The following is a 1,153,433-nucleotide window of genomic DNA, read 5'->3' on the forward strand; positions in this document are numbered from 1 at the left end:
CATTTTCGGCGAACCCTGACCTTTCAGTCAGGAATAACCACACCAGTTTATTCAAAGTTAGTGAATTTATTTCCCTATATTAACAAAGCTAGCACAATATAGATGTGTCTCAACACCAAATGGTAAACATAAATGAACATTAATAGCTGTCCGTAACGGCGAAACAGGTGCAATCTATGTAGCATTTGAATAACAAGGCATTCGATAATAGCAATGCAAATCACTAATACGATAATCTGTAACGAACTAATTGCATACATTTAGTCAGCATAACAAAAGTCTCAAATTGCATCGTGCGACAAAAGGAATCCTCATCTAACCTCAAATTAGCATCGGCATGTGGGACTTCATGCAAAACAATTTAGCAACATAAATTTGGAAAACTCCTAGCTGGGGCTCTTATCAAAAATCAGCAGTTGGTTACCTAAAAGAAACACAATGCAATTGTACAATTTCCTTTCATATTTACCAATTACAATCAGCATACAAGGAAGTCTTCGTCTCACAGGTACCGTTTCTCGATCAGCATGGGACGGGGTAAAGGGGCAGGGGTGGACGGGGCAATTGCCTCACAGCGGCAAGATAAACTACTACTTCATGCAAAGGGGCAAATCAAAGTTAAAGTCTCTAGGGCAAGAATCATTAAAGTCTCTTTCTCCCGATTAGAGAAAGCATCAAAGTCTCTTTCAAAATGGCGTCGCAGCAAAGTGGGCCATAATAGCTACGGAATGGCGCAATGTCGGGCAATAGCTGGTAATGGCTACTTTCTTCTCGTGCACCTGGTTTAAATAGACAATAGTTCAAATCCAGTAGGGTCTTCCATTGGAGGGTTCATAGGTTGACTTCAAATTGTCCAATCAAAAACAACAGTTCTCAAGCTTTTACTTAAGCATACATTATCCTTGGAGACGGGTACGCAAGTTGCAACATTTTATACCAATTAACTCACTTTCAGAGCTTCCATTGTCCGCACCTGCAGATCGACCTTGGAGCAAAGAGAAAAATGCCAAGCTGGCACGAAACCTTAAGATAAGCATGTGAACGATCTCAGTGGAAAAGTACAGCTTCAAGCAAGAATACACGTTTAATAGCACATTGGAAAAATACGAGCATCTAAACCGTGAGACCAGGCAACTAGGCCGAAGCCTCCGCTAAAGTTATGCTAAGCTAAAACATTTCAAACAAGCAAATCATAGCACACGTTTACGATTATGTTGGATTAGTGCAATTCTAATACATCACGTTATATAAAGCACGCTTATAAATGTTGGCAAACTACTCTGAGGGCACATTTTGTCCCCGTACAATCTTTATTAGTTCGGTTAAAGTCACACATGATTATTGCAGCACTACGTTTAAGCGTCAATAAATGTAAAACCTTCGTTTTCTGCTTCATCACTGCTTAAAACAAAGGCCTTTTAAATGTATAATGCTTCTTTTGGCCAGAGTCTGGCGCCCCCCCAGGATCACTTGGGGCCCCACTAGGGGTTCCACCCCCAGTTTGAAGGCCTCTGAGATTCTACACGATGGCCCTCCTGGTGTGCAGGGAGGCTCACCGTTGAGGGGACTCGGTTCTGTTCCGTGGCTCTGTCGGGTATGTGTCATGTGTTAGGGCGACATTTCCCTTGTGTTACTACTCGGTTCTGTCGCTCTGCCAGGCGATCCTTTCCCCACCGGATCGGTTCCGACTTTCTGTTCTCAGCACTTCACAGATCCGCCGTCTGACAGCTCCAGAATTCTTTTGACATCATTTCCCAACCAGATGGCATTTTTGAAAACTGTCAAAATTATATTCCAATCCATTGGCACAAACTGCTTACTGATTAACGACGTTCATAAATATTTTACACTATATATTGATCCTCACAGAGTCCAAGAGTAACAGCTCAAAAGATTAATAGTGCTGTGGACTAGCAATCTCCTACATTCATTTTTTAAAGGTGGTAAAAAGTGACGTAGGGCAGTTGATCTGATCAGGGGAGATGTTTTGCAGCCTGTGTGTAAGTTTGCATTTCTGCTTCACAGTCTCTCTCCATGGTGTGTGTGCTCAAGTTTGACATTTATGGCAATGTTTCTGAGTGTGATCTAGTGCTGGGTTCTCTGACGTGTCTTTCTCCTGAAGCCAACCCCGACCCCTAAAGTAGGTTTCGACTGTTCTCAGAAAAATGGCAAGTGAATTGCTTCATAACCAGAGCCACTGGTAATTATTGTGGCCCACATTCCACCTGCTCTGTAAGGTGGTTTAATCAGTGCTTAGCTTGTGGCAGTGTTTGCAGGAGATAGGCATCAACATGCACTTCTGGGGCCTTTGAAATTAGTTTTCATCACAAGATTTTTATCCAGCACAAGAGAGAGAAAGGCACAAACGTGAGGAAGGAGAAACAGAAAGCAGGAGAACAGTGGCAAAGGTATAAAGCAAGGGCAAACAAGAACCTGCAAGAGTAATATAAAGAAAGTAAGTGTGGATTGGTGGAGGAAAGATGCATGAGGTGGACCCAAGACTATTTGGCTTTGGTGGTCGGCAACCCTCACATTCAGTAGAGCTGCAACGGGCTCCTAAGAAAACGTTGGGCACTTGCAGTTATTTGTTTTACAAACTAAGCATTGGTATTCAGTGTACGATGAATGTTTTATCACGTTCTTTGGCTATGTTAGTAGACTGAAGAGCATGTGGTAATTTTGGTTTGCATAGGTATTGCTGAGGAAGATTAGTGTTTGATGAGCGTGAGGTTATTTTTCAATCCAATCTCTCTGACGAGGCTGTGACTTTACTATTGCATATATTGTCTATGTTTGTAAGTATGATGAGTGAGAATTCACTTTCATGGATTGGCTGAATACAATGAGCTTGTTGTTATTTTGGTGGGACTTTGAGGACTGTATCACTATTTTAGTGTGCACTGGCTGATTTCATGTAGCTGTTGGGAATTTGATTGGTAACTTTATTTTGCTGTGCATTCAATGCGCTGCATTGTGCGTATTTGAGGCATATGTCTGTGATGGGTGTTACAGACTTACTGCTACTGAAACTCTGTGCGGAGTGAATTGTTTTTGTTGCAGGTTTGAGGTATGTGACTTTATTTGGGAGTGGATTAGCTGAATTTGGGATGTGGGTGAGTTCGCAGCCATTTTTCCTGTGCAGCAGCCATATTGGGTGACGTAGATGCTTAATGAGTGTGTAGTTATTTTAGTGTACTTGTGCACTGATCGTTGCTTGATAAAAGCCATGAGATTTCTTGTGAGTTGGTTCTGTTGTTTGTTTGATGATCGTGAGGCTATTTTAATGTCAACTAGTTGTGTATGACCAATGAAGTTATTTTGGTATGCACTGGGTACTTTTGGGAGTATCATGTGTCTTCTCCAATTCTTTGGTCAGATATGAAATTACTTGCAGATACTGGCCATTCATAATGAATATTAGGACTAAGATGATGAGCCAAAACTCGCTTTGTTTCTCTGAATCTGGCATAGATGTGGTCGAAACGTTAAGGCATATCTTTGGGAGTTGATGTGGGGATTTTTCAAGGTATAAGACAAAAGTTGCATCTTTAATATAAAGTTGCATGGTTAGTACTGTTACACAGTTAGAAACAAGAGGGATACCTGAAGTGCCTAGCACCTACACTTCCAGAGACAAGACCACAAATAGATTGCACATAGCATGCTATAACATCCAAGATGTCATCTACCTCCTACATCTTTACTAGTGCCATAGTTAACCACCTGCGTCTTCACCTTTCCTAAGCCCTTTGGCCATTGGTAACCGGGAAGTCACTGGTTTCATTACAAGTATTCAGACAGTTAGCGGGTCAAGCATATTACAAAGCGCTTCATGCCACAATGCTCTAGTTGCAGTGAACAGTTCTTTTCGCTAATAGATGCCTGTTGAGCTGGGGGTCCCTTTTGACAGGTTTAACTACCTCAGCTAAGACCTAGAGTTTTTCACAAAGTCCATGTTACAGGATATGGTACTTGAGCTATTGGTTGTTTGACCCTGACACTCTGCGGGCCAGAGATCAGAGGTGAGACTCAGGTGCAGGACACCCTTGCAACACTCCAGATTTGGGTGGAAGGATTCACAGGACTCACTTCACATCAGCAAAGGAGGTGGTTGATGATGTGGCGCAGGGTCCTCAAGGGTGTAACAAGTAGTCTGGGGTTGCAGCAGGAAAGTATACACCGACACGAAGCATTCTGGAACTCCTGTACTTTACATTGTCACCATTCACTCCTTGTGACAGTTTCTCCACTAGAGTACCCTTTGATGCTCGACTGAACGGGTCCCCATCACAGGTAAGAACAGGCAGGCACGCCCTGAGACAGATCAATGATGTCCACAGGCAAGCTCATAAGCATGCAGGTAGGCAAATTTGGGTAGTGCTCAGGCAGATCATCTCCTAGCTCGGTCCTAAATAAAGAGAAACAAAGTATATACTAAACAGCACCAAACAGACTCCATTTTGAGTGATACTGCACTTTACGAACATTACCACATAAATACATAGGGTAATAAGTACTTGATTTTGGCTCTCAGTATTAAACAATGCAGAGGGAGTAAACAGAAGTCTATTAATCTGCAGACATTCAAGATAGATCATTTTGTGGGCTCGTTCCAAGAAAGATGTACTGGGAAATCTGATTTGGGCTTGCAGGACGCATATCCAAGTCCTAAGCTAGATCCCTCAACATCTCCTGACATGGTCAAACCCCATGCCTGTGGCCACTCCAATGAGAAGAGGATTGTGCCTCCATGGCTGATCACCTAGTGGAAAATCAGCACACCATTATCATGCACTCCTCAAGCAAGAGTCTCATCCACACTTACAGGCAGAGGGAATGTTCATGCTGTAGGCCTTCATCGCTTTCCTGTAGGAAAACCTCGTCCGAGGGTCACAGCAAAAAGAATCTGTATCTCTAAATCCAACACACAATCACCACCTTTGCCATCTCCCACAAATCAATCATGATAAGTACTCTGTGGCGATAGATTAGTGTCTGAAATTCTCGGAAGCCTTTACTGACAATGCGGAGACGATGGGAAGGTATATTTGAACTGGAACTTTCTTACTCTAAGTTGCGTAACATCCTAGCCTACCCCCAAAATGTCTCATGGAACACAAGGTTAAAATACACACAGTTTAATTATGTTCACATGACATATATGATTCCAGATAGACTTTGAGGAATGTATGCTGGAGAACCACGCAGCTGTCCCAGATGCTGATTTTATACATATGACCTGGGACTGCCCTGGACACCGTCCATTCTGGAATGTGGTAATGGCCCTCATTAGAGGTCTGTTTACTGGGGCTATATGATAGATCACCTAAGTGCAAGGTAGGCACTCGATTTTTTAACCTCACTCTGGTGTTGGCCAAGTGTCGAATTGCCATGGCTTGGAAATCCAAGATGGGACCAGTGACAGAGACCTGGATGGGATACGTTACTCAGTGGGCTTACGCAGAGGAGAGCGCCCTGCTCCAAGAGGAGGCTAGGGGGATCGCAGACATCCAATAGCAGGACTCTCGTCTGAGGTTCTGGACTCCTGGGAGTACCTGGGGGGCAGGTACTGACAGTTCTATTGCTCAGGAGAGTGGCCCAGATGAAGATATACACTCTCCCCCAAGGGATGTGGTGGGGGTTAGGGTGGCTGCCCACTCACCTGCGCCCCGTTGGAGTTTGTGGGTGCTCTCATCATGGTAGAGGTAGGAATCACATCACGCGACCCGCTCTCCCCTGACGTACCAGGATAAAACTCCACTGACATGAATGTCCATGTTTGTTAACAAGGGCGTGATGACCCTATCCACTATTTCCCTTCCCCCTTCTTTTAGATAGGCCATTTCTTCCTTTCTTTATTAACAACTGGTGATCCCTGCACGTAGGCTCTAACTGTTCAGGGGGGCCTGTTTTCTCTCTTTTTTTTCCTTTTGTTGTTTCTTCTTTCTTTCGGATCCGGAGGTTCCTTCTACCTCTTCTCCCCTGAACAGGTTATCCTACACTAGTAGACTATCTTTACACAGATGGTACATTACTAACTAGCAACTGTACCTTAATGTAATGACATTACTTTAAGATACAATGTTGACTACAATCCTGATGTTAACAATAAGTGATAACTGTTGTTATATTGATGGCTTACAATCTTATTCAATTGCCAATAAAAATAAGTTTCAAAGTACTCTGTGGAGATCCCGACAGGGGGCACATTGGGCTTTCACCTTCTCTACTTCGCTTCTGGTCTCTTTCCTCATCAACCAGCGTCAGGCAACAGGTTGACTGGCAAAAGTAGAGATTTAGGGCCATATGTACGAAAGCTTTTTCCCATAGACACAGAATGGGTAAAATCCTTTAGTACATCTGGCCCTAAGCAACTATGGGCAGACACCACCAGCTTAAAAACAATGAAAGGATTCTTTAACACAAAAATCTAAAAGTGGCAGGGTAGGACTGAGGCACATCTCCAAATTTGTGCTTTTCGAGGCTGCTTTGGTGTGTATTTGCTGTCATAATGATGTGTTAATGTTTTGCATTGTATTGTTTCTGCACACCATTTGATACCTGTGAGGTTATATTTCCTTTGCTTTGTCTGTGTTGGTTGCCTGATTAGTGTGAAAATATTTCGGTGCACTTTTCATACGCTGGAAAACAGTCATCCAAGTCCGTGCTAAAGGAGTGATTATTTTGGTGTGCATTTGCTGTGTGGGGCATCGGATATTATAACACTTCCTATGTAGCTGAGATCCATGTTCGTGCATTTTGCTGTATGAGAGGGTTTTATATTATAAACGCCTGTAAGGCTACTTCTGTGAGAATATTTATGTTTGTATCGGCTGTATTAGATGTTTATGAGTTCCAATGGTATAAAACGACTCTACTCGATGTTTATTAAGTACAGTAATTATTATTATAATTTTTAGTTTAGAGTATTTGTAAAGTGCTGCAACAGCTCCTTGTGTAAAGTACATGCATGAGTGGAAATGACTGAATCAGACTCGATAACCAATTATTTCGCAATAGTATATAGTCCAACAACAGGATCCATTATCCATACAGGCTGATATAAAGATGGCAAAGTCTTACGAAATGTTTAACAGAGGCACAGTTGACTTAGGTAGAGGTCAGAAGTTGGGTTAAGTTGTCGAACTAGCATGCCCTGGGGAAATAGGTAACTCAGTAGATGGCATAAAGGAATAGGCTATAAGAATGCTTAAATAGGTTGTTATTTAGTTCACTACTGAATTTAAGCATGTCATTTTCAAGCTTTAAATTCAGTGGGAGGCAGTTTCAGAGAAAGATCCTTGCTCCCTTAAGCATATTCCACCAAATATCTTTTAGTAGATCAGTAATATGGATGATAAGTTTTGAATGGCAGACCTGTTCTAGTTGGCATATTATGGAATGAACAGCTTGGCCAAATAGTTTGGTGTTCTCCAGGGAAGTGGTTTGTTTTCAAGACAAAGGGATTTAAAGCAGGCTCTTTACTAGTAGCAAGCTGTGTGACCTAGGAACAGCCATGGCATGGTTATATCGATTCAGGCAGGTGACAAGCTCTGTGGATTTGGACTATTTGGAATTTTTCATCATCCGATCCGCAAATCTCAGTAAATATATACGTGTCCTGGTTGTCAGAGATGACTGCCTGAACACAAATGTAGGAAAGATTTAATGTGTTCCACTGCAGAATTAGACAGCTGCCTTTAGCAGAACGCAATCTAGTTAACAAATATGATATTTAGTGTAAAGGATGAATTTAATTCCACTTTGTAGGAAAGTACCATCTTGCCTGGCATGTTACCCCCATATTTCACTGTATATATGTTGTTTTAGTCTATGGGCCCCAGTGCTCATAAGTATGTGCCCTGTATGTGTTCCCTGTGTGATGCCTAACTGTCTCACTGAGGCCCTGCTAACCAGAACCTCAGTGGTTATGCTCTCTCTGCTTTCCAAATTTGTCACTAACAGGCTAGTGACTACATTTACCAATTCACGTTGGCATACTGGTACACCAATATAATTCCCTTGTATATGGTACTGAGGTACCCAGGGTATTGGGGTTCCAGGAGATCCCTATGGGCTGCAGCATTTCTTTTGCCACCCATAGGGAGCTCTAACAATTCTTACACAGGCCTGCCACTGCAGCCTGCGTGAAATAACGTCCACGTTATTTCACAGGCATTTACCACTGCACATAAGTAACTTATAAGTCACCTATATGTCTGGTGAAGGTTGGGTGCAAAGTTACTTAGTGTGTGGGCACCCTGGCACTAGCCAAGGTGCCCCACATCGCTCAGGGCAAATTCCCCGGACTTTGTGAGTGCGGGGACACCATTACACGCATGCACTATACATAGGTCACTACCTATGTATAGCGTCACAATGGTAACTCCGAACATGGCCATGTAACATATCTAAGATCATGGAATTGTCAACCCAATACCATCCTGGTATTGGGGGGACAATTCCATGATCCCCCGGGTCTCTAGCACAGAACCCGGGTACTGTCAAACTGCCTTTCCGGGGTCTCCACTGCAGCTGCTGCTGCTGCCAACCCCTCAGACAGGTTTCTGCCCTCCTGGGGTCCAGGCAGCCCTGGCCCAGGAAGGCAGAACAAAGGATTTCCTCTGAGAGAGGGTGTTACACCCTCTCCGTTTGGAAATAGGGGTGAAGGGCTGGGGAGGAGCAGCCTCCCCCAGCCTCTGGAAATGCTTTGATGGGCACAGATGGTGCCCGTCTCTGCATAAGCCAGTCTACACCGGTTCAGGGATCCCACAGCCCTGCTCTGGCGCGAAACTGGACAAAGGAAAGGGGAGTGACCACTCCCCTGACCAGTACCTCCCAGGGGAGGTGCCCGGAGCTCCTCCAGTGTGTCCCAGACCTCTGCCATCTTGGAAACAGAGGTGTTGGGGGCACACTGGGTTGCTGTGAGTGGCCAGTGCCAGCAGTTGACGTCAGAGGCTCCTTCTGATAGGCTCTTACCTCTCTTGGTAGCCAATCCTCCTTCCTTGGTAGCCAAACCTCCTTTTCTGGCTATTTAGGGTCTCTGCTTTGGGGAATTCTTCAGATAACGAATGCAAGAGCTCACCAGAGTTCCTCTGCATCTCCCTCTTCACTTTCTACCAGAGGATCGACCGCTGACTGCTCCAGGACGCCTGCAAAACCGCAACAAAGTAGCAAGACGACTACCAGCAACATTGTAGCGCCTAATCCGGCCGGCTTTCTCCACTGTTTCCAGGTGGTGCATGCACTGGGGGTAGCCTGCCTACACCCTGCACCAGAAGCTCAGAAGAAATCTCCCGTGGGTCGACGGAATCTTCCCCCTGCTAATGCAGGCACCAAAAGACTGCATCACTGGTCCACTGGGTCCCCTCTCATCCTGACGAGCGTGGTCCCTGGAACACAGCAACTCTGTCTAAGTGACTCCCACAGTAAGGTGCCTCTTCAGTCCAAGTTTGGTGGAGGTAAGTCCTTGCCTCCCCACGCTAGACTGCAAAGCTGTGTATCGCGTGATTTGCAGCTGCTCCGGCTTCTGTGCACTCTTCCAGGATTTCCTTTGTGCACAGCCTAGCCTGTGTCCCCAGCACTCCGTCCTGCAGTGCACAACCTTCTGAGTTGTCCTCCGACGTCGTGGGAACCCCTTTTGTGACTTCGCGTGGACTCCGGTTCACTTTTCTTCTAAGTGCCTGTTGGGGTACTCCTGCGGGCGCTGCCTGCTTCTGTGAGAGCTCTCTGAGTTGCTGAGCGCTCCCTCTGTCTCCTCCTCCAAAAGGCGACATCCTGGTCCTTCCTGGTCCTCAGCAGCACCCAAACACCTCTACCGTGACCCTTTCAGCTAGCAAGGCTTGTTTGCAGTCTTTCTGCGTGGGAACACCTCTGCAAGCTTCATCGCGACGTGTAACATCCGTCTTCCAAAGGATAAGTTCCTAGTCCTCTTCTTTCTTGCAGAACTCCAAGTTTCTTCCAACCTGTGGCAGCTTCCTTGCACCTTCAGCTGGGGTTTCCTGGGCTCCTGCCCCCCCTGGACACTGTTGCGACTATTGGACTTGGTCCCCTTGTCTTACAGGTGCTCAGGTCCAGAAATCCGTTGTCAGTGCACTGCTGGTGTGTGTTCTTCCTGCAGAATCCCCCTATCACGACTTCTGTGCTCTCTGGGGTAGTAGGTGCACTTTACTCCTACTTTTCAGGGTCTTGGGGTGGGCTATTTTTCTAACCCTCACTGTTTTCTTACAGTCCCAGCGACCCTCTAGAAGCTCACATAGGTCTGGGGTCCATTCGTGGTTCGCATTCCACTTTTGGAGTATTATGGTTTGTGTTGCCCCTATACCTATGTGCTCCTACTGCAACCTATTGTAATTCTACACTGTTTGCATTACTTTTCTTGCTATTACTAACCTAATTTTGGTTTGGGTACATATAACTTGTGTATATAACTTACTTTCTTACTGAGTTTACTCACTGAGATACTTTTGGCATATTGTCATAAAAATAAAGTATCTTTATTTTTAGTAACTCTGTGTATTGTGTTTTCTTATGATATTGTGCATATGATATAAGTGGTATAGTAGGAGCTTTGCATGTCTCCTAGTTCAGCTAAGCTGCTTTGCCATAGCTACCTTCTATCAGCCTAAGCTGCTAGAAACACCTCTTCTACACTAATAAGGGATAACGGGACCTGGCACAAGGTGTAAGTACCTCTGGTACCCACTACAAGCCAGTCCAGCCTCCTACACGCTTAGTGCCTCTTTTTCTGTGTTTTGTATAATGGTGAGCGCGGTCCTCTTGTGCTTCTTGGTCAATGCAAAATTGTAGTCCTACTTCTGTGGTTGTAGAATATCCCAGTTTTTCCTTTTCAAAATCTGATCACCCTCTGAAATGTAATGTAATAAGATTACGGTGCTTAGTGTCTTGACCTTTACAGAATTATCTCAGTGGATATGATAAATGGTAATAGTAAGACTGGCTATATAAAACTGGGTGGGGCACAGTAATACCAATATGGTTAGTATGTAATCTAGTGAATGAACGTTCCCCATCATTAAGTCCACAGTGCTGCCATCTTTCAGTCAAAAATGAAACTGCAATGCAGAAAGCGGAGGTTAATGAGATTTGGCTAAGCAGAAGGCTCCAAAAGAAACAACGGGCCTGATTTAAGACACTGTAGCGATACCTTAGCGCTAACTTAGCATCATTTTTTTCATGCTAAGGCAGCGCTAAAATGGCTTTTTACACATGTCTCATTTAGAAAGTGGCACAATGCATGCATTGGGTCACTTTGTAAACCCTTGCACCACATTATGCCTGTGCCAGGCATAATATATGCAAGGGGGTGAATAAATGGCATAAAGTAATTTATGAGATTTCCTTGCGCCATTTTTTTCAGCACTTTTAATGCCTACTCAGAACAGGCGTTAAAAGGGGTCATGCAGTTGAATACAATGGGCCCCTATGTACTCTGCAGGAGTAGCACTAACATTTTGGCGCTACTCCTGCAGAGTACATCAATAGCGTCAGGAATTCTGACGCTATTGCCCCCTATCCTGCGCCATGGTGCCCCATATTTTAAATAAGGCGCACACATGGTGGCGGTAGAGGGTTGCTAAGGTTTGCAAGGAAAGTGGTGCTGCACGCTGTGCAGCGCCAATTTTCTTAAATCAGTCCCTATGTATTAAATAAGCACTCCCCAGAGTAATCAATATATGGATTTGAAAGAAGTCAGGTGTTCTATGGGCCCCAATGTCTGCCCACTTAACCACCCCATCACACCACCAGTCTAACACCATCCTCCTCTCTGGAGTGTCCTCATTTCTGTCAAAGAGGGGCTCCTCCCAACAGCAAGACACACGTGTAAGTGCATACTGATACACTAGGCCCATCAGTTACTTCTGGGAGTGTATCCTGTAGAACCTGGAAGTTTGGATGATTTAAAGAACGTGGGGCAGTATCAGACAACGATGAGCTTGAAGCACAATGCCAGAAACTATGATGAGATTGAAGTACATACATAGTATGAGCTACTTGAAGAAATATAAACATACAATGAGTTTGGTCCATAGGCACATCATTCGGATCTTTGGGCACGAATAGTGCAAGGATCTATGAGTGTATGCATAGGCAGTGTAAGGTAACTTTGGACACAGGAGAGTGTGGGGGGATCTTAGGACAGATTGTCAGGATCTTGGCATACTGATAAATAAGACAAGAAGCTTGGGGAACCCACACATACAGTCAGTGAAACTTAACACAAGTGGTATATGACACTTGTGGCATATAGAACGAGTGCAAGAAGCATAGAGAAAGTGACAGGATGAGTATTGTAGGCATGTGCACAGACCATGTGCAGACGTGCTGCACCTGCAGAGGTCATCAGAGGAGATCAAAGCACATTGGTAGATAGTTTTACGAGTTTTGTTCACACTAACAGAGTGTGTAAGAAGTTTGGAAAAACATTAAGGGGAGATTTGGGCTGGGAATAAGCCATATTGTAGTGGAGCACTGAGGACATAAATACATTCTGAGGAACTTAGGACACATGTGCAACCACTGTGGAACAAAGCCTTCATCATCCTAAATCTGTATACTATCATGGAACCCAATGTCCAAGCGCTTAGGAATGTCTTACCAACTCCAAGTGAGTTATATGAGACACATTCTGCTACATTTTGTATCTGTACACTTTCCTGATACACATTACAGCAACAACATCGCTAGTTGATAAAAATGCTTATAAAAAGCAAACAGCTGCAATAATTCACACTACTCTACACTGCTATACGCCACAAACCTTCTCTACAAGAGAATGCTAAAAGATAGAACTCTTGTCAAATGACCACTCCATACACAAGCAACTAACCGGCTACTAGAGCACTCAACAACAGATGCCTCCGTCAGCAACCCCAACACAAAGATACATCCTCAGGCCAATGGACAATGGTGTATATCAAGTAGATACTTAAAGAACAAGTTACTTACCTTTGGTAACGTATTATCTGGTAGAGATAGGATCTAGCTGCAGATTCCTTACTGATGACTCTTCCCGAGGCACAAGCCTGGATCGAGAAACGTTTTCCCATAGCACGTCTGAGCGCCAGAAGAAGGTGTCCCGCTACTTCATATCAACGTCGTACACTAGATGTGACGACAGTGAAGTCCATATAACCCCCTCGCCGACATCAGTTTCTTCCGTGACTATTTTCCCAGCTCAAAACACAGAGCCACATATAGAAACTGCCTATTGAAACAGTATACTAGAATAAAAGACACCATTGTGTCAAATAATTACCAAATTCATAATTCAAGGTGTAGATTTCCATAACATAATCTCTGAAACCAAAGAGTATTCAGTTCACAGAGCGGGGAGGATGGGAGGGTTGTTAAGGAATCTTTGGCTAACTTGTTCCTCTGATAGAGACATCTAGCCACTGATTCCTTACTTTAGAATCAGATACCAAAGACATACCATCCACAAAGGAGGGTCTGCAAACCTATTCTATTGAGAGTCTCTAACCATAAGAAAACAGGTCTAGAACAAGATAAATAGACCATGCTTTCATAAAAATACATATGAGTAATCACCCACTCTTTACTAAAAAGAACCTTGTGAAGGACCACAATTTGAAAAAATCTTAAAAACATTGAAAACATAGAGATAACATCACCCATGACCCAGAGCATTAAAAGTTTCTCACTAGAACAAAACCGGTCTAGAGATCAGACATTCATAATAAATCAGGTGAGCAATAACATATTTCACAAAAAACTTGTGTAACGGCATGTAAATAAAGTCATAGGACATTAAAAAGCATGGAATAAAATTATCCATGATAGTATGACCCATTTGTGTCAGTAGCCAACGAACAATATGAATACAAAACTATTCGCACCCATAATGGGATATGAACCCATGCCTGATAATCCCATAAGAACCGTGAAAAGGACTACAGTAAAGAAAGAGACAGTGAAAAGATGGGGAAAACGCTACACAATTTTACCAAATGACCTAATGGAAGATAAATCTATTTGCTCATACATCCAGACCCAAACTGGTTGTGTGACAATCTTGTAACAGAGAGCAGCAGACCTTGCCATTGAGCAATACCCTTTGTCATATCAAGGTATACTCTAACCAGACCTATCCCACAAACACAGAGAATGGCTATCTCCTGGGGAGAAAGCCTCAAAAATACTCACTTCAAAAAGAAGTTGAAGATAATAGCAACCATTAACATCCAAGCAGTCTTTCCCTAGGAAAATGAACTAGAGATAATACAAATACATCTAGAATATCCCTAATATATATATTCGGACATATAAAATATCTAAATGCCTACGTAGCGACAAAAGAACACTTATATAGATATAGATATTAAGAAACTGCAGAGTAATTAGTCAGACAATACTGACATAACAGAATGGTACCTAAATTGGGTATCAGATGGCCTAGGAAATCCACAGCCCCCCCAAACCATCACAGCGGTGCAAACTGCTTGAGGCATCACCATCAAGTAATAGTAAGATATGGTTGAATAAAATAGTAGGTTCTCGATAGCCTAGCGAAGACCAGTGATAGTACATGACCCAACTACATGGATAGAGACCCATCTACCGAAGATCTAAAATGGTCTCTATACTTAAAACAGAAACTTTAAAAGATTTTGTAAGAAAAATAATCCAACTGATTTTGTATATTCCCTCTAAGGACAGCAGTTCACAAAGTGTGAGCACAAACAACAAACAACTAGAGGCAGTCAAATGATGAAAACAATTGTCACCTAGAAGAGCAACAATCTTTTAATCAGGAAATAAAATACTTCTAACACAAGTAGACTTGATGAGGCAACACCTATTGCCCTGATGTACAATGAATATGAACATATTCATAGAGAAGAAAAGTACCCCGTAAGAGGATAAATTCCTTAAAAAAAGAAGGCAATCTTAAATAGTAACGCAGAAACGTCCGACCAACCCAGAAAGAGTGAAGACTAATAATTACTCTGTACACATGAGTGAATGTACTCTTCTGAGACCCTATGGCTCAATGGAGAACCATGATAATATGACATAATGCCAGGAAATTGAAAAAATTATGTTCAAAGAACATGTCAAACCAACACAAATGTCTTACACCTGGGGATGACTAGAAGTCTCTATCAGATTGACCAAGTACTGCTCTTCGGACTGGACCTCCAAACCCACAGTATTTGACATATTCACACAACAGAACAAAATCCATATCCTATCAACCACACATCTGCACAATCCTACTTGGACTCTGCTCTGTGTTGGAAATCAAGGAGTTGTTTCAAAAGTCATCCAAGGACTAAAGAATATGCTTTAATTCCATAGTAATGGCCGACTGTACACTGCATACCTACCACATAGAAGTAACAATACAACTTGTGAGGCTGAGATACTCTTCATATATTTTAATGAAGTGACCATAGAGTTTTCTTTGTGATGATCTGCAGAGAGGTATTTTTTTCCCTGCAGTGGTCTTTATTGTAAAGATGGAATATTTCATGAAAATGCTAAAATCTTCAAAAAGCAGTGTATTACGTCGTCCAGGGGTGCAACAAAGGCCCCTGCAGCCCCCGGAGTGCTGGGGGGGACACTCTAATGGGCCCCTTCAGCACAGCTTCTAACCTGAGTGAGTCTGGAGGGGAGCCCCCTCAATGCTCTTTGCTAGGGGCCCCCCTCCAGTTTCGTTACGGCACTGACGTTATTTCCATTTAACTTAAAAAACACCATCCCGCCATCAAAATGTTAGTGTGTGTGACTGAGCTCACACTTCAATTGAAATGCTGTCAGTGAAATAACACAAACTTACATGAAAAATACAGCATATGACCACAAGCATAAGAGTGGACAGATCACGTGACCACTGGGGTAAGACTGGACAGATTCGGTGAGTTTCCTAAAACAGTCACCTCTTTGGTAGGTGCAATCCCAGTGATCACATGTGGAAGAAAAGCATGTGTGGTTATCAGTGGTGTGTTAGGGCCTTTACATGATCACAGACGTGTAGGACCAGGCCAGGTAATTACAGGTGCAAGAAGAGGCAGGTTGGGTGTTTACAGATGTCGTGAGGTGAATTGGTAAATGATTACTGGCGTATGGGCACGCAGTTATTTCTTGGTGCTAGTGAAACACAAAAGCTCAGTCCCCCTAAAAACAGTGGTTCCCAACCTTTGGTGTGGGGACCCCCTGGGGGTCCACAAAGACTCCTCAGGGAGTCCATGACTGCTTAGAAAATTAAATAGTATTAGCAGATTAGGTCCCCAGCTTTCAGTAATGACTCAGTGGAGGGGTCCCTGGATTCCAAAAATGATTCAGTGGGGGTCCCCAGATTCCAGTAATGATAAAGTGGGGGTCCACAGAAGTCCAAAGGTTGGGAACCAATGCCCTAAAAAGATAAGAATACATAGCCCATTAAGAAAATGTGCTTCTGTGTTCCATACCAATTGTACTCAATTAAGAATCTTACCAGGTGACATCGGATATGTGGCGTTTTTTAATCTAACCTGGAACAGATGACAGCATTCATACTGGGTACATGATATAGAAACTGTATAAAAAGCTTCAATCTTTTCAATGTTTTTATTGTAGGACGCAACTACATGAGAGCTTGGCAACCTGGGCTTTGACTGACAAGTCTACTACTATTAGGAGGCCAGTGTTACGCACTTTTATGGCAGGACTAAGCCGGGCCACGCCTATTACGCTTGGCCAGCCTAATGGATTCCAGTTCAAAGAGTCCCCCTTAATGATAAAAGTTCCATTTTAGAAGGATGTAATTTCAGAAGGTTAGGGGACATCCGGTAGCAGATAAATGAGGAACAACCGGCCAACTAGATAAGACTGTGAAGGAAAGGATGGAGGCAGTGTCTCCAGTTCGTTGGGCCAAGCAGAAAATGTAATATTTGAATAGCTACAGTATGCCAACGTTTCAAGGATTGAAGCCATTTACCCCAAAAATAACGTTTGAACTTAAGAAAGACCTAGTTGCATCAACGAAAATGGATCTTTGCCTGGCCAACTATATTTGTTTCAGACATTACGAGTGGCAATACCCGGTAGGAATATCACGTATCTATAATCCACTTCTGATGCTTTTATATGAGATGGTGAGAAGGAGAGGGTCCAGAGAAAGATGTTGAGGGCACACAGGCAATCGAGGGCTAGGTCTCCCTGATTGCTATGGTACTACCAGGCGGCCCAACTAACAGAATTGTTTGAACGGCCACTGAGGGAAAGTGAGAAGTCCTTGATGCATATGGAAGCTGCACTTATGGGTAGATGGCTGTGGGATTTATTTTCCATAAATTCTAAACCAGAAGTAGCACATATGTCACTTGTCACTTGCCTAACTCTAGAGGCTTGGAATGTGGTTACAAAGGACCGACAAGTGACAACATTTACTTCACCCTAGTTGCTGCTATTCCATAACCCTAATTTTACACCAGCTGTTGAGAAAGATTTGTTCTCATATTGGAAGGAAGGTGAATCTTTATGAGAGATCTATTCATTCCTCCTGAAAGATATGGACATGACATCCACTTGGCCCTGTAAGAACAGATAGGAGTAAATGCTAGGCACAAAAGTTGATACACCTTTTTGGTAGAAGGAATGGAAAGACGTCTCAAAGTTGGTATGAAGTGTAAAGAATAGACAAACAATGCATAAACTACTGTTCTACTGGTACTTAAGTCATACACTTTGAAACATATGCACACTAACATGACTACTATTTTTTGAAGAGGGCATGTGATTCAGCTTAACGAATTACACATTTGGCGGTGGTCTCTTGTGATTCAGATACGCTGTAAGGGGGTGCGGAGTCACATAAGGTTGACCCTGGGTTACTCAATTCCACATGATCCATCCATAGTGATTTTGGGTTTAAAACTGACTTCACAGGCATTAGTAGAAATAAATTGAAGTTAATGGTGTACATAGTACTACAGACTTAACAGCTGATAGCAAATTATTGAAAGCAAACGCTCTCACTTGAGTCTGATCAGGGAGGTTATGATCAGTGATGGCCGCGCACTGTTAACATGGAACCAACAGTGCAAGGATCGCAAGTATGAAAAACTATGGAGGTCGCTGATGGACTATTTGAAAGGTGGGTCCCATATACTGCCTTGCCTAGAAGGTTGCTATCACTCTATTTGCCATGGCAGTTATAATACATAGTGCAGCAAGGAACTCTCTACGTACGATTCAAAATCTGCGGAACAGCCTTAACACGCTGAAACTTACCAAATGTCATTGTGGATTTTCCCCTCATAGGACCCCTACTCAAATCTCTAGAGGGTCTCCCTACTGTAATAGATGCAGTAAGCGGTCAAGAGCATTGTACACTCGTTGTATCACCAAGCATGTTGTTTTGTATTCAGTCAAAATTCTATAAAATGTATTTAAATAGATGATAGTGCGTCAGCTCCACCTGCTTGGAAAGCTACTGGCCAAAGATCAGCTGTGTGTCATCTGTATACATGTAGAACTGAACCCCTTGCTACATGCAGGGTTTTAGACTGGCATCACATACATGTTAGAAAGAAAATGTGATGATAGAGAGCTTTTGGGGACCTTGCAACTAATCTTTCGAGGCTTTGTACCTAGGGGGTAAATCCATTTACTGACTCCTTTATTTTAAGAAAGATTTGTGTGACAGTAGTAAAAGCAGGGAATACCTACATCTTCCAATCCAGACCCAGTATGGTATGGTTTATGGTACTGAAGGTGATCGTAGATCTACGGACGGCATCTGAGATGATCACAGAATAAAAGTGAGCAGTTGAGGTTACCACTGGCGCCAGGGGGTTTAAGCCAGGTTTTTACAGGTGTACAGAGGATTGGCAGGTGATCACAACTGTAAAGAACAGCTCATATGACCCTAGGTGGAAGGAGGTTTTAAGTCAGTTGATTATTGCTGAAGAGGGAAGAGCTAAGCTACTCACATGTTTAAGGAAGAGGGCAGCAGGTGGTTGAAGTTATTACGTGGAGATAAGTGATAGGATGGAAGTTAGGTCACCACATGTTTGGGAAAGACAAGAGCTCCTTATGCATAGACAATGATGTGAGGTTTGACCAACATCCAATTCATTGTAGATGGCTCTTGAGATGCTCCAGACTGGTACAGAGGTTATTCAGATGCTGCAGAGCACCCCCTATTTCGAGCCTTAAGGTAAGATTGCAGCGATCTAACAACAAAACGTACTGGCATCTCAAAGATGTCCGAGAGATTTAAAAGAGAACCCTGGAGTCTGCAGTTCCTAAGAGAACCAAACTCGCAATCAGTCCATTGAGATATATCTGCACCGACACACATCACAGAGATACACACACTAACCCACAAAGACAAACACCAACAGAAACATTCACAAGCAAATATATGCAGCACAGCCCCTCTACAGCCAAACAGAAGCAAAGACCAACCTCAACAAACACGCACCAGCACAAACAAACACCCACAGAGAGATGAACAATAACAAGTCTGTAAGCAAACAAACCCAGGACTTCATCTCAGCACAAGCTCAGCTGCCAACTGATTGATGAAAAATGGCTTACCCCCGATTGCAAAACCATGTTAGCTGCCTTAATGGCAGATAATTACTCTATCATGATAGAACACAGACGGAAGTAGAGAAAAAGCGTCTTCAAGTCATATCTTCATCTACAAATGCTCACATAAAGATCACTGTTTTTGTCTGTAGAAGTCACAGGCGCTTCTGTTTCTCCTGATGAGGCTGCAGAGCGTGGTATTGAATTTCCTTAAAAAACCAAACCACCATAGGCACTACCATGAATATCAGTTCACAAAAAAGCCAGGGGTAGCAGAGGTGACATCCCACACCGATTAACCTGTACTTTCACTCACACGAGTGCTTACACATACACACACATTTACACATATACACACACTCGCTCTCACTTAAACACACTTTTACCTACAAGCAAAAATACAACATGCATTTAAAATATTTTTTTACCTACCTCAATGCCAGGGAGGGTCATATTGTAGCAAACTGTAATTCGTTATTCATTACACTAATACTGACTAATGGTATATTATTCACTATTACTGTAATAAACATTGGCAAAAAACAAGGAAAGTGGAGCTGCCCTTGAGTTCCTGGCACTGATTTTGCCCCCTCTGAGGCCAGGAGTCGCAAAAAGTGCCAGAGGTCGCAAGAGGGAAGCCAGGGGTCGCAGCTGTTTAGGGGACGACCGGTAAATGACTTCCATGGGCATTACTGTTTCTTTGGGAAGCAAACTGCTTCTCACAAGGCACACTCGAGGGAAAACTTAGCACAAAACCTCAGCATATGGTCCGGCATGCAAATCCGTCCCTGGGCTACACGCCACTGGCAAACGGCTCAGGAAGGAGCAGGGGCTGGCCTTTAACAACAAAAGGACCCTTTGTCTCCTATCCTCCACACCCTATAGTCTGGCCAACAACAAAATACATATGAATTGCTGGGGATCTTTGGTGGTACTCGCACAGAAAATCAAAAGGAATTTGGAGGTTGCCACAGTCATGCACAGAACAAACTCCATGCACATCCTACTGCACATATATATGGTAATCCTACCTGTGCCATGCATATCACACAAGGATGGAGCACAGAACCCAGGTACAGGGGATTGCCAGGCCATTTTAAAACAGGAGAAGCTAGTGGGTAACCCCACTTGTCAGGTAACAAGGCCGGTCTAGCCACAATGTTGCTAAACTTGCCCAAATCATGCTTGCGTCTTAACTTTTGATACACAGCACAAGCTCTCATTCACATAGATAAATAATAAAACAAATACTGACCTTCACAAACACATATCAACTATATTACTCACCTGCACAGACGCAGACCACCAGTCACACAAATGTAAAACAGTTCAAAGACACCTTCCCATCTAGAGAAACTTGCCAATCTTTGCAAAGATACACATGTAAATGACTGAACCAATACAGATATATTCATAATTAAACTCCACCATATTCCCCAAATATACTTGTACACCCACACAAAGAGACACACACATACACATCAAAGCCTCTACAAACTTAAACAACCGTAGCCACTCTCCGACATACAGATAGACAATCACACACTTGTACCAGCACACTACACACTAGTAACCACTCCCCTACATATGCTTAATACCACAGTTCCACTTACCTACACACTTTCAGATCGAGATTTGCACTAAGATTCACTGATCTGATGTGCGGTAACTCTACTAAAAGCTCACCAGCTTACCCTGAAAAAAATAGAAAGTCAAGCCCCACCCCCCAAAATTGAGTTAAAAACTTTACTATTTCAGCAACCTTAACCTTGCGTTTGCTAATAATGGTGGTTCAATATGCTTTACACTGATATAACCAATCCCAGAGTATCATGAGATACTTTTGAAGTTGAAAGGGAGACTTAGGACCTGATTATGAGCTTGGCGGATGGGATATTCCGTCACAAACTTGACGGATATCCCACCCATCATTTAACAAGATCCATAGGATATAGTGGAACTTGTAATACAGCGGACGGGATTTCTGTCACATTTGTAGCAGAGTATCCCATCCGCCTAGGTCGTAATCAGGCCCTTAGTGTATCACCTATAGGAGATGCACACAACAGAGACATGACCACAAAAATATATATCTAGAACCTAAAAACACACCTTCATGCCTGTAAGTAGATACACCCACCCGAGACTCCTCAGCATACAGGCAACCCCACAGGCTGGCATATACAATTGCATATCTTCACAAAAACACACCTGCTCCTCAAACCTACACCCTTACACTAAATACACATACACATAAATACATCAATATATATACTCTTGTTAATACTGGAAAAGTCAGTGTCAATGTGCACCATGATATATTCATTTATAAAAATGAAATCGCATCACTATTATCAAATATACCCGTCATGAACTTTCCATCGACTCCGACAAAGAAATACATGGTCAGGCAGGCTCTGAGACCTATGACTGAGGTTACTGATTGATGGGTCACAGGTGGGGGCAGCACGTAGCTGGCAGACAAATGTGCAAACAGGAAACTCAGATCAATTCCACAGATAGCTGCAGCGACGTAACAATGGTGCCAGGAGATTGGCCCCAATAAAGCACACATGGCCTGAGAGGTGTGCACATTCCCAAAACACTATAAAGTCAGATGTCATATGAAGTTACAAACACTCAGCCAATCAGAACACAGCATGTACAGTAACACAGTGCGATCAGGAGCCCCTCAGGGTGGACATCTGGACAACTTACCCACAGGCCCTCACTGTGTACAAACAAGGTCGAGGCCCACCTTCATATCAGGGACCTTATTTATGACTCCAAGAGAACTGCTCACATTCTTTACCCAAAAAGGAATGTTGTAATTATTTTATAGTACCCAGAGAAATTTAATAATCACTGCGCAGATCAATTGTACTTTGAGACAGTCCTGAGACCCCGTTTCTGTAATTGTTCTCCCAGCCTTAATGTTTAATTAAACAAACTGTTCCCGTTTTGCCAAACGGCTCTCGTCTTTTGTTTTCTTCAAAGTAAATTCACATTCGAGCAACATTTTGGCGAGCCAGATAGGAGCTGATTAGTTTCTCGGACCCGACTGCAACCAAAGGAAGGGGACCCCACCCAGACGGATTCCCATTTACGCAACAAGGAAGATGAGCAGACGGCACAATGGACTGGAAGGTCTGCTGAATCTGCGGGGCAGAGGTCTGTCTTGAAGCCGGTGTCAGAAGGATAAGGGACTACATCCGAGCCTTAGTGCCAGCATTTGGCATATGGCAAACTAGGAAGAAGCATAACCCGCGGAAGTCACCTCTTTTCGTTAGTCAGCATGCTAGGAAAGGTGAATGTCGTTTGGGCACTTGGACGTTGGACATGACACAGATGGAACACATTGGGCCTGGGTGTGATGTAGGGCAGGCACCTCCTTTTTGAGAGGTGTCTATCACTTGGACCACTGGGTGTGACACAGATGGTATACATAGGCCCTGGGTGGGATATAGGGCCGGCACCTCAAATTTGAGAGGTGTCTATCGCTGGCACCCCAGCAAGAGAGAGAGGTCCTTCGCTTGGACCACTGGGGGTGACACAGATGGTACGCTTGGACCCTGGATGTGATATAGGGCCAGCACCTCAATCTTATTTTTTAGTTTAAAAGGGTTTTCTCAGTGCTATCGGTTTCTTAACACTTTTTTTCTTTTTTATAGTTGAAAATTAGTGTATTTTTGATATTGTGGTGCTGGTAAATTAATGCAACTGTGTTTTGTCTTGAGTATTATGTTTTGTAGATGATTCAAAGGTTATATGAAGGTGTTGCTATTTCTCGCAATCGCTATTTAATACCAAAGTAAAGTTTGATATTTGATGCCAAAATTTTATGACATTTAAATTAACAATTGCACTTTCTTCCAGGTTGTGACTTTTCATATGCATTGGTATTTGTGTTTGTGAAATGTTCATGTTGAGGCATCTGTGCATAACGCTGCGCTCATAGTAAAGCAGTAAAATAGTTAGAACAAGAAATCCGCGTGTATATATTTTCCCATGACCAGAGCAGAACTCAAGATTTCCTAAAACCAGAAAACTACAAGTGTATCTGGCTCCTAAAAAACTGCCCAACTTATCATGGAGTTGCCAGTAAAACACATGCGAACCAGGTTCCTCACACAGTCTAAACCACTTAAAAGGTTTTGCCACAAATGGGACACACACACTAAGGCAAACACGTTTCCCTGGCCAAAGAAGGAAACTTTGACACTAACGTAATCAAACACATGAGGACACACATACAGAGCAAATACAAAGGGCAAAAGAAGGACAGGAGAGGAGCACTATTAGAACTATGGGCCATCTTCGAGGAGGCCCAGACCGATAATCCTTTCCCACAATCAGCAAGTAAGGCGTCCACACCTCCCTGCCATATGCAAGGATGGAGGTGCTCACTCTGCTGCCTGGAGAGGGGCTGACCAGAAAATAAGAGACCAGGGTAGCCTGCTGCAAACAACTTAGACACAGGAGAACTAAGGTGGTATCTTTGCATGCACACAAGGAGAGCAGGGATGAAGGAGTCTGCTGCTCCCCCCGAACATGCAGAACACCCCAAGAGAGATAGTGGCTCAAGAGGAAGGTGAGATCTTTGCACAACCATTTTGTCACCTGCCAGCCCGCATAGACCGAGGGAAGAGACCAGTATGGCCGGACTGAGGGAAGAGGCCAGTACGATGGATCTTTCAAACCAGAGGACATGGCCACTGCGGACAGCTGCATCTGGCATGGAGGGGGAGATCCCAAGTGGAACTTCCCCTACTTCCCCTACATGCAGGATTGTCTAGGAAGATGGGAACGCTTTGTTAGGCAGAAACCAGTGGAGCTACCCAAATCCAGAATATGCCTGCTACTGCAGAAGGGCACGTCAAGGACCATCTATGTGCCATGGATTCATATGGATAAAGAAGGGCTAAGAACCAAATTGCTGCCATTGTTGGGTGGGGCGAGGAAATTGATTTCATGCTTTGAGAAGAACACTGCAGGGATAAATCTAGCAATAGGTGATGTCAAAAGTCTGCTAAGTAGTCTTATTGGAGAGCAGACTAACACAGTGTTCGCCTGAGCTCGCATCCAATCAATCACGCTAAAAAATACCGATCATGACCGGGCCAATTCATACAGGTTCCAAATATGGACGGCCCTGAGGTAAATGTTCCCTGACTGCCCAGGTGCTGGAGGGTTAATGGCAAAAACTATGAAACCTGGGGAGACTATGACCAATTCTCTGGATAGGATGAGGGAACGATGGGGACTAGAGAAAGGACAGCCATGGACCGATACAGTCCTCCAGGTCGTATTCTTTTACAATGTCCTCAAGAAGGGGCTGCCCCCTGAAATAAAATGCACATTGGACAGCTTAGTGGCACTAGACACCAAACCCTGCCGGGAGATAGAAGCTTACATATTACACTATCACCAAAAGAAACAGGAAAAGGACAGGGAAAGATAGGAGCAAGCCCAGTAATATACTGCTAAGTTGGTCCAAACTGGAAAAGACGTCCTCGAGGGGGCCTCATTGGCTGCAAGCATACAAATTGCACCAGTTCTGAAGGGAGCTCCACCACAAAACCCCAGAGAGTTTCAACCAAGCTATAACAGTAGAAACCAGGGAGGTTGACAGCAGTCAGACCTAATAAAATGTTACTATTGCCACAGAATAGGCCACTTGGCCGAGAGATGCCGGCTTAAGGCATGTCACTAACAGAAGTCGATGAGCCAGGGCCAGTCCCTGCAAAATCTCCATCCACAAAACCAAGCCCATGGAAACCATGAAGCACCTTACACTCAGCTGCAGGGAAGTCAATCCGCTGCCGCACCACCACAACAGGGGTCAGGTAGTTGGATAAGCACATGGCAACAGCAACCACAGACAGGGAACCCAGCCTAAGAAGGATCAGGGCCACAACCACAGCAGGGAGAGGTAACTCTTTGGGGAAACAATGCCTTCACACAAATGCAGAACCCAAGTGTGCAGTAAGATAAAACACCGAATGCAAAGCAGCTATTTCATGCACACCTCAAATTTCGCTGTATCAAAACTCAAAAGAATGACAAATTAGACAACATTAGGGATTCAAGCCTTTACTTGCATTCAGGAAGCTCAGGGCTGCTGCATATGTTCTGTCGTTTGGGTATTGTCCCTGGAGTACACCATTCAGGGTGCCTGCGGGAGCATAGGCCCCACTCTGCTGCTGCTCCCCCAGGGCTGGGTTAGCTGGGCAAACCCCAGGAAGAGAGCAGTCTGATGAGGGAGGCAGGGTGGCTCCCCGACCAGTTCTTAAAAGCAGGCATCCAGGTCCTCCGCATCCACACGTAAATTGGGACAGGTTTCAATGACCAAGTCGAAAGGTCCCCATCCTGGGCACCCGGCCCGGGGCCCAACATAGCATGTTAGCATGTGGTCCCAACAGAACACCCAGAAAGCTAAACGGCCCCCAGCCAAATGGAGGCCCTACTTTTAGTTCCACAATAAAGCCATCCTCCAGTGTCGAGAGCCAGGTTTCCCGTACGCTTGGGATAGTGAAGACCCTATAATGTCCACACACGCACGACTAGCCATCCCAGTCCACTATCAACATTTAGTCAAATTTCGACCAGTATTTGGCTTTGCACCACTCTCTTTATGCAGCGACATTTTGCCTCCTCCCTCCCCTCAAAGTTTTCTAAATAAACCTAAGCCTGCTTGCCTGGTCTTGCCCCTCCAAAATAACAAAAGAAACATGTCGCCAGTTAGAAGTCCCTGGCCACATCTGGGACCCGCTTGTCTAAATATCCTGGGAAAGATGAGATCTGAGGGAGAGGGAGGCGCCGGGGAAAAGTGAGTCTGAAAAGATCCATCACAGCTCTGAGCAGAATTGATCTCAAAGACTTGCTCAATCCCGTATCAGGCCTAGCAATCAGCCAACACACAAGACCTTACACACCATCTGGAGGAAGAAATAATCCCACATCTCGGACCACAATATCAGAGGCACATGGGAGCAGCAGAACAAATCTCTGACCCCCTCCTAGAAAAAATCTAGGGAAGTGCTCAAAGACCAATAAATGGAGGCGCCAAAGACCAATAAAAAAGAAGCCCAAAGCAAGCCCTAAAGAAGCCTGTAGAAGAAGGATGTAGTCAAGACACGTGGCACCACTATGGAGGGTCACGTCGCACACCACATGGTGGGAGTAGAGGGGTATACACGTGAACTCAGGGCACGTTGTGACTGCCAAACATTGTTCCGTTGAAACGCGCCTCCTCTTATACATTGCACCTCACATGTGTAGGTTGAAGGACACCAACCACACCGATGACAGCCCCATGCACACACTAGGGTACTAGAGGGCTGAAAAATCTCACAAAGCGCTAGTTTATAACTAAGATCACCCACATACTCACAAAATCACCCTGTGAAAATGCTTTACTGCTGTGCACCCAGTCAGTTACGGAGAGGGGTAGGCCCAACAGCCCATACAAATTAACCCACTTTTTTACCCACTTTTTCAAAATAGATACCCGAGTGGAGCCACCATGAGTACCTCGCAAAAATTGCACAAATTAAGTATGGAAGAAACACACCCTCAAAAGAAAGGCACAGGAAACCCTAAATAAATAATTGGTGCCAACAAACACATGCAAGGATGCAATGCTTTCCAAAATAACAAACCAAACCTAGCTCTTAACCTGTAGGTCTCCAATCGAGCGTCCCAGTGCACCACCTTTACAGGGGACCATCATTTTTTAAGCAGCCACATCAATAGTCCCAACAGGATCAAGAACTACAAACTGTACCATCAACTTTTTTCGAACTGTCTCAAATGCCAAAAAATAGCCAAGTCTAATGGAGTCCATCTAGAAATTGTCCTAGCGCTAATATAGGGACCTCTCCCATGTCACCTATAATGACACCACACCCAACACTATCATTCCACACGCGCTACACAGTGCCCTCTTACACAACACATGGTATCAGCACGTCATGTTACGTCTGTTCACTGACACCACATGAAGTACGCACAGACAGGCTTTACTTATCCTAAGAGATAGCCTCTGGAAAAGCAAAATGCCTTCTCCTCCTATGCCTATGTTGGATTAGGGCCAAGATACAACCCAACAGAGTAGAACCCCATGGTGTAGTAGTGAATCTGACACGATACAAGACCAATCCCAAAGTACTCAACCTTTTCACTGATAATCCAAAGGAAAATGAGTCTCATAGGGAAGAGTTGAATAACAGCATAGATACCCCATGTCAGGAAATCTGGGATGTTGAGATAGATAGATATATAAGTGGATAGAAGGGAAGGGGCAACCCCTATTTGTACAGAAACACACACTTTATTCTGTTTCAGAGGTAGAGGATCAATTCCACTGGGAACAAATGAAAACTGTGGCACAATCCTGCACATTCCGACATGTGACGGGGCACTTCCATGCTGATGGACACTTACTGGCAATGCGGCGAGTGTGCCTACACTCAGCTCGTCCCTGGATGGCATGGCCTCTGCTCCCTCGCAACCATACACACCTGGTCATTCCGGGAGAAGATCTGCCTGAGTTGAACAAACACCCGCTAAAGAAGGAGATGACTATGCTGCATCAAGATAAAAAAAAGAACAGCCAATTACTTTGCCTGGGCTTTGTACAAGGACATTCCAGAAGCATTCAGACTGTTCTCTGATGCACAAATATCAGCGGGGGTCCATACCCTTCTTCACTGTGCAGAGAAAAGTGAACGCCTGCTGGTCACAAATAGCCAGGTGGGAAATGCTCAAGATGATGAACAACACTGAGCTTGGCCTTAATTTGATCAGGGAAGAACTGACTGCCATCCGCCTCATTGTGATGCAACATTGATATGTATTGGACTTAATGACTGCGATAGAGGGAGGGGTATGTATCAAGATTGGTACCTCCTAATGTACTTTTATACCAGGCAATAACATGGACGATGGGACTCTGACTCTTGCCATCCAAACATTGCATTGTTTACAAAGAGAAATGTGTGAGGAGGGAGGTGATCATAAGCAGATGTGGTTTACAAACTGGTTCTCCTGACTCCCCGGTGACTCACCGGTTTGTGCATGTCATTGTTGCCTGTTTTCATACTATTGTTGTTTTTGTGTGGTTTCCTGCAAGTGGGGGTTTCCTCCTGTAAATACGCAGTCCTCAAATTGGGTAGAATGTAACTAGGAAAGTAGTAATAGTCAAGACTGAAGAACAACAAGCCCCCAATAATGTGACTGACATGAAGTATCAATTTGATAGTGCAGTTGAAAATTCAACTAAAGGGGAGAATGTTAAAATTAGAAATGTCAATGTACACCATAATACGTTCACATATAAAAACTAAATCGCATCACTATTATCCTATTCACCTGTCATGAACTCTCCATCGACCCCGAAACAGAAATACGTGGTCAAGCAGGCTCTGAGACCTAGGCCTGAGGTTACTGATTGATAGGTCACAGGTGAGGCAGCACATATCCAGCATACAAATGACCAAATACGAAACTCAGATCAATCCCACAGATAGGTGCAGCAACTCCACAATGGTCCTAGGAGATTGGCCCCAATAAATCACACGTGGCCGGAGTGGTGCGTGCATTCCCAAAACACCATGAAGTGATGCCACATGAAGTTAGGAACACTCAGCCACATCCAGAGCCCACCTTTCTCCCTCCCCCCTCTGAAAATGCCACCAGAGGAGTTGGCTTTTGAGAAGGCAAATCCATAGGGATATCCATAATTTAGGGGGTAGATGTCCAAAACCAGTTTTGTAATATGAACAATGAAGAAAAAAGAGCCATGCACGCATTGGCAACAGACGAGTCCATAGTAATAAAACCTGCGGGGAGCAGTGGTTGTTCTCCCTAAGGAAGTGTACAGAGCTGAATGTTTAAAACACTCGAATGAAACCCGCAACTATAAACGCCTGACAAAAGATCCCACTCCAGAAGTGCAGGAAGAATTTGCTTTCCTAGTTTTGGTTTGGACAATTGTTGGATTACCAAACAAGAGGCCGATTTTTTTTAATCCAAAAGCAACCTAGGGTGCCTTATTTTTATACCTTACCGAGGGTGCATAATAACAAATTCCCCACCCCTCTGAAGCCCATAGTCTGGGATTTTGGTTTAGTGTTAGAACCCGTGTCACAGTTTTGTGATTTTTTTTCTTCCGACCCCTGGTGAGAAGCATGCCAGCTTTCTTACAGGACGTGAAGGACGTCCTTAACCTGATAAGAGATTTATCCTTTGATAGCATTAGGGAATTGTTGATCAGTCTGAATGTGGAATATTTATATACCAATATACCACAGGAAGCAACTCTGGATGTTGTTGATAAGCTCTTGAGGGACACGGAATGGGAGTACATAACATACTCGATCTGGCCCACTTGGTGCTGACAAGGAACTTCTTTGAGTTTGAGGGTTTTTTGTTCAAGTGCACGGGACATCTTTAGGGAGCACAGTTTGGCTTGTCTTTACATGCATTTGAGTCAGAGTTTCTCGTACATGATTCCAATCCCTTTAGAGAAAAGATCAGACTTTGGGAACGCTGTTTTGGTGACGTCTTCCTGATTTGGACAGGTACAAGGGAAGAAGATGCCACCTTTGTAGAATGATTGAATGCACTGAACCCTCTACTATGCTTTACAGCAATGGTGGAAGAGGGGAAATACCATTCTTGGACTTAGTAATTAGGGCTAAGAATGGGCTTCTGGAGACTGAGGTATTCTACAAGTCAACAGATCCTAATAGTCTCCTGAGGTTTGACAGTTTCCACCCACAAGCACTGTGGGAGAACCTATCTGTGGAGCAGTTTCTGCATCTGTGACGCAACTATTTTGATATAGCTATATATAAGTTACATGCAAAGAAACTATGCGCAAAGCTCCTTGAAAAGAAGTATCCTACCAAGTTAATCAGAAAAGCAAGTATAAGATCCACCAACAACAATAGGGAACAACTGTGAATGACGTTTGATAAAGGGGCCCTAAAAGACTAATCTGTGTGACTACCTTTAGCCCCTTATTGAACAGATTCCACAAAATTGTCAATAAGCACTGGAGGATTACAGTCAGGGGGGCTTGGATTTGGAAAGACCTATGTATTCCTATAGGAGAGCCAAGAACATCAAAGACATTTTGGTACATACACTTCCTGAAAAGACGGAACCACAGGGTGATCAGACGACCCTTTGGGGTTTATCTCCCCTACAGGCCTTTCGCCTTGCGGCAGCTGTAGCATCTATCCTCTCAAATGGAGAACGAAAGAGGTGAAGATGGGCATGATGACACCATGGAATTCGAAAAATCTAACTAATTGCAACTCGAAAAATGTAGTTTATATGATGAGATGCCCATGCAATTTGATTTATATAGATATAACATCTAGAAATGTACGGACATGGATTGTGGAACATCAGATGCAAAAAAGACGTGAGAAGACTGACCAGACACTGTGTTGACTAAGGACATGGTGAGAATGAGATGCAATGGTATGTGCCAGAGAAACTGAGGAAAACATGCCTTTGTATGACAAAGCCTTTGCTCATTTTAAAGCAATGATAGATCTACAGACTTTGTACAGACCTGCATGGGCTCAATGATGAAGACCCATAGGGGGGCATAAAAACTTGATTCTTAGCTCACAAGGTCGTTTTATCTGCAGGAATATTCTGGGTAATTACCCCAAAATTCTATCTAATATTGTTACAGCTGCATTGAACTGGGTTACATAGTGATCGGAATTCAAAAAGTGCCCTGGTTGCTGCAGTCACAATACTCCGGCCCTCACTAGCTCTAATGTGTGCACACATTTAATTTCCTGTGAAGGGTGTGGATCCAGTTGGTGATGAACGCTTGGGTCTACAGAAGAGAATATAGACACACCTCTTTGAAGACTTTTGCCCTGATGGAGAGGTGCTATACAACAATTTGAACCATGCTCCTACGTGTGATCTTGGGTGATAGATTAATGTGTGCCCCCATCCAGGTGTAATATAACTACTGGAGACATGCACCTAAGTGTGTTCCGGGGTGATAGATTAGCGTGAAACTGCTGAACGGAATCGTAACTGGATTCCTACCCACGCTAACGCATGACTTCTCTACAATACCAAGATCAATAGGTGTGTACACACACCGTTTAAGAATATTATCGTTCCACACAGGGACATTGATTCGGGAAAGATGGTACCTCACGACTTGTCTGATCTACTTATTGATTTTGTTGTATATCCAATTACAACACGGAGCCCTGACGAAGTCACGGGGAACAGTTTACCCCACGATGAAACACGTGTTGGCTGTAGCTTGTTGGCTGTTGCTTGTTCTAACAAGTTAGACCTTTCACTTCGGAGAATAAAATGGAATCATGATAACCAATCACAGCCTTTCGGATCCTGAATGTTTTTTGAAGATGTTTAGATTTCATATACATATGGACTTCTAGAACTAATGCTTTTTCTTCTATTCAAGAGTGCCTTGACTTCTGTTGACTTCTGTTGATTAGCGTGAGATCTCCCCGCCACCTCCTCCCTCCTCCCCCGGACTTACATGGGACGCGATATGCACAGTGGGGACTATTTCAGTGAAAGACTAATGTCCCCAGTCTGTTATGATAATATGTACACAGCAGTTGGCCTTCCTTTGTTGTCCCTATATCTATTTTCAGCCCGGTTGCTGACGGACTAGTTTTCCTGGCAAACCTAGGGGGCGTGTCCTGATGGGGTAACATGTGGGGCAAGTTCTGCTTAGGCAACACACCAAACCAAGGAAATGGGATGGAGCTGTTTTGGAGCAATATTTAAGGCGGTGAACGGAGTGGCTCCTTCTCAACTTGGCAAGGAGAGGGAGCTTATTAGGTGTTAAGACACAATGCACTTTTTGGCACAGTGAGTACAGGGGAGCACCGTTTGAAAGGGATGTGATTGCGAGATTGCTGTTGTCATTGGGCCCGACATGAATGTGTATGATTTGGGTCTATGTTTGAAGGTGTACCATGCAGTTATAAGTTAATAACACACGTTAAATGACCCTGAATTTATATTAAGTGACTCTGCCAATAGTATTATGGGGGCCTAGTTGGGGGATTACTGCAGGTGGGCACACTGCTGTGGAGCAGAATGCTTAGGTGTGGTGGGGACTACATGGGTGTTATTGTTTTAAATGGGACAGATGAAGTGTAAGCTTAGGTAGAATTTCCAGCTAGCAGACAACACAGGGTGCGGGTAGATGTACACTGCAAATTGCTTGCTGTTATGGAAATTAGTGAGTGCATGCTGCATACAGATATGATTAGCCAGACGATTTGGTTTAGGCAATGTGAAGTATGAGTAACATGTAATGTGACAAGAGCTCCACATGTGATGCCTTTTCTTGCATGTCTTTTTGTGTTGGGCGTGTCTGTGTGCATTTTTGTCCTTGTTTTTGTATCTCTAATTTTCAGAGTGTGACTACAAAGGGTGTTATCCCTTTCCTTGACCAGGAAGCTGACAGCCCTCATAACTAGAATAAGGGTGACAAGAGTGCAACAAATTGCAATACAGCCTAAAGGATTAAGTCTAGTAGTACTAGGAATAACATTATGCTACTTTTGTAGAGTGTTAGTAGGTAGAAAGTGAATAAGCATGAATAGGAGGGTCTATTCCATGCGTTCGGGTCATTCGTCACAAGTGTTTGCAGTGATGTGTGCCATGTCACGTTTGATCACTGAGTGATGAGTTGTTTTACATTTGTTATATATTATCAGAGAATTTACTCTGAGATGTAATTTTATATCCCTCAAGAAGTTCTTTGCACTTACTCAAGTGAGATAGACCTGCACTTATTTTCCTTGCACTCAATAGGATAAAATAGCCAGCAAGAACGAGTGGGGATCCATGGCCATGAAGAGTGCCCAATACCCGCTAGGGCTTAGAAAAATGGGCAGAAACCTGTTGGCCGTATACCAGGTGACTCAAGTTATAATTCTTGAGGTAACACCTTTTACTGTTTTTAATATTACCTGGGTTACCCATTAATAAAGGTGACAAACCACAGTTACACAAGGTATTTTTAGTTTAGAGATCGGGATCCCAGTTTTAATCCAGTAGTTCTCTTCTGTAAGAACTCCCTCCTGCATTAAGTCCAATAGGAGGTTGAGAACACCTGGGTGGCACTGTCCTACCAGGGTGGGGAGAGAAAGCTGATGATGAAGCATGACACTGTTAGGTGTGTGAGGATTTTCCTTCCATAAAGGTAATGACCCCTCCCCCCAGTGGCTAAGACCTTGTACTTAAAACCTTAATTGAATGCTTTCATAGAAAGAGAACCAGGAAGTGGCTTCTCCATTTGCAGCAGTCACAGATGGTTATGTTTTCTTCGATATTTTAAGGAGGATGTGTGACTGTTTTTCCTCCTCCTCTCTCATTTTTTTGTGATTGAAGTTAGGAACACTCAGCCAATCAGAACACAGCACGCACAGTAACAGGCCTCGATGACGTGCCCTAAGGCTGGACATCTGGACACGTTAACCACTGGACCTCAGTGTGTCCACGCAAGGTTGGGGCCCACCTGCATTCGTTATCAGGGACCTTATTTGCAACTCCAAGACAACTGCTCACATTGTTTACCCAAAAAGGAATGTTGTAATTGTTTTATGTTACTCACAGAAATGTATAGGACACCATGCAGATCAATTGTACTTTGAGACAGTCCTCAGACCCCATTTCTGTAACTGTTCTCCCGGCTGTAATGTTTAATTAAACAAACCGTTCCTGTTTTGCCAAACATCTCTTGTCAAGGTGAATTCACAATCGAGCAACACTCCAGCACAAGCACGTCTCAAACAAAATCTGCACAGTCACACCTATATGCCACAGGCAGAAACATACATGCACAAGTTCTGAACAGATGTGACTACTGCATCCAAGACCAGACACAACTCTAAAGGCATAACCACACATACCTTAAAAATGCTAAGTTCTAACACACAGAAGTAAAAAGGTAGCAGGCAGAAAAATCAGGAATTCATCTGCCAGTTTCCAAGAATAGCGGTCTGGAAGCTGTAACCGCGTAGATGTGATTGTAATTTTATAACTGTATGCCCTTAGAGAATGCCAGCTGGAGTATGCTAATGGTGATATGGCAAGGTTGCATGCACTACCAAATGATGCATAGGAGGTAGATAGAAAAGTTGATTTCTGGAAGCTTCAAGGTATTGAGCTGCTTAGGCGTAGGGAGGGGTACCTGGCACAACACACTTTAGAAGCCTAGTACGTCTTGTTGTTACTACTGCGGGTAACACTGTATGCATTTTCCGAGTTATCAGTAGCAGATGATTGTTGCTGTTTGTTTAGGTTAAAGAGGAGCACAAGCCCAAAAGAAGCATTGCCAAAGACATTCTGCTTGGTTCTTGAGAGAATGCAATGCACTTAGTGTTTAGGTCAGACATTAGCCAAGACGATTTAATTTTACTGGAATTATATCTATATAATATACTTACCTATAAGAGATTTCAGACAGCCCTCTTCTTCCACTGGTCTGTTGTTGTGTTATTTATATTTTTCTTCCACCCACTACAGTGTACAGCATGTAGTCATGGGACAGCACACATCAACCACTGACTAAATTCGCTGTGCGTGATGGCATTTTACTCTTTGAGAAAGATCACACCCAATCACAAAGTAATTCTCTTCGCTGTAATGGTCTACTACAGCCATGTGTGCTTTTCAAGACCACAAATATTTGTGCTTTCAGACATTTTTTTTTATTGCCGGGGGCCCGGCACTTGCCCCAAAAATAGTTTCACAAAAACAAAAAAAGCACTTACAAAGCCAAACGGCTGGCAGCCAACACTGGACCAATTGTCCTTGACAATGTTGTTTTTCTAGCAGTGCTTGTCCAGACACCAAATCAGAAAGCCTAGACCAGTTGAGTTCTTTGTAATATGCATTCTTGTGGTGCTCTGCTGGGCACCTCGCAACTAAAACTTGATGTATTTTCATGGAAGGCTCGGAGTGAACTCTACAAGTACTCTACAACCTTCGCTGCATAAGCATGACTGGCCAAAGGAGGTTTTACTCCAAAAGTAATGGCTTTCTTGTGTGACCCGACAGGATCTTTTGGTTACTCAAATAGTGTTGAGACTTATACCTCTCAAAAGGGGATGAAGTCTTCGAGTTTTTCATGCGACCGTACCATTTTGTGCTCATGTGATTAATCCAGGGAGGACGTACGGTGGCTTTTGACTTCCCCCTCTCCATTGTGTGTTTCTAGTCTTGTAAGATTTGTACATGGCTCTGTTCTTGTTTTGCTGAAAAAGTGTGGGATGATGTGGGCCCCAATATCCATGAGCAGTGACCATCAGTCAATTCATCCACCAGGCGGTGGACATACCTTGTTTTCAGAGTATTCCAAAATCATAAGTTTGTCTTCACCATGATACTTCCACCCCAAACAGGTGCAGAGACAGTTTTTTGGAGGCTGAGCATTCAAGGGGAGTATTGATACATTTATATAGACAAAGACATTTACACCCGACTCTAAGAGCTCTGCAAATTAGGTAGTGTCAACCAGCTGTCATATCCTTACTGGGGGGAGCTTCTGTGCAACTGGCATGTGAAACAGTAAGATTTCTGAACTTTGCTGCTAAGGGGCTGGCGAAATCCAGTATTGGACTTTTGTGTGTACTCGTTTGAGATTAGAATAATGGCTCTCCCCAGAGGTTGTATTTCATGGTTTGATCCGTATTTTAAATGTTTTAAGTGACCAACACTACTAGGTCGGGGACTTTTTGACTTGAGTTCTCATTTGAGATTAGAACCATGGTTCCCCCAGAGGTTGTACTCCATGGTCCGATCTGTATTTTAAACATTTTAAGTGACCAACAATATTAGGCCGGGGATTGTAGTATACATTAAAACTGCTCACCCGTTTACTTCCTTAGACCTTCTTGTTAAGAAAAACAGCATTTTTCTTAGTATATCATAAGGTAAAACAGATGCATTTTATAGCAAAAGTTTGCACAGGACATTCGAAGGGTTTCCTGTGAAGTAAGCCTTGGTCAATGTTTTATTATATTGGATGTAGATTTTTAATTAAATTGTTATTGTGTGAAGTTTCAACTATACAAAGTCAGATATGATATTGTGCATTGCCTTGTCGTATTTTTCTTAAGCATAAAGTTTCAGTGATTATATTATATTATCATTATCATGGTAAGATTCTTAATATGTTTGTATGTACATGTATTGGTTTTAATTAACTATGCATGGATACAAATTTACCTAGTACTTGATACATTTAAAATGTAATCAATGCTATTTGGTGCAATATTTGCATGTAAAAAGGTATTTTCTGGTTTGAGGTGATCAGTATCCGGAAGCCATCTTCTGATAGGCATACGATGCAGAGCACGCCCATGTGGTGAGTGGCAGCTGAAAGAGCTTCATAAAATAAAGAGAGATCATCAGCGGTGCAGCCAAGGGGTACCCCCTTTGTTGTTTGCATCATATGTAGGTTGTTGCTGGATGTAAATTATAGAGAGTCCATGTAGATGTTGCCCTGCTATCTCCAACTCTAGATACCAGCTAGTTAATACTCCACAGACTACAGAGCCGCAGACAAATGACACCATGCCCTATGCCTACAAAACATAGCTTTGAGCACACATTGCCACAGGCGCGCAATCACAGATTTTACAAAATGCAAACATAGGGTCAAAATCACACACACTTTTGTATATTTTCTTCCAAGCTAAAGTGGTGCTGTGCCACTTTCCCTGGTGCCCACTTCCCTCCTGCCCAGGAATGCACATCACAAACCCTCCTGCGCAGATAAAAGAGAAAAGGAAGACTGACAGGTGAAGAGCACCATTACCCAGCCTCTCCGACGGACGACAGGGAGAGAGAAAGCAGGAAAAAACAGGAAAAAATCCCAAACTGATGTCTAGGAAACCGAGAAAGACAACATCTTTTTATTTTGTGTTTTTTTTCTCGGTAATTATACTAAAGATGAAAAAGTCATAATAAACATCTCGCAGTCCCACCTGCTAACTGTAATTATAATAGACTCAACAATAAATGGTAAAGCAGCACAGAGCAGCATCTTGGCAGTTCTCTGGGGTATGTGGATTAGCTCGAAAAGCCTGAATGATTAAAATACACTAATTAAAATTTTGCGTTCCTTGGTAACTCGTCTGCCTGGGCCCCTAGTGTTGGCAAAATGGGAATTAACGTGACAAAAGCAGCACAGAGGGCTTTTGTTTTAAATATTTTTAAAAGGGGGATAGAGGACGGGCAAGATGGCGAAGCTTGGGACAGGGCCCGCCCCGTGCAGGGCGTGTTTGTGGGGCAGTGTTGACAAATATATCCCAAGTGGCTCTGAGCGGCGGTGTGATCTGGCGGAACGGCTACAGCTGGGGAGCTTGGATGGCCTCTTCGGCCGGGTGCATTCCTCCATGCACGTTTTATGCACTTTTTAAAGAAAATAGGACTTCTGATACACAAGAGCTTCTACCTCACTGCAGTTACACAAAAGAAATTCAACACTTTTGGGTTGCCCTTAGCAACCTAATTGCATCAGTCCATTGCACACAGGAGCCAAACTAACTGAATTTTCATGAAAAGGCAGCAGTAATTTACGGCATCACAAAATTAGTTGCCGTGGCGACGGGTTAATTACATCTCAAATTAACAATGCAAGTGTGGTGAAATTAAATATAAATCATATTTTCTGCATATATTATAGGGGTTGATTAGACCGGGGCTCAGGAGAGGGAAAGGTTGGGCCGCTACGGGCCTACCCTGGATTCTGACTCAACACGAGTGTCTGAGTGACACTGGTGGAGTCTGGGGGGACTGACAGACGTGTGTTGGGGGTGGGGGGCGTTTGTGCTCTTCACTTCTCTTCCTGCACCAGCAGCATGCTACCTGCCCTTCTGGAGGAAGCGCCGAGGAGGGTTTTAGAAGGAGGCGACTTCAGGTGTTCACTGCCTTCCAAAAAAGACACTGCTGGTGCTAAGAAGCCCAAGACCATCGCAAGGACAGTAAGTTCTACAAACGCCTTCTACTTCTCACAACTGATGAAGCGTAGGGTTATAGCAGAGGGGAGGTTCAGTGAAACAGATGAGACATGCACCTAAAAGCTGTGGTCAGGTAAGGTTGCTTCCCAACTCCATTTTGCCGATAATGTCTATATTAATTTATCATGCTTGTCAGTCCAATTTGATGAATGGAAGCAACTGATCACTACAACTTCCAGAACCTGTTATGTTGCCAAAGCAAATCCCTGAAATGGGAACATGGTGTTTTGACGCTCTCTCTCTCTGTCTCTCTTCTTAATCTGAGTAATGACCATACAAGTGTCAATAGCCCTTCCATAACCTCCTGGGGTGTAAATAATCTGGTGCAGCAAATTCGTACAATGTAACAGACACCTCTGCAGCTCATCTTCAAAGGGCCTACCTGCCTTTTGTGCCAAAACACAGCATCCAGCTTGTGCTGGTTCTGGGTCACCTTTCGCATCCAGCGTCAAACATGACCGGAAGAGTAATAAGGGGCGTGGGTCATCATCAATGGATTCTTCAAGGTCCTGTCCGTGATACTCCGTGAGCCAGGACACATTTCTCATGATTACTGGCTGTTGTTCATCAGGCTCCCCTCAAAATGTTACCACTTAGATCTTACCTCCCGGTTGATAGTTTTGTATGAGTAACCTATCTCCCCTCTGAAAGTCTGACATTCATGAAACTCTCAAAGTTCTCTCCTTTACAGTGGTGGCCTAGGGATCCAAAGCGGGTAGGTGCAAGGCATGATGGGTGACAATCGTGCACATTTTGAGTCGACTCATGAGAGCTTTGGTCACTTTGGTTAAGGTGGGGGTTGTAGACCAATATTTTCTGAGAAATGAGAATTACGCTAACTCCACACTAGTTAATTGGCAGCTATTCAGGATTTCAAGTGAAATTCTTAAGAGCATGAATGAACCTGTGAGAAAGTGCAGCACCTTCTTAAAAGGCCTATCATCCTTTATGAATGAACACAAAAATCAATGATAGCTTCAGACCACATCCAAGAAAGGATCCAAAGTCCTTACACCTCCACGTGACAGAGTGAAATTAGGCCAAGAACAAAAGCTCAGGTGTGAAAGGCATGTTCTCCCTCTTCGAAATTTTCTCATTCCCTTCTGTGTAGAGCAAAAGGCGATCCCCACTTCTAGAGGCTGTGACTCTAGTCTCTGGTATGAACTGTGCTTTACCCCTTTATCAAAGTCTGCAGTTGCATCTCCTGAGTCACCGAAAGTACTCACTAGAACATATTCCAATGTCTTGACACTGACTCTTTCAGGAGTGAAACAAAGCTTTGTTTCCTCCTTTCAAACACCATCATCTTATCTCCCACCCCACCGCAGATGTATGACACAAAGTTGTCTCTCTTGTAAATGCTTTGCCCCATCTCCAGTTGTGGAACGTTGTTCCTTCTGTCTTATAGAAGAGCAGCCACATCCTTATGCCAGGACAAAGCTTCTTCCTGATACCAAATTCCTCATTAGTTGTGGGTTTATCCCTTTTCTCAAATGCCGTGACCCCTTCATCCCTGTAAGGAAGGGACTGTTCTCTCCTCTATTTGCCACACTGCCATTCCCTCAGGCATTGAACAGTGTGCAGTTTCTATTACATCCACTGGAATAAAAGAACTGGAACAGAGCCCCTCCTGTCTTTCTAACACTCTGACCCCTCAGTGTGAAAAGAGCAAGCCTCATATCCGTTTGATCCCTCATAGGTGCAAATGGTGCCCCTCTCACCTTTTAACCCTCCGATCCCTCCACGGCGCCATATTTCCTATGTGGACTACTACCCTAATACACACCCCTAGGCAAGGAAACCTCTAGGATCCTGAAGCACTCTTATAAAAAAAAGAATTATTTGTTTCTCTCCTGGCATTGACTATTTGTTGATAGTGTTTAATATCAACATTATAATATACCTGCCGCCAACTGTGTTAAGAAGCAGGGACACACCTTGACTTTGTCCAGAAAGGCAGATGGGTAGGCCACATGTGAATATACAGAGACCTTTAAAAATAATATTACCTTGGTGTCAGATGCATCGCAACTAGGGCAGTTATATAGTACCCATGTAGAGGCATTCCATATTGACAAAGACGTTTTTACATTACTGCTGACAACTATGCCTGATTTACTGGGGTGATTGCTGGGAGTAATCTTGCATTAGGTGGCCACTAATGTAATTGTGTATGAAGCAGTCTCTATTACAACACTAATAATATTAGTAGCTCTCGGTCAGTTTCATTGAACAGAAGTAGCTCTTATTAAAGAAAAGGTTGGAGACCCCAGCTCTAAACCCATTCTTGGTTCAGTGAAGGTGCTGGTATATTTTGTGGGCAACAGGCTGGCCAAAGTAGGTAATGGAAATAAAGTTTCTTTATTTTTATCTATTTATGTCTTATTTCACGCTATCTCCAAAGTATTGTATCAGCACGAGCCTGACTAGTGAAGCTGTATTGTGTATCAATAGAAGCAGATTTGGAAGATATCTATCGATTCAACCGAATAGGTAAAAAAAAACACAACGATTAACATCAAGGTGCACCAAAATCCTGGTCCTGAAAACCTAAAACTAAACAATCAGCTTACACACTGCAAACTTCATGGGCAATACATTGCACATGCTTCCAAGAAAGAAAATAATTTAGGAGTATATCTGGATTTGTACAACTACATGACTAGTATTAGTCTATAAAGAACATAGAATATCACTTAAGACATACTTAAGACTCCTACCTAACTAGTTACACATAATTAAGGCACGCACAAAATTTTTTATACTCTTGCTCATTTAAACCATTATCCAAAAATAAAATCGCCGGTGAACAAAAACCTCACCCACGCACACAAAGCCCTTCACAACCTCGGACCCAAACTCATCAACAGCCGCGTCTCCTTCTACACTCCTCCGCGCACTCTACAATCCGCCGGACAGGCCCTGGCAGCCATACCCCGCATCCGCAGGGCCACCGCCGGAGGAAGATCCTTCTCTTTCCTGGCAGCAAAGACCTGGAACTCTCTGCCCAGCCACCTTCGCGCCATACCTGAACACCTCTCCTTCAGAAGGCAGCTCAAGACCTGGCTCTTCGAGCACTGCCCCCCCCCCCCCCAGCGCCTTGAGACCCTTTATGGGTGAGTAGCGCGCTTTATAAATGCGAATGATTGATGATTGATTGATTGATAGTAAATAAAGCAGTTTGATATGTTACCTTTCTACACTATCAACTCTAGATAATATGACCAATAAATGAAAAAGGGTACAATTTTGTAAATGGAAAGGGTTGCGATTAATCGGAGCTGTGATGCACATCTATATTATAAAATAGGAATTAAAAATGTACTTGAAATAAGGAAAAACATTTGAAAGTTTGACTTAGAGTTTTATTTCACAGAATAAAAGAAAGAAAGTAATTAAGAAATTATTGAGTTACTGTCTGAGAGCTGAGAGTGGTTACATGAAAATTAAGATAAAAAATATAAATACTTTAGTTACTACAAAGTTATGAACCTATTTTGTTAGGGCAAAACACACGGACGAATGATACTATATATATATATATATATATATATATATATATATATCAATGCCCCCTACATTGGATTATTGTTATTCCCCAATTGAATGCATCCTAAGAAGACAGTATATTAGTTAAGAATTGCTAAAAAATAAAGGGCCATATTTATACTTTTTGACGCAAAACTGCGCTAACGCAGTTTTGCGTCAGAAAAATTAGCACCGGCTAACGCCATTCTGAAGCACCATGCGGGCGCCGTATTTATTCAATGACGTTAGCCGGCGTTAGCCGCCGGCGCTGCCTGGTGTGCATGAAAAAAATGACGTACACCAGGCAGCGCCGGCGTAGGGGGATATGGGGCTTGGGCGTCAAGAAATGGGGCAAGTCAGGTTGAGGCAAATTTTTCGCCTCAACCCGATTTGCGACATTTATTTCGACTCTCAAACCCCATAGAAATGACTCCTGTCTTAGCAAAGACAGGAGTCATGCCCCCTTGCCCAATGGCCATGCCCAGGGGACTTCTGTCCCCTGGGCATGGTCATTGGGCATAGTGGCATGTAGGGGGGCACAAATCAGGCCCCCCTATGCCACAAAAAAAAAAAAAGAAAAACACTTACCTGAACTTACCTTAATGTCCCTGGGATGGGTCCCTCCAGCCTTGGGTGTCCTCTTGGGGTGGGCAAGGGTGACAGGGGGTGTCCCTGGGGGCATGGGAGGGCACCTCTGGGCTCCTTCAGAGCCCACAGGTCCCTTAACGCCTGCCTTTTGCAGGTGCTAAAAAACGGCGCAAAAGCGGCCGTTAATTCATTTTTTTTTACCCGCCCACTCCCGGGCGTGAATTTTGCCCGGGAGTATAAATTCGACACACATGCCTCGGAGTCGATTTTTTAGACGGGAACGCCTACCTTGCATCTCATTAACGCAAAGTAGGTGTCCACGCTAAAAAATGACGCAAACTCCATGGACTTTGGCGCTAGACGCGTCTAACGCCAAAGTATAAATATGGAGTTAGTTTTGCGTCGTAATTGCGTAAAAAAAAACGACGCAATTCCGGCGCAAACGGAGTATAAATATGCCCCAAAATCTCTGGCTAATGAAGAGAGATGTAGTGCTCCATTGCCCCTACAGTCATCATGCTATATGGAAGTAATAATAGATGCGCAAGTTATCCAAGCAATACTGATAGTCAAATGTATGGGAGCAGGGGTCATAAGGAATGTGACCTGGTGTCACCACAGAGGACCAGAGGCTGTGACATACTCACTTGACCTCATATCTATGGAAGAGAAGACAGCACACTTTTGGTGCTCCCTGTTTTTCCACTTGCCCAGCCATCAGTGGCACCTCTGCAACCAACTAAAGGGTTGATTTGCATGTTGCGCGGAGTGCTTGGATAAAGAATGGGTGGTAAAACATAGAAGAAGAGAGGAGAGGAAGCAGTGGTGTAACAAAGGTCGGGGGGGTCCGAGCTCCATGCCCCCCCTCAGCACAGTACACTGTGCACAGACACAGCAGGCCCTGACAGCGTCCTGGGGGAGGGAGCCCCCCAAAGTACTTTGCGGGGGTGGGTGGGGGGTGTTGGGTGAGGCTGAAGTTTTGTTACACCACTGAGAGGGAGGATGTCAAACATGAGGTTTTTCTTTTCACACGGGCCAAATATGGTAACTGCACTTCTTGGAGAGGTGAGTGCGAGCAACCTTCAATATATATCTTACCAACAAGGTCACCATCCCAGTGTTTGTTGTCTGAAGTTCCCAATTGAAGACAGTGTCAATTTGTTTTTCGGTATCGTAATTTCCTGCCCAGTCCATATATAAGAAAACTTTAATCAGATTTGGTCAGAAAAGTAGACATTGCTGTTATCTTCAATCAAGAAATACCAATATTGCCAACTAGGTTTTCTGATCTCTTTGGCAATTTCCTGTTTAGTGGGAGAAAGAGACATTTGACACCTTTCACAAGTATATTAAGTGCAAGATGGCACTATAATTACTGGAAGCAGTTTCCTTTTTTTCTGGCAATTCAAGAAGGGAACATAGAAAGACCTTTAAAAAGTCCAGTTACTGACATCAGTAAGAATGTGACTAGGAGTCCTAGAGATTGTTGGTACATTATCCATGCACTGCCTCCTTTTCTACATCCGTGTACTTAATATGGCTATGCAGCGTCTAGGAAAGTATGAAAGAAGGAAAAACCTTGGGCCTAAAGCTTGATCAGCCCATAGAAACGGTAAGGTCTAATAACAAAGTATTTCTCCATACATAAAAGGGAACCAAATACATCAAACCTTTGATCACCCAATGGCCAGAGAGAGTAGTGGGCCAACAGTGTAGGAACAGTAAACCTCCCACCCTATTTAGAGAGGATGGTCTGAAGTTATTTTTTCTGTTTGGGCCCACCAGGGAAAACCTGGTGGTCCTGAGCAGAAAAAAAATTTTTTGGTGACCCTCACATTGTATTAAAGTCCTAGGTCCATCAGGGTGGTAGATTTAAATTCCTCCACAAACCTGAGGGGTAAAGCTAAAACCAGGAGGGCCTAAATCAGGCCCATAAACTAAAAGCCCAGGAAAATAGAAAGCAAGGTCTGCCAAGTGATCATGGTAAACCTAGACTTCATATTTCGTCTAACAGGAATTTCCAAAAAACTATAACTCTTAAAAAGTTAAGCAAGCGTTAAACTCCTCCACCAAAGGTCTGGCACGTGCAGGACAGGTATATCGAGTTCCTTGTATAAAGGCCATGGTTTATCAAATAATGCCAGGCTACATTGTCTGTGAGGTAAAACATGTTAAATAATAAAAAAAACACCCAGCCATTTAAATACCAGAGACATTGTGATTCTAACACCAAAAATGTTATGAATTTGGAATCCAACTGTTGACAATTCCAGTTCAGTACACTGCTCGACAGTACATATAAACCTCACCTTGCATGTCCTTTAGCTGAGGAAATGGATTAGATGCTATGAACAACATAATAACCATACCAAAGTACCCTACATTCGCATGTTTCTTGCAAGCACATTTTCTGTGTGTTCTGGAAAACAAGGCATTTGTTGGACTCCAGGACCAAACTCAGTGCCACAATATATTCAAACTCATAATAGTCAGTTCTTCATCTGCATATTACTGTACAATATGTCATTTAAAAAAAAATAAAACAGCAGTTACCCAACACTAGTTGTTAAGATCATAATCAATATGAGTAGATACCTCGTTGATAAGACAGTGAGTTACAGTACATCTAGGCTATCCTTTATAAGGTTTTAACTGATAAAACTGCATCGAAAGGGAAACTGCTATCGTCAGAGTAACATACACTGACTAAAATATAAAATATATTGATGATACCTGAACAATGACAAACTATAATGCCATCCAAATAAAGGAAAGTGTGGGAGAAAGGGCTATTTTTTATTTATTACTGAAGGGGCCAACACAATGTAACTTTGCTGTAGTAGGTAACAGCAAGAAAGACTGGTCTGAGGTCATTCTGCTTGAGTTATGTTGTTTATGGTTTTTGCTAAAATATTGTTCCTTCTTACTTTTGTTTCCTCCAGGTTTGAGTGCTTGGATTAAAGGTGCAGGTTTTAGAACCATGTTTTATGTATGAGCCAATTATTTTATATACTGTAGAGGATCTGAGAATATTAACACTATATTTGATCTTTTTGGCAGTGTTTAATCTGTTCACTGATTCATGAAATGGCTGACTTATACGAATCATGGGCAATATGTACCATCTCATTTACCCACAGACCCAGCCCCCTTTTCTAACAAGCCAGTATTGATAATGGGTTACCTACCCAACACATCAGGCTTTAAATATTCACTGCAAAGTGTAGTGAAAGGTACCTGTGAAAATAGTGTTGTCACTATGCACATAGGACAGTGGTGAAAACCTTATATGTGACTTTCCACATACTAACAAAATTGATAGCTTCAAAGTGTCCCGTTGTTTTCTGTGATACCTTCAGCTGACCCTAGCGTTTTACTCAACTACACTTTACTGCTAAAAGGTTCTTTGAGTCTATAGCTACAAAGTTAACAGCAAAATATCAAGTCCCAGATAACAATGTTATGTCTGTTCAGGTCAGGGCTGACTTAAAGTGAAACATTTGCCGTGAGGACACTTGGCAGCTATGAATGTACTCACAACAGCAGCACCACCGTAATGTAGTCAGAGTGCAGAAAAATCACTGGTGAGCATTCTTATAGCATTAAGTTTCAGGTGCCTTCGAATGCAGAGCTACAAATCAGTCTGGTGTAATTCAACATTTTAAAGGTTTCATAAGGTACTAACCTGATGGCAGGGCTGACTAACTCTACAATTTCATTTTATTCAGTAAGGAGCAGGCGAATGACTCCCAACTGTGTCCAGGAATTTTTTTATTCAAAAATGTGACTACAGCACTCTTACTTTTTAAATCCATGAATAGCCCTGTAAACCAGAAAGGGTCTTGATAGTGTGAGATGTAAGCGAGGGTAATTTGAGTGAGAGTGCAATACACATGCATCCTATACTTAAAACAGTCTAACATAAGTCCACTGGATACACTGCCAATGGGAAGACACTACATAGCCTGTCTTACTTCCCCTTTAAATTGAATATGTAATTATAAACATCACTGCAGAAAACAACATGCTTTGTAAACACTGGAAAAACACAGTTTTTTGTCTAGTTTGAGGGTTATTTATTTTTTATTTATATATTTCTAATACAGCATCTCCAAGGAGTGTCCTGGTGCTTGGAGACGGGTATCATGCATCATGCCAAACAGTAAGAACTACAGTGGTGTAACAAAGGTCCCTTCCAACTCCACGATACGTGGGGGCCCGAGCTCCAAGGGGCCTCATCAGCACAGTACCCTGGCCTGAAATCTCCTGAGTGAGTCCAGACGGGCCCCTCCATGTACTGTGCAGGGAGCCCCGCAGGTTGCGTTATGCCACTGGAGAGCCACAGAAACCTTGCTCAGTAAGATATGACAAAAAGCGAGGTTTAAACAAGCTTTCGGAACCAAATTTCATCATCCGTCCTACAAAGCTGACAAAGGAGATTGTTCCAGGCTTAGACTGCCAGGAAAGAGAAGGTGAAAACCCCTGCTTCTTGTGCTTAATTTTCGGAATAAGTAGAAGTGCTGCATCAGCTGACTAAAGGGCCCTAGAGGGACAATAGTGTAAAACTCTGTTCAATAGATACCTAAGGCCAGAGCCATAAACCTCTATACCCCAAAACCACACATTTGAAGCAGATCTTTTCCTTGATCGGAGATCAGTGGAGCGCCTTCACAGAAGAGATTGAAGTGGGTTGAGGGATCCTTAGTAGTAGCTGAGTTGCTGTTTCTAGAACACCTGAAGCCTCCTGGTCAAGCAACAGGGTAGGCCCTGATACAAAACATTGGCACAGCCAAGTATAAAGGTGATTAGTGTATGAATAACTGTTTGTCGTGTCTGAAGTTGCAGCAAAAACCAACATTTCTTGAGGGAACACAGCAAGGCAAAACACGAGCCCACCTCTGCGGCACAAAGGTGACTCCCATACTATGACCTACATATTAGCCAGAGAGGTAGGAGGAGGCATAGTATTCATCCAGCAGTCCACCCAACCCGAAAGGGAGCAAGGTCCAAACAACAGGATCTCGGTCTTATCTCAGTTACATTGGAGATTACTGGCCCATAACCACTCAAAACCAGACCCCCAACAACCCTTGAAAGCTTTCTGCGTAATGGAGAAACTCTTTCCAAAAGATAGAAATAACTGTGAATCCTCAGCATAAGAAACTATCCTCACGCCAAAAGGACTCCGCCAGAAAAGTCAACGGAGACATATAGCTATTCATTAAGGTAGGACTCATGGGAGCGATACAATATCAAATAAATCTAATAAGGTTAAGGCAGCTTGTTTTCCTTGATCTAAGGCAGCCTGTTTTCTTGGCTATCACCTCCACAACAGCCATCTTAGTGCTGTGCTATGCCTGGAATCCTGATTGTGAAGGGTGCAGCAGACAGAATCGTTCCAAATATACTGATAATTGGATATGGGCGCTGAATAAACATTGATAAGCGCAGATTTCAAAAGATTTGGAATACACTGAGAAAACACCACTGAAACCCATGGAAAAAACTGAAAGCAGGACAGTCCATCCTTCGATGTACCCATCTGATTTTTATATAATTAGATATCAGTTCACTGTAGGGTTTATTAAAAGTCCCTGAATGCAATGAAAGCTACAATGTTCAGTATAAACAGAATGCTCTAGATACCAGGAGCATATCTGTTACCATAATATGAATATTATCTGCACATTGTCTGGGGACCATTGAGCACACCTGCAGGCCACTGCACACTGCAGATCATAGTTGCCATATTTTTGTTCTGTAAATCTTACTTGAGATATGTATGAGGCCTGTAACACCAGCAGGGTAGGAATGGAACAAATGATCTTGAAGTGGTGAGAGCGATTCTCAGGGACTGAAGACTAGCAGTGCATAAATAAATCAATAAAGAATACATTAGGCATTTTATGATTTGTCCTTCCATCTACTCTATAGATTTTCAATGATCTCTTATTTGTATCATTTATGGATCCGAAAACACTTTCACTGTTGACCCCAGGGGAACTATTAGACAAAATAAGTTTAGAAATCAGAGGACCTAAATTCTCTGTTACGGTTGACAGTCAAAGGTGCAGTATACCTAACATGTGAGTCACAAATAGGATCAAGAGTTAGTACCTTAAGTTGGCTCTTTAAGGGCATTTTTGGTGATTTATTTCCATTTAAAATTTCATGAGTATTTAAACCTATTATTTGAGTCCAATGTCCTATTTTATTCTTTTATTTAGTCCTAATGTAACGCAGTTCAACCATAAAGGGAAGAGTGTGTTTTTTTCTTTTGTTTCCAAGAGGCCTGGTTTCGGTAGGAAGTTGGTCCACAGGACTGGTCAGCACTATGACTTCTGGGTTTACATGCAAATCAGTTTGAAAGCATGAGTCATTCATAACTGGAAATGTTTTGGAGGGTCTGATAATGGATCAGGCACTAAGGGTCTTCTTCCCCCTTTAATAAAGTCACTAGAAATTCTACATTCTCACAAGAGGATTCTCTGTCTTTATAGCTATCAAAGACCCACTATGAGCACGAGACTCCTTTGCTAATACTTGGTAAATTGTACTGAAGGTTTCAAAGGAGTGAGCTAGACACACAAGTTGTTTGGCCAACAACCACACCATAGAAATAAATGTATTCTGAACAGCCACCATTGTGGAGGAGAAAAGGGGGTTAACTGTATTAGGCTGAGGGACATTACCATTAGGTGTGGGTGTGAATTTGTGGGAAATATAGGGGATCCATACTTCAGTAATGTTTTTAGGACGTCAGACTCTACCATAGATCAATAAGAAATAGCATTTTCATGGTGGAACATATCCTTCTTGTCTTGGGTATGATACTTGCTAGGTGTGTTAGTTATTGAGAGATACCTGGCAAGGTAATTAGTATCAGAAGCTATTAGCAATGGCTTTTCTACCAATGACCCACCTAATATTACATGTGATGCAGAACCAGGCCATTAAGTATGAATAACCAATGTCATTAGCCTTTGGTTTCTTATGTGCCCCCTGATTGCAGAACTGTAGTTCCTTTGACCTGGACTAGATCTTAGAAACAATAACTGTTTACAGCCAATGAAAACAGGCCTATCATACTGTAGAAATAATCTGGGATCGTCCTAATAAGTCTCACAAATAGGTTAAAGCATTTGCTGAATTAAGATCAATATAGGCAGGTAAGCATGTATTAAAAAACACTTTGTAGGAGACCCCACAGTAATAAAGTTTTGGTTTGCATCTTGGGGGGACTTAGTGGCCAGATAGAGATATTTTATAGCTAGTTTATACTGCTCATACAAAAAGACAAATGGCAAAGGTTCCTGGCCTTCATCTGCTAGCCTGCTAGACCGTCAGTGAAGGACACTGTGCACTGACTCTACAACTCAACTCGCACGCCAGGGGGTCATCAATGATCAGGGGGCAGAGTTCACTTGAGCCAGTTGCAATTATTCCATTAGTCAAGCAGATCTCAAACAGCAAAGCGTCCTTGAACCTACATATGCATTGGGGTTTGTTTATGAACTATAAAAACAATGGCAAGTGGGCCATAACAACATGGTGGTTTTAACAGCATTCTGGGGCATATTTATACTCTGTTTGCACCGAATTAGTGTCATTTTATTTTACTCTAATTCAGTGCAAAACTAACTCCATATTTATACTTTGGTGCTAGACCCCTCTAGCACCAAATTTATGGAGTTAAAGTCATTTTTTCATTTTTTTAAAGTGGAGACCTACTTTGCCTTAATGAGATGCAAGGTAGGCGTTCCCGTGCAAAAAATGACTCTATGGCCTTAACACCATATTTAGGGGCATATTTATACTCTGCGGCATACTTATACTCTGTTTGCACCGAGTTAGTGTCATTTTTTTTTTACTCTAATTCGGTGCAAAACTAACTCCATATTTATACTTTGGTGCTAGACCCATCTAGCACCAGGGCCCTGATTTAAACTTTTTTTGCACCGCATTAATGTCATTTTATGACGCAAAAGTGGCGCAAACTTACAAAATATTGGCCCTTATTTATACTTTTTGCTGCAAAACTGCACTAACTCAGTTTTGCACCAAAAAGTTTAGCACCGGCTTGCATCATTTCTGTGCACCAGACTGGCACCATATTTATGGAATGGTGCAAGCCGGTGCAAAGGGTAGGCTAGAGTTTTAAAAAATGACTTTAGTCGGGTGGGGCTGGCATTATAGAAGAAGAGGGTTTAGCACCAAAAAATGGCTTTAGGCAGGATAGAGTAAAAAAAAATGACTCTAACCAGATTAGCGCCATTTTATAGTGCTAAACCTACCATGCCACATGACTCCTGCCTTAGAAAAGGCAGGAGTCATGCCCACCACCCCAGTGGCCAGCACAGAGGACAGGGGTCCCCTGGGCATGGCCATTGCACCCTGTGCCATGTATGGGGGCCCATTTCAGGCCCCTCTATGGCACTTTAAAAAATAAATTGCACTTACCTGTACTTACCTGGGATGGGGTCCCTCATCCTCGCAGTCCCTCTAGTGTGGGTGGGGGTGCCCCTAGGGCCTAGGGAGGGCACCTCTGGGCTTATTCCATGGTGTTCCACCATGGAAATAGGGCCACAGGTCACCTAACGCCTGCCCTGACCCTGGTCTTAAAAAATGGGGCAAAGTAAGCTTTGCCCCATTTTTTGACCCCTCCTCCCTCCCTTGCACCATTTTTACATGGGAGTATAAATATGGTGTTAAGGCCATAGAGTCATTTCTTTGCACAGGAATGCCTACCTTGCATCTCATTAAGGCAAGGTAGGTTTCCACTTCCAAAAAATGACTTTAACTCCATAAATTTGGTGCTAGACGGGTCTAGCGCCAAAGTATAAATATGGAGTTAGTTTTGCACTGAATTTGAGTAAAACAAATATTACGCTAATTCAGTGCAAACAGAGTATAAACATGCCACTTAGCGTCAAAAAATGATGCTAATCTGGTCAGAATCATTTATTTTGTCTCAAAACTGCCTAACGTCATTTTTTTTTTTGAGCTAGCCTACCCTTTGCACCGGCTTGCACCATTCCATAAATATGGTGCCCAGCTGGTGCTAAAAAATGGTGCAAGCCGGTGCAAAACTTTTTGGGGCAAAACTGCCTTAGTGCAGTTTTGCACCAAAAAGTATAAATAAGGCCCTCTGTTTTGATAAACGTGTTTCTTCACGCAGACCGAAGAACATTTGTTAAAACCATCCACTCAGGCAGGTAGAGATCTTACACTAGGGTGGATGGTTCTTCACTGGTAAGACAAAGGGCCCTGACATGAAGGCTGCCTAACGGGCTCCTGAATCACGTTCTGAAAAAACTACTTAGTCTTCTTTACCTCTAAAGCCAGCTTAACTTTACCTGTAACAGTCACCAGTTTGGTATTCTCTAGAGCAATATGCATTGTGAGTTGGATCAAAGATTTGGCATTAACCATACATACAAAATATTCTTCTGTACCTGAAGCTTGAAATACAATACAGGACGCATTTGCATTGTAGGTTGCAAATTCCACATCAGCATGGCCTCTGGACACCTAAGCACCTAGCTGGTGGCTAGACTGACAAAACGTGTGCACCACAGAGCAAGATGTTTCATTTTTTTAATGTTGATTAGCACACCCCGTTAATTGTTGGGGAAAGAAACCCCAGAACGATTATTAACTTTACAGCTGTTATCCCAGGACTGCACTACTTCTGCTATCAAAACATTCAATTGTTTGATCTTTGGGGACCCTAAAGTAAGGATTGATAAGGCAACCCATTCCAATGTCGCCTCATGCACTGCTCTTGATCATATCCAGCTCATCATGAAAACCACCCCCACTGACACCTTATGGATTCTGTTTTTAATAGCTCTCATTAAATTGTTTTCTCTGATTCAGTCTGACTTCTTGCTAGGACTGATTACCTCAGCATCCCTTTTTCGTTATCCTTCTCCATTGTGCCTCTTCTGATTTGTCATATTTCCACTGCTACGACACGCAGTTAGGCTAAATAGTGCTTCCAATGTGATGCCTTAAATTCTACTGCAGTTAAAAAAGGAATCACAAACTCTGACTATTCTAACAACTATAACGCTTCGGTGTACTCTGTTTTGGAGTCCATTGCTAAAATCTTTTTGTCCTAGTTCCTTGATCTTCCCAGAAACTTGCAGATGCTAAGCAAGTTAATTTTACCACCCTTAAATGTAACAAAAACACGCTCTGTATAGCATGTGTCTGCTACTTTCATGCTTCTAGTTCTTCTAGAGAACTCTTCAATATTGTGAAAAGTCTAACTCAACAGTCCAGCGCTCCAGCGAGTTATGCTTTTCTTTATTTACTTGGTTCCACGCAAAAACTGACGTTATTCACTCATTATCACTGGGGCCATGAGCTTTGTAGATAGTGAACTCAGTACTGGGATCCTCACTGCTCCTTTCCATCCACCTCAGCCTGACCTGGTTTTGAGTGAATTTCCCATTCTGATTTTAGATTCCACTAACCCTGATATTTGACTGTTTGTTTGAACCATCTCTTCCCCATATACGTAATTGGGCTTTCAGCCCTATTTGTCAGGTCACGACTAATCTTTGCAGTGCATTTATGGACTCTGTCATTTTGGCTGTCAGCAAGAAACAACCTATGATTCTGTTTCTTTTGCTGCCAAAGTTTACATTGACTCCCTGTTAGGAAACAATGCACTTTTAACGTCTTGTGCATTTATGGGAGGAGTTCGAAAGTGTAGGTCCTAAACACTCTTTAATACACTGGCTTTGTAACAACCATCTCTTAGGTCCTCATAACAAGTGACCTAATTAATTGCAATATGTGTGGTAAATCCTGTTAGTGCATATATCACAATTAGGAATTTGGTGACTAACACTGCAATTCCAAAGATTCCCCCCAATACATTTCAGGAGGTCAAACCTGATGTAATCGGTCAAGTGAAAAATTCCTTATTATTCCCAAGGGATACAGATGTTAGTGTATTAAGCATCAACATTCACTTTTTATTTCCTATTATCGGGGACAAACTTGCGATAGGGAGTTATTTAGTGATCCAATGAATTCTGACTCGGTGGAGAGTCCCATACATATTGAGCCAAATGCCGAGTCACTCCTAATGAGGGCCTTAGAGTCCGTTTTTACACTAAATTACGGTTTTATATCCCTAAAACTGCACACTTCGCTTGAGAGTTTGTGCCTCTTCGTTTCTGAACACCAACAGTTCTAATCAAATTCGTAGCATTTTAGGCAATCGGAGGCACCTTAAAATACAATTTTTCTCAGCAACCTAATTTGTTTTTGGGCTATGGGCACTGCTGTAAAATTACTGTCATGTGAATCTCTATATTTGTGTACTTACACAGGTGATGGGCAGAGGTGCTTAGATTGCATATCATATTGTGTAGTTGGCAATCTGTACAATGATGAGCTTGTATGTATACGTTTGTGTTGATTTTGTTTTTTCTATTTCAAGATGTTCTGTTTATGCGCGAGGGGAGGCCGGGAGAATTGGGGTGCAAATCCCCAACATTCATTTCAACCTCTTCCTTTGCACAAAAGCGAAAGCTGGTGAACAGATACTCCCTTAGAATGCATGTGTTTTTAATTATTTCACTTTTCTTGCGGAGAGGTTGGGTTGGGTATACACATGATTGGATGTGGTTCTGCAATAAAGCACACACAAATTATCAGTGTGTGTGCATGAGGGACTGGTACTTTTTATGTGTTTTTAAAGGCTATGTAATGTAATCCATGTGGGTTGTGGGTGACCGTATGTGTGTCTGACACAACAAACATCACGGCTAGACACACACCCCGCGAGGGATGTTTCACGTTTAAATGGCGGGGGTTGAGGTGGTGTGTGTTAGACTGTGTGCAGTGGAAGACGTCATAAGCTATAATCATCAGGATCTTAATTCAGAGATGTCCATACAAAACGGGCATAGAAAATAATGTTATCAACTCCTTCCTCAACTTATCCAGGGTAGTCAGACAACTTAAATCTCTTGGCATTTCATTCTTCCACGTAGGACTTGGACCACCTTTACTTCACAATTTTCCTCCTAAACCAGGGGATAGCTAGTCAACACTTGTTTCAGGTTTCAAGGTAAGACCTGAAACACTCCTGTGTCTCCAGTGGGGTAAATCAGTGTTAGGAGACAGTTATGAACAACCACCAGAGCTCAAATCTTCACCTGACTGACAATTGGAAGCCAATCGAGTATACAAAGTACAAAGCTTGCTTGTGCATTGACCTGCAACAAGCAGCACAGCTGAATTTGAATGTTATGTATATGTCCCAAAAATGTTTGAGAGGTTTCAGCAAATATAGAACAAAAATCTAATACTGAAGCCACTATAGCACTTACTTTGTTGGTCCTCTTTTTTTCTGAAAAACATATTCAATCTTCGCTAAAATATGTACACCCTAGCCTGTAATAAATAATTCCCATGGTCCTTCATAAACAGATGATTATCAAAGAAAACCCCAAGTGTCTTAACCCAAAGGGAGTACCTACATCACCTAGCCACCAGACCTGTAAAATCCAGCCAGGGTACTTTTGGACAACCTACAGCCCATGAGCAACAACTCCATGTAGTCAGCATTAAGTGCAAGCCAGCTCTCTTTCGTCTACTCCTATAAACATCTATCACATTACACAGCAACAGTCAACCCATTTTTTAAAGTTCCCACAAAGTGGGAGCTCTAACTGGGTATCGCTTGCAGTAATGTGGGGGACTTTACAACGTGGGCTGCAAACAAACTGTGCAAAGGGTTCAAATACCCTGGGTATACAGGGGAAACCTGAGGCACACCACAGTGTTAAGCTTCCGGTCAAGCCTTAAGGCCTCCCTCATCTTCCTGGAAAGCCCTGTCCAAGAGAAATTAGTCAATCCAGCTAAAAGCGTCTGCTGATTCCCTCCCCAGCCATCAACAGTAGTTGATTCAATGCCAAAGATTCGTGGCAAATGTAATTAAGGGCATGTCTTAAACTAAAACCCTGTGGGTCACTCAGAGTGCCATGTGAGCAGTAACTGAGTGCCTCTCTGTGACTTTTTTGTTATTTCATCCAAACATATCAACAATGCATTCGCCTAAAGCAAGTCAGGCCACTTGGCTTTACCAATGCATGCTAGCAGTATTAATTAAGTAATAACAATGATTTTGTTGTGAATAATTAAGATTGAAAATGTTTAAATTCTGAAAATATGAAACACTGAATTAAATATTGCTAAAGCCTTTAGAAGGGGTAGTGCTCTTTGGATTGTCTCAATCACTTTAGTTGTCACCTGCACACTACTTTCCTCCACATTTTCAAAGTCTGGTAGACACGCTCTTTTTTGAGCCACATATTTCTGAAGTCCTCCACCTGCAAATCTTATACGTCATCTTTTTACTTTTTAGCACTGTTTTTTCACTCTCTCCTTGTGCACATTCTTCTCTTCACCTCCTCAACTGCACCATCCTCTCACACAACCCACCAACTCATCTATAAGCACTACGATGTTTTTCCATTGGTGTGTCCATTTTTCAACAGCTGTTCAGCTCCTTCACACACTTGCCATAAAATCACAATTACAATTGCCACTTATGTTTCCATCGCTATCCAGAGAGGCCAAGGACTGGATGCACATGTACTCTGAACACCTTATGACCCATAGGCATGAGCTGAGAAACTTGCCAACGTCTGGTCATAAACAACCCCCGGAACCAGAACTCACTCAGATACCTGAAGGTGACTCAGTTAAAGCTATGCAGTATACACAACCCATACGTAGCATGGAAAAAACTACAGAAACACAACATATGGAGAAACCCAAATACTCTAAAGGGGGATGCAAAATGGAGAAAAATATGTGAAATGTACATTGGACTGCCTCAACTGACATGGATTAGCCTAGGGTTTTTACAGTCACTGTTGAGGAATGGATCAGTGTTTTTGCCTATAAAGTGAAGGACATGAATATAGAGACCGAAATGGATCCGTTTTTAAAAAGTTTTATTTACTGCTGAGTCTGAGACCAGACAAGGCCCTGAGCGTTGCCTCCGGCGGTCCCGCCGATGCTTTCCCCTGCTCTGAGCAGGCAGAACTTGACATCGATTTACTTTCATGAACTGGGGAATGGAGCATGGAAAAGGACCCAATGTCTCCGGACCTCTGTGGCCATTACCCATTGGCTATTTAAACTGGAATCGGGGGTGTGGGGGGGGGGTCTGGGCCTCCGGTATCCCCACACCAAAAAGCGGCAGACCTCCAACGAGGGCTTAGGAATCTGGTTCCACAGAACACCTCGTTTACTCGACAAGAGAGCAGGACCAGGCCTTGCCGAATAGGACTCATACCTTCTGGACAGAGACACCCGAAGTGTATCGCTAAACAAATACCTGCCTTAGTTTCAAGATTTCTCTTTATGTTTTTGTTTCACAGTCGCACTCTGCACATATAAAGATGTCAACCTTATTTTCAGTTTACAGAAGATATCTGCGGGGCATCCAAGCAAACGGGATTATTTAACATTTCAAGCCACCAGAGTCGTCAGTAGGTCACTGGGGACTTGGTGAAAACAAACCTCAGCCTGGGCTAAAGAACACTCCTGCAGCAAAGAAAGCGGCTGCTTCTTGACCAGGCAACACCTGTTTCTTGCTCAGACCAAGCCTGGTGGAGCACAAATATATTGTTCATCAGCTTAATAGGAATGGCCGCACTCCGAGATTTACTTCTTCATTCCCCTGGACGCACAGGCGTATGGCTGCTCTGCAGTGGGGCAGGTGCTAACCCACAGATGAGCATCACTGAAACATTCATGAACTGTCCATTAAAATCCAGTGACATTCTAATGATGGGCTCTGCCCTTGTCTTTCTGTTTCAGAGACTGAAAGGAATGGGGACAGCGGAGTTCAACAGCTCTGTTTAACTCCTGAAGCTCGAAGCAGTGGGTTGAGGGGTTCTTTCAAGGGAGTTGGACAAATGATTGCAAATAAACACTCAATCAGTGTTGAAATACTGCAATGAAGTTCTATCCATAGACCGACAATCACGGTTAAAGTTATTTTGATGCTTTATCTACTGACTGGCAATCACCGTTGTAAGAGTGCATAGAGATCCAATTTATAGAATGACAATCAGGGTTGTAAAGTGTTAGTGACGCTCTATGTTTACACCAACAATCACTGTAAAAGTTTAGTGACACTCTAGCTATAAGTACAATCACAGTTGTAATAGTGCGTAGAGTTTCTAGCTATAGACCAATAATCACTGTTGGAAAGGTTTAGTGAGGGTCTGTCTCTGCACTGACAATCACTATTCTAGAGGTTTGGTGAGGGTCTGTCTATGCACTGACAATCACTGTTGTAAAGGTTTGGTGAGGGTCTGTCTCTGCACTGACAATCACTATTCTAAAGGTTTGGTGAGGGTCTGTATATGCACTGACAATCACTGTTGTAAAGGTTTAGTGAGGCTCTATTTATACACCAACAATCACTGTTGTAAAGGTTTAGTGAGGCTCTATCTGTACACCAACAATCACTGTTGTAAAGGTTTAGTGATGCCCTATTTATACACCAAAAATCACTCTTGTAAAGTTTTTGTGACACTCTATCCACCGACAATCACTGTTGTAAACGTTTGGTGAGGGTCTGTCTATGCACTGACAATCACTGTTGTAAAGGTTTAGTGAGGCTCTATTTATACACCAACAATCACTGTTGTAAAGGTTTAGTGAGGGTCTGTCTCTGCACTGACAATCACTATTCTAAAGGTTTGGTGAGGGTCTGTATATGCACTGACAATCACTGTTGTAAAGGTTTAGTGATGCACTATTTATACACCACAAATCACTGTTATAAAGTTTTTGTGACACTCTATACACCGACAGTCACTGTTGTAAAGGTTTAGTGAGGGTCTATCTATACACCGACAATCACTGTTGTAAAGGTTTAGTGATGCTCTTTTTATACACCGACAATCACTGTTGTAAAGTTTTTGTGACACTCTATACACCGACAATCACTGTTGTGAAGATTTAGGGCCAGATGTATGAAATTATTTTGCACTCGCAAACGGTAAAATCGGCCGTTTGCGAGTGCAAAACCGTGGTCTGCGATGCATGAAATGCATTCGCAGACCACAACTAAGAAATCGCTAAAATAGCGATTTCTTAAGTTGCGACCTGGAAATTGCGAGTCGCAATTTGCGATTCGCAATTTCCAGGTCGCAAGGCTATTCTGTAAAAAATCGCAAATTGCGATTTTTCCAAAAATTGCATTTTGCACTTGCAAAATACCATGCTTTGCAACCAGGTGGTAACCTGGTGCAAAAATTAAAAATGCAGTTAAACTGCATTTTTTACTTCAACATGTAAAGCACACATGCCCTTTTGGCATGTGTGTACCTTACATGTTGAAAAAAAAGTTTTTGGGGTTCAGGAGAGGGGGCCTTAAGCCCCCAGCACCCTGGCCTTTTGCATTTCCAAAATTGCGATTTCTGGTTCAGAAATCGCAATTTTGGAAATGCAAAATATTCGCAGCTATGGGCCAACAGGCCCATAGCTGCGAATGGGGCCGGTATTGCAACTTGCGATTCGGTAATAGCATTTGCGAGTTTTAAGAAATCGCTATTACCGATTCGCAATGGGCCGTGATGGTACATCTGGCCCTTAGTGAGGGTCTGTCTATGCACCGACAATCACTGTTGTAAAGGTTTAGTGAGGGTCTGTCTATGCACCAACAATCACTGCTGTAAAGGTTTAGTAAGGCTCTGACTATACTCTGACAAGCACTGTTGTGAAGGTTTAGTGAGGCTCTACCTACAGACAATCACTATTGTAAAGGTTTGGTGAGGCTCTATCTATACACGACAATCACTGTTGTAAAGGTTTAGTGATGCTCTTTTTATACACCGACAATCACTGTAGTAGAGTTTTTGTGACAGTCTATACACCAACAATCACTGTTGTAAAGGTTTAGTGAGGCTCTATCTGTACACCGACAATCATGGTTGTAACGGTTTAGTAACACTCTGTCTATACTCCGAAAATCATTGTTCTAAAGTTTAGTGACGCTTTATCTATAAATGGTAATCACTGTTGTAAAGGTTTAGTAATGCTCTGTCTATATACTTTAAATCACTGTTGTGAAGGTTTTCTATAGACCAGAAATCGCTGTTGTAAATGTGGGATGAGGTTCTATTTATAGGCTTTACTGCTGTATAGGTTTGGTGAGGCTCTATCTATATATGACAATCACTGTTGTAGAGCTTTAGTAACGCTCTGTCTACACACTGTAAATCACTGTTGTAAAGGTTTAGTGAGGCTCAATCTCTACACAGACAATCACTGGTGTAAAGGTTTAGTGACTCTCTCTACACACAGGCAATCACTGTTGTAAAGCTTTAGTGAGGCTCTATCTCTTTCTATGTGGAGAATTTGGCACAATGGTTAGAGTGGCAGACCCTTATGCAGTGATCTGGCCTGGGACCAGGGTTCAATTCCTACCTTGGTGGGTCTTGGGCTCAATTCCCTTGGACCAGATAATTCTCACCTTGGTGCCTAATCTAATTAATGGGTCCCACTCTGGGAAATAACTTGCTTAATCTCCACAATGTCCCTGACAGCACTTGGATGCCTGGCTTCACCCTAGGGGTTGCCCAGGAGTGGGTGCCTCACAGAGAAAAGCCAGGAGGGGTTCCACAGCGGTATGTGTACAGCGCCTTGAGACCCTAACAGGTGAGTAGTGTGCTATACAAGTGCGAAGTTTAAGTTTATCTCTACACAGACAATCACTGTTTTAAATGTTTAGTGAGGCTCCTTCTATAGACCAAAAATCACTGTATAAATGTGAGAGGATTTTTAGCGACTGGTTTACTTCTCTAAAGGTTTAGTGAAGGTCTATCAATACACGGACAAGCACTGTTGAACAGGTTTAGTGATGCTCTGTTTATACACTGACAATCACTGATGTAAGAGTGCTTAAAGGTTCTAGCAATAGACCCACAATCACAATTGTAGAGGTTTAGTGAGTGTCTACAGACTAGCAATCACTGTTGTAAACATTTAGTAATGCTCTATCTATACTCTGACATTCACTGTTGTACAGGTTTATTGATGCTGTATCTATACATCGACAATCACTGTTATAAAGGTTTAGTGATGCTCTGTCTATACACCGCAAACCATTGTTATAAAGGTTTAATGACACTTTGGGGGTCAATATGAGTTTGGCAGATGGTTTTCACCGTTTGCCAAACTTCCGAAGGGGAGATTGCTGGGCACACAGGCCACCTTCCCCCAAGCCCCATGAGGAGTTTCCCGTTAGGCTGGCGGTCGGAAAACCAAGGTTTCTGCTCACCAGCCTAGCGGGAAACAACCTACAGCATTTCTCTGGCTCCTAATCGAGCCAGAGTCAATGATGTAGCCTGCAGGGTGCAAAGCCGACAGTGAACATTGCGATGGTGCTGGGCAGGGAAGCACCTGCACTGCCCATGCCAAGTGCAAGGGCAGTGCAGGGGGCCCCTTGTGGCCCCCTGCACCTGTTCTCCACAAGTCTTTTCATGGCAGTGTTACCGGCTGGCAGAGAACGAGGTCGTAATTCCCAGGGCAGCGCTGCCCTGGCGGATTAGGATCTCTGCCACCTCCAGACCACCGGGATCCAAGATCCTGGCAGTGCTGGCGGTTCCCAGAGCGGTCTGACCACCAGGGTTTCAAAGTGGCGGTCGAACTGCCGCATTGGCAGAGGTCCAGACCACTACCACGATTGTGGTAGTCGTAAGGCTGCCACACTCGTAATGAGGATCTTTATCTCTAAATGGCAATCACTGTTGGAAGGGTTTAGTAATGCTCTGTCTACACACTTTAAATCACTGTTGTAAAGGTTTAGTGAGGCGCTATCTATACACCGACAATCACTGTTGTAAAGGTTTAGTGAGGCTCTATCTATACACCGACAATCACTGTTGTAAAGGTTTAGTGAGGCTCTATCTATACACAGACAATTACTGTTGTAAACGTTTAGTGACACTCTATCTATACGCTGACAATCACTGTTTAAAATGTTTAGTGAGGCTCTTTCTATAGACCAAAAATCGTTGTTGTAAATGTGAGATGAGGTTCTACCTACAGGTTTACTTTTGTAAAGGTTTACTGACACTATCTATACATCGACAAGCATTGTTGTACAGGTTTAGTGACACACTGTCTATACACTGACAATCACTGTTGTAAAGGTTTATTAGTGCTCTATCTTTACACAATAACTGTTGTAAAGGTTTAGTGAAGCTCTATCGAAAAAACAACAATTACTGTACTGTGCGCGGTGAGGCTCTATTTGTACATAGACAATTATGCATTTCAAAATGCACTGAGGCTCCATCTACCGACCTTGACACTGATAAGAAGGTGCACTTATGAGATATCTGTAGAGATCAATAAGGGGCTAAAGGGGCAGCCAGGGGGATCTGTACAGCGCAATAATGTGTAAATGTGTAGTAAGGCTTGGTCTTCAACCCAATCACTTATGTTAAGAGACAGAGGGGCTCTATCTCTAGAACAAAGCAGTGATATAAAGATGCAGAGAGAATCTATCTACAATTCACCATTTTCTAATGTACATTAACATTGAGTATCTATCTGTACCACAAGCACGATGTAAGGAAGCAGTAAGTAGCCCCATCTTTAATAACTGAGAGACTGCATAAACCGTATATACAACAACAAAAAACAAACACCTGCTAAAGTTGCAGGAAGCCTCAATCTATACAACACAAATATTGACATAAGGTGCAGTGAGCTCTGTATATAGACATCCATTGTTGACGGCAAGGTTCGGTAATGGCCTATTTGCACACTCTATCATTTAAGTACAGATGCCCCCTCATCTTCCATACTTGTGACCATCTATGTCTCATCCCAGCTCTCACTTCATCACTTACCCTCCCATTACACACTGCCTGGCATTATGTTGACAATAACAGTGCTGTCACTCTAAGTAAATGAGGACCGATAGAATGACTGGTTTAGTGCAGTGGCAGAGCATATACGCTTTTTACAGTGGGGTGGGGCTTACATGGTGTGACTCTTGGCGCACTGTTGTAAGGTGCCGTCTTACATCTGGTGAGTTGTGAGAAACCTGAGCTTCCTCAGATTTTTCTATGTATGGATCCAAAAGCTTTTTTCTGAAAACTAATTAGCCCATGGAGGCGTTGGGCGTTGCCACAGAGAGACCGTGGCTGCCTGCCCTACAATATCCAAGCCTGTGTCTGACGAAATCCTGGCAGTAGGCCACCAACCTCCTTTGGCAGTGGCCAAATTGTGGGAACTGGCTGACAGAGATTGAACGAGAGCAAAAATGAAGGGAGTCCCTTATTTGGTCACACTGTCTGCTATAAAAAGCGAGCACACAGCTTCAAGTTGACATGTCCGATTGTTTGACATTGTAGACCCCTCTATCAACCCTTCCACTCTTGACCTTTGACATTTTAGGCACTACTCTTTCCTGGTTTCCTTCTACTATCTACGTATAATCAAACGTATTCTGTTTGTCGGCCGAATTAATATTCCATATTTTTCTGCTTGTTTGTGGTGGGAAGGAGTAATCTGTCCTTCGATCCTTTCTTTTATACATTTAAAGTTCGCCTCTCTCAGCGACTAGTCGGTTTTTCAATCTCTCTTACTATCTCCATACTGATGACTTCCAGCACTCCGTCTAGTAACACATTTTTATCCCGACCCTCACACCCCTTCTTGGTTCTCAGCTCTAGACTCCTGATACCTTCACATCAACTGGATCTAAGTCCCTCTAAAACTGACTTTTTTAGTGCCACCTTTGCGTCATTTTTTTACGCAAACTTACAAAATACAATTGTATTTTGTAAGTTTGCGCTGTTTTTGCGTCAAAAAGCGGCGCAAATGCGGCTCTAAAAAAGTATAAATATGGGCCTGATGAGATTGTTTACTTTTCTGATGCTGCACCTATCCTGCATCCTGAAATATCTTTCGCCCTTCTTATATCACCCTCGTTAGGCCGCAACTGGTGTCATCTTTGGCTGCAACCCGAACAAATATGGGCTGTCTCCCAAACATTCTTTTTCTGGAAGTTTTTCAAAAAAATTGAAACAGCAAATCTTCTACCATTCAACCAACACAAGCAAACAATTAATCTATCCAGACATATAGTTTTCTTTCTTTCTTTTTGTGATTTGATGTATCACCGATATGGCCAATAGGCATCAGAACGCTTTACAATAAAGCAGCACATATCATCAATAATAAATAGAAGATATACATGTAAGATTAAAGATGAAGAGAAACCCTCGGTTAGTCTCCTAGTGAGTACAGCACTTAACATGTTTTCAATGTAAAACATACCTGTTACAAGCAGGTGTTATAAAACGAGTGTGTCACAAAAAGCAGTACTTATCAATAATAAATAGAAGATATACATGTAACATTAATGGAGTAAAGAACACCAGGTTGGTTTCCCAGTGAGGTAATTCTTTTCACATGTATTCAATATAACACATAACAGTGACAAGCAAGTGGCATAATACCGCAAGCTGGACAACCATTGTTTGTGTTGGTTGAGATTAGTCCTCACTTGGCGGGAGCATGAGGAAGTGGGAGCAAGTCAGGGCAGGTGTCATTGCAAGAGAATGCATTTGAAGTATTTTTTGACGGAGACATACCATGTGGTCAAACGGAGACTTGGTGGGAGAGAGTTTCATATTCTTGTGGCATTTCGGGAGGATTGTCTCATGTGTCACTCATGCTTGAAGGCGGGAGGTTCGAGGAGGAGCAACTCAGCATTTTATGAGGTACAGCCGGCTCCTGAGATTTTCACTTTCTCTGCGAAGTATGAGGATAAAGACAAGCGCTTTGCTTCAGGAGTAATACAGACAATTTTTAATTGAGTTCTCGCCTCAATGGGTCGCCACTGAAAAGAGCGCAGAATGAGAGAGATGTGGTCAAATTTCTTGTGTCCGCTCATGAAGTTGGCTTCCATATTAGGACTGCTCTGAAAGAACTTAGTTGAAATTTGGGAATGCCAGAAAGGAGAGCAATTCCATAGACGAGACTGAAGAGCACAAGTGCCTGAACAACAGATTTAAGGTCAAGGGCAGGGATGAGGTTCCTGATTCCCTGAAGGAGAGTCAGCTGGAAACGAGCACTCAGCCATAGAGGAGATAAATACCCCACCAGCATATTTCCCAGCATGGACTTAATGGAGTAAATTAAGTGGAATTGGTAGCTCTAGGCCCTTGATAACAGGCTAACAATCATCAGATAGCCATGTTTTGGTGTGAAAGAATATGTTTAAGGTGTTATTGGTTATCAAGTTTCTGATAATAAAATCTGCTTTTGTGTTGGATGTATTATTACAATAGGGAAGCTTGAGTGCTACCTTAAATAGAGATTTGCAGAAGCGTGAAGACACGAGGGGATAGTAGTATTAGGAAGAAAACTGCAGATTAAGAAAAGCTGATAAAATAATTGAACAAAAATAATAAAAAAAATCTTAAAATAAACAAAGTACCCCAAACCCACCCATTGGGCAAACACATAAAAAAATAGATACATCATATAATAATTATTTACTTAACAGTGTTTCCTTTTCAAATGTAAGTGATGTAAAGATAAAATACAACACACAACCCTCTGAAAATATTATTGAAAAAATACATAAAATAATGTTTCAATTATTAAAAATTAATCACAATTATTTACCAATTTAAATATTTACTTCATTACAATCACCCCATCTTTCAATAAATCCCACACCACAAATTTAAAATGACTTAACAAACTGTAACACATTTAAACAAATAAATAACAGTTTAAACATGTTTGTTTAAATTAGCATATTGACATATTACTAAAGTACTACAAACATATAATTTACAAAGTAGATGCCCACCCATATCCCAATAAACCCCGAATCCAAACTTAAACTTTAATATAAAAAAATAAAATGTAATAAACAATTAAACAAATAATTAATCAGAAATATAAACACATTAATTAGCTTACATTAAATAATATATAATTAATTAAAAACGCTTCTCCACACTTTAACCCCATAAACCCAACAATTAAACCCTAATATATAAAGAAAAAACAAACCGTTAAACAAATAGGTAACAATGAAAAAATACACCATAATTAACAAATTAACATAAATTAAGATATAATAAATACAACTACACACTCAATGCCCCAATAAACCCAACCCCCAAAATAGAAACAATATTATTCAAGAATTAATACTTTTACAATAAAGTATACTGAAATAACAACAAAGTTGCACAATAAAACACCATATCAAAACCAATATTAAATTGAACTATGTTCTTATAGTAGTAAAAAAAAATCAAATGATATTCTTACCTTTGTTATATTGATCATCATTATTTTTGTAGTAACACTACTTTGACCTTGATAGCATGAACACCCAATATTTTTCAGGTGCTATTTAAGTGGAAGAGTCCCAGCATCATTGGCTGGATGTCTGGGGAATGCACAGTCATTGTGCCTAATAGGCTTTTCTCTAGTGCCCCACCTTGTGACTATAAACTTAAATTTAAGCTTGTCCTGCAGCTTGCTGATTATTACTTGTCTTGAACATGTGGGGTCCTTTATGCTGAAGTTCATCCAGAGTGTGAAGGTGGCCTGCTGCCCACTTTCTTCTGGCAGTAACTAAGCCTGTAGCCCACAGGTTACCAACCTGTGATCCACGGACCCCTTTGGGTCCGCGAAGCATCCTCAAGGGGTCCGTGACTGCTTAAAAAATTAACTAATATCAAGAGATTAATAAAGTATATATAAATAAAGTGGCTAAATGTACAAATAACATTTTTAAAAAGTACTGTAAATGTCAAGGAATTTGAAATTGGAAGCTAAAAATTAAATTAGTATTCGCAGATTGATTTGTGGGAGCAATGCAGGTGCAACAAACAGAATATAGTATGGACAATGTGTGGCTTCAAATGAATTCAGAAGAGCTCCAACCTTCCTATCCAAATTCAAATTTTTATTATTTTATTTGCTTGCAAATTAAATCACGTGTTATCATTTGTGTATGTGCCTGATGGAATGCTTATTTCTTAATTTTTTTGTGTATTGTTTTGCTGTTCAAATCATCGAGAATGTTTAGGCTTGGGTCCCCGGCTTCCAGTAATGACTCTGTGTGAGGTCCCCGGATTCCAATAATGAATCAGTGGGGGTCCCCGGTTTCCAGTAATGATAAAGTGGGTGTCCACAGAAGCCAAAATGTTGGGAACCACTGCTGTAGCCTACTGATGCTAACCTTGCCCTATCCAGAAAGCCTGCAGCGAGAGCAAGCAGTACTGCCCTGCTGAGGATAGCCTAAGCCCACATCTTGGCCTCTGCACAACTCAACAGGAGCCACAGACTATCTGCTAAAGATTCAATCTCATTAGAGCCAGATGTTAACAAACATCCAAACCCACATCAATGATGGAAATGGGCTAACCAAGAGATTATAAGCTCAGATCCATTTTGGATGGTGTTGTCTCAGTCTGGTGAGTACACCCCACTTTGCACCAACCTTTGTTTTCGTGACCATGGAGTAATTGCTCCCTTGTCCAGGCATAACTTGTATGAAGTTGTACATAATAAGGAGAGGAGTTGCTTCTGACCCACTTGAGGTCAGCTTTAGCAATAAATAGCAGAATAAACTTTGTACATTTGCCTATAAAACATGTTTTTGTGTGTGTGTGTGTTCCGAAACAAGGGTTCCAGAGGCTCATAATTAATGTGAAAGGGTGAGTCAGTGGATGGATGGATGGATGTGTGGATGGATGGATGGATGAATTGATCTGGAATTGTGAATGGATGAGTGAGTGAAAGGATTGATGGATAGATGCATGAATGAATGAATGAGTGAAATGGTGGATGTAAGGATGAATAAGTGAAAGGGACAAAGGATGGAAGGATGGATGAGTGAAAGAGTGGATGGATGAGTGAACGGGTGGATGGATGATGAGAGGATGGATAGGTGGATTGATGAGCAAGTGCAAGGATGGATGATGATGAAAGGGTGAGTGGATGGATGAAGTAAAAGGCTTGGTGGATGAATGGGTTGAAATAATGGATGGACAGATGAATAAATCGATAGAGGAAGGGATGGATGAGTGTTGGACCTGGCCCTTTTTGCAGGGTTATCCCCAAACGTTTGCCTTCTTCCTCCTATTTTCCCTGAGCTGGGTTTGTTGGCTTTTGGACTATGGGCCTTTTACCACGGCTAACTAGTGCTAAAGTGCATATGCTCTCTGTCTAAATTGTATTGGTGAATGTTTTTTCCATGATTGGCATTTCTGATTTACTAGTAAGTCCCTGGTATAGTGCACCATGTTTGCCTAGGACCTGTAAATCAAATGCTACTAATGGGCCTCCAGCACTGATTGTGCCACCCACATGAGTAGCCCTGCAAACATGTCTCAGACTGTCACTGCAGTGTCTGTGTGTGCAGTTTCAAACTGCCATTTTGACCTGGCAAGTGCATCCACTTGCCAGGCCCAAACCTTCCCTTTTACTACATGTAGGTCACCCCTCAGGTAGGCTCAAGGCAACTGCATTGGCAGGGTGCAGTGTATGTAAAAAATAGGACATGTACTGGTGCGTTTTACATATCCTGATAGTGAAATACAGCTACTTTCAGTTTCCACTATTGCAAGGGCTATCTCTCCCATAGTGTAACATGGGGATTAAAATATCTCTTAAGTGTAATTTCCGATTGGGAGCAGATAGAGACATGTTTGGGGTCTCTGAAGTCACAATTTACAAATACCACTTTTAGGAAGTGGGCATTTTCTTGCTTAACCATTCTGTGCCTCTGCCTGTCTGTGGAATACACATCTGGGTTAGGGTGACAGTTGGGCTGCTTTGAATTCACTCTAGACAGTCACACAAAGGGAGCTGGAGGTGCCCTGCATATCCTGATGGGTCTTCCTGAGTTAGAGGGGCTGACACTTGCACCTGAATAGGGCTGTGCTTGTCCTTACACAAAGCAGCCTCCAGCCCCTTGCAGTTTGTCTGGGGGTCAGGACAGGCAGCATCATATGCACTACACATTCTTCTCTTTGGAATTTGCCTATTTCAAAGGCAGAAATGGGTATAAGTACTGGACTAGGGACATTCTGCCAGGAAGACGAACTGGATGCTGTAGGAGAGACTGCCACTCAGACTGTTACTTTGCTGTGCTTGCTTGTTGCTTGCTGCTTCTGTCCTGGGATTGAAAGGACTGGACTGGACTTTGCTTTCTACATCATGCTTCCAAAGGCTCTCCAAGGGTTTGGACTGAGCTTGTCACCTGTTAAGAAGTCTCAGCGACATCAAAGACTTCTTCTGCCAGCACCTGTGCTCTCTTGCTGAGAGTCCTGACTTGCCAAGTGGTGCCACATCCAGTCCCTGGGCCCTTGGGAGTGAGTTTTGGTGCAACCAAGACTAAACGAAGCACATTGACTCCAAAGCAACTTCGGAACCGGTGCCACTGTCCAACTCCGGAGTCGTGGTCCCAGCTAAATGCTATGACTGCGACTGATGCCACAGGCCTGACTCAACTGCAGCACTTCCGATGTCCCACCACAGCTCGAGTCTTGAGTGCCGTGTCACTGACGTCCGTGGCACTCAACTCCGACTCCCCCACTGCAGCTGTGGCCCTGAGGTGTGATAGTGACACTGCAAAGTTGACGCCCACATCTTGACCTGCTGGATTAATTGACCCCGCCGGGTTGTAAGAAACCAACGTTGCATCACCTCTCCTGCAACTGTAAGGAACCAACACCTCAGCTCCCCTGCCTGGCTTAGAGAAATCAACACCTCACCTGCCCGGTAACAGTAAGGAACTCGCGCCGCACTGTCTCCATTGATGCCTCACCTCCCGACTCAGGGCAACGTCTTTATTTCCTCATCGTTTTCCAAGGTACTGTACCAGGGGTCTGTGTGACTCGGTGACCGGCCCACACTTCCCCACGAGTGACGTCAGACTTTTGAAAACCATTCTGTCAAGACCCTGTGATAGCCCCAGTTGGAGCTATTGTATTTCTAAGTGCTTTACTAATATTTAATCTGTATAAATGTGTATCTTTACATGTGTATGTTGGATTTTTGTTGTTCCTGTCTTGTTTTACTCAGATAAATATTGGTTATTTTTCTAAACTGGTGTGGACTACTTTGGTGTTACTGTGTGTGTGTGTAGAAATATTTTACACATTGCCTCTGTGATAAGCCTGACTGCTTGAGCCAAGCTACCAACGGGGTGAGCAGGGGTTTTCTTAGCTGTGTGGCTCCTTTACCCTGACTAGAGTGAGGGTCCCTACTTGGACAGGGTGCAAACCACTGCCAACAAGATATCCCATTTCTAACAATGAGCGAAATTGAGTTTAAATGGGTGGCAGGATGAAAAGGCAGATGGATGGATGAATGAAAGGTGAATGGATCAATTTCAACTGTGCATCTGAGGTGATTGGTCAGCACTGGTAATAAATGCTAGCCCCTCCATGGCTAGTTTCTCCAATGTCTAGCATCCCTGCCAGATTGTGAATTGAACTTGGGTCCAGATTCCTACCAGGAGGCCTGTCAAACTGCACTGAGAGACATCCACAAGATTGGGTTGCTCCACTGCATCCCCCAGTGAAGTCCCTAACTTTGGCTGCTTGAAGGTCGTTTTGGAGCTGCACTATATCTGTGTTGTCATAGCAGAAATGGCTAGCCATAACTGTGTAAGACTCGAAGTACCACTTAGACCCCTACAATAACAGTCCCAGGGGAACGATCAATGCCTGTAAGGACTTGGGGTCAGCTTCCTGTTCTGGCCCATCCGACATGCCCCAAGTTGCCTCCAACTGACTTTGAGGTTTATCTTTCTTGCTCTTTCTCCTTGTCAGCTGAGTATCCAAGAGGCAGACAGGGGAGCCTGAGCTGAATGTTGCAAAGTTTGTTAAAATAATTTAAGTAGTTGAGCAGGTATTAGCTTCTGAAGTCCCAACGTGTTCAAGCCTTGCTTCACCTCACATGCGTCTCTAGGTGCTGTAGACCCTGCCACCCTATCAAAAGGTTTACAGGAAACTACAGGGAACAGCATAGAGGAGGGGATTATGTTCTCCTGCACCATGCAGGGGACATTTCTGTACCATCGGTGTTGTAAAATGAAGGCAACATCCAGCAGTTTCCATGATAATATGTGCTATACATTTCAACTCCTAAGGCCACTCAGGGATCCTTTGTGTGTGAGCACTCAGGAGAGACTGTAGCCTCCCCCGCCCATAGACTCCCATAAATATGCAGTGGGCCCAATTGATTACACCCTCACACAGAGTACCAGCACTCTTTCTCCGACGAGATCTTCAGCCACTTTTGGGTGCCCTGTTTTATCATAGCTTGAAGAATCATTGTTAAAGCTGTGCATTGGCCTGGCCGGGCCAGGGAGGTATTGGTGTGTACGTGATCCACCAGCAAAGCGCAATACTCTTAAGAAGCCCCACAATCCTTTTCCTGAAGCCCCTTCCTCTGACATTGCATCCTCACTGAAGGAGAGTTGCGTGTGCACTTGTGCAGTATAGCTGGAACCACTGTCTGAGATCATGAACTTGATGCTGCTCACGTGTACAATCAGATCGCTTGCCCTAAAACATTGTATTTACAGTACTGGGACACTTTGAAAGTGACTGAACATTGTGTAAAGACCATAGGAGGTCAATAATATTGTACTGTTAGTAAATATACATAGAAGCAGATATCTACCTAAAGAATGACAAGGACAAGAGGGATCTGGATGCAGACCTTGAGTTGACCATTTGGAGTTTGTGTGTACAATTTAGCTATGGGTGTATATAAAACTACAATTCTTTTCTACAAGTAAAATCATTGGGTGGATATTTTCTTTTTAAATGACATTTTGTGCTTTTTAGGTTGTGGGTTTCCTGCCCACACAACCAACCTAAGTATCGTTGGACTGTTGCCCAGTGAAGCTATCCTCAGAATCAAATACTAAAGGAGTGTACTTGATATTCAGTTTGGGTCCAATAGTAGTTGTTGCAGCTGGTCGGAACCCTGTATTGACTGATAACCTTGGGACTCTCCAGAACCATTTTCTACAAGGCCGATTCAGCTGAATGCCCTGACTCGTCCTGGTTATCCACTGAAAGTTTCTCCCTTATAGTTTTTACCTGTTTGTCTGACCTAGGTGCCTTTCCCTGCCCTTGTTTAATTTTGAGGATGTAATCTTCAATACTGGCTCGTGGGGAGGCTGCCTGCGTGGTGATGACAGTTTATTGTAGGTTACAGGCTTTATATCATAACCCCGGGGTGAAATCCATGGAACATTTCACAAATGGATGTTCCTCCCCACCTTGAAGATGTTGTAGGGATGGACTCCTACCTTAAATAATCTATGCTTGCAGTACTGTGCTTCCTACTAGAGGTCTAGCCCTTAGCCATGATTCACTCATCTCTGAGGATGGATCACTGCCAACAACCTGTGTGAGATGTGTGATCAAGAAAGGAGCTGTGGAGATGTCTGCATTGGGCTGCAATGCACATGGGGCCAGTTCAAACCAGTTCACCCCAGACTGACAGAGAAGGAAACCAGAAATGTTGGCCCCTTCACTGAGCAACCTGTGGTACACAATTTAAAATACTTTGATGCTTGAGAATTTAAGTCCTCTCCAAAGACAAGAAATGAAAGAATAACGACTCTGGCTGACAGTACTTTGTCAAACTATACCTTAAAGACCTGTATGGACATTACGGGCCTCATTATGAGTTTGGCGGTCTGACAGACCGCTGTATTAGAAATTACCCAGCCAAGCCTGCCAAAAGACAGCCAAAATACTGACTCTGCCAGGACCCTGGGGGGCGATATATGGGCAGTCTGATCACTGGGACCACCAACCCATCAACCAACCATCGAACCTATTACAACTCGAAAATCGCCATGCCGGTCTTCCAATGGTGGTAGGAACCGAGGCGGTCCCCACTGTAATACACAGCACCACATTGGATAGATTAGAAAACAGCACAGCTGAAACACATACACACACTTGACACACCCACCAACCACACTATAAAACACACTCCTCCACACACCACAATTCTTTGCCTCCACAATGCAGAACACAACAAGAGTAGTGCAAACAACAGGATAGGTACCACTCAACCTCAAAGAAGCCACACGTCCCACATCCACACTACACCCCCCCAAACACATATTTGAACACTACCTTTCCATGTATGGTCCAGCTGGTTCCATCGCAGCTATGCAGGTGTTGTTGCGATGGTTCATCTTGTGTCTTTTGTGTGTTTGTTTCCGAGTGTATTGCGCATAGCATTGTTGATGCATTATGCTACGTATGTGTGTGATGTGTGTATCAATTGTAGTGTTGTTTAATGTTGGTGTTGTGTGTGTGCCATGGTAGATGGATGTATATGTGTGTTGTAAGTGTCGCCAGTCCCTGGCCACTGTTGTGTGTGAATGTGTGGAATGTATTTGAATATGTGCATTAGTTGTGTTGTTGTTGCTGTGTGGTATTTATGTGTCCCTGATCGAGAGTTGTGTCGCTGTGCGTTTATGGGTGTTATTGCTGTGAAGTGTGTGCTGGCTGAAGTGTGCGTGTTGTGAATGTGTGTGTGTTTCTGTTTTTACAGTATGTGATTGTGTGTCATGAATGACAGGTGTAGGTGCTGGCCTTGGCATCCAGCCCTGAAGATGTGTTTGCTAGCGGTACAAGTTGAATAAAAATGAAAAAAATACAGGTCGGTGTGTGTACTTATGTTTGTTGTCATCCACGTCAGCATTGATTTAGCTGTCTTTCGGCGAGCAGGAGCTGCGGCATGACGTTGAGGAATGGCTCAATGGCAGCTCCTGATGTGTATTACAGTGTGCAGGTGAGTGTCTCGCTTTATACTGCTTGTTTCCACCTGTTGCGCCATAGTGGTTGAACTGCGTTGGTCACATTGGCTGTGTGCAACCTCCTAACAGGTCCAGCAGAAACATGGTTTCCGCTGGCCTGTTTGTCGCTCCAAAAGACTGTGGTGGTCTGCGCCTGGCAGTGGCGGAGGACCACTGGTGGTCTCCTATTTCCTATGCTGCCAAACTCATAATATGTCAGTCCTCTCCACCAGACTGTTGGGGGACAGACCGCCACTGCCAACATGGTGGTCACGGTACCGTCAAACTCGTAATCAGCCCCTAAGTGTGTTACCAGACATTGAAGCTGCACGCTGTCTAATTCCCTGACAGTTGGGACAACATCAGAAGTACTACTTAGACCAGGACTTTAAGAACCTACCTATCTGCACACCAAGAATAGGGAGACGTCAGCACCAAAACCTGAATGTCAGCATCCTCAAGCCATGAAGCTGCCTCAAGTACAATGACTAATTCTATCATGATGGTCCCCTAACCAGCGTGATACGATTCAGAGCATATGTACAGGTGAGCAATATGGAGCAGTCACCAACTAATTCCTGCACATCGCTCCCAATTCCCCTTCTACCGAAGCATATTAACTCCACACAGCATGCCACTGAGTCAGAGTCAGTGACCTCAAGAATAATGGTACAAGAGTGCCAAGTTGCACTTGGGTTTTCCCTCCAATAACTACCTACAGTCAACTTTGAAACTCTGGAGCTTGTAAATCCATTATACTGCTACCCTTGAAGCACTCTTTCCTCTACCCAGAGTGGCCTTAAGATCGCAGGTGCATTCTGATCTGAGACAACAATGCCCAAAATATTTTGAGAAATCGATCTTTTCAAGGTGCTTAGCACCTCTAACTCTAACCATCAGGTAAACAGGACTCAAGTCACTTCCGAAATGCCCCACTCCAAGGCCAATTACAACCAGTGGACTTATTGATTGTTTGTCGGTTAAACATCCCAGTGTCTTCAAGCCCCATGAGATGCCCAGATCCGATTTTGCTTTAGGGAATCCTGAAAGCATAACCACAGTCAGTAAATGCACATATACTGACCTGTGTTGCCATGGTAGTAGTCCCAATGAGAACTGAGACCTAAGGCAGGCCCCAGCACGTCAGAGGACACTTTAAAATGCTAACTAAAAGTACTCAAAAACAAATTACTCTTAAGAAGTACCTTTCTGTTTGAAGAATTCGACTTTTGGCTCTAAACACAATAACCACAGAATCACTTCTGCGGTGTACGAAATTGCTGCATTCCTCCAAGGACTGAAATCCAGCCAAAGTTACATAGAAAAAGACCGTCTACAACCTCTTGCTACTTTGTTTCTACCTACAGTACCCCTGTTCCATTAACTGCCTAGTAGTAGTAAACAGTAGCAGACAACTGTCCAACCATCTGAAGCTTGAGGTCTTAGCAGACATTTGATTCCAGAGAGATTCTGACTCAAACCTGCCTCATAGGTTAATATAGCCCATATATCAAATAGATTGTGGCCACCATCTTGGTTATTAATAGTAACAACTAGATATAGACATAAGTAGGACATAATCATTATGCCATCCAGTGAATAGACCCTCAATCTTCAGTGACCATTAAAGAGTCAAGGAAACTAAGGAACATTTTGCTAACCAATGTAGTCCTACAATCAAGCATCCTGGTCGGGTAGGTAGAACAGGCAATTTCTTTTCTGAAGACATACAATATATGCACATTAATTTTACTACCCCATTATAAAAAGCTGTTACGCCACCTTCACATAGTCCATGCAAATGAAAACTTTTAATACATAAATAAACCTCTGCTACACAAATTCACAGAACCTATGGGGATCCAGAAAGAAAGGCTTCCATGACTTAGTTGCTCCTCGCAACAATGCACTATGGCTTTATCTATAGGGACAATCACTGCTGATAACACCATAGGCGGGATCTAGAAATGGATCTCTTCCACTGATGTAAAGGAACAATAATAAGGTGAGGTGTGATTTAAGGATTGCAGGGAAGTCTTCAAACAGGGTCTATAAATAGACCATAATCACTGGTTTAAAGGCGTAGCAAGGCTCTATCTTTAGGTCTTGATTACAGATGTAAAAGTGCATTGAAGCTCAATCTATAGACCCTACTAACTGCTACTAATGGTACAGTAAGGCTGCATTTACAACATCTACTGCTAAAGTGCAGGGAGGGTCTATGAATGGAGGCAGTGAGTGCTTGAAGAGATGCATTGACATCCTAATCACACCAAAGGTTTTGGTGAGACTATTTATAGACCCCAATCACTCCTGCAAAGGCACAGTGGGTCTCTATCGATGGTACAGGTTTAGCCAGTCTATCTATAGAACCCATAAATGGTGAGAAGGGTGCAGTGAGGGTCTATCTATAAATCCAAAGGACTGCTACTAAGGCCGCAGTGGGTATCTTTATAGAACTGATCCATGATGAAGGTACTTCATGTGATCCTTTCATTATAATTATATATATCGATCTTATACCACATTCAGTCCAATTATGCACAACATGCAAGTTCATTCACCCTTCATTTATTATCTATTATCTAAATGCACCCAACACAAACTTTCTGTGAGCTACATCAGACCACTCAAGCATCATCTTTTATTCAATGCTGCTTCAGACAAATTATTTAATATAACCTTGTCGCTAACTCACAAGATAATTTCTAACTCAGATCTAACTCAGGCCCTGTACCTCATTACTGCTCTAGCACAACTCCTCACACATACTGTTTGCGATAGATCGCAAGTACTCGGACAATGACTAGAGTGTACCGTATCAGCAGGTCGGATTTCATATAGCCTCACTGTTAGGTCTGTCAGCCTTAAATTGGTTTTCCCCCAAACATTTTGCCTGCTTGCCTTCATCTTTGCTGAATTCCTGCTTGCTGGCGTTAGGACTCTGCACTTTACCACTGCTAACCAGTGCTAAAATGATTGCACGCTCTCCCTATAGCATGGTTTGATGGCATATACCCAAGTGGTGTATTTGATTTACCTGTAAGTCCCTTGTAGAGAGGTATAACATATACCCAGGCCCTGTGAATTAAATGCTACCACTGGGCCTGCAGCACTTATTGTGTCACCCACTCAAGTAACGTTCCTAAACATATCCAAGCCCTCCCAACACAGCCTGAATGCAGTGTTACACTGGTATGTTGACCTGGCAAGTACAACCTCTTGCCAAGCCTTAAACTCTCCTTTTATTACATATAAGCCACCTCTAATGTAGGCCCCAGGTAGCCCTTAAGGCAGGGTGCTATGCAATTAAAAGACAGGATATGTGATTTTAGGTTTTACATGCCCTGGTAGTGAAAAACTCCAACGTTCGTTTTTGGCTACTGTGAGGTCTACCCCTCTCACAGGGTAACATTGGGGATTCTTTAATACATTTAATAAGTTGTAATTCCTAACTGAAAGGATGTAGATCTGTCATGTTTAGTACCAATTGAATTGTATTGATAAATCCTCTTCAATGGTAAAGTCAGATTTATTTTTACAATTTTGAAAATGCCACTTTTAGAAAGTTGGAATCTTCCTGCTTTTATCTGTGTGCCTGCAACTTGTCTCTGATTGCACTGCTGGGTTGGGTGATAACTGGGTTTTGTGTATTTCCTCTAGACAGCCACTCACAATGGGAGCTTAGGTGTGACCTGATGAGCCATCCTGGGAGAATGGGAGGGAGGAGCTGGGCACAGCTTTACACTTGCACCTGAATAAGCTGCGTCCTGCCCCGCACAAAGGGCTGCATACCCTCTTTTAGTGCATCTGGAGACAGGGCAGAAAAGGGTGCACTTCAAAGACTCTTCTTTGAAGGCGTCCCCATTTCAAAGGCACCACTAGGTATAATAACTGGACCTCAGATGCCCTCACTTCAGTACAGTTCTGGACCTGTGGCTACTATGCCAGGAAGAACTGCTGTACTGCTATAAGGACTGGCACTCTGCCGGACTGTGATTCTGCTGGACACCTGCTTTGCTTTACTGATCTGCTGCCTGCTGCCCTCTTTCCTGGGAGTGAGAAGGGCTGGATTTGCATCTCTCCACCCCACAGTAACTCCAAGGGCCAGCCAACTGGTCTCCTAATCTGAAGTCTCAGGAACATAAACGACTTTAAACCAACCTACTACTGGAACCGGCTCTGCCAGCTGTGAGCTTTACCTGCTAAGTGGTGCCACCCCAGTCCTCGTCCCTTGGAAGTAGACCCAAGGTGCTGCTCCAGCGGAACCAATTTATCTCTGCCCTTGTGTGGGCAGAACCGACGCATCTCTTCTGCTGCGTGGGCAGACCTGGTACATTGCCTTAGGAACCAACACTACAGCATTTTCTTTGGTACAAGGTCCCTGCATCCCCACTGACGACAGTCTTAACAATGACATCACACTCCACATTTCAGGCACTGCGCTAACTAGAATCAGTGCATCGCTTCGATGTCAACACTGCTGGCACCCACAGCCGAAGTCGATAGCATCTTGGCTTCATCGCATCGCCACTGCTGCGTGGGGAACTTCAAAGCATCTCCTCAACTGCATCGGGAAAATTGAAGCATCTCCTCAACAGTGTGGTTCGGAACAAACGCATCACTTTCGCATTAGGAATTTAAGGTACTTTGATTCAGCGGGCCCAACAGGGTCACTGTAGCTTGCCGACGCTCCATTGCAGTCAACCTGAACTTCTGACTTTGCCCTGGTCCAGCATGACCAGATATCCCCAGTTGATGCTTCTTACGTCTAATAACTATTTGACAGTTTATTCTTTAAAAATTCCTAACTCAAGTTGTAATTATTGGATTTTTGTCATTTTTGTCTTCTTTTATTTATAAAAATAAATTATGTTTTTCTGACCAGGTGTGGTATCTTTTTGTATGGTGTTTTCACTGTTTTACAGTTTGAAGCGTTACACAAATACTTTGCACATTGCTCTGTGTCAAGCTACCAGGGGGTGAGCAGTGGTAAATTGAGGGTTTGCCTGACAGTTATCCTGACTAGGATTGTGGTTGCTGCAACCCAATTTCTAACACTCACTAACCACTTTCAATCAAACGAGCCGTTCGAAAAGCATCTCTCACCTAATTCAGTCTCACAAACTCTTTCTGGTCTAACGGTGCCCTGCACATATTCTCTCGGATCTCACTCAGCGTGACACGCCGTATTTGATATACCTCCATCCACCCTTTGTACACCATCTGTGCTATAACTCTCAAACACCATCTATGGTTCACCTGTACCGTTCCCTCCGTGCATAGCCAGTAGCCACTCAATCACGCATCGTCTTCTGCCTAAATCAGCCATTCATGCATCTCCCGTGAATGAACTTCAACCTTGAAAATCTCTAATATGGCGCTGGTCGTCCCACACCACTGGTGAACAGACACAGATTCCTTACCATGACTTCCGATGTCACCTGGCTGACCTGTCTTCGCCCCCTTACAGCGTCTCACGTCCTTACATTTGAGCCATGTACCCCTCTGTACGCGCCTCCCCCACATTACTGTTCAAAAGGTGAAGCCTTCATAGTCATTAATGAAAGTTCCATGCAGCCGGGGAGAAGAGATCCGGATTTTCACAAAAACCTGCCACATTTCACCCAACCCCACAGTGAGGAATTTGTCAGGAACGGAAGATTTTAAACTTCAGAAGGAAGTTCATTATCACGGTGCAGTGCGATCTATTGCTGGGCGGCGGGTCTCTCAAGCAGATGGGAAGGAACAGTTTGCGTTCCTCCACGTTTTCCATCGTGCATAATGTTTTTCTCAGCAGTTATCACTTGCGACGTTTATCTAAGGATGATGACTTTATATGGACTCTGCATGCACACTTCAAACCAGTGCAGCACAGCATCGTTCTACAAGGCCTACTTCATAGTCTGGTTTCAGATTGTACAGTTGTCATATGAGACGCGATACCGAGCGCAATCGAGGAGTAGTTGAGGGAGGCCAGGAGAGCTTTATTTTTGTTCTTAAAATCTCATATATTAGGAGAACGCTAGCCTTGGGATATGCTTAGGTGTGAACTACGAGCCAGCACCTGAAGAGCACGAAGTCTGAGTTCCAGCACAGATGTTATAGTGGCAAACATCCCAGCATTTCAGAGCATTTGTCCAAAAAAAAGGTTCAAGAGGTAGCCTTCGTCCTAGAATATCCATGGATGAATGTTAGCACAGTGGCTAAAGTTCTCGAATCGGAGCTAGGACAGCAGTTTATATCACTGGCCAAAAATCAGGAGGTTCATAGATGGTTCCCAAGGCTAGTCAAAGAAGGAGGCCAAAGTTACAGGAGTTGTGAGAATGGATTGGATCAAACAGTTTCTCAGGCTGGCCAAGGTACAAAGACAAATTTCAACACACTGTCTGGGACTAGTCAACAATATATCTTAATAGAGCCAAACGCGGCCTCTTTACCTGGCCCAAAACCCAAAGAGTTCAATCACACCAAGAGCGAAGAAAGAAATTTCAATACGGTAGAAAATCTAACTAACTTCATAGTACCATCAAGGACAAATACAAACACAGGTGTGTATCCACCTCTTTGTCAGGGGAAAGGGGGTTCCGATGGCAAATGTGCAGAACAGTGCCCTGGATTAACGCTAAAAACTGTGTGCAAAACTACCTGTTGCAGATTGGCAGGTGAGGGAATATGCTTTCAATTACAATGTACTGAAAGCTGGTCAATAGTCTATTCTGGTGTTGGTATTAAAATTCACAGGTCATGATGAGAGCATTTAAGCTCTGGCTCTGTTTTGAATCATGGGGTCCCTTGAGTATTCCTCATGTGGCAGGTAGGGGTGGACAAGGTTTTCTCATGGCAGCAACATTTTCAAATTTAATCATTCATAACATGTTAGAAATGGGTTTTCTGGTTGGCTAGGGTAGACACCTCAGCCAGGCAGAACCCACCAATCTAGTCAGGGCAAGAGAGCTTCACACCCAAGATAACCCCTGCTCACACCCTTGGTAGATTGGCATGAGCAGTCAGGCTTATCCCAGAGGCAATGTGTAAAGCGTTGGCACAACACACATAACATACGTGACCCAATAAATACATCAAAAAGAAAACTCCACAACAGGTTATATAAAAATATACTGTATTACATAAAATATAATTAGACTAAAATGGCATATATCAGCACTGCTGTACCAAACAGGCACTTGTCAGACCATCATCATCATGAAGGCAAAATAAGAAACATTCTCATGTTGCATATGCCATGTAAAACCCTAGAAACCACACTCTCCATATGCGTGACTTGCAGATCCTAAAATATACTCATTATCCCAGCAAGGCAATAATGACATAATGAACACAGCATACACAATGAGGGCTGGAAATCCAATGGAAAAATGCGTCGTTTACAGGAATCACCATATATGCCTTCTAGACGAAGGCCACAGACCTTCTGCACTCCTATTACAAGGTATACGGTACAGGTCACACACCTTCATCAGGTGGGGGAGTACCTGCGTGCCTCTTAGAGTAAATATGGTCATTGCTGCGCCATGTCTTTATGCGTTGGAGCGGCCTTGCGCCACTCTAGGTACCTTTTTACAGGTTATCCTGCAAACAAAAGACCAACAACTGTCCTCCCCCACAACTTTGTTCAGGTGGGGAGAACATGTCATAACAGGCTGTAGGGGGTCCTCCTCCTGGGTCCCACATAGAGAAATTAAGGGCTGCTGCCATGAACGCATGGCACATCTGCCACTGCAGCTCTTGGGGAATGGTGGTCATGCCGCCGTGCGGTATCTGCAAAGGCAGGTGGGGCTGGGGCCCGTAGCTCCAAGGTCAGCGGCCTCACCCTGAGGATGCACTTCATGATGACAGTCGCGCTCCTTCTGCGGATGCTGGGACACAGCACCCTGCAGCGGGGGTTTCTTCTCCCCACTTAGGGCAGGTCAAGGTGCTGGTTGGAAGGGCACACCGGACTGCATGGCGATGACCTGCGCGGCTGGAGTTTTGTTCCGCCACACAGATGCGGCAACAGTGTATCCGGCAAAGCCTCTGGAGCAGTTTCCCAGCTCTACCCGCCCTCTAGTTGGAAGGGGGCTAAAAGCAAAGCTCATCACCTTTCCGTGCAGGCTGTCAGGAGGAGAAAATCAAGCACCCATTGTGTGCTGAGATCAGAGGCACAAGAGGAAGCAATCTCTGTGCAGGAAGCACTCAGTACTAAGCACAAAATAGCCAGCACTTACCACACACTGGCTGGGAAGGGCGGCAAGGAGCTATTGCCAGCGCTCCCCGTGCGCTGGGGCTCCTGAGGGGCACCTGATGAGGACAAAAAGTGCGCAATGCAGGTGGGCCAGCACGTGAGCAAACAATTCTGATGGCAGTCTCCCCTGCTCTCGCAGTCCTCCAGCAATGCAGTCAGCAGTGCCTGATTGCAAGTCCCACACAGTACCTGGGCATAATGGTGTCACAAAGTTACTGACAGCAGGACAACACACAGGAAACCAATCCAAATGAGTTCTTAGGGCCACCGAGTAGACACTAAGTAGCAGGGCAACAAAAGAAAAGCAGTCCAGATGAATCCTTTGTGTAGTCCAGCAATCCTTCTGACAGAGGTTCAGTCCCAGTTCCAAACGTGCTCTTCCCATTATGAGCAAGAGTCCTCTACTTATACTCAAAAATGCCTTTGCTCAGTGGGTAACTTCAAAGGAGTCCTTTAAAGTCAAGCACAACATCCTTTCAACTCAGCCCTGTCTCCAGACATTAGTGGAGGTAATGAGCCCATTGTGCATGGGCAGGACACAGCCTATTCACATGTAAGGTGTGTATGACCCACCCTCTCCCCAGCCCAGGAAGACTATCAGTATGCAGAAGCCTCTTCTGTCACACCCAGCCCCTCCTGTGTGATGGGTGTCTGGAAAGTATGCACCAAGTAGAGCTGTCACTCTGCCCCAGATGTGGATTGGAGTCAGGCTGCAAAAGCGCTAAAGATATAAGCACAGAGAAATGCCCACTTTCTAAAAGTGGCATTTCTACAAAGGTCATAAAAATCAACCCACACCAAAAAGCAGGATTTCTCACTGCCATTCCAAACATGCTAAACATGCCCACATTATTCCTCATAGATCAGAAGATACCACTTAGACATGTTAGGGCATTTCCAATGGAATCCTACGAGAGAAGCAGCACTCACAATAGGGAGAAGCTAAATGGGCTGTTTGTCACTACCAGGACATGCAGTACATAAAGACATATGTCCTACCTTTTACATACACAACACCCTGCCCATAGGGCTATCCAGGGCCTACCTTGGGGGTTACTCAGGTGTAGTAAAAATGGATTTAGGCCTTTGCAAATAGTCTGACTGGCCAAGTCAATTTGGCAGTAAACTGCACATGCAGGCCTTGCAGTGGCAGGCCCGAGACATGCTTGAAAGGCTACTTCTGTGGGTTTGCGCAATCTGGGGTGCAGGACCACTGGTAGCAGTTAATTTAAAGGCCCTAGATATATGGTATACACTTTACAATACAAGGGAATTAAAGGTAAATTAAATAAGCCAAAATGGGGTAAACCAATCTTATCAAGTTTAGAAGGGAGAATACATACACTTTAGCACTGATCAGCAGTGATAAAGTGCTCACAGCCCTAGAGCCAACAAAAAGAGGTCAGAAAATTAGGAGGAGGTAGGCAAAAAGTTAGGAGATGACCCTGAAAAAAGGGCCAGGTCCAACATACCGTTTGAAAAGGTTTTCTGCACCTTGCAATGTATTTTTCAGAGCACTGCAAGGCCATTTTCATTCTAGTCAAACCCAACAAAGATGGAAAATGTATGTAACCTTAATTTACATGTTTAACTCCTTCACACGAAGTCTACATTTTCACACAGAAATGGGGAAGATGGTGAAACTTTGGAAATTATTAAAGATACATAATTTTCTACAGACCCTTGTGATGTCTGTAAGAAAAAAACATTGCAGCTTCACACCCTTCCAGTGGTAAGGACACAGACAAACAGGAGAGATTCAGAGTAATACTCAAATTACTTACCAGTTATCTTAATTATTACTAGGGCCACTATTCCTTGTCCCAGTCGTTTTGTAGTGTTATTTGCGAGGTACTTCAGTCCAAAGCCAGTACTGTATATTCTCCCAAAGGCGTTAAGAGAATATCCAATATCTATCTTATTTCTAGAGGACTGGAGTGCAGTTTTGCATTGGAAAGCATCCTCTGTGAGAGGGTGGGGACTACCTCATGTACTAATGAACGAGACGAGGAAGACTAAGAGTAACATAAACGAAGTGTACAACTAACAGCTGACGAGGAACTGTTACTGATTTACAACACTGGCTCTTCCTTATAAGGATATTCACTGAAGTCATAAACGTAGAATATTTTTGCACGCTTGCAGGGATCCCATAACACTTCTTATAAAAAAAAAAAATATATCTATGCAGGAGGTAATTTCTGAAATGCAGACATAACCTCGTAAGCCTTAACAGGCTATATGATTCCAGGTTATTTCATTTCAATAAATCACAGGACAGCATTTAGGTATGAAAGAAACTGTGCTGACTAGCCAGAGTGAAATATGAGGTATATGAAGGAGTAAAGTTAGCCTGATAGGCTGAATTACTAGGGAAGGATACAGGCTATTTCTTTAAGAAAAAAACGCTTTCATGCCCCAGCTTGAATCATTTTTCTGGCAGTTGCTTGTTAGTCTCGGTTGTTTTTGAAGAAACAAGCCGAATTTGCATCCCAGTATAGGGATACAGGAGTATGTATTTTACACTTACATTTTTAGAGAGCGGAATGAGAAAGGGTTTAAAAAAAAAAAAAATTCCTATGATGTCGAAGTAGGCTTGCAAATAAATAAGATCTTCAGTACTGTAGGATCTTCACTAACAGTCATAAAAGTAGCACATAATAGAAAACCTATCTTGAGAGACTCTGCGGCCTCCTATTTTGCATGGCAATACAAGACTGAAGGTTTGTTGCTAACCAATAGGATCTCATGCAAAGATATTCCTTAAAGTATCCTGGCCCTCTACTGTATCTGCCCTAGAATATTCATGTAGATAATAATGTCTGGTGAAATTAAGGACAGTTTTCCACATAGCTGCTCTACATATCTCATATAGGAACATTTTTCAGGCGAGCTGCAGAAGCTGCCTTTCCTCGTGAGAAATGTGCTCTAGGTTTCCAGGCAGACACTTATTAGTCAGATAGCAGTATAAGGAGTTGTAGCACCCTAGCCATCTGGCAATGGCTTGTTTGGATTCTGCTAAACCAGTCCAGAGAGGCTCATAGTTGAAAGACAGTTGATCAGATTTTGTTATATTTTTAGTTCTGCTCAAGCAAAATAAGACTTTTATTACAAGTATGGAATGTAGGGATCTTTCTGTTGGAGAGGAAGGATAAGCAGAGACAGGAAGGTGTGCCCTCATAACTACAATACTGTGGAGAAAAGACATACGATGCTCAACTGCAGAGAGCTTGCTATCTCTGAGAGCTGAGGAAGTGGCTCCTAGGAAGGTTACTTTCCAAGTTCGATGCAGCAATGAGACCACAGAAATAGTGTTACAAAGGAAGGGCAACCAAATAACCCCTTCTGAGCTTGGGTAATAGAATCAACTGAAGTCAATGGCCAACAAGGGGATCATTCATAAAACAGAGCATACTTCGTCCAGATATTTAGGTGTCTATCATATATGACGGATTGCAATGAATGAAAAGAACTAAACAGGATCAAATGTATTAGCATATCAAAGCTAATACATAAAGTGGATACACAATATCAATCATGGGTAATAAAATGAATGGAAAACAAATGAAAAACAGACATACAAATATCAAGCTATTGCATTCACTTTATGTATATCATAGAATAACATACATTAGTAGTGGTTAGGAGAAAAGCAATCAGACACACATAGTAGACATAGTAGTTTGTCTTTGTTGTTACAATAATCGCGTGTGAAACAACTGTATGTCAATTCTACTCTCCAAAAACAATCAGAAGAAAATATCCATGAGCTGTAGAATTAATTCTAATGGTAAGTAAATTACAGAAGAGTGGTGGAACTGTGTTGACGTTTTGGTCTCTATGGTGTTAAGTACATGAGGCCATCCTTAAGTCTAATTGCATTTGTGAAATCTGAGGTCCCCTAAGCTGACCAAAACCAAAAGAAACCAAGAATTAAAAGCGCACCTGAATGCATAAGTAATTACGTTTGACATAGTAAGCAGTGCACATGTGAAGACACATTTCACTGCAATTGTATAGTGCAGTGCTTAAAAACCATAAAAAATGTGTGAGTGATACTATATATGCAGCTAAATCTATAAAATCCGGCTCCAAAAGTCTACTCAAGAACTTGGACAATGAACAGGTGTTCTGTTCAGTAAGAAACTGAATTAGCAATTAAGATGCCTTTAAATCTTATTCTTGTCACATTTGCTCCAAGTTCAGAGACAGAGGTCAAATGTCAGTTTGTCTTCTTGCAATGGAAATACTTTTCCTTGTGACTGCAGAGTTACAGGACTTGGTAAGGTGAACTGTCTGATCTATGGGAAGTGAAAGGCTTTTGGTATCAGCTTTTTCCTAACACACAACATTTATACAACTAAGTCAACTTTACAAACATTTCAAAATATATTTCAGTAGCTGTGAAAGACCATTTATTGTACTTCTGTGTGATGAAAAAAATATTTTATTAGGATGAAAAATAAGTCAGAACACTTTACTTGGTGATGTGCAAATGATAAATGTTTCCTGAAACCCAATTTTCACAGATTATTGTTAACACATTTTATAGTTTTATCAGTAAAGCTGCAAGTTAATGGGAAGGTTTTTGGTCATTTCTTGGAAATTTACTGTCTGTAAATGACAATGTGCTACCACATTATGCTTTAGTGATATATTTATTACCAGTGTTTAAACATAAACTGAGAAACACTCCTGCCCTGATGACAAAGCTATAAGTAAACTAAGAGGCAAGTCATGCATGGATCATATGTACCCTATATTTGTACTAGATTTATTATACATGGAGCAAACGTTTAGTGTATATAATTAAACAAAAGAGGATTTTTTTACAGCAGAAATTCTGAACTCACATATTTGAAGGTGCACTCATATGTGAGAATGAAGAAAAAGGCGACTGTAAAATACAATATTTGCCTAGGATCACACAATTTGAGACAGTTTCTGGGTCAAGTACATTACATTTAGTTTGAGTAGATTATTCAAGCTACTCGACCTGCAGGTCTAGTAACATTTTTATAATGTTTTCGAGGCCTGAAAATGATGTCTAAAAACATACCTTTCCCCATGGGGAGACAGAAATGGACCAGATGTGGTCTAGGAAAGTGACAAAACTGGGTACAAATTAATTAAAAAAGAGGATTCACAAGGGCAGTGCAGGACCAATAAGATAGCAAAGTCAGCCAAGTGGCAGATAAGAACTCACTTATTAAGACTGATTAAATATGTCCAACAATAGAAGAGTCCTAAGTTGTATTTTGGCCAGGCATCAGCTGTAAGCAAAAATTGTGAAAAGACATTAAAAAGTGGTACCACGGTCTCTGGGCTCTGTTTCAGAATGGAATGTATCCTACACTACATTTAACTCTAGCATGGTGTGGAAGAACTCATTCCAGTAGCCAGGTGTGAATCAAGCACAATAGCTCTCCTACCTTAAAGTTAAGAGTTGGGACTAAGCTGCAGCTTGACGTCCATTTGAAGAAGGAAGATCCAGTATAGGGAATAAAGATCATATTCCCAAAATGCATGGCCGCCATCTTGAACATATGAAATAATGTAAAAGCAGACATAATTTGAAAACAAATTTTCAGATGATGTTTTGAACTGAGACTGCTGAGAGGTAAAAATGCAGTATATGAAAAAGCAATCAGATTGTCAAAATAAATGGCGGCCATCTTGAAAATGCTTTACATTAATTCTTGTAGTACTGAATAACTTTGGAGCAAAGTCAAAGCAGAATTAATTTGAAAACACTGTGCAGTATACAATATATGACTATGGTCATCAAAAGAACATTTATATATCTCGGTGGACGTACAGGGGTAGGTCGATTCGAGTGGCATGTAGAAAACACTGGGCTAAATGATTCATGGAACAGCAGCAGCCATATTGGAGCTAATAAGCAAGAGGTAATTATAGTGGGTCATTATTATGTGGAAGTTGTTTGACCAGCGTCTGGATGAACTGAGGTGGAAGAAAGCACCAAACTGACATTTGTGTATGGAGAGTTTTTAATATGTAAATACACGCATAACTGACCATGGGCATCCCAGTGTCCACTAAATTGATTTTTACATTCAACTGCAGAATATGACATGAGTGAATGGTTTGAAAAAGTACCAAGTTGCTACATTATTTAACCAGGAGGTCAAAATACAAAAAAGTGTTCAACCCAGTGGGTTCCTATATCCTGTGTGTCAAGATCAGGTGAAATATTGTAAACCTACACAGAGAGCAAAAAATGGATTATATAATATACAAATATTACGTCACGGTATCGGTAATGTAGATATTCTTAAATTAGAGCCAATGACGTCTATTCAAGACATACAGTCAAGCTCCTCTTCACAATATCAAACAAGGGTGATATTAGGGTTTATTGGTGGGTAGAAGTAAAGGGAGGTTAGAGTGACTTCGATTTTTAGGTGTAGCTAAAGGGTGGTAAGGGTGATTAAAGAGGGGTTAGATGTAAAGGGAAGTATAGGGTTAAATTAAAAGTGGGAGAGTTTGTGGTTTTACCCCTAAAAACATAAATACTTTTATTTTAGACTTTATGCCATGCTTTGTAAAGCCCTGCACAGTACTGCAATGTGATATCAAGGTCAATGTTTTCTGTTGCTCACAGGGTAAAGTAATGCTGGGTAAAGAACAGCGTTGTAACATTTGATATTCATCAAAAGACACTCTTGAGGCAAAGCTTGGGCAGTTTGTGTTATTGCGGACAGATCTATTTGAGGAAAATCTGAGAAAATGCCTTCTAGGATGTGGTCAATGAGAACCCATTTGTGGATTTTGATAGAAATTCTGAGAAAATCTACCTGCGAGTTTTGGAGGACCAGCTTAGCAATAGTTTCTGGTTTCTTGCTAAAAGTCAGTGCCAAATTACCTGAACTTCCATAGAAAGTGTTCAGAATCTCGTGCCTCCTCATTTGTTCAGAAAGTACACTGTGGTCATGTTGTCTGTCTGAATTACGATTTTCTCCATTGTCAGAAAGGTAATAAAACCTTGAAAGGGATATGGACTTTCCTCAGTTCTGGCACACTGATGTGAAATTGGCGTGCTCTGTCCAACCATAGAGCCATGTACACCACAACTGGTGAACAAACATGATCATGTTTGTGTAGACATGTTTTACATTTGCTGTTGGTATATTGATTATATCTTCTGAAATTTCTACATTCTCCTTACCTAATTAAGCCTTGAAGGACATTGTTGTTGTAATAATTATCATCCTCATTCACCTTGGGCTACTGGTCGTTCCTGTTGTTTTTATACAACTAAAGACATTACAATAGTACGTTCTGAGGGTGGGGTCCCTTACCTACTAGGATAGCATCTGTCGCAATAGCCTCCCTGCGATTGTAGATACGGAAGGAATGGGCTCCCTTCAAATTATTTGACCTTTTGCACCACTACGGAAGGGACTGTCTTGCTGGTACAGATAGATTAGTTTCTTTTTTCAGTTGTCCTTTAACTTAGACCACAGAGCTTCCAAATACTTTTGTGGAGGTCTCATGTGACACCTTGCATACAGCGCGTTGAATATGAATGAAGCCAACAATCACCAGAGAGGACATTTGATGAGCTACTGGAAAAGGAGAAGGATTGTTGAGAACCTGGTGACATTTCCGAGAAATTACAGATGCTCTCTCCTCCAAACAATACACTTCTGTTTTATCTCTGTATTCAAGGTAGCTTCTTAATAATTGAGATTTAGTACAAGATACAACGTTGATTTCAGCAAGATGATGTGAAAGCCTAGTGGACGAACCTGAGCAATGGGCACCATAGAATCCTGAAGTACTTTCACCTCTGTGTGAGCGTTTCTCAAACAGCCATTTAGATAAGGGTAGGTGAAGATCTTCTGTCTGTGAAGATAGGCAACCTCCACACCCTAATATTTTGAGGCCAATCAAAATAATTAATTTCAGTTTGAATTATAGATCTTAGTATTGGCAAGGGGAGTTGCCCACTGTGACCCTCAGGGATGTAATGTGTTTTTTTGACACTTAAATGTTAAGGTATGCATCCTGTAGATCTATTGCACACATCTAATCCCAGAGGTAAACCTGTGGACAGCAAGCACTCAAAACGTTCTGTTTCTAGGTCGACTTGTTGGCCAGCTAGACACCCAAGAGGTCTAAATGCTTCTCTGGGGCCTTTTTTTCTGAGCCACAAAATAAGTCGAATTGATGCCCTATTTTGCATTTTTATTGCAAGCTTCTGAAGTAATACCAAAATATTCTTGTGCAACAATTGCAGCCTGTGTTTTGGTGCTGGTTTTAGTGGAACAAATGGCAAAGGTAACTTGAACTTGAAGGAATTAATTCCATTTTTGTCTGATCCATTTGTCTGTTATGACTCTTTGTTGCTCTTTCAGATCGTCTAATACAATCCCTACAACCTCAGTAAAACACAGAGAGGAAGTCATTATCTCATAGGAGACTGGGGTATCGCAGAGGACGAAAAATGCAGTTTCTGTAGATATTCCCTTCCTCTTTCAGATCTTCCCTGCTACAGAGATTGCTGTCGCCATTGAGTCTGTGGCTGATAAGACTACTGTGAGGTTTGAACGTTCTGAGCGGTAATGGTGATCGTGGCACCTGTACTACAACCTAACAGTCTAAAGTACTTCTACCTTTCTACTGACCCAAAAACATGAGTATTTCAGCTTTATTCCTCATCCTCTTCTCCTCTGCATTACCACAACTGTATGAGGACCACGATGGATTGAAGCCACCCATTAAGGACAGATTCACAATTATCAGCTGAGCATCAGGTTTCAGTGATGCTGTAAGCAGCAATGAAGAACAGCACAAAGACGTTTTGTGACAGATTTGGCTAGATCTGCTTGAATCGATGGAGGCACTAATTACCAGGTTAGACTCCAGCAACACTTATTGAACAATGTTTTTATTGTCATGCCTGCTTTCTTTTAGGAGGTCCTCTGCAAAGAGGTTAAGTGTTTCCCACAGCGCTCCGCCACAGCCCCTTAGAAGAGTTGTTGGACTAGCTGTTTTAAAAACTGTCACTCTCGGTGACAGGGACTAATAGCAATATAGGTCTTCAAGCAGATTGTGATTGCAGAGTCTCCATAATAATTAAAATACAAAACTGTAGAACTTCCTCTAGGATGTTCAACTTGGATGCTCCCTCAGAAGGACATCCTGCGATATTGTCTAAAGGAAAGGAAAACAAACAAACTGGTGAAGCAGGTGTATGGCAAGAACATGAATAGACTGTATCAGAGTTATCATGTCTAGATGAAAACGTTGAAAGATATATTCTCCTCTTTAGTTTATGAGTATGTAACTGGAGCCAACAGAACTGCCATATTTCAAATAGAGGACATCAATGGCTTAAGTGTAAGAATCACATGACTAATGGACCTTACCCTGGTCCTCAGAAAAAAGTCGCATCACTGGAGGTCTTGCTGGCAAAGGTGATACTGCTTGAGAAGGAGAATATGATTACTAGATTAAGATGGTGAAGTCACTAATAACGCTGAATAAACATATGTCAAGTGCTGAGGACAAGTATCCTGATGCAAAAGTGTCTCATCTTAGGTTTTCAAGATTTCAAATGCCTCAACTTCGATTGATATCTCGAGGAATGCTTCAATGCCAGTGGGTCTTTTAACATTGTATGTTCGACAGCAATTCCTTTGATGTTGAATCTGTAGGTGTTGAAACATCTTAGAAGACTTTCGACAGCAGTTGGTCTTTCATCTTCAACATCGTACCGGCAGGTGAACTGCCTTTCAATGGAAAACATGTTGGAACGTGCCATTTTTCAACATAAACATGTATGATGTTGAAATAGGAGCCTACAGAATGGCGGGAATGAACTGAGTGGCAAAGGAGATGAGGATGCTATTTTTTTTCCTTGTCTCTTTTTCCAAGAATGTTTTAGTGGAGATGGAAAAGGCACAATGGATGAAGCATATCTGGCCAATCTTGTGATGATTCTTTCTTACTTGTGCACTGAGACCTTCCAGCTTTCCACTGAGGTAAAGTCTATCAATACCTTTTAGGGATGTTTCTATCATTTTCTAACACAACTTGCAATATTTTACAGAGTGTGGAGGTGGTGAACAGACCACAATATTTATGCTGGTTGGAGATTTTTTCCTCCCACTTGAGGGACACTTCCCAAATTGTGAAAGATTATTAACAGAAAATTACCCTGCTGGGGGTGGAGAAAAGAAGGTGGAGATTAAGCAGATGCATCTAAGATGTGAAATGAGGCAAATAAGTGAAGAGTTCTGAGATGAAAAACTCAAAAACTGTGTGAAACCCTCTGCAGCGTGCAGAGATCCATTCAGCTTGTGAGGGTAAAAAGAAATCGAACTCTGAAACAAATGCAAGTACAATGCATGCTGGGAGATGGAAGATGCTTCTTACTTAAAGGAACAGTGCATATTTTTCTTCTCTAGTCATTCAGCCAATTAAGCTACGTTTTTATATTCATATGTTTTCTTTTGCATACATGCTTATCTATTCAGCTAATTTGGTTTATGCTACAATGCCCTCTTACATTTTGGTGACCTGAAAAGAAAGAATGTTAAGGCTAAAGTGATTAGGTTTATATTTGAAAAATGACTGCTTCTCTACATATACATATGTTGCGTTTTGACAAACAAGTTTTCGGAAATCCTATAGCAGAACAGTATTATTCTGCATTTATGATTATCAGGGACTACCCTGTGATGCAGAAGTGATCAATGCATTGTAACAAGATTATGCCCTGGCTTCATAGCATGCACATTTATGACCAGGATTAAGCTGGTTGTCAGTATTAAATAAACCTGTTTAGTTTTGTTGCCTTTTCAAGAATGTGCTTTTGTGATGCATTACTGCTTTTCCAGACATGATATTTTTCTATTTCTGACTTTTCTCGCCCGGATTCCTTTGTTTCAAACACAATGCAAACTAGGGCAGATAAAGGCAGGGCCACTAGCATGAGGTGATTCCAAAGCAGTGGTGGTTTCCATAAAAAAAATGGAATAATAATGCTTTCCACATAATCCACAATCTACTGCATAATTTGCAGATTTCAATAAAACTAGTTGTTTCTAGCTCAAACGGATCAAAAGGTGCAGACATGTGGTTCTGCACAGTGACAGGCCCCTGCAAAGGTTAACCCTTCAGCCTCCAGTTTCTGATTGCAGTATTCAAGTGTTAAACTGGTACTAATAAGATATAACTTTTACAGAGAAAGTATTCATTTATGGGAAAATAGCATTATAATACTCTCACAGAATATGCTGCATAACCTTCCTTGGCTTTCCGCATAATTTAGTCATCTCTGTTGCATACTTTGGTCTTCCATTACAGCGTGACTCCAATGGCTTAGGACATAGGCACATAGGAAGTGCAAATACTGTTGGAAATCATTATTCTCCAAAATCTGTAAATCAAGTGTTAAGAGAACCAAAATGCTGGTGGAAATGAAATTTGTATCAGTGGATTTTCCACCCAGTTTTGGAGTTAGTCCCGAATAGGCCTTGCACTGGTTTCAATGTGAAACCTGCTTTGTTTTCCTTAGGTTTACGTTTTAATTACATAGAAGTCAGTGTATCAGTTGGTGGAATTTCCAGCGTGACGTTCTTCCAAACACCTGCATTCAGTCCTTCACTTTTCACAAATGAGGTGCTTCTCCAAAGCAATAATTGTACTTTACTCAATGGTAAGAAAATAAGTTACGGCAGTTCTCCAGTATTGGTGTCTTTCATAGATTCACATGCTTGAATCAGCCCCTGTCGTCAAAGTGGGAGTCGACGGTACCATAATAAAGCAGTATGTATCACTACCATAGACTATAATGGCAGTGAAAAAGTCCATTTAATGGCCTATTTATGTCCTTTTTTTAAAAAGGACCAAACTTGAAGTATAACCAATCAGGCAAAAGGTCCCTCTAGAACACTCCCAACAGAGGCTGAGTCCCTCAGATTTTCAAGCACAAGTGTGAATAAATAATCCCTAGGTATAAGGGGAGCCTCTCCGGGGAGGAGGGTGGGCCACATGTGAATCGTTGAAAGATACCAATACTGGAGAACTGCAGTTACAGGTAAGTAATTTATTTTCTTCTCCAGTATTGGATCTTTCATAAATTTAGATGCTTGAATAAGAATAGCAAGCAGTTACTGTATTTGTATACCTTATAGTTTTAGCACAAATAGTGGATGTAGGGTAGAGAATATATACATAACATTCATATGCAATTTAATAAATTCATATATATCATACATTCAAATTTGCATAATATATAAGCAACACATGGATTCAAAAGAGTCTCACCTTATTGAAATAAATGGTGTAGTAATACATGTCTAAACACTGCATCACTGTGCTGACTCCAGGTAATAATGCTGCACAAATAATATGCACAATTTTTCAAGTCGCAGCACGACACATCTTCTCGAGAGGCACTTAGTTGAAGTGAAACTGCCCTAGTTAAGTGCATCTTGGTTTTCTCTGTGAGAGGCTTGATAATATTTGAGTGCCAGAACTGGACATTGAGCAATGGTTGACACTGTGCCTGGAGCACCCTTACGAGTGTGTCCAACTGAGTCCAACAGTTGATCAGTTCTCATGAGTTGTTTAGCGCGATGTAAGTAGAATTATAGTTATCATTTGAAATCTAGCAAAATAATAGGCCTCTGAGCTGGTGATGTTGTATTTGTAAAGAAAGTCCAAAATATTATAAGATCATTGAGGTAAAATCTGAAGGAACCTTGGGAATAAATCTTTGGATTGGTTTTGAGAATTACTAAATTGCCTGTGAGGCACAAGAAGATTCTTGAGTTGAGAAAGCCTGTATTTCCTCTACCCTCCTGGTTGGAGTGAGTGCTAGTAACAAGGCAATTTTCCATGTGAGAAATATGAGGTGTGCTTTGTGAATGGGTTCAAATGAACTCTTCATGAGTTGAAATAGAACTATGTTCAGGTGTTAGTCCGGGGAAGGAGCCCTTACTGGAGTAAAGCTGAGAATATTTATTTTATGAACTGCTTGATGATTCTACAAGAGCAGAAAGAGAGAAAATGTGATGAGCATCTATATCTAGATATTCTGCAAGCCGTAACTTAATGGAGGCATGTACCAACTGTGACTAAGCTAGCGAGTGGAGTAGTTATTAGCCACATTATGTTAGAAGAGGATGTAGGTTTGATTTCTGGCACCATAGGCAGAAATTTTTCCATTACTATTTACATGTCTTTATCATGGCTTCCGCCTTGACTTGGAGAGAATACACCTGCAATCCTGGGGAATACTGAAATCTTAGAATTCCTGGAATTTAGGAGCAGTGCTCATAAGAGGAGAGAGGTCGGGTAGGACAGTAGCAGCTGGTGACCTTTAAAGATGATGGGGCATGATCCTTGGCTCAAATTCCTCTAAGCTGTTTCTTGAAGAGTCCTCTCACACTTTCTTGCACTAAGTTCACTGTTTCACTCTAACTCACTCAGTCTCACTTGGTCTCACTAATTCACGCAGTCTCACTCATTCTACTCTGGCCCACAATGTCTCATTCAGTCCCATTCATTCTCATTCATTCTGAATTAGTCTTACTGAGACTCAGTCTCACACACAGTAGCACTCAGTCACACTCACTGTCATTCTCCCTGACTCACTCACATTCATTTTCATACATACTGGTCCTTACTGTCACTCATTCTCACTCACTGTGACTCATCCCTTCACTGACTCTCTCACACTTCACTCACACATATAGTCACAAACACATGCTCACAGTGCTGGGATTTCACCAGCTCTGAACAGTATCTCTGATAGCTGACGCAGGCACCTTAATTTACCTGTGTCGGCAACCAAACAAAGTCACCAGCTACCTCAGTTTGTTGCTGGACCTGAAGCGGGTCTGCATTTTACTTTTATTATATCTAGAGTGAATAACTATTTACTCTTGATACAAGAAAATGGACCACAAAACAAGCAGGGTGTAGTGTAGCTGTGGATCCCATAAAGGGGAGCCCCCGCTGGTCCAGGGACACCTATCCATCAAACCAATCCATCCACTCAATCATCCATCCTTTCAATTAGCCACCCCCTTTCATCCATCCATTCAATCATCTATCTATCCTTTCACTCATCTATCCTTTCACTTCATCCATCCATCATCCCCTCCTTGGTTCATCCATCTATCCACCCTTTCACCAGCCATCCACCCTTACACCCATCCATCCACCTTTCGTTCCCATCCATCCATTCATCCATCCCTCCATTTACCCTTTCACTCAGCCATCCATCCTTTCACTCAGTCATCCAACTAGCTATCTAGTCACCCATCTATCATTTCACCCTTTCACTCATCCTTTCACTTCATCCATCCATCATCCTCCCTTTGGTTCATCGATCTATCCACTCTTTCACTCAGCCATCCACCCTCACATCCATCCATCCACCCTTTGTTTACATCCATCCCTTCATACATCCCTCCATTTACCCTTTCACTCAGCCATCCATCCTTTCACTTAGTCATCCAACTATCTATCTAGCCATCTGTCCATCAATTCACTCTTTCACTCATCCATCCTTTCATCGAGCCATCCATCTACCCTGCCTTTCACTCATCCATCCATGGTTTTACTCATCCATCTTTACATACATCCTTTCACTCATCCATTCTTTTGCTCATCCCTCCACATGTCCACTCCAACAATCTATCCACTCATCCCTCCATTTACCCTTCCACTCATCCATCCATCCTTTCTCTCGTTCTACCATCCATCCGTCCTTTCTCTCATCATCCATCAACCCATCCTTCCCATCCTTTCACTCATACACCCTCCCTGCCATTCACTCGTCCATTTTTACGTCCATCCTTTTACTCATTCATCCATGCATCTATCCATCCACCATTTCAGTCATCCACCCATCCTTCCTTTCACTCACTCACCCTCCCAAGTTAATTATAAGCCTTTGTCTGCCGAGTTGCAAGCAGAAAAGGCCCATCAAGAACCCCACCCCACTATAGCTGCTGGGGGGTGGGATGGAGGGTGACGATGCACCCACCTGATAAAGGCAGAAGCTTAACTGCACACTTACCTGTTAGTTCACTAGTGCAATTGGGCCTTTACAGTCAAGATAAGGAGCACTCTGTCATGCTCAGCTCCATAGTGATTATTTCAAAATGAAACCAAATGCAGAACCAAACACGTTACTGCCAGGAGAGCAGTCCCCTGTACCCCTCCTACAGCCTGCTTCTCTGTGCATTCAACAAATTGTTGCCACCCATTCCCCCCTTGTACCCATCGTCCTGCGACACCTCCAGCCACTGAAGCGAATGGAGCTTTGCTAACTCCTCCCAGGGCCAGTTTTTGTGCCCCAAAAGCAACAGGATCAATTGCATTGTAAATCAACCCTCCCTCTCTGGTGATGTCACTGCTGTAGCTTCTTCCTGCAGTTCGAAGAAAACCTCACCCGGCTGACACTTGCACAGTAGGACATCTGCAAAGAACACTAGAGTTCACCCAGAAGATTTGGCACACTGTCTCCGAGCAGTGATTAATTTTCAGCTGCTCTGTGTTTACTTCCCTGTTCTTGCCTCACCACGATGGAGGGTGGCAGGGCAACACCCCTTTTGCCCATGAATACCAGTCGCCCCTGAGTCAGGATCAAGAACCTAGCCTTAGTTCATCGTCAAAAGTTTACAAGCTGTTGGTAGGTGAATGTTGTTGTAGTCCAATAGCAGGAGAAGCTGCATGAACCAGTGCGGCATGGGCTACCAGGTTGAGACAACACTGCTTCGCTTTCCTCTTGCTGAGAACCTTTGGTATTCCTTTGGTATTAAAGGTATCAGGGAAAAAGGTAGGCATAGATCCCGGACCATCTGTTGAAAGGCATTCCCTCACGATCCTGGATGTGCAGTTTTCGTTTGTTGCAAAGAGATCTAGAGCCAGTTTGCCCCAGAACGAGATCATAGTTAGCACCGAATGATCAAACTCCGATTGGTGGTGGCTGTTTCCAGTTCTGCTTAGCATGTCTGCTAAGAGATTTCTAGTCCCTGGATCATGTCCGGCCTGAAAAGTTATTCTGTGTGTTGTTAGCCAGCTCCAGATTTCTTGATTTTCCTTGGACAGCGTCAGTAATCTTGGGCCGCTTTGTTTATTCACATATTGCATGCTGATGGTATTGTCTATGCAAACTAACACTAAAGGCTCTGCTATCATTGGCAGGAAAGCTTGGAGACTGAGTAGATGGCTTGAGCTCCAGGCGATCGATATGTATGCTCTTCTGGAGCAGAGACCACTTTCCTTAAACTTGCAGGTTGTGTAGATCACTGCCCCAGCTCTCCAGGGAGGCATCCATAGACATTACGAAATGAGGAATCTGAGGTAAGAACCTTAGGTCCTCTGATAGGTGGGAGGACTGGGACCAACAGGCTAGAGCTTCTATCATACCTGTGTGAAATTTACCAGGCCCTTGAAAGGTTCTTTTGTTTGAAGCTATTGCTGTTGTAGCTGTTCCTGCAAGGCACTTATTTTCAGGTGTGCAAGAGGATCATATTGATTGTTGAGGACATGATGCTGAAAAAAATTTGAATGGACAAACTGATGTTTTCTTCTTCTTCCACAGCAGCTACAGCCTTCATTGCTTGTCTTGGGATACAAAGTCTTTGTCTTGGGCAGCATCTAGTGTTGCGACAAAGGAACAGTATCTTCATGGATGGAAGAATTGAGGTTTTTTGATCATTCACAAGGAAACCTAGTTTGTGAACCAACTTAAGGCAAGCCTCTGTGGGCTTGGATGCTTGAAATGCCGTTGGTGCTTTTATCAACTAGTTGTCGAAGTAAGGGATACCTGATGACCGTCCTTCCTGAAAAAAAGCTGATTTGAAGCCAAATAGGAGAACTTTGATGCGTGGGTGAAACTGCAGAAGTATGCATCCTGTAAATTCAAAGCTGTCATGTGGTGTCGGAAAGGGTGATCACGTAAAAGGACTGTTTCCGGAAATACTTGCTTAAATTCCTTAGGTCTATGATGGATCGCCACTCCTCTGTTATTGTGTCTAGGAGAAAAAACTGAGAATAGTAGCCCATTCCTTGCTGAGAATGTGGGGCTTTCTCTACGGAACCTATAGTTAGCGTAGTTGGTGGAGTAGAGGGCGGAATCTAGGAGAACTCTAATGTCTGACTATTAAGATGAGATCCAGCGCTAATTTGTCTGATGCTATTTTCCGCCATAGATGACAACATTTTGGAATTGTTTCTCCCAAAGGATGGCGTAAACAGCACCAGTACATTGTCCCTGTAAGCAAGCTGGCCTAAGGGCTACTGAGAGGGTTGATAAGTCTGATACCTCTGGTATCCTCCTGGATAAGGATAAGTGTCTCTTTTGTGGGTCCCACTAAAGCGTGTTTCTTTTTAAATTGTAATGTGCAAAATGAACTTGCAGTGTCAGAGTTAGCCTTGATTTATTGCCAAGCATCATCGATGTACTTGCCAAACAGAGCATTGGCATGGTAAGGTAAAAATATTAGATACATTTGCACCTCAGATTCTAAATATTGTGGCCTTGAACCAACCTTGCCGTATAAGAAAAACTGGCCCAGCCAGTTCTGGGAATCCTACTGAAACTCTATCTATAGAGCAAACTATGCTTTCTGATGAGGATGTTTTGCCCCTGTTCTTTCTATCTTCTGACAGAAATTTTGAGTGTGTGACAATGAGTGACCACATCTGGTGGTTATACCTGCCCAGTATTGCCAGTGAATTGGAAGCCTGTACACTAGCCGCAGACATAGTTGAGAACATTTCCTTGCTGGCAAGGCGGGGTTACGAGTGACTGGGTTTTCCATGATTGTTATTCCTCCTGGATACTTGAACAATTGGAACAGGTCTCACAGCTTTTCTATTAAAAAATATAAAGAAAAACAAACTGGCCGGTCCTTCCAAAGGCTATAGAAACCACCAAAAATCACTTGGTGGGGGGGGTCCACCAGTTGTTGGTTTAAAATGCCCTAAAGGTCTAGTACTAGAGTTACAAGGTCCTGGGCAAGGCTTTAAAGTTAGAGGCGGAGTGAAGTGGTGAAATTGCTACACATATTGCCTCTTCATATATTGCTGATTGGTGTACACAGGCTCAAATAGGTCCCCTTAATTAGTGACATTATGTTTTTTTTTCTGGATTATGTGTGTTTTGTTCTTGCTGACAATTATGTGCTTTCGTAGTCGTTTGTATTGTCATGGAGGTCATTGTCGGCGAGGTGGATGTAAAAGACTAGGCAGACGTTGACAATGTTTGTTGTTGACAAGGCCTTCATCGTAGACGAAGCCGTCATAGAGGATGCAGTCATAGACATGGCTGTCGTAGAGGATGCAGTCATAGACGATGAAGTCATAGACAAGGCCATCACAGACATGGTTATCATAGACAAGGTTATCTTAGACTAGGTTATCATAGACTAGGTTATCGTAGACAAGGCTGTCATTGCACCCAACTGTCATAGACAAGGTTGTCGTAGATGATCGGTGTAGATGATGCAGTCATAGGTGACCATCGTAGATGAGGTTGCCGTAGCCGACCATCGTAGATGAGGCCATCATAGATTACCCTCATAGAGGAGGCTGTTGTAGACAACCAGTATTGACGAAGCCATCATAGATGAGGCTGTTATACATGAGGCCATCGTAGACGAGGACATCATAGATGAGGCTGTCATAGGTGAGGCAATAGCAGTCGACATGGTTGTGGTCGTCGATGTCGTCATCATAATTGTTGTTAACGATGATTTTGACAGGGGTTTTGCCGTAGATGTCTCATTTTGAAATTATGAGGATCTCCCTGATGTAGTGACAATGTTGAAGGGGGAGTTGAGGGTCTGCCTCTGAAGACGTTTTTCCAATTTTGTCTCTCTGTAAGAAGTGCCTATTAAGACTCATGGTAAGCCTTTTTTATGGCTTTTCTGCATGCCGTGTGGAGGTCCTTGGCATGACCTCTCCCTTTGACCTCTCCTGTGAGGTGAAGGAACCCTCACTGTCCTCATCATAAGTGACAGATTTAAGTTTCTTTAGTCCCAATAATAGTCTCATACCTCAGAGCGTGAGAGTTTTTGAGGAAAAGGTTAGACATAATATGTAGTCCTTTACCTTGTTTTCTGCTACTTTGTCATATTAGTGCCAGGGTCAAAGAAATGAAACATGAAATATCATCTTGGATGATCCAAAAATAAATAATAGCTGAAGAAACTAAATAGAGTTCAGGGAGACGCCCTTCACATGGCGTGCGATAGAAGATCTCAGGGATTCAGCCTCTATTGGGAGTGTTCTAGAAGGTACTGTAGTCTGATTGGATATAGTTCAAGTTTAAGCCTTTTTTTAAAAGGACGTAGATAGGCTATTAAACTGACTTTTCATTGCCATTATAGCCTATGGTAGTGCTATATACTGCTTTATTATGGTACAGTGGGACTCCCACTTCGACGACGGGGAATTATTCAAGCATGTGAATCTATGAAAGATCCAATACTGAAGAATCAAGATACATCTTATTTGGCTTTGCTAAATGTATCTGTAAGTTTTGGAGTAGATTCTATAGCATGCTGCCAAAAGCTAAACTGGTTGTTAAAGGCCCTAAACCCGATTTATTGGCAGGAGCAATAATAGGTAAGGGCCTATAAAGAGGAGGAAGGCATTTAACAACAGGTGTAGCCAGAGACAGAAGAGCTGTACGGCTGTCAAACATTCTATCCATTGAGGGCAGAATGTTCTAAATTAAAAAAGGAGAAACACAAAGACAGACATTCGAATGTTGAAGTAAAAGGCCCACACCATCTACTATTAGCCCTAAACCACTCCATTGTTGTCAGTGGAGTTCTCAACATTCCAGTGTTCTAAAGAGTTTACAACATTTTAGAACAGAGAATCACACAGTACCCTAAAAGCCTAAGTCTAAAGACAAATTCACAGAGGATGTTCACGTGCTGAATTTTCATCTCCTCTGCTCTGAGAGACTGTTCAACCCAGAGTCAAAGTCGGAAAGCTTCAGATGTTCCAGGAGAAGAAGTCAACAAAAGCTTTTGCCATTGTACTACCATACAGCCTGTTCCTCTTTGTTCTTGGCACTCCCAAAGACCACATCACCTTGTCAGAAATCTAAACAGGGGTCCATATGCATCCAAAAGCAATTGGAGTTTCCGGGGTTGGTCAGGACCTCTTTGCATACTCAGCTATTGCATATTTGTACCAAGCATTGGCAAACTTATACTGGGTTAGGGCTTGAAAACTTGACTTTTGAAAAGTGGGTTTGCTATACTGGGTTGAGTTTTTAAAATTCTGAACTGTTGACATACTTTGTGACCCTGTGTGTAAGCTGCTGACATGTTTTCGAGAAAGAGGTGCCTTACCTTCGCCTTTTACACTAAGAGTTTCATTGGCGCAATTTCTGCCCACCAGTGAGGTAGATATGCCAGCAATAGAATTTCTGCTGCATTATGAGTTCTGTGGGATGGTGGGAACCCTTTTGTGAAGCTGGGATGTGGGGGATGAGAAGACGACTGGACTCTAGCTGTCCTGTGCACAAAAATAAATGTATCATACTGTTCACATCGTTATAGCCCTTACACATAAGAGTGCTTAGCACTTTCAACCCATATTTGCTCATAGTGTCCTTTAGGTACCAATGCACAAACTGCTATAAGCATCCAAGCTTGTAAGCATCTGTAATATCACACACCAGCACTGAAGGGCTCCAGGTGCACGGCCATTTGAGGAGGTCAAACTGTATTTGGCAGAGCCCCTCACTCTACGGACCCTGGAGCGTCTAATTATGAATAATCACAGATTTGTTTGCTCGTAGTCAGAGTTTCTTATCCGCCGCGCCGCTAGTGTCTGTAGTAAGCTAGCCCCGACCTGCAATTCTGTGTCATGTATGTCTCTCCCTTCACTTGTATCTTGGGCGTTAAGACAGCTGGATTCTAGGCCTGCACGGCCTTCCATTCCACGTGTGTGCTTGCCTCTTCACATGCGTATTCCAGGCCAGAGGCGCTGGACAGTAACCGGGGCCCTCTGCTTTTCGTTAGAGAATTGACTGGGCCATGCGGTCTTGTCTTGAGCAGATTCTCACAAAAAGAAAATAATAAGCACCTACAGAATTTCAAATCATAATAAGAGATACGAGGTGGGTCTGTGTCCTGTGCTCTTTAGAATGTGCAGCTACGCGATCCATACAGATGCTGACAGTAAGAGAACCCCTAGGAGCTCCACAGCTTATACTAATACAGGCCAGAAAGGCAGAGGTGGGCAGTGAAGGGGGCACCGAGCCCCCTCTAAAGATGAAAGTGACACACGATGTCAGGCTTTTTACAAGGTTCTAACCCTGTGGGGATGGCCGAACAGTTTCAGCAGGGAGCGTGCATGGATCTGGATTCTGGCACTGAGTCTGAAACAAAAAGCTGGGCCACACAAGACTCTTTACGTTTCCTGCGTTGCGTGGTCTGTTCGCGTTGTCAAGTCACACGCCAGTGGAGGCTGATCACGCACAATAACACACAGACCACGCATGCACAAACACCCACACAAATAGACATGACCATTCTGGAGTATTTCTTGAAAAGGGAATAACTATTTAAGGAACGCCTTAGAATGAAAATACAGGAAACTTCATTTCGAAAAGAATAATATGGGCTGGGGTTAGCCTACTAGAGCTCAGGACAATGGACAGCTCAGAAACTGTCCAGATGGCCGAACGTTTAAACAGTGAAGTCTGTGGACAGCACTAGAGACACAGGAGTGCAAGGCTGAGGGTCAACACTCTTTTGGCACAATCAGGATCTGATATTTTAAGATCCTGAGGGCTGTGAGCATATACGGCTGCGTTTCCTCGAATTAGCTAAAGCCAAATAAATTGAAATGCAAATTGAATACAAATATAGTACTCTCAATTACTACTGATAGTGATATCCCCACCAACCCCCCGTGGTCCTAGAGGGTTTCATAGACAGGGCCGCTTTAAAATAACTTGAGCTGATATCGTGTAATCTAGCTGCTGCTTTTTCACCATTTTAGTGTCCTCAGGGTACTGGGGCATCATATTACCCTCATATTAATTTAAGGATGGCCACTAAACTCTATAACCTTTGAACCACTCGTTGCTGATGCAAACTTGTATTGCTGTTGGCTTCTGGACCACCAGATTGTCCTTTAGTTAGGGATAAAGAGTCTCTAAAGCTGTGGATAATTGTACTTTGAGAGTCATATATAATATCCCCATCAGTTCAATGGGTGCGGGCCCCTAGGGAGTCTCTCTTCATGGTGGGGATGTTAGGAGGCTGCCAGACCTCAAATCATCAGATTCTGTCAGACCTCAAGGTCTTGAGATTAAGCTCAGCATCCAGAAGCACAGGCACTTGCCACTGCTTCCCATCTGCACTGTCTGGCTGAGTTGTTAAGGGAGAGGTCAACTGGAGGCACTCTTCTAGGATCTGGATCATGGTGCGGCCTTTGCTCAGCACCCCACTCGGACAAGCAACAAGAGTGCTGGGCTTGGAGAGGAGGTTCTATAAGGGGGGTCAGATTTTAGCAGGGGAAAGATTCTGCCTGCTCGCCAGGCACAATCTTTGCTGTAGATGCATACTTACTTGAACTTGTATGTTGCTTTTGGTCAACTGTCCTTGTGTCCTCGTAATAATTTCTAGCGGATTGCAGGCAGATCAGGGTGGCTTCCTCAGGGGCTCATGTTCCTGGAAGGAGGCTTCTAGCAGCCTTTCATTAAGCAGGCATGCTGAGAAGCAGGGCAACATGAAACCTCCTCTAAATCTGGTGCAGAGCAACAACAAGTCAAGCTGTATAGTCCTTCTAATACTTGTTCATAGATTCAATATTTATCTGTATTTCACGAAAGCTGATCGGGGATTGAGAAATGCTGAATGTTTTCATGGCCGGCCTATCAGGTGAGTTGCTTCATGGTCTATTTTTCAGAGATGAACGTAGGAAACTGGATTGGACTGGGAGTGGATGCATGAGTCATCTCCTGGCTTCATAAGGGGAAAAAATCTCTATGGAGTCCCATAATTGGACTTCTTCTCTTGGACATATTTAAACAGGCAAGAAAATGTGTGTATTGTCCTTTGACAGGGAGAATGGAGAAATCTAAAGCTGCAAGGAGGAGGGCTGAGAGGTGGTCATGCCCACAGTACTGGCATGCATCATATTATGTCATTAACACAAGTTTAAAAAGCTTGACTTACAAAAAGACGAGTTAACCCATATGGGTGAACCATGGCCCATATTTATGAAAACTGGCACACAACTGGGCTAGCGCAGTTGTGCGTCATTTTTTTTAACGTATGCTAACGTCATTCCCTAACACCATCCATGCGCCAAATTTAAGAAATGACGCACAATGGTGCTAAGGAATGGCTAGCGTCTCAAAAAAAGACACTAGCCGGTGAGGGATGGTGTTAGGGTAAATGGCACTAGTGGGTCAAAAATGACAGTAGGCTGATTAGCGGAAACAAAAATTGCCGCTTGTCAACCCAGCATCATTTTTTGATGCACAAGCAGCCAAAAAATGACTCCTGTCGAAGTAGAGACAGGAGTCATTACCACTACCCAATGCCCACCACTGGGGACCAGTGTCCCCAGGGCAAGCCCAAAATACCCAGTGCCAGGCAGGGGGCCCCATGTAAGGGGCCTGCAGTGGCACACCAAACACATACACATACAGTTACCTGCAACTTACCTGGGATAAGCCCCCACCTCCTGTAGTGTCCATGTGGTGTGGGTGTGGTGATGCTGGGGGTTTCGGGTGGGCATCTTTGTGTCCATTCCATGGTGTTTCCCCATGGAAATGGGCCTAGAGCACATTAACGCCTGGTCTGACCAGGCTTTAAATAATGACGCTAATCAGGCTTAGCTCCATTATTTAGGCCCACCTCCTAGTTGTGCGTCGTTTCAGAGTTGGGTGTTAAATATGACGCTGGGGGACTAACAACATTTTTAGGAAGAGAGAGCCTACCTTGCATCTCACTGATGCAAGGTCGGTTGGCGCATCCTAGAAATGGCGCTAACTCCAATATTTTGACGCTAGACGGGCCTAGCATCATAATATAAATATGGAGTTGAGTTAACACCACTTTAGCGTCAAAATAAATCACGCTAAGGCAACACTAACTCTCCTTAAATATAGGCCCATGTCTTTGAGCCCGATAATCCAGAGTGAATGATAAATGATTACGCCTTATTATGTAAACATGTGAGGCTGATCATAATTATTTGTATTTGCTCATCCACTGACAACTTGTAAGGGGGGGGCAAACTTCTGGATATTGTAACGTGGCCAGTAGTCTGTCTAGATTCTCTCTACTGCCTGAATTATTGAAGAATGCAATTAAAAAAAAAGCCAGCAGTGGGAATAAGAGAAGGGGAGAGCATTGTTAGTGTAAGTGATTGAGGAAAGTGCCTAAACTGAAGAACCGAAGCAATGTTCACCTAGCAGACCTAGGCAGTCGTCATCCTTAGGGACACTCAAAAAGGGCAGATCCAAGCAGAAGTCAAGCAGTGTTCAGCCTAAGTGGAAGCAAAACAGAGCTCACCCTGACGGTATGCCACTTGAAACTCACCCAACACAGAAATAAAACACTTCTCACTTTAAGGAATCCAAGCATTGTTCATCTTACCGAAAACGAAAGCAGCTCTAAACCTAGGAGGACACCAAACAGTGCATGCCATGAAAGGAAGCCAAATGACGCTCTTCTTGAGGGGAATTCATTAACTGCTCACTCTAAGTAAAAATAGTACTGGTAACATTAGGTAGGGTAGCAGTTCTCAGCATGTGCTCCCTGGACCACTGGGGGTCCGCACCAACTACTCCACGACTCTTTAAAAAAAATATATATTAGTTGATTAATTAACTATACATACACGTAAAAATGCAAGCTTGATTTGTGGGAGAAGCTCATGTACAGCAACACCTAAAATGGGCGACTGGTGGTCTTCACTGAAGCACTAGATTTTGCTGAAAAGGAGAGAGGATGCATTAGCTAAAAAAAAAGAAAATTAATTTAGCATATTTGTGAATTAAAGAATATATTCTGTTATTCGAGTCTTTATTTGATGGAATCGTGGTTCTATAGTTTTGTGTCTTTTTGACGTTCAAATCAGAGACATTGCTTAGACCGGTGTCCTCAGCTTCCAAAAGTGGCTCAGTGAGGATCCACAGAAGTCAAAGGTCAAGAACTGCTGCCCTAAGAAACCTAAGAAGTGTTCATTCAAAAGAAAAGCAAAGCAGTGCTCTCTCTAAATAGAAAACCAAACAGGGCCCACCCTGGAGGGAAGTCAATAACTGCTTATCCTAAAGTGAAACTAAGTAGTGCTCACTCTAAGGAACCCAAAAGCTGCTCAACTTAAGGAAAAACAAAGTGCTCACCCAAAGGGGGAGTCGGGCTGGAATTTCTCTAAGGGGAAGACCCTCACTGCCCTCGGAAATTGGTGAATGTCTGCAGGGATTCCAATGCATGGCACAGGGTGGAAAGCACTATTTACAGGGGAGGGATAGGAAAGATGTTGCCTGACAGGGAAGTGGATTTGACACCCACCATCTGCCTTGGCTGAGGATCAGATGGAGGGCAGGAACCGGGTTCAGGCTCCAAGCAGCCCTTTGCCAAAGTTTTTTTGTTGACAGGAAGTTCCATCCGGTAAAATAGGGTCAGATATTCCCATACCAGTGAAATCTAGGTGCAGGATCCCTAGCCCTATTTATACTTGTGTGCAGCAGAATTCCACTCCACTCAACTTGTAATTGGGGCTAAAGTGGCCATAATTAGGAACCCATGAAAGGGTCAGAATGAGAAGTCAAATGATGCTCACTTTGAAGGAAACACAAAAACTGCCTATTCTGAAAGGACGCCAAAATAGGACCCCAAGAGGTAACCTGCCTTAGGGTCAAATGGAGTAATGATTCTGACAGCCTCAAGCAGTGCCTTTGTTAGTGGCCCCTCAGACACGGCCAATGCTCGCAGACCCCAGCCTGTGTCCTTGCTAAGGAACTTCAGACTTTGCTTAAGAACTCGAACCATGTTCCCTGTTAGGAAACACAAGGTAGAGACCATTGAAGGGGGCCACAAACACTCTCCTTGCTAGAAGTCTAGCACAGTGCCCAATACAAGATGCAGAGATCCTGTCCATTTTAGGGCACCACAGGCTTTGTCCACGCTAAATGAACCAATGGGTGTCTTTTCCAGTGGAACTCAAGACTGCAAATTCTATCAGACCCAAGGCAGTGTCCATGCTTGGAAAGTTCAGGCAGACCCCATGTGCAGTGATCCCAGACAGTGACAATAATAGGGGACCCTAAAAAGGCCTATTATAAGACACCCTGTAGAGTTCTCATTTTAGGGGCCCTGAGAAACTGCCTATAAAAGGGAACTTCTAAAGAATGCCTAACAAAGAGCGCTGGAGACACTACCAGTGCTAGGGGTGCATCTGGTGGGTGTCCACATTAACAAGATTCGGATAGTCCCAGTATTAAACGCCCTAGGTAGTGGCCACGCTTTCAGATGTTGCACTACACAGGAAAGTAGAGCCTTTTTTTTGTTCTGATCTGTTCTTCATCCTTCTGTCGCTCCATAGACGACAGTCTTTGGTGGAGAAGGTGGTCTTTGGGCTGACCTTTCACATTTTCAATAAGTGAGATTAGGGTCGGAGGGTGCGACTAAGTAGACTTTGTCATCACTCCACCCTGAACTAATGAAGAGCACAGGTGCATTATTTGCAAGCTGGTCAGGGGGCACAAAAGTGAATGCTTGTGTGTCAAGGGCGCACCTACTATGTTGGCATTATATGCAGCGTGTGCATCTATGCTTGCAGTTGGAGTGGTAGTGTGGCAGTGATTGTGCAACACAGCCACAAGTGATATTTTATAAACATTTCTAAACTGTTCTGCCGCCTATGTGTGTCTAACCTCCAAGGTTAATCAGTCAAGTTCTAGTGTGCATCGGTTCGTATGAAGCTGCTGAGCGGTGAGAGCTGGACCCTGGTAAACAGGTGCACAACTAGCCTTCTATCTGTATCATGTGAACCAGGGGCTCGGGTCTGATAAGTGAATCAGGTGTTACATCTGATGCAGACCAGCTTGGAGACGGAAGTGGTCTCCGCTTCATCTGCCTTAGAACTAATTGTATCCATTCTGACCAGGAATCTTGGCTTGGCTTTTAGGTGAGGGCATTATACGACAGCAAAGAGACTGGCTGAGCCATGCACTAACTTTCTCTTCTCTACATGCATCGCTCTAAGGACTGAAGTAGGATATTGTCTTTTCTAAATAAAACATGTTAGTGGGTACCTTTACCTCAAAAAGGTCCACTTACGGTCCACCCCATAAGCTTGAAACCATGAAAAGCAAAAGGAAAATAAAATAAATGTGATCTGCAGCTTTAATACAATTTTCATTTAAACGCACTCAGTTCTTCCGCCATTTCAGTGATCTGTATGCAAATATGTTAATGTATGCAAATTAAGACACCACTTTTAGTCCCAATTTAATAGAAAGCATTAAAATACCATGTTTTTTTTTCAAAATTTTCCCCATGCATATGCAAGGAAAGCATTTTTTTGCTCCTGGTGAGGAGGGCCATGGCAGCAGCAGTTAAGAGCTGTCAGAGAGGGGAAGCTCTGGAAGTTTGAGGCTGTACTTGGTGCAGGATCGATTGCCGTCCCGCCACTATGCTGTATTTGCACCTGTTTTAGGATCAAGTCACTCTTTTGCAAAGTGCTGGAAGGCTCTAACTAGGTGCCCGGATCGAATAAGTCAGACGCTGCAATGTGCAGCCTATGGTTCCACAATAGTGTTCTGGAGCTTGGCTACAGCAGGGCTTGGGCACAATCCGTAGAACACCACTCGGGAGCGCCGGGCTTTTCACTTTCAGTCACATATTTCGTCAGCGAATAATGGCCCATTTCAGATGGTGAGTACTTGGCGGCCCGGTAGGCTGCCAGGTCAGGGTTCACTGGGCCACAGAGACCTGGGACACCTGGATAGGCCCAAAGGTGACCCAGTGACGCTAGGCAAGAGGGTGCAGGTGTGCAATTGTGTCATAAAACAGAACTTCTGAGCTTCTTCATTCCATCCTTGATGTTTATGAAAAATAGAAAAACTCTACAATGACAGTTTGGGTGGCTCCACATACGGTGCAACGCAACAATACAATAGTCAAGAAATCAACAATCTCCAGTCACAGGATGTACATAAAATATGTAACTATTTTAACAACCCTAAAACAGCAGATACTGAAAATATGTGCTGTAAAACTAGCCAGTGTGGGAAGAAATAGCGGTTCGCGAGATATGTCACCATAGAGGCTGGAGTCCAAGCAAAAAAATCAAGAGGAGACGAAAACAAGCATTGGCAAAGACAATAAGTCTCGCCTTTTAGCTTTGTCAATCTAGACCTAATGACTCTGTCGACACATCGACTGGCAGAAAATACAATGTTAAAAGGGTTCTGCAAAAAAAGGAAAAAACTGCGATGGTGTGTATGCCTTCATGTGTCGTCACAGATGTGTATGTGTAAGTCATAATACTACGGTGGCCCAGAGTGATGAAATACACACGTGCATGTGTCACATATAAGCGCTTACATTTGGCATGATGGTATAATGCTGCCAAAATGTTTTTTTTTTTCATTCACCGAAAGACTGCTATGTCCCTAGTCGTGATTAGATAGATGGCAGGTGCCCTTCGTGGATTAGTAAACAAAAAGAAAATGAATAAAATATGCATAAAAGCGCCTTTGAAGGAAGTGGCGGCGTGACAGAAAGTTGCTGCTGCCGGGATCTAAAAAAACGAAACGTAAAGAAAAGGTCGCTGCAGGGAGGGGCTGGGGAACATAGCACGAGCAGATGGGAGTAAATGTGAGCGCTGGTGAGGGTGGGGGTGTAACAGAGAAACCTGGAGTTGGGGCGGTTTGAAAATTCATTTTAAGAGAAACCAGACTTGAAGAGGTGGGGGAAGCAATGGACAATCCCGGGGAGGGGAGGAGAAAACAACCAGAAGAGTGCAGGAGTAGGGATTTGAGATCGACAGCATCACAAGCGGGAGTTAGCAGGCAAACACATGCACTCCTACGGAGTTTTGAAAACAAAAGAACAGCTTCCTGAGTGTGAATTTGGGAAGGCTTTAAGCCATTAATTCGAAAGGATGGTAGAGAAGATATGCTTCAGCGCAGGGACAAACACAACAAAACGAGGGAAAACCGCTGAGAAAGAAATAAGCAACTGAGCATGTAAAGGAAGCCAGCCAACGATTAGCCCAAGGTCCAAATTGGTACTGAGCACACACAACATGTCTTCAACAGTGGCAGCTAAAGCTGTCTGTGGGCAGGACCTAAACAAGGGAAGCAAAACTATGCTGAGCTTCAGAGTCTTATTGTTTTAAATACAGCACTAAAGTAAAACCTTTGCATGGTTCTTAATGTTCTGCTAAACCTTGAGACACAGAAGTATCTTAAGCTTAACACAGATTCTGAGACAGAGAGATGAGAGGCTCTGATTGCAGCCTCGTCAACATTTCACAAATGTTTAATACTTGGTTACAGGACTGCCAAACCGACGAGTAATTGGGGCCAGTCATGTCATCTAATAGTAAGACTGTAGGCATCTATAAACTCAAAAGAAGGTGCTGCGCCTTTGGCTTAGCCCCACTGGCGGCACTTTCACGTGAGCTCCCCAACGACTGCTGCTCCCAGAAATCACCAATGCTCTGAAATGGTCAAAATTGATCTTACTTTAGTGATGTACATGGCAGGGGAGTCATTTGTAGACAACCTTTTCAGGTGGAGGAAAGAAGGCATGGACCGAGGAAATAAGAATACACAGTTACCCAATGTCCCTGGGTATTGTTGCAAACTTGTATTTATAAAATTGCTGTACCCACCTTCTCTCATCAACCCTTCCCTCCTTTATCCTCTCCGCCAGGGTCCCTTCATTCTTCACAGGGTCACCCCTTCTCTCTTCTACATCCAACTAGCACTTTGAAATAGCCTCATGCCATATAGGCACCATATAAGCAACCGGTAGGATATAACCTATAACCTTCTTCCCTTTCCCCTATACCTCTCACCCTCTGTTATTACTCCCTTCTACAAATTAACACTTCCTTCCCTCTTATGTCACTGAACACTAGGGACCGAAGCAGCCTATGGCTGCCATTAGCATCATTCAAAATAGCAACATGAGAAGACGTAGTATGTGAAGGATCAAAGGTAATGTGCACAGTCATTGTATTTCTCTTTTATACAGGAATGGAGGGAGCTGGGTATCTAATGTACAGATGAGTCCAGGTCCAAGGTTGCAGAATGAAGCTAAACATAACAGGTCAGTGATTGTTGTCTTGGAAGATTGCCTTGGGAATCAGACTGCTTATTGTCGGAATGATCACCGATGTTCCGCCGCTCAGGTATGATTGAAAGTCTATGTTAAATAATGGTATTCACAATCAGGAGAGGGGAAATCATAAGTAACTGCAAACAGCGCTAGTGATGGGTCAGAAAGTGACAGATCTTTGTTCTGCTAGTCATTCTCTTTGCGGAACGGTGTTCTGGGCTGAGGCCCACTAATCTGCCCTTACAAGTGAGTAGCTGCTAGACATGCTTCTTATCTCTGTGCACCAGTGCACCATATGACATATTGGAGCAGCGCCGGTATGGAGATCAGAAGTATGCAGGCACTATACATCGCATTGGTTCATAGCATCTTCCCACTCCCAGCCTGCACTGCTGTGGTAGCAGGTTTGGATAGCACGGCTGGATTGATCACCTACCATTCCCCATGATGCTGCACAGTAGGGGGCAGCTTTCAAAGTCCATCAAGTTCTCACAGCAGGGTAGTATCCAGCCTGGAGCAGCCACAACAAAGGCACAAAGAGGTGTGAACTATCTGCATCTAGCTATGAGAGCCACAAAGATAGTGATCAGGAAAGAGAGAAAAGAGAGAAAAGACTGGTCTCACCTAAAGGATCTGTCTCACTCTGAAAAACAGACTCCAGCCCACCTTCATCCACACCATCTACCATGTGGCAGTGCTACAAGAAGGACCCAATTGTATTTCTATAGGAGCATTCACTCCTTTGACCTCAATTCACTGTCTAGGTCTCCTCCCTCCTGCATCCTAAAGCACCTCCACTTTCTGGTAAAACAACGTCTTCTCCAACTTCTGCACAGAAACAGGCCGGGACGTCCTGGAACCCATCACTTTGCTTTGCTTATATTTATAATACAATAGTCACATACATAAACAGGCACAACATACACTTGCATGGGATTAGATGACAATACAGGGGATACATTTGATTGCACATTAGTGACACTCTTAGCCAGTGTCAAATAACTCATTTGTAGTGAGTGAGTGAAAAAAAAAAATAGTGAGCGAAGATCTTTTTCTGCACCAAATCCCCTTGTGGTGCATACATTTCCTGTATCAAGGTCGAGATACTCTCGACAATGTTTAAAATGCACTGCCCTAGGCTTGGGACGCAACATGCTAGGGCTCTTAGGCCCATATTTATACTTTTTGTGTGCTGCATTTGCGTCACTTTTTGACCCAAAAGCGGTGCAAACTTACAAAATACAATTGTATTTTGTAAGGTAGCGCTGCTTTTACATCAAAAAATGACGCAAATGCAGCACAAAAAAGTATAAATATGGGCCTTAGTGTTTAAATGTAGTGTACACTCATAATCATATGTTTAAGCAGTCTGCCCTGGATATGGAGTACTACGTATACTATTTCTTTTAACAGCTTACATTCTACAATTGCTTGCTAACTCAAAAAAACCTCTCCCACTATACTCCTAAATCCTGCATGGAAAATTGCCCTTGACTTACACCTGCTTGATTCCACTGCATTTTTTCAGAGTGACCCTCTTCTTACCTACCACTCTCTGTATACCTTATATTTCTGAGAACTGCCTCCTCTGTCACATGCCTGCCTGCGTCAATCCTTCTTATTGAAAATTCTGCAGTTGGCTGGTACACCATTTCAAAAATCGCAACCTTTCCTCTTTAAAACCCTAACGCTGCAATCTAACAATACCTAATCTCTAACAGCTATCTATCTCACCAACCCTTCACCAGAAACCACATTGCCTCCAATAACGGCTACCTGGTAAACAAGGTACTTACCTCCGATAATGCATTTTCTGGTAGATATTCTATCTAGCTTCACAAAACTGTTGCTGAGCAAAACCCCTTATACGCGCAGACGGGTGGCTCCATTCTGCTCTGCGTGGCGTCATTGGCATAGTAGGTCCTGGAAGTGACGTTACAGCCACCTATATAGGCGCCATCCAGGTGCGCAGGCGTCAGTTACTTTTATCATAACTTTCCAAGCCAGAAGCGCAGAGCCATGACAAGAACTGACGCAATGCATGTCAAAACTAGGGTCCTGAAAAAGGCATCACCCTAACCATAGTAACAAGTCTGCAGAGCGGGTGAGGAATGGGTGGGTGTCTCTACCAGATAATGCGTTACCGAAGGTAAGTAACTTGTTCATCTGATAGAGACTTCTAGCTGCAGATTCCTTACCTTTGATGAGATATCCAAGCCATATCCTCCTGGCGGTGGGCTGCAGACAATGTTTCAGACTAAAAACTCCTCTAGGACCGAACAGGTGAAATGCCTGTTCCTTCAGACCTGACTGTCCAGGCTGTACTGTTTGGCAAACATGTGCAGGGATGCCCGTGTTGCTGCCTGGCAGATGTCCAGGACTGGGACTCCACATGCTAGGGACATTGTCATAGCTTTTCCCCTGGTGGAATGGGCCCTCATGCAATCGGAAGGCTGCTTCTTAGCCAGGGCATAGCAGATCTTCCTACAGAGAAAAATGGTCTGCTTCTGCACTGCCCGTCCCTTCTTTGTTCCCACAAAGAGTTGGTTATCCACTCGAAACTCTATTGTGCGGTCAAGGTAGAACAACAACACTCTTTTTGGGTCTAGCTGATGGAGTCAATCCTCTTCCTTAGAGGGTTAATGGGGGAGCAAAGAAGGTGGCCAAGGTGTCAGTTTGACCCTGATGGAATGGGGTCACCACTTTAGGAAAGAAAGAGGCACAGGGGTGCAGCACAACCTTTGCTGGAAACACTGTGATATGGCGGCTTACATGATAATGCCTGTATCTCACTCACCCTCCGGGCAGATGTTTTTGCCACTAAGAAGGCTGTCTTAATGATGAGCAACCGGAGGGGACAATTGCGCAATGGCTCAAAAGGAGCGCACATGAGGCATGTGAGAACTAGATTGAGATCCCACTGAGGCATGACAAAGGGCGTAGGGGGAAACATATTTAAAAGCCCTTTAAGAAACCAATTTATAATAGGGAACTTGAAAAGAGAGGGTTGTTCAGGCAGCAGCAGAAAGGGTGATAAAGCAGCAAGATAGCCCTTCAGTATCCGCAGAGAGGATCCATGTAGGGCAAGAGAAAAAATGAAGAAAAGAATATCAGATAGAGAAGCAGAGAGGGGATCTCTAGACTTCTCTGTACAATATCTTGCAAATCTTTTCCAATGGCAGGCATATACCATTTTTGTGGAGGAACGCCTGGCTGCCAAGATAATGTTACAGACTTTGAGAGGAAGGTCAAAGGCTGTCAACTGCCGCCTCTGAATCTCCATGCATGAAGGTGCAGATTTGACAGGTTCGGGTGGAGCGCCCTCCCCTGCTGCTGCTGTGACAGAAGATCTTCCGGAAGGGCTAGCCTGATCAGATGATCGATTCTCATTTCCAGAAGTTCAGGATACCAGACTATCCATGCCCAGCCCGGAACCACAAGGATTACTTGGCCCCGGTTGTTCTTGATCTTCTTTAGAACTCTGGGCAGGAGTGGTAGGGGCGGAAAGGCGTACAGGAGGCCTGAGCTCCACTCATGACAAAAGGCGTTGTTGAGCGACTGCCGCCTTGGAAACTCCAATGTGCAATACTGCTGACATTGCACGTTCTCCTGGGAGGCAAATAGATCTAACCAAGGTTGTTCCCACTGCTGAAAGAGACTTTATACCACCTCCGAATGTAGACACCCCTTGTGATCCGCTAGGCATCGATGGCTGAGTTAGACCACTCTGGTGTGCACAGAACCTGCCAGGCGTTGAATCACCACGGTTATGCCCTGCTGTTCTAGCCATGCCCAGAGACGCAGGGCCGCTTGACAAAGGGTCCACAACCTCACCCGCCCTACTTGTTGCAGTACCACATGGAGGTGGCGTTGTCAGTGAACATCTGTACTAAACTACCTTTCACAGAGGGAAGAAATGCCTTCAACGCTAGTCGGATCGCCCTGAGCTCCAACATGTTTATGTGGAGTCTGGATTCTGCCATAGACCAGAGTACTTTGATCTCCACCTCTCCCAGATGGCTGCCCCATCCCAGGAGTGATGTGTCTGTCACTACTGTGAGGTCTGGTTGGGGAAGGGAGAGAAGTCTACCTCTGACCCAATCACGGTTTATTAACCACCACTGCAGGTCCTTTGCAGGTCCCTCCAAGATCTGATCCAAGTCAGAGAGAGTTCTCTGCTGCTGCGCCCACTGGAACTTCAGGTCTCACTGCAGTCAGCAGGATGCAGGAAGCCACGAGGCCCAGAAGCCTCAGAGTCATTCTGACCGAAATCCAGGACAGAGGTTAAAACTGTCGCGTTGGCTCTCATTATCCTAATGAGGCTGGTAGATCTGGGCGGTAGCATCACCATGTGACAACTGTCGGCCTAATCTGTTTTCGATCAGCTAACAGCGCCTCATCTATGCCCAAGAGCAGAGATGATTTGTGGCAACCAGGTGCACGACATAATGACTTCTTAGGGAAATCATGGTGGATCAGATCTCATCCTTTTCTCTCAGTTACATTAGTCTCACACAAGCAAAGACAAGCAGAGGCAGGAAATGGTTCAATAAGATTTATTGAATCAGCTGCTTCTTAGATAAAATGTCATGAAATGCTATAATTAGAATGATGAAACATACTAGAAGCAAAATGGTGAAAAGGAAAGTTGATCACAGGAAAAGTCCCACCATACGGTCGCGATTCCTACCTAAGTTATGTTAGAGCACAGCATGATAAGCCCTAATCCATTCTTCAGGATTCCTCCTGGACACTATCGCCATACCTGAGTATGACAGTAGTAAGGAAGCCTGTTGTCTATAGAGACACCATCCCCATGTAGGCCAGGGAACCAGTGGTCTCAGCAACCAGCTGTAACAAAGTCAATCAGCATGTGGTTGTGGCTATCTGGCTGGGATCTTCCTCTAACGTGCATGGGACACAGAAGTGTTTTATACTGTTCTGAGAAAATGTCCCTACATAAGGATGTGTATGTTTCTGTGAATGTTAGAGACGCGGTGTACCACTTGTGCCGGCAATCCTATCTCGCTGCAGCCTTGAGAAAAGCACAAAGTGAAAACAATGTCTTGCTGAGAAACACAATGCTTTCCCAGGTGAAAGGACAACTAGATAAAGAAAAGAAAAAAACACCAGGAATGTGGTTGATTCTGAAATACTAAAATCAAGCAGAATAAAATGTTACTAGGCTAAAGGACACAAGCAGCGGGCCTCGTTGCTAAATTAAAGTTCCCAGAGACATCACTAAAATGGCTATACAACAAAACATCATATCATGGACTCGCTGCTTGGGAGGATAAGCCTGAAACTGCACTGTGGCCAGAACAGCTCTTATGAAAGAGAGCAGAGGGAGTCAGGTGTGACTTCGGTATGATTATAGTGAACCCCAGCGAAGGCAGGAGGTTCTCCGTAATCTGGAAGTGGGAGACGACAGCCTGGGGCTTACTCGCCTTCAACAGTCAGTCGTCGAGGTATGGGAAGACTGAAACCCCTGACCTGTGCAGATGAGCTGCGACCACTGCCATCACCTTGGTGAACACACAAGGGGCACTGGCAAGGATTAAAAAGGCAGGGCATAGCTATTCATGGTGATCTGCAGTACCCATGCATCTGATATTATAGAATTCCAGTGGAGGAGATGATGGTGTATTCTCCCTCCAACTGGGCAAATATGGTACTGCAGTTCCAAACTAGGAGGGCTTTGAGGCTGCAGCTGCCGCTGCAGAAGGCTGTGTGGCAGACGTCTTCTGGACTGCAGACCCTCTACATCTGAAGACACTGCATCCACGTCCTTGCAAACCCTAGGTTGGTTGTATAGGACAGTGGTTGGCATAGGGCTGGTGAGGTGCTGTACCACTTCCCCAGCCATGAAAGGGGCGACAGTCAGGCGGTTGATGAGGGGTCACCAATAGGCGCAAGGACTTGGCCATAGCCTGAGAGTTCTTAAAGCGCTCCAGCGCCAAGTCTGCCTTCTCGCCACACAAGCTAGTGCCATTGAAGGGCATGGCCATCAGATTTGCTTGAACATCCCCTGAAAAACCAGATGTCCACAGCCAGGCGTGGCGCCTTAAGGCCACTGTTGATGCAACAGATTTGCCCAGTGAATCAGTGGTACCTAAGCCTCACCAAATGGTGAACTTAGCTGCGTCTCTCCCGTCTTTCATTGCTTGGGAGAGTATGGGCCGGGCCTCCTCCAGGACCTGAGGCAGCACTTGCGTGACCATGTCCCAAAAGGTATGGCAGAAACGGCCCAATAAGCACGAAGTGTTCACTGACCTCAGTGCCAGGTGGGAGGAAGAAAACAACTTCTTCCCAAGATGGTCCAGCCTCTTGGATTTCCTATCTGGGGGAGCGGAAGGGAATGCGCTGTGGGACGTAAAGGCTTGGACTACCAACCTCAGGAGTGGGGTGTTGGCTGAGAAAGCTAGGGTCTCCCGGAGCGGGGCGATGGCGGAAGGCAATCTTCCTATTTGAAGGAGCCCCTGTGCTGGGATTGGACCAAGTTCCCAGCAGGATGTCTGTAAGTGCTTCGTTGAAGGGCAAAAGGGGTTCAGATGTAGAAGCCCCTGGCTGAAGCACTTCCGTCAGTATGTTCTCTTGACAGCCACTGAGGGCAGTTTGAGGTCGAGGACCTCTGCTGCCCTAGGTACCACCATTGCATAAGACATTCCCTTCTCCGTAGACACAGTGGGGAGAGAAAGCAAGCCAGTGTTGGGGAGAGCTATCCAGATCATGACCTCACTTAACTCCTCATACCAGTCCAAAGATCTTTCCAACTGGTTTTCTAGAGGGTCCAGTGACCCCTTCCACTCTCCCTCCATGCATGGCTGTGAAAAATAAGGCTCAGGCAATGAGCTGGCAGCTGTGGGCACCGTTGGCGCTGGAACTGGCATCATGTAACGCATTTCTGGCTCCAGATTATCAGTTATGAGAATGGGGCTGGCACCACCGGTGGGTGCCAGCGGCGCCGGGAGCATCAGCCTTGTGACTGGCACTGAAAAAGTGCACCTGGGTACAAATGGTGCTGGTCCGAATCCAGACTTGGATCCATGAGACTCTGACAGAGCCAAGGCCGAAGCTGCCGTCGTGGATCTGGCTGTAGTCTCATCTGACCCCGTGGGGTCTGAATGCAAGCCTGAGGAGTCGACCCACTCCAATACACAGCATATGGCCTTGAATAACTCCTTTATTTAAGCAGGTGTCAATCCAGCTCCCAGAAAAGGAGGGAGGCAAGGTCTTGAACCCCAAAACGTTCTGGGAACACCGATGTTTCTTGCATGTCTTGTCAGCCGACAGGCGAGGTGAAGTCGAAGTCCTCTTAGACGTCTTCTTCTTCTTATGTCTCTTTCCCGAGTGTCACAAGGACCTCGAACGGGAAGAAGAGGACTTGGGACTCTGAGATCAGGCCTGCGATGTCCTCGACAGAGACCTCGTAAGAGTTGCGCCTGCTGGTGTTGCTGACTTCCGGGCCGATAGCAGCTCTAGGGCTCCTCCAAAGTAATCAACACCATGGCCCAGCAGTCCGAGATTGACTTGGAGTCATGGTCGCGCTCAAGGCATCAGAGGCAAATGAGATGGGGTCAGTGACTGACATGGTGCAGTGACAGATGCCACATGGTTTAAACCCAGCCTTCCTCCAAGACATCTAGACACACAAAGAAAAAAACTTGACAAAAAGTCGAAAAAAGGACTATCAAAAAGTGACCGAGGGGTAGCTCTCTCCGGATCTGCATGGAAAGAGAGGAACTGATGCCTGTGCACATGATTGGCACCTATATACGTTGTTGTGATGTCACTTTCAATGCCAACGACGCCACACAGAGCCGAATGGAGTCACCAACAGAGTGCACAAGGGGTATTGCTCAGCAAAAGTTTACAGATCCAGCCAGTTACCTGGGAGAATCAAAGGAAAGGAATATGCAGCTAGAAGTCTCTATCAGATATTAATATATCACAAAGTACCTGGGGTAAATGCATACTATTTTTATTGAGAACACACGATTAATCACAATAACCAACAATAACCATTAGGTTAACCACTAGCCGTGGATTCTGGAGAAGTTCCACAAGGCACTTCAATGCCTCATCAGGGATAGTAAGTGATGTATAAATCCAATTACAAACTGCCACTGTGAGTGCAGCAATGCAAGCCCAGAACGAGCAGTTTCTGAAGAAGGTAGTTTCACCTGGCAGATGAGTTTTTGGGGCAGCAACATGGCCTGTAATTAATAAGGATTAACTAGATTTCCCCAGTTTAATAATATGAATTCACGTTTTTGGAATGACCATGAAACCTACAGATAATGGATATGGGTTGGAGAGTGTATGCTCTAGTCTAGCTCTGATTAACCCATATGTCCATCACACTGTCCCATCTTTCACACACTGAGGGCCTTATTACGACCTTGTTGGATCATAGGATATTATGGAACTTGTAACGGAGTATCCCATCTGCCAAGTTCGTAATCAGGCCCTAAGTGTGCATGTGTTTTAAGTGTCAACACAACCTGCACGATCAGGGTGGGTGCATGCCATAGTGCGTTAGCACAATGGTGATTTTACTAGGTGTATGTCTGACTGTGCAGTGCCTCAATCCTGAATATATTGTGTGCCTCAGGGTCCACACAATGATGAAAGCGGATAAGTACAGCTTTCAAGGTCTACTAGTAGGATTGTTATTGAATATGAAAATAACCCTAGAAAGTATAGGCAAATGGAGATGTAAATGCCGTACTCTAATATTTGTATGTGACTAGGGCCCATTCTGTGTCTGGATGTGCACAAATCCAAGAGGCCTTCACAAACTGTATGCATGTGTGTGAGCTTGTGCTTATGTGCATGCAAGGGTGTGCCTGTTCAGTCCTGCACACAACGGCCACATGTTTGAGTGTACATACTTCCAGAACATCAACATAAACGGAGTGCATGTGTGTTTGTGTATGCTGGGTACAAAGCAAAAATATCCGCACAATAATAACATGCGTGTGAGGCTGGCGTTGGAACCAACCATCGTCAAACTGAGTGAATGTGTGCGGCCACAACGCCCAGCCTGTAGCTGCTGGAAGCGTTAGCAAAAAACCCATCACACATGCCAATGTGTCTTACCTCTGCAGGTGTCAATGGTTCTGCCTTGCAGGGATGGCTACATGAATACTGCAAGAATACTGGCTCTCAGTGAGAAGTCCAGGCACAGCACTGGCTACTAATGGTGACTGGTGGCGACTTGAGAGTCAGAGCACAAGATGACGACTGTGCCTGGCAGTGAGGGAAGCCTGAGCACTGCAGGGCCCTACTTTGTGTTTGGCAGTGAGGGGTATCTGAGCACAGCAAGGTTCACTGTTTATTCACAGCAGTAAGCCTTCAAAGTACGAACATAGCAGTAAACACGTTTTTTTTTATACCTAGCAGTGAATGACCCGCAAATAGTATAATGGTTTGGGGGCCTAACACAAGACACTGCGGTGCAAGGCACCCACCTCGTCAAGGAGAAATTTAGCCCAAGGCCAGTCAATATCTATGATATGTGCGAGAGTCAGAGGCCCCATCACATTCTGCAGTGGGTGTTCTATCTGGCAGTGAGGATCGTGTGAGTGAGTGGTGCTAGCGAAGTGTTCTATTATTGCCCGGGTCATTGCACTTGTCCGTGAAGGGCCATGAGCACTGCACCAGTCAGTGCTTGAGTCTGGCTTTGAAAGCATGACTAGGTATTTAATGAGTCGATGTTTGTACATGACCGTGAATACATGTCTGAGCAACTTGGGAAGAGTTAATTCGTTTATAGGGATGGTTTACCTCTACAATTCTGAAATGGTCCTCTCTTGCATCCAGCAGGTGTCAATAACTGTTATGCAAACTTGCATTAAAGATTACAATATTTTATTCCATTATTTTTACTTCTTAAATTAATTTCAAGATGAATTACAATTTGTTAATTTATTCTATGCCAATTGATTAACTCTTAATCATTCACTCTGTTGGATGCAATGTTTCCTAACAACCAGTGCTTATTCTGGATTATTTTCCTTTGTCAGGTCCTACCATTATTATCAATTACAAAATTAATCCATTGTGTTTTGACATCTACAGAACCAACATACAAGCAACTATTAAGCCTTAATTCAGACATTATGTATTTTAAAATCAAACAGACATGATCACTAGTGTTTACCACACTCTATCAAAGCATTAATTTGCCCCCTAATAGTACTGTACTATTCAAAAGCTGATGCTTCATTTCTTTGTGGTACCTGCTATTAATCAAGCAATTAATCGAACTCCTTATTTGTTAATGTCCTGCAGTTATTGCTTTATAACCTTGAAATACTCGATCCCCCCTTTTTAGGGCTGAACCCTGTGGCTCACCATTTGTTGGTTTGTGTGGCACTCTTCTTTACAGCCTTGTAATTCCTCAAGGCATGCCTGGCATCACTTCCATTTCTCTGTGTGGAGCAGGGATCAAGCACTAATTGATGCAACTTAATTAGTGCCCGTCCACTGCTCCAGACGTGATCGAGATACTATTTGTACTTTTTAACTTTGAGTGCCCCACAAACAGAAGGCTAGTTTCTGTTGGTGATAGTTCTTAATGCAATCCATTTTCAATTTGCATTGTTGCTTGCCAAAAGAAGATAGGTTCATTCGTACATGATACTCTCAAGATGGCTCTCTCATGCCAAAATCTCGGTATCTTACAAAATGTATTACAGTACCAAATTCCACTGTTATTGTTTTAACATTTTTACGAGATATACATTTGCATATGCCTTCATATTTTTACCAGAGGAAGATATTATTATTTTCGGTTTCATTTAGCCCTATTGCACCAATTTTTTAATTTTATTAAGTCAGTGTGTTTCCTTTTTGTGAAATTATTTACTCCCAGTCTGGATCTTGATAAAAGGTGGACCCTGTATTCTATCTGGAATGCAATTTATCCTCAAAATGTCAGGTTATAAGTGATTTTTATTCCTGTATTTGATTTGTGCTTGTACCATCATATTTGGGATTTTCTTGCCATTTAGCCTACATAAGAGAGGCAACAGAAGCCTTTAATTCTGCAGATTACATATAAACTCTGAAATGTGAAATACACCTTAATGAATATTGCTTTACTCATGTAAGAAAGATCACTTTTCCCTTCCTCAATGATAATGTAACAGTCAGAACAACTAAACAGCAGAAGATGTCCCTTGTTTTCATCCCAGTATTTGTTGGATGATTTTGTTTTCTTGTTTCACTGCTCTTGTAATTTAATCTTTAAGACTTCTAGGAGGTGTTTGTACAAGGATTTCTATGGAAACAATTCTTTCAAATTTGTCATACTAGATAATTTCTTAATTCTTCATACCTATCAGTTTAATGTTAAAAGAGTGTTAGCTGGTCACATCATTCTTATATATTCTCTTTCTAATTATGATTCTCAAAAGAGATTCTCTAGTGCTTTTTATTAGCTTTCATCTGTGCTTCTTTAAGCAACTCACCCTTATATCCTCTCTTTTTCATGTCCTCTAATAATCTCTCATATTTTCGTCAAAAAATGACTGGATCAGATATAACCAATTTATATTATAATATTTGACTATATGGAAACTGCTAATTAAAACTTGGGGATTAAATTTAGTTGAGTCCAAATAGGTGTTTTTTGAGTTGCTGGTTTGGTTTTAAAGGTGTTGCGGTGCTTATACTGCATCTTTCTACTTGTATATCCTTAGAGTGCAAATATCAGATATTCATTTTACTATTTTGGTCCATGGTAATTTCTGCAAATATTCCTGCGTTAGCTGTGATAATACGAAAATACTGGTGATGATTTGACAGCAACATAGAAGCTCCATTTTCCTGCCAATAGATGACGTTTTTTGTTACATGTATGTGGGCATCACATTTTATCCCACTGCAATTACCGCTGTTTGAGGAAAATATTTGTTGTCGAACCAACAATATGCTAACACGTTAATAAAACACATTTAGGGCCAGATGTATGATTTTGGCCCATTGCGATTCGGTAATTGCGATTTTTAAGAAATCTCTATTACCGACTCGCAAAGGGCCATGTATCACATTTGCGAATCGGTAATAGAGATTTCTTAAAAATCGCAAATGCAATTACCGAATCGCAAATTGCGATACTGGCCCCATTCGCAGCTATGGGCCTGTTGGCCCATAGCTGCAAATTTTTTGCATTTCAAAAATTGCGATTTCTGAACCAGAAATCGCAATTTTGGAAATGCAAAAGGCCAGGGTGCTGGGGGCCTAAGGCCCCCTCTCCTGCATCCCAATGTTTTTTTTTTTAACATGTAAAGTACACACATGCCAAAAGGGCATGTGTGCTTTACATGTTACATTTAAAAATGCAGTTTTACTGCATTTTAAAATTTTGCACCAGGTTACCACTTGGTTGCAGACCATGGTATTTTGCATGTTCAAAATACCATTCTGCCAAAAATCGCAATTTGCGATTTTTAGCAGAATTGCCTTGCGACCTGGATTTTGCGAATCGCAAATTGCGATTCGCTAAATCCAGGTCGGAACGCAAAAAATCGCAATTTTTGCGATTTCTATTTTGTGGTCTGCAAATGCCTTTGATGCATTGCAGACCACTATTTTGCACTCGCAAACGGCCGATTTTGCCGTTTGCGAGTGCAAAATATTTTGATACATCTGGGCCTTAGTTGCCCTAATTGCCACACACTTCAAAAATATCCACTTTGCACTCTCTGAGCATTCCTGGTAGGGAATTAAAGGATGTAAGCTTGCACAACAGTACAATGGTATATGTTTGTGTTTAGTTATATTTAGAGCACCGAGCTGATGTAGAAAGTTACTTCTATCCTTTCAGTATGTCTCAAACATTTTTACTAATGGATTTAAAATTTGTTCTTATACAATCAACGTTTGTAAAATTAGAACTGTTCCAGTTAGAAATGTTTGCCCTAGGGGATGCCCCAGGCTTTTATGGATCGTATGGATGTATTAAATAAATATTGTCGGCATCTAATTGTTTATAAATTCTTCCTAAACAAATCATCTCCGATAATCAATAGTTTTTGTTCAGCTTGCAAGACCTTGCTAATCACATTGAAATATACAATAGTGCCATCATCTGGTAATGGTAAATAGATATCTCTGTCATTCAGTTATCTTTTAACTTAATTTAAGTATTCTCCACAAATCATTAATACTAGAGCTCCCAATGTATCTATTGCCTTGACATGAAACTAGTAATCCCTGAAAAAGTGAAACTGGTCATCCTTAAAATAATTTAAAAATAAAATAAAAAATAAGGCCCTCATTATAACCCTGGCGGTCGGTGTTGAAGTGGCGTTAATACCACCAACAGGCCGGCAGTAAAAAAAAATGGATAATGTCCCTGGCGGTAGCCGCCATCCAAGGCCGCCACTTTAACACACCGACCACCAGGGGGGTAATGGCCGCTGGGCTGGAGACGTCGGTCTCCAGCCCGGCGGCCGCCACAATCCCACCCTCGGGATTACGACCCAGACGACCGCCATGGTTTTCGTACCAAACTTACCACCACGAAAACCATGGTGGTAGGCACTATCAGTGCCAGGAAATCACTTCCCTGGCACTGATAGGGGTCTCAAACCAGCCCCCCCTCCCCAGAGTCCCCCCCCAACCTTCCCCCTCCCTCTCCAGCCCCCCCACACATATATACACCCGCACCCATATAAACACACATGCCCAAATGCCTACCCACCACCACCTACGCATGCACACATACATACCCACACACCGCAACACACACCAACATACCTTGTAACACACATGCATTCACAACACACAACACTCACAATCACTCATTCATGCATGCATCCAACGCGACTCATACCCGCATGCACGCATTCCAAAACATACACCCCCCCACACACATACACACAACACCCCCCACCACCATCTCTGGTCGGAGAACCCGACTTACCTGCTTGCAGGGGGTCCTCCGGCTGGAAGCGGTCCGCAGCGCTGCTGCCAGCAGCAGCGTCGTAAGCAAAACACCGCCAGGCCGTATCATTGGACATGATAAGGTCGGCGGTGTTTTGCTGGAGTGGCGGTGCTGCTTTCAGCAGCGCCGCCATGACCGTCGGCGGTGTTCTGCCAGCATTCTGGCTGTATACCGTCGGCGGTCATGATACGCATAGACGGCTGGTAGCCATGATGGCGTTATGTTGGCAGCCGTCGCCGTGGCGGTATGCGGTAGTTACCGCCAATGTTGTAATGAGGGCCTAAGTATCTTAAACATACTCAGGCTTTGTCACCAATTGCTTTCTTGTGGCAGATGGGTTATAGTTTCTACTAGACCTATATATAACAGCAGAATTACTAAAACTGTTGACATTCTTCTGTTCCATACTATAATCAACTATATGTGCATACTAGAAATCTAATACCTTGTACATGACATTTATATATACATATGCAATACTGTCCACTCTAAAAATCTTTCCTCTTTATTCACATGTAGCTCATAGTAGAATATACATTCCCAGTCTTAGGAGTTCAGATAATCAAGGAAATAGTTCAAAGTTCTTTTTAAACACCAATATGACTTTCAGAATGCTTCTTTGTATTCCCAATGTTCATCAGAACAATCCTCTAGGAAACAATAGCAAGAGAAATGTGTAATCCAAATAATGACTTTTTAGCTGCAGCTAACTTGTATTGTTGTTGACTAGTAAAGGATGCCAAGATCCAATAGGGAAGTTATACCGATAATCCAAAATGGCTCTCTAGAACAAATTAGATTATGTGGCCTGCTGCAGGAGCGTAACATTGAGCCCCGCAGCCCCTGCGGTGCGGTGCAGTGGTCCCCCAGGCTTATCCATGCTGGAGAGGGCCCCCTTGGCCCCTAATGATGTGAGTGTCAAGGGGCTCTTCTGCATATCTTGCAGAGGAGCACATTGCACATTTTGTTATGCTGCTGGCCTGCTGGGAGCCACAGATCATTGCCAGCATCCTGCTGCACAGCAGGTCCTCTGCACATAGGTAGCCTCGGTCCAGACAGCAACAGCATTCCGCAATGACTGCCAGCATCTCCTTCACTGAAAGGAGCCTAGTGCGATTGGATCTGGAGTATATGAGCCACAACAAGCAGGACCTCCACTCCCACTTCCTGACAGTCACAAAGTGAGGGTAGTCAGCTCTTGCGGAGATGTATACATTTCTAGTAAGCATCATAAGATAAAGTAAAGATATGTCAAATTGCTAATGCACTTGCTGCACAGATCTATCTGATGCTTACTGGTTTGAGATATTGTCTAATAGCTTAGGGGAATAATATGCCACCTGCAGAGCAGTATGAGTAACCTGTAGGACACAGGTCCATATCCCAATAAGATAGGGCAAAGGGATGTGCTTGTTGCAGAGTTCTAGGTGTAACAACAAATATCTTTGAGTTGGGTTCTCCAACCGTCTTTAACACACAACTATGCTATGTGGTTTAACTCAATTCTTTGATCCTGCACTGTTGATACAACAAATATCGTTGAGTTGGGTTCTCCAACCGTCTTTAACTCACAATGCAAAAGGTTTTGATGGAATATCTGTTGTTCCTCATTGTTTTACCGACATCATCACACAAATTATTTTACTCTTTGAATGGAAGACCTTTGCCTTTCCTGGAGAGCTTGAGAAACAGAAATGCTTTAGCATTTCAGTTTAGATACTGGACATCCTATGAAGTGACATGTAGAGTTAATCTTTGCTACTCACTCTCCACATAACCTGCTAAACCTGAAGGCAAAGCGTGGCAGTGGCTAAATGTCCTCATTTTGGCTTCCACCACCTGCTCCCATCTAGGACCTTCTGACAAAAGAATTTACTCATTGTCTTTGAAGTGAGGTAGGTATTTGGACACAAAATTGTTGTCACCCCCCTTCCTGGAGACTGAGGGGCATATTTATACTCTGTTTGCGCCGAATGTGCATCAAAAACCGTGCCCCATATTTATACTTTGGCGCCCGACCCCGCGGACCTCAAAATTCCATCATGTGCGTCATTTTTTGGAAGCGGGAAACTGCCTTGCGTTAATGATATGCAAGGTAGGCGTTGCCTTCCAAAAAATTTCTTTAAGGCCTGTGCGCCTTATTTATCCCCCAGCGTCATTTTGACACACAGGAGGGGGTGGGCCTTAAAAAACAGCGCACAGCCTGATGTGTGCCGTTTTTTAACGCCTGGGTCAGGGCAGGCGTTAAGGTATCTGTGGGCTCAGAAGGAGTCCAGAGGTGCCCTCCCCTGCCCCCAGGGACACCCCCTGCCACCCTCACCCACCCCTGGAGGACACCCATGGATAGGGGGACCCATCCCAGGGAAGTACAGGTAAGTTCAGGTACGTATTTTGTTACTTTTTTTTTAATTGGCATAGGGGGGCCTGATTTATCCCCCTATATGCCACTATGCCCAATGACCCCTGGGCATAGACATTGGGCAAGGGGGCATGACTCCTGTCTTTGCTAAGACAGGAGTCATGTCAATGGGGATTGTGCGTCAAAAAAAATGCCGCAAGTCTGGTTTGAGGCCTGATTTTAGCCTCAGACCTGACTTGCACCATTTTTTGACGCACAACCCCCATTTTCCCATACGCCGGCGCTGCCAGGTGTGAGTAATTTTTTTTTACTCAGACCAGTCTGCAGCGCAGGCTAACGTCATTCCATAAATAAGGCGCCCGAATGGCGCGTTGGATTGGCGTTAGCCCACGGTGACATTTTTGACGCACAACTGCATTGGCGCAGTTGTGCGTCAAAAAGTATAAATATGGCCCTAAATTCTGCTCCTCAGCTTATCACTACGCACACTGAATAAACACATGCACCACTATAGTTCTTGCCAGTATGGGCTGAGGTATAAAGGTGTAGTTCCTGAGGCGGAGGGTCAAACTTGGGGAAATGTCCTTACGGAAATATTTCGGATGCTAAAAGAAGTGAAAACTTCCTGGCTAAAGGATATGGGGATATAGCTGAAGTCCAACTAATTACCCTGGTAATTCCAGGTCCCTCTGGGGGTTCTAACGGTTCAAATCAAAATCGAGGGGAATTATGCATCGCAGGAATTATTGGGACCCCCCCTTATTGTTACCCCTCCTCTTAAAAAAACGGCCTGCGCATCTTGGTGTTAGCATACTCCACTGGGACTCAATCCGGAGGAACTACAGGAGGTACATTAATGTTCTTTTAAAGAATTGCCGCGGGAACCACAAAATGGCTAGTTGCCACTCGTGCCAGCACAGCTGGTGGATGATTAGCAATCTTGGTGGCATACAGTGGACAGACAGGTGGCTTTCTGTTGTAGTCTTTCTAGGGTTAGTTTGAAAACATCCAGGTGAAGGCCACGGTGTTGTTTATTTTAATTTCCTCTAAAGGCTTATGTCCTGCAGTGCTCTTCCCCCGATTTTTAGCATAAGCCACCGGAGGGGGCGGGGCGTTGGAGGAGGTTGCTAACAATAATGAGTTGCTGTGGCACATTTGAGCTATTGGTTGTCAGCCCTTAATGTGGTATTCTTCCGGGGTGTTTCCGGGTCACCGGCTCATTGCATCCGAAGCCTGTGGAAAGCGGTGTAAAACGCAGGCCGGCCACCGACACCCTGTATGGCAGACCAGAGCGATGGAGGTTGACAGTGACAGCGTCCAGCCCAGGGTAATCCTCTGGGGGAAGGGGAGCAGTGGCGGAGCCAGTGGACCTGGGCCCCGGAGCACAAGGAAACAAATGGGCAACCTGACTGTTGTTTTATTGTAAAACCCAGTAATAACCAGGGTTCAGTGGCCCCTCAGGCCTATGGGCTCAGCGCCACTGCACCTGCCGCATCAATGGAAGCTATGCCCCGGGGGGAGGGGGTTCACTCCTGGTCTCACCTCCCTGCGCTACCTTTGAGAATCAGGAGGGGGTTAGAGACTATTAGGGCCAGTGCAGTGTCCTTTCCATGTCCTGTCAGAAAACACAGTATGATGACCCCCTCCCATGCAGCTGGAATGCAACGGAGAGAAGACAGGAGGTGGGGGACAGAGTTAAGAGAGGGGGGTGGGGCTGGGGACACCGAGCAAACAGCAGCAACAGGAACCGAGAGGAGGCTTTTCTATTATTCATGCGCCAGATGGATTCCTTTCCTGCCTCCTTTTACTATTAAAAAAACAAGGTAAGAAAAAAAAGGAGCTGTGTGTGCGCAAAACAGCACACACCATCCTGTGGGTGACATCCCAAACATTCACCATCCTGTTAGACCCCATTAGCAAGACGGTGAATGGTAAACATTCTCCCCACAGTTAGTGGCACTCCGAATAAATCAACATTCTGCGTGTATAAATGTAGCTGAGTATAAGAACTTACGACTGCGTATAAAGCCGAGGGGCGAAGATTTGGAGATCTCACCTAGACACTGCATGTACTGTCTCTTCAAGAGTTTTGTTTTCTATCACTGGGCTGAAAAAACGCCCATTGGTTACCACAGGTTGGTTTCATTGTTATCCCTCATTTGCTTGCTTCTTATTGGTCAGATGTTGTAGGCATCGAACCACTTGGTGTGTTTGTCTTTCCCCTGGAGCATGGACACATTACTTTTGGCCTTCCACTGTTCATTATTTCTAGGCACTCTTTTTATCTTTGTATTTAAGCTGTCTTTTTCCAGCTGTCTCCTTTGTGTACGCCCCCCTCCATTGTTCTTCTCCCTTCTGCCCCCTCTGTGTTTGTTTGTCCCCAACCACCATCCCTCCTTCCATTATTCATGTTAGCTTGTCCCCAACGTCCCTCCCATTGTCCGTTTTGCCTTGCTGTCACCTTACCTTACATTGTTCATGTTGCCCTGCACCCATGTTCTCTCCCGTTGTCCATGATGGCTTGCCCCTACCCTCCTTCCCATTGTCTGTGTTGGTTTGCTTCCACCCTCCTTCTCATTGTCCGGGTTGCCCAGCTGTCACCCTCCCTCCCCCCACTGTCCATGTTACCCTGCTCCCACTCTCCCTCTCATTGTCCACATGGGCTTGCCAACACCCTCCGCCCCATTGTCCGTGTTGCTCTGCAATACCACCCTCCATCCCATTATCTGTGTTGCTGTGCTCTCACCGACCCTTCCATCCATGTTGGCCCACCCCACAGTTCCTTCTGTTGCCCCACTTCCGCCCTCTCTCCCGTTGTCCGTGTTGCCGTGCTGCCATCCTCTTTCCCACTGTCCTTGTTGATCTGTCCGTGTTGCCCTGCAGTATAATTGTCCATGTTGCCCTGCTGCCTGCTGCTGAACAACATGGCTAAAAAACATTGACAAATCCAATACCCCTCTTAGGCAAGACCCATTGGATTAACCAATGCTTGTCATGGTTTGTGGAGCTTCAATACCGCATATATTTTAGGGTGGCATCGGGAATTCACATTCGAGACAGAGGATCTGGGGGGTCTCAATGCACTTTCAGTTCTTTTCTTAAGAGAGGGAGAAAGGCATGAGTATGATCATTTGCACTGTTGTTTCAAATCCTGTCAATATCCTGTGATGAACACATTAAGTAGCACACCACAGGAACACATTATGGACAGCTCTGTTCAGTGAAGAGTCAACGAGGCATGGCACAGTTTCTTCCCAGGACTCTCCTATTGAGCCTGGTCGGAGGTTAAACTTCAGAAACAGTATCAGTGGAGGGGCGTGAGGTGTGCTCTTCACAGTTCTAACCAGGGCTGGCTGAAGATAAAGAGGGTCCTACTGCAGATGAATGCATGGGCCATCGCATATACCTGGACCCTTTTATAATGGCAGAAGGTGGGTGGGTTGATAGATATGCTAAGTGTCTTGCATGTTGCTAAAGCTGAAGACCTTTATCAGTTGATTGCTAATGGAAGATTGGACACAGCTGTATCATGTTGAACTATTTCAAGTCCTCAACACCTACAGCACACTGTCACAATCATTTGGTGATGTCATTTAAATGTCATCAATTATGACATCAAGGATGTTGTTTAACAAGTCATGAGGAATGCAATATGTAGGTTCATAAGTGCTTAACGGTGTTCAAGTTATAGTTAGTTCACTAAACTATAACTGGAATACCTCAATGTTATTTTATTTTTTGAATGTTACGTTTCTATCTCTTTTCAACACCTAATATGTCACTTTAACCTTTGTTTTTTCAGTGAATTCTGGGGACTTTTTTTAACACCTTAAGATCTTAATACTAAACCTTACAATAATATCACTTTAACCTTTGGCTTATTTCAGTGAATTTCCAGGGTATTTAAATCATATTTTAAGCTGAGCATATACCCAATTCCCTCTGGTGACCTATGGGCCACAGGGCACCCAAACTTATTTTATTACTATTTTTTGGCACTGCACAACCACAAGTTACACATTAATACCGTGATACCGCATGGTGGGCCTTGCTGGGTCCGGAATACTATTGAGTTACCTGTGACATAAATCACATTTTCGTTTTAAGTTTTAATCATGGGGTTCCCCCATGGGCCTCATCCACATGAGTCTGGGGTCAGTGTGTGTTCACTCTGCTCCATTATGTGCCATTCTTCACTCCTTTGCAGGGCTTGGCCTCTGAGTTCTCAAGTCTTGTAATGACAGCTGCAACATTATGTCCCAATGTTACGGCCAGCCAATCAGAACACTCCAATACCACTACTCCTCAGCAGCCACAGTACCACATTTGCAGACAGGAGAAAAAGCTCCCTTGACCCATCGAGTTTGACTATTTTCCCAACCTGAACCAGCCTTTAATGGCTAATCTCTCAAAAACAGTGGTACAGATGTATCAAAAAACACAGAGAAAGCATGCTTTTAAAGTTCTAATTCTTTGCCAAATTTGGTGTATCTCTGTTCAGCCTTTTTTTCTGTATCAGACAGCCAACTTCCTATGGCAATTAAAATGGGAAGTCACACTTTTGGGACCCCGCTTTTCCTTGCCCTCTGCTGGACGGATCAGGGCAAATCTTTCCATGAAGGCATCAAAGAGGATGAACACTTTTTTGGAACGGTTTAAACAGATCTGTCAAACACTGCCAAATTAATTAACAAAAGAAAAAATGCCTTTACTATTGAAAACATGAGAACAACAACACTGGTGCTAATGCCACAGGTTTGACAAATCTTCACAAAACTTTCCAAACAAAGGTTCATCCACTACAGCCTCCTTCTTGGGAGTTTCAGGGTGATCTGACAAGTGGGGCGGCCAAAAATGAGGGTGTCACAAAAACACGTTTTCCCCTATGCAATTTCCCATAGGAAAACTGGACAGCAATATCGCAAAAATGACTGAACTGAATTACACCAATTTTGTCAGGAAGCTAGAACTTGGCCCAGAAAGCATGCTTTGTGTGATTTGGTGAAATCCATTTAGTACTTTTTAAGAAACAAAGGTAAATAATTGATGTAGGGATGCGGATCATCCGAGGATCAAACAGATCTAAAGATAGGATGTGACTGGCTTCCACCACATCAACAAAGATGTGGTAGCAGCTATTTCACAACTCTGGAACTCTGCCCCTTGTCCTGCAAAACCAAAAAATGACACAGGGAACAGGCTAGGGAGAGTCTACGCCTTAGGCCTGGTGAGGGATGGGTCCCAGAGCGATCCGCCCGGTCAAAAAAGTTATATCTTTTTTTTACGGGACTGCAGATGATCCACAGTCTCTTCGACTGATGGGCAGAAGAATACTAGATAATTTGCTGTGCTATGTGTATGATACCTAACAGGATATAATGCTTCAAAAGCTTGACTTTTCTTGTACTTCTTGAGTATTGCTCCAGGATTGTCTATGGATCTACTTTTAATTGGGTTGGGTGACCTGTTATCTTGGACTTCTGACCCCAACCACTGCATAGCTTTTACTCTATGGGTATACCTTTTTCTGCACATTCTACAAAGAGACTATTACTACAGTAAAGCGTTATAACAAATCTCTATGGTTACGATAAAGTTGATTTAAATCATGGCATGTCTTGATCCCTGTGGTTGGAGAAGACAGGAGGTTCTGCAAACTGATTTAGACCAGAATTTCTTGGAGGCCTGTACAGGTGAAATGCCTATCATAACTGAACTGACTGTCCAGAAAGTAGCACTTGGTATAGAGGCTCAGAGACGCCCACGTTCCAGCCTGACAGATGTCCAGACAGGTACTCTGCAAGCTAAAACTGTGGTCGCAGCCTTAGCTCTGGTGTAATGACCCCAGCAAGCCCTCCAGAGGTTGCTTCTTGCAGCAGATTTTAGTGCAGATTCCAATTCATCGTGAGATGGTCCATTCTGCACTTCCTATCTTTGTCCACCCTGACAGACTCTATGAAGAGTTGATCGTCCACCAGGAGCAGTTTTACATGATCAATACAATGTAGAATGACAGTGTTCTTTTTGGGTCCAGATGGTTGAGTCTTTCCTCTTCCCTTGAATGATGAGATTGAGCACAGAAGGTAGGCAGTGTAAAGGTCTAGCCTATGTCAAAGGTGTAATGATCTTTGGTAAAAACGAGGCACATATTCTCAGAACCAGCTTGCCTGCGGAAAAAGATGTGTAAAGAAGGTGCACGGATAGTGCTTGCAGTTCATTGACCCTCTTGGTTTATGTCATGGCCACCGGGAAAGCTCGTTTGATGGTCAACAGACAGAGTGGACAGTTATGCATGGGCTCGAATAGCGAGCACATCAAGAATGGTAGGACACAATTTAGGTCCCATTAGGGCACAAGAAAGGGCTTTGGCGTGATCAGATGTTGGATTTCTTTTAAGAAACGAGTCACCACAGCTGACTTAAACAAGAAGGGTTGATCCAGCAACTGCAAGAAAGCCAAGATGGCAGAAATATAACCTTTAACAGTGCCTAAAGCAAAGCCTTGCCCGGCTAAAGAGAGAATGAACAGGAGCACCTCAGATAAAGGTGCGGAAATTGGATCGATCTGTTTTGAGGTGCACCATGCCACAAATTTGTCTCAATGGCAGGTGTTTACTGTCAGTTGAGGCACACCTGGTAGCCAGAATAATGTCACAGACTCCTGATGGGTGATCAAGGACATTAGTTGCAGTCGTCAGGTTCCACGTATGAAGGTGGAGAGTGTGCAGGTTCGGGTGCAGGACTCTGCCCTGCTGCTGTGACAGAAGATCCTCACAAAAAAGCAGCCAGATTGGAGGACCAATGCTCAGACTCAGGGCTTCTGGACAGCAAACTCCCTGTGCCCAATCCAGAGCCACAAGAAACACTTGGGCCTGGTCGTTCTTGATCTTCTTGAGAACTCTAGGCAGGAGTGGGTATCGGTGTGAAGGAGGCCTGAGCTTCAGCCAAGACAAAAAGTGTCTCCATGCTAGAGTTGCCTTGTAAACTCCAACTGGCAGAAGTGCTGACATTGCGTGTTCTCAGTGGTAGTGAATACATCTAACCAAGGTTCTCCCCATTATCGAAAGAGACCTTGCACCACCTCTGGATGGAGATGCCATTCGCGATCCGATGAGCTCATCCTCTCTGGCATACTGCGAGACTGCTAGATGTTGAACTACCAGGAACATTTTCTGATGTTCCAGTCATGTCCAGAGACACAGGGCCTCTTGACACAGGCTTCAGGACCCCACCTGCACAGCTTTTTGCAATATCAAATGGTGGATGTGTTGTCCGTGATCACCTGCACTAGCCTCCCACTCATGGAAAGAAGGAAGGCTTTCAATGTCAGTCCGATAGCTCATAGCACCAGAGTCCTCTGATCTCCACCTCTCCCAGATGGCTGCTCAGCCTAGGAGTGACGCATCTGTCACTACAGTCAGCTTTGAGTGGGGAATGGAGAGGGGTCTGCCGTTGACTCAATCTGGGTTCATCAGCCACCACTGCAGGTCTTTTGCAGTTCCCTTTGAGATCTGGAATAGGCCAGAGAGATTACCCTGATGTTGCATCCACTGGGACTTCAGGTTCCACTGCAGAGCCCGCATATGCCAACAGGCATGTGTCACCAGTAGGATGCAGGAGGCCATGAGACCCACAAGCCTCTGAGTCAGTCTCAGTGAAACCCAGGATAGAGGCTGAAACATTAGTTTCATAGCCTGAATATCCTGGACTCGCAGTTCCGAAGAGTAGGCCTCAAACTGCATTGTATCCAGAAAAGCTCCAATTAAAGGAAGTGTCAGCATGAGAGTCAGGTGTGACTTCGCACATTGATAGTGTTCCCCAGTGAGTGCAGGGTGTCCACGATAGTATAGAGGTGGGAGATGACTGCCTTGGGCAAGCCTGCCTTCAACAGTCAATCATCGAAGTAGGGAAAGAATGGAACCCCAGATATCCGCAGATGTGCTTCAACTTCTGCCATCACCTTGGCCCAAAAGGGAGTACCGCAAACTGAAAGTGCTCCTAAGCCACTGTGAACAGTATGTAGCATCTGTGAGCAGGCAGGATGGGGATGTGGAAGTACGCATCCTGCAAGTCTAATGCTACAATCCAGTCTCTGGGATCCAGGGCAAACATAACCTGAGCCAACGTGAGCATCTTGAACTTCTCTTGCTTCAGGAAGAGGTTGAAAAGGTGAAGGTCTTGAATAGGGTGAAGGCCTCCATCAATTGTGGGCACCAGAAAGACCTACATCTGATGCTGGCACTCTCTCAATGGCTCCTTGGGCCAAAGGAGACTGTACTTCCTCACAAAGCAGAGAGCGGTGATGCTCCATCAGCTGATCAAGGGACAGTGGCATGGTTGGAGGGGTTTTAAAGACGGCAATGGGGTAACTCTGCTGAATAATTTGGTGAACCTATTCACCCAATGTTTTGGACTGCCAGTGGAGCAGGTGGTGGCTTATCCTGCCACCCACTGGGTGTCCATGATGGTAGGAGGGCAAACTAAAGGGGTGGCTGCTGGGGGGCATTTGTGATGGAGGACTGGGTAGATCTCTGGGTGGTTGTTCCATGGGGTCTGTGAGATCCACGCCCTCTGCCACGGAAGGACTAGGAAGCTTGTTGGCTATGGTGGCAGAAGGGAGGAAAGGCAGACTGGGGATGGCGCGGGCCATGGAGAGTCCTAGTGAGCAGGTGGTGCTGTCCCTAAAGCACTCAACCACCCAGCCTGACTTTTGGCCAAAAAGGCGAGGGCATGTCCATGAGGGAAGCTTAGACAACCCCTGAAAAGGCACTTGATATCAGCCAGTTGTGGTATCTGAGTGCCACTGACGACACAATCGCTCTGCCTGGTAAGTTGGTAGTATACAGTCCGCAGTGTATGGTGAGCTTCATTGCATCCCTGCCATCAGCGATAGCCTGGGTCAGGATGGCTCAGGCCCCCTTTGAGATCATAGGCAGCACTTGTGTAACCAAGTCCCAGATGATATGGATGTATCAGCCCAAAAGGTATGGGGTGTTCACCAACCACAGCGCCAGTCTGCCAGAAGAGAAAATCCTCTTACCAAAGTTGTCCAGCCTTTTTAATTCCCTGTCTGGTGGAGTGATAGGGAATGCGCCAGGGTTGACTTTGGAGGTGGAGGCCTGGACAACCTGGCTCTCTGGGGTGAGGTGCTGGGTGAGGAAAGCTGGGTCTCCAGGTGCGGGTAATGGTGGTGGTCAACTGTCTCGTGCACAGCAGGCCCTGTGCAGAGCTTAGCCCATCCCGAGCAGGAAACCTGTGAGGGTTTCATTGAATGGGAGGAGGGGTGTGGAGGGGGCAACTTCTGGCTGAAGCACCTCTGTCAAGATGTTTGTCTTGACTGCCACAGAGTGCAGCTGAATGTCCAGGACCTCAGTTGCCCTTCGCACCAACATAGCAAAGGAAACCCCATCCTCCATAGCCACAGTAGGAGAGACCAAGCTAGTGTTTGGTGAGGTATCAAAACCACTGGCATCTGCCAGTTCCTCATGCTAGTTCTCTTCAGGCTCATCAAGGGGGTTATGGTAACCATAGGGGACTGGACAAAGGAAAAGGTTATTGTCTGTGACTCAGATGGTCTAGCTCTGGCTAGCACCAATGCCCATCTGGCTCTGTGTCTGAGTCAGGTAAGACAAAAGAGTCAGGTATGATGACAGAGTCAATGCGGCACTGGAGCAGGCTCTAACGGAGATTGTGGTGTTGCAGGTAGAGTCGCTCCGGATCCATCACTGGATCCAAGGGTGTCAATTGACGCTGAGGGAAGATCCGCCAGCGCAAATCCAGTGGGGGCTCCTGCAAACCCATGGGGCCCAAAGGCGCTCCAGAGGCCTTTTGCGTCCAAATATGAGGTTCTTGTCCTCATAAAACTATTTGAGCTGGGCAAGGGTGACTCCGGCTCTGGGAAGCTCTGGGAGACACAGGCACTGGATCCATGGAGGATGCGAGGGAACATTGCCTCAACTTGTGACATCATTCCTGTGCCTTGTGCGAAAATCTGGACTGGCACAGTGAAGTTGAAGAGTGCTTCAACTTCTTGAATTGTTTGTGGAACATATTATGACCTCAACTGCGAAGACAAATGTCAAGAGTGGCTCCGCAAATGGTCCCAGGACCTCCCGCGTGACCTGGATCTGGGGCGTTGCGGAGTCATTGGATGCTATGCTACCAAGAGTTTCAGAGACCACCATGGCAATGCCTTCAAATGCATTGTACAGCAGTCCTCACAGAGAAATCAGATGATGGTCTGTCAAAGACATCTGCCTCTGACAGGCACCACAGGGTTTAAAATCCACCATTTTTAGTGGACATTCTTGACACAAAGTCTCATAAAAAAGCTTTGACAAAACATCAAATAAGGCCAGTAAAAAAGTTACTGTGGGTAGCTCTCTCCAGATCTGAGCTGATTGGCACAGATCTTATATAGGCCTGCCCAAGTCACTTCTAGTGTGGGGCCAACCAACACCACCTACTGGTACTGCCTGTAAGTGGTCCAGGATAATTCAGCTGTCTTTGTTTCTGTTGGCAAAAAGCTGGACATTCTCACTTCTCCTATTATTAGCCAACCATCCCTCAGGCAGTTCCACAACATGGGGCCTCTAGGTGTCTGTGAAAAAGCTCTGCCCCAATTATTCCCATGTGAAATTGTCACTGTGTGATAATTCATTGCTCAGTCGCAGAACAACAGCCATTACAGTTGGCAAGGAAGGCAGACAAATAATCATTACGTTTTGTCCATTTAACACATTAACCCAGAGCTATCTGTGCGTCCACTGGCCTTCAGGAAAGGGGGAGATACCCCAGATCTATAGCATGCTATAAGTGGGAGTGGATAAAAATGGGGATAAGTGCTGCTGTACACCTCTTCTCCACGCCTTCACTCATGTGGCCAGGTCCAGCTAGAATGGTTTAAATTCCTGAAACGCTGATCTTGGTGTGGTGGTGCAGTGAAGCCACCTCCATACAGTACGCAAAGAAGGAAAACTGCTTAGCACACATATTTAGAAGAAAACGGATTTAGGCGGTCATTCCTACCTTGGCGGGCGGCAGTCGCCGCCCGCCTGGCGGGAACCGCAAGAAGACCGTACCACGGTCAAAAGACCGCGGCAGTCATTCTGACTTTCCCGCTGGGCTGGCGGGCGACCGCCAAAAGGCCACCCGCCCGCCCAGCGGGAAAGCACCAGCAACGAGGAAGCCAGCTCCGAATGGAGCCGGCGGAGTTGCTGGTGTGCGACGGGTGCAAAATCAATGTGGGGCCCTGTTAGGGGCCCCCTGCAGTGCCCATGCCAGAGGCATGGGCACTGCAGGGGCCCCTAGGGGCCCCACGACACCCGTGCCCGCCAGCCAGGTTCTGGCGGTGAAAACCGCCAGAACCAGGCTGGCGGGAAGGGGGTCGGAATCCCCATGGCGGCTGGAGGATTCACAGGGGCAGCGGGAAGCCGGCGGGAAACCGCCGGCTTCCCTTTTATCCCCAGAAGCACCGCCAGCCTGTTGGCGGTGCTTCCTCCGTCCCCTACCCTGGCGGTCTCGGACCAACAGGGTAGGAAGGACCCCCTTAATGTCCACTGCATCCCCCTTCAATGAGTTAAACTTAAGATTCTCTTTGTTAACCTTCTTATCAGTGACACCCCAAACATTCACCATCCTGTCAGTGACATTCCACACATTCACCATCCTGTCAATGATACCCTAAGCATTAACCATCCTGTCAGTGACACTTCACACATTCACCATCCTGCCAATGATACCCTAAGCATTAACCATCCTGTCACTGACACTCCACGCATTTACCATCCTGCCAGTGATATGCCAAGTATTCACCATCCTGTCAGACACACCCCAAACACCCACCATCACGTCAGAGACACCCCAAACACCCACCATCCTGTCAGTGATATCCAAGCATTCATCATCCTGTCAGTGATATCCCAAGCATTCAGGACCCTCTCAGTGATATCCCAAGCATTCACCATCCTGCCAATGATATTCCAAGCATTCACCATCCTGCCAATGATATCCTAAGCATTAACCATCCTGTCACTGACACTCCACGCATTCACCATCCTGTCAGTGATATGCCAAGCATTCACCATCCTGCCAATGATATCCCAAGCATTCACCATCCTGCCAGTGATATGCCAAGCATTCACCATCCTGCCAATGATACCCTAAGCATTAACCATCCTGTCAGTGACACTTCACACATTCACCATCCTGCCACTGATAAGCCAAGCATTCACCATCCTGCCACTGATATCCCAAGCATTCACAATCCTGCCAATGATATCCCAAGCATTCACCATCCTGCCAGTGATATGCCAAGCATTCACCATCCTGCCAATTATATCCCAAGCATTTACCATCCTGCCAATGATACCCTAAGCATTAACCATCCTGTCAGTGACACTTCACACATTCACCATTCTGCCAGTGGTATCCCAAGCATTCACCATCCTGTCACTGACACTCCACGCATTTACCATCCTGCCAGTGATATGCCAAGCATTCACCATCCTGTCAGTGCTATTCCCAAGTATTCACCATCCTGTCAGACACACCCCAAACACCCACCATCACGTCAGAGACACCCCAAACACCCACCATCCTGTCAGTGATATCCAAGCATTCATCATTCTGTCAGTGATTTCCCAAGCATTCAGGACCCTCTCAGTGATATCCAAAGCATTCATCATCCTGTCAGTGATATCTCAAGCACTCACCATCATGACAGTGACACCCCAACATTTACCATCCTGTCAGTAATATTCCAAACATCCACCATCCTCTCTCTCCGTGACGCCCCAAACATTCACAATCCTATCAGCGACATCCCAAAAACCCACCATTCTGTCAGTGATATCCGCAGCATTCATTATCCTGTCAGATTATCCCAAGCATTTACTACACGGTCAGTGATATCCCAAACATTCAGCATCCTGTTAGTGATATCTCAAGCACTCGCCATCCTGTCTGTGACACCCCAAACATTCAGCATCCTGTCAGTAATATCCCAAACATACACCATCCTGGCAGTGACACCCCAAACATTTACCATCCTGTCAGTGATATTCCAAGCATTCAGCATCATCTATTTTCCTAAACATTCATGAGCCTGTGAGTAGAAGCTCAAGCCTTGAACTATGTGCGTGAAATTAAATGTTCACCCATTTATGACACCCCTAACTACCAAGTTCTGGCTGACGACCCGAATATTTACGAACCTATTACTGACATCTCAAACAATCACCACCCTGACGTCCCAAGCATTCGACGTCCTGGCATCAGCACTTCAAGCACTGAGCCACCATGTGAGTGAATTCAGCTATTTATCATTTTGTGGATGACGCCCAAATCACCATGTTCTAAACATTCAGTAACCCATGAGTGACATCCCAAACATTCGCCACCCTGCCAAAGACACCACATACTGCAGCAGACAGTAGTGATGAAAGCAAATGGGTGTCAAAAATGGAGGCCGGGAGAGGGCAACTGGAAGCAGAAGCAGAGGAAAAGGCTGGATAAGCAGGAGCAAGAACGAAAGGGAGTAAGCTGCCAGAGGTGGGACAGGCGAGGGAGAGAATACGTGGCTCAAAGAAGGGAGGGACGGACAGAAAGAAGAGGAGGCCTGGGTGGCCTGTGCATAGGTTGACCGTGTCAATCGGAGAAGACATTTTCCATCCTGGACTTTGCTTTTACATCTCAGTGCATTCTGGGAGTTGCAGTCTTAGATGATGTTAATTAGACCAGTACGTCTGATAACAATGTTATCTGAATGCAGGTTCAGTAATGGATAAATGGAATCCCGGTGACATCAGGCCATTTGGACACACTAGGTGTGATGACAGGGGGAGGGAGAGGCAGGAGAAGAGAGCGGCAGGAGAAAGAGGGAGAGGTCACAGGAAAAAAAGAGAAGAGGTGTGAGGGAGTAGGGTTAGCTGAGAGAGAAACACGAAAACCAGAGATAGGTAAAGTAGAAAGAAAAAATGGATGTTGAAGATGGAAATAGAGGATTTAGAAGAAGAAGAGCTGGGTAGCAGCAGAGGGTGAGGGGCAAGAGAGAGAGCGAGAGAGAAAGAAGCAGAGGAAAGGGAGGCAAGAGCAGAAGGGAGTGTGAGGTAAGAGAGGGAGAGAGGGAGGGAGAGAGGGGAGGCAGAAGAGGGCTTTGACCTTCTGTGAAGGATATAAAAAATCTCGCAGCCTCAGGGGACACCCAACTATCTAGCATATTGCTGTTAAAATGTCTGCAAAATTTAATACACTTGGCATGCCATCTAATCAGTCCTTGGGAAGGCCGTTGCCTCTTCCCCCAAGACCCCTCCCCCTGGACACCCTCCTCTCCCCTTCCCGGCTCTTTCTCTTCTTGCAAATGACAACGTTTGCTTTTCCACGGCGTCTGTTCAAAATGAAAACTTTCTGTGTTCGGAAATGTGCGTTAGCATCGCCATATATTAAAGGCCCCGTGCACCACAGTGCACCACTACGACATAGTGGCAAACACGAGTGATGTTATTTTATGTTATATTATGCCGTGTTTTGTTCTGCCATATTATGCTTTGTTCTGCATTTTGGTACTTTACTCTACAGTGCAGCATTACCCAATTTGTTGGTCTTTTGGTGGTGTCAGGAGAGTAGATGTGCAGATGTGGGTGTTCGCACAGCAGGAGTTCTGTGGGGATCAAGCTTTGTGACCTTCTGCTTAACCTGATTAGGTAATCTGAAAGCCTTGTACCCCAGTAGTAGTTTCGTGCATACCTCTCAAACTTTTGAGCTTTTAAGGAGGGTGAGATTGGGTGTGTTTTTGCAGGGTGTTCATTGTAGTCAGTGAAGACTAAGGCGGTCATTCTGACCGCGGCGGGCGGCGGTCGCTGCCCGCCATGCGGTCACCGCCAAATGGCCACTCCGCGGTCAGGAGACCGCGGATGCCATTCTGGCTTTCCCGCAGGGCCGGCGGGCGACCGCCAAAAGGCCGCCCGCCGGCCCAGCGGGAAAGCCCCTGCAACATAGAAGCCGGCTCCGAATGGAGCCGGCGGTGTTGCAGGGGTGCGACGGGTGCAGTAGCACCCGTCGCGATTTTCACTGTCTGCTTAATCTTCATGGGGCCCTGTTAGGGGGCCCCTGCACTGCCCATGCCAGTGGCATGGGCAGTGCAGGGGCCCCCAGGGGCCCCACGACACCCGTTCCCACCATCCTGGTTCTGGCGGTGTAAACCGCCAGAAACAGGCTGGCGGGAAGGGGGTCGGAATCCCCATGGTGGCGCTGCAAGCAGCGCCGGCATGGAGGATTCCCTGGGCCAGGGGAAAACCGGCGCGAAACCGCCGGTTCCCCTTTTCTGACCGCGGCTTTACCGCCGCGGTCAGAATGGCCCTGGAAGCACCGCCAGCCTGTTGGCGGTGCTTCCGTGGTGACCGCCAGGGTCGGAATGACCCCCTAAATATTTTGGGAAGTGAGTAAAGTTAGGGGAGGAGACAGGACTGAAGTCTATCAGACGCATATCGCTTGTCTGGAGAGTGAAAATTAGTCCAAGCAAGGTAAAACCTTCCAAAGGAGGGTCAGGCGAGAGATATTAGTGTCAGAGCATGTGCAACAAAAGGTAAATAACATGCTAGGGCCTCATTTAGAATAGGATGGTAAAAGACAATCGGCCTTGAAACTAAAATTCTCAAGCTGCCCAGGCATAGCTACCCTATTTAGAGGAAGGCAGATGGCCAATGTCCAGTCCGCAACCTCCCTCTGGCTCCCACATCTACCCAAACGAGTAGCGGTTCCTCCACCAAGAATGGTGGTGGCTCAACTGACCATTCTGGGCTGGCTTGCTCACCACATTTTTAAATGGAGTTAGCTCTGTAAAAACTGCCATGGTTAAAATACTGGGTAACCCTCTTAGCAAGAGATTACACCTGGCCCCTGCAAATGTACCTCCACTCTGACAATACATCTCCAGGGCCCATACTTTAGAATGGAAATTAAGCCATCCGTCATTCACAATTGCAGTTTTCATGCTCGCGGTCCCCACCCAAGTGAAGGATGCATTCAGAAACATTCTCTGAAAGAACTTTGAGGGCCTCACTTGAGTGCCCAAGTAATTCTGATGTGGAGGGTTAGGGGAGTTACTGGCCCCATGGGAATTACGAGTCTCACAAGAATACTACCAGTCGGATGATATGTTTTTTAATCAATTGGAACTGCTGATAGCAGTTGACATGTCTAGGCAAAATACTGTGGAAAATAAGCATTAATTGGGCGAATGCGATGCAGAATGACTGATTCCCCCGATAATTGAGAATTGCTAAATAAATAAAGTGGTACTCGAAATGAGATCCTAAATGAGGCCTTGGCCACCGTAGTTAGGCATTATAGACAGGAACGGCACAAAGTAATGCAATACCTCTCCTTCCCTACAGTTCTCCTCTATACTCAGACTGGGCTCTGTGATAGATGCTCAGTCCCTGTTTGCATCTTTCTATACCCATCTACATCTCCATCACCTCATGTGTATGTTCATACTCGAACCAGTGTACGCGTTTTTCTCTTCATACACCTTTCCGAGTTCAGACTGATACACCAGTCTGTTGGAGCATTCCCACTCCCGTCTACGTGTGTCTTTGTATTCTCGTTTGTGTATTCAAGTCTAAATTTATATACCTGTTTCTGTGGGTATATGATCAATTATTCATGTACGGATTACAACCCACCTGTCTGTGTAATAATTCCCACACCTGTTTGTGTATACACTGTTAATATATCGGTACATCTCCCTGTGCACTTTTATAACTTTCTGTGTGTTTGTACACCCATATCACCATGTGTTTATGCACAATTGTGTGCTTGTACATTCATGCGCTTATCTGGGTGTCTGGGCTTCATGCCTGACTCCTAAATACACCTGTGTAGGCCACATGACAGACACACAGGGTTCCATCCAACCATCTCGCAAATGTGCTGGAGTGCCTCGAAAGAGGTATGAAGCTGGGCACAGGTCCGAAAAAACAGAAGTGGGGGGACTAACCAACTTAGGCGGTATGCAAGTAACATCATTGTGCGTGACACAGTGCATGACATCACAGTGCGTGACATCGCACGAGGCATCACATGAAGTTCCATCACAAGCCATGACCTCACAGGAACTGACATGACAGGAATTGACATCAAATCTTAAGACAGCACATATATGTTTAGCAGGTCTACCATGAGTACGTTTGAGTGGATTACAATATTTAACAAATGAGATTTTGTGTCAGGGGTGTGCCAGAAAAGTGACATAACCCTGATGCCAAATATGGGCCTCAACTTTTACCTTTTTTTATTAAAACTCCCTCACAAAGAAATTGTCAACAAGGGGAAAGGTGGCAGTAAAACTGTTCTGCTTAACTGGTTTCAAAGTCTGCATTTTAAAATATCTTATGGGGTTAAGGTAGTGCTTGATTTGAGCGGATGGTTTCTGGTGCGGGGCACCAGTACTTATTTTTGAGAGCCGGCACTTATTTTTCTGCCTGAAGCATTTACTGCGAGCAAAAGACACATATGGGAAGACGGAGGAAGAGAAAAACGAAAAAGTGTCACAAAGGGAGACAGCAGAAAGCTGCAAGGGTGAGCTGAAGAGGAAGGGAGTGGCTGTAAATGGATTAAAGAGGCCAGAGATTACTGCAGGATTACGCTGCCTCAGTATTCCATGCTCACACATTTAATTGCAGCAGCTGCGTATTTCAGAGGGGCACGTTTTTATTTACAAACTAGGCACTGGGTTAAGGTACCCGCTGCATACATCTTTGTGTGACAATTAAATCGCAGGGAATAATAATAATAGTAAGGTAACTCTGGAGGTTAATTAATTTGGTGGGGAGATCTGTTTTTTTTTAGTCCCAGTTTTGAATCAAAGTAGCTTAAAGGGTTATTTTGTTTCCTGCGAAGCACATCATGTAACACACAAATACAGATTTTTATTTTATATGAATGGGTGAGTGAGTTACTGCTTTTAACACAGATATCCCTTTATTACTTGTAGTTTATAAACTGTATATTTCTAATATAGCACAGTGAGTTATGAAGGACATGTGACTCCAACAACTTGTAACCCCTTACTGTCCTATGTAACATATTATGTACATTGATTTACACACATATAATTTATTATCAATGTATCATATACACGTGTGATGTAAAGCGCTGTGACGCCGTGCACTGTAATGAGCAGCGCTATAAGGGAAATAAACAAAATAGTGGTATTTAACTGTTATTTATGTAAATACTAGTATAGACCAACACATCTGACGGTCTTACAGTGCACGCATATCACCTTACATACAGGGACTGAACAAAGTCAAAATCATGGCTCTTTTAAGTACCTGTGAAGTGATAAAATGTGTTCCATTATTTCCCTTTCACTGCATTTAGGGCGAAGCTCCTGATAGCTCTAAGCCTGGATACTTCAACAAAAAGAGGCCTGATGGCCCCTTAACTTTGGCCTTAGTTATGGGCCCAGATTGAATCTGACAAGCCGTCTGCATGTTTTCGCTTAGAATGAAAGCAGACAACATGCAGGCGCTGCTGAACTCGACTCCTGCCTTGTATGAAGTGCTGTACAGCTGCAAATCCAGTTCAATGCATATTTGTATAGGTACCAGTCTGTGCAAGCACACGCATCTGCATGAGTGACTTCATGCATCTCTACACGTGTGCACCGAGATCCGTCTGTGTGTCCCTGTTCTGGTCACTTCACCCGTTCTTGGGTCTTGAAACATCTGCCTCTGTGTAACTTACCTTTCTACACAGTCTCAAGTCCATCTCATGGAAGGGGGATCCTCTGTTGGACAATCATGCTAGGTTGTTGCCTTGAATAGGAGCAAGTTACTTCAACATAAACCCACCATACATAGCAATCATCAAGGAGTCAGTAGGTGAAATCAGAGACCATGCACACACACTCGTACGTTTACAGACAGAGGACCTGGAGTCTCTCTCACTAAATGGGTTTGATTCTCAATGATATTTCTTCGCGAAGTTGTGTTTTACACCTGTCTTGGGTGTAAATTGCACTTCATTTTCAGGTGTGATTCAGTATGTGTGGCTGTGCCCTAACCAAGGTGTGATTTATTAAAACAATTGATTTATTAAAACATTCCCTTTATTTAATTTTCTCTTCGCTACCGCACCTTCACTTTATAATGCAATACGTTTTTTAAAAAAAGTAAGATTTTTTTTCTTGCAGTCTATTTGGGTGTAATAAAGCACCTAGTCTTGCACTTGTTCATCCAAGGTAGAAGAAGAATTAGTATTCCACCTAAAACGACTTGTTTTCTGCTTTTGTTGCACTTTGCTTTCGATGCAAATATCCACATGTAACCCAAATATTTCACATCAATATTCTGATTTCAGAAAGACTTGATGAGGCAAAATGTTTCCTGATGTTCCAGTCGAATGATGTCAAGAACATATTGGGGTGTATGGGTGATGTGTAGTTGTACCCACCAATGTCTATGGGCTTCGTGGCGGTAGATATTTTAATGGCCTACCCTACCAATTTAGATATGTTATGAAAAAGGTGGCAGCTGTCACATAATTCCTTTGTACCCCCAGCATTGATTCATTTCAGTTTCACTCATTAAATTTGCATCGCATCTGTGGTATTAGTGTATTCTGCCAGCTCTGGAAAGTGTATGTCAACCTGTCAGTTATCCCCAAAAATGGTGTCTGGGACCACTAAGGTAAATGACGGTATTTATGATGGAGGTAATAGTAATTCCAGAATGTTTTACCCGTAAAAGCGTGGAGAGCCCCAAGACCTTTTCTTCTAATCTCACCTCAGTGTCTGGTCCTGAGATGCTTTAGTTCACAGAATGCAAGTTACAAGAAACCAACAAGAAGTAACAACTCCGCTAGCTGAGCTAATACCCACCCCCTGCTGACAAAGCAAGTCAAAGCAGTCACCTTTACACCGGAAAAGCCAAAACTCCAATAATACAATCACAAGCCCTCTAATTCAGTTGCAACACCATCACCACTACAGTCACGATCTTCCCTGCACAGTCACACCTTTGCAGTAAAGTCAAAACCCTGCCACTACAGGCACAACCGCACCAGCATTGCTGCAACCTGACTGGCGCAGAAGCAACTGCGGTGACAAACCAGCTTGAACAGTCACGACCCACCTGTCTAGTCCTAACACTGCTACCAAAGTCCAATAAAGCTGCAGTCACAACCTCAGTTGCACAGCCACAGCCCTCGCACAACCATGCCTACATGCATACCTCAGCCAGCACGGTCAAGCCCCACCAGCACCGTGCAGTGTAGGGGGCAACAGTGAGTTCTTCTGGGGCATCAGTGGTTTCGGAGTGGGCCAAAGGCCGTAAACACTCTGGGCCGTAGAATTTCACGAGTTAGGACACATCTACATTTTACGTGATCGAAGCGCGCCAAGCCATTCACTGAATAAAGCAAACATTCCCTCGTTTTTCTCATTCTGGCAAGCCAATACTTTCCATAAATGTTGATTTTTTACTGTAAGCAACATAAGTACTAAATATCAGAGCAGAATTTAAAGATTTATCACCTTCTCTCCCAGTGAAACATTCCCAAGGGAGGAAGAAACCCTGTCCAATGCGCCTAATGGGAGCCAGGCGAGCAGCGGGACAGTAAACAAAGGCATTTTATGCAAAGAGAGGAAAAAATACTGTTGGTTGTAAATTCAGATTTCTAATTACTTCCTCTTGTTTTTCAACACTCCTCACTCAAGTTTGATTAAAATTCCTTTCGGGGGAAGCAGCCTTGCTCACTCTGTCAGAAACAATTAATAAATTTACTTCTTAGAGATATTTTTCACCGTCTCTCCCTTTCTCGTTCATTTATTAGCCTTCATTTTTTAAAATTAGAAACACAACTAGTGGCAGTGCTTGCATTGTCCAGGCCGCTTCTCACACCACTTTTAATATGCACACTACATTTAGGGGTCTCCTTCCTTGCAGTCCTGAACATGTGTCCTCTTCCCTTCATTCCAGCTCATGGGAGCAGAGCAACCAACGTGTAACTAAAGAAGGTCCATAGCATCACTGTCCTGCTTTCATTTGCAAGCAGATATATCCAGGTCCATTCATAAGATCACACGTGAAACTGATGTTTGTCTTGTTAAGGGTCAGGCGAGTGCCTTTTCAGGTTCAGAAGATATTTATCCGGAAATCACCAGCTCTGCACATATTACCTTTTTAACAGGGTTAATCGGAGGGTTGTCTAGCTGCAGTCCATTCACACTGAATGAACAGTGTTTGTAATGACAGCTGTATATTCAATGGACTCACCTCCCTCCAGGCACCCGAATATTATAAATACTTCTAGTGGAGGAGACCTGGCAATCAACTAGGACATGAACAGGTATTGGACAGGGAATATAAGGATCACTGACAGAATAAAGCACCACATGGAAATGAGGATAGGCTAAGTTTTCACCAGAAGAGAGGAATGTATACAGAACAAGGTGCAAGAATAACAAAACTTCAACGTAGAACAGAAACATCTTTTCAACCAGGACACGGCAATCTGGGTAGGCCTGGTCAATGTTTTGCATCAGGACAGGGCAAAGTTTTGTACCAGGAGATTAAAATGTAAAAAATGATTTCTGGGGAGTAGAGGACACAATCCGATGACAGCAACCACCACCATCACCATCCATGCCAGAAAACTCAGCATCTTCATCGACTGCAAACTCAACATGACCATCCACGTCCATGCCGTCACCACCTCATCCTTCCATACCCTGAAGATGCTGAGGAAGATTTTCAAATGTCTACTAATCAGAAACCACACTCAATGCCAGAATCAACAAAAAACTCAACAGAAGGCTGCAGACCATTCGGAATTCAGCAGCCAGAATCACTCTTAACCTCCCACACCACACTCACATCACACCACAACTGAAGCAGCTCCACTGGTTCCCTATTCACAAACGAACACAATTCAAACTCCTTACCTACACTTTCAAGGCTCTACATAACACTGGCACAGCATACCTCAACAATCACATTTGCTTTCACAAATCTTCCAGACACCTCCCTCGTCCAGACTCCTAATTGCACACACCCCACACTTACCAAAAACCAGTTGAGCCTTATCCCACATCACTCCTTGGGAGCGGATCCACCTTCCACCTCACATAAAAGCCTCCTCCTCACTTCTTGAATCCCACAAGTAGCTGAAGACTTGGCATTCTGAGTGGTAACACTAGGCCCTGGGTGTGGGTAGACTCACATCTGCTTGGTGCCAGGATACCCTCCTGATTGATAGTAAGCTTAGCAAATCTACATAACATAACAGAACAAAGCAAACAGAGCATTACCTAGATAAGCAACAGGAGTCTCAAAAAGAAGTGCTCTTGCTGCTCAGTGCGTTACAACAGACAGAAGTCTCAGGGCACGTCAGTACCTGCTCTAAGGCCTGGTAGTAGGTGGGTCAACGAAACATTGTTGCAGAAAAGAATGAGCTGGAAATCTAGACCCTAGTCTCAGGAAGCAGGCACAGAATCAAGGAAGGTTACACGAGACTCAATACAGTGTACAGCATTCCCCTCAGGCTTAATGTCAGCCGAGAAGTACTAGCTTGATTACCTTGGTAGTCCTTCCATGCAATGAATGCCCTCTTTTCCTGAAGCATGTATGATTAGTGGTGCAGCTGCATATGGAGCTTGCAGGTATGCTGACAGTGCTTCTTTTATATGCTCCAAGTGTACATGCCTTCTCAGTAATTGTAGTCCAAGTGGGTCTTTGAGTGTTGTGCACAAATGGTTCTCCACACAGGCACTAATAGTAATCCCTGCTGGTATATCAAGGTGACCTTAAGAGAGGTCACCCTAATGCAAAACTGGGAAGAAGTGGCCTTCGTTAGAGTCCAGTTGATAAATACCTCTTTTCAGGCATATGTTTACAAATATGTTTGTGAAGAGGTAATGCCACAAGTACTCTTTACCATAAATTATGGAATTGAGCCAATGTTGAATTTTTTGAAAGGTTATCTTTGACTGGGTTAATCTGAGAACTGGACAACCAATTCCTCTACCTAGTAACTGCTATATTATACTATTCCTTCTGAATCGGACCCTGAAATTTGGTCTAACACAATGATTAAATCATATTATGGTGGTAGGAAAGAAGCAGATACTGAAAGTTTGGAACTAGGAGGAATATTCCTATTATTACATTGTGTCTGTTTGATTTCGTATTGTCAGAAGACAGTGGTTTACAAACTGCGGTGCAAGGTTATCTAAATGATATGACACAAACCCCAAATGATTTCATCCATTTAAGCGGTAAAGTTTTTTTTCAAAATCTGCAAATTGTTAATTATGAGGCCAACTGTGTGACAATTGTAAATCCATAATTATGCAGTAAGTATGAGGTAAAAGCAGCCACAGAATCACACAAAATCACTGCCCACTCTGTTGTGCATTGTTTTATCAACACTTTATACATGAAAAGTATTTCAAACCTAAATAATCCAATCAGTGCCCATTATCAGATGTACTTTGAAGAAGACAACATTTCAAGCTAACTACCCTAAAATAAACAAGTGATATAAGCAATCATAACAGATAACATGCATAATATGGTCCAAAAATGCCATCTCTGGATTTTGTAACATTCACAAAACACTCAGCCTTTCGCCTTGTGGTTTACGATATCATCAGCACCCCTCAATAGCAATATTGAGCCATATTAGGCATTTAACCGTTACTTATCTGACTTGTCTATAACTCCGTTTTTAACTGTGCTTTTCAGGGAAAATAATATATATACATAATTATTGCAATTGGTGTGTGAATCTACATGGCTGTTATGCTAGCTATTGATAGTGCTTCTAACCATTTTTTGGTTTTAATTTGTAACCATAATGGTTCTTTAACTGTGATCTTTTTTAGTCAATTTCTGATTTCTGAGCTGTTTTAAAAAAATACACATTGAAGTGTTGTTACCAAAGCTAACCATAACTTCACATTAACTTTTGTTTTTTTCTTAGTGACTTTTTGGGTGTTTTTGATTATGCACACCACATCCAAGAGTTCCCTTCTCCCAATCATTCAGAAGTGGCCAAGCACAGGAGGAGCTGAGCACAGCCCTTCATTGCGTGCAGCATGAGTTGGGCGCAACCCTCTGCAGGTGACTAAGGAGTCACTCGAAGGCCTGGACTCTGTCCAAGCCCTTCATCCACCCGACAGTAGACGCCCATGCCCCACTGCACATTGCTTTTGCCAGTGCGCAGTGAATTTTTCCGGCAGAGATAGGATTGTGGCCATGTCCTGCACCCAAACAAACAGGGACAGACAACCGTGGCGTGCATAGCCTTGGTTTTGCCAACAGGGGGTTCGATGCCTTCAGCATACCCTACACCCAACCCACCACAGACAACCAACCCCAACACACATGGTCTTTGGCTATGTACACTGAGCACTTTGGCCAGGTCCTGCACCCAGATTGCCATGGGCAGAATGTCCTCCTGTTTGTTTTTTATATATAAGGTTATTATAGTGCTACAAAAGTTGGTAGACTCTTAGCCTCTTTAGTTTATCCTTAGTATATTGAGTTTTATGCAAAGCCATCAACAGGGTGCACAGTTCTAGGAGGTACCAAAAAAGTGTTTGTTGACTAATAATATGCTAACCTGCCTCAGACTGCCAAGCCCTGCTGTGCATGGGTTGGTTGGCCATAGGTTCTGGTTTGGAGCCTAGAGCAGTATTTTTGCTTTATCGTTTTACAGATTTATGGACCCTGTTTTTACAGATTTTATGGACTCACAGGCCCTGCTTTAAGAGGTACAGAGAACCCTCAACAGACAGTAGTAGCTAAAAGCTTCCTTGTCAATTATGGAGCTTTGATTTATAAATCTAGGTCCACAGACACTTGGCAAATGTGGGTTCGATGATAGTCCTTGGATTAATGACCCAGATATCTCAAATCCCTTCTTATATCTGCATGAAACCTAAGATAGATTCTTGCAACTTAACATGCTAAATGTCTGCCAAAAATGATGCCAGGTATTAGCAAGTAAACCCTTTTTAAATACTTACTTATTTAAATGTGTCCCCCTTGACAAATCCGCAAAAAAAACTAAAAACACCAGGAGTAAGCTAAACATGCTAAGTAACCGCCAAATGTTGTGCACATTCAATCGATTAAATAACACTAAAGGTACAGGCGAATCAAAAATGCACCTTCCCAACTGCCAATACAGCCCTAAAATGTAACCTTGTCATGCCAGACAGGAATAACTATGGAACTGATTTATAGCAAAGCAAGCAAAGGCACTTATTTGAGAAAAAAGCTCTGCTTACATGCTAACTTCAATGTAATTCCGTTCATCCATTTCTTTATATTGAGGAACAAACAATCATTTGAGGTAAAATGGGAAATGTTACTTTAAGGAGCCCCTCTTTTTTTGGTTCCCACTCCATGAATCTGGACCAAACTTGCCGTGGGGGACCCAAGTGGATATACTTTGTTGGAACGTTTGGTGAAGATTCGTCGAATGATGGCAAAGGTATTAAGAAAACAAAATTGCTATCACCACCTGTCTATTAATATAGTTTTCTAAAAAATATATATATGCGTAGACACTCCCACACAGACGCACAAACACACCCACTGTTAACAATATGGGGCTAATTTAGAGTTTGGTAGAGAGGGTATTCCACCACAATAGTGATAAGGTACCCCTCCACCAAACTGAAAGTCTGCTTGCCTGATTTAAAGACAGGTGAACCTTAAGTATGCCATTAACAGAGATGACTCTGTCCCTGCGTTAGGGTCTGATTCCACCATATTACAAGTTCCATTATATCCTATGAAACTTGTAAAACGGGAGGCGGGATATGCGTCACGTTTGTGATGGAGTATCCCATCTGCTGAGGTCTTAATCAGGCCCTTACTCTTCTGTTGTGCCGTTGGATATAGAGCTGACAGTAGAATGGCCAGTTTTTACTGTTTCTTGCCACCATAAAAAATGTGGCGGTAAAGGGACAGTAAAAACATTTAAATGACTACCGCACCATGTAGGAAAACTGCTCTGGTGTGAGTGCCATTCGTTTTTTTTTCTAAAACAAAAACACGTTCACTTGTTTTTTTGAGGACACAAAAATATGTTAAAAGCTTGATGTACGGAACTGTCATTTTCATGGTACCAACTGTCAAACGTTTAATACATCGATAAGAATCGCCGTGAAGGCGGTTCCTGACAATGGGAAGAGATATTCGCTGGCCTAGCATAGAAACCTATATTTGGAGTATGTTTACTCCGTCAGAATGACAAAATATTTTACTCCATGGCTCTGACAGAGTAAATACCGTAAACTTTGTACTTCCAAATATAAATCAGGCCCTATATATCTGTATATATTGTTTGCTTACTGTTTCTTGTATGACTAGATGTGTTATAATAAATAAATAATAAATAGCAAAATAAATAAATAAATAGGTCCTTTCATTCAGGAAAAATAAGTAATGAAATCACTTATTAAAAAACATATCTTTCCGTCCCAAATGCTATTGACCAACCTCCAACATACCGTGCATTCTAAAAGGTGTTAGAAAAAGCTGCAACCATCCAGATTCCATAACATGCAGAGGGCCACAGCAAATCGTGAAATTGGCAGTTGGGACTTCAAACTAACAGAGACAGAAATCACACCTTAATATACCCAGAATGCCCTTCTAAAAATGAAGGACAGAGCAGATCTTGCCCTCTTTATGCTGTTTGATCTCTCAGCTGTTTCCACGCTCTTATCCCCAAATTTCAGCAGCACTGACTGGATGAGTATTTTTGGATGCTATCCTCCTTTTGACATCGGATTGCCAGGCTCACACAAGCATAAATCATATCTCCTCTCCCCTGGCACAGTGTATTCAGGGAATCACACCTATGCCCAGCAATTTCACGATCTCATCTGGGTATCAAAGAGAACCTTTCACAGTTATGCCAATGATAAACAAAGAATCTTCTGTCTGTCAAGTAATGCAATTGTACACCAAAACAATGTTGAGGGTATGTTGACAGTTGTACAAGATTGCATGAATGAGAATTGGCTGTTGGATGATTGAGAATTGGCGGAGTCTGAACTTCATGAAACTTCATGAACCTCCTGAGAGGCTGGTTGTATCCCAGTGTCACTAACAACGATTTGGAGATATCCTTCTCTACTGAAAATTTGCTTGAGAAAATCAAGCCCTATATTTTTGGTAACTCTTTTAAAAAACTCTTTCAACAAACTTGACCTTCGGCCATTTAGAATGATCTTCTACTGGGACAAGGGCGTAAAGCATTTCTCTATGTAAACTCTTAAATGGGCCAGCATATCAAAACCAATTTTTTGCCATGCACAACCTGATGATGATATTGGATGAACATACTTGTTGATGCTTATGCAATTGTTTTGCTGACCGCACATATATTGCACTGCCTTATTAAGCAATTGGCTTCTTCGTCCATCCTAGGCGGCCAGAAGTGAGTACTCAACAGGTTCTTCTGGGCATGCATTCCCATACTTCCTCATAACCAAGATTTGTCTGCATCCCTTTAGGACAGGGGTCTTCAAACATGGTGGGTGGGCCTTCGAGGGATCCCAGGTGAGTTGCCAGGCTCTGGCCAAAAGAACCATTAGGCGGATAGCAGTGCTTGGTTTTAAGCAGAAAAACATTTATTACATTTTTTAAAACGTAACAGAACCTAACTCCAATGTTTAAACAAGTCTAGACATAGTTAAACATTGCCAACCTAATACAATAATTGTGCAAAATTTTAGGGGGGGGTGATTATTTTTTTTCCCCACTGGGGGGCGGAGGGGTCTCGGCATTAAAAAGTTTGAAAACCACTGCTTTATGGGGAATGTGAGGATTTGGGTGATATGGCTGGGAGGCCTTATCATGCAGTACACTCACAAATGCCGTTTTGGGTCCAGTCAGGTATATTTGTTTAACTTTAAACTCAACCCTGGGTAGCTGTGGCTGTGAGCAGTAATGTTTAGCAAAGTAACAATGTGTAAACGATTTAAAAGGACCAAATAGCGAAATAAGAAAGTCACACAACACAAAAGAAATGAGACACCAATTTATCAAAATAGATTATATTTTTATAAATCTTTAGAGACCTTATTTGTCAAAATCCACATGAAGGTTCTTGACATACAAATTTTAGAAGCAATTAATAACATTGACATCAACTGCAAACAAGCATTGTCCAACAAAAAGTTTGTAAACTTTTGAAAAGTTTGAAACAGTTAGTTTGGCAACTCCGGCCTGAATTGGGTGACCAAGTCCTGCAGGACAGTCGTCTAGGGGGCCAGAAAGGATACTCTGGGAAGTTACCTGGTCACCAGAGCGCTTTTAAAGCAAGATCCAAACTTTACAGGACGACTGCCATCGAAAACAAAGCAGTGTTCCTGATGCTGAGGGATGAAGGCAAAAAGATGCTCAAAGGATGCTCTGGTTGTGGTGCGATCGATGAGGGTGTCTTTGTGGGTGCTCCTCTGTCCGAGGATGTAGTGAGGCAAATTTGGCCACAGAGATCAGGGTCTCTTGAAGTCTTCTACATTGCATTAGTAGGCCAGCCAATGCTGGGCAAATGATAAGTCTGCACCTTGGTTGGGGTAAAATCCTTATGTGGGGGCTAGGGCCCTTAGGTACGATGAAGCTAAACATTGTTAGCACTCCCAGGATCGGCACACAGAGTGCAGGTTCTGGCCATCTCAGAAGTGTCCTCTTGGGTACCTGGCCACTGGTAACAGCAACATTTCTGCAATTGCTACTAACTTGTCAGTTTGGGATCTTTCAGCTCTTTTGTCCCTATAGCAGGTTCCAGGAGATCAGCCACCTGGTCCTTGGAGTCACTGCTATTCTTGGATGTTGGGAATCAACTTTACCCTGAGCAAGGAACTGCAGGCATGGTCCAATCTTTGGTAGCCCAAAGTGCAGCAGGTGCAGTCCTTCCAATCAGGCAGACTCTCTTTGTGGGGGTCCAGGGGCAACTGGGCAGTCCTTCTTCGGTCCTCTCTCCAATTCCAGCATGAGGGTAATTTATCCCAGGAAAGTGCCCTGAGGGGACCATGAGTTCACCAGCCAGTAGGCTACGGGTCCCCTCCTTCCTGTGATATGTGCCATCTGGTTATCCCAAAATGCTGCATTCTTGCTGCTTTCAAAATGGCATGACCCCTCCTCTGTTGTGAGGAGCCCGGCAGCCCACCCTAGAGGTATGGCTAACTCAGGGCTATATGCCCACAATAAAAACGGTTTGGGGTGAGTTTTCCCTCTCTGGCCCTATGTTCATTCTTTCTACAAGATGTTCAGGTGTATTGTGGCTGATGTCACCTTTAACCCTCACCCTCTGAGTTAACTCTCTGAGTGGCCATCATGGCAGAGAAGGTGACACCTCGCTCTGCGGCAAATACCTTTGTTCCTGAGCCTGGGAGCCGTTCACATGTCTCCCCAGGCAGACAGAAAGTTGTGTGTGTGTGTTGTGTGTGTGTGTTTGTGTATTTCTTTGTGAAGTCACTGGACCTGCAGAGGCAGAGAGTGGCAACTTTCTAAAAGTTGCTTAACTTTAAAAGTGACATTTATTTTGACTTGGCCCTCAAGTCACATTTAATGCTACAATTAATTTGATACCTTACATGACCCAGTTAGGTAGTGCCTTTCAGAAGATAGCCAGGTAGGGATGCTACCCATTAATTCTGTGTTGCCCGATGGAGCTATTAACTTTATCCACAGCAAAACGGCAATTTGGAAGTGCTGCTGTTAAGACATATTGAAAAATATATGTACTACTTAACAAAATACAGCTCCCTGCCATTGGGCTCCATAGGCCTTCCTTAGGGGAGGCATATATAATGTTAAGGGATAGGGTGGCTTTGCCATTGGTTTAAATGGCAGCGGCAAACTGGCAGTGAAACACAGTCCTTTCAGTTTCAGTGGGAGGCTGGGAGCCATTTTGTACTTTATCACACGAAGAGTGGCATCACACAGTCCTGCAGTCCTGAGTGAGGGCGAATTCCACAACTACAGATAATATAGTGTCTCTTCCCAAATTAATACACCAGGCAGCCACTAAGACGTCACCCCTCTTTATGCCTGTTTTGTGGAATACTCTGCTACCTTCAATGCTGTGGATAGAAACCAGCTACGGAGGAAGCTTCAAGGCTGGGGTATTCCAAACTATTAACGGCAATAGTCTCACTTCATACATCAACCTGGGTGAGGGTCAAGCTGTAACATACTATCATTAGCAGAGAAAATCCCCACTGACAACGGCCTAAAGCAAGGGCACATTCTAGCCCCTCTTTTATTTAACGTATGCACCATAGACATGTCCCTGGCCTCAGGACATGCTAACTTGATACCGCCAAAAATTGGGAACCTCAAGATCTCTTGCAATATGCAGATGATATTGTTCTGTTAGACCACTCGAGAATTGGGCTTCAAAAAGCACTAACTGCCCTTCACAATTACAACACAACAAACAGAATAAAGGCAACACTTTTAAGACCAAAGAAATAGCCTTTTGGGGAACATCTAAACATCAGAACTGCCGCTGTCGGAACATTGGTCCCCTCAAGATCAGCAGAACAAACTTGTATTATTACTTAGGAGTGTGGCTGACTGCGAAGAGAAATTCTAAAATTCACCTGTGCCATCTTAAAGCCAAGGCTGAATTTATAACAACAAGAGGACGCCTGTTGAACAACCTCATAGAAAGGCCTTCTTCAGTGCCGATCCAACAAGTGCACAGGGCATCTCTTCTACCAGCGCTAAACTATGATAACGCAGTTTTTCCGGGACAACTCACTAAATTACTGGTAAAGCTTCAAATCAAAGCTTATAAGACAGTGTTTAAGCTACCGCAATATAATAGGTGATGTCTGATAAGGACAGAAGTGGGCCAATATGGGCTCTTATTTGAAAAACTATCATAAGATTGTTATGGCTCCACCCCACAAATTGAAATCAGCCCTTCACCCCATTTTTGACTTAAAAACGAATTCTTGGTCGCAGTATTTAACTAAAGAATTGGACTCTCTCCAAATAGATTAAACAGAACTAAACAAGCTGGAGCTTTTTTACACTACTATTAAGACTGTTGAAAATGCAGAAAAAAATACTTTCTCGGATGTGGCTACAAGGTTCTTAGCCCTCAAAATCAAGGAGATATACCCAAAATGGCACTCCCTTTCCATGATTGTAAATTTCAGGCTCTGCGTCATTCAATCACCTGTTATGCTGCTGCCCGCACTGATGAACGCACTTCGCACTTTATTAAAACGTCTTTTTTTTACATCATGGCGTAAGAACTTGCAATGAGGCCAGGTCACTTGTGTTTACTTTGAAGGAGCCATCTGATCTAGCTAAATTTGGGAAGTTTGTCTATCAGTTCCAAAAGCTGCTGAATGAAAGTATCATGACCGTCCAGACTTCTACCCCTTAAAGCAGAAGGGAGTGGTAATGTTTTTTGTAGTTCTCATACAGCCTTAAAGGATTAATCAACAACTAAGTGCTTTTCTAACGTTTTACTGACATTGTCTGGCCATTCTGGGTGTAGTACTTTGCACACTTTAAATGGAAATAATTATGTTTTATCATGATGACTTGCACTGCTAATTACCTCTTTTTAGGTTTTAGGGCTTTGATCAATAACAATCACGAAATATTGTACCTATGCTTTTTTATCCTTTTGGAGTAATTACTCTGCTTGTAAAGAAGTGTTTTGTTGAGCTCTTACTTTTTGAATATTTGTTTTATGATTTTAGGTTGTAGTTTCATATGCCCATTGTTGTTTGACAGACAGGGGCCTAGTTAGGGAAATGTTGTAAAGATGATAAATAATCATACAATAAATTTACTTTAATCATAATCATATAGGAAAAGAACCCTGGCACTAAGATCTGATTAGCAGGCTTCAGTGCACTCTCACAGTCGAAAACCCAGCAGCATTAGTCCACATAATGGGGTGATCATACAAAAAGAGGCATTTCCTTACAAGGAACACAGTTATCGTTATGGAACATGCAGTTTTCTGATATTTGCAACTCAATGGCAACCTGGGAAAAGGAATGTCCCATATTCTCTTACTAGGAGAATAGTTAGTGGTCTGTTTTTTTACCAGATTAACTACCATATTTTTGGCATCCTAAGTAACGTAATAACCCTGCATGACACACATATCATTAATTATATAGGGCCACGCCCAGTTCTCTCTTATCAAGGTCACACCCTCCTCTGTTAGTAGAAGCAAGCTGTAGCAAATAGTCTTCTGGATAGCTACTGCACCCAGGTACATACCTTCATACTATACTCAACAACAGTACTTGTGTAACTTAGAACATGGTCCAGCAATATGTGCTGTCAAAGTCACCCCACCACCTGCAGGTAAAAACTGTAATAATGGTTTATGGTGTGTTTTCAGAGGAATTTGTTTCCCTAAATAAAATGTCTGAAGTGGTTAGTAGTCCATACACAAACAAGTAATTCACACTCAGTTACAGCATACCGCCTCTCAGCTGGCCATACCACAACTCATTCAGTCTTCCCTGACCTTTGAGATAGCACAGCCCACAACCCATAGACAATTGCATCGACTATTACAATGCACTGTTTCCCAACGTTGAGTGTTTTTAGGGTAGGGGGCCCAACTATTTATTTCATTCCGTTCTTTGAAGCTTCCTGTTGTTGTCTCCAGACATTCTTTTCCATTGCCTAGTAGATTCTCTAATGCCTGCATGACGATTGCAAAGTCCCTTAACAAATCTGCCCTAGTGTTCCTACGTCTCATTAAACAAGATGAGTTTCTCCTTGGGGTCTGGCGCAGGGGCATCTTTGATACCCGTCATCAAAGACTCTTTGGGATATATACCCCTCACAGAGACAGTGTGCCCCAAGTACTTAATGAGGGTCTTACTCAACTTTTATTTCTCTGTGCAGAGTGCCAAGACTTTGTCAGACAGTCTTGTGCATACTTTGTGTAGGATGTACCAACCAGAGCTTAATTTGAGCAGGTGATTGCCGGTGGGGTCACTGGCACTCATTTTTGGGGACTGGCACTCATTTTTCCAGATCAGACATTTTCAGAGAGCAGGGTGGAGAAAACACACTACACAGAAAGATAGAGGAAGAAAAAGATGGAAAACCCACTCAAAGGGAAAAAGCAGAGACCTGCGAGAGTGAGATTAAGGGATGGGGAATGTGTGGTAGTGGATTAAAGAAAGACCATTCAGTCTTGGTATTCTGTGCACCAACATTTAATTGCACCAGCTGACAGGCCTCTGAGCAGAGCTTTGGGCACTAGCACTGATTCTTTTACAAATTAAGCACTAATCATAATATTTCCCTATGTCCTTGGAAAACACGACAATGGTGTCATGAAAGCATCTGGCATTTTCTTCTTTCTCTTAGAACGAGTGAAACACTGTGTTGGAAGAAGGATGCCACCCATGCATGGCCAAACTGCATCCTCTTATATTGATATACTCCAAAAGTGATTGTGAAGGCAGTCTGTGCCCTGTTTCAAAGTTCTGTCTAATAAGAAATATGACCTCATTTATTTTCCATAGGGTGTGTCCGTCCACAATGATGAGGAAGTCAAAGCTCTGAGTTCTATGCACAATTGCAGGACTCTGTTGCTTTTTCTTTGTCCGCACCACTGGTAAAATCCATTCTGAGGATTCTATCTCTTCAATGATGTCTTTCCTCTGTAAACTATGCAGTAGAATTTGCAAGCATAGCCTAATTGGCACACCTCTCATTTTCTGCCTCATGGGAGTGGCATCTTCTCAATGCTTTATGTGGAGTGAAAAACATTTCAATTTATCCAACTTACTGTTGACAATGTGTGGGAAAGTACTGAATCTAACTGTGTACCTATATTGGGTTCTGCAACAGCAAGCATGGGTGGAAGTGAACAGGAGTTTGGTGTTATTGTGAACAGTCTTTGGTTTTCTCAACCCAGCATGTGCACTTCTTTGAGTGCAACATAATGTTTTATACAGACACACACACACACACACACACACACACACACACACACACACAATTCTCCCTTTTAAATTAACATACCTGGTGAAGTACCCTATGTGAGAAGGTAGCCTCTTTCTAGCCTTGTTACCCCCACTTTTGGCCTGTTTGTGAGTGTATGTCAGGGTGTTTGTCACTGTTTTCACTGTCTCACTGGGATCCTGATAGCCAGGCCTCAGTGCTCATAGTGAAAACACCATGTTTTCAGTATGGTTGTTATGTGTCACTGGGATCCTGCTGGTCAGGACCCCAGTGCTCATAGGTTTGTGGCCTATATGTATGTGTCACTGGGACCCTGTCACACAGGGCCCCAGTGCTCATAGGTGTGCATGTATATGTTCCCTGTGTGGTGCCTAACTGTCTCACTGAGGCTCTGCTAACCAGGACCTCAGTGGTTATGCTCTCTCATTACTTTCAAATTGTCACTAACAGGCTAGTGACCATTTTTACCAATTTACATTGGCTTACTGGAATACCCTTATAATTCCCTAGTATATGGTACTGAGGTACCCAGGGTATTGGGGTTCCAGGAGATCCCTATGGGCTGCAGCATTTCTTTTGCCACCCATAGGGAGCTCTGACAATTCTTACACAGGCCTGCCACTGCAGCCTGAGTGAAATAACTTCCACGTTATTTCACAGCCATTTTACACTGCACTTAAGTAACTTATAAGTCACCTATATGTCTAACCTTTACCTGGTAAAGGTTAGGTGCAAAGTTACTTAGTGTGAGGGCACCCTGGCACTAGCCAAGGTGCCCCCACCTTGTTCAGAGCCAATTCACTGAACTTTGTGAGTGCGGGGACACCATTACACGCGTGCACTACATATAGGTCACTACCTATATGTAGCTTCACCATGGTAACTCCGAATATGGCCATGTAACATGTCTATGATCATGGAATTGCCCCCTCTATGCCATCCTGGCATTGTTGGTACAATTCCATGATCCCAGTAGTCTGTAGCACAGACCCTGGTACTGCCAGACTGCCCTTCCTGGGGTTTCACTGCAGCTGCTGCTGCGGCCAACCCCTCAGACAGGCAGCTGCCCTCCTGGGGTCCAGCCAGGCCTGGCCCAGGATGGCAGAACAAAGAACTTCCTCTGAGAGAGGGTGTGACACCCTCTCCCTTTGGAAAATGGTGTGAAGGCAGGGGAGGAGTAGCCTCCCCCAGCCTCTGGAAATGCTTTCTTGGGCACAGATGTGCCCAATTCTGCATAAGCCAGTCTACACCGGTTCAGGGACCCCTTAGCCCCTGCTCTGGCGCGAAACTGGACAAAGGAAAGGGGAGTGACCACTCCCCTGACCTGCACCTCCCCTGGGAGGTGTCCAGAGCTCCTCCAGTGTGCTCCAGACCTCTGCCATCTTGGAAACAGAGGTGCTGCTGGCACACTGGACTGCTCTGAGTGGCCAGTGCCACCAGGTGACGTCAGAGACTCCTGCTGATAGGCTCCTTCAGGTGTTAGTAGCCTATCCTCTCTCCTAAGTAGCCAAACCCTCTTTTCTGGCTATTTAGGGTCTCTGTCTCTGGGGAAACTTTAGATAACGAATGCATGAGCTCAGCCGAGTTCCTCTGCATCTCTCTCTTCACCTTCTGATAAGGAAACGACCGCTGACCGCGCTGGAAGCCTGCAAACCTGCAACATAGTAGCAAAGACGACTACTGCAACTCTGTAACGCTGATCCTGCCGCCTTCTCGACTGTTTTCCTGCTTGTGCATGCTGTGGGGGTAGCCTGCCTCCTCTCTGCACCAGAAGCTCCGAAGAAATCTCCCGTGGGTCGACGGAATCTTCCCCCTGCAACCGCAGGCACCAAAAAGCTGCATCACCGGTCCCTTGGGTCTCCTCTCAGCACGACGAGCGAGGTCCCTCGAATCCAGCGACACTGTCCAAGTGACCCCCACAGTCCAGTGACTCTTCAGCCCAAGTTTGGTGGAGGTAAGTCCTTGCCTCACCTCGCTGGGCTGCATTGCTGGGAACCGCGACTTTGCAGCTACTCCGGCCCCTGTGCACTTCCGGCGGAAATCCTTTGTGCACAGCCAAGCCTGGGTCCACGGCACTCTAACCTGCATTGCACGACTTTCTAAGTTGGTCTCCGGCGACGTGGGACTCCTTTGTGCAACTTCGGCGAGCACCGTTTCACGCATCCTCGTAGTGCCTGTTTCTGGCACTTCTCCGGGAGCTACCTGCTTCAGTGAGGGCTCTTTGTCTTGCACGACGTCCCCTCTCTCTGCAGGTCCAATTTGCGACCTCCTGGTCCCTCCTGGGCCCCAGCAGCGTCCAAAAACGCCAAACGCACGATTTGCGTGTAGCAAGGCTTGTTGGCGTCCTTCCGGCGGGAAAACACTTCTGCACGACTCTCCAAGGCGAGAGGGATCCGTCCACCAAAGGGGAAGTCTCTAGCCCTTTTCGTTCCTGCAGAAACCTCAGCTTCTTCTGTCCAGTCGAAGCTTCTTTGCACCCGCAGCTGGCATTTCCTGGGCATCTGCCCATCTCCGACTTGCTTGTGACTTTTGGACTTGGTCCCCTTGCTCCACAGGTACCCTAGATTGGAAATCCACTGTTGTTGCATTGCTGGTTTGTGTCTTTCCTGCATTATTCCTCTAACACGACTCTTTTTCCCTTAGGGGAACTTTAGTGCACTTTGCACTCACTTTTCAGGGTCTTGGGGAGGGTTATTCTTCTAACTCTCACTATTTTCTAATAGTCCCAGCGACCCTCTACAAGGTCACATAGGTTTGGGGTCCATTCGTGGTTCGCATTCCACTTCTGGAGTATATGGTTTGTGTTGCCCCTATCCCTATGTTTCCCCATTGCATCCTATTGTAACTATACATTGTTTGCACTGTTTTCTAAGACTATACTGCATATTTTTGCTATTGTGTATATATATCTTGTGTATATTTCATATCCTCTCACTGAGGGTACACTCTAAGATACTTTGGCATATTGTCATAAAAATAAAGTACCTTTATTTTTAGTATAACTGTGTATTGTGTTTTCTTATGATATTGTGCATATGACACTAAGTGGTACTGTAGTAGCTTCACACGTCTCCTAGTTCAGCCTAAGCTGCTCTGCTAAGCTACCATTATCTATCAGCCTAAGCTGCTAGACACCCTATACACTAATAAGGGATAACTGGGCCTGGTGCAAGGTGCAAGTACCCCTTGGTACTCACTACAAACCAGTCCAGCCTCCTACACCCTACAAATGCTATCCTTCTTACTTCAAAGCTAACAGCCTTCACACGTAAAGCTCCAGTAGTCCACTTGCGTTTAAGCAAGCAATCAAACTAGGCCTTTTTGATGATAGTGAAGGAGGAACCAGAATCAGCTACAACTTCAACCTCCACCTCAAACACTATAGGGGACACATACACAGAGGATTAACCAAATACGTTTTTTCAGTGCTGTTGACACTCTGGACAGCAAGAACCAAGTTCATTGACTCTTCTATATCAGCTTCTCCTTGTTTGGATGATGCACTTCCATCACATGATCTAAACCTGGCCTTTCTTGCTCTTCTGCTGCTGCAGCAGAACTTGGCAAGGTGCCCGTCTGTCCACATAGGCTGCATTCTCTGTCTATTGCAGAGAATTCCTTGAACACTGCTAAGTGGGACAGACTTCAACATCTGTAGCACATTATTTTAATTCCTCTTCTCCAATTTTTTGTTTGCTACCTCTTACTTTCTTAAACTCACATAAGAAATATCACTACATCTTTAGTTTTCCTCATCATAATTTACTTTATGTACCCCAAGTCAGGGATTGCTCAATTACCTTGAAAGGCTTTACAAATTTGTGCAAAATAGGATCACCCAATACCCATAGCCTTTCTTGTATTCCTTTACTGTTAGTATTAGCCATCACTGAACCATGTTCATGTCATAAATAGTTGCGTTAAAAGTGTAAGTGATTGATAAGCTTCTCATTGCAGTCAGAAATTCATGGAAACTTTCAGTCCCTTTTTTTTCTTCTAGTATAAATATGGTACTTCTCTAATGCTATATGACAGAACCCCTTTCATAGGGCCATGGGGCACACAGGGGCTACTGGGCCAAACGGTGGCAGTTGAGGCCTTTAACTCCTGATGTTCTGTGGCTGACATACTATGGATTCTGTTCAACTAGACCAAGTACCCATTCTGCACTCAGCTGTCAGTGGTAGCTGTGGTTGAGCATTCAAGGATCCCTTGAGGGACCTATAGATACAGGTCAGTGAACATGACTCATAACTCAAACTGCAAACAGTATGAACAATAAATCAATCTCATGCCAAATACTTGCTTTTATACGGAAAAGTTGTAATTTATTTATAATTCTACATATGCAGAGAGATCTGTATAACAGATACAGAGCTCCATTATTTATTGTACACAAATTGCTCATACATCATTATGTAGCATTGTCACTTTAGGTTATAAATAGTATCCTTACTCAAAGGTGGGTGTCTTCAGTACTTATTCCCCCAATTCTCACCCTAGTGGGTAATACATATCAAGATCCCCCCTGATTTTACTTTCTATTTAATTTCAGCAATGTATCAATACAATCAAACGGGTAACCATTTGTTTCATTACTTCTTAATAGGTATAATCTCACATCCAACTTATGTGCTGTTTATTTACTCATCCAACTCTTGCCCCAGTGGGTGATGCATTGCAAGATCCCTCATGACTCTGACTTCCCTTCTTTATGGCAGTACAACTTTACATTAATTATTATACTTCTCAGTTGGATACTTGGCTATGTACTCATTGGCATATATCATAAACATGTATACAGCTCCTCTTCTATTTTGAGTCCCTCTGGAGTCTTACTGTCCAGTAGCACAATCGTCTCAGTTTCTTCTCTCGGTCCCCACCCCTGATCTCTCTTGGTATGGCATCAATGACATAATATCGCAAACAATTTCTTGCATTGCTTTTGGTATTGTACACATGTCTTGCTACTGGGCAGGACCAATCTTTGTTATTCCCTGCTTTAAGATGCGGGCGTATTCTCTTTTGAACTTGTAATTTTTTGCTGTCTACACAGCACAGATCTCATTTGCATCGTAGAACATACACAGCATATTCAGTTTTGCAATGGTAAGGACCCTTAATTACTATTGTTTTTTTTAGAATGAGGTGCATGTACCTCCTCTATGTCAATGCCTTTGCTACACATTTATGCATTTGTGGCATTTGTGGAAGGCTTTTTTGTGACAGCCAATTGGAGGTTTTGCTTACCTCTGGGCTGTTTCTAACCAAAGAGTCCCTCAATGAGTGTGCGCTACGATAAGTGATGGTCAGTGTATTAGAAATGTTTGGCACCAGCACTGGGTCTGATATAATTAAGTGCCAGTGTTTGCTGAGGACTCCTCTTATATTTTTGCTTTTGGTGCTATATTTAGTGATTAATTGGCTCACTGAATAGTTTTCATTTTGTTTCTGTTTGGGAAACGAATGCATCCCAATTGATCATGTGCACCCTTTTTATAGAAGAGTTGATATTCTGAGCAGAATATCTCCCCTGCATCAGCCTCTCCTTGGTCAGTTCCTTGCCCATCTCCCCATCCTAACTTGTACTGCTGTTTCTTTTTACCCTTAGAGATTCACCATATGGAAGTTTATAAATTGTATGCTTGGGATGGACACTGGTGGCATGTAGTATAGTATTTCCAGCAGAGGGTTTCCTGAATAGTCTTGTTTCCAATCTTCCTTCATTAACATTAATGTATATTTATGTATTTTCCCCAAAATGTTCACAAAATGGCTGCCAACACTCCCTGGTTGAAGTGTTAGCAGCCTATCAGATCTCAGCATGAGATCTCCGGGATCTGTGGAGCCTCGAAATCCCTAGAAAACGTTTTAACCTTTAATAACTCCAAAACTACTGAACCGATTTACACCAAATTACAAAAAGCACAATCTGTATACCAAGATCTAGTTATGTGCCAGATTTGGTGTTATTCCGTCCCCCGGTTCGGGCTGGAAGGCATGTCTAAGGACCCTTTGAGAAAAGGAATGGGGAGAAGGTGTTTTGGGACCCCCCTGTTTCACGGCCCCGCTTCTGGGATTACCTCAAAACTTTCAAAACAATAGCCGAACCGACTGTCATACTAGTTTTGAAAATTTGTGAAGATTCGTCAAATGGCGCAAATGTTATTGGCAAAAAAAAAATGCTTTTTCTGGAAATTAGGTCCTAACTATAACTACCTAAGGGCTGGCGCCAATAGCTAAGATATATATATATGTGTGTGTGTGTGTGTGTGTGGGGGGGGGTAATGGGGACGTTATAGTTAGGAATGAAAAAAACATAGACATTCACTAAAACATCCAATGGTTACAGGGACCTTATAGTTAGGCTCACATCCTAAACATACGAAACCGTAGAAATTCATCAGTTATCAATGATGTTATCAAAGATGTCATGTGTGTCGTAATTTTTGGGGTAATTAGCAGTTCATGGTGAGGACGCAGCCCCACCCCTATAAACAATGCCTCGGGTAGGTGGTGGTCCCCAGCACTCGGGGGTCCAAAATGGACCCCCTTCATTCTTTCATTATAGCCACGGGGAGGTAGTGGCCCCAGGGGCTGCGGGGGCCCAAGTGCACCCTCCGCACGCAATATGATGAATGCTCAGGGGAGGTGGTGGTCCATGGGACTGCCGGGGGGCTGCATGTCTCCCCCCACATTCCATAAACTTGTAGCCCCGGGGAGCTTCAAGTCCCCGGGGCTGTGAGGGAGGCCAACACAAATACAACATTTTGCCCTAGGGAAGTGGTGGGCCCCGGGGCGCAAGGGGGCACGCAGCCCCCCTGCACATTTTTTATGTATTGCCCCATGGAGGTGGCAGTCCCCCCCCCATGATAAATAAACAATACCCCTGGTCCTTGGTCCACCCGGGGATTCAAAAAGACGAAGTGCAGGAGCCCGCACTTACGTTTTTTATTTTTATTTTCGCAGCATCTGCTGCAAATCGTGGAAATTCTTTTTTTAAATATGCGTTTTAGCCCGGGGTGGGGGGGGGGGGGCTTTGGGACCCCACCACAAGATCTAAAGCAACAGGATGACTCTAACCTGTCCCTTGTCTTTATTTTTTACCTTTTTTCTGGGACTTGGCTTTAGCTAAAGCTGAGTCCCAAGATGTCTGCCAGCACTTCCTTGTTGAAGTTTTGGCAGCTAATCAGATCTCAGCACGAGTTTGCTGAGGTACTGAATTTACTCGCACAAAACCTTAGAAATTCATCAGTTAAGAGTTATTTCAAGTAACTACAACTCGCACCCTAAGGTAACTATAACTCGCACCCCCCTTGCACAGTTTTTTCTTCAATAATTTGACTTCTAATGTTTAATTTATATTTATTATAATAATGACGTTATGAAAGTTGTCATGAGTGCTGTAATATCTGGGTTAATTAGCAGTCCCTGGTACAGGCACGAGCTATTACTCTAACTATAACTGCTAAACTTCAATGGTTTTTAGCATGCACAAACATAAATATAAGCAGCACTTATAATCAGGTACGGGGTCCAAAGCCTCATGCATGCATGAGGCAGTGCGCAACATGAGTTTGGGTGCAGTGGGTGTTTTTTTCTCAATTTTAATCTGTACTCTCAAATTCAGTCCCAGAAATCGGGAATCTGGGGTCCGTGGATCCATGAATTGCATTAAAAAAAATAATTGGACAATTTTTTCCCCTTTATGTGTCCTATGGGGTCAGGATACAGGTATTCTGACCCCATAGGACACATGTATTTTTCATTCATTTTCTCCAACCCTCAAGACGATGCGACAAACAAAATGGTGGCTGCACCTTTTCTGTCAGGTTGCAACCAGTCAATCAGGGCCTTGCTTTTCTCCTGGAATCCGCAAATACAAATCCATAACACTAGATATCTATATTTTTTTTTAACTCTAATATCTCAGAAACTACTGAACAGATTTACACCAGACCACAAAAGTGTGACGTGCAAAACAGAATCTAGTTTTGTGCCAAATGTGGTGTAATTCCGTTCAGCGGTTCAGGCTGTAGACATGTCTAAAGAATTGAAAATCCCCATAATCACAGAATGGAGAAAAAGTGTTTTGAGACCCCCTTTATTTTGGCCCTCACTTCACGGATCACCCCAAAACTTTGAACACAGCAGCTGAATTCACCAAAGTATACCTTTCAAACATTTTGGGAAGATTCATCAAACGGTACCAAAGTTATTGGCAAAACAAAAAAAGCTCAGTCTATTGAAAAAATGGTCCTAACTATAACTACCTCGTGGCGACCACCAGTAGGTTTCCTTTAAAAAAAAAAACTCAAAAGCACAAGAATCCTTTGTCACAAAACTTCTTTTCAGGCAAATCCAATGTGCCCACTCCGCCAGTGGAACATGTCATGGAGTACGAAATGGCACTGATTGCTCGAAAATGAGGCTTGGAACACCACTATTATGAAGCATCACTTCATTTGTACTGAAGCGCTACACCTGGCGATGAAAGGCATCTGGGCAGAGCTGAACAAGTACATCTCACCCCATTTCCTTTTTCCTTCACTCCGTGCACAAGCGACAAGCAAATGCTGAATATCATCAGGTGCGCTGTTGGGCACCAGCACTCCACAGGAGCTGCACAAAACAGCTTGCACAGCTCCCTGGCTACAGCCATTAGTAATACCACATTTGTCAAAAGAACGTATCTGTCATAAATGATGCTGACAAAAGTAAGATGAAGTAGGAGATTAATTCAGCAACTATATGTGTAGTGGCCCACCATTTCAACTAAAGGCCAAATACCAGTTCCAAGATGGAATGTTCTTTAGAGGGGATTTTAAGATGATCCAAATCATTTGACAAGGTAGGGTGAGTAAAAAGGTATAAAAGAACGGAGGAACACTACTACACCTGACAGTACTCTTTTCAAATTACAGTCTCAAGGTATTACTTAGGGCATGTCATAACCTTGATGAGCTGAATGAAGTAGTAAAGGTGGCAAGAACTATCATTGCACAAAAATGATCTTTGCTACTCCCTATTTGGTAGTACTATAAAGTACAACATCTCCAAACTATAGGGGCAGCTGGGTTCAGCAGAAAAGTAGTAGCTAATGTTGCTGCAGTAATCACATCATGTCTACACTGCAAACTATGCACTGGTTGCCTGTGCATGTAACAGTCAACTTCAAAGAATGCATGCTAATGAGCAAATGCCTCTATGGCTCTACTTTGGAATATGTGCAAAACTGTGTTTACATCTACAAGACTTGTAGATTTCTCCACTCTGGTGGCAAGTTAATTCTTGGCCCACCCAAAATGCAATGTTCGATTGCTGGTGATTGAACCTTTCTTTCCCAGTCCGATACTTTTTGGAATGTGCTGCCTGATGTGCTCTGACATATTGAATGGCTTCTCCAGTAAACAGAAGGTCTTCTCTTTGAGTAAGTGGCATGTTTATGTTGCTCTTCCACATCACCTGGTTTCCTTTGGGTCTCTAGCATTATAAAAATAATTGATGTTGATGTTGCTTGAGAGGCTTCCTCAACATGACAAGCTATAATTGTCAAACACACAAAAGGTGATGGGAGAATGGTGGTAAATAGTCCAAACTATCGGCAATCACTCTGGGCAGCATTCTTATTCAATTTATCACCCACTGTGCCTCTCTATACAGAGGCGGGCCTTATGCATTCCAGTACTGACCCAGCTCCTCATAGGACAGTCCATCCCACAATGCAAGTGTGGACCCTTCCAGAAGGGACCTCAATCACCTCCAGATGGTTTGGCTTGTTAGGCTTGTCAGTGAGGTATAGCCTAGAGTGGCACAGTGGGCAAAACAGATGGGTTAGGTTGCCACAGAGAGTGAGTGTCAGTGATTTAGACTATTTGCAGGTCTCCCCCTGTCAGCTTGTGTGTGTGTAATACCTCAATGGTATAGAGTACATTTGAGAACAGCTAAGAAATGCATAGTTAGGCTAGATCGGTAAATCAATGATAACTGGTTGTTCAGGCATTTTGGTTAATATTTCCCTGGAGCTAAAGGCACTAGACACACCAGGGCATTAGCCAAAAGAAAATGCCTGACCCGAAGACCTTTACTGAGACTGCCAACTGGAAGCACAGTGTACAGAGCTGGTGGCCAATCACAGTAAGAGATGTACCTTTATATGCCTTCTGACAGTTCCATAAGTTTGAAACTGTATTACGTATTGGACCCCTAATAGCTTCCTCCTGCTCAACCAGTGTTAAAATACATAGACAGAGACGTAGGACTTGAGAGCAGAGTTGCCTTCATCAGGCCCTGTGCTCACTAATGCGCTGTTTATAATTAGCGCTGCTTTTAATACAGTCTGGATTTAATGTTGTTAATGAAAAATAAATGCCCACATGAATGATGTGGGCCACAAACCAACATGAGAAACTGGCAGCCGACTTGAACGGGGCCAAACCGCGTTGCGTAGAAAAATCCTCCCTAGCAGCGAAACCAGACTTTAACAGTTGCTCCACAATTAGGCTTCCCGTTCTGCTGCTACCACAGGAATCTGCACTCTGCTGGCACGGCACACAGGGTGTCTCAGGGAGCTGCAGTCTGCTGCCACAACCGCAGGCAATCACACAGAGCATCCTTCATCACCTTGGGAAAAATCCGTTCTCTACTAGTGCAGTGGATGGCAAAGTTATAGTTTTCCAGGGAAGGAATCCTAGCCAGATTCTTAAGCTTAGAAAAGGTTTTTGATGTCAAAGAAGATACATCACCTATTTTTTTCAAAAATATTTAATTTTATTACATTTAAAAGTAATCAGGCTCTCTAAGGACCCGGTGCATAAATATTCAGTGGTGGAATTGATTTCCAGCAGAAAGCTCTGCTTCAGTGAAGTCATTATAGTTCATTTTGACAGCATGCTTATGCACGCTTTCACCACGGAATCAGAGGAGGTATGGTGGGGCCATATGACACTGGAGAGTGTTACGTTATAGAGAAGTAATATCACAGTAACAATCTTCACTTTCCAACACTGGAGCACCCAACTAGCCATCAGTTTAGAAAATACTATAAATTAATAGTGAGAAAACTCAAAGAAGAGATTTTTGGTGGCAAACTACACACCTGAAGACGCTTCTTCTTTCACATGGAATCGGATTGCACTTAAGAGTCCAAGCACTAACAGAACTAACAGACTTGCCAGTTGCTGTACAACAGAACTCTACTTATGGTGCATCTCCGCACACAAACAAAACAACTTTTAAGAAGAACAAATACAAGGACTAAGTCTGGTGGATTCAGTAGCCTTTCCCTAGTATGCCATGGCCTCCATCTGTCGTGACCATGACTACCCCCCAGCACTGTGTCTACATAGTGGAATATTGTTACCAGCCACTTTACCCCATCACCATTCCTGACGGGCACTGCATGGGTCTTGCAGTCTGTCTGTCCCGGTGCCCCTGGATTCAGCTACTAGAATGGACCTCAAGGTTTTTTTGTGCCTCTTGAGAAAATTAATACCAGTATTACAAATAGCGTGGTTCAGGGTCAGATAGACCTGTAAAGTTCTTCTTCACCTAGAGAGACTCCCCACCCCAGGGTCAGGGTCCAACAAACTTGTAAAGTTCTTCTTCATCTGAAGAGACTCCCCACCCCAGACAGCTAGGATGACTTGTCCTGTATAAATATCATCTACAGTGCCAGATGAAACATTATCTCAAGGTTTAAAAAACTGTTAAGGAAACAGTCGAGGTTTCCCTGTGCCCAGAACCAGTTTGTGAACTATACATGAGAGCCATACCATGAGAGCATTTTCTTTAATTACATTTGAACAGTTAGGGTTAGAAATTTATCATTACCACCATGCTTCCTAACTTTTACTGAATTATAATATTAAGATGTTTATTAAAGTGCTATTTCTTTTTTCATGTAACAACACATTGGGTTGGATATTTATATTTATTGTGCATGCACTTATCATGTTATACTGTAATTACCCTGACCTCCCCCGAATGAGGACTTGTTTCCTCAAACAGCAAATCCCGTAGAGTTAAGGACGTTTTTGGGGCCGTATTTTCCATCTCAAACCACGTATGCAGCATCTTAGTATGAAGGAGACACATGCAGCCTAACCTGTAATACTGCTAGGGATGCCTGATACAGATAATCTGAAGTACCATAGATTTTTTGCCAGCCACTAGTTCACGCATTCTCAACCTCACCTACTGGAGGTTAATGTAAATATGAAGTGTTTCTTACTCCACAGTTGCCGCAAATGTTAGAGCGAACATGGGCCACTGCTTGGAACTAAGCCTGGTGCAATCTGTGTCAACTGTGTAAGAGGCACATGCAAAGCCCCCTTTCCAAAGAACAAGAATAGAGCTCAGACATATGTGGTCATTCTGGAGGCCAGGGGGCAAGAATGTTCTTTGGTTATCAGTACAGGTAAGACATGCCTGCCAGGCAGCATCCCCGCCTAGATTCCCCAGCTACATTTTGCTCCTTTTGCTATAGATCCAGCTGCTTGATTTCCTACATGGATTGTATGTTTTGTCTGGATCTGCCCAATAGGTCCTGGCGGGTCAGGAAGAGTTGCCCTGGGCTGGTACTGATGTCTCTTTTTGTTGAGAGGCCCTCATAGTTTTGTGAGCAAGGAAGTAGGCAGGCATGAAGGCAAGGGTCTTGGGACAGTTATCATTCAGTCTGGAACACAACATAATGGGGACAGCGCCACGTCTGGTCCACACAAAGAGAACATACTTAGTGTATCCTCTCAGCTTCTCAAGGTTATTTAAGGTACTTGTGTGTATTGGTGTGCATTTGTCTGCGTTTGGTAAACTGTGGAGAACCCACGGCTCTCATAAGGAAGGAGCAATTTACAAGAGTGAAAGACTATTCTAAGAAGAGTTATTTTTGCTGGTTTCTTCCCAGACAAACTGAAGGAAGATTGCTTCATAGGAAGATTTTCAGCTTGCTTCTGTAGATGGAGCAAAACAACTAAATTTTAGAGACATTTTTGGTTCCAGCAGTAGATATGGGGAAATGGGACACCTGAAGGGGTGTGTGAAAATGCAAAGTCAAATTCTTTGATATTTGCATATAATTTTCATAGTTCTCCAGCTTCACAAATAGTGAAGCTAGTGAAGTTTTGTAAGGCCATAAAAAGAGGCCCTCAATAACAATCGGGAAACGTTTGAATTGACACTAAGGGCCATGAGTGTCCCACCACTGTTCTGGAACTACTTACTATCCATTCCCCACTGCTGGACCGCTCACAGAAGTCCAGTGCTAAGGGGAGGGACTTCAAGCTGAGTAGAATGAATGGTAGGCAGCAGCCAATCAACAGTTAATGAAAGTGCTTATCCAGTGCAGAAAAGGGTTAAGGGATGATCTGAGTGGCAGCCGGAAGGAAGAGAAGGATAGTGTCTCACTTCATCTGAGAGTATTAACTTTGCCCTGGCCTAGTCAGGTGCAAGGGTCTTGGCTCTCCACAGGTTAAATCCATCTAGAAGAAATTTCACACTGACAGTACGGCAAACTGGCACACACTTGTGATAGCAGCACAAGATCTCATTACAGGGGAATGTAATCAATTTAAATGGTGAGTTGAGCCAGAAAGCAGTTTTAAGGTTAAGGTATACCCTTAAAATTATTATGGACTTCTGACAACCAAGATGTCTCACCCAAACCAGTCAAAGAAGGTTCCTCTCTTGAGGAGTGGAGAAAGTCCACTTTTCTGAATCCCCTGGTGAAAACATGATATGACTATGCTGATGCACATCAGTCTTTATGGGCGAGGGAGAGGAGATTGGTAACAGTATCTGCTCACTGGGGTTAAAAGGGGTGGGGGCAGAGGGGGGAAGAACCATAATAAAATTAAAATAAAAAACGTACTTGCGTGCCACGACACTCCGTGCCACTCCTCTGTTTCCTCACAGGTTCCCAGCGTGCCCTGAAGTCAATCCTGACGCTACTCAAAGCAGTGTTAGGATTGGCCGGAGTGTCCAGCCAGGGCGGTCCATGGAAAACTAGGAGCCTGTGCCTTTTCCCTCCAGCCCGACAACACAGTGCCAGGCTGGAGAGAGCACTGTACGCATGTGTGTTTGGCCGGAAACAGACATGCACACTGAGGGGAGTGCACAGTGCACTCCCCCTCATCCCTGTCACCCCACATGGCCCGCCCTTTTAACAACAAAATTATAATAAACATAGTTTATTATCATTTCCTTGTTAAAGATTTTTAGCGGCTGCTGCTGGCGGAGGGACGACGCTCCTCCACCATAGCAGAGGAACCGCTGCTGATTGGTAAAAGCAACAAAGGGGATCAGTAAGAATTTAAAATGTAGGATGGGACTGCGGACACAATCATCTTTTAGTCAGTATACACCGGTAAATGTAGTTGGAAGTACTTGCATTATTTTACAGAATTGCATAGTTATCCATCACATCACACAGGGAATAGTATTTAAATCCATACAGTGTCTTCTATAGCTTATTTTGACTCATACATTTCTGCCGATGCAGGCATTCTCACTCCACGCCTGAGCACCATTTTACTAAGATTCTTAGCACCCAAAGAATTAATATACTACATCTAGGGAAGGCAGAAGTGCCTTCAAATTATACCAAGATTCTGATACTGAAGAACTGCATTATCAGGTACATAATTAATTTTCTCCAGAACAGCAATGGCTTGTTATAAATTCACATGCTTATTGGATACAGTGGTAGACAATAAATACACAAGAGGTGAGACAAGAAGAGTTCCCTCACTAAAATACATTTGTCAGACCCGCCTTTCCCAATGGTGTTCCTTCTTTGAGTCCACATGCAAACAGCAATTGTGGGAGAACACCTTTGAAGACCTCCATAGGGATGCCTTACTTAGCTTTATTGATGGTGGGTGTTTCAGGATGACATACTTTCCCTTTTCTTTCAATGTTCTTGGTACTTCGCTGGGTAACTGTTAGTTTTGTGGAAAAGAGACAATAAACACTAGGGCCTTTTAAACATTTCCTGTTGGTAGCTGGTTCTATTCTCTACAAAAGTTATTTAAGGAATTTGGTTGAGGAGATTGTCTTGCTAGATTTCTATGTTTTTGCTCATGAAGAGAAGGTGCTGGGCAGTTGATATTTTGTAGTTTAAAGTGAACACTTTGCAGAACAAATCTAGGACGCACATACCAATTAGGGAGCACCTATTTTGATAGATCAAATGGCCATCAATGTAGCAGATCAACTCAGAAAGAGCTCTTAGAATATCTGCATTGCTGCACAACTGTCTTCCTCTGGATGTGAAGAGGATCTGGGAAATACTTAGTCAATATAAAACTGGGTGGGACCACTAGAGTGACGAGCAGTGAGGGGGAGTGCTCAGCACTCCCCTTCAGAGCGCATGTGTGTTTGGCCGGCCGTCTCGGGCCGGCCAAACACACGTGCGTAGTAGGCTCTCTCCAGCCCAGCAACAGAGTTGCCAGGCTGGAGAGAGCATGCAAAGGCTCTCAATGTTGCCAGGCTGGAGAGAGCATGCGAGGCTCTCAATGTGCCTGGGAGCTCCCAGCCAATCCCTGCGCTGATTAGCTGCAGGGCAGGCTGGGAGCCTGTGTCTACGGTGACGAAGCAGAGGAGATGGAGGAGCGTAGCAGCAGCGGGAAGGTAAGTGTTTTTTTTTTTTTTTTTTTTATGTTTATCCCCCCTCTCTGTGAGCCGCCCACCCTTTCCGCACACCACGAGCCGTGACTGGTGATATCTCAGAGTGACACCAAGCTGGGAGTGCCTCTTGCATTCCTGAAATGAGTGAGCAATGAGACTGCTTGATTAGCCTGTCTCTGGACACTGTTGCTGGTAATAATGTGGAATACCTAATAATGTTTAATTAATTCACTGCTTTCGCTAGTGCATAATGTTAAGTATTTGAGTGTATGAGCTCTTCTTTTGGAAATTGGAGACATTCTTTCTATGGTTTCCTAGCTCCCGCAACCCATCAAAACGTTTGATGATTATATGCAGATGGGCTTGGATGGAAATAACATGGAGGTGTTTCTATTGGGAGGGGATAAGGAGTAGCAATTATGGAAGGGCTATCCCTTTTAGCGTGGGGTCAAGGTGTGACGCCACGGAGACCAGCAGTGTCCTCCTCGCGGGTTGCGGTTGGATCGACGGTCCACGTTTTGAGAGGCCAGTTCTGCCGTAGGCCACTTTTTGGGCCGTGGCGTGGTGTGGTCTCTCTTGGGCTCTGGGTCACGCTGCGCTCATTCGCGGCCCCCATAGTTTGCTCACCTGGTTCCTGGATTTCTTTCTCTTCTTTCTTTTTCTTTTCCTTTTTTCTCATTCCATGGTCATATTTTATTCTTCTTTCTAGGAGCCTGTGTTTGCTTCCCTGACTGCATTGCTTACCGCCTTTTCTACTATGGCCATTTTTCCATTCACCTGTCTGAGGCTTTCCCAATCCAAGATGTTGTCTTTAGCTCTTCCTGCATGTCACTTCCTGTTTGTCTTTATAAAAGCACAGAAGGTCTTCTGTCCTTTGCCCTGCAAACACTTCCGTCCTGGTGGTGTCCCTCACCCCCACTTCCTGTGATTTGGACCTATCCTGTTTTTGCCTGCAGTTTTGTTGTTCCTGATTCGTTATTTTTTTCTCAGTTCTTTTCCTTTTGCCTTTTTTCGGGAGTTCCTGTGATCTGAGCTTTTTTCCCCAATATTGTGTTTTTTCCTCTGGGACTCCTTCTGGAGGTTACTGCCTCCTAGGCGTTCTACTGTCAGCAGCACTGTAGCTACTGGAAAGTGCAGCCCTTACCTTGGCCAATCCAGAACAAGCAAGAAACCAGGTGGTGCCTCGAGACTGGCAGATTACGAGCAGTAAGAAGCATGCAAATCGTGACACAAGGATGATCTGCATATGGGTGGTCTGTGTCTGTAATGAAACAGTAAGCAAACAAACTATAGATTGGGTTCCACATAATTAAGATTAATACCAGGGTTCCCTTATCTCACTTTTTATGTTTGCCCCTGTTGGGTGTAGAAATATCCAGCTTCCTCCCTAGTAGCAGTACGTATTCCCTATCTGCAAGAAACAAGAATGGGCTGTGACTGAAAGAAGTAATACAATTAACTGACAGGAGCAAACATTAGTTGTCCCTGACAGGACAGATACTTTATCGCAGGATGAGTGAAGCAATACTTGCTACAGAATGGACAGTGCAATACTCACTTTGTTGAGCATGAATGAGTCACTGTGTTCTCTCGGGAGGAACACCAGTATTTCACAAAAGGATGTGTGTGTACTGTTTCGCATTGCTCTGTTTTGATTTTTATCACAGTTCCCGCAGACTTTGAGCGTTGTTTTTGCAAGTAAATAAACTGCATTCGTTTATGAAATGTATCTCATAAACAGCTTAAAAAGAATATAGCTAATAATTTCGGGACAGATGTAGCAAAGGGTTTTTCCCATTCTGTGTCAATGGGAAAATGTGTTCGTACATATGGCCCTTCATTACGTACAAAGATCTAGCAATGCCAGTAGTTCTAGCTTTAATTGAAAGTGCCTTTTTAATCATTGGTTTAGGCACTCATTTCTTATCTGTCAGTCATCTCCGCACTAGTGCATCCATTCATCTACTCACTGACTCATTCTTGCATCTACCCACGCCACAATAAAACATACACTCCATAAGCATAGGCAAGCGAAATGAAAAAAAGAAAAACATAAAAAAGAAAATGCAGCTGCATAAAGGTGGCTTGCATACGCTTGCAATAAAATATAAGTATAAAATTAACATAGCATTGACAAGTCATCTTGGAACAGTATTGTGCGTATTCTAGACACAATACAATTATCCACCCTTAAAAGACTGGCATTAACAAATTTGTTTCACAATTAATGTGAGCCCCAACCCCTCTGTAACTTTTTCAATAAGCAGATCTGAGCTATGGCATTGGGCATAGAGTACAGCCGTTATTACTGGGTTGTCAACATAATCAGCAAAAGTGCACTGTATTGAGCATACCTTTTCCCCACAAAACTGCTATTTGGTGTATAGTCATAAAATTACAAATATATATAAAATTACAGTTGGCAAAACGATATATAACCTCTCCTAAGAGCACCTAACAAGGATTTTCAGTGTGTTTTCTAACCCCTCCCCCTGTTTGTCAAATGGGTAACCAAGACCAGGACAATTATCCAATATGGTAATCTTAGAGATTCCATGTAATGAAATACCTGCCTATAGTCTTTAATGCAGTGTAATAAAAACACACCCTTAATGGCCAACTGCATTTAATATAGGCTTTCCACAGTAGGTAAGTCAGAACTGCTGCGTTGTCATATGTTTTCATAATAAAGGGATTCAACCTTTGGCATCTGCCATATCTTTCCCTGAGAGTCAAGCAGACCATTTGCCTTTATCATTGGCTTGCAACGATAAACAGCTCAGGACTATAGTATTAACCACAAGCTTTCCTTCAAGATAACTGTAAGGCATATAGTCAAAAATTACAAATATGCACAAATGTATAGTTGGCAAGACAATATACAGTGCCGCCTAAGAGAGCCTAACAGGGATTATCACAATGTAGATCTTCTACATCCAAGCTTTGTAATAGTGTAACTAACACCAAAACGGTTGCCTTCTACTGTGATCTGCAAGATTCCATGTCACAAATAAACCTATCCAAATCTTTTAATACAGTGCAATAAAAAATAAAAACTCATCCATGAAGGCTTATTGGCTTAAACGTACGCTTTTCACATTACACATGTTAACTGTACACCTCCTTTGTTGTAACTTTTCATAATAAGCATATCAGACATATGGCACTGGACATTACTTTTCTTAATTAACTAATCAGGCCTATATACTCCACCATGGGCTTGCCATCATATCTAACTCATGCCTTCTGTGCTAAGTGTAAGTGTTCCCATAAGGCATCCGTCAGATTTAAAGTAGAACATTCCAAATAAGTCCTCTTTTAAAGCTGGCTAAACAATATAAAAAGTTAAAAAGAATTATCACAGTAACACATCTAACTCGAGGATTTGCCAGAGTGTATAAACAACACCAAAAACTTTGCCTAACATCATAACCTGAGATTTCATGTAATGAAATACCTGTCTACATACAGCAGCACAGAGTAGTAATAAGCTACCCTTAAAGGCCTGTTGTCTTTATCATATGCTTTTCACAATAAATAAGTTTGAGTTTGAGTTTTATAGAGGTTGAAACTACCTAAAGGTGTCCTAGTGATTAATTGGACAAAAGGGGGAGTAAATAGAAGTCCTATCACTGAAATAAATGGGTTTTCAAGGCCTTAAGATAGTGCATTTGGTTTGGTTCCACACAAATAGCTAACAGAAGTGGGGGCGCCAGAGAGCCGGCAAGCAAAATGGCCGCACCGGAGTGAGGCTCCCGCAGTTCGCGGTGAAAAATGTGTTAATATCCTGAACCAAAGAACAGTACTAGAACTATAAAGGTACTAGCTGAAACCTATATGAAAAGGAGGACTGGTTGTGCCCGATAATAGTGGAGAGCAGAGGACAGTTGTTCCCTAGCGGGACTGTTGGCCTGGTTGTGCGATCCCTGATATATTTGGCCTACGAGGCCGGCTGAATGTTGCGTTGCCCGTTGGGACTCCGAGCCTGTGGAATACCTTTGGAGGCAGACAGTGGTGGCACTGTGAAGGCGGGTGCGCTGCCCTGACGGCTCTGCGGTTGCGGGTAGCAGCACTAGAGTGGGCCGAGAGAGAGCTGAGCGGGGTCCTCAGCCCACCTCTGCAGTCTGGGGTGGGACATGGCTGCAGAGGTGCTGGGGCCACGTGGCCTAAGATTGAGGCCCTGGTGGCAGTGCGGAATATCAGACCCATGCACTGCCTTTTCCTGACGCTGAGGGAAGTCCATACCCAAGGCTGGTGTGCTGGTCCCGCAGTGAAAGGAGGTGAAGGGGGATTAGCTTTGGAGCACTGTGCTAGTGGCGCATGCCCCGAGGGTCTGCCTGCAGATTGGGGTGAACTGGATGTGCTTCGCTGCGTGGGGCCAAGGCTGCCTGAACTATTTCTCCTGTCAGAAAAGAAACGCTTTTAAATGCAGGAAGGACCTGCTTGAGGCACCATTAGTTGTTGCAGATGTTTGTGTCGGGGTACATGCAGTAATAGACACAGGGAGGTCCTTGGGGACTGAAGGGCCGCACCCCCAACAACTGTTTGGAACTTCTGCCTATGTGTACAGCTGAGGGCCTATTATTCTCCCACACTTTTCAGGTCTGCTTGTGCCCCTGTGGTGGAGGTATGGCAGGACCCTAGAACTGCGGTGTACTCTGGCCCGGTGCTTGCGGAGCCAGACAGACCTGCGGTGCCGCTGGTGGGGCTCTCTTTGTCTGCAAGATAAGAGAGAGCACCCATCCAGCATACACTCTACTGCAGGCCATTATCGGGGAAAAAACAACAGCCCCAAAGCAAGCTTCACATTGACGCCCACAAATCTGCTTGTGCTTAGGAAAGTGGCTCAGAACAAATGGGCTCAGAGGATTCTTCACCTGGGAGACCTCTGACACAGGCAATATGAAGTCCTTGCTCGTGGCCATGCAACACAGTCTGACTTCCATTGAGAACAAAATGGATAGTATGTGCTATAGAATGGACGCCATCACTAATAAAATGGAAAAACAGGATTGATCACTAATGCAGACAGAGCACAGAATTTCAATGGTAGAAGACACTGTGAATATACTATGAGGGAGCAGCTCCTCAATATGGAGAACGTACTCAAATTAATATCCGTCGAGAATGACGATTTGGAGGCCAGATCCTGTACGAATAACCTTGCAAAGTGAGGATATCCGAGTCCACCAATACTGGACGAATGGAGGTATTTGTGGAGCTACTACTGGCCACCCTCTTTGGCGCAACTCATTCTCCAAGCTGTTGATAATGGAGCAAGCCCACCGGGAACTAATGACTAGACCACTGCCAGGTGCTTCCCCCGCCTGATAATCACTCGACTTTTGAACTACTGTGACAGGGATGCTAGACAAAGAACCACTGCACTTTGAGGGCAACGTAGTCTGCATCTACCCAGACTTTCCTATTGCTGTGCAGGAAGAACGCAGGAAGTTCATTGCCATCAAACAGAAACTGCAACAGGCCAATATCCCCAATGAAATGTTATGTCTTGTCTCATAACAGGGCAGGGATCTCATCTACACCTCGCAATAGCAGGCTGGAGACCTTCTGAAATGCAAGGCCACATGGGCATCCCCGGAAGCCTGTGAGCCTTTGCGATCCCGGCCCTCCTCACCTATGTCCGAGCAAAGGTAATCAGATGTACTCAACAGAACATATCCTCGCTTGGCAGTGTCCCATTGTTTATCTCTCGACCCGACAATATGTGACCACTACTTCACTGGCCAACCTACATGCCTGTCACTACAGCAGCATGCATCTATGACATTTTTACAACTGTGCTCCGATTAGCTGAGCTGATTACAGCAACCACTCTTGTACTCCTTGATGCAGATCCTATCAAATCTTCTGGGGTGAACTGAACGCTTCCCTAAACACACTCGCCCTGGCGAGGTGATACTGCACAGCTCTCTTGGCGACACTCCTCAAGGATACCCCTGTGTTTACTAATTATAACTGATCTTTAATTGAAATGTTTAGCAATCACTGACCCATTGTGGCAGGGGTCGCTGCTATTACTGTTTGGTTTCTCTTCTTTTGGGGTTATGGGGAGTGTACATTCCTGGCCGAATTGGGCTGCCAATGTGGATGGTGGGTGGAATGGGGGTTAAGTTGGTTGATTTCCTGTGCATGCTTAATCACATTGTTGCTATTGATCTGGCAAAGTATACTGACTAAATATAACCGCACCAGATCCACTCACCAGGTCAAAATGCCCCCTTATAACTACTGACAGGAGCAGCAAGTAGGCGGACTTCTAGCCCTAGTCCCTGCATCAATTGCATGACATGGAACGTAAGAGGTCTTGGTGACTCCCGCTAATGCTGGCACATACTTGCTTATTTAAACAGGTATGACATACACTTAGCTCTGCTACAAGAGATATATTTCCATGACACACGTACACCATGTTTGCAACGTGATGGGCCTCTTACCGACAATTCTCCACTTACTCCTCATACTCCTGGGGCACAGTGATACTACTACTACGCAAGAGCACACTGTATATTGCCTGCTGAACCTGTAATGATCTGCAGGGACGCTGCACTCTGATATAGCATAGGATGGCACAATCCTCTTTCACCATAGTAACTGCTATGGTCCGAACATGGAGGATACTTCCTTCTTTGATAGGATTGGGACCATATAGCAGATACTGATTCTACGTACATTCTCGGGTGGGGGGGGGGGGGGGTCTTCAAAGTGCCCCTGAATGCAGACCTGGACAGAAATCACAGAACCTTGACCTCACACAGAGCTACTGTCCGACACATCCCTAACATTATGGATGAACACTGGCAATTGGATGCCTGGAGATTGCTAAATTTCTGAAAGACGGAGGGGACCTTCTATATGGGAGTACATGCCAGCCACTCTAGACTGGACTATTGGCTATCAGGAAACCGCAAAACGGGAATGCCTTTACCGAGGTAAATATGCAGAGGCATATAGGGAAGGAGAAAGCCCGGGACATGCTCTAGCCACTATAATACGTGCATCCCCTAATGTGAACATTATTCTTGAGATTAAAGACAGATTATTATTGGATACCTAAAATATACTGCAGGTGTTTGAAATGTTTTATGCCACTCTATACACCTATACACTCTATACACCTCGACTAGAGGGCAAGAGGTAGATGTAGATGCCTATCTAGAGGATGTCACACTGTGATGGTTGAGTGATGCGCAGCATGAGGTTTTGGCAGGAATATATTGAGGACGAAGAGATACAGGAGGCCAATAATGCCACTGCAATCTGGCCCCAGGGCCGGACGGATTGCCAGCGGAGTTTTATGAAACTTACATCAGCAGTCTCATACCGACGCTGAAGGCGGTTTACTCTGAAGACAAACAAGATGGTTTACTCCCACCTTCCATGAGAGAAGCCATGATTATAGCCCACTTAAACCAAACAAACAGCCTGTCATTCGTAGAGGCCCCTGTCCCTCATTAATTGTGATGCAAAAATACTAGTGAAAGTGCTGGTAAATAAACTTAGGCCCTGATTAATTTTTCTGTGGACAGAAAAGGCCGTCCGTCGAAGTTCCCACGGGTAGGTTGCCGCCAGTGTGGCAGGCTCCCTGCCGGGGCCATTCTGCATTTTTCTGCTGGGTCAGAGGGTGGAAACTGAATATCTGCCCGCTGGCCCAACGGGTTACAGCATTGTCTCCAGCTTGTAATAGAGCCGGCAGCAATGCTGTAGTGTGGAGGGTGTACCTGTACCCGTCCCAAAGTTCACTGTCTGCAAAGCCTCTGCAAAGGGGTTAGGACCGCCAGCACTGCCAGACCGACTTGAAGTCGTTATTTGGCAGCTACAGCCGCAGTCGTAATATGGCGCTTGGACCGCCACTTTGGCGGCAGTCCAACTGCGACCCTGGCGGTTATTAAACCGCCAGGGTCAAAATGAGGCCCTTAGTCTCTTGATGACATTCCTGGTCAGATCGGACCAATCGGGGTATGTCCCTTGGAGGGCTACTTCCCATAACCTGCGAACACTGTTCGCTTTGTTGCAAAATATTGATCTGGATCTATCTGCATTGGCAGCTTTCCTTAATGCCACTAAGGCTTTTGACTCATTGGAGTGGGACTACCTGATGGCTGTGCTCCGAAGGCTGGGCTTCACACAGGTGTTTAAGTCGTGGATTGCTCTCCTGTATTCCAAACCCACTGCTAGGGTTCAAATAATGGTGCATGTTCTGAACTCTTCAATATCATTAGGGGCATAAGGCAGGGGTGTCCTTTATCGCCCCTGTTGTTTGCTTTTGCGATAGAACCACTAGCTGCTAAGCTCCAACAGCATCACTGCCAATATGCTACCAGAACTCCTAGCAGACACATATTAGTATCACTTTATGCAGATGATATCACACTATACCTCAGAGACCCCAGGAACAGCTCAAATGCAGTACTACGGGAGTTTGTTTGGTTTGGCAGTTTATCAGTTATTCAGATCAATTGGGAGAAATCTCATATTTTCCCCTTAACCAAGGCCAACCAGCTATTACAAACGGACTTCACGCTGAAGTGGTGCAACTCAAGCCTCTAATACTTGGGAATAGAGGTGTCCAGAGATAGAGAAGAATTCCTGTGCACTATGGCACTGCGTTGTCTAAGATGACGGACAACGTCACCTGCTGGATATCATTGCCCCTGTCTCTGGATGGTCGAATATCCTGCATGAAAATGACCATACTGCTGAAACTGCTTTACCTGTTTCTTATTATCCTGCACTTGCTGGGGAGACAATTCTTTAAAATGATCAAGTCCTAGCTGATCCACTTAGCCTGGGCAGGCAAGCAGCCGTGGCTGCAATGGGAACTGCTTACTCAGCCCTTTGAACGAGGCAGCTTCAAAGCCCCAGACATAGAATTGTATTACTTCTGTGCCCAGGCTTACTATGCTATCTAATGGTACAAGCACCCCCCCCCCATCCCACATGCCCAACCTGGTCATTGAGCAGGGATACATGGCCCCCATCCCCTCTGCTGCTTACTTAGTACCTAGGGCACACATTGCCGCTCCACCAGACTCCACTGCTGCCTGCACTATGTGGTGTGGGTCACTTGACCAAGATGGCTGGAAAGCCACTTATATACTCACCTTCCATCCCACTTCACCATCAAGCTGCTCTACTAGTTACATGAGACCGCATGCCGAAATATGCTGACTGGGGCCGGGTCCATACTGGGGGAGACTGCTATAGAGATGGTAAGTTTACTGATCGTGACACCCTGCTTGCTGCTAAGATCCAGACCCCGCTAGATGTCTTCCTATACATCAGGTTACGGCAGGACATAAAAACAGCTACCCCTGAATTCCCCCAGGAGCCCCCCATACTCAATACACTACATATACTGCTCACTTCGGAAGGACCCTGACACCTGGTATTTATACTGTACCATGCTGCACAACAAGAACAAATATATGGTGGGGGCGAAGCCAAGGATGGCTGGGACCAAGAGTTGGGCACCCCACTCACTGGCTGTATTGCTGTCAGGAGATGGGGCACGTTGCTTAGAGTAGCGGGTTACACTATAAATTCCTTCGCAGGATATATTATACACCGGTAAGATTACACAAATATGATCTTCGCCCAGATAACAAATGCACTAGGAGTGAGCCGGAGGGGTAGACTTTCTCCATTTGGCCTGGTCCTGTCCCCAGGTTTTGAGTTACTAGAGCAAGATTGAGACCGCTTTTCACACGTGGTCCTTCAACCAATCACCCTCACACAGTTGATAGCAATCTTGGGTCACACTGGAGACATTGAGGCGGGATTCAGGAGGTATGTTTCACTCAGCCACTCAGCCTCTTGCTTGCTAAGAGACAAATTGCGTGCAAATGGAGGAGAGGCAACATGCCAAAATTTAAGGATTGTTTGCAGAATTTGATAAATAGCAATGATCAGCTTACTATTTATGCAAAACTGCTGTTGCCCAGCTCTAGACCCCAAGATATCTGGGGCCACTGGAGGCGTATCTCCTTGCCCACCTTTCAGATGCTGGGATGAATGCCAACTAGTCCTCAGATAATTGTTGCCTGCAGGAATATGGCAGACACCAATACACCGCCCTCGTCCATGTCCGAAGCGATATCCTCATTTTGATACCGATGATTAACATTGAGGAGTGAACGATTAATAACACTGCCTGAACACTCACCATTGACGCAATGGGGGCCCACACTGTATCTGAGCCGCTGAGGCAGGCCAGCTGCTGCCGTGGGCACAAAAGGTTCAATTTCCATTAAAGTCTTTATCATGCCAAAACATTTGGGCTATCAGTTTATTAATATGAGGCTCAAAAGCGAGTTTGGCATTGAAGATGACACCTAATTTTCAAGCATTGACACCTGGCGCAGCGCATGACCGCAGACATTGGTGTCACCATTATAGAAGACCGGATTTAAGGATTACTCAATACTAGCCCTCTGTCTTATCAGTTTTCAGTTTTAGTACGCTGGCATCCATTCAAAGAGCAACAGATTTCAAACACTGTTGTCAAGCACTCTCGGATGATTGTCTACACTTCAGCCGTAAAACAACCTGGGTGTCATCAGCATAAGTGTGAACTTGAAACCCAAAGGATGCAATAAGATTTCCAATAGGCGGCACATATAAATTTTAAAAAGCAGGGCTCAAAGAGGAGCCCTGAGGGATCCCCCCAACCAAGTTGTTGGTAAGAAAATCGATAAGGAGGTAGCTGAACGGCCTATGACCTTGAGCTGAAAAAAGATTTAGACTAACCACTGGAATTCTCTTGAAGACCCACAGCCCTGAGTCTGTCTAGTAGAATCTTATGTGATACTATGCTGAAGGACACTATCAGATCAAGGAGGATGAAGGCCACAGAGCAGAGGATCATATGGATGTCATTACTGGGGGCCATCAACACAGTCTCAGAGCAGGTAAAATAAAGACTGAGCACGGAAAAGTGTTTGACAGAGCACTCTCTTCAATATAGTATTAAAGTTGAATATGAACATTTTGAATATTATCATCCCTCTATGTATGATTTTGCCTTAACCCGAAAAATAAAAATGGGGCGATAATTGGCCAGAATCTAACGGTATATAGTAGATTTTCTAAGACGTGGAATAATGGTAGCTAGTTTACAGCAGGCAGGAACATGGCGGTAGACAGTGAAATGTTACAGCCTGAGGTGAGAACAGGATTTACCGCTGGTGCCCTGACCCCGAAAAATCTGTCCGGACCTGGATCAACGGGGAACCAGAATAAATAAAATTAAGCTCAAATAGGATAACGGATAGCTACTGGAGGGAATTTGTACCAGGTTCATGAGTTCAAGTAAATAAAGGATCAAACTTTATCACGGCTTGCCACTGTCACCAATTTGGATCTTCTGTATTGCGTGTGTTATTCCACAAGTCAAAAAGTGCAATACAAGCCATATTTTTAGTGGAAGCACACACCTTCTGCCCAATCCAAAGATGAAAAAAGAAAGATCAACATGTGGACTGAAGGGTAGGCAGCAGCAGCACCAGTCTCTCAGCCACAGCGGGCTGCTGATCTCACTTGATACATGATTTTTGTGGAAGAATTGATGCAGTTCATACACAGAGAGGAACCATTTAAGGAGACTAGTGGACACCTTCCACACATGGCTTGATCCTGCTTTCTCTTCCTGGCAGCCTCTTGGCCTCTCTGGCTATTTCCCATGGTGGGAATAGTCTGGACTTCTCTTCCTGGACCGTCTCTCCTCCTGCAAGGCAAGGCACTCTACTTCCCTTTCTCAAACGGCAGGATGACTTCTGGGCTCTAGGTAGACCCTCAACGTCTCCAGGAAGAGGCAAAGACTTCAGTTGATATGTCTACTCAACTGGTAGACTGGCTGTCAAACAGACACCAGTCCTGGTCTCCCAGCAGTCCTTAGAGTAATCTGTGGAGAACTCCATTCCTTGATCATGAAGAACCCAGAATAATGTGGGTGGTTTGGATCCACCCACATTATTCCAGGATGGACTTTTATACACATTTTCCAGACTGGGATGTGGATCCATTGTCTAAGGTTTCAGAAATGGTTTTTGTTGGTTCTCTTTCATATGTCATTTTTTTGACAGCTCCTGAGACGCAGCCCTTGTGTAAGGTGATGGCACTCAGTGCAGGAAGCAATGGTGCTGGCTTCAAGCAGGCGTATCCATAACAAGGGTACAATGAGTGTGAACTATCGGAATCTAGATGTTGTCAGCTTTCCTCAAGCAGCAATCAGTAACAGATAAAGGACAGAACCTGTCTAGAAGTGTCCTCATCTTGAACAACTACAGCCCTACACCTGACCACCACCATCTACCAAATGGCAGTGCTCAGAAAGAAACAGGCTGCATAGACTCGCATAAACCCTTGCAACACACGGCTCACTCTTTCCCATCCACATTAGCCTCTCACAAGTGAAACTGCTATCTGAAGACTTCATGTCTCCACATCTGTACCTCAAATGTACCAGAACTAAAGGGCAGCTTAACACAAAGCAGACTCTGCTCAAAACCTACATTTTATTAAGTTCCAGTGTTGCTACATGTAGCTTTTCTGTGAATGAATGTTATGGCAAGATGCTTTTGTTGCGTATAAAGAGCTAAAACACTGTTGGCAAGATAGATTTTTGTTAGGGTGGAGCACATATGATATACGTAGATGGAAAGATAGTTTAAATGTGTGTGATTGTGTATATATGTGTATATATATATATATATATATATATATATATATATATATATATATATATATACATTACCTAGTGGCTAGGTAGTTATAGTTAGGACATAGTTTCCAAAGACAGAGAGTTTTTTGTTTTGCCTATAACTTTGGTGCCGCTTATCAAATCTCCACAAAATTTTTAAAACTTATACTTTGGTCAGTTCAGCTTCTGACTTGAAAGTTTCGAGGTGATTCATGAAGCAGGCGACAAGAAAAAGGGGGTTCCCAAAACGCATTGTACCCATTAATTTTTTCTATAGGACCTTTGCGACACGCCTACAGCCCGAACCACTGAACCGAATTACACCAATGTTGGCAGAAAGCTAGATTCTGTTCCACAGATTACGCTGTTTGTGGATTGGTGCAAATCCATTCAGTAGTTTTTGGAGTAATTTAAAGCCAAAAATATAGATATCTAGGGACACAGATCCTCCGTGGATCCAATTGTCCATGTGCTGATATCTGTTTGGCTGCCAACACTTCAACAAGATTTCATAGGAAAGGCAATAATGGTGAAAAGAAATGTACATCCCTTTTGTCTAGAAACAAGTCTTATTCTTTTGGAATAATCTGGTGCTCACACATTACACCACACCTGTTGCCCAAGTGGAAAAACTCTAACCAGTATAAACTGTTCAGATCATTAATGTCAAACTACAGTAACGGAGCACTCATATAAATCATGTCACAAAGAGAGCATATTATAATGAGCCTAATTATACAAGCAGTATGATTCAATGATTTGTTCTCGTAACGTAAGGGAAGATTGTAGTTTTTCTAAAACAAGTTCATGGTTGAGTAGAAGAATCAGACGACACATATTTCGGCCCCAAAAAATCAAGACTTCTTCAGGGGTAAAAGCAGTATCATATCATATATCTCAGGACGTTAAGTGAGATATATTTCCTGGTGGCCTGTTTTAGCACAAACCCAAATTTTGGGTCAAAATGACTTCTATGTAAAAATTTGAAAAATCGTATTCTCTCAAAAGGCCTGATTCAATCTGTTTCACGTATGTATGTTGCCTGTCAAATCAAAGACATCAGTAAATTGCATGTTGCTCGGCCGATGAATGGTGCCCGATAAAGTAAGTTCAAGAACAGTGGCGCTGTTCTTGAACTTACTTTATCAGGCACCATTCATCGGCCGAGAAACATGCCAGATCTCCACTAATATACACTGAGAATTCTACCAAACCATTGTCAAACCGCAATTTACATAGAGGTCGTATTGACCCAAAATTTGGGTTTGTGTTAAAAGAAGTCTCATTTTTTGGGGGACGAAACACGTGTCGGCTGATTCTTCTACTCGACCATGAACTTGTTTTAGAAAAACTACAATCTTCACTTATGTTACGAGAACAAATCATTGAATCATACTGATGGTATAATTAGGCTCATTTTAACACGCTCTCTTACTGAAACTGATTATGTTTTTTCTTATCCAATCTTTATAGCAATTTTGTTTGACTTCGTGACTTGATTTATATGAGTGCTTCGTTACTGTAGTTTGACAACACTTCAATAAGGAAGTTTTGGTAGTCACCTTGGGACTCGGCTTCAGCTGAGTCCCAGAAAAAAAAGAAAAAAAAAAAAAAGAAAGGGGGCCAAGGTAGTCACCATGACATCTTAGCCCTGGTCCTCGGGTCCCTGTGGGACCCAGCCAGGGCTAAAAAGCTTTTTTTTTATAAAAACAAAAAAAAAGAAAAACCTGAAAAATCTGCAGATGGATCTGCAAAATTTTCAGAGATTTTTTTTTGGTTTGTAAAAACACGGTCTCCTGAGCTTTTTATTTTCTTTGCCCCAGGGTAGGCCAGGTCCCGGGGGCATTTGAGGCCCCCCTCCTTGGGCTTTAATAAGCCCTGGGACTACCATCTACTGGGGTGATTGAAGTAATACGAGCGGGGGGCTGCGTGGCCCCCACTTCGGGAACCACCAAACCCCAGGGCAACATGCTTTTTTAAAGTGGGGGAGGCCCTACAGCCTCCACCACAGCCCCGGGGACCACCACATCCCCGGAAAGAATATTGAAATGCGAGCAAGGGGGCCGTGATGCCCCCCGCTATACCCCGGGGACCACCACCGCCCGGGGCATTTAAGAAATTAGATGTGCAGTGACTGCTCTACCCCCCCAAGCCCCGAGGACCACCACCTCCCCAGGGCAGTCAAGCAATAGGGGGCTGGGGCACCCCTGCAGCCCGAGAGATCTCCGCCTCCCCAGAGCAAATACAAAATAATGTAAAAGGGGAGACGTTTTTGACCCCCATCTCCCCAGGGACCACCACCTTACTGGGGCTTCTTGTAAGTTGAAGGGGGGCTGCTCGAATCCCCTTGAGGAGCCAATATTGGCCCTGGGGACTGCCACCTCCTGGAGCCAGCTCCTGCTATGTTCCAGCGTGCCCACCCCCAGGACATAGCTGTTTGATGTGGCTTGACTTCAGCTGTGAAGCTGCAGCCAAGTCATACCAAACACTCTGGTTTTTGACAGCGGGACCTGCAAAGCAGGTCCCACTGTCAAAGACCAGAGCTTTCATCTCTGTTCCCTGTGCATGGAACAGAGATTAAATGCTTCAACAAGCACAAAGCTGCTACTTAAAGCAACTCCGTGCTTGCTGAAGCAATGGCACCATGGGTGTATTGAGGCTTCCCCCTCAGTGGCAGATAGCCTGTAAAGGGCTTAATGTAAAATACAAAAAATCCATGTTGGGATTGCGGGGGAGCCCGGTGCCAGATATCACATAAGGTCCCAGACCTTCACGTTGAGGGTTTGAGTCCAGCTGGACCCGTTTCCATCTTTTGTTTTAACTACAAACGTTTAAGGCTCATACTGAAAGGTAATCTCATTCTTTTTAAATGACAAATACGTTTTTCTTTTTAAATTGTGCAGAAATCTCTCATTCTAAGTATATCAAATATCAAGGCCTAAAAATCTCTCGCCCTCTCTTTCTTTCTCTTTCTCTTTCAGGCTTTCTCCCACTCGCACACCACTCAGACACATATGCCACCCACTCAGAGACCCACTCACAGCCCCAGTCAGACCCTCATGCACTCACTCACAGACACACTCAGACAGTTATGTACCCACTCAAAGACCTGCTCAGACTCTCACACACCCACTCACAGACATGCGCATACATTGACGCACTCACTAAAACACTGATGTACACACTGTCACACCCAGATAGACACTCTCACAGCCACTCTCACCCCAAGATACACCATCCCATAACTATTCTCACACCCAGAAAGGCAGCGGCCAACTCTCACCGTTCACAGCCAAAGGGCCATGCTCAGCATAGGGTTGGGCGGTTAGGGGTGGTTGGCCACAGGGTCTGGCTGGAGGCCAAGTCTTGTGTGCAACCTCCGCTGCTCATGGGTGAAGGCCGTGCACAAGGTAAGTTTGGGTACTTATAGGGGGTTGCTGCACAGGCCAAAGGCATGGTTGGATTAACGTATAGTAATGAAAATGACTATATGTTAAAAAAAACTTCGACATTCAATAAAAAAAACAAAGGTCATAGGTACGTTCTTGTTTGGAAATACTTGTAAAAACATCTTAGAAATTCACTGAAAAAAACAAAGGTTACAGGGATGTTATAGTTAGGAAATGGAATTAAAAATCCTTACGAATTCACTGAAAAAACAAAGGTTACAGGGACATTATAGTTACCTTCTGAATTTACTCGTACAAAACCGAAGAACTGCAGCAGTTATAGTCACCTGAACTAATTATGACTTGCGCATCCGTAATGCACTGCTTATGACCTCACATATTACAATCACTGATGACATGGTCAGTGACATCACTGATGTCATCTCAAATGATATCACTGATGCAAGCAGCCACGGGCCACTAAGGCAGGCGAATGCAGCGCATCATCCAAGACCTTCAAGCAGGATAGGCCTCTTGCTCCAGTCAAGGAGCTGTTGATATATATGGTTTAACCCAATTAGCTTCACAACTATCTCTTTTCAGGCTGTGAGCCATAAGCAGGCTCTTCTGGAATTACATTCCAAGTATTTGCCCCAGACCAGTGCACTTTAGAGACAAGGGATGCACAACACCAAAACGCTGCCCACGTGCTACATCATAGTGTATGTAGCATGCAAGACATCCGCAAATGCGCTTCAGAGTCCCACACAGGGATATGAAGCCTTTTTATGTTCAGATGCACTAATTTGTTGAGCTGCATTTTTCCTTGAAACATCTTTTTGCTTTTACATCTGAAGAAAAGAAATGCATGATGAGTGGCACATATAGGTAACATTGTGAAAGAAATGCAATGGTTTGACTGCACAAACGTCCATGCTGAGGCTACAATGGCTTTGAAAGGGTTCCCTCCGAGATGTTCCCATCAGACACAAAGATGGTATTCCTGGACAAATAAAACATTTGCAGTAAGTTACATTCAAATGTAATCGACGCTTACATTCAAAAGTCATCCAGTCACTCAATCTCGCAAGTGTGGCAGTTGGTTTCAGATATAATGTACCTTTGCGTTCGTATAACAGTTACAAGGAGGAGCAGATACCAGAGCAACGAGTATTAAATATGTAACCCACCAAAAATGAGACACAGGCCTGCAGCAACCAAAGATGTAAAAAACTTATCCAAGGAGATTTCTCTATAGAGAGAGGTAATATACCATGTACTTCTGGCCGTCAGAGCACAGAAACAGCAAGAGTTCCCGCTCCACTGCAGACTTAAAAGGTACAGGTGGTGGAGTAGGGATGATCTGCGGGGCGCTTCATATTGCCGAATGCGTACATTGCAGTATTTGCAGCATAAAGATGGAGAAAATATTACTGCTGCTTTAAACGATAGTTTTTTGGGGCAGGAGAAGGTGCGCATTGTGTTTGCAAATATACATGTATTTTGCATATTTTTTTGTAAGCGGAACACAAAAGTCAGTACTTGGGTTTTGCTAAGGGCTGTAGTAGGGTAAAGGCCCAGAGGCTTACAATGACGTTTCTGTTACTTGGGAGGGGGGCTGGAAAGCAATGGACCAAGAATGCTGTTTCAAACTTGTCAAAACCACCCCCACTTCAGGCAGTGCCCAACTTTGTTTAGAGACCTGCAATTGACAACCTTGTCCCATCTCCATATATGGAACCAGTAGTTCCTCTTTTCTTCGCTAACATTTAGTATTTCATTTTCTATTAAAAACTGTATGAGGGGTGAATAAATTGAAAAGGCCCCTCTGTTTCAACATACAGCAATTACAAAGGAAGCGAAAAAGCCCATTTTGTCGTGTTATATTCGTAATATCGTGCTTAGGATCTAGTAAAGTATCTTTAAAAGTTTACAGGGGAATGGAACTGGGACTAGAAGTAAGAGAACACGATGATAAGGTAAATCTTTGTTGCATATTTACTACGAGCTTAATTACAAATAGGCAAGACCCTCAAGAGATTCTGGAATAGAAAGAAGAGGATGTGGACTAAGTAAGTGGAGTATGGAATATTGAGGCAGTATCAACAGAGAAACATCTTGTGAAATAACCACGGATTCATGACTTTCCGAGTTTCCCAGATGCTAGGTGGATCCACAAACTCTCACACGCAATCACACATGCCATGCCAGCAGGTAATGCCACTGACCTCCATTATGACTATGTCCCGCTCCGATATGATGTTACAGTGCTGCGTAAGGGGCACCCCAGCACGCTTTCTTCAGGTTAATCATTAGTCCTTTCCACACACAGGAATGCAGAGTGTGGCTAACGGACTGATCTTTAAATTGCAATATGTGACAGCAAACTTGAGACCCTTCTATTACCTGAACGGGGAGGTGGTAGATTGTGAACAATCACAGGCTAGACAGAGTATCCACCAGAAATGGTATTACAGGTTAGTCTTCTGATGGTTACTTCCAAGCACAGATTGCTCACATTGTGAATAAACACCAAAGCCCTGCACATTCGCTCAAGGAGGTGGGTCTGAAGAGTAGCCTCCATACCTGGAAGTCCTGCAGGAAACAGTAGGCAAAATTACCCTTTCTGTGGACTTGCAAATTGATGCAGTAGTGTCTAGTGAAAGTATAGGAAAATGCCCATGTCCAAAACCGGAACACTCCTTGCTATGGTAATAGCTGTGGCCTTTGCTATGGAAGAATTATCTTGAAGGCCCTCTGGATGATACTTGTTTCCCGGGGAGCAACAGTCTAATGTTTAGTACAATCCATCCTTATCCATCCTAGATAAGGTCTGCTTCTGGGCTGTCTTCACTTCCTTCACACCAAAGAACCAAACAAACACCTGATCATCTACCTGGTACTCTTCACATGAAAGTATGCATCCAAAGGCACCATCCCATCCAAAGGCATCATATAGGCCTTGGAGTCCAAAGCCAGCAGAATCACAGCAAGTGTCATCATTTTGAATTTCTCTTTTTTGAGGAAGGAGTTTAAGGGCTTAAGGTCTAGAAGTCTCAGCCCCATCCTTCTTGGGGACCAGAAAGTACCAAAGGAAACATCACAGCCTTTGGTAAGAGTTATTTCGCCCCTCTAATGAGTAACATTAAAACTTATTTTGACTTAATGTGGGTTTGCTCTACTAATAAAAGAAATGTTACAACACATGAACCTGTTAAATTAAATGTGCCTCAAATATTTAAACTATACTGAATGTATAAATAACATTTCTTAAAGAATAGTTTACAAAACAACCCATATGTATTAAATGCTGTTAACGATATGTATAGAATTAACTTAAATATTATTTTTTTAACAAATATTTAATGTAATTGTATTTTATTCACTTTTCAAAATGGAGCACATTAGAGCATCATAGTTCTTACTAATCCACACAGTTGACTAAGTATTCCCACCTCAATATCACGTCCATTGCCTCTGATAAAAGTACATATAAAATCATTCTAAAAAGTTAACTTAATTATACCACACCATCACGTGTACTGCATTGCATCAAAGCCATATAAGTGGCTAATGATGCCTCTTAAGAGAACAGTTTTCTCTGGTCGGGCAATGGGCAGCCATGCAGGCTGCAGAACAAAATACATGTTAAATTAAAGTCCTATGAGACAAATATCCACACACGTAATGCACCACAAAGCTCCCTGATAGGATTGTGCACAGCCAGTGAAAACCACTGTTAAGCAATACCCTGGACAAACACATCTTGTCTGACCAAACATAAGGAGAACACATCACCTTCATTCCTGTCAACAGGTATCACCAAACCCTAAAGAGTGCCTGGACTCCTAAAGCACTATAGGACAAAGCAAATGTTGGGTGTATACTACAGAAATGCTGGTAACATCTTATTGTAACGTAATAAAACAAAACACCACATAATGCTGCATAGCATAACATACATCTGTTATCACATGAATATTAGGCTTTAGGTTACAAAGAATGCACTTAGCCTCAAAAATAATAAAACAAATCTCAGGAAAGTGTACTTCTATCCCTTCACTTTTATGGGAGGTCTGAGTGATACATCAGGCTTCGCTTATCCACAAGAAGGAGCAGACGTATACAGTGGGAGCTGGGGTGGCTGTTGGGCACTGAGTCAGTTGTAGATGGACTGAGAGTTAAGGTAGGCCGAAGAGGGGTTGAAGTAGGGCTAATGTGTTATAGTGGAACTATCAACGTGTGAGGGAACTGAGAGGGATGATGAGTGGTAACTGATGCTGAGGGGAGCTGAACAAAGTCTAAGGGCTGATTTTAGTTTGTCAGACTGGGCACTTCGTTGCAACCACAACAGAGTACCCTGTATGCAAAAGTGACAGTCCACCCACCTTATTTATGGTAGGGAGAACTGCCAGCTTTCTGTTGAGAGTGCCCCAAGTGGCTCAGTCAACCAGAGAGCTTCCTCTGACAGCACAACAGAGTCGGAGACATTGGAGGAAGTACATTACATTGTTCACTCTAATTAGGGAGGACAGTGTGATGTCCCTTTTTAGGGTCGCGCCTGCGTCACATGCGCTTGCGCATGCGTTTCGCTAGCGAGACGCTTTAGGAATTAAAAAGGGCTCGGAGCCCCGTCCACGTCACGTCAGTGTCTTTCATTGGTTCGTGGGCTTGCCTGTTAGAATCTGCTTGATTTCATTAGTGGAAGGCACGCATACGTCATGCCTTTTCTGGTGGTTAGCCCTCCTCAAGCGCATCAACCAAGTACAGAAAACATACGAGGCTCGCTGTTTTCCATCTGGTTCGTGGACTACTTTTTCTCTAATTCCCTGTAGGGACTCTAACCTTCGGAGCCGGCTTGTCCGTCCTTTCACACACTTGTATAGCACGCCACATCTGCTTACTGCCAGTGCGAATGCTAAAGTCCCCGTTGCAATGGTTCTGCCTTTATTTTGGTCAAAATCGAGAACCTTCAATGAAAACTCGGAAAGCAGTTAGTTCCACCCAGACAACGGACAGGTTGCCATTTATGCCGCACTACTTGCGCCACACGTTTTACTGTTGAAATACCTGTATGAGCTGTTAATGAGAAAAGGTTTTTCTTTTATGTTTTGTCAGGGAATGATGGAAGGGAAGTAGAAGACACATCTGTGGGGCATGCCGGAAGGGACATGGGATGTGGGCTGGGGAGGGTGACGTAGATTTTTGACCGTAGGTAATGGGGCGTAGCGATAGAAGGCCTTGAATAGAGATGAACAAAAGTGTAACTGGACAGTAAGGTGAGGCAGGATGCTTCCGGAGTGCTGGCACGGCAACCTCACCTTTTGTGTAAACAGTTTTAAAAACAAATGTTTTATTAATTTTAATACTGATACCTTTTTTTCTAACGGGAGTGGAGCTCCATCCCAGAAACTGCCTGGAATAGATGTCCTTAACGTTTTTTAAACTCAGTTAAACACCCCAAAGCTTTTTTTTTCACACTGACAACATCTGCACCAATGCCTAGTGAAATGCAGCTTGTACTGCCGCTTACTGGTAAAGTGAGTGCCCGCACTGCTCGTTTGGCAACGAGTATTTTGAGCAATAGCTTAATCGGCGCCAGGGGGGAACTCCACATTGGCTCAATTGTGCGTGTTTTCTGTATAGCAGATTATTGCACTTCAGAGTACCGCTAGGGGGGCACCAAAGATTGATGTGTTGAACTTACCTGTTCAGCGTCTTTGTTTTTAGGGTTGAGCCTGCGTCGCATGCGCTTGCGCAAGCGAGACGCTTTAGCAATTAAAAAGGGCTCGGAGCCCTGTTCATGTCACGTCTTTCATTCGTTCGTGGTCTTGCCTGTTAGAATCTGCTCGATTTAATTAGTGGAAGGCACGCATACGTCATGCCTTTTCCGGTGGTTAGCTCTCCTTGAGCGCATCGACCAAGTACAGAAAACGTACGAGGCTCGCTGTTTTCCATCCGGTTCGTGGACTACTTTTTCTCTATTTTCGCAGCGCGATCTCGCTTGGCAGAAGTCGAGCGATTGGCATAATATCAACCCTGTTACACAGTTAATTGCACTTTTTCCAGTTACATTCATGGTTTATGTGGCAAGAAAATTAGGGTCGAGCCTGCGTCACATGCGCTTGCGTTTCGCTAGCGGGCGCTTTAGGAATTAAAAAGGGCTCGGATCCCCGTCCACATCACGTCAGTGTCTTTCATTGGTTCGTGGGCTTGCCTGTTAGAATCTGCTTGATTTCATTAGTGGAAGGCACGCATACGTCATGCCTTTTCCGGTGGTTAGCCCTCCTCGAGCGCATCGACCAAGTACAGAAAACATACGAGGTTTGCTGTTTTCCATCCGGTTCGTGGTCTACTTTTTCTCTATTTTCGCAGCGCGATCTCGCTTGGCAGAAGTCGAGCGCTTTGCATAATATCAACCCTGTTACACAGTTAATTGCACTTTTTCCGGTTACATTCATGGTTTATGTGGCAAGAAAATTCGGGTCGAGCCTGCGTCACATGCGCTTGTGTTTCGCTAGCGGGTGCTTTAGGAATTAAAAAGGGCTCGGATCCCCGTCCACATCACGTCAGTGTCTTTCATTGGTTCATGGGCTTGCCTGTTAGAATCTGCTTCATTTCATTAGTGGAAGGCACGCATACGTCATGCCTTTTCCGGTGGTTAGCCCTCCTCGAGCGCATCGACCAAGTAGAGAAAACATACGAGGCTCGCTGTTTTCCGTCCGGTTTGTGGACTACTTTTTCTCTATTTTCGCAGCATGATCTCGCTTGGCAGAAGTCGTCACTTTGCATAATATCGACCCTGTTACACAGTTAATTGCACTATTTCCGGTTACGTACATGGTTTATGTAGCAGGAAAATTAGGGTTAAGCCTGCATCGCATGTGCTTACACATGCGTTTCGCTAGCGGGGCGCTTTAGGAATTAAAAAGGGTTCCGAGCCCCATCCACGTCATGTCAGTGTCTTCCATTGGTTCGTTAGCTTGCCTGTTAAAATCTGCTTGATTTCATTAGTGGAAGGCACGCATACGTCATGCCTTTTCCGGTGGTTAGCCCTCCTCAAGCGCATCGACCAAGTACAGAAAACATACGAGGCTCGCTGTTTTCCGTCCAGTTCATGGACTACTTTTTCTCTATTTTTGCAGCACGATCTCGCTTGGCAGGAGTTGAGCGCTTTGCATAATATCGACCCTGTTACACAGTTAATTGCACCTTTTCTGGTTACGTACATAATTGCACTTTTGCCGATAGGTTTCATTACGAGTGAACTGTAGCAGCGCGATCGCGCTGTTTTTTTCTTTCAGCTTATATATACATCTGCATGTATGTAGAGACTAAGCGCCAAACATGGTTATCACGCTTAGTGCCCCACATAGGGACAGCATTACCATAGTTTATGTGGCAAGAAAAGTCCGGTTAGGAGTTTACAACGCTATCAGCTCTAACACGAGCAAACGCGAGACCCATTGCATTGCAAATGCTCATTAATATCTGTCATCAACAGGCAAAACCTGACAGTGGGGGATAGAAAAAAAAATAATGACCCTCCCCTTGCCCCACGGAAAAATCTCCCTATCCGTGGGTGTCATTAGTTTTTTGTTTTTCAATAACAAACTCCCACTTTGGGAGTTCATATTTAAAAAACAAAAGTTTCTTAGATTTTGGTGGACAGCCGTCAAAACAAAGAATAGCAGCCATACACTGAACTTTTCATACTTTCACAGGAACTGCAGTGATTGTGGTCTTTCAAGGTACAGCAGTGATCTCTAAATTTGGGGGACAGTAGTCCATCAGGGTGGCAGACGTAATGTTCTCTACCGCTCTGACAGACCCACTATTGCTTGTCAAACTCTAGATCTGGCACAAGAGGACAAGGAAGACTATTAAGGGTTAAGAGAGGCTGAAAATGGTTGAAGAAGGACCGTCATTGGCTAAAGAAGCAGAGTGGGGCATCACCAGTAGGAAACATAAGAGTTGTGTACACATCATGGCTGCATCACATATGCTGTTTATTTAGTGTCCACTTCCTGGACCCGAACAGCTGTTTCTCTACATCACAAAAACCGCAGCATAATTAATAACATTTGACAGTGTCTGCTCAGCAGAGATCTGAGCCTCAACTCTGAGGAAGTGCTACCAAGAAAGAATGAGGAGTGCCAGCAGGAATGTAGCACCTCATGCTGATCTGAGCAATTATTTTAGATCTCGTACAGAGACATTAGAATAAGACACAATTTTCAAAATGAGAGCTAACTAGACTAGAAAATAAAGAAAAGCAAACAAACATTAAGAATCCATCAAGAGAAATGAACCCATCCTAAACGGTTGACAGTTGTGGACTGATGAGAGGGGTAGCATGTCTGACGTAATGAGATGAGTGGCAATTCAGGATTCATGACTATCTTTGGACTCGGCCATAACCAACTCAGTGGGCTGAGGTGAAGGTAGGCTCAAGTTAAAATAGTTAGCAAGCAACATGTTCTCTGAACAAGGGCAGAGCTCGATCAGCATCTTGAGATTGTGTGCCCTGGGGAAACCATTCAAGCAATGCCAATAATATTTTTTTTTATTTGATTTTTTTCTTCGAATTTGGTGCACCACAAAACTTGGCATCCTGCTTTAATGGCTAGTTCCTCTGCATTCCTGTCTTTGAAAATTTGTCAATAGTAGCTACAGGGCCAGAAAATGGCTCTTACGAGCAACTGACAAGTGGCTCCGTCTTGTATACAATTACTGCAATGGAAAACACCTGCTCAAAAATTAGATACGTGGGCATTACAGACCCTTGCCAGAAGATGCAAATCGAAAATCACGTGCTTCCACTATGGCTTCTTATGTTGTCAAACACTGAGATTGAAGCACTGATTCTTGGGACAGATGTTCACTTTGTTTTATAGAACGTGATGATGACCCTAGGCTATCAAACTGCTGTACACAGAACAACCCACTTCTGTTACAGAACAAATATAATCTCGTGAAAAAGTATATATACAAATATAGGGGGTCATTATGACTTTGGAGGTCTTCTGTGAAGACCACCAAAGCCACGGGTGCCAGAAGACCGCGAGTGCTGGTGGTCTTCTGCCCACCATATCACGGGTACTGCTGGATTTCTGCCACACTTTGGGCAGAAATGCAGCAGTAGTCGTGCTGGTGGGTGGCGGCGCCTGGGCGGTTCCACCACTGGCAGCGTCCCGCCAGTAGGACACCGCCTGCCGTATTATGAACGATAATACAGCCTGGCAGTGTCCTGCTGGCAGGGCACTGTCAGAGGTAGAAGCGACCCTTCCCATTCCTTGCTGGATGACCGCCTCCGCGGACCAGGTAAGTTGATCGTCCGACAGGGGTGGGGGGTGTTGTGTGTGTGGTGTCTGCGTGTGCGCATGAATGTGTGTATGCGTGGTTGTATGCTTGTCTGAATGTAGAAGTGAGTGCATGTGTGCATGTAAGTGTGTATGCAAGTATGAGTGTTGTGGTGAATGTGTGTTTGCGTGTGAGTATGCATGTTTGGATGGGTGTGGGTATGCGTGTTTGGATGGGTGTGAGTATGCGTGTTTGGATGGGTGAGTATGCATGTTTGGATGGATGTGAGTATGAGTCTTTGAATGGGTGTAAGTATGTGTGGTTCGATGGGTGTGAGCATGCGTGTTTAGATCGGTCTGAATATGCGTGGCTGAATGCGTGTATGAGTGCTGAGGTGAATGCGAGTATGGATGCGTGTGAGTGAATGCATGTATGTAAGTGTAAGTGATTGAGTGTATGCATGGTGCATGTGGGTGCCTGAGTGTGTGTGCATGTATGCGGGGAGAGGGGTAGGGGTGCGCTGTTTCTGGAGGGGGGAGGAGGGTGGTGGGATTGCCTGGGGGGGAGTCGTCTACTGATGACAGAGAAGAAATTCCCTTTCACTGGTATCCTTTTAGTCAGGGTTTTCGTGGCGGTGCTACTGCCGCAGAAATCATGGCAGAAAGGCAGCTCTTAATATCCCCGGTGGTACTGCCGCAGAAATCATGGCAGAAAGGCAGCTCTTAATATCCCCGGCGGTCTTCTGTGGACCACCAGGTTGGAGATACTAATTTCCGTCCAGGCGGCTCCGACCGCCTGGCGGTATGAGTGGAGATTTGGCGGGCTGGCAGAGGCCAACCCGCCACACTCATAATGTGTCAGTCTTCTGAAACTACCACCTTTACCAGTTATAATGACCCCCATAGTCTTTGGAACTATTGTTTATTGCCTAATGTCATTTTCTGAGGCTCAAAACTGTTGCGCTTTAGTAGAAGGGCATCAGATGGTCCTAGGGTCATCCTTAATCTCGTCCTCACGGGAGTAATCTGTTGAATAGCAGCCACTTCTTTTCTATGGGCGAAGGGTTCATTGAAATCTCACTTGAGAGTTCCATATTCTTTGGGTGGGCCCCAAGAAAGTACTAGAGTAGGTCTTTATCTTTCTGAATCACAGGGTTTCAAGCCATAAGGACTTGGTACTCCTGAGGGGGCAGTTACCTCATGAAATTGTGAGCTTTTGTTTAAGGTACAGCAGAATATCATAGTTTAGGGTTTTGTGTGTGAGCCACACAATTTCTAGCCGGAACCAGGCTTTGAAAGGGAGCCAGAGGAGAGGCTGGAGAGATGGAGTGATATGGTCAAAGGGTAGTATCCCTGTTATCAATCTTGCCGTAGCGGTAAGGGTTGCTCTGAGTGTAGCTGTTTGTGATTTTGTTAAACCTGTCAGGGTCGAACTCCCATAGTCGAGACTGGATATAACTAGTGACTGGACTGTGATTTTGAAGTGTGAGGGGCGGACAAACGTTTTTGCCTTTTTGAGTAGAGTTGGTAGGCGCACTACGAGTCTATGTGCTAATGTGTGCTTCCATGTTAAGGTATTTGTCCAAGGTTATTGCAAGGGACTTTGTTGATTCAATGATTACTGGCTTGTAATTGAGGGCCTTTAGGTAGCTGATTCATTCTGATATGTGGTGGTGCTGTTGGGCGGTAAGATGAGAAGAAATTCTATTTTCAGGAAGTTTAATTTGAGGTGATTTAGTGCTAGCCAGCTTTTGGTATTTGATAGGGTGCCATTGGTTGGGTGATTACTCCACAGAGAAAACATTTCATATAGTCGGGTGTCATCAGCATACATGTGACAGGCGATTTTCTCATTCTTGAGCATTTCCATCAGCGGTTGCATAAAAAGGCTGAAAGTATGGGAGAGATGGTGGAACTTTATGAGATACCACATCTGAGTAAGGATTCATTGGATAATGAGCTGCCCACCTTAACTTGTTGTGTGTGATTTTGGAGAAAAAGCAGTGAACCATTTTAGAATGATACCAGATAGCCCCATTCTCTGCTCAAGAAGTGCAAGGAGAGTGCCGTGCTTGACCATGTTGAATGCTGATGAAAGAGAAAAGCAACTAATAATCTGCAGCCACCTTATTTTGCCAGGTGTAAATGGAAGGATTTTTACCTTCTTCTCTGGTTTCAGCTTTCGCACTTACTGTTCATTTTACTTTTCCTTCTTTTTTCCTTACATTTTAACCTGAGCCTTCAGCTTTCTCTCATTTGGAACGCTGTTTACTGCTGGACAAATGTGTAAGTGTATTTGCTCCGGCATAGGTAACCTGGATCTAATCTTAGCTAAATTTGCTTTCTATCTTCACATTCGGAAAGGGATATATAGAGACCTGGGCACAGAGGTGAGGTGGTGAGGGAGGGAAGGAGGAGGGTGAGGGAGGGACAGAGGGAGAGATGAACAGAGAGAGAGAGAGAGAGAGAGCGAGAGAGTGTAACAGAGGGACAGGGAGATTGTCTACTCCCTACTCCTTCTCGAAGAAGCTGTCAGTTAGGCATTTCTGAGAACATTCACCTGATGGGACCAGGCTAAGTCATCATGATGACAATGCATTCAGGGCTACTCATGAGTTACAGCAAAAGCATATACAAACATTCACATCTATTCCACAATCAAACTGTCTCCTAGGTATTCAAGATCCTTGCCCATCCAACAAGAGGACTGTTTCTATTTCCAGTTCTGGTTTATTATAAAGGTATCGATTGTTGGCCATTACCAGACCTAGAAGATGGTGTGGATGAATTCTTGATGTTACCACTATGGACACCAGATCTACATCTTGAGTTTGCCTGTGCTCTGGTTGTGAATCCTAATTATCTATCTAACTTGTAATTTATAAAGCACAACATTTTCAACCTCACAAGAAGGCCTCTTGGTTTTACAGATGTCTAAAGGAGATTTTTTTACTGAAAAAAGGGAAGAGTTTTTTCAGTTTGCTCAAAAAAAGTAAGACTACTTTTACAGACATTGACATAAGTTCCATAAATGTCCTCCTTGGAAATTAAGGCTCTTCCTTGGCAAATTTTTTATATCTTTCTTTAGGAACTGAGAACAGCAATTTATACATGGAACAACGTCTCCGTGATAAAAAATGTTTTAATTCCTTTGACAGTTAGGTAGGAGCAGCTGCATGAAAAAATCTGTGTTTACAACAAACCACTTTAAAAGAACTACATTCTGACATTAGGAATTAGTGTCGTTCTCCAATATTGGAGAGTAAAGAATCACATTTCCTTTGGCCATAGATTATCCCGGCAGCAGTATTCTATTGAACGTTACTACATGCAGTACTAAACAGACTGCATTGCAGCAGCAGACCAGCAAACGTATGAAGATGTCAGCCACTATCACACGCAGAGGAAAGTTTAAGAAGGAATTCTCAAACTCGTAAATGAAAAGAAATAGCCATTAGAGCCTCTTGTCACTCACTGGGAGAGGGAAAGCTCAAAATTAATTACCACTCGAAAGTCTCATACTGTCTGAGGTGGGGCAAGGCAAGTGCCCATATGTGAAAAAAAGAGGCTATGGTCGAATCAACTAACAACATTTTTTGTCAAGAGTATCTTCAATTTTGATGGTTTATGCTTTACCTGTTTTTGCTCTTCCACTAATGGACAGATATATGCGCAGCTGAGATCCACAGATTTCCAAGAACCTCCTCACCCCGAATGTTAGGACAAAAATTGAGTATGATCTGCATTATAACATTACGTCCACAGCATGCAGAACATGAGCAATTGGGGTGCAGTACAGACTCAGAAGTAATAAGGACAATGAAGAGCCCTAGGAAAGATACCATGGCAAGATTTTGGTCTCTGCGGTAAAGAAGCCCAACTACAAGGCCTGAAATCTCTCAGTGACTCTAATCTTGAACTACCTGCCCGGATTTCTCTCTGTAAATGAGAGGACCAGATAGCTAGTAATCTTTTCAGAAGCAACAATATCTGTAATAGACAAATCATTGTCCAAAAACAAGTGGGGCAGGAGTCCACTAAAGAATAAGGTTGCATTATTTTTTATCAGTCACTGGAGTAGCCAGCAACTATTAGGTCTCGAAGAGTTCTAATAACTTTCCTTTATTTAGATTCAGTGTGAACCATTCACATTTTCTCACTGTGATAGACAGTGCAATATCATTTAATGCTAAACGTAGGATAGAATAAGGATGATCAATAAACCTTCCAGGACCACCCCCTCCCCTTTCACTATTACTTAAAGACAGGCAGTCAGAATGCTTAGACCTCAACTCTGCAAATAGATTATGCTTAATTTTCCTCCAGAAAAAAAAACTTGATTCCCTAAGAGGCATGCCTAAATTCTAAGGACCATAGCCAGTGATCTCAAAAGGAATTAGAACATTTTCGGACCATATAGCTGGTATTAGGCTGATAACAATTAGATTACGGTCAATGCCAAAAATGTGTTTAAGGGTGTGTTCTTCATATAGCGATGTTTTGGATATTCCCCTGACTATTAATGCCATGTTTACAAGCATGGATGATCATTTACGAGCAGTGGCTCCCCTGCCCCAATATTAAAACTCCCATGCGCTACTTTCTCCTTGAATGTCAGAGATTGAATTTAGCAACAGTCCTACAGCCATATGCTCTTCAATTGTATGTTGGTCTCTGTGCTATGCCTCTGAAGGCAGACCAGTCTCCCTGTAATTTCCAGTTTGTTAGGGTTAACAAAGGCTTGCATGGTAGAACTTAGATCAAGGTACTTCTAGTTGCATACCGCTCACCAATCCCTGCAAGCGGCAGGCAAGGGATTGCAGAGCTCAGTCCAGATCCTACAGCCTTCACAAAAGGGTGTGCCTAGCCTGGCTGAAGGTGCGAACATACAAGTAGAGACGTAATGCCCCCAGTGTATGAGGAGTCTGGTCAATGGACTGCAGAGCCTTTCTTAGAGTCTGAACAGCCTTGCTATGGATATGCTGGGATTTGCTGAATCCCTGCTGACCAAAGCTGAAACTATGTAGCATTGCTGTGTGAGTGTGCAGGGGAACAATATGCAGAGGGCGTCCGCCTACAGGAGTGCAATATCAGACCAAAGTTTTACTGAGGTAGGTTGGCTGGTTATAGTGGAGGAGTGTATGGTGTTGCTCAGGGTGTGGACTATGTGACCGAGCCACAAACGTGAGTTGTAATTGTAGTTCATTTGTGCAGGGGAGTACTCATATTTTTCCAAACAAATATTTTGTGATCTTTTTCGTACTGATGCAGTCAGTGCTTTAAATGGAAAAATAGAAGTGCAGGTACTCTCTATCATAGTACTTGCTTGTTTCTGAGAAGTGCCGGTACTCTCCAATTAAAAGTATTACGTTTTTCTCGAGATATGCCGGTACTCTCCCTCTCAAAATAAAAAAATGCCGGTACTCAGTACCGGAGAGTACCGGCCCATTTAAAGCATTGGATGCAGTGTCTTAAAAACGTAGGTGCATAGAACCCATGGTCTACCAGCAAATGTTTTTAAATGTCTAACATTTCATGTGGAAAGCCAATTAAAAATATGATCAGCATTGGATCCCTGCCACAGGTCCACTGCCAGTCGGCAACATTTGTGCAGAGTGAGAGGCTCATACAGGACTATATCGTTATCTTTTATGAGGGTGGAGGCAAAAGCTGGTAGTCGCCCCTGATGGCTGAGGGAATACATAAGCCTTGTTCGGTCCTTGGCCCTATTTTGCATGGACGCTGGGAATGGCTTCCTGTCGGTCCTATGGCTCTAGTCTCGGTCCTGCTGCCTCTCGTGCTTCAGGAGCACTAGTTCTATGTCCTCCCATGGGCGACCCTCGGGCAGGCACAGCCTGAGATAAGATGACAGACAAAGAGGTAATGGGGTGCTACGTGTGGTAGGAGAGAGGTGGTGGGGTAGGGCTTGGAAACTCATGGCTTCCCGTTATGCTAGCTGCTGATCCAGCGAGAAGGCGAGTTAAGTTAAATGTGGCTGCACTCATTTGAATATGGATGGTGCCACTAGGTGCGTTTGTTCATGACTTATGGCTTGAAAAGGCCTGTTTTTTGCAAATTCTCTGCACTGAATCCGAGAACAAACAGAGAGACCATTTGAGACGTCCACTGCTAGGACTTCGGGGGTTATGGTAAATAACACAAAGAAAGTTATGGACGGCTAGCTGGGAGCATCCTCGGTCAGTGTTGGACTCACCTGCTGCCAGATGGAACTGCTTAAAATGGCAATTCAGCTGTCAGTTTTACTTGGTCCTGTCACACCCGACAGGACAAAAAAACTGCACCGACATTGGCTCTTTCAGGCTGCTGTATGTGTCTGTATGTGTGATGTTGTGTGGGGTGTTTATATTTTGTGCTGTGTAATGCAGTGATTCCCAACCTGTGGTAGGGGGAGCCCCAGGTTTCCCCAAAGTCTATGCAGGGGGTCCGCGACTGCTTAGAAAATTAAATAATATTAACAGATTAGGTACCCAGCCTTCAGGATGACTCTGTGGGGGGTCCCCAGATTCCAATAGATTCAGTGGGGGTCCCCGGGCTCCAGTAATGACAAAGTCGGTGTCCACAGAAGTCAAAAGGTTGGGAACCCCTGGTGTAGTGTGTGATGATATGAGCTTGCATCAAACAGATAAAGCTCTCTCTAGTCAAGACCTAAAAAAAAGGACTCAAACTCTTTGACAAAAATGTAAAAAGCTCACACGTAAAAACCGAAATCTCGCGGATCTCTGCAATGGTCATACTACTCTGCCAACTGGCAGTGCAATAGAGAGGACTACTAAGAAAATAATTCTTCATTTTGATCAACTACAGTAGCACCCATAAAAATTAAGAACTGAGATGTGCAAGTGTGTCAGACTGCCCAACAGGCCATTCCAACATTGCCAGCGCCTTCGGCATGATTGCATGCGAACACTGCGAACATAAGGGGCCAGGACCTGAGTCCACTGCCAGTACTTGAAGCAGCAGTGACCTGGGTTCAACTTTATTACAGCATTAGGACCAAGGTCACAGGGTCATAGGTTTCAAACTATACTGTGCTCTAACCTCAAAAGTAGACACTTGCCTGCTAGTGATACAGTTGATCTAATCATCCTCATAGCAACCATGTGCAACATGGCCGCCTCACTTGCGTGAAGCATTGCTTTCCGTGAAATAGGCCAACGGGAGCTTCAGGCAACGTGACACAGCATGCATGTTTGCCAGCCATATTTGCATGTCCGCAAGAGTTGTACCGTGATGATTGGATGCACAAGGAGACAGAAGTGAGCTATTCCAGTTGATGCACCTCTCTGATGATGGTGGCAGAGCACCGGGCAGAAACAGAGGAACGAGCAGGCATTTGAGGAGGGTATCACAGAGCAACGAGCTTCTCCTGCCATCGCACCATCCTGATGGTGTGGCGAGCAGCGGTAGAGCACAAGAAAAAAATGGACGAGTGCAGGGAGATGGAAGGAGTGGGGTTCTAAATATAGTAACCATGGGCCCTTATAAAGAAAGGAAATAGAGCTAAATAAAAAAGAAAGGCATTAATGTCAATGAGTGTGAAGACTGTGTTTCATATGTTCACTTCTGCAAAATGATATGGGATGATACCAACGCTGATGGACAACCTTGTCAGCCAGTGCCTAAACCATCTGAACATCTGAACCACAATAGTTAATGGCTGACAGTGGAGGTCCAAATCCACTTTGTGTGTGTCTCTGTATACGTGAATGTTGTGTGGTGTATTTATGTTGTTTGGTCAGTAATGACATGAGCTCATACTAAACATTTAAAGCTGTCTATAGGTAAGACCTAAAAAGAAAAAGAGGACTCACACTCTTTGAAAAAAAAATAGAAAAATGTTCACAGATAAAAACAGAAATCTTGTGGATCTCTGCAGTGAGCTCCACACACTGGCCAACTAATAGTGCAATACAGAGGGCTACTGAGAAACAAATTCATCAATTTGGTCAACGACGGTAACACCCTGAAGTTAACTGAGATGTCTCGCTCCATTTAATCGGCATTAAAAGGAAGCTGGGTCTACTAGTACTTCTTACTGCTACGGTGGGAACTTCAGACTTAGGGCCCGATTTAGCTAATGGCGGATGGGTTACTCCATCACAATGGTGACGGATATCCCGTCAGCCAAAATCTAAAGCTCATAATAAATAGGGATTTAGATTTCAGTGGACCAGTTATCCGTCACCGTTGTGATGGAGTAACCCATCCACCAAAATCTAAACTAGGCCCTTAGAAAGCAGACTGGAAATTGTCACCTGAGAAGATAGCTATATTCATCTTCTAGACTTGAACACTTTACAGCCTCGTGTAAGCCTTTTGAAGAACTGATATTCTGTTTGGGGTTCCTCCAAAAACTAACAGTAAATGTGCCAGTATCTCAAAGCAAAGTGTAGCACCTGTCTGTGAACCATAAAACCTCAAGGCTTTAGATGATGGTCAGTTCTCACTGTTCCCTTCCTCTGGCTACCAAAGTGCTTTCGTGGTCCACCCTTAAACGGTTATATCTGCCCAGCTGTCCCCAAGAACATCTCTAGTGAGTTGCCAAAATTGCTAAGTGGTGACGAAGATCAGGGTGAGGGTGTTTTTGCAGTTGGAGCTCATTTTAACTATGAAGACTGCTTCAGAGAGGGCTCATGTCATCTCTGCATAACCACTTCAAATGAATAGTCATTAGGCTAAGCCTTAGTAGGTGTTGTCATTCTGACACAGGTAAGAAGACTGTCAACAGTACATACCCTGATAGAACATAACCAGCTAACCCGACCCAAAACTCAGCATGAGGCATAGAGGCTACAAGCACAAGAGGAAACAAATGCAGTTTTCCTTCTAGTTTAAACAATTGGGGTTAAAAAAAGGGGCAAGCCCAAAGGGAAAGGAGACAACCCTGCATGCATCTGGAGTCCTCCTTGTTGAGATTAAGTGAGAGATAACCTATAAAAGTATCCCCATATGTCTTTCCACCAACTTCCTTAAAGAGAGAAAGCAAGGAGAAAGGGGATGATCAGATCAAGAAGTGGGAGGCCTAATCATGTTTCAGAACATGAATTCTCTCTTTCATTACTAAAACATATGTACTGTCTACAGAAGAGAAATAATACAATTTCTAACAGGTACTAGCTCTTTCTACCTGGAAATCCTAACCTAGGTTCAGTGTGGACTCATCACTAAATTCAGCAGGATCCTTCTCTCCGTCTTCTGTACAGGCAGATGCAATGACATTTGTCTACTTTTTCTACCTTTCAGGCACATATTCATAAAATGATAATTCCAAAGCACCGAGCAGAGGACACCTTGTTACAAGCTATAGCAACAAAACAAACTTACTTAATCAGTGCCTTGCTACACCCTTTAGATAAATGAGTTGCTCCTTTCACCTAATTGGCAGTAGTGAGTCTCCCTGCTAATTCCTAGCTAGTAACCACAGACATCTTTCTTGCACTGTGAACACTACAGACTGAAGTGTCACTAAGGCCTTGGGAGTTTTTAGGGTGTAGGTTCAGTGAAAATAAAATGTGCCCTTTAAAGAGTCCTTGAGTCAGAAGTTCTTCTAAGGCGCGCCAACTTCTTACACTGCCCACCAGTGCCAGCTTCTTTTCCTCTACAATGCTAGCCTCTAATTTAATCCACCAGTCAGCTCGTCATACTGCCCCACATAGTGCCCAGATGTGTCTTCTTTTAACACTGCACCACTGAGAGCTCCTCACACTGCCCCCAAGAATGCCTCCTCTCAGTGTGAGCACACCTACCTGGCAAGCTTCTCAGATGCTCCAAAGTGCCAACTTCTCTGACTATACCCAATGCAAGCTCCTTAAACCTCTTGCCTCTGTCAACTTTCGACACTCCCCTTTGTGAAAGGAAAGCCTCACACTGCGCACAAGTGCAAGCTTCTCATACAACCCACCAAGGTCAGCATTTCATACTGCGACCAATGCAAGTCACACAAAGCCCACCAGTTTCAGTTTTTAACTACCGGTTAGTGGCAGATTCTCCAGTAACTCACCAGTGCCAGACCATTAATTTTTTGCCCACACTTTCTACTAGGGCCAGATCCTAACACTTCTTACAAGTGCGCCAGTGCCAACTTAACATTAAGCCACCACAACAGAGGCATTTTCAGAATGCACACCCTCTGAACATCAAACCCACTTAGGCGACCAAAAAACATTCATACTACTGGTCCGTTCAGTGATTTGTCTCTATTTATGCACTTCTTAAAACGAATCAAAACTGCGTGCCAATGATGATTGTAGGTTTGCTAGAAATATTATGGTGGAACTAAAGGCCGTGAAAAACCATAAACGACCTAAAATTGTTTTAAGTTATAAATTACTATTATCGTTTCTGAAACAGAAACCTAAACATTAACACCACTAAACCTGTCATCACCATTAAACCAACTAGGCCATCAACCCCTCCTGACCTAAAATCTTCCACCCATACTAGCAAAACACAGAACAAAAGCACACACATGCTCAACTTATGAATTCTTCCACGGGCCACACTTGGTATATAGCGTCATATTTGTTTCATTATGCGTTTAATATTGCGCCAAAATATGATCTCTATGACGTTTCAGAGTGGCATGCTGGCAACCGACTAAAGACCAATAAATAAGCTTAAGTTTCGGCAGGACAGCCAACGACTGTCTATCCTGGCAGTTGCAAATACCAGCTTTAGGTGATTTTCTTCATTTCCGTACCAGCTAGGACATTAAAATACAGGTCCTGCTGGTAAAACAAAAACGGCCAGCTGGGAACCCTAGTCAGAAATGTGCTTGTGGCAGTTTAATTTCACCTTGCTAGCTTGGCCAAACTGCGGTGCTTCTAGTTGTCACCAAATTTACTGGCTTTATAAGCTTTCAAATGTCTAATTTAAAAACATTTCTCTAAAAATAAATCCAATGAGACTAAAGTGTGGGCCACTTTTTGGGGGAGTGCATGTGCCTAATTGTGATCCCAATCCGATCCTGGTGGCAGCTTCAAGCACTCTACCTTAGTTTTAGGCAGATTAAGGCTGTGAAGACAGACATGAGATGCAAGTTTCCAGTGTCTCCACCTGTGGAACCTATGGCTCTGCATACACAGCTGGCACGGAGGCGAAGGCAAGCCCTCAAGGGGGAACTGCTCTCCAGTGAAGGTCACTAAAGCGAGCCGGCCAAGGGCGCCAGAAAGGAGCCTTAGCAGATAGAGGACTGGCTGAAGCAGTCAGATCTCGAAGGCCAAGGGCTATTCTCAGTCTGTCTTCCAATCTCGCATCAAAGCGTAAATGTGACCACATGGCAGGCAATATGTTAACAATACGTAGGGCCCGCTTCTCCGAGTCTGGCAAATGAAAGTCACCTTTCACTCCTGTCAGGCGGCACGTCCCATCCTACATGCGAGATAAAACGTGAGCTTTCCAAGTCATGGGCAGCGTAAGAAGGCACGAACACCGTACCCAGTTATGTAGGACATCGAGCTTCGCGCAACCGCATAAACTGATCAGTATGGTGCACACCCCTTTAATGTTATGTGGAGAGATGATATGCCAGTTTAAATCAAAATAAACTACAGAGATACAGATTTTTCAAGATTCCGCCTAGGTAAAACTACCAGCGGCTGTTTATGTGCTCACCAGAAGGTCGTCAGCCACATCTAGAGTGCACCAAATCAACTTCAGAACTCGACAAAGGCCACAGGTGTAATGACGTGGGGGTTATTTAGTGCTTGGTGGGGAAGGGCACCCTGCCACAAACATGAGTTGGGAGGAGTGCCATGTTCCCACCAGTGGAACTCCCGCTGGTTATATTATGAGCCTTCATATAGCCTCCTCTTTCACTAGCAGGACCTCCTGGGGATTTCTTTATTTGGGCGCCCTTTTTGTACTATCCTGGGATTTCCATTGTTGTTGTGCATGGTTGGTTGGTTGTGTTTTATTGTGTACTGTTAAAAGAGATTTGCTGAGTCAAAGTAATGTGTTTGTTTTGGCTAATGTCAAACTAAAATAAGGCTCTTTGAAGTGTGTTATGCATAAGGATGGATATGCTGAGAGACTTTCCAATAATCCATTGAGTCAGTTGGCCATTGCCTGTCTGTGCATACCACTTTACTAAATAGCATGCTAGCAGTGCTTTAAATGGGCCGGAGCTCTCCGGTACTGAGTACCAGCACTTTTTTATTTTGAGAGGGAGAGTACCGGCATAGCTCAAGAAAAACGTAATGCTTTTAATTGGAGAGTACCGGCACTTCTCAGAAACAAGCAGGTACTCTGATAGAGAGTACCTGCACTTCTATTTTTCCATTTAAAGCACTGCATGCTAGTGAAGTATAAACTAGGATTCTATGGATTCAATGTTGCGCAATTGCTCCTGTCTAGAATGAGGCTCGTAACACACAGCTCCACCCGAAAACAATGACCACCATGTTACATAGCTTTGCTTGGCTTTATTGATGCACACATCACATCCATGTAAAACAACTGTATATGACAGTTAACAAAGGCGTGACATGATTATCTTACCTTGCAGTGCTAGTGGGCAGTAGTAACGTCCATTTTCACCTGCCACTGTGATGGCTTCCCTGTGTTTGCCAAGCGAAGAGCAAGTTTGCCAAATTCCTTCACTGGGTAAAGTATTCTCCCCCTGGGAAACAAAAGGAGGATAGATGAGTTTCCGTGAAATCACTATCATAGGATAATAGATTAAAATGATACTGTGTGTACTCATAACAAACACACATGCTCAAGAGCTACAGACTGTTCACAAGCAGCAGAGATATATAGTACGAACAAATGTGATTTCAGATCTAGGAAATGCAAGATTATGAAAGCTTGCATTGTGCATGTTAAAAAACAGCTAGCGTGTGCAAAGGGCAGTCACGGGATAAAAGGTTCCAAGCACTGAAATTCCATAACATGGGCCTCATCAAGCTTTTCAAACTCTGGTCATTGCTCACAAAATAGCTGATGACCCCTCTATTGTAAAATCCACCTCAAGAAAGCAGTAGCACATGCCCCATTTGTAGGTACAGTAAGCCCACCTCAGCATCCATAACGACGTACGCTAGCTATTTGAAGCTTACAACCAGTGCTGTTTATCATCATCAACAACCTTTTCCGACAGATCAACAGCAAAACACCAACACATTGCTCTGACAAACTAATAGACAGAAACAAACTATCTCCCCTCCACATATACAGCAACCTGCTTTCTAACTGATCATCTGCAGAAAATAAGCCCTGCCTGAAACCACTCCTAGTCTTCTCAAACTAACCTTCATAGCAAAAAAAAAAAACTCTCTTATATCGAATATATAAATAAATACACACCTCACATTTGCTTTGTCTAGACTCACTTAGGCCCTCATCATGATACTGGCGGTAAAACTGCCTACTGCCGCGGTGACGGCTGCCAAAAGACTGTCGCCGCGGCTACGAGCCCTCCACCATATTATGACCACAGCCGGATTTCTGCCAGAAGAAAGGTGGAAATCCGGCTGTGGCCGTGCCGGTAGATGGCGGTAAGGTGGTGCTGCTTCCACCAGCAGCGACACACCAGTAGACCGCTGCCAGCCGTATTATGACCCATGCTTGCGGGTGTGTGTTCCATGTTGAATGCGTGTGCATGAATGGAGGTGTGAGTGCGTGTATGTTGTGTTCTGTGAATGCGTGTCTGCGTGTATGTATGTAAGTGTGTGCGGATGTGTGTGTGAATGGATGTATGCATGCGTGGTTGCATGTGGGAATGGGTGTGTGTATGCATGTGTGTGTGAGTGAAGGGGGCATGAATGTAGGGGGGGTTTGGAGAGGAAGGGGGTGTGGGGGATATTTAGAGAGGGGGGTGGGGAAGACTCTATCAGTGACAGGGTAGGAATTCCTTGTCACTGATAGTGCCTACCGCCATGGTTTTCGTGGCAGTAAAGAAGCCAAAGAAACCATGGCGGTAGGAGGGGTCATTATCCTGCAGGCAGTACAGTGACGGCCGCTGGGCTGGAGATTGATGGAGCCCAGCGGCTGTTACCGCCGTGGCGGATGGTGTGGTATATTGGCGATTTGGCTTCAGCCATATCCCCAATGTTATAATATGGTGGAAAGTACTGCCAACCAGTGCTAAAGTGCATATGCTCTCTCCCTTTAAACATGGTAACATTGGATCATACCCAATTGGACTATTTAATTTACCTATAAGTCCCTTGTAATGTGCACTGTATATGCCTAGGGCCTGTAGATTAAATGCTACTAGTGGGCCTGCAGCACTGGTTGTGCCACCCACTTAAGTAGCCCCTTAACCTTGTCTCAGGCCTGCCATTGCAAGGCCTGTGTGTGCAGTTTCACTGCCACTTTGACTTGGCATTTAAAAGTACTTGCCAAGCCTAAAACTCCCCTTTTTCTACATATAAGTCACCCCCAATGTGTGCCCTGGGTAACCCCTAGAGCAGGGTGCTGTGTGGGTAAAAGGCAGGACATGTACCTGTGTAGTTTATATGTCCTGGTAGTGTAAAACTCCTAAATTCTTTTTTACACTACTGTGAGGCCTGCTCCCTTCATAGGCTAACATTGGGGCTGCCCTCATACAGTATTGAAGTGGTAGCTGCTGATCTGAAAGGAGTAGGAAGGTCATATTTAGTATGGCCAGAATGGTAATACCAAATCCTGCCGACTGGTGAAATTGGATTTAATATTACTATTCTAGAAATACCACTTTTAGAAAGTGAACATTTCTTTGCACTTAAATCTTTCTGTGCCTTACAATCCACATCTGGCTGGGCTTAGTTGACAGCTCCTTGTGCAGTCACTCAGACACACCCCAAACACAGGGTACTCAGCCTCACTTGCATACATCTGCATTTTGAATGGGTCTTCCTGAGCTGGGAGGGTGGAGGGCCTGCTCTCACACAAAGGACTGCCACACCTCCTACTGGGACCCTGGCAGACAGGATTGAACTGAAAAGGGACCTGGTGCACTTCTTAGCCACTCTTTGAAGTCTCCCCCACTTCAAAGGCACATTTGGGTATAAAACAGGGCCTCTGCCCTACCTCATCAGACACTTGCTGGAGAAGAAACCTGAACCAGAACCTGCATCCTGCCAAGAAGAACTGCCTGGCTGCCTAAAGTACTCACCTGACTGCTTTCTAAAAAGGACTGCTGCCTTGCTGTTGCCCTGCTGCCTTGCTGAACTCTTGTCCTGCTGCTGAAGTGCTCTCCAAGGGCTTGGATAGAGCTTGCCTCCTGTTCCCTAAAGTCTCAGGACCAAAAAGACTTCTCTTTTTCATTTGGACGCCTTGTGCGCCAACAAATTGGACGCACAGCTTACTCCGCGGTGAAAAATTCACCGCACACCGATCCGGAAAGACGCCACTCGACGCGATGCCTGCGGTGCGACCAACTTCGACGCACGGCCTCGCCTGGACAAACGCCGCCCGACTCCAGAAAGGAAATCGACGCAACACCTGCCGTGAGGGAGAAGATTTCACGCACAGCCCACTGGAACGACGCGCAGCTGGAAAACAAGCCTAGGATTCCACACACAGACCCCGGGACATCTGGTAATCCTGCGAACCACAGAAAGACTGTCCGCGCGCCGGAAAACAACGGCCGACTTCCCCGCGTGAAAAATAACAACGCAAGTCCGTGTGTGCTGGAGAGAAATCGATGCACACACCATTTTTCCCCGTATCTCTTCTTCTGCTGCCGTTTGCGGAGATTTTCCACTTTAAACCAGGTACTTTGTGCTTGAAAGAGACTTTGTTTGCTTTTTAAAGACTTAAGACACTTTGGGGGTTATTCCAACTTTGGAGGAAGTGGTAATCCGTCCCAAAAGTGACGGTAAAGTGACGGATATACCACCAGCCGTATTACAAGTCCATTATATCCTATGGAACTCGTAATACGGCTGGTGGTAAATCCGTCACATTTGGGACGGATTACCACCTCCTCCAAAGTTGGAATAACCCCCTTTATATCACTTTTCAGTGATATCTCTACAATTTCACATTGCATCTTTATTCGTCTTGACCTGCAATTATCCAGATAAATATTATATATTTTTCTAAACACTGTGTGGTGTATTTTTGTGGTGCTATATTTATTGCACAAATACTTTACACATTGCCTTCTAAGTTAAGCCTGACTGCTCGTGCCAAGCTACCAGAGGGTGGGCACAGGATAATTTGGATTGTGTGTGACTTACCCTGACTAGAGTGAGGGTTCTTGCTTGGACAGAGGGTAACCTGACTGCCAATCAAAAACTCAATTTCTAACAGAGGGCCAAAGTGTTCAGACTCTTGTATTCATCTCCATTAAGTTGCAGGAATTTATTGACTTAGTATTGCTAAGTGAGATCAAGAATTGGTAAGGGGAGCGTCCCCTGTGTGAGACATCATTGTGAAAAATCAGTAAGAGCCTTATAGTAAGACACCAGCACATGAGTTCGGTCAAGGAGTAAATCCTATAATTGTCAGCACTGGTGCATTGCCCTTCCCCTCCCTTTCCTTTGCCCCTCTACTTTTTTCTATCTTCCCTTACTTTGAAAGATTCACTATGGACTTTGTAAAAATGATTGCAAGAGGTTGAACATTTTTGGCCTTATTAAGTTCAAGGACCGCCAGACTCGCAGTTGGACCACTGCAATCCAGGCGGTCCAACTGCCACCGTACGACCCTGGCAGTCAGACCGCCAAGCAACCGCCATACCCACCAGGAACATAGTTCCTGACAGGCTGATGGCAGTCTGACTTGTGCTTAGCCACTGCAGTGCTGAGTTCAACACCACTGTGCTGAGCACGAGTCCCCTTTCCGACAGCCTTCTCATGGCAGTTCAACACCGGAAAAGCTGGGGGAAAGGCTGTGCCAATGGCATGGACAGTGCACGGGCCCCCCTGCCCAGCACGCTCGGAATGCACACTGTCTGCTTTGCTGACAATGTGCATTCCGAGGGAGCCGAGGCCAATACTGTAGCACTTGCCCCAGCAGGAACGTTGTTATACAATGTTCTTGTCAGTCAGCCCTGTGGGAACATCGTAATACTGAGGGGGTGCGGCAGCTGGGTTGACGTGCTGACTCATCCCCGTGAGTTTGGTGGTCGGCTCGTCTGACCATCAAACTCGTAATGAGCTCCTTAGATGGGTGTAGGCCTTGCAAATGTGAGGTGTGGAGTTATTTATATAGCCAATGTAAGAAAGCTTGTAGGTGTGAGAGTCCTATAAATGAATCCGTACAACAATCTAGACTTGATTTACCTTATTGTTAAATGATGATCTTTAACTTAGAAATTAGTAGTTAGTGCAGGAGATACAGTAAGAAAAGTATCAAAGTTTTTTTTCAACTGGAACCCTGTGAATATGTATAATGTCTAACCCTAAGGATTCCACACAAAGGTGTCCCTGGAATAACAAGAGTAGACAGCATGTTCCTGTAGAAAACTGGCACTTGTTGCAGTTACCCCATTCCCACTTTTTGCCTGATATTGACGCTGACTGAGAGTGTGATGGGATCCTTCTGACCAGGCCCCAGCACCAGTGTTCTTTACCTAAAAATGTACCATTGTTTCACAATTGGCACATCTCTGGCACACAAATACGTCCCTTGTAAAAGGCACCAGTGGTACCAAGGGCCCTGTGGCCATGGAAGGTCCTTAAGGGCTGCAGCATATGTTGTGCCCCCCTACAGGGCCCCTTACCAAACACATGCACACTTCCATTGCAGATTGTGCGTGTTGGTGGGGAGAAAAAGACAAAGTCGACATGACATCCCCCTCAGGGTGCCATGCCCACAAAACACTGCCTGTGGCAAAGCTAAGTCCTCCCTATAGCAGGGTGTACTATACCACAGGTGAGGGCATAGCTGCAGGAGCAATATGTCCCTACAGTGTCTAAGTCCATTCTTAGACATTGTATGTGCAGTGTGACCATATTAAGTATATGATCTGGAAGTTTGTCATTACGAACTCCACAGTTCCATAATGGCTTCACTGAATACTGGAAAGTTTGGTATCAACCAGCACAATAAGCCCCCACTGATGCCAGTGTGGGAATTATTTAAAAATGCACACAGAGAGCATCTTAGAGATGCCCCTTAAATTTTACCCAATCCTCTAGTGTAGGAGTAACTGGGCTGTGCCAGCCTGCCACTAGCAGACAAGTTTCTGACCCTATGTGGTGAGGGCCTTTGTACTCTTTGAGGCCAGAAACAAAACCTGTTCTGGGTGTAGGTGCTTCACACCTCCCCCCTGTAGGAACTGTAACGCCTGGTGGTGAGCCTCAAAGACTCAGGCCTTGTGTTACAGTGCGCCAGGGCACTCCTGCTAGTGGAGATGCCCGCCCCTGGACAAAGGCCAACTTTTGGTGGCAAGTTCGGCGGGAAACGTAAGAAAAACAAGGAGTTACTACTTCAGCTGGGACCCCGCCTAAGGTGTCCAGAGCTGAAGTAACCCCTCCCTGCAGAATACTCCATCTTGGTTTGGAGGACAGGGAACAATAGAGTTAGGAATGTGCCTCCCTCTCCAAAGGGAATGGGCACAGGAAGTGTGTAGCCACCCTCAGGGACAGTGCCATTGGCTCCTGCCCTCTGACCCCTGTACTGCCCCTAAATCTTGTATGTAAGTGCTTCCCTGAACCCAGCTCACCAGATTCCTGACGACCTACAAGAAGAAGAACTGCTTCGCTGAAACCCCCAGCAGAGAAGAAGGAAGACGACAACTGCTTTGGCTCCAGAGCTACCGGCCTGTCCCCTCCTTCAAAGAACCTGTAGGAGAACAGCAACGCATTCAGCGGGCCCAGCGACCTCTGCTCAGGTCCAGAGGACTGCCCTGCACCCAAAAGAACTCCCTAGGACAGCAACCCTGTTAAAAAAAAAAACAACAACTAAGGACTCCCACCTCTCTCCGGATGTGTGAGTCCTGAACACTCTGCACCCGATGCTCACGGCCCATATCCAGGTGGTCCACCCAGCTAGAGAGAGTCCCCAGGCGATTGCGAGCAAGTGCCCACCCTGGGTTGACCTCTCCACCCCTCCATAACAACGCCTGCAGAGGGAATCTCGAGGACCCCCCTGACCAAAAAGCTCAGGATGAAGATTTCCGACACCTAAAGACACACTGCACCAGCAGCTCCCAGGCCTTGGAGAACCCTACCTCCAGTGTAGCATCCTTCAGCAGGTGGCCTGCCTCCCTGTAAACCCGGTGGTGTGCCCGAGACACCCACCCCCCACACCCCCAGACCTCACCTGCAGACTCTGAGTGACCCCTGGGGTCACCTCATAGACTAGCTTTGGAAACCTGACATCCTGTTTGCCCTGTGTACCCGGCTGCCCTTGTGTCATTGAGGTTGTATGTTTGGTGCCTACTTATGGCCCCTCCAGTGCTCCTCTAATCTCCCCTGGTCTGCCCTCTGAGTCACGGTTACTTACCTGCAGGCAGACCTGATTCTGAGTATCCCCTGTCTCCATAGGAGCCCACGTTAAGATTGCTCATCTTTGACCTCTGCATCCGGCCAACCTCGTGTTATTGGTGGGGGGTGTTTGGGGTTAACTTGTACCCCAACCGGTGAACTTCCTAAAACCCGGAGACTGAAACTGTAAGTGTTGCACTTACCTGCAAATCAAACTAGCACTTCTTCCCCACACGGACTGTTTCTGAAAATTGCAGTGTCCATTTAAAAAAAAAGATTATTGTCAATAATTCAAGAACTGTATAACTTATCGATTTCAAACAAAGTACTGTTGATACATGTGTGAAATATGAATCTATTGAAGTACTTACCTGCAACTTGAATCTTGTGGTTCTAAAAATAAACTAAGAAAATATATTTTTGATATATAAAAAAAGATTGGTCTGGAGTTAAGTCACTGAGTGCGTGCTTCTACTATTGTCTGTGTGTGTACAACAAATGCTTTGCGCTACCCTCTGATAAGCCTAACTGCTCGACCACACTACCACAAAAGAGAGCATTAGTATTATCTACTTTAGCCTCCGTTAAGCCTCTGGGGAACCACTAGACTCTGTGCACACTATGGCCCTCATTACGAAGCTGGCAGTCAACATACTGACGCGGGCCCAGTGGTGAAGACCGCCATATCACAAGTACTGGGAAGGCACCTGCAGAACACAGCCAAGTCACAGTTCGTCCAGCCACAGCGGAAGGGCTGGCGCACCAGGCAGCAGGCATTTTCTGCCTGGCGGTCAGGCAGTAAGCCACAGCCATATTACAAGGTTGCACACCGCCAGGATTTCCGAGGTGGAAACAAAGCTACCAAAAGCCTGGCAGAAATGAACTGAATAAAAGGGAACACCTACCTTCAGGAATGCAGACATGTCCGTAGGCGCTGTGGCACGCAAATTGCAACTCCTCCCAATTCTCTACCTGGTCCTGGAACTCCCGGACCAGTGCCGGCGACCACAACACCAACTGTAAGTACACCACATGACACGGGAAGCCAAGCTGACACACTGGCAAACAAACTCCTGTACCTACACACACACACACACACACACACACACATGCATACACGCTAATAGCCACAACCACAACACATACATGTGGAAGGAAAGCCAGGACAAGGTAGATACCATCGACACCAACGGTGTTGTGGTACAGATATATTAGTAATGTGAAAAACTATACACACAGGCGCAAGGGCCAGTCCAATAGTCCACAGTGCCCTAAGCTCAATGGGAACAAGCTGACACCCTAACCTGACACCTGACTGCAAAATGCAGGCCTCTACAGGACAGGGGCATCAATGAGGTATGCAGGCACCTCAGGGGTGTGGAGGGGTGGCAGCGGGGGCCTTGAGCTTGGTGGGGCAGGTCCTTTCGTCTGGGCTTGGAGGGGGGGTCCAAAGGAGTGGACTTGGATGGGGGTCCTTGGGCTTGCCCTTGGGAGGGGGTGGCTTTAGCCGGAGGTGGGGGGAATTGGGCTTAGCCGTGGAAGTTGAGGGAGTGGGCTTGGCCTGGGAAGTGGAGGGAGTGGGTGCTTGGCCTTAGAAGTGGAGGGAGTGGATTTGGGTTTGGCAGCAAGAGCAGTGAACGTGACAGGGGCGGAAGTGGTAGTTGGCGGAGGTGCAGGGGCAGTGGCAGACTGGGAGGCGGAAGACAGGGGCATTAGAAGGGTAGCAGGGCACTTGGGGGGAACTGGAATTGGGTCAGCGGTGGGGTACAGGGAAAACTCACAAAGGAAATGTTTTTGGGAGATATACGGATAGGTCAAGGAAAGGACGTTTGAGAGTGGAGGGAATGGGTATGGTTGTGAGGTGTGTACATGTAGTTGGCTTAGGTGCAGGAGCGTAGGTGGATGATATGTGTGTGCTTGGGGGCTGTTGGGTGAATGAGTGCAGGCATTTAGATGTACTGGGAGGAGGTGGGGAGGAGATGCAGGGAGATGGCAGGGGGGACGTGAAAGTGTATGTTGGGGTGGTGTCTGCAGGTAGGGTGGATGTGCTGCATGTGAGGGTGTTGACAGTTGTAGTGTCTGCCCCAGTGGTGCATGTGGTGCAAGAATGGGGGTCAGAGGATGTGGTGACAGTGAGGGCACATGTGGCAGGATCAGTGACTGATGTGGTGCTGACTGCAGGTGTGAGTGGTGTCTCGACTGTGAGGGGGAGGTGGGGGGGGGGAGCCAGTGCAGGATGTGGATGTTGTCATGTCTGCATGTGACTGTTGAGTGTGTGCATGGTGGTGGTGGCGTCTGTGGTGCTTATGTCTGTCCTTGCGTACCTTGTCTGTTGATGTTGATGCATGTGTGTCAGTAGGTATGCCTTGAATGGGTGAGGGGAGTGGAATGTGGGTAAAGGAACAGGTAGCTGGAGGGGGGGATGGAAGTAGAAGGGACACTGGCTGCCGTCAGGGAGAAGGCCAGAGGCTGAAACAATCTCTGTAGACAAGACAAGGCACCATGAATGCCTTTCAGGAATACATTGTACTGTCGCATCTGTGATGCCAGTCCCTGGTTGGCATTCACAATAGTTGTCTGCCCCACAGACATGGACCTTAGGAGATCAATAGCCTCCACATTGAGGGCAGCAGGGCTGACTGGGGCAAGGTCAAAGGTGCCTGTGGCAAAGGAGATGCCCACCCTCTTGGGTGAGTGGGCACGGACAACTGGCTGGGGAGATACAGGGAGGGCAGTGCTAGTAAGGGGGTGGCGGACAAGGCTAGTGCTGGGATGGTCCCAGATGGGTCCGCCACCGCCAGGAAGTAAGGAGGAATCAGAAGATATCGTCGTCAATCCGGTATCCCCCATGGCACTCCCCTCACCCTCCATCCCACTGGTCCCCTCTGCTCCGCTGGTGTCAGCCTCCTGGGTCCCGTGGCCTGAAGCTTCCCCACTAGCCAGTGCCCCTTCTCCTTTGCCAGATAATGCTGATGCACACAAAAACAGAGGAGGACAAGGAGAGAGAGAGAGAGAGAGTGAGAGACAGGGTGCAATGGGTCAATGCCAGCACAACAGTCACACAGGGTAGAACATCAGCATTTTATGCCATGCCATGATACACTATGCCCACCTCTGAACATCCTACAACTAGAGAACACCATGGGGGAAACCGCAACAACGCACGTCATCCGATGATGGTCTGACTGATGCAAACATGTACATAAGGAGTGTCATACCCGCCACACCTGTCCAGTACCTGCCCACTACCCGTGGCTGTTGAGACAGGCATGCAGAGGGCTGCACACTCACCAGGATCCTGCATGGCTAGTTGGCAGCCTACTTGGCTATTGTCAAGTAGCACTGTCACCACTTGGTACACCCACCCCACTACACATGCAGTGCTTGCCAGCTGAATAAGGTCATGGATCCGCCCCTGGCACAGTGGTTGGCCAGGACCACGCACAACGCCCTGACACCCCAGGTCTAATCATCCTGTTGTCATGAGATAGTAAGCACATCTAGCTACTACGTGGCTGCACAGTTTCAACAATGGAGGAGTCTGCCACTGACTGCATGGCATTACATACACCTGTGAGGCCAATCCTGCCCAGGCAGACACAACCCATAGTGGACATCATTGTACCTAGCATCCACACCACAGCTACCCAATGGTGTCCACCCAGAGACACCATGCCAACACATGTTACAAGTGAGAGTGATTACTTACCCCTCATGTGGCTGTTGTGCTGCCCTCAAGCGTCCATTCACTTCAGGGTAGGCCACCGCCAATACGCGGGCCATTAGGCGGGTCAGGATCCCACTGGCATCCCTCCCGCTTTGGGAGGACGTCCCCCGCTGGGCATCCGTGGCCTTCCGGGCCCAGCGTCTCAGGTCCTCTCTTTGCTGTCTGCAGTGGATGCTCCACCCGGCATGGACCACCAGGGTCCGCACTTGCTTGCCGATGGCACGCAAAATCCCCTTCATCTGATGGGTGCTGACCTGCATGGGTCACACAGACAGATGGACACAGTCATGTATAGTGACATCCCTCAGACAGTAGTGGACAGCGCACACCACTCTTCCACACCCACACGTCGTCACCCAACGTAGCCTTAGGCCCTCACCCATGTCAATGCTCCATACACACTGCTACCTACCATCCCCATGCGCACAAATCACATACAGGACAATGACATTGGGGTCAACTGCTGCTCTGGTGCCCATGCAGGGGCAGGACCCTGTCCACGAGGTGCTCCAACTCTTCCTGGGTGAAGGCTGGGGTCCTGTCTCCTGCAGGACATTGCATCTTGGCTACTAGAGTCAGAACACAGCAGCACATGCAGTGGAGGTCTTCTGTGCATGAGGTTCAGGAGTCAAGTGAGCATGAAATGGCGGTCACGGTCGCTGCGAACATCACCGTCACAGCCAGAGGCGATCACCATTGGCTCCTGCCTCCCATAGGCAACAGTGTTAACCAATGGTGAGTTGAACGCCGGTCATAACCGCCTACCACCTTGATATGTTACGCCGGCGGGATGATCTCACTTCCACCTGTCCCAGGCATTCAGATAGGCGGCTACCATTTTACATCTCCAGTGTGTAATGTGTCTGAAAGTAAGTGCGTCATGGGTGACATATGCTGGCCTGCGGCCACATCAACAACATCGACCCAGTCCATGGTGCACGACACTAAACCAACTCTCTCCTGTTCCTAGGTACAATGGACGGTTAAGGATGAGGAATGCACCTGTGTACAGGCCTTGCCACCCTGGAGGAGCATCACATCATCCAGACCTATCGCTTGAACTGTGTGACCATAATGGAATTAGTGGTCCAGTTGGAGCCGGATCTGTTGCCTGACATTCGCTATCTCAATGCCATCCCTCCAAGAGTGCAGGTATTGCCAATCCTCCACTACCTTGCCTCAGGCTCCTTCCAGGTCACAGTAGGCCTCGCAAGTGGAATGTCGCAGCCCATGGTCAGCAACGTCTTGAGGGAATGTACTGTGTGCCCTGTTAAAACATATGGCCAGCTACATCCGGTTCCCCCAATGTGCAGAGTTGCCCACTGTCAAGGCAGCATTCTACGTTGTGGCACACATCTCACATGTCATTGGGGCCTTTGATGGCACCCACATTGCCCTGCTGCGACCCAGGAGGAATTAACAGGTGTACAGAAACCGCAAAAACTATAATTCCGTCAATGTGCAGGTGGTGTGTCTCACGGACCAGTACATCTCCCAGGTGACGGCTAGGTACCCAGGCTCTGTGCGTGATTCCTACATCCTGCGGAACAGCAGCGTCCCACACATGATGGCACCACTCCAGAGGGACAGTGCCTGGCTGATCGGTATGTACCCCTGCATATGTGTGCCCCTCAGCTCACTGCACCCTTGTATCCCTGCCCTATTGCCCTCCCAGTCTTAACATGCCTCTTCCCTCTGTGCACACAGGTGACTTTGGCTATCCCAACCTGCCCTGGTTCCTGACACCTATGAGGCGTCCAACCTCAGCTGCAGATGACGCCCAATGACGCCCACGATTGTACCAGATGGGTCATTGAGAGATTCTTCGGCTTGCTGAAGGCCAGGTTCCGCTGTTTGCATGTCTCTGGGGGTGCTGTGGTCTACAACGCACAGAAGGTGTGCCAGATCACTGTGGCCTGCTGCATGCTGCACAATCTGGCCCTGAGGCGTCACATCCCATTGCTGGATGCAAAGGAGGGGGTAGCTGTGCCAGTGGCTGATGAAGAGGGCATGGGGAATGATGAAGAGGAGGATGATGAGGATGCAGCTGACTCCAGGGTGGAGCTGATTCGACATTACTTCGGCTGAGACGCAGGAATGTGTAAACCGTATGGTATGTGTCCTCTACAACTGTCTGTCTTGTCCCTGATGCCACCTGTTGTCTGTGACCACTGACAGAGTTGTTGCAGCTCTGACTCTGGGTGGGTTGGGGGTGTCACATGTGCCCATGACTGAGGTAGTCACAGTGTACAGGTCAGGCTAATAGGTAGGCAGGTGTTGTGCTGTGCACTAGTGCCATCAATGTGAATGTACATTGTTCCCTGAGTTGCCAGTTCAAGTGCTTTGTGTGTGCCACACAGGGTTGTTGCATCTGTGCAGCGTCTATCCTGAGATTCGACATTGGCTGGCAGTGCTACATTGTTGTTGTTGGCAGTGGGTATGGGGTCAGGTCTGGCACTGAGTGCTGTGAGGGTGGGACCATTGGGGTTGGTATGTGTTGTTTATGTGTGTTGGCACTGGCCATATGGTTGTGGACCTGACTGGCACATCTGCCTTGGATACCTGTTCCTACAGTGCATTTGTGTGGAGTTGGCTTCTGTGACTCCTGCAGTGATTGTTGTCCCTGTCTTGCTCTACTTTCAGGATAATGTTGTGGTGTTCTGTGCTCCCTGCCTGGGCTGTTGCCTCCATTGACATATATCTCCAGCCACTGCCTGCTCCACAATCGACCTCCTGCCATTTTGCTCCCCCTTCTGTCACCCTCCCACGAATGTGCAGGGCGATGAGTTGCCACTTGTACACATATTGCCAGTTCCATGCGTACGCTTGGAAATTAAATGTGTAGACATGAACTGTGCCCAATTGTCATTTATTTGTGATGTATGGGGTGATGAGTGGGGTCATGGCGGCAGAGCACATCAGAGTGGTGAGGCCAGCTGTAGGTAGTCCAGGTCCAGTCTGCTGGCCATAGGGAGACGGAGATATGGGAGTGGACATTTGACAGGGGGTCACAGTCACACACAAGGGAGAATGTTCATGAGAGGGTCACTTCCTGGCAGTGGTTGTGGTCTGGCCATCATGTCTGGCTGGATGTCTACATGGACGTCCTCATTTGCATGGGGGTTCCTCAGCTACAGGGGTTGGGTGCTGGTATCTTGCGAGTCCTGTGGCGGGGCCTCCATGCTGCTGGCTGCCGCTGCAGTGGAGGGCTGTGATGGGATGTGGCCTGTGGTAGGGACCTGCTGGTGGGTGGTGGGTTCACACATGACAGTGGCCAGATCCTTCAGCACCCCTACTATAGAGCCATGGTGGTATTGTGGGCCTGCCACTGTTGCATGGCCTCCTGATGGTATTGCCCCTGCAGCCACTGGGTCTCCTGCTCAGTAGTGAGGATCTGGGCCACTGTGTCCTTTGTTGAGGCCCTCCTGGGCAGTCAGTTGGTGTGGCTGTCTCGACCCTTGGGCCACAGTTCCCCTCCCACTGCCCCTGGCCCCTTGTGCCTGTGCCCCTGGCACAGTGTGCCCACTCCCAGTAGCAGCAGGGCCTTCATTGTCTGGGGTGGGTGCTCTTGACTATGGCCCCTGTACTATGGGGCACACCTCCAATTGATGGGTCCCTGGGGCACAGGTTTGGGGTTCAGGGTCTGGTTGAGGTGTTGTTGCCACATGGGTAGGGGTGTACGGTGTGTCCAGGGTGGGTGTGCCTTTGGTGGAATGTCCAGTGGCCCCAGATGGCCCAGGCAAGTCATCCTCATCCAGATATCCAGTGGGGCCTTTATCCTGGGGAGGGCTGTCTGAGCTTGGCATCCTCTGCAGGGTGTCAGTGGCAGGGGTACCTGTGGATGGATACGGTTTGTGTTAGTTGTGTGACTTTAGTTGTTGTGTCCCTATTGTGATGCATGCAGTGGCTCGACTTGCTTCTCAGTGATAGCAATGACAGCTGCTGCACTGCAGACATTAATTTGGATTGGATTGTGGGAGCTGTGGTTCTACACATTGTGGTTGACATCCATGTATAGGGGTGTGTGAGTAGGGATGGTGGGAGAAGTGTGGTGTGGCATGCAGAGGAGGGGCGTGGGGTGTTTGGGACTGGGTCAGTGGGGGTGGAGTGGAGAGTGGTGGGGAGGCATGCGGGGCATGGGTGGTTGGTGCCTGGGGGGTATTGGTGACTTCGTCAGCAGACGCGGGAAGAGCGAACGCCGAGACCGTTTAAACTATTGCATCCAGGCTCCCACCTTCCGAATCTATTTGGTGTATCGGCAAGATTCCGAGGATCCATATATACATACAGGGGCTCATCTGGACCTTAATTCAGTAACAGACATCAGCCAATACTTAGGTAGCATCATGCCCTGCAGTGAAGCAGCAATGGCCAGAAGAATGAATGTACTATAAAAACGTTAGACAAGACTCTCCAAGTAAGATTCCTTGACTACATCATCAAAAAGAACAATACAAACCTATAATTAATCTGACCAGAAGATTTGGCTGCCAAGATTAGAGTATCATATACTAGTACCACTGGGAACGGCCCTGAGGAAGGTTGTTCACTATACCCTATAACACCGAAACGCGCGTAGGCCTTCGGTCCCTACGGTACCACTTGGATAGAACCATGTCCATATTGTTTCCTTGGCTGTGTATTAGATTATTAATACTAATATACTAGAATAATCTATATCTGTATACTCTTATCATTCTAAATTGTCTTAATCTTATCATTTGGATTAGTCCCTTGATGTGTTGTTTCACTTGTAAATAAGACACGTTTTCTTATTTGTATAATCCAGTGTATATGTGGTATGTTTGATTTAGGTGCTTTGTATGTATGTTTTTCTTATTTTTTTGATTTAATGTATATATTTTTTATGATTGTACTATTAGTGAATAATAAAACATTTATATTTGTTTAATAAGTTTGTATTAATTATGCAATAGGATCACTTCATTTGCAACTGAGTACCTAAATGTAGTAGCCTGATATCATAAACATATAACTGGTCAGTTATATATAGTTAGTATCATTTTAGATCATAGTATTGGTACGTGAAGATGATGGTATCTTCATGGCTATCCTAGTAGCTTTCATAGTAGTTTTTCTCTACATTGGGTATTGGTGACTTACCAGAGTCAAGTCCTCCACTGTTGCCAGGACCTTCTCCTCCCAGGATGTCAAATGTAGGAGATGAGGTGGGGGCCCACCGCCAACCTTGTTACTGGCTATCCTCTCCCTGGACGCCATGGAACAGACCTTCCCCCTGAGGTCGTTCCACCTGTTCCTGATGTCCTCCCTTGTGCTGACTGCGTTGACTCTGTCAACGCTCCTCTGCCATAACTCCGTCTTTTTGGCTATGGATATTTGCTGGATCTGGACTCCCATGAGCTGTGGCTCTACTCTGATGATGTTGTCCACCAGGACCCGCAACTCATTGTCAGTGAACCGTGCGTGCTTCTGGCGTGACATGTTGAGGGGTGGGTGTGTGGTGTGCGTGTCGGGTGCAGTGCAGGGTGTGTGATGATGTGTGTTTGTCTGTGTGTGCTGGTGAGCTGTGGTGTTGATTTGTGCAATGTGTGTTGTGTGATATTTGTTTGTTGTGTTTGGGGTGTGCTTTGTCTCGAGTGTGGCTGTGCCTGCTCGTATTTGTCAAAAGGGATTGTTGGTGGGGGGTGTTATATGGTGGGGTGGTCAGGTGTGTGTATGGTTATCAGGTGTGAGATATTTGAACTTGCCAATGTGGTGTTGGCTATTTTCCGCTGTGCCTTTTAGTTCCGCCGCAGTGCGAAGCGCCAACGGTGTCTGTCGTGGATGTTCCACTGTCCTGGAGATTGCCTCATAATATGACTGTCGGAATGGTGTTGGCGTTATGGGGCCGGTGGTTGGTCAGTCACCCTTTCGCCGTGGGTTGGCCTAGCAGTGTTGGTTTTGTGTCAGTATTTGGGCGGTTTGTGTTTTATGACTCATAATAATGCGGTCACTCTACTGCCACCACTGCCGGCATAGTGGCGCCATTTCACTCAGCGGTCTTGCCAGAAAGCTGGCAAACTCGTAATGAGGGCCTATATCTAATTCTGATACAGTTCCCTTTACCTGTTAATGCTATTATTTGAAGCGGTTCCTTTTTGTAAATCATGTATTGTGTGTCCTTCTTATGTTGTGTGCAATAGAACTGTATATCTTGGTTGGATTGTTTAAGCTCTGCCAGTTGCACACTGTTGCAGCATATCATTGTAAAAAATAAAAATGGGAAATGTAAGGCTAAGAAGTTAAAGAGCGCCAAACACCCGACATGGTGGCCGCCACTTGCGCGGTGAGCTCCCTGCTGCAGTATTATGGGTTTCCCACTAGGTAGATGGATGGAAACCTATGGTTTTGCCCGCTGCCCTTGCAGGAAACAGGCTACAGCATTGTCTTTGACTCGTAATCGAACCAGCAGCAATCCTGTAACATGCAGGGTGCACCTGCACCCTCGCAATGTTCACTGTCTACAAAGCAGACAGTGAACACTGTGACGGTGCTGGGCAGGGGGGCTGCACTGCCCATGACAAGTGCATGGGCAGTGCAGGGGCCCCCTGTGGGCCCCTGCACCTGTTCTCCGCCAGCCTTTTCATGGCGATGTTACCACTATGAAAAGGCTGGTGGAGAACAAGGTTGTAATCCTCAGGGCAGCGCTGCTCTGGCAGATTAAAATCTCCACCACCTCCAGGCCGCCAGGATCCAAGATCCTGGCCAAGCTGGTGGTTCCCTAGTGGTTCGACCGCCAGGGTTGTAATGTGGCAGTCAGACCGCCGCACTAGCGGCGGTCCAGACAGCCACTGCAAGTGTGACGGTCTATAGACTGCCACACTCGTAATGACCCCCAAAGTATTGGAAAGAATTTGAATTTAAGTCCATCTTTAAAATTCCAACATTCTTTTCCCATATTTGTAATTCTTTGCTTATGATTTTACAGATGATATTCTGCATTGGTAGGGGTTGTTTATCTATTCATTTTGGAGTGGTTTATTAATTGTTGTTTTTCTGGACATCAGTTTCAAGTCACATTTTAATCTCTGTATTCTATATTTTACTGCAGGGACACAGGAACTCAACTATACTCATAAGAGCCCCGAAGAAGCGGCAGGACGCCGCAAACACGTTTTGGCTCAGGTGATTTTGTGGAATTAACTACAAATGTGAACGTTTTTTGGTAGTACTAATTGTGTAAAATGAAATGTGTATTTAATATGTCTGAAATGAAAAAATATGTGCATACAGTGGTATAATAAAACACAAATTAGCATAATTATAGACTCATATTTAGAATTTTTATCTAAAGTAAGGTGGACCTATGTGGAAAAAGACTGTTAAATCGAGTGCTCCCTTTTATTGGAATGAATTATGACTGGGCATGCCAGAAAGTTTACTGGCCACAAAGGGTTTGAACAGCACAAGCCTGAGACACCAAATTAACTTTTTTTCCTGTAAACAAGTAGCAAGTGGTTAATCCCTAATTGGCTTATTTAACTTCCTTATAAGACCATAGTATGTGGTTCAGAAAACACAACTGTGGTCTTGAAAGCTAAATGTCACTCATGGACACCAGGACGTATTGTGCCATCCACTAGTGTGACAAGGAAAACATGGCTTCTGGCCTACCATTGTTGCCTGACTGATACAGTATAAACCTGCATCACGACCTGCCAAAATAACTCTTCTGACAAAGGAAACACCTTGCTTTTAAATATTTATAAGTCACCCATGTGTAGGCCTTGTATCCCGCAAAGCATAGTACATGGTTTTTAAAAGTGGGATATGTAGACATTTAGGGTTAGCATATCCCTGCAGTGATAGGCCTCCAAAGACTATTGTCAATGAGGAAGCGTCTGGCTGTCCTATGATGAATACTAGAGTACTGATGAAAATATTAATTCTATATCGTGGGTATGGGACCAGCTAGAAAAAAAAATCAACTACTAGTTTTAATATTTAGTAAATCCTCAATTCAATGGTAATGTTGATTTTAATAAATATTTAGGAAAAGTAACATTTAGGTTGTTACCTTTACCCAGCCTGAACCTCCTAGCGTCTAATTTGCATTACCTCTCCAGCAATTGTCAATCTAGTTCTTGACCTTAGTGAGGTGTGGAAACAACTCCCTGATCCGGGACAATGACCGGGCTATGTGGAGGTTTTTCTTTCCCAATGGCAGGAAGATCTCGGTGGGCCTTAAAACTTAACTTCAAAGGGGTTTGCCTTGTTACAGCTTCACAAGAAGATGTTTGATGATACCTGAAAAGGCCTAACCTTTGACCCCATTGTCAGGCTGGCATCAAACCAAGTAAGAGGAAATCTACCCCCAGAACTGGTTTTGAGTGACCTTAGAGGATGAGGCTGATTATTACCATGGCCACTCTTTTGGCTGGGCACACATGCTCTGCACATGGGGGAAGGCATTGGCCATCTTGGTTTTTTGAAATAAGATACACAATGGTATTGTTTGCAGCAGGGAAAATAGGAAATTCTACAAAAATGTGTAGTGTTGCCCCTGGTATCTTTACTGCATTGGTCAGGGAAGAGCCAGGACTCACATCTACTGTCTAGTTATGTCAGGTATAAACATGGCACCTCAAGATACCTCCTCAGAGCACTTTCTGGGCCAGATGAAGAACAGAAGAAGGTCTGCATCTGCTGTTTGAGACCTATGAGGCGACATGGAGAGCTGGAACTTCTCCCACATGTACCCAGGGCAAATAAGTGGCCTCCAAGGGTCAGTTGGCTGACCCTCTGTGTGGCTACACGAGTAGAATAAGCTGCAAGAGGCATTTTTCCTAAAGTGCCTAGCTGACCAGTAGCAACTGCACCTGGACAGGATCTTGCTGATGGCCTCTGTTTGACACTCTGAGAGTCTCTAAATGCCTCCTCTAACGTCCTGAGGTGCCTTAGAAGGGTACTTGTGTGATTGTTTGGGCAGAAGAAAGACTGGAAATGTTTGAATACTTTTCCAACAGAGCTTAGGTGGGCCTTGCTGGAAAAGTTATCTGACTCGGAGTTCCAAACTGAATTTCAGCTTTAACCCGCTCAGAGATCCCTGCGCAGGAATTAGAAAAGTGTCAAGGAGAAATCACCAAAGTTTCAGTGTACCAACAATACCAGCCTGCTCAGAATTTCTCTGGGACAAAGCCACTTGGCGTATCTGACTAGGACTCCATCATGGTTGGCCTAAAATTGTACCTTGGTCCTAGTCTACCATAACCACTGCCTTCCAATTGGGTGCTTTATTTTTCTTGGTGCTTTCTCTATTTAAATCTTTAAAAATCATATCTCTGGTTTCCCTTTTTGGATTTTTTTATTTTTTATATTCTTTTCCTTATTACATGGTTCTCTATTTCTATACATTGTAGTGGGATTCTTATTGTGTGTGCCTTTGACTTTTAACTGTTTTGATACTTTTAAATGATATGCCCATTTTCTTTAAGTCTGTCTGCTCCAGCTAGCAGAGGTTGAGCTCAGGTTTAAATTACTGAAACCTTTGGCTCTAATAAGTCAGTTACTTTATCACTGGTGGTAGACTTCCAGCTACCAAATCTAATAAGTCACTCTCTTATAAGGATCATTGTACGTGTAGGGCTATCCTTCCAATTGACCTAGGAATCTTAAGAGGGTTCTATTAGAATTTTGACAGTTTTCCATTATACTATATTATCATAACATGTGTCTATGAATACCTAGAAACATTGGCTTCTAAACTTCAATTACTAACTTTGTCAGCTTCTTATTTGAATTGGAAATGTACGGAACAGGCCACAATATAAAAACAAACCTCACTAGCTGTAATGACAAGGTGGTGTGCAGGCCTACCCCATTCCCCTCCCTTCATGTGCCATCTATTTAGATCCCTTTGAACCTTAGTCATAGGACAGAATAACAGAGAAAAACAAACCGAAAAGAGCGTTCAGACTCTATGCTTCACACTTTGCGGTGCACAAGTTGTAGAAGTCTACTGTGTGATTAACACATTATTTTGAACTTTAGAAATTGTTACTAGTCAGGAGTAAACCTTTGTCTAATAAAGATATTCTTTTAATTTTTTAATTGGTCCAGAGAGGGTGCCTTCTTATTGGTAGAAATGTTACAAAATTTAGATAGATATGGGTTTTGACAGTGTAACTGTCATGCAGACCTACTGCTAACAGTGTATATAGAGTGGGATTTCGGTATGCCCCTTTCAAACATGGGCTTTCTTTGCCCAGCTTCTTTCAACCAATGGCTTGAGATGTTGTCAATCACACCTTGCCTCAGCCATGGAAGTGTTCATCTCTTATCTAGTGCTATTGTCTGTTTGGATGTATCCTACCATCTCCACTCGAGTGTTTGTACTGACCTGCATGAGGAACTACCTTACAATGGTAACTCTCTCTCCACTGCCGCTGGCTCCCTCCTGTGGATATCTCTCTAACGTGTTAGTGTTGAATGTGTTAGCACATTAAACCCAGACCTTTGTCAATGCTTGTTTTTTCACTATTAATCTGTTTATAACCAATTGTTTTTCTTTTTACACTCAGAGGGATTGCCATCCATGGGTCTCTGAAAAGGTCCAAGTATAAAAACAAAGCTTGAGTGAGATCAATTCCTAATCTCAAAGTGCCTTGGGTGCCTCGCTGATGAGAGGATTGCCGTTCAGCCTCATGACCTTCAGAGGTTTTCTCGATTTCTTGACACAAAATGGAACAATAACTCACTTTCTAGCATAATTAACCTAATTTTATAGAGGTAAGAGAGCTCTCATAAGTAGACATACCATTCAACTTAATGTACTCGAATTAGGACAACATCTGCCCAAAAGCAGCCATTCACCGGTGCTGCTACCCCCGCCTAAAATTCCCAACGCATTGCCATGGGAAAGCAATTCACTCTTCTGATCTCTCTTCTGCCACTTCCTGAACTAACCCCTTCTTTTTGAATCTGCACCTGCCCTATTAACATTCCTTGTTTTATTGTCTTCTGATTCTGTCAGTTAATTACTCTGTTTTGGGATATTGTATTCATTGTTGAGTTTTTTTTTACTACACCAATATGCTCTGGGTGTGCTATATACGAATACTAATACATTTCTCCATGGGTGCAGACTTGAGTTTCTGCAACTGTTTGCAAGGTCTGTTGTAGCACTCCAGTGGCGAGCCAGGCAAATGTAATTTCTTGAGCTCTTCTCCACATGGTGAATCTGAACAAATCTATGCAAATAGCAGACCTAAGCTAGTGCGGTCCTACAAGAGGATTTTGCAAATAGGGGTGTTTGTTCTTTAAGGAGTGCTGGCTAAGACACGCCTAGTGTACGGTGGCAGGGATAGGTCATGTCAGTAAAGGTAGCACTCAAAGACAGCAGTGCCTAGTTCTAGATATTTTACAGGGGCCCTAAATGCATCTTGTGTTTGTGCAGGAAAAAACTTCCTGAATTGAATGTTAGGCTAAGAAGGTCCACAGTCACACTGGCAGGAGGAAACTTTATGTGTAGGGAAACGGCAGTTTTAAGACAGGAGCAGGAAACTGGAGGTACTCCAACAGGATCAGTGACATAATATCGAAGCTAAAAATATCAGGCTACACAAATATTTAGTCAAAATTATCGTTGACACAAATATCATGTTCTCATAGTTATAATGATGAGTACAAAAATGTGGAAAAAAATGTTGCTCACACTAATATCGTAACAAATAACACAAAAATATTTTTTTTCTATAGATGGTATAAAATAGTAAAATTTAAATATTTAAATACATAACAATATGGGTATGTTTACATATACATATTTATAATCTACCACTATATATTTTTTCAGTACAGTATATTCATTTTTTGTATTTTTTCAATTTACTACTATAAAAACATAAATATGCATTCTAATAGATGAATATATAAAGTATACAAAAATGTAAGATTAAATAAAAAATATTAAATAACTTACCAAACTATTTTTTTAAACACATTTACTAGTGTGTGTGTGTATATATACCTATATCTATATCTATATATATATGTGTACATCTATGTGTGTATATATATATATATATATATATATATATATATATATATATATATATATATATATATATATAAATATCTCACATCCAATTCCCACTACTTCCCTGCAAACTACTTTCAGCAGATGGGTGCCTCCATTGTGACTGTGGTCTTCACGGAACAAGTTGCAAAACAAAACTTCCAGACAAGGAAAGCTTGGAGCACTCTTCGGGCTTCACAAACTTTCAATTTATTCAGGCAGACGCTTTTCAGCAATTAAGCCTTTCTCAATGCCAGGTGTATACAAAATAAGAACTCCCACATATAAACATTTCCTGCCATATCCCCATCGTACAGTGAAATTTTAGACATATAACAAATGTAACAAATAATAATATAATATAAATTGAAACATAACAATATTAATAAATATAATAAAGTCTGGTAATAATAGCATTATACTTCATAGGTTTAACATTTATTATTCACACTCCAGTCAGTGCAAAGGTAGGGAGAGAGTTGGACTCCGAAGAATAAAATGTATTATTCCCACTCCAGTCTGTGCTGCAGTGGGGAAAGCATTGGGCTCCGCAGGAGTAACATTTACTATTTCCACTCCAGTCTGTGCAACAGTAGGGAATGTGTTGGACTCCAGAGGGGTAAAATTTACAATTCCCACTTCAGTCTATGCAACAGTACGGGAAAGCGTTTGACTAAGGAGTGGTGAAATTTACTATTCCCGCTCTAGTATGTGCAACAATAGGGAAAGAGTTGGACATAAGAGGGGTACATTTTATTATTCCCACTCCAGTATATTCAACAGTAAAGAAAGCGTTGGACTGAGAAGGGGTAAAGTTTACTATTTCCACTCCAGTCCGTGCAGCAGTAAAGAAAGCAGATCACTTAAAACACCTAATTTAATAACTCAATTGAATCATCAAAAATCTAAAAATGTTAATATAAAAATTATATAGATTTAAAAAACAATTAAACATTTTACATAATTATTATTTTTTAAATAATTAATATCAACTAAAATAGCATTAATAATTGATCATTTATTACATTCTCACACAATACTCCCACAAACTCAGCAGCCCAGATTCGAATATAGTTTAAATAAATAAACAAATACAATTTTCAGGGACTCATTACGAGGCTGGAGGTCGCAGTGATGGTCGGACCGCAGCAACTGTGGCGTCATATTACAACCCTGGTGGGCGTACCAACCAGGGGACCGCCGTCTCCGCTGGGAACATGGTTCCCGACGGGTCGACAGTGGACGGAGTTGTAACCAGCCAGCGCCGCCTGGCTGAACATAACCACACTTTCTGCCACCCTTTCCATGGTGGTCACCCGAAAGACTGGTTAAAAACAAGTGCAGGGGACCCCTAATAGACAGTGCACATTCCGATGGTGCTACGATATTGGCCTTGGCTCCCTCAAGGGAGCCGAGGACAATACTGTAGCACTGTTCTCGCCACTCAGCCTGGCAGGAACCTCATAATGCAATCTTCCCGCCGGTCAGCCTGGCGGGAACATGGTAACATGTTTGGGGGGGGATACCTCTGCCATGCCGCCCTCCCCGCGACTTTGGCGGTCCTGTGGTAGGACCGCCAAAGCAGTATTCAGGCCCTAAGTATTAAAAAATAACTATTCATAAATGAATAATGAATTAATGATTAATTTTCAAATAACTTCCTATTACCCTACAAACAAACAACAACTAATATATAACATTAAAAATATAATAATTAAACAATTAACATACATAACTCAATTAAATATTTTAATAAAAATGAATAAATAATTTATAATTATTATTTAACTCCCCACCCTATACCGCTACAAACCCAACAACCTGCACCTAAAATATAACTTGAAAAAGTACACAATATACATAATTGTCACTTAAATTAATAATAATAATTCAAATGTAATTATTAATTATTTATACCTCATTAACTTCCCATCCGGTACCCCTGCAATCCTCAGAACATGCTACAACACTATAAATTACCATTATAAAAAAAAAAAATTATAAATAACGTAAAATTACAAATTATAATTAAAAATAGTATCAACAGCTATACAAACAATATAAAACATATACACTTAAAATATGACCAATGGCCACATGTAGCAAAGTTCTGAATTGCGACTTGCAAATTGCGAGTCAGAGCAACTCGCAATTTGCGAGTCGCAAATCCGAATGTAGGGTAGTGTTAACAGTTATACAAACAAATTAAAACATATACAATTAAAATATGACCAAGGGCCACATGTAACAAAGTTATGAATTGCGACTTGCAAATTGCGAGTCAGAGCGACTCGCAATTTGCGAGTCGCAAATCCGAATGTAGGGTAGTGTCCTTGACACTAATTGCGACTCGCAAGGGGGTCGCAAATACCTACCTCATGAATATTTGCGACCCCCTTGAGAATGGTGGCCCTCACAGGGATGGTGGCCTGCTGAAGACAGCAGACCACCATGTCTGTGACTGCTTTTCAATAAAGCAGTTTTTTTTTTTTGTAATGCAGCCCGTTTTCCTTAAAGGAAATCGAGATGCATTACAAAAACAAAAAATTTAACATTTTTGTTTCCTTTTTTTCGGACCACTGCCTGCTCTGAAAAAATGTCTTCTGTGACATTCACAAAGGGGAAGGGCTCCCAGGGGGACCCCTTCCTGTTTGCGATTGTGTTACCACCATCATTCGCGGTCACAAAACAATCCTACATCTCACTGCAAGTCACAATTAGGAAGGGAACACCTTTTGCGATTCGGGTTTGTGCATCAGGAAATGCTTTTTTGCACATCACAAACAGCCAGATTTGCTGTTTGCGAGGTGCAAAAAGCTTCGTACATGTGGCCCTAAAACACATAAACATAATTAAAAAATGATATTTTTTACAACTATATTATTGAAAACGATATTAACAACAGATATTATTGATAATGATATTACTTACCTAAAAATGTATATTTATGTCAACGATATTTCTATATCACAATATTTAATGTCACAATATTAAAAACTCGATATTTCTGTGGCTCTATATTTTGGATTTGATATTTTGTCCAAATACCCTGCAGTGAAGATTCCAGGAATTAAAATTCTTAACTTAGTGGATTGGGGCTCCTTGCAGCATATGCTAGGGACAGGTATAATGTGGCGAATTCCTTCAAGAACAGAAGCTTCACCTAAATGACCTTTCAGCACAGTTTTGATGGTGTAACAATCAATGATGTACAGAACTGCTAATAAATCCCATACCAATCAGTACACTTTTTGTGTAAGATAGTGATATAATTCTAGTTTTAAAAAGTAGATCGGAAAGGGCTTTTTTTAAAGAGCACCCAAAAAGTCCCCGCTTTTGCTGGAAGGCAAGACTTCTTAAATCTGAGAGATGGGGGGTAAGACCACATATGATAGCCATCAGTCCGCCTGGTGACAGGGAATAAAGATTTTTCTGCTTTACCACTTCTAGGGGTAGAGTTCCTGGGGCCTACCAAAGGTTTTGGATGGCTTTGCAGGAGCTTGTTGCTATCTATCTATCTATCTATCTATCTATCTATCTATCTATCTATCTATCTATCTATCTATTTATCTATTTATTTAGCACTGACATCTGCCCTCGAAGGACGGTCTCTTGGCATTACAGCAGAGGGAGATCACTTTTTTGTATAAAACACAACTGGCTTGTGTTCACACTTTATTAAACATTAATTAAATTCGAAAGGTTTGAGCCACATAAAAGAAAGGAGTCACCTCCTCAAACTTCAATTTTCACTAAGAAAGAGACATGCTTATTTGATTAGGCAATTAGGACAAACATTTAAAGACCTAGAATTCAGGCAGCTTTAAACAGGAGTTTATTTTGCAGTACAGACAGTATGTCCAGAATAAAAGAGGAATGCCTCCTCACTCACACTACAATGGACCATTCACAATCACATTCTGTTCTAGTACCGACGGTGCCACCACCACATGATCCAGACAATAATATAACACATCTCCCCACAAAGAAAAAAACAAGTATTTACAGAGCATAGAAGCACCAAACATTTACAGATCTAATTTGAAGATGTATACAGGTTAGTAGGAAATTACATCTCGTAGTCCTGCATCCATATTGGAGATCTATTAACTCATCTCTCCCAACAGCCCTTTGAGAAGTGTTCTCATTAACATGCAGATTAATTTCAGAATATACCAGCTTGATTTTCACTCACTGAGGCACCAACACAACAATTCCTTGGTTCCACACATTATCATCATTTAATTCCACCACATTTCTTTCCGTCCTTTTCACTGGCAATCAGAGAATGTAAAATATACATATCTTTTCTTACCATCCTCCCAAGATTTACTCTTGCCCAATCTCCTAAAGTGGACACCTCACTCCAGGTCATTATGTACAAGATCTCCAGTCCTGAATTTTGAACCTAAAAATCACTGATTTCAGTTGTACGAGTCCAATTACTTCCATGGAAGCAAAACAAGAGAACTCTACACAGAGAGGATTAGGCTTATGCCCAAAGGTCAAGGACTAGAAACATTACATTATCCGTAGTGACCTGAGGAAGATGGTCACATGACGGATTTCTACCCTGCATTCCCTCCTTTTAAACTTCATACACATTGTGGATTCTATACCACTATCCAGGTTGGAATTCTAATTATGAAACAGTTGGGAGCACCCTGCCTTACACTCCAGCATACAGTCAGACCCATTGCATCACGGTAAATGTATTACAGGTTCGTTCTTACTTTGTTAAGTAGTCTGTAGTTTTCACCTTAGTAGGTGCAGCTAGTGCTGTGTATCTTTGGACACATGTTTCTGGGTTTGGCCCTTCCTCAGTAGACAGCAGCAGGCTTTTCTTGGGGGTTGCTTGGGGGTTGCTGGAAATGCTGCCAAAAGTCCACTCAGGTCTCTCTACCACTCACTGGCACGCAGGTGCTTCAACCAGTGCTCGTCAGCTCGCTGGCTCAAGAGAGCATTCTTAAACAGGAAGCAGTTGGGAATACCCGGCCTCACACTCCAGCATACAGCCAGTCCCATTGCATCATGGTAAATGTAGTGAGTGGTACTGAGACCTGAGATAACTTTTAGCAGCATTTCCAGCAACCTGAGAGATAGACCTGCTTCTCTCTGCTGATGAAGGGCTAAACCCAGAAACACGTATCCAGAGATATACAGCACTAGCTGCATCTACTGAGGTGGTATACTACAGACTACTTTGTGAAGTTAAAACGAACTTGTACTGCATTTACCATGATGCAATAGGGCTGACTGCATGCTAGAGTGTGAAGCTGGGTGCTCCCAACGGTTTCCTGTTTGAAAAGGCTCCCTTGAGCCAGTAATCTGACGAGCTATGGTAGTAGCACCTGGGTGCCAGTGAGTGGTACTGAGACCTGAGAGGACTTTTGGCAGCATTTCCAGCAACCTGGGAGATAGACCTGCTGCTCTCTGCTGATGAAGGACTAAACCCAGAAACACATGTCCAGAGATATACAGCACTAGCTGCACTTACTAATGTGAAATACTACAGACTACTTTATGGAGTAAAAACAAACTTGTACTGCATTTAGCACGATGGAATGGAATGGGGCTGACTGCATGCTGGAGTGTGAGGTAGGGTACTCACAACTGTTTCCTGGAATTCTAATTATCTTCCCCTCATTTTCCTTCTCACCTCACCAACATTCATGGTTTTGTTAAAACAGAACATTGCCTTAATCCTCATGGCCTCATTTTCTCAAGTGGAGATGTGTCTTTTTTCTCTTCTCAGAGTAACCCTATAAGCCCATATCAATGTGTCCACTTCCTTCCATTTATCTGCTTTACACAGAGATAACCATATCCTCTCTTTAAATATCGCATTTCAACTTTCTATTTCCCCCATTGCTCTGCAGATAACAGAGAGGAGTGTGAATACGTTAAATTCCATGACGTCTTGGAAATATTTTCACCTCATGGGATACTGGAGTTGCTTTTCAACTTGCTAACAGAATGGGTCAAATATTTATTCTGTTTTTGGTGGAGTGATCACAGGAACTCCATTCATTGTTCTGGCCACGCACATAGACCAGAGGGAAGATCCATGAGCCACAGATGCCAAAAGGGGATAACTGCTTTAATTCCTAATATGGAGACACAGCTGTTGCTAGCAAATAAGGAATATGAGGTGGATCATGTAACCTGATGGGCTGTCCAGTGGGGAAAAAAAAAGCCATCGCTAGCAGTTCACCAAGTAAGTGGTACAGTGTTTGTTTCACTCCCCTTAATACGGCATACACTGCCTAGAAAGACAGAATGTAAAGGATAAGAAATGAACTAAAACTTCCATCTGGACTGCCCTAAAATATCCAGATCAGTTACCTCAACCATGACGTGCTAAAAAGAAAACACACAACTGTTGTTGCCTTCAGGTCTGACAAAGAGCTTTGAAGTGGAAATACATTGTTACTTATGTGAATTTCTAGCTACAAATTAACATTTAAACTCGAATAGAGTTTTTCATTTTACACGCTACAAAATGTACACATTCGGAATAAGAACTACGTTTGTTTATTCCTTCAAAAATGCGTTACTCCCACCTTCCAAAAGAGGAATACAAAATACTTTCACTTTAAAACCTTATCTGTTGCCTTGATCTCAAGAATCCAGACTCCAAAATTAGGGTCACTAGTGTAATCAGAGACACAACAGACACAGAGAAATTCATGATTGTAACTGGTGAGTGAGGAGGGTCAGTAGAACTCTCCCCCATGAAAGGGGTAGTTTTAATTCACTCCGGGGTAGTGATGGTCTGGTGTAAAGAAATGTATATTCAAGCGCAAAGGCAGACTGCTTATTTGGTCGTAGTCCTTCCAACATGAATAGAAATTAAATAAGGATCATGGCCATAGGCCGACCAACTCTTTCAGGCGACAGTCATACTGCATAAAGATATTCCTCATACATGGATCCCACCCATTCCTTATTGCATATTTACCATAGATCACAGGTAAAAGCAAGGAACCTGTTGGGGGTAGAGTGGGTCTACATGCATCGGTGGAGGGGATCAGCAGACCTCGTCCCCTGGGTATAGTTAAATACAATGACTCCAATTTCTATAGACTGCCCACAACCATGCAGTTAAGAAACATCTAAACAGGGAATGTTGCTCCTTGAGATTAGATTTTCTACTGTCAATCACTTAGAGATGGCACCTCGGTCAGTTGTGGAGGTAGAGACTCTTGTGATCTTGTGAAAACAAACAGGGGAAACTTATAATAGAAAAAGGAAATACAAAACGAAGGGGATACGAATGTGGACTGTCCACTTTGTCTACACGAATTCAGCTTCAAAACTGCTCATGCCCTTTAGGCCAAGCCAAATCTACAAAAGTGCTGTGCCTTGTTAATGAGCACCTCTCAGCACAGCTCATATCACTGAGTCCCCAAACACAGGCAGGAAGGCCTCAGTACAACTGTGTCCAAGTGAGCAGCAGGACTGTGGCCGATGGTAAAACTGGAAAATGTCAGCTACTGTTGCAGCGGCGGTGATTTCTGTGTTACACAGAGTCGAGCTGCTCTGCCAGGGATGGCTGTGATAAAGAGAGCAGTGCCACTGTGCCAAGGCTTCCTGAAATACACAGAAGGGTGCACACTTTTACAGGGATTCTTCAAACACGGTGGAGCGCAGGCTGTGCCAGGGATTCATGCGATAGATGGAGGGTTGCAAACTCTGCCAGGATTGTGTGTAATACATGGAGCATGTGCCAGGGATTCATGTCATACATGGAGTGGTGGGAAGTCTTCCAGGGATTTTTGTGCCCCTAAGGGCGGTGCGGCCTCTGCCCAAGTCACCGGGAGTCTTCACACTGGTAACCGAGGGAAGATCAGGTGCCCTCACTGAGACTGCCAGCTGCTCTGAAAACCTATCTCCAACAGCCACAAGGGGTCAAAGGTGGCAAGGAGTCCCAGTAAGAGCACTCCAGCTCTGCTCCCCTGCAGCAAAACTGCCGAACAACTTCAAAACTCCTAAGGTAACTTCAAAACTTTCTTTAATCACAAGAAGAGTAGAAAACGCGCCTGTGTGGGCTAGTCTGTGTCCCCTCCCGAGTCAGAGGAAAGCATTAATTTCCTCGAAAAACAGACGATGTGGAGAAATTTTAAGATATCACGCCAAAGAAGGTTTTCGTTGCTGCTACCGAGAGCCTTTGTGTCAATTTAGGCAAATATTGTGGCGTTTCCATGGTAATTCCTGTTTTGAATATCCTACACAGTCAATTTTTGAAAGCGTGCTTCCTGTTTGCGTTCTTACCCTGAACCTGTAAATAAGTTGATCTTTTAAAAAAAAAATCAAATCAAAACACATAAAGCTCGGCCGGTTTCCTGAAAACTCTGACAGGCCTGTTCTAGCTTTAGGAAATCAGCCTGCGCATGCAAACGTTATATCCTGTGTAAAAGCTGTGTGATTCAACCCAGCGTGTAAGCGCTACGTTTTGGGGCAGACTTCAGGTCAAACCTCTGTGTTTAAGGGCTCAATGTGTGGGACCTCTCTCATGAGCCTGTGTGTGAGCTCGCTAGGACATGCTCGCCGTGTGAACTCAGACTTTTAGAGCCCAGTGAGTAAGCCCTGTGTGTGAGCTCTCTAGGACATGCTCGCCGTGTGAACTCAGACTTTTAGAGCCCAGTGAGTAAGCCCTGTGTTTGAGGCTCTTCTCTTATACTCTCTGAATTTGGGGTCAATGCAAGTTTCGATCTACCATGTGTGCATGTAAACTCCGTGTTCTTGGACATCCCAGTGCTTAACCCCTGTGTTTTAGGGTTCAGCTTTTATGAGCTATACGTTTAGAGGCAAGCTCTGTGTTTTGTGGGATCAGTGTGCAAGGTCTGTGTTTAGAGGGATCCGCGTGCAAGCTCTATATTTTAGATCCCCAATTGTAAGCCCTATGTTTTACAGTCTGTACATAAGCTCCACTGGTGTAGAACTCATAGTGAGAGCAATGTTTTAGGGACCAGTCTTTAAGCTCTATGCTTTGGGCACTACGAGCATAAGCTCTAAGGCCCTCATTACAAGGGTGACGGTCGGACTGCTGCCCTCCAGGTGGTCCGACCGCCACATTAGGACCCTGGTGAACATGGTTCCAACGGGCTGATGGCGGATAGACTCGTGGGCAGCCACGGCGGCGCTAAGGGCTGATCACAACTTCTGTTTCTGCCAGCCTTTCCATGGTGATCACCCCACCATGGAAAGGCTGGTGGAAACACAGTGCAGGAGGCCCGTGCCGAGCAACCTCGGAATGCAGATGCTCTGCAAACAGTGTGCACTCCGAGGGTGCTGCAGAGCTTCGGTATTAGGAGCCAAGGCCGATACTGTAGCACTGTTCCGAGGAAACATTGTAATATGACTGGGGGGACGGGGCAGGGGGGAGGAGGAAGCAGCTATGATGGCTACCTCCTCCAGTGGCTTTGGAGGTTCGGAGTATTCTGACCACCAAAATCGTTAAGAGGCCCATGTGTTTTAGAGCACAGTGTGTAAACTTAAGGCTCAATGTGTAAACTGTGTTTCGGGCTGAATATGTTTGTCCAGTGTTTAGCGTGTTCAGACATTGATAATGCACATCAGACGCTGATTGAGGTGAGGCTTGGCAACACCACTTTCTCATAAATCATTATTTTCACCAAGGACCGCAAAACATACAGCATTCTCGATACCCACTGGTACATTCATATTAACAGCTTCGCTAGTCCAGTAAACAACACATTTTACTTAACATGAAAGATCTCTCCCTCTGAAGTTTGCAGATGAGATAGGGTTCTAAAGAAAGACATGTTAACCAGTGACAGGACCTACAGAGATCTATACAGAATCAGCAACGTAGTGAAGAACGTGTGCGTCAAAAATGTCAACTACATCAATAGGTTTGTCCTAGAGAGGTTAGTAAGGAAATTCAGAGGTTTCAATGAAGCTCTGTAACCACCAGCCTCAATAAGAGATGATGCAGACTTTCACTTAATGACACAATGTATGTATTTTGAGGAATATGAGTGAATTCAAATTGATCTGGGTGATCATGTGAATTCTTGGGGAAGATAGGGCAATCTCTTTTGCAGTGTCCCAACTGCCTGCAACTAAAACATGACGTACCACCACATGATGCAGAATTTCCCCCTCCCCACCTCTGGCTCAATCCAGGCCTTCCTTCCTCCTTCGTGCACATAATGGTCTTTCTCCCTGCCCATTCATCTCCAGCTCCTCCCTGTGTCTGTTTGTTGGAAGGATTACATTTGTAAATACATTAGTCTAGAGTTTGTGGATTCTTTCTTTCTTGTACAGCAATACAATAATCTGTAACAGAAACCAGTTCAGGAAGACCTTCAGTCTGCCTCCCTATTCAAATTGTGTGCAGCTATATCTGCACCATGGGCAATAATCCCTGAATGAATACTGCTCCAAAAGCTTCTTAAGCAATTTCCATATTATTAACAAAACCAAACACATATTTTTATCCTCATCTCTCATGCAATTAACCTATACCTGGGCATGCGTTTTCCATACTGGTGGTGCATCACATGCGTGGAAGTCACTTTGGCTAGGGCTTTCTCAAACTTAGGCCCATATTTATACTTTTTTTGGGCCGCATTTGCGTCGTTTTTTGACGCAAAATCGGCGCAAACTTACAAAATACCATTGTATTTTGCAAGTTTGCGCCAAAAAACGACGCAAATGCGGCGCTAAAAAAGTATAAATATGGGCCTTAGATTTTTCTATCTCCATTCCCTTACTACACCCTTATTTACAAGCAGGCACACAGTTAGGTGTTTTCTAGCTTTGTACTACAACTCATCCTGGGGTTGGGGTGGGGTAAATAGTGGTGCATGTCTAATAGATCTTTCCCATCTGTTCTCATTGGTGGGAGTTAGAAGAGTTCTTTCAAGCCTGCACACTGATCACCTTGCACTCGGTGACCTCCAGTCACAGCCTTGTTGGGCTTGCAGAGGTTCTGGGCATCTACAGCAGTGCACCTCCTTCATTCATACATTCATCCGATAGGCCCGTAACTAAAGGTTGTCACTGCTGCTTTGCCTCCCTTCTGCATTCTTCCAGAGCCTCCTGCTTCATACTGTGGATTAAACACACTCTTTTAACTCCTGATATCTCTGGATTTACCCATACCTACATAAAACAAGTTTATACCCTCGTCACTTGCCAAGACATCAATTCCAGTTTCAGTACTAACCTTTAGACAATTGATAAAGATAATCAGACTTCAGATCTTATAAATTATGAAGCACCCTAGAGCTCCTTGACGTGGTCGAAGAGTCGATCCAGTGCCATCACCCACTGAAGTACCCCAGATAATCCTCTCTATCACCTTCGTAGAGCCTGTGGTTGTCGTGTGGAGTCTGGTCCAGCTCCACTCCCCGCATGATGAAGCACAGACACTTTTCAGCCAAAGCACCGGGACTGTTAAAGAAAAATGTGTGCACACACCAACCTAAGTCAGAAAAGGTTTCGAACCAAAATAAAAATTAAGTAGCATCAACAGTTTCTCCTCTCAGGAGCCAAGATATATAAAAGAGAAGCTCTAAACATTATAGACTGGAACATCCTTAGAGCACGGTTAGCTTGAGCAAGAAAATATACCAATGGCAGCCACTTACACTGACGAAATAATTCTTAATTCACATTTCGTAAACTCTGTGTTGCGGGTTTCTGCATGTAAGCTCTCTAGTTTGTGGCCTTACTGCTTATAATTGTAATTAAAGATCCTGTGTAGGAATTCTCTGTTTTATAATGTAGAGTGTACATTTTGTATTTTGGAGTTTGATTGATAAGCTTTGAGTTTTAGGGACCCAGTGTGCCAGCAACACATTATGGTCCAGTACACATTCAGATACCAGGCAAATGCCAGAGTGGCTGAATGGCCTATGTGGCCCTGCACCTGAAGAGTGGTTCATGGGCATTGGAGAAACATACTACTTGCACCACCGTGCCACGTCCAATCAGTTTGAAGGATCTTCCTGGGACTCTGAATTGAAATGTGTACCTGCCACTGACTAATGCTTGTCTGTATACCTGATAATTTCCATAGCTGCTGTTGGAAATCGACTCAGCTGAGGACCAGCCTTTTTTCTGTATCAGAGACAAGAGAATGGCAAGAGTAAAGGAGTTATATCACAAGACCCACAGCGGAGAAACCGACAAACGGACCAAGACATTTCTGGTGACAAATGTAGATGGGGAGCAGTGAGTAGTGAACCTGTCTGACCTGAATACTCATCCTTTGCCTTTGACATTTATTTGCTGGAGTTGGTGATTCCCAAACTATGTAGTGAGAATAACCACTGTCGCTTGAAACTCCCCTCTGCCCTGACTGCCATCTAGTGTGGCACAGATGTCCCGCAACTGGCAGCCTATCTATGAGATCCTGTGATCGTGACCTTTGGCACAAGCTGAAGTGCCCATACGTTCAAGCCCCCTGAACAATAACGAAAGAGGGCCCTGGGAGAGTATGCTTCCTCTAGTTAATTAAGAACCCTGCGGTAGCTATCAAAATGTTGTCCCTTAATCATTTAGTAGTTGCCTATACTGACACTAGGAGCGCAAGGGATGAAAGACACCCTCCAGCGCCTGAAAAGCCTGACAATGACTTCTGAATTTGCATGTATTGGGTATGTCATAAGAACCACTGCTGGCAAGGTATCAGAATGTCCTGGCTCGCCAGAGATGTATGTCTTTTAAAAGTGTTACTTCTCCGTATAATAATTTTTAGGGCCGACCTGGAACCAGAAGCAGCACTGTCAGATGAGCCGCCATGCTACATCTAGCTAGTAATCGCAGCAAGCAGGCACGCGTGCTGTGAGCAAGTTCAATATATCAATAATTCAATTACCAGGTAGGATATCTTGTATTGAAGAGGGTCTTCTCCAGTCACAGGCACACACTAAGGGCAGTGTTGAAACAATAGATTGATAGGGCCTAGCAGGGGCCAAACAAGACCTGAACTTTGGGGTGGGGGGTGGCCTAACACTCACAGCAAGGGCCAACTCTAGTAGTGATGGCACCCGCTGCACAAGTGTTTTTTTTGCACCCCTTAACCTCCTTCACCATGAATTCCCTCACTACCACTTTCCAACAGAGCACCTCATCTCTGCATTGCCTCTCTCTGACGTTTTTTCATAACGCTACTCATAGTTCACTCACACTCAGTTCTGTGATCTGCAGGTACACGTTCTTTGCAGCCGGCACAATAACCCTCTGCACTACTTTACATTGAATCTAAACTGCCACTAGAGAAACTACCGATCTCTCACCAGTAGGAACATTAATCACAAGTTATCTTGACATTTTCATTGTTGCCTGAAAACTGCTAGATGTGCAAGGAAGTTCATGTCTTTTTAAACCAAAAGTAATTTTTTAACACAGTGCCTCCCACCAAAGTCAGCGGCAGCTGCAGCTGCACCAGTCGCACCCTAAAGCCAGCCCTGCTCCCAGCAATGTGGCAGGTCACGCAATTATAGAAATGGGTTTGGAGCTAACCTCATAGCCATTATAGGAGGAAATCAAAGTGACAAATGATGCAGTTTAAACAATTTGAACAAACCTGACAGTATAAAAAACATACATTTTGTAGATTAGACACTGTTCCTAGACTGCAACTCATTGCAGGTCTAGCAAAACGCTCCTGATCCACTGTTGGCTGAAGGTACAGTTTTACTTTACCCAATGAGATGTTGTAAAATATTCATGGGTAAGGCTGACATTAGGCTTAGTAACATGTCTCAATTTGAGCCGATAGATGAAGGTGGAGCCCATGGCACTCATTTTTAGGGGCCCACACATATTTGTCCTCATCAGACTTAGTTACAGAACAATAGAGAGAAACACCCAAAAGTGAAACAGGAGAAAGAGAAAGCTGGCAAAATTGTGACCAAGGAAGAAAGCAAAGATGAAGGTCAGCTTTGAAGGACTTAGGACAGGTTACTCTGAAGCAAGGCAGGCATCATGTCTCATGGTGTTCCTGGCTCCAGTCAGGTTTTCCTGCTACCTACTCCTGGGTTGTTTTTCATAAGAAAAGAATACTAAACATCCATGCCGCGCACCATATAAAGGTTGTGTAGTGGCTATTCCTTTACGCGTCTGCTGTACAGATATGGGCAATTATAAGAGAGAGAATATATATTTAGTTCTATAATTACTCACTGAGGCACAAATATGCATCAATTTAGGATCCATGCAGTGACACATTTAATGGAGTCTGCTAAACATGAACGGAGTGAAGAAACTATAAGTGAGCCCATATTAATTGAGGAAAATATAAGTTGCATGGATATGCACTGGTAGAAAGTATACATGTTCCGACAGGACAACTGTGCACTACCTAGTTCCTTATTGTCACTGTCATCCACTTAAGAAGATTTCCATGAATCAAAGGCAGAATGGGTGCAGATAGGAACTGTGCAAGATTATTGGCAATGATTGAAAACAATGTGATTTTGAGTAAAGCAGAGTGCAATAAACCACTGCACTGCTCCTGGATAATGACTAATGCTTTGCAACCACTGACATAACGTCATGCATTACTCTGGAAAACGTAAGATACTTGTATAGCGTTGTGAAGCACTTTTTTTTGGTTTTGAATGCCTTAGTTAATGGATGTGTTTCAGAACTTCTGAGATTCAGGGTTTTACTTTTTAGGTCTGGATATACATCGCAGCAGTCACCTGACCATATGCGATCAACAGAAAAGAAGATTTAAGAAGCACACCTTAGAGAAGGGCTTTGTCTCTACCCATATGTTGGCTACCTTGAGTACAATATTTGATGGGGCAGAAGGTGTGTGCAACCATGGAGAAACAGTACTTGTTGTACTCCTCTTGGACACTGAGGGGAGTTCAGTCACCTAAAAAAAACATAAAGATGTGGCAGTCTGCAATTGGAAGACTTCTTTACTATGCAGTAATAGTAATGGCTAATAATAGTTCTAAAGCATCATCACATGCTCACAGTGTGCATTACCAACACTGTAGACCATATTTCTATTCATAGGTTATTTTTCATGGGTGAGTTCCTTATGCCAGTGAATGTATACAATCCAGAAATCTCTTGCACTCTTTTGTACATTTTTACTCTCTCTCTCTCTCTCTCTCTCTCTCTCTCTTTTTCTCTCTCTCACACACACACACACAGACACACACACACACACTGCCACTCACACTCCCATTAATCATTCTTCTTCTATTGTGTTAGAAAAGCTTGTCCTGCTGCTATTCCTGTCTTGCCTTTTAGTGATGCTTAATAAAACATAATCTCTATATGCTATTAAAAAATAACAATGTATTGCCTTGTCAATGTTTATTACAAGTATGATGTGAATGAAAAGTGCACTTCCTTAAAATAGTTGTACACGGCTTATATTTGGTTTCAAATGTGGATCAAGCTGTTACATTATAGGAAATGAACAAATCCACTTTCTAACATGTAATTCACAGCATCCAACTGATCTTACGAAATGCTTGAATTCTTTGGCAACCATGGATTTTATCCAGCAACACTTTGCATTTTGGGATTTTCAGACCCAACTTACAAAGTAAAAAAAAAATGAGGGGCCTGATTTAAGGAAAGTGGTGCTGCACCCAGTGCAGTGCCACTTTCCTTGCGGCTCTTAGCGCACCCCTTACGCTACCATGTGTGCATCATATCTAAGATACGGCACACCATGGGGGTAGTTAGGGTAACTAGTGTCAACATTTTTTGGCACTAGTTCGCAGCTTTGCAGGATTAGCGTCAAAAATGTTGACGCTAATCTTGCAAATCCCATTGAGGTCCTTTATAATCATTGGTGTGCCTCCTTTTAATGCCTGCTCTTAAATTTCATTGCACCATTTTTTGGCTCCCTTAACGGAGGAACATACCCTTTGCATACGTTATACTTGGCGCAGGCATAATGTAGTGCAAAGGGTTACAAAGTGGCGTAATGCATACATTGTGCCACTTTGTAAATTTGGTGCAGCGATTTTGGCCTTGTTGGGCCACACTAGAGTAAAAAAGTGACACTAATGTGGCGGAAGGAGGCGCTAGGGGCTCTTAAATCTGCCCCTATATGTCCCATTATGAAGTGTTGTGGTGAATGAAAAGCCAGGACTGGCTCAAGGTGTCACACAATCCTCAATCCAGCACTACACCCCAAAGCCTTAGCCCTATTCTTCCCCCCTTGTGCCATCCCGCATTCTCAGTCCACTCCCCTTCACAAGCCTTGTTGTTGCAGATTGAATTAAGTAGGCATCTCGTACTACAGAAAAAGCAGTATTCTGTGGGTGCCTCTGTAAAAATGTGTATATTCTTGAGAGTTGTGTAATTTTTCTATGTTAAGAATAATAGGTGTGCTCATGTAAGTGCTGAGTGATGGTTAATAGTGTGAGTGAGTTCGGCATGAGTGGTGCAAGTGCAGGGTGAACAATGTGCTGATGTGAATGTCGGGCGAGGTGCATGAATTCAATGTGAGGGGAGGGCCCATGTGAGTCCTGGGAGAGAGGAGTGCATGCAGAGTGAAAGGAGTCAGTGCAGGGTGGTCTGAGCACTGTAAATGCAGGGTGAGTGGTGTGCCTGTGTGTGGTGCAGAGTGAGAGGCAAGAGTGAAGGGTAATCTTTGAGAGTGACTGGGGAGTGGAGTTAGTGCAGGGTGATGGTGTGTCCTATGAGTTCTGACAGACTATTATCTCTGTGTGCAGGCAGGATGAACAGAGTACCTATATGAGTGAAGGCTGAGAGCTTTGTCAGTGTGAGTGCCGGGTGAGAGGAAGGAGCGCAGGGTGAAAGGTGTGACTCCAGGGTGAATAATGTGATTTTTGCATGGTTTGAGTGCTGTGTCCATGTGAGTGAAGGGTGAGCTGTGTGAGTGACAGGAGTGCCTATGTGAGTGCACGCTGAGTGATGTGACAGTGTGAGAGTAGGGTGAGAGAGTGACTGCAGGGTGAGTGATGTGACCGTATCAGTTTGGATGTGGATGAAAGTGCAGAGTGAGACGAATGAATGCATGGTTAGTGATGTGCTTGTTTGAGTGAGATTGCAGAGTGAGCAGTGAGATTGACAGGTGAGTGAACTGCATGCAGATTGAGTAGTGTGCTTATGTGACTGCAGGTGAGTACAGGGTGAACAGCACGAGTGCACAGTGAGCGGTGTGAGTGCAGTGTGATCACTGTGAGTGCAGAGTGAGCGGTGTGCTCATGTGACCACAGAGTAAGGGCAGGGAGAAGGGTATGAGCGCTGTGAAGTCGCTGTGAATGCAGACTGAGCACTGTGATCGTGTGAGTGCAGGGTAAGAGGAGGATGAACAGTACAAGTGCAGGGTAACAGCATGAGTGGAGTGTGATTGCTGTGAATGTATGGTGAGTGTTGAAAGTGTCAGGTGAGTGGAGTGCCATGTGCATGCAGGTTGAGCCGTGTGCTTGTGTGAGTGCAGGGTGGGAGGAGGGTGAATGGCGTGAGTGCATTGTGATTGCAGTTTGATCGCTGTGAGTGAAGGGTGTGCGTGAAAGTGAAGGGTGAGCTGTGAGAATGCGGAATGAGTTGTCTGAATGCAGGATGTATTCTCAAACACTTGGAGTAACTCAGCATGGTATTGAGGGCTGGCGTAGGGTTTCATATATAGGTCAAACTATTACTAATATGACATCAGTCAGGGATGGAGGGTGGAAGAAATAAAACATGTGCTGATCCTGCAACAAACTTTCAGTCTTGTGATTAGGGTTGTCAGCTCAGTATTTTGATGTCACACCCAGTACAAAAGTATGCAAAATCACCTGAAGGAGGTATTTTTAGCACTTATCTGTGCATACTTCAAACACCAAACATAAATAGACAGCACTTTTAAATGTGTTCTATGGCTGCAGTAATGTCCCATGACGATTTATTAAAGGAAACAAAGACAAAAAAGTCATGTTATAAATAAATACATACAATTTTATTGACTGCCCTATTTAGTGTCGAGGCAAAGCCTTTGCAGGGTCTTTAAACAACCAATGGCCAGCATTTACCTTTTAGAAAGATGGCAACACTACTGGTGATATGCCTTTTCATGAAGTACATCTCCCTACCACTGTGGCAGTAAACGTAACATGCAAATGTAAGGAATAGACAGAGTGGGGAGCTAGGGGGTACTGGAACTAGAGAAAAACACAAGTAAAGCCTCCTTAACCAGTTCACAAAGGCATGTAAATGGTCTTTTAAAGACCTGTGAAAAACTGGGCGTGGCGAAGATAAGCCTCCAGACACTGCCCAGTGGATGCTGCAGTAGCTCAAGCTGCAGCAGCCTGGACTGAGACACAAGGGTTAAAAGCCTTTTAGCCCTTTGGGCACTTCACTCCTGGGCCCAGTATAAGTTAAGGACAATAGGCCCTAGAGGAAGAAAATACATAAATAATCAGGATTCAGTGGGCCCCTCAGTCATCTGAGCCCCAGATCCACTTCACTTGCTGCACCACTGATCGCTTGCCTCTTCCTAAGGGGTTGGGGTGACAAGAGCCATGGGGTAGGGCACTATCACAAGACAGAACAACCCCAAACCAGGCAAGCAATCTGTGTTTATAAAATATATGCTGGTTCCACTCCACAATGAGAGCAGTTAATAGCATTGCATTCAACATTCTCTAAAACAAACTTAAGCCTCAGGTGCATTATGTAGTAAAGCTTAGCAGTGATGCTTGTTACATGGTAACAATTATCCCTCTTTAAGTCAGACTAATGGACTATAAAACCACTAGCAGAAAATACTTTTTAAAGTTTGTGCTGGCAGATTCTGATCAGTGATTGTCTTGCACGCTTTCCCACAATTACCTATGGCACATATGCAACTCTCACTCTGTGCGCTCTGCATAGGGGCCCAGGGTTGGATACGTACATTTTCTGCACTCCTATATGACCTACTGGCAGGAACTATGAGTAGCTTGCCATGTCTTTTGCCACAGAACTCTCTTTTGTATGGTGTCATAAACATCCACCCATAACCTGATCTCACTCAGACGCCTGGAGGTTTCTCAGTTCAAAGCATGCTTTATATAAGTCATATGTTGTTGAATGAAAAAAACTCTAGAAACTGAGTACCTTGAAAAAAGCAAACCCTCTTAGGGAATTCACGATGGAGATAAACCTGAAATGTAAACAGTGATTGCATGATCAAATACAATCCCTTAAGGATTTTTACAGTCTCTGTTGAGAAATAGATCAGTATTTTTTCCAGTAAGGTTAAGGAACTGAATATAAAGCTCAAATAGGAACTGTTTCAAGGTCTGTTTTTAATTAGTACTGGGCCAGATCCTGGGTCCGATATGACAGAACCTGGCCCTTTAAAATCCGTAATTAAACCATATTTGGTACCAACTTTCGTCCCCCCACATGAGTAAATTCAGATTTTTCATCTACAGATGCCACTAGAGATTCATGAATCTAAAGTAGTCTTCGTTACCCACTACAGTTTTACGGTGCATTTGGGCACTTTGTGGAGAACATGCAGTTTCTGCTCTTGTCATGCGAGTAGCTCCGTCCAAACAACAGACTCGAGAGAACAAACCTAACACAGGCTCTGTGTACAGTGCCACAGCGTAATATCTGTTTTTCAGACTTAGTTGTACGCTGCGAGTCATTTGCAAGGTACAGTCCTATAATAATGGGTTTCATACATCATACTATCAAAATATAATGGCTAAGACATCGACTACCAAAACGTTATGAAGGTAAGTGCGTAGAGGCAAGGTTGGGTTTACTAATTTTATCCTCACATATGGATGTACCTTCATCACATATTTACAAAGTACATAGATGTGGAGTTAGAAGAATATGTCTATGTATCTATATATATAATAATCATATTCATGAAATTTTGATACTCCACATTCTGGCTATAATATTTGTGTAGCCTGATATTTTTGTGCTCGATATTCTGACATGCACGCTATCTGTGCATGCAAGTCTGATTTACAATGCAAAATGGACGAATTCACAAGTGCATTGGGGACATTGTCGGACCTTTAGTGTAATGAATATACATTCTCCTACCAAAGTCAAGAGAAAATCCCTTCCCATGGAGGAATGGGAGAGGAAGGGAACACTCCCAAAACCAGTTGGGGAGTAGGAAAAAGTGTTTCCGCACGTGAAAAAGAAAACTCTCTTTAGAGAAAGAAAATATAAAGTTAAAAAAAAGTGTGCGATTGCACAAGGGATTGGCATTTTATCAAGCATAATTGCACAACGTGTAACTATACATTCAGCAGTGCCTTCACATTGCTCCAACCTAGAACATAAAAAGTTTTTCCAAGAAGCCTCAACTGTCATACCTTTCCAGGTGAACTTCTCTAAAGCTTTGTGAATTCCTGGTAGTGTACATTTTCACTCATGCAAGGTAGTGAGAATTGAGCCTTCAGCCTTTTGGGGGTTTCGTGTATAATGTCTTCATGTTTGTGTGCATGGGTATTTGTAGAATGCGGACTTAGAAAGACAGCAAGGGCTCTCTAAAGAACTTAGTGATTAGGGCATGATACATGATCATGTATATTAGTCAAGAGCCAACCAAAATCAACTGGATTAGAGGGTGGCTTCTTATTTGTGGTTAAAAATGCACAGCTTTGGTTTAAAACCCCTTTTTGAACTACATTAGGGGTGGTGCAAACTTGATGTGTCTGTGAATGGTATTCCAGATTTGAATCTGTAGATGAAAAAACTTGTCAACAGGTTTAACTTTCATAAACATCTTGTTTCCAAGCATCTCAATATCACTTCGATTTGCTTTATGTTTGCCTTTTCAGATGATGAGTTTTTCAGAACTGTAAGCTGGTGCATTGGTTGTTACCGCTTTGTATGTGATGCAGTAAGTCTTGACAGTGATCAGGGCTTGAACTGGGAACCAATGTAGGTTAATTGAGGATTGAGTGATAGGGTGAATGTCTCTGCGGCTAGTGGTGGAATGCAGGATAACTCTTCAATGGGGCCATGAAAAAGTGTGGGATGCCAGCAAATGGGAAAAAGTCATCCTCCACCTGAGAGTGTGCCACTGCTTGGGCTGTAATTCTAAAGTATTCTAGGATATAGGGCAGGAGAAATACAAACTAGTATGCTGCCTAGTTTTTCTGAGTAATGCGAATTTTGAAGCTGGTTATGTTGCACAATATGTTCATATTGCATCACATTACATTTTCTATCATCACAACTAACTTATAAAGTGCAGTTTCTGTGTGAAGAAAGGCTTCATAGAGCCGAGAAACTATACATAGAAAACACACATATTAGGTCAGAATTATAACCTGCAAAATGTACACCTGGGATAGCCATCTTTTGAACTACCTGGATGAACCTAGGTTGATCCTAGATTCAGGAGGAGAGCAGTCCAGAATTTGGAGTCATGGACTGAGAAGGCACCTAAGACCTAATTTTCTTGGTAATAAACACTAGCGGTGACTATTCACAAAGGTAAATGTGCGCTTGCTACGAATTCACAAAGGTATTCCTGGGTGTCATATATGCAATTACAATGGTGGATTTCTCTGCACATACTAATTGCATATATGCCACAGGCGTTTGGAGGCATGGTCTGCCTTGGAAGTTTAGGAATGCCCACAAACTTGTACTTTATGTGCATCCTCAAGCTCCCCTTTAGAAACGTACTCTAACCAAGGCCTAGAGTAACTCTCCATACACTATGGGAAGGGGAACGGGATTTGGTGGGGCTCTAGGTAAAGTACCTGCTCCAGGGGAAAAATGTTTTCGCCAAACAGGAAAAAATACATTTGAACAAAATTACGCCCTGAAGAACTTAGCACAGGGAAAATAAGAGTCTTCAAAAAAGCTCACATAACATTCTCAGAAATACACCTAAAATCCTGAGCCTAGAACAGGTTTTCAGGCATACTTCTAGGAATATTTATAAATATAAAAAAGGAAAAGTACGCTCAGGCAGAAGCATAAAATGATGTCTATGCTTAGGGCCCCAGGCTCTTCTTCTGAATGGCTCTGTGCATCTCACTGACAGCTTTCAATACTTCTCGCTATTTGATTAGCAGATACTGAGGTATAGAAAGCACCAACGCAATATGATCTCATTGGTATAACTGCAGCAACATTATGGCTGCTGCATTCTGCAGTCTCTGGATTATCTAGGAAGTACTGGGCGTAATGCCAGATAGGCACAATATTGCATAGTGCAGTTTTTATTGTATTATTCCTGGGACATCTGACCCTTCGTGGGAATGAGTAGGTGAAAGATGTTATGTACCATCATTCTCGAGGCTAAAGCCGTCTAGTTTCATATCGGCAAGCCATTGACGGATGTGGACTTTCCTGAAATTGTTGACATTAAGTATTTAATGCTGTTTTAAGTGGATTCATTCTCGAAACGATGTTAACATCCAGGCTTGAATGAATGAGCATCAATAAATGAGTAAGTGAATGTTACAGATAGAGAAGAACGTCAGACGCAGTGGGTTGTTATGAGTGTATATGCGTGCTTTGAATCTTTCTTAGAAGAGTGTGCCTTAAAGAAGGTGGACCACAGCGTGATGGTCGATGGTATGATATATGTCCAAGAGGTCTGGCAGGATTAGGGCGCTGGGATCACTGGATTCTGTGATGAGTAATGTGCAGTCTAGATCCTGTACGAGTTGTGGTTTTGTAGATAACCATGATCTAAAGCCAGACCAAAAGTTGTGCAACAGAAACTGGAGTTTAAATGTTTCTGTAGAGGGAGGGTTTGTCGAAATTTGGCATGGTCTTTGGAGTACAGGCCATTTTATTCAGAAGGACAACGGGGTGTCTGAGTCAACCCAACACAATGCCTTTTACGAGTGAAGTACTGAATATGTCAAGGATGAGAATGAAGACTTCTCTGCTGCAGGACTCTGCAGATGAAGAAGGCAGGATGTCATCCGGATACAGTATGACTTTGTGAGTGACAAGGAGGTCTATGAGGCCTTTGTTTGAGAGTAGACCAATAATTTGTTATGAAACATAGGCATGTGTAATATGATGGTTTCTTTGGAACGTGTTGTGTTTTGTGTTCTTGTTTGAAATGGGGTCTTTAGTCGGCAGGATAAGGGAGCCACACAGCTAAGATAACCCCTGCTCACCCCTTTGTAGCTTGGCACAAGCAGTCAAGCTTATCTCAGAAGCAATGTGTACAGTATTTTTACACACACACACACACACAGTAACACAGTGAAAACACTGCAAACGTACTCCACAACAGTTTAGAAAAATAGTCAATTTCTATCTGAATAAACAAGACTAAAAATCCAAAACACACAAGGAAAGATAACATTTTTTAAAGATGAAATCTCAGTAAAGTGCTTAGAAACACAATAGCTATCACAACCTCTTGACGGAATCATTCCCAACAGTCCAACGCCACTCGGAAGGGAGTGCAGGCCGGTCACAGAGTCTCACAAACCCCAGGTAAAGGGCATGAACTTATTTGGGATTATTCTGTGCCACCCCATCTGGAGGTGGGTACTCAGCTCCAAATTCTTCAGACTTGGTTTCTCTGCAGGCAATTTATCAAAGCATTATGGCTTACCGGGAAGAAACCCAGGAGGACATGTTGCAAGTATCAACCCGCTTATCGAAAACTGCAAGGGGCTGTCTGTGTGTCGCCAAGACTTGTTCTGAGTTCTCAGAGAGAATGAAAGAACTGGAAGTGAGGATTGTAACTTTGGAAACTGAGTCATCAACTCACAAAAGTGGTGACAGACTCACTTGAGGCTCAGATGTTGGATATCCAGTGGAAACTGGAAGACTTTGAAAATAGGCTTAGTCAGAACAATCAGAGAGTCCTGGGTATCCCTGAAGGTGTGGAGGGGAAGGATACGCACAAATACATATTTAGGCTCTTCAAGGGAGCATACCCCAAACTGTCTGAATGGAACTGGGAGATACAGATCCAGCGAGCCCAGAAATTTCACTTCAAGTGCCAATTTTGTGCTGCGTCAGGCAGTTTTTGTATTGGCTCAGCAGGATCGAAAACAATCTTTTGAGGACTATGGCACTATTATTTTGTTAGTAATGGTTAGGTGAGTTGACTGGCCTCAGGTAAGCACCGGGGTACTAGTTTTTTGTAATCTAAGAAGGGTGGTTAAGGGTATATTGGGTGGGGTTTTTGTATTAGAGGTGGGAGCAGCACTGGTGGGATTTTACGGGTCTAGCTATTTTGTAAATTGGAAGGGGGCTACATCTCTATTAATGGACCTTGCTGGTCCATTTGCCTCCAGCGAGGGGTGGGTCCTGGGGGTGGTTGCACGAGGAGAGGTGGGTTGGGAGCAGGAGAGGTGAGGAAGGTGAGGGAGGTGGGGCAGAAAGTTTGTTAGTTTCAAACCCAACAGGCATACTCAGTCATAAGAGGAAACAAGTCAGATATTAAGGGAGCCCTTTTGTGAACAGAGGTGGAGAAAGCGGCAGAAGCACTGTATTTATGTGATGAACGGAGGTGTGAAGAAGGTGCAATTAAGAAGGTAGGGAATGGCAGAATATAACTTTGAATATATTCAATTATTATTTGTGGTCTCAATGACAGAGCTAAACGGACAAGGGTGGTATTAAGGCTGAAGGTTACTGTGGTGTGTTAAGCATATACTCTATTGTATTTTGTATATTTATTACTTGTTTTATATTTCCATGTTATCTTTGTGTGTCGCTCTTAGTTTTAGATTATCTTTGTTGGTAGCTTCCATCTCCCTCCCCCTGTCTCTGGTCTCCTGGACTCTTCAGAATGTAGAGTCTTGGTAGACTCTGGAGGACCTTGGAGTGAAGTGGATGCTCTTGTTCTACATGGTGGATGAAGTTTCTTTTGTGGATTATACTTGGAATAAATCTTCATTGCAACGCACCTCTGCTGTTTCTACATTTGTTCCTGTTGTGATTTGGCTTGAATACTACATCTTTTGGCGACCAGGATGGGATGCCCTATCTTCTAAGTTCTCTGAAGATGTTTTCATCGTGTGGACTCCACTAAGAAACTTCAACACCTTCACAATTAATGTGTCGACCGACCTGGAGAAGAGAGAAAATAAAGTACTGTGTTCTTTATTCGGTGGCTCATATTTTGGATATAGTCATTTCTTTTGAGCCATCACCTACGCATGTTTCAAATTCAGCACGCGAGCATCAAAAACTATTTTTCCCTTGTGCTTCGTTGCATACGCTGAGACGCGCGCATTCTCTGCTGCACATCTTTGCCTTACTTGGCAACCGTTGCCAAAACAATATCTAGGAGCGCGATCGATCTTCCTGACACCCGCGTGCCTTCTATTCTGCCCACGCTCTCCACATCGCGCTGACCTTGCCAACTGTTGCCAAAACAATTTCCTGGTGCGCGATCGATTCTCTTGACGCGCGCGTTTCCGCGTTGCCTTCCTTAGCAACTGTTGCCAACACACACTGCTGAGCGTGTCTGGACTGCCTGCCACGTATTTGACGGATGTTTCTACAGCCTTATTCTAGTTATCTGGAAGCTGTGCGTTCTTATTTGTTACTTCGTAAAGAAATTCAGTGAGTGTCTTTATACACAAGGGCTTTACTAAAATATTTCACAGACAATCTTTTATTGTTTCTGGAATTTTGAAACAATTTTCTGCTTGTGCAAAATTGTTCCAAGTTGTTAAAAACTTCTAAAAAAAAATATAAGAAATACAAAAAGTCAAACATTTTATATTTAAGAAAATAAAATGCAGAATATCATGGCACCTCCATTTTTTCTGGCTCTTCCTGGAGATCCTCCGATACCTTGGCAGAAGTGGAAAAAGGTTTTCTTGACCTATATGCGCGTCTGTAGCAGCAATTTGTCTTATGAAAGAAAGGCCTCTGTGTTACAACATTGTCTTGGTGCTGAGGGTCAGGAAATTTTGGAAACTCTACCTGCTTTAACAACATCTGATGGTGCTGAGAGTGACAACACCCTGAACTAATTTGAATCTATCTTACTTAGGTTGGATAAGCACTTTCTACCTAAAGTTTCTATCATTTTACAACGCTTCTACTTTGGGAAACGCAAGCAGAATGACAATGAATCTATTGAGGATTTTGTGACAGCGTTGCGCAAACTAGCTTCGTCCTGCAATTTTGGTGAGCATTTGGAAGAACGCATTAGAGACCAATTCATGCTTTAATGCAAATGCGACAAGATAAGAGAAGCTTTATGGGCTAAAAATGACCCAACATTGGATGAAGTACTGATTATTGCAAAACAAGTTGAACACTCTTTGGCTTGCATTGAAAATCTGAGGAAGTCAAAAAATGCTTCTATAGATGTTCAGATTCTTGACACCAAGACTAAATACGGACCTCAAACAAGCAACAAAACAAGACTCTCATGTTTTAGATGTGGTTCCACATCTCATCTGGCTAATAGCAAGGATTATCCTGCAATTCATGCTGTGTGTAACAAATGCTCCAAGAAAGGTCATTTTGCAAAGCAATGTAGATCATTAGCTAAATCTAGAGTTAAGATTCAGGAAATTGAGTGTGATGATGATCGAGAGTTTGTTCTTCAGATTATTAATGATGTCAATTGTGTTGCTAATGAACATTGTCAATATCCTTCGGATATAGTGAAGGTCAATGGGACATCCATCTCATTGATGATGCATTCAGGTGCCAAACTTTCTCTAGTCTCTGTGTCAGATTTTGTGAAGCACTTCAAGGAAAGTTTCACTACTGGATCCTGACATTATTCCTTACAGTTATCTTAGTTTTAGATTATCTTTGTTGGTAGCTTCCACCTCCCTCCCCCTGTCTCTGGTTCTCTTGGACCCTTCAGAATGTAGAGTCTTGGTAGACTCTGGAGGACGTTGGAGTGAAGTGGATGCTCTTGTTCTACATGGTGGATGAAGTTTCTTTTGTGGATTATACTTGGAATAAATCTTCATTCCAACGCACCTCTGCTGTTTCTACATTTGTTCCTGTTGTGATTTGGCTTGAATACTACAGTTACAAAACCTGATCTAGTGTGTATTCAGCAGACTCATATTCCGTGGGATTGGAGGGCATGGTTAAAGGAACTTGGGGCCATATGTACGAACACATTTTCCCATTGACACAGAATGGGTAAAACCGTTTGATACATCTGGCCCTTGGTTTGGTGCTCTTGGTGTGTTCACGTCAGGGGTTGACATCTCGAGGGGTAGCTATCCTTGCTTATAAGCCGGGATACTGGATTGGCTGTTATCTGTCAGATAAGCTTGGTAGATCAGGTATCCTAGAATGTGGCTTCAGCAATGCACGGTTTACCCATTGTTAGGTTTATAGTTCAATGTATATGAGGCTGGTATTTTTACGTTTTTAAACACAGAAATGGCTTCATGACCCCTTCCTCTTATTGTGTGTTAGTATTTTAAAATCATTCTGGAAATGCTGGATGGCCAATTGTCCCCGGCGTATATGGGAACGCAAGCAGCTTATAAAAGATCACAGGCTTGTAGATGTGTGGAGTAGATGAAAGGCTCTGGATGCTGGCTTCACATTTTTTTCTGCTCCACACAAGAAAATGGTGCGACTTGACTATTTTTTGTGTTTAGGGCTTTGGCTAGTCAGGCCTCTACAGAGAAATACCCAAGAGTTCTTTCTGACCATAGCTTGTTGATCCTTGAGTTTCCGGTATCTGAAGCACCTAAGCCCGGAGCTCTTGGTCTTTTGATAGAAAACTTCTATTAGATACATAGTTTCAAGACCACATACATAAATGGATTACTGAGTTTCTGAAGATTAACAGAGGGTTGGCTTCGGATGGTATGGTTCGGACGCCTTGAAGGCTGGGATCAGGAGTGAAGTGCTTTGCTATTGCTTATTCCAACAATGGCAAAAATAAAGCAAGATTTGGGAGTTATTTGGGGAAGTAGCTTTAGAAAAGGAAAATTTGCCACAGCTTTTGACTAAAGGCCTGGATATTTCCGGGGTGCAGCAAAAGCTAGCAATTTTGAAGTCCAGAGCTAATCAATATTTTAGCAAGTAGATTGCTACTAAAATTTGTCAAAGTAGATCAGAATTCTGTGAGTATGGTGAAAACAGCCATGGGAGGCTATTGGCAAAGAGGATTAGGCAAAAGGAGGTGAAAAGGAGGATTTTGGCTATTATAGACTGGGGAGGTAGGTTATGTGAAACTCCATCTGACATTGTGGGGTCTTTCGAGAATTTTATGAAATTCTTTACACCAAAGATTAAGAACTCCCCCCCCCCCAAGATGGGTATGAGGGCTTATTTGCTAGCTTAAAAAGGGTCAGTATAACTGAAGAAGATTGTGCCTTTCTGGATGCCCCAATCTCCGATGCTGATGCTCTGAGCGTGAACTCCCTCACCACGGGCAAAGCCACAGGCCCAGATAATTTAACCCTCTAATTTTTCAATGCCTTTTTTGGGGACCTCCAGCAAGATATGCTTTGGATCTTTTTAAGGGCACATGAAGGGACAATCCCACCTTCATGGCAAATAACCAACATAGTTATCTTTAAGAAGAAGGGTAAATCTTTGTTAAATCCTGGTTCTTATAGGCTAATTTCCTTGATCAATTGTGATGGTAAAATCGATGCCAAGGTCCTGGCAAATGGACTGTTGAAGGTGATCTCGGGGTTGGTCACATTACAACAACATGACTTTATTGTGGGACGTGGCACAGTTGACAACGTACAGCGGGTGATATCTTTGTTTGATGTTGCATAGGCATCAAGTGCATCAATGGGGTTGGTTTTACTCAATGTCGAGAAAGCATTTGATCGCGTCTCATGGGGGGTTTTATGCTTGGTCTTTGAGTGGAAGGGCTTTGGGAGGAGTTTTGTTAGGGCTATTAAAGCACTTTATAATGCGCCTAGGGCCAAGCTACAACTAATTGGGATAGAGTCAGATATTATCCAAATTTCAAGAGGTACAAGACAGGGGTGTCCACGTTCACCTCTGCTATTCACTTTATATTTTGATCCTTTCATAGCCCTCCTTGAGAACAGCTCCTATGTTAAACCATGTGTTGGAAACGAACTGGAATATAAAGTGTTGGCTTTTGCAGATGATGTGGCGGTAGTATCATCTGATTCTTCAACAGCCCTTCCCGTAATCGAACAGATGGCTAAATGGTTTGGGGCCTATTCAGGCTATAAGCATAATGAAGAAAAGTCAGAGGTAATATGTACAAAGGAAACCATATGTGGTAATTACCAGGTAGTGTCAGAAGCTCTGTATTTGGAAATCAAAATCACTCCAACCACGGATGATTTGGTAGAGCTGAACATGGTACCAATGTTGGGAGGTATTAGACGGGAGCTGGCTAAAATTAATCATTTACATCTTTCGCTCTTGGGGAGATGCAGTGTTTTAAAAATGACCGTTGTGCCGAAACTGCTTTATATCTTTAGAGCTGTTTCCCTTGAAATTAACAATGGATGGTTGACTAAACTGGAAGATGCATGTTTTAGCTTCTTGTGGAGTTACAGGAGGGCAAGGAGAGCAAATTGCGGGGGGTCAGTTCCCAACCTTACATTATATTACTGGGTTTGTATGTAACAATATATGGGGATATTAATTACGGGAGAGTCTGGGGGAATAGGCCCTGGGGAAACCCCAACAATATATGAACTAGGCTTGAGGAGAGTGGCTAAAGGCTGTTTTCTTAAAAAATGCTGGACCTAGCTACTATAAGAAAACCAAATGTAAGATCCTAACAGCAGCATTTAAAGTTTGGCAACAGGTTAGGCATAGATTTGGTATAATTAAATGTAATTGCTATTTAATTGCTATGCACCTCTATCTGCCTCATCAATTCTTCCACCCTTATTTCAGGATATTATTGCTAAGAGATGGGCTCAAAAGGGCATAGTGATTCTGGGGGATATATACAGGGAGAATCAATTCTATTCTTTTAGTGAGTTACAGGAGATTTACAGGATTGATAGGGGTGATTTTCTTAAATACCAGCACCTACAGGAATCAGAAAGTCTTTCTCTATAGTGAAGATACCTCTCATTAAGGCTATAATGCGAAGGGACAGAATTGAACCAATTTATGACTGTCTGATACAGGGGCTACCCGATGAGCTGGAGGTGCAAAATGCTAAAAGGGAGGTCAGAGTTGGGGTAGAGGACTATCTTTTACAGGAGTCTCTGGATATTGCTAATAAATTATTGCTAATAGCCGGCCTGAAGAGTCAACATTTTAAAACAGCTTTGAATCTATATTATACTCCAGCTAAGTCAGCTAAATGGGCCGGCAGGTCCAGCGGCAACTGTTTTAGTGTGGTATAGAGCAGGCTGACATTATGCATATGTTTTTTTCATGCCCCAAATTTGAGTCTCTGTTATTTGAGATTTAGTCTTTTTTGAGCACTGTTATTGGTGGGCCGGTGCAGGCTGCCCCTGCACTACTGGTCCTGGGGGTGTCAGGTAGCTCTGAGGAGAACGAGATGGTCAGGGGGCATTCATATCTCTTATTCAATGCCATGGCAGTGACTCAACTCTGAATAGCAACTAATTGACATAGTCCCAACACCCCATCATTTGCGATGTGGAAATCCAGATTTCTGGCAATCTATACCATGGAATTAAATCTTTATAGATGTAACGGATGCAAGTAGCAGATGTGGGAGGACAGAATCTGGTCACCGGTCACTGCCTGGTTGGAAAGTTCGGAAGCTATATATTGCGTATTCAATAGCGTTGATATCCCCCGGTTTTCTTTTATACTCTATTTTTTGGGGATAACATTTGTGTATACTCAATGTTTTGTTTCCTCTTCCTCTGTATGAATTAAGAGGTTTGGCTTAATCTCAGGTCTCTCTGTAGTTAGGGCCCTGAACAGGGATATTATTTTTATAGTTCTAGAGGGCTTCTTCTGTGGGTACTTATATTGTGTTGGATCAATGGTGCATGTACGTTATTTTTTTAAGGGCCAGCTGTAATTTTGTTTTTGATGGATGTTCAATAATAAAAGGTAATACAAAAAAAGGCACTGAATAGGTCTCCAAACTCTTCTGCTCAAACACCAGCTTTGCAGCTCCCACTGATGGCTCACCAGACTGAGACATGATTGTGGATAATCCAAAAGTTGGAAAGTTTCAAGAAGGCAAAGAGAAGAGAAGGCCAAAAACAAAAAACGGTTTGTGTTTGTGTAATCGTCTGCGATATGGAAGTAGTGTACACCAATTAATATGTGTCAAGTGCAAATTCAAGTCCTATTCTACCACTGCCACCAATGTTAGAAATGGGGTCTCTAGTTGGCAGTGGTTTGCACCCTTTCCAAGTAGGGACCCGCACTCTAGTCAGGGTAAGGGAGCAACACAGCTACGATAACCACTCCTCACCACCTTGGTAGCTTGGCACGGGCAGTCAGGCTTATCTCAGAGGCAAAGTGTAAAGTATTTGTACACACACACACATACACATAGTAACACAGTGAAAACACAACAAAAGTACACTACACAAGTTTAGAAAAATAGTTAAAAAAAACAAAAAACACAAAATCCAATATAAACAAGCGAAGATACAGATATTTAAAGATTAAATCTTAGTAAAGTGCTTAGACACACAATAGCTCCAACTGGGGCTATCATGACTTGTTGATGGAATCGTTCCCAACAGTCGGACACCATTCGCAAGGGAGTGCAGGCTGGTCACGGAGTCGTACGGACCCCGGGTATAGTACCTTTGGAAAACGTGGAAACAAACACGTTGCACAGTTGGGTGAGGAGTTGCTGGAGCCGGTACAGCACTGGTTTCTTACTGCTACCGGGGAGGTGAGGCGTTGATTCATTGCTAGGCAGCGGAGGTGAGGCGTTGGTTCCTCACGGTTGCAGGGGAGGTGATGAGGTGTCGGTGGCAAGGCACTGGTTCCTTAGGACCTGGTGGGATTGATGAATCCACCAGGTCAAGACGCGAGGCGTTGACTTTGCAGTGTTGCAATCACACCACGGGCCCAGAGCACTCAGGATTCACACTGTGGCAGGACTTCAAAGTCGCTGTAGTGGGGTCGGGCATGTGGCATTGGTTGCAGTTGTTGCACTCAGTGGGGGCCACAACTTTGGTGCAGGAAGCGGCGGGGAGTGAGAAAGCGGTGCCGGTTCTGAAGTTGCTCTGGAGTCGATGTACTTGGTTTCTTCTTAGTTACATTAGAACTCACTCCCAAGGGCCGAGGAACTGGATTTGCCACCACTTGGCGAGTCAGGACTCTCAGCAAGAGAGCCTAGGTGCTGGCAGATGAAGTCTTTGATGTCCGTAAGACTTCTAACAAGAGGCAAGCGCAGTCCAAGCCCTTTGAAAACCTTTAGAAGCAGGATGTAAAAAGAAAACTCTAGTCCTTTCACTCCCAGGACACAACAAGCAAGCAGCAGGCCAGAAGAGCAAAGCAACAGGCAGAGTGGCAGTCCCTCCTACAGCATTTAGCTCTTCTTTCGGGCAGAATGTCCTCACTCCAGAAGGATTCTAAAGTTGTTGTCTCAGAGGTCCAATACATATACTCATTTCTGCCTTTGAAGTAGGCAAACTTCAAAGGAAAGACTTTGTAGTGCACAAGACCCTGTCTTTCCTGCCCTGGCCCCAGATACACTCCAGGGATTGGAGACTGCTTTGTGTAAGGACAGACACAGCCCTATTCACATGCATGTGTCAGCTCCTCCCTCCACTTTGCCCAGGAAGACCCTCCAGGATATGCAGGGCACACCTCACCTCCCTGTGTGTGACTGTCTAGAGTAAATTCACAAACAGCCCAACTGTCATCCAGACGTGTATCCACAGGCAGACAGAGGCACAGAATGGTTAAACAAGAAACTGCCCACATTTATAAAAGTGGCATTTTCAAACTTACAATTTAAAAACCAACTTCAAGAAAAGATGTATTTTTAAATTCTGAGTTCAGAGACCCCAAACTCCAAGTCTTCTCCCAATGGGAAACTACACTTAAAAGATTTTTCCAGGCAATCCCCATGTTACCCTACGGGAGAGAAAGGCCTTGCAACAGGGAAAATTGAATTTAGTAGTATTTCACTACTACCGAGATTGCAGGAGGGGATCTTTAGTTTCTTTTGGGGTGTGACTGGGTGTGAAAGTTGGGAATATTTCGTTTTTTTATCAGGATCAAGACAGGCTGGTGGCTTTATTAAAGTGTGAGAGGCAGGCTCTAGAACATGCCTCACTTCATGTTCTAATAAAACAAAACAGGAAGCCACCTTTGTCTTTTCCACCTTGGGAGCCACCATTGTCTTATTCTGCCCATTTGAGGACGTCCTGGGAGCCCAATAGCTAATTACATTAAGGGAACTAAATAAAAAGCCTTTTGAGCTTCGAATTTGCTGATGGTGGGTATGCTGGGTATATACTCACATACCACGTCTTAGGTGACTATTAAAGCTGGGTAGGTATAACTGTTGAGTTACTTTCAGTGTGCAAGCCTGTTCACGAGTAATCTCTAAGTATAAACTATGGCCCTCATTCCAACCGCGGCGGCCAATGACCGCCGGGTTGGTGGACCGCGGGAGCACCGCCGACAAGCCGGCGGTGCTCCAATGGGCATTCCGACCGCGGCGGTAAAGCCGCGGTCGGACCGGCAACACTGGCGGTCTCCCGCCAGTGTACCGCCGCCCATTGGAATCCTCCAAGGCGGCGCAGCTAGCTGCGCCGCCGAGGGGATTCCGACCCCCCCTACCGCCATCCAGTTCCCGGCGGTTCTCCCGCCGGGAACCGGATGGCGGTAGGGGGGGTCGCGGGGCCCCTGGGGGCCCCTGCAGTGCCCATGCCAATGGCATGGGCACTGCAGGGGCCCCCGTAAGAGGGCCCCTAAATGTATTTCACTGTCTGCTGCGCAGACAGTGAAATACGCGACGGGTGCAACTGCACCCGTCGCACAGCTTCCACTCCGCCGGCTCGATTCCGAGCCGGCTTCATCGTGGAAGCCTCTTTCCCGCTGGGCTGGCGGGCGGCCTGAAGGCGGCCGCCCGCCAGCCCAGCGGGAAAGTCAGAATTACCGCCGCGGTCTTTCGACCGCGGAACGGTATTCTGGCGGCTCCCGCCGGCCGCGCGGTGACCGCGGCGGGCGGGAGTCGGAATGACCCCCTATGTGTTTTGTGAGCTCATTGCATAAGCCCTTGGTTTAGGGACCAGGGTAAAAGCTGTGCATTTTACATTTTGGTTTGCAAGTACTAGGTTTTAGAGCTCAGTATGTAAGCTTTGTGTTTGAGGGGCAGGTGTGCAAGACCTACGTGTTGGGCGCTCACTGTGTAACCCCTGAATTTTATAACCCAAAGTGTCATCACTTTTGGGTTGCAGGGGTTTACACTGCCAACGTTGTATATTATAATCGAATGTGTAACCTCGGTGTTTTAGAGACCAACCGTCGTGTCTAGTAACGGTAGGAGCCCTGTAATTTAGAATGTAGCGTGTGAAGTGTCTCGGGGCTCAGCCGGTAAGTGCTATATTTTGAGGAGTGACTGTGCAACCTCTAGTGTTTTAAGGCTCAAATGGCAAACGTAGTGTTTTAAGACCTGTCTATAAGCTCTGTGTTTTAGGGCCTAGTGTACAAGATGCAGGTTCCACGCACACCATGTAAGCACCATGACCATGTGTTAACGGTATTTAGTGGAACTTAGTTTATTGAGGACTCACTCCATGACATCTGTGTTAGTGACACTGGCTCTAGACATGGGGCGGTGTGGTAGAAGCACAGATCACTACTTAACAGTGCAGCATTTCTTCTACATATGTCAATATAGTGTAACTCCAAGTAGGTGTGTACATTCCTCGAATAGGTGTACGCGTCACAGGGGTTCTGCATGTCCAACACCGATTTACTACAATTTTATTATAGTAGAAAATGCTGTTTTAATTACACCTTTTTTTCCTTTACATATGACACTTTTGGCTCTGCTCAAGGCGCAGCCTTGGGGGCAGAGAGGTGTGCAGACAGTCTTGAAAGAGCCCACCCTACTCACCACCCCGGATGCGCTCACACCACATCAAGTGCCCTGTGAACCCACAGCTGCACGCGCTCCAGGTAGGAAGGCGGGATGATTATATCGTCTGACAGGAGATCCCGGCACAGGTCTGTCCCTTGAAGTTCGCTCCTGCCTCTGTAATTGCATGTCTGCTGGGGGCTGTCTTTACGGTGCTCCTCACTAATTAATTCTCTGAGCCGACCACTCGCCTGTCTGCAGCGCTGGCCCGTGCTAGTGCCGGGCGGGCTCCAGCTGCGTGACGTAATGCCAGGCGGGCTCCCACAGGCCTGAAGTAGTGCCAGGCTGGCTTGGCTCCCCGCGCGCAAGCTTCTGTGGCTTGTTGAGTGGACGTTTTGTGCGACAAATCGTTTCTGAACAGGGCAGTCTGCATGGGCTAGCCCCACTGCTCTCGGCGCAGGGGGTGAAGTCATAGAGACGGTCGGTCGCCTCTCACAGTGGAGCGCAGCCAGGGCCGCACTATTTCAAGCCTAGACCCTTGATGTAAGGTGAAGTTCCTCGCCCTCTTGTACATACTCCGCGGATCTATATATATCGCGTTTATGTACAGAAGTAAATAAGAGAAGGGGGTAGCTGGGTGGTGAAGCCTTTCCGCCAAGTACAATCAAGGCAGATTTTCAATATAGAGTCTAGGTACAGAGTGGAATAACTAAGTGTATGCAAAAAGTGGAAAGAACTGATAGTGACGTCAAGTCCCTGGTGGGAGAAGGACGCTGCGGACATGCGCCTGAGTTTCAGACAGATGAAGTCAAAGACTACTTCAGAAGGGAGGCAGACTGACCACAATCAAGTGTCACCAGTACGTACAGCACGGCTGTAAACTCATTAGTCGAGAGGTGATGGATCACAGTATGAACAGGTGAGCAGTCAGCCAAGTCCATTCATGCATTTGTGGTGTCACTTCGAGCCCTGCAAACAAGCGAACACATGAATTCACGCAACTTTCAGGCATCCCACCCTGGAAGTAATGCTTAATTTGTTCAATAATTAGTGCCGGGCCCAAAGATTTCTTCAGAATCCAGCGACAAGTGCTATCGAAGGTCGGGGTGTGGGATACCAAGTTTGCGTAGTTTTGATTCCACCTCATGTCCATTAACCCACCACTAGCGTATTTATCTCACAAATGCAGGTTTTCATCTATACTTTCTACCTTTGTCTCTTTTTTCTGTTTTTCTCTTTCTGATTCTTTACCCATTTTGTGTTTTTCTCTCTTGCTCTGGACAAAAGAGTTTTGATAAAAAAATAAGTGCCAGGTCTAAAAAATGAGTTCTGGTGGGCCCACCTGCAACCACCGACTCGAATTAAGTACTGGAGCTCAGATGCAAACAGAGGTGGGTGAAATGGGGTTAGTACCTGATTTTAAAACGCCATCAGCATACAGGTGGAAGGATATGCCCATTTTATTAATCATATCTCTACGCAGTTCAATATAAATGTGTAAGAGTGATAGCCATTGCAATTAGTCTTTTGGCACCCAAAATGATTCTTCCAATTTGAGTAGTTGCTTTTTGTTTTGTTTTTAGGAGGAAAGGAACCAGCTAGGTGCTCATGCGTTTTTTCAAAATGCTGAACAGCAGCACATGATCAACAAAGTCTATGGGAGTCATTAGCTAAGGGTCGTTTTGGCCACGATGCAAAGTGTGAACTGCATCATAAACACATGTAGGATAGCTGATTCTAAGTTGTGGTCTGCTCTCACACCATAATTGTGTTCTCGTAGCAGGTTGTATGCAGCTTTGTATTTTGAGGGTTGTGAAATCACACACAGAGCTGCCTTTAGCGTTGGTGGTGCCTGTTGTGACAATGTATGTTGGCACCCTCCTCACCCAAATGATCTTTATCTCCACGGAGTCCCTCAGTACCACTTTCTCAGGGGTGTATGTTTTGGAAGCGGCAAATGCAGTTTCTAGGAGGCAGAATGTGCCAGCAGTTTAATGCTGCTGCAGAGACTTCCTGCCACTAAAACAGCTCTTGAAGGGAAACTGCAATTTTTGTTAGTGTTTTGCCCAATATGATCAGGCCAAATAAGCCGCATGAAATTCTAGACACTCAAATATCACAGACTGATTCAAAAGTATTCAGAACTTAGCTGCCAGGCTACTATTACATGTGAAGCCACAAGCCCACATCTCCCCTGCCTTGAGAGCACTACACTGGTTACCTGTTGCCAGAAGATCCACCTTCAAGCTGCTTTGTATCACCCACAGAGCTATACATGGAATAGGACCACTTTTCATTACAAACAAAATGACCAAATACGTTCAACAAAGAAAGCTCCCCTCAAGATTGGCACCCCGCCTTAGAACACCACCATACAAGAAAAAGACAATAGGTGGTACATCCTTCTCCGCTCAAGCAGCCCAGCTATGGAATTCATTACCCCCAAATATAAGATCCACGGATAACTATCTTGCCTTCAGAAGGTTACTCAAGAGTTGGCTCTTTCCTTCATATCCACCATATTCAAACAGCAATGGACTGCATATGCCTGTGTTGATAAATATGTATAATCTGATTATGTGCATATTCTAAATATATATAGTTCTTTAAGAATTATGTATTGTTAATATTTCATAGTAATAAATTATACACATACTCTTTAAGCCGGTTTAACAAATGTATATTTACTCAAGGTTATATATATATATATATATATATATATATATATGTGTGTGTGTTTTTGTGTGTGTGTGTGTATTTGTGTGTATGTATATATGTGTGTGTATATAGATATATGTGTATATTCTATCCTTAACATGTTCATAGGTCATTGCATAGCTCCTAGATAGGTTGTTCTATTAGATACTTATGAATCCCTGCTTTCGTTTTAATATCACAATGATCAAATGTTTTATCATCAGCATTTCGTATTCAAAAATTGAGGAAAGATAAATGAATGTTAGAAACGTACATTTATTAATTAACTTCAAAGATTAAAGTCTTGATACTCTGTGTTTATACAATACTACTTTTCTTCTCATATTATTATACCCATTATTATATTCCGTGCACATATATTTCCTTACTATGTATTTACATATCTATTTATTTAGTACTCTACTTCTACTGTACTAGAGAAAAATAAAATTAAAATAAATAAAATCTATAAATAAAATTCAAATTATAAATAATTAAATTAAAAACAAAAATAATAATTCTAAATAAATAAAAGAAACATAAAATATATATGTATAAATAAAATAATAAATATATAAAAAATAATATACATTTGCTCTCTTGTAAGCATTGCTCTGTCTCCCCATCACCCTATGTCTCTATCAATCAATCCTCACGTCAGTTTACATAACTATTTGGACCTGGTACTTATTGGGTCAAATGACTCATAGGCCTACTGAAGCAAGCTTCCCTATTTAAACAAATTGTGTGATCATTTGCAAACCTCTTTACTTCACTGTGCCTCACTTTAATTGAGCCCAAAATCTGAGAGTGTCCCTTATTAAATTAACTTGTTATACAAAAATCAATTTAAAATCATTTAGTGAACATAAATGTTGCTGCACATACAGCATTAGTGGCAATGTATAAAGTGCACATGACAAAGTAATATCTCTTGATTCACTCATAGCAGTGTTTTCGTCAGGGTACTGCAGGTGGGGAAAAGCTCATGTATAACAAATACATTACTCTTAACAGATGTCAGTGCAGTGATATAAACCAATGTCCTAAAATGAAACACAATCATTCAATAAATAGCCAGTTTTTAGACTTAATAACTCTTGATTGTATTATTACATATTTACAGGTTAGATCTCTTGGTGGCTTGGCTAGTGCTTTGGCTTTAAGGGCCAGGCCAGACACCTGATTCGGCTCAGGTTCAGGTCTATGAATTTCCTGGTTTGCTCATCTCTATTAAATTGGTAGCAAGCCATGCACATGTATATAACCCTCACTATTGTTACTTGGGCGCATTACAACTAGCTGAAAAGACTGAAAGCACATCTGAAATTATTGTTAGTAGAACTTGTGGCTAAAATGTCAAGTCATGTTTTTTTTACATTGTGGTCCAGCTTTAACTCGGCCAGTGCATGTTTTTAAATCTCATAAATTTCTCATAAATCTTCTGCACTATAATGCATAAAATGTTGCCATGGTCTTTGGGTGTCTTCAACGGTGCCACCAGCAACTCTCGCTGAAGATTTAAAACAAGCACCATCTATTCTATTGGTAGGAAAATATCACTTCTGTCTCTAGGAAGTAAAGTCACTATTGCAGTCTGGTTAAAACAGCCTCTGAATAAGTTGAACTTGTACCTTGTTTGATTTGTTTATTAACCGGCGAATGCATGCTTTCGTTGTTAGCTATTTACAATTAATGAACACCAACTCTTAAAAAATCTAGGATGCTTATGCCTTACTCTTTCCTAAAAAGCTGCACGGAGCGCACTTGCGGTTCTGGTTTATGGCCTGTTTCTTCCAGGTAAAACAAAGTGGTCTCAAAGCCACAGGCAATAGTATGCCTGTGAAGGCAATGATAGTTAACATTTACACTGACAACATAGCATAGTAGTTTAGTAGAACCACAAAATTAAACGTAAAGTACATAATGCACTGAAAACCGTGTACGGACATATTCACCTGCAACCACCGATCGGTGGGGAAACAGTGGTATTATTCTGGTGCCTAATTATCCCTAAAATTCTATTACCTCAACTCACCTTCCCCCGTGCCCCTGGCAATGTCAAGAGTAAGTCATCTCGCACAGGTAAGCAGGAAATGAGTTGCTGCTTAGACCCCCTCAGAAGTCACCCATCCCGTTCTCTGCTGCATTAATAGGAGGTAAGTGTAGCCATCTGGCTGGCAGAGATTGTGTGAGGCGAAGTACTCTCAGGCAGTTGGGGCACGTGATTTCCATGAACTCCTGAAACAGGAATGCTATGCATGTGCTCCTTGTTTTCTCACCACACATCCAACCTAGCTGAAGGTTTCTCCATACCCAGGAGTTCCTATAATCAACTGAGCCATTCACTGTAGTGTGGGACTGTGGCCCTCATCATGACCCTGGCGATCCGAAGACCGCCAGGGCGGCTGTGGCGGTGTCACCGCAAATGGGCCGGCCGCCAATTTAGGAGTTTGGCTGAAGCCAAACCCCCGAGCCTCCACCCGTCCCGCCACATTACCGCTGGAGACCGCTAGCATTTTTATGGAGGTCGCACCACCAGAAAAAGCTGGAGGTCATGCACCCTGGCGACAGGAATAAGCATTCCTGTCACCAGGATACACTCGCACACATGTCCACATACCCACACACACATGCACTCACATACTCCCACACACAAACACACCCTCACGCACTCGCGTCATACACCCCCATACACACTAACATACATACACACCCAGCGCATACATACATTCACACTCCCTGCCCCCAGCGCATACATACATTCACATCCCCCTCCCCCTGCACTGCATGCATACATTCACTCCCGTCAGCGCATACATACATTCACGCCCCCTCCCCCCTGCACCGCATACACCCAATCAGGCGCTCTCCCCTTTCACTCACACAAACACTCACCCCCTCCCTGTCCACTTACACAAACACTTCCCCCTCCCCCGTCCACTTACACACACTCACCCCCCTCCCGTCCACTTACATGCACGCGCATACACGCACTCACCCCTTCGATCCACTCAATCCCATTCACACACTCAATCGCTCACACCCGCACTCAGGCACTCACCCCCATCCTCAAAAACTCACTCACCCCCACCCCATCCACAAACACTCAATCATCCCCCAAATCACCACTCCATCTACATTCACTCACACATGCAGAAACACACCCACAAACACCCCTCTCTGCCCAAATTCACTACATTCACACACACACTCACATACGCTGAGTTGCACCCACAAACACCTTCCCGCACTCACAACATTCACACATGCACTCAAACACGCAGACATGCACCCACAAACACCTCCCCTCCCCACACAGTCACGACATTCACACACGCACTCACACACGCAGAAACGCACACACACACACTCCCTCCCCTTGCGGACAATCCACTTACCTCGTCCGTTGAGGAGATCATCCGGGAGGGGACGGGTCCTGGCGCTTCCGCCGCCGGCAGCGCCTTGCCATCTGGACACAACCACACCGTATTACGGGTTGTAATACGGTGTGTGGTCTCTTTTTGGCGTGGCGGTACCAGTGGTGGTACTGCCTCTGCATCGCCGACCTCCAGCTCGACTGGTCTTGGAATTCCATCCGATTTCGGGCAGAATTCGGAGATCAGTCATATTACGGCAGTCTTAAGACCACCAGCACTGGCGGTATTTTGGCAGCGGCGGCTTCGGCGGACTTTGGAAAAGACTGCCAAAGTTGTGATGAAAGCCTAAGTCTTTTCTCCATAGCACCTTAATTATTTGCTTGGCTTCACATAAACCCAACGTGATTGTACGTTAGCATGTTGGTGAAGCCAAGTAGGATATAGGCCGGAAATTGTGGAGTATCAGTTGTGAATATCATATTTATGCTTGCCAGTATTTCCTGTCCGTAATGCTGTCATTTGGGCAGTTCCATACTAGGTGAGTCAACCTTCCAATGATCCCCGCTTTCCTCCAAAAGGAGGCAGTTTTCAAGGGAGACCAGGACTGTATTCATACTAAGATATATAAAGTGATTATAAGTGCTATATATACGTGATATCATAAAGTGATTTTAATCACGGCCTCTTTGCCTGCAGTGGATATGACCGAGGCGTGAGTTCAATAAAAGATCTCTGCACATTCTTCATCCCAGACTATTCTAGGGGCCTATTTTCAAAATCTGCCTGCTTTGCAACGTGCACAGCTCATAAATTAAAAAAACAGAAAGAAGAATAATGTGACTCTTTTCTGGGTCTCTCCTTTAATTTGACGTTTTCTTCATGTCTTCGAAAAGTTTAGTCGATCCTTTACACTCATGCGCCATTTTTATCATATTTATTTTCCTTTTAAAATTTAAATGTATTCTTTGATTTGTTCATATTATGTATTCATTATCTTTATATGTTCAAAGAAATGTAGAATCTTAATAACGTCTGTTTTCTCTTTTCAAAATCAATAAAAAGCCCCTCTGTACACTAGAAAACAAATTTCTGCTTCTGCACTCTGTTGCAATCAGGTTGCTGATCTTCCAGTCCCTTACCATTCATTCTCAGCAATTGGATGAAGTAAGACTTCTGGTGCCAGGGAATGGGCGGCTGCTGAGTAACATATTTTAAGAAATTTCCCCACTGACTCTCTGGCCAAGGGCAGTGGGGAACAAACAGTCCCGCTAGGTAGCATATGCAGTCAATTCCTTTCTTGGAAGAAAAATCGAGCATCAGGAAACTGGGGGTCAAGTGATGAAAACCTAGCATCTGGGGAAGTTGTGAAATCTTTTTGAAGGTTTCGACAACTTCGTGTGAGAAGTTTAATGCTGCAACCACCTCTAGTTCCTATAGGGGTTTGAAGAATCTGATCATCTTGTGATTTCCTGGGAATTGGCCTTCCTTCAGTGAGAGGATACCAATTTTGAAACAGTAGATCATTTCACTTAACCATGTCAGCTCGTGTATTTCCAATACAGAAGACGCCACAGTTTTGCCTCAGCTTTCTCTATGTAATATTTGCTAAATGATTTTAATCAACAAAATAAAATCAATCATCAAGCTAGAATAACAAATACGAATTACAACTACTGCCTTTATCAGAATGGTGTAAAACTAGCAGTGCAGTGCTGGGTGGCACTAGAACACAGTAGATACCATTCTGGTGATTCTAAGGGCCTGATTTATGGAAAGTTTGTGCCACCTTTGCGTCATTTTTTGATGCAAAAGTGGCGCAAACTTACAAAATACAATTATAATTTTGAAAAATGGAGCCACTTTTACGTCAAAAAATGACGCAAAGGCAGCGCAAACCTTTCCTAAATCAGACCCTTAATCTTTTCAATATACTCAACTTCAAACCATAAAATACAAATCTGACTGGAATCTTTGAGTTCAATACAATGTTCATGCTCTAATGATATTAGCATTCTTTAAAATCCGTGATAGAGAGGAACACTGGGTGTCCACATTATGCAGCATCTAGGTTACTAGAACACATTTTACACAAAAATCAAAGAAATGCGTCACAGAGAGTAACAACATGGAACCAGATTCAGCTTTAAACTCAAAAGACTCCACCACAAGAAACCTGCCTTCAAAGTCTTTCATTGGTTTCTAGTGGGATTTAGAACTAAATTCATAGCTATATGCACCATGCCTAAGCAATACAGGAGAAAAAGCCCTAATTGCCTGAAAACACCACCACATGCAAATCAGTGACCTTTGATCAATCAAAGCATATAAAATCTATCAAAGTTCAATTGACAAATCCATTGGGACACATTCTTCCAGTCCAAGGAACAAGGGTCTGGAAGTTCTCTTTGCAGCCATGAGAACACAACCCAGCTACATGCTTGTAAGGAAAGTACTGAAATCTAGTTTATTCAGGCAACCCACTCAATTGATTTTGTCCTAAGGATTCAGCGACCATTAATCATCAAAAAGCATTTCTCTCAATTCCCAACTACAAAAATATGGTAGGCCAGTATGTGTGCAAACAAACCTTGCAGCTGACCACCATTTTAAAAAACTCATTTGTGGAGGAAGCTAGCATAAAAAGAATGAAGGAGAAATAGCTTCCTTAAGGATGCTTGAGTAGCGAGACAATATACATTTCTGATTATGTAGGATACAATGATTAAACAACTCCATAATGTGGGTCTTCTTGGTTTCAAATTGGATTCTAACAGCATTCTCATGTTATAACTACCAAATTATATCCCCCATACAAAATATCTTCCTTACTTTCTGTTTCAGTACCATTACTGTGATGTCATATATTAGATGAACCGTACACAGCCCTCAATTTACAAACTCATAATTGATATAATCTTGTAAGCAACTGTAGGAATTCAATGGGGATATTGTGATTTGTGATTGCGGTCTACACATTCTAGAAGTCTTCACTGATTTTACAGCAATCATTCCAGCAAAGGTGTTTCTATAAACACTATGGAACACATTGTTCGAAATTTTAATGCCAACCACGATCAAATGGTGGATGATTGGCATGTTTTTTGGATCTCAGAAACAGACCGCCAAATAACAATTTTATTTCAGAAATACAAATCAAGATCACTTTTTCTGACCAGTCCACCATACCTCAAATGGCAGACATTGCACAAAAATATGCTTTGGAAAACCTCCCCTACAAAGAGGAGGCCTTCCAATACATTGATGGTCATGTGCAGATGGGTCAGCAGGTCAAATGTTTCTGATGGCAGAGCCACACGAGGCTCCCAAACAGTGGTTCCCCAGAGCCAAACCGGACATTCTATGAATCTGGCATTTTCCCAGTAGGATGCCTTTGTGGGGACTGTTTTCAGTGCCAGATAGGCTACCATTACCCAACCATACATTTATGGAGGAGTTATATAGTGTAGCGTAAAAATTCCCGAAAACACACAAAATATCCTTTGTTTTTGTTTTAACCACACCATCAATGTCTTTAATACTGGTTGAGAGATTGTTCTTTTTATTTAGGTGGTATGGGATTTAATTGCCTTATTTAGCTACAACATTGTTTATGTAGGACTGTTACTGCAAACAAGTTTTTCACCCTGGCAAGCATGAATTCGGTTACTAATTTGTAAAAACACAAACACTGTAGTTTTCAAATAAACAAAATCTAGATTCTCAACACATATACCCAAGACTGCCTGCTTTTATTTACATGTGCGCAATCAGTTGCTCCCATTTATGAATTTCTAAAAAATATTAGCTAGGTAGGTCACCCCTTCAAGGCTACCACTACCCCTCTAATTAACTTTCAGCTCCGAAATAATGCCAGCAGTTTCTGCCATTACGCCTCCCACAGAGCCTGCATTCAGTGCACATTATCCTGCTTTGTGCAAGAGTCTTCCTGGTCCTAGAGTAGCCTATACTTTGGTCACCTTTGCTTCCTGTAAACTGATTTTGAATCTGACAGCCAATGCACAACACCAGGTAAACATTAGCTGTTGCAGATTAGCGTTTTACAACTAACTGAACAAGGAGTTCATAGGAGGTGACCTTGTTAGCACTTGAGCACGGCAAGGATGTCTTACTTAAACGTCACCTAAATATGATTTTACTTTTGCACGAAGCTTCCCCCTCAATCAAAAATAAACCAAAATTCAACTGCATAAAGCAAATCAAAACTCTATAAACAACATAGAACCTCCAAACAAAAAGTGGTTCCTGACTGGCAGGTTATTGACACCAATGAAACAATCAGAATAGCAGCTGATTGTATTGATCAAACAGAACCCGCTCATTTGTTTCTTTTTAAGTGAGTTCACACTGCGCTGTAAAAGATCACTTTCAAGAATGTTATTTGTATTTACTGGTTCGTCTCGGATCGGTAATTAACAAAAAAAGGCCATGATATCTGTTGGGCACGCAGGTGTGTTTAAGGCGTGTTCACTCCTACAGTATAGCTAAAAACGTTATCTAAACCAATAGGTCTTAATGGCGAAACAGATTGACTTTGCTAATGATTGTTTATACATTTGTTCTAAAGTCCTCCATGAAAAGTGCTCTTGCTAAAAAAATTTTTTTTAAAAAACCAATAGCGCCAAAGTGGCTGAAGGAGACTATCGTACTCGGACTATGAGGCAGCTATTCTGAGTCAATAAATAGATAGTGGGAAGTCCTCCCCCCCAGCCTCCTTCTCCCCACCGCTTAAAACAGCCAACAGGTTTGGTACGTTCTTCTTTCTAGCTTTAACTTTTCCCTGAAAGGTATTCATTCTGTCCTCTGCGCCAATCTCACATTTATCTTACTTGGCTGCTCAATACTAGCTATACTTAGAAAAATTTGGAAAGTATGTAAAACACATTGTCTAAATGGGGTTCATCACTGGTGCAATATGGGATAGGTGCCAGTGAGCTTTACAAATAACAACTGAGTCTTCAGCATCTCATTACAGCGACCAGCAACCAGCTACAAATAGATCGAAACAGAAAAACAAGTAATGGTAAACATGAATTACAACCTTGAAATAAATTAGGCTTCATTTTTAAAGTCCAATCATCAGCTGAAATCTTTTGATACTAGGTTTTCTAGAGAGAGGTCATCAGAACTAAGGTTAGCATCTGAAGGAAATGTTAGAAAATGTTGGGAGGTTTACCACACCGTTCGAAATAAAGCAACAAATTAAGATTGGACACCACTGCAAATACCCTTAAAGCTCACACTGCAGGCAGATTGGGAAAAGAAGATTCTTACACACTAATTAAGATTCTTACAGATTAATTCCAGGTAGCAATAAGCCCAAAATCTTTCAAGGACTGGAGAGCGACTTTCATCAGTGCAATTTCTGCATTTGTTTCCCATCAACGTCTTTAGTGACAGCATTTAGTTAGGGTTCATTCTTCTTTCAAGATGAAGTGGAATGGCCATATCCTTCCCATGTTAATTTCTGGCAACTGACATCAGATGTCAATCGACAAGTTTAATTATTGTATTTATCAATCAGAGCTTTTTACGTTACAGACTATTTTTCATTATGGATAAATTTGCCTTCTCTCTGTTGAGAAGAACCTTGTACTTTGCCACACACTACCTGTCCTCCAGGCAGAAGGATTTGACTGGATAGCAGAGAGTTCCCTATGCAGGCTGCTCCGTCACCAAACTCTCTGGCTAAGGATACGCATCAAGAAAATGACCACCTTTTGATTAGGTAGGCAAACATTGGCATACTCTTCTCTCAAGAAAGAATAACAGGCGAGGGCTTTAATTTCCAAGTTTCACCAGCATCAATATACCTTCCTGTAGGCTACAATAAACCTGTATAAATAAAATAGCATGCCTTATACTCACTAAACTGGTAGGAAAAATACTTTGGGATAGCAAATACTTATGACATTGGGTGCCAAAATGAGACCCCCAAAGGAGGAAAGTGATAATATGATCATGTCAAATACACCACGTTTGGAATTAGCCTAAACTCCCAGGAAAAAAATACCCAAATATTCCAAAAAGAGCAACGGTCTCCACATGACAAGTATTTTAAATACATCTCATGCTCATGGTAGCCCTCCAGAGCTTGTTTCAGGAGAAGGCACACTATTGGCGTCTGCTGCAGTTAACTGCGTGGAGCTAAAACAAAGATTTACAGAATGATTTATAAAATGGTTGCTCTTCACAAGAGCCCATTCATGAGTGCATAATGGATTCAGATATATCGTAATTCCAATGAATATGTCCATTTTTAAAGTTCCAATGATTTGCAAGTGTTTTATTCTTATGAACTGAATTCTGAACAGAAAATTGATTAGTATGAACTGAAGCCTATAAACTTCATTTGAACAGAAGAAAATGGAGTTTATAGCAAAGGGAAGGATCCTGTAAGGGTATAATAGATCAGAGGATTAATGTAGCCACTGCAGAAATGTGCCTGTGACATGTTAATCAATGGTTCACAGCCTAGCCACCTTAGTCGTTCATCCTTCACAGATTGATGAACGAAGTACATTTGAGTTTGGCATTAATACTTACCTTTTCAGTGCTATAAACCTCAAAGAATGAAGCAGCACGGCCTATATGTAAGCACATTATTATGTAATGACTCATACTGTGCCCACGAGCATTAACTCTACCAGCAGGCTGGTGAGGTCATCGTGATCCAATTGAGCAGTAAAGACGTGTTTTCTTCTTCACAAGAAATTATAAACCTTTGGTAGTACGATTGGTTTGGTTAATTCCTCCAACCAGCTTCACCTCACTGCCCTTCCTATGATCCCGAGATGCTCAAGAGACAATGGTGGGTGGGATGGGGAAAAGGGCACCGACCTTTCAAAGTCCCTGAGATACTATCAAAGCATTGTGCAGAAAACAGACCCAGAGTTTACATGGAAAAAAACAGAGAAACAGAAACAAATCTTGCAATTCACATGTTCAATCAAATGGAACAAAGTTGAATACGTAGTTAATTAAAGGTAGGATTGGAGACGCAGGATTAAACTGTCCGACTTTCAGTGTGTCTACTTTTATTTGAAAGATAAAAACAAAAGGACAAGCAGCCTCTCCAGACCTATAGGAAGCTAGGATATGGTCATGGTAAACTTGATAATGGAGTATGGTGTTGGAGTTTAATGGGGGACAAGACCTTGGACTTGAACTGTGACAGGCGTGGGGACAGTACTGCATTTTACTTTGATAGGACATGTGCCCGTTATCTATACAAGATCCTAGACTAGTAAACAAAGTCTATCAACGCCACAAACGTTGGTGTGTGAGTGTAAGTTGGAACTTCACAGCTCTTTGTCATACATTTTTCACCCTGCAGTTTTGTGTCAGTTACTCATATGAAGACTCATGATCCTCTTTGTGGAGTATCTGTGCGCCTCTAAATGAAACAACCACCAAAATAATCTAGTGCACACCTAGCAAATCCCTGCACTGCTCCTTCTAGTGCAGAGGTCTTCAAACTGGGGGGCGGGCCCCCTTAGGGGGGCCTCAAGTGATCCCAGGGGGGGGCGCCAGGCTCTGGCCAAAAGGAACATTTTACTGATAACAGGGCTTTGTTTTAAGCAGAAGCATGTTATTGCATTGTTAAAAAGGTAACAGTACTTAACTGCAATGTTAAAATAGGCCTAGCCATATTTAAACATTGTAATCTTTATAAAATAATTGCGAAGAATTCTGAGGGGGGCCCAAGGATTTTTATTTTTCAACTGGGGGGGGGGGGCAGCATTAAAAAGTTTGGGGACCACTGTTCTAGTGGGTGAGGATCCAGCCGAAATGTGTCCAACCAAAGCTGGTAGTCTTCAGGATATACCTAGTATCTACAGCTGTATCTCAGGGGGCTGAAGGGCCTGGGATTGTTTTAAGGTGACCTGTAGGTCCTAACTGTGACTTCCTCTGTGACCCTACTTGCCCAGAGTGCCAGAGCATAGGACACGCCACGGCTCTGCTCCAAGAAACGTCAAAGTTAGTTACAATGGGTCAGGATGATGCCTGCAAACACGGAACCACCATGAGACATCACATTACTCGGAAAAGACCAGTCAATAAAAATCCCCGGTGCCTAAACTGTACTCATTTACTCAATTAATACTCGGGTGTTTTCGGAGATTCTGCATCTCTAGTGGCCAGGAAAAAAGAGTGAGTTCTAAAGGGCGGGGAAAATTGTTAAAAGACAGCAATGGAAGAAGGAGAATTAAAATGAGCTGCACTCAGTCATGTGAACATTCTGCTGAGCTGAGAAGCTGCCAAGGTAGAAAGCAAACCGTATGAATTCTGTCACCTCACAGATTCCCGAGACTTTTCACAGCGTTCAGGGATTTTTGTCATTGCCAAAGAAGGGAGCAGAAGAAGCAAACATGGGTGAATATCTTTGTAGAAAGAGTGCACTGGCTTAAAAGCTGCCACATCCAAGGCAGTCACGAAGCAGATCTGTATAGCTGTGGTTACTATAGAACTCGACCTGGTGTCCAGAGTGCAGAAAAAACAACCTCCCTGAAATAAGTTATGTATCTACGTATTTACTCTTTACGAAACAAACACAATAATGTACATTTTGCAGGACGCTAGCAACTCATTCCCTCAGAGACGCCGACTCCTGACGTTCACTGGGCGAGACCAAACATTTGATTTTGCTTTACCTTCGCGGCTGATCTTAGTTCTCTCGACGACGTCAGAAAAGTAAACATTAACAAGCAACTGGGATCTGTTTTCGGGGCGATTTCTGTGAGCCTACTCGTCACTGCACAAGGCATCTAACTATAACGCATGTAGCACTACCCTTACTGTCAAAGGGCACTTCAGACCTGGAAAAAATATTAATATATAACTTGTCATCTAGTGCTAGTTAGCCGCAAAATATGTGGCAGCATCATGTCATCAGTCTTTGTGATGCTGTGCACAGCCCATGGTGAGCCGGAAAAACTGTTGGCAACATTCATGAAGTTTGTCATGCACCTACCCCCACTTTCTGGCACTTATAGAGAAATGATTTATAAATACCTCATCGCAACGTTACCAGCTGGTAATAGTCAACTGTAGTACCATCTGCAAAAGATGCAGTTATGTTGCAAAAGGGAACAGTACAGTAGCATACTTCAACATCATCAGAGTCAACCAACAGCGGTCAAGCTGGACAGAATGAAAGGATCATCTTAAAGTGCTGGCATCAGATATGATAATCGCCACATTGTCATACCATCACCAAAACGTCTCTGATCCTGACTTAGCCTCTGCCTGCTTTTCACTGGACATGTACTGGAGCTGATGGAGTGGTCATATCAAAATGCAACGGTGTGATAACCCTCAAAGAAAAAATAGTTCTACTGAGGCCAGGCCATCAAATGATACACGGTTCACCACCAGGGGCTAAAAAGAGAAAGGCAAGCAAAAGTGGGGCCTGGAGAATGATTAAACTTCTGTGTACCTTAGAGCTACAAATAAGCAGCACTGGGAGCTAGGTGAATCTTTTCCCCTGACTAGATCTCTTACACTTCTCCAAAACGTCTTCCAAATATTCGGTATGTATGGTCCGAAACCACACCAGCACCTGCCAATGTATATATGCAATGACTTGCCTGCTCCAGTTTCACACTGAACTCATGTTCAACTCATGTCAAAGCCCAACATCTTGTCAGAGACTCAATGCACTGAAGAACAAACCCCAAATGTAAGTCGATTCTCTATGCAACTCTAAAAACAATGCTGATCTCTTAAAAGTACTTAAAAGCCATGAACGCCTCATTTATCACTGGCTACTGATGTTTCAAGCACACACTTGACAAGATTGATCCCCCTTACCCTCACCTCTCATGGTCAAACTTATCAGTGCCACCTAGCGCAAAGGGCGGTCTTTCAGCAATTTAAGAGTGACATCATCACACCTTCCTAAAGATGTTCTGAAGACCTTGCAAATTACTATCTTCTCATAAGTCACAAAGTCGCAGTCATCAGCTCTCGTTACACCTTAAAGCTAAACAGTTCCTCATGTTTTCCAATCAGTGTTCCACCACTAAAGTAGCACTCGAACCACCAAAATGAATATCTGGTAAGAGTTAATAACCACTAAAGACCACAAGCACACTACCACCATTATCCCGCTTGACCTCTCCTGTGGAATGGGTTACTGTTGATGCAGCATCATACTTCACTTCTAGAAAGAATAATTTCAGTGGTGTTCTGAATCCATCCTGCCATCTCCCCCCACAAGATAAAGCTTACCTCATACTTTTCATCCGTCCCAAACATTGAATGTAGAGTGCCCTAAGGCACAGCCATATGACCCTTAATATTTAATCCTTTCTTGGCTCTCCACTCATTCATCCTCTGTTCATCTGTAAACCGAATATTTAACTACACCCGTGACATACAAATCATCCTTAAGCGGCATGAGTGGGACAGCAGGGACCAACAACTATCCTAGTGCCTTGTGGACATCCAAAGGTAGATGCAGACAGACTGTCTATGCCTTAACTAATCAAATTGTGTTAGTACTTCTGTGGCCCATGGTCTCAGTACATTTCTGTTGAATAAGTAACAACTTCACAAAAGAGCATCCCACCATAAAGGTTTTGCCAATAAGGACTTACTCTTCACCCTTGTCTATCGTTTTTACCTCATTTTCAGCAACAAGGCAAAGACTCATCTACTTCCTGTGAATCCCGCCTATGCCTTCCTAACAACAGAGATCTGCACAGGACCATGGAGTTGTAATGCCCTGCATTGTCTATTATAATAAGATATATTTGTAAGTTGCTCTGCAAAAACTGTTAAAAAACCTCAGAAGGTTCAATAGTTCATCATATTCCACAGCTTCATTCAGAAGTGTGCACAAGTCATTACAGAGTAAAGAAATGTGTGTTCTGGATCGCAAACTAAGAACATGCATAAATAAAAGAACTCTACCCGAGCCATTCTGCAATGTTTTCGTAGCTCTATTGCTCATTTGGAATGTATGTAAGTCAACTGCTCCTAGACCGCTCGTGCTGTTTGTTACTCTAGCATGTAGGTTTCTCCGGATGTTTTTAAGTGTGGCATCCGCTGCAACATGTTTTTTCTGGATCATGAAGAAGGTGTTTGAAAGGATTGAGCAGGTAAAGGATTTTTAAGACGTTATATTGGTTTATTGCTTAGATAGGAAGAATCATGATGATGTGCCAATGTTCTGGAGTGGTTGCAAGAGAGTGGTTTGTCTGGGAGAAGGGAGACATACTCCTTTGTCACTGGTAGAGATACCAAAAAAAACTAGGGACAAGCTGGGTTTGGACATATTGCAACTTTCTGAGAGGTCTGTCATAATTTAGGTGGATTATGCATCTAAGTAGATTGTTGCAGGTTGTGTGAATACAGTGACCAAACACTCAGTGACTGAATTTTTGAAAGATGAATTTTGCAGGGAAGGTATTCCCAAAAGCATCATTACTGATAATAGTAGCTTGCTTCAGATGAAATGCAAGAGTGCCTCAAGTATGTGGGAGTTATTCAACAAAGAACCATATTGCTTTTGCCCTAGCTAATGGACTAATGGAGAGTAATCTGAACTGATTGATTAGGGGTGTGTGCAACAGGCGGTGCAGAAAAATATTAAGACACCATTTCTCTTCACAATATCTGTAACAGAATCCCACACATTAAATTAAAGGAAAATGATACTTAAAACAATCTATGTTTAAAATAATTCGAGGTAATCACGGCATGACGGTGTGGAAAACAGAGCTGGATCTAGGGCTGGCTTTAGGGGGGTGCGACTGGTGCGTCGTACTGGGCACTGACCTGGAAGGTGGGCACTGACCTGGGGGGTGCACTGTGTTGAGCAATAACTTTCGATTTTAAAACACCTGCTGCAGAGTTCATTGTGCGCCCAGCTTTCAGGCAGCATTAAAATGCTAATATAACTCTTGTGATGAATGTTCCTACTAAAGAGAGACTTGAGTTTTGTCTAGTGGCAGTTTTGATTGGCTATAAAGTAGCTCAGAGGGTTAATATACCTGCTTTACTTACTCTCCATACAAATGAGTCGCATGTGAGACGGGCCATGGAGAGATGAGGAGTACTTTTGCCATGTGGTAGTGAGGGAATCCGAGGAAGAGGACGGGAGGTGGCAACTATTACTGTTGCACCGGGCGCACCGGTGCTAAATCCGACCCTGGCTGCATCTATTCTGAGCCCTCTGAAAGGGTGGGGCCGTGGCCAGAGCACACTTTGCCCATGCCCTAAAACGCCAGCGGTTGTAAGTCAGGGGAAGCAGGCGGTGGAAATGAAGAAAAGGTGTGGGAGGAACATTTATAACCAAATGATACACCAACCAATGTGGCTGAAATATTTGGTTTGTAAACAAGTTTCTCCTCCCACTGGTGGATTTTGTTTTCTGCAACTTTGCAAATACATTTATTATTATTTTCTTTCTCTTACTTTTCTGCTAGATTTATGTTATTATATGTTTGGAGTTCATAGTTGTGATTTTATTTTTTGTTCTTTATTCTGAGGGAAGGGTGATGTGCTATGGTCTGTTAGCTGTACTGTACTTATACAACGTATGTACGTCAACTGGTTCACTTTTCAAATGCGTTGAGCAGAACGTTTACCGTTGCAAGAATCTGGTAGTACTGTTAGGACGTTTTGGTGTTGTGCTCAGATTTTCATTAAAGTGGACATCTTCAGCAATTCCTTCCTCAAGGTAGACAAAGCACACTGTTTGCTTGAGTAGAAAATCGGGGGATCAGGCACCTTTAGTTAAGAGCCCTTGGAGAAAATGCGTTATGTTATGGCAGCTAGAGGTCACAGTCAAAATGTCCTCCGGATAACAGATGACTATGGAAACAGCTCTTCTGGATCTTGGCTTCATGGGATACAATTTAGAGCCGCAAAGCTGTGGCAAAGGTCTGTGAGGGTCGTGTAGTTTCACAGTAGTGCAAAGTAACAGATATGTGAAGGAGTACATAATGATGTTACACCTGGAGTGTTTCCACCACGATTAATCTTCACACTAATGTCACTGCAAGCAATGAGGGTAGTCCACAATGCTGGGCTGACATTCTTTTGCTCAATTGCTACTTTGTTGCCATTCAGCTGGTCAGTTACAGTCCATGACATGTCTGTCACATGGATAGAGGAAACTCTAAAGATCTTTGGAGGGTGGTCAAACGGTCCTGGCCCTCCTTCCCCTGGGGAATACACAGGTCTATAAACAGGGGGGGAGTCTAGTGTTGTAGGAGGTAGCTTTAACGACCTGAAAGTAGCACCTCCTGGCGTTGCTCTGAAATCCTTGTCCTTTCTTCAAGCTTTTTCCCAGTACTGGAAGGAGGTACTTATACAAGCTTGGGGATCTTTGAAGTAGAAATAGTTAAATATAGTTAAATGGTTTTGTTTAACTGGAAGATCTCCGAGCACCCAGGGACCAGTGCATTGTTACTAAGTTGTCCCAGCAGAGTAGAGGGAGCTGCCTTGACGGGAAGGTCTCCGTATTCAGGTCGGCCAACTCAGGTAGGAAGACAACTCTTTATTTGGTCATTGTCAGTTTGGCTGTGGATCGAAATAGGGGATTTTGTGTAGAAAAAGGGCTCTCGACCATATAGAACATATCAGGGTCTTTTAGGCATAAACTGACAAATCGTCTGAATCTCTCTAAAAGGTATCCCACATTTTCTTTGGGCACCGCACCATTGTGCTGGGGAAACATGGTTTCTTTACAGTTTACACAAAACTACTTGAAGGCTGTTGAAGAAGAGGAAAGAGTATTTATATAGTGCAAAATACACACAAAGACATCTTGCCAATGGATTAGATATTGGCATAAGGTGGGTTTCTGTCTAGAATGGCACAGTGGGCAGAAATTGATGATCTGGCATGCAGCCTGAGTTACTGCCAGTAACTGAAAATATTTCAAGAATTCCTTCCATCAACTTGTTGTTTTTGCTGTATTAAGAAGCCAGCTTAGACTCTGAAAGAAGGTAGCCATATCAGAGTGATGCACAAGTCGAATTACATGTTAATAAAACAGGTAAGTCTTCAAGGACTTACTAAAGCCCATATGCTAATCCATTTATTTGATTCGCACAGGGAGGGTGTTCTACAAATGCAGTCCTAAACAGGACAGGACCCTGGCCTTCATTTTTTGACTCAAGGAACGACAAATAAATGGTGAGCAGTGGAGCACAATTTTTTCTTGGACATATTGTTCTACAGTGCTAGAAATTTGTTAGCTAGCCGGGATATTTTTCAGTCCCTCACAATACGCTAAAAATCAAACATAGGATTTTAAAAATAATCTTCTGTCTGACTGGGAGGCAGTGCATGTCTAATCTCACTTTGGCGACATGATCAAATTTCCTTAAATCACAAACAGTTCTATCAGCAAAAATGTCCACTCCCTGCCAGTGTTAAGAGATGTTTCAGGCAGACCTAGATACAATAAATTACAGTAAAAGTTTCGCACATATGCAAGCGGAAACCAATTGCTTGTGTAGATATTTTCCTGCTTTTTTGAGTTAGAAAAAACAGGAGGATGTACAGCATTATTCTATTGTGTCATGGCTAGCTGAACATCTAGTTAATTGCTGAGTGACTTAGCTTTGGCCGCACAAAGGAGCAGGCGTATTTGTCATAGGTCATAAAAAATGCTGCCATCTATAGGTGTGATTACCCACTAGCAGTAATACTATTCTGTTTACATTAAGTTGAAGGAAATTGTTAGACATTCACACTTGGATCGGTAAGGCAATCTGTTAAATTACCCCCCGAAGCAGGTGCATTTGGACCCAATCTCACCATCAGCCGGGTGTCATCCGTGCAGGACTGTACATCCAAAGTATTCAATAAGAAATAATGTATAGATATATATTAAATAGGATAGGCAATAGGGAAAATCTCTATGGAACTCCACTAGGTTCAGTCAGCAGACTGCACCCAAAAAGGGTCTCTCCAAGGAACCAGTTAGGATTATAAACATGATAAAAACAGGGGACACTCGGGGTACCCCCATATAGAAGCACTGCTAGATTTGGCCAGCACATTTTTTAAAGATAGTTGCCTGAAGGCCATTGGGTTTGCAGCCTTCCTGGTGAGTTCAAATAAAGGTAATCAAAGAGGGATCATTTGAAAAGAAAAATGAGTGGAACTGATGATACTTACAGGTTAAGACATTTGACCCCACAATTTCTCTGCCAGTTGAGAGCAAAGTGCTGTCTAATGGTTACTGACATTCTGGCTGGATAGAGCACATTGAGAGAATGATGGGCTGCGGCAAAGATCCATGGCTTTAAACCTCTTGAGATGGGCAAGACCCAAACAATCCCAGGTGATGTGGGTCACCTTTGCAATATCAGTTTACATTACTTGGACATTGATATGAACGTACGCTGAGCTAAGTTCAGGTTCACCGACAGACGCAGTTGCATACCTGAATCAATGCAAAGCCTTACACAGGGACTCCAGCAGCACACACACCATCCAGAAATCAATGAGGTCTGACACATCAGATCCTTTCAAGTTCAAGGGATCAGTAACAGAGGAACAAAATCAATCAACCTGCGGCTCAGCGGTCCTAAAGCTGCTCTCTAGCCACACTCCTACCTCTCTCACGTGGGGACAGCTGGGAGGTGCCAGGTAAGACAGTTCGAGATCTTGCTGTCTTCACATTCAGAGCTACAAACACATTGGTCAATGTGTAGTCCCAGCTTCAGTCTCCTCCATTCTCACAAATATTCTTGGTCCTAAAAATAACTGGATCTAGTGCATATTATTGAGGGATGCAGAACTCTAATGAGCTGCCTCAATGTAACTTTAAAGCGCTAAAAAGGTGCGATTGGTAGGTAGGGAGTAAGCTGCAGTACCTTCAAAGAGCGAAGGACAACAGCCACCAAAACAGCTGCTAATGGTGTGTGCTCTGGAAAAAGTACAGATGCATAGAGACAGCGGAGCACCGTGTCAACTGCGCGCTGAAGCAACAGCATCAAACCACTTGTGTGCTGGCCATAGAAAAAGTAACATACTGTGAGGTCACAACCCCTCACTGCTCCCACGAAGCACTGGGGCTCTGACCCAAAACAGTTCTAGCAGTGCACATCTTAGACATGAAGCAGCTCTTGCTTAGTGAAACACTATCAAGATGCATGATTCTGAATACACACACAGAGGCTCCTTCGAGTGACAACTGTGAGTGATTGTGATCATAGAGCTCCCTGGGTTTGTGAGTCTAGGTACAATCACTGAGGATCTGCCAGTGCAAGGCCCTTCCAGCACATATCTGGGAGCTCTGTGATGTAGGCAATCACTAAAGGTCCTTGAGAATGTACCCTTGTGCGAGCTATGTAAATGATACTGCATACTGTCACTGAGGATCCTGGACGGTCAATCAGACTTCTCCTGTGAGTGCCTATGGCGGTGACAATGTATAAGAACATTGAGGCTTCGTGGAGTGCTTTGGCTAAGTGATACCACATACAAGCACAAGGCCTCTTAGTACATGGTAAAACCACTGCCGCACTTCCAGCATGTGCCACTCCAGTATGTATCTGTGATTGCTCTGGATGGACGATTCAGGAAGTCAATAAGGCTCCGCCAGTACAAATAAGTGGGTGCTTTGAATAGGCAACCTGAATATAAACACTCAGGGTCCCTGGAGTGCCCTTACAGAGCACTCCTAGATAGCATCATAAAAGCTTCCTAGAACACCCTGCACGTGCAATCCTCACCAAATCACTCGCTGGATGGGCGATCCTGAATGCACACTTGAGTATATGCACCCTAGGTAGATGATCCTGGATACAAATATCCAGTACCTAATTTGTAAATAAAAAAGTGCAAGTGCCCACATCCCTCCTCTGTATCTTGCGGCTGCTGCAATTAAATGTGCGAGCACTAAGTACTGATGCAGCGTAATCCTGAAGCCGTCTAGGGCCTCTTTAATCCTTTCACAGCCACTCCCTGTCCCTTTGGCTCACTCTTGCAGCTTTCTGCTTTCACCCTTTGTGACGTTTTTTCGTTTTTCTCTTCCTCGTTTTTACCATGTGTGTCTTTTGTTTGCAGCAAATGCTTGAGGCAGAAGAATATGTACTGGCCCTCAACAATAAGTGCTGGTGCTCCGCAATGGAAAATACCGGCTCACATTAAGCACTACAAATGTGATAACTACTGAAAGTGCCCTAGATGAGTAATCCTATCTTCTAATGCTGAGACTCATTTAGTATGTATTTGTATTTGTGAGTGCCATTCATGGGTTATCTTGGGTAAAAACATTGAGCCTCCTTGAATATGTATCTCCAATTGCCATGGATGGGTTACCCTGTGTACGAACACAGACTCCTTTTGACACATCTGTGAGGGGCAGAGGGTCCAAACACTCAGACCTCTTAAGTATGTATCAGTGCCACTGATGTGTTCTTCTGGATACAAACACCAAGACTCCTTAAGCATGCATCGGAGAGTGCCACGGATGGGTTATCCAGGATACAAACACAAAGACTCCTTGAGTACGTATCTGTGAGTGCCAAGGATAAGCTATCCTGGGTAAACACTGAGGTTCCTTGAGTATGGATATTTGAGTGCCGTGGATAAGCATTCCCGGATCAAGAACTGAAAATCATTGAGTATGTAACTGTGAGTGTCATGGAAAATTTACAAACATTAAGATTCCTTGAGTATATATCAATGAGTGCCATGGATGGGGTATCAACTGTATGAACCCGTAAACTCCTCAAGTATGTAGCTGAGTGCCAAATATGTGTTAATATGGGTACAAACATTGACACTTCTTGGTTATCCATCTGAGAATGCCATAGGTGGATTCTCTCGAGTACAAACACTGAGACACCTTCCGTGTGCATCTGTGGGTGCCATGGATGAGTTATTCTGGATACAAACACTGAGACTCCTTCAGTGTGCATCTGTGAGTGCCATGGGTGAGGTATCCTGGATACAAACACTGAGACTCCTTGAGTATCTAACTCTTGAACTACATGGACGAGTTGCTGTGGCTTAAGCACTGAGATTCCGTGAGTATGTATATGTGAGTGCCATTATGAGTTATCCTGGGTACAAAAACCGAGAATCCTAGAGTAACTATCTGTGAGTGCAGAGGATAACTTATCCTGAGTTAAACACAGACTTCTTGATGTGTTTGCTAAGAGTAGTATTGATGGGTTATATTGGAAAAATGCATGGGTTCTTGATTATGTACTCTGGGTGTGATGAGTGGTTATGCCTGGCACAGCATATGCATCTCCAAGAGTATATGTTTCTGAGTGCCTTTTATTTGTAACCTCTGATGCTCAGTGACCCATGGAAACTGCTAGATGTCTGTTCTTAGTGCTCCGTTTTCTAGACTGTGAAGAATAGTTGTACTTCACCTTAAAGAACAATGCTTAGCTGAGGGACTGAAGTTATTCGTACTCAAACTGAAGAAACCCAGGTGAGTATTAATTATTAATTATTGTTGAGGCCCAAGTGAGTATTCATTGTTGATATTATCAATGAAGCCCACATCCAAACTCCACAGTCTTACTTTCCTTACAGTTCACATGTACAAGTACTACTGCATCGAGTGCTTGGAACAGTTCCACAGAGCAGGGGAAGTGTACCAAGCACATTTTCATCCCTGTGTACTTTTGACACAGAAGCAGAGGTAGTGATGTGCCAAGTAAAGGAGCCTGATCAGTAAAGATGCAGCATAGTGTAAATAAGCACCAGCTTTACTGTTATTCTAAAGTCACTCACGAGTAGGTAGTTGAATGAGTTTAATCTGGAAATCTTATTTCTGACTGGGATGGATCCTGTCTGAAACGTGTCTTCCTAATGAAGCAACGACTGCCCCTGTTTAGGATCACCAAGCGCACAACTGTATCCTGAAATTGGATACCATGCTCCATAGTGGACATGACTAGTGTTCTGTGGGCTTGTTATTCATCTTCAAAAATACAAAGATATTGCGGGCCTCTAGCAACCATTTTAATTCAGTTCAAGCACATCCACCTCTTCCATCAGGTCACAGTATAGCTCCATTTCTGGCTGCCATAGTAATGTATCATCAGACAATTATGCTTTCCAGAAAAGAGTGAGGAGGGGAGAAGGGTGGGTGGAAAGAACCTTCGTTCTTCTCTATGTACAGCTAAGTTGAACAGTTTATATCCCAGTTGGCCATTCTGCAATCCAGTTGGCCTAACACATCAATTGCAGCCCGGCCAACTTGCCTCTAAACCCCACAGGCCCAACTAACAGCTGTCCCTCCACATAAACCACCAATCCAGTAAAACCACCACTCATTGCACTATCATCCTCTACATCTACCGTACTACCCTCTCTCAAAATCATAACCCCACCTTAGGACTGGGAGTGGAGATTGAATGCATTACCCTTAAGTTAAGAGACCAGATAGCGACCGGCTAAAAGGTGTACATCGCCTCAGCAGGCGACCGGCTTAAAGGTGAGCATCGCCTCAGCAAGGCACAAAACAAATTACTTCTGGAGGAGGAACCAGAGAAGGCTAGTGACTGGAATTCCTCTTCAGATAGATAATTTCCCACTCTTGGGTAGTTTTGGGTGAGAATTGCTTGGATAATTAAAGAGATGTACTACAGTGAGGACTATGAAGGTAAGCGCTGTTCATCTATTATGTTCTAAAAGAACAAATGCAAGCAGAACACTGGGTAAACAACATTAGGCAACACGAAATAATGTGGCATAATACATGATATTCCATCTGGAGTGGTCTGTAGGGAGGACCACGCATTCAGGAAGTACACTAGGGGTGGGCATAACACGTAACTTTGCTGTAGCATAATTATGTGAAATTACAGCAAAATTATGCAAATGTACATGGAATTACGCAAACTGTGTAAACCACCAATTAGTGCTAGTTTCTTAATGCAAAATGCACTCTTTCATCCAAAATGGACCCGAGGTTGCATTCATTCTGCTCTAATAAAATAAGGCTAAATGCAATACGAGCAGCAGCAACAAGCAGGTGCAAGCTAAATTCGTTATTCATGTGGTCCTGCAGTAGTATATGTGCGGCAAATTGCTCAAATCCTCAAATAGGCGTCATCGTGTAATTTTCGATAAAGTCATGTCAAAAGAGTAACATAAAATTACCAAAATACTCCGATTAATCACCGCTGGTTGCATGGCGGGCAGAGCTAACAGGCCACAAGGATATGGATGGTTCACAGGGGCCTAGGTTTTGAACGAACACTTCGGAATGTACCATGTTCGCCCAAGAGCGAACACGGGTTGACGTGTCGCGCTGCTCTGTGGAACGGCCCGGTCTGGACAGCAGGCTCAATGGCTGGGACCGCGTGGCCATGCGAAGCTGAGGTGGCTGTGTTTGTGCCGGCGGCCTGTGAGAGGAAACAGCCCAAGCAAAGGAAGCTGGCTCTTTGGAGAAGCTCAGGCGGCAGAACAGGTCGCTGCTAATCGACTCCTTTGTGTAGACAAGTATAAGGAAAACAAAACAAACAAAAAAAACTGTTGAAGTCACCATTTAGCGGCGGTTTCTAACAACAAACCAAGGAAGCCAGGATATGTATTTTCAGTGCCAAAGTGAGAACAATTTTCTAAAAATACATACATACTTTGTAAAGTTGGTGTCCTCGGCACACACAGAGAAAGAAGTCTAATGTTTTAAGAAAGAAACGCTGGCGGGCATCAGATGTCAGACTTCGGGAGAGTCCCTGGGTGCCTGTGACAACGAAACAAACACCCGAGAGCAAATGTCAAGCGACAAGGCCGCGATTTTCGTAATAGTGCAACATTCAACCTTGGGTGATCACAGGTCGCAAGTTATGCATGAATTAATAACTTGTGTATAATTGTTCAAGCGTCCGCAAGTCAGGTAATCACAGCGTAGGTAAACCTCTAAACAATATCCATGGTATCCAGACACCAAAAAACAAAGTCCGAGTGTAATTATTTAGTGGCTGGACATGTGTCTTTAAAGGCCACACTGTAATCCGAGTAAAGAGAGCTAAGCATTCCAACTGTTGTGTTTCACGAGAAGAGCAGTCCCATGGGGCCTAGGTCATGCCCAGCAAAGGTTGTCAACAGCTGGCCTGTGTTTTACATTACAATTAGACCTTTGTCAGGGTGACATCCCCCGTCCTCCACCCCCACTTTGGAGGCAAATTGTCAGGAACTGTAAAAATTCAAGACAAAGGATCAATGAAAAAACACCCGGCCAAACAGACAAGCAACAATATAAAAGTAAATAAAAAGACAACCGACAAAAGTGTAAATCAATGTGGGTTTATGTTCTTGGTTTGTATGAAACAAAACAGTTTAGTTTTGAGGAAACACTGACAAGTAAATGGAATTTATAGAATTAAAAAACTGGCAAACATATGCACAATAAGCCAAAATTTGAAGGCCAACATAAAAGTCAGATGTCACACAATGCTAGACCTCCCAGCATGAATGATAGTAGCAGAAGCCTTGCTCTTTCGATCAACGTACTTCCACCTCATAGACAGTAGTACTACTTACTGTAACTAGAGACAGAGAGGGAGAGAAAGATAGAGTTAGTGGTTAGGACTCATTTTAAGTAGAGGGAGTGTAAGTGTATTTATTTTTTATATAGTTTCCGATGAAACCAATGGATGGTTTCAGCTAACCTTCTCAGCTAACCTTCTCTCAGTGATATTTGCTTTACCCTGGCTTCCATCGCCCTAGGAAAGATGAAGTCTTAGGTTGTAGCTTCAAGGACTCATCCTACAAAAAACACCAAATCACTCCACAACAAAACATAAACATGCATTGGCAAATCCAAAAGGTCTGACATATACATGTGAACAAAAGCAATAAACATGCATGTTGCACTGCAAGACAATTAAAGTAGCATTGCTTTATGTATACAACGTATGGATGAGATCAAGGACGTAGCTTCGGGGGTTGGGTGAAGGGTTTTGATGCTCACCACCCAATTGTTTCTAAGTCAGGTCATGGCCTAGCAGTGATAGACTGGCAGTCTGCAGCAACAGTGACACAAAAATCACTGTTGCTGGAGACTTGGTAGTGGTGGGCGAGCCAACAAATTAACAGGTAGACTGAGCCAGAACTGAGCCAAGGGTCTGGTTTGGCTCTAAGAGCTACGCCATGAAAATTGTTTGACATGTAAGTCATGAAACAAATATCATGCTCAAATATGATAAAGTTGCTTTAAAATTCTAAAAAACAGTATTTCTATAACATGCAGAAACATTTTGTTTATAACAGCAGGTGTATCACTGCATTGATGTATTTATTAAAAGTAATAATGTTAAACACGAAGTTAGAAAGATTCATGCCACCCCAAACTGACAAAGGTACCATTATTAAACTCATAGGTAAGCCAGTTGTGATGTGCACTCTATCTGATGTCTAGATTCCAATTACAGATGAAGCAACATTATAATCTACTTAGTCGAAAAGAGGAGGTTTTTGTAAAGCATGCTTCCTGAACTCAGACTTTTGAAAGTACTCTCATATGTGATAATGAAATCCATGAGATAAAATATTTGCCAAGGATGGTGGTAGGGGTGTTGATAGGGACTCAGTGTCACACATTCGCTTCCTGCCAGAGGCTGGTTCTATCTACTGTTTTTATTATCTCCCTTCTATTCATTATATGGTGGTGTACTGTCATTTGCCATTGACTAAGGAGACAACTCCTGGAGTCATCAATCAGCTACAAGCCATTCAGATGCTTCAGTTTTGGTTAGATCAGTAGTGCATCCAACCAAGCCACAGTTACACATTATTACTCCACAACAACAGAACACAGCCACATTTCTATGACCGACATATGCACAATCCAGATTAAAGCCATACATTTGTCCAAGTTGCTCCAGCAGTGATACATCCTTTCAAGTTATACCAACAAATGATATCATATCATCAATCTACATATCCGTTGTCAAAAAGTTAGATTAAACCTACGAAATCCTCAAAGCTTTAAATTCAATCAAAGTCACTTAATTACAAAAGGTAGCTCAAAACCTAGGGCCTGATTTAGAGTTTGGAGGAGGGGTTACTCTGTCACAAATGTGACAGATATCCCGTCCGCCGTATTACGATTCCCATAGGATATAATGCGATCGTAATATGGCGGATGGGATATTCATCACAAACAAATGGAGTAACCCCATCTGCCAAACTTTAAATCAGGCCCTTAATCATCTGAAGTCGAACAATGGACAGTTATACATCTAAATAGAACAAAACAAATTGTAATATCCTGTTGCACACATTCCCAGCTATACTCCCATATCACATTTGTGATATAGTTTCTATATTCAGAAAGAAAGAGATATCCCTCATTTCTAGATGTGTAGATCACCACGGTGTACAAGAGTTTTATGGTCAAAGATGTTTCAATCTATCCTTCCCTGAAGTTTTGGGTGCCTTATGTCATTACACACTGCTATGTATTCCACACCATTTTTACTATTTTACAGTGTTAACCTACTCTGCTCTCCTTGATTCCTTTCTTATTCGTAGCGAGGTCTGCTGCTGTGATTAGGCTACTAACAGGCCAGCTCTCGCTGCCCATCCTAAGGCTGGTCTGCTGATTTTAGGAATGGGCTTAGGTTAGCCTGTTCTCCTTGGCCTTTCTGCTCTAGATTTTGCTCGGAGGAGGAACTAGACTAGAGTGGAAAACATCATCCAGACTATCTTGCTGAGGCCCTCCGCTGACCTGCCTTACTTTTCCAAATAACTGAAAGCCTATACCCATATCTCTGTCCATTGCCACCATCCAGTGACCTCAGACCACTCTATCCTCCTTAGATGGGTATGTCTCCTTGCTTTTGGGAAATCTGAGACTCACACCCTACTAATATTATTGACCAAGCTACACCCCTGGATGAGATAAAGAATGGAATGAGCAATGAGCGTCTCTATTTTTCTGATGTAAAAAATACCTCATGCTCTGCAGTGGTAGGATACACCCAACAGACAATAAAAAGGTGAGACTAAAATACCCCTGTCAAAGATGTGGCTGAAAAGTTCTCAAGTCAAATGACTGAAAATTCCTGAGAAAAAGATGGCTGACTGAGGCTGAACTTAAGCCCCTTAAATTAAGTGTACAATATAATATGTTTGCATTGAATTGTGCAAAGCGCTTGTCAAACCTAAAAACATGAGTGAGTGCTATAAAAAGAGCAAATAAAACAATTAGAAGAATCCCACACATGTATTTATCAATCACCATACCAGAGATGTGCCAAGCAATGCATTAATATGTGCCAAACAGTGCACCAATACCCACTAATTAATGTACCCCCCCATTAACGTCATAGTGTACCACCACAAAAATCACTGGGCACTACCACTCATAGAACCGTTCACCACCACCCTCAGCACATTCCACTACAACCTGAGGCACACTGCATACTGTACCCCCATCAATGGCATAGTGCACCACAAACACACAGCACACTGCACTACTGCCACGGAACAGTGTACCATCACCTTCATCACAGTGAACTCCAACCTTCGTCACACGCAAGCCTCTCTCTGACAACAGTGAATGACAACCAGTAGCACTGTGCCCTGCACACCCAAGCAATTGTGAACCATTCACCACTGTAAAAGACCTCTTCCACACTGCCTAGATGACCCATTTGCTAATCAAACGTTCAAGCAATACATTTGAAAAACACATTTGTTCTTTTCTTGACATTGAACTTTAAAGTACAGACACACAGTTTGAGCCCATGTTACGATTTTGCAGTACTCGAAAGCATATGAAAAATGTTACCTGGAAATTGTATGTTTTTTTATTTAAAAAAAAGTCACATTCCTAAAAGCACCCATAACTAACTGACGGACAACTCCTGCATATCATCGAAGACTTGACCATCTCTACCCTCAGGAGAGGTCACTATCATACTCAGCCATTATTAACAACATTTATAACATGCTCATAACACTTAGGCACCCAGGTATGAGGAGTGAGTTTAGATTCCTAGGGTGGGAGTGTAAATCTTCACTCTATTCACCAAGTATGTATATGTCGGACCAAAGACAACATTTTGCACTAGTGTTGGTGCCTTAAAGTGAGTCCTCTTCTCAACTGCTAGTCCATGTCAAGCAAACAAGGTGAGATATGCTTTCTCCTCACAATTCTGACCTCCTTAAATTGGACTTGTAGGTCAAAAAAGATTATCTCACTGTCAGAAAAAACGTGTTACTGCCTGCCTAGAGAGAAGTTTCAGTAGACAGGCCAGGAACTGAAAAGGCACAGTGACCAAACGAACTGCACAGCCTGCAACCACTGGTGGTGCATGTGGAGGGCAAACAGAGGCCTCGCCCAGCTGCATCCCTAGTCCACTGGCCTGGTTGTAAACAGCCTAGGCCAGGGTCCTCTTCTAGTTAACACTTCATTGGTCGGCTGGCTTGCTCCTTGAATGAATGAAGATTAAAAACAAGTCCGGTGCATCCCAAGAGAAGAGTCAGTCAAATGGCTGATGGTAGTCTGGATGCCTTATGGTAACCCAAAGCATGCACTCACAGGGCTAACAAGCACATGATGTGCTGTGTGGAGAGTGCTGGGACCATCCGGACGTGTAAGCCAATCCTAGGTCAGCTTACACACTGTGACCACAGCCCATGGTGGTGACTGGAGGATGTAATCAGCCACATGATTAGCTCTCAAGCAACAACATTAAATTACAAACTATCTGTTATTCGGTCAATTAAAGTCAATGGGTATTCACCCAAAATAACACACATTCCATGTAAATAGCGGACAAGTGGTCATCCCAGAACCAAATGAATAAATAGGTGGTGCAATATTATAGTCTATTAATCCATATATAAAATACAATTGTTAATCTATTGGGCGAATCCTGAACAAAATCACTTCAACGTGCCCTAAAACATGAAGATCAAGAGTAATGAGAAAGTGAAGTAAAGTGATTTGATTACCATTATACACTTTAGTCAAGATGTAGGACGGGATTGGAGCCAAGGTTTCCTAAAATTAGCATTTCTTTATTTGGAATTCCTGCAGAAACTCTAGGTACCTACTTCACTCATACTACATCTGGATTATGCAAACAAACATTACTGTGCACTCACTCTCAGTTCTGCAACAGCTACAAAGAAATCAAAACAGTCCTCAAGACAACTACTGCACCTAAACCTATGAAACTCCATTCCCCTGGCCGCAGCATCTCTTCACTGACTTTCCTTTGCCAGATGATAACCTTTCATGATTCTCCGATTGATACAATAATCAATGAAAAAGGTCCTTCTTTCCTACAAATGAGGCTCAAGAGATATTCCGGCAACAGAACACTCCCTCCTAGATTGGTACCATAACTAATCACCCCATATTAAAAGAAGTGTCTTGAGGTACCTCCTTCCCCGTACAAGTGGCTAAACTCTGGAATTAGCTACCGACAAGAATAGGAATTATCCACAACTATTTGAAATTTGGGAGGACTGAGAGGACTTGTACCGCTGTAGCTGGTGACTTCCTATGTTACTGTTGCAGGCCTACCCAAACTCCACAGAACTGTAATGTTACTCAACTATTCTGTCATGATTAATCCACAGTGCCCTCTACAGATATTCAACGTGTTACCAATACCATACCTATTAAATATAATTGGAACTGGAATGTAATTAAATTAATCCCATTATGAGGACAAAAAAAATCTTAGGCTACTGTATTACTACGCATTAAATGTATGCAAATTCTAAAACTGAGATGTAAGTACACCAAGGGAACCTATCAAAGCTCTCCATGCTGCAGTTCTGCGAAGTTTGTGTGATACTTGCACGATGTCTGCATGAATGGTAGCATGATTGTCTCTATGATACATGTATGATCGTCTGCATGATTATCTTTTGCATGACTAAGTCTACTACCTCGTGCTTGAGTTGTTGAATGACAGTGTGCATGATCCTTTGCATGACCTGATGCATGACTATGTGCAGAAATTCTGCATGACTGCTTTTTAGGCCATGCATAGCAGCGCGCAAGCGCTGCTTTTCTGACGTGTTGCTATGCATCTGGGTTTTAACGATGCTGAATATGACATTTAAGTACTTATTAGGTGTTTTAACTCAGGGGCCTACAAGCAATGAAGCATACTATTCCTATGTACAACACACTGTAAAAGGGATTCTTGATCCTCTATACAAAATACAATAAACACACAACTATAAGGGCCTGATTACAAGAAAAAGGTGCTACTTATCGCACCAGGTAAATAATGATACCCTGGGGTTTGTTATTTATCAGATGCAATAAATAGCACCTATTATGAGTTATTGAGCAATAACATGTGGATTTTGGTGTTTAGCACACCAAAATCTGCATGGTACAGTAAATACCATACATATTTCCCTGATAATTTGTCAGATGTGTTAAATAAAGTTTAACTCATAATTCCAACCCGTGTGTAAACAGGAGTTTACGCACGGGTAGTAATATAATGAGCAACTCATAATCAGGCACTAAATGTGAACTAGGTCCATAAGTTGATCACATAAAACAGCTGCAACCAAGCACTGACAAAGCCAATAGGTTAGATTTTCACAATGTTTATTTACAAGTGTGATGAGTGTGTGTGTTGTTGTGTGGATGGAGGAATGCAGAAGTAAAATGGATGGTCAAGTGAGTAAGAGAATGAGCTGGTCAGAATTGATGGGTGATTTGTTAGATAGATGTGTGAGGGAATCGATGAAGTGATGGGTAGTTGGGTGAGTGGATGGATATATGCATATGTGAGTGGGTGTATTAATGCAAAAGCTGATGCTTTCGCTCCCTCCCGCCTCCCAGCTGCTCCTCCCTCCCCCCTCCCTTCTTAATGGCTGGCGCTGCGCGTCGAGGGTGAGCGACCTCTGACCTGATTTCGGTCAAGAGCTCGCTCCCCCACGTCCGCAGCACCACCTTGCTGTGTCCGTGTCCCTGACCCCCGCCCACGCTGCTGCTAGCGTGTTCGAGGCCCTCCTCCACCCGCAGGCATCCACCTGCGCCTCATCCCTGGTGTCTAGTGGGCTTCTGGTAAGCGTCGCTAGACTCGTGTGCATTGTGCCATTTTCACCGTATTTGTGACTGTATTCTGTGCCTTGCTTTATTGTGCCTTTTTGCTCCATTTGCTTCCATTTGTGCTTTTTTGACTGTTTTGTGACTCCTTTTTGCCCCTTGTGCGCTCCCCTTAGCTGCGTTTCCCAGCCGCTGCCTCCCTGCGGCCCCGCCCCCCTCGCGCCGCCATTTGCTGCTCCCTCCCGCCTCCCAGCTGCTCCTCCCTCCCCCCTCCCTTCTTAATGGCTGGCGCTGCGCGTCGAGGGTGAGCGGCCTCTGACCTGATTTCGGTCAAGAGCTCGCTCCCCCACGTCCGCAACACCACCTTGCTGTGTCCGTGTCCCTGACCCCCACCCACGCTGCTGCTAGCGTGTTCGAGGCCCTCCTCCACCCGCAGGCAACCACCTGCGCCTCATCCCTGGTGTCTAGTGGGCTTCTGGTAAGCGTCGCCAGACTCGTGTGCATTGTGCCGTTTTCACCCTATTTGTGACTGTATTCTGTGCCTTGCTTTATTGTGCCTTTTTGCTCCATTTGCTTCCATTTGTGCTTTTTTGACTGTTTTGTGACTCCTTTTTGCCCCTTGTGCGCTCCCCTTAGCCGCGTTTCCCAGCCGCTGCCTCCCTGCGGCCCCGCCCCCCTCGCACCCCCATTTGCCGCTCCCTCCCGCCTCCCAGCTGCTCCTCCCTCCCCCCTCCCTTCTTAATGGCGGGCGCTGCGCATCCGCGCGCAGCGTGCGCGCCGCTGGCGCACTGGAGGCGCGCCAGAAGCAAGCCCGTCTGCGCCTGTCCGCGCCTGGACCGCACCCAGCGCCACCCCCCCTGGTCCCCACGACCCCCGCATCACCAGATGCCGCTACTCGGCCAACCAGCTCATCGCCCTCAACCCCGGCTGCTCCACAACATGCTACCAGGCCTCACCAAAGTACACCAAAGGACCCTTCTCCTGCCGCGCCTGCAACTTCACCTGCGACAGAACAAGGAAACCTGCAACAACCAGCACAAACCACCTCCACTTCATACTCCTCAACACACGCTCTGCACGCAAGCACGCCATCGAGCTCTGGGACCTGCTCAACACCACCTCCCCAGACGTAGCCTTCCTGACCGAAACCTGGTGGAACGACTCCTCAGCACCTGACATCGCCATAGCCATCCCGGACGGCTACAAGATCATCAGAAGGGATGGCCCCAACGGAATCGGAGGAGGAATAGCCATCGCCCACAAATCCACCCTCAAAATTCACACCCACACAGACGACACCCTCAAGACCGCCGAACACCTACACTTCCGGATCCACACTGACCCCAACACCACTCTCAGGGGAACGCTCATCTACAGACCCCCAGGACCACGAGCACCCTTCAGCGACTCCATCACTGGCCTCACGAGCACCCACGCGCTCCCTTCTACGGACTACATCCTCCTTGGAGACCTCAATTTCCACTTGGAGAACAACAACGACGCCAACACCGCATCTCTGATTGACAACCTCTCCAACCTCGGCCTCAGACAACTGGTCAACACACCCACCCACACCGCCGGCCACACGCTTGACCCGATCTTCTCCGCAAGCAACCACGTCACCTTTAACCACACCACCGAACTTCACTGGACCGACCACCACTGCATCCACTTCACATTCAAGAAGCACACCGAGCACCACCGCACCCAACAACCACCACACCGTCGCTGGAGCAAAGTCACCGATGACCAGCTGACCAGCACCCTCACCCAGAACCCACCCACCGACTCCACCGACCCAGACACCGCCGCACTCAACCTACGACGGTGGATCAACGACTGCGCCAACACCCTCGCACCACTCAAGAGGTCCACAGACAACCAAGAAAGAAAAAAAGTCACCTGGTTCACTGACGAACTCCTAACCTCCAAACGCGTCTGCCAGAAACTAAAGAAGAAATGGCTCCTCGAACACACACCCGACAGCCTGTCAGCCCACAAGGAGGCCACCCGCAAGCACCACCAGCTAATCAGACTCGCCAAACGATCCCACTTCACAGAACGCCTGAACAACAACGCACACGACAGCAAAGAACTCTTCTGCATCATGAAAGAGCTCTCCAACCCCAGCGCCAACGTCAACGACATCCCACCATCCCAAGAACTCTGCGACGCCCTGTCCACCTTTTTCTATCAAAAGATCACCGACATCCACGACAGCCTCAACACCACACCTCCGTCAGACCCCACCCCTGGAAACTCCACCTGCACCAACCGCCTGACCACCTGGACCTACGTAGATGACACTGAAACACGCAGGATCATGAACACCATCCACTCAGGATCCCCTTCGGACCCATGCCCCCACCACGTTTACAACAAAGCCGACTCTACCATCGCCCCCAACTTCGAAAGGTCGTCAACGTATCCTTCGAAACCGCAACTTTCCCGGAAAACTGGAAGCACGTCGAAATCCACGCCCTCCTTAAGAAGCCCAAGGCAGACCCCAACGACCTCAAAAACTTCTGACCGATCTCCCTGCTCCCTTTGCCGGCGAAGGTCACCGAGAAGATCGTCAACGCTCAGCTCACCCACCACCTCGAGGACAACTCCATCCTGGACTCCTCCCAGTCCGGTTTCAGACGCAACCACAGCACTGAGACAGCACTCCTCACCGCCACAGATGACATCAGACAGCAAATGGACAACGGTGAAACATCAGCCCTCATCCTCCTGGACCTATCCGCAGCCTTCGACACGGTCTGCCATCGCACCATATTAACACGCCTCCACGAAGCCGGAATACAAGAAAAAGCCCTCAACTGGATCTCCTCATTCCTCTCCGGCAGAACCCAGAGAGTCCGCCTCCCACCCTTCCGCTCCGAAGCCACCAACATCATCTGCGGCGTACCCCAAGGCTCCTCACTGAGCCCAACACTGTTCAACATCTACATGGCCCCCCTCGCACAACTGGCCCGTCAGCACAACCTCAACATTCTCTCTTACGCCGACGACAACCAGCTCATCCTCTCCCTCACCAAAGACCCACACACCGCCAAAGCCAACATCCACGAGGGAATGAAGTCCATCGCCGAGTGAATGAGACACAGCCGCCTGAAATTGAACTCCGACAAGACGGAGGTCCTCATCCTCGGACGCACCCCCTCTGCCTGGGACGACTCCTGGTGGCCCACTTCGCTGGGAGCCCCGCCAACGCCAGCCAACCACGCAAGCAACCTGGGTTTCGTCCTCGACTCCGCCCTCACCATGTCCAAACAGGTCAACGCAGTTTCCTCCTCCTGCTACAACACCCTCTGCATGCTCCGTAGAATCTACAAATGGATCCCGACGGAAACCAGAAGAACGGTGACCCAGGCCCTCGTCAGCAGCAGACTAGACTACGGCAACGCACTCTACACAGGCATCCCAGAAAAAGACATCCAACGCCTCCAACGCATCCAAAACGCCTCCGCCCGACTGGTCCTCGATGTACCCAGCCGCTGCCACATCTCCCACCACCTGAGAGACCTCCACTGGCTCCCCGTGGACAAGAGGATCACCTTCAAGCTCCTCACCCACGCTCACAAGGCACTCCACAACGCCGGACCAGCCTACCTGAACTACAGACTCAACTTCTACGCCCCCACTCGCCAACTCCGTTCTGCCAACCTCGCTCTCGCCATCGTTCCCCGCATCCAGCGCAAGACCTCCGGCAGCAGATCCTTCTCCTACCTTGCCTCCAAGACCTGGAACACCCTCCCGACCTCCCTGCGACAGACCCAGGACCTTCTCACCTTCAGGAGACTTCTTAAGACCTGGCTCTTCGACCAGTAGCAGCACCCCCCCCCCCCCTTTTCAGCGCCTTGAAACCCTAACGGGTACGTAGTGCGCTTTACAAATGCTGTGATTGATTGATTGATTGATTGATGCTTGAGTGGATGGGTGATACACACTTGAATGTCAGTGAGTGAATGAGTAGATGATGGACATGTGACTGGTTGACTAGATATTGAGTGGTTGGATGATTTAATGGGTGAAAGGATGCTGAGTGGCTGGATCACCGAGTAGCATGGACAACACCGATAATTATTTGCATTAGAAATTAGAAAAATAGAAGAAAAGAACATTTTTAGTATGTGAAACTGTTTTACTTTTAATTTTCAATTTATGTGGCAAGAAAAGTCGGATTAGGAGTTTACAACGCCAATAGCTCTAACTCGACCAAATGCGAGACCTATTGCATTGCAAATGTTTGTTTTCCTTTACTGATGAGCTATATAAATGCAACTATAATACAGTACACTACAACACTATTTACATGCCCACTTGCCCAACCACATGCATTGCATATTGCTTTACATATTACACTTATTATGCATAAGCATCATGTTTTTACTCCTTCTCTTCAAACTTATATTTGGGTGAAGGACAAAACAACGCTCACAAAACACATCTCCACTCAGACGCTTCTATTTTGGCAGTACCACAGAGGAGTGTTACCCGTCTGCGATGCCTTGGTACAGGTAAGGAGTACTATATAAATTAAATTATAATACAACAATTGTTTCATCTAGATCCTCATTGGCTTCAACCTATTTTTTTATTAATTGAAAAATGAATTGCTGACCAACACCCTCACCATTCCTCATCGTCAGATACTATGTCTGGTACATTCCTGCAGTCGCCCGGGTCTAATTTCAAGGCGCTGGTTATAAAATCAAACTATCCGATGTATGGTTTCCTAACAATACTTCCGCCAAAGTTCAGTGATCCTATTTTTATCGTAGATTAGCTAAAAAACTGCCCCTAGACGACAGATGCAAAACCACAGGTCAACACACGCCTGAAAAAGGGTAGCACCACCGATGCAAACGGGTACAGGACAACAAGTGCCCCAGAGTGTGAGCCTGCACAGAAAGAGGCCAAGTGGCAGAAGGCAAGATGGAGGCAGTGGAAAAGCAGCCTGTTACATTTCTGGAGATTACTTCCGGCTCTTGGGCTGACAGTTGCTAGCCATTGAACTAGAGACAGACAAGGCTGAAACCCAAGCCTCACAGGTGCAGCACATGCTGCAGTGCATTCTGAACTACGCTTGGGGCCATGTCCAAGGCGTATTTTGTGGCCTTCGCTTTCGAACAATTTTGAATCTACTGCTCATTTTCAGCCAATTCAGCCCTTGTGATGGCAAACAATATTGAATTATATGGTTGTGTGCGAAACTAACCGAAAGCTGCAGTTGTCCAGAATATGTCAGCAAATAGTACCAAGAGAAAGGATGAAGGACCATTAATAAAAAAACCGATTTGTTTTAGAGCTTGGATCTAGGTTTTGACTTAGAACAACAATATTTTAGGCCGAATTCAGTGACTAGCCAGCCGGTTCCTCCGGCTTTAGTAAATGCATAGTGAGGATGACTTGGTGAGTGTATAGTACAATAGTGTTTAATAATCAAAGACAATAAATGCACAAATCACTTGAAATTGCAGATTTAATGGCTGAATATTCATCATCGCAAAGACATCCCTCCTCACCATTTGCATTGTGGCTGCATGGGGAAAACCAGAGCCCTGCTGCACCCATTTTCACCATTCCATCAGTTGAAATCTGATGATTTTCCCTTAATTCTCTTCACCTGCCTTGATTCTCCTTTCATCATTCTATGTGTAGACAGCTCTATTGATTAAAAGAAATAGGATGGGTGAGATACAGGAGACGGGCAGGGGGGTAAAGAATAGTACAGTGAGAAGGGTGAGGTTACAGGTGAAGGAGGAACAGAAAGAGATGCGGTAAACAGCAGTGAGGAAGAGAGACGGAGGGTAAAGGGAAAACTGCTATGTAGACACAAAGGAAGATACAGAACACCATAAAAAAAGAGGTGGATAGAAAAAGAGATCTAAAGAGGGGATTAGATAAAATGTAGGTAACGGGGTGGGGTACACCAATTGATGAGAAAAAGAGGGAGGTAAAGTAGAAAGAGAGATGACTGAGAGTGGCATGGAAACTAAGGGAGGTAGCAGTAGCCATGTAGAGAGGGACGGTAGTAAAAGAAGCACAGGAAGATGCAAGATAGCGGTAAGGTAGAGGACGAAAAATGAGATGGGGAGCAGACAGATACGGTAAGGTTCAGAGTGAGACACAGAGAAAGAGAGAGGGGTGAGGGGTGAATGGTCGAAAGAGACATGATGTGTAAAGAGACAATGGAGCGGTAGAGAAATAGTGATGTGGTGGAGCAATAAAGTGAATTGAAAGGTTAGGTAGTGTGATAAAGGTGAGGTAGAACAAGATGCGGCAGTGAGAGAGTAGAGTTTAGAGACTAATGAGATTGCGAGAGGTAGAGAGAAATGAGGTACAGGGAGCGTGCAAGAGATAGAGGTGAAGTAAAGACAAAGGAGCTTGAGAGTTCTGAAGTACGTGGATGAAGGAGTGGTACAGAGAGCTGCGCTGGCGAGAGGTGTAGAGAGAGAGACAAGAAGCAGACTAGGTTTTCAAACAGGGAGGAGAGAGTGGAGAGGTGGAGATGTGGAGGAAGGCAAAAAACAAGAGACAGGTGAGATCATGTGAAAGAAGTGGACAGGTGAGGGGTAGATACAGGTGTATTCAGAGGTGAGGTACAGCTGAACTAAATTAGAGAGAGGGGAGAGGGAACTGGCACATGCAGAGCCATAGGTAGGTAGATGGAGAGCTTTTTAAGGTACAGCATTTTATTACATTTCTGGGGAGGAGTGGAATGTGTGTGTCATGGGCAATTGCCCACTGCCCATGCCTTAAAACGGCTGTGACATGATGCCCCAAGAGCAAGGGAAGAGCAGTCTACGCCACACCCACATGTCAATTATAGTCAGTTTCAAATAAACATGATCCATTTGTGTTGAAGGGTTCTTAGGTACCCGACGCATCACAAATCTCACAGTCCATGCTTACCACAATCTAAACCTACAAATCCATGAATACAAATATGTAAGTGCACCTTTCATAAATATAACTGGGCATGTCAATCATACATTACATATTGTGCCAACCAAGGAAGCCACTTGAACCTAGAAGGCTGTGAGCCCCAACACGTTTTGGAACCATCACATCATGGTGGAACATTTGTGGGCGAAAAGCATGGAAACTTTGGAAGGGTAAGGACTGAGAAGTCCAATTCAAACAACACACTGTGCAATGCTCTGTGAGATTTCAACATAGTACAAAGAAAATAATGTATAAATATATGTGTGCCCTTGGATGTTGCTAGAAAGCAGTTACCACAATCATAACATTTGTGAAGATCAAAGGATGGATCTGAAGTGCTGGAGATATAAGCAGTCCAAGCATACCTATGAGGGTCAGGTGACCACTATTGATTGCTACACCACTGTTATTTGAAACCAATAAACTGCAGTGTAGACAGTAAAACAGGTGAATGAAGCCAGATGTACATAGAATATTGCTAGCAGAAACAAACAGAAATAGCACCAGAGATATCATAGAGTCAGTATTTCATGAGAAGAGTTGGGACTATCAAGTGTGCTAGTACTGGGCCAGTCACACAACAGTACAATGGACAACTCGCCCTCCCTGTATTCAAAATCATTTTATTGCTGAAAAACATGTGGTCTGACCGTCAGACCTGACAGTACTGAAGATCCTGTAAGTCTGGGGGAAAAATGGGATGTATAAGTAATGGATGAAGCCATTGCCCCTTTTGTGTAACCAGGATGGAGCCTTCACCTAACAACACTGTAAACTGGGAAATATACTAATCATTCACATTGAATCTGAGACAGATCCTTGTCTTCATGAGTGCAATCAGTGACATACTTGTATACTCTCCATGGGACAAACAGCCCCCCCACTTCCAGGATGTAATCAATGCCAAAAAGCCTCTTACTGCCGCCAACAGTGCAATCACATCATGGACAAAACCCCCATAGATCTGGCAGCCTTGTTAAAATGCCTATGCCGTACAGATCTAGATCAGCAGAGGGGAGGAGAGATGGGGTGACAAGGCAGGAGACAAAAGTCGAACAGAAAATCTGTAATCAGGACAAATCAGCAACACGCCTTTTGTACTAATAAATGGCCCCTGTGCATTTCATCCCACTCTCTTTTAAAATTACAGTCTACTAAGGAGTAAGTGTTGGCACTTTGATAAGCTTTGCACTTCTTAATTTCATAAGAAAGACTACCAATAGACATAGGCTCTCCTTATTGTAATTGTAATTGTAATAGTACTTATTTATATAGTTCTTACTACCTCTGGCGAGGTGTCGAAGTGCTTTTCGGTGAGTAGCAAGCTACTCCGGAACTGAAGAGAAGTTAGTGGTGGATTACCATAAGGAAATATGAGTTCAGTTTTTGTATTTTTATGAGTTAATTTGAGCAGAGGATATGTGAGTTTATTAGTTGGAATGACAAGAGTAATGGAGGGATAGAGGAGGGAAGAATCCAGAAATGTTAATTGGGAGTTCACAGTAATAGGATGAGGCTTGGGATGAGTAAAGGAGAGATGGAGGAGGGAAGAGTCTGTGGAAATGGTTAGGGACATCAGAGTAGCAGGAGGGGTTTTGGATGAGTCAAGGTGAGATAAATGAGGGATAATTTATTAGGGTTGTTTGGGAGATCATGGTAGTAAAGTGAGGTCTGGGTGAGCTAGATTTGGAAGAGGAGGGAAGGGCTTAGCAGGGTTATTTTGGAGATGAAATTAGTAGAATGGGTTTGGGATGAGTCAGAGTGGGGATGGAGGATGGATTGATAGAGACATGACATATGGTGATGGGTAGACACAGTAAAGCTTACAAGAAAGTAAATTTATACTATGTTTAATTAATTTATAATTTTATTTATATATACACTTTTTTAATTATTCTTTTATTTTTCTTTAATTTATTTATTCATTATTATTATTAGCTCGTTATTTATTTTTTAATTTTAATTTACTTATTTATAATTTGAGTTTTATTTATAGATTTTATTTTATTTAGTTTTATTTATACACCCACATATATATATATATATACATATATTTATATATATATGCACATATTTAATCGCAAGTAAATATACATTTGTGAAACAGATTTAAAGAGTATGTGTGTAATTTATTGCTGTGACAGAGTAGCGATACATATTTCCTAAATAACTATACATATCTAGAATATACACATATTCAGATTAAAAATATTTATCAACACAGACATACGCAGTCCAATGCTGTTTGAATATGGTAGTTATGAAGGAAAGAGCCAACTCTTGAGTAGTCTTCCGAAGACAAGATAGTTAGCCATGGATCTTATATTTAGGGGTAATGAATTCCATAGTTTGGCTGCTTGAATGGAGAAGGATGTACCACCTATCGTCTTTTTCTTGTATGGTGGTGTTCTGAGGCGGGGGGCCAATCTTGAGCGGAGGTTTCTTTGTTGAATGTATTTGGTTATTTTGTTTCTGATAAAAAGCGGTCCTGTTCCACGTATAGGTTTGTAGGTGATACAAAGCAGCTTGAAGGTGGCTCCTCTGGAAACAGGTAACCAGTGTAGTGCTCTCAAGGCAGGGAGATGTGGGCTTGTGGCTTTACATGTAATAGTAGCCTGGGAGAGGAGTTTTGAATATGTTGTAATTTTTTCATAATAGAGATGATCCATGGTAGATGCAATTGGCATAATCCAGTTTGGATAGTACAAGAGACATAGTAGCCTGCACCTTGTGTGGAAATCCGAGGTGGGTGAAGATGCGTTGCAGAGTCTTTGAGGGGATGAAGCTTGTTCATGCTAATTCGTCCATTTGGGCATTCATAGTTAACTTGGAGTCCATGGTAATTCCGAGGTTTTGACCTTCCTTGGATAATTGAGGAGGTGGTCCGAGATTGTCAGGCCAGGGGCACAATGGGTCATAATTTTTCCAATCACCACATATAAGTATTTCTGTTTTGGAGGCATTTAATTTGAGATGGCTCCAAGTCATCCACTGATCAACAGCTCTGAGGCAACTGAAGATTTGTGAGTTTTCAATGCATTTTGGGCATTCCAGTTTAAGTAGTATTTGTGTGTCATCTGCATAGTTGTAGCATGTGAGTTGAAAATCATTGATCAAGTCTGGTAATGATATCATGTAGATGTTGAAAAGCAAAGGTGAGATGACTGATCCTTGGGGAACCCCTGCTTTTGTGAGATAGGGTTTGGAAGAGAAGGGGGGAGAATAGATAATATTAGTTGTGTTTTGAAGGTAGGATGTAACCCAGTCGAGAGCAGTCCCTTCTATGCCAGCTTCGTAGAGTCTTTGAATTAGGGTGTCATGGTCACCCGTATCAAAGGCAGCCAGGAGGTCCAAGAGATGTAGTGCAGCAACTCCATTGCGGTCGACTGTGTTTTTAAGTTCATCACAGATTGCTATGAGTGCCAATTCAGTGCCTCTTCCTGGGTGGAATCCAGTTTAGTTGTCTGAAGTATGGATTTGTCCTCAATGAATTGCGAAATCTGGGAGAATGCTGCACTTTCTATCAGTTTGCCCAGGAAAGGTCCATTTGTGATTGGTCTGTAGTTGTTGAGGTCCTGTGGGTCTATGCTTGTTTTCTTTAATAACGGACGTATGTACGCCTTTGTCAGGTCTTCAGGAAAAGTTCCTGTAGTTAAAGAGTTGATGATGATGCTTCTTACAAGTGTGGCAGCAGAAATTGTTTGAAGGACTGCAGAGGCTGGGTTGGTTTATTCTTAGAGGGGATGTTAAGAAAGGGGTTGGCGCTGATGGTTTTCCTCTGATTTAAATAGGAGTCCGATGTGTCTGCCTTGATTGTGTAATGAGTTGCCAGTTTGTCTGTGAAATCTTGAATAGTCGGACGACTTCCCTCCATGCATTTAGGTTTTTGAAATTAATTGAGAATTTTATAAAATTATTTGGTTGCAGATTTAGCATTCTGTATGAGTAGTAGCTTTTTAGATTGATGATTTGTATATTCTGTTAAGTTTGTGCAGCTGCAGTTTGTCTTGAATGGTGTTTGTTTTGAGCCAGGTCCGCTGCAGCCTTCTTATTTGTTGCTTTATCTTTTTAAGTTCTGTGTTTCTCCAAGGTGTTGGGTTTCTTTTGTCCTGTTTAGTTTTTCTGAGTGGTATTAGGATATTAAAAGCTTCCTGTAGCCACTCATAAAGTTTTGGAACAGAATTAAGTGTATCTAGATTTGTGTTGGCTGTTAGTTGTGTTTAAAACTTATCAAAATTGAGTTTGCTCCATGGTCGATAGGTGCATGTATGTAAGTAGTTGTGGGGTGTGTTGATTTGTGGTGTTTTATGTCGGAAAGTTATTAAATGGTGATCTGACCATGTGATTGGCGTGAAGCTATGAATAGTAACCAGTTCAGGCTTATCAAAAATGACATCTAGGGTGTGTTCAGCGATGTGTGTGGGATTGTGTACAATCTGATGTAGGTTGAAAACAACTAGGCCAGTGGTGATAGCTTTTGGATGGGGCATATTGGGTTTGTCAAACCAAGTATTTAGGCCCCCAAGAATGCACAGGTTTGAGTATAATGTAAGAAGGTTTGAGACTGTATCTAGAAAAGCATCTGGGAATGTTGAGTTGTTAGGTGGAGGTCTGTAAAGGTAGAGAAAGTTACAGGAGGAAGTTAGAGTAGGTAGGCATATGGTGGAGAGGGCTTCACAACCTGGTATGGAAATGTTGTCTGTTTTACTGAGATTTATTGTTTGTTTGAATATGATTGCTAGTCCACCTCCTCTCTTGCCTATAAAGTTTTGTGTGATGCTTTGATAGCCCAGAGGAACAGCTTTATACAACTGTGGGGCCATGTCCTCTCCCAACCATGATTCTGTTATGAATAGCAAGTCAGGTTGTGTGTCTGTGAGCAGGTCGGAGACGTGGTGCTTGTTTTTTGAGAGTGATTGAGCATTTATAAGCTGGCAGTTTAGAAAAAGTGTGCTAGTGGCAATGTTGTTTTGTTTAGGAGAAGGGTGAGCAGTATATTTTGAGCTTGTAGCAGGTGTGTTGTTAGTTGTGATAACTGTATGAGGGTCACAAAAGTCCTGTTTCTCAGTATAGTGTTCCTCTTTCAGCATGCTCAGGAGGCATTTTGTTGGGTCTGTGTGTGTCGGTGGTGGACATGGTGGCTGAGCGAGACATGACGAGTGTACGTGTTTTTGTAGGTTAGCCTTATTATGTAATAATAAACAAGGGGATGTAAAGTTGTTAAGAGTGGCATGTCGTTTATATTGTTTGCATCTGTTTAGTGTGGAAGGAGAATAGGTTAGAAGTGGTGGAGGAGCATGTGGATCATAATGTAATGCTCTAAATTGTGCAATGGATGAGAGGCGGATGAATGAATGTTGCTGTGTTGGGGTGCTTGTGGTGGATGTTTGTGAAGAGTGAGAAAGTAGGGGTAAAGATAGGTCAGGATAGGTATTCTTTGTGTAGTCACAGGGTGGGAGTGGGTGTGAAGGAAAGTATAGTGAAAGTTTGTGTTATTTTGCTGTGCTGATGTGTGTGGTCTGTATTGTTTTTGTGGAATAGATAGAGAGGATATTGATGTAGTGGTTTTCTGTGAAGGATTTGTATGGGAGTTGGTGCTGGTGAGTGGTATTAGCGTATTACAGGGAGTGTTGATGTGTTTTGGTGATGAGTGAATGATGTGTGAAAGAGGGGATGGATGTGTGTCAGGGGAGTTTGTGTTAGTTGTGATGACTGGAAGAGGTAGTATGAGCGGTGGAGTGGAGAGTGAGGATTGTATGGTGTGTGTAATTGGTGAAGAGAGGGGAAGGGTGTTCGTAGATAGTGTGTTGGAACGCTGGGTTTAGGGATTGTCATGATAAAAGGGGGTCTTTGTGGAGCAAATAGAGGATAGTGCTGATGGTGTGTATGAACAGGGAGTGTGTACCTGGATGGATGAAAGTAATGTATAATGTGGTTTTGTGTTGTGTGGGCGATGGCAGGTTGTGTTAGTGGGAATGGACAGAGTTGTGTTTGCTGTTTGAAAGGAGGTGTTTTACTTTTGTAGTTCTGGAGGACATGTGTATAGGTGCGGTATATGGGGTTTTGTGTTGGTTGATGAGACGTTGCAATCTGTAGGAGGTCAGTTTGTGATGCAACAGTTGGAAGTCTTTGCTGATTATGTGTTTGCATGTTGATGGATGTGTAGGGAGTAAGGTCCCTTTTGGTAAATAGCAAACTGGGCAGCATTTCTGGCCCTAGGCCCTACCAGTCCCAAACAGGCAACTGCCCTTGTCCTCCCCGCACTTAGCTGAGACGCCCGGGCTGAGACACCCTGAGCCCTAAGCCTAAATAGCCCTACTGGCCAATAGAAACCTAGATCTGACCCTAACCAATCAGATCTGTAACCCTAAATCTCACACCCAATGGGAGACCTAACCCTATTCACCAATCATACCCCTAATCCTGACAACCAATCACAACCCCAACCCTAAAACCAGAATCCAATAAGAATTACAACCCTACTACCAATCACAAACCCTAAAAACCAAGAGCCAATAGGAATCACAACCCTACTACCAATCACAAACCCAACCCTAAAAACCAAGAGCCAATAGGAATCTCAACCCTACTACCAATCACAAACCTAACCCTAAAAACCAAGAGCCAATGGGAATCTCAACCCTATTCCCAATCACAAAGCTAACCCTAAAAACCAAGAGCCAATAGGAATCTCAACCCTACTACCAATCACAAACCCAACCCTAATCCCTAAGCCAATAGAAAGACCAACCCCAACAACCTATCACAACACCATATTCAACAACCAATAGAAACCTATATAAGGGCCAAGTTAACTGAAGCCCAAGCCCCTGTGAGAAGTGGGAGGGAGCTGCTGCTCTTTTCAGAATCTCCTTGGATACAGACAAGCTGAATCCACACTTCCAAACTAGCAGAGTCTACTTTCCAGGTAAGAGAGAGATTGTTAAAAATACAGAAATACTGCTTGTCGCACGCCATATTATAGGTACTGCAGGATTTCTGCCACAATCAGGGCGGAAATCCGGCAGTAGCCATGCTGGCGGACAGTGGTGCCATGGCGCTGCTACCACCTGCACTGCCCTGCCAGAAGGATGCCGCCAGCCATATTATGACCATTAGTACAGCCTGAAGGTGTCCTGTTGACGGGACGCTGCTGGCGGCAGCAGCACCCCTTCCCGTTCCCTTCCAGACAACCTCCTCGCCGGACAAGGTAAGTCGGGCGTCCGAGAGGGGAGTGGGGTGGGAGGGTGTGGGGTGTTGTGTGTGAGTGTGTGGTGTCTGCGTGCATGTATGAATGTGTGTATGCATGTATGAGTGGGTGTTTGGATACCTGTTTGTATGAGTGTGTGAGTGGGTGCTTGGATGTCTGTTTATATGCGTGCCTGAGTGCGTGTTTGGATGTCTGTTTGTATGTGTGCCTGAGTGGATGTTTGGATGTCTGTTTGTATGCGTGTTAGTATGTATGAGTGAATGCGTGTATGGATGAGTGTGAGTATGTGTAAGTGAATGCATGTACAGATGAGTGTGAGTGGATGCGTGTCTGGAAGTGCAGGTGAATGGGTGTATGCATGGTGCGTGTGGGTGTCTGTGTGCATGCATGCAGGGAGGGGGGTGATATGAGTCTGTGTGCGTGTGTGGCTGTGGGGAGTGTTGTGTGAGTGTCTGCGTGTGTATGTATGGGTGTCGCCGGTGTGAGTGTGTGCGTGTCTGCGGGTGTGTGCATGAATCAGGGGGCTGGGGGGGCTAGTGAATGGATCAGGGGTGGGTTTTAGTGTATGGATCGGGAGTGGGGGGGCTAGTGTTTGTATGGGGGTGGGGGCTAGAGTTTGTATGGGGGGTCAGGTGCTGGCTGGGGGGCTGAGGAGGACCCGCCTACCGGTGACAGGGAAGGAATTCACTGTCACCAGTAGCCCTACTGCCATGGTTTTCGTGGTGGTGCTACCGCCGCGGAAACCATGGCAGTAGGCTGCGTCAAAATACTGCCTGTGGTACTCTGTGGGCCGCCGGGTCGGAGATGAGCATCTCCGACCCGGCGGTTCATACTGCTGTGGTAGTATGAGTGGTTATATGGCAGGTTCCCAGCCGCAAACCTGTCACAGTCATAATATGGCAGTATACACCGCCAGCCTGTTGGCGGCGATACCGCCACATTAACCCTGGCGGTCAAAAGACCAACAGGGTCTTAATGAGGGCCATAATGCCCGCTGTAAGGTCATCACATAGATCATGACCCCCACAACTTACCCAGCTATCAAGAACCTCTTCAAGGACAGATAGATAAGATTCAACGTCACATTTATAGCGCACCCACTCGCATCATCCAAAGGATCATTCAACTGCACAACGTATCTACATGCTCTACCTTCCACACTCTAGTCACAGATGACCTGGCAAGTCTTACTCTGTGCCCAAAGGCCACATAATATGAAGACAATCTTCTCCCTTCATCTATTTTGAAAAAAAGGAGAAGCACTGACATCGCTCCTGAATATACTCAGTAACTGCCCTATGCGTGCTCTGAAAATTTGATAAATACGGTCTCTGCTCAAGATGCCAAACCTAGACCTTGATAATTTCACACATTGTTACCTAATTACCTACCAGTCATTCTTGGGAAAGTTAACTGAGAACGTTGCTGCAAACCAACTCCACTACAAGTTCATACGCAAAGCCATACTTCAAGACTATCAGTATAGCTTTGTTCCATTTCGCAGGATAAAGGCAGTAACTACCCAGATGGATAATAATACTCTCCTGTTCACAAACAATACCTTGCCTGATTTCTTGCTTGACCTCTGTGAGGCTTTCTACACTATCTGCCATCAAGAACTATTCAAAACTCTTGCACTCCGACCGGGCTTCAAAAGGAAAATACTGTGCAGCTTGAGTCATATCTGAAGGACAGGAACATTTCAAAGATCCATATTCTCACATGTGGTTTTCAACTTGGTCATGTACCAAATTGGAGTGTTGTTAGCAGATTAAAACCTAAGCATGTACCAATGGGCGGATAATGCTTAGTCCTACCTGACATCACCATTATTAGGAACAAACTGGCAAGTATAAAAGCCTGTATTTCAAGCTGACCCCGACCATGATTGTGTTTGTCCTAATCATCAAAGTCAGTGTTAGAAATAGGCTCTCTAGTTGGCAGTCGGTTTGCACCCTGTCCATGCAGGGACCCTCACTCTAGTCAGGATAATGGAGATACCCGCTCAGATAACCTCTGCTCACCCCCTTGGTAGCTTGGCACGAGCAGTCAGGCTTATCCCAGAAGCAACGTGTAAAGCATTTGCACATAGCACACAGTAATAAGTGAAAACACTACAAAAGGACACCACACCAGTTTTAGAAAATAGCCAATATTTATCTATATAAAACAAGACCAAAACAATAAAATCCCAACATAGAGTAATAAAAATATGAATTCTGCAAGATTTACTCAAAAATACAGTTCCGTGAAGTCGATAGCTCCACCTGGGGCTATCACGGCGTCGTGATCAACAAAACCAACAGTTCAGGCCAGCCGCAGCGTCGCGGGCCAGTTACGGTGTTGGGAAGACCCACAAACACTACCTTTGGAACTGCAGGGCTTCATGATCCTCGTGGTGAGCTCTGAAGAGCGTCACCGCTGGCGTCGCAGTGTCGGTTCCGGAGTCGGTGCGGAAGTCGTTGGGCCCTTGAAGTCACACGCCTTGCAGATCGAACTCCAGGCTGATGAAGTCAGGCATGCCATCATTGATGGCGTAGGGGCTGCGGTGCAAAGCAGGACGATGCAACGTGCCCACAGGTCATGGTGCAGGCAGCGGCTCAGTGATGGCGTCCAGCGACATCGGTGAGATTAGGACTGCGGTGTGAAGCAGGGTGGTGCAACATTCGGTGACAACAGGTCACGGTGCAGGCAGCGGCGTCGTCGTTGCAGAAGCACTGTCGTTGGTAGGCCCAAGCAAGCGGTTCATGATGGGTCGGTGCTTCGTGACCCTAATGAGCGGTGTCCACTGGACACGGTATAGGCAGGGATGCCTGGTGACGACACTGGAGTCGATGGTGCTGGCGTCGGTGGACTAGGGCTGCGATGCGGGACGGTGATTCGTGCTCCTCACAAGCAATGTCCACAGGCCACGGTGCAGACAGCAGTGCCGGTGTCAGAAGGAATGGTGTCATCGGGGAGGTCTAGCCTGCGGTGTGAGCAGGCGATGCTGGAGTGCGGGGCCCACAGGTCCTGGTGCGAGCAGTGGCTCGGTGAAGTCATCTTATGACAGCGTCGGTGAGACCAGGGGCGCGGTGCGAAGCGGGGCAATGCGACTCCGTGCGGCGTTCGGCAGGCCACGGTGCAGGCCAGCGGCTTCATTTGCAGTGTTGCAGTGGTTTTTCTTCTTGTAAAGCACAGAACACACAGTGCCCAGTGCTGCAGGTCGAGGAAACTGAAGTCTTTGGTGTCCCTGAGACTTCCAACAGGAGGCAAGCTCTACTGCAAGCCCTTGGAAAACTTTCTCAAGCAGGACACACCGCAAAGTTCACCCTTTGCACTCTTTTCAGGCAGAAGCAACAACTGCAGGCCAGTGCAGCAAAGCAACACAGCAAAGGGACAGTACTGCTCCTCCAGTTCTTCTGCTCTTCTCCTTGGCAGAGGTTCCTATTCCTCTGCCTAATCCTATTAGAAAGATTCTAAAAGTCTGGGGTTTTCTTCTTACATCCCTTTCTGCCTTTGAAGTTGGCAAACTTCAAAGCAAAGTCTCAAGTCTTTGCAAGATCCTTCCTTGTCCAGACCAGGCCGCAGACACACACCAGGGGGTCGGAGACTGCATTGTGTGAGGGCAGGAACAATCCTTTCAGGTGTGAACGACCACTCCTCCCTCCCCTCTAGCTCAGATGGCTCATCAGGATATGCAGGCTACACCCCCACTCCCTTTTGTGTCACTGTCTAGAGAGGTACAAAACAGCCCAACTGTCAAACTGAACCCGACAGACAATCCACAAACTGGCAGAGTCACAGAATGGTTTAAGCAAGAACATGCCTACTTTCTAAAAGTGGCATTTTCAAACAGACAATTTAAAAACCAACGTCACTAAAAGATACATTTTTAAATTGTGAGTTCAGAGACCCTAAACTCCACATTTGTACCTGCTATCAAAGGGAATCTACGCTTTAAGGATATTTAAAGACAGCCCCATATTAGCCTATGAGAGAGATAAGCCTTGCACAGTGAAAATCGAATTTGCCAGTAGATCACTGCTAGGACATAAAAACACACCCTGCCCATGGGACTACCCAAGGCCTACCTTAGGTGTGAGTGCCATACATGTAGTAAAAGGGAAGGTTTAGGCCTGGAAAGTGGGTACACTTGCCAAGTCGAATTGGCAGATTACAACTGTACACACAGACACTGCAGTGGCAGGTCTGAGCCATGTTTACAGGGCTACTAATGAGGGTGGCACAACCAGTGCTACAGGCCCACCTGTAGCATTTGAGTTACAGGCCCTGGGCACCTCTAGTGCACTTTAATAGGGACTTATTTGTAAATCAAATATGCCAATCATGGATAAACCAATCCACAGTACAATTTATATTGGTAGCACTTGCACTTTAGCACTGATTAGCAGTGATAAAGTGTGCAGAGACAACAAACCAGCGAACAAGACCCAAAAAATAGGAGGAAGAAGGCAAAAGGTTTGGGGATAACCTTGCAAAAAGGGCCATTTCCAACAGTCAGCAAGCAATACCAGATCAAAAAGTTTGTTGGCAGGCTAAGGCATACTCAGAGAATTTCACTGCATCCATCTGCCTAGCTAGATCACTTTCAAGACATGCTGCATTGTCTAAAAGGCAGTCAAGTGTGACACACCACCATTCCTGGTGACCAAGCTAAACATATCCAACAAACTCTGTAGAAAATACAACAGCAGCTTGGGTTGGTATCAACGACTCATGAAAGGGGCTCCTCTCTGCGTGTGTCTTCCCTGCAGGGCTTCCAAGGATGTAAACAGATTGAGCTCTTTACGCTGGGAGTTGTTGAGGGTACGCATATGATTTCCTTCGCAAAGTTGCAGCTCTCATTTCATTTACATAGACAGCAGTTTGTTTTAGCTATCACTTAGTCCAACATGCCATCACTCTATATATTAGAGATTTGGCAGAGCTTTCCAACCGCAATCCCTGGAGGTCTGAATGTTGACATGGAGGTTGAGAACTAGGCAGATCTTGTTAATTTATTGGACCCTAATCAATAACTCCCCTAAAGTTTTTGATATCCTAAAGACTACATGGGAACTGGATATTGGGGAACTGCCCAATGAGTACTGGAGAGACACAAAGATGGCCCCTTGGTGATCAGCACTGTCAAGCAATTTTGATTAATACAACTTTGTATACTCCAGTGAACTTATATAACATGTGTTAAGATTAGTGCTTTGGTGGGGCCTCCTCTCCTAACTGTGTTAGATGTAGGTTTGGATCAGGCGATTTTATCCATACCATATGGTCCTTAGCTATGCTCCAGATTTATTGGAGGAGAGTGTGAGCCTCACTGGGAAAAGCTTGGGGTTCCCGGTAAACCCCAAACCCAAGCTCACACTACTGTATATCCACACACAAGACCTTGATTCCACCAGACATAAACTAGCTTTCCTCCGCATGGGACTCTCAGTAGCTAAACGGGATATTGCGAGGAAGTGGGGGCACACATGACTCCCATTTCTTGAGAGATGGGCTACAGAGTTGGACCACCACATGCTCTTACAAATTGCAGGTCCACGAAGCACTACTAGATTTGGTTTGATTGTCAAAATTACAGGCGTTTGTTGTGGATGGGGAATCCCTTGGTACTAGACAAATAATCTTCTCAATGACGTGCTTCCTTTTTTAGGCAACAGGGAGTGTGTACATTCAGTGGCCTAAAGGACACTGAATCCTTTGGTTTCAGCATTAGCACTGTGAAAGGTTTCCTAAATATATGTTGAATTAAATTAACATTGCAGCATGCCTGCTGAATGGTTTCATGACTACGTGTAGAAGAGTAGAGCAATTATAATGCTTCCAGAATCCAAAAAGCGGTGTGAAGTATTGTGGCAGGGGATTGTTTTCACTGCATGCTTTGCCCATGATCTCATCTGCTTTCATCCTTCAAAGGGTACGCCCAGAACCAGGTATTTTTATTATACACAAATGGAGCAAAGACATGCACAATTAAAAAAACAGGATTGGTAAATATTTAAATTAATTCAACTTGGCACTACCTTTCTAATCTTCCAACTCCCTCACATAGACCTGTGTCAATCTGGTTCCGGCCTTGTTGCTCTCGATGAGAGTGAGGTGAAATCCGGGGTCAGATGAGACCAACCCTTTTCCTGTGCTCAAGAAAGACACTGCAAAGTCACACTCAGCGGTAACTCTTGCTCTCCCTTCTGTGCGTGGATAAGGAAAGGCCACACTCAGAGGTGACTCCATCAGTCCCCTCATTCCATGCAGTGATAGAACACACAATGGCGGGGCCTTGCAGCGAAATGTGAATAAAAGCCCTGAAATTGCAAGTTAGCCTGGTTGCCAGAGGCGTAGCTCCAGGGGACGGTGCTTGGGGTGTTACACCCCCAATAAATGCATTTCCTGTAACATAGTTAAGTAAAGATGCTTTAAGTCGGGTATGGTGAGGTGTCTGTCGGACTTTACGAGGAAGTTTTACATAAGCACAGACAAAAAAGCACACACACTGTGTTGCTCTCTCAGCTTTGAAATGCTTAAAAATGCTGACTATTTTATAAAACATTGTGTTTTTTTCACTTAGTATCACTGCCAATCTGCATTTGTCTCCCTTTCCACTGCTCCTTTAGCCCCTTTCATGTGCCCTGCTTGTCCCACAGTGTATTTTGATGCTGTATGCCAGCTTGATTGTCGTCCCACCAGAGCCCCCCCCCCCAACACCCCAATCTTACCGACCAAGCTACGCCCCTGCTGGTTGCCTTACAAATAAATAATGGAATATGCCCTATCCAGCTTGTTCTAAAAAGCATGCTCCCCTGCACGGCAGCAGCTTCAAGGGCCTATGTTACATAACTGGCTTCTTGGATATGGCAGGGGAACAATGCAAGATGTCCCCAGATGGATTCTATAATGCTATTTTCTGAGACCCACGACATGCCTGGCCACAGTCAGTGGTGAATCATTTAGTCCATTCTCTTTTGTCCAAGACATGGTGGCATGACAGAAATGTGAGGGCCTTGCTGTCCAGGGGTGTAGAAGACACTAGATTTCTGGGGGGGACTGGGACAGACTTGGGGACTTTTGATTGACCCTATAGAAAGTACTCGTTGTCTAAGAGCAGCAGGCCTCGATAAATGTATACAGTCACGTAGTTCTGAAATACAATACAAGAAAGGAGGGCATGTCATCACAGTCTGTAAGTATGCTTTATTGTTAATCACATTCTAAAAGCAATTAGAAAATATGTGAAAAAACATGATCTTTGCTTTTTTACGCACCAAGCAACGAGGTTGAGAGAGAGAAAAAGGATGCACCAAGCAACAAGGTTGGGAGATGAAAAAAAGGAAGAATAAACAACATTTTCTTAGTGACATTCATAAACCTCAAAATGCAACTGGATTAATCAGAAACCTTTTTTTCTGCTGCAGGAAGTTATAATAAAATACTGAACTTATGTTTGAAAAACCAAATATTTTCTTGCGCCATTCAGTGTGGAGGACAAATTATTTTGCCATTGTCTGTATGTCAAATGATACCATCATTTCTTTATATATGTTGCAATTGACCGTAACAAAGTTTTCCATCGTTGGAGTCCAAAGAAGTTTCTCTCAGCCTCAAAGAAGATAGTGGAATAACTAAGATGACCTGTCATAGGCCCTCAACATATGTTTAAAAAGCTCTCTCTCTTGGAAGCATTTTTTCAAAGTATGCCTGCAAGTTCTGGCCCTGAAGAGTACTTAAACATACTTGATATTACAGTTAACTAAGTTGAGGGTAGCAAATGGTCAATTTCTTCATAGTGAGCAATGGTGTCTTGTGTGTGTGTCTGTGCCCATTTTTGAGGTTTCAATCCATGCTGTCATTCTCTACAATAAGCCCTCAGTCTTTTAAAAGACAAAGCTGTAACCACTCACCGAATTTTAAAGCGTATGATGAATGTATCATGCGGTAAGGAAGTCACCATCCCTCTATTACCACAACTAAGCCTTGACTGCCCACAGTTGATACTCTTTAAGAGCGAGCTGTATAAAGGCTTAGTGAAATGGAATTTAGAACCATCTTAGGTAATGGGACACCAATAAGTATCTGTTGTACTTATCCCACAAAGCAGGATCACTTCGAAACCTTTTGCCTTCGCCCCTCCTGTTTTCCGAACCTGTTTTTGTTGGCCATTAGGACTCTCTGCACTTTACCACTGATAACCAGTGGTAAAGTGCTTGTGCTTTCTTCTTTGCACATGGTAAATTACACCCAATTGGCACATTTTACTTATACATCCCTTTTAAAGTAGTACTACATGTCCCCAGGGCTTGTAAATTAAATGCCACTAGTGGGACTGCAGCACTTATTGTGCCACCCACTTACGTAGTCCTTTCCAAGGTGTATAGTTTTAAGCTGTCATTTCAACCTGGAAAAATAAACACTTTGCAGGCCTAAACCTTCTTTTTTAATTCATATGTCACCCCTAGAGGTAGGCCCTAAACAGTCCATAGGATGGGGTGAAATGTATTTAAAATGTTGGCCATGTGGTTTTAGGTTTTACATGTCCTAGTAGTCAAAAACTCTTAAATTAATGTTTCTCTACTGCAAGGCTTGCCTCTCCAATAGGATAACATCGGGTTACCTTATTACTTTTAATAAGTGATAATTTCAATTGGGAACAGGTAGGAATGTCAAGTTTGGTGTCTAAAGAATTGTAATTTAAACCCATTTTTTAAATGTTGAAGTTGGATTTTAAGCCTCAGTTCTAAACATACCACTTTTAGAAGGGTGGTATTTTCTTGTCCTAACCATTTGGTGCCTGCAGCCTGTGTCACATGACGGTGTAGTTGGCAGCTGGCCTTTGCGTGCTCCTCCCAGACAGTAAGACAAAGGGATTAGGTGTTGGCAGAATGGGAGGAACGGAGCTGTTCCCTGGCCCAATTACATTTCGAAGGGGCTGCCTCAGCACACTCACAAATAACTTGACACCAGTCTAATGTCACCCCAGATCCCTTGGAGTCTGGCAGGGGAAGGAAGAAAATTCCAGAACCAGATGAGAGAAGCCTAGAAGGTTCTCCCATTTCAACGTCTGGTACCAGCTATAGATACTGGACCCTCAGGCCAACTCTTCAATACACTCCTGGTACTGTGGAAAACTACAGAAGGACTGTCTTATACTCCAGGGTCCTGCCTTGCTACTTGAGGCCTGCCTTGTTTCTCAGAAGACTGCCTTCCTGCTTGAGACCTGCCTTGTTTCTCGGATGACTGGCCTGCTGATTGAGGTTTACCTTGTTTCTCAGAGGACTGCCCTGCTACTTGAGGCTTGCCTTGTTCTCCATAGGACTGCCCTGTTGGTTGAGGTCTGCCTTGTTCTTGAGAAGGCTGCCCTGCTTCTTGAGGCCTGCCTTGTTGCTTGTTTGAGTGCTGCATAAATACTTAGTGCAGTGCCTCTGAGTTAAGCCTGACTGCTTTTGAGCCAAGCTACCAGAGGGTTAAGCACAGGTTAATTTAGTGACTTCTGTGGTTCACCCTGACCAAGATTGTGGTTGTTGTGTGAGAAGCGGGTTCACCCCACTCAATCAAAAACCCAATTTCTTACAGTATCTATTATTCAGTAACCACTTTCTACCTCAGGCCTCCAGAAGAGGCATGTCAGAGAATGAAAGCACTTAGAAACAATGCTATTAAACTATCCTTGATCAGACCTCCAGTTGGCAATTCACTAGCATTAGTAGATAGCACCACTCCATTAAATGTGGTTGTGTGTGTATGTTTTAGCCAAAGAACTATAATATTTCTAATCCCAGCTTCTCCCTCTTTAATAAAAGTATTATGTAATAAGCCTCGCATTCAAATCTGCATAAAACTCCCAACAGTGGCATTTGTCCACAAGGGCAATCTCTGGGAATTTTCCTCAGGACCTACCTCACCATAACTGCAGTGCTGTGTGAAATGTGGAACCAGGAAAATTGATTCTTATTCTCAGCCTCCCCACTAAACAATGGTGTGTTCATGGTCAATCATATTTTCAACATATAACTCTGCTGCCATTTGCTTTATCATTGCACGGGAGGGTGAGTGAGGATACCACCACAGACAGCTGAAGTGTATTGCTTGCTCTCCTGTGGCCTCAAGGTGGAGATCGATGATCTGTATGCAGTCAAAGCACCACGAAAGACAAAACACAACAAAAAAACTTTAAACTTTTGCTGTCAAAGAATTACTGCAGATGGATGCCATGAGTGTAGAGTGGTCACAAACTGAAAAGCTGAAGATGCAGATAAAAATTACATGAAATATGCCTTATGTATGAGATGCACGCAAAATGAGATGCGCAGTGTGTGTGTGTATTGGAGATAGATGCTTTACAAATGTGAAGAACTTGAACGAAAGAGATACATAAAGCCTAGTATGTGAGATGCTTTAAAAAAAAGATGCAGAGTGTGTGTGTGTGTGTTTGTAATATGTGCACAAAAACGAAATGCAGTGTGTGTGAGAGATGGGTCATATAAACACATAATGCTTTCTGTATGAGATAATGTGTACCATGTGTCGTGACATGCTTGAAACAATGAGAAATGTGGCACTGGCTTGTGAGATGCTCACAGAAATTCAGTATAGTAAAATATGCCAAATGAGAGGAGTGTGGGTGATGCTTGGTAAATAATCAAATCTAAGGTCTCTTTTGGAGCCAGTACAGGCTTTAATTCATAGAATCTTTTGAAGCTTCATGGTGTCAAAGAGTTATTCTTTTTAGAAAGGCACTCTAAAATCATTACCAGTACAGGAAAGGTGTGCACTAGGTAAAATCCGAATGCGTTGTGCTAAAAAAATATTTTTGAAAGCACTGTGAGCAATTAAACATTAAGGGGAAAATGTGTAACTTTTGATGTGACATAGCACAGTAACCAAAGTTGCTTTCCTGCATCAACAAGAAAGAGTAGAACAGCAACATATCCACTAAGATAGGACGCCAGTTTTATCCCTCCCTGCGCTGCCGCATATTTGTCTGCCTTGCGCCAGTGCACACAGCCATCCACTTTAGAGTACAGGAGTGTGTGTTTGATGTCAAGCATATGTTTTTGTAGTGTAAGGGTACCCTTCTGTACAAATATTATGCTTTAACCTAGTTTACTATTTTGACCACGCTATGCATTCTGCAAAGTGCTGTACATATATAAAGTTTCAAACGTTTGGGAAAAATAAAACGTTACTCATTATTTATGCCTGCCTCGAGCAGGTGTAAATGTTTGGCACAAAGTCCAATCTACCTTTTTTAAAAGTAAATACGGCTTTGCATCAAAAACCATGGATGGTTGTATGGAAATTAGAGGTGGGCGAGCCACTGAAAGCTCAAGACAGCCTTGAGCTGGAAGCCCGGCTCTGACTCAGCTCGAGGTCCTGTTGGGACCTCAAGCCCATAACGAGCTGAGCATTGGCTTCTGCCTGCCCCCTCCCTCTATACAGGATGTGGCATTACAGTAAGAGCTGCAGAATGTGGAACTGGGGAACTAGGTTCAAGTCTCGCATTGGCTCAACATCCTGTGATTCTGGGCCAATCACTTAAACTCCCCATACCAGTAAACAATGCATGTGATCTTATATAATGTAACTGGTGCTCATATAAAGCACTCTAATAGCTTTGGGTTGAGTTTGCATCGTGTTTCAAAAACTGTAGAAAAATGCACTAAGAGGTCAAAATAAAGCTTTAACATAAGGCAAACACATAAATACCTATTTAGAGGCTGATTTGTACAAAGTGAAACCAGAAAAGTTGAATTAACCACAGCTTCCCCAGTTAAATTGTGTGACCTTGGGCAAATATTTTATTTCATCAAAATTATTTTTCCTCCATTATCACCAATGAGAGCACATTCAAATATGTGAGTTGAGGTTTTACCAGTGGTAGAAAACTATCACTTTTACTTCCTGGTGGAGAGCTAAAATGCTCCCTCTTATTGTCAAGGCTTCATCTTTAATAAATAAACAATTTTGAAGAGACGTTATCATATTTTATGTGATGTTTGTGTATGATTTACACAACAAATATTTTAAGGGTTTGGCTCATGCTTGGGCTATAAGATGCGAGCCAGACCCTTTGCTTGGTTCTCCCTTTTACTTTGTTGGCTCGCCCACCTCCATATTAACCAACTGAGGTTTACTCTCAGAACAATGGATTGCACACAGATCAGGGAGGACCAAATTATGTGACCACATTAACTAAATTGTGAAGCAATAAAAAGCTAATTGTGCTGCATAATGTGACACTTTTTGTGAGTGTATTACTTCATTATGTTGCCTTTTTTCAATCCTAATATTGTATGGGCAAACGCTTTCACCTCACGAGTACAGGTTTAATGCCCAAAGGTTGCACATATGTTGTCAGGGTTGTGGGTCTACCATGTGATTTCGCTGCTCTTTTGCATGAACTTGAGGTGAAAAGAATAGGTTGCTCTTGACTGATTCTAATATATGGATGGAAGTGTGGTAGTGCCTTGTAGCCTATGTTTAGACTATTTTGGTATGAGTTTAAGGGTACCAACCTTCAGAGTGCAAAACCAATGTATCATGCAGTTAAAAGGCCCATAAGGTCATCCAATCCCTCGCAAAGCATTTTCCGTAGAAGGAAAATATGACATGCACTTAAAAAGGTAAAACAGGGCCTTTATAACTCATAATTTACTTTGCTAAACGCAACAATCTGGAAGGAGAAGAGTGGATAGACATGGAGGGCTAGGCCATTAAATAAAATCAGTTATTGAACCTGATGACAGAATATAACTTCTTGCATTCAAGGTTCTGATTAAATAGTGTCCTACGTTCTTAATGGTTTCAAGGAGCAAGAAAATATAAAAAAAGACTGACATTTATATTTTGTCAAATATTTGTTACAGCGCATTGGGGCTCACAAAAATGAGGAAAGCTCTATTGAAATACCAATATAATACAATGTAACTTTGTTTCTCATTTATATTTTAAAAGAAACTTGCATAGCCTCTCCTTTATAGTACTTTAGAGTGTGACAAGGTACTACTGCTGTGTATTTGTCAATGGGGAGACATATGATAATGGAGCCAGTCATCCCTGTTTATCTGTCCCTACCAAATTTTTAAATGACACCTTGCAAGTGGGCTGAAGACAGGGTGATACTGCAGGGGACACAAGATTCAATTAAATAAAAGCAAAGCATCCTGAACATTTAAAAGGCCTTTGAGTGACCTGTGAAGTACTGGAGTCCAGCTCACAGATCAAATAAGAATCCTTGGTGTCAGGGAAGCTGCAGAAGCCCCAGCAACAGGGTTTGCAAGCTGTGATAAAAAAAAAATCAGCAGCCCAGTTTAAACTTCATTCATTTTCAGTTCTCATGCTTTTAATGCACTGACAAACAAATAAAGTTTAAACAGGGGCAGCAACACGGTTTTGTTCTAAACATCAAGGTCGTTTGTCCCTGTTTCACCCCCCCCCCCACTCTTGTCCCCCGTGTCCCCTCACCTCCAAAAGCTTGGGGGGCATACGGGGACCCCCCACAGTTCCTACGCCCAGGCTGCTGTCCCTTTTGTATTGACAACATGGCGGATCAGAGGGAGAGCTGACTGATACAGACATGGCAGGCTATGTTCTGAGGTGACGCTTGTGGTATAGAAGTATAGATATATGCAAGGATAATACTCTTCGTTCGAACGGTGGCTCCTATTTCTAAACTGCAGTAGCCTGACACCTAGCGAAGGGACATAAAACTACTTCATAAATATGGTGAACTAAGAACTGCGCATGGCTGATAAGAAACATCCAACAGACTGTGTACCTAATCACACCTCCTTCTATTTGGGAGTGAAGTTCCACTATTTTCCTCTTTTGAAGAAGCACTAGCCTACCCAATCAATTTTTCGTTGCAGATATTGGCTTTGTCGGTGCTTACAGAACTGTGGCAGAAGCACTGGCAAAGGTAGTAGCAGCGTGCAACTTCTCAGAACACTATTTTGTATACTTCAAGCTATCCTTGTAAAAGTTTAAGTATGCAAAGTAATATTGCTGTACCATTCCAAGATGGACGCCACATAGTGCCTCTACTAGATGAATGCCCTAACGCTCTCAGATACTGCCATCATTAGTTCATCAGCGTCAGAGCCAGTAACAGCCAGTTTCACTACCTTCAGTTTCATGTGTAGAGCTGGCTATGAAGCTGGCCTGACTGTGTCATCCCTGTAATTCAGGAAACCCATATGAGAGACTAATGAATCAACCAATTATGGGACTGGAGCCAGTGTAGCTGGTACTGGGACTGCCAGTGCTTGAAATAAAGCAATTCACTGAAGCTTCTGGTGGTGACTGCTTGGAAAAACCTCAGCTTGCAACTCTGGGTCAGTTTTTAACTCTGGATGGCCAAACTGATCAGTGTAATCTGAGATGTCCTTAAATTGTGCAACTCTACCAGATAGAAATGTAGATCCAGAACAAAACCCTATGCAATTGAAACCAGTGAAGGTGGACCGTGGGACCTAAGAGGATATAGAAGATGTCTTTGTATAAGCTACTGAAGCCTGCATTTCTTTCCTTGCCTTTAGAGGTAAAGTGTTTTATTGGGGGCGTTGCAGACTTAAAAAAAGGATTCAGGAGCCGATCAGGGCTTGACTACTTAAGAATCAATAGAGAGGCACCCACATGAATCACTGAAGCAAAGTGAGAATTCATGTGTCAGACAAAGTTTAAGGAGGGAGGGAGGGCTTGCCAGCCTCTCTGTACACTATTGTCCTCAAGCCCTAATGAAGAGGCAAGCTGAAGCCTACGGTGCAAAGTAGAATAGGACCAAGCTGCCCAGAGCTGGAGCAGCACTGTATCCCCGGACCAATAAGAGGGTTGAACCCCAAAGATCCTTCAGCTCCAAGGCAGTGAATGTCTCCTTCTAGACCATGACAAGCTTATCTTGCTAGAAGTCCTCAGGTACCGGGGAAAGGTGAGCAAGCAACTGGGTGTTTTCATCCTTCCATGTTTACAAGCATGCATTAGTTATGTTGGTGCGGGTGACCACCACAGGGGAGGTGATTGCCTTTGGAGAGGGTGTCTATGTTCCTACTGCTCCTGCTTTCCAAGCCGCTAGTACTTGTCTTCTATTCATAAATTAACCTCAAATCCTGCAGTCTGGTAAATCTGGGCTGCATTACAGCAAAACAAGATATTGCTGAGAAATGGGGCTTGGGGAGCGCCCCCCCCCCTCCACCCCCAATACCAGTGACAGGCAGGGAAACACCACACACTCATGTAAAAGGAGATATACTCGGGTCGAGGATAGCAAAATACATTTGACAAAATTTGGGGCAGTTGAGATGTCGGGCTTCCCTAGACAGGGCAATCGGTGGGGGACACAATGTAAAGTCTATTGAGGACCTAAGAGTGGTGTGCCACACAGACCACTCACAAGGGGGAAGGGTCACAAAGGAAATAGAGAGAACATGGACAATGTGTGGCGGACGAGGTGACCTTTGATTCTGTATTTCCTACATGTGGACACTGGGGAACCATGGTGGATTGAGTGGGTGCTTTGTCATGACATGTTAGATTTCTGTGAGTTATTTGTAAAATCAATAAACAAACGTTTTTTGGTTGTTTTTTTTAAATCCTGCAGTCCGAGGAGACCTCTGCTCTGCATGCACACCAGCTGAGGAGGTGAATTCACACAGAGGACAATGCATTGTCAAGCAAAATTATCAGTTTACTACTTCAAAATCCGTTTTGAGGACCATGAAAAGAAGACGCCAAGGATAGAGTTATATTAGGTGATTTGTGGACCCGTGATAGGACAGGATCAGAGGCAGAGCTGGCACCTGCAGCGCCTTCAGCTTTGGCTATAGCGCGCCTGAGCTACTGGCAGAGATGGCTCCTGCAGTCTTATTTGCTACGCACATGAATTTGACGTGGGCCTACAGTGCCCGTGGTGTAACATAGGCTCCCGCAGCCCCCGTGGTGCGGTGGGTGGGGCCCCCTCAACACAGTAGCACAGCATGAGAGCTCCGACGGAGACCGGGGGCGGCCCCATATGTACTTTGCAGAGGGAGTGGGGGCTCAGGTTTCCTTACGCCACTTTACAGTGCGTTTTGTACCTGAAGATGTAAAGCCACAGGTGGCTCTGTGCCCGGAACCATTGCTGTCAGGTTGCCCCACATCGTTTGTGAATCCTTCAGACATTATTGCTACTTAGCTAACACCATCTAAGGTGAACCTGCAGTGCCTGGTAGTTCCTGAACGCATAGCATTCTGGGACTTTTAGCTTCACTCTAGTCTATATTATTTAAAAAAAAAACAGGATTTAGTGAAGTCGTTCCGGATAACATGGGGCCACTCGGCAGATATGGCGCTTAGCTGAACAACAGTCTGAGGTGGCATCAGCAGCCGTCTCTGAAGGTGCGGTGAAACCACAGTTACAAAGGTTCCCTGCATCCAGGTTCACAGAAGTCAAAGTTTGAGGTGGTTCCTATAGTCAGTATTTCATGCATGCTTTGCTCCTGACTTGTTCTCTGTTTTTCAAATCGTCAGAAGAATTTATGAGGATGTTTGCCAGAAATAATCAACTCCAGGGAACGGACTTATATAAAAACAGGGTGTGTCGCCCTGGTGAGGCTGGGATCCATGGCAACAGCCACCTTTTTGCATTCGCCCAGGTGAAACCAAAGCAGCTTGTGAAATACACTGAACCAGCAGCTTTTAATTAAACAGACACACAAAAACACAGGCTGCCAGAGAACATATACACTCACTGTACATGCAGCACAAACCGTGACAAAACCGACAAATTCATTGGGATAGCTGCACATGGTGCGTGGGACACATGGGTGTGTGGAGTTGAGTTTTTTTTTGGGGGGGGGGGCAGGATGGTGGCTTTTTTTTAACATGCCAATGCAGTCTGGGAGTTTGAGTTTAATTAGGATACTAACCCACATGAAAACAACGTATGGCTGTCAAATGGCGTCATGTCGTGTGGCACCTTCAGTCAGTCCGGGCTTTTTAGCTAATGGCATTTCAGGTTTTGATTTTGAGTCCATACTTATAGAGATAAAATAATAAAACGCCGAGCCCTAGAATGCAACATGTATTAGCTAAAAAGCCAAGTATGGCTGAAAATGTAACATGTAATATGGGTTCGGGGGAGAGGTTACGTGAAAGCTGCGAACAATGGTTTGTGAAAGGAAATCCCAGAGTGGAAACATTTGTGTCTCACTTGCATGACGCCATCTGTTACCACTTGAGGTAGGGATGGAAATGTAAAGTGTTGCGTCTCCTCTCTTCAGTTTACTTGAGGGTGCAGAACACCGAATTTGCAGCCCTTCCCGTGTATTTAACAAATTAGTCCATCCTGGGAGTTGTTTTTGTGTGCTTTAACTGACTCGACTTACACACACACCTGACAGCAGTGACTTTTAAGAGGAAGGCCCATGTGTGGGTACACGGTGTACAGCCTCCAAGAAGTCATCTGGCGAAACCCAGTGAAAATAGCTTTTCCCTAAGTGTAGTGTGGCCTGTCCCCTCACAGGTCCATCTAAGAGTTACCTGTACATCTATTGGGGGGGGGGGGGGGGAAAGCATGTATGATTTCTCTTCTCAGAATAAGAGCTGTGGACTGCCTTAGTTAAGGATGGGTTGGTACCTGAGTGTGAAGCTTATCTTAGTGAAACAACCTTGTATGTCTGTGTATATATATATATATATATATATATATATATATATGTGTGTGTGTGTGTGTGTGTCATTTCAACAGAGTGAAACAAGCCAAATTGCAGCAGAGCACTGTACAGTGTCAAAGACAAGCATACAGTCAACGTGCGATATGGCCTATTTTGTGGAGAAGCGGAAGCTGTGGCATATCAGCTCATAGGTACATCTGTGAATAGCCGCCCTATGCTAAGACGAGCAGATATCTGAATCCAAATACTTCTACACAGAGGTAAACGTTAGTTGCCTGTATCCGGTGATGTAATGAATGCAGATTCTCTTCCATGGGACCTCCGCCCATCCAGAAAAATTAATTATTAAACGTTGTTCTTGGGTGCAGGGGTGTCAAGTTGTTGTATATCAAGCATGAATGGCTTATCTAGTCCTGATTTTATAGTTTCATTTTAGAACTTACAGTTGTTTATCTATGACAGAAAAAGTAAAACTTCATGTGCCTAGAATTCGAAGACAAAACTACTCATGTGAGGATTTTGCACTACTAAGCACGCTCACAAATGGAAAAAATTTAGGGAGGGTCTCTGTTAGCAAATATGGATGGATTCTCCTCTAGTAGGTAGATCTGGAATTGACTGGTGTTTAAAGGGCTATTCCAAAGGGCAGACTCTCATTTCACAGATGTTACGAATGAGGTTCTCCTGCCTTGTCTTTCTTCTGATCTCAACCTGCAAGATACCATGTCACCTACTGATGGAACTAGAAACTGCTTCTCAAAACTCCTTCTTTGCATGTATGCATCTCCACTCCCACTCCTCAGAAAATTATTGTGTGCTCGCCAGTTTCTCTTTTGAAATACATAATGTGTATTTGTATTACATTTGTTTTCCCTTGGGTCTATTGTCACTGAAATAGCCAATGTTTATTCTTACGCAACTCAGCTGTATTCATTTTATCTCCTCGTAAGATGAAAGGCTGGATGGATCCACTGGGATCCAAGCATGTGTCCACACGGTCAAATCCTGTTACCTGGAGTGGATGAACTACTAGACCAGTAATTTTTCCACAGTGATCAACGTAGCCCAGAGCATCCTTCTCTTGAATTAAGCAATTCCAAACCCTCAGGTAATTTTTAAGCCTCAGAATGTAAACTCAATTTATCATCCACCTTCCTTCTTTGAGATCAGGAAATAGGGCCAAGATAGATGGATGCATTTAATCTTTTCTTTCTTTTGATTACCAAATAAATCTTAGGTTCTCTGTAAACACTCTAAATGACCCGTCACTCTTTCTAGGAGGACTGAATTTATCTGAGCCACTCTTGACTCGGGATGCAACAGGCACTGCCCCTCAAGAAAGAGAGTCCTCCATCAAGGAGGCAGTAGGTCTGATCATCAAGCACAGCACTGTAAAAGTTGTATGGTGCCAGAGGCTTTACAACTGCCAGCCCGTCCAAATCCATTATAGTCCACCCATCTCTTCTACCAACATTGAGATGGTATGTCAATGACCCCATCCTGCTACAGATGTCTCTTCCACCTACCATAGCTAGAGTTTATCTCATCAAAGACTCGTCCAATTCTGACTGGGGGAACTCCCTGCCACCCATCTGTCAGTGCCACCAGAGGAAAGAGAGAGAGGATCATTCCATATACAAATTCTGAAACTGAAAACCACACTGAGTTCTACAAACTTTACTCTATGTTCTCAAAGCCAAGATGGTGCTGACCATTGACAACACTTTGGTGCTGTTTTGAATCAGGCAATGTTCGCCTGGGTTCCTACTGTGTATGAGTATATAATCACAGAGCAGGCAGTGGGAGCAGGAATTTAAAATATCCCCTAAATGTGAAGTGACCAAGCACTCCAGAACACGTTTGGAAGCCTCAGAACAACTGGAGATATAATATATCTTTGTGATTCATGGGAAAAGTAAAGAGCAACGACTTTGCCTCTTATTTGGGCAGCAGTGCAGTTTGCCTAGGAGATGGGTTTATACATAACTGATCAGAGATGTTACTCTCTGCTTTCACTTTGCCTCGCCTCCTATCAGAAGCACTACAAATCTTCAAGAAAAGCCTTGGTTCTCATGATCCTGGTTACCCAGGCATGATGCTTCCAGTTTTGTTTCTTGGACCATCTTTACGTTCTAGGAGATCAACAATCTTCCACTTCGCAAAGATTTGCTGACAATGGACAGGTGAGAGAATTTTAAAACACTTCATACAACTGATCAATTTGAGTATTTGATTACTGAGCAGATAGCCTTTTCTCTTTAGACATCTTGTAATAACATGAAAATAAGAATAGCTGTAACACAATTCAGAACCAAGCCACACTATAAGAGCAAGTAAGTACTGCTCTGCCACTGCTACAGGGGTTTGCCTACAGGCATCAGTATTTCTACTAGTTTAGTAACAATAGCAAGAGAATTTACGCAAGAAATATTTTAAATAGCAAAACGCTTTGTGGCACATAGGGAAAACGTAAGCCTTTTGGTGAATAAAAATAACAGGACAATGTTGATGGTGGTCTTATGTAAGTGATTATGCATTTATTACATGACATTACAACATTTATATTTCTTACAACTTGTCTATTTAGATGGAACATGGCTGTGGGGATAGGATGATTTAAGATGGGTGTGATGAAAAAGTGTAGGCAATGTCATGTACTTCACCAAGCATCTGTCGATATCCAGAGTTCAAGCAGACATTAGCAGAAGCTATTTGCTGGCTCTAGCCTACATACATCATTAGCAAGAAAGAAGCCATTTCCTGCCACTTGAAAGGGTTTCAAATACCTTATAACTGAGACCTTACATATTGTCTCTTCAGAAGGCTGACAGTGAGATGAGTTCTTATTATTGGCCTTTCTCATTTCATGCACACAGCTTGTGTACTTATGTCATTTGTGACACCAAGATGCTTTCATAAAACACATTATTGTTGACTGACATTTTGTTGCCAATATGCATGAGGAGTCTCCAGGCCCTAAAAGCATTTGAACTTTATACAAGTTTTAAACTGGACAAAGTGGTGCTTTCACAAAGCTATTAACTTGCCTAAAAGATGTCGTCTTTTGTTTCTATATGTGCCAAGAGTCCTCCTGGCCTGAACCACGGGGTTCTGCATAAAATTGATATCAGGGTATTATCATGTATTTTTTATTTTCTATTTAGGTACAACAGATAAGAAAAATAAAAGCATATCTAAGTAGATTAGATGATTCAGAAGAGTGTGTATACGACCAATCTGTGAAAAGCTTTGTAGAGCACAGTTTAGAGAAGATGTTTGGGGTCCCACCACCAGGTATAAGTGTAATCCAAACACAGATAATCTAATACACCCTAAATAATAAGAGTCAGCAAGAAGTTAACTCTATCCATCTTGGTCATCCCTTAGTATATGCGATGGCTGGTTTATTTACCTATTTGTAGTATTTCCTAAAATGATTGGCTCAGGGAGAGCATGGCCAATCTCATGAAGAGGCACAAATAAGAAAAAATGCCTCCCAGAAGGGGCAGGTCCTCTCAGTTTGTATTTACAAAGAAGACAAAGGGACAGATTTAGATCTTGGCAGAGAGGTAGCTCCGTTGCAACGGTGACTGAGTTCCCTCCCCCCTAAGACTATGGTCCGCCCAATCAATTTGAATGCAGGCGGACCATAGTTTGATGACAGCAGAGACTACTTAGACTCCTCCGTGGACAAACTTCTCCAATAGCCTGACAGAGTAGTCAATGCTGAGCTCGGAGACATTTCTAAATTTGGACGTTGGCACATCTGTCAGGGTGCTGGAGTAATTCACTCCGTCACCCTAGCGAAAGATGGGCCTACTGCCAAAATGTAAATCAGGCCCAAAGCTCCTTTCTGGCGACGGTGGGCTTCCATAACTAAATGTATTGAAGCACTTACGTCCATGTGATGAAAGTGAATAGTAATGAAACCAAAATCAACAAATCAAAGAAAAACACAACTGGTACTCATCAAACTCGCATCATTTTCATATTAACTCTATTTCCCCTTATAACTTCTAATATACTGTGTAGAAATTACAGATGAAGGCTTACACTTCCCTTTGAGACCTAGTCAGAGAGAATAAATTCCAACTCCTCTATTTACGTGAAGCTTGATTGGCAGCCATATAGCAATAGAGTGGTACCAGAAGGCAACTAAACAGTATTCAAACCTGTGGCATGAGAAAGAAACAACTCTGAATCGTCTAAAACACTACACACCAACTAAAGAATGTATAACATAATTTGGACCAAGATAGGAGTATTCCTGGGCAGTACTAAAAAAACGGAGATCGTTCTTCAAAACTATGTAAAACAGAATAGGGGGGTCCTAGCAGTGGTAAATGCCAGTTCAACGCATCTAAAAATAACAGGGTCTGACTACTGTTATACGTGCTGGACGAAAACCTTCTTGCAAACAACACTACTCACTGACACTAACCACACAACAAGCAGAGAGTGATAGACTGTTCTGCCTTCTAGGGACAGTCCACAGTACAACCGACCTAGTCAACAAGCCAGAAGACAGCCACACCAGTATTCCACTTTAATAAATACATTTTACTTCCTGTAGTAATTACCTCGTGACTATGGCCCTCATTCTGACCCTGGCGGTCTTTGACCGCCAGGGCGGAGGACCGCGGGAGCACCGCCGACAAGCCGGCGGTGCTTCAATGGGGATTCCGACCGCGGCGGTAAAGCCGCGGTCGGACCGGCACCACTGGCGGGGTCCCGCCAGTGTACCGCGGCCCCATTGAATCCTCCGCGGCGGCGCAGCTTGCTGCACCGCCGCGGGGATTCTGACCCCCCCTACCGCCATCCAGATCCCGGCGGTCGGACCGCCGAGATCCGGATGGCGGTAGGGGGGGTCGCGGGGCCCCTGGGGGCCCCTGCAGTGCCCATGCCACTGGCATGGGCATTGCAGGGGCCCCCGTAAGAGGGCCCCTAAATGTATTTCACTGTCCGCTGCGCAGACAGTGAAATACGCGACGGGTGCAACTGCACCCGTCGCACAGCTTCCACTCCGCCGGCTCGATTCCGAGCCGGCTTCATCGTGGAAGCCTCTTTCCCGCTGGGCTGGCTGGCGGTCTGAAGGAGACCGCCCGCCAGCCCAGCGGGAAAGTCAGAATTACCGCCGCGGTCTTTCCACCGCGGAACGGTAACCTGACGGCGGGACTTTGGCGGGCGGCCTCCGCCGCCCGCCAAGGTCAGAATGAGGGCCTATGTCTATGACCAGCCAGTGCTTTAATATTGTTTGTCACAAAAGCCTTCATAACAACACTAGGGTGGAATCAAATTATAATTTTTTTCGAATTATTGAAAATTCAGCCTATCATTAATTTAAAAATGTAGTTTTAGACTGAGGTCTAAATTGACTGTTGGACATTATTACATTCAGTAAATAGGTTCCTAGAGACTGAAGTAAACATTATCCAGAATAGTTTGCTAAGGCATGTATGGGCGAATTAGATCTCTTTACAACAGCTGTCACATCCAGTAACCTTTTAGTTGTTTCCCCTGAAATTCTCATATTACACAATTTTTCATGTGTTGATCTTTGAGTTTCAAAACGTATTTAGTGTCAACTCTCAGGTACCTGCAGACAGAGTTAGACTTACATATTTGCAGGTCTAGGAGCATCCACAAGTTTATCTCCCTGGTGGGCTGGTGGCTGTTTGGAAAAAAAGATACATCCTTTATTTGTGCTTGTGTCTACCAACCAATGTCATTCTTTCCCTCAATAACATCCAAAATGGCCACTCCTGCTATGACTTTTTTCGCCTCACCACTGAAATTGTGATTCTGAGTGGGATATCTCTACTTCCTCTTGGAACTTGCCATGTGCACCTCTCTCCATGGAAGGGTCACTGGATTATGTACTTTTCCTAACCTTATGAATTAAATGCTCAATTGTGTGTGCATGTGTGTGTGTTGTGGCACCCACCAACATCCTATCTGTTACAGGAACACCTTATAAGGCGTTTTTTTAATGTTTGTCTTGACAGGTGGAATGCTCAGCTTAAATAGGTCCCACTGTGCCAGCTTTTGAGAAAAGCTTTTGAAGCTCTCCTTGGCCTTGATAAACTTGCTCCTAAAAATTTAAACGATTCATCACACCTGCTTGGAGCCCCTTCCATTTCCCCCAAGGGCTGGATATAGGCCAGTTTAGTTTTTTTATTAGCAAAGGTTACACAGACTTGGATCTGTGTGGAGTGAATGCTCCTGTGTTTGTGATGTTTGGAGATGCGTGCCGTGCTTCTACCCGCTGTTACAAAAGTGGAGATGTTCTATCCGAAGTGACTGACCTGCCTGCCTAATAAACAGTTGCTAGAAGAAATAGAAGTGTCCCCAACACGTGACGAATTTCTGACAGCCTGTGCAGTTGGTTCTTACCCTGTGGTCAAGGGACCCTTGGGGGTTGCAACCGCTTAGAAAATAAATAATATTAACAGATTTATACAGTGTATATACATAAAGAAACAAAATGTGTAACTGACATTTTTTTAATGTTCTGTAAATGTGGAGGTATTTGAAATTGGAGTCTAAAAATTAAGTTAGTATCCTCAGATTAATTTGTGGGAGAAGTGCATCAAACAGAATACAACATGGACGATGAGAAGACATGAGTTTACAAAAGCTGCAAGGTTCTCATCAAAATTAAAATTTGGATTTTTTGTATTTGTTTGAGAATATAATGAAACATTTTATTATTTGTGCATTTGTTTGATTCTAGCCTATTTCAGTTTTTTTTTAATTCTTTTGTGGTTCAAATCACCAAAAATGCAAGGGCTGTGGTCCCAGCAATTCAGTAAAGACTCAGTGGGGGGCCCTGGATTACAATAGTGATTCACCGAGGGTCACTGGGTTCCAGTAATGATTAGGTAGCAGTGCACTAAAGTAAAAAGGTTAAGAATCACCGTCCTAAATTGTGTAGGGTGCCTAGAAGAAGAACAAATGTGAATATGCAAGTATTAGAGGATGCGAACTAAGTGAAATGTAGGCAAGATACTTTGCTGAATGTGTGACTACACGGTCAGCCGACCTCTAAATACCTATGAAGCTAAGGCCAAGCTTATTTAACATACTTCCATAGGAGACTTTCCTGAACTGAAGCATAATGGAAGTTGTAAGTTACCAATGTGGCACAACTTCATGAGCATGTGCACACCCACGGGGGGCAGACATGTGAGATTAGGGATCACTCAGCCCTGAAAAAAAATCATTTGACCCGTATGGGCAACAGAGACCTTGGATGAAACATGTAGACCATGGATGGGGGAGATCATAATACTCTCGCTCACATCTACTCTTGTTTTTAACCTTGCCTAAGGTTCCCAGTTTTAAAAGTGACCCTTTGAGATAGGGAAACCTTAAGGCAATTTTAACTAACAAAATCCCTAAACATCAATAACCTGCTCCAATGTAAATAAGGTGTTGAAGCACACCCAGAGTCTCAGGGGAGAACCCTATGATGAAGCATGCAACCAAATGAGTTTAGTGGGTGAGGGTTCTTCTAAAAACTAAACAGGAGTCCCTTTTTCCTCTGATCACGTAGCAGCAGGCTCTCTCTTTGAGCCCACTGGTGTAATATGTTCAGAAAATAGAGAAGCAGTATTACAAATTAATTTAGGCTACATAATATTTTTATTAGACAACAGAGTTTAACATTTACAATGCAAAAGTGTTCGGGTGTCCATTTGAATTGAAGAAGTAAAGATAGCAGAAGGAATTGGGGTTAGGTAAAGGTGTGTTAAAGTGTTGGGCAGGTAAGTAAAGATATGCATTCATACATATTCTGATGGGTGCACACTCAACATTCCGGAAACATCCCTTTAACAACAACTAGATAACACGTCCCGATTTGGGAAGCCTTCAGAATGAAGGGGTATGGTGAAGTGAATATTTGTGTGCATGGGATATATATCCAAAAACAACTAATAAGCTGTGCGCCTTCTCTGGCAGAGGCGAAGAGTTCACTTTCACCAATCCATTTTGCTCAACAGCAATGTTCTCAAACACCACCTCTGATAAATGGTTTTGGGTGTCTGCTTCCCATTCTACACACACTATTATCCTGGCTTTACTAGTAAAGGAAACAAATTAATTTTATACACCTCATCCTAAAGAAGCGTGACCTGTCGATATTAATATACTGTACCTCTGAGCCACATTAACCTTAAGGCACTTCAGCATATTAATGAGAAACCTTATATGTGCTATTTCCACATCCCCACTCCATACATGTATATAAGGTTTACGAGCTGACGTCAACGGCAATGGAGCAGAAAATAAGACCATCTTATTGACACCTGCTTCTGACACACCAGAGAATAAACCAAAAGTGCAAGAACCGTAAGTGTAATAAAGGATCCCATTCGCACAGACAAGCCAACAATCTCGCACACGTGGACTATGTTTAAACTCTATGACATTTAACAGAGCCACTAGTAACCCCAGCCAACAAACTAAATTGGACCCAAGTTTGGTTTGAGGCAGCAGTGACAGCGCCACAGCATCAGACAACTATCCCATCTCTGCTGTGGCACTAGTACTATTTTAAAACCTCCGTTCGGCTGGGCCACAGTAAACCTTGTTGTGCATGTCTACCATAAACAGAGCTCTTTCCGTTTCTGGGAAATGTCCTGAACAATGGTTGGAAGCAGCGCAGCATTTCCAACACAAGCAGAACGACGCGTGCCGGAACAACGCAGGGCTTTTTCTCTGCCTTATCCACCCATGTGATGAACTATGCATATGCGTGGTTAAGGCAGAGGAAAAGAGAGTCAATCCGGTGAAGACGCGATCAGGTAAGTGTGGCTGGGGCAGGGTTGGGGAGTAGTTTTTAGGGGGGGGCTGGGATACTTCTTTTTAAGGGGTGGGGTGGGGGTCAGGTAGTTTTGTTTTTAGGGGCAGGGGTGGGGGTTGGGGAAAGTTTAAGGGCTCAGGTTGGGTGGAGGGGGTCGTGGTAGTTTTGTTTTTAGGGGCGGGGTGGGAGGTTCGGGGTAGTTTTGTTTTTAGGGGTGGGCGTGAGGGGTCGGGGTAGTTTTATTTTTAGGGGTGGGGTGGGGTGGGGGGTCGGTTGTTTTTAGGGCGGGTGGGAGTGAAGGAAGGTTTTAGGGCTCAGGATGGGTGGGGGTGTCAGAATAGTTTTGTTTATAGGGGTGGGGGTAGTTTTGTTTTTAGGGTCAGGGTGGGGGTTGGGGTGGTTTTATTTTTAGGGACAGGGTGGGGATCGGTTTCTGTCAAGGAAGATTTCAGGGGTCAGGGTGGGTGGAGGTGTCAGGATAGTTTCTTAGGGCGGTTGGGGGTGTTGGTTTTAGGGCAGGTGGGGGGTCGGGAAGGTTTTAGGGCTCAGGGTGGGTGGGGGTTGTTAGGGTAGTTTTGTTTTTAGGGGTGGGGTGTTGGGGTAGTTTAAATATTAGGGGTGGGGTACTTTTGGACCTTAGGGCGAGTGAGGGGGTGACATGCTAGAACCACGCTTGCCGTTCCCATACATGCCTTTACTAGGCATGGTTTTACAAGGAAAATTGGTTGTAGAGGCATGCGTGGTAAAGGCATGCGTGGAAACAACGCAGTCAGTGTTCCGACCTCATTGTTCAGGCATGCATGGTTCTCACATGCGATGTTCCATCATATAACTTTTGTTTCTAGTCCCAGATCTGTTCCTCAATGGTAAACCCGTTTGTTGGTTCCTCCACAACAGAAGGAGAAGAAAGTCCCTGGCCACATTGCCTCAGGACTAGAAACTGCGAATGAGACACAGGACCAAGCACTCCAGGTCCCACCCTGGCTAACACCCTCTGTCTCTTGTCCTACTGTGCCATACACTCCCCCAAAACTAGGACTGCTAGGTAATTCTGTGCCGACTGGATTTTACTTTAATCAATTACTGTACTCTGGGAATTTATTATGAGAGTTGTTGTCTTGGTGCAGATCATTTGAATGCTTTGGACTAAGTAATTGGAATGCTGAGACACCTAGTAACCCTTAAATGATCTTTCGATGAACATCACAAATTAATCATTTTCCTGGACTTAACCAGCCCCTCGTTTGTCCCTCCAGCCATTAACACCTTTTACCCATTTCCTGACCATCAAGTTTATCCCACATAGATCTGAGTCCCTCAGTTGTCCCTGTCAACCATCTCAGCCTTTCATCTATTTCCTGATCATCAAGTTTATAGCACCTAGATTCGAGTTGCTCCCTCAAACGTCCCCGCCAACCATCTCAGCCTTCCTTTCATTTCCTGACCTTCAGGTTTATACACGACTCTCACTGTTTCTCTAAGTTCTTATACCCTGCTCAGCCTCCACCCCTGTACACACACTCTGATCACACCCTCACCCTTTTCCCCAAACCTCATCCACCTACATGGCCCTCCCCAGGAAAGTAAATACTGCATCCTATAAGTCTTGTCTCACAGAGAAAAGGAGGTGTGCCAGGAAGGCGGGTGCGTCAGCCTTTTCTGGCATCGACCTACTGGGCTCATTAAAATATTTTCCCTTTTTTTAATTTAATGTTCCCCATAATTCATCTGTCCCAAAAGGTAATCAATAGAACCCATAATGAAAATTTGAGTCATATTTTATTATTTGCTGCAGGCTAAGGGTCAGCCCTCGTAGGACAGGTTTCTGCTTCTTCCAGTGTGCCCAGGCGCAGGAGGGATTTCCGCGAATCCCTTCAGAAGAACAGCACAGACCTGAGATTTAAACTCTAATGGCAGGCATTTAACAGAGCACGCGCCACAAACCCTGCACTAGAAAGCCATTACAGCATGGACATTCGAAAAGGCCGTAGAACTCTCTACAAATATGGAGAACATTCATGTAAAACGGTGGACACACATTTTCCTGTTGTTTTTCCTTGATCTCTTTATTTCGATTGCTTGAAATGTACTCTGTCTGGGACAGCGTGCTGCCATGGAATATGCCAAACGCCAGCCTTATCTTTACATTGACGTTTGGCACAGCACCAGAGAGTGGTACAGGGAAAAATGAAGAGAAATGTGTGTGGCATGTAGGAAGTATTCGATGTGTGCATGATCTCGGGATTTACTGTACTGGCTTTCTGTGTGTTTGTCGAGTGCTGAGGGTTAAGGAAGTGGACATGAATGCAGAGCAAAGCAAGGACATAGCTGTCAGTAATGCAGCAAGCTGAACATCACTTGGACAATCAGCAGTGAGTGAGCAGGGGGCGAGGGGTTCATTTTCCTTAATTGCAATGAGCCCCTGGCACACATTCTAAGCCACTGGAACAAACATCGTCACGATCAGATCAGTATGCATCGACCGAGGCCTCATAAATCAAGCAGGCCCACCACACACACACACACACACACACACACATACAAAGTCACTCTCCAGTAACCACCTAATTTCACAGATATGTGTAACTACAATATGCCCTTGTCTAAGAAAGTCACACAACTAGCGTGGCAAGGGCAGACAAGTGTTCAGTTGGATGAGCTCTGCCCCCAGCTGATCCTTTTGTGACATGGGACAGGGAACCTTAGCTGATCTGGGTGTGAAGTGAGGGAACATTAGTTGTTCTGGGTGGAAGGTGAGGAAGTGCATCAGGAAAGCTAGCTGAGAACCACTAGAATTGCAAACTGTCAAATATTAACTTTGATGTTACCCCAACTTACTTTGCCCTGAACAACTGGATGCCCTGTGATTACTTAGTCCAGATGTTTACAAGTTGATTTAATCATTACTATTCAGCTGTAGTTTACTAGACTGGAGACTGGTCTGGCCGTTTGATTCCACTGTGGACTGGGAACATGTGCCTTCATGGTTCTCCACACGACTTGGACAGCTAATGAATATCCAAAGGGCAGCCATTGCACATTCTGCAGCGGCTGTACATAGACTTCAACAACATACCTGCCATTCCCTATGAAAGAAACTTGGCCACTGCTGGGCAGGAGTTTGCTACTGCCTGGAACAAAGGTCTGTGAGGTAAACACAGAGGTTCTATGGATGGGGGTATCACGGGGTCACTTGGAATGGTCAAGTTGGCTGCTGAGTCTGGAATTACATGCCAGGACATTTCTTCTTCCTTGGAAGAGTTGGGCAGTGTTGTCGAAAGGGGGCAAAAAATGTTCCCTCACAGCAAAATTAGTGAGGAACTGCTGTTTTCTGCAAGGTCCTTTATGTAAAACACTTAGGGGGTCATTTTGACCTTGGCGGACGGTGGAGGCCGTCCGCCAAGGTACCGCCGCTGAATGACCGCACCGCGGTCAAAAGACCGCGGCGGCCATTCAGACATTTCCTCTGGGCCGGCGGGCGCTCTCCAAAAGAGCGCCCGCCGGCCCAGAGGAAATGCCCCTGCAACGAGGACGCCGGCTCAGAATTGAGCCGGCGTAGTTGCAGGGGTGCGACGGGTGCAGTTGCACCCGTCGCGTATTTCAGTGTCTGCTTAGCAGACACTGAAATACTTTGTGGGGCCCTCTTACGGGGGCCCCTGGCACTGCAGGGGCCCCCAGGGGCCCCGCGGCACCCCCTACCGCCATCCTGTTCCTGGCGGGAGACCCGCCAGGAACAGGATGGCGGTAGGGGGTGTCAGAATCCCCATGGCTGCGGAGCGTGCTCCGCAGCCATGGAGGATTCACAAGGGCAGTGGTAAACCGGCGGGAGACCGCCGGTTTACCCTTTCTGGCCGCGGCTGAACCGCCGCGGTCAGAATGCCCTCTGGAGCACCGCCAGCCTGTTGGCGGTGCTCCCGTGGTCGGTGACCCTGGTGGTCACCGGCCGCCAGGGTCAGAATGACCCCCTTAGAGCCATATGTATGAACACATTTTCCCATAGGCACAGAATTGGTAAACCCCTTTGATATATCTGGCCCTTAAAGTTTGCCCATAATCATTGTGCAGAAAAAGGAAACCCTGGGAAAACAGAATTGCTTTTATATCTCTTTAGAAAGCCAATTTATCTGTACAAGATTGGATACAAGTTCTCACTGCATTGGAGTGCCAACACTGCATTGTTCAGAATGCCTTGTCACTTGGCTTCATGCCCAACAGCTGACTCAACCTCCAGTTACGCCTGCTGTGATTGGTTGGTAACTGTTCTCTTCTAAAGCGTTCTAATGCCCCCTGCTCATGTCTGCGCTATATAAAATCACAAAAATAAAATAACTTTGCCAAATTGAATAAAAAGGAATTTCGACTTTATGTAAGATTTCTTAGTTGCACATAAAGGTTACATTTACCTCTTGTGTAAAGCACAAGCATAAAAGAGGTGACTTGAGGCATCAGTTCAGTATGGGTAAGGTGTGGAGTTCTACAAATTTGGGATGTCCTCCCCACAGTTATTTAAAATGAATACATCCATACATTTATTATATATTCTTAACGCTGCATATCACAGTGACATTTTTAAGTTGGTTGGATTTGTTACAAATTTAGGTTTAACAGGAAGAAAGCTTTAGATTTCGCCAGCCTCGAGTAAATGAAAACATATATATATCTCCAGACACTGGTGTTTCACCCGATATTTACATTGTATTTCCCCCACCACAGTATACGGCATAATAGATCCACTGCAGGTATTGGCTCTCCTGCACTGTAATAACAGTTTTAATAATCACGTGTGGAAATCCTCCTGAAGAGAACTGCACTGCTACTTGTGGCCCAGACCCGCCCTCAACCCAACAAAGGCTGGTTTTCAACAACACAACGCTTGTTTTATTTAAAGTTTCAAATTATGCTAGCCCGTCTTGTCTGAATTACCCGATTAGGAGCCGTAGCTTCAAGACACTGGTGTCTATTGAGGCAAAAGGCGTGCTTGGAGCAACTGGAAAGATGCATTTTCTACCAGACCATAAATCTGGTCTGCAGGCTGAATCAATGCACCAAATAGTCGGAGCATTTGTTCTAGTTCCTAGTCATGTGACAAGTAAATGGTAGGCATTTTCCTTTAAATTCTGACACTTCTCTAGACAGCTATGTGTTCTTTTAAGTACTTACAACTTTTTCTCTATTAGCTTTAAGTTGGATCCCATAAAACAGGCTTTCTAAATTCTGTTCAATTTGCTGTGACAAATTTTTAAAATAAGCTTACCTTTAAGGACTGAAAATATCCTATTTCAAATGTTCAGTTTCAAGATACCTTAAGTTATGTTTGCTTTTTCTCCAACACTTTGAAATTATTTAATCCTTTACTTGTCTTAATAATGCTTTACAAACAAACGCTGACAAAGCCAATAGCTTAGAACTTGCATTATAAAGGTGAGACGTATTTGTTTTACAAATCATTGTTGAAAATTAATTTCACTGACCTGACAATCTTATTTTTTACTTTGGTGATATGCGTGTAATATTGTGTCTTACATCCATGTCCTGGGATAGGCTGTCACCACTAACGGTGAATTATTCAATGGAGACCTGCGTAGATACTGTTGTGCAGGCATTAATAGTCTTTGAAAGCTAGGGAAAGCATGGAGTATTAACTTTAGAAAATGCACTTTATACCTTGAAACTGCGAGGTATTGCCTTCAGTTTACAGAATCAGGAGGAAAAGTCAGACACACTTTACATTGACCATTATTACAGGTAAAAAGGCAGTCTACCCATAGCCTCGATACAGGTAAATGTAATTTCCTTACCCAGAACAAAACATACATTATGCCCTTGTTAACATTCATAGCCATTCTGTGGATGTAACATTGAAAAGTACCTTTTTCTAAATAGGAACAGGCCTGTTTATCTAATTTTTACCTCTTTTTTATCTTCAAAATGCACACGTCTCATTCAGCAGCGACTGCATAGAACTGTCTACTCGCAGGAGACCATATAGGTGGGATATCTATATGGGTCTGAATTATTATCTGTGAATGGCCAACATCAGTGACAGGCCTAAGTGAGTAGATCTTTACTGACCTTATAATTAACATTGGGCTGTGTGGATGGTGCTAAGGTGATCTGTTCTTATCAGTGCGAAGGTTAGATAAGACTGTGTGACCTTACAAAAGAGAGGCCTAGCTGTCTCTGAGTTGTGATAATATCAGTGGGCAGCTTATATGGGCCACGGCAATGAACTTATAGTGGAGTTTCTGGACGAGTTTGAGCTATGACTGCGTGAATGGGCAGCCTAGAGTTGTGCTACCTCTTCTGATCTCAACAGAGAGTGGATTATATCCACTTGAGCTGTGCCCGTATTAGAAAGGCTGAAAACAAGACCATGAATTGTAGTGATCGAGTCAATGGATGAGCGAGGTAGGCCTGGGCTGAACTAGTCGAATGAGCAGGGGGAATAGGTGGGATTGAGCTGCAACGCTAAATGCTAAAGTAGATACCACTTTATATAACATACATTACAAACTGGAGGTTTTCCATGCGTAGGAATAGGAGTAGCCATTTATACACACCCTAACATGTTTATATAGAACATATCATAAACAAAAATATCTCCAGGTACAGGAATATCATTTGCTATTAGTAAGCAACTTAATGGTACTCATTTTATCAATTTGAAAAAGTAGTAGTAAAGTCTCCCATACAGGACTTAAATTTGTAACCGACTGTAATCTGAACGTGGGCTCAGACTCTTCCTTATTGTTCTATGGGAGGGCTAGATGGACCTGAGGCATTCTGATGTGGTCAGTGGGTGTCCGACCCAGGGCTTGACCTCAGAGACCGGGCAGGAAAACGGACACAAAGATCACGAAAATTGGCAGCATTTTAGGCACGAAGCTGCACACAGTGAACAATGAAACATGTGAACAAATCACTAAGACACAATTATAGACAACAATGCTAAGAGGCTAAGTAAGTGCCATATGCTGTGCTGAACAAAACACACACACATGTTGATTAGCTTTTTCACAATACACGTAAGAAACAGCTTAGAGGATTGTACTGAAATCTAAGAACACCAGAGCTATTGCTCCCCCTCCCCCACCCAACCCTGAATGATCTATCTTGTTAGGGAATGAAAATATTGGAGTTCAGCAGCTATCACATCAGTCTAGGGAAACCAGTCAACAGTGAATATTTGATTTCTCAAGATAAAAATATATGTACCCTTTAATTTACTAATGATTACGTTTATTTTCCAGCAGGGACTCATTGTCAGGCTGACCAGTTACACAAATCATTCTGTCATGTCTGAAACATGCCCCAGGTACCGTCTATTGGGTGATATGCTGGGAAGCATGTTCCTACTATATTCTGCAGTCTGAGGAACCATTTCTAACTTAACCAGCATGTTACAGACCCTCCTGGTGGGCCGATCATTTTTCACAAATTGATCCTATTCAAAATACCTCTAGGAAAATTCTAAATCAACAACGATCCAAGCACACCGGTGACAAATACAATTTTAGCAAATCTATGCCTCGTTTGCAAATCAAATGAGTAACTGACAATGGCGGTGCCCTCCGGAAGCACTGCAAAAATCAGCTCTAGCAAAGCGAGTTGGCATTTTAGAAAGAAGGTGAGCTGTGGAGGTGTCTCAGGCTTTGAGATGAAAAGCGTGTACAGAATCCATCACACGTGTGTGCCATTTGCTGTTTTTTTCATTTTAATTTTGCTGCAACCCGAAAATTGCCAGAATGGAACCACACATGGCACACACGAGTGCCCAAGCTAGTCTGAACAATGGATCTCTTTTTGCATGGGACAAACAGACAATAATGGCGGAGGCAAACAGAGAAAATAATGTGAAGGAAACTTTTAATGTCCGTGGTCCCTGTAGTACAGCCAGCCTGTTACTGTTATAGATGAGTCTGGGGGCGTTGTGCCAGAAATCGTGAGAGCCATTCATCCTTATCTAAGGAAGGTAAAGAACAAACTTTACATTTTTACATGTAAGGTTACTCACAAGGATGATGGTGGTTTCCAAGATGGTCATAAAAAATAAATCTTTGAGACTGAAGATTGCTGTGCACATTGGAACCTTTGGGCATTATTTAAGGAGTTTGAATGTGCTGAAAGCTATATAATTCATCCGACACCTTTTTTACCACTTGCACTAACATGCTCATGGTTTGTTGAAGGCTTGTTAAGGATCGGGGGTATCAAATATTATATGTTAGATCTGTGGAAAGCAAGTATCGAGGGCGGATATCCTATCCAGCTTGTGTTATTGTGATGTATGATTGTTCTATTTCATAGACGACCACCTCGGTTAATTCACAGCCCTTAACCTGTGATTAGCTCCATTATGGAAGTTAGCCTTTTTAATGGGCTCTATGGCATGAACATTTCCCTCTGGTGGGCTTTATAGGGCACCAATCTTCGGAGTGCTTGACCATAACAGTCAGCCTCTGATGGTCTCTATCATTGACATAAATCTACTGTGACATCAATAATGGAAGACAATAATGGATGGCCACCTCTATGGGTAGGTTTGATTATAGATGCAAGCCACTTGCATGGGCTTGAGAGGGAGGCTCACCCAGGGAATTCTGAGTTTGGGTAGATGGTAGAAAGGCTAACATCCATGTATGCTGGTCTCGATCTGATATCCTTAACATCGCTAGACAATTTCCCAAATACAAGAAAACCCCCAGAAGTTAAGTGAAGAGTTACAATCATTGAGTGATATAACCCTAGTTGGTTTCATATTAATTAACTGCCTAGTGAAGTAGATGATAGACTGACAGCAAATGTCAGCTGGCAGTCTTTCAGCGATGAAGGCACATTGGCTACTGCTGGAGGTGCACTACATAATGCAAAAACGGAGGTGTAACACACCAAAACAGACTGGATGAAAATAAACAATTGCAATATGAAAAAACAACAGTGAATCGCCTGTTCACTATTTATACCGATTAAAAGGTATTTTGTGGTGTTGTGACTGGTACTAAGACTGCCCCAGAAGCTTCTTAGGCAGCTTTTATTCAAGGACAACACTCTTTCCAACAAGCGGATAGAATAGTGGCCAAGGGGGGTAGTCAGAAGAGATAATAGCGGGGAGGTGAGGCTTTGCTCTGCCAGGGAATACCTCTTGTTTTAACTGTTACCCGTAGAGCATTGTAAATAAGGACTGCCCAAACTAAAGTCAGGGACCCCGTGATCATCATGAATGAAAGAATTTCCCATTTCCTTCTACTCCTCCGTAAAATCAATATTCTCCTACAAGGATTCCATGAGAGAAGACAACTGCCCCGTGTATGCCTTGATTCCAGTAAATCAGAAACAGCTGTGTATGTTGACCGAGTTTTTAGCTGTAACGTACCTCTTGCTTCATTGAAATTGGAGGTAGGCGGCCCAACTTAAAAGCTTCTGACTTTCTCTCTTTGGTAAAACACTGGATGCACTTGGCATTACGAATTAAATAATCAATATCTCCAGCTCTGTGTCTCTTGGTACAGTCATGGAGCAGCTTTCCTTCTCAGTCTCACCTCCCCTGCAAAGTTATAGGGAAGGGGTGTGTTGTGTAAAATGAGTAAACAGAACAATGCTTTGCATTGCACTAATGATGTATTTCTGGTTACCCCTGTTGAAAAGTAAAACGCTGTCCTATTGCCAATGCTGATTAAAAAATTCTACCCAAAATATGTATGGCGTTTTAGAACAAATCCTCCTTCATGGTCACAACATATGAGTGATGTGGGATGCAGTTTATCTGCTGACCCTGTCAAAATTCATATGAGTCCCTTGATGAAACCTGCACACATACGACAATACTACCTTCAACCCGAAGGAGAAGAGGGAACTGTCCTGTAATTTCTGCATTATAACAACAAGTAGGTTGGTTTCCACTATTAGCTTTGTAAAAAGACCTATCATTTGAGCAGGGTTTTAAAACTGTTAATCTTTTTGCATTGCCCATTTTCCTGGTGGTAACAACTTTACCTTTTGTGTATTCCACCTAAAGTGGCTTCTTTTACTGTTGTTGATTTATCCTCTGTTTTTTCTCTATCCATAGATGCCCTTTCCATTTTTATTAGTGGGGAAACAAATAACATGGACTTTACCTCCCCCGGGATATTCTGAGTCACTATCCATATTTTGAAAAGTTCTGCCTTGTTTGTCCAAATCATTCTAGAGACAAACAGGGCAGATGTATGCATAACTAGTCACACAATGCACATCACAACCAGTTTGTTTGCGACTAGTAAAGAATTTCAGAAACCGACTTAGGTACTAACAGGTTGGTTAATAAAATTCTGAATCATAGTGGGCTGCAGTCTGACTTCCCTCATGAATATTAACGAGGTAGGTTACAAATTGTAACTACGTTGATTGGAGGCCAAAACAGGGTTGGTGGACTGCTTGAGTTGGCAGACCACAATGCCTGTGATCACTTTCTATATAAAAATACTTTTTGAAATGCAGCCTGTTTTCCTCAAAGAAAACGGAGTTGTGTTTAAAAAGAAACACTTTTTTGAGATTTGGAAGCCTTCCTATGCCCCACTGCCTATTCCTGAAACAAACTTTCTTTTTCTCACAAAGGGGAGCGGGATCCAAGTGCAGCATCTGCTTTGAGGTCTTGGTACTTTTTAGTGTTTTGAGACATGATTTTGGAAGCAAAACACTGACTCATATCATACTGATTTGGAATCTGGAAGGCACACCTATAACACGCCCATCCAGATACCAACTGGTATCCATATGCTATCCCATCTTAGGCATCAGAAAAAGTTTTGATCCCTAAAATGAGATTAGTACATTTGGACACATATTTGTACTGTCACAAACCCTGAATCAGAGTAATTGTCACCATAATGGTGTTTAGTACATCTGACTCTTTGTTTGCTTCTTCTTACCTTATCAAGTGTGCCGATGACCTTTTTGTCACCTCTGATTCTGTGGACCAATGCAAAGGTCATTCACTGGATTTGCTCACTCAGTTATACAAGGCTACCAAAGAAAACTTACAGTTTTTTTTACCCCATCTGATGTTTAGCCCCCAACATTTCCACTGGAAAAAACATCTGTCTGACGATCTGTCATGAACGAAAGGGTTTTGCATTTGTGGTGGTCACACAGGATCATGGTGACAGAAAGAAACTACTTGCTTATCTGTGCTCTCCTCTGGATGCTGGGTTACCCTCTTATTTACATGCATTGGTGGCTGCTGCCCACCTGTGTGAAGTTCCTGAAAATGTTATGTTGGGATCATCTGTCAATATAGGACTGCTGCTCTTAGTTGTTATTGACTACCAAACCACATTTTACAATCCAGATGATCGAAATATGATAATTGTTACTGCATAGCTCCCACACTGTACTAATAAGATGCCCTGTGCTAAACTCTGCTTCATTGCTTCTTATCTAATATTACGAAGAGGCACATGATGGCCCCATCAAAGCTGCCTATCATACTAACGGCAAAATGATTTCACCGATACACTTTTGCCTAAATCTCATATTATGATCGATGTTGAAGAATCATATATTCAAAATAACGACAGGAGATTGATGACAGATTATGCTTTATACTCCCAACATGAAATAACAGAAAGTTGATGTTTCTATATCATTCTGGACAGGTTGCGGAACCTATTGCCCTCATTCAGTTCTATATTTAAGTGACATGAAGAACCTTACTATCTTACAGGGTTTAAATATGGCTTTGGAGTTGTGCATGATTTTGGGGCCCTTTGGAAACAAAGGGCTGTGTTTACTTGGTGCTCTTGTTATCTTCCAAGGTAGGTAGCGGCAGTTAAATATGCTGCATATCATTCCTCACAGCATTATGTGCCCACAGGAAAGAGCTTACATATTATACCGCCAATATTGCTGGTTTGTCCTCTTGATTCTGATGTATCATTGTATTTGTCTCAATATACTGACTCCTGATTCTGATGTAACATTGTATTTGTCGCAACCTACTAACTCCCTTATGCCTATTTTACAGGACCTTGCTACTTTATAGGAACAGAAACATGAAAACGAAAAGACAATTTGTAGAAAGTATGGGTGCCTCAGGCATCAAGATGGTTCACAGTATAACAAAACAGATAAAATAGTTGAACCATGGTACCCAGTCTAGCTCGATTGTATCATGGCATTGTACATGTTAGTATAACCAACATGATTTGTGTTCATAATACTGCTTCTTACTTTCCTTCCATTGCTTCGCAGTATTGCCATTCCTCTGCCATTTGTCGAGTGGATAATGTTGGTAAGAGTAACACAACCCTTGTATTGCCTATCCTGCCACTTGGGATCCTTTTATCCACCACCAATTTGACTTTATTCAGAAGCTCAATTGCTATTGCTACCTATAAGTGTTTGGTACGATTGACAGGTTTTTGAATGGATAGAAGCTTATCCTTATGGACCTGCAGATGCAATCACTGTGGCCAAAAGAGTGATTTGAAACTTTAGCCCCAGATTCAGAATCCCATTTAGGAATGGCAGTGGTCGAAGAAGCACTGCCTGCCAGCCAATCTAGAGCTTGCCACGATCTGCAGCTCGTGTAGGGCTAGATGAAGACCACCAGCGACTGTCAATGTATCCACTCAGGTGATGAGTTGGATACCAAATCCTGCTCATTATCAGCACTGCCTTAAAGTGCAGAAGACTGTCTACCTCTACCCACACATCACATTGCAAGCAAAATAGAACCAGAAGCAACAGAGTCCACTAATAGAGGTTCTCCTGCCTCTGAAGACACACAGCAGAGAAGTGATGGAAGTGCAGCCATTCATCTTGCAGGTGGCTATGGACTGCAGTCTGGTTAGTGCAAAGCTTCCCTGTTACCACAACCCTTGAGATGTGTCAGCCTCTTTGCAGCAAGCTTGTTTGGTTGGATCATCATGTGGCCCTGTCAGGAGAGGTTGGTGCTTTAAGAAGTAAATGGAATGGCGCCGACTGGCCTTCCCAAAGGCACACAATTGGTCAACAAAATATTTTCTTGTAAGCACCGAGCAAATACCAGCAGCACTGGAACATGTTCTCATGCAAGCTGAGTTCCCATGTGCCTACTGACTCAAAGGGGTGGAGTGCATATGATCCTGATCCTACTGATCTAGGGAAAGAATGTGCTAATTTGCATCTGCAATTGCATTTCATTGCTGAATCTGAAGAATGTAAAACTCATACCACACTTTTGATATAATTATGCCACAACCTGATCAGGAATACACACCCCTGTTATTCAGCTAGCTGCTTCCGCTGAGGGACTGTTTTTTGACGAAAGAAAGGGCAATATATACATGGGGCTCAGCGAGTGTGATGTGACTGCGGCCAGCATAACAACCTGACACATTTCCCAATTTTTACCCAGGTTGACTTTCCAACAATTATTTTACATTCTGGAGTATTGTTCACCCTGAGTAGTAGGGCCAAGCAGACATAACTTGTTACATTTGTGGCAAGATAGCTCATATGTGGCTACTTAGGGACTGTTTTGATCCTTGCTTTTCTGCTTATGTTGTGCCTGTATCTCCTATTAAACACTGGAGAAAGAAAATGACAATTTCAGAGCCTGGACAATTACTTGCAATAACATTTCTGCATTTAGAGACGGCCTTGTCAATTCAACAGGTCCAGCAAGTTGCTAGAATGCTAATGGAGGTGGTCAATTCTATGGTGAGTGCTCAAATATAACAACAAATTTGGGTTCTCAACTAGCAAAGGTTATTTTACGATATAGAATGACTCGGCTATATTCAGGCTGCAAAATGCGGCGTCTGTGCTGGATTAGAGGCAGAATGTTGTGTTCCAGATAACTGCAGAGATCCACAAACAAATTACTAATACACAAAGCAGAGTTAAAGTCATGCATTCTGTTGATAATAGATTTGAATGGTAAGACTCTGGCATATTCGCGTATAGAGGCATGAAGATTTTGAAAGTTACCCTTGCCATCATTATTATCGTCTTTCTTCTCATTTAGCTATTTGTCTGAGTCTGCATCGCCTCAAAAAATTGTTTTACTAGAGGTAAGGGAACTTCCCTACCTACGTATTAATTCTTTCTGACAATAAATTTGATAAAGGTGATGTACAGGGTTGAAAGGATGGTGGAGGCCAACAAGGGTTCCATTTAATCAGTTTTGAATAGAGAACTGATGTTTTGGGTTGTGCTGTAGAACTGGGCCATAGGAGAATTCCCAGATCAAACGTACTGTCGTATGCAAGCGCTTGATTTTTGCAATCCATAACAGATATGTTTTTTAAAGGATTGCATTTGTAGAAACTATGCTCTGTGCTTATAGTTTTAAAGGTTGTCTGCTTTCACTTGCGTAGCACACCTCTGCATCCGTTGGTTCAACATGTCTAATTGTAGAAGCAACTGTACTAGGATATAGCTTTGTGAGCTGCCTTCTTCCGAGACCTCTTATCATACTAATGGGGTCAGCCCAAATTACCCTCATACCCTGGGCAATACACAAAACAGAAGAAAAAAGGGTCTAATGTGAGAACTAATTGTTGAACAGAGCAGTTACACAGTGAAATTCCCAATCATTCACTGGTATATTGGTGCAATAGTCACCAGAAACTTTTTCATGAAATCCTGTTGCTAAGCTCAAACCCTGTCCTCTCGTTGCTCCTCCCTGGAGAGAATATACCAATCACCATACAACTAACATAAAAGAAGTATAGGCATAAATAGACATAACAAAACAAAAAACCACCAAATGTTGCACTTCACATAATTACCCCACGAATGGAAAAAAAAGTGCAATAAGTGACAGCTTAAAAGTTATTATCCACTCTTCTAAGACTTATGTGAAGCTGTGTCTTTTTATCAAAGTATGTCTGTCAAGTCCACAGTCGGAGGTAGTCCAATATCCAGTGCAGAAATTGACTGCACTTTTGTTTGTAATTTATTTGGTCTGTGCACCACACAGTTACTAGAGAATAACCTTCAAATTTCTAGAGGATCCTCCAAGTTTAAGTGTTGACTCGTTTCAGTCCTTCTGGTTATGGGTATCTTCAGGACATTGGAAGGAAGACCTTACCGGTCAGAGATCTAGCTCTAACACATTACAAATGCAATGCAAGGTATGCCTCGACAAGCCACCTAACAACAAGGTATGTGGCGCCCCAGGATGTCATCTTGGATACTCCAAGCACCACCATCAAAGTAGTGTGGCGGGGTGGCCCACGTGTCATGAGTCTTACGAAGGGATGCGCTGTCTGGACCTTCTGAAAGCCGTGCAAGGATCCCAAAAACTTACAAAGAAGTGCTCCTCAAAGGGGAGGCATGGCAGGATGGGTCAGTGTTGCCACTCCTGCTGCATAGGTCGAGGCTAGGAAGCGGGGCTTGGACCACACTAAATTTCCTTCGTCAGCCAGGCATGCACCACAAGGTGTCTCAGCGGTCCAAAGCGTACCACCGCTGGAAATTGGCTCTGAGCGCTCAGCTCCTCAGCAGATTAACAGAAATCCAATGCTACAATCCAATGCTGCATTCCTCTGTGATTTACCAGTCTCCTAATAAATATATTTTCTGATTCACCCAAAACTTGTAGTTGAAATTTTCTTTCACAGGTTACAACCTCTAATAGACTCTATCAAGGCATGGACTATAGACATCAGCCTTGGATGAGATCTATCATCGATATCAGCCTATGGTAGACTCAATTATTAAAGACAATCATAATGTTTCCCTCAATATGTAAGCTTGATCATTGATGCCACCTGTGTGATTGGGAGGTCTTGATTATGGATTTTTGCCTCTAGGGGCATGGGAAACTTGATGATGGATGCACCACAAATATTGGCATTTGGCATGCTCCATCATGGAAATCATACTCTTGTGGACCCTGCCACGGTAGACTCCATTAAAGATATCAACCTCTAGCCGGCTTTATAATAAATGTCAGCTTCTATTGGACTTGATAATGTATGTTACACTCAGGTGCATTATATCACATAGACATTAGCCTCTTGTGGTGTTGATCATGGTCTCTAGGCTTTAGTGGGCTGAATGTACAGCTAAGCCTATGGTGTGCTAAGTCATGGACCACAAGCCTTGATGAGCTCTATGGAATGGACGTAAGCAGAGCTTACTTTGTGAAAGAAAATGTGCAGGTGCCAGAAGCTCTGCTCAGCAGCCTGTGGCTGGTGCAATTAAACATAGGCGTACTGAATACCAAGGCTGGTAGTTCTAAATCCTCCTCATGCCTCTTTAATCAACAACCAGACATTCCCCACCCCTGTATCATACTCTTGCAGGTTCCGGCCTTCTCCATTTCTAACTGTTTTTCCATCTTTTGCTTCCTCTGTCTTTCAGTTTTGTTTCTTTTTCCCTTTCTTGCTCTTGGGAAATGCATGATGCAAAAAAATAAGTGCTGGTCCCCAAAAATAAGTGCCGGTGGCCCCCACTGACTCAAATGAACAATTAGACATAAGCTTCTAGTGGTCTCTGTGTCAAGGTGGTACTCCTCCTGTGGGCTCTATTTTGACTTTTAGACTTTTAGAGTTTTAGGGCATTACGCCTGGGACATCCACTTCAGATGGGCTCTATGCCGTGGATGTCTTTCTCTGGGGGGCTCTATTCGGACATCAATCTATGGTGGGGACTAACCTTGATATCAGTCTCTCTGGCCTATCAACAAATTCTGCCTCTGGGGCGTTCAATCTTTGATGTCAAACACTTTGGCAGCTTGATAATTAACATTAGCCTCTGGAGGGTTTTATGATGTCAGTCTATGGAGAACTCAGTTGTGGCCATCAGCCTCTGAGGACCTAATCATGCATACTAGCTTCTGTGGGGTTCGATCATGTATGTCAGCTTCTGGTGAGGGGGGTTCTTTCATGGATGATAGCTTTCAGGAGAGGCAGCAATCACGGGGTGTCCACATCTCTTCTGGCTCAACTACAGACATAAGCATCTAGGGAACGCAATGATAGCTTTCAGCATCAAATAAGCATAATTAAGGAATCAGCCTTAAGGGCACACAAACTGTAGGCCCCTGAGGGTCTCTTTCATGAATGTCATGCTGTTGGAGGCTTCATCATGAACTGTAGTACCAGGAGAGCTTGACCATGAATGGCAGATTCTTTGGGGTCCATCATACACGTAAGCCTCTGGAAGTCTCTATCATGCATGTCAGCATCTGGTGGGCTTCCTTACAAACACCAGTCGTGGGTGGGGTCAATCATCGATGTCAATCGATGTTAAACTTACTCATGGGCTTATGCTTCTAATAAAAGCTAATGCATGAATGACAGTCTGTGGTGAACTTTATAGCATGGACTGCAGTCTCTTGTGGGGTCTATAGCATAGTCGGCCTCTAATGAACTTTAACAGGAACATCAATCTATGGAATGCCCTGAAGCATAGACGTCAGCCTCTGGATGCTCATTCATACACACCAGCGGATTGTAGCTTTAACACATGGACATTAACCCTGGAACCAGGGTGAGATTGTGAGTTGCTCTTATTTTACGTCACACAATTGGGGAAAGTTGCTTGCTGCCGATGAGCACATCTGTGAAAAGTGTTGTTTAAGACTGAAAGCATCTGAAAGATCTTATTGTTAAAATAAGGGAGTGCAGCTAAATTTTACCAGCACGTAGGTAAACATGAAAGGAGCTGCTGATGAGAATAGACAACTACAGTTTATGTCTCGACTACCAACTTTAATTCAAGGAGCACAACTAGGAGTAAATTCAACTTAGCAATATGGTACAGAGCTTTCTGAGAAGACTCTCTTATAAAAATAATGAATTCTGGGCAACAAGACATTAACTTGTCATACTCCTGACTTGTACACTGCTTGTGTGGGCAGTACAAAGCAATGCCTGAAATTAGCAATCCATGCTAAACGCAGAGTAAATTTTAGTCCAAGTGAAACTGGGGATTATTATTTACCCTGACAATTTAGAGCTTACTATCTGATGCCAACACTGAAGCACAATAAACTTGGCATTTCAGGAGATGTTAGCGAGGCATTCACAGGGCCTCAAAGTAATGGCAAAGTAGGACACGGAGTACATCAAGAAGTATAAACTAACTTAAACATATTAAGAACAGGCAAAGCCAACAGGTGTCCTCTGCGAGAGAGCTAGGTTTCATCAATGTTTTTTAGTCATGTTGTACAGGAGCACAGCTGCTGTGCGGTATGCTTGAAAGTAAAAAAAAAAATAAAAAAAAAAAAAAAAAAAAACTATACCGCAGCCAGTGCATCATAGTGCCTTTTTTCCATGGTTGCATGTGTTTTGTTTCAGGGAGGACCTGGATTGGCAGTTTGGGCTGGACTGTTCCGACTGGAGCAGGGTCAAGACTGATTTCAATATGGCTGGGTCCAAACTGAGGTTGATATGGTGTGCAAAATAACAATGGATAAGGATGCAGCCTAAATGACCAGTAGTTGAGATTAATTCAAGCATTTCACCCATCACTTTTTTGTATACATTTTTGTTTACATTGGTGCCAGAAAGTATCACAGCGTCACAGAGGGTGGGAGGGCAAGCACTATGGGGGTGTGGGGAAAAAAACACTATGATAGCACCAGCGGTGTCCAGATCCGACCTTTTTGTTTGTTTGTTACGGTGGGTGGGTGGGTTGGAGCATGCAATGATAAGGAGTGGGGGTGGGTCGATGTTGACATTTTTTTTAAAAGTGATATAACGCGGCCTGCACTGGACACATCATAGCGTTTATTTTGTTTTTAGTGGTGGCAGGAGGAGGGGAAGGGAGACTTCACAGAGGGAGGGAGGCCAAGCAACAAGGAGGGTTTGAGGGAAAAAAGAACTATGCTAGGGCTAGGGGTGTCCACCTCCTAGCACCTTCTTTTTTTGTGGCGGGTGGGGGAAAGCAATGGCAATGGGGTCTGCTGGGAGGCTGCATGTTGAAATTGAAATAAAAGGGCTATGATGCGGCCAGGGTCGTACGTGTCATATCGCTTTTTTTCTTATCAAAGGTTGATGAGGGGTAAGACAGGCAGTGGGAGGGAGCAAGCAACCAACAAAATGGAGGGTGGAAGGGTCAAGGGGAGGCAAGCAACTAATGGAGGGCAAGAAGAGGCAATCAACAACATGGAGGGCAGAAGGGACAAGCAACAGCACTGAGGCAGGGGGCAAGCATGAACATGGAGGTGGGATGGGGCAAGCCACGACAGGGAGGGTCGGATAGGGTAAGCAACGACAGGTAGGGCAGGATGGAGCACAACACCATGGGGAGGGCATGAGGGAGCAAGCAAGAGAGGGATTCAAGCACCAACAGGGAGGGCAGGAGGGGGCAAGCATCAATAGGTAAGGTGGGATGGGGCAAACGCCACCATGTAGGGGAGAGGGGTCAAGCACCAACAGTAAGATCGGGAAGGGGTAAGCAACAGTGAGGGCGAAGGTGGCTAGCAACAACATGGAGGGAAGAAGGGGCCAGCAACAACAGGAAGGGTGGAAGGGGGCAAGCAACAACAGGGAGGGCGGGAGGAGTATGCAAGCAACAACAGGGAGAGTGGAAAAGGGCTTTCACGCATCAACAAGGAGGGTACATGGGAGATGTAAGTACAAACAGGGAAGGTGGGAGGGGGATGCAAGCACTAACAGGGAGGATGGGAGGGCAATGCAACCCCCAACAGGGAGGATGGGAGGGCAATGCAAGCACCAACAGGGAGTGCGGGTGGTTGTTGCAAGTACCAATAGGGAGGGTGGGTAGGGGCAAGCAGTGACTTGGCAAGCAACAACAGGTAAGGCGAGTAAGGGAAACTGGGCGTGGCTTGGGACCCATGGAGTAGGCAGCTCCGGAGAAGAGCTCGGGCCCAGGTCCCCCGCCAAACGACTATCCTGACACTATTTGCCGGCTACCATCGCACCTTTCCCTCTCCCCAGTGGCCAGGAGGAGAGGGGCACGAACAGCGGAGCCAAGAAGGGCACATCGAGCCGTGGAACTGAGGTAGGGCGAAGCGGCTTGCTGACCGCCTGACTCCAAGATGGCAGGCGCAATGCTGCTGCAGGTGCGTGAGTGGATGCGGCCTGCCGGGCCTGCTCAGCGTGACGGGCCCCATCGGAGGCGAACGGACCCCGCCGCCCAGGGATAGATCCTGCTGCCGGTCTGAGCCAGGGGTGCCGATGGCACCACCCTCCATGAGGAGCAGTAAGTCGACCTGCAAGGGTCATGAAGAGTGCGAAGAGTGCGGCGACCCGCCCCCCCCCCATCCAACTACCACATAGGGAGCCCGGTTGTGCCTCTGGACTGGCAGGGCCCCGGGGGACTGTTCTCCACGGTTTGGCAGAAAGGAGGAGCATAGAAAGAGAAGGGATAAAGGGAGTCTCAGGCACATTGAAGGACCCCGAGCTGAGGTGAAGGAATGGCGGAGCTTGGGCATCGCCGTGGCGTGCTCCGTGCTGGGCCGGCCGCTGCCCCGAACCACGTGAACTGCTTGGGGCCCGCCAGGAGGTTGCGCTAGAACGGGGAAATCCAACAAAAAGAAAGACATACCTAGCGATCCTGGAGCACAGCAGGATGGGCTTCCCCCCCCAACCGGGTCGGCACAATCAACAGCTGCAGGTGGCCTGATGGAAGGCCATTCATTGGGGGACATCATGTTGGATATCACGTCCTCCAGGGAAAGCCTGGAGTCCAAAATCGACACGCTAGAGGTAGACCTGGGACTGCTGAGAGAGGACCAACGCTGACTGGCAGAACGGGTAACGACAGCCGAAAGAACTGTGGAGGAGCTCCGGCCTGAGCTGGTGGCGACTGGGGATCGTGTAATCACCCTTGAGAAGCAGGTCGGCACGCTCTTAGCCCGCTCAGAGGACACTGAGAACAGATCGCGGAGGAACAATATTCGGGTAGTTGGCCTGCCGAAAAAGTTGAGCAACAGAACTTACCTGATTATCTGGAGTGATGGATAACTGAGGTGGTGGCGCCGGCGGGCCTGTTGCGTTTCTTCGCCTTTGAGATGGCAGACAGGGTGCCGGCGAGGGCTCCCACTCCGGGAGCTCCGCCGAGACCAGTAGTGGCTTGTCTACTGCACTTTAAAGACTGCAATCATATACCCGCGCAGGCTCGGAAAGCGGGGGAACTAGGAGTAGAGAACAATATTGTGAGAATTTTCCCTGACTTCTCCCGTGAAGTGCAGCGACAAAGAGCGACTTATCTGGAAGTCAAGAGGCACCTACGAACGTTAAACATCAAGTATGCTATGCTCTTCCCCTCTACGCTGAGAGTATCGGACGGCAGAGAGGCGAGATTTTTTCACACTCCCCAAGATGCAAGGGCCTGGCTGGATGAAGATCCAGGGGCGGTCGACCCCGAACAGGAGGACCTACACAGGGGGAGCGGCGCCCACCTCGGAGGAGAGCTGGCGAGTCGTGGTGGCGGTGGCAGTGCTGAGCGGAGGAGATACTAGCCCGAGTTCAGGGATGACACAGAAAGGAGCCCGGGGGTCAGGCTCTGACGTCAAATCTGAAAGCTCGGTGGCCACTAGTGTGGAGCTGCCGGTGGTGACACCGAGAACTGCTGTGGATATCATATGACATGGTGCCTGGGAACCACGCATTTCTTGCGAAGCCCTAGAATGGCGAGGCTTCCAAACATTGCCATAGCGCGGGGTAGCACGTCCTTCAGAATTGCAGCGGGGGCTGCCTTGGTGCTTGCTGCTCCGTCTGCCTGTAAAACCCATTATACCCAACCAATAAACATTGACTTTGTTTCGTAAAAGTGTGGATGGGGGACTGTTCTCGCACCTGTCCTGGGAAAGGGGAGTTGGGGAAGGTATTGTTAGATTTTGGGACGCCTGCCAAATGCCACTCCTGCAAGGAAGAAATGGTCCTGACTGCTGCTCCCCTGATGTGGCTGCACGTGTCCAGGGCGAGCAAAGACATAAAAGGACTGACCATTTCCTATGGGTAGCCTACACAAATACAAAGTGATCTCTTGGAATATACAGGGCATGCATAATATGGCTAAGCGATACAAAGTATACTCCTACCTACGTAGGAGGGGAGCGCACATAGCAATGTTACAGGAGACTCACCTGACGGCGCCAGAGGGCATAGCGTTGCACAGGAGATGGAGGGGCCAATTTTTTTATACAACCTACTCAGCATATGCAAGGGGCATCCTGATTTGGATAAGACCGGGAGTACCATTCCAAATGAACAATACACTAACTGATCCAGATGAGCGATATGTGGTGGTCACGGGTCGATTAGAAGGGTGGGACCTCACGTTGATAAACATATATGCGCCTAATATGGATCAGGGCACATTCCTCGATCCGATATCACACACACTAGCTCCTCACTTATTACAGGCAGTACTGATTGGGGGAGATTTCAACTGCGTTGCCAGACCGGGGCTTGACAGATCTCACTCTCCCTTGGGGGATTCCTCTGTTAACTCCCTAGCTAAAACATTCCTAGAGTGGCAAACTAGGTGGCTGCTAGTAGACTCGTGGAGAATCCTTAACCCCCAGGCCAGGGATTATTCTTATTATTCCGCAGTGCATGATCTGCATGTGAGACTGGACACCTTCCTATCTATGCCTGCTGTACACACCCAAATTAGAGATACAGAGTATTTGGGAAGAACCCTCTCTGATCACAATCCTGTACTTTTGCATTTGTCATGGACACGGGCTACCCCCTGTATACCCACCTGGCGCCTTAAACCCGATTCCCTCAAAGACCCGGCATACCGAGACCAAATAAGGGAATGCATCACGCAGTACTTCGAGGAAAATGCGGCTATGGCCCCTTCTTCTCAAATATCATGGTAAGCGTTCAAGGTGGTGATGCGGGGACGCTGTATCGCTACATCAATGGGGGTTAGGAGAACCTTACTACGACAGCTCAATCTAGCTGAGACAGAGCTCCGTTCTGCGGAGAAGATGAGGCCAGAGCACCCTGAGCTGCAGTGGAAGCTCCAAAGGGCCAGAAAGAGGGTCGCTGAGCACACAGAAAGGCTCCGCTGCTTTGATCACAAACAATACACGCAAGGGCGCATGCGGAAAGGGATAAAGCGGGAGCGCTATTGGCATGGTTGGCCAACCCTGCCAAGCGGGATTCCCCCATCACAGAGATTAGCACAGCCTCAGGTAGTAAGTCTCTACACACAGACTGAAATCAACCATCACTTCCTCGAATATTACACCACCCTTTATACTAGTACATCGCATGGGGAGGGAGAGGATGTATGAACATTCCTGGATGCACTGCCACAACCACACATTAGCGAAGAGGAAAGGGAAGTACTTGGGGGTGATATTGAGACGTCAGAAATTAATGATGCCATGAAAGGACTGGCCAGGGGGAAAACACCTGGGACAGATAGCCTGCCCATTCAGTTCTACGCCACATATGCGCAGGAACTGATCCCTAAATTAGCACATCTGTACAATGAGTCACACGCAATGAAATGACTCCCACACTCCACAGGTGAAGCCCTGATAATCCCCTATCTGAAACCAGGCAAGCCGCCCGATGACAGCAGATCTTATAGACCTCTCTCTATGCTGAATTCGGATAACAAGATCCTAAGTCGGATACTGGCAACTAGATTGCTCCCACACATGACCTGACTGGTACACCCCGATCAGGCGGGCTTTATCCCTACTAGGAACACTGCCCAGAACATACTTTTTTTTTCTCCATATCGCGGACACCATTGCGCCACTTGTGGGCACGGCGGCAATATTGTCCATAGACATCGAAAAAGCATTTGACTGCCTAGAATGGGATTATCTATACGCGGTGCTGGCCCGCATGGGCCTAGGCGAGGGTTTTATCAATTGGACGAAGCTGTTATACACGTGTCCGAAAGCAAGAGTTAGAACTGGCACCGTCATATCGGAACATTGCCCAGTGGAGAGGGGCACCAGGCAGGGTTGCCCACTGTCGGCGTTTTTGTTTGCTCTAGCGATGGAGCCGCTGGCTGCCCAGGCCCGAACGGACACCTGGTACCAGAGACTACTGCAGGGCACCCGACGCCACATGATAGCGCTTTATGCAGACAACCTGCTCCTGTTTTTACAGAACACTGGCCTGGCGCTGGAGGGAGCTCGGAACCTGTTGGCGCTGTTCGGCCGATTGACGGGCCTGAGGGTTAGCTGGCAGAAGTCATTCCTGTTCCTCCTGTCGGTGAGCTGTGGCCCGCCTGGGGAGATGGGGAATGTAAGGTGGGAGCCTTGCTGCATGCCCTACCTGGGAGTTAAAATCTATCACTCCAGACCGACCTCCTAGGGGGTAACATAGGGAGCGCCATCGGGGCCCTGCGAGCCAATATGAGCTTCTGGAGCTCGCTCCCACTCTCGGCGGCTGGGCGGATAGCAATCACCAAGATGGTAGCACTGCCAAGACTATTGTATTATTTCGCAGCCTTGCCGCTTTGGACCCCTATGGCGATGTTCAGAGAACTAGATTCCATGCTTACGGCGTTTATCTGGGGTAGTGGGAGACATAGGGTGGCATTAACCAAATTAAAACGACCTCGGGCAGAGGGGGGGCTGGCAGTCCCGGACTTCGAGGACTACTGCCTGGCGGCCCAGCTGCAGTGGTTGACCCGTTAGGTGGCAGAGCGAGGTGCTGGAGAAGGAAACGTGGACATTGCGGCCCCCCCCAGATCAGTACTGGCGAGAATGTTCTACGGTGGAAGGGCTGTTGGCCCCGAGCTTACGCCTGAGGCTGGCATCCTCTGTCAGTGCTGGAGACGCTGTTTCCGAAGAGCGGGCTTGGCCGCGCCATATGCACCTGATGGCTTGGCTCCGATGGCTGCCCCGGGCTGGAGATTGGAGGGGTCTGTTATCTTGGGAGGAGGCAAGAGCCTTGCAGGTGGGGGATTTATACCGGGGGGTAACCTCCTGCCTTTCGAGGACTTCCGACAGGACCACGACCAACCACAGGTCATTTCCTGATGCATCGGGCAGTCACGCATGTCATTCGGGAGCACTGGAGGGCGGGTGGTAAGGAACCCGTGCCTCATCGCCTCAGTTCTTATATATTAACGTCCAACAGATTGCAGAAAGCTGTTACAGGCTTATACAGAGCGATCTGTGCAGGTGAACAGAGGCCTCTCGAGGACCTGCAACATAAATGGGAGGTGGACTTGGGGACCCCGATGCCCGAAGGCGATTGGGCCCAAATACTGGAAAGGGTGCCGAGAATATCCAGAAATGCTAGGTTTCAACTCATACAATTCTATGTCTTACACAGAGCCTATTTTACCCCGCGGAGGCTGCAAGATCATCTCTGGGTACTAGAATCGAAATGCCCTCGTTGCGGGGCCGAGGCGGCAGACTTCATGCATATGATGTGGTCCTGCCCCCAACTGCAGAACTACTGGAACACAGTGGTGAGGGGCATCGCGGAGATCATAGAGCGCGATATAGCATGTACTCCTGCCCATTGCTTACTGCATTGGTTTCCTCATACCCCCAAGAATAAAGCAACTAGCAGGTTTCAGGACCTCGCATTTATACTAGCTAAAAGAGAGCTGACGAAAAATTGGAAAAGCCCATCGGGTCCCCACCCATCAAGCTGGATGAGGGAGATAAGGAAATGGGCAGAATGTGAGAGGTTAGTCCTCCACATGGAAGGGAAGAGGCTCTCCTGAGCTAAAGGAGGCCTGGGAATGGCTACTGGTCACATGCTGAGCCTTCACACACCTGTGCGGAAGAAGCAGAGTCAGATGCTTCACCCTCCGGAGGCCGAGACGACTCCCTCATACACTTGCCAGACAACTGAATTAGGAACCAGGGTCTAGGCTAGAACCATTTAACTGGTACCTATGGCGCGACAGTCAGGGGTAGTATAGATCACAGAACAGCAGGGACTTTCAGTACAAGGAGTGGGTTGGCGGGCGGCGGGGTTCTGAGGGCGAGTTAAGAGTTACATAAGTTACATGTCAAGTTCACCACAATATATTGTCGAGGGAAAGGCCACACTACTGTTCACTATATACTTGGACACTAGTATCAAGACTCCATCAGATAAGAGATAGGGACCAAGATGGGAGGTACACTGGATCACTCTTTATTAAGATACCACAGCAAGAAGAGAGTGTTTGTTATGTGATATTCATTATAGTCAAGATTCTGAATGTATAATACATGCACACGGACAATCCTTTACTAAATATATCTACGCACTTATACTGTGAAATCAATCAAATTTGTTTAAAAAAAAAAGGTGAGTAAGGGAAAGCAACAACAGGGTGGGCAGCTGGGTGCAAGCAACAACAGAACGGACAGCAGGAGGCAAGCAGCAACAGTGAGGGTGGTTGGATGCAAGCAACAACAGGGAAGGTGGCTGGAGGCAAGCAACAACAGGGAGGGTGGGAGTGGTCAAGCAACGACAGGGAGGGCTGGTGGGGACAAGCAACAACAGGGAGAGCGGCTGTAGGCAGGCAACAACAGTGAAGACAGGAGTGGTCGAGCAACGACAGGGAGGGCTGGTGGGGACAAGCAACAACAGGGAGGATGGGTGGGGACAAGCAACGACAGGGAGAGTGGGTGGGGACAAGCAACAACAGAGAGAGTTGGCAGGGTCACCAACAGCACTGAGGGGTAAAACACACACACAGATAAGTGAAACATGAATGGGGGAGAAGCACAAGGGAGACAGCTTACACATACATGCACTTAACAAAAACAACAAAGTATCTCCAAAAGCGCCAGCAGTGGAAAAACACAAGTACTTGGGCCATGCTCCAGGGGAGGGCAAAACACAAGAAGAGAAAATGAAGTCAGCAAGTGCTGAGGAAAGGGAAGCAAGCATCTGAGTGACAATGAAACCAACCAATTGTAAGCAATAAATGTGCTGGAAGTCCATTGTGAGCTAACAAAATGTCCTGCAAGCGACAAAGCATGTGCAGTCCTAAAAAGTAGTGTCACAAAGTGTGTACATATATTGATCCTCCTCTTGAGGTAGCAATTATTAAGAAGCAAGTTAGTCTTTTTCACTGAATGCTGATGCATAACCGTTACACACACAACTCTTTTGTCCACTGTGGGGAATGAGATATGACGGATATCAAGACAATAGTGCTCCCGGAGAACACAATATATGCTTAATTGTGTACCAAGAAGCGAGTAAGGAAAACACTAAACATGCCCAATGCTGTAGCAAATGTGCCATGAGCTTGGAAGCAAGCAAGGAAAATTGCCCTCAACTTCTTAGCCAGATAGTAAATATAGCTGCTTTGCAGAGCAGTTCCCCACGAGACCCCTGAGCCCTAATGCCGCTGCATCTGTTGCTTGATTGATAGCTATGTCCCTGAACCCACCAAATTTTGACACTGCCAGCAGGCACAAAGTGTGTTTGACAATGCGGCGCTCTCAAAATATGCATTATTCCTCAAAATAAACATCTACAGTGTGTAAATCATTTTCTGAGAAGTGTGTGGGTATGTGCTTGTGAGTGTGAATGAAGATACCACTGGGACAAAAGCACAAAGATTATGCAAGAAAAACACATCCAAAAACACGTTTATAAATAAATTATTCAACTGCAAACTGTTCCACATAGCACCAAACACACTTCAGCCCACCGATATTAAGAGATATATTATCAAATGAAATATAGCTACGAAGTAACCACAGTAGACAAGATAGAGTATCAAATGAGCTACAGCCTCAAACCAACTACAACAGACAAAATACAGCACATAAGTGAAAACACGAAACACTTCACACGTGCATTCCAACTACTGAACTCAGGATACCTGTACTGTGCCTTCATTGTCGGTGAAAGAAACACTCACAGACAGTGTTTGATGATAGCACACGCATGGAACTGCGTCACCCGCAGTTCACTCTTTATTTATACCCTCGTGCTGCGTGCCCCTCCCGGACACGCAGAGCACGTCAGGCGCACATGGAGAGCCCGCATGGCTCTTTATTAACTCTTTACATCCCCCCCATGTTTTACTCCACATGGAGGTTGGACTTAACAAATCCAACACCAAACTTAACACACAACGGTATAAAATCACTTAGGAATAGTTCGTACTACAAAACACACGTAAACAGTCCACCTCAATGAAAACACGGTCCTTACGAACCAACAGACCTTCCGTCTTCATCCTGATATAGCCACCTGGCAACGGAACTCCAACTATGAGCAGCCTACATGACAGACAAAGTCCTTCAACTGACTACTCGGTGCAGGATTGGGACGTAGATCATATCTTCGGCTTCTTGTGCGCAAACTTGCATTCCCAGGGGCATAAACAGGTAAGGTTTGTTCAGTCAGCACCGGCCTCCTGACACTCTCTACCTCGTTGGTCACTACAGGTGACCCGCCGGTAATGTCCTCAAACTCTCCTTCATCATCAATTGGTTCCCTCCGTCCAGCTTTCTTAAAATGTGACACATTCCGTGTCACTCTTTGTCTTCCTCTGGCCGCAGTGATCATGGACCCCTTCACGCCAATAACCTCCCATACCTCGGGTTCAAACGGAGTTATAAACTTTCCTCCCCCTCTCCGACATTTCACCACCACTTGGTCTCCTTCTTGGAACCCTCGGTACCTTGCTCGTCGATGGGTACTCGCCCTCTGATTAGTAGCTCGCCGTCGTTTTTGAGTGGCTTTAACATCCAGCACAGGAGGTTTCCACTTAGGACCTGATGGAATACAGTCACGTGGAGATACTTTGAACATCAAAGAGGAGGGAGCACAACCAGTAGTACTATGAGGCGTTTGACGATAGGCACTCAGGAATTGGTGTAGACACTGTTCGCTGTCTTCCCTTTTCTCTACTCCAATTCGAAGAGCCCTGTTCAAAGTTCGCATGAACCTTTCCACGTCCCCATTTGCCTGAGGCCAGTAAGGCGTTATCTTCCGATGATGAATTGCCAGACCCTCAAGGTATGACCGAAACTCTTGGCCTTGGAATGGGGGACCATTATCCGTTCGAATCTCATCAGGCAAACCAAACAACGCAAATGTCTTTTGTAGAACTGGTCGCACGTTCTCAAACGCCGTCGACGGTACCACCTCAACCACCGGGAATTTAGTATAAGAGTCAATCAGAACAGCAGTTAATCTCCCATCTGGAAAACTTCCGAAGTCCATGCTTACTTTAGCCCATGGTTTCAGAGTAGCCGGCTCCGTTATCACTGGACAACTCGGAGGTTCCACGGACGTGATGATACAGGAGTGACACCGTCCTACCATCTCGTCAACCTGGCTGTCCATACCTGGGAACCATACCTTGGCACGTAATCTAGCTTTGGTTTTAGCAGCCCCTTGATGTCCTTGATGTGCCAGCTCAATCACTCTAGACCAGAGACTTTGTGGAAGTACAATCCTTCTCCCCCGTAAAACCAATCCTTCATTATCAGTAGACAGTTCATCTCGCACTTTCCAGATACTTTGCATGGCCACTCTTTGTTCAGGGCGAGACGCATGTGTTTTTTCTAGAAAATATTTCCACCTTTTATGGCTCAACGCCTCTTTGACGTGGCTCAATATGACGTCTTCCTGCGTGGCACTTACAATCTCTGGTACGAGAAGGGCGTTGGGACACGCCGACTGCACGACCATGCTTACAAAGACTTCCGTACTCTCCTCATCTTGTTCTTGTTGCGCATCCGACACCTGCGAACAAGGGTGGCGAGACAGATAATCTGCCGGATTGTTTGCCCCTGGCCGGTAAACAACAGTGAACCTATATGGTTGAAGGAGAACGGTCCATCGCTCAATCCGCGGATGTGCAAGACGCGGGCAACCAGCGAACAACGGAACTAAAGGTTTGTGGTCAGTCACCACTTGAAATTCGTGCCCGTACAAATACAAGTGAAAATGGCGGCACGCCCACCGGATGGCTAGAGCCTCACGCTCAATCTGCGCATACCTGGTTTCAACGGCCGACAACGCCCGGCTGGCATATGCGACCGGGACCCATTCCTGATACCTCTGTTCTTGCAAGAGGACAGCTCCAAGCCCGACGGGGCTCGCATCTACCACTACTTCGGTCTTTCTGCTGGGGTTGAAATAGGCCATAGTTGCCTTGTCTAGCAACGCCTCCTTAATATCCATGAAGGCCTGTTGTGCTTCTGGAGTCCAGTCCCAACGATGTTGCCCTTTTGTTAGCTGCCGGAGAGGTTCAGACATGGTAGCTAGATGTGGTATAAACCTCCCGCAGTACGTGGCCATCCCTAGGAAGCTACGAACCTCCGTGGCACTTTGCGGAACCGCGGCCTGACGGATAGCCTCAGCCTTCCGTGGGTCCACTTGCAGGCCTTCTTTCGAAAATACATATCCAAAGAACTCTACCGAGTTTTGGTAAAAGGCACACTTTTTTTTATGAAGCGTTAGTCCCGCTTCAGATAGCCGTTTCAACGTCGCACGTAGATGACAATGATGATCCTCTCTCGTCTTGGAGTATATTAGAATGTCATCACTCAGGTTGATTACTCCTGGTAACCCCGACAGGGTTTCCCTAATCGCATTTTGAAACACCTCCGCCGCGGAGGACACTCCAAAGCTCAGTCTCTTGTATCTTCTCAGCCCCACATGCGTCGAGAAAGTGGTAATGTTCCTGCTTTCCGGGTCTAGCTCTAGCTGATGATACCCCGCGTTGAGATCCAACTTGGAGAACCACTGTGCCCCATTCAGATCTGCAATGATGTCGTCCATGGTGGGCGTTATGTGTCTTTCCCTTCGAATAGCCTTGTTTGGCAGTCGCATATCAACACAGAGGCGAATCGCTCCTGGCTGCTTGGGTTTTGGCGCAATCACCAGCGGCGACACCCACGGCGTAGGCCCATCCACCTTCTCTATGACCCCTTGGTCCTCCAGCAACTGCAGCTCTCTCTCAACGACAGGTCTCAGATGAAAGGGTACACGACGATGCCTTAGCGCCACCGGAGCCACGTTGGGATCTATGTGCAATTTGATGCGTTTTCCTCTTAACCGACCCAACCCCTCAAATAGTTGTGGGAACTCGTTGAGAAGGCGTTCCACTTGAGTCTCATACACCTGTCGTGCAAAAAACACCAGTCCCAACTCTTCTGCCGTGCGACATCCTAGCAGAGTGCCACGATCCCCAGCCACCACATAGAATTTAGTTTTTGTTGATTTATCTCCACTGCTTACAGCCACCTCCACTGTTCCCTTGAGGGGAAGAGGGTCTCGCCCTCCATAATTGTATATCTTAGTAGTTGTCTGGGTCAGTGGCGGGGCAGGTATTAGTTGGTGGAAAAGCGTTTCATCCATGACATTGACCGACGCCCCTGTGTCAATGAGTACGGAAACAAGCATGCCGTTGACATGAACGTCACTCATGGGCGGCGGTCTCCTTTTCCGTGCCTTGCCCCCCGTGAACGATATTACAAATATGTCCTCTTCTTCATCTTCCTCGAAGACCGGGCCACTCGCCATCGCCTGGTCTCTCACCTCCTCTGTGTCCTTGGATACAGCTCTAACACTTGTATCTCTTCCCTTCTGCTCTCCTGGCTTATTCCTCCTGGACCTACACACTTTGGCAAAATGATTTGGCTTGCCACAACAGTTGCAGGACTGTCCTTTAGCCGGGCATCCCATGTTCGGCCGGTGGTCATACCCGCAGCTTCCACAGGCCCTGTCGCCAGGCCTGGCAGCGCTTGTTTTCCGCTGCGCTGCTGGGCGTGTTCGGATCGCATCCACTTGTTCCTCCTTCACCTGGACTACACGAGACGATGACGCAGCCGCTAATGACTGACCTCTTACTGCCGCCATCGCATCCGCTCGTACTGCCGACAGTTCATGTGATCTTGCAAGAATTAGAATGTCATCGAGGGACATGCCCTGCTGTCTCAAAATCAACTTCCTCAAAGCATTCGACCGGCACCCTTGAATGATTTGCGCACGGATCTCCTCTTGCTGGTTGAGACCTGTGCACGAGCTTGCTAGCTTTCTCAACCTGGCATAAAACATATCCATCGACTCGATTTCGGTCTGCTGGGCCTGTCGTAGTTTAAAACGTTCGTAATCCGAGTTGAGTTGCGGGTCGAAGTGCCTGTTCAGAGCAGTTACTGCTGTATCAAAATCAGCCTTGTCCCCTGTGTCAGGAAGCGAGTCAAAGAGCTCCTGTAGTTCATCTCCACCCATCAACAGCATTACTGACCTCCGCACTTCCCCGTCCGTTTCCCTGGTTGCACGAAAGTAGTTTTCTAGCCTGTTTATCCACAAACGCCATCTGGGTGCAGCGGTAGCCGGGTCAATTAGTTGGCTAAACGGTGGTAGCGAAACGATCGAGGAGTGAACCCTGTTGGTCAACTGTGCTGGGAGCTGGGGGTTCCCTGGTGGCGGTGGAGGATTGGCATCATCCTGTGGTGGGGCACTCATCTTTACCCCTTCTCACCCTTGCGCTGTACACCCGGTGAAGCTGTCCTTTCGTTTTTTTTTTTTTGTTTTTTTTTAGCCCCTCCCGGGGGCGGCACACATCTGACTTGCCTTTCCTCTGGTCTTTTCTCTTGTGTGCAAACACACACGCGCGTGCACCACGCGTCTTTCTTTTATTTCGGGCTTCCCCCTCTCCGGCCTCGCAGGAGACGCACGGCGCGCCCGGCCAGGGAAGCACGCGTCTCCTTCGGCTGCTCCCGGGTAGCGAGGGACGCCTTGGGCGGGGCCTTGGAGCCTCGCGTGGTGCTGCTCTCGGGCAGCGAGGGACGCCCTGGGCGGGGTGTCAGAGCCCCACGTGGTGTGCTCCGTGCGGGGGAGGGCGCGGGGCGCGGCTCACCGTCTTTGGGTTTCCCCGATCGGGAAACCGGTCAGTTTCTTCGTCGTCTGCTCCGCCAGTCGCGCGCCTGAGGTTCCCTTCGTGAACCCGGCTTTTTTTCTCGGCGACCGGCCCGGCACCACGATCGCGGCAGCCGACACTGCTCCGCTCTCCTCCCGGTACGTTTTCTCAGCCTGGCCTCGATATTTAACTGGACTTTCTTCTACTGTCCCGCATTTCGATCCCGCTCGTCGCCAATGTACTGTGCCTTCATTGTCGGTGAAAGAAACACTCACAGACAGTGTTTGATGATAGCACATGCATGGAACTGCGTCACCCGCAGTTCACTCTTTATTTATACCCTCGTGCTGCGTGCCCCTCCCGGACACGCAGAGCACGTCAGGCGCACATGGAGAGCCCGCATGGCTCTTTATTAACTCTTTACAATACCCACAAAGATATCCACAAATACTGAAAGACTTTCTCATACTAAGCCTCAAAAACCGACCCTGGTTAGGGGCCATGCGCATGAACGGTGGCTGTGCATCACATGGACACAGGAACAGTGATGAAATACAACCATACTTTGATGCCCACTGACACAGAAACCACATGACACAAACAGAATAATTGTCGTCTGTAGATTAGGCAGTGTAATATAATGCCTGAGTTGACGATAGCTTGGGTAGTACTTCAGGGGACAAATCAGAGAGACCACATCACTTAGAATAGGTGGTGTTTATGGTACAGAGTCGACAGGTGGGTTGTTCCTAGTCCATTGGGAAAACAGAAGCTTAAGATGGCCGCTGTTTGTTTTAGCATTTGCGCCTAACACATGAATTGGGAGGATCAATTCAAGAGAATTCCACAATTTGCTTTAACAATAATAGGACTGGTGATGAGTAATGTTTTAAGATAAGAATAGCCATCAAGTTGACCTTACTACCCCCAATGAAGGGTGATGTGGTATTTATTTTATTGCCGAGTAAGTTCAGTCCATTGGAAAAAGCATGTTAAAAATTGTATCTTTTAAGGAAAAAATTATTTTTGAGTTGTTACAATACATAAAGTCTATAGAACTTGGCGTATAGCACATTTATGAGTATATGTTTTGTTGTCACAGCGGATTGTGATAGCATAATATGATTCCCATGCTGAATGTAACATGGGCAGTACTTCAGGAGGGCAATAATCATTGGGGTGAACGCACATCAGGACAGCTGGTGTTTTGGTATACACTTGACTGGTGGGTTGTTTTCAGTCCATTAGGAAAATATGTGCTTATGATGGTCACGTTATTTTGGTAACTACCCCTAGCACATGTAATGTGAGGATCAATTCAGAAGCATTCTAGGATATGATTTACAAGAACATGACTGGTGACGATTCATATCTTAAGATAGTAATTGTCATCAGGGTGACATCCCATATTTAATATTTTTATGATGTGTTTGTTGAGTCCATTTAAAAAAAAGTTTGTTAAAAACTGCTGCTGCTACTTCAGTTCTGCTCGTGGCATATACGTTGTGTTCATCTCTATAGGAACATATTTTAGTCTGATATAGAAGTAGCCAGTTTTGTTAATAAAATATGTGCACAATCATCTGGCAAACGAAAATGGGATAGAACGATGAATGCTTCAGGATTTTTTTTTTTTAGTCGAATATGATTGTGAACGGTTTTGTTTACAAAATAAACGTGGTCATCTGAAAAACTAAAATATTGTAAAACAGTGACTGCGCCAAGGTTTTATTTAAACAGCCCACCAATCTGAGTCAGGAATATGCTCAAGATGTACTTTTGTACAACGGTGCTCTTTGTTACTGTAGGAGGCTGGACTGGCTTGTAGTGAGTACCAAGGGGTACTTGCACCTTGCACCAGGCCCAGTTATCCCTTATTAGTGTATAGGGTGTCTAGCAGCTTAGGCTGATAGATAATGGTAGCTTAGCAGAGCAGCTTAGGCTGAACTAGGAGACGTGTGAAGCTACTACAGTACCACTTAGTGTCATATGCACAATATCATAAGAAAACACAATACACAGTTATACTAAAAATAAAGGTACTTTATTTTTATGACAATATGCCAAAGTATCTTAGAGTGTACCCTCAGTGAGAGGATAGGAAATATACACAAGATATATATACACAATAGCAAAAATATGCAGTATAGTCTTAGAAAACAGTGCAAACAATGTATAGTTACAATAGGATGCAATGGGGAAACATAGGGATAGGGGCAACACAAACCATATACTCCAAAAGTGGAATGCGAACCACGAATGGACCCCAAACCTATGTGACCTTGTAGAGGGTCGCTGGGACTATTAGAAAATAGTGAGAGTTAGAAAAATAACCCTCCCCAAGACCCTGAAAAGTGAGTGCAAAGTGCACTAAAGTTCCCCTAAGGACAAAGAAGTCGTGTTAGAGGAATAATGCAGGAAAGACACAAACCAGCAATGCAACAACTGTGGATTTCCAATCTAGGGTACCTGTGGAACAAGGGGACCAAGTCCAAAAGTCACAAGCAAGTCGGAGATGGGCAGATGCCCAGGAAATGCCAGCTGCGGGTGCAAAGAAGCTTCGACTGGACAGAAGAAGCTGAGGTTTCTGCAGGAACGAAAAGGGCTAGAGACTTCCCCTTTGGTGGACGGATCCCTCTCGCCTTGGAGAGTAGTGCAGAAGTGTTTTCCCGCCGGAAGGACGCCAACAAGCCTTGCTACACGCAAATCGTGCGTTTGGCGTTTTTGGACGCTGCTGGGGCCCAGGAGGTCGCAAATTGGACCTGCAGAGAGAGGGGACGTCGAGCAAGACAAAGAGCCCTCACTGAAGCAGGTAGCACCCGGAGAAGTGCCAGAAACAGGCACTACGAGGATGCGTGAAACGGTGCTCGCCGAAATTGCACAAAGGAGTCCCACGTCGCCGGAGACCAACTTAGAAAGTCGTGCAATGCAGGTTAGAGTGCCGTGGACCCAGGCTTGGCTGTGCACAAAGGATTTCCGCCGGAAGTGCACAGGGGCCGGAGTAGCTGCAAAGTCGCGGTTCCCAGCAATGCAGCCCAGCGAGGTGAGGCAAGGACTTACCTCCACCAAACTTGGGCTGAAGAGTCACTGGACTGTGGGGGTCACTTGGACAGAGTCGCTGGATTCGAGGGACCTCGCTCGTCGTGCTGAGAGGAGACCCAAGGGACCGGTAATGCAGCTTTTTGGTGCCTGCGGTTGCAGGGGGAAGATTCCGTCGACCCACGGGAGATTTCTTCGGAGCTTCTGGTGCAGAGAGGAGGCAGGCTACCCCCACAGCATGCACAAGCAGGAAAACAGTCGAGAAGGCGGCAGGATCAGCGTTACAGAGTTGCAGTAGTCGTCTTTGCTACTATGTTGCAGGTTTGCAGGCTTCCAGCGCGGTCAGCGGTCGTTTCCTTATCAGAAGGTGAAGAGAGAGATGCAGAGGAACTCGGCTGAGCTCATGCATTCGTTATCTAAAGTTTCCCCAGAGACAGAGACCCTAAATAGCCAAAAAAGAGGGTTTGGCTACCTAGGAAAGAGGAAAGGCTACTAACACCTGAAGGAGCCTATCAGCAGGAGTCTCTGACGTCACCTGGTGGCACTGGCCACTCAGAGCAGTCCAGTGTGCCAGCAGCACCTCTGTTTCCAAGATGGCAGAGGTCTGGAGCACACTGGAGGAGCTCTGGACACCTCCCAGGGGAGGTGCAGGTCAGGGGAGTGGTCACTCCCCTTTCCTTTGTCCAGTTTCGCGCCAGAGCAGGGGCTAAGGGGTCCCTGAACCGGTGTAGACTGGCTTATGCAGAATTGGGCACATCTGTGCCCAAGAAAGCATTTCCAGAGGCTGGGGGAGGCTACTCCTCCCCTGCCTTCACACCATTTTCCAAAGGGAGAGGGTGTCACACCCTCTCTCAGAGGAAGTCCTTTGTTCTGCCATCCTGGGCCAGGCCTGGCTGGACCCCAGGAGGGCAGATGCCTGTCTGAGGGGTTGGCAGCAGCTGCAGTGAAACCCCAGGAAGGGCAGTCTGGCAGTACCAGGGTCTGTGCTACAGACCACTGGGATCATGGAATTGTACCAACAATGCCAGGATGGCATAGAGGGGGCAATTCCATGATCATAGACATGTTACATGGCCATATTCGGAGTTACCATGGTGAAGCTACATATAGGTAGTGACCTATATGTAGTGCACGCGTGTAATGGTGTCCCCGCACTCACAAAGTTCAGTGAATTGGCTCTGAACAATGTGGGGGCACCTTGGCTAGTGCCAGGGTGCCCTCACACTAAGTAACTTTGCACCTAACCTTTACCAGGTAAAGGTTAGACATATAGGTGACTTATAAGTTACTTAAGTGCAGTGTAAAATGGCTGTGAAATAACGTGGACGTTATTTCACTCAGGCTGCAGTGGCAGGCCTGTGTAAGAATTGTCAGAGCTCCCTTTGGGTGGCAAAAGAAATGCTGCAGCCCATAGGGATCTCCTGGAACCCCAATACCCTGGGTACCTCAGTACCATATACTAGGGAATTATAAGGGTGTTCCAGTAAGCCAATGTAAATTGGTAAAATTGGTCACTAGCCTGTTAGTGACAATTTGAAAGTAATGAGAGAGCATAACCACTGAGGTTCTGGTTAGCAGAGCCTCAGTGAGACAGTTAGGCACCACACAGGGAACATATACATGCACACCTATGAGCACTGGGGCCCTGTGTGACAGGGTCCCAGTGACACATACATATAGGCCACAAACCTATGAGCACTGGGGTCCTGACCAGCAGGATCCCAGTGACACATAACAAACATACTGAAAACATAGTGTTTTCACTATGAGCACTGAGGCCTGGTTATCAGGATCCCAGTGAGACAGTGAAAACAGTGACAAACACCCTGACATACACTCACAAACAGGCCAAAAGTGGGGGTAACAAGGCTAGAAAGAGGCTACTTTCTCACAGTTACTATATGTTATTGATAGGCGGGTTTGGATATATAAAACTGCTTTCTTTTTCAGAGCTCATGAAATAGTTAGCTAATAATAAAACTAAGAATGTGAAATACAAGATTGTACTCAATAAATTAAGGTATGTTGTTAATGCTATTTATATCATTAATGAACTGTCAGATAGTATGTAATGGAATGTAATTTGCTGGTGTTTGTGTTCTGTTTTGATTGTAGAGATATAAAGTAGAGTGAATAGTATGTATAAATGTTGAATGCAGTGATGCTTAGAAGCGGTGGCACTTTCACATGCAATACATTGTTTCACATTTAGGCACTCTAAATGTTATATAATAAAAATGAGATCACCCATCTTAGCGGGAATGGTCTTAATGACTGGTTATGATCAAAGATAGTATATGCAATGATGTGTTTTAAAATGTTTTATATTACTGTATTTGTGTACGTTTATGTGTGTTTATTGTTTACAGCCTTGAGAAAGTCCCAATAGGGATGAAATGTGTCGGCTGTCTTTGAAATCATTAAATGAATTGTGACACCTTGGAATATTGTGATACCGTGCAATATTAAGGGGCATATTTATACTCTGTCTGTGCCGAATGTGCGTCAAAAATTTTGACGCACATTCAGCGCAAACCTTGCCCCATATTTAAACTTTGATGCCCGAGCCCGCGGACGTCAAAATCCTGCGGTGTGCGTCATTTTCTGGATGCGGGAAACCACCTTGCATTAATCATATGCAAGGTAGGCGTTCCCGTCCAGAAAATGACATAAACGCCCGAGCATCGTATTTATGCTTCCGGGCAAAAATCCCGCACGGCCTGGAGGCGGAGGCGGAAAATGACGCACAGCCCGATTTGTGTAAAAAAATAACGCCTGGGTCAGGGCAGGCGTTAAAATGGGGCAAACACACCTGTATTTAATCAGAACACACAGAAGCAACAGCAGAGCAGCAAAAGGGAGACATGGAGGTGCTTCTCATCCAGCGTGCACGCAGACGCAGAGCCCAGCAACAACAACAGCAGCTACCACAACAGCAGGGACCCCAAAGGCAATGCAGAAGGCAGGAGAGGATATTTCGCACCAGGACAACCCTTCATGGCCTCGGGGAACATGACATCATCCAGAGGTACAGGTTGAATTGGCAAGCCATTCAGCAGCCGCTGCGCAACACTGAGCCACAGTTGGCACCCACCTTGCTGACACCCCGCACCATCCCAACAGAAACCAAGCTGCTAGCTGTACTTCACATGTTGGCAAATGGCTCCTTTCAAACTATTGGTGCCCTGGTTGCTGGGATATCACAGCCATCATTCTCTGCCTTCTTGCCAAAAGTACTGGATGCCATCATTGGACTCACACCCCGCCACATCTGCTTCCCAAACACACAGCAGAGGCAGCAGGAGACAAAACAGGAGTTTTACCTCATTAATGGATTCCCACACATCCTTGGTGCCATTGACTGCACACATGTACGCCTTGTGCCACCTGCAGCAACTGAACACCTATACCGCAACAGGAAGCACACACACTCCATCAATGTGCAGGCCATTGTGGATCACCAAGGATTGATCACCAATATTGTGGCAAAGTATCCTGGGTGTGTCCATGACTCATTCATCTTCCGTCACTCTACCATCAATCAACACTTCCAGGATGGACGATATGGCAATGGACTTCTTTTGGTAAGTACAGAAACCTACTTATATACACACTGCACAGCAACCCTCTAGGACACACAACACATACACCACAACAGCAACATGTGGACAGGAACACACTGAGGTTGTGACACCGCTAGACATGTTTGATAGGTCTGCAGTGAATGTGTCACATATCTGAAATTAGTGTAAGTCTAATGTCAAGACGTCAATGATCACAACGTGTGGACAGGTTTGGCTAATTGTCACCTTGCAAAATGTAAGCGTCTCACTGATGTTTAAATTAATCCATTGCATATGTCTAAAGGTAGGGGATGTCCAGGGTACATAGATGCTAATGTGTTACCACCACTGTCAAATTGAATCTGTGTATGGAACTATCATCTCACCCCCAGTGAAGACACAGGGACACCTGTATCACAAGTCACAATGCTAGGGAGTGCACACTGTATTGCAAATCCCAAAACATACTGCTGACAACCGGTCAGCAGGCAAACACTTGTTCACCAAGGAAACAACCCAATGCAGATGGTACATCCTAGAAGCCTAGCAATCAACACAATAACTCAAAAGAGCCACAGACAACACAAAATAACTACTGCCATGCAAGGTGATATGAATGGGGTAAGATACGTCAACATGATCCCAATCATTTTCTCTTTCAGCTGATCAGGGGTATGGGATCCAGCCATGGATTATGACACCATTTGGCAACCCAAGCACTGCAGCAGAGCGTGCCTACAATGAGGCACATAGGAGGACACGCACCATAGTCGAGAGGACCTTCGGCATCTTCAAGTCGAGATTCAGGTGCCTCAACATCACTGGTGGCAGCCTCCTCTATTCACCAGAAATGGTCTATAAGATAATTTTAACATGTGCCATCCTGCACAACATTTGTATACGAAGGAACATTCCCCTATTAGAACCAGAGCCACAAATGCCTGAAGAGGAGGAAGAGGAGGATGCTGGCCTGCAACATGAGGGGGAACAACAAAAAAACACAGCTGCTGGATTGCGTAGGCGCCAACATATTGTGAACAATTTCTTTTGAAACAACTCACCATCATCACTGTAGCAACATATGTAAATAAACACCGATAATAATCACCATATCATGGTCTGGGTAATCATTTTTGCTCACCTTTATCTCTAACTATCAGAATAAGAGTGTAGCCTCATGGAGCATTGCTGATATACCGATCAGGACACAGAAAATTTCAAAGAAATTGTGATGCGTATAATTCAACAGTCACATTCACACACACTGTAAATAACATATATCCTGTACATTTCACCTTTGAAGGGCATTAGCAGAGGCCCACACCTATTTCACACATACATGTTCGCAACATGGTTCAACGCAGCATATGGCACACAACTAAGACACCATCAGTCTATAAGGGAAAAATATGCCTCATACATGAGGCAGTGGATGTGCTATTGCATTGGTAACAGGAATGTATGACCAGACCCTTGACAGCAGTAAGTCGTACAGCACCTATCTTTGCAAGGACTATCTGTGACTAGAGTTCCATATAAGCAGAACATAGACAGCAGAAGTGCCACACCTATGACAAGCACTGCGCACATGACATTCCATGTACATGTCAGCCCATGTCCTAACTCCTGACACACCCATGCTCCTGGTCTCACCCCACCTGTCCGAAGAGGTCCCTGGAATGGTAATATGTGTACCCAGATATTCCCTCCTCTACACACACAGACTAACAATAGTAATTCAGTGTGCTTCACCCTTTCGTATGGTATGCCATTGTCATAGTACATCTGACTGCATGGACATCAGGTAAATTAATTCACTGGCTTGTTGTTTCTAAGCCCTGTTATCAGCTGTAGATTGCTTCCCATGTGAAATGTACTGTTGGCCATTTGAACTAGAATCTCACCTACAGGACTTGTGAGAAACTGATGCAGCACACACCTGTGAGCACCTCCATGCAGACCACCCATTTGAACATGTACTGCCCTTGCAGATGCTTGGAACAGCATAGAATCTGCCATTTAGTCGATTACACTGTCATGCATTGCTAGAAAAATAAGCTGTGTAACACAGCCCTTGGGTTTATGTGGCACCTTCCAAAACACAGGACAAACACAGTCTTCCATGTCAACTGTCTTGTTCTTCCTCCGACCAGTGTAAGTCAGACCATTGAGTATGTACCGTGTGAAATTGCTGGATCCTGACTGATCCTGCATCCTGTCAGCCTGACTGGCACCTGTCTGTGCGTTACCCTAAAGGTTCCTTGTGTCTACATATGTACCACACTTGCTTTCCCAAACCTCACATTCCTCAGGGGGTATTTTGTCAGGTGCTTCCTCAATGCATACTCAAATACATTGTATAGCATCATCTGCTTTTTTATTGTACCATAATTGTAAATTTGTCTCCAAATACCAAAATCATGGCCTATCCCTTGTCTGGGTCTCATGTATGCATGAATGACAAAGTGTGACAGTGTACCAGGGCTGTATGCAGGGATTGGGTATGGTGCCTCCAGCAGAACCAGCAACCTCTGATAATGTGCATGAAAATTCCACACTTGTTAGGACCCTGACAGTCCACACGCTGAATCAGATTGCTCACAACATTTTGATGGCCTGTGCATGCTGAATAGCTGCAAGATTAATCCACATAGAGGCTATGATGTTCCCAGATGCAGTGGGAACGTTACAGGCCAACCTGTGTACAAATGTTGTAATGACACCTGTCGGAACATGACTCCTCAGATATGATCTCACTCAGCACACCAAGGTTGCCCTGTTGACAGTCTCATAAAACATCTGCAGTGACAGGGTGGGACCCTCCCCATGTAGGTTCTCATGTCCTCATCGACTTTACTTCCATTGATCCCAGAAGGATACTCAGTAGATACTTGAATAGCCGCCACTGACTCATGATGAGACCTGGACGTAACTGTGACAACATAGACCCCTAAAAATATACAGGATCAACATTGGACCACACACATGAACCAGACACCTCTGTGCAATTGATCACTGGAAATATGTGGCCATGTGCTGCCTCGTCTTCTGGTCCACCACTGCCACAGGAGAGTTGTGGCTCAGTCATATGACCACAACTGTGGGGTGATATTACAGTTGTGGGTCACCTTTGGCTTTCCGTGTCAATAACATGGTACCCACTTAGTTTGTACATGTGCCTGACTCACAGTGGGTTTACCAACAAGTGCCTAGGAAGCAGTTTCCAAATTTCCAGGACATGTGATGGGCAACTTTTGGACCATTGACATGAACAAGCGTCTGCAATCTATCTGGTGCATGCTTTGTCATTTGTGGTGTCTACGTTACCCAAAATCTTGGAAGTGCACACAACAGATGTTGCTACATGTATAAGTAACACATGTCCTCTCTCATTTCCACACCGACTTGCATCTGAGGTTTGGACACATTGACTTCACATTCATACAAGCATATTTTCAATAATGCATCTTGTGATGCACACACACTGGGTCAACAACTACATTAGTAGCCAATGCACACACATTGAGCCATAGGCTTTGAGGTATTGTACTTATATGCGTCACATTGCTATCCTCTCCTGATGCCAAACATGCCCAATTTGTGCAATACATATATGTAGGCCACACATATGGCCATCTAGTGCGGCAGCCAAGAGTGAAAATCCTGTTAAGGACGTAGCGGATCATGGTCGGCAGCAGTACGATGTCTCACATGTGCCCATACACCATCAAGACCAAAGTGGGTGCAATCAGTTCCCAGTTGTGTCACAAATGTTACATAACATTAAAATGGTAAAATGACCCAAACCCAGTTAATGCCCTGAAATTGACGCATATGCATCAAAAAATGACGCTTATGCCCGAAAAACGATGCATAATGCCCTGAAAACACCATTGACTCTTCCACACTACCTCAGAAATTTGGTTAAGTGTTAGACTATTTCCAAATATATGGATGCGGGCTCATTTTTACTCCTGTGCGTCGGAAAAAATTATGCCCAGACTGTATGCGTCAATTTGTTTTTGACACATAACGATAAAAACGGCCGCCATTTTAGGCGGTAAGTGATGTATTAGGATATCCTGTTTATAGATTATGTACAGTGGGTGTACTTTCACTTTGCAGTCTATGATTCTTCTAGACTGTGTGGATGTGAATAGAGTTTTGTCTGGTCAAATTGTGCTTTTGTCTCCTGTGTGGTCCATTACTTGTCATTTTGTGAATAAAATATTGTTGTTGTATCCTGTCTGAGTGTTTATTGTGTACAATTGTCTAGTATTGTATTGTCTTTGTGGTTTTTGGGAGATTGTTGTGGGTGGTGATAGTTTGGGGACAGTTGGGCTGTTATAGTTGTTTAGTTTATGTTTTTTATATTCTACTTTCCCCCTATTCTCCTTTGTTTTCCTTTATCCCCCATTACCCTTTTTTCTGCTAAGATGTTGGGTAGGCCTCGTCTTGGCAAGATGGGTGAGGAGGAGCTTGGGGGTTTCATATGGCTGGTGTGCCATTTCCTCCCCCTTATGATTGAGGCAGGTGGGCGGGTGATACAGGGGTATCACACCGAGGCACGGAGGCTCCGGTGGGGAAAGGTATTGCATCACTTGCAACGCATCTATTGGACCCCAAGGAATGACCACCTGCTGAAGCACCGCTGGGCTAACCTCATCTCCGGGGAGCAAGATCTGCTGGACCACCTGGGAATGGTGAGTACAAATCATGTAAATGTGCACGATTAAATGCTCTGTAGTGACATCAGATGATTTGTACAATATCTTCCGGCAATGTTGTTGAGTGTGTGGAATGCTTTGGAAACATACAGGGTCATTCATGGACTATGTTAAGGACCACAATTGCTAGCTGTTAGGAAGCAAGTGCTCTGCAAACTTACTGAATACTTTTGCTTAATGTAAGTTGGTGTCGCCTTTGTGTCAAACAGCAACACAAATCAGGAGCCAATTATGTATAGAGATAGGTCACATTTGCCTGTGAGGTATAGATTTCCAAAATCATTCCCAACATTTGTTGACGCAACAGCTAAGCTGACTTTTGAAACACTACATGAGGCTGAAAATGAGTGCAGGCTTCACGTCAATTGATGATAGCACAGTGGCCCAAACATATGTTTCATGTGTGTCTGGTGAGTGTGTAAGGAAAGCGATCACGGAAATTCAAAAATTCTTAGGGATTATTGTGGCCCTTCGTCTTTTCGGATACTTGTCAGATCTGGATTTGGAGACATAGGGAAAAAGTTCAAGGTGCCCTCAGCTAACTTCTTAGACTGGTATTTGGTGTTTGTTGTTCCACCTTTCGTTTACGGATGGCTGGCCAAAGGTATGCACATGGGTTCATTTCTCTATGGTGGGTGCAACTCATCATAGCTGGGCCACATCAAATGAATAAAATGTAACAACATGAGGGCTTAAAACTGCCCCTCTGCACATTGCACCAGTGTGTCATAAATCTGTCATGGCCACAATGGCTGGTTGAATGGTAATGCACTCCTCAAGGAAAGTGGGTTTGGATGTCTCTCTTGGGTACCCATGATGAGACAAATACACTCCATTATTATATCTGCTCACTAATGACGGAGCATGTTTGCCACCACATGATAGTTAGGGCCACTGCATGTGTGCAGATATGTGGGTAAAATTCACAGGAGACCAATGGTATGTACATGTTAGCCGTGCTATATCGGATGCAGTATCATCATGTCTGAGTGGCTTTACCTACTTATGTAATTTTACACATAGTATTTGTCTTTGGAATTGTTGGACAGTGCACAGAATTTGAGCACATTTCTCACTTCCATGCCTTACAAGTTGACCCGCACCCTACACTGTGGGCGAGGTGGCTTCATTCGAGGACCCAGACAACTCCAGTAAGTGTTGATATGTCTGTTATGTGTTGTGTTTGCTGGAGATGTGTGATGGGTTCCTGTGTGTTGAACACATAGCAAGGTGTGATGCGCTGGCCCATCATTTGTCTTGTTCCATGAGTGGGATTTCATTTTATCACCATTTTAGAGTTGGCCAATGCTTATCCTATTGTCTTATTTAGGGATTCTAGGTCAGTCCTGTAGGCCCTGCAATGTGAATGGAGATGAGTCATGTGGATAACGCTTGTTTCAGCAAGAGTCACACTGGACCTAATCTGTGATTTAGTCAGCCTGTCCGACCCACATTCTCCCAGAATGGGGCTGCTAAATGCTTACCCACATACTTCGGCTTCCCTATTCACTAATGTACTTATTAAACTGTAGGTTGAACTTCCTATCAGCATGTAGATCCACATGTAGTGCTACGAGTATGTGGCACTTGAGTGCAATGGCTTAGGTGTGCATGCAAATCATGGTCAGGGGTGTTCTTGCATCTCTGTGTTAGTTGTAAGTCATGGCTTACTGGAAGTATATGATGTGGACAAAGGTCTGCATTTCCAGACATGTGTGGTGCTGGGATTGGTCAAGGGTTTGCTGTCTCCTATATGTAAATACACCTTACCTGTGGTGTGTGTGAAGAGCCAAACACATGTCCAGCTTTCATAAGCTTCCTGGGTATCCATGTTGTTTGAAATTGTTAGTTGTTACTCCACCGCCCCACCCTCAAACACAGGCATGGGTTTGTGAATAGTGTACCTAGGACTGAAGATACAAGTTTGGTACACAGACATGTAACTCAGTGAATCATTTTGTCTGAGCCTAGTATACACACTCATTTTCCCACATGAGTACTATACTAGCAAGTCCATTTACAACTTGCAGATCATGTGGCCCCTGATTTCCACCCCATACAATGACATTCGTAGCCCTGGCATTGGCGGAGGATGTGCTGCATGATTGTTAGCTGACAACTGGCAGAACTCTGATGACAAAACATGCCAGTTGTTACCCATCTTGTAGGGTTTGGATGTGCTGTGTGTGATAGTACCTTTGTAGGCTGGCCTGCCATGTACTTCTTCAGGGACATTCAATGATCTGTATGATGATCTGAGCTGTTACAAGTACAGTAGATGTATTGTCTATTTACTTATTGTGCTATTTCACACAATGCAGTTCCTAATATTAGTTTTTCGATTTGTCTTCACAGCAGCAATTATGACACCCATCCAGGTGAGGGAATTCCAAAGGCGGGCAATGAGGTACCAGCATATACTTCAGGTAGAGTCTGGGTACCGAAGAATGGCCCGCAGATACCGGAACGAATGGGCCTCCGGAGCCTGGAGGGCATTCCAACAGGGCGCCCCACTTTGCCCACCACAGCCACCACCAGCACCACCACCACTACCACCCAGTTGGCACCACCAACAGCTGGGACCGTTGTGGCAACCACATCAGCAAGTGCTCCAGGCCATAGCACAGCACCACCTGCAGGGCAGCCCACAGACATGGACACTACACGGCCCCACACTTCATCAGCTGGCACCCAGACCACCCCAGCTGCAGCTATTGACCCTGCTGCTTTTGTTGCGATGCAGGGTAAATTGGAAAGTGTCCTGAGAAAAATGAGTCGCCTGCGCCAGGATGTGCGACATATAAACCGGTGGGTGCGGTCCATTAAGCGGACCCTCAGGAGGGCCAACCTATAGACATTTTGATGGACATGATTTCCTCCCCTCTCTCCTTTTTCCTTATTCTTATACTTTGTGGGTTTAGGGGGCTTAGTGTTAGGTTAGTATAGGCTGTTTTAGTTTAGTTAGTGTTAGTGGGTGGAAGGTGGGGGGCAATGTTGGGGTTCTTGTGTGTTAAAAAAAAAATATATATATATATAAAAAAATATAAAAATAAAAAAACTCCCCCAAAATATATATTTGTTTAGTATAGGATAGTATGTGTTTAGGTTAGTATCTGTTGTCCTCCATGTGTCCCGTCTCATAAGGGGGGTGGGGATTGATGTTTAGAACGTTTCGTTACATGTGATAAGTAAGTTTAGGTTAGGTTAGTTAGGGACAGTTGTGGGTAATGAGTAGTTAGGGTAGATTAGGGTAGGTAAGGCTTTTCCCTGAGTTTTCTCTTCTGTTTTTACAGTTTAATAAATATGTAGTACACCCTTTACAGTATTTGTGACATGCTTGTAGATCAGGGCCTTGGCATGAGTGTACATGATTTCTTTTGTATTACAATTTGTGTGCTATGCTACAAACAAATCCCAAATTAGCTGTAACATTGGCAGCTACCTCAAAGCAACCTTGCAAAGATTAGACCATTCATTGCAACCAACAATCACAGTTACTATGGATCCCAACGTGTTTTTTTCAATAAGTATGTTTTCAAAGTCACATACAGTGCTTCCAGATTTGCTATTGGGGACACTGTGTTATGTCTGACTGCAGTCTGATGTTCAAGGAAACCCTTATAAGGTGAGTGATAGTAAGCACTCTTGTGGTATCGTGTTCATGACTCACATAGATCATTTGTTACTCTGTTCAGCATGATTACTTGTTTGGATGTAAACTCAGACACCTCCATTCATGCAGTTTGGTGACTGTTCGCTTAGATTTGTGGGAAATGTTATATGTGTTAGTTTTGCATGGAGGCAACATTTTGCAGGCACTATTTAATGGCTTAGATATCCCTTCAGGTAGCATTATTCTGTCCAACACAGCATTATGGTGTATAGTTTCGCTTTTCATCAGATATTACCCTCAGGAAGGGCAGAGTACGGTAGAATCCAGGCCACTGTGCATAGTTATCATACTGCATTATTTCAGGACAGTTGTATTGACAAGCTATGTAATTTGACAGGAGGCAAAATTCAGTGGTGTACTGCACGGTTGATGTGCCACATTACACAGAGACAAAGTGGTTGTGTAAGTGCTATTTACTGAAAAGTGCTGTAGTGCTATATGTACATAGTCCATGACTGTGAGTCCATTATAGTGACATCTTTCATTGTGATCCTACACAAGTGCTAAAGGAAAATGCATTTGACATGCTGGGGTGATGTGTCAGACAGTGCAGAGGGACAGGATTTGCCAATGAGTAAGTGAGAGACAATCACAAGGCAGGCTGACAAGATATACAGTGGTTTGCAGAACAGTTGTTGAGTACAGTTGTTGCAAGACTGGCATGTTACAAAGCGCAGGACCTTGGTAATAGGTGGCCATGTGGCAGGGACTAGTGCTTCCGGGTACTTTTACGTGTGAAGGTGATCTGTTCCATGTCTTCCTCTTCTGATGTGTGTGTTGCCTCCTCTGTCCTAGGTGGTTGTGAAGGGGCAACACACACCTCAGTGTTTGAAGACGTAGAGTCAGACATGCCGGTAGCTGCTACCTAAGGTCTTAAGGGCAGTACTGCTGCAAGGAGGATCTGCTGGATCTTAAGAATAGCAGCCACATCACAATGGTAGGCAGAAAGGTCGGCCCTGAGGGGTTCAATGTTGCATTCATGCACGCGTTGACAGGATTGCTGTTGTAGGTGTTGGGTCAATTGTATTACGGCTGTGCTGATTTCCTTCAGTCTTTTTTCTACTTCCTGCAAGATAGTTGTTCGCCCTTGCATAGCTGCTGCCTGTTCTTCAGTTGACATCATGCACGAACGCACCCGCTCTAGGCAGGCTGCCCTATTTTGCATCCCCACCCGCACCTCCTTGGCCAGCTCCCGCTGTACTCCAACCTCAGTTCTCTCAAAGCTGGTGGCTGTGTCATCTGAGTCGTCAGCTGTATTGGAGCTGGCAGGTCTTACAATTGGGGTGGTGGTTGGGTCCTCTGTGATAGCTGCTTGTTCTGTGCTCCTCCTTGTGACTGAAGGTGGGGTCTGGAGGGTTCCAAGGACATCTTGGAGGGTCTGGTGGCTGATGTTTGTCAGCTCGTCACCCACGTCATCAGGGTAGTCCTGGACAGGTATATCGGCAGGAGAGCCATCGTCCTCTGCAATGAAATAGGGTACAATTAGTGTGTCTGTGTTGTGGCACTGGTGATGTGACATGCCTGCCTTTTGATGATTTTCACATTGTGATCTTGTTTCCTGTTCATTGCTCCAGTCTTTCAGATGGGCATTCTCCCAGGCCTATGCCCCACCTGCACGTCACATGTATTGTGGTAAGTTATTTGACCTGTCAGCATCATCTCCTCTAGGTGCTGGTTTGGGCCAAATAGTGATTTGCCACCTCCTTGTCCTACTCAACCCTCCCCCTACTTCCATTCTCATGGTGAGACCTTTCACTGGCTGTGGGTGCTCTGATGGCACTAGCAGCACACTTAACAATCTGGACCTGCCCCAGTCTCTGATCTTTCAAATCCACTTATATGTAGTTGAAATGTAGCGTATACTATGCATAGCATTGTTATGGCTCGATATGGATGACAGCATTGGTAATGTGTACAGCTGATGTTGGGGAATGTGTGGTACATTGGATTGCCCTGATAGTCGTAGCAGTGTCCTATTTCCTCCTCTGACTGTGCAGGTGTATAACAGTGACCAGTTACATGTGTCCTCCCCCTCAATGCTGTTGTCTGAGCAGTATGACATTTGAGATGTTGCATTGTGACCCAGGCACAGGATGGACCCTGACATATGCACCATGGGTGTGACCTTAGTGCTGTGTACCTCCTAATGTTGATGACATTGGCTGATGTTTGCGGCAACTATGGGCATTCACAATTGACAGGACTGAAATATTTGTCTTGTTTCAAGGGACTGTTAAAGTTGTCAACCTCAACCCTCAAATCTAGGTGTGTATGATCCATGGGGACGTTACTGCCATTGGCTACTTGAGCTGCACACACAGCGGAGGTGGTAGTGGCAACTGTTGTCACTGTTACATTCCAGTTGTCGGTATGGCTAGAGGTTGTTAATTGGGCCCTAGTTAATGTAGGGGGTATAGTGGCTGACGTGTGACAGGATGTCAGTTTGACGTTGTGCTCTTCCCTCCTGGCATGGCTTTACCTTTGCTACATCATTGGCATGGCAGCATACCCCCATGGAACTGTTGTTGGTGTTGTGTTATGGTGTGCCCCAGCTTTTCTCTGTACAGGCAATGCCCCCATGCCGTACCCCTTTACCCATGTCACTCCATGTATATGATGACTTCCATGCATTTTGTAGTCGGTATCCCCCTCCCCGGCTGTAGTTGACATTAGTGCATTTTAATTCCCCATGCGACTTACCCTGCATGTGTGTTGTCTCCTGGTAGTCTGCGCTGTCCTGTCCTTGAATCCCTGTGACGATCTCCCCAGGGATGACAGCTGCCACCATCTCCTCCATGTGGTCCAGGGGCTCCTGGTGTGCTGGACTCCCACCTCCAGTCTGCAGTGCTGCCTTCCTGTTCTTGGCCATCTTTTCCTTGGTCCTACGCTTGCAGTCATGCCAGCGTTTCTTGCACTCGATGACTGTTCTGCATACTTCTGGCACAGTGTTAATTGTGTCAACTATTTGTTGCCATATTGCCTCTCTCCTACTGATTGGCAATTTAGGGGTGACAAACAGTTAGTGCTGGTGTTCCGTCACCTCTTTTACCAGGATTTCCTGCTCCTCTGCACTGAAGCAACACTTTCTTTTCTTCTTCTCCCTGTCCTGGGTCTTGTGTGGGTCCTCCTGGCTGGTTCCTGGTTTGGTGTCATCTTCCTGGGGTCTGTACTCGCATCTGGAATCCATTTTGGCTTGCCTCTGCTGAAATGGCTGTGTTTGCGGGGAATTTTGACGCTATTGCGTCAAAAAACGCCGCATATCCGGTTTGCGGTGTTGGAAATTGGCTCACAGTCATTTCCGCCGCGTTAAAGTCGTTTTCCTTTATGAAGTGACGCTGCGGTGTGCGTATAAAAAAAATGACTTACTCCTGTGGTTTGCGCCGCCATGCGTCAAAGTATAAATTTGATGCCCAAACAGTGCAAAGAAATGGCGTTAGCCGGCGTTAATATTTTTGACGCAAAACTGCATCGGCGCAGTTTTGCGTCAAAAAGTATAAATATGGGCCTAAGATTTTTGAAAAAAGGAGATGAATAAAGTATATTTTTTAAACTTGAATGAAATCTCAACTTGATACTTTTGTATGGATGAAATCACATAATTGAATAAATGAACTTAAATTGTCATAAATGTGGCTTACTGACTGCACATTATTATGAAATTATTTTGAATATATGCTTGATGTTGTCAGAGTGGGACTCTAAATCAGTTGATCCCCTAATGTTTCCACCGTTATTGGACTTCAGCAATTGTATTAGCATTTAATCCTGGGTATGTACATTGAGTGCAAGGTTTAGGAACATCAGCTGCTATTACAAATCTCAGATCTGCATGTTACACATAATGTTCTTTGTAGCAAGAACATTAACCCGCTATGCTACTTTAGAAATCAAAAATGTGACTGACAAAACAAAGGCCTCTCCCAGAACAGCATTAACCATCTAGAGTTATTTTAGTACTATTATAATTCCCTCAAAGTTGCTGGGCACACAAAGGTCCCTGCAGCATGTGTCTTAACCCTGTAGTTACCTCTGGTAACACATTATCTGGTAGAGCCAATATCTAGGCACAGATTCCTTAACTTTAAATTTCCCAGGTGTCAGACTGGATCCGGATTTCTTTTTTTGCATGAGCAATACCCCTGTGTGCCAGTAGGAGGCTTTGATTGGCTCCATGCGCCATCATCGTACCTGCCAGAAGTGACCTCGCAGGCACCTACATAAGCGCCACCTCGGGGCGCTGACATCAGTTACTTTTCACAACTTTCCACGCCAGGTTTGTGGAGCCATGAAGTGCACTGACACTGGTTTGTCCAAACTAGGGCCCTGAAAGGGAGTATCCATAGCCCTTGAAAACTGTCCACAGAACGAGGAGAATGGGTGGGTCAGTGAGAGATCTGCACTTAGAAACTGTCTCTGCCAGATAATGTATTACCGAAGGTCAGTAACTGATAGAGACATCTAGCTGTAGATTATTTACCTTTGAATAGATAACCAAGCAATACCATCCATGCCGGTGGGCTGCGGACAAATTTTCTAAACTAAGAAGTCCTGCAAGACCAAACAGACAAAGGTGGTCATTATGACCCTGGCGGTATTACAACCGCAGGGCCTAAACAACGAGAGCACCGACAACAGGCTGGCGGTGCCTCCCGGCATATTATGACCGCGGCGGTTGCGCCGCGGTCGCACCGCCGGGGCCCCGCCAGGGAGCGCTGCCCAGGGGATTACGACTCCCCGACCGCCAGCCTTTTTCTGGCGGTCTGAACCACCAGGAAAAGGCTGGCGGTATGGGGAGTCGTGGGCCCCCTGGGGGCCCCTGCACTGCCCATGCCACTGGCATGGGCAGTGCAGGGGCCCCCTGACAGGGCCCCATGCAACTTTTCACTGTCTGCTGTGCAGACAGTGAAAAGTGCGACGGGTGCAACTGCACCCGACGCACGGCCGCAACACCGCCGGCTCCATTTGGAGCCGGCTCCTATGTTGCGGGCGTGATCCCCGCTGGGCCGGCGGGCGGAAACCAGGCTTCCGCCCGCCGGCCCAGCGGGGATCTCCAAATGGCCGCGGCAGGGGTGCGGCCGCATTGGCGGCCGCATGGCGGTCAGATCTTGGCGGGCGGCAAGGTCGTAATGACCCCCAAAATGCCCATCCCTAATGCAGTGGTTGCAGCTTGTCTGCTGGTAGAATGAGCCCATAAACCCTCAGGAGGCTGCTTTCTGGCTAATGTGTAGCAGATTTTAATATAAAGAATGACCCATCGCGGCACAGTTACTTTCTGCATTGTCTGACCTTTCTTTGCTCCAACATACCCAACGAAGAGTTTGTTGTCCACCCGGAACTCTTTTGTGCAGTATAGGTAGACCAATAACTGTATTTTTGGGTCTAGATGGTGAAGTTGTTGCCCTTCTTTGGAGGGATGAGGAGGAGCGTAGAAAGTGAGCAAGGTGACTGATTGGCCCACATAGAATGGAGTAACCACTTTCCAAAGGAAAGAGGCCCTAGTGTGAAGCACCAGTTTGTCTCGGAAAACAGACAGTAAAAGAGATTTAGATGACAAAGCCACTAGAAAGACTGTCTTGAGAGTAAGCAGTTTGAGGGTACAATTATGAAGAAGGCTTGAAAGAGCATGCATAAGGTAGGTGAGAACCAAATTATGGTCCCACTGAGGCAAAATGAAGGAGGAAACATATGTACAAGTTATTTTAGGAACCTAGTTACAATATGCAACTTAAATAAAGAGGGTTGGTCAGGCAGATGCAGAAAGGCAGACGGAGCAGAAAGGTAACCCTCAAGAGTACCCAGAGCAGAGCCATGCTGGACAAGGTTGAGAAAAAAGAGAAGAATATCAGAAAGAGAGGCAGAAGGAGGGTCCATAGACTTTTCTGTACAATAATTTACAAATCTGTTCCATTGGCAGGGATATACCATCTTGGTGGAAGAATGCCTGGCTGCCAGAATAACATTGCAGACATCGGGAGGAACAGGCTGTCGACTGGACTGTCGCCGCTCAATCTCGACGCAAAAAGGCAGAGAGTTGACAGGATCGGGTGGAGGACCCTCCCCTGATGCTGCAACAGAAAAACCTTCAGAAGAGGCAGCCTGATTGGAGGATTGATGCTCATGTTTAGAAGCTCGCGATACCAGATTCTTCATGCCCAGTCAGGAGCCACAAGGATGACTTGGGCCTGATCATTCCTGATCTTCTTGTGAACTCTGGGCAGGAGTAGTGAGGCCTAAGCCCCACTCAAGATGAAAAGAGTCTCCGAGCAGTAGCTGCCTTGGAAACACCAGCACACAAAACTGCTGAAGAAATCTAATCAAGGCTCTCCCCACTGCTGAATGAGACCTTGCGCCACTTCCGGATGGAGATGCTGCTCGTGATCCACTAGGCATCAATGGGTGAGTTTGTCTACCCATGCGTTCATAGACCATGTTAGGTGTTGAACCACCAGGGATACGCCGTGCTGTTCCAGCCATGTCCAGAGACTCAAGGTCTCTTGACAAAGGGCCCACCCCACATGGTGGTGATGTTGTCTATGCACATCTGCACTAGCCTTCCCTTGATGCAGGGTAGAAAGGTTTTTAATGCCAGTCAGATTGCTCAGAGCTCGAACATGTTGATGTGGAGCACAGATTCCGCCTGACATCCGAGTCTTCTGATCTCCACCTCTCGCATATAGCTGCTCCGTCCCAGGAGTGATGCATCTGTCATTAACGTGAGATCTGGTATGGTAAAGGGAGATGGGTCTGCCTCTGACCCAATCACAGTTTCTGAGCCACCACTGCAGGGGTTTTGCAGTTCCCTCCAATATCTGGACTATGGCAGAGAGATTCCCCCGATGCTAAACCCACTGGACACTTCAGGTCCCATTTTAGAGCCTGCATATGCCACTGGCATGTGTCACTAGCAGGATGCGGGAAGCTATGAGGCCCAGCAGCTGGATAGAGGCTGAAATATTGGCATCGTAGTCTGAATATCCTGGACCTGCTGTTCAGGAGGATAATCCCAAAACTGCACTGTGTGCAGAATTGCTCCAATGAAAAATATAATCTGAGAGGGAGCAAGGTGTGACTTAGGCATGTTTATAGTGAACCCCAGTGAATGCAGGTGGTCTGCTCTAGTCTGGAGGTCGGAGACAACAGCCTGGAGCGAGGCGGCCTTCAACAACCAGTCGTTGAGATAGGGGAAGACTGAAACCCCTGATCTCCACAGAAGAGCGGCGACCACCGCCATCACCTTGGTGAACACCTGAGGAGCACTGATAAGGCCAAAGGGGAGGACGGTGAACTGAAAGTGCTCGTAGCCTACCGCAAAGCGCAGGTAACATCTGTGGGCAGGCAGGATAGGAATATGGAAATACATGTCCTGCAAGTCCAATGCAACCACTCAGTCTCCTTGGTCTAGGCAGACAAGACCTCAGTCAAAGTAAGCATCTTGAGTTTCTCCTTCTTGAGGAAGAGATTGTGAGTTAGGAGGTCCAGGATAGGCCAAAGAGCCTTGTTCTTTCTGGGTATCAGAAAGCAGTGGGAATAGCAACACTGCCTATTTCTGATATTGGAATCCTCTCTATGGCTCCCATGGCCAAGAGAGCTGTTACTTCCTCATGAAGCAAGGATAAATGATCATCCATCAGCTGATCGTGTGTTAGCGGAATAGAGGGAGTAGCTCCTCCGAATGATCTGAACGACCCACCTATCTGATGTTATGGACTGTCATCCATGGTAGGGGAAGAGAGCAAACCAGTATCTGGAGCAGTATCCAGTCCAGTGGCATCTCTGAATTACTCACACTAGTCCATGTTTGATTCCTGGCCTTCTAGCCGGTGTTCTAAATGGTCCAGCAACTCTCCCATTTCTCCCCGAGGCCTAACTCTTCAGAATAGGGCTCAGATGCCGACCTAGGACATGTGAGTCATGTCGGCGCCAGAACCGGCATCGGACGACTCTATTCTGGCTCCATGTTGGATTCGGGAATCCAAATGGGGCTGGTGCTGCTGGTGGGTCCCGGCGGCGCCGGGAGCATCTGTGTCAGGGAAGGTTCCAGTGGCAAGTCTGGTGCGGAATCTGATAGGGTCCCCTCAGACCCCGCCAGGCCCCAGGGTGCTCTGGAGGGGCTGACCCTCTCAAAAACACAGCACATGGCTTTGCAAAATTCTTTTACCTAAGCGAGGGTCGCTCATGGTCCCGGAAAAGTGGTGAGGCGCAAAGTCAAACCTGGCGATGGCTCCGCAGAACCTTGCCTTGAACGCTGATGTTCCTTTGTCGTCGTGTTGGCCGAAGGACGAGGATAAGTCAAAGCATAATTTGACTTCTTGTACTTTTTGTGCTTCTTGCTTGAGTGTCCCTATGCCTTGGAGTAAGACTAGGAGAACTTGGGTCTCCTGGAGCAGTCCCACGGCCTTCCTCTCAATCAGGACTGAGACCTCCTGGGAGTTGTGCAATGCGGCGTCACCTGTCGGGCCGCCATAGCTTCAGGGACTGCTCCCTCAAAGAACTTCAGTGCCACGGCCAGGGAGTCCAAGCACGACTTGCAGTCGTGGTCACGCTCAAGCCACCATGAACAGAGGAAATGAGGGTCTGTAACCGTCATGGTGCTGTGAAAGGCGCCACACAGCTTAATTCTTGTCTTCTTCAAAGACATCCTCAACACACCAAAAAAAGAATTCGACAAAACATCCAAAAAAATCTGTCAAAAACTGACAAATGGGTAGCTCTTCTTCGGATCAGCACTAAGTGGCGTGGAAAGAAAAGAACTGAAACCAACGTGCCAAAGTGGCACCTATATAGGTGTCTGAAACGTCATTTCTGGTGCAGACGATGCTGCGCGGAGCCGATCGTCACCATCTACCAGCACACAGGTGTACTGTCACACAAACAACTTCCAGATCCAGTCTGACACCTTGGAAATTCAAAATGTCAATGTTTATCTGAAAGTGTCCATCAAAGGACGACAAACTCAGCATTTACTCTCCGAAAAATAAATCTGTTAATGTATTAAAATGGATCACTTTCTGGATTACAATTTCTTTAGAATGAGCCCTTTGCTTGTCATCCTGGCTGCTTCAAGGGCGCAATAAATGTACCTGTGGATCTGATGACCACTTTTTCTATAAGAATGCCCTAATGTAAATGCATCTTCGGATCATGTGCCATAGTGTGTGTGTAATTCATAAATGAAGGTTAAATGAATATATGCTTTTATTTGATGCCAGTTTGTAGTGCTATTTTATAGATTTTTTTTATGGGGCAATGTGTACCGATTTCATATGCACCTTGGCACTGTTTGAGATTTTGAAAACTGATGATCTGTTAGCCAAACATGTATCTGCCTACCCTGGGTCAAAACACAATGATATTTGTTGTTTGCTAAATCTTAAGAGTATGTTGTGTGTGTGTGCTTACTTGCTTGCGTCTGTCTTTTAGATACAATTATGTTTGTTGCACCTCAATGGGTTTCAAACTCTGTGTGTATATCGAACTTGGCGGAGTGGAGGAAGACAGTTGCATTGGATGGATTTTTAGTTTGTTGCAGTTGTATAGTTTGGTACAGTTGGAAATGGCCTGTTTTGAGCGGCTGTGGCAATGCCCTAGCAGGCAGAACCTAACACTCCTGTCAGAGGTGGATGATTACACTCACTATATAACCTTCGCTCACTCTTGGGTAGCTTGGCACTGAGCAGTCAGGCTTATCAGAGAGGCAATGTGTAAAGCATTGGCACAGCGCTCCCACAATAAATACACTGAGCTTCACAAAAGAGACTTCACACGTGTGGTATGTAATAAAAACAGTATTCAACACAGACATTAACACAATATGAACATCATGAACATCTGAGCATATATCACACCCATAAATATTACTTGCCGTACTAGGCCAAAACCAGGTTAAAATGACATAGGTTGAATGCACACTGGGCATTGATCCTACGCTACCACCCAGCACGCTTATGCAGTGCTTAAAGTTGCCAACCCTAGGCCCACCCTGGCAATTATTATAATGCAATACCACACAGTTTAGAGTGCACCCTAGAGCACAACAATATCAGAAATGTGTACACCCAGATAATGACAACACTTTTAAGCAGCATTGTGGGCCAAGGCCGCACAGGTAAAAGCAATGTCAAACATAGTATTCTGTTGGAAACACATCAACATGGAAAACAACACCGCTGGCTGATGTAAACATTAACAGGGGGTCCTGAAGCAGTCAATTCCGCACACAAGCACTAACTCAGCACCTATAAGCAGTGCCCCAAATATCAGGCAGGTTTGTATAGAACACACTTGCACACACATGCATGCAGCACTGTAATGCAACTAATATCCGGCAGATCAACTGATAGCACAATGCAGATCCCGTGGCCCAAGTCTTCCTTCACCCTCCAACACACCCATACTACCCCACACCCCAGGGTTAGAGAGAAATCACCCTCCCCACTTATAAGATATCCTGGCTGTCGAAATATAAATCCCAACATTTTGGCGGACGGGTTACTCTGTCACAATGATGACCGATATCCCGTCCGTGGATATAGAAATCCCATTAATTTCGAAGGAATTTATATTTCGGTGGACAGGATATCCGTCACCGTTGTATCTAAATCAGGCCTTTAGTTTAACACTTCCTATGAGAATGGTATGTAGTTTATGTTTTTTCTGTATGTTTGGTGCTTAGTGTTAGTGTTTTATGTGTGTGCCAGAACAGACTTCTGATATGTTGCAAGTACATGAGATTGGTGCTCAGAGTGTGCGTGTCTGCACATGTATGTGGATATCTCAGTTGAGATTAGTGGTGTGTTGCACAGGCCTGGTGTGTTGTATGCATTTCTGTGCAAGTATGTGCATCTTATTAGATGTCTTGTTTTCTGAATCTAAAGACGTCAGTTGCTGTAGGAGTCTTTGTGTGAATACCTGTGGTTTTTGTCTGTTTCTGCACATCTGTGGCAGTGTGCATATATCTGATGTGGTTAGTGGTTGGTTCTATCTACTTGGAGTTAGTTCTGAGTATTTGTATCTTTGTGAATCTGAAGAAATCTGATTCGCATGTGTGCGCTTTGCAATATTTGTGGTTTGTTTCATGTACAGATGCTTAGTGTGGTAATGTGTTTGTGTGTATGTACTTACGACTGCAGAGGTACAAAGGGATTTGATGTCTGCTGTTATCTGTGGGTCTGTTATGATGTGTATGTATGTCTGTCAATAGGTCTGTGTTGGATGAAAAGTTTGTGCATTTACACAATGCTGGTACTTTGTGCGTCTGTTTTTGTTTGTGAATTTGTTTGTGAATGCATCGGTGTATCTGATTGGGTTTCTGTTTTGCTGCATATACCCAGGTGTGTGTGTATGTGTGTGTGGTATATAATAGTGTGGACATTTGCCTTTTTGCCTGCATGTGCGTGTCTCTCTTAATGTGTATATACCCAATGAATTCCTTGATTTGTTTTACCTAAGTGGGTTTGATTCCGGGGGGTGTATTTGTGTTTTTGTTTAGGAATTGGAATGTGGAGAATGCACATGCCTAATGAGATGTGTGCCTTAGTGCACAGGCATGTGTATGTCTGTCAAATATGCATGATCTTATTTGTTTAATGGGATTTGTCATCTATTGCCTGTTTGGTGTAGCTTTGGTTTTCGGCTGTTCTAATCTCGGTCCCCTGATATACCTCTGAAAAAAAAAAATTTCCAAAGATTTTCATTTTTGATTTGTGTTTTTGGATGATTAGAGAAGGAATTTAGTGTGGGTAGCCATTGCTGATTTGGGCCGAATTTTTCTGGACATTTTTAATAATGACGGATGTGTTTCAGTGACGATGTAACATTTCAGGAACCTATATACTTCATTTTGATGTGAAAATATAGGTTTTGGGGGTCAAGTAGTCTTACAGAGTCCGAAAATAACCCCTCAGAGAAACCCTTCCACCATTTTCCAAAATGGCGGCTATAATAGAAGAAGAGATATATACAGAAATTAAAAAAATAATAATGGTTTTTAATCCTCTTATGTATATACCAAACAATGTTTATGATCTGAGTATGAAAAAAGTAAAGTTTATCACTCCTATTTTAGACACATTTTCATAGTTCACTTTAATTAATTGTTTCTACAATTGCACGTGGTACATTTGCAGAATGTTGAAAATTTGAGAAGAGCAAATCGAAAGGGACATCTTTTTGTAGCTCAGGTTTTGCAAGTACATGTACATGTAAGTTCTGTGGGTAGATGCTTTCGAACATTTGTAGGGTTTAATTCCCCATCAATATCTTTCCAACCAAACTCACGTGGATCTTTCTCTATATATGCATGATCCAAAACATTTACACGTCTTCTGATCAAGTAGAACGCTCTTTCAATGTGCCACGCACAGAATAGGACTTCAGTGGACGGTCACTTAGCGGGACTGATCTCCTGAACTCACTGTACCAAAGATCGTCAAACGAGTGGCAGTCAGAACTCGTCTTCCACACACGCACAAGGTATTTTTCTATATATTTAAAGTCACATTCTTCTTCTGTCTCAGCAAATGCTTTTAGAAACTTCACAGGTCCAGTAGTTAAATCTCCAGGTTGTGTTCCAATGTTGTTCATAGTGTCATCACTCATAAGAATATGTGCCTTTATAAGAACAATGGACATCTCTGGGTCAAGTTTCTTGCTCAGAACATGAAGCGAGATTAAGTATCTTTTCTCGCCTGTTCCATAACGTGTCCTTAACTCTGACAGTCCTTGACTTATGAACATTGAACACTGTAACAAATCTATTAGAACCATTTCGAACAGCCCACTCAACCTGTAGCACAGTATAAAGGCCAGCTTCCTCCAAATTGCTAAGTTGTTAAACAATATGGCCCCTACCTTTTGAATATATCTCTGCAGGCACCAACATCTCTTTGACAATCATTCCAATTGCAATAATTGGAAATCCAGTGTTCACTGAGGCATCAGCAATGTTTTGGCGCGTTAACATCACCAAGTTCATCTTGTTTGATGTTGATGATCAAAATTTATCAAGCTGTACAGGTATAGGTGTCGAATTTTGATGCAGGCAATGTCAATTTTTCCACTTGTAGACATTCGGCTGATTCTTTGTCATTCTTTGACAGATAGTTCAAGATAACTGTCAAAGACAATGTGCAGTTCTTGAAAGGTGCACACTGACTTTGATATCTGTAAAACAGTATGACTGACCTCTCTGAAGTTTTACATGGAAGAAATCCTGACCATTTGCAATTGTGACATATAGTCCACAGCAACAACAGTTTTCAATGAGGACACCTTTTTTAATTGAAATTCTTCAGGTGAATGTTTTCTTTTGGCTCTTGTACGAGTTTCTGCTTCACTGGTTTAGTTGCAGCATCTCCATCAAATAATGCATTTGTTGGAAGAAGGTAATGTGACGGGATGTCCTTAATAAGTTCACCCCTTTCTTTTGCTTCATTCATCTCTCTATGTGCTTTCGAAAGTTTGTTTTTTGTAACCTGTTTTGTACTGGCTGGCTGGACGAAACTCTTACTATGGCAATTAAAGCATGAGAGTTTAGCTTTAGTGATTATGTCAAACAGCTTTTTCTCTTTCAATACAAATCTCTCCTGCTCCAGTTGTGCGTATAGTTTCGATCCATGTTCCAGGACATCTGCCAGATGTATCTATCTATTGTTATCCACATATTTGGTCACAAAATTGTGTAGTCGCACAGGCTCAGTAATTTCAGAGGGGTTTCCTTGCTGCTGCATGAAATGAAGAAGGCTGTCAACATGTTTATTAAAAAGTTTCCCTCTCTTTCCCACAAGTTTGTGGTGAGGAACAGTTTCACAGTGGTCCATTAATCTTGAATTTGTCATTTCTCTGAAAACATAGCAAATAGAAAGGACATCGTGATAAATTAGCTGCCGTTGAGCAACATATTCACTTTTACAAACCTGACCAACAATTCCCTTGGAGCTTTTCTGTGATCTCTGGATTGTCTGTTCCAGTTTCATATCTGGTGCCACAGCATTAAACCTTCCATTTCTGTCTTTCACCGCTAGATGTCTTTGGATGAATTTTCTGTAGAGGTATGGCTTTTCCACTGCTAGCTTCTTCACTATTTCCAAATACCAGGACCCATATCTCAGGTAGTTTATGCAATTGAATTTGTGAAACACAGTAATCAGTAACTCCACAGTCTTCACATACAGCTCATAATCACCTTCCTGAGCAACATGTAGCACATTTTACACTAGAGCTATCATGTTTAAAACATTTCCCCAGTACTTGCAAAGTTCTGATTTTTCTTCAGATTCTTTGACAAACTCTACGAAGTGGTTTTTCAGGTTTTCTGATTTAGAACGGTGTACTGAACATTGCCCAGCTTTGTATTATGTCTTTTGAATTAATTGCACCCAGTGCCTTGTTCACTTCTGAGAGAAGATATGCAAAACATAATTTATTATTCTTGTTCCAGAAAGCATTCCAACGTAATGTTTCTATAGCGTAAGATATGATGAGCATACTTTGTAACAAACTAACGTATTGAGTCCTGCTCAATACTGACTGGACAGTTTTGCTTCCAAACATTTCAGCCTCAATAAGTGCAAATAACCAAAGTCCACATACACAGAGAAAACTTCCTGCACACTACAATATAACTTTTGTCATGTGGAAAACTCCCATCATTGGATAAAGATCATCAACTTCAACTGGACTGCTTATAAAAGTGTTGGCTACAATACAGAAAACACCTTCATCACAGAAAATTAGCAGGATAGGCTGGTCTTCAAGCTGAACACACGCATTTTGGACATTTTTTAAAGCTGTGTAAACTGTTGCATAGTTTGTGACTGGAGATGGTATTACTGGTAAAAACCCAACCTTCTTCAGTGGGACGGTATTCTAGGAGATCAGAGCATGAATTCTAGCCCAAGGAGGAACTGGCTTTTCTCCACCCTTCGGTCTCCACCGAATGAGCAATATGATAAATTAAGTTAAATCAGCTTTGCGGACCACAGAATCAGGTAGAAGATCCATGTCCTCAGGCACTTTGAAACTTTCTGGTAGACTAGAACGTGTTGATGGCTGGTATTGATTTTTCACACGTTGGCAAGTCAGTTAGGTTATCAGTGTTGAGCTTCTATGGTTTATGCATACAGCTGACACAGCCTGTTTTCCAGCAGCTACTTCATTGGTACAGTCTTGAAAAAGCACCATGGCAGTATCATGTGTGCTGGATGTTTCGGACAAAGAAGAGCTGTCTACAAAATTATCAAGAGCAGCAACTGTAAATCCTTTCCAGCTAAAGTGACTTGGAAGTGGTGTGCTTTCGGAAACACAAGATTTTTCAGCATGAGCTGCTTACAAGATCCTGCTCCGTACTATGTCATTATAACTTGTTGATACACCATCCTATTCACTGAAGTGATTGTCTCTCTACTTTTGCACTTGTCAGAGATTGTGTGGGCAGTCATCATGTGTAGTGGAGTTTTCTTTTTGTTATGATGTAATTCATAAAACATGATTTGGAAAAGCCAGTACATTTACACAGCATGAGCAAGTTGATTCATGGGATTGTCTTCCACTTCTTCGCTTATATCTTCAAAGCCATCATCTGTGTTGTCGGCTTCTCTTCCGTACTCAAGAACTTTAGTTTGTAACAGTTTTGCCTTGCTGATATTAAACAATGATATAAACAATGTCAAGACCACTTCCCATAATTTGCAGAGCTCTGGGACATTACAAAATCTATAGTTAAGTACAAAATCTAAACCTTTCAGGACATTTCTCAAAATGGATTGATTTTACTGCATTCTGTGATCTTATTTTAACAGCAAGAACTTCAGGAGTCATATCAGATGAGAACACCGTAAGTGGTTCATTCTTTTTGTTAAACTGACAAAATCTAATTCTGTCATTGTACCTTCTCACCAGAAAAATCTTAATTTAATTATTATGGATCAATACAGTTTCATCAATGTTGACCATTATTTCTTTGATCTCACGGAGTGTGAATCTGTAGTCAGCACTCAACAGTGGCTTTAAAACTTAATTTGATTTTTCAAAGAGTGCAAACTTAACTGAAGGCTGGCGGTTATGTTGCTGCTGGGAGCTCATTGTACATTCATATTTTAAATGTTTGCACACATGCAGTTCTGGTGGGCATGCAAATTTGCTGCAAATACATTCACCTCATTGTTTATATCAGCTACTCAGCTGAAATCTTCATCTTGAAACTAGCTGCAGATAAAAAAACATGTTTACTCTTTGAGACGCACATACTCTGTACCTTGTTTTTTCACCAATCCCTTTGGCCCTTGTTCTGGCTAAACCACAGATAATACATTAAAGATCCTCTGCATTCTGATCAGTTATTGGAGGTGGACGAGGGGTCACCATCGATCTTCTAAGTGGATAGGCATTGGGTTTGGCTGTCGTCGCTTTCTCAGAAGATTCTGATTTTTGTTGTGACTCACTGGTTTCTGCTATTTTTGGATGATTTTTTTTTCCAGGCTTTTTTCCATTGTATACTACCTGTAGCAGTTGTTGTTACAATGATAAAATATTTGATCATCTTCACCCATCAGTTTTAAATCTTTTGGGAACTTTGTCTTGCTGTATTTCTGCAGCATCTCAAACTCTCTTCTGTCCAGCCACAATTGATGTTAGCTTTTCCTTCAGATTAATTTGACTTATGACACATTTTTCTTTGTTGAAGGGGTCCTCAGATTTTGTACTTAGCAACACTCTGTCAGGAGGTAAAGATCCTCTGCTACCACCCACTTCACTCATGTTTATGAATTTGAATAAACAGAAAACCTGAAACAAAAACAATATTTAAATAAGCTTTCAATATGATAGCTAAAACACATCATTATAGAGCCACCATTTTGGAAAATGGCAGAAGGGTTGCTTTGAGGAGTTATTTTTTGTCTCTATAACACTTTCTGACACCCCAAACATATGTTTTGACACCAAAATGAAGTATATAGTTTTCATGGTTCCTTAAATATTACATCATCAATGCAACACATCTGCCATTTTAAAAAATGTCATCCAGAAAAAAATCAGTCCAGATTAGCAATGTCTACCCAAGCTAAATTACTTCTCTAATGATACAAAAAAACAAATCAAAAATAAAAATCTCTGGACAACAATTGTTTTTTACGGAGGTATATCAAGGGGCCAGGAATATTCAGTGTGCGTGTGTGTTATCTGAATACTTCTGTTCTTGGCTATAGCCATATGTTTTTGTTGGCATGTGTACATCTAATGGAATTTTTGGTTTTGATTATGTGTGTTGTATGTCAGTATATCAGATGGGTTGCGCTGCGTGCTTGATGAAATTTGAGGCTCTCTATTATTGTGCATGACTGTGTGGCTGCATATGTATGATGAATTTGTGGTTTGCTGGATAAACTTGGGTTTGGTGTATCGCATGTGTGGTTGTTGGATCAACTTGGGCTTGGTGTATTGCATGTGTGTGTCAGTTTGCATAGATGTGTACAACAGGATTTGTGCTTTGCTGTCTTCTCTCAGGTCTAGTGCTATGTGTGTTAGGTAATGTGTACATTTACATTATCTGTAACTGCAAGTCTGTGTCAACACGGATATATCTGACTGAATTTGTTTTCTGTTGGATCTAAACTGGTTTTATTCTGTGTATTGGATAGGACTGCGAGTGTTTGTGCATGTGATGAATTTAGTGGTTTGTTACCTGGTTTTGTTTTTGGTGAGCGCATGTGTGTGTGTATGTGTGTGTGTCGTGTGTACATCTATGCATAACTGCATTTGGTGTTTGTGGCATCTACTTGGCTTTGGTGTGCTGTCTAGGCACATGGCTCCAGGATTTTGGTTCTGAATATCTGACTGTGTTGTGTGTGGGTGTATAAAGATAATCGATAGATAGACAGATATCTGTGTGTATCTGTGCTATGGATGGGAGTATATATGTGAGTGTATTTTATATTTTTCCAACTCAGTGTGCTCGCTCTTTTCCCATGACAGTTGTGCCAACATTTATTTCATAAATGGTGTCCAACAATGATTGCTTGCATCCAGGACCAGTGCTTCGAACATTGCAACACTGTTGTCGCTCCCTCCAGTTTTAAAGCTAGTTCTAAATAAGCTCATAACTTTTTTTTCATCATTTTTTGGGTCAGTTTCTGCGGGCGGGTCATGTTTATCAAACAAACACCTTTGCTATAATGACTTTGGGTGTTTCCAGAACTCACATCAGAAAATACTGCAATTATACTGCCAAGGATAAAAAACTGTTGCTTAATTTTGTATTTTAATTACTGGCTGTGTATAAAGTTGGAGTTTTAAAATGGGAGCATCCCTGACATTTGGCAAACGAGTTTTTAGTAATGAATTCCATCTCTTTCTTCAACAAAACAGGATGAACCAGATCTGGCCTCTCTTTTTTTATGCTTAATTCATGTACACAAAGATAAATTAGGTCACAGGCTTTCAAACGCATAGAACCATGGGACACCTTTCCCTTGGATAGGAGTCCCTGGGGGGGGGAGGGCCTTCCAGATTATGACCCTGATTAAGATTAAAAATCAGGTATTCCTTCTTCTAGTAAAACCAATACCGCAGGAGAATTTGTGCTCAGAAAACAATGCAAAAAGGAGCAGCTTGCAGTGTTAAAGGGGGGCGGGTGGTACGGGTTGGGGGGGAGAAATATCTTTTTTTAAACGTACCTGAATCATCGCCACAGCCATGCTCCTCTCCTGTGAAGACAGGCTGCAGACACAGACTCCCAGCCTGCCTTGCGGCCATTCGTGACGCTGCTCAAAGCATTGTTAGGATTGGATAGGAGCGCCCAGCCAAGGTGCTCCCAGGCAGACTGGGAGCCTGTGCCTGCCCTATCCAGCCCGCGGCACATTGCTGGGCTGGAGAGAGCCTACTGAGCATGTGTTTGGCCAAACATACATGCGCAGTGAGGGGGAATGCTGTGCACTCCCCCTCAGTGCTTGTTACAGTCTATGGCCCCGCCCTTTTTACCAAAAAACAATAATAAACATAGGCGGTCATTCTGACCTTGGCGGACGGCGGAGGCCGTCCGCCAAGGTACCGCCGTCAGAACACCGCACCGCGGTCGAAAGACCGCGGCGGTGATTCTGACATTTGCCCTGGGCTGGCGGGCGGCCGCCAAAAGGCCGCCCGCCAGCCCAGGGCAAATCAACCTTCCCACTAGGATGCCGGCTCAGAATTGAGCCGGCGGAGTGGGAAGGTGCGACGGGTGCAGTTGCACCCGTCGCGTATTTCAGTGTCTGCAAAGCAGACACTGAAATACTTTGCGGGCCCTATAACGGGGGCCCCTGCAGTGCCCATGCCATTGGCATGGGCACTGCAGGGGCCCCCAGGGGCCCCACGGCACCCCCTACCGCCATCCTGTTCATGGCGGGAGAGCCGCCATGAACAGGATGGCGGTAGGGGGTGTCTGAATCCCCATGGCGGCGGAGCGCGCTCCGCCGCCATGGAGGATTCAGACGGGCAGCGGAAAGTCGGCGGTACCCCGCCGGCTTTCCGCTTCTGGCCGCGGCTGTACCGCCGCGGTCAGAATGCCCGGTGGAGCACCGCCAGCCTGTTGGCGGTGCTACCGCCGACCTCCGCCCTGGCGGTAATTACCGCCAGGGTGAGAATCAGGGCCATAGTTTGTTATCATTTTTTGGTGAAAGGTTTGCAGCTGCTGCTGCTAGCGGGCGGCAACGCACCTCCGCCCTAGCAGAGGAGCCGTGCCTGAATACAAATAGGTGTTTACACAAATTTTCCATCTGTTTTACAGTCTCAATACGTTTACTTATGCACCTCATCAGGTTTTACTGGCGCAAAATATAATATGGTATTAGCCTATGGGGTATTACAGCACAAAGTACTATCACATGGGATATTACCACTTTATTCGTATTCCCGATTTTGGCAGAAACGGGAGCTTCCACCCAATCTGAAATTATCTCAAAAGTCATTATTAGAGTTGACGTGTTCAAATAAACTTACCATGCACAGCCAACTCATATCTCTTAAGAGGATTCATGAGTATGTGTCATGGTTAGTGAGTATTAAATAAACACATCAAATTCTGCTTCAAAGGTGCATATCCCCAGAGGAAGAGGGAAATGTTAACATCTCCAAAAGGATGGTTCCATTCTCTGACTTGAGACTTACTTGGATCCTTGGGTGGTGTACTGGGTCAGCAGGCGGCTCTCTAGAGCTGGAAACTCTTAAAACTCAGCTTCCAGCAGGTTCTTTAGCGCTCTTCTGAATGCTCGCCTATAGGACCATTCACATTGAGGTTTCAGGTTGAATACCACAGGGATGACTCAAAGTCATCCTTCAGAGGTTGCTCAACTGGAGCTGCCAGTCAACAAAACATGACTGGCACAAGTCTTTGACTATTGTTTAGCCGCATAGAAGACATCAGTTGATTTTATTATTGTTATCGCATCTTCATAAATGAAAACCCTGAAATGCATGGCAGCCGCAGCTTCTCGGTTATATAACATCTGGACTGCGGGAGGCTTTAACAAATGCTGGTTGGGATCAGTCTTGTACTGTATTGCACCATTTACATTTTATCCCTGAGAGGAGCGCTGAAGCGCTTGCCTACGTGGGTGGCATGGTATACCCTGTACATCGTATGGTTGGATGTATGTGGTCTCTGTTTTTATCCTATGTGGGAAGTGTTTCCATGCTATGCGGGATGACGACAGAGGTACGGTTATCGTGTTTTGGGACACAGAGGGTAGTAGTGAGGTGGATGATGACGTATGAAAGACAGACATGCAGTTTTATGGTTTTCAGTCTGCTGGTAACTTTGAACAGCTCTGCAGCTCCCCTCATTGTATTTCCTATGACCTTGTCTGCTTAGCTGGTTACTGCACTGGGAAGTCCAATCTGAGATTTTGCGTATAGTTGCAGTACTGAGCTGCCATGGGTGGAGGGAGAGGGAAGCGAAGAGATCTTTTGGGCTGGGCACTGTTATTAGTAGTAGACTAGTCTGAAAAAAACATGGAATGACCCGACTACAAAACCTCCTTTCGATCACAATTGACGCCCTGAAATTAAATGAGCTGGCGAAGACAAACAAAGAGGGAGAAGCCCAGCTAGAACGCCGCTTTGTAATGTTAATGTTTTGCTCATTCCACATATTAGGAAGGGCGTTCCTCTCGGGATCAGGAATGTGACTTATCAGATAAACAGAATGTCCAGGATCAACACAAACGGAGTCACGTCATGTACCAACATGCTAGAGACAGGAGGCCTTCAATGACGGTTCAGCTCTAAAGATAGGCACAACTGACCAGGGCGCGAAAGGACGGGGGAACGCAGAGCTAACAAGAACGCGGCTACTCTGAAATGTTATCCCGTAAGGACGAAGTTCAAAGCTGTGATAGCTGTCACATCCTACTTTTTTTTTACTTTGTTCGGGTGAAAATCGCCCTGTTAACTTCCACTAGAGGTTTGATTCCGACACCCATTGGTTGTCAATGTAGGTATCTGTGAAGTTCGAAGTTCTATAAACCTCTTATCTTTCTATTTAAAAAAAATAATAATGCCAGCTTCATTAAACGCAAGGGTGTCCGAGGTTTTAAAAAAACGCCCAGGGATGCAACAGGAATGTCCTCTGTGCCGCGTAGGGCAGTGAGCTAGCTGCTTTGCAGGCACTTACAATACTGATGGGCACAGCACCAGCTTTCTATCGTTTCCCGGCTGCCAGAACTCCCTGGGTGGGGCTTCCCATGCCGGGGAAAGGAGATGACAAGGGTCCAGTATTATCTATTGTGTTTCTTCGCTGCCACTCAGGAAAGCTCTGAGTGACAACAGGAAAAAAAATCTGGGATTTCTGCCTATAGGGAATAGGTAGTGTAAACTGACACGGAAACGTTGCCTCGGGTTTATGGAGGAATTTTGCTCTCTGCGAAGGCAAGGTTGCCACAATTCACCTGATGTGCAGGCATACAACACTTCATTCACTTATAAAAATGTTTCTCTATCATTAGGGAATTACCTACATGTCTTGGCTATGGGTGACTGCCTGAAAGAACACTGACATCCCGACCTTAGTGTTCAGGGACAACTGTCTATTCCTGGAAAAGAAAAAACAACTCTATGATGTAGGGGCTGAGGGACAATTAAGTTCCCAGTGCCACTATTAGAAATGTAGGTCGAAATCAAATTGGGCCTAGTGATGGTGGGACTACACACTATCAATACATTTTCTCCTATGCAAGAACCTGATTGAATTGGAAATCATACCCGTCATTCTGGCGTGGTCTATCTGAGGTACAAACAGGTCCAAGCAAAGACTTCAACTATGTGGGGACTGCGCATCCATGTTTAGGTTGAATTTCAAGTGACTTAGCATGTCAGCATCCACAAGTGGAGGATGGCATGCAATCCCAGAAAAAAATCCCATCTTCATCCAAGCTGCCGTGTTTATAGTTTCTTCACCTCAAGAGAGGGAGGCGGTGGAGGAGTTGTTGGTCCCACCCAGAATACGGTCTACAAAAATACCTCAAACGCAGCCGGTAGTCTCCCTTCTGGCCAAGTCCCAGAGGCTATAAGTCCCCAGCTGTAGGAAAATGGCTCCTTGTTGCAGTTACCCCCCCACTTTTTGCCTGATATTGATGCTGACTTGACTGAGAAGTGTGCTCGGATCCTGCTAACCAGGCATCAGTGTTCTTTCACTAAAAATATACCACTGTTTCCACAATTGGCTCTCCCATGGCACACAGAAAAGTCCCTTGTAAAAGGTACCAATGGTACCAAGGGCCCTGTGACCAGGGAAGGTCCCTAAGGGCTGCAGCATGTGTTGTGCCACCAAAAGGGACCCCTCACCTAACACATGCACACTGCCATTGCAGATTGTGTGTGTTGGTGGGGAGAAAAAGGCAAAGTCGACGTGGCATCCCCCTCAGGATGCCATGCACACAAAATTTTGCCTGCGGCATAGGTAGGTCACCCCTCTAGCAAGCCTTAAAGCCCTAAGGCAGGGTGCACTATACCACAGATGAGGGCATAGCTGCATGAGCAATATGCCCCTACAGTGCCTGAGTCCATTCTTAGACATTGTAAGTACAGTGTGGCCATATTAAGTATGTGGTCTGGGAGTTTGTCAAAACAAACTCCACAGTTCCATAATGGCTACACTGAATACTGGGAAGTTTGGTATTAAACTTCTCAGAATAATAAACCCACACTGATGCCAGTGCTGGATTTATTATAAAATGCACACAGAGGGCATCTTAGAGATGCCCCCTGTATTTTACCCAATTGTTCAGTGCAGGACTGACTGGTCTGTGCCAGCCTGCTACTGAGAGATGAGTTTCTGACCCCATGTGGTGAGGGCCTTTGTGCTCTCTGAGGACAGAAACAAAGCCTGTTCTGGGTGGAGGTGCTTCACACCCCCCCGTGCAGGAACTGTAACACCTAGCAGTGAGCCTCAAAGGCTCAGGCTTTGTGTTACAATGCCCCAGGGCAATCCACCTAGTGGAGATGCCAGCACCATGGACACAGCCCCCACCTTTAGCGGCAAATCTGGGGAGATAATGATAAAAATAAGGAGGAGTCACCCCCTCAGCCAGGTCCACCCCTAAGGTGGCCAGAGCTGAAGTGACCCCCTCCTTAGAAAATCCTCCATCATGTTTTGAAGAATTTAGCCCAATAGGGATAGGGATGTGCTCCCCTCCCCAAAGGGAGGAAGCACAAGGAGGGTGTAGCCACCCTCAAGGACAGTAGCCATTGGCTACTCCCCTGTGACCCTAACACACCCCTAAATTCGGTATTTAGGGGCAACCCTGAACCCAGGATGTCAGATTTCCTGACTACCTAAAGAAGAAGAAGGACTGCTGACCTGAAAGCCCAGCAGAGACGATGGAGACAACAACTGACTTGGCCCCAGCCCTACTGGCCTGTCTCCAGACTCAAAGAACTTGCAACGCATTGAGTAGGACCAGTGACCTCTGCCGACTCAGAGGACTGCCCTGCAACCCAAAGGACCAAGAAACTCCTGTGGACAGCGGCTCTGTCTAATCTACAAAGAAGAAACCATCCTTAAAGGGACTCCAGCCTCACTCCAGAAGCATGAGTCCCCAACGCTCTGCACCCGATGCCCCCGGCTCGTGTCCAGAAGAACCAACACTGCAGCGAGGAATCCCAGGCGACTCCCACGACGTGGACACCCTGAGACAACCTGCCTGCACCCCCACAGCGATGCCTGCAGAGAGAATACAGAGGCTCCGCCTCACCGTGACTGCCTGGTAACAAAGAACCTGACGCCTGGAAGAAGCACTGCACCCGCAGCCCCCAGGCCCAAGAGAAACCAACCACCGGTGCAGGAGTGACCAGCAGGTGGTGGCTGGCCCAAGAAGCCCCCCTGTGCCCTGCCTGCATCATCAGAGTGAGCCTGGGTCTCTCTATTGATTTCTATCTAAAACCCGACACCTACTTTGCACACTGCACCCGGCCGCCCCAGTGCCGCTGAGGGTGTATTTTGTGTGCCTGTTTGTGACCGCCCCAGTGCTTTACAAAAACCCCTTGGTCTGCTCCCTGAGGAAGCAGGGGCTTATCTGTTAGCAGACTGGAACCAGAGCACCCCTGTTCTCCATAGGCGCCTATGCTATTTGGGCCCTACTTTGACCTCTGCACCTGACCGGCCCTGTGTTGCTGGTGCTGGGTGTTTGAGGTTGACTTGAACCCTCAACGGTGGGCTGCCTATGCCCTGGAGACTGAACTTGTAAGTGCTTTACTTACCTGCTAAACTAACTAGTACTTACCTGCCCCGGGAACTGTTGATTTTTGCCATTTTTGCCAAAACTGTCTACCTTACTGTTTTACGTCAAAGTTCCATACTTACCTATGCCAAGTATCTTACAATTTATGTATTTAGTTGAAATTTGAACCTTGTGGTTCTAAAATAAATTAAAAAAAGAATATTTTTCTATATAAAAACCTATTGGCCTGGAGTTAAGTCTTTGAGTGTGTGTTCTTATTTATTGCCTGTGTGTGTACAACAAATGCTTAACACTACCCTCTGATAAGCCTACTGCTCAGCCACACTACCACAAAATAGAGCATTAGTGTCATCTAATTTTGCCACTATCAACATCTAAGGGGAACACTTGGACTCTGTGCACACTATCTCTCACTTTGAGATAGTATATACAGAGCCAACTTCCTACACCAGCCAAAAGCTATGAACCCGCAGATGATTGTACAAACAATGCAGGACTTTCCTCAACCCATATGATATCCTCCAGACCCCAGTTGAATCCCCTGCTCCACCCTCCAATGCAGGTGCAACACCAGTCTTGTTTTCATATACTGAGGGAGAGGAAAGCCCGGTTAAGAATGTCTGTTGCCCCATTCAACAGTCACACTCCTGCAACGCTCCCAAAAGTCAAACTTCAATTAAATGGTCATCTTGCTGGTGTTGTTAGATGGCTATGTATGTGAGAAGGGTGGAGGGTGGCTGTTGGCATACCCTATCTTCTGGGAGCACTAGTTTTTCAACAAACACTCATCTGTGTGTGGGAATATTTATCAAATGAGGTAGGTGATTTGCAACATAGAAACTTACCAGGAAGGTGCCTGAATGGATGTAGAGACAGACCCATGTACTGGAAGAGATTATAACAACTCTCCAAGACATTTCAATGTTCGACCACAAACATCTTTGTTTTTTGAGGGGGGGAAACATAAGGAGACATGCCTTGGCTATGCAGATGTACATGGGTCTGTTCATTTGTAGGATCAATGCAAAAATCTGTCAACTGGGGCACAACACAAAAGCAAAGTCAATCCATCCAATAAATCCTATCAACCACCCATCTGCATCACCCAGAAACCCACCAGCTCTCATTCCACAACCACAACCCCAATCCAACCTCCATTTGGTGTGGATAACAACCACCAACCTATGAACTACTTTCCTACCACTAGCGTCACCCATCCTCATGACACACAAATATCATTTATTCTGAAATTTTATTTGTACATGAAAACATTTTCACACAAGCATACAAGCATCTTCACACTTTAAAAATGATGACCACATTTTTAATGATTTAAGGATTTTTTGACATGATTTATTTACAAAATTGAAAAGTGAAATATGTTTTTTATAAAAATTAATCTGACCTTGGGACAGAGATCATTCAGAAAAATAGAGCATTGGTGTATAGAGAAAGACTGAACTTGGAGTTGAGGGGAGGGCAACTTAGAAAAAGATGCCAGGAAAGTCAAAGTAACAGCCTAAATACAAAATTAAAGGCCTCATTATGAGGTTGGCGGGCCCATAGTCGCCCCGTCGAGAGGAGACCACCTCGTAGTTGGTGGTGTCCATCCCCGGCCCAATTACAAGGTTTCCAGTACCCTGACCGGCAGAAACTTCAGAAAACTGAGGTTTCTGACGGTCATCCCTATGGAAACCATGAGGCAGCACTGGCCTCAGCTCCTAATGGAGCCGAGGCCAATGCTGTCACACAGAGGCCCTCGGAATACACACTGTTGGCCGTACCAGACAGTATGCATTCTGAGGATGTTGTGCAGAGGGGGCCCTGCAGTGCCCATGCCAGCGGCCCCCAGCCCTGGGTTTCTGCTAGCCTTTCCATGGCGAGGTCCCCGCCATGGAAAGGCTGGCAGAAAAAGGAGTCATGATCAGCATGGCGGCGCTGAGTACAGCACCACTATGGTGGACCATGAGTCGGACTGCTGTCAGCCCGTCAGCAACTATGTTCCTGGCGGGGATGGCAGTCTGACCGCCAGGATCGTAAAGTGGCCATCGGATCGCCTGAAGAGCAACGGTCCGACCTCTACTGCAAGTCTGGCAGTCCTTGCACCGCCAGACTCGAAATAAGGCCCTAAATGTGATACTGTCTGCAAAAAAAAAATGTATAAAAGTTCAAAAATAAACTGACCCCATCTAAATTCAAAAGTCAAAAAATAATGTTCAATTTCAAACAAAATGGCCAATTCCAAAGCAAACAAAGCCAATCCCCCGACCTAGATGGGTTGTCAGAAAGATTTTCCTGGGTTGAGGGACAATGTTCCTAGCTATTTTCTTCCTCTTCTTCACAGACGACAACTCCCATTAACTATTTTCTTACCATCCAATCACACATCCTGACAAAACAAACTCCAATTGTAAAATTCACCCATCCCATGGAAAGACTTATTGTTTAGCTATTTTAAAAAATGTCACTTGCACGTACCTTTCACTTGTGTGTCATCTCTTTAGTGTGTAGCCATGATCTGTATTGAAAAATGAAGTAATGGAATCCAATGTACTACTAACTAGCGATCATTTCATGATAACATTTATAACCCTTACAACAGCTTAACCGCATACACGTGCAAGCATCCCCACAAATACGAAAAAGTATAACCATGCCTACCTTAAAGTGATTAAAGAGTTTTTGTATAATATAGGTAAAAGCTAAAAAATATTTTGAGAATGGTTTCATAACACTTCATTTGTCCTTGATCAGAAGATAAATTAATAGATAGAGTACAAATCTATGAAAACAAGTCAACTTGGAGGAATAGGGTAAATTAACAAAACACATTGGGAAAGTCAGGTTAGCACACTATATACAAAGTCAAATGGGGATGATACCCACAAAAATGCAGACAAGTTCAAAATAGTCAATGCCCTACAGTACAATAGTCCTAAAATAATGTTCAATTTCAAGAGAAAATCCAAAGCAAACAAAGTTAATTCCTCAACCCAGATGCGGTGATAGAAAGTCTTTCTTGAGTTGAGGGACAATTACATTCTCTTTCACTTTAGACTACCTGGCACTCTGCCATTGAGGCAGGCAACTGAGATTACACTGCATGAATGGAATGGTTTGTGGACTTGGAGACAATGGGGTAAATGTTTGTGCTAGAGCAGTAAAACAAGACGACACCGGTAGAGTGGGGACCCAGTACATGTGGATATGGCTGCAGTCTAGGGCAGGGTCAGCTCTTGGTTCTGGTCAACATATGCCTCGTTGTGCGCCTTCCCCTATGCCACAACCTTTTGAATGCCTTGTGAGATCGCCTGTTGCCAGAAAGTGCCTGCTTCACAACCTCCAGGAAGGCAGACATGGTAGCATACTTAGGGGGCAGGGGTAAATCAGCACTTGAGACTTCAGGCCATGCAAGGGTGAATCTTGCACTTGTAGGAGAAAGAGCAAAAAGGGTACAAACTGGAGTCACCGTTGTTTTGTAGGTGCTTCCTGACCGGTGAAGGGGCAGCTTTATGCTCCAGTGGCAGAGGGGCAATCTTGTCACTCTCTTTGCATATTTACTCTCCATGCTGCTGTCTGCTCCCTCCTTCCATGGGTTGATCTGTTACTCCTCTGCTCATATAACTGCTCAAGTTGTCCTTCTACTTTGCCCATGCTCCTACTGTTGTCTGCTTACTCTCTGGCTACTCACTGAAAGCAAATGAAGAAAATATACATTAATGAGTTAATATCTGATATTTTTTATTGTGACAGCTTGGAGTCGTCATAGCTATTAACTGTAATAGTGTATTTTAGGTACAATTCATATCAATGACAAATAATTTTTAAGGTAAAATATTGGAAATGTTTTTCACACACAATATAAGATCTGCGCTTGACATTGTTATACAAAAGACAGTTAGTCATTGGGAAAAATAAGGGCATATGCCAACAGGGATAAACAATATTTACAAAAATATAATTTGTAACCAAACAAAAACTTTACACTGAACCTCTCCAAGATTTAAACTAAAATAAAATAATTTATATTGTATGTTATTATAAGTATAAGAATAAACATAAGCTACATTGAGTCTAGATCACAATGTAGTCACTAATTTAAAATACTGACAACATGGATATACACAAATATTTTAAACATCAGACATGACAAAATAAAACATTCAAATCACAGTAAAACTAATTAAAACAAATAATAATGTATAACTTACTGCTTTGCTGCTGCTCGTGGACCTCCAACTATGGCTGAAGAGCCAGCCCTGCTGTTCTTAGAACCCTCCTGTGCACTGGGGGGCACCGAGGGTACACATGTGCAGCTGATAGGATACCCCAGGCACATCCCGAGCCTTCAGATCCCAGGCACATTCCATGCCTTCAGATCTGCCCAGCAACAGAGGTCCTCTCAGCACTTGTGGCACTCCCTAGCTCTTTGGGTGTGGCTAGCCACGGCACTGCACATGTAGTGATGGCCTGGTGTAACTCTGTCCATGCTACATTGCTCAGCTGTGTCTTAGGTCCCATATAAGCTGGGGATAACTCTTGAGAACCTCCTCCCCAGTTATATTTAATTCCACCTTGGAGAAAAAGGGGGCCTTCTCTTCATAGTCTTCAAACATTTGGAACATATTTGGCGTCAAAACAACAGATGGATAAAGGTGGATTGTTTGGTGGTCCTTGGATGGCATAGGACTGGTCCACTTTCTGTAAGTCATAGCATGTTTGTCGCAGAAGGCCATGATCTCTGTCCCTGCTGTGGAGTTCTCCTTCTCCACTTTGAAGTTCTTGTCAGGATGCACTAAGCTTTGTGCTTGAAGCAGAAGCAATGCATTTTCCAGCTCTCTCTAACCCCAAAGACAAAGTGATATCCTAAGAAACTTGTCGTACAGAGGCCTATGCTTAACTCTAATAGTGCATGGATATATCTTAGCAAAATGTCTGTAACGGATTGTGCTTTGCTGCGAAACTGATAACTCCTAAAAATAAAAACACAAAGAAAGAGTGGGTTTGAGGTGCAATTGTCCTGTGATCAAGCCATACTAAGTGGTAATCATGGTCTCCAGACTCACTTCCTGACAGTTCTTCACCTACACAGAGGCAGAAAAATCTGGTACATACGCAGATAAAATTGGTACGATAGTAAGTGAAAAGGGAAATACATGTCAGTAGTATTTCTAGTGTAGTATTAACATTAAATTACATGGATGTTATAAATACATTCATAGGTGCATGTGTGTGTTTATTAACATGTGTGTAGGGAATACAAAATCATCTGCAATCCTTCTGGGCTACACAACAGTCGCAGATGTCCTCTGCTAAGCTGGCCACCTTTAAAAAGGTTAGGCTGTGGCAGGCAGCTTTACTAAGTTGCCCACGTGTTTCTGGACATCTGTATTTTCTTCCTGGTGGCAAGCCACCTTCTGTGGTCTGTGACCCATAGCATTGATTGACCCAGTACTACCTTCCTGGGGCCTTGTGGGCCACATACTTGGTTGATCTCAGTTCTTTGTCCTTCCTGTACAACTGTGGTCTCCTATTCTAGACAGCATCTTCTTTCAGGGCCACACTGCCAGGACCAGCCCTACAGTGAACAGACCCCCTTCCGGCAACAAAGCCTCACTAGTAGGTTTAGTACATACGTCCCCTCTACAGCTCCTTAATCACTACCCAGTTGGGGGATAGGCAGCACTCACAGATCCTGACTCTGGAGCTATAAAGTATTTCCTATACACAGTCCAGTGAACATCATAGCACAGGTCAACGATAGCTGAACTTGTTTTGCAGTACCCATTATTTACTCCAATTGTGCACACACCATTGTGGATTCCAAGTATCCATCTCTAGAGCTGTTTTCAGGCAGTTGCTGAGATTTTATGAGCCTCTACTTCAAAAGATCTCAGGAATTCCTACAATCTAGAGGGCAGTCTCCTCCTCCATCTTGTGCACCAACCACACACATAAGAGCCAAAACGGATTCCAGTCTCTATGCGCTAATGCACAGCAGACACACAGCACACTCATTTTAATTCACACAAACACTATGCACATTGCACAAGCACCCTCTATACATTTCCCCTACAACCTATCCAAAGCCCCTTACTCTAGCTGTTCATGTAAGCAGTCTTATAATAAATGGTGTGCTCCATTGTTGCAGTTTATACTACAATTTTAACTGAGTATACAGAGGGTGAGGCTCCATTAAGGAGGCTCATACCACAGCAAAGGCCCAAATACCAAAGGTCAAAACGTGAAAAACTGATACATTTTACGATTTAGAACCGAGTTTGCTAGCAAGTATAAAACTGTATTATAACTAGCAAGAATTCTGAGAATTGACACTTTTGTTAGACTGGGGAATACAAAATAGCACGAAACACATGATAAAGTCATGCCTCTTGGGAGAAGATATATTTTTCACCCCAGTGAATTTACACCAGTTCAAGATTATGCCCTTTGCCCTAAAGAATACTGTATTTCAGAGGCAGGTGCACCATTGGACTATATGACCTCAGAGTAGCCTATCTAGATGGTATTTCAGTATTCATTTCCAGCTGGAAGACCAGTTAATCCTCTGCAGGAATGCGCTACATACTTGTCAGGGTGCTCAACCTACAATCAAGTCATCCAAGTGTGCCAGATATGCTCGAGCTTGCTAGACTACATAGGTGCATTATTGCGACCAAATCCACGTGTTTCAGGTTTGAGATGATTCTCACTAGCCAAGTTCAAGAACAAGCCTTTGTGAGCCTCACTTGGGTACTACAAGATCTTCTTGGCGAACTAGAGCCTTGTGTTTGTGTCCCTGACTGCACTGATAACCCTTACTATCACGTCAAGCCTTCCAAGACGTCATAAAATTGTTACTATGAACTGGGCAATTAGAAGCCCGAGCCAGAAACCACAAGCCAGGAGATATTCCATGGCTGTGGTGGCCATTCAAAGGTGGTGGAACCACAAAAAAACAAACTCAGCATTTTCTAACAAACGTTTTTAATTATAGTCTATTTGAATTTAAAAGGACCTTTGGCTAAAACCTTTAAATCAGCAAACTTCATTGAACTGTCTTGAAATACCTAATAGAATCAAGAGACTATCATGCTAGATCTGCATGAGGCATACTGTATAGTTACAGTCCATTGATTTTCTCAGTAATAGTGAAGAGAGCAGCTATTATAGAAGATCTTGGGGTTTCTTTTCATTTGTTACACTATATATCGGCAACCCAAACAGTGTCAATGCTGTTCCGTGGCGTGATATGAATTAAGAATGAACTGAATGAATAGCTTTCTGGAGTGCCACTTTCTTTTGTAATGGAGAAAAATCTTTGTGAATATATGAATGAGTTACTTACCTTCGGTAACAATTTTTCTGGTGGATACACTAGCTACCTGTGGATTCCTCACCTTATGAAGTCTCCCAATGTGCCAGCATTCGACGGAAAATCTTCTTCCCAGCTCTCCACGTCAACGAGGACGTCACAATTGCATGACTCCGCACGCGACCCTGTCTGATGTCACCGTGGCAATAAGAAGTCCTCGCCGGCATGCTGTCAGTTTCACCCATATTTTAAATGCCTTTGAGGCGAACAGGTGAAAATCGACCTCACAATAGCTCAAATAAATACATACATATAACCATACTGATGAAACATAAGTACAACAATTATTTCTATAGAAATGAATCAAAACATATATACACTTGTAAAACAAAAGTCTTGGTATGACCAGACAGGCAACAGGGAGGCGGGTGAGACTGTGAGGAATCCACAGGTAGCTAGTGTATCCATCAGAAAAAGCGTTACCGAAGGTAAGTAACTTGTTCTTCTGATAGATTCAACTACCTGTGGATTCCTCACCTTATGAATAGAGTCCCAAAGCAGTACCGCACTCGGAGGTGGGTGCCTGACTAGTCACACCAAGAAATCCTGCAACACAGAACGTGCAAAATGGCCATCCCTTCTGACTTCCGAATCCAAACAATAGTGCTCCGCAAAAGTATGAAGGGAAGCCCAAGTTGCCGCTTTACAAATATCTACCACTGGCACACCCCTAGCCAAAGCTGAAGTGGCAGCCTTAGCCCTGGGAGAATGAGCCCTAATACCCTCAGGCGAAATTTTCTTTGCTAACGAATAACAGATCTTAATGCAAAAAGTGACCCACCTGGATAAGTTTCTTTTATGGACAGCTCTGCCTTTCATCTTTCCCACATATCCAATGAAGAGTTGGTCATCCAACCGAAAGTCCTTTGTCCTCTCGATATAGAAACTGAGAGCCCTTCTGGGGTCCAAGCGATGGAGTCTTTATATCTCTTTTGAAGGATGAGGAGGAGGGTAGAAAGATGAAAGGGTAATAGACTGCTCCATATGGAAAGGAGTGACAACTTTAGGAAGGAATGCCGCCCTGGTTTTCAGCACCACTTTGTCAGCAAAGAATGATGTAAAGGGAGGTTTGACACTAAGGGCCTCAAGCTCACTCACACGCCTAGCAGACGTAATAGCTATAAGGAAAACTTTCTTAAAGACCAATAATCTTAAAGGACAAGAATGCATGGGTTCAAACGGTGAACCCATTAAAAAAGTTAAAACCAGATTTAAATCCCACTGAGGCATAAGAAACGGAATGGGAGGAAATTTATTTGTTAAGACTTTCAAGAACCTAACAACAATAGGTGATTTGAACAAGGAAGGTTGATCCGGAACGCAAAGAAAGGCTGACAGTGCCAACAAATAGCCTTTGACAGTCGCAACTGCACAACCCTTCTGTGCTAAAGTTAAAGCAAACAACAGAACATCAGACAGATGGGCTCAATTTGTTTCTCTCTACATCAAGCCATGAATTTTGCCCACCTGCTGGCATAAAGAGTCTTAGTAGAGTGTCGCCTGGCTGATAATCCACCAGCCCACCATCGTGCATCCACTGCAGCGTCTCTGGAGATCGTTATCTACGCCTCAAGATCCCCTCTATGTTGAAACCACTGCCTGCGGAGGCACCACTGAAGAGCCCTCATGTGCCAGCGTGCATGAGTGACCAACAGAATGCAAGAAGCGAACAGACCGAGCAGACACAAGACCTTGAGGACTGGAACAACCGCTCCATTTTGAAACACTGGAATCAATGCCTGAATGTCCTGAATCCACTGAGGCGGAGGATAGGCCCGATCCAATGTTGTATCCAGCACTGCCCCTATGAACAGGAGACGCTGAGAGGGCTCCAGGTGAGACCTGGGCGCGTTTATCGAAAAACCCAGACTGAACAACAACTGAGTTGTCATTTACAAGTGATGCAGCACGAGCTCTGGAGACTGGCTTTGATCAACCAATCATCCAGGTAAGGGAATACTGATGTTCCCTTCCTCCTGAGACTTGCCACAACCACCGCCATCACCTTCGTGAAGACTCGAGGTGCTGAAGTAAGACCAAACGAAAGGACCACAAACTGGTAGTGCTGCAACCTCACCACAAACCGGAGATACTTCCTGTGTGACTTGAGAATAGGGATGTGAAAGTAAGCATTCTGCAAGTTGACAGACACCATCCAATCCTCTTTGTTCAATGCCAGAAGCACCTGCGCTAGAGTCAGCATCTTAAATATATCCTGTTTGAGGAACCAATTCAAAATCCTCAGTTCCAGGATAGGTCTCAATCGACCATCCTTCTTGGGGATCAGGAAATATCTTGAATAACAACCCTGACCCCTTTCCTGCTCTGGAACCAACTCCACTGCACCTTTTGATAACAGGATTTGAACCTCCTGCTGCAACAACAAGAGATGGTCTTCTGAACAAAACGAGGGACAGGGAGGGATGGGAGGGGGAAACTCTCATTTGCAGAGAAAAAGACGTAACCTTCCCCCTACCGGAGAAGTGTGACTCAAAATGGGTAGAAAACTAGGGCTGCTTCCCTTGTTGTTGTCCCCCAGAGGAAGAGAATAATGCAAGGTGCTGCTGGGTGGCCCCTCTTGTCCGAACCCTCCCCTGCCCTCTAAAGGATCTATATGGGAGGCTGGCAGGCTGGCAGGCTGTTGGGCTGTGGACTGGGGTCTCCCACGGTAAACGGCTTCACGCCCAAACCCCCTGAACCTCCGAAAGGACCTGAAAGGGGTAGTAGTGGAAGCCTGCAGACCCACAGACTTCGCTGTGGCCCTACTGTCCTTGAAGGGCTCTAAGGCAGAGTCAGCTTTGGTTCCAAACAGCTTTTCTCCATCGAAAGGCAGGTCCAATAGAGTGATCTGGACATCTGTAGAAAAGCCAGAAGACCTCAACCACGCATGCCTCCTGGTAGCGATTGAGGTACCCATCGCCCTGGCCACTGAGTCTGTAGAATCCAGACCAGACTGGATAATCTGCTTAGCCACAGCTTGAGTGTCTGACAGGAGCTCACCAAACTGCCCCTGCATATCCTGCGGTAAGTCTGGAACTACAGCTTTAGCCGTGTCCATCAGGGCATGGACATATCTCCCTAAAACACAAGTAGCATTTGCCGCTTTCACAGCTGGCGATGACACAGGTTTCCTCCAAATCTCCAATATAGGCTCTGTAAGAGCATCATTAAATGAAAGCAAGGGTTGTGCTGAAGCCGAAGAAGGATGCAGGACTCGGTCAAAATCTTCACTTTAACCTCAGCAGCCGGCAATGGAAGATCGAAAACATTTGCCACCTTCCTGAGCACAGAATGGAAAGAGGCATCTTCCTCTGTAAACTCCCCTGAAGACAAAAGATCCCACTCCGGGGAAGTGTCCTGTCCACTGGCTGAGTCTAAGCCCGGATATTCCCCGAAAAACTCAGCAATCTCTTCTTCTTCTAGCAGCTGTCTTTGGCACTCTTGTTCCTCTAAGAGCCTCAGTGCTCTTCTGTGGACCTCAACCCGGCCGCCAATCTCGGCGTTGACATAGAGTTAGCCTACGTCGATGACACAGGCTTCAGGACCGATAGACGCGGACCAGGAGAAGAAGGACACATACTACGATCCAACCCGGATCCATCCGGTGCCGGAGCTGAGCCCATTGGCGCCGTGGACACCTGAGGCTCCGTCATTGGCGTTGACTATGTATGAGGCGACATCCCCGGTGCCGCAGGTCTATAAGGCGATATCATCGGTGCCGTAGGTCTATGAGGCGAAGTTATCTGCGCCGAACCGGCACCCTCAGCCGGATAAAAAGGTATCAACGGCGCCGACTTATAAGGGGCCGGGGAAGCCCAATGTGAATGCCAAAGGAACCGTGGGACCAGCCGGTGGACCAGCAGGGGCCATAGCATTGAACATGTTAAACATGGGATTCAAAACTGCTGCAGGATCTGCTCCCGGGGCAGGAAAGGCAGGATACCGCTGATCTTCCTGCAGCACTTGCTGCACCCCAGGCGAAAAGCGTGGACTCTCTTGGGGTGCAACCACCTCGAAGACCGATGGTGCCAGAGAAGCCTGAGGGCTTTGAGGCTGTGGAGTCACTGTAGGACTAACTTCCCACGTCGCACGGCGCCGTCTAGATAGAGACCTGGATCATGAATGACCTCTAGTCGAACGACGCAGAGAGTTGTGTCGGCACCGCTTCTTATGCTTCTTCGAAGAAGTATGCGAAGACGATCTGCAGTGACTTTTGTGCCCTTTCTTCGCCTTAGTCAGAAAGAGTTTGGCCTCTCTCTCCTTCAGCGTCTTCGGATTCATGCTTTGGCAGGACACATGCTCCTCTACGTCATACTCTGAACATAGGCACCAAAGGCAGTCATCGTGAGGATCCGTAACCGACATGCGACCCCCACACTCCCGACAAGGTTTAAACCCCGACTTCCTAGGAGGAGACATTGAAACCAGAAACAAAAAGGACACCTTCGAAACAGTAACTAGAGCTAGGAGAAAACCGTTGGCGTCGAAGGCACTGAAAAAAGGGAACTGACGTCAGCACGCCGACGAGGACCTTTTATTGCCATGGTGATGTCAGACGGAGTTGCGTGCGGAGCCGTGCAATTGTGATGTCCTCGTCAACGTGGAGAGCTGGGAAAAAGATTTTCCGTTGAATGCTGGCGCATTGGCAGAATTCATTCATAAGGTAAGGAATCCACAGGTAGTTGTATCCATCAGAAATATAAATATATAAAACACAGACATATATGTGTTAGTGTATATATAATCACTCAAAACATGGCAGCAAAAGTACAGGTATGGTTATGAATTAAAACCAAAACACTGAAATTAATCAATTCCTGTCAACTAGCAGTCCATATCTTGAACAACAGCCATGCAAACCATGACTCACATGCCAAATGCAATGATCATGACCTCACTCTTGACAGGACAGATGCAATGGCAAATGTCGGAAATAAACTTTCAGGTCAGATTACAAATTATATTACCTTTAGCACTTTGAAAAAGACTTTGACTATAGTTTGGTTTAAGTATGCATTGCTATTTAATTACTTTGTATTTTAGGTGTCGTTACTTATTTTAATAAATATTGTGAGGATATAAAGTCATGGAAGAGAAAGGATAGGGGGCACATCAGAAAGGCGGGAACTCCAGAGGACGGCCTCCAACGGCAAGCACACAGCCTAAATAACAAAGACACGATGGCCCCATTATATCGAACTACAGGATGTTTACTGGTTACTGGTGGGAGAGTGTTTCAACACAATTGTGCAGCAAGCAGACGGTGTAGATACACTCCATACAGAGCAACTCTTCACCGAAACCCAGGAACTACGGAGAGTTCCTAACTTTGATTTTCATATGTTATGTAGCACTTTGAGCTTCTAAGTGTAAAAATCGTTTATACAATCAAAACACATGATAGCAGAACACAATTTGGCCGGGTTCACCTTCTCTAGTAAGACTTAATTTAAATGGAATATGTTCTATAAAAATACTATCACAGTGCTTAAAGAGAGAAGGCAGGTATACCCTCTAATTGATCTGACCACAGCCATAATGATCCCTTAAGCTTTTCTCCCATAGCTCAAAGATTTCTAAAGATTCGAAGTTAAATGCCATTACAAAATAGGAGAAACAACTCGGCTAGACTTTCACAAACGGTCATAGACCCCAAACTGCAGAAATTATTAAGCTGTTTAGCAGCTCGAAAACAGACAACATTTCTTTCCTAACAACCAGAGGGTGTGAAAAAGCATTTCTAAGAGTTATACACACTGAAAGCATAATAACGTCTATTCTAGAGAAAACAGTCTTCAAGCTGAGGGTTTTTGGACTTTATTACACAAGGCCAGGAACAGAATTCACTTTGAAACACAAAGGCTCGGGAACACCAGACCTTGAGTAGTTGAGCAGAGTAATATTTTACCACGGGGTATTGCTTTGCTTGAACCATTAGTCCTGAGAGTTATCCTTCCCCAGCTTTGACCCCTCGGGCTGGCTGCCAAGCCACTGGGGCAGCAGGGGTCTTGTCTTCTCCTTGCACTGCGGTGGTAAGCCCTCTATACCATGTTGAAAAACATGTAATGCGAGTCAGGCAACCATGTAATGGCAGTCTTATCAGCATTTTTGGGGATTTCAGAAACAAGTCCCCAAGGTGAGGCTTGTATTTACAAATCGCCAAACAAATGTCCAAAATATATGTGGACTTCTCTCTCTGCCTGTTGAGGAAATCCCTGCTGTATTCCTGCTTGCAAACACCATAGCTTGCATGGAGGATGTGAACAGGATATATCATCATCACAGTATCACCTTAAATGGAGGACAGTCCGATGATTACTAACTACAGAGAACTTGCATGATTTTCCTCACCACAGTGATAGCATTGTGGGGGAAATTCAGCTAGCAATTATACTCCGTATTACAGTAATCTATAGAAATGGGAGGATTTCTGTTACCAGTGAAGTCTAAATTGGACACTGGGGGATCTTTTATGCATGGGTTAGGACTAGTGCATCAATATTCCCACTCCTGAAATTATCAACAGCGATGGTCAGAGATGTTTCCGAATGAGGAATTACAGGGTATTCAACCTTTTTTGTTTGTATGGGTGATGCACCCATTATAAAGCAACACCTTGGACTACACAATATGAAACCAGGGAAAGGGGGCCCTATGTTGAACAGACTGCATTATCAAGGTTAGGGTTTTGCTCTTAAGAGGGCTTATGAAAAGCAGTCAGAAGATGGTCTTTGTGTTGAAAATCGTGAACGTAAAAAGCATCTACAGCAAAATACTGCACTGTACTTTTGACAAACGCCTAGTATTTTCATTTCGCATGCACATTTTTACTTTAAAAACAAAAAAGCCATAAATGCAATCACATGTCCTCATGATAGCAAAGTAAAAAAACACAAACAAGTTAGGGCGATTAGCGAACTGCACTTTGTAGTTGTGACAGGTCAAGGCACCTACAGAGTAGGCACTTCATAAATAAAAAGTCATAAATCAACAATTAACATGTAACGTTTGAAAAGTAAACACATTAAAGAACATACACTGGGTCTCAACTGCAAGCTACAAGTTGCATCAGCAGTCTCACAAAAGGAATACTTGAGGCTCCGTCGCCAAAAGCTAATCGGAACAAAAATGGGGCAATGTAACAATTCATTAAATGGCTTGGCCTTAATGTACAGACCATACAAGCAATGGCACCCAATGAAAAAAATAAATGAAAGTCTGTGGCTGAAGTGGACTAACACAACCCCTGTTTTCATTCTGTATGTCTTCTTACTTTTGGGCTCTGTTGGATCAGTCGGTGTCACGTGTGACAAATGGTTAGCGAGTGATACCTAGTTCAGGTAGATTAGGTTTTATAAAGATCTAAAGGGGGACGACAAAGATAAAGGGGGAGAGAGGGTCAAAATACTTTTGATTTACTATTAAGTTGGCATTTTTTGAGGAACCTGCACAAAATCTTGCAAGGACCTGCTACGTTTAGCCCTTTTTTTAGGGTTTTGTAGCTCATACAGATACACCTAGAAGGGGTGGGGGCAACAAGGATAGTGGTAGTAGTCATTTGGTTATAACAAGGGCACAGTGTACTCAATCTGCTCAAAGTGTGGCAGAGATTTATATGGTTTGTTTTTAATTGGTATGTCAAGGTTTGTGCCAATCCATTGGGTGTGGGGAGGGGTTAAACGAAGGTAATACAATTTTCTGTTGTTTATAACTTTAGCCCTGCTTGATGAATCTGCATCAAGTGGTAAATTAGTAAATTATACTCAGTGAAGGTATTTCAGGTTGTGTGCAGATCCAGTTGGGAAGCTGTTGAAAAGGGGAGTAATAACATATTTCATTTACTAATAACTTTGGCACTGTCTGATGGATCTTCAGAAGTTTGGCTTGGCATGTTTTGCTTACTCTTGATTTACAAAATTTCATGCAAACCCATAAAGAGGGTGGGGTGGATTTCAAGGGGTGGTGCAGTGCTTAAGTTAAGCCGGTGGTTGCAGATGGGGTACACCAGTGCTCATTCTTGGAATCCGGCACTTATTTTTCCTCAGTAGACTTTGACCCAAAGTAAGAGACACAAAAACAAAAAAGGGGAAAAAAGGAGGACGAGAAAGATGGGAAAACAGTACCAAAGGCAGAAAGAGGCTTGAAAAATAACCTGCAAGAGTGAGATGAAAAGGCAGGGAGTGTAGCCCTGACTGAAGCAATAAGAAGTGGAATCAAGGCTATACAGCCTTGATATTCGGTACCCTGACCTTTGATGAGCGCTGGCTCTGGGCATCTGGAAAATACTTTGGGCCCGGCATCTATTGTGAAGTGCTCACATGCTAATGCATTTGTTTGATGAATCCAATCAAAATGTGGCAGATTTAGTGGGTTTAGCTTCCTTTTAGTTATGTCAAGTGTTGAGGGGATCCACAAGGGAGGGGAACAAAGATAAATGGGAGAGCAATAAGAGTTTCATTCACTAATAACTTTGGAGTGATTCAATTAATCTGCATAAAGTGCGGCAGCTAGGAAATGAACTCCACTGCGAAGCCATGGAAGCACTGCAGCCAACTTATGGCACACAATCAAAAGCAGGTTGGCACAGGGCCTGACCGATGTCTGTGCACAGTGCAGTATGGTACATGGAAGACCAAGCACAGCGGGGCTGGGTGGACAAGGTACTTTGGGCAAGGGGCTTGGTCCCGCAGCCAACCCCCACAGCGAAAGGCTATGCACAGCATGGGTTGAGTGGTCATGCTGGGTTTGGACCAGGGCTTGGCCGCAGATCCCACTTCATACAACCAAAAGCCATGCAGAAATGAGGTCAATAATTAACTAAATCATAAAAAGCCATAGCATTCAGTAAAAACAAAACAGTTTAAAACTAATTTATGTTTGAGGCTCTAACGTGTAAAAGTTATTGGAATTCACCAATAATGTACACAACATACAGTATAATTCAAGGTCGTACAGCATATTATTCTCCATGTAGGTCTTCTGTTCGAAGTGGTCCACGTGCCTTATGTCATGTGCTGTGTGCGTTCCTAAACATAACTGTCAAATTTCTGTGGTTTTATGCATGTAGGCCTCAGACATAACTTGTAAGCTGTGTTTTCTCGGTGAATATATATGTAAATACATGAAAGGATGATTTTTATTTTTCTTGCATATGTGGCACTGTTTCACAGATCTGCACTAAACCATCCATCAAACGGCATTAGTGGCTTAGTTTCTGTTTGTCAATGTTCCTGCAGACCCTTCCAAGAGGAGGATTGATTAAAGTCGAAGTCCAAAAATTAACATTTTGCAGCTTAACTCTCATAGAAAACTTTGCTTTGTTGAAATATGACATTTACAGATGCTTGGAGGATTGGAGAATCTAACCAAGCTGATTGGCTGTTGCAACTGAAATTTGTTGTTGGGGAGGGCATTACAGGATGCCAGACACCTAAACCTGTGTCCTAAAACAAAATGACAGACGGGATGTAAGGGGACGTAGAGCATCCACTGTGCCTTTGGAAGAAATTGGGATGCTCCAGAAGGGCTGATACTGTCCTAAAAGTGAAAAACAAACACTGCGTTTCTTGAAGGATTTGGACATCCAAATTGGAGTCTGTGGATCTGAAAATTCATGGGTGGCTCTCAGACTTTTAAAAGAATTCGGAGTTTTTTTTAGTTTTTGCAAATGCTAAAAGAAGTGATAACCATAGTAAAATTCACAGCGGCAATACACATGACAAAGACCATGCACAGTGTGCACTGTGGGTCATGGGGCTAATTTAGATGCCTGGCAATAGGCTTGGTTAGTCGCTCACAGAGAGATGGACTGCAGCAAGCCTCTGCTGTGCTTGACATTAGACCATTGCATGGGGTTGAACAATGGCCAGGCCCTACATCCATCCCCCCTAGCAAGCTGTATGCAGGGATTGCGGCGCCCCACAAAGGTTTGAAGTAAACTGCTTTCAAGCTTCCTGGAAGCCCAACAGGTTGACATGTGCACTGTGACATTACTCATGCCACACTACCTCATACACTCTATGTCCTCACCCACTCTGTACATACCTCTTACATTGCACTCTTGGGCCACATTGTGCTGCTTGAACACGGATCAATAATCTTTATCCTCTTTGGGCAATAGGTTTAAATCACCATCATTGTGCTGTTGTGCACTCTGGATTACCTTACCCACGCTTGCACATTGACCACCGTGTCACATCGCCCACTTTATGCAAGTTTCAAGCATATTTAAATGTTGGATGGTATGCCGACTAGGCAAAAACAAACATTAAAATCATTAGATAGGAATATATTATAATATTTCATAATACAGTACATCTTGCGGTTAATATGAACCAGTACATACCTCCCAGAAAGAGCCAGTTAAATACTGTATGCTAAGTTGTCAACTTATCAGACCAACAATCTATAACATACTACCGAAATTAAACAAAAAGCGAAATAAAAAAGTTCAAAAGCATTAAAAAAGACTTCTGATAAAGTGCAGTGCATTTTATGCACCTCCCCCATTGTCTAGTTTTACAATCTCCTTGCCTTCACATGATTTAAATCCTCTCCTCCACACTACCACTTACCCATTATGATCTGCCCTCACTTTTAACTCCCCCACAAATCTGTGGCTCCATGTTCACTTTATTGGCATTTAATGTATGCTTCTTAATCCATTCTACGTTTCGGCACTCATTGTGTGCTTCCTTACCCACTCCACAACCCTTTACCCTGAGAAAGTGAATTTACCCATACCTGAACCTTACTGCACTCATGTTTACTATGAAAACGCTAATGCTTGTGTGGAGAGAGAAAAAAACTATGGCCCATATTTATACTTTTTTGGTGCCACATTTGCGTCATTTTTTTACGCAAAAGTGGCGCAAACTTACAAAATATGGGCCTGATTTATGGAAAGTTAGCACCGCCTTTGCGTCATTTTGTGACGCAAAAGCGGCGTAAACCTACATAATATAATTATATTTTGTAAGTTTACGCTGCCTTTGTCAAAAAATGACATTAAGGTGGTGCTAACTTTCCAGAAATCAGGCCCAGTTTGCGCCGCTTTTGCATCAAAGTGACGCAAATGTGGCGAAAAAACAGTATAAATATGGGCCTTTGTGTGTGCAAATCCATGGTTTAAGTGTACTCTAGAAACAGTACAGATGTAAAAAAGGTAGGCAAAAGTGCCAGGACCCGAAGTACATGCCCTTGAAGTATGAAAGAGGCCATCTGATCTAGCGTCCTGGCAACTTCGCCAGACCTTCTCAATGAAGAAACAAAGGTCAGGCAAATGAAAAGGGATCTTTGGGTGTATGTACAATACCTTTCCCTTCCACCTCCATGAAATCAGCTAGACAACTGAGGGAACCCGTCCCTGGTTCCCGTTTCCTCTCTACTATCCTCCACGGGATAAGCTGCAGGCCAAGGTCGGCAGATCCTTTTGCTTGTTTTCTCTGTGTGTGTAATAAGAGAAGATGAGGACCGAAATATCAAGACAGTGTGAGTTCCCTCTGAATGGGACTCATGCCCAGGACTGGAAAGAAGTTATTTCTTGAACACTGTACTTCGATACAGAGAGATTAGGAAAAGTTACAAAAGCAGTTGAAAGGCCCCAAAGCAGGGCAGATGCTGAACAGCGGCCACTCTTTTCACAACGAAACGAGGAGGCCCATAAATGTAAGCATGAATCCCAAGAATCCAAGAAAAACTGAAGTACCAAATACATCACTCTAGGGAATGAGTTAGTGATTGTGCTCCATCTGGCCCACCTCCTCTCTATCTTTCCCCCGATCAATGAACCACAGAAGAAATGGAAAAAGAGCAACGATGAAATGGAGGAAGATTTGGTGGACATGTTCGCCACACTGGCCGAAGAAGCTGGTGGTGCAGCTACTGATGCACCTGGAAATGGACAGGGTCTGCACAGCACAAAGACGTAACACATCTGTAAGCACTGCCATACGTGTGATTAGACAAAACGCCAACTCCAGTACTGTGGACCAGTCTACAACACGAGTGTGTATAGTCCCGGGAGGGCATAGACAGACCCAAAAGTGTAAACCCACAATCACTAAAGAAAGCTTAATACAGCAGCATGACTGGCCCAGGAGAAACGTTCTGTCTCCTCATTCTAACAACGCTAAACCCCCTCTCAGATGGCTCCCCGATACAATTCTTCTATTGATAGACTACCGCTAGAGGAAGAACAGATGTTCATGCCTGACTTAATAGGTATTATGAAACAGTTCCCCAACCTTAGGGAAACCCCAAACTAGTTCCATGGAGAATTGCAGAGTGCGTTGAAAGTGTACAGATTGAATTGGTCGGATGTGAATCAACGTTTGCAGTTGGTGGTATCAAGTCCAGTGAGAGACCGACTGGTAGAAAGGTTAGCATGGCTGAGACAGGACCCTAGACATGGCAGGGCATTGAAGCATTAAACATGGCAATAGACGTGTTGATTAATGCAGTTGCAGATGTGTGTCAGGTGAAAACGGATTGGACTCATCTCCATTTATAAACAGAATCAGGATAAATTGCTTGCAGATTATCCAGCCACACTTAAGGATTTGTTTGGGAGATATTCTGGCATTGCTCATTCAGTGGAGATGACTCAGGAAGCAATGGGTGCTGCTTTTGTGTAGGGATTGGTGTTGAATGTGAGGAGTTAGCTGATGACTATATGTATTGGATGCCAGTTAGCAGAATTAGTGATGGTGCAAACCATGGTGTGGCTTTCCAGGAACAAAAGAAAGAGAATGTTGAACCAAAACTAATGTCTTTGAAATTACTGAATATGCATCAAACACTGAAGGGCAGAGGGCTGGGAGCCCCTCAGAAAGAGAAAGAAAGGGCAAGGGGAGTACAGGGGGAAGGAAGAGCGGGAAAGAACAGCTTAAAGGACAGAGGAGATGCCCTGGTGCAGGAGGATCATGTTTTGCCTGTGATCAGCTGGGGCACTGGAAAAGGGATGCACTAATGCTTCTTCAAATGTGCCCTTGATGACCCGCCTGAGTTCTAAAAAAAGTTACACAGTACTCCTATTTCGAGTTCTAGGACAATCTGAGAGGTTCAGACTGTGCCCTGAGTACTCTAATTCCAGTAGGTCATAAAGGTCTCTATGGTGTTTGCATCATAAACAGTAAACGTGCCACTTGTCTTATTGATTTTGGTACTACCCGCTCTGTTTTGAAAACCTCAAAGTTCCCTTCATTTCCTCTCTTGGGCTTGTCCAATGACACAGTTGGTATTTCTAAACAATATTTTCCCCGTTACATATTGAACCCTGTCTCTATATCACTTGTATACATCACCGATAGACACTCCTTTTTACTCAGCTCCATCTCACCAGCTGGTCTGGTGGAGTGGGATATTTTTATCTAAAATAAATAGCAGAGTGTTTTGTACCCCAGGCGGTATCTACCTTAACATACGGAAGCACTGTGTAAATGAAGTCCTTGCCCTGGTTTGAGAACACAGACTGCAAACCTGTAGCTGTCCTCTTACTTAACTGATTTAAGTTCTCAGGAACTTTCAAAATCATGGTACTCAGGGGCTAATGATGAAGGATGTATAGCTTCCAGAGAACCAGTGAAGATTAAGATCAACCTACAAAAGAAGCTGCCTTGAACACCTTTGTACTCCCTTAAATATAAAGCAGAGGCCGGGATTTGCCCTGTAAGGGTGGTTCTGACTAAAGAGGAGATGCTGGTACCTACTGTCAGTAGTTGCAATACCCTGATTTTGCGTATAAAAAATGTGGGTAAGGCCAACGTTTACAGGGTTGACCACGATGTGCGAGCTATAAATGATGCCACTGTTCTTTTATACGTCCCTACAAACTCCAAATGGTTTACTGTGGTAGACCTTTGTTCTGCTTTCTTCTCCATTTCTATACATGAAGAGGGTCAGTTCCATCTTGCTTTCTCATTTAGAGGGTCCTAAACTTTAACGGCGAAGTCTCTCATAAGGGTTTATGGAGCTTCTTCTAATCCTTTCCCAAGCTCAAAAGAAAGATCTGGACTTGTTGATCTTTTCGTACTGTTCAACTTTGGTTCAATACGTTGATGATTCGCTTGTGGCATCTTTTACTTTAGAACATTGCAAGGTAGAATTCACTACACCTCTGTACTGAAACGGCTTAAAAGGGGCACAAGTCTTTGACAGAGAAACTGCAGACCTACCACCTCCAAGTTAGGTACTGTGGTCACGCAATCATAGCCAGCGAGCATTACCTGTCACTCAAGCACACTGAAGACATTTGCAACTTTCCCAGTCCTGTGCCATCGTCCAGGTGTGAACTTTCTAGGGTCTAGATGGTTAATAGAGACAGGGATCCAGGGCTACTCTTGCGTGGCAAAGCTTCTGCAAGATTATGTCAAGACTATGTCAGAAGACACTCCTCAACCCTTGCAATTGTCCAAAGAGGGCAAAAATGCATTTGTACAAACAAGACAAGTACTGACAACTGCAACCGTTTTGGGGCTCCCTGATTATGCTAAACTATTTACTCTGTATTTTCATGAATGTAATTGTTTTGCACTTGAGGTACGGGTCCAACATCAGAGGGATCAGAAAAAGCTTGTAGCCTCTTATCCCGCAGCCTTGGCCACAGTTGCAGCTGGGATCTCTCCATATCTCTACTCTGTGGCTACTACTGTCCATCTTTGCGAAGCCTTTGAAAACATTGTATTAGCATCACCCTGACTCATGTTGTTTTTACTCTCCTCCTCACCACCAAAATCCAACAATGCTATACTGCCAGGTAGTCAAGATTTGAAACATCATTATTGTCTGCTTCTCATATTACGCTTGTTTCTTGTCCCACTTTGAACCCCACATCTGATGCCTCCCGTTAATGAGAAAAATCAGTGCCATTCCTGTGTCACTTGTCAGTCCCATCATGCTTGGAAGTGGATCAAGAAAACCCCACTATTCACTACCCTTCCTGGGGACCCTTTGCACTTCTGCAGATGGATCTTATCCAGATGCCACGGTGTGCTCCATATTCATATGTTCTTGTTATATCTGCTAACCTCTGCTCAGTAGCAGATGCTATTACATTTGGCAAGTGCTTCCTTAGGGACTTTATTTTAAGATTTGGAATTCCAGATCACTTTTCGAGCGATAGAGGAACATAATTCATTTAATCCGTAGTGCAGAACATTTACCAAGATCAACACTTTCAATGTGCCTATCACCCAGAGTCAGCAGGCAATGTGGAAAGAAACAGTGATACCCTCAAGAATAAAATAGCAAAAATATGTTCTGAGATACAACCAAAGTTGTCCAATGTACTGCCCTTACCTTTGTGATCCATTAGGGTAATACTGAAAGAAAACTTAGCTGAGCCCACATGAAATAGCAATGGGCTGCCCATGATTTTGCCTTCAAGCCCTCCCATCTCTGGTGCTAAGTTAGATGTACAACTGAATGATGATGCAGTTTTACAATTTTGCAGAAAGCATATACACTGTCTCTATAGTTTCCTGTGTCAGGTTCAAGCTACCTTACCTCAATGCCCACCTGAAGCCTGCCATTCTTTCCATCCCAGAGATTGGCTTTCCATACGTGTACATCAAGGGAAGATCTCCCTGCATTGCTGCAACCTTGTTGGCATGGCCCCTAACAGATCCTGCAAATCACCAGCATAGCTGTTAAGAGCTGTTATCTGGCGATGTGGATCCCATGTGCAAGCATGCTGCACCACCCCAAGTCGCATGTCCATCATTGCCTGCTTTTGGACCTATATCAAGCTGCAGGCTGGGGATCTCTGCTTGAATAGTTCAAGTGGCTCTGTTGCCACCTGCCAGTGGGTTGGATCACCAGTGCCCATCCTCTTTGTCTGCTCCTCCACAGCTGTGCAATGCTGCACCGAGCAACCCTCACCATTACCATCTGGGTTCAAGGTAAGCAGCTGTCTCCTGCCTACTGGATCCATCTCTAGGTCAGGCCTGCTGTCTTAGCCGCCGCCCTCCGACTCTGGCTCCTGGTGGGAGACATCCTTCCTGTGGAATGGGTAGTTACTGCAAGACCTGACTGAACCTGTCCTTGAGCAGGGCCACTGCTCTATGCTTTTTAACAACTCCTAGGTGGTGTTGTTTGAGAAATACCACCGTGTGATTATTATTTCTTCAGGCTGGATATGCATCCAATTTCCTGTTGAAGTGGTGAGGGAGGAGTGTGCCTGTAATCTGAATGCCCCTCGACGAAACCTGTTGATGTGTTCTATCATAGACACAGACTGAATTATGTGTATTGGCTTCCCACTGGCATGGTGTTCCACAAACGTTGATATCAAGAAGGATATGCTAATTTTATCTATAGAACGAAAGCCTACCTCTGATTGCCTCAATAATGGGCTGGGGTCTGTTACTTTGGCTACATTGTCCCTGCTATCAGATATTAAGCTGTTCACCCTCACCAAAGACGATGGAGCCATGCAGGTTCTCTGAAACAAATAGATTCTCTTCCATTCTTTTTCGACAACTATGGTGTAGAGCAGGCTATTTGACAGACTAGATGCAATGCTGAAATAATACAAATAGTCAAAGCAAGTGCTATTTCTTTAGGGTCATTTACCAATCAGGTTGTTGCCCAGAAAACAATGCTCCTACAAAAAAGCCTTAATATTATCTTCTGGCAGTCAAAGGGGTTGCCTATGCAATAATAGGCCCAAGTGTTGTACGCACCTTTCTTCGTATACACGAGTAGATAGATTATATTAAGAATAGTGTTAAGAAACTATATGAACTTTAAAACTGCTTTGATTTGAACTTGAGCCGCATTTGGTCTTGGTTGTCAGGGATATTCAGGAACTAGGGAATGAAAATCTTTGAAACTGTGATCCTAGTGATTCTATATGTACCAGTCACACTGAGTATGTGCAACTTCCAGTTTGCTTACAATAGTAAAGGCAGAGTCCATTCTTATCCACTTAATATGCTAGAATATGATGAGAGGGTCAATGAAGAGATTAAAACTGATATTATAAGACTATTTTCAATTGAATTGTTGTAGAGGTTGTGACACCATAGAAAAATGGGGCCCAGGAAAAGTGAATTTACATGTGGGGTTGAATTTAATTAATCAATTACAATGCTGTTTTTATACTAACTTGAAGACCAATAGCACTTTACTCTTGTTGCACATTCACACACATTTTAAATATGCTATGGCTATGTAAGTTAATGTTGCACAAAGCAGATTTTACTGAACTGCGCCTCACCTCATTCTGAAACTGGTTCAATGATGCAAAGATTTTAGAAAAGAGTGGAGTCAGTTCCTACTGTTGTATCTCTCTTTCTCAAGGTCCTCTCACATTCCTTCCCACCAGAAGATCGTGGCACCTCCTCATCAGCTATTTGCAAACATCTACTTATCATGAGTTCCTGCTCCTGTATGCACTGAGACAAAAATACTTTAAATTGCCAGGATTGCAGCATAACGTGTCCCAACTGATCACCTGTGAAGCTTTGTTTAGTTGAAATGGCATTGCATTTAATTAATTTTGATTTCTTGCTGGACATTTTGCATTAAACACATTATGGACTTTGTTGGCTGCACTGAGTTTTGTGTTTTCTTTCACAACCCCTCACCCACTCTATACCTGCAAGGGCTATCCCACTACACAATGTTAGATCTGCAAACATACATCTTCCTCAAATAGCGTCACTTTACTGAAGGGATGTGAAGCCTTTGTATGGTCCCTGGTTGGATCTGTTCCTGTTGTGGGAGTGAGGCCCAAACACACGTGTGGTACCATTTTTATTGAGCAAAGTTTGGAAACACTGGGTGGTAGCAAGTGTGTGCCCCTCGTTGCAGAATCCAAACAGTTAATTGACAGAAATATAAGGAAATGTGTGATTTTGCCAAAGTTGGAGGTTTGCAGGTTATTTCGGGTAGGCAAACAAAGTGGCATCCATACGAGTCACACACCCTTGGACTCCCCTGGGTGTCTGATTTTTAAAAATGTCTGGGTTTATTAGGGTTCACTGTCTGTTACATGACCCCAAGCCAGACTAGTGCAGCCATTCGGCATAGCAAGTGAGAGAAAATTAGGATTTACTGCCCACTCTGCTAGCCAGCATGTCAAAACTATGAGCAAAAGAATCCAAATATCCTCCTGCTTGCTAGGCGTATGGGGATACTCTAAGCCCAGGAGGGCCGAAAAATTGCTCGAACTTTAAGGGATGGGGGATAAGCCTAAAAAGAATCTAAAAATCCAGAGTTTACTGAGCTTTCTCTCCCCATCAAACTGTCCTAAACTGGGGGTAGAAAGCCTTTTGGGCTTGTTTTGGGATTGGGGCACAGCCGAATGCCTAGATGGGGCACTTCATCCTTTCACCATTTTACCCTGGTCCTAGTGTGATTATTGCCCCCCAGTCCCCAACAAGTGGGAGATTGGATGTAAGCAACCCCTATCCTCCCTGGGTGGAGGAGGGGGGCAGAAAGTGTTTTGTCTGTGGTGGGAGGGATCAAAGGCCTATGCCCAAGGGGGCTGTTTCCCTCCGAAACAGTACATCAGAACATTCCATAGTTGTCTAGTGGGGTTTCTGCCTCGCTAGAGGAGCAGATTGGGGGTAAATACACCCTATCCAAAGACCTGCCCAGCAGTGGCGAAGAGCACAGTCTCATGAACAGAGGATTTGCTCCACCCCACAACAAAATGTCCCTTGTGTCTAGTGAAGTGGATCCTCGCTTGGGAAATCACATGCCCAGTGTGATCTCCAAGAAGGTATCCTCTAGGAAGAGACATCACTGGTAATGGGGACATGGTCCCCTTTCCAATTCCTGCATCTCCAATGTTGACTGGTGAACAAGGCAGAGTTATGCCCCCAACACCAATCAAAAGTGAAACCAGACAGTACCATTAGAGAGGTTTCCTTCTCATTTGTTGCAGCAAAAAAACAAAAAATTCAACTCGTGATTCAAGTGTCCCGATTGGTGACTCAACTTTGATTTCACAAACGAAAGTGCTTTTTAAAACAGAAGCAATATCTTAACGAGGATAGAGGACAAACCCATTGACGACGTCAACCGATCATCCACCACACTAAGAAGGCTAACAATGACTTAAAGTTATGCACAGAACTGTCATTAAAAAAAACAGTTACATATATTTTTAATTTAAAATCGATTACCATATTTTAACATAAATTATGTATTTTTATACATACATTTACTCCAGGTCAGAGCTGGAGTACATTTACTACTGTTATGGTTCCTTTTTGGCTTTGGTAACTTTAGAAGTGCTGTTTGTGAATAGGACTGAGATTATTATTTTGTGGGTGAATGCATGTCCCTTCCTAAACTCCTCACTATCCCTCCCTCAGCTCCTACTTACTTCTCCATGAACTCTTCTCATTTAGATTATAGTGTTCTACATTTTCCAGCCACTGCCCCAACCCACCTGCATTTACTACTAAAATGTATGTATATGTACCTAGAGACTGCACTGGGCGCAGAGATCGCTGGACAGAAAATATTGGAGAGGCAGAAACGCAGACCTCCGAATAAAGGGTTTTTGAATAGCATTTTGTAATTCTTAAGTAGTACTACTGTAGTACAACTAGACATACTAAAAAATGCAATTTGTGAAAAGGCCACATAGTCCTAAAATGGTTTAGTTCCTTCCTCGGAGGCTGTGCCTAATTAAGTAAACTGGGGAACTGTAAACCAGAATGAAACTGGTAATGTATGGAGTCTCAAGAGGCTCCGTTCTCTAACCAGTTCTGTTCACCCTGTATGTTGAAGCGCTCAGTCTGCTTCTGGAAGATTCTGGCGTTCAGCTCCATCAATATACTCAACTCTACATCAAGGTGTGGTGTATTCAGGATTTGCATACTCTTCAAAGGTGCAAGAGTACATTACAAGACGGAAGGACAAACAACTCTTGAAACTGAATCAACAAAAGACCAAGTTTCTAGTCATATCCCATAAATCCAATAACAGAACAATCCCCATTTGACAGATGAACTTATAAATTTAAGCTTTCCGTCCACCTTCCCTAACATCTTTCAAATTACTAGGTTTCTCAATTGATTCAAGTCTCTCGAAGGCAACCCATGTAAATAAACTTGCACAGTCTGGCACTTTCTACCTGCACCAGCTAAAGAAAAATTGCTCCTGAAAAGCGACCAGCTGAGGCTAGCTGCTCATGTCCTGATCATATCCAGAAACTGTACTAAGAACCATCATCCTCTCCGACCTTCCAGCTAACACCCTGCCATCCCTAAAGACCATCCTCAATTTAGCGATTTGCCTAGTGACTAAGAACAATAATCACATAATCATCATTCTGAAGAATATCAACTGGCTTCCTCTTAAGACACACATTATATTTCAGAATCGGCTGTATTATGTTTAAGTCCCTCCATACAGGTAAACCAAGTTACCTAGCTGATAGTTTAAGCGTTTCCAGGGATATGAGAAGGTCCAGAAGCAAGATATCCCTTCTGTCAAAAACAGTTACATTTCCCATCTCCAGAGATCCAATACAATTCTTCACACGCTCTGAAATATCTTCCTGGAACTCTCTTCTTCCTAGAACTCTCTTCCTCTACAGATGTGAGTAGCATTGAATATTCTCTCCTGTAGCAAAGCTCTAAAGCTTAGCTATTCAAGATTCATTTTGGAAATAAGAGTTCTGTTATGGTAGCCAGTAACTAAGCTTTGTAGTTCTTTCACAAAACTTTTGCTGTCCGGTTGTGCCTAGGCCCAGCCCCCCCCATTCACTCCATTCTCCTCCTCCTTTCTTGCCTTATCTCTGACCTCCCTCTATCGTACCTCAAAGAACTCCTCCTCTCAAGATATAACCTTTGTTTTAGATTTGTTGTCCTGTGTAAGACCGCTCATTATGTTAAGCACTGTACTCCTGCAGAGTGCAGTGGCACTGTTGTAGAATTCTGAAGAAATATAATACCCCTTGCACAGTTTCCCCACATACTCTGTGCTCCTTAACCTATTCCATGCCTTTCACACCATTCGGAACCCTTACGAAGTGCCCTCATCTGTTTTGTGCCCTCTCCAGCTCTGTGCCTGCTTAGTCCACTCTTCTAGCTCTTACCATACACGCGCTGTAAAGAAGATCACGCTCAGCTTGAACTTTCCATTAAAATACAGTGGTGCTGATTGGTATTGTGGATAGTCACAGCATAAAACCGATCATTAGTTAACTAAAATTGATGCAAATATAAGAGTCAGACCCTCTAGTTGAAGGTCATTTTGTAGCTGTTCACTCTTATCTATTTTCTTGTGTCTTGTAAAGTAACAATGGCCAATCACTGACAAGCTTCGGATACACCATAGAGCCCTTGCTACTGAAATGATGAATAATACTTTCTTTACAACTTAAGTCCCTTTTAACCGTATTTTCTCTGGCGAATTTATGAACCCACACTCCTCATAGCAGGACATAGCTTTATGAGCCAGAGCTCCAGAAATGAGGGAAAGGGTGCAGAGTGGGACAACTAAAACCCTTGTCTATTCTCTTACTCCACCACTGCTTTGGATATCATTTGTTGGTATGCACATTGATATCTGTCTGTACTACATCAGGAGGGTAAGACTTTTTATTCAGTGGTGAAGTTCCTGACATTATACTTTCATGAACCTCGTGCACCGCTTATGCGAAGCTTTTATATACACAGCAAGATACTCTTCAGTGTAATAAAGTGACAATTACCCAATGAAGCTGAAAGATGTGATAGAGCGGTCCGTACTAATAATTTACCTGTATTCGGACGCTCTTTAGACCAATGAATCTTTTGACTAAGTGGGACTCTCCGTACTCTATATCGGTTAATTTTAATCAAATCAATAATCAATAACGAACATAAGCAATACCTTGATCAACATAACACTTAACAATTAATCCAGAATACATTCTCGGCGAACCCTGACCTTTCAGTCAGGAATAACCACACCAGTTTATTCAAAGTTAGTGAATTTATTTCCCTATATTAACAAAGCTAGCACAATATAGATGTGTCTCAACACCAAATGATAAACATAAATGAACATTAACAGCTGTCCATAGCGGCGAAACAAGTGCAATCTATGTAGCATTTGAATAACAAGGCATTCGATAATAGCAATACAAATCACTAATACGATAATCTGTAATGAACTAATTGCATACATTTAGTCAGCATAACAAGGTCTCAAATTGCATCGTGCAACAAAAGGAATCCTCATCTAACCTCAAATTAGCATCGGCATGTGGGACTTCATGCAAAAACAATTTAGCAATATTAATTTAGAAAAACTCCTAGCTAGGGATCTTATCAAAAATCAGCAGTTGGTTACCTAAGAGAAACACAATGCAATTTTACAATTTCCTTTCATATTTACCAATTACGATCAGCATTCAAGGAAGTCTTCGTCTCGCAGGTACCGTTTCTCGATCAGCATAGGACGGGGCAAAGGGGCAAGGTGGACGGGGCGATTGCCTCGCGGCGGCAAGGTAAAACTACTACTTCATGCAAGGGATCAAAGTTAAAGTCTCTAGGGCAAGAATTATTTAAAGTCTCTTTCTCTCGATTAGAGAAAGCATCAAAATCTCTTTCAAAATGGCGTCGCAGCAAAGTGGGCCATAATAGCTGCAAAGTCTACAAAATGGCGGGTATCGAGCTGGTAATAGCTGTAATGGCTACTTTCCTCTCGTGCACCTGGTTTTTTATAGACAACAGTTCAAATCCAGTAGGGTCTTCCATTGGAGGGTTCATAGGTTAGCTTCAAATTGTCCAATCAAAAACGACAGTTCTCAAGCTTTTACTTAAGCATACATTATCCTTGGAGATGGGTACGCAAGTTGCAACATTCTATACCAATTAACTCACTTTCAGAGCTTCCATTGTCCGTACCTGCAGATTGACCTTGGAGTAAAGAGAAAATATGCCAGGCTGGCACGAAACTTTAAGATAAGCATGTGAACGATCTCAGTGGAAAAGTACAGCTTCAAGCAAAATACACGTTTAATAGCACATTGGAAAAATACGAGCATCTAAACCGTGAGACCAGGCAACTAGGCCGAAGCCTCCGCTAAAGTTATGCTAAGCTAAAACATTTCAAACAAGCAAATCGTAGCACACGTTTATGATTATGTCGGATTAGTGCAATTCTAATACACCACGTTATATAAAGCACGCTTATAAATGTTGGCAAACTACTCTGAGGGCACATTTCGTCCCCGTACAATCTTTATTAGTTCGGTTAAAGTCACACATGATTATTTCACACTACGTTTATGCGTCAATAAATGTAAAACCTTCATTTTCTGCTTCATCAGATGTGACCAGCCTTTTTCCCTATAATTGCACGCTTTGCACAGCTTTTCAAATCATTGAGCCCTTTTTTTTCTTAGCAGCATATTTTAGGCATAGCCGTTTTGGTTCTGTTAAATAAGATCTATGCAGCTTAAGCAGTTACAAAAGTCAGGATGTTCATACGAACATTTCAGAACGAAAAACTTCACAAATTTGTCACATTTCTGGAAAGCTTTCACTTAGGTTGTTAAAAAACGGCACACGGGTTAACAAAATACAGGAAGTCTCAAAAGTAACAAGGTGGTAAGCCAATGTAATATTTCCATTCTCTCGTGGGAGTCCTTGAGTACGCCTACTACTTTGTGAAATTCACTAAATGTTAAGGGAATCTGCACGAAAAAGCTGTACCAAAGAGTTTTCCATGCAGATTCAACGGAAAATCGTGCCATTTTTTAAATCAGGCTATCATTCCCTCTGTGCAGAGTTCTCTGTGGCGATCTGCGCAAATGCACTTTTTTTTTGTTTTCTCCGCAGAGAAAATATTTTCTCCAGGCAGGACCTTTTTCCTCTACACCCTCACCAAGTTTGGGGGAGTAATACATGAGTGGGATTTATGAGGACAGAGCTCTCTGCACTCAAGGCAAAGATTCCCACGCCTTTCACTGGGATTATGTTTACCAAAAATGCCTTCTGAATTTTCTGGCTGCAGTTTTACGGTAAATCGCGTTGTAAAATTTCAATTGTGTATGATGTTACAAATTATGGGACACCTCTTTTGCTTGCTATTTTCATTTCCAATTCACAGGGAATCACAAAGGGTGTACTGTGGTTCAAAAGGGCAATTGCTAAATACTTTGCTAGTTGGGACCTTGCATTCGCAAAGTCAGTGGCACTGGCTTTGCAAATGAAATCATCAAGCCCGCTGTTTGTACAGAGGACGGTAACAGCACAACCAGTGGCAGAATTATAGCTCGACTAGAGTACACTTAACAGGGTTCAGTGACTGAAACCAGGAGGGCAGAGGATGCCGAGCTAGCCTCCAGCAGATAAAAACAGATTATTTTCTTAAGTCTCCATGGAGCTCACCTCCTCCTCCCAGTAACATACGCTACATGATGCAAGTTTCAAATCCCTGGGTGCGTCTACGTTAGAACTCTTTTCTATTCAGACACTGTTGAGATATTTTCAGCATCAAAGATCTCTGTAAGGGTTCTTTGCACATTAATGGGCTGCCTTCCTTCTACAAGAAAAGCAGCATCTGAGGCTAAAGGTGGAAGGAGTGCATGCATGGGCAGGTGTCCAAAGTCGGACAGGGACAGGAAAAAAGGCATTGCCACCAAAATAAAAGTTGCTCCCATTAGACAATCAGAGAGGTAAAAAAAAGTGTCCCGTGTTTAACCCATTCCGTGCTGAGGACGGAATGGTTCCGCCCTCAGCCCCAGTGGGCATATGCCGATGACGGAACTGTTTCGTCCTTGCACCCACCCATGGTGAAAGTGCTGGTGCTCCCTCTGTGGGCCGCCCCTTTAAAAAACACACAAGGGACGGCACCAGCCATCCCCAACTCCTCCCCTCGTCAGCGATCTGATGACTACGGCGCATGCAGAGCACACCAACATCATTAAATGCGGCAAAAGACACGCCATTCGCTTCAAATGCATCTTAGGGAGAGAACCCTCAGGTAAGTACTTCTACTGGAGGCTTTGGTGGGGTGCCTATTTGGATTTCTGTTCCACGATCGCAGCCCTCACTGTGAACGTGGAGCAGTAATCCACTCCCACCACTGGACCACCAGGGATTTTTTTGTGTTGGGGGAGCAGCCCCTTGGACAAGGGTAGCTCCCCAAGGGGGCAATATATGTGTCCATGTTTCAGGCCCCCCGGGGGTAGATCAGCAGTTTCTTTCAGTTGACCTGCCTGAAACCCACTAGGGATTTATTTACTGTTCATAAATTAAAGGGAGCAACCCCTTGGGCAAAGGATGCTCCCCTTAGAGAGAATTTATTTGGTTATTCCACCCCCAGAGGGCAGATCAGCCCACTAAACCACCAGGGACTTATTTACTGTTCGTAAATTATGGAAAGCAACCCCTTGGCCAAGAGTCACTCTCCTTGGGGGAGAATTTGTTTGGTAATTCCACGCCCACAAGAGGGCAGATCAGCAATTTTTGGATGGATCTGCCCTCTTAAGGTGTGGCAGTCCACTTGACAGTGGCGGCCCATCCTTAAGGGCGGAGGGGCCACGCCCCCCCCACCCTTTGCCCCTCATGAAGAGTGTCTGTCAGGCTGAACAAAGGTCAGCCTGACAGACACTCTTCATTTTCATTTCAGACGGCCAGGATTGAGCCATGCGTGATTTGCGCAGACTCCTGGCTGCCTGAGCTGAATTTTGCTGGACTGAGGAGGTCACAGCTCCTATGGGTGTGACCTCCTCAGCTCAGCAAAGGTGCCGCGTGGCCCTCCCTTGGGTGACGAGGAAAGCGTCACCCATTGACACTCGCCCTGGGCGCTTCAGGTTTAAGCCCTGAAGCGCCCAGGGCGAGTCTCAATCAGTGACACTTTGTCAGAGAGTGGGGTGGGGTCAGCAGTCTCACTGACCCCATCCCACTCTGTGACGAGGCTGGGACTGCTGCCTTCCCTCATTGGCTGACCTAATGTCAGCCAATGAGGGAAGTCAGCAGCCCCAACCCTCCTGGGACCTGGAGGCTGAAGGTAAGTGTGTGTGTGTTTGTGATGTTTGAAATTGAATGTTTGGTGCGCGCGTGCATGTTTGAGTGTTATGAGTGTTGTTAATGGATGTGCGTGCGTGTGTGTGTGTGTGAAAGAATGAGTGTGTGTGATCGTTTAAAATGAATGTTTGGTGCATGCGTGCATGTTTGAATGTTATGAGTGTTAATGGCTGTGCATGCGTGCATGTTTGAAAGAATGAGTGTGTGTGATGTTTTAAAATGAATGTTTGGTGCGTGCGTGCATATTTGAATGGTATGAGTGTTGTTGATGTATGTGCGTGCGTGTCTGTGTGTGAAAGAATGACTGTATGTGTGTGTGTGTCTGTGCTTCCCGCCCGCCCCCCTCCCTCCTAAAGCTGCCGACCGCCACTGCCACTTGACGACCAGGGATTGGTTTGTTGTTAGGGAGCCGACCCCTTGGGCAAGGGTCACTCCCCTTGGGCGATATTTTATTTTATATTCCTTAAAAACTGCCGATCTGCCCTCGGGAGGGGGCGAAAGACACTAGACACCAGGAATTTTGCACAATTAGTGCAATTTGGGACACAGCCCCCTAGATCATATATTTTGCCCGTTTCTGCCTTGGGGGCAGATTGGTGATATTTTTAGGCCCACTACACACCAGGGAAAGTTTCTGTATGTGTGAACTGAAGTTCAGCTGACGGTCTGCTTGTACTGGCGTTTGGCTGGCTGTGTGTGTACTGGCATTTGGCTGACGTCATGTGTGGACTTGCTCTTGGTTGGAGGTGTGTGTGGACTAGCGCTTAGATGGCAGTGTGTGTAGACTGGTGCTTGCCTGGCAGTGTGTGTGGACTGGTGCTTGCCTGGCGGTGTGGGTGGACTGGCAATGTGTTTGAACTGGGGATTTTGATGGCGGTGTGTGTCAACTGGCATCTGACTGACGGTGTGTGTTGACTGGCTTCTGGCTGGTGATATGTGAGGCTGGCATATGGATGGCGATGGGCAGACATAGCGTTTTATAATGTTAACCATTTTATTTCTTGTCATCATTTGTATTTGTGATTGTAATGTTTTATTTCTCCTTTTTATTCTAGTGCAAAGGTTTTGATTGCCTTTGCTGCAACTCCTGCTGGCGTTTTCTGCACTGGTAGATCTGCAGTTTGTGTAGGTGCATGCCCTTGTAAGAAAACGTTTCTTTATACTGTTTACTCTAAATGAGTAGCATTTCCCTCCATGAATGTGTTTTTTGTAAATGGTGTTATTCTAGTAGCATATTTGGCTTATCTTCTATTGAGTGTGAAATTCTCCTTGGATTTGTGCACAATGTGTATTGTGTTGTCTTGTGTGTAATTTTCTTTTGCTTTTTCTTTCTAGTGGGATATCAATGGTGCTTGCTGTGTCTCGGCAAGTAAGTGCTATAGTTTTTGAGTGTATAGGTCTTTCTGTGCTTTGTATTTATTAATGTTTACTTCCAGGTTACCAGTAGTTTAACTTTCCATTTGATAATGCCACACTTTGCTTATTACTTATTTTATACAGTGTTGATTATTGTTGACTTATTTGCAGAGTTAATTTTATTGATAAGGTTTATGGCTAGCCATAGGATTACTGCTCAGCAGGTTGCTGGTATGCTTTTCAATTCTTCCTCTGACCATGATTATGAGACTGATTCTGCATCTAAGGCAGAGGAGGAAATCCAAGATTCTGACAGTGAACTTTCTGTCTGATGATGGGGCCAATCTGAGTACGCAGGAAGTTCCGCCTTTAAAGCAGGACAGTGATGTGCAGCAAGAGGCATCTGAATTGCAGCCTGGGTCTGAAAGGCTTTCGATTGGAGGTGCTGAACTCTGGGTTTCCTAAAACAAGGCGCAGCCGCCGTTGCCTGCCTTTACTGGTATCGCTGGGAGAAGAAAATACTGAAAAAGTTTTGAGTATAAATTTCTTTCAGTTGATGATTATGGACAATGTATTTTTGGATGAGATTGTTGACCAGACTACTTTGTATGCTGACAGTACTCGAGGGACTCCAGTGCCAGACTTAAGTCCCACTCTAGAGCTAGCAGGTGGACTCCCACAAATCTGGATGAGTTGAAGTTCTTGGGTTTAATTTTTTTAATTGTATGATAAGGAAGCTGTCACTGTCTTCATATTGGCCTACTAGTCCCTTGATAGCAACAGCTATATTTCCTGCAACCATGAGTCGTGATCAGTGGTTGCTTCTGCTTCGGATGCTCTTTCTTGGTAATGCTTCAATGTTGCCAGGAGATCACCCTGACTGTCACTTTCTTTTTTTTAAAGATTCGGACAGTCCTTGATCACTTTGTAGATCAATTTTCAGAGATCTATGTTCCAGGGAAAGAAATAGCTGTGGATAAGTATTTGGTCCTGCTCAAGGGCCATTTGGTTTTTAGGCAGTACCTTCTTAGTAAGAGGGCAAGTTGTGGAATTAAGATGTATATGCTGTCTGAGAGTAGTAATGGATATGTCTATAATTTCAGGGTGTACAATGGTAGGGATTCCACTATTGACCTTCCTGGTTGCCGTCCTCTTTCAGAATTAGTGAGAAAACTGTGTGGAAACATGGTAGAGGACTTTTTATCAAAGGTCACTATTTATAAGTAGATAACTTCTACAATGGTAGGGAATTGTTCAAAGTGGACACTGTTGCTTGTGGCACAATCCCCACTAACCGTAAAGTTTACCATAAATAGTTTGTATGTAAAAGAGCTTAAGAGGAGTCAGTACAGTGCCTTGCCTTGTAATGAGCTTCTAGCTGTGAAATTTTCAGACAGGAGAAATGTCCATATGCTGACAACCATCCATGATGAAAGTGCTTCACCTGCAACTTTTTGGGGTCAGGCTTCTGAAGTATGCAAAACTGTGCATTTTAGACTACAATAAGCACAAGCTTTATGTTGATAGAGAAGATCAGAGGTTGGAGCCTTACACTACAGTCTATAAGGCTTACATTTGGTATAAGAAGTTGGATATCCATTTATTTCATTTAGCAACCTTTAATGTTTTTGTTGTGTTCAAGGATTGTTCTCCAGATTCGAAGATGACATTTGTTCAGTTTCAGCAGTCAGTGATTTGCAGCCTTGAATGGAACAGGCAAGTGTTCCTACAACTGCAGTGGTGGAGGATGTGGCTAGACTGAAAAATCACCACTTTCCTGATTACATTCCTAACACACCCAAAAAACACTTTCCCAGTAGGAGATGTACAGTCTATGTCCGAAGATGCGTGTGGTAGGAGAGTGGTATGTACCTCCCCAAGTGTCCTTCTAATATTGGACTATGTGTGCCCGCATGTTTTAAAATGTACCATGTGCAAGGGGGTTAAGGGGAGCAACCATGAGCGTAAAAGTGAACTGACTGATTTGTATCATTTTATATTGTTTGTTCAGATTTCGTTGTTGGCATTAGTGTAATGTATTTAGTTAAAGCGGCTGTGTTTGTAGGTATAGTTTTGCATCTACTTCCAAATAGTTTGTGTTTTCTTTTTTGTTAAAAACAAAGTGATGGCAGTGTGCGTGGACTGGCAGTGTGCGTGGTCCGGTGCTCGGCAAGCAGTGTGTGTGGACTGGCGCTTGACTGGTTGCGTGCTGCGAGGACTGGCGCTTAATCAGCAGTGTGCATTGACTAGCGCTTGGTTGGCGGTATGTGTGGATTGGTGCTTGGCTGGCAGTGTGTGGACTGGTGCTTGGCCTGCAGTGTGCATAGACGGTGCTTGACTGGCAGTGTGCATGAACCGGCACTTGGCTGACTGTGTGTGTGAGCTGCTATTTGTCTGGCAGTGTGTGAGTAGTGACTTGCTGCTTGTGACTACACACACTGTTAGCCAAACACCAGTCCACACACTCAGTCAGCCACCAGATGGTTTGATTGCTGTGTCAGTCATGTGGGTGTATGAATGTGATGGGCCCTTGAACGGCACTGCCTGTTGATGTGAGTGTTGTAATGTGCTGTGCCCGCCGCTGGTGGTGTGAATGGTCTTGTGTGTGTCGGTTGGTGTCTTGCCGCAGCTTTACTGCTCACAAGCTGTGAGTCACTGGTTCAGTTTTTACCTTTCCATTATTAACAGTGTATTTCTTTTTTGTGAAATCTTGAAATCTCGTTAATAACATTTTTTGTTTTGAACCTTCACTCTCCCTTGTGCCAAATCCAACCAGTATGTCTGTGTACTTGAGGAATAGATGGTTGTGAAGTAATATTTATCTTTTCTGTCTTTCTCTGCCAGGGTGTACATTGCCTCTAGGGAAAATCTACCAACTCTAGATATTTTCATAAACTTGAAATACAGTGAAGTACAGGGTGATGTGCCTCTTGTGGATCCAAACAGCTTTTCTTACCCAGAATGCCCCACAAACCTCAAAATGTAACTAAAATCATACATACATTTTCCTTGCATTTCTGTGCTATATTCTTTCAGAATCTGAAGAAAACCACACAGCATTTCCCCACTTCTCCCAATAAAAATGCTGCCCCACTTGTGTGGCTGGGCCTAGTGTCCGTGACAGGAATTGATCAAACTAACATCAACGGGAGTCCTGGCAAAGAGACCCTTCTTGACCTTGGTTTGATTTGTCCTGCTGCAGGCACTAGGCCCAGCCATACCAGTGAGGTACCATTTTTATCGGGCGATATGGGCAAATGCTGGGTGAAGGGAAGTTTGTGGCTCCCCGCAGATTTAAGAACTTTCATTAACAGAAATGTGAGGAAAATGTGTGTTTTTTAGTCAAAGTTTGAGGCTTGCAAGGGATTCTGACTCCTAGATGTCTAGCTTTTGAAAATGTACAGGTTGACTAGGTTTCCCTAGGTGCCGGCTGAGCCAAGGTCTAAACTCTAGAGCGACCCACACTGGAAAAGGAGGGTCAATTTTGGGTGTAAAAATGTGCTGCATCCATATTGCGTTTTGGGACGTTTCCTGTCGCAGGCACAAAGTCTACCCACACAAGTGAGATACCATTTTTATCAGATGCCATGGGGAAATGCTGGGTAGAAGGGAGTTTGTGTCCCCTCCCCCACAGATTCTAGGACTTTCCATCACAGAAATGTGAAGTGAATGTGTTTTTTAGTTTGTTTGAGGTTTGCAAGGGATCCTGGGTAAAACACGTGGTAAAAGCATGCAAGGCAGGCTACCCTGGTTACCCTTAGGTGTATAGTTTTCAAAACTGTACAGGTTGGCTGGGTTTTCCTAGGTTCCAGCTGAGCTAGGGTCCAAAATCTAGAGCTACCCACATTGGAAAAAGAGAGTCAGTTTTGGGTGGAAAAATGTGTTGCATCCATATTGCGTTTTGGGCCATTTCCTGTCACGAGCACGAGGTCTACCCACACAAGTGAGGTACTACTCTTATTGTGAGACTTGGGGGAGTGCCGGGTGGAAGGAAGTTTGTGGCTCCCCGCAGATTCTAAAACTTTCCAAAACAGAAATGTGAGGAAAATGTGTTTTTTAGTCAAAGTTTGAGGTTTGCTAGGGATTCTAGGTAACAAAACATGGTGACAGCCACACAAGTCACCCCACCCTAGATACCTCTGGAAGTCTAGTTTTCAAATATAGACAGGTTGGCTACACTTCCATATGTGCCGGCTGAGCCAAGGTCTAAACTCTAGAGCTACCCACATTGGAAAAGGAGGGTCAGTTTTGGGTGTAAAAATGTGCTGCATCCATATTGCATTTTGGGACGTTTCCTATCGCAGGCACAAGGTCTACCCACACAAGTGAGTTACCATTTTTATCAGATGCCATGGGGAAATGCTGGGTGGAAGGGAGTTTGTGTCCCCTCCCCCACAGATTCTAGGACTTTCCATCACAGAAATGTGAAGTGAATGTGTTTTTTAGTTTGTTTGAGGTTTGCAAGGGATCCTGGGTAAAACACGTGGTAAAAGCATGCAAGGCAGGCTACCCTGGTTACCCTTAGGTCTATAGTTTTCAAAACTGTACAGGTTGGCTGGGTTTTCCTAGGTTCCAGCTGAGCTAGGGTCCAAAATCTAGAGCTACCCACATTGGAAAAAGAGGGTCAGTTTTGGGTGGAAAAATGTGTTGCATCCATATTCCGTTTTGGGCCATTTCCTGTCACGAGCACTAGGTCTACCCACACAAGTGAGGTACTACTCTTATTGTGAGACTTGGGGGAATGCCGGGTGGAAGGAAGTTTGTGTCTCCCCGCAGATTCTAAAACTTTCCAAAACAGAAATGTGAGGAAAATGTGTTTTTTAGTCAAAGTTTGAGGTTTGCTAGGGATTCTAGGTAACAAAACATAGTGACAGCCACACAAGTCACCCCACCCTAGATACCTCTGGAAGTCTAGTTTTCAAATATAGACAGGTTGGCTACACTTCCATATGTGCCAGCTGGGCTAGGATCCAAAATCTAGAGCTACCCAAATTGGAAAAACAGGGTCAGTTTTGGGTAGAAAAATGTGCTACGTCCATGCTGCGTTTTGGACTGTTTCCTGTTGCGAGCAGTAGGTCAATCCACACAAATGAGGTGCCATTTTTATCGGGAGGCATGTGGGAGTACAGAATAGTAAAACATTTAATATTACCAATTTAATTTTCCTGTGTTTGTGCATTTCAAATGTAAGCCAGTATATAAGAAAAATGACATTTTGAAAAATACCCTCCAAATCCATACACAAGTATGGGTACCCACAAATTCAGAAAAGAAATAACCACTGCTTCCAAACTCTACATCTTATGCTCATTTCAGAAATACATAAGATTTCCTAATACTAATTTTTTCACTCTGCCTATATTACTATAAGAATTGCTCTGTACTCAGCATTCGATGAAACCCCATTGTATGGTGCAGCTCAGTTGCTTGCTCTAGGTACTGTTGGTTCTTCAAGAACCTACAAACCCTATAAAGCCTCCCTACCAGAGGGGTCTAGCAGACATAATGGGATATTGGTTTTGTCAACCTGCCATTGTGACAAAAAGTTACAGATGAAAATGTTGTCACAAATAGCATTATTTTCCCCACTCATTTATTCAATACTGATATATATATATGTATATATAGTTCAACAATTATTTTCCTTGATAAAACCTTGCATGATTTACACATATGACTCCTTGCTGAATTTGTAATATTGTCTAGTTTTCAGAAATGTCTAGGTTTTCTGAATCACCCCTGGGTTTCACACAGGTTTCCACCACAAACTGAAAGTATGTTGAGAGCACAAAATATGGGAAAATAGGCTAACTCTTAGAAAAATGTCAAGTCTGTGGTATTAAATAAGGATTTTTGATTTAGTTCTCCATGTTCCTGAAAGCTGAGAAAATGGTGACACCGTTCATGGATGCCATTTGAGCAACAGAAAACAGACTTTTATCTGGACTACTTATTTCCTCCTTTTTTTTTTTTAAACAAAACATTCTGCTACATTTTGCCTATTTTCTAGGTCCCCTCAAGGGTAATCCACAAACCCTTGGTATCTTTAAAATGTTGTGAAAAAAGGACGCAATTTTGGCGTGGATACCTTATCTAGAAAAAAGTTATGGAGCCCTAAGCGCAAACTACCCTCAATAACTAAAAAAGGGCTCAGCACTTGGAGGGAAAAGTCAGGGCAGATTTGATAAAGACACGTTGCATAGTTGTTTTGCAAAGTAGGTGATACTGTATGCTTTTGAGCTTGCTGCAGGCAATGTTTGTAACACCATCAAAGAAATCAATCAAACAAGACCATGAAACATGCATACAAAATGACAAAAAAATCTGGCCCCACACTCTGACCTGTTAGGCTAGCCCTTCTGGCACTACCAGATTGCCCTATAGGCAGATCTCACATGATGGGTGTAATGTGCCTCTGGAGAGACAATTTAGAGACACTGCTTAATTACTTTTTATTTACTACATAAAGAACAGTCAGGCATCAGCTCAGGGAATCCCTTGTTTCCTAATAACTTTTGGCACCACCTTTCTTCTTCTTAGTTTCACCCTTGGATGTGGGTCATTTCAGGAGTTGTATTTCTTATCTCCCAGGAACAAATATGTTGAGGCCTATTCACAAACTGCACTTTGTAGTAGGTTTTAAGAAGAGTTAAGGAGGGATTTAGGGACAGGCATGCAAATACAAACACCCACCCTTAAAAGAGCAATCCTATTGCTATCAGCAAACTGTACTTCTAAAGTTAGCACGGCCAAAAAGGACCCCAAAAGGCCTTGGAATAAGTCTAGCACCGCACATGGCACGCCCTGCAAAACACTCCCCATAGAAAATAAAGGCAAGAGCTTAAAATACCCATTAGCAAATAATGGTAAATAAAATTAATTATTTTGAATATTACAATATAATATAAATATATGTATTAAAAGTTGGATTCAATTAAAAAATATTTGTAATTAAATATATTTATAGGTTTGTTTAAAAATAATGAAATACCTTTTCAACTTCTAAGAAAAATTAATCTTAATTAAAATTAAATATTTTTAAATACAAATTACTAAATACTAATAAAATATAACAATGATAGGCTGGGAGTTCTAGAGCAAGCATTTTAAATAACACTAGATTATTAATAATTATGTTAAAGTTGATTTACATTGTTTAACATTCAAATATTTATATAATGTGTAATCATTCTTTCAATAGTTATTAAAAATGTTATTAGCCCAACAATTTACCACAAGGAGATCAGTGGCAGTGGCCGAGACCTTTGCTAAACAATAGTAATTTTACATTATAAAACTGTAGAAGGCTCCACCCCCTGTTTTGAGGAGGCAGACCCATACAAGTCTGCACATAATAGTAAATTTACACTAGAAATGGTGAGAAGCAACAGAATGTATACTTACTTCAAGGCGCAGAAGTAAGTTTACAATTGCTTAAATCTACAGATATAAATTTCCCTTTGTGAAAAAGACCCTTAATATTCATGTTACTTAAAAACAAGGAGGATTCAAGGCACCTAAAATGAGTATCATCGTTTATTTATTGCACGGATTTATATTTATTGTTTTTAAATGAAAATATTCTAGAATGAAGAATATTGCTGAATTGGTCAGATATAACTCAAATATTTCTAACACGAGTACTATTCTATTTCTGTTGCTTTCAGCCTGGGGAAAGTGACATCAAGGTGGTGTAGCATAGGTGACAATGGCCCTCATGCAAACAAACAGGCTCCCCCTTACTCAGAGGTTGTATACTAAGGGACAACTAATTTGGGTCCAATGAGTTTCTCACATCTGCGCTACTGTACCACCTGAAATACAGCTAAACCCATGGCTTAAAATAGTGCTGTGAAGAGCACCATTCAAAGGCATAAAAGTCCATCTGCGGAGAGGGTATTTCAAAGGCATGGGGTATACTTTGTGGTTCACATCTGGCTTCAATTCCAAATGCGTTCAGAATTAATGTTCTGTTTGTGTGTACTTTCCTCAATGACATAAAGGAAAAAGTGGTGTTGACACCAGCAGGAGTAAATCGTACTGATTAGTCAGGCACAGCAAACACATCATTCTTATAGCGGATAAGAAAAGTGAACTGCCGTTCACAAAAGCGGCAGCCCCCCACCCCACTGGATGACTTAGGGCCTGATTTAGAGTTTGGCGTGACAGATATCCCATCCTCAGTATTACGATTCCATTATGTCCTATGGACATCGTGATTGTGTCACTCTCTAAATAAAACCATTAGACTCTATCAGCACACAGGGAGAAGTTTGGTCTAGTCCTTCTGCCAGGAGGAAGAATAGCCCTTTTCCACCCCAAAAGGCATGCTGCCTTCAAAAACCCATGAGGAAATACATTTCTGTGCCTCCAACACCACACGTATCCTAGAAAATTAGAGATAGCATGGAGGTTTTGTCCATTCTACATAGCTGGACACTCAATTTGCAACAAAATATAATAAGAAAACGTGATAGGGCCCTTTACACCAGTGTTTCTCAAAATGTGGGTCACAACCCACTGGCGGGTCTTGGGTGCTTTTTTGGTGGGTAGAGAAATCCAAGCAATTAATAAAGATGAGGTTAAATTCTCTGTTTATCTTGTCACATTATCAGGTGCTTCTAAGCAACAGTTCAAATGTCAGGTCATGTCGTCTGACTCCTGCTGAACTAGTGTGTTTTTCTTTCTCTGCTTGCAACGTGGGAGGAGTTTTTTAATAGGATCAAAACATATCAATATATTTCACTTGGTGATGTAAAAATGATAAATATTAACAGAAATCAGATTCCTACACATTATCATTTCTGCGCTATTTAGCTTATCGGTAGAACTGTCTGTCTGTGCAAAGTTAGTAGCCTTGTAAATGACAATGCACTACCACCCAATGCTTTAGTTCCAATCAACAATGCATTAAAGGTAGGTGAGTTGCGAAAGTTTGTCATTCTAAAAAGTGTGTTGTGAATCTAAAAAGTTTGGGAACCACTGTTTTACACCATTCAACATTCCATCCATCCAAGGCCCGACTGGTCACTCTGCCTGCTGGACAAATGCCTGACGGTTGGAGGCATAGGATGGTTTTGAAGACCATTCTTATTCTGGTCTAGCAGCAGTGGCGGCCGGAAGCTTTAGGAGGGAGGGGGGCGGGCGGGAAGCACGCACACACACACACTCATTCTTTCACACACAGACACGCACGCACATCCATCAACAACACTCATACCATTCAAACATGTACGCACGCACCAAACATTCATTTTAAAACATCACACACACACATTCTTTCACGCACGCACGCACAGCCATTAACACTCATAACATTCAAACATGCACGCATGCAGCAAACATTCATTTTAAAAGATCACACACACTCATTCTTTCACGAACACACGCACGTCCATTAACAACACTCATAACACTCAAACATGCACGCGCGCACCAAACATTCAATTTAAAACATCACACACACACACACACACACTTACCTTCAGCCTCCAGGTTCCAGGAGGGTTGGGACTAAGGTCAGCCAATGAGGGAAGGCAGCAGTCCCAGCCTCGTCACAGAGTGGGATGGGGTCAGTGAGACTGCTGACCCCACACCACTCTGTGACGAAGTGTCACTGATTGACACTCGCCCTGGGCGCTTCAGGGCTTAAACCTGAAGCGCCCAGGGTGAGTGTCAATGGGTGATGCTTTCCTCGTCACCCAGGGAAGGGCCTCGAGGCACCTTTGCTGAGCCGAGGAGGTCACGCCCATAGGAGCTGTAACCTCCTCAGCCCAGCAAAATTCAGCTCAGGCAGCCAGGAGTCTGCGCAAATCGCACACGGCTCACTCCTGGCTCTCTGAGCTGAAAATGAAGAGTGTCTGTCAGGCTGGCCTTTGTTCAGCCTGGCAGACACTCTTCATGAGTGTCTGCCTAAAGGACGGGCCACCGCTGTCTAGCAGTCCTCGAGTTGTTGTTGTAGGATGAACGCACGTCTCATGCACTGTTAGGGTTATGGGTAATGGTATATTTAAGTGACTGTGTATGGGCCTGGCTCAGCACTAGGCATGGGCCGAGCTCGCAGAGTTATCAGCAAACTTCATGCCATTTCCGCAGAGTTCCGTTTTGCGGGCGATGGTTCAATTGAATTATCACGAGCACTCTCTGTTTTCCACCTTATTAAAAAGAACATTATGGGGGTGATTCTAACTTCGGCGGGCGGCGGAGGCCGCCCGCCAAAGTTCCCCCACCAAAATACCGCTCCGCGGTCGAAAGACCGCTGAGGGTATTTTGGGATTTGCCCTGGGCTGACGGGCGGCCGCCAAAAGGCCGCCCGCCAGCCCAGGGCAAATCAACCTTCCCACGAGGACGCCGGCTCAGAATTGAGCCGGCGGAGTGGGAAGGTGCGACGGGTGCTGTTGCACCCGTCGCGTATTTCAGTGTCTGCATAGCAGACACTGAAATACTTTGTGGGGCCCTCTTACGGGGGCCCCTGCAGTGCCCATGCCATTGGCATGGGCACTGCAGGGGCCCCCAGGGGCCCCGCGGCACCCCCTACCGCCATCCTGTTCCTGGCGGGAGACCCGCCAGGAACAGGATGGCGGTAGGGGATGTCAGAATCCCCATGGCGGCGGAGCGCGCTCCGCCGCCATGAAGGATTCTGCAGGGCAGCGGGAAACCGGCGGGAGACCGCCGGTTTCCCGCATCTGACCGCGGCCGAACCGCCGCGGTCAGAATGCCCTGCGGGGCACCGCCGGTCTGTCGGCGGTGCTCCCGCCGACCCTGGCCCCGGCGGTGTCAGAATGACCCCCTATGTGTTCCACACGAGGCGTCCACTCATTCCATTCACCCCCACCTGCAAATGCTAAACACATCAGACTTCAAGAAAACCGAACCGCCTGAGGCCGGGACAGAGGCAATGCGCCGTACTCCCCCGACAGCACACCATTCTGCCTGGACTGCGCATTTACAAGATGCTGATGTTACGCTCTGAAGTGGACATCCATAAGGTGATTAATAGGGCCATATAAAACACCTAAACAAACACTGACCCTGTCGTTCTGAAAAGGTCTGCAAACTATAATATCGCCCAGTGCAGGAAAAGCCTTGCACAGAACCTGCAGCCACGCTGTCGAAGAGCCCCGCTGCTGTCAAGGGCAGCAGACCCACATAGTACAGAGCTTCAGCCGACCTGCAGAGCTGGCTTTCGTGTTCGTGGCGCCCCATGCAACGAGCTTTTTTGTCCCCCTCCTCCAACTCCCATGTCCGAGACACGCTGCCTCCTGCAGCCTGCGTAGGAAACTAATAATACTGGATTTGGATGTAAAAGAAGGAAGCAAGAAAATCGAGGACACTTCACAATGACTTTTTCCCTATAGAACACTTCAAACCCCACTTTCTCAAACACATGCAAAAGCAACCTTTGGCCAAACTGTACAAAAAAAAAAGACTAGTCAATCGATCTAAGGGTTCGAGTCACAAAGCCACCTTCACAGACAAACTGAGCTTTGGCGCGCTAAATGCTTATAAGTGCAAATTCACGTTGGCACTCGGATCATGAGTCCTGGGGGTTTACCTCGAGGTGCTGCCCCTGGCTAAATCTCTCCCTTCCACTCCTCCAAAAGCCCATATGGAGACCACGCCATGGTTTATATCCCGCCAAACAAGCTGCAACAACAGTTATTGCCAGATTTCCCAAGGGAGCGTCATACCCATGATACAGGAGTCCAGCGCTGTGGAAGAAGGCACTCAACAAAGGATATTCCACTGTGGTGTGAGGTGCTCAATGCTCATTTTACACTCAGTTGCAAGATCTGAGTTCGGTATTGGTACTTTCTGTCACCCATATCTTTTAAGCTGTGCATGGGGCCACTCTCTCCACATCCTAAGGTCAAGGGCATGCTGGCAATGCTCTGCGAGCCGAGCACGAGCCTGTCTGCTCGCAAGCCAGAATGCACAGACAAAGTCGTCTGCTACAGAATTCATGGTGGACGCATTGGTCATGTGTCCGATGATAACATAACGATGCAAATGTAGTCAATTTTTTGGCCATTTTCTGTATACAAGCGTGTTTTTTATAGCACGCTACATGTAGTAGTATAGGCGGTAAACATTGTCACACGGCGGAGCGCAGAGTTTTTGCAGAACTCTGAGATCCAAGCGGAGCAGCAAAATCTCTGAACTCGGCCGGCGGAGCGGAGTTTACCGCCCAAACCTACTCGGCACGACTGCGGTGTTGGTAATGTAGTGTACACAAGTGATGAGCAAGCATAGTTGGTCATGGCCAACAGTTGTGGACATAGCAAATAAGCTTGTACAATGTACCCTTGTGGTGGCTGGCCAGTTCCTGGGCTACATTCTTCGGCCTACCAGTTGTGGCTTGCCGTCAGCCTAGCCCACACAGTAAATACGCCTGTTTCATTCACTGTTTTAATTGCTGATTTCTAGTGGAAACTATTTCAGAGAAAAATATGGGCCTTTGTTCTTTTATTGACTATTTTATATAGTACAGAGATGACGCAAGGGTGTCCGAGTGCTGTGCGGTACAAGATAATAAAAAACAACTGAGCGTTACATGTAGGATAAAGTAGGGCTGCCGGCGTCTGTCAGGAGGTTACCAAGGCGTGCTTCTAAGGGGTGTTGTGGAATTCATATTACTATATACTACTACCGCTGATATAGTAAGACGTTCATTACATTAGGTATCTTTCCTGAAATAGATACTTTACATTCTTGTTGAAGTCCATTGAGGAGGGGGACTGTTCACATCTCTGGCAGTAGAGACTTCCATATTCTTGGTGCACTGCCAGTGAAAGAGCGAGAACAGGAACTTTCTTTCTTGAATTTGAGTGGTTCCAGTAGTAGAGCATTAGAGCTCCTCAGTGAACAGGGTCTTGACTTTCTGGCCAGGTATTTTGGGCTACTATGGTGTGGAGCTTTATGTGCAATGCGTGGTATTTTAAGGATGCAGTGAGCTTTGAAGGGAAGCCACTTCCTGCTGCACATAGTAGTCATTAGAGAAGTTAGCTGATATTTTGGTGTGCCAGTTAGCACCACAGTTCCAGTCTATCCTGGAGATTACCAATGCTTGTACCACATTGTGGAGGTCAGTCTGGGGAATGACAGGCTTCATTTTTCTGAGTAGTCTGAGTTTATATAGCCTTTTGTGTTGGATTCATGGACTGCCATATTTAGGCGTTTGTTTAGGGAGATTCCAAGAGATTTAGTGGATCAATTATTTTTTGGTGTGCAGTCTAGAGCATTAGGGTGATGAAGCCAATTGAGAACTGGAGTGGGACTATGGGGGGAGAAGCTGAGCAGGAAGTCATTTTTCAGCGGATTTAGCTTCCATCAGTTTGTTGAAAGTCAAGTTTGACCTTTGGTCAGAGTCTGAATCAGGTGATTCATATATTCAAGTGGCTTGATTTTTACAGGCAGACATGCGGATGTTGTGGCAGAGTGCTTGGGGCTGACGTCTATGCCCATTTGTTTCTGATGCTATATATGACAACATTATTACTTAACCACATGCCTGCTAATGATGCAATGCTGTACTTGTCAATCTATGAAACTAATAACAACTTCTAAAAAAATGGGTGACAATATTTTGAGATATAGCTGCGTATCATCATCATAGAGATAGTATGCAATATCGGTCTGGTGGAAGATCATGGTAGGTAGTTCCATAAAAAGACTGAAAGGAGTCGGAGCAAGAATTGTGCTTTGAGTCACTTCTGGGTTGACTGAGGCAGGATTTGATAGGGAAACTTTCATTTTAATTTGTTGGAGGTGATTGTTGAGATACGAGGTGAACCAAAGCTGCACTCTACTGACCAATCCCACTCAAGACTTCAGGTTATTTAGAAGGATGTTGTAACTGACTGATCAAAAGCAGAGGTGAGGTCATAGAGTAAGAGCAGGCAAGATTCACACTTGTCCTATGTTGCAAGGGCATTTAGGATGGCCGTCTCTGTGCTGCAGTCAGCTCTGAATCCAGACTGGTGATCGTCAAGTAGGTTGCAGTCCATTATAAGTAGGTTTAGTTGTGGTGGCACACAATTCTCAGGTACTTTGACCAAGAAAGGTAGGCTGTTCCTGGGGCAGACTTTGTTCAAATCCTCAGGGTCCGTTTTTAGGTTTCTTGAGAATGGATGAGATTTGTCTTATTTTCAGGCAATCTGGGGCAGCTCTCCCGTGTAAAAGAGACATTGATTATTGTGGCCCAGAGGAAGTGAGTAGGTGTTTCAAGATTTGATTAAGGTTACCGAAATGGGATATTTGTGTGTTGGCTACAATCCTAATAAGCTTGACCTCTTTCTGATAATTGAAAGCAAATTAAACTATGGGTTGTTATTTTTGTGCGTCATTAGTGTCTGGATATTGTCAGCTAGGTTCATTTTATTAATGTCCATAGTAGTTTTCACTGGAGTATGTGGGTCCCAGGTCAACTAAAGGGGTAGTAGACGGGGACAGTTCAATGTACTTAATCTAGTTCCTAAAGAAGTTGGTGAATTTCTTGCAAGGTTCAATTCAGTTTTTGGGTAGCATCTGTTGCTTATTGTATTGAAGAGCTTGTTAGAATGTTTTTTTGTCTTCATCTAATTGGGTAGTGATTGAGGCAGCTTTTGCTTTAAAAATGTGATTCTTGTATCTGTTGCCTTGTCACTGTAGTACTGAAAGATGTAGAGCAGGTGGGTCTTGTCTCCATCTTCTTTCTGCCATTCGGAGCTATTTCCTCTCTACATGTAGGTCCTTGATGTACCAGGTACAGGAAGATTTGATTTAGTTTGCCTCTTGAATTTTTTAGGGTACTACTGCTGTGATCATGTTTGACATAATTGTGTTGTAGTGTTAGGTCAGGCTGTTAGTGTTGTGTAGACAGTTAGGAGGTTGAAGTTGTGTACAAGTTGAAGGTGAAGTGGAAGGAGATCATACAGTGGTCTGACAAGGCAACCTGTGTTATGATCATAAGCATCTCCTTGCCTATGTAAACGTCCAGGGTGGGACCTTTGATGTGAGTTGGGTAAGTGCAGATCTGGGTCAGATCACTGTTGGAGAGAAAATTTCTTGAGATGAGCAATTTGGTCCTTGATGGTGTAATCCCAGTGAAGGGTTAAGAACACAAGAAAGATGTATTTGGAGGATAGGAGTGATTTCTCAGTAGTGAGATCAATTATCTGTTATGTGTAGAGTTGGTTGCCCCCAGGCAGATGATATTTTAGGTGAAATTTAGTTATTTTCCCATTTGTAATGGGAAGAACAACATCTTGGCATTCAACAAGGGGTATTTTTCTACACTGAAATATTCCAGTTGGAGTGTGTTTAGGTGTATGACTCCAACACCACCTCCAGATTTCCCCTCCCTGCCCTCTCATTTAATGGAGTAATTAGGGGGGACCACAAGGTCGATCATTAAGGAGGAGAGGTTGGTTAACTAAGTTTTGTTAAGGAATATAATGTAATTTCCTAGAAGTAGTATTGATTCTGTCATCCCTGAATAAGATTTAGATGCCGATCTGCAGCTATGAAGTGTACATTGTATGTTGAATTTAGAGGTTATTGAGTGTGATCAGAGACAGCAGGTACTGTAATATTATGGTTATGAGGTCTATTCACAGTCTGTCGTCAAATGAGAGTGTGACTCATTTTCCCCGGTAAGTTGTAAGCAATGTGCTGGGGGGTTTAGTGCTGAGGTGTTCACATCCATTTTGTGGCTGCGTCTCCCTTACAGGCTAGGTCTTCCTTTGTAAGGATGTAGATGTTACTTTTCGGTCTGGTGCTACCTTTGCATAAGGGTGTTGTGCTACTGTGTGCCACATTAGTGTTACCAGATTTATTTGAGTTCTTTAGTGACTGGATAAGGTAGCTAATGTGTTGTGACGTGAGAATATTTGAACCCAGATTGTTGGCTTTCGACATGACATGTTTTTCTAGGAAGTACAGCTTATTTGCTACTTTGTGTAGTAGGGAAGGAGGCTGGGGTGAGCATAGGGAATAATACTGAGTAGCATTCTGTGAGACCCTGACAAGGGTGTTTCCTCATATGTCCAGATGCTAAAATTGCAACGAGTTTCGAATTAAAAATTGTTTTCTGTAAAATCCTCTTTATTATTTCACTATCACAATTCTGTCTATATTTGCTTTAATAATCATTCATTATTAATTTAAGAATATTTGTATAGACAGCTCTAAAATATCTAAAATATATTTCAAGTAATTTCTTTGGGTATTTGCTGTGTTACATTTCAAACTAGGAAAATACCAGATTCCTCTTTTTTCACATTTTCTTTACCGCCCTTGACATTAAATACAGGCTTTGCTGGTAAAATACTGATCAAGTGGCAACCCTAGTGGAATGGTAGAGAGAGGGCTCCGCCACTCATCATATACATATGAGTTGACAGAAGGATTTAACATTTATCATTTTTAGGAGAAAGGTGCCAGAGATTTAATGACAATAACAGCTAACATGACTGTGACCGCGGATCCCTTATTGAAAGGTCACTTTCCAGTAACCACCAAATGAAAATGATGAGGGAACCTGAATCTAAAAAAATCTTTACAAATCAATTTGACATGTAAAGCAGCAATCAATGCCACAAGATTGTAAGTAATAATGTAAAATGAAGGTAATGTACATTTTGACTGAAGTAATGCAGTGTGTGTGCCAATTTCGGCGGAAGTCTTAGGATGTACGATAAAAGTTAAGTGCTATTGCTTTTTTCACCACTGGATCAGGATCATCTGACCGGACCGAGCCGGCCATGCAGCCCTGTGTCACTGAGACGCTTACTTCGCCCCAGGCCTAACTTTAACAATTAAACCACATCAAGTAGTTAGTCAATCTTGTTCACGAAAATATTCAAGACTATCATTCCCAGACTCCACTGGTTTCTAACATAAGAACCCAGACCTGGAAACTTTACATCCGAATGAAAAGGATGTTATTATATGGTGATCCTACAGGTGACATGCACATGGTCACATTTTGACAGACAAGTTGTATATTCCTGTCAGCCACCCACACCATCACCCGCACACCTACTGTAAATGACCATATGATTTCTTTAGGATTCATGCGTTCTACCTTAAGCTCCCCTTGCAGTGACTGTGTTCACGAAATATGCTTGCTCACACAGTTCACAATGGCGCTGGAACGGGAAACTTTGCAAGACTTCCTTGCATTTCTAGTCAGGCACTGATGTCTACATGCTCCTAATACAGGGAGAAAGTAGCCCCCTTTAGTGCACACTTGGAGGAAAAAGACTCTCTTAAAACTATAGCATAAAGAAGCGCTGTCTACAGACACAAGAGAGACAATATCTTTGTAACCTCTGGGGTGCGGAGATGAAAATAGCCCACCTAATGATAAACCAGCTTGGCCTGCTATTACCCACAACACCACAGCCCAGGAAAGAAAAGCATCAGGCTCCCAGCACACTGACAAGTAGGCTCATGTCCTAGGTGACGTTCTTTCCATTTGGGGTCATGCTCTTTGTCCTGGACAGAGATGGACAAACGTTACCGATTAAACCACCAGCGGTGGCTTAAGGTGCCAGAATTAGCAATGTCATATGCTTGTATGCCTAGCACTAGGATTCAGGTCATGAGCTTTTATATAGCAAACCGATGCATTCTGGGAGGTAAGGTACGAATTCTTAAACTGAACCAAATGGACTCAAACTCCTGCTAACAATAATTTTTAAATGAAAGCCAGAGACAAATACGATGGGTTTGGCTCACAAGGAGTAATTTCATATTAATTGTCAAAAAGTGAAATGGGACCACTTGGCACTACCAGCAAAGGGCACTTAATAAACAAGGTGCAGGTAGCTGAGCACCAGAAGCACACTGGGGGGATGGTTGAGTGTCAGAAAGAGCATTACATATGCTGATGCCTCTCAAAAAGGACAGCGACAGGGTAACAACCATAATTATTGCCACTCCTTTGTGTGGTTCTTATGTAAGGGGGTGAGAGCTGCCTTTGAGTCACGTGGGCTGCTGCAGCACAAACAGGAGCTTAACACGGGATGAAACGAAGAGGGTTTGCAGGATGAGAAGGTTCGATCACCAAGATGCAAACAAACACAAAACAGGGAGTCTAAGCGATGGAGTTGCTCTGTCACAAACGTGACGGATATCCCGTCTGCCGTATTACGATTCCATTATACAGTATGGACATTTAATATGGCGGACAAGATATCCGTCACGTTGTGACTGAGTAAGCTGTCCGCCAAACTCTAAACCAGGCCCTGAGCCACGAAAGTGAGCAGCCTGCATCTGTAACTTGACCACACATGTCACACTGCCCCAGAGTTTTGTCTCCCTGCATCCACACTCATACTAGATTGAAGCTTGAATCTCAGTTTCTTCGTGGGGTCTGTCCCACTGGCCAGGTAAGAAGAGTCTCTCCCAGAACACACCTGGGGAAAAGCAATCACCACATCAGACGTGCAGACATACAATAGGAGAAAGATTTGAGTGAGGGGCCTGATAATCACAGCAACCAGCGCAGGACACCTCCCATTTGAGTCCTGGTGCCACTGAACTGGCTGCACCACCACACCTCGCAAAACGTGCTGGCTAGTTAAGTAAATATATCAAATCAGCGAGAATGGCAGTTTGCACATGCAAAGGAACAACAAGCACTGGCAAAGCCAATAGATCTTGCCAATGCAAAAGTTTTTGGCTTTACCAATATGTTTTAGCCAGGTTGAATACCAGCATGGCTGCTGTTCAGACTGGCTGAGTCAGGGTGGGGTAAAGGATAGTGGAGCGGAGTTTTGTGAAGTGGAGTGGAGTGCTCAGGAGTGGAGAAGAGAGTCGTTGAGTGGTGTAGAGTTGAGTGTTTTAGAATGGAGGAGTACAGTGGAGTAGTGAGTCGTAGAATAGAGTGGAGTGAAGTGGCATAGAGGGAGTTGTGAGGTGCCTTGTAGATTGCAACAGTGGTATTTAGTGGCATAGAGTGGAGCATAGGGTTGAACACTGGAGTGGCATACAGCAGAGTAGGGTGTTAGAATGGAGTAGAGTTTAATGGAGTAGAATGTCAGAGTGGAGTTTCTTAGAGTAGAGGGGTGCAGGGTAGGGTGCAGAGGTGTACAGCAGAGTGACAGAGTGGAGTGGTGCAGGGCAGCGTGCAGAGGTGTAGTGTAGCGTGGTGTGGAGTGCAATGGTGCAGAATAGATTAGAGTACAATGGACTGGAGTGGTGCAGAGTCGAGTGGCATAGAGTGTAGTGGCGTACAGTGCATTTACATAGACTGCAGTAGAGTAGCGTAAAGTTGAGTGGTGCGGAGTAGAGTGCAGTGGCGCAAAGTGAAGTGGCGTAGTTGAGTGGTGCAGAGTACAGTGGTGTAAAGTAGAATGCAGTGTAGAGTGCAATGTCGTACAGTGGTGCAGAGTCCAGTAGTGCAGTTGTGAAGTGTCCAGTGGTGCATAGTAGAGTGGGGTAGAGTGCACTGGCATAAAGTAGCGTGGTGCAGAGTAGTGAGACCTAGTGAAGTGGAGTACAGTGTAGTATTACCGAGTGCATTGGTGCATAGTAGAGCACAGGAGAGTGGTGCAGAGTAAAGTGGCATAAAATGCAGTGGCATGGAGTGCATTGTTGCAGAGTTGAGTGTCGCAGAGCGCATTTGTGTAGAGTATAGTGGCGTAGAGTGTTGCAGAATAAAGTAATGTAGAGTGCAAAGGTATAGAGTGCAGTGGAGCAGTGTTGCAGAGTAAATTGGCTTAGAGTGTATTGGTCTTGAGTAAAGTGCTGTAGAGTGCAGTGGCATAGTGTGCATTGGTTTTGAGTAAACTGATGTAGAGTGCAGTGGCAGAGTGGAACAGAGTGGTGCAGGGTGCAGAGAGAGAATAGACTGTTTCAGAGTAGAGTGAATTGGCATAGAGTGAAGTGTCATAGAGTAGAGTGTTGTAGGGTGCAGTGGTGCAGAGTAGATTAGAGTGGATTGGCGTAGAGTGCAATGGCAAAGAGTGCAGTAGTGCACAGTTGAGTTGTGTGGGGCTGCGTCACTGTCATAGAGTAGAGTGGTGTAGAGTACAGAGGCACAAGTGAAGTGACATAGAGTGGAATGGTGCAGTGTAGAGTGCAGTGACAGTGTTGAGTGCAGTGATAGAGTGGAGTGTTGTAGGGCCAGATGTATCAAAGGATTTTGAACACGCAAATGGTGCGAAGTGGTAAATTCCACTGTTTGCCAATGCAAAATCGCCTTTCACGATATATGAAAGGCAGTGCAATGCAATTTTTGGGAATCACAATTTTTAGCAATTCCCTAAAATTGCGACTTTGAATAGGGAATCTCCAACTGTGATTCCCTAAATAGGAAATTGCAAATAGGGAATTCCTATTTGCGATTCCCAAAGCACATGTATCATGCATTTCCTAAATACGAACTGGGCATTTAGGAAATGCAATTACCACAAATTCAAATTTGGTGGTAACCATGTGCAATTTATAAAATACATTGAAAATGCATTTTTAAAAGTGGCATGTAGCGCACACATGCTCCTAGAGCATATGTGCACTTTACATGTGCACAATTTCTTTGGGGAAGGGTGTGCATCAAAGCAGGCCTTTGGCCCCTAGCACTCTTGGATTTGCATTACCAAATGTATGCATTCCTAACAGAAATTCACAAACTGGAAAGTGCAAAACCATTCGCACCTAGGCCCATAGGGATGAATGGAGTCCCATTCCCTAATAGCGATTGCGAATTTTAAGAAATCACTATTAGGGATTCACTATTTTCTTACATCACATTTTGCATTTCTCAAAACCCGATTTCTTAAAATTTGCTATTTAAGAAATGCAAACCGGGTCTTTGATACATCTGGCCCTTAGTGTGGATTGGTACAGTGTAGAGTGCAGTGGCGTGGACTGGTGCAGAGTAGACTGGAGTGGGATAAAGGGAAGTGTCATGGTGTGGAAGCACACTGTCGTTGCAGACAACACATCTTCACTTGAAACGACTGTTAACATTTCTCCAAACATACAGTTTTACTGATAAAAGTATACAGCACACAAAGAATAATGTGTGGAATGTGTGGAAAGGTCATCATCTAGAGTATTGATTTATTCTGATCATGTTAAAATATTTGTTTCTACCAAACTTCAGAATTACCAAAAGATGTGCTCCATTTGTGCTTTCCATATTCTGAAATATCTGTACAGTTCATTTACAAACATTTACATTTTGTTTTGTGCTAAAAAAAAAAAATAACATTGTACAGGACACCCTGAGTAGACAGCATGAGTGTCACATAAATCCTATCACTTTGAATCCGGACTAAGAAAAGTAAACACCAAGCTCTCTGGAAGATGGACCCTGACGTTTGCCCTCTGTATTTAAATGCACAGCAAAACTGACAAGATAAGAACAAGGTTTAAAGGCATATTTACAGAAATTAAGGACTAGTGGAAGAATACAGTAAATAGGGATTGGGCAAGGGAAGGGAGGAGCTAAACTGGGCTGCCTAAAACAAATAAAGCCAGCAAATAGAAACCTAGCAAATGTAAATTACAAACCACAAAGCTGATGGTAAGCAATCAGTGAATTGCATTCCCAGGGAAGCTTTCTGAATGTCCCCAATATGTATTTAGCAAACCAGACAGCTACACTGTCTGATAGGCTTCAACCTATAAACAAATATGAAAATGATGTGCTTAAGAGTGAACCCTGGCTGCAGCGAATCATACATGGGGCTGAGAGGGCTCCTTGAAAAGCACCCATCTCTTACAGTAATTTCATATTATATAGAAGAGGGAGAATTCAAGGAAATAAGCAGATTTAAAGGTACCCAAAATTAAAACTGTTCAATTCACTAAGAATTCAATAGCTAAAGTGAGACTAGAGCTTTTTGCCATCTACGAAGATGGGGGGTGCATACATTGGGTGATTGTGTGAGGCTGAAGGGTGGTCTAGGCGTAAAGTGTTTCATGTCATTTCAGAGGCTGCTAGTCTAGAGTGCTTGGAGTTATGTACATAGGAGATGAAAATGAGCATGCAGGAGCCAATGAAAGTGTGAGGGAGCTAGAGTGCACAAATTCACATCATATGCAGACAGGTGTTACACACCTGATGATAGTATATGATTACTAGAAAACCGCATAATGCATGGACAGCACAGGATGATTTCAGAATATCTCCTAATCAGGACATGTTCTGTTCTCAGGAAGGATGGTTGTTAGACTTGGCATCCTTGGCAGATTCCCATTGGGAGCAGATGGAAATATGGAGTTTAGGGTCTCTGAACTCACAATTTAAAAATGCATCTTTTAGTAAAGTGTTTAGATTGTTTGTTTGAAAATGCCACTTTTAGAAAGTAGGCATTTTCTTGCTTAAAGCATTCTGTGACATTTGGGCTGTTTGCACTGTCTTCTAGACAGTGACACAAAGGGAGCTGGGGTGTAGCCTGCATATCCTGCTGGGCCATCTGGGCTGAGGGGGGAAGGGGGAGGAGTGGTCACTTACACCTGAAAGGGCTGTGCCTGCTCTCACACAATGCAGTCTCCAATACCCTGGTGTGTGTCTGGGACCTGGCCTGGGCAAGGCAGGATCTTGTAAACAACAGTGACTTATCTTTGAAGTAGGCCTACTTCAAAGGCAGAAAGGGGTATAAGAAGAGCATCCAAAACCCCTGAAAATCAGATCACTTCTGGAATCAAGAGGAACCTCTTCCAAGGAGAAGATTTGAAGAGCTGAGGAGAAGTGCTGTCCCTGCCTGTGACTGTGCTTTGTTGGACTATCCTGCAGTTGCTGCTCGTGCCTATGAAAGGGGACAAAGACTGAACTTTGTTGTGCATTCCTGCTTAAGAAGAATCTCCAAGGGCTTGGACTGAGCTTGCCTCCGGTTGCTGAAGTCTCAGGGCCAACAAAGACTTCTCTGCCAGCATTTGGGCTTTCTGCTGAGAGTCCTGCCTGCCCAGTGGTGCCCTAGCCTTTCTCTGGGCCCTTGAAAGGTGCAGCTGGTGGAAAAGGTTAGAAATCCACACAAAGACCACACAAAGACCACGGGAGGGGAAACTTGCGACGCACCACCCGCCACGCAGCTGATAAACGATGCACCGCCGGCCTCTCGGCTAAAATCGAGGCTCCACCTGCATCACAGCTGGAAGATCAAACGCAACGCGGCTGGAGAAACGATCCGCAACACCCGCAGCGGCTGCTGTTAACGGCGCAGTTTCTAGACACCATGTTACCGGGTTGCAACGCAACATCGCTGGGCGCGGAAAATCAATGCAAAGTCTGCCCGGATCCGAGGTGCCCGTCGGGATTGACGCATCGCTTTCCTGCAGGAGAGAAGAAACAACGCACACCGTCCCGACTGGAGGAGGAACTATGCACATTCTCGCTTGCGGGTGAGAAATCGATGCATCGCTGGCCTTTTTCGACGCACACTCACCCGATCGGCTTTATTATGACGCTACCCAGGTACTTTTGTGAAATAACAGAGTTCTCACTGTTTTCTAAGGATTAAGACTCTTATTCTTTTTAAAATTCATATCTTGACTTGTGTATGTCAGATTTTTATCATTTTGGTCTTGTTTTGTTTAGATAAATATTACCTATTTTCCTAAACCTGTATTGTGTCATTTTGTAGTGTTTCCACAGAGTTACTGTGTGTGCTGGTACAAATACTTTACACCTTGCTTCTGAAGTTAAGCCTGCCTGCTCGTGCCAAGCTACCAAGGGGGTGAGCAGGGGTTAACTGAGGGTGATTCTTCTTTACCCTGACGAGAGTGAGGGTCCTTGCTAGGACAGGGGTAACCTGACTGCCAACCAATGGCCCCATTTCTAACAATGGTTCAATGGCTAGATGCGATAGCTGACAGTGACCATGGAACTGATAGTGGGATGACTAGGTTCCAATTTTTATGGTTTTACAGGGCCAAAGCCACGGGTGGGCATTTCAAGGCAAGATCAGTCCATACTAATCTTTGACCCCCAACCCCTCCAAATGACCCAGGTAGCAGGAAAACTCAGTTTATCTAACCAAACTGCATTTACATTGAAATGTATATAATGTAATCTAAACAAAGATATATCTGCTAGGAATTGTGAGAGGGTGGGGGTGCTGCAGCACTGTTAACATAACAATGGTGAAGTTCAGAAAGTAAATGATCACTAAAAATGCCCTTAAATTTTGTTTTAATTTTGTCACCTTTGTGTAGACAGGGGTCAAACACCACCCTCTGTCTCCTGACAAATTGCTGCTTATCTTTTTTAACATGGAGATGTTTACTTTTTCCTACTGCAATGTGAGTTGTTTTTTATAAAGTGAACTATGTGACAATCTTGCAGGGGTACATGGAGTTTGAAAAGACGGTATTTATCAATTATTTTCTAAAGCGTAACACAATTTGAATATTTGTACATGAACTGTACAACTGCCTCAAAATATATCAGTAGTTATGAAACCACAAAGATTTTAATGGGGTCAAAACAAATCTTGATGATGCACAAATGATAAACATTTGCTGATACTTAATCTATACACATTATAGTTTGTGTGCTATATAGTTTTATCTGTATAACTGAATGTCTGTACAAATTAAGTTGCCATTTCAATGGAGAATACACTGTTTGTAGAGGGCAGCGCACTACCACACCATGCATTGATACTATATTTGAAACAGTGTGCTCCAACATCCACCACCATCTAATTATCACATCCTTACCACTCTCCTGCTAAATGGGTGTGGCTCATTTGGTGCACTTGTTCTTAGTGTGGCACTTGGATTTCCAAAATCCCTATGACTTTGGTGATGTAATATTGATGACAATACCCCCTTTCTGAAAAATATTCCAGCACCACTGACAAAAGCACACAATCTATATTTTCTTTACTGCTAGCCGAAGATTATTTTCAGAGCTCTACTAATAATGGCCTCAGATTCTACCTGTCACCAGGGGAGGAAAAGAATGAAGCTACATACAAGCACAAGTAAACATATCAAAAATATTAATTAAAAAATTGGTCTTCTTTTTTCCATTGAAAAACTTGCAATTGGTTTTTGCAGATTTTTGTTCTCCACTAGAAAAATATATTTGCTCTTGGAGAAACCCTTTTCCATATGCCACCCATTTTTTGAGGAGTAATGGTTTGGGAAAAATATTTGTAAATATTCATTAAAGTGTGAGCTCACAATATTCCCCAGAATTCAAATCCTCAAACACCCACTCCTGCCTCATCATAGCATTTACACATGTGCAATATTATGCTGTCTTGAATTACATTATGCACCGGTTGGTGAATTTACTATTGCATGATTACTGTTTGTGAATGACTTGCACATGAAATTGAAGCCATTTATGTATACACAACTACCAATCTGGCTTCAGATCATTCTGCAGCATGTAGACCACTACCTTACACATCAGAGATGATGCCCTGCTGACCACAGATGTACATTACCCCCGCATCCTGATATTGCTGGACCTCTTAGCTGTTTTCGACACACCAATGATACACAATCCTACTTGAAAATCTCCTCTCCTTCAGACATCCAAAGCCTTAAACACTGGCTGCACATCAGCCAAACCTGGATGCCCATTGCCTACCGGAAGAGCAACCCAACCAAGACAGAATTCTAGTGGTTTAACAAGAACAACAAACAAAAACAGAACACATCTGACTCAATTATATGAAACTAGAAAACCCCAGCTTTGACTGAATGTAAAGTCACTTGGATTCATTCTTGACACCAAGCAACACAATGCCAAAAAACAAAGATGGCCTCATTCCAGCTCTCTCTTCTGAATCAAGTGAAACTGTTTCTTCTAGCAAGCAACTTCATAACTGTTGTTCAAGCATTCATACTCTTGCATCTGGATGGTGGTAATGCCCTTCTCCATGGCCTCTCAGACCCCACACTGGCAACCCTTAAAGTCATCCTACACGTCGCAGCCAGTGTCATTCAGGGCATAAAGAAATATGATCATATGACACCCCCCATACTGACAGAACTTCACTGCCCCCCTTTGCCTGCCCATATCATTTTCAAAACCAGCTGCATCATTTGCAAGGACATAACAACTACCATTCCCACTTATCTTGCAGACAGCCTCCCCATCTCTGGTGCTTTTTGGCATACCCACAGCTAGGACACCATTCCTGTATCTATAAAGACAATCCCATAATTGCTTCAATTTAGGAAAGAGTTGAAGATGTACCTCTTTAGAAAAATACTCCTTCACAATGCACTAACAGTCCACAATCTACCTATCCTATTGCTTGTTGCTTTTATGCTTTTCTTTGACCCTGTACAGCACCCTACTGCTTTTTGGCTCAGCTGCCACTATACAGCCACCACATACATAGGTACATACATATAAGCTGAACTTACATGCACAAACAGCTTTAACAATCAGGCCCATGGAGTTCTTAGAAACAAGGTGGTATGAAGTGCTCAATGGATATCTGAACATTGACATCCAAGCAGTTTTATAGAGGCCAAGGGTTATATGATTAGGGCATCACTCTTACCACCCACCCACACTTTAGGTTTCTGAATATGGTAGAATCACACTGATGGCCACAGAGAAAGCCACACTTCAGCAAAGCTGCTATTATGGGCATGTTTAACCAAGGCTGCTACAATGTTTTAAAGGAAATTTACCAGTACTTCCAAGCTGGGCCAGTATAATTTTGGGCTCTTTATCAATGTTTCAAAGCCGGAAATCTAAAGTTTCAGTGGTTCAAAATTAGGACTTCTAAGCAAGGACAGTAACATGATTCCTCAGCAGGCCTCTTTCAGGGATCCAACACATCTAATATTAATTCTCACAGGCACAGCCATATTTTTTTAATAACACAGTGTCAACACCAGATCACTGTCACAGTTGTGAGACACTGTTCCAGCCTACAGACGTCCAAAGGGCACTGCCATATTGTGAAATATAGGTTGGTGAAAATATTGGAACTGCTCCAGAGAGCTTTATTTTGTTTGGAGGAGACAGTTTGTTAGGTTAATGAGCCTGCTGCAGAGGGCTGATATATCTTATCTAGCAGTCGTGTGAATCTGAAATGGCTTAATACAGACTGCCATGTCACAAAGGGCTGCTATAACCGACTATCTATCTTTAAAAAAAAATGTATTTTCTAAATAACCTTTCTAGCCTTTCTAGGGTCAAAATTATGAGAATTCATCATCTCAAACCAAATATTGTGAAAACCATAATCACGCTGCCTGAGGCTGAAAGCAACTGCATATAAATGACCTCCCTAGACATCTCCGTACATAGACTAACATTACCTAATTTTATGTAGCATAATCTATGAATTGTGCAGTATGAATCTGCTTTTTGATACATATTTATTAACTCCTTTGAGATTCAGCTTTATCTGATCATAGCAAATAAACTGCTTTTATGATGTAATTATTGTACTAAATGCATAATATCTGTTGAACATTTGCAGTACTGCTTTAATTGGGATAAGGAGGAGAACGCTGAGTGTCAGGAATTGTATGGATCCTCACAGATTCTGGAATTTTTCTTCAAAGAAATATGAAGAAAATCTGCAATCTAGCCAAAGTTTAGTGTTTGCATGGCATCCTGACTAGAAAAAGGTACTGGGATCAATGCAAGTCACATCACAGTGAACCACCATAAGTGCCATTTTGTCTGTGCCTGGCAGATTTTCCTAGGTGCCGACCGAGCCCTGGCCAATATACTGCAGCTAACCACATTGCCAGAAAGGGCCAATTTACAAGGCAAAATGTTAATGTTTCCCTACTGCACTTTAGGGTATTTCCTTTCACAAGCAATTGCCCTGCCAGACAAGTGGTTTGCTATTACGAGGAGAAGTGTAGGAGCACTGTGCAGTAGGAATTTTGTGGATCCCCACAGATTCCATTAGCGCAGTCTGCTTTCACTCTTGTTTAAGTCAGCACGTACAGCAGGCTGCAAAATACAGCAAAACAAAAAATATCAAACTCTGGACTCTTGGGGAGCATTTTCCTCAAGCCCCAAATTTGATTTTGGAAAAGAAAATATTTCTGAGGATTTTAACAGAAAATTTTATTTTCCAGTACAGTGGACAACCCACTGAAGTCTACTGCACTGTGATGGTAGTGCTGTGGATGTCAACAGTCATCCTCTATCCTAAAGAAATGAAAATGCACCAAATCCATGCAGCCTATTGTCCTGTCCAACAAGAATGGACAACAAGCTTCAGGGATATGATGGCTACACTACACTCATGTATTTGTACCATGCTCCTAGGGAACTTCTCCAGTTCCAGAAGGCCCTCAAGATCAGGCCAAGATGGTAGGCTTCCAGGTCTCGAGAACAGCAAAAAGCACAGTGGCCAAAAAAAGGTGGCAGCTGCTGCTCATGACCATGCACAGCCAAAAGAAAGGTCCAGTTGTCATAGATGGTCTATGCATAAGAAAGCCAGAGAGAGGATAAGAAATATGGAGAAGTACAAAGATGACAGAGAGAAGAGGTTCTACAAAAGGAGAGGAGAAAGAGAGGAAGGAAGGAGAGTAGAAGTGACAGGAAGAGGAACACATACAGATGCTGTGGCAAACAGTGTCCCTGCTGCTTCTCTCTCCCCTTTCACCACCACCAGAGATTAGAAGATGGGGAGAAAAGTGTGAAAGTAAGAGAGGACCTAAAAGAGCAAACTAGATACATATAGAGAAAAGCTGATTGGAGATTTAAATTAGAATGTATAGCTTAATATTATTTGGCGTGGTCCAGTATGATTTCAATGCACAATTTTTCACCTATTTCTTAAAAAAGAATCTGGGTGCAAGATTAAAAAATCTCATTGTGTTTTGGTGTTTAAAGTTTTAATAAGGTTTAATCATTGTCATGTGATCCACATTGCTATTTACAATTTGCTTAACAATGGGACCCCCTTGTTATTTGTGACACTATATGCTATCAATCATGTCTTCATTTTCTGGTATAGTCGCTGAAAAGTACAACATACTCACTGAAAAGTCCAAGTTCTCTTATGAAGGTGGCTTGGCTTTCTAGTGAATATTTATGAACTTGACTTTTATCTGCACCTGTAGCAATGCCGAAAAGCCCCTCTGCAAGTAAATTCTTCTATTTCTTGTAGACATGGCAGGCTTCTACGCCTTCTATATTCGCCAAACAGAAAACTTCACGCTCTTCCAAGCAATGTTAGGTACATGGTGCATGTCACCTTGCAGATTCTATGCAAGGAGCCTACTGCATGTGAAAAAGAGGAGAACGTCCATAATTCCAGAAAGTGAAGGACTCTATCATCCAAATGGGAGGTGCCATGCAAGCAACATCAAAGAGAGAAGCTATCACAGAGCAGTATCCAAGATGCAAACCATAAAACCACCACTCAGATCCTTAGAAGCAATGCTGCTGTCTGCTCACTTACGGCTCATTTAACTGGAGATGGAACTAGTTTCCTCAGCCAGGCCACAGGCCTCAAATGGACCCATCCCAGGCTCATGCAATCACCTATCCTTTACCATGTCTACTTGTCTTGCTGTTCGATGCCTGACGAAGGTCTACTTTTGTACAGCACATTTAGCACAATCTGCCTATAAGTATAAGAGGTGCATGCCAATGTCAAAGCCTGTTTCTAGTCCATGCAGTTTTGACTAGTGCTTTTCATCAAATGTAATAGAACTATTCATTTTTTGTCATAACCTTATAGTGAAATTCAGTGTGGGAACTTCCCTGTAAAATTCCATTTAAATTCCATTTAGTTTTCACCATTGTTGCAGCCCTAAAATATTTATAACACAATGTCAGCCACTAATTTTACAACATGTCCTTGACGAATATGCTCCAAGCTCTCTGTAAAGTTATTTTAAATTAGAGATGAGTTTAAGTAAACATTCACTTGCAAAATTGGGTGTAATTAGGAAACTCCACATTTTACAAAGGAGATGAAGTTTCCTAATTGTACTTGAGGTAAGGTATATTCCTCCAGGCCCTCCAGCTCTGATTTTCCAATGCAGAATGTCCCAGGTAAGATATTGTTCAGCAAAAAAAGTGTAGAACGTGGAGGCTGGACATCCACCCCCTTAGGAAAGGGGTGTAGGAGGGAGGGCACCAAGCTGAGACAGTTTATATTAAAAAAAAAGAACTTCACAAGCTTTGTATTCCACAAAACCTGCCCTGTTTAGAAATTATACAAAGTTACAAGTCAGCAGACTTTACAACTTTACATCCCTCTACTTTAAGTCCCATCTAATTGAATGGATTTGAAGATGAATTGTGAAAAGGTGATTCTGTTTGCTTTAATATGTACATTAAAAAAAAATCCAAGGATTTCTTCAAATATAATCACACCAATAATGACAAATACACAAAAAAGCATTGTGTGCTTTAAAAATGTGAACATTGTAATTTCTTTCTCTACAAATATTTAGGAAAAATGCACTTACAGTACATAGCTTTAATGTGTGGTCATGGCTGAGGACCATACCCCTTAAATATATACTTTTGGCAACTGGTTTGGGTAGTGATTTCCACTGGGTTAACACTGAGGTGATTCACTGTAGTGGCTGCTGTCTGCCTGAAATCATTGAGGAGAATGTGATCTCACGTCTCCCCAAAAATGACATTTTAGCTGTCATTGAGAACTATGTGAAATCTGAAAATATGAATGTGTTTTAAGAGAGAACATTCTTTTGTCCGTTTGAATGGTGCTGCTGGATATCAGCTAATCCTCAGATTTGGAATTGATGTGCTCCGTAGCTAAATCTTGTGCCAGAGCCATTGAAATTTTTCTGTAAATCACCTGTAGATGGAGGACTAGGTAGCGATAAACAACCACTGACAGGAACTGCCATTAAACCTCACACATTGGTGATGGTGAAAGGATGAAGTACAAATTGTAATTCGGCCTTATGAGGGTTGTCTCTAGAGGAGCACAGCATATCCTCCTTACAGGAGAATTAACACAGCTACTGAGTAATGAACATAATGGGGGTGATTCTCACCCTGGCGGGCGGCGGAGGCCACCCGCCAGAGTTCCCCCCTCCAAAATACCGCTCCGCGGTCGAAAGACCGCTGAGGGTATTTTGGCTTTTGCACTGGGCTGGCGGGCGACCGCCAAAAGGCCGCCCGCCAGCCCAGTGCAAAAGATCCTTCCCATCTGCGCCGCCATGGAGGATTCTAATGGGCAGCGGAAAACCGGCGGGAGACCGCCGGTTTTCCACATCTGACCGCGGCCAAACCGCCGCGGTCAGAATGCCCTGCGGGGCACCGCCAGCCTGTTGCCGGTGCTCCCGCCAACCCTGGCCCCGGCGGTCCATGACCGCCGGGGTCAGAATGACCCCCAATATCTCTACATCTTACTACCACGACTCAGGTCTGTACAAGTACCCATTGTACTTAGTTCTGAGATGAGCAGGGTGTGGCATTTGTGTATCTAAAGTATTTTCCCATAAAAAAATACTTCAGAAAAACATTCCCATATTTTTCAAATGGATCTACTGCAAGAGACACCACAAGTGGAATAGGGGAACATGTGATACCCGAGACCTTGAAGAGCCATCTCCATGGTTCTCATCAGTCATCCAACGATCCCACAGGCTTCAGGCCATAATAATGTGACTTTTGTCTGCTGCAGAACCACATGTAACCACCAAACTGGTGGTATTTTCTTCCACTGAGGGAGGCCTATTATCGCTTGTGACAATCTCAAGGACCCCATAGATTGAGGACATTTTGTTGGGAGCTGCAAGGACTACATCAACAGATATAGTGGGAACCAGGAAATCCCAAAAAACTCAATTGACACTTCTTCCCAAAAATGCCATGAGCAGGAACGTCATTTTAAGGGGTTCCAGTGGATTGCTGCTGCGAATGCTCTGACACATGGCATGCTTCCGGGGTGCTTGTCTGTCTATAAAGTGGAATATACCTCCTGCCTGGAAAGCTTTTTATTGGCTACCAACCTTATTGGGATTTTTGTGACAAATGAGCTGTTTGCTGCATCATCGTTTGTGAGATGCCAATCTGAGCCATGCTCCGTGTTATTACATCAGTCTCAAGTATAAGCTATTGATGAAGGTACTGGTAAGCCATTATTTTTTTCAGGCTTGTGCCTCTGCATCGTTGGTGATCTTGATCAATCTGTCATCTCTCAGCATTCAGTAGTTCTACCATGATGGCCCCTGTATTGTACCTCCTGGCGGCAGCACAAACATCATACTTGGGAATTGCAAGGGATCTGCTATTGTCAATGCTGTAATGAATATATTCCTCTTGTTTAAAGGCTGATGTTGCTGTGATTATCCTTGGGAAACAGGGAAAGAATTAACTAGCGCTGTGATCTTTTTCAAAATTATATGTTACTTTAAAATTTCAGTCTTACAGATATAGGCCCCTCTGCTCAATTCAGGGAGCCAGTTTGACTTTTTGGGTTGCCGAGTGGACACAAACACTTGGTGTTCTCTGATGATGGTCAAATCAACCTGAAAGAGTAACAGATCAAGTGCTCAGAGGTCTACGTGACTTCGAGGCTTTCCTTTTCAATATGTGAGTATGCTTTTTCAATTTTGGCCTAGCTTCAAGATCTGCTCAAACTAACAGTATCCGAGGTTTTGTTGATAAAATGCACTCCGGTCAGATTATAATATAATGTAATAAATAATTATTTTCTAGGACGGTCGAGGGCTGCTCAATAATATGATGTCTCAAATCATGTTTATTATGGTTTTTTACTACGGCAGGGTCTGTCCTCCACCGGTGCCCGTTCTGTATGTGTTTTTTTCTGCTATAAATCTACGGAAACTTTGGACGCTTGTTTACCCAGAAACAAGTCAAATATGAATGTCCTTTTAACTGATAAGGTTCTCAGAACAGAGGAACAAAGTAATTTACACCCTTTGCAAATTGAAGAAGCAGTGGCATAAATGAAAAGTCAAATTTCTGCCAATTTGCATTGTAAAACCAGCCTTCAACTTCCTTGAAATAAATTTAGCTATTTTATCACAGCAAACAAAATGGTAATAAAACCTTAATGCACAGCCTTGTATCTAGAGGATGAACTAAAATTAAGCGAGACCGAACAGTATTTGATATTACATTCAATTACCTTTTTACTCGAGATTTACATTCTCATGCCCTTAATCTCCATAGTGGGTTTCAAAGCTATTGCTATACTCATCCCAAATGCACAACCTCTCTTGAATACGTATTTCTGTAGCAGCTCCTGTGTAGGACCACTAAATGAATTTGTTTATAGCGCCTGCCACAGGGGTAGCCTGGGATTAGGAAATTTTCAACACAGCAAGGCCGTCACTACAAGATACAATGGAGTAAGGGACAGGGAGCTTTACTACTGTCTCATCTCCTTATTATGACTTTACAGACCGAGTCAATGGGAAAAGCCAGAAAGTCAGGGGCTGGGAGGTTCACTAACATCATACACAGAGGGAGTAAGGCACAAAGGGCTTTGCCACACAGCTTTATTATGACCATGGAGAACCCATCACTGGAAGAACGTTGATGCTAGAAAGCCAAGATCTTTACCACTGTATCATGCCTTTATTATGACTATAAAACGCTTTTACCAAACCGCTTTTTATTAGGGCACTATAGAGCCTGTCACAGGAAGAAACAAGAAAGAAGGGAACCATCAGCTTTATCACACATCATCTCTTTATTATAACCGCTCAGAGCCTGTCACTGTTGAAAAATGGGTTTACGGAGCAAGGGGCCTCTTAGTAGATACTTCCTTCAGCACGACCTTAACGATCCCGTCACCAGAAGATACGGCAGAGTAATGGGCTGAGAGCTATACTACACAAGGTCTGATGAACTAAGATACAGGTAGCAAAACAAATTGTGCATCAACTTTTTGCAATGTCTTACTGATTTTACGATGCAACTTACCCACTAATAGGCCACTTTGCACGATCAGCAGTTCTAGGGATTCACAGAATGGCCTGCCTGATTAACTAGGCACATTGCTATTACAACTCAGTTTGATTGGCTACAAACACAGGGATGGTGGCCTGCAAGAAGCAGAGGACCTCACCCCCCCAGTTTACATTCCCAAACAGGAAACTTTAAAAAAAAAATAAGAAATCATATTCCTTAAAGGAACAGGTGCTGCTCTAAAAAACACATAAAAGTTTCCCATTTGGAAACACATCATACATTAAGTAGTGGTGGCTGTCCCGTACATTTACAAATCCTTAGGAGTAAGGGAATGTAATTTCTAACAAATAGTAAGTGTCCTTATATTGTTGCTCTCATGGTACAATCACTCGGGCACCACAAGTTAAAAGTCAGATCTAGCCCTAGAAGTCCCCGACCGATAATTGTACAAATATTGGTACTGAAGCACACAAATAAATTAATGGCCTGGTTTTGAGTTAGCGGACGGGGTACTCCACCGCAAATATGACGACTATCCCGTCTGCCATGTTATGATTTCCAAAGGATATTATTGAGTTGTGACATGGCGGACAAGATATCCGTCACATTTGTGAAACAGGCCCTCAGTCCCAACGTAACACAAACCCAAAAGCCAATATTCTTGCGTTGAGGTGATCCAAACTCGAAATTTATTGTTCTAAAACATCTGTGGTTCATCAATTTCTTATAGTACAGTAGAACAGATGTACCTTGGATACACAAGGCAGCTGACACATGTTTCATCTTAGAGACTTTTTCAAGGCTGCAAACACTAAGTACAGGTGCATATAAATCATTAAGAATATTGATGACAAATAGGAAGGGAGGATGGATCTATTCAATAAAAAAATACAAATATATTGCCGGTGAACACGTTAATACCACAATATACCCATGTGGAAATGTAAAGACAGATGTTTTTTATTGTAAAACATCCCACCTATACATAACTCCATACTATAATCTTTTCTGTTTAGATCATCATCTTGTTTTCTCCAACCGGGTCCCTTCAGTCACTTGATGTACATTTTCTGTTACCTTATAATGGGGGTCATTACAACCCTGGCGGTCAAAGACGCCAGGGCTGTTTTGGCGATTGCACCGCCAACAGGCTGGCGGTGCAATCTTTGGTATTTTGACCGCGGCGAAAGATCCACGGTCGCACCGCCGGGGCCGGCGGTTTCCCACCACAATTGCCCTGGCGGTGATAATCCACCTGGGCAGCGCTGCTTGCAGCGCTGCCCAGGGGATTACGAGTCCCCGACCGCCAGCCTTTTCCTGGCGGTTTGAACCGCCAGGAAAAGGCTGGTGGTACAGGGAGTCGCGGGCCCCTGGGGGCCCCTGCACTGCCCATGCCAGTGGCATGGGCAGTGCAGGGGCCCCCTGACAGGGCCCCATGCAGCTTCTCACTGTCTGCTATGCAACTGCACCCATCGCACGGCCGCAACACCGCTGGCTCCATTTGGAGCCGGCTCCCGTGTTGCGGCCGAGATCCCCGCTGGGCCTGCGGGGATCTCATAATGACTGCGGCGGGAGTGCGGCTGCATTGGCGGCCGCCAGGCGGTCAGGGCCTATGGGGGTTATTACAACTTTGGAGGAGGTGTTAATCCGTCCCAAAAGTGACGGTAAAGTGACGGATATACCACCAGCCGTATTACGAGTCTATTATATCCTATGAAACTCGTAATACGGCTGGTGGTATATCCGTCACATTTGGGACGGATTAACACCTCCTCCAAAGTTGTAATAACCCCCTTTGCCTTTTCCTTTCTTATTGGCTTTGATAAGCAACAGACTACAATGGTGTTTGTGTCAATTATCACAGTAATTTCTTCCACGTGGGTCATTTTGATCCATACTTGTATGGTGCAGCTTTTGCACTTATTTGGTGCAGGTATTTTCTTTTCATGGAGTTATGTAAGAGTGGGATACTTGATAATAACACACACCTGTCTTTACTTTTCCACTTGGTATCTTGTGGTATGAACATTTGCTCACCCTCAACAAGGGATTATCGGCATTTGGTGTTGTACTACATTTGGACTTAATCTATTTGTGTGCTTCGGTACCAGTATTTAGACATCATATATCCACTTTGCCTGAGGTCAACCAACATGATTCCCAAAGGAGAAGCTGTCCAACGGGGGCAACTTCTTTTTGTTTATTCTTTCAGGAGTTGGTAACATCTCAATAGTTTGCAACCACAACTACTGCCACAATCTACTGATACATCTCATACAGAATCAGATTAGGAAGTGACGCCCCTTTCACAGCCCTTCTCATCGCAACTTGGAATAAGGCATAAACGCCTTTTGTGATTCAGAACGCCTTTTCCGAATTGCAATAGGTGTTAAGTAAATGCCAAAATGTAACTCTGCAGTCGGAAATGTTGTGCTTTTGTGGATCACAGACTTTTCAACCGAAAAATGCTTTAGTAGGGCAGGCTCATGGTCTTTATATTATGAGAGTACATAGCCCTTCACCGGAAGAGACTAGTCAGAAGAGATTTAGAACGAATTCATTATTTTCTCATGAGTAGACACAACCTTTTGTCCGGAGAGTGTTGGGAATAGGGAGCCAAAAGCTTTACCAAATAAGAACTCTTTATTAATACCATACAGAATCCATCAACTGGAAGGGAAACAATGGCGAGTAGGTAACCAAGAGATTTTCCACATAGCTTTTTATTTTAGTCATATGGAGTCCATAACTAAAACACACCTGGAACCAGAAAAGCAAGAACTTTACCACACGTCTATAACCCTGCGGTTAGGAAGTGGGAGCCAGTGCTTAGTTCGGGAAAAAAATGTGCACAAGGGCCAACATTATTTCATCAAGGGCCACTGCTACTTGTGCACAGTGCCACTGCTGCCAAATGCAGACTATATGGAAGTTTTTAAGGTTCTGCTGATGTGCTCTTCTAGAAAATAGACAGCATCACAATGTGGAGGACTGTCAGAAATAAGTGCTATTGTTGGCATATAAGTCTTGGGTCGGTATTATAGGATGATAGATCTGATGCATCCTCCTAAAGCAGATGTTCCTTAGCATCATCCTAACAATTATATTATTGGTAGAGGCTGGGGATGCAGGGAGCCAATGTCCTTATGTATTTTTTCTTAGCCTAAAAAAATCCAAACAGTACCTAATTCTTTTCTAAGGCACAGACAAAATTCTGTGCCCTAGCAAAAAGCTATTAAGCGTACTATCTTTTCTTAGACCGTAAACAGACATGCCTAGTATTTAAAGCTTGCTCAAAGCAATCAAACTACAATTTACAATGTATTTCACTACGCAAAAAACACACGCACCACTTGATAAAAAATCTAATCAATTAAAGACGGGACGAATGAAGAATATGTATTTTTAAAATGTACCCAAGACCCTAACAATTTTTGGGAGTATTTTTACATCCCAGAATTCTGGATTACCCATAATACCAGGGTATACTGTGAAGGTTTCTGCATAAAAGGGTTTATATGGTAAACAAACTTATAAAAATAGTCACATTCGTTTAAAATAGCAAATGTCCTATCACTCTCCATTCCCACACTTCTGCTTAAAATGGTAGACCAAAAGAGTATTGCCAAGGAAAGGAAAGGCCCAAGAAGGAAGATGTAAAAAGCACAAGAAAGAAGCTTGGAGTTAGATTGTTTTTTGGGATGTAGGTAGCTGTGGTATTTGAGCCTGAAATTCACCAGCATCTGCGAAATCTACAAGACGCAATATATTTCTCAAAAATATACCACTGGTGGCATGGATTGAGGGCATGCTACCATTGTTTCTTACATAGAACGCTCTGCAAATGTCAAACATTGGTTTAAAAAACAGTATTTACTCACATTTCTGTGACGGAAATCTCCAGAATTTGTGGGGACTATCAAAACGCCTACTACTCAGTCTCCCTGCACGTCTGCCAATAAAAACAGTACCTCACCGGTGTTCATAGTGCTAACGCCGCAGAAACAGAAAAAATGCATCTGTGACTGTGCGAAATCAATACTATTAATGTAGTGTTCATGTGGTGACATGTTGCCCTATTCCTATCTAGTGCAATAGATCCACACATGCGAGGTACCATTTTTATCAAGAGAAGTCTGGAAATATTGGATGGCAAATACTTTTGTCATTTGCCTGAAATTCTGGAGTTTTCTTTCACAGAAAAGTAAAGAAATTGTGATTATATTTTTTAACTGGTACTTTGACGTGTTTGCAGTGCGTTCTTCTCAGCAATAAACATGTGGGGATTCTCGCAAACCACATTACGATATATTTCCATTAGTCTCTGTTATCAAAAATGCCTGGGGTGGTAGGTTCCTTTGGGTGCTGCTCAACCCTAGACCCAAATACTGCAGACATTCTTCATGAAATCTCCTGCAAAAAATTCCCTGGTATCTGGAGTGTTGATCCCTGTGTATACTCATTCAAAGCCCGACACATCGGATAATCCCACAAACAGAAAATCTAGAAGACCGGAACTATGGATTAAGCCTCGGTAGGGATTAAATACTGTCTGAGAAGGGCTCCAGGAAACTACCATATTTTGGAGAAAAAGGCTGAAAATCTGACAATTGTCTTGCCAAGCTTGTTGTCCCAGCCAGTCAATTAAGGTCTGGCACCCAGTAAAAGAAACCACAAGTATATGCTATTGCTTGAGAGACACTGCAAGGAATTCCATGTTTTGGAAAAAGTTAAATATCTGACAAACAAGAGTAATCTCCTAGAAAACCAATCAGGTTGAAGGAGGTCTGGCACCAAGTGAACAACCCTATAGAATGTGTAGATTTCTAAAATATGTGGTTCTGATAACGTTTCCATACATGCCAGAGGTGATCCATGTGACCAAAAGACAGATACCATAAATTAGCATTTTGCTTTCTATTTCCTTCCAATTATTAAAATGCACTGCACTCATTTTATCATCTATGGGCACTGTGAGCAGATTTAAAAAAAGGCCAAACATATTTGGTACCCACTCCCTCTAAGAAATTCCGACATCAACTACCAGACCCACTCAAAGAGTCAGGCATTCAGTCACACATCCACTCATAGACCTATGCACCCACTCGCAGACCCACTGAGGTACTTATGCACACACTCACAGATACACTTCGAAACGTATGCATGCAGGGTTGAGTGGTTATAAGGGATTTACTACAGGTCCTGGCCTCAGCCAACTCCTGTTGCACACAACCAAAGGCCTTTGACCGCGTATGGCACGGGGTTGGGTAGTTATAGTGGGTTGGCTGCTAGGCCTGGCTGCAGGCCAGGCAATGCGTCCAATTCCCACTGTGCATGGCCAAAGGCCGTGAGCAGCTGTGATTGAATTAAAGTATAGTAATTAAAATTACTTTACTTTAAAAAAGCATAGAAATTCACAGAAAAAAACAAAGGTAACAGGGATGTTACAGTTAGAAAACAGAACCAAAAAAAATTTGAAATTCACTTAAAAAACCAAAGGTTACAGGGACGTTATAGTTAGGATCTGAATTTACTTGCACAAAACCATAGAAATTCAGAAGTTATAGTTATGGTTAGCTCAAACGACTATAACTCGTGCCAAAAGATAACTACAACTTGCACTCTCGCCATGCACTGCTAAATACCCCACATATTACATCACTCATGACATCTTTGATAGCATCATTGATAATATCAATGTAACATTTGCAGTAAAAGTATTTAGCAGAAAACTGTGCATGGCAGGGGCCTGGGTGTAGTGGCGTACATTGGAATAGTATAGAGTAGAGTGCTGTATAGTGGAGTGGTGCATGGTAGAGTGGGGTAGCATAGACTGAACAGCGGAAAGTGGAGTGGCGTACAATGGAGTGGTAAAGAGGGGAGTGGGGTTAGTGGAGTGGCATACAGTGGAATACCGTACGCTATAGTAGCATACACAGAAATAGCATAGAATGGAGTAGCATAGGATGGAGTGGCATTCACTGGAGTGGTGTACACTTGAGTGGCATAGAGTAGAGTAGCAAAGATTGGAATAATGTACAGGAGAGTGAAGTAGTGTTCAGTGGAATGGCGTACGGTGTAGTGGCGTACAGTGGAGTGGGGTAGAGTGGAGCTGCGTAGAGTCGAACAGGGTAGAGTGGAGTAGAGTGTAGCTGGGTACAGTGGAACAGTAGTAGTGGAGTGCTGTACAGTAGAATAGTCTGAAGTACAGTGTTGTGCAATAGACTGCAATGTGGTAGAGTGTAATATCATACAGCGGAGTAGTGCAGAGTGCAGCAGCGAAGAGTGAAGCGGCATACAGTGGAGTGAGGTACATTGTATTTACATATAGTCTATAGTGAAACAGCATAGAGTAGAGTGGACTACGTTAAGTGCAGTGGCATCGAGTTGAGTGGGTGAGTGGAGTGGAGAGCGGTAGAGTGCAGTAGCGTACAGTGGAGGGTCATACAGGGTCAAACAGTGGAATAGCATACACTTGAGTGGAGTGAGGTACACTGTAGTGGCGTACAGTGGAATAACATAGGCTGGAGTGGTTAAGAGTGAAGTGTCAGAGTGGAGTGGCATACAGTGGAATAGTGTATAATGGAGTGTCATACAGTGGAGTGTCATGTAGTGGCGTACAGAGGAATAGCATATAGTACAGTGGCGTACAGTGGAATAGCGTAGAGCATAGCTGTAAGAGTGGAGTTGTATACAGTGGTAGAGCATACAGAGGACTAAGGTAAAGTGCAGTGGCAGAGTGGCGTACAGTGGAGTGGCAAAGAGTGGAGTGTTGTGGAGTGGGGTAGAATAGAGTGGCGAAGAGTTAAAAGGTGTACCTTGGAATACCATGTTCTTTGTCTGTTTACATTAGCCTCTCTGTGTTTCTGCACACTTGGTGCTTTTAAACTGCTGCTTTTTACCCATGACTGCTTGAATTTTCCCTCCTAGTTTCTCACAAAGACTGCATAAAGCTCCAACCCACCTCCCTTTTTTAAACAAAGGCTACATACACCTCAGTGGCTAACCAGAGTGTGTTTAGGAGACTGCTTATTCTGCTCTGTGGTTTGAACTGTGCTTGGAAAGTATCAGCACCACTTGTTTTTGCCGTGAAAAAGCTGTATAATTAAGTGCACAGCAAGCAGTATTTCACTGGTTTCCAATTTGTCCCTCACTTGAAAAGTAGAATCTGCTTGTTTGGAAGAGTGGATTGTGCCTGCGGTGTCCAAGGAGAATCTGAATACAGGAGCACCTCCCTTCCACAGGGGCTTGGTGATTGGCTCTCTAGCCCCAGTCAACCTGAGCCCTCCTCTCACACCTGCACTGGCCTTTATGTTTGTGGAGGGAACCCCAAGAAAGCCATCTCCATTTTGTGAACCCCGCTTTTCGTGCACCCTAATACAACCCAGTGAGCAAGAGTCCTAGAAGGCTGGTAAGACCACAGACTTTCTGTGTGTTGCTTGTTATTTGTTTAAGATATCAGTTTTTTTAACTCCTACGTATGCCTTTTGACATTAAGCTTCCTGTGTTTCGGCACACTTAGTGCTTCTAAACTGCTGGTTTTTTTTTACCCGTGACTGTTTGAATTTTCCTTCCCAGTTTCTCACAAAGACTGCATAAATCTCCAAACCCCACCCCTCCCCCCCTTTTTTCCTTTTTTTTTAACCAAAGGCTACACACACCTCAGTGGCTAACCAGAGTGTGTTTAGGAGACTGCTTAACCTGCTCTATGATTTAAACTGCGTTTGAAAGTATACGCACCACCTGTTTCTGCCTTGAAAAAGCCATATATTTAAGTGCGCGACAAGCAGTATTTCAGTGGGTTCCAATTTGTCCCTTACCTGAAAAGTAGAATCTGCTAGTTTGGAAGTGTGGATTGTGCCTCTCCGAATCCAAAGAGATTCTGAATAGAGGAGCACCTCCATCCTCCCTTTCACCAGGACTTGGGTTTAAGGCAACTTGGTTTTTATATACGTTTCTATTGTTTGTTGCATTTGTTGTTGTGATTGGTTGCTGGGGCTAGTATTTCTATTGGCTTAAGCGTTAGAGTGTGTTCTGATTGGGTTTTAGGGCTAAGGTTTCCTAGTGGAATAAATAGTCTAGGGTTTGCATTCTGATTGGTATTAGGGCCAGGGTTCCTATTAGACTAAAGTTATAGGGTTACTATTCTGATTGGCTGTCAGGGCTAGGGTTCTGATTGGTACTAGGGCTAAGAGACCTATTGGACTAAGAGTCTAGGGTTACTGTTCTTATTGGCTGTCAGGGCTAGGATTCTGATTGGTATTAGGGGTAGGATTCCTATTGGACTAATGGTCTAGGGTTACTGTTCTGATTGGCGGTAATGGTTCGAGTTCTAAATGGTTAATAGGGCCTGGTCTCTCATTGGCTCTTGAGTTTAGGGTTAGGAATCTGATTAGTTAGAGTTAGGGCTAGCGTTCCATTGGTCAATAGGGCTATTTAAGCCTTGGGCTCAGGACGTCTCAGCCCGGGCGTTGAGGCTGAGGGTGGAGAGGACGAGGGCAGCTGCATGTTTGGGTCTCTTCAGGACAGGTCAGGCCTAGGGCCAGAAATGCTGCCATTTGTAAGCAACCAGCTCAATCCCTCCACATTGTCTAACATCCAAACACAATATCAGCAAAGGCGTCCAACTCATGCACCACAAACAAACGTCATACAGATTTCCATACCGTTACAACAACCACATAACCCCACATACCACACCTATGCACATTTCTGCCGCAACTACATTATGACACCTTAATTCTCACACCAAATGCAACTCTGTTCATTACCACTAACACATTCACACATCACCTACACAACACAAAACCACATTATACATAACTTGAATCTATCCAGACACACACTCCTTGTTCATAAAAACACAAGCACCATCATCTACTTGCTCCTAACAGACCCCTTTTTATCATGACAAAACCTATACTCAGCTTTCCATCACACTATCCACCAACACCCTCCTCATCTTTTTTACCAATTACACACAAGCACACAATCTGTACACTCCGTTCCGCCACACATATTACCTCTACCTGCGATCTAATCTACCACATACACTTTTAACTCATGTCTATCCTCTATCACACGCCTCATACATCTTCTCTGAAACACACTACCACCCCCTGTACTATTCAAATAGCACTCACCAGCAGTAATTCACATACAAATCCTTCACAGAAAACCACTAAATCAATTTCTCCTCTCACTACTCCACAAAAACAAAACAAACCACACACTTCAGCACACGAAAACAACACAAACTTTCATAATGCTTTCCATCACACTCACACCCACCCTCATGACTACACAAACAACTAAAATCCTGACCAAACTTGACTCCATAATTCTCACCCCAACACAACAACATTCATGCACCCACCACTCATTCATTGCATAATTTAGAGCCTTGGATTATGATTTAAGTGCTCCCCCACCACCCCCAACCCATATTCCTTCCACCATAAACAGACACAAATAAAATAAACAACATGCTACTCTTAACAACTTTGCATCCCCCTTTCTATTACACAAGTGTCCTCTACAAAAATAACAAAACTCACCCTATCACTCTTCGCCACCAAGTCCACCACTAACACACACAGACCCAACAAAATGCCTCCTAAGCCTGCTGGACGAGAAACACACTATACAAAAACAACACTACTTTGACCCTCATACAGTTATTATCACAACTAATAACACACCTGCTACAAGCTCAAAATATATTGCTCAACATTCTCCAGCACAAAATGACACCACCACCAAAACACAAGTTCTAAACTGTCTACTCATAAATGCTTGCTCACTCTCAAAAACATATCTACAACCTGCTGACTGACACACAATCTGAATTGCTATTCGTAACAGAATCATGGTTGGAAGATGACATGGCCCCAGTGTTGCATGAAGCCGTTCCTCCAAGATATCAAACCATCACACCAAACCGTACAGGTAAAAGAGGAGGTGGACTAGCTATTACATTCAAACAAGCAATAAATCTCTGCAAAACAGACAACATTTTCATACAATGTTGTGAGGTCCTCCTTCATCACCAGATGCAACCCTACACAACCATCCTCCTGTAACTTCCTCCTCCTTTACAGATTACTGCCTAAAAATGCAACATTCCCAGACAAATTTCTAGACCCAGTTTCAAACCTTATAACATTATACTCCATCCTATGCCTTTTTGGGAACCTAAACTTTGGTTTGACAAACCCAGCATGCCCCATCCAAAAACTATCACCACTGGCCTAGTCACAGTAAACCTACGTCAGGCTGTACACAATTCCACACACATTGCTGCACACATCCTAGATGTCATTTTTGCAAACCTAGATCTAGTTACTGTTCAAAGCATCACACCAGTCACATGGACAGACCATCATTTGGTAGCTTTCCAACATAAAACACCACAAATCAACACACCCAAGGCCACCTTACAGACATCCATCGACCATGGAACAAACTCAATTTTGAAGACTTAGATACACAGCTAACAGCCAACACAGATCTAGACACTGTAAATTCTGTTCAACAACTTTATGAGTGGCTGCAGGAAACTTTTGGTATCCTAATACCACTCAAAAAACCAAACAGAACAAAATAAAACCATCACCTTCGAGGAATACAGAACTAAAAAAGATAAAACAACAAATCAGAAGGCTGCAGTGAACCTGGCTCAAAACAAACAACATTCAAGACAAACTTCACCTACCAAACGTAAAAGAATATACAAATCATCAATCAAAAAAAGCTAAAAAAAAAAAAGGTACTACTCAGACAGAATTCACAATGCTAAATCGGCAAATAAAGACTTTTGTAAAATTCTCAATGAATTTCGAAAACCTAAATGCATGGGAGGAACTCATCTCATTACTCAAGAATTCACAGACAAACTGGCAAATCACTACACCACCAAGGCAGACACATTGCACTGACTCCTATTTAAAATAAAGGAGAAGCGCCAGCACCAACCTGTTCCCTAAAATCCCCTCCAAGAGTAAGCCAACCCCGCCTCTGCACTCCTTCAAACAAATATCACAAAGTTAATTTATAGATTTGGTCAAAGCAAGCAGGCCTTCTAGCTGCACTTCTGACTGACCTTTGTCAGGCAGACATCTTCAAGAACATTCTTTTATCTGCCTCTGCTGCTACACCAAGAAGAATCATCAATAATTCTTTAACTACGGGAACCTTTCCTGAAAACCTTAAAAAGGCATACAGGGAGTGCAGAATTATTAGGCAAGTTGTATTTTTGAGGATTAATTTTATTATTGAACAACAACCATGTTCTCAATGAACCCAAAAAACTCATTAATATCAAAACTGAATATTTTTGGAAGTAGTTTTTAGTTTGTTTTTAGTTTTAGCTATGTTAGGGGGATATCTGTGTGTGCAGGTGACTATCACTGTGCATAATTATTAGGCAACTTAACAAAAAAAAATATATACCCATTTCAATTATTTATCATTACCAGTGAAACCAATATAACATCTCAACATTCACAAATATACATTTCTGACATTCAAAAACAAAACAAAAACAAATCAGTGACCAATATAGCCACCTTTCTTTGCAAGGACACTCAAAAGCCTGCCATCCATGGATTCTGTCAGTGTTTTGATCTGTTCACCATCAACATTGCGTGCAGCAGCAACCACAGCCTCCCAGACACTGTTCAGAGAGGTGTACTGTTTTCCCTCCTTGTAAATCTCACATTTGATGATGGACCACAGGTTCTCAATGGGGTTCAGATCAGGTGAACAAGGAGGCCATGTCATTAGATTTCCTTCTTTTATACCCTTTCTTGCCAGCCACGCTGTGGAGTACTTGGACGCGTGTGATGGAGCATTGTCCTGCATGAAAATCATGTTTTTCTTGAAGGATGCAGACTTCTTCCTGTACCACTGCTTGAAGAAGGTGTCTTCCAGGAACTGGCAGTAGGACTGGGAGTTGAGCTTGACTCCATCCTCAACCCGAAAAGGCCCCACAAGCTCATCTTTGATGATACCAGCCCAAACCAGTACTCCACCTCCACCTTGTTGGCGTCTGAGTCGGACTGGAGCTCTCTGCCCTTTACCAATCCAGCCACGGGCCCATCCATCTGGCCCATCAAGACTCACTCTCATTTCATCAGTCCATAAAACCTTAGAAAAATCAGTCTTGAGATATTTCTTGGCCCAGTCTTGACGTTTCAGCTTGTGTGTCTTGTTCAGTGGTGGTCGTCTTTCAGCCTTTCTTATCTTGGCCATGTCTCTGAGTATTGCACACCTTGTGCTTTTGGGCACTCCAGTGATGTTGCAGCTCTGAAATATGGCCAAACTGGTGGCAAGTGGCATCGTGGCAGCTGCACGCTTGACTTTTCTCAGTTCATGGGCAGTTATTTTGCGCCTTGGTTTTTCCACACGCTTCTTGCGACCCTGTTGACTATTTTGAATGAAACGCTTGATTGTTCGATGATCACGCTTCAGAAGCTTTGCAATTTTAAGAGTGCTGCATCCCTCTGCAAGATATCTCACTATTTTTGACTTTTCTGAGCCTGTCAAGTCCTTCTTTTGACCCATTTTGCCAAAGGAAAGGAAGTTGCCTAATAATTATGCACACCTGATATAGGGTGTTGATGTCATTAGACCACACCCCTTCTCATTACAGAGATGCACATCACCTAATATGCTTCATTGGTAGTAGGCTTTCGAGCCTATACAGCTTGGAGTAAGACAACATGCATAAAGAGGATGATGTGGTCAAAATACACATTTGCCTAATAATTCTGCACTCCCTGTACATATGCCCATTATTAAAGGAAACAAACCTGGACTCACATGACCCCAACAACTACATACCAATTACAAATGGACCATTCCTGAGCAAACTGATAGAAAGAGCAGTATTCACCCAGATGTCACAATTCATTAAAGATAACTCCATACTTTCAGACTGCCAAACTGGGTTCCACCCAGGAAGAGGCACTGAATGTGCACTCATCGCCATCTGGGATGATCTTAAAAACACAGTTGACTGTAATGGAGTTTCTGCACAACTTCTCTTGGACCTTTGACACTGTTGTCCAAGGCACCCCAATTCAAAGACTCCACAGGGCTGGCATACCAGGGAATGCTCTTGACTGGATCCCATCCCAAATTCAAAACAGAACTAATGTAATCTATTCTCCCCTATTCTCGTCCAAACCCTACTTCACAAAAGCAGGGGTCCCTTCAAGGCTCAATCATCTCACCTATGCTTTTCAACATCTACATGAAGTCATTACCGGAATTGATCATTGAATTTCAACTCACATGCTACAGCTATGCACATGACACACACATATTCCATAAACTGGAATGCCCCAAAGACATTGGAAACTCACAAATCTTCAGTTGCCTCAGAGCTGTAGATGAATGACTTGGGGCAATCTAAAACTGAATGCTTCCAAAACAGAAATACTTATGTGGGGACTGAAAACAATTATGACCCACTCTGCCCCTGGCCTAATGATCTGGGACCACCTCCTCAAGTATCTAAGCAAGTTAAAAACCTTCAAATTACCATGGCCTCCAAGTTAACAATGAATGCCCATGTGGACAAATTAGAAAATTCAAGCATCATCATGTTGAAAACTCTGTGACACATCTTCCCCTACCTCGGATTTCCACACAAGGTCCAGTCTGATATCTTTCTTGCACTATCTAAACTGGATTAAGCCAATGTCCTCTACCATGGATCATCTCTATCTACTATGAAAAAACTACAACATATTCAGAACTCAGCTGCCAGATTATTACTTCATGTGAAGCCACAAGCCCACATCTCCCCTGCCTTGAGAGCACTACATTGGTTGCCAGAAGATCCACCTTCCAGCTGCTTTGTATCACCCACAAAGCAACAGATGGAACAGGTCCGCTTTTCAGCAGGGAAAAAAATACCAAATACATTCAACAAAGAAACTTCTGCTCAAGATTGGCACCACGCCTTAAAACACCACCACACAAGAAAAAGACACTAGAAGGTACATCCTTCTCTGTTCAAGTGTCCAAACTATGGAATGTATTACCACCAAATATAAGATCCACAGATAACTATTTTATCTTCAGAAAACTACTCAAGAGTTGGATCTTTCCTTCATAACCACCAAATCCAAAGAGCAATGGACTTCATATTCCTGTGTTGGTAAACATTTATAATCTGATTATGTGCATCTATCTAGATATAAATATTTCTTTAAGAAATATGTATAATTGTTATTTTATAATATAAAAAAATATATACATACTCTCTAAGCCTGTTTAACAAATGTACACTTTACTCACGGTTAAATGTATATATGTGTATGTGTGTGTGTGTACGTATATATGTGTGTGCATATATGTGTATCTGTATATACAAGAATATATAATGTATGTGTGTGTATATACATATATATGTGTATATCATTCTATGCTTAACATGTTCATAGGTCATTGCATAGTTCACAGATAAGTTGTTAGATTAGATACTTATGAACGTCTGTTTTCATTTTATCTATCACAATGAGCAAATGTTATCTTAACTATTCATCTACAAGAATTACGCTAATGAAATATTGAGGACCGATAAAATGTTAGAAAAGTACACAATTAAATTAATTTCAAATACTACAAATCTTGAAAGTCTGTGTTTATACAAGTTTAAATCTCAAAATATTACATCCATTATTATATTCCTTACACATATATTCCCTTACAATTTATTTATGTATCTATTTATTACTTTAGTCCTAGTGAACAAGAGAAAAACAAAAAAATACTCCTTCGTAAGCTTTACTCTGTCTCCCCATCACCCTATACCTCTATCAATCTATATTTGATCCCCACTATCTGACTCATCCCAAACCCATTCTACTACTATAATCTCCAAATTAACCCTACCTGAGCTCTTCCCTCCTCTACTGCTCCTAACCCACCCCAAACCTCAGTTTACTACTATGATCTCCCAAACAACCCTACTAAATTCTCCTAGCTTATCTCTCCTTTGACTCATCTAAAACCCTTTCTACTACTATAATTTCCCTAACCCCTTTCTACAGACCCCCTCCATCTCTCCTTTACTCATCCTAAGGCTCATCCTATTACTATAAATGCCCAATTACAACCTCTGGATTCTTCCCTTCTCTATACCTCCTTTACACTATTCAATCCAACTAACAAACTCACATATCCTCCGCTCAAATCAAGTCATACTAATATTAATACTGTACTCATATTTCCCCGCACTAATCCACCACTAATCCTTTTGGGTTCTGAAGAAGCGTGCAACTCGCCGAAAAGCGCTTCAATGCCTCAACAGGGGTAGTGAGCACTATATAAATACAATTACAATGTATTAGAGTGGTGTAATGTGGAGTGGTGTAGATTGGAATAGCTTAGAGTTGAATGACGAATAGGGGAGATGTATAAAGTGGAATAGTGTAGAGTGGAATGCAATGGCATAGCCTAGAGTGTTGTAGAGCTGAGTAGAATAGAGTAGTGTAGTGGTGTACAGAGCAGGGGCATACAGAGGAGTGTTCTAGAGTGGACTGGCATAGAGTGAAGAGATGTACAGTATAGTGGAGTACAGTGCAATAGTGTAGAGGGGAGTGGAGTGGCATAGACTGGAATGTCATAAAGTTGAGCAGCACACAGTGGTATAGCGTAGCGTGGAGTGTCATAGGTGGCTAGTCAGGACATTATCCAGAAGGTGGGGGAGTGTTGAGCCCCCAACGTTGGACCACTGGGAAGCCAACATGAAGTGGTGCATGCAAGCTGAGGAGCAAGTCTGTAAGGAGCAGGCTTGCCCCCAAACATTCACCAAAAATCTGGGGTCTATGGAGAAATATAGAGGTTGAGATGGCATAGAGAGTTGGGCACCAGGCCGGATATTTGATCAATAATTGATGGCCATGCCATGTTGATATGGTAAATGAGGACAGAAATGAGACACTCCCAAGACCCTGGAGGGGAAGAAAAGTTTAGACACTGAGAATGTTCCCCTGCTCTAAGGTATGCACATGTATGCTTTATGGGGAAGGTGTGGGTTATTGATTTACTGGTAAGATATGTACCAAAGCAAAATAGAACAGATTTTAAAAACAAATAGAGTGGAGTGGCATACAGTGGAGTGGTGTAGAATGGAATAACATTGAGTGTTGCTGATGTACAGTGTAGTGATGTAGACTGGAGTGGCATGTAATGGAACAGCGAACATTACAGTGGGGTAGAACTGAGTGTAGTTCAGTGGAATAGAGTAGAGTAGAGTGAAATGGTGAGAAGTAGAGTGCCATACACTAAAGTGGTGCAGGAAGGAGTGATCTACAGTGAAACAGCATACAGTGGATTGTCATATAGAGTGGAGTGGTTAGACTGGAGTGGTATATAGTGGAATAGCGTAGAGTGGTGTACAGTGCTGTGATGTACAATGTAGTGTTGGAGGGTTGACTGGCATACAGTAGAGTGAGGTACAGTGTTGTGGCATACATTGGAATAGAGTACAGTGGAGTGCCGTACAGTTGAGTTGCATATACTGGAGTGGCATACAGTGGAATAGCGTACACTGATGGGGTAGAAAGAAGTGGCATAGAGTGGGAAAGGGTAGAGAGGAATAGCGTAGAGTGGAGGCGCATACAGTTGAGCAGCACAGACTGGAGTAGCATTGAGTGGAGTGTATCACAATGCAGTGGTGTAGAGTTGAGTGCTGTAGAGTGGAGTACAGTAGAGTAGCGGGTAGAGTGTAGTGGGTTAGACTGTAGTAGCATACACTGTAATATCATATTATGGAGTGGCGTACAGCGGAGTGTTGTAGAGTGGAGCATAGTGGAATACCACACAGTGGAGTAGAGTACAGTGGAGTGGTGTGAAGTGGAATAATGTGGAGTGTTACTGGCATACAGTGTATGACAGAGTAAAGTGGCATATAGTCACACGGCGGAATAGCATGGAGTGTAGTACAGTAGAGTGGATTGGCACTGAGTGAAGTTGCACAGAGTGTAATGACCTAGAATGGAGTGATGTAGATAATAGTCTATAGTGAAGTTGCAGTGGCGTGGCATAAAATACAGTAGTGTACAGAGTAATAGTGAACTGTGCAATGGTAGAAAGTGAAGTGCCGTACAGTGGGATAGTAGAGTGCAATACCTAGAGTTAAGCGACAGAGTGGAGTTGTGTACAGTGAAATAGCTCTGTGAAACAACCTGAAGAAAAAGTTTATATATTTATTTAACATGATTTATTTTAGGACAGTTTTTCGTTTTATGGAAGACAGTGTTTGTGACAGTTTTTCATTTTATTAAAGACATAATTTCATACTGTTTAAAACAAATGCATATTCACTCTGCAAGAAATATAGATTCATAATAGTGCAATACACAACAATCTAAAAATAGATCACCCCACTCATCAATCACTATCTGCCACTCATACACACTCTTCCATGCACTCTATATTCATTTATCATTCAGACACCCAGAGCAACAAGTCTTGCACACTGGCACAACAGCAGCCATTCTTCTCTAGCCTTCAACTGATGTGTCGTGAACTGGTTTCTTTTGTCTACTTGGTCAACGCAGTGGAACTTAGATACTTTCGAACACCTTCTTCAGGACCTAACACTCTGAAATTCTTAGTTCACCCAGAACGATAAGCGGGGGTATCTAATTTTTGAGTCTGTTCTATTCTCAGCTATAATTACACAACTTGGGATACGAGAAGTGTGGCTCAGTGGTTAGAGCGGCAGACCCTGATGTAGAAATCTGGCCCGGGACCAGGGTTCAGTTCCTGCCTCGGTGGGTCTTGGGCTCAATTTCCTCAGACCTGATAATTCTCGCATTGGTGCCTAATCTAATTCAAGGGTCCCACTCTGTAACTCTGGGCAATAGCTTGCTTAATCTCCACAACGGCCCCAACAGCGCTGGGATGCCTGGCTTCACCTTGGAGGTTGCCCAGGAGTGGGCACCTCACAGGGAAAAGCCAGGAGGGGTTCCACAGTGGTATGCATACAGCGCCTTGAGACCCTAACGGGTGAGTAGTGTGCTATACAAGTACACAGTTTACAGTATCTCATACAGCCTGGTGAGGGTAAACAATGTGTCCTATCCCCTCCCTGTCCTGCTTGCCCCAATCTAAGATGCCTATGTCCATTCCAATAGAGGTCGAAGTTTCAGCCTTTAAAGGTATAGATCACTCAGCCCAGGAACGACCTCTTTTACTTCTATGCTGCATTGCTGAGCATCCTTGCAGTTAGTGAAATTCGGCTGCCTAACCAAATTACAGCGAAATAGCATACAGTGGAGTGGCATTGGGGTGTGCAGAGTAGTGGCACACACTGGATGTCATAAAATGAGTAGCGTGAAGTGTAGTAGCGTACAGTGTAGGGGTAGAGTTGAGTGGAGTACAGTGGATTAGCATAGAGATGAGTATAGTGGGGTGATGTAGAGTGGAGTGGTGTACAGTGGAGTGTAGTAATTGAAATAGACATAGCATAAAAGTGTTTTAACATACAGATGTAATGTGGTAGGAAACTAGAATATTTTGTGTAAATGTTAATTTTCGGGAGTACGTGTGAACAGTGTGAGTAGTGTCAAAATTATAATTTTTAAAATACTTAGGGCCCGATTTAGAACTTGGCAGAGGGGACTGCTCCATCACAAACATGACAGATATTCCATCCGCCTTATTATGATCCCATGATATCCTATGGAGATCGTAATAAAGCAGACGGGATATCCGTCATGTTTGTGACAGAGTATTCCATCCGGCAAGACCTAGATTAGGCCCTTAGTTATATATTGGGTAGTTTGAGGTATACTGCGGTATATGCACACGGCAAAGCAGTATGTGACTGGCTAATGGCTGTGTTTACCAAATGTAAAATGCAGCCTTGTCGTTTTCAGCACATTTTGGCTGCATTCTGTGTTTTGCTGCGTTCTGTTTCAGGGTCTTTAACTATATACGTAGTAGGTTTTAGTCTTCCCTACCTATTATCACTTTATTAAAGTGTTAATATGTAGACAAATGTACTTATAATTTTCTATATATTTTTACAACAGTTTCACAATAACCATATTTTTTTTCATTTATTTTAAGTAGCACAGTATTTTGTAGGTATTACAGCAGGACTTCGTAAACTTTTTGCAAAAGATTTAAACATGTTAAAAATAGGAAATACATTGTAATACAATATATCTGTAAAATAGAGGGTACTGCAATGTATTGTTAATTTTTTAACATCTATTTTTTTCTATTATTTTTGGTCCTGCAGTATTCCCAACGCAGTACCGCAGTACTCCACACAATTTATTTAAATATATACAAACGTATAAATATTTTCCCTACCTATTCCTACTTTAATAAAGTATTAATAGGTAAGGGAAAAATATCAAACCTAATACTTACCTATATCTAAGAGGAAAATGCAGAACACAGGCAACACTTACCTCAAAATAACATAGCTGCATTTAACTTTTGTAAAGGCAATTATTAGTCAATTACATAATGACTCTTTTATATTTGCACCCCCTTGAGCAATCACCCCAAAAATTTCCATCCTCCATCAATGTTGAAAAACCTATAGGCCTGAAAAGTTTGCTGGCGATTCATCAAACGGGGTAAAATTATTAGCGATCCAATATCCGAGGAATTCCTATACCTGGAAATCCTAACTATAACTACAGAATGGCTACCATCACTCTTAATATATAAGAAAAAACAAGCGTTGTACATAAAAATAAAAACGATTCAGGACCATGTAGAAAAAGATTTGGAAGTATCAGGAGTGGTTAGCTCAATTGGTGTTTATTTGGTTGACTGCGTTTGCCTAGACAATCTGTCTATTATCAAGGATGGATCAAGCACCACTTAAAGAGATGAATTTTCAGTTCCTTTCTAAAGCACAGAGTTACAGAGCAAGTCAGATGTGTGAGAGAAAGGGTGAAAAGGCTTGTTTCATTGTTTCTGTATGTTTGAACATAAAGCCTGACTAATTGTGTTGCGTTTACTACAGGAGCGTACTGAGATTGTGAGTTTGTATACTAATTAAGGGCGCATGGAACGTAATGGTGCAGGTTTTGAAGATGGTGTGGACCCGCAGAGGTTGCTAATGTTGCTTGTTTATGGCTGAAGCATACAGAATGCTCTTAAGAGAGGCCAGAGATAAGACTGTGATACCAATGAACAATGTGTTGCCACCATCCAGATGTGAAAGCGCCAGGGCTCTGACTGGGGCTTTGATGTCTGTTTAAGGCAATAGGATTTAGTTTTCACAAAAGTGATAGTAGATGCCATGCTGTTTGTGTTTTCTTGGCAATGTGAGATTTTGGGTCTTATTTAGAGCTTGACAGATGGGATACTCTTCCACAAACATTGTGTATATTATATCGGACATTCTACAGGTGCAATAGGCTACAATGCACTAGCCACACATTACAGGCAGTGAAAAGTGTGAAGGGTGCTGTTGCAACGACGCACCGCAACATTGCTGCCGGCTTGATTACGAGCCGGCATCAATGTTGTTGGTAGTTTCCCACTGGCCCAGCAGGAAACTTATAATAAGGCCAGCGGGCAGAAAACCGATCTGCCGGGCTTCTGACCCAACGAGTATGGAGGGTGGCCTCCGCCACCCCTCCAAACTCGTAATGAGGCACGAGTGTTCTACTGCTAGGAAAGTTTCTCCAAGTACTAATCCTTTTTGTCCTTTTTTTTAAATAAAGTAAGAAATTTAATGCAGAATTATTTTGTACACAGATAAAGGCTGATTTAATATTTGGCAACAATGGAAAATGTCTGAATTGTGCAGTGGGGAATCCACAAACAAAATTAACTTCTCATAGTAAGTTGGAGGTAGATGTAATTCCACTTTTGGATTCTCTACTAGAGAAGACTTCTCCAATAGAAACTGAAGCACCTCCTCCAGAAAAGAGAATATTTTCCATGACCCACAAAGGCAAAATCAATTCTAAAGTCCTTAATCCATGGTTCTATAGTCTAATGTATGCTGGTGTCTTGAAGACAATGTTTAACCAAAAACCAACTTTGTATAATTTGTGTTTATTGTCATTGGGTATCATACCAACATATAAGGGAGGTATTAGGTGCACTGTCAGTGGACGTGTGTTAACTACCATCATGAAAATAATGATATATTAAAAACGGTTCGCTTGCAAACCTCCCTCCTAATGGTTTAAAGGTAATTTAGTCCCAACTTTCTCGTATTTTTTTCTAAAATATTAAAAATAGAATGATTTCATTGATTATCTTTTCTAATTTGCCCAAGAAAAATGTTACATTGCAGACTACATTATACAGTGCCTGTACAGTAATCAGGGATGTGCATCATGTTGCATAACTCCTGTTCCTGTCCCTCCAATGCAGTGGAACAGCTCAATGTCCATCGATTTTATGGCATCAATACGACAAATTCTGTTTGAGTCTTGAAAATAAAAAACAATATACTTTTACCTGTATATGTAGCTGTTTTGGTGTGGTGTTCAGCCAACATACATTTACAGATGTATGTAATAATGTAAACACCGTGATTTGTGATACAATTGATGAATGCTTTAATGCAGTCTCTTAAAATTATAAAATAAAACAAAGGTGAGTGTCATTACAAACTATATAACAGACTACTGTCCGTTTAAAAAAAAACAAATTTAGTTTTTTGTAACATACTAGGGTACAAATTCTTGTACATCCTTTCACATAACTATACAGAATGTTCACCCAACAAACTCTCCCCCAACCAATCTGCATTTCACCATGACCAAGACAGACATGTAACATGACAGAGATACTGTTTCTTCCACTACATCAACTGTTATACCACCCTCCATCTTGGGCGGGTCTGTCCCCTCGCTCAGCAGACCCTCTCCCGCCCGCAGCCTCCAGCTTCAGGGAAATCGCATTACGGGGTTCTAATAGTTCATTAAGCATCACCGCCCATGCCCTCAAATCTTTCGCTACTCTGTCATCCCTGCGTGTCTTAAACACAGGTCTTTCTTCCGCGTAGGCCCATTCAACCATATCCCGCAGCCAATCAGAAACCAGTGGCGGGACCTGAGAGATCTCTCTAATTGCGATTCTTCGCTTCACCAAGACCAGCCCCAGGTGTTTAAACTGCATGCTGAGTTGTATTTTCTTGCTTGTGGGAATCAATCCAAGCAGGCATAACCTTACACTGAATTCAATCGACCAGCCAGTTTCACGTTCAAGCAGTGACCCCATTTCCTGACAGTAATCCTGTATCAGAGTACACTCCCATACTATTTCTAGAAAGTCTGCCCCTGCCCTGCAACAACGGGGACACTAGGATGAACGTCATGTGAAAATAATACCTAATAACTTGGGTGTCAAGTAAACCTGGTGTATATACTGAATGAGTTTGAATTGGGCCTTCGTTGATGTCTTTGACACTCCCTCGTGGACCACCTGCCATTCTCCGTCTGTACGTTGTACACCCATGACGTTGTGCCATCTACCTTGAATCGACAGTGTGGGCGAGTGTTCTACCAGGTCCTGGGATGTCTCTGGCACTTCTGGAAGCAAGGGCCAGATACCCTGCATTGTGGCTGCCATCTTCACGGACTGTAGGAACTGACCAGACCGCAAGTTAAAAGACACCATTGCATCTTCTAAGGTAATAAATCTATAATTGGGATACAAATACTGCAGTGTCTCATAGCCTCCTGCTCTCCACCTTTCCACTGTCATCTGGCAGGCAATCTGTAGAAGGGCCGCAGAATTCACATTCTTAATGCCAGCGCAAACAGGGCTCTTAACACAACCTTCCAGACCACTCATTCCCAGGCCTAGCAGACCTCCTTAACCATAAATGGCTAAGAGCTGGGGACCCTATTCCCAGACATTATAAGTTCAGGCAGGGAGGATGTCCCACACATTCCCCCCAACAAATACCTCTCCCAACTGCCTCCTTCATCCAGTCAGTGGACTACGTGTTGTAGTTGGGTAGCCAGAACATAAAATTCCATGCACAGCACTTCCATCCTCCCGTGATTCCATATTCGCTTGAGTGAGGCTAATCCCACCCGTTTCCTTCCGGTGTCCCATAAGAGGTCTACTATGAGTTTGTCCAGTTCCCTGAATGTCTGCTGGGTATATTAAACAGTGTGCCCTGGAATATGTACAAACAGGGTGGCAACATGATCATTTTGACCAGGGCTATCTTGCCTATTAGAAAAAGGCGGAGCATATTCCAAAAGGCCACCAATGCTCAGAGACCCTCGAGTACCCTTTTCATGTTAAATTGATGGAACAATTCATGGTCTCGTCACTTGAATGCTCAGGCACCCACGTATGGTAGACACCCATTGGAGATTCGTCCCTGGGAGTTCCTCTGGCACCCCATCAGCTAGTGCTCCCTGTGGGAATAATTCGGAGTTTGCATGGTTCACCCAAAGAACACAGAGGTCCATGGATTTGGATAAAGCAGACAACATTGTTTAACGCAGTTACATCAATGCATTGTCTGCTTATAACAAAAACAAATGCCATTCAATACCAATCTCAACCTGCACGCCAGTGGCTCTAAACACCAAAGCAAAGAGAAGTGGCAAAAGCGGGCAGCCCTGCTGGTTCCTTTAGGCAACGTGAATCTGTGAGACACTCTACCCCCAATGTGTACCTGTGCCACAGGACGACGATATAGCAGCTGCACCCGACGGAGATCTGAATCTCCGAATGCCATGGCTCTAAGCACCTGCCACAAATACTCCCACACCACAGTACTGAGCGCCTGTCTTATGTCTAAGAATGCAAGGGCATGTTCGTCCTCAACTAAAGAGCATGTAAAACCAACGCAATGAGACGTAACTTACACAGTGTATTGCGGTTGGGAATAAACCTGCACTGGTCCTCGTGTACAATAAAGGCAGAAGATGTAGCAGCCTAGCCACCAAAAGGTTTCTGAGGATCTTCACATCAACATTCAGCATTGAAAGTGGGTGATACGAAGTCACCTCCATCCCATCTCTATCGGGCTCGGGGAGCATCATTATGAGCGCATCTCTCATGGACTCTGGTAATACTTCCCGGGCATAGGCTTCTTAATATAGCACCAAAGACCATCTGCAAAGTCCCCCACCCTGGATTGGTATAAGTCTATTGACAACCCGTCTCCTCCTGGCGACTTACCGGTGTTCAGGACCTTAACTGTCGCCACAACTTCTGACCTATCAATGGGAACGTCCAACGCTCTACTGTCTTCCTCCGTGAGGCGAGCCAGACGGAGTGCTGCCAGACAGTCTGCCGCATCTCCCCCTGTGCCCACCGCGGGGGCTGTGTATAATTTCCGTAAGTGTTTGAGGTGGGTGGCTCGCAGTTGGCCCACCCTGTCCCTCTCTGCATGGAGACTCTGCATGAGGGCTACCTTGACATATTTGTCCAGACGATCCCAGGTCTCCATCAACTCTCCCCAACATTCCTTCCAATCACTCAATGTGTCTGGTTTCCCTGCTAGGGCATTCTCCAGACCACTCAGTCATTTCTCCTTCAGTTGTATAGTCCGCAGAAGCTGTTGGTAGAGTCCATAGATCAACTTCAAGCACTCCCATCGCAGCACTACCTTCATGGAGTTCCATTCTGTTGCTCCATGAGCTGCACTTCCCCAGTTTTCCTTAAAATGATGATCCAGCACCTCTGAAACCGTGTGCGCAAAAATTGGGTCCGCCAGTGCCTCTCTTCTAAAGGATCCTGGGAACCTGTCTACCCACAGTGTAAGTTACAAGTGACAGGAAGTGGTCAGAGATGTACCTCGCTAAATATATGACCTCTGTGACATTATGCACAATACCCCGTCACTAAACAGTGATCCAGCCTGCTGTGTGTCTCAGATACAGGGGTGTGTCATTAGTAAGACTGCACACCGGGGATGTGCTCCTTCCAAACATCATGTCATCCAAAAGCATTCATTACCTCTTTCAGTGCCCCAGTCTTACCCGGTTTAGTGTCCTCCCACGGAGGGAAGCGGTCCAACTGCCCTTCAAGTACACAGTTGAAATCCCCGGCCAGTAACACACCAACCACCAGGTAATGTGTCCAGGCACTTGCCACCGCCCGAAGAACCCAGTATCTTTCACATTAGGGGCACATACATTTGTGAGGTATAAATCCCTGCCATCCAGGGAACATTATAGGACTAAAAACCTCCTATCTGCATCCAACGTCACTCCCTTAATGCTAAAGGGCACTCCAGGTGCCACCCAGATTAGTGCCCCTCTGGAAAAACCAGAGTATAAAGTTGCATAGAGTTGGCCTCTCCACAGCTGGTTCAGATATCCAATACAATCACCCCCCACGTTTTCTGCAGGAGCGCTACAGAAACCCTGTATCGCCAGAGGAAGGTATGTACCCTGTGGCGCCTAGTCAACTGCCCCACATTATCAGTTCCCAGCATCTTCCCCGCTTTTCAGAATGCCACACAACATTAGCTACAGCGCAATAAAGCGAAAATGTTCCCCTTAACAGCTTCCAAAACAGTAACTTCCCCCAAAATTCCCCCCACCCTCAGGCAGTTAACCCAAACAAGTACAGCCTGCAACCAACATGTCAGCAACCAACATCCACCGCCCCATCCCCACTGGAGAAACTGAAACCTGCAGAGAAGAAACCATTCCCCAGGAGTGGCAAGGTACTAGGGCACTAAAACCTCCTTCAAGGGAACGCTGCCCTCCACGACCCACACTGGCCTGTATTGTTGACTGTGCACCACCCCTGTGCCCTTATAAAATATTGGTAGGTAAACCTCCCATCTCAGCTCCTTCGGGAGTCTCCCAGGTCTGTGCTGGCGCTCAGTGAGTCCCGGTCACCGCTATGACAAAATGAGGCATCTCTAGTGTAAGAAACACAGTTAGAGGCCGCCAGTGTACCATCCAAGCAGACCACAATCCTACCTCCTCTGAGGGCTCCACTCATTTCCGCAGAGCTGACAGAGTATCTTCTCAGCCATGCGGATTTCCTGCTGGGACCCCCAGCAGAGCGCCTGCTTTCCATAGACTACCTGGGTGCGGGTTTGCCCAGTTTGTCCACCCACTTCCCAGCCTCTTTAGGTGTGTTGAAGAAAAATGCCTTGCCCTTATATTGTACTCTCAGCCTTGCAGAGAATATCTTGCTGTAACAGACTATTAAGTCCAGCAACTTCTTCTTTATTGAGACACAGGGCCCGATTCAGATCTTGGCGGACGTGTTACTCCACCTCAACGGCGACGGATATTCCGTCCGCCAAAATATAAACCCCATTGGATATAATGGGATGTATATTTCGGCAGACGTGATATCCCTCCCTGCTATGATGCAGTAACTCATCTGCCAAGATCTAAATCAGGCCCATAGTCTTTCCTGAGACCCTTCACTTTACGTGTATAGTGCTGGAACACCATTATAGTGTGGCCTTCAAAATGTGGTGTTCCACGTGCCCTGACATGTTGAAGAATGTCATCCCAATGGCAATAATTGAAGAGGAGGGCTATGAGGGCCCGCAGAGTCTCCCCCAGCTTCGGAACACGCGTTAGAGCTCGATGTGCCCTCTCGGTGGTGAAATGCTTGCAGAATTGCCATGGTTTCAAGGTGTTGAAAATCCAATCCTCTAGGGACGGTTTCACAGATTGCCCCTCTCTGTGCTCCTGAAAGCCCACAAGGCATAGGCTATTCCAGTGGGAGCATCCTTCAGAATATTCCATTCGGTCCTCGAGTCTGGTGGATTGCTCCTGGAGAGATGCCACCATACAATTCAATATACTCACCTCCTGTTGGAGAGCTGCAACATTCTCCTCCACCAAGGTGACCCTGTCTGCCATTTTGCGAATATCTGTATGTAGGAGATTGACCTCAATAGCCACTGTGCCAATTTTGAGCACCATTGCTTCTAGGGATCACTTGATCTCAGCCATGAGGTGTGCCATAGTAGGACCAGCCGGTTCAGTCTCTCGTGTCTGTTGGAGTTGGACATCTGTCATCGTGCCTGGCTGCCTCTGAAGGGTATAATTGTCTATGGTGTTCACCTGTGTCTGCTTCAGCTTGGCAGACCTGTCTTTCCCCATTTATGCACTCTACCAGGCCTCAATCCCTGCACAACTCCGTACTCCAAGAATGGGGGCAAAGCAGATTCTCCTGGCTAGATCCCTGTTTCTTTTATAAGAACGTCCATCCAGGTCCATCCCCCACTGCCGTCTGTTGCTAATGTCCTGCACTGGGGGGATGCAGATCAGCCAGTACTGCTATGCCAGCCCTAGCCAGGTCAGTCTATCTCCGTACCACCAGAGCTCCCACTTACCAGTAAGTCAGTTCCTGATTTGCACTTAATCGTGTAGCCTCCAAGCAGACTCTACGAAGGGGGAGCCCCTCAAAGGCCTCCGGATGGGGTCGATCCCCACATATGTCTAAGTGTTCCTCTAAGCCCCTATCGCTCTCCAGCTGGGCCATTAAGAAGGCCTAGTTCATTCCCCCGAAGACTCGCAGGTACCTAGGATTTCAGGGGACTCACGGCAGTGGTGCCCTATCTTGGGCTCCCCCTTGGTTATTGGTGGTCACAGTCTCTGTTCTGTATCTGCTATAACACTGCCACTTGCCACACTGCCCATCTTCACTCTGTCCGGCCAGCAGCTTCCCCGGGGCCCATTCCCCTCTGCAGCTCTAGGGTAGGCGCGGCCCTCAGGTGGCCCTCGTTAGTTGGCGTTCCGCTCCAATATTAATGTCTATTTTTAGAAAATCCTTTTAGAAGTGAGGATAACTGTGTCGTACGTAGAGCATGGAGTTGTCATAAGAAAAAGACTGTTACAAGTTACAGGGCTGTCACTGAAAGAAGTAATGCTTGGGTATTTCATAAACAGATTTTTATTATTTGTAGCTGTGCTAAGTAGAAGCTAATGTTTGTGATAAATTCTGTATATCATGTCACTCCTGGTTGTATAAACTGAGATAAGTCATAGCTGGTGTGAGGAGTTCGATTAATGGAACAATTAGGTTGTAATACTTTTTGTGCAATTTCAGCAGAGTTTTAATCTTTGCTCCTTCAAAAGTTGTGCCATAGGCCTTGCTGAAAATGTAGTGCTTATACTTTCTATTTCTAGTAGAAAGCCTTTCTCCCTAGCATAATTCCATTTGGCTCATTTTGTTGCATTGCATGGAATACTTGGATTAAGGAACCATTAATGTTTGACATCTGCCTGATGCATCTGCCAGATGCATGATAGAAAGAGCAGAAAGCCGAGGAGCTGCCATTTTGTATTGTCCCTGCTCAATATTCTTCTTTCTTCCTCTAAAACAAAATCTAAAGTGGATAGTTGTTTTAGAAAAAAAAACAAAAAAACAATGGACTTGAAGTTGGATCGCCAAACTTCTAAATGGAGTCTTTATGTCTTTTTAGGTGACCCATCTTTGGATGTAATACTACGCTAATCAATTGACTTTTTGTGAAATAACATCTTTAACATTTCTATCAAGTACAAAGGTTCAACATCTTGGCCATTAAAATTAAGGGAGAGTCTTTTAACAGATGTTTATGCCTACTTAGTCTTAGGGATAGTCCACCTAGCAAGCATCAGCCTAATTGTGACTGAGGCAGCATTTAAACTATGACCCTCAATTCATAGCGATAATTTGTCAGTAAGAAGATGACTGAGAAGGTGTATTACAGTCTCACCATCCCAAATGGTTGTTTTGTCACCATCTTCAAGTGTAACACTCGGAGGTGGACTATGTCATCTTCCCATTCCTCCAAGCTCTCCTGGCTTTCTGTTCCATGAAGTATTCCTTCAGATTATTGGCTCTATATCTACTAAGGTGATGATAGTCACTGAATGGTTAATGCTGGTGAGTCTTTCATACTAATGGGCATTTCAGGGTATCGAGTGTAACAATTAGATCTTGTGGACTCACCATTAGGGACATCATTATCATATCAAAGGTTTATCCCAATTAGCTCTTGTTCTACATGAACGGTCAGACTGGACATCAGGGTGCTCAGATCTACCTTGACACCCAGAAAAAAAATTTTTGTGGTTCAGGATACTCCGGTTCCAGCAGTCAAAATGAGTGCAGAATGCAGAGGCACTTTCACAAAGGACCTTTTGTCCCTGATACGTGGGTCCATTCCAATCCACCTGCATTGGCCTCAAGGGAGTAGAGGACACTGGTGGAAACGTCTAGTAGTGGATTATTGGTGCAGACTCTAGCCTGTTTGAAGTACCTGTCCCTTCTGCTTCACCGATTTAGGCATTTTATGTTTGTTCTACTGCTAACAGGCAGCATATCAGACCGGTGTTCTGAGAGTTAGCCAAATGCTGTCACAACTCTAAAGGGCAAGGGCACAAACTTTGCCCCTGAGCAACATGTTAAACAATCAGTGGGCGTGGACGTAGTCCACCTGTTTCCTAAACTCTAATCATCCAGAGTTCCACAACTAGTTTATTTTAGGTTTCTTTAATATTTGTTAGGTATTGGTTGGGAGTCTGCCCAAAATGCCTCATTGAAGCTTCAAGTATAATCACTTTACTTTCTGCTCTGTCACATTCTGCTCCCTAACAGCATGATCCTCATTCCAGATTGTCAGTTGCAGCCTTTTATCCATATTTTACCTTTCGCATATTGCATGTCAGTCAAAACTTAGCAAACCAAGTCAAGGCAAACGTACTTCTAGGGTTGCTCCCCACTAACGCCTTAGGGATGTTGGCATGAGATTGGTAAGGATCTGTACTAGTACTGGTCCTCTGGCTGATTTTCACCAGTTACTTGGGCCACTTCAGTTCAGCCTTTTTACCTCTACCTCATTGGATCTCTTCAAAAACCTCTTATGTTCCAATATTTTCTCATCTGGTAGAGCTACATTTTTATTTATAATACCTGGAGTTTATTTCTCTTATGCTCCCTCTTGACTTGCTTCTCTGCAATGTGAACATTTTCCATGCCCATTTCAATCGGTTTCATTTTCAGAACTTGAGCATCAGGCGGGGGAGTGGCTGTGGATTGGTTGAGGGAGCCATCAGGGTATGGTCTGCTTGGCAGGGATTAAAGCAATGCCGTAGGACTAACCCGTTCACACTCCAGTGTTTTATGGAGGAACAATGTAGTGCTCCTAATAGTGCAGCAGAGACTCAGTGAGGAGTCTTTGATCCGTACTCTTTGATGCTTGGGCATAACCGTTCATCAATAAACAAAGCTTTCAGCCACCTACATCACTACTATCGGGTATACTCTGGCTGATCTTGAAGGGTGTTGTTGGACTTTCCTGTGCTAACAGGGTTTCTTGAGGTCGTGTCCCATTTGGCACTACTCTGTACCAATTTCAGCCTTTTCCTCCAGATCAGGGTAGCTGTATGGTACGCTTTGCACTTTTTAAAGTAAGTGTTGCATGTTTTCCTACTGAGCAAGCATACTAGGATACTAGGTCTGCAACGTTTAGGCAAGATGATCCTTCAGAGGCAGCTCTGTTTCAGAAGTCAATGTTTAGTTCATGAGACACGGAATGAAACCAGACACAATGTCAAAATGGGCAATAATCTTTAACACCCATACAGTGATGTTGACTTTCAAAGCAGTGTAGATCACAACAATAAACTAGGGTCTCGCATTTGTCCGAGTTACAGCTATTACCAGTTGTAAACTCTCAACCTGATTTTTCTTGCCAGGTTGAAAGAAAAAAACAGCGCGATCGTGCTGCTACAGTTCACTTCGGCAAAAGTGCAATTATGTACTGAACAGCAAAAGTGCAATTAACTATGTAACAGGGCCGGCATTATGCAAAACGCTCGACTTCTGCCAAGCGAGATCGCGCTGCGAAAATAGAGAAAAAGTAGTCCACAAACCTGCCAGGAAATAGCGAGCCACGCATGTTTTCAGTACTTGGTCGCTGCGCTTGAGGAGGGCTAACCACCGGAAAAGGCATGACGTATGCGTGCCTTCCACTAATGAAATCAAGCCGATTTTAACAGGCAAACCCACGAACCAATGAAAGACACTGACATGACGTGGACGTGGCTCCGAACCCTTTTCTAACTCCTAAAGCGACGCAAGCTCGACCCTAAAAATCAGAAGCCTCTAGCTAAATTGGTTATTGTGATATGATTTGGCTCCACAGGTCCTACCAGACTATCCTTAATATCGGCCAATAGTTGAAAAGAATAGCTATTTGTAACGCATTGGACTGTTCTTAGTTTATGGGTGGTATCCCTGATTTTTTACACTGACACTTGCCTACAGAGTAATGGTCCAATGTTATCTAATGGGTAAATATTACTCTACGGACTTTGAGCACCCTTTATTGTGCAGCTGGAATTCCAAGTGGTGCAAATTCTTTATAATGACAGTCTGTGGGAAAACAAATTGAAAGTGAGCTTCCGGTCGTGGCTATGAGAGTTATGGCCTTTCCAGACAGGTTTTCAGTCTACCAAGTTTTTGTCACCGCCACGTCATCACAGTTAATGAAATAATATAAAAACTGAATAAGTCCATTCATAATCATAACTTGATTTCTCTTATTCACAATAATGTTTTTCTTGCACATGCAAAAGGTCAAGTGCTCCTGGCACCACATGGTGGAAGTTAGCATAGCAGAACATATCTCCATTTCTGCTTGCTGAATGCACCTCCATTACAGTGTGACTATGTAAACTGGGTTGGTAGGTACGAGGTCAGGCAGGGATTTCTGGACTCGAGTTGTGACAATTTGTCATTTACCTTTGGAGTCCTGGAGCAACCTTACTATGGGACCAAACCAAGTGCCAATTAGGCACCTTCCTTTATCATTTGACCCTCAGGGTTGCGACGCAGAGCATTCCAAGGCTTGCTCTATGTGGTGGTGCGGCTTAGAAACTCAGTACTCCATAAAGCACACAATAACATGTGATAACTAAATGTCCAGCCAGTGTCTCTAATTTAATGAAGGCTACTAAATACTAAACATTACACTATGAACATACAGAATGGAAACAAATCTATCTAACCCCCCCTAACCTAGAGATCTGCATAAGACGTTATATTAGTGTTGAACAATTTAGAGCTCATTCCTTTGGCACTGCTCGGTGCCCCTTCATAGATGTATTTTTCAGGACATTCACACTGTAAAGCTCCTTCCTTATATATTCAGCATGGGGTTATACCATGCAGATCCCTTCCTATGTCATTCAACACTGTGGCGGTGATTCTAAACGCGGCGGGCGGTGGTCGCCGCCCGCCATGCGGTTACCGCCATATGACCGCACCGCGGTCACAAGACCGCGGCGGCCATTCTGGCTTTCCCGCTGTGCTGGCGGGCGACCGCCAAAAGGCCGCCCGCCAGCACAGCGGGAAAGACCCAGCAACGATGAAGCCGGCTCCGAATGGAGCCGGCGGAGTTGCTGGAGTGCGACGGGTGCAGTAGCACCCGTCGCGAATTTCAGTGTCTGCTAGGCAGACACTGAAATTCTTTTTGGGGCCCTCTTACGGGGGCCCCTGCAGTGCCCATGCCATTGGCATGGGCACTGCAGGGGCCCCCAGGGGCCCCGCTGCACCCCCTACCGCCATCCTGTTCCTGGCGGGAGACCCGCAAGGAACAGGATGGCGGTAGGGGGTGTCAGAATCCCCATGGCTGCGGAGCACGCTCCGCCGCCAGGGAGGATTCTCAAGGGCAGCGGGAAGTCGGCGGTACACCGCCGACTTTCCGTTTCTGGCTGCGGCTGAACCGCCGCGGTCAGAATGCCCAGCGGTGCACCGCCAGCCTGTTGGCGGTGCTACCGCGGTCATTCGCCCTGGCGGTTTTTACCGCCAGGGTTAGAATGACCACCTGTGTCTCTGTTAACAAATGTCTCTATCAATTATGAGTAGTGGGACTAACTTCACAGTGACTTACAGAAGGCTGTCCAATCAATTACCTGAAAAGAAGATGGATAAGGCCCTCGTCCCTATTAGAAACAGGGATGCCGCAAATGTTCTACCTGAATAATAACAGGCATGTCAAGAATTATGTGAAATAGTAACTACCAAAATGAATATTTGGCAACAGGACCTTATAGAGGTCTTTGAGGTAGAGGAATCCTGTAGCATAGTGCAACTGCCATCACAAAGGGTGGGTGCAGAAAATAAGCTTGCAAAGTGGACCTAGATTTCCAGTACCACACCTATGTTCCATGTGACCCTGATATATTGGGAGTTTTGTCCAAACACATCAGAAATATAGGATTTCCGTGCAATAAATACAAATTCACAGAGTGATTACTGCATGGGGTTGGCAGCACTAAAAATGGAGGTGAACTGGCATGCCTAAATTTGTTGGCAGAGCCAATGCTTTTCTTGCAAGTAACTTTACAGCACGATGGCACTCCCAATTGTGGAGCCAACAACGGCTCAACTATCAGAAAGGCACCCTTCTGTATCGTTCGTGAGGGCATCCTTCCCATAAGGAAGCTGGGAAAGATGGTGAATGGCTGACAGGACCATCAGTTCTAACAGGGAAACTGTTGGTGCACTTCTCTAAATCTGCTGACACAAGCACTTACATTTTCAAGCTCCATTCCTATGATGCTCAGGCCCACGACCGGGCACAATACACTTAGTGCAGAGTGCTGTTAGGCATTAAGTTTGAAATTCCACCAGTTATCTCACCTGGCTCTAACACTGTGGTACTTTGGATCTGAAACTTGAAAAGTGGGTCTGGTTTGCTATGTCTTCTCGATCAAGACAGTAGAAGTTTGGTTTTTGGTGTAATTAAACGAGCAACACAAAGCAAAGACTCTTTCTTTTTTATTTTAAGTGGATGTGACTATTAATCTTTTATGGGGTTTCCTTTCTTTTCTAATATTTGAACAAAGGAAGTCTGTTTTCAGCATCGTGATATTTCTTGGGCCAGATCCCAGTTACACCTTGTTTTTTTCTGCTTTTCTCTCCTGCTCCACCTTGGATAAATAAAGAGAACAGCACAGTACTTACTGGCTGTGAAAAAAATACAGAAGTTCCAGCATTTTGTATAGAATATTTTATTTCCTGTTCTGATGAGTCTGCCCAAAAGACAACATTTCTTGTTGAGTTCGCACTATCGGAAATTGGACAAACAGAGAAAATAGCATTGGAGAGCACTTAAAACTCTTTGCTTTGTAGGTATTTTTAGCTGGTTGACTCTCTTTAGCAAACTCCCCAGACACAGATATGGACACCCACAAACACCTCCTTACACATACATAAACAAAACCACCTTAAAGACATACCATCAATAACAACAACTACTCACTATTATGCTGTATGTCAACAATCTTCCAACCTCACAAGTAAACACTAACGATCTACATACCTAGACCTACTTGGATTCACACATACAAACTCTACCTCACTTTCCTCTAAATATTATTGTTGATATGACAAGAGCTTACACCACAACACAAACACACAATATCACTAGTGCCAAACTGTTTCTCCCTCACAATTAATGACAAACTCGACACACAACCTGCGCTATTCACAAACCACCTTTTTTTACACATACACACATTCTTTGCAAAGCACATCTAAAACCATAAAACCATCTAATACGGTCTACATTTTTACACAACTATCCTCATCCCTTCACTTGATATCTCTTGGTACTGTCCGGTGCGATTATGCACTAGGGAACAAATGAGAGAAAATGCTCACTGTGATTTTTTTAAATATATAGAAAAAATATCAGCAGAAAAACAAAGGCCTTTTTGAAAGAGGAAAGAAATGCAGGTGAGTCAGTTAGAAGAGCCAACATGCAAACTGAGTAGAAAATCTCCAAATGCTTGAATCAAGTTGACAAAATGTTAGTGAAAGATCATAGATTTCTTCCAAGTTTACAGCAGACAACTGTCCAGGGGCAGCAGATGAACTGCATAAGAACAGAAAACTGGTTATTGCCTATAGACTAAGGAAAGAGTACCAGAGGTTCTTGCAAACCTGGAAAATCACTGGAACCCAAGAAAGTACATCAAATGCTTAATTTGAGTTAGTGGTTGATGGTAAAGCCAACTGGCACTCATTTTTAATAAAGTTTACAAATTCACTCCTAAAGGATAGCGGTTTACAATAACATGAACGCCTCAGGCCGAAGTAGAAAGGTTTTTCAAGAACTGGTCATTCCAGGTAATTCAGACATATTTGACAAGGTGAAGAGGGAAATAAGTGGCAATATAGTGATGTAGTGCGTGCCAAATACTTACATGTCGGTAAAGTGGTTGATTCTATTGATGCAGATAACTTATAAACAAGCTAAGCAGGAATAGAACTAGGTTGCTAAATTACGCGACAGATGGCCAGGGAAAGAAGGCGAGAAGGCAGAGTGTGCGGGTGAATGCTTAGTTCACTCACTATTTTGCCCATTACTTCAATTTTACTTTCTTGTTCCATTCCTAGTATCATGCAACCTGTCCACGCCCTTGACACGGGCACCCCACTGTGTCTCCCCCAAAAATATGAATCAAATTCTACACCCCTAAGGTTCATCTTTAAAAGATTGCCTCTAACCAGAAACCTCCTGAGTTGACTACCAAAGCAGCCAACGGACCGCAATGGAAGCAGGGCAAACAGCAGGGAGGGCAATATAGTCATAAGGACTGGCACAGGGAAACTGAAATGGACTAGTAGGATTTCTAGTTAAGTAACTGAAGCATTATTGCTCCATCACTTCAGTTAGACCTGTCAACCTTGGGGTGGTCTCCCCAACCCAAACTTTTAGTTCACAAACTCCATTTTGCTGAATTTGTTTTTGTTAGTCTTAGACCTGAGTGCACTTTACTGCTGCTAACTAGTGCTAAAGTGCTTGTACTCACTCCCCTAAAACATGGCTACACTGGTTCATGCCTAAGTGGCATATTTAAATTACTTATGAGTCCCTTCTAGAGTGCTATTTCATTTGCCCAGGGCCTCTAAATCAAATGCTACCAGTGGCCCTGCAGCAGCTATTGTACCATTCAATTAAGTAGCACTGTAAAACATGTCCCAGGCCTGCCATTACCACCTGAATACAGATTTAACCTGCCATATGGACTTGGGAATTAAACCCTCTTGCCAAGCCTTAAACTCCACTTTTATTATCTGTAAGCCCCCCATAAGGAAGGTCCTGGGTAGCCCACAGACAAAGAAGGTTGGACATGAACTTTTATGTTTTAAACGTTCTGGTGGTGACAAAAAAGCCTAAATTGTTTTTTCACTGTTTTGACGACTACCCCTCCCATAGGATAGCACAGAGGCGGCTGCCGCAAATTTATTTGGGGGGGGAGGATAGGGGGGGAGGAGAGGATTGGGAGAATTTAAAAATAATGTTAACAAAAAACTTACCTGTTCCTGTCCCTGCCCCCGGTTGCCTTGCTCCTCTTCTCTCCTGGTGGTGTCCTAGCAGTCCCTGGACACCAGCACAGGATCCAAGCGCAATCCTAGCACTGTGTTTTTCTGGCCCTAGCCCTTTTGTGCCTGTAGTCTATCTTGGGCCACATGACTGAGTGTAACTGACAGTTAGACTTTGTGAATTTCTCACACATAGTCACATAATAAGTGAATTAGGTGAGCCTAGATGAGATATCGGCAGACAGGATAGAGGGGGCTCAATAAAAGCCCACTTAAAACTGAATTGCTTGTGCCTTCACACAAAGGGCCTAATTACCCCTCATTGTTTCTGTAGCCCTCTTGGAGCCAAAATAGGGAAGGCAGGACATTCCATGCACTTCAAAGCTGCTATCTCCAACCTTCCAGAACTAAGGCACCATTGTATAATAAAGGAACCTCAGACACTAACTATTCAGTGCACTCCTGGACCTGTGAATATTCTGCTAAGAAGGACTGTTGTGCTGCTGCAAGGACTGCAACTCTACTGGACTTCTGCTCTGAAGGAACTGTTATCCTGCAGTGCTGACCTGCTGCACTCTTGCCTGGGTGAGAAGGATTGGACCTGCATTTCTTGAACTCAGAACCCAGAGTGATTCCAAGGGCTAGTTAGCTGACCTTCTGATATGAAGCCTCAGGGCATAACAGGATTCCAACAAAACTGTACCTGCTCCTGGACTTTGCCATCTGTGAGCCTACCCTGCCAAGTAGTACCACCCCAGTCCTGGACCCTTGGAAGTGGGCTTAAGGTGCGCTGCCAGCCTCAGTGGATGTAATGGAACAGACGCATCTCCTTGGCTCCGTGGATCAAACCCGAGCAGAACCGATGCATGTCTGCTACTGCATGAACTGGACCAGTCGCAAAAGCCCACATCACATGTCTTCAGAACCGCAGCATCCCCCCCAACTGGGCACCACATCCTTGACACAGGCCTTCAAATCCCTTGTCAACAGCTGCCTCGACTACTATGACGAACTCCGCCTCACAGCTCCTCAGACCAGACACATCATCCTTGATGCCGGACATCACATAGCAAGCCCCGTCAGCAGGATCCTCAACAATGCAGGCACTCAAATTGCAACCTCATTGCATCTCGGAACCCATACATCACTTTGATTGCGTGACACATCTTCGACCTGGTTCCTTCCTGTGGTCCGCAAACCAGGATTTGAGGTACTCTGGTTAGTGGGCCTAATTGGTTCCTGTAGTCAGCCAGTGTTCCATCGCAGTCAGCCTGAAATTGTGACTTTGTCCCAGTTGGCACAGCCATCTATCAACAGTTGCCAATTTGTGCTTCTTGGTGCTATTTTGACATAAATATTTAAATGTAAATATTTCTGGTTACCCTGATTGGATTTTTGTTGTTTTGGTCTAGTGCTATTTATTAAAGACTTTCTATTTTCCTAAATTGGCGTGAGATTCTTTTTGTGTGGTGTTTTCACTGTATTACTGTTTGAGGTGTTGCACAAATACTTTACACCTTGCCTCTAACTTAATCCTGACAGCCCTGTGCCAATCTAATAGAGGGTTGAGCACAGGTTAATTTGGGGTTGGCTTGTTCCTCACCCAGTCAAGGGATTGTGGCTTCTCCTTCACCAGGGCTCACACCCCAGTAAACTAAATTTCTTACAACATGCTTGTCCCTGCCCTTACACCATGTGGAAAAACAACACCGATCAAGGTAGCCAGCCAGAAGGGGAAAAGTCCAGACAAAATAGGAAGGACTGAACTCTGAAGGCCAACAAAACCCAAGTGTCAAATTAAACCAATAAGCACAAGAAGCCCAAAGACTGAAGGCGCAGCAATGGGTCCAAAGCATGAGTTGGTTTTTGAGAAACCAAAGATAACGTCCCTGACACTCTGAGAGTTCTTTTCCCGGGCCATGTGTGTCATTTTTTCTGTTCAAGACCACCATTCCTGTCCTGGTGGTCCCAAAAAGGAAAGAGCATTGGCAAAGCCAATACATCTGGTGTTGGCTGTCAGCCTTTTGGCAATTCTTATTTTGTTTTCTCATGGTTTTTGCAAATCTTTATTGTTGAGTACATGGCCAGGCCCTGATCAATTAAAAAAAAAAACACTGCCTAAGGCAAAATATTTTTGTTTTGGTCTTAAAACAGCACACATTACCAATGTAGCCCCTGGCACTGAAGGGAACAAATTTGAATGTGGATGTGCTACTTGGGTAAGAGCAGCATTCCATAACTTACAGCGAAGTTAGCCAGTGGGTGGAGTTGGCTCACCCACTGCCCCATGATGCATGCTGGAAAAAGATGGAAGTAAAAAAAGGATGACAACTACAGAAAAATGGAGAAGGTCTAGCTGGAAAACCCAATAACTAACTTTGTTATACACATAATTTTAGTAAAATTAAAAGGTCTTGGGTAACACCAGCCCTAAACAAAATTATAATCATTCTGGCGTTGGCTCAAAGGCTCTTGCCTTTGCTAATACTTTTTTGTAATGTTTTTGTAAATATGTATTACAGACAGAAAGGCTTGCTAAGGCAGACAGATGCAGAGAGAGAGATATGCTACAACAGATATAGAAAGATCTGCAAATAGACAGAGAGGGCTTATAAGATAAATATGGATCCCAAGTTAGATATAGGTATGGTTGCTGAGATAGATATGGGTATGGTGCCGAAGTAGATATATGTATGATTGCTGAGATAGATATAGGTATGGTTGTTGAGATAGATATAGATAGGAATGGATAGACAGATAGATATATAGACAGATACATAGACAGATACAGACAGTGTTGCATAGATAGATATACAGACAGATAGACCAACAGGGTTGCAAAGATAGGTAGATAAAGACGGACAATGCTGCATAGAAGGATTCACAGACATACAGACCTACAGAGTTGCAAAGATAGACAGACAGATATAAATAGTAGGGTTGCAAAGTTAGATAGTTATAGATAGGGTTGCACAGATAGATATAGATAGGGTTGCAAAATGGATATAGATAGGCTTTCTAACATAAACAGATATAGACAGGGTTTGCAAGATAGATATAGATAGGATTTCTTAGATAGACAGGGGGACAGATAAAAATGGTAGATAGATAGGTTGTCAGACAGATAGGATTGCATAGACTGATAATTAGAATAAGTAGCACAGTTTTAATTAGTAATATAATGGTTCAATGTCTATATAAGCACAACATACAAGAGCACTGAAAGCAAACTATAAAGTTAAATAGGCAGGACATACATTCTAAATTGATATATAAGTGTAAAGACAGTCTTGAAGTAAAATGGCCAGCATGACATAAAGGAGTGCTGTAGTAAATGCACTTCACTGTATGCATACCAAAAAAGAGCATAACTTTAAAAAGAAGATTTTCAAATGGACACAATCTGGTAAAACAGCAGCAATCGGAAATCAAAAAACAAGGGCCACTCCTAAAGGAATTTACAACAACATTAACAGGTGAAAGGAACTGATAAAACTAGGATGCGCCCTGTGCTCACATCTAGTAGAAAGTGTCTTGCTATGCTAGGCTATAAACATAAAGGAACATTGAACAATAAAAGTTAGAGCAGAAACACTGGCACTTCAGCAAACTATCTTGTATGGGGATGTGTTCCTTGTGAAAGAGCAAAATGCAGTCGCTCAAAGTGCAATTAGCCAGTGTCGAAGTAGGCTGACCCACTGCCCTCTGTTGTACGCTGTAGTGGGAGGAACCAAATGTGAATGACACAGCAACAGACCAATGGTTGAGGAGAACGGGATGAAAGCCTCTTTCAGTAAGTACATTATATAAAAAAATTGTAAAATCAAACGTTATGACTAACACCAGACCTACAAAATACGGAATGTCAGAATGTGGACCCTAAACTGGGCAGGCACTCTGAGGTGCTTAGACCAAGGACCCAAAGTTCGTTAAGCCATCTGTCTAAGGTTTCCCCCAGTGGAGTCAGCTCGGGTACCCTCGGTGGAAACATGGCGATCGGTCTGATTCTAAACAAAGTAGGTATACAATCGCTTTGTTAGACAGATTACTCTGCCACATTTGTGGCTGTGTGCCCTTCCTGCTAAATTTTAAATAAACCCCGAAGTGGCCTACTGCTGAAAACTAACGAGATTTCAGCAGAGGGTTAACTTACCAGGGGAAAAAAAAAAAAAAAATTAAGCACTCGGGCACGTTTAAGGGCTGGTGAAGAATCAGCCACGTTACCCCTTTCCTTCAGCTTGCCTCGAAATGTGTCTAATTTTCCGCAGGCCAGTACTGCCCTACTGTATTGACATATAGCTCTACATTATAGAGATAATCTCCCAGTTAAGCCCATCTCTTCAGACCGAACTGAAGAACAGTTGGGCTCTCCTGCGCTGAGCACGAGGCCTTGCAACAAGAGAGCAGCTGCAGGAACATGCGAGCTGCTGAACAGTCTGTGCACCCCAACAGGGTTCTCCTCCACTCGCACAGTTCTTGCCAGTCACAGCTCAATATTCCTTTTTAAAGAAAAGTGTCACCCTAATTAGATAAATCCTTTAAGCGCGTGGTCTGCAGCTCGTCATGGAAATTAACCTCGGTGAAGATCACAGTTACTGTAATAAGAAACGCACTGTTTTGGCCTAGTGCAGTGAAATGAGAGCCGAAGCTGCCTTTCATACAAGCCTTCATAAACAGGACCCGCTCGTAGGGCCCATCTCTTACTCCATTACCTCCCTCCCGCCCTCTCGCCCACGCTCACACAACCTGCTCACTTACTGCCAGACACTGTTCAAAGCGTACACGTGAAAAACGTAAGTACCAGCGGTAGGAGCGGATCTGCTGCTGGTTCAGATCTGTTGTGCATGAAGATTCCAACAGATGCTGTAAATGATGAGAAAATGTGCCCTTTCTGCGGGGTATGCTTCTCTAGGTGTCATAAAAACTCACGATGACACGTGTGCCGAGGATTAGATAGTTGAGGGCACCTGCAGCAGGTGCCGTGCAATTTTCGGTGTCATATAGATGGGTGACCAAGGCTGTATCACATGATATACTCGGGCTGCTTCCATGTAGAGGGCGTGCTCTCCTCGAGCATCAATCATCTAGCCCCCCTAGGTGTGTGTGGTGAAATCTCTTAGGCATGGGTAAAGCGGGGCCTGAGTTATTACAGGGGCACGTGGCATCCGTGGGTTGGTTCTCTAAAGATGACGAGGCTCCTGCTGAACATTCTGTGCTAGCCCTGCTTCAGTGCACAGGAGAGGACTTCTGGGACCGGTATACTTCTAGGCACACTCCTTCATTATAGATGGGTGAAGGCTCCTGGGAAGTGTGCTAGGTTAGGACTTTTTCTTTTGAAATGGTCGGGGAGAAGAAAATAGTCTGTTATTCAGCTTAGAAGGGGGGACTTAATGAGGAAAGGGACCCAATGTTCCCAGGTCTGCATGTTTTTCCCATTCCACCTTGAATTACTTGGAATATGTGTTATTTGGCACCGGCATACCAGTCACAATTGGGGATTCCCAGTCTCGGTATCCACCCACTAAAAACAGGCAACTTGTAAGACGGCCAGGAGAGGGAGGAAACCTACTTATGAATTCCTACTACTGGTCATATAGATAAATTATGGTACCAGGAAACTGAATGATATAAGGGAGCACCTTTGAAGTAAAATCTTACCCTCTCAATATGATATTATGAAGGTGTGGATGGTAATGTTCGCAGCATTCTGATTTCCGGATATGAGTTCTCAATGTACACAGGGTTACATTTAGCAGTTATTTCCTAATGGACTTTGTCTTGCTACTCTTCAAAGGTCACTCCAGAATGCTATCCAATACAGTAAAAAAAGGTATTTATTTTACTTAAGTGGATAATGCAACGAAACAAAAAGGTGATGTCAAATGTGAAATACATTTATAAACCTTTGGAATATGAATATTGTAACATTTACATCATTTGTAAGTTGATCTGTGGGATGGATTCTCTCATTCAGCAATAATTGCACAGAACCTTCCTCACAAAGCGCTTAGGTAAACTGTCCCAAAAGCTGCTTTCATGCAACTCTAAGAAAAGGTATGCACTTTCAGGTCCTAATGGGCCTTTCAAGGCAGACCTAAAAATCATTTCCCATTACCAGGCAGAGAGCATAAGATCTCTCTCTGGGCTCTGGGGGTTAGGAATATTCCACAATGCTTGCTATGTGATGGACAAAGGCTAAAATGTAAGTTATTAAACCACATATAATGTATTAGTAGTCTAACCAGAAAACAAATGCAGCCTTTTCGTACTTAAAGCCTTTTTTAATGACTGATCCATCATGAAGAACTTCAAGCTCTTCTATATGATGGGAGCCGCGATCACCAATTCAATCTCCCATTTCGATTAAGTGCTGTGCAACTCCCACCGGTGGGGAGCAGCGGATGATAAAATAAATAACTCCAATAATGCAGTTAAGGGAATAAAATGAATACTTCCATTAAACAGTGAAACGCAAGACACCCTAGGAGATACCTCCAAACTGCTAGAAGCTAAGGGGATTCCAAGAAGTGGGGCTCTGTCAGGCGTTAGCCAGTTCCTGATCCTCATACGCAGCACCAAGCAGCGTGAAAGGTGTAACAGCCCAGCTACTCTATGGTCCTAGGCTCAGGGTTCAAAACCTCCCTAAATTTCCCTGACTCTGGTGACAGCAGTGGTGAAGCACTGAAGGCTTGCTCACAGGAGAAGGTGTGAAGGTTGTAACCAAACACATACAACAGAAAGCAATTACAATCACTCTGGCGCACTGTCGAGCAATATGGTTCATTTCCCCCCAAAAATACAACATTATTATTCATTGTGCTTACAAGAGCGGTTACACTTATGAGCTTCCGTGAAAAACAGAGGTCTTCTGTCCATAACTTTAACAAGCTATGACCTCAGCGATGTTTATCATAAGAGTGTAAAATAGCAACGATGCCTGGCAGTAATCAAATGAATAGGGGCACGTTGGGATAGACATAGGCAAGCTCTTAATACGATGCTCGTTTAATAGTGTTTTCACTATTTATGACCCATATCTTTGCCAAGTAGCTCCTACCTCCATAGAATCAGTGGTATTTGTTAACGTTGGAAACTAGGGATACAAAGTCATTGTCATGGTAGCAAGAGGTGTCAAAAAGTACCTTGAAATGTTGCACTGATTCCATCAAGGTTCTTTTGAAGATGCAACAAAGTTGATCTGAACGTTTGAGGAAACTACTTAATCGCATTTGAGGTTGGTTAATGTTCCGTGGCAGCAGGGCTCTGGTATCTATCATTTGTAATGGTTGCTCTACAGTTTTTCTGGTGTCCTGGGGTACATCAGACAATACCTCCACACGGCTAGGTTGTAGCGCATCATGAACCCAAAGATGGCAACCATATCAAAGGTTATAATTTTGAATAGAAGTGTTTCCAACTTCCTTTAGGTGACCGATGCCACATCACTTTGGGTAAACAGAGATGTGACACCTACTTCCGTTATGTAGTCCGTCAAATTTTTAGGTCTGGACTTTGAGACAGCTTTATCCATTTCGTCAGACTATTACTTAATAAAAATCGAAATAATCTAAAAATAATAATATTACATCACATAGGGGTTTTGGTCATTTATCCATTAGTCTATTAAATTAAATCACATTGTGCTTCTGATCACGCACAGTATGCAGCCCTGGGGCAACAGGATAGCCCACTTTACCCACCGGCTCCCTTCACTTTGATTGACTGCATAGAAACTGTGCACTTGTTCACTTCCTCCCACAAATTGCTCCTTTCTCTTCAGTGTCTATGCTGGTTTAAAGTATGTAGTGACAATGCTGTTTTAAGGTATGCCTTTTTATTTTATTCAGTTTGTATACTGACTTTAATTCTTATCTATGTTACCTGCACTTTGGGTGTCAAATTAGCTGGTGATTTATTTTCCAGTTCGTTGTTGAAGGTATAAAGTAACATTATAGCTGTCTGCATTTTGACTGATTCGTTATTTGGCGTTGTATTAGTGCTTCCTTCACAAATAATTATTAAAAAATGCATGGCATAACTGAAGGGATTTTCATTTAAAAATATCACTAGTAAAATGGCCACATAACTGCATGTTTTTACATTTAAAGTGTTTTAATGCAAGCATATGGCAGCCATGTTTAGGTTTTTGTTTTGTTTCTTTTTGTGTCATATGCTTGCATATGACCAATAACCATTGCACAGCTTGTCAAGGCGAGGCCTACTGGCTTTGCTAATGCGGTTCCATTGTGCCTTTGTAACTTCACAGCTTAGTCTTTGGGATGACATCTGTGGTAAGTAACATGCTGTATAAATGGTGTTACACAATAATGTCTGTCGACTGCAGTGTCCATGGTGTGTGGTGAGTCCCGTTCTTAAATATTGGGATCTGATACAAGAGCATCTAGTTTCTGGACATCAGCGTCATCTACTGAACGTGACATAGAGGCCACCACTGGGAGTGTGGGGTCAAAGTCCTGGCTTGATGCTATGCCTGTCAGAGGTGTGTGCTGCATCGAAGAATCTTTCCCAGGCAGGTTCTATAATGCATGGTGAGTATGCCCACCAAGCCGTATCACTATTGATAAATCCTCCCTTGCCTTGTGTTCATCTTGGCAATCTAAGCCAGGCCAGTTAACCAGTCTTGCATGGCCCTGTCTGTAGGACAGTTATTTTTAAGGGAATGGCATTTCTTGCCATTTGGAATTGTCAAGACAACAATCATTCCTTTAGTATGGAACCACAAAAATGCCTCTGAAGCATGGATCTTAACCATAGGTTTCAGCATACCGACACCATTTTGGAGATGGAAGGAAAGTCTACTTAGGAACGATTGCCCTGGTTAATACAGGACGATATGCATACCTTAGACAGCGAATATTAAACAGGATAAACACTCAAACCATAGACTTTCACAAACCATGCAACCACACCATTGCTAGGCTAGAGATGTTATTCTCTTGTGGAGAAAGTGCGAATGGGGCTACAGTGCTGGAGAACATGAGATTGTCCATTGATCGCCTCTGGGTTTCAGAGAAAAGGGGTGGGAAAGAATACTGAGTAAGGAACTTTCAGGGAAAATCTGAAAACCTGTAGGGTGGGACAGACGCCTCAGAGTCAGAATTTTGTAATTACAAGCTGGTAGAGTCCTATGATGGTGCCTGATAGAAAACATCAACACACTATCTTTCTCAGGACACCTTACAATGAGTTGTCTACCGTTTGGCATCCAGATCCTGGTGAGCATTACTCAGTTGAGATAACAATTAGCCAGCACTGAGGACTTGGTTCTCACCAGTGAGGACTAACAATCTGAAACAACTTGTGTTATGCAATGGCAGCCTAATACGCCATACAATGTCTACACCCGGTGTAGTTTACATCTCAATATTAAAATATGTTCTATATCAAGCATGCAGAGTAAAATGCACAGATGAATTATTAGAGCTCTTAAAGTTGGTACACAGTTACCATCTGTAGAGATATCACATTAATAAAATTTGATTCAACCCAGCAATTGATGAAAGGTAATTTAAGGCTTATGGTCGAACACTCTCCACTAAGAAGACTTGCTCCTCCTTGGCAGAGAGTGCCTGAAGGGAAGGAAGCACAGCTGTGGGGCTGATATATAATTCCTGAAGGCAACTGCAACAACCTTGTTTTCCAAATCTAAACAATATGGAAACAAATTCAGTTATTTCTTCAGCAAGTTGTAGAAAAGGAATTAAGAATAGGGGTTTGTGCAGCCAATCACTTATGAAGACGTTTCTACTCAGTGTAATGGAGCAGCTCCATTTTTCAGGGCTCAGTGAGGCAGAGCTGAGTCCAAGGATGGACAAATAATTTGCACAACCAGGGAAGGAAGTGACCCCGCTCATGCAGGTATGAGCTGGGCACCATATCGACCCGGAGGAACACAGCCCTCCCAAAACTACATGATTTTCAATATGGCATGGCTTGCTTCGCTTTGCCATGGGGTGAAAACCAAGACAACGGTAAAAGTGAATAGATGGTCCATAGGGATCCATAAAGGTCTCCACTGAGGGAAGAATGGGAGCTGTGGGGAAGATACAGAAGACATGGGAATGTACTAGAGTTCATGGTAGCTGCCAGCTCCACCTCCTGGCTGCAGCGAGAAAGGCTGACTAAGAAGGGTGCAGCAGGCTGGAAGGACCTGCAGCTGTGGTGCGCTGCATGAAGGCCCTCTTGATAACCGCAGGCTAGGAATTGCATAAAGGGCTAACTAGTGTGGCTGAACATATCTGGTATATGCATTTCAGTATGTTCGGTTTCTATTTCACAGCTGAAACGTTGATACTTTATAAATCTGTACAGGGCTCACTGCCCTGTGACTGCAAATAAATAATTCTACCTTAGGAAAAACTTTGCATTTTGAGCTGGCTATTTCTATTTTTAGGTCTGATTTTTAACAGCACAGCTGTTATGTAAAGGTACTGATGATAATACAAACTGAGGTGGCTTTGAATTTGCCCCTTTCAGCCACTGGCTGTCTTCGACTATACTCTCTGAGTCATTTGGCTTGAGACTTTGTAAATCACGTCTTGGTTCAGAATAAGGGCATATACTTCTCTCATTTAATGCCATTGACTGTTTGAGATTATCTTTCCAACTCTAATTGTCTTCTTGCACTGAACAACATGAGGGACTACTTTATAATGATAGTCTTCTCTGTCCGCTCCTGCTACGTCCCTCCCATGTATCTCGCTTAAACGTAGTAATGATGCAGGCATTAGCACATTAAAACTAGATTACTGGCTGTGCTAATTCTTGTTATTGGAAAATAATAAATCTAAAGATTCCATATATTGGCCTATATATATGCCACTGATGCCCAACTTCTCATGGTTATAAAAAGGATATTGTTGAATTCCGACTATGGAAAATATATTTAGGGGTAAGAAGATGTTTATCGATTGAGTTGGAATTAAGCTTTCTATGAAATTCTGTGAGTTCTTTTAGGTGATACGCTATTTTTATTATTAAACGTATTCTTTGGTCTGATGTACTTAGTAATGTTACTCTGAAGTGTTCTCTTGTTTGGTGACAGCTCATATCTCTAGAGGCTTTGGGAATAACTAACTTGGGTATGTTTAATCAGAATAATATGGCAGTTATGAAATTATTGTAAAAGAAGATTACTACGTATAAATATTTTGATTACGATCTAAAACGTTGTTTAAAAAATAAGAGATTATATTGTAACTCTAATTTTGTGAAGCCGCGTCAAGACCATTTTCATGCGAAGGACCATTTAAACCCCAATGTGAAAAGGCTGTAAATGAATTTTAAGTCGGAGGGAGAGTCATGACAACGCCAAAAATATTTGGTTTCCATGTACCAATGGTTCGAAGCATCCGAGATGCTCTTATTATAATAGGGAGACTCGGGATGTAAATCATGTTCTTTCTTTTGTCCGGGTGTGTTTTCTAAACAAATGCATATTTAGGGCTGAAATATAAAAAGTATAATCGCGTTATGTTCTCGGATGTTTTGCCTCTCCTGTGTTGTCCAGCTATAAATGTTTATTATCGTTTGTGTAAGATTTTTAAATCTATTTTTGGTTTGTAAATAGGACGTTTTTTTATTATTTATACATTGTATACATTAGAAATAATGTAGGAATTTATGATCTCAAATTCATGTTTTTATTAGTGGTTCCATGATGTGCAACGCCAGTGTGATACAGTTGCTTTGTACTTTAGACATGAATGCCCTATTACTTACCGGTAATCTTCTTTACCTCTCAGTCCCTCTAGTCCTCGTCCCATTCCACACAAAGTAGAATATATCCAAGCTGCCCAAAACCAGGCTTCTGAACAACTGAGTCATTCCAGAAACAGAACATAAAAAGGGGGCACACACCAATCATGCCGTACCCCAGAATTGATTAATTCATCATAGAAAACAAAAAACAAGTCAAGAACAGACTGCCCTCAGATCTCCCATTCCAAAATTAGGCTCAGCGCTCAAGACATGTTGCAACCAATAATGTCTGACAAAAGTATTCACAGAAGCCCAGGTAGCCACCCTGAAAATCTCCTGAACGGACACCCCACGAAGCTCAGCCCAGTAGACAACTGGTGGACCGACTCTGAAATTCCACTGGAGGAGGCATCCCCGATACAGAATACGCAAGCTCAATAGTCTGCTTGATCCACCTGCTGAGAGAAACAGCAGAGGCCTGCTCCCATTAGCAGCCGCCCCAAAAGAGACAAAAAGAGAATCACACTTCTGAAAAGACTGTGTATGGACTAGATACAACTTTAAGGCCCATTTGACATCCAATAACGACCAATCCAGCTTAGAGGTTTCCCCCTCTCCCACCACCAAGGCTGGCAGCAGGAGTTCCTGAGAGCTATGGAACTGGGAAGGAACTTTAGGCATAAAGAGTCCATTCCAAACACAACCCCATCCTCAATAAAGGACAGAAAAGGTTCCCTGGCCATAAGGGTACTCAACTCCCCAAGGCCCCTTGTGGAAGTCACCGCCACCAAAAACACCACCTTATAGGTGACAAATTTAATACCAGCAGTCTCCAATGGCTCAAAAGGGGGACAAGCCAAAGCCCTCAAGACCAAAGGCAAGTCCCACAAAGGAAAGACAGGCTTCTGGACTGGGCGCTGCAAGGAAAAACTATGCAGCAACCAAACCACCAACTCTTACACATCCTGCAGATTTCCCCAAGGAGAACGTAAGGCCTTAGTAGCAGCCAACTGGGCACGCAAAGTAGACACAGCCAGACATTTCTCAAACCCTTCCCACAAAAATTGGAGGCTCACACCACTTCCGGAAATTACACCAATGGCAATTATACGACTGAAGTGTAGTCAGCCTCTTAGACCTTTGTACTGCAACCGCTAAATGTCTGGAGAGTCCCTTACGTTCTCATCCCCTCCTCTCAACTTCCACACTGACAGGAGGAGATGCCTGAGATCTAGAGAAGGGAAAGATGAGAGGAAATGGAGAAGATGTGATCAACCAAGGACCCCCGATTGCCATCTCCCTGAGAGAGGGGAATCACGGCCTCCTTGGCCAAAAGGGAACCAGTACAATCACTACCGGGCCTCACCCCGCAGACAAGAGAGGAACTGAGAAATCAAAGCCACTGGAGGAAACACATAAAGCAGGTAATTGGGCCAGGGAATCGTCAAAGTATCCACCCCCTCAAGCTTTCACCTGAGGAAATCGGGCACAAAACCTGGGATCTTGGGCACTGTGATGGGAAGCAAAAACATCCAGGAACAGAACACCAGACCTTCTGCACACCTGATGAAACACCTCCTCCGTGAGAGCCAATTCCTGAAAGGGGGGAAAACAATGACTGAGTGCATCCGCCACCCCACTGTCTACTCTCTGCACATAAACTGCCTTAAGAGAAAGAAGATGTAACTCCACCCACTGAAAACAACTGCAGAGCCTCCTGATTGAGGGACTAGGAACAAATACCCCCTTGATTGTTGAGGTAAGCTACTGTCACCTGATTGTCTGACCTCACCACAAGACGATGACCCTTCAGAAGATGATGGAACCCTTGGGAATGCCCAATAGACGGCCATCAACTCCCTCCAATTGGAGGACCTGCGACCCTCCTCAAAGGACCATCTGTCCTGGAAAGAAAGGTCCCCCAGAGTAGTCCCCTCACCCCAGGGAACTGGCATCTGTGGTTAGAGCAGGGAAGAGGCAGGCTGCAAAGGCACCCTCTGGAGGAGATTGCCCAGACTTGTCCACAATTTCAGGTCTCAGAATGGAAGGAGACACTGGAACAAGAAGGTCGAAGTCTTCCGAATGAGGATCCCAGAAAGCCAAGAGATGGATCCACAATGGCCTGAGGTGTAATCGAGCCCAGGGCACCGTGAACACTGCATCGCCATGAAGCCCAAAATGCGAAGCCAAAGGTGAACTGGGACCGCAGAGGTGTTCAACATTGCCAGAGCCAAGGCCTGCAAAATGGATGCTTCAGAGACAGCATCTCAGAAACTGCTGTGAAGATGGATGGACTGGCACATAATAATAAGCATCATGGAGATCCAGTGCCCTTGTGGCACCAGAGGAATTATTCACTGCAAGGGATCCATCATGAAATTCACATGATGAACAAATGTGTTCAGGGCTTTCAAATCCAAGACTAGACGGATCTCCCCTGTCACCTTTGCCACCAAAAAATGATTGAGTAGACCCCGTGACCTTTTTCCATAGAGCCTGCATCTGTAACAGAGAAAACATGCCTTAATGGAGGGCCTCTTGCTTGGCTAGAAGAGAGGACCACAGGGTTGGATGAACACCAGAAGATGGAGGTTTGTCACCAATGTCGATCTTATAGCCGGATCGAACAATGTCCAACACCCAAGCGTCTGAATTAGATGCCAGCCAGGCCGGAAGAGACAGCTGAAAATGTCCTCTTACCACCATATCCTGCAATTCCATCATGTAGTCAGGAACGCACTTTGGGTGGCGGGGAGTTTGCTTTCTGTCCCTAGCCCTTCAGAGCTGGAACCCTCGCATGAGATCTCACATACTTGCGTTTGGAGAAAGACCTGTCCTTGTGCTCTGATTTTCCTTGAAAAGTTTATGCAAGCAAGTTTCCAATTCCAGACCAAACAAAAGTGAACCCTGAAATGGCAACTTGAATACAAAACCTTTCTGGGCAGCATCAGTCCTACAATCTCGTAAGACTAGATTACGACAGGTCGCAACATAGGCCCCTTCCATCAGAGCATATGCCCTAATGACATCAAAGGAAATGTCAGACAAAAACTACACTTGCCGCTCAATAAACTCCAGAATCCCAGAACAGTCAGAGGATTCATCCAAGGCCCTATACAAAGTCTCAAGATCCGAGCTCAGGGATTGAGCCACATAAGTCACATAGATCCCAGCTGTCGGGGCCAGATGAGTCCCTGAATACACCTTCCTAAGGGATCCATCTACCTTCTTGTCCACTGGATCCTTGAGGACTGCATCCTTTGCCAAAGAAGTGTGCCCCACCAAGCTGGCTACAAAGGAGTCCAGCGGAATTCAGTCGGGTAAGTCGTCTGCATATTATGCAAAGGATAAAGCTTAGCCATAAATTGGGGCAATACAATCTTATCCAGATCCCTTCATTCCCTCTGCATCACCTCCAGAATACAGGAATGAAGGGGAATTTCCACAGGGGGTAGAACTCTGAAACTGGCGCAAAAGTGCAGACGAAGAAGCCTCTGAAACATCCTCATCCTGAAACCCCATATTACATTTGAAATGGCAAACCAGCCCTGTCACTTGATGCTTGGAAATGTACTTGTCAGTCAATTCCTCCGGAGCAGAACCTTCCTCGTCAGAACTAGATAAAGGAGACAAAGCCATTTAAAGGGACACTCTTCTTGCCTTCAGCCCCCATTTCCAATAAAGTCTCCTTAATGAGGCGCTTCAGGTGAGCCTTCTCCACCCCTTGCCTGGAAATCAATGAAGGGGAGCGAGAACGGGTAGGGGAGGATGAAGAGGAGAAGGAAGAGGACACGTCCAAATGCCTCTGTTTATGGGTGTGCTTCTCCATTGCTGACAGCATTCTCCCAGGCCCCCACTGGAGGAAACTCACAGCAACAGGCAAACAAAGGATACAAAAAACAAAGCTGGTGCCAAGTACTATTCACCCCCGGGGCCCCAGCTCCTGAAACAGACCGCTAAAGCTGTCCTAAACCAGCTCCAGTGAAGGTCAGGTAGCATGCCCCACGCACCTGCGCACAAACGTCAGGAGCAACAGGAAGTCAGGCAAGCCCCACGCTTCCTGCTTCCTCTAATGAAAAAACGCCCTGCCCTGAAGAAACAAATAGCCGCTCACTCCAGACACGGAAAGAACGTTCCGCAGCAAGAAATCGTCACAACCACACATCCCCTCCACAAATGACCCCGCTGCAGGCTCAGCCAGCCAAGGACATGCAGCCGACCGTCCCCCAGCCCGGCAAGCCGATGGACACGCAGCTGACCCTCAGCAAGCCAAGCAGGCTGAGGGAAGCTTCAGTAGAGGAAATACTTAAGGAATCCAGATTCGGCAGTTGTCCCAGCCCAGCAGGAGCAGTTCCCTCAGTCCTCTGTCCATTCTGTTGGAAGAAAGAAAAAAAGAACAGAAGGAATGCTGGGTAATTACGCTTAAACACTACCTAGGGGAGGGAGGGAGGTAAGGGATCCAGCATTCCTTGTGTTCTTTTTTTCTGTTGTGGAGATAGACAATCTCCACTTCGTGAGGAATGGGATAAGGACTAGAGGGACCGGGAGGTAATACCAATATATGAAAATGTCCTATCCTTTGACCCAGTGACATCACATGACCTATTCTCCTTGACAGCTCACAGAGTATTTTCACAAGACACTTGCACACATCACAGAAACTGATATCACTCAAGTTAAATAAAATACACTGCAGGACCAACAAAATGACAAGCTACCAAAGCAGGAGAAAGAGTATTCCATTTGCCATAGAGATATCATGTAGGGGGATACCACTATATACCAGGAAAGCAGCCAGGGTATGCTTCAGTTTTGGCAATCTTCAACTGGTACACTGATTGACTGCCAACATATTCTCATATATTGCTTTGTGCAGCAGAAAACGTTATAAAACTTTAGAACGGGCGAAAAGAGTGGATGTATCACTGGGGTTAGACAAATCTTAGAGGCTCAGGCAGCAGAGGTATCCATCGGATTACACAGATTTTACAGGCTGAAGTATCAGAAAAGCTTTCACTCCTGCTGTATGGATCTCAAAGGTTGAAGAGAGCTATTCACTAGGTTGCACCAATGTTACAGGCTCAGGCCTCTGGCCTCCAGTTACAGAAAATCATACTGTCCCAAAACTTAACCTGAAGAATCACTCCCAAAGTAGCTCACAGAGTAGATTTATTCAATGGGTTCCACACAGCCACAACCTCTAAAACTCAGACAGTGGTGCAGTCCTGACAACACACAGGTATAAAAGGCTCAAACGTCTCACAGCTTCAGCCACAAGCTTGAACACACCTTACAGGCTCAGGCTCAAGCTTCAGACAGAGGGGAAACCTTTAAGTCACACAGATTTTACATTCAGGCTCAATATTTACATATATTTTGCAGACTATGCTGTCAGGTATTTTAAAGTCTGTGCAGTTACTTAAACAACATGAACTGTATCATCATTTAGACTGCAATTCAAATATACACTGTAAAGAAATGGCTCCCTGTTGCAGTTACCCCCCACTTTTTGCCTGATACTGATGCTGACTTGACTGAGAAGAGTGCTGGGACCCTGCTAACCAGGCCCCAGCACCAGTGTTCCTTCACCTAAAATGTACCATTGTATCCACAATTGGCACACCCTGGCATTCAGATAAGTCCCTTGTAACTGGTACTTCTAGTACCAAGGGCCCTGATGCCAAGGAAGGTCTCTAAGGGCTGCAGCATGTCTTATGCCACCCTAGAGACCCCTCACTCAGCACAGACCCACTGCTTACAAGCCTGTGTGTGCTAGTGAGAACAAAATGAGTAAGTCGACATGGCACTCCCCTCAGGGTGCCATACCAGCCTCTCACTGCCTATGCAGTATAGGTAAGACACCCCTCTAGCAGGCCTTACAGCCCTAAGGCAGGGTGCACTATACCATAGGTGAGGGTACCAGTGCATGAGCATGGTACCCCTACAGTGTCTAAACAAAACCTTAGACATTGTAAGTGCAGGGTAGCCATAAGAGTATATGGTCTGGGAGTCTGTCAAACACGAACTCCACAGCACCATAATGGCTACACTGAAAACTGGGAAGTTTGGTATCAAACTTCTCAGCACAATAAATGCACACTGATGGCAGTGTACATTTTATTGTAAAATACACCACAGAGGGCACCTTAGAGGTGCCCCCTGAAACTTAACCGACTGTCTGTGTAGGCTGACTAGTTCTAGCAGCCTGCCACAAACCGAGACATGTTGCTGGCCCCATGGGGAGAGTGCCTTTGTCACTCTGAGGCCAGTAACAAAGCCTGCACTGGGTGGAGATGCTAACACCTCCCCCAGGCAGGAATTGTCACACCTGGCGGTGAGCCTCAAAGGCTCACCTCCTTTGTGCCAACCCAGCAGGACACTCCAGCTAGTGGAGTTGCCCGCCCCCTCCGGCCAGGCCCCCACTTTTGGCGGCAAGGCCGGAGAAAATAATGAGAAAAACAAGGAGGAGTCACTGGCCAGTCAGGACAGCCCCTAAGGTGTCCTGAGCTGAGGTGACTCTAACTTTTAGAAATCCTCCATCTTGCAGATGGAGGATTCCCCCAATAGGGTTAGGATTGTGACCCCCTCCCCTTGGGAGGGGGCACAAAGAGGGTGTACCCACCCTCAGGGCTAGTAGCCATTGGCTACTAACCCCCCAGACCTAAACACGCCCTTAAATTTAGTATTTAAGGGCTACCCTGAACCCTAGAAAGTTAGATTCCTGCAACTACAAGAAGAAGGACTGCCTAGCTGAAAACCCCTGCAGCGGAAGACCAGAAGACGACAACTGCCTTGGCTCCAGAAACTCACCGGCCTGTCTCCTGCCTTCCAAAGATCCTGCTCCAGCGACGCCTTCCAAAGGGACCAGCGACCTCGACATCCTCTGAGGACTGCCCCTGCTTCGAAAAGACAAGAAACTCCCGAGGACAGCGGACCTGCTCCAAGAAAAGCTGCAACTTTGTTTCCAGCAGCTTTAAAGAACCCTGCAAGCTCCCCGCAAGAAGCGTGAGACTTGCAACCCTGCACCCGGCGACCCCGACTCGGCTGGTGGAGATCCGACACCTCAGGAGGGACCCCAGGACTACTCTGATACTGTGAGTACCAAAACCTGTCCCCCCTGAGCCCCCACAGCGCCGCCTGCAGAGGGAATCCCGAGGCTTCCCCTGACCGCGACTCTTTGAACCTAAAGTCCCGACGCCTGGGAGAGACCCTGCACCCGCAGCCCCCAGGACCTGAAGGACCGGACTTTCACTGGAGAAGTGACCCCCAGGAGTCCCTCTCCCTTGCCCAAGTGGAGGTTTCCCCGAGGAACCCCCCCCTTGCCTGCCTGCAGCGCTGAAGAGATCCCGAGATCTCTCATAGACTAACATTGCGAACCCGACGCCTGTTCCTACACTGCACCCGGCCGCCCCCGCGCTGCTGAGGGTGAAATTTCTGTGTGGACTTGTGTCCCCCCCGGTGCCCTACAAAACCCCCCTGGTCTGCCCTCCGAAGACGCGGGTACTTACCTGCAAGCAGACCGGAACCGGGGCACCCCCTTCTCTCCATTCTAGCCTATGTGTTTTGGGCACCACTTTGAACTCTGCACCTGACCGGCCCTGAGCTGCTGGTGTGGTGACTTTGGGGTTGCTCTGAACCCCCAACGGTGGGCTACCTTGGACCAAGAACTGAACCCTGTAAGTGTCTTACTTACCTGGTAAAACTAACAAATACTTACCTCCCCTAGGAACTGTGAAAATTGCACTAAGTGTCCACTTTTAAAACAGCTATTTGTGAATAACTTGAAAAGTATACATGCAATTTTTATGATTTGAAGTTCCTAAAGTACTTACCTGCAATACCTTTCGAATGAGCTATTACATGTAGAATTTGAACCTGTGGTTCTTAAAATAAACTAAGAAAAGATATTTTTCTATATAAAAACCTATTGGCTGGATTTGTCTCTGAGTGTGTGTATCTCATTTATTGTCTATGTGTATGTACAACAAATGCTTAACACTACTCCTTGGATAAGCCTACTGCTCGACCACACTACCACAAAATAGAGCATTAGTATTATCTATTTTTACCACTATTTTACCTCTAAGGGGAACCCTTGGACTCTGTGCATGCTATTCCTTACTTTGAAATAGCACATACAGAGCCAACTTCCTACATTGGTGGATCAGCGGTGGGATACAAGACTTTGCATTTGCTGGACTACTCAGCCAATACCTGATCACACGACAAATTCCAAAATTGTCATTAGAAATTCATTTTTGCAATTTGAAATTTTTCTAAATTCTTAAAAGTCCTGCTAGGGCCTTGTGTGTTAAGTCCCTGTTTAGCATTGTCTTTTAGAGTTTAAAAGTTTGTAAAAGTTTGAATTAGATTCTAGAACCAGTTGTAGATTCTTAAAAAGTATTCCAACTTTTAGAAGCAAAATGTCTAGCACAGATGTGACTGTGGTGGAACTCGACACCACACCTTACCTCCATCTTAAGATGAGGGAGCTAAGGTCACTCTGTAAAATAAAGAAAATAACAATGGGCCCCAAACCTACCAAAATACAGCTCCAGGAGCTTTTGGCAGAGTTTGAAAAGGCCAACCCCTCTGAGGGTAGCAACTCAGAGGAAGAGGATAGTGACTTGGAGGAAAATTCCCCCCTACCAGTCCTATCTAGGGAGAACAGGGTCCCTCAAACCCTGACTCCAAAAATAATAGTCAGAGATGCTGGTTCCCTCACAGGAGAGACCAACACCTCTGAAATCACTGAGGATAACTCCAGTGAAGATGACCCCCTGTTAGCCAGGATGGTCAAAAGATTGGCTTTGGAAAAGCAGCTCCTAGCCATAGAAAGGGAAAGAAAAGAGATGGGCCTAGGTCCCATCGATGGTGGCAGCAACTTAAATAGGGTCAGAGATTCTCCTGACATCCTAAAAATCCCCAAAGGGATTGTAACAAAATATGAAGATGGTGATGACATCACCAAATGGTTCACAGCTTTTGAGAGGGCTTGTGTAACCAGAAAAGTAAACAGATCTCACTGGGGTGCTCTCCTTTGGGAAATGTTCACTGGAAAGTGTAGGGATAGACTCCTCACACTCTCTGGAAAAGATGCAGAATCTTATGACCTCATGAAGGGTACCCTGATTGAGGGCTTTGGATTCTCCACTGAGGAGTATAGAATTAGATTCAGGGGGGCTCAAAAATCCTCGAGCCAGACCTGGGTTGATTTTGTAGACTACTCAGTAAAAACACTAGATGGTTGGTTAACTGGAAATGAAGTGTGTGACTATGTTGGGCTTTATAATTTGTTTATGAAAGAACACATTTTAAGTAACTGCTTCAATGAAAAGTTGCATCAGTATCTGGTAGACCTAGGTCCAATTTCTCCCCAAGAATTGGGAAAGAAGGCAGACCACTGGGTCAAGACTAGGGTAACCAAAACTTCCACTGGGGGTGACCAAAAGAAAGGGGTTACAAAAACTCCCCAGGAGAAAGTGGGTGACACTAGAAACAAAGAAAAAGAGTCCTCTGTAGGCCCCCAAAAACCAGAACAGGTGGGTGGGCCCCAAGACACAACCCAAAACAAAGGTGGGTACCAGGGTAAGAACTGGGATGCCACTAAGGCATGGTGCCACAACTGTAAACAGTCTGGGCACCACACCAAGGACACTTCTTGTCCCAAAAACAAACCCCAGAACAAAATTCCAGGGGTAACCAGTGTAGCCATGGGAGATGACTCCTCAGATGAGGAGGTCTTCATAGCCTTCAACTGGAAACAGGGCCCAACAGGTGAGTTGGAGATTCCAGAGGGAAGTAGACACTTCCACCACCTACTGGTGAATGGAATCCCAACCACTGCCCTGAGAGACACTTGTGCCAGTCACACTATTGTGCATGACAGGCTGGTGCTCTCAAACCAGTACATCCCAGGTGAGACTGCCAGGGTAAGAGTTAGCCTAGACAGGGTCACTAAGAGGCCTGTGGCTTTAGTACCCATAGAAGTGGGTGGCACTCTTAGCTGGAGAAGGGTAGTAGTCAGTACAGACCTCCCCCTTGATTGTCTCCTTGGAAATGACTACCCAGAGGTTAGTCAGAGCCCAAGAGAGAAACTGGTCCAGTGCCAGTCCTCTCCCAAGGATTCTGGAAGTCCTGCCTCTGCAGTAAATGCAAGCAGGCCCCAGAAGAAGAAGAAAAGAAAACAGAGTAGGAAGGGTGGACAACCTTTAGCCAAGGTTTCAGCAAGCCAAGGAGATTCTGCTCCAGTAGGGGAGAACTCCAAAAATGGCCCTGATAAAGTCCAACCTGACCCACAAGAAGTCCTGGCTAGTCAGGCAACTGTTAAACCTGAGTGGGTGGCTCCTCAGCTAACAGAAGAAAGAGTGGAAGAAGGGTGTTTACTACAAGATGTGGTAACCCCCCACTCTAATACAGCAGACAGGCAACCTGAACCCAAAGAGGCCTGTAACTTAGCCCCTTCCCTTTTAGGTGAAGAGCTAAAGGTGTGGTTCTGGGCACTGACAACTGTCAGTGGCCTCTGCTGGGTGTTAGCCTTTATGGCTGCACTATCCTTAGCATGGTGGTCTGACCCCATGCCAAATAGCAAGTTAGGCCCCCTGACCCTATTGGTCATGGTGGGGTTACTCCAGCTCTGGGTAACCTCTCTGGGTAAGCTAGGGGTAACCCTGGCCAAGATAAGGTTAGCAGAGGTGGATACCTCTAAGACCAAAATAGAGAGAATGGGTGGAGACATTGAAGAGGCAGACAAGAGGCAATTCAGACTAGGTCCTATCACTGTGGAAGTAGGTCAGTTCCCCAAAGGGAATGACCTGAACAGAAGGATGTAAGGCAGAGTAGGCCCTGCAACTAACCAGCCTATTTCTCCTACTCTTCCTCGCCTGACAGACTAGGAAGACTCTCCCAGCTTGGGCTGAGTCTCCTGGCCTGTGGGCTGGGGGGGGCTTGTGTAAAGAAATGGCTCCCTGTTGCAGTTACCCCCCACTTTTTGCCTGATACTGATGCTGACTTGACTGAGAAGAGTGCTGGGACCCTGCTAACCAGGCCCCAGCACCAGTGTTCCTTCACCTAAAATGTACCATTGTATCCACAATTGGCACACCCTGGCATTCAGATAAGTCCCTTGTAACTGGTACTTCTAGTACCAAGGGCCCTGATGCCAAGGAAGGTCTCTAAGGGCTGCAGCATGTCTTATGCCACCCTAGAGACCCCTCACTCAGCACAGACCCACTGCTTACAAGCCTGTGTGTGCTAGTGAGAACAAAATGAGTAAGTCGACATGGCACTCCCCTCAGGGTGCCATGCCAGCCTCTCACTGCCTATGCAGTATAGGTAAGACACCCCTCTAGCAGGCCTTACAGCCCTAAGGCAGGGTGCACTATACCATAGGTGAGGGTACCAGTGCATGAGCATGGTACCCCTACAGTGTCTAAACAAAACCTTAGACATTGTAAGTGCAGGGTAGCCATAAGAGTATATGGTCTGGGAGTCTGTCAAACACGAACTCCACAGCACCATAATGGCTACACTGAAAACTGGGAAGTTTGGTATCAAACTTCTCAGCACAATAAATGCACACTGATGGCAGTGTACATTTTATTGTAAAATACACCACAGAGGGCACCTTAGAGGTGCCCCCTGAAACTTAACCGACTGTCTGTGTAGGCTGACTAGTTCTAGCAGCCTGCCACAAACCGAGACATGTTGCTGGCCCCATGGGGAGAGTGCCTTTGTCACTCTGAGGCCAGTAACAAAGCCTGCACTGGGTGGAGATGCTAACACCTCCCCCAGGCAGGAATTGTCACACCTGGCGGTGAGCCTCAAAGGCTCACCTCCTTTGTGCCAACCCAGCAGGACACTCCAGCTAGTGGAGTTGCCCGCCCCCTCCGGCCAGGCCCCCACTTTTGGCGGCAAGGCCGGAGAAAATAATGAGAAAAACAAGGAGGAGTCACTGGCCAGTCAGGACAGCCCCTAAGGTGTCCTGAGCTGAGGTGACTCTAACTTTTAGAAATCCTCCATCTTGCAGATGGAGGATTCCCCCAATAGGGTTAGGATTGTGACCCCCTCCCCTTGGGAGGGGGCACAAAGAGGGTGTACCCACCCTCAGGGCTAGTAGCCATTGGCTACTAACCCCCCAGACCTAAACACGCCCTTAAATTTAGTATTTAAGGGCTACCCTGAACCCTAGAAAGTTAGATTCCTGCAACTACAAGAAGAAGGACTGCCTAGCTGAAAACCCCTGCAGCGGAAGACCAGAAGACGACAACTGCCTTGGCTCCAGAAACTCACCGGCCTGTCTCCTGCCTTCCAAAGATCCTGCTCCAGCGACGCCTTCCAAAGGGACCAGCGACCTCGACATCCTCTGAGGACTGCCCCTGCTTCGAAAAGACAAGAAACTCCCGAGGACAGCGGACCTGCTCCAAGAAAAGCTGCAACTTTGTTTCCAGCAGCTTTAAAGAACCCTGCAAGCTCCCCGCAAGAAGCGTGAGACTTGCAACCCTGCACCCGGCGACCCCGACTCGGCTGGTGGAGATCCGACACCTCAGGAGGGACCCCAGGACTACTCTGATACTGTGAGTACCAAAACCTGTCCCCCCTGAGCCCCCACAGCGCCGCCTGCAGAGGGAATCCCGAGGCTTCCCCTGACCGCGACTCTTTGAACCTAAAGTCCCGACGCCTGGGAGAGACCCTGCACCCGCAGCCCCCAGGACCTGAAGGACCGGACTTTCACTGGAGAAGTGACCCCCAGGAGTCCCTCTCCCTTGCCCAAGTGGAGGTTTCCCCGAGGAACCCCCCCCTTGCCTGCCTGCAGCGCTGAAGAGATCCCGAGATCTCTCATAGACTAACATTGCGAACCCGACGCCTGTTCCTACACTGCACCCGGCCGCCCCCGCGCTGCTGAGGGTGAAATTTCTGTGTGGACTTGTGTCCCCCCCGGTGCCCTACAAAACCCCCCTGGTCTGCCCTCCGAAGACGCGGGTACTTACCTGCAAGCAGACCGGAACCGGGGCACCCCCTTCTCTCCATTCTAGCCTATGTGTTTTGGGCACCACTTTGAACTCTGCACCTGACCGGCCCTGAGCTGCTGGTGTGGTGACTTTGGGGTTGCTCTGAACCCCCAACGGTGGGCTACCTTGGACCAAGAACTGAACCCTGTAAGTGTCTTACTTACCTGGTAAAACTAACAAATACTTACCTCCCCTAGGAACTGTGAAAATTGCACTAAGTGTCCACTTTTAAAACAGCTATTTGTGAATAACTTGAAAAGTATACATGCAATTTTTATGATTTGAAGTTCCTAAAGTACTTACCTGCAATACCTTTCGAATGAGCTATTACATGTAGAATTTGAACCTGTGGTTCTTAAAATAAACTAAGAAAAGATATTTTTCTATATAAAAACCTATTGGCTGGATTTGTCTCTGAGTGTGTGTATCTCATTTATTGTCTATGTGTATGTACAACAAATGCTTAACACTACTCCTTGGATAAGCCTACTGCTCGACCACACTACCACAAAATAGAGCATTAGTATTATCTATTTTTACCACTATTTTACCTCTAAGGGGAGCCCTTGGACTCTGTGCATGCTATTCCTTACTTTGAAATAGCACATACAGAGCCAACTTCCTACATACACTACAAACATTACCATCAGGTGTCCTTGCAGCATTTGAGACTCATTCAGCAGGTCCTTTCTTTTTAGCCTACACACATAGTACTATGGGTCTTTTAGGCTTAAATCCATGCTGGAAATCATGAAACTAATATTAGGTTTTGCGACTCGCAGATTGTGAGTCATAGCGACTCGCAATTTGCAAGTGGCAAAACCTGATGTACAAAAGTGTCAATGACACTGTTTGCAATTCCCAAAAGAGTCATAAATGACCTACCTCATAAATATTCACGAAGTAGGTCGCCATTTGCGACCCCATTGTGAATGGCCACCCTCAGAGGGATGGTGGCCTGCTGGGGACTGCTTTTAAATAAAACTTTTTTTTTTTTAATGCAGCCCGTTTTCCTTCAAAAACAAAAATGAAAAGTTTTCTTTACATTTTTTCAGAGCAGGCAGTGGGAGCACTGCCTGCTCTGAAGAAATATTTTTGCTACCATTCACAAAGGGGAACCTTTCCGTTTGCAAATGGGTTAGCACCAATTTGAAACTGGTGCTAACTGCAATTGTTTTGTGACTGCACTCACGGTCACAAAACAATCCTACATCACACTGCGACTCACAATTAGGAAGAGAACTCCCCTTCCTAATTGTAACTCGCAAACCTATTTTGTAATTCGGTAAATAGATTACCAAATCGCAAAATAGGGTCTGTACATACCAAAATGTTTTTTTTATGTCGCAAATGGCCCGATTCTGTGAATCGGGCCGTTTGCAACAAGAAAAATGGTCCGTACATCTGGCCCTAAGTACCAGAGAGCAAAATGCAGATGACTAAACAGGAACCACTGTCACCATGTGTCACATAGAGAATACCATTTTTACTTGGCTTACAAGGATACATTATGGTGGAAATAAACAAGAACTTATTAACCAATTTTTCAGTGGTAGTACAGAAAGTATTAGACAGGCCAGCTTCCTAATAATACCTTTTTTGGTGGTAAATATTTTGATGCTCGATTATGCATAATTGGCTAAGCTGGACCAATTCACCTGTTTAGACATTGCACCCCACTTTTAGTGCAGCCTTCGGTGCACATGTGAATACTGCAGATATGTCTCTGTCACTTCCAGATGGAGTGCATGGCCAAAGCCCTGACTTGCATGCAGTATGTAGCACCATGCGGTTAGTAGTCAACAGAAGTGATATTTGTTTAATTAGACTACTGGAATCTTGGGAGCTCCATTGAAGACAATGAAGTATCTCGGGGCTTATAATAGCTGGTATAAGCCTTCTACTCCAGGATTCCAATGTTTGTTTTCTCTATTTCTCCCTTTTTAATTTTGAAAAATCTACCCTAGGTGGGTGGAATGTTTTAATATCCTTATAGCTCTTCTGCCTCAGGCTATACTTGTTGTTAAAGGCCCTATCCCTCCTTATAGGTTACAACTTGGGTTCAGGGCCTTTAACAACCGGAATACCCCTTGGCAGCAGGCTATCAGGCTATATTAATGGACGCTGCTCCAAAATGTATCTCAATTTACTGTGTTCCAAATGTGTACATACTGTTCATTGATGCTGGAAAACATCTGCTAGATGATTCACCATGTGGTGTTTCCCTACATGTCTGTTTTTGTTAAGTTCATGTGAAACAAAATAATGGAAAAAAAACAGTTTAAAAAGCAAATAACAAAGCCTCAAGACAACTGCAACTCTTCAGTTAAGGGTTTTCTAACTCCACTAAGCTAACATGTAAAAACCTTAACTCCCATAAATAATCTCAATTGCATAGCACAACTAAAGTAATGCGTTTTTTTACTGCAAGCACCTTAACTGATTTGTTTCAGTACCTTTGTTACTTGAACTCAAACTGAAACCAATTACACAAACAGACACAAGTATATAACCTATACAATGTTGACCACAGCAATAGCTATTATCAATGGAAAGTCAAAACTGCAGAGAGAAAAAAGGGCAGAAAATTGCTGCCTAAATAATTGATGTTAAACACACACATTCATTGAGGAAAAGTAAAGGTAAATTAGAATTAAGTACTGAAAAGATGGTAGCGTTTGTAAAAAAAAAAGTTGCAGAAAAATCTTCAGCTGAAGGTATGTTATGATCATTATAAAAAAAAAATCTAAAAATAACATGCGCTCAAGAGACTTGGGGAGCAACACACTGGCGATGTGTTGTTTCTATTCTATTGAACAGTGAGCTATGGGGTCTGTATCTGTGCATACCCTCTTTATGTGGGGTATCTAACTGAAAAAAAGAAAAGGTAATGGTTTGAATGGTTGATTTGCTATCGAACAGTGAGAATTATTCTGGGATGAATTATAGTTTTACTCACTGTACCACTACTGACAGGGCCCAGCCATATACAAATCGCTCTTAGACCAACCCCAAATGAAAAGTCCAGTCTAAAGTGTGAGACCACAACCTCTCTGCACAGGAAAACAAGCAACCCCAGACATGTATCAGCCTGTCATGTTTCAGCGTTGTTCGGCTTCATCAGTAAGGCGCAGCTTGTACCCATGGCACAGTGAGCTAGAGGTCCTAATCAGATTTGTATTATAGTTGATGTGAGGTTCACAAGTTAATGGTATGTTAACTTCTCACAAACGTACACATCCAGACATAAAAATAATTAAGCACTACAAAAAGGTATTCAGTCTGAACCACATTCCACTCCATTTGTGGTCAAGAAGAGAAACTGACCGCTCCATCAGGGACAACTGACAATGGAACAACAGACCTGGACTGCCCCTACGAGCAGGACAGCCAGCCCAAAGATCACCTAGCAAATAAAAAGGGAAAGTGTTCCCTAGGACAAGAAAGTGAGCTTTGACTGGTATCTCAGAATCCAACTAGATGAATATGTTAAGAACATAACTCATTTTCACTTGAAGTCACTTTTACTGGGTAAATATTATGTAATATACATCCTTAGATTGCCTAAATCAGTGGTTCCCAACCTTTTGACTTCTGTGGACCCCCACTTTATCATTACTGGAACCCAGGGACCCCCACTGAATCATTATTGGAATCCGGGGACCCCTCCCACTGAGTCACTACTAGAAGCCGGAGACTCAGATCTAAACTTTGTTGATGATTTGAACGGAAATACAATACACCAAAAAATTCAGAAACAAGCACTTATCAAACACAAACACAATTGATAACACATTTTATTTAATTTGCAAGCAAATATATATAATTAAAAAATATATATATTTTTAATAGGAAGGTTGGAGCTATTCTAAATGTAATTGAAGGCACACATTGTCCATACTGTATTCAGTATGATGCACCTGCACTCCTCTCATGAATCAATCTGATGATACTAATTTAATTTCAAATTCCTTGACATTTACAGTAGGTTTTAAAATTTGCAATCGCACATTTAGCCACTTTATTTATACACTTTATTAATCTGTTAATATTACAGAATTTTCTAAGCAGTTGCGGACCCCCTGAGGATAGTTCACGGATCCACCAGGGTTTCCTGGACCCACAGGTTGGGAACCACTGGCCTAGATGGATTGTGGAGCCAACATATTCCCTAGTATAATCTTAGATTTATCACTATTTGTGGATCCAAAACAGAAAAATAGATATAATTATATGGGAATTAGGTCCTAACTAGGTAAACTATATATATATAAAAATAAAATAGTTTTTTTTTTGCTAATAAAGTTGGTGCCATTTGATGAATTTTCACAACATTTTTAAAACTAGTATGCTACTTCAGCTGTTGTCTTGAGGGTTTCGGGGTGATCCGTCAAGCGGGTACTGATAAAAAGAGAGGGAACCATGCAATTTCCCATCGTGATTTTGAACATGACTACAGCCCAAACCACTTAACGGAATTACACCAAATTTGGCAGAAAGACAGATCTTGGTTCAGAAACATCTCTTTTTGTGATTTGGTGTAAATGGGTTCAATAGTTTTGAAGTTATTAAAGAAAAAAGAAATTTGTATATCTAGGGACGTGGATTCTCCATGGATCTCACAGATCTCATGCTGAGATCTGATTGGCTGCCAGCACTTCAACCACGAAGTGCTGGCAGCCACCTTGGGACTCTGACTCATTTGAGTCCCAAGAAAAAAGTAGGCCAGGCCCAGCAGCCACCCCTTTGCGTTAAGAAAAAACACAGAAATTCAATGAAAACAACAATAGTTACAGGGTCGTTATAGTTAGGAATTAGCATTTTCAAAAACCTTAGAACTTCACTGAAAAAACCCAAAGTTTACAGGGACGTTAAAGTTAGGATCAGAATTTACACGCACAAAACCATAGAAATTCAGGTGTTGGAGTTATTTCAAGTAACTATAACTCATGCCCTAAGGTAACTATAACTCGCACCCTCACCATGCACGGCTACTTACAACACATATTACATCACTCATGACATCATTGATAATATCACTAGCATTTCCACTGAAATTATTGATGAGAAAACTGTGAATGGCGGGGTTGCTAGTTATAGTTACCTTAGGGCACGAGTTATAGCAAATAACTCTAATTATAACAGCTGAACGTCTATGGTTTATTGGGTGTAAATTCTGATCCTAACTATAACATGTCTGTAACCTTTTTTTTTTGTGAATTTCCAAGGTTTTTTAAATGCTAATTCCTAACTATAGAGTCCTGTAACCTTTGTTTTTCAGTGAATATATATATATATACACACACACACACACACCACACACACCACACTGGGTAGGTGTAGCAAGGATATAGTAAGGATCGTGTTTCCATAAGAAATGCCATTATGTTGCTAATAACTTTGGCGCCATTTGAGGAATCTCTACAAAATATTCCAAAAAAGTGGTACTTTTTGACTAGTCTGCGCATGTAAGGTTTCGGGGTGATTTAGCGGAGACTGAGAAAAAGGCTGTGGGTCTTCAAACGTATTTTCCCCATTCATTTTTCCATAGAAACCTTAGACACCACTGCAGACCAAACCGCTGAACTGATGTACACCAAATTTGGCTTAAAGCTAGATGTTGGTTCAGAAAGAGTGCTTTTTGTGCTTTAGTTTTACAAGAAAAATTAAGGTAAAAAAATTGTATAAATCATGATGCGGAGGATCCGAGGCCCACAGATCTCATGCTGAGATTTGATTGGCTGCAACCATTTAAACCCAGGGGGTGGTGGCAGCCATCTTAAAACTCAGGACTCAGTCCAGAGTCCTAAAACAAACAAAAAATAGACATAGCGGGCAGTGTAGGGATACCCTGACCCCCTAGACCTGGCTGTGGGGTCCCAAATGTCTTTTTTTCAAAGTTTGCTGCAAATTGTATTAAAAACCTGTGGGGTGGGCATAGGCCTGGTGCACATATTACTTGAGTTGAGGGGTGTGCGCCCCACCTTCACGAGGCTAATAAGGCCCGGAGACCCCACCTCTCAGTGATATCATAATAATAAAGGGAAGGGGCGCACAACCCCCCTTCCTGAGCTTAATAAGGCTCCAGGGACCCCATCTCCAGGGTCAAAAATGCTTAAAGAAGGTGAGGGGGGTCGCCATTGCCCACCTCCCTGAGCCTAAAAAGGCCCTAGGGTTATATGAAGGGAGTGGGGTTCACAGCCCCACTCCTTGAACCTAATTAGCCCTTTTGGACTCCATTCCCTGGGACCGAAATAACAAAAAGGAGAGAGAAGCTGTGCACCCCCCTCCCTGAGACTCAAAAAGGCCTTGGGGCTCTCACCCCCCAGGGTGGTAACTTAAATTACAAGGGAGGGGGACCACACAGCCCATCCTCCTTTAGCTTTTAAAGGCCCCGGGGACTCCATCCCCCTGGGTCGGCCCACTTACTGTGTCCCAAGGAGCCCACCCCGGAACACAGTAGTTTCCCTGCCTGCACTAGCACAGACAGGTAAACATGTTTGCTCCTGTCTGGCAGGGGAATGTTTGAAATGCTTCCACCAGCTGAGAGCAGACTTGTGCTTTATTCCCCTTACCATACTGATGCTGGCAGAGAAACAGAACTTATATTGCTCCTGCCTGGAGGGAAAATGCAAAAAGCAGCTGCTCCCTCTGGGCAAGAGCAACGCCAGCTCCCATACCATGAGGGGAGCTGGCTAGGGCGGAAGGGGCCTTGGAGCACCCCCTTCAAAGTCCCCTCCCTACATGTTGGTTTATATAATTGGTATGGGCCCTGGGTATTGGTCCCCGGGCAACAATAGGATGGAGGAGGGAAGCCGTGCAGCCCCCCCCTTCTTTTATTTACATTTTGGCCACAGCGATGGGGTCTCCGGGGCTTAATTAGTCTCAGGGATGGGGGCTGCACGCCCCCTCCCTTTATTAATAACTAAGCTCCAGGGGATGTAGTCCCGAGCCCTAATAAAGTTTGGGGAGGGGGGCCATGTAGTCCCCTCCTCCATTTTAATTATATATTGGCCCTGGAGGATGGGGTCCCCGGGTACCAAGAAGGTTCATGGAGGGGGTCCGTATGCCCCTCTCCCCTGTTTATTCATATTTGGCCCCCGGGGATAGGGTCCCCCGAGGCCTAATAAGGTTTCGTAAGGGGGCTGCGCAGTCCCTCCACCCCATTTTTTATTGGTGTTGGCCCCAGGGGATGGAATCTCCGGGGCCCAAAGGCCAACCCTAAGCTGCATTGTCAAAAGCTGTCTCCGTAGCATAGGGTTGGCTACCTTTGGGGGGTTGGGTCAGCCACAGGGGCTTGCAGCAAGCCAGTCCCTGTAGCCAACTCTCCCCCCGCATATGTCTAGAGGCCATGCGAAGCGTGGGGTTGATTGCATGTGGGAGGTTGGGTACAGGGCCTGGCGTAGACCGTCTGTGGTGGCGGGCTGGCTTTACTCATGGTAATAGAATATTACTTTACTTTTTTTTTAAACGTAGAAATTCACTGAAAAAAAAGCAAAGGTTAAAGTAATGTTATAGTTAGGTAAACTGTTCACTAACAACGTAACATTTTAAACTCTGAAAACCACAGTAATTCACCAGTCAGTTATCTGAAGTAACTAAAACTCGTGTCCCAAGGCACCTAGCACCTATAACGTGTACCCTCATCAAGTACTGCTAATTAACCCACATAATACATCACTCATGACAGGAAATAAATAAATAATAATTTTAAAAAGAAAAAATAATTTAATATTTAAATCATGAAACCAATGACCCTAAATAAAACTACAGTCATTAACCAGGTGGAAATAAATGGCATTAGACATACATGATCCAAAATTAAGGTAATGGCAAATAATGGTGACCAAAATAGCGGCCTACTACACTTTAGCTTATGATGCCCTTATCAGTCGATCAAGGACAAATGACAAAACAGTTCGATTTCAAGGGCATATGGCATGGGCTTCAGACGGGCCTATATTTATTTAGAAGCCTCATTATCAATGTTAACCATCAACTTGATCAACAAACGTTACTAATATCATCAAAGATCGAATAAATAGGTTACACTGTGTTTAGGCTTAAATAGGGAGTCGATATATGCAGAACACGCAAACAGTTTCAACTAAGCAAGTTACCAATCACAGTATGTATCTTTCATCTAACGTGCATGGATTGTTTCCAGAAACAAGCACGGCAATTCAGATAACATCATTAGTAACGTGGATACAGCATTCCTATAGGATCTAATTCCTGAAAACCTGAGCATAAATTCAATGAATGTGCTTTAGGAATATTATGCGGCACAGCTAACCATAACTGTGGAATAATAGCTATTTTTCGGCTTTGGCTCAAAAGTAGCAATAATGTTTTTTCAAATGAAGTTTTTAAAGTTACTTTTATTTTTATATAACATATTTATTTGCGATTGTAGTAACAAATAATAACTTCTCTTTAGTTACGTTTTTCAGCTAATTTCTTTATTTATTTATACTAAATTAATTAATTAGAAAAGACTACAGATCTTTGTTGGGGCGTCCTTGCATAGAGGTATACCAGAGAAGTAGAAGGAAGCTTGGGACGAGAACAAGGTTTTCACAGCTTTTCTAAATGTAAGTTGGTTGGTAATTGATCTGAGGTACTAAAGAAGGAAGTTCCATGCCTTCACCACAGTGTAAGTAAAAGATCGACCACCCACATGATGAATGGCAGTGGCGGAACACTGAGTTCTGGCAGGCTGGTATAGAGTGAAAATGGAAGGAAGTGAAGCATAGGAAGGTAGGTTTAACAAGAGTCTGGCAACGACATTTTGGGTCAACTAGTTTCCTTATCTGGTACTCAAGTAGAACAAGATAGACAGCACTGAACTAATCCAAACGTGCACCTACAATTATTTAAACCACCAAGAACCTCCAAGAACTGTGATCGCCTGGAATGAGAAGTACAGTCTTTCTAGGAATGTTGAGGTGTAAAAAGACAAGAAGCTATGACATACGAGATTTGGGTTGAGCAGTCGAGCTTGTCAAAAGTGAGCCTGAAGTTGTGAACTGCCAGCTGTAAGAATGAACCTGGGACTAAAATACTTGTTGGGCAGACCCTGCGACTGTGGTAGGATAGCACTGTGACCAGAAAAAGGCCTTCGCTCACACCTTGTGCCCACTATCCCAGTCCCCATTATTCACCCAGCACAAACTGTGGCTTGAGGTCAAGGCCAGCAGGTGAAGGAGAAATATCTGAGCACACCGTGGGTAACCAACTGACACTGGCTCAGCCTGCACCCTGTGGCCACTACCCATAACAAACATTGTTGTATTTCAAAGAGCTCAGGAACCAGGTATAATTTAAGAGTTTATTGGCAACAGGTAAACACGTCTACTTCTTCTTGAGATCAACCGTACACTGAGCCCCCGCGCTCCCACATTCCATAGACCTCCCACAGGCTTCCACATTCCACCGCATACCACATTCCTTAAAGCAACCCCCCCAATAACCTTAACAGAATATAACACATTTCCCCCCTTAATAAAATAAATAAGAACAAAATATAACGATATTAAGTAAATGTAAGGGTATATTTATTTTCCCCTTTTACACAAACTCAGCCAATCGTGAAGATCTTTGCCTAGTGAGGCCTTCAAATTTCACTCTTGTGGCTATGGAATCCTCTCACACACCCTCACCCGTGCTACACCGCATACAACTGTCCCTGCCTCCAAACGGTTCATTATCTTCACTCTCACTAACCGTACTTCTTGCCCCATGCTCATTTACACCCTCATGAGCGGGTTCCAGCAACTTCTCAGACAACAAATGTCCCGACACGGTAAGATCTCCACACACCACATCATCATGCTCATGAGAGCACCTGGCTAGTCTATCAAAATTCCAAACTATGCCATCTTGTGTTATCACTCTCTTATTAAACACCTTTACAACTTTCATGGCTTTTCCAAACCTTGGTAAACCCTTCCTTACCAGACCGGGTTTCCTCACTCTAACCCAATCAGCTACACAAAATTTTGGCTCTCTCACTTTCCACTTGGTATCATACGACTCCTTACTCTTGTCTTGTTTTACTCTCACATGATCCTTGATTTCCTCAAGATCCAAACCATCAGATCCTTTGACACATTTCTTTTGAAACCACCAGGGAGAAAGTTTGGACACCGGATCTCTACCTCTTAATAATCTAAACGGACTAACACCAGTGGTGCTATGAGGAGTGATATGGTAATACCATAACTTTCCTCTCACTTTCTCCTTCCAAGATCCCCCAAAACTCCGTGCCCAATTAATGTACTCCTTTAGAACACGATTAAACCTCTCAACCTGACCATTCTCTTGTGGTTCATATAATTAAGTAGTTACATGTTTGATGTTGCAGTGTTTAAGGAAACTCTGCATCCCCTTCGACACCAACTGAACACCATTATCCGATACAAGAATCTCAGGATATCCTTCCTCAGCAAATACTTCTTGTAAAAACTCAATGACCACCGCCGTGGTGACCTGTGATACCAATTTGACTTCTGGCCACTTGGAATGATAATCCACTAATACTATGGCAAACCTCGCCTCATGTGGCAAAAACAAGAAAGGACCTGAAATATCCAATCTCAACTTTTGCCACGGAGAATCGGGCCACGGAACAGGACGCAAAGGTGCTGGTACTGTCCTCAACATTCTCTCAGCATTTACACATACACCACACTCCCTAACTGTCCTCTCTGCCATTTTATCCATGCCTGGCCACCAAAAGGAGGAGCGGATCAGCCTTTTCATGGATGACATACCCAGATGTCCCGCATGAGCCAATTTTAAAATTATGGATTGCATGCCTCTAGGGGGAAATACACTTCCCTTCCTTAAATATCAGCTCATTCTCAATTTCCAACTCATCTCTCACTTTAAAGAAAGGAGTCACTTCCTCTAGGAGTCTTTCTTTTTTTGGGCCAACCCGAACTCACATAAGCCTTGACCTCCTGCAACATTAAATCCTCCTGATCCTTTTGAAACCATTCTTTCTCCTTAATCGCATTAAATTAATCCGCAATGAACTCAGACACAACAGACACTATGTCCGAATCACCCGATGAATCTCCATCTAAGTTGCCTGCAATCTCTTGAGGAAGTCGTGATAGACAATCGGCCACAGAATTACTTTTCCATGGCACATATTCCACTTGGAAGGAGTACTCCTGCAGTCTCGAGACTAACCTTGCAATACGGGCTGTAGCATTCCATCCACCACCTGGAGACAGAATGCCCACCAAAGGTTTATGATCAGTGCGAAGCACAAATCGCGAACCCCATATATAGTTACGAAAGTGCTCAATAGCCCAAACACATGCCACCAACTCCTTCTCGATGACCGCATACCTCCTCTCTGCGTCATTCAAAGTGCGAGAGGCAAATGCAACATTCCACTCGTCTTTGAGACAATTCACCCCCCACACCATACATATTGGCACCTACTGTAACAACGCATTGAGTTCTGATATCGAAAGGCCTAAGGGTAGGTGCATCAGTAATGGCTTTAACCTGAGAGCTTTTTGGTACCACACCATTACCAGAGACAGTATGTCCCAGGTAGTCAACAGATTCAGCAAAGAAACGACACTTCTTGAATTTCAAGGTTAGCCCATTCCTATTGAACACATCACATACTTTAAGTAGATGGTCTTTGTGTTCCTCTTAATTTTTGGAATAGACCAACACATCATCTTGAAAACATTTAACAAATTTGTCCATACCTTTGAACATTATGAACATACCTCTCTGAAAAACAGATGCCGCCGACGCTAATCCAAAGGGCACACGTTTAAACTGGTATAGTCCCTGTGGAGTAATAAATGCAGTGAGGTGACGGGAATCTTCAGTGAGTTCAATCTGGTGATACGCCTACCTCAAATCTAACATAGAAAAAATCTTTGCTCCATCAAGCATGCTTACCACTTCATTAATGTTGGGTAAAGGATGGCAGTTGACTATAATACTAGCATTCAATGCCCTCAAATCCACACAAAGTCTCAAGGATTTATCCGGTTTACGAGCTAAGACGATGGGTGAAACCCACTCAGAGGATTCCACCTCTTCAATAACACCATCCTTAACCATATCTTCCAAAATACCCTTCAGCTCCTCACGCACACCAATGGGAACATTCCTTAATTTTTGTACCATCGGTCTAGCATTCTCTTTCAGTCTAATCCTGTGGCTGTAATTTTTCAACTTACCCAAGGTTTCAGAAAACACATGTGGGAATTTGGAAGAAATCCAATCTGTCTTATCACCATCCCCCATCAACATCACAGGTTCAACAGCTCTAGGATTCAAAATTATCCCCAATTCTGCTTGGTCTCTCCACCCCAAGACATTGACCCCTTTTTCAGCTACATACATTTTGATTTCAGAAGTACATTCTTTAAAACTCACAGTAGTTTTCATGTACCCCACAACATTGATCGTTGTACCATCAAATCCCTCTGCCATAATATCTGATGGAGCCAAATCTGATACACTCCAAATAAATTTAAATTTCTCAACAAAATAATCATGTGTGATGATTGTCCAAGGGGGACCAGAATCAGCCATGAGTTCTAATTCCTGACCTTCAATAAGAACAGTACACTTGGGCTGTTTCAGCTCCCTCCCAGCTTTGTCAATAAAATCATTCTTGACAGACAAGACAATCCCTTTTTCTCTCTCTTCCTGCACACATGAGATCTTCTTTTTCTCTCCACCCTCGCCACTTTTGGTCTCCCTACATACTCTCGCAAAGTGCCCTAGCTTCCCACATTTGTTGCATTCTTTCCCAATAGCAGGACAAAATGAGGAATTTGCAATGTGATTTAAACTTCCACATCTATAACAAGACACTCAAACAATTTTCTTATTCCTTTCATCTTTCTTAATTCCTGTAGTGCTCCGCAATGTGACTCTATATGAGACACTATTGTTCCCAACAGCTCCGACCACATCCCAGTCCGTTATTTTACTTTTTTCTGTGTCCTGTACCGTCTTCATCCACTTTTCTGATAGTTCCAATGCTTTTGCCGTATTGATTACGTCCTGTAATTTTGGATCACCCATCACCCATAATTGCTCCTGAATTCTTCTGCTTCTCACATGCACGATGATCTGATCCCTGATCATCTCGTCGGTAATGGACCCAAAATTACAGTGCATGGATAGACTGCGCAGTCCTGTCAAAAATTCATCAAATGTTTTACCATCTTGTTGAGTTCTAGTATAAAATTTAAATCTATTCAACATTATACTTGTGGTTGGTTTAAATCTATTCTCCAGCTTACATAGGGCATCTTTGAAAACATCAATCTCTTCATCTTGAATGTTCACTTGTGGTAATGTCCTGAAAATAAGTTGCCCTTCTGAGCCTAAACAATGTAACAAAATGTTCTTCTTTCTTTCTTGTGACATACCATCTTCGTCAATAGCTTTTAGATACGTTAAAAACTCCTCCTTCCACCTAGACCACGGTATAGGTGGGTCCCCTTTTACTTGTAAAAATTTTGCAGGAGGATCGAATTCATTATTTATTTAAGAAAGTACAAAAAAATATATATATAACTTGAAGTAGCAGGTTTACAAGATTTAAAACGTAGTCTTTGGAGCTCAACCAGAGTTCAAGGGTACATTGATGTGAACACACAGCAAATAGTAAACGTTAATGTTGTATGCCGTTTTACCATTCACTTAGGTAATTCTCAATACACCAAGCATTTCAAAATATTCCAGCAGTGAGCGTCCTTCACAACGCGCTCACACCGATATTTTATTCCGTTGCTAAGCAACGCTCGAGAGGCCTCCAAACAGGAAGAAGACCGAATGCAGCGTGTATATGCCGTGTGCGTCTTATGAAGCGAGCACGCGCTTCCTCGGGGCTGAGCGTTTACAAAAGAGCTCACGTTCTTTTGGGGTTGTTGTTGCTAAGCAACTACAACCGCTCCTTGTAAAACACGCAGTGGTTTAAAAAAAAAAAAGAGGATTCAACTGGGCATACTCAATGTACTTGCCCAGTACGCAGTCAGTTCCTTGCCGCGTCTATCAGCGTGTATCATCGACCGGCAGTCCAGCGTCCGGAAAGAGCGTCCTTCTGATAAACAGACAGGAAACCAGGAACGCGAAAACAGCATCCAGCAAGAACACTGCACACAGAAAGGTCCTCTCCGCGCTCGTCGCCAAATGTTGTATTTCAAAGAGCTCAGGAACCAGGTATAATTTAAGAGTTTATTGGCAACAGGTAAACACGTCTACTTCTTCTTGAGATCAACCGTACACTGAGCCCCCGCGCTCCCACATTCCATAGACCTCCCACAGGCTTCCACATTCCACTGCATACCACATTCCTTAAAGCAATCCCCCCCAATAACCTTAACAGAATATAACAAACATGTATTGGGGTGTCTGTAAACAGTAAAGAGGTTTGATCCATTCAATCACTTTTTTGTTGCTAGTTCTTAAACCCCATGCTCCAAAATGGCATATTTTGGGGGGTGTCCTGGAAGACTATGTTTTTGAAGTGGGTATGACATGAAACAAAACATCCCCATCAATTATTTTCCACTGCAATTTCCATGATTCTCGATCTGATTAAAGACACCACATTTTTGTGACCTTACCTGCCACCAATAACAGTCCTTTAAAAATGTTTCTTCAATGAATTTGTTTTGATACACTTGGGCAACTGCAGGCTTTAAGATGGGTCCTGGGGTTTGGCGTAGTTGGCATTGGGAACAGGGCATTCCTTTCAGTCACATCCTCTATTCAGACCCCCAGATCACAGCGCACACTGGATACAGTCTGTGGCCTATGACTGTAACCAGGAGGGCATTGCTTTTGGGCAGACCGTTAACACAGTATGCTGATAGAGTAACTACAGACAACATTGAGGGCCTCTGTCCAATGGTCACTACCAAAATCAAGCATTTCCTGGATAGTATTCAGATTTCAGAGCGTGTCTGGGATCACGTAAGCACTATTTGAAACTTTCAGCATTGAAAGGGCAACCAAAAATAGCCACAAAGCTCCCCTCGGTCAGTGGACAAAATAGTTTAAATAAGAGAACCCAGTGCTCAAAATTGATGTATTTTGGCAGAGGAAAGGGGCATGTTTTACTAATTTAGTGTGGGCCCAGGGCCTTTCGGGGCTTGGAGTGTGCACAGCCTGACCCGGGTACACAGAGGGAATTATTTTTTCATAGCATGTCCATGAACCTCGTGGTGGCTTGATACTTCATGAAATGTGGAAGACAGACAATGAGCAGCTCATAAATATCAATCAGATTCTGGGGCCAGGTTTCAAATTTGGTGTCCTTAGACATTCGCAAACCCAACCATCAAGACATCCGTTCTCTCTTTATTTTCAAAGACTGCTAAACTGATTTTCACCAGATCACAAAAAGCACACAAAAGGCAGCTCTGCTAATGTTCCATATTTAATTTAAAACATATAGGGTTGTATTCCTTAAAGACATATATTTTCAAAATTAAGGACGTTATGTTTGACCACTATTGCTTCTCCATTTGTTCAACATTAGCTGCCAAATCCGCTTGGGTGGCTGACAATAAAACATTCCAATTGTGTCCTATATTTTTTCATGAAAATTCAAATGCTTTTGAGAAAGGATGTAGTGCATAAGGAATTGTCATTTCATTCCAAATCAGATGTTTAAGATGTCACTATTCACACTTTTTTCATAATTAGTAATGTACTCAAATAAGCCACATATTTTTGAAGTTTTTCCTATCATGAACGTGCCTTTTTTAGTTTCACATCATCTATAAGCTAATTAAAGATGGGTTAGCGTACTGTTTGTACTTTTTTTTAGCAAGGGAGCTTACATGCAAAAATGAATAGCGAAGGAGGGAAAACTTATCTCCCCACTACCCAACATATTTTTTCATCTTCTTTACAGAAAGTGTATGAAAATATAAAATGTGCCAAACGGGACTTGTAAATAACTGTTGCCAAGGGATGCACGATCTGTCTTAACGAAAACAAAACACGTTATCTGAGCTGACTGTAATGTAATTTGAACCCTCGTCTCCGGGTTGCAGAAAACGGTTTTCGCTATTACACTACTATTCTTCGCTGATAGGGATTTGAAACTGAACCGTCGCTACAGGAAAACATCTTTGAGCTTCTTCTGTTTTCGATGTTCCTCTAAAAGATTATTTAACCAAAAATGCAATGAAGTACAGGGAGCTAACAGTTTCTTGACAATTTAGTATATATGTTGGAGTATACAAGATATTATTCAGTTACTTATTTTTTTTCCACCATAAGTTAAGTTTTGAACAGATTCTGAGGTATGCACTTTAACTTCACGTGAAAAAAATAGGAAAAAAAAACAAAGAAATCCACTACGGCAAAAAACATCAGTAAAAAAATAAACTGTTTTTAATTACATAATAATGATGAAAACTGCAAACCTACACTGTTCGTTATTATTTATTTAAAGGCATTAATTTTGAAAATGGATGAGTTCTTATTCGGGTGAGGAAAGGGGATTAGAATAAGTGATGGGAAGAGAGCTTCACTCTGGGCTCTTTTCTGAGGAGTAATCTGAAGTGTGGTTACATTTGGTACTCTCGTTAAGACGAGGGTTGAATGGGTTATGTATAGTGTTAGGGTTAGTATTAAGGATTTGCTTAGTGCAAGGAAAAGGGTTAGGATTAGAATTGTGGTAATTGAGGCAAAACTGAGTTGTAGTCGCAAAGTCTGGTGATTTGCAAACCCACAGGCCTTTCCACAGCAAAAGAGAATACTACCTTCAGCAAGGAGTCCTGAAACCCAGGTAGAGACACTAGAGTCGGTAGACATGCAGAGACGTCCAGGTCACTGTCTTGCAAACATCATTGTCTGGGGCATTTGTCAACAAGGACACGATGGCAAATCTACCACTTGAGGAATGAACCCGGTTTGGCACACAGAAGCCTGTTCGTTTTTGAGTCACTATTTGGCTTTGGAGGGCATTTCTATCTATAAGTAGAGTGCACGGAAAAAAGGCAGACCTTTTCAAACGGGGCCATGAGTCAAAAAGAACTGTTTGGATCTTTCGATGTCTTCAGTTTTGCCGTAGTAAAAATACAGAATCCTTATTATGCTAAATGTCTATAATGTTCTTACTTCTGGACAAAACGGTTTCTGGAAGAAAATAAGCAAGGAAATCATCTGATTAGTGTGAATGTCCAATGCCACCTTCGGGGGAAAGCTGGGTAAATACTCATGACTATCCTTTGAGTGAAAAATCAAGTACAGTTCTTGAAACAAACAACCTCGATCTCAACAGCTGTGTGAGAAGAAGTGATTGCCAGATGGAGAGCAGCCTTTCATGAGAGGTGCTCATAAATAGGTTTCAGTGGAGGACCCAGTACTGTTTTCACACAGAGGAAAAACTCCCCTAACCTTTTGAGCTTTCTTTTCTCATGTGATCACATTTAGGGTGTCTACTTCTAACTTCATTCAATAAATCTTGCCATCTACATGTTGACCAAAAGCAAAGGGAAAGAAAAAAGACGGACTCTAGTTTTCGCTGGGCTTCCGGTTTGGGATCTGTCAGTAAACAGCCTTAACAATATCCTTAGGGCTAGATGGTGGCAATAACAGCGAGTTACCGAATCTGAAGTACCAACAGCTGCATTAGTGACCTAATGTGATTACCGTAAGTGTCTGTCCATCATGTTCTGGAAAACCTGAAACTTTCATTTGGTTGATAAGCCACTAATCTTTGAATAGAGCACCAGGGTGATCTGCCATGACATCCTAGCAACTAGCAGCCTTCCATCACTGAAGTAGAAAATGTCCACGCTACCTGCCCACTGTGTTCAATCTTTTGCTTTCTTTTTTCACGAGGTGCTGAAGTCAACGGTGTTAAAGTTAACTGGCAATATTATATCGGAGTCTGGGTGGGGTTCCAGCCTCAGAACTGGAGGGGCTTCTTCTGGTGGCTTGTATATCTTAATCACTTAAGGTCAATCTGTAATAGTTTCTGCAAGAATAATTCATTTAAAAATTGCTGGTTCTCTGAGACCAAGAACAAGTGCTAAGAAAAAGGTACTATCAGACGTGTGATTGTAGAGTTTAGAAATTTAGAGGTACCTTATTGGTACATGAAAGGTGTTCATGACTATCTTGGCACACGTGAGTTTTGGGGGACTGATTCTCCTCTTAGCATATATGATATCAGAGAATGCTCTCTGAGTGTATTTGACGCCCTTGAAGTGCAGTAGTAAAATGGTGTCTTACAGGTTGTGTAGGAGCGGTAGGTTACTGAGACACCTCCTATTTAGCAGAGCATTCTTTTAATTCTATGTCAAAATTGGAATAGCCTTTGTGAGGAGCCAGGACGGAAATAGTCCTCTTTTTAGAATTTGGAGAACTTAGAATATGTGGGGTATGGAAAATGTATCAGCACTGATGGTTCCCAGATGCTGAAAAAGCATTTGACTCTCTGAATTGACCTACCTGATAGCAATCCTGAAAAAAAGGATTTTGGCCTATCTTTTGGGAAACAGGCCAACTTGCTATATAAAGACACAACCATTCGAACCGTTCGAGTCCGTGTCAATGGACAGTTTTGGTTGAATTTTGACTTGTTGGAGAACTAGACAGGGTAGTCTATTGTCTTTCCCCACCATTACTTGCTGTGACTCTGGCAACATGGATATGCGGAGACGGATTGATCTGTGCCTGAAAAGGGATTGAGAGGGGGAAGATGCTCCCTCATTATATGCAGATGACATTCTTCTACACCTGGGGCACCTGGAGTGCTGCGTTACAAGGGTTTTGGGAATTTTAAGGGTGTTTGGAGCTCATGCAGGATCTGTACTAATTAGAATAAATCAGTGGCTTTTCCGTTGATGGACTTGAGACCCATGGGAGGTGGACTTGTCCCTTCAAATAGAAATTCCCTGGACATATTCTGGCAGAAATTACATTCTTAGAAAGTATGTTAGTCTGGGAGGCAACGGTATGTCTTTCTCAGACTTCTTCATAGCTACTGATGAGTACTTAAAACAAGCACTTGCAATGAAATAGGTCTTCCATTTGCTTGAGTTAGAGCTATTGGCATTGTAAATTCATGGCTGGACTTTTCTTGCCACATAAATTGGTCAACCCTGCCTCATAATTTCATATTTTACTGCCATATAATTCCAGTGGCCCTGCATATTACTAAAGCACTTCCATTTACCATCTTCCTCTATCTGCAGCAAAAAATGAAAATGTTGCCATTTAGCATCCTAATTTAAATCTGCCATGCTAATTTCAATAGAATACCACTTTCACCACCCCGCCGTCAGAGTTACTGGCTGCCTAACACAATTCCCCCCAAAATGACACAAGACAGCCACAGAGGAGAAACAGGTGAAAGTAATGCAGTGTAATCCCAAACTTAGCCCTCAGAGGGGGTTTTTGGGGCTAGCAGGCCTACTGTAATGATATTTCAAACAAGGCCTTTAAAACAAAACTTCTACCAGCTGTAAAATAAAAGTTCTAGCCATGAGAAAACTTAAAAGATAGTGAATGGTGGAAGGGGTTATTATTTTAGGGTCCCCACTAACCTAGTGTTGGACCCAGAGATGATGTAGACAGAAAAGGCGTTTTCAAGGTGGTCCCGTTGTCCTAAGACCACCACAGGCTGAGTTATGAGCAAAAATCTTTTGTAAAAGTAATGCCCTGCAAAGCATTATGGAGAGAGTTTTCCTATGGTGAATATTAAAATATGTTGACTGCAATGCTCACAGCAGCCCCTAGAGAACACCACAATAAAAATATCATTTGAAATAAACATGGTCAAGTAACCGTAGTCAGCCCTTAGACAGCATAACCACATGAAAAAATGTGAGAAGGTAATGCACTGTAGCCATATATTTAGCCCCTAGAGAGCATGGTGCATTACACATTTTCAAGGCAAGCAGGCCTACTGCAATGATTTTACAAACAAGGCCCATAAAACATAACTTCTCCCCGCTATAAAGCAAAAGTTCCAGCCATGAGAGGTCTTAAAATGATAATGAATGGCATTGGGGGTTATTATTTTGGAGTCCCCACTAATATAGTGTGTGGACCCAGCAATGGTGTGGACAGAAAAAGCGCACTGCAGTCAATGTTTTGAAGGTGATCCCATTGTCCTAGGACCACCACAGGCTGAGTTATGAGTAAAAGTGTTTTGTACAAATGATGCCCTGTAAAGCATTACGGGGCAAGTTACTGTGCCACGAATATTTTAGTATGTTGATATGACTGTAAGAGCCCCTAGAGGACACCACAATCAAAATAGCATTTGTAAGAAACATGGTCATGTAACTATGTAGTTAGCCCGTAGAAGGCATAACCACACAAAAAATGGCAATAAATAATGCAGTGTTACCAAATATTTAGACCCTAGAGGGTGTAGTGCATTACACATTTTGTAAGGGTAGCAAGACTATAGCAATGATATTAAAAACAAGGCCCTTAAAACATAAGTTATTCCCAGCTGTAAAGCGAAAGTTCCAGCCCTGAGAGTGCTTAAAAAGACACTGAATGGTGGAAGGGATATTATTGTTTTTGGGTCCCCACTAACCTAGTATGTGGAGACAGAGATGATGTAGACAGAAAGAGCACGTTGTTGTGAACATTTCGGTGGTAGTCCCGTTGTCTTAGGACCACCACAGGTTGAGTTATGAGCAAAAATGTTTTGTAAAAGTAATGCCCTGCAATGCATTATGGGGAGAATTTCCAGAGTGCAGTGAATGCCCCTCTGTGTCGGGAGAGCCGCTTCTGCTCTGAGGATTTTTTTTTTTTTATGTAAAGCATTTACCAATTTCAAGTGTTTTCAGGAGAGAGCCACAAGAAATGATTCTGATTAGGTAACTGTGAACATTGTGACCAGTGCTCCAATCCCACTGATCGAGTTTACGATGCTGCTCCTGTTAACATGTTGAGCGCCATGGCTGCCATGACTCACGAAGGGGAGAGTCAAAAGAAAACAAATAGTTCACCTACGCTGCAGCATACCAGCAATTGTAATCCATGTAACAGGGGCAGTCTGCAAGGCGTGACAAAAACATCCTCAAGGCGGGACAAACGTATCGCATTTACCAATGACATCAAGTGATTTTTGAAAGGTAAGCACAGAAACGAATGAAAGTGATGGCCACGAGATGGGCGTGGTTAAAAGCCCACAATACTTACAACAGGTGAAAGCACTTCCACGTTAAACCTAAAAAAAGAGAAGGCATTTTTCTAAGAAAAGCGTCCTATGGTTGCTCTAAAACAGAGCAGTAGTGGTTAAAAAACCACATCCATTGTTCTAACATTTTCAGTGTAAAGCAAAAAAGCAGATTTCAGATAGATTACATAACCAGAAAAAAAATGTGAAAAGTGCACAGTCCAGTGCTGAGTGCTTCTTTCACAAGAGCTAAAAAAAAAAGAAAGTACACAACTGCCAGTCCAAGACACAATAGTATACTGTGGCAGCTGGGTACTCTAAATAGGCAGAATCTGGCCCATCTTCCTAATTTGCTCCCATTTTTACTTTAAACACATTAGGTAAGGTTAACCCCGTTGACTCAGTTTGCACTAGAGAAATTTTTTATTTGGGTGGGCTGTTTTTCATATTTAAAAAAAGAAAGAAAATTATGGTCAATATAGCCTGAGGCTGGGTTCGTACAATTATTTTAATTTTTTTTACAAAACATATTATACTGTTTAATTGTACTGGGAGCACTCTCCTGGGTTGTACTATTAAGGGTTTATAACTATCAATGAAGATCCCATAATGTAGAAGTCCTGCTTTTAGTACATGTCCCACTGCAGATTTTATTGGTGATGTTTCAGGACGGAAACCCAAACAGGCATTACTGGCTCTGGTCAGTATAACTACACCAGGACACCAGGAGGTCTTACCGTCTACATATTTAGTAGATTTATAAAGGCAGACATTATTGGCTGACTGTGACAAAACAGCACAAGCTGTCTTAGCTTAACGTAAAAAAAGCATTTTTGTTTGCGTGTTCAGGAAACCTACACAGGTCCTTATTGGCTCTGTTTTCAGTAGATGTGCAAAATCTAACCTTATTGGCTAGCTTCCTTCTTCTTCTTAAGAACATTTCTCAAGGGCTACGCACATTCTATGTTCTCTTGGTGCAATGCATAAAGAAAGAACAAGGCACAATGCAGCGACTAATTCCAACAAGCATTTTCAAAGCAATGGATATCACATTTGCTCAGCTTAGAGCTAATAGCGTTGTAAAGCCCTAACCGGATTTTTTTTGCCACATAAAATGGAAATGAAAAGTGATACTGTTTTACATAAGTAAGCTGATGTAAAGCGCTACACCATTAGCATGAAGGAGCACACAAAAGGAAACAGAAGTTTGCTTGCAGTCAAACGTATTGGCATATGTGCAGCGAGGTCACACTGCATAGGAAATAAAAAGAAAAGCTAGTCCAGAAACCATGCTGAAAACATGGAGCCTTGTATGTTTTCAGTAGTTGGGCGGTGCGCTTGAGGAGGGCTAAACACCGGAACAGGCATGACGTATGCATGCCTTTCACAAATAAAATCAAGCAATTTTTAAAAGGCAAACCCACGAACCAACAAAACTGATGGACGTGCGGTGGTTTCAAAGCCCACAGAGAGATGACAGCAGGCTAGAGCGCATGCTCGCTTGATCCCAAAAAGAGAAAGGTGTCTAATCTTTTCCTACAAAGGTGGTGAGTTGAGTAATTTTTGAATAGCAGTGCATTCCAATAATGGGGGCAGCATAGAGAAAGTGGGACTGCAAAGTGATAAGAAAGTTGAACAAAGTCTGCGGGAAGGGAAATAGTAAGCTACACTCTCAGCAGAAAAGCAAGGGCTTTACCACAAAGACATTTCTGAACCAGACAAGTTATTTCACATCGAATCCTGCTATGGATAGCTAACTAATGGAGCTCTGTGATCATTGTTTTGAAAGTGGAAAGCGTGGTGCTGATAGGGCGAGTCTTAAGGTTAGGTTTTGAATTGATTGAAGCCTTTGCAAAAATATTTATCAACTCCAAGATAAAAAGCACTGCAATACTCCATCCTTGACCCAACTGTAGCATCTATTGCAGATTTCCTGCCCTTGAAAGTGTGAATGACAATAATAGGTCTACATTTGTGGATATAAAGATGTACAAAGTGACAGATGCCGAGATCTGGTGACCAAATGGTGGATTCTTTACCCACTACCAAGACCTCAGCTTTCTCAAAAATGATTTTCAACATTTTTGTCCATCCAGGGTTTTAGAAGTTGTATGATTTGTGTTACTTTATTTTTTAGAAAATAAATATGTAATTTAAATACCTTAAGCAAATATATTAAATTTCCACCCAAAATGTCTATTTAGTCATCAGTAAAACTACACAGGACGTTTAACTGCTTATGTGTGCAGTAAATTTGCATATGTTTCCCGCCATTGGAAAAATGTAATTTTGCAGCTGTAGCATTTTCTGTGCAATTATGGATTTACACATATTACACTCTTTGCTTCACATTTTGCAAATTTCAACGGATCAAATGTTACCATGGCAAAAGTTGCAGAGGTGGTGGACCACAGTTACAGATATTCTGCAACAGTCACCGTTCAGACATTTCTATTGTTTATTACTATATTCAGTTTCTTATTGGGTACTACTGAAGTGAAGCTTTAGTGCAGACAGTATTAATGTTACCAAATGATGGGTTGGGCAATGAATGCTGTCTGCAGCATCAAAGAAAATCCCAACATGCTGAAACGTAATTTAAACAGAGTGAAAGTTTATTTGTCATGCAAATGTTTTGCTTTATTATTCGTGGAAATTTGGTCTGCATACTGAATATTGAAGTCAGAATATCATGGGTACTGACTATCAAGGACAAAACATTAAAAACGATATGGACAGGTAAGTAAGTCTAGGTTTTCTATACCCAGCAATGTATGCGTGTATCTAAAAGGTTCAAAGATGTGGCATTAAGTTAGGTATAGTAAATCTGTACTGCCTATACACACTTACCTTTCCGTATTCTGTCCTTGATATTCTTGTACATTGATATTCTTCATGCTGGTATTCAGTAGTACCATCTAGAAATTCATCTTAAAGCAGAAAAGGTTCTCAAAAGGCAATGTTACTTCAAGAGGTTACAAAGAGTAGAGAAAAATCCCAAATATTAAATTTCTCTTAATAAGGTTTGAGATCTTAAAGATTACAGTACCTTCTAGAGAGGCACTTACATTACATGTGTGTAATGTAAATAAATACTGCTCGCTTTGGCTGCTCCTTAATAGCAATAAGTACTTTTAGATGTCCATGAAAAACAGTTCTATAACAAAACTGGGATGGGCAGAATAAAAGTAGCACTTTTTTCCGAAAATTAAATTTACAGGCTTGTTTTCCGCTGACTTCAACATTCTATGTTTTGCACATGCTAATAAAATAGAGCCCCTGCACTTCCGTGCAAGACAAAATCATTATCTGTTGGTGACCATTTTCCTTCTTACAAAATCGTAATATTTGGCATAACATTGGGATGCCTTTGGCACCAATGCGAGGTAAGATGATAAAAAAGAGAGCACATGATGTGCCTGATAATGCTGCCTAATTCGCTTTTTTTCCTGATGCATAATTTAGCCAATCTAGCCTTATAAATTAGTCCTCTACTACCATATAATTCCAGTGACCCTGAGTATAGAATAACAATTGCTGGCTTTGTCGGGTAGATATTGTGGCAGGCTTAACCCCATGTGTTTTTGGTAGATGTACATAGGCAGGTCTCATCGACTCTAGGTTCTTTTGGTGTACACAGGCAACAATTACCTGTTGTCTCATCAGTAGATACAAGGAGACAAGTCACACCAACAACGTCCAATAGAACTACATGTGAAGGCCTTTTTGGGTGAATTCGGTAGATGCACGTAAACAGGCCTTGCTAGTTTTATTTAGAAAACGTAGAGGTAGACTTTGGTGGCAGTAGTCTATAGATACGCACACAGAGGCCTTCCTGGATATGTATCTCAGGGTCTTGGTATGGTTTCAGCAGCTGTACACAGATCTGCCTTCCCTCATGCGCTCCATATGCACACAGGCAGGCCTTGCAGTCTAACACCTTGGCCAACACAGGGTGATCATCCTGGCATTTTAAAAAGGTGTAAAGTACGTGGGCCCACTTGGGCGCAATGGGTCAGAGGTGCAGATGCTGGCTCATTCATAGGCCTCAAACGAGAAGCAATGGAAAGTGTTTCCTGAATGCGGATCCCCACTCCTGAGAAGTGAGGTCCTGGTTCCGCTTGGACTTTAGGGGCCTGTGCTAAGCACTGCGATGTGAAATGCCCCCATGTCGGAGTCACGCACATGATAACAGTGCAATCGGCGGGCCCTGGCGTCCCATCGGCGCACAGGATCTCTCTGCTGGTCTGTAATGGGACTACTCAAACACCGACCGTCCCCGCTGCTGTCTCTCCTCCTCCCCTTGGGGACCTTGTGCTGCTGTTTTCGCACAGCCGTAGAGACAGTCCACATGTCAGAGTAACTGAAGGGTTAGTTAACACCGAACGAGAAGCGAATGTCTTTCTACTGGGAAGAATATCTCTGCGTGTACTTTTATTCTGATAACCAAATCAGTCTTACTGGGCAGGGCTTGTAGCAAAAGCTGGACCCCTCCTTTGGCACAACGCCCCACTGTCTCAAACGGGGTGAGGCTGTGGTAAATCTATAAAAGCATACCCCTATGACCTGATCCCTCGGGGATGACCGCCTTCGGAACCCCCGGGGGCTCTCAGGGGGAAACTGGTCCAGAGAGACGGAAAGGAGAAAGGGGGGCTTAGGAGCCCTTGCTAGCCGGAGAGCTGCATCTGAGGAGCAAACATAAGCCTGCGGTGGCAGAAAAACTTTCCCCAGGTGATCACCGCACTTCAGTGAGGTGACTTCCCTCGGGGGCCTCTACCTCACCTCGCGGCAGTTTCTTGGGGCTATCGGCGCTCCCCCTCCTTTCCCTCACCCACCCCCTCTCTCTCCTCGTGTGTGTCCTCAAGACTCCTCTCACCTTGAGCAGTGTTAGGATTAGCCAGCATTTATACTCACTGCTCCTCTTTATTCCTTAAGACTTATTAAGAATGATAATGAGCTCCAAAGGACCGGCACGTCCCTCTCTCTCTCTCCCCCTCTGTCGCTCTTTCTCTCTACGTGCTTTTTCCGTCAAAGGCACACAGGACAAATCAAACCAAAAAAAAAATCTGACAATATGGATCAAGGGCGTTTGAGGATTTATACTCTCTAATTCCAGGCTTTCTTTTGTTTTTATTATTCCTCTTTAAATCCCGGCCCGGACTTTGACCGAGAACGCGCGGCGGCCGCAGTGTGCCTAGAAAACCTCGTTAACGACAGGCCCTTGCACGGCTGATTAATTGTAGCACAATTTATGGCGTCCTTCCTTCCTCTTCTGGCGGCCTGACATCACGGAGCAGGTTTGTGCGATATTCGTGCGCACAGATCTGCCCCTGTAGACGTTCAGTCAGCAGTGGTCCGTGCACAAAAACACACTATCTGCAGGCAGGCTTAAATATGCACTAACAACCTGCAAGAAGCGTGTTACAAAAGTTGAAGTTTGGACAAACGTACAGTTTAATCGCATCTTCAGTATTTGTAAGTATTGGCAGCCCTGTAATAAAAGTTTCTGAATGAAAAAGTAACTTGGGGCGGGTTGCAGGTGTGCATGAAAAGATCGCAGCGCCGTCTGCTCTCAGGCTTGCGCTCTTGGGCATGAATGGTCGAGCACTCAGTACGTGTAACGTGTAAATGAAGACGGGCCCTGGCCGCCTCTCGGATTACACACCGTGTGCGGCTCCTTCCTGCCGGCCCGGGGACCTGCTCTGCCGCTCTCTGGCTCCCTCCACGTCTCCTCGCCTGATTTAGACATCACCGACTCGGGCTCAATTACCAGCCCTGACTCCCTTCTCTCCCGTTAAGGGAACCCCGCTTTTACTGTAATATCGGCACTTCATAAATCTCATTTTCACAACTATATTTTGTGCCTGGTGGACCGATTAAAACAACCTGCCACCCGGATTCATCTGGGACCGAAAGCTGCTCCGTTTAAGAAGAAAACAGCCCCGGGAAGCGGCATCTAAGAGCGACCGGAGCCGCGGCCGGGCTGTCAGCGCGCCCCAGCGCACGTCGCCCGGGAGAGCTCGGGCCGGTCCCTTCACAGGCCCCACACTGTCCCCTCCCCACGGGGCCCCCGTTCATGCCCACGCCCCTGCCCGCTGAACGAGAAGGCGCCCCCGTCTCCCCACGAACACGAAGGGACATGACGCCTCCAACATCGCAATGTTCCTTCGAACAACCAAAACAAATGTCTCTGCTGGCAGATTTTATCTGCCCGAGAAAGGCACTATTTCCTCCAAAAATAAATATATCATACCCAATAAAAAGTGTCACTCCCAAGCACAAACACAGTGTTCATCTCCGTAATCTCCCGGCCGCTCAATCCCCAAGTTTGGAAATAAGCAATTATGGTTTAATGGGAAATAAAATGTGGAGCGGGGACTGCATTGGAACAAGGGAGTAATTGGGAAGAAGTCGTAAGATATTGAGGATCATGGCATATGCACCTGATAACGCGCCCCAAATGTCTCGGTCTGTACGTTTTAAACATACATATTACTGAGTAATATGTAACAAGAGAGAAACTACACAGTCGAACCTCTGCCGCCCCCCCCCCCCCCCCCCCCCGCTAGGATCACGGCTGACCAGACCTGACAAATGAACGAGGGAAGATCTAGTTGGGGTTGAACGGTGGTTTGAGGTTATTTCTTGTGATTCTCCCTTTTGCACCTACCTGTCTTGAGTTGGGTGGGTTGACAATATTTCCTAAATATTTTTTGTGCTGCTATATTGGACTGGCAGGTTCGTGGGGATATTTTCATCGGACAGCGAGCGTTTTGTCTTGCGCCATCATGGGGGTCGATGGGCTTGGTAATATTTCATCAGTTCTGTTTGGCTTGCACCTGTTTTGAGGTGGTTAGTGTAAGTCTTACTGATATTCCTAGCGCTGTTTTTACTGCATTGGGAGTGACTGGTGCGTGATCTCAGGTTCTTGCCCTTAGATGATTTTTTCCTGTACCTGTACGGAGGTGACATATGGCTGGGGAAATGTTATCCAGACGTTGATTTCTCAGGTGTGGTTGCAGAAATTATTTCTGCGGGTTGCCTTTTCTTGCACACTTTTTTGGGGCAGTGTGGTTTGAGACACCTTTTCCAGCACTGGTTTGCAAGACAAAGACTAGCTTTAGGTGAGAATTTTCCCTGCGGATATTTTGACTAGGCGACCTTTTTCTGCCTTTTTTGGATGTAGGGTTCTTTGCGGATATTCCTCTGGATGGTGACTTTCATGCACCAGTTTTGGTGAGGTGAGAAGTATGGTGTGGTGATTACTGGTATGGTGTGTTTTCCTGATAGTGTGGTGTGTAGATATTTCTTCCAGGTGTTGGGTTAGTGGTGGGACTGTGTCCACTGGTGTGGTTTGAGATACAAACCTCGCACTGTGCGTGCCCTCTGCTTTACTAGTTTTCATAGGATATTGTGGTTTGGGGTGTTTTCTACGTGTACTGTTTTTTCCTGCCTTTGTTATAGGGGTGCATGTAGTGTATGGATGTTTTCCCTCACAGACTACCCACACCCAACTTGGTTCCGGTCATAGTATGGTTTTAGGATATTTCCACGAACACTTGCCTTTCACCGCAACTCTTATTGCGGTTGGCGTGGTTTGGGGACATTTTCTATTTTCCTTGCAGGCTGCCCTTCCTGGGTCTGACTTTTCAGGTGGGAGGGGGGGACTGGCGGGTGGTAAAGGGGATTATCTCTGTTTAGTGCTGGTTTCCCCGCACACTGCACCGTTTATTGGGGATTAGTGCCGTTTGTGTATAATTCTCTTACATAGTGCCTTCTCCTGCAGATCTTTTGGGTTGTAAGTCTGTTTTGGGTGATATATTTCTATTTTATAGCCCGTTCCCGAGAGGTTCAATGTGTTAGTTTTCCAGAGATAACCACCTCGCCTTTGCTTGTGTGTGTATGGCGGGGGACATTTCCTACCTTTGCCTGTACGTTTTTGAGCGGTGCCTTAGTGTTGGTTGAGGCTATTCTATGTGTCTATACGAACTTGCCTGTACCCGTACTGGGGGAATAATGTGATTGGGGATATTTCCGCCCCCCACACATTGTTCTATGCATACGTTTCTGAGGATTAGATTTTTGGGGACATTTTCCTTCCTGCTCTGGGGCTTCGTGTGCTCTGGGGACATTTCTCATGCAAGGACGGGGTAGTGTGGTTTGGGAATATTATCCCTGTATATTGCTTCGCCTAGCCTTCAACTGTTTGGGGTAAGTATGACTGGGAGACTTATCCAATACGTGGCCCTTTCATAAATCTGTGTGTGTATGTAAAGCAATGGTTTTGGGGGTGCTAAAGGGCAGTGGAACAACAAGTCTAAAATATGTCTGAACTCAAGCATGCGACACCCACCATAATTGGGGTGCAGTGAGCACTTGAAACCGCCGGTGCCCGGTGCCACTGCACCCGCTGCAACTTTATTAGCTCCGCCCGCTTCTGGGGTTTGGTGAGATTTGCATTGCACCTATTTTGAGGGTGGGTGTGTTTTGTGGAACTGTCCCATGTCTGCCCCCTTCCGGCACATGGGTTAGTGGATGCGTCTGGCTGGGGGTCTTTTCCCCAACACGCCCCTCTGCCTGCAGGTGTTTTGGGGTTCGTGAGCTTTGGGGATGTTTTCCCCGCGCGCTGTTTTTCCTGGCTCTCAGCCCCGCTCAGAGGACACAGATCGCAGGGCTTAGAGGCCGGAGAATGACAGGCTCATCTGTCTGTAAAACGACACTACAGCTTTTAAAAGAAATGGGGGGAATACGCTGTTGACTCCTCGCTTAAAGTATATTCTTGTTCTAACTCATGTTCTTATGTCAGTGGGCTGAAAAAAAGAGCGTGAGATATGACTTTCCTTGAATGATCTGTTTAACCTAAGCCAGAGGAAAAAAAAGGAGTCATTAATTACTTATGTGAGCTATTGCTTCAGAAAGACAATAAACCTGCCTGGTCGCCATGGATATGACATATTTGCTCTGAAAACAACACAATAATTAGCAAAGGGGAAAGATCCAAGGAGAATATGCAAACTCCTGAGTTTAAAGCCACAGTGCTCTTTTACTTGTCACAGTCAATTCTGTTTGCAATCCAAAGCAAACAAACAAGCAAAAACAAAAGGCATGCTGAGAAAAATAGAAAAATAAAAGCATTAACCAGTTCGTTCCCTAATGAGCGCCCGGAGCGGTGTAAGAAGCACAGCCACCCGGGCACAAAGCGGCAGGCAGCGGAAGGACAACATATTCAGAACATATTTAACTTTATACAAGCTTCTAAAAAATCTTAAATTACATTTCGGGAGGGGAGCGGCGCTGGTACACCCTGGGGGACAGGTGCAATGTGGAGTGCACGATTTCAAATGGGGACGGGTGGAAAGGATAATGTAACTTTAATCTCGAAGTCTGAAATGCATCGACGAAGGTAGTGTTCCAAGGATAACGTGCCTTGAAAGATGCAGTCCAATTTCCCAAAAGGAAGTTTTGAGGACGGGGCCGTGCCGCCGCCAGACACACACGAAACTAGGACCTTGCTTCAGTACAAGGGCAAAACGCAAAACTATGTAAACAGATTGGACGTGTACAGAAACGGAGACAAACACCGAAGTATGCCTAAAATTGCATTGGAAACAAATAGCACACGACGGAGATAAGGTGTTGGAAAAATAAAGTGCACACATGCTCGCAGAAGCGCGCGTGAATTTCTCGTATTTCACTGGCCCTGTTGTGCCTGGTGAGGTTGAGAATGTGTGAATGTTCACACCCATGATTCGTTGACGACTTCTGGTGAAAACTCGGGACTCCCACAGCACAGCCCCCTTGCTGGACTGGCTCGCACCCGGTAGCAAGGAAACCAATGCTTGTATGTTTATTCCATTTGCTAAGTTTCCATTAGGGCACAATGCCAAACTCATAATGGTGCGGAGATTGAAGAATGCCCTCTATCACCAAACTGTGAAACGTGTAGCTATCATGTAATGCGCAGCATAAACCATAAACAGGGCCTCAAGGCGCTGCTGAGAGTCTCGCACAAAAGGACAATCGTTAGCATTTAAGTATTGAAACCTGGTATTCTAGGGCTATACTTGGGACTGGTTCTTTCTTACATCTGAAGGGGGAGCCCTGGGCCCAGAAGCACACGACAAAGTAAGCAACAAAAAGGGCCAAGACCAGGGTCTTGGACAGGCACCAGAAAGGGCCTCGGATCAGAGTCTAAAGTTTCTGGACTACGTTTGAGATCATCCCCAGATGGGACCCTGAGCAGGTCTCCAGAGACACTAGGGCGTGTTCAGCCTCAAAAAGAACACACATCAGCTGTCTCTTTACGTGCTTTGCACATATGGCGTCTGATGCCCAAGATCAGTTTAACATCTCCATAGAAACCTGCAGGAGATTATCAACAGCACAATAAAAGACTAGTCCAATAAATAAAGCAGGAGCAGAAGATCTAGGGACTAATTCTGGAGCTTATCAATATTTGAAAAATACCAGAATAACTAAGCCTCGAGGAGTGGTGCCTCCAACAAGTGTTCCCAGACATCCCTGCAAGATCTGCCAATCAATCATTGACAAGACCAGTGCTGACACCAGTCACAGCACAGATCAGCATTTCAGCAACTCCGCTACCTACTTGCTTGGCCATCGACCTTGTGCTTCCCAAAGACCAGCCCTGGTAGCAACAATCCAAGCCCTGCTTGCAACCAGCCACTACCTATGAGCAATCTGATGAGCAATACCCTCACAGCAGCCATGAAAGCAATGAACCTGATGGACGCCCAGTCACTAATCCATCCAGAGATTACACTCCCAGTACTCCATCAAAAGAGCAGTTCTTTCTGTCAGCAATCCTCTAGCGACCAGGTTTACATGCATTGCCATCAATTTAGGCGCATGCCAACCTTGCAATCCAGAGAACATCTTGATCAGCAATAGATCCAAAGGCCGAATCTACCAGCAATGCACCCTCAGTCCACTTGTTAGCAATCAATCTATACATTTACCTCCCAGCAATCCATAAAAAGACCAGCTGGGCTAGCAGACCATGGCCATGTCAACAATCCATCTAGAGTCCTGCCCTCACGGAAATCTTCCATGAACCAAGCCTGCCAACAATCCATTCAGTGAACTGCTAGCACCAATCCTCCTTAGAGCAACACAGCCATCAAACAACCCAGAGACCAGAGGAGTCCAATGAACATCCAGCAGTCTGCCAAAGATCATCTAGGGCAAAAATCAAATGGTCCAACCAGAGACAAGCCTCTAGAGCAGTTCACTAAGAAATGACCCCCAACAAGTCCCCACAATGCAGCCCTATCGGCATATTCCCTACAAATCAATCCATCCAGAAAGCTTCATAGAAGCCTGACATCGATTTGTCAGAACATTAACCCCTAGGAAGCCCCTTTACATAGCATCATTTCCCTGGCAGCATTCCATCAAGACGCCAGCCTTGCAAGCTATTCTTTCAACAACGTCACCATTCCACAGCAGGTCAGTCCTGGCAGTAATCTGTCAGGAGCCCTACCCTTTGCAGCCCTTGATGGAACATCCATGGTAGCTATTCATTTAGACCCAGCCTCCAGGGATCCCAGTAGGGACCAGACCTGTCCCCAAATCATACCTAGGCCTTACCCTGCAGCACCTGAAAAACTGGTCCTGCCATTAATTCCCTGCAGATCAGTCTTGCCAGAAACCCCCTATGGACCTACCATAAAAGAAATGCCCCTTAACCCAATCCTGTCAGCAGTGCCCCCCAAAAAAAACACCCACATTGTCGCTGTTTTACACTCAGGATTCTAAGCTACTCCGCAAGACAGCCAAAGATTTCCACAAAACAACTCTGCCAAGAACCCCACCACTCATTAGCCCCAAATCCGCCACTGGTCAAGCATAAAATATTTCTACAGAACTGTTCTCCAGAGACGTCTCCAAAACAGCAGATCGCCCTTGACCGGGCAACCAGCGTCAAAAATCAACAGCCTATCCCATCTACCATGACCCATCTGGTGGTGACAGCAGCCTATTCAGCCCACAAGGTATAAATGAGGCGAAGACACACACTCGTCCAAAGCCCAGCCAACACACTCCTACCAGCGTACAGGCCCCTGGCCCATCGCCCTGTCCACGCTACAAATACTGAATACACAACTGACTAGAAGTTGGGAACGAAAACGTTCGATTAAAGTGAGAGAAAGGAGGTCGTGTGGGCGGTGCATGGGAAGATGTGGGGGTTCTCGGTTTAAGTTTGCTGGTCTAAAGAAGCAAATAAGTACTAAAAAGATACACGGCCAGAGAAAAGTTGGAGTTACCACACCCGTGGCCCCCTTACCACTACCCCAAAAGGCAAGATACTGAAAAATGTTATTAACATATACCCGAGAAACATTAACGTGTCAAAAATAAACTCCCTAAAAGTGGGAAAAGAAAAGGGGCGCAGGCAGTTCTCTATACATTTATGGCACCTCACCTTCTCTGAAACCCTTTGATCTATCCGCCCCCCAAACGCTTACGAGTGCCCTAGACCTATGCACCGTTCCCTGTTCGCCTGATGTTGCCTGTCAACCCCACAGTGCGGTATGTTGTGGAGTTTGTAGGCGGCAGGAGGGTGGCACAGGCGGTTCACCAGCAGGGACGGGGAGGGGCTCACAGCACGTGAGGGGCAGAGCACACCGGAGGGTGCGAGGCATATTAGTGCGCGGCAGGAGGCACTGCAGGTTGCTTAGAATATAGCAAGAGGCGGAACATGCCAGGTGGTAAGGGGCACAGCATGGATACATCCGAGTGCAGAGGGCTTAGCACGGTGAATCATGTTGTAAAGATTCGTACGAGGGGCATGAGGTCACGAGCAGAGGTGGCAGTGGTTCACAGGAGTGCGCATGGGGCGACAGGTTAAGAAATTAGGGACACGGGAAGAGGGGCGCAGTGAAACAACGCGTGCAGCCGCCGGATGGAGTTCGTTGGCGGTGCCACAGGTGCCTCCTTCGAGGTGCAGGTACACCTCTCCACCCACACAACCCCTAGCACGCAGCGTCCCACTACGTCCTGCACCTCTCCCCTGACATCTCTTGCAGCACTATCCTGCACCACACAGGACTCTTAACTCGCGGGCTTCTTGGACCCTAACTCTATGCCCCACCTCTTCCACGACACCTCACCCACATGCTACATGCCCTCAGTGTCCGGAGCTCCCCTGTACCTTTCTTCTTCCACGGTTAACCTATTGGGCTGTCCACTACTGCACTCCTCCCCCCACCCCGCATCTCCTTTACCCACCTGCTGGGAGTTGACGTCCCTGTCCCGCTCCGACCACTCTGCGCATGTGCACAAACTTCCCCGTTCCTTCGCTTTTGCTGCTTATTTAGTGATTTTTCCTATTTCTAAAGCGGGAAAAGCGAGGCAGGCGGAGGGGTGGAGCTGGAGCAGGAGGACGGGCCAGAGGGAGTAGCTCCAGTAGGCGTGTCCGAGGCGAGAGCGTGAAGAGGACCCGCGGAGGGTGGGGTTTGGATGCCAGACCAATGGAAAGGAGGGCCTGCAAAAACCGCACTCCTTCCTGAAGGAGACAGTCTGCAGGAACAAAACCTCTGTGTGAGAAAGCACACATCCCGAGTTAGAGCTATCCAGCTGCGTAAGAACAACATCACAGTTCGCGAGAACCACTCAGTGCGAGTCTCTGAATTATGCATTTACACTTCTGCTCCCTGTATTCCACCAGCACTCACATACACACCATGTTCACAGGGAATGCCCACTGCATGCAGGAACCACTCCACTGGTAACTTAAATCTTCTCTTTGACTGAAGGAACCATCCCTACTTATGTAGAAACCTGAGCGGGAACTTCCGACAGTGTGAGCAGAAACCACTACACTGCAGAAACCATGCACTGGTCCCTGAAGGAATCGGTGTCTGCATGACCCACCTCACTTTTTCTTCAAAACACATACGTCAATGAACCCGATTCAGACTGGGACACTCCTCATTGCTGTGGCAAAATATAGCTTTCCTTTGGCTGTCTCCCACCTGAAATTGCGCTCACTTCAAAACAAGTCATTGGAGGAAATGCATCCCCCTAACATTTTATGTTGACGTATGAAAACAACAGCAATGTGTGCAGAAGGAACCACATTCCACGTGCAGAAATCATCAACTACATGCAAGAATGACCACCCCTTCACTTCAGCTATCACTCTGCTAACATGATCCATCCAGTATATGTGGGACAAACTACCACTGCATACAACAAGCACCTACTATGTGGAAAAAAAACTTCAGCTGCGTATACCAGCAACCGTACTGTGTCCAGAAATTCAGTAGTGCAATGTTATTCAATCACAATAGAGGCTCAAAAACGACAGACATAAAAGTTACAAGTTTACTTTTGAAATATTCAAAGTACAAAGGCACAAATTACAGTAAGTCAAATAGAAATTCAGTGTGCGAAACCCAAAATGTAGAAAATCACAAACTCAGAAGAGTTCAGAGACAAAACTGACAAGACATTCGCCTTTTAAGAACGGGCTTCCTCCTTACATGGTAAAATTGCACTCTCCTATAAGATTTCAGACAAAAGGTTCACATATTCACTACATTAGTACAGGGTTGTAATCTCGTCAGTTCCCAAGGAGAACCTTGGCAACTGTCAGAATATCACATCTCCTCCTGGTAGGATAGGCCTCAACCCAACAGGAAAATAAACTCAAGACAACTAATATATTGCATCAGGGAATTTCCAAAACACAATCGTTTTGGAGATGGTTAAAAGGACCTTCAGACCTTCCTATGTGACTCATTGCCATAACACATCTTTTTTTCAACATACTGTCTCTGACATGTCACACACCTCTGACACAATTTTTTGGCCATAATTGGAAAGTGAGGATTGTACCAATACCACTTGAAAGTATGGAATATCCCATCTCGCCCGGGAATGCTCGAGCCATGCATGGGTCTCACCATGGCGGGCAACATGGAATTGGGCAAAACTGGTTTTCCTTCCCCTTATGCCTAAATGTCACTGGCATCCTTCACATGACCCATCTTTTCTCATGTAGCCTTTTTAATTTTAGGGGCTTCATGTTGCAATTCTCTCAGTTCATTAAACGTTTGGACTGTGTTCAATTACATATTTGAGGCTGTCTACCTCTACACTGCATGGTTTGTCCAGTTAAAATGTGCTGGACTCACAGCACAATAGCCTGCATATCGGTTACTCTAGTGACAAAATCATCACCACTCTTGTGTGCAGCACACTCCACAACATCTATCTGCCTTGGCAATTGGAGTACATTTAGTAAATCTGAGACATACATTCCTTTCAAATAGGAGATCACATCCTATCTGTGATCACAGCTGTTCAAAATCATGCACCACCTCAAACCCATAATGGATGTCAGTGTAAATGGTGACTCTTAATCCATCAGAGGTGCAACAGGCTCTTGTAGGGGAAATCAGTTCTGCTACTTGTGCCAAAGTTAAATGGCACAGGTAAGATGCTTCCACAACTCCACTAAGAGTAAAGAAGGCATATGCCACTCTTAAAATGCCACATCTGTCCCTCAAACAGGAGTTGTCAACAAACAATGTATAATCAGATTTGGCTAGGGGTAGATCCAATATGTCTGGTTGTGGTTTTGTGCACAATTTGGTTACATCTATACAGTTTTGGTCAAACTCATATTCACTATTTTCATTCCGAGCAGGCAAGAGGGTAGCAGGGTTGAGGGTATTAGACCTCTCCAATGACATATTTTCTGCAGCAAGAATGATTCTCTCATAGCAGGCTAGGCAGCTATTAGTCAGATGCTATCTACATATATGGGTCATGAGGAATTCAATGGAATGAGGAACCATACTGATTAAGGGGTAGCCCACTACAATGCCCTTAGTTTGTTGTATACTCAGACTAACTGCTGAGGCTGCTTTGAGACAACCATTTAGTTCTGCAGCCACTGGTCAACAATAGCTGAAATGTAGGCACCAGGCTTTACTCTGGGTCTGTGTCAATACAGCTAATGCGCACCCATCAGATAAGTTATTTTTTGTAGTGTGGCATTCCAACAGAGAATGCACTCCACAGCATATTCTTTCGATCTTGGAAGGCTCCCATGTTTCATCATCCTTTGGCACCGGGTCATTGACAGCATTGTGCATGAGATGCTGTAGGGGCTTCACCACAATGGAAACGTGAGAATTAATTGTCAACAGTATTAAGCTACTTCCTAAAACATTTTCACCACTGTTTGTGTGGTGGGAAACTTAAATTTCAGAACAGTTTCAATTCTCTCATGGGAGACTCTTTGCTCCCTCTCAAGCTAATGTCCTGGTATCTGACTTCCTTTTCGCAGTATTGTAATTTCCCTATGGAAACCTTATGCCCATTCTCAGCAAGGTGATTGAACAGGGAAATGGTGTCTTGTGATTGAACAGGTGTCTTGTCTGCAAGCTTCCTTCATCATTGACGCCACAAGTAGGCCATCAATAAACTGAACTTGTAGAGTGGAGCTACCTGGCAACTGCAGGGATTCTAGTGTTTTCTTCAAGATCTGAGTAAAATATGAAGCGCTGAGGAACATGACCCCACACAAGGGTTTTTTCACAGAATCTGAATGCAAATAGGTATTGTCTGTCTTGTACAAGGGGATGGAAAAGAATGTGTGACATTAGTCAATGACCGTGAAACACTTGGCTTCTGAGGGAATTCGGAATAGGATCATGGCTGGTTCAGTACCAATTGATAGTATGGGGCGACTACTTAGGTTATTTTGCAGAGGTCCTGCACTATTCTCCACTTCTTATTAGCTTTTTGCAAAGCCATAATCTGAGAGTTACACGGACTCCCAATAACCTCTTAGGTTGCCATGTTCTACCATATCATCAATGACAGGGGTGATATCAGCTATTGCCTCTGAGGTCAACTTGTAGGGTCATGTCTGAGGAAAAACTGCATTGGACTGGAGGTTAATCTTTAAAGGCTTTGCATCCCTGATTAACCCAAACCTTCTGCCAGTTAAATCACACATCCTCTCTCTGTCTGATTCCTTGAGGTCAGGATGTAAATCTTTCTTCGTAAGGACAAGGTACAGTCTTACAGTGAACTCTTAGGATTTCACTTTAAATTCAGAGTCTAATGCTTAGGTCTCTATTTCTACTTCATCAGATGTACAACATATCACACGGTTGAGTTTGCAAAGCAAGTCTCTTCCCAACAGATTTATGGGACTCAAATCGTAAATCACAAACTTGTGATGGTCTTGAATGGTGCCTATCTTTACTGGAACTGATGCTGAAACTGGCTAGTGTTCTGCTGATTTATGATACCTACAACCTGGACTTTTTTTTCAGAGAGGGGTAGGTTTGGGACCTCAAAAGCCCTGACATTTGAACAAGTGGCTCAGGTGTCAATCAGAAAGGATACAGGATGTCCTTTGACTTCACCTTCCAAATTTGACCCACTCTGGTGCTTCCAAAATTGTGTTAAGTACGCAATCCTCCTCACCCTCAGGCACCACCATTTCTTTTGTCCTCATAAACTATCACAATTGAGCTCTTGTTGGAATGCCACCAGGCACATGGACTAATGAAAAAAACATCCCTCTAGGTCATAGGACGAGACTGACTCCCAGCCTAGCCGAGCCAGGGCAAATAATTATCAGACAGAAAACACATCAAAACTTTAGAAGATCCCAGATCCCATTCACAGCCCTCCCTGCTTCTCTTTTGTCTAATTCTCTAAAGAAAAGGATAGATCATCTCCATTCTTGCCAATTATGAGGGGAACTTTGAATTAAACTTCTGCAAATTTCCCTTCTTGCAAGGAACATCAAATAAAACACCAACGCTCTCTGATATAGGTTAGGAGAGGGAGAGACAATATCCAGCGGCAGTATCCCAAATATAATGAAGCGGATACTCACGTCAACTGCAAAACCCAAAAGGTCGGAGACTGTTTTACCCACGCAGACCAGAGTCCTTCTAGTTTCGGACAAGAGGGCAAACATATGAACATCATCTGCTTCTGGACAGTCAAACCGCTTACACTCGGGTATTGATCTGCTTCTTATCTTTCCCAGCTTTAAAGGAGCCCAGTACACTCTATGAATGGTAAAAAGGTGGTTTCTTCTTAAAGCAGCTAGTCTAACCACTAAATATAATGTAGCAAAGGATACTTCCCATAACTGCTCCACCTCCTCCTCCGGCAAGTATCCACTTCATTTTCTATGTAATGGTTGCATCAAAGTCTTCGTTCTCGTTAAAAGGTGCTGATACCATTGAGAAACGTCTTTCTTTATATTCTCAATTGTCTGTAAATCCAATTCCATTTGCACTGGTTCTGACCCCAGACCCCCTGACTCTTAAGCCACCCATTTACCTGAAATATCAAAAATCTGGATATTGTCCCCCTGTCTTATTTTTCCAGAACTCCCATGTCACTATTTGTCCTTCACCAGCTAACTGACCCCATCTAATAACACCACTTTGTTTCAATGGTAAAGCTAGACTGTCCAATAAACATTCCGGAGTCCCAGGCGAGTCCCAAATGGGAGCTAACTTACTACAGTAGCCAATTCTAAGGAAGGATCTGATCTCATACCAACTAGTGGCTACTGCTCGTAGGTACTTCAACCTCACTTTTTAAAATAATTTTGGGGGCCCAAGTTTATAGGAGAATCAATCCACGGGGAAGCCTATCAGCATTGCCCTAAATATGGTTCCCATAAATGAGTCATCTGGAGTCGATAACTACATCCTACTATTTTTTAGTTGATATGACCGACAATAAAGCTGAAGATCAGGGTGGGCCAATCCTCCAACACCCACCCTTCTCCTCAGTTTTTTCCATGATATGCGAATGCCTTTACTGTCCCAAATAAATGAAGTTATCTTCGCCTGTAGGTTTAAAATGGCTTTTTTTTCAAAATGTATCAGGATATTATCAAAGAGGAAAGTAAGTTTCGGTAAAATAGACATCTTAACCAAATTAGCACACCCATATATAGTGAGTGGCAAGTTCCCCCATTTTCTCAAAAGAGCCGCAGCCTCAGTGGTCATCTTTTCTAAATTCCTATTAGCTAACATTCCCAGATCATGCGTTATCTTTATACCCAAATACCTCAATTCTGTAACTTTTTTAGGATCTTCACAATTTTGATTCCATGCCATTATTTCAGTTTTTTCTTAATTTACCTCATAACCGGCCAATTTTGAAAAAGCCGTCACTTCCTTTATAAGGTTCGGAATAGCAGACATGGCGTCAGAGGTGTACAGCATTAAGTCATCGGCATATAAAACAATTTTCTTATGGAAATCACCAATCACAAATAATCTTGTATGATCATTTAACTTCAAACTCTCTGCAAGAGGCTCAATATACAAGTCGAAAAGAATCAAAGAGAGGGGGCAGCCTTGTCTAGTCTCTCTTTCTATCTCGACTTCCGGGGGTAATGTGCCATTAACCAAAATTCTTGCAGAGGATGCACTATAAATCCTTGCCAACACAATAATTAAGGGTTTACTAATTCCAAAATGAGCTAATACCGCCATGAGGTATTTCTAATTCACACGATCCAATGCCTTAACAGCATCTACTGTTATGACTGTCAGAGAAGTATCTAATGTTGTGGCCAGATCGATAGAACCAATTAAGGTATGATTGAGACCTCTCATATTCTTGACCAGCAGAAATCCCTGCTGATCTTGATGTACCAACTGTCCGGCAACTTTGTTCAATCGATCAGCTATGATACTAGTGAACACCTTATAGTCACAATTAAGTAACGATATTGGGCGATAAGATTGGCAGTGTAAGGGATTCTTACCGGGCTTCTATATTAAAGAGATTACTGCTTCATTCCAAGAGTTTAGGATAGGGGAACCCTCCAACAGTATATCATTAAACAGATGCACCCAAACTGGGATAATAGCCTTCTCCAATGCCGCATAAAGCTCACTCGCGATCCCATCAGGACCTGCCACTTTCCCTTTCTTTGCTTTCTTAATAGCAGCTAGGATCTCACTGGCAGATATTTCCTGCCATAGGAACTGATCTTGCTCACTCAATAGTCTCGGAAGATGCTTCTGACCAAGCCACACTTCAATTGCCCCTAGATCTGGATCTAAATCTTCTTTGTATAACTCCTGGAAGAAAGATTTAAACGCGGCTTAATCCTGGCGCTGTCTTCAACCAGCAAGCCCGTACTACCATTCATAATCTTCTTGATATTATTCTGGCATGCCGCCAATCTAGTATTCCAGACCAACAACTTGCCGAAATTTTCCCCACTTATAATATTACGCACCTTGCTGGCTTCCCCCTGCTGTGCTACATTTTCCTCCATCATGGCCCGATATCTCGACTGCAAATCTTGCAGATGTTCCAACGCTACCCCCTTCCACCCTCACTTAGTGATTTGCTTTGAACTCCTGTTCCACTCTTGTAATTTCCACCTCCAATTCAACCCGTTGCCATTTCTCTTGCTTCACCCAATAAATCGTTAGACTAGTTATCATCCCCCTTAACCAAGCCTTCTATGAATCCCATATCTCATGTATTGGTGCAGATGCCTTATTCCGGGAGAAAAATTCTGTATACAGGTAGGTATCTGCGGGGCTTGGGGAAATCCTAATCATGGGCCTTTCGCACTTAATCCATAGGGCTTTGGTATCTGGAGAAACCCTTTTGGAGACATCGCACATGGTGCTCGAGAATTCAACTATACTCAATTGAGATTGTAATGAATTTCCCTCTTTCAGTGGCCTACCTTGTTGCAAGTGTGACAAGGAGTGACTTTCTTCAAAGTATTGATATTTGTGCCATTACCATTTCCCCTTCCTCTACCTTGCATTAGTACACTCTGTAGGGCACAGCAACTCTTGCCATTTCAGCTCATACACTACCAACAGGGTTTAACCCCAAATTTATTGGACCTAAACCTCTTTCACCACCCCTCTGCCCTAACTTTGTCCGCACAATTATAAATCTCTCCTTCAGACCCTTTTGTTTTGAGTCCGATGTGCCACTGCAATATTTTGCGCACTGCAAAATCTCATCAAGGGGCTTCAAATGCCAACAAAGTACTCCTTTTGTATCTGCAAGCTAATCCCACATTGAAATCAGTACCCAAAGGATGTGAGGAAACCTCCCATGTTTTCACATAACGGGTCATTTATATTACTATACTGTCTTTATATCTCCATTAGTGTTTCAAAGCATGCATGCGCTGATTCGTTTGGCTTGTGTGTCATCATTTTGTGCCAATTCATCGCTCTCTAGGGAACCTTTGTTTTGAGGTGGTCAATGACTGCATCATATCTGGCTTTAAGTATGGGTGATAGTGGGTTTGTGTTTGTCACAATCTGAGGTTCTTGGGTGGGCCAATATCTAGCTCATTTACCCTCAGCCCACAGGTCTTTCGAGACCACCACATCAAAAACCACATTTAGATCTTCCCACAATACCTTTGAAGTACTGACAATCTGATCGATTTGGGTGGAAGAGATCTGCTCATGACCATAGGGACATTTATACATAAGCTCCTCACTCCTCCCTTGAAGAATATTCTTGTACTGTCATTTCAGCACTTTCCGCTGTTTCATTCTTTGTGGAGTCTAATTTCAATTTCACCTTCTACCTCTCTTTTTTTGACCACTGCTCACTGAATTTCTCAAGTCACCCCATTCCATAATGCATTCAATCTGCTCCTAAGCTGCTTTTTTAACCCTTTCAATGACTGTGACTTAAAATCCTTATCACTGATGGTTATCCTGAAATTCTTTCTCAGCTTCTTTCTCCGAGTCAGATCAAAGCCACATTCATCAGCCAGCTTCACCATCTCTGTATTCGCCTTTCTCACTACTCTTCCGGCCTCCCCGCTCAGATAGGCTCAAATAGGCTAACTAGTGCTTGCTATAATGATTCAAAAAGGCTATGCCTATATTTATTTCCCTTAACAACATCACATCAAAGATGGACGACAAACGCTAAGTTAGCTAATTGACTTAAAGCACAATTTCTGCAGTCATCAACTTTAAACTTCTATAATTCTGCATCCTCATGATCAACTGCAGGAACGATCCAAGTGACTAAATAAATTAATTCAATTTTTGCACGAAGCAACCGCTGTTAGCAACAACCATATCACTATACTTAAACTACCACATTGTCGGAAGCAGACTGACAGACTACACTATGTGCAGGAACTACTTTACTGTCTGGGACATTTAAATCGTGTACAGGAGCCCCATCCACTCTTTGCAGAAGCCAGTTCTTTTTGCACATAAACCATTAACTGCGTTCGGAAAGCAACAACATTTGTACTGAAACCCTTTTCACCGTGCGCAAGAACCATCCAATTGTGTTTCAGAACCACTTGAACCACTTGACTGGATGCATAAATATCTCCACTATTTGTAAGCAACGCTCTTCTCCACCGGATTCTGTGTACAGGAAACACCCACCGCATGCTTGATTTAAGGACCACCTCCAAGACACACAGTTTGCACGACGAACCCCGTTTTTTGCGAAAATCATCTGCTCTGCAGGAGCCATGTTACATCTCAGGAAGAACTAGCACCATGACCTACAAAAACGACCCTAGTGTTTGCAGTAATCACTTCAATTTTTATTTATTTATGTATTTATTTATTTAGTGGAGAGTTGCAGGGGCGTTCCAGCAAAAACGATATATCTAATATTATGTTTTGTAGGATCTTGATACAAAACAAACAGTCCATTATATAACATAGATAGGATGGGGTTACTGGGGTTGGTAAGGAAGTCGCAATGCAAAGCATTGTGTATATTACAAGAGATATGCATTAGCATATACTAAAGCATGTGAATTTTTCATGGGTCATGAGTGTCTTAGGGATTTGGCTGCAGGGACAATGGGAGGTGTAAAAAGGGTAACTGTGATGAGGGATTAGTCAAACTTTAATTTTTCTGAGGAGTTATGCTTTTAGAATTTCAAACGTATAGAGAAATTAGGAGCACAGGCCAACTGAGAGCGAATTCTAATGATGAGGTCCAAAAAGGGTAAAAGGCTGGGACTATGAGGATGCCCAGGGAGGTTTGTGTGTAATCTGAAGACTATTATGAACTGAGTGAAGAGCGTAATCAGAAACAATTCGACAAGGCAGCAAGAGTCTAGTCCGTTCATTTATTTTTGTAATTTTAGGTTATTTATTGAGTGCAGTTTCGCTGCAGCTTCTTGCAGGGAGGTAACCATCTACATCTGCGTATAGAACTACTAACTATCACGGGGGGCGTGGCCAAGGTTCCGGTCATGGCGCACGTCTGATTCCATCGCTCCGGAGGGGACGATGGAAAAACTCCAGTAAAACGAGACAGTCCGGGCCACCCGTCTTCGGAGTGCGGGTGCTGTGCTGGGGGCCGGCCCCCGACGCTGCCGGGGCCCTGCTGCGGACCTTGGGGGCGCGGAGGATTGAGTCAGGCTCGACTGACAGGGGAGGAGGCAGGCGGCCCCTCCCCTCGCTTGAAGCCGCGGCCTCGTGTGAAGCTGCGGGCCGCGGCGGGAGAGGGGCGCATGGCCCGGGTGCAACGGGGACCTCGTTCGGGTCTCCCTGCCACGCCGAAGGTGCTGAGGCGGCCGGCGGGAGCCCGGGGGCCTTGGTGGGTCTCCGCCCCGTTGGGCAACAAAGCAGCAAAGCCGATGAGGCGGGTGCGGCCCTGGATCGTGCTGGGGCCGGCCCGCGGGTGTAGCGCTTGGCCCGGGCGGGGCACTAAGAAGGCAGATTGGCGGCGTGGCCCACGAGCTCAGAGGGGGCCGTTTGTCACGCTACTGGAGAGGGGCAGGTGACCCCGAGAGCTGAGCGAGCGGCGATGGGCCCTGTTAGTTGGGGGCCCCTGAGAAGCGGAAGAAGGCCGGTGCAGGAGGCGGGGCCTCGACCCAGCATGGAGCAGGAGCTGGCCCGCGATCGCGCTGGGCAGCGTTAACTAAGGGTCAGTCTGGGAGCAGGGGGGCGCCCCCCTGGTGAGCTTGAGTTGGAGCAGAAATGAGAGGACCAGTGGAGCTGGCGATTGAGGAGGCTCACCCCACAGGGGAACAGTGACTGGCTGCCTGGCAAGGGAAGACGTCGTACGCCCCGGGTGCCTTGGAGCGCCGCCAACCCCTGAGTGAGTACACTGGGCCCGTGTGGTGGTGGAGCGCGACCAGGTGTGATGCTAATGACACAGATGAAGCACTGATGAGGTGGTAACTACCCCGTGTGGGAAGGCGACTAAGCCACAGTTGCGGTGTATTCCTGGGCCCGGTTGGTGGGGCGTGGCCCTGGTGGCGCAACGAGCGGAAGAACGGCTGAGACGACCGGGACTGGAGCGGGTGTCAATCAGCCACGGACCGACAACGTGGAGCCCCCTAATCTTGTAACTGGAAGCTGAGGATGGCTGGCGGGATGCCTGGGGCCCGGCTCGGGGCCGCCCGGGGGCCGTGGTGAGATCCGTGGAGACCAGAGCGTGGGGACACGGAAGGAGAAGAGCATACGATAACATTTGGGCCGCTTTCTGGGCCTCTGGGGTACGTCCCCTTGCTCGACCGATGCCCCCCCAAGGGCCGACACAAGAGCAGAACCATGGACCCCGTGGCGCCGCCGGGGAACAGAGAAGGGGACTTGCAGGACCAGTCACAAGTCAAAGTCCAAGACACCCTAGACAAGATACTTGGGACGATAGAAGACACAAAGACAACACTGCAGAGCGACATTAATCAAGTTGCGATTGAGTTGGGTCTTCTGAGAGCAGATCACCATAAACTGGTAGACAGAGTCAAAGAAACGGAATCCACGTTGGCGGACATCGTGCCAAAGCAGAAGGATGTGGCAGCCTTCCCTTGCTAGCAGAGTGGCACGACTTGAACAGCGAGCCGAGGATGCGGAGGGAAGAAACAGGAGGAACAACGTGCGTGTGGTGGGCCTCCCCGAGGGGGCTGAGGGAGCGAACATGGTGGAATTTCTGGAGAAATGGTTAAGCACGGTGAACGCGCCGGGGTGCCTGACCCCCTTCAACACGCTGGAGCGTGCGCATCGGGTGCCGTCGAGACCTCTTGCCCCTGACAGACCTCCCCGCGTTGTGATCGCCAAACTCCTGCACTACAGGGACAGAGACATCCTCTTGCAGAAGGCCAGAGAGATGGGCCCATTTAAAGTAGCAAATGGGGAGGTGACACTATTCCCGGACTTCACGGTGGATGTCCAGAACAGGCGAGCTTCATTCCTAGCAGTTAAAAGGGCCCTACGCGACAAAGGGATCCAGTACTCGCTGCTTTATCCAGCCAGATTAAGAGTGATGATGGAGGGGAAGATCAGGTTCCTCCAGTCCCCAGAGGAGGCATGGGAGTGACTTGAGAAACATGGGTCCCAAACGGTGCGATCCGCACAAGAGGGCCCGGATGGGAGCAAGGCTCGCCGGGCCCCGAGGGGGCGGAGGCCCAGAGATGGACCGCGACTGGCGCCAACGCAAACACAGAGAGAGACGGGCAGGAGGGCAGCCCTGGAGGCGGCGGCCCGTGTGGGTGGTGAGGTGTCCCCCCATGAGGGCTCTGAGGGGGAGTCCGACGACACACTGGTGTCCTCTGCTGGGGACTTGGGGTACTCGACCCGTGCCCGAGGGTGACCCTGCAAACGGCTGACGAACTCGGATAATCCAGGACTGCAGAAGCGCCCGGTGAATGGCACAACGAGTGAACGAGTGGCCTCTCTGGACCTGGCCACCCCCCTGACTAGAATCTCGCCTGTCCAACCAGGCTGGCGAGTACTGCAGTTATGCGTTTGAGCAAGTTGCACTGTTGCACAGTTTTCTGGGCAACCTACAGTTCCGGAGGCGCCCTGGGGAAGGGGAGTTGGGGTATGCAGTTACGAGTTAAAATGGCAAAGTGGGTGGAGAAGACCGACCATAGAAAAGGTATGAGCATGCGAAAGGGCCAATCAGAGCCCTGGGCGCGCCAGGCCCATTTTTATCAGGCTGAACGAACAAGATGGCAGACTACAATTTCTTAACCTGTAATGTCAGGGGGATGGGCACACCGGCCAAAAGACATAGAATTCTCTCCTACTTAAAGAGAAGGGGAGTGCAGGTGGCAATGTTACAGGAGACCCACCTAGCACCAGGGGAGGGAGAGAAACTGAGACGTAGGTGGAGGGGGCAGGTGTTTGCCACGGAGTACTCGGCTTATGCAAGAGGCGTATTGATATGGGCCATTGCAGGAGTCCCCCTAACGATTGATTCTTCCAATATAGACCGGGAGGGCAGATTTGTGATACTGGAGGGGAAGCTACACGGTACCCTGATGGTTTTGAGTTGCATTTATGCCCCTAATCAGGATCAGGTCTCCTTCATGACAGGCTTATCAAGACACCTTACCAGCCAACGCACTGGGAGGGGACTTCAACGCATTATTACAGGGGGCAGTGTCAATTAAGATAGCTCAAAGACTAGGTGAATGGCTGAGCACTTGGGGGTTGGTGGATGTCTGGCGAGTGCAGCATCCAGATGTTAGAGACTACTCGTTTTATTCGGGCCTCCACCGGGTGCACACAAGAATTGATAGAGTGGTTTGCACTGCGGGTCCGGCTCGTAGTGTGACTCACTCTGAATACCTTGCCCGCACTCTATCGGACCATAATCCCCTGTTGTTGTCGTTGAGGGTATCGGAAGACAGACCCCCCCATACCGCCGTGGAGACAGGCCCCCGCGGCGCTTGAGGATCAGGCGTACAGAGAGGCCCTGCGCTGCCATATGGCAGAACACATTGAGACCAACAAGGGATCCACCCCTTCTAGGGCCACGGAATGGGAGACACTTAAAGCGGTGACGAGGGGCTTCTGTCTGGGGCAGTCGGTGGGGGTGAGGCGTACACTTGAGAGGGAACTGACTACCCTGGAGAAGGTCATGCATGAGGGGGAATTGGGACAGGGGCCAGTGGTTCAAGGAGATGAGGAATATGACCGTGCCCTCAAAGAACATTCCCGAATTGAGGAGCGGCTCAGGTGTCACAGCACGCAAAAATATTTGGCATCCCTACAGTAAGGTGGGGGAGGCTCTGTCTTGCATGTCAGGGAAAGGGCTGAGTATAAGCCTTGCTACCCTATTGGGGAAACATATACGTTTCTTTATATTCTTCTTTTTCCTCCTATACCTAAAAGGGAAAGAAACCTTTCTTTTTCCTTCCATTGCCCCCAGTTGAGTTTTCAGTGAACATTCATGGTATTTACGGTAATGGTGTCAAACTAAGAAGTAGAACCAAATACTCATTAATACTTAACTGTGCTCCTTTCGCGGGAACAGCAGACGGGCCTCCTCCTTGGAAACTATAAGAAAGAAGAAAAAGAACAAGCATTAATCTTCATCTGATGTTTATGTTGAAGTATCTTGAGAAGAATCAATATAAAAAGTGCACTCCCTAATTAGAGTGTGACTAATTCCAGAGAAACGCTTCCAAAACATCACAAAGCTAAAGAAATATCAAAGAAATCCCCCATAGTTCCTGAGTCAATAATTACTGGAGGTTTATTTCATCTGAGTTGATACTACCAGGATGATGTTAATCAGAAGATGGTTGGGGCATTACCACTCGTATTTGTTCCAAGTAATGGGAGACCTTGTCAATACATAAACTGAAACAATAGGTCTCATTCCTCCTCAGGCTTACCTGTTCCCCTTCTCTGTACTGACAGGGCTGGAGATGGTACCTACCCTCTTTCTGTTATGATTCTGTGACTTCCCTTACCCCAACACAGTAATAGATTACATTTTTTATGTCCATGAATAATCACTACTTTTGATTCAAAATACGTTTACTCTCCTTGCCCTCTCTCAATCTATAATAATAAACAACAAGGGGCCTGATTCAGATATTAGCAGATGCCTTACTCCATCACAACGGTGATGGATACCCCATCCACAGAAGCCTAAATCCCATAGGATATAATTGGATTTAGATTTCGGCAGATGGGATATCCATCACAGGTCTGACAGAGTAACTCGTCCGCCAATATTTAAATCAGGCCCTAGGTCTATAAATTCAGTGCACTCTTTGGGAGCATCTACGATTTGCAAAAGACCAGTTTTCAAATTATCTAGTAGCCTTCGTATAGAAAATTGATGTCCTATTGTCTTCAGGCTACTATGTTTCAAGGATGAATCAATTAAAACAAGTAATATGAGGAAGCAAATCCTTATTTCTTTGTTGTAAGTTTAAACATTTGTTATCACTGGCCTGCATAAAAGTATATTCCACAAATAATTTTCACATAGCCACTTTAATGGTCGTAAAATTATAAATGAGGATAATCGTCATTCTCAACAAAAGGAAATGACCATGTGGCAGCATTTACTATCAAATATGAATTAACAAACGCTACTTTAGAAGTGTCATCGGGGAATGCTGCCGGTCTGCAAAAAAATTTAATCTGACATTGATTCATGAAAATACCATGTGTAGACCTGTCTCCCATCCCCAAAAACATTCTGGGGGAGTTAAAGGGAGTGGAGTGCGAGCTACTACTGCCAGATTCATAGTAGAGATGGTGGACTCTGAAGGAGACTGCCAGATACGGTTCCAAGTGGATTAGTAAAACTAGCAAGAAGTAAAAATGGGGTTTTGCTTGGAATGTTCGGCTTTTCCCATTGTGTATAGTTAATCTACACTGACTTTAATACTTGATTTTCTTGTATAGCGTTCTTTAACTCAGAATGCACACTTGCTATGGTTCATGCCATATCTAACCTAATAGGAATTTCCTCCTTTAGGGTTTGCGTCCACTCTTAAGTATTTATGACAATGTGGAGCTGCCTCACCGTTTGGGCTAAATACATTTTCATGGGCCTGGCTTTCTGTCAAGACCAAATTCCACTCACCTGAACCCAGGTTTCCACCGTTTTTTAAGATTATTCACCTGGTCCCCCTGAAAGCGCACTTCAACACACAAGTTGATAAAACTGTGTGAAAAAAGATTAGCTCCAGGAGATCAAGGATGGGTTTGTCCACATACTTCTACCGTCATCTTTGAAAGAAGCTATAGAGGCCACTCTTCATATTAAACACAGGTTAAGTGAGAGAAAGAAGGAAAGACTATCAGGGCAAAAAAAGGCAGAGTTCTCCATTAGCCACAACCTTCTTCCATAAGAAGACTGAAGAAGCAAATGCTGCTGAAACTCTAGAGGAACCTAACCAACGTGAATCAATAGGAGGTCTCCTGTGAGAGAGCGAGAGATGGAGATGAAGGTTGAAATGATTATGTCTGTTCTGCAGAGAAGGGGATTTTCTGATCCGCCAATGCCCAGTTCAACCTTCAAAGAATTTGAGATGCCCATATACCCAACTCTGGACTAGAATATGGAGTTGGGTCAGAAGAATCTTCCTCAAGCGCATATTCAATAGCATTATTCCTGAATGATAGAAGAGCAATTCCATTATTGGCAATATTGAATTCAGGGGCCACAGGAATATTTGTGGATTTGAAATGGGCCGATAATCATGGACTACCCAGACAGGCCAAACAAAGATTTGAAGTAGTCTCTGCTGTTGATAGAACTCCCCTAACTTCTGGGCTGGTAAATGAATGTACGTCACCTCTCAAAGTGTGCATGTACAACCATCAAGGGACTTTAGTCTTTGACCTTATCGCATTCCCAAATCATCCTGTAATTTTGGGTCTTCCTTGGTTATGTTGCCATAATCCCTATATTAATTGGGCAACTCGCACCACATCTCTCAATTCTGAACATTGCAACATGTTTTGTTTAAAATCTGTATCTCCAAAGAAAGACATGAGGTTACTGACCTTTTCTGAAGAGGAATCTGGAGTAGTACCCTTAATCTGCATCCCAGAAAGTTACAAGGAATTTGCTGATGTGTTTATTACATCGAATGTGAAACAACTGCCACCTCATTGTTTTTGCAACTGTGCTATAAACCTGAAATCAGTAGGAGAAGTACCTTATGGATGAATGTGTTCATTACCTGAAAAGGAGAGAGAGATGTTATTTAATAATACTTAAAGGTAAGCCTGGAACAAGGATTAATCACCCCCTCGATCTCTCTCTGGAGCTCCGCTATTGTTAGTCCCAAAGAAAAACAATAAATTGAGACCTTGCATTGAGTATAGAAGTCTAAACAAAGAACCAACAATCCTTGCCTTTGGTAAAGGACATTCTGGAAGTTGTCAGAGGATCCCAGTTTGTCACTTACTACACTTAAAGGAAGCCTATCATCTCCTACAGATTAGGAGTGGGAAACCGCATTTCTAACTGCATATGGACACTTTGGAAACAGACTTATGCCATTTGGTTTAGCAAAGCTCACTCCATTTCTCAGTGGCTTCTGGATAATATCCTTTTGTATTCCTTTCAAAATTCTTGGCCAACTATAGGAAACATGTCAAAGAAGTACTTCAAAGCCTCTAAAAAATCTCACCTCCTGTAAGCCAGAAAAATGTTTTTTTGATATGTAGAAGGCAGAGTACTTAGGATTCCTTTTGACACCCCAAGGGTTATCCACAAATAAACTAAAGGTGTCTACAGTATTAGATTAGCCGACTCCAACAACTGTAAATGAGCTACAAAGCTTTCTTGGCTTTGCCAATTTTTACCCACACTTTGTAAAGAATGTTTCCATTTATGTCAACAATATTTCCACATCTTTGAAGAAAAAATATCCTAATGATGGTTTTGACTGGGGCAATTGCACAGAAAAGGCATTTCAGATGGTAAAGCGTCTGTACTGTGTCATCCTGATCCCACCTGCACATTGCTTATCCAACCCTGACACTTCTGCAATAGCCATTAGAACAACATTACTGCAGCCACATGATGACAAGACCGAGCATTTGACTTTTTAAAAATTATTTCATTCTCTTTCTTCAGCAGAGCAAATTTATTCTATTTTTGAAAGCGAGCTATTAGCCATGAAAGAACAGTGTACTGAATGAGACATCTCTTATTTGGCACAAGGCATGCATTTGAGATTAGAATGGATCATCAGAATCTAGAGTCATTAAATACTATCCTGTACGTAAACAGTCAACAGGCAAAATTAGCCTATTTTTTTGCAATACAATTTGTCATCATTTATATTCCTAGCACTCAAAATGTGTTAGCAGATGGTTTATCCGTAGATATCATGGTTTCTCAAATATGGAAACAACCAGTATCATTCCACCTTATCCCCAACACAACAACTGTTCTGGAAGAAGTTTGAGCAGCACAACATCATCTTGGAATTCAAATGTTGATATCAAGGAATGGTTTATATTTCTTCCAAAGGCACTCTTCATACCTACTTTTTTTCTGCAAAAGAAAGTGTTATAATTGTGCAGTGACTTTGATGTCAGGTCACTGAGGTATGAAAAAAACCTACACACCAGTATTTCTAGGGTTTCGTGGCCAATGATGAATGAAGAGCGGCCGGGGTGGCTAAATGCAATATTGTGTGGAATTGAGGAGGGGCAACTCCCCCAAGATTGAAGATTGGGAGTCTATCCCACACTAGTGCCAAAGGGCTAAGCAGGTGATATGGCAGGGTAGGGGTTGCCCAAAAAAGTGGGAGAAGGTATAGGGGGGCATGGTGTGATTATGGAGACAGCTGTTAGTTAAGGCACAATATATGCCTGTTGTGTGCACCAGAATGGGCTGTAAAAGCACCACACTTTACATGTATGTTTGCTTTTCAGTCTAAATGTTAACCCTCATTGCTTTATATGATACTAAATGTCTCACATAATTTTGGTGCTTCAATTAAAAGCTGAGCAATGTTTCAAATGTTTGAAAAGATTTTTAAAAAATGATGAAAGAAGATATTGGGCGCTATGTAACATCGTGCTCCTTATGTGCTCAGAACTGAAGCAAAATGTGGTTGATGATTTTTCCAGGAACCCTCCTCAACCAGTGGAGATTGATGGTCAACCACAATATGAACCTTCTGACATTGTTGATTCCCAATACTTTTAGTAGTAGACTTCAAAAGAAGGAAGGGGCACTCAATTTCAGTCCAATCCTGTGAACAAACCGCTGAAGTACATGCTCCTAGACTGATTGAAAGGTTTTTTCTTAGACATTCGGGGAAACCTGTAACTTTGAGAAGGAGGCATACTGTCAGGCAACAGCATTCTGCCAGCTCAGCTCGAGCCTGTATTATTTACGTAAGGGCCACAGGCAGACTCATCTATTACCTGTGGTAATGTGGTTTTCTCAGGAGTGTTGGGGCATGGCAGCCACCTGGAAAGGCTCCCTTCTATTAAGTCATTGAGGGGGGGTGTTGCAGGGCCTGCCTCGCCAGGGCTCTGATGCACACTCTGGCGCCATAGTGTATTAGGCTACAATTGTGGCTCAGGATAGAGCACTGCATTGTAGATTCTTATAAGTCCAACCTAAGATGATAGGGAATTAGTTCCTGTGGTTCTCCTTTATTTCCAGAGTAACTGTCCTGTATAAGTGAGGTGCAGAGGGCAAAGTGGGATCATTGATAATCTTCAATAGTATGATAAATGCTTTCAGCAGTCCGAATATTCAACATATATTTAGCCAGCACTAATTAAAATCTATTTCTAGCCTCTTGAGAATAAAATAATCTGCTCTTTTTTCTGCTCTTATTACCTAGCATTGATGCTATCAAAGGAAAATCTATTCTGCTCACAAAAGATGATCAGGCACTTATTATGTTTTTGCGCTACAAGTCTTTTGAAGTTAACTGAGAAAGTAAACAGCATAATGATCTCATCAAGTCAATAGTATATATCCATGAGAGGAACAGGAGAGGCTCAGGAGAAATAGCATCCAACTGATTTCCCGAGGTATGCTCTAGACCATGGTTTAAGAGAGAAAAATTAAAAGTATCCATATGATGGAGATTGTCATTAGATGCTGATTACTATTGATCCAGGCAATAGTTAATATCACCACACATACCATATTTGTAGTATTATTTAAAGAAAAGTTGGCAATGTCATTCAAAGGTGATTCTGTGTTTGCCACTGAAGTTTCTGCTGGATGATAAATGAGAAAAATATTAAAGTTTCCAGAGCTAGAATTCACAGAATAAATCAGGGATTCCACAGAGACAGGTTTTTGAAAGGGGATCGGTTTCACTTCAAGTGATGATCTAAACAAAATAGCAAACCTGCCTCCTACCACAGAGATGCAATCAATCTGAATAATAGAGAGTTTTCACTTGAGGAGTTCATCAAGAGACCATTTATAGGTCTCATCTAGCCAGCCACAGCCTGTCTACTGGGGCTGAGGGGCCACGTTCCCTCAGCTTTTGCCCCTCAGAGTGTCTGTCAGGCTGAACAAAGGTCAGCCTGACAGACACTCTTCACTTTCAGGTCAGGCAGCCAGGAGCTAGACATGTGCTAAATATGCATCCTCCTGGCTGCATGAGCTGAATGTTTCTGGGCTGAGGAGGTCACAGCTCCTCTGGGCGTGAGCTCATCAGCTCAGCAAAGGTCCTCGAGGCCCTCCCCCTCAGTGATGAGGGTTAGTGTCACTGATTGCCTCCAACCTGGGTGCTTCAGTTTTTAGCCCTGAAGCACCCAGGGCAAGTGTCAATCAGGGACACCTTGTTGCAGAATGGGGTGGGGTCAGCAGTTTCACTGATCCCATTCCACTCTGTGATGAGATTGGGACTGCAGCCTTCCCTCATTGGCTGACGTCCGAGGCAGAGCTGTAGGTAAGTAAGTGTGTGTTTTTTTTCTTTTAAATTAATGTTTGGTGCATGCCTGTATGTTTGAATGCTTGGTCATGAGTGTTGTGAATGGATGTTTGTAAGCGCACATATGCGAGTGTGCATGTGTGTGTGTGTCCCGTCTGTCCCCCTCTCTCCTAAAATTACCAGCCGCCACTGCATCTAGTCAACTCTCAGCCAGACAACAAATGTCTTAATTTATTTAAAGTATTGAAGTTCTGCTGTTTCTACCCCGTGATTAACAGCTGATCTTACTGTTCATAGTAAAAGTTTCATATTTCCACATGTTGGGTAAGAAGCAATAAACTGATCATGTTAGATGATAAACTGAGTAAGAGGGGTAGAAGAAAGTTTTGTGTTTCCAAAACAGTACATAAATCAATCATTAGACAGCAAATTACTGGAGTTAGATAGGCTAAATATTTAATGAGAAGCGTATACCTGCAAAGAATTACCTTCTGCTCAGCATGAGGCCTGACAATGGTAGATCGAAGTGCAGTGTGACAGGCAAAGATAGGCACAGATGGGCCTGCCTTTGTCACAATTCTGGCATACCATTGGTGCATACGTGCAGCACCGGCATTTAAAATAGTAAGGGGGGTAATGGTGTTGACACACTGAAAACCAGAGAGGCTAGAGTGCCAACTAAAAATCAGACTTCCTGCCCTCGTAAAATGTTGACCAGGGGGGCATGGCCAAGATGGCAGATGGGTGAGACCTCTATCCCGGTCTCTTCATCCCCACCATTCAGCATTCACAAGCAGTGTCCTGCAAGGCGCTGGATTTTAGCATGTTTGGGCTGAGAGGAACTTTGGGAGCCCTTAAGACCTGATCTGCCAGGTCTGAAGCTGACAGGGCCGTCGCGTCCATCCCCATCGTTGAGTGCCCAGGGTGGGCCTACGTCTTGGAGTGTGACCTTGGTGCCCGCAAGCTCCCTCCACAACACAGAACCCACCTGTTCGGAATTGGAGCGCATCAGCGCCAGCTGCTTGGCTGCTGGTAGCGGCTGGAGTGGACGAGAGGCCCTGGAAGGTGAGGCTGAGGTCCACGACAGTGCCCACCATGAAGCGGACCCAGTAGCAGGAGACTGGGTCAGGGTTGCGATGGCGCTCTGCTTCTGCCAATGTGTGTCTGCTTTGAAGGCACTGCTGCGTATGGCCCGCCGCACTGACTACTGATGTCTACGGTCGGAGGTAGCAGCCCACACTACCCAGAGATCCTGGGACGTGTCGACAAAGGCTGATATGGCGCCACCACCATAGCGACCAGGGCCGTGAGAAGACAGAGCAGGTCTGTGGCAGTGACACGCTTTTCTGGCTGGCATAAAGAGCAAGAGGAGATTGCAGCGAACCGGCAAATTCAAGACTATAGTAGATCACTTATAAGTTGATGGTCAGCATCCAGGTGAGCGGGACAGCTGACATTCACTGCTATTCCCCTCAGAGTCAAAACATGTGCTTTTGGTACCTGGCAGCTCCCATAGGCCGCAGGGAGCCTTCCATGTGTGCTAGTTTGAGTGGGGCCTAGACACTGCAGCAGGGGTCAGCGCATCAACACTGCCCTAAGTTCCACTTGGATTTCCATAAGTTTGCCTGAACCTCCCCCACATACGCCATGTAGACCTGGACACTTTCCAAGCATATTCCAGTAGTGGCAGAGGTCGGTCAACCCTGGTGGAGGGGCGGAGAATCGCTTTGCACCATCACTTGTATTGGCCCCTCCCAAAGTGAAGTAAGAGCAGGTCGTCTCTTACTCACAAAGGCATCACACAGTCAACCCTGTGAACTGGACTACTTTAGGGGCCCTACCACTAGCAGGACTCGGATCCCGAGCTGGACATCCCGCAGTGCCTCTCTATAGGGGCAAGGATGCATTGGCTTACTTTACATCCGGGGCCTCCCTGATGATACCCCTAAAGCTGTGCTGGAGCAGACAAAGCTCGCAGCAGCCATCAGCAGGACCATGGCAACTAAAGGCAAGAAACACTGCTCCCTGGGAGATATGTTAACACAACCCATAGGGGGCCCCAAAAGCAGTAAAGAGGATGATGAACGCTCCCCAGAACCTGAAGAAACGGAGGGCCCAGTAATGCACTCCTTCCTAGAGGCCTTGTTCACTTCCCTGCATAAGGATTTGCAAACTGTCATAAAAGACCTTTCAGTGGACCTGCAGGAGGAGCGCAGGACACAATACGGGAGAGAATTACAATGCTGGAACACAAAGTAGACAACCCAGGGATGTGGGATTCCTTTCACCTCATGCACAGGACATATGGTTTAGGATCAAGGGCAACAAGGTTTCATGTTTATTTTGTTCTTGGGACAAGTAGGCCCAAACCCCTGCAGCACAAACTGTTTGGCTATCAGTTTATAGAGAATAGAACTGTCTGCAGTTAAGTAATGTGGCAATTAATAAGCTACTGCTGTTCAAACTTGTATTTATGGTTCATTAATGAAAAGCCTTCATTAGTAGGGTGAACACTGTAAATAAACGTGTTTAGGTCACACTGCACTACTGACAGTGATTCCAGTAAAAAAAAAAAAAAAAAAAAGTGTAAACACGTTTGAAACATTTAACAATATGAGGCTAGGTATAATGCTCCCACGATGCTTTCTGACTAGATCCAAATGTTTGCAGAAGCTTGTAAGTAAGAGTGATGATTCTTTGCTTTCAAAATAAAGGTGGTCATTCTAACCCTGGCGGTAAAAACCGCCAGGGCGAATGACCGCGGTAGCACCGCCAACAGGCTGGCGGTGCACCGCTGGGCATTCTGACCGCGGCGGTTCAGCCGCGGCCAGAAACGGAAAGTCGGCGGTGTATCGCCGACTTTCCGCTGCCCTTGAGAATGACACCCCCTACCGCCATCCTGTTCCTGGCGGGTCTCCCGCCAGGAACAGGATGGCGGTAGGGGGTGCCGCGGGGCCCCTGGGGGCCCCTGCAGTGCCCATGCCAATGGCATGGGCACTGCAGGGGCCCCCGTAAGAGGGCCCCACTATGTATTTCAGTGTCTGCTATGCAGACACTGAAATACGCGACGGGTGCCACTGCACCCGTCGCACCTTCCCACTCCGCCAGCTCCATTCGGAGCCGGCGTCCTCGTGGGAAGGCTGTTTCCCACTGGGCTGGCGGGCGGCCTTTTGGCGGCCGCCCGCCAGCCCAGTGGGAAACCCAGAATGACCGCCGCGGTCTTTCGACCGCGGTACGGTCTTCTGGCGGTTCCCGCTTGTCAGAATCAGGCCCAAAATGTTCAGAAAAAAATGCAAGTAGAAAAAAAATGTTTCACTACTATGAAATTGTAGGTGCTACTTCTTTGAAGCATCATTTAGTAAAATGTGTTGATGCATGCTAGTATTTCCCAAAAATAATCCTAATGGAAAATCAGTGTAACCATTTTCAACAAGATTATGGAAAACATGAAAATAAACAAGTATCAGCAAAGCTAACCGATTCAAATCTTTTTTTGAGTCTTTTGGTTTAGTTGATGCATGTCTTGTTTTGACATGGCTTTTGTAACACTTTATTGTTGTGAGAGCTACCAGGCCCTCACCATTGTAACAAACACTGGCAAAAAGAAAAAAATGTTTTTGGTCTAAAAAAGCACACATTGCTACCAGTGGTGTAACAAAGGCCTCTCAGCCAACCTCCAGGGGCCCCCCTCAGCACCTGACCTGACCTAAGTGAGTTTGTGGGGGGATTTGTGGAGGCCCTCCATGTCTTTGCAGGACGACCCCTCCACGTTCGTTACGCCACTGATTGCCACAGTAGTTCCTGGCACTGAACAAAATTACTTTGTGTGCCAATATGTTCCTTGTAGAAGAGAAGAATGCGATCACTCTCAGTAAAGCCAGGCGATGGATAGACAAATAGAATTTTAATAAAAACAAAATGTTTTTATTAACACCAGGCCTAATTAGGGACCCAAATATTAAAGAAAGTCACAAAAGTGCACCATGTTTGAATTAGTGGCTTTCATGAATTCACAAGAACCTACAGAAGTAGACCAGGAAATCAAACTCATAGAAAAATATTTGTGAACTGTATTTTAGTACGAGCAAATATGCATTTGTAGATTTGCTCATGTGAAAATCTATTGAGCGTTTACAAATTCACTATCCCTTAAACCACTTTTTTTCCCAACCCTGGGAGAACTTCTACTCCTGCCATTGTCAGGAGTAAATTTCCACCTTTCTCATTATGGGAAAAATTTAGAGAAGAGCTGGTGAAAATCCTTTAAATATGCTAGTAGGCTTGCAGTCTCAAAGGCATTCCTGCCCTGGAACTATTGCTTACTGCTTCCTCCAGCCCCGATGTAGATCTGTGGAAAGGTGGCAAAATAAGGAAATTGCTATAGTAGGGATTGAAATTGCAAGGCTATTATCAGAGCTTTTACATAATGAGATTGCTGCCATAATTTGTCGCTGCACTAAGTGGCACTAAAGAGACAAGTAAATTTAAGAAGCAACTAGTCCCATGGATAAGTAGATATTTTATTAAATTCCACACCACTGCGACTGCAACTAAAAAATCGAATGGATGCAACAGGAAATCCTTTGCCTTCAGGATCAACAAGTAGAACTTCAGTCTTACACTGAAGATTTGGAGAACTGCTCTTAGCGGAACAATACTTGCATTTGGGGAGTCCCCACTGGGACAGAGGGAATGGACCACAAATTCTACAAGAATTACCTCTTTAGGTTCATCTTGGGAGATGAGGCACCTGCGACTATGAAATTGGACCAACGCCATAGAGTGGGCACACTGCACCTGGGCCGATCCCCCTGCTGACATCCTAGTCTGTGTACACAAATTCGGCCTCAAAGAAAACATCCTTGCAGGGCTCGAGAGTGCCACCCACTCCACTTCATGGACCAAACATCCCTACTCTATCAAGATCTTGCAGCCATCACCCTCCAACAGAGGAGAGACTTTTGCCCAGACATGACCCATCTCTGGAATGCTGGGATACCCTACTCGTGGGGTCACTTCTTTCTAATTATTTTCCACCTGGAGGCTAAACTCTACCAGCTACGGTCCCTGTGGGAAATTTGGAAGGTCCTTGGCATCACATAGTCTGAGGAACGAGATGCTGCCGTAGGTGGAACTCTCAGAAATCTCTGACAGTGCACCATCTGGACCCAACCGCAATGGCTTTTAAGCGTGAAGGAGTGATAGCCCTACTATCAGGGGACCGTACATAAGTAACTACACCTGGGATGGGTCCTCTTATCTCATATGCTTGCGCGGGCTGGGGGGAGTTGCGGTGGGGACTGCGAGTGATCATGCAAGACATTACCCTGCACACTGCCTCCCCAGAAATGACTCTCTGTCTACATGTGACATACAGAACTGGCCCACCATGCCCACTAGGGCACTCTATCACAAACATTGCCATTGTTGATGGCCTGTTGAACTGGTTATGTTGTTTTTGTTTATTTTGGATTTCTGTTGATATGCTACTCCTGTGTCACTATTTGCTTCGATGTAGAAAGACTAAGCAACTGTACTTCTTAGGACAGGTCCCCTTGTGTCATTTCACCCACACAGGGAGGCCCCCTCGCTTTTACATTTTGTGTATTGCGAACTATGGACCTGAAGATCCTTAGCCTTAATGTGAGCGGTCTCAACAACCCCTCCAAGCGCTTGGCAGTCCTTTCCCTCCTGGAGCACTCGGGGCAGATATCTGCCTCCTCCAGGAAACCCACCTACTCCTGAAAGATATCTATAGAAGGCGCTCTAGTTGATTTCCCAGGTGGCAGTGGTCTTCTGGTCTCTCTTCGAAGGGTGGGGTTACCATACTCTTCCCTCAGGGCTTCAGAGGGGAAATCCTGACTACTGTGAGTGAAGTCAAGGAACACCTTCTAGCACTACGCCTTAGAATACGCACTTTTCATATGACCCAGGTGAATGTTTACACACCGCAATGATCACCAAGAGGCTTTCCTAACCAACTCCCGAGTACCAGTACGGCAGACACCCCAATAGGGGGAAATCTCAACCTAGTTATGGACCCAAAGATTGATATGTCTGAGTAATGATTTGGCCAGACGGGACCCTCTCTACTGGGGGACATCAGTGGCTTGCCAACTGCGGCAGTCATGCTGTTTGGCTGGGTCTCCATCCATCAACTTGCGACTAAAATTTCTGTCCATCTGTGCACAAAATATATGCACAAATCACCCACTTTCTAGCCACCTTCCCGCTTCTGGAGCTAATAATGTATGCTTCCATTACACCTCAATCCCTTTCAGTTCATGCACCACTATACCGGACAGTAAGGGTCCCAGTTGGACAAATCGTGAGCACCCCCTGGAGGCTACGAGATGCCCTCCTATAATCCCAGGCCAATGTCACTTCTCTCAAAACACTATTAGTAACATATTTACAGCATGACGACAACAAAGACACACCATTAGCATCTACATGGGAAGCACTGAAACTAGTATTACAGGAGGAGTTAATAGCGATAGTGGTGGATGATAATCGTCATTAGACAGAGAAACAGGCGGCCTTAGAGAAAGAGTAGCGGTCTTAGAGACCATCCACAAGTGCACTGGGGCTCAGAAGGTGGGAGAGAACTGGAAAAGGTATGACTACTCGTTAAGCGCATAGACCTTGACCGAGCTGGGTATGCATTATTACGCCTCAAGCACAAATTATTTTTCAGTAGTAAATGTGGTGGACGGATGCTCGTCCACCGTTTGTGTAGCCGCACCCACATAGGTACAGTCAAAACAATTCGCACAGGGACCTCTACCACGACGGAGGGAGCAGCCGACGCAGCTGACACATTTTGAACATTCTATAGCAAACTGTATTCCTCCGCGTACACCGTAGGTGGGAACATTACGGCATACCTCAAGGACATTGCCCTCACCCCACTACCAGAAAATGAGGCCACCATGCTAGATGACCCAACTCGCTTAGAGGAAGTCATTTCCGCCATAGCCGTCTGAAGCAACTAAAAGCCCCTGGTCCGGACAGCTTTACCTCTCAGTTTTAAAAGACCTTTTGCCATGAATTAGCCCTGTTGCTAACATTTAATTAATTCGCCGAAACAGGTACAATAACAGATTCCATGCAAGAGGCCACCATCTCAGTAATTCCAAAACCAGGCAAAGATTCAACACTTTGCGGATCCTATCACCAATTTTGCTGTTAAACATTGGCGCAAAGCTCGTCGCCAGTATACTAGCCACGTGCCTCAACCTTCTAATGCCTGCCGTGGTAGACCCGATCAAGCGGGATTTATTCCTACCCAACAAGCTGGTGATGACAGTAACCGTATACTACACCTGGATGACAAAGTGCACCGGTCACGACAAGAAGTGCTCCTGCTGTCCACTGATGCAGAGAAAGCATTTGACCATGTGCACGAGCCCTATTGCTTTGCCAAGATGTAGAGGTTTAACCTCAGCAACCGCTTTTGCACATGGGTTGAAAGCATTTACTGCGCTACTAGGGCATCCGTCAAAGTCAACGGTACGCTGTCAACACCTTTTCCAATTCAAAGAGGGACGAGACAGGGCTGTCCCTTGTCCCCTCTTTTATTTACACTCTATATGAAGCTTTTAGCGCAGCGGCTGAAGAACAACTTAGCTATCCAGGGCATCCCGTTTGGAGGCACGCAACACCTGATGCTATTCTCTCCTTCACAGACCCTCTCGGATACCACCCTGCCCTCATGGATGAACTCCATTTGTTCAGTGAAGTGGCAGGCTTGAAAATTAACATTAAAAAATCACAGATTCATAATCTCACGGTCTCTCCTCCCCTCGAAGCTGCCCTCAGCAGCATGTACACGTTTTAATGGGCAGTGGACTCCCTGCCCTATTCAGGCATTAGACTAACGCGAACCGCACATAAAACATCGACTGTCAACTAATCCAATCTTATCTCACAAACATGCAAAGACCTAGTGGCCCAGGGCTGATTTCAACTGTCCTGGATGGGCTGCATCGCAGCAGTCAAGATGACCATACTCCTGTGCATTCTATTCATATTTCAGACACCCTGCCTCTCTCCCCACCACTTGCTTTAAAAGCATCCATCAATAAATTTATAATCATGGCCAATCCTGATTTTGACCCCGGACCGCACCTCGAAAACTTTAAACGCTGGCATGAGGGTAGGTGTAAGAGTCTAGGCTCCCTCTTTGACGCTGATGGGTGCATTCCCTTTGGGAATCGCAGGGCCTGGACTATCTGACCTAGACTATGTCCAGTACCTTCAATTGCGCGACTGGGCGATGAGCCCCTTGAACCCCAGTGGGGGAGGACACAAGCTTCTTCCATTTGAGAAATGGCTTGTCCTTAAGACCGGCGACTTGTTTCCTATCATTACAACCTTCTGGGCAGGAACCAACCTTTAGCTAAGGCCAAAAGCTAACTACAGTGGGAGGCAGAGATAGGTAGGCCTCTCTCTACTAAAGAGTGGAGTGATATATACTACAGAACGCATCACATATTGCATTGCATAGCAGGGACTGAAACAGCCTATAAGATCACCTCCTATTGGTATTTTACACCAAAGAGGCTCCACAGGTAGGTGGCTCACAAATCCCCAGACCGCTGGAAGGGCTGTGGCAACCCTGGTACCTTACTATATCTCTTGTGGCATTGCCTCAAACTTACTCACTTCTGGGACCAAGTTCTTGATGACATCAACAGTGCCTTTACGACCACCATACCACGATTTCCGACCTACACCATATTAGGACCGCCTAACACTTTGACCTACCCTCTACATTCATGTAAAGGCCCGCAGATGTCCCTGTCGCTTAATGCCGCTGATCAGGTTATACTAGCACTCTGGGGTACAGCTCACATTCCTGATCATACTCGCTGGTTGCACAGATTGTGGTTCCTTCTGGGTATGGAGAAACTGTTTCTAGCTGTAGAACTGAAACCTTCTAAGTACACTGATAGATGGACACCCTTTCTCGGACTACTCTCTTGGGAATTTTGGGAGCTGACCTGCCTGACCTACCGTCAGGCCTTACGCCTACTCCCTGATATACCGCAGGTTGGGAAACGGAACAGACCGGGGATCCAACACAGTCCTCTGCCACAGCCTGATTCCAACCAATGTCTGTTGTTGACCACTACAGGATGGGGGGGAGGGTGGGCTTAAGAGTTGAGTTTCTTTTCTTACTTATTATAATTACTACCTCTTGCACGCCCCCGTGCACAGGGTTGTAGGCAATTGGCTGTGTTGACAAATTGTGTTGATTCTCTGCTGCTACACAGCTGGCGCTCTGGGTTGTAGGTGAAATGTTGTGTTAGGATACATGGGGTGACCAGTTTTATACGTGAATAACCCAATAAAAATAACTGTTGTATAAGATGTTGACCAGATATGGAGGAGAAAGAAACTCAGGCTATCCCACTGGCTCAGATAAATACTGCCCAACCAACTATAGGAAACCCTATAACGGAGAAAAGGTAATCAAGCGTCTTCCCTTACCCTACCAGAAACACGGTGCAAACTATATTAATAGGGTTGTCCTGCAAAATGAGTAAGGTGCGAGTGCGATGTCAAGTAGATAAAACACAAAAATAAAAAATATCCTGCAAAGAGCAAAATTTTAAAATTAAGCAGCACCACGAACAACAAAGCAAATAGCAGCAGTCAGATATTATTCAAATGCAGTTAGTTACGTTAGGCTTTCTCACGTGTAATAAGTGTAGTTTAGGAGTGGCGAGAGTGTGGAAACACTGACTCCCAGAGATGCTGGAGCACTAACGAAAAGGTGACCTTCCTATCATAGTGGAAGGTGTAATCCATCCGATATGGAGAAGAAACTCCAATATCCTAGGGGCTTGGGAGAACCCGACCAACCAGAGGAAGCCCTTCACTGAGATAAGGAAATCAGGTATATTCCCCCAGGCCACCAGAAACAAAGTACAAACTGTAATAATATGTTTGTCCTGCAAAAGACGTAAAGTGCAAGTGTGACACCAAGTAGATAAAACACGAAAATACAAATAACCTGGTAAGAGAAACACTTTAAAATTGAGATGATGCACAAACAACATAGCAAATAGCTGTGCAGATAGCACAGATGGCAGCGAAGTGCAGTTTGTTACTATCTGTTTTCTTATGTGCAGCGCACATACTTAAGCAGAAGTCGGGATGTCGACAAACTGAATCCTAGAGAAACTGGGGTGCTTAACGAAAAGGTGCAGTTCCTGCCCTCCTACGATGGTGACCAAATAGAGAAGGAGAAAAAAATACTCAGGCTATCCTGATGATGTGGGCTAATTTTATCAAACTACAGAAAGCTCTTTAATGGGGAATAAGTAATTGGATGTCGTCCCTTAATGCACCAGAAACAAAGTACAAATTGTAATAATAGGTTTACTCTATAAAAAGGATTAAAGTTCCAACGCGACAGCATGGAGATAAAACAAGAATATAAAAATATCCTGGAAAGAGCAACACTTGAAAATTAAGCAGCATACACAAAATAAGCTTCTAAAGTTACTATAGTCAGAAAGGACCCAAATCAGTTGGATGTGTAATCCATCCACTATGCAGATGGCACCCAAATAATTTAAAAAATGGACAGCCCAGAAGGCCTCTACAATACTCAACTTGATGACTACCGCCTTATCATTAACAAATGGATGATGAATAACCATCTAAATCTGAATACATAAACCAAAGACAGATTATGACATATGGACAATGGCAAAATGACCAACCCCATATGGTCGAAAGAATTTGAAGACCCTCCAAAAACATCAAGAGAAGTTAGAAATCTAAGAGTAACCATGGATTCAGACCTATCTTTATACTGCATGCTAACATCACAAAGAGTGCTTTCTACACAATGAAAACACTTTGTTCCATCTTCCCATACCTTGCATAGCAACATAAACTGCAAGCCATCCTCACACTCCTAGTCTCAAAGCTTGACTATCCCAACAGCCTATTCCTTGGCACACCAGTATTTATCATACAAATTATCCAAAATGCTGCTGCAAGGTGTCTTCTCTGCATTCACCCAAGAGAACACACGACTGCAGCCCTAGAATTGCTCCACTGGCAATATCCAGCTACAAGGGACCTTCCATGAAAAAGAACCATTAGATCTAAAAGTTACATTTCAGCAATACAAACCAAACAGAACCCTGCAATCTCGACTAACACAACTTGTCATCATACCACCTTGTCGTAATAAATCCATAGGAAGCTCTGTTTTCTCAGTACAAGCCAGCAAGCTCTGGAACTCTACCAACCAACATTGGAAACACCCAGGAACATATACACTTTCGAAGACAGTTAAAAACATGGCTACTTCCTAGATAACTGTACCACCTATATCCTGACAACAGAGCCCAAAAAATAGGTGCACCCACAAGCACAATCCTCAGCTTACAACTCAGGAATTGGAAACAACTCAACCAGCAAACTGCTTTTGACATGTGGGTAAGCTAAGAAAGGCTGATGTATGGTTCGCTGTGGCATTATATGGTTATGTACTTGCATATATAACACTTATGGCCCACAATAATACTAAGACCATAATACGCAGCTGTCAGCAGCAAATTATAACTTTCACCTCATAAATTCACGTAAGACAGATCTTCTATGAAGGTTGTCAAATGGAATAACTGAAGAGATCTGTCACACATTACGGGGCAGTTCGGGGGAACTGTAATATAGTCCACAATTGCAGGTTCCAAACATCTATACAATCTGATCACTTCTTTGCACCTCACAAAGACACTCCGACATGGGATGTTAATAAAAATGCTCCTCCCAAAGGATCTTTCCACTTCTCTCTCCCTCCAACCATGCCAGCTCAGGCCCACACATTAACACAAAATCTCAGATTGGACAACACAATGCAGTAACCAGCTCAGCAGACTGTATCATAAGAAATATCATACAGGGATCGGCAGAGCTGTTGAAAGCTACCAGCATACTGGAAACAATAAAACTAAGCGCCTGTCTCACATGTCATCACTCACCATACTTACACAGTGCTCACATAACATGATAACCGCATCTCAATGGTTATCGCACACGACATAGAAACACCTACCACCTAGGATCAAAACAAACACAACATCCTTCCAACCACAGTGTAGCGCACACAGGAGTAGAAAATGATATATAAATGCTGTAATACAATACAACAAAGCAACTAATAGCACAGGTAGTCAAGTGCAGTGAGTTACTAACATAGGCTTGTCTGTGTGCAGCACCTGCACTTGAGTATTGGTCAGAGTTTGACAAATTCATACCACAACAGAGGTTGGAGTGCTAACTAAAAGGTGTGCTTCCTGCCCCCTTAAAATGAGGGAGAAAAAATACTTAGGCAATCATACTGGCTTGGGACAATATTAACCAACGGACCAGAGGAAGCTAACTTCAATGGGTGAAAGGTAATTTGACGTCTTTCCTCAACCCACCAGAAACAAAGTACAAACAGATAGGAAATAATACAACAGAGAGTGTAGTATAAAGAGAGAACAGCAGAGTACTGAACTGCATGGGACACCAACTGGTAGTAAAGTTAGTGATAAGAGTGAGACAAAGTTTGATCAGAAAGATAAGAGGAGAACCAGCCAACTGCTTTGTCAGGGAAATCAGCAGTGTGAAGGGCAGATGTTGGAGGGGGTGATTAACAATTACTGAACACAGATGAGAGGTTTAAGAGTTTGAAAATAGATAAGAGATTGTTATGGGATGTTTTAATAGAACTAGACATAAGTGAGAGGGTAGTTTCAGTAGAGTGGAAGGACAGGTTAAGTGATTGTGGGTGTCAAACAGATTTTGGTATGTGAACAAAAGCTCAATAGGTTGAATACAATAATGCCCAAGACTTCAGAGAATAAAGAAAGTAGGGACATGCGATCATAGTTGAATGGGATAGATGCGCCAGCAATGTATTTTTATTTTTTTATTTTTACTAAAGACAGTCTCGAAGATGACCTGAAGCATTGAAGGTAGTACCCAAAGCTAAAATGGGAAAATAATTGAGGATGTGACTAAATAAATAAAATTAGGTGAAGAAAGTGATTGGATTTGTCTGTGTTATAGTGACTGTGTGATCTTTCAAAACAACTTTGTGGGCATCCAAGCGCTCTGTGGTCCTGTAATTTCACCATTTGCTGAGGAATATGTATCCCTATTTTCATAGTGTGAATAACGGAGGTAATCCAGGGATGTAGGTGGGGGTGACTAAGGTATAACTTTGGTAGATGTCCTTATTTCTAATGAGGGAGATTTTTGTAAGCAAGAACTGGGAATTATAGTTACTAGTAAGTAAAGAAGGCATGATTAGATGAAAAAGTGTTGATGGTTGGAAAGTGCACATTTGCTTTAGACCTGAAAATTAGATCTCCTGGTTTAATACATGTTAGTAGACTTTGAATAAATGTTCGGTAGGGAGTGGTCAGAGAAGAAATGTGTGAATAGGGCTCAGTGTGTGTTATTTCCCAGGTCCAGTTTGAAATCCTAAAGAAAGATAAAATGGATATTGAGTGAAAGCAATTCTATAATGGTGCTGAAGTCATCAAAAAAGTAGTCAATAGTGCCCAGTGGACAGTAGATGGTGTGGATAAGAGCACCAAATGGAGAAATAGTCTTGACGAAATGGTGCTCAAAAGTACAGGAAGATAGATGGCCATTGTTGGGGTAAGTACAGTAGTGTCTATATTGAGGACTACTCCTCCGCCTCTTCAGTTGCTGTGAGAGATAAGGGAGAATGTATATGTCAAGTTGATCCATGTGTCTATGATGGTTGTGAAGAGTAATGGGAGGGATGAGAGTAGAAGTGGTTACTGATATAAGTAACGTTTTTTTAAAAAGAACAGTCAATCCAGAAGCAGAAGATTAAGAAAGTCTTACGGGATAGACAAATGTTCCCAACTCAAATAGCTAGGCAATACTATAAGAGGCTGGCCCTCTATGTAGTGTGCAAAGCTAGGCACACTGTGTGGGGGGGTCGAGGCAACCACACGTTGGTTTACAGGGGTAAAACTAGACCACCTAATGCTCTACTTTTTATGGTAGCTTGGTCGAGTAGTTAGGCCAATTTTGGAGAAGTGCAAAGCATTTGCACTCAAAGCATCAATCCTGCAACTCACACAACTCAAAGGAATAACTCAAGACCAATTTATAAAAATACTTTGGATTTTTATGTAATATTTAAAACCAAGATCAACAAAATTGTTAAGTACTTTTCGAGATATGAATTTTTGAAGTTTAATAAAAATAGTCTTTTTGTGCGTAAGTACGCACCATAGGAATTAATGGAGGACAGCTTTTAAAAATGCATATAAAATTGTTCAGTGGGTTTACCAAGTTGTTCTCTTGTAGGTTGGTCAAGGCCGTTGGTGGGCACACTGTGCCAGCTGAAGAAGTTTGGGCGGCTCCTGGTTCCAGCAGGAACAGCAGGAAAGGTCTCTGGAGCTGGTGCAGGACTACAGCGGGAGACCACTTGGAAAAGCACTGCACAGGTAGGTTTAAAGGTGGATCCTGGGGGTCCTCTTGGAGTGCCAAGGTTGCAAGGGGTGGGTGACCTTAGGGCATAGCAGGTTCCTTGGTGCAGGGCACAGGGCAGCCGGGTGCAGAGCCAATTGGTGAGCCAGGAGCTGTGCTCGAAGATGTCCTCAGAAGCAGGAGGTAGGTCAGTTCAAGGGTCGATTGCAGGACAACGACCTGGCGGGAGTTCCAAGTTGTTTCTGAAGTTCCTTGACTGGGGCTTCCTCCTGGTCCTTTTACATTCACAGGTGGGCTGGCTTTCTTGGTGTCTGAAGTCAGGTGACCAATACCCAGAGTATTGGTATGATTCAGCTGCTAGAAGGCGCAGTGCCACCAAACGATGACACTCTGGCAGGGTTTGTCCACAAGGTTGTCAGTGTGAAGTTTGGTCCAGCTGCAGCGTCTAGTTCCAGAGTTAGCTTCCGGTCAGTGAAGTGGACCTCACTGGCTTGTTGGTTCCTTGTGGATTTAGAGTGGTACCTCCATTCTGGAGGGAGTTCTCTGGCAATTTGTAAAGCCTTTAGAGTTTTTCTAATTGTTAAGCAGCTCCTCAGTGGCAATTGTATGGTCCTGGGTGCAACATGCAGGGTTTGGCCCATTTTCTTTGTGCAGCAAGTCCAGAGTTTTCGTGCCTTTGGATCTTCTTGTTGCTGGTCTTCTTCTGTCCATCAAGTCTGATTTCTTGGTCTAGGGATTCCTACTAAATACTGCATTTAGTGGGCATTTTGGGAGGAACCTGATATTGACCAATGGGTCATCTATCTTAGGGTGGCTGCACCCACTAAGTGACCACTTCCTGTAGGCAGAGGTCACTTCCCTATACCTGGTTGGATATTTTCCTTCCAACCAGAATGGAGGAAAATTAAATGGAGAGGTCACTTCGCATGCAACATCTTGGGGGTGGTGCAGGCTAGGTGGGGACACTCCTCCTGTCCTTTCTTTGGTTTCCCTTCTGTTGCTCCTGCCACATGTGGGGGCGTGCAACAGGGGCGGCCAGCTGCTGCTAGAATTAGGTCTGAGGGTCGAGTTTCAAGGGTGGTAAGCCCTTTGAAGCTTACCAGCAGGGCAGTGCACATTCCTGAAGGAAGGGGTGTTAGCACTTCCACCTAGGAGAGCCTTGTTCTGAATCCCAGAGAGCAGTAGCTCTGACCCCAGGGGTAAGACTTATGCCTGGAAGTGGCAAGCTGGTTGGGACTGGCCAGCAACCATGTCAGGGTAGCTAACATTAGCAAGGGGCACCTGTAAGGTGACCCCCTGGGTAAAATTTATATTAAATCCAGCAAAGGTATCAGTTTGGATTTATCAAACAACTCATGGTTCAGAGTGGCCATGATGTAGCTGTGAAACTCATACTAACCAGTGTCCAGCACATGCATTTAAAAATGGCTGCTCTGTTCACTCACGATGTCCAAGTTTTGACAAGAACACAGAGGGGGCATATTGCTCATGCAGCTATGCCCTTACATACAGTATAGTGCACCCTGCCTTAGGGCTGGAAGGCAGGTTAGAGGGGTGACTTATCTATATGGCATGCAGTGTGTAGTGGACAGGGCACACAGGCAGTGTCCCATGTTGAGTTTGCATCTTAGGATTGCACCAGGACACTCAGCCTGCAATGGAAGTGCTGGGTACATGGCCCTGGAGGGTGGCACAATCAGTGCTGCTGCCCCCAGGAGCCTACCCTTAGTACCCCATACATAAGTACCATAAACTAGGGACTTATAGTGGAAGCTAAAGGTGTTGCTAATTACCTTTGCACACTGGCTCTGGGAACCTGGTTAGCAGGATCCCCCTGCACTGCAGTCCAAGTTGCATCATTAAACCAAGTGTGTGTGTGGGGGGGGGGGTACTGCAACAAAGTGCCAGTTTCCCACAAATACAAAGACAGTATTTACTAACTGTCGCAACAGGGAGAAACACACTACGGACTGCACTTCAGCCCTGTTTAACCCACTTCTACGATTTTCTCCAATGCCTATTCGCAGACAGGCCTTTTTATGCAAATCAATACAATGCTTTATTACACATAGTAAATGATAGGTAGCTTGCAAGTTACAGATTTAAGATGGAAAACCATTTAAAGATGTGACCCCAGAACCCTGAATTCCTGAACTAAACCATTACACATTCATTATACTTCTGACAACTGTGACAGGGCATTCTTTGGCCTAAGAATGTGTGGGTGTTTCCTGATAGATGCAATTTCCTTAGAGTATGTGCTGGCAGCATTGTGTGCCTGAGGCCTCTGTGTGCTCAGAATTTAGTTTCCTCCCTGCACCCATTGTTTAATCAAGCACCTGTGTGCTCTGGACTAATTAAATTACGAATCTGTTGTTTGATCAGGCTACAATCTATTTGAAGGCACAGAGTGAGTGCCGGGGGACTTGTGTGTTGATGTCGTAAATGCTTTTGGGTCGGATAGACATGAGTTGGCCTTTAACTAAAAACCCTTTCAAGTTTCCTATTCCACTACATTCTTAAGTATTCTTTAAACCTTGTTCGTGTCAGTGTGGGAGTTGGGCCTACACTGGTTTTTAACTATGAACAGCAGTGTGGTTTCTGCTTGGGCTTGATGTTGCATGATATTTCAGTGTTTCATATCTTCTACATTGCGATTACTCTTTACATTTCCTACAACAATCCCCCTTCCAGCTGATATCTTAACTACTTTATTTAGATCTTGGTCTACCCAGGGCAACCAGGTGATACAGGCTGCCCTGGGAATTTACTAACTATGTTGGTGTATTAACTGAAAACATCCATCCCGTATTAGAGCCTATTCTGCGGACACATGCTAAAATTTCTTGCATCATACAATATATCAGTAGCAAGATCACAGTCATATGTAACAAAGCCCCCAACAGTCCAGACATCCAGGATGGTAGCAACACAAAACAGCCCCTGAAACAACTATCTGAGGCACGTCCTTCATCTATCATTATAGTTTGTAAATTTTGCAATGTCTGCGTTGCTTCTGTCAAAGTTCCATTTTCTGTATCACTTGATGGAAATAACGTGCAGCACACAATTCCTATATTCCTGCACACCCCGCCTTGCAAGGCTGTCATAAGGTCCACTACATAGAAGTACCATCACTCTCAGAGCACGCAGTTCCTCTTTTATTGTATTGAAGCCATCATTGGTGGTGTTGGTGACCTTGAGGAGCTCCCACCTTGCGATGTGGAGCCAAAGAGCAGCATGGACAAATGGCAAGATGCTCCCAAAGAAAAGTTCAGCATCATTGAAGAGGTAATACTCTTGGGGAAACTCATGCCAGGTGCTTGTGCCATAATACTCTGCAGTTTTCTTTCTTCGGCTGTGATGTAGCATGGTCGTGGGACAGCTCATGAGGTGTTTATGCAAAGCAGATATGTTCATTCCAGGGTTCACCAAAACTGGAGCATGCAAAGTCACTATAGACCAGATCCTTCCCGAAGTTGGAGGGTAACTGTGCAAACAGCAGTTCTCCACACTGCCAGAAGAAATCCATACGGCCAGAGGTGTCCCTCAGCATGTCAGTGTGGAAGACTGTGACCTTGCAACCAAATATTTGACCTATGTAAATGGCGTAATTTCCCCTGAAACATAACGAAACAGAAGTTAGTTTCATGACAGTCTGGGAACTTACTGTACTATCTACCCAAGTATTAAACTGAATATTCGTGTCCCAGGTGGGTGTACATTTCTTTACTGCATCTTGGATGACATCAGTGCCATTCCATATCAACATAGCCCTACAGGAAAATTCAATGCTGGGATGCCACTGATCACGGGCAATGTCTGATTCTGTCACTCTAAACCCTGGCCTTCTAACACAATCTGGGGGTAAAGGGTTAAAAAAATAGCTGCTACATTCAGTTGGTGGGTGTGTTTACTCATAGAAGTCCTAGATCTAGGATCATCTGGGTCCAGTCTACAGTGGTGGGGGGACCTGTCTTTCTCATACATGATATTTCTTCCCTGATGCTCTGCTTATCTGTGAGAATGTATAGCACTTTTGGTAAAGCGTCATATCTTGTAGAATTAACTAGGAAGCATACTACTTTGACATGTGTTAACTACATTTGGGCCTTAATTCTACAGAAGTACAGATGTAATAAACAGTGAATTATGTTAGGGGGTACTTCATTTGTGGAGGGCAGTCTATCCAACCCAATAGCATGAGGAATTAGGGAAAACACAGAGCTTGACTTATTTGTGGTCTCTGCACCTATTTCTGACATGTGCTAACGCCATATGTTATCTGACAATTTAGCGTGGGCATTACGGGTCATGTGGCTATTAGAGAGCTCTCTCAAGACGTGAAAGACATTAGAATTAGAGGGTACCTTGCTAGCAAAAAGAAAAAAGGACAGTAATAAGAGACAAAAGAGAAGCATAAAAACAAAAATACATTTGTTTTGCTTTCTTTTAAAAAAATAGTCCAACAACACAGGAGGGGATGCTTTTGAGGTGACAATCTTTGTCCTCCCTCTTGTTCCATTGGCATTGTTCATTACTTTTGGTGAAAAGCTAGGTCAAAACGCACATGGCTATGATGGATCCAGGTTTTCCTGCCGTCCACCTTGAGGGTGGTTGGTGACTGTGTAGGTGCCCTCGAAACATTTTTCCTTCCATTTACATCCCAATTCTGTATCAACACTTGGGCGGTCATTCTGACCGCGGCGGGCGGCGGTCGCCGCCCGCCATGCGGTTACCACCGAATGACCGCCCCGCGGTCAAAAGACCGCAGCGGCCATTCCAACTTTCCCGCTGGGCCGGCGGGCGACCGCCAAAAGGCCGCCCGCCGGCCCAGCGGGAAAGCCCCTGCAACGAGGAAGCCGGCTCCGAATGGAGCCGGCGGAGTTGCAGGGGTGCGACGGGTGCAGTGGCACCCGTCGCGATTTTCACTGTCTGCAAAGCAGACAGTGAAAATCTGTATGGGGCCCAGTGAGGGGGCCCCTGCACTGCCCATGCCAGTGGCATGGGCAGTGCAGGGGCCCCACGACACCCGTTCACGCCATCCTGGTTCTGGCAGTGAAAACCGCCAGAAACAGGCTGGCGGGAAGGGGGTCGGAATCCCCATGGCGGTGCTGCAAGCAGCGCCGCCATGGAGGATTCCCTGGGCCAGGGGAAAACCGGCGGGAAACCGCCGGTTCCCCTTTTCTGACCGCGGCTTTACCGCAGCGGTCAGAATAGCCCAGGAAGCACCGCCAGCCTGTTGGCGGTGCTTCCGTGATCCCCCCCCCGGCGGTCATGGACCGCCAGGGTCGGAATGACCCCCTTGATCTCTTACTTTCATAGCTGGGAGGCTGACCTCGACGCTGGCACACTTTTCTTTTCCCTTGGTTACCTGTTTAGAGATTAACTTTGCACACTTCATCAGTTGACACAAGTACATATTAATTTCATCATTCAATGCCCGTGAAAAACTTTCTTCCTGAAGTTTGCTTCTAGTGACAGGGACTTGGACACTGATATACCTTCCTGTCACAATTTGATGGGAAGTCAAATGGTGGTCTGAACTTGGTGAATCCCTCAAGGAAAACAGTGCTATTGGCAAATGCTATAACCATTTTTTGTTTAAAGTAGCGCATAGCTTGCTGATCTTACTCTTCAAGAGGCTGTTCAGATACTCCACCACACCATTACTTTGGGGGTGGGACACAGAGGATAATTTGCGCTTTATCTCTAACAGTGTGGTTATATGTTCAAATATTGCATTGGAAAAATGAGTGCCACTGTTGGATCTTATCCCTTCTGGTATTCCCCTTTGTGGAATCACTTCCCGAACTAGGAATGTGACTGCTGACTTGGCATCACAATGGACGGAAGGTCATGCTTTGACCGATCGAAAGGAGGGGCAGACCACCACGATAAGTACCTGTAGTTAATGCATTTATCAATCATATCCAGAAATTTCAAATGAAGGGATTTAAAGGGACCTTGTGGTCGTGGAATGGTGGAACTTATCACTTTTAAAGCGGGATTAGGTGAGTTCTGCTGGCAGAGCGTACAGTTGTGGAGATACATAGTTATTTTGTCATGTAAATTAGGGACAAGACAGTCTTGTTGTATTTGTGTTGGCAAATAGTCCCTAGAGGTGTGGGCAAGCAAATGGATCTGATCCAGAGCAATTGCAAGCAAAGCCTGTGGCATTACTAGCTTTCCCATAGATTGCTGTCTATACACTAGGTCATCCCCTGACTGGATGCACCCTCTATCTTCCCATAAATGCTTTTTGTGCAAATAAGCAGTTTACTGCAGTTCTCTCAGGTGTAATCTTGCTGTCTCAGTATAATGAGGCATGTCCTTATCTGTGGTATTCTGAGATTCAGACTCCAGTGGTGAGGCAGTCTGAGCCACCAGAACGGGGGTAGGTTGTGGGTCTGATGGTACCTTTGGGAGGTGCGCCTATCTGCATCCTTAGCTGACTGATCTGCTAGTGTATTACCTCAGGACACAAACTCCTGTCCACTTGTGTGCACTACACACTTCACAACTGCTACTGCATGTGGTAACGCAAGTGCCTCTATTTCACCCTCTAAGAGGTTTCTATGCATCAAAGGACTACCATCTGATTTAAGAAACCCCCTCCTGCTCCATCTCTTGAGTCTGGAGTGCTTGTTACATACTGTGAATCTGAGTATATCGTAATTAGTTCTCCTGCTCCTGACTTAAGGGCCACTATTAATGCTGTTAGTTCTGCTGCTTGGGCAGAATAATGTGCAGGTAATATCAACTGTTCTATGACCTGCAGTGCATCAGAGGAACTGCGCTGCTGAGCCTTGACTACTGCTGCCCCTGTATGTCTATTTCCTGCCTCTTGGTCAATCAACAAAGCAGACAATGCTACCTTGTATGGGGTCCTTTGTGGCTTGTATGCAATCGTTGGGACTATATGTTGCATAATCGTACTCAACCTCTTCGGGGTTTAATATTGGGAGGTAAAAAATGTAGCAGGATTCACTGTATGACACTTCACAACTTTCAAAGATGGTGGTGACAGTATCACCTCACATCCTGACACACTCTGAGTAGTCAGAGTGGTCTCGGCCTTCTGAATAAAAGCAAATACTGCATGTTCTGCATAGAGCGACAAGGGTGCCCCCATAAGTATGGGGGTGCTCTTCAGTTCTGCAAATGCTGGAGTGGCCAGAGCCCGCTCACAGGGATGGTGTCCATTCATAACTGAGTCCAGCAGCCCACTGAAGTATACAATTGGTTTATGCTCTAGCGGATACTTCTGTGTGAGGATAGCTGTCATCACCTGATTGTTGCAATGGCAGAATAAATAGAATTCCTTTTTGTAATCCAGAGTTCCCAAGACATGAGCATTTGTTATTTCGCTTTTTAACGTCTGAAAAGTTTCCTTCATCTCCGGTGTCCATGTAATCCTGTCCTCTCTATCTTTTGCCTGTTTGGTAGCAGTTAACAAGGAGGCTATTAGCTTGCTATAGTCAAGTACCACTATCTCACATAGTTACAGAGACCCAGAAACTTCTATATTCCTTTGGCAGTTTCTGGCTCTGTCATTTGCCGAATGGAGGCTACCCTTTCAGATGCAAGACCCCTACCAGATGCCAACAGTAATTGTTCTAAATATTGGATTTCATTCTGGCAGTACTGATTGTTTTCCCTCTCCACTTTATATCTTCTCAGGGCAAGAGTGGTCAGAAGAGATACAGGGCCTCAATACGAGTTTGGCAGGCGGCTCAAATTCTTTCAGATGGAAACTGTCACTCCGGTTTTCCGTCCGCTGGGCCTATTCCGAGTTTCCTGCTGGCCCAGCGGGAAACAGGCCACAACATTGACGCTGGCTTGTAATAGAGCTGGCAGCAATGTTGTGGTGCGTCAGGTGCGACAGCACCCGTCGCGACTTTAACTGCCTGTAATTCAGACAGTGAAAAGCGTGACAGGGCTGTTCATGGGGGCTCCTGCCCCACACCCTGTCTCCGACAGCCGTTGCATGGCAGTGGAACCACCATGCAAAAGCCGTCGGAGGGGGGACTCGTAATCCCCAGGGAGATTAAGACCACCGGCATCGCCAGGCTGTTGACTGGCGGCAATGTGGCACTGTCAGTGGTCCAACTGTGGCGGCTCTGCCATGATTGTAATGCGATCTCAAGACCGCTACACTCACAATAGGGGCCTCAGTGTCTTTTCTGCACTGTTGTTCAGTAGGACTGCAAACCAATATGTCATCAACACATTCCAACAGAGTGCTGTCACACTGAAAATTTTACAGATCATTCTTTCTTGCTCTGTTGAACATAATGGGGGGCTCACAATATCCTTGGGGTAAACAGAAGTACAAGTACTGCGTCCTGCGATATGAGAATGCTGCCAGATACTCGCTATCTGGATGGAGGGAGATGCTGAAGAAGGTGATCTTAGTATCAATAACTGAGAAATACCTGGCATCCTGAAAAATATTCATCACAATGATGGTGGGGTCAGGGACAGTTGGGAATTATGGTAATACTATGTTGTTCAAACTGCGCAGGTCTTGAACCATGCGTCAAGTATTGCCCTTAGCTTTCTTGACCAGGTAAATAGCGGTGTTGCAAAGAGACACTTTTAGGGTAAATTACTCCCTGTTATAGCAGTGCCTGTATAGTAGTATAGTAGGGGCGATGCCCTCATCTGCCTCCTTGGACAGGGGATATTGCTTCACTCTTGTTAAGAGGGCATCTTCCTTCAATGTAATCCAGAATGGTGCAGCAATGCCAACATCATGGGGGGCCTTGGTCCACAAGGTTTCTGGTACTAGTGACTGATCTGCTTCTTTTACTAAATCAAATGCTCTGCTTTGTTTGTTTAAATCTGTTTATTGACGTTTATTTTTTTTACAGGCTTTATATATGGATAGCACTATCTGTGCAGCATTTTACTCAACTTACGTGAGCGACAAGTTATGTGCTGCAGACAACGTTTCACATTGATAGGGCCAGTCATGTATCTAGCAATAAATAGATGAGTTAAATAGAAAGAAAAGTTAACAGGAACAAAATTCTCCAGCATTTCCTCCACTCGCCCTGTCCCTCCCCACAATAAATCAGTTTCATACATTTTCATCTGTGAAGTGATGGGCGCGTAGGGGCGCCATGATCAGGTAGTGGAACTATGTGTAGGGCATGCAGTGTGTGACCCATGGTGCCCCAGCAGCTGGCATGTTGCCTAGTGCGTTGTACCATCTGATTGGTGCAGTGGCCAGTTTTCAACTGGTATCGGGGCCATCTGAACAGCAGTTCACAAGCCTACTAGAATAACATCCAAATTGGATGCTATAGGGTATTTACAGACCTGTAAGTTGTTCTCCCTATGCAGAGCAACGCTATCCGCCTGGGCCCAAACCAGAAGGGACTGTGTCCAAGCCACGAGCAATGGGGGCTCCTGTGCTTTCCATCTGCAAGGGCAGTTATTAGCACTAGGTAGAGGAAGCATGATGTGAAACTGTTTTTCTTTGTCCTGCGATAGAAACTAAAAATGCACACCTCCCATGTGTGCAGCTCCGAACATCCTGTGCAGGTAGACAGGTGTACAGTGACCCCCTGCCTGCAATGCTGTAGGTGCCAACATAACCAGAGCATATGTAAGAGGTCAGTATCGACTAGAGAGCAACGGGGGGAGGCAGCATCTGAACGCCGGAAATATCGGTTTATTTTTGCTGGGGCTAAGTATGCCTTGTGCACCATGCAGTGTTGTATTAGGTGAAATCTAGCATTGCGGGGGACATATACCAGGCCCTGTAGCAGCGTTACCCATTCCCTATCAGTAGAGGGTTTGGGCTAGTGCCTTTTCCTACTTGCAATGAAGGGCAGTAAGCTGGTGACCAGTGTGTGAGCGTGGTGAGACCGGAAACCAGCGGATCTGGTGTCTGCCCGGCCCATCGCATGGAGATATTGCATGGTAAGATGGGTTCCAGTGCCACATCGCCCCACCGCTTTCCCACAGCGGTCACCAGCGAATTATATAAGAGGAAGTGGCCAGGTGGGGGGGGCCATCCTCCTCCATTAGGGACTCGTAGCTCAGAAGTATATTGTCACGCTAAAGGTCTCCAATTGTGTGGATGCCTGCCCCATGCCAGGCGGTTAGTTCTGCTGATGATGTAATGGTGTGTCATCTGGGCGTGCAAAGTGAGGGGATCGCTGGAGCATAAGGGGTCACTGCGGTAAGTGCTGCCATTGTTTTGGGCTTGTTTGGGCTTGTTTGGGCTTGTCTGGGTTGTCTGGGCTTGTTTGGCCTTCTTGGCTTCTCCTCTCCCGGAAGGCCCCGCCCTCTCCCTCCTCCTCGGAGCTCTTCCCGCTCCTGACTCCTGCTGCCCCGCCCCCTGCACTCCCATTGAAGGTTTCCCTCCCTCCTCCCAGCTGTCACTCCCTCCCACCTCCCCTCATATGCCGGCCGCAGTGTGGACACGCAGCAGACGCACCGAAGGCACGCCAAAGGCAAGCCCGTCTGCGCCCGTCTGCGCCCGTCTGCGCCAAGACCACGCCAAGACCACGCCCAGCGCCAGACCCCCTGGCCAACACGCCTCCCATGCCACCAAACATTTTTACACTGCCAACGAACTCCACGCCCTTAATCCAGGATGCTTCTACATCTGCTTCCAGTCCACACCGACGTGCACCAAAGGACCCTTCTACTGCAAAGCCTGCAATTTCACCTGCAACCTAACCTCCAAATCAAAACAGACAACCGCCTAAGATGCATCCTACTTAACACCCGCTCTGTCCACAAACATGCAATTGAACTCTGGGACCTACTGACCACATACTCGCCCGATGTCGCATTCCTCACCAAAACCTGGATGAATTCAGCCTCAAAACCAGACGTAGCCATAGCCACACCAGACAACTACAAGATCACCAGAAGAGACCGAATCAACAGACCAGGAGGAGGAATCGCCTTAGTCCACAAAAAAAACCATAAGAGTCTCCACCAACTCCCACAACACCATCAACTCCGTCGAGCACCTCCACTTCAAAATCCACATCAACGCCAACAACACACTCAGAGGAACACTGGTCTACGGACCCCCTGGACCCAGACCTCAGTTCTGTGATGACATCGCCGATGTCATCAGCTCCCAAGCCCTCGCCTCAACAGACTACATCCTCCTTGGTGACCTAAACGTCCACCTAGAAAATAACAACGATATCAACACCACCAACCTAATCGACAACCTCGCCAACTTCGGCCTCAAGCAACTCGTCACTACACACACCCACTCTGCAGGCCACACACTCGACCCCATCTTCTCAGCCAGCAACCACGTCTCTTTGAACCACACCACCGAACTCAGTTGGACAGACCACCGCGGCATCCACTTCTCCTACCAAAAACCAGTCACTCACCACCACCGCACACAACCCCCCCGACACAACTGGAGCAAAATATCAACGGATCAACTGATCTCCACTCTCGCCCGGGCCCCACCCTCTGGGACCCCGGACCCCAACATAGCCATCACCAACCTGCATCGCTGGATAAAAGATTGCGCCAACACCCTCGCACCGCTCAAAAAAAAAAAAAAAACACCTCCCACAGAATCAAGGCCAGCTGGTTAACCCCAGAACTACAGGAATCCAAACGGCTATGTCGCAGAATGGAAAAAACCTGGCACCTTGACCCTACCAACTCCAACCACATTGCTTTCAAGGATGCCCTACGCCAACATCACCAACTGATCCGCACCACCAAAAGGACCCACTTCAAAAACCGCGCCAACGCTCACAACAGTAAAGAACTCTTCGGCATCATCAATGAGCTCTCCACCCCAGGACCTGCTCCAACGAACCCCTGCCATCACAGGCATTCTGCAACTCACTGGCAACCCACTTCCGTCGAAAGATAGAAGAAATCCACAATAGCTTCAAACCCCAGACCCACCAGCTGACTACAAACACCCAAGAACCCAACGCTCCAAGCAGCACCCACCTCATCCACACCTGGACCCCCGTCAACATAGAGGACACCGCCACCACCATGGTCTCCATCCACTCCGGATCACCATCGGTCCCCTGCCCACACCATATCTTCAATAAGGCAAACATCATCATCGCCCCCCACCTCTGCAAAACCATCAACAGCTCCTTCGAGTCAGCCACCTTCCCAGAAAGATGGAAGCACGCATAAATCAACGCCCTGCTAAAGAAACCAAAGGCAGACCCAGACGACCTCAAGAACTACCGGACGATCTCCCTCTTCCCCTTCCCAGCCAAGGTCATCCAAAAAATTGTAAACAGCCAACTATCCCAGTTCCTGGAAGACAGCAAGGTACTCGACACCTCCCAATCCGGATTCCGCAGAAACTGCACTCATTGCTGCCACAGATGACATTAGGACCATGCTCGACGAAGGAGAAACAGCAGCACTCATCCTCCTGGACCTCTCCGCAGCTTTCGACACAGTATGTCATCACACTCTCCGCACACGCCTACACAACACTGGAATCCGCAACAAGGCACTCGACTGGATCTCGTCATTTCTCTCAGGCAGAACCCAGAGAGTCCGCCTCCCACCGTTCCTGTCAGAAGCTTCCAGAATCATCTGTGGCGTTCCCCAAGGATCTTCGCTCAGCCCCACGCTCTTCAACGTTTACATGGCCCCCCTCGCCAACATCGCACGAACCCACCACATCAACATAGTTTCCTACGCAGACGACACTCATCTCATCCTCTCCCTCACGAAAGACCCTACAACTGCAAAGAACAACCTTCACAATGGACTTCACGCCATCGCCAGCTGGATGGAATCAAGCCACCTCAAGTTAAACACAGACAAGACAGAAATCCTCATCTTTGGCACCAACCCCTCAACTTGGAATGACTCCTGGTGGCCCACCTCCCTAGGAACAGCGCCCTCACCCACCACCCACTCACGCAACCTAGGCTTCATCTTGGACTCCACACTCAGCATGACTCAGCAGGTCAATGCCATCTCCTCTTCCTGCTACAACACTCTCTGCATGCTCCGCAAAATCTTCAAGTGGATTCCCATCAAAACCAGGAAAACTGTCACCCACGCCCTGGTCAGCAGCCGATTGAAACGCCATATATGCAGGAATAACAACCAACCTCCTAACAAAACTGCAAAGAATCCAGAACGCATCCGCCCGGCTCATTCTGGACATCCCACGCCATGACCACATTTCCCCCCACCTCAGAGACCTTCACTGGCTACCAGTGTCAAAGAGGATCACCTTCAAACTCCTCATCCACACACACAAGGCCCTCCACAACACAGGCCAAGCCTACCTCAACGACAGACTCACCTTTCACACCCCCACCCGCAATCTTCGCTCCGCCAGCCTCGCCCTCGCCTCCATCCCCCGCATCCGCCGCAACGCTGCCGGAGGAAGATTCTTCTCTCACCTAGCCGCCAAGACCTGGAACTCCCTACCGCTCCACCTTCGCCAGACCCAAGACCTCTTGACATTCAGGAAACGCCTCAAGACATGGCTCCATGACCAGTAGCTCCCCCCCCCAGCGCCTTGAGACCCTAACGGGTGATTAGTACGCTCTATAAATCCTTGATTGATTGATTGATTGATTGCGTGTGTTAGGAAGAGGGAACAGCGATAACAGCTGTATGCTGCCCCTAACAACAGTGATTTAGGGATGGGCACTCATGCGCAGAGGGGGAACATGTGGAATACATCTTGCAGGCCGTGGGTCGGGGGCCGTTGTCGATGTGTCTGCAAGCTATAAGCCTGACATCCATTTAGCCACCCATTGGAGTTGGGATGCAAGGAAATAGTGCTCAAAATGAGGCACTGCAAGGCCTCCTCAGTCTGTGGGCAGGTATAGTTTCAACAAGGCTACCCTGCAGCGGGAGTCATTCCATATGAAATCTCGCAACATCTTTTCCAGGGAATTAGAAAAAGGTAGCCATGGTGTAGAGAGGAAGATTAGCCAAGTAATAAAGGAGGCAGGGGAGAACGACCATTTTAAGCAGTATTACACGTCCAGCCACTGACAGCAGCAGCTTACGCTAGAAAGCCATCTGTGCTCTCAGGGCCAGATGTATCATTCTTCACAATAGCGATTACCTAATTGCGATGTTTAGCTAATCGCAATTAAGTAATCTCTATTGAAATGTATGAAACTCCAGGAGTTTCATACTGCGATTCACAAGGGCTCACAAATGGACCTGCCTCATTAATATTCATGAGGTAGGCCGCCATTTGCGAGCCATTTTTAATGGCTACAATCACAGGGATGGTGGCCTGCTGGGCTCAGTAGACCACCATGTCTGTGATTGCTTTTCAATAAAGCAATCCTTTTTTTCTAAATGCAGCCCGTTTTCCTTAACCCGTTGTGTGCCTTGGACGAGGTGATCTCGTCCAAGGTGCTAGTTCCCCGGTGCCTTGGACGAGATCACCTCGTCCTGCTATGGGCCCCCACGGGGAGCGCTAGCGCTCCCCCGATGGCCAGCCACACCCCTCCCCTGGGCAGGGATGGAAGGGGAATCGCTTCCCCTTCCACCCCGCCCCGTGACCCCCCCCTGTGGCATCTGATGACGTCAGCGTGCAGGCCTTCCCCTCGCAAAGCATGTCTCCTCCGATCATGTGGAGGGGGCAGAGAAGCCTGATAGGAGAGGAAAGGCCTTTCCTTTCCTTTCAGGCTTCTCTGAGCATTTCATGCCACTAGACACCAGGGAATTTTATTTGGTTTTGTTATTTCAAATAAGGGGAACGGCCCCTTGGACAAGGGCCGCTCCTCGGGGGCAATTTATTTCTTGGCATTTCTGCCAGGGGCAGATCGGCCTGAAATTATTAGGCCGATCTTCCCCCGGGGGGGCAAAAATCCACTAGACACCAGGGAAAATGTTATTTCTTGGTTTTTTTGCTTTTTTATGTGTGGGGAGTGACCCCTTGGGCAAGGGTCGCTCCAGGGGAGGCATATTATTATTAGGCCATTTCAGCCCCCCCCTGGGGGCAGATCGGTTTTGCGATGGGGCAGAAACCACTAGATACCCGGGAATATATATATTTGTGGGCTATTTGAAGTAAGGGGAGCAGCCCCTTGGGCAAGGGCTGCTCCTCGGGGGCAAATTATTTCTAGGCCATTACTGCCCCCCCCAGGGGCAGACTGGCCTAATATTATTAGGCCGATCTGCCACCGGGGGGCAGAAAACTACTAGACACCAGAGATAAAAAATGTTTGCTTACTTTTATTTTTTTATGTTTGGGGAGCAACCCCTTGGGCAAGGGTCGCTCCGGGGAGAATCATTATTAGGCAGAAACCACTAGACACCAGGGAATATTTTTTTGTGGGGGCTATTTCAAGTAAGGGGAGCGCCCCCTTGGGCAAGGGCCACTCCTCGGGGGGCAAATTATTTCTAGGCCATTACTGCCCCCCCGGGGGCAGATTGGCCTTATATTATTAGGCCAAACCACTAGACACCAGGGATAAAAACAAATGTGTTTACTTTTATTTTTTATGTTTGGGGAGCGACCCCTTGGGCAATGGTCTCTCCGGTGGGGGGGGGGGCAAATCATTATTAGGCTATTTCAGCACCCCCTGGGGGCAGAAACCACTAGACACCAGGGAATATTTTTTTGTGTGGGCTATTTCAAGTAAGGGGGGGCGGCCCCTTGGGCAAGGGCCGCTCCTCGGGGGGCAAATAATTTCTATGCCATTTCTGCCCCCGGGGGCAGAAAACCACTAGACACCAGGGATAAAAAAAAAATTGTTTACTTTTATTTTTTTATGTTTGGGGAGCGACCCCTTAGGCAAGGGTCGCTCCCGGGAGGGGGGGGATTATTATTAGGCCATTTCTGCCCTCCCTGGAGGCAGTTCGGCCTAATATAATTAGGTGGATCTGCCCCCGGGGGGCAGAAACCTCTAGACACCAGGGATATATATATATTTTTATTTACTTTATGTTTTTATGTATGGGGAGCGACCCCTTAGACAAGGGTCGCTCCCCTGGGGGCAAATTGTGTTTAGGCCATTTCTGCCCCCCTTGGGGGCAGATCAGCCTATTTTTGTTAGGCCAATCTGCCCCCAAAGGGGGCACAAACCTCTAGACACCATGGATTGGTGTGTGTATATGTGTGTGTTTTGTTTGGAGGGGGCAGCCCCTTGGGCAAGGGTCTCTCCCCATGGGCGCACATTACTGTTGGCTATAACTGCCCCCCTTGGGGGCAGACGGGCCTATTTTGGAATGCCCATCTGCCCCAAGGGGGGCACAAAGCCCACCAGAGACCAGGGAAGATTTATTTTTTCAAAATAAGAGGTTGGGGAAATGGGGCCAAAGTTGTTCTGCTCACCAGTGGGCAGATTGGGCAATTACCCCCGATCCACACCCCGGGGGGACAGAAAGTCTACTAGATGCCAGGGAATAAAAAAAATAAAAAAAAATAGTGGGGTGGTGGCTACCAACCAGTATGGGCATGGTTATGCCCCCACCTGAACTGAAGGGGCTAACAGTCTTTCAGCTCTCCCTAGCACACTAAAACATCTTATCCCATGGCAAGCAAGAGGACGTTTGATTATTTTTGGTTTTTGTTTTACATTTGGGCCATGAGAGCTTGATAACTCTCAAAATCTTCCCACTTGGAATGTTGAGGGCTGCACTTTTTTTTACTTTGGGACGCTGCCATGTAGAAAAATCCACAAGACCTAGACAAATCTGAAAATGAAACATCTAGTTGATTCCAGGGTGGTGTACTTCACAAGCACCCCGCACCATTTTCTTACCCACAATGCCCTGCAAACCTGCAACTTTGCTGGAAAGCACACATTTTTCCCACATTTTTGTGATGGAACCTTCCGGAATCTGCAGTAATCCACAAAATTCCTACCAACCAGCATTGTCTCATCTATACCGATAAAATTTCTGCTGCAGTTGTCAGCCTAAAAATGTTTTTTTTCAAACTGCCCTTTTGGACCCACTTTGGTTCCCCCTCAATTTCAACGTGTTTTTGGCTCTTCCCTGTCACAAACACTTGGCCCACCTACACAAGTGAGATATCATTTTTACCCGGAGACTGAGGGGAACATTGGGAGGTAGGAACTCGGTGCAGTGATCCCACACAGAAATGTGGGAATTTTTTTATTTTTTAGCTAAATTTGCGGTTTGCTGAGGATTCTGGGTAAGAAAATATTGGGGGATACACGCAAGTCACACCTCCCTTGACTCCCTCGGGTGTCTAGATTTCAGAAATGTCTGGGTTTGGTAGATTTCCCTAGATGGCTGCTGAGCCCAGGGCCAAAAACGCAGGTGCCCCCCGCAAAAACAGGTAGTTTACTATTTGATAATTTTGATGTGTCCAGATAGTGTTTTGGGACACTTCCTGTTGCGAGCACAAGGCCTACCCAAACAAGTGAGGTACCATTTTTATCGGGAGACTTGGGGGAATGCTGGGTGGAAGGAAATTTGTGGCTCCTCTCAGATTCCAGAACTTTCTGTCACCAAAATGTGAGGAAAAAGTGTTTTTTTAGCCACATTTTGAGGTTTGCAAAGGATTCTGGGTAACAGAATCTGGTGAGAGCTCGACAACTCACCCCATCTTGGATTCCCCTAGGTCTCTAGTTTTAAAAAATGCACACGTTTGGTAGGTTTCCCTAGGTGGTGACTGAGCTAGAGGCCAAAATCCACAGGCAGGCACTTTGCAAAAAACACCTCTGTTTTCTTTGAGAAAATGTGATGTGTCCACTTTGTGTTTTGGGGCATTTCCTGTCGCGGGCACTAGGCCTACCCACACAAGTGAGGTACCATTTTAATCGGGAGACTTGGGGGAATGCTCGGTGGAAGGAAATTTGTGGCTCCTCTCAGAATCCAGAACTTTCTGTCACCGAAATGTGAGAAAAATGTGTTTTTTTAGCCACATTTTGAGGTTTGCAAAGGATTTTGGGTAACAGAACCTGGTGAGATCCCGACAAGTCACCCTGTCTTGGATTCCTCTAGGTCTCTAGTTTTGTAAAATGCACAGGTTTGGTAGGTTTCCCTAGGTGGCGGCTGAGCTAGAGTCCAAAATCTACAGGTTAGGCACTTTGCAAAAAACACCTCTGTTTTCTTTGAGAAAATGTGATGTGTCCACTTTGTGTTTTGGGGCATTTCCTGTCGCGGGCACTAGGCCTACCCACACAAGTGAGGTACCATTTTTATCTGGAGACTTAGGGGAACGCTGGGTGGAAGGAAATTTGTGGCTCCTCTCAGATTCTAGAACTTTCTCTCACCCTTCTTCAGCGGAATTCCCATGCCCTGTCTCACCCCAATGAAAAAGAGGAGGTAAATGACCCAATTACCCTCTCACAGAAATACAGGAGACAATCAAAATTCTAGCCACAGGCAAGAAGCTTGGCCCAGAATGTCTGCCTGTCGAGTTGTACAAGGCGTACACCACACTCCTAGCACCTTGGTTATTCACCCTCTATGAAGAGGCTCTGGAAGCCTCCAGGTTCCCTACTTCTGTATGCAAAACTCTGCTGATTTCACTCCCTAAGCCACTTGCAAGAAGACTTATATGATGGCAATCTGCAAAGAGCTGTTACCTCACTGAGGGCCAGATGTATCAAACATTTTGCATTGGGCCGTTTGCGATCGCAGAAATGCATTTTGGTATGTAACAAGTCCAATTTGTGATTCGGTAACTTGTCCCACAGACCACTGTCTAAAAACTTTTCATTTTTCATTCAATGCCAAAATTGTGTTGAAAAATTGGGTTTTCTAATTCAAGTCTGCCTGTTCCTGAAAGCTGGGAAGCTGGTGATTTTAGCACTGCAAACCCTTTGTTTATGCCCCTTTCAGGGAAAAACCACAAGCCTTCTTCTGCAGCTCGTTTTTCCAATTAAAAAAAAATAATAATAATTTTCACTGTATTTGGTCTAATTTCTTGGTCTCCTTCAGGGGAACCCACAAAGTCTGGGTACCTCTAGAATCCCTTAGATGTTGGAAAAAAAAGGATGCAAATTTGGCGTGGGTAGCTTATGTGGATAAAAAGTTATGAGGGCCTAAGCGAGAACTATTCCATATGGGCAAAAAAAGGCCTGGCAGCGAAGGGGTTAAAGGAAAATGGGATGCGTTTAAAAATGAAAAATGAAAAGTTTGTAAAAAATTTTTTACGAGTAGACAGTGGTCTGTGGGACAAGTTACTGAATCTCAAATTGGACTTGTTACATACCAAAATGCATTTCTGCGATCGCAAACGGCCCAATGCAAAATGTTTGATACATCTGGCCCTCAGTGAGGTAACAGCTCTTTGCAGATTGCCATCAAATAAGTCTTCTTGCAAGTGGCTTAGGGAGTGAAATCAGCAGAGTTTTGCATACAGAAGTAGGGAACCTGGAGGCTTCCAGAGCCTCTTCATAGAGTGTGGTGTACGCCTTGTAAAACTCGACAGGCAGACATTCTGGGCCAAGCTTTTTGCCTGTGGCTAGAATTTTTATTGTCTCCTGTATTTCAAAGAGGGTAATTGGGTCATTTAGCTCCTCTTTTTCATTGGGGGTGAGACAGGGCATGGGAATCGCGCTGAAGAAGGCTTCCGTGTCTGATGGGATAGCAGCAAATTTAGATGTGTACAGTAGGTGTAGTGTTGGGTTAGTTATAGGTGTATGTCTCATTGTGCATAGAGTAGGTTGCCAGTAACGGATTTCAGCACTACAATATGGTGTTGGGCTGGTTCGACCTTATTAGCCATGCCAGTAGGGTGCTAGACTTAGCAGCAGTAGCATGTGTGCGCACAGAGTGAGCTGCATAGGTCAAGCAACGCAGTCGCTCCAGGAGTGAGATATGTTCACTTTGTGTGGCCTACATGTGGCGAGAGCAACCAGGGTTGCATTCTGCGTCTGAGTCATGTTGCAAGAGGGTACGTTCTAAATGAGATATATCAACATCCATCTGTCGACAGATATTCCAGGTCACCCCTAAGCAGTGGTCTCTGACTGCCACTTTGAATGTGTCCCACTGTACTAGCCTGGATGTCGCTGACCCATTACTGTGTTTGAAATATTCTTAGACAGCTGTTGTAAGGAGGTGCAGAATTGAAGGTCTTCAAGTGCCGGTGGCTGTAAATGCCATGACGGTAGAAGGACCATTGTCCCATGTGAGCTCGAGGGTCTGCAGGTTGTGGTCTGAATGGGTGCAGCCCAGGTAGTCAGTAGATGTCACAAAGGGCAGCAGGGGTTCTGTGCCAACAAATCGGTCTAGCCTGACATAGAGGCAATATGGTGAGGAAAAAAAAAGAGTAAACCTTTGTTTAGGCAGTGCGCCGTCACCAAATGTCCACCATTTGCTAGTGCTGAAGCCAGTGGCGTAATGCATGTGCATTGGATGTGGCGTGGGTGCTGGGTAGCAGAGGAAAGGATCTGTCATGGCCAGTGCTAAGAACACAGTTAAAGTCTCCACCTAACAACCATGGGATTCCGCTCCAGTGAGTGATCGTCGCTGATAGCCTGCGGAGGAACAAGGGTTGCTCTCTGTAGGGAGCATGTATGCTGCCAATGAGAATGTGTTGACTGTCCAGTCGTCCCTTGACGAGGACTTAGCAGCTGTCAGTATCAGTCACAATCTATTCAGTGCATAGAAAGAGAAGTTAGTAGCCTGGACCTTTCCCCACCATCAGTGCTGAAGTTTGTTCACTTTGGTTTGTGCCAACAAATCGGTCCAGCCTGACATTGAGGCGATGTGGTGAGGGGAAAAAAATAGTACACCTTTTTTTAAGCAGTGTGCTGTCTCCAAATGTCCACCATTTGCCAGTGGCGTAATGCATGTGCGCCCGATGTGGCATGGGTGCTGGGTAGCGGAGGAAAAACCTGTCACAGTCAGTGCTGAGAACACAGTTAACATCTCCATCTAACAACCATGGGATTCCGCTCCAGCGAGTGATCATCTCTGATAGCCTGCGGAGGAACAGGGGATTCTCTGTATTGGGAGCGCACATGCTACCAATGAGAATGTGTTGAGTGTCCCGTCGTCCCTTGACGAGGACTTAGCAACCCTCACTATCACTCACAACCTCTTCAGTGCATAGGAATAGAATTTAGTAGCCTAGACCTGCCCCTGCCATCAGTGCTAAAGTTTGTTCTCTTCGGTTAGTGTTAAGTGAGTTTCCTGAATCAGGGCCACCTGTGCAGAGCAGCACTTGAGGTATGCATAGAAAGCGTATCACCGTGCCAGGGTATGCATGTCCCACACATTCCAGATTATGAAAGTGGTGTGTGTCATGTCAGTGGTGTGAGTACAGGAGGAAGGCTGCTGACCCGAGTGTCACCAGGGATCAGACCTGCTGCCACTGTGGAGAGGCATGGCAATTAGTATTGGGGTGGATCTTGATGGGGTGTTAAGGAAATGCCAAGTGGGGGGGGGAGACCTGGTTGTAACCTTTTAATTCTAGTGGGCAAACAATGGGTTTACCAGCCCGAACTTATTGAAATATGTATGCAAGTTGCAGTAGTAAAGCCTAAGACTGAGGGTCTTATTGGCGAGCAGTGCAGAGACCATGGGGCGGTGTACCCCATGCAGTGTAGGTGTATGTATTTCAGACGATGCAATATGTGTAGAGGGGTGATCCATGTGCGTGGTGTGCGAGAGCTGGTAGTTTGATGTATGTTGAGTGTTTAAAAGTGGAGTGATACCCATTAACTACAACTACAGCGTGTAATGTCATGTGATCAGACATAGTTGGTTGTTGGATGAGTGCCATATACAAATAGGGATAGTTCAAATGATGTCATCGGCTGTCTGTGTGGTGACCTCTGAAGGGGCAAAGACTTCAGCATCACCAGGCTAAACAATGGCGGAACCGTCTTCGCTTGAGGACTGCACCAATCTTTCCTCAGGACTGGTGTCAGGTTGAGAGTCACTGATTTCTGATACAGATTGGAGGGCCTGTCTTCTTTCCTGTATAACCTGTTCCAGGTCAGGGACCGCTGCAGGTCTGGAAGGTCGTCTCGTCGCTCGCCGCACCCCACTGTGATGACCGCTAGCAGGTCTGGCAGTGTCAGGCTCCACTTCCCCAAAACGGTAGGCCATTCCCAAGCGTCCTCTGGCGAGTTGAAGAAGGAAGTTTTGCTACCCATAGCAATGCGTAGCCTCACCTGGAAGAGCACTGAATATTTCAGGGTCAGTTCACGTAGACGGCGTTTGACAGCTAAAAAGGAGGCCCTGTGCGTTGCACCACTACATTGTAGTCTAGGAATAGCATGATGCAGGTGTTATCAACTACAATTTCATTGAGTTTCCTGGCTTCACGTAGAATGATATTTCTGTCGCTGTAATGGAGTAGACGAATTAGCATTGGTTCCGAGGCTGGAGCATGGTGGAGGTCTACGCATTGGGACATAATATCCACGTTCTATTGAAAATAACTGTGTGAGTGAGTCATGCGGGAGCAGGTTTCGTAGACAGTTGTCCAGATACACAATAGGGTTCCGTCCTACGACACCTTCTGGTAGGCCCACCACCTGCACGTTGTTTCTGTGTGAGCACCCCTCAAAGTCCGCAGCTCTGGCTTCAAGGTTGTGGACTCAGTCCCACAGCAGCAGATTTGGTGCGGCAACTTGTGGTAGTGCTCCCGTCCCTCATCTTTGTGGCTGGGGCAGAGGCGCCCGATCTGAGGTGACCCATTGCATGGGGCACCCCCATGGGGGCCAGTGTAGACACAAGTTGTAGGAAGTTCGTGTATTGGGCCCACTTGCTTGTGCTTGTCTGGCCCCTAAAGGGCAGCAGCATAAGTAGCCCAGGTCTGCCACCCAGGCACAGAGACCTCCAAATCACCAGTTGCCCCCCTTGAGGGAGCGGCCCTTTAGTGGCTGGTGCTCTTCCAGTGCCGGTGCCACTGCATATTGGTGCAGATGGTCAGGTCTGATTGGTCACTGCAACTGTGCAAGCTCTATGAATCATTCCTGCTCTGCAGCAATTTGTGTGCTTGCAGCAGTTATCTTTTAGCTGGAGCGAGCACATGAAGTCCCATGTCAGGGAAAGTGAGCCAGTAAAGCTGTGTCATCTGCGCCCCCGCAGCCTGCAGGGCCTAGCCCTTCACGGGGCCAGTGGTATCAGGCCAAAAGATGGCTCAGGTGGCAGAGTCAGGCAGAGTGGGCCGGCATGCTAGCACAGTGTAAGTTCGCCAAGGCGTTGCAGCACGAGCAGCCCCGATGTGCTCCCAGGTGCAGGGGGCCCCAGCTCCCCAAAATCCTCCCTTGAAGATGCCCCAGTCACTGGCACAGATTCAGCAACGGTGCTGTGTGGATCACTGGTATGGAGCCCAAGGGGCTGATGGAGGAGTCAGACTAGCCCTGTCAGCCTGGTATAAATTGTCTGCAGCACCGCCGCGTCAGGCAGCCTCAAGCATCTTCCACGGTCGCTGATATGGTTGGCCGAGGGGGCCCCCACACCCACCTCAGCCGGGAGCAGACCCTGGTCCCAACCGCCAAGCTGGGCATGTACCTCTGCCCCCTTGGCGCTCCTGAGACAGTGTCCAGTTAGCAGCACCAGGAGCGCAAAGTCTGCCACTCAATTCTGAAGGGGGGGCCCTGGGCCAGCGCAACCCACCAGGCAATGGCAGCACCACCATCACAGCAAAGCCAGCTCTGTGCCAGTAATGACTGTGCCCAACTGGTTCCCCTGTGCCCCCAAATGCCCTCACCAGGTCACTCATGTGTGTGCCAAGCAGAGGTCCCCCAATCCGCAAGCCGTGGTTACAGCTGGGCCGACGCCACAGTCACCAGGCCCTAGCGCGTCAATAGGCTGGCACCGCCTGCAGCAGATTGTCTGCAGCTCAGCGACAGTCTCTAAGGGCGTTCTCAGGCGGCAGCGCTAAAAACGGGCAGCACCGTTGGTTGGCAGCTGCTGATAGTTATACAAGCAAATGTCCAGGAGATGCCTGGAAGCAGGATTGCTCTGGATAACTGGAGTTTGCACGGCAGAGATACATAAGGCATGTCTGCCATCTTGGCGTCGCTAGCCATGCCCAATCAAACACTCTTATTGGTGTGGGTGTTCTGACTTCTAACACAATTCTTAGAGGTATGTCTCTTTTCTTGGGGTCATCATCAAACAGTTGGTCACCAGTATCTCCCTAACCATCTTTCCTGCCTCAAGGAAGATGACACATGCCCACAAAACATTATTATGGTCACTGGGAACTAGAGAGCCATAGATTGGTGTTAATTCCAAAGCCTCTATCTGTGATATCACCTCAGTATCTGACAGCCCAGAGTCTTGTCCCTTTTGTCAAAAAAGGAATTCCTTGGACCATTGAACCTCCTTTCCCAGTAACTCTGGTGTTTCTGCTATGATGGTGTATACCGCTCTAGTAAATGCCTCCATGTCAGTGGGTCGTTGTAGGAGGCTGGCCTGGCTTACAGTGGGTACCTTGTGGTACTTACACCCTGTGCCAGGTCCAGTTATCCCTTATTAGTAGAATAGAGGTGTTTCTAGCAGCTTAGGCTGATAGAAGGTAGCTACGGCAAAGCAGCTTAGGCTGAACTAGGAGACATGCAAACCTCCTACTATACCACATATATCATATAGCACAATATCATGAGAAAACACAATACTCAGAGTTACTAAAAATAAAGGTACTTTATTTTTATGACAATATGCCACAAGTATCTCAGTGAGTACCCTCAGTAAGAAGGTAAGTAATATACACAAGTTATATGTACACAAACCCAAAACAGGTAAGTAATAGTAAGAAAAGTAATGCAAAAAGTGTAGAATTACAATAGGATGCAATAGGTGAACATAGGTCTAGGGGCGACACAAACCATATACTCCAAAAGTGGAATGCGAATCACGAATGGGCCCCAGACCTATGGGAGCTTGTAGAGGGTCATTGGGACTGTAAGAAAACAGTCAGGGTGTCAAAGATACTCCACCCCAAGACCCTGAAAAGTAGGAGTAAAGTACACCTACTACCCCAATATGACACAATAGTCGTGATAGGGGGATTCTGCAAGATACACAAACACCAGCAAAGCACTGAAGACAGATTCCTGAACCTGAGGACCTGCAAGGCAAGGAGACCAAGTCCAAGAGTCACAATAGTGTCCAGGGGGGCAGGAGCCCAGGAAACCCCGGATGAAGGTGCAAGGAAGCTGCCTCCGGATGGAAGAAGCTTAGGATTCTGCAACAACAAAGAGAGCTAGGAACTTCTCCTTTGGATGGAGGATGTCCCACGGCGTGCTGAAGGTTGCAGAAGTGTTTCCATGCAGAAATACTGCAAACAAGCCTTGCTAGCAGCAAGGGTCGCGGTAGAGGTTTTTTGGTGCTGCTGGGGACCAGGAAGGACCAGGATGTTGCCCCTTGGAGGAGGAGACAGAGAAGGCGCTCAGCAACTCAGAGAGCCCCCACAGAAGCAGGCAGCACCCACAGAAGTACCAGAGCAGGCACTTAGAAGATTTGTGAACCAGAGCTGGCTCAGAGTCACAAAGGAGGGTCGCACAATGTCGGAGTCCAACTCAGAGGGTTGAGCACTGTAGGATGAAGTGCTGGAGTCCCAGGCTAGGCTGTGCATGAAGGAATCCTTGGAGAAGTGCACAGAAGCAGGAGCAGCTGCAAATCACGCAGTACACAGTTTTGCAGTCTAGCGTGGGGAGGCAAGGACTTACCTCCACCAAACTTGGACTGAAGGATCACTGGACTGTGGGAGTCACTTGGATAGAGTTCCTGTGTTCCAGGGACCACGCTCGTCAGGATGAGAGGGGACCCAGAGGACCAGTGATGCAGTCTTTTGGTGCCTGTGTTAGCAGGGGGAAGATTCCGTCGACCCACTGGAGATTTCTTCTTGGCTTCCAGTGCAGGGTGAAGGCAGACAGCCCCCAGTGCATGCACCACCAGGAAACAGTCGAGAAAGCCCGCAGAATGAGGCGCTACAATGTTGCTGGTAGTCGTCTTGCTACTTTGTTGCGATTTTGCAGGCGTCCTGGAGCAGTCAGCGGTCGATCCTTGGCAGAAGATGAAGAAGGAAGTCCAGAGGAACTCTGGTGAGCTCTTGCATTCGTTATCTAAAGAATACCCTAGAGGAGAGACCCTAAATAGCCTGAAAAGGAAGTTTGGTTACCAAGAAAGGAGGATTGGCTACCAAGAGAGGTAGGGAGTCTATCAGAGGGGGTCTCTAACATCACCTGCTGGCACTGGCCACTCAGAGCAGTCCAGTGTGCCCCCAACACCTCTGAATCCAAAATGGCAGATGTCTGGGACACACTGGAGGAGCTCTGGGCACCTCCCCTGGGAGGTACTGGTCAGGGGAGTGGTCACTCCCCTTTCCTTTGTCCAGTTTCGTGCCAGAGCAGGGCTGGGGGATCCCTGAACCCGTGTAGACTGGCTTATGCAGAGATGGGCACCATCTGTGCCCATCAAAGCATTTCCAGAGGCTGGGGGAGGCTTCTCCTCCCCAGCCCTTCACACCTATTTTCAAAGTGAGAGGGTGTAACACCCTCTCTCAGAGGAAATCCTTTGTTCTGCCTTCCTGGACTGGGGCTGCCCAGACCCCAGGAGGGCAGAATCCTGTCTGAGGGGTTGGCAGCAGCAGCAGCTGCAGTGGAAACCCCGGAAAGGCAGTTTGGCAGTACCTGGGTTCTGTGCTAGAGACCCAGGGGATCATGCTACATGGCCATGTTCGGAGTTACCATTGTGACGCTATACATAGGTAGTGACCTATGTATAGTGCACGCTTGTAATGGTGTACCCGCACTCACAAAGTTCAGGGAATTTGCCCTGAACGAAGTGGAGCCACCTTGGCTAGTGCCAGGGTGCCCACACACTAAGGCCCTCATTCCGATATTGGCGGGCGGCGTGCGCCGCCCGCCAAGCGGAAACCGCCATTTGGCCGCTCCGCGGTCAAAAGACCACGGAGGCCATTCTGGCTTTCCCGCTGGGCCGGCGGGCGCCCGCCAAAGGAGCGCCCACCGGCCCAGCGGGAAAGACCCTGCAACAACGAAGCCGGCTCCGAATGGAGCCGGCGGAGTTGCAGGGGTGCGACGGGTGCAGTTGCACCCGTCGCGATTTTCACTGTCTGCAATGCAGACAGTGAAAATCTTTATGGGGCCCTGTTAGGGGGCCCCTGCACTGCCCATGCCAGTGCCATGGGCAGTGCAGGGGCCCCCAGGGGCCCCACGACACCCGTTCCCGCCATCCTGTTCCTGGCGGTAAAAACCGCCAGGAACAGGATGGCGGAAAGGGGGTCGGAATCTCCATGGCGGCGCTGCTTGCAGCGCCGCCATGGAGATTCAGCCCAAGCAGGGGAAATCCGGCGGGAAACCGCCGGATTCCCTTTTCTGACCGCGGCTTTAACGCGCACCACACAGGGAACACATATAGGCCACAAACTTATGAGCACTGGGGTCCTGGCTAGCAGGATCCCAGGGACACATATCAAACACACTGACAACATAGGGTCTTCACTATGAGCACTGGGCCCTGGCTAGCAGGATTCCAGGGAGACAGTGAAAACACCCTGATATATACTCACAAACAGGCCAAACGTGGGGCTAACAAGGCTAGAAAGAGGCTACCTTCCTACAGTCATGACCTAGTTTGGTCTCTGCTGGAGGAATATATTGTTAGTGCCATTATTCTGGAAGGTGGAATTCCTGCCACCAACGTGTTCAAAATGAATGGTCAGATTTAATTTGTCCATCAAATCTCTTCCTACCAAATTTGCTGGAGCAGCTGGAGAGAACAGTAAACAGCCATCAAAGTGACTCTCTCCTCCTTCCATCTCCGCTGGTTTAGTAAAAGGAACCCTTATAACTTTCCCAGAGAATCCCTGTGAGTCCATGGATCTGTTGAAAATTGGAAGGCCTCCCTCTCTAATACATGATTTTGTTGCTTCTGTATATATGAGAAATGCATACCTCTTGTCTCTGATGGCTACCATCACAATGGGTTCCTCATCTGACCTGTGCATCAATAACCATACTGGGCACATAGAAATATTCTATGGGCAACCTCATTATGTGTATTCCCCCACAGGGTGCCTTGAAAGGATTTCCTCCTCTTATAACTACACTTCCTTGTTTACTTTGGAGTGGAATCTCTATGGGGGGTGCTTGTAATTCTGCTGAGGCAGCCCCTGCTGCACTTGGGGCATTGCTGACAGCTGCACGTTGTGCCAGGGTGTCTGTGGCACATATATTATTTGTGGACTTCACTGTGGCTGTGCTGTCATATTTCCTGTTTAAGCATAAACTCTCATCCTTCCATTGTTCTCACCCCATCTCTTCTTTTTGCAGTCTTTAATAAGATGTCCAAATGTCTGACAATAATAACATGCCTGATACCTTCTTAGAGGACCCATTCTACTTCTTCCTACTACTCCTCGTCCTCCTCTACTACTTCCCTGTGTCCCTACATCGTTGTGCTGTTGCAGGTACCTTAACTGGGAGGCCCCTTGGACTGTTCCAGCAGGCATTGCAGTCATCTGAGTGGCCACTGCCACTACAGCACCTTCCATTGCTCCTTTCTTCACTAATTTCTGCTGCACCAACGTGGCAGCTGCTTTCTCTGCTACTTCTGGTTTACCTTTTTTCCCTCTTGCTTTTTCTTGCAAAAATGGATTATGTGTGCTTGAAGTTTGATCCAGGCCTTGGTCTTCAGTGTCACTATGTTATCTAAGCTGTCCTGCACGTCAGCGGTAAAACATTTCTTGACTACATTATGAAATAGTACTGTATTACATCCTTTCATTCCTAGCCCTAACCTACTTCCTGGGTTGATTTTTATTTCCTCTTGTTGTTGTATTGTGTGGGATCCTCATTTGTTTGCATAGACTGAGTCATGAGGGATCCAATGTCTGGTCTGTTGGGGTACATTTTCCTCAGCTGATCCCACACTACAGATCTGACCAGATTAAATGGACACTCATCACACCTGGTATAGGGAGGGTCACGTTTCTAACTCTAGTCTTTTGAAATACTGTGCCTGTTTCACCTCCTGTGAGAAAACTAAGAAGGCTTTTTACATCCCTTATGCCCAGGGTTATACCTGCAGTTTGTTTTTCAAATGCCCTGATCCATTTCCCTGCTTCCTCTGTAAGTAGTGACAACTGTTTTATGAGGTTTTCCTTGTCCATTTGTGGCAATGGAACATAATGTGGTGCCCCAGGTCCCTTACGTATCAGGGGCATCTGATGCAAAGGGGTGACAGTACACTGGGGATCGTGCTGTCCGGCATTTTCCTGCCATATACGCAGACATTTCCTCATGTAAGGGTACTCCCAATATGGATCACCCTCACCATGCAGAATGCAATCTTCAGCATTCGCCATGTCATGTGGGTCAAAGGACCCATCTTGTGGCTATGGGCACATTTGTGGAGCTAACCACTCAGTCAAGTCTGCTAAATGATCTACAAATGGTACAACAATGTGCCAGCTATATTCTCCTTCAGCAGCATTCTCACTGGGCTTGAAGTCCGTCCTGCACAACCTTCCTTGGGCACTTATTTGCAGTGCTGGTCTGTTGTGTAGTGTCACTCGTCCCCTAACCTCGCAGGATCCCATTCTGGGGTCTGGCTGGCTATGGGTGCTTTGGAATTGTAACCACTCAATCTCTGTAGCTTGGGATGTTCTACTTCTAGGCAACACGTCACACTCTCCTTCCCTCGCATCAGTTAGTTTAGATAGTCTCCACGCATCCCTTGTGTAGTCCAAGTCAATGAGTGGTCTCTCTTAGATATCATAAGTAGGGTAGCTTACTTCTTGGTTTGAAACAGCTGACCCATGCTACCCCCACGCTGGTGTGTGGATTCTATCCTGTACACTAGTTTCCTGAAACGACTATGCGTTTGTCCTGTGAAGTCATCATCATGCCGTTCTCTCCTTACTTCACTTGTCTCTCCTACTCTCACTGCTTGATATCCAGTCCAGCACACTCTCTGGTGAGACTAGAACACCCCATTCCCCTTCTGCCAAGGGGATGGACTACATTCAGTCCTTCTTTGCTCCTGCTCCCTTCCTTGAGATACTGGCTGTGGTGTCGTAGCTACAGTCCTATACAGACAGGCCCTCATTAAGACATTGACGGTAACTGCCGCCTACCGCCACAGCGACGGCTGCCAACATACCGTCGCCTTGGCTACCAGCCGCCCACCCGCATTATGACCCTCGACGGAATCCCACCAGAAGTCTGGCGGAATACCGCCGACGGTCATGGCGGCGGACGGCGATAAGGTGGTGCTGCTGCCAGCAGCAGCGCCATGCCAGCAAAACACCACCTACTGTTTCATGAGCAATGATACGGCCTGGCGGTGTTTAGCTGGTGGACGCTGCTGCTGATAGCAGCGCGGAGTCCTGTCTCCAGCCGGAGGAGCCCCTGCACACAGGTAAGTCGGAATTCCCTGGCAGTAATAGTGCCGACCGCCATGGTTTTCGTGGTGGTACGCTTGCCAGGAAAACCATGGCGGTATGCGGGGTCATAATCCCGAGGGTGGGATTGTGACGGCCGCCTGGCTGGAGACCGATGTCTCCAGCCCAGCGGCCGTTACCACCCTGACAAAGAGTGGCGGACGAATGTCTATTTTTTAATCTTAATCACCGCCATCTCGAATGTGGCGGTAAGTGAAAGAAAAAACATATTCATGAGTCTCATGACATGAGAAAAAATCCCATTGCTCTTTTTATTTTCAAAATTAAAATCCTTGCTTGGGATTTTGTTTTTGAAAATAAAAAAAAGATCTAACATGTGCCATATGTCCCCGTCATGTTGACAGAGCTGCACAGCACACTTTCAATACATTGACAGGAATCACTGAGACGGCAGTTCCCTCCAATTTAAAAAAAGTCTGCTGGCCCTGCGGACATCTCTAAATTCAGAGTACAGTTACTCCACTGGAGTGATGGGAGTATTTTACTCCATTGAAGCAATTACTGTACTGCATGAGCTAAGTTGTCCCCTAAGCATCCTGCTAGGGTGCACTTCCTGAGCACTAATGGAACCACTAGCCTCTGGAGAGCCTATGGCTGAGGATTCATGGGCACACTGTATAGTAATCCATTCTTCCAGCCAACAGAGGCCCTGATTACTACAGGTGTAACGAAATTACCTTATGCAATTCCATGCAGCCTGATTACAAATGGGTTGGTTTGTCCACGTTCAGGTTATCTGGGTGTCAGAGATCCGGTCGTTTATTGTGGCTGGAAGAAAAAAAACGAGTCTTTGACTGCAGCCTCACTCAAGTCGCATTCCCCTTTTATTACTGATGGGGGAGCATTTAATGCCCCCCATAGGTAAACACCTCACTCTTGCCTCTCTTTTTCCCCATACCTTCCATCACTCCAACCCTATCCGGAGGTCCCAGCACACAATTACCACCTGCTCACAACAGATGGTAAACACATGCATTAAACGCAAGTGAATTGTGAATCCTGTGTGGTTTGCAACAAGAAAAATCAGTCCAACATGCTAATTCCCCATTCCAGAGGGTTTAACTTCCATTTAATTGCACAGTGCTGGATGGATTTACTGCAATAGTAAAACTGCATTTGCTTTTACCATACCACCAATACTGTACAATTCATAATCTGTCCTAATCCGCTTAGTACCTTGTTCTGGTCTATGCAAATATTGTATGAGCAAGAATTGTACCAAGACAGACGTGTAGCCTGTGCTCTGACCAAAACATGACTTGGTCCAGGTATTTTAGGCTTCTGAGCCTGATATTAAACCATAAGCAATCAAATCACTGGCCAAGGGACATTCTACACCTTGATTCCATCTCACCAAGGCCATTGATTTCCACCTCACTTCAGCCAATCAGGTACACCATGTCTTCCCCACTGGCTATCATACCTGTGCCATTCGCACAAGAAGAATTTTCTCTGGTTTGAGATGCTTCCCCTCAACCAGTTCATTAAGCTCCTGTATCTCTATGGGCAGGAACCCCCCCAATACTATCTTTCAACACAAACTCCATAGTGTTTGGATGAATTTGCTTCAGGTCATCTGGATCCCTTGACTAAGTGTCCATTGCTACTACGTTAAATGCAATAGGGCGCTATTCAGTCCTTACACCCAAAGTCAACAGGCTTATTATCCTGGGTGCAGCTGGTACAGGGTTTTCACCTGACAGTTTCTCTTGTAATGCCCCTCCTTGTGGCACTTATAAGAACAATCACTGTGAGCTTGGAAGAACTTCCCTGTCCTCTTTTCTCCCTATGTTCCTGGCTTGGAACCCAATTCTCCTACTTCTATCTTCCCTTGGAACTGTTGGAATTGCCCTTCTTCTTTCTCTGTGATTTGGCTGTTGAAAGTCCCTCTCTTTCTCTGGCTCAGAGCCATACTACTCTAGACCTTTGTTAAAGCCCTTTTCTAAACCCTGTTGACAAACCAATTGCAGCTAACACTGTAAGGTTCTACGGATCCTTTTCTGTCACGTCTGAGAGTTATTGCTCAAGTAGGGTTGAGCACTCATCCTTTAGAAGCTCTGGCACCAACACCTGAAAGCCCTATCCTTAATTCAGTGCTTAATTTGAGCTGGTGGTTGTCTGTGGGGGCCCCTGGCACTCATGTTTGGGGTCCAGCACTTATTTTTCCACATCAGACATTTACTGAGCACAAGAGACAAAAACACAAAGCAGAAAGACAAAGGAAGAGAAATACAGAAAGAAAGTCACACAGGGAGAAAGCAGGAATCTGCAAGGGTGAGATAAAGGGTCAGGGAATGTCTGGTAGCGAATTAAAATGCATTAAGTGGATTTAAGACTGTGTAGCCTTGGTATTTGGTGCAGCAGCATTTAATCACACCAGCCATGGGCTTCTGAGCAGAATTTTGGGCACCTGCACACACTCTTTCTTGTGTCAGTCAGAAAGTCAAAATAACTTTATTCGGCGTTTTGCCATAAAAGTACACATGCATACATGAAAGTCATCATAAGATACGATACCTATTACATACATCAAAAGCAAATCTATTAAATCTGAGCTTACTGCCCAATCTTACTAAAACGGTATAAGATAATAAATACTTATAAAAACATATATAATAATAAGACAATATAGTAATAAGACAATGTCTAGTTTCTCTTAGTAAATAGTCACATTACCAGTTCATATCGGTTCCTAATTGTGATAGCAGATTTAATAAAACTAAGAATAGAGATGCACATTTGTTTGGATGAGAGGCTTTGAATGCCAGTCAATCCTTCTTTGTAGGAAGAAGTGTGCAAGTTACGCAAAATGGGTAATAGAAAGGTTTTCTTGGGAACTGAGTAAAGTGTACAGAATAGAATAAAGTGGCAAGTGCTTTGTTTTGAAAAGTTATTGCAAGGGCATGGCAGTAGTGTTTTTTCCCACACGCATTTTATCGGGAACGCCACTCTAAAATGGATCATGTTAAATCTAAAAAGTACAAGTAAAGTGTATAAAGAAGGGGTCGGGAACCAAACAAAATAAGGTTCTAACAGGTCCGATGATAGAATTTGTATGTATGAATTAAAAGAACTCAATTTCTCTGCCACTTGGTATCTAAGATTCATAACATGCTCTTTATGTCGAAATTTAACAATTTCTTTTGCATTGGCCGGCAGGAGCTCTGGTTTAAAATACATATACTCCAAGTCCAAGTTTCGGATGCCATTGTGAACAAAATTTAGCCATGGAATTTTGTTACAATTTGTTAATGAAATACAGTCTTTTACGCAGTCGTGTATTAAAGTAGCTGCCGGATTTAACCATACTTTTATTCATAGCAAAAGGGGGGCAATATCTACCAAGTCTGTAATGTAGCAGATTCCCAGTTCCTCATGGCATAAAATGTTCGCTATGTTCTTAGGTACCATAAGTAACCGATGAAGGAATTTATTCTCTGCAAGCTGTAAAGTATTTGGACTGGTATATCCCCAAAGGCCACCCCCGTAAATCGCCGCCGAAACACATTTAGAGTTTTAGAGCGTGATGATCTGGTGGACCGGTCTGTGCCCTAATCTACGGGCAAAACGGAAGATTACCTCAACATTTCTTGCCAGTTGTTGGAACTTAAAATTCAGATGGAATTTCCAAGACAGAGTGGAACTTAGATACAGACCTAGATAGCAAAAGTCTTTTACCTTTGTCAAGGTGTTCCCCCCCATTGTAAAACATCTGGTGCGAGTGTTTTTAGGACCGCAAGTCATAACGTGGGATTTTTTAAAATTGACTTTCAAATCAAGCTCTCGTGTATGTGTTAAAAAAAGATCCAGGAGGGTCTGTAGACCATTGGCCGTGCGGGCAATTAAAACAGCATCGTCGGCATATAATAAAATTGGCAATTGTCTAAAACTCATCCTTGGGAAATCCTTACCGTTTTGGACCAAACAATTATACAAGCGATTTATGTACAGTAAAAACAAAAAAGGTGCCAGTGTGCAGCCCTGTCTAACACCTCGATTGGAAGCAAGGGGATGAGACCCTTCACCATGCTGTCCAAACTGAATTAAAATAGAGAGGTCAGAGTATAAACGTTTGGTCAAATTCAACAAATCTTGCTCAATCCCCATTGTATCCATTATATCCCACAGTTTTGCTCTATTCACCATATCGAATGCGCTGGACAGATCTATAAATGCTAAGTGGATAGGTTCCCTTTTAGCAATAACATATTTACTAAGGATAAGATGTAAATTTAGGGCCTGATCCACTGTGCCTAATCCAGGCCTAAACCCGTATTGAATTGGCGATAAAATGTTTGTCCCTACAACCCAATCCTCGAGCCGGGTCAGAATGACATACCCCAGTATCTTTGCCGTGGAGTCTATTAAAGAGATGGGTCTATAGCAGAAAGGATCAAGCCTATTACCCTTTTTGAAAATCAGGACGATTATTGCCATTAACCAATTAACCATGAAGAGGGGACATCACTTTGAATAGCACTGTTCAGAACATTTGTGATTAATGGAACCCACAGATCAGGTAGAGATTTAAATAAGTCCACCGGTATCCCATCGGGGCCAGGGGCTTTCCTCAATTTCATTTTAGTTATTGCTGCACTGATCTCATGTGCCTCAAGTAAAATGCCGCTCTTAATTGGAATTAGAGTAGCCGAACATGGGAGGCCACGTGTCTCCCCTCCATTGTTAGGATTATTTGCAGATTGGAATACGGATGAAAAATGGTCTACCCAAACCCCCTCTGGTATCAGACAGTCGTCGTCCCTATTTACCTTTCCTGAGAAATATGGGTGATTAACCACCTTCCAAAATTGAGAGGGATCCCGTAATTCCGTCGCTGCCATAAGGTCTTCCCTAATGCGTATTTCATTCTTTCTTTCTTCAAGGACTGACTTGTATCGGCCCCTGGCCTGTTTAACTAAATCACGATTACATGGAATAGTTTTAATCGCTGACTTTAGATCTCTATGGGCAGCCGTACAGGCCGAATTGAACCACCGTTGAGGTTTTAAGCCTTTGGGATGTTGGGCACACGTCAGTGCCTCAGAAATAGCGCAGCTTAAAGATTCAAAGGCAGTTATAAGGTGGAATGGAGTGGATTGCAGGGACAAGCAAGTGTTGATGTCAGCCTTATTTTGGGTTATAAGGTTCGCGTGAAAAGTGTTAGGGTTTACTCTCTCCCACCTCATGCGAGGGCCGGAATTTCTTTTAAAAACCTCTTTCCCTTTATATACAGTCCTAGGTAAGGTTACTCTAGTTCTAAAGGATAATTTTATACTCAAGGGGTTATGGTCACTGGCACAGTGAGATTTAATTTTAAAATCCACTATTGAACGTGAAAGTGAGGAATTAATAAGAATAAAATCAATAATGCTTCCATTAGTACTCCCTGTATAGGTGGGTATTTCTCAAATTTATAAATAAGGGTATTCAAGGCGTTTCCTAAATTAGAGTGAATGAAATGAGTGAGTGACTCTCTGCCTTCTATAGCAGCACCACATAAGTGGGGTAATTCATACTTGCATAACTGAACATTAAAATCTCCAACCCAGATCATATCAAAATCCCTGTCCTGAAGTTTCCCAACAGAATCTAACAAGTCTGTAAGCTCTTCGAGACTTCCTGGCAGGGCAACAATTGGGATGTTATTGTAAAAATTAAAAAAAGAGTAGAGTGTCTTTCCGTCCAGATATTGATAATAAAACTACCAAGAAAAAAGCAGAAGACCAAATCAATGACACCTCAATTTTTGGGAGTAGTAATGACACAAGTACCAGAAGACCACCACTTGCTCTGCCTGCTCTGGATGGAGTAGCTGGCTGAGACACGGAATAGTAGCCGTCTAAATGGAAGGGTGCCGTAAGCCAAGTTTCTTGAAAACAAATGATATCAAATGTGGATATAAACTCCAGCCATTCTAAATTTTCAGCTTTAGAACGAAGCCCAGCAATATTCCAACTAATTAAAGATAACAGTGCATTACTTTGCTGGGGCATTTTCCCAGACTCCTCAATTATGGCCGTATCTGTTATAGGATGTGGGAAGCTAACTAGCTCATCATACCCTGTGGGTGATTCAAAAAGTGTATGCACTCCCATCAGCTCTAATTCCTGTAAACAATAATTTGGGAGCCCCAAACCCTCCAATTGTCAATCAATTGCATCAAGGGAGGAATAATTTTGGGTACCCCCAAGGTCAAGAGTATGGTTCTGTAAAGGTGCCTTTGTTAAAATATTTTGACCATAAGACGCCCTCGTAGAAGGAAGTGGTGAAGTGGACGGCCTGTAGAAGAAGATTAATGGATAGACTTTGATCCCACCTTCCCCTTTTGGGCTCGATGGTAGAGACGCCAACAAATAATTAACATAATGAGAATTTGCAAAATTGATCACTATGCAATCGCCTTCATATACTTTTTTAGACAAACCTAACCACTTCACCCGTCTAGCCATAATTATTGTGTTATTTAGATCATCTTGGTGTCTAAGTTTTTGGCTCATCCAATGTGCACATTTCCTTATTAACGCATGAGTATCTTCCTTCTGGGTACAATCAAGAGGAGGAACGTTTGCTAAGACTAAAACGTATGGCAAACTAACCGGAGGAAGCTGTAAAACCTCCTTTGTACTAGTAGAAGATCTAGGTTTAAAAGCAGTTTCAGGCTTCAGTAAGGCAGTCGCACCGCCAGCCAAAGTAGGCAGAGAATCAGTTAATGAATCATCATGGGAATCGCGGGTAAGTATACGATGGGACAGAAGTTGGTTGCAATTCATTAAACAGTTAGCCTGCTGAGAGGCATTGGGATCACACACCAGTTTCAGAGTAGAGGAAGGGGAATTTGCACTTGTTTTTAAAGTGGACTGATGAGGCAGATATTTAAGAATAGTTTCTTGTAACTGCTCAAATTTGGAATCAATAAGTAGTGCTAGCTTCTCCTCTAAAGCCGAAAAAAGAGGTTTGAAGATCAAGTCTAAGTTGGTCAAATGGTTGTCACTTAGGATCCTGCAGTCTGAGCCTAGTTCGCCAAATGATGGAGTTTTCTTTGGAAAAGGGTCGGCCGGGGTATCCAATGGTGTAGAAGTAGATTCTTTGGCCTTCGTTGGATGTTTAAGTAGCTTATTACACTTGCGGTATCCTCCAGCTTTCCTTTTTTTTGGAGGAGGGGGAGTATCAACTAAATGTTCGGTATTAGCTGCATTAAAGGGCTGTATGGAATTGAAAGCATTAACGCCATCTTCAGGCAGAGGCGAATTGAATTTACGGGGAGCAATTGAAGAGACTGCCGACTGTATATAAGTCATCGGTTCTAAAGAGGTTCTTTGAGTCAAGTTATTTGCCACCCCAATTCTTTCTTCTACTTGGACAATTTCAGTTTCAATGGCCCCAATAACTGAAGATAAGTAGCTAGTTATTGATGATTGGACGGGCACGGCATGTGCTCCATCGGCCCCAAGTGTGGTGATCTTTCTTTTACCCATTGCCTTACGGATGATGGTGGGGCAGAACACCAATCTAAGCCGGTATAAGTGATATACAGGGAGGCTATGGCAGTGTGAAAAGAGTAAATAAATAAATAGAGCTGCTCTATTAGCAGACCTTACTTAAATGCCAGATACTTGGGACCTCCTAAGCCGTAAAACCCAAAGGGGGGCTATGAAAAAACAGTCACAAGAGAGAGAAATGCTGTACCTCTTAGGAGTCCAATGAGCCTGTCTCCTGAAATCCCAAGGAAATTCTCAAGGGGATGGCCCGGCCCAGCCTCTGTCGGCTGCTGACGGGCGCAGGATGGGCCCGCCCTTGGCCCGGGCTTTGCCCGGGCGTCGTCCGCGCGCGTCCCGCGAGGCGGGAGCGCTTCCCGAAATTTAAAGGGCTCCTGCTCCTTAATGAAATGCTGGTGTGCGCGTTTAAAGGGCTCCTGCCCTTTTCAAAGATTAAAGGGCTCCTGCCCCTTAGCTGGATGCCGATGCCTTCCCCCGAGTGGTGTCTGGAGAGCGCGAGGGGGGAGCGCTTCCCGAAATTTAAAGGGCTCCTGCCCCTTAATGAAATGCCGGTGTGCGGGTTTAAAGGGCTCCTGCCCTTTTCAAAGATTAAAGGGCTCCTGCCCCTTAGCTGGATGCCGGTGCCTTCACCCGAGTGGTGTCTGGAGAGCGCGAGGCGGGAGCGCTTCCCGAAATTTAAAGGGCTCCTGCCCCTTAATGAAATGCCGGTGTGCGCGTTTAAAGGGCTCCTGCCCTTTTCAAAGATTAAAGGGCTCCTGCCCCTTAGCTGGATGCCGGTGCCTTCCCCCGAGTGGTGTCTGGAGAGCGCGAGGCGGGAGCGCTTCCCGAAAATTAAAGGGCTCCTACCCCTTAGTGAAATGCCGGTGTGCGCGTTTAAAGGGCTCCTGCCCTTTTCAAAGATTAAAGGGCTCCTGCCCCTTAGCTGGATGCCGGTGCCTTCCCCCGAGTGGTGTCTTTCTTGTGCTAATTAGGCACTGCCTCTATCCCTCTCACCTACTCATTCCAATAACACAGCACACCATGAATTCATGTTTCAAATGGGAAAGGATTCACTCTCTTGCTTTCTTTAAACCTTAAAAGTACTGAGCTGGCGTCAACCCAAACCATCTGATCAGAACTCTCTTCATTCACTCATAGTTCATTTGCTCATCCACAGGCATTTTCCCAGTGACAGCTGTATGCTCTATGGGCAAGCAACTCATTACAGTGTCTGCTTTAGACACATCATTCAAAGCCTACACTGTACAAGAGATCTCAAAGCTCATAAACAATTCCAAAATATATTGCCCTTCCATGCACAAGCTCTTTTGAATATCGGCAAGTACTTCAGTGGAGTTGGAGGTTAAATCACCTTTCACAGATGTAGATGTTGCTTCCTCCATCCTGCTGAAGTTCTCTTTCTCCTAAGCTATGGTTTTTCTTTCCCAATTTTCTCTGCTTTTCCCGCCTTATGTGTTCCATATCCCCGCTCCTCCCATTACTTTTTTACCCTTATAAGCTAATTTCTCTGGTCACTCCCACCTCCTTTCCTCTTGTTCCTTGCAAATAAATCTCAACTACTCCCTCCATCTCCTCTTCCTCAGACTTAACCTTCTGGAAAGCCAAATTAAAGAACAGGGTATCAGTTGGACTTAACCTACCCAAAGGAACATCTCCTGGAGTAAATGACAGTAGTATCTTTGAAATTGGTGTATGGGATTATATTGTGGAAACATTGGAAAGCAAATTTAGGGACAAATACGCAGTGTGTCTGAGGAATCCTGTACTATGGGACTGAGAGAGGTATATGAAAAGGGAAGTTCCAGTGGGAAACATTCATCAACATAGTCACACAATAACTAATTAACTGTTATTAGTGAAAAGAAAAACCAAATGAGTTAGTTACTTTTATATTTTTTTTTATACATTTTATACATAAACATGTATTTTATAAATTGACCAGGACACCGCTTCTATGCAAAGCGAACAAGTACCATAAGCAAGAAGACATTAATTTTCAACTCAACTTTAGTAGAAAAAGGTAGAAATGGAGTACGTACTCTTGAACAAACACATAGGCCCTCATTATGACCCTGGTGATGAGTGATAAAGTGGCGGTAATACCGCCAACAGACTGGCGGTATTTACTGCCGAATTATGACCATGGTAGTAATAACTCCCATAGACAGCCAATGTATCACACCAACCGCCAGCGCAGAAACAACACTCACCACGGTGGTACCTGTCAACAGCCAGGCGGTAGACATAGTACCGCCCACCATATTTTGACCCATGCTCATCTACGTCATGCTCCCCCTGGCACACCAACGCCGACGAAGAGGACGACTGTGAGTACAGCCGCCTAGCACACAAAGGAGGGAGGGAGAAAAACGAGAGTGACACACACGCAAGACACACATCATTCACACACACACATCATACACACAACCAGCTGCAGATAAAAACAATGGCACACTATACTCAGCATAATAATGCAAGGGCGACAGGAATGCAGTAATGTGTATGTATTGATATGTAGGCTACTAAATAAACCAATTGTACTTGAAACAGATATGTGCAAATGTACACAAAAGGCCACTGCCCAGTCCAATGTACTAAGGGCCCACATGGCCACAGGGCACAGTCCAAGGCCCAACTTGAATCCTGACTTCATCTAGATAGAACTCTGCAGAGGCATCAGTTTGCAAGTTGGCAGGCACCTCAGTCTCTGGAGTGGGTGTCTTTCCTACTGGTTCTGGGGGAGCTCCATGCCCATTACTCTGTGCTCGGGAGTACAAGGCCACAGTCTATGGAGTGGGTGTCATTCCCACTGGTTCTGGAGGGGGCTGCATGCCCATTACTCTGTGCTGGGGAGTGCAAGGCCACAGTCTCTCAGGTGGGGAACATGCCCTCTGCTCCTGGAAGGGGCCCCTTGTACAGCAGCCCCTGGAGGGTGGCCTACATGCCCTCCGCTGGTGGTGATGGCTGCACTGTGTCATCTGGAGATGAGGGGTGAACTGTGGTGGCAGATGAAGGTGCCTCCTGAGTAGCCTCTGCTGGTGGTGAGGGCTGAACTGTGGTAGCAGGTGGAGGTGCCTCCTGGGCAGCCTCTGCTGGCGGTGAGGGATGCACTTCCCCAGCTGGCGGTGGGGGGCCTATGACTACTGGTGGTGGTGGAGGTGTTACCCTGAAAGCCTCCGCTGGAGTCAAAGGCCTCTTCCCCTTCATGGCATGAGGCGTGGTATCCTTACCCTTCCTGGCAGGGCTTCTTCCCCTTCATGGCAGGTTGTGCGTGTTCCTTAGCCTTCCAGGCAGAAGTCGACGGCTTCTTCCCCTTTATGGCAGGAGGTGCAGGCTCCTTCCCCTTCATGGCAGGAGGTGTGGGATCCTTAACCTTCTTGGCTGGTGGAGTGGGATCCTTCACTGACTTGCCACCACGACTAGGTGGTGCCACCACTGTCTGCGTGGACTGTTTGGCTGAGGTGCTGGGCTGGGTTGTTGGGATCCTGCTCCTACGGGAAGGACGGGGGGAGGGAAGAGGTCAAGCTGGGCAAGGAAAAGCTTCTTTGGGACAGTGGGGCCAGAGGAGGGAGGAGGGATGGGAGTGGAGGTTGAGGGAATGGTTGTAGGAGGTGTAGGTCTGCTGGATTTGGGTGCAGGTGCATGGGCAGTGTGCTGATGTGAGGTGGATGGCTGTTGGGTGTGTGAGTGCCTGCGTTTGTGTCCTTTGGCGGTGGGGGACAGACAGGGTGGGAGAGGACACAGGGGACACATGCATGGATGATGTGGAGGTGTCTGCTAGTGAGGTGTGTGTGCTGCTTGGTGTGGTGATTCTGGTAGTGTATGTTGATGCAGTGCATGCAGGTATGAGTGTGGACGAGATTGTGAGGAAGGCGAAGGAAGAGGAAGAGGAAGAGGGGGAGATAGTGGAGGCAGTGGATGTGGTTGTGTCTGCAACTGTCTGGTGTTTGCATGAGTGCTTTTGGGATGAAGTGTGGTGCCTGTGTTTGACTGTGCCACTCTTGGGTGTTCTTTTGTGTGCGTGCTCGTCTGTATGTGTGCATGGAATGGGTTGTGGTTGAGGAGACTGGGACTGGGAAGTGGTAGTTGGAGGGGGAATGGTATAAACAGGGACAGTGGCTGCCATTAGAGAGGAGGCCAAAGCCTGAATCGATCTCTGTTGGGCCTCCAATCCACTGTGGATCCCGTCCAGGAATGCATTACAGTGCTGCATCTGGGATGACAGCCCCTAGATGGCATTCACAATGGCTAACTGCCCTACAGAGATGGATCTCAGGAGGTCAATAGCCTCCTCACTCAGGGCAGCAGGGCTCACTGGGGCAGGGCCTGAGGTGCCTGGGGCGAAAGACATGCCCACCCTCCCAGGTGAGTGGGTGTAGGAGGCTGGCCTGGCTTGTAGTGGGTACCAGAGGTACTTACACCTTGTGCCAGGTCCAGTTATCCCTTATTAGTGTAGAAGAGGTGTTTCTAGCAGCTTAGGCTGATAGAAGGTAGCTATGGCAAAGCAGCTTAGGCTGAACTAGGAGACATGTAAAGCTCCTACTATACCACTGGTGTCATATGCACAATATCATAAGAAAACACAATACACACAAGTACTAAAAATAAAGGTACTTTATTTTTATGACAATATGCCAAAAGTATCTCAGTGAGTACCCTCAGTATGAGGATAAGTTATATACACAAGATATATGTACACAAACCAAACTTAGGTAAGTAATAGCAAGAAAAGTAATGCAAACAGTGTAGAATTACAATAGATTGCAATAGGAGCACATAGGTATAGGGGCAACACAAACCATATACTCCACGAGTGGAATGCGAACCACGAATGGACCCCAAACCTATGTGAGCTTGTAGAGGATCGCTGGGACTGTAAGAAAACAGTGAGGGTTAGAAAAATAGCCCAACCCAAGACCCTGAAAGGTAGGATGTAAAGTGCACCTACTAACCCCAGAGAACACAGAAGTCGTGATAGGGGGATTCTGCAGGAAGAACAAACACCAGCAATGCAACAACAGTGGATTTCCGGACCTGAGTACCTGTAAGACAAGGGGACCAAGTCCAATAGTCGCGACAGCAAATGGTGTGCCTGGTGGACAAGTACATCTCCCACATCAATGCTAAGTATCCTGGGTCGGCGCATGACGCCTTTTTTCTGAGGAATAGCAGCATCCCAAATGTGATAGTCCAACTACAGAGGCACAGTTTGTGGCTAATAGGGGAGTCATGGTCCCCACCCACTGTATGCTAGTGTATGCCTTCAGGTGTCACCCCTATAGCATTGTGTGAGGCTAAATGCTGTCCCTCAATACTTGCAGGTGACTCTGGCTACCCAAACATATCGTGGCTGCTGACCTCTGTGAGGAATGCCAGGACAGGGGCAGAGCAACATTATAATTAGGCACATGGATGAACCAGAAGAATCATAAAAAGGACCTTCGGCCTCCTGAAGCCCAGGTTCAGGTGCCTCCATCATACATTTGGATGGGATCCCTGTGCTACTCACCCGGGAAGGTCTGGCAGATACTGGTGGCATTTTGCATGTTGCACAACCTGGCCCTCAGATGGCATGTACCCTTCCTGAGGAGCAGGAGACTGGAGATGCCCCTGTGGCAGCAGTAGACCCTGAGGACAGTGAAGATGAAGAGGCTGAGGATGAGGACAACAGAACATCAGTTATCCGTCAATACTTCCAATGACACACAGGTGAGACAGTGCAACTGAACATTCCTCTATTGATATATTCTGTGTGGCTGTAGCATGATGGCATTAACTTCCTTTGCATCTCAACTTATTGTCACCTATGGCTTGTCATTTTACAGTTGTTGGTGATATCACCACTGTGTGCAGACAGCCAGCTACAGGTCCTTATTTCTATGCTCTCACAGTGTTCAGATCATTTGCACTAGACTGTTTCCATAAATGTACATTTTCAAAACATAAAATACTAGTAGTCAAGTTGTGTTCAGGGGTGTTTATTGTAGTGCTATGAAATTGAGGGAAAAATGCAATGCAATGGGGTGATGATGGAGAAAGGTCCAGGGTATTGTTCCAGTCTGTTTATAGCACAGTTCTGATGTCCAAGGGGCCATAGGAAGAGGAGCAAAGTCAGTTCAAAGTGGACAAGGTGACAGGGTGGGACACAAGGGGGACAATCAGGAGAGTCTAATTTCCTGGCGGTGGTCTTGGCAAGGTTCTCTGGCTTCTGTCTGGCTTGCAGGGAATGTTTGCAGGGTGGTTCACCTTCTGCAGGGGGAGGAGTGAGGGTGGCCTGTGGGTCCTGTGGTGGGTCCTCCTGCCCACTAGCTACAGTGGAGGTGGAGGGATGGTCAATGGACTGGCTAGTGGTAGGGGCCCGCTGCTGTGCTGTTGCCTCCCTCGTGATGTTGGCTATGTCTGCCAGCACCCCTGCTATAGAGATCAAGGTGGTGTTAATGGCCTGCAAGTCCTCCCTGATCCCCTGATACTGTCCCTCCTGCAGCCGCCTGTTCTCCTGCATGTTGTCAAGGATCTGGCCCATCGTGTCCCGGAAATGTTGGTAGGCTCCTAGGATCTCGGTGAGTGCCTCCTGGAGAGTCAGTTCACTGGGCCTGTCCTCCCCTGGTGCACAGCGGTCCTCCCAGTGTCCCTGTTGGCCTGTGCCTCTGTACCCTGAACGGTGTTCCCACTGCCACTGACCCCAGGTCCCTGATTGTCTTGGGTATGAGGTGTGGCCTGGGGTCCCTGTACAGGTGGGTACACTGTTGATTGACGGGTCCTGGGGACAGAGGTGTGGGTACGCTGGTGTGCTGTGGAGTTGGATACTGATGGGGGAGGCTCTGTGGTGGACTGTGAGTAGGCTTGGGTGACCAACTGTTCAGTCGTCCCTGATGGGCCAGGTTGTTGGTTCAGATCCTGAAGTCCAGAGTTACTGTCATCACTGGGCACATCTTCTGTTGGGGGACTGGTTTGTCATGGCACCTCCTCTCCCCTGACATTGGCTTGGGCACCTGTGGGGATGTAAGTGATGTATTATGCTTCATGTCTGTGACATAGTGTACATCCCTGGCTTCCCCTCTATTGTTGGTGTTGCCCTGCCACCTTTTGTTTGTGTATGGTGATGTATTGTGTGATTCTTAGTTTCTCTATGCTGTGCATGCTTTGGTGATGGGTGTCCATGCAGGGCTGGGAGGGGTGTCCATGCATTGGTATGGCATGCAGGGCTTGCCATTGGGGGTAGTCATATGTGTAGGTGCACTGTGAGGGAGTGGGATGGCATGCAGGTATGGGGGGGATAAGTGGTAAATGTTGACTTACCAGTGGCCAGTCCTCCAACTACTCCAGTGAGTCCCTCAGGATGCAGTATTGCCAAGACTTGCTCCTCCCATGCTGTGAGCTGTGGGGGAGGAGTTGGGGTCCACCCCCAGTCGTCTGTATGGTGAGCTGGTGCCTTGCTGCCACGGAAGGTACCTTCCCCCTTGGTTCGTTCCACCGATTCCTGATGTCGTCCCATGTTCTTGGATGCTGTCCCATGGCTTTCACCCTGTCCACGATTCTCCGCTATAGCTCCATCTTCCTGGCAATGGATATTTGCTGTACTTGTGCTCCAAACAACTGTGGCTCCACCCTGACAATTTCCTCCACCATGACCCTTAACTCCTCATCAGTGAAACGGGGGTGCCTTTGTGGGGACATGGGTGTTGTGTGTGTTGGTGAGAGTGTATTGAGTAATGTGGTGGCGTGTATGTGATGTCGGGTGTGTGAGGGATGTATGGGTGTATATGGTGTGTGTGTCTAGTTGTCTCTGTGCAGTTCGTGTCAGTCTCCTGGCAGTAAGTGTTGTGGGTACTGTGGGTGTGTGTTTTATAGTGCTGTGGGGGGTGGGTGGGTGTGATGTGTGAATGAATGTCAGGTGTGTGTTTTTAGTACTGGCCAATGTAGTGTTGTTTTGTGTGTGGGTGTCCATTCTGAGAGCGGCTGTATGTACCGCCAATGGTTTACCGCTATTGAATGTCCGCTGTGGTGATTCATGAGTCATAATGTGGTGGGCGTTGTTTTGTTGGCGTAATGGTATGGGTGTTGGGACCACCACTTTAGCACTGACCTTTGCGCTGGCAGATTTGTGTATGTGGCAGTATTCTGTCAGATTGGTGTGTGTGTGTGTGTGCCATAATATTTGCCACTGCTGCGGTATGTTGGCGGTTGTCACCGCAGTGGTAAGTGGGATTTACCGCCAATGTCATGATGAGGGCCATAGTATCCAAACCAGGCACAATTGTTGCTGAATTTTCAATATGTTAAAGAAGACTGTTGAATCTGTTGTTGGGAATCCGAGTAGCGTCTCCAGGTAGGTTGCCTAGAAAGGAAGGACCCAGATGGAGCCCCATTTGACCCTTTGAATGGTGTCTTGTTTCCATTTTTCCTTCAAAGAATTAGAACATGCCCTTGGCTATAGTCCTGAAGAGGCCTAGAATCACAAGGTTGAAACATGTCAACCTCCCACACCAGGAACTCGTCTCACAAGATCTTCAAATCAAATTTGGAAAATGTCCTTGTTAGACTGCTGCTCAAACATTATAGAGATATTTGAGCCATCACCTCTATGAACTGGTCCTCCATCTTGTTCCTTTCTCTCTAGGCGACCTACCTGGAGAGGGTACTCAGATTATTTTTTTCCCCACCCACTTTCTGTAATTGGTCATTCATATTCAGCGCAAGGAGCTCCCTTTCCTGGTTAATGGGAACTGTCCACACTTGTATCTGCCACAATACTGTGTAGGTACTACTGTGTACATGCTTGTGTTACTGTTTTGTTCAAGAAAGTTGGAACTATCTTTTTAAGGATCCCACAACTGTCACCAACTTTCTGAATCTTTATGGGGGGACATGATTCCCACTGGTAGCAATGGTAAGGAATCAGAGGGTTCTTAGACAGGTAGTGAGTGGGTGCTTTAGCTCTAAGTTCAGCAAGCAATACACAACTCAATAAGTAACTGCAGCTCAGTGCTGATCATTTGATGAAAAAAAGTTACTTTATTGCACTACAGAATGCAATATTACACACTATTATCACAAACCAACTTAGGCGGTCATTTTGACCCTGACGGTTGAAAACCGCCAGGGCAGAGTGCCGCGGAAGCACCGCCAACAGCCTGGCGGTGCTTCATGGGCAATTCTGACCGCGGCGGTAAAGTTTCCCGGCGGTTTACCCCTGCCCCAAAGAATCCTCCATGGCGGCGTTGCTCTCAGCACCGCCATGGGGATTCCGACCCCCTTCCCGCCATCCTGGTGCTGGCGGGAACAGGTGTCGTGGGGCCCCTGGGGGGCCCTGCGCTGCCCATGCCACAGGCATGGGCAGTGCAGGGGCCCCCTAACAGGGCCCCATAATGATTTTCAGTGTCTGCCTAGCAGACACTGAAAATCGCGACGGGTGCCACTGCACCCGTCGCACACCAGCAACTCCGCCGGCTCTATTCGGAGCCGGCTTCATCGTTGCTGGGGCTTTCCCGCTGGGCGGGCGGGCGGCCTTTTGGCGGTCGCCCGCCCGCCCAGCGGGAAAGTCAGAATGACAGCCGCGGTCATTTGACCGCCGTGCTGTCTTCTGGCGGTCTCCGCCCGGCAGGCGGCGCCCGCCACCCGCCGGGGTCGGAATGACCCCCTTAGTGTCACTGGGTGCTTTCTGAGTCAGTGCTGCACCTATTCTGCTCTGTGTGTGTTCCCTTCTTTGTACCACCTCATTCTGTTCAGTTCTGGGTGATCTCTATGTTTCTGGTGTCCAACAGTAGTAGTCTGAATGTAGCTCAAGTGCAGACAGAATCACCCTAAGTACTGAGTGTACACAGTCTCACCAATTTTCTGATGGAATTAATCCTCTCACGTCTGTTTCAGCTGCCCTGACCCTCAGGCATGCCCAAAGCCTTTAGCCGAATAGTTATGGGCTAGCAAGGAGTTCTTTGCTTCTCTTCCCTCAGGTGCAGGAGCCGTGTATGATGAAGCACCTACTCCAGATCCTTTTGGTGAGCAGGAAGCAGCAGTCCTAATGTGGTGTGGTCCCAACCGGACTGTCAGTGAGTACCCTAGGCCTCATGTCCTTGGCGATGGGCTCTTGTTGCACCGGGTGGGTCCCTGATAGGGCTCACTCAGATTGGGACAGGGGAGACTTGGGAAGATGTAGCCTCCACAGGTTTGTCTTGATTTCTGTAGCTGCATTGGCCAGGTATACCTTCAGTAGTGGCCCTCTCATGGGATAGTCACACATTCACAGTTGGGGCTGCACACAGGGCGATCACCTCTTGCACAGATGTGGCTCCATGCCGACCAATCTTCAACTTGGTATTCGTAGCCACGCATAGGCCAATCACAACTAGCAATCAAAGCCCCAACTCACCCAATGGTGGTTGCAGAGTCATGGTTCCTTCAAGGATTTGGCACAGTGAGTCTGCAGGCCGTCTGACACTCGAGTTCAATAGATCGCTCTGCAATATTTCACTACAGAGTCTGCAATCTCACCCCTTGCCCTTACCATCTATGAAATCACAGTGTTTACAAACAGTAATCAGCAGCAATTTGCTGAGCAAAGGTCCTAGATGAACATCTAAAAGAACCCAGACTCCACTCTCCTCACTTCAGTGTCAAGGTCTCCCCCCTACAATTTCAGGAATGTAAGCAACACTACACTTCCACTGTCTGGGAACACATCTGTCACCTCCATCCTGAGCAAAGCCAGGACCAGGGTATTCAAAATACTCCAATACTCCAGGCTACTCACCCACCATGCACATACTTCATAGGCTATCCACACCAATACACATAAAGCACTTTGGATATTAACACAAGGAATTGATCAAGCGCATGGAAGCAGAACTTTACATAAATGGGCCAGGGGGCCCCATTCAGGTGACCCAGATAAAAAGGCCTAATGATATTACGGATTCTCAAAACACGATATGCTGCTACAACCGCCTTTGGAGTAAAACAGTGGCAGGGCCAGTAGTCCATTGTCAGTGAATGAGGGCATGCTTGCGCTCTTAAGTCCAGGATGGACTCATGTCAGAGGCAGGCCTAGGCCTCTACACACAACATGACGCCAAAGCTAAAAACCAAAAGTCTGGATATTAGACACACACAGTCAGGCACTCAGAGCAGGGGAGCACAACAATACACCATTCAGTGAACATTGCCATCCCAACAGAAACTATCTAAAGGAGCCATCACATTGTCTGCAGGTACCACTTCCCTTAAGAGCAAGATCCGCTCACATGCCCCATATGCATTACTTACAGTTTTATGAGTAGTAACCAACTCGGTGTGGAGGAGATAAAATACCTTTGTGAAAAAATGATCATACAGTGCAGGATCCACATACATATTTATTTATTTTGGAAATTGATAGTATGCATCGTGTTTCAACGCCTCATGGAACCACCCCACAGTGGACAAACACCTCTTGGTTAGGAGGCTGTCCAAACCACTGCCTGGGGCCTAGATACGTCACCCCTCTAGCAGGCCTTACAGCCCTAAGGCAGCATGTACAATACCACAGGTGATGGCATAGCTGCCTGAGCACTATGCCCCTATAGTGTCTTAGTCCATTCTTAGACATTGCAAGCGCAGTGCAGCCATATTGAGTATATGGTCTGGGAGTTTGTCATTACGAACTCTACAGCACCATCATGGCTTCATTGAATACTGAGAAGTTTGTAATCAAACTTCTCAGCACAATAAACCCACACTGATGCCAGTGTGAGATTTATTGAAAAATGCACACAGAGGACATCTTAGAGATGCCCCCTGTATTTTAGTCAAACTGCTAGTGTAGGACTGACCGGTCTGTGCCAGCCTGCCACTTTCAGACAAGTTTCTGACCACATGGGGTGAGTGCCTTTGTGCACTCTGTATTAAGAAGAAACGTCTGTCCTGGGTGGAAGTACTTCACACCTTCCCTCCGCAGGAACTGTAACACCTGGCGGTGAGCCTCAAAGGCTCAAGCCTCGGGTTACAGTGCCCCAAGGCACTCCAGCTAGTGAAGAGGCCCATCCCCTGGACAAAGCCCCACTTTTGGCAGCAAGTAAAGTGGGAAAATTAGGGAAAACAGGGAGAAGTGACCACCCCAGCCAGGACCACCCCTAAGGTGTCCAGAACTGAGGTGACCCCCCTCCCTGCAGAATCCTCCATCTTGGTTTGGAGGACAGGGACCAATAGGGATAGGAATGTGCCCCCTCACTCCAAAGGGAGTGGGGACAAGGAGGGTGTAGCCACCCTCAGGGACAGTAGTCATTGATACTGCCCTCTGACCCCTGAAATGCCCCTAAATCTAGGATTTAAGGGCCTCCCTGGACCCACCTCACCAGATTCCTGGCAACCTACAAGAAGAAGAAAGTCTGCTAAGCTGAAACCCCCAGCAGAGAAGAAGCAAGACGACAACTGCTTTGGCCCCAGCCCTACCAGCCTGTCTCCTGCTTCAAAGAACCTGAAAAAAGACCAGCGACACATCCAGCAGGCCCAGCGACCCCTGCCAACTCCAGAGGACTGCCCTACACCCAAAAAGACCAAGAACTCCAGAGGACAGCACCTCTGCCTCAAGAAACCTACAATTAAGGACTCCCACCTCACTCTGGATGTGTGAGTCTTGACCCCTGTGCACCCGACACCCACGGGCCGTGTCCACGTGGTCCACCCAGCAAGAGAGGGTCCCCAGGCGATTGCGAGCAAGTGCCCACCCTGGGTTGACCTCTCTACCCCTCCACGACGACGTCTGCAGAGGGAATCCCGAGGACCCCCCTGAATGTGAAGCTCCTTGGAGAAACCGAACCCCGGTGCCTTAACGCTCAGCAGGCGGCCCTCCTCCCTGTCCAACCAGAAGTGTGCCCGAGACACCCCCCTGGACCTCGCCTGCAGCCTTTGAGTGACCCCCAGGACCTTCTCATAGACCAGTACTGGAAAGCCAACGTCCTGTTTGCACCCTGCACCGGGCTGTCCCTGTGCCTCTGAGGGTGTGTGTTTGGGGCCTACTTGTGGCGCCTCCAGTGCTATTCTAATCCCCCATGGTCTGCCCTCCGAGCTGCGGATACTTATCTGCAGGCAGGCCTGATTCTGAGCACCCCTGGTCTCCATAGGAGCCCACGTTAACATTGACCTTGGCACCCGGTCGGCCCGTGTTGCTGGTGGTGGGTGTTTGGGGTTAACTTGAGCCCCAGCCGGTGGACCTCCAGAGACTGAAACTGTAAGTGGTGTACTTACCTGTAAAACGACCTAACATTTCCTTCCCAGGAACTGTTTCTGAAAATTGCAGTGTCCATTTTTAAAACAGATTATTGCCAATATTTCAAAAATTGTATTACTTACCTATTTCAAACAAAGTACTGTTGATACCTGTGTGAAATACAAAACTTTTAAGGTACTTACCTGCCACTTGAATCTTGTGGTTCTAAAAATAAATTAAGCAAATATATTTTTACAATATAAAAATCATTGGTCTTGAGTTAAGTTATTGAGTGTGTGCTTCTTCCAATTTCTGTGTGTGTACAACAAATGCTTTGCACTACCCTCTGATAAGCCTAGCTGCTTGACCACACTAACACACAAAGAGAGCATTAGTATTATATACTTTAGCCTCTGTTAAGCCTCTGGGGACACCCTAGACTCTGTGCACACTATGGCCTATATTTATACTTTTTTATTGCCGCTTTTGTGCCATTTTTTGACACAAAAGGGGCCTAAACTTACAAAATACAATTGCAAATACAAACGCAGTGCTAAAAAAGTATAAATATGGGTCTATATCTCATTTCGATTTAGTATATACAGAACCAGCTTCCTACATCTAGTGACCTGCAGATCACAGGTTTGCTGCAGATATTTATTGATCTGCAAGTCCCCATGTCTCCAGGAAGACACCAAGCAAATCCTCTTGGGTCGTGTCTATGGAGGGTATTCAGTGGATTAAACTTGGGCTTCACCTTTCATTTCCAGTCTTTCACAGTAGCGTAACAATTGAAGGCAAATAAAATCATGATATAAGTATATAGTTTTGGGCTTCAGTCAAGCTTAAGGGAAAATGATTTCAAGGGCTTTATCCTCACTTCCTGAGGAAAGAATGCTGATTCTAGGGCTGAATCCATGGCTTTCTGGAAGGGAATAAAGTTGCTTCTGGGCAGAGCAGGCACGCCTGGTTCCCAATATATGCTGTGATTGTCGAGGAGTTACGCCACTTGGGAGGTAGAGGTTGAGGGAAGATAGTCCTGTAAGAACGTTTGTGAATCCCAGCCAGATAAATCCTTGGAGAAGGAGAAGAGGATGAATTGGCTTTATCTTTCCTGTATGCACAGCAGATGCCCCCAACACTTGGGAGTGCTAGATATTTGTTACGGGGTTATATACCATCTCCCTGGGACACTGCCATATTGCAACTCTAAAAACTATCACTGTTACAGGACCAAACAGTAGGTGGGTTGAGGGATTCGTCTTTTTGTAAAGCTAATAATCAAGGGCCCGCTACACCAAGAGTGTCCATGTGGAGCAATAGAGTTGGTCTGCAAAGGCTCCTTAAAGTAGGGGCCACTGCAGGCAGCCTAAAATAAAAAAAAATGTAGTAGCACTACTTAGATCAAAGCAAACAATGGTGTAACAGCTGATACAAACGACAGTGGTCTTAGGTCCTTACATATTCCCACACAGGGTAGCAAAAATAAATAATTGCCCCAGCGAAGAGACAGTATGCAGGTTATCATATTTCTGAAAGTCTTGTGGACAAATTGAGTATTAGAAAAAGCCTCATTCAAATAACAATGCCTGCAAAACATTTTTGGTGTAGCCCATGTATTATTTGTTTAACATATTATAGAGCACACAAATGCCTTGGTAATGCCACAGTTTAAAATGATCTCATCCACCACTATATCGGGCTACAGATTGAAGCAGCCACGTTTTAAATTGCTTCCTGGAAGAAGAGTAGTCTGCCAGCGCCAACAGGTCATAAGGCAGAGAAAAACATAGAGTAGCTGTCGTGTCTGAAAGATTTCCTGCCCCAGCGACAATGTTTTATTCCAGTGGTTCCCAACCTGTGGTCCGGGGACCCCTGGGGGTCCGCGAAGCCTTCTTAGGGGGTCCGCGAGAGCCTAGAAAATTAAAAAATATTACCAAATATTGACAAATTAGATCCCCAGCTTCCAGTAATGACTCAGGCGGGGGTCCCCGGTTTCCCATGATGATTCAGTGGGGGTCCCTGGGTTCCATTAATGTTAAAGTGGGGGTCCACAGAAATCAAAAGGTTGGGAACCACTGTTTTATTCTATTTACCTTCATATTCTTTCTGGAAGCTGATCTTAAAGCTCTTTGGAGTGCATACCACTGGACGTTTGCCTCAAGATATTTAGGACCCATGTTATATAACGCTTTATGTGATATGCAAATTTAATGATGATCCTTTTTCTTACGGTAGTCAATGCAGCTTGCAAAATTCCTTGGAATCAGATTAATATTTGAGTATGTCCAGGATCAGGCAAGCCACAGCATTTTGCATTACCTGCAGTCTTTTATAAAAACATGAGTCAATGCCCCCAAAAGGGTAGTACAGGAGTCCAGTCAGGATGAAATCAGAGCGAATACAACACTTTTGTAAGATGCCAAGGGTATTTATGCAGGCAGGCCTGATCAGAAGAATTTTCAGGATATAAGAACAAGACGAAGTAACAGAGCTTACTTGTATGGTGAAAAATAGTCGTCAAAGATTACACCCATGCATCTTGCCGACTAACTGGGGCAGAAAGACTACCAAACTCCAGAGGCTACCATGAGGCAGACCAGATGTTAGCTTGGTTCCCGAAAATGCAGATCTCTGATTCCTCGGCATTTAACTGGAGCCAATTGCTGCTCATCTAATAGCCAACCTACCGCATACAGTTATGAAAGATAATAGAGGCCGACTGGATGTCATGAGTTATAGTGACACCTACCTGAGTATCTTCTGCATAAGAGAGGACAGAGAGATCAAAATATTTATTTCTGACTGCTAGAGTAGAGATATATAAATTAAACAGGCTGGGACTCTGAGCCCTACGGAACCCTACAAGGCATAGAGAAGGATTTGCAGGAATATTGATTACAGTTCGCCATCTGTGATCTATGCAATAGGACAGAGGCCCTCATTATGACATTGGCAGTAAATCCCACTTACCGCCATGCTGACTGCCGCCAACATACCGCCACCGCGGTGGATATCCCTTCACCATATTATGACACACACACACCAATCCGTCACTATTCAGCCACAGACCCAAGTCCCTCACACCAAAGGTCAGTGATAAACTGGTGGAATCAAAACCCATACTGTTACGCCAACAGAATAACGCCCACCACATTATGACCAACGAATCACCATGGCGGACATTCAATGGTGGTAAACCATTGGCGGTACATACCGCCGGGCTCAAATAACACACACCTGACACCCATACAAACATCACACCCACACACCCATACCACTATAAAACAGCGGGCCCATCCCTCTGTCCCCGGGACACGTCAATCAGCAGTGTGTCCACCACTACGGGGACCCCAGGTAACCCCACAAACACAGGACAATCAGGGACCTGGGGTCAGTGGCAGTGGGCACATGGTTCAGGGGAGAGAGGCACAGGACAACAGGGAAGCTGGGAGGACTGCTGTTCGACAGGCCAAGGGAACCGACTCTCCAGGAGGCACTCACCAACATCCTGGGAGCATACCACCATTCCCAGGAGACGATGGGCCAGATACTGGCCAAGTTGCAGGAGACCCAGCAGCTGCAGGAGGGACAGTACCTGGGGATCAGGGAGGACCTGAGGGACATCCACACCACCCTGGTCACCATTGCAGGGGTTCTGGCAGTCATGGCCAACACCATAAGGGAGGCAGTGGCACACCAACAGGCCCCTGACACTAGCCACAACGATGAACAGCCCTCCACCTCCGCTGACGCTAGTGGACAGGAGGCCCCACCTCAGAAACAACAGGCCACCAGCACCCCTCCCCCTGCAGAAGGAGAACCACTGTGCAAAAGGTCCCTGTGATCCAGGCAGAAGCCAGAGAATGTTGCCAAGACCCCTGCTAGGAAATAAGACTCCCCTGAATGTCACCCTTGTGTCCCACTATGTCACCCTGTCCACCTTGAACTGCCATTGCCCCACTCCCTATGCCCCCTTGGACAATGCATCTGTGATACCAATAGACAGGACTCTGTCCTGGATATTCCTCCATCATCAACCCAGCCCATTGCAATACCCCTACACTTATTATCACATAAATAAGCACCCTTGAAACTAATACAAGTATGGAGTCTGTCAATTGATTGAAATATGTATTAGTTTAACAAGCTGTAAACATTGCAATTCAAATGTACAGTTATATATACATAGGTATGACCTGTAGTGGACAGCAGTAAACACACCAGGAGCCAGAGTGGGGCACAGATATCTGAAAATAGAGATGCCAAAGGGTACAGTAAGTGGCCATAGAATTTGGAAAATCAGGCTGCCATGTACAATGTCCAACACAAAACTGCAATGGAAGTTGAAGTTGCAGAGTCTTACCTGAGTGTCACTGGAAGTACTGTTGAATTATAGTTGTTCCGTTGTCCACATCCTCTTCCTCTCCCTCCTCTTCATCACTGTCCACAGGCTCCACCGCTGACACACGACCATCTCTAGCCTCATCCTCCTGCAGAAAAGGCACCTGGCGTCTCAAGGCCAGGTTGTGCAACATGCAAAATGCAACGATGATCTGGCACACCTTCTTGGGTGAGTAGCACAGGGATACACCTGTCAGATGGAGGCACTGTAATCTGACCTTCAGGAGGCCAAAGGTGCGCTCAATGATCCTCCTTGTTCGCCCATGTGCCTCATTGTAACGTTCCTCTGCCCTTGTCCTGGCATTCCTCAGTGGGGTCAGTAGCCATGAGAGATTGGGGTAACCAGAGTCACCTGTAAATATCGAGGGATACCTGTTAGCCAGACACTCACCCTTAGGGCCAACCCCACACCCATATACCAACAGACACTGGGTGGGGACCATGGGCTCACCAATTAGCCACACCATGTGCCTCTGGAGTTGAGACATCACAAATGGGATGCTGCTATTCCTCAAGATAAAGGCATCATGCACAGAGCCAGGATACTTTTCATGGTCCGCCAGGCACACTATCTGCACATTCAGAGAGTGAAAGATCTTTGGATTTCTGAACACCTGTTCATTTCTCCAGGGGGGGACAAAGGCAATATGTGTATTATCAATAGCACCAATGATGTTGGGGATATGTCCCAGTGCATAAAATTCTGCCTTCACTGTGGCCAAATCCTCCACCTGGGGGAATACGATGTAGCTGTGCATGTGTTTCATCAGGGCAGACAACACTCTGGTCAGCACATTTGAGAACATAGGCTGTGACATCCCTGCTGCCATGGCCACTATCGCTTGGAATGAAACCACTTGCCAAGAAATGGAGCACTGACAGGACCTGCACAAGAGGGGGGATAACAGTGGGGTGCCGGATAGCTGAGATCAGGTCTAGCTCCAATTGTGCACACAGCTCATGGATTGTGGCCATATCAAGTCTGTTGGTTAGGATAATGTGCCTGTCCTCCATTGTCACCAGGTCCACCAGGGGTCTGTACACAGGGGTATGTCTGCATCTTCTATTCATCCTCACTGGTTGAACTCTAGGGTGAAAAACGGAGAGCAGATGGTCATAGTCAAACATATACTCAGATTGATATGCCTTGCATTATTTTACAGAAACGGTATGTGAACGTGTAGGTCCGTTGATGTGCCTATGTCTTCTGTGATGCAGTTAGGTGCTATGGTCTGTTCCCCCCTGAAATGGCGCCCGCCTGACCTGTGAGGAGGGTCAGGTGTAAATGAGGTAATTCCGCTGATGTTGTGCGCCGTTCCAGGAAGCGGTCGTTGACCGCCGTGCAACACATCATTGGTTATCATTGGGGCCTAAGGGTTCCAGGAGCCAACGGTGAAGTATGCCGGCGGTGACGGTACGCTCCGCTGCGTACGTGACCGCCATTTTCTATCTGTTCACCCACTTGCTACCTGACCTTCAACAGGAGAGGACCTACACTGCAAGTGCTGCTGTGACCTGTGTCTGGAAGCGACCATGGCTCAAGTGTCTGCGGAAAGGGCCCCTGCCTTCACTTTCGAGAAGTTGGAGAGACTAGTGGATGGGGTCCTACCCCAGTACCTTTTACTTTATGGTCCTTCAGACAAACAGGTGAGTACACTGTGAGCATGATGCGTGGGGCTTGAGTGCTGTGTGTGTAAGCCTCATGTAGGGGGGCTGAGGGGTCCAGGGCAGAGTGCTGCATGTTTGGTGGGCAATGTCTATGCTTAAGGGCCCTTTTTCTTTTTGGATGTCTAAATGACGGATCCTGTGAGCCTGTTGCTGACGAGCACTGGCGATGCACCTGTGTGCCTACTGAGTGGTACAAAAACCTGTGAAGACGTTTGGCGGCATTTCAAGCGACCCCTTCAGTTACATACGCTCTCTGCTGATGACGGCCGAAAGCCAGAAACACGTGTCCAGAGATACGGCACTCGCTTCACCTACCTTAGGTGAAAGACTTTCTACAGCGATACGGCACTTGCTGCACCTACTTAGGGTGAATCATTTTTTGAAAAATTCTCGCTATTTATATTTAAATGACTGCATTTACCATGATGCCTTGGGGCTATTTTCCGCTTGAATGCAAGGCAGTGTGCTCCTTTTTTCTTTTTGGCTGTCTAAATGACGGCTCGCGTGAGCCTCTTGCTGACGAGCACTGGCGATGCACCTGTGCGCCTACTGAGTGGTACAAAAACCTGTGAAGACGTTTGGCGGCATTTCAAGCAACCCCTTCAGTTACATACGCTCTCTGCTGATGACGGCCGAAAGCCAGAAACACGTGTCCAGAGATACGGCACTCGCTGCACCTACCTTAGGTGAAAGACTTTCTACAGCGATACGGCACTTGCTGCACCTACTTAGGGTGAATCACTTTTTGAAAAATTCTTGCTATTTATATTTAAATGACTGCATTTACCATGATGCCTTGGGGCTATTTTCCGCTTAAATGCAAGGTAGTGTGCTCCCTTTTTCTTTTTGGATGTCTATACTTAAGGGGAAGGGAGGGATATGGTGGGCCATGAGTATAGCAGTCCGGACGGTATGATTAATACCTTTTCTTATGTATCTTTTTCTGCAGGTCAGCGCCCATCAGAAAAAGGGTATTTGGCGTGCCATCGCCAAGGAGGTGCGGACCCTGGGGTCTTTTGACAGGCGGAGCACCCACTGTTGAAAACGGTGGGAGGACCTGCGCCGCTGGGCAAGGAAGACGGCGGAGGCCCAGCTGGGGATGGCCTCCCAACGAGGAAAGTGGGCCCGTCGTACTATGACCCCCCTGATGTTCCACATCCTGGCGGTGGCCTATCCGGAGTTGGATGGGCGCTTGAAGGCATCACAGCAGCCACAAGGGGGTGAGTGCAGATTCAGAATCATGGAGTTGCACGTGTTAAGTTGTTACCTGGGTGGGGGATGTGGGTCTGTGGGTGCCCCTAGGCCAGGGCAAACATTGCAGGGTAGGTTCCATGATGGGCAAGCTCAGATGCACTCCAACTCCAATAATGCTAGTGGGCATCTACTACTGGGCAGGGTCCTGTGGGTTTCAGGTGTGCAGCTAATGGAGTTAGGCATTGTACCCCATGGCCTGGTGACTAGCATTGTAACTGGTATTGCATGGCCTAGTGCATAGGGCTGTTCCCTGTGAGTTGTGTACGCCAATGGTAGTGTTGTTGCTGGCATTGACCAAGTGTATCCTCTGTCTCTTCCCCCCCTTTTTGTTTTGTCGCCCTGTTCTTGTGTGCATTAGCTTCATCTGGTGGAGGAGCAGAGGCACCGGCGACGAAGGGAGTTGCATCCCACATGGGCCTGGAGACGGAATCCACCGACGGTGAGGGCACCAGTGAGACAGAGGGCGAGGGGAGCACCACGACGGAGACAGGAGGGGACAGTTCTGACAGCGACACCTCCTCCGATGGAAGCTCCTTGGAGGTGGCGGACACCTCTGTGTCCATTCCAACTACAGGTACAGCCGCCAACCCCGTACCAGCACCGCCCTCCCAGCAGCCCCTCAGCGAGTTGCCCGTGCCCGCTCACCCAGGAGGGTGGGCATCTCCTTCGCCCCAGGCACCTCAGGCTCTGTCCCAGTCAGCCCTGCTGACCTCAGTGAGGAGGCTATTGACCTCCTGAGATCCCTCTCTGTTGGGCAGTCAACCATACTGAATACCATCCAGGGTCTAGCAGGGCATTTGCAACAAGCAAAAGCATTCCTGGAGGGCATTCACTCTGGCGTGGCGGCCCAACAGAGATCATTCCAGGCTCTGGCCGACTCACTGATGGCAGCCATTGTCCCTGTCTCTAGCCTCCCACCTCCAAATCCCTCTACCCAGTCCCATTCCCCTCAACCCCAGCCTATCCCAAGCACACCTTCAGACCTGCATGCACCCAAATCAACACACAAAAGTGGCTCAGGCAAACACAAGCACCACACTTCATCCCAGAGGCACTCACACAAGCACCATCCAGATGCAGATACTCCAACATCCACTGCCTCCGCTGTGTCCCCCTCCTCCTCGTTGTCCACCTCCCTCCCAGTTGCGTCTCCACTCACACCTGCATGCACTACATCCTCATCCACTACCTCCATCACCAGCACGCCTATCACTACACGCCCCTCACTGGTAGTCACCACTCCCGCTTCCTTGCACCCGGCCCCTGTCCTCTCCCACTGTGTCTGTGCTCCCTTCTCCCAAAGTACACAAACGCAAGCACTCAGACACTGAACAGCCATCCACGTCACGACAGCATCCAGCCCATGCACCTGCACCCAAGCACAGCAGACACCTCCTACAACCACTCCCTCTTCCTCCACTCCCAAACCTTCACCCTCTTCCAGCTCCAGTGTCCCTAAAAGGCTTTTCCTCTCCACCCTTGACCTATTCCCTGCTCCCCGTCCTTCACTTTGGGCCAGGGTCTGCAGAACCTATGCTAGCACCTCAGCCACCCAGTCCACGGCCACTGTAGTTTCTGCAGCTACTGCATGTGTGAGAGGCTCCAAGGAGGCACCCGTCAGCACAGCCATTGTGCCTGCACCACCTGCCAAGGGCACAAAGGGGCCGCCAGCTAGCAAGGGCAGGAAGGGAAAAACAGCCATCAAGGGGAAGGATGTACCACCAGCCAGCAAGGGCAAGGATGCAAAACCAGCTAGCAAGGAGGCACCACCAGCTAGCAAGGGCGCACCACTAGCTAGCAAGGGCAAGGAGGCACCACCAGCTAGCATGGGCAGGAAGGGAACACCAGCTGGCAGAAGCAAGGAGGCACCACCATCTGCCAAGGGGAGGAAGGGAACAACGCATGCCAAGGCCAATGTAAAAGGAACAGACGCCGCAGGCAGGATGGATTTGGTGTCTGGGGCTGGAGCAGCATCTGGGCAAAGTACACCAGCCATGGCACTTCAGCTGTCCGAGGCTGCAGGGGAAGGGCTGGAGCCTCCCCCCACCACTGACAGCACTGCCACCTGCACCACCATCTGCACCACTGCCAGCAGCCCCAGTGGGCAGCCATCCGAGGCTGCAGGGGATGGGCTGGAGCCTCTCCCCACCACTGACAGCACCGCCGCCAGCCCCGCCACCTGCCACCACTGAGCAGCCGTCACCGCCATCCAGCAGTGTGTAGTCGTGCCTACATGGGCTGTAGTGCTTCCTGGCCCCTGCAACAACTGTAGGTGTGACACACAGGTGAGAGACTGTGACCTTGCACCATCCAGGATCTGTATCACAGGGCACAAGGCCCCCTCCAGAACCAGTGGAAGAAGCCATTCACTCACCCCCTCCTTGCCAGGATGAAGCACACTGGGCACAAGGCCCGCTCCAGAACCAGTGGAAGAAGGCATCCACTCACCCCATCCTTGCCAAGATGAAGCACACTGGGCACAAGGCCCCCTCCAGAACCTGTGGAAGAAGGCATCCACTTGAAAGACTGTGGCTTTTCACTCCCCAGGACCAAGCAGTGGGCAAACCACCCACTAGAGAGACTGTGGCCTTGCACTCCCCAGGACCAAGCAGTGGGCAAACCACCCACTTGAGAGACTGTGGCTTTGAACTCTCCAGGACCAAGCAGTGGGCAAACCACCCACTTGAGAGACTGTGGCTTTGCACTCCACAGGACCAAGCAGTGGGCAAACCACCCACTTGAGAGACTGGGGCTTTGCACTCCCCAGAACCAAGCAGTGGGCAAACCACCCATTAGAGAGACTATGGCTCTGCACTCCCCAGGACCAGGCAGTGGGCAAACCATCCACTAGAGAGACTGTGGCTTTGCACTCCCCAGGACCAAGCAGTGAGCAAACCACCCACTTGAGAGATGGTGGCTTTGCACTCCCCAGGACATCACAGAGGGCATGTAGCCCCCTCCAGGAGCAGTGGTGTTGTACTATCTTCCGGCTGAGGTGCCCCCCCCCCATTCCCCTTCCCCTGAGGTGCCTGTGTATCTTCGACCTGATGCACCAGCAGTGTTCTCCCCGTATTGAGGCAGGAGTCAAGTGTGGCCTTGGCCTATGTGTTATGGCCCTGTGGGCCACGGACATTTTGGAGTGGGCATAATCCCTCAATTTGTATATATTGTACATACTGTTTTGTGCTTTAAGGACGTATTTATCTAAATTTTTAATATTACACTGACTTTACTCACTTCCTTTTGTCCTTGGGTTGTCCTGAGGGTTACTGGGTGGATATGTAATGTTGTTGCATCTGTTTGTGTGTATGGTGTTGGGGGTGGGGGTGGTCGTGTTGCGTGTTGCATGTGTGTGTGTCACTCTCACTTTTCCTCTCCCCCTCCCTTGTGTGCTAGGTGCGGTACTCACCGTGGTCGTCTTCCCCGCTGTTCCTGGTGTAGGAGGAGGTAGACCGGCATGGGAAATATGTGCAACTCGGGCTTCATGGCGTCATGGTTCTTCCATGAGTGTGGAGAGGTGAGCCATTTCCCTTCTATGTACTGTTTCAGCAGTGCTTTTGATGGCATTGGTACCGCCCTGGAAAGGTGGCGGATTGTCCTCTCATAATACAGTGGGCGGTACATTGTCTTCCGTCTGGCTATTGGCGGTTACCGCTGCGGTGCTTGTTGTTACCGCCATGGCGGTCGGAGTGTTAAAGTGGCTGTCTGTGTTGGCGGTTTCCGCCGTGGTCAAAATTCCAGTTTTTTTACCGCTGGCCTGTTGGCGGTATTACCGCCGCTTTATCACCAACCGCCAGGGTTGTAATGAGGGCCATAGTGCCTTAGTGAGCCAACCCTCATAAGCCCTGGCCAGCTTACTCCGCATTCATTGGGCAGAAAAAGAAAAATGTATTATCCATGGCTGTACTGAAATTGAGAAGATTACATTCATTCCATGCGCACATATGACTGCTAGGTGTGGTGGCTGTAGGATAGTTAGATATTATATATTTTTTTAAATTAAAAGCAATAGCCATATAATCAGACCAAGTCAGCTGAAGAATTTCTTTAAGGCAAAGAGTTGAAAAGTTAGTAAAATGGCATTAAGTTAGGGCCCTGCTGAATGAGTCAGGAGATTTATCAAATGAATAAAACCAAACCCTGACATGGTATCCGTGACCATAGCTCTACCTTTAGCATTAAAAAATTCAAAATAAACATTTTAATCTCCTAGAACAGTAAAATATGATTTGTCCAGAAAAGGTTCTAGATGGAGGGCCTGATTTAGATCCAGGCGGATGGAATACTCAGTCACAAACATGATGGATATCCCGTTCACCGAATTACGATCCTCTCAGGATATAATGGAATCATAATACAGCAGATGGGGTATTCCCCTCTCCCAACATCTAAATCTGGCCCGTAGTTTGTTGACAAAGGTGGCTGAGGTGCACATGCCTAAAACACTGGGAGAGTGTTCCTGTATCCAATCTTCTGATAAAGAACCATCACGATTACAGAAATATGCAAGGCAGAAAATACTGACTTTTGAAGCAGATCTTTCCATGTAAAATCAATGTAATGGTGGAAAAGGTGGGTATCAGATTGATAGACAAAAGAATACTGAATATAGAGCATTGGGGACCTCCACTGAATTTGTCTTTATTAGGTTACATGGTAAGCATTTGTATCCCATAAAACTGGCATCAGACTGCCTGCAGTCAAAATGACCCAATTTACAAGGAGTAGATAACATAGAACATAGAACAGATTTATATGACCTACCTTTGGATTATTGGGCATAAATAGTAACTGAGTTAGCCATCTAGAATATTTCTGGAATCTGCCCTACTGCCATTTCTCACATTCCATGGAAACCTATACACTTCTCTAATAATTTAATAACGGTGGTAATAATAATAATAATAATAATAATAATTGTAGGAAAGTGCCTCTTTTGACATGGTGAGCCCCCACTTTTTACCTTAGTGGTTTCAAAGTTGTTAGTGCCCAGGGCCCCTACTAACCAGGTTCCTGGGGCCAGATTTCTTTCTCAAAACTGTTGTTTTGCTAGTAAGTGGACAGAGCATCAATTTTACCTGCATGTGCTAGACACTGGACAGAACGAGATTTACAGCCACATGATGGCCACTTTGTCCCCTGGGTTGTTTGGCATCTAACAACTCAGAATGATAAACCCAAACTAGCACCAGTATTACATTTATTACAAAATGTACCCAGGGGCCACCTTAGAGGTGCCCCCTGCAAAAGCTAACTACCATGGCATGGTTGCTGGTCGGTCACAACTAGCCACCACCAGTCAAGATTCTGGAGCCCTGGGATGATATCCTGTGCTCTCTGGGTCCAGAAAACAAAGCCCTTCCTGGGCAGAAGTGTTACACCTCATCCCACAGGAATGTGCACAGCCCTGTCTGTGAAATTCAAAGGGCTGACAGCCCTTGAAACTCGACCTCCAGCCCCGCTACTAGTAGCAGATGGCTGCCATGAAACAAACCCCCACCTTCGGTGGGAGCAACTGTGGGAAAATGCACAAAGGATAGGAGGAGTGGCCACCCCCAGCTTGCACTACCCCTAAGGTGTTGCATGTAAGGTGACCTCTCAATTTCATTATCCTCCATCTTGCATGGTTAGTTAAATAGCCTATCAGGGATAGGGAAGTGACGTCATCCCACAGGAAGTGGTCACATAGTGGCTTTAGCCACCCTACGGTAGATGACCCATTGGTCACTACTAGGTACTCCCCTAAATGGCTACTAAATGCAGTTTTTAGTGGGCATCAATAGACCCACAGCTCAGATTCCAAGGTCACAAGAAGACCAGCAACAAAGAAGACCCAAGGTTTGACAACTGCATTCCTGCTGCACAAAGAAAAAGGCACCAAACCCTGTCTGCTGCACCAGGACTCGACAATCGCTGGTGAGAGGTTGCTCGGACATCGGATGGACTCTACAAATCCCCAGAGGACCTCCACTCTTATAAAAATCACTGATCTCCCTCTTGAGTGAAGGCATCAGTCTTTGCAACAAAAACCAAAAGGCCAGTGAAGTCCAGTTCACTGACTGGCTGCTGACCAAGGAACTGGACGCTGCAGCTGGACCAAATTTCACCCAATGGACCGCAAGGACAAATCCTCAAAAGTGTGTTAAGTTTGTTGGCACTGTAACCTCCAGTGGCTAAACCGTGACTTAGCTCAACGTACTGGTCACTCAATGTAGCACACCCGGAAGAAAAGTCCACTGCGGACTCCAAAAGGACCAGGAGCAAGCCCCAGTCAAGGGACTTAAGGAAACTTAATAACCACCCCCAAGATTGTCCCTGCTCACCTACAAACTCCCCTCAAAGTGACCTGCCTCCTGCTTCCAAGGGCACCTTTGCGCACAGCTCTTGGCTCTCCTATATGCTCTGCACTCGGCCTCCCTGGGCCCTGCGCTGGAGAACCAGATGTGCTCTAATGGTCCACCACCCCTTGCGACCTCTACACTCTAAGAGGACCCACCAGACTCACTTTGAAGACCGCCTGTGTATTGCTTTTCCAAGTGGTCCCCCGCAATGGTCCAGCTCCAAGGACTTTTCAGCAGCTCTTGCTGCCAAAACCGGGAACCGCCCAAACTCCTTGGGCTGGCTCACAGGACTTCTTGGTGACCATCGACCTAAAAGCAAAAGGAGACATTGGTAAACGCATTGCCTGATTTAATATGTAGTTTAAAATTTTCTCCCTTTGATTCCCATGGTGTGTAATTACCCACAGAACCAATACATTATCTTCTGAGTGTGTCTTGTTTTATTGATACTCTAAATACAAAAAAATGCTTTGCACTTCTCCAAGACTGGACTAACCGCTTGACCGAGCTACCATGAAAATGAGTGCATTAGGGAGTCTAGTTTTTACATCTGTAAACCAACATGTGGTTGCCCGGACATTCTGCACAGTGTGCCTGGTTTTGCACACTACATAGAAAGCCAGCCTCTTACAATATAATGATAATAATAATCATCATCATTATCATCATCCACCAACTAGGGCTAACAGACAAGCACCTAGGAAAAGAAAAGAGACTGAGACAGCATCTGAGGGAGAGGACAATGGAGCTGAATCTAGGAGTGATTTTTCAGTCGGCAGAGTCCCATCCGACGACACCTCTTCGAGTGATTCTGAGGAAGACAATGAGGACAGTCGTGCTGTCCCTTCACAAGCACAGTCTGTGCAGTGCTACAACAGTGGTTTAATCCAACCGACAGAACAGGCGCATGTGGCGGCAAGCACAGATAGAGTGCTCTCTTGGCATTCCCTAAACTTACTTCAGCCCCAAATGACACCTTTTACTGGTGAAGCTGGATGTAAATTCAAGACCGCCAACTTTTTGCCAACTGACTACGTCCCTCTCTATTTGGATGATGACTTTCTTCAGCAATTTGTGCAGCAAACAAATTTGTGTGCCAAACAATTTCTGAGGAAGCATGAAGGCACTTTTAGGCCCCATTCTAGGGCACACCAGTGGACTTCCACTTCACTGGAGGAGTGCAAGACATTTTTAGGCCTTAGCATAAAAATGGGGTTAGTGCAGAAACCCACCTTGCAGTCGTACTGGTCGACTCGTATGGTTTGGGTAAACTCCATCTTCACACCATACATGAGCACAGATTGTTTTTTGCTATTGCAGCACATGGTGCATTTCAATGACAATTCTGCTGCATTGTCCCGGGACCATCCAGACCATGACAGGTTGTTCAAAATTCGTAAAACATTTGTCTGCCCGGTGTCCATTCATACTCCTGGAAAGAATATAGCAGTCAATGAGTCCTTGATCTTGTACAAAGGACAGCTGTTGTTCAAGCAGCACATTGCAAGCAAAACAGTTCCCCATGGCATCAAGCTGTACATGCTGTGTGAAAGCTCTACTGGCTGTGTGTATATGTGTACAGCTTTAGAGTGTATACAGGAACGGACTCCACACAAAACTCTGTAGGTTGCTCTCCCACGTTATGGGTCACAGGAAAGATTGTATGGGAGCTTGTCCAGCCACTACTTCACAAAAGTTATAACCTTTATGTGGACAATTTCTATGCAGGAGTAGAGCTATTCAGTGAGCTCTACAAAGCTGGCAACGTGGCCTGTGCTACAGTTTATTGTCACTGCAAAGGATTCCTGCAGGAGCTTGTTTGCAAGAAGCTCCAGAAATCCCAGAGTGCTGCATTGCTTTCCAACAAATTGCTCATAGTCAAGCTCTCGGATAGGCGTGATGTAAATGTGCTTTCTACAATTCATGTTGAGAGCACTTCCTGCATCACAGTTTGGGGTCGAGAGGACGAAGTCCTCAAGCCCACCTGTATACTTGATTACAATAAACATATGGGCGGAGTGGACAAAAATAACCAGGTTCTTCAACCATACAATGTGAGTCGTAAAACTCGAACTTGGTACAAGAAACTGTTTACCCACCTGATCCAGATGGCACCATGCAATGCATATGTCGTTTATCGTCAGACAACCATAGGAAGACTCACATCTTTCCTTGATTTTCAGTTGTCAGTGATTGAAAGCCTCACTACTGCTACTAAAACAGCAGCCTCCACTTCATATGTTCTGGAGGATGTGGCAAGGCTGCAGGAGCAACACTTTGCTGATCACATTCCTACACCCAAAAAGGATCAACCACGTTGTTGTTGTAAAGTGTGCCCAAAGCAGGGAAAGAGGCAGGAGAGTTGTCTTTATTGTCCCCAGTGCCCATCTCAGCCAGGCCTGGGTTTTCCTACTTGATTTATGTTGTATGATACTTAAACAAACTTCTGAAAAATTGACTGAGGAAGAGATATCGTTGGGTAAACCTTTCGGTGGCTGTGCATGGATACCTAACATACTTAACGTCCAAGTAGCCACTGAAGTTAAGCTCATCTACTTCAGGAAATCACAGACTTTCTTATGGCCTGCTCAACACCTTTCACCTCTGTCAGAACGTGGTAGGTGTTCTGTCAGACAATTAATGTGCATTATAGTCCTTACACTGCACATACTAGTGGACAGAACATATGCCACATTGCCACAGAGTTCCCTGTGCGGCAAAATGTTAAAGGTGTGTCTGAATTTTAAAGTGCTGTTAGGGAACTTATGTATGCTACACAAGAACCGGCCTGATTGCTAACGGGAACCAAAGTGTAATAAGTCAAACAAATGTCCTGTGGGACATATTCAGAAACATTTCTACTTGCTTTGAAAGTGTGCAAACACAATTCAAAGCTTCACTTTCAAGGCAAAAGTAGAAGTGTCGGTGAGTGTATCCCACAGGATATTTGTTTTGTCTTTTACTTTAGAGACCTTAGGCAGTATTCAACAGCATGTCTGCCTTAGTTTCAACTGTAGATAGCTCGATCAGTTAGAGAAATAGGCCTTGCAAGGCATACTCAGACACCCCCAACTTGCATCCACAAACTGGAAGGAATTGGATTTAGCACTGATGGCTCATGAAAGACATGTCTTCTTTAGCTTCAAGTAGCTAGGGACAGAAGGCATTAGTATAGGTTCACTTGGAAATTCTACAGGATTAGACAGGACTCTGATGAGAACAGAGGCATGAACAAGTAAGAAAAGCTTACAATAGGTGTGCTTCCCAGTTGCATAGGTAGAAGGCAAATAGTAAATGTAGTACAGATACACATGCAATGACATCATCTACGCCTATGGATTCAAACCCATTGATGCTGCGCTTGCACTGAATTACTATGACTCGGACAGGTCAATGTTTGACCTGCTTTTCATGTTCATCGTCCAACAGAACTTACTAGATGTTCAGTTTGCTGTATGATAAATGCACTCTAGTCACAGCAGTGCACATAACTGTGGATGGGACATATGCTACCCTCATGGACTATCCTCCTGTGTGCCAATAACTACCTTTATTCATAGTTTATGACAATCTCTTTAGGGAACTTCACAAAAATTCCCCAACATATTTGCCTTAGTTTCAAAGGTAGATATGCTCACTCCGTTCGAGGAATAGGCCTTGCATCCACAAACTGGAAGGAATTGAATTTAGCACAGTGAGTGAATGAATGTGACGGGTCCTTGTCTGGCGGCGGCAAGTTGATGTGAGTGCAATGATCAGTTGGATTGAACCCGTAGCCGGTGGTATGAAAGTGTTGTGTTGTGCGTCAATGGCATGTGAATGGACCGAAAGGGGTTGGTGCTGTAAAGAGGCATTATGGCTCACCTTCAGATGGGTTGGTTTCAATATTCAGATACTTTGATAAGTGTTAATGCTTTGAAACCAGAATTCTTGGAAGTGCTAAAACCAACCAGTGTGAGAGGTGGATTAACTTTAACATACTAGTACTAGAGAAGTTCAAGGGTGCATGACTTGCGTGGCTCTCACCAGTTTTTTTCACCCACAATCCCTTGCAAAGCACAAACTTTGCTCAAAAAAACACATTTTCCTTGCATTTCCATGAGGAAGAGTCCTGGAATCTGCACCCAGCCTCTCTCTAAGTCTCTTGAGAAAAACAGTGCCTCACTTGTGTGGGTGGGCAGTTGGCCGCAACAGCGAAGGGCCCAAAACATATTGTGGAGACATCAAAATTATCTGTCACAAAATAACCTGGTTTTGTATAGCCGGCATGTGCGTTTTTGGCCCTAGGCTCAGCGCCCATATAGGGAATCTACCAAACTCATATATTTCTCAAAACTAGACACCTGGGGAGTCCACGGAGGTGTGGCTTGTGCGGGTTCCCCAAAGATTTCTTATCCAGAATACTCTGCAAAAGTAAAACTTTGAATAAAACACTATTTTCCTAGCATTTTTGTCACGTAAACTACAGGAATATACAGGGATCTACAAATGTCCTACCACCCAGTGTTACCTCACTTGTGCTGATAAAAACACCTGCGCCTAGTGCCCGCGTCAGGAATGGATCATCCCAGGGTCAACAGTAGCTCTCATGCAACGACTACCGTTGACCCTTTGTGATCTCTTCCTGCCATGGGCAGTAGGCCCAGGCACACCAGTGGGGTGGTATGAAGTTTGTGGATCCCTGAATATTCCTGAAGTTTACATCACAGAAATGTAAGGAAAAATTGTGTTTTTATATAGGGTTTCACTTTTGCAGGGTATTCTGGGTAAAAAAAACTTTGGGGAATCCACACAAGCAATACCTCCCTGGACTCCCTTTGATGTCTACTTTTCAGAAATGTCTGGTTTTGATAGGTTTCCCTAAATGGTTCCAGATCCCAGGACTAATTAGCACACCCACTTGAGTTATCACTATTGCCACAATACATTTTTGGGCCTTCCCTGTCGCAGGGACTTGGCCTACCCAGAAATATGAGGAAAATGTGTTTTTTTAGTTTGAGGTTTGCAAGGGATTCTGGGAAAAACATGGGGAAAGCCATGCAAGTCAGCCCACCCTGCATACCTCTAGATGTCTAGTTTTAAAAAATTTACAGGTTGGCTATGTTTCCTTAGGTGCCCGCTAAGCTAGGGTCCAAAATCTCAAGCTACCCACTTTGGAAAAAAGGTTCAGTTTTCGGTGGAAAAATGAGCTGTGTCCATGTTGTGTTTTGGGCCGTTTCTTGTCACAGGCTCTTGACCTACCCACACAAATGAGGTACCATTTTATCAGGAGACCTGGGGGAATGCCGAGTGGAAGGAAGTTTGTGGCTGCCCACAGATTCCATAACTTTCCATCACAGAAATGTGAGGAAAATGTGTATTTTAGTCAAAGGGGTTCTGGGTAAAGAACTCTGGTGTAAGTCATGCAGGTCAGCCCACCCTACGTACCCCTAGCTGTCTAGTTTTGAAAAATGTACAGGTTGGCTAGGTTTCCTTAGGTGTCGGCTGAGATAGGGTCCAAAATCTCGGGCTACTCACATTGGAAACAAAGGGCCAGATTTCAGTGAAAAAATGTGCTGCATCCATGTTGTGTTTTGGGCAGTTTCCTGTCACAGGCACTAGGCCTATCCACACAAGTGAGGTACCATTTTTATTGTGAGATGTGTTGGAGCACAGAATAGCAGAACATTTGTTATTACCTATTGGGTTTCACTGCATTTGTGCTTTTAAAAGGTAAGCTAGTGTATAAGAAAGATGACATTTTGAAAAAATAACCTCCAAATCATACACTAGTATGGATACCCACAAATTCACAGGTGTAGAAATAACCACTGCTCCTAAACTCTATATCTTATGCTCATTTCAGAATTACATACGTTTCCTTGTTACCCTATTTTCACTCTACCTGTTTTGCTGTAAGAGTTGATCTATACTTGGTGCTCAATGTAAAAGCATTTTACGGTGCAGCTCAATTGTTGGCTCTTGGTACACAGGATTCTTTGAGAACCTACATATCCTATATATCCCTAAACCAGAAGGGTCTATCAAACGTATTGGTATACTGCTTCTGTCAATTGGCCATCACGACAAAAAGTTAAAGAAAAAAATGACAAAACTGTTTTACAAAATTAGTTTTTGGGATTCAGCTCTACATGTTCCTGAAAGCTGGGAAGATGGTGACTTTAGTACAGCAAACCATTCGTAGATGTCATTCTTAGAAAAAAACAGACACTTTTATCTGGAGCATTTTTCCCTATTTTTCTAAAAAAACTCAAACTTTTGCTGTATGTTGCCTATTTTCTCAGTCCCATCCAGGAGAATCCACAAACCCTGGGCACTTTTACAATCCCCAGGATGTTGGAAAAAAAGGATGCAAATTTGGCATTGATACCTTATGTGGAAAGGAAAATAAGTAATGGAGCCCTAAGCATGAACTACATCAAATAGCCAGAGAAGGGCTCAGTACAGGTGGGTGGGTTGGATAAAGACAGCCCCAGCAGCTAAGAGGTTAAAAACCAGTGAAAACAATGGACTTTAACTGAAAACCAAACCTTAAAGCTTCTGTTATGAGCCAGGTAATCTCTCCCAGTTTGGTCAGTGGATGATTCTTTAGGAAAAAATATATTGATGCTATTTTTGTTTGTACCTTAGAGTTAGTCCTTGCTCTCACAGTGATTGGCATGTGTTAAGAGAACTATGACATATATTGAAATACATATGATGTGCTGAAATGAATATAACTTTTTTTGTTTTTAAACTGTATTTTATTGATTTCAAGAAAGAGAACAGTGCCAGAGTACATTTACAAGCATAATATCCCACCAAGCAAAACAGGAAGTGATTATCATTGTGAGCTAAGTACATTCGTCTCAAATAGAAGGCATAAGGCATCATAGGACATGCTCAATGTATATTATGAGAAGAACCCAGGTTCATATCAAGCTAAGATTTCATAAAAGCTTACAGCAATAGCACACTTGGTCGTCAGAAAATAGACAAGAGTAACCTACTCAGCCAGACTATACCTTCAGATTTGTCATCAGAGCTCTGGCTATGCACGCTGGGGAACTGTTCCAGCAGCTGAGCCCTCAACAATACCTCGTCAGTGGCACCTTCGTCAGTATGTGTAGCTCTCATATGTTGTTCCTCAGCTACCCCCACTCCAGGAGATCCCTCAGCCAATGATCCATCAGTGGTACCCTAGCAATCATCCATTCGATTGCCACTTGACGCTTCACCAAAAGGAGGGACAGTTGTAGTAGCTTATGCAGTAGTTTCGGCCTCTAGGCTGGACCACCATTCCCAACAAACAAGCCATTGCCATGAAGGGGATTTGTATCCCCACAACAACCTTAATATGAAACGTCACCTGTTCCCAGTAACCCTGAATCTTAGAACGTTCCCAAGCCTAATGCAGGAAGGAAGCACCCACCCAACCACAGCATGCACCCCTAGCACCTCTAGTGGAATCTATTTTCTTCAGCTGATGTGGAATAATGTATGTACGATGTAATAAGTGGAAATGAAGCAGCCTAAACGTCTGGTTGCAGGACACTGTGTGCACCAGGGACGCTGCATTCTCCCAGTCAGAATCTGACATGGCCAGCTCCGGTTCTCTCTCCCAAGGCCCAAGCACTGCATACTGTTTATGTTGCAGGTCCCCCCTGAGCCCCTTATAAAAGAGGGTTATGAGATGTCGCCATCCCCCCCATCTGATCAGGCCGTCTAGACCTCCAGAGCAACACTCTCCAGTTTAGCGTAGTGCAAGAAATGGGCTGGTCCTACCCCAAAAGTGTCCTGAGCCTCCTGAAAAGTGATACATGTCCCTCCAGGGTAGATGTGCCCTGCTAGTTGGCATCCCTCTGCTTTCCACTGTTCCATAGACATATCCTCCTCTATACTTCTAAAAAGAGCCAGGTTCCACAGCCTTACTTCCCTGCCAAACGGGGCTCTACGCAGGCCCTTTTGAACTAACTTCTCCGAAAGCTTTGCCATATGCCTAGCTAAATACGGGACCCGGTGGTCAGATCTGAACCTCCCAGCATCAGCAGCTGTGGGAAAGCGTCACCCCCTCATCACAGTCCCCAACAGTCGCTTATCCCAATTATCAGAATCTGTCAGTCACCTAGCTGCATGCTACAGATGTGCAACATAGTAGTATAATCGTAAATACTCCATCTTCCAAATTCCTCTTGGGCACCGCCAGTGAAACCCAACCCTGCTGCGCTTACTCGCCCAAAGGAAAGAGATTAAAAGTCCGTCCAACTGATGAAAAAATATGCCCCAGTGGGAATAGGAAATTCTGGACCAAATAGAAACACCACAGAAGAAACACAATTTTTGCAATGGCAGCCCTGCCAATCACAGAAAGAGGGAGTCTATTTTAGAATCTGGTGGAGTTTTCCAGTCCCGACAGGATCCTATCAACATTTTTGCAGTGGTGTTGAGTTTCCATATGAGTGACCCAAATCCCCAGGTACCTAAATCATTCCAACTGCCATCGAGGACCCACGTTTGGCAAGGAGTTCAACTGTTGTCCAATCAGGGCACCCAGAGGAAACAGAAGTGACTTGTGGGCATTGACCTCTAGTCCGGAGACCTCACCAAAGGTGCTCAATAGGTGCAACAGGAGCAGAACTGAGAACCTGTAGGAGTGTACATACACCAACACATCATCTGCATACAATTCCCCAGGGGACCATCTCCTTGCGCAGCAACAAGGTCATGGGCTAAATCTCCAATGCGAATAACAAGGGCGAAAGGGGACACCCCTGACAAGTACCCCTACAAACTGCCCATGACTCAAAAAGTTCACCACCCATCCTAACCTGTATAGGGCTGAGTATATAGGAGTCATAACCAGGCACAGAAATTAGGTCCAAACCCCTGGCCGTGCAGGACTACCATTAAATAAACCCATTCTATGGTGTTGAATGCCTTTTCCAGGTCGAGGGAGACTAATGCTAACTCCTCCTCACTGTACAAGGATTCATGTAACACGTGCATTAACCTGTGGAGACTAAGAGTCGCACGTCGTGCTGAGATGAAGCCACATTGGTCCTCGTGCACTATGCCCCATATCACCTAGCCTAAGCACTAGTATTTTGAGAGTACCTTAAGATCTCTGTTGAGCATAGTAAGAGACCTGTATGAAGAGGAGTCCTCTGCATCTCCTTCAGGCTTTACATGAGGCAGATTATCCCTTCTCGCATAGTTTGAGGCAGGAGTCCCTTTCCCTTCACCTCAATAAAGACCTCCAGTTACTTTTCCTTAAGGATAGCAGAGTAGACGTGATAAAACTCCACCGCAAACCTATCCCCTCCCGGAGCCTTGGCCCTACTGAGCACCTTCAGAGCTTCGCCCACCTCATCTATTGAGAGGCACTCCTCCAGCTCCTGTATGAGATCTGGCTGCAGTCGAGGGCACCCAATCCTAGACAAGAAGATATCTACCTCCACCTCAGTGCCATTTGAGCCCACCTGATATTCTACTTTAAAATACTCTAATAGGGCTGATAGAATATCACATCTCTGAGTTTGCAACAGACCTCGCAAGTCTCTGATGTGAGAATAGGGTGTATTTCTGTATCACATTGCAGGATCCAGGCCAGGAGCCTTTCAGATTTGTCCCCCTCTCTGTGTAATAGTTCTAAGTAGGATTTGAGTGAGGTCTCATTCAGTGTGTCCCAGAGTGTCTGAAGCTCTCTTTGTACCCCTAACGTCTGAATGTGCACCTCTTCTGAAAACACTTCCTGATGTTGAAGATTGGCTAACCTCCCATCCTGCACCTTAAGCTCTGTTATTAGTTGTCTTCAGACTCCATAGACAGATCCAATACAGTTCCCTCTGAGAACTGCTTTGAGCACCTCCCACACCATTGTCTCCCAGTTTGTAGACAGGTAGTTTCCTAGAGCTGTGTCCTGCTCCTCCTTAAAAAATACATCCACAAGAAGGTCTGCAAGCATACACCATGACCTGAACCTGCTCAGTCTATCCCACCAGGTCAGTGTCAGAAGAGTAGGGGAATGATCTGAGAGAAACCAACCCAGATGTCTCACAGCTGTCAGTCAGGCAATATCCATTCCTCCCACCAGGAAGCGGTCTAACCGGGTGTATGTGTTGCGGGACCAGAGAATGGCAGGTGTATTCCCATCCGTCTGGATGTAGTGTTCACCAACCATCTATAAGCCTGAGGTTTTGCATCACCTATTTAGGCGAGCTCACCATCAATGGCTTAGTGCTTTGGGAGGATGATGGTCTCCTTATCCATCCAGGATGCAATTAAAGCCCACTGCCCAGACTATGGGTGCCTCCACACTATCCTCCAGAAGATCCTGGAGTCCCCTCAAAGAAATGCCGGTCATCCACATTCGGGGCATACAAATGAAGTATTGTGAGTTCCTTACCATCTAGCATGCTCTGCAACAAAACACAACGCCCACTACATCAGCCTTGCTATATGTAAGCTTGAAGGGGACCCCATGGACCACCCAAATAGCCACCCTCTTGGCATGGGGGAAGAGGAAGCTGTGTATAAATGATCCCTCCATTTCCTACTCAGTTTCTGAATTTCCTTCCGCTAAGATGAGTCTCCTGGAGACAGGCAATGTGTATGTTGCGGCATCTAAGGTATGTGTGCACTCTATAGCGTTTGGAGTATCCTCTCAAGCCCCAGACATTCCACGTAACTATGTTTACTTGATAAACCATTTTGTTAACATGTACTATCACACGTGCTCCCCCACCTGACTGCCCACTCCATCATCCACGTCAAGCTTCAGAAGACTGGGAGACTCATGCATTGTCGACTCTTCAACACTGTAACAACAGTCAACACTCCATCCCCAACAGTGGGATGGAGAAACAAGAAGCCCAGAACAACTCTCACCACCCCGGATGTGCAGCAAGTGAACAACATGCTATACCGACGACCAAATAAATTCCTTGCTGTCAGGACCCAAAGCCTAACCCCTTATCCTCACCCTAGAGACCTACCACCAAGGCGGTGAAGCAGCACTATGCCCCCTACTGAATCCAGTACCTCCAAACAGTTAGCATTTCTAATTCAACAAAATAATTCGACATTATACATATCCATGCCATCAGATACACCTCCTTTGGTCTAGCACCACAGATAAAGTTCTATTGTTAACGTCCCCGCAAGCACGGGCAGAAGAAAAAAGGGGGATATTAGGAAAAAAGGGTTTTATCTACCACACATTCTCCAAAATACCCTCAGATATCAGAGTTACTTTGCGTGCCTGGCCCATCTGTTATAAGTGTCCCTCTGGCAGTGTCATCTCTATCAGACTGCCAAATGCTGCCAAAAGAGGCCCCCGCAAATGACTCCCCATTCTGGCCACGCGCAGCAGGCAATCCCTGAGTACCAGAATTCCAGGGGCTGGATCTCCCTGTAGGCACTCTGTCCCACACCTCTAGCCAGCTCCACACATCTTGAGGGTTGTCTGAAAATTGTGATAATCTCCCCGACAACACCCTAATCTGGCCGGATACGGTAGCATGTACCGAAGGCCCATCGCACGCAGCTTTGCTTTTACCTCCAGAAATGTCTTTTGGGCCTCTGCACCTTATTAGTGTAATCACGATAGATGGAGTTTTGATGGTTTTCGTACCAGGCATTGTTAGTGTCCCTGGCAGCTCAAAGAATAGAGTCTCTGTCACTGTAGTTCAATATGTGGGCAATGATAGCTCGTGACGGAGCCCCTTGACGAGGCAGCGCAACCAATGCCCTATGTGCCCTCTTGATGGTGAACATGGGAGACAGCCCGCTGGGCTTCAAGACGTTGCAAATCCAGGTTTCCACAATATGTTCAATGGCATTGCCCTCTGCCCGCTCGGGGAACCCCAACAGCTCACATTATTGCGGTGTGACTGCCCCTTCGTGTCCTCCACCTGAGCCTCCAGAGATCCAGACCTAGAAGTGATGATAGCAACCTGTTTTTTCAGTGCCGTCACTTCACTTTGTAGCTCCGATATGGATCACTTGGCCACCCGGACCTTGTCAGAAACCACACAGAGGTCTGTATGTAGTAGGCTGACCTTGAGGGCAATGGACTCCATCTTGTGTTCCAGTGCAGCCCTAGAACCCTGAATGCCTGCAAGAATCTCCATCCTGGAAGGCTCCTCGGCAGCAGGGTCTAGGGGCAGATCCCCAAACTAGTGGCCTGGCATGTAGATCGGTGCATAGCAGGCACGAGGGTGGTGTATAGCTCCATCATGTTCCCCTCGGAGTGCCCTCCCTGCTTATTCCTTCCCATGTGATGAAAGGAGACCTCTGCCAACTGACTGTAGTACTCTACAACCGATCTCAGTGGCTGGATCAAGCTAGATCACCCCCAATCCAATACCCCTTCTCCAACACTGGCCACCGGGGCCTAGAGACCAAGGTGTGTATTCCTAAGACCACCTCTGATGCAGGCTGACAGGCCTCGCCAGGCAGGAGCCCTCCTGAAGGGCCAGGGGGAGCCCCCAACCCACCATGCTCCAGAGGCATGCAGGCAGCGAGGACCACCCTCAGTCACCCATGGGGGGGTTTCACCAGTAGCCAGCGATGTCACCCCTGCCCTCTGTGGCAGTGGAGGTCTTAGCTGTCAGGCCCCAGAAGCTCCGCGTGAGGCCACATCCCTCCCCCAGGCTCCAGGTCACAGATGCCTCTGACCTCCAGCCACGTAGAAGACCTGAGTGGGCGCAATCCGAGCCACCCCAGATGGGGAACTGAGGGCGCCCTCTGCAAGATCACACACCCGCAGCCCGTCCACAACTATGGCAGGCTGCAAAGTGGATTGCATCCTGCCAGGCTAACACAGGCTGCAGTCGCCCAGTCACTTGTGGTGGGAGGGGGATGCATTTCAGGCAGTTGTGGCTATTTCTCCCATCAGGAGCAGGCTCTCCGAAAGCAGCAGGGCAGGATCCACAGTCAATGGGGCGCACGATTACAGGAGGCATGGCCCCTCACCGCTCACATGTTGTGCTCTCCACGGCCTCCAGGCACCCCACGTGGCCAATCACTCCTCCTCTGCCATGGCGGCACCTCCGCAGCCAGCGTCCCCAGATAGCGCTTGCAGGTCAGAGTAACAGTTGTGTGCTGCCAAGTATGTGGCAGATGAATTGAGGCAGGATTCTGCAGGATATTGCGGGGTAGGCCCAGAGCCTCCTAGTAGCATGACCCCGAAATGAGCATAACTTTCAATGGAATTAATATGACATGCTAAAATTAACATACTGTATTTTGAAATTATTATAATAAAAGATAAAACAAAATAGCAGAATTGCAAATGAACATTACACATACTGCAATTATTGGTTTGTCAGTTTTGTTGCTGTGTGTCTATATCTAATTGTGCTCTTGTGATCACTGATTTTCACTTTGGTAGATCTTGTTGTCTTTCTTACATATTGCACGTTACATGGGAATTCAATTAGTTATGTGCAGTTCTTTGTATTGCAGTTAATATTCTCCTGAAGATGCCATTTTCTGCATAGCAAAAGATACATTGATTTCAATTTCTTGTGGCAGACATTACAGTCACCTCAGGGGAAATGTCCCATAACCTTTGAGATTTTCCAAAGTTTGATTTCAAGTGGAGTGTCCACATAATACCTTCATCAAGTGTGGACCTAGGTGCATCTAGAGTTACTTGATTTCTTGACAGTGAACAGAGGTTTTTGCAGGTGCACTTTCCCTATGCTGAGAATGTGCCATTTTTATTTCTAATTCTTTTGACATCATTTATTATTTGTATGTAGCCACACATGTCCTTTGATCTACTGGGGTTTTTTGTCTGTTCTCCATTAAAAAAGCTTCCCTGTTATTGTTTCTTGCCCGTGTCTGTGCTTGATAGATGGTTTTCAGTGGATATCCTTTTGATTGCAGCTTTTTTTATTAGGTCAACCTGATCCTCAAAATCAGTCTGTTGCAGTCTTTACATAACTTTAAGAGTTGTCCAAAAAGTAGGTTTAAGCGTAAAGATTTGGGGTGAAATGTATTAAATCTCAGAAGACTGTTTCTGTTTGTTTTTTAATAAAATATTTTTGTTGTGATTGAGTTGCACTCAATGCTAGTCATTATGCCCTGAAAATATATTTATTTTTGAGGCACCGTATGAAATAATCTTAGGGAAGGAGCCAACGTTTTGATCCATGAGAGGAATTCCTCTAAAGGCACTGTTTACCCCTTTCAGATAATCAGGTTACATCATATAATCTTGCCATACTTTTATGTCTTATCTGAAGAGATTCTCTTCACTGTTGATCTGGATGGGTGCAAATGTTTGCATGTACACACATGCCAGGCTTGTGGCAAATGTACTGCCAAATAAAGTGCACTGACATTGTAAATACAACTCATCCTTAAACTGAAAGAAGTTCTCTCCTTTGGCACAATCAAATTGCATTTCATGATGAATTTGAATGGTGTAAGAGAGGTTGAAGTACTGCTCCTCAAGAGATTCTCAATGACTGTAGCCTCTTGGGCAGGCTGCAGCTATGTATAGATCTTCCCTATCAAGGGAGATTAGTATTGTATTAATACATTCGATTTTAAAATCCTTCAATAAATTTAAAATGTCTTTGGTGTCTTTTAGGAATTAGGGCATTTCCTCTCCTATTGGATTTAGAAAGTGGTCACAGAAGATGACACTGATTCTAAGACTAAATTGATTCCTGAAATGATAGGTCTTCCTAGAAGTGGTAGAGTGCATTTATGTAATTTTGGGAGGATGTAAAAATAGGGAGTCTCGGATATGTTTTTAGGAGACAATGCAGAACAGCACACCAGGACTATTTATGACCATAGTCCTTTAACTGTAAACCTTGGTTTGTCAGTCAACACCGGTCTTCCTATATCTAAGGACAACTTGTGCTTAGCCACCAATAATAATGGTGTCCCTTTATAGTGGAAACTATCAGAACCAAAGACTTTTTAAAATAGTTTTGTGAGAAACACACCTTGATGGTTTTTACAGTTGTTTTTTCCCTGAGATGTGTTATGAAGACGTAGTCAGGAATTTCACCACCTTAACTAAACAACAGTGGGGTATTGAAGAGAGCATGCCTAAATGTTTAATTCCTCGTTCTTCTGTACCCATAGATAACTTTGTGCTGCCCTCACTACGATGCTCTGCAACCGGGAAGAAATTTTGCAGTGCCATCAAATCGAAAAGCAGAAATTACAAGGAAGTTTCGGAGAGACCTGATGACAACTTGTAGTCATAAAGTTCCTAAAGCTTTCTGGTTGGCAGTTAAATAGGTAAAGAATATCAAAGGATTCTAATCGAGTTTGGGGGCACATATTTCTGCTGATTGCTGGGTTTTTCATTTTCAGACTGTTTATTGTAATAAATCCAAGGACTATTATGATGATCTGGATATTGGTAACATTAGATCTCTAATGGGTTCAATAAGCATCCCATTGTCAAGAGGTGGCCCTTGTTTTATCTCTTAGCCCCTCTGGTGTGGGTCATGATGGATTTGTACCAGGCCAACAAAAATCTTTGGACCCCTCCAATCACAAACAAGCTTAATTGAGAAAGCAAATCTGGTTTACTGAATTGTTTGGTTTATTCTAATATTGTCCCAGTCTTCAACAAAGGGCAACAATCTGACTTCTGCTGTTATAGGCCTATATCATTATTTGACTCTATGCTGAAGATGCAGGATAGAGTGTTTCAAGGCAGAATTTTAAATTGGGATAAAGGCAATAGAATCTAAAGTAAAACACAATATAGCTTCGGAGAATGTCTAGGTACAGTGGAACAATGTTTGAATTTGCATCTCGTTATTGGCAAGTACACCATTCTCAAAGGCTGTTCACTATACCTAGCATCTATGAATCAGTCAAGTGCTTTTGATCGAGTCAATCGATTAATGCTCTGGAAGCATCTTGCTTATCTGGGGCTTGACCCCTGTTGAAGCAGATATGCTAATTAGAAAATTATTAATGATGTTTATATGTTTTGACTAATGAAAAGTTTGTAGAGAAATTAATCGTAGAGAAAATAATGTGCACGTTTGAAAATGTGCCCTCGGAGCATGACAGCCACTTATACCAGATTGTAACAATATAACTGAAACTGTATGGAATGATGAAAATATACAAGAATAATGTAGTAATATGTCATATTTAAATGCATAACCTATGTTTTACCTTAACTTGTAATGTTAACAGCTGAAATTATGGCCTTGTTTTCGTAGGCCTTGCACAAGAGAGCTGGGATATTAACCGCGTTGCAAGAAGATGGACGCGTAACCCATCCTTGATCCACCCGATGGTAAAGTTGCTTAACTAGAATTTTTCTGCAATGTGCCGGCAGACAGGAGATGATGAAGACAATTTGATACAATTATGTGTAGAGTAGGCTAAATGTACTTTCCTAGGACTTGAACAATGAAGGCACTGAATGAAGAGGAACATGCAACAATTTCGATACCTGAAGAGCCGGATGATGAGGACATCGTATAGTGGACCAATCTGCATCTTGTGAAAGGACTGATATTAAAATTGGTAGATTTGGTAAACAAATATTATAGGTTAAAGTCATATCTGCTGACTGACTGACCAATTGGGAATTAGGGGGATGGACTAATAAAAAGTCATGACTAGGGGCTAAAACTTCAGATGTGGGAGAATTCAGGCAGATGCGAGGGGAGAATTGATGATGTCAGGAGACGCTGTTCGAGATTCTGTCATTGGGCTCATACTCTGAGAGCCTGGTGTGTAGCTGACTAATTGATGACCTGAAGATGAAGACTGACTTTGTTGCTGATCCATTCTGTGGATAAGTAGCTATGAAAATGTGACTGACTAATTGTGCCTTTTCTTCTAGGTACCAACTGCGCTGATGATATAATTTTCACTTAGAAAGATGCTTTCCAAATTCATGTTTTCTCTAAATAGTTTTGCATGAAGTCCCACATGCTGATGCTAATCTTAGTTAGGTAGGTTTCCAGGGTGACGTTGACAGTGACAAATGACTGAGGAGCTATCTGCTGAACTCTGCAATTAAGGCTGATACTCTTTAGCGTATGTAGGAGCATTTTCGCATACGTTTTTCTCCAACCTATGTTTTGATGATCTATTGATGGATTAACAATGGAGCTGATTAAATAAAGTTGATCTAACAGATGATTTAGTATTGTATTCAATAGGGAAATAAAAATTGTTTGACTCTTCACTGAGTTGTGGGTTATTCATGAACAAATATTTATAGATGTTGTACATTGAAAGTTAAGGGCTGTTTATGCTCATTGCTGCTCTCGGTAGTCACTACATGACTAGGATACTCCATGCGATCCAAAAGGTTCATCGACCTATACGCGTCACCTTGTAAGTTTACTTACTAAGGACCAGGCGCACTAGCAGTTTTTGGTAGCAGCTTGATGGTGAGTTTTCTAGGAGATTAGTTATGTGGTGATTGCTGGTTATGGTGGTACTTTAAGTTAGGGTTAGCTGTTTGTATTTTTATAAGGTTTGAATTTTGTTTTTCTGAAATGGCAATTGTAGCAAAGATGATGTCCCCGTAAGCCCAGAAATGACTTTCCGAGATCCTGGATCCCGCTAGTAAAGATGGATATGTTCTCGGCATCCTTGTGATAATGTGAAAGTGGTAGGTCGAGCTTGCAGAGGCTTAAGCAAATCGCAGGTGAATTGTGATGTATGTGAGGTAAAGTAGGGAGTTTGCCTACTCCAATTGAGGTTAGTAGGAGCGTGCGTACTCCGCAGTATGAGAGTAGGGAAGTCGTCGAATTTCATATGTGTGTGGCACTTTGTGCTAAAAAAAATTCCACGTGGTTGTTGCCGCTGTACGGACCCTGCGTGGTCTAAGACTCTGGTCAACAGGTTGGTGTGAGAGTTAAATGAGTAAGAGCACATTTAATTTGACAATCTTGTATGAATTGCGAATGACATTATATGAGACAAAGCCATTACAGAGCCCAGCACAGTTTGAAGCTTTAGCGGTTTGGGAGCTAGTAGCCAGATAGCAGCAAGAGATGAAATTTAAGAGGAGAATAAAGAAGGTGGAAAAGTCCTTAGCAGAAGCTAGATGGGATTAGGAACAGAAAAGGTGGAGAACAGAGACATTACAGGGTATTAAATTGTTTCCTGCAATCGCAGAAGAAGATGAGTCAGAGAAAGAAGATACTGTAAAAGGAGCTGAGAGTACAGGGACAAAGAAAAAAAAAAAGCCCTACGTAGATGATGAAGATTTGGATGTTGAGGACCTTATTACACAGTTGTTGAGGGATCGACCTCCGCCATATGCGACCCATCCAGGGGGTTCAATTACTAGTTCTGCTCCGACTACTCCAGCGCAAGTATCGGAGACAGTGGGACCAGTGCATACAGATAACGGACAGGTACAAGGGGTAGCACAGAGCACACCCAATGCAGGGACTACTTCTGCGGTCCAAGCCCAGATGCATCCACCATCGATACAGAGAATTTATCCAGATGTACCATTTCTTGAGACAATTTCGAACTTAGTGGTGCCATCAGAGCAAATGCTACCGAGGCCAATGCTAGTTCAGACTGAGCCGACTCCAATGTTATTGCCTCCGGCACAGTCACAGGGTTTGCCAAAGTTTACACCGATAACAGGAACACAGTCAGATGTCACACCAGTGATGAACCAGTCTCTGGGGGTAACCTTCCCACAAGGTGCAAGTGTCAGGGCAGCTCCAGATGCGATATCACTACCGATTACTGTTGGTCCAGTGGTGCCACTATTTGCACAAAAGAAAGCGAGTGCAGAAGATCATAGTGAGATATCGCAAAGTCTCGTGAGGAGGGGAGTAAATGATCCTCTGCAGATGATGTCATCTGTGGGTCAGACCTTTAATGGATCTAGACCGTTAATGGATCTTAGTCCACTTGTAGCACTTCCAGATGCAGTAAATGTCCTGAGTGCAAGTCAAAATTTTAAACTTTTGACGCCGCACCTCCGGGTGCAGCAATGCAACAAGTACCAGTGCCAAATGCAAGTAACATCTCGTTGCAAGGATTGACAGCTCAGCAATTGAGTGAATGGTTGGACAGTCTAAATACACCTCCAAATACCTCCAAGGGTGAAAAGCAGATAAATCCTGTAAGTTTGGCTACAGAAGCAACAGAGCTAGTTGAGGGAACAATGGAAGTGGACAGGTTAGAACCTATACAGAAGAAGAGCTGAGGTACTTGTGTCCAAAAAATTACAAGGGAAGTAAGTAAGATACATCAGAAATTGTCAGAGCTGGCAGAGAAACATGAGATTGAGAATGAGAAAACTAAACACTTAAAACGAAGTTATAGGTTAGATTTCGAGGCAAAGGATTTTGAGCACATGAGGTCAGCAGGAATGAGGGCTAATTTAAAAGAGTTGTTGCAGAGTGCTCAGATTTGGGGAGCATTGGGGAAGTAGGAAGGTAGATGGGCAAAGAAGAAGAATAAGCAGAAACGAGATTCACAAGAAGGGTCTGAAGATGTTCAGAAAGAAAGGGAGCCAGTAAAAATGCTTCTGATGAGAGAAATTCCAGGAGGGCAGTTTGTTCATGTCCCATGGCACAGAAGTGATATATTGTCATTCACAAATGATTACCCGAAACTGAGAGAGAAACCGGTTGAGTGGTATCAGACAGGTTTGTAAAACTCTCTAAATGTCTGTGGGAAGACTTAAACACATTGTTGGAAATAGTGGTTCCGGCTGATTTGTGGGTTGAATGTAAGAAAGCAGTAGATTGGCCGACAAGTCAACCGGAAAGGGATAGAGTTACAGCTGCACCCTCACCTGAGGTGATGAAACATTATTATAAGGTGACTGAATTCCTGAAGATGAGAATTTCTCCCCAAAATATTGATTGGCAGAGAATTGACAGAACAGTGCAAGAGACTAAGGAATCAATACATACCTATGATGAGAGACTGCTGAAGGCATTTAAAGAGTACAGTGGTAAGGAAGCAATTGAGCCGAAAGACATGTTGCATTTTGTGTTCAGGTTTGTTGAAGGGTTGAGACCAGAAGTAGGACAGATGATTAAGAGTCATTTGATTTGCTGACAGGCAAAGCCCATTGATGAGGTGTTGCAGTATGCAAAATACTGTAGTGATGAGATTGAATTGAAGCAAAAAAAGTTGAAGGAAAAAGCAATGGTGATGCAAATAAAGACAGCTCAAATAGGGGTGAAGGGAGCCTTAGCACAACCGATGCTGCAACAACAGAGAACTATTATGTTCCACCCTCAAATGAGAGGTAGAGGTTGTGGAATGGACATGACACGCGGTCCGGATTTGGGTACTGTGGTAGTCCAGAATGACATGCAGGGAATGAAAAAGATGTTACTGTGTCATTTGTGCGGAAACATGTGACATTGGAAGCTGGAGTGTCCCTTGATGACACAGGATGGTGTTGTTCTGCAAGGTGGTGACGTCAGTACATTTCAAATTGTGAAAGTCCCTAGAATGAGAGGATTTATTCCAAATGTTCAGAACCGAGTGCAGCATTTCTAACCCATGCAGCAGGTGGAAGTGCCACGTGCACAACTAGCACAGTTGCAACCAATACAGCAGCAGGTTCCCATGGTACCTAGACAGCAAATGCAGATACCTCAAGCCCCGATGGAACAGCAACAGATGATGCTTTCTCAGCAGGTCAGAGACAAGACAGAAGTAATGACACAGTACACCAATTCCCATTTTATAGTGAGGATGAAATAAACGAAGAATGGATGAGTGATAGTTCGGATGAAGGACTGTGTATGCTTGCAGCGTCCCTAAAAGTAGTTCAGAGAGGACCTTTTGTAAAAGGGAAGGTGATGGGTTACAAGGTCTCATTTTTGGTGGACACAGGAGCTACACGTTCTACAGTAAGAAGTGTAGAAGTTCCAAATTTACTTCTTTCAGGCAGGACAGTTCAAGTTGTGGGAGTGGAGAATAGACAGTTGACCAATCCAATGACAGATCCAGTGCAGTTTGAGATTGGTAACTACCAGGGACTGCATAGGTTTGTAGTCTGTGACTCGAGCCCAGTATCCCTACTGGGAAGGGACTTACGGTGCAAGACAAAATGCTCCATTAGTTGTTCGAACACTGGGATTGAGGTTCAAACTAATAGTGATGATGAAGAAGAACAGGTGTCTGAGACAATGGTCAGCAACGCAAATGAAGAATACCCATTGATTGAGTTTTTCCCAATGTTTACTGTGAAAGAATTACATGCAGATTTATATGGGACAGTGCAAGAAAATGTCTGGGACCTGACAGGTAAAGAAGTAGGTTTGATTAAGGGAGTGGAACCCATTAAGATCACACTGAAGCCAAACGTAGTATTCCCGCAACTTCCACAGTATAACATGGCACAGGATCTCCTAATGAAGGTGGCGCACATAATTGGAGAATTTCTGAAACAAGGGGTTTTGAAAGAAGTATTGAGCAGTCCATGTAACTCACCGATAAGGGGCTTAAAGAAGCCGTGTGGGAAAGGGCACCTTGTGCAGGACTTTAAAAAAGTGAACAATTTGGTAGTCAAGTGTTGTCCAGTGGTGCCTTATCTAGCAGTGATACTGTTTCAGATTCCTTGCAAAGCAGAGTGGTTCACAGTGGTTGACTTGTCACAAGCTTTCTTTTCTGTGCCTCTTCATGAGGATAGTCAGTTTCTTTTTAGTTTCAAATTCCTAGACAGAGTCTACAGCTGGTGCAGGCTTCCACAAGGGTATACGAAGTCACCATCACTGTTTAATCAGATCCTGAAAAAGAATCTGGAGTCATTGGAATTACCATACCAATCGACTCTCGTGCAATACATTGATGATTTGTTGATCGCATCTAGAACAAGGGACGAGTGTAAGTCCGACTCGATTGCCCTGTTGAATCATTTGGGAAAATTTGGACATAAGGTGTCACCTATAAAACTGCAGTATTGTCAGAAATCAGTAAAATACCTGGGACACCAGATTGAGAAGGGGTCAAGGAGAATCTCTAGGGAAAGGATTACCATGATTTTGCAGAGAAGTCCCCCGACTTCACAAAGAGATGTCAGAATGTTCCTGGGAATGGTAGGATATTGTCGACAGTGGATTCAAAATTTTTCTGAAATTGCCAAACCCTTGCAGCAGTTAACTCAAGGAAGTTACAGATCCCACTACCCTAGATGAGACTCAGATGAAAGCGTTCACAGAACTGATAGAGAGTTTGTGCAGAGCTCCAGAGTTGGGAATGCCTGATTACATGAAACCATTCATATTGTTTTGTCTTTGTCATGAACGTGATGCTTGTTCTTTGTCTGTTTTGACACAGGTCCATGGAGGTGCTTATCGCCCAGTAGCCTATTTTTCAGAAACCTTGGACCCAGTCGCAGCAGCTTTACCAGGTTGTCTGCGTGCAGTAGCCGCAGTTGGTCAAAGTCTTTCTCAATGGGATACCCTTTAACAGGTAATGGTACCACACTCTGTTGAATTCTTGTTGACAAGGACAAAAAAGCAATATTTGACTGGTACAAGACTGACAAGGTATGAGACGAGCATATTGGGTGCTACAAATGTAACATTGAAAAGATGTAAAGTATTGAATCCAGCGACATTGCTTCCAATTGATACTGTTGAAATTGAAAAAGAGGAAGACATCGAGCATGATTGTCTTGAGGTAACTGAGCTGTGTACAAAACCAAGGCCTGATATTAGGGTCACACGATTGGAGGAAAATGGCCAAATTGTCTTCATTGACGGTTCATGTCTCAGAGAGGGAACTGGGACATTGAGAGCAGGATATGCAGTATGCACAATCACAGGCACATTAGAAGCTTCCCGGCTTTGAGATGTATATTCTGCACAAGTGGCAGAATTGGTAGCTCTTACTAGAGCATGCCATGTTTCTGCGAGACTAAGAGTCACAATCTATACAGACAGTCAATATGGATTTGGAATTGTTCATGATTTTGGTGAATTGTGGTTGCAAAGAGGTTTCCTGACCTCAATTCGAACACCAGTGAGAAATGGCGACAAGATAAAAGGGTTGTTGTACTCAATTGTCAACATCAGGGCAGTGCTCTACGGGTGACTAGAATGCAAAAACCTAACAATTTCAAGATAACATAATTTATGCATTGTGCTGATATGATGTTGTTTAACCTTTTGCATTGCAGAGTTTAATCCTGAAGACTTATGTTCAGCATGTATATAAATACTGTTCACATGTAATGTACTGCTGCAGGGTTTCAGACTGTGTCAGGGTGGTGGTCCCTTTCCAGGGCCTTCTAGAAGCCTTCCTTGCAGCATGCCTGGGTGTGGTTGGTGGGCTGGGCTAAGACTCTATGAAAGGGAGCCAGCCCAGCTCCACGTGCTCACTATTCAGAGGTCTTGGTGCAGAGCAGCAGCCACTTCCTGAGCTCCAGTTCCTGAGGCCTACTTTGATCTTCCAGGCCTCGCCCTTTCACTTGGCTGGGTGATTCTTGATCAGGGCGGTAAGACGGAGGTCGGGTTGGGCCCCCGATCCCGTTCTCGAAGGATTTTGAGTTCTTGGGCCTAATTTCGAAAGATAAACAATTTACTCTTGTGCGTGTGAATATGCGATTGGGTTTTCATGGAATTTACATGCTGATACTCGAATCGGCAAGACTGGCATTTACGAGGTAGCATTCGAATCGGCAAGACGAGCGATTCATTTCTTGTGCTTAATTCATGTTATTCATTGTGCGCTACCATTCCTTGGCAGTTACATGGTGGCATTCGAACCGGCAAGACGCGCGATTCATTTTCTCGTGTTTAACCCTTGATATTCATTGCGCGCTACCATTCCTTGGCAGTTACATGGTGGCATTCGAATTGGCAAAACGTGCAATTCATTTTCTCGTGCTTAACTGTTGATATTCATTGTGCGCTATCATTCCTTGGCAGTTACATGGTGGCATTCGAATCGGCAAGACGCGCAATTCATTTCTCGTGCTTTAGCCCTTGATATTCATTGTGCGCTACCATTTCTTGGCAGTTACATTGTGGCATTCGAATCGGCATGACGCGCAATTCATTTTCTTGTGTTTAACCCTTTATATTCATTGAGCGCTTCCGTTCCTTGGCAGTTACATGGTGGCATTCGAATCGGCAAGACGCGCAATTCATTTCTCATGTTTTAACCCTTGATATTCATTGTGCGCTACCATTCCTTGGCAGTTACATGGTGGTATTCGAATCAGCAAGACGCGCAATTCATTTCTTGTGTGTAATTCATGTTATTCATTGTATGCTACCAGTTCATGACATTCATATGGTGACATTCGAATCGGCAAGCCGAGCGATTCCTTTTCTCGTGTTTAAAATCACAGTGTTTATTATGCGCTACCATTTTAAGGCATTTACTTGGTGGCTTTGAAGTTAGCAAGACGCGCGATTTATTTCTCAAGTCTATTTTTGTTATTCATGGTGCACAATCACTCTATGGTATTTACAACCTTTGCAATGTTAGTAATTCATGTTCCTGCAATTTTGAGAGAACAAAAAAGCTAGAGTTCTAGATGTAATGTTGTGTGTACATAATAAGTTTCTCAAACACGATTCACATGATGTTTTAGAAATCACTCAGATTATTTTCCTGATCCTCATGCAAAAGATAATACTTGAATTTGAAAGTTGCATTTAACCTTTCTTGATTTCCTCACAGGTATCCAGTCATCATGAAGCCTGGTCATTTTAAATCTATGCTTAGGTTGTCCATGTTTTCAGAATGACAATGCTTAGAGTCATAGCCTAGTATTGATTAATATGATATAATCGTGATATTGTGTGTTTTAACCTTTTGCTTCCTACAGGTCTCCTTCCCAGCTGTTCCCTTCCTAATCCCCTTTTCCCCACTTGGACTCTCTTAGACTCTGTGACAGTTCTAATCAGAGTATTGGAGCTGTCTTGTGGTGGAAGTGTTGGGAAAGTGCACAGACCCAGAGGATCTGGTGACTCTGACAGCAATACAGTTACCTGAAGAGATTGCAGTGGTAAAATGCAGTGCCCATCAAAAGACACAGGATTACATTTCATTGGGAAATGGATATGCGGATCAAGTCGCAAGATTTTGCGCATTGAACTGTATATCGTTTAAAGACAAGTAGGAATTGATGCTAGAGGAAGAAAGTACTTGTACAAGTTTTGCATTAAAGGTAATTGATACATTGGAAGAATTGAAAACATTGCAGGAAAATGCAGACAAGGAGGAGAAGCGACTTTGGGTCAGATTAAAATATGTCCAAAGACAGATGAAATATGGATTTCTGAGGAGGGTCAGATGGTTTTGCCTAATAGTTTTTTGTCCCAGTTGGCCCATTATTCTCATGGTCAGGCAGATATTGGATGGGATGCCATGGTTAGATTGTTCAAAATTGATTGGTTCAATCCTAAATTCAGGCAAGCAGCGGAGGCAGTGTGTCATCGATGCATAATTTGTCAGCAGCTGAACATGGGAAAAGGGACAGCAGTGAATTTGAGCCACATTGGAGAAGCAGGAGGTCCATTTAGCAGGATGCAACGGGATTTCATTGAAATACTTGCGTGTGGCGGGTTGAAGTATGTGTTGGAGATTGTGTGTGTCTTTAGTCATTGGATTGAAGCATACCCCACACAAAGAAATGACAGTCTCACAGTAGCAAAGCTGTTGCTTAGAGAGTTAATACCACATTTCGGATTTCTGATCTCTTTAGAATCAGATAGGGAAACTCACTTAAAAAATTAGGTGATTACACTGTTATGTGCAGCACTAAACATTGAGCAGAAATTGCATTGTAGCTATCGCCTTGAAGCACCAGGACTAGTGGAACAGATGAATGGTACGTTGAAATCAAGAATTGCCAAGATGTGTGCCGCTACAAATCTGAAATGGCCAGACGCATTACCTTTGGTGTTGATGTCAATGCAAAACACATGTGACAAGAAGACAGGGCTGTCACCCCATGAGATCCTCATGGGCAGAGCAATGAGATTGCCAGCAGTTCCAGCCAATGCACTTGTCAATATTACAGATGATATGGTGTTGGACTATTGCAAAGGTCTGGCTGATGTGGTTCGCTCTTTCTCTCAGCAGGTGCAGGCTACCACCCTGCCACCCATCTATGACCCAGATCACAATCTGAGAGCCGGAGACTGGGTCATCATCAAAAAGCATGTTCGTAAGACCTGTTTGGAATCGCGTTGGAAGGGTCCTTACCAGGTGGTGCTAACGACTACGACAGCTGTGAAGTGTGCTGGACTTCCGAACTGGATACACGCAAGCCATACAAAGAGAGTGGTGTGTCCACAAGAGCAGGAAGAAGTGTTGTGAAGAGCACCAACAACAGCGAAACAGGTAGCTACACATGAACCAGAACACAAGCCAATTGAACCTGAGGTTGAACCTGAGCTTGTGGAAGATGGGTCTATCACCCCGGTAAGAGATGACAGTGAAGAATTACAGGAGGGTGTACAAGAACCGATCTCAACGGATACAGCAGGAGAGCCTAGCGTAGCTGAGGTTCTCGCAGAAGCAGACGGTGCTGAAAAGCAGACAGAGCAAGTGCCAGATCAAGAGGGTGAAAGAGTTGAGACAGATCAAAGTCAAAGTGATTCGACTACTCCTGAGCCCGACGCAAGTCCATCAAGAGAAAACACCATAGCGAAAGGAAAGGAAAAGAGTCCAATCTTGAGAAGAATATTGACAGAAGGAACAAGAAAAGGAGATAATTGGCCTATATCACAGATTGGGAAGAAGGAATTGGTCATAAATGAAACAATAGAAGAAGTAGATACTACGAGAAAAGAAGAACTGAGCAAAGGAGAATTAGGTGGTGAACGAAGGTTGAAAAGAAAGAGAATAGCAAGTCGAAGATATGCAGGTCCTGAGTGGGCATATGAAGCTACTAATGAATGACAACACAAGTTTATGTCCTTTTGTTTTGATAGAGAAGTTCTGAGTCAGTACTTTGATATAACCTGAAGGCGATCAAAAGGCTAAGTTGTTGAGCTGATCTAAGAAACCTGAGAAAAGGTATTGTAGATATGTGAGTGTTGGAGTGGCAGTTATGTGTGGAATAATGTTTATAATAATTATTGTGGGGATGTCTATTCATGATGTGAAAAAGGCTACTATTGTTTCTGTTCCTGAAACTACTACACTAACAGCTTTAGAAAGGTTTAAGTTAGATGAGAAATACTTGCATGATTCTACTAATGTTCAAGGAGAGTTTTCTTCTAATGTGTTCTATCGCTTGTTGAGTGAGTATGTTGAGACGCTGGATGCGAGGCCCAAATGCTTCTAGGTTGTGCCCCATTCAAATACATAATACAGTCCTTGGTAGCATCCCCCAATTTCCATATTTAGGTGTTGTATTTGACAACTGGTTGACTTTGCTACCTTGTGTTGCAGCCAGACGCAGTAAATTCTGTCAGTCACTAGGGGCTTTATTCAGTCTTCCCTCTAATTTAGGTAGCAACCTAATTGCCCTGCTCTCAGAAATTTATAAAGTTCAGTGTGTTTCTATTGCTACATTTAGAGCTGTGATTTGGGGTTACACCAAATGCACTGCTTTACAAGTGGAGGAAAACAGATTCTACTGCCGTTTGTTCTCACTAACCTTGAGCTGCTCACACTACTTTTGTCATAAAGTGCTAAGCCTAGGCTATTTAGAAGATGCAATCAAATTGGCCCCTCTTGGTATCTACATGGACTAACCCTAACGCCACTTTGAAACAATTGTGATCTGAGAGGAGAGCCGATAGAAAACTTGTATGAAAATTCCCTGTTTGTAATAGTTAACATCAGTGGTGAATGAGCTGAATTGACCCCTCTTATTTAATAACCCCTGGACCCTGAACAAACCGGCTTTAATCTGGATCAGTAATTCTTTATTGGAGAGAAGTTTCTGAATTATTAAGACCTATGTTAAGGCAATATGCCATTATTCAGACTTGTAGTAGGACAGAACTGTACCTCTTGACTACTTGCAACACCTGGGAAAGGTTGTTTATGTCCAGATTAAGAAACGTCACAATGCGCCATCTTCTGTACTTTCCTTTAGTTCAATATTGTACTGAATATGTTAGTATATGTCGCTCTGACGAGGTGTCTCTACAATCCCTATTGTATTTCATGTTTTTTGTTAATTGTATTGTCATCTGTCCAAAACATCGGTATTACCTGTACTATGAAAACGCAATTTTAAGAGCTGCAGACCTGCGCCATGTTTTTTTTCCAACTGTTGTCTGAGCAGCAAACTCGAATCACTCTTGGATCATTTTTAAAATCTGTGGTGACTGTTCATAACTCCATGTTGTTTTAAAAAGTTTTTATCTTGTATGTATTTGCTGTATTTATGACTTTTATGATTACATTTTTATTATAATCGAATAAAGGTTTTTACTGCTGCTACTACTTTGCAGCTGCAAATCCTGTTATTTCGCAAAATGTAGGGTTTCCAACTGCAAAACTGTTTTGTACATCTGGCCTTAAGCCCCGGGTCCGATTGAAAGCCTGATTGAAAGTTACTAAGAGACTTGTTCTCATATATGGAGTGGTTTACTTGTTTCACTACACACTTCTCCAGGATTTTCATTATGAAATGTAGCACACTGATAGGGCAATTATTTTTAGTGCAGTCAGGATGAGCCTTGGGTTTTTTGTTTAGCTGGTGACTAATATTCTTTAAGGCAAAGTTCCCTTGTTCAAGGCAGGCAATTAAGGCCCTCATTACAACCGTGACGGTAAATGCCACCTACTGCCGTGCCCGCGGCGGTATTCTGCTACAGGTAATATGACCCACACTGAGAATTCTGCCACAATACAGACACGCACAAAAGTCCACCAGCCCAAAGGTCAGTGATAAACTTGCGATAGCCAAACCCACACTGTTACGCCAACAGGAATACGCCCACAGTATCATGACCCACGAATCACTGCGGTGTTCTTTCAATTGCGGTAAACCATTGGCGGTACATACCGCCGTGCTCAAAATACACACACATTTACAAAACACCACCAGATTGGACAATTCAAACTACACACACCTGACACACATACACCCACCACATCCACACACTCACACCACTATAAAACACACACCCACATTACCCACAACCCTTTCAACGAAAACAAAGATTGCCAACACAGAGAGAGACAAGCCAGGAGCACTCACTCAATCAGAGCCACAGGACATCATCAGCCATACACCCTCCACACACATCACAGCATCGCCCCAACACATCACCCCTCACATCACCCCACACATCCTCACAGATATCACACACACCACATCCATGGCACCCCAAAGACACCCCAGGTTTTCTGAGGAGGAGCTAAGGGTCATGGTGGAGGAAATCATCTGGGTAGAGCCACAGCTATTCGGATCACAGGTGCAGCAGACGTCCATTGCAAGGAAGATGGAGCTATGGCAGAGAATCGTGGACAGGGTCAACGTTGTGGGACAGCACCCAAGAACCAGGGATGACATCAGGAAGAGGTGGAATGACCTACGGGGGAAGGTGCGTTCCATGGTTGCAAGACACCAGTAGCAGTACAGAGGACTGGCGGTGGACCCGCACCTCCTCCCCCACAACTAACAACATGGGAGGAGCAGGTCTTGGCAATTATGTATCCTGAGGGCCTAGCAGGAGTAGCAAGAGGACTGGACTCTGGTAAGTCAAATCTTTACTACTTTATCCCCCCCACCCTACCTGCATGCCATCACAAACTCCTACCCCTACCCTCACACCCATCACTCCAACACCTCACACATACCCCACTATCACAACCCACCCATCCCAATACCAAGCCCTGCATGCAACACCAAAGCATGGACCCCCAACACAGACCTGCATGGACACCCATCACCACAGCATGCCCAGAAGAGAGACTCACCCAGCCCACAAAATCACCACTCACACAAGGCCAAGTTGACAGGCAAATCACAACCATACAGGGAAACACACCCATGCACAAGATAGCACACGCAGATACATTAACACTGCATTTGCATCCCCATCGGACTCATACTCAACGTCACCAGAGAGGTGGTGCCAGCTACATCCAGCCCCCCCTGAAGAGGCCCACAGTGACAACAGCAGCTCTGCATCCCTGGATCAGGATGACCAACCTGGCCCATCAGGGACCTCTGGACAGTCGGGTACCCTGCCAAAGTCCCAACTCACCACACAGCCTCTCCCCTCAGGAAACACCAGCACAGCACCCACCCAGCGGGCCCATGCCACTGTCCCCAGGACACATCAATCAGCAGTGTGTCCACCACTACAGGGACCGCAGGCAACCCCACAAACACAGGACGATCAGGGACCTGGGGTAAGTGGCAGTGGGCACACCGTTCAGGGGACAGAGGCACAGGACAACAGGGAAGCTGGGAGGAATGCTGTGTGACAGGGGGAGGACAAGCCCAGGGAACCCACTCTCCACGAGGCGCTCTCCAACATCCTGGGAGCATACCACCATTCCCAGGAGACGATGGGCCAGATACTGGCCAAGTTGCAGGAGACCCAGCGGCTGCAGGAGGGACAGTACCTGGGGATCAGGGATGACCTAACAAACATCTACACCATCCTGGTCACCATTGCAGGGGTGCTGGCTGACATAGCAAAGACAATGAGGGAGGCAGTGGCACAACAACGGGCGCCTGACACTAGCCAATCTGATGAACAGCCTTCCACCTCTGCCGGCGTTAGTGGACAGGAAGCCCCGCCACAGAAACAACAGGCCACCAGCACCCCACCCCCTGCTGAAGGAGAACCACCCTGCAAACGGTCCCTGTGATACAGGCAGAAGCCTGAGAACATTGCCAAGACCCCGCCAGGAAATAAGACTCTCCTGATTGTCACCCTTCTGTCCCACTCTGGCACCCTGTCCACCTTGAACTGCCATTACTCCCCTTCCTATGCGCCATTGGACAATGTACCTGTGGTACCAAGAGACTGGACTCTACCCTGGACTTTCCTCCACCATCAGCCCAGCCCATTGCACATTCCCCCCTACTTATGAGCACCTAAATAAACACCCTTGGAACAAATACTAATCTGGAGTCTGTCAAATGTTTCACAAATGTATTAGTACAACATTATCAAAGCATTGCAACTCAAATGTACAGTGAAATATACTTTGGAATGACCTTCGGTGGGCAGCAGTACAAATAGCAGGAGCCAGAGTAGGGCACAGAGATCTGAAAATAGAGATGACAAAGGGTACACTCAGTGGCCATAGACATAGGATAAGAGGCTGCCTAGTACAATGTCCAACAGATAACTGAAATGTAAAGTGAACTTACAGTGTCTTACCTGTGTGTCACTGGAAGTACTGCTGAATTATATTACTACTGTTGTCAACATCTTCTTCCTCTGCCTCCTCTTCCTCACTGTCCACAGGCTCCACCGCTGCCACAAGACCATCTCCAGGCACACCCTCCTGCAGAAAAGGCACCTGGCGTCTCAAAGCCAGGTTGTGCAACATGCAACATGCAACGATGATCTGTCATACCTTCTTGGGTGAGTAGTACAGGGAGCCACCTGTCAGATGAAGGCACCGGTACCTGGCCTTCCGGAGGCCGAAGGTCCTTTCAATAATCCTCCTTGTACTCCCATGTGCCTCATTGTAACATTCCTCTGCCCCTGTCTTGGCATTCCGCTCTGGGGTCAGTAGCGATGAGAGGTTGGGGTAACCATAGTCACCTGCAAATATCGAGGGACAACTGTTAGACACACACTAACCCTTAGGGACAACCCCATACCCAGACACCTACTCATAGTGTGTGGGGACCTTTGGCTCACCTATTAGCCACACTTGGTGCTTCTGGAGTTGGCCAATCACATATGGGATGCTGCTATTCCTCAAGATAAAGGCATCATGCACAGAGCCAGGATATTTGGCATTCACATGGGAGATGTACTGGTCCGCCAAACACACCATCTCCACATTCATAGAGTGATAGCTTTTTCTATTCCTGAAAACTTGTTAATTTCTCCGGGTGGGGACAAATGCTACATGTGTACCATCAATGGCGCCAATGATGTTGGAGATATGACCCAGGGCATAAAAGTAAGCTTTCACTGTGGCCAAGTCCTCCACCTGGGGGAACACGACGTAGATGTGCATGTTTCAACAGGGCAGACAACACTCTGGTCAAAACGTTGGAGAACATTGGCTGAGACATCCCTGATGCCAAGGCCACTGTTGTTTGGAAGGAACCACTTGCCAGGAAATGGAGCACTGACAGGCCCTGCACTAGAGGGGGGATACCTGTGGCCTGGCAGGTAGCTGACATCAGGTCTGGCTCCAATTGGGCACAAAGTTCTTGGATTGTGGCCCAATCAAGCCTGTATGTAATGATAATGGGGGTCATTACAACATTGGCGGTAAAAGCCGCTTACTGCCGTGCAGAAGACCGCCAACACACCGCCGCGGCTGTGGAATTCCACCACGGTCATTATTACCCACAGCTTGGAATCCGCCAAAATCCAGACACCCACACAAGTCCGCCACACCAAAGGTCAGTGATAAACTGGCGATAACAAAACCTCCACCGTCATGCCAACAGGAATACGCCCACACTATCATGACCCACGAATCCACGCGGCGGTCTTTCAACCGCAGTATTCCATTAGCGGTACACACTGCCACGCTCAAAATACACACACATTTACAAAACACAACCACATTGGACAAATTGAAATACATACACATGATACACATACACACACCACTCCCACACATCCAATATAAAACACAAACCCACATTACCCACAAATTGCGACTGAAGGCCAGAGAGAGACCACCATCTACAAACTAGCATCCACAGGCACTCAACACCATCACTCACACAACATCCAAGCACCTCACACAACACACCTCTAAATATCACCCCACACATCACAACACACACCACCGCACACATCACCCACACCACCCCATGGCACCACAAAGACACCCCAGGTTCTCTGAGGAGGAGCTCAGGGTCATGGTGGAGGAAATCATCAGGGTAGAACCACAGCTATTCGGATCACAGGTGCAGCACACCACCATTGCTAGGAAGATGGAGCTATGGCGAAGAATCGTGGGCAGGGTCAATGCAGTGGGACAGCATCCAAGAACTAGGGATGACATCAGGAAGAGGTGGAACGACATACGGGGGAACGTGCGTTCCGTGGTCTCCAGACACCACCTTGCGGTTCAGAGGACTGGCGGCGGACCCCCACCTCCTCCCCCACAACTAACAACATGGGAGGAGCAGGTCTTGGCTATACTGCATCCTGAGGGCCTCGCAGGAGTAGCAGGAGGAATGGACTCAGGTAAGTCAAACCTTTAACTACTTCATCCCTCACCCACCTGCATGCTATCACATACCCCCACCCCCACCCTCCCCCTCACCCCATCACTCCAACACCTCACGTATGTCCCAATATCACAAACCACACATCCCAAACCCAAGCCCTGCATGTAACACCAAGGCATGGACACCCATCACCAAAGCATGGCCACTGCACATACCCATACACCCCCCAAACCATTATACCACAAGGTCCTACACAGGAATGCAAGCACTGGGGTACAGGGTCACCCACCCATTGCACACCATGGCACTCACAGATGCAGTAATCATGCCTTTACACCCCTACAGGACCCCTATCCAACGTCACTGGACAGGAGGGTCCAGATATGTCCACTCCACCCATAAAAGAGGCCCACAGTGATGACAGCAGCTCTGTCCAAATTGATCTAGATGACCAGCCCAGCCCATCTGGGACCTCAGGACAGTTGGTTCCCCTCACACTGGCACAGGCCACTACAGAGCTTCCCCCCTCTGGAAACACCAGCACAGCACCCACCCAGTGGGCCCATACCTCTGTCCTCAGGACACGTCAAGCAGTAGTGTGTCCACCACTGCAGGGAACCCAGGATAACCCACAACCCCAACAACACCTGGGACCTGGGGGCAGTGGTAGTGGGCACACGGTTCAGGGGACAGAGGCCCAGGGAAACAGGGGAACCGGGAGGGCTACTGTGCGACAGGGGGAGGACAGGCCCAGGGAACCCACTCTCCACGAGGCCCTCTCCAACATAATGGGAGCCTACCACCATTCCCAGGAGTCGATGGCAACAGTACTGGCCAAGTTTCAGGCGACCCAGCGGCTGCAGGAGGAACAGTATTTGGGGTTCAGGGAGGAACTCAAATCCATCAATTCCACCCTGGGCACCATTGTAGGGGTGCTGAAGGAACTCGTCAACACCAGGAGGGACACTATGGCACAACAAGGGGCCCCTGACACTAACCTGAACAATGAACTGCCCACCACCTCTGCCGGCGCTAGTGGACAGGAGGCACTGCCACAGGACCACCACATCAGCACCCCACCCCCTGCAGATGGAGAACCACCCCGTAAGCGGTCCCTGAGATCCAGGACAAAGACAGAGAACAATGCCAAGACCCCCGCCAAGAAATGTGACCACCCTGATTGTCATTCTTCTGTCCCACTTTGTCACCCTGTCCATACTTAAACTGCCCCAGCTCCACTTCCTATGCCCCTTTGGACAATGCACCTGTGAGACTAATAGAATGGACTCTGCCATGGATATTCCTCCACCATCATCCCTGACCGTTTTACAACCCCCTCCACTATTTAGCAGTTAAATAAACACCCTTAAATCACAAAACAATCTGGAGTCAGTCTGTGCTTTCACAATTGTGTATTTGCAATAACTGAGGGAAATAGCAATGTCCATTCTGTTATCAACATACCTATGTCACACAGCTCTAGTCCATGCGAAAACAAAGCAGATGTCACACAGTGGGACCCACATCTGTGAAATCGAAAGGGAAAGTGACAACTCAGTGACCATACACTGGGTGAAAATGACAGACAGATGAGAGGTAGTAGAATTAAATCAGATGTAGCAGCCAGTGTTGTCTTCTTACCTGTGTCTCACTGGAAGTATTGCAGGATCACAGTGTTCCTGTTGTCTATGTCCTCTTCTTCTGCTTCCTCGTCTTCACTGTCCACAGGCTCCACAGCTGCCACAACACCTCCATCTGGACCATCCTCCTGCAGAAAAGGCACCTGTCGTCACAAAGCCAAGTTGTGAAGCATACAGCAGGCCACAATGATCTGGCACACCTTCTTTGGTGAGTAGAATAGGGAACCACCTGTCATATGGAGGCACCTGAACCTGGCCTTCAGGAGGCCGAAGGTCCGCTCTATAATCCTCCTAGTTCGCCCATGGGCCTCATAGTAGCTTTCCTCTGCCCTTGTCCTGAGATTCCTCACGGGGGTCAGTAGCCATGACAGGTTGGGGTAACCAGAGTCACCTGCAAATGTCGAGGGACAACAGTTAGACACACACTAACTCATAGGGACCGACCCAGACACCTAGTCACACTGTGTTGGGTCCATGTCCTCACCCAATAGCCACACACGGTGCCTCTGGAGTTGCCCCATCACATAAGGAATGCAGCTATTCCGTAGAATATAAGCGTCATGCACTGAGCCAGGAAATTTGGCATTCACATGGGAGATGTACTGGTCTACCAAACACACCATCTGCACATTCATAGAATGGTAACTCTTCCGGTTTCTGTACACCTGTTCACTCCTGCGTGGGGGGAACCAAGGCCACATGTGTCCCATCAATGGCACCTATGATGTTGGGGATATGTCCCAGGACATAGAAATCACCTTTCACTGTAAGCTAATCCTCCACCTGAGGGAAAACGATGTAGCTCTGCATGTGTTTCAGCAGTGCAGACAACACTCTGGACAACACGTTGGAAAACATAGGCTGGGACATCCCTGATGCTATGCCCACTGTAGTTTGAAAAGACCCAATAGCTAGGAAATGGAGTACTGACAGCATCTGCACTTGAGGGGGGATTCCTGTGGGATGGCGGATAGCTGACATCAGGTCTGGCTCCAACTGGGTACACAGAGTTCCAGGATTGTGGTACGATCAAGTCTATAGGTGATGATCACATGTTGCTCCTCCATTGTCGACAGGTCCACTAGCGGTCTGTACACCGGAGGATGCCGCCATCTCCTCACATGCCCCAGCGGACGGTGCCTATGGAGGAGAACAGCGGGCAGAGAGTCAACCAACTCAGAGGTTCGTAAACACAGCATAATTGGAAAATATTAGCAAATCAACATATTACTAACGTATTAGTGTTTAAGCAAGGCCTAGATATGTGTGACGCAGTCCAAAATAATGCCATGTGGGCCCCTGAAATGGCGGCTGCCTGACCTTTAAAGTGGGACAAGGGGATATGAGGTAACTGCACTGGCGTTGTACACCGTCGTGGTAGGCGGTCGAAGACCGCGGCGCAATCTTGCATCGGTTAACATTGGACCCTATGGGTCCCAGGAGCCAATGACGATGTACGCCGGCGGTGACGGTACGCACCGTCGCGGACATGACCGCCATTTTCTCTCTGTTCAATCACTTGATACCTGATCTTCGACAGGAGAGGACCTACACTGCAAGTGCTGCTGTGACCTCAGTCTAGAAGAGACAATGGCTTGTGTGTCTGGGGAAAGGGCGTCTGCCTTCAGCACGGAGGAGTTGGAGAAACTAGTGGATGGGGTCCTCCCCCAGTACACGCTACTCTACTGTCCTTCAGACAAACAGGTAAGTACACTGTGAGCATGCTGTATGGGCAATGCCTGTGTGGAGTGGTGTGGATGAAAGATGGGGGGGTGAGAATGAGGCGTGCATGAAACGACGGTGAGTGCATGTGCGTCATGGCAAGGGTAGGGATGCAGGCCAATGACTGTGACGGTGCGGACGGTAATATCTTCTCCTTTTCCCCTGCACTATTCCTGTAGGTCAGCGCCCACCAGAAGAAGGACATTTGGCGTGCCATCGCCAAGGAAGTCGGGACCCTGGGGGTCTACCACAGACGGAGCACCCATTGCCAAAAAAGATGGGAGGACCTGCGTCACTGGGCAAAGAAGATGGCGGAGGCCCAGCTGGGGATGGCCTCCCAACGTGGGAGGGGTGCCCGTCGCACCGTGACCCCCCTGATGTTCCGCATCCTGGCGGTGGCCTATCCGGAGTTGGATGGGTGCTTGAAGGAGAAGAATCTGACTCCTGACTTTGCGCCCATTAAGAGTTACCTGGGTGGCGGATGGAGGCTAAGGGTGCCCCTAGGCCAGGGCAAAGATGGCAGGGTAGGTCCCTTGTTGGGCAGGCTCTGAAGCACTCCTACCCCAATAGTATTAGTGGGTATCTACTACTGGGCAGGGTCCTGAGGGTTTTTGGTGTGCCGCTGATGGCGTTAGGCATTCTACCCCATGGGCTAGTGACTATCTTAGTAACTGGTTGGGCATGGCCTAGTGCATAAGGCTGCTCCCTGTGTGTTGTGTCGGCCAACAATAGAGGTGTTGCTGGCATTGACCAAGTGTATCCTCTGTCTCTTCCCCCACCTTTTTGTTTGTCACCCTGTCCTTCTGTGCATTAGCATCATCTGGCGGAGGAGCAGAGGCACCGGCGACGGAGGGAGCTGCATCACACATGGGCCTGGAGGCCGAATCCACCGACGGTGAGGGCACCAGTGGGATGGAGGGTGAGGGGAGCACCACAACGGGGACAGGAGGGGAGAACAAAGACAGCAAATCCTCCTCCGATGGAAGCTCCCTGGTGGTGGCGGACACCTCTGTGCCCACCCCAACAACAGGTAAAGCCGCCACCCCCCCTACCAGCACCGCCCTCCCAGCAGCTCCACAGCGTGTTTCCCCTGCCCGCTCACCAAGGAGGGTGGGCATCTCCTTTGCACCAGGCACCTCAGGCCCTACCCCAGTCAGCCCTGCTGCCCTCAGTGAGGAGGCTATTGACCTCCTGAGATCCCTCACTGTTGGGCAGTTAACCATTCTGAATGCCATCCGGGGTGTTGAGAGGCATTTGCAACAAACAAATTCATATGTGGCGGCCCAACAGAAAGCATTTCAGGCTCTGGCCAACTCCCTGATGGCAGCCCTTGTCCCTCTGTCTAGCCTCCCCACTCCAACTTTCTCTACCCAGTCCCAATCCCTTCAACCCCAGCCTATCCCAAGCACACCTTCCAACCAGCATTCCACCAAATCAACACACAGAAGTGGTTGAGGCAAACACAGGCACCACACATCATCCCACAGGCACTCACACAAGCACCATACCCATGCAGACACACCAACATCCATTGCCTCCACTGAGTCCCCCTCCTCCTCGTCGTCCACCTCCCTCCCAGTATCGTCTCCACTCACACCTGCATGCACTACATCCTCATCCACTACCTCCATCACCAGCACGCCCAACACTACTCACCCCTCACTGCAGTCACCACCCCTGCATCCATGCACACGTCCCCTCTGTCCTCTCCCAGTGTCTGTGACTCCTCCTCCCAAAGTACACAAACGCAAGCACCCACCCACCCAACAGCCATCCACCTCACAACAGCATCCAGCACATGCACCTTCACCCAAACTCAGCAGACACACACCTCCTACCACTACTCCCTCTTCCTCCACTCCCAGACCCTCTCCCTCTTCCTGCCCAGTGGGTCTAAAAAGTTTTTTCCTGGCAAACATTGACCTGTTCCCTACCTCACCCCCCGTCCTTCCACTCGGGCCAGGGTGTCCAGAACCCAGGCCAGCACCTCAGCCACTAAGTTGGCGTCCGCTGTGGTACCTGCAACTCCCAGAGGCTCAAAGGGGGCACCCGTCAGGCCAGCCAGTGTACCACCAACCCCTACAAAGGACCAAACCATTCCGCCACCTGCCAAGGTTAAGAAGGGGACAACATGCAGCAAGGGCAAGGAGCACGACCCACCCAGCAAGGCCTCCTCCAAAACTCCAGCTGCCAGAGCCAAGATCACAACAGCATCTGCCAAGGTGAGGAAGGGGCAGAAAACCCAAGGCAAGGCACTTCAGCCGTCAGAGGCTGCAGGTGAAGGCCTGGTGCCTACCAGCAGAACTGCAAGCACCGCCACCTGTACCGCCGCTGCCACCACTACTGTCAGCAGCAGCATCCCCAGTGGGCAGCCGTCCGAGGCTGCAGGAGAAGGGCTGGGTCCTACCTCCACCACTGGCAGCACCGGCACCTGCACCACGGCCAGCACCGCCAGCAGCCCTGCCGCAAGCACTGACGCAAGCACTGCCACATGCACCACTGACAGTAGGACCACTACCAGCAGCCCCAGTGTGCAGCCGTCCGAGGCTGCAGGAGATGGGCTGGAGCCTCCTACCACCACTGGCAGCACCCCCACCAGCACTGGCACTACCACCAGTTTGCAGCCTTAAGCGCCACTGGATGGAGTCTAGCCCTGCCTCCATGGATTATCATGCAACCTGGTCCCTGCAAATCCCATGCCTCAGACACCCAGGTAAGGGAATGTGAACTGCTACACCCCAAGTGCTGCATCACTCGGCACAAGGCCCTCTCTAGAACCAGTGGAGAAAGGCATCTACTTACCCTATCCTTGGCAGGATGAAGCACACTGGGCACCAAGCCCCCTCCAGAACCAGTGGAAGAAGCCATCCACTTGAGAGACTGTGGCCTTGCACTCCCCAGGAGCAAGGAGTGGGGAAACCACCCACTTGAGAGACTGTGGCCTTGCACTCCCCAGGACCAAGCAGTGGGCAAACCACCCACTTGAGAGACTGTGGCTTTGTACTCCCCAGTACCAAGCAGTGGGCTGACCACCCACTTGAGAGCTGTGGCCTTGCATTCCCCAGGACCAAGCAGTGGGCATACCATCCACTTGACAGACTGTGGCCTTGCACTCCCCAGGACCAAGCAGTGGGCAAACCACCCACTTGAGAGACTGTGGCTTTGCGCTCCCCAGGACCAAGCAGTGGGCAGACCACCCACTTGAGAGACTGTGGCCTTGCACTCCCCAGGACATCGCTGTGGGCATGGAGCCCCCCCTTGCAGGGGTTTACGGGGTGTAAATGTAATGTTGCTGCCTGTGTTTATGTGTATGGTGTTGTGGGTGGGGGTGGGGGTGTTGCGTGTGTGTGTCACTCTCTTCCCCCCCTTCCCTGTGTACTAGGTGCAGTACTCACTGTGGTCGTCGCCACCGGCTTTGGTATTCCTGGTAGATGAGGACCTGTAGCTTGGGCTCCATGGCATCCTGGTTCTTCGTTGAGTGTCGAGAGGTGAGTGGTTTCCCTTCCAAACACTGTTTCTGCTGTGCTTTTGATGGCGTTGGTACCGCCCCGGAAAAGCTGGCGGATTGGCGGGTTGTGATGGGATGGGCGGTACATTGTCTTCCGCCTGTCTGTTGGCGTTGACTGCTGCGGTGTTTGTTGCTACTGCCGTGGTGGTCAGAGTGTTAAAGTGGCTGTCTGTGTTGGCAGTTTCCGCCGTGGTCGTGATCCCATTTTTTTTACCGCTGGTCTGTTGGCGGTATTACCGCCGCTTTAACACCGACCGCCAGGGTTGTAATGAGGGCCTAAATGTTCTACCTTCATGGGAATGAAGAGGTGATTGTTGATTTATTTATTACAGCATATATCATTACAGAGATGTTTTAGGGCATGGGAAAAGTGGGGACCTGCCCATGGCCCCAGCTTCCAAAGGGGCCCCTAGGCGAACCTTCTATCTATTTCACCTCTGTCTTTTGTGTTTCTCTAACTAAACCTCTTGCACTTTCTGCCTACATCTACCTCTGATTCTGAGTATAAATATGCCCCTTAGCGTCAAAAAATGATGCTAATCTGGTCAGAATCATTTATTTTGACTCAAAACTGCCTAACGTAATTTTTTTTTAAGCTAGCCTACCCTTTGCACCGTCTTGCACCATTCCATAAATATGGTGCCCAGCTGGTGCTAAAAAACATTGTGCAAGCCGGTGCAAAACTTTTTGGTGCAAAACTGCGTTAGTGCAGTTTTGCACCAAAAAGTATAAATAAAGCCCTGTAAGTGCAGGGTAGCCATACTGAGTATATGGTCTGGGAGTTTGTCATTACGAACTCCACAGCACCATAATGGCTACACTGAATACTGGGAAGTTTGGTATCAAACTTCTCAGCACAATAAACCCACACTGATGCCAGTGTGGGATTTATTGAAAAATGGGCACAGAGGTCATCTTAGAGATGCCCCCTGTGTACTAGCCCAACTGCTAGTGCAAGGCTGACCGGTCTGTGCCAGCCTGCCACTTCCAGGCGAGTTTCTGACCACATGGGGTGGGTTTCTTTGTGCACTCTGTGTTCATAAACAAAGCCTGTCCAGGGTGGAGGTGATTCACACCTCCCCTTGCAGGAACTGTAACACCTGGCGGTGAGCCTCAAAGGCTCAAGCCTGGTGTTACAGTGCCCCAGGGCACTTAGCTAATGGAGATGCCCACCCCCCGGATGAGCCCCCACTTTTGGCGGCAAGTCTGGAGGGATAATGAGAAAAACAAGGAGGAGTCATCCCTCCAGCCAGGTCCACCCCTAAGATGACCAGAGCTGAAGTGACACTCTCCTTGAGAAATTCTCCATCTTGCTTTGGAGGATTAGGACCAATAGGGATAGGGATGTGCCCCCCTCCCCAGAGGGCGTGGGCACAAGGAGGGTGTAACCACCCTCGGGGGAGTAGCCATTGGCTACAGCCCTCTGACCCTAACACACCCCTAAATTTAGTATTTAGGGGTGACCCTAAACCCAGCTCTTCAGATTTCCTGATTACCTAAAGAAAAAAGAAGGACTGGTGAGCTGAAAACCCTGCAGAGAAGAGAAGGAGACACCAACTGGCTCAGCCCCAGCCCTACCGACCCGTCTCCATCTTCAAAAAGCTGCAAGAAAAGAAGCAACACATTCTGCAGGACCAGCGACCTCTGTAGAGCCTCCAGGGGACTGCCGGCATCACGGAGGACCAAGAAACTCCCATGGAAAGTGGACCTGCCCAAAGAAAAGACTAAGAAACCAACTTTAAAGGGACTATCACCTCACTCCAGAAGCGTGAGTCCAACAACTCTACACCCGAAGCCCCCGCCCCGTAACCAGAGAAACCAACAACCTAGAGAGGACCGCCAGGAGACTCTGATGACGTGTGCACCCTGGGCTGACCTCTGCACCTCCACAAGGATGCCTGCAGAGGGAACCCCAAGGACCCCATGACCGCGATTGCCCGGGACGAAGATATCCGATGCCCAGAAAAGCACTGCACCCTCAGCCCCCAGGTCCGTGAGAAACCGACCACCAGTGCAGCACTGACCAACAGGCCGCCCTCACCCTTGCCCAGTCGGTGGCTTGCCTGAGAGGCCCCCCTGTGCCCTACCTGCAGTGCCTAACTGACCCCCAGGTCCCTCCATAGAGTTCTTTTGAGAACCCGATGCCCTGTTGGCACACTGCACCCGGCTGCCCCTGTGTTAGGGTTTGTACACAGCAAAGAGCATGTCCCCTCTCACTGCACTAGTGGGTTCTGTAATAGCTCCCTTTTAAACTTACTATTGAAAGCCTTTCTTGTTATCTCACCTTCCCCCCCCCCCCAGGCTTCTGTGTATGTTGTTTAATGTGCTGTTTTGTTTACACATTGGGCCTTGCTTTTACCAAGGCTTCTTTAAAATACTCCTCCCTAGGCCATGTGTTAATCCAACTCATTTGTATAATAACTGAAGCTCTGCACACCTTTCAAGAACATGTGCAGCATGTGAGGACCACACCCAGCTCTTCAAACCACACCCAGCTCTGCACACCTTCCAAGAACATGTGCAGCATGTGAGGACCACACCCAGCCCTTCAAACCACACCCAGCCCTGTCTATAAAAGGCATCCCCCGAGCCTCACCCAGTGCTTGTGCTCATCTACCTCCCGCTTACCTGAGAACAGATCCCTCGGCGCTGGCACTCCTGCTCTTTACAGACTTTCATTGACTTCAATGGGCGCAGCTTCTGGCTCTTCCTTCTTCCGGTTTCCGGTTCCTCCTTGCTTCAGCCTCTCTCCTATGAGTAACCTGCAAAAGAGAAAGAAGACAAGGTTAGACTGATCAGTATCTCTTGCCAGCAACAAGTAAGTGCAAAACCTTTTATTACCTGAAAGAACTTTGACAACAATTTCTGGATTCGTGTATAGACAATTTGAAACGAAATACCTTCCACGAACATTGTGATTCAAACTCTTTGTTACAAGAATATTTTGCAGAACTTTGTGAAGCAAACATTGTTTTTTCTCATGGAACTTTTAAGAATCGAACAGTGGAAACCATTAACAGCAAGGCAAACAGTAAATCAAGGACTTGCACAAATTACATGCTGTATTTTGATGTAAAAGTACAGTATTTGTTTTATAAAAGATTCTGGAAATATGGGAAAAGTGAGTCTGCTATTGGGAATTTAGGCTTTAGTTATATTATGATGAATGTTTGATATTGGTAATTCTGATAACGGTATTTGTTTAATGTTTTAGAAGCTTTACAGTAATAGAAAACACATCCCAGAGCAGTAACACATTCCAAACCTGGAAACTAGAGACCAGGATCCAAGAGGTACTTTTAGAAGAGAATTTCTAATAAATAAAGGGATAGTCAGGAACCCATTTAGGAATAGGTTGCACTTATCTGTTCTTTGTTTATGTTTCATTAGGCACCAGTTTCTACAGAAGTCAGAAAGGGCCGCAGATTTGTGCAGCACTTCAACAGTGGAAACGCAAGAACGGTGTTGTCTCTCTTTTTTATTTTATCCACTTCCCCCCTTCCCTTGAGCTTCTGTTCTTAGTGCACTGTTTTAAAAAACTAGTGTGCTGGAACAAGCAGTTTCAGGGTGGGGTCGGATTGTCTTCAACCTCCATCAGAACTGAACAAGAACTCAGGTGAGTTGGGCTTTGACAGAAGCACAAGCCTTAAAAAATTTAAGTTCTGGTGGACGATGAATACCGGGGAAGAAATAGAGGGCATTGACGTCACGGATATGGCGCAGGCCCTAAATGAGCACTTGGCTCATAATGAATCAGTGTCTGGCATCTTGCAACATATGCAAGAGGAAATAGAGAGATTAAAGATGGAGAATACCTCTTTAAAACAGGATTTAAGCAGGTATAAATTTAGGGGATCTCAGTGGAACACAGCTTCTACGCCTTTGTTTAAAACCTCCTCAGAGACAGGGGCGCCATCAAAACATACAACTTTGCCTTCCCCAGTTGAGGTTACTGTTAATGTTCCTAATGTTGTGCCCTTAGCAGCACCTGAACGTTTTCATGGAGATAGTAACAAATTCCATGTTTTTATCAATCAATGTCAATTACACTTCATTTGTAAGCCACAACAGTTCCCTACTGATGATACGAAAGTGGCATTCGTCTTGTCTTATTTGGGTGGCACAGCAGCCAATTGGTCAATTCCTTTCGTGGATAGAGATGATCCCATCCTCCATAATTGGAATCAATTTAAACGTACCATGACCAGCCTTTTTGCAAAACACACTTTCATGCAGGCAAGTGATAATGAGCTTTTAAATCTTAAACAAGGTAACAAGGATTTATTGACCTATCTCACTAGTTTTAATCGTTTACTCACCGAGACACAGTGGCCAGAAGAAAAGCGTGTCTCCCTTTTTTATAAAGGTTTGAGAGACGAGTTAAAAGACGCGCTGGCTCATATCGTTGATTTGCCAAAAGACTATTCGGACTTTGTAGATTTAGTTGTGAAATTAGAACATAGACTAGGAGAAAGAAAGGGAGATAAATACAAACTGGAATCACAGTTAACTTTTATTAGACACGAGAAGAAAGACACAGATAATAAACTCCCTGAACCAGAGCCTATGCAAATAGGGACACTCAGAGGTCCACTCACATCAGAGGAAAAAGAAAGAAGGAGAAAATTTCAATTATGTTTATATTGTGGCAGGGCAGGTCACTTTGCCAGAGAATGTCCAGTAAAGCCTAAAACTCCACGAAAGGGTGCTGTTTCCTCCACCTCCTCAACTCAATCGGGAAACGATTAAGCTCGACAAGGGGAGAGGTTACTTGTTCGAGAAAACATCTTAATCAAACCTCTAATGCTGCAGCCTTCAGGGTACCGCACATACCTAGACATTTCATAATTCAGGTCGTTTTAATTGTTACTACCCAAGTGAGGCATTCTCTCCCTGTCCTACTGGACTCAGGCGCGACAGGAAATTTTGTGGATAATAAGTTAGCTGAAATCTTAGGACTTCCTATGTGCCTAAAGCCTTGTCCAGAAGCAGTATGTGCAGTGGATGGGTCAGAATTGACCTCTGGATTAATCACAAAACAAACAAGTCCACTTGTTATGGTCTGTCAGAACGGGCACACAGAGGTGATTAGCTTTGATCTGATAGATACTCCTAATTTTGGTTTGATTCTCGGGGTACCCTGGTTAACAACTCATAACCCAAAAATTGATTGGGTGAATAGAACTGTTACTTTGGATTCCTCTTCCTGTAGAACCAATTGCTATCAAGAAGCAGGTACAGAACAGAGCACAGTATTACACTGTGCTAGTGTTACACAAGATGAACCAAGTCTCCCTCCTGAATATTCTGACTTTAAAGACGTCTTTGATCCAGTAAAGGCTAGTATGCTGCCCCCACATCGGTCTTATGACTGCCGTATAGATCTTATCCCAGGGGCCCCTTTACCTAATAACAGAGTATACGCTTTGACTGACGAAGAAACCAAATACTTAAGAACCTACCTAGATGACCTACTACAGTCTGGGTTCATCCGTCATTCCACATCTCCGGTGTCATCTCCACTCTTTTTTATCCCGAAGCCGGATAAATCCCTGCGCGCGTGTATCGATTATAGAGGACTAAATAAGGCTACAATAAAGAATAAATATCCTCTTCCTCTAATACCTGTGTTGTTGGATCAATTAAGACATTCTACTGTATACACTAAACTAGATCTGAGGGGAGCTTACCACCTGGTCCGAGTAAAAGAGGGGGATGAGTGGAAGACAGCTTTCAAGACAAAGTTTGGTTTATTTGAGTACACAGTAATGCCCTTTGGGTTATGTCATGCCCCTGCGGCCTTTCAGTTCTTTATAAATGAGGTCCTACACGAATTCCTGGACGTTTGTGTCATAGTATACATAGACGACATCCTCATTTACTCTAAGAACTCAGAAGAACATACCCAACATGTTCGTGCAGTATTATCAAAGTTAAAAGAAAATCATCTTTTTGCTAAGTTAGAAAAGTGTACTTTTAATGTCAACAAGGTGGACTTTTTAGGATACTGCCTCTCACCTCAAGGAATAACTATGGATGTAAAGAAAATCAGTGCTATTGCTGATTGGCCAGAACCATCCTTGTAAAAGATATTCAGAAATTTCTGGGTTTCGCCAATTTTTATAGGAGGTTTATTGCACATTTTGCAGACATTGCGGCCCCAATAACTACCTTGTTGCGGAAAGGGCAATGATTTCTTTGGACTGATGAGGCGGCACACGCCTTTCAACTCCTAAAACAAAAGTTCACTTCAGCCCCAATTCTGAAACATCCTGATCCTGACTTGCCCTTTTTTGTTGAAGCGGATGCTTCACAAGTAGCTTTAGGAGGAGTTCTCTCTCAACGAGATGCAGTAGATGGCCAGTTACATCCTATAGCCTTCTATTCTAAAAAGTTATTGCCAGCTGAACAAAATTACACTGTGGCTGAAAGGGAACTACTAGCTATCAAAGTAGCCTTTTCAGAATGGAGGCACCATTTAATGGGAGCCAAGTACCCAGTTACAATCTTTTCTGACCATAAGAACCTACAGTTTTTTGGATCACTTAAAGCACTAACACCACGTCAGATGCGCTGGTTAATTTTTTTTAGCACATTTGACTTTGTTATAACCTATAGACCAGGTGCACAACAAATTCAATCTGATGTGTTATCTAGATACGGACATACCTCAGACATGAAACAAGATAAAATAGGAGAACCCATTATTCCTCCCCAAAAGTTGTTGGCACCAGTACAACAGAAGGATTTCATCACAGATCTATATAATGCACACATGCAAATAGCACCTCAGGATTGGTTAAAGGATTCCCATAACACAATACAACGAGGTTTATTGTATCACGACAACATGCTGTTAGTGCCCACCTCTGAATTACAAACACAGGTGATAATTTGGCATCACGCCTCACCGTTGGCAGGTCATCCTGGTTGGGTAAAAACCCTGGAAAATGTGCAAAAACACTTTTGGTGGGACACTATAAGAAAGGACATTAAGCAATTTGTCACTACCTGTCCAATTTGTGCAAGACATAAATCTTCTCATAAGGCTCCTGACGGCTTGTTAATACCAATGCCAACACCCAAACAACCTTGGCACACTGTGAGCGTAGACTTTATTGTAGGTTTACCACCTGTAAAATCCTTCACAACAGTGTTGGTTATAGTGGATTTTTTATCTAAAATGGCACATTTTGTACCATTACGGAAATTACCCACGGCAGCATAATTTGCTGATATTTTTATAAGGGAAATTGTGCGTTTACATGGTTTGCCAAGCAAAGTGGTGTCAGACCGAGGGAGCCAGTTCAACTCCAGATTTTGGAAAAAATTATGTGAAAAACTGAAAATAAATGTGGCCTTATCCACTGCTTTCCACCCAGAGACAGATGGACAGACTGAACGACTGAACCAAACCTTACTTCAAACGCTACGTTGTTTATTGGCTGATTATTCTAGTGAATGGTTGGAAGCTCTCCCTGTAGCAGAGTTTGTTTATAATAATACTGAGCATTCAGCTCTACTTTGCTCACCATTCTATTTCTTGCAGGGGTATCATCCAAGAGCTACACCCATTTTGTTAGAAGATTCCCTGTTGCCTACAGTAACGGATAGACTAACGAGGTTAGGTGACATACAAGACAAAGCCAGGAAACATTTATTAAAGTACAAGGAAAGCATGAAAAGACAAGCAGACAAACACAGGTCTGAGGCCCCAATGTATAAAATTGGTGACAAGGTATGGCTCTCCACAAAGAACCTAAACATAGAGGGATCCCGAAAGCTGCAACCACGTTTCATTGGACCCTTTAGTATAACTGCCATAGTAAACCCGGTAACAGTAAAATTAGATTTACCAAAAGAATATCCAGTACATACTACATTCCATGTGTCCTTGCTTAAGCCGTACAACTCAAAAACCCGACCTGAACCACCACCTCCACCCATACCAATTAAGGGAAATCTGGAATATGAAGTGAAAAGCATAAAAGACTCAAAAAGAATTAGTGGACGTCTGTTTTATTTAGTAGAATGGAAAGGATATGATGAATCTGAGAATTCATGGGAACCAGCATCATATGTACATGCCCCACAGCTGATTAGACGGTTTTATTTAAAAAATCCAGGAAAACCCCGTCCTGTAGGAGGGCCTTTGAGGGGGGCAACTGTTAGGGTTTGTACACAGCAAAGAGCATGTCCCCTCTCACTGCACTAGTGGGTTCTGTAATAGCTCCCTTTTAAACTTACTATTGAAAGCCTTTATTGTTATCTCACCTTCCCCCCCCCAGGCTTCTGTGTATGTTGTTTAATGTGCTGTTTTGTTTACACATTGGGCCTTGCTTTTACCAAGGCTTCTTTAAAATACTCCTCCCTAGGCCATGTGTTAATCCAACTCATTTGTATAATTACTGAAACTCTGCACACCTTTCAAGAACATGTGCAGCATGTGAGGACCACACCCAGCTCTTCAAACCACACCCAGCTCTGCACACCTTCCAAGAACATGTGCAGCATGTGAGGACCACACCCAGCCCTTCAAACCACACCCAGCCCTGTCTATAAAAGGCATCCCCCGAGCCTCACCCAGTGCTTGTGCTCGTCTACCTCCCGCTTACCTGAGAACAGATCCCTCGGCGCTGGCACTCCTGCTCTTTACAGACTTTCATTGACTTCAATGGGCGCAGCTTCTGGCTCTTCCTTCTTCCGGTTTCCGGTTCCTCCTTGCTTCAGCCTCTCTCCTATGAGTAACCTGCAAAAGAGAAAGAAGACAAGGTTAGACTGATCAGTATCTCTTGCCAGCAACAAGTAAGTGCAAAACCTTTTATTACCTGAAAGAACTTTGACAACAATTTCTGGATTCGTGTATAGACAATTTTAAACGAAATACCTTCCACGAACATTGTGATTCAAACTCTTTGTTACAAGAATATTTTGCAGAACTTTGTGAAGCAAACATTGTTTTTTCTCATGGAACTTTTAAGAATCGAACAGTGGAAACCATTAACAGCAAGGCAAACAGTAAATCAAGGACTTGCACAAATTACATGCTGTATTTTGATGTAAAAGTACAGTATTTGTTTTATAAAAGATTCTGGAAATATGGGAAAAGTGAGTCTGCTATTGGGAATTTAGGCTTTAGTTATATTATGATGAATGTTTGATATTGGTAATTCTGATAACGGTATTTGTTTAATGTTTTAGAAGCTTTACAGTAATAGAAAACACATCCCAGTGCAGTAACACATTCCAAACCTGGAAACTAGAGACCAGGATCCAAGAGGTACTTTTAGAAGAGAATTTCTAATAAATAAAGGGATAGTCAGGAACCCATTTAGGAATAGGTTGCACTTATCTGTTCTTTGTTTATGTTTCATTAGGCACCAGTTTCTACAGAAGTCAGAAAGGGCCGCAGATTTGTGCAGCACTTCAACAGTGGAAACGCAAGAACGGTGTTGTCTCTCTTTTTTATTTTATCCACTTCCCCCCTTCCCTTGAGCTTCTGTTCTTAGTGCACTGTTTTAAAAAACTAGTGTGCTGGAACAAGCAGTTTCAGGGTGGGGTCGGATTGTCTTCAACCTCCATCAGAACTGAACAAGAACTCAGGTGAGCTGGGCTTTGACACCCTGTGCCACTGAGGGTGTGGGTTTTGTGTCTACTTGGGGCCCCCCAGTACTTCTCCAAATCCCCCTGGTCTGCCCTCTGACAACACAGGTACTTACCTGCAAGCAGACTGGAACCGGAGTACCCCCTGTCTCCATAGGCACCCATATTATTTTGGCTCCTGTTTGACCTCTGCACCTGACCGGCCCTGTGTTGCTGGTGCTGGTTGTTTGGGGTTCCCTTGAACCCCCAACGGTGAGCTACCTATGCCATGGAGACTGAACCTGTAAGCGTGGTACTTACCTCAGAAACTGTACTTAACTTACCTCCCCCATGAACTGTTGAAAATTACAGTGTCCACTTTTAAAATAGCTTTTTGCCATTATTACTATGCAAACTACCTTTCATTTGATGAACTTACCTGCTAAACAAACCTTGTGATTCTAGAAATAAATTAACAAAAGAATATTTTTCTATATAAAAACCTATTGGCCTGGAGTTAAGTCATTGAGTATGTGTTTTCACGTATTGCTTCTGTGTGTACAACAAATGCTCAACACTACCCTCTAAGCCTGACTGCTTGACCAGATTACCACAAATAGTGCATTAGTATTATCTATTATTGCCTCTGTCAAGCCTCTTGGGGAACCCCTGGACTCTGTGCACATTATGGTCTTCGTTATGACATTGGCGGTAAATCCCACTTACCCCCATGCTGATGGCTGCCAACTTACCGCCATAGCGGCGGATATCTGTTCACTATATTATGACACACACACCAATCTGACATAATTCAGCTGCACACACAAATCCGCCAGACCAAAGGTCTGTGATAAACTGGCGGTATCAAAACCCACACCGTTACGCCAACAGAGCAATGCCCACCACATTATGACCCACGAATCACCACGCCGGACATTCAACGGCAGTAAACCATTGGCAATTCATTAAACCACACTCACAATGGACACCCACATACAAAACAACACAAAATTTGACAATTCAAACAACACACACCTGACACCCATACACACACCACACCCACACTCCCACACCACTATAAAACACACACACACACACACACACATTACCCACAGTCCTTTACAACTACAAAGCATTGCCACCAGAGAGACACCAAGACCACTGACACAACTAGAGCCACGCACTACTCACACCTATACACCACTCACGCACTCCACATCACACACCCTAACACATTACCCAACACACCCTCACCAACACACCTCACATAACATCCATGGCACCACAAAGACACCCCCGTTTCACAGAGGAGGAGCTAAGGGTAATGGTGGAGGAAATTCTCAGGGTAGAGCCACAGCAATTTGGAGCACAGGTGCAGCAGATATCTATAACTAGGAAGAAGGAGCTATGGCTGACAATCGTGGACAGGGTCAACGCCGTAGGACAGCACCCCAGAACTAGGGGTTTGACATCAGGAAGAGGCAGAACGATCTACGGCGGAAGGTACGTTCCATAGCAGCAACAAACCAGCTCGCTATCCAGAGGACTGGCGGTGGAGTGGCGATGGACCCCACCTCCTCCCCCACAACTCACAGCAATACTGCATGAGGGCCTGGCTGGAGTCGGAGGAGGACTGGACTCTGGTAAGTCAACTCTCTACTATTATCACCCCCCTTCATGCATGCCATCACATACCCTTACCCTCACCCTCACTCCCATCACTCCACTACATCCCACACACTCCACCCTCACATCTCACTCATCCCAATGCCAAGCCTTGCATGCTGTACCAATGCATGGACACCCATTACAGCCCTGCATGGACACTCATCACTAAAGCATGCACACCATAGAGAACTAACAATCTTATCATACACTAACATACACAAGTGAAAGCTGGCAGGGCAAATACAACCACAGAGGGGAAGCCATGGATGTACAATATGTCAGACACATAAACCATAACACATCATTTACACCCCAAAGGTACCCCAGCCAATGTCAGCAGAGACAGGAGGTGCCAGCAATATCCAGTCCCCCAACAGAAGAGGCCCACAGTAAAGACAGTAACTCTGGTCTTCAGGATCTGGGTGACTTACCTGGCCCATCAGGATCCACTGGACAGCCAGTTACCCAAGCCCTGTCACACACCACCACAGAGCCTCCCCCATCAGGATCCAACACTACAGCACCCAACCAGCGTATCCACATCTCTGTCCCCAGGACACGTCAATCAGCAGTGTGTCCGCCTCTACAGGGACCCCAGGCCACCCCTCGCACACAAGACAATCAGGGACCTGGGGTCAGTGGCAGTTGGCACACGGTTCAGGGGACAGAGGCACAGGCCAACAGGGAAACTGGGAGAAGTACTGTGCACCAGGGGGAGGACAGGCTCAGGGAACTGACTCTCCAGGAGGCACTGTCCGAGATCCTGGGAGCCTACCAACATTCCCAGGACACAATGGGCCAGATCCTGGACAACGTGCAGGAGAACAGGCGGCTGCAGGAGGGACAGTACCAGGGGATCAGGGAGGACTTGCAGGCCATTAACACCACCTTGATCTCCATAGCAGGGGTGCTGGCAGACCTGGCCAACATTATGAGGGAGGCAGTCTCACACCAGTGGGCCCCTGCCACTAGCCAGACATCTGAACAGCCTTCCACTTCTATTGTCGCTAGTGGCCATGAGGCCCTGCCACAGGACTTACAGTCCACCAGCACCCCTCCCCCTGCAGAAGGTGAACCACCCTGCAAACATTCCCTGCGATCCAGACAGAAGCCAGAGACTATAGCCAAGACCCCGCCAGGAAATGAGACTCTCCTGATTTTCCCCCTTATGTCCCACTCAGTCACCTTGTCTACCTTGAACTCCCATTGCTCCCCTTCCTATGTCCCCTTGGACAATACACCTGTGCTACAAGCAGACAGGAACAATACCCTGGACTTTCCTCCATCATCACCCCATCCCATTGCACTTTCCCCCTATATGTTAGCACTTCAATAAACACCCCTTGAAAAAATCAATTTCGAGTATGTCATGTATATCAAATATGTCTTGTTTGAAACAGGTACAAACATTTCAAATTAACTAGACATAGAATGAGCATAGACCAATGACCTGTAGCTGGCTGTAGTGGTCACACCAGGAGTATATGTCAAGTCATCAACATCTGCAAAATGAATTGCCAGAGGTAACAGTAAGTGGGCATAGAAGTGGGAAATATCAGCATGCCATTGCCACACAGATTACAACCAAAAGCAATGAAATTTAAAGTTACACTGTCCTACCTGTGTGTCATTGGAAGTACTGTTGTATAACTGATGTTCTGTTGTCCTCGTCCTCATCCTCTGCCTCCTCATCCTCACTGTCCACAGGGTCTACTGCTGCCACACAGGCATCTCCAGACTCCTCCCCCTGCAGAAAAGGGACATGGTGTCTGGGGGCCAGGTTGTGCAACATGCAGCATGCCACTACAATTTGGCAGACCTTCTTGGGTGAGTAGCAGTAGTTAGATGGAGGCACCGGAACCTGGCCTTTGGGAGGCCAAAGGTCCTTTCAGTGATCCTTCCTGTTCGCCAATGTGCCTCATTATAATGTTCTTCTGCCCTTGTCCTGGCATTCCTCACAGGGGTCAGCAGCCATGATAAGTTTGGGTAACCAGAGTCACCCGGAAATATTGAGGGAACACATTTAGTCACACACCATCCTATTTGGCCCACACCATACCCAGACACCAACAAATACTGGGTGGGAACCAGGGCTCACCTATTAGCCACACCCTGTGTCTCTGTAGCTGGCCCATCACATTTGGAATGCTGCTATTCCTCAGTCAAAGGCATCATCCACCAACCCAGGATACTTAGCATTGAGGTGGGAGATGTACTGGTCCGCCAAACACACCATCTGCACATTCATGGAATGGAAACGATTCTTGAACACCTGCTCATTCTGCCAGGGGGGAACAAATGCAATATGTGTACCATCAATCGCCCCAATTATGATGGGGATATGTCCCATGGCATAAAACTCGGCCTTCACAGTAGCCAAATCCTCAACCTGGGGGAAAACAATGTACGTGCACATGTGTTTTATCAGGGCAGACAACACTCTTGTCAGCACTATTGAAAATATTGGCTGTGACATTCATGCTGCCAAGCCCACTGTCACTTGGAAAGAACTAGTTCCCAGGAAATGGAGTACAGATAGTGCTTGCACAAGAGGGGGGATCTCAGTGGGGTGATGGATAGCAGATATCAAATTAGGCTCCAGTTGGGTACACAGCTCTGTGATTGTGGAGCAGTCAAGTCTATAGGTGAGGATAATGTGCCTGTCCTCCAGTGTTGGCAAGCCCACTAGGGGTCTGTACACAGGGTTATGTCTCCATCTCCTATTCATCCGCAGTGGTAGGTATCTAAGGGACACAAGAGTGGGGAGGCTGTAACAAACTTAACACTGGAGCCACAACAGGAGTTTTCAATGTGTAATCTTGTAATGGGTCAGTGTGATTTGTCCAGTATGTGCCTATTTGTCCTGTGACACAGAATGAATCCATAGGTCTGCCCCCCTAAATGGCGTCCACCTGTCCTGTGTGGAGAGACAGGTGGAAGTGAGATAATTCCGCTGACGTGCGCAGTGGTGGGAGGCGGTAGGGAACCGCCATGCAACTCCTCATTGGTTAAGATTGGGCCCTATGGGGTACAGTGGCCAATGGTGATCTACACCATTGGTGATGGTATGCACCGCTGCGGACATGACCGCCATTTTCTATCATATTCCTCACTTGCTACCTGACCTTCTATAGGAGAGGACCTACACTGCATGTGCTGCTGTGACCTGTGTCTGGAACCTGCCATGACCCGTGTGACCGGGGAAAGGGCCCAACAGGTGAGTACACTGCGGGCACAATGCATGTGGCATCAATGCATGGAGTTGTGTGTGTGAAGGCCTCGTGCAAGAGTGGGTGGATGTCTTCTTTGCGGTGTACACGCTGTGTGCTGTGCTATGTGTGTGCCAATGGTGATGGCAACGAGTATGGTGGGCCATATGTGTAACAGGCTGGACTGTTTGTCTAATGGTGTTTTCCTGTGTGTATTGCCTCTGCAGGTCAGTGCCCATCAAAAGAAGGGTATATGGAGTGCCATCGCGAAGGAGGTGCGGACCCTGAGGGTCTATAGCAGATGGAGCACCCACTTTCGCTAACGGTGGGAGGACCGGAGACGCTGGGCACGGAAGATGGCAGAGGCCCAGCTGGGGATGGCCTCCCAGCAAGGAAGGGATGCCCGTCGAATCCTTACCCCTCTGATGGCCCGCATACTGGCGGTGGCCTATCCAGAGCTGGATGGGCGCTTGAGGGCATCACAGCGGCCACAAGGGGGTGAGTACAGTGGCTATCATTACAACGTACGGCTGGTGGGGTGGTATTCGGGTGGTGGATGTGTCCAAATAATATACACACAGTTCCAAAACAACAAAAAAGGGGTTCTCTAGACCAAAGGTTTCCAAAAAAAAGGGCAAGCAATATGCTTGAAGCAAGAGCCCTCACTCACCTTCCGGTGACATGCTTCATCATAGGGCCATGCTCCTCGTCAGGCCGGCACTGCTATGCCTGACGGGCCCCACAGGGGGGCTCTTTGCCGGAGGTCTTTTGAAAATTGTTGTGAAACCGGTCAAGACGTGAAGAAGGATTGCTATAGAAAAAGTTAAAAATGACTAGGGGTAAAAATTAACTATTTATTCTGATATTAAAACCCCTGGCATGATTAAAAACAATGCATAGGGATATGGTAAAATAATGTCTACCCTCCCTAAAAAAATATATACAGTTTAATAAGTCTCGTAGTGAGAAAGGTACAAAGGGAGAGAACACAGAATCCCTGTGTCACTCAATCAAAGGGTCAACATGTTTCTCGCTTTTATGTTGTCAATAATGATCTCATGCGATTCTTCAGGACCTTAGTACGTACCTAATCCTTATTAAAAAAAATGTTAATTCGAGTCCCCTACTAGGGAAGTCAAAAACCCTCCAAATATTACTGGTGGGCCCCACCGGGGAAACATCAGGCTCAGAAATCCACTATTGTTTGGAGTGGAACCACAAGTGTTGGTTCACCTAGGAGCACTTTCAGTCCCCGGAACTGGTGGATGTGTGTCAGTGGGTGCCTCTAGGCCAGGCCTGACATAGCAGTGTAGGTCCTCTGGTGGCTAGGGTTCTGAAGGGATAATCCTGCCTACCTAGCTTTTAAGCATCCACTACTGGTCAGGGCTGCCTGGGTCCCAGGTGTGCTGCCCCTCCTCATGCCTTGGTGGCTAGCGATATCAGTGGTGGTGCAATTCATAGTGCCTAGGCTCAGTCCCTGTGTGTGAGAGTGCGGTGTACGCCAACGCTGGTGTTGATGCAGCCATTGACCCAGTGTATTCTTTGTCTCTCTGCCCCCTTTCTTGTTTTGTCTTCCTGTCCTTATGTGCATCAGCATCATCTGGTGGAGGAGCAGAGGCAACGGAGGGAGCTGCATCCCACAGGACCCAAAAGGCAGAGTCCACCGACGCTGAGGGCACCAGTGGGATGAAGGGCGAGGGGAGCACCACGGCGGAGACTGGAAGAGACACTTCAGACACAGATACCACCTCCGATGGAATCTCCCTGGTGTTGGCGGACACTTCTGTGATCACCCCAGCTACAGGTACAGCTGCCACCCCCGTACCAGCACCATCCTCCCAGCAGCCCCTCATCGAGTTGCCCGCTCACCCAGGCACCTCAGGCCCTGCCCCCGTTAGCCCTGCTGCCCTGAGTGAAGAGGCTATTGAACTCCTGAGATCCATCTCTGTAGGGCAGTCAACCATTGTGAATGCCATCCTGGGGCTGGCAGCCCAGATGCAACAATCTAATGCATTCCTGGAGGGCATTCACACTGGATTGGTGGCCCAACAGAGATCAATCCAGGCCCGAGCCTCCTCTCTGATGGCAGCCATTGTCCCTGTTTCTACCATCCCCCCTCCAATGTCCTCTTCCCAGTCCCATTCTCCTCTACCCCAACCCATCCCAAACACACAGCCAGACAAGCATGCACGCTGGACAACACCCAAGAGTGTCGCAGGCAAACACAAGCACCACACTTCATCCCACAAGCACTCACGCAAACACCACACAGTTGCAGACACTACAACATCTACTGCTTCCACTGTCTCCCCCGGCTCCCCCTCCACCACCTCCCACCCAGTCACGTCCATACACACACACCTGCATGCACTACATCAGCATCCACTACCAGCATCACCACACCAAGCTGAACACACACCGCACTAGCAGACACCTCCACAACATCCATGCACACGTCCCCGTGTCCTAACCCACTGTGTCTGTCCCCACCCTCCTGAAGTACATAAATGCAAGCACTCAGACACCCAACAGCCATCTACCTCACAACAGCATACAACCCATGCACCTGCACCCAAATCCAGCGGACAGACACCTCCAACAACCACTCCCCCATCCTCCACTCCCTTACCTCTCCCTCTTCCCGCCCCAATGTCCCTAAGAAACTTTTCCTATCTACCACTGAACTCTTCCCTACCCCTCCCCTGTCCTGTACATATGATCAGGCTATCACAAACACAGCCAAGCACCTGAGCCACACAGTCCACTGGCTAAGGTCCATCCACAACTACTCATGGTGGAAAGGATTCCAGGCCACATATACCAAAGGGGAAGGAGCCTGCACCAGTTGGCAAGAAGGCCAAGGAGCCTGCCCCAGCAGGCAAGAAGGTGCAGGAGCCTGCACCTGCCACCCGAAAGGGCAAGGAGCCTGCACCAGCAGGCAAGAAGGTGAAGGAGCAGCTGTCATGGAGCCCCCACCACCAAGCATGGTTGTGCATCCATCCGAGGGTGCAGGGGATGTGCAGGAGCTTCCCACCACTAGCACCACCACAGTGCATCCATTCAAGGGAGCAGGGGATGTGCAGGAGCCTCCCACCACCACCAGCACCACCACAGTGCAGCCATCACCGCCGAGACTGTGGCCTTGCACTCCACAGGACAAAGCACAGGACATGTTGCCCCCTCCAGAACCAGTGGGCAAGTCACCCACTCGAGAGACTGTGGCCCATCACTCCCCAGGACAAAGCACAGAGCATGTTGCCCCCTCCAGAACCAGTGGGCAAGACACCCACTCGAGAGACTGTGGCCCATCACTCCCCAGGACAAAGCACAGGGCATGTTGCCCCCTCCGGAACCAGTGGGCAAGTCACTCACTCGAGAGACTGAGGCCCATCACACCCCAGGACAAAGCAAAGGGCATGTTTCCCCCTTCAGAACTAGTGGTCTTGTTTCCGCCTCCGGCTGAGGTGCCCCCCCTGAGATGCCTGCCTATTTGCCAACTGATGTCCCTGCAGTGTTCTCTTCGTTTTGATGCAGGTGGGGCCTTGGACTTTGCCCTGTGGCCATGTGGCCCACATGAACTGAGGACTGGGCAGTGTCCCTTTTTTTGTACATTTGTCTATACCTGTAACATTGGCTGAGTTATTTTAATACTGTGTTGATATTATTACACTCACTTTGGTACATTCTTTTTATCCTTGCATTATTCAGTTGATTTAGGGGGATTAACTTGCTTTCTTGTGCATCTTGCTTTGTGTATGGTGTGTGTGTATGGGGTGTGTGTGGTGCATGTATGTGTCAGTCTCTTTTTCCTCCCCCCTCCCTTGTCACCGCCTTCGCCGGCGTTGGTGTTCGTGGTGGAGCAGAATGTAGAATATCATTGGAAACACATGCAGTTCGGGTTCCACAGCGGCGTGGTTGTTCCCTGTGTTTCCAATGGTGAGTCCTTTCACTTCTGTGTTCTGTTTCTGCCAGGCTTTTGATGTCGTTGGTACTGCCCTGGAAAAGGTGGCGGTTTGCAGGGTCTTAATATGGTGGGCGGAACTTTGATTTCCGCCTGGCTGTAGGCGGCTACCACCGTGGTGGCTGTTGTTTCTGCCCTGGCGGTCGGTGTGGTACATTGACTGTCTTTCTGGGATCTTTCCGCCATGGTCATAATTTGGCGGTAAGTACCGCCGGCCTGTTGGTGGTATTGCCGCAACTTTATCACCGACCGCCAGGGTCGTAATTAGGGCCTATATCTCGTTTTGATATGGTATATACAGAGCCAGCTTCCTATATTGGTGGATCAGCGGTGGGGTCTAAGACTTTGCATTTGCTGGACTACTCAGCCAATACCTGATAACACAGCTAAATTCCAAAATTGTCATTAGAAAATTGATTTTTGAATTTTGACTATTTTTCCACATTTAAGTCCTGCTAGGGCCTTGTGTAAGTCCCTGTTAGCATCTCTTTTTTAAGTTTAAAAGTTTTGTAAACGTTAGGATTTAAGTACTAGAAGTCGTTTTTAGGGGGTCATTACAACCTTGGCGGGCGGAGGTTGAACCGCCGGGTGGCCGCCAATGCGACCGCACTCCCGCCGCAGCCATCAGGTTTGCGCCCGCTGGCCTATCGGGGATCTCGGACGCAACACAGGAGCCGGCTCCAAATGGAGCCGGCGGTGTGTGGCTGTGCGACGGGTGCAGTTACACCTGTCGCGCTTTTCACTGTCTGCACATCAGACAGTGAAAAGCTGCACGGGATGTGGCAGGGGGCTCCGCGACTCCCCTATCCGCCAGCCTTTTCATGACGGTTCCTACCGCCATGAAAAGGCTAGCGGGAGGGGGACTCGTAATCCCCTGGGCAGCGGCGCTTCCGGGAAATCCGTCAAAACAACCCTGGCGGTCAAAGACCGCCAGGGTTGTAATGACCCCCTTAGTGTCTTAAAAAGTAATCCCAACTTTTAGAGACCTAGGCTGTCATTACAACATTGGCGGTAAAAGCTGCTTACCGCCATGTAGAAGACCGCCAACACACGGCCGCGGCCGTGGAAAACCGCCACAGCTATTATGACCCACAGCACGGAATCCGCCAAAATTCAGACACCCACAGAAGTCCTCCACACCAAAGGTCAGTGATAAATTGGCGAAAACAAAACCTCCACCGTCACGCCAACAGAAATACGCCCACACTATCACAACCCACGAATCCATGCGCCGGTCTTTCAACCGCGGTATTCCATTGGCGGTACACACCGCCGCGCTCAAAATACACACACACTTACAAAACACAGCCACATTGGACAATTCTAAATACACACACCTGATACACTTACACACACCACTCCCACATACCCAATACAATATATAACACACACCCACATCACCCACAAACCCCTATGACCAAAATTCACGAACGAAGGCCAGAGAGAGACACCACCATCAACAATACTAGCATCCACAGGCACACAACACCATCACCCACATAACTTCCACGCACCTCACACTACACACCACTACATATCAGCACACTTATCACCCCACACACCACCCCACACATCACCTACACCACCCCATGGCCCGGCAAACGCACCCCAGGTTCTCGGAGGAGGAGCTCAGGGTCATGGTGGAGGAAATTTCCGGGTAGAGCCACAGCTATTCGGATCACAGGTGCAGCACACCTCAATTGCAAGGAAGATGGAGCTATGGTGAAGAATAGTGGACAGGGTCAACACAGTGGGACAGCACCCAAGAAATCGGGAGGACATCAGGAAGAGGTGGAATGACCTATGGGGGAAGGTGCATTCCGTGGTCTCAAGACACCACCTTGCGGTTCAGCGGACTGGTGGTGGACCCCCACCTCCTCCCCGACAACTAACAACATGGGAGGAGCAGGTCTTGGCGATTCTGCATCCTGAGGGCCTCACAGGACTAGGTGGAGGAATGGACTCTGGTAAGTCAAATCTTAACTATTACATCCCCCACCCTACTTGCATGACAGCACATACCCCCACCCTCACCCTCACCACCATCACTCTAACTCCTCACAAATGTCCATACATCACAACCCACCCATCCCAACGCCAAGCCCTGCATGCAACAACAACGCATGGACACACATCACTAAAGCATGGCCACTGCACATACCCATACACCCCCCTAAACCATCATCACACAAGGTCCCACACAGGAATGCAAACACTGAGGTACACGGTCACCCACCCATTGCACACCATGCCACACACAGATGTAATAAACATCCTTTTATACGCCTGCAGGCCCCCTACCCAACGTCACCGGACAGTAGGGTCCACACATGTCCACACCACCAACAGAAGAGGCCCACAGTGATGACAGCAGCTCTGTCCAACTGGATCTAGATGACCAGCCCGGCCCATCGAGGACCTCTGGACAGTCGGTTCCCCTCACCCAGTCACAGGCCACCACAGAGCTTCCCCCCTCTGGAAACACCAGCACAGCACCCACCCAGCGGGCCCATACCTCCTTCCCCAGGACACGTCAATCAGCAGTGTGTCCAACAACAACAGGGACCTGGGGTCAGTGGTAGGGGGCACACGGTCCAGGGGACGGAGGCCCAGGAACACAGGGGAACTTGGAGGGCTGCTGTGCGACAGGCGGCGGACAGGCCCAGAGAACTCACTCTCCACGAGGCCCTCTCCTCCATCATGGGAGCCTACCACCACTCCCCGGAGACGATGGCAACGGTACTGGCCAAGTTTCAGGAGACCCGGCGCCTGCAGGAGGGACAGTATATGGGCTTCAGGGAGGAACTCAGAACCATCAATTCCACCCTGGGCACCATAGTAGGGGTGCTGAAGGAAGTAGTCAACACCAGGAGGGACACTGTGGCACTACAAGGGGCCCCTGACACTAGCCTGGACGATGAACTGCCCACCACCTCCGCCGGCGCTAGTGGACAGGAGGCACCACCACAGGACCACCACACCAGCACCCCACCCCCTGCAGAGGGAGAACCACCTCGCAAACGGTCCCTGAGATCCAGGAACAAGACAGAGAACGATGCCAAGACCCCCGCCAAGAAATGAGACCACCCTGATTGTCATCCTACTGTCCCACTTTGTCACCCTGTCGATCCTTAAACTGCCCCAGCTCCACTTCCTAAGCCCATTTGGGCAATGCACCTGTGAGACTAGTAGACTGGACTCTGCCATGGACATTCCTCTGCAATCACCCCTCACCATTTTGCTACCCCCTCCAATTTTGAGCACTAAAATAAACACCCTTAAAGCACAAAACAATCTGGAGTCAGTCTGTAATTTCGGAATACTTTATTAGCAATTACTGTGGCAAAAAGCTCTTTCACTTGTAATGTCAACATACCTATGTCACACAGCTCTAGTCCATGAGGAATCAAAGCAGATGTCACACTGTGGGACCCAGATCTGTGAAATCGTAAGGGAAAGTGACAACTCAGTGACCATACACTGGGTGAAAACGACAGACAGTAGAGAGGTAGTAGTGTTTAAGTACATGTAGTAGGCAGGTTTGTATTCTTACCTGTGTTTCACTGGAAATATTGCTGGATCACTGAGTCCCTGTTGCCCATATCTTCTTCCTCTGCTTCCTCGTCTTCACTGTCCACAGGCTCCACAGCTGCAACAACACTGCCATCTGGACCATCCTCCTGCAGAAAAGGCACCTGTTGTCGCAAAGCCAAGTTGTGAAGCATACTGCAGGCCACGATGCTCTGGCACACCTTCTTTGGTGAGTAGAATAGGGATCCACCTGTCATATGGAGGCACCTGAACCTGGCCTTCAGTTGGCCGAAGGTCCGCTCGATCACCCTCCTAGTTCGCCCATGGGCCTCATTGTAGCGTTCCTCTGCCATTGTCCTGGGATTCCTCACTGTGGTCAGTAGCCAGGACAGGTTGGGGTAACCAGAGTCACCTGTAAATGGCGAGGGACAACTGATAGACACACACTAACCTGGAGGGATATCCCCAGACCCAGACAACCATTCCCACTGACTAGCTTCCATGTGCTCACCTAATAGCCACACACAGTGCCTCTGGAGTTGACCCATCACATTAGATATGCTGCTATTCCGCAGGATGTTTGCATCATGCACTGAGCCACGGAACTTGGCATTCACATGGGAGATGTACTGGTCGGCCAAACATACCATCTGTACATTCATCGAATGATAACTCTTCCGGTTTCTGTACACCTGTTCACTCCTGTGGGGGGGGGGTACCAAAGCCACATGTGTCCCATCAATGGCACCTATGATGTTGGGGATATGTCCAAGGGCATAGAAATCACCTTTCACTGTAGGCAAATCCTCCACCTGAGGGAAAACGATTTAGCTCCGCATGTGTTTCAGCAGGGCAGACAACACTCTGGACAACACGTTGGAAATAATGGGCTGGGACATCCCTGATGCTATGGCCACTGTTGTTTGAAATGACCCACTTGCAAGGAAATGGAGTACTGACAGCACCTGCACTTGAGGGGGGATTCCTGTGGGATGGCGGATAGCTGACATCAGGTCTGGCTCCAACTGGGTACACAGTTCCTGGATTGTGGCACGGTCAAGCCTGTATGTGATTTTCACATGTCTTTTCTCCATTGTCGACAGGTCCACCAACGGTCGGTACACCAGAGGATGCCGCCATCTCCTCACATGTCCCAGCGGACGGTGCCTATGAAGGACAACAGCGAGCACAGAGTCAAACAACTCAGAAGTACATACCCACAGCTTACACAGAACACCAATCATAATCTAAAAAGTGGCCTGTATGTGTGTTGAGTCTAGGCCTAGGTATGTGTGACGCAGTTGAAAATGAAACCATGTGGGCCCCTGAAATGGCAGCTGCCTGACCTGTAAAGTGGGACAATGAGATGTGAGGTAAACTGCGCTGGCGTTTTACACCGTCGCGGAAGGCGGTCGAAGACTGCGGCGCAATGCTGCATTGGTTAACATTGGACCCTATGGGTCCAGGAGCCAATGGCGATGTACGCCGGCGGTGACGGTACGCACAGCCGCGGACGTGACTGCCATTTTCTATCTGTTCAATCACTCGATACCTGATCTTCGACAGGAGAGGACCTACACTGCAAGTGCTGCTGTGACCTCGGTCTGGAAGAGACAATGGCTCGTGCGACTGGGGAAAGGGCCCCTGCCTTCACATCGAAAGAGTTGGAGAAACTCGTGGATGGGGTCCTCCCCTAGAACACGCTACTCTATGGTCCTCCAGACAAACAGGTAAGTACACTGGGAGCATGCTGTATGGGCTATGCCTGTGTGGAGAGGGGAGGATGTAAGAAGGAAGGGGGGAGAGTGCGGCGTGCATAAAACGACGGTGAGTGCATGTGCCACATGGCAAGGGTAGGGATGGGGGCCAATCACTTTGACGGTGCAGTTGGTAATATGTTTCTCTTCCCCCTGTACAACTCATGTAGGTCAGCGCCCAACAAAAAAAAGATATTTGGCGTGCCATCGCAAAGGACGTCCGGACCCTGGGGGTCTACCACAGACAGAGCACCCACTGCCGGAAAAGATGGGAGGACATTCACCGCTGGAGCAAGAAGATGGAGGAGGCTCAGCTGGGGATGGCCTCCCAACGTGGGAGGGGTGCCCGTTGCACCATGACCCCCCTGATGTTCAGGATCCTGGCGGTGGCGTACCCGGAGTTGGATGGGCGCTTGAGGGCATCACAGCAGCCACAAGAGGGTGAGTACACTCTCATTCTGCTGATTTTGCACACAGTGGAGGGGTCTGGGTGGGGGAGGTGGGCTGTGGGTTTCCCTAGGCCAGGGCGAGTTCAGTAGGCAAGGTCCCTCCGTAAGGCAGGCCATGTGGCTCCCCACCGCACCTCTGTAGAGTGACAACTACACCTAGTCATGCCCCTGTGTCATCCATGTGTGTAGATGTCGTCCACAGCCTAGTAGGCCATTTCCCAGGAATTGAACAGTGGAGCCCAAGAGCGCGGCGTAGTGCAGGGGGCTTATGTGTCTGTCGTGTCCACCAATGGTAGCGGTAATGCATGCACTCAACATGTCTTTCTTCTGTCGTCCCCCCCTTTTTGTGGTCTCCTTGTTCTTGTGTGCATTAGCATCATCAGGCGGAGGAGCAGTGGCACGGGAGCACGAGGGGGCTGCATCCCACATGGCCATGGAGGGCTACACTACGGAATCGGACTTCACCAGTGGGACGGAGGGCGAGGGGAGCTCCACGGCAGGGACAGGAGCTGAGACCAGTGACACGGACTCGTCCTCTGATGGGAGCTCCCTTGTGGTGGCGGCAACATCTGTGCCCCCCATCTACAGGTACAGCCGCCACCCCTCCTACCAGCACCGCCCTCCCAGCAGCCCCTCAATCTTTGCCCCGTGCCCACTCACCCGGGAGGGTGGGCATCACCTTCGCCCCAGGCACCTCAGGCCCTGCCCCAGTCACCCCTGCTGCCCTCAGTGAGGAGGCCATTGACCTCCTCAGGTCCCTCACTGTTGGGCAGTCTACCATTTTGAATGCCATCCAGGGTGTAGAAAGGCAGTTGCAACAAACAAATGCATTCCTGGAGGGAATTCATTCTGGTCAGGCGGCCCTTCAGCAAGCTTTTTAGACTCTGGCCTCAGCACTGATGGCAGCCATTGTTTCTGTGTCTAGCCGCCCCCCTCCAACTTCCTCCACCCAGACCCAATCCCCTGTACCCCAGCCTATCCCAAGCACACCTCTAGACCAGCATGCACACACGTCAACACACAAGGGAAGCTCAGGCAAACATAATCACCACACATCCCACAGGCACTCACGCAAGAATCAGACACATGCAGACACACAAACATCCACTGCCTCCACTGTGTCCCCCTCCTCCTCGTCTCTCTCCTCCCTCCCCGTCTCGTCTACACTCACACCTGCATGCACTACCTCTACAGCCACTACGTCCATCACCAGCACACCCACCACCACAACCCGCTCACGTGCAGTCACCACCCCCACTACCATTCACACGTCCCCTGTGTCCTCTCCCAGTGTGTCTGTGACACCCCCTCCCAAGATACACAAACGCAGGCATACACCCACCCAACAGCCATCCACCTCACGACAGCCTCCAGCTCATGCACCTTCACCCAAAGTCAGCAAACAAACACCTCCTACAACCACAACCTCTTCATCCACTCCCAAACCCCCTCCAGCTACCCCTCCCAGTGTCTCCAAAAAACTTTACCTGTCCATCCTTGACCTCTATCCCACACCTCCCCCACCCCGTCCGTCTCCTAGGTCCCGAACTGGCACCTCAGCCACAACATCTCCGGGACCAGTGGTGCCTGTAGTCACCTGAATCTGGAGTGCACCGGCCACCAGGGCAGCCAGTGTGGCACGGAGGCACAGCACAGACAGTCCTCCACCTGTGAAGCATCAGAAGTTGGCCAGTGCCCGGCAGGAGAGGGGGAAGACTCCAGCCACCAAAGCCGCTCTCAGGGGTCCAGGTGGAAGTGTGGAGTCAGCTGCGACACCTTCCAAGGTGGGGAAGGGGCACAAGAAATTCATCAAGTCTGGAAAGAGCAGCACGGCGAAGACCGCCATCATCCCCGCAACCCAGTAGCCCACTGCCAGCACCAGCCCGGCTGCCCAGGAGGCCACCAGCCCAGCTGCCCAGGAGGCCACCGCCAGCACCAGCCCAGCTGCCCAGGAGGCCACCGCCAGCACCAGCCCTGCTGCCCAGGAGACCACCGCCAGCACCAGCCCAGCTGCCAAGGAGGCCACCGCCACCAGCCCTGCTGCCCAGGAGGCCACCGCCAGCACCAGCCCAGCTGCCCAGGAGGCCACTGCCAGCACCAGCCCTGCTTCCCAGGATGCCACCGCCACACAGCCATGCTGTCCAGGAGGCGACCCCCATCATCCCCGCTGGGCCAGAGAGGACCGCCAGCACAAGCCCCGCTGGGCCAGAGAGGACCGCCAGCACAAGCCCCGCTGGGCCAGAGAGGACCGTCAGCACAAGCCCTGCTGGGCCATGAAGGACTGCCAGCAGCTGAGTCACTGCAAAGGAGCCCGCCGCTCCAAGCACCGCTAAACAGGGCACTGCCGTCTCAAGCACCGCTGAACAGGGCACCGCCGTCTCAAGCACCGCTGAACTGGGCACCGCCGTCTCAAGCACCGCTGAACAGGGCACCGCCGTCTCAAGCACCGCTGAACTGGGCACCGCCGTCTCAAGCACGGCTGAACAGGGCACTGCCGCCTCAAGCACTGCTGAACAGGGCACCGCCGTCTCAAGCCCCGCTGAACAGGGCACCGCCATCTCAAGCACCGCTGAACTGGGCACCGCCGTCTCAGCAACGCTGGCCCATGAGCACCAAGGGCACTGACGCTACTGAGTCCGTCACGGGCAGGATGAAGCACTCTGGGCACCATGCCCCCTCCAGAACCAGTGGAGAGATCCATCCACTACCTCTGTCCTTAGCAGGATGAAGCACTCTGGGCCCAGCGCCCCCTCCAGAACCAATGGAGACATCCATCCACTACCTCTGTCCTTAGCAGGATGAAGCACTCTGGGCACAATACCCCCTCCAGAACCAGTGGAGACATCCATCCACTACCTCTGTCCTCAGCAGGATGAAGCACTCTGGGCACCATGCCCCCTCCAGAACCAGTGGAGAGATCCATCCACTACCTCTGCCCTTAGCAGGATGAAGCACTCTGGGCACAATTCCCCCTCCAGAACCCCACTACCTTTGTCCTTAGCAGGATGAAGCACTCTGGGCACCATGCCACCTCCAGAACCAGTGGAGAGATCCATCCACTACCTCTGTCCTTAGCAGGATGAAGCACTCTGGGCACCATGCCACCTCCAGAACCAGTGGAGACTGTTATCCACTTGAGAGACTGTGGCTTTGCACTCCCCAGGATGGAACAGTGGGCAACCCACCCACTTGTCAGACTTGAGAGACTGTGGCTTTGCACTCCCCAGGATTTAACAGTGGGCAACCCACCCACTGTAGAGACTTGAGAGACTGTGGCTTTGCACTCCCCAGGATTGAACAGTGGGCAACCCACTCACTGTAGAGACTTGAGAGACTGTGGCTTTGCACTCCCCAGGATTGAACAGTGGGCATGTGGCCCCCTCGTGGATTTGGCATTGTGCACTCAAGCGGCTGAGGTGCCCCTCCTTTCCCTCCCCCTGAGGTGCCTGTTTTGTTGCTCTCTGATGCCCCTACCGCAGAGGTCTTCAAACTGGGGGGTGGGCCCCCCTTGGGGGGCCTCAAGTGATCCCAGGGGGGGCGCCAAACTCTGGCCAAAAGAAATATTATACAGATAACATGCCTTTGTTTTAAGCAAAAGCATGTTATTGCAGTTTTAAAAAGGTAACAATACTTAACTGCAATGTTTAAATAGGCTTAGACCTATTTAAACATTGCCATCTTTCTAAAATAATTGGGAAAAATTCTGAGGGGGGGCCCATTGATTTTTATTTTTTAATTGGGGGGGGCGCGGCATTAAAAAGTTTGAAGACCACTGCCCTACAGTGTTCTCTCTGTCATTTTTCGGGGATCTTGTGTGGACCTCACCCATACCGTGTGGGCCCAGTGTTCCACTGACTTATTTGGAGCACTACCTGGACTACTATGCTTGGTGTATATTTTGTTAATGGTGTATATATATATTTTTGCCTACTTGCTTTTAATATATTACAATGGTTACACTCATTTCCTTTGGTCTTTGCATTCTTCCGGGGGGGTTGGGTGGTGTAACTGTGATGTATCAATATGTATTAGTGTGTGTGTTGTAGTGGGTGAGGGTGGGGATGGGGGTGTTGCGTGTGTGTGTCCCTCCCCCCTCCCCAGTGTCGTAGGTGCAGTACTCACCGTGGTCTTCGCCACCGGCATTCATGCTCCTGGTAAAGGGGCAGGAAGACTATCGCAGGGAGAATTTGGAGTTCCGGATCCATGTGTCTTCGTTCCTCTTGGAGTGTGTAGAGGTGAGTGTTTTCCCTTCGGAATCCTGTTTCCGCCGTGTTTTTATCTGCAGTAAATCCGCCCCGGAAAAGGTGGCAGATTGGTAGGTTGTGATACAGTGGGCGCTACTTTGTCTCCCGCCTGTCTGTTGCCGGTGACCGCCGCGCTGTTTGTTTGTACCGCCGTGGCGGTCGGAGTGTTAAAGTGGCTGTCTTTGTTGGCGGTTTCCGCCACGGTCGGAATTGCAAAATTTTACAGCCGGCCTGTTGGCGGTCTTACCACCACTTTAACACTGAACGCCAGGGTTGTAATGACCACCTCAATGAGTAACTTAAGACGATATGGTGATGGAACTTAACCTCACCCCTTACCGGCATCTAGGGATAACAGAGCTAAGGTCCCTCTGTAAGTTAAGAAAGATTCAAACTGGGTCCAACCCTACCAAGGTCAAGCTCCAGGAGCTCTTGGCAGAGTACACCAGGGACCACCCTACTGAAGGGGAAGACACCGACTCAGATGGGGAAGAAGATAAGGATCAGGAGGTAGAACTCCCCCCTCCTTCCCTAACTAGGGAGACCGCAGTTCCAAGACCCCTGTCTCTACAAATCAGACTCAGAGATTCTGGTTCTTCCACAGGGGAGTCCAGTCCTTCTGGGAACACTGAGGACAGCCTCAATGAGGAGGACATCATTTTAACAAGGATGGCCAAAAGATTAGCTTTGGAGAAACAGCTCCTAGCTATAGAAAGGGAGAGAGCAGAGGTGGGTTTAGCACCCATAAATGGTGGCAGCAACAAAAATAGGCTCATAGAGACTACCAACATCCTGAAAATCCCCAAAGGATTGTTTCAAAATATGAAGAATGTGATGATATCACCAAATGGTTCACAGCTTTCGGGAGGGCTTGTGCAACCAGAAAACTAAACAGCTCTCACTGGGGAGCTCTGCTTTGGGAACTGTTTACTAGTGAGTGTAGGGATAGACTCCTCACACTCTCTGGTAAGGATGCAGAATCCTATGACCTCATGAAGGCTACCCTGATTGAGGGCTTTGGATTCTCAACTGAGGAGTACAGAATTAGGTTCAGGAGGGCTCACAAAACCTCAAGTCAGTCCTGGGTTGATTTTGTTGACTACTCAGTCAAAATACTAGATGGTTGGATAACCAGCAGTGAAGTGCATGACTATGATGGGCTGTATAATTTATTTATGAAAGAACATCTGTTAAGTAACTGCTTCAATGACAAGCTGCATCAGCATCTGGTAGACCTAGGTCCAATGTCTTCCCAAGAATTGGGAAAGAAGGCAGACCACAAGGGTGACCAAGACTTCCACAGGGGGTGACCAAAAGAAGGGGGGTCACAAGGCCTCCCCAGGGGAAGGGTGGTGAGACATCCAAGGGCAAAACTAAGGAGTCTTCTCAAAGGTCCCAAAAACCTGCTCAGGAGGATGGGCCTGAGCCTCTTCACAGTCCACAAATGGATATAAGGGTAACAACGTTGATGCCAAGAAGGCCTGGTGTCACACCTGTAGACAGCATGGACGCCAAACTGGAGACAAGGTCTGTCCCAAGCAAAGTCCCACAACTTCTACTCAAGTTAGCACTGGAATAGCCAGTCGCCAAGTGGGATCAACAGTGTGCTTAGAGCAAATCAGGGTTCACACTGAAGCTATTTTAGTCTCTGAGGGTGGGGTGGATATAGCCACATAAGCTGCCTGGCCGCCTAACATGCAAGAATACAGGCAGCAGTTCTGGATAAATGGGACAAAGGTAGAAGCCCTGAGAGATACAGGTGCCAGTGTCACCATGGTGACAGGAAAACTGGTTTCCCCGGGACAAACATATCCAGTCACCAATGCTGACAATTAAACTGAAGTCCATCCCATAGCAATGGTGACTTTAAAAATGGAGAGGGGTTACTGTTCTGAAACAGGTAATGGTCTCTTCTGCAATACCAGTAGAATGTTTGCTAGGGAATGATTTGGAGTCCTCAGCATGGGCTGAGGTAGAACTCAAAACCCATGCAGCCATGTTGTGTATCCCTGAACTGTTGTGTGCAAAAACAAGAGCACAGAGCAGAGCACAGGGTGAAAAAGAAGCGTTGGAGCCTGGAATAATGGCCCAACCTCCGAAGAGAAAAGGTAAGAGGACTGGGGGACAAGAAACAGGACCTCTCTTCCCAGAAAGATGTTCTATCCCCTGAGGGAACTGAGTCCATGGAGCTGGAACCTTACTAGGTAGAGCTCTTGGGCCCAGGGGGACCCGCAAGGGAACAGCTGTGCCAGGCACAAAAGACTAGTCCCACTCTTGAAGGCCTGAGACAGCAAGATGCTGAGCCGGAGAAAGTTGAGGTCAGTGGCTCCCACAGTGTCTATTGGGAGGATGGACTCCTTTACACTGAGGCAAGAGATCCCAAACCTGGTGCCATTAGGAGAGTGGTATTGCCTCAGGAGTTTAGAGAGTTTCTCCTCACTTTGGCCCATGACATCCTCCTAGCTGGGCATTTGGGATAAACCAAGATGTGGGACAGATTAGTGAACCATTTCTATTGGCCCAATATGTCCCAGAAAGTAAGGGAGTTTTGTAGCTTCTGAATCACCTGTCAAGCAAGTGGCAAGACAGGTGGCCATCCAAAGGCCCCCCCTCATTCCACTTCCAGAGGTGGGGGTCCCCTTTGAAAGGGTTGGTGTGGACATTGTGGGTCCACTGAAACCTCCCACAGCCTCAGGCAACCAATACATACTGGTAATAGCGGATCATGCTACCAGATATCCTGAAGCAATTCCCCTTACGTCACCTACTTCCCCTGCAGTAGCCAAGGCCCTAATTGACATTTTTACCAGAGTGAGTTTCCCTAAGGAGGTGCTTTCTGACAGAGGTACCAACTTCATGTTAGCTTACCTCAAACACATGTGGAATGAGTGTGGGGTGACTTATAAGTTCATCACACCTTATCATCCACAAACCAATGGTCAAAACATTGAAGGGCATGATCATGGGGCTCCCTGAAAAACTCAATAGGAGATGGAATGTCCTCCTGCCATGCCTGCTGTTCGCCAACAGAGAGGTGCCACAGAAGGGAGTAGGGTTTTCCCCCTTTGAGCCTATGTTTGGCCATCCTGTAAGGGGACCACTAGCACTTCTAAAAGAGGGCTGGGAGAGACTTCTCCATGAGCCTAAACAAGATGTGGTGGACAATGTGCTTGGCCTCCGCTCAAGGATGGCTGAGTACATGGAAAAGGCATCCAAAAACCTTGAGGCCAGCCAACAACTCCAGAAGCTGTGGTATGACCAAAAGGCTGCAATAGTTGAATTCAAATCAGGGGTTCTGGGACCTGTGGATCCCAGGGTACTTCAGGACAGATGGAGTGGCCCTTACCCAGTGCTTAATAAACAAAGTTGGGCCACTTACCTGGTGGACCTGGACACTAGCAGGACACCCAACTGACCCTAAGAATGGGACAGTAGATGGTGTGGTCTATTCAGACACCCTCTCTGCCCAACAGCAAGCTGACTGTAGGCAAGTCCTACGACAGTATGCCAAGCTCTTTTCTTTGACCCCTGGTCAGACACATCTGTGTACCCATGATGTGGACACAGGAGACAGTTTATATGTCAAAAAAAATATTCAGACAGTCTGACCAAGTCAAAGAAAGCATCAAAGTGGAAGTCCTCAAGTTGCTGGAGTTAGGGGTAATAGAGCACTATGACAGTCCCTGGGCTAGCTCAGTGTTCTTGGTCCCCAAAAACACCAAAGATGGAAAGAGAGAAATGAGGTTTTGTGTGGACTACGTGGACTCAATTCTGTCACCAAGACAGATGTTCACCCCATACCCAGAGCAGATGAGCAGATTGACAAGTTAGATACAGCCAAATTTCTGAGTACCCTTGACTTAACTGCAGGGTACTGGCAAATTAGGATGGCACCCGGAGCAAAAGAGAAAACAGTATTGTCAACACCTGATGGGCATTATCAGTATTCTGTTATGCCCTTTGGCTTAACGAATGCCCCTGCCACCATCCAAAGGTTGGTGAATCGAGTCCTTGCTGGCTTGGAGTCCTTTAGTGCAGCAATTCTAGATAATATTGCTGTCTTTAGCTCCAACTGGCAGGATCACCTGATCCACCTGGAGAAGGTTTTGCAGGCCCTGCAAGAAGCAGGCCTCTCCATTAAGGCATCCAAATGTCAGATAGGGCAGGGAACAGTTGTATACTTGGGCCACCTTGTAGGTGGAGGCCAAGTGCAACATTTACAACCCATGATCCAGACAATTCTGGACTTGGAAGCTCCAAAAACCCAGACTCAAGTCAGGGCATTCCTTGGCTTGACTGGGTATTACAGGAGGTTTGTGAAGGGATATGGGTCCATTGTGACTCCCCTCACTGAACAGATCTCTAAGATAATATCCAAAAAGGTAAACTGAACCCTAGACTGTCGCCTTTGTCACCTTAAAAGAAGCTATGTGCTCAGCACCAATTCTAAAAGCTCCAGATTATTCTAAGCAATTCATTGTGCAGACAGATGCCTCTGAACATGGGATAGGAGCAGTCCAAATGATGATGGCCTTGACCAGCCTGTTGCTTTCATTAGCAGGAGGTTACTCTCCAGGGAGCAGCGTTGGAGTGTCATTGAGAGGGAGGCCTTTGCTGTGGTTTGGTAACTGAAAATGTTGAGGCCATACTTGTTTGGTACTTACTATATTGTTCGAACTGACCTCAGAGCTCTCAGATGGCTCATGCAAATGAAAGGAGAGAACCCTAAACTTTTGAGGTGGTCCATATCCCTACAGGGAATGGACTTTATAGTGGAACACAGACCTGGGACTGCCCATGCCAATGCAGATGGCCTTTCCAGATTCTTCCACTTAGAAAATGAAGACTCTCTTGGGAAAGGATATTCTCATCCTCTTTCGTTTGGGGGGAAGAGGGTTGTGTAGGAAAATGCCACAGTTGGCATGGTCACCCCTCACCTTTTGCCTAGTGTTGATGCCAGCTTTGATTGGAAGTGTGCTGGGACCCTGCTAACCAAGCCCAGCACCAGTGTTCTTTCCCTAAAACTGTACCTTTGTTTCCACGATTGGCACAGCCCTGGCACACAGTTAAGTCCCTTGTAAAAGATACCCCGGGTACGAAGGGCCCTGTGATCAGGGAAGGTCCCTAAGGGCTTCAGCATGTATTATGCCACCCTCAGGGACCCCTCACTCAGTACATGCACACTGCCTTGCAGCTTGTGTGTGCCAGTGAGGAGAAAAGACAAAGTTAGCATGGCACTCCCCTCAGAGTGCCATGCCAACAAACCACTGCCTGTGGCATAGGTAAGTCACCCCTCTAGCAGGCCTTACAGCCATAAGGCAGGGTGCACTATACCACAGGTGAGGGCATAGCTGCATGAGCACTATGCCCATACAGTTTCTAAGTCAATTCTTAGACACTGTAAGTGCAGGGTAGCCGTACTGAGTATATGGTCTGGGAGTTTGTCATTACAAACTCCACAGCACCATAATGGCTACACTGAATACTGGGAAGTTTGGTATCAAACGTCCTCAGCACAATAAACCCACACTGATGCCAGTGTGGGATTTATTGAAAAAAGCACACAGATGGCATCTTAGAGATGCCCCCTCTATGTTAGCCCAACTGTTAGTGCAAGGCTGATCAGCCTGTGCCAACCTGCCAATTCCAGACGAGTTTTGACCACATGGGGTGAGTGCCTTTGTGCACTCTGTGGTCAGAAACAAAGCCTGTCCTAATGTGCTTCACACCTCCTCCTGCAGGATCTGTAACACTTGGCGGTGAGCCTCAAAGGCTCAAGTCTGGTGTTACAGTGCCCCAGGGCACCCCAGCTAGTGAAGATGCCCCCCCCCCCCAGACAAGCCCCCACTTTTGGCAGCAAGTCCAGAGGGATAATGAGAAAAACAAGGAGGAGTCACCCATCCAGCCAGGTCCACCCCTAATAAAAGGGCACACTCCTTTGGTTAATAGATGGAAGTTTTGATGGTTCTTATTATGTAGGTCAATGTTCTCAAGATGCCAGGTGGAGCTGGTGGACTAGGAAGCATCCATTAAGTGATCACTATTTAGAGAGGTTGGGCAGATGTGGTCAGTAGGCAGTATAGAGATGTGACTTGTTTGCTTCAAAGGTATAACTACATCCAGAGTTATTTGTTAGTCATTGTTTTGGCAAGGAGCTTATTACAAAGTCAAGTTTGTGTGCCAGAGTTTCAATATGACTTGAATGAGACATAACTTTGTTGATAAGGTTCTGACTTGTGCCTTGTGTTTCTGTATTTCAAGTGGGGTTAGGGCAGTTAAATGATTGATTTTGTAAGGGGATCTCAAAGTTTGTCTGCTGTTTTTCCTAGTATTATATATGTGAGGAAACATTTTGTTCACCCTTATATTGCGAACAGTCAGAAAAGGGTTCAGGTGCCAGGGGTTGTACTGATGTTGGTAAATGTAATGTCTGTATTCTGGTGTGGTTCAGGGTGTGTTGTTTTAGTTGGAAAGATGTTGGCTAGCCTTCAACATGTTAAGGTCAAGTTTATAGGAGATACATTTGTTTACTGTCCATCATCTTCAGGCAAAACCTGGTAATAATGCTCCCCTTGTCATGGGAGACGACTCTCTTTTTATTTTTTTTTATTTTATTATCAGGAAAAGAAACATCAATACACAACAAGATACATTGCCACTTTCAGAAAATGAAACAAAAAGAAAAAAAATCAGCCAAACTTATCTAAGAAATAATCTCCCCAGATCAGAGAGAACTTTTTAACACTACCTATTCTGCTAGCATATCTCATCTCCTGAAGTCTAACTTGCACCATCCTACTATACCACTCTTGACTAGTAGGAGGCAATTCTGAACGCCAATTTCTCAGCAAAAGTGACCTATCAACCGCAGCGGCTATAAATACGAGCTTCTCCCATCTTGAAGAAAGTCTTGCCTCGGGGTCGTAGCCCAAGTTCATTAACCGAATGCTGGGAGATACGGATACCAACGCAATAGTTGTTAATATTGCAAAAACAGCCTCCCAATATCCCTGTATACATCGGTATGTCACAATCATATGGATCCAACCCGCCGCTCCTACTTCCTTGCAGCGAAAACACATATGAGGATGGACAGTCCCCATACGAGATAGGGCTTGCGGGGTTTGAACAATAACCATTTACTAAAAAATATAATTCGATGCCAGTTAGCTCCTCGTAGCACGGAGAAATTCAGGTGATTAATAGTCTCCTAGTAGTCACCTGAGACCTCTATGCCCTCCTGACTAGCCCATTTCGTCTGAGCTCTTATCCCAAGATCCACTTTGACCCTTTCTGCCAAGAGCCTTCTCCATGACCCTGCATTTCTTATCCGCGAAGGTCCAACTAATTCTGTTACCAATAGTTGGGCATTAATGATGGAATTAACGTCTAAATCCCTTAAAACATGTAACAAAATATTATAAGATCCGACCAGCAAAAAATCATTGTAGACAGTAATCAGGATATTCAATGAGGCTTCCCAGTTGTCCTCAGCACGGAAATCTCCAATCTTACTAAATCCAGCGAGCTCCCACCTCTTTACCAAGTCTTCATTAAGCTGAGTCCCAGAGTGTAGAAAAGTCTGTGAAAGTGGAGTGTCAAAATGTACAGAGGGGATTGAATATTTTCTAAAAAAATCTACTCTTTTCTTGAAAAACCATTTAAGAATTTTATAACGAACTTTTTTAGGCGATTTCGTCAAGAGGGCTGGGTTCCGGATATTATGCTCCCTATATATTAATACCCGAAAATCAATAAAAAACTTGGAGCCCGCGGAGTAATCCAATTTAAAACTAGCATAATAATGTGCAAAAAATGCATAATAATAATCCTTGAAATTTGGCAAGGCCAGTCCCCCCTTTTCCTTGTCAGCGTACAGTATACTTAAAGCGGCTTGAGCCTTTCGGTTCTGCCAAATAAATGAATGAAATAGGGATTCCAGTTTTTTTTTAAAGTTGCGTTAGAACACACGGAATAGCCGCAAACAAGAAATTTAAAAGTGGTCAAATTGACATTTTAATTAACGCGATGCGCCCTAATATAGAGAGAGGGAGAGGCCTCCAACGAGTCAGCAGAGCCTGAGTTTTCTGAAGTAAAGGAGCGAAATTCAACTCGTAGAGATCTCTCATATTGGACAAGACATAAACCCCCAAATATCTTTTTGGATTGGGATTTACACATTCTCTTAATTCAGGAAGAAGACAAATAGGAGTGGTACCACAAAGAATAATATCAGTCTTGCTCCTATTAATCTTATAGCCACCGATTTGCTGAAATTCATTAAATAGATTGAAGGCCGCTTCCTGAGAAGAATGTTTTATGTTTAAGAACAAAATGATATTGTCTGCATAAAGTTTGATCTTTCCCATTGATTTTAACGGGGGTTGAATCTGACTATGGCGGTCATTCCAACCGCGGCGGGCGGCGGTAGCCGCCCGCCATGCGGTTACCGCCGAATGACCGCACCGCGGTCAAAAGACCGCGGCGGCCATTCTGGCTTTCCCGCTGGGCCGGCGGGCGACCGCCAAAAGGCCGCCCGCCGGCCCAGCGGGAAAGCCCCAGCAACGATGAAGCCGGCTCCGAATGGAGCCGGCGGAGTTGCCGGTGTGCGACGGGTGCAGTGGCACCCGTCGCGATTTTCAGTGTCTGCTTTGCAGACACTGAAAATCATTATGGGGCCCTGTGAGGGGGCCCCTGCACTGCCCATGCCAGTGGCATGGGCAGTGCAGGGGCCCCCACGGGCCCCACGACACCCGTTCCCGCCATCCTGTTCCTGGCGGTATTTACCGCCAGGACCAGGATGGTGGGAAGGGGGTCGGAATCCCCATGGCAGTGCTGCAAGCAGCGCCGCCATGGCGGATTCCTTGGGCCAGGGGTAAACCGGCGGGAAACCGCCGGTTGCCCTTTTCTGACTGGCCCTGGAAGCACCGCCAGCCTGTTGGCGGTGCTTCCGCGGTCCCCGGCCGCCAGGGTCGGAATGACCCCCTATGTTGCCTAATTTTAATGGTGAGTGGTTCAATAAAAAGGGCAAATAAAATAGGGGATAACGGGCCCCCTTGTCTAGTCCCATGTTGTATTTGAAGTTGTTCCACACACTTTGAGTTTATAATAATATTGGCCTCAGAGTTAGAGTACAACCTTTGAATTAATGTAATAACTTGAGTATGTACCTTATAGCTAGATAAAATTAAGAAAACCATGTCCCAAACAACCAAATCAAATGCTTTTTCCGCGTCCAGCAGAAGAATAATTTTGATCGGAATTTCCGTTTTGATCGGAATGCACCAATTTATTGATTACCCCATTAAGCCTATTAGCCAGTAGTTTTATCATATTTTATAGTCTGAGTTTACCGTCCAACGAAATTGGACAGTATGCATTTGGATCCTCCCTATCCTTATTTTTCTTAGGGAAACTAACCACGTTCCCTGAATGCTAGGTTTTGGGGATCTGTTCGCCCCGTAGTAGGCCCTTTAATAGGGCCAAGAACTCAGCGAATGCATTTATAAAGGTCTTATAAAACTCAGCCGGGAAGCCGTCTGGTCCACAGGTTTTCCCTGTGGGAAGGTTCTTAACGACATCTAGAAGTTATGGCTTTGTAAATGGTTGAGACAATGCCACACAGTCTTCATCTGAAAGGAGAGGGATGTCAAGGTCCATCAGGAACTTCTCGATAGTCCTGGGATCTATAGCTGAAACATCACTATAGATTTGTCTATAATGTTCTAACATAATTTTATCGAGGTCTCCGGGATCAGTACGTCTAACCCAGGAGACCGGGCATCTTAAAACGTGTATGACATTGCCAGCAATAGGATCTCGAGCTTGCCATGCCAAGAATTTTCCCGTAAAATTACTTTCTTCGTAAATCTTCTGTCTATAGGACCCATATTCTATATCAACCTTCTTAAAAAAAATCTCGCCAGACCTTTCTTGGCAGCTTCGAAGGCCTGCCTATTAGTATCCGAAGGGGCATACAAATAGGTAACTAAACACTTTTGAACTACATCTTCCAATACCGCAGTTTGTTGTTTCAGAACCCGTTTATCAGCTACCTCTTTGACAATTACCCAGCCCCTAAAATAGGCCTTAAATGCATCCCAGACTATCGCTGGGGTTGAGGACCCCTGATTGCGTTGAAAAAAATCCCTTATTTTGGCCTGTGAAGTCTGTATCCACCCCTCCTCCGTCAAAAGGCGGAGATTAAAAATCCACCTTCTAGTCTGGGGTATATAAACTGTAGAATGGAGAGAGACTTCCAGCAGCAAAGAGGCATGGTCTGAGAGGCCAGAATGCTGGACCAATTGAGATCGATAGCACAATGTTTCTGAAATAAATAAAAAATCTATGCGCGAGGAGCTTTTATACCGCGAGGAGATGCAAGTATATTCCCTCGCATCAGGGGTGTTCGTCCTCCAGGGATCGCATAGCGCCAAAACCTTAACATAATCTCGAAAGATCTTTGCTACTTTAGGTTTGTGCTGTCTCTTACCTTTTACGGTAGTGTCTAAAACTGGGTCCTGGAGGAAGTTGAAGTCCCCTCCAATAATAATTTTCCCTGTCAATTGCAAAAGGGAGTGAAACAAGCCTATATAAGGGTCTGGATCATCTGTCAGAGGAGCATAAAAACTAACAAAAATAAATCTCTCCTTAGCGACTAAACACTGAACCCAGCACCAACGCCCCTCAGGGTCAGAAAGAAAGTCCAATGGTTGTGCATTAAAGGCTTTAGCTAGAAAGACTGCCACTCCTCTATGAGCCGCTGAAGCTGCAGCAACCACTTTAAAATCAGCTATTTTTTTAAACATTTGAAAGCCCGAAACTTTATTAAGTGGAATATGGGTTTCCTGAAGGAATATAACTGAGGGACTAAGAGCAGATACCCTCTCTTCAATAGCGGACCTTTTCCTATGATTATTTAATCCTTTAACATTCCAGGATAGTAATCTTAATGGTAAAAAAGATTTTGTCATTTATTTATACCTTGAGTTAGTCTGCCTATGGTCCCCCCTGATCTGGAGTTAAATACACTATCCAATCCTAACAATCCTTTGCAGTGACAAAAACAGATCCTGATGTCCATACCTCTCCCCCAGCCCCCCCTTCCTCCCCTTCAGTGGCCCACACCTGGAGCCCTCCCGCCCGGACAGCCCGGGGCCACATCCCTCCCCCACTCGCTGACCCAATTTTTCCCTAACGTGGTGCCTTGTCATAGCACCCTAGGCCAAAGACTAGAGAGAGAAAATTAGAATAGCCTGACCATGCGCTGTGGCGTGAAAAGTGAAGAAAAAAAAAAGGGGGGGGAGTCCTATTCTCCTACAGTATTACTACCCTCATTTCTCAGTATCCAATATATCACCTTGTAGTCTTTATTGGGTTCTTTCCCCCTCTGCCCCTGCCCCACCACCCCTTACTCGTCCCAACTGCCCAGAGTTCTGAATTGCATGCAACAAGGATTTAGCAGCGTCAACTGTATGGATAAAACTCAAATGCCCTGAAAAAACACTTTAAGTTTGGATTGTTGCACAAGGACAGCCTGTGCCCCTGCTTTTTGAAATGCTGGAATCATCTCTTTCAAATCTGTTCTCCGATGCGCTGCCACACCGACATGTCTGAGAAAATCTTGAATGCATAGTTCCCGGGAATCTGGAAGATTTTGGTTTTAATTGCTTTCTTGAAGATCTGTTCCTTGATACGAAAGTCACCAAAGTTCACTAGAATAGTTCAAGGATATTTAGAGTTTAGCGGCTAGACTGCAGGGACCCGATGGGCCCGCATAATTGTTAGATCTGGATGCTTATCCACTAGCCCTGTTAAAACATGACTTTTAATAAGATCTGTTACCAATTCTGTAACTGTCCGACCGTTTTCGCGCCCTTCAGGGACTCCCGTAAATCGCAGATTAGATCTACGTGATCGATTTTCGGCATCGTCTAGACGAATCTGTAGATCTAGCTGATCAGCTTGGCATTTTGCCAGAGATGGTTCTACTGTTGCCCGAATATCCTCGAAATCGGAGACTCGTTGTTCGATGACTGTAATTCGTGAGTTAAGTTGCTGGATATTACTACAAATCAGGTTCAATTGTGATTCTGTTCTTTGATTTGCGTCGTCCTGGGAAACTTTCAATGTTTTTAACTCACTTAGCATCTGCAAAAGTAAGTTATCCGGAGGAGTGCTAGCACTTGCCATAACTGTCGGACACTGAGAAGGAGCTCCACTTTGCCCATTAGGTCCGGAAGACATAGTAGAAGTAGAAGTAGAGATGTGGGCAGAGGATTCAGTTGCTGCGCTTGCCCCCCCAGCTGATTGACTCGTGCGCTAATAGAAAAGCTGAGTTATCTACCTGAGGGGGGGGACTGCAGCTAACAATTGGTATAGGGGGATCTTCCTTATGATTCTTCCCACCCCCAAACAAGAGATAGAGGGGTCTAGATGAAGATCCAATGTCCGTTGTTTGATCACAAACAGTCTCAGAGTTCCAGTCGGGGATCGACTGAGTGAGCAATGGAGAGCCCTTAAATGACCCCGGGCTAGGATCTGAATCGGACGGTGGAACCCTTGACTCGTGAGATGGGAAATCCAAGCTGAGAGGGGAGCTTGACAAGTTAGCTCCTGAGGGCAGTAAAGTGAGAGAGAGAGGTGAAATAGGGTTGGAGGCTGAATCCATAACGGAAAGTAGAGGGGGCACGGAAGCCGGAGCCTTGTGCACGTGATTATCTGAAGGTGCGGGTCGCTTCTGTTTGGTAGTGCGTGTTGCTCTGGGAACTCTGGCAGCAGAGCAGCCTGCATAGTGTGGAGAACGCCGCATCTTTCCCAAAAAAATGGGGGGGAGGGGAGAGAAAAGAAATAAAAAGAAAGAAGGGGCCCCTACTCCCACAAATGCGATTAAATTAAGATACACTGAGCTGTTTAACAGTTTAAAAAAAAAAAAAAAAGGGGGGGGAAGCTCTGGGGGCCTCTCGTACAATTGTATAGTAGTCCTTCACCTGCCTTAATACAGTCTTTCCCCAAGTCCTTTCTCCTTGAATACCCTTTAAATGTCTCTTAAAACCCTGTGTGCCGGGTGAAGCGAGCCCTGAAGTCTGGACGATCAACAGGAATCTTAAAAAATGTCTTACCACCGGCCCCTTCCTCACCTGGGGCACACAATCCTGATGTGCAGAGCGAATCCTCTTCGAGGAATCCAAATACTCAGATATGGCTTTTACCCCACAGAGCCCGCTTGAAAGGAATCCTTAAATCGTCTCACTCCTGCCCTGAGGCTTAGAACTGCTTGGGTGGTGTCTTCTCCGTGTCCTGGAACCACCTCAGCTCACTGGATATCCACATCTCAGCCCTCGAAAAGAAGCGTCCCTGGAAACCACCTTGGCTCGGGACTGCTTCCGCGTTACTCTGTCAACTCAGAGGCTCAGTGAGAAAGTGTGTTGCTCAGTGTCCCCGGCAACCAGAAACCACTTCGGAGGGGCTGCTTCCGCTTTCCAACAAAATTGCCTGAAGCCCGGAGAGAAGTGCCCCACTCGGCGTCCCTGGCAACCAGGCTCTGGGACTGTTTCCGCATTCCTTGCTCTCAGCCCACCACAGCACGTCTCATCCTAACGCGCTCTCTCCTGGTCTGCGGCTCAGCCGCAGAGCGTGACGGGAGCTCTCACGGCCATCTCACTGGGAGACAACTCTCATGGTGAGGGGAGAATTAAATTTTTTTATATTAAAAAAGAAAATCCTGTTTTAGGATTTTCTGTTTGAAAACTAAAAAAAAGAAAACTGTTTGGTGCAGGGCTGGGTCATGCTGATGTAGCCCTGCACCAAACAGGAAAATGCACTGTTAGGAACCGTAATGACAGCAGTTCCTGACAATGCATTATAAATGATGGGCTACTTGACAGTCATTTATATATTTGGCGAGCTGACCCTTTGCCTTCAGGATGGAGTAATTTACTCCATCCCCCTTGTAAAACAAAGGGCCATTGGTCAAATCATAAATGAGGCCTTAAGTTTGCAAAATCCAACAGGAATCCATCAGCACCTTATGCTTTCTTAAACAGCAGAGATCGTATGGTGTCTATCACTTTTCAATATGCTGTTGTTTAGACAAGTTTCCAAACCGGTTGCATCACTGGAGATTTAGACATTTTGTTGACATAGGCCCTCATTACAACATTGGCGGTAAAAGCCACTTACCGCTGTGCAGAAGACCACAAACACACCGCTGCGGCAGCAGAATACCGCCACGGTCATTATGACCCACTGCTCGGAATCCGCCAAAATTCAGACACCCACAGAAGTCTGCCACACCAAAGGTTAGTGATAAACTGGCGAAAACAAAACCTCCACCGTCACGCCAACAGAAATACGCCCACACTATCACGACACATGAATCCACGCAACGGTCTTTCAACCGCGGTATTCCATTGGCAGTACACACCGCCGCGCTCAAAATACACACACATTTACAAAACACTACCACACTGGACAATTTGAAATACACACACCTGATACACATACACACACCACTCCCACACACCCATTACAATATAAAACACACACCCACATCACCCACAAACCCCTACGACAAAATTACCGAGAGAAGGCCAGAGAGAGACACTACAAACAACTACCAAGCATCCACAGGCACACAATACCATCACCCACATAACTTCCATGCACCTCACACAACACACCACTAAATATCACCCCACTTATCTCTACACACACCACCCCACACATCACCCACACCACCCCATGGCACGGCAAAGACACCCCAGGTTCTCTGAGGAGGAGCTCAGGGTCATGGTGGATGAAATCGTCTGGGTAGAGCCACAGCTATTCGGATCACAGGCGCAGCACACCTCCATAGCTAGGAAGATGGAGCTATGGCGAAGAATAGTGGACAGGGTGAACGCAGTGAGACAGCACCCAAGAAATAGGGATGACATCAGGAAGAGGTGGAACGACCTACAGGGGAAGGTGCGTTCCGTGGTCTCAAAACACCACATTGCGGTTCAGCGGACTGGCAGCTGACCCCCACCTCCTCCCCCACAACTAACAACATGGGAGGAGCAGGTCGTGGCGATTCTGCATCCTGAGGGCCTCGCAGGAGTAGATGGAGGAATGGACTCTGGTAAGTCAAATCTTAACTATTACATCCCCCACCCTACTTGCATGCTATCACATGCCCCCACCCTCACCCCCATCACTCCAACTCCTCACAAATGTCCCAACATCGCAAACCACACATCCTAACACCAAGCCATGCATGCAACAACAAAGCATGGACACCCATCACCAAAGCATGGTCAATGCACATACCCATACACCCCCCTAAACCACCATCACACAAGGACCCACACAGGAATGCAAGCACTGGGGTACACGGTCACCCACCCATTGCACACCATGCCACACACAGATGTAATAAACATCCTTTTATACCCCTGCAGGACCCCTACCCAACGTCACCGGACAGGAGGGTCCACACATGTCCACACCACCAACAGAAGAGGCCCACAGTGATGACAGCAGCTCTGTCCAACTGGATCTAGATGACCAGCCCGGCCCATCGGGGACCTCTGGACAGTCGGTTCCCCTCACACAGTCACAGGCCACCACAGAGCTTCCCCCCTCTGGAAACACCAGCACAGCACCCACCCAGCGGGCCCATACCTCTGTCCCCCAGGACACGTCAATCAACAGTGTGTCCACCACTACAGGGAACCCAGGCTAACCCACCACCCCATCAACAACAGGGACCTGGGGCAGTGGCAGTGGGAACACGGTCCAGGGGACGGAGGCCTAGGAACACAGGGGAACTGGGAGGGCTGCTGTGCGACAGGGGGAGGACAGGCCAAGTGAACCCAGTCTCCATGAGGCCCTCTCCAACATCATGGGAGCCTACCACCATTCCCAGGAGACGATGGCAACGGTACTGGCCAAGTTTCAGGAGACCCAGCGCCAGCAGGAGGAAAAGTATTTGGGCCTCAGGGAGGAACTTAGATCCATCAATTCCACCCTGATCACCATCGTAGGGGTGCTGAAGGAAGTCCTCAAAACCAGGAGGGACACTGTGGCACAGCAAGGGGCCCCTGACACTAGCCTGGATGATGAACTGCCCACCACCTCCGCCGGCGCTAGTGGACAGGAGGCACCACCACAGGACCACCACACAGGCACCCCACCCCCTGCAGAGCGTGAACCACCCCGCAAACGGTCCATGAGATCCAGGACAAAGACAGAGAACGATGCCAAGACCCTGCCAAGAAATGAGACCACCCTGAATGTCATCCTTCTGTCCCACTTTATCACCCTGTCCATCCTCAAACTGCCCCAGCTCCACTTCCTATGCCCATTTGGGCAATGCACCTGTGAGACTAATAGACTGGACTCTGCCATGGACATTACTCCACCATCACCCCTCACCATTTTACAACCCCCTCCACTATTGAGCACTTAAATAAACACCCTTGAAGCACAAAACAATCTGTCAGTCTGTGATTTCGAAATAGTGTATTAGCAATTGCAGTGTCAAAATGCTCTTTCAAATGTAATGTCAACATACCTATGTCACACAGCTCTAGTCCATGAGGAAACAAAGCAGATGTCACACAGTGGGACCCACATCTGTGAAATCGTAAGGGAAAGTGACAGCTCAGTGACCATACACTGGGTGAAAACGACAGACAGTTGAGAGGTAGTAGTGTTAAAGTACATGTAGTAAGCAGGTTTGTATTCTTACCTGTGTCTCACTGGAAATATTGCAGGATCACCGAGTTCCTGTTGTCGATGTCCTCTTCTTCTGCTTCCTCATCTTCACTGTCCACAGGCTCCACAGCTGCAACAACACCGCCATCTGGACCATCCTCCTGCAGAAAAGGCACCTGTCGTTGCAAAGCTAAGTTGTGAAGCATACAGCAGGCCACAATGATCTGGCACACCTTCTTTGGTGAGTAGAATAGGGATCCACCTGTCATATGGAGGCACCTCAACCCGGCCTTCAGGAGGCCGAAGGTCCGCACTATAATCCGCCGAGTTCGCCCATGAGCCTCATTGTAGTGTTCCTCTGCCCTTGTCCTGGGATTCCTCACTGGGGTCAGTAGCCATGACAGGTTGGGGTAACCAGAGTCACCTGCAAATGGCGAGGGACAACTGTTAGACACACACTAATCTGTAGGGATATCCCCAGACCCAGACAACCATTCCCACTGACTTGCTTCCAGGTGCTCACCTAATAGCCACAGACGGTGACTCTGGAGTTGCCCCATCACATAAGGGATGCTGCTATTCCGCAGGATGTAAGTGTCATGCACTGAGCCAGGGAATTTGGCATTAACATGGGAGATGTACTGGTTGGCCAAACACACCATCTGCACATTCATCGAATGATAACTCTTCCGGTTTCTGTACACCCGTTCACTCCTGCGGGGGGTACCAAAGCCACATGTGTCCCATCAATGGCACCTATGATGTTGGGGATATGTCCCAGGGCATAGAAGTCACCTTTCACTGTAGGCAAATCCTTCACCTGAGGGAAAACGATGTAGCTTTGCATGTGTTTCAGCAGGGTAGGCAACACTCTAGACAATACGTTGGAAAACATAGCCTGGGACATCCCTGATGCTATGGCCACTGTTGTTTGAAATGACCCACTTGCAAGGAAATGGAGTACTGACAGCACCTGCACTTGAGGGGGGATTCCTGTGGGATGGTGGATAGCTGACATCAGGTCTGGCTCCAGCTGGGCACACAGTTCCAGGATTGTGGCACGATCAAGCCTGTAGGTGATGATCACATGCCTTTCCTCCATTGTCGGCATGTTCACCAGCGGTCTGTACACCGGAGGATGCCGTCATCTCCTCACATGTCCCAGCGAACGGTGCCTATGAAGGAGAACAGCGAGCAGAGTCACCCAACTCAGAGGTACGTACCCACAGCTGACACAGAACACGAATCATAATCTGAAATTTGGCCTGTATGAGTGTTGAGGCAAGGCCTAGGTGTGTGTGACGCAGCTAAAAATTAAGCCATGTGGGCCCCTGAAATGGCGGCTGCCTGACCTGTAAAGTGGGACAATGGGATGTGAGGTAACTGCGCTGGCGTTGTACACCGTTGCGGTAGGCGGTCGAAGACCGCGGCGCAATTCTGCATTGGTTAACATTGGACCATATGGGTCCCAGGAGCCAATGACGATGTACGCCGGCGGTGACGATACGCACCGCCGCGGATGTTACTGCCATTTTCTATCACTTCAATCACTCGATACCTGATCTTCGACAGGAGAGGACCTACACTACAAGTGCTGCTGTGACCTCGGTCTGGAAGAGACAATGGCTTGTGCGTCTGGGGAAAGGGCCTGTGCCTTCACATCGGAGGAGTTGGAGAACTCGTGGATGGGGTCCTCCCCCAGTACACGCTAATCTACGGTCCTCCAGACAAACAGGCAAGTACACTGGGAGCATGCTGTATGGGCTATGCCTGTGTGGAGTGGGGTGGATGAAAGATGGGGGGGAGATTGAGGCGTGCATGAAACGACGGTGAGTGCATGTGCCACATGGCAAGGGTAGGGATGGGGGCCAATGACTGTGACGGTGCAGTTGGTAATAACTTTTCTTTTCCCCCTGTACAATTCATGTAGGTCAGCGCCCACCAGAAAAAGGATATTTGACGTGCCATCACCAAGGACGTCGGTACCCTGGGGGTCTACCACAGACGGAGCACCCACTGCCGTAAGAGATGGGAGGACATTCGCCGCTGGAGCAAGAAGACGGCGGAGGCCCAGCTGGGGATGGCCTCCCAACGTGGGAGGGGTGCCCATCTCACCATGACCCCCCTGATGTTCAGGATCCTGGCGGTGGCGTACCCGGAGTTGGATGGGCACTTGAGGGCATCACAGCAGCCACAAGGGGGTGAGTTCACTCTCATTCTGCTGATTTTGCGCGCAGTGGGGGTGTCTGGGTGGTGGAGGTGGGCTGTGTGTTTCCCTAGGCCAGGGCAAGTGTGCTAGTTAGGTCCTCTTGTTCTGGCAGACCCTGTGGCACCCCACCCCACCTGTGTACAGTGCCAAGTACACCTAGTCAGGCTCCTGTGTCATCAATGTGTGCAGATGTTGGCCATAGTCTTGTAGGCTATGTCCCAGGGATTGAACAGTGGAGCCTAAGTGAGCGGCGTAGTGTAGGGGGCTTCTGTGTCTGTCGTGTCCGCCAACGGTAGCAGTAATGCATGCACTCAACATGTCTTTCTTCTGTCGTCCCCCCCTTTTTGTGGTCTCCCTGTTCATGTGTGCATTAGCATCATCAGGCGGAGGAGCTGTGGCAATGGAGCAGGAGGGAGATGCATCCCACATGGCCCTGGAGGGCGAGACAACGGACTGGGAGTTCACCAGTGGGACCGAAGGCGAGGGGAGCGCCACGGCGGGGACAGGAGCTGAGACCAGTGATACAGATTCGACCTCTGATGGGAGCTCCCTTGTGGTGGCGGCCACATCTGTGCCCCCCGCCTCTACAGGTACAGCCACCACCCCTCCTACCAGCACCGCCCTCCCAGCAGCCCCTCAGCCTTTGCCTCGTGCCCGCTCACCCAAGAGGGTGGGCATCACCTTCGCCCCAGGCACCTCAGGCCCTGCCTCAGTCACCCCTGCTGCCCTCAGTGAGGAGGCCATTGACCTCCTCAGGTCCCTCACTGTTGGGCAGTCTACCATTTTGAATGCCATCCATGGTGTAGAAAGGCAGTTGCAACAAACAAATGCATTCCTGGAAGGAATTCATTCTGGTCAGGCGGCCCTTCAGCAAGCTTTTCAGACTCTGGCCTCGGCACTGATGGCAGCTATTGTCCCTGTCTCTAGCCTCCCCCTCCAACTTCCTCCACCCAGACACAATCCCCTCTACCTCAGCCTATCCCAAGCACACCTTCAGACCAGCATACACACACGTCAACACACAAGGGAAGCTCTAGGAAACATAACCACCACACATCTCACAGGCACTCACGCAAGCATCACACACATGCAGACACACCAACATCCACTGCCTCCCCTGTGTCTCCCTCCTCCTCGTCTCCCGCCTCCCTCCCAGTCTCGTCTCCACTCACACCTGCATGCACTACATCTACAGCCACTACTTCCATCACCAGCACACACACCACCACACCCCACTCACGTGCAGTCACCGCCCCCACTGCCATTCACACATCCCCTGTGTCCTCTCCCAGTGTGTCTGTGACGCCACCTCCCAAGATACACAAACGCTGGCACACACCCACCCAACAGCCATCCACCTCACAACAGCCTCCAGCGCATGCACCTTCACCCAAAGTCACCAAACGAACACCTCCTACAACCACAACCTCTTCCTCCACTCCCAAACCCCCTCCAGCTACCTGTCCCAGTGTTCCCAAGAAACTTTTCCTGTCCAACCTTGACCTCTTTCCCTCAACTCCCCCACCCCGTCAGTCTCCTAGGGCCGACTCTCCAGGTCCCAACCTAGCACCTCAGCCACAACATCTCCGGGACCAGTGGTGCCTGTAGTCACCGGAATCTGGAGTGCGCCGGGCAGCAGGGCAGCCAGTGTGGCACAGAGCCACAGCACAGACAGTCCTCCACCTGTGAAGCATCAAAAGTTGGCCAGTGCCCTGCGGGAGAGGGGGAACACTCCAGCCACCAAAGCCGCTCCCAGGAGTACAGGTGGGAGTGTGGAGTCAGCTGCGACACCTTCCAAGGTGGGGAAGAGCCACTAGAAAGTCAGCAAGTCTGGGAAGAGCAGCAGAGCAGAGAAGACCGCCATCATCCCCCTGCCCAGGAGGCCACCGCCATCATTCCCGCTGCCCAGGAGGCTAGCCATCATCCCCGCTGCCCAGGAGGCCACCGCCATCATCCGGACCGCCAGCACCAGCCCCGCTGGGCCAGACAGGACCGCCAGCACCAGCCCCGCTGGGCCAGACAGGACTGCCAGCAGCTGAGTCACTGCCAAGGACCCCACCGCCACAGGCAACGCTGAACAGGACACTGCTGCCACAAGCACCGCTGAACAGGACACTGCCACCACAAGCACCGCTGAACAGGACACTGCCGCCACAAGCACCGCTGCCAAGGACACCGCCGCCACAAGCACCGCTGCCAAGGACACCGCTGCAACAAGCACCGCTGGCCCATGAGCGCCAAAGGCACTGACGCTACTGAGTCCGTCACGAGCAGGATGAAGCACTCTGGGCACAAGGCCCCCTCCAGAACCAGTGGAGAGATACATCCACTATCTCTGTCCGTGGCAGGATGAAGCACTCTGGGCACAAGTCCCCCTCCAGAACCAGTAGAGAGATATATCCACTACCTCTGTCCTTGGCAGGATGAAGCACTCTGGGCACAAGGCCCCCTCCAGAACCAGTGGAGAAAGGCATCCACCTGAGAGACCGTGGCTTTGCACTCCCCAGGATGAAGCAGAGGGCAACCCACCCACTGTAGAGACTTGAGAGACTGTGGCTTTGCACTCCCCAGGATAAAGCAGTGGGCAACCCACCCACTGTAGAGACTTGAGAGACTGTGGCTTTGCACTCCCAAGGATAAAGCAGTGGACAACCCACCCACTGGAGAGACTTGAGAGACTGTGGCTTTGCACTTCCCAGGATAATGCAATGGGCAACCCACCCACTGGAGAGACTTGAGAGACTGTGGGGGTCATTCTGACCCTGGCGGCCGGTGGCCGCCAGGGCCACCGACCACGGGAGCACCGCCAACAGGCTGGCGGTGCTCCCACGAGCATTCTGACCGCGGCGGTTCAGCCGCGGTCAGAAGCGGAAAGTCGGCGGTCTCCCGCCGACTTCCCGCTGCTCGGGGGAATCCTCCATGGCTGCGGAGCGCGCTCCGCAGCCATGGGGATTCTGACACCCCCTACCACCATCCTGTTCCTGGCGGGTCTCCCGCCAGGAACAGGATGGCGGTAGGGGGTGCCGCGGGGCCCCTGGGGGCCCCTGCAGTGCCCATGCCAATGGCATGGGCACTGCAGGGGCCCCGTAAGAGGGCCCCACTGTGTATTTCAGTGTCTGCAATGCAGACACTGAAATACGCGACGGGTGCAAACTGCACCCGTCGCACCCCTGCAACTACGCCGGCTCAATTCTGAGCCGGCGTCCTCGTTGCAGGGGCATTTCCTCTGGGCCGGCGGGCGCTCTTTTGGAGAGCGCCCGCCGGCCCAGAGGAAATGTCTGAATGGCCGCCGCGGTCTTATGACCGCGGTGCGGTCATTTGGCGGCTCCCTCCAGGCGGGTGGCGCCCGCCGCCCGCCTGGCTCAGAATGAGCCCCTGTGGCTTTGCACTCCCCAGGATGGAACAGTGGGCAACCCACCCACTGTAGAGACTTGAGAGACTGTGGCTTTGCACTCCCCAGGATAAAGCAGTGGGCAACCCACCCACTGTAGAGACTTGAGAGACTGAGGCTTTGCACTCCCCAGGATTGAACAGTGGGCATGTGGCCCCCTCGTGGATTTGGCATCATGCACTCAACCGGCTGAGGTGCCCCCCCTTTCCCTTCCCCCTGAAGTGCCTGTTTTATTACTATCTGATGCCCCTGCAGTGTTCTCTTAATCATGTTCGAGGATTGAGTGTGGGCCTCGCCCATGCCGTGTGGGCCCAATGTTCCACGGACTTCAATGGAGCACTACCTGGACTACTATTCTTGGTGTATATATTTGTTTGTAGTGTATATATATTTTTGCATCCTGGATCCTAATAGATTACAATGGTTACACTCATTTGCTTTTGTCTTTGCATTCTTCTGGGAGATTGGGGGGGTGTAACTGTAATGTATCATGCTGTATTAGTGTGTGTGTTGTGGTGGGTGAGGGTGGGGGTGGGGGTGTTGCGTGTGTGTGTCCCTGTTTTTTCCCTTCCCCCTCCCCTGTGTCGTAGGTGCACCACTCACCATTGTCTTCGCCGCCGACATTCGTGCTCCTGGTAGAGGAGCAAGAAGATGAGGGCTGGCAGGATCTGGAGCTCGGGTTCCATGGCGTCCGGATTCCTTGTGGGGTTTGTAGAGGTGAGTGTTTTCCCTTCGAAGTCCTGTTTCCACCGTGTTTTTGTTCGCAGTGAATCTGCCCCGGAAAAGGTGGCGAATTGGTAGGTCGTGATACTGTGGGTGGTACATTGTCCTCCGCCTGTCTGTTGGCGGTGACCGCCAAGATGTTTGTTTGTACCGCCATGGCGGTCAGAGTGTTAAAGTGGCTGTCTTTGTTGGCGGTTTCCGCCACGGTCGTAATTGTAATTTTTTTACAGCCGGCCTGTTGGCGGTCTTACCGCCGCTTTAACACCGACCGCCAGGGTTGTAATGACCCCCATAGTTTCTAACACCATTTGAAACCACCTGCCAAAAATAACTGATATGTTTAGCGATTATGGCCTCTGCTAACTAGTTCCACACTTCCCCCTGAAGGTCAAAAAATGGAAATCCTGGACTCCTCATATTTTTTCATGCTATTCACAATGGATGGGAAGCCCTTTTAGCCTGCTTGCATTTTTTTTAATAAACAAGCTATTACTTTGTATGACTCCTTATGGCCTGTAGGAATTGTTAAACAAGCTACTTACTTTTGGTAACACCTTATCTGGTATAATGCTCTCTAACCACAGATTCCTTACCTTTGAATAATACCCTGGCGTCAGACTGGATCTGGAGATTTTCAAGCAGAACGCCTGCGCACCAGTAGGTCGCATCCTTTGGCTCTGCGTCAGTGTTGTTCATACTAGAAGTGACATGCACGCTGCCTATAGAGGTGCCACCCCAGTACATTGATGTCAGTTCCTTTTCACAACTTTCCACGCCAGGAGCAAAGAGCCACAACGAATGCTGACACATTGGTGTATATTGCTAAAGCCCTCAGAAGGGTGACCACTCTGAAGCAGTTTGCAGAGCAGGGAGAATCGGTAATGAATCTGTGGCGAGATCGAGTCTATACCAGCTAAAGAGTTATTGAAGGTATGTATTGGATTAAATAAAAAAGTCTTGCAGGACCAAATGATCAAACTGCCTGTTATGAAGGACCTGACCATGCTGACAGTGAGGGGCTTATTTCCCCGCCGGTCGCATTATGACTTTCCCACTGGGCTGAATTGGTTTCTGCTGGTCAGCCCAGTGGGAAAGGTGCAGCAGCATGGTCGCCGGCTAACAATAGAGCCGGCAGCAATGCTACCGCACACAGGTGACACCAGCAGTCTCGAAATGCACACTGTCTGCATTCCAGACAGTGCGCATTTTGAGGGTGCTTGTCAGGGGGACTCCTGCACTGCCCATGCCCTGGGCATGGGCGGTGCAGGGCCCCCCTGTGGCTAACTGCACTTTTTATCTGCCAGCCTTTTCATAGGAAAAGCCATGAAAAGCGTGATGGAGAACAAGGTTGGAATCAGCAGGGCGGCGCTGAGTTCAGCGCCACCCTGGCTGATTCCAACCAGGACCACCATCAGCCCATCGAGATCACTGATCCTGGTGGGGATAGCAGTAGGTTGGCGGATCTGCCCTCCAACTTCATAATGTGGCAGTCGGTCCGACTGCCACCGTGAGGCTGGCGGTCTTCGAAACGCCAGCCTCATACTAAGGCCCTAATGCTTTGTGAACGTGTGTAATGATGGCCACTTTGCTACCTGACAGATGTCCAGAACAGGGACTCCACCAACTTAGGCAGACTGCGCAGCCATGGATCTGGTGGAATGAGCATGCAAACCCTGAGGGAGCTGTTTCTTTACCAGTGCGTACCATATAATAATGCAGAGCACTATCCATCATGAAATGGTCCATTTCTGCCAATGCCTTCCTTTTTTTGGCCCAACATACCCTAAAAAGAGTTGATTGTCCAATCTGAACTCTTGTGTGCGATCAAGGTACAACAAAAACACTCTTTTTGTGTCCAGAAGGTGGAGTCTCTCCACTTCTTTAAAAGGGTGAGGCAGAGCAAAGAAGTTAGACAAGGAGATGCCTTGGCCTATGTGAAAGAATGTCAAAACCTTCAGAAGGATGGAGGCATGGCTCCTCAGAACCATATTGTCTGGGAACAAGTTGGTATACGGAGGATGCACAGAGAGTGCCTGCAGTTCACTGACCCTCCTGGCCTATGTTAAGGCCACTAGAAAAGCTGTCTTGATAGTAAGCAAGTGAAGTAGGCAGTTGTTGAGCAGGCCAAAGAGTGGGCACATGAGAAAGATGAGGACCAGGTTAAGATCCCACAGGGGCATGATGAATGGCCTGGGGGGACACATGCTGTAGACCTTTCAGGACCCCATTCATAACGAGTGACATGAACAAAGAAGGTTGGTCCAGCAACTGCAAGAATGCCGAAATGGCAGACAGAGAACCTTTAACCATGCTCAGAGCAGAGCCCTGCTGGGACAGAGAAGGAACAAGCAGTAGAACTTGGGATAAAGGTGCAGAAAGAAGTTCAATGTTTCTGGGTGCACACAGTGCCACCATGGCAGAAATCTGGCCCAACAGCAGGCATATACTGCCTTGGTGGAGGGGCACCTGGCTGCCAGAATAATGTCATAGACTTTGGGGGGAAGGTCAGAAGCTGTCAACTGTTGCTGCTCAATCTCCACGCATGAAGGCTAAGGGTGCAGAAACCTCTCCTCTTGCTGCAACAGAAGATCCTCTGAAGATGAAGGCTGACGAAAGGACCTATGCTCATGCTCAGAAGCTTGGATACCAGAATCTCTGTGTCCAATCTAGAGCCACAAGAATGACTTTGGCCTGGTTGTTCTTGATTTTCTTTAGTAATGGCACAGGATTACTATGAGCGGGAAGGTGTACAGGAGGCCAGAGTTCCACTTGAGAAAAAAAGAGCCTCTGAGCAAGAGTCACTTTGGAAACTCTAGCGCACAGAACTAGTGAGAAGGGGTGTTCTCAGCAGTGGCAAAAAGATGTAACCAAAGCTCTACCCAGTCTTGAAAGAGACGTTGCACCACCTCTGGGTGGAGACGCTATTCATGATGCGATAGTCATCGTCTGAGTTTGTCTGCTGTCGCTTTCAGGAGGCCTGCCCGGTGTTGAACCACCAGGGAAATTCCCCAAAGTTCCAGCCACGTCCAGAGACACAGGGACCCTTGACAAAGGGTCCACAACCCCCACTCACCCTGTCTGTTGCAATACCATGTGCAGTGATGCTGTCTGTGAACACCTGCAAAAGCCTCCTCCTGATCAAAAGAAGAAAAGCTTTCAATGCCAATCAGATCTCCCGAAGCTCCAACACATTGGTGTGGAGTTTGGCCCCACCGGAGACCCGAGTCCTATGATCTCCACCTATCCCAGGTGGCAACCACAGCCCAGCAGTAATGCATCTGTCAATACAATCAGCTCTGGTTGGGGAAGATAGATGGGTCTGCTGCTGATCCAGTCATGGTTCGTCAGCCACCACTGCAGGTCTTTTGCAGTTCCTTCAACATCTGGACCATATCGGAGAGATTCCCCTGATACTGTGTTCACTGGAACTTCAGATCTCACTGAAGAGCACACATATGCCAACAGACATGTGTTACTAGTAGTACGCAGAAGGCCAAGAGTCCCATTGGCCTCAGAGTCAGTCTCACTGAAATCCAGGATAGAGGCTGAAACATTGGAATCATAATCTGAATATTCCGGACTCACCGCTTAGGAGGATAAGCCCAAAACTGCACTGTGTCCAGAACATCTCAGATTAAAGGGAGCATCTGAAAGGGAGCAGGTGTGACTCTGGCATGTTGATAATGAACCCAGGCAAATGCAGGAGTCCTGCCATAGTTTAGAGGTGGGAGACAACTGCCTGGGGCGAGCCTGCCTTCAACTGCCAATCTTAGAGGTAGAGGAAGACTAGGACCCCCAACCTCTGCAGGTGTGTTGCAACCACTGCCATTGCCTCAGTGACCACATGAGAGGCATTGGTAAGGCCAAAAGGGAGCATGTCAAGTTGAGAGGTAACGCCTATTGGGACAGACAGAACAGGAATGTGGGTATATACATACTGCAAGCCCAGTCTCCAGGGTCCAGGGCAGAGAGAACCTGAACTAAGGTGAACATCTTGAACTCCTCCCTTTTCAGGATAAAGTTGAGAAGGTGGTAGCCTAGGATTGGACAAAGGCCTCCATCCTTTTTGGGTACCAGAAAGAAAGGCAGACGGGGATGGCCAGTGGCCATGGGTAGGCCCAAGAATTTGGGCATAGCTCTGCTTTACTTATAGAGCTCTAGCGCAAGGTCTGCCTTCTCTCTAAAAAGGCCAGAGCAATCAAAGGGCATGTCCATGAGCGAAGCTTGGAAATCCAATGATGTGATGTGGCGATGTATTCTAACTGCATGTATGGCTGATGTTACTGTGTGTTAAAGAAATATAATAAAGATGATTTTAGAAAAAAGCTATTATTAGTATTAATATCTTTCCACCTATTTGTCGAAATGTACAACACTGTGGCAGAATTTCTGCCTCTGTGTTTACTACTATAGAAAGCAACAAGGAATTTTAAGAAAAGTGATTCCAAATTCATAAAAAAATATATTTTATATTTTAAAATCAAAATACATACGGGTAACTCCTATTCACCTAGGACTACAACCAACATAGAAGTACATTTTAAATTATGATTTTGTTATGTTTTTAACTATTTTTTCTTTAAATGCAACTGATTAAAATGTTACCTTACCATTCCGCACTCTTATACTAAATTTTGTGTTGAACATGTCACAATATGGGAAACAAAATATGTATTATTTTATTTGTGCCTTATTTAAAAAAACATATACCATTTACAATGTACTGTATTAAAATGTTTTTATGGTTGGTAACACATTAACGCTTAGAAATGTTTTATTTAAAAATATTCAGTGATAAAAATAAAAAATTAAAATTAACTTAAGTAAAGTTGTTTCTCTAATTGCTTTTAAATTTATTTTATTTTATATGTTTCTTTATGTGTTACTGTTATTCCCTGCCTACATGGATTTCTAAGGATGTATGTTGCAGTACCGGTGGTTGGCCATATCTTGTGTTTGACTTACTCAAAAGCTGGGCTTGTGTATGTGCAAACTTGTTCTGTCATGAGGGAGTGTAGCACTGGGGGGGGTGTTTGGGGCGTTACACCCCCTAATAAATGTATTTTCTGATAATTAGTTGGGTACAGGTGCTTTCAGTTGGGTGTGGTGCGGTGTTTGCAGGATTTCACCAGGAATTTCACATACACGGAGATAAAAACGCACACACACTCCCTCCTTGCTGTTTTCAAAGTCCTCTAAAATGTTGGTTATTTCACAAAATATTGTTTTTTCTCTCACCTGGTATCCCTACCAATCCACGTTCCTCTCTCTTTCCGCTGTCCCTTAGGCCCCTCTCCCTGCTAGTTATGTAATGTATTTTAACATTACATGCTAGCGTGATTGTCGGAAAATCCGACGCTCACCCCCCACCCCAATTCCCACTGACCAAGCTACGCCCCTGTATGACATTAGTACTGCTGTAGTAGATGCAAAGGTGCATTTTGTGAATTTTAATGATTATCATGTCCCTCCCTAAGTTCTTTCTACAATTTCTCCTAATCCCACCCATTTTACAGCGAATATTTCACATTTTCCCACTACTCCCCTTTGTCCCACCCAAATTTACTACTAATCTATTCACTTGTGTGAAGATCTCTATAGTGAAAGATAGGGGAGGTGTAAGAAGAAATCTCTAGTCAGACTGGTGAATCACATGTTGAAGTACATGAAATGGTACTAATGTAGGTATTACACATGAGTCCACATCAGTATGATAGACCTCAGTATCTCCTTTCTGAAGGAACTTTTTTGCCCGAGTTTAAGTAGTGTCATCATTACTACCTTTCTAGTCACTAGAGGCCGACAGCTTTCTGTTTAGCGGCATCATACATTTCAGTAGGCAAGGGCAGCCGGTACCTCGTCATTCATTCAATAACATTTGGAGTGGAGGCCATCAGAATTGGGTGTTTCAAAAGTTGCGATTACTCATACCTCCAATTAGGCTAATGGGGTATTGAACGAGTAGTTCCACTGTTCTGTACCTAATACTCTCGCCACTGTAGATTGGACAAACTCTTTCATTCGTCAGTGAGGGAGCATTGATGGTGCAGAGTATAAGGCAGTGAAATAAAACTTCTAAAATTCCATTATGTTCTCTCCCAGTGCAGCCACAGTGCCATGCACTCCATTTTCGGACAATACATGGTGCCTTTGGTTACCTCTCTGAGTCTCGCATGTCAGCAACATCCCTGCGGTATCACCCTTCTGTGCCCTCTGGAGATATATTCCCTGTAATTTAAGCAAAGTAGTCTATCAATAACAGCTGCATATTACTATTGGGTCTGTCAGATATTGCCAACATGCCGTTGCCCCACATGACGTCCCAATGCCCACAATGCATATTACTACTTGAAATGCCTCCCTTGTGTACAGGCATCCCCATGGAGCCGAAACTGTTTGCAACCTACTCCAGTACGGCATCCCAGATTGTACTGCCAAAATATGGGGTATCTTGTAAAGCTGTAACTTGGTACTATAGTTAGTGGTCTACCCTGTCCTACTGATAACAGTAACGGGCTGTGGTCAGAAAACATTCTACATTGGTATTTCACCTAGTGTATCGTTTGAACTCCGTGGTTTGTTCAGAGAAATGTGTTCAGTCACTCCACGTGCCCTCCCACTAAAATGTAGCATTCCTTGCTATCAATGTTTTACAATCTTTTTTCAAACAGAACAACAGATTGGATCCATACTAGTGCTTTCCGCACACACGTAAAGAGAGAAATGCAGTATATCTTACCTCCCAAATTTTCCCTTAAAAATTTCTCACCTTTTCTATCTAACTGTTTCTTGCACAAGAGCTTTATGAATTTCAATGTGCCTTTTTTTGAGTTAATCTTTTGGTCATTTTACTAGGTCCAACAACCCCCTAACATCCTAGGTCATCGATGCGTATTTATTATCATATGTATTATCTTGGTTACGTTGATAAACTCAAAATTCTGGAATGAGGTCCTCTGGTTAGACCACCCTGGTGTCATAAACTGTTCCATTTCCTCACAGCCCATGTAGACTCTGCTGCCTGGGCATGCCGAGTTGATGGTACTGGAACAGGACTGTGAAGTGTGGTGTGACTCAAAACGAACCCCCTAACAAACCTTGCAAAAGGGGTTGGATACACAATATGGCATCTGCTAAACATCAAATTTTTGAAAAAAGCCCTAGTATCCCCAACTCACATGCACAATGCAGTGAACTAGGAGGCTGCATGCATTCTGAGGCTTAATGCCAGCTGTCCCGTCCACAATTACCTGCATTTAGTCACAGTGCTGCCATACATATCACATATAGGGCTTACAAAACATGTGCCTGTACATTATTTGAAGAATGAAAGACGTTGTTGTACTCTTTAGTATATGACCCTCGTGTTTCAGTCAAGCTTGCCTGCTGCCACAGGGTTAATATTGGTTACAATTTAGTTGCCTAACTGAAAAGCCATCACATCACCTTTCAATATAGAGGCTAGCCAGTTCTTCTGATAGCTCATCCATCTGCTGAGTGAAAGACAATTTTGCAGTCTTACTCACAACTTGGCTCTAGATCTGCATTCCCATCCTCTCATTTCTGTCTCTTCTTTTTTTTGCATCAACGTTGTTGAATCACTTGTTCTGCAGTAACTCTATAAGAGGCACCCCTTTTCAACTCAGTTCCACGCTACTACGGCTCTGTAAAGAAATAAGACATTTCTCCATCTATAATTTTCAATTTGGCTGGGTGTAACAGCACCTATTTGAGATTCAGAGTTCGCAGCCTCCGCTTTACTTCTGTAAATTAATACCATTGGTTTTGGCTGCTATCATGTAGTCCAGAAAATGCATAACCCTACTGCTGTTAACTGTCAGTGGTTCCAGTTGCCTAGCTCGTTGGCCACAATATGCGAGTAAACAGGTGACTGTCATTGGGGTTAAGCTCCAGATTTAGGTGAGAAAGCCAGGACTATGAGAGCACTTTCATTTGTGAACAACTTGGAGAGCCTGTCAGGAAGCACCTCTTTGTTTAGTCAGAAGCCCCACCAACTTCTCAATCATTCCAACTATTCACAAGTTACATCTCCCGCGTCTGCATACCTGAGAAGTGCAGTCTTTAGGATTGTCATCTGGGCTCAAACATACACGACCTCGGGCTTCAGGCTAGCTATCATCACTTTGGTTTCACCCACTCTTCTTGTTGTCTTCCTTTGTCCCGATCTCAAATGGCCCAGATTTAGAGTTACAGTGTCTACCTTTGGAGCCAGAGCCTCCTTTGACTCTTTGACGGTACGAAGTAGGCGAATTTATCTGATTCCTAAATCATGGTGCTGCATTCCACTGCAGGGGCTGGGCTCAAAGATCTCTTTCTTGGGGTCTGGCACTTGGCTATTGACTAGAAACTTCGGTTCACCATAATGTCATAATCAAAGTTTTGTGACTGGAAAAATATACTGGGATGAAAAAATCACAGGTAAAAACATTTTTTTTTCTTGTTAATAAAGTTGATGCGAGAAATATAGCAAATTAAAATACTGTAGTTTTTAATATAGTATAAATCAATATCAATTTCTATTTTTTGTATAATTATGGGTTACATCTATTGGTATATTGTTTTTATTAATATCTACATTTTAGTTTTGGTTAAGTGGGGATTTATATTTAAGCATTTGTAATGTTTTGGTATGTTTCAGCAAATATGTCGGAAAAACATGTTTCAATAACAATCATTACATTTAAATAAAACTGTAGTTTACTATTTTTCTAATAATTATGAAATATTTAATACATTCTTGATTAACTGTGGGTATGGTAGTACAAAAGTGACCTTATGTACTAAGATTCCTATCAAGAAATTGTAAATTGCATCAAACAACGATTTGCAATTTCTGTTTTGGAATCTATGCGTTGGTATTTGGGGAACCAACATCTGTATTAATAGGTTGGTTCACAAAATACTTATTCAAATTGGGTCACAATTCAACCTACCTCATTAATATGCATGAGGTAGGTCACAAATTGAGATCCTCTGTGATTGGTTAGAGTCACAGACATGGTGGACTGACCAACATGTCTGTGATTGTTTTTAAATAAAAATAAAGCAATCTTGCAGCCCATTTTCCTAGAAGGAAAGCAGGATGTATTTAAAAAAGAAAATGAATACTTTTATAAGCATATTTAGGAGCCGACACAGATCCCAGGGAGGTCCTGGTACATGTACCAAATCGCAATTTGGATTTTGTACATTTAAAAAAGTCATTTTGTAAATGCTCAAATTTGACCTTTGCGACTTAAAATCACTTGGTACATCAGACCCTTAATCTCAATAATATCAGCACTGTCAGTGTGTGTGGGGCTGATCCCAGAATAATAGGCCTGACCTTCTAAAATGTAAACATTTTCATCAGTGTTTGTTGGATTGTAGTAAGAACAGTAAACCTAACCCCTGTAATATATGCATTATCCCCAGTGATTGTGGGATTGAAGTTAAAATAGTAAATCTGACCCACTCTAATATATACAAGTTTCTCAAAATTTGTGGGATTGGAATTAGCATATTTAACATGACTCCACACATTTTTGCCAACTAATCTTAAAAAGTAAAAATAATCCAAAATAATTCACATCACAAGTATTCTACTGCCTCTATTTCCTTTTACATGAGCTGGATATTGCTGAGGGTCTTGGATCTCACTCAACAAGGTTTATGTAGAAAGGGCATCTGTAAATATCTAGAAGAAGCCTAACCATAATACTTTTAAGTTACCTAGTTGAATTATCTGAGCTTGTACTTACAAATACTTGAACTTGTCATCAAGTTGTATGAATTTCAAAAGGTGTTTGGACGTTCTATAACACACATCTGAAAAACCATAAAACTAAATTCATTTTGGACCCTCATTGACTTAAGCTGTGCTGCTTTGGATAGAATATGTTGTTTTATAGGCAAGTCCAAAGAAGGTACCAAGATGTTGCGTGTCATAGCCCCATTCTTCGAGCAGATGGGAGGGGGTGTTGAAAGGAACCTAATGAGCTCTTGTAATAGTCAGATCATCTGGAGCGATTGGCATGGCATGCTCTTTTATTATTCGAGTAAAATGGTCAGTCTTTTATGTCCAACTTCTTTATTTTCTAAGCTGCTTAAATCATAAATTGAGCTGTTGAGAACAATTTTCTAAATCTTGTTGTTTTAGTTTTTAAACTGTCAAATCCTTTGAAATCGCTTGCATTTGAACATGAAACTGTGACTGTCCACCCTTCACTTTCAAAATCCTGGATTCTATTTCTTCATTGTGAGAGATAAGATTCCATTAATTTATTAATGAGTTCAATATCAGTTTGGATCATCAAGGCCGTCACTACTTATAAAACTCTGTTTCTTTTATTTTCTGCAATAATTGCTAAAGTAGTTGCAATATTTGCGTAAAACTAATGAGGTCAGCATTTCAATCTTTTGCCTCATTTAACTGCTAGATTCTGGTGTGTGGTAGTTGCCACTGAAGAAGAGACAAAGGGGGTCATTACAACCCTGGTGGTACAGGACCGCCAGGGCTGAAATGACGGAAGCACCGCCAACAGGCTGGCGGTGTTCCCCTGGTCATTACGACCGCGGCGGAAGCGCCGCGGTCGCACCGTCGGGGCAAGCGGTTTCCCACCACAATGGCCCCGGCACTAGTAAGGGGATTACGAGTCCCCCTACTGCCAGCCTTTTCCTGGAAGTTTGAACTGCCAGGAAAAGGCTGGCGGTACGGGGAGTCGCGGGGCCCGTGGGGACACCTGCACTGCCCATGCCATTGGCATGGGCAGTGCAGGGGCCCCCTGACAGGGCCCCATGCGGCTTTTCACTGTCTGCTCTGCAGACAGTGAAAAGCACGACGGGTGCAACTGCACCCGTCGCACGGGCGCAACAACGCCGGCTCCATTTGGTGCCGGCTCCCATGTTGCGCCCAACACCCCGCAACAGAGTTTCCGCCCGCCGGCCCAGCGGGGATGTCATAATGGGCACCGCGGGAGTGCGGCAGCATTGGCGGCCACACGGCGGTTACAACTTGGCGGGCGGCGCTTGCCGCCCGCCAATGTTGTAATGAGGGCCTTAATGTTTGTCTGTTTTTGTAAGTCATTTGCTCCCTTCACAGAACGTTCTGAGATCACAAACACCCCCATTAGAGGCATAGCTTAGTCAGTACGATTTGGGGTGGGGGTGAGTTTAAGATTTCCCAACAATCACACAAGGACGTCTTGTTAAAATACATTATATGAGAAGCAGGACATGGAGCCAGCTCCTCACCGCCTGAGCACATCCATTATAACAATGGATGGTACACATAGAGCAATCTCTACCCTACATTAAGTGATAACAGCGGGAACATGGGGGCCTCTAACGGAATTAAAGCGGAAATGGGAGTCTGACCTTGATACCCAGATCTTAGAAGACGACTGGGAGCGGGTCCTGGGGAGGGTCCCGAAGATATCTAGGAACTCACGATTTCAACTAATTCAATTTTACATCATACACAGAGCGTACCTCACCCCGAGAAGACTCCGTGACCACTTTCAAATCTTAGATGCCAGGTGTCCTTGCTGCGGGGCAGAGGCAGCTGAATTCCTCCACATGCTTTGGTCCTGTCCCAAATTGGAGATGTACTGGAGCTCAGTGGTGAATGAAGTAGCAGTGGTTATAGACCGTGAGATCCCCACCGATGCCAAGCACTGCCTATTGCACTGGTTTCCCCACACCCCAAAAAATCGAGCAACAAGTAGGTTCCAAGATCTAGCATTTATTTTGGCCAAACGGGAACTGACAAAGAACTGGAAGAGTGGGGCTGGAGGAGAGAGCTCCAGAGCTGGTCTGAGAGCAAGAGCATGGCTATACACATAGATCAAAGAAGGAAAGGAGGGTCCCCAGAACTGAAGGAGGCGTTGGATCGGCTACTCGACAAACTACGAAAGGAGCCAGACTCCGAGCTGGCAGGAGAGGAGGGATGAGCTCACCCATTGATTGATAGGAAGCGGCCTACCAATAGATCTGAGAGGATTACTGAACACACCAGAGATACACCAGATCACCCCACCGCAGGGGATGGATGGGACGATGGGAAGGACAGAGGGGGAGTTACAAACTACACTTAGTCAGGCACGGGGAGGGAAAGACAGGGAGGAATGGGGGGGTAGATAAGGGACACGACAACCATAACTAACACAAGGCAGCACCATACGACTCTAGCTCATCATTTTTAGCCAATAATAATAGACCAACAGCACATGAGTGGGGGGGAAGGAGCACGGAGACTGGGGGCATTTCCGAGCCCAAAGATAGTGTGGAGCCTAACAACACCAGAACTGCTGAATATTAGGAGCCCTTAGGAAGTATGATGTAACAGTCGTGAAGTTGTTAAGAAATGTTAATTGAAATGTATCATAAATAAAACCAATAAAAATCTGGTAAAAAAAATATATATGTATGAGAAGCAGGACATGAATGGGTGTTAAGAGGCAGTGGAAAGAGAGGGGGTGCAGATTGTTAGGGGTTACTTAAAATGTAATATTTTTCAAAATAATCAAAAATTTTAAGGCCTTCAAAACATACAGGAGATAGAGTGTGTGTGTTTTTGTCAGCGTGGGAATGGACAGAACACAGGTGAAATCCGACAGACACTTAATATTACCCAACTGAAAGCACTTTTACCCAACTATATAGTAAAGAATAAATTTTTATAGGGAACTGTAACACCGCAAATACCCCGCCTCCCAGAGCTACGCCCCTGACCCCCATCAACTGTGTAGGTCATACTAGCTACTTGCACAATTTGTTATTCATTTAGGGTGGACTAATCTACATTAAAACTTTTTTTGTTTGGGTCTGATACCTGGTGATGCATAGGATAATGAAGCCTGGGGATAATTCGAAAACATGAGTAACATGTGCTGTTTACAAAAGGCTATGGATGGCTGTGCGTCAGAGGAAATAATTGCTCTTGGTTGTAATAAATTACAACTCCAAACTGACAGACATTAGGAAATATACATATCACAGGTGGTCATATTACCATTCCACCTGCAACCTAAAAAAGCAGTGCACTAAACTGGGGGTGGTCAGATATATATAATACTCCTGTGCATCAAATTCCACAAATATGTGAAAGTGCGTATGTGGGTGAGATGTCATCTAACTCCAGCTCAGGAAATTGTTTATATTAGACAGATTCATATTCATTATTCTAATTCTAAATCAAATTCCACACACAAGAAAGTGCACAAATCACAGTGGAGCAGATTTACTATTCTAATTCTAGCTTCACAAACATTAGAGAAAGATCAAATGTATTGGGGAAGTCGGATATACAATTCTAACTCAAATTACACTAACATTTTGGAAAATGCATATATGGCAAGGGTGTCCAATTTAATACGTTAACACTTCTCAAAGTACATATATTCTAGGAGTCGGATTTACTATTCTCACTCTAATCCTACACACATTAGGTGAAAAACACTTTATTAGATGAAGTAAGATTTACTATTCTAACTCCAATTCCGCAAACAGTGGTAAACGTACATACATGGTTGTGTCAGATTTACAATTTTAACCCCAATCTAACAAATATTGGTGAAACTACCTAAACAGAGGAGTCAGATTTACTATTCTAACTCTAATCACACAAGCGTTGGGGGAAGGGTGTCAGATTTACTATTCTAACTCCAATCCCACAAGCATTGTGGAAAGTGCATATAAGGGCAAGTCACATTTTCTATTCTAAAGTCTATCCCATAAACTTTTGGGAAAGTGCAGTACATTAGCCTGTCTGCTAAACAAACGTATAGGTCATTGGAAGCTCCAAAATATGCATCAGAGCCTAATTTCCAAGTGTAAATGAAAGAACTTTTGGTCAAGTCAACCAAAAGGGAGCAAAGAACGGCCATTTTTTTTAGCTTGGTCAGCCAGAGAAAGATATAGCCGCAATATGATGGATGCATTATGTCATCCCTGGCTGAACCAAGTAATCGGTGACCAAAACACACTTTTGTGTTGGTTTTTGAATCACTAAAAGGACATCTAAAAGGGTTATTCAATATCGGATAATGGATCCCAGATATAATCACTGAACCTCCTACTTTCTTTCACACCACCATTGCCCAAAACCTTGCCACAGTTTTAAACTACTCAAACTGCCATTTACCACATCTAGGGCCAGATGTAGGTAGAAAAAATTGTGCGAGTCGGAGATTGCGATTCACTGCGAATCGCAATTTCCGACTCGCAAAATGGGATGCAAGAAAAAAAAGCGACATCAAATTGCGACTTGCAAATGATGTCGCACCGCAGTTTGCGAGTTCACTTTTAGCGAGGTCGCTTTTTGCGACTTCGCTAAAAGCGAACTCGCAATTTGCGAATCGGTGTCACAATTTGCGACTGGCCCGAAAATTGCATGCAGGTGCACCAAAACAGTTGGAAAAACACTTCCTGGCTCTTGTTGATGACATCAGCACCAGGAAGTCATCAAATGCACCTGGGAGGAGGGAGGACCTCACCCTTTTCAAACTGCTGTGCAACTACCTGAAGAGAGGAACTGCTGCTACCATGGAAGACACAGGCAGTGCAGGAAGGAAAAGGAAACTAAAGCTCTCAGAAAAAGAACTTGAGGTGCTGACAGAAGAATGCTGCCAGCACCATGACCAGCCTTTTGGCAAGGCAGCCCTGAGTGTCCCAGACACTGAGAAGAGGAGGATCTGGCTGGAAATCCAGGAGAGGATGAATGCCATTGGGGTGAGCCACCAAACCCTTGATGAAATAAAAAAAAGGTGGTACGACCTGCGCTCAAGAACAAAGGAGAGGGTGGCAGAGCGCCTCAGGGAAATGAGGGGTACAGGAGGAGGCCCACCCACCATCCCACCACCCACAGCCATGGAGGAATTGGTGGAGCAGACACTGGAGCCTGAGGCAGTGACAGGAATGGGAGCATTGGACACGTCAGCGCAAGGGACATCCAAAAGTGAGTACCATGAAATATGCATGTACCCCTACAAATGCTATATCCACACTCTCCCAGTACACAGCAGCAGGCACAACCAGACTAGCTCCATTCCAGACTAGCAACCACCAGAATGGTGCATTATGGGCAATGTAGTACAGTAGTCAGCATATAGGCAAATGTTTATTATGAGGCATACAACAGATGTGAGAGACTGACAGTGTGTTCCCTATGTCCCACAGGTCTCCCACAAGACAGCCCCACCAGCCACACTATCCAGGGTAAAGACAGCAGGCCACAGGCAGTGCAGGAGGCTGCAGCAGGCATTCCAGGGCCCAGCACGACACCACCACAGTCCCCTCCAGAAGAAGTACAGGACATGGAGGAAGGAAACATGACACCTGGCCCCAGCCACACAGTGAGACATCCAGAGCCAGCAACACAAACGCGTCGCAGATGCAGAGTCCAGGTCCAGGTGGTGCCCCAGGAGGATATAGGGGAGGTATCAATGTCTGCAGTTGAGGCATCCCTCCTTTCCGGTCAGCGCCTGCAAACAAGGCAATTACGGATTATATCAGGTGCAATGCAGAGACTGGAAAACAATATGACAAATGGCCTGGCTGAGGTGAACACACAGTTCACAAGACTAAATGGCAATGTCAGCGAACTTACACAGTCAATCCGCCAACTGGTGACGGAACTGGTGGCTGAGCGACACAGCGCAAGGCGCCGGGAGCACCACCTAGTTTCCAGATTTGAGCGCATGGCAGCGTCCATTGGCCGTGTCGCCATGAACACTACAGGCCTGTCAAGACGGACCGTGAGTCTGCAGGTGGAACTGGGCCACTTTGCAGGGGATGTGGCGCGGGGACTGGGCCGCATTAGCCATGCAGTGGACATGTTGGAGGCCAGGCAGGTGGCAAGGGGCACAGATGAGACCCCTCAGGACAGTGAGGAGGGGTCCACTATAAGCAGTGTATCTGCCACTGACACACGTGTACTCAGGAGTGGAAGTGCACGTCAGGGGTCAGCTGACCCACCTGGTATGAGCCATGCTGGGCGAGCCAGGAAGAGGTTGTAGGCAACAACACAGCAGGACTAATGAGGCACATGCAGTTAATGTGTCCTCATAAAGGGTGGACATGTGCCTCCTCTTACGGACAGTTATGTTATTTCGACATTTGGTTCACTAATTAAAAAGTTTTGTTTGTTCCACTACACAACTGGGCTCTTTGTGTGTGACATTAGTGAGTGTGGTGTCACTTGCCACGTATCTTCCAAAGTATTGGGTTGCAATGTGGTCTCATCTCTGTCTGCCTTGATTTGCAATGTTTCGATCTCCAGGCTGCCGATGTGGTAGCTCTTGGTGCTCATCCTCCGAATCTGGGTCTGCAGGGGTGAGGTGTAGCCCACGTCCGGTGGCAATGTTGTGGAGTATTGCGCATGCTCCAACTATCTTGAATACTCTTATTGGGGCATACTGGAGCACACCTCCACTTCTGTGGAGGCATCGGAATCTTGCCTTTAACAGTCCAAAGATCCTCTCTATGACATTTCTGGTCCGCCGATGTGCACTGTTATATCACCTCTCATTCTCATTGCTAGGTGTTAGGTACGGGGTTAGTATCCACGGTCGTAGCGCATATGCACTGTCACCTGTTTGGCAAAAATAAGCAATGTTAGCAGGGCATGGATGGTTTCTACAGTGACCAGTGTGTATGGCTTCAGGGTGTATTCAGCAATACCTAAGAGATATCCGTCTCCAAACTCCCCACGTTCTACGCTTTGCTGTATCCCACTGTGCCTGAAAATGTAAGAGTCAAGTGTACTCCCTGGAAATTTGGCTACCATGTCAGTGATGACATAATGGGTGTCACATACCACCTGTATGTTCAGTGAGTGGGTACATTTCCTATTGCGGAACAGATATTCCAGATTTGCAGGAGGGCAAATTTGTATATGTGTCCCGTCCACAAACCCTATTACATGAGGGAAGTTGGCTATTCTGTAGAATTCCAACTTGGTGCTGTTAATATCTGCCTCATTCCTGGGTAGGTATATGTATCTGGACATGTGTGTGAGTATGGCATCTAGGAAACATCTGAAGAACCGTGAGAGTGCACTTTGGGATACCCCACCTGCCACAGCAATCACCCCCTGATAGTTACCCGAGGCCAAGAGGTGCTGTGAGCATAGCACTTGCACATGTGTGGGGATAGCGCAGCCGCGCACAGTCTGGCGTTGAAGCTGCGGATTGAGTAGATCAATTAATTCTAATGGTGCTGCACTGCTGAGTCTGTATTTGTCATATATCTCCTCCTCAGTTTGTTGGAAAAGTGTCTGCCTGGTTCGGTATATCCTCTCCTGTCTCTGGCTCCTCCTCCTCCTCTGCTGGGCGGCGTGGACTCTCCTCCTCCTTGCTATCACATATATTTCAGCCATTTCGAGTAACCCAGATGCCTTCTGGGTCTCTTTTTATACTTTGGTTCTGGTTACCACCTGCTCTGACTTAGTGATAATTTGGGTGTGCAAAATGGGCTTTTGCGACTAATCGCAATTTGCGAGTGGTTTTTTCATATGGTTTGCGACTCGCAAATTGCGACTTCCTATTTGCGGGTCGCAAAATTTGCGAGTCGGTAATGGCTCGCATCGCAATTTGCACTACGGAAATGGGATTTTTGCATCCCATTTCCGATTTTGCAAGGTCGCAAATTGCGATTCGGGCCATTTGCGACTCGCAAAATTTTGCTACATCTGGCCCCTAGTAAGTTCACATGCCTCACTGAGGCAATCCTCTCCGTTGTTGTTGGGGGTTCCACTTGTATCCATTTTTATACAAATATCCCTTCTTAATGGTAACATTAGATAAGATACCAATTTCCTTTCCTTCTGACTTCTCAACGTCCCTTATTCTTCACCTATTTCTGTTCCAAAAAGACAGACCAGCACAGAACTTATCTTTATCTCTTGTTTAAAAATCGCACTCAAAACTTTACCCACACCTCTCCAATAATCCTCCACAGCCAGGCATTCGAAAAAAAATATGTGGACATTAATGGCTGCCAGCACTCCAAAACTCCTGTATTTTTTCTCTGCCGTTCCTTTAAGCTTCAACATTTTGGCCGGTGTCCAGTAGCAACTGTACAATGTAAAGAGAGGATTTCTTCTTAATGCAGCATTTTTTACAACACCATAAAGCAAACTCAAGGACACTTTCTATAAGTTCTACATCTCCACGCCTGGCAAGTCTCTCATATGATGGTTTCATCTTCCTTTCTGTGGCTGCAACCAATAGCAGTCTGATACTTCCTTTCTCTCTGGTTTTGTGTGCTGCAGATCCTATTCCATCTGGAACATTTCAGTCTTAGTTCATTCGATTCCTCACCCAATATGCCAATTGTATATATTAAAATCTGGACAACATTTCTGAAGATTGTTCCACCAACTGCTCCAAGGGCCGCATTTCTCCTCCCAGTAATACATCTCTCCAGTACATGATCTTATCCTCCCTAACTGGGGTGCACAACTTGTCTTCCAAACACTCTGACTGGCCAGGTGTGTCCCATCTCGGAGCATACTTGCTGTAATTCACGATCCCCAGGACTGATCTGACCTCAAACCACAATCTAGCAGCCTCTAGAATTTTCAACCTCACTCTCTTGATAAATATAGTAGACCCAAACTTGTGCAAAAACCCTGTTTCAATGTAGTCTTTTATTATGCTCTTCAGCATGATCCCAATTGCGTCTTCCCCCAGTTTTCTTAATCAACACCCTACAGTTTTTAAACTGGAAAGCCCAACAATTTTTTCTCATGAGATGTGTTTCCTGAATTATCATCATTGTGGCTCCATGATCTCTAAGATACTCCACCACAAGACACTGTGTTTTTGTCGTACCCCCAAACTGTTCACATTCCATATCAGCAAGGATATTACTTCATCAGATGTCTTACCCCTCTCCCTCATTGCCAACTCTTCTCGGCTGCCCCTACATTCATCTGGATCCATCAGCACCCTCTCTAATTTGTACGCATATTATGATTTTTATTTGTTATGTTCTCCCTCCTGCTCCCCACCCTGAGTGAAATGCACCCAATCCTCCCCCTGTGTGCTCTCTCCCTTGCCCTCCCTCACAGGAAAACCTTTCCCCCTACTGATTCAGGCATTCACTAACGGACAATTTTGACCCTAGCCTGTAAGGCCTCTCCCGTCCACCTATTTCCACCACAGTGGATACTCTCATTTTCCCTTTTATTTTTCCATAATACACTCAGGTTTTAAAGTTTCTTTTCGTTTTATTGCCTCCCTTAAAGCCAAAGCAATTTTGAAACATTTCAAACATTTCAACAAATCCATATACAAGAGGAAAAGAAAAAGAAAAATCACTTCCATCTCTGAACAACTGACACACAAGGTCATCATAATTGTAATCATAATAGACATAACATCCCAGTATATGAAACAATAGTCTACCTCCTGCGAACTCCACTTGTATTATCCTTATGTGCTCCTGTCCAGGTGAGCAGGCTCAAGTCTTACCATCCCTTGTATTCACCCCTCCTTGTCCAATGTGCTCTCCAGTGTCCCCCTTTCACTCCCTTCAAACTTCATCATTGGTGTCTCTCCACATTTGGAGATCTTTAACTGCTATGTCATTTCCTCACACAAATTTTCTCTGCCACCTTCCATTCTGAAACATCTCTTTTGTGTCCATCCACACTAGGACCCAGTTGACCTAACGATGTGATGGCCACCCTTCAGTTCACTAACTTATCAACAAAATGAATTTGTGTGTGATCTCCCAGTAGGCATACTACTTGTTCTTGTGGTATATTTATACCACAGGGTTCAGTCAAGTGCAGGAGCACTGTGTTCTATAATGTCGCTACCAGTGGGCAATGCCATGCTAAATACAAAAAAGTAGCATTTTGCTCAGGGCAGCGGTGACAATTGCGGTTTCTTTAGGGACTTATTCCATCTAGGAGTGTCCGGATAATGTATGTGCGATGTAAATAGTTAAAGTGCACAAGTTTAAATTGAGTGTTACAGGATACCGTGCCAACCAGTGAGCACATCCTCTGAGAGTGTGTGTCCTCTATTGGTGTCCCCAGTTCTCCTTCCCAGCAGCTCTGGCAGAAAACTGTATTTTAAGCTTATCTGCCAGCATAGCTGTGTAGAACTAGGAGGCCAGGTGTCTTGTCACCCCCAGTTCCTATAGAGCCCTAAACGGAAGCAAAGAGGGTGGGGTGGTCGGGTGTGTAGGCTATAATTCTTAGGCCATGGTTGCGATACTAACATGTGTTAAGAAATTACCCTCTTCCACTGTGAATGCTTCCCGTGCTGCCTCAAACCTAATAAACGTCTCATCTGGTTATAAATCACTCAGGCCCATATTTATACTTTTTTAGCGCCGCATTTGCATTATTTTTTTATGCAAAAATGGGGCAAACTTACAAAATACATTTGTATTTTGCAAGTTTGCGCCGCTTATGCATCAAAAAGCGGCGCAAATGCAGCGCTAAAAAAGTATAAATATAGGCCTCAGTGTCTCGCACCACTATTCTCTCCATGTCACAATGTTTACAGCATCAGCCAGATGCCAAAAGTCAGGTAGGCCCCAGAAGTTAAATTCATGGGCAAATGGTGCATTTCCCAACACTACCCTCACCGTGAGTTCCCATACGATGCTGTATGTTTAATGAGATATGAGAACCCGTTCACATCCCGTCCACCAGAGTGTACTAGACTTGGGAGTGTTGCGGCCACGTTTCATCTGCCAACAGAACTTTCTCCTAATTCTCCCCCTCCAAAAGCCAGTGTCCACCACTACACGGACCCGAGGCAACCCCACAAACCCAAGATAATCAGAGACCTGGGGTCAGTGGCAGTGGGCACACGGTTCAGGGGAGAGAGGCACAGGACAACAGGGAAGTTGGGAGGACTGCTGTGCGACGGGGGGAGGACAGACCCAGGGAACCCACTCTCCACGAGGCACTTGCAGGGATCCTGGGAGCATACCACCATTCCCAGGAGACCTTGGGCCAGATATTGTACAAGTTGCAGGAGACCCAGCGGCTGCAGGAGGGACAGTACCTGGGGATAAGGGAGGACCTCAAACACATCCACACCATCCTGGTCACCATTGCATGGGTGCTGGCTGACATGGCCAACACCATGAGGGAGGCAGTGGCACACCATGGGCCCCTGACACTAGCCACACCAAAGAACAGTCCTCCACCTCCGCCGGAGCTAGTGGACAGGAGGCCTCTCCACAGGACCAACAGGCCACCAGCACCCCACCCCCTGCAGAAAGAGAACAAACGGTCCCTGCGATCCGGGCAGAAGCCAGAGAACACTGCCAAGAAACCCACCAGGAAATAAGACGCTCCTGAATGTCACCCTTGTGTCCCACTCTGTCACCCTGTCCACCTTGTACTGCCATTGCTCCCCTTCCTATGCCCCCTTGGACAATGCACCTGTGATACAAATAGACTGGACTCTATCCTGGACATTCATCCACCATCACTCCAGCCCATTGCACATCCCCCTCTACTTATTAGCACTTAAATAAACACCCTTGGAACAAATTCAAGTATGGAGTCCGTCGAATGATTGAAATATGTATTCGTTTCACAAGTTGTAAACATTGCAATTCATATGTACAGTTATATATACATAGGTATGACCTGTAGTTTGCAGCAGTAAACACACCAGGGGCCAGAGTGGGGCACAGAGATCTGAAAAAAGAAATGCCAAAGGGTACAGTAAGTGGCCATAGACATAGGGAAATCAGGCTGCTATGTCCAATGTGTAACACAAAACTGCAAATGAAAGTGAAGTTACAGTGTCTTACCTGTGTGTCAATGGAAGCACTGTTGAATGAGTGAACTTCTATTGTCCACATCTTCTTCCTCTACCTCCTTTTCCTCACTGTCCACAGGCTCCACCGCTGCCACAAGACCATCTCCATGCTCATCCTCCAGCCAGGTTGTGCAACATGCAACGATGATCTGGCACAGCTTCTTGGGTGAGTTGTACAGGGATCCACCTGTCAGATGGAGGCACCAGAATCTGGCCTTCAGGAGGCCAAATGTTCTCTCAATTATCCTCCTTGTTCGCCCATGTGCCTCATTGTAACGTTCCTCTGTACTTGTCCTGGCATTCCTCACTGCGGTCAGTAGCCATGAGAGGTTGGGATACACATATAGCATTTGTTTCCCCCAGAGAAATGAACAAGTGTTCAGGAATAGAAAAAGCTTTCACTATCTGAATGTTTGGCGGACCAGTACATCTCCCATGTGAATGCCAAGTATCCTGGGTCTGTGCATGATGCCTATATCCTGAGAAATAGCAGCATCGCATATGTGACGGCTCAACTCCAGGGGCACCGGGTGTGGCTAATAGGTGAGCCCATGGTCCCCACCAAGTGGGTGTTGTTATATGGGTGTGGGAATGGCCCTAAGGTTGAGTGTCTGGCTAACTGGTAACCCTCGGTATTTGCAGGTGACTCTGGTTACCCCAACCTCTCATGGCTACTGGCCCCAGTGAGAAATGCCAGGACAAGGATAGAAGCACGTTACAATGAGGCTCATGGGCGAACAAGGAGGATCATTGAGAGCACCTTTGACCTACTGAAGGCCAGGTTCAGGTGCCTCCATCTGACAGGTGGATCACTGTGCTACTCACCCAAGAAGGTCTGCCAGATCATCGTTGCGTGTTGCATGTGGCACAACCTGGCTTTGAGATGCTAGGTGCCTTTTCTGCAGGAGGATGAGGCTGGAGATGGTCGTGTGGCAGCGGTGGAGCCTGTGGACAGTGATGAAGAGGCGACAGAGGAAGAGGATGTGGACAACTAAAATACAACAGTACTTCCGGTGACACACAGGTAAGACACTGTAACCTCACCTTCCATTGCTGTTTTGTGAAGTGAATTTTTTCTGGCTGGCTGCTGTTCCAACTACACAGTCCACTTATTGTACACTTTAACATGTCTATTTGCAGATATCTGTGCCCTCCAGTGGCTCCTGGTGTATTGACTGCAGCACATTACAGGTCATAACTATGTTTACATCACTGTACTGTCTATTTGCAATGTCTACAGATTGTTTATCAACTACATCCTTAAATCATTTGACATACTCCATACGTATTTTTTCCAAGGGCATTTATTTCAGTGCTGAGAAGTAAATGGGGATGTGCAATGGGCTTGGATGATGGTGGAGGAGAATCCAGGATAAGGTACAGTCTATTGGTATCACAGGTGCATTGTCCAAGGGGGCATAGGAAATGGAGCAATGGCAGTTCAAGGTGGACAGGGTGGCAGGGTGGGACAGAAGGGTGCTAATTAGGAGAGTCTTATTTCCTGATGGGGGTCTTGGCAATGTTATCTGGCTTCTGCCTGGATCGCAGGGACCGTTTGCGGGGTGGTTCTCCTTCTGCAGGGGGTGGGGTGCTGGTGGCCTGTTGTTCCTGTGGCGGGGCCTCCTGTCCACTAGCGTGGACGGAGGTGGAGGGCTGTTCATCGATGTAGCTAGTGTCAGGGGCCCGTTGGTGTGCTACTGCCGTCCTCATGGTGTTAGCCATGTCTGCCAGCACCCCTCCAAAGGTGACCAGGGTATTGTGGATGTCCGCAGGCCCTTCCTGATCCCCAGGTACTGTCCCTCCTGCAGCCGCTGGGTCTCCGGCAACTTGGCCAGTATCTGGCCCATGGTCTCCTGGTAATGGCGGTATGCTCCCAGGATCCCAGCAAGTGCCTTGTGGATGGTCGGTTCCCTTGGCCTGTCCTCCCCCTGTCGCACAGCAGTCCTCCCAGCTTCCCTGTTGTCCTGTGCCTCTGTCCCCTGAACCGTGTGCCCACTGCCACTGACCCCAGGTCCCTGATTGTGCTGTGTTTGTGGGGTTGCCTGGTGTCCCTGTAGTGGTGGACACACTGCTGATTGACGTGTCCTGGGGACAGTGGGATGGGCCCGCTGGGTGGGTGCTGTGGTGGTGTTTCTTGAGGGGGAGGCTCTGTGGTGGTATGGGACTGTGGCTGGGTAACTGACTGTCCAGAGGTCCTAGAAGGGCCAGGTTGGTCATCCATATCCAGGCATGCAGAGCTGCTGTCATCACTGTGGGCCTCTTCTGGGGGTGGACTGAATGATGCTGGCACCTCCTCTCCGGTGACGTTGTGTGGGGGGTCCTGTGGGTATGTAAATGCAGTGTTATTGTTTCTGTGTTTGACATATGGTGCATGGGTGTGTTTCCCTCTATGGTTGTTATTACCAAGGCAGCTTTGGCTATTGTGAGTTGTAATTTGGTTGGCTAAGTGATTGTCACTACTGTGCATGCTGTGGTGATGGGTGTCCATGCAGGTCTGTGATGGGTGTCCATGCATTGGTGTTGCATGTAGGGCTTGGTTGTGGGAGGGGTGGGTTGTGATGGTGGGGTGTGTGGGAGGTGGTGGAGTGATGGAAGTGAGGGTGGGGGCACGTGATGGCATGCAGGTAGGGGATGAAAGTAGTAAGGATTTGACTTACCAGAGTCCAGTCCTCCTGCTACTCGTGCTAGGCCCTAAGGATGCAGTATTGCCAAGACTTGCTCCTCCCATGTTGTTAGTTGTGGGGGAGGAGGTGTGGGTCCACCGCCAGTCCTCTGTACTGATATCTGGTGTCTTGCAACCACAGAACGTACCTTTCCCCGTAGGTCGTTCCACCTCTTCCTGATGTCATCCCTGGTTCTTGGGTGCGGTCCCACGGCGTTGTCCCTGTCCATGACTCTCCGTCATAGCTCCATCTTCCTTGCAATGAATGTCTGCTGCACTTGTGATCCAAATAGCGGTGGCTCTACCTGGATGATTTCCTCCATCATGATCCTTAGCTCCTCCTCTGAGAACCTGTGGTGTCTTTGTGGTGCCATGGGTGTAGTGTGAGTGGTGTGTGTGAGTGTGTGTGGGGTGATGTGTTGGGGTGTGTGCTGTGAGGTGTGTGGATGGTGTATGGGTGATGGTGTTCTGTGGCTCTGGTTCTGTGGGTGCTCATGGCGTGTGTCTCTCTCTCTGTTGCAAATTATTTGCTGTGGTGAAGGGTTGTGGGTAATGTGGGTGTGCTTTTATAGTGGTATGGGTGTGTGGGTGTGTGGGTGTGTGGGCGTTGTGTGTGTATGTGTGCCAGGTGTGTGTTATTCAAATTGACCAATGTGGTGGTGTTTTGTTAGTGTGTGTTTATTTTGAGCGCAGCGGTATGTACAGCCAATGGTTTACCGCGGTTGAATGTCCGCCGCGGTAATTTGTGGGTCATAATGCTGTTGGCGTAGTTCTGTTGGCGTAACGTGTGGTTTTTGGTACCGCCAGTTTATCAATGACCTTTGGCGTGGCAGACTTGTGTGTGTGTCTGTATAGTGGCGGGTTTCTATGTGTGGGTCATAATAAGCGTAGCGGTATACCACCGCGGTCACTGTATGTAGGCGGCAGTCAGCATGGCGGTAAGCGGGACTTGCTGCTAATGTCATAATGAGGGCCTATGTCTCTATTGTGGAGCTTCTGGCCTTTTGCTTCATACCTACCCAGTCTGTCCTGTGAAGTATCAGGGAAATGCCAATTCCCATCCTCTATGAGAAGGGAGGGGACGGGATTCTCTGAGGTACCTTCTATTTGTTCTCCCAAGGAAGATGCAACTGCCCTGTTTCTTTTACCTATTACACTGCAGTTATCGGATGGTCCGGAAGAATAGGGCGTTGACATTATTAGACTGTGGAATCTATCTGGATGAGACATGGGCTATGGAACAAAAGATTCCTCAAATATCTAAGGACATTCCAGAGCAAGTTCATACAGATGAGGGATCTCTATTAGCTTCCGGTCCTGTCATCAACACAACTCCTACCTTATGTCTACGCTTTGGAAAACATCAGGAACATGTCTCTTTTGATCTGATCTCCTCACTTAATCATACAATAATCCTAGGAGTAAAGTGGTTTACACAGTATAATCCTTATATCAATTGGGAAACCAGAACTATTTCTCTTTCTTCACAATTTTGTCAAGACCATTGTTATGCCTCAGGAACATATTGGTCACCAAAGAAAATGTTATCAACTGTACCAGAAGTAGGTTGTTCCATAAACTCTATCCAAGTGGTACCTAGTCATTATCTGGATTATGTAGACGTGTTAAAAAAAACCATGAAACCAGTTCTCCACATAGAGAATACGATTGTATAATTCCACTGGAACATGGTGCTGTTGTCCCCTTTGGTAGAATGTACTCTCTTACTGAACCTGAAAAGAAGATATTCAAGGAATATCTGCAAGAAAATATACAGAGTGGTCTTATTGCACCGTCTTCTTCCCCCACTGGGGCCCCCCTTTTCTTTGTGCCTAAAAAGACGATCCAGAGACGGTTCAGGCCATCCTGGACTGGCCGTCCCCCTCTTCTATCAAAGAACCCAGTGTTTTTTAGGACTGGCCAACTTCTATCACCAATTTATTGCAGACTTCGCTCAACATACCTGCCAAATCACACAAACTCTTAAAAAAGAGAATTTACGGAATGGGTTTGTCTGGACAGATGTGGCAGAAATCGCATTCCAAAACCTAAAATGTGCTTTCACCCAAGCTCCTATACCATGGCATCCTGACACCATCAAACAATTTATTGTAGTCACTGATGCTTCAGAAAAAGCCATAGGGGCAGCATTATTACAAAGACAGAACGACGATGGATTAGACCATCCGATTTTTTTATCTGTCCCATGTGCTATCTGATTCTGAGCGCAATTACTCAGTTTTGGAACAAGAACTTCTAGCTCTAAACACAGCATGTAATAAGTGGAGACAATTCCGTATGGGGTCTAGGGAACCATTTGAAGTAAGAACAGACCATCAAAATTTACATTGTCTACAAAATTTTCAATGTCAGAACTGTTGCCAAGCCCGTTGGGCTTTCTTCTTTAGGCACTCAAACTTTTATATCACCTATATACCGGGATCTCAAAATATTCTGTCAGACGCTCTGTCACAACGCTACCCTGAAGGCATCAATCCCCCTTCACAACACCTACTGTAACCAGATAAAATCATTGGACTAGTACAGTCTTTTCTTGATAAAGTACAGTCTGAGTACTCAACCCTCTCAGAGTTCCTTCCTTCCTTCCTTCCTTCTAAGACAGTGCAAAGGAAAGCACTACATTGTGGTATCAAAGCCACACAGGAACTAATCCTTTGTTCCTTTTGGTGGCCTACACTTTAGAAAGATACCGAAAGTTGTGTGGCGTCTTGTCCCTTCTGTGCTCAAGCAAAAATACCCCATACCAAGCCTGTAGGACTGCTTCAACCGTTACCTGTTCCACAAGCCCCTTGGCATACCGTATCAACAGATTTCATGTGTTCCTTACCTCCCTCAGCAGGGAATCGAGTTATAATGGTGAATGTGGATTCATTTACTAAGATGGCACATTTTACTGCACTAAAGAAACTACCTACATCCAAAGAATTAAGTCAAATCTTTATACAAAATTGGGTTGTCTTCATGGCCTCCCTCAAGTTAAAGGAATGAAGGCCATCGTCGAATGGATGAAGAGCAGCTGCCTCAAACTCAATTCCGACAAGACCGAAGTCCTCATCTTCAGCTCCCCCCCCCGCATGAGATGACTCCTGGTGGCCTGCCACTCTCTGAACCACTCCGACTCCCACGACCATGCACGCAACCTAGGATTTATCATGGACCCCTCACTGTCCATGACCCAGCAAGTCAACGCCATCTCCTCCTCCTGTTTTAGCACTCTCCGCATGCTCTGAAAGATCTACAAATGGATACCCACCGAAACCAGAACAGCCCTCGTAAGCAGCAAGCTGGACTATGGCAATGCTATCTACGCAGGAACCACAGCCAAACTCCAGAAGAGGCTGCAACGCATCCAGAACACCTTGGCGCGCCTCCTCCTGGACTTCCCCCACCACTGCCACATCACAGACCACCTGAAAAACCTGCACTGGCTCCTTTTCATAGACAATTCACCTATCCTCCTCCTCTGTTAGTGAATGATGAAAGTATGAGGTTCAAGAAATATATGATTCCGTATATTCCGCAACCATCTCCAATATCTCATTCATTGGAAGGGTTATCCTCTTAGTGAGTGTTCTTGGGAAGATGCCTCTTCTGTTCACGCTCCTCTTTTGAGCCGTCGATTTTTCCATCTGTATCCGGACAACCCAGGGCTCGGGGGGGGGGGCAGACCTGCTGTCACATCGCAGCCTACCAAATTAGAAGTGGGAGTCTTCCCCCATCCCTCACTTACCTGGTGTTTACCTGTTCTTTTTCTTTTTCTTCTTTTCCTTTCTTTCTCCTTTTCTTCTTTCCTTCGTTCTTCTAAATAGGAGCCATGTTCTTCTTTCTCCCAGCATGCCCTTCTTCTACCTCTTTCCCTGCATACATTAGGTTTCTTTTCTAAAATGGCGTCTTCATCTATTTTCTCCTATGGTCCTTTTCCCAATTCAACATGGCGTCCTTAACCGTCCTGTATGTCACTTCCTGTTTTAGGGTATATAAGGAGAGGGATTCTTGTTCTCCTTGCGCTGCAACACTTCCTTTGGTGGTTTTTCCTCCAGCCTTTTTTGTCGCCTGCTCCAGTTTCTTCCAGTTATTGTTTTCTTTTTTTTAGAAGACTTACCTTTTTCTTGTGCTTATTCTTTGTTCCAGGGAGTTCCAGTTACAGAGATTTTTTCCCTTTGGGGTTTTTCCTCTGGGACACCTTCTGGAGGGCATGGACTGCCTTTTGACATCTCATTGTCAGCAGCACCGTGGCTACCAGAAAGGGCCGCCCTTACCTTGGTCAAGGCAGGACCTACAAGGATCGAGACTATCCTGCAGTTCCAGTTGTCCCGAGCCATAAGCGACGAGTAAACCGCGACAAATGCTACTAGTGGGCCTGTAGCACTGGTTCCCTTTTCTTACATGTAAGACACCCCTAAGGTAGGCACTAGGTAGACCAATGTGCAGGGTGCAGTGTATGTTTAAGGTAGGACATATACTAATGTGTTTTATATGTCTTGAAAGTGAAATACTGCCAAATTTGGTTTTCACTGTTGCAAGGCCTAGCTCTCTCATAGATTAACATAGGGACTGCCTTTAAATATTCTTAAAACTCAGATTCCTTTTGGGAGCATATAGACATGTGGAGTTTAGGGTCTCTGAACTCACAATTTAAAAATCCATCTTTTAGTGAAGTAGTTTTTTAGCTTGTGTGTTTGAAAATGCAACTTTTAGAAATTAGGTATTTTCTTGCTTAAACCATTCTGTGACTCTGCTTGTTTGTGGATTCCCTGTCTGGGCCAGTTTGACAGCTGGGCTGTTTGCACCTCTCTTCTAGACAGTAACACAAAGGGAGCTGGGGTTGTAGCCTGCATATTCTGATTGGGCCATCTGGGCTGAGGGGTGGAGTGGTCACTTACACCTGAAATGGCTGTACCTACCCTCACACAATGCAGTCTCCAACCCCCTGGTGTGTGCCTGGGGTCTGGCCTGGGCAAGGCAGGATCTTCAAAACAAGAGACTTCTCTTTGAAGTAGGCCTACTTCAAAGGCAGAAAGGGGTATAAGAAGAGCACCCAAAACCCTTGAAAATCAGACAACTTATGGAACCAAGAGAAACCTCTGCCAAGGAGAAGAGCTGGAGAAGCTCGAGAAGGAGTACTGCCCCTTTGCCTGTGACTGTGCTTTGCTGGGTTGGCCTGCAGTAGTAGCTGCTTCTACCTGAGAGAGGACAAAGACTGACTTTTGTGTGACTTCCCATTGGTGAAGAATCTCCAAGGGTTTGAAACTGAGCTTGCCTCCTGTTGTTGAAGTCTCAGGGACAGCAAAGACTTCTCTGTGTCAGCACTTGGGCTTTCTGCTGAGAGTCCTGCCTGCCAAGTGGTGCCCTAACCTGTCTCTGGGCCCTTGAAAGGTGCAGCTGGTGGAAAAGGACAGAAATACACACAAAGACCGCCGTGCAGGGAAACTTTAAACGCACCACCAGCTTTGCGGCTGAGAAACGACGTGCGGCTAAAATTGACACTCCACCTGCATCGCGACTGGGAGATCAAACCAACCCGGCTGGAGAAATGACGTGCAACACCTGCAGCGGCTGCTGATAACGATGCAAGCCCCACGCAGTGCGGTTTCTTGACACCATACGACCGGATTTCAACGCAACATCGCTGGGTGTGGATAATAAACACAAAGCCTGCCCGGACCCGAGATCTGTGTCTGGATCCACGGATCGCTCTCTTGCAGAGAGGAAAAACGACATACGCTGACCAAAATGGTGGAGGAGCGACGCACCGTCTCACTTATGAGTGAGAAATCAATGCCTCGCTGGCCTTTTCCAACGCACACTCACCCGTGCGGTGTTATTTTGACTCAACCCAGGTACTTTTTCACGCTAACAGTTTTCTCACTATTTTCTATAGGATTTAAGACTCTCTTGATTTTTAAATTCAAAACTTGACTTGTGCATATTGGATTTTTGTCATTTTGGTCTTGTTTTGTTTAGATAAATATCTATTTTTTCCAAACCTGTGTTGTGTCATCTTGTTGTGTTTTCACTGAGTTACTGTGTGTGTTGGTACAAATACTTTACACCTTGCTTCTGAAGTTAAGCATGCCTGCTCGTGCCAAGCTTTTGAGGGGGTAAGTGTGGGGTTAACTGAGGGTGATTCTCCTTTACCCTGACTAGAGTGAGGGTCCTTGCTTGGGCAGAGGTAACCTGACTGCCAACCAAAGACCCCATTTCTAACAGGAATGGTATGCCCAGACGTGGTTCCCGTGCTCACTATGCCACCAGATTCAAGCTAGCCTGGCTGAAGAGGGGTGATAACCCAAAACCAGTCCCAGGATGCTTGTTTCTGGTCCAGGGAGGACCTGGCTTGGCAGGTCGGGCTGGACTGTTCCCATGGGGAACAGGGTCAATACTGATTTGCATATTTCTGGGTCCAAACAGGAATGGCATGGTGAGCAAAAAAACTGATGGCTTGAACCCAGATCTGTGACTGGGGGTGAATGTTTGATTTGGTCTACATTCCGTCCATCAACTGTTATTTTTCCAAAACGCAACATGGGCACATCAAATTTTTACATTGAAACAGACGCGTTTTTTGGAAAGTGCCTAGCTGTGGATTTTGGTCTCTAGCTTAGCTGGCACCCAGGAAAACCTACCAAACCTGTGCATTTTTTAAAAGTAGACACCTAGGGGAACCCAGAATGGGATAACTTGTGGCGTTCTTACCAGGTTCTGTTACCCAGAATCCTTTGCAAACCTCAAAATTTGGCAAAAACAAAAACACTTTTTCCTCACATTTCGGTGATAGAAAGTTCTGGAATCTGACAGGAGCCACAAATGTCCTTCCACCCAGCATTCCCACAAGTCTGCCGATAAAAATGGTACCTCATTTGTGTGGGAAGGCCTAGTGTCCGCGACAGGAAATACCCCCAAAAACAAAATTAACACATCAAATTTTTCTTAAGAAAACTGACCTGTTTTTTGCAAAGTACTTAGCTGTGGATTTTGGCCTCTAGCTCATCTGGCACCTTTGAAAACCTAGCAAACCTGGACATTTCTTAAAGCTCGACATATAGGGAAAGCCAGGATGGGGTAACTTGTGGCGCTCTCACCAGGTTCTGTTATTTAGAATCCCTAGCAAACCTCAAAATTTGGCAAAAACACTTTTTCCTCACATTTCGGTGATGCCCACTTCTGGAATTTGAGGAGAACCACAAACTTCCTTCTAGTCAGCCTTCCTTTACATCTCCCGATAAAAATGGTATCTCACTTGTGTGGGTAGGCCTAGTGCCTGCAACAAGAAATACCCCAAAACACTACGTGGACACATTAAAATTATCAACTACAAAAGTACCTGTGTTTGAAGGGGGGGGGCTGCGTTTTGGAAACCTACCAAACCCAGACATTTCTGAAAACTAGACAGCAGAGGGAGTCCAGAGAGGTGTGACTTGCGTGGATCCCCTAGTGGTTTGTTACCCAGAATCCTGAGCAAACCCCAAATTTAGCTAAAAAAATCACATTTTCTCCCAGATTTCTGTGTGGGATCACCACACCAGCACAAATTTACTACCACTCAACGTTCCCTTCAGTCTCCCAATAAAAATGATACCTCACTTGTGTAGGTGGGCCAAGTGCACGTGACAGGGAAGAGCCAAAAACATGTCGAAATTGAGGGGGAACCAAAGCAGCTGCATAAGGGCAGTTTGCAAAAAAACATTTTTAGGCTGACAAGTGGGGCAGAAATGTTATCGATATAGATGCGACAATGCTGGGTGGTAGGAATTTTGTGGATTCCTGCAGATTCCTGAAGGTCCCATCACAAAAATGTGGGGAAAATGTGTGATTTCAAGCAAATTGGGAGGTTTGCAGGGAATTGTGGGTACAAAAATGGTGCAGGGGCATGTGAAGCACACCACCCTGGACTCACCCAGATGTTTAGTTTTCAGATGTGTCTAGGTCTCGTTGATTTTTTGAGATGGCAACATTCCAAAGCCTAAAAAGTACAGCCCTCACCATTCCAAGTGGGACAATTTTGAGAATTAGCCAAGCTCTCATGGCCCAAATGTATAACTAAAACCCAAAATAATCAAATGTCCTTTTGCTTGCCGCTGGGATAAGATCTTTTAGTATGTCGGGGGAGAGCTGAAAGGGGGCAGAAATGGCCAACAGTAATGTGCCCCCATAGGGAGTGACCCTGGCCCATGGGGCTGCTCCCCCAAACAAAGCACACACACAGATACACACCAATCCCTGGTGCCTAAGTGGTTTCTCCCCCCCTTGCGGGCAGATGGGCCTAATAGAAATTGGCTGATCTGCTTCCACAGGGGGCAAAATAAATTTGCCTCCCAGTGGAGCGACCCTTTCCTAAGTGGTCGCTCCCCATCTGTAAAAAATAAAAAATCCCTGGCGTCTAGTGGTTTCTGCCTCTGTTGGGGGCAGATTGGCCTACTAGAAGTAGGTCTATCTGCCCCAAGGGGGGAAGAAATGGCCTGTAATAAAATTGGCCCCAGGAGAGCGACCCTTTTCTAAGGAGTCGTTCCCATTGCTTGAAATTGGCACAAAAAAAAATCCCTGGTGTCTAGTTGTTTCTGCCTCCCTTGGGGGCAGATTGGCATAGGAAAATTAGTCCGATCTGCATCCAAGGTGGGCAGAAATGGTCTAAAATAAAATTGCCCTCCAGGGGAGCGACACTTGCCAAAGAGGTCACTCCCCATCTGTAAAAAAAAAAAAAAAAAAAAAATCCCTGGTGCCTAGTGGTTTCTTCCCCCCTGGGGGCACATCGGCCTAATTAAAATTGGCCGATCTGCCCCCAAGTGGGGCAGAAATGGCCTAAAATATATTCCCCTCCCGGGAAGCCACCCTTGCCTAAGGGGTCGCTGTATTTATGAAATTATAGAAAAAAAATCTCTGGTATGTAATGGTTTCTGCCCCCCCCCCACATGGAGACAGATTGGCCTAATACAAATAGGCCAATCTGCTCCCATGGGGGTAGAAATGGCCTAAAATAAATTTGGCCCCCAGGGGAGCTACCCATGTCTCTAGTAAAAAAAAGAAAAAGTAAACAATACCTGGCGTCTAGAGGTTTCTGACCCCCTTTGGGGCAGATGGGACTAATTATTATAGCCTGATCTGCCCGAAGGGGGGCAGAAATGGCCCAAAAATAAATGCCCCCTTTAGGGAGCAACCCTCGCCCAAGGAGCCGCTCCCCTCATGCCAATTCTTTTTTTTTAAACTCCCTTGTGTCTAGTGGCATTTCTGCAGCATGATCGCTATGCAATTATGCTGCAGAAATCCCTTCCTTTTCTCCGATGCCTCTCTGACCTCCTACTTCCCCTGTACCGAGGAGAAACAAATCTGTTTCTCCTCGGTCGGGGCGATCTCCGATGAGGTCACCGTGTGATCGAGCCCTGACCTCATCAGATCTCACAAGGGTCAGGGTTGGAAGGGGAAGCGATTCGCATTCCATCCCTGCCCAGAGGAGGGGAAGCCCACGGGGAGAGCGATAGTGCTCCCCCCTTGGACCGGGGCTAGCGCTCCCCCGGTGGGTCGGGTGCAGGACAAGCTGGTTATGTCCTTGACATACGAGCGCTGTGGCCGAGGACGAAACCAGCTCGCCCACGGCATCCAAGGGGTTACTATACCTTCACTCTGTTTACTATCCCTGACTGTACTACTGAATTCCGAGATCAACATTATCATGGTACAAGAATCTAGAGGACAGAATATCGAGAGACTAAAATATCAAATCAAATCAGTAAGTGCATATAGGGAAGTATATATTTACAGTACACAGCTCAACATCTATGTAACTTGAAGATGTATGTACCACCTAGGTACATATATGTGGAGTTAGGTGTAGAAAAATCTAGATTTACTCACCCGTTGTTATCTTACTTTAGACATTCTGTCCTTGATAATTTGTCCTATCAATATTGTGGTTTTGATATTCGGGGGGCACACCCTATGTGGATGAGCAAATAACTCATGGATTTGAAGCAAATGGTGTGAAGTTTATTATGATGTGGAACTATTGGTACATGTATAATTTGCTCATGTCCAATTAGCACATGTGCGTTCTGCAAATGCTCTTACGACACAACCCTGGTATTTCAAGGTGCCTTGCTAAAAACAGGAGGAAAATGCACCTAAAATACTTGCAGCAAAGAGAATGAGCAAATACTCCGAAAAACCACAATCTATGCACCAAAAACATAAACTACACAACCTAAACATAAAAAATTTAACAATGTTTCAGAAACAGTTCAACAAGTATTGAAAAAGTAGAGTATATTAACAGAAACCTTTAACTCGGTTTACACATTGAAGCCAAAAATACAACTAGCAAAAAAAACTGTAATGAACAAACAACATCACATGCGGCATAACGGATAAACAGAAATAAAATCAACAAAGATGGATTAAATTAAATCTTGCTTGAGAAAGACTCATACACTTGCAGCTCCTACCATGGCAGCAAGAGTAGAAGGATGTATATGTGTGTTTATATATATATATACACACACATGTAGATATATATGTTATATATATATTTATTTTTCACTGAAAAAAACAAAGGTTACAAGAACGTTAATGTTAGGCTAACATTTTTAACGTAGAAAACCATAGAAATTCACCTGTCATAGTTAGTTATCGCAAGTAACTATAATTCATGCCCTAAGGTAACTATAACTCGCTCCCCCATCAGGCAGTTTTTTCTTCAAATATTTTACTGCAAATATTTTATTGATATTATCAGTGATTTTATCAAAGGGGTCATGAGTGCTGTAATAGTTAGCCGTGCATGGCGAGGTCGTGAGTTGTAGTTACCTTAGGGCACAAGTTATAGTTACTTGAGATAACTCTAACTATAACAGGTGAATTTCTATGGTTTTGTATGTATGTACGTATATGTATGTATATGTATTTACTGTGTTTATGGTGAACTGGGTTTTTACTTACTTATAAAATGCTTACATTTCTGTTGTAAAAGCATGCATGCTAAAGGTATACTTGTGGTAAAAAACTTAACAGGTAAGTGTATATATGTGTATCACCCTATTAAACCACAACCCCTTAAACTCTAAAAATACCCTTTCCATCCCAAAACCTATACCCAACCTAAACCCTAAAAGCACCCTTCACACCAGTTTTGCTTTCACTAATGACCGAGCTGACAAAAAATTCTCTGGAATGCACTTCTTAATTCAAAGAAGACATTTATTATTACTTCACCACGAGGTTCCTAAAAAATGAAGGAGATTAGTAGGTCAAAAGCACATGTTTAAAAATAGTCACAGCAATGAAAGGAAAATATATCAAAATTATTCTCAACTGCAATGTACACAGCAAATATATGTGATTATATTATAGCATAACTGCAAAGCAAAGGATAAAGTAAAAATTCATCACTGTAAGGCGTGCCAAGCTCTTCGTCTTTCTCATGCGAGCAAGAAGACGACCCTATTCTACTGCAAGAACGAGATATCCACCCTCACGGGACAAGTATCAGGCATTTGACGTCCAGTTCTGACTGAGGTCTTGGAAATTCCCTCGCTACTGAGCAGGACCACCTTTATATCTCATATCCGCGGCTCAAATTAACTCATAATAATACAAAAACTGTACTCATTATTAAACTATACTAATCATCACTAATCCTTGTTGGGTTCCGGAGTAGCGTGTTACTCATCGAAAAGCGCTTCGATGCCTCGTCAGGGGTAGTAAGCGCTACATAAATACGATTACAATACAATATACCTTTAAAAAACCGAAAGGGCTTCCTGGATAAAACCCCTTCTCTCAAATGGAAATATTCAATCTTGATGGGTACTGCTGGTCAGAGTTGGAAGAAAAATGTTAAAAACTGGCCAGCCTTTCAAGGCCCTCCTTCCAAGGCCGACCTGTTCCCTGCACTGAAGAAAACAAAAAAGATGTGCTCTCTTATCATGAACTGTTCGTGTTCGGTGAGGGAAAAATACAAAGAAACAAGCTTAGTTTACCATGTGGAAAAACACAGCTCAACTGCAATGTCTAATACCACGATAAAGCCATTAGGCAGATAAACTGAATACAAAATGTAATCTGCACTGGTGAACACTGAACAAATAATATGCAAAGTGGTGCAACACACAGACAGTGGTCAAACACATCTATTTTTACTACATCTCCACACTCTGACCAATGACTTTGTGTACTTTTCTCTTATTTAAAAAAAAAGAAAACATCATAAGCAAATTAGGTTTGCATTGTATACAGTAACATAATGCAATGATAAAAGCAATCACTAGAAAGCAATAGAAATGGACATATTGATCCTATAAACTTTTAAATCAGGCAAACCTACAATGAAAATACTGAAGCTTATATATATTCTGATTGGGATAATAACTGATTGAATAGTGTCTCAAGGATAGCAAGTTGGTGTAGAATTAGATGAAAACATCATGAGTTCTAATCATAAAAAGGTACACGGTCCACCTGAAAGGTTTGCTGGAATGTAAGTGAAAGTCAGGTTTCCACACGAAAAACAGCCAGCTAACTGGCAAATTTGCTCAATGAAACTGGCAGCAGTCATCAGATGATAACAAGCCATGGGTTAGTTCCAGTGGAAGAATGTAATCAAACAAGTTGACGGAACATCCATGGTATTCTGCATTGTTCCCATGTAGAACTTGAATCAGTGAAGCGCAATTAGCACTAAATGGATCCATGGGGTTTGTAGTTTAAAAGCAGAAGGAGCATTGCACAAAGGTTATCAATCAGGTTCGGGTAGGGGGTGCGGTTCCTCCCCCGGCCCCACACGTAAACGCCTGAAGGGAGACCACCCTCACACTCATGGTAAGTGGCAAGTCGTAGTAAGATCTGCAAAAGAAACAAGTATGACTTTTCTTGCAAATAACGTTTGTCATCTGAAGTGTGCTCTCCTTTTTCCTTTCCTTGTTTTATAATCAGCAGGATGTTATTGGGGCCCTTTGTTATAATTTCTGCAGATTCTGAAGGGCCATTTGGGGATTCAACCCACACCTTAGCACTGAGGTTTTTATCTGCTGCACCACAGCTTCCCTTTCCTAGCACTGGCAGAAGGGCTATGACAGTCCCCTTGTTGTGTAGCCATTTTAGCTATGCTCCATGCACGTTATTTTAACACACTAGGCCAAGCCGCTGTGCACCTTAACCTAGATATATTTTATTTGGCTTTATTTTATTATTGTTACAATAGCCACTTTTACGGTCTTGTTTTATTTTCTGTTCATCAAACTGTTTTTGCCTAGGCCAGCACTCTGTTCTCAAACAAGACATTCTTGCTCACTCTGTGCTTCTTCCAAGGCTACAGCACGGTACATTGCCGGTGAACGTGGTAGAAGTTTAGTCTCCAACATTCGTAGGGACATATTCTCAGAACATCAGCTGTGTTGTTATAAAAACATTTCCTTGTCCCTTACACATTAGAGGGAGATTCCAGCCAGTGAACCACAACTGTATGCTGATTGCCGAATGCTTCGCTACAGATGCTAACGCTGACCGCAGGCCTTTCCTCAAGTATGGGGGATGATGCTTTCCCAGGGGAACCTGAAGGGCAGAATTAGAGGTTAACATGCTGTGCTCTATTATAGCCTAGGTAGGAGTTAGTCTATTGACCATAGTGATAATATGATAGTGTTATTTCTATGCTTCACTCTCCTAGTCACAATTTTAATATTGTTATGCTGTGTCGTCCTGGTTATTGCAGCTCATGCTTTGCTATCTAAGATGCAGTCATTTTATTAAAGTCATTGTTGAAACATATACTGCCTCTGTTTGTCATTTATATATGAGACTAAGGTAACTGAGAGAAACGGATGAGACCTGAGTGACCACGGCTTCCCTGGGAAACCAAGTATGTCATGCGCTCGGCTGCCCAGTCACCCCTATCCTTGGGTAGAGATGAGGCACTGCTAGTTAGCCGGAGTAAAATCCGGATTGGAGCTACAGGTGTCACATGCAGTGGGTTAAACTAATTCTGCCACTCAAAATCCAGTAGTCTCATTAGAATAATGAGAGCCTACGTGAAATGGCACCGCCAACGTTTGGCCAGGCTCTAATTTTCGGGTCCTCCGGAGTATCTCTGTCTCATTATATACAATGATGCCTCAATACTGTAGACGGAGACGTCCGTGATACTGAGGATTTCCACTTCATCTACGTAGGCTATCCTATCTGAGGCTGGAGGTTGTTCAAGCTTGAACTTTAAAAGGAATAATCCTATTTGGTGTGCCTTCTCTGAACATATCTTCTATATAGTATGGCGAATCCACAGCAGATAGCAATAGCGGTTAATATGAGAAAACCTCTGACTGCACACTTACTAGCAAATGGCCTAACGGCCCAGGGGGGTCCAGTCACATTTGTGGTGGACGCCCATCCAGCTTATAGATCAGAACTCTTCCATTCTTGGGTCACATTTCCAGCAGTTGATGGGAACACAAAAACATTTCATAATTATATAATTGCAAACGTATCTGGACAATTCAGGGCATATGGATATTTAGTAATACCATTATCTTATCAAGAACATAATAATTGCTTGATGGCGCCCTACCCCACACAATATTACCAGAAAGGTTAGGTCCTCCAAGTAATGATGGTCCTACCTAGCCTTTATTGGCCATCTATACACCACATCCTCCAGTAGCAAATTTAGCAGTAGCTGAGGTTCGTCGCTTATATACTGAATTAACAGCGACATATAGACGATTAGTACAGTTTGTGATGCAAACATTAAATACAAACCCAGCACATGCTGCTCCAGCACAACCACATGCAGTCACGCCAGGTATAAACCCTGCGACTGTACATTCGATCATGGGTAAAGTACCCGCCAAACGAGAGGAAACTCTGTTTTGGTTAGCACAACAAATAAATGCACTGGAAGCAGTATATCCCCATTCTGAAACTTAGGATAAACATAGAATTCTAACAATATGCTTGCCATTTGGGATGGTCCCTACAGTAGATAACTGTAATACTTGGGGCACGGTATTTGCCATGCTTTATACAATCGCACACGGTACACCGACACTTGCCAATTTGCCAGAAGTGTTGAAACACATTCAAGATGAATACAGGTCTGCCCCGGCCCTGGACTTGGGGATGGAACTAATGGGTGATTTTGCCACAGTATCCTCAATTATTTTAAGTAATCTTAAAGGGGAAGCAGTCACACTAGCAGTGCGCATGCGGCTCTGTGAAGTTCCTCAACAGGATCAGAAATGCAAGCGGCCTAAGATTATCGCAGAGACCTATTCTAGCATTGGTCGAGATAGTTTAGGGGCCAGACCAACTAAACCACAATTTCAGGGCAAATCTAACAAAGATTTTTCCAAGCAAGCTCCTGAGGGTAATAAAAAACTCTGGGGTAAAAAACAACAAACTCCTAAAAAAGAGAGGGGAGAATCTCCACGTATGGAGACCCCAAAGAATAGATATAATCTCAGAAATGGAGATAATGTAAAAAACGCCTGATAGATATCAGTATACTGATACACGCCAATCTCCTTCCTTCCAGGACTCATTGGAAAAACGAAATGAGAGAGGTGGGCGATCAGAGTGGAGATCAGAGTACGTGAAACCGAGACAGGAATCACAACGCTCATCGGAGGGTTCTCTTAAAAAGGAAGAGAAACCTGCCCAACAAAAAACCCAATTCAAAAAGAAAAAAGTGGCAGCAGTCACAGTCCGACATGCCACTCAGGAAGAGGGTCCTCTTGAAGAACAGGAAGTGGGCACTAGCACTGCTAGACAGCGAGGCAGAGGTCACAATAGTTTGCCAGAGTCTTCTAGAGCATCTGGAGGTGAAAGCAACTGATGACTTTATACAAATAGAAACTGTGGACATGCATGTCTCCACGCCTGATCGGGTGTATAAAGTAACGCTACAGTTAGAAGGAGACATTAAGTGCATAATAGATGCAATCTTTTGGGATCACATAGTAAACATATATGAAGTTTTATTAGCCTAACAAGATTGGCCACCTGAATTTGTCCATACCTGCCCATATGGAGAAGACGTTATTAAACATTCTTTCTCGCCCCTTGTTCGTAAGGAACTCGCTGAATCCTATGCCATTGATTGGGGTTTGGCACAGGCACCTGCGTTATATCGCAATCACATAGGATGGGATAAAGAATCCCCCTACCATGTAATTCCTATTAAAAATCAACCGCGACCACAACCTCAGTATCCAATAAAACATGATGCAAAAGCACCTGTGAGGGAAATACTCACACAATTAGAGTACCCAGGCGTAATTGAACCCTGTGTGTCCCCAATGAATAATCCATTATTCCCAGTAGCTAAACCAGACCATTCATACAGAATAGTCTTAGACTACAGACACTTAAACATATGCTATACAAAACTCACATAGCACAGCGATGATGAACAATATAGTACGTAAAGAAATACAAAACAACACTGGACATTTCCATTGGTTTCTTCTGCCAGAATATAGCGCCTAAGAGTAGAGACTTAACAAGTTTCAGTGCACTAGGCTCCCAGAAAGAATTCTGAAGTTTACCTTAGGGATATAAGAACAGCCCAGGACTGTTCGCAGCTCGTGTTACTGCAGTTGTGCATGAGATTGACCCTGAACCATTGTCCTATGTAGATGATATTTATCTTACGGATGATGACTTGCTAGAACATTTAAGACGGGTAGCCCGCATTGTTGTCGGATTTGCTGAATTTGGCTACAAATTCAACTTTAAAAAAACAAAAATTGCCTTCCTCAGTGTCCTGTTCCTGGGATATGAGCTATGAAGTGATAGCCTAGCACCACAATTCTGTTTCTGTTTCAATTCAATTCTTAGAAAAATGCACATAACTACAACCTCCAAATACGATCAAAAAACTTCAATCTCTATTGGGTTTCCTAAATTTTGGCAGAATTTACATTCCAGATTATGCTTTACCCATAAAACTTTTATATGATTTGATATGTCCTGATTTTTCAAGAACATTTTGAACAATTGAACATACACGCATTCTTAGAGAACTGCAGGCAGACATGCTTGCAGCACATCTACACACAACGGACAACAAAACATATTTGGTCCTCAGAGTAATTGCTGGTGCCATCGGTTTCACCTATGTGACATGTAATGAAGGTGAGACAGTCCCGATTGCATACAAATCACACTTGTACTCAGCAGCAGAACAACGCTTTGCTCCCACTGAGAAAATCCTCACTGCTGTAAAGATGGCTGTCATGAAAGAAAAACCTCTATCCCAAGGCAAAAGCTTTATTGTCGTTTCTCCAATCCCAGCCCTGCAAGCTGTAACAAAAGCCAGCATACCAAACGCAAAAGCATTACTTCCACGCTGGATACAATGAGCCACGACTTTGACAGCCACTGATGTAGACTACATTTTTGACCCAAAATTACAAACTCAAGAATTTTTGCAGTATGAACTAGAATACCCAGTTCCAGCAAACACACTGCCTATCGAACAACATCATAGAGCCATGTATACCAATGGCTCTGCACAACCTGCAATTGGCACAAAACACCAATATTCTGCTGCTTGCACACTCGTAAGCAGGTATTTGGAGGACAATAAATGTTGTCCCCTACATACATTTACGCAAACCCTAGGGGATTGCACAGCACAACTGGCAGAGCTAAAAGCTCTGTTGATGGCACTGGAACATACGGATCCTGCACAGCCAACGCTCATTGTTTGTGATTCGTACTATTGTGTCCAGTCCTCCAATGAATACCTGCATTACTGGCACCAGAATGGGTTCAGAGATTCTAAAGGTAACACCATTAAACACTGGGTTCTGTGGTGGGAAGTAGCAGATCTAAAATAAATACTACCAAATGTCCATGTTGTACACACACTTGGACACCAGCGCGTTGGAATACACGTTGCTGGGAATGCATTGGCTGATGAAGCCGCAAAGTCAGCACTGGCTGTGGCTGCTGTTGCTGCAATGTCTCGTTTGAGTTAAAACCCGGACGCAGACATATGGGCTGCTGCGACAGCTACGGCAGATGGTAGGCCCTATCCAAAATGATTTCCTGACAAATATTCCTACCGAATGTGAGGTATGCTGAATGCTGAAGTTAAGATATCCAAAAGGATTTCCTGTCATATATTCCTACCGAATGGGAGGTATGCTGAATGCTGAAGTTAAGATACAAGACGAGATATTCCCAACAGAGATATAAGATCACAATTGATTAAAGCAGCGCATGAAGAGGTGGCATCTGCCCATGCTGGTGTGGCGGCAACAATTTCAATCTTACAAGCCTGCTATTGGTGGCCAGGCCTCTACAAAGAGACCAGGCAGTATGTCCTTTGCTGTGACATCTGCCAACAAATTAAAGTTTCAACTGCCAAACGCCCACCGCAGACACCCCTCTTGATTTCAGATAAACCATTACAATGTGTGTACTTGGACCATTGCGGTCACCTAACACCGGATACTCCATACAAGTATATATTAGTCACTGTTGATTCTTGCTCCAGATTTTTATGGGTGTGACCGCAACGCTCGGCTGACGCTTGGACTTTTATTAAATATTTGCGAGTCTTTATCGGTACATATGCGGTTGTGGCTTTCCACTCGGACCAGGGCCCTGCTTTCGCCTCAAGGGCATTCAGGGACGCCATGGCTTTGTTGGGGGTCCAACTCCAGTTCTCGTCTCCATTTCATCCCAAGGGAAATAGTGTTGTGCAGCGATTAAACCATGATTTAAAGCAATCCTTAACAGCCAGAGTCTTAGGTACGGGTCGTAGTTGGCTTAATCACCTGTATGGAGTTCAGAGAGCACTTAACAATCTGCCTAGAAGGTCTCTGGGGGGGTCATACTTCATATGAGTGCCTGTTCGTAACTCAAATGTATGTTCCAGATCTTGATGGTCCTGGCGTGGAGGCAGCAGAAACACCTTTTGACATAAATGAACGTGTCACTGTCTTACAGGAATTGCAACAGTTCCGTTCTGACAATTCTTCTATCAGTGCTGCCTCCAGAGGAATCAAGGATGTACCTGTAAAGCCTACCGGCTGAATTCCTAGAATCGGGGATCTAGTACGTGAAAAGGTTGCTGTGAAAAAGGAATTTGGTCCTTCTTATTGAGCACCAGTCCCAGTCTTGGGGATACACGGTACCAGAAGTGTAATTCTACCGTCGTTGGCTGGTGCCAAAGAAAATCGTTTTGTCTCCATCGACAATGTCAAACTACACCTTGTGTCCGATCCTGCGCAGCAGACCAAGAGGAACAATCAGTAGTTCCTGAATCCCTCTCACTACTGGTCAAGAAGTCCCTCTACAAGTTGTAAGCAGCAACACGACACCTCTCTGAGCTTGGGGAGGGTGGAAAATGATCTTGCATTGGTTCCACTAACATCAACTAATACATAAATGATTGATTGATTCAATACAATTTCAACACAAACGGATGGTGCTCTTTATTCTTTGCCACCACAAGAAACACCAACTCCACTAATGAACACAACTCCAGCTTTTGCACAAACTGCTTCTGGATATTTTGCCGACAACTGCACTGTCAAAAACATGTAAGCTAATGAACTGGCTTAAAATAACATATTTTATTTTTCTGTGGAACTATCTATGGCTTTCCTTGACTGTACTAGCTTTCCTACTTTGGATTGGTTTTATCACTTTCTTTTTATTAATACATGGTCATTTTCTTCCTGAAAAATCAACAGTTGAACTGGTAGATGAGGTCCTAAAACCACATTTTTCATCACACTAGGTCCGAAGAGACTTCTCTTTTATGAACATTTCTGCAATACCAATTCCTGATGGGATTGTTTGGGATAAAGTAATATTTGATATATACGGTCCCACAAAAGTTATTCAAATACCATATATGTTCAAACTATCAATGAATGATATAATAATACCAGGCATTGTTTCTGATGATTGGGATGTGAAAACAATTGATTCTATGATGACTGAATTGCAGTATTATACTGTATTTGAAAAAGAAGATGTTTATCAATCTAAAGAAAATTATGGTTATATGTTTTGCTATAATTATTAGGGGCACCATTTCGTACACAGACCGAGCAGCCCGAAAACTATTTTTAATTATATACAATGGGAACATTGTCCGACTCCACCACAAGGGAGTTCCAAAACATATTCTAAAAAATGTACTTATTTTTCTGGGCATGATATAAAAAATGCGTATTATTTGAAATTGCCACATACTAAAGATATACACATATTTTTACAAATACAAAATGTATATATTCGGAATCCTTTGTTTCCCGGTTGACTATAGAAGGCTATGAATATTGGTTGAAGTCGATTGACTTGAAAAGTATATGGGGAACTAGGCAAATAAGGGGGAAGGAAGCTTTATTCAGAGCATGCCTGATATCTGTACAAATGATTTTGTTTAATGAAAAAGTACAACAAACAAGTTGTTTAGGCTTAGCAAAGATCAAGGAATTAAACACACCCAGTATACCTGCCCCTGAAAAGTTTTATAAATGGCAAAAATAAACAAATGCAACTGAAGATCAGCTCGACGAATGGGTCCAGAATGGTACATTTAATGTTTCACTGACACGTCCTGGCGGGTGGTTATTGTGGCCAGTAGATACCAATGGGTATCACCAAAGTTTTATTAACTCCTCTGGAGGTTTTAGAACTAATAGGCCGGACCCTCGCTATACATCATCCGAACAAGCAGGTATAGTTACAACATACAGTGTCAGAAACTATGCCAGCAATGGTTAAGAATGTCCTCACTAGATGCGGTTAGAGAACCCCTCAGTCTCCTGTCTAATAATACTGATTTACAGGATTTCCTGTTAGGCCCATGAAAACACTGCAGAAAGCGTTTCTTATATGAAGTATATAATGAAATTTGGAAGCTTTCCCAACAAGAAGCAGCTGCCTGGTTAAGGCAAATAGACCAGGAAAATCTAAAAAGAAGCATTAGCTATTGTGGATAATGGGATTAATACCCTGTCTGACCGAATATACACCTTAAATAACATTGTCTCTTCTGCTATAGACATTATACAAAGAGATATGTCTTCTCTACACCATGACAGAGTCAGCTAGGGTCTATTATACAACTGGGTTGGACACTTCGAACATGGAAGGCGGATCGCTTTCCCTGGTAGCATTTTAGCGCAAGGGAAATATTTTCTTCCTTTAATTTAAAGCGACAAGAACAACTAATGGCTAAGAAAGAAGCGACTTATGTCATGCTAAACATCGAGAAATTTGAAAAGTTGCCCTTTACTGTGGCTGAAATACCATCTGCTGAGTAGCTAATACACGGGGTCATCAATCTGCCTCTTTCTACACTTCAATTCACCTCCTGTTTAAAACACATTCCGGTACGCAGATATGAAAGGCTGGGAGATAGTTACATCCATGAGATGTGGGAGCTTCCCTTCTCGTGCAAACGTCTCAGTGGCATGAAAGAAGTCTTTCTTAGCAGTAGTAAATGCAAGACTTCAGTCAGCCATTCAATGTTTTGTAAACAGCTGTCCTTGCATGGGGCATGTAACGCATCTGCAGCAAATTTGGCTTGTTATCTGAAGGGGGATACAGTCCCCTTGATTAGACCTACGTTCCAGGTGCTTTCAAATGGCAGCTATGTCCTCCTCAACGGTGAAGACTGTTGTGGGATGTGAGCCAGAATAGTTTATGTTCTTTCAGTCTCTAAGGTCGTTACATGCTGCGGGAACGTACTTTTTCCCCCCACTAAGATAAAAGAGGTAGCTGACATTTGGCCTCACATTGCTACTTCAAATGTGGAATTTTGACAAGTTGAGCAGACTCAAGGCTTTATTGTTTCAAAAGCATTTGGCCCTAACATCTGCACGCAAGACCTACGCACTTCAGGTGACAAGGTCGTCAGCAGAAATACAGTCCCTTTTAAGTTTAAGTACAAACTTTCCGAGATACTTTTGTGAACTCATGGGACGGATATGTAATGCGTCCAGTACAACTGGAATCACACATTTCTTTAAAGCTGTTGGTTCTGGTTTCATTCACACCTTCTCCATATTCTGTTTAATACCATCACCCATCCACTCAATTTTTTCTAGTATTTTCGGGGGATTCACAATAACGTTGGCTTTATTAGCTGGCATTCTGCTGTTGCTATTTTTTATGCGCAATGGCTGTCCCGCCACAACAAGGAGGAATGAAGGCGCTCCCATCAGAGCAGCTGTGTCGTGAATGCATGATGCAGTATTTTGGAGCAACACTCCTGGAGCAATTGGAGTGTGGCTGGTCTCTGTCATTCAGACTGGTTTTACATTGTGTGCAGCCTGTGTTTTGGTGCCTCTGGTGCTCTTTCGAACGCGCGCTGGAAGTCTGTCTTTCTACGGAGCGCTTGCTTTCATTGGACGCTGATTTGTTGATGTGCTCGCTGAGGGATCATTACCGGACATGCGCATTGAGGTTTGCGTTTGCTACGGGAGATACTTATGAGTTGCCCATCCTGGAGGATGTGGCTCTTGTCTCATCATTGGGCACACCACGGAATGCCGCCTTGGCTGAGGCTATGGAACACGACTGCTCCTTGATCCTTCTTGGCGATGCCTTTCCAACTTTAACATCTGCTGAAGTGGAAGATTTCCTGTCCTCTATGGTCCCGGAATCGATTGGAACTTTAAAAAAATAACTTTACCCTTTGAAATTTGGTCTTTTTATGCCACATGTTTGCGTTTTATATTGTCCTTTTATATGCCTACATGTCATTTCAATTTGTCATAATTGACATTTATTTTTACATATATATCTTAGGTTGAGCTTTTAGTAGCAATTTTATATGTTCTTAGGCTTTGAACCACCTTCAAACGACCAGGGGTGGGTGTTGTGTAGCCATTTTAGCTATAGCTCCATGCACGTTATTTTAACACACTAGGCCAAGCCGCTGTGCGCCTTAACCTAGATATATTTTATTCAGCTTTATTTTATTATTGTTACAATAGCCACTTTTACGGTCTTGTTTTATTTTCTGTTTATCTAACTGTTTTTGCCTAGGCCAGCACTCTGTTCTCAAACAAGACATTCTTGCTCACTCTGTGCTTCTTCCAAGGCTACAGCACGGTACATTGCCAGTGAACGTGGTAGAAGTTTAGTCTCCAACATTCGTAGAAAACACACATCCTTACTTAGGGACATTTTCTCAGAACATCAGCTGTGTTGTTATGAAAACACTTCCTTGTCCCTTACACGTTAGAGGGAGATTCCAGCCAGAGAACCATGACTGTATGCTAAATGCCAAATGCTTCGGTACAGATGCTAACGCAGACCGCAGGCCTTTGCTCAGGTATGGGGGATGATGCTTTCCCAGGGGAACCTGAGGGGCAGAATTAGAGCTTAACATGCTGTGCTCTATTATAGCATAGGTAGGAGTTAGTCTATTGACCATAGTGACAATATGATAGCATTATTTCTATGCTTCACTCTCCTTGTCACAATTTTAATATTGTTATGCTGTGTCGTCCTGGTTATTGCAGCTCACACTTTGCTATCTAAGATGCAGTCATTTTATTAAAGTCTTTATGAAACATATACTGCCTTTGTTTGTCATTTATATATGAGACTAAGTTAACTGAGAGAAATGGATGAGACCTGAGTGGCCACGGCTTCCCTGAGAAACCAAGTATGTCATGCACTTGGCTGCTCAGTCATCCCTATTCTTGGGTAGCGATGAGGCACTACTAGTTAGCCGGAGCAAACCCTGGATTGGAGCGACACCAGCAGTGGGTTAGACTTCGGCCCTCATTACAACCCTGGCGGTCAGTGATAAAGCGGCGGTCCAAAAAATGGAATTACGACCATGGGGAACACAGACAGCCACTTTAACACTCCGAGGCGGTACCAACGCCATCAAAAGCACAGTGGAAACAGTACACAGAAGGGAAACCACTCACCATTCGACATTCAACGAAGAACCAGTATGCCATGGAGCCCGAACTACAGGTCTTACCAATGTTGGTGTATATTCTCATTTACCAGGAGTACGAACGGCGGCAGTGACGACCACGGTGAGTACTACACCTAGCACACAGGTAAGGGGAGAAGGGAAAAGAGTGTGACACACACACGCAAAACGCAACAACTCCAACCCCCACCCACAACAACACACACACACATATCCAATAACATCACAGATACACCCCGTCACCCCATGGAGTTTCACTAGTGTAATATTCGAACAATCAGATAGTCCAAGAGAACAGTAAATAATCAGTATACACAAATATTTGCAGCAAGTACACAAGTCCGTACACTGTCCCATGAAATGTCCGTGGACCAGTGGTCCCAAAAAGCATGGGCGAAGTCCACACAACACCTGGCTTAAAACTGAGAGAACACTGCAGGGGCATCTGGTCGGGAAAAAAACAGGCACCTCAGGGGGAAGGGGAGGGGGGGACCTCAGCCGGACGATGGTTCGATGCCCCTGCTCCTCAAGGGGCCTCCATGCCCACTGCCTGGTCCTGGGGAGTGCAAAGCCACAGTCTCTCAAGTCTCTCAAGTGGGTGGTTTGCCCACTGCTTGGTCCTGGGGAGTGCAAAGCCACAGTCTCACAAGTCTCTCAAGTGGGTGGTTTGCCCACTGCTTGGTCCTGGGGAGTACAAAGCCACAGTCTCTCAAGTGGGTGGCATCTTCCACTGGTTCTGGAGGGGGCTTTGTGCCCAGAGTTCTTCATCCTGCCAAGGACTGTGTTAGTGGATGCTTTTCTCCACTGGTTCTGAGGGGGCTTTATGCCCAGAGTGCTTCATCCTGCCAAGGACTGTGTTAGTGGATGCTTTTCTCCACTGGTTCTGGAGGGGGCTTTGTGCCAAGAGTGCTTCATCCTGCTAAGGACTGGGTTAGTGGATGCTTTTCTTAACTGGTTCCGGAGGGGGCTTTGTGCCCAGTGATGCAGTTCCTGCGGTGTGGCATGATGACTTTGTCTCACCTGTGTGTCACAGCCACGCGATGTACACGGAACAGGTAGCATGATACTCCATGGAGGCAGATCCACACTCCATCCTGCGGTGACTTAGGCTGACAATTTGCTGGTTCGTGTCAGTGCTGGAGGTAGTGTCTCAAGTGGCGTGTCCAGGGTCCAGGATGTCACCCACAGACTCTGACGGCTGCACACTGGGGATGGGGCTGACGCTAGACAGAGTGGCATTGGCTGTGCACGTGATGGTGCTGATGGTGGTGCAGGCGGCAGTGGCTGTGGCGGAGATGCTGCCAGTGCAGGCCGTGGTGCAAGTGACTGTCTGGGTGGATGGAGACACCATACCGTCTCCGGCAGCCTCGGATGGCTAATCCTTGGGGAGGATGCTGCAGACTGACGTTGTGGCAGCGGCGGTGCAGGGGGCGGTGCAGGTAGTGGTGCAGGTGGCGGTGCAGGTGGCAGTGCAGGTGGCGGTCGGAACGGCGTTGGTGACTGGGGTGCATGTGGCTGCCATCCCTGATGATTTGGTGGTCACCAGTCCCTCCCCAGGTGACACCGATCCCAGAGGTGATGTGCCCTTTGGCTTGTGGCTCTTCCCCATCTTGACAGCCGCTGCAGGGACCTTGGCACTGTCCACTCTGTGTTTGTGCGAGGCCTTGCTGGGTGGGTGGTGTGACTGTCCCCTGCTTGAAGCCAGTCCCTTTTTGAGCAGGGACCACAGCGAATGCAGATTTGGTGGCTGAGGTGCTGGGCTGGGTGGTGACTGCACGTGAGCGGTGGGTACTGATGGGCGTGCTGGTGATGGAGGTAGTGGCTGAGGATGCAGTGCATGCAGGTGTGAGTGGAGACGAGACAGGGAGGGAAGTGGAGGACGTGGAGGAGGGGGACACAGTGGAGGCAGTGGATGTTGGTGAGTCTGCATGGGTATGGTGCTTGTGTGAGTGCCTGTGGGATGTGTGGTACTCATGTTTGCCTGAGCCACTTTTGTGTGTTGATGTGTGTGCATGCTGGTCTGATGGTATGCTTGGGATAGGCTGAGGTAGAGGGGATTGGGTCTGGGTAGTGGAAGTTGGAGGGGGGAGGCTGGACACAGGGACAATGGCTGCCATCAGTGCTGAGGCCAGAGCCTGAAATGCTCTCTGTTGGGCCACCACGCCAGAATGAATGCCCTCCAGGTATGCATTTGTTTGCTGCAAATGCCTCTTTACACCCTGGATGGCATTCAAAATGGTTGACTGCCCAACAGTGAGGGATCTCAGGAGGTCAATAGCCTCCTCACTGAGGGCAGCAGGTCTGACTGGGGCAGGGCCTGAGGTCCCTGGGGCAGAGGAGATGCCCACCCTCCTGGGTGAGCGGGCACGGGAAACATGCTGAGGGGCTGTTGGGAGGGCGGTGCTGGTGGGGGGTGGCGGCTGTACCTGTTGTTGAGGTGGGCACAGAGGTGCCCGCCACCACAAGGGAGCTCCCATTAGAGGAGGAGTTGCTGTCGCTGTTGTCCCCTCCTGTCCCCGTCGTAGAGCTCCCCTCGCCCTCCGTCCCAATGGTGCCCTCACCGTCGGTGGATTTATCCTCCTGGGCCATGTGGGATGCAGCTTCCTCTATCTCCGGTGCCTCTGCTCCTCCGCCAGATTATGCTAATACACACAAGGACAGGGTGACAAAACAAGAAGGGGGGAAAGACAGAGGAGACACATGGTCAAAGCCAGCAACAACACTACAGTTGGTGGACACAACACACAGGGAGCAGCCCTATGCACTAGGCATGCACTAGTCGTTAGTAGGAAAATCACCTGCCCATGGGGGACTATGCCTAACACCATTTGCTGCACACCTGGAACCCACAGGAGGCTGACTAGTTGTAGATGCCCACTACCACTATTGGGGTTGGAGTGCCTCAGAGCCTGCCTAACAAGGGACCTACCCTACCAAGTTTGCTCTGGCCTAGGGGAACCCACAGCCCACATCCCCCACCCAGACACATCGTAAAACGCGCAGAGTCAGCTGAATGAGACTGTACTCACCCCCTTGTGGCTGCTGTGATGCCCTCAAGCGCCCATCCAACTCCAGATATGCCACCGCCAGGATCCGGAACATCAGGAGGGTCATGGTCGGGCACCCCTTCCATGTTGGGAGGCCAGCCCCAGCTGGGCTTCCGCCGTCTTCTTGCTCCAGTGACGCAGGTCCTCCCATGTCTTGCAGAAGTGGGTGCTCCGTCTATGGTAGACCCCCAGGGTCCGCACTTCCTTGGCGATGGCACGCCAAATACCCTTCTTCTGGTGGGTGCTGACCTAGAGGAAAGGTATAGGATGAAAGGAAATTACTCTTTCGTCTGGTTCATCATACTCATTGCCCACCAGTTCCCACCCATGCCCTGACACACATACACTCACCATCCTCACATGCAGGCCTCAGCCCCACATGTATCTTCCATCCACACCACTCCATACATTCATGGCCCACATATCATGCTCACAGTGTACTCACCTGTTTGTCTGGAGGACCGTAGAGTAGCGTGTACTGGGGGAGGACCCCCTACACCAGTCTCTCCAACTCCTCGGAAGTGAAGGCAGGGGCCCTTTCCCCAGACACTCGAGCCATTGTCACTTCCAGACACAGGTCACAGCAGCACTTGCAGTGTAGGTCCTCTCCTGTTGAAGGTCAGGTATCAAGTAAGTGAACAGATAGAAAATGGCGGTCACGTCCACGGCGGTGCTTACCGTCACCACCAGCGTACATCGTCATTGGCTCCTGGAACCCATAGGGCCCAATGATAACCAATGCTGAGTTGTGCTGTGGTCTTTGACCGCCTACCGCAACACTGTACAACGCCAGTGCAGGTACCTCATTTCTCCCTGTCCCTCCTTACAGGTCAGGCAGCCGCCATTTCAGGGTGGCACATGGCATGGCACCTAACTGCGTCACAGCACATTTGGGAAGAAATACAGACAGACAATGCCACACACAGATTTACTCCCATTACAGTAAAAACCCTTGTGCAACCTATGTGGTACATGACCCTCTGCTCACCATTCTCCTCCATAGGGCACATCCGCTGGGGCAGATGATGAGATGGCGTCATCCTCCGGTGTACAGACCCCTGGTGGACCTGTCGACAATGGAAGACAGACACATCATTATCACCTACAGACTTGATCGTGCCACAATCCAAGAACTGTGTGCCCAATTGGAGCCTGACCTGATGTCAGCTATCCGACATCCCACAGGAATACCCCCTCTAGTGCAGGGCCTGTCAGTGTTCCATTTCCTGGCAAGTGGCTCCTTTCAAACTACAGTAGCCATGGCATCAGGGATGTCTCAGCCAATGTTCTCAAACGTGTTGACCGCCCTGCTGAAACACATGCGCAGTTACGTTGTATTCCCCCAGGTGGACGATTTGCCCACAGTGAAAGCTGACTTCTATGCCCTGGGACATATCCCCAACATCATTGGTGCCATTGATGGTACACATGTGGCATTTGTCCCCTGCCCGCAGAAATTAACAGGTATACAGAAATCGAAAAAGCTACCATTCTATGAATGCGCAGATGGTGTGTTTGGCGGACCAGTACATCTCCCATGTGAATGCCAAGTATCCTGGCTCCGTGCATGACGCCTACATTTTGAGGAATAGCAGCATCCCTTATGTGATGGGCCAACTCCAGAGGCACCGTGTGTGGCTAATAGGTGAGCCCAAGGTCCCCACACAGTATGAATAGGTGTCTGGGTATGGGATAGTCCCTAAGGGTTAGTGTGTGTCTAACAGATTTCCCTCGACATTTGCAGGTGACTCTGGTTAGCCCAGCCTCTCATGGCTACTGACCCCAGTGAGGAATGCCAGGAAAAGGGCAGAGGAACTCTACAATGAGGCTCATTGGAGAACTAGGTGTATTTTTGAGCGGCCTTTCAGCTTCCTGAAGGCCAGATTCCGGTGCCTCCACCTAACAGGTGGCTCACTATACTACTCACCGAAGAAGGTGTGCCAGATAATCGTGGCATGTTGCATGTTGCACAACCTGGCTTTGCGATGCCAGGTGCCTTTTCTGCAGGAGGATGGGCCTGACAATGGTATTGTGGCAGCTGTGGAGCCTGTGGACAGTGAGGAAGAGGAGGCAGAGGAAGAAGATATTGACAGCCAAAACAACATCATCATGCAGTACTTCCAGTGAGACACAGGTAAGAGACTGGCACTGCTCATCTCATATCTAACTACTGTAGGACATTGTATAAGTCAGCCTCTTAACCTCTGTGTATGGACCATGACAGTTCACTTTGGCTTTCCATTTCACAGATCTGGGTAACTCATTCTGCCTTCTGCTATGTTTACTGCTACCTAACAACTGTCATACATTGGTATGTGCAAATGAACATTTACATTGATATTTGTTGAATAAGTTGTAATTATACATTTGTGAAAGTACAGACTGACTCCAGATTGTTTTGTGATTCAAGGGTGTTCATTTATGGGCTAATGTGTATAGGGGTATGTGGAAGTGGCTGGGGTGATGGTGGTGAAATGTCCAGGATAGATTCCAGTCTCTTGGTATCACAAGTGTATTGTCCAAGGGGGCATGGGAAGTGGAACAATGTCAGTTCAAGGTGGACAGGGTGACATAGTGGGACACAAGGGTGACAATCAGGAGAGTCTTATTTCCTGGTGGGATCTTGGCAATGTTCTCTGTCTTCTGCCTGGATCGCAGGGACCGTTTGTGGGGTGGTTCTCCTTCTGCAGGGGGTGGAGTGCTGGTGGCCTGTTGGTCCTGTTGCAGGACCTCCTGTTCACTAGCGCCGGCGGACGCGGAAGGCTGTTCATCGTTTGGGCTGGTGTCAGGAGCCTGGTGATATGCCACTGTCTCCCTCATGTTGTTGGCCATGTCTGCCAGCACCCCTGCACTGGCGACAAGGGTGGTTAATGGACTTCAAGTCCTCCCTGGTCTCCAGGGACTGTTCCTCCTGCGGCCGCTGGGTCTCCTGAAACTTGGCCAGTACCGTGCCCATGGTCTCCTGGGAATAGTGGTATGCTCCCATTATGTTTGAGAGTGCCTCATGGAGAGTGGGTTCCCTGGGCCTGTTCTCCCCCTGTCGCACAGCAGTCCTCCCAGCTTCCCTGTTATCCTGTGCCTCTGTCCCCTGAACTGTGTGCCCACTGCCACTGACCCCAGGTCCCTGATTGTCCTGTGTTTGTGGGTGTCCTGGGGTCCCTGTAGTGATGGACACACTGCTGATTGACGTGTCCTGGGGACAGTGGCATGGGCCCGCTGGGTGGGTGCTGTGGTGGTGTTTCCTGAGGGGGGAGGTTCTGTGGTGGTTTGGGACTGTGGCAGGGGAACCGGCTGTCTAGAGGTCCCTGATGGGCCGGGCTGGTCATCTTGATCCAGGCGTGCAGAGCTGCTGTCGTCACTGTGGGCCTCTTCTGTGGGGGGGCTGGATATGGCTGGAACCTCCTGTCCAGTGATGTTGTGTAGGGGTCCTGCTGGGGTGGAAATGCATTGTTATTCTATCTGCGTGTGCCATCTTGTGCAATGGGTATGTTTCCCTCTACTACTGTGCTTGCAATATCACCTTGGCCCTTGTGTGAGTGGTGATTGTGTGCCCTGGGTGAGTCTCTCCCTTGGACATGCTTTGGTGATGGGTGTCCATGCAGGTCTGTGATGGGTGTCCATGTATTGGTGTAACATGCAGCGCTTGGTATTGGGATGTGTGGGTTGTGATAGTGGAGTACATGTGAGGTGGTGGAGTGATGTGTGTTAAGGTAGGGGTAGGAGTTAGTGACGGCATGCAGGTAGGTTAGGGGATAAAGTAATAAAGATTTGACTTACCAAAGTCCAGTCCTCCTGCTACTCCTGCAAGGCCCTCAGAATGCATGATCACCAAGACTTGCTCCTCCCATGTTGTTAGTTGTGGGGGAGGAGGTGGGGGTCCACCGCCAGTCCTCTGTACGGCTACCTGTTGTCTGGATACCACAGAACCTACCTTCCCCCGTAGGCCGTTAGACCTCTTCCTGATGTCATCCTGTGTTCTTGGATGCTGTCCCACTGCGTTGGCCCTGTCAATAATTCTCCGCCATAGCTCCATCTTCCTAGCAATGGATGTCTGCTGCACTTGTGATCCGAATAGCTGTGGCTCTACCCGGATGATTTCCTCCACCATGAACCTGAGCTCCTCCTCTGAAAACCTGGGGTGTCTTAGAGGTGCCATGATGTGATGTGAGTGATGTGTGAGGTGATGGTTGATGTGATGTGTGGGGTGATGTTTTGGGGTGTGTGGGGTTTTGTGCGTGGATGGTGTATGAGTGATGGTGTTGTGTGCCTCTGGATGTTGGTGTGGTCTTTGCTTTTCTCTCTCTCTCTGCTTCTAACTTTTTCGTTGTAAGGGGTTGTGGGTAATGTAGGTGTGTGTTTTATATTGGATTGGGTGTGTGGGTGTGGTGTGTGTATGTGTATCAGGTGTGTGTATTTTGAACTGTCCAATGTGGTTGTATTTTGTGAATGTGTGTGTATTTTGAGTGCAGCGGTGTGTACCGCCAATGGTTTACCATGGTTGAATGACCGCCACGTTGATTCGTGGGTCGTGATAATGTGGGCGTATTCATGTTGGCGTAATGGTGTGGGTTTTGCTATCGCCAATTTATCACTGACCTTTGGTGTGGCGGACTTGTGTGGGTGTCTGTATTGTGGAGGATTTCTAAGTGTGGGTCATAATACCCGTAGCAGATTTCCGCCGCGGACACGGTATGTTGTCGGCACGGTGGTAAGTGGACTTTACCACCAGGGTTGTAATGATAGCCTTAGTCTCCCACACCGCAGGCGATTCTGCCACTCAAAAGTCAGTAGTCTCATTAGAATAATGAGAGCCTACGCAACACCCTTGCATACCAAACCTCCATACAGTGCACTTATGACAAGATGAGCAATTCTGTCTCCAATTTGAATAAATAAGTCCACATCTCCACTATTTAATAGAATAACTTTAATTTCTCCTTGGAAATCTGCATCAATCACTCCCCCTAAAACCTGAATACCTTTAAGGGCCAACCAAGATCTAGGAGCAATCAATTCAAAATGCTCTGGGGGAATCTGTATTCCAACACCTGTTTCACACAACGCTATGTCTAGGGGTTTTAGTCTGTAAGCTTGTAAAGCATGTAGGTCAAGACCTACAGATTTGGGTGTGGCCCTGTAAGGAGCCAACGCTCCAGGTTTTATTTCCCAGTATGTGATGGTATTGGTGGCCACTTGTGATTGTATTTGCAAAACTGAATTTAACATTTGCATCAAAGGTGTTTCAGCATTTGTTATTGGTCAATTGTTCAGAATCTGGAGGGCTTCATTTGAATGCTCTCTCCAGTTTTTCAAAGTTCCATCAGATAATTTTCGCAATTGAGCTTTCAGTAAACTATTAATTCTCTCAATCAGTCCTGAGGCCTGTGGATAATAAGGAATATGATATATCCACTCAATATTGTGCTGAGAACAGTACTCTTGTACCAATTTGCTTTTGAAGTGTGACCTAGTGTCACTCTGGATCTGGAGTGGTACTCCATAGTATAACATTAACAAGTCCAGAGTTCTGATAGTATTGTGCTGAGTAGCACGTTTGCAAGGGACAACAATCAAGCATCCAGAATAAGTGTTCACTACGGTGCAGGCATATTGATACCCGGGACTAATCAGTAGTGGTCCAATGTAATCAATTTGCCTCTCCCAAACTGACCTTTAACGGTTTGTGGAACAGATCTCTGTTGTGTGTCCTGACAAATAGGTCATTGCAAAATCACAGTTTTTATCAAATCTAGGGGAATGTGCATCCCTCTAATCTCTGCCCACCTGTAAGTGGCTTTTTCTCCCATGTGTCCACATTTCTGGTGCGCCCACTTAGCCATCCCCACCAAGTCAGAATTCTGAGTTGACACTTCTGCCTCTGAACTTTTGTCTTTGATGTCTGCAAGGGAATTGAACCAGCATTCTAGTGAGTCAATGGGACAATGAGCATCTATGACTTTACTCTATTTTAACATTTCCCAAATTTCCTGCCACAACTCACTGCTGCACATCTCCTTTGAATGAATGAACCAGTTATGTGCATGCCATGTGGAAAGCCAAACTGTTTAATCCATTGGCAATGTACCAAGAAGCAGTGTAAAAATGACACGTCCCAGGCAGCTCTTGCTTTAGAATCTCGCACACAGTGTACAACTCTGCATATTGGCTACTTTTTTCTTCTCCTATTGTAGACAATGAATTTTCAGTAACTGGATTGTATGACACTGCTTTCCAATGTCTTTTAGTACCCACGTATTTCAATGAATCATTAGTGAACCAAACATTCTTTCTATCCTCAGGGGACAAGAATTCAAATAGTGCACTCAATTTCACTGGTGACTCTTTTACCTGTGGCACTCCCTGCACCCTCTCCTCATCCTCTAAAGGGGCTTGTGACACCTGTTCATGTAGGGCTGCGGTGCCTGTCGGTCCTACTCGAGCCCTGCCTTGCATGTACCAGATCCAATGTATGATACTAGTCTCTTGTGCATACCCTATACGGTGAGATTTAGGTGAACTCATCAACCACTGCATGATTGGCAGTTCAGATTTCAGAATTACATTACAACCTAGTGTCATTTGCTCAGTATCCACTAGAGCCCAAAAACAAGACAAAAGCTGTTTTTCAAAAGGAGTATAGCGCTTCCCAAAGTCAAGTAGTTTTCTAATCCAAAGCCCCCGGGCACCCTTGTCCTCCCCTGTTTCTGCCACATACTCCAGTTTGCATATTGGCCTTGAACAGTTACATGTAACTTAATGTTTCCCTCTTGCACTGTACCCAAGTCTTAAGTCTGTTGAATTATTTCACTTGTCAAATCAAAAGCACACAGCAGCTCTTCACTCCATTCAAACTCATGTTTTTTCCTAGTTACTTTGTACCAGAGGGTTACGATTTTGCTCAGATGAGGGCTATACTGTTCCCAAAAATCAAACAATCTCATGAAACTCTGTGTCTCTTGCTTTGTGCAAGGAGTAAGAAATTCCAAAATCTATTGTTGTACCTGTAACAACATCTCTCTATGTTCTGAATTCCACTGAATTCTCAGAAACTGCACATTTTGCGACAGTACCTGTGTCTTGTCTGAATTAATTGTACACATCGTAGTCTGCAAAAGTGGTCTGAATATACTGGTTACATCTGCCACTTCTTGCTCAGTGTAATTTTTTAAAGAATGCACTTCTACTCCTGCTAAAAACTGTGGGCTGCTCTGCGCAGTGAAAACTACTCTCTGCTCATGAGGCTCACACTGGCCCCCACCTTTTTTTAACCTCCTCCTTACTGGAATGTGAAAAGCCAGATTCTCCTGTAACAGCTTTGTAAATTTCAGTTTTATCTTGCAATAATTTGTTCTGGCTAATTCGCTCTTTTAATTTCTTATTTTCATGTTCTGTTTACATCTCTCGTGCATTTTTCTGTACTATTATACAGGCTATTATATAGGCTACTATAGGTCAGAGTTGGAAGAAAAACGTTGAAAACTGGCCAGCTTTTCAAGGCTCTCCTTCCAAGGCTGACTTGTTCCCTGCACTGAAGAAAACAAAAAATATGTGCTCTCTTATCATGAACTGTTCGTGTTCAGTGAGGAAGAAAGACAAAGAAACAAGCTTAGTTTACCATGTGGAAAAACACAGCTCAACTGCAATGTCTAATGCCACGATAACGTCAGAAGGCAGCTAAACTGAATACAAAATGTAATCTGCAATTGGTGAACACTGAACAAATAATATGCAAAGTGGTGCAACACAAAGCCAGTGGTCAGACACATCTATTTCTACTACAACACCCAAAAACCCATACCCACCCTAAAAATAATCTTCCCACCCAAAAAAATGCCCCACAGCCTATAACTACTCCTACAACCCAAAACCCCATACCCACCATACATAGAGTTATTTCAAGTAACTATAACTTGCACCATAAGACAACTATAACTCAGTTTTGTGTGAGTAAATTTAGAACCTAACTATAATGTTCCTGTAACATTTGTTTTTTCAGTGAATTTCTATGTTTTTTTTAACGTAAAGTAATTCTAATTACTTTATGCAATCAAACTACCGCCATGCATGGCAAAAGGCTGTGCATAGCGGGGGTTGACCGCATGACCTGGCCTGCAGCGTGGCCCTTCATCCAACCCCCTATACTCACCCAACCCATTTGGCTGCAGAGCCTGTGTCTCTGGGTGTGAGAATAGGTGTGAGAGGGTGTCTCTGGGTGTGAGAGTGGATGTGACAGTGTCTGGGTGTCAAAGTGGGTGCATGTTTACTTGGGTCTGTGAATGGGTGCATGAGTTTCTGAGTGGGTCTGTGAGTGAGTGCACGAGTCTCTGAGTGCATGTGTGAGTGAGTGCATGAGTTTCTGAGTGGGTCTGTAAGTGACTGCATGAGGCTGTGTGTGTATGTGAGTGTCTGCATGGGTGTGTCAATCAATAGCTGCGTGAGTGACTTGGCTACAAAGGAATCACACCTGCCCATTTATCCAACAGTCCACAGTTTTGCACGAAATGTCTATCCAACTGATGTACTTTCTACTGGTTAGTTAGTAAGTCCTACCTCGTTGGGTAAATATCCAGTGGGTATTCTACACTGCACCTGCATAATGAATCATGAGGAAATGTCTTCAGGCGACCTTGAGTGCATTTAGCAATGTGATTGGTCCTTGTTCGTCTTTCTCTAGAATTCTGTGAAAACAAGAATCCAGCTACAGAGAAGCCAACGAGACTACTAAGACGTAAATCTATACCAAAGCAGGGTCCTTCCTCTTATCTATTTGACGTATGTGCGTAATATTCCTCAGCATCAAGAATGCGCCACCAAAATCTGTGGGAAACGCACTGGGGGCCCTTTGGTAAGCTGTCCATCATCCTGGAAAAAGGCAGGAAGACCTTTGCATACTACTAAGGTGGACAGTGTGGATCAAGCGGGCAGAGCTTTCAGGTGATTTGCACATCTGTATACTTGTAGCAATTTAAAGGGAGACCTATGGACTCTAGGAAAGGGAGGCCATGCGGATCCCCTCACCGGGCTGATTTTGGCCCAAGGGACCCCACCCTTCATTTAACAGGGGAGGGAGGCCATGCAGCGCCTCTCCTCGGACCAATCTCAGCCCCAGTGACCCCATCTCCTGGGCCCGGCCCTCTCTCCTGGGTGCCCTCAAGGGTACCTGTGTGCCATGGGACCACTGGCGAGCCTCAAGGCCCCTGCAGTCCAAGCCAACTCCCCTCCTTCTGCGGGAGCTGGCACTGCTTTTGCACACAGAGAACTGCTAAACATGCAGCAAAAGCAATTGTTTCATCTCTTTCCCTGCCTGAAAGAAATTAAACCTCAGGTTCCAGCGAGCGATAGCACTTTGACAGCTCTGGCCAGCTGGAAGAAAAGTGTTTGCTCTGACTTGATGGGAGCTGTCATGCTCCCGCCAAGTCAGAGCAACCAGTTGTGTTCAGGGGTGGCTGCAACAATTACATCAGAGGGAGGGTACATCATGTTAAGTGTTGCATGCAGTACATATCTGGAGAAAAGTGACCACTAGACCTGGATTTAAGAATAATTTACCAGGAGGAGTCTGTTATGTTACAGTATTATTATGAGGTTGGGGATGACATTCATGACAATCACTTGACTGCTTATTTTTGTTTACTTTTCTCCAGGAATGTACTGCATACAACACTTAACATGATGTATCCTCACTCTGATGTAATAATTGTATCTTGTATAACATATGGAGGAATTGGTGGTATGTTGAAATCGTACTAATGACATGAGTCTGTCCTTTTGATGTTTACTTTGGAATCTGTCTTCACTCTGTCTAAACTACATTGAGACCATTTGTCTCTTTTTTATGTATTTTGCATTGCACTTTAAAGTGGTGGTTTACGTGAACGATTCAGGCTTTGAGAGAGACCGCAGTGTCGAAACGTGTTTGCCTGTAAATAAAGCTTTACATTACAAGCTTGATCCTGAATTGCGAGTTTTGTGTCTTGGACTGGAGACACAAACTTTACCTACAAAATACTTACACATACATGGACATTTTTTACTACGCATATGCCTTTACTTCGAAGTTCGTGGCAAAGGCATACTCATGGTAAAAAATTACGTTGTAAAAACAGTAGTTGTAAAGACCGTTTCAATGCAAAACCTTTGCTGTAAAGGCTTCTGTAGTTTTGCTATTAAGGTTGTTTCCCTCTGAAAACATATTGTATGAACATCGGCAGCCTAAAACATAACCTGTCTGCATTGAAGATGACATGAAGCTTAACAGTGGCGCAACAACTGCCACCCACATACCCCTCAAGTTGCTGACACCACTGCATTTGTTTGCAACTGGCTCCATCCTGTAAACAGTGGTCTGGATGCACGGGATGGCACAGCCCACATTCACTAGTTTCCTCAAGCTCGTAATAAATGCCGTACTCAAAGCTGTAAAGCAGCACATAGATTTCCACCAAGCTGAAGGCTTTATACCATTGTGGGATTCTCGGTAGGCACCTGGACAGCTAGCCTGCCACTTGCCTGTGGCTTTCAGTTCCTGCTTTTCCAGACTAATCTAATGACACCGCAGCTGTCTAGGTTTTCCCACTAGGATTTTTCCTTTCCAACTCACTGTTCATCCTGCCAGCAGAAGCCCTGCCCACCCCAGGACCTACGTAATGCATGCTGCAGTGCAACTACATCAACAGGCACCTAGACACCTAGCCTGCCACTTGCCTGTGGCTTCCAATTCCTGCTTTTCCAGACTGATCCAGTGACACTGCAGCTGCGTGGGGTTTCCCGCCGAGGTTTTCCCGACCGGGTTTTCCCACTCACTGTTCTTCCAGCCAATAGAAGTCTTGCCCACCCCAGGACCTACTTAATGCAGGCTGGATCAAGACCACACCAGTAGGCACCTGGACACCCAGTCTGCCACCTGCCTGTGGCTTCAAGTTCCTGCTTTTCCAGACTGATCCAGGGACACCACAGCTGACGGGGTTTTCCAGACCAGGTTTTCCCCACTCACCGTTCTTCCCTCCAACAGACGCCCGCACACCTAAGGACCAACTTAATGCAGGCTGCAGCACAATTGTGCAGCAGATGTGCCCCTGGCACGCCAAAGGCAATCCTGTCTGCACCCGTCTGCGCCTGGACCATGCCCAGCGCCACGATCCCTGGCCCTGGCCCTCCCTCCCCCTGAAGATACACCATCGCTGAGCTCTACACCCTTGACCCTGGAGCCAATCAAACACTGTTACCGTGCTGACCGACGCTCCATATTAGGATCCTTTACCTGCACCCACTGCCATTTCCCCTACCACAGCACCCACACCACCCCACTGACTAGTACCCTGAACACACCACAGACACAACATGCACAAAAACACCAACTCACATGTACCCTTCCTAACACACACTCACTATGCAAGCATTCCACAGAATCATGGGACCGCACCGCCACTCTCGCACCTGACATCGTCCTCCTCACTGAGACCTGGCTCAATCACACATCTGCCCCAGACATTGCAACAGCGATCCGCGACGGATATAAAATCGCTCACCAGGATCACACCAACAAGCCAGGAGGAGGACAGCCATCATCCACAAAGAGACCATACAGTGCACCACCACCAACAACACCACTAACCTCATGGAACATCTCAACTTCAAGCTTCACATGTATAACAAAACAAGCATCAGCGGCACCCTTGCATACCCCAGGCCCGTGCGCCCTCTTATGCAACACCATCGTAGACTTCATTGTGCCCCTAGCCTTAGACTCAAAGGACTTCATCTTCCTTGGTGACCTAAATTTCCAAATCGATGACCTCAACAACAACAGTACTGCACACCTCCTCGACAGTATGCGCAGCCTCAGACTGACCCAGAACGTCCACGACCCTACACACATCTCAGGACACATGATAGACCCCGTTTTCACCTCCGGCAATCGCATCAAATATAGCTATGTGACAGAACTCACATGGACCGATCACTGCATTGTCCACTTCAGCATCTCCAGACCCAGCATCTCCACCCCCAAGATGACCAGTGCCCCACACCGGAGGTGGAACAAAATCGCAGAGACCAGCTGGGCGGATGCCCTCAACACCTCCAACCCTGCTACCGCAACCTACCTCAGACAGGGAGTGAAAAACATCAAAGCCTGGATCACCAATTGCACCAACAGGGTCACCCCCATCAAGTGCAACATCCAGAGAAAATCCTCCAAAAAGGCCAGCTGGTACACCCAAGAAATAAGGAGGTGGCGCGCCAGCAAGGACACCTCCGACTGAGAGGTCTTCAAGACCTTCCTCAACCGCCTGCTGAGAGCAACAAAGAAGACCGCCCTTGCTACACGCATTAAAACCAGTGCCAACAACACCAAAGAACTTTTCAACATTGTGAATGAACTCTCCAGCTCAGCTGCCAGCGAAAACAGCTTCACCGCCCACTTCTTACACAACAAGATCGCAACTATATATAGAAACTTCTAACCCCAACCCACACCTACGGACTTCCTTGACAGATACGTCACCACCGTAATCGACACAAACCACATATTGACCACCTGGAACATCCCTCCCCACCTGGGACATCACCTCCACCATGAAATCTATCCACTCCGGAGTTCCCTCAGACCCGTGCTGGCACTACATCTTCAACCTTGGGAACCAAAGGATTGGCCAGGAACTCGCCACCCTGTTCAACACCTCTAACAACACGGCAACATTTCCAGATGCCTGGAAAAACGCCGAAGTCAAACCACTACTCAAAAACCCCTCCGACAACCACAGTGAACCCAAAAACTACAGGCCAATCTCCCTGCTCCCATTCCTAGTGAAGGTACTGGAAAAGATCATCAATAAGCAACTCATGGCATACCTGGAGCAGAACCAACTACTTAATGCCTCACAATCCGGCATCCGCAGCAATCACAGCACCGAAACTGCCCTGATCGCACCCACCAACGACATCCGAACCCTCCTCGACTGAGGACAAACAGTAGCTTTGATCCTCCTTGACCTCTCTGCAGCATTTAACACCGTATCCCACCACATGCTTGTCGAAAGAATCCACCACATCAGCATTCAAGGGGACGCACTGAGATGGATCACCTTCTTTCTCACCGGGAGAACCCAGAAGATTTACCACCCGCCTTTCATCTCTGATCGAAAGGAGATCACCTGCGGTGTCACCCAGGGCTCATCCCAAGCTCTTCAATGCATATATGACCCTGCTGGCCAACATTGTCAGATCCCACGTTCTCAACATAATTTCCTACGCAGACAACACGCAACTCATTGCCTGCTTCCACAGATCATGACAAGTGTCACTGATTGGATGAGGAATAACTACCTGGAGCTGAACACAGACAAGACAGAAGTACTGATCTTTGGCAACAGCAGCAACACATGGAATGACTTGGATGCCAATCCAAGCTGCTGACCCCCACACACAAGGCTCTACACAACCAAGGACCGGTGTGCATTAACCAATGTTTGAACTTCCACCAATCGTAAAGAAGAATATGCTCTGCCTCTCTTTCATCTGCCCTTACTCCCCGCATCTACCGAAGCAGAAGTGAAGAACACTCCTTCTCTATAGTCACAGCAAAAACCAGGAACAGCCTCCCCATACACCTCTGGATCATCACCTCACTTCCAGAAGTCCGAATGGCCCTCAGGACCTGGCTGTCCAAATAAGGCTCCAGGACCTGCAAGCGCATGGATACCTCATCAGGTGATTAGCCACGCTTTATTAATTCTGATTGATTGATATGTGCTTAGATCTGTTTGATTGGTACTGCAGCACTTGCGCGAGTTGTATTCGAAACAGGAATGCAAATTTCACATAACTGCATAGGAAATGTGCAAAGTCCCTGTGCTAACGTAAAGTAATGCACATTCAGTTTGTGGCTAGCACCTGCTCTGGGCCTTAGAAGGAACATAAGGCATCAAAACAACACTTTCTGTGACAATTTGGTTTCCTAAGACTTTTTGCAGGCAGCCTGGTGCCAATAATGCAGTATTCGATGGACATCACCACTGTGCAAGCTGCACTCTGAACGCTTGTTGCAGAAGAGAGGAGGAGACACTCAGAGCTAACTAAGGGCAGAAGTGACAGGCACTAGATCTCCTGTATTACAGTCCATCTCTGAAAGATAATGGTAGGCTGGTATTGTGAGCTGGTTGAGGAAATTTCAGGTGAAGGTGGATGCAGTGAAAAAGAATGGGGGCATGAGTGTATGGTCTGGTGCTGTTAAACTTACAGATTTTCTTCCTATTGAAGTATACTATCCTGGTCAAAGGAGAGAATAAATTCACCCTTTTATGAACGAAGTATAAGCATGCTTTATCTTTAAGCCCCGAGAGTAGGTAGGAATGCATTACTGTTGCATCCCCTCTTAGTAGTAAAGGGGATTTGGACATGATCTTTCTGTCAGACTAAGTTTGCTAATAGTATTCTGAAATAAAATCATTGGATCTTTCTCAACGGTCTTGTCTGCCAACCATATAGAAAAGGTAACTGGATGTGAGTGGCTATATGTAAAAAGAAACAGAATCACTGCACAGGACATGTGCATATCGGACACTTGCTCTGTTCTACAGGACTCACTCTCAGTAATTCACACTTTTACCTAGCCACTCCTTGGTTAGCCCTGGTCTCTGGCCATGCCCTTCTGTATTAAACATACCCGGATCACCTGTAAGGAGAAATAATACAGGAGCCCTTTACCATAGGTCACACTATCATGTACTTCCAGTCAATTTCTATTAACTCAGACTATAAAGCTCATCAATCTGCAGTCCCTGTTCCTCCCCCCCAAACAATACTTAAGCCCCGCCTGTTACTTAAGAAGCCTCTGTTCATTCTAGTATAAGCTTTTAGCATGCCCGCAAACATCTTCTACTGTTTTCCTTCATTGTGTTTCAGAAGGGGTCAATTCAAAATGAACATTCACCTGAGAAGGATACAACCTGAGAATCTTGAGCTTAGGATAGACAAAGCTGAGTCTGTCGAGGATCTCTTGGAGCTGTAGAAATGCTTTTAAAAAGTAGAAAAAAACAATGTGTGGAGGAGTAGCGCCAGTCTGAGATTATACAACCAAGCAAGTTTGTGCAGCCGATGCAGCTGATGAAGGAACACAGTGGTGTCCCCTGACCACCTTTGTACAGCTGGCGAAGTACTGAGGTGACATCGTCCGTGTAATGTCTTGCTTTTACCATAGATAGGGCTTCTGTAATGTAGTCCCTTCTATCCATATAACCGACTGTCACAAGAGAAGGAGTCCTTGGCAGAGGAAGATGAGTCCAGGGAGGAGCTTGGAGGACTGCACAACAGGCCTTCATTTTGGGATGATGCTGCGTAGTTTCTGCTTTTTGTCTTCAAGCATTTATTCTGTGCAACTAAAAGAATTCACTCCAAGATGCAACCACTCTGTAAACATAGCATCAGTGAGCTCTGTGATTTGGCTGTCTGGCTAATGAAAATCTATGAAATTAATCTAGGAAATGCATAGCTTAATGTTGTGACTTACCCATTATCCTGTGTTTTCAACCCCTTATCATGCCTTGCACCCGAAATGTTGCCCCAAATGCATTACCATGTCCTATGGTCTGCGACAACACCTTTCCAAATGCAAGTAGGTTTCCAACACACCTCTTGATGCCCTTGTTTGCACAATACAGCATCAAAGCCGTGTAGCTGGCAAACCACAGCTACAACTGCTCTCCGCACAACCATGATTGGCTCTGATCATTGAAATAATCAAGTGGTGGCCGCCAGGGAAGACAAAGATACACCAATGGATCATGTTCTACAACTAATAGTAGAGTTAATGGGTGCTGGGCCACTGGAAAACCCAGAGGGGTTAAAGGCCTCTAATGTGAGGCTCAGAAACCCTTCTAATGGCAGCCAGGCCAAAGGCTGGTGATGGGCACCACAAAAGTTCCTCGAGAGGACCCTGTAATCACAGGAGGCAAACATTGGGGTGTAGCAACAACTAGGTAGATTGACTGCTCCTGGAGTAACTCACCTGCATTTTCTGTTAAATCCCTACCAAGTCTACTCTCTCTGGTGAGGGCTCTGTGGCTTCTGTGCACTGTTGATCAGCTCCTCTGGACTCAGAGGGCACGTGTGGGCACAGCACACACGCAGGAAGTAGCATAGCAAGCCAGCAGAGATTCTGGCCGAGCATCAGACATGGTCCTAGCCTAAAGGACTTTTCGGCCTGTCCCTTAAGTTAGGACTGAGCCTGAAGCTCTGCCACCCTAAATATCCAGGTAAACACTAGCGCAGCTCCACGCAGGTCTTTTCAGAGTGAGATTCTTCAATAAGATGGAGGGGAGATCCAGCTTTTATTTACAGTTTGTAGCACTTGAGCAACAGCCCATTGTAAATCAGGGCAAGTACCATGTGTAACATTTCAAGCCCCAGCCAATAAGGATGAGTCTGGATTAGCATTTTTCCTTACAATGAAAGGGACTTTTTTGGCAGACTGCAACCATCATCCCTGGGACACTGCCAAGTTGCATCCCAGAACTGTTTCCAACTGTAGCCGAAAGGGGCATGAAGACAGTTTTGGGGTTTCTCCTTTCCCTGTGACTTTGGTAGTACTGCTGTTTTCCCCAGTAGCATTGGGAACTCTAGAGTTGGCCTTTCGGCAGATAACATAAACTATGGGTTCCTATATTAGCCCCAAAAATAAGAATTCAGGGAATCTTCTTAAAACACTAAGATAAAAATGGTAGCAACAAGCGCTCTTCCTGGGTCTTCTGCGATGGCATAATTCCCAAAGGATTTAGGCCCTCATTCCGACTTCGGACCACCAGAAGATCGCCCGCCGGCCCAGCGGGAAAGCCCCTGCAACGAGGAAGCCGGCTCTGAATGGAGCCGGCGGAGTTGCAGGGGTGCGACGGGTGCAGTGGCACCCGTCGCGATTTTCACTGTCTGCAAAGCAGACAGTGAAAATCTGTATGGGGCCCTGTTAGGGGGCCCCTGCACTGCCCATGCCAGTGGCATGGGCAGAGCAGGGGCCCCCAGGGGCCCCACGACACCCGTTCCCGCCATCCTGGTTCTGGCGGTGAAAACCGCCAGAAACAGGCTGGTGGGAAGGGGGTCGGAATCCCCATGGCCGCGCTGCAAGCAGCGCCGCCATGGAGGATTCCCTGGGCCAGGGGAAAACCGGCGGGAAACCGCTGGTTCCCCTTTTCTGACCGCGGCTTTACAGCCACGGTCAGAATAGCCCTGGAAGCACTGCCAGCCTGTTGGCGGTGCTTCTGCTGCCCTCCGCCCTGGCGGTCAGAGACCGCCAGGGTTGGAATGAGGGCCTTAGTCTAAAATACATCTGTTACTTTCCAGCCAATAATGTTTTTCTTTGGTGTGAGGCCATAGAGATGCCTTCACATATGTGTCATATTTGTGTCTATCACTGTCAGCATGATTCTGACAAAAACTGTACGCATATTAGATGTGCGCCCGAGATTTCATTTGCGAGCAGCATATCTCTGCAGCGGCTTTATTAACCAATGAGGCACTGTAGCTGGCATTGGCAACTGTGGCCTACAGATTACATGGACATTTCTGTAGCTGATGCTAAGCATGAGGGATATGCACTTTTGGTTCAAACCTAGATGTGATGTGGTGTTACGGCGTGAGCTGCCAACTTTGGAACAGGGGGACCAGGTGAGGGTCTTGGCTGAGGGATGAACATCCTATGATTCTGGGCAAATCACGTAATGTCCCCTGCTTTAAAAAAAAAAGTGTCCTTGTGTAATGTAATACGTGCTCATGAAAAGCGCTCTGGTACCTTTGGGTTGAGTTTGCGCTATATAAAAAAAAACAAAAAAAACAATACCCTGCTGCTTACCCAGTTTTCTGTAATATGTGCCCAACTCCCGAATATCTAACTAGATTACAAAAACGAGACAGGTAAGATTCCAAAGGACCTAGGCATAAAAACTTACAGCTTTCCCTTACCTCACCTGAATAAGGATCAAGCCAGATACTGCAAACTGATACAGGGCTGCAAAATTTAGTTGACCTGCTACTCGTGAATGACATCCCAGAGGGTGAGAAAGGCTTATACATCCGAGACCCTTCTGCGTGACACCATGCAGAGCAACATAGCCAGTTTCGGTGAGAGCTCAACAGAAACCTGTTGGATTGGCGTGACAGGAATAGATTAAGAACCTTATTGACGTCCAAGAGTGCCGATTAACGTAGTTTAGGAGGAAGTGACAATCGAATTCCACATAAAAGATTTTCCCAACCGGAGACCCTTCCACAAGAACATGGCCCGCTGAGATGGCAGAACAGAAGGTATTGACAGACTGCTATCCCAAACAATGTGCTTCCAAATCGTCCATAAATCTGGGGAATTGAACTACGTCTGCGACTACAGGATCAAAACCCCATCACATACACTAACGGCACCATTTAGTCCATGCAGACCTGTATCGTTTGTGGTATGTCAGCCCAGTCCCTTGGTAAGAGTTCCTCAACCTGTGTCGAAAGTCCTGGGATCGACCCCTGTAATCTGCCATGCTATCAGATAGAGGGACCCGTCCAAAACCATCTGGTCTGGCATCCATTCTGGACTTAGAAGAAGAGTCGGAAAGAGGGGGGAGATAGACCGTAAAATCCCATGAAAGTTCCAGAAGAACCAGAAAACAAACTTGAGATTTCCAAATTGGGGTGATCAAAAGGACCTTCGCCTGTTGATGTCTGATCTGGGCCAAGGCCCTCATAAACGTCAAGAACAGAGGAAGAGCATACCTCTTCTCTGGTACCCAATCTTGGGGGAACGCATCTGTGGCCGAAGTCAGTGAATCTGGTCTCCAGCTGTAGAACCTGGGTGGCTGATGATCTAGTCTGGAGGCAAACATGTCTACTGAGAATTGACCTCACTGGTCCTGAAGCCTAGCAAAGACCTCTGGATGAAGTTTCCAAAGGCTGGAATCAGGGAAATGATGAGACTACCAATCTGACACCCTGTTCTCCTGTCCAGGAAGCTATGCTGACATGACCGAGATCTGGTGATCAAGGTAGAATTGCCAAAAATTGATCACCAGATCCGAGAGGACCTTGGAGCGAGTGCCCCCCAGTTGAGTGATATACATGACCGCTGATATGTTGTCAATCTTGAGGAGAACACACAACTGGATTTAGACCCTGGTCCAACATCAGACCACAAACAAACCGGCTAAGAGCTCCAAACTGTTGATATGTAATCTACGGGTTTGAGAAGACCACATTCCTCATGTGGAGAAATCTCTACATCGAGTGCCACAGATAAACCTGCTGGTGTAAGACTTTATAATCAGGTTCCGAGCCGAGCCGAACATCACTCTCCTGTTCCATGCTTCCATCACTGAAAGCCACCAACGAATCTCCTCCCGCGCCTCATCTGAAAGGATGACTGATTGCGAGTAGCTGAGCCCTTTCTGAAGATGTACTGATTTCAGACATTGAAGGGCCCAAGAGTGAAGGGGCCCTGGGAAAATGGGCTGGATGGAACACGATAAGAAACCCACCAGGCAAGCAATCTGCTGTAAGGAAACTCATTGTTTAGCTAAAGTTCTCCAAATCTCAAGATGAATCTCAGTCACATTCCGAGAAGGGAGGCCTAAAGTGGCCGTGGTGGAGTTTATGATGAAACTCAGAAAAGTTGCCTTCTGAGAGGGCTCCAGGGGGGACTTTTTTTGTTTATTAAAAACCCCAGGCTTTCCAGCAGATTGACTGCTATCTGTAATTAGACCAACAGCTTCAAGGAATGTTGAAGGAGGAGCATATCGTCGAGGTATATGATGAGGCAGATACCCTGAACCCAAAGGTACTCCACGACTAGTGTGAGCACCTTTGGGAAGCACCAAGGAGCTGAGGAGAGGCCCAAAGGCAGGGTTGAGAATTTGAACACCTGTTGTCGCTGGATGGATTGGAGGAACCTCCTGTGAGGGGGCAAAATGGGTATGACCGAGTAGCCATCTTTTAGGTCCAGATGGACCATCCAGTCAGAGGGGTGTAGTGCATCTCAAAGGAGGTGGATGTCCTCCATTTTGAAGTGGGGGTATACCAGCCAGTTGTTGAATTTGTGCAAGTTGATTACTGGATATTGTCTCCTGTGGTTCTTGTGGACTAGAAAGAGGTTGCTGATAAACCCATGGGGATGTGGAGCGGTAGGACATATGGCCCCTTTGTCAGAAGGGAGGCGACCTCTGCATCAACCAATTCTGCTTCTTGTTGAGAGAACTGGAGAGATCTGGGGCGTGTAACCTGACAGGGCGAACCCCAAAAAATCTGTTTGAAACCCCTGAAAAAAATTGCCAGATGGCACCCTACTTTCAGAAGTGAAGAAGGGCAAACAGTCACCGGAAGTGTAGGAAGCATCAAATCCCTTGAAGCCTCGTCCTATGAAGCACTGGGCATGGGTCGGATAGAAATTTGCAAATAAAACAGGCCTGGTCTTGGTAGCCCCGTCAACTGGACCCTTGCCCTCTAGGAGGATATTGGGCGAAAGACTGGCCAGCCGAATGGCCCCTGGCTCATCTGCCCCCCTAGAGAACCTGTTGGGGACAAACTCAGTTTAATGGATGACTGGGCCTTACCCACTGAAGTAAAAGTGTTTACAAATTTGCTCAACTCCTTGATAAAGGGCTCCCCAAAGAGCACCCCTTTGGGCCACCACTCCTGCCTCGGAATCAGCGAGGTCCCCAAGTTTCGGGTCCACTTTTATTAACAAGTAGCAGCGACACTCCTTGGACAGCATACAGTTGGCATTGCCCATGAAAGTGATTTTGCACTGTGCCCAACCGGAGAGCACCTTCAGGGAAATTAAGGATCCAGACGACTTGGCATCCACCACCATGTCAAGTATCTTGGTTAATGGGCCAAGAGCATCCAGAAGCTTATCCTGACACACCCTCCAGGACCTGTCTATGCCCTTTTTGGGGTCTTTTATGAATTTGGCCAGAAATGTGGTCATTCTGGAATCGAGTTCTGGGGTCAGGGCCACCTTCCCATCCAAAGACGGGCGTGGGCATTCAGCCTTAAATCGACTACAGGCTTCTTTGTCTAAGGGAGCTCTAAGACGCTCCATCATATAGTTCACCACTTTCAATGAGGGTGCCCAATCAGAGGAGCAGGGATGGAGGATTTCTTCCGGGTCCAACATGTCTGACTCATCTTTGGGAGCATTAGGCTGACTGGCAGGGGAGTAGGAGAGGGGCACCAAAGTCTCGAAGGGCCAGCCTCATCATTTGTGTCCCTGTGGGTGTCATCATCTGAGGGATCAGGGAAGACCGGGCAAGGTGGCTCATTATTCAGCCTGGTTGAATCCCAGGACGGGAGTGGAGACTGATTTTGAGCCAGAAAAGCCTGTCTGATGTGTGTTAAAAAAATGCATTGTGGTTGTCTCCTGCCTCAAAGGGATGCTTGGCAAGGGCTGAATCAGAATTGGGGGGGGGCTGGGAGGTCGGGGAGGGGCCCAGGGCTGCATGGCCCAGGGACACATTGGATGTTTTGGCACATTCATGCACAACATGTTGCGCCAGGCACTGCTCCATGGGGGCCATAGCCTCCTCCACTACCCTATAAATAGAGGCATCCACAGCCCCATATAACTCCTCATTCCAAGGGAGAAAGACAAGGGATCACCGTCACTCTGAACGTTGCGCACTGTTTCCATGGCCGCCAGCCAGTGGAAAGCAGTAGTGCTAGGCAATGGCAGCAGGAACTGCTATGAATTAAAACTTCACACAAGCGCTATTGTAAAGCGCAGAAATAAATATGGGCAGAGTCAAGCACTGAGAATTTGAAGCTGGGGTTCCAGCCAAAGATAAGGGCAGACAGGGTGACATGTTTTAAGGGGTCTGATTCCGGCGACACCACCCTTCTGGTGAAGGTGAAAGGAGGAAAACCTGCCTGGGAGCATGCCCCCTCGAGGCCCTCATGACCTGAAAACAATTAATACAGGGGCGTTTTCGTGTAGCACACACACTACCAACCCAGGATCGGGCATCAAAGCAGTTCTTCAAACTCTCCAGGAGGTTTGTAGAGGCTCAGGCAAGCAGCGCGTGACTCCGGAATCGTTTTGAAGGAATTTCCAAAGTTGTGCATCACAATGCCATACAGTAACGCACTGCACATCGAAAACACCAAGCGGATGGAGGACTCCACTGCACTCTGAACCGTACCAAAAATTAACTGGTCGCAAAGAGCGCATATGCGGTCCCGCGGCCTCGTTCCAAATCAATAACGCACTATGTTAACACTCTTAAGATGCACCCCTAAATAAAGAGGAATTATATGGGCTGCGAGCAGTGAAGAAAGAGGCACTACTGACAGGAACAGAGGACTAGGTTGGAGACACTGGCCCCCGATTGGTTAGCCCTGGGGCTGTTGATGACACTGTTGAACACTGAGGCCCTCATTACAACCCTGGCATCGGTGTTAAAGCGGCTGTAATACCGCCAACAGGCCGGCGGTAAAAAAAATGGGATTTGGACCATGGAGGTTACCGCCATCCAAAACCGCCACTTTAACACACCCACCGCCAGGGTGGTAACGGCCACTGGGCTGGAGACTACGGTCTCCAGCCCGGCGGCCGCCACAATCCCACCCTCAGGATTATGACCAGGCCTAGCACCATGGTTTTCGTAACAAACATGCCACCATAAAAACCATGGCAGTAGGCACTCTCAGTGCCAGGGAATCCCTTCCTTGGCACTGATAGGGGTGGCGCTGCTGCTGTCAGCAGCGCTGCCTTATCGCCGTCCACCGCCATAACTGTCGGCGGTGTTCCGCCAGCATTCTGTCGGCGGTCATGATACCAGTAGACGGCTGGTAGCCACAGCGGCGGTATGTTGGCGGCCGTCGCTGTGCTGGTCGATACCGCCAGTGTTGAAATGAGGGCCTGAGTGTCTGTTGTTTTTTTTAACTCATTTCCCAGTAATTCATGGGAACTGTGGTTTCTTATGAAATCTGATGAAATGGCTGCTGTTAATTAAAGCGAAGGAAGCTAAAGCACAATCCTTGCCTCCTGTCCTGACATAGAATCAGAGTCACCAATAGACTATTCTGCAGCTATCAGCCAAAACGAAGTCACACTAGTACCACAATCCAACAGTGGTCTGAAAGCAGACCTTTAAACGGACTATGGAGTGTATCTGGTTTCCAACAAAATTAGAAAAGCTAGATGATGAACACTGGAGCATGGCACAAGTTCCTAATCTGCGCTCTTGATAGAGGCAGGGTCACAGAAAGACTCTGAAAAGCACTTCCTGATAGTCGATCATGACATCAATACCTTGTAGTTTGTTTTTTTCACAACATTTCAAGCTTGTTTTGTACGTATATTTATTTACACAGAGCTTTACATAGCACTGGCACCTCAATTTGGTGACTACAGACTTCAGAGCATTAACAACAACTGCATTAAGGAAGTTCAAATCAAGCCAGTTGTAAAGGAAGGTCCTACACCTGCCATTCTTCATTTTCCCCTATAGGTATAGGTGGTTCCAATCAAAGGCCAAGTTTAAATATTAGGTTTTGAAGAGTTTCCAAAATTGAAGGTAGGTGTATTTGGCTTAGAGCCTGGAGATGAGTGGTGGCACATTTTTTGGTCCTAGAATTCTTAAGATCTTGTACAATGTTTTAGTCCCTTGAATGGGTGTTATCGGGTCAACTCCAAAGAAGATTACACCACGTTCCTGGCCAGGAGCATTAGCATGCTTTGCATTCAATGTAGAGTGTTTTCGATTTCAATTTAGATTCCTAGGCCCATATTTATACTTTTTTTAGCATAGTATAAATATGGGCCCTAGTACTTTCAAAGATACCTTCAAGCAGTCATCACTCCCTAAAGTAGGCAAAGTCTGACTACCTGGTTTTGAACTCTCTAAAATCTATTAATACGTTTTTTAGAGGCTGGCATGGGGTACATTGCAATACTTGAGGAGTTCCAAAACCAGAGCTTGAATTACCTCTATCTGGGGATTAGTTTGCAGTCGGATTACCCCTGGGAGATACTGAGAGAGCGTAGTTTATATAATCTATATTAGAACAAAATATCTATATATTAATGTGTGACTACATAGAAAATTATATTAATAGCGATTTTGCTTAAATGTGTGCTGGAATTGTGACCACGATTAGTGGTCACCAATGTAGACGCAACTAATAATGATGAATAAAATGTTTATGTTATGTTCAATTAAGCTTATATTAACGTTCGTATTGTTGAAACTGTTTTGAAATTCTTCATAGGCCTTAACTTAGTGTGAGCTGCAGTTTAGCTGCTCGGCTCTCATATTAAATGCATTTTCCTGTTTTCCAGTGTGCTGACTCACAAGGGGCCATGACCCTGCAAATGTTCTTTTTCTTCATACTCGGAAGACGAATGTATCCACATTAAAACCGTTCCCAGGCACATCTTCGGTGCGCTGAAATGAATGTTATAAAATATTGAAACAAGTGTAGATTAATGTTATGTACAAGGTCACTTAGACCGATGAACAACGAAACTGCTGACCCAAAGGACTTGCCAAAAGATGCCAAAATTATGAAGTAACGCCGGATGTGCCACCTCTGAAGACGTCAATTGTGAAGACCAATCAACAATCTCTAAAATAACGTGGGGTGACAATTGGGATTACCAAATGTTAAATTTGATAGGTTAAAGATATTGGGGTATAGTAAATGTCCAATAGAATTTTGGGGGAATGTACTACGAAAAAGGGATAAAAACCCATGCCACAAAAGGTCGAAAACATTGGGTAGGGAATGCTATTGATTTTATCCAGAAACTCTGTCACTCTGTTTGGTGACTTGAGGCTTATTAGAAACCATCCTTACCCATAGACTGCCCTTTTCACTTATCCTCCTTATGAGGGAAGTGCCCACTTTTGCCCTTAGTTGAGTCCTGATTGATGGCGATTTGACTGATTTCCTGAAGATGAAGACTGAACCTGTGCGCTGACCTAATCTTTGGAGGGTAATTATGACAATGCAATTGTAATTTGTCTGTTTGATTTTCCTTTCTAGGTACGAACTGCTTGTTGTGACAGAGAACTTAGCTAGATGTTTTCCAAATTGGTGTTCTAAATTGTTTTGCATGAAGCCCAACATGCTAATGCTAATCAGTGGTTAGGACAGGTGTTTACTGAAATTGACGCAAATAGACAAATGACTGAGACTATGCTTTGTTGAACTGACGCGATATTGACACTCTGCTAAAATTGATCTATGTTCACGCCGTGTTATGTTCTGATGTTTGTGATTCTTGCCTTAATGAAATCTTACCAAAGTTGACATATTGTGACTATGCTTTTATGTTTCTTGGTGTTGAGATTAAAGCATTTGCTATCAGATTGTAATTAATAGGGAATAAAATTCATAAAATTCTACTAAACCGGTGTGGTTATTCATGACTGAAAGGTCATGGTAGTGTCTTTGAATTGATTAATGACTTTGATTAAGGTAAGATGCATTGTCGTGATAAATATTGATGACATTATTGATGTATTGATTGACATACTCATTAGCTATCTCGTCCTACGGTGTCTCTCAACTGGGTCAAAAGATTCCTTGGCTTAAAACGAGTCCTAATGTGTAATAAATTAACATAGAGGGATGCGTTAACAGTTCTGGTAGCAGAGGATGGTTTGGCCCTTTGGAGCCCTAGGACGGAGAATCACTGTTTAAATTGTTTTTCTGTGATAATGCAAATTGGAGGCATGATGTGTTTCTAAATTCACCATGACATTCCCGGGATCTCGGAACCTGCCTAAGTAAGTTGGGAATGTTCTCGGCGTCATAGCGTGTGTGGTATAGGGTTTTTGCGCTTGCTCAGCTTATGCCTTTTGCAGGTGATTGTGAAATTTGTGTGTATCTAGGTCAGGTAAATGTTGTTTTAGCAGGAGTGGGCGTACTCCGCAGTATGAGAGTAGGGAAGTCGGCATACTTCATATGAGTGTGGCGCTTTGTGCTCAAAATTATCCATGTGGTTGTTTGTTTATGTACGGACCCGTCGTGGTCTAAGACTTCGGAGTATATTGGCAAGTGTATGAGACACTTGGGTTTATGTTGTAATCTGTGCGGTTTAATAGGTCAATCGGGCGTGGTTGACAAGTCGAGTTTAAGTCAAAACGTATGTGTGAAACCTTCGATGGAGATTTGGCAAGTTCTAAAGTGCACTAGAACGATCCAATGGCAAGTCGAGAGTAGGATTTGCGGGTCGAATTCTGCTTGCGTATGCGGGAATTGAGAAGGAGAGAGTAGCGGCTGAGGCTTCAAGTGAAATCTCTGTAAAATTCTGAAGCGAATGTGTTACCCTTCCTGTAGTAAACCGGCAGATTTGTGTCATTGTTAAAGGTGCTCGCAGTAATTTTGCATTCGTTTTGTGTGAATCCAGTGAGGGGCGGACGAGCCGCAAGACTTTGTCAGCTGCAGTCTGTGAGTGTGACGTCAGTGGTGCCGTGCTGAGATAGGCCAGTTGTCGAGAGGGGTCGCGCACGGATTGGCTGCCGTCCGTGAGAGGCAATAGGTTGGGAAAGGTGGGTGAAGAGTGTCCTGGGAATTAAGTCACTTTCCGATTAAATACAAATAAGAGAAAACGTAGAAATGAATTTTGTCAAAGCATTCAAGAGCGCTCTAAAAGGAGACGCCTACATTATGGCCACTGATGGAGAGCCTACACCGCCTGAGGGTACTCCAGCTCACATGGTTATGGAGAGAAGGGTGTCACGCCTTGTTTATGGATGAAACAGTGGCGTAAATTAACAGAGAAAGAGGGATGTTTAGCATTTCCAGAACATGGGACATTCAATCCAAAGGTACTAGAGAATCTAAGATGGATGTTAAGTACACAAAAACCACCTCTGAGGCCAGCTTAGTATGAGGCTTTAGCGATTTCGGACTTGATGGCTCTTAAACATAGACAAGAAAGATTCCAGAGAAGACTAAAAAGGGCAGAAAAGTCTTACGCAGAAGCTAGGTGGGATAATGAGAACAAAATGTGGAGACGGGGAATTGTTGACGGGCTGAAACTGTTCCCAGCAATAACACAGGGAGACGAGACGCAGGGAAAGAAAGCCACCTGTAAAACAGATAAGGATTCTAGTAAGCCTAAAGTAAATAAGAGACCTTGGGAAGAGGAAGATGATTCAGACGATGAAGAATTCATGGACCGATTATTACATGATCGCCCGCCACCTTATGCGGTGAGCGACAGTGTTCCAAGCACTAGCGTGGGTCCTGGGAACCAGACACAGGAGAAGGGAGTTACTGATACCGTACAGACTAGTGATACAGCTTCGATACAGAATGGCGTCAGTGTACCCACTGTGCCAGACATGCAGATACAGTTGCAACCTCCACCGCAGATACAGAGAATCTATCCAGACGTCCCAGTACTTGAGACTACTACAAATCTGATTGTGCCGCCAGACCCGATATATACAAAATCGAGGTTAGTGCAGATTGAGTCAACTCCAAAATTACTGTCTCAGCCACAACCACAGCTGATACCAGGGTACAATCCAGTAGCTGGTCCTCCGTTAGTACCTGTCCCGGGTACTTTGGAACAGGCTTATGGGGTTACTGCTCCACGAAGTTTGGGACCGGGTCAGACACCTGCTGCAATATCGTTACCAATTACTGTCGGTCCACCGGTGCCATTATATGCACAGGGTAAATCTGGCGTATGTGATCAGGGAGTAATGACCCAAGATCTAATGAGAGGAGGGTCCATAGGAACTCCCCAGATAATGGCCCCAGGAGAACAAGCAGTTGAAAAGCCGAGGTCCTTAATAGACCTTAGCCCAGTGGAAGCACCCCTGGAAGCAATGCGTCAGGCAGGGCTAGGGGTTTTGACTCTGCAGACAATAAGTACGAATGCTTCACAGTCACCAATGATGCATGAAGGAAACATTTCACTGCAAGGTTTTACAGTACAACATCTAAACAAGTGGCTGGAAAAAACCTATGCTTCACAAAAGACTACAGTGACTACTATAGAACCGGAAAAGACAGGGCAAGATGACTACCTGAATTTTGTGAGACTTGTAATGGAAGCTGCTGAATTAGTGGATGGGACCATGGGGATAAATAGACTGGAGTCATACACCAAAGCAGATTTGAGATACCTGTGTCCTAAGATTACTAAAGAAGTGGGCGAGGTGCATCAGAGATTAGCAAATCTAGCCGACAAATACGATATTGATATTGGGAACACCAAACATTTGAAGAGAAGTTACAGACTAGATTTTGATTCAAAAGACTTTGAGCACATGAGTACTGCCGGAATGAAAGCGCATTTAAAAGAACTATTGCAAAGTGCACAAATTTGGGGCGCGCTAGAAAAATGGGAAGGCAGGTGGGCAAAGAAAAAAGATAAGGGAAATGGTGACAGTCCAGGATTGAGTCAGACCAAGGCCTCACCCGACATAGAATCAGTAAAAATACTACCTATGAGAGAGACAGTTGGTGGTGTTTTAGTTCATGTGCCATGGACTAGAGGAGACATCCTATCATTTACTAATGACTACCCTAGGTTGAGGGAGAAACAGATCGAGTGGTACCAACAAACAGATAGGTTTGTGAAACTTGCAGAATGTCTTTGGGAAGACCTGAATACTCTGTTTGAGATCATTGTTCCGCCTGATTTGTGGCTTGAGTGCAAAAGAGGAGTAGACTGGCCGACGAAGGAGCCGGCAAGAGATAAGGTGACTGGAGCACCTTCTGAGGAGGTGATGAAATATTATCATAAGGTGATGGAGTTTTTGAAGCAGAAAGTGTCGCCGAAGGTGACTGATTGGCAGAAAATCGACCGGACCTTGCAAGAGGTTAAGGAATCAATACATGCTTACTATGAGAGGTTGTTAAAGGCATTCAAACATTACAGTGGTACTGAAACTATTGAGCCTGAAAGACATGAACCGTCTTGTGTTTAGATTTGTTGAAGGGCTGAGACCAGAGGTCAGCCAGATGATTAAGAATCATTTGATTTGTTGGCAAGCGAAGCCGATTGATGAGGTGTTACAGTATGCGAAATACTGTAGCGAAGAGATTGAACTAAAGCAGAAAAAAATGAAAGAAAAGGTGATGGTGATGCAGATAAGGGCTGCACAGGCAGGAATACAGGGAAATGGAGTTCAACAGATGATACAGCAACAACCGCAAATGAATGGTGTGTTTCAGCCACAACCGAGAGGTCGAGCTTTTGTGAATCGCGGTTCAGATTTGAATACTGTTGTGGTTCAAAATGATGCACAAGGGATGAAAAAGATGTCACCATGTCACGCGTGCGGGTCGTGGGGCACTGGAAACAGGAGTGCCCGAATGTGGTGCAGGATGGTGTCGTTCAACAAAGCACTAATGTTGGTACATTACAAAATGTACGAGGTCCAAAATTGAGAAATCAGAATTAAAATTTTCAAAATAACCTGGTACAGGTGCAAGGGGTACAGCCCATGCAGCAGATGCAAATGCTGCGTGTTCAGCCAGTACAAATGCAGCAAGTACAACAGCAGGTTCCCATGGTACCTAGACAGCAAATGCAATTACCAACGGCTCCGATGGGACAGCAACAGGTGATGCTTCCTCAACAGGTCACAGGTCAGGTAATGAGTCAAAATAACACAGTACAGCAATTCCCATTGTGAGGTGAAGATGGAATGAATGAGGAGTGGTCGGATGACAGCTCAGACAGTGAAGAGTGCAGGCTTGCAGCATCCCTAGAGGTAGACCAGAGGGGTCCCTATGTGGAAGGGAAGGTTATGGGTTACAAAGTTTCATTCCTAGTCGATACCGGAGCTACACACTCTACAGTCAGAAGTGCAGAAGTTACAAAGCTACCACTTTCGGGGCGTACCATAAGAGTGGTCGGAGTGCCGAATCAGTATCTGACAAACCTGATTACAGATCCAGTGCAAGTTGAGATCGGCAACTTCCAGGGACTACATAAGTTTGTAGTCTGTGATTCAAGTCCGGCATCCTTACTGGGAAGTGACTTGCTGTGCAAAACAAAATGTTCGATTACATGTACCAATGATGGAATCGAAGTGCCAACAAACAGTGACGATGAAGGAGATGAAGGTCAGTTCTCAGAACTAGAGACAGGACTTACAAACGAGGATTACCCTTTCATTGCATTATTTCCAGTGCTTACAGTGATTGATCTACATGCTGAATTACAAAGAACAGTGACAGAGAAAGTGTGGGATTTGACAGAAAAGGAAGTGGGACTGATAAAAGGTGTAGAACCAGTTAAAGTACAAGTGAAGCCGAATGCAGTGTTTCCCCAGGTGCCACAACATCATATGGCACAAGATGCTCTTATTGAAGTGTCACAAATAATCGCAGATTTTTTGAAACAGGGAGTCCTGAAGAAAGTGTTGAGCAGCCCATGCAATTCACCAATAATGGGTCTGAAAAAGCCTTGTGGGAAAGTTCGAATTGTGGAAGATTTGAGGAAAATAAACGAGATTGTGGTAAAATGTTGCCCCATAGTATCCAACCCAGCAGTGATCATGTTTCAGGTTCCGTGTGATGCTGAATGATTCACCGTTATAGACTTGTCACAAGCTTTCTTTTCAATACCTCTTCACGAGGACAGCCAATTTTTGTTCAGTTTCAAATTCCTGGATAAGGTGTACAGTTGGTGCAGAATTCCCCAAGGGTTTTCTGAGTCACCTTCCATCTTTAATCAGATATTGAAAAAGGATTTGGAATCCTTAGTACTGCCTTTTAACTCGACTTTAGTGCAGTACATCGATGACTTGCTGATTGCATCCAAAACAAGGGATAACTGTAAATATGACACAATTGCCATATTGAACCATTTGGGAAAGAACGGGCATAAGGTGTCACCCAAGAAGCTGCAATACTGTCAGAAAGAGGTGAAATACTTAGGGCATCTGATTGAAAGAGGGTCCCGAAGAATATAGAAGGAAAGAATAACAGCCATTTTGCAAATGAACCCTCCAACGATAAAAAGAGATGTCAGAATGTTTTTGGGAATGGTGGGCTACTGTCACCAGTAGATACCCAACTTCTCGATTATCTCAAAACCATTGATAAAGCTGACAGGTAAAGAGATCAAGGATGAGCTGTATAGCATAGCTTTGTCCAAAGAAGAGCTGGAGTCATTCAAGGAGTTGAGAGAGTGCATGTGCAGGGCACCAGCTTTGGGTATGCCTTATTACACAAAGCCTTTTCTACTGTTTTGTCATGAACGTGATGCTTGTTCTTTGTCTGTCTTAACACAGGTCCATGGAGGTGCAAATCGCCCTGTAGCATATTTTTCAGCTACTTTGGACCCCGTTGCAGCAGCCTTACCAGGTTGTTTGCGCGCAGTTGCAGCAGTTGGTCAGAGCCTTACGCAATGCGAAGGCATAGTGATGGGATATCCCCTAACAGTAATGGTTCCGCATTCAGTTGAAATTTTGTTAACTCGAACCAAAACTCAGCACATGACAAATGCTCGACTCACCAAATACGAGACAATTATACTAGGGTCACCAAATGTTTCTCTGAAACGATGTACTGTAGTGAACCCGGCAACTTTACTTTCTGCTGAAAATACTGAAGCTAATAATGAAGAGGAAGTTGAGCATGATTATCTTGAGGTAACGGAATTATGTATCAAGCTACGACCTGATATTCAAGATACACAATTGAAAGAAAATGACTGCATCATGTTTGTTGATGGGTCCTGTTTGAGAGACTCAGTCGGAACATTGAGAGCTGGTTATGCTGTATGTACCATAGCTTGTATTATCAAAGCTTCCTGGCTTGAAAAAGTGTTTTCCGCACAAGTGGCAGAAGTAATCGCCCTTACCAAGGCATGCCACGCGGGTGTGAATCTGAAAGTCACTATTTATACTGACAGCAGATATGGATTCGGAATTGTACATGATTTTGGCCAACTATGGTCACAGAGAGGTTTCATGACCTCTTCTGGTTCTCCGGTGAAAAATGGTGAACAAATTAAAGACTTGTTACATGCGATTCAGTTACCTCTTGAAATTGCCATGGTGAAATGCAGTGCTCACATCAAGTCACAAGACTTTGGGGGTCATTACGACCTTGGCGGTAACCGCCATGCGGCCGCCAATGCGGCCGAACTCCCGCGGCCCCCATTACGACGTTCCCCCTGGGCCGGCGGGCGCAAACCAAGTTTGTGCCCGCCGGCCCAGCGGGAATGAGGCCACAACATAGGAGCCGGCTCCTAATGGAGCCGGCGGTGTTGCGGCCGTGCGACGGGTGCAGTTGCACCCGTCGCGCTTTTCACTGTCTGCTGTGCAGACAGTGAAAAGCTGGCCGGGGCCCTGTTAGGGGGCCCCTGCACTGCCCATGCCAGTGGCATGGGCAGTGCAGGGGCCCCCAGGGGCCCCAGGACACCCCTTACCGCCAGCCTCTTCCTGGCGGTGCAAACCGCCAGAAACAGGCTGGCGGTAGGGGTGTCATAATCCCCAGGGCAGCGCTGCTTGCAGCGCTGCCCTGGCGGATTATCTCTGCCGGAGCTAAAACGACGGGAAACCGCCGGCCCCGGCGGTGCGACCGCGGCGCCTCCGCTGCGGTCTTAATAGGGGGGGAAGCACCGCCAGCCTGTTGGCGGTGCTTCCGTCGTTTTAGCCCTGGCGGTCTCGGACCGCCAGGGTCAAAATGACCCCCTTTGTGTCCATGGGAAACGGCTATGCAGATCAAGTCGCAAGATTTTGCGCATTGAACTGTATATCGTTCAAGGACCAGTGGGAATTGTTACCACAAACTGAAAATGACACATGTTTGAACCTTGCATTAAGGGTAGTTGATACGCTAAATGAACTTAAGACACTACAAGATCATGCTAGCAAAGAGGAAAAACGCTCCTGGCAAAGAATGCAATGTGTACAGAGGGCCGATGACTTGTGGGTATCAGAGGAAGGGAAATTAGTTTTACCAAACAGTCTTCTGTCTCAATTCGCAAGGTTGTATCACGGACAGGCTCATCTTGGGAGAGATGCAATGATCAGGTCATTCAAAATCGATTGGTTTAACCCGAAGTTCAGACATGCCGCAGAGGTTACCTGTCACAGGTGCATCATCTGTCAACAGATGAATGCTGGAAAAGGGACTGTGGTAACTTTGAGCCACATTGGGAGAGCTGGTGGTCCATTTAGCAAAATGCAAATGGATTTCTTTGAGATGCCTGTTTGTGGAGGATTGAAGTACGTGTTGGTGATTGTGTGTGTTTTCAGTCACTGGATTGAAGCCTACCCCACACGTAGAAATGATAGTCTCACAGTTGCAAAGCTGCTACTCAGGGAGCTAATAACCAGGTTCGGGTTTCCGGTCTCTATAGAATCAGATAGGGGCAGACACTTCGACAATGAGGTGATTAAACTTCTGTGCGCAGCACTAGACATCGAACAAAAGTTGCACTGTAGCTACCGCCCTGAAGCATCAGGATTAGTAGAGCAAATGAATGGTACCTTGAAATCAAGAATGGCAAAGATGTGCGCAGCTACCAATATGAAATAGCCAGATGCATTACCCTTAGTGCTGATGTCCATGAGGAACACCCCCGATAAGAAGACAGGACTATCACCCCATGAGATCCTCATGGGTAGAGCTATGAGTTTACCCGCAGTACCTGCAAATGCTCTAGTGAATATCATGGATGATATGGTGTTGGATTACTGCAAAGGCTTGGTTGATTCGCTCTTTCTCTCAACAGGTAGAAGCTAACACATTTCCACTGATTGGAGATCCAGGTCACACCCTACAAGCCGGTGACTGGGTGGTTGTCAAGATGCACGTCAGAAAGTCGTGTTTGGAGCCGCGCTGGAAGGGGCCATATCAAGTAATCTTGACAACAACCACTGCTGTGAAATGTGCAGGCGTTCCCAATTGGATACATGCCATTCACACAATGAAGGTAACGTGTCCAACTGGTGAGGAACTTGAAGTTTCCGGCACGACAGTTCCAGAAAGAGAAGTCTCAGGGCTAGAAAACAGCCAAGAGGGAACAGAGACTGCAGGAGAGCCCACTGAGAAAGGCCATGTCCCTCAAACAGTGAGTGAGTTCGAGAGAGGTGACAGAGTGCCTATCTCAGTAGAGGAAGCAGGAGAACTAAGTCAAGGAGAGGTTCTCCCAGAAGTAGACGAATACGGGTTAGAACTTGAACCTGTCACAGATCCAGAAGAAGAAGAAGCAGAAGAAGGGGAAATAATAGAAAGAGACCAGAGCAATCCGGCATCCCCTGAACCAATTGCAGGTCCATCAAGAGAAAACACCATATTACAAGAGGAGGGTGCTGTTCAGTGTCCTGAAAAGACAAATCGGAAGAAGACTCATAAAGGAGATATCTGGCCAGAGAAACAGGCTGCAAAGGCGAGAAGCGTACCAGGTGAAACAATAGCTGAAGAAACTGATACATCCCGAGTAGAAGATCTGAGTGAAGGAGAATTGCAAGGTGAATGTAGACTGAAAAGAAAAAGAGTCGCAAATAGAAGGTATACAGGTCCTGATTGGGCGTATGCTACAACATCTGAATGGCAACAGGAATTCCTAGCATTCTGTTTTGATCGAGAAGTACCAGGCCAATACTACGGCACCTGAACTAATGCAAAGATAAGACTTTTGTTAAAATCGAAAACTGAAAAAATTGAAGGGAGGCACTTATAAATTACCGGATGAGACACTGATAACCTGATTTGACTTTGAGAAACCTGATTATGACAAGCTGCTAACCTGATTTGACAAAGGGATCCTGGAGTAAATGAAAACGCTGTAAATACACGCAAAGGAGAGTGAAAGAAGGAAAGTTTATATCATCCTCGAGTTGATTGTTATTCTGCTATTTGATTCTATACAGACATGGCTTATGATAGAGGTAGTAACAAGAAGAGTAAGGTGTGTGGTTGGTTAAGTCTTATAATAGGTATTGTGTGCGCAGTAATAATTGTGGGAGTGATTGTAGGAATGCCGTGGTTAGATAAGAAAACTATTAACGCAACTTCAAAACCTGATACTACCACACTAACACCGTGGGAGAGGTTCGAGCAGGATGGAAGACACTTGCATGAGGGAACTAATTCAAAAGGGGAACTTTCTACTAATGTCTTCTATTGCCTACTGAATGAGTATGTCGAGACCATGGATGCGAAAAACTGTTATGTGTGTGCTAAGATTCCTTCATCTGTGCAAGAAGGGGTTACCTATCATAGCCTTCCTTTAACCTACGGGATTAGATGTAGCTTGTTACTAACCAGATTATATAATCAACAGCATGTACAATACTTTTATTCAAATTTGGATGTCGTGTTTTCCTTTGTGCCTGTGATTGAATTCTTGAACAAGCTAGCTAAAGAGCATGATATAAAAATAGTTAGAGGTTTCTTTGAACCAACGCTTACATTTGGGACTGCTTATGCACATTGCAACAATCTGACCTGCTTACTGTCTCCTGTAGAGAAAAGCTTTTTAGATCACACTGATGATAGACGCAAAGCATTGAAAGAAAGATTAGAAAAAGGGTTAGAAAAACGCACATATGCAAACGATTATGCTTACACGGCAATAAAAACACAAGGTAAATTAGCTATAGATGCATTGCATGTAGGTAGGCTTTGTATATATAGGCCAAAATCTGAACAAGACAATTTGTTTGTGGGAACGAGTGAATGTAGACATGTGTTTTTTGTTTCAGAGTAAATGGACATTGATAGTAAATGGACAGGATCCAGCGATCCCTGGGATCTATTACATCTGTGAGCTTAATGCTTATTACCGTCTCCCTAAGGGATGGTATGGGACATGTTATTTGGGAATAGTTTTCCCAAAGATTTACCAGATTGACGACTTGAAACAAATACCTAAAACTTCTGAATTACAACATGCTAGACAAAAACGAGAATCAGTGGCGGCTGTCATTGGTGATATATTTGGAGCCATAATCCCTTCAGTAGGGGTTATCCTGAATTCCATGAAAATTCAAAAGTTGTCTACTATTGTGGATAACATGCTGACAAATTTTACAGGGGCTATACTCCTGATGGATACTGAACTTGCTTCAGAAAGAGCTATGACTCTTCAAAATTGGCTTGCTTTAGACATTCTTTTAGCAAAGAGCGGAGGGGTCTGCAAGATGCTCAGTGAGCGTCATTGCTGTTCATTCATTCCAGATAATAGTAAGAAGATTAGAGGTATGCTTACTAACCCAACTAGAGATAGTGTAGATTTGAAGGATTTGAGGGAACTTGGAGTGTGGGAGAAATTTGGAAAAGGTGTTGCTAGAGTGGGAAACTGATTTACCAATATTTGGAATGGGGTTCTTGCAAAAATACTAGGGGGTCTATTAATTGTTCTGGCCTGTCTATTAGTATTATGGGGAGCATGCAAAATCAATTATAAAATTAAAAGAAATTGGACAAAAAGAACCAGGAGAAATGAAGAAAGTGAAAGAGAGAAAATGTTCAATGAAATTTGGGAAAGCTCACATAAGGGACAAGATGTTGAAATGCGCATTATGCGTAAAGTGAAAAATGTAAGTGAAAGGTCAAAGAGAGAGGTTTGTGTGATGACGAGCGTCATCAGAGGAGGGACTGAGAGAGCGTAGTTGATATAACCTATATTAGAACGAAATATCTATATATTAATGTGTGACGATACTGCATAGAAAATTATATTAATAGCGATTTTGCTTAAATGTGTGCTGGAATTGTGACCACGATTAGTGGCCACCAATGTAGATGCAACTAATAATGATGAATAAAATGTTTATGTTATGTTCAATTAAGCTGATATTAACGTTCGTATTGTTGAAACTGTATTGAAATTCTACATAGGCCTTAACTTAGCGTGAGCTGCAGTTTAGCTGCTCGGCTCTCATATTACATGCATTTTCCTGTTTTCCAGTGTGCTGACTCACAAGGGGCCATGACCCTGCAAATGGCCTTTTTCTTCAAACTCAGAAGACGAATGTATCCACATTAAAACCGTTCCCAGGCACATCTTCGGTGCCCTGAAATGAATGTTATAAAATATTGAAACAAGTGTAGATTAATGTTATGTACAGGGTCACTTAGACCGATGAACAACGAAACTGCTGACCCAAAGGACGTGCCAAAAGATGCCAAAATTATAAAGTAACGCCGGATGTGCCACCTCTGAAGACGTCAATTGTGAAGACCAATCAACAATCTCTAAAATAACGTGGGGTGACAATTGGGATTACCAAATGTTAAATTTGATAGGTTAAAGATAGTGGGGTATAGTAAATGTCCAATAGAATTTTGGGGGAATGTACTGCGAAAAAGGGATAAAAACCCATGTCACAAAAGGTCTAAAACATTAGGTAGGGAATGCTATTGATTTTATCCAGAAACTCTGTCACTCTGTTTGGTGACTTGAGACTTATTAGAAACCATCCTCACCAATAGACTGCCCTTTTCACTTATCCTCCTTATGAGGGAAGTGCCCACTTTTGCCCTTAGTTGAGTCCTGATTGATGGCGATGTCCTGAAGACGAAGACTGAACCTGTGCGCTGATCTAATCTTTGGAGGGTAATTATAACAATGCAATTGTAATTTGTCTGTTTGCTTTTCCTTTCTAGGTACCAACTGCTTGTTTTGACAGAGACCTTAGCTAGATGTTTTCCAAATTGGTGTTCTAAATAGTTTTGCATGAAGCCCAACATGCTAATGCTAATCAGTGGTTAGGACAGGTGTTCACTGAAATTGACACAAATAGACAAATGACTGAGACTATGCTTTGTTGAACTGACGCGATATTGACACTCTGCCAAAATTGATGTATGTTCACGCCGTGTTATGTTCTGATGTTTGTGATTCTTGCCTTAATGAAATCTTACCAAAGTTGCCATATTGTGACTATGCTTTTATGTTTCTTGGTGTTGAGATTAACGCATTTACTATTAGATTGTAATTAATAGAGAATAAAATTCATAAAATTCTACTAAACCGGTGTGGTTATTCATGACTGAAAGGTCATGGTAGTGTCTTTGAATTGATTAATGACTTTGAGTAAGGTAAGATGCATTGTTGTGATAAACATTGATGACATTATTGATGTATTGATTGACATACTGATTAGCTATCTCGTCCTACGGTGTCTCTCAACTGGGTCAAAAGATTAATTGGCCTAAAACGAGCGCGTTAACAATACTGTTGAAATTTGTTTCCTTGATGACTGCATTCCTTTGAGTGATGAAGTTGAGGGCAGAATTGAAAATGACCGCCAGGTTTCTAACTTGTTGGGTGGGTGGCTGTATAATGGATCATTCAAAATCGAGTGACTCAAGGTCAACCCCTTCTACGTTTAACACTTCAGTCTGTGCATCTGGGTACATGGATCAAACAGAAAGAATTTGTATGGCACATTGTAAGTGAACTGTGAGATTGGGTACAAATAGTACATTTTGGGCACACAGATTAAATAGACAGCATTTTTATAGCACACTGTGGCAGGCGGTAGTGTGAGTCAGGACACAGGTTCACTTTAGGTGCTTCACGGATGGTTAAATACTGTTCTATAAATGCAAGACTGAGGTCCATATTTATACTTTTTTAGCGCTGTATTTGCGTAATGTTTTTGACTCAAAAGCGGCGCAAACATAAAATACAATTGTATTTTGTAAGTTTGCGTTGCTTTTGTGTCAAAAAGCGGCACAAATGCAGCGCAAAAAAAGTATAATATGGGCCTGAATTTGTTTGTAGAAAGTCTGAGGCCCATATTTATACTTTTTTAGCGCAGCATTTGCATCCTTTTTTGACGCAAAAGCGGTACAAACTTTTGCGCTAAAAAAGTATAAATATGGTCCTGAGTGTCTTAGGACTTAGAACAATGGCATTTAGGATAGGTACTGTGGGGAGGGCTGCTGTTGTTTCAGTAATTGTGTAGGGAGAGAGAGAGGGAAAGACTTCGTAATGTCCTAGATTCATATTTGCCTTCTCGTACTTGTATTTTTTTTAATTTGTATTCATGATGTAAAAGGTTCTAGAATGCATTTGAAATATGAGATCAGGATGAGTTACTCATCACTCCTAGTGTGGGCCATTTTACCATGACAGTGAAGGCTATGCTCTATAGAAGGCAAGTATATCTCACACGGAGAGTGGAATCAGGTATCCTCTAAAACTATTTCACTGTACAGGTCGTACTTTGGACTTCAAGCATTCATGGATCACACTTTTCATTCTGATACTTATAGTCTATTTTCTGCAGGGCCGGAAGTAGAAAAATGCAAAGAAAATGTAAGTCTAAATAAACTACTAATGTTTACCCTGGGGTAATATAGTTGACCTGATAGAATTTTGCTTTAGAAAGGAGGAAGGCAGAAATGGGAAAAAAGCTGCACAGTGAGCATACGTGGTGAGGGGGTGGAGAGATCACACAGCAGGCAGAGGCATGTTTATCATAGCGCACTTAGGTCCTCATTGTTAGGTCCCTGAGCTTTGGTGACGGGATACAGGAGGGCCAGAAAATCCAACAAAATCTGAGGGATTAAAATGTATTTCTCCAAGAATAGGAAATAACACGTGGAACTATGTCCAAATCTTCGTGTTTTCCTCTTTCTGGGGAAAATAACATGCCCAAATACGTGCACATTTACCAGCTGCTTACAGCAGACAATGAATGAGTGGTGGTCAAAAAATCCGCTCCACTGGCGAAATTTACGGAGTTTTGCCCATTCTGCTTGGAGCAAGGAGTTTCTGCAAAACTCTGCCAACTGCCACATGGCAGAGTTTTTCTTGCGCATGACTCACCAGCGTTAAGTTGGTGAACGAGAAATTGCGCCCCCTGGTGTGATTTTCAGTCCCTAGAATGCCTCCCGGAGCGATCTCTCAATGTGAGTGGTCGCAAGAGATTGCAACCGCTTGCGTTGAAAAAGTTGCTGCTCGTGTTGAGAAAGCTTCCAATTGAGTAGAAAATCTACTTGAGGTGCAGTTAGAAGCAGCGCCTTCTGGTGCGCAGCATAGTGTCGTTCAGGCTTACAAGCTCCCAGGGCTAAAAATCAGCAGTAGCAACGCGATGTATATAAATTCCGCTGCTCTCACAACGCATAACTCCATGAAATCTCACTACGTTTTTAGGTAACTTTGTGGAATTCCATGGAGTGAAACTCTGTGAGGTATGCTGATTTGGTGCTATTTTTGGGGTTGTACAGGGCAGAATGGGTTTAGTGTCAGTTGGGGGAAGCATTTTCCATTTCACACATGCTACTGTAAGAATACAGATGAGCGGTGTGGGCCGCAGCACCTGCCCTTGGTGCCGCAGTTTTGTTTAAAGTCCAGACCTAGCGCCTCATTACGACTTCGGCGGCTCTTTCATAGGACCCCCAAAGCCTCTGCAGGCAAAAGACGCCAGTATGGAGGTCTTTTCCCCGCCCTATTAGGAGTTTTCCGCTGGGCCAGTGGACGATAACGGCGTTTCCACCCGCTGGCCCAGCGGAAAAGTCACCACAACATTGACGCCAGCTCGTAGCCAGCAGTAATGTTTTGGTACGTCGGGTGCGATAGCACCCGTTGTGCATGTTACTGCTTGTAATTTGGGCAGTGAAATGTGCGACAGGGCTGTCCGTGGGGACCCCTGCACTGCCCAGGTCAAGTGCATGGGCAGTGCATGGGCCTCTATGGGGCCCCCGATGTCCCCTTTCTGCCAGCCTTTGCATGGTGGTGAGACTGCCATGCAAAGGCTGGTGGAAAAGGGACTCGTAATCCCTAGGGCAGCGATGCTTGCACCGCTCCCCTGGCAGATTGCGACCGCTGAGACCGCCATGCTGTCGACAGGTGGTGCCAGCGGTCAGACTGTGGGACATCTGCTACGGTCATAATAAGGCGGTTTAACCGCCCTGTCTGCTGCGGTCCGACTGCCATCGCGAGTGTGGCGGTCTTGAGACCGCCACACTCGTCATGGGGCCCTAGTGTCACTGGGCTTGGAATGATGGGATGTGGAATTTCCAGACGTGATGATTCTCAGGCCCTGAAACACCGGGAATGTTAAAATGTCCCAGAGTGGTATTCCCAAAGTGAATACTCTTACTTGGAGTCAACACTGTCCACTCCAGATTTGGCGAACACCTTCACTTCTGTTTTTCAAAGGACGGACCCAGTGTAAAGGCAAGGCTCATACCAGTAGAATTTTACAGTATATTTAAGAAACATTTTGTATACTAATTTAGAAACGTGATTTAATTTTTTTAAGTCTCCCGAATGTCACCAGTGTATAATATGAGAGTGATGCAAACACCTTTCAAATAATTAGCGCAGTGTTCGTAAAGCAACATCTGGTCCAATCAGCCCATTTAGCAAGAAGCGAGCTTCTTCCCTCGACCGTTCTTGTAAAAGCAGAGGTCATTTCCAAGGCATGAAGAGCGATATATATTCCGATGATACAACAATAAAAAGAGAGGGATGGAAGGATCTATAGTAATGTGGTGAGGTGGTAAAGGGCAGCTACAAATCATATTACTGTTTGCATCAGCGCTTCTTGCCTATTAAGTTATTTTTTTTTTATGTGTGTAATCATGCCTAGGTGTACAATGCACGGAATATTTTGGTTGGCCTTACTACAAATCGAACAGTGCAGTGCTTTAAGTGGAAATATGAAAGTGCTGATATTCACTCGTAGAGTAGCTGCTTGCCTTGAACAGTGTTAGTACGCCCCCATTAAATGTAGTGCAGCAGCGCTGACAAGTGCAGGCACTATCCCGTTCAAATTAAGGAAGTGCAGGTACTCAGTACCGGATAGTATCTGCCCCTTTAATACGTTAAATAAGAATAACACAACATAATATCAACACATTCTACCTGCACAACATAATCCACCAAAAAAAAAAGAGCAGCAAAGATAACCCAATACAAAACAACAATACAGCAATGATGTTGTGTTGGTTTTGTGTTATGGTGGTTGTGTGTTTAGTTGATATTTTGTTATTGTGTGTTGTTTTGTCTCATCGTGTTCTTTTGGCTTTTTTTTATTACTGTTGTGTGTCAAAATAGTTATGTGTTGTATTTCTGTGTTGTTTTGTGCTTTTTTGTAATAGCGTTGCAATTGAGCCACATTTTGCTGTCTATTCGATGTATTAAGTAGAGGCAGGAAAGAAGTTTCAGAACTGGCACAAGTTTAAGACTTCCTTACTCTTGTAAGATGAAGTTCCAGCCAAATTCACCAATCGCTGCATGGCAATTTTTTGTCCCACAAGGCTGTAGAAACTCGAAGGAGGTCTGGCAACCCCCAGCATGATTTTCTAATGTGGTCGGGGTGGATTTGCTGCAGCTCTAGTAGATTTTCCACTTGAGCGGAAGCTAAATTTACTTGAATGACCGCACGCTCTTGCGCACTGCATGGTGCAATTTGCTGTCTTGCGGTTGTGTTGTAATTTTGGCTGTTTTTATGCTGCTGTGCTGCGTTTAGGTTTGGCTGTTGTGCTGCACATTACGTTATATATTATCATTTTGTTGTTGTGTTATTATTTTGTTGTGCTGTGCATTGTATTCTGTTGTGGTATATAGTTCCTTTACATGTTTTCACAAATGCTGCTAAATTTCCAGAATAATAAGGTTGTACCATTAATGCTCAAGTGCCAAGCAACAATTTTACATTCTCAAAATGGGGTAGCATAGAATCGCTTAAGCTCTTCAACTACATGGCCTGGACCAAACCTGAAATGATAACTTTCCATGTTCTCTTTACGTGATCTGGCTGGATGAGCTAGTGCACTTTATACAAAATGAAGGTGGACACATAAAAAAGAGTTGATTACATCTGCCTTTTCTCCTTCATCAGCATAAAATTTCAAACACAGACATGTTTAAGTTGAGCAAGCCCTTGTCAAGATCATGGTCACGCCAAATTCGTTTTTCATGCCCTAGCTGACGTAGCAAATGCCAAGTGCATGGGTGAGGCTAGAGAATGGTGGCTATCACTCTGCACTGGAACTACGGCTTGTCTCTGACCATCACAAGTTCTCCACCAATCTCCCTGTTCACCTGTCAGATGCAAGTTATGTTATTTATACTTGGAGAAGTCACCCAAGACAGTTCAGTGTATGGAACCCAGTACTGGCACCCATTAGTCTTTCCCATCTTCTTGCTGTGTCAGTTTGCCAGCTTGACAAACAAGCAGTACCAAAGGCCATACGTCTCGCCTATGTGAGAGCTATTTGCTTTCCAAATATCTTTTAGTCTTGTGGTACAGCAGGGTGACTGCTGTTCAGCATGACTAAATGTAAGTAGCACGGCACAGTGGAGAGTGACATTGAGGAGAGTGGAGTAGCGTGGCACAGAGTCGAGTAGGGCAGACTAGCGTATAGTGGTATATTATATGGTAGAGTGGAGTGTCATACAGTGGAATGGCACTGAACAGAGTGGTACAAAGTAGAATGGCCAGAGTTGAGTACAGTGTCGTATAGGAGAGTGGCATAGAGTTGAGTAGCTTCGAGTAGAGTGGCACAGAGTAGAGCTATGTAGAATCAAATGGAGTGGCACAGAATGAAATGGCATAGAGTGGGGTGGCGTAGAGTGCAGTAGTGTAGAGTGGTGCAGAGGTGCATAGAGTAGCGTGACATAGGGTAGAGGAGAGATGTGTAGAGTAGAGTGGCCTAGGGTAGCAAGACCTAGAGTAGAAATTTGTAAAGTGGAGTGGCCTAGAGTGGCATTGTATGAGGTGAAGAGGAGTAGCATAGAGTGAAATGGCATAGAGTGGAGTGGAATAGACTAGAGTGAGTGGCGTGGGGTGGTATCAAGTGGTGTAGAGTGGCATTCAGAAGAGCTGCATACAGTAGAGTGGCAAACAGTTGATTGGTATAGAGTGGCACAGAGTGGTGTAGAGCTGAATATTGTATAGTGGCGCAGAGCAGAGTTGTATAGAGTGAGGTGGTGTGGAGTTGAGTGGTGCAGAGTGGCATTGAGCAGAGTGACATAGCGTATACTGGAGTGGTGTAGAGTGTATTGGTGAAAAGTGGCATAGAGTAGACTGGTGTAGAGTAAAGTAGCGTAGGTGGCATTGTGTGGAGTGGAGAGGCATAGAGTAGAGTGTTGTAGAGTAGAGTGGCATAGAATAGAGTGGTGTGGAGTAGAGAGGAATGGCGTGGAATGGCATAGAACAGAGTGGCGTGGAGTTGGGTAAAGTAGAGTGGTACAGAATAAAGTGGCATAGACCAGAGTGGTGTAAAGTGGCGTGGTGTAAAGTGGAGTGGCTTTGAGTGGCATGGAGAGGTGAAGGGTAGAGTGGCGTAGAATGGGGTGGAGTGGCGTAGAGTAGAGTTGCATAGAGTAGGATGGAGTAGAGTGCCATAGAGTTCAGGGGCAAAGAGTGGAATGCCATAGAGTAGCATAGAAGGAGTGGAGCTTTCGTAGAGTAGAATTGAGTGGCATGGAGTACAGTGGAGTGGAATGGAGTGGTGTGGTATAGAGAGTGGGTCAAATGGAGTCTAGTGGAGTAGAGTAACATGGAGTAGAGTGGAACTGTGTAGTGTGGCACAGAGGAGAGTGGCTTGGAGTGACCTAGAGTAGAGTGGCATAGAGTGGTGTAAAGTGGAGGGGCACGGATTATCCCAGAGTGGAGTGACATAGAGTCGGAAAGAGTAGAGTAGAGTGGTGTAGAGTACAGTGGAGTGGCACAGAGTAGTGTGGCATACAGTAGAGTGGCATGGCATAGAGAGTGGGTGAAGTGGAGTGTAGTGGAGTAGAGTGATGTGGAGTAGAGTGGAGTTGCTTGGAGTGGCACAGAGAAGAGTGGCATGGTGTGACATTGAGTTTAGTGGCATAAAATGGAGGGGCACAGATTACCCCAGAGTGGCATTGTGTGGGGCGGAGTGGCATGGATTGGTTAGCATAGAGGGGTATAGAGTAGATTGGTGTAGAGTAGAATAGAGTTGAATGGAGTGGCATGGAGTGGGGTAGAGATAGTGGCAGTACAGTCGTGTACATTGGAGTGGCATAGAGTGGAGTAGCTTAAAAGAGTCACATAGAGTTGCATTGCACAAAATGGAGTGAAATGGAGTGGTTACAGTAGAGTGAAATACAGGTAGGTTGACATAAATTAGAGGTGGCATAGAGTGGTGTAGACTGGAATAGAGTGGCGTAGAGAGAGTGGCATAGAGTAGAGTGAAGTGCAGTGGTGTAGGATAGAGTGGCGTACAGTAGAGTGGCGTAGTGTTCTGTAAAGTGGCATTGTGTGGAGTGACTGGAAAAAAAAATATTTTTTCAGAGCAGGCAGTGGTCCAATGGACCACTTCCTGCCCTGAAAAAATCCGAAACTAAAGGTTTCGTTTTTTTTTCTAAGTGCAGAAAGAAAAAAGAAAAAAAACTGCTTTATTAAAAAACAGTCACGGACATGGTGGTCTGCTGACTCCAGCAGGCCACCATCCCCGTGAGTGCCCATACTCGCAATGGGGTCGCAAAATGCGACCCACCTCATTAATATTAATGAGGTGGGTCTTTGCGACCCCATAGCGAGTCGCAGAAGGTGTCTGAGACACCTTTCTGCATAGCAAATTGCGAGTTGCAATTTGCGAGTCGGAGGGACTCGCAAATTGCAACTCGCAATTTGCCACCTACCTACATCTGGCCCTTGGTCCATTCTTTAGGGATGAGCTAACACAAGAAAGGAAGGTAAGCCGACAGGAGATAAGCAACCAAAGACTGTAAGTAAGAGTGACAACTAAAACAATAGTATGCTGTGGGTGGGAACTGCAGGCAATATGCCTCTCAGTACAGCACATGCTTAATGCAGGCAAGACCTAAAAATGTGTTGTAGGGACCAAATAATGCAGATTTTAGATTTAGCTGACTGTGCTGTGCCGTGCCCAAACTTAATCTTTGAAAGACTAAGGGGGTCATTCTGACCTCGGCGGTAAAAGGCCCTTACCGCCGGTCAGAAGACCGCCAGAAGACCGCCATAACACCGCCGCGGCCGCGGTTAACCGCCACGGTCATTCTGACCCACAACGGCCAAACCTCCAAAATTCCGTCCTCCACTGCAGGCCGCCACATCAGCGGGCAGCGATAAACTGGAGATGACCAAACCTCCACCGTCACGACAACAGAAATACGCCCATGCCATTACGACCCACGAATCCACACGGCGGTCATTCAAACGCGGTATTCCATTGGCGGTACACACCGCCGCGGTCAGAATACACACACATCACCAAAACACAGCCACATTGGACAATTTGAAATACACACACATGATACACATACACACACCACTCCCACACAATCAACCAACTATAAAACACACACCCACAAACCCCTGCGACCAGAATTACTGAGAGAAGGAGAGAGAGACACAGCAGACAATTCAAAGCAAGACACACTGAGGCACACTACACCATCACACACACCACATAGTAGCACAAAGCACCACTCACCAACATACTTATCATCACATACACTACCCCACACCACACCCACACCACCCCATGGCACCCCAAAGGCACCCACGCTTTTCGGACCAAGAACTCCGGGTCATGGTGGAGGAAATCCTAAGAGTGGAACCCCAGCTCTTCGGCTCGCAGGTGCAGCACACCAGTATAGCTAGGAAGGCGGAGCTATGGCAGCGGATCGTGGACAGGGTCAACGCGGTGGGACAGCATCCCAGGAATAGGGAGGACATACGCAAAAGATGGAACGACCTACGGGGGAAGGTCCGATCGATGGTCTCCCGGCACAACATCGCGGTCCAGAAGACTGGCGGCGGACCCCCACCCACCCCTCCCGAATTCACATCGTGGGAGCAAGACGTCTTGAACATCCTGCATCCTCAGGGCCTCGCAGGAGTAGCCGGAGGAATGGACTCTGGTAAGTCCAATCTCAACTACTATATCCCCCCCACCCCACCAGCATGCCAACCCACACCCCCACCCTCACCCCCAACCCCCCAGCACACATCCTCCCTGACAATGTCTCACCAGCACAACCCACCCATCCCAACACCAACTCCTGCATGCCAACACAAATCATGGGCACCCATCACCTAAGCATGACCACCGCACTAACCCCCCCCCCCTAACTACCCTCACAACACCTCCCTCAAGGGAATGCCTGCACTGGGGGACAAGGGCACCCATAACACGCACGCTATTGCACACACAGAAACAATAACCAAACTCTCTTACCCCATGCAGGACCCGAACGACAACACACCAGCCAGGAGGGTCCAGAAGTGTCCATCCCACCCCCGGAACAGGCCCACACTGAGGATAGCAGCTCTGTCGACAGTGAACCTGATGACCAGCCCGGACCATCGGGGACCTCTGGGCAGTCGGTTCCCCTCAGGCAGCCACAGGCCACACCAGACCCGACCCCCTCTGCCAACACCAGCACAGCTCCCACCCAGCGGGCCCATGCCTCTGTCTCTAGGACAGCTCAATCAGCGGTGTGTCCGCCACTACAGGGCACCCAGGCTAACCCAACACCCCAACAACAACAGGGACCTGGGGGCAGTGGTAGCGGGCACACCGGCCAGGGGACAGAGGCCGGGGGAAACCGGGCAGCTCGGAGGGCTGCTGTGCGACAGGGGGGGGAGGAGAGGCCCAGGGAACCCACTCTCCAAGAGGCCCTCACCACCATCATGGGGGCCTACCACCACTCCCAAGAAACGATGGCGACGGTACTGGCCAGGTTCACTGAGATCCAGGCACAGCAGGAAGAACGCTACATGGGGTTCAGGGAGGAGCTGAGAATCATCGGGACCGCAATGGGGACCATCGTCCTGGCCCTCCACAGGATAGAGGACGCGTTGCGGGACCATGGTGCACCACACAGGGCCCCTGTCACTAGGCCGGACCAGGAACAGCCTACCACCTCCGCCGGCGCTAGTGGACAGGAGGTCCCAACACCTCGACAGCCCCCCAGAACCCCACCTCCTGCTGAAGGACAACCACCCCGTAAGAGGAGCCTGAGACCAAAAAAAAAGACAGAGTAGGATGTCAAGACCCCCGCCAGCAGGACATACCCCCTCAAGTCTTCCCACTGTCCCACATTGCCACCCTGTCCAACCATGAACTGCCTATGCTCCATCCTTCCACAGGCAAAAGAACAATGCACCTCTGAGACTGAGAACTGGACTCTGCCATGGATATTCCTCCACCCCCACCCATCACCCTTAGAATCACATGTACCGATATCTAGCACTGTAAATAAATCACATTTTGCACACAAATCTGTTTTGAGTCATGCTGTATTATTAACAAATGTATTACATATTACTGTTCAATTTCTGTTCTGTCAATTAGTCATGACAACATACCAATGTCAATACGCTGTATTTCATGTGCGAACCAAGCAGAAGTCAGGTACTGAGTCAGACAGCACTGAGAAGGGAAGGGAAAGGCAAAAATTAATGAAAAACATCTGTGGGGAACTACAGAAAGTACAGATGCAGGAGGCTATAAGCAATTGTGAATTGGCGTGGGTGATTCTTACCTGGGTGTTACTGGAAATACTGTTGTATCACTCTGTCCCTATTGTCTGTGTCGTCCTCAGAGTCTTCCTCCTCTTCACTCTCCACAGGCTCCACGGCTTCTACAACACCACCATCTGGACCATCCTCCTGCAGGAAAGGCACCTGGCGTCGCAAAGCCAGGTTGTGGAGCATACAGCACGCCACGATGATATGGCACACCTTCTTTGGTGAGTACATTAGGGCTCCACCTGTCATATGCAGGCACCTAAATCTGGCCTTCAGGAGCCCGAAGGTCCGCTCAATCACCCTCCTAGTACGCCCATGGGCCTCATTGTACCGTTCCTCTGCCCTGGTCCTGGGATTCCTCACTGGGGTCAATAGCCACGGCAGGTTGGGGTAACCAGAGTCACCTATTAGCCACACACGCTGTCTCTGTAGCTGTTCCATCACATAGGGAATGCTGCTATTTCGCATCACATACGCGTCATGCACTGACCCAGGGAACTTGGCATTCACATGGGAGATGTACTGGTCAGCCAAATAGACCACCTGGATATTCATTGAATGGTAATTCTTCCTGTTCCTGTACACCTGTTCATCGTCATTTGGGGGGACTAAAGCCACATGGGTTCCATCAATTGCACCAATGATGTTGGGGATGTGTCCAAGGGCATAGAAATCAGCTTTCACTGTAGGCAAATCACCCTCCTCTGGGAAAATGATGTAGCTCCGCATGAGTTTCATCAGGGCAGACAACACTCTGGATAAGATCTTGGAAAACATAGGCTGAGACATCCCAGATGACATGGCCACTGTTGTCTGGAATGAGCCAGTTGCAAAGAAATGGAGGACTGACAGAACCTGCACCAGAGGGGGAATTCCTGTGGGTTGGCGGATGGGGGACATCAGGGCTGGCTCCAGCTGGGCACACAGTTCATGGATGGAGGCACGGTCAAGTCGGTATCGTAGTATTATATGGCGTTCTTCCATTGTCGACAGGTCCACCAGCGGCCGGTACACGCGAGGATTCCTCCTTCTCATCGCTAGTCCCAGCGGACGGTGCCTAGGAAGGAGAATATGGAGTACAGAGTCAATCCACTCACAGGTACGTACAACACAGCTTGCACAGTACAGGTAAATGTATGGTTTGATATGTTTGTATGTGTGCCATTGCAAGGCCTAGGCCTGTGTGACGCATTAGAAATTAAGCCATGTGGGCCCTTGAAATGGCCGATGCCTGACCTGTGAAGTGGGACAATGGGATGTGAGGTCACTGCGCTGGCGGGGCGCACCGTGGCGGTAGGCGGTCGAAGACCGCTGTGCGAAGACGCATTGGTTAACATTGAAGCCTATGGGTTTCAGGAGCCAATGACGAAGTGCGCCGGCGGTCGCGGGACGCACCGCCGCGGTACGCACCGCCGCGGGCGTGACCGCCATTTTCTATCAGCTCAATCATTCGAGACCTGATCATCCACAGGAGAGGACCTATACTGCAAGTGCTGCTGTGAACTCGGTCTGGAAGTGACAATGGCTGCTGCGACTGGGGAAAGGGCCCCCGCCTTCAGTTCAGAAGAGTTGGAGAAGCTCGTGGACGGGGTCCTCCCCCAGTATGCGCAACTCTACGGTCCTCCAGACCAACAGGTGAGTACACTCAGTGCACATTGAATGGGTTATGCCTGTGTGGAGGGGGGGGATGTAAGTTGGTGGGGTGTGGAGGGAATGGGGAGTGCAACGCACGACAGATGAGAGAATGGGAACCATGACAAGGTTGGGGAGGGGGGGGCATGTACTCCAAACATGCAGATATGTGACGGTTTCTCTTTCCCACCCTGTACATGTCAAACAGGTGAGCGCCCACCAGAAGATCGATATTTGGCGTGCCATCGCCGAGGAAGTCCGGAACTTGGGGGTCCACAACAGACGGGGCACCCACTGCCGCAAGAGGTGGGAGGACATCCGCCGCGGAACGAGGAAGACCGCAGAAACACTGCTGGGGATGGCCTCCCGACCTAGGAGGGGTGCCAGTCGCACCATGACCCCCCTGATGTCCCGGATCCTGGCGGTGGCCTACCCTAATTTGGATGGGCGCTTGAGGACAGCACAGCAGACACAAGGGGGTGAGTATCCGCACATTCTCCCATCTGTATGCGCATTGGAGGCGTCTGGGGGGGGGAGGAGGGCTGTGGGTGACATTAGGCCCGGGCGCTCTCTGTAGTGTAGTCCGCTCCCTTAGGCATGGCCCTGTGCCCCCGCCCCCCACCTCTGTAGGGTGCCAAGTGCAGCTACCCATGCTCCAGCATCACCCATGTGCCCGTGTGTTGTCCCTAGACCTGTTTGCCTAGTCAGAGGTACTGAGTAGTGTACCCCAAGTTCGGGACTTAGTGCACGAGGCACCTGTGTCTGTCCTCTCCGCAAAGGGTATTGCTAAGGCATGCACTCAACTTTGTTTAATTTCTCCCCCCACCCTAAATCTTTGTCTTCTTGTGTTTTAGCATCATCCGGCGGAGGAGATTTGGCATTGGAGCAGGAGGGAGCTGCAGGTCACCAGGCCCCGGTGGGCACTGACACAGACACCGAGGGCACCAGTGATCCGGAGGGCGAGGGGAGCACCACAACGGGGGCCGGTGGAGACACCAGCGACACGGACACGTCCTCGTTTGGGAGCTCCCTGGCGGGGGCGGCACCATCTGTGCCCCCCGCAACAACAGGTACAGCCGCCACCCAGCGCACCAGCACCGCCCTCCCAGCAGCCCCTCAGTCTTCGCTCCGTGGCCGCTCGGCCAGGAAGGCGCGCGTCTCCTTCGCCCCAGGCACCTCAGCCCCTGCCTCTGTTACCCCTGCTGCCCTCAGTGCGGAGCTCATTGACCTGGTGAGGACGCTCATTGTTGGGCAGACTACCCTTCTGAATGCCATCCAGGGGGTGGAAAGGGAGGTGCATCGGAGCAATGCCTACCTGGAGGGCATTCATTCGGGTCAGGCTGCCCATCAACGAGCGTTCACTGCTCTGGCCTCAGCACTGACGGCAGCCATTGTCCCTGTCTCCAGTCTCCCTCTTCTATCTGCCTCCACCCTTTCTCTGTCTCCTGTACCTCAACCTATCCCATCCACACCATCAGACCAGCCTGCACACACCTCAACACCCAAGGCCAGCTCATCCAAACATAAGCACCACAGAAAACACAAGCATTCACCCAAGCAACACACAGATGCAGACATATCAACAGTCACTACCACCTCTGTGTCCCCGTCCTCCTCGTCTCCCTCCTCCCTCCCTGTGACGTCTACACTCAGACCTGCATGCACCCCAACATCAGCCAGTTCTTCCACCACCAGCAAACCCTCCACTACAGTCCGCACACCTGCAGTCACCACCCCCACTGGCATTTACACGTCCCCTGTGTCCTCTCCCACTGTGTCTGTCACCCCCTCTTCCAAGACACATAAACGCAGGCAGACACCCAAACAACAGCCAACCACCTCACCACAGCCTACGTCCCAGTCACCTGCACCCAAGGACAGCACACCTGGCTCTCATACAACCACATCCTCTTCCTCCACTTCTCTCACCACTACTCCTACCCCTTACCTTGGTCCCAAGAAAAATGACCTCTCCAGTTTTGACCTCTTTCCCTCCCCCGACCCACCCCCTCCAACTGGGAAAAGTCCCAAGGGCACCTCAGCCACCACCAGCCCAACTACTACAGTGCAAGTGGTGCATGGCATGTGGAGTCCACCCTTTGGCGGCAGTAACACTTCGGTGAGCAGCAAGGGGACAGCCAGCCCCCCCCCAGGCAAGAGGACCCGGAAATTGAAGGGCCGCCGTGAGCGGACAGAGACGGCTGCCCCCAAGGAGGTGACTCCGGCCACTTCACCGGCCACAGCAGCCAGGGGAGGCAAGGGCCCGAGAGCCCCATCTAAGGAGCGGAAGGACAGCAGGGCGGAGAGGACAACCACCAGGAGCGCGGAGCAGGAGGGCCCCACAAGCCCCATCCCGGCTGCAAGGGACGACACCAAAGGGCCCAGGACTCACTCCCCGAAGGGGCCTGACACAGCACGGTCGGAGGGCGACTGAGCAGGGTGTCCAGGCCAGGTATGACTCCCTTGACATACTGCAAGAGCACCGCTGAAGAGGGCCCCGCCGTGAAGACAGGTACCGCTGAAGAGGGCCCCGCCGTGAAGACAGGTACCGCTGAAGAGGGCCCCGCCGTGAAGACAGGTACCGCTGAAGAGGGCCCCGCCGTGCAGAAGAGCACCGCTGAAGAGGGCCCCGCCGTGCAGAAGAGCACCGCTGAAGAGGGCCCCGCCGTGAAGACAGGTACCGCTGAAGAGGGCCCCGCCGTGAAGACAGGTACCGCTGAAGAGGGCCCCGCCGTGAAGACAGGTACCGCTGAAGAGGGCCCCGCCGTGCAGAAGCGCACCGCTGAAGAGGGCCCCGCCGTGCAGAAGAGCACCGCTGAAGAGGGCCCCGCCGTGCAGAAGAGCACCGCTGAACAGGGCCCGCCGTGCAGAAGAGCACCGCTGAAGAGGGCCCCGCCGTGCAGAAGAGCACCGTTGAAGAGGGCCCGCCGTGCAGAAGAGCACAGCTGAAGAGGGCCCCACCGTGCAGAAGAGCACCGCTGAAGAGGGCCCGCCGTGCAGAAGAGCACCGCTGAAGAGGGCCCGCCGTGCAGAAGAGCACCGGTGAACAGGGCCCGCCGTGCAGAAGAGCACCGCTGAAGAGGGCCCCGCCGCGAAGACAGGTACCGCTGAAGAGGGCCCGCCGTGAAGACAGGTACCGCTGAAGAGGGCCCCGCCGTGAAGACAGGTACCGCTGAAGAGGGCCCCGCCGTGCAGAAGAGCACCGCTGAACAGGGCCCGCCGTGCAGAAGAGCACCGCTGAAGAGGGCCCCGCCGTGCAGACAGGTACCGCTGAAGAGGGCCCCGCCGTGAAGACAGGTACCGCTGAAGAGGGCCCCGCCGTCTCAAGCACCGCTCCGCTGGGCCCTTCCTGTCAAGCACCGCTCCGCTGGGCCCTTCCTGTCAAGCACCGCTCCGCTGGGCCCCGCCGTCTCTGCACCGCTCCGCTGGCCCCTTCCTGTCAAGCACCGCTCCGCTGGGCCCCGCCGTCTCAAGCACCGCTCCGCTGGGCCCCGCCGTCTCAAGCACCGCTCCGCTGGGCCCTTCCTGTCAAGCACCGCTCCGCTGGGCCCTTCCTGTCAAGCACCGCTCCGCTGGGCCCTTCCTGTCAAGCACCGCTCCGCTGGGCCCTTCCTGTCAAGCACCGCTCCGCTGGGCCCTTCCTGTCAAGCACCGCTCCGCTGGGCCCCGCCGTCTCAAGCACCGCTCCGCTGGGCCCTTCCTGTCAAGCACCGCTCCGCTGGGCCCTTCCTGTCAAGCACCGCTCCGCTGGGCCCTTCCTGTCAAGCACCGCTCTGCTGGGCCCTTCCTGTCAAGCACCGCTCCGCTGGGCCCTTCCTGTCAAGCACCGCTCCGCTGGGCCCTTCCTGTCAAGCACCGCTCCGCTGGGCCCCGCCGTCTCAAGCACCGCTCCGCTGGGCCCTTCCTGTCAAGCACCGCTCCGCTGGGCCCTTCCTGTCAAGCACCGCTCCGCTGGGCACTTCCTGTCAAGCACCGCTCCGCTGGGCCCTTCCTGTCAAGCACCGCTCCGCTGGGCCCTTCCTGTCAAGCATCGCTCCGCTGGGCCCCGCCGTCTCAAGCACCGCTCCGCTGGGCCCTTCCTGTCAAGCACCGCTCCGCCCTTCCTGTCAAGCACCGCTCCGCTGGGCCCGCCGTCTCAAGCACCGCTCCGCTGGCCCCTTCCTGTCAAGCACCGCTCCGCTGGGCCCCGCCGTCTCAAGCACCGCTCCGCTGGGCCCCGCCGTCTCAAGCACCGCTCCGCTGGGCCCCGCCGTCTCAAGCACCGCTCCGCTGGGCCCTTCCTGTCAAGCACCGCTCCGCTGGGCCCCGACGTCTCAAGCACCGCTCCGCTGGGCCCCGCCGTCTCAAGCACCGCTCCGCTGGGCCCTTCCTGTCAAGCACCGCTCCGCTGGACCCTTCCTGTCAAGCACCGCTCCGCTGGACATCGCCATGTCATGCACCGCTGCGCTGGGTCCCGCCGTCTCAGGCACTGTTTATGGTTCACTGTGCCCACCATGCCTCCTCCTTGACCAGTGGACTCTGTAATCCACCTGAGAGACTGTGGCTTTGCACTCCCCAGGATGGTACAGTGGGCAACCCACCCACTGTAGAGACATTGAGAGACTGTGGCTTTGCACTCCCCAGGATGGTCCAGTGGGCAACCCACCCACTGCAGAGACTTGAGAGACTGTGGCTTTGCACTCCCCAGGATGGTACAGTGGGCAACCCACCCACTGCAGAGACTTGAGAGACTGTGGCTTTGCACTCCCCAGGATGGTACAGTGGGCATGGTGGCTCCTCGTGGATCTGGCGTCGTGGACTCATGTGGCTGTGGTGGCCCCCCCTTCCCTTCCCCCTGAGGTGCCTGTAGTTTTGACATCGGATGCCCCTGCAGTGTTCTCTCCAAAGGACTCAGGTCTCATGTGTGGGCTTTGCCCTTGTTTCGCAGAACCTTGGCCCACGGACATGTTAGATTCGTAGGATGTGCAGGACTTGTTACTTCAGTGATACACTGATGTGTATATATTTTTGGTTTTTGTAAATATTTTTCACGGTTGCTCAATTATTTCCAGGTGCTTTTTTTGAACATGAAAACTTATTCCAAATTTGGTTGTGTCATTGTATTTTTTAAGGGTGTTTGTGTGGTGTCACTGTGACTTCCTGCTCTGCATTGGTGTGCCTGTTGGCGGGTTGGCCGCCGCTTTATCACCGACCGCCAGGGTCAGAATGACCCCCTAAGTGGCATTCAAAGTGGAAAGTTCATTTTTCATTTTTTCAGCCTGCCATTGATACAATGGATTCCAAGTACTATCGTTACCTCTTTCTATCCCAGGTCAGTGTTACCATACCCAAACTATCCACCCTTCATTATGCATCTATGTGTGTGCATGTGTGTGTTTGTGCATGTGTGCATTCAATACTCAATTTACTATTTGGAATGAGTGAGTTTATAACGGATGATAGGTGAACAAATCAATTACTGATTTAATTCCTTTGTAATGCTCTTATTGTACTCCAGGGTTTTATGTTTTTTCAACAAGATAGCATGGGGGAGGGAGGTTTGTGTGTGCAATCATGTGTGAATGTGTGTTAGGCCTTCTTTCAGAATTGTGAAGTTGTATGAACCACCTACTACATGTGCACTATGGTCCAGCATGTAGTTGGTCTGAGAGAAACAGTCAGGTCTCCAAAGATTGGCTGAACAATGTAGGCCAAACACAACAGAGGTGTTGTGAAGGATTATACTAGATACAATAGACTAGATACAATCCGGATAGGCTTTCTAGTGTTTTGCTCAAATCGAAAATACCTGATTACAACCTGCTGAAACAATAATTGGAACATTCAATTTAAACTGCTAATCCCTGGGACAACTCTAGAAGTGAATTTTTTAGGGGAGAACACATTGGGCCAGACTTGTGGGGCAATTTACAAAGGTTATCATTCATCTCTCTCTCTTTCTCACTCTCTCCCTTTCTCTCTTTCTCGCAGTGATATTATCAATGATGTCATACAAGATGTCATGAGTGAAGTGTGATGTTGAAGACGCGGGTTATAGTAACCCAATGTTTTTGGCCACCTGCAGGGTCCCCTTATTTCTACCAGTTCCCTTCTAATTTAGTAATATCTTATGCTGCGATCTCTCATATCCACAGAACCTCTGGGTCACTAGATATATATAAAACTTGTTTTTGGATTTACACCAAACTACAAAAGCACTTTTTCGGGACCAAAATCTAGCTTTCTGCCAAATTTGGCATAATTCTATCCAGTTGTTTGGGCTGTAGTCTTGCCTAAAATCCCAATGGGAAATTTCAGAGGGAAAACACGCTTTGAGACCCCCTTTTTCTTGGCCCCCTCTTGACAGAACACCCTGAAACTTTCAAGACAGCAGCTGAACCAAGTGTCATATAAGTTTTAACTATAACTACCTACTAATACATAAATATAAATATTTATATGCAAACTTCACCTCACAGCGTCCTTCATCCCTGAGGTGGCAGTGCATGCACAGGTGTGAGACACTAAGACCCATATTTATACTTTTTGACGCACAACTGCGCCAACGCAGTTGTGAGTCAAAAATTTTACCGCCGGCTAATGCCATTCCAACGCGCCATGCGGGCGCCTTATTAATGGAATGACGTTAGCCGGCGCTGCGGACTGGTGTGCGTCAAAATAAATGACTCACACCAGGCTGCGCCGGCGTATGGGAAAATGGGGGTTGTGCGTCAAAAAATGGTGCAAGTCAGGTCTGAGGCAAAATTCAGGCCTCAAACCGGATTTGCGCCATTTTTTTTGACGCCCAGCCTCCATTGACATGACTCCTGTCTTAGCAAAGACAGGAGTCATGCCCCCTTGCCCAATGGCCATGCCCAGGGGACTTATGTCCTCTGGGCATGGTCATTGGGCATAGTGGCATGTAGGGGGGCCCAAATCAGGCCCCCCTATGCCACAAAAAAAATCGGGAAAAAATACTTACCCAAACTTACCTTTCCTTCCCTGGGATGGGTCCCTCCATCCTTGGGTGTCCTCCTGGGGTGGGCAAGGGTGGCAGGGGGTGTCCCTGGGGGCAGGGGAGGGCACGTCTGGGCTCCTTCCGAGCCCACAGGTCCCTTAACGCCTGCCCTGACCCAGGCGTTAAAAAACGGCGCCCATCAGGCTGTGCGCTGTTTTTTAAGGCCCACCCCCTCCTGTGCGTCAAAATGACGCCAGAGTATAAATAAGGGGCACAGGCCTTAAAGTCATTTTTTGGAAGGGAACGCCCACCTTGCATATAATTAACGCAAGGCTGGTTCCCCCTTCCAAAAAATGACGCACATGGTGGAATTTTGACGCCCGCGGGGTCGGATGTCAAAGTATAAATATGGGGCAGGGTTTGCGCCGATTGTGCGTCAATAATTTTGACGCACATTCGGCGCAAACAGAGTGGCATTCAGAAGAGCTGCATACAGTAGAGTGGCAAAAAGTCGATTGGTATAGAGTGGCACAGAGTGGTGTAGAGCTGAATATTGTATAGTGGCGCAGAGCAGAGTTGTATAGAGTGAGGTGGTGTGGAGTTGAGTGGTGCAGAGTGGCATAGAGCAGAGTGACATAGCGTATACTGGAGTGGTGTAGAGTGTATTGGTGAAAAGTAGCATAGAGTAGACTGGTGTAGAGTAAAGTAGCGTAGGTGGCATTGTGTGGAGTGGAGAGGCATAGAGTAGAGTGTTGTAGAGTAGAGTGGCATAGAATAGAGTGGTGTGGAGTAGAGAGGAATGGCGTGGAATGGCATAGAACAGAGTGGCGTGGAGTTGGGTAAAGTAGAGTGGTACAGAATAAAGTGGCATAGACCAGAGTGGTGTAAAGTGGCGTGGTGTAAAGTGGATTGGCTTTGAGTGGCATGGAGAGGTGAAGGGTAGAGTGGCATAGAATGGGGTGGAGTGGCGTAGAGTAGAGTTGCATAGAGTAGGATGGAGTAGAGTGCCATAGAGTTCAGGGGCAAAGAGTGGAATGCCATAGAGTAGCATAGAGGGAGTGGAGCTTTCGTAGAGTAGAATTGAGTGGCATGGAGTACAGTGGAGTGGAATAGAGTGGAGTGATGTGGCATAGAGAGTGGGTCAAATGGAGTCTAGTGGAGTAGAGTAACATGGAGTAGAGTGGAACTGTGTAGAGTGGCACAGAGGAGAGTGGCTTGGAGTGACCTAGAGTAGAGTGGCATAGAGTGGTGTAAAGTGGAGGGGCACGGATTATCCCAGAGTGGAGTGACATAGAGTGGGAAAGAGTAGAGTAGAGTGGTGTAGAGTACAGTGGAGTGGCACAGAGTAGTGTGGCATACAGTAGAGTGGCATGGCATAGAGAGTGGGTGAAGTGGAGTGTAGTGGAGTAGAGTGATGTGGAGTAGAGTGGAGTTGCTTGGAGTGGCACAGAGAAGAGTGGCATGGTGTGACATTGAGTTTAGTGGCATAAAATGGAGGGGCACAGATTACCCCAGAGTGGCATTGTGTGGAGCGGAGTGGCATGGGTTGGTTAGCATAGAGGGGTATAGAGTAGATTGGTGTAGAGTAGAATAGAGTTGAATGGAGTGGCATGGAGTGGGGTAGAGATAGTGGCAGTACAGTCGTGTACATTGGAGTGGCATAGAGTGGAGTAGCTTAAAAGAGTCACATAGAGTTGCATTGCACAAAATGGAGTGAAATGGAGTGGTTACAGTAGAGTGAAATACAGGTAGGTTGACATAAATTAGAGGTGGCATAGAGTGGTGTAGACTGGAATAGAGTGGCGTAGAGAGAGTGGCATAGAGTAGAGTGAAGTGCAGTGGTGTAGGATAGAGTGGCGTACAGTAGAGTGGCGTAGTGTTCTGTAAAGTGGCATTTTGTGGAGTGACTGGAAAAAAATTTTTTTTTTCAGAGCAGGCAGTGGTCCAATGGACCACTTCCTGCCCTGAAAAAATCCGAAACTAAAGGTTTCGTTTTTTTTTCTAAGTGTAGCTCGTTTTCCTTTAAGGAAAACGGGCTGCAGAAAGAAAAAAGAAAAAAAACTGCTTTATTAAAAAGCAGTCACGGACATGGTGGTCTGCTGACTCCAGCAGGCCACCATCCCCGTGAGTGCCCATACTCGCAATGGGGTCGCAAAATGCGACCCACCTCATTAATATTAATGAGGTGGGTCTTTGCGACCCCATAGCGAGTCGCAGAAGGTGTCTGAGACATCTTTCTGCATAGCAAATTGCGAGTTGCAATTTGCGAGTCGGAAGGACTCGCAAATTGCAACTCGCAATTTGCCACCTACCTACATCTGGCCCTTGGTCCATTCTTTAGGGATGAGCTAACACAAGAAAGGAAGGTAAGCCGACAGGAGATAAGCAACCAAAGACTGTAAGTAAGAGTGACAACTAAAACAATAGTATGCTGTGGGTGGGAACTGCAGGCAATATGCCTCTCAGTACAGCACATGCTTAATGCAGGCAAGACCTAAAAATGTGTTGTAGGGACCAAATAATGCAGATTTTAGATTTAGCTGACTGTGCTGTGCCGTGCCCAAACTTAATCTTTGAAAGACTAAGTGGCATTCAAAGTGGAAAGTTCATTTTTCATTTTTTCAGCCTGCCATTGATACAATGGATTCCAAGTAATATCGTTACCTCTTTCTATCCCAGGTCAGTGTTACCATACCCAAACTATCCACCCTTCATTATGCATCTATGTGTGTGCATGTGTGTGTTTGTGCATGTGTGCATTCAATACTCAATTTACTATTTGGAATGAGTGAGTTTATAACGGATGATAGGTGAACAAATCAATTACTGATTTAATTCCTTTGTAAGGCTCTTATTGTACTCCAGGGTTTTATGTTTTTTCAACAAGATAGCATGGGGGAGGGAGGTTTGTGTGTGCAATCATGTGTGAATGTGTGTTAGGCCTTCTTTCAGAACTGTGAAGTTGTATGAACCACCTACTACATGTGCACTATGGTCCAGCATGTAGTTGGTCTGAGAGCAACAGTCAGGTCTCCAAAGATTGGCTGAACAATGTAGGCCAAACACAACAGAGGTGTTGTGAAGGATTATACTAGATACAATAGACTAGATACAATCCGGATAGGCTTTCTAGTGTTTTGCTCAAATCGAAAATACCTGATTACAACCTGCTGAAACAATAATTGGAACATTCAATTTAAACTGCTAATCCCTGGGACAACTCTAGAAGTGAATTTTTTAGGGCCAATTTTTAACACATTGGGCCAGACTTGTGGGGCAATTTACAAAGGTTATCATTCATCTCTCTCTCTTTCTCACTCTCTCCCTTTCGCTCTTTCTCGCAGTGATATTATCAATGATGTCATACAAGATGTCATGAGTGAAGTGTGATGTTGAAGACGCGGGTTATAGTAACCTAATGTTTTGGGCCACCTGCAGGGTCCCCTTATTTCTACCAGTTCCCTTCTAATTTAGTAATATCTTATGCTGCGATCTCTCATATCCACAGAACCTCTGGGTCCCTAGATATATATAAAACTTGGTTTTGGATTTACACCAAATTACAAAAGCACTTTTTCGGGACCAAAATCTAGCTTTCTGCCAAATTTGGCATAATTCTATCCAGTTGTTTGGGCTGTAGTCTTGCCTAAAATCCCAATGGGAAATTTCAGAGGGAAAACACGCTTTGAGCCCCCCTTTTTCTCGGCCCCCTCTTGACAGAACACCCTGAAACTTTCAAGACAGCAGCTGAACCAAGTGTCATATAAGTTTTAACTATAACTACCTACTAATACATAAATATAAATATTTATATGCAAACTTCACCTCACAGCGTCCTTCATCCCTGAGGTGGCACTGCATGCACAGGTGTGAGACACTAAGACCCATATTTATACTTTTTGACGCACAACTGCGCCAACGCAGTTGTGAGTCAAAAATTTTACCGCCGGCTAACGCCATTCCAACGCGCCATGCGGGCGCCTTATTAATGGAATGACGTTAGCCGGCGCTGCGGACTGGTGTGCGTCAAAATAAATGACTCACACCAGGCTGCGCCGGCGTATGGGAAAATGGGGGTTGTGCGTCAAAAAATGGTGCAAGTCAGGTCTGAGGCAAAATTCAGGCCTCAAACCGGATTTGCGCCATTTTTTTTTATGCCCAGCCTCCATTGACATGACTCCTGTCTTAGCCCACAGGTCCCTTAACGCCTGCCCTGACCCAGGCGTTAAAAAACGGCGCCCATCAGGCTGTGCGCTGTTTTTTAAGGCCCACCCCCTCCTGTGCGTCAAAATGACGCCAGAGTATAAATAAGGGGCACAGGCCTTAAAGTCATTTTTTGGAAGGGAACGCCCACCTTGCATATAATTAATGCAAGGCTGGTTCCCCCTTCCAAAAAATGACGCACATGGTGGAATTTTTACGCCCGCGGGGTCGGATGTCAAAGTATAAATATGGGGCAGGGTTTGCGCCGATTGTGCGTCAATAATTTTGACGCACATTCGGCGCAAACAGAGTATAAATATGCCCCTAAATATGCCAAAAACAACTTCTGACTCCGTAAGGCAAAAGGTACGTACACTTCAGTAGTGTAAATCTAAACACAAATTCCTTATTTAGCAGCAACCAGCTCTACACGTTTTGGTGGCAGACCGTCTTGATCACAAGATAAATTAAAAAGTGAAAACAGACATTTTAGGTGCTTGTGTGAACCTAAACAAAGGACTGCAACTAGGGAATCTAATATTATAGAAAACAGGGTGCTGTCTTTAAGAAATGAGATTGCAATGCAAAACATTCCATTATTATGCAGCATCAATTCTCAAATAAATAGTTTACCAAGTAATGAGTACATATTATCAATGAGACAGAAACCACCCTAGTGGGTATAATCCATAGTGGAACATATGGATTTGTCTGGTACTATTGAAGTGTGCCTTTTATCTTAGTGAGTCAGAAACGTTTTTTGATATATATATATATATATATATATATATATATATATATATATATATATATAATTAATATATATGTATTATATATATATTATATATATATATATATATATAAAGAGAGAGAGAGAGAGAGCGAGAGATATTCACTGAATAAAATGTTACAGGGATGTTATTGTTAGGTGACAATGTCAGTTAAAACATACTATTTTAAACAAACAAAACCACTGTAACTTAACAGTTATAGTTATCTCACGTAACTAAAGCTTGTGCCCTAAAGAACAAGTTACTTACCTTCGGTAACAAATTATCTGGTAAAGACTCTATCTAGCTGCAGATTCCTTACCTTAGAATTCCATGGCGTCAGCTTCGAATCTGGAATTTTTCTGCTCAGTAGTACCCTGCGCGCGCCGTTCGGATCCGTGTGCGTCATCCGGTTCAGCGTGGCGTCGTCAGCGTCATTGGAGCTGTCTGTGACGTCACGGTTGTCTATATAGACATCACCTTGCCGCATGTGCGTCAGTTCTTTTTCCACAACTTTCCAAGCCAGAAGCGCAGAGTCATGGAAAAACCAACAGCATTTAGTTTTTTCACTTGATTGTTTGAAGAAAAAGACATGCCGTAAGAAAGGCAAAAATAATATATATATATATATATATATATATAGCCACATAAGGAGGAGAGAGCATACCAGTATCTGGAGATGTGTCCAGTCCACTAGCCTCCCCTAGATCCTCGTACCAGTCCTGTTCTTGTTCCAGGTCACACTCTAAAGGGTCCTCAGACCCCTCCCACTCCTCTCCTGTGCCTGGCTGTTCAGAATAAGGCTCAGGCAATGATCTGGGCCGAATTGGCACCGTCGAAGTCAGAGTTGGCATTGTACGACGTTGCTTCCGTTCCGGATCATCTGGAATGAGGTTGGGGCTACCAACGGTGGGCACCGGTGGTGGAGGAAGCATCGAAGTCGGACCCAGTGCCGGAGGAGGTTGACTGTGAGAGACCAGCGCTGGTCCGGATCTGGTATCAGATCCTGTGGTCCCCAACGGCACCGAGGCTGAAGCTGCCGACGTCGAACCCGATGGGGCCCCTGCTGACCCCACGGGCCTGAAGACCCACCCGAGGGTGCAGCCCGCTCAAAAACAAGGCGCATAGCCTAGTAAAATTCCTTTATTTGAGCGGGGGTTGCTCCAGTCCCCGGAAAAGGTGGGAGACTCGTAGTCAACCCTGGTGACGGCTCTGCGGAACCGCGCTCGGAACATCAAAGTTCCCTAGACGCCTCTTCGGACTTCTTCTTGTGCCTCTTATCTGAGTGATTGGATGACCTTGAATGCGAGGAAGAGGACTTGGGGCTCCGGGAGTGGTGCAGCGACCTCCTCCTACTGCAGGACCGTGACCTCCTCGAGTCGCGCCAACCTAAGACGGCTGTGGGGTGGAAAGAAGTATGAGGGATCTCTCCCTCAAGGCCTTCGGAACCATGGCCCAACAGTCGGACCACGAAGTGAAGTTGTGATCCTTTTCTAAACATCAGAGACACACTCGGTGTTGATCCGTTACCGACATGGTGCGATGACATGCACCACACGGTTTGAATCCAGTCTTTGTAGAAGACATGCTTCACACAATCACGTTTTCGAAAAAAAGCCTCGACGTCCGTTGAAGAAAAGGGTAGCTCTTATCCGGATCTGCGCTTAACCGACACGGAAGGAAAAGAACTGACGAACAGGCGCCGAGGTGGCATCTACATAGACAACCCTGATGTCACAGACGGCTCCAACAACACTGATGACGCCACGTGGAGCCGGACGACACACGTGGATCCAAACGACGCCACCCTACGGCGCGCGCAGGGTACTGCTCAGCAGAAAAATTCCGGATTCGAGGCTGACACCGGGGAATTCTAAGGTAAGGAATCTGCAGCTAGAAGTCGCTATCAGATTTAACTATAACTTGCACCTCTGCCATGTACAGTGTTGTGATGTGATATCAGATATTGCAGTGATGTTACCAATGATGTCATAGAACATTTCACGAGTGATCTAATATGTGAGGTAATTTGCAGTGCATGGCGAGAGTGTGATTTATAGTTACATTAAGGCACGCAGAAGCCATGCAGAGCTGTGGGTTGGCTGCCTGCAGGGGAGGGAGAAAGGCCTGGCTACAGGCCAGGCCCAGTGTACCACTCTAGGCTGCATACAGCTTATGACCTCACACATTGCAACAAACATGACATGTTCTGTGATATCATTGATTACATTACTGAAGACAAATGAACTGCCATTATTCACGACAACACTGTGCATGGGTGGGGCACAAGGTGTGGTTAATTGAAATAACTATAACAGTTGAATTTCAGTGGTATTTTTAGTTTAAATTGTTAAGTTTAAACTGACATTTTCACCTAAATATACTGTCACTATAACCTTTGGTTTTTTCAGTGAATATACATGGATATCCATAGTTCCCCTCAATAATTCCAAAAAGAAGTCAGCACTTGAGAAGCTTTCAACCCAAAACTTTACCTTGTTCTTAGAGCTGTTATGGGGCACAATGGAGATTTAGGCCTTGGGGGCAGCCATGCCTCTAGGAAGTGCACAACTGGTGTTCTGGTGCCCGTTGGCAGCCACCAACTTGTATTACAAATAATATATATATATATACATATATATATATATATATATATATATATATATATATATATATATATACAAATACATATATATATATACATATATATATATATATATATATATATATCGCCGAAACACGTAGGCCGTATACATGTTTTAATTTTGCTGCACCTTCAAATGATAAAAAAATATTCGAATCCATAGTCCTGCCTTATGTAAATTTTTACAGGAATTGACAGTGTGCCATTGTGTCACAGGTGAATAGTTGTTGGTGACAACGTGTGTGTGTGTCTCTCTCTCTCTCTCTATATATATATATATATGATATATATATATATATATATATATATATAAATATATATATTTATTCAGCCAAGTCCCACAAAAAAAGATTAAGATAAAGAAAAGGGGCCAGGGCAGGGACACCCTGACCCCTTAGCTCTATTGCTGGGGTCCCCCCAAGAGCATAAATGCAAACAAGTGTAGGCTCTTGCACTTATTTAAATGTAGCCCCGGGTGGGCCAGGTCCTGGGGGCATGTAAAAATAAGGGGATGCACAGGGCTCTACTCCTAGGACATTTATGCCCCAGCCCCAATGGCAAACATCACATTGAGTGCGGGGGGGTCGTGCGGCCCCACACCTACTCCCCGGGGACTTAATTTTAATGAGTGAAGGGGCATGCAGCCACTCCACAGCCCAGGCACCACCACCTCCCTGGGGCTAACAACTAATAAAAGGCAGGGAGGGGTCACCCGGAACCCCATTTCTTCAGGGCTATGAACCATTTAAATGAGTGGGATCCGTGTTCCCCCCTCCCGGCAGCCCCAGGGCCCACCTCCTCCCCAGGGTTAAGAACTATTTGAATGCTTGGGGCCACTTGGCCCCTGAAGCCCTGGGGACTGCCAGTTGCCTGGGGCTAACAACTATTAACAAGCAGCCCCAGCACCCACCACTTCTTTGGGGCTATATTTAAATAAAATAGGGGGGCTGTTTCAGAGCTTGGGGGACCACCACCTCCCCAGGGCTTATTGATGGCCCTGGGGACCGCCAACCCCCACGGCTGGCTCCTGCTCCTACCACGTCAGAGCACACACTCTGCTTTCTGCAAGCAGGAGCTGTCAAACAGCAAATAGGCATGCAGAGAAACAGATTAAAACATTGCTCCCACAAGCAGAGAGCTGCTATTTCAAGCAGCTCCCTGCTTGTAGGAGCAGTGCTGGCCTTGAGGCTCCCCCGCGGTCCTGTTACTCACTTTCTCTTTGCCATCCCATAATGAGAGATTCTTATTGCAATGGTTACTCTATACAATGACTTCAAAGCGTCAAACTAGCAAGATGTTTGGTGCAAATATCACAGTTATGCTTTCATTGACAGCAGACCAGGGTCACTTCTGGCCTAATGGTAAAGCTCTTGGACTGTCGGTAGGTTGAAGGTTCAAAACCTAGTATCTCATGACAGTGTGTCTGTGTATTTTGTAGTGTTTTGACAGTTAAACATTCCTATTGATGGAACATTGACGTCTTTTTCCCCTCAAAATCTTGTGGGTCGATTGTCATAGCTAAGTCTAGAGACTGCACAGTAAGGAGTCACCTATGGGCTAGTGGTTAAGGTCTCAGACATGCACACTGAAGGTTAAGGGTTCCAGTCTAGGTGAGTCTGTGGTCATTTCCTGCTTTTTGTTCAGTACCCACGGTTCTGGAGTAAGAAGAGAACCATGAACAAAAGACTCTTTTGTGATTTATTGGGTGTGGGTCATCTTTTTCTGTAAAAGGTTTCTTAACAACAACTCAAGAAAGTAGGGGTTTTCTGTACCCAAAATTAGATGTTCAGGGAGGCAAGGTAGAACACCTACTTCGACTATGCTACTCACATGAGGGGCTGGAGAGTTTAAGCCTTGCGACTGGATATACCTTGGCATCACCATAACACAATGTATCCCCACCTTTTTGTTTGGAATTATTTGGGAAGGATGTATCCACTCTCTCCTGATTACTGATTGCCTACAGCCGGAATCTAACAAAGTGGTTATGGTTGCCCCATTTAACAATAAACTCACATAATAAAGGGGGCCAGTTTTCTGGGCATAGTGAACAGCCCTGGGAATATACCCGATGTCCATGGGTTCTTCATCCCTCTTCTCTTTTAGTCTTTTGCAGCATCAGGCAATATGGCCCAACTCCCCACATTCATAGCATTGAGGACCAGGGTTTAACACAGGCTCGGCTTTCCCTGTCCTAATCTTGGAAGTTTTATTGGTGGTTTTGTTTGGCTTTTTCTCATACTTGTGACTGGACATGGGGAAAGGCTTGGAAATCTTTTCAGGGTCGGGAATACCCTCGAGACTGGGCGCGTGCAAAGGATGTGGCCATTTCTACTGCATGGTTGAGAGTCAACCCAGCATGTTGTCGTGAATATTTCTGCGTTTGAAATGGTAATGCTTCCAAGTATTGTTCAAGGTAGATTTTTTCCACAATTTTTTCCTTTGTTGATTCTAAGGGTTTAAGCCAGCGATCTGTGATGTCCTTTAGCCTATAAAATAAAATCTTCGGGTTATCTCCAGGTATACCACTTTCCTGCCTAAATTTCAGTCTGTGGGTTTCTTCATCTATGCCTAAAGGATCAATAATGAATTGTTTCACCTCCCCATAACCTGCCGTCCCATCCCGGTTGACAATCTAATAGGCAGCTTGTGCTTCTCTTGTAAGCAACGGTGCTAAATAGAAGGGCCATTTTTTAGTTGGTCAGGCGCTGGCACGAGCAGCTGGCTCAAAGTTCAGAAAGAACGCCACTGGGTCTTCCCCGGGTACATACTTCAGTAACGGTACGATAGACCCCGATACCGTGGGTCTTCGTTAATGGTCAATGCTAGTGACCAAACAAGACTGTCCTTCAGCCATTTTAGTGAGATTGTCCCCTTGCGTACGAATGACATTGGCGAATAATGACCCGTCTACTTCTGCTTGCTTCGTTTGCTTCTTAAGGGCCCATTCCAGTTTCTGCTGGCCCTCGCGTAGTTGATGTACAACTTGTTCCATCTTGTAGCAGAGGGGGTTCCAGCCTCCTATCTGGCTCGCCACTTGTCACACGGACAGGTAAACGGCTACATAGATGGATAAATTAAGTACTCTACGCCTTGTTTGGTTACTTATGGGTCTCTTTATTTTCTCTATGTAATGCTTTGCTCCTCTGCAGCTTGGTTCGTAATGATCGTCTCTTTTATTCCTCTCCTGTCTAGTCTTGACTGGACTGGACCACCGTGGTTGTTGTGCCCCTCGGACAGAAGAGGAAAAAACCACAGGTAAGTGTATACTCTTTAATTTTTACGGGGGTGGGTGTGAGGGAGATAATCACTGTTTTCCCTATCCGTCACCATGTTGTCATGCTTGTTTCTTTTCCTTGAAAAGGTAGTATGCGAGGCTCGTTCCTATCTTCCAAATAAAAAGAGGAGCCTGTCTCTCAGGCAGGTGTCCCCTCTTCACAGCTACCCATTTTCCACCCTCCCACTTGTCCTGGCAGACGCCCACATACCTGAGCTAGCCACGCTCCTCTGGGAGCAGGGCAGGGCAACATGAGGAGGCGGTGGCTTCTCAGCTTACTCCACCAAATCTTATCCGGTTCCCTGGAAATTTCAGACAGGGTGCTGGAGCCTCCCGAGTCATCCTGTGCCAGTCGGTCTGGTCCTTTGCCGGTCTCCCACGGTGTCTCGGTTTGGTGCTCCTCTCTCCCTCTCTTGTCGGCACTCCTTCCTTCTGGGTTCATTGTGCCTCCGATTTCCACCCACCATCAGGGAGCTGATTAGTGTCACACTCAAGGCCATGACCCTCCTCACGTCTCTTTGTAGATGTCTTAAAGGGACAGCCGTCCCATATAGTCTGTAAGTAAAAGACAGGCGCATCTCGTTTTGCGGAATGAGAAGGGAAGGGCCAGGTAAAACCTCATCTAAGCTGACATTATCCCTGTCACACGCTGTAAACCCAATCTGTCGTTTTTGAGCAATTAATTCTCAAAAACGTCATATATCGAGGGACACGGATGTTTCTTGGATCCCAACAGATCTCAAACTGAGATCTGATTGGCTGCCACCTTAACCAGGAAGTAGTGACGCTATCTTAGGACTCGGAACTTGGTCCTAAGGTAAGTAAAAAATGAATCAAAAGACTAAAGGAGGCAGGGTAGGAATATCCTGTCCAGCTAAGCCTGGCGGTAGGGTCCCAGAGGGACCCCAACTGGCGGCAAAAACGTTTTTTAAATTCTGCCACCAAATTTGTGTAGGATCAAAGTGGAAAAAAGTGCACTCTCCTGCCCTAGTTTTTTTTAGGCTGCCCGGGTGGGCCAAGTCCTGGGGTGAACAAATGTTTATATTTTGGGGACAGGGGTGCATGTGACCCCATGCCCAGGGGACACAATCCTCCAGGACCTAGTGCACATTTCTGGGGTGAAAGGCACGTGTCCCCCTTCCCAGGATTGATTTTGGGCTCAGAGACCCCATCCCCCAGGGCCTGGCTGTGTTTATAAAGGGGGAGGGGAGCACCCAGCTCCCCTTCCCCTGGCCGATGTCGACCTCTGAGATACCCATCCCCCGAGGCCCAGCGCCATTGCAAAGGTGGAGGGGAGCAGCATTTGTGGCCTTAGGGGACCCCATCTATCAGTGCTGGTATGGGGGGGTGGCTGGCTTGGCAGGGGATGGCTACACGGACCGACTGCAGTCCAGGCCTTGGGTCCAACCCCTCACTGAGCACGGACAAAGGCCATGCGCAACATGGGATTTGCTGCATACAGAAGGTTAGCTGCAGGCCAGGCTCCAGGCCTTGAAGACAACTCCCTGAGTACACGTCCGGATGATGTGTGGCGGGGGAGCTGGTTTACATACTGTAATGAAATCTTACTTTACATTAATAAATCCCTAGAAATTCACTGAAAAAATACAAATGTTGAATTGTTCAGTAATAACAATAACTTTTTTCACTCTAAAAACCCTGGAAAATCACCAGTTATAGTTTATAGTTATCTCAAGTATCTGTAACTTGCGCCCCTGCCATTCCAAGCCAAAATATGTTGGTCCTTGTTAGCCGGTGCAATAAATCATATATTACAAAAATTCCAGTTGTGTCCATCAGCATTCGTCCAAATTTGTGAGAGGAATGAGTGTCTGCTGATGTTAGGTGGGTTTCTGCTTTCCAGCACGCTGTGGCTGCTGCATTTGGAATGGTGAGCAAACACAGCTTGTGTAACGACCGACACTCGTATATACTCTATGTGTGTGTGTATATATACATAGTGCCGAGTGGTGGTTTCCACTGAGTAGATATTGAGATATAGTTAACTTAGCTGCTCCATAGGAAAAGTATTTTTTTATGTTGCTAATAACTTCAGCACCGTTTGATGAATCTCCTTGAAACTTTCTGAAAAGCAACTACTTTATGACTAGTTTGCGCACTGAAAGTTTCGGGGTGATCTTTCAAGCAGGAGCAAGAAGAAGAGGTGGTCCCAAACACAAACTCCCTGTTCATTTTTCACAGATTTCTTTAGACAGGGCTACAGCAAAAACTGCTGAATGGAATTGCACCAAATTTGTCAGGAAGCTAGATCTTAGTACACAGATTCTTTTTGTGATAGAGTGTAAATCTGTTCAATAGTTTTTGAGCTACTAAGGTTCAAAATAATATAGATATCTGGACTGTTGGGTTGAGGGACTTCCATGATAGTCCATCAAACCCAATTTTTACCCTATTTAACAAATAGAGCATTCTGATTGGCCAAGGGTCCTTTTTTTTATCTTGCTCCCGCTGGAGCAAGCACTCATCAACATTTTTCTCACGTTGCTGCAGCCATTAAACGACACAGGGACTTCGTCCCCTGTCCTGAACACATAAAAACATGGACATCCCAACCACCTAGGCCCCATGGGAAGACCCAGAGGGACTCACCGCATGGAGCCAAAAACAATCCAGCAGAATTGTAAAATAAATAAATGAATAAATAGAATGATGGGTGGGGCTGCTTTGTTTTTAACAATGGGAGTGGGGCTCTCTGCCCTCCTCCCCTAGCCTTTACAGGCCACACAGAGCCCACCCTTGGAGCCTAGTAATTATATATGGGGAAGAGGCAACGCACAGCCCCCCTCATCGAGCCATCACAGGCCACAGGGCCTCACCCCCAGGACTGAAATCACTGAATATGGGGAGGGTGGACATGTGGCCCTCCCTCCTGAGGCCACCACAGGCCCTGGGGAACAAACCCCAAGGCAGAAATCACTGAATATGGGGAGGAGGCCATGCACCCCCCTCCCCGAGTCATCACATGCCATAAAGAGCCCACCCCTAGGGCCAAAATATGGCAAAAAGGAGAGGAGCCCCCCCCCCCCCACACCGCTTAATGTGCTTAGGGACACTTCACCTGGGGCCAGCTCACTGGCTATGTCCCCGGGAGCTTACTCCCAGGACATAACAATTTCCCTGCCCACAGCGGGGCAGGCAGGGAAACCTGTGTTTGCTCCCACTTGGCTCCACTCCACACCCAAAATGTAACCTACGCATCAGAGTGGAATTCCGCCGCAAGTGCAGAGATTCCACCCCATGTTCGGATGTGAAGATACTACTTGCAACTTACCTTTGTCAATACCCAAAAGTCGTCAACCTAAACTTTTGGTCTAGACTTAGACCAGGAGTCTATGTTTACCTTTGTGAATCAGGCCCAGAGTGTACTCATAGTGGACGGGAGCTTGGAAAATGCTCCCGCCAGCTGGGAGCGGACTTTTAATCTATTTCCCTGTACGCACTGATGCGGGCCAGAAAATATTGCTCCTGTCCAGAGGAAGCAGCATCAATAAGGGTTCCCTCTGAGTGAGCAAATGTAGGGTGGGTGACCTAGATGGTCACCAGGCCATCCACCTTTAATGAACTGGGTCTCTGGGGGATAGGGTCTCCCTCCCCTTTAATTTTAGTAGTGGCCCTGGGGAGAGGGGTCCCTTAGAGAGGGGGCACACAGTCTCCTCCCCTTTAGTTACAAAAATAGTCCCAGGGGGATGGGGTCCCTAGAGCCTAATAAGGCTTGGGGAGGGGGGCCACATGACCCCTCTCCTTTAATTAAAAAAAAAAACAGCCCTTGGGTATGGGTATCCCAAGGTCTAATAAGGCTCGGGGATGGGGTCATGCAGCATTCCTCCATTTTCATAAAAAACGACCCTGGGGATGGGATCCCCAGGCCCTAATAAGGACAGGGGGAGGGGGTCATGGGGCCCTCTTCCCCTTTAATATAAAAAAGCCACGGGAAATGGGGGTCCTCAGGGACTAAAGAGACTCAGGGAAGGGAGCTGCATGGCTGCCTCCCCTTTTTTGCAAGCTCTTGCCAGGGGTGGGCTTGAGGAGTGGGGCCACGCAGCCCCCTCCCCTTTAAAAAAAAGGGCCTGGGAAAGTAATCCCTAGAGCCTCATGAGGTTCAGGGAGGTAGGCCACACTGCCCCCTCCCATCTTAAAGAGATATCGCCCAGGGCCTTTTAATGGCACAAAAGGGGGGATGCCTCTGCCGCCCCTTAAAAAAACATGGTCCTGGGGGATGGGTCCTAAGGGCCTTTTAAAGGCTTGGGGAATGGGGTGCCCAGGTTGTAATGAGGCTCAGGGAGGGAGGCTATGTTGCCCCCTCCCCTTTAAGAAAAATGGTCCGGATGCTTGGAGTCTCAGCGCCTAATAAGGCTCGGGGAGGGGAGGCCATTTCCCTCCTCTCCTCTGAAAAATAAAACATGGTATGAGGTTACCAGACCCAAATAAGGCTTGGAGAAAGAGGGTCAAAATATAAGACCGTGGGATACCCATACCCAAGGGCTGTTTTTTTTTTTAATTAAAGGAGAGGGGTCATGTGGCCAACCACCCCCCAGTCCCTGGCCCGCCTGGCCAAATGCCATGCTGGGCAGGTGTTGCCTTTACTTATGGTAACAAAATATTACAGTACGTTAAAAACAAACCTCAGCAATTCACTCAAAAAAACAAAGGGTAAAGTAACGTTATAGTTAGGTGTGATAAAAAGTCGTAGAAATTCACTCATGAAATCATCCAAGCTTCCTTTGTACACATTGCTCTTGTAGTTTGACTCTTGCTCTAGGCAAGACTGCTGGTTCAAGGATGACAGTACTTATGTTTGTAGGCGACTATGCCAATCCTACAACAGATCGCAATTGTCGTCCCAACCCTCCCGGCTCACAAGCAGCACATCACCAAAAACCCAAACAGTAAAAGGTGATTTGTGACAGCCTTTACGCATGAACTCAAGAGTGTGACATCTCAGGGAGTGTTGTGGTTGAACGGAGATTACCCCTTTCTCACATGAACAACATGTCTCAATCAAACACAGGCAATGAAGAAGATGCAATAAGGTTTCAATAGGTTTTATTTAACAAAACTGCAATTTACGATAAGTTGCATGTGCTGCAATGATTAGGATAGTGAATAACGCAAGAAATACAAAGGTAAAGACAAGAGACATTAATACAAAGACCTCCCACCATCTTGCAATGACATGCAATGACATAAAGTATGAGATATGTCCTAATACCCTAATATGATGTACCTAATCTCTAACCTAAGAGAGAGCTAGGTGTGTTAAACCTAATCTGCTAATGCCACGTCCATAAGAAGGGCCCCCAACCCTCGTTATCTTGGAATGAGGTCTCTAGCTCAGACTCCGTAGGGACATGAAGACTGTGTCAGCGTCACGGCAATGGGCAGCATCGATAGCAGCAATGGCATCTGGTCGGAATCCTTCTGACTATCTGTCTAAGTGAGGTGTACTTATACAGATCTACTTGGACGCCTGACTTAGGTCTGTTCCCAAACAATAGATAACAAGACATGCTTGGGACGGTAATTTATATAAACAATTCCCTCAAAGGCGTGAAGAGGGAAAGTACCTATTGTGAACACCTACAGTTTATCTTTGTCGTTTGATATTAAAACCTTAGCGCCGTGGCACTGATAACGTGAAACTAAAACATAGGCCTAACTAAAAACAAGGCAGTCATCTTAAAATATATAATTAAATAAATGCTCTATAACAGAGCAAGCTAAGTAGGGTACAAGTCACTATGTGACGGGGCACGAGTCTGCAAGCCTAAGGCTAAACTAACTCCTGTTTCCCATTAAAACAAACGAGGATTCACTACACTCTAAAAATTATTTTAGCATTAGAGCTATGAAAGTAAGTGCAAAAAGCTCAGAATAATATGAAGCATCATAGCTGCTATCATGCATACAACCCCCATTGGTAATGCAAGCTTGTATTATGTGCAGCACTGACCCTATACCATACACTTAATGGGTAGCAGAGTTCATGTTGACTATGTACCACAGATGAAAGTGTAACCTATCCTGCACACTGTGTTAAATAATTATTCAGCTGTTCAGGGAAAACCAAGCTCCTCCATATACTAAAGCCTGGTTACATAACTAATGCCCTACTACGGACAGTCTTTCCCTGTTTCAAACCCCTGACAGTCACTGAACCTACATTGAGGAATGAAGTGGATATAAGTAGAAAAATTAGTACTGTTAACACTGTATACTCTGTGGAGAAACTTTACTCTGTAACACACTGTTTGCACACAGTAAACGTATCATGAGAAATACACTACAGTGTATTAAAAAGTATACACTATGAGCAGTGTACACTCTATGGAAAAACTTTGTTCAAAAAAGCGACTATTCCCTTAAAATAACCAAGGTCTGTAGGTGCTAAGGATCATAATACCTGCAGCCTTCATACTTTGGTGAAAACTTTACAGACATCCCATCTTTTGAACCAAAACAATCCGATGTTGCAAGGGTTAGTACAAGCACAGTATTGTATTAGTTCATAGTATTACAGAGGAGTACACAGTAATACACAGCATTGCAGTTAATACAGGTGGAAGCACTGGTTAGTACCTGGTGCACACAGACTTCTATGTTAAGTAGAAATTATCTTGCTGGGACTTTTCTGTCTAAAAACTCAAGGCTGCTTACAATGCTTAGTATATATAATCTTTGCCCTGTTGGGAAACTTTTCTATAGTATCAAAAACCTTGTGTGGAGCATAATGAACACGTTGTCAACTGTCACCTGCACACAGAGTTACTCTTTAATACAGAGATTTATAACATGTTCAATATCACTACATATCTATGGTGCATTATGTTTTTTGTAAACACACCGATTAGCTGGACCCAGGCTGAACTAAATTAGGTAGAAAAGTAATATGGTAGTTACCCGCCACTAAGTAAAATATAAAACAAACTAACACACTGTGCAGTAAATAGCGCGATTCATCTTGCAAAGAAGATCCCTTCCAAGCAAGGTATTTTCTGTTTGCCCTATTTTAATCAAAATGTTTGCTGAAACCTGATTAACAATTTGTTTATTACTGATCCTTACAACTTTGACTTCTCTTGCCTTAAGGGGTAGCTTTTGGGGCTTTCACAGAACGAACTGTAGAACTGGTAGTCCCTGTATCAATCATAAATGAAGTGGGATGGCTATTGACTTCTCTGTCAATGTTTGAGCCACTTTTGTCTACCTCCAGAACTGCTCTAGAAAAGCAGTCTCTTCCCACTTAGGCACTGTCATTTTTGTTTGTTTAATATCTCTAATACAGTTTACAAAGTTAACACATTTGCCATACATTAATTTTGTGTTGTGTCAGAAGAAGGAAGTCAGAGATCATACAATTGACTGTGATTCTACAACCACCGGATACATGTACATTGGGGTCCTTCCCCTACCCTGCACTTCCCAACTCTCAGATTAGACCAGGTGCCCGGTCTGATAGGGATCAAGCATTTGGCAATAGTGAGCCAATGACACAAATTTGTGTCCCTTATTTATCTTGTCTATCAAAAGTATAGCAATAGTTACAGTGTATTCACCACTGAGAGTAAACAGTTGCAATCAACTATAAAGAGAAAAGATAGTACAACAAAAATTAAAAAAGAAACTAACAACTTATGCCCGTCCCACCAGCCCCCTTGTGTGTGTGTGTGGAGTTGTACTCATTTCACTACTCTTCTCTCTCCAAAGGTTATTCTGATTCTCATGGAAGGTTTCAATATGAATGGAGAGATTATCACTTGTTGTCACCTGAGGATAGCCCCTGGATGGTTGCCATACAGAGATATCTGGTTTTCCTTTTGTGGGTGGTATCTAGGGGTGGTGGGTGAGGAGTAAAGTCCTGGTTGCGTATTGCCTGTCAAAGATTCAAGTGGGTCGATCATCTGTGTGTGCCTCTGTTGTGTAGCCATTTTAGTTATAGCTTCACAAATGTTAGTTTAGAGAACTAGGCCTGCTGCTGTGCACTTTAACCTAGATATATTTTATTCAGCTTCATTTATTATTTTAACAATAGCCATATTTGCAGTCTTGTTTTATTTCTCTCTATCTAGCTGTTCTTTGGCCAGCACTGCGTTCTTAAACAAGCCATTTCTTTCAGTCTGTGCTTTTCTCAAGGCTACATTAAGGTAGGTTGCCAGCAAACGTGGTAAAACTTTGTCTCTAGTGTTCATAGAAACATACACTCTTACGTAGGGATCCTTTCCTGGAACATCAGCTGTTTTATTATAAAAACAGTATCCACTTATATCCATCCAGATTACCCTCCTCCTCTAAACTAGGCTATTCTCCTCTCTTTGCATGAATGTCTTTAGTAGCATGAATCAAGGTTCAGGTGCAGATTACCCCTCCAGTATGTTTAGTGTGCTCAGTTTATTTCAGGGCTCACTAGTCTTTGAAATCTCACCACAATACAGGTCTCTGAAGTGCAGGGAGAGGGTGGTAGCCACCTTGCAACAGTGAGCCTTCACTCTCCTGCTTCTGGAAGAAAGAATGCTTCCCAATCAGATGCAGCCTGTTTCAACTCTGTTGAGATTGCAGTACAAGGTAGTGGCACGATTCAGTGCTAGAGTCCCTGTGGCTAGGAATTAGGTAACCTGTAGTGGCTGTGGCGTCATGGTGCAAGTCTGGTTATGGCTGCCCTCCTTTCCTCTTCTGGGAACTGGTCATGGTGTGAAAGCACAAGTGGACAGTGCCAGACTCGAGGTCACAGTTTTATGAGCTGGTGTTACACTCTGTGATCACAGCGGCATGGAATGAACCACACTTGCACTTCTCTGGCTACAACGACACTGTCAGCCATAGTTCTCAGATTCCCAACTGTAACAACTACTTGGAGAATCTAATGCTCACCAACACCTGGGGCATAGAGATTGATCTTCACCATCCTCCTTTCTCAGGTAGGCCCTGTGGGCCCCAAGGACTTGCTGCTTCTGCCTCTTCCTCTAGAGTCACTTCCTAGAGGGTGGCAGGCTCTTTCCCTTTCTCAATGGATAGGTTGACTTCTAGGCACCTCAGGTCAGATGAACAGCTTCCTCCTGCAAGGAACGACTTCTGGGATGTCGTCTAACTCCTGGGAAGCTGGCTGTCAGGCGGATACCTACTCAGGTTGCACAGTGGTCCTCTGTGTACTATGCAGAGCACTCCTTTCTTTGGTTGTTTATAACAAGGCTAGACTAACAGGTGGTCAGTGGCTTCCACTTTTATATGGTAAATCCAGAGAGGGAATGTAGTCTTACTGTGTGCACTTTAAGAACGTATTAAGGATGGTTCATATTTGAAATGTCCTTCAAGGCAGCTCTTCAGACACAACCTTTATGTAGTAATGCTCCTCAAAAAGGTGTTGGGAGCCTGGAGCACTAATACAAGAGGAGTGAACATTCTGCAGATGGCTGTCGTCAGCCTCACTGAAGAGTGAACAAGGAATATACAAAAGGCTGGCTTCACCTAGGGGGTCCTTTTCACGTTGAACAATAGGTAGCCCCACCCTTCGCCCCTACCATCTACCAAATGTTAGCGCTACACGAAGGCAAATCAGGAGCAGAATGCCTAATTGAATTGCTAAAGAAGACTTGTTTTCCTCTACCAACTTCACTTTCTAGGTATTCCCACTAGAGCTTCAGAAATGACAGCTGTACACTTTCACTGCATTGGAGGGGGGAACAACTTTACTTCTATCTTGTGCACAAGGCCAGGCCAGGACAACATACACTTGGGATGTTAGCAATAGGATCTGGGTTAGTTAAAAGAAGTGGAAAATTACACAAGTAGTTCAGTAGCCCTCCTTTCCAGTGACAATTATTGGTAACAAATATTGGCAAAAGCAATAGGTCCCAACTACCCGAGGTATTGACTTTGTCAGTATTTTCAACAATGTGGAACTGCAGCACGGCTGCTGTGTAGCTTGGAGAAGGAGCAATGAGAGCATTAATTCCTGTGCTGTGAACCACGTCCAATAGTGAATGAGCGTGAGCTACATTTAATGCTCACTCAGCCCCTTCTTTAAACCAGCAATGAGTGGACTGGTCTATCGTGTCGGAGTCCCCACAAGCAAAATTGAGTCAACTGGTGCGCATGCCTCAATACTATAAGGAAACTGCATGTAATATCGTAAAATGATATCCCATATGACAGCATACTCCTGTGAATTAAAGATCTCAAGGCTCTTTAACAATGTGTCATTGTAATCTTGAGCACTGCCGTTCCTGAGTGGGATGATGGTATTTCGCAGGAGGAAGCAGAGAGAACAGCCGTTCTACCGTTTGAAACCGTATCCATGGAACTAAAACAATTTTAACGGAGGCTTCACACACATTATTTTAGCGAACTAGGTCTGCGCTGTGCACTTTAACCTAGATATATTTTATTCAGCTTTGTTTATTATTTTAACAGTAGCCACATTTGCTGTCTTGTTTTATTTCTCTCTGTCTAGCTGTTCTTTGCCTAGGCCAGCATTGCATTCTTAAACAAGACATTTCTTTCACTCTATGCTTTTGTCAAGGCTACATTAAGCCAGGTTGCCAGCAAACATGGTAACGCTTTGTCTCTAGTGTTCATAGAAACATACACACTCTTACAAAGGGATCCTTTCTTGGAACATCAGCTGTTTTATTATAAAACACTACCTTGACCCATGTACGTTAAAGGGAGATTCCAGCCAGATGATGTTATATGCTGATTGCTGAGTGCTTCGCTACAGCTGCTTATGTAGACTACAGGCCTCTTGCTCATGTATGAGGGATGATGTCTTCCCAGGGGAACCTGAAGGGCAGAACTAGAGCTTAACATGCTGTGCTCTAACATAGCCTAGGTGGGAATTTTTTTAACGACTCTAGGTGACAACGTGGTAGCATTATTTGTATGCTTTACTCTCCTCGTCACTATTTAAATCCTGTCATGCTTCATCATCCTAGTTATTGCAGTGCATGCTTTATTATCTAGGATGCAGTTGCATCATTAAAACCTTATTTAAATATATACTGCCTCTGATTGTCATTTCATATAGGAGACTAATGTAACTAAGAGAAATGGATGCGATCTGAGTGACGACAATTTCCCTGAGGAGTCAATTGTGTCATGCGCTCTGCTGCCCTATCATCCCTGCTCTTGGGTGGTGATGAGGCACTGCTAGTTAGCTGGAGCAAAACCCGTGAATAGGCCGACAGGTGTCACCTGTAGTGGGTTCTCCCACAGCGCAAGTGATTCTGCTGCCCAAATCCATTTTTCTCATTAGAATAATGAGAGCCTATGTGACATGGCGCAGTCAACGTTTGGTCAGGCTCTAATTTTCAGGTCCTCCTGAGTATCTCTATCTCACTACATACAAAGACACCTCAGTACTATACACAGAGACCTCCATGGTATTGAGGATTTTCCTCCTCAGCTAAGTAGGGAGTACCTAACTAAAAAGCTTGAACTATTAAAAGGATAAATCCCATTTGGTGTGCTTATCTCTGAACAAAATTAACCATTCATCATGGCGAATCTGCAACAGGTAGCAATTGCAGTTAATATGCGACCACCCCTTACTGCACATTTATTGGCACATGGCATAACGGCCCGGGGGGGTCCAGTTACATTTGTTGTTGAGGCTCATCCAACCTATAGAACAGAATTTTTTTATTCTTGGGTCACATTTCCCGCAGCTGATGGGAACACAAATACATTTCATCACTATACACCTGCAAACATACCTGCACAATACAGAGCCTATGCATATCTAGAAATACCTCTATCTTATCAAGAACATAATAATTGGCTTGATGGCGCCCTACCCCATTCAATTCATGCAACTGTACGTTTAATTATGGGTAAAGTACCCGTCAAACGAGAAGAAATTCTGTTTTGGTTAGCTCAAAAAATAAATGCACTGGAAGCAGTATTTCCCCATACGGGACCTCAGGATAAGAATAAAATATTAACTATGTGCTTGCCATTTGGGTTGGTTCCCACAGTAGATAACTGCAATACATGGGGCACAGTATTTGCCACCCTCTATAATACCGCACGCAGTACACCGACACTTGCCAATTTAGCTGAAGTGTTGAAACAAATTCAAGATGAATACGGGGCTGCCCCGGCCTTGGACCTGGGGATGCAACTAATGGGCAATTTTGCCACAGTATCCTCAATTATATTAAGTAACCTTAAAGGGGAAGCAGTTGCACTAGCGGTGCGCATGCAGCTCTGAGACGTTCCTCCACAGGAACAAGAACGTGAGCTGCCAAAGATTATCGCACAGACCTACTCTAGCATTGGTTGAGATAGTCTGGGGACCAGCCCCACAAAACCACAGTTACAGGGTAAAACTAATAAAGATTCTACCAGGCAAGCTGCTTAGGGTACTAAGAAACGCTGGGATAAAAAACAACAAACACCTAAAAAAGAAAGGGGAGAATCTCCTCATACGGAGTACCCATAGAATAGATATAATCTCAGAAATAGAGATAATATAAAAACACCTGACAGATATCATATATATACTGATACACGCCAATCTCATTCCTTTCAGGACTTAGAGCGAAGAATTGAGTATGTGAAACCGAGACAGGACTCACAACGCTCAACAGAAGTTTTTGTTAAAAAAGAAGAGAAACTTCCCAACAAAAACCCCAATTCAAAAAGAAAAAAGTAGCAGCAGTTGCAGTTCGACATGCCACTCAAGAAGAGGGCTCTATTGAAGAACAAGAAGTGGGCATTAGCGCTACTAGACAGCACAGCAGAGGTCACAATAGTTCGCTGGAATGTTCTAGAGCATCTGGAAGTACGGAAACTGCGGACATGCGTGTCTCCACGCCTGATAGGGTGTACAAAGTAATGTTACAGTTAGAAGGAGACATTGATCGACACAATCTTTTGGGACAGCGTTGTAAATATATATGATATTCTACTGGCCGGAAGGGATTGGCCACCTGAATTTGTCCGTACTTGCCCATATGGGGAAGATGTCATCAAACCTTGTTCTCGCTCCTTGTTCCAGATGAGCTCTCAGAATCCTACGCCATCGATCGGGCATTGGCACAGGAACCCGCGTTATATCACAACCACGTAGGGCGGGATGAAGATTCCCCCTATCATGTAATTCCTATTATAATCAACCAAAACCACAACCCTAGTATCCAATAAAACATGATGCTAAAGCAACCGTGAGGGAGATCCTCACAACTAGAGTACCAGGGCGTAATCGAACCCTGTGTCTCACCAATGAATAATCCCTTATTCCCAGTAGCTAAACCGGGCCATTCGTACAGAATAGTCTTAGACTACAGACACCTAAAACCGTCATACACGCACATATGCTATACAAAACTCACACAGCACAGCACTTATGAAAAACATAGTGTGAAAAAAATACAAAACAACACACGACATTTCCAATGGTTTATTCTGCCAAAACATAGCACCTGAGAGTAGAGACTTAACAAGTTTCAGTGCACTAGGCTCTCAGAAAAAAATGCTGTCATTTACCCTAGGGGTACAAGAACAGACCAGGACTGTTCGCAGCTCGTGTGACTTCAATATTGCACGGCCTTGACCCTGAAGCATTGTCCTATGTAGATGATATCTATCTCATGGATGATGAATTACACCAACATCTATGATGGGTAGCTGGCATTGTTGTAGGATTTTCCGAATTTGGCTATAAATTCAACTTCAAGAAAACAAAAATAGCCTTCCTTAGCATCCTATTTTTGGGATACGAGGTATCAAGTGAAGGAAAGAGCCTAGCACCACAATTCTTGGAAAATGCGTTATAACCTCCAAATACCACAAAAAAACTCCAATCCCTATTGGGTTTTCTGAATTTTGGCAGAACTTACATTCCAGATTACGCATCACGCATAAAACCTTCATATGACTTAATACGTCCGGACTTTTCAAGTAAATTTTGGACAGTCGAACACACATGCATTCTCAGAGCTTTGCAAACACTTACCCACAAGGGACGACAAAAAACATCTGGTCATCAGAGTAATTGTTAGTGCCATTGGTTTCACCTATGTAACTTTTAATGAGGTTGAGACAGTCTAGATTGCATACGAATCACATTTCTATTCAGCAGCGGAACAATGCTTTGCTCCCACTGAGAAAATTCTCACTGCTGTACAGATGGCTGTCATTAAAGAAAGACCACTAGCCCAGGGGAAATGCATTATTGTTGTATCTCCAATTCCAGCCTTTGAGGCTGTTACCAAAGCAAGCGTTCCAAACGCTTAAGCATTACATCCACGTTGGATTCAATGGGCAACGTCTTTGACAGCCACTGATGTAGACTATATTTTCAACCCAAAGTTACAAACTCAGGAATTTTTGCAATATGAACTAGTATGCCCAGTTCCAGCAAATACACTGCCTATTGATCATTATCAAAGAGTCATATACACCGATGGCTCAGCACAACCTGCAATAGGCAAAAAACATCAATACTCCACCGCTTGTGCATTCGTAAGTGGCTACATGGAGGGTAATACATTTGTCCCCTAGGGGATTGCACAGCACAACTAGCAGAGCTAAAGTCTCTGGTGATGGCACTTGAACACTCGGATCCTGCACAGCCACCGCTGATCGTCTGTGATTCGTATTACTGTGTCCAGTCCTTCAATGAATACCTGCATTACTGGTGCCAGAATTAGTTCAGAGATTCTAAAGGCAGCACCATCAAACACAGACTTCTGTGGGGGAAAGTAGTGGATCTAAAGGAAACGCTACCAAACGTCCATGTTGTACATACACTAGTTTCTGCAGTAACTCGTTCTGGAACGAAACCGGACGATGACTTCTGGGCTGCCATGAAGGCTACAGCTGAAGGCACGCCCTATCCAAAAGCATTTCCTGCTAAATATTCCTACCGAATGGGAGGCTTCCTTAATGCAGAGGTTAAAATACCAGGTGTGGGAGTTCAAGTAATTCTCAATAAAGACATAAGACCAGTGTTGATTAAAGCAGCACATGAGGGGGTTTTATCTCCCCATACTGGTGTGGCAGCTACAATATCATTATTGCAAGCACATTATTGGTGGCCAGGTCTATACAAACAGACCAAACAGTATGTCCTTTGTTGTGACATCTGCCAACAAATTAAGGGTTCCACCATCAAACGCCCACCGCAGACACCCCTCCTAATTACCAACAAACCTTTACAATGTGTGTACTTGGACCATTGTGGTCCCCTAACACCGGACAGTGCATACAAATACATCTTAGTCGCTGTTGACTCTTGCTCCAGATTTCTATAGGTGTGGCCACAACACTCGGCTGACGCTCGGACTGTTATTAAAGATTTGCAAGTCTTTATCAGCACATATGTAGCTGCGGCTTTCCACTCGGACCAGAGCCCTGCTTTTGCCTCAAGGGCATTCAGGGACATCATGGCCTTATTAGGGGGTCCAACTCCATTACTCGTCTCCTTTTCATCCCAAGGGAAATAGTGTAGTGGAGCGACAAAACCATGATTTAAAGCAGTCCTTAACAGCCAGAGTCTTAGGTATGGGTCGTAGTTGGCTTAATCACCAGTATGGAGCCCATAGAGCACTTAACAATCTGCCTAGAAGGTCCCTGGGGAGTTGTACTTCATACGTGTGCCTGTTTGGAACTTGAATGTAAGTTCCGTATGTTGATGGTCCTGGCGTGGTGGAGGCAGAAACACCTTTTGACATAAATGAACGTGTCACTGTCTTGCAGGAATTACAATAGTTCTGTGACAACAACGCTTCTACCAGTGCTGCCTCCACAGGAATTAAGGATGTACCAATAACATCCACTGGCTGGATTCCAAAAGTTGGGGATCCGTGAAAATGTTGCTGTGAAAAAGGAGTTTGGTCCTTCTTATCGTGCACCGGTCCCAGTCTTGGGAATAGACGGTACCAGAACTGTCATTCAACCACCATTGAGTGGTGCTAAAGAAAATCGCTTTGTATCTATTGACAATGTCAAGTTACACTATGTGGCCGATCCTACACAGCAGACCAAGAGGAGCAGCCAGTAGTTCCCGAATCCCTCTCACTACTGGTCAAGACGTCCCTCTACAAGTTTTGAGCAGCAATGCTGACCCCTCTCTGAGCTTGGGGAGGGTGGAAAATTATCTTGCATTAGTGCCACTAACATATTCTACAACAAACAATGTAGAAATTACTGATCGATTTGACACAACTTCAACACAGATGGATGGCGTCATTTACTGTGAACCACAGCGAGAGACCCAATACCAGTTCCCCTCCTAGGAATACGGCTCCAGCTTTTGCATGAACTGCTTCTGGATACTTTGCTTACATCAACAACACTTTCTCAGACTCATTTGCCTCTTCTACGTCTGAACTGTCAAAAACACGTAACCTGATAATATCAGATTTAAAATAAATTACTTTATTTTCCCATGGAACTATCTGTAGCTTTCCTCGACTGTATTTGCTTTCCGCCATTTGGATTGGCTTTGTCATAACATTCTTTCTATTAATACATGGTCATTTTGTTCCTGAAAGATTGACAGTTGAACTGGTGTATGATGTCCTAAAACCCAATTTTTCTTCTCACAAGGTCTACAGAGACTTGTGTTTCGTGAACATTTCCGCTATACCAATTCCTGATGGGATTGTTTGGGATAAAGTTACATTTGATATATACGGCCCCACAGAGGTCAATCAAGTACCATATGTGTTTAAACTTTCAATGAACGATGTAATAATACCCGGAGTTGCTTCTGATGACTGGGATGTGAAAAGAGTTGATTCTATGATGACTGAATTGCAGTATTTGAAAGTGAGAATGTTTATCAATCTAAAGAGACTTATGGTGATCTGTTTTGCTATAACTATTATGGACACCATTTCATTCATAGAACGATTAGCCCAAAGACTATTTTTAATTACACACAATGGGAACATTGTCCAACTCCACCACAAGGGAGTTCTAAAACGTATTCTGAAAAATGTGCATATTTTTCTGGGCACAATGTTAAAAATGCCGAGTCGTATTTTAAATTGCCATTAATGGAAAATGTACATATATTATTGACAGATATGAAATTCATTTATTCAGAATCCTTTGTTTCCCAGTTGGCTATAGAAGGCAATGAATATTGGCTGAAGTCGATTGACTTGAAAAGTGTATGGGGAACAAAGAATTGGCAAATACTGTAAGGGGGAAGGAAGTTTTATTCAGAGCATGACTGATACCTGTTCAAATGATATTTTTAAATGAAACTGTACAACAGACAAGTTGTTTAGGCTTAGCAAAGATTAAGGAATTGAATGTGCCCAGTATTCCTGCACAATTTTAATGGCTCAAGTATATAAATGCAACTGAAGATCAGCTCGATGAATAGGTCCAGAATGGCACGTTCAACGCTTCACGGTCACGTCCTGACGGGTGGTTATTGTGGCCAATAGATGCCAATGGGTGTCATAAAGGTTTTATAAACTCCACGGGGGTTTCAGAACAATTAGGTCAGTCCCTCGCTATGTGTCATCTGAACATCCGGGTGAAGTAACAGCATACAGTGTAGGGAAACTTTGCCAGCAATAGTTAAAGAGTTCCTCATTAGATGCTGTTAGAGAACACCTTAGTCTCATGTCAAATAACACTGACTTACAGGATTTCCTGTTAGGCCCCAGAAAACAATGCAGAAAGTGCTTCTTGTATGCAGTTTATAATGAAATTTGAAAGCTTTCTCAACAAGAATCTGCTGCCCGGTTAAGGAAAATAGATCAGGAAAACTTACAGAAGGCATTGGCTGTTGTAGATAATGGGATTAATACCCTGCCCAACTGGATATACGCCTTAAACAATATAAATTTGCAAATTTGCAATAGACATAATACAAAGTGGCATGTCTTCTTTACACCATGGACAGAGTCAACTAAAGTCCATTATGAAGTTGGGTTGGACACTACAAACACTGGCAACACGTTAGCGCAAAGAACATATTTTCCACATTTAATTTCACGCAACAACAACAGTTAATGGCTAAGTAAGAAGCTAATTATGTTGTGTTAAATATTGAAAAGTTAGAAAAGTTGCCTTTTACTGTGGCTGAAATACCATCTGCTGAGTGGTTAATACACAGGATTATTAATCTGCCTATTTCAACTCTTCAATTCACGTCCTGCTTAAAACACATTCCAGTAGGCAGATATGAAAGGTTAGGCGATAGTTACATCCATGAGGTGTGGGAGCTGCCCTTCTAGTACAAATGTCTCAGTGGCATGAAAGAGGTCTTTCTTAGTGGTAGTGAATGCAGGACTTCTGTCAGCCATTCAGTGGTTTGTAAACAGCTGTCCTTGCACGGGCATGTAATGCTTTAGCAGCAAACTTGGCTTGTTATCTGAAAGGAGTTTCACTCCCCTTGATTAGACCTGCTTTCCAGGTGCTCTCCAATGGCAGCTATGTCCTCCTCAATAGTGAAAACTGTCGTGGGATGCGAGCCGGAATAGTCCACATTGTTTCGGTCTTTAAGATTGTTACATACTGCGGGAACGTACTTTTCTTCCGACAGGACAGGGGGAAGTAGCTGAGATTGGGCCCCATGTTGCTGCTTCAAATGTGAATTTTAACAAGTTGAGCAGACTCAAGGCTTTATTGTTTCAAAAACATGTGGCGCTCACATCTGCACGCGAGACCTACGCACTTCAGGTGGCAAGGTCATCAGCAGAGATACAGTCCCTTTTAAGTACCAACTTTCCGAGACACTTTGGTGAGCTTGTGGGATGAATATTTCTTTAAGGCTGTTGGTTCTGGTTTCGTTCACACCTTCTCCTCCATATTCGGCTTAATACCATCAGCCATCCACTCAATATTCTCCAGTATTTTGGGGGGATTTCAAATAACTTTGGCTATAATACATAGCATCTTGCTATTGCTACTTTTTTTGCACAATGGCTGTTCCACCGCGATAAGGAGGACTAAAAGCGCTCCCACCAGTGCAGCTGTGTCATGAACGCATGATGCAGTACTTTGGAGCAATACTCCTGGAGCAATTGGAGTGTGACTGGTCCCTGTCATTCAGACCAGTTTTGGATTGTGTGCAGCCCGTGTTTTGGTGCCTCTGGTGCTTGTTCGAACACGCACTGAAAGTTTGTCTTTCTACACAGCGCTTGCTTTCATTGGACGCTGATCTGTTCTCGCTGAGGGATCATCACCAGACATGCGCGTTGAGAGTGCGTTTGCTACAGGAAGCTGCTTATGAGTTGCCCTTCGTGGGGGATGCAGCTCTAAATTCATTGTTGGGCACACCACAGAATGCTGCTGCCTTGGATGAAGCTCAGGCTTTGGAACACGAATGCTCCTTGGTTTTTCTTGGCGATGAACTTCCTACTTTACCACCTGCCGAAGTGGAAGATTTCCTGGGCACAAATTATCCAGGATTTGATTGGCAACTTCCAAAATGACTCTGACTTTTGAAATTCGGCCCTATTTACGCCACAGTTTCCATTTTAAATTGTCCTTTTTACACATGCTAAAGTGTCTTTTTAACTTGACAGCATTGACATTATTATATATATGTCTTAGGTTGAATTTTAGTAGCTTTTATACATAATTAGGCTTTGAAAAACCTTTGAACCAGCAAGGTGAGTGTGTTGTGTAGCCATTTTAGTTATAACTTCATACACGCTATGTTAGCGAACTAGGCTTGCCACTGTCCACTTTAACCTAGATATATTTTATTCAGCTTTGTTTATTATTTGAACAATAGCCACATTTGCAGTCTTGTTTTATTTCTCTCTAGATATACTATGCCTAGGCCAGCACTGCGTTCTTAAACAAGGCATTTCTTTCACTCTGTGCTTTTCTCAAGGCTACAGTAAGATAGGATGTAAGCAAACGTGGTAACGCTGTGTCTTTAGTGTTCATACAAACATACACACTCTTACGTAGGGATGCTTTCTTGGAACATCAGATGTTTTGTTATAAAAACACTACTTTGACCCATGTACGTTAGAGGGAGATTCCAGCCAGATGACCATGACTGTATGCTGATTGCTGAGTGCTTTGCTACAGCTGCTTATGTAGACAACAGGCCTCTTGCTCAGGTATGAGGGATGGTGTCTTCCCAGGGGGACCTCAAGGGCAGAACTACAGTTTAACATGCTGTACTTTAACAAAGCCTAGGCAGGAATTATTTTAACGACTCTAGGTGACAATATGGTAGCATTATTTTTATGCTTTACTCTCCTCGTCACTATTTTAATCCTGTCATACATCATCATCCAAGTTATTGCAGTACATGTTTTATTATCTAAGATGAAGTTGCTTAATTAAAACCTTATTGAAATCTATACTGCCTCTGATTGTCCTTGTATATGTGAGACTAATGTGACTGAGAGAAACAGATGTGATCTGAGTGACCACAATTTCCCTGAGGAGTCAATTGTGTCATCTGCTCGGCTGCCCAATCATCCCTGCTCTTGGGTGGAGATGAGGCATTGCTAGTTAGCAAAACCCAGATGAGGCCGACAGGTGTCACCTGTAGTGGGTTCAGACTCAGTCTCCCACAGTGCAAGTGATTCTGCTGCCCAAATCTAGAAGTCTCATTAGAATAATGAGAGCCTACACGACACCTCATTCTTGTCTAGGTAGGTGTTCCAACTCTTCAGTAGGGCGAATCAGTATCCCCTCGTACACAGCTGCATGTGGACCATTAGCTCTGCTAGGCACTGTCACTGTTGATAGCTTCCTACCATCTCATCAGTGAGAATCAAAGCATTCTGTTGATAGCCTGCATTATATGGCTTTTTATTTCTCAATTAATGTTGCATTACTGGGGTTGTTGGCATTGGCATTCAAAATACTTGCTGACTCTGCATGTTATGTCTTTAATTCTGCATTTTCTACATCAGGTTATTTCTCTCCACCAACTGATTTTGTTCTAAATTGTCTTGAAAGCTATCTGGATTCTCTCTGCATTCCCTCTTCCAGTGCCAGATTAACCCACAAAGATGGCAAGCTATATTCGTTTTCAACATCCTAACATTTCCCATCTTACCATTTATTCTACCCTCTTGCATCAGTGGATTCATCCCATTCATACCATTACACATGAAATTCATATTTCAACCCATTTGATTATTTGATCCCTTTCAAATTGTTTCATTTGGGCAATCATTAGCTTTTCCCTAAATTTATTTTGCCTTTTTTCCCAACATAATCACTACTGTTTTTTGCCAGTCAAAATCTCATCAATGCTCTTTGACCAACGTAACTCACTCTATTTAATATGATTACTTATTTCTGACCTTGGGCAATTCATAGAAACAGATATGAAACCCAAAACAGCATCTTTCTCTGGATTCTTTACTCTATGTTCTTTGAACACCTGCATCAATCTCTCATAATTAGAATGTACTGACTCTATAGGTTCCTGTGTCATTCCCACAATCTTTTCCCAAATTATATCCGTCTTCGGAATTCGTTTTTTCAAAAGCTCAATCACTGCCTTATATTTCTCACCAACAGCTGCAGATGGTGCATTATTAAGACCAAGTTTAGCTGGTTCCTCTACTGGCCATTCAACAGCCATCTTACACTTTAGCCATAAATCTCTAGGAACATCAGTCTCAAATAACATATTTAAATCAGCCCATAACATCGGAGAAAGGTGTATCAGCTTATAAATTTCATCATACCACTTTGCTGGAGTTATGTGCAAAAGGCGTACAAGTCTGCTCTTGTCCAAAGCACATGCACCAAATTTCCCCCCACTTACATAGCTCCTTCAAGAAAAACTTAGCCACAAAACGTGTTCCTGTTTGCTTCCAAATCACCTGTTATATTTCTTTCCCCTTTTCCTTCACTACCTTTCACTTTTCTTTTATTCACTGTCCAGTTTTAAAAATGTTCTTGATATTTCTTTACATCATCCCAATCTGAAGTTTTCTCAATCAATTCTTTAAAGTGGGCTTGCAAAGTAACAAGACCCAATTCTTTAATTTTCTCATGGGTTAAATTAATTTTGTAATTTTGTTTTGCATTTTTCATTTTATTAATATCGACTTCTAATTCATCAGCCAATTTTTCTAATTTGTCATGAGCTTCATTAGCACATCTGGCTGCTTCCTTGATCACATATCTGATTTCATCTGTATTATAAATCAATAATCTGTTAAATCTACATTTCCCTTGCAACATCTCTCCAAATTCTATCTTTAGAATTCCAATTCAAACTTCTTTACCAGGTGGCTCTCCCACCACTCCCCTTTCAGGTATTACCTGTACTTGGTCCTCATGTGCCCCGATTCCACTTGTGCCTGGCATGCTCACTGTAACTAAAACGTCTGATGGGGCACTTATCACTACTCCAATAACAGCTTGAACCACTGCAGAATCTCCCCTGCCATCCTTGCCAACCCCAACAGTAATCTAGGTAAGTCCCTCCTGCCTATCTGTATATGGAGGAGGTCTTGAAATCAACAGTTCATTTATGAATTTGTCATCATCATCTGATTCCTCATTCTCTCTATTCTTGTTTGTTTTGTCCCTTTCTGTAACTATAGTATAGAAAGTTGGAAGATATTCCATCATCTCTCCTCTCCAACGTTTCTCTAGGCAAACTATTTTGCCCTCCAAACAACCCCTGGAGGATTTCTTCACAATTCTATCTTTCTTATCCCTCTCTTTCTCTTTTGCCATGCGATCCCATTTTTTGAGTGCCGCAAACTGTGTAGGTCTCAGCACTGGTTCCATATCATCAAACACAAGCTTTATTCGGTCACCTATAACCATCAAAGGATAGAAAAAAAGAATCACAGCAATCTAAAAGTTGATGTACATAATAAATAAATGAATACAAATTTAAGAACAACAGTCACTAAAAGGTAAAAATTTTAAAAAACAATTACGTGTATACCATGCGGCCGCAAGGAACTTGCTAACCGTGCAGATTAAAAATGGGGAAGTGTCTCTCATCAGCATCCTAAGTGCAACTTTACAATGTCTTAAGCCCAGGTTCCTGCAAACTGGACAAATCCATTTCCGCCGAGCCAAATCATAGGCTGGGCAGATAAACATAAAATGTACTACAGATTGGGGTGCACAATTGCAACTAGGGCATAAGTCAAGTATAGGTGATGGTCGCCAGTTACCAGTAAAAGACTTTAACGGTAAGCACCCATATCTAAAACGGGCATACAAACTTTTACATAATAGATCAAGGATTAAATCCAGATATGGTTCGAACTGAGGATACCATTTAAAATCAAGAAATTGTGTTGTCAATCGACCATGTGAAGTACATGAAAGGTAGTTATTCCTAACATGGGACCAATAAACTGCTTTCAAGTGTTGCTTCTGATCCCTCCCCAATTTGTGGGGATACTTCCAAAAGTCCCCAAGTCCCAAAGTATAAAACCAATTCGAAACATACTTGAGCCAAGGAATAGAAACTGCATTGGGTCTGCCTAAGATGTCTAGCAGGGATTCCTTGTAAACAGCAAGCTCAGAAGTAGTCCAAATGCGTAACCAAAAAAGTAAAGGTCTTAAAGCTACAACATCAGAGAGGTGGGAAATGCCAAAGTCCAGGAAAAACTGTATCAATGGTGTACTGCGAGGGCATGCAAGAAAAGTTCTTACAAAATTAATTTCACCTACAGACAATTTGCTAACATTAGAAGGGCCCCAGACCTCAGCGCCATAGGTCGCCGCACCCTGGGCCTTTGCTAAATAAGTCTTAATAGCCGGAGAAACAGCTTTCAGAGTGGTGGTATTGTAAAAGCGCAGGATGGCACCTGACTTATGCTGAAGAAGTGTGACGCTCTCACCAATCTGGTCCTCCCACTGCATATTACTTGAAACTCTTACTCCCAAATAGTCTATTGAACGTACCTTACTTAAGGGAGCCCCATCTAATGTGATAGTGCATCTCCTATCAGGGCCCATGCTTAGTATCATTAATTTAGTTTTACTGGCATTAAGTTCCAATCCATGGTCCACACAAAAAGCACTAAACCTGTCCACCAGGATCTGAAGACCCATAGGGGTTTCAGAAATCAAAAGGGAGTCATCAGCAAATAATAAAATAGGAATATTTTGGTCATTCAAGGAGGGGGCATCGTTTTGACAGGCAGACACAACATGCACCACCTCGTTGATGAACAAGGTTAAAAGGGTAGGTGCAAGGACACAACCCTGTCGTACCCCCACCTGATATCTATGCGATCAGTTAACTCTCCCTGGCTGCCCCATCTCACCTGGGCGTAAGTATTCTCATGCAACCGTTGTATTAGGTGTACTATATTCTCTGGGATGCCAATTTTATACAGAACTTCCCATAACTTCCCTCTAGGGACCAGGTCAAAGGCAGATCTTAGGTCCACAAAGGCAACATATAAATTTTGTTTTGCCAAGACAACATATTTCTAAAATAGGAGGGTCAACCTAAAAACCTGATCCATCGTACTAGTTTTTGGACGAAAACCAGCCTTGAGTGGAGATAGTACCTGATTATCATGGACCCAATCCAAAAGCCTATCCAGTAACTGCTTTGCAAAAATTGTTTGGAGGTTATCAATAAGGCTGATTGGTCTATAATTAGCCGGCGAACTGGTTCCATATCATACATGGCTTGTCTCAGGAAATCTAATGTTTAAATATTAAAGGTACCAGCCATTGGAAACTGTAAAGCCTCATCATGTTCTGTGTATTTACTCCATTACGGAATCAAGAAACACATATAATACCCAACCTCTTCCATCATTTTGTATGCTGTGTGTCCTCTCTCTGCTACTTCTGTGCCTCTCTAGGTATATTCTCTTTCTTAGGCTTATGTTTACTAAATAATCTACTCCTGTTTTACACTTAGCAGGCTCAAGTCAATTGAATAATTCAAAACACTCAGCTAACAGCATTCAATAGCAGCATCGCCCTGTCAAAGGTCACCCTATCACTGCGAGACTATGCTGACAAACGACCACTTAGAGCACAATTAGTGGTGATGTCACACCAATTCCAGTGCAGCTCCCTACCTGAGCAACCAAACACAATGCAATTTCTTTGGGAACAGGAAAGCAATCACAGAACCACAATAGGGGGGTCATTATGACCCCGGCGGTCGGCGGAAAAATGGAGGAAAGTACTGCCAACAGGCTGGCAGTACTTTCCTCCTTATTAAGACATTGGCGGTTTGGTTGAAGCCAAACTGCCAATGTACCACACCGACCGCCATGGCGGTAACAGCCGTTGGGCTGGAGACAACAATCTCCAGCCCGGCGGCTGTCAATTGGCCGCCTGCGGGATTACGACCTTTGTGTTTACCCTAGAAAAGAAATAAAAGTCAGTTCTAATAGCAAACCATGAAGCCCTGAATTTGATCAATAAGAGAAAGAACCACTAAAATCTTACAAAACTCTCACTAAGTAATTCCTGACCAACAGAAATCCACCTCTGACTTACTGTACTTCACCCTATGTGCTCAAGATAAGCACAACAACCCAAATTAAACTCTCAAATCTAGAAAGGAATATTTATTAGTTCAGAATCCCTACCAATAAGTAAGTGGCGTTTCGTTTTACATGCCACAATACAAACAAATATTCAATATCTCAAGATCTTTGATTTTCGACCAATTAGATATTCAAGTCACTCCTGTTTAAATGACAAAAGAACTTCAAATAGGCTTACAAATACAAATTATATACCATCACAATAGTAATCCACTCACCAATTGAACCCACAATCATCATCACAAATCCAAACAATTCAACAAAGAAGCAAAAATCCATCATCACAACATGGCTCAACACTTGTTCACAAACTCAGTTTCTCCCAATTCATACTTACACTCCAAGTTCTTTCACAATTCAGCTCCAAAATCTCCAATACATCTAGCAGTCAAAGATTACACTCCTCGTCAGGCAAGTAAATATTTAAAAGAATAAAATAAAATATATTTGGAAGCATCAATAACTGAGCTCTAGATCACAAATAGGAAAAAATATGAAGTGATAAAGCCTGGCCCCAATTAGTCAAGTCCAAGCCCCGAGAGTCAAACTCAAAACGAGCACCGACAGCTTCCCATAAGAAAAATCTAAGACCAAATGGACATTGCGTGAAGAGAAAAATCAAAAAAGTCACCCCAGCCGCAGCTGGTGCAATGCTAAAAAAAATGACCTCCCAATAGGATTCTACGTATGCATGTATCATTTTGCACTGATATCAACAAAATATAGATTTGATTAATTGTCAGATTATATATTTTAGAAGGCTAATGCCAGTAAGTTGACATAGGCATAACGCAGTTACGGAATAGAATTGCAGAACACGTATGGCATTTGCACACAAAGCACCCAATTCGCAAAGGTATCTGTGCACCTACGAACAAATACTTAATTACAAGCTCTAATTTCAAATCCTAATTAAAAGGACCAGTAATTTTGTAACTCTGCCTTCATAATTTGAGTTTGCCACACACAATTTCCTCCTAGTGTGGTGGAAATTCCATATGACTAAATCTACTCTCAGGGACATGGCTGTACACATTCCAGTTTTTGTTCATTAACAAACGTTTATGAACACCCAAAAACCTGATGGTTTAGGGATATTCCCAAATATTTGCAGCTAGTTTCTCATTTTGTAAATAGTTAGAGAATAATTCCTGTTAAGTCCACGCCCATATCTTTTTGCAGGCTGGGCATGGGGAGAAAACACCATTTAAATTGATTGAGGTGTAGGTCAAGATGTGTCTTGACAAGGAAATGATTTTGTAAATCAAGAAACAAGTGAAAACGAGAGTTTATTGGGCCTAAGCGTGATCTTTCCACATGGAGGAATGTACACATTATTTCTGTGTATATATAGACCACAATGCTTGTGAGTGCTCCTGGGACTGACAGCAGTCACAATTTCTAAGAAGTAATCCTGGAATTCTTTGTGAACAAATAGAAATGTGCTCAAATTTAGTGGCATATTTACATGGAACTGGTGCAGCGCAGTGCCAAAATTGGCTGTGCTGTACCAGTTCTGAAAAGCAGGCATGCGCCATATTTACAAAAATATGGCGCACCCCTATGTTTCCCCTAGCACTAGTCTGCGTTGAAGGGAACGATTGTTTATGTGCAGTAATGTGCCCCTTCCTGCACGTAAACAATCTACAATGGCGATTTGGCACTTCTATGTGCACTGCAGAAATCGTCACTAATATGTGCAGGAAGGGATACCGTCCTGCACATAAACAATCACTAATGGCCTTTTGCTCTTTCTGTGTGTGCTGCAGAATACAGCACACATAGAAAAAGCAAAAACAAGCACAAATAAAAGTATTTCCCTTTGTTGCACCATGCTAAGGCCACCCCTAGGGTAGTGTTAGTTTTTGGCGAAGCCTCAGACTTATGATTCCTTGTAAATCAGGGGCAGCATCAAAAGCAATGGGTGTTGCTGTGGAACACCCACAGCAACACCTATTGCACGCCCCTCTACCTCAGAAAACTGCATCGGAGGGGCCCATATTTAGAAGACGGGCAAAAAGTGGACTTGTAAATATGGCACAGTGTTGGAACGTCGCTAAAACTGATGCTCCGGTCGCACTAGGGGCTTGTAAATATGCCCCTTATTGTGTACGTGAAAAGATGTTGGAGTTTTTCCTGGTCCTTTCGTGAAGCTCGCCAAGAGGCATGATTTAACCTGTAGCTGTTCAGGTTAATGAGGCACACACAATTATTAAATTGATAAAGATTAAGGGAATTGACCACTTGCCATTACCAAAATAGTACTATCAGTTAATTGTGCTACATAGACAAACAAGCAATAAGAAAGCCATTAGATCTGGGCTTTTTCTTATTACTGGTAGAAATACACAGGGCAGACTCTCAAAGGAAATCTTACACATTTGCGAAAGTTTACTCTTTTTCAGTAGTCACGAAGTTGCACTTTAGTAGTAAGTTTACGACCGCGTAGACTCTGCAATCGGGTGGAGAACTCCGCACATAAAAAAGATAGGTGTGTCCTATCTTTAAATGTGCGGAGTTCTCCGCCCGAATGTGGGGTCTCCGCACTCGTGAACTTTCTATTAAATTGCAAATTTGGGAATACTGAAAAAGAGTAAACTTACACAAATGTGTACGTTTACCTTTATGTGTCAGGCCCACACAGCTTTTCACACACATGCACACATCACCCTTTATTTTAACACACTGTCAAACGCACTCTATTCTTACATACACACAAACAAGAATGTTATGATATAGCTGGTAGGAGTGGTGACAATATTAGTAATAGTATTGGTGACAGAAGTAGTAGTAGTAGCAGCAGTGGTAATAGTGCTGGTGAAAGTTGTGGTGATGGATGTAATACTGGAGCTAGTTATTGTGATGGAGGGGCGGTGCTGGTGACAATGGTAAGCATGCTGGCAACAGAGGTGATATTGGTGATAGTAGAGGTGAGGGTTATGTTGGTGGTGATAACAGTAGTGGTGTTGTTGTTGGTGGTAGTTGTGATGGTGATAGCAGTAGTGCCAGTGGTAGTGGTGGTTAACAGAGGTGGTGACAGTGGTGGTTAGTAGTTGTAACAGAGGTGATGGCGGTAATAGGGGTTGTGATGTTAGTGATAGTGGTGGAAATAGTGGTGACAGTGGTAGCTATAACAATTCGGAAGATAGTAGTGATGGTGATTATAATGGTGATTGTCATGGAGGCAATAGTGGTGGTTAGGGTGACAGTGATGTTAGTGATAAAGGTTGTAAAGGTGATGGTGGTGGTGGTAATGGTAGTAACAGGGTGGTGGTATTGGTAGTGCTGGTAATTGAGATGTTGTTAGTGGCAATCACAGCAGTAGCAACAGGTAGTGGCAGTGTTGAAAATTGACGCTGTGGTGGAATTTATTTTTATTATGCTGGAGATGGAAATGATAGTAGTTGTGAAGGTAATGATAGTGTTGTTGGTAAGGGTATTAACGGAGTGGTTTTTGTGGTGGTAATGGTGGTGTTAATGGTAGTGCTGGTAATTATGATGTTGGTGGCAATGGTGACAGCAGTAGTGGCAATGTTGAAAAAGGACGTTATGGTGAAATTTATTATTGTAGTGGTAATAATTGTAGTGTGGAAATTATGGAATTTAATAATGGTGGTAATGGAGGTAGGAATTGTTGTGGTGGAGGTACTTGTGGAGGTAACACTGGGGTTGTGAAATTCATGCTTGTGGTGGTAATGGTGCTGGTTAAGGTATTGATGCTGTTTGTGGCAAAGGTAATGGTGGCAGTGATTTTAGTAATAGTGCTGGGACTCTTAACAGTTTTAATGGTGATGTAACCGTAATGGTGGTGATGGTAATTGTGATAGTAGTAATGGTGAGTTGGTATTGGTAATTATGTTGGTGGTGGTAATAGTGACAATAACAGTGGTACTAGTGAAGGTAATGATGGTGATAATAGTAATGTTGGTAATGGCAATCATAGTAGTGCTAGTAGTGAGGAAGCAGTGGAGGGCTTGTCGTGCAGGAGACAGAACACTGAACACAACAGCAATCTGAGAAGCATTCAGACTTACCAGCAGTGCTTAATTTGTGCTTGTTGTTTCCGGTGCTGAGCACCGGCACTTATTTGTAAGGGCTGGGGCTTATACTTATGCCTCAAGCATTTGCTGCAAGCAAAAGACACATATGGGAAGATGAAAGAAGGAAAAACTAAAAAGCGTCATAAAGGGAGAAAGTAGAAAGTTGCAGGATGAGCTGAAGGGGCAGGGGTGGCCGTAAATGGATTGAAGAGGCCCGAGGTGGCTTCTGGATTACTGCCTCAGTATTCAGTGCTAGCAGATTTAATTACAGCAGCCTCGTGTTTAAGAGTAGGGCTTTGAGCACCGGCACCTCTTTATTTACAAATTAAGCACTGCTTACCAGTAACTATGGGCCAGCTGTACTAAGCATTTTAATGGTTGGAAGCACCCCAATTTGATGTCGGAACACAGTCTAAATTACTTCGAGAAACAACTAATAAGATAAAACATTTGATTACAAGTTTCAAAACCAGGCTTTACACAACGATATCAAAAATACTCTAAAGGTCAGAACCTATTGTTAGCAGCCAAAAAAATACACTCATGTGCACAGTCAAAATGTTGTCACTCAACTTAACTGACTCTTCAATTACCTAATGACTATCGAATCAACAAAACGGAAATATACCTAATATTGCCAAGAAAGCCAATGATTTTTGAGGGCTGACCCAGTTCTCTGTTCTATCCATACTGTCCCAAAGGTTCACCCAAACATCAGGCCCTGATTACAAGTATTAGGCTGAATGCTGATATGTATTGTAACACCTGTTACCGCGCATATTGATACATGCAGTTATTGTAATGTTTTGCGGAAAACACTGCCACTGTTCAGCTTTCCCCAGACAAATTTTGATATGTCAAATCCCATTAAATTTAGTTCAGGAAAAATGCAGGAAAACTGTTGCCTGTAATTCTACATTTTTATGCACTATTAGAAATACGAAGTGTACGAAGTGTATACTGTGTCCATTAAATACCTCAACCCCTGCTCATCATATTTAACAGTCGCAGTAAAGACGCCATGACATTCTGAGGCACTCGTACACGGCATTTTAATTGGCAGTCAAACTAACAAATAGTAAAAGAAGGCTCATCAAAGACCATATTCTCTATGTATGATTATGTATTATTATTTGTTATTTTTTGTTTTTTAGACAGTCTGAGACTGACAACAGCTGAAACTGTTTCTACATCATCTTAAAAAGTAAATATGTTTCCAGACTATGGGCCAGATGTAGGAAACTCACAAATTGCGACTTGCAATTTGCGAGTCCCTGCGACTCGCAAATTGCAAGTCGCAATTTGGGATGCAGAAAGGTGTCTCAGACTATTAATATTAATGAGGTGGGTCGCAATTTGCGACCCCATAGCGATTCAGGGCACTCACGGACATTGAGGCCTGCTGGGAACAGCAGACCTCCATGTCCGTGACTGCTTTTAAATAAAGCAGTTTTTTTTTTTCAAAGTGCAACCCGTTTTCCTTAAAGGAAAACGAGCTGCACTTTGAAAAATAAACCGAAACCTTTTGTTTAGGTATTTTTCAGGGCAGGTAGTGGTCCATTGGACCACTGCCTGCTCTGAAAAATTATTATTAGGTCCAGTCACAAAGGGGAAGGGGTCCCCTGGGGACCCCTTCCCCTTTTGCAAGTGGGTTACCATCCACTTCAAGTGGATGGTAACTGCGAGTCCATTTGCGACCGCTTTCACGGTCGCAAATGGAATTGCATACCACTGCGACTCGCAAATAGGAAGGGAACACCCCTTCCTATTTGCAACTCGGAAATGCATTTTGCGAATCGGTTTTGACTCGCAAAATGCATTTCTACATACCAGCTGGGGTTTAGCGACTCGCAAACTGCGTTTTTCACTAAACCTTTCCTACATCTGGCCCTATATATGATATTCCAAGGTTTGAACGCTGATCATAGCATGCACACATTCTTCATTCAAGATTACTTGAATCAGCATATTATTATGTTCAATGTATTAATATTATGCCTATACATGTGACCTTTTATTTTTATTTCTAAAGTTACTACATCAAAAACAAAATAATACCTTTTTACTGTGAAGAGGGTTGATAACAGACCCGTTTTTTGCCTTTAGTCACTGATCTCAGTTTTTAATGGTTACATTTCCGACTATGGCTTTGATTACAAGTACACCTGAGGATTTGATGCTATTTATCGCACCCTATCAAATCTCACACCGCAGGGTATGACTCGGAAGTGATCATCTTTTGTGTGGCATTCCCACAGATTTTTGCCTTCACTGCTCTATTTTTGCTGAAACTGTTTTTGTTGGCCATAGGACTTCCTACACTTTAGTCCTACTAACCAATGGGAAAGTGCTGGTGCTCTCCCTTTTAAATATGGTAACATTGGCACCCACCTAATTGCAGCGGCAGTGGCTGCATAGCTCAAAGGTGGGGGGGAATGGAGACAAGGTAAATATAAAAAATAAAAAAGCACTTACCTTGCATCTGCCCCTGTTGCCTCCTGCCGACTCGCGCTCGTCTTCTTCTGGTGTCCCAGCATTCACTGCTGGGGCACCAGCACAGGCTCCCCAGCAATCCTGGTGTTGCTTTCATGCAAAACCTTGCATGGATGCACCGCTAGGGCTGGTCAGAGCGGCAGTGACTGCTGTTCCGACACAGCCCTTGGGTCTGTGCGGTTTCTCCAGCCAGGGTTTTAAACACAGCCGGGCTGTAGAAACCTAAGTGCGCATGTGTATTTGGCTGGCTTCAGACAGCCGGCCAAACACACATGCGTACTAAGTTGCACTCTCCCCTCCTCCCACCTTCCGTGGCCCAGCCTCGCCCCTCCCTGCAATGCGGCGACGCTCCTTCGCCATAGCGAAGGAGCCGCCCCTGCCTAATTGGCACATTTATTAACTTGTACATCCCTAGTATATGGTACTATATATACTTAGGGCCTATAAATTAAATGATACATCTGGGCTCCCTTGCCATAGGTGCTGGGTGAAGGGGGTGGCCCTTGATGAGGGGCAGAGAGACACACTGTTAGGTATAAAGTGTTTTACCGGTACAACTCAGAGAGCAGTCAGGGGTAAGGGGGTTGGGGGAATTCTTGGCACAATGTTTTTAGTATATGTGCTGAACATGACATTGTGATGCTAATGTATGTTATGTTGAAATGTAATAAAAACTATGTGAAAAAATAGTGGGCTGCTGCACTCATTGTGCAACTCATTAGCATACCACTGAAAAACATGCCTCTGACCTGCCACTGCATCCAGTAGTACAGTTTTAAACTATGAGTTCAACCTGGCAACATAAACCTTTTGCCAGGCCTAAAACTTCCTTTTCAATACCTATAAGTCACCCCTAGGCATAACAAATGCCCAAGGGAAGATTGTATAGTATTGAAAAAGTAGGACATGTGTACTCAAGTTTTACACGTCCTGTCAGTGAAAAACCTCTAAAGTCGTTTTTCACTTAGAAAGGCAGGCTCTCCCATAGAAAAGCAATGCATGACATTATAACTCCTTATAATGTATAACTGAAGTTTGAGACTAGCTAAAAAGTGATTCAATGACTCACTGGAATAGGAAATTAAGGGCCAGATGTAGCAAAAATAAAAATTGCGACTCGCATTTTGCGAGTTGATGCGACTCGCAAAATGCGAGTCGCAAATTGGAATGCCAGAAAAAAAAGCGATCCGATTTTGCGACTCGCAGCCGGACTCGCAACGCTGTGTGCGAGTCCGCAGTTTGCGAGGTCGCTGTTTGCGAGTGTGCAAAAAACAAACTCGCAATTAGCGAGTGGGTGTCGCAAATTGCGAATACCTTCAAAATTGCTTGCAGATGCAGCAGAACACTCCAGAAAGCATACCATAACACTCTGGAAACACTTCCTGGCACATGATGATGACATCACAGCCAGGAAGTTAACAAATACACCTGGGAGGAGGGCTCAACAGTGAGCAGTGTCTCTGCCACTCACAGTAGGGTGCTGAGGAGTGGTAGGCAGAGCACCATGGACGCAGCAGGGACCAGCCAGGCTGGGAGGAGGGGCAGGAGATCATAGATAACAGCCAGGACAGATTAATGTGGCACATGGCGTTAATGTGCCACATGACTGGTTGGCATTTTCCTGCCCATGGACAATTTCAACTTGTATATAGTTTCTTCATGACATTAATAAAACAGTTATTTTTGTTCCACTTAACAAATGGTTAATAGGTGAGTATGGTGGGAGTTGACACGTACCGTCCAAAATATTGCGTTGCAATGTGGTCCCGTCTCAGTCTGCCTTGATTAGCTAGACTCCTATCCCCATGATGGCGATGTGGTTGTTCTTGCTCTTCATCATCAGGATCTGGGTCTGCAGGGGTGAGAGGTAGCCCACGTCGGGTGGCTATGTTGTGGATGATGGCGCATGCGACCACAATTTTGAAAGCGGTAATGGGGGTGTATTGGAGGGCGCCTCCACTGCGGTGGAGGCATCTGAATCTTGCCTTCAGCAGTCCGAAGGTGCGCTCGATCAGGTTCCTGGTCCTCTTATGCGCACTGTTGTATTGCCTCTCTGATTCAGTTCTGGGTGTTAAAAACGGAGTCATGATCCAAGGCCTGAGAGCATATGCACTGTCATCTGTTGGGCACAAAAGTACACGGTTAGGAAGTCCAGATTGTCGTGCACAGTGACCTGTGTGTATGTCTGCAAGTGTCTGTGGCTCTACCTAGGAGGTAACCGTCTCCCAATTCCCCACGTTCCAGGCGTTGATGTATCCCACTATGCCTAAAAATGTATGAGTCATGGGTACTGCCAGGAAACTTAGCTACGATGTCCGTGATGACATAATGGGCATCACAAACAACCTGTATGTTGAGTGAGTGGGTACACTTCCTGTTGCGGAAAATGTGTTCCAGATTAGCAGGGGGGCATATTTGAATGTGTGTCCCTACACACCCTATGACATGAGGAAAGTGGGCAATGCGGGAAAAATCCAGCTTGGTGCTGTTAATTTCTGCCTCATTCCTTGGTAAGTATATGAAGTGAGACATGTGCGTGACTAAGGCATCTAGGAATGCCCTGAGGAACCTTGACACTGCACTTTGGGATACCCCACCTGCCACGGCAATGACCCCCTGATAGCTCCCTGAGGCCAAGAGGTGCAGTGCGCATAGTACTTGCACATGCGTAGGGATGGCGCAGCCACGCAGAGTCTTGTGTTCTAGCTGTGGTTTCAGTAAATCTATTAATTCTAGTATGGCTGCGCTGCTAAGGCGGTATTTGTCATAGATCTCCTCTTCAGTTTGCTGAAAAAGAGTCTGCCTGGTTCTATATATCTTCTCCTGTCTGTGGCCCCTCCTCCTCCTCTGCTGGGCTGCGTAGACTCTCCTCCTCACTGCTATCAGGTATATCTCCGCCATCTTGAGTAACCCAGATGGCTTCTGGGTCCCCTTTTATACTTTGGTAATGGTTACCACCTGCTCTGAGTTAGTGGTAAATGGGACATGCGACTTGCAATTTGCGGGTCGCAAAATGGGGTCGCACCGGATGCGACTCGCAAACGGGTCCCATCGCTTTTTGCGAGTCGGAAATGGGCTTTTTGCATCCCATTTCCGATTTTGCACTGTCGCAAATTGCGAATCGGCCCGTTTGCGAGTCGCAATCGTTTGCTACATCTGGCCCTAAAATTCGACCTAATGGTCAAGTAAGATTTTTATTTACTATATTTAATATGCCACTTTTAGACAAATTGCATTTTCTTGCCTAAGCCAAATGTACCTCTCAGGGTCACCTTTTAATAACTCTTGTGACATGTACCCCTTCCAGATTTTTGGCAAAGTGCTTGGGTGTGGAGAGATGATGGCTGCGAAGGGGATGTGCGCTGCCCTGACTGCACTTTAAAGGGTAGACTGGGGGCTCTACCCAGCCCCTCCTAACTCCAGAAGAAGCCTACCCTTCACTGATGGATGCAGCTCACACCTGGGCCTGTCTGTACTTTAGTTCATTAGTAAGGCTGGAGCCAAACCCAGGGAAAGAGAAGAGCTAACCAGAACCAATTTTAGAATTAGACAAAGGGATGCCCCTACCCACATGCAGACACTGACCATAAGAGTGGAATCAACAGAACACTCCAGGACCTGTGACAACTCAGAAGAAGGAAGAAGCACTGTCTTACTGTCTGAAGCCTGAAGGAAGACTGTACCTGCTTGCCTTGCACCCAGGACCCCTGACGTGACTCCAAGGGTCTTGTGGCTGACCAACTGTTTGAACTATTGGTATACAAGAAGAACCAGAGGCCTTTCCTGCTTCCCAGCTGACCATACCCAACTGGACCTGGCCTGGACCCCTCTGCTGGCCTCTGGGGTTGTGCCCTGACCCGCTCAGTGCTGTCCTCAGGGCCCTGGACCCTCATCTGGAGCCAGAGTGAATTTGTCCCTGATTAATTAAAGGTTTCACAGGATCCAATGTGGAGCAACATAGAGATGTACCGCATCGTCTTCACATCAAAGTCAGAAGGTAAAGCTTCCAGGGGAACAAACATTGTCCTGTATCCAGTCTGCGGTTCCATTGCGGTTGGTATGAACTTGTGAATTTCCCCCAGTCTGGCACGAACAGATGGCCCCTCTTGGCACTTCATGCCTTTTGGTTCTATTTTCATGTAAAACTTGAAAAATTCATAAGTCCGGTTCTACTGTTGGGTTTTTGTTGTTTCGGTGTCATTTTATGTCTTAAATGAACTCTACTTTCCTAATTGGTTTGGGATTGTTCTGGTGTTGTGTTTTCACTTCATTACTGCTTGAGTACTGCATAAATACTTTACAAATTTCCTCTAAGTGAAGCATATCTGCTTGTGTGACACTTTCCAAGAGGGAGATTTAGTGACTCTTGTGGTTCACCCTGACAAAGACTGTAATTATTATTTAAGATGGATTCTTGCCCCCCCTTCCTTCAGCCAATAATCCAATTTCTTAGTCTGGACTTTGCCAGGTGCGATAAATAACATCAATTGTGAGTCTGTCCTTAAAAATTACTGGGCTTTTTTCTACTGTTATATTGCAGCCAGTTTGACCTGTCAACATTTTAAAGAGTAAAAATACAGAAGGTTCATTTACGACCGTGACCCTCTGCAGGTATATGTTTGTACAGGTGAGCCTGTATTTGAGGCTTGAGTCCCTCATTACTAGCAGCCGTGTTCGGTGTGATAGTTATTGGACGTGATAAAATATGACACCAATGTGTCACCTATTACAAGTTCTGCCCCCAAAATAGGGCATAACGTTTGGATTATGCACCAGAATCCACATGCCTTATTTATACTGGGCATTTTTTAGTTTTTGGATTCCAGCAGGGTTGACATGCTGAAATCTAATAAGGGGTACAATCTTTAGGACACCCAGCCCCGATTTAATTAATTTTCATGCAGCTCAGTGCAGCAGCCAAAAAATCTGCACTGCATTGCACTTCCTGAGGAGGGAACGAGAGAGCGTCATATATACAGAAATGTGGCACTCTCCTCCCCCTTCCCTAGCGCCATGGCAGAAATCATCTGCTGTGCACAACACACAAACCTTTGTACCATAGTGCAAGGGTGTGTGCATGAGTGTAGCATAGGTTTTGTACTGGAAGGGCACCCTTCCAGTACAAAATACTATGCAAAGACACAATTTAAAACTTTTCCTAAGCTGTATCTGTTGTGCACAGTGCAGCACCCATGCAAAGTCAGAAATGAAAGGTGAAATGAAAACATTTCTCCTTTTAATGCCTACTTTCACATGGATTTAACTTTTGGCAAAAAAAAAACCTGTCTACTATTGTTAGTACATAGGGTTTTGCATCGAAAGGCATGGGTGGTTACATGGGATCGCCCATGCAACACCTTCTTTGTGCTGTTTTGCGTTACATTTGAGATACTTTCAAGCGCAAATTAAGTTTTGCACTGTAAAGTCAATAAAGATTTTGAGTCGATTTGTGTCACTTGTGTGATGTAAACAAGGCGTAAATTATTAGTAAATATAATCCTCAATAATTACTTATTGTGATAAACAATGGAACATTTACAATTGCCATCCCTGCACAAACAGGTATTTTCGCATGGATCACAATGTATCAGCCACTCCTAAAACGGCGGGAAAGGTATATTTTGAAAGCCCAACTTTATGCTCTGCAAAGTAGAAAAAGTGTCATGTTTTTGTGCCATTTATTTGAGAGCAAATGGTATGCTCTGCTAATAACTGATAGGATAGCATGTTGAAAAAATATTTATTTGATATTTTCTACAGTCGTGAATAGATTCCAGTCGTGACCTTAAGCACACAATTAATTGGCTCATTACTAATACTTCCTACCGGCATAATGCAAAATCTCCTGAAAAATTTGGTAACGTTATGATCTCTAAATTTGGAAATATCAAATAATTTGATAGAAATTACCACTACTGCTGTGTATTCGAAACAATATATATATACTGTCTTGGGCTTCAACGTAATTTTCTATCTTGTTGAAATGACTATTCTATGCATCATGCTTGCGACTATGTAAAACAAAAAGATGTAATTAATATAAATGAGGAGAATACAACTCAAGTTGCACCTATGATCTGTAACAACAGTCATATCCATTAGAACTGCCTCAGCGGTTCTCTAATTTAGGTAAGTGTTGAAGACACACCTCTGTAAAGAATACTATATCAGATTGCATCAACAGTCTACATACCAGTTTCTCTCCTATCATTCACTAACTTTATGCTTGTCTTTGAACTTGTATAGAGCTCTGCTACCTTTTTGATTATGGTTGCACAGCAGAAGTACCACATGCAGGCACTGCCCGTCCTTTAGGGCGGAGGGGCCACCCTCTCCCCACCTTTTGCCCCTCATGAAGAGTGGTCTGTCAGGCTCAGCAAAAGTCAGCCTGACAGACACTCTTCATGTTCAGGTCAGGCAGCCAGGAGCAGACATGCTTGATTTGCGCAGACTCCTGGCTGTCTGAGCTGAATTTTGCTAGGCTGAAGAGGTCACAGCTCCTATGGGCGTGACCTCCTCGGCTCAGCAAAGGTGCCTCGAGGCCCTCCCACGGGTGATGAGGAAAGCGTCACCCACTGACATCGACTGACTTAAACCTGAAGCGCCCAGTGCGAGTGTCAATCAGTGACAGCTCGTCACAGAGAGGGGTGGGGTCAGCAGTCTCACTGACCCCATCCCACTCTGTGACGAGGTTGGGACTACTGCCTTCCCACAGCAGTCCCAACCCTCCTGGGACCTCCGAGGCTGAAGGTAAGTGTGTGTGTGATCTTGCTAAATTAATGTTTGGTGCATGCGTCTATGTTTGAATGTTGAGGAGTGTTGTTAATGGATCTGCGTGCGTGTGTGTGTGAAAGTGTGAGTGTGCTTCCCGCCCGCCCCCTCCCTCCTAAAACTGCTGGCCGCCACTACCCACATGCATGCATACATAAATACATACATACATACAATTATTCACAGTAGGAGCATGGCATCCAGTGTTGTCATCAACACAGGCCCAGCTGGCAAACAATTGAATCGTCAAGCAGCGCAGCAAAGAGGTTCCAAGAAGGCAGAACATCATATTCTGCTAACATGTCCAAAAGGTTCCTCTTCCTCTAGGGCTTCGATTTGACCTGGGGGGATCCATACCAGAATATCTGCAGGCCTGTCATTTCGCTGCAGTAAGGGAGCCTTCAGAGTCATAGAACCCACTCCCAACCTGCTTTCCTCTATGACCATTCAAAAAAATCGACTTCATCTTTGAGGCTGTGCCTTTCATCGAAGTGTAGGAGCGGTAGTAGCCTGCTTCCCCCAATGCTGTGCAGCCCTCGCCGGATTTCCTTTTTAAAGAGGCTGCCTTACATTCCTCACCGAGCCTTCACTACAGCATGGAGTAGAAGTGTATAACTTCCCAGTGTCTCTCGCTCTCTCTACTTCCCCCAGGTCAATGTTATTGAAATAGAGGTCCCGCCAGTCAAAAAAAGGCACACAGAGCAGAGCCCTATTCCTACGGGATACACTTCTGCTTTGGGCAACCCAGCATTACAATGTATCATTGATCCCGCTATATTACAGAGGCAAGAGAGCCTCTGGAGTTCAATCTCCTCCCCCCCTCGATGCCCTACTTCTTTGAAGCACTCTAGGCAGCTTCAGTCCAGGAGTGTCCCAGCTAAGAGCGAAAACCCAGGGCCTTATCAGTTTGGTCCTAGAGGGACCAGTGGGCAAGGACCTTTGCACACTTCTCCATGGATAGGGTTGAGGTTTGGTTAAACTGACATATAAAAAAACTCTAAATTACTCAAGAGGAATGATGCAAACAGAAATCATCAACACGACTCATTCCTGCTGTACTGAACTGATAAATAGATAACTAATAAATAATATTTTGGTTTTAGTAATTTGCGTTGGGAAAATTCATTTTATTTGCTTTACATATTCTTGACTTTGTCTTTGCCCCTGCAAAGTTTATGCCTGGAAGATTAAATAAACTCAATTCAACTCTTCCCCTACTTTCTACACTTCATGTAAATAGGCAGAACTGGTTTCTCATTTATCTTTACTGCTTAATGCTGATAATTTTTGGGTCTCAGCATATAACTTTTTATCCTGCTAACTCAAACCCCCATGAGGTGCCGTGTGGTGTACTGATGTTACAAACCCCCACTGGAGTGGCTTGGAGCAAGAGGTAAGCTCCCATGTCCGTTGGGGTTTTGGTGGATTCTGGCTGCCCCTTATGAAGGGGATGATATTCAATTAAAAAAAGTGTTTAAAAAAATGTTAAATTGTCGGGGTGGGCCCATCGATGCAAGGATATATATATAATAATTTGTTTGTTTTTATGGCCGGGGAATGGTACGGCCGAAAAGTGACACCATGACCTGGAAATGGAAGTTTGTTTGCACATAAGTAAAGAAAATCGTGAAACGAACCAGAGTGTGCCGCTGTCAACTGTGACCTTTATGTGGCTTGTGAAGGAATACTGTGTCACAGATAGGAATCTATGGTGATTTAATACAATGTGTGCATATAGATCCCTGGGGGTCGATTGCGGAAACCACACACACATATAAAAGTGATAGATATATATATATATATATAGAGAGAGAGAGAGAGAGAGAGAGAGAGACTCTCTCTGCTGTACACACACACACACATATATATATACATATATATATATAGAGAGAGAGAGAGAGACTCTGGAGTGTTATTCTAACTTTGGAGGAGTGTTAATCCGTCCCAAAAGTGACGGTAAAGTGACGGATATACCACCAGCCGTATTACGAGTTCCATAGGATATAATGGACTCGTAATACGGCTGGTGGTAAATCCGTCACTTTTCCGTCACTTTCGGGACGGATTAACACCTCCTCCAAAGTTAGAATAACCCCCTCTGTCTGCTGTACATATATATATATATATATATATATGCAAAAAAGAATAGAGAACTCTGGGTAGTTCCCAAGTTTAGGTGGAGAGCAGCTCTATTAAGGAGCACCCTGCAACACCAGCGACACTCTAGATTTGCTCACCTCAAATGTCTGTTTATCTAGCAAAGTTTTTAAGTATTGGATCAGCACAGTGCTATCCACGCCAAGCTAGATAGTGACAAAGTCTTTTGCCATTTGTACAGCAAAGTCTTTAAGCATAGGTTTGACACAGTGTCAACCTTGCCGAGCTGTAAAATGACAAAAGCCTGGACAAAGCTAAACCTCTCTGATGAACTCTAATGAGAGCGAAACACGTGTCAGGGGTTGCTTTTACTCATTCCAGGTTGGCTTGGAAGGTATTTTACCAGTCCAAAGCTGTAATACTGTGCCTGGAGTGGTAAATGGCTTTTGTCATTTTACAGCTCGGCAAGGTTGACACTGTGTCAAACCTATGCTTAAAGACTTTGCTGTACAAATGGCAAAAGACTTTGTCACTATCTAGCTCGGCGTGGATAGCACTGTGCTGATCCAATGCTTAAAAACTTTGCTAGATAAACAGACATTTGAGGTGAGCAAATCTAGAGTGTCGCTGGTGTTGCAGGGTGCTCCTTACTAGAGCTGCTCTCCACCTAAACTTGGGAACTACCCAGAGTTCTCTATTCTTTTTTGCATAATTTATGTGGCACTCTAACCCTGAAAGGGATTTGTTTTGATATATATATATATATATATATATCACTGAAAAGACCAAAGGAACGTTATAGTTAGAAAATAGAATTTAAAAAACTAGAAATTCAATTTAAAAAAACAAAGGTTACAGGGACATTATACTGCTCACATTTTATATGTACCAAACCACAGAAATTCACCTGTTAAGGTAACTATAACTCGTGCTCCCACCTTTGTTTTGTTCAATGGGCTTCTTTGTTTTTATTTAACGTAGAGTAATTTTCATTACTAAATGTTAATTCAACAGCCACCGCTCACAGCCTTTAGCTGTGTGCCGCGGCTGTTGGCCGCATGGTCTGGCCTTCGCCAGGCCCTGCAGCCAACCCCTATAACAACCCAACCCCACGCTGCGCACAGCTATAACAACTCAACCTCGTGCTGCGCAAGGCCATTGGCCATGCCCAGCAGGGTTTGCTGCAGGCTTTGTTTGTAGCCAGGCCTGGCCGCCAACCCCTACAACCACCCAATCTTGTGCTGTGCACGGCCTTGGCCATGCACAGTGGAGGATGGCAGCAGGGCCTGGCCCACAGGACAGACCCTTCACCCAACCCCTATAGCAACCGTGCATAACTGGGGCCAACCCCTATAACCGCCTAACCCCATGCTGCATGGCCATGCAGCACCCCTCCCCGGGCCGATCTCAGGCCCGGGGACCCTATCTGCTAGGGCCCAGCCTAAATGTGTAATTGTTTTTTGGGTGAGGGGGACTGCGCAGCCCCCTTCCCCAGGCTGACCTCGGCCCCGGGGACCCAATCCCCCAAGCACAGCCTGAATATTTATTTTTTTGTGGGGAATGGGGTTGCATGTCCTCCCTTCCCATGGCCGATTTTGGCCCCGGGGACCCCATTCCCCGGAGCCTGGCCATGTGACCTGGGTGCCCCCCCGGCACCCATTGACCATGTTGGGGGACTGCAGGGCCCTGTGAGAGCATTGTTTCCTCTGTTTCCCTGCCTGTAGTTCCACAGCCAGGGAAACAGAGGAAACCTAAGCTCACAGTGAGGGAGAGCTATTTGATAGCCCTCCCTTACTGCGAGTGGAGTGTTTTTTCACCAGGAACTGGGTTAAATTCCACAGCATGCATTGCCAGACTATGCACACGACTATTGCTTCTATGGCTTGCATGTTCCTGGGAGAAGTAAAACAAGTTTGCAGATTTTTTATCTCTTGTGCAAATGTGAGTGAAATATGAGCGCTGCAAAATATAACGTTGACAGAAAATGTTTGGTTCAGTGAGGATGCCAAAGATGGATTTCTATGTAAAGTGAAGGAATACACACAGACAGTTTGGCCACCAATCAGAAAGTTGGGCGGGGAGTTGCATTCCTTTCTTCAAGTGGCTGACAAACTAAGGGCCAACAACGTTTTGTTCAGGAATGACAAATGTGTACCAGCAGAAGCCGTAAAAAGGGTCCTTGTGAAGGTCCGTCTCAATGGGCACAGAGCATATTGGCTTTAAAAAACAATTATTTAAAAGAACAATTTTGGTGGCCTGGTGTGGATTGTGATGCAGATAATTTTGTGAGGAATTGTGTAGAACAGAGGTTTTCAAACTTTTTAAAACTGCGCCGCCCCAGTTGGAAAAATAATAATCATCTGGCCCCCATCAGATTTTTCACAAGTATTCTAATAAGTTGGCAATGTTTAAATATGTCTAGGCTTATTTAAACATTGCAGTTAAGTTCTGTTAATTTTTTTTAAAATGCAATAAATTATTTTCTGCTTAAAACAAAGCAGTGCTATCTGCATAATGCTTCTTTTGGCTAGAGCCTGGTGCCCCCCTTGGGATCACTTGACGCACCCCTCGGGGGGGGGCACTCCCCAGTTTGAAGACCCCTGGTGCAGAATGCGCTAATTGTGAAAAACCTCTCAAGTGTGTTACTCCCCTCATTCATCCGGTCAAGAAGCCCCAAGATCCATGCCAGAAATTAGCTTTGATTTGTCAGGCCCCTTCAAGGGATTATCACCACATATGCCACTGCACTGGTTGATTATTTCTCTATATGGCCTGAAGTAACATTCATTGAACGGTGTCTACTGAAATGGTTTATGAGGGAGATATTTAGCAGTGAGGGTTATATTAAATCCACTGTCAGTGACAATGGCATTCAATTTATATCTTACAAATGGTGAAATACCTAAATTCACATCATATAAAAGATATGTTAATAGCAGTGCATGGCCCCTAAACAAATGGCCTTGCAGAACGGCTCAAACTTTACCTCAAGGGCAGTGTTCCTATGGCCTTGCAAAAAAGGACGAGGGTTTCCACTTTGATCAGGGAAAGGTTGTGCGCATACCGCACAAGTCCCCACTCCACTATGGGAATGAGTCCCTTTAAATTACTTAGAGGTAGAATTCCATCTTCTGATGTTTGTCGAAGTTTCAAGGGACACCATAATGGTGAATGTGTGACACCAGGAAGGGGGTAGAGAGGAAGTAATACATGGCCATTAAAGGTACGACATTGCACACAAGGTTCAGTGTCATGATTTGTGCGTGGGTGATGTGCTACGTACAAGATTACCCATAAGAGCGGAAAACGGTATGTTTAAATATGCAAAATCCTTAAAAATTGTACAAGTAAAGAAGGGAAGTGTTATCATGCACGATGGCAGAATCTGGAGAATAAAAAGAGTTGCCAAGTGTCTGCATAGGATGAAGCATTTTTACATGAAAAGGGAGGTGGATGATGATATTAGGTGTTCATATCATTACTTTGATATTGCGTTCAATACTGTTATGTATATTATGTCTAGGGATGACACTAGCCTAGGGGCAAGATCAACCCCTAGTTGAAATTATGTCGTCAGCCAAGAGTCCTGCACTGCACATTCTGACATTGACAAGGGTTCCATAGCAGAAGGAGTCTATAGGGGAATATATGATAGTTAAGGCTGGCAGTCAATTTATGTACTGAACAAGCTCTCCTGTCAGCATATCTAATAAAGGAGCATGTTTTACCTGTCTCATATTCTTACAGTGACCTCCAACGCTGATTTGGCTGACACTGTCCGAAATTCGTGGACACCCAACAATTCAGGTGTTATCTGTAAAACCATTGTTACCATAGGAGGGATTGCTTCAGGGATGAGACCGTATGCTCTTTGTGTATCTTTTGGTCTTGAGCTGAAGTCTCTTGCTGTGACATTTACCCTATCTCGCAGCACTTTCTGCTCCCAAGGACCATAAAAACCATTGGTGCGTCCAATATCTTGTGATGGTCAGTTAGTCAAATCACTTTATTCAGTTAAAAAAATGTCAACCATAAAAACATATAAGTAAACATGACATAAAGACAATTAAAAATACAATTGCATTCAGAATGACAATACTCATTTGATGCAACCATAAAAAAAAGTTACATTCATATAAACACTAAACAAAATTTTTAAATTTACACTATTCCACCAGGTTATAGCTCCCTTTAAAAAGGAGCCTATCCCTTGCCACACCAATGCATCAGAAGTCATACACAGCCACAAAAAGGCTGGGCGATATTGCACAAAACCCATGTCCCTCAGGATAGGGACTAGATAGCGTTTCCTAAAAAGTGCATAAAACTCACAAAACAGAGTAAAATGAATTAAGGTCTGTGGGGATAAACCATCACACAGGCACACTTTTATCGAATTTTGGTCAAACTGCCCTAACGGAAAACACAAGTTACTTCTAATTACTCCCAGACGAAATTGCATAATAAGGGTCCTTTCCCACACGTTTTTAACCTCCAGGAGGTAGGCCTCTGGGCCCATCCCCATCTTTATCATAGTTAAATCCCTCACTGATTTTTTCCTTAACTCTACCTCCTCCCTCCCAGCCCCAAGAATTTTTAGGAAGTTCTCCTTCACCGACCGTTTGTCCACGCTGGTTAAACCCTCTGGAGTATCAAAAATGTCTGCGCGCCCCAGTACACTGGCTGCCTTTCTTACATATGCCAGTCAGGGAATTTCCTTTGCGTGATCGCATAACAGACAATCCCGCAGGATTTTCCTGTTGATAGACGCAAACTCATTAGTCCAAATTGAAATCCACAATAGAAGTGGAGCTATTTTAATGGCATCTTCTATGAAATCCAAATCCAGCTCCACATGCAAGGAAAATCCAAGAATATTTTGGCCCACCCCTAGTAATCTTCTACAGAACCGATTTTCCTCAATCACAGGGGCCCTATTATTCATATAGCCCCAAAGTGGGGCCCCATACAGCAGAACTGGCAGGCATTTACGCCTATAGACCTCAAGCAAGGACTTAATAGGTTTATTGCCCACCCTGGCCGCGAACTCAGATGTGGCATCTACGGTGGAGTTATAAAGCCTCCCACTCTTAGAGATACAAGGTTTCCAGGAGCTCTTATCGCCAAAGTCTACCCCTAAATAAGGGAAATCATGTACTTTGTCAATTACCTGCTCCTTTATTTTCAGCGCACCCACCCTACTCAATGGCTTAACGAAAACCATGAAGTGTGATTTGCTGCAATTAATCTCTAAGTTTAGGGCTGACATAAATATTTCATAATCTCTAACTACCTCACGTAATCCATTCATAGTATGGGCCATAAGAACAGCATCATCCGCATAAATCAGTACAGGGATTCTTTTTCCATTGATTTTAGGAGCGCCCTTACATCTTTCAGCTAAAAAATCATACAGCCCATTGGTACATAACAAAAAAAGGATAGGGGCCAAAACATACCCCTGTCGCACACCCCTGTTTAGTTCAATCAATTCCGTATTTTCCCCCTGCTGCCCAACCCTCACGTTTGCATTGGTTCCTGAGTGGAGATGACAAAGCAGCTCCACAATGTGGGCATCCATGCCCAACCAGGTTAACCGGTCCTATAGCTTACTACGATTAACTTTATCAAAGGCACAAATTAAATCCATAAAAGCGAGGTACAAGGTACCCCTCTTGACTTGTGTATATTTACCAATGAACATAAGCAGGTTTAGACACTGCTCTAATGTGCCCAACCCTTCCCTAAATCCATTCTGAACCCTACTCAAAATGTTATTTTCTGACATCCAGGCTTTAATACGCTTTACAATAATCCAACCCTGCAAGCTACTGTGTTGCATTTTTGAAGTAGTGCTTATGATAAGCACATACAGTTTCATTTAATATGTGAAGTTACTTAAATATGTGGGCCATGTTCGAAAAACGTTATCATACATTTACACCTGAGCGTACTTCTCTGCAGGTTTTCTATTCCACAAACATTCCCAGAAGTACACCTGGAAAGCCTCACGAGGGTCATACGGCACATTCCATCTCCTGTGGAATCCTGTTCCTCCTGTATATAATTCTACATAGCGTAGAATTCCCCACGGGGGGAATGAAGCCCTGGTGCACAAACACTTTTTTTTTTTTTTATTTCTCTGCAGGGCAAATATTTTTCTCCATAGAGAAGGTCCTTCCTTAACACTCTCACCAAATTCCTCCAGTCCTTGGCTGAAGTGGTTTTGCAGTCATTTCAGGATTTTTGCTGAAGAATCAATTAGTGAGATCGGACGGTACGACTTCAGGTCATTACGATTACCATTTTTATAGACAGATACCATACAAGCCGACCTCCAGGTAGCTGGGATTCCTACACTAACTTCTGCATTGAGGACATTTAACAGGATAGGAGCCCAGAGCTGTGGGCAATATTTGTATATATCCATAGGGATCATATCAGGGCCGAGGCTTAATGGCTGGCGCTGTGGTGCAGCGCCACCTGTACCCCCTCAAGGTTAAATCTAATGGCTAGGTCAGGGGAATGTCTGCGCCTGTTACCCTTTTGGTCTCCCTTTAGGCCCCCGAAAAAATCCCACAAAAGGGGGCCACCCAAATCTCAGGGGTGATATTACAACCCAACCCCTCAGAGGCTGCTGTTTCGAAAGAGCCCCTGTTGACCACCTTCCAGAACAAGCCTGGATTCCTATGTAACGATGCTTGTTCCAAATCCTTCCAGGCCCGCTCCTTAAACTGTTGTTTCCTGGCCCTAAAGACAGATTTATAATGTTCCCTCGCCTCTCTGACAAGTGCTATATCTCTCGGTGGTTCCTTTAATGCTTTCCTCAGAGATTTCTTAGCCACGTAACAGGACTTGCTAAACCAACCACTCTGTTGTTTACGCAAGGGCTGGACAGCTGCGGTCATCCCTTCTTTAATAGCTTCATTAACTTTAGATATGGCATCCATTACTTCTCCAGGGCTGGAGGAGGCTGCTAGGAGAGTGCCTAAGATCAGATTTAAGTTTTTCCCCACCACCTTCTCTGTTACTTGCAGAATATTTGCCTGTTTCCAGCCAAGTCATCTACCCTGATCTTTTGGTCTCACCAGGACAGGCCCACCCCACACTGGTTTCCGCATTATCTCAGGAGAATTAAAAGAAATCCTAAGGGGATTATGGTCACAAAAATGCTGCACTAATACTTCACCATCCTTAACCATATTCCTTATAGATGGGGACACAAAAATATAGTCTATTGTAGTTCCAGCCCCTCTACCTACAACAGTAGGGGCCTGAAATGTACCCACCACTTCTAGGTCGCAGATATTCCAAAGACCCAAACTCCTTAGGCGCTTGATCAGTGCCCCTCCCCTCACATCATGTGATCCCTCATCTGAGTGTATCTCATTATCCTGCTCAAAAGGGTTCATCATGGTGCTGTGGCTCCCTAGTTTAGCATTAAAATCCCCTGACACCAACGCACAAAAATCCAGCCCAAAATCCTCCAACCTGACTTTCAATATCTGTAAAACAGAAAAAAGGACCCTTATTTGGCAGCCAGAATCCCACACAGCATTGTAAAAGTTAACCAATACAATACTAAATTTATTTGAGAAAACTACCCAGGTGATTAAAAAGCCCTGATGTTTACAAGTAATTTGATAGGCTCTCGCTATTTTAGAAAATCGAAGTAGGGTGACTAGGCCCCCTTTAGGGCGACCACCTTGAGACCTTATGGCAGGGACTGCAAATCTTTGAAAACCATCCCACTCAGCTAGCTGATCCATCTTGTGATGAGTTTGCCTAGAGACCAATCAGGTGCTACCTTTCTGGAAACCATTTTCACGTAAAATGCCCACCGCTTGGAGAGTCAAAGAGACTTTGGAGGCAAACCTTTTGTCTCTGGTCAAGTATCCAGCATCCTGGTTAGTAAGGGTCCTGTGCACCTTTGATATTGTTAGCTGGTCCCTACTGCTTTGCAGATCTGGGCGAAACCTTGACAGCGCCTAAGAGGCACACTGAATTATCTCAACCAGTGGTTCCCAATCTGTTGTCAGGGGACCCCTGGGGGTCCACGAAGCCTCTTCAGAGGGTCCGCGACTGCTTAGAAAATTAAACATTATTAACAGATTAGGTCCCCAGCTTTCAGTAATGACTTAATGGGGGGGTCCCCAGACTCCAAAAAATATTCAGTGGGGCTTCCCAGGTTCCAGTAATCATTAAATGGGGGTCCACAGAAGTCAAAAGGTTGGGAACCACTGATCTAAACCATTGAGCGTAGACTCTGAAGAAGGTTAACTAAAGCAACATTACAGCCCCTGGCAGGTGAAGGTAGACGGGAGGGGGCAAGATTAGCGGCTAGCGTGCAAGCTTTCAGCTCGATGAATTAACGTATGATGTATCTTTTTTGTTCTTCGAGGAGTCAGCCCTCTTTCATAGCATCATTTACGTTTGTTTACCGGGAATGCCACTGCTTATTTCTTGTTTGGATTTATACAGAGCTAATGACAGAGCTCGGCTGAACTGTGAGCTCTTCTAATTTACTGTGTTCACCGTGAATCTTGTAATATTCTCTTCGCATGCGTTCAGTCGTGTGTAATTTGTTTTACCATGGAATGACCTTTTGTAGGTCAAAGCTGTTTTTTTCTCGCATATTATTGTTTCGAAATAGATTGGGTGACTTTGAGAGCCATTGACTTTGAGTACATAAAAAAGTGTTTAATTTTCTTCACATCTATCACCATTTGAGGATATTCATGCAGAGTATTTCCTGTCTTCTTTAACTTTTGTGGAGAGGGCAATAATGCCCCACATTGGTTTCTCCAGCTGCATGCATTCACTCCCGCATTGCTACCTATGACATAACTTTCGGTGTCTCGCCAAAAATGCAGATTGGCTAGATGCTCTGAAAGGCACTATTTTATCATTCACTAAAAAAAAAAAAAAAAAAAAAAAAACGTAGGGGACGCTATTGCTAAAAGCAAAACGAAATCTAAATTTTATCTTGCCAGCTCATACCATATTTCCAAATACTGAAACAGCAGTTACTACTTCAAAAACAAATAAAAGACGAGGTACAATATACAATCAGTTGCGAAAGGGATACGGTGGTTTGAACACGACATTGTGCATTAATGTAGCACACAAAGTTGTGGAAGTTCACAGGCACTATTTATACATTCAGAGATTCAGCAATATGCAGGGAAGCGACCTGGTCAGCTGAGACACAGTTGCATCGCATCCCGATTAATAGAAGTATGTGGCGTAATTGTTTGCAGTTTACTGCACCTGAATGCATGTAGCAGTTGGGAGGGGGAGGCAGTCTTGACCCTGCAAGCTACTGTGTTGCATTTTTGAAGTAGTGCTTATGATAAGCACATACAGTTTCATTTAATATGTGAAGTTACTTAAATACGTGGGCTATGTTCGAAAAACGTTATCATACATTTACACCTGAGCGTACTTCTCCGCTGGTTTTCTATTCCACAAACATTCCCAGAAGTACACCTGGAAAGCATCACGAGGCACATACGGCACGTTCCATCTCCTGTGGAATCCTGTTCCTCCTGTATATAATTCTACATAGCGTAGAATTCCCCACGGGGGAATGAAGCCCTGGTGCACAAACACTTTTTTTTTTTTTATTTCTCTGCAGGGCAAATATTTTTCTCCATAGAGAAGGTCCTTCCTTAACACTCTCACCAAATTCCTCCAGTCCTTGGCTGAAGTGCTTTTGCAGTCATTTCCAGGGTGTGAAATAGTCTGATTAAAGTTTAAGAATGCCCACAAACATACACGACTGTGAGCATTCCCAAACTACCATTCCAAATCAAACCTTGCACCCACTCCCTCTTTTCACAACATTAGTTGAATTTCTGAGTGTGGATTTCTCCTCACTTTTGACGAAGACATTCACAGTAGTAAATCCATTTACACAGACATCCTGGCAAGTATAAAAAGAGGTATATTCATCCTTAATCAAAAATTAGAGCCTGGTTTAGATATCGGCAGATGAGTTATACCGTCTCGACGTCGAAACGTAACTCCCATGTCAAATTGAAAAAGAGGCATTTTAGTGCACATACCGACAATATTAGTTTCCATAGTCCTACAACACAATCCTTGAGGCTCAAAGAGGCCTGGCCTCACCTCCCCAAGATTGTGACAATTAAAAGTACATGCAAAAACAGGTGTGCACTTGCTATAGTACCCTTGGTGACTTGCTGCTTTGACAAGGTTAGCTAAAACAGATAAGTGTAAATGTACATTCGCATATTTGTTTGCACACCTAATTATTCTACCCTATTCTACCCTCTAGTTGTTGCGCATATCTGTTACCTGTTTAAATTCTACTGGTTAGAGTTGTTCTCTGTGGGCAGTGGGACTGAAGGCCAATTAAATAATTAAGAAAATGTTTGCGGTTGTTACAGTAATCACAGAAGCAGATACTATTATGACCACTGAATTGCCTCAAACCTCCTATTTAGACATTTGACTTTAAGGTGGTAGAAAAGTGTAAATGTGAAGGCTTACTACTGAAGAAAAAATTAGTGGTCAAAATTTAACTTATGCTGACCCAAAAATCACTCACAAAAATAAATTTCCAGCCATTTTATTAAACCAAAATAAGTCTTTATTTCTATTAAGTATACACTTCTAAGTAATATAGATGGATACCCACATACTCTAAAATTCCAGTCTAGGCAAAGGTCTGTGGATACATTGTATTTTCTTGTGTCTGTACTATGCACTTTCAGAATTTGCTTTACAAAATATTTGAAGCAAGAAAGTAGCCAAAGTACAACGGCTTTCTTACACTGGCAATGGTCTCCTTCATAGCGCGATCTCAGTTTAGCAGATTTCTGGAAAACATCTGCTGTGTGGAATAGGGTGCTGATTTGCTGTCGCAGTTATAGGGCCTCATTCTGAAGCTGGCGGGCGGCGGTAGCCGCCCGCCTGGCGGGGACCACCATATGGCCGCTCCGCAGTCGAAAGACCGTGGAGGCCATTCTGGCTTTCCCGCTGGGCTGGCGGGCGACCGCCAGAAGGCCGCCCGCCAGCCCAGCGGGAAACCCCCTTCCCACGAGGAAGCCGGCTCCGAATGGAGCCGGCGGAGTGGGAAGGTGCGACGGGTGCAGTTGCACCCGTCGCAAATTTCAGTGTCTGCTAAGCAGACACTGAAATTCTTTGTGGGGCCCTCTTACGGGGGCCCCTGCAGTACCCATGCCATTGGCATGGGCACTGCAGGGGCCCCCAGGGGCCCCACGACACCCCATACCGCCATCCTGTTCCTGGCGGGCGAACCGCCAGGAACAGGATGGCAGTATGGGGTGTCAGAATCCCCATGGCGGCGCAGCAAGCTGCGCCGCCATGGAGGATTCCATGGGGCAGCGGAAAACCGGCGGGAGACCGCCGGTTTTCCCTTTCTGACCGCGGCCAAACCGCTGCGGTCAGAATGCCCTTGAGAGCACCGCCAGCCTGTTGGCGGTGCTCTCGTGGTCGTTGGCCCTGGCGGTCAATGACCGCCAGGGTCAGAATGACCCCCATAATCTCATACCTTGGCGGGCAGCACTAAGACTTACTGGGGGTTTTGGGGGAGATAAACAGCCTGAATGGGAGCAGCCTGCACGGAAGCTCAGTAACCTCACTGTGGTCTAATACTTAGGACCTACTCAATCAAATCTCCCCATCCGCTTTTTTTAAAGGAGGTAGAACAATACTGCAAAGGTACCAGGACAAGATGCAGCAAACAATCAGCCCCTATACGAAAACTAGATGAAGGAAAGGGAGAAACAGGCCCACCAAGAAGAGGAGGCATGACCACCAGATCAGGTGCTAAGTTTCCGAAGAAATGACTGATTCTGGATGTTGGCTGTCCAATGTGACTAATATTAATATTAATGAAGAAATTTCGTCTGACAACATCTCTATTGTCAATCCTTCACACTATGACCTGAGTTCTGCTGAAATGAAATTACTCTCCAAAGGACTTGGTTTTTGTTCCCCAGCCAAACCTTACTTTGCACAGATGCATATTGATATGTTTAAATTCATATGCAAGCTCAGACTCAAAAAATGTTTCGCCACCAAACAACAACACTCCATCACTCGTCCAGTCACACAGATAGGTCTGTGTCATAAAACAATTAGAGATATCGAAGATTTTGAGACTATGTTGACTCTTGACACAACTGACTTGACCACACTGTCCCTGACTGACATCCTAACTGACTTGGGTATCTACCCTGACGTAAGCTCTGATAGTGGCCTTAAACCCAAATCTACTTTTCTCCTGCCGACACAGAGTGACAATGTCATTGAAACTTTCTATAAACTGGTAACCTATGACCTATATGCGTGGGAGGATTCATTCCATTCACACATCAGACGCTCAGACGACAATCTCACATCTGAAGAAAGGAAGGCTCTCACTCAGCTTTCCTCTGCTTCTGATATTGTCATAAAAGAAGCTGACAAAGGTGGTAATATTATTATAATAAACAAGCATTATTACATTGGGGAAATTGATCGACAACTGTCTGACCCAACAGCATATGTTAGATTGGATAGGAATCCCCTGAAAGACATTACTTGTCTGTTGGAAAAGAAACTCAAGGGATAGAGAGATATGTGCCTTACTACAGACTTAGAATTCAGATACTTGTTCAGTCCACAACCTAAGGCACCTTACATCTATGTTCTACCCAAGATCAATAAACAAGGAGACTTTCCCCTGGGCAGGTCTATAATTTCAGACATCGGCTCTCCCACAGAATGCCTTTCTAAATATATTGACATATTCCTACAACCATGCATAGGTAATTTGCTCTCGTTTGTCTGTGACAAAAAAGGACATTCTAAATCAACTCATGGACTACATGTGAACTGAGGACAGTGGGCTTGTGACTTTAGATATAGCCTCTCTGTGCACTTCCATTCCTAAGACTAAGGGTTTACAACCAGCGTGGTACTTTCTCTCCTCAAGAGATGCGACTTTACTTGAACACACCAATATGTTGATTGACATGATCTCCTTGATACTGGACAACAATGTCTTCATATATAATGGCACTTGGTTCTGCCAATGCCAAGGCTTGGCAATGGGCTCTTAATTTTATCCCTCGTTTGCAAATCTATACATGGGATGGTTAGAGAAGACATATATTTGGTCAAAATGCTCGCCAAGGCTTATCAAATGTGGTTTTCTGGGGAAGATACATAGACCATATACTTGTGATTTGGACAGGGAATGTAGACTTATTATCTCAATTTGTCTCCTTTCTTAATAACAATTCCTGCAACATTTCTTTCACGTACCAGGTGTACAGAGTTGATGGTCACTACTTTTTGCTCATACAGCCTTGAAAAAGTTGTTATAGGCTAAGCATGTGTTGGTTGCCTGATATTTGTGATATAAACACTTCAACTTACCTTTGGACTTCATCGGTTCTCATCCATTAATTGAACCAACTTGGCATCTCCTTTGCCACAGGCACCTCCGCCCCAGCCCCTGTTGCCCCAGCTGCCGTCAGTGAGGAGGCTATTGACCTCTTGAGAACTATCTCTGTGGGTCAGTCAGCCATTGTGAATGCTTTCCAGGGATTGGCAACCCAACCCCAACAAACAGATGCATTTCTGGAAGGCAATCATGGTGTGATGGCTGGCCTACAGAGTTCTTTTCAGGCTCTGGCCTCCTCACTGACAGCAGCCAGTCACCCCCCCCCCACCTTCCGTCCTCCGCTCCATCTCCCTCTTCCCAATCCAAATTCCACCTTCCTTTACTTACCCAAAGCACACAGACAGATCTGCACGTATCCACCTCAACACACAAGAACAGCACACAGAGACACAAGCACCACAAAAAACACCGGCACAAAAGCAAACAACAGCCCTGCACAGACACAACAATCACCACTTCCCAGACAAACCCACCACCCCTAGCATTGTATATGCAACATCTAGCATAACCACAGGTACCACACCAACAGACACTCAGACATCCACAAGCGCCATACCTGCAGACACCACCCCAACACACACACACACACATTCACCACTCCATCTCCAGCACCTCCACCTCCCAGATCGCCAAGACACACAAACACATTCACTCAACCACCCACCAACCAAACACAAGCATACCTCCCAAAAGCATGCACCCACAACATCCACACGTACACAGCAGCCAACCACTCCCTCAACTCCCCAAAACTCACCCCTTCTGCTGATCTTCCCTTGTCCCTAAGAAAGCTTTTTTGTTTGACCTTAACCTTTCCCCTGTTCCCTCCACCCCCTGTCCCAACCCAATGAGGCACCCACCCACCTCCCAGCCCCTCTCTTCCACCTCCACGGCCTCCCCTGCCACCCCTACAAGCACCCAAACTTCCCCCCCCAAGAAGAAGCCCATCCCTCTCAAAAAGCAGACCACCCCTCCCAAGATCAACCCCCTCCCAAATTTGAGCCCCTCCCCAAGGATGATCCTTGAGATGCCTGCCTGCCCATTTGATGCCCCTTCCTGTGGAGGTTCCCTGGCAGGTAGGAGTGAAGTGATGGCACCATGATGTGCCTGTGCCGCAGCATATGGACTGGCCAGTGGCTTTGGACTTTCAAATCTATCTAGTTAATAAACCCAAACAGTTGCTTTTTTTGGGTACACACTTGCCCTACAATTTTTTCTACCTTTATGTTGTTCCTGAGTAAAGTGAGTAACTTTTGTTGTCTGCCCACAGTTGTGTGTATTTCAGCCTGCTTGCTGATCCATTTGCTGTTGTCTGCAGTATTTGACTTTGTGGGCAGCGCTGGTGTCCACCAAGACAAGCGTGCATGTTGAGTGTATGGATATGTGGGTGCAAATGCATTGGGGGTGTCATGGCATTGTGTACTGTTTGTTGTGGTAAGTATTTCATCTTATGATGCCCAATGTGAGCATATACGATGTTAGACTTGTCCTCCTGCCCACCACTCTTGAGATACGCACTGTCTGGTGTGCAGACAGTGTGCATTACGAGAGTGCTGGTCCCCCCTGAGGGCGGCAGCATTACCACAGCTCGATATTGAGCCAGCAACAATGGTGATGCCACTTTCCCGCTGGGCTGATGGGAAGAAACCTTGGTTTCCGCATGTCAGCCCAGCGGGAAAGTCGTAATGGGGCCGGCAGGGAGGTGCTAGTAAGATGGCAAACTCCCCGCAGGAGGTTCAGGGGACGGGTCTTCTCGTCCTCCAAACCTATAATCAGCCCCATAGTGAGGTTTGTATATTTGTCTTTCTAACTATTGTGCATCCCATTGACCTTCCATTGTGTTGCAATGTGTGTGTCCATTGCAGAACTGTTTACTGGTAGTGGTTTTTGTGTTCCTTGTCACACCCATACATATGTGTGTTGAATGTGATGAGAGTACATGGCATGTGAGGAATGTGAGTGTTTGAGTTGTATTTGTAGATGTGATATTGGTGTGTTGTTGATGTTGTGTGAGACAATGTTGTGCACACTTCACTGTCCCTGAGATGGTCAGACATGTGATTTTGTGTAGTGTTGCGGTGCAGTGTGAGTGACCTGCCCAAAGGGGGCTTATTGTGACTGTGATTGTGTCCTTCTTTGTGTATAATTCTGATCCGGGACACAATGAGACGGATACTTAGTGCCTGTGGTGTAACCCACAGCTCATGTGGACAACGGTGCAATTATTAACACAGGTAGGTGTGTGTACTTCCAGTGGGTTGCGCCACAGCAGCATTGATTTTGTTCCCCTTCAATGAGCAGCTGTGGCAGGTTGTGCGTGATGGGCTCCATGGCAGTACCGAATGTGTGAGGATGCCTGCAAGTGAGTGTCTCCCTTTATAGTCTGCGTTTCCACCTTCTGAGACGTGGTGGTTGGACCGCCCTGGTCACACTGGCAGTGTGCAACCTCATAATGTGTCTGGCTGAAACACAGGCTTCACTGGCCTGTTCGTGCAGCCTAGTGACCGTGGCAGTCTGTGCTGCTTGACGGTGCCAGCTGGACCGTGGCAGTCAATGCGCCATTGGCAAGCATGACTCGTAATCTGGCGGTCCGAATGCCAACTCGACTGTGGTCTGACCACCAATGCCGCTGTGGCGGTCCACGAACCTCCAAAGTTGTAATGAGGCGCTTAATCACAATGTGCCTAAATTTTAAATGGGTGAGATACTAGTGTAAGTGTGTGTGTAACAAAAAGATATAAGCCATCGCTTGATGAATACAAACTTGCATAATTTTCCATTGCCTTCCTTAATGGGCAACACTCAATTGCTCCTGGGCTAGGTCCATGCTATGGAAATACCAGGACGCCCATGCTTTTACATTGTGAACAGGTATCTGGCTTATTATTCTGTGCATACCCCTTCCTTTTGAACTGTTGGTGAGCCCACCTCATTTTGTGGTGACAGCCACATAGAAGCTCCCACAATTTTCTTTACACCTCAAACCTACTTCTCAATGTCTGTGGGAGAACTTTCTTAGGCACACTGGGAGATTCCCCCACACATATCTTCTTGTTCCATAGGAGCATATCATCATTATGCAGTTCATGCTGCTTGTAATCAGAAAATACATTTTCCAGTAAGCCTTCAGTGCTTTTATTTCTGACATACACAGGACATGCTTGGTACCAACGATTATGCAGACATCTGAAGTGCTCAGGTCTGGTGGTCACTCTGAGCTCCAGCAGTGCTTAGTGCCTCAGGGGAATGCATAGGCGAATACAAAAGATCTGGCTTTAAGGTGCTACATCAGGAAACAGCAGGCATGGATATATGCCTTTTCCAAGCGTTAGCTCATTAAGGCCCATATTTAAACTTTTTGACGCAAAACTGCACCGACGCAGTTTTGCGTAAAAAATATTACATTACTAATGCCATTTCTGTGCACCGTGCAGGTGCCAAATTTATACTTTGATGCACAGCGGCGCAAACCACAGGTGTGAGTCATTTTCTATGATGCACACCGCAGCGTCACGTCATAAAGGAAAATGACGTTAACGCGGCAGAAATGACTGTGAGCCGATTTACGACACCGCAAACCGGATATGCTGCGTTTTTTTACGCAATAGCGTCAAAACTCACAGCAAACACAGCCATTTCAGCAGAGGAGAGCCAAAATGGATCCCAGATGCCTGTACAGACCCCAGGAAGATGACAACAGACCAGGAACCAGCCAGGAGGACCCACACAAGACCCATGACAGGGAGAAGAAGAAAATAAAGTGTTGCTTCAGTGCAGAGGAGCAGGAAATTCTGGATAAGGAGGTGACGGAACACCAGCACCAACTGTTTGTCACCTCAAAGTTGCCAATCAGTAGGAGAGAGGCAATATGGCAACAAATTGTTGACAAGATTAACAGTGTGGCAGAAGTACGCAGAACAGTCATCGAGTGCAAGAAACGCTGGCATGACTTCAAGCGCAAGACCAAAGAAAAGATGGCCAGGAACAGGAAGGCAGCACTGCAGACTGGAGCTGGGAGTCCAGCACCGCAGGAGTCCCTGAACCACATGGAGGAGATGTTCGCAGCCGTCATCCCTGAGGAGATCGTCACAGGGATTCAAGTACAGGACAGCGCAGACTACCAGGAGACAACACACATGCAGGGTAAGTCGCATGGGGAATTAAAATGCACTAATGTCAACTGCAACCGGGGGGGAATACCTACTACACAATGCATGTAAGTCATCATATACATGGAGTGGCATGGGTAAAGGGGCACTGCACGGGGGCATGGCCCGTTCATAGAAAACCTGGGGCACACCATTATACAACACCAACAACCTTTCCATGGGGGTGTGCTGCCATGCCAACGATGTAGCAAAGGTAAAGCCGCGCCAGGAGGGAAGGGCACAACGTCAAACTGACATCCCATCACACGTCAGCCACTATACTCCCTACATTAACTAGGGCCCAATTAACAACCTCTAGCCATACCAACAACTGGAATGTAACATTGACAACAGTTGCTACTACCACCGACGCTGTGTGTGCTGGTCAAGTAGCCAATGGCAGTAACGTCCCCATGGATCATACACACCCAAATTAGAGGGTTTAGGATGACAAAGTTAACAATCCCCTGAAACAACACAAATGTTCCAGTCCTGTCAAATGTGAATACCCATAGTTGCCGCAAACATCAGCCAATGTTATCAACATTAGGAGGTACACAGCACTAAGGTCACACCCATGCTGCATATGTCAAGGTCCATCCTGTGCCTGGGTCACAATGCAACATCCCAAATGTCATACTGCTCAGACAACAGCATTGAGGGGGAGGACACATGTAACTGGTCAGTGAAATACACCTGCACAGTCAGAGGAGGAAATATGACACTGCTACGACTATCAGGGCAATCCAATGTACCACACATTCCCCAACATCAGCTGTACACATTACCAATGCTGACATCCATATCGTGCCATAACAATGCTATGCATAGTAGACGTTACATTTCAACTACATATAGGTGGTTGTGAAAGATCAGAGACTGGGGCAGGTCCAGATTGTTAAGTGTGCTGCTATTGCCATCAGAGCACCCACAGCCAGTGAAAGGTCTCACCATGAGAATGGAAGTAGGGGGAGGGCTGAGTAGGACAAGAAGGTGGCAATTCACAATTTGGCCAAAACCAACACCTAGAGGAGATGATGCTGACAAGTCAACTAACTGACCACATTACATGTGACATGCAGGTGGGGCATAGGCCTTGGAGAATGCCCATCTGAAAGACTGGATCAATGAACAGGAACCAAGATCACAATGTGAAATGCATCACAAGGCAGGCATGTCACATCACAAATGCCACAACACAGACACACTAATTGTACTGTATTTCATTGCAGAGGACGATGGATCTCCTGCGGATATGCCTGTCCAGGACTACCCTGATGACATGGATGATGAGCTGAGATACATCAGCCATCAGACCCTCCAAGAGGTCCTTGGAACCCTCCAGACCCCACCTTCAGTCACAAGGAGGTGCACAGAACAAGCAGCCATCGCAGAGGATCCACCCACCTCCCCAATTGTACAACCTGCCAGCTCCAATACAGCTGAGGACTCTGACGACACTGGCACCAGCTTTGAGAGAACTGTAGTCGGAGTACAGCGGGAGCTGGGCAAGGAGGTGCGGGTGGGGATGCAAACTACGGCAGCCATCCTAGAGGGGGTGCGTTCGTGCATGATGTCAACTGAAGAACAGGCAGCAGCTATGCAAGGGCGAACAACTATCTTGCAGGAAGTAGAAAAAAGGCTGAAGGAAATAATCAAAGCTGTAATACAGTTGACCCAACACCTACAACAGCAATCCTGTCAACGCGTGCACAAATGCAACATTGAACCCCTCAGGGCCGACCTGGCTGCCTACCATCGTGATGTGGCTGCTATTCTTAAGAACTAGCAGATCCTCCTTGCAGCAGTACTGCCCTTAAGACCCCCACAGGTATCAGCTATCGGGACGTCTGACTCCACGTCTACACACACTGAGGTGTGTGTTGCCCCTTCACAACCACCACCACCACGGGCAGAGGAGGAAACACATACATCAGAAGATGAAGACCAGGAACAGATCACCTTCACACGTAAAAGTACCCGGAAGCACTAGTCCCTGCCACATGACCACCTATTACCAAGGTCCTGCGCTTTGTAACATGCCAGTCTTGCAACAACTGTACTCAAGCACTGTTATGCAAACCACTGTCTATCTTGTCAGCCTGCCCAGTGATTGTCTCTCACTAACTCATTGGCAAGTCCTGTCCCTCTGCACTGTCTGACACTTCACCCCAGCATGTCCAATGACAATTCCTTTTGCACTTATGTAGGATCACAATGGAAGATGTCACTATAATGGACTCACCATCACGGATAATGTACATATAGCACTACAGCACTTTTCAATAAATAGCACTTACACAATCACTTTACCTCTGTGTAATGTGACACATCAACCGTGCAGTAGATCACAGAATTTTGCCTCCTGTCAAATATCATAGATTGTCAATACAACTGTCCTGAAATAATGTGGGCTGATAACTATGCACAGTGGCCTGGATTCTACCACACTCTGCCCTTCCTGATGGTAATGTCTGAGGAAAAGAGAAACTATACACCATAATGCTGTGTTGGACAGATCAACGCTTCCTCAAGGGATATCCAAACCATAAAATAGTGCCTTCAAAATGTTGCTTCAATGCAAAACTAACATATGTAGCATTGCCCACAAATATAAGCGAACACTCACCAAACTGCATAAATGGAGGTGTATGATTTTACATCCAAATAAGTAATCATGCTGAACAGTGTAACAAATGATCTATGTGAGTTATGTGCACTATACTACAAGAGAGCTTACTACCACTCACCTTATAAGGGCTTTCTTGGACATGAGACTGCAGTTAGACATAACACAGTGTCCCCAATCCTAAATCTGGAAGCACTGTGGCGGTCATCCGCCATGCGGTCACCGCCATTGGGCCGCTCCGCGGTCAAAAGACCGCAGAGGCCATTCTGGCTTTCCCGCTGGGCCGGCGGGCGCCCGCCAAGGGAGCGCCCGCCGGCCCAGCGGGAAAGGCCCTGCAACCCAGAAGCCGGCTCCGAATGGAGCCGGCGGTATTGCAGGGGTGCGACGGGTTCAGTTGCACCCGTCGCGATTTTCACTGTCTGCTAAGCAGACAGTGAAAATCATGCTGGGGCCCTGTTAGGGGGCCCCTGCACTGCCCATGCCAGTGGCATGGGCAGTTCAGGGGCCCCCAGGGGCCCCACGACACCCGTTCCCGCCATCCTGTTCCTGGCGGTAAAAACCGCCAGAAACAGGGTGGCGGGAAGGGGGTCGGAATCTCCATGGCGGCGCTGCTTGCAGCGCCGCCATGGAGATTCAGCCCAGACAGGGGAAATCCGGCGGGAAACCGCCGGATCCCCTTTTCTGACCACGGCTTTACTGTCGCGGTCAGAATGGGCAGGGAAGCACCGCCAGCCTGTTGGCGGTGCTTCCGTTGTCATCCACCCTGGCGGTCGATGACCGCCAGGGTTGGAATGACCCCCTGTATGTGACATTGAAAACATACATTACGAAAAAAAAACACTTTGGCATCCATAGTAACTGTGATTGGTGGTTGCAATGAATGGCCGAATCTTTGCAAGGTAGCTTTGGGGTAGCTGCCAATGTTCCAGCTCAGTTGTGATTTGTTAGCAGCATAGGACACAATATGTAATACAAAAGAAACACTGTACACTCATGCCAAGGCCCTGATCTACAAGCATGTCACACATACTGTAAAGGGTTACCTACATATTTATTAAACAGTAAAAACAGAAGTGAAAACTCGGGGGAAAGCCTTACCTACCCTAATCTACTCTAACTACTCATTACCCACAACTGTCCCTAACTAACCAAAGCTAAACTTACTTATCACATTTAACTAAATGTTCTAAACATCAACCCTCCACCCCCCCTTATGAGACGGGACACATGGAGGACAACAGATACTAACCTAAACACAAACTATCCTATACTAAAGAAATATATATTTGTTAGTTTTTTTTTGTTTACATTTTTTAACTTTGCCCCACACCCACCCACCCACACACTTAAAAATAAACAGTAGGAATATTCAGGACCCACCAGCCCCCACCCACTAACACTAACTAAACTAACATCCTATACTAACCTAACACTAAACCCCCTAAACACACAAAGTATAAGAACCAGGAAAAAGGAGGGAGGGGAGGGAATCATGTCCATCTATTCATCTACAGGCTGGCCCTCCGGAGGGTCCTCTTTATCGGACGCACCCATCGGTTGACCTGTCGCACCTCCTGCCACAGTCGACTCATCTTCCGAAGGACACGGTCCAATTTTCGCTGCATTTGTCCAAAAGCAGCAGGGTCAATGGCTGCAGCTGGGGTGGTCTGGGTGCCAGCCGAGGAAGTATGGCGCTGTGTAGTGTCCATGGCTGTGGGCTGCCCTGCAGGTGGTGCTGTGCTTGGGCCTGGAGCAGTTGCTGTGGATGTTCCTGCAACAGTCCCAGCTGCTGGTGGTGCCACCTGGGTGGTAGTAGTGGTGGTGGTGGTTGTGGTGAGCAAAAAAGGTCCGCCTTGTGGAAATGCCCTCCAGGCTCCGGAGGCTCGTTCATGCCGATATCTGCGGGCCATTTTTCGGTACCCAGACTCGACTTGAAGTATGTGTTGGTACCTCATTGCCCGCCATTGAAACTCCCTGACCTGGATGGGTGTCATATTTGCAGCTGTTAAGACAAATAGAAAATATAACATTAGGTACTGCATTGTGTGAAATGGCACAAGAAGAAAATCAGACAATACATCTATTGTACTTGTAACAGCTCATATCATCATACAGATCATTGATTGTCCCTGAGGAAGTACATGGCAAGCCAGCCTACTAAGGCCCTATCACACATAGCACATCCAAACCCTACAAGATGGGTAACAACAGCCATGATTTTGGCATCTATGTTCTGCCAGTTGTCAGCTAACAATCATGCTGCACATCCTCCACCACTGCCAGGGCTACAAATGTCATTGTACGGGATGGAAATCTAGGGCCACATGATCTGCAAGTTGTAAATGGACTTGCCTGTATAGTACTCATGTGCGAAACATGAGTGTGTATACTAGGTTCAGACAAAAGATTCACTGATTTACATGTCTGTGTACCAAACTTGTATCATCAGTCCCAGGTACACTATTCACAAACCTATGCCTGTGTTTGAGGGTGGGGGGGTGGACTAACAACTAATAATTTCTAACAACAAGGACACCCAGAAAGCTGGACATGTGTTTGGCTCAGCACACACTCCACAGGTAAGGAGGATCTCCAAATAGGAGACAGCATACCCTTGACCAATCCCAGCGCCACTCATGTTTGGAAATGCAGACCTTTGTCCACATCATTTACTACCAGTAAGCCATGACTTACAACAAATACAGAGATGCAAGAACACCCCTGGGCATGAGTTGCATGCACACCTAGGCCATTGCACTCAAGTGCCACATGCTGCTAGGAAGTTTAACATACAGTTTAATAAGTACATTAGTGAATTGGGAAGCAGAAGTCTGTGGGTAAGCATTTGGCAGCCCCATTCTGGGAGAATTTGGGTCTGACTAAATCACAAATTTGGTCCAGTGCGACTCTTTCAGATTCATGTTTTATCCAGATGACTCATCCCTATTCACATTGCGGTGCCTACAGGACTGACCTAGAATACCTAAATAAGACAATAGGATAAAAATTGGCCAAATCAAAGATGGTGATAAAATGATATTCCACTCAAGGAACAAAACAAATGATTGGCCAGCGCATCACACCTTGCTATGTGTCCAACACACAGGAGTCCATCACACATCACCAGCAAACACAACACATAACACACAAATCAACACTTACTGGAGTTGTCTGGGTCCTCGAATTGAGCCACCACAACAACAGTGTAGGGTGCCGGTCCACCTGTAAGGCATGGAAGGGAGAAATGTGCTCAATGTCTGTGCACTGTACAACAATTCCAAAGACAAATACTATGTGTAAGATTACATCAGAAAGTAAGGCCTCTCAGACATGATGATACTGCATCCTATATAGCACGGCTAACATGTACATACCATGGCCCTCCAGTGAGTGATACACACATATCTGCACACATGCAGTGGCCCTAACTATCATGTGGTGGCAAACATGCTCCTTCATTAGTGAGCAGACATAATAATGGAGTGTATTCGTCTCATCATGTGTATCCAAGAGAGACATCCAAAGCCACTTTCCATGAGGACTGCATTACCAGTCAACCAGCCATTGTGACCATGACAAATTTATGACACACAGGTACAATGTACAGAGGGGCAGGGACAGTTGTTAGCCCTCATGTTGTTAGTTTCTTCATTTGATGTGGCACAGGTATGATGAGTTGCACCAACCATGAAGATATGAACCCATGTGCATACCTTTGGCCAGCCATCCCTAATCGAAATGTGGCACAACAAACTCCAAATACCAGTCTAAGATGTTAGCTGAGTGCAGCTAGAACTTGTTCCCTATGTGATCAAATCTAGATCAGACATGTATCCGAAATGAAGGAGGGACACAATAATCCCTAAGATTTTTGGAATTTCCATTATCGGTTTCCTTACACACTCACCAGACACACATGAGACATATGTTCGGGCCACAATGCTATCATCAATTGACGTGAAGCCTGCACTCATTTTCAGCCTCATGTAGTGTTTCAAAAGTTAGTCTGGCTATTGCGTCAACAAATGATGGTAATTTTCTGGAAATTTCTATACCTCACAGGCAACTGTGGCATATATCTATACATAATTGGCTCCTGATTTGTGTTGCTGTTTGACACAAAGGCGGCACTAACTTACATATTGGAAATGTATTCAGTAAGTTTGCTGAGCTCTTACTTCCTAACAGCTAGCAATTGTGGTCCTTAACAATTAGAAATATGACCCTGTATGTTTCAGTAGCTTTCCACACACTCAACAACATTGCCGGCAGATATTGTAAAAATCAGCCAGTTTCACTACAGAGCATTTAAACGTACACATTTACATGATTTGTACTCACCAACAGGACCACCAATCACAATCCCCAAGAGGTCCAGCAGATCTTGCTCCCTGGAGATAAGGTCAGCCAGATGTGCTTCAGCTGGTGGTCGTTTCTTGGTGTCCTATAAATCCGTTGCAGATGATGCAACACCTTTGCCCACCTGAGCCTCCGTGCCTCAGTGTGATACCCCTGTATCACCCGCCCACCTGCCTCAATCATTAGGGTTAGGAAATGGCACACCAGCCATATAAATCCACCCAGCTCCTCCTCTCCCATATTGACAAGACGAGGCCTACCCAACATCTTTGCAGCAACAGAGAAATAGGGGATAAAGGGGAACAAAGGGGAATAAAGGGGAATAGGGGGAAAGTAGAACAGGAAAAACTTCAAATAAACAACTAACACAGCTCAACTACACCCAAACTAACACTACCCAGAACAGACTCCCAACAAAACAAAGACAATACTTTACAACACAAATGAGCACAAAAAACACTCAGACAGGATACTACAACAAGTTTTTATACACAAAAAGACAATAAAAAGACCACACAGGAGACAAAAGCACAATTTGAACAGACAAAACTCTGAACACAGCCACACAGTCAGGAAATATCACTGACTGCAAAGTGAAAGTGAAAGTACACCCAATGTACATAATCTGTAAACAGGATATCCTATTACATCACTTCCTGCCTAAAATGGTGGGCGTTTTTATCATCATGCGTCAAAATATTTTGACGCATACAGTCTGCGCGTCATTTTTTTCGACGCTCGTGAGTAGATTTGAGCCCGCATCCATATGTTTGGAAATAGTTTTACACTTAACCAATTTTCTGAACAACAGTGTGGAAGATACAGCTCAGGGGCAATGGTTATTTCAGGGCATTATACGTTGTTTTTCGGCCATAAGCGTGATTGTTTTAAGCTTGTGCGTCATTTTTTGACGCATATGCGGCAAAATTTCAGGCATTGACTGGGTTTGGGTCATTTTACCGTTTTAATGTTATATTATAGTTGTGGCAATACTGAGATAGGCTGATTGCACCCACTTTGGTCATGACGGTGTATGGGCACATGTGACACATCATATTACTGTGGACCATCATCCGCTACTTCATGTACAGGATTTTCACTCTTGACTGATGCACTAGGTGGCCAAACGTGTGGCCTACATATCTATATTGCACAAATTGGGCATGTTTGGCGTTAGGAAAGGATAGCAAGGTGACACACATAAGTACAGTACTTCAATGCCTATGGTTCAATGTGTGTGCATTGGCTACCAATATTGTTGTTGACCCACTGTGTGAGCATCACAAGATGCATCATTGCAAATATGCTTGTATGAATGTGGAGTCAATGTGTCCAACCCTCAGATGCAAGTCAGTGTGGTAATGAGAGAGGACATGTGTTAGTCATACATGTAGCAACATCTGCTGTGTGCACTTTCTAGTTTTGGGTAACGTAAACACCACAAATAACAAAGCATGCACCGGATAGATAGCAGATGCTTGTTCATGTCAATGGTCCAAAACTTGCTCATCACATGTCCTGGAAATTTGGATACTGCTTCCTAGACACTTGTTGGTGAACCAACCATGAGTCAGGCACATGTACACAATAAGTGGGTACCATGTTATTGACACGGAAAGCCAAAGGTGAACCACAATTGTAATATCACGCCACAGATGTGGTCATATGACTGAGCCACAACTCTCCTGTGGCAGTGGTGGACCAGCAGACCAAGCAGCACGTGGCCACATATTTCCAGTGATCAATTGCACAGAGGTGTCTTGTTTATGTGTGTGGTCAAATGTTGATCCTGTATATTTTTACGGGCTATGCTGTCACAGTTACGTCCAGGTCTAGTCATGAGTCAGTAACGGCTATTCCTGTATCTACTGAGTATCCTTCTGAGATCAATGGAAGTAAAGCCAATGAGGATATAAGAACCTACATGGGGATGGTCCCACCCTGTCACTGCAGACGTGTTATGAGACTGTCAACAGGGCAACCTTGGTGTGCTGAGTGAGATCATATCTCAGGAGTCTTGTACCAGCAGGTGTCATTACAACATTTGTACACAGGTTGGCCGGTAAAGTTCCCACTGCATCTGGGAACATCATAGCCTCTGTGTTGATTAATCTTGCAGCTATTCACCACGCACAGTCCATCAATATGTTGCGAGCAATGTGATTCAGCGTGTGAACTGTCAGGGCCCTAACATGTGTAGACTTTTCATGCACATTATCTGCCGTTGATGGTTCTGCTGGAGGCACCATACCCAATCCCTGCATACGGCCATGGTACACTGTCACACTTTGTTGCTCATGCATACACGAGACCCAGACAAGGGATAGGCCATGATTTGGGTATTTGGAGACAAGTTCCCAATTATGGTACGATAAATAAGCAGATTATGCTAAGTAACTTATTTGAGTATGCATTGAAGAACCACCTGACAAAATACCCCCTGAGGAATGTGAGGGTTGGGAAAGCATGTATGATACATATGTAACCACAAGTAACCTTTAGGGTAATGCACCGACAGGTGCCAGTCAGGCTGACAGGATGCAGGGTCAATCAGGATCCAGCAATTTCACAAGGTACATACTCAATGGTCTGACTAAGACTAGTCGGAGGAAGAACAAGACAGTTGACATGGAAAACTGTGTTTGTCCTGTGTTTTGGAAGGTGACACATAAACCCAAGGGCTGTGTTACACACCTTATTTTTCTAGCAATGCATAACAGTGTAATCGACAAAATGGCAGCTTCAATGCTGTTCCAAGCATCTGCAAGGGCAGTGCATGTTCAAATGGCTGGTCTGCATGGAGGTGCTCACAGGTGTGTGCTGCATCAGTTTCTCACAAGTCCTGTAGGTGAGATTTGAGTTCAAATGGCCAACAGTACCTTTCACATGGGAAGCAAACTACAGGTGATAACAGGGCTTAGAGACTACAAGCCAGTGCATTATTTAACCTGACGTCGATGCAGACAGATGTACAATGACTATGGCATACCATACTAAAGGGTGAAGCACACTGGAATAATATTGTTAGTCTGTGTGTGTGTAGAAGAGGGAATATCTGGGTACACATATTACCATTCCAGGGACCTCTAAAGACAGGTGGGGTGAGACCAGGAACATGGGTGTGTCAGGACTTAGGACATGGGCTGACATGTACATGGAATGCCATGTGCACAATGCTTGTCATAGGTGTGGCACTTGTGCTCTCTATGTTCTGCTTATATGGAATTCTAGTCACAGATAGTCCTGCAAAGATAGGTGCTGTACGACTTACTGCTGTCAAGGGTCTGGTCATACATTCCTGTTATCAATGAAATAGCACATCCACTGCCTCATGTATGAGGCATTTGTTTCCCTTATTGACTGATGGTGTCTTAGTTGTGTGCCATATGCTGCGATGAACCATGTTGCCAACATGTATGTGTGAAATAGGTGTGGTCCTCTGCTATTGCCCTTCAAAGGTGAAATGTACAGGATATATGTCATTTACAGTGTGTGTGAATGTGACTGTTGAATTATACACATCACAATTGCTTTGGAAATTTCTGTGTCCTGATCGGTATATCAGCAATGCTCCATGAGGCTACACTCTTATTCTGATAGTTAGAGATAAAGGTGAGCAAAAATGATTACCTAGACCATGATATGGTGATTATTATAGGTGTTTATTTACATATGTTGATACAGTGGTGATGGTGAGTTGTTTCAAAAGAAATTGTTGACAATCCAGCAGCTGTGTTTGGTTGGTCCCCCTCGTGTTGCAGGCCAGCATCCTTCTCTTCCTCCTCTTCAGGCATTTATGGCTCTGGTTCTAATAGGGGAATGTTCCTTCGTACACAAATGTTGTGCAGGATGGCACATGTTAAATGATCTTGCAGACCATTTCTGGTGAGTATAGGAGGCTGCCACCAGTGATGTCGAAGCACCTGAATCTCGACTTCAGGATGCCAAAGGTCCTCTCGACTAAGGTGCGTGTCCTCATTGTATGCACGCTCTGCTGCAGTGCTTGGGTTGCCAAATGGTGCCATAATCCATGGCTGGATCCCATACCCCTGATCAGCTGAAAGAGAAAGTGATTGAGATCATGTTGATGTAGCTTGCCCCATTGATATCACCTTGCGTGGCAGTAGTTGTCTTGTGTTGTCTGTTACTCTTTTGTGTTATTGTGTTGATTCCTAGGCTTCTAGGATGTACCATCAGCATTAGGTTGTTTCCTTGGCTGAACGAGTGTTTGCCTGCTGACCAGTTATCAGCAATATGTTTTGGATGTACTCCCTAGCATTGTGACTTGTGATACAGGTGTTCCTGTGTCTTCACCGGGGGGTGAGATTATAGTTCCATACACAGATTCAATTTGACAGTGGTGGTAACACTTTAGCATCTATGTACCCTGGACATCCCATACCTTTAGACATATGCAATGGATTAATTTAAACATCAGTGTGACGCTTACATTTTGCAAGGTGACAATTAGCCAAACCTCTCCATACGTTGTGATCATTGATGTCTTAACATTTGACTGTACACTAATTTCATATGTGTGACAGGTTCACTGCAGACCTATCAAACATGCCTAGCGGTGTCACAACCTCAGTGTGTTCCTGTTCACATGTCGCTGTCGTGGTGTATGTGTTGTTTGTCCTAGATGGTTGCTGTGCAGTGCGTATATGAGTAGGTTTCTGTACTTACCAACAAGTAGTCCATTTCCATATCGTCCATCCTGGAAGTGTTCATTGATGGTACAGTGACGGAAGATGAATGAATCATGTACACTCCCAGGATACTTTGCCACTATGTTGGTGATCAATCCCTGGTGATCCACAATGGCCTGCACATTGATGGAGTGTGTGTGCTTCCTGTTGCGGGATAGATGTTCAGTTGCAGCAGGTGGCACAAGGCGTACATGTGTGCAGTCAATGGCACCAAGGACGTGTGGGAATCCAATAATGAGGTAAAACCCCTATTTTGTCTCCTGCTGCGTGTTTGGGAAGCAGATGTGGCGGGGTGTAAGTCTGATGATGGCATCCAGTACCTTGGGCAGGAAGGCAGAGAATGATGGCTGTGAGATCCCAGCAACCAGGACGCCAGTGGTTTGAAAGGAGCCACTTGCCAACATGTGTAGTACAGCTAGCAGCTTGGTTTCTGGTGGGATGGTGCGTGGTGTCTGCAAGCTGGGTGTCAACTGTGGCTCAATGTTGCGCAGCAGCTGCTGAATGGCTTGCCAGTTCAACCTGTAACTCTGGATGATGTCATGTTCCCTGAGGCCATGAAGGGTTGTCCTGGTGCGGAATATCCTCTCCTGCCTTCAGCGTTGCCCTTGGGGTCCCTGCTAGTGTTGTGGAAGCTGCTGTTGTTGTTGCTGTGCTCTGCGTCTGCGTGCACGCTGGATGAGAAGCACCTCGATGTCTTCCTTTTGCTGCTCTGCTGTTGCTTCTGTGTGTTTTGATTAAATGCAGGTGTGTTTGCCGCATTTTAACGCCTGCCCTGACCCAGGCGTTAAGTTTTTTACGCAAATCGGGCTGTTTTTCGACTCTGCCTCCTGGCTGTGTGGGATTTTTGCGCGGTAGCATAAATACGACGCACGGGTATTTGTGTCATTTTTTGGACGGGAACGCCTACCTTGCATATCATTAACGCAAGGCGGTTTCCTGCATCCAGAAAATGATGCACACTGCGGCATTTTGACGTCTGTGGGCTCGGGCATCAAAGTTTAAATATGGGGCAAGGTTTGCGCTGAATGTGCGTCAAACTTTTTGACGCACATTCGGCGCAGACGGAGTATAAATATGGCCCTAAATCTTGCCTACTTGCCTTCCAAACGTGTATTCTAATACTGTGTCGGCACTCAGTGTGCAAAATGGTAGCCCCCACCAACACTATTTAGTACTAGCCCCCACCCCCAGAAGTTCTGATCTAATTGTACCCCTGAAGCCCCTCATGAATATTACATATCTATTATCCCTATCAATACACAAAATTGTCACACAGTTTTATAGCAACTCAAAGTAGGAATCCTGGAAGACACAAAATGCTGATTGTATTAATGAACCTCTATTTTGTCTCTTCCGACATCCTCTTCTTCTCCTCGTACTTTAATAGTTGTCTGGCATGGAATGTAGGTTGGTGTGTCGATATTATTCAGAAAAAACTGAAATAAATAAAGGCCTTTCACTGTTCTGTAGCAAGTGAAGATTCAAACAGGTCAATCCATCCCCATAGAAGGTAATGAAAATTAAAATCCTATGTCCCACAGATTTTAAATATGAAATTCTCCAAAAAATTCAAAAACAGGGCTCCGTATCTCATCCATCAATACCCTCAAAAACCTGAAAAATTATTTTTAAACAAGTAAGATTAAATGAAAAATCGGAAGAGTATGTAAACACTAATAGTAAATGAAAAAAATATAACGCAATTGCCTTAAACAGAAATAAATAAAAATCAGGATGAAATGAAACTCCAGTGGAAGGACCTTCAGTGACGCTCTTTGGTACCTACAGATTAAAACAACTTTATATTCCTACCACACCCCTCAAAATATTATTAACTACCAAAAATACACTAACTCTACAGACACCAAGGGCCATATGTACGAACACATTTTCCCATTGACACAGAATGGGAAAGACCCTTTGCTACATCTGGCCCCAACTTCTTTACTAACCAAAATACACATAGGGGGTCATTCTGACCCTGGCGGTCTTGGACCGCCAGGGCGCAGAATGACCGAAGCACCGCCAACAGGCTGGCGGTGCTTCCAAGCCCATTCTGACCGCAGCGGTAAAGCCGCGGTCGGAAAAACCGGGGCCGGCGGTTTCCCGCCGTTTTTGCCCCGGCTGGGCGAATCCGCCAGGGCAGCGCTGCCCTGGGGATTCTGACCCCCTTACCGCCAGCCTGTTTCTGGCGGTTTTCACCGCCAGGAAGAGGCTGGCAGTAAGGGGTGTCCTTGGGCCCCTGGGGACCCCTGCACAGCCCATGCCACTGGCATGGGCAGTGCAGGGGTCCCCTAACAGGGCCCCGGCCAGCTTTTCACTGTCTGCCTAGCAGACAGTGAAAAGCGCGACGGGTGCAACTGCACCCGACGCACGGCCGCAACACCGCCGGCTCCATTCGGAGCCGGCTTCTGTGTTGCGGCCTCATTCCCGCTGGGCCGGCGCCGCTAACTTTGTTAGCGCCCGCCGGCCCAGCAGGAATGTTGGAATGCCGGCAGCGGTCTTTTGGCCGCATGGCGGCCGATTGGTGGTTCCCGCCTGGCGGGCGGCTAGCACCGCCCGCCAAAGTTGGAATGACAACCATAATAATTGCTAAAAACTACCTCCAATATCCATCCTATACTAACACATCAAACATGCACTAACTTGCTACTAATACATGTTGCAGATACATTTCTAACAACTAATTAAACTTAAAATAACTTAAGATACATTTACTGAACAAACTTAGGGCCTGATTACAACTTTGGAGGAGGTGTTAATCTGTCCCAAAAGTGACGGTAAAGTGACGGATATACCACCAGCCGTATTACAAGTCCATTATATCCTATGGAACTCGTAATACGGCTGGTGGTATATCCGTCACATTTGGGACGGATTAACACCTCCTCCAAAGTTGTAATCAGGCCCTTAATACAAAATGATGTAAAATAAAGTTACCTTACCTGATCTCATAGGTGGAGAACCAGCAGCCCACTCCTCAACATCCAACGGACTAATGACTAGGAAAAAAGATTCTATATTTGATTATAAATGGAAAAAGAGACTGTAAATACATTTAGATCAAAGTAATACTGTTATTTTTTTACTGTTTAAAAATTCTGAAAAAACGTTCTATATATGGTGCATTCAGGTATTCATTGAGTCAAAATATGTAAAAAAATGTACAATAAAACATTTCCAAAAAATATTAATCAGTATAAAAATGCAATTATTAAAAATGTGTTATAGATCTCATTACAAACTACTAAACAAACACTTTTTGTTCATTATTAAACACAACTGTAATTAGAAAACATTTGAAAACGTTTTTCTAGCTAGTCATTATGTAACAAAAAAAACTTTCAATTATTTTTTGCTTAGAAAATTACTTAGAGGCTGATTATGAGTACATCAGTCCATAGACCACCGTACCAGCCGTAGGAGTCGAACCGCCGCCACCTTGGCGGTCCAACTGTACCATTGCAATGTTGGTGATCGGACCGCCAGCACAGCGCCACCACTGCCAAGATTAGAGATCCCGACGGGTTGATGGCGGTGAAAGTCGTGATCAGCAATGGCGGTGCCGAGTTCACCACCGCCATGCTGATTACAACTTTCTTTTCCACCAGCCTTTTCGTGGCTGGGTCCGAGCAATGAAAAGGCTGGCGGAATGGCAGAGTTAGGGTCACAAGGAGGCCCCTGCGCTGCCCAAGACCATGTCGTGGGCAGTGCAGGTACGTCCCCTGTCAGTACCCTCAGAAAGCACACTTTCTGCTATAGCAGACAATGCACATTCTGAGGGTGCTGGGGGACCGTCTGAGCGATGGCATTGGCCTCACCTACCTGAGAGAACCGGGACCAATGTCCCCACACTGTTCCGCCAGCCAGCCCGGCGGAAAAATCTTAATATGGCAGTGGGGAGGCTGCTGACTTGGAGGCCTCCTCACCAACATATTGGAGTTCAGGTGGTCCGACAGCCCAACTCTTATTTTTCTGCTGTTCAATTTAAAATTGATTGAATCTTTAGTCTGAATATTGATATAGACATGTGAAAGATGTGCTTATTGTAAATAAATGTCTTGACACATTTCTTATCTAGGTTGTGCAGGGCTGACAGGGAACTACTTCTTGATTTCAGAAGCAAGAGTGCTGAATTGACACAAGAGGAGTTCTGGAGCTAGGGCTAAAGGCAATTCTGGGAAAATTGAGCAGAGGGGAGTAGTATTCTGTTTAAATTTGAGTGAACTGTGCATTGTTGTTCATTTGTTTGAAGGTGGCTTTTTGGGCACTGGAGAGGGGGACCAAGTGGGTTTGAATATGTTACAGGCCCTTCTAGATGGTTTGGCAAGCACAGAACCAATGCTGGCTTCACAACATAGCATAAATAGAACTATAAGTTATGGCAAGAAGATCATCAGCCAGTGCAATTAAAACTGTAATTTAGAATGCCAGAAAACATGACAGTGATTCCAAGAGGGGATGTGGGGTTACAGCCAGAGCTGCTGACTTTGGAACTGGGCAACCAAGTTCACGTATCAGCGTAATGTCAACATCCTGTGATTCTGGAAAAAATCATTTAATCTCTTCATGCCTAAAAATGAATGTGACCTTATGTAATGTAACTGGTGCTCATGTAAAGCATGCCAATAGCTTTGGGTCCAGTTCGCACTAAATAAAACTGACAACATACTCAACATACAATCCCTCAAAACCAATGCCTGCAAACTCGGAAGTCATTGATAAAGGCAATTGGATTATTAGATATTTTGTGTGTCCATCACCCCCTTTCTAAACGGTACTTATGCTACTCAGCCACCCACAATACTTACAAGAGATGTAAATATATAGGGCCTCATTACAACCTTGCCGCCAGCCAAGGTGTAACCGCCGTGATGCCGCACTCCCACCCTGCCCATTTTGACATCCCCACTGGGCCGGCAGGCGGAAACAGAGGGGGATGTCGGGGATGTCGGCCGCAACATGGGAGCCGGCTCCTAATGGAGCCGGCGGTGTTGGGCCGTGCGACGGGTGCAGACCTTGAAAAGAAGGGTGGGGCTGTGCCTGGTGGCCCCTGCACTGTCCATGCCAAGTGCCCCTAGGGGCCACGCTACTCCCCTTCCCACCAGCCTTTCCATGGCGGTTCTTAAAACCGCCAGGACGACCGTGGCGGGAACCCGCCGGGACGACCGTGGCCGGTCCCGGCGGTGTGACCGCGGCACTTCTGCCGCGGTCGTAATCGGCAAAATTGTACCGCCAGCCTGTTGGCGGTACAACCTCCAAAACAGCCAGGGTTGTAATGAGGCCCATAGTGTTCATGGGTGAGGACATTCATACATAAGAGGAGAGTACATATCACAGCATTCCACATTACAAACTATACTGGCTGACAGGCAGGTTTTTAGTTGAGTGCCTATCTAGCAACTACGGCTGGAGGTGTAGAAGGATGAAGTGTTAAAGGAGCGTATTAAGATGGTATCAAGTATTTCTTTGAGAATTATTGGAGCATGACATCCACTTAGGCAGGGGAATAAGAAGAAGAAAGCTGGGCCAGGATATACTGCACCTTGTTACACTTGGATCGGACCTTGACGGGTTGGAGGCCAACCTCAAGAAGTTAGAACAGGAAGTAGAGCACAATAAAGAGAAAGGGGTGGAGGTGGTAAATATGAAGAGGAAGCTGGGAGACAAATGGGGCATGCTATATAAATATAATAATAACAAATCTTCCAAAGACTTTATTGGGAAGAGGATTAACTAGATAACTGTGAGCTTGGCTTCTCAAAGGGGAGCATTATTATTACGGCTCTGAATACAGAATGGTGAATTGGTACACATGCAGGCTGGGATAAACAAAACCTTACCTATACATGTGATCGATTTGAACAAGCAGCCAAATATTGTGGTGAAAGAGCATCTAGATGTTGAGATGCCAAGACTGACAGAGGAGCAATTCCAGATGCTTACGGCCCCTTTGACTTAAGAAAGCTTTTTGTTAGCAATAACCTTTTTGAGACAGGGAAGGCTGATGTAGGGAATAGTATGGCCGTAGATATTTACCAAACATTCAACCAGATATTGACAGATAGCCTCTTCAAGGTCTTTCAGAAGGCACAAACAACCAAGTGTCTTCTGCTATAGATGAGAGAGGTGGTCACTGTAATGGTGCCAAAACGGGACCGAGACCCCAGGAATCAATGTTACCATACTAAGCCAAGTGTTGGATAGTAGACTGTTCAATGTAATGACCACCTTGATATACTAGGACAAATTTGCTTTTATGCTCTATAGGAGGACACACGTATAGCATAGTATGATCTTGTCACTGTCCCTTATGCTCTAGCAGTGCTGGATATAGAGAAAACATTTAAAACAACTGGATAAACATATATGTTTCAAGTGTTAGAGAGGATGGTGTAGGGCCCTGTTTTCCTAGGATAGATAAAAATGTAATACACATAACCTAGGGTGAAGGTAAGGACTGGGCAAGTGGTGTCTGACAGCAGGTGCATATAAAAGGGTATTATAAAGGGATGTCTCTTTCATCCCCTCCATGGTGGAGCTGCTGATGCACTGATGATTTATACTGCAAGGTGGGGGTATGAAAGGATGTCATCTTCCATGCAGTATTTTGGCCCTCTGCAATCTGTCTGTCAGTTAAACTATTAAATCATTACAGGTACTGCTATCTTAATTTCTTCTTTTTTACCATTTTGAACCCTTCTTCAATACCAAATATCTGATTACTGATCAACTTGTCTGTCTTATAATAATTTTTTGTTTGCATGAGCATGTGATAAATATAATTTTTATGACATTATTGTTCGATTTGTAATTTAGGGCCCGATTACGACATTGGTGGTCTGAGGACCGCCAATGTTGCAGTTGCGGTCAGACCGCCGCGGTTGCAGGAGTCCAACTGCCACATTAGAGGTTGGCGGGCGGACCCTCCAATCTACCGCCGACCCCACCAGGATCTTCGATCCCGACAGGCCGAAAGTCTTAATGGAGCCGGCGGGGAGGTTGCTAGCATGGCGGCGACCACCCGCCGGGAGTTTGGCGTACAGGTGTTCCCGTCCGCCAAACTCCTAATAGGGCCCTAAATGTTATTAAACCCTTATGTAAATGTGCATCTCCATTGTGTTATTTGCAGCTTCTGGATCTAGGTACAAATATCCACTATCAACTTCTAGAACCAATGTACAGCAGCTAACAGCTAAAGGTCTGCCCACAAAGCATGCATCCGTTGGAAGAGCATGTAATGATTTACCATCCTTAAGTGGAAGACGCTGAGAATTCTTGGGAGAAATCTAGGTGTGGGCATAACTTGTGTCATTTTCTGTAGCATTATTACACAAAATTACAGGAAAATTGTGCAAGATCATTCAGAGTTACGTGAGGAGCATGACCCTGCCTTTAACTCTATTTTCTTAGCACAAAATGCAACCACAAATTAAAAATGAACCTGAGGATGTATTGTGCTCCATGAAAATAGTGCTAAATGCAACAGAAAATGAACAGCATCAGCCAGCAGCCAGTCACCCTCACTATGTTTGTTGTTCCTGTGCTCTTACGGATGCTAAATTACTCATAATTACACAGATGGGCGTGATTGCTTATGTTTTGATAATTTTTCGTCATAAGAGAATCGCAAAATTACCATAAATAGTCAGATAGCTCTGGCATAATTACAAGTTTGCCTATGCCTAGAGAACAACGACTCCTCCTCCAAGCTACCTTGTCTGTGGCCTCCACAGGTCAGGAGAAGTAGAAGGACAAGGATGAGGATGAAGTGGAGGAAGATGAGGAGATAGCCTCCTCCCAGGAAAACGTCTTAAAGTAGACCACAAGGCCAGCCAAAAGCCTCCCTCTAAAACAATTTCTACAATTCTCATCCAACAGAAACTAAAGCACAGATTCTTGTAATGCATACAGGACTATTTCCTACCCGCACGTCAACCTAAGGTCGCTGAGTTGTCTCTCCTGCTTTTTCCTCTAATGTAGATGGAAGTCCAGTTTTCTCTTCATCAAATGAGGGAAAGGACATTCCTGGAAAGGTCATTGTCCTATTCAGGAGCCTTCCACCTTTAACGTCCTAGGTGTTAACCCTGAACAAAATGGACAAACTACTGGAACTGTGAGATGTCAGACATGCGGGAACGGCATGGCCTAATTCTGTGCTCTGGGAAGATCAGTTTTTCCATCAATAATCCTCTGTGTTATAGGGACAAATGGAGAGACACTATATAAAATCAAGCCTCACCTGGAATCTCTCGAAACTTTATCAAAGTTGCTGGGGTAACTCATACCATGGATAAGATGAAAACATCCATCCAAGGCAAGGCAAAGTTGCACTGGGAACACCTTAGTTTGCTGAGGGAACAAGATTCAATATAACAAGCCTTGGCCATGAAGACAATACAGACCATATAACAGAGGTGCCATTTCTTGATCTGCAGGGCCAATGACTATGGATCAGTCAACCTGGGCACAATCCCAGCCTGTAAAGACCACTACTCCCCCAAATCCTTACAAAACTCACCAACATCACCCATAAATCCACCACATTCAAATTGACAGAACCAACCACAAGAAAAGTCTGAAAGGGCCTCATTATGAGTTTGCCAGTCTTGCAATCTCCAAACTCACGGTGGTGGTCAGACTTCTGCAGTCCTGGCAGTCCGACTGCCAGATTACGACAGTGGTGCGCCACCACTGCCAGGATCATGAATCCCAATGGGTTGGTGGCGTTCGAAGTTGTAATCAGCCACCACGGCGCTGAGTTCAGCACCACCGTGCTGATCATGCCTTCCCTTTCCGACAGCCTTTTCATGCGAGGTCCCTGATGTGAAAAGGCTGGCGGAAACATAGTGCAGGGTCTCCCGTCCAGCACCCTCGGAATGTGCACCGTCTGCTGCAGCAGACGGTGCACATTCCGAGGGTGCTGGGGGCACCCTCTGTGCAGCTGAGGTCAATGCTACTGCAGTGTTTCCACTGGGCTGACTGGCGGAAGCCTCCTAATATGGAAGTTTCCACCTGTCACCTCAGTTGAAACATTGTAACTGGGACTGGGGAGGGGGCGTAGGGTGGGGGGGGAGTGGCCAAGATGGCGGTCACATAGGTTGCATACTGCCGAGCTCCGTGATGCCCGGCTGTATAACACCATCCTGATTTCTGAACAGGGCTCTTCGTTGAGGGTAGAGTGTTCGGACTAATCCACAGCATAGCTGCCACCTCCCTCTGGCACCGGAAACCTTCAGTTGGGCACACAACTGCGGCAGTCTGAGCACCCAGGCTGCGGGCTCTGACGGAGTGCCATGCTAGGGGAAGACCTGCTCAAGCTGGCGCTTTGTGGGGGGGAGGGGTGGTGTTGATATGGTTCCTGCCTGACGTCCTGCTACATCCTGCACAAAACCAATTGAGAGCTCAGGGAGCCAATATTGGAGCGAACCCATGGCTCGCGGTAGTGGTGGGGCGAGAGCAGCTAAATAGGCCGCTTGCTGCTGTGGGGACACAGGCCTCAGACAACGCAAAGTGGGAGGCTGCGCCAAGGCCACCATTTTTCACCCTGCTGCTTGCCTTCTTTGGACCAACAGTCGGGCCGCAGCCCCAAGCCACATCCCATGATACTGCGGCACTGGCCCTCACACAAGCCATATCGTTATTGTTATTGTTACATTATGGTTATTGTTATTGGAATATAATAGCCCAGAATCCATATATGTAAGTGTTTGCTTCCTCCACCCTCTCTTTTAGGAATGTAATGGGAGCACTTTGCGGACGTGTGTCTTGTTAAGAAAACTTTACTTAGTCCATGTTGTAAATTAATGTTGATGTTATTACGTGTTGTTAATTCTAATTAAAAAAATAAATACATCTAAAAACATATTGGCCCGGGGAGATCTCCAGCTCTGCAGCGGTCTCCTCTCTAAGGGTAATGAGGTGAGGCCTAAATCTCGATATGGAGGATTTCACCTAAGCAGCTCTACAGCGCCATTGAGCCTTCTGTCATTTCCAGCCAGCAGCCCGCTGGCCAGTGCAAAAATTCCATGAGAAAAAAGAGTAAGGGCCTGATTTAGTATCTGGCAGATAGGGTACTCTGTCACAATGGTGACAGAGTTCCCTCTCAGCCAAATTGAAGGTCTGCCCACCTCATTTAGAGTTTGGCAGAACTTCCGTATGTTGACAGTGGACACTACTGTATCTCCACTGCCGACATACACCTTCGACAACCCCAAAGAGTAATGGTCATTGAAGATTTTTCAGTATGTCTGCACGCCCTATTTTTTGTGGGCTGACAAATGGCGAATTTTGACCTTACATTGGTAACAGCCAGTAAAAAATGCGAAGTGACCACCACAGCATGACAGATACATTTCCTGCCATGGAACATTTGCTTTTTTTAATTTGTAAAACAGTTCTTTTGTTTTTGAAAAACAAAAAAAGGTGTAAATTTGACATAGGGCTCTATCATGTTGACAGAGCCAACCATCACACTTTTAATGTATTTACAGGAACCACCATACCACTAGACCCTCGACATCTCTAAATTTGGTTTGGCGGAGTACCCTTGCTGTGGCAGCAGAAGAGTACCCCACCATAGAGGTGGTATTCAATTCGTCTGCCAAACAGTAAATCAGGCCCTCAGTCAGAAGACAAACCTTTCACCAGGATGAATCTCATCCCTGTATGCGACCCGCACTCCATATCGATCAGCCTTAACTTTGACTTTGGCCTGATCTAGTGCAACCAGATACCCACGGCAGGTGCTTTTTGCTTTTTAGTTCCCGAAAGTTCTATAACTCCTAAAAATCATATATACAATTCTACTGTCCCGATTGTCATTTTGGTGTTTATTTGCTCATTAAAATGTATGCTATTTTTATAAACTGGAGTGGGATTTGTATTGTGTTGTGTTTTTTAATTATTACCTATTTTGGTACTGATAAATGCTCTACACACAGCAGGCTCAGTCCTTTGAATTAAGCCTGACTGCCCTGTGCCACAGGTACCCAAAACTGAACTAAGGTGTAAATTCAAGTAACCTAACTGGACCCTATATAGAATAGTGACAGTATTATTATTTAAAGTTGTCATAGTTTGTACAATATTTTAAATAACCAACTGGTGTGTCATAAGTATGCTGTGTGACTGACAAGTGTGTTATCTATTATGTGAGATCTGTTTCAAACATGATGTAAAGTAAATAGATTGTAAGGGTTATGTGGAAACCACACAGAGAAAACCTTTACACTAATAAAATAATGCCACATTGTAATGGTAACTTAAAGATTGACTTGTATTAGTAAACCTTTGCAATTGTGATGTTTCAGTGGGCGAACATATTTGTATTACATTATTAACATGTCATTTTTAAAATTTTCTTTCAAATCAACATACATGTATTTGTTTCACAACATATTTTGAAGGACAAGATATGATACAGGCAACGTAGGCTGTACAATCAGATCAGATGTAACATGTTTTTGCTGTTAGTGTGCCCCTCTCTGAGCCTAGGATGTTTGGACAAAATATTTTTAAAAAATATAGTGAAACAAGAACATTGTGTCAAGAATATTGTCATGTCCAAACTACTGTGAACTGAAAGACCAAATGCAAGAACATCGATTTTTAAATGTTTTTATATTGTTGTAAAATATATATATATTTCTAAATCATTGTTGTATATAATATTGTTTTTATGGTAACTTTCTTATTTTTTGTAGTATTTAATTAGTTTCTTGTGTTAAGGTTTGTGTTACTTTTTCATTTCTAATTTATTTCATGTAATAAGTAAATATAACGTTTTAAAAATCTTAACTAGATAATATTTTTTAATTTTTATAAGTTTTATTGTGTTGTATGAGCCAAATGTTGCATTTCAGTGGGAAAAGTGGCAAGAGTTTTCAAATACGTTTGAATTAATGTTTTCAAATGTTTACTCTCTGAGTGTTATGATACTTTATCAATTAAATAGGTACATTCAGATTAAATATTGTATACTTTATGAGAAAATATCTGTCAAAATAAGTGTAAACAAGGATTATAATACAATTTGTGTTTTGGTTTGTAAAAGTTTATGTTTTACTGTTTTCTCTTTTGTTGATAAATGTGATAAATAATTTATTAAACATATTTAAACGTTTATTTTTTTATTCACGTTGACAACATTCTTATGGTTAGATTTGAATTTATATTCTTTAAAATAAGTGTATTTATAGTGTTAAACTTTTAATATATTTTGGTTAAAATATTTTATTTACAATGTAATGTTAAATTTAATGTATTTATTGCATTATGTCTTTTTTTATTTTGGTTTGCTACTAATTAAATATTTGTTATTATTTTATATATTAAGTATGGTTAACTACACATTTTTACACTTGTTTTAATAAATACATGATGGCTTTTTGCTTACTTATGAATTACTATTTATAAAAGATTTATGTTTGAATATACATATTTAGAATCTATATGTTAACTTGATTATTTTGCTTCTAAGTGCGTTGTTGGTAAAATAAATAATTATAATTTAATATAGTTTTAATGTATTGATACATTGTTATGTTATTTTCTTCCAATTGTGTATTTAAAGAAATAATTCATAGTTTTGTATAATTTTGTTTTTATAGTTATGTTGGGAATATTTTTTATATACTTAGTTATTCATTGTGCTTTTTAATGTGCTATTTTTTTTACTTTCTGTGGTGGAAAATGATTATATAAAAATTACATTTAATAATTAATAGTTTTATTTGTTATTACATATGTTATTACTGATGTCTTTTTATTTTACTATATATATATATATTTTAAATAGTTTATATAAAATACATATGCATTTTCATGATTATTTATTAGATTTTACGTAATTTAAACAATAGTATAAGTATAGAGTGAAAAAATTTATTTTGTTATCCTTAGAGTTAAACACCTTTTAAAAATTAATCTAGATTGGACTGGGAATAGTTAATGTGTCAAGTTAAGTGTCCAGAATCAATAAGTAGTTTAGATTGGAGTGGCAATAGTAAATGGGAACCCTTTAATATCTAAAACCTTCCCATAAATGGTGTAGATTGGATTGGGACTAGTAAATGTGACCTAATTACTGTCCAACACTTTCCAGTAGATGGCTTAGGTTGGAGGGAGAAAAGAAAACGTCACTCCTTTAGTCTTCAAACCTTTTCCCGAAATGTCTTAGATTGGGGCTGAAATAGTAAAAGTGATCACTTTAGGGTTAAAAACCTTCCCCTGAATGGCTTAGATTGGAGTAGGGATAGTTAATGATCCCTTTATTGTCCAACACCTTCCCCTAAATGGCTTAAATTGGAGTGGGAATGGTAAATGTGACCCCAATGGTGTCCAACTACTTTTCCTAAATTGCTTACAGTGGAGCGGGAACAGTAATAGTCATCCCTTTTATGTCCAACTCCTTCCCCTAAATGGCATAGATCGGAATGAGAATAGTAAAAGTGACCTCTTTAATGTCCAACACCTTCCGCAAAAAGCTTTACCTTGGAGTGGGAACAGTAATTTTGACCCCTTTAATGTACAATACAACCCCTAAAATGGTTTTGGTTTCAGTAGACGTGAGAGTAGTAAAGGTAACCACTTTAGCCTGTGACATGTTTAGTCTAATATGTTATATTACAATCTGAGTATTAGATGTAAAACTTTAATTATTGCATTTTTGACAAACATCATTAGTATTGACTTTTTTTAAGGGACAGTAAATTACATATTTTATGATTTGTATATTGTTCTTAATTTAGTTTTTGCATTTTATTCAATTTTAATTCATATATATTGACATATTAAACACATATTTATTTTCATAACATTAAATAAACAGCTGTTATTTTTATGTTTTTGCAACATTTCCTTGTCATGAAAAACAAACTATTTTATATGTATTTTTAAATAATGTTTCACATATTGGTATTGTTTAATATTTTTGAAAATATGTTATATTTATTTTTAACCATATACACTTGTTATACATACATTTTTATAACATTTTTATATAGTATTTAAGCACATTATAAATAGTACAATATTGTATTATTTATTGTTTTTATAATACTATTTATGTAATACTTTACATAATTATTTATTTTTTCATATATTTATTGATATTTTGTATATATATGATAACATTGTTACATATTTTTAAAAATATTTCTAACAATTTTTGGTTAAAGTCCTATTGTTTTCTACAGGCAGATAGTAGTTTTTTCTTTCATTTAGCTGCCATTTTTTTACTACTATGTGTAGCTTTGTAATCTTTCCCTGTCATTTTTTAGTGGCTTAGGTGGAGGAGAGTCACAGTTACCTGCTGCTGATCACTGGATAAGGTAAGACATTTTAAAAAAAATTCCATAGGGTTTTGGAGTATGCGGTCGACCTGGCAGAAAAATTGTAACACGCTCGGGACGACGCTACCGCCAAACTAGTAATGAGGGCCTTTATTTTTATTTTTACGTGGATTGTATTTTGACAACATAGTAAGGCACAAAGATATACTGCTACAAAATTATACGTATAACTTAGGGCCTCATCATGAGTCTGGCGGGCGGCCTGCTGGCCTGCCAGACATGTGGTAAGGAGACCACCACAGAGCTGGCGGTCTCCCCTCTGGCCAAATTACATTGTTTCCACTGGGCTGGCCAGTGAAAACCTCAGAATTAGGAGGTTTCTGCTGATCAGCCCAGTGAAAACAGTCCGGCGGCATTGGCCTCAGCTCCTCAGGAGTGCGGCGGCCTGACCGCCACTGTGGGTTTGTCGGTCCTCAGACAGCCAAACTCATCATGTGGCCCTTAGTTACTTATTTGTGGGTGGGAAATGTTCTATTTTATTTTCTATGTGTAGTTGCTGTATTTACAATATGTTATTGTGTGTTGGATTTACCTGGTTCAATTTTGCCTTTACTGCTAATGCTGTGCGTGGATCTGCTGATTTTTAATTATTAATTAAACATATGTTTAATTTATCAGTCTTCTTTTCTGAGTTCTGCATATTTCTGTGACTGATGTGTAAAAGTATAGTTTAATATTTAGGTAAAAACTTGTTATGGTGGTGTTTACCTTTGTTAAGATGTGTTGGTTAGTGTTATGTGGCTATGTGTTCTATAATAGGGAGCTATCAGGATGTCAAGGGCAATCCTTCCTTCTCTCCAAAGAGTTTGACTCACCCAAATCTCACCCCCTTGAATTTGTTTCAGAATAGTAACGAGGACTCAAGCTAAGTGGGAAAGTGGTTGATTAAAATGAGGAAGAGATAGAGGGAGAGAGCAAGAGAAATTTCTGCAGATTGGAAGTCGAAATATCTAGACTGGATTCTTTAGGCCCAATGACTCACGTCCAGGCTCTCAAGGTTATGTCTTAACCTAAAGGTGAGAGAACACAAATGTATAATATGTCATATCACAGGAGGGAAGTACGTCATGCAAATATGACAGATTAGTGCTTACCCAGTGCAAGTAGATGGTACACTATAGGTATCTCCCAGTGTTCCACAAAATCAGCACAGGAGCTGAATGTGAAGACCACTGTAGCACTGGGAATGAGGGAGACTGGAAATACAATTAAAAATATGTTAAGGAGGGATAAGTCACAATAGGAGAAGGATCAGGAGGACGAAGAGTACTGAACAGCAGAAAAAAACACAAAGGTGAGGCAACGATGCAATGTCATGTAGTAGAAAATGACCTTCCCTGTGTATTGTAGGTCTATCTTCTTGCTTTTTGATTTTCATAATCCTGTCAGACTTTCCCACATAAAGCACACTCTGAGGGTCATTTTGAGTTTGGCGGATGGAAAACTTAGTTTGCCAAGCTCCCGACAGGGTGGCCGCTGCCTACGTGGAGATCTCCCTGCTGGATCTATTATAGGCTTCCCGCTAGGTCAGCAGGCGGAAACCTAAGTTTCTGCCCACTGGCCTAGCAGGAAACAGGCTACAGCCTGTAATCGTGCCGGCGGCAATGCTGTAGCCTGCAGGGTGCATCATCACACTAGTAATGTTCAATGTCTGCAAAGCAGACAGTGAAAATTGCGACGTGCTGAGCAGGGGGACCCTGCCCTGCCTATGCCATGTCCATGGGCAGTGTTGGGGCCCCCTTGCACCCATTCTCCACCAACCTTTTCATGGCGTAAATGTGCATAAAATGTTGCTCCTGCCTCTGTTTTTCAATTGCATGTGTTTTATTGACATTTAGGCCCTCATTATGACCCTGGCGGTCGGTGATATAGTGGAGGTAATACTGCCAACAGGCTGGCGGTAACTACTGCCAAATTATGACCATTACGGAAAGATCTCCGAAAGACAGCCAATGTACCACACCGACCGCCAGGGCAGAAACAACAGCCACCACAGTGGTAGCCACCAACAGCCAGGAGGAAGCCAATGTTCTGCCCACCATGTTAAGACACAGGAAACCGCCACCTTTTCTGGGGCGGTACCAACGACATCAAAAGCCTGGCGGAAACTGAGCTCAGAAGGGAAAGGACTCACCATTAGAGACACAGGGAAGAACCACGCAGCCATGGAACCAGAACTGCATGTTTTTCCGATGATATTCTACGTTCTGCTCCACCAAGAACACCAACGCCGGAGAAGATGAAGACGGTCAGTACAGCCGCGCAGCACACAATGGAGGGGGGGAGGAAAAAGAGAGTGACACGCACACCACACACCATACACACACACACTGTACACACAACCAGAATTTGACCCCGTAACTTGGCTGAATAATGCAAGGCCAAAACGATTTCGCCAAAGTGTATGTAATAAGACTAACATAGTAGAATTAATAAATTAGGCAAGATAATAGATATATTCATATTTACAGAAAAAGGGGCACAGCCCAGTCCTCAATTTGCGAGGGCCACATGGCCACAAGCCAAAATCCAAGGTCACACTTGTCACCTGCTTCAACACGGAGAGAACACTGCAGGGGCATCAGTTGGTAAATAGGCAGGCACCTCAGGGGGACAGGGGACGGAGGGGAATGTCAGCCGGGAGATGAAACAAGACCACTGGTTCTGGATGGGGCTCCATGCCCTGAGCTTAGTCCTGGGGAGTGCAAGGCCACAGTCTCTCAGGTGGGTATCTTACCCGCTGGATCTGGATGGGGCAACATACCCTGTGCTTGGTCCTGGGGAGTGCAAGGCCACAGTCTCTCAGGTGGGTGTCTTCCCCACTGGTTCTGGAGGAGGCAGGCCACACAGCAGCCCATGGAGGCAGGATTACATAGTGCCTGCTGGCGGTGATGGCCGCACAGTGGTGGTGCTGCTGGTGGGTCGAGGCTCCTGCACCCTTGGACGGATGCACAGTGGTGGTGCTGCTGGTAGGGAGGGCTCCTGCACATCCCCTGAACACTTGGACGGATGCACAGTGGTGGTGCTGCTGGTGGGGGTAGACTCCTGCACATCCCCTGCACCCTCAGACGGATGCATAGTGGTGGTGCTGCTGGGAGGGGAGGCTCCTACACATCCCCTGCACCCTCGGACGGATGCACAGTGGTGGGGCTGCTGGTATGGGGAGGCTCCTGCACATCCCATGCACCCTCAGACAGATGCACAACCCTGGTTGATGGTGGGGGCTCCGTCACAGTTCCTGCTCCCAGCTCCTTGCCCTTCCTGCCTGCTGGTGCAGGCTCCTTGCTCCTCCTGCCTTCTGGTGCAGACTCCTTGCTCTTCCTGCCTGCTGGTGCAGGCTCCTCACTCCTCCTGCCTGCTGGTGCAGACTCCTTGCTCTTCCTGCCTGCTGGTGCAGGCTCCTTGACTTTCGGCTGGCAGGTGAGGCTCCTTGCTCTTCCTGCCTGCTGGTGCAGGTTCCTTGGCCTTTCGGCTGGCAGGAGCAGGCTCCTTGGCCTTTCGGCTGGCAGGTGCAGGCTCTTTGAACATCTTGCCTGCTGGGGCAAGCTCCTTCCCCTTCAGTACATGTGGCCTGGATCCCTTTCGACCACGAGTGGGTGCGGTTAGGACTGGGCCTGTGGACTGTGTGGCTGAGGTGCTTGGCTGGGTTCATAAAACCCTGCCCATATGTGCAGGACGGGGGAGGGGGAGGGAAGAGGTCAGTGGTGGATAGGAACAGTTTTTTAGGGGCATTGGGGTGGGAAGAGGGAAAAAGAATGGGAGTGGAGGATGAGGGAGTGGTTGTTGGAGGTGTCTGCTGATTTTGGGTGCAGGTGCATGGACTGTCTGCTGTTGTGAAGTATAGGATGGCTGTTGGGTGTCAGAGTGCTTGCGTTTGTGTTCTTTGGGGGGGACAGACGCAGTGGGAGAGGACTCTGGTGGTGGATGAAGATGCAGTGCATGCAGATGTGAGTGTAGACATGCCTGGGAGGGAAGTGGTGGAGGGGGAAAACAGTGGAAATAGTGGATGTTGTTGTGTCTGCAACTGGATGGTGTATGTGTGAGTGTCTGTGGGATGAAGTGTGGTGCTTGTGTTTGCCTGTGACACTCTTTGGTGCTCTCTTTTGTGCATGCTCGTCTGGCTGTGTGCTTGAGATGGGTTGGGGTTGAGGGGAATGGGACTGGGAAGGGGAAGTTTGAGGGAGGACGGTAGAAACAGGGACATTGGCTGCCATCAGGCAGGAGGCCAGAGCCTGAACCAATCTCTGTTTTTGCCACCAATCCAGTGTGAATGCCCTCCAGGAATGCATTAGATTGTTGCATCTGGGCTACCAGTGTCTGGATGGCATTGACAATGGTTGACTGCCCCCACAGAGATGGATCTCAGGAGGTCAATAGCCTCCTCACTCAGGGCAGCAGGGCTCACTGGGGCAGGGCCTGAGGTGACTGGAGTGAAGGCGATGCCCACCCTTCTGGATGAGCGTGCACGGGCAACTCGATGAGGGGCTGCTGGGAGGGCGGTGCTGGTACGGGGGTGGTGGCTGTACCTGTAGGGGATGTAGTCACAGAAGTCTCTGCCACCACCAGGGAGCTTCCATCAGAGGAGGTATCAGCATCAGAACTGTCCCCTCCAGTCTCTGCCGTGGTGCTCCCCTCGCCTCCTGTCCCACTGGTGCCCTCACCGTCGGTGGACTCAGCCTCCTGGGTCCTGTGGGAACCAGCTCCCTAAGTCACGGGTACCTCTGCTTCTCCACCAGATGATGCTAATGCACATGAGGACAGGATGACAAAACAAAAGAGGGAGGGAAGAGACAAAGGATACACTGGGTCAATGGCTGCACCAACACCACAGTTGGTCTACACAGCACCCTCACACACAGGGAACAGGCCTACGCAATATGCATTGCACTACCAGAGAAATAGCTTGTCACCAAGGCATGGGGAGGGGCACACACTGCCAGCTGCAGAACACCTGGGACCCACACAGCCCTGACCAGTAGTGGATGCCTATGAGCTAGGTAGCAACATTATCCCTTCTGAACCCTAGTCACCAGGGGACCTACGCTGAAATGTCAGGCCTGGCCTAGGGGCACCCACTGACACACATCCCCCACCCGGTTACCACCCTACCATGCGTAAGTTGTAATGATGGGCACTGTACTCACCCCCTTGTGGTTGCTGTGATGCCCTCAAGCGCCCACCCAGCTCTGGATAGGCCACCGCCAGTATGTGGGCCAATAGGGGGGTCAGGGTTCAACGGCACGCCTTCCTTGTTGGGAGGCCATCCCCAGCTGGGCCTCCGCCGTCTTCTGTGCCCAGCGTCTCAGGTCCTCCCACTGTTTGCGGCAATGGGTGCTACGCTTGCCATAGACTCCTAGGGTCCACACCTCCATGACGATGGTACACCATATACTCTTCTTTTGATGGGCGCTGACCTGCAGAGGCAAAACACACAGGAAAATAGAATTAGACAAACAGTCCTGCATGTTACACATATGGCCCACCATACCCCTTCCCATCACCATTTCCACACACATGGCCCAGCACACAACCTGTATGCCGCCAAGAAGACATCCACGCCCCCACTTACACGAGGCTTTCACACACACAACTCCATGCATTCATGCCACATGCATCGTGCTCACAGTGTACTCACCTTTTGGTCTGGAGGCCCATGCAGCAGTCTGTACTGGGGTAGGACCCCATCCACCAGTCTCTCCAGCTCCTTTGAAGTGAAGGCCGGGGCCCTTTCCCTGGTCACACGGGCCATGGTAGGTTCCAGACACAGGTCACAGCAGCACATGCAGTGTAGGTCCTCTCCTATGGAAGGTCAGGTAGCAAGTGAGGAATATGATAGAAAATGGCGGTCACGTCCCCGGCGGTGCATACCGTCACGGCCGGTGTAGATCACAGCTGGCCACTGTCCCCCTTAGGGCCCAATGTTAGCCAATGAGGAGTTGCATGGCGGTTCCCGACCACCTCCCGCAACGGCGCATAACATCAGCGGAATTACCTCACTTCCACCTGTCCCTCCACAGGTGGGAGGGCAGGTCCTGGAATAATGCTGCGTCACAGGAGATATTAGCACATACTGGAAAAATCACACTAACCCATTACATGTTTACAGGATGCAAACTACTGTTGTAGCTCCATTGTTCAGTTTGTGACCGGCTCCTCACTCTTTGACCCTTAGATTCCTACTGCTGTGGATGAATAGGAGATGGAGACATACCCCTGTCTACAGACCCCGGGTGGACTTGGCAACACTGGAGGACAGGCACATTATCCTCACCTATAGACTTGAAAGGGCCACAATCTCAGAGCTGTGTGCCCAGTTGGAGCATGACCTGATATCTGCTATTCGTCATCCCACTGGGATCCCCCATCTTGTGCAAGTGCTATCAGTTCTCCATTTCCTGGCAACTGGTTCTTTCCAAGTGACAGTGGGCTTGGCAGCAGGAATGTCACAGCCAATGTTCTCAATAGTGCTGACAAGAGTGTTGTCTGACCTGATAAAACATATGTCCAGCTACATTGTTTTCCCCCAGGTTGAAGATTTGGCCACAGTGAAGGCCGAGTTTTATGCAATGGGACATATCCCCAACATAACTGGGGCAATTGATGGAACACATATTGCATTTGTCACCCACTGGCAGAATGGTGTTCAGGAATCATAAGAGTTTCCACTCCATGAATGTTCAGATGGTGTGCTTGGCGGACCAGTACATGTCCCACGTCAATGCTAAGTATCCCGGGTCGGGGCATGATGCCTTTGTCCTAATGAATAGCAGCACCCCAAATGTGATGGGCCAACTACCGAGGCACAGGGTGTGGCTAATAGGTGAGCCCTGGTTCCCACCCATGAGATGTTGGTGTATGGGTATGGTGTGGGCCATATAGGATAGTGTGTGGCTAAATGTTGCAGGTTGCCTTCAATAATGAGCCGGCGTCAATGTTGTGGGCTGTTCCCCGCTGGGCCAGCAGGCAGAAACACAGTTTACACCTGCTGACAAAGCTGGGAACTTGTAATGGGGCCCGTGGGAAGGAGGCAGCACATTGGCGGTAACCTGACCGCTGGAGTTTGGTGGGCGGCCTTTTCCACCCACAAAACTCGTAATGACCCCCATAATGATGATGTACAGGTTGTTTATAGTTTGTTGTGTTAGTCCATTACAGAACACATTCTCAGTTTTATGATCATGGCCCCTTCAGAGTCTATGGTATGTGTATTTCTTTGAGGGTTTAATTTCCCATTGAACACTCCCAGTAGTTCATATAAAAGCCCACTACATGTTGCGGGGGAGTCCATAGTGTATGTTAGATTTCTTAACTCAAGACGAAACCTTATTCTGGAGTCTCCTTTAAGCTCAGGCCCTCCCCTATCCTACCCCATGTCACTCTCTCAGATTGTTCTTAAAGGAGTCAAAAGCACGATATTTGTGCACCCAGCCTCCCAAAGAGTGCCTGCGGCAATGTAAGTGGGGCCGCTGCATCTCTTTCCAACCATAGATGCGAGAGGTTGTCCAGGCCATTTATTCCATAATGCGCAAATGTGCATTGGGCTGCCCTATAGTACACTAAGAGAAGGGCGTTTAATCCCCCCATGTCATATGGTAAAGTCAAAGTTTCCCAGCGCACATGTGGCTGTTTCCCAGCTCAAAAAAGGTGAATCATACATGCTTTCAGAGTATCAAGTACTGATTTGGGTAGAAGTAGTGGGATATTGGTGCACAAGAAAAGAAATCAGGGGAGCACCACCATTTTTATGATGGCCACCCACCCTGCGAGCGGTAGCCTAATTCACCGTTCTATTGCTTCGGTGTCTGTATTGTCCTTCCATAGTTGTCAAGGAGCACTACGTTTTGGTCTGTATGTATTTGAATCCCTAAAAGATCACTGAGTCCATCCTCCACTACAAGGGATACTCAGAGTGTACAGGCATCATGGCTGGGGTGAGTAGAAAAATAAACAATTTATCCCAATTTATTGGGAGCCCTGAATGTTCCCCCAAATAGGATTAGTTGCCAAAGCACTGGAGTCAGATTTATACTCCGAGTCTTGGACATAGCATACGGTGTCATCTGCGTATGCCAAGATAATTAATTTGTAAAGAGGAAATCTAAGGCTCTGGTGAACATGGTAATCTTGAAGCACTCATGCCTGTGGCTCCACCACAAAGGCATACAGTAATGGTGATAAGGGCCCCCCCTGATGGGTGCCCATCAATAATAGCAATGTACTCAGAGTTCGTACCACTGACCAAAATTCAAGCTGTCCGTTCTGTATAGAGTACATTTACAAGTTGCAGAAACCCATCTCCAACCCCAATCCATCCCAACACCTCTCTCCATTCCACTGAGTCAAAAGCGTTTTCAGCATCAAGAAAAAATGCCATAGCCTGCACACTAGGTTCTAATCTGTGAATCACTCCAAACAGTGTCCTAGGTTATGTGCCAAAGTACCACCCAGGACAAACTCAGCCTGTTCAGGGCCCACTATCCAAGGGAGAAATGGGGCAAGTCGATTAGCCAGTATTTTCACATAGAGTTCTGTGTGCACATTCAAGAGCGTCTATATGAGAGCAATTATTCATTGGTTTCTCTGGTTTTAGGGAAGTTACCAGCAACGCCTCATACATCGTGGGAGGCATTTGTTCATCTTTGGTCATTTCCTTGCACAGTGTGACAAAATGCGGGATCAGTAACTCCTGGTAGGCCTTATAGAAGATCACTGTAAGCCCAACTGTACCGAGTGCCTTCCCGGAATGCACTCTTTAAGTATGAGCACCTCTGCACCTCTAATGGCACCTCTGCAGGATGCAGAGGTGCCATTAGACGCTACCTATCCTCACCGGTAAGTCGGGTCAGCCCTTTATGAGGCAAGTACTCCACCGCAGAGTTCCCAATGCTGTTTTGCCCGAACGTATACAAGTCTGTATAATACCTACAGAAGCAGGCAGAGATTGCTGCAGTGGTTTGCAATGGTGTATCCAGCTCATCTAATATCTCTAGAATCGGCCATCCTCCCGACGAAGTCTCAACAGTGTAGTGCCTGGGCGCTATCTTCATCATGCATCCGAGCTATGCATACTTCCCTAAATAATTCACTTCACTCTGTGCAATTTAATGGAATTAGCCTACCTTGGCTCGAATACTGCCCAAGAGCATGCTCTCCACTGTTACCCTTTGTTACTTTTCTAGGTCTGAGATCTCTAATTCTAATCGCGCCAAACAGTTTCGAATAGACCGTCATACTCCAGAATGTTTAGCCAATGTCATCCCCTGGATAAACACTTTACAGATCTCCCATGCTGTAGAAAACTTGTCTACGGAACCAACATTTATGCAGAAGAATTCCCCTATCTCATACACTAGCTCATCCCTGAATGCTGCATCTAACAGTGAATAGGGAGGGAAACGCCATGTGAACTGAGTGCGCTGCATGGCGCGCAGTTCAAGGTCGTGCACAACCGGCGAGTGATCAGAATATGTGCATCTAAGAGGTTCACATCGTAGGACGCTGGGAGCTTGTTCAAGCGACCATAGTCAATAGTCGATTCTCATATGTATGTTGTGTACTGAAGAGTAATACGTGTACCTTGCCTCAGCTGGCGACACCATATGTGTAGTAGTCTATTATGTGTAGCTATGTCTACAACGTCGTGGGTCGCTGCTGCAAGACCCGGGTTTGGCCCCTCGAGGGGTCGCGATCCGGGTTGAGTACGCAGTTAAAGTCTCCCCCCCATATTTGAGGTAGACTACCCCACTGAGTCAGCTTAGCATTTAGGATGTGATAGAATTGAGAATCGTCATAATTTGGGCCGTACACGCCCACCAACAGGACTGACAAATCATCTTTACTGCAAGGTACTATGGCATAGCATCCTCCTTGATCTGCGCATACCTCTTGCTGTTTATCTCCGGAGCCCCTATGCGCCCAAGCAAGACCACCTCTGGCATGTGTAGTAATACCTGCGGCGCAACAAAGGGCTTGCAATCTACGATTTGTTAACAGTCCACTGTTGGGAGCCAAATGTGTTTCTTGCACCTTGCAACTCAGCGGCATCTATTCTGTGCCGCTGCATGCATGATATCACTTTACGCAACTTCCTACCATCGTTTATCCTCCTCACATTACAAGTGAGGAGCCGGATCAGTGACGGGCACCTCAATTAGCCGTGGGCCTCGTCACATCATTCTCCAGCACCTGCTACTGCTACATATCTCAGGATGCCTGCTAAAGTATTGAACCACTGCCAAGTCCAAGTCTTCCATTCTTGTAAATGCTGCAAATAATCCCTCCCCCTTACCTGCTGTAACCCCCCGAATTAGTACAGCTGCCATTGCCCCCTAATCCCACACTTCCCTAACTATTGAACCCACTAACTATATTGAGAGGTACACACATGGTGGTAGAGGTTGCCCAGCGTGCTGCAGGTGTTGTGCATAGCTGCCAAAGGCCATTTACTAAGTATAAGGTGTAAATAATAGCCTATCAATACAGAACTGTTGCTATCTATTTAGCCATGACCTTAAACGTCATTACACTCTGTAAACAGAGGGGGGGGGGGGGGGGGGCACTGAACCTACAATCGCAGCAACCATGGAATACCTGTGCGCGCTCAGGACTCTTTTCGCCGCACATACTAGTGGACAACTAATGTAAACAGTTAGCAAACCATGCGTAAGGAAACATGGAGGAAAGAAAATAAACAGTAACACAGTGTTCCCCCGTACTGCAACAGGTGAAGAGGAAGACCCATGGGCTGCGTTACCCAACAGGACCTCAGGACCAGAGATCAAATATATAGCAGGTACGAGCACAAAGTCACTCACCATGCCATGCTGAACAGCCCATCCCTTTCGCCTGAACTGGGGGATTGGCACCGAGACCCTCAAGAATCCCTTTGCTTCCGAAATTGTAGCAGGTTTTACTGGTCAGTGAAGATGGTGGTCTTGCCATCAACAACTACCCTCAAACTGCCGGTATACAGCGTGCTGTACTGCAGCTGCAGTTCTCTCAATTTTTGCTTGGCCCCGGCAAACTGCTTTCTGGCCTCCTGTACCTCCTGGGTAAAGTCTGGCTAAAGGGACAGTTCAGTTCCCACTTATTGGAAATCCTTAAAGTCTCTAGTCTTGCGGAGTGCAGCATCCCAGTTTAGGTGCATCTCATCTGTTTCGCCCATATTGTGGCTGGATGTTTTTGCAATCCGTTCTGAGGCATCCTCTCCCTATGCCAGTTAGTCTGCCAAAGGGAACCCAGTCAGCTCTAACAAGGCAGTGGCAGCAGCCACGCAAATGCCTGCCCCTCGTCAGCGCTCGGTATTTTGCAAGGGTCCCTAGAACAGCACATACATGCACTGCCCCTCCGCCAGGTATAGGTCATCTGCGTGACAATTTAGGCAGTCCAGGAGTGGCGGTGTTTCTGTGCCACAGGTAGGAGATAGGACTCACTGTCCTGTGCTGGCCCCCACCGTAGTGATACATTTAATACACTTAAAGTTACATCTTAAAATGTACCTTTGTGAAGGGGGCTCATTGGGTATTAGTGTCACTGAGACTGGTCAGTTGGTTCTGATGCTTAGATGTAACCGGAGGATTTCAAATGCTTATGAGTGGGCTTAACCAATTTCCTCAGAGGTTCGGAAGTTCACTTGAGACTTTGGTAATTAAGTCATGGGTTTATGCAACATGCACTTGCCCAGTAGCTGTAAAAATGTAGCTGAGCCCTGCCCTGCGGTATTGGCCATTAGACCTAAGAGTTTAGGTGCACACTATGGACTCCTATAGGTTGATTTGTGCTTCTTTATAAACTGGAAGGTGGGGTTGCAATGGAAGATCAGCGATGTTTCTTAGCACTAATATTTAATTTGCCCTCCATAAACTTTATCTCTGTGCACTCATTACTCACCTTTCAGTGGTGATACCAATGAATTAACTCACATGAGTGTATTCTACAACCCATGGTAATCGGTCTCAATCATGATTTCATGCCTTCTGTAAGGAGACCCCAAAGAGGTTTTTTTTGTTAGACCCACGCACAACCTATTGGTGTCAGGCTTAATCATCGGGCCTCATGCTGTTCCTTTAAACCAGGATGGGCTCAACCATATCACTGGAAGCACTTTGGATATTTCTTCTGACGGGGTCTAAAGGTGCATAGATAAAAATAACTAAAGGTCACCCCAGTTTCCCTTTATTTTTGGATGCCTTTGGTATGGTTCAAATGTATAATGTTGGGTGTTAAAAGGGTTTAATGTCCTTACACCCTCATTTCTGTCAGCATGATTCAACCCTTGTGGTTAGGCCTCAACAGGCTTTTATCAGGACCTAACGGATCGATTACTGACCAGTAATCTCCATTACTCCGATTTCTTATTCCTCGTCCCATTCCTTACTATATGCATACTGTGAGGGCACACCTCATGGTGTACATATAGTAAGGAATGGGACGTATACATATAGTGAGGAATGGGACGTATACATATAGTAAGCAATGGGACGAGGAATGGATGAGGAGGTGATCACATTTTCTCTGCACTATCATATCTTTTTGTTTTCTTCTTGCTGTCCTATCCCTTTTCTTCAAGGTCTCAGTCAGACAATGGATAACATGTAACATACAATGCATCGATGAATGGAACAAACCTACTTGCCTGTTTTCTGTGTAGAGGGAAAATATTAACACCGGTTTCAAAGAATCACTGTAGTTACAAGAGATTAGTTTGTTTTAAGATGGCTTTGCAGGACAGATACCAGCCACATAAAACTGTAGACATAGCATGCGCTAAACACACTTTCACGCATACAATAGTGTCTCCATATTTGAGGGTTATCATGCATCCAATACAACTTATAGAGAAACACTGACCAAATATGAAGCATATATAATGTGTCGCACTGGTCACTGTACACAGTCACTACAATCGGTGCTAGATACACATCACTGAGAAAACACAGAGCCTCCCTTTCATTACTCTCAGTGCTATCTAAAGTTGCCCCAAATGGACAGGCGAGGGCACATTCCCGTAGTCCGACTCTGATTATCTGTATGGAGAACAACAATTAGCATAAACTGCTCCATATGTTTTATCTTGCCATCATGTACCGCCTTTCCACATCAAGTGTAGTATGACACGGGCTACACCTAATTATCCATTGCGCTAGCCATATTGATGTTTTTGCCATAGTTTCTGTTTGTTTTTAAGCATTACTGTCACTCTGTGCCTCCCGTAATGGGTTGCTGGGGCACGACCGCTACCAGTGGAGTACCAAAACTTGAGGGGGAGCCCCTGAAAAGTACTTGGAGCACTCCCTCGCCCCTGCACCCAAGACCCAGTCAGGAGCTCTCAGGCAGGAGCCCACCACCAATGCACAGTGTATTGTACTGAGGGGCCCGCCAGGAGCTCGCCGAACAACCCCCCCCCCCCCACCCCCCCGCCCGCAACACCACGAGGTCTGCGCGGTTAATTCTTTTGTGCATTGTATCACATGTGTAGGCATGTGATCATCAGGCATGATAGGAGTTGTGGCTTAAGTTAACTCCCATTGCCTTCTTCAATTGTTCAGCCTTGGGGGGGACTTTCCATTCTTGTTAGTTTTAGTACATAGATTCTTTGGGTTAGATTGTGTCCACCTTCTGGGCACTTATACATTGTTTTACATAACCATACCCCCATTGGAAGATGTGATAAATAGTGATTATTATACTTCTCTATCTCCACCCCAAGTGTGGGATGCGGTCAACGTTTTTTTTATCCATTTCGTTTTACCATAGTTCAAGCTGGCTGTTAACAGTTATTTTCTATAGATTACTTATTATTTCATTAATAACTCCTATCCTATGACTATCATGACGACGCTGAGTTATGGTATATTATCATTTAGTCCATAATCATGGGTGCCAGGTCTGTTTACCCATCTTTGTTCATGTTCAAATAAGGTCTTAGGCATATTTGCACCTGATGATTTCTCTTATTGCCCACCTAAGGTAATTGTCAGTGTACATTGTCATTGTAAAATGATTTGTCATTCTCGTAGTGTTGCATTGGTACTGAATGGTGTTGCGGCTCCCAATAATTCTCAGTCATATTTTTCGACTTGTCATGCACACATATCTGTAGATGCAGCGGCAGGTAATGAGGTAATTGTATTGGTGGAACGGCAGCTAGTGTGACTTCTCTATTCCAAACGATTTTTTAGGCCCAGATCAATTGTATTTGTATGTGATGTGTATGCACATACCAAGCAGTGACCACATGGGAGATGTCCTTTCAGAGCAGGAAGACCCCACAGAGTATTGCGTTTTAGTTTTCCCTTTTCTTTGTCCGATATGGGTTAGCATATGGCTTAGACTGGTGTTATATCTGAACAAGAACATTGACTTATCAACCTTTTGTTACTATTTAATATACGCCAGTGTTTGTTGATAATCTTTTATGAACGAGTTTCAGCTATTTGAGTTTGGGCTCACGCAGATTGATTAGTGGCTTCTTTGGCTTTGTCAGTACATTTTTCTTGGCAACTGCATCTTGCCCTTTTTTAGGGTCGAGCCTGTGTCGCATGCGTTTCGCTTGCGCATGTGTTTCGCTTGCGAGATGCTTTAGGTGTAGAAAAGGGACTCGGAGCCCCGTCCATGTCACGTCGGTGTCTTTCATTGGTCTGTGGGCGTGCCTGTTAAAATCTGCTTGCTTTCATTAGTGGAAGGCACGCATACGTCATGCCCTTTCCGGTGGTTAGCCCTACCCGAGTGCAGCGACCAAGTACTGAAAACATGCAAGGCTCGCTGTTTCCCGTCCGGTTTGTGGACTACTTTTTATCTTTTGTTCGCAGCGCGATCTCGCTTGGCAGAAGTCGAGCGCTTTGCAGAACATCGACCCTGTTACATAGTTAATTGCACTTTTGCCGATTACGTAGATAATTGCACTTTTGCCGATAGGTTTCACTACGAGTGAACTGTAACAGCGCAATCGCGCAGTTTCTTTTCCATTCAATGTGGCAAGAAAAATCCGGTTGGGAGTTTACAACTGCTAATAGCTGTAAATCGGAGAAATGCGAGACCCTATTGCATTCCAAATGCTTGTTTGCTATGGTTATCAGATCACTTTTAATATTCGTTTGTTTGCTAGTATTGCTACTACTGGCCCATCAGTAGATTTTCTTTCAAGGCGTGTAGGTGATTATTATCAAAATGAACTACAATATTCTTTCCTGTAGGCTTCGTATAAATATTGGTTATCAAGAATTCTCTCTCTGCTTTGATCACATATTGCTCATTTTCATGATGAAATTTAGGATCTCATTTTGTGAGTTTAGCCAATCCAAAAATTAATGGGCTTGTTCTGTGGTGCCATGACACATCACAAATACATTGTCTGTGAATCAATGCCACAGTTTTACTTTTTTTCACTACTAGTTATTTGCCCAGCTGTTACCTTTTTCAAATAAACGTACACATAGACAGGCTATACTTGGAGCAAAAGTGTTTTTCGTTGATGTTCCATGTCAGTGCGCAAAGATAGTCTTACAATTCAAAATAGTTCCTTTCAAGTGCTAATCGTACCACTGTCATTATACGTATATTTTATGGGGGCATCCGATTCCCACTTCCTCTGCCATAATTGGTCTTCTATGGCACTTAAGCTTTCATCCTGTTTTACGTTTGAATAGAGGGCTTTGGTGTCCAGGTCAAATAATGATTTCTTAATTGGGATACAATTTTATTCCCGCTAGTGTGTTGAGCAAATGTTTTGTGTCCCTAATGTATAAGTTCCGTTTCTAGGGGTCAGAAAAAACAGTCTACAAAGACTTATGGGGATTCTAAAACCGAGTCTATCGCTGACACTATAGGGGTCCCAGGTGAGAGGGTTCTATATTTGTGCATTTTTTGAATTGTGTAAAAGTACTGTTTTTTAGTCCTCTAATTTAACAAGAATTCTGTCTCTTTTGTGGTGATCAATTGTCATTCCTTGGCTTTTTCCATTACCTTTTTTTTTATCACCCTTTGTAATGTCTTTGTGGGCTCTGTTGGTAGGAAATTGTCATTTCTGATTTGACAGGAGGTTGGTGCAGGCAGTCTAGAGTCTTCTCCAGTCTGTATAACTATTGCGCCTCCCATGTCAGCTGGCTTTATTACTATATCATCTATGGATTGAAGGTTTTTAACTTTCTCCATTGTTTGTTGGTAAGTTTATGATAGTGTATCTTTCTCATTTATTGCCTCTATATCCTTAATGACTGCTTGTTCAAACAGTATTACTTCAGGAGGAACATTAGTCGTAGGTGGATTAAAAAATGTTTTTCTCAAGGTTGTATGGGCTGTGTTTTGGACAAGGTTGAGGGATCCTGAGAAAAAGGATGCATCCTACCAGTGGTGAAGAGGTCTGTTGTGTAGCCATTTTAGTTATAACTCCATGCACGTTATTTTAGCACACTAGGCCTGCGGCTGTGCACTTTAATCTAGATATATTTTATTCAGCTTCGTTTATTATTTTAACAATAGCCACTTTTGCGGTCTTGTTGTATTTCTCTCTATCTAGCTGTTCTTGCTTAGGCCAGCACTACATTCTAACAAGACATTCTTGTTCACTCTGTGCCTCTTTCAAGGCTGTAGTAAGATAGGTTTCCGGTGAATGTGGTAAAAGTTTTGTTTATTCATAGGAAAACACACATTCTTACGTAGGGACATTTTCTCAGAACATCAGCTGTTTTATTATAAAAACACTACCATGTCCCTTACACGTTCGAGGGAGATTCCAGCCAGAGGACCATGACTGTATGCTGATTGCTGAATGCTTTGCTACAGCTACAAATGCAGACTTCAGTCCTTTCCTCAGGTATGGGGGATAATGTCTTCCCAGGGAAACTGAAGGGCAGAACTATAGCTTAACATGCTGTGCTCTAATACGGCCTGGGTAGGAATTAGTCTACTTGACTCTGGTGACAATATGGTAGCGTTATTTCTATACTTTACTCTCCTTGTCACAATTTTAATTCTGTCAAGTTTTATCATCGTGGTTATTGCAATACATGCTTTATGGTCTAAGATGCAGTTGCTTCATTAAAACCTTATTGAAACATATACTGCCTCTGTTTGTCCTTTGTGTATGTGACACTAATGTAACTGAGAGAAACGGATGTGATCTGAGTAACCACGATTCCCTGAGAAGTTAATTGTGTCATGCGCACGGCTGCCCAATCGGCCCTGCTCTTGGGTAGAGCACCTCAGTCTCCCACAACGCAGGTGATTCTGCCGCTCAAATCCAGTAGTCTCATTAGAATAATGAGAGCCTATGCGACAGGTTCACAACATGAAACTCCATTGAACATGCTTCTGGTTAACAACATACACAGTTCTGTAGGCTGCAGTATCTGAGCTAATTACAGGTATTGATCTGAGCCATGGAACTGATGTTGGAAAGTTGTGGGCTTGAAGCTCTTAATGTGTCACTGCTGTCTGCCTGAGCAGGAAAACAAACAAATTACCAAAAGCTGCACTCCGCAGGTATGCTTGATGATGACCCAATTAGTATAATTCATTAGTTTAGGTCCACATCTCCCTCTTTTCTGTCTGTACTGTATGAGGAACAGTCTCACCATTTACTACCCCTGAAAAATTATATAGTTTAGTCTGGCCCCCATAGCCACATAAGGGCTACCAGGGGCGTAGCTTGGTCAGTAAGATTGGAGGGGTGTGAGCTTCAGATATTCCGACAATCAAGCTGGCATATAGGGGGTCATTCTGACCCCCGCGGGCGGCGGGAGCCGCCCGCCTGGAGGGAGCCGCCATATGGCCGCTCCGCGGTCGAAAGACCGCGGAGGCCATTCTGGCTTTCCCGCTGGGCTGGCGGGCGACCGCCAGAAGGCCGCCCGCCAGCCCAGCGGGAAACCCCTCCCCACGAGGAAGCCGGCTCCGAATGGAGCCGGCGGAGTGGGTATGTGCGACGGGTGCAGTGGCACCCGTCGCGTATTTCAGTGTCTGCAAAGCAGACACTGAAATACAAAGTGGGGCCCTCTTACGGGGGCACCACAACACCCCATACCGCCATCCTGTTCAGGAAAGCGGTATGGGGTGTCAGAATCCCCCATGGAGGAATCTGCAGGACAGCGGAAAACCGGCGGGAGACCGCCGGTTTTCCTGTTCTGACCGCGGCTGAACCGCCGCGGTCAGAATGTCCTGAGGAGCACCGCCAGCCTGTTGGCGGTGCTCCCGCATCCCCGGCCCCGGCGGTCAGAATGATCCCCATAATGTTTAAACACATTATAAGACAAGCAGGGTGCATGGGAGGGGCCTAAGGGGCAGTGAAAAGCTAGAGGAACGTGGATTGGTAGGGGTAGTAAGTGAGGGAAAACACAATGGGCCTCATTACAACCCTGGCGATCAAAGACTGCCAGGACTGTTTTGGCGCTTGCACCGCCAACAGGCTGGCGGTGCAATCTTGCCTATTACAACTGCGGTGGAAGCGGAAGAGCCGCGGTCACACCACCGGGACCGGCAGTTTCCAGCCATGGTTGTCTCGGCGGTTTTAATCCGCCAGGGCAGCGCTGCTTGCAGCACTGCCCAGGGAATTACGAGTCCCCTTCCCACCATCCTGTCCATGGCGGTACGAACCGCCATGGAAAGGCTGGCGGGAAGGGGAGTTGCTGGGCCCCTGGGGGGGCCCTGCACTGCCCATGCACTTGGCATGGGCAGTGCAGGGGCCCCCTGGCACAGCCCCACACTGCTTTTCAATGTCTGCACAGCAGACAGTGAAAAGCGCGATGGGTGCAGCTGCACCCGTCGCACGGCCGCAACACCGCCGGCTCCATTAGGAGACGGCTCCCATGTTGGGGCCAACATCCCCGCTGGGCCGGCGGGCGGAAACCCAGCGGGGATGTCAAAATGGGCACGGCGGGAGTGTGACCGCATTGGCGGCCACGCGGCGGTTAAACCTTGGCGGGTGACGATGGCCGCCCGCCAAGGTTGTAATGGGGCCCAATATTTTATAAAATGACCAATATTTTTGACAACTTTAAAGACTGACGGGGAGAGAGTGTGTGTGCGATTTTGTCTGAATGTATGTAAAAATTTGTGGTGAAATACGGCAGACATCTCACCATACCTGACTGAAAGCATCTGTAACCAACTATTTATTAGAAAATTCATTTATTAGGGGTTATAGCACTCCCCTCCCCCCAAAGCTATGTCCCTGAGGACCACTCATACTGTATAATAGCAATCACAATAATGCATTGAAAAAAGGCACCAATAGGCAGTGAGAGGGTTAAGATAGTGTTCAATTTGCATGATTGATGGTGTCCAATAGAGTGCATCCTCTGGCATAAATTAAGGACTGGGTGCAGAACTAAGACGCATAAGACCTGGGCTTGAAGTGCAGTAGATTACTGTCAAGCAATTGGTAAATGGCCTACTCTCCAGTCTTGCCACAGCCCATACTCAATTAGGAGTAACAAGCAACATAACCCAAAGTTATGCCACCAGAGAACAGAAGGTTCACTGAAACAAGACTAAACACAGTATTCAGAAAGATCAAAATATCCCAACTAAAGGACCTGAGCATGGCCTCTAAGGATACTGCAACAGGACAGCTGACCTAAGCCGAACAGGGAGACAACAAAACCAAAGGGCACTGTGCAACCCAGGACGGAAGGATCCAAAACTGGCCAAACAAAGCAGAAAGCAATGGGAACATTAAGGCAACGCCAGCAACATAGCCAAAGACAGGTATGGCCAAAACCAAGCTACGGGAGTGCTGCCATCAAGAGAAATGGATCGGCACTGTCCATAACAGGAAGAGTAGGGGAAGGACAAAAGGCCGTACTAGGACCCAATTCGTCCTACTTTGGAGCACAGTAAAGGATCTCACCCAGAGCAGAGTTGACCCAAGCAACAGCGAGGCATGTGCAGGCCCTCACCAGCAAAGATATCTAGCACTGCAAGTAGCCTGCACATACCAAGCAGGAATAGGGAAATAGGAACAGAACAAAAGCCTCCAAGGCAGCAAGGACCAGAACTGCACAGGTAAATCTCAGAGGAAAGTCAGGAAGGAGCACGTAGAAGCCATTAGAACTCAATGAAGGTTGCCAAGGCTAGACTCCAAGGAATACCGGAGTAGCAAGGCCCAACCACAAGGACAAACCACAGTGCATGAAGAAACCCAGAAGTTCCTACAGGATTGACCTGTTGTCCTGTTGTCCCTCCACCAAACATCATGGGGCTGGCAAACAGATGCCACAAGGAAACCTCTGCAAGGACCTGGACCACTTGTTGATGGAAATAATATATAGAGTGAATGTAAGAAAATGACGAATTGAAGAAAACACCACATATATACAGATTAATCTTCAAAAGAAACAAGACCACCAAGTCCAGGCTAAGCAGAACCCAGCGCAAAGGACCGCTCTCCCCTACCTCCCCCAATCAATCAATCAATAAGAGTATTTCTAAAGCTCACTATTCACCCATGAGGGTCCCAAGGCACTGGGGGAGTGGGGGAGAGGGGGCTGCTACTGCTCAAACAGCCCCAAAAACAAAATCAGCAGAAGCAAAAATTTCCTTGCTTCGAAATAAAAACTGATTTTTACTAGGCAGAGAAAACCCATGGGACTGAACAACCAAACAGGACCAGGGCCACAAGAGGGCAAAGCAACAAAGACATGCAGATAATCGCATGTTGAGTATAGAGCAGCTGATCAGCCCACTCACCAAGGGCCAGATTTATACTTTTTTGACGCAGAACTGTGCTAACGCACTTTTGTGTAAAGAAAATTTGCGCTGGCTCGTGCCGTTTCTTAACACCACCCATGCGTCAAATTTATACCGACACAAACAGAGCAAACAGTACAAAGCAGCCCCAAAATGGATCACAGAAGCCAGGAGAGACCCCAGACACCAGGAACCAGCCAGGAGGACACAACCAAGACCCCGGGGAGAGACAAGAAGAGGAAGTGTCGCTTCAGCGCAGAAGAGCATGAAATACTGGTGAGAGAAGTGACAGAGCACCAACATCAACTTTTCATCACCTTTAAATTGCCAATTGGAAGGAGAGAGGCAATTTGGCAGCAGACTGTGGACAAGATTAACAGTGTAGCAGAGGTCAGGAGAACTGTCACTGAGTGGAAGATGATAAAATGGCAAGGAACAAGAAGGCAGCACTGCAGACCGGAGGTGGGAGTCCAGCACCGCAAGAGGACTTGGACGAGATGGAGGAGATGGTTGCAGTCGTCATTCCGGAGGAAATCGTCATTAGTATCGCAGGACATGACAGCGCAGACTACCAGGATACAATAAATATGCAGGGTATGTTGTATGGGGGACCAAAATGCCAAAATGTCAAGTGCAAGAAGGGGGGGCACATACCTACCACACAATGCATGCCAGCCCTGCAAATCAGACAGTGCAAAGGGCAAAGGGGCAAGGCATGGGATTCCCTGCACTGCCCATGCCAGGTGCTTGGGCTGTGCAGGGGCATCCAGGGGCACAGCACAACACAACACTAACAACCTTTGCATGGGGGTACACAGCCATGCCAAGGCTGCTGGAAATGCTGAAGCAGACCAGGAGGGTGGGGTTGAACGTAAAACTGGTCTGGTGTCACAGGACAGCTGGAACTGTCAGAATGTAATCTAGAGGTCAATGCCCAGTCTCAGGCCATTGGCTCAAGCGGCATTCACCATTGACAACATTTGCCACAACTACCTGTGCTGTGTGCGCTGGTCAATTAGGCAATGCCAGTTAGGTGCCCATGGAACAAACACACTAAAAATGAGGGTTCAGTATGACTATGTGATCAATCCCCATCAATCCCTATCCAAGTGCAACTCCTGTCAACTGCTCATGTCCATAGACTCAATAACCATCAGGCACTGTCACATACATAATGATGTACAGAGCAGTAATCTCATACCCATGCTGTCCATCCCTGGGTTTACCCCTGTACCAGTGTCACAATAGCAGCAATACTACCATGCAACATTTCAGGTATCATAGTGCTAAGACCACTGCATTGAATGGGAGGACATATGTGTGTAGGAAGGCAAACACACCCACAAAGCCACAAGAGGAAATGAAACTCTGCCAGGTCTATCAGTGCAATGCAACGTATAGCACATACGCAAACATCAACATGAGAAGCTACCAATGGTAACACCAGTATTGTCTCATGAAAATGCCATGCATGGTGTGGTGCTAGGTCTCAGCACCGGATAGGTGTATGTGAAAAATGATAGACTGGGACTGGGCCATATTGTTACATATGGTGCTGTGGCATCGTCACACGAACAATCATTGCAAGGCCTCACCAAGCAAATGGAAGCAGAGGGAGGGTTGATGAGGACAAGAAGGGGGCAAGCCACAATTTGGACAGAACCCACACCTAGAAGACGTGACGCAGACAATTGCACAAAGTACCCACACTACATGTGACATGTAGGTGGGGCATGGGGATGAGAGACTGCACATATTAATGACAGAAACAATGCATGGGAACCAAGATGACAATGTACCACCAATAGGAAGTCAGTGACGTCACATTACAACTGGAAAAACACAGACACACTAATTGTACAATATCTCATTGCAGAGGACGATGGCTGTCCTGTGGATCTGCCTGTCCTGGACTATCCTGATGAGCTGGATGACCAGCTGACAACCATCAGCCAGGAAACCCTCCAAGATGTCCTGGTAACCCTCCAGACACCACCTCCAGTCACAAGGAGGAGCATTCATGTAGCAGTCATCCCAGAGGACCCACCCACCAAACCAATAGTACGACCTGCCAGCTCAAACACAGCTGAGGACTCTGATGACACAGGGACCACCTTTGAGAGGACAGTAGTGGGAGTACAGCAGGAGCTGGCCAAGGAGGTGCGGCGGTGGGGATGCAAACTATGGCAGCCAGCCTCGAGGGGATGTGCATGATGACGTCCGCAGAACAGATAACAGCCAAACAAGTCCCACAATCCCTACTGCTTGGAGTCCAACAGTGTGTGAAGGACCTAACCACTGCTGTGAGGGAGTTGCCACAACACCTGCCCTCCCAATCGTGCAGCTGCATGCATGACAACAAGCTGGACTCTATGCACTGGGAACTGGCCTCCCCCAGGGCAGACATGGCTACCTACCACAGGGATGTTGCTGCCATACTGAATAATCAGCAGCTCCTCCTTGCTGCAGTGATGCCATATGTAGTTCCACAGATGGCAGCTGCTGGGAATTTGGTGTCCACTTCTCCAACCACTGAAGTGTGTGTTGCCCCATCAAACCCACCAGCACCACCATCAAGGGCAGAGGAGACGACACACACATCAGAGGATGAAGATGTGGAACAGATCATCTCATCAGCAGGAGTACCTGGTAGCACCAGCCTATGCCACATGGGCACTGATTTTCTTTTGTCCTGTGCTTGACAACATGCCAGTGGTACCACAGTTGGTGACATGCACTCTTCACCGACACACTGTTAACCTTTCCACTATGGACTGAAATTATCTCTCACTACTCAATTGGCAATTCATGTTCCTCTGCACTGAACAACACTTCATCTCAGCATGTCCAATGACATGTCCCTCAACCTTGCACTTGTGTTGTGTCACAATAGAATGCTTTACACTAAAGGGGTCACAGACCTGGACTATGTAAATGTTGCATTACAGCACTTTAAAATAAACAGCACCTACACACCCACTTTGTCTCTGTGTTATATGACACATCTACTTTGCTGGAGATTTGTGATGCGTGTAACACGTGTATGGTCACAGAGTGTCAATACCAGAGTGCAGAAATAATGTGGGCAGATATCTACGCACAAGTGCCCTGATTTATACTTGTTTTGTGCCGCATTTGCATCATTGTTTATGCAAAAGTGCTGCAAACTTACAAAATATAATTTTATTTTGTAAGTTTGCACCGATTTTGCGTCAAAAAATTGACGCAAGTGCGGCGCAAACAAAGTATAAATCAGGGCCAAGGTATCTACAAGATGAAAGTCAATGCAGGCTACATCCCTTATAAACAAGTCACTGTGTATATGACATTTGCTTTAAAACATACATACCTCACCCACAACATACAGCAGGAATGGCTGTGTACGAGTGTTCGGCCAATAATGTCAGCTGTGAATACAAGTAAAATACATTTGCGTGAAATTTGTATACTTGACCTCATCTGAAATTGGCACTACTCAGTTTAGCAGTGTTGTCATGAACTTCAGGCTGCAGGCAGACATCCCACAGTGCCCAACATCATGACACAGGATCAGAACAATTACAGCTTAAAAAGCACACCTACCTGTCCAATACATGGGAACCATAGTCACGTTGAGTGGTGGGTACAATGGATGGCAGATGCATTGAGATTTAGATTTGTTGTAGCTGCCAATTTGATAGCTCAGTTGGAAGTGGGAATTAACATGTCAAGAGTGGGATGTGGATGCAGGATGGAATTCACAGGCCAACAGACAATTGGCACTGTACACTCATGCAAAGACCCTGAGCCCCAAGCATATGACACATTCAGTAAGGGAGTACCTGAATCTTTGATAACTATGTACGAAACAGAACTTTAAACTATGTAACATACCTATACTATCCTAAACTATCCTAACTATACATTACCCACAACTGGCCCTAACTACCCTATGCTAAGCTTACTTACCACATTTAACAACACACTCTAAACATTTATCCCCCACCCCCTTATATGATGAGACACATGCAGGACAACATATACTAACCTAAACATATACTACTTAATACTAAACAAATATATACATTTTTGTATTTATTTAAAAAATATATTTTTTAAATACACAAAAGCCCCAACATTAACGAACAAAACTAACATGTAATAATATGAACCCCCAGAACCTACTTATCCTATCTAAACAACTACCCTACTCTAACCTGTCACTAAACCCCTTAAACCCACTACAAAACAGGATGAGGAATGAGGAGGGAGGGGACTGAATTAGGGGTGAGGGGAGGAAAGAGTTCACAGGTTTGCCCTCCTCAGTGTCTTTTTAACTGCCTTCAGTCTCCGTGTATTTTTGTCCACATCCCTCTGAATGGTGTCAAGCTTTTTTAACACCTTCTTCATGTCCCTCTGGAGATCAACTATTACGGTCAGTTTCATTGCTGCAGGTGTGGTGGTCTGTGTTGCAGAGGTTGATGGTGGTGCAGGTGTGGTGGTCTGTGGTGCAGTGGCTGACGGTGCAGCAGGTGGGGCAGATGTGACAGTGGCCGCTGTGGTACTGTATGCAGTTGTGGTGGTGGCTACAACCTTTGTGGCCAATGTTGTCTCCCTTGGCTGAAAGCCCACCATTCTCCTGTGGCACTCTCTCTCTGATAGTGTCTTGCCATCCTCCGGTACATAGATTCCACATCCAAGATGTGTTGGTATCTCACTGCCCGCTTCTGGAAAGCCCTGATTTCCGCTTGATCCATGTTGGCAGCAGTAAAAATGAGACAGGCAACCATCAGTCTCATCACTGTGTGATCCATGTACAGATGATAATCTAACACTCTGCCTCAATTTGCAAATTCATTCCAAATCACAGTCCAGATAATACAATGTTCCTGATGAATGTAATGGCAACGCTGCCTACCCATCATGTCTTTTACACCACAGCAAAGCACAACAAGAGTTGAACAAAATAAAGATCGAGTTACAATCGAGCACGCGGGACGCGCTTTTTGTTTCCCCTCACCTGGGGGCCTGGGCGGAGCTGCAGACGCAAAGGGCAGGAGCCCTTTAAAAACTTCATAGCGCTCCCGCTTGCGGGCTCGTGGGACGCACTTTTTGTTTCCCCTCACCTGGGGCCTGGGCAGAGCTGCAGACGCAAAGGGCAGGAGCCCTTTAAAAACTTCATAGCGCTCCCGCTTGCGAGCTCGCAGGACGCGCTTTTTGTTTTTCCTCACCTGGGGGCCTGGGCGGAGCTGCAGACGCAAAGGGCAGGAGCCCTTTAAAAACTTCATAGTGCTCCCGCTACGCGGGTGCGCCCGGGCAAAGCCCGGGCCAAGGGCGGGCCCGTCCTGTGCCCGTCTGAGACCGGATGAGGCTGGGCTGGGCCATACCTCTTAATTTGGGTTTTTTGTCCTGCTAGTGGTATTGAGCGAGCCCCAACATGGGGAAGCGCAAGGCACGCGCTAGCCCCGATCCAGCCTCAATCAAGTAAAAATCTTCTAAATCCAATAGAGAAACGCAAATGCACTCTAATTGTGTCTCCAGAGAAATCGATAACTTAATTGAGGAAGTGGAATCTATTCTTAAGGAAAAAGAGAGCAACACTGGAAAGAGAATGAAATCTGGATCTTTGCTTCCGTTTTTGATTACCGGTCCAAATAAATCCTCCGATGCTCAGTTTTCGCCATCTTTGGCCTCCTGCCCCGCTATATCCGCCGCATTGTTTGGCCTCCCCCCCTCCTCATCTTCGATCCCGTTCCAATTTGGAGGCTGCTCCTCCCGACTCCTTTCTCAATGGGATTTCGTGTGCAAATCGATTTTCTGTTCTGGCTCTCCCAGAATTGGAGGATGTCATCCAGCCTTTGTCTTCTTCAGTTTCTAACTCTATCCGTGATCCTCCTAGTGAAGATGTCTTAACACTGGTGACCAGTCTGAAACGAGAAGTCGGGGAATTGAAGAGCTTACTGTTTGAAGTTTTAAAACTTCTCAAAAAACCCGAACCAACTCCCCAGTGTACTTTGCCACTTGTTTCAGCACAAGTTGTCCCTTCTTCGGTTCCTACTCCTCTGCCAGTAGTTTTGCCACCGCCACGAGAAGTTGACAAGGGTTTTAGTCGTAGTTCTTATCACAGAAACCATTCGTTTTTAGCTCCTGCCCCTCTTAGCTCTGATTATTCTAGGGCCAGTTCTATATTTGTGCCTGACCAAAACTGTATTGACATGTGCAACGTTCCCCAACTTACACCCCACAAGAGGGAAGATACTTCCTCTCTTATCAATAAGGTGTCGTACTGGATTCGCCATAACAGGGGCTGTGGCTCTATTATTCACGCCGACATTGTCTTTGCTTCTCGTGTTCGAGGTTGCCCTGGGGGGAGGGATACCATCAAACTCAATCTTGCTAATCCCGCTTTAGTTAAGGGGCTTTTGCAGATGGAAGCCCGCAATCCACCAAGAACGGATCTAGATATTTTTTTTAGAGAAATTTTGCATGTTATGGATGACAAGACCTTGTTCTCTTGCCCTTCTAGGGCTACGACTGTAACGACCTGTAATGCCCCTGCTTCTGCTGCCCCCCCTGGTTTGTTGCCTTTTTTTCAGTGATGGAGCTGCTATGGTTCACAACATCAAAGCTCTTAATATCCGAGATCCTACTTGTCCAGGGGATACATCTGATGTGGACTGACTACGCCATTATTCTTCTGGCAAACCCTGCGCTCCTCACTGTCAAGAAGTGTCTCCCCTAGGATCTCAACTAGTCACGGGGATCAGCTCCTCAGGGGCTCCACCTTGTACTATTAATGTGTTCCCTAAACCATCTTTTAATGTTGACTCGTGTAAGCTGGGTTGCAGCACTGCCCCTGGGAAACTACTGTCTTGGAACGTAGCGGGCAATAAGAGAAAATGATCTGACCCAGAGTGGGGGGCCTACGTTGATTCCTTTTCCATATGCATGTTCCAGGAAACCTGGTCCAAGGACTGTGTGTATAGGCAAGGCTATTGCTGTTTTACTAAAAAGGCAACTCAATCTACTAGGGGAAGCGCGATTGGGGGGGCTATGTACTTGGGTCAAGTTGACCGAGGTGGGCAGGGTCAAGGAAATTGCTGTTGATTCCTGTGATATATTAGCAACAGTATTATGGCCAATATCAGGTGTTCCCGTAATTTGTATCAACATTTATAATAGACCAGGTCCTTCTAATTTTCAGTCTGATACCATCCACCTTCTGCACAACCTTCTATCAGAATCCCATTTGAGATATCATGTCATCATTGCAGCTGACTTTAGCGCTCAAATTGAACTTGATTCAGCCTTTTCTGAGTCTATCCAGGCCAAAGACGAAGTGTGGAACGTCCCCCCACTTTCATTCCACTCAGTTTCTTGTATCCCCCCTTCTAGGGTGATGCAGATAATAGACCTTGCTGTCACATATGGCCTCCGGTTTGGAAATGGTCGATTTCCAAATGATAACTCCGCTAAACCTACCTTTTTTAGAGGCTCTTATACCAGTACTCTGGATTACGTCATTCTTGATCTACGAGTCTGGCATTTCATAATTGATGTGGAGGTTGGCTCGAGGAGTACCAGTGACCACGCCCCCCTACAAATTGTATACAACGCAACACTCTTTAAAGGGTACGCTCCTCTTCCTGCCTTGGTCACTCCCAAAGTTCCACTGGAATTATCCAGTAACAGGCGTGCGGTTAGATGGTCTTCGTTTGCGAAATCCAATCATCTTTGCGACAGGCTGCGTGCCCTAGTTCCCTGCCACCAGCTTTTTGATGATTTTATTGCACTCTCTCCCTCAGAAGTCATGTCTTCCCATGAGGCTCTTTTTGCGGATCTTAAGGAGCTTTTTACTAAAACCCCTCTAATACACAAGAAACCTCTTGTATCTAATTGCAATTGGTTTGATATGGAGTGTCGGGAGGCCAAGAGCCTTCTGTCCAAAGCCTTAAAGTATCAAAGAATAGGGATGCCATTGTACTTGCGAGACGTAATTACGTTTCTACCTGTAAGTCATCTAAACTTAAACACGAGGAAAATCTATGGAATTGCTTGGCGGAGGCGGCCAGTGCTCGTGATATCAAACTTTTCTGGTCTCTGGTCTCCCGTAGAGATCCTGCCCTTTTACCCACTCCTGAGTGTCACATTGATGCAGAAACATGGCTCTCTCATTTTAGGGATCTGTATGGGTCCTGCCCGGATCTGGACAACTCTCCTCCTAATCTTTCATCGTGCCTTTCTGCTGTCTCGCCTTTTACATTAAAAGAAACAGAGTTGGCTATTTGTGCCCAAAAAACAGGGAAGGCTCCCGGTCCAGACGGCATCCCTTTGGATTTGTATAAATCAGATTTATCTGTATGGACCCAGTACATCAACAGGGTTTCGAATAGCGTCTTGACAACTCGTTCTTACCCGGACTCGTGGAAGGTGGCAATTATCGTTCCCATCCACAAAAAAGGAGACAAGAGCACCCCAGGGAACTATAGACCCATTAGTCTATTAGATAACCTGCAAAAAAAAAATTATTTCCAGCTCCTAGCTAGACTAAAGTACTGGATATCGAAAAATCAGGTTTTAAGCCACCTACAGGCTGGTTTTAGGGACAAGGTCCGTACCATCGATCAGGTCTTCCGATTTACTACCATCAAATGGAAGATCGTAGACGCTGACCGAGGCCACTTATTCGTGGCCTTTGTTGATTTGAAATCTGCGTTTGACCTTGTCCCGCGTGCTAAGCTCTGGGAGGTTCTGAGCTCCACTGGAATTCCGGGCTCTATGATTAACATTATCAAAGATCTCTACTCTGACAACCATGCCAGAGTTTGTTGGGATTTGGCTGGTGAATTGTCCTCAGCTTTTCCTACAGCCCGCGGTGTGAGGCAGGGGTGCGTTCTGGCGCCTACTTTATTCTTACTGTTCATCAATGCATGCATTCCATATCTTTCAGATCCTTATGCTCCAAGTTTGGGTGGGCAAAAATCCCCTTGCCTTTTGTTTGTGGATGACACCCTGTTACTTTCACGAACTGCAATGGGCCTCTCAAGATTGCTCTCCCGGTTTATGGACTTCTGCAAGGACCACGGGTTGGAAATTAATTCAGTAAAAACTAAATACATGGTCTTTGGGGACAATAGGTGCAGAATGAAGAGGCCGGTGTACTTAGAAGGTGTCTCTCTGGAAAGAGTGGGCACCTTCGATTACTTGGGTATCAAATTGGAAGATTCACATTTTTGGCACGCTCAGCGCCAGAAATCCTTATTGTGCTTGAAGCAAAGGGCGGGCGGCATTGTTAGATTTGCCTCTAGATCGCCCAAATTTGCAATGTCTCCTGCCCTTGAAATATACAAATCTCAAGCGGGGGGGGAGGGGGGGCTTTATGGTGCCGAGCTCTGGGGCCATTGTCGCCTGGTGAACTTGGCAAGGGCAGAAAATCAATTTCTGAAAATGCTGCTTAAAGTTCCCTCTAGTACTCCATCTCTGCCCATTCGAATGGATCTAAACCTTTTCTCTATCTCGCAGATTGATGCCCTAAGGCCCTTGTTATTTTGGATTCGGCTTTGGTCAACATATGCCCTATCCCCATTTCGCTGCGGGCTTCTGCCTTTGGTGGGCCATAACACTATCATTAAAACCAAATGGTGTGTTTATGTTAAACAGTCTCTAACTCACCTAGGCTTAGGGTCCTACTGGATGGACCCATTCTCCATTCCCAAAAATGCTGCACAGGTACTGAAGGATGCTTTTTGGCACAATGTTCAGATTATGCAATTTGCTAAGACTGTCCCGCTCTCCATGTCGGACAAGTTCTTATCAATCAAATGCAATTATGAACTTGAGCCCTTCATGGATATTGCACTATCTCCATTCGCACAAGCTCTTTTTGTTAGATTTAGAGTAGGGTCTCTCCCCTTATGTTCTTTGACGCACAACTGGCCTAGTTCTATCAATAGTTCTAAGTTTTGCCCGATGGGTTGCAAAAGGGAAGAGACTGTTGCACATGTGTTCTTTTTCTGTCATGCATACCTTAAACAAAGAGCCCTTTGGATTATCCCGCTTTGCAAATCTATAGGTGTCAGGTCTCATCTTCATGCTGAGAGAATTCTAAAATCTGATCCATCTGTCCAAGTAGTTTTTTCAGTGGCAAAATTTCTCGAAGCAATCTGGTGCCTTAGATTAGTTATTTTAAAGAAAAACATAGGGTAGTTAGTTTTTACGCCTATTTATGCACATCTACTCACTTGTGATGATCAATTTTACATTTTTCCTCTTAGCATAAAGTTATTTTTCTATTTTTTTATTATATTATATTATTGAGTATTTATGGATCTTGGGAAGTGGCCCCTTGTTGAGAGGACCTTTTTATTGTTAAAAGACTTAGGGGGTCGAATTACAACCCTGGCGGACGGTGTTAAAGGTGTGGTAATAGCGCAAACAGGCCGGCGGACAAAAAAAGGGAATCCGCCAACAAAGACAGCCACTTTAACACACCGCCCGCCACGGCGGTACAGACAAGCAGCGCGGCGGTTACCGGCAACAGACAGGCGGGAGACAATGTACCGCCCACACTATTACAACCTGCCAATCCGCCACCTTTTCCGGGGCGGATGCACTGCGGATAAAAACACAGCGGAAACAGCTTTTGCTATGGGAAAACGCTCACCTGAACACATCCCATGAGGAAGGAGGACACCATGGAGCCCGAATTACAAATCCTACCTGCCCTTGTTTTTCTGCTCCTTTACGACCAACAGCTACGTAGGCGCAGAAGATACCGGTGAGTACTGCTCCTACGACACGGGGGAGGGGGGAGGCAAAAGTTAGGGGGACACCCACCAAACACCCGCACCCTCGCATATCACAACATACACAACAATGCAGTCACAAAAATCACAGTAACAACCCACAATCCCCCCGGAAGAATACAAAGACAATGCAAAATTCGGGCAAACATTGTAATGTGCCAATATACATGTCACACAAAAATATACAGATATACATATCTCAAAATCACTCTTATTTACACATACAATCCGAGAAGTAGTGCAGATATGTACACAACAATGTCCGTGCACCAACAGTCCAAAAATGCATGGGCGAGGCCCACAATAGATACCGGACCAAAATCGGAGAGAACACTGCCGGGGCATCAGATAGAATCACTACAGGCACCTCAGGGGGAAGGGAAGGGGGGGCACCTCAGCCAGATGAATGCGAAGCCAGATCCTCGACGGGGCTCCATGCCCATTGATGTATCCTGGGGAGTGCAAAGCCACAGTCTCTCAAGTCACTACAGTGGGTGGTTTTCCCACTGTGCCATCCTGGGGAGTGCAAAGCCACAGTCTCTCAAGTCACTACAGTGGGTGGTTTGCCCACTGTGCCATCCTGGGGAGTGCAAAGCCACAGTCTCTCAAGTCACTACAGTGGGTGGTTTTCCCACTGTGCCATCCTGGGGAGTGCAAAGCCACAGTCTCTCAAGTCACTACAGTGGATGGTTTTCCCACTGTGCCATCCTGGGGAGTGCAAAGCCACAGTCTCTCAAGTCTCTACAGTGGTGGTTTGCCCACTGTGCCATCCTGGGGAGTGCAAAGCCACAGTCTCTCAAGTCTCTACAGTGGGTGGTTTGCCCACTGTGCCATCCTGGGGAGTGCAAAGCCACAGTCTCTCAAGTCACTACAGTGGGTGGTTTTCCCACTGTGCCATCCTGGGGAGTGCAAAGCCACAGTCTCTCAAGTAGATGCAGGTCTCCACTGGTTGTGGAGGGGGACTGCTGCCCAGACTGGATGAGTCTCCACGTGAAAGTACCTGTCCTGTCACTGTCCCAGCTGCACATGGGATAAGGATGCCTGATGTGGTGGTCCATTCACTCCTACACGGTGCATGCCCTGTTCAGAGGTGCTTTGCCATGGCGGTCTTTGCCCTGTTCAGCAGTGCTTTTCCATGGTGGTCTTTGCCCTGTTCAGCGGTGCTTTGCCATGGCGGTCTTTGCCCTGTTCAGCGGTGCCTTCACATGGCGTTTCAGGACTGTTCAGCGGTGCTTTGCCATGGCGGTCTTTGCCCTGTTCAGCGGTGCTTTTCCATGGCGGCCTTTGCCCTGTTCAGCGGTGCTTTTCCATGGCGGTCTTTGCCCTGTTCAGCGTGCTTTGCCATGGCGGTCTTTGCCCTGTTCAGCGGTGCTTTGACATGGCATTTCAGGACTGTTCAGCGGTGCTTTGCCATGGCGGTCTTTGCCCTGTTCAGCGGTGCCTTCACATGGCGTTTCAGGACTGTTCAGCGGTGCTTTGCCATGGCGGTCTTTGCCCTGTTAAGCAGTGCTTTTCCATGGTGGTCTTTGCCCTGTTCAGCGGTGCTTTTCCATGGCGGTCTTTGCCCTGTTCAGCGGTGCTTTGCCATGGCGGTCTTTGCCCTGTTCAGCGGTGCTTTGACATGGCGTTTCAGGACGGTTCAGCGGTGCTTTGACATGGCGTTTCAGGACTGTTCAGCTGTGCTTTGCCATGGCGGTCTTTGCCCTGTTCAGCGGTGCTTTGCCATGGCGGTCTTTGCCCTGTTCAGCGGTGCTTTGACATGGCGGTTCTGATACGGACATTGGTGTGTGGCATGACGATCTCTACACTGGGCATTGGTGTGTGGCATGACGATCTCTACATTGGGCATTGGTGTGTGGCATGATGTTCCATCATTGCCCAGCGGGGCTGTGGCATCCTAGCCCCTCATGGGCTGTGACTCCGGCGGTGGTCTCCTGAACAGTGACGATACTTGTGCCCTCCTGGACTGTGACTCCGGCAGTGGTCTCTGGACCAGTGACGATACTTGTGCCCTCCTGGGCTGTGACTCTGGCGGTGGTCTCTGGACCAGTGAGGATACCTTTGCCCTCCTGGGCTGTGACTCCGGCGGTGGTCTCAGACCAATGATGATACTTGTGCCCTCCTGGGCTGTGACTCTGGCGGTGGTCTCTGGACCAGTGACGATACTTGTGCCCTCCTGGGCTGTGACTCCGGCGGTGGTCTCCTGACCAGTGACGATACTTGGGCCCTCCTGGGCTGTGACTCGGGCGGTGGTCTCTGGACCATGAACGATACTTGGGCCCTCCTGGGCTGTGACTCTGGCGGTGGTCTCTGGACCAGTGACGACTGTGCTGGCGGTTGTGTCTGGACCGCCGGATATGATGGCGCACTTCTCCGCCGTGACACTCACAACAGGATGGGCAGACTTCCTCTGGACCTTCCCCACCTTTGTTGGAGTTACAGCTGACTCACCAATCGCCTTCGATCCCATGTCACTTGTTGTCCCACCAGGAGTCTTAAGACGGTCTCGTCGGCCACTCTCCATTTTCAGAGCCTTTACAGGGGGTGGGCTGCCAGTGCCTTGGCTCCGGGTCCTACTGCCTGCCCTGGTGGCCGGTGCACTCCAAAAACCTGGAACACGCACCACTGGTACTGGTGGCTTTTTGGCTGAGGCGCTACGACGGGACTGATGAATTGGAGGGGGGGTGGGGGCAAAAAGGTCAATTTGACAGAGGGACAGTTTCTGACGGACACTGGGATGGGTAGCTGGAGGGGGTCTGGGAGTGGAGGAAGAGGAGGTGGTTGTAGGAGGTGTCACTTTAGCTGTTTTGGGTGCAGGTACAGGTACTGGAGGCTGTCGTGAGGTGGATGGATGTTGGGTGAGTGATTGCCGGCGTTTGTGTACTTTGGGAGGGGGTGTCACAGACACATTGGGAGAGGACACAGGGGACGTGTAAATGGCAGTGGAGGTGGTGAGTGCAGGTGAGCGGCTTGTGGTGCTGGGTGTCCTGGTGCGAGTCCTAGTGCCTGTAGATGTGGTGCATGCAGGTGTGTGTGTAGACGAGACTGGGAGGGAGGAGGGAGAAGAGGAGGAGGGGGACACAGTGGAGACAGTGGATGTTGCTGTGTCTGTATGTGGGTGAGGCTTGCGTGAGTGCCTGTGGTGTGTGTGGTGCCTATGTTTGCTTGAGCTACTTGTGTGTGTTGACTTTTGTGCATGCTGGTCTGTAGGTGTGCTTGGGATGGGCTGGGGTACAGGAGATTGGGTCTGGGTGGAGGAAGTTGGAGGGGGGAGGCTAGACACAGGGACAATGGCTCCCATCAGTGCTGAGGCCAGAGATTGCAGGGTTCACTAAAGGACAGCCTGACCAGAATGAATGCCCTCCAGGAATGCATTACTGTGTTGCAACTCTCGTTCTACACCCTGGATGGCATTCACATTGGTAGAGTGCCCAATAGTGAGTGACCTGAGGAGGTCAATGGCCTCCTCACTGAGGGCAGCAGGGGTGACGGGGGCAGGGCCTGAGGTGCCTGGGGCCAAGGTGATGCCCACCCTCCTGGGTGAGCGGGCATGGGACGAACGCTGAGGGGCTGCTGGGAGGGCGGTGCTGGTAGGGGAGGTGGCGGCTGTACCTGTAGAGGTGGGGGGCACAGATGGTGCCGCCACCACAAGGGAGCCCCCATCAGCGAACGAGTCCGTGTCGCTGCTTGGTGATCCGGTAGCCGACGTGAAGCTCCGCTCACCCTCCGTCCCACTGGTGCATTCAGAGTCCGTGGTGTGGCCCTCCATGGCCATGTGGGATGCAGCTCCCTCGTGCTCCGGTGCAACTGTACCTCCGCCTGTTGATGCTGATGTACAAAAGGACAGGGAGAGCAGAAAAAGGGGGGGAGACAGAAGAAAGAGAGTTTTAGTGCATGGATTACCGCTACCGTTGGCGGACAAGACAGACGCAGTAGCCCCCTGCATTACGCCGTGCTCCTGACCTCTGCACATGTAATTTCTGGGACATGGCCTACATGGCAATGGTGGGAATCTGCGCACATGGATGCCACAGGGGCAACTATACCTCAACTTGGCACTCTGCTGAGGTGGGGTTGAGTGCCACATGGCCTACATTACGGAGGGGCCTTGCCTACCTAACTCGCCCTGGCCTAGGGACACCCACACCCCACCTCCCCCACCCAGACCCCTCCACTGCACGCAAAGTCCGCTGAATGAGGTTGTACTCACCCCCTTGTGTCTGCTGTGATGTCCTCAAGCGCCCATCCAAGATCCCACCACCAGGATCCGGAACATCAGGGGGGTCATGGTGCGACGGGCACCCCTCCCACGTTGGGAGGCCATCCCCAGCTGAGCCTCCGCCATCTTCTTGCTGCAGTGGCGAATGTCCTCCCATCTCTTACGGCAGTGGGTGCCCCGTCTCTGGTGGGCCCCCAGGGTCTGGACCTCCTTAGCGATGGCACGCCAAATGTCCCTCTTCTGGTGGGCGCTGACCTACATGACATGCACAAGGAAAGAGGAACAGTCATTACCAACTGCACCGTTAATGTGAGTGGCCCCCTCCCTACTCAGGCCATGTGGCCCATTCATTCCCATGCATAACTGTTCTATGTACTCTGCCCCCTTCCCTCTTCCACCCAGCCCTCTCCACCCAGGCCTAGCCCATACAACGTGCTCCCTGTGTACTAACCTGTTGGTCTGGAAGACCGTAGAGTAGCGTGTACTGGGGGAGGACCCCATCCACAAGTTTCTCCAACTCCTGTGCAGTGAAGGCAGGGGCCCTTTCCCCAGATGCAGCAGCCATCGTCACTTCCAGACCGAGGTCACAGCAGCACTAGCAGTGTAGGTCCTCTCCTGTCGAAGGTCAGGTATCTAGTGAGTGAACAGATAGAAAATGGCAGTGACGTCCGCGGCGGTGCGCATTATCACCGCCGGCGCACCTGTTCATTGGCTCCTGGGACCCATAGGGTCCAATGTTAACCAATGCAGCATTGCGCCGCGGTCTATGACCGCCCACCGCGACGGTGTGCAACGCCAGCGCAGTTACCCCACAATCCCATTGTCCCAGTTTAGAGGTCAGGCATGGCTTCATTTACTACTGCGTCACGCATAGCTAGGCCTATACTCAACACACATACAGGAAGGCTTTTTTGTCTGGTGTACTCTTGTGTGTAACTGTGGGTACATACCTGGATGAATAGTGACTGGTTCTTCGCTGTTGTCCTTCTTAGGCACCGTCAGCTGGGACATATGAGAAGATGGCGGAATCCTCCGGTGTACCGACCGCTGGTGGACCTGTTGGCAATGGAAGAAAGACATATCATCGTCACCTACCGGTTTGACCGTGCCACAATCCAGGAACTATGTACCCAGTTGGTGCCAGACCTGATGTCACCAATCCGCCATCCGACTGGAATCCCCCCTGACGTGCAGGTGCTGTCAGTGCTCCATTTCCTTGCAAGTGGGTCATTTCAGAAAACAGTGGCCATGGCATCAGGGATGTCCCAGCCTATGTTTTCCAACGTGCTGTCCAGAGTGTTGTCTGCCCTGCTGAAACACGTAAGGAGATACATCATTTTCCCTGAGGTGGAGGATTTGCCTACAGTGAAAGGTGACTTCTATGCCCTTGGTCATATCCCCAACGTCATAGGTGCCATTGATGGGACCCATGTAGCTCTGGTCCCCCCCGGCAGGAGTGAACAGGTATGCAGAAACCGGAAGAGTTATCATTCCATGAATGTCCAGATGGTCTGTTTGGCAGACCAGTACATCTCGCAGGTAAATGCAATGTTCCCTGGCTCTGTGCATGACGCCTACATCCTGCGGAATAGCAGCATCCCTGATATGATGGGTCAACTCCAGACGCACCGTGTATGGCTATTGGGGAACTCTGGTTACCCCAACCTTTCCTGGCTATTGACCCCAGTGAGGAATCCCAGGACCAGGGCAGAGGAACGGTACAATGATGCCCATGGGCGGACTAGGAGGGTAATCGAACGCACCTTCGGCCTTCTTAAGGCCAGGTTCAGGTGCCTCCACATGACAGGTGGATCCCTATTCTACTCACCGAAGAAGGTGTGCGACATCATCATCGCCTGCTCCATGCTCCATAATTTGGCATTGCGACACCAGGTGCCTTTTCTGCAGGAGGATGATCCAGATGACGGTGTTGTGGCAGCTGTGGAGCCTGTGGAGCCTGTGGAGCCAGTGGACAGTGATGAGGATGAAGCTGAGGATGAAGAAAACGACAACAGGGAGTCAGTCATACAGCAATATTTCCAGTGACACACAGGTGAGAACATTTTCTGGTTTAACATTACATTAACTTTCACACGTCTACCTCTATCCTGTACCTACATTTCACTCACTATTTGTTAATTGAGTTGTACCCTTCCATTTCAGTTTTGCAAGTGTGGTAACCTACGTGTCAACTGCTTGCATCCTTCAAGGGCGTGTGATGTGTGACATTGGTATGTTATCCTTACAATGGGTAACCCATTATGACACTGTAATTGATAATACAAAGTTCCAAATCATAGACTGACTCAAGATGTTTTTGGCTTTCAAGGGTGTTTATTTAAGTGCTAAAAAAATCAAGGAAGGTTGTAAAATGGGGATGGTGGAGGAATGTCCATGGCAGAGTCCAGTCTATTCGTCTCACAGGTGCACTGCCCATCTGGGCATTGGAAGTGAAGCTGGGGCAGTTCCAATCTGGACAGGGTGACAAAGTGGGACAGTGGGGGGACAATCAGGGTGGTCTTATTTCCTGGCGGGGTCTTGCCATCTTGCTCTGTCCTGTTCCTGGATCTCAGGGACCGCTTGCGTGGTGGTTGTCCGTCTGCAGGGGATGGGGTGCTGGTGTGGTGGTCCTGTGGTGGGGCGTCCTGTCCACTAGCGCCGGCAGAGGTGGTGGGCAGTTCGTCGTCCTGGCTAGTGTCAGGGGCCCCTTGGAGTGCCACGGTGTCCCTCAAGGTCTTTTGATTGTCCGTCAGCGCCCCTACGATGGTGCCCAGGGCGGAGCTGATGGTCCTGAGCTCCTCCCTGAACCCCAAATACAGTTCGTCCTGCAGACGCAGGGTCTCCTGCAACTTGTCCAGGACCGTCGCCATCGTCTCCTGGGAGTGGTGGTATGCTCCCATGATGGAGGACAGGGCCTCGTGGAGAGTTGGTTCCCTTGGCCTGTCCTCCCTCTGTCGCACAGCAGCCCTCCCAGTTCCCTGGTGTTCCTGTGCCTCCGTCCCCTGGACCGTGTGCCCATACCACTGCCCCCAGGTCCCTGTTGTTGTTGGGGTGGTGGGTTAGCCTGGGTGCTCTGTAGTGGTGGACACACCGCTGATTGACCTGTCCTGGGTAGGGAGGTTTGGGCCCGCTGGGTGGGTGCTGTGCTGGTGTTACCAGAGGGTCGCAGCTCGGTGTTGGGCTGTGGCTGGGCAAGGGGAACCGACTGTCCTGAGGCCCACGATGCTCCGGGCTGGTCATCAGGATCCAGTGGGGCAGAGCTGCTGTCGTCACTGTGGGCCTCTTCTGGGGGTGGAGTGGTGTTGTCTGGACCCTCTGGTGTGGTGACGTTCCTTCGGGTTCCTGCAGGGGTATAAGAACATGATTATTGCATCTGTGTGTGTAATGGTGTGCAATGGTTGGGTGTGCGTGATCCCCAGTGCAGGCATTCCTGTGTGGGGGCTTGTGTGGTGATGGTTGGGGGGGTGTTCTGGGTATGTGCAGTGGGCATGCTTTAGTGAGGGGTGCCCATGCTTAGTTGTGTCATGCAGGGCTTGGTGTTGGGATGGGTGCTTGGTGTCATGGGTAGATTAGTGAGGATTTGGGGTGATAGGGGAGGGTGTGAGGGTGGAGGTGTGTGATAGCATGCAGGTAGGTTGGGGGATATGATAGTTAAGATTTGACTTACCAGTGTCCCATCCTCCACCGACTCCTCCGAGGCCCTCAGGATGCAAGATGGTCAGGACTTGCTCCTCCCATGTTGTTAGTTGTGGGGGAGGAGGTGGGGGTCCGCCGCCAGTCCGCTGCACCGCGATGTTGTGCCTGGAGACCGTTGAACGCACCTTCCCCCGGAGGTCGTTCCACCTCTTCCTGATGTCCTCCCTATTTCTTGGGTGCTGTCCCACGGCGTTGACCCTGTCCACTATTCTTTGCCATAGCTCCATCTTCCTGGCTATTGATGTGTGCTGTACCTGTGAGCCAAATAGCTGTGGCTCCACCCGTGCGATTTCCTCCACCATGACCCTGAGCTCCTCCTCAGAGAAGCGGGGGTGTCTAAGGCGTGACATGGGGTGTTATGTGTGATGTGTGGGGTGGTGTATGTGTTGATGAGTGTGGTGAGTGTAGTGGTATGTGGTGTTTTGTGCGTGGATGTTGTGTGGGTGATGGTGTTGTGTGCCTCTGTGTGATGGGGTTGTCAATAGCTGTGCTGTCTCTCTGGCCTTCTCTCAGAATTTCTGGTTGTAGGGGTTTGTGTGTGATGTGGGTGTGTATTTTATATTGTGTTGGGTGTGTGGGAGTGGTGTGTGTATGTGTATCAGGTGTGTGTATTTTGAATTGTCCAACGTGGCGGTGTTTTGGAGATGTGTGTGTATTTTGAGCGCGGCTGTGTGTACCGCCAATGGAATACCGCGGTTGAAAGACCGCCGCATGGATTCGTGGGTCGTAATAGCATGGGCGTGTTTCTGTTGGCGTTGAGGTGGAGGATTTGTTTCCGCCAGTTTATCGCTGACCTTTGGTGTGGCGGTGTTGTGTGGGTGTCTGAATTTCGGCGGATTCCGTGATGTGTGTCATAATAGCTGTGGCGGTCTACCGCGGCCGCGGCGGTGTATTGGCGGTCTTCTGCACGGCGGTAAGCGCCTTATACCGCCAATGTTGTAATGACCCCCTTATTCTTGATTCTCCGGTGGGATTTTAACCTTCTTGTATCTTTTAATTCTCTACAGTGTATGTATTTTCTGCGTTTTTTAATATTCAACTGTCATTGTTTGTACTGTACTTTTATGGTATGTTTTCTTACTTACCGAAATAAAGTTAAATGAAAGGAAATGAACAAAATAAAGTGATCTGTGCATTGATGTAGTGCAAGGTGTCACAATGCAAAGGCAGCAACTACTTCACATGGGCCAGGCCAACTAATCTTTATCATCTGAGTCAACTTCAAAGCACACAGGACCTGTGACTTGTAGATGTAATTGTCAGGATGGTATGCAGTTGCTAATCATGAGGGGTCAGTGTTGTTTGGGACACATGCATGCTTGAATGAGATTGTTGTGTAGCCATTTTAGTTATAGCTCCATGCACATTATTTTAGCACACTAGGCCTGCCGTTGTGCACTTTAACCTAGATACATTTTATTCAGCTTCGTTTTATTATTCTTACAATAGCCACTTTTGCGGTCTTGTTTTATTTCTCTCTATCTAGCTGTTTTTGCCTAGGCCAGCACTACGTTCTCAAACAAGACATTCTTGCTCACTCTGTGCTTCTTTCAAGGCTGCAATAAGATAGGTTGCTGGTGAATGTGGTACAAGTTTTGTCTCTGACATTCATTGAAAAACACACATCCTTACGTAGGGACATTTTCTCAGAACATCAGCTGTTTTATTATATAAACACTTCCCTGTCCCTTACACTTTAGAGGGAGAGTCCAGCCAGAGAATCACGACTGTATGCTGGTTGCTGAATGCTTCCCTACAGCTGCCTATGCAGACTTCAAGCCTTCGTTCAAGTATGGGGGATGGTGTCTTCCCAGGGATACCTGAAGGGCAGAATTAGAGCTTAAAACGTTGTGCTCTATTATAGCCTAGGTAGGAATTAGTCTATTGACAAAATGGTAGTGTTATTTCAATGCTTTACTCTCCTTGTCACCATTTTAATCTTGTCATGCTGTATCGTCCTGGTTATTGCAGCACATGCTTTGCTATCTAAGATGAGTCACTTCATTAAAATCTTATTGAAACACATACTGCCTCTGTTTGTCATTGTGTATGTGAGACTACTGTAATTGAGAGAAACGGATGAGGTCTGAGTGACCACGGTTTCCCTGAGAAATAAATTTTGTCATGCGCTCGGCTGCCCAATCATCCCTGCCCTTGGGTTGAGATGAGGCACTGCTAGTTAGCTGGAGCAAAACCCGGAATGGGGCGACAGGCGTCATCTGCAGTAGGTCAGACTCAGTCTCCCATACCGCAGGAGATTCTGCTGCTCAAAGTCTAGTAGTCTCATTAAGATAATGAGAGCCTACGCGACATGGCGCCTCCAATGTTTGGTCAGGCTCTAATTTTCTGGTCCTCCTGAGTATCTCTGTATCACTATATACAAAGACACCTCAGTACTATATACTGAGACATCAGTGGTATTGAGGATTTCCTCCTCAGCTAAGTAGGGCACCCTTTCTGATGCTGGAGGGTGTTCAAGCTTGTACTCTAAAAGGAAAATCCCCATTTGGTGTGCTTATCTCTGAACAAATTTGCCATCTAATATGGCAAATCCGCAACAGGTAGCAATGGCAGTCAATATGAGACTGACTGCACACTTATTTGCAAATGGCCTAACGGCCCAGGAGAGTCCAGTCACATTGGTGGTGGATGCACAAGCAGCTTATAGAACAGAACTTTTCTATTCTTGGGTCACATTTTCAGCAGTTGATGGGAACACAAACACATTTCATCACTATACACCTGCAAACGTACCTGGACAATACAGAGTGTACACATATTTAGAAATACCTTTATCTTATCAAGAACAAAATAATTGGCTTGATGGCACCCTACCCCACATGATTTTATCTGTTAGGTTAGGTCCTCTAAGTAATGATGGTCCTACCTGGCCTTTATTGGCCACTTATACACCTCACACTGCTGCAGCAAACCTAACGGTAGCTGAAGTCTGTCATTTATATACTGATCTGACGGCAAGATACAGATGTTTAGTATAGTTTGTAATGAAAACATTAAATACAAACCCAGTACTTGCTGCTCCAGCGCAACAACATGCATTGACGCCAGGTATTAATCCTGCGACTGTACATTCGATCATGGGTAAACTACCCGCCAAACGGGAAAAAAATTCCATTCTGGTTAGGTCAAAGAATAAATGCACTGGAAGCAGTATTTCCCCATACGGGACCTCAGGATAAACATGGAATACTAACAATGTGCTTGCCATTGGGGATGGTTCCCACAACAGATAACTGTAATACAATGAGCACAGTATTTGCTGCGCTCTATACTACTGCACATGGTACACTGACTCTTGCCAATTTACCGGAATTGTTAAAACAGATTCAAGATGAATACAGGGCTGACCCGGAACCTAGATTTGGGGATGCAATTAATGGCCAATTTTGCCACAGTGTCCTCAATTATTTTAAGTAACCTTAAAGGGGAAGTGGTCGCACTAGCGGTGCGCATGCGGATTTGGGATGTTCCTAGGCAGGATCAAGAACGTGAGCTGCCAAAGATTATCGCAGAGACCTACTCTAGTATTGGTCGAGATAGTCTGGGGGCCAGACTAAACAAACCACAACTTCAGGGTAAATCTAATAAAGATTTTACCAAGCAAGCTCCTGAGGGTAATAAGAAATGCTGGGATAAAAAAAATAAATCCTAAAAAAGAAAGTGGCGGATCTCCCCGCAGAATAGATATAATCTCAGATATAGAGATAATATAAAAACGCCTGACAATATCAATATATTGATACACACTAATCTCATTCCTTCAGGACTCATCGGAAAAATGCAGAGAGAGAGGTGGGCGGTCAGAGCGAAGAGCAGAGTACGTGAAACTGAGACAGGAATCACAACACTCAACAGAGGTTTCTGTTAAAAAGGAAGAGAAACCTCCCCAACAAAAACCCCAATTTAAAAATAAATAAGTGCCAGCAGTTGCAGTCCGACATGCCACTCAAGAAGAGGGCTCTATTGAAGAACAAGAAGTGGGCATTGGCGCTATTAGACAGCGCGGCAGAGGTCACAATAGTTCGCCGGAGTCTTCTATAGCACCTGGAGGTGAAAGCAACTGATGAATTACAAGTAGAAACTGCGGACATGCGTGTCTCAAAACCTGAAAGGGTGTACAAAATAATACTACAGTTAAAAGGAGATGTTGAACGCACAATAGACGCAATCTTTTGGGATTGCATAGTAAATATATATGATATTTTGTTGGCCAAACAAGACTGGCCACCTGAATTTGTCCGTACCTGCCCATATGGGGAAGATATTATTAAACCTTCTTTCTCACCTCTTGTTCCCGAAGAGCTAGCAGAATCCTATACCATCAATTGGGCAGTGGCGCAGGCACCCGTGTTATATTTCAACCATGTGAGTTGGGACAAAGAATCCCCCTACCATGTAATTCCTATAAAAAACGAACCCCAACCTCAACCCCAATATCCAATAAAACATGATGCTGAAGCACCTTTGAAGGAAATCCTCACACAACTGGACTACCAGGGCGTAATTGAACACTGCGTCTCCCCAATGAATAATCCTTTATTCCCACTAGCTAAACCGGACCATTCATACAGATTAGTCTTAGACTACAGACACTTAACCAGTCACACACACACATATGCTATACAAAACTCACATAGCACAGCACTGATGAACAACATTGTGCGTAAAAAATACCAAACAACACTGGACATTTCCAATGGTTATTTCTGCCAAAATATAGCGCCTGAAAGTAGAGATTTAACAAGTTTCAGTGCACTAGGCTCCCAGAACAAAATTCTGTTGTTTACTCCAGGGGTACAAGAACAGTCCAGGACTGTTCGGGGCTTGTGTGACTTCAATCTTGCCCGACATTGATCCTGAAGCATTGTCCTATGTAGATGATATTTATCTCATGGATGATGAATTGCTGCAACATTTAAGATAGGTAGCCCGCATTGTTGTGGGATCTGCTGAATTTGGCTACAAATTCAATTAAAAAAAACAAAAAAGTAGCCTTCCTCAGCATCCTGTTTCTGGGATATGAGCTATTGAGTGAAGGAGAGGGCCTAGCACCACAATTATTTGAAAAATGAGCACAATTACAACCTCCAAATACCATTAAAAAACTCCAATCTCTATTGGGTTTCCTAAATGTTGGCAGAATTGACATTCCTAATTATGCAACACGCATGAAACCTTTATATGACTTAATACGTCCCGACTCTTCAAGTAAATTTTGGACAGTCGAACACACACGCATTTTCAGAGGCCTGCAAACAGACATGCTTGCAGCACAACAGTTACATACAAGGGACAACAAAACACATTTGGTCATCAGAGTAATTGCTGGTGCCATTGGTTTCACCCATGTAACTTTCAATGAGGGTGAGTCAGTCCCGATTGCATACAAATCACATTTGTACTCAGCAGCTGAACAACGCTTTGCTCCCACTGAGAAAATTCTCACTGCTGTACAGATGGCTGTCATTAAAGAAAGCCCTCTAGCCCAGGGCAAACGCATTATTGTTGTCTCTCCAATTCCAGCCCTTGAGGCTGTTACTAAAGCCAGCGTTCCAAACGCGAAAGCATTACATCCACGTTGGATACAATGGGCGACGTCTTTGGCAGCCGTTGATGTAGATTACATTTTTGACCCAAAATTACAAAGTCAAGAATTTTTGTAATATGACCTAGAATACCCAGTTCCTGCAAACACACTGCCTATTGATCAGTATCAAAGAGTCATGTACACCGATGGCTCAGCTCAACCTGCAATTGGCACAAAGTATCAATACTCCGCCGCTTGCGCAGTCGTAAGTGGCTACATGGAGGATAATAAATGTTGTCCCCAACATACATACACGCAAACCCTAGGGGATTGCACAGCACAACTAGCAGAGCTAAAGGCTCTGGTAATGGCACTGGAACATACGGATCCTGCACAGCTAACACTGATTGTTTGTGATTCGTACTACTGTGTCTAATCCTTCAATGAATACCTGCATTATTGGCACCAAAAAGGGTTCAGAGATTCTAAAGGCAACACCATTAAACAGACTTTTCTATGGGGGAAAGTAGCGGATCTGAAAGAAACACTAACAAATGTCCATGTTGTACATACACTTAGACACCAGCACGTAAAAATACACATTGTTGGGAATACACTGGCTGATGAAGCCGCAAAGTTAGCAGTCACTACGGCCACAGTTGATGCAGTAACCCACTCAGATGCGAAACCGGACAAAGACATATAGGCTGCCGTGAAAGCTACAGCTGATGGTACGCCCTATCCAAAGGTATTCCCTGCTAAATATTCCTACCGAATGGGAGGCTGCCTAAATGCTGAGGTTAAGATACCAGGCGTAGGGGTTCAAGATATTCCCAGCAAAGGTATAAGACCAAAGTAGATTAAAGCAGCGCATGTGGGGGTATCATCTGCCCATGCTGGTGTGGCAGCTACAATATCATTGTTACAAGCCCATTATTGGCGGCCAGGCCTATATAAAGAGGTCAAGCAGTATGTCCTTTGTTGTGACATCTGCCAACAAATTAAAGTTTCCACTGCTAAGCGCCCACCGCAGACACCCCTCCTAATTTCCAACAAACCTTTACAATGTGTGCACTTGGACCAGTGTGGTCCCCCAACACCAGACAGTGCATACAAATACATCTAAGTTGCTGTTGACTCCTGTTCCAGATTTCTATGGGTGTGGCCACAACGCTCGGACTGTTATTAAAGATTTGCGAGTCTTTATCGGTACATATGCAGTTGCGGCTTTCCTCTCAGACCAGGGCCCTGCATTTGCCTCAAGGGCATTCAGGGATGCCATGGCTTCATTGGGGGTCCAACTCCAGTACTCTTCTCCATTTCATCCTGAGGAAAATAGTGTTGTGGAGTGATTAAACTGTGATTTAAAGCAATCCTTAACAGTCAGAGTCTTAGGTACAGGTCGTAGTTGGCTCAATCACCTGTATGGAGTCCAAGGAGCACTTAACAATCTGCCTAGAAGGTCCCTGGAGGGTCGTACTTTCTATGGGGGCATGTTCAGAACTCAAATGTATGATCCAGAGCTTGATGTTCCTGGCGTGGAGGCGGCAAAAACACATTTTGACATAAATGAACGTGTCACTGTTTTACAAGAATTACAACAGTTCCGTGATGACAATGTTTCTGCAAGTACTGCCTCCACAGGAATTAAGAATGTACCTGTAACTCCTACAGACTGGATTCCTAAAGTTGGGGATCTAGTATGTGAAAAGGTCGCTGTGAAAAAGGAATTTGGTCCTTCTTATCGGGTACCAGTCCCAGTCTTGGGAATGCATGGCACCATAACTGTCATTCTGCCACCGTTGGTGGGTGCCAAAGAAAACCGCTTCGTATCTATCGACAATGTCAAGTTACACCATGTTGCCGATCCTGCACAGCCGACCAAAAGGAACAGCCAGGAGCTCCCGAATCCTTCTCACTACTGGTGAAGAAGTTCCTTTACAAGTTGTAAGCAGCAACACTGACACCTCGCCGAGCTTGGGGAGGGTGGAAAATGATCTTGCATTGGTTCCACTGAAATCAAATAATACAGAAATAACTGATCGATTTGATACAACCTCAACACAGAGAAATGGCATCATTTATTTTGAGCCACCGCGGTAAACACTGACTCCAACTAGAAACACAGCTCCAGTTTTTGCACGAACTGCTTCTGGATACTTTTCCGACATCAACAACGTTTCGGACTCATTCGCCTCTTCGACACCTGAACTGTCAAAAACACGTAAGCTGATAAATTGGCTTAAACAACTTACTTTGTTCTTCCATGGAACTATCTATGGCTTTCCTTGATTGTACTGGCTTTCCTGCTTTGGATTGGGTTTGTTATAACATTCTTTTTGCTAATGCATGGTCATTTTCTTTCTGAAAAATCAACTGTTGAATTGGTGGAAGAGGTTCTAAAACCACATTTTTCTTCTCACAAGGTCCGCAGAGACTTGTCTTTTGTGAACATTTCAGCTACACCAATTCCTGATGGCACTGTTTGGGATAAAGTAACACTTGATATATACGGCCCCACAGAGGTCAATCAAATACCATATGTGTTTAAAATTTCAATGAACAATGTAATAATACCTGGAGTTGCTTCTGATGACTGGGATGTGAAAACAGTTGATTCTATGATGACTGAATTTCAGTATTTGAAAGGGAGAATGTTTATCAATCTAAAGAGAATTATGGTGATATGTTTTGCTATAATTATTATTGCCACCATTTCAGCCACAGAGCAAGTACCCCAAAGACTGTTTTTAATTACACACAATGGGAACATTGTCCAACTCCACCTCGAGGGAGTTCAAAAACATACTCTGAAATGTTTACATATTTTTCTGGGCACGATGTTAAAAATGCTGGGTCATATTATTTGAAATTGCCACCTACAGAAAATGTGCGCATATTATTGACAAATACGAAATGTATTTATTCAGATTCCTTTATTTCCCGGTTGACTATAGAAGGCTATGAATACTGGTTGAAGTTAATTGACTTAAAAAGTGTGTGGGGAACTAGACATTGGCAAATATGGGGGAAGGAAGATTTATTTAGGGCATGCCTGATACCTATTCAAATGATATTTTTAAATGAAACTGTACAACAAACAAGTTGTTTAGGCTTAGCAAAGATTAGTGAATTGAACACGCCCAGTATTCCTGCACCTACAAAATTTAATAAATGGCAAAAATATGTAAATGCAACTGAAGATCAGCTCGATGAATGGGTCCCGAATGGCACGTTTAATGCTTCACTGTCACGTCCTGGCGGGTGGGTATTGTGGCCAATAGATGATACCAATGGGTGTCATAAGCGTTTTATAAACTCCACAGGGGTTTTTAGAACTAGTAGGCCAGACCCTCGCTGTATATAATCCGAACATGTGGGTATAGTAACAACATACAGTGTAGGGAAACTATGCCAGCAATGGTTAAAGAGTTCCTCACTAGATTGTGTTAGAGAATACCTCAGTCTCCTGCCTAATTATACTGACTTACACGACTTTCTGTTAGGCCCCAGAAAACAATGCAGAAAGCGCTTCTTATATGAAGTATAAATGACATTTAGAAGCTTTCTCAACATGAAGATGCTGCCCGGTTAAGGCAAATAGACCAAGAAAACCTACAGAAGGCATTAGCTGTTGTAGATAATGGGATTAATACCCTGTCCAACCGGAGATACACCTTAATTAACATCGTCTCTTCTGCAATAGACATCATACAAACAGATATGTCTTCATTACACCAGGGACAGAGTCAACTAAGGTCCATTATGCAGTTGTGTTGGACACTTCAAACACTGAAGGCAGGTCGTGTTCCCTGGCAACATGTTAGCGCAAGGGACATATTTTCTACCATTAATTTAACTCAACAGCAACAACTCATGGCTAAAAAAGAAGCGACTTATGTCATGCTAAACATCGAAAAGTTAGAAAAGTTGCTGTTTACTATGGCTGAGTGGTTAATACATTGGGTCATTAATCTGCCTATTACCACACTACAATTCACGTCCTATTTAAAACACATTCCGGTAGGCAGGTATGAAAGGCTGGGAGACAGTTACATCCATGAGGTGTGGGATGGGAGCTGCCCTTCTCGTACAAATGTCTCAGTAGCATGAAAGAGGTCTTTCTTAGCGGTAGTGAATGCAAGACTACTGTCAGCCATTAGATGGTTTGTAAACAGCTGTCATTGCATGAGGCGTGTAACGCGTCTGCAGCAAATTTGGCTTACTATCTGAAGGGAGTTCCAGTCCCCTTGATTAGACCTACTTTCCTGGTGCTTTCAAACAGCAGCTATGTTCTCCTCAATGGTGAAGACTGTTGTGGGATGCGAGCCGGAATAGTTTATGTTGTTTCGGTCTCTAAGATTGTTACGTGCTGCGGGAACGTACTTTTTCCTCCCGCTAGAATAAAAGAAGTAGCTGACATTTGGCCCCATATTGCTACTTCTAATGTGAATTTTGACAAGTCGAGCAGACTCAAGGCTTTACTGTTTCAAAAACATGTGGCTCTCACATCTGCACGCAAGACCTACGCACTTCAAGTGGCAAGGTCGTCAGCAGAGATACAGTCCCTTTTAAGTACCAACTTTCCAAGACACCTTGGTGAACTTGTGAGATTAATATTTAATCATCCAGTACTACTGGAATTGCAAATTTCTTTAAGGCTGTTGGTTCGGGTTTCGTTCACACCTTCTCCTCCATATTCGGTTTAATACCATCAGCCATCCACTTAACATTCTCCAGTATTTTCGGAGGATTTCCAATAACTTTGGCTATAATAGTTGGCATTTTGCTGTGGCTATTTTTCATGCGCAATGGCTGGCCCGCCGCAACAAGGAGGAATGAAAGCGTTCCCATCAGTGCAGCTGTGTCGTGAACCCATGATGCAGTACTTTGGAGCAACACTCCTGCAGGAATTGGAGTGTGACTGGTCTCTGTCATTTAGACCAGTTTTGCATTGCGTGCAGCCCTTGTTTCAGTGCCTTTGGTGCTCTTTCGAACATGCATTGTAAGTTTGTCCTTCTACGTAGCGCGTGCTGTCATTGGACATTGATCGGTTGATGTTCTCGCTGAGGGTTCATTACCGGATATGCACATTGAGGGTGCGTTTGCTATGGGAAGCTGCTTATGAGTTGCCCTTCCTGGAAGATGCGACTCTTAACTCATTACTGGGCACACACAAGTACAATAAAAAAACAGAATCCACAAAAGACACAAGAAAGACACCACAAGATACAAGAAACACAATCCAGACACCAGCCACACCGAGACACAGCCACACAGTCAAGAAAAAGCAGAATGCAAAGTGAAAGTGAAAGTACACCCACTGTACCATGCCTGTAAACAGGATTTCCTATTACATCACTTCCTGTCCCCTTTGTGGCCCGTTTTCCGCCATGCGTGTATTTTTTTGATGCATACGATGTTTGCATGAATATTTTCAACGCATAACCTACATGTGCAGCAAAATACCACGCATTACCTGTAGACTTCAATTTCAATGGATATCTGCATGTGTGTGGTGTGCAGGTGGAATTCACGCTAAGGGCCCAAGTATGGTTAGTTAGCATTTGTGTTATTTGTCGATGCATTTGCGTAAAGTTTTTTGACTCAAACTGGGATTGTGTGATTTTCAAATATTTCAATGCATACACCCTGTATCAACATGAAGATAGGATGGTATGGCCTGCAGTGTGTGGTATAGTGGTTGGCCACATGTGGTAAAGCATGCAACTGTGTGTTTTGGGTGTGAATGATCTGTAACAACAATATGTGTGTTTCTGAGGGAAAAGCATGCAATACATTGGAAGTAATGCTCATGTATCAAATAGGTTACCCCTCATATGTCATTAATTGTTGGTTACGACTTCATGGTGACTTGTGTGTGAGCCACACATATGTGGGACATGTGTACATGTTTGGTACGTACTGTGTTTGGGACACTGTGCCTTAATTCCACCTATAGAATGTTTGGTACACGTCAGTTTGACTCATAACAATTACCAATCTTACTTATGTTGCTGTTGTGGACCTGCTGCCCTGGCTGCATGTGTTCACATATTTTCAGATGTGCATTCCACAGAAGTGTCCAGTTCAAGTGTGTGGGCACGTGTACCCTGTGTCAGGTTTGGGCTCCATGGTGTTACAGTTTCGGGCGGGTCTAGTCAGGACTCTGTCAGGGGCACCCCTTGAGTTCACAGAGTATCTCGCAAGAGTTAGTGTACCAAAGCAGAAGAGCAGCTAAAGGCATACAAGGGGAAAAGACAGCTATGGTAAGGCAGAGAAAAAACAGAAATGTGAAGGCAGAGCAACCTTAGTGTGAACAAATATGTAACGGGTCAGTAATGGACAAACATGCAGGGCTTATCACTAAGATTGTACACAGAGTAGGGCCCAGAACTTCCCACAGCAACAGGGAACGTCAGTGCCTCTGTGCAGATTAATCTTACAGATAGTCACCACACAAGCACCATAGAAAGGAGGCAGCAGAAGTGATTCTGTGTCTGGACCCTTAGGGCACAAACAAGGATTGTACTGACATACACAAGACTAGCCCTTGTGGGTCCGGCTGGAGACACAGTGGCGAATCCTGGAATACAGCCATAGCACACTGTTATTATTAGGCACTAAAGACTACATGCAACACTAGACAAAGGATGGAGGCTCGATTTGCCTCCTGGAAACAGGGTGCCAACCCAAGTACAAAGGAAAACACTTCTACACAGGTGAGGACTGATAGGACACTTACCAGACACGATAACCCAAGAGGAAACAGAAAGTGAGGAACCATCTATGAGGCAAAGACAGGCACAGGGGACAGGCTCAGGCTTACGCAAAGGCTGGAACAGGTCTGGGAAAACAGTAAGCAGGTTCAGGCTGAATCAGGACTGCAACGCAATCTAACAAGGGGTCTGGAACACAAAGGAATTGTACTCCAATGCACGATGAGGAGCTTCAGGTAATGGCAGCTTGTAAGCAGTTCCAGGCAGCAGCAAGGCCAGGGCAGAGTCACATGGCTGGGCAGGACAAGAGCGGTCACAGGTGTGTGCAGCTTCAGTCTCTCACAAGTCCTAGAGGAGAGACTCCAATATGAAGGGACAACCAGACTTTTCCCATAGGAAGCACTGGACAGATGATTACAGGTCTTACTGACTACCAGGCAGTGCATTATGGTACCTAAAGTCCATGCAAAATTATGTAGTTCTTCTATAGCATGCCAAATGAAAAAGCGAAGCAAACAGAAGTCAGAAAGGGACTCTGGGTGAGTGTTAATGATGATTCCCAGGGAACAGATAGTCCGTTTACAGCGCCCCCTAGAGATGGGAGGGCAGAGACGTAACACATGGTAGTGGCAGGACTTATTTCCAGGGATGGACTGTGCAGGGCATGTGTTGTGAACATTGCTTGTCATACCTGGAACACTCATGTTATCCATTTTCACACATGATAACCCCCTTGTCACACAAGTGCCTTGCAGAGAATGGAAATGTCACACTTAGTAATGTCAGGGGTCTGTTCATACATTCCTATTTCCACTGATTTTTCACATCCACTGCCTCATGTATGGGGCGCTTATTTATTAGAGATGTCATAGTTGTGTGTCATGTACTACAGTAGACCATGTTGGCAACTTGGATGTGTGTCACATGCTGTGGTCCATTGATTTTGTTCTCCATATGTGATATTCAAAAGATGAATATTTTTTATGTGTGTATGAAATTTGCTGTACAATCATACACATCACGTGATGTTGCATCAAAAGTAGTCAAATTTGCCTTTGTAACATGCTCCCTGAGGTAATACTCACATTACTAAGGAACATGTGATGAGGGAAGAAGAAACCAGAGCAGGATTGTGTGATCAAGTAAGGTGTTTATTTATATATCTTAACAAGGTGGGTATAGTTGCTGTTGGTTGAAAACATTTTGTGCAATTAGCTGTCTGCGGCGCATTCCTGCAGCTGTGTTTTGCTGTTCCCCCTCATTTTCCCTGGCACCATCCTCCTCCTCCTCCTCCTCCTCTGCAGGCAGTTCTTGCTCTGGCTCATATAGAGGGATGTTCCTCCTCACACAAATGTTGTGCAGGATAGCACAGGTAAGTATGATTTTGCACAATATGTGTGGGGCATATAGGAGTCTGCCTCCTGTGATGTCCAGGCACCTGAATCTGGACTTCAGGATGCCAAAGGTCCTTTCAACAATGGTGCCTGTCCGCTGTTGTGGCTCATTATAGGTATGCTCTGCTGCTGTGCTTGGGTTCGGAAATGGGGTCATGATCCATGGCTAGATCCCGTAACCCTGATCCGCTGCAAAAGATAACAGGAGTGAGTATTTTGTTAGTGCTTCCAACAGGAATGTCTTGTAGCATGGCAGTTGATATCTTGTGACTCATATGTGTTTGTGGCATTGTGTGAGATCCTGGGCTTCTGTGAGGTTCTTACTGCATTGCGTTGTTTGACTTGACAACTTCTGTTTGGCTCATTGACCTGATATCTATGGTTTAGTTTCCAAACTGCTGGTTAGTATGTGTGTACCATGTGTTGTGTAGTGAGCAACATGATTTAGTGTGCTTTCACTGGAGGGGACATGATACTTCCACACACACAATAGATTCTGATGTGGTGGTAACATGGTTGCACTACATGGCCTGGACATCCCATCCATGTAGACATATGTCATTGCTGATGAAATCCAGAAGTGAGGCCCTTTGATTAGGCTTGGTGACAATGCCCAACACGCCCCCCCCCTAAGTTGGCAGCATGGAGGTGTTCAGTATTGACAATGCACAATTGTCCCATGTGTGACTTGGTTCTAGGCAAACCTTTGTAGTTCCCTCTGCCAGTGGCTCATGTGCAACCGTGCACCTACACTACCAAACTTGCTCCAGGTAACTGTGCTAACTGCCTTATGGAGGTGGATGTATCTGTGCAGGAAGGGTCATCTCCCTGTACATATGCTATTTTGATGGCAACTGGCTCTTTCATTGTCTGCAGCAGTGTGCAGTTTGTATTAGTGCCACATCAATATGTGTACATAGCACAGTCCACTTTCTTATTGCTACCTGGTAATGGCACCCCAGGAGTGATGTATGATGTTGGGACTGCCTCAGTACTTCCGTGTCACCTACAAGTGAGTCAGCATCATGCTATGTGTCTCATGGTGTTAGACCTGGAGCAACACACATTGCACACCCTTTCCACCCTACATACTGCTTGGGAGGGTGTGGGATTGATTATGTGGCCTAATGTAATTGTAAATAGTTCATCTCCTAAGGCCATCTCATTGTCACTGTGTGCTTTGACATTGGTCCCTTGTTGCTCTAGAGCGGCAGCTAATGTTTGTGGTAGCTGCCATTTGTCCATAGGTGTGTATCCCATTGTGTCAGGGTGTACAACATAACTACCAGTGTCACACATCAGTGTCATCCTGCCCACGTTCAATGTAGTGTTTTTGTTGTGTGTCCTAAAGAGTTGTTGTGCTGTGTGTATATTGCTAGGTTTATGGACTTGCCGACAAGAAGGCAATTGCCATATTGTCCGTCCTGGAAGTGCTGACTGATCGTTCTATGGCGGAATATGAAGGAATCATGTACACTTCTAGGATACTTGGCCAAGATGTTGGTGAACAATCCCTGGTGGTCAACTATGGCCTGCACATTGATGGCATGCATGTGCTTTCTGTTCCGGAATAGGTGCTCTGTTACTGCAGGTGATCTGGACAAGGGTGCAGTCAATTGCACTTAGCACATGCGGGAAGCCATGTATTTGGTAGAAGCCCTGTTTTATCTCCTGCTGCTTCTGCTCGGTGTTGGCGAAGCTGATGTGGTGGGGTGTGCAGGAGATTATGGCATCTAAGACCTTGGGCAAGAAGGCAGAGAATGAGGGCTGAGAGACCCCAGTGACCAGGGCACCCGTTGTCTGGAAGGAGCCACTTGCCAACATATGCAGGACAGCTAGCAGCTTGGTCACTGGTAGTATATTGTGTGGTGTCTGCAGGCTAGCTGTTATTTGTGGCTCAATTTGGTGCAGCAGCTGCTGTATGGTTTCCCAGTTCAGTCGATACCTCCGGATGATATCCTGTTCCCTGATGCCATGGACGGTTGTCCTGCTCCTGCCTTCTGTGTTGCCTTTGTGGGCCACGTTGGGTTGGTGGTGGCTGCTGCTGTTGGTCCTGTGCTCGTTGTCATTTTGCAAGCTGCATCAGTAGCACCTCCATGTTGTCCTGTTGGGCTGTGATATTGCTTGTGTGTGTTTTCCTTAAGTAGTGGTGTGTTTGCCTCATTTTAACGCCTGCCCTGACCCAGGCTTTAAATTTTGACGCAAATCGGGTTTAGCGTCATTTTTCGGGTCCGCCTCCCACTCGTGCGTCATTTTTGCCCTATTGGATAAATATGGTGCTAAGGTGTTTGAGAATTTTTTTGGATGGGAACACCTATCTTGCATCCCATTGACGCAAGGTGGTGTCAAGCATCCTAAAAATGACGCAAACTCCATATTTTTGATACAAGACGGGTCTTGCGTCAAAATATAAATATGGAGTTAAGTTTGCACTGGATTTGTGTAAAAAAAATTACGCAAATCCGGCACAAACAGAGTATAAATATTACCCCACATGTCAACAGACACCAGCACAAAGGACAGATGCCCACAATACAGTGGGGAACAGGGATAGAGCCTCCGAATTCAATACAGAAACAGCACCTATCTGAGACATGAAAACACCAGTGAGAAAATACTCATAGAGTTACCAGATATCTTTGACATAAGGCCTCAAACACCAACTGGCTGGAGCAAAATGCAAGGGATGTCCAGAGCCCAATTAAATTCGAAACCACCTGCTGTGACAAAAATGCAGAAGCCACCTTATAATAGGCATAAAGGCTCAATGCCACCTACAGACTCATACATCAGCATCACAATCAAGGAGGACTAAGTCAACATAGTGGACTCGTTAACATAGTGGGTGTGCAGCATCCCCAGGACAGGAGTCAAACAAGCCCCAATAGCAATGCAATATGCACAAGGACCACATATATATGCCCAAACCTCAGTAAAGCCATGCACAGGTACGTAAACATACACCGTGGACGGCAATGACCCTAACGTCACAAGTAAATTGGAAGGCCCGACAAGGTATATACTACTGAAGACAGCAAGAGAGGGCACCATGCACTCAACAGTGCATTAACACAGACAATAACAGCTGAAAAACAGAGAAAAAGAGAACAGCGCCACCAGGGCACAAGCAAGACCTCAAACACACAAATCGAAAATATAGTAAGAAATCTGACCAATAAAGCACCTATTGGTTAGAGAACTTGAGCCCCCCAGGCGCAAACACAGGAAACAAGCAACAAAGAAGTAAGAATCCACACAAAAGAAGCAATAATCAGCCCTCCAACCTGACACCCCCACACCCTTCGAAGGGTTGCAAGGCAGACAATAACAAATGAGCAGCATATGAAGGCAACCAGCAGGCGAGGGACAAGCTGATAGTCAAGAAAGAAAAAAAAAGGGATGGTGAATGAGCAGAGAAATGCAGCGTCACAGAAGAACACATCTATGCAGCTCCCAGTGCACCTAAATTCCGACCCCACAGGACAAAAGAGACAAACCAACACTATACACAGCAATATAGGGGGCGGAAACAGGCCCACAGAAGAGGCCATGGCCAAGACTACCACATATTCCAAAACCCACTGCAAAACTATTAATACAAGGCGTATAAAGAAAGGAAGCCAAGCAGCACCCCCACCCCCCTCACCCTCCCCACCTCCCAAGATGAGGGATGCGAATGCAAGCCCCTGGAAAGGGAAGAAAGGCCAAACGCTGCAGATCTAATGCCAGGGAGCTAAAGAAAGAGCCCAAAGGAAGTAACCCTAAAGGAAGGGTGGAATCCCAGGGAGGAAGCCTGCAGGGAAATGGAACAAGTCATTAACCCCCTGTAAAAATGGCCAAATAGCTACATCAGACATAAAGACAAAAGTGCGCACCACCATTAGTACAACAGCAAAGTCACGAGGGTTAGTGGAAAGCAACAAGGTAGTGCCACAAAAGTGGAGGTCAAAGCCTAGGCCTTAAGCAAACACAAAACCCCCACAAGAAAGAGCCAAAGAAAGCCCCTGACATGCCCAAGAGCCGGGTAAAATGAGTCAACATCACCCCTAAGTGCACTCAAAGAACCTTGAGCCAGGAACCTAAAAAGGAAGTGACAAAGCTTCAGTCTGCTGGAGCAGGGTCATCTCTAAGTACAGCCATACATTCCAATACTACTGGACTAGGCAAGAGAATCATGTTTTTTGGCAAAAATAAGAAAGACTTACACTACCCTTCTTCTGCTTAAAATGTCAAGAGGTCAATAGGGAAAACAATATCCCTGTTTTCTAAATTCCCTCCTTATCTTTTCCAAAATATTGCTATGTATGATGCAGCAGACCAGCCCGAGACCTGCTATAGAGAAGCCACCAAGCCCCCGGTCCCCTTTCGGAAAAACACACTGGCCTGCTAAATCACAGCAACAATATAAAGCAATAAGATAGTTACCTAAGAAACACAACAGTGCCAAAAGGCAATATGGGGAAGAAGCAGCCATCTTCAATTTGGGACAGCGAAAACAGGATGTGGAAGGGACAAAGGCCCTCATTACAACCCTGGCGGTCGGTGTTAAAGCGGCGGTAAGACCGCCAACAGGCCGGCGGTAAAAAAATTTTTATCACAACCATGGCGGAAACCACCAACATAGACAACCACTTTAACACTCTGGCCGCAACGGCGGTACAAACAAACAGCTTGGCGGTCACCGCAAACAGACAGGCGGAAGACAATGTACCGCCCACACTATTATGAGAGGCCAATCCGCCACCTTTTCCGTGGCGGAACCAACGCGAACAAAAACACGGCAGAAACAGGACTTGGAAGGGAAAACACTCACCTCTACACATTCCACGAGGAACCAGGACGCCATGGAGCCAGAACTCCAAATACTCCCTGCAATAGTATTCCTGCTCCTCTATCAGGAGCTTGAAAGACGGCGGCGACGACCACGGTGAGCACTGCACCTACAACACAGGGGAGGGGGGAAGGAAAAGAGAGTGACACACACACGCAACATGCAAAACCCCCTCCCCCACCCTCACCCACAACAACATACCCACAATTACATGCTGCAACATTACATTTACACACCCCAACCCCCCCCTGGAAGAAAGCAAGGACAAAAGGAAATGAGTTGAACGATTGTAATAAATAAAAATCCATTAATCAAAACTTGAAATACAGTATAAACAATTATGTACACCAACTACACAAGTCCGGATTGTGCACCATTCATAGTCCGTGGACCACTGGGCCCAAAATGCATGGGCGAAGCCCACACTCGATACCAAACTCCAAACAGAGAGAACAGTGCAGGGGCATCAGATAGAAATTAAACAGGCACCTCAGGGGGAAGGGAAGGAGGGGCACCTCAGCCGGATGAGTGCACGACACCTGCTCCACGAGTGGGCTCCATGCCCATTGATGTATCCTGAAGAGTGCAAAGCCACAGTCTCTCAAGTCTCTCCAGTGGGTGGTTTGCCCACTGCTCTATCCTGGGGAGTGCAAAGCCACAGTTTCTCAAGTCTCTCCAGTGGGTGGTTTGCCCACTGCTCTATCCTTGGGAGTGCAAAGCCTCATTCTCTCAAGTCTCTCCAGTGGGTGGTTTGCCCACTGCTCTATCCTGGGGATTACAAAGCCACAGTCTCTCAAGTGGATAACGGTCTCCACTGGTTCTGGAGGGGGCTTTGTGGCCAGAGTGCTTCATCCTGCCAAGGACTGAATTAGTGGATGTGATACTCCACTGGTTCTGGAGGGGGCTTGGTGACCAGAGTGCTTCATCCTGCCAAGGACTGAGCTAGTGGATGTCTTTCTCCACTGGTTCTGGAGGGGGCTTGGTGCCCAGAGTGCTTCATCCTGCCAAGGACTGAGGTAGTGGATGTGATACTCCACTGGTTCTGGAGGGGGCTTTGTGCCCAGAGTGCTTCATCCTGCCAAGGACTGAGGTAGTGGATGCCTTTCTCCACTGGTTCTGGAGGGGGCTTTGTGCCCAGAGTGCTTCATCCTGCCAAGGACTGAGGTAGTGGATGTAATTCTCCACTGGTTCTGGAGGGGGCTTGGTGCCCAGTGTGCTTCATCCTGCTAAGGACTGAGGTAGTGGATGCCTTTCTCCACTGGTTCTGGAGGGGGCTTGGTGCCCAGAGTGCTTCATCCTGCCAAGGACTGAGGTAGTGGATGTAATTCTCCACAGGTTCTGGAGGGGGCTTGTTTTTCCTGAGCCCTTGGTGGCAGGTGTTTTCGCCTTCTCACTCCGGGATGTGGGCAACTTTTTCACTTTTGGAGGTGGTGGAATGTCCTTGCCCTCGCTCCGTGGAACACTGGCAGCCCTGTTGCTTGGCGCACACCAAAAGCCTGCAGTTGCTGGCACGACTGTGCCCAGTGATGTGGTGGCTGAGGTGCTGGGTTGAGACCTGGAAAGGCGGTCCCCAGGGGACAGACAGGGCGGGAGGTGTAGGGAAGAGGTCAACATTAGATAGGAAAAGCTTCTTAGACACACTGGGACGGGTAGATGGAGGGGGTTTGGGAGTGGAGGAAGAGGTAGTGGTTGTAGGTGGTGTACATTTGCTGACTTTGGGTGAAGGTGCATGGGCTGGAGGCTGTTGTGCACTGGATGGCTGTTGGGTGGGTTTGTGGCTGAGATTGTGTACTTTGGGAGGAGGGCTCACAGACACACTGGTAGAGGACACATGGGATGTGTGAATGGTAGTGGCGGTGGTGAGTGCACGTGAGTGGTGTGTGGCGATGGGCGTGCTGGTGATGGAGGTAGTGGCTGAAGATGGAGTGCATGCAGGTGTGAGTGGAGATGAGACAGGGAGGGAGGAGGATGACGTGGAGGAGGGGGACACAGTAGAGGCAGTGGATGTTGCTGTGTCTGCATGGGGATGGTGCTTGTGTGAGTGCCTGTGGGATGTGTGGTGCTTATGTTTGCCAGAGCCACCCTTGTGTGTTGAGGTGAGTGCATGCTGATCTGATGGTGTGCTTGGGATAGGCTGAGGTACAGGGGATTTGGTCTGGGTGGAGGAAGTTGGAGGGGGGAGGCTGGACACAGGGACAATGGCTGACATCAGTGCTGAGGCCAGAGCTCGAAATGCTCTCTGTTGGGCTGCCTGGCCAGAATGAATGCCCTCCAGGTATGCATTTGTTTGTTGCAAATGCCTCTCGACACCCTGGATGGCATTCAGAATGGTAGACTGCCCAACAGTGAGGGATCTCAGGAGGTCAATAGCCTCCTCTCTGAGGGCAGCAGGGCTGACTGGGGCAGGGCCTGAGGTGCCTGGGGTGAAGGAGATGCCCACCCTCCTGGGTGAGCGGCCACGAGACACACGTGGAGGGGCTGCTGGGAGGGCGGTGCAGGTAGGGGGGGTGGCGGCTGTACCTGTTGATGCAGGGGGCACAGAGGGGCCCGCCACCGCAAGGAAGCTCCCATCAAAGGAAGAGTCACTGTCACTGATGTCACCTCCTGTCCCTGCCGTGGAGCTCCCCTCGCCCTCCGTCCGATTGGTGGCATCAGACTCTGTTGTCTCGCCCTCCAGGGCCATGTGGGATGCAGCTCCCTCCTGCTGCAGTGCCACTGCTCCTCCGCCTGATGATGCTAATGCACACAAGAACAGGGAGACCACAAAAAGGGGGGGGGGGAGACAGAAGAAAGACATGTTCAGTGCATGCAGTACCGCTACCATTGGTGGACACTACAGACACAGCAGCCCTCTGCACTACGCCATACACTTAGAGTTCCCTAATTAATCACAGGGACATGGGGTACAAGGCCTATGCCCGATTGCTGCACACATGGAAGTCACAGGAGCCTGACTAGGTGTAGTTGGCTCTTACCACTGGTGGGGTTGGGGTGCCACAGAGCCTGCCTCACGAATGGACCTTGCCTACAAAACTCGCCCTGGCCTAGGGGAACCCACAGCCCACCTCCCCCACCCAGACACCTCGTAATGCGCGCAGAGTCAGGTGGATGTGACTGTACTCACCCCCTTGTGTCTGCTGTGATGCTCTCAAGCGCCCATCCAATTCCGGATAGGCCAACGCCAGGATCAGGAACATCAGGGGGGTCATGGTGCGACGGGAACCCCTCCTACGCTGGGAGGCCATCCCCAGCTGGGCCTCCACCGTCTTCTTGCTCCAGCGGTGAATGTCCTCCCATCTATTATGGCAGTGGGTGCTCCGTCTGTGGTGGACAACCAGGGTCCGGACGTCCTTGGCAATGGCATGTCAAATATCCTTCTTCTGGTGGGCGCTGACCTAGAGGAATAGTACAGGGGAAAAGGATCATCTTTAACCGTCCGGACCGTCACAGTCATTGACCCACGTTCCCACCCTTGCCCTGACACACCTACACTCACCGTTCCACTCATGCAGGCCTCAGTCCCCCACGTATCTTCCTTCCACACCACTCCAAACAGGCATTGCCCCTACAGCATGCTCACAGTGTACTCACCTGTTTATCTGGAGGACCGTAGAGTAGGGTGTACTGGGGGAGGACCCCATCCACTAACTTCTCCAACTCCTCTAAAGAGAAGGCAGGGACCCTTTCCTCAGACACATGAGCCATTGTCGCTTCCAGACTGAGGTCACAGGAGCACTTGCAGTTTAGGTCCTCTCTTGTCGAAGGTCAGCTATCAAGTGAGCGAACAGACAGAAAATGGCGGTCATGTCCGCGGCAGTGCGTACCGTCACTGCCAGTGTACATTTTCATTGGCTCCTGGGATCCATAGGGTCCAATGTTAACCAATGCAGGATTGAGCTGCGTCTTCGACCGCCTACCGCGACGGTGTACAACGCCAGCGCAGTTACCTTATATCCCCTTGTCCCACCTTACAGGTCAGGCAGACGCCATTTCAGGGGGCCTCATGGCATAAATTTTAAATGCGTCCCACCTATCTAGGCCTTGCATACACACAGTGTCAGGCACATTGCGGATTGACAAATGTGTGCAATAAATATTTTTTTAATACCTCAGTGTTGGCTGACTCTCTGCTCGCTGTTCTTGTCCATAGGGCACGCCCGCTGGGGCAGGTGAGGAGATGGCGGCATCCACCGGTGTACAGACCGCTGGTGGACCTGTTGACAATGGAAGAGAGACACGTAATAGTCACCTACAGACTTGATCGTGCAACAATCCATGAACTGTGTGCTCAGTTGGAGCCAGACCTGATGTCAGCTATCCGCCATCCCACAGGAATCCCCCCTCTAGTGCAAGTCCTGTCAGTACTCCATTTCCTGGCAAGTGGGTCTTTTCAAACAACAGTGGCCATTGCATCAGGGATGTCCCAGCCTATGTTCTCAAACGTGTTGTCCAGAGTGTTGTCTGCCCTGCTGAAACACATGCACAGCTACATCATTTTCCCTCAGGTGGAGGATTTGCCCCCAGTGAAAGGTGACTTCTATGCCCTGGGACATATCCCCAACATCATAGGTGCCATTGATGGGACACATGTGGCATTGGTACCCCCCGCAGGAGTGAACAGGTGTACAGAAACCGGAAGAGCTACCATTCAATGAATGTGCGGATGGTGTGTTTGGCCGACCAGTACATCTCCCATGTGAATGCCAAGTTTCCAGGCTCAGTGCATGACGCTTACGTTTTGAGGAATATCAGCATCCCTTATGTGATGGGGCAACTCCAGAGGCACCGTGTGTGGCTAATAGTTGAGGAGAAGGACCCTATACCGTGTGAATAGTTGTCTGGGGTTGTCCCTAAGGGTTAGTGTGTGTCTAACAGTCGTACCTCGACATTTGCAGGTGACTCTGGGTACCCCAACCTGTCATGGCTACTGACCCTAGTGAGAAATCCCAGGACAAGGGCAGAGGAACGCTACAATGAGGCACATGGGTAAACTAGGAGAGTGATCGAAAGGACCTTCGGCCTCCTGAAGGCCAGGTTCCGGTGCCTCTATATGACAGGTGGTTCTCTCTACTACTCACCAAAGAAGGTGTGCCAGATCATCGTGGCCTGCTGTATGCTGCACAACCTGGCTTTGCGACGACAGGTGCCTTTTCTGCAGGAGGATGGCCCAGAAGGAGGTCTTGTGGCAGCTGTGGAGAATGTGGACAGTGAAGAAGAGTAGGCAGAAGAAGAGGATATCGACAACAGAAACAAAATTATCTAGCAATACTTCCAGTGAGACACAGGTATGAAGATGTCACTGGCTCACACATCTCACACAATTGTTAGACCTATCATATGCCTGTCACTTTCACCCAGTGTATGGACCCTGACTTGTCACTTTGCCTTTCCATTTCAAACATGTGGGTGCCACTGTGTGACCTCTGCTATATTACCCCATGGACTAGAGCTGTGTGATATAGGTATGTTGACAATACAACCGACATTGCTATTTTCCTTAGTTATTGCAAATACACATTTGTGAAAGCACAGACTGACTCCAGATTGTTTTGTGATTCAAGGGTGTTTATTTCAGTGCAAAATAGTGGAGGGGGTTGTACAATGGTCAGGGGTGATGGTGGAGGATTGTCCATGGCAGAGTCCAGTCTGGTATCTGTAGAAGTATCCAGTCTTCTGCCTTCCCCCAAGTCTGTACGCCTGTCCATAGGTGATTCCTCCTGGAACTGGTATTCTAAAGGGTCCAGCAACTCTTTCCATCCATCATCTTAACCTAGCCCATACGAAAGGGGGTCAGGCTCCGACATAGGAGGCAAGCATCCTGCTGGCGAATGGAATTGGCATTGTATGATGCCCATTCGGCATCGTGTTGAAGTCAGGGATTAGAATGGGATTGTTGCTACCTGTGGGCTTAGGTGGCGCTGGGAGCGTAGGCGTTGGGATCAGTGTCAGAGAAGGTCGGAGTGGTACAACCAATGTTGGTCCGGATCCAGCACTGGGTGCATGGGTGCCCCTCAGCGCTGAAGCCGAAGCCACTGGCTTAGAACCCAAAGGGGCCTCTTCTGGCTCCTCTGGGCCCAAAGGCGCTCCAGCAGTGTTGGACTGCCCAAAAACAGGACGCATAGTCTCATAAAGCTCTTTATGTTGAGCAGGGGTCGCCCCCGCACCCGGAAACTCAGGTAGGCATGGAGTCTGCCTTGCCACAGGCTCTGCTAAGCGAGGCCTAGAACTTTGATGCTCCCTCATCAGCTGACAGATGAGGAGGAGTTGAAGATCTTCCTCTTGACCGAGATCTCGGCCTGCAAGGAGTCGAGCATTGGGCCACCATCAGCTTCAGGGACCGGTCCCTCAAAGCCTTCGGATGCATGGCCTGAAGCTCGGAGCATGACTTCAGGTTGTGGACGCAGTCCAGGCACTAAAATACACACGAGATGTGGTTCCGTCATGGATATCGCCCGATGACAAGAACCACCGGGCTTGAACCCGGTCTTCCTCAGTGACATCCTCGACACACCAGAAGTTGAAAACTAAAAATATTATTCGACAAAAACTTTTTAAAAAGCCACTCAAAAATGACCATTGGGTAGCTCTCTTTGGATCAGTGCTAGCTGGTGCTTAAAGAAAAGAACTGACATCAGCGTGCAGGGGTGGCACCTATATAGAAACTGCAACATCATATCAGCGCATTCGATGCCAAAAATGGACATGGAGCTGATCAACACCACCTAACGGCGTGCAGGAGCACTACTCATAAAAAATCTCCGGATCCAGTCTTACACCTGGGGGAAATCCAAAGATGAGGAATCTGCAACTAGAAGTCTCTATCAGATATAACGGATTACAAATCCCATAAAACGAAGAAACATAGTAGTCTGTTAAAAACCAAGCATCTGACACTGGTCGACCAATGTTTATGCTGTAAACAAGGCCACACAATGTCATTTCAACTGACCTCACCATTATACTGATTACTGGTTTTAAAACATGAACAAACCTACCTCTGCCAGCAGGGGCTATATGCTGCCTGATTCAGATGACTGCCATGAGGTATTGCTATATTGTGCAACATGGCACATATGGAGATTATTTCCAGCATCCTGTTGGATCACTATAAGAAAGCAAAGTATTAGTTCTGGTGGATGGTAGTCCACCACAAGTATTTAAATCACAAAAATGTTAGGCCAGGAAAAGGTTTCCATTATTTAAACCTGAGCTTAGCCCTTGGCAGCTATGCCACAGAGCAGATAGGCTTAAATTAAGATAATGTGCACAGCATTTAGAAGTAAAAAAACAGTGAAAAAATCAAAAACACAACTCAATAAAAAATCCCACTTTAATTTATAAAAATAGAGTAAAATTGAATAACTGAAATGACACCAAAATGACAAAAAAACCAATAAAGTGAACTGTAGATATGAATTTAAAAACATTTATGAAAAAATGCACCAAGAAAAAGTAAAGGGTCAGTAATCAATGTCTGCGGGTGACCGGTCAAAGGTGTGAAAATGATCCACCAACTAGAGGATTCCCCTGGTAGCATGATTTGTTCTTTTCCCACTCACAGCTTTTCTCATTCAATTCAACAACTTCAGCAGTACCTCATCCAATGGCTTTCCGGCTTCAAGAAGATTTCTTTAGATACAGACTGCCACCTTGCCCCGTAGAAGGATTTTGATTTCCATTTTAGAGACTAAGGGGGTCATTCTAATCTTGGCGGGCGGCAGGAGCCGCCCGCCAAGCGGGAACCGCCAGAGGACCGTACCGCGGTCAAAAGACCACGGCGGTCATTCTGAGTTTCCCGCTGGGCTGGCGGGCGCCCGCCCAGCGGGAAACCCCCTTCCACGAGGATGCCGGCTCCGAATGGAGCCGGCGGAGTGGAAAGGGTGCGACGGGTGCAGTTGCACCCGTCGCGATTTTCAGTGTCTGCTATGCAGACACTGAAAATCTTTGTGGGGCCCTGTTAGGGGGCCCCTGCAGTGCCCATGCCATTGGCATGGGCACTGCAGGGGCCCCCAGGGGCCCCACGACACCCGTTCCCACCAGCCAGGTTCTGGCGGTCAAAACCGCCAGAACCAGGCTGGCGGGAAGGGGGTCGGAAACCCAGCGCCGCCATGGAGGATTCTTCAGGCCAGGGGAAAACCGGTGGGAAACCGCCGGTTTCCCTTTTCTGACCGCGGCTTTACCGCCGCGGTCAGAATTGGCCTGGATGCACCGCCAGCCTGTTGCCGGTGCATCCGCGGTCCCCGGCACCACCAGGGTCGGAATGACCCCCTTGGTCTCTTATTCACTCTCTTTCCTATTTGTTTGTCCTCTTCCTCCTTCACCACGCTATCACCACAACTATCATCACGCTTCTGCACTTCGCTATCATTACATTTGAACGCATTCTCCTTATTCCATCTCTTCCCATCATCCAAGACCACACTATATTTTCTCACATCAATCACTTGTTTTGGGACAGACCACTTCGAAAGACTTTGGGGGTCATTCTAATCTTGGCGGGCGGCGGGAGGCGCCCGCCAAGCGGGAACCGCCAGAAGACCGTACCGCGGTCAAAAGACCGCGGCGGTCATTCTGAGTTTCCTGCTGGGCTGGCGGGCGACAGACAGAAGGCCGCCCGCCCGCCCAGCGGGAAACCCCCTTCCACGAGGATGCTGGCTCCGAATGGAGCCGGCGGAGTGGAATGGGTGCGACGGGTGCAGTTGCACCCGTCGCGATTTTCAGTGTCTGCTATGCAGACACTGAAAATCTTTGTGGGGCCCTGTTAGGGGGCCCCTGCAGTGCCCATGCCATTGGCATGGGCACTGCAGGGGCCCCACTACACCCGTTCCCGCCAGCCAGGTTCTGGCAGTCAAAACCGCCAGAACCAGGCTGGCGGGAAGGGGGTCGGAATCCCCATGGCGGTGCTGCCTGCAGCGCCGCCATGGAGGATTCTTCAGGCCAGGGGAAAACCGGCGGGAAACCGCCGGTTTCCCTTTTCTGACCGCGGCTTTACCGCCGCGGTCAGAATTGGCCTGGATGCACAGCCAGCCTGTTGGCGGTGCATCTGCGGTCCCCGGCCCTGGCGGTCTGTGACCGCCAGGGTCGGAATGACCCCCTAAGAGGCTTATTCCTGGCAGAAGGATTTATTACTTTTCCATAGCAGAGTATTTTGCTCCCACCATGGTGCGGGATCTCACCCACTGTATTTAAAGATGTCCACTGTCCTTGCAGACATCTCTTGCATTTCCAGGAATGGCTGTCAAGTTGGTTCCTGGAAATTCACTGTAAGTTTGATAGATGGCTCCATCAAAATGACGGTGCGTACACTGCTGTAACAACTATTTTTTATTTTCAAAAAGAACAGTGACCCCCTAGCTATGGGAGCATTCTCCCCTGGAGTGGTGGTCATTTAAAAGAGTTTCACGTTTATCGTGGCAGCGAGGGGCAGTGAAAACTGCCCATGTTTTCACCCACTCCAAATACAGCGGTCGGACACATGACACAACCTTCAATGGCCTTACTCCATCGGCCATCAAAGGCGTGTTTAGATGGCGGGGATGATGTATACCCCGCTGTCTACATACTGAAGGTCCACCTGACTTTAAAAAAAAAAAAATACAGCCTGTCAGAAATTGGGTCTCTAGTTGGCAGAGATATACACCATGTCCAAGTAGGGACCACAATCCTAGTCAAGGTTAAGTCACTTTACAACCTAAATTATCCTGTGCTCATCCTCTGGTAGCTTAGCACAGAGCAGGAAGGCTTAACCTAGAAGGCAATGTGTAAAGCATTTGTGCAATAACTCATACGGCAACACAGTGAAAACACCACAAAAAAGCTCCTAAACCAGGTTAGAAAAATAGAGAAAAGTCATCTCAGTAAAACAAGATCAGAACAACAAAAATCCAATAAGTAGAAGTTGAGATATGAATTTTCAAAGATTAAGGGGGTCATTATGAACACAGCGGTGCTTACCGCCGTGTTCATGCTGGCGGTCATTTCACTTACCTCCAGCCCCCTCGAGACCCTGCCGGCTGCATAAACAACATTCTGCTGGGCTGGCAGGTGGAAAAATTGTTTCCACCTGCCGGCCCAGCAGAATGCAGAGCTGGAACATTGACGGCGGCTCCACATGGAGCCGCCATCAATGCCGCTGTGCAGCGGGTGCAGGAAATCATCCGGGTAGAGACACAGCTATTTGGAGAACAGGTGCAGCAGATATCCATTGCAAGGAAGATGGAGCTATGGCGGAGGATCGTGGACAGGGTCGATGCAGTGGGACAGCACCCAAGAACAAGGGATGACATCAGGAAGAGGTGGAACGACCTACAGGGGAAGGTACGTTCCATTGCAGCAAGACACCAGCTCGCTGTACAGAGGACTGGCGGTGGACCCCCACCTCCTCCCCCACAACTTACAAGATGGGAGGAGCAAGTCTTGGCAAATCATACATCCTGAAGGCCTGGCCGGGGTAGGAGGAGGACTGTACTCTGGTAAGTCAACTCTCTGCTACTTTCATCCCCCTACCTGCATGCCATCACATACCCCCATCAATTCACTCCATCCCACACACCCCACCATCACAACTCACTCATCCCAATGCCAAGCCCTGCATGCCAAACCAATGCATGGACACCACTCACAGACCTGCATGGACACCTATCACTAAAGCATGCACACTAGAGAGAATCAGCTAGCCCAACACATACAAACTCACGCAAGTTAAAGCTGCCAGGGCAAAACAAACAAAGAGGGCAACCAACCCATGCACAATATGTCACACACAGAAACAATAACACTGCATATACATCCCTACAGGTATCCCAGCCACTGTCACTGGATAATAGGTGCCAGCAATGTCCAGCCCACCCACAGAAGAGGCCCACAGGGATGACAGCGACTCTGCTCGCTTGAATCTGGATGACCAACCTGCCCCATCAGGGACCTCCGGACAGTTGCAGTTACCCAGGCACAGTCACACACCACCACAGATCCTCCCCCCTCAGGAAACAGCACCACAGCACCCACCCAGTGGACCCATACCTTTGTCCCCGGGACACGTCAAACAGCAGTGTGTCCACCTCTACAGGGACCCCAAGGCACGCCTCGTACCCACGACAATCAGGGACCTGGGGTCAGTGGCAGTGGGCACACCGTTCAGGGGACAGAGGCTCAGGCCCACTGGGAAGCTGGGAGGACTGCTGTGCGCCAGGGGGAGGACAGGCCCAGGGAACCGACTCTCCAGGAGGCCCTCACTGCGATCCTGGGGCCAAATCCTGGACAATGTGCAGCAGTAGGCGGCTGCAGGAGGGACAGTACCAGGGGATCAGCGAGGACTTGCAGGCCATTTACACCACTCTGGTCTCCATTGCAGGGGTGCTGGCAGACATGGCCATCATTATGAGGGAGGCAGTCTTACAACAGCGGGCCCCTGCCACTAGCCAGACTACAAGAACAGCCTTCCACCTCCGCTGCCGCTAGTGGACAGGAGGCCCCGCCATAGGACCAACGGGCCACCAGCGCCCCTCCCCCTGCAGAAGGAGAACCATCCTGCAAACATTCCCTGCAATCCAGGCAGAAGCCAGAGACTATTGCCAAGACCCCCGCCAGGAAATGAGACTCTCCTGATTGTCTTCCTTGTGTCCCACTCTGTCACCCTGTCCACCTTGAACTGCCATTGCTCCCCTTCCTATGCCCCCTTGGACAACGCTCCTGTGTTACAAATAGACTGGAACAATACCCTGGGCTTTCCTCCATCATCACCTCAGCCCATTGCACTCCCCCCTTTTCTACTTAGAACTGCAATAAACACACTTTAAAAAAATTAAAGTATGGAGTATGTCAAATTATTTAGGCATGTATTTGTTTAACAAGGTTTAAACATTGCAATTCAACTGTACAGTAATGTTCACGTAGGAAAGACCTGTAGTTGGCTGCAGGGAACACACCAGGAGCGATAGTGGGGCACCAACATCTGCAAAAAGAGTTTCCGTAGGGTACAGTGAGTGGGCATAGCAGTGGGAATTCACAGCCTGCTAGTGACAATGTTAAACAAAAAAATGACATTGAAATGTGAAATTACACTTTCTTACCTGTGTGTCATTGGAAGTATTGTTTAATTAATCCAGTTCTGTTGTCCTCAGCCTCATCCTCTGCCTCCTCATCTTCACTGTCCACAGGGTCCACTGCTGCCACACAGCCATCTCCAGCCTCCTCCTCCTGCAGAAAAGGCACATGGTGTCTCAAGGCAAGATTATGCAACATGCAGCATGCCACAATTATCTGGCACACCTTCTTGGGTGAGTAGCACAGGAATCCACCTGTTAGATGGAAGCACCGAAACCTGGCCTTCAGGAGGCCAAAGGTACTTTCAATGATCCTTCTTGTATGCCCATGTGCCTCATTGTACCGTTCCTCAGCCCTTGTCCTCGGATTCCTCACAGGGGTCAGTAGCCCTGATAGGTTGGGGTAAACAGAGTCACCTGTAAATATGGAGGGACAACAATTAGCCACAAACTATTCCTTACGGCCCACTGCATACCCATACACCAATATCTACTGGGTGGGAACCACGGCTCACCTATTAGCCTCACCCTGTGCCTCTGTAGTTGGGCTATCACATTTGGGATGCGGCTATTCCTCTGGATAAAGGCATCATGCACCGACCCAGGATACTTCGCATTGACATGGGAGATGTACTGGACCTGTTCATTTTGCCAGGACGGGGACAAATGCAATATGTGTTCCATCAATCACCCCAATAATGTTGGGGAGATGTCCCATTGCATAGAAGTCATCCTTCACTGTGGCCAAATCCTCCACCGGGGGAAAACAATGTAGCTGCACATGTGTTTAATCAGGGCAGACAACACTCTTGCACTCTTGTTAGCACCATTGAGATCATTGGCTGTGACATTCCTGCTGCCAAACCCACTGTCACTTGAAAAGAACCAGTTGCCAAGAAATGTAGCACAGATAGGACTTGCACAAGAGGGGGGGTCCCAGTGGGGTGACGGATTGCAGATATCAGGTCAGGCTCTAGTTGGGCACACAGCTCCGTGATTGTGGCCCTGTCAAGTCTGTAGGTGAGGATAATGTGCCTATCCTCAATTGTTGCCAAGTCTACCAGGGGTCTGTACACAGGGGTATGTCTCCATCTCCTATTCATCCGCAGCAGTTGCAATCTATGGGGCAAAAGAGTGAGGAGCAGGTCATAAACTGTACATTGTAGCCACAACTGTACAATGCATGATGTGAAATTGAGATGTATAAGTGACATTTATCCTGTATGTACAATTGTGAACTGTGACGCAATTATAATCCAGGGCCTGCCTCCACCCGAAATGGCGTTCGTGTGAAGGGACAGGTGGAAGTGAGGTAATTCCGCTGACGTTGTGCGACGTTGCAGGAGGCAGTCTGGAACCACCGTGCAACGCCTCATTGGATAATATTGGCCCCTATGGGTTACAGTGGCCAATGGTGATGTATGCCGGCGGTGACGGTATGCACCGCTGTGGACGTCACCATCATTTTCTATAAGTTCACTCACTTGCTACCTGACCTTCAACAGGAGAGGACCTACACTGCATGTGCTGCTGTGACCTGTGTCTGGAACCTACAATGGCCCGTGTGACTGGGGAAAGGGCCCCAGCCTTCACCTCAGTGGAGTTGGAGCGACTGGTGGATGGGGCCGTACCCCAGTACGGACTGCTGTGTGGCACTCCAGACCAACAGATGAGTACACTGTGAGCACGATACATGGGGCATGAATGCATGGAGTGGTGTGTGTGAAGGCCTTGTGTAGGGGGGGTTGGTGGATGTCCCCTGGGCGGCAACCAGCTTGTGTGCTGGGCCATGTCTGTGCAAATTGGGATGGGAAGGGTTCTGGTGGGCCAGGAGTGTAACAGGCAGGACGGCCTGACTATTGCCTTGTGTATTTCCTCTGCAGGTAAGTGCCCATCAAAAGAAGGTTATATGGCCTACCATCAACAAGGACATGCGGACCCTGGGGGTCTATGGCAGGCGGAGCACCTACTGTTGGAAACGGTGGGAGGACCTGAGCCGCAGGTCACGGAAGACGGTGGAGACCCAGCTGGGGATGCCTTCCCAACGAGGAAGGGGTGCCCATCAAAACCTGCCCCTCCTGACGGCTCGCATACTGGCGGTGGCCTGTCCGGAGCTGGATAGGTGCTTGAGGGCATCACAGCAGCCAAAAGGGGGCAAGTACAGTGCCCATCATTACAACTTACGCCTGGTGGGGTGGTATCCGGGTGGGGGATGTGTTTCTGTGGGTGCCCCTAGACCAGGCCTGACATTGCAGAGTAGGTCCCGTGTTGGGCAGAGCTCTGATTTGATAATCCTCCTACCTAACTTGTAGGCATCCACTACTGGGCAGGGCTGTGTGGGTCCTAGGTATGCTGCAGTTGGCGGTATGTGTCCCTGCCCATGCCCTGGTGACTAGAATTGTTACTGGTAGTGCATTGCCTAGTGAGTAGGGTTGTTTCCTGTGTGTGAGGGTGCTGTGAGGGTGTTATGTACGCCAACGGTGGTGTTGGTGTAGCCATTGATCAAGTGTTTCCTTTGTCTCCCCCCTTCTTTTTGTTTTGTCATCCTATCCTTGTGTGCATTAGCATCATGTGGCGGAGGAGCAGAGGCACCGGCGATGGAGGGAGCTGCATCCCACAGGACTCAGGAGCCAGGGTCCACTGACGCTGAGGGCACCAGGGGGAGCACCACGGCGGAGACTGGAGGGGACAGTTCGGACACAGATTGCTCCTCCGATGAAAGCTCCCTGGTGGTTGCAGACACCTCTGTGCCCTCCCCAGCTACAGGTACAGCCACCACCCCCTGTACCAGCACCTCCCTCCCATCAGCCCCTCATCGAGTTGCCCGTGCCTGCTCACCCAGGAGGGTGGCCATCTCCTTCGCCCAGCCACCTCACACCCTGCCCCAGTTAACCATGCTGCACTGAGTGAGGAGGCTATTGACCTCCTGAGATCCATCTCTGTTGGGCAATCAACCATTGTGAATGCCATCCAGGGGCTGGCAGCCCAAATGCAACAAACCAATGCATTTCTGGGGGGCATTCACACTGGCTTGGCGGCCCAACAGAGATCAATCCAGGCTCTGGCTTCCTCTCTGATGGCAGCCATTGTCCCTGTTTCCACCCTCCCCTCTCCAACTTCCTCTTCCCAGTCCCATTCCCCTCAACTCCAACCTATCCCAAGCACACAGCCAGACGAGCATGCACAGAAGACAACAACCAAGAGAGACACTGGCAAACACAAGCACCACACATCATCCCACAGGCACTCACACAAACACCACCCAGATGCAGACACTGTGTCCCCCTCCTCCTCCTCCACCTCCCTCCCAGTAGCGTCTCTACCTGAATGCACCATATACTCATCCACTACCGCCATCACCAGCACACCTATCAGAACACACACCTCACTGGCAGATACCACCCCAACAGCCATGCACATATTCCCTTTGTCCTGTCTCACTATGTCTGTGTTCCCCCTCCTAAGGTACACAAACGCAAGCACTCAGACACCCAACAGCCATCCACCTCACAACAGCATCCAGCCTATGCACCTGCACCCAAACACAGCAGACAGACACCTCCTACAACGACTCCCTGGCTGGAGCCTCCACACACCACCACCACCAGCAGCACCACCACTGAGCAGCCATCTGAGGCTGCCGGGGTTGGGCTGGAGCCTCTCCCCACCAACACCACTACCATCAGCAGCAGCACCACCACTGAGCAGCCGTCACTGCCAGCGGACAGTCTGTAATACTGCTTCCATGGGCTGTTCTGCGGCCTGCCCCCTGCAAACCCTGTGGGTATGAGACCCACCAGAGAGACTGTGACCTTGCACTCCCCTGGACCAAGCAGTGGGCAAATCACCCACTTGAGAGACTGTGGGCTTGCACTCCCCAGGACCAAGCACAGGGCATGTTGCCCCCTCCAGAACATGTGGGCAAGTCACCCACTTGAGAGACTGTGACCTCGCACTCCCCTGGACCAAGCACAGGGCATGCTGCCCCCTCCAGAGCATGTGGGCAAGTCACCCACTTGAGAGACTGGCCTTGCACTCTCCAGGACCAAGCATAGGGCATGTTGCCCCCTCCAGGGCCAGTGGTGTTGTTCCGTCTGCGGGCTGAGGTGCCCCCCCGTTCCCCGTACCCCTTAGGTGCCTGCCTATTTCTGAACTGATGCCCCTGCAGTGTTCTCTCCATGTTGTTGCAGGAGACAAGTGGGGCCTTGGACTTTGTCAGGTGGCCCTGTGGCCCATGCACATTGAGGACTGGGCAGTGTCCCTTGATTTGTACTTATGTACATACTTTTAGATTGGATGTACGTATTTTTTATGTATTTATATTATTACACTCACTTTCATCTATTTGTGTTGTCTTGCATTATTCCTGAGGAGTACGGGGTATATATATATGTTTTCTTACTGCATCTAATTGTGTGTATGGTGCTGGGGGTGAGGGTGTGTGTGTGTTGCGTGTGTGCGTCACTCTCTTTTTCCTCCCCCCTCCCCTGTGTGCTAGGCGGTTGTAAATGGTCGTCTTCGTGGTCGTCTTCGCCGTCGTTGGTGTTCGTGGTGGAGCAGGACGTAGGAGATCATAGGAAAAATCTGCAACTCTGGCTCCATGGTGGCGTGGTTGTTCCCTGAGTCTCCTATGGTAAGTCCTTTCCCTTTTGTGCAGTGTTTCCACACGGCTTTTGATGTTGTTGGTACCGCCCCGGAAAAGGTGGTGGATTGGATTGTCATTATACGGTGGGTGGAATAATGACTTCCGCCTTGCTGTAGGTGGCTACTGCCATGGTGGCTGTTGTTTCCGCCCTGGCGGTCGGTGTGGTAAAGTGGCTGTCTATCTGAGCTCCTTCCACCATGGTCATAATTTGGCAGTAGTTACCTCCAGCCTATTGGCGGCATAACCGCCACTTTATCACCGACCGCCAGGGTTGTAATGAGGGCCTTAGTGTGCACTTTACTAGGGACTTACAAGTAAACTAAATACGCCTACTGTGGAGAAGCCATTGTTACCATGTTGAGAGAACAGAACACCTGCATTTTAGCACTGGTCAGAAGTGGTAAAGTACCCAGAATCCTAAAACCAACAAAAACAAGGTCAGGAAACAAAAAGCCTGTGGATGACCCTTCAGAAAGGGCCATTGCCAACATAGCCCATTCACCTTAAAGAAAACCGGGTTTAAAAAATAAAGTTTACTTTTTTTGTTTGAGAGTTTTGAGCAGTCCCCTAGACCACTGCCTACTCTTCAAAAAAACTTAGGCCAGAATTTAGGAAAAGTGGCTCTGCATCCAATGCAGCGCCACTTTTCTTGTGCTTATTAATGCCTCCCTACTGCCACCATGTGTGCGTTGTATTTAATATACGGTGCAACATGGCGCAGGGTAGGGCCAATAGTGCCAAACCTTTTGACACTATTAATGTACTGTGCAGGATTAGTGTCAAAACTATGGGCCAATCCTGCAGAGTACAAAGGGGCCCATTGAAAAATGTGGTATGCCCCCTCTTAACGCCTGCTCTGTGCAGGCGTTAAAAATAACCTCTAAAAATGGCGCAGTGGAATCTCTTAGATTCCACTGAACCATTTTTGTGGTCCCCCTAACGGGCAATGCCCCCCCCTTGAATACATTATACCTGGTGCAGGCATAATGTGGTGCAAGGGGTTACAAAGTGAATAAATAAAGCGTGGAAAATTTGGCCTCGTTGAGCTTCATTACCATCATACAAAATTACGCTGATGTGGTGCAAGGAGGCACTAGGCCCTCTTAAATCTAGGCCTTAATTATTTCACAAAACCCAGATCTTTGTGACAGGGGTTGAATGTTTTGCATTGTTCAGCATTCTGTCCATCATCTGTTCTTTTTGCTTTTGTCGCCCCAAGTGCGCTGGGTATGCCCAGACGTGGGTCCTGGGCACACTATGCTACTGGATTCAAGCTAGCCTGGCTGATGAAGGGTCATACCCTGAAGACAGTCCCAGAATGCTTGTTTGCTGTCCAGTGAGGACCTGGCATGGTAGTTCGGGCTGGACTGTTCCCATGAAGAAGAGGGTCAAGACTGATTTGCAAATGACTGGGTCCAAACTGGGGTGGCGTGTTGGGAAAAAAAAGATGGATTAAACCCAGATCTTTGTGACTAGGGGTCAATGTTTGCATTGTTCAGCATTCCGTCCATCATCTGTTCTTTTTGCTTTTGTTGCCCTAGGTGTGCCGGGTATACCCAGACGTGGGTCCTGGGCTCACTATGCAAATGGATTTAAGCTAGCCTGACTGATAAAGGGTGATACCCTAAACCGCTCTCCGGATGCTTGCTTCCTGTCCAGGGAAGACCTGGCTTGGCAGTTCGGGGTGGAGTTTTCCCATGAGGAACTGGATCAAGACTGATTTGCATATGGCTGGGTTCAAACTGGGGTGGCGTAGTGGGTGAAAAAACAATGGATTAAACCCAGATCTTTGCGACTGGGAGTGAATGTTTGCATTGTTCAGAAATCCGTCCATTATTTGTTATTTTTGCTTTAATTTTTCTACATTCACAAAGGAAAAGGTGTCTCTGTCTCATGGGGATCCCTTCCCTTTTCAAATGGTTTGCCACCCTAATCCGGGAATCTGTATTTTTCAATGTTTTGTCACCATATTTTGGCCGGAAAACATTAATACAACACATACTGATTCACTGTTTGAAAAGGAGCACCTATAACATGCCCATTCCAAATACCAAATCTGTATCCACTCGCAATTCCATTTTAGGAGTAAGTACAACGCTCCTGACTCCTAAAATGGATCTATACATTGGAAAATCATTTTTTGCAGTTGCAAACTTTGATTCAGAGTGTTTGTGATAGCTAAAATATTACATCTCTTGGGTGCCCCAGTACCAATCAGAGTCTAACTCTGCCTACCATGTGGCACTTTAGAGGTGACACTACATTGGTCTCTGATTCAGAGACTGTAGGGTGAAAGATGGTATACATGAGAAAAACTAGAAAGGGTGTGCCCCCTGAATATCAAAACCACAATATTGATGGAACACAATATCGAAGGCAGAAATATAAAAAAATATATTGATAGCCAAGTAATTCTAGATTTTCTATACCTCACTCCACCTATATGTACCTATGCTGTAAATATATCTACAAAGTATGTAGCTGTGGAGTTAGGAATAGTAAATCTGTACTTTCCTGTATGCACTTTCCTTTCAAATTTTTGTTGCTCGAAATACTGCCCTCAATATTAGTGTATGATAGAGTGCTTAATTTGAGCCACTGGTTTCCCCAAGGGGGGCAGAAGCCACGAAGTCAACAGGGATTATTTTGTTTTATGCTTTTTTGTGTGGGTGGCCCCTTAGGGCAAGGGTCACTCCCCAAAGGGGGCACTTGACTGTTGGCCATTTCTGCCCCACATGGGGGAAGATTAGCCTATTATTTTTAGACCCATCTGCCCCCAAGGGGGGTAGAAGCCACTAAGGAGCCAGGGATTTTTTTAGGTTTGGCCCCCTTGGGCAAGTGTTGCCCTGCAAAGGGGGCACACAACTGTTGGCCATTTCTGCCCCACCCCCTTGGGGGCAGAATCCACTAAGGAGCAAGGGATAGTGTATGGTCACTTTTTTGGCGTGGGGAGGCAACCCTTTGGGCAAGGGTCACCCACCAAAGGGGGCACATAACTGTTGTCCATTTCTTCCCCTCCTTGGGGGCAAATCGGCCTCGTTTTTTTAGGTCCATCGGCCCCGAGGGGGGCAGAAATCACTAGACACCAGGGAAAATTTCCAAGTGTTTGGAGGCGGGCTGTTTGTCAGTTGGCAAAGTATTTGCATTTGTGACTATAACAGTTTATTTCTCCTTTTTGGTCTAGTTCAAAGCTTTTACTTCCTATTCCTGTGACTCCTTGCAGTTTTGGCAGTAGTTGACCTTCAGTTTGCGTGGTTTTATGTTTTAGGTAAGATAAAACAATTTACCTCAAATTAGTGTTGTTGCCATGCATGAATGACATTTTTGTAAGTTGTGTACTAGATGCAGGATTGTGTGTGAAATTGTCCTTTGATTTGTGCACAATGATATTTATGTTGTCCTATGTCTAATTTTCTCTTCTTTTTCATTTTAGGGGAATATCATTGGTGATTGCTGTGTCTGTGCAGAGTAGTTGCTGGTGAGTCTGGCTTTTTCAGGCAAGTGAGTGGTATGGTTCTTGAGTACATAACTCTTTGTGATAAAGCCACACTTTGTTTATTACTTATTTTAGACAGTGCTGGTTGTTGTCCGCGCATTAGTCAGGTTACTTTTCTTAGAAAGGATCATGGCTAGCCTCAGGGTGACCGCTCAGCAGATATGCTTTTTGAGTCATATTCTGAGCATGATTATAAGACTGACTCTGCATCTGAGGCAGAGGAGGAAGTGCAAGATTCTGGCAGTGAATTGTCTGTTCGAGAGGAATCTTCTGATGAGGAAGCCACTCTCAGTGCAGATGAAAGGTCTGCTTTAGAGGAGGACATTGATTTGCCAACAGGGCAGCAGCCTGGGCTGAATGGTTTCCCATTGGAAGACTTGAACTCTGGGTTGCCCCAAACATTGAGTAGCCAGAGTTGCCTGCCTTTACTGGTCCCCCGGGGTTTAGAGTTAATATGGAAAACTTTTTGCCTATCAATTTCTTTCAGTTGTTTATGGACGATGTATTTTGGAAGAGATTGTAGAGGAGACTAATTTGTATGCTGAGCAGTATTTGAGGGACAACAGTGCCAGACTTAGGCCACAGTCTAGAGCTACCCAGTGGATTCCCACAAATCTGGAAGAGATTAAAATGTTCTTGAGTTTGTCTTTTTTGATTGGGTTGATAAGGAAGCCATCACTGGCTTCTTAATGGTTTACTAGTCCCTTGATGGCAACGGCTATATTTCCTGCAACCATGACTCATAATGAGTATTTGCTTCTTCTTCGGATGCTGCATTTTTTTTACAAGGCTTTAGCCTTGCCACAAGATCATCCTGATTCTGACTGTCTTTTTGAGATTAGGCCTGTACTCGATCATTTTGTAAATTGGTTTTCAGAGGTCTATGTTCCAGGGAAAGAAATATCTGTAGATGAGTCTTTGGTCCTATTCATGGGCCTTTTGGTTTTTAGGCAGTACATCCCTAGCAAGGGGGCATGGTATGGAATTAAGATCTATATGCTGTCTGAAAGTAGCACAAGATATGTTTATAATTTCACGTGTCTACACTGGTAGGGATTCCGGTATTGACCCCCATGGTTGCCCACTTTTGGAGTTAGTGAGAACATTTTGTGGGAACTTGGTAGACAACTGTTTAACCAAGGTACCTAGATAACTTCTACACTGGAGTGCAATTGTTCAGGGAATTGTTCAGAGTGGACACTGTTGCTTGTGGCACAATCCGCTCTAACTGTAAAGGCTATCCAAGGGAGCTTGCGTGTAAAAAACGTGAGGGGGATAGTGCTGTGCCTTGCGTAATGATGAGCTGCTAGCTGTGAAATTTGCAGACAGGAGGGATGTCTACATGCTAACTACCATCCATGATGAGAGTACTTCCCCTGCGACTGTTTGGGGTCAGGTTGCTGAAGTGCGCAAACCTGCTTTCATTTTGGACTACAATAAGCACATGGGTGGTGTCAATAGAGTAGATCAAAGGTTGGATCTTATACTGCTGTTTGTAAGTCTTACATTTGGTGTAAAAAGTTGGCTATACATTTGTTCCATTTAGCAACTTTTAATGCTTTTATTGTGTTCAAGGATTGTTCCCCTGAGTCAAGGATGATATTTCTTAAATTTCAGGAGTCAGTGATAGAGAGCCTTGTTGTGGCGGAACAGGCAAGAGTTCCTAGAGTAGCTGAGTTGGAGGATGTGGCTTGATTGAATGATCACCACTTTCCTGCTCAGATTCCTCCCACTCCCAAAGAAGATTTTCCTGTTAAGAAATGTAGACGAGGTATCCAGAGGAAGACACGTATGTACTTCCACGATTGTCCTTCTATGGCTGGGCTGTGTGTGACTAGCTGTTTCAGAAGTTATCACACCCAAAATAATTGTTGGGAACTACCATAAGTGTAAACTGCCTGTTCCATATTGTTTTATATTTTTTTGTTCAGTTTCACGGTTGGCATTACTGTCATGTATTTAGTTAGAGCTTTTGTGTTTGTAGTTCTGCACTTCTAATTAATGTTTTCTTTTTTATTAAAAAAAAGTGATGGCGGTGTGCGTGGAGTGGTGCTTGGCTGGCGGTGTAAATGGTAACACTGCTAGCAAAATGCCAGTCCACAGACTCTGTCAGCTGGTGTGATTGCTGTGTCAGGCAGGTGGGAGTATGAAAGTGATGGGCCCTTGAATGGCGCTTTCTGTTGATGGGAGTGTTGGAATGTGCTGGGCCCACGGCTGGTGGCATGAATGGTCTTGTGAACGGCATGTATGAAAGGTGTGTGAATAGACTTTAAAGCGGTTAGTATCTTGTCATGGCTTTACAGCTCACGAACTGTGAGTCATTTGTCCAGGTTTTGGCCTTACAGTTATTAACAGTGCATTTCATTTTTGTGAAATCTGTTGTTAATAAACTTTTATCTATTGAACCAACACTCATCCTCGTGCCAAATCCAACCTTTGTAGGATTACCGCATCGTCAGGGAATGCTGGGTGGAAGGACATTTGTGGCTCCTCTCAGATTCCAGAATTTCCCATCACCAAAATGTGAGGAAAAAGTGTTTTTTTGCCAAATTTTGAGGTTTGCAAAGGATTCTGGGTAACAGAACCGGGTGAGAGCGCCACTAGTTACTCCAGCCTGGGTTCCCCCCAGTGTCTAGTTTTGAAAAATGCACTGGTTTGGTAGGTTTTCTTAGGTGCTGGCTGAGCTAGAGGTCAAAATCCACAGCTAGGGACTTTCCTAAAAATAGGTTAGTTTTCTTTGGGAAAATGTGATGTGTCCACATTGTGTTTTGGGGCATTTCTTGATGCGGGCACTGGGCTTACGCACACAAGTGAGGTACCATTTTTATCAGGAGACTTGGAGGAATGTTGGGAGGAAGGAAGTTTGTGGCACCCCTCAGATTCCAGAACTTTGCAGCATCGAAATGTGAGGAAAAGGTTTTTTTTTTGCCAAATTCTAAGGTTTGCAAAGGATTCTAGGTAACAGAACTCAGTGGGAGTCCCACAAGTCACTCAATTCTGAATTTCCCTAGGCGTTTAGTTTAAAAAAATGTATAGGTTTGCTAGGTTTCCCTAGGTGCCGGCTGAGCTAGAGGCCAAAATCGACAGCTAGGCACTTTGCAAAAAGCATGTCCGTATTCTTTGGGAAAATGTCATGTGTCCACGTTGTGTTTTGGGGCATTTCCTGTTGCAGGCACTAGGCCTAACCACACAAATGAGGTATCATTTATATTGGGAGACTTAAGGGAATGCTGGGTGGAAGGAAATTTGTGGCTCCTCTCAGATTCCAGAATCTTCCATCACCAAAATGTGAGGAAAAAGTGTTTTTTTGCCAAATTTTGAGGTTTGCAAAGGATCCTGGGTAACAGAACCTGGTGAGAGCGCCACTAGTTACACCAGCCTGGGTTCCCCTAGGTGTCTAGTTTAAAAAAATGCACATGTTTGGTAGGTTTTCCGAGGTGCTGGGTAAGCTAGAAGCCAAAATCAACAGCTAGACCCTTTCCAAAAAACATGTCCGTTTTCTTTGGGGAAATGTCATCTGTCCATGTTGTTATTTTGGGGCATTTCCTGTTGCAGGCACTAGGCCTAACCACACAAATGAGGTACCATTTTTATTGGGAGACTTAGGGGAATGCTGGGTGGAAGGACATTTGTAGCCCCTCTCAGATTCCAGAACTTTCCATCACCGAAATGTGAGGAAAAAGTGTTTTTTTGCAAAATGTTGAGGTTTGCAAAGTATTCAGGGTAACAGAACCTGATGAGAGCGCCTCAAGTTATCCCATCCTGGGTTCCCCTAGGTGTCTAGTTTTGAAAAATGCACAGGTTTGGTAGGATTTCCTAGGTGAGCTAGAGGCCAAAATCCACAGCTAGGCACTTTCCAAAAAAACAGGTAAGTTTTCTTTGTGAAAATGTGATGTGTCCACGTTGTGTTTTGGGACATTTCTTGATGCGGGCACTAGGCCTACCCACACAAGTGAGGTACCATTTTTATCGGGAGACTTGGAGGCATGTTGGGTGGAAGAAATTTGTGGCTCTTCTTAGATTCCAGAACTTTCCATCACCGAAATGTGAGGAAAAAGTGTTTCTTTACCACATTTTGAGGTTTGCAAAGTATTCAGGGTAACAGAACCTGATGAGAGCACCACAAGTTACCCCATCCTGGGTTCCCCTAGGTGTCTAGATTTGAAAAATGCACAGGTTTGGTAGGTTTTCCTAGGTGCCGGCTGAGCTAAAGGCCATAATCCATAGCTAGGCTCTTTCCAAAAAACATGTCAGATGTCTATGTAAAAATGTGATGTGTCAATGTTGCGTTTTTGGGCGTTTCCTGTCGTGGGCACTAGGCCTACCCAGACAAGTGAGGTGCCATTTTTATCGGGAAACTTTGGGGAACACAGAATAGAAGAAGAAGTGTTATTGCCCCTTGTCTTTCTCTACATTTTTTCCTTTCAAATATTAGACAGTGTGTAAGAAAGAAGTCTATTTGAGAAATGCCATGTAGTTCACAGGCTAGTATGGGGCCCGGAATGCAGAGATGTAAAAATAACCACTGCTCCTCAACACCTTATCTTGTGCCTATTTTGGAAATACAAAGGTTTCCTTGATACCTATTTTTCACTTTTTATATTTTACCAAATGAATTGCTGTATACCCAATGTACAATGAAAACCTATTGCACGGTGCAGCTCATTTATTGGCTCTGGGTACCTAGGGTTCTTGATGAACCTACAAACACTATATATACCCCAACCAGAAGAGTCCAAGCGGATGTAACGGTATATTGCTTTCAAAATTCTGACATAGCTGGAAAAAGTTATAGAAGAAAACGTGGACAGAAGTGGCTCTTTTTTCACATCAGTTTCAATATTTTTTTTTAAATTTAGCTGTTACTTTCTGTCGGAAATTCTTGAAGGATCTACACAAATGACCCCTTGCTGAATTCAGAATTTTGTCTAAGTTTCAGAAATGTTTAGCTATCCGGGATCCAGCATTGGTTTCCCACTCATTTCTGTCAGTAACTGGAAAGAGGCTATAAGCAAAAAATATAATAAAAATGGGTTGTGTGCCAGTAAAATGCCAAAATTGTCTTTAAAAATGTGGTTTTCTGATTCAAGTCTGCCTATTCCTGAAAACAGGGAAGATGGTGATTTTAGCACTGCAAACCCTTTGTTGATGCCATTTTCAGGCAGAAAACTTATGCTTTCTTCTGCAGCCCTTTTTTCCCATTTTCTGAAAAAAACAAAAAAAAATGTTAGCTGTATTTTGGCTAATTTCTTGGTCTCCTCCAGGGACACCCACACAGTCTGGGTACCTCTAGAATCCCTAGGATGTTCGAAAAAAAGGAGGGAAATTTGGCGTGCTCGGCTTATGTGGACAAAAAGTTATGAGGGACTAAGCGCAAACTATCCCAAACAGCCCAAAAAAGGCTTGGCACCTGAGGGGGAAAAGGCCTGGCAGCGGACGGGTTAAAGAAAAGAAAACTGCTGCTGGAATGTTACTCATTGTGAAAAAATGCCCAAGGATTTGACCTCTGATTGGGGCTAAAACCATACAATTGTTTGAGTCCAATAATTCACCTGTAGCACTGTCAGCGAACCCACTTGCCACAATGATTATGTTTCATGCAGTCAGTGAGAGCCATTCTGGCCTTGATCAGCACATCTTTAAAAGTGTTGGGAATAATCCCCTAGAGAGGCACAGTATGCTCTACCATATGGCTTAAATACAGCGTTCAGCATCATGTGAAGGGGCGGCGCCTTACTTCTTTACTGTCAGACCTTGAACATGTCCTTCCTCGCGCAGTCCTCACTCTCAGGGACGCCTCCAGAAAAGGGATGCTGCAAGTTAAAAGGTGCCGAGGATTCTTCGCGTGCGTTTACCCCCCACCATTTACATATCTCGCGCATTTTCCTGCATCAAACAATTGTGCGGGGACTACGGTCCTTCCACTGGAACGACTGAAAATGGTATTCTGAAAGAAAAACAAAGGTTTGTGGCCCAAAACTTGATGGGTTTTCATATGATAGATTTTCATATTAAAAACTAATGGTCGAAGTTAAACGATACACCATGAGTCACAGTTCAGTAGGAAAACCGGATAAATAAAATCAGTTCAGCAAATAACATTTGCTCTACACGTTTTGTGACAGATATATACATGAGCAAAAAATGTGCATTTAAGGAGGGGGTTATGATGGGACAGGTAAATACTAAAACACACCCACTAAAGAGTACGATAACTGCTATTCACAAACATTCATCTTAAATATGCTACAGTGGCGTTGCTGACTATAGAGATTCAAATCTACTCCAGTCAAGCCCTGCAGTATGTCGAGCACTACACTCTACAATTCATCGGTACTGCAACGCACTGTCATGGAACTACGGAACACAGTAGAGGCAAAGAATAGCACCAACATCACATTTGAAAAAATAGGACAGTAAAGGGAAACTTGAGTGCCATCTTACGGATTTCTGGCGTCTCAGGCAAGGCATTCTTTGAGACTGCCTAACTGGAACAACTGTGAATTTATTACACATTTCCAGATATGTCAAGCCCTCGTGATGCCAAACAATACTGAATTATACATTACAACTTTCAGACACAGGGGCATGAAAACAGCTGAAAGCATGAACTATCAATGTTCACTTTCCAAATAGTACCAAACTCAATCTTGAGCAAGCACTGATAAAATCATTTATTTTTTGTTTAAATGTTGACATTTTTGCAACACCAATATTTTACATCAAATTCAGTATCTAACCAGTTGGTTATTCCAGCTGTAAGCAGGACAGAGTAATGATGACTTGCTGATTATTCAGTTGGCTACTGCATAATATTAAAATAAGACACGCATAACGCACTTGAAACCTAGCTTTATATGCCCAATATTCATATACACAAAGAAATATCCAATCACAATTGCATTCTTACTGCAACAGTGAAAATCAAGAAACAACAAAGTGATGTAAGAAGTGCTTGAATTAATCTAAGCCAACTGATATCGTTTTGGGCCACATTCTTGTTCAAAGTACTGCTACTGGGATATTTACTATTTCCTCTGGTGAAACGTGGTTAATTTCTTCTTAATTCTCCTTACCTGTCTTGTCCTCTCTATCCTTTTTCTATGAGTACACTTCTCTGATTGAATTGTGAAATGAGACTCTGCTGAGTAAGAAAAATGGGAAAGAGAGGAATGCTGAAGAGAGACAGAGAGGTAAAACAATTGGTACAGAAAGAGAGATGAAGTAGAGGGAGGAGTGCATGTAGGGAGCAAACTAGGGTCAAGGGAATGGTGAGGTAGCCAGAAATAAAGAATGGTTGAAAGAGAAGCAGGTAGATGGATTAAAATAAGTAGAGCTAGGGAAGGTCTTGGAGTGAAGCAATGAGGTACAGAGAGATAGGAAGAAGGTAATGCTGTGAGAGGGGATGCGTGGATCAGAGAGGCGAAGTAGAGAGTGGAGCAATTGAGAAGACATGTTAGGTAAAGAGTCATGAGGCAGATAGAAAGGTACAGAATGGGCGGTGAAGGATGGACATAGATGTGGTGTCGAGAAAAAAGAGGTGAAGTAGATAGACAAAGGTGAGGAATAGAAAGAAAGATGAGGTAGACAGAAAGGTAAAAAGTGAAAGGATGAGGAAGAAAGGGGTGAGTTAGAGAGGCATGGACAGAGAGAAGTAGAGAAGTGCATACAAGAGAAACATAGAGAGGGAAGTGGGGTAGAGTGACTTCAAAAATAGAAGAGGTAATAGATCAAATGTAGAAGTAGATAAAGAGGTAACAAAATTAGCAAGGTGGTGACAGATGAGGTAGAGGAAACAGGTAGAAAGAGCAACTGGTGGTAGATATGGGAGTTAGCATTAGAATGGTGGGGTAAATCAAGAGGTTACATAGTGAGAGAAAAAGCTGTGGGACAGAAAGACATGAGGTGGTGACAGATATTTGAATAACGAGAGAAATTATGTAAATAGGTGAGATACACAGTGATGATATCGAAAGACTGCTTAGAGGGAGGGAGACAGAAGTACGGTACGGAACAAAAAGGGAGAGAGATGGGTGAGGTTAAGAGAAAGAAGAGGTTAAGAGAAAGGTGGAATAGATTGAAGAGAGGTACATGGAAGTGAAATAAAACAGAACAGTCAGGTGCACAGAGAGAGCTGAAGTAGAGCGGGATTTGATGTAAAGCGAAAGGTTTGGGGGAGATGGAGAGCTATGCCAAAGGAGTAGTAAACAGAGCAGTTGAGGTAGAGAGAGGTGTGTTGAAAGATAGGCAAGGCAGACATGGATGAGGTACTGACAGTTGAGAAACACAGAGTGAGGCAGACACATGGGCCATATGTACTAAGTCTTTTTTTGGTTGCAAAAGATCTGATTCACAGATTCGAGCCGTTTGCGAATGCAAAAAGACTTTTCAGTAAATACAAACCACAAATTGTGAGTTGGTATCATTTTACCGGATCGCAATTTGGATTCTTGACCTAAGTCCGAATTGGTATGTGGAAGAGGTTTGTTTAGGCCATCCCTTCCAAATACCGATTCGAACTGACATGCATTAATGTTTTCTGACAAATTTCAGTCTCAAAACATTACGAGTTCGACGGTCTCATGACCAACAGGCTGGCGGAGAAGACTGCCAAATTATGACCATGACGGTCCTCTCAACAAATACAGCCAATCCACTGCCGGCACCGCCAGTGTGGTCAGGCCGCCACAAACAGCAGTAGCCACCTTCAGGCTGGCTGAAAGCATGTTCCCGCAGAACAGATTACGAGGCTGCACACCCCCAAGGTTTCCGCTGCAGTCGCACCTCCACAGAAACCAACTCTATAAAAGGAGACGCTCTTCTTCAGGAACACATACCCGCCTGGAGCCACCATGGAACCTGAACTACACGTCTTCCCACTGCGCCTGCTCGCCCAACGACTTTAGAACCAGCAACGACGACAGCAACCGTGGGTACACACATTTAGCTGACACCGTTGCACGATGCCAATGTAAAGACGTGCACACAACATCCTGAACGGGTGGCGAAGGTGACACACACGTACCCTCACACTGACACGCACACTCACACACAGCCACATACACACACGCACATACATAGTACACACACTACAGCCAACACACATGCACACTTTCAAAACACACACCAACACCCAGAGACACAGCACTGCCACAGTCTATCACTCCAACAAACAATGCAAACAAATGACAAAAAACACCACAACCATAACAACTCAAAATCAAAGTCATGCATCTACAATACACACTTCCTCCTGACAAATCATACATACCGCACAACCTAACAACACCAGAAAACCAACACACACTATCAAACATCCATACAACAAGCCAAAAGTCATATACCCCAAACGCACATCACAACGGATCAGCCATAACAATCAACACACACACTCACACACACAGTGCAATCACACATGGGTACACAACATTCGAAATAACATGTCAACACAATCAAATCACACAATATCAACATTAATCCATGTCCCTAACTCACGCATGCCCCTCACACAATACACAGCCATCACAGTGGGATAAATGTAATGCACACACCCACACATACTAGCCACACACAACTAGTAGCACTATCAACATACACACAAAACGTACTAACACACACATTTAAGCAGGCAAGACCAAAATAGCCATAAGGAATGAAAGGTAGGACAAAAAAGTAACCTTGGAACCAACAAGTGGTTGGCCCAGATGTATGGGAATAAATAAACAATTAAAACATAACTATGTACAATAATATGAGGCCATCGGTCAGTCCAATAAAACACGTGCAGCATGCACAGATGGCACATTCCAGTGCCCCTACTTGACTCCTGACTGCCATACAACCCCCACAGGTAGGGGCAGCAAGGGGGCAGACAGGCTCCTCAGGGGATTGGGGGAGGGGACAAGAGGGGTTTGGGAGGTGGATCCTTGGGTTTGGGATGGGGGGCTTAGGTCGAGGCTTAGGGGAGGGCTGGGAACTCTTGGAAGGGGTCCACTTCTTGGCGGGGGCAGGGGGATGGGTACCTGCAGGGGGGCCAGGGAAGGACTTGGAGGGGGAAGAGCTGGACATGGGAAGGGACACAGATTTTCAGGGGGTGTCTCACGGGGTGGGAGAGGAGTAGGGAAAAGGTTCAACTCTGAGAGCAAAAACGTCTTAGACACACGGGGACGGTCATGGCAAAAGGGTTTGGGAGTGAAGAGAGAGGGAGTGGTTCTGAAAGGTGTTTTGACAGATGTCATGGGTGCAGGTGTGTGTGTGAGGTATGCTTGTGTGTACTGGATGTCTGTTGGGTAGGTGAGTGTGGGCGTTTATGTGTTTTGGGAGGGGAGGTGGAGGTGCTGGGAGATGCCGTGGTGGGTGGGTGACTATCTGTTGGGGTGGTGACTGCAGGTATGGTGGATGTGCTACATGTGGTCATGTCTGTGGCTGTGGTGGCTGCGAATGTGGTGACTGGGGTGGATATCTGGGGGTTTGCTATTGTGGTGACTGTGGGTAGGATAGAAGTTGTGGCTGTATCGGTGAATGTGGGTGTGGTGTCTGCAGGTGTGTCTGGTGTAGTGTCTGTGAAGGTGGGGTTAGTGGGGGAGCCAGTGAAGGTAGGGAGTGCTGGTGTGTCTGCATCTGGGTGCTGTCTGTGTGCATGCCAGTGGTGGGTCTTGTGGTGCTTGTGTTTGTCAGCGATACCCTTGGATGTTGAGGTGGATGCATGCTTGTCTGTCTGTGTGCTTTGGCTGGGGCAGGGATAATTGGTTTGGGATTGGGAAGAGGATGGTGGAGGGGGGACGGAAGACAAAGGGTGACTGGCTGCCATCAGTGTGGAGGCTACAGCCTGAAAGAATCTCTGTAGGCCAGCCAGTGCACTGTGAATGCCCTCCAGGAACGCATTACTTTGCTGGGCTTGAGTTGCCGGTCCCTGGATGGCATTCGTGATGGTTGACTGACCCACAGTGATCGACCTCAGGAGGTCAATAGCCTTCTCACTGAGGGCAGCAGGGCTGACAGGGGCTGGGACAGAGGTGCCTGCGGCAAAGGAGATGTCCACCCTCCTGAGTGAGCGGGCACAGACTACTGGGTGGGGAGCTACAGGGATGGTGGTGGTAGAAAGTGGGGTGGCAGAGAAAGATGATGCTGAGGTGGTACCAAAAGGGTCTGCCACCGCCAGGAAGTGTTCACTGGAGGAGGGTTCTGAGGATGATGAAACTGACGATCCGGTCTCCCACATGCCACTCCCACCGCCTTCCGGGCCACTGGGTCCCTCGCTGTTGGTGGTATTAGCACTCCAGGTCCCGTGGCCAGCAGCATCCCCACTCGCTAGTGCCCTGTCTCCTTCACATGCTGATGCACACAAATAGAGAGAGGGAGGGACAGAGAGAGAGGGATAGAGAGGGAGATAGAGGGAGAGAGAGTGTTATCGCATTCTTCACATACACACATTAGAACAAGGACAACTGCAGTAATACATCTCCTGGCTAGGCTATGTCATCTATTAACCCACATAACCTACATCATGTCACATCATGTTACTCCTATCCACCCCATCATGGCTACCCTCTCAACCATATCATGATCCAAAAGTGGTAGCACCACTGGAGCATTCTAAGAAATCACCTGAATAGGTATGTCAGCATGCTCATCATGCCCTGGCTGAAGCAGTAAATATGTCCTAATCTGGATCATAACTCTCCATACTCCTCTAATCTGTAGTTCAAACATTTCAGTAGTCACAACACAACATGCCTTAATTGTATCTACTCCATGTCCTGTGAGTAAAGTACCATGATAGAAAATAAACTCAATTCACAGACCACACTGTGCCTGCCATCCAAATCACATGCCTGACTGAACCCACCGTACATATATGTCATTATGGAAAATATCACTGATATAGCCACAACACGAGGCATTACCACACAGAAGACATCTGGTGTGTATAATATATGTCTGGAGGACAGTCATGTGACCACATGTACCAAATTCCAGAGGAACCTCTGCAGACATTGTACACAGATACACCACATCACTTCAAATATGCATGTGCAGCAACAGTGGGCTACACAGAACATGAGGCATCCACTGACAATCACTAAGTGCAGTGTTAGGACATTAGCCAGCCACGATAAATTCATAGGGCACCTAATGTACCACCTGACATGCTGTTACAGTTCCACCCCATGATTACATGATTGAAGCTGCACCACTCACACCTTTCCTGACATGTGATTAGCTGAACCTGAGTGCACACAACACACATCCCACTGAAGAGATACGAACACATGATGTACACATGGAATTACACAACTGCAGTTGCACTGATAACATATCCCACAGCAACACCTGTGTCAGAAATGGTAGGACAGCTAAACCATCATACAATTAAATCATAAGTCAGTCTATGACAAATTCTGTCTGTTAGACCTGACAGCCTTAGGGTGATCACCCCTAACGTTTTGCCTGCCTCCCTCCACTTTTTGGACACTGTTTTTGCTGGTTTTAGGACTCTGCACACTTTACCAATGCTACCCAGTGCTAAAGTGCATATGCTCTCTCCCTTCAAACATGGTAACATTGGTTCACACCTTTTGGCTTATTTAATCTACTTATAAGTCCCCAGTAAACTGCACTACATGTGCCAGGGCCTGTATATTAAATGCTACTAGTGGGCCTGCAGCACTGATTGTGACGTATTCCCTTAACCATGCCTCAGGCCTGCCACTGCAAGGCCTGTGTGTGCAGTTTCACTGCCACTTCGACTTGGCATTTAAAAGTACTTTAGAAACACAAAAGAATGATGGACAGAGTGATGAACAATGCATACACTTACCCCCAGTCACAGATTCGGGTTTAATCCATCATTCTTTTGCTCACCATGCCACCCCAGTTTGGACCCAGCCATATGCAAATCAGTCTAGACCCTGTTCCTCATGGGAACAGTCCAGCCCGAACTGCGAAGCCAGGTCCTCCCTGGCCCAGAAACAAGAATCCTGGGACTGGTTTCAGGGTATCACCCTTCATCAGCCAGGCTAGCTTGAACCGAGTGGCACAGTGAGCACGGCACCCACGTCTGGGCATACCCTTCCCACTTAGGACAACTTTAGCAACACAAAAGGATGATGGACAGAGAGCTGAACAATGCATACCCTCACCCACAGTCACAGATCTGGGTTTAATCCATTGTTCTTTTGCTCACCATTTCACCCCAGTTTGGACCCAGCCATAAGCAAATCAGTCTTGACCCTGTTCCTCATGGGAACAGTCCAGCCCGAACTACCAAGCCAGGTCCTCCCTGGACCGGAAACAAGCATCCTGGGACCGGTATCAGGGTATCACCCTTCATCATCCAGGGTATTCCCTTCTTCTGACATGGATGACACAGACACAAGGAGAAAGTCATGTATACATGCACCATGGCAATTGGATTAGTCAATACACAGCTCTCACTGCAAGTAGGCACATATACCCATCTTCTCTGCTAAGACACCTTTAAAACATGGCATTTCCATGCATCTACACACTCACTAGTTCACATGCACAAATAAACGTCACACCCAACACCAATGGCACATGGCTAGGCCATTGTACTCACTTGTTCCTCTCATGCCCCATAAAGCTGTCTATACAGGGGTAGGATCTCCTCCACAAGCTTTTCCAGCCCTTTGGGCGTGAAAGCAGGTGCCCTATCACCTGCAAGATGTGGCATGATGGCTCCCAGAGGCAGTACACAGCAGCTCACGTCGTGGAGGTCTTGCTAGCAACGCTATCAGGAGTCAAGTGAGCATAGAAAATGGTGGTCATGGCCGCCACTTACATGACCGTCACTGCTGGCGGTATGCCCATTGGTTCCAGTCTGCCAAAGGCAGCAATGTTAACCAATGACAAGAGGCAGGACTGTTGCGACTGCCTACCGCCATGACAGCTTCTGCCAGTGGACTTAGGTCACTTTCAACTGTCCATTACAGTAGGTCAGCCGCCTGACATTTTAGCCACATGTAATCATGGATGTGCGAAATACTCTGCGTCACTCACTTACTCCCCCTATTTGTAGTGTAACTGTATGTTGGCCCTGCATGATTGTTGCAACATACTGTGACTATATTTACACAATGACGTGTTCAGGCTGTCTATATGTGGAAAACAATGTAAAGCAACCCTGTGGCACATAGGCCACTGCTAGGTGTGTGTAGATACCGAAACATATGAGTAATGAGCCTATGTTAGCTAGTTCACCCACACATGTCCATTAACATATGTTTATTATGTACATTCCAATTTACATGCAAGGCAATTTGCAGCAATGAGGCTTAAAGTTGTTCTTATCTGTGTTTTGCATTATAAATGTCAGCAGCCCTAGGCCACCTCTACAGATTATTGGTGTATTGTAATATACAATGTGGTGGTGATATGTACATACTGCATAACTCATTGTACATTCTCTCCTCTCAACATAGTTATTCTGCCATGAAGAGAGTGAGACAACCACCAGTGTACCTCTACCAGTTGACCTGGCAACCATGGAGGACAGGCATATCATCCAGACATACCATCTGAATCGCCATACCTTCATGGATCTATGTACACAGTCGGAGCCAGATCTGATGCCAGCCATTTGCAATCCCTATTGCATACCTCCCATCGTTCAAGTCCTGTCAGTGCTACACTTCCTGGCAACAAGGTCCTTTCAGAATACTGTGGCCTTAGCATCAGAGATGTCTCAGCCCATGCTCAGTCCGGTATTGAATGATGTACTATGTGCATTATTGAAGCACCTAGACAGCTATATCAGGTTCCCTCAAAAAGCTGATTTGGCATTTGTGAAGGCAGACTTTTATGAACTAGGACACAGTCCTCATGTGGTAGGAGCCAATGATGGCACCCATACAGCCCTGGTGCCTCCCACTGCCAATGAACAGGTGTATAGGAAAAGAAAGAACTACCACTCAATCAACGTACAGGTGGTGTGTCTTGTTACCAGTATATATCACTAGTCACAGCCAAATTTCCTGGGTCAATGCATGATTCCTACATAATGCGGAACACCAATGTCCCACATCTGATGGCGCAACTACAAACAGAGAGGGCCTGGCTGCTTGGTAAGTATGCATAATATTATGGCCCTCATTACAACATTGGCAGTAAATCCCGCTTACCGCCATGCAGAAGACCGCCAACACATTGCCGCGGCTGCAGAATTCCGCTACAGCTATTACGACCCACAGCTCAGAATCCGCCAAAATCTAGACACCCACACAAGTCTGCTACACCAAAGGTCAGTGATAAACTGGCAATATCAAAACCTCCACCGTCACGCCAACAGGAATACGCCCACACTATCAAGACCCACGAATCCACGTGGCGGTCTTTCAACCGCAGTATTCCATTGGCGGTACACACCGCCGTGCTCAAAATACACACACATATACAAAACACAACCACATTGGACAATTCCAGATACACACACCTGACACACATACACACACTACTCCCACACACCCAATACAATATAAAACACCCACCCACATTACCCACAAACACTTACAATGAAAAATTTGGAAGAAGCAGAGAGACAGCAAAGCAAAGACCACACCAGCATACAGAGGCACACAACACCATCACACATACACATCCACGCACAAAACACCACACACCCCTAAACATCACTCCACACATCACAACACACACAACCTCACACATCACCCACACCACCCCATGGCACCGCAAAGACACCCCAGGTTTTCTGAGGAGGAGCTCAGGGTCATGGTGGAGGAAATCATCCGGGTAAAGCCACAGTTATTCGGATCACAGGTGCAGCACACCACCATAGCTAGGAAGATGGAGCTATGGCACAGAATCGTGGACAGGGTCAACGCAGTGGGACAGCACCCAAGAACACGGGATGACATCAGGAAGAGGTGGAACGACCTATGGGGGAAGGTGCGTTCTGTGGTCTCAAGACACCACATAGCGGTTCAGAGGACTGGCGGCGGACCCCCATCTCCTCCCCCACAACTAACAACATGGGAGGAGCAGGTCTTGGCTATACTGCATCCTGAGGGCCTCGCAGGAGTAGCTGGAGGAATGGACTCTGGTAAGTCAAAGCTTTAACTACTCCATCCCCCACCCTACCTGCATGCTATCACATACCCTCACCCTCACCCTCATCACTGCAACTCCTCACATGTGTTCCACTATCACAAACCACACATCCCAACACCAAGCCCTGCATGCAACAACAAAGCATGGACACCCATCACCAATGTATGTCCACTACAGATACCCACACAGACCCCTAAACAATTATCACACAAGGTCCTTGAGAATGTAAGCACTGGGGTACAGGGTCACCCACCCATTGCACACCATGGCACACACAGACGCAATAATCATGCCTTTACACCCCTGCAGGACCCCTACCCAACGTCACCGGACAGGAGGTTCCAGACATGTCCACTCCAACCACAGAAGAGGCCCACAGTGATGACAGCAGCTCTGTCCAACTGGATCTAGATGACCAGCCTGGCACATCTGGGACCTCGGGACAGTCGGTTCCCCTCACACTGGCACAGGCCACCACAGAGCCTCCTCCCTCAGGAAACACCAGCACAGCACCCACCCAGTGGGCCCATACCTCAGTCCCCAGGACACGTCAAGCAGCAGTGTGTCCACCACTACAGGGAACCCAGGCTAACCCACCACCCCAAGAACAGCAGGGACCTGGGGGCAGTGGTAGTGGGCACACGGTTCAGGGCACAGAGGCCCAGGAAAACCGGGGAACTAGGAGGTCTGCTGTGCGACAGGGGAGGACAGGCCCAGGGAACCCACTCTCCACGAGGCCCTCTCCAACATCATGGGAGCGTACCATAATTTCCAGGAGACGATGGCAACAGTACTGGCCAAGTTTCAGGTGACCCAGCGGCTGCAGGAGGAACAGTATTTGGGGTTCAGGGAGGAACTCAAATCCATCAATACCACCCTGGGCACCATTGTAGGGGCGCTGAAGGACCTCATGAACACCAGGAGGGACACTGTGGCACAACAAGGGGGCCCTGACACTAGCCTGGATGATGAACTGCCCACCACCTCTGCCGGCGCTAGTGGACAGGAGGCACCGCCACAGGACCACGACACCAGCACCCCACCGCCTGCAGATGGAGAACCACCCCGCAAACGGTCCCTGAGATCCAGGACAAAGACAGAGATCAATGCCAAGACCCCCGCCAAGAAATGAGACCACCCTGATTGTCATCCTTCTGTCCCGCTTTGTCACCCTGTGTATCCTTAAACTGCCCTAGCTCCACTTCCAATGCCCCTTTGGACAATGCACCTGTGAGACTGGACTCTGCCATGGACATACCGCCACCATCACCCCAGCACATTTTACAACCCCCTCCACTATTTAGCACTTAAATAAACACCCTTGAATCACAAAACAATCTCGAGTCAGTCTGTGTTTTCACAAATACGTATTTGCAATAACTGAGGGAAATAGCAATGTCCATTGTATTGTCAACATACCTATGTGACATAGCTCTAGTCCATGAGGTAACAAAGCAGAGGTCACACAGTGTGACCCACATCTGTGAAATCGAAAGGGAAAGTGCAAATCAGGGTCCATACACTGGGTGAAAGTGACAGACAGACGATAGGTCGAACAATTTTATCAGATGTAGGAGGCAGTGATGTCTTCTTACCTGTGTCTCACTGGAAGTATTGCTGGATCACGGTGTTTCTGTTGTCTATGTCCTCTTCTTCTGCCTCCTCTTCTTCACTGTCCACAGGCTCCACAGCTGCCACAAGACCTCCTTCTGGACCATCCTCCTGCAGAAAAGGCACCTGTTGTCGCAAAGCCAGGTTGTGCAGCATACAGCAGGCCACGATGATCTGGCACACCTTCTTTGGTGAGTAGTATGGGGACCTGTCAAATGGAGGCACCAGAACCTGGCCTTCAGGAGGCCTAAGGTCCTCTCTATAACCCTCCTAGTTCACCCATGTGCCTCATTGTAGCGTTCCTCTGCCCTTGTCCTAGGATTCCTCACTGGGGTCAGTAGCCATGACAGGTTGGGGTAGCCAGAGTCACCTGCAATTGTCGAGGGACAACTGTTAGACACACACTAACCCTTAGGGACAACCCCAGACAACTATTCACACTGTATAGGGTCCTTGTCCTCACCTAATAGCCATACACGGTGCCTCTGGAGTTGCCCCATCACATAAGGGATGCTGCTATTCCTCAGAATGTAAGCGTCATGCACTGAGCCAGGAAACTTGGCGTTCACATAGGAGATGTACTGGTCTGCCAAACACACCATCTGCACCTTCATAGAATGGTAGCTCTTCCGGTTTCTTTACACCTGTTCACTTCTGCAGGGGGTACCAAGGCCACATGTGTCCCATCAATGGCACCTATGATGTTGGGGATATGTCCCAGGGCATAGAAGTCACCTTTTACAGTAGGCAAATCCTCCACCTGAGGGAAAACGATGTAGCTGCGCATGTGTTTCAGCAGGGTAGACAACACTCTGGACAACACGCTTGAGAACAAAGGCTGGGACATCCCTGATGCTATGGCCACTGTAGTTTGAAAAGACCCACTTGCCAGGCAATAGAGTACTGACAGGACCTGCACTAGAGGGGGATTCCTGTGGGATGACGGATTGCTGACATCAGGTCTGGCTCCAACTGGGCACACAGTTCCTGGATTGTGGCACGATCAAGTCTGTAGGTGACTATTACATGTCGCTCTTCCATTGTCGACAGGTCCACCAGCGGTCTGTACACCGGAGGATGCCGCCATCTCCTCACCTGCCCCAGCGGACTTGCTCTATGGATGAGAACAGCGATCAGAGGGTCAGCCAACACTGAGGTACGAAAATAACAACTTTCTGCGCACATTAGTGAATCTGCTATGTGCCTGTCTTAGTGTGTATGCAAGGCCTAGATATGTGTGACACATTTAAAATTAATGCCATGTGGCCCCCTGAAATGGCAGCTGCCTGACCTGTAATGTGGGACAAGGGGATATTTGGTAACTGCGCTGGCGTTGTACACCGTCGCGGTAGGCGGTCGAAGACTGCGGCGCAATCCTGCATTGGTTAACAATGGACCCTATGGGTCCCAGGAGCCAATGATGATGTACGCCGGCGGTGAAGGTACGCACCGCCACGGACGTGACCACCATTTTCTCTCTGTTCACTCACTTGATACCTGATCTTCGACAGGAGAGGACCTACACTGCAAGTGCTGCTGTGACCTCAGTCTGGAAGCGACAATGGCTCAAGTGTCTGGCGAAAGGGCCCCTGCCTTCACTTCGGAGGAGTTGGAGAAACTTGTGGATGGGGTCCTCCCCCAGTATACGCTACTCTACGGTCCTCCAGACAAACAGGTGAGTGAGGTGTCTGGGTGGGGGAGGTGGGTTGTGGGTTCCGCTAGGCTAGGGCGAGCCTTGTAGGCAAGGACCCTTTGTGGGGCAGGCCAAGTGGCACCCCAACCCCACCAGTAGTAAGAGCCATTTACACCCAGTCATGCTTCTGTGACTTCCATGTGTGCACCAATCGGGCATAGGCCATGTACCCCATGTCCCTGTGATCAATTAGGGAACTCAAAGTGCATGGTGTAGTGCAGAGGGCTGCTGTGTCTGTAGTGTCCGCCAACGGTAGCGGTATTGCATCCACTGAACATGTCTTTCTACTTTCTTTCCCCCCCTTTTTGTGGTATCCCTGTTCTTGTGTGCATTAGCATCGTCAGGCGGAGGAGCTGTGCCACCGGAGCAGGAGGGAGCTGCATCCCACATGGCCCTGGTGGCCGACACAATGGACTCAGAATTCACCAGTGGGACAGATTGCGAGGGGAGCTCCACGGAAGGGACTGGAGCAGAGATCAGCGACACCGACTCGTCCTCTGATGGGAGCTCCCTTGCAGTGGCGGGCCCCTCTGTGCCCCCGCATGTACAGGTACAGCCGCCACCCCCCCACCAGCACTGCCCTCCCAGCAGCCCCTCAGCGTGTGCCCCGTGGCCGCTTACCCAGGAGGGTGGGCATCTCCTTCGCCCCAGGCACCTCAGGCCCTGCCCCAGTCAGCCCTGCTGCCCTCAGAGAAGAGGCCAATGACCCCCTCACAGTTGGGCAGTCTACCATTTTGAATGCCATCCAGCGTGTAGAGAGGCAGTTGCAACAGACAAATGCATACCTGGAGGGCATTCATTCTGGACAGGCAGCCCAACAGAGAGCATTTCAGACTCTGGCCTCAGCACTGATGGCAGCCTTGGTTCCTGTGTCCAACCTCCCCCCTCCAACTTCCTCCACCCAGACCCAATCCCCTGTACCTCAGCCTATCCCAAGCACACCATCGGACCAACATGCACACACCTCAACACACAAGGGTAGCTCTGGCAAACATAAGCACCACACATCCCACAGGCACTTACACAAGCATCATACCCTTGCACACATACCAACATCCACTGCCTCCACTGTGTCCTCCTCCTCCACGTCTCCCTCCTCCCTCCCTGTCAGGTCTCCACTCACACCTGCATGCACTACATCCTCATCCACTACCTCCATCACCAGCACGCCCATCACCACACACCGCTCACGTGCAGCCACCACCCCCACTACCATTCACACATCCCCTGTGTCCTCTACCAGTGTGTCTGTGAGCCCTCTTCCCAAACTACACAAACGCATTCACACACCCACCCAACAGCCATCCACCTCACGACAGCCTCCAGCCCATGCACCTTCACCCAAAGTCAGCAAACGAACACCTCCTACAACCACTACCTCTTCCTCCACTCCCAAACCCCCTCCATCTACCTGTCCGAGTGTGTCTAAAAAACATTTCCTGTCAAACATTGACCTCTTCCCTTCCCCCACTTCAAAGGCACATTTGGGTGTTTAAACAGGGCCTCTGCCCCTACCAACTCAGACACTTCCTGGAGAAGAAAGCCTGAACCAGAACCTGCAACCTGCCAAGAAGAACTTCCTGGCTGCCCAAAGGACTCACCTGACTGCTTTCTGAGAAGGACTGCTGCCTTGCTGTTGCCCTGCTACCTTTCTGCTCTCTGGCTGTGCTGAGAAGTGCTCTCCAAGGGCTTGGATAGAGCTTGCCTCCTGTTTCCTGAAGTCTCAGGACCAAAAAGACTTCATTCCTGCATGAAGAACTCCCTGTGCGGCGGAAATCGATGCACAGCCTGCAGGAAATGACGCACAGCCTGCATTGCAGTGAAAATTTCACTGCATGCCGGACCGGAAAGACGCAGCCCGACTTCGCAAGGAGAAGATCGATGCAGCACCAGCATAGCGACGGGAAATTCGACGCATGGCCCACTGAATCGACACACAGCTGAACTGGAACAAGGCAGCCCGGCTTCCTGAGAGGAATCGACGCAGCGCCTGCCGTTTGGTAGAAATGTCCACGCGACGCCCACCAGATCGAAGCAGCCCCTCTGACTTCGTCCTGCAAGTGCCGGATTTGAACACATCGCCCCCGGGGCATCCGAAAACCCCGCAACCCGAAGAGGATCCAAGACTGAGCGCTGGAAATTGACGCAAAGCCTTCCCAGCGTGAAAAATAAACGACGCATCACTGTGTGCTGCCTGAGAAATTGAAGCACACCTCCCTGTTTTCCACGCATCTCCTCCTCTACAGTTCCTTGCGAAGATTTTGAACGCAAACCAAGTACTTTATGCTTGCAAGAGACATTTGTTGCTTTTAAGAGACTAAAGACACTTTGGGGGTCATTCTGACCCCGGCGGGCGGCGGGAGCCGCCCGCCTGGAGGGAACCGCCAGAATACAGCTGCGCGGTCAAATGACCGCCGCGGGTATTCTGGGTTTGCCACTGGGCTGGCGGGCGACCGCCAAAAGGCCGCCCGCCAGCCCAGTGGGAAACACCCCTCCATGAGGATGCCGGCTCCGAATGGAGCCGGCGGAGTGGAGGATGTGTGACGGGTGCAGTGGCACCCGTCGCGTATTTCAGTGTCTGCAAAGCAGACACTGAAATACAAAGTGGGGCCCTCTTATGGGGGCCCCACGACACCCCTCACCGCCATCCTGTTCCTGGCGGGCAGAACCGCCAGGAACAGGATGGCGGTATGGGGTGTCGGAATCCCCATGGTGGCGCAGCAAGCTGCGCCGCCATGGGGGATTCCCAGGGCAGCGGAAAACCGGCAGGACACCGCCGGTTTTCCTGTTCTGACCGCGACCAATCCGCCGCGGTCAGAATGCCCTGCGGGGCACCGCCAGCCTGTTGGCGGGGGGTCGGAATGACCCCATTTATATCATTTTAACAGTGATATTTCGACATATACTTTTTGCATCTTAATCGTTTTGACCTGCATCTTACCAGATAAATATTATATATTTTTCTAAACACTGTGTGGTGTACTTTTGTGGTGTTCTACTGTGTTATTGCATGATTTATTGCACAAATACTTTACACATTGCCTTCTAAGTTAAGCCTGTCTTCTCAGTGCCAAGCTACCAGAGGGTGGGCACAGGATAATTTGGATTGTGTGCAATTTACCCAGACTAGAGTGAGGGTCTCTGCTTGGATTGGGGGTAACCTGACTGCCAACCAAAGACCCCATTTCTAACATTATACCATTGTGTTCACAGGTGACTCTGGCTATGCTAACCTTCCTTGGCTGTTGACACCAGTGAGGATCCAGCCACGCCAGGGGAACTCCGTTTCAATGAGGCCCATGGGAGGACAAGGTGTCTAATCAAGCGAACATTCGGGCTCCTGAAGGCAAGATTCAGGTGCCTGGATCTATCTGGAGGTGCCCTCCTCTACTCGCCTCACAAGGTATGCCAAATAATCGTTGCCTGCTGCATGCTCCACAACCTAGACTTGAGACTTCCGATACCATTGATAGAAGATGAGGGGGAGGCAGAAGGACCGTGACTGGCGATGCTGATATGACAATGATGAAGAGCCAAAGGGAGACGGAGCAGCTGACTCTAGGACAGAGCTCATATATCAGCACTTCCACTGACATTTAGGTATGTTAACTGGAGCGTAACAAGTGTTGCATGTGCACATTTCGAGGTGGATGGCTGCCATTACACCACCTGACTAGATACATCAGTGTTGGTGTAATGAGCTCCAATACCTATGTGTGAGTTGGGGAATCTGACAGATAGATTGTAAGCTGTCCAGTTATTGCTGGTCAGCTCTAACATGTATAGTTACATCTGATCCTAACATTCAGTTCTGGAATAGACTAGCCAGTATTGAGCTATGTTTCTTGCGTTCCCCTATCCTCCTATCCTTCCACTCACTGAAATTTATTTTCCCTGTTTGTCTCTGCAACCTATGGCTTGTGGTATTCATTGTCATTAGCCAATGTTAGTATAGGACAGACATGAGAATTGTTAATGAAAGATAGCAGCTAAATTGGATATAGTTACCAGAGGATGTGAATTTGTTTGTACTCCAGTCATACATGTCGAAATATGACTACTTCACCCTTTCCTAAAACCAGTGGGGTTGGAGGGATGTGAAATGGTATTGTTCATGTCAGTTGGAGTATGTGGCACTTGTGTGAGGAATAGATCATGGCATCTGGCTACACAGTGTGTGCAGTAGTTTGTGATTACCATGGAGCCTAGCTGTGTTTGTACTCTGAAGTAGCGGTTCAAGGTGCAGATTACTGTAAAGTGATGAAGCAGTCAGAAGAATATTCCAGGTATATGCCCCAAGTTTGTGTATGGTCAGTGTACTGGGTCCTCAGTGATGTCATATGTGTGTTCCATGAGATATGTGATCATGTAGCTATGTTATGTATAAGTGATGAGTTTGTACCTGGTAATATGTATGTCCATACTGGCTGCCTCCGCTTTGTAGGTGGGTTATCATGGGCATGAGTTATGTTACCTGTATATGTGCATTGTGTGCAACCATGCATTCCATCCTGATGATACTCTCTGTCATGCTCTATTTGCAGAGTGGAATACCGACTATACTACGGTGTTGGCCTGGATTGTAACCTCTCAGACACCTGTCCTGTGACATCTCTGTTGCAATATGACTCATGCTGTGGGAGGCTCCGTCTGATAAACATTACACTGGCTGTTTGATGCAAGGGGGCATGACCTCACCACAGTTGGCAAGCATGGCAATTGTTGAGGTAGTAAAAAAGACACATATACAGTAGCTGTGCTCATTTGTGGTGTATTGTGAATATCTTGATGAATAAGGACAAAATACAAGTGGTAAAATGTGAAAAGGGGTAATGACTTAGGGCATGGTTGATGGAATCATCAGAGTAGCAGCTACACCAGTTAGTTGCACAGGTCCAGTGTCCCTGTACCATGGGCAAATGGAGTCATGTCGCAGGACAGTCCACAGTGTGTCTCAGTGGCACACAAGCATGGCATATCAGGCGAGGTTCACTTCCTGGCAGCGGGTCTGGTCTTGGCATCTGCTCCAGTTGAATGTGTGGGTGGATGTACATGATTGCGGGGGTTCTTCAGCTACATAAGGAGGTGTGTCTGAGGCTCGTGGTTCCCTTGGCAGGGCCTCCATTCCACTAGCTGCCGCAGATGTAGATGGGCCAGATGCTAGGTTGCTAGTGGAAGGGGCCTGATGGTGTGTTGAGGAACCACACAGGGTGGTGTTGGTGTCCCTCAGCACCCCTGCAATGGAAGCCATAGAGGCATTATGTGTCTGCAACTGTTGCATGACTTCCTCGTGGTATTCTCTCTGCAGCCTTTGATTCTCCCCCAATATGGTGATAATTTTGCCCATCCTGTCCTAGGAACTTTAATATGCTCCCAGGACTTGGGAGATGGTTTCTGGTCAGTGGAGGCCCTTTAAGGGCCCACCCTCTGGCCCACAGCATCCCTCCAACGTACCCTTGCCCCAGCTGCCTGTGCCCCTGGCAAGGTGTGCCCACTCCCAGTGGCAGGGCCTACATTGTCTGGGAAGTCGAGGTTCGACTCAGTTCCCTGTACTGTGGGGCATGCAATAGATGAAACTGACCTTGGGACACAGGTTGGGGGCAAATAGTTGCCTGTGATGTGGTTGAACCAGGGGTGGGGTACTGATGTGGGGAGGGTGAGGCAGGGAGTCATTGACTGACTCGGTGTCCCAGATGGGCCAGGTTGTTCGTCATTGTCCAGAAATCCCGGTGTGTTGTCCTCACTGGGGCCTTAATCCTGAGGAGTACTGGCAGTGTCTGGTATCCTGGTGGCAATGGCTGGGTTACATGTGGAGGGAGGGAGCCACAGAGTTCAGCTTGGAATGTGTGTTAGATTACCTCATCAAGAGATGCACGACTGTGGCTCTACATGATTCCCTGCAATGACAATGCCAGATGCTGCACAGCATACCTTTGTTGTGAATACTACTCTGTGACTTAGTTTCCATACTCGATGTTGGGAGATGTCATACAGCTTTGGTACAGATTGCACTGCTGATGAGTTGTGTTATTGTCTGATAATTGGCATGACTGTTAAACTCTGTTACCAAGTGATTTGTGAGGCTTGCTAGTTGTCACAAATTATAGCTGTACAATGCACAATTGTGTCCTAGTGGGAACGCAGTATGTGGGTGTGCAAGGATTATAGTCCTATCTCTAGATGTGTTGCATGTGTTTCATCTCAGCCACCTTACTATCCTGCACATGTGAGTCTATTTCTGGATTGGGATCTTTGATCTGCAGCCATTAGGAATGGTCACTCAGCTGTAGGTGTATGTTTTTTTTGTATGCTATTGTGAGTGTGCCATTGCATATCTGTCATTGCCATGTACTGGTCCTCACTAGGTCAATCTAGATGGTGTAGCCAGGACTTTAGTAATACATGAATGAAATGTGATGTGGTGAGCACATTCAAGGTGTTCATACAATCATGTTGGTGCATGCTGGGAATCATAGTGATTTTGTTTGGCAGTCGTTAATGTGCCATTACCAAGGGCTATGGGGCAGTTGGGCTGGGTATAGTGGTGGCATGCAGGTGAGGGGAATTAGGTGTGTACATGGTGGGTGCAGTGGGTAATTAGGTGATTTAGTGACTTTTTGGGTGGTGAGGAGACATGCAAGACATTACAGTGGTGTGACATGACTCTTGTAGGTACTTACCAGACTCCATTCCCCGAGGTATTCCAGTCAGGCCCTCCGGATGCAGTATGTCCAAGACCTTCTCCTACCAGATGTGAATTGTGGGGGCCCACTGCCAATCTCCTGCACGGTGATCTGGTGGCGTGAAGCCATGAAACGTACCTTCCCATGTAGGTCGCTCCACCTCTTCCTGATGGCTGCCTACTGAGTTGGCCTTGTCAACTATCCTTTGCCACAACTCCATTTTCCTGGCAATCAATCTTTGTTGGACCTGTGCTCCAAACAGCTGTGCCCCTACCCTGACAATTTTATCCACCATAACCCTCAACTGCTCATCAGTGAAACATGGGTGTTTTTGTGGGGACATGGAAGTGGTGGTAAAGACAGTGAGGAAGTGATTAAAAGGATGACTGTTGTTTGTGAAGAAATGTGGGTGCTGTGATGTGAGTGGGTGACAGTTGATGTGTATTAAGTGGTTTTGTTATTGGTGTATTGTGTATGTTGTGCAAGTGTGGGATGTGTGCTGAGTGTGATGTGTAAGGGTGCCTATTGTTAGTTTTGCTGTATCTTGAAATTTTGGCTTGTCACTGGCTATGAGTGGCATTCTGGTGGCAAAGGATGGTGGGATGTGTAGGGATGTGTTATATAGTGCAGTGAGTAGGTGTGTCAGGTGTGTGGATGTGTGTCAGGTGTGGGGTATTCAAACTGTCCAATGTAGTGTGGTGCTCTGCCTGAAATAGTTTTGACCGCAGCAGTTTGCACCGCCAATTTTTTACCGCCATGGAAGATCCGCTGTGCTGATTTGTGGCTTGTAATCTGGTGGGTGGAAAATTGCCGGGCTGGTGGTGATGGTGGTGGATCCGCCTCTTTCCCACCTTTCAGTGTCCTGGCGGTCTCAGAATTTTGGCTGTCTTTACTGTGTGAGTCTTAATACGGCGGTCAGATGACCGCCAGAATAGCAGTCTTTTGGCGGCATCCACTCTGCCGGTCTTCTGAAAAGACCACCAAAGTCGTAATGAGGGCCCTCATCTTTTACCACAACTTTAAAGGAGGTGGTAAGCCATAAGCAGTGGGAAAGGTTCTCCAAGTAACATCTCCTTTGTGCATGTTGAAAAACCATTTTTTAAGAGTAGATAGTGGTCCCACGGACCCACAGGCCACCATCCCTGTGCTGGCTGCGATTCTAGTGGGTAGCAATTTGTGACTTACCTTATTAACATTCATGGGGTAGGCTAAATTGTGTCCCACTAGGATTCAGTAATTTATTAACCAACATATTTAGTCCACAGTTGTTTCGCAAATGTGGTTCACTGACAAAATGTTGAAACCCTAAATATCATGATAAAAAACTAATGTGACAAAAATACTGAGCACAAAAAAAATCGTTATTCTAAACTTATAATTAAAAATACAAAAATATAGGAAAAAAATATTGTTTTAAACTAATATAAAAAAATATACAAAAATATAGTTTTTTAAGAAACATAGTTAAAAATAGTAAACTTTAAATATATTAACATGTAACAGTGATAAAATGTAAATTAAATGTATGTGAACAATATTAAAATATATATATAGACATACTTATTGAAACAAACACACCTACGTATGCATGTGTATATGTTTATTTACACATATATAATGTAAAACTATTATTAAAATAATAATTTTAAGTTATGTTACTAATTTTTAATATAATACTATAACAAGTATATACATATATATGTGTATATATATATATATTATTTATATATAAATGTATATATAGATATACACACACACATATATATAAATACATATATATATATATATATGCATATACAATATACACCATGAATTTAAAACTGTAACAAATAAATTGGACAAAATTGTAAAAATGCACCAATTTAATTAAAGATTAAAAAGTAAACAATATAAAAAATTTATTTTGCTAAAAATATATTATATATTACAAACATTACTAATTAAAAAAATATAATACAAATAACACAGTTCTATAATAATAGTATATTTTTGAACAATACAAACAAAACTATAAATTTCTAGGAACAATACATTTAATATTCCCACTCCAGTCTATGCAACACTAGGGAAAGCGTTGAACTTAGGAAGGGTAAAATTTAATATTCCCACTCTCGTCTGTGCAACAGTAGAAAAAGCACTGGACTCATGAGGAGGAAAATTGAATACTCCCGCTCCAGTCTTTGCAACAGAAGGAAAAGCGTTGGACTCAGGAGGGGTAAAATTTACTATTCCCACTCCAGTCTGTGCAACGGTAGAGAAAGTGTTGGACTCAGGAGGGGTAAAATGTACTATTCCCATTCCAGTTAGTGCAACAGTAGGCAAAATGCTGGCCTGGACTCAGGAGGGTAACATTTACTATTCCTACTCCAGTCTCTGCAACAGCAGGGAAAGAGTTGGACGCAGGAGGGGTAAAATTTACTATTCCCAATCCAGTCAGCACAACAGTAGGGAAAGCATTGGACTCAGGAGGGGTAAAATGTACTATTCCCACTCCAGTCAGTACAACAGTAGTGAAAGCAATAAACTCAGCAGGTGTAAAATGTACTATTCTCACTCCAGTTGGTGCAACAGTATGAAAAGCGTTGGACTCAGGAGCGGTAAAACTTACTGTTCTCACTCCATCAGGTAACATTTTAAATTTCTACTCCAGTCGGTGCAACAGTAGGGAAAGTGTTGGAGTTGGGAGGGATAAAATGTAATATTCCCACTCCTTTTGGTGCAATAGTAGGGAAAGAGTTGGATGCAGGAGGGGTAAAATTTACTATTCCCACTCCAGTTGGTGCAACAGTAGGGAAAGCGATGGACTCAGCAGGGGTAAAATTTAATACTCCCACTCCAGCCTGTGCAACAGTAGGGAAAGTACTTCACTTCAAATACAGAGCTTATTTTAATACAATTGTTAATTGTATCATAAAATTATAAAACTATTAACACAAAATAAAATATACATTAAAAAATAATTAAAATAATTAACAATTCTTAAAATTACTATAAGAATTTTTTTTAATTTAATAACTATTTCATTAAATTCCCACACTATAGCACATTAAACATATATCTAAATTAAAAAATTATAATAATGACACAATTTACATAGTTAATTAACAAATAATTAATTAAAAATAAAGAATATATAATTAATCAATTATTATTTAATTCCCTTCCCTCTCTATATGCCTTAAAGCTCCACAACTGGCACCTAGAATGTAAATAAAAAAATTATAATACACAAATTACAGAAATAATTAACAATTCATTCATTAATGATTTATAAATAATTAATCATTTATTTTTTAAATTAACTTACCACCCTATGCCCCTACAAACCCAACAACCTGCACTTAAAATATATCTTTAAAAAATATTACAAGCATAACTTACATACTTAATAATCAATTAAATTATTTGTATAAATAAAAATATATAAATTAATTATACTTAATTAACATCACACCCTATACCCCTAAAAACCTCACAACCCGCTACAACACCATAAGTTACTATGATTACGAGTTTGGCAGTTGGACAGTCAGACCGCCAAACCCACAGGGATGAGGCGTCATCAACCCAATGGCCCCACCGCAGTCGCATTATGATGTTTTCACCGGGCTGTCTATGGGAGCCGAGACCAATGCCGTCGCACACCAGTGTCCTTGGAATGCCCACCGTCTGCTTAGCAGACAGTGCACATTATGAGGGTGCTGGTAGGGTGGCCGCTGCATGTAGGTAGGGGTAGGTAGGGTAGGGTGGCCATGCAGACAGTGCGCATTCCGAGGGTGCTGTTGTGCTATGGTATTGGCCGGGCTGACTGGTGGGAACGTTGTAATACGATGTTCCTGACGGTCAGCCTGGTGGGAACATCGTAATATGACTGGGGCAGAGGCCGCCCGGTAGATGGCAGCCGAGTCCCTGCAAGTGTAGCAGTCGGCTCGTCCGACTGCCAAACTCGTAATGAGGGTCTAAAACTGGCTCTGGAAAACATACTTTCAAATGTCTAAAAATGTATTTGTCATATTTATTTTTCTAAATTAAAATTTGAAAATGAAAATAACAATAATTTTAGCTAGAAGTAGTATGAAACACATATTGCAAACAGGCTTCAGTCACATGCAACACACATGGTATTGCAATGGTGAAACATTGTACAACATAAACCAATAATATACAGCTTGCCCACATAGGAAAGCAAGATAGAGATTAAAATAAAAACATTTGTTTCATTATGTCGATGAAACTTTTATTGCTTTGCCCCTAGTTCAAGGAACAATTGTTTGAAGAAGAGGGAGAGGATTTACATACAGAGGATCAATATCTTTGGCATGTCTATGAAAGTTGTCATTGCTAGATACTACTTCTCACTGGCTATGACCCTTGACATGGTGCAGCCTGAAAGCAGGAGCTCTTTCACATACAGCAAACTCCCAGGCCGTATCTGCACATGTCAAAATTCTGCCTGCACTTTATTTCCTGGCCACTAAATGTTTCCCGAAGGTCAGTGGGGAACATTGTTGGCACCTGCCAGACAAGCCAATCGCACTGTTTGTGACAGTTACTCAGATGCATCAACAGCTCTGTGCACCAGATTATCTGCCATGTAGCAGTGACTGGCAGAAAAGGAATGAGTGGCAATGGAATTCTATGCACCCTGACGCTGGCAACGCTATTTGCACAACAGGAAGTGCTGGCACTCCATTAAAGTGCAAGCTGTCTGCGATGTCAGGGGCTGCTAATTAGTACGCTGATTTTTTGGGGGGCACACATGAAAGCTACGTCCTCCAGCAGTTACATCTAACACACCCTTCGGTGCTGAGCATTTAGGTGACATTTATCTAGTCGGTACATTTTGCTAACTCACACTGGCATCGCATGGGCAAATGTGGTTTCATCACAAACACTGTCAGTCATAACTTCATTCCATCACAATAAGAATCCCAGACATTAACATTGCAAACCGGGCCAGGTCAGGAAACTCAGCCACTGATTCTAACAGTGTTGAAAAAAACTCAGAAGCCTCCTACTCTGGTCAACTTCCATGTCAGCCTTAACTGACTCCAGAGAGACAAACCTCAAGATAACCGTGATACCAGTTATGTCAGCAGTAACAGCACTTACATTGAACCCAGAGATGAACAAATGTCGGCAAAACGGAGTCTCACCCTGCACTATCCCTCCAAGGACCCACACGACATCCTAAACAGATCTAATCTGCTGACGGTGTTCAAAAACTTCCCAAATTTATCAAATATGACCTCTGAAAATTTTCTAGGAGTCGAATATAAGATTCTGGCAAACAGTAAGAGTGTGACGAAATGGACAATACCACCGAACAAATCCCCCACATTAGTGGCAGATATTCCGACCAGCGAGCAGATTTTTGAAGAGTAGGTGATAGAGATCACAAAACCAGTGGCCCCTAAATACCCTTACCTGTTGAGGGCTTCATGAGAGCAGTCAAAGCCTCACGCACACCCACTAAGTATTCTCAAAGGGGCAGACAGGAAACTCCCAACTCAACCTATCTAACAATAAGCTGTGAATATCATGCTCCTACTCCAATCAAATAGGTCGGACACGGAGAATAGCCTTAGAGTACCCTAACCAAAAAGGCAAGGAAATTACTGAACCTGGCGTCAACTATACTTTCGAGTATCACTAAAAATCTTTCCTAGCCCAAATAGCTACCAATGCCAGGCAAACCCCAAAAGAAAACCAAATATAAACTTCATATAATGGAATGTAGCAGGGCTATCAAAGCTACTTGAATCCCCAGTTGCTATGTCATTCATCCAGAATGACAACCTCCTTTGTTTCCAGGAAACATGTGCAATTAGCCCACTTACAATCCTGGGAATTCATGGACTGCATCAAGCAACTACAAAAAGTAATATATCTGGGAGGCCTCAATTTATGTAAGCCTGAGCTTGGATCCGAAACTTAAAACCCTCTAAACCCAAGATGGAATGACACAAATGACTATCCTGGAAGGCCTGTGTATAAACGACCAGCATCCGAAGATCCTGCTTGTTAATGAATATTTCAACTGTTTCAGAGTAGGATGTACAGACCGGCTGATCCAACTTCGCGATTCTCTTGAAACTGCTCTCTGCGAAAATACTACACTGAAAGTCATCATATGTGGTAACTTCAATCAGCGCTACCTGGGAGTTGACCGATCAAACCAGGCCACAGCAAGTTACACCACCAGTCTGCTTGCCGCTCTCTAACAACCGCAGTCTAAAATTGATCCAGCACATAATGGAAAGCACCCCTTTGGCTTCAAAATTTCCCTCTTTCAAGGGAACAAGCAATTTGGACTATGTTTTTACTACTGCAAAAATCCTAGACACTCTAGTGATCTTTGAGATCCTGGCCAATTTCGAGAGCGATCATCTCCCTCTTGTTACTTCTCAAAATGTCACCTCCAAAATGTTTTAAATCTTAGGACAGTAGCTGATTCAACTGGCGAGGAAAGCCAACACCTAATTAGAAGGATAAAATGGGAACCAGTGAATCTGCAGAAACTCAACATATGGGAATCCTCTAGAGAGACCTGCACATCAAGACCATGAACAGTGCCATTCTGTCACCCAACTGGGACTCAGTCCTTAACGAAATACACCAAGCACTAGGCAATAACCAACCCACCCAAAGGATATTTGCCAACCCATCTTAGGAAATAAAAAAGCCACCTATAACCACTAGTAAATTGAAGATCCACAGACCCCAAAACGCCTCTCAAAGAGAACGAAAAAACATAACAAAAGATGAACTAAAAACAAGATTACATATCTTAAACAAACAGCACAAACAAATAGTCTAGGCAGCAAAATGTGAGCAGACAGAATCAGAATGGATGCAAGTATATACACTGATGGGCAAACAGCGGCAAGCTGATCTATGGAGGTGTCTTAAGAACAAAATTAGTCCTGAAGCAGCCAGAATTAATATCATCACCAAACTAGAGTGGACCCAGCATGTACAAAATCTATTCACAGTCAAACACTGCACCCGACATTGAACCAGACACTCTGAGTGTCTGCCCAGAAACCCAGAATCCCGGGGATTCTGATAACTGAAAATTCTGTCTCCAAAATCTTGAAGAAAACTAGTGTGACAGGCATGCGCAGCCCAAATGATATACCTTCCAGGGGCTTGAAAGAAAATTCAGACCTCTGGTCTGCTCTGCTAACTCCACTCTACAAAACCTGCATTCGTCCGCGCAAGTCCCAGAGAGCTGGCGGTGGGGTGCCATTGTGAACTACACATATAAGAAGGAAGACAGGAGGGATCCATCCACGTACTGCCTCATTGCCCTCCTGGACACTGAGGCTAAGGCTTACCCCTCCGTCCTACTGACAGACCTGGATCGTTGGGTACAAGTGAATGACATAATTCCACTCAGTCAAACAGACTTATTGGTGAAGTACTCCACATGGTACAACATTGTGGCCCAATCCTACTTTATCCATCATTCAAAGTGCAAGAAGAAGTTCCTGCTCTTTGTCTGTTTTGTGGACTATTCAGCTGCCTTTTATGTGGTTGACAGCAACAGCCTATGGAGAAAGCTCAGAGATTGGGGCATCCCGAACAATCTGCTCCAGGCCATAAGATCCCTAAAAGCCTCTACGTGGATGTAGGTGAAGTTAACACTGACAGTGGTTACCAGGATAATCCAGAGGGATAATGGTCTTTAGCAAGGTTGTGTGCTTACACCTGTTATTTAGGGCTACATGTACGAAGCGAAAGAATTGCGAGTCGGAAATAGCGACTCAATGCGAATCGCTATTTCCGACTCGCAAAACGGGATGTAAGTAGAAATCGCAATTCCATTTTGCGATTCGGTGCAGAGTTGTATCGCAATTTGTGAAATCGCAAATTGCGATTTTGCAAAATGCACAAGGGTGTGGCCTGGAGTTGCAAATTGTGACTGTGTCGCAATTTGCGAGCGAGTGCCAAAAAAAAAAGAAGAAAACACACTTCCTGGTTCTGAGTGATGACATCAGAACTAGGAAGTACTCCCCATGGAACTAGGAGGAGTCTACCAAGCACAGACAGCAGAGGCACACCCAGTTGAGAGGAGCAACTGCAGCCATGGCAGCTCAGACCAAGGAGTCACCCACTGCAGGGAGGAAGAGGAAACTGAGGTTTTCTGATAAGGAGCTGGAGGTCCTGACTGAGGAGTGCTGCCTGCACCATGAGGTCCTGTTTGGCAAGGCAGCAATGAGTGTCCCTGACACAGGAAAGAAGAAGATCTTGCAGGACATTCAGAGTAAGATCAACGTGATAGGAGTCAGCCATCGCACCATTGAGGAGGTCCGCAAAAGGTGGTACAACCTCAGGTCCAGGACCAAAGAAAGGGTGGTAGGGTGGATGAAGGAGGTGCACGGAACTGGTGGAGGACCATCCACAGTACCACCTCCTACAGCCATTGAGAGCATGGTGGAGACCACTCTGGAGCCAGAGGCTGTCGTTGGAATTGGGGACCTGGACAGTTCTGCACCGGGAACATCCAAAGGTAAGTAGCAAATCTCACTTATTTACACCATTTAATGCACCATGCACACAACCACAGTGCACAAAAGCATGCACCCTCCAAATTTGTTCCATGCCTATATTGCAACCTACAGAACAATGCATTATGGGCAATGTAGTGCAGTAGTCCAACTTTTGATGAATATTTATTTTGATACACCACACATTTGAGAGGCACTGACAGTGTATCCCCTGTGTCCCACAGTTCTCCCATAAGTACCCACCAATTACCCTACTGTGCAGGGAGATGAATCTGCCACCAGCACAGGAGATGAGGCAGCCAGTGTATCAGGAGGGGAGTGCATGACCACACCACTTGTCCACCATGCACGTGATACCACCGAGGAGACAGATGTGGACACTGAGACAGGCAACCTGACACCGGGGCCACAGATGAGTGTGAGTTGGCCACGTAGGTCAGCTGGGTCTGGGCGGAGACGGCAAAGTCAAACACAGTCAGCAGGTGAGGAGGATGTCACAGGTGAACAATTTCTAGGACTGGAGGCATTCTTACTGAGCAGTCACCACCCTGCAAAATAAACATATGCGGTTAATGTACAGGAACCTGCACAGACTGCAACAGACCCTCTCACAGGGTTTTGCCAATGCTGACTCACATTTCACCGTCATGAACAACAACATGGCAAACCTCACCACCGCCATCAATGACCTGTGCAGGGAAATGGTGGCGGATAGGGCCCATGCAAGGCACAGAGAGTGCAACACTGCTGCCCGTTTGGACGAGCTGAGTGAGTCGATTGGCCACCTCGCAACCACTACTTCCTGCCTGTCAAGGTGTACTATAACGCTACAGGTGGAACTTGGGCATTTTGTGATATAGCAAGGGGACTAGGGCACATCAGTCAGCAGTGGACCTAATACAGACCACCCAGGCAGCGAGGGGAATTGGCGATACCCCTCAGGATAGTGAGGACATTTCAAGCGTGAGCAGCGTTTCTGCCACAGATGCACGCATCCTGTGGAGTAGCAGTGCCCGCCAAACATCAGGGGACCAACCAGGATCGGGCCATGGTGGCCATAGTCGCAGGAGGGTGTGATTTTGCTAAATTGGGATTTGCCTGAGGCACATGATGTAAATGTGTCAGACATTGTAACATTTTACGTTTTTAATGCTGTTTAGATGTCAACAGTTCATTATTATACTCCTGACATTAAAGGGATTTTTTTTGCACAACCTGGCTATGTGTGTCTTACATTTGTAAGTGCTGTAACAGTTGCTACGTACCTGCCAAAGTAGTGAGTTGCAATGTGGTCCCGTCTCTGTCTGCCCTCCATTGCAATGCTACCATCCCCAGGCTGTCATTGTGGTGGCTCTTGCTCCTCATCCTCCGAATCTGTGTCATCTAGGGTGAGATGTAGCCCACGTCTGGTTGCTATGTTGTGTAGGATGGCACATGTTGCCACAATCTTGCATGCATTCTCTGGAGCATACTGGAGTGCCCCTCAACTTTTGTGCAGGCATCGAAAACGTGACTTCAACATGCCAAAGGTCCTCTCATTGACGGTTCTGGTTTGCCGATGTCCAATGTTGTAGCGCCTCTCATTCGGATTGGCAGGTGTTAGGTATGGGGTGAGTATCCATGGCCTCAGAGCATATGCACTGTCACCTGTGCAACAAAACAGCAGATATGAGCATGGCTTCACGTGGTTCTGCAGTGACAAGTATTTAAGACATCTGTCTCACCAAATTCCCCACGATCTAGGCGTTGGTGTATCCCACTGTGCCTGAATATGTATGCATCATGTGTACTCCCTGGAAATGTTCCCACAATGTCAGTTATTACATTATGGGCATCGCATACCACCTGTATGTTGAGTGAGTGAGTACATTTCCTATTGTGGAACACATATTCCAGATTTGCAGGTGGGCACATGGGTATATGTGTACCGTCCACACACCCTATTACATGGGGAAAATTTGCAATTATGTAGAAGTCCAACTTGGTGTTGTGTATTTCCTCCTCATTCCTGGGAAGGAATATGTATCTGGACATGTATGCGAGTATGGCATCTAAGAACCGTCTAAAGAATCGTGAGAGGCCAAGAGGTGCAGTGAGCAGAGCACTTGCACATGTGTGGGGATAGAGAAGCTGCGCAAAGTCTGGCGTTCTAGCTGAGGTTTTAGCAGTTCAATAATCTCTAAGATAACTGTGCTGCTCAGTCTGTATTTGTCATATATTTCCTCCTCAGTTTGTTGAAATATGGCCTGCTTGGTTCTGTATATCCTCTCCTGTCTCCGCCTCCTCCTCCTCTGCTGGGCAGCCTGGACTCTCCTCCTCCATGCAATCACGTAGAGTGCAGCCATTTTGAGAAACCCAGATGCCTTCTGGGTCTGCTTTTATACTTTGGTTCTGGTATCCACCTGTTTGGAATCAGTGCTAATCTGGGTGTGCAAAACGGGCTTTTTGTGACTATTTGCAATTAGTGACTTCCTTGTACTTCCTTGTGAATTGCAAATTGCGATTTCTTAATTGCGAGTCGCAATTTTTGCGAGTCGGTAATTGGTCGCATCGCTATCTGGGACTCAGAAATGGCATCGGAACACACCATTTCGCATTTTGCACAGTTGCAAATAGCACTGCGACCAATTTGTGACTCGCAAAACATTCATACATGTAGTCCTTAATCTCTACCCTGCGGATATGGGTGCAGAACTGAAACATGTAAACCCACCCAAAACTGGAAGCACTAAGGTCTCACTACTTCAATATGCTGATAACATCATTCTCCTGGACCGCTCTAGAGTAGGCCTATAGAGGGCGCTCAATGCTTTGCACAAGTACAACCTGGATAATAAAATGGTGGCAAATGGCTCCAAGACCACATTTTTAGTCTTTGGTAATTCAACTAAAAAACAAATTCTACATGGAGCATGAGTCCATTAAAAATTCAAACAGCTGATGCCTACAACTACCTATGTGTTTGGGTAATCACCCAAAAAAGGAAACAAAAAGCACCTGATGCACACCATGGCAAAGACGGAATCAATAATAAAGAGAACGTACAAACTAAATCACACCTTGAAAAACCCTTTTAGTGTCCCAATAAAAAGAGCATTAGCAGCAACCCTCCTAATGACGATCAAGTACAGCCATGAAGCCTTCCCTGGACAACATTCCAACATCGTTGATAAATATCTGCTTAAGGTATACAAAGTGATTTTCAGACTGCCATCTTATCTCCGGAGTTGCTTAATAAGGCTGGAATTTGGTCTGGAGGGCCAAACATGGGCATCCATGGTACTATAGGATTAAAAAAGAACCACCCAATACCATGAAAGCTGTTCTCCAGAATACCTTTGCCCAAGAAGGGAATCCCAGGTCACTATATTTTCAAAGATCAATTGCCACTCTTCAAATCGACCATACGGTACTAAACACAGATTCGGCTGGTGACATTTGAAAGTGGTGGGGCGTAATAGTTTGGGATGAGTGCCCTGTGGAGAGTGAGTGACCCTGACTGTAAAAAAGAGGGTTCGAGTGTCGGGGAGGTTCTCCCCCTGGTAAAATTTTAAAAGAAGAGTGGGCAAATGGTGCATTTACAGGCGAATTTGAGAAATCCAAAAAAGATAATAAAGCAATTGTGAAAGTGTAGCTATGACATCAATAAAGAGATTTTGTATGATAATGACGTGGTGAGCTGCTTATTCAGTATAACCAGCGAACCTCATAACAGACTTTGAGATAACAACGCAGTGATTCTGTGAATTAAACATTACTGAGGCCTGTGGAAGGGGTAGTGGTCTTCAGATTGTCTCCATTATGCGCACTATGTTTCTGCTATGTTAGACATGTGCACCCTTTTCTCTCCATATCTCATCCATATGCATGTCTTATCATCTTCAGCAGCCCCCTTCCACTGAATCCTGAATGCACTTCCTCGCATCTCCTTCCTTTCACAATCCACAAACACACAACGCCCAACTCACCTGTAAGCACGGTATTTCCATTTACTTTTGCCTTCTCAGTATTTTGGCAACAGTGTACCTCCTTCACACACAGTTGTACAGAATCACAATTGTAACTGGCATAAGTGACCATTACTCTGTTTGGTCAGTAGAGAGGCCAAGGATTGGATGACCAAATATTCTGAACACCATTTTGACCCATTGAGACGCACTGTGAGAAATTTGCACTGCTTTCAGCCTTTGCTCCAGAGCTCTCAATGGTTGCCAGTTAAAAATGCACGCAGGCCACTCAGTTCAAAGTATGCACTGTATCAGAGAGATATGCTACACAAAAAATACATCCTGGAAATAGTGAGCACTCTTAAGGAATCCAAGATTAAGTAAAACATTTGAGATATAAACAGGAACTAAATTGCTGACATTTTTAGTAACTTTTGATCCGTTTGCAGATTATGGTGCAAATGCGGCACATCTTTAAATATGCTGCCACAAATGCATACAAGAGACAGGCTCAATCTCTGGTCCCATCAGCAAAGCTTTTCTGAATCTCAGACACCCAATTACAGACCGAAGAGTAAACCTTGCCCAGAGTGTACCCCCTCAGAGGCTGGAAAGCAAGTAGTAGCCAGAGAAAATAAAATGATGGAATTCAGTTAGAGCCATAAACCAAGCGAGTAAATGACGCGATCTCCAGCCTTCTTTCACGCACACGGAATAGAAATTTAAGTTTTCACATATATTTGGGAAAATAGAAACAAATTAGTGAGTGGAAATGAGCACTTCTGAAAAGTAAGGCATTGTACAGGGGCAAATGTCATCCGAGCAACGCTTCACACGTGCTGCCCTTAATAAACGTGTGAGATTTGTTGTGATGAATTAAAACTAATAAATAATAAACAAATAAATGAGCTCAGTTGATGAAATTGGTCGCAATAATTCTTATAAGTCACAGCTCCATCTAGAAATCTTACAAACTATTTCTCAAAATATAAACCTTTGGCCAAGAACTCCCGGTATTATCCCTGGCACAGGCAGAATTTTCCTCTTTGAAAGGAGAACAGTGGGTTGCGCTCCAGGAAATTATCTGAAATGGCAGACTTTTTGAGAAACAACTCCAGTCGACTGTTATCGACGTTTGCATGTTCTGTCCGAATTAGGTAGTTCATCACAGAAAATGTTTTTTTTTTTTTTTTTTAAATAAAAAGAAGGGGGATGCCTTTCAGGAACCAAGATAGCTGCCGTCAGGGGTGGAGTGCCACATGTTCCTCCTTCTAGCTTCTCAACTAAAGTGCAACAATAATGCAACAGGTAACTTACAGCTCTGAAGAGCAGGGGAATTAACCCACTGATCTGTCTCATGGACTTTCAAAACTAGGCCCTCCACATTACATACGGATCGCTGCAGGCAAAACGCCATGGATTTAAGTATTAACTTAATTCTTAGACTAACTAAAACACTCACCGTCAGTCCATCTCAGAGAAAAACACTTGTGACTCGTGACACTGCATCCTGGTGTGCCACGTGCATTGTGACCAGTAGCTCTGCCCTCCAGTCCCTGCCCCACCCCTGCAGCCCCTGAGCCAATCTAAACGCTGTTCCCTTGATGTAAACAGCACGGGTGCAGTGTGAGCAATGGCTCGGTCAGGGACTGCCAACGCTCCTTTGGAGACTTGAAGGCTCTGACAGCAATCCCCCAGACTCCTATCATTACAGATAGGCTAGGGTTGAAGTGTGCATGTCAGTCTGGGCAAAGTCCAGCCTGACATGCACTGTCGAACTTGACATGAGCACTTCACCCCAAGGAGTTCCAGCTCAACATGGTGACACTCAACCATTCATGCGCTAGCTCCCATCCACATCCGACTCCGTCCGCCACCTTCACTCTCCCTGCAAAACTGCAAGCATTGCCCGGATCAAGCTGTCCAGTACAGCTAATAACAAATGGAATACTTCAAAAGTAATAATTTAATATGGGGCATGGGGCAACAAAAAAAAGGGGGGCAACTCCCCTGGCTTCCCAATAAAGAAACCGCTACTGACTAAACAGCCTGCAGGTTTCCTGTGCTGCTATTAAAGCAACGCTGAAAAAATAATAACACTGCCAAAGGCAAGTGATATGGACACATTTAGTAAATCAAAATTACTACTAGCAGTGGGGCAATCGTATGCCAATGCCCAGCCGGGTTGCCTTAGACCCAAACCTTATCTCTGATGCTGAATTCAGAAAGAATGCTTCAAACTAATAGTGTTTGGAAAGGCTAATGGGGCTGCAATCCAAAGAAATAAACCACAGGTGGCAGTCACTTACTATAACTCTCAATTGCAGACTCTGTGCCTACAACTATGAGTCTTTTAATCATCTATAATGCTGTTGCCTGGCATTCCTGAAACCATGACGCACACTACTAAAACCACTCTTTCTCGCCTACGGCATATGAACATGTTACAAGGCCAGAAACCTGGGGGCATATTTATACTCTGTTTGCGCCTGATTTGCGTTTTTTTTTTTAATGCAAATCCAGTGCAAACTCAACTCCATATTTATATTTTGATGCTAGACCTGTTTAACGTCAAAATTTGGGAGCTTGCGTCATTTCAAGGATGCGTGAAACCGCTTTGCATCAATGAGATGCAAGATAGACGTTCCCGTCCAAAAAATTACTCAAACACCCTAGCGCCATATTTATCCAACAGTGCAAAAATGATGCATGGGTGGGATGCAGACTTGAAAAATGAAGCAAAGCCTGATTTGCGTAAACTTTTAACACCTGGGTCAAGGCAGGCGTTAAAATGGGGCAAACACACCACTACTTAAGAAAAACACACACAAGCAACATCATTGCTCAAGAAGGACAACATGGAGGTGCTACTGATGCAGCATGCCAGACGATGCAGTGCACAGGACTAACATCAGCAGCCACCACCACCCCAAGGTAGACCCCAAAGGCAATGCCGAAGGCAGGAGAGGGTCTTCAGGACCAGGACAACCCTCCAGGGCCTCAGGGAACAGGATATCATCCAGAGGTACAGAGTCAACTGGCACGCCATACAGCAGCTGCTGTGCCAAACTGAGCCACAGATAACAGCCAGCCTGCCGACACCACACAATATACCACCGGTGACCAAGCTGCTAGCTGTCCTGCACATGTTGGCAAGTGGCTCCTTCCAAACAACAGGTGCCCTGGTCTCTGGGGTATCACAGCCCTCATTCTCTGCCTTCCTTCCCAATGTCCTAAATGCCATCATCTCCCTCACACCCCGCCACATCAGCTTCCCCAACACACAGCAGAAGCATAAGGAGACCAAACAGGGGTTTTACCAAATACATGGCTTTCCGCATGTGCTTGGTGCTATTGACTGCACCCATGTCCGGATTGTACCACCTGCTGCAACAGAGCATCTATACCGGAACAGAAAGCACACCCACTCCATAAATGTGCAGGCCATAGTTGGCCACCAGGAATTGTTTACCCACATCGTGGCCAAGTATCCTGGGAGTGTACATGATTCCTTCATCTTTTGTCACAGCACCATCATTCTGCACTTCCATGACGGACGATATGGCAATGGCCTTCTTGTTGGTAAGTCCATAAACCTAGCAATATACACATGTAGGACACACAATACACACACCACTACATGACACGTGGGCAGGAAGACACTGAGGTGTGACACATGTAGTTATATTGTACACCCTGACACAATGGGATACACACCTATGGGCAAATGACGGCTGCCAATAACAATAGATGCCACTCTAGAGCTACAAGGTACCAATGTCCAAGCACACAGTGACAATGGCATGGCCTGTCCTGTAAGTACAATTTGGAAGATGAACCATTTACTATTACATTAGGCCATATAGTCAATTCCACACCCTCCCAAGCAATAAATACTGTGGAAGGGGTGTGCAATGTGTGTTGCTGCAGGTCAAACAACATGAGACACATATAATGATGATGCTGACTCACATGTAGGTGACATGGAAATACTGAGGCAGTCCCAACATCACACATCACTCCTGGGGTGACATTGCCAGGTAGCAATAAGGAAGTGGAATGTGCTATGAACAGATATTGATGTGCCACTAGTGCAAACTGCACACTGCTGCACACACTGAAAGAGCCAATTGTCCATCAAAATAACAGGTGTACAGAGCGATGGCCCTTCCTACACAGATACATCCACCTCCACAAGGCAGTTAGCCAGGTTACCTGGAGCAAGTTTGGTCGTGTAAGTGCATGGTTGCACACGAGCCACTGGCTGAGGGAACCACAAAAGTCTACATAGAACCAAGTCACACATGGGACAATTGTGCATTGTCAATACTGAACACCTCTGTGCTGCCAACTTAGAGGGGTGTGTTGGGCATTGTCACCAAGCCTAATCAAAGGGCCTCATTTCTGGATTTCATCAGCAATGACATATGTCTACGTGGATGGAATGTCCAGGCCATGTAGTGCAACCATGTTACCACCACATCGGAATCTATTGTGTGTGTGGAAGTATCATGTCCCCTCCAGTGAAAGCACACTAAAACATGTTGCTCACTACACAACACATGGTACACACATACTGACAAGCACTTTGGAAACTAAACCATAGATATCAGGTCAATGATCAAACAGAAGTTGTCAAGTCAAACAACTCAATGCAGAAAGAACCTCACAGAAGCCCAGGATCTCACACAATGCCACAAACACATATGAGTCACAGACGACACAAGATATCAAATGCCATGCTACATGAAATTCCTGGTGCAAGCACTAACAAAATACTTACTCCTATTTTCTTTTTCAGCTGATCAGGGTTATGGGATCCAGCCATGGATCATGACCCCATTCCCCAACCCAAGCACCGGGGCAGAGCGTGTCTATAATGAGGCACATCGGGGGACACGCACCATTGTGGAACGGACCTTTGGTATCCTGAAGTCCAGATTCAGGTGCCTGGACATCACTGGAGGCAGCCTCCCATATTCCCCAGAAATAGTCTGCAAGATCATATTGACTTGTGCCATCCAGCACAACATTTGTGTTAGGAGGAACATCCCCCTATATGAACTCGAACAAGAACATATGAATAACGAAATCATAGGACCACAGCACATGACATACATCCACGTTGCCAACATGGTCTACTGTAGCACATGACATACAACTATGACATCTCCAATCATAAGGTAAATAAGCTCCTCATACATGAGGTAGTGGATGTGAAATCACAGTGGTAGCAGGAATATATGAACAGACCCCTGACATTAGTAAGTGTGACATTTGCTATCTCTGCATGGAGCTTGTGTGACAAGAGGTGCATGAATCCTGAAAATGGATAGCATGAGTGTCCCAGGTATGACAAGCAATGGTCACAACACATGGCCTGCGCAGTCCATCCCTGGTACTAAGTCCTGCCACTGCCATGTGTTAAGTCTCTGCCCTTCCTTTTCTTGGGGGTGCTGTAAATGGACTATCTGTACCCTGTGAATCATCGTTAACACTCACCCAGACTCCCATTCTGACTCCAGTTTGCTTCCCTTTTCCATATGGTATGCTATAGAAGAACTACATTAGCCTGCAGGGACTTCAGGTCCCATAATGCAATGCCTGGTAGTCGGTAAGACCTGTAATCTTCTGTCCATAGCTTCCTATGGGAAAAGTCCAGTTGTCCCCTTATACTGGATTCTCTCCTCCAGGACTTGTGAGAGACTGAAGCTGCACACACCTGTGAGCTCTCCTGTGCAGCCCAGCCATGTGACTCTGCCCTGGCCTTGCTGCTGCCTGAAACTGCTTAGAAGCTGCCATTTCCTGAAGCGCCTCATCGTGCACTGGAGTACAATTCATTTGTGTACGAGAGTCCTTGTTGGATTGTGTTACAGTCCTGATTATGCCTGAAACTCCTCTCTGTTTACACAGTGCTGTTCCTGCTTGTTCCAGTCAGACTCTGCTCCCTGTTTTTCAGCCTTGTTCATGTTTGTTTCTGCCAGAGTCTGCTTTCTGTTACCCAGACCTGTTCCAGTCTTTGCGTCAGCCAGAGCCTGTTCCCTGTGCCTGCCTTTGCCTCCTAGTTGGTTCACTTGCCCTCTGTTTACTCTTGGGATATCGTGTCTGGGAAGTGTACTATCAGTACTAAACTGTATAAAATTGTTTAACTTTGTATTGGTTCTGGCACCTGGTTTCCAGGAGGCTAATTCAGCTCCCATCCTTTGTCTAGTTTTGCATGTAGTCATTAGTGCCTAACAGTGTCAGTTTGCTATGGCTGTATTCCAGGATTTGTTACTGTGTCTCCAGCCCGACAAACAAGGGCTAGTCTTGTGTATGTAAGGACAATCCATTTTTGTGCTCTGAGGGTCCAGACACAGATTCACTTCTGCTGCCACCTTTCTATGGGTCTTGCGTGGTGACTAGCTGTGAGATTAATCTGCACAGAGGCACTGACGTTCCCTTTTGCTGTGGGAAGTTCTGAGCCCTACCCTGTGCACAATCTTAGTGATGAGCCCTTCATGTTTGTCCATTACTGACCCGTTACATGTTTGTCCACACTAAGGTTGCTCTGTATTCACTCTTCTGTATTATCTGCCGTACCACAGCTGCCCTATCCCCTTGTATGCCTATAGCTGATCTTCTACTTTTGGACAAATCTGCCTTGAAAGATACTCTGTGAACTCAAGAGTTGCCCCAACAGAGTCCTGACTAGACCTGCACGAAACCGTAACACCATGGAGCCCAATACTGACACAGGGTACACATGCCCACACACTTGAACTGGACACTTTTGTGCAATGCACCTCTGAAAATATGTGAACAAGTGCAGCCAGGGCTGCAGGCCAACCACAACAACATGAGTAACAGGTAATTTTCATTAGTCAAACTGCGCGTACATAACAATTTTATGATTGGAATTGAGGTTCGGTGTCGCAAACACTGTACCTACCAAACATGTACAAATGGCTGACATATGGGTAGTTTACACACAAGTCACCATTAAGTCGTAGTCAACAATTAATGACATGTGAGGGGTAACATCCGACATAGCCCTCATCAGCCATCCTCGATCATCCCTGTGTATTGTTTTCGTGGGAAATGTAATGTCCCAAAAGTAAAACAACTACACACATCAAATGAGTCAACACGTATTACAAACACATATCATGACTGTTGGACATCATTGATTGCCATCTGATGTTGATACCCATTTGTAACACAATCATACATGACCATTACGCCAAATGTATTGCATTCCGTTCCATCAGAAGCACACATATAGTTGTAACAGTCAATTCACACACAAAACACACAGACCATGATTTATACTTTTGTAGCACAGCCTTGCCGTAATTTATTGATGCAAAATCAGCGTAAACTCACAAAATCCAATAGAATTTTGTAACTTTGCACTGCTTTTACATCAGAAAAAAAAGGAAATGCTGCGCAAAGATAGTATAAATGTGGGCCGCAGTTGCATGGTCTACCACATGTGACCAAACACTATAACACACACTGCAGGCCATACCATCCTATCTTCATCTAGATACAGGCTGCATGCATGTTACATATTTAAAATTCACACAAACACAGTTTGAGTCAGAAGTTTTTACGCAAATGCGTCAAAAAACCATGCAAATGTATACTAAACATCAATGGGTCCCTAGTGTTAATTCCACCAGCGCACCCCACACATGCGGATATCCATAAGAATAGTAGTTTCCCGGTAATGCATGGCATTTTGCCGCACATGTAGGTTATGCATTGAATATATTCACTCACACTACGTATCCGTCAAAAAAATACCTGCAAGACGGAAAACGGAGAGCAAAGGGGACAGAAAATGATGTAATAGGAAATCCTGTTTGCAGATATGGTACAGTGGGTGTACTTTCACTTTACAGTCTGTGCTTTTTCTTGACTGTGTGGCTGTGTCTTGGCGTTGCTCTTGTTTGGATTGCGTATATTGTATCTCGTGGTGCCTATCTTTTGTCTTTTTGTGTATTCTATTTGTATATTGTACCTGTGTAAGTGTTTTTGTGTATTTTAGTGTTGTCTGAATTTTATTTGTACTGTTGGGTATCTGTTTGGGGGTTAGATTAGTTGGGGTTTGTAATTTAAGTTGTAAGTTTCCTTTTTTCTGTTTTATTTTCCTTAATTTTCCCTTTTTATTATTGAAATTATGTACTATAATATGTCAGGAAGGGCGAGGCTCAGCCACATGGGTGAGGAGGAGCTTGGGGCCTTTGTGTGGCTGGTGTGCCACTTTCTACCAATGATGGTGGAGTCGGGGGGCTGTGTGATATAGGGTATCACACGGAGGTAAGGCGGCTGCGTTGGGCCAAGGTACTCTTCCACCTGAAACGTGTGTTCAACACCTCAAGGAACAAGCATCAGCTGAAGCATCGCTGGGCCTGCTAAACCACGTGGGTGTGGTGATCGGTGGCCCTGTTGGTGAGTATCACATTGATAAAGTGTACAGTAGAATGCTCCTGAGTGACAGTAGCAGATGTCTTGACCTGCTGCATGCAATGTTTGTGGCCATGTGGAATGCAAGTAGAACAAACTGTTAGTGTACCAGTACTGAGATGTATTACACATGTTTATACATGTTAACAATGCAGTCCAGAGTTTTGTTGAGCCATGTCCGACTATTACTTAGGGCCATATGTACCAAGCTATTTATAATTTTCACAAACGGCCTAGTTTTCTGAATTTTTGTGTTTACGTCAGGGCAAATATTCATTAAAATGCACAACCCACATTTTGCCATTCAGCTATCACATTGCACAATCACAAAACAGGGATTCCTAGTGGCATTTAGGAATAGGCGTTCCTATCCTATTATCAAGTCGCAGGCTGCTGATTGTTTTTTTCTTGGGCACAAACGCAGGCATTAAGCAATTGCAGTTACCATCCGTTTCATGTTGGTGCTAACCCATTTGCAAAAGGGGAGGGGTCCCCATGGGATCCCTTCCCCTTTGTGAATGCATGACCAAAAATTTATCCTGAGCATGAAGTAGTGCCACGGACCACTGCCTGCTTCCAAAAATATTTTTCCAGTCATAAAATAGATTTTTTAAATACTTTCTGTTTATCCCTGCTGAAATAAGGCTGCAATTAAACAAATATTTACATCCCTACTTGAAAGCAGTCACAGACATGGTGGTCTGCTGAGCTCAGCAGACCAGCAACCCTCTGGTCATTCCCGATTGGTTTGCAAAATGAGACCTATCTCATCATTATTCATGAGCTAGGTCATTTGCTATCCCATATTTGAATTGCAAACAATGTCATTGAGAGTGTTCTACCTCAGATCATCCAACGTGCTTATTGCTAGTTGCTAAGTCTCACTATGTGTGACTCACAAAACCTGATCTTGGTGCCTATGGCCATGAGTAACACATTTCAGGTGGAATGACAACACCTGTGCCCATACATTCTGTCAGTGATGATCAGCTAAGACACTGTCAGCATACCCTATTTCACTGTTTTGCGACAGGAAAGTGGGCTATCCATGTTTAACCCTACATTGTCATCATTACACACACACATGATCCCTGGCATCATGTTGGCATAGGGGGCATGTACGGCTTAGGGGACACTGCCAATGGGGCACTTGTTGCCTACATACAACTCTGTCACATCTGTTATGGACCACTTAATGCACGATAATGGCTGACTGAAAATTGACCCACATGTCCATCACACAGTTAATTATTGTCCCTTGATGCACAAGCCACAATACCTGAGTCACTTGTATTGCGGTGCACCAGGAAAGTGCCATTGCAATTGTCATCCAATTACAAATCATGACATGGAGTAGCATCTGAAATGGATTAGCCACAAATCTATGTAGTCAGGTTTAGCACCACATGATTGTTAGGCCCAGTGCATGTGTGCATATGTGTGTCTATCACTCACTGGAGTGTCCGTGTCAATGCGAGTTTGCAATGGTATGTCAGTTGGAGCGTCTACATTCAGGATCAGCAGCTCACTCATATAAAATGTCACACACTGTGATATGTTGTCCACACGTTTGCACAGTGATCAGAGATTAAGCATATATTTCCGTTCCATGTCTTACAGGTGGACCAGCCCCCCATACCATTGGGGAAGTGGCTCGATTTGAGGTCCCAGACGTATCCAGTAAGTGTGAAAATGTCTGTCCTGTGTAGTGATTGCAGCTGTTGTGTGAGTGACTCTTGTGTGTTGCACTCATCACAAGCTATGATGAGCTGGCATGTGTCTGATATATTACTTGACTGGAGGTTGACATAATGTTCCATGCAAGGGTTAGACATTCACAGGCAGAGAGTCATTTCTTGGGAGTCTTGTGCTGCACAATAGACAGCAGCATGTGAACAAGGTGATTAGTAGCCACATGTAGGCACACATTTGATTTGGAAGTGCTCCAGTGTCAGAATATTGTCAGCAAGTCATACCCTAATTTTCACAAGACAGTGATGCATCAGTTTTCAACAAACAAATGCACATCCCTGTACTGCAACGTACATGTAGGACTGTATGGGTAACTGTCCCCCAGCATCTAGCCCCATATGTTGTACTCCATTTACATGACACTTATATGGTATGTAATAGGCATGCATGCAGGTCAAGGCCAGACGTGTTCTGGGATCAATGTGGGTGATGTTGGAAATGTGCTGGCAGATCAGGTGTTGATGGTTGTCTACAAATGGAAACATGAATGTAGATGTGATTGACCAATGGATACCTCACTCTTAGTTGGCAGGCCTCCTCAGATATGTTCCACTCACTAAATCCATGTACAGGTGGACATGGCTTTGTGGTTGTCCTTGACAGTTGTGTTGATGTATTGCATGACCATCCCCCCTGAGGCACAGGAGTATGGGAGAACATATATGTAGGTAGGTGTGATGGTCACAGTGTAGATGACAGTCATCTAATTCAAGCATGCATGTGTCCCAAACAACATTGACACCTTATGATTGGCAACGGCATACCATCCTGCCAATTACATCTACAAATCACAGGTCTTGGGTGCCTTGAAGTTGATCCAGATGATAGGGATTGGTCAGCCTGGCACATGTTAAGTACTTGCTGCATTTGCATTGTAAGACATTGCACTACATAAATGCAGAGATCACTTTATTTGGTACACCCCTTGTTGTGCTTTGCTGTGCTGTTAAATACTTAGGGGGTCATTCTGACCCTGGCGGTCGGTGATAAAGCAGCTGCCAACCCGCCAACAGGCAGGCGGTCCAAAAAAAGGAATTCTGACCCTGGCGGGAACCGCCAACACAGCCCGCCACTTTAACACTCCGACCGCCACGGCGGGACAGACAAACAGCGCGGCGGTCACCGCCAACAGGCAGGCGGTAGACAATGTACCGCCCACCCTATCACAACTCACCAATCCGCCACCTTTTCCGGGGCGGGAGCCCCGCCGATAAAAACACGGCAGAAACAGACTACGACCGGGAAAACGCTCACCTATACACACTCCACGAGGAAGGAGGACAGCATGGAACCCGAATTAAACATCCTACCAGCTATTGTCTACCTGCTCATCTACCAGGAGTACGAACGCCGGCGCAGACGACAACGGTGAGTACTGCACCTACGACACAGGCGAGGGGGGAGGAGGAAAGCTTACGCGCACACACATGCGCCATACACCCACCCCCCCACCACAAATACCTACACCCCAATGCCGAGCAACAAGTCAGAGTGACACCCCCCAAACCCACCGGAATAATGCAAAGACACAATTAAAATGATCTATAAAATATATGTAGAAATAGCTCCTTTAAAGGTATGTGAAATATGCCATATAAAAGATACAAAAATAAGGAATACATAGGCAATAAGTCCTGCACATACCCTCAAAGTTCCATAGTCCGTGGGCCAATGTGCACAAACACATGGGCAAAGCCCACACAGGAGACCAGATACCATTGGAGGGAACACTGCTGGGGCATCAGATGATAAAACTACAGGCACCTCAGGGGGAAGGGAAGGGGGGGCACCTCAGCCACATGAGTCCTTGACGCCAGATTCACGAGGGGCCTCCATGCCCACTGTCCCATCCTGGGGAGTGCAAAGCCACAGTCTCACAAGTCTCTACAATGGGTGGCTTGCCCACTGTTCCATCCTGGGGAGTGCAAAGTCACAGTCTCACAAGTCTCTAAAGTGGGTGGCTTGCCCACTGTTCCATCCTGGGGAGTGCAAACCCACAGTCTCTCGAGTCTCTACAGTGGGTGGCTTGCCCACTGTTCCATCCTGGGGAGTGCAAAGCCACAGTCTCTCGAGTCTCTACAGTGGGTGGCTTGCCCACTGTTCCATCCTGGGGAGTGCAAAGCCACAGTCTCTCGAGTCTCTACAGTGGGTGGGTTGGCCACTGTTCCATCCTGGGAAGTGCAAAGCCACAGTCCATCAGATGGATTACCGACTCCACTGTTAATGGAGGAGGCATGGTGCCCAGAGTGCTTCCTGATGCCCTGGTCGACACAGAACCGGCACTGTCAATGGGCCAGCGGTGCTTGAGATGAAGGCCCCAGCGGAGCGGTGCAGAGACGGCGGGACCCAGCGGAGCGGTGCTTGAGATGAAGGCCCCAGTGGAGCGGTGCTTGAGCTGAAGGGCCCAGCGGAGCGGTGCTTGAGATGAAAGGCCCAGCGGAGCGGTGCAGAGACGGCGGGACCCAGCGGAGCGGTGCAGAGACGGCGGGACCCAGCGGAGCGGTGCTTGAGATGAAGGGCCCAGCGGAGCGGTGCTTGAGATGAAGGCCCCAGCGGAGCGGTGCAGGAGATGAAGGCCCCAGCGGAGCGGTGCAGAGACGGCGGGACCCAGCAGAGCGGTGCTTAAGATGAAGGGCCCAGCGGAGCGGTGCAGAGACGGCTTGAACCAGCAGAGCGGTGCAGAGATGGCGGGACCCAGCGGAGCGGTGCTTGAGATGAAGGGCCCAGCGGAGCGGTGCTTGAGATGAAGAGCCCAGCGGAGCGGTGCTTGAGATGAAGGGCCCAGCGGAGCGGTGCTTGAGATGAAGGCCCCAGCGGAGCGGTGCAGGAGATGAAGGCCCCAGCGGAGCGGTGCAGAGACGGCGGGACCCAGCGGAGCGGTGCTTGAGATGAAGGGCCCAGCGGAGCGGTGCAGAGACGGCGGGACCCAGCGGAGCGGTGCTTGAGATGAAGGGCCCAGCGGAGCGGTGCTTGAAATGAAGGCCCCAGCGGAGCGGTGCAGGAGATGAAGGCCCCAGCGGAGTGGTGCAGAGACGGCGGGACCCAGCGGAGCGGTGCTTGAGATGAAGGGCCCAGCAGAGCGGTGCAGAGATGGCGGGACCCAGCGGAGCGGTGCTTGAGATGAAGGGCCCAGCGGAGCGGTGCTTGAGATGAAGGGCCCAGCGTAGCGTTGCTTGAGATGAAGGGCCCAGCGGAGCGGTGCTTGAGATGAAGGGCCCAGCGTAGCGGTGCTTGAGATGAAGGGCCCAGCGGAGCGGTGCTTGAGATGAAGGCCCCAGCGGAGCGGTGCAGGAGATGAAGGCCCCAGCGGAGCGGTGCAGAGACGGCGGGACCCAGCGGAGCGGCGCTTGAGATGAAGGGCCCAGCGGAGCGGTGCAGAGACGGCGGGACCCAGCGGAGCAGTGCAGAGACGGCGGGACCCAGCGGAGCGGTGCTTGAGATGAAGGGCCCAGCGGAGCGGTGCTTAAGATGAAGGGCCCAGCGGAGCGGTGCTTGAGATGAAGGCCCCAGCGGAGCGGTGCTTGAGATGAAGGCCCCAGCGGAGCGGTGCAGGAGATGAAGGCCCCAGCGGAGCAGTGCAGAGACGGCGGGACCCAGCGGAGCAGTGCTTGAGATGAAGGGCCCAGCGGAGTGGTGCAGAGACGGCGGGACCCAGCGGAGTGGTGCAGAGACGGCGGGACCCAGCGGAGCGGTGCTTGAGATGAAGGCCCCAGCGGAGCGGTGCAGAGACGGGGGGACCCAGCGGAGCGGTGCTTGAGATGAAGGGCCCAGCGGAGCGGTGCAGAGACGGCGGGACCCAGCGGAGCGGTGCAGAGACGGCGGGACCCAGCGGAGCGGTGCTTGAGATGAAGGGCCCAGCGGAGCGGTGCTTGAGATGAAGGGCCCAGCGGAGTGGTTCTTGTCCCGGTGGGCCCCTATTCAGTGGATGTTGTCCCGGCGGGGCCCTGTTCAGCGGTTCTTGTCCCGGCGGGCCCCTGTTCAGCGGTGCTCCTCCTGGCGGGTCCCTGTTCAGCGGTGCTCCTCCCGGCGGGGCCCTGTTCAGCGGTTCTTGTCCCGGCGGGCCCCTGTTCAGCGGTGCTCCTCCCGGCGGGTCCCTGTTCAGCGGTGCTCCTCCCGGCGGGGCTCTGCTCAGCGGTTCTTGTCCCGGCGGGTCCCTGTTCAGCGGTGCTCCTCCCAGCGGGCCCCTGTTCAGCGGTGCTCCTCCCGGCGGGTCCCTGTTCAGCGGTGCTTGTCCCGGCGGGCCCCTGTTCAGCGGTGCTCCTCCCGGCGGGGCCCTGTTCAGCGGATGTTGTCCGGGCGGGGCTCTGTTCAGCGGTGCTCCTCCCAGCGGGCCCCTGTTCAGCGGTTCTTGTCCCGGCGGGCCCCTGTTCAGCGGTGCTTGTCCTGTGTGTCTAGGGAGCCAGACCTGGACAAGACTTCCCGCTCATTCACCATCCGAACTTGCGGTCGCGGTGCCCTCCTGTGATGGAGTCCTGGGCCCGTGGGTGTCGTCCGTCACACCCGGAATGGGGCTGGTGGGGCACTCCTGGGCAGCTCGCCTCCTGCCTGACTTCTCCGCCCTGCTGCCCTTGCCCTCCTTCGCTGAAGCTCTGTGGACCTTGCCTCCCTTGGATGATGTGGCAGGTGACGGGGCAAGTCTACTGTCCTTGGTGGCAGCCGTCTCACTCTTGTCGCACCGGGCCTTTTTCTTTTTTGTCCTCTTCCCAGGGGGTGGGCTGGCTGTCCCCTTGCTGCTGGCCGATGTTCTTGCCCTAGGATCCGGTGGATTCCAATAGCCCTGCACTTTGGTCACAGTAGATGCAGGGCTGGTGGTGGCTGAGGTGCTTTTTTTACTCTTACCAGATGGAGGGGGTGGGTCAGTGATTGGAACGAGCTCAAGGTTGGAAAGGAAAAGGACTTGGGAAGGACAGGGACGGGTAGGTGTAGTGGGTTTGGGAGTGGAGAAAGAGGATGTGGTTGTAGGAGAGTCAAGTGTGCTGTCTTTGGGTGCAGGTGCCTGTGACGGAGGCTGTCGTGAGGTGGATGGCTGTTGGGTGGGTGGCTGCCTGCGTTTGTGTGCTTTGGAAGAAGGGGTGACAGACACACTGGGAGAGGACACAGGGGACGTGTAAATGGCAGTGGGGGTGGTGACTGCACGTGTGCGGACTGTAATGGAGGGTGTGCTGGTGATGGAAGTACTGGCTGATGGTGGTGTGCATGCAGGTGTGAGTGGAGACGTCACAGGGAGGGAGGAGGGAGATGAGGAGGTGGGGGACACAGAGGTGGTAGTGACTGTTGGCATGTCTGCATCTGGATGTTGCTTGGGTGAATGATTGTGTGATCTGTGGTGCTTATGTCTGGATGAGCTGCCCTTGGGTGTTGAGGTGTGTGCAGGCTGGTCTGATGGTGTGGATGGGATAGGCAGAGGAACAGGAGACTAGGACTGGGTGGAGGGAGTCAGAAGAGGGAGGCTGGAGACAGGGACAATGGCTGCTGTCAGTGCTGAGGCCAGAGCGTTGAACGATCGCTGATGGGCAGCCTGACCCGAATGAATGCCCTCCAGGTATGCATTGCTCCGATGCACCTCCCTTTCTACACCCTCGATGGCATTCAAAAGGGTAGACTGCCCAACAAGGAGTGTCCTGAGGAGGTCAATGACCTCCTCACTGAGGGCAGCAGGGGTAACTGGGGCAGGGCCTGAGGTGCCTGGGGCGAAGGAGATGCCCGCCTTCCTGGGCGAGCGGGCACGGAGCGAAGGCTGAGGGGCTGCTGGGAGGGCGGGGCTGGTGCGGCTGTACCTGTTGTGGCGGTGGGCACAGATGTTGCCGCCACCGCTAGGGAGCTCCCTCCCGAGGACGTGTCGGTGTCGATGACGTCTCCACGGGTCCCCGTTGTGGAGCTCCACTCGCCCTCCGTCTCACTGGTGTACTCGGAGTCTGTTGTATGGCCCTCCGGGGCCATGTGAGATGCAGCTCCCTTGTGCGCCGATGCCACTTCTCCTCCGCCTGATGATGCTAATGCACACATGAACAGGAAGACAAAGAAAATGGGGGGGGGAGAAATGAAGACAGGTTGAGTGCATGCATTGGCAACACCGTTGTCGGAGAGGACAGACACAGAAGCCACCTGAACTAGGCCGCGCAATCGGGGTACACTACTCAGTTATTGTGACTAGGCCTACAGGTTTCTGGACGACAAATGCACACATGGGTGAGGCCGGACCATGGATTGCTGTACTTGGCACCCTACAAAGGTGGGGGGCAGGGGGACAGGGCCGTGTCTAACGGAGGGGCCTAGCCTACAGAATGCGCCCTGGCCTGGAGATAGCCACAGCCCTCCTCCCCCACCCAGACACCTTCACTGCGCGCAAAGATAGCAGAATGTGCTGATACTCACCCCCTTGTGTCTGCTGTGATGTCCTCACGCGCCCATCCAAATCGGGGTAGGCCACCGCCAGGATCCGGGACATCAGGGGGGTCAATTGGCGGCTGGCACCCCTCCTACGTTGGGAGGCCATCCCCAGCAGAGACTCAGCGGTCTTTCTGGTCCCGCGGCGGATGTCCTCCCACCTCTTTCGGCAGTGGGTGCCCCGTCTGTTGTGGACCCCCAGGGCCCGGACGTCCTTGGCGATGGCACGCCAAATGTCGATCTTCTGATGGGCGCTGACCTATGTGACATGTACAGGGTGGTAAAGGATATCGCATCAGTTTTCTGCCTGGTCAATGTGAGTGGCCCCCCCCTCCCCAACCTTGCCATGTGGCACATGCTCTCATCTTTCGTGCGTTGCACTCCTCATTCGCTCCCCTCCCCACCATCTTACATACACCCCACTCAACACAGGCATAGCCCATTCTACGTGCACCGTGTGTACTAACCTGTTTGTCTGGAGGACCATAGAGTAGCGCATACTGGGGGAGGACCCTATCAACAAGTTTCTCCAATTCTTCGGAAGTGAAGGCAGGGGCCCTTTCCCCCAGTCGCAGCAGCCATTGTATCTCCCAGACCGAGGTCAAAGCAGCACTTGCAGTATAGGTCCTCTCCTGTGGATGATCAGGTCTCGAGTGATTAAGCTGATAGAAAATGGCGGTCACGCCCGCGGCGGTGCGTACGGCGGCGGTGCGTGCCGCGACCGCCGGCGCACATCGTCATTGGCTCCTGAGACCCATAGGGTTCAATGTTAACCAATGCTGCTTTGCGCCGTGGTCTTCGACCGCCTACCGCCACGGTGTGACCTCACATCCCACTGTCACATTTCACAGGTCAGGCAGCCGCCATTTCAAGGGCCCACATGGCATGATTTCTACTGCGTCACACAGGCCTAGGCCTTACATTGCCACTCATACAAGCCTTTCAATGCATAGCGATTCGTGTCCTGTGCAAGCTGTGTGTACGAACCTGTGGGTTGCTTGACTCTGTGCTCCATGTTGTCCTTCCTAGGCACCGTCCGCTGGGACTTGCGAGGAGAAGGATGAATCCTCCCGTGTACCGACCGCTGGTGGACCTGTCGACAATGGAAGAACGACATATCATACTTACATACCGGCTTGACAGAGCAACTATACATGAACTGTGTGCCCAGCTGGAGCCAGACCTGATGTCCCCCATCCGCCAACCCACAGGGATTCCCTCTCTGGTGCAGGTTCTGTCAGTACTCCATTTTTTGGCAAGTGGGTCTTTTCAGACAACAGTGGCCATATCATCTGGGATGTCTCAGCCTATGTTTTCTAAGGTTTTGTCCAGAGTGTTGTCTGCCCTGATGAAATACATGCGGAGCTACATTATTTTCCCTGAGGTGGGCGAATTGGCTACAGTGAAGGGTGATTTCTATGCCCTTGGACACATCCCCAACATCATTGGTGCCATTGATGGGACCCATGTGGCTTTGGTTCCCCCCAAAGAAAGTGAGCAGGTGTACAGAAACAGAAAAAGTTATCATTCGATGAATGTCCAGGTGGTCTGTTTGGCTGACCAGTACATCTCCCATGTAAATGCCAAGTTCCCTGGGTCAGTGCATGACGCGTATGTCATGCGAAATAGCAGCATCCCTTATGTGATGGAACAGCTCCAGAGACACCGTGTGTGGCTAATTGGTGACTCTGGTTACCCCAACCTCTCGTGGCTACTGACCCCAGTGAGGAATCCCCGGACCAGGGCAGAGGAACGGTATAATGAGGCCCATGGGCGCACTAGTAGGATCATAGAAAGGACCTTCGGGGTCCTGAAGGCCAGGTTTAGGTGCCTGCATATGACAGGGGGATCCCTAATGTACTCACCAAAGAAGGTGTGCCATATCATCGTGGCCTGCTGTATGCTTCACAATCTTGCTTTGCGACGCCAGGTGCCTTTTCTGCAGGAGGATGGTCCAGATGGTGGTGTTGTAGCAGCTGTGGAGCCTGTGGAGAGTAAAGAGGAGGAAGACGACGGGGACGACACGGACAACAGGGATACAGTCATACAACAATATTTTCAGTAGCACACAGGTAAGAATCAGCCACGCCATTTTACATTTACGTAAGGCCTCATGGGTCTCCACTGTCTGTGTTTCCCCCCAGTTCCTGTTAACTGATTTGTGACTTTCCCTTCCCTTTGCAGAGCTGTATGACCCACTGCCTGACTTCAGCTTTGTTTGCCCATGGACTAAAGCTTATTGAAATTGGTATGTTGTCATCACAAAGTAACTGGACATTATTGAACCGTTATGTGTAATACATTTGTAAAGAATACAAGCAGACTCCTGTTATTTTAAGTGCAATAAGTGATTTATTTTAAGTGCTACATATAGGTTCATGATTGTGAAACGGTGATGGGTGGGGGTGGAGTAATGTCCATGGCAGAGTCCAGTTCTCAGTCGCACAGGTGCATTGTCCATATGCCTGGGGAAGGATGGAGCAGGGGCAGTTCAAGTTTGGACAGGGTGACAATGTGGGACAGTGGGATGACATCAGGGGGTATCTTTGGCTGGAGGGGGTCTTGCAATCCTACTCTGTCTTCTTGTGAGATCTCAGGTTCCGCTTGCGGGGTGGTTCTTCTTCTGCAGGAGGTGGGGTTCTGGTGGCCTGTCGTTGTGTGGGGGCCTCCTGTCCACTAGCGCCGGTGGAGGTGATAGGCTGTTCCTGGCCTGGGCTAGTGACAGGGGCCCTTTGGGGTGCCACATGGTCCCGCAATGTGGTGACGATCTGGGTAAGGGCCACGACGATGGTCCCCATTGCGGAACCGATGTTCCTCAGTTTCTCCCTGAACCCCATGTACCGTTCCTCCTGCAGTTCCTGGATCTCCTGGAACCGGGCCAGTACCGTCGCCATCGTCTCCTGGGAGCGGTGGTATGCTCCCATGATGGAGGAGAGGGCCTCTTGGAGAGTCGGTTCCCTGGGCCTGTCCCCCCCCTGTCGCACAGCAGCGCTCCCAGTTCCCCAGTGTCCCTGGGCCTCTGTCCCCTGGACGGTGTGCCCACTACCACTGCCCCCAGGTCCCTGTTGTTGTTGGGGTGGTGGGTCAACCTGGGTGCCCTGTAGTGGTGGACACACTGCTGGTTGATGTGTCCTGGAGACAGAGGCATGGGCCCACTGGGTGGGAGCTGTGCTGGTGTTCCCAGAGGGGGTTGGGTCTGGTGTAGCCTGTGCCTGTCTGTGGGGAACCGACTGTCCAGAGGTCCCCGATGGGCCGGGCTGGTCATCTGGCTCCAGGGAGACAGAGCTGCTGTCATCGCTGGGGGCCTCTTCTGGGGGTGGGATGGACATCTCTGGACCCTCCGTGGCGGTGTGGTGGCGTTCGGGTCCTGCAGGGGTATAAAGGTATGGTTATTGCTTCTGTGTGTGGCATTTTGTGTGATGGGTGGGTGTTCGTGTACCCAAGTGCAGGCATTTCCTTGTGGGGGCTTTTGTGAGGGTGGCTTGTGGGGGTGATGTGTGTGTGCAGTGGGCATGCTTTGGTGATGGGTGTCCATGCTTTGTGGTCGCATGCAGGGCATGGTGTTGGGATGGGTGGGTTGTGATGGTGAGCCATTTGCAAGGAGTTGGTGTGATGGGGGTGGGGGTATGATTTGGCATGCAGGTGGGGTGGGGGTGGGAAGCAGTAGTGAAGATTTGACTTACCAGAGTCCATTCCTCCGCCTACTCCTGCGAGGCCCTCAGGATGCAGGATGTGCAAGACTTCCTCCTCCCATGCGGTAAATTCGGGGGGAGTAGGTGGGGGTCCACCGCCAGTCTTCTGCACCGCAATGTTGTGCCTTGATACCATGGAACGCACCTTCCCCCGTAGGTCGTTCCATCTCTTCCTGATGTCCTCCCGATTGCGTGGATGCTGTCCCACCGCGTTAACCCTGTCCACTATCCTTTGCCATAGCTCCATCTTCCTGGCAATTGTGGTGTGCTGCACCTGTGCCCCGAAGAGCTGGGGCTCTACATGGACTATTTCCTCCACCATGACCCTGAGTTCGGCGTCACTGAACCTGGAGTGTCTTTGGGGTGCCATGGGGTGGTGTGGTTGAGGTGTGGGGTGGCGTTTGTGGTGATGAGTGTGGTGCGTGTGGTGGTGTGTGGTGTTTGGTGCGTGGATTCTGTGTGGGTGATGGTGTTGTGGGATTGTCTAATCTGTGCTCTCTCTAGCCTTCGGTAATGATTTCGGGTCGTAGGGGCTTGTGGGTGATGTGGGTGTGTGTTTTATATTGTGTTGGGTGTGTGGGAGTGGTGTTAGTATGTGTATCAGGTGTGTGTATTTCAAACTGACCAATGTGGCTGAGTTTTCTATGTGTGTGTGTATTTTGACCGCGGCGGTGTGTACCGCCAATGGAATACCGCGTTTGAAAGACCGCCGCGTGGATTTGTGGGTCGGAATGGTATGGGCGTATTTCTGTTGGCGTGACGGTGGAGGTTTGGTCATCGCCATTTTTTCGCTGACCTTTGGTGTGGCGGACTTTTGTGGATGTCGGGTTTTTGGCGATTTGCCAGTTGCGGGTCAGAATGACCGTGGCGGTTTACCGTGGCCGCGGCGGTGTTATGGAGGTCTTCTGGCCGGCGGTAAGCGCCTTTTACCGCCGAGGTCAGAATGACCCCCTTAACGATTAGGCAGCGTTGCCATGTCATTCCTCAGGGACAATATCTCATCTGTACTGTGATTCATCTGTACATGCATCACACAATGATGATACTAATGGTTGCCTGTCTCATTTTTTCAGCTGCCAACATGAATGCGGCGGAGATAAGGGATTCCCAGAGGTGGGCAGTGAGGTACAGGCACATATTGGATGTGGAGTCTGGGTTCCGGATGATGGCAAGATGCTATCGGAGGGAGAGAGCCACAGGAGCATGGCGGGCTTTCAGCCAAGGGGGGCCAGCATTGGCCACAGCAGGTGGAGCCACCACCATGACTGCAGGCAGTAGCACAGCGGCCACCAGTTTATCAGCACCACCTGCTGCACCCTCAACCTCGGGACCAACACCCACAACACCTGCTGCACCTTCCGTTCCATCAGCCCCGACCGTGACACCTGCAGGGACACGGACCACCACAGCAGCTGCTTTGGACATGGCCGCAATATCACAGCTACTGAGGGACATGAGGAAAGTACTAAAGAAGCTTGATACTCTCCTGCGAGACGTGGACAGGAATAGCCAAAGTCTAAAGTCAATCAAAAAAAGTCTGAAGAGGGCACACCTCTGAACTCCTGCCTTACCTCACCCCTAATTCCATCCCCTCCCTCCTCTTTCCTTATCCTTTTGTTTGTGGGTTTAGGGGGTTTAGTGATAGGTTAGAGTAGGCTAGTGGTTTAGATAGGATAAGTAGGTTGGGGAGGTGGGGGGTCATATTATTACATGTTAGTTTGTGGGTGGGTGGATGGGGGTTATTGTTGGGGCTTTTGTGTATTCTAATTAAAAAAAACAAATACAAAAAATATATATTTGTTTAGTATTTGTTTATGTTAGTATATGTTGTACTACATGTGTCCCGTCATATAAGGGGGGTGGGGGATAAATGTTTAGAGTGTTTAGTTAAATGTGTGTAGGAAAGTACCATCTTGTCTGGCATGTTACCCCCATTTTTCACATGTATGTAAGTTTGTTTTTGCCTGTCTCACTGGGATCCTGCTAGCCAGGAGCCAAGTGCTCATAGTTTGTGGCCTGAATGTGTGTATCTGTGTAGTGACTAACTGTGTCACTGAAGCTCTGCTAACCAGAAACTCAGAGCTTATGCTCTCTCTGCCTTTAAAATGTATCACTATAGGCTAGTGACCATTTTTACCAATTCTAATTGGCACACTGGAACACTCTTATGATTCCCAGTATATGGTACCTAGGTACCCAGGGTATTGGGGTTCCAGGAGATCCCTATGGGCTGCAGCATTTCTTTTGACACCCATAGGGAGCTCAGACAAATCTTACACAGGACTGCCACTGCAGCTTGAGTGAAATAATGCACACATTATTTTACAGCCATTTTACACTGCACTTAAGTAACTTATAAGTCACCTATATGTCTAGCCTTCACTTAGTGATGGTTAGGTGCAATGTTACTAGGTGTGAGGGCACCCTGGCACTAGCCAAGGTGCCCCCACATAGTTCAGGGCAATTTCCCCGGACTTTGTGAGTGCGGGGACACCATTACACGCGTGCACTACAGATAGGTCAATACCTATATGTAGCTTCACAATGGTAACTCCGAATATGGCCATGTAACATGTCTAAGATCATGGAGTTGTCCCCCCCATGCGAAATCTGGTATTGGGGTGCCAATCCCATGCATCCCCGGGGCTCCACCATGGACCCCGGGTACTGCCAAACCAGCTCTCAGGGGTTTTCTCTGCAGCTACCGCTGCTGCCAACCCAAAGATAGGCTTCTGCCCTCCTGGGGTCTGGGCAGCCCAGTCCCAGGAAGGCAGAACAAAGAATTTCCTCTGAGAGAGTGTGTTACACCCTCTCCCTTTGGAAATAGGTGTTAAGGGCTGGGGAGGAGTAGCCTCCCCCAGCCTCTGGAAATGCTTTGAAGGGCACAGATGGTGCCCTCCTTGCATAAGCCAGTCTACACCGGTTCAGGGAACCCCAAGTCCCTGCTCTGGTGCGAAACTGGACAAAGGAAAGGGGAGTTACCACTCCCCTGTCCATCACCACCCCAGGGGTGGTGCCCAGAGCTCCTCCAGTGTGTCCCAGACCTCTGCCAGCTTGAATCCAGAGGTGTGAGGGCACAATGGAGGCCTCTGAGTGGCCAGTGCCAGCAGGTGACATCAGAGACCCCTCCTAATAGGTGCTTACCTGAATAGGTGGCCAATCCTCCTCTGAGGGCTATTTAGGGTCTCTCCAGTGGGCTTTTCCTCAGATAACGACATGCAAGAATTCACCAGAGTTCCTCTGCATCTCCCTCTTCGACTTCTGCCAAGGATCGACCGCTGACTGCTCCAGGATGCCTGCAAAACTGCAACAAAGTAGCAAGAAGACTACCAGCGACATTGTAGTGCCTAATCCTGTTGGCTTTCTTGACTGTATCCTGGTGGTGCATGCTCTGGGGGCTGTCTGCCTTCACCCTGCACTGGAAGCCAAGAAGAAATCTCCCATGGGTCAGACAGTAATCCTGTGTACTGTGTGAACTGCAGCTGCTAGGGCTTCTGTGCACTTTTGCAAGGATACTTTCATGCACAGCCTAGCCCAGGTCCCCAGCACTCCGTCCTGCATTGCTCAACTCGCTGAGTTGACCACCGGCTTCGCGGGACCCTCTTTTGTAGTGTTGAGACGACTGCGCTGCTCAGTTTCCTTGAACCCATGTTCAAGTACTACTGCGGGTGCTGCCTTCTTGTGCGGGGGCTCTCTGTGTTGCTGAGGGCCCCCTCTGTCTCCTCTTCCAAGTGGTGACCTCCTGGTCCTTCCTGGGCCTGGGTAACACCCTTTTTCTTCAACCGGCAACCTTTGCAGCTAGCAAGGTTTGTTTGCGGTCTTTCGCCAAAGAAACAATGCTGCATCCTGCAGCACTCCATGGGACATCTTCTGCTCAAAGGAGAAGTTCCTGGCACCTTTCACTCGGGGTTTAGTGGGCTCCTGCCCCCCCGGACACTTTCACAACTCTTGGACTTGTTCCCCTTCATTTACAGGTCCTCAGGTCCAGGAATCTGTCTTCAGTGCTTTGCAGTCTGTTGTGGTCTTTGCAGAATCTCCTATCACAACTTTAGTGTGTTTATCGGGAAGTAGTATCACTTTACTCCTACTTTTCAGGGTCTTGGGGTATCTTGGACACCCTTAGTGTTTTCTTACACTCCCAGCGACCCTCTACACACTACACTAGGCCAGGGGTCCCTAAGTGGTTCGCATTCCACGTTCTTAATATATGGTTTGTGTTGTCCCTAGGCCTATTGCATCCTATTGCATTTTACAGTGTTTGCACTATTTTTCCAACTGTTTACTTACCTGATTTTGGTCTGTGTGTATATTTTGTGTATTTTACCTACCTCCTAAGGGAGTATATCCTCTGAGATATCTTTGGCACATTGTCACTAAAATAAAGTACCTTTATTTTTAGTAACTCTGAGTATTGTGATTCTTATGATATAGTGCTATATGCTATAAGTGGTATAGTAGGAGCTTTGCATGTCTCCTAGTTCAGCCTAAGCTGCTCTGCTATAGCTACCTCTATCAGCCTAAGCTGCTAGAACACTACTAATCTACTAATAAGGGATAACTGGACCTGGCACAAGGTGTAAGTACCATCAGGTACCACTATAAGCCAGGCCAGCCTCCTACAATGTAGTAAGTAAGTTTAGCATAGGGTAGTTAGGGCCAGTTGTGGGTAATGTATAGTTAGGATAGGTTAGGTTAGTGTATGACATAGTTTTAAGTTCTCTTTTATACATAGTTATTAAAGTTTTAGGTATTCCTTTACGGCATGTGTCATATGCTTGGGGATCTGGGTCTTTGCATGAGTGTACATGGCCAATTTTCTGTTGGCCTGTGTTTTCTATCCTGCATCCACATCTCACTCTTGACATGTTAATTCCCACTTCCAACTGAGCTGTCACATTGGCAGCTACTACAAAGCTATATCTGTATGCATCTGCTATCCATTGTACCCACCACTCAAGGTGACTATGGTTTCCATGTATTAGACAGGTAGGTGTGATTTGAAATCTGTCATCGTTTTGGTCCTGTGTTGGAATCTTGGGCACTGTGGGATGTCTGCCTGCAGCCTGATGTTCATGTGAACACTGCAAAACTGAGAAGTGTCAATTTCTGATGAGGTCAAGTATACAAAATTCACACCTAGGTGTTTTAATTGTACTCCCAGCTGACGTTATTGGCCAAACACTCTTACACAGCCATTCCTGCTGTATGTGGTCGGTGTGGCATGTATGTTTTGAGGCAAATGTCACATTCACAATGACTGTCTTGTAGGGGATGTGGCCAGCATTGAGTTTCTTCTAGTAGATACCTTGGGCTTGAAATATACTATTATTACACTGCATTTGCCTCGTTTTTAACGCAACAGCAGCACAAACTTACAAATTACAATGAAATTTTGAAAGTTTGTGCTGCTTTTACTTCAGAAATGAGGCACAAGCAGCACAGAAGATTTAGAAGTCCTGGCCCTTGTGCATAAATATCTGCCCACATTATTTCGCCTCTCTGGTGTTGACACTCTGTGACCATTGACATGTTACATGCATCACAAATCTCTCCAGCAAAGTAGAGGTGTCACATTACATAGAGACAAAGTGGTTGTGTAGGTGCTGTTTATTTTAAAGTGCTGTAGTGCAATATTTACATAGTCCAGGTTTGTGAGCCCATTAGTGTAAAGCAGTCTATTGTGACGCAACACAAGTGCAAGGTTAAGGGACATGTCATTGGACATGATGAGATGAAGTGTCATTCAGTGCGGAGGAACAAGAATTGCCAGTTGGGTAGTGAGAGACAATTGCAGTCCATAGTGGTAAGGTTAACAGTGTGTCGGTGAAGGGTGCATGTCACCAACTGTAGCAACACTGGCATGTTGTCAAGCACAGGACAAAGGAAAAACTGTGCCCATGTGACATAGGCTGGTGCTACAGGGTACTCCTGTGGGTGAAGTTGATCTGTTCCACATCTTCATCCTCTGATGTGTGTGTCATCTCCTCTGCCCTTGATGGTGGTGGTGGGTTTGAGGGGGCAACACACACTTCAGTGGTTGGAGAAGTGGACTCCAAATTCCCGGCAGCTACCATCTGTGGAACTAGATATGGCATAATTGCAGCAAGGAGGAGCTGCTGATTATTGAGTATGGCAGCAACATCCCTGTGGTAGGCAGCCATGTCTGCCGTGAGGGAGTCCAGCATGTTGTCATGCATGCAGCTGCTAGATTGGGAGGGCAGGTGTTGTGGCAACTCCCTCACAGCAGTGGTGAGGTCCTTCACACACTGTTGGACTTCTTGTAGTAGTGATTGGGTGACTTGTATGGCTGCTGACTGTTCTGCGGATATCATTATGCACATGCGCATCCCCTCAAGGCTGACTGCCATAGTTTGCATCCCCACCACACCTCCTTAGCCAGCTCCCGCTGTACTCCCACAACTGTCCTCTCATAGGTGGTCCCAGTGTCATCAGAGTCCTCAGCTGTGCTTGAGCTGGCATGTCATACAATTGGGGTGGTGGGTGGTTCCTCTCGGATGGCTGCTACATGTGTGCTCCTCCTTGAGACTGGAGGTGGTGTCTGAAGGTTTCCCAGGACATCTTGGAGGGTTTCCTGGCTGATGGCTGTCAGCTGGTCATCCATGTCATCAGGGTAGTCCAGGACAGGCAGATCCACAGGAGAGCCATCGTCCTCTGCAATGAGATATTGTACAATTCGTTTGTCTGTGTTGTGCCAGTTGTAATGTGACGTCACTGACTTCCTATTGGTGGTACGTAGTAGTCTGGGTTCCCATGCATTGTTCCTGTCATTAATGTCTGCAGTCTCATGTAGTGTGGGCAGTTGGGGGATTTGTCTGCATCACATCTTATAGTTGTGGTTTCTGTACAAATTGTGGCTTGCCACCTTCTTGTCCTAATCAACCCTCTCTCTGCTACCATTAGCATGGTGAAGCCTTGCAATGCTTGTTGGTGTGCTGGTGCCACATGCACCACACATAACAATTTGGCCCTGTCCCAGTCTATCATTTTTCACATACACCTATATGGTGCTGAGACCTAGCACCATACCATGTACTGCATTTCCATGAAACAATACAGGTGTCACCACTGGTAGTTTCTCATGTTGATGTTTGCGTATGTGTGCTACGTTGCATTGCACTGATGGGCCATGGCAGAGTTCAATTTCCTCTTAGGACTGTGCGGGTATGGTTGCCTAGCTACACACATGTCCTCCCCCTCGGTGCAGTTGTCTAAGCACCATGACACTTGAGTGCTTGCATGGTGGCATTGCAGCTATTGTGACACAGGCACAGGGGTAGACCCTGCAATGGGCAGCATGGGTATGAGATTACTGCTGTGTACTTCATAATGTGTGTGACAGTGCCTGATGTTTATTGAGTCTATGGACATGAGCATTTGACAGGATTTGCACTTGGATAGGGATTGATGGCGATTGATCACGTAGTCATACTGATCCCTCATTTTGAGTGTTTTTGTGCTATGGGCAGCTAACTGCCATTTCCTAATTGACCAGCACACACAGCACAGCTAGTAGTGTCAAGTGTTGTCAGTGGTAAATGCCGCTTGAGCCAATGGCCTGAGACTGGGCATTGCCCTCTAGCTTACATTCTGACAATACCAGCTATCCTGTGACAGCAGCCCAGTTTTATGTTCTTTCCTACCGTCCTGGTCTGCTTCAGAATTTCCAGCAGCCTGGGCATGGCGGTATACCCCCATGCAAAGGTTTTTGGTGTTGTGTTGTGCTGTGCCCTTGCACAGCCCATGCACCCGTGCTGTGCCCCTTCCACTGCCTGATTTTCAGGGCTGACAAGCATTGTGTAGTAGGAATGTGCCTCCCCCTTCTTGCACTTGCATTTAGGCATTTTGGTCCCCCAGGCAACTTACCCTGCATATATGTTGTTTCCTGGTAGTCTGCGCTGTCCTGCGATTCCTGTGACGATTTCCTCTTGGGATGACGGCTGCAACCATCTCCTCCATCTCGTCCAGGTCCTCTTGCGGTGCTTGACTCCCAACTCCGGTCTGCAGTACTGCCTTCCTGTTCCTTGCCATTTTCTCCTTTGTCCTGTGCTTGCAGTCATGCCAGCGTTTCATACACTCAGTGACAGTTCTCCTGACCTCTGCCACACTGTTGATCTTGTCCATGATTTGTTGCCAAATTGCCTCTCTCCTTCCAATTAGCAATTTAGAGGTGATGAATAATTGATGCTGGTGCTCCGTCACCTCTCTGCCCAGGATTTTATGCTCCTCTGCACTGAAGCAATAACTTCCTCTTCTTCTTGTCTCTCCCCTTGGTCTTGTCTGTGTCCTCCTGGCTAGTTCCTGGTTGATTGAGGTCTCCCAGGGGTTTCTCCTGGCTTCTGGGATCCATTTTGGGGCTCCTTAGCACTGATTGCAGCGTTTGTGTCGCTTTTTGATGCTATTACGGTGAAAAATGACACATACCTGTTTTGCGATGTTTTTTAGTGTTGCAAACCGGATTAGAGTAATTTTCCCTGCATTGACGTCATTTTGCCTTACGCCACGGTGCAATGGTTAGCGTCAGAAAAAATGACTCTAACCTGTTCTTAGCGGCACTGTGCGTCAAAGTATAAATTTGACGCATGGGTGGTGTTAAGAAATGGCGTTAGCCAGTGCGACAATTTTTGCAGTTTTGCGTCAAAAAGTATAAATATGGGCCCTGGTGTTCACTCTCATGGAGCCGATGGAACTGGCAATATTTGACAAATATATTAGCTTTACGCAATTATGTATCAAAGAGGCGAATACGGTATCACAATGTTTGCAGTAATACATAGCCCTGGAATTGGTTGACTAAAGCAGTGCATTAACAGGCTGGTAAGAATGGGACAAAATGACCACCTATCACCTTTGGCATTTACTCTAGCACCCAGTCAACCAAACTATTGTTATACTGTTGGCACTAGAGTTGAATGCTGTAGCAGCGTAACCAGTCCTCAGTTTGTGAATGGGCACTTTCAGCAATTTATAGCTTGTCAGGAGAATTCTCTGTGCAGAAGGCTCCATGCTGCTGACTCAGTGGTCTACCTCAAAAGAGCCTATTACGTTAGCAGAGTTTTGTGAGTACTGCTCTACCTCAGATAGCACCCGGCCTGTGATTAAGCATTTTATTAAGCAGTTTTCACTTGCTCCAATACTGATATACCCATTTTATCTCTCCAGGTCTCAGATTTTAACCTTGCACTCAAGCATTTTATTTGCTTTAATGAGCCCTAGCCCATGTACCTCTATTTTAAAATAACTGTGGTCTTACTGATTGTATGCACAACTGTTTTATCTGGTAAATGTCGTAAGGTTCTTCATATTATAACGATTTTAATCAATCATAAAATAAAGTACAATTAGAGTAACATAAGACATTAGCATTGTATATATGAATGTACAGAATGGCTGCATTTTTGCAATGTACCTACTTTTTAAAAAGGTACCATATGTCTTTGTTGCAGGTGATGCCAAATATGCCCTCTCTCCCAATCTCCTCACCCACTTCTGACCTCCTTCGATATAGCCTCACCAGTGGTACAAATGGGTTCACACATGTGCATGAGCAATCACTGAGCAAGCATTTGAGTTCCTCATGTCATGCTTCATAAGCCCTGATCATACAGTGGGTATGCTCCAGTATTCTCCAGAAGTTGTGCACAACATTAGTGTAGCTCTGTTGTGTGTTGCACAACATCACCGTACAATAGGCTTATGCATAGACCTTACACCAGTGGTTCCCAACCTTTTGACTTCTGTGGACCCCCACTTTATCATTACTGGAACCTGGGGACCCCACTGAATCATCATTGGAATCGGGGAACGCCCAACTGAGTCATTATTGAAAGCTGGGGACCTAATCTGTTAATATTATTTAATTTTCTGAGCAGTCGAGGACCCCCTCAGGAGGCTTTGCGGACAACCAGGGGCCCCCGGACCACAGGTTGGGAACCACTGCCTTACACTATCACTGTAAAATTACATACCTTTATACACCAAGTGACATCTGTACCTGTAGAATTACAGAAACTCATGAATGGGTATACATTTTAATTCATAGCATTCTATTACTTTCAGCCACGTGTTGCACCTTGTAATACATTCAGAGGAATGCCTGGCTGGCTAACATATATATAACCATGTGTTCTAAATTTTCAAAATAATTATACATTTCCTATTATCAAAGACTTATACTACCATTTAGAATGTTGGTTTTCCAAATACATAATTTCCCTTTAAATCCCTTATTTTAGGTGTATTAGAGAAGGACTACATAACACATATGGTAGATGTCCTGTCCACTACTACAAGTGATAAATTATTAAGCACTTCTGATGGGACATTCACCATGTTTGCTATGCAATATGTAGTCCTAAAAATAAAAAATACCACCAAAAAAGCTTCTCAAATGTTTTAAGGATTTTTTCTAAAGAATGCTGGGGATGTGATACTCCTTTAAAAAATGAAAGCTAGCTCGCCCACCGTATTATAAGCGTCATAGAATATAATTAACTTTTAGTAAGGTGGATGTGATATTTCTCATGTGTGAGTTGGAATATCCTATCCATCAAACTAAATATAATGTCTTATCCTGAGTTTGGCATACTGGAAACTCTGTTGCCAATGCGGCAGATATCCTACGTGCCGTTTTACAAGTGCATATTCATGTAAGGCACTAGTAATACAGAGGAAAGGATATGCATCTTGTTTAGGACCCAGAATCCCATCCACAAAAATCTAAATACGTGCCAGAATTATGAGAGCAAATTTGAATTTACCACCAGGGGTCTCATCTATTCCTAGTTGTCCACAACACCATCTTCAAGGGTGGCCAAGTTCAGTGCATGTTGTACCTTGAAAAACACACACAATAGTTAAAGGTGTACATTAGACTCATAACTACCTATATCTCCTCAGAGGAGGTGCTGCATAGCAACTCATATGAAGGAACAGTACATATGCTGAGAGGGTGTTGTGTTTCATGCAACCACAAAATTATATTTTAGTTTTGTTAAGACCAGCTCCAAACTTAGGGCCTGATTTACAGTTTGGTGGACAGAGTACTGTGTCACAAACGTGACACAGTTCCCTGTCCACTAAACTGATGGTCCACCTGCTCTCTGTGGCTTCTGGTAACTGATGTTGGTGCCCGTGGGATCCAGAAAAAAGTTTACTCCGTCAGACCAATGGAGTAGGGGCTGTCAGAGTAAAGACGGTAAACTATCCACCCTATTTAGAACGGAGGGTCCAATGCCTTTTTTAGGGTCGAGCCTGTGTTGCATGCACTCGCGCATGCGTATCACAGCGAGACGCTTTAGTTATTAGAAAAGGGCTCGGAGCCCTGTCGAAGTCACGTCAGTGTGTTTCATTGGTTCGTGGGCTTGCCTAGTAAAATCTGCTTGCTTTCATTAGTGGAAAGCATGTACACGCCATGCCTTTTCCGGTGGTTAGCCCTCCTGGAGCGCAGCGGGCAAGTACAGAAAACATGCGAGGCTCCCTGTTTTCTGTCTGGCTCTTGGTCTACTTTTTCCCTATTTTCCTAGCGCGATTTCGCTTGGCAGAAGTCGAGCGCTTTACACAGTTAATTTCACTTTTTCGGGTTACGTACATAAAAGCACTTTTGCCGATAGATGAAAAGTCGGGTTAGGAGTTTACAACGCGATCAGCTCTAACATGAGCAAACTCAAGACCCGCTGCATTGCAAATGCTTGTTTGATCTGTTACCACCAGGGAAAACCTTAGGTCACAGACAGAAAATAAACAAATTACAACCACACCCTGGTAACTAACTCCCAGGTTGTGGAGTCAATATTTTTTGATGTTTTCAGACAAAAAAGCTCCAGCTTTCAGATTGTTTTGCAGACAAACCATAAAGTTTGGTGTGCAGTCACTTAACAAGCTTGCAGCGTCTTCCAAGGAACCGCCATGACAACGGTTTCTCAGAAGGCACAGGGAGTACTGCTCACTCAGTGATCTCCAAATCTGGCGCATGGTTGTGTGTAAGAATGGCGCAAGTAATGTCCTTCAGCACCTTGACAGATAGCGGGCCATCATACAGGTTTGTAGTCTGCTAGGCGGCCACTCACCAGACGCTTTCATATTTCATGACGGATATCAAGTACATTATAGTCTTATGCGCATGCAATAAGGTAGACTGGGAGGGTGTTCTCATCCACCAAACTATATCAGGTCATTTATGTAAAACATACAAAAATTTTAAATGAGGGGAAAAACTATTTGTTAAGAATTATGTAACATAAAAAATTATACGTTTTGAGGTTTTATTAGTATTTTATTTTATGAAATGTAATATATATTGGGAAATAGTTGAATTGTTTAAACATGTATCAACATATATGTTGTTTGAGGGAGCCTAAACCTAAATTTAAAAAAGTACAGACTGCAGTAAACTAAATTTTTGTGTGTTTGAGTCACATCACACACCGTATTCAGATTGTAGGCATGTCACATGTCATTGGTGTAGTAATGAGTTATATGTTAAAATCACATTAATATGATGTTTGAACTCGTGTATAGCAATATCGCCCAAACTTTGCATGTATTTCAGAAATGCCTATTAACTTTTCCAGGAAAAATCGAGAAGGTTACCTTAACATAATGAGTATGTGTACAGGCCACATTCAAATCTACAAACCAGCAGGAAAGACACATAAATAGGGGTTTGGTTTTATTGCAACACCAAAGAGGCATTGACTCAGCAAATGAATTCCGAACTTTGCCAGGCATCAGAATTTCAACGGCCACCAAACCTTTTTGCGGAAATCATGGCAGCATTATATTTCTGTGCAACTGGCTTCTTTCAGAATGTTGTAGGAGACTCAGATGGTTATTGGCTATTGAAGCTTTGGAGGAACCCAACAAATAGGGGATGTCCACTTCAATGAGGCCCATGTTCCAATAAGGGGTCTATTAAGCAGACCTTTTGGCCTTAAGGCCTAGAAGGTGCCTGATCAAGACCAGAGGGGCCCTTCTCTACTCTCCTGACAAGATCTGTAATATTGTGTTGCTCTGTTGTACATTTCCCAAAATTGTCCTATGGAGGAAAATGTATTTAATTATAAATGAGGTTTACCAGTAAGTGTCCAAGGGTGTTGTTGGGATATGCATCACCAAGATGACAGTGATGAGGATGCAGATTATGACCTCATGCAAAAACTCAATGAAAACATCTTTTCCTGATGGTAAATGACTGTACTGAAAGAGAGTTTTTGTGATCAGGGATTCGGACTTATAGGTGGTCAATACAGCCCTGGCAGTCGGTGTTAAAGCGGCGGCAAAACCGCCAATAGTCCGGTGGTAAATAAAATGGAATCACGACCGTGGGGGAAACCGCCCACATAGACAGCCACTTTAACACTCCGACCGCCACAGCGGTACAAAGAAACACTGCAGCGGTAACCGCCAACAGACAGGCGGAGGACAGAGTACCGCTCACAGTATTACAACAGTCCAATCCGCCACCTTTTCCGGGGCGGATTCACCGTGAACAAAAACACAGCAGAAACAGGACTTGGAAGGGAAAACGCTCACCTCTACACACTCTACGAGGAGCCAGGACGCCATGGAACCGGAACTCCACATACTCCCTGCCTTTGTCTTCCTGCTCCTCTATCAGGAGCAAGAACGCCGGCGGCGAAGACCACGGTGAGTACTGCACCTACGACACAGGGGAGGGGGGAGGGAAAACAGAGTGACACACACACGCAACACACAACATCCCCACCCCCACCCTCACCCAGGACAACACACACACTAATACATCTTGATACATTACAGTTACACCCCCAACCCCCCGGAAGAATGCAAAGACAAAAGGAAATTAGTTGAATGTTTGTAATCTATTAAAATTCAGTATTAAAAAAATACATATACACTATTAACAAATATGTACAGCAATAATACAAGTCCAAGGTATTCCACCATTAAAGTCCGTGGAACACTGGGCCCAAAATGCATGGGCGAGGCCCACACAAGATACCCGATCAAAACGGAGAGAACACTGCTGGGGCATCAGTTCGAAATACAACAGGCACCTCAGGGGGAAGGGAAGGGGGGCACCTCAGCCGGATGAGTGCACAACGCCAGATCCACGAGGGGGCTCCATGCCCATTGATGTATCCTGGGGAGTGCAAAGCCACAGTCTCTCAAGTCTCCACAGTGGGTGGTTTGCCCACTGCTTTATCCTGGGGAGTGCAAAGCCACAGTCTCACAAGTCTCTCAAGTGGGTGGTTTGCCCACTGCTTTATCCTGGGTAGTGCAAAGCCACAGTCTCACAAGTCCCTCAAGTGGGTGGTTTGCCCACTGCTTTATCCTGGGGAGTGCAAAGCCACCGTCTCACAAGTCTCTCAAGTGGGTGGTTTGCCCACTGCTTTATCCTGGGTAGTGCAAAGCCACAGTCTCTCAAGTGGATAACAGTCTCCACTGGTTCTAGAGGGGGCTTTGTGCCCAGAGTGCTTCATCCTGCCAAGGACTGAGTTAGTGGATGCCTTTCTCCACTGGTTCTGGAGGGGGCTTTGTGCCCAGAGTGCTTCATCTTGCCAATGGCTGAGGTAGTGGATGCCTTTCTCCACTGGTTCTGGAGGGGGTTTTGTGCCCAGAGTGCTTCATCCTGCCAAGGACTGAGGTAGTGGATGGGATACTCCACTGGTTCTGGAGGGGGCTTTGTGCCCAGAGTGCTTCATCCTGCCAAGGACTGAGGTAGTGGATGCCATACTCCACTGGTTCTGGAGGGGGCTTGGTACCCAGAGTGCTTCATCCAGCCAAGGACTGAGGTAGTGGATGGGATACTCCACTGGTTATGGAGGGGGCTTTGTGCCCAGAGTGCTTCATCCTGCCAAGGACTGAGGTAGTGGATGCCTTTCTCCACTGGTTCTGGAGGGGGCTTGGTGCCCAGAGTGCTTCATGCTGCAGTGCTTGTGGTGGCGGTGTCCTTGGCAGCGGTGCTTGTGGCGGCGGTGTCCTCTGAAGTGGTGCTTGTGGTGTCGGTGTCCTTGGCAGCGGTGCTGGTGGCGGCGGTGTCCTTGGCAGTGGTGCTTGTGGCGGCGGTGTCCTTGGCAGCGGTGCTTGTGGCGGCAGTGTCCTTGGCAGCGGTGCTGGTGGCGGCAGTGTCCTCTGAAGTGGTGCTTGTGGCGGCGGTGTCTGTGGCGGCGGTGTCCTCTGAAGTGGTGCTTGTGGCGGCGGTGTCCATGGCAGCGGTGCTGGTGGCGGCGGGGTCCTCTGAAGTGGTGCTTGTGGCAGCCAACGTTTTATGCTTTTGAGGTGGGGGACTGTCTGTGGTCTGGCTCCTTGGCATACTGGCTGCCCTGCTGCTTGGAGCACTCCAGAAGCCGGTTACTGCTGGCACCACTGTGCCCGGTGATGTGGTGGCTGAGATGCTGGGTTGGGACCTGGAAAGGCGGGCCCTAGGGGACTGAAGGGGTGGGGGAGGTGAGGGGAAGAGGTCAAGGTTGGACAGGAAAAGTTTTTGGGACACACTGGGACGGGTAGATGGAGGAGGTTTGGGAGTGGAGGAAGGGGTAGTGGTTGTAGGAGATGTACGTTTGCTGACTTTGGGTGAAGGTGCATGGGCTGGAGGCTGTTGTGAGGTGGATGGCTGTTGGGTGGGTGTGTGGCTGCGTTTGTGTCCCTTGGGAGGTGGGCTCACAGACACACTGGGAGAGGACACAGGGGATGTGTGAATGGTAGTGGGGGTGGTGAGTGCAAGTGAGCGGGGTGGGGTAATGGGTGTGCTGGTGATGGAGGTAGTGGCTGAAGATGTAGTGCATGCAGGTGTGAGTGGAGACGAGACTGGGAGGGAGGAGGGGGATGTGGAGGAGGGGGACACAGTGGAGGCAGTGGATGTTGGTATGTGTGCATGGGTATGATGCTTGTGTGAGTGCCTGTGGGATGTGTGGTGCTTATGTTTGCCAGAGGTGTGTGCATGCTGGTCTGATGGTGTGCTTGGGATAAGCTGAGGTACAGGGGTTTGGGTCTGAGTAGAGGAAGTTGGAAGGGGGAGGCTGGACACAGGGACAATGGCTGCCATCAGTGCTGAGGCCAGAGTCTGAAAAGCTCGCTGTTGGGCTGCCTGACCAGAATAATGCCTTCCAGGGATGCTTTGGTCTGTTGCAACTGCCTCTCTACACCCTGGATGGCATTCAAAATGATAGACTTGCCAATAGTGAGGGACATGAGGAGGTCAATGGCCTCCTCACTGAGGGCAGCAGGGCTGACTGGGGCAGGGGCTGAGGTGCCTGGGGCGAAGGAGATGCCCACCCTCCTGGGTGAGCGGCCACGGGGCACACACTGAGGGGCTGCTGGGAGGGTGGTGCTGGCAGGGGGGGTGGCGCTGTACCTGTAGATGCGGTGGGCACAGAGGGGCCCGCCACTGCAAGGGAGCTCCCATCAGAGGAGGAGTCCGTGTCGCTGGTCTCAGCTTCTGTCCGTGCCGTGGAGCTGCCCTCGCCCTCTGTCCCACTGGTGGCTTCAGAGTCCGTTGTCACGCCCTCCAGGGCCATGTGGGATGCAGCTCCCTCCTGCTCCGGTGCCACTGCTACTCCGCCTGATGATGCTAATGCACACAAGAACAGGGAGACCACAAAAAGGGGGGGGGGAGACAGAAGAAAGACATGTTGAGTGCATGCAATGCCGCTACCGTTGGCAGACACTACAGACACAGAAGCCCCCTGCACTACACCGTGCACTTTGAGTTCCCTAATTAATCACAGGGACATGGGTTACAAGGCCTATGCCCAATTGCTGCACACATGGAAGTCACAGGAGCCTGACTAGGTGTAGTTGGCTCTGAACACAGGTGAGGTGGGGTGCCACAGGGCCTGCCTTATGACGGGACCTTGCCTACTAAACTCGCCCTGGATTAGGGGAACTCACAGCCCACCTCCCCCACCCAGACACCTACACTGTGTGCAGAATCAGCTGAATGTGACTGAACTCACCCCCTTGTGGCTGCTGTGATGTCCTCAAGCGCCCATCCAACTCCAGATAGGCCACCGCCAGGATCCGGAACATCAGGGGGGTCATGGTGCGACGTCCTCCCATCTTTTACGGCAGTGGGTGCTCTGTCTGTGGTAGACTCCCAGGGCCCGGACTTCCTTGCCGATAGCATGCCAAATATCCTTCTCCTGGTGGGCGCTGACCTAAAGGAATAGTACAGGGGAAAAGGAGAAGATATAATCGTCCGCACCGTCACAGTCATTGGCCCGCATCCCTACCCTTGCCATGACGCACATGCACTCACCGTCGTTTCATGCATGCCTCATTCCCTCCCCCTATCTTCCATCCACACCACTCCACACAGGCATTGCCCATTCGGCATGCTCACAGTGTACGTACCTGTTTGTCTGGAGGACCGTAGAGCAGCGTGTACTGGGGGAGGACCCCATCCACTAGTTTCTCCAACTCCTCCGTGCTGAAGGCAGGGGCCCTTTCCCAATACACATGAACCATTGTCTCTTCCAGACTGAGGTCACAGCAGCACTTGCAGTGTAGGTCCTCTCCTGTCGGAGATCAGGTATCAAGTGATTGAACAGAGAGAAAATGGTGGTCACGTCCGTGGCGGTGCGTACCGTCACTGCCGGCGTTAATCGTCATTGGCTCCTCGGACCCATAGGGTCCAATGTTAACCAATGCAGGATTGCGCCGCGGTCGACGACCGCCTACCGCGACGGTGTACAACGCCAGCGCAGTTACCTCATATCCCCTTGTCCCACATTACAGGTCAGGCAGCCGCCATTTCAGGGGGCCACATGGCATTAATTTTAAATGCGTCACACATATCTAGGCCTTGCATACACACTAATACAGGCACATAGCGGTTTTAAAAAATTGAGGAATAAAGTTGTGTTAACGTACCTCAGTGTTGGTTGACTCTCTGCTCGCTGTTCTCCTCCATAGACCACGTCCGCTGGGGCAGATGAGGAGGTGGCGGCATCCTCCGGTGTATAGACCGCTGGTGCCACAATCCTGGAACTGTGTGCCCAGTTGGAGCCAGACCTGATGTCAGCTGTCCGCCATCCCACAGGAATCCCCCCTCTAGTGCAGGTCCTGTCAGTACTCCATTTCCTGGCAAGTGGGTCTTTTCAAATGACAGTGGCCATAGCATCAGGGATGTCCCAGCCTATGTTTTCCAACGTGTTGTCCAGAGTGTTGTCTGCCCTGCTGAAACACATGCCCATCTACATCTTTTTCCCTCAGGTGGAGGATTTGCCGACAGTGAAAGGTGACTTCTATGCCCTGGGACATATCCCCAACATCATAGGTGCCATTGATGGGACACATGTGGCCTTGGTCCCCCCCGCAGGAGTGAACAGGTGTACAGAAACCGGAAGAGTTATCATTCAATGAATGTGCAGATGGTGTGTTTGGCCCACAATCACATCTCCCATGTGAATGCCAAGTTTCCTGGATCAGTGCATGACGCTTACATTTTGAGGAATAGCAGCATCCCTTATGTGATGGGACAACTCCAGAGGCACCGCGTGTGGCTATTAGGTGAGGACATGGAGTCTATACAGTGTGACTAGGTGTCTGGGTCTGGGGATGTCCCTAAGAGTTAGTGTGTGTCTAACAGATTTCCCTCGACATTTGCAGGTGACTCTGGCTAACCCAACCTTTCATGGCTACTGACCCCAGTGAGGAATCCCAGGACAAGGGCAGAGGAACGCTACAATGAGGCCCATGGGCGAAGTAGGAGGGTTATAGAGAGGACCTTCGGCCTCCTGAAGGCCAGGTTCAGGTGCCTCCATCTGATAGGTGGTTCCCTATTCTACTCGCCAAAGAAGGTGTGCCAGATCATCGTGGCCTGCTGTATGCTTCACAACTTGGCTTTGCGACGACAGGTGCCTTTTCTGAAGGAGGATGGTCCAGATGGAGGTGTTGTGGCAGCTGTGGAGCCTGTGGACAGTGAAGAAGAGGAAGCAGAAGAAGAGGACATTGACAACAGAAACACGGAGATCCAACAATACTTCCAGTGAGACACATGTAAGAAGACATCACTGCCTGCTACATCTGATATAATTGTTCGACCTCTCATCTGTCTGTCACCTTCACCCAGCGTATAGACCCTGAGTTGTCACTTTCCCTTTCAATTTCACAGATGTGGGTCCCACTGTGTGACATCTGCTTTGTTTCCTCATGGACTAGAGCTGTGTGACATAGGTATGTTGACAATACAATGGATATATCATGTTCACACAGTTATTGCAAATACACATTTTCGAAAGCACAGACTGACTCCAGATTGTTTTGTGCTTTAAGGGTGTTTATTTAAGTGCTAAATATTGGAGGGGGTTGTAAAATGATCAGGGGTGATGGTGGAGGAATGTCCATGGCAGAGTCCAGTCTATTAGTCTCACAGGTGCATTGTCCAAAGGGACATAGGAAGTGGAGCTAGGGCAGTTTAAGGATGGACAGGGTGACAAAGTGGGACAGAAGGATGACAATCAGGGTGGTCTCATTTCTTGGTGGGGGTCTTGGCATTGTTCTCTGTCTTTGTCCTGGATCTCAGGGACCGCTTGCGGGGTGGTTCTCCATCTGCAGGGGATGGGGTACTGGTGTTGTGGTCCTGTGGCAGTGCCTCCTGTCCACTAGCGCCGGCGGCGGTGGTGGGCAGTTCATCGTCCAGGCTAGTGTCAGGGGCCCCTTGTTGTGCCACAGTGTCCCTCCTGGTGTTGACGAGTTCCTTCAGCACCCCTACAATGGTGCCCAGGGTGGTGTTGATGGATTTGAGTTCCTCCCTGAACCCCAAATACTGTTCCTCCTGCAGCCTCTGGGTCTCCTGAAACTTGGCCAGTACCGTTGCCATCGTCTCCTGGGAATGGTGGTAGGCTCCCATGATGTTGGAGAAGGACTCGTGGAGAGTGGGTTCCCTGTTCCTGTCCTCCCCCTGTCGCACAGCAGCCCTCCCAGTTCCCCTGTGTTCCTGGGCCTCTGTCCCCTGAATCGTGTGCCCACTACCACTGCCCCCAGGTCCCTGGTGTTGTTGGGGTGGTGAGTTAGCCTGGGTTCCCTATAGTGGTGGACACACTGCTGCTTGACATGTCCAGGGAACAGAGGTATGGGCCCGCTGGGTGGGTGCTGTGCTGGTGTTTCCAGAGGGGGGAGGCTCTGTTGTGGCTTGTGCCAGTGTGAGGGGAACCAACTGTCCCGAGGTCCCAGATGGGCCGGACTGGTCATCTAGATCCAGTTGGACAGAGCTGCTGTCATCACTGTGGGCCTCTTCTGTGGGTGGAGTGGACATGTCTGGACCCTCCTGTCCAGTGACGTTGGGCAGGGGTCCTGCAGGGGTGTAAAGGCATGATTATTGCATCTGTGTGTGGCATGGTGTGCCCTGGGTGGGTGACCCTGTACCTCAGTGCTTGCATTCTTGTGTGGGACCTTGTATGATAATTGTTTAGGGGGGTGTGTGGGTATGTGCAGTGGCCATGCATTGGTGATGGGTGTCCATGCTTTGGTGTTGCATGCAGGGCTTGGTGTTGGGATGGGTGGTTTGTGATAGTGGGACGTATGTGAGGAGTTGGAGTGATGGGGTGAGGGCAAGGGTGGGGGTATGTGATAGCATGCAGGCAGGGTGGGGGATGTAATAGTTAAGATTTGACTTACCAGAGTCCATTCATCCAGCTACTCCTGCGAGGCCCTCAGGATGCAGTATAGCCAAGACCTGCTCCTCCCATGTTGTTAGTTGTGGGGGAGGAGGTGGGGGTCCTCCGCCAGTCCTCTGAACTGCAATGTGGTGTCTGGATACCACGGAATGTACCTTCTCCCGGAGGTCGTTCCACCTCTTCCTGATGTCATCCCGTGTTCTTGGGTGCTGTCCCACTGCGTTGACCCTGTCCACGATTCTGCGCCTTAGCTCCATCTTCCTAGCTATGGTGGTGTGCTACACCTGTGATCCGAATAGCTGTGGCTCTACCCAGATAATTTCCTCCACCATGACCCTGAGCTCCTCCTCAGAGAACCTGGGGTGTCTTTGCGGTGCCATGGGGTGGTGTGGGTGATGTGTGGGGTGGTGTGTGTTGTGATGTGTGGGGTGATGTTTAGGGGTGTGTGGTGTTTTGTGCATGGATGTTGTGTGAGTGATGGTGTTGAGTGCCTGTGGATGCTAGTTTTTAGATGGTGGCGTCTCTCTCCAGCCTTCAGTCACAATTGTGGTCGTAAGGGTTTGTGGGTGATGTCGGTGTGTGTTTTCTATTGTATTGGATGTGTGGGAGTGGTGTGCGTGTGTGTATCAGGTGTGTGTATTTGGAATTGTCCAATGTGGTAGTGTTTTTTAAATGTGTGTGTATTTTGAGCGTGGCGGTGTGTACCGCCAATGGAATACCGCGGTTGAAAGACCGCCGCGTGGATTCGTGGGTCGTGATAGTGTGGGCGTATTCCTGTTGGCGTGACGGTGGAGGTTTTGTTCTCGCCAGTTTATCACTGACCTTTGGTGTGGCGGACTTGTGTGGGTGTTTAAATTTTGGCGGAGTCCGAGCTATGGGTCATAATAGCTGTGTGCGGAATTCCGCGGCCGCGGCGGTGTGTTGGCGGTCTTCTGCACAGCGGTAAGCGGCATTTACCGCCAATGTTGTAATGACCCCCATAATCTTTGTCAATGATAACCAATAAAAAACTTTTTTTTTTTTAAATGATAATGCGGTTTATTGTGAGTTTAAAATGTAACGTTAAGATGAATTGTAGGAAAGAGCTGTGGCCATTATATCAGCAGTAAAAAACTGCATCATAACCATGCAAGATGGAAGTATTGGAAACAAGTTAATACAATCATGAACTCTGAAGTAATTGTTTGTGGTATAATCATGATTTTTCTTTCTTTTCTTTTTGTTCTTAGGTCACAGCAGCTAGTCATCTGCTAGGGCACAAGCCAGTGGTTGGCTGATACTCTAGACTGTTGCCCAGCTACTGGCTTTGGGAATACCTGTGGTGCAAATTGCCAGTCCACTGGGAGAAAAGTGATGCTTCTGTTTGTGGTAGACTTCATCTCAGGTACAGAGTGATGCCAATGTATTGACAAAGCAACCTGACACATAGGGCCTCATTATGACTTTTGTGGTCTTTTCAGAAGCCCACCGCGCTGGTGGCCACCAAAAGACCGCCATATTGGCGGTCATCCGACCGCCTTATTAAGAGTCACACACTGAAGACCACTAAAAAATAGCCAAAAATCCAATACCGCCAGGACCCTGGAGGGTGGGAAAGTAGTGGTTCCACCACCAGCACCGTCAGCCCGATACAAGTCAGCCCACTAGATCATAAACCACAAATCACCACAGCGGTTCTTCCATGGCGAAAAACCATTGGGGGTTCGAACCACCGTAGTCAGAACCCACCACTGTCAGAACACAACACCACATTGGACAGTTTGAATACCCCAAACCTGACACACATCTACACACCCGACACACCTACACACAGCACTATATAACACACCCTGATACAACCCACAATCCTTTACAACAAAAACAACTTGCACATAAACCAAGAGCAAGCAACCACAGAGACCGAGCACCCGTCCACAATAGGTACACTCACCACACGCATCACACATCATAAACCTGCACAATTAACACACAACACACATAACAAGCACACACAAATCACGTTGTGTCCATCACACATAACACACCACCCACACCCCAACAATCACCCAACACTGCACCCTTACACACACACACACATCACTCCCACCCAACACAATCACAACCATGTCCCCACAAAATCACCCACGCTTCGCAGATGACGAGGGTCATGGTGGATGAAATAGTCAGGGTAGTGCCACAACTGTTTGGAGCACAGGTCCAACAAATGTCGATTGCCAGGAAAATTGAGCTGTGGCACAGAATCGTTGACAGGGTCAACTCAGTAGGCATCCATCCACGCACAAGGGACGACATCATGAAGAGGTGGAACGACCTACGGGGGAAGGTATGTTCCAAGGCATCACAACACCAAATCTCCGTGCACAGGACTGGCGGTGGGCCCCCACCTCTTCCCCCACAGTTCACATCTTGGGAGGAGAGGGTCTTGGACATACTGCATCCCGAGAACCTGACTGGAATACCTGGAGGACTGAACTCTGGTAAAATACCCACAACTTCCATGTCACACAATTGTCGTGTCCTGCATGCCTCCTCCCAACCAAATTACTTCCCAGTTCATTGTATGTCTCACTACACCTCCAGCCTATTCATCTAATACTAATCTCTTGCATGCCACACCTCCACCCATACAAACTGCCCACAAAGCCCTTGGCAAAGGAACGGATAGCATTAGCTAATACTATCACTATGACTCCCACAATGCACTAGCCCATCGACTTGAAAACCTGGATTGTGCACATCACATCACATCTCTTGCATGTATGACTATTGTACGAGCTACACCAACTAGATGGTACGACTGAGAACCACTACATGGCAATTACAGCAATGCAATGGCACACCACAATGGCAACTAAGGCAAAACACAGCTACAGCTCTGTGACAAATCCAAATGCCCACTTGTCTAGATCTCCAACCCTGAAATGGACTGGCCAAGGTATGGAAAGTAAGATTGGAGACTCAATGCACATGCACAACATGCAGATACAGGATATTTAACCTTGCATACTCACATACTGTCCTCCCACTGGGACACCATGGTGCAATGTCCAGCCATTTTGTGTGACATCTAGCAAGCCTGACTATTCAATAGGTACCAGTGCTGAACAGTCATGTGAAGTATCAGACTGTACCTGAACCCATTCACAGTGCTATATGTACCACACCTGAATGACAGCACCCAACATGGAGTATGGAACACATGTCACAGATTAGTATGTACCATCAAAGTTATGTTATACAGCATCTGTCATTGTCATAGCTGGGAATCATGTTAAGACACTGTATGCATCTGACAAATAGATAACCAAACACACTTTCTATATTTAACTCAGCATCTCACTCCATTCACAGTTACCCCTGCCAGTGCCACCATGGAGAGGATACAAGAGACTGCCAGCCCTCCTCAGGATGAAGGCCCCAGTGAGGACAACACGCTGGGATGTCTGGGCAGTGATGACCTACCAGGCCCATCAGGGACACCTGGTTAGTCTATGACTCCCAGCCTCCCCCTTCCCACATCAATCCCCCCCCTCGTTGGTACAACATCACAGCCAACCCTTCACCCCCAAACCTGTGTCCCAAGGACTGTTCAAGCTGTTGTGTACCCCACAGTACAGGGAACTGAGTCGACCCATGGCACCCCAGACAATGAAGGTCCTGCTAACACTGGGAATGGGCACACCGTGCCAGGGGAACAGGTACCTGGGGCAGTGGGTGTGAGAGGGAAGCTGTGGGCAAGATGAGGGCCCCCCCAAAGGACTTGACTGACCAGGAAACCATCTCCCAAGTCCTGGGAGCATACCAAAGTTCCCAGGACAATATTGGCCAGATTATCACAATGTTGGGGTCAAACCAAAGGCTGCAGAGGGAATACCACCAGGAGGTCATGCAGCAGTGACAGGCCCACAATGCAACCATGGCCTCCATTGCAGGGGTGCTGAGGGACATCAACATCACTCTGTGATTTCTAGACCCACCAAAAAGCCCTTTCCGCTAGCAACCTTACATCTGTCCCATCTACATCAGCAGCAGCTAGTGGGATGGCGGCCCTGCCAGGGGAGCCATAGGTCTCAGACACCCCTCCCTCTGTAGCTGAAGAACCCCCCCTGCATACGTGGACGTCTACACAGATATCTGGCTGTAACAGATGCCAAGACCAAACCCACTGCCGAGAAGTGAACCTCAATTGATTTGTATGTATGAATGTATGGAGGTATTTATAGAGCGCATTCCGGCCCGGGGGAATCGAAGCGCTGACTGAGGAGAGGCAGCAATGTTCGTGAAAGAGAAGGGGAAGACTATTGAGGAAACAGCCAGGTCTTAACCCGTTTCCATAAGCTGAGATAATTATGCTCTTTTCTAAGATCCAGCGGGAGTGAGTTCCACGTCCTAGCGGCCGCTATAGTGAAGGCTTCATCCCCCCACTTCACCTTCTTCGTGCGGGGAACCTGGATGAGAAAGGTACTAGCAGATCGCAACAGCCGTGTAGATCGGTACCATTGAAGTTTTGTAGTCAGATACTTGGGCCCAATCCCGTGCATGGCTTTATGAGAGATACATAGAGCCTTAAAGGATATCCGTTGGGCTATGGGAAGCCAATGAAGATTACTAAGGCTATCCTTAGCGGAGGCAGATCGTGGCAGATTCAATATTAATCTAGCCGCTGTGTTCTGTATCAGCTGCAGTTTTTAAAGAGATTTTTTGTCCACGTTGAGCAAGAGGGCGTTACCATAGTCCAGTCTGGACATGACCAGAGCCAGAGTGGCAATAACTCTCCATTCTTTTGATAGAAAGGGGAAATTTTCTTCAGTTTCCTCAGAGTCCACATGCAGGTTTTTGTGGTCAAATTGACCTGAGTTTGGAAAGATAAGTGGTCATCGAAAAGAAATCCTAGATTCCTAGGCGTGGAACCCGGTAGGGGCATAGTGCTGCACGCTTTAGGCCACCAATTAGGGGACCACAGTGCCCTACCTATCCCAAAACAGAGAACTTCTGTCTTATCACAGTTCAATTTTAACCAATTGGACTTCATCCAACTGCTTACCGCCGACATACAGGCGTTAAACCGAGCCACAACTATCTCCACATCATTATTAATAGGAAAAATAATCTGCGTATCATCTGCATATGAGGTAGGGGTGAAGCCAAAAGAACGTATTAGTTCTGCCAGAGGGGCCACATAAACATTAAACAAAGTGGGGCTAAGTGAGGAACCCTGAGGGACCCCACAAGGCAGAAGGTAGGCAGGGGACCTGAAGTCTCCGCAGCTTACCGTAGACCACCTGTCAGTAAGAAAGGACTCGAGAAGCTTCAGGGCCTGGTCCCTAATACCCAACCTGATGTAAACGCTCTAACAGAGTGTGGGTTGTCCCCCTTGTGTGCCAGTGAGACACCCTGTTGACTGTTCAGACACAAGACTACATTTTCCCATGGCACTTGGAAACTGGACATGTGCAACCAACTGCTGCAGCAGCTACTCTTATGATTCCATCTACCATGACTTCACTCATCACCTTTATGTCAATTTATGCACCTATATTTTACTTACAATATTATGATATTCACAATAAATCACCATTGAACACAGCTACTGTCTACAATTGTCATGCTTGCCAACTGTGTGATGGACAGCAGAGGGAGGCAGTCTTGGCAGGAAACAAAAAATACAGATATGTTCCAGGTCAGATGTCAGAGAGGTAGAAATCCAGGGCCACACAAGAGTATAGTCAGTATACCAACCTGCAAAAAGACCATGACAGAGAGTACCATCAGGATGGAAAGCATGGTGCCACACAAAGCACATATGCAAGTTATAGGTGTTGTGCCCAGTGTGGAATACCTCCTAGGCAGGGCCCCCCAGATATTTCCACTTGTAGGAAGCTGGCCTGGTGTGTGGTAGGTACCTATGTTACTTGCACCTCATACCAGGTCCAGGGTTCCCCTATCAGTGAAATGTAGGCAGTGTCTAGAAGCCAGGCTCTCTAGAGGTAGCTGTGTATGAGCAGCTAAGGCTTTTCTAGGGGACATGCAAAGCTCATGCAATACCACTGTAGTGACACAGCACTTACACACATGAAAAAATACCCTCAGGAACTCATTACAACATTGGGGCAAGTGCCGCTTACCGCCATGCTGACTGCCAACAACATACCGCGACCGCGGCGGTATACTGCTGCCCATATTATGACCCACACATAGAAATCCGCCACTATGCAGACACACACACACGTCCGCCAGCCCAAAGGTGAGTGATAAACTGGCGGTACTAAAACCCACACCGTTACGCCAACAGAAATACGCCCACAGCATTATGACCCTCGAATCACTGCAGCGGTCATTCAACCGTGGTGAACCATTGGCGGTACAGACAGCCGCGCTCAAAATACAAACACACACATACAAAACTACACCACATTGGACAAATCAAACGACACACATATACACCCCACACCCACACACCCACACCAATATAAAACACACACACTACCCAAAACCCTTTACGACCCAAAGATTTTGGCAAGTGGGAGAGAGAGACAAGCCAGGAGCACCCACTGAATCTGAGCCACAAAACACCATCACCCATACACCATCCACACACCTCACAGCACACACCCCAACACTTCACCCCACACACCCTCACACACCCCTCACACTACACCCATGGCACCACAACGACATCCCAGATTCTCTGAGGAGGAGCTAAGGGTCATGGTGGAGGAAATCATCCAGGTAGACCCACAGCTATTCGGATCACAGGTGCAGCAGACATCCATTGCAAGGAAGATGGAGCTATGGCGGAGAGTCGTGGACTGGGTCAACGCCGTAGGACAGCACCCAAGAACAAGGGATGACATCAGGAAGATGTGGAACGACCTACAGTGGAAGGTACGTTCCGTGGTTGCAAGACACCAGATAGCTCTACAGAGGACTGGCGGTGGACCCCCACCTCCTCCCCCACAACTAACAGCATGGGAGGGGGAAGTCTTGGCGATCATGCATCCTGAGGGCCTGGCAGGAGCAACAGGAGGACTGGACTCTGGTAAGTCAAATCTTTACTACTTTATCCCCCACCCTTCCTGCATACCATCACAAACTCCTGCCCCTAACCTCACCCCATCACTCCACCACCTCACATATACCCCACCATCACAACCCACCCATCCCAATACCAAGCCCTGCATGCAGTACCAATGCATGGACCCCCATCAGAGACCTGCATGGACACCCATCACCACAGCATGCAAACTAGTGACAATCACTTAGCCAAACAAATCACAACTCACACAAGCCAACGCTGCTTGCTATTAACAACCATAGAGGGAAACATACCCATGCACAAGATGGCACACACAGAAACAATAACACTGCATTTACATCCCCACAGGACCCCCACTCAACGTCACCGGAGAGGAGGTGCCAGCAACATCCAGTCCCCCCCGTAGAGGCACACAGTGATGACAGCAGCTCTGCACGCCTGGATCACGATGACCAACCTGGCCCATCAGGAACCTCTGGACAGTCGGTTACCCAGGCAGAGCCCCAACCCACCACAGAGACTCCCCTCCACAGGAAACACCACCACAGCACCGACCATGTGGGCCCATCCTTCTGTCCCCAGGACACGTCAATCAGCAGTGTGTCCACCACTATAGGGAACCCAGGCAACCCCACAAACACAGGGCGATCAGGGACCTGGGGTCAGTGGCAGTGGGCACACAGTTCAGGGGACAGAGGCACAGGACAACAGGGAAGCTGGGAGGACTGCTGTGCGACAGGGGGAGGACAGGCCCAGGGAACGGACTCACCAAGAGGCATTCACCAACATCCTCAGAGCATACCACCATTCCAGGAGACCATGGGCCAGATACTGGCCAAGTTGCAGGAGACCCAGCGGCTGCAGGCGGGACAGTACCTGGGGATCAGGGAGGACCTGAGGGACATCCACACCACCCTGGTCACCATTGCAGGGGTGCTGGCAGATATGGCCAACACCATGAGGGAGGCAATGGCACACCAACGGGCCCCTGACACTAGCCACACCGAAGAACAGCCCTCCACCTTCTCCGACAGGAGGCCCCGCCACAGGAACAACAGGCCACCAGCACCCCACCCCCTGAAGAAGGAGAACCACCCTGTAAACGGTCCCTGTGATCCAGGCAGAAGCCAGAGAACATTGCCAAGAACCCAGCCAGGAAATAAGACTCTCCTGAAGGTCACCCTTGTGTCCCACTCTGTCACCCTGTCCACCTTGAACTGGCATTGCTCCCCTTCCTATGCCCCCTTGGACAATGCACCTGTGATACAAATAGACTGGACTCTACCCTGGACTTTCCTCCATCAGCAACCCAGCCCATTGCAATACCCCCTCCACTTATTAGCACATAAATAAACACCCTTGGAACAAATTCAAGTATGGAGTCTGTCAATTGTTTGACATATGTATTAGTATAACAAACATTGCAATTGAAATGTACTGTAATATTTACATAGGTATGACCTGTAGTGGACAGCAGTAAACACACCATGAGACAGAGTGGGGCACAGAGATCTGAAAATAGAGATGCCAAAGGGTACAGTAAGTGGCCATGGAAATACAGAAATCAGGGTGCCATGTCCAATGTCAAACACAAAACTACAATGGAAGGTGAAGTTCAGTGTCTTACCTGTGTGTCACTGGAAGTACTGTTGAATTAGTGTAGTTCTGTTGTCCACATCCTCTTCCTCTGCCTCTTCTTTGTCACTGTCCACAAGCTTCACTGCTTCCACACGACCATCCCCAGGCTCATCCTCCTGCAGAAAAGGCACCTGGCGTCTCAAGGCCAGGTTGTGCAACATGCAACGATGCTCTGGCACACCTTCTTGGGTGAGTAGTACAGGAATCCACCTGTCAGATGGAGGCACCGGAATCTGGCCTTCAGGAGGCCAAAGGTTTGCTCAATGACCCCCCTTGTTCGCCCATGTGCCTCATTGTAACGTTTCTCTGCCCTTGTCCTGGCATTCCTCACTGGGGTCAGTAGCCATGAGAGGTTGGGGTAACCAGAGTCACCTGCAAATATCGAGTGATACCTGTTAGCCACACACTCACCCTTAGGGCCAAACCCACACCCATATACCTACATCAACTAGGTGGGGACCATGGGCTAACCTATTAGCCAAACCCTGTGCCTCTGGAGTTAAGAAATCACATACGCGATGCTGCTGTTCCTCAAGATAAAGGCATCATGCACAGAGCCAAGATACTTTGCATTGACATGGGCGATGTACTGGTCCGCCAAACACACCATCTGCACATTCAGAGAGTGAAAGCTTTTTCGATTTCTGAACACTTGTTCATTTCTCCGGGGGAGGGGGGACAAATGCAATATGTGTACCATCAATGGCACCAATGATGTTGGGGATATGTCCCAGTGCATAGAAGTCAGCCTTCACTGTGGCGAAATCCTCCACCTGGGGGAATACGATGTAGCTGCGCATGTGTTTCAGCAGGGCAGACAACACTCTGGTCAGCACGTTTGAGAACATAGGCTGTGACATCCCTGATGCCATGGCCACTGTCGCTTGGAAGGAACCACTTGCCAGGAAATGGAGCACTGACAGGACCTGCACTAGAGGGGGGATACCTGTGGGGTGGTGGATAGCTGTTACCAGGTCTGGCTTCAATTGGGCACAGTTCTTAGACTGTGGTCCTATCAAGTCTGTAGGTCAGGATAATGTGCCTGCCCTCCATTGTCGCCAAGTCCACCAGGGGTCTGTACACGGGAGATGTCTCCATCTCCTATTCATCCTCAGTGGTTGAACTCTAGGGTGAAAAACGGTGAGCAGAAGGTCATATTCAAACATATTTCCACATTAATATGCAATTTGTGCTTTACGGAAACAGTATGTGAACCCATAAGTCAGTTCATGTGCTAATGTCTGCTGTGATGCAATTAGGTGCCATGGCCTGTGCCCACCTGAAATGGCAGCTGCCTGACCTGTGAGGAAGGACAAGTGGAAATGAGGTAATTCCGCTGGCGTTGTGCGCCGTTGTGGTCAGCGGCTGACGACCGCCGTGCAACACTGCATTGGTTATCATTGGGGCCTATGGGTTTCAGGAGCCAATGGCGATGTACGCCGGCGGTGATGGTACGCACCGCCACGGATGTGACCGCCATTTTCTATCTGTTCACTCACTTGCTACCTGACCTTCAACAGGAGAGGGCCTACACTGCAAGTGCTGCTGTGACCTGTGTCTGGAAGCGGCAATGGCTCGAGTGTCTGGGGAAAGGGCCCCTGCCTTCACTTCTGAGGAGTTGGAGAGACTGGTGGATAGGGTCCTACCCCAGTACCCTTTACTCTATGGTTCTCCAGACAAAAAGGTGAGTACACTGTGAGCATGATGTGTGGGGCATAAATGTATGGATAGCTGTGTGTGTAAGCCTCATGTAGGGGGTGTCTGAGGGGTCCTGGGCAGAGTGCTGCATGTATGGTGGTCAATGTATGTGCGTAAGGGGACGGGGGATATGGTAGGCCATGAGTATAACAGTCCGGATAGTATGAATAATACCTTTTCTGCTGTTTTTTTTCTGCAGGTCAGCGCCCATCAGAAAAAGGGTATTAGGTGTGCCATCGCCAAGGAGGTGTGGACCCTAGGGGTATTTGACAGGCAGAGCACCCACTGCCGCAAACGATGGGAGGACCTGCGCTGCTGGGCAAAGAAGACGGCGGAGGCCCAGCTGGAGCTGGCCTCCCAACGAGGAAGGGGTGCCTGTCGTACCCTGACCTCCCTGAAGTTCCACATCCTAGTGGTGGCCTATCCGGAGTTGGATGGACGCTTGAAGGCATCCCAGCAGCCGCAAGGGGTGAGTACAGATTCTGAATCATGAGTTTGCACGCGTTAAGGTATTACCTGGGTGGGTGATGTGGGCTGTGGGTGCCCCTAGGCCAGGGCGAACATGGCAGGGTATGTTCAATTATGGGCAAGCTCAGATGCACTTCAACCCCACTAATGTTAGCGGGCATCTACTACTGGGCAGGGTCCTGTGGGTTTCAGGTGTGCAGCTAATGGAGATAGGCATTGTACCCCATGGGCTTGTGACTAGTATTGTAACTGGTAGTGCATGCCTAGTGCATAGGGCTGTGAGTTGTGTACGCCAACTGTAGTGTTGTTGCTGGCATTGACCAAGTGTATCCTCTGTCTCTCCCCCCACTTTTTGTTTTGTCATCCTGTCCTTGTGTGCATTAGCATCATCTAGCGGAGGAGCAGAGGAACCGGCGACGGAGGGAGCTGCATCCCACATGGGCCTGGAGGCTGAATCCACTGACGGTGAGGGCACCAGTGGGATGGAGGGTGAGGGGAGCACCGCGACGGAGACAACAGGGGACAGTACCGACAGCGACACCTCCTCCAATGGAAGCTCCCTGGCAGTGGCGGACACCTCTGTGCCCACCCCAACTACGGGTACAGCCGCCACCCCCGTACCAGCACCGTCCTCCCAGCAGCCCCTCAACGTGTTTCTCGTGCCCGCTCACCGAGGACAGTGGGCATCTCCTTCGCCCTAGGCACCTCAGAGCCTGCCTCAGTCAGCCCTGCTGCCCTCAGTGAGGAGGTAACTGACCTCCTGAGATCTCTCTCTGTTGGCCAGTCAACCATACTGAATGCCATCCAGGGTGTAGCAACAAAGAAATGCATACCTCGAGGGCATTCTCTCTGGTGTGGCATCCCAACAGAGAGCATTCCAGGCTCTGGCCAACTCACTAATGGCAGCCATTGTCCCTGTCTCAAGCCTCCCCCTCCAACTTCCTCCACCCAGTCCCAATCCCCTCAACTCCAGCCTATCCCAAGCACACCATAAGACCAGCAGTCACCCAAATCAACACACAGAAGTGGCTCAGGCAAACACAAGCACCTCACTTCATCTCACGGGCACTCACACAAACACCATCCACATGCAGACACACCAACATCCACTGCCTCCACTGTGTCCCCCTCCGCCTCATCATCCACCTCCCTGCCAGTAGCGTCTGCACTCACACCTGCATGCACTACATCCTCATCCACTACCTCCATCACCAGCACGCCTATCACTACACGTCCCTCACAGGCAGTCACCACCTCCACATCCATGCACACGTCCTCTGTGTCCTCTCCCACTGTGTCTGAGACCCCTCCTCCTAAAGTACACAAACGCAAGCACTCAGACACCCAACAGCCATCCACCTCACAACAGCATCCAGCCTATGCACCTGCATCCAAACACAGCAGTCTGATACCTCCTACAAGCACTCCCTCTTCCTCCACACCCAAACCTTCACCCTCTTCCCGCCCCAGTGTCCTATTTCCTCGCCACCATTGACCTATTTCCTCCCCCTCCCCAACCCGTCCTTCAACTCGGGCCAGGGTGGGCAGAACCCAGCCCAGCACCTCAGCCACCTAGTCCACGGCCACTGTGGTTTCTGCAGCAACTGCAGGTGTGAGAGGCTCCAAGGAGGCACCCGTCAGCCCAGCCAGAGTGCCAGCACCACCTGCCAAGGCTAAGAAGGGTCCGCCACCTAGCAAGGGCAAGAAGGGGACACCAGCCAGCAAGGGGAAGGAGGCACCGCCAGCCAGCAAGGGCAAGAAAAAGACACCAGCTGGCAGAAGCAAGGAGGCACCACCATCTGCCAAGGGCAGGAAGGGGTACACAACACCAGCCATGGCACTTCAGCCATCAAAGGCTGCAGATGAAGGCCTGGAGGCTACCACCACCACTGCCAGCAGCACCACCTGCTCCACGGCCAGCACTGCCACCTGCACCGCAGCTAGCACCACCACCTGCACCACCACCAGCAGCACCACTGCCAGCAGCAGCAGCCTCAGTGGGCAGCCGTCCGAGGCTGCAGGTGAAGGCCTGCAGGCTACTACCACCACTACCAGCACCGCCACCTGCACTGCGGCCAGCACTGCCACCTGCAACGCGCGCCACCTGCACCGCCGCCAGCAGCACCACTGCCAGCAGCAGCAGCCCCAGTGGGCAGCCGTCCGAGGCTGTAGGTGAAGGCCTGGAGGCTACCACCACCACTGCCAGCACAGCCGCCTGCAGCTCAACTGGCATCCACTGAGCAGCCATTACTGCCGGCGAGCAGTGTGTAGTGGTGACTACATGGGCTGCAGTGCGTCCTGGCCCCTGCAACACCTGTTGGTGTGACACACAGGTGAAAGACTGCGACCTTGCCACATCTAGCATGAAGCACACTGGGCACAAGTGAGAGACTGTGGCTTTGCACTCCCCAGGACCAAGCAGTGGGCAAACAACCAACTTGACAGACTGTGGCTTTGCACTCCCCAGGACCAAGCAGTGGGCATGGAGCCCCGTCCAGGCCAGTGGCGTTGTACCATATTCTGGCTGAGGTGCCCCCCATTCCCCATTCCCCTGAGGTGCCTGTGTTTTTTTGACCTGATGCCCCTGCAGTGTTCTCTCCGTATTGAGGCAGGAGTGGGCATTGTCAATCCTTTTGTATATATTGTACATACTGTTTATTGTTTAAGGAAGTATATATCTAAAACTGTACTATTACACTCATTTTACTCTATTCCTTTTGTCCTTGTGTTATTCCTGAGGGTTACGGGGTGTATATGTGATGTTGTTGCATCTGTTTGTGTGTATGGTGTTGGGGGTGAGGGTGGGGGTGGGGATGTTGCGTGTTGCGTGTGTGTGTCACTCTCCTTTTCCTCCCCCCCTCTCTTGTGTGCTAGGTTCAGTACTCATTGTGGTCGTCTTCGCCGGCATTCATGTTCCTGATGTATGAGAAGGTACACCAGCATTCGAAAAAAGTGCAGCTCGGGCTCCATGGCGTCATGGTTCTTCCTTGAGTGTCAAGAGGTGAGTTGTTTCCCTTCAGTGTTCTGTTTCTGCCGTGCTTTTGATGGCGTTGATACTGCCCCAGAAAAGCTGGCGGACAGGCGTGATGTAATGCTGTGGGCGGTACATTGTCTTCCGCCTGGCTGTTGGCGGTCACCGCCGTGGTGTTTGTTGCTACCGCCGTGACGGTCGGAGTGTTAAAGTGGCTGTATGTGTTGGCGGTTTCCGCTGTGGTCATGATTCGATTTTTTTGCCGCCGGCCTGTTGGCGGTGTTACCGCCGCTTTATCACCTACCGCCAGGGTTGTAATGAGGGCCTCAGTGTTAGTGACACAGTTACCAAAAAGTCCTAGAGAGGCAACCCTCCAATAGGAGGTAAGTAACACACTAGATATGTACACTAGTAATCAGAATTAGGCATCAAAAGAGATAGAAATGTCTAGAGGGGAAATGGGGGTTCTAGAAAAACCCAAAGTCCCAAAAAACCACAGTGCCCATCAGAGACCAGGAAGAAAGGAGTAAGTTACTGGATTTTCCCCAAATCACCCAAAAGGAAGGAAAAGAAGAAAATGCAACACCCAGACAAGACTGCAAGAAACCAGCAGTGGATTCCTGAAGACGAAGACCTGTGGAAGAAGGGGACCAAGTCCAGAAGTCACAGAAGAGTTCAGGGGGAGCAGGGGTACCCACCTAGCTGTGGTTGCAGGATTTGGTCAACAGTAGGACAAAGACAGTCAGGAATGCAGCCCTGGAGCAGGTGAAGAGTTCCTGGAGGATGCAGTCGACTTCCCAAGCGCGATGAAAGATTGCAGTCGGTCAGTGGTGTGGAAAAGCCACCAGCAAGCCTTGGCAAAGGTAGAAGTCTACGTGAAGCATGAAGTGGAGCTGCCAGGAACCAGCAAAGTCTAGGAGGACTCAACCCATGGGGGGTGTCCCAGGGGGGGCCCTCAGCAAGGCAGAGAGTCCACAGAAGAAGAGGCAGCCCCCACAGGAGACCCACTGGACAAGGAACCAGGAGTCACAGAGGAGCCCACGCAGCACAGCTGGAGAAGGGTCCCACGCTGCAGGAGAAGCACGCAGAGGGCTGTGCATCACAGGAAGGAGTGCTGGGGCTGGGGCTACATGGAGCCTGAAGATCCCTTGGAGGAGATGCCAACAAGCCTTGGTAGCTGCAAGAGATGTGGTGCATGTGGGCACTGCCCTGCATGGGAAGGTAAAGGCTTACCCTCACCAAAGTTGGACAGCTGGCAGAGAGGACTAAGAAGACTACTACGGACCACCACCTGTGATGCAGGATCCATGCAGCTCAGGAAGAGAGGAGATCCATGCGTCGTTGCAGTTGGTACCTGTGGATGCAGGGGAGTGACTCCTTCTCTCCAAGGGAGATTCCTTCTTCCGTCTGGTGCAGACTGAAGACTTGCTGCCCTCAGAGGATGCACAGCCGGGGAAATGTTGCAGAAGCTGCAAGGAGCCGTGGAAACAATGTTGCAAGCAGAGTCTTCATCACGGGTGCAGACTGTTGGTTCCTGGAGGGTTCAGTCACAGTTCCAGTGGCTAGAATTCAAAGTAGAGGTTTCAGAGGAGTCCTGCTGGAATCTTGCAAGTTGAATCTGAGGACCCACCCAAGAGAGACCCTAAACAGCCCTGAAAGGGGGATTGTTTACCTAGCCAAGTGACCACCAATCAGGAGGGGGCTCCAATGTCATCTGGCTGACCTGGCCACTCATTTGCTCCCAGACGTCCCTGCCAACCTTGGATTCAAGATGGCAAACCCCAGTGACCCTCTGGAGGAGCTCTGAGCACCACCCCTGGGGTGGTGATGGACAGGGGAGTGGTCCCTCCCCTTTCCGTTGTCTAGTTTCACGCCAGAGCAGGGACTGGAGGTTTAATCATGGAGGGCACCACATGTGCCCTTCAAAGCATACCAGTGGCTTGGGGAGGCTACCCCTCCCAAGCCATGTAACACCTATTTCCAAAGGAAGAGGGTGTTACCCCCTCTCCCAAAGGAAATCCTTTGTTCTGCCTTCCTGGGTTTGAGCTGTTCAAGCAGCAGGAGGGTAGAAACCTGTCTGAGGGGTGGCAGCAGCTTGGGCCGCCTGGAAAACCACAGAAGGCTGGTAGGAGCAATGCTGGGGTGCTCTAAGGAGCCCCCAGCGTGCATGGAGTCATAATTCCAATACTGGCAACAGTATTGGGGTATGATTTTAACATGTTTGATACCAAACATGCTGAAATTCGGAGTTACCATTAGGTAGCTGGACATAGGTAGTGACCTATGTCCAGTACACGCATAAAATGGTGTCCCTGCACTCACAAAGTCCAGGAAAATGGAACTGGCGTTCATGGGGGCACCTCTACTAGTGCAGGGGTGCCCTCACAAACATGTACTTGCACCCTGCCCTCTGGGCTAGGAGGGCGTGCCATAGGGGTGATTTACAGTGACCTGGTGCAGAGACCTGTAGAGAAAAGGGTGCATGCACCCTTTCATGTAGGCTGCAATGGCAGGCCTGGAGATACACTTTGCATGGGCTCCCCATCGGTGCCATAATACATACTGTAGCCCATGGGGGTACCCTGGTACTACAATGCCCTGGGTACCTGGGTACCATATACTAGGGACTTACAT

General features: G+C 45.7%; 1 long non-coding RNA gene across 1 annotated transcript; it reads right to left on the reverse strand.

The window, feature by feature from the left end:
• Window positions 1-4,269: 4,269 nt before the first annotated feature.
• Window positions 4,270-584,689, reverse strand: LOC138302162 (uncharacterized). The gene is made up of 3 exons (XR_011205317.1): window positions 584,612-584,689; window positions 216,072-216,192; window positions 4,270-4,408 (listed from the first exon to the last, which is right to left on the reverse strand). It is a non-coding gene; the product is annotated as an uncharacterized lncRNA (long non-coding RNA).
• Window positions 584,690-1,153,433: the final 568,744 nt, after the last annotated feature.

The sequence above is a fragment of the Pleurodeles waltl genome, chromosome 6 (genome assembly GCF_031143425.1).
Source record: "Pleurodeles waltl isolate 20211129_DDA chromosome 6, aPleWal1.hap1.20221129, whole genome shotgun sequence".
Classification (NCBI taxonomy): Eukaryota; Metazoa; Chordata; class Amphibia; order Caudata; family Salamandridae; genus Pleurodeles; species Pleurodeles waltl.